This window comes from Passer domesticus, chromosome 10, assembly GCF_036417665.1.
Source record: "Passer domesticus isolate bPasDom1 chromosome 10, bPasDom1.hap1, whole genome shotgun sequence".
NCBI lineage: Eukaryota > Metazoa > Chordata > Aves > Passeriformes > Passeridae > Passer > Passer domesticus.
In genome coordinates, this window is record NC_087483.1 from 32,511,060 (window position 1) to 33,449,060 (window position 938,001).

A 938,001-nucleotide genomic window follows, 5' to 3' on the forward strand; every position below is an offset into this window, starting at 1 on the left:
GTGGTGGGTTGGTTGTGGGTGGACACCACATGCCCACCAAAGCCACTCTTGTCATTGCCCTCCTCAGCTGGGCAGGGGAGAGAAAATATAATGGAAAGCTCATGAGCTGAGGTGAGAACAGGGAGAGGTCACTCACCAGTGACCATCGTGGGCAAGACACACTCAGCTTGGGGAAACTGGTTTAGTTTACTAGCAATCATATCACAGTAGGATAAAGACAAATAAAACCTAATCTTGAAAACACCTTCCCCCCATCCCTCCCTTCTTTCCAAGCTTAACTTTACTTGTGGTTTTCTCTCCCTGCTCCCCTCAGCAGCACAGGGGTACAGGGACTGGGGGCTGTGGTCAGACCATCACATCTCATCCCCTGAGGACCCCTCACATTCTTCCCCTGCTCCAGCATGGGGTCCTTCCCAGAGGAGACAACCCTCCATGAATTTCTCCAGTGTGGGCAGAGACCTTTGGGAACAATCCTGCTCCAGCCTGGGCTCCTGTCTCCATCGTGCCGCAGGTCCTGCCATGAGCCTGCTCCAGCAGGTTGCCCACAGCCTCCTTGGGGTGTCCACTCTGTGGCAGGGGGATCTCCACAGGCTGCAGGGGAATCTGCTCCCCGTGGTCTGCAGGGGCACAGCTGCCTCACCATGGTCATCCTCACAGGCTGCAGGGGAATCTCTGCTCCAGTGCCTGGAGCAGCTCCTGGCTCTCCCCTGCACTGACCCGGGTACCTGCAGAGCTGCTCCTCTCTCCAGCTGTGCAGTGGCTTCCTTTCCCTGAATCTGTTATCCAGGGGTGTTACCACCCTGGCTGATGGGTCCAGCCTTGGCCAGTGCTCCATGTGGAGCCTGGCTGGTGCTGGCTCTGGCACTCTTGGGGAGCTCCCAGCTGCTCCTCACGGGCACCAGCCCTGCAGCCAGCACTGCCAGAGCCGTGCCCTGTGCCTGCCTGGCACTGCAGCCTGCTCTGAGTCACAGCCAGCAGGGCCTCTGCCCTACAGCAGGAGCCTTCTCCAGGGCTGGGCAGCCCAGCCAGGCCCTGCTGGAAACCTGCATGGGGTTCACAGGCACCGCTGCAGTCAGGGCTCAACCCGAGTTCCCAGCAGCTCTCATGGAAATCTGCCCACGTGAAAGTCAAAGGATTGCTCCCAAATTACTTGAAGTTGTGCAGGACATGGCTGCATTCCACACAGACAGTGTTCAAGCTTAGGATTTTATTAGATTAGCAAGTCTGGCTTAGGATGGAAGTGAGGATTTTAAATGTGCTTGCTGAGATCTCTGAAAAATACTTTATGCCCATCTGTACTCCACAGCAGCATCCTTCTGTGGAGGAGCAGTCCATTTCATGTCAGTAACACAACTCAACCCATAGAAATATTTTTTGGATAAGCATTACACTTGGTCCACCCTTGGATTTAGCAAGAGTCCAAGCTGCCAGGCTACCTGCACTTCTTTGGAAGTTTGAGTTTGAAGCACAGGGAGAGCCCTTAGCAGTGCAGATACAATTGGCAGTGGTGCAGAATAGGCTCAAAACAGTTAATGCTTTTCTTAATAATGAAAGTTTGAAGTCTCTCTAACTTGGACCAGGCACAGCACTGGCTGCTGCCTGGCCTGTGACTTGCCAGCAGAGGAAGGCACCCTGAGAAGCCCTGGAATATTCTCATTGTGGCCTGTAAGTCCACAGCCCTGAGGAGCCTCTTCAGAGCCAGCAGAGCTGAGCCCCTTCACACAGGTAATGGTGCTGTGGTTTGTGTTGGGAATGCTGGGAAGGTTGCTCCATGGTGACCACTCTCTCCTAGTGGTTCATTGTAGACATTTGCTTGGCTCAGGGGCACTCTTGGTTCAGCTTCCAGTGCTGCTGGCTCTCCTCCTCAGCTCTGGAGCTGTGCAAGCTCCCATGCTGCTCATGGGGAGGCTCAGGACTGGAAAATGCAGGCTGCACTTGCAGCACTGTGCCTGTCTCTGGTCCCTGCTGTTACCCACTAACTTCCTCTGGCATCCTTTGCCCTCCCTTGCCTGCTCCCCTGGGCTGGAGGTGTGGGGAAGAGCTTCCTTGCTTCCAGAGCAATTTTACAGGGAAAGGAGCTGGCTGACCATGTACTGAATGTACATAAAAATAGGGATTTTTTTTAGAAAATCATGCCAGATGGAATAAAGTGCAGACCCAAAGGATTCTGCACATATCATGAACAGATAATCTGTTACAAACAGACTGTAATTTACCTGAAACCTCTGATTTTAGCTCCCACACCTGGAGAGGACAAGCAGATGGGCACCGTGTGTGTCAGGCATTCAGGCTCACACCACCACAGTCATTCCCAACCATCTGACAGAGCTGAAAGGAGTGGGACTGGGATGTCTTGAATCTTGGAGTGGGTTGGAAAACTCCAGACTCTGTCAGTGTTTGTAGAGGTAACTTGGGGAAAGCAACAGGTTGGATTGAGTAACAAGAAGTGCCCAGTTCCAGGGGGCATTTCAGCACCAAAATATTCCCTTGGACTGATGAAGTCCATGTGCAATTTGAAATTTTGTGGTGACAGGGATGTTAATGCTGGGCTTGTTCCACAGTAAGCTGAGCAAGTGGCTGCGTGGCCTTGCACTGCAGCATGAACAAGCTGCACTGATTGATGTGCATGTATTGGCTGTTACAAGAAAGGGAAATGTGATTTAATTGTCAGGAGTGACTGAAATATGAATGGGAATTGCACAGTTTGCACAGTGGATATAACTGCTCTGTAATGGTGTGGCAGCAGGGCTCTAATTGTTCATTTCTTTTGTTGGGTCACTTGCAAATTAAGTAAGTATCTCTGACAAAGGCATTTTTACGTTTCATTAATTTTGAGGAGGTTCCTTTTGTACTAAGTACAGACCATTGTAATAACTTGGCAAGACAACTGCTACACTGTGTGGAAACCTACACCAGTTCTGGGTATTGTTTTGGTATTTGATGTTTGTGCTGCCATTCTCGGGGTTGTTAAAGCACCACGTGGGAAGGGCAGGGATGTGGGGTGTGCAAGGAGCTCTGTGTGTGGATGCACAGTTGTGCAAGGGCAGATGCCAGCCCTGCCAAACACACAAGAACTTTGTCACCTCCCAGGGTGTGGGGGGAGAAGAGGGAGGTGCTGCCTTGTGGCTGCTGCCTCCTTTCCATCAGAGAGAGCCAGGCAGCCTCCAGGTTCCCTGCTCCACGTGAGGGATCATCACCCTCAGCTCAGACTCCATCTCACTTCCCTGCAGCCCTGACTGCTGCGAGGGGGGTTGTGGGTGGCACGGGAATTTCTGCCTTGCTTCCTCCAGGAGTGTCACTTCAGCTGGCAGGGAATTGCCCCAGAGCAGGCACTGCCCCAGAGAAGTCAGAAGAAGATGTCAATCTGCTCACAATTTCTGCAGTTTGTGTTTCAAGACAGATGAAACTAATAAATAAAGGAAGAAATGTAACTCTGTCCAAAGTTTTGACAAGCAAAAGCAAATATTTGTACAGATGTGCTGGCTGCTGCCAATTACTTGGGATTGCAGTGCTTTAGGATCAATTCATGCCCCCCACAGCCCCAGCACTGTTTCTCACTGCCCAGGCCCAGCAGCACCGTGGGAAGCTTCAAGCCCTGGTGGAGGGCAGGGGCTGCAGCTCAGAGGGAGAAGGGAAGGGCTGGATGCCCAGGAGGGGGGATGCTGGGCACCTGGGTTGTCTGCACAGGAGGGGTGTCTGCTTCAGCCCAGTTGTTTCACAGCCTCATTTTTCCCTTCCTCAAGGATGAGGTTTTGACTTTAATTTTCTGTTGGTGATGGGATTTGTGCTGCAGGGACAGGGACAGCTACGGTGGTGGCACACGATGTAGAGGTGCTGGTTTTCCAAGGTGCAGCAGGGAGGGCAGGTGGGGCTTGCTCTCTGCAATAGCTGCTTTTCTCTGCATGCTCTCTCTCCCCAGTGGCTTCCTCCATGTGATTTATCCTCTTGTTGAATCTGGACAGACTCACTTTGCATCGCTACATGAAGACAATTCCAGCAGCAAAACCTCTTTTTGTGGGAAGATTTTCCCTCCAGCCGTAGTCCATGTGTTTGTCAAAGCCACAACAAGCCCAAGCTCGTGTTTTTCTTCACAGGGAGGATGTGCAGGTTTGTGTGGGGCAGGTCTGGGGGCTTGGGGAAGGGCAGCTTGGGGTGCCCCATGCCAGGGGAGGGGGATGCTCCGTGTCCCTCCCAGCAGGGACACCCTGAATGTGCAATACAAACTAGAGCTGTGTTCCTGCCCACAGCTCCTCTCTGTGCTCTGACCTTTGTGCTTCACCTGGCCTGAGCCAGCCCAGCAGAGCTGCAGGGTGTCCCCACGGGCAGCCTGCCATCACTCCTGCTCCCCTGGGACAATGATGCATTTTCCAGACATATCTCTTTTCTCTGCCTATGATATCTGCTAGATTAAAATCTATTTTCCCCCTACCATGTTTAATGTCTTCCACTGTGCATTTTAGAAAGAAGTACTTGCTAAGGTCATAAAAACAGCTTTTAATTATGGGACACACCTAACAGTTGGGTTTTTTGAACTGCATGAACATATGGAGAAGGAAGAGGGTTTTACATGTTGGAGAGCATCTTTGTAAACTATCCTCGACTTGTAAGACTGTTCAGTTTTACTGGAGTTTGTATGCGTTTTACTTTTGTAATTTTTTAAGTGATTTGATAGAATTTTATTTTAGGGCAAATTCTACATTTTGTATGCGATATTCCAATGTGGTGTATTTTTATTTTTATTTTTGGGAAAATGATGTTGAAACCACTATATACTTGTCAATGTAACATACCCACTGTGTAATTTCTATTTAAAACTGGACTCTGACCATGAAGTGCGTGTTATTTTACGCACTGGCTGTTGCACATTAAAGGGGTTACTCAGTTTGCTGCCATCACTGTCCATCACTTCCAAGAAAGCACAAGGGAGGAGTTTATTTCTGCCATAATGCTGCCAAAACCCACTGCAGATACTGCCATGAAATGGGGGTTGTTTAGTCTAAATGAATGTAGCCTCATCCAGTCTCCCAGCCCAGCCAGTGAAAGGTTTCCGTGGCTTTTCCTGAGGTTTGGGGGGCAGTCTGGCACTGCAGGTGCACCCTTGGTACCCTCCAGCAGGCAGGGGAAGGGCTGGCAGGGGTGGCAGCCTCTGCAGCCCCACCACATCCCTGGTTTCACACCCTGATTCCTCAGGGCTCAGGATGCTGCAGGCTGGTTGATTCTGCTGGCTGCCATCATCACTGTCTCTGTTGGGGCTTTTAGAAAGGAGACCCTTCATCAGAACCTTCCTTGTGTTTATCCTGCATTTAATTGAAGTGGACCCAACCCAGCATCTCTTGATCCATGTTTATTTTCTAGGACCAGCTCTTCAAGAATGGTCTGACTACTTATCAGGGCAAATTTAAAATAGCCTCACATCCTATTAGTGCTGGGAAGAAATCTGTCAACTCTCATGTTGTGGAATATCTGGGCCCCACTATTCTTAGCAACAGTCTCTTTCCAGGCTATATATGGGAGCTTAAAGCGCCTCTAATGATACAGTTCCCAGTTGTATTTATCTTTGCAGTGTTACAGAAATCTCCATCCTTAGGGGGATGAGAACTGAGGATCTGTCTCAGAGCCCTGATGTAGTTCTGTGTGTTGGTGAAGTCCCTGTGCTCGTTCTTTCTCAGGTTTTTTTCCTATTTTCTGTTTTATCTTTGCTGTTGTTGAAGTCTGCTTTTTCCCTGGCACATAAATGACATTTATTCTGTCTTTCCTGAGAGAGTGCTGGGTGCTGGCATCTCCCTCTTCGACTGTGCTGCAGTTGCACATGGGGGAGCAGCTGGGCTGGGGCCAGCTGCTTGAAAGCTCTTGGTGCTGTGCCCAGATGTGCCCAGATGTGGGTGGGCTCTCACAGATACCTCGTGTCTGATGGCCGTGGGACCAGCAGAGGCTCAGGAAAAGGTTGGGGCTGCTTGCAAATGCTGGGCCTGTGTGTTCTGGCATCTTTGGGCTGCAGCCCATTTCCCAGGATGCTGATGCTGGGAAACATGAGCAGCAGCCCCCCAGGGCAGGGGGCCCTGCCTTCACCCTCCAGCTGGGTCAGAGCTGAGCAGCTGCAGGGCTTTACCTGGAGCATGCTTTTACCAGGAGCATGATTTGGGCTCACATCAGGGACCCAAGGCATTCACCTTTACCTGGCACACACCACTGATGCTACTCTGCACCCACCACCACGTGAACACAAATTTCCAACCAGAGATTTTATTTCATTTTATTTTTTTTGACAGACCTTGAGTTTGAGCCGACAGAGGGGAATGTCCAGAGTGTGCACCATGCCAGGATTCCTCATGCCAGCTGCCAGGAGCAGCACATTCTCCCAGTGCAGGTCAGCCACCACTGAAGTCACCCTCAGCTAGGGGCTGCAAGAAGCCCTGTAACTCTTCAGGAGTCAAACGAGCATGGGAGCAGCCCCACAGCCCGGGAGGCTTTGCAGGTCCCATGGCCACAGTGAGGTTTCTCTTTGGGAGCTTTCTGGCTTTGCTCCATTTCTTTGCTCTGTATCTGCAGGCAGGTCCCAGGGCTGGGGAAGCTCTGCCAGTGGCACCAGGATGGGCTGGACCCTTCCATCCCTCTGTCTGTCCGTCCACCTGCTCAGCCACAGACCGACAGCCAGGGTAAGCCCCGGGCCCGGGCACTAAAAGGAGTGGGCAGGGGACACAACCTCCCCATGGAGCACAGTGGGGTGGGGCAGAGGAAATGCCAGCAGCCAAGGAACTGCCCCTGCCGTGCTCTGAACCTGGAACTCCTCCCAGGGCTCCCCTAAACCTGCCCTTGACTGCAGAGCTGAGCGTTGGGATTGTGGCTGTGGCTTCACGGCTGAGTTTTGGTGCTGGAAGAGCCAAGGGTGATGGTGGGCAAGGAAAAGATGGCTCTGAAGGGTCTGTGGTGAGTGGATGAGCAGCAGAAGTGTGAACTAGATCAGCACAGCTCACACAGAAATGCCTTCACTGCCTCTGATGTGCAGAAAAAACTGTTTTGAGAGAGGTTTTCGGCATAGGGCTGAGCCTATGGCCAGTGCTGCAGCTTGTCCCACCTTGCACACTCAGTGTGTAAGGGATGGTTTTATCTGGGCTGGGCTCTGGCTGGCGTGCAGCAGTGATGCTCAGGGCACAAGTTTGTACCTGCTCACTCCAGACCCTCCTTGGCTCCAGCAGCTCCTGGCACGGTGGGGCCTGCCAGGGACTGAGCTGCTCCCCAGGACAGGCAGCTCTGCCAGGCAGGAGGTTCATCTCTGCAGCGCCAAAGGAGTGATGGATCAGCAGAAGGCAGCAGTAATTGCCAGGAGGCTTTCAGGCAGAAAGCAAGGCTCTCGCTCGAGGACAGGCTGATGTAAGTCAGCATGTAAATTGGGGACAACATAAAAATAATTCCAGCCAAGCTCCTAGGAAGAAACCTATGAACGAAAAAATGTTGTTGCTAAGAAATGTGAAAACAGAAAACAATAATGTGGCTGCTGGCAGGGTAATAAAAGTGTATCAGCGTTGTGCCTGCTCTCCCGTACAGATCGCTTGCTCGTGACAGTAAATTAAGTACTGCCAAAATGGGAACGGTTTTCTCTGTGGCCATTGATGCTTCACATCATGGAAATATCAAATGTTTCTGATGGCTGTTCATTACCCTGTGCTTGAGAGGGGAGCAATCCTTTGCTGGCTCCATTATTTCCATGACAGCAAGGAAATGACTGTGGGAGGTTTAAAAACGAAGGAATGCAGCAAGGTTAGATGGATGGAACCTCAGCAGCCTGTTGCTGTTCACTGTGGCCAATGCTCCCCTGACTCTGGGAAACACCTCACTGTCTCCAGAGTGATGGAAAGCCAGGACTGCTTTTTGCTTCCAACTAGTTGCCAGTTCACAAACTGTGAAGTTTGACCTTGAAAATCTTCAGAGATGTTATTCTGAAGGGTGACAATGCTGCAGCACAGCTGCTCAGCCAGAAGACACTTTCCACAGCTCCCCCACAGCCAGGAGGAGCTTTAAGTGGTTGCTGGATTCCAGATCTGCCTCAGCTGGTATGAGGACCCAAAGAGTTGCACCTTCCATACTCTGTAGAGATCCACACCATGGAGCTGACAGATGGATGTGGCTGGTGTGCAGCACAACAACATTTCCTTGTCATCTTAGTAGTTTTAAAATGAAAACCAGCTGACCTTACACACGTTTGAGTTGCTGTGAGGTGTCAACATAAGGCCAGTCGTAACAAAAAAAGGATGATAAAACTGCTGGGTCACAAAATAAACCTGGACTGTGATCACACCGGGGCAAGCAGGAAAAGGTAAAGAGTCTGCCCAGCTGCCAAGAGCCAGCTTTACATTTCTGTCAGAGCACCAAAATCACCTTCACCCAGTTCAGTCCTTACCCCAGAGGAGAATATTTTGGTTTGAAGATATTGTCAGCAGACTGAAGGGTTGAAATCTCTCCAAAGACAGGGGATGTGTGCATGTGGTTGGGTTTTTTCCTTTGGGAACAGCTGAACTCTGTCACCTTCTTGATTAATTTGAACCTCCGTTTTTTTAAACAGAAAGTGCAATGACAACTCTGTCAGTGTTTTTTTTATGAATGGACAAAACAAACCATGTCAAAATGCATTTCAGCTGTTAGCAAAACAGTTTGTAAGGAGTCTCCAAAGCTTTGGTAACTGAGTGTGTGGTCCCTTGGCCGTACCCTTGAGGGGGAAGCACACACGGGGTACCATGGGGAGCAGAGCTTTTGCAGCTGAGGGCTGACTCTCACACACTGAGCTGCTGGCTCTGTGCTGATTGACAGGGAATGTTGCTGAGCTTGGGGACTGTCCCCCTGCCAGGTCACAGCAGCTTTACCCTGTGGGCTCTCAGAGGAGTGAAATGGTTGTGTGGGCAGAGGGAAATTCAGGAGTCAGAGCCAGGCCATTGTGATGGGGGACTGGGGGCACTGGTGGGGGAGCTGGGCACCAGTAGCAGTGCTGGGTGTGGAAGTAGGGGATTCACTTGAGACCTTTTTTACTGCTGCAGCCTGCCTGCTTTCCAAGGAGTGTGTCTGCACTGGCCACTGCTCCTGGCAGCATATGAGCATATGAGCATATGGTGTGCTCAATCCATATCTCTCAGGTATGAGAGAGTCAGCAGCCTTGCTAAAATCAGGCTGCAGGATATTTCTAATTTCCAACCTATGTGCACTATGTGGTGCCTCTTCAGAGGAGGAAATTAACTTGCCCTGGATAATGCCTGGCTGCCCAAACACATCTGCTCAGCTGCTCTGTGGTGGTTACAACTCGTTCATCCGAGTCCCTGCTCCAGCATTTTCATGAGCACGGGTGTTACCTGGGCTGGGCTGCAGTTCCCTGCCCCTCCTCACCTCCACAGCACCACACAGTGCCCACCAGCCATGGATATTTGCATCCCTTAATAGAGAAGAAAACACCAGCAAATGGGTTTCATGCGGAGGGACAGGGCTGGGACAGGTTTGTCACTGCAGCCCCTGGCTCAGCACGTCCCCAAAGCCCCTCTAGCAGGGAGCTGGGAGGAAACAGCGAGACCAAACTCGAGCCATGAGGAAACTTCTGCTTTTTCCTTTTCCTGCATTTTTCATACTGAGCCTCCGAGCACTGCCAAAGGCAGGTTGGAGGGGTCTGTGGGGCTGCAGCTGTTGCTGTGGTTCCCCCAGACAGCTCCACAGCCTGCCCTGGGTCCCTGCTTTGCCCATGCTGCTGGGGTGCTCCCACAGCTCATGGGGAACCCACAATATAATGAAACTTTCTCTGTTTTCCACACAATTAAGAATTAAAGAGAGAAAAGTGTACAGTTGGGATTCACAGTGAAGGTGAGAGAACAAAATTTACTGACGCTACAAGTGAAGCTGTTATGTTAATGAGTCAAATTAGCAACTAGAAAAAAATGTGGTGATAGACAGATTTAAGGGAAATTGGAAATTGGTTCCAATGTAATACTTTGCTCTAATTGTATGCAGAGGTGTCTTGACGCAAAACAAAACTGTTCAAAAATGACCTCCCTGTGTTATCGTGCAAACTAACTGGGAAAAAAATCCATCTTATTCACAGCAAGTTTGTTTTTACTGTTCTTGTGCCTCTCAATTACTTTTTAATGGTCTGCATTGAAAAGAAATTCCTGTATGCACACTTGAGAATATGAAAACACCCAAATGATAGCTTATGATTTAGTAGGATTAAAGTATTATATATGCAGGTGTAGCACGTTTCAGGTTATTAGCAATCCAATCTATTTTTTATGACATTATGGTGTAATTTTCTGTATGGAACTTCAATATAAGTCTTAAGCTGTATCGGAACATAAACTAAAATGTTCCTGACTCTGTCACTTTTCATGGTCTTTACTTTGATTAATAAATGCAACAAGAGCTATAACGTTCTTCAACACGAGGCTACGATCATCCTTCAATCAAAATATGTCCCTCAGCTTTTCATAACTTTTTGCATCAATATGTAGGGCTTGAGCAGCAGCAGCAGCGACAGGATTTCATTGCAGCTGAGCACACACAGCTGAAAGGCTCTGCAGAGGATGAATGTCTTTTTGCTGGCTTGGCACAGAGAGCAGTTGTGCCCTTGGGGGCTCGGTGTCACCTGCGGAGAGCTGAGGGCACAAGGGAGATGCTTACTGCAGATCTGGACAAGGATTGGGCACCCTGAATTTCATATTCAATCTTACCTCAGTGGCACCTCACTCAGAAACACCTGTTTTGAAAGGCACCCCATGTTTGGTGTGGAGCTTTTGATGGGGGTAAGGGAGCCTTACATCCAGTAACACAACTTGGTGTCCACAGAGACTACAACTCATGACAAATATAATCCAGACCTGGGCCTCAGGATGCGGCCAAAGTGCAGCCAGGGAGGAAGGATGGACGCTGCAATTCCCCATCCCCACTCAGGCAGCTGAGTGGATGTTGCATGGCCATTGGCCCAAAGGTCAGGAGGAAACTCCTCCTCATTCCTGCCAGCCCATCCTGCCAGCGCTGTCAGGAGCCCCAGATCCGCCGCGCGTTGGCCATGCAGGAGAAATAACTCACAGGCTTGTCAGGTTGGTCTGTTTTATTTCTGAATTATTCTTTACATTGTACAATATATAAAAATACAGAGTACCCAAAAAAAATTCACAGTGTCTAAAGGCAGTGATAATAGTCTAGGTCACCTTTATGCTAAAGTACCATCAAGTTCGATTGCATAGGAAAGGTGATGTGCCTTCACAACAGAGTCCAATAATACTCTCCAGGTTTTATTGTTTTGGGGCAAGCATTCTGTGTTCACATAATTGTTTCCCATGTATCCAAGATCCAATATTGCATCTGTCACTCTCCCACCTCAACGACAAGCTAAATCCTATCATTTCCATCTCACATACTATGCATCCTCCCTAAAGCTTCCTCTGTGGGAATGCTCCTAATTAAGCACACGGCTTTTAGGTATGGGCAGGTCTGGATGCTGTCTAAGGAGGGGTGTGGAAAGAGAGCACACTGCTGTGCAGCTGGCTGGCTTTTACATTGTTTGACATTTTGGTACTAATAACATTTTTTCTCCAGTTATTAATGGCCCATCCACGCCGACCTCTGCTTGACTCTGTGGCCTGAGAATCAGCAGCGTCCTGCTGACAGAGGCATCAGAACCAGAGTGCACTGTTAATACTTTTCATGACCAGATTTGTTTAAAACCAAATCGTGGCTGGGGCCTGCAGAAAGCCAAATGCTGCTCTTATAGCACTGAATCCTCTTGAATAGCAGGGGTGAGTCTGCGGCTGAGGCTGGAGGCAGAATGGAAAAAGTAACAGGTTCAAGACCCAAATTTACCCTGAGTGCTATTGAGCACTTATGTTTGTGGCTATGCAAATAGTGGGTAGCTGATTTTGCTCCTCCAGCCAGCATTAATGCATTAATACATTAATTTTGCTCAAAGGTTCTAAAGAAGGAATTTCCAGGCAGAACAGCTGAAACTGGGTAAGTCCCACAAGGACCCAACTCCAGAGGGGTTTCTGCCCAGTTTTGAAGGCTCTGAAAACCAGGAAAAACAAAGTTGGACAGAAAGCTCTCTCACCTACCCCCAAACTGCTCTTGAAGCCACCTGAAGCTTCCTTCTAAAAAGCTTAAGGGAAAGATTCATCTGTTGGGAATTTAGCCTTTGGTCATGAGGGCATTTAAGGGATTTGTTGGAGAAGAAGGAATCTTTCAGACCTGATTGACTGGGTATTTTCCTGCCATGCCAGACAGCTCTGAGGGTGCTGTGCCCTGCCGTGTGTGGGGGCTGGCTCAGGGGGGTGGCAGCAGAGCCTTGGCCACTGGCACAGGAAGCTCCAGACACACCCATGGCACCAGGTGCCTCCATGGCCTGGTGGGTTTTTTGGACCCTTCTGAAAAACAAAAGCCATGGGATCACAGGGCTTCTTTTCCTACATTTTGGATAAAACCTCCTGGTGAGACTGTAAGGCAAGGTTTGCAAAGCTGATCAATAACTCAGAAGGCAGTTACTGACTTCTTTAACATGGAAAATGACATTTTCCCCATTCTAACAGATGATGTCTTTTGCTCTAATGGTATAAGACTTGTTACTCCTACTTGCTATTTCAATTTTCTTTGCACAATTACTCCCTACTTATAATTACAAGAACAATAGAGTGATACACATGAGAAATTTAGGAGGCTTATTATGAAAATATAAACAGTATCAAGTATCTCTTTCTTAATAACTCTTAACCAGAACAATTTGGGGGAGAATCAGCATTTCTAACTAGAAAAATCAATTCATTTTTCAATTAAAAAATTATATTTCATTTACCTCAAAAGTGTGTTTTTAAACTTAATGGAAAGGGTAGTGGATTTTTATAGGGTTTTTTTTTCTTCAGTTTGTCCCTGTGGAATTTGAATACCAGCACTGCCTTTCTTATTCTAAGTTTCCTCTGCAGGCATTTTGCTAAATATATATATTGCATGTGTATATATTATAAATATATACCATATCTATCCACTGATAGATGTATACACTGTTACAAAAAGAAGAGTAAGTTGTTACAGAAACTTTACATTTACATTTTTATATATATATTTATAGATATTTATATATATATATATAAAACTCTCCCCCGCTACATTTGGTACAAAGAATAAATCAATCTCAATGGACAGCAGTTTTCTCTCCAGGTGGGCTGAACAGCAGATTATCACCGGAGGCATCAAATTGTCTGCGTCAGACACGGGCTCCATTCCTGCTCTCTGCTGATTTCAAAGCAAACACTTCATTTTCTGAACATAAGGCAGTAGGAACAGTGGTGGTTAGACAATAAATGTTATTCTCCTATAGTACCTGTGCAGGTCATACATTTAAGAGCAGCCCTGGCTCATATGCTGAACATTCAAGTGCACCTTTAGAGCAACAGCACCTCTTACGTGAGGGTTTGATCCTCAAGTGGTTTGTCTGTCAGTGAGCTGTGAGTTACTGGCTATGCTCAAGGAAAACCTGACAGCAAGGGCACTACATCCCTGGATAACAGCAGCAGGCACATCCCTCAGCTGGGAGAAAGGCAGCCATTTCCATGGAAAAAGAGAGAATGGCCTAATTACAGATGTTTCCACTACATACTTGGCTGTAAGATTTCCATCATATTTCATGTCCTGTACACCTGAATCCTATCCAAAGGGCTTGCAGAGACACAGTGTCTCCAGACCTACAGAGGAACCACCCAGGGTTCCTTTTCTCTGCCTTAGAAGTAAAGGGAAAAAAAATTATATATATAGCATAATGAACTTTCTGGAAAGCAATGCTCCCAAAGGAAATGCATTTCCACTCCAGTTTAAGATGGTGTTAGGAATAAGAAATTTTAGCAAGTTTAACATCCAGCTGCAGGAGCAACTCAGACTTCTGCAGATATTACAGACCTGATGCTCAAGGTGCCAAGTTACCTGGACTGCAAGAACATCCCTGCACATCACGCCGTTAACCTGCCACACATTGGAGAGCTCATAAAAAATGCAACTCTCACACAGCATTAGCATCGTCCTTACAGAACTGCACTCCCTGCAAACATTAATTGAGTAATACAGTGTTCTGATTTCTTTTTTTCACTCTCTCCTGGATTCTGCTTTCTGCTCGAATGGAGACTACAGCCCCTTGCTGTGATTGCCAATTATATGAAAAAGGGCTGAATCCATTTGGATGGCTGATAAGAAGGAATGTCTTGATGAAACTATAACCACATGCACCACCCTCATAGCATCTGCCCTCCAATAGCCTACAAAATATCCACCTCCTGAGCACAATGGCAATAATCACCCATCTTGGTGACTTGAACATTTAAATAATTTCATATGGTACTCTGCAAAAAAGAAATCAGTTTACATCATGTTATTCTGTGAAGCCAAAAATGGAAAAAAAAATTGAAGGGGGAGAGGGGAAAAGAGAAAGGAAAAAAAGGAAAAATAGAAGATTGGAGATAATTGCAAGGTTTGACTTGCTTGCATTCCCTCAAACTCCAGCTGCAATCTTGCCACGTGCATGGTAATTGCAGAGTGTGTTAATACAGGGAATCTTCTGATGGGGAAGCTCAGAGATGGCTTTGATTTTACAGTGGCTGAAATGATCTTGGGAGCCAGTGTTTTCTCCTGAATCACATAAATTAAATCTGGGAAATCCCATCCTGATAGTCTAATGTAATAATTTCCAACCCTTGGGCTACATACTTGTTAGAACTACATTAAGTCAGGATTTTAAATATTGCTGAGGGGCATGTGGAAATTCAGTGAGACAGGGTGAACTCGTTATGGCATGAGGCACGAAGTCATCACTCCTCAAATGGGATTGAGGGCCTGGGAAGATCCTCCCTGAAGGCTGCCTGCCACCAGTGCTACCCTGCTTCCTTGGTGATCCTGCTCTGCTCCAGCTGCTCTTGCCTGGCTGTGCTGCTGAGGGTTCAGGGCTGCTGAACCACTGTGCCAACTTGGAGAGTTGCAGCAGGTGCTTCAGACAGTCTTCTAGCTCTGCATCAGCTCCTGACTCTGCTGCTCAAAATCTGTTTAAGGGCATCTCTCCCTCCCCATCTATTTCACCTGAGCAGAAACAGGGTGGGCTGCTACATAAGAAAAGCAGCTGCTGAAAATGGTGGGCACTGCTGAGCCCAAGGTGTCCTTGTGGCAGTGCTAATAACCCCACTTTATTACAAATATCCCTACAGCTTTCAATCACTGCAAACTGAAGTCAAACAAAGTAATTTAAAAATGGGAGGCTATTGTATACTTGCCCTCTGGTCAAACCACCATAACACACAGGCTTGCAGAGTCACGTTGGCTCTTCCTCGCAGGAAAAGCAATATACTTGTCACAAGTAGCACAGGCTTTCTTCATTTCCTACCAGCTGCCTACGTGAAAGAGCTGAGTACACGGCCCAAGCTGGGCTTCCAAACAAGCAACTGCAAAGGAACAGCACTGAGAAACAACCGATGTCAGCTCACAGCGAAATCGGAAACCAAGCGGGGACAGACAGGAGCGCCGGGAACAGCGAGCCGGGCCGGGCACTGGCACAGCACTGCTCGGGGAAGGTGCAGACAACAAAGCCAAGCTCAGGACCACGTGGAGCTCATGCGTATTTCAGGGTGTACTTTTATCTCATGCTCAGTATTGCAACATTCTAAAATACTTAGCATCAGGAGTTCATCATAAATATTTAGAAACACTGAATGGTAACAGCGGTGAACTTGTTCACGTTGCTAACACACTGGATGTAGTTGTACATTAAGCACCAGCAATAAGTTTCCTTTTTGCCAAACAATTATGTCAGACAAACATCTGGTTGTAGACAACATGGCTTCTGCATCAGACTAATACAGTTCTTATAGACACAGTCACACACATACACAAAATTACATTTCAAGGCTGGATATACTGTTTAATAATGCTACCGCTTCAATTTACTTCAATAGCTGCAGCAGCATTTGTTTGTTGGGTTGTTTTTACTCAGAAAAATTAAAGAAATATTGGCAAACAACGCACTTTACTCAGTTGTGTTACTATTTCATAGAGTACTGAGTGGAAGACGCTGTAAGAATGTGCAGCAGACTTTCTGGGTTGTGTCAGACTATGGAAACATTCCTTCAAAAAATACCTTCCCCCTGAAAAGTCAGAATCACTCATTTTTTGAAAGTATATGAACTAAAACCCAATAATAAAACAAGAGGAAATATTAGCCCAAAGCATGGTGATTTCCCACAAGAAGAGCATGGCCTCTAAAGTTGCCTTTCCTGGCAGACACAATCAGGATCAAAGCTAGAACAAAAATAGTTAATACTGTCTCAGAAAAAAAGAAAAAGGAAGAAAGAAAAAAAGCCCATGGCTCTTGTGCGGCAATCATCACATCTCTTTTTCCAGTGATATAAACATCTTTGTTTGTTAGGCACTCCAAGTTCATGTCTCCAATGTTATTCCAACATTTACTTTTCTCAGTGTCTCACTGCCTGTATAATTTTCTTTTAATTAAGACTGGAAACATTCTGGAAAGCTTCTTTGGATAATGCACTTCGTTTGTGTGTTGTTTCTCATCAGCTGAACTGCATATTACCAAAGAAGGCTGCAGAGACTATTTCCTGTAATATGAAAAGATTCTGTTGAAGATATAGGGAACACTGCCCTAGAAAGTTACTACTTTTTTTTTCCTCAGAAACATAAAAAAATAAAAAAAAAAATAAAAGGAAAAAGAAAATGTTCTTCAAGTTGTTGGCGTGATGGAGTCCTGTTTGGCCTGTCCCATGAGCTGTGTGTCATCCAACGCACCATTGTTGTCCTGGCTCAGGAATGATGCATCCAGCCCTGCCCCAGGAGGCCACCTCTTGCCTTCTTGGAGTGCTCCCACGTGTTGTGTGTGGCTGCCCAATGGCCACCAAGCCCAGCACACAGCCCATTCCTCGACAACCTCAGCCTTGGACAGCACGCTGACCTTCCAGCCATAAACAGTTGCAGTAGAAGAGCCATCTCCAGACAAATATCCACAGAAGCTCTGCAGAATGGTCCATTTGAATTCTTGTCCTTGTAAGGAGATGTGCTGTTTACAAGAAACACAATTAACCAAAGGGAAAAAAAAAAGACCCTACTGTACAATATTTACATCTAGAAGCTGGGCCAGTATTTGGTCCATAAAATCAATTTTAAAAAAAATCATATAGGAAGTTATCCAGTCCCATAGGATCTGTCCATCATCAGCTGTTGGTAAAGGTCCTTCCAGGGGAGGCCTCAGGCCTGTAATCATATTTATTCAGTGTACTGGGATAATAGGTTGTTGTGTACACATTGGTTTGCTGCAGCGGATAGAAGTTGGTTCTGTCGTCCGGTATCAAGTTGTTCTTGTTAAGTGTCTGTAAAAGAGAAGAGGAGATGACAGGCATGGCCTCAGTGCCCCACAATTACTCTTTTCTACCTGCAGGCACCTCCCTCTCACCTGCCTTCTCCAGCACAGACTCTGCTGCGGCCACCACCACCTTCCCTCCAGTGGGAGAGCCAGCTGGCACCTCGCGCTCGCTACGGCTGGCCTTGGGGACCACAGCTCCTGCCAGGTCTCCCTCAGTGGCCCTGCGCTCAGCTACTGCTGGGGATGGACCAGAGCCTTCTCCAGGGACACGGAGTCTCCTGGTGGATGGCGTGTTGTCTGAACACCATTGTCACACAAAGCCATGCTGGGCCTACACGAAGGCTGGCGATTAACGGCAGCGCTCAGCTCAAACCTCGTCCAAAATGCTCATGGTGCAGCCTGTGGCTCCCTCTCAAACCAGGTGCCAAACGGCAGCTTTTCCTCTTTGGAAGAGCAGGTGTGCATTTACCTGATCTCCATCTCCATTGGTAGATATCCAGGTTTGGACCCCCCGATATTAAGTGTGTCACTTCTGTAAGCTACAGTATAAGTAACAAATCATGGTCACTTTTGGAAAATCTAAAATTACTTTAAAAAATTTAACAACCACGTAACAATTGTCGGAAACAATAACATAAAAAAATTAGAACGACAAATGCCCGTTTTACCAGAAAAATTTAGAAATGTTTTTTTCTCCCTCCCCTCTTCCCACCAACAAGCAGATGTCCCCCTCTCCCCAGATTAAAGACCATTGCTATGCCAGCTGTTACCTATGTACAAGGATAAAATCACACTTTGTGTGTATGTGTGCAATAATTCTATGGAACTTTCTCCTTCCTTACAGTCATCTCATTTCTGCAAATTTGTCTGAGATACTTTTATCACAGCTTTTTCACCTAAACCCTGGCGTGAATTTCTTATGCCTATCTCTGGTCTGTGTCACTCCAAAGTGCACCTTTAATGGCTGCTGTGCAGGGAACTCACTCCTTTGATCTGGGAGTCAACACTAGGCGTGCTGCTACAGCATCCTTATCTTCAGGGAACATTTAATTAACAGCACATTTAAAGAGAGTATGAGCGTCTCTCCCATCAGGAGCAGAGATGGAGAGGCCTAATGAGCCAGCTAGTCCTGGGCCCTTGTGGTTGTTCTGGCATGATCTGATGCTGCTTTAGTGAGGAACCACTTCACCTCAGTTCCCCCTTGAGACAAACCCCTCATGCCTGACCCAGCTCAGGGCAAGATGAGAAGAATTAACTATGCTCGAGTCCATGAACTACCCAGCTCCTTCAGCTTTACTTGACCCATTGAACTTCAGGCAAAGTGGCTCCCTCAGCAAGGTGAGAAATCTCTGCTCTGCCTGAGGGCAGGTGCAGTTTCTGGGGAAGGCTCTGTCCCCTCCAGCAGCAGCAGGGTGACCTGACAGCAGTGGGCTCCCTACAGATGGGGAGCAGGGTCTCACCCTGTGCACGTGCCCACTGCACAGTCAGGGTTCATCCACATCCCAGCTGTGACCACTAAAAGGATCAGAAACCCTGGGCTCAAAGACAAGACCACAGGCAGTACATTTATCTCCCTATTTCTTTGTAATCAAATCATTTTACTGCATGGGGAGGGGGAGAGGAGGAGGAAGAAAAGAAAATGTTTTCTTCTAATCAGCAGACTGACAGCTACAGCTACCCTGGGAGCTTACAACTCCCAATTTCATACAAGATGTTAGGAAGAAAAGCTTTCCTGTGCCAAAGCTACCCTGGCAAAGAAATTTCCCAATTGCTGAACCACCAAATAAGTTTTTCAGAAATAAGCACTGCCTGAAACATCTCATACATGAAAACTGGAGGAAACCCAGCCCCCTCCTGGTCTGACTGCAATCTCCCCCTGCCTGGAGTCCCTAAATTGATCCCACAGCACAACACTTGTAGGAACCAAGGACAAATATTTTCAAGAAATGAGAATTTGTGCCCTTCAATATGTAAGTAAAAAAGGAAGTGTCATGCTTTGCTCCCAGTCACCCAAAGCAATACCAAAGTAGTGTGGCCAACAGTCTGCTGCTTTGTGCTGGAGGCTGGGAAACAAGGAAGCCAGCCTCAGTCCTCCAGTGCTTGCTATGCTTCCTTGGGAAATCCAATTAACTGCTCTGCGCTTCTGTGTCTTCTGGCCCAGCTTGAGAAAAACAAAGTTTGAGATTCCCTGTAAAAAGGCACTTTTCTAAGTACTACCACCAAGTATTTGCAGGAGTTGCTCTCTGGTGAGCCCTACAGGTGTTCACACTGGCTGCACACGATGGCTGCTGTTTCCTACTGCTGTTCCTAGTCTGGGATACCCACTGCTGGCACCGTAACCCCATGGCCACAGCAGGAAGGAAGATGAAGAGGCTGAGTCCCACTTGCCACCGTTTCTCTTGAAGCTGGTCCAGCAACCAGGCTTTGTCTGGGTTGGTCAAGATGACAGGATTGCCACCTCTGAAACTTAGTGAGATGAAAATCCTGACCTGTAATAGCTCAGGACCATCTTGATATGAGGACAAAGACCTCAGGACTCAACTTCTTTGGCTTTGAGATGGAAAATCTGTATGAGTTTTAACATATTTCACATATTAAAAACTAGCCCATCACAACAGAATTAGCAATTAATTAACATGATTTGCATTTTTCCTTCACTCTCTTATGTTCATATAATATTTACTTAAGAAAAACCCCACAACTGGTCATTTGATCTTTTTGATTTTATTTTCGATGGAGGGCTTATATCTTAGGGAAATACCTCATAAAACGGTTTAGTGGAATTTATAATGCAATTAGCCACAAAGAATTTGTCTCTGGAAATGCTGCAATGGCAGTACTGTTCTAAATCAGCATGATCAATGTGCACTGCCTTAACATTTCCCCCCACAAACTTATTGTCTGTCTCATTTTAATAAACAGATGATTAGGTTTCTTGGCACTAGAAATTGGTTGATATTTTGTAGAAGGGAAATTAGGCAGCAGTGAAATTTAGAGATGTACACAGACACACTCATGCATTCACTGCAGGAGAAGAGGCTGCAGTTAAATTTCTCTGGGTTGATTCCTGTGCTGCTTTACTCAGAGTTTTAACCCCTGCTCTCATCCCACAGCTCTTCACAGTGACAGCACAGAGATGGCAAACACTTTCCCTTTGGAAGGCATTTCCCATCACTGTGTGGGTTATGCCATGGAGGTCAGAGCCTCCTGACAGCCTGAACTCACTGCAGTTCCTGTGGGATGGCAACAGCCTGCTGCACCCATGGATGCCCCAGCAATACTGACCAGTCCCAATAGGAAAGGCGAGAGCTGTCACCAAAGTTGTCACCAGCCCATCACAAAAACCAACACCCTGCCTCCCAGCCCAGCTCCTGCCAGTGTCTCATCCCCTCAGCCCCCCTGAGCCAGGTCCCCACTACGACCAGGGCCAAGAAGTGTTTCCCAAAGACAGCACCCAGCAAGTCCTCCTAGAAAGGACAGACCTTTGGTGCTTTTGCAGGGACTTGTCAGTGGCTGCAGCAGCTAAGCTGACCGAAGCAGCCCAGCCAGCACTAGAGCTCACCAGAGGTTTCAGGGAAGGAAAAGGGACTTGTCTTTGCAACCTGAGCCCTCCTGCACCACTGTCCTGCACCCTCCAGAGCAGTAGATGTGTCAGTCATCTGAGCACCTCCAGACCCTTCCAGTGACACTTTTCCTGACACTCAACCTGTTCCTTCCTTTTACTGTCTGCTTCCTCCCATATTAAACACTGCTGACTGCCCTCGCCAGCAACTACAACCTTTTACAACTCTCTGCTCAGTAAGCAGAAAGAACCAAAAGCCTGATAAATGCTTACTGCTGCAAATTTTTGTGGCAAAATCTCTGTGCCATACACACGATGTATTCCAAATACCAAGGAAAATGCATTTCAGGTCATCATTTTGGTCCTATCCTGCCTTGAGAAGAAAGAAGCTTGTGGTATTTGTGCAAGCATAATATTCCAAATAAAAAGTCAGTCCAGACTGAGCTAATATGAAAACCTGTAGAATGCACTCAGGAAAAGTACTCCATTCCACTAACAATTATTTCTTTTACCTGCTTCCTTGTTTACAGTATGAGCCATGACATCCTGGCATAGCTGATATAATTTGTTTCTTTTGGTTTGTTCACCACTATCCTCAGTTGAAGGGCCTGTTAGCAGAAGGAAAGCCACCAGCATGCTCTAACACAGCCAAGTGGATCACCCAAAAGCAAGCCCAACTTCAGCTGCTTTCTTTAAATGACACCTTACACAACCTTTAGGCTGCATTGGCATATGACTAATATAATTTGAAAAAATCTCTGACCCAGGAACTGTGCTTTGTCAAGCAGGAATGCTTTCAGATGGACTACAATGGTTATGGCTTTAACAGACTGTAAAAGAGCAGCAGCTTGCTCCCTTATATGTGATCTCTCAACTAACCAAGAGATCTGATCTCGTTGTCAGCGCATTGCATGTCCATGCCAAGCACAACAGAATCCTGAGTATTTCAATATTTATGGAATTATATGAACAACCTGATCACTCATGCAAGTGTGCAGTTAGAAGGGAAGAGTCTGAGGGGAAGGGTCACATCACAGGCAGAGCACTCACATGCACTCACAGGCTGCTTCTCCCGGTTACAGCCCAGTGCTGGGTGTGTTAAACATGACTCTGTTGTACCATATGCATACATTTAACTTTGTTCAGCTTTCTCCATTGATATTTTTAGCCTAAGTCATCATTCAGACTTTCCATTTGTTCATTTTTCTCTAGCAAGACCTTGCCACTACTTCCCCAAATTCTGCCTCTGCTCCAAATCATTAAGTCATTGTCCACTGACCTACTTGCTTACATTCTCCCAGATGTATCAAAACATCTTTACACATAACAGTATGGGACTTCCAGTACTACTCCCAACTCCCAGCCCACAGCTGCAAGTATAAGCTGTGTAAACATTTCTTACACATGTAAACAGATCAAATGTTTCAATTTCCAATATGCAGTCATGAAAATTTCAAAACTGGAATTAAAAAGTAGATGGGCACTTTCCCACTCCCAATTAAAAAGAAGTCCATATATTTTTGAGAAGCAAAGTGAAAATGATACTTCTAAAAGCATGTGATACTTGTACAACTAATACCAAAATTAGGGCCAACATGTAGTTCCCACAGGGTAACATATGATGGCAAGATTTCCTTAATCTGCTCGTGTAGAAAGCACTCAGCTTTTCAGAGCTCAGCAATCTCTCTAAGCTCCAGATCTTTCTATTTTGGGGGTTGTGGAGGAAGAGTCAGCAAGTTTCCCAGGAGTTTTGTAGGTTAATCTTCACCAGCTATGCAACACCAGAATCCCAGTGAAGTCAGTGAGCAAGGACAATATCCCCCAGCCTCACAGCTCCTCTACTATTTCTCTGTGAACAGGTATAATTTCACTACTTCTACATCCCACCCATGACACTTTCCTCTTTAGAAAGGTAAAAAATAAAAACAGCTGGGGGAACTTCCCTAGGCAGCTTCAAACAATTTTTTTCAGTGTTTATGGTTACCACCACTTCAGCCTCTGAAGAAGCTGAGCAATGCAGTGCACACCTTTCCATGGCTCATCAGAGATGTGCTGCCCGTGCCAGGGCTGCACAGCTTTAGGTTTCCACCTTGGAATTTTGTTTGTAATGTTGAACATCCCAGTGTACTGCAGAGAACACCTTCCCCTTTCCTTCACCACAGGATGAGTGCAGGCATGAAGGAACCAGGGGTAACAACTTCAATCACTGCTAACCCTGGTCATCCACTGTGAGCACAGCAGAAGGTCGAAAATCAGGGTCCAGGGAGCAGAGAGCAACTTTGTAGCCAGCCCATGCCTTTTAGTAAGTCCAAATGAAGCCCATGTGCATCCCTCATCCTTCCGCTGCAGAAATCAGGGACAACACTCCTGCTGAACTCAGTCACACAATTATCCCTAAAAGAATTGAGGCAGCCTTTCCAACTTTCCTTGTAACAGCATCCAACAGACCTCCTGTAGCAACAGTGGGATGGCCATTACGCCCCCTCATTCCCCAGGAAAATGGAGGGATAAGGGAATTGTGCAATGATGTAATGAAACCAAGATCCAACATTTAGGTTCTTTTGTGGTCCTTTTAAACCATTTGCTTCTTGCAGTGAAATCAGATTGAGCAAAATGCCTTTTTGATGCAGATCAGCTGTTTCATGGAGCTAGACATGCCTTCTTGTTAAAGGATGTTACTTTTTGCTTTGTTGAAACATTAGCCAAATGACTCAGGGCTGTGGAAATATATTAATATTATGAAACATTTCCCAAAACTTGTACATCTCTGGAAGTACCAGGGCAGAGATCTCGGAATTATAATTAATCAGTAAATTTGGGAATAATTAGCATAATAATTACATTTCAACAAAATAAACCATACAACTAAAATAACCTCTTTTGGCAATAACTAACACCAAGAAAATACATGACGTCTGGCCCACCCACATGGTCCCTTTCTTCTGATCAACTGGATGCCACAACACTGCTGTGCCTCTTGAGCTAAGAATTACAAATAACCCTGGAAAGATGGAAAGTTGCCAGAAAGACCTTATGAGACCCATGTATTTACTCCAAGCTAGGAGTGATTTTTAAGACTTGAATGATTCCTCTTTCTGTTTTTTCTTTAAAATTTGCTTAGTGTCTTATGCCAAGCAAACCATCTTACCTGATGCTTTTATAAAACCACTTAAGCTCTGCCTACATGGAGTCAAAGGAAGCAGTGGCCAGGGTTTATGCATTGAGCTTTTTCCTGATGAATTCAATAAGGCTGTTTGCAGGATTTACAGTGAAGTGTAGATGTACAGATGAGGAACCTATTTTCTATATAAGAAGGTTATTCATCTCAGAAAGAGATACAAAAAAATCCCACTGGGACACTAAACTTCTGATTGCATTTTCTTTTTGGATGGAAGCTTACCATATTTTTAGACTGGAGATTCTTTGTTCACTGTTATTGGTAAATAAATTAAACAACCCCCAAATGACGGCAGCATCTGTAGATGTGCTCAGGTTGACAATAGAACTAACATCCAATTATCAGAAAATGAATAGCTAAAGTTATTTATAGCTATTTGAAAATAGCTATTTTATCATTGCACTTAGGAGGGAGTGAAGTTATATTACTGCCATTGTAAACTTATAAAACCCTTCAGAACTGGCAACAAAAAGGACCATTGTCAGAAGGATGCTTTGGCACATCTCTGACTTCAAGCACATGAGTAAGATGGCAAAACAAACTGCATGTAATAGTAAGGCAAAGTGAAGTATTTTTCTGAACTGGAAACTGAAGTCTGAGGAGGTCATGGAAATCTTCCCCCTGGCAAGTGCAGGTGTCTAGCCCAAAGCTTGCAATTTAGCCCCAGCTTGCCTATGATTTGAGCGTGGCAACACCCATGACGTGCTGTCCAGACACAAAAGAGGAATTCAAGGCTGCCCCAACTGCTTCCCAATATAGCTGGTGCACAGGATATAGCAGACATGATCTCAGCTGTGTGGGAAGGTGTAAACTGTCTCACTGCACTCCTGTGCCTTGGTGAATGCCCTTCCTGGGTGCCCCACGCACACAAGAGTGTTACTAGAGAGGCTCAGCATGCTCCAGTACTCAGACAAATTCACCAGAGGCAGAATCATGGCCCTTTAAAACTGACATGAATCACTCTGGGTGCAGATGATGGTTTGGAGCACTGGGCTGTGCAGGGCTTCAGCCGATGGTCACTAGTCTGGGGCTGTCTGGGGGCACAGCTCCCACTGCCCCACTGCTCTCACACTGGAACAAGCAGCCTTGAGGTTTTGGATGGCCTCAGAGCTGCTTGTTCTGATGAATTACCAGCCCAAGTCATGCAGCTTCGTGCCAGCCCACAGTGCTGCATTTAGACTGAGAATTGCAAAGGTGTAACTGCAGTGGTGAAAAAAGAAGTAATAAAAATAAAAGTAAAAACTGGGCCCAATTTGCCATCTGCTAACTTCATTCAGTCTCTTTTAGTCTTACTGCTTTCCAAATTCTCCCACCCTCTAAATAGCTGCTTTTTGATTATTTTCCTCAGGATTGCTTTATTTTCTCCCCATGTTGCCTCTCACCTTGTTATTTCCTCTCTGCATTTGTAACCTCCTCAGGTCATTTTCCATTAGTCCTATACCAGTGGCTGTTTTTTTTAAACACCTCCCAGTTTAATATCTTCTGCTCATTTAATTAACACACTGACTGCACTCTCTCCAAGGTCATTAATGAAGATATTAAATAAAGCCAAACCTTGCATTACTGCTTGCAGTGTCCCAAACAACTCCTCCCCATAGCCCTGTTTGTTCCCATCAACAATTGCCCGATGTTCACAGTCCATTAGCCAGGTTTCAATCTCTATAGCAGCCTTCCTGTCCAAGCCAATTTCTATTTACACATCACAAGATTATTTAAGACACCAATACCACCCTCTTTTCTTTAGATGTATGGACGAGTGAAGCTGCATTTTTAACCAGCTGAGAATCTGCAGCTCGAACTCTGTGCAAAAAGTGATTATGTTTGATTTCTCCCTGCTCAGCATTAGGTCTTGGCTCAGCTGTCAGCTCAGCTGAACCACCTTTCATTTCATCAGGGTATGTGATATGCTGCCTCTCAAATATTAATTCAGATCTTCCTGCATATTAATACTGACACAGATTTGTTTCAATGAGTTTCCATTGCTGTAACTGAAAGCACAGTCGAGTCAATCCCATTTGTTTCTCCTGGTTTCACTCTCTCTAGCAGGGCCCTGACTGCCAAATTTTACAGACAGAGCAGGATTTAACACCCCATTGATGTGCTTGGTTGAATGGGGAAGGTCCAGGCATTCTCCAGTGATTGTGGGCCCGTATGCTCACAGATGTTCTGTTTTATCCCCAAATCCAACTGACGTTTCCCACACAGATTTACTCAAGCTACTTGTGTGACTTTAGTGCTTGGACTACTGTAGCTTAACAGTGACTCAATTAGCAGGGCAGAAATGAGCCTGCTTTCTCACTAACACTTTTGTATTACCTTTGCAATTCACGGCAGTGGGGGTTTGCCTAAGGTCCCTGATATTTATAAAGGTAATTGGAGTTGTTCATCAGCTGGTTCTCAGAGACTATGGGATACAGTCCATCTAGATTCCTTCACCCACAGATTTTCAGTTCTTTCCTTTATTCACATGTTTTGTGCCAAATCTCAGGATGATATTAGAACTGACTTAATGAAGATTCCCCCAGCTCTATGGGAGTGCAGGCAGAGTTACTCCTGCTTTCCCTGTGCCAAACCTCTCCTATATATACAAATGATGCACGAAGGTGGCTGTGGTTGTAGTGTTGCCCCAGCTGTGCAGCTCATGCTGTGGCAGCAGCCAGTGCATTCTGAGCAGCCCTGAGCTCTCAATGATTCTTCAGGACTGGGTGGTCATGGTCCAGAAAAAAGCTCCAGTATTTGATTTGTCCTCACTCAGAGTTGCCAAACACTCTGGAAACTGAGCTCTAGTCCTGAATACTGACACAGATATCTTTATTTTGTGTGCATGTTGCTCAATTTCTTTATAACTCTACTTAAGAATCCATTAATTGCAAGTGGAACTGTTCAAGAAGAATAGCAAGGCAGCTCATCTCCAAGTGTAGCACAAAGGTTATATGTTTTCTGATATTAATTATGTGTCTAATATTAGCCTCTACCTTTGCTTTAGCTCCCTCCCTCTTTCATGGCTCCCTTTAAAGTCTTCTGCAAACACATACTTAATTCCTCCTGTACATATTGGTGGCACTGAGGATTTCCTAGTCCAGCTAACACACATTACACTTCTAGCCAGAGATTCGACATGGCAAAGAGGAGAGAATCACCCCAAGCAGTTGGACCAAAGGAGAACCATTTATTTTTAGCAAATGAGAAAAGGGTATATTTGAAATATTCCACTGCTGACCAGTAGGGGGAAGTCATGTAAGTAAGCAGCAGCAAGTCCAGTGCAAATTTGTTGTGCCCATTCCTGTCGTTCTTCAATTAATTATTCTTCCAGCACAGCTGGGTGGGTGCAGGCTTGTACATGTCAACCTCAGAGAAATTAGGAAAGGGGAAAATTGCAAGAAAAAGGTAATATCAGTCATTAGATAAATTAGTGTAGCCGGAAAAATCAGATAAGCTTTAGAACACATCTGTCTGTCTTCAGTTCTGAAACAGCAGCTCACATGTTCAAAAACCTGCCAGATTTTCCAGCTACACTCATTGATCTAATTAAAAACAAACCAAAACTTGTCTGCCTACAAACAGATTATCACAGCTGCAGTAATACTACTCCAAAGAAAGGCTTATGTGAGCATCCATAATGATCTAGCCTTTGAGAAGGCAGAGCATGGACCATATCCCTAACCTGGCTGTAGAGGAGATATACCTGGTTGTAAAGAGGGAGCAGAGAACGCTGAGTTAATAAACAGAAAGATGTGACAGGATACTATGAAGCATCTACCCACAGTGTCAAAACTTAACATGGCTTAAAAACAAAAAATCATCTCAAAAGCCAGACTCTTTTAAAAATAGTGGGGAAAAGGGAACAGTGAGGATTCCCACCCTATAGGGAGCAGCAACACCCTGTGAAGCAGCAAGGGTTTGCATGAAAAACAGATGGAGCAGGGACACAATTCCCATCGGGGGACTGCTGTGAGCAGCTGCTCAGTATCCCAGAGGGAGCAGAAGCAAGGTAACACTCGGATCTGAACTGGCGGTCTCCCCGACTATTAAATACTTTATCTACAGGAGTGCGCTATCTGTGACTCACACACAGCAACCCGCTGAGCCCCTGCTGCCAGGGGGTGGGGACAGCGACAGGAGAGGCACATCCCTCCCTGGGCACAATCATCCCAGGACAGCCACACCTCCAGGCATGCTTGACTGCTCAATTTGACTCGAGCCAATGATATAAAGGGAGAAAAGACACTAATAGATTTTGACTGAGACGCACCACTTAATCCTTTTTTCCCCATCAGTAAGCTCTCTTGCTTTCCCTTCATAGTAGGCATTATGCAAATCAAGAGTCCCCTGAAGTGATATTTGCAACTGCAGGATCATACAAGAAAGGGCACAATGCTTCTTTGCCAATTCAACCCCCTGCCCCTACTATTCTATTTCAAATAATACTATACTCATGGTAAGTACTAAAAATATGTACTCTACCATTCAAGCACTTAATGTTCTTAAATGCCACTTTGTTATAGGGAAATGGCCTTTGTTAAACATGCAATTCACAGGGAACAGAATTTATATTTCAATCTGATTTACTATATCTATACATATATATATATATATAGATATGGCTTTTTTCCCCCAGCTGATTACATCAGCTAACACCATGCAGCTAAAGCAAATACTTCAGGGACACTGTTGATAACTTCTTGAGAACACTGGGCATCATCAACTACTGCTTTATATGTGAACTTTACAGCCACTTCCTGGGGCTTGAACGGTGCAGTGAAAGGGTCACTGGGAAAAGAAAAAAGCTTATATCACAGTGCTATCAATGTATGTGCTGTGATCACCAAAAATAAATGGGTTAGCCAATTTTAGTTGAAGTAACAACACATCAAATTAAATGGCAAGACACTGAAACACAAAGTTTTCTGTGGAGAAGCAAACATCCTCAGAAACCAAGGCTGACTTTGACAAACATTCCTCTAGGGCACTTGACAGCAGTTTAAATAGCTTTAACTTAAACCACTGGCTGCCTCCTCTCTATAAAAAAGGTGTGATTTTCAGCAGCAATGAAAATGACCATCACCAAGAAAGAGACATTTAAAATCCATACAGAGATTCACTTTCCTATAGCCTAAACTCTACTTTTTTTTTTTTTCACAGAATAAAATCACTGAATTGGAAGAGACCCACAAGGATCATCCTGTCCATCTCAAGAGAATGGCCCATACAGAATAACCTTGGCATTATTAGCACCATGCTCAAACCCACTGAACTAATCTTCTTTTTGCTAATTTTTGCACACCAAACACCCAGCATGTTATTTTATTCAGAAGGATTCATCTTCCCAAGACAGAATTGGTTTCTGTGTCTCAGTTCTCCATGTTAGTATTTTATTGCCATGAATTATTCGGGATTAGTAATGAAGTGTGGATCACAGGGCCTGGAGTTCTTCGCAGGGGGTGTCTGCTCTGCATTCTGTCATTTGTTTCCCAAAAGCATTATTCTCACTTCATTAGAAAATATTCGTTGCAGCTTCTAATTTATACAGTCCAAGTGAACGACTGATTATTCCCCCCATTTTCTGGTAACTGCATCTATATTTGCTGTATAATTTTAGGCAAGTGCAGGACTCACAGTTCTACTAAAGTTAATGTGTATTGTTCTAATGTCCTAGAAAATTCAGATATCAAGCAAACATCAAACACTTAGTTTCCCTCTTTCATTGCCATATCCTGCAATCTCACCTCATCTTTTCCCACAATAAATTTAATCCTTGACATAAATGACTGTTTTGCTTCAGTGTTTGGCCCTTAGTTCCTACAGCAGCAGTGCAGATGCCAGAGAAGATGCAATACTCAGGTGCTTCCTCAGCTTATTTGAGGCATCAGAACAGAGAGTTTTACTGTGTGACTCATGACTAAAGCTGTGTGGAAGGAAGGAAGGACAGAGGGAGGTCTGTCCAGCACAATCGCAAAGAAAATCTGCAGAATCATCATCAAAACCATCCTGCAACTCACATTTCTCACTGATCCCATCTGGCCTGATCCAAAGGCCATTGGATTTTGGATTTGGACCAATATGCAGATGCCTTTGTCCAAACCCTTGTAGAATAAAATGTTGGCTCTCTTTATTGGCAGAGGATTTAGCAATAGGAAGAAGTTCAGTCCAAACCCTTTCTCCATGTGTGGCTGTTCCAAGAGATCCTAATTCACAAGGGCTCAATCTTGACCCTACATCCTCCTGCTTCCACTGCAGGATCATCTGGCTTTCCATCAGCACAGCTGTAGTAAGTAACTCACCCAAGGCATGGAGCAGCTGAAGCAAGATGTTAAAAAGAGGATCTCCTCACTGCTTTGATAGTCAGTTATTATTTAATTGGCGTGGCAGTACTGGGAAGGTTGTAGGTGGTTCTGTAACCCGTCATGCCAAAACGTGAAGAGTAGATAATTTTTATTTCATTATGCTTTTGTTCTGCACAGTCTTCAATATTGTCAGAGTGTTGTTTGAACTTCAAGCAATTAATGAAACATGAACTGCTTATTAGGTGACCCAAAAGGTCTCTCCCCTACGATCTCTGAATACCAAATCAAAATCAACGTGTTGCTGGTAAATGCATATGCATGAAATCTTTCAAGACATCCTGGCTCAAATAGCTAATAATAAACCTCACATCATTCTTGAGAAAGCAGAACAGGAAGGGAAAAGAAGCCAACAAAAATAAAACATGCTTCTGCAAAACACTGCCTATGCAAGTTAGCATCAGCTACATGATCAATAGGTCAACCATTATGTATGGTATTTACATCTGATCTGCATTACTGCACTGCTGTGCTGAAATGGCCAACAAGGCTCATATCAGCTAGCACTTCCTTCATTAAAATCTGCCTTCATATAAAATTTACCTTGATTTATGACTTTGCATTCAGTGCTGTGCATTTGAATGTAATACTGTCAAACTTTCTACAGTGTTCACCTGCTGGTTGTAGAGCAGAGATATTTCAAGATGAAAACAAACTAAAAATGGTTGCAGAAGGCTTATTATTATCAAAGAATGGAAAATAATAAACTTGTGCATATGGCCAGCCTTCTGCTACCATCATGTCACTGTGTATTATCATTTTTTGTTACTGAAAAGTTGTCTACACACCCTCTATTTCCTTCATCCTGGATTTATTAACTCTTTCACACAGATATACACACACATACAAACCTACAATTATTCTTTTGTTTTCATTAAAAAATGTTGAGGGTGGTTTCCTTGGTATCTGCTGAAGAGAAACTTATTTGGGCTTAGAATCTGGAATCTCAGGTGCTTCCACTTTCTTTCACATGTATACGTTTTAAATTCAGATAGGCCCATATCCAAGCTCAGTCCAACCCTCCTTATCAGGAAGGTGAATTTTAGCTTCTCCATCATTTTAATGTTTATTCTGTGGCATCACAATAAAACCACACATGCTCCTTGAAGGCATGAAAAATCTCCCTCCTAACCCTTAAAAAAAATCTGTCAGTTATTCCTAAATATAAACCTGGCTAATAACAAGTTCCATAAGTAATTACACAGCACAGAGCACACAGAGCCTTTCCTCTTACTTCATTAATGCTATATGCTTCAAGGGAACACTGAGGAGTGGCAGATTTGTAGTATGAAATTAGAAATTTTCAGCCAAGAGCTTAGGAAAGGAGGTGCAATAGAGAAGGTGAGCAGAAGGAAATACTCAACAGGAATGGAGAAAAGGGGGTTTCACTTGACAAATAGATTTTACCCTTTCTGTAAATCTCTTTGCCTCATTCACCACTCTGAAGTGTATGACTTTGAGTTCTTCTCAGCAAGTAGCCCCTTGCTCCTAAACATTTAGCTTTGGTCTGTCCAATGACTGCAGATTTATGCACTTGAACTCTTTCACTTCCTAACATTCTGTAAATAAGCCCCATCTGGTCTATCTCTCCTTGTGTCCAAGTCCCTTCTCCCCGAATGTAAGTCATACAGTCTCAGTTAGCTAATGCCTTCCTTTAAATAAATCAGACTTTTCAAACCTTGATCTAATGCCTAAGCTCTTTTTGTCCCTCGAAAGAAGACTCTAACAGCTGCTCACTGTTAATATACACTAGATCAAGTATTCAGAGATGGATCTATCAAAGAGGTCAACTCCCTCCTGACACCACATTAACTAATCTGCTGCTATTTTAAACTTTGCTTAGCTTTGTTATTACTTCTACTTCACTGCACCACTTGACATAGACATAGTGCATTTCATAACGCATTTACCCAATTGATCAAGATCGTTCTGTGAACAACCTCATCCTTCTAAATTTTAACCATTCTGCCTATTTTAGCAGCATCTGATAACACACGATAGCACAGTGTAAATAATAAAGAAAATGTTAACACAAATTGAACCCTCTAACTACCTGCTTTTGGCCACAAAAATAAATTTGTCTCTTTTCTAGATTGCTGCTATATAAGAAACAAGGGAATATTCTTGCTCATTTCTTTATTTCTGCAAGCCTTTTTAATCTGGGTCTCCTATTGACTTTACCACACCAACTCCCATAACTGAAAGGATTACTTGGAAGTTTGATGCTTCCAAGATCAAGTCCCTGCTCTTTACCTGTCTTAATAATTTATTACTGAACCTGTATATGCAGAGTGTGTAGAATAATGCATCCCGTGAAAGTTTGTTAAAAGTCTCTGAAAATCCCAATATGTCTGCTGCTTCCCTCCTATCTAGATCAATATTTATTTAATTTAAAAAAGGAATCCAATTTGCTTGACATGATTTACTTTCCACAAATCTATGCTGACTTGCATTATGATGCTGGACTCTTATTAAACTGTATGCAACTGTAGCCTTAAACTTGCTAGCAAATGTGTTTTTGAGACTGCATTTATAGGCAGCAGTATCCTCTGAGAGGCTGCAATGCCCAACAAGGATTTCACCACATTCTTATTACCACACTGGTCAGTTATTTTCCAGCTCAAACTGTTTTCCTTTAAAACAGCAAAACAACACTGACCCTTCTCAAATTATTTGATGCAAACTCTTATTTCTGATATGCATTCACACTGCAAATCATAGCCATGTATCAGGAATCATACTGTGCCCAGCATTACACAATTCCCACTTAGAAACAGTCCTCAATACCCAGGGAGTTTAGACTGTGCCAACAGTCCCACCACTGATCTTATTGTTGGGTCTCAGTGAGAAGCTGGGCCAGACCAGCAGAGGCAGACAATCAAAATGTCAACAGCACGTAGCTGTATGAAGGAACAAGCAGCTGCAGGGCTTCCTTCTGGCTTGTGTTCCTGTCCCAAATAGTGCTCCACACTGTTCAAGTGACCCTAGGCAGGCTGTTCCTCCTGTGGTGACAGGAAGCCCCTCCAGCCTTGCCACTGCTCCCTGCTCTGATCCCACGCTTCAGGAGGAGGCTGATGCTCAAATCCAGTCTCAGGGTATTGTCTGCAGCACCCTGGGTCCTATCTGCTCTGATAATGGGCCACGCTCACTTCAGCAAGCCGACATGCCAACAACACATGCCACTTCAGCACTCATCTCCTACAGGCTTCAGCTCCCCACTCTGCTACTGTCACTGAATTCTGCACAGCTGCCTGGGGTAAGTTTCTGTCCAGTACTGATAGAGAGGGGCAAAACCCTCTCTGCTTTCTCATTCACTCCAATTTGGCAGTCACCAAAGAATTTCCAAAATCTCATCCTACCAAAGCACATTTTCCCAGCTATTTGTGCAATGAAGTTTCCATTTTTATTCTTCCTCCCCTCCATTTCCTCTTACCATGCACTAACAATGCACTGAACTGAGCTCTTACTGATTTTTTTAGAGGACAATTTGTATACATTCAATAGTCAGAATGGGCTGGAGTATCTTGGTATGTACTTGCCAGACTGGCATTCATCAGGACTGTGAAACAGAACAAAATCCCACTGCAGTAATGAGGCTTTTTAACCCCTTTGTGACAGCACAGCTAAATGCCCTTTCAACCCCATGTATAATGCCATCAGCTGGGCACAGAAACACAGACCTACCCAGTTCCAAACGTGACATGAATACAGAATTAATTTAGGCAGTATCAAGTTGTTTGTGGTATTTCTCCTCAAGTACCCTACCTTGAACTCCATAGGGGTGTATTTCTCATTCTTGGGGGTTGTGTTGCCCTTGTAATGGAGATGGTTGGGAGTGGTTGGGTGGATAACAGTGGACTCCTGGGACTGCCTCTGGCAGCGCTGGCAATACACGTAAATCACAAACGTTAACAGGCTGGAGCCGAAGAAACAGGAGACCCCAGTGGCAATCAGATGGATGAGACTAAAACCTGCAAGGGAAATGACAAGAGATGCTATTTTTGAAGAACACTCCTTTTCCCTCCCCTGACAAGACCACAGGTGCAAATCAGAGCAGTGACATCTCGGGATCAACATTAATAAGCTGTGGAAGCCAGAGTCTTACGTTCTAACATAAACTGACATAATCTCCCTGCAAATCGGTCTCCCCACTGCAGCTCTGCCTTGTGCAGTTTAACAGGTTCATGCATTGTTTTCTCAAAGCTCCCTCCCTGTCTCTCCTCTCTCCCCTCTATTGATATTGAAACTAAACATTATGTTAAGCTGACAGCTAAAGAAATGAGCCATACAAACAATGCACATTAATGGATTCCAAAGCATGTGCGTGTCATGGAAATAAGGGGATAAAAATGCTCAGTGTTTCTGAAGGGGAAGGAAGGGAGGGAAAAGCACTTTTTGTCAGCTGCCCAAAATGCCTATGGGACTGTGTGTAGGGTGGGGGAGATACACATTCCTCCCCCTTGTAATCCAAGTGTGCTCAGCATTCTTGCTTATTCATGGGATGGCATTGCCTTGGTTGTGTCTGGGCTACCTCTGAGGTGTATTTGTAGTGCTAACAGTGAAATAGGGCTCCTCTGGAGAACAGGAAAAATAAAGTAGACAAAGGAAAGGGGGACAGTGCTTGCAAAACACTTCTTTGTTGGCTTTCTTGGCAAATTGCAGAGATAGGAAATCAGTTGCAGGCAGGTGCTGGCGGGGTAGCTACAGTGCAAATACTTCAAACAGAAAAGCTCTTGGACTGTAAAAGACTCCTGCAGAGATGTCTCCATGTGGGATTGCAACAGCACCCTTCAGGGTCAGCACTGACCTCTGGGAGGAGCTGTAGCTGGGTATCCCACACACTGGCAAGTACCTGACTCACAGCTCTGACTGCTGGGGGAAGTCAAACTCATTCCCCCCTCACCTCACGGAGTGTCACACCCCACAGTAAAACCCACTACCACCAGATCTCTGACAAGAGAACCAACAGTAATGACCATTAGAGGCACCAAGTTATCAAAGCAACCAGAGGCATTATGGGATGGCAAAACTTTATGACCCTGTTGTATTTTGCTATGTGCAGGGGGGACTATACAGAAAAGAATCAGCTATTTGGCTCCAAATGCTTCTGCCTTTCCTCTGCCTTTGCTCTGCCATCTTTCAAACGGGAATGACAGAGGCCCTAGAGCCTGAGGGGACCCCCTGACTGCTGGCCCCAGGGCAGCTGTCCCCGGGGTCAGTCACATCGCCTCAGTGGCGACTGCAGTGGTAAATTTCCTGTAACACTTAAAAAGCCAATTCATTTGGACAGACTGCTGTGTTGACTTGACTGTGTGCAGAGAAATGGGGCTGCTCAGAGAGTGGCTTTAAATGAGGCTCATTCTTAGTCTGATCACGGTGTGCAGATTTTTGGTGCCATCTTACATTTTAAGTGATATGCTTTTCAAATAGCAGATTCTGCCCACTAGTCAATGGCTCTCGTCTAATCTCTAGTTAAAAAATATCCTTCTGATTTTAAAAAGAACAAAACCAATAGAGTTCTACAGCAAAGTAATGCACTTCAATCATAATTACAATACAGACCATACAGAATTTATTAGACTGATGAGCTACATTTATTTTTCAAACCACATTATAAAATTCCATTGCAATATTACCATTTTCTATTGTTTTGTATGATGGTTTAAAAAAACCCAGCAGAAATATAATTTCCTACTAAATGTCACAAGATTTTTTCAAAAATAAATTTCCTCTCTAAAAACCTCTGCCTTTTTTTCATCACTCCTAAAACATAGAATATGCAACTGTGTTCAGTAAAGCCACATGACATGCTGCCACATTCTCCTCCTGCCCAGCTTTGCTTACATTGCAGTGAATGTTTCATTTCACTGCCACATTTGCAAGTCACAACATACAGCTCTCTCGTATTTCACTCTCACCTTTGAAACACCCATCTGATTTTTCAAATTAGTTTTGGCTGTATCTTAGGGGGAAAAAAATAATATTATTTTGTTTGCAGCATGTGAGTCCCCAGGGGAAAGCTTTCTGGTTCATCACTTTGAAAATATAGATTTTCTGAGATGCATCAACAGAATTTCTATTGATTGGCTTCTTTGCCAAATATTGTAGAACACTACATTAATAAATAATATTAGCTATGGCAAAATGTAGATAGCAACAGCAAATGCAGTGGTGGTGGAAAAAGAATGAAATGTCGGTACACTGCATAACAGTAGAGTGCAAGGGATCCTGGAATCAAAGCAGAGCCACTTCACCCTCAGAGGGAAGAGTGATGCAGGAAGTCAAATGTTACATTGCAGGGGCTCAAATCTTAATTCCATTGATGGCCCTCAGTTGCAAACTGAGAAGCCACATTTCCATGCCACAGGTGGCGTGCCTGTTTTTGCCATGATCTCTACAGGGAGAAGAGATTTTGGCAGCCTGAAGATCATCTGGATTTCAGGAAAGCAGAGATGTGACGCTAGCAGGAATTGGCATGGCCGTTAGTGTGAAACTAGCATTTTAAAATGTTAAAGGAACCTGCCGTTTTCTTCAGTCTGCATTTTTATCATAGGGGCTCCCAGGGCAGTGAGTGACACTAATGGCTGGACCTTTCCAAGTTACATGCAGAAAGGAGACACAGTTTCTGTGAGAGGTGAGAACTTGAATGAAAGCAAGTGCTTGGAGGACAAGTATAAACCTCTAATCTCATCCTATATCAGCAAAGGATCTCTCTAAGAGACCCTGTTCACTGAAATCTTTATAGGTTATTTAAAAACACCTGCCTCCAAACAGCTGGAGGCTTACAGTGGTGAATGGGGAATAACCTTTTCTTCCACCTGAACCATTTACCCTGGAGGTAGAGAGGCACAAGCAATTGCTCTTTGGTAATTAATGACCCTCAGTGGCTGACCCAAACTTCCAAATAAATAAAAGTCTTGGACCTGACAAGTGGACATGAGATACATTCCTCCAGTCTGACTCAGACAGCAAGACTCCAGTGGAATTAAGGCTATCAGTGGGATATGAGCTGAATAGATTAATGGTTTGGTTGATACTGCACAGGGAGAAAAGAAGTCAGGTTAAGATAAAAATAAGATATATAGTTAGTGGTAACCTACCTCCACAGTTCGTGCTCTCATCAATGCTGGAGGCTGGCAGGATCACTAAACAAAGAAAAGAAGATTGGAGAAAGTTATCATTTTGCCATCCCTTTACTTCTTCAAGTAATTAAATCCTTTGTGTTTCAGACACAAGAAGGTGCTCTGCAGCAATATGTTCTGCAGCAAGATGAGAGTCTCTCTAAATTGAATTATAAGCTCATGGTTTGAAACACATGCAACAAAACCTCTCCAAAGATCTTATAATTTCAGTACTGTTACCTGATCACTCTTTAGCTTCTTCAATTTAGGGAAAAGATGTTAGCTGAAAAAACCATGAAAAAGAATACCATTGCCTAGAGATCTCAGATTTTAAAGTCAGTGCACTGTAATCCAAAAAGAAGAGTACATGGAAAGGCATTATTCAGTCTAGACCCATATCAGATATTTGCCTGAGAGATTCAATTTCCAGAAAGCACATGGTGGAATATGCTGATGACCATCTGTCCATCAACAGTGTTGCTCTGTAAGACCCTGGATTAATCGCCCACCTTCATACCCCAATTTTCTGCATCTGCCTCACCTTAATTCTTATCTCTTTTGGGATGCTTTTCGGATACTGGAAATCAACCACCTTCTGTTGCCCATATGCATACTGAGAACAGAGACAATTTTTATAGCCCAGCATAAGACAAACCATACAAGTTTAAAAGCTTCAGTTGAGGTGAAGCAATACTAGTTATTTGTTACGGATCAAGGTAATTCTGTTTAAAAGAAATGTTAAGCTGCTTAAGGGAAAGCCATTTATCCTGTGTCTGCCACAAGGGAATTTATAACGTTTATCTATTTCCTTGTTTTTCTAGAAGCGTCCAAGCACAATTTTTAATAGAGAAAATCTCAGCCTAATTTGACAGTCCAGGCACGAGCTGCTTTCCCGAACTGGCCCACCCTGTCCTCCTGGATGACACGGTACATACCAGGAATTTCATTGTACAGGCACTCCTGGTACTGAGTGCTGTTTCCGACGCACTGGGAAGAGTCCGGGCTGTGCACCTCGCAGTAGCGGCTGCGGTACTGGATGCCCTCTTCATTGCACAGGCTCCACTCTGACCACTCTGACCAGCCACCTGAAACCCAGCGTCAGGAAAACACACACACACAGCGTCACCAAGAAGGAAAAGGATGCTTTGTAGATACCAGACTTCTCTCATGCTGAAGGATCCTAGATCCTGGCCTGGGCCTCTCTCACACATCTATTCCATGAGTTCTTAGTGATTTAATTTTCTCAGTGCAAGCATCACACCCTACTTGTCAGGTTGTAGTTCTCTTAATATGGACTAAACTAACCCTTGGTGGAGCACTGCACAGAACAAAGGTGTTTTAAAAGCTCCTATGTCAGTTCTCTGATATATATCCTTGTATGTCAAAGACATACAAGGAGCGGGGTGGGGGCAATGTTGCACCCAGACCTCCAAGCTTTGATGTGGCCTCCCAAAGATACCTCAAGCAGCCAGTACAAAGTGGAGCACTCACAGAGTTTTGCTTTTGTTTGTCAGGTCAACTTCCACATTGAAGAACCAAGCTCCTGCTTTTTCTATTACTTGAAAGGGATCAACCGTTAGCAAAATTCTGCTCGACTGGCACCAGAATGCCAGAGCAAGGGCCATGAACATGCAAAGAGGAAAGGGTTTCACTGCAGTTAATGCTGGGATGTCTCCTTATCCCCTGGCTCAACAGACATTGAATAAATGACAAAAAACCTTGTAACTGGTGGTGTTTCTGATTTGTATTGTAAACATTTTGCAGCTGTGCCTTGCTCCCAGCAGCCCGGAAGCCAGCTGGAGCGGGGATGAGGAGCAGCTACCTTGGCAGGGGTGCGTGTTGCAGAGGGCCTCCTCGGTGTGCAGCCCGATGCAGATGTCCTCCCCGCTGGACGGAGCTGGGTTGGTGCAGGTCCGCGTGCGCTGGTAGTGCCCACCCCCACAGGTGGCCGAGCAGTGAGACCACGGAGTCCAGCAAGACCACGAGCCTTTCACTGGAGGACATTGAAAAGCAAGCACACACAGGTAGAGGCCATTGGTTACTCCTCTCATTGTGGCAAGGCTGGAGATCCCCAGTGTCTCACCTCGCACATCCACCCTGCCCACACTAGCTAGCAGTTTCCTGCACCCCAGGAAATTTGGGCCTGACAACAAGAACTTCACATCAAGAGAGGGTACAAATCCACTTCACTCTGTGGATGCAGAATGAAATCTATGCAGAAAAAGACTCTGCATCATGAAGTGCCAAAACCAGAAACTATTCTTTGTTGTAGTCCTTAAAATTCACTGAAATATTCTATTCCATTCTATTCCTTTCCTTTTTATAAAACAGCATTGTTGCTATTATTATTATTATTGTTGTTGTTATTATTATTATTACTACTACTTTACTTCTACTACTACTACTATTGCTACTACTACAGTGACTACTACGTTGTCTCCTGAAACTTCATAGCAACAGCTGATTTACTTGGGAAAAAAGTGCTGTAGCACTGAAGTTGAGCTTAAATGGCACCTTTCTGTGGGGGCCCAAGTCCTCTAGTTCCAGCCTTCAGGAAACAGCAACTCAGAGGCTTTATTTATTTACCCTGCTCATTGCAGGGACATTGAACTAGGTGACCTTCAAAGGTCCCTTCCAACCCAAACCACTCTATGATCTAAGCATAACCCCATAAGAGGTTAATAATAAAACTAGGGAGGGACTTAAGATCCCTGAATCCCCCACCCCCCCCACCCACTAAACTGCCTGGTTTGCAGGTCCACATGCCATTAATTCAGAAGATAATAACCTGATGACTTAGAGCAAAATAAACCCAGGATTTGTGTATACACATTGAGTGAGGCAGGGAAGGAGGGAGACACAGAGAAATAGTAATCATGCACCCAGAACAGATTGTAAAACATCAGAGTGTCCAAGGGGAGAAAACAGCACAGAAAAAAGGCACAGACATTAGTGAAAAAGCCACTGAGAGCTTCCAAAATAGTACTAATAGCTGCCTTTATAGTGCTAGAGTTATTTCCTTTTTATAGGCCATAGAGTGCAATATTTGACACTCCTGTTGTACTCTTGCTGCACATTCTGATCATATCTGCATTTGAATTTTATCTTTGTATTGAATTTTAGAATCATAATAGTACTACTATAATAGAGCATTTTCAAGTGTAGGCCACAAACTATATTGCCAGAGGTAGATAATTGCTGGAGCTGCAAAGAGGCAAAGTAATTTGTGTAAGATCACTTAAATTTACTTTAGAAAGTTATTACAGAGCAAGGAAAATGATAAGTGAGAGAGAATACAGTAGTCAATGGTCTATTACTACTATTCTGGACCAGGAGTGCAACATAAACATGAGGACAAACTCGAAAACCAGGAAACCAGGCAAGAATACTCCCTGCTGGCTGTGCAGGAAATGGTAACTGATGTCAAGAGTAGATGCCCATCGCAAGAACAATACGAAAGCAGGAGAGGGGGAAGAAATAAGTGTTCACAAGTAGAACCGCCACATCAAGCATCTCTAAACAGTATTAAGCCACATTTATTAAGCCTGCCTCCTTTTCATAGAGCAGATGCACCATGATGCCCTCCACTGGATGGAGCATCAAACCTTCCTGAAGCAAAGGATTGCTACAAGCCACCATACTACTTCCTCTAGAGGATGTGGCTGTGTTACCCTCTGAGCTGAGGTGAAGCCTAAGTCAGCACTAAAGATAACATATGTGGGTCATTACAATAGCTTTAAAAAACATAAGGAAAAATCCCCCAAATTAAAAAAAAAAAAAAAAAAAAAGAAAAGAAATGAAAAAAAAAAAAAAGTCAGCTTGGAAATACTGATTTTGTAGTTGTGGTTGTTGCTCTACCATTAAGATTTAGGAAAACACCTCTGAATTTCATGCAGGAAGATCATCATGGTTACCTGGGCAGGGGTGAGGATTGCAGTCTTGGTACTCCATCGCTGACCCCACACAGGGCAAGCCACCATTTTTAGGTTCAGGGTTTGTGCATGTTCTCTTCCTGATCCTAAAGCCCAGCTCACAATCCCTGGAGCAGGAAGACCAGGCCCCCCAAAAGGACCAGCCCCCATTGATAATCCGTGCAGAGGTCTTACCAGTCTTGAGGAGGTCATCAACAAGAGCTTCAAGGAAAACAAACAAGATGCCATAAGATCACAAATTAATCATTTGTTGGGCATTTAAAAAGGTGTTCAGCTCATGAATACAATCAGGATCTGTGTGCCCTGCAGAATAGTTCTGCTGAAAGCCCTTGGCAAGAGTTTTTTTTTTTCCCCAGAGCTACAGCTAAACTAGACAGAAAAAGAAATTTGTACACATACAAACTGAGTCTGCTGGTAACCTTGATAAATCACCTCCCTGGGCAGCAAATTGTGGCAGTCCAGGCTGTGCCCTCAAGATGCTGCCTTGCATCACAGCAGTCCTGTAGGGAACAACCTGAGACAGTGTGCAAGGGGAGAAAGAAAAGACAAACTGTCCTGAGAACAGCTCTTCTCTTCTTTACACCCTCATTACTCGCCTGTTATCTTTGGGGCAGCCTAGCAGAGCAAGAACAAATCTATACACTGCCATAAGCACAGAGCTCACAACTGTATATCTGTGTCACCAGGCTCTCCCCATCCCTGCCACTCTGCAGTGACACCAGGCGTACATGTTGCCACTACTGCAGCCACAGTCAGGGGCTTGTTCCGAGACATGTCCCTTCCACCACCCCAGCCAGGCCTGCCCCAGGGTCCCTCGGGGCTGGCAGGACGTACAGTCAGTGTCACACACTGCGGAGCCATCGTTGGGGCAGAAGCGGCTCTCAGTTTTCTTCCTCCCGAACTGCAGCTCGTGGGGGTCTGACAGCTGCGCCCGGCACGTGTAGCGGAAGCGCTGCTCCTGGCGGGCGCCGTTCTGGGTGATGTTCACAGGCATCCACGGGGTCCAGGGTGTGTTCCTGCGCACCTCTGGGCAGCTCTCTGGGTTGCAGGTCTTGTATTCCTGCCAAGAAGGAAAACCACTCCCTCCTTACTTATTAAACAGCAGCAGCCTCACTGGCAGAGGCTTATTTACACTTCAGAAAACAAGGGGGGCACTCTCTAGATCTCAAACAATCCCCATCCACCTTATCTGACCTCACAGGAACAAGTCAGTACTGGGCACGGCACAAAATGTGGTGATTATGGAGGCAGTGTGCTATATAGGTGGACCTCAAGGGTAAACTGTGCTTGCTATTTTTATGTCTCCCTCAGGTTTGTGTTTCTTTGCTGACTCAAAGTCCTTTGGGGCTTCAACAGCTTGGTTCATTATCGGCAGGAGAATAATTCAGGCAAGAGATAATAATAACAGCAAACAAGTTTTCTGCTCTGACCCTGAGATACTCTTCTCAGGTCAGCCTAGAGAAGCCTCAAGAGGATAAAATGTCAGCAAGGTTTATTCCTTGAAAGTTTATCATTTTATTTTTAATAGTAGGGTTTAGAGTAGATCTTTTTACAGCTGTTTTTGTTTGGTTGGCTTTTCAAACTCTCTAGTGAAGGTTATGAACAATTTGCCATCCTTGGTCTAGAGCAGCCATTGAGCACAGACAGTATTCTGGCTGGCTGGGAATGGGGGGATATGAGGGTTTTACAATTCTCATCACTAATGGGAGGAATTCCAGTGACAAACATTTGTGTTCTTGATTTAAATTAACTAAATAAACAACTCTCCTCTGGCAGAGGGGAAGAAATGTAATGCTTCAGGAGTTCATGATTCTAGTGTAAATGCCAAATATCTTGGTAAGAAATGGGAGGTTCCAGATCAAATCTGCTTACACTGAAATGAAGCCCCACACAACCAATTAAAATGGATGCAGGAAACAGCTGCTGGAACACCAGTGGGAAAGTAAAGAGAACTAATGGGGTGTTGGACCTTTTGTTTACTCAAGTGTGACAGTGCAACTCATTTTTGATGTGTGTGGCCTCCTTGACTCAACAGGATCATCCCTGGGAGTGGGACAGAAGAAAAGAACGTGTCCAGAGCTTTCAGGTAAAGGACTTGATATCAGCCTACAGAGGCCTAAGGAAGAACTCCGTACACCAGTCTGTCTCTAAATCTGTCACCCCTCTGTTTCCAAGTTCATTTCAGCATCCTCTGCAGCAAAAACTGAGGACAGCATTTTCTTCTTGCTTGAGAAATAAAACCACAATGGAGAGAGAAGCTAAATACCCCATTCCTCAATGCTACTGTCAATAGGTGCCCCTCATGCAATGTCAATAAATAATACATACCACAGCACAGCCTGGACATGTGTTTCCATTTTCACAGGACCTCTGCCTTGAATGAATCCCTCCACCACAATTCACGCTACACTTATTCCAGGGTCCCCATGAAGACCAAAAAATCGGTAATGGACATGGACTGTTCTCATTACAGAATCTGAAAGAAAAAGTGCATTGCTTAAAAAACTCCATGTCAGCACATCCAAGGGAGGAAATAGTGTGGGACGCAAGACTGCACACTGCATTTGGGCACAACTGATGCATGCACAGAGAGTCAGCAGTGGCTGACAACATCAGATTAGCAATATTCCTGTCCATGGAGAGAAATGTAGCCTTTGTATCAAATGGGAGTGATTAATCAGGCTGAGCTCGGTGAGATGGTTGGAGTAAATGGTCAAGATCAGGTTTTCTCAAGTGCTCTGTCTCAAAACTTTTCCACAAACACCGAGTCCACAAAAGAGCTCATAAACTGATGCCCAAGTGTCACAAAGAAAGAGTGGATAGCAAATATTCTAAATGGGATGACTGGTGGGAGGACAACTCAACAGTGATCTGTCACTACTGGCAGGTACTAAACACCTCACAATCTTCTTTTCACACTATCTGGCTTTTACTGCTGCCTCAGCCCTAACAAGCTAGAGTTTGCAACTGGATCCTATATGCATCTAAAAGCAGGCGAATGCTATTTCATGTTCTGTGTCAAAAGTAACTGTGATTTTGTTCATCTTTTAAATCAATATTGTTCTCAAATTTAATCACATAGAACTGCAACTGACTCAGAGGTAGTCTTTAAACCCAAAAAGGACCATTGTGAATAGACACAAATCCAACCAAACATTAAAATGTCTTGAAATATGGAAGTTAAATGAATTGCTCTTTTTATTCTGAGAAATGCAGAGACATATGTCTTAGTGACCACTCAAGGGACAAGCAACAGTCTATTGCCAAGTAGAGGTGGCCTTTAATGAAATGTCAGGCCTGGAAGGAAGTTGGGATGCCTTGAAGCATGTATTTCATTAGGGGCCAAGCTTGAAAAAGGGCTATAGTTCAGATGGCTCTGTAGGTTCAGAAAGCATTCGGTTTTTAGTAATTTTGTGTGAAATTTTCATAGTTTAGAGGCGGGAAAATATGTTTTTCTGATAACATACCCTGCAAAAACTCAAGCCTGAATCTGTGAGTTAAGCTGTATTTTGCCTTCAACTGCTTTTGGAGCATCAGCACAAGTAATAGAGACTTGGAAATGGTGCAACTGGCAGTGAAAACTGCACATACTCATTTGCCACTCCAGGGATGAATCAGAATGGAGTAACTGTGTCCATAAACTCTACAGTGCCAACAACAGGCACAGCTTCTCCCTTCAGGGAGGAGGTCAGCTGTCTGCGTGGGACAGGAATACTTGCAGAGTTCTGAAGGGTCCTGCTTGGGAGTGAGGGCAGCTGGAAAGTGTCTGATGTTCACCCTCACTGAAAGAGGGTGTCCATGCACATACGCAGCCGCATCCCTCCCAGGCTCCAGGATTGCTTCCGCTCAGCGCATTGAGCCCACAGCCTCCATCTGCCTTCCCAGCCAACCACTTCCAGCTGCCAATACAGCCACAGGAATGAGCACACACCACCATGGACAACCCTTACCTTTCCTCCCTGCTCTGTCCAACGCAGACCCTGCCCCCATACCGTGGTGCAGGATTGCTGCAGGAGCGCTGCCGGACCTGGAAGCCGATCCCACAGGAAGTGCTGCATGGGGCCCAGGAAGACCACGGTGTCCAAGCGCCATTTCTAGCAAAAAGGGTGAGAGAGAACAGAGTATGGGAGAAGTGTTGAACTCAGGGAAGAATAGATCATTCATTTCAACCAGTCTTTGTACTGGGGGAGTTTTTTAAAAGGGAGTTTCAAAAGTGCTTAGCAGTGGCCTAACTTTCTTTCCTTTGAAGTCTCTAAGAAATGGAAAGGAAGACAAATAAGCCAATGCTGAATGACTTTGAAAATATCTCCTAGGATTTACTGGGAAATAGTGTGGTTAGTGTAATTTTCATTGACTACTCCCCATCATCTTCCCCATGTATCATAATCCTGCTCTTCTGACCCAATGGCTGATCGCAAAGTTGTATGTCCTGAACTCTTCTGCACAAAGTTCTGGTTTTGAGGATCATGAATGCCAGTTGTGCTGAAGGATGTAAAAAACCTACCCTCTGCTAATTCAGTAGATACTGATACTTTGAATCTTTTACAGCAACATCACTGCCAGCTCCCATATTTTTATCACAAACCTCGTAATATCCTGTGTTTTCCTAAAGCCTTCAGCATTGAATCGTATTAAGTGGAAATCTCAAATTTCATTAAAAATAACAATAATTGCTTCTAGCTTTCATGGCCGCTTGCAGACGTCACTGCAGTGTGACCTTAAATCTGTAGAAACCAGAGGCAATTAAGAGCTCAGAGGCAGGATCGAGTTTCATGGTTTAATGAGTGATCACATCTCTGCTGAACAGTGGTAACACAGCCTGCAGCCAGTGTGATGTAAAACTGCCTAGTTCACACCTCAGCGCTGGAGACACTGGCAAAGCTCCTGTGAGAGGCTGAGCACGTGCAGGTGTCTAAACATGTGCTTACACAGAAGCCAACATTTTAATCTTTAAAATCTTGCATCTATTAAAGCTCACCTTCCTCTGATTTGGCTGCACTGGACCTTGAAGCAGGAGAGGAGGAACCATATCTCATCCATTCTGTGCTGCAGGTTTCATTTCATATGGAGCCAGTGGTAATGCTCTGTCTTATAAAACTGCCTAATCTTGACACTTCAGTGCCTTAAGCCAAAAAATATCTTTCCTGGGGTGTGTTTTTTTAAAAAGAAAAACCTTTCTAAAAAATATAGTCAAAAAACAACTCAGGTGCTCTCTGACTCTTGAAAGCTAAGCTTGAAAACAGATGTTAATTTTCAAAGCATTTACTGAACTAATAACACTGCTGGCAAGAAGCATTTTCTGGCATAGCACCAATCAGGGCAGAGGATGAAAGTTAAAACCCACATTGCCCTTCACAGGTTTTGTATTTTTTATCAACTCTTGCCTGTTCTTGGCAGCTTTATTTCAGAACCCTGTTAGATCTTTCCCCCCTCCTCTTCTTGTTCTCTTATCCTTCTCCCTCTCTCCCTTCCCCTCTCCCACTCCAAACAAGGTCAAAGAACAAGAAATCCACTCATATAAAAAAACTACTATTCCATATTATTCTGCTATGTTTTAAACTACCTACTACGTCCCCACTCTTTAACCTAAAAGAATGATTATATGTAAAATCATGAAAAAAAAATCAAATGGAAGGTTGCTGTTATTGCTGCAAAAGGGCAAGTAATTTCTACTAAAGAAATCCTCAAAACCCCAACAATTCTCAACATCTATTTGTGTTTCAGTATTTTTAACAAAAATAAAGACACCTTCCACTTTCAGATCTCCAGCTTTTTAATAGAACTCATCTTTAAACATCCTACTCCCTCTTTGCAGAAAGAAATCTCAATGCCATATGAAGTCAATTAAAGGAAATTTGAGGGCTGAAGCGGATGTAAGATGACCAGATGTCCCTATTTTTCAAACCATGCTGTTTTCGTATGTCTTAAGATTGAATAATCTGTTTTTCATCCCCTTCTTAGAAGCTGTTCCTGCCTCTTTTGCCATCAGAGCAGTGCTGAGAAATCCATCCCACTGGCATGTTTTCCATTTGTCACTGACAGAAAAAGCCTGCCTGAGAAAGGCTTTTGCTCAGCCCACAGTGGCAGCACAGGGGCAGGAATGACTGCACACCTTTTAGGCAACACGGCCCATAACTGGAAGGAGAGATGCCAATTAAAACATGAGTATTGCTAAATTTTTGGTGCCAAGGCCAGCACTGATCTCCAGGGATGAGTCAAGAGGCAGCTGTCCTTAATGGAATGAATATTTATGGAGAAGATAAAGTAGATAAAAACTATATTGACCCAATATTTACCAAAATCCTGTCTGCCCCCACCCTGATTAAATACTGCATTACACTACTGCATCATCTTCCCTTGAGTCATGACATGATGTGGTCTGAGGGTGGTGGGGCACCACAGACACAAACACCATGGCTATGTTTGGGCACCCTACAGGAGGACATTTAGCTTCCATACTGCCAAAGCTGAGCTTCAGGCTCCCGTGGGCAGGCAGTGCTTTGGCCCCAGCTGAGCTGCCTGTGTTGTTCCAGCGCTGTCCTGGCAGCCGCCTCCCGCGCCCTCCCGCTGGCTGCCAGAGGATGAGCCAGAGGATGACGAGCTGCTCTCACCTGTGCAGCAGACAGGCTGTGCTGCAGACAGGTCACAGACTCCAGAACAAGGCAAACAAGACTTGCCTGGAGCTAGGCTCAGCCCTGTCCTTACAAGAGTTGCTCTGAAGGAGCTCTGCTTGGTTTTGGCAAAGTGGCCTTGGAACCCAAGCTCTGAAAAATTATGAGCTTATTGATTTTTTTAGTCTGCTGTTCAGCTGGCTGACAACTACCTCTGCTTTACTCACCTCCTCCTGATGGGTGACTACTCACTGTACAGCTGAGAGAAACTAAGGCACGGTGTAGTGTAAAATAATTTGGGGTGTTCATCTTCCAAGAGCCTTGGCTGAGGGCCCTTTGCTCAGAGCCCTTAGGTTTCTTCACTTTACACTGACTTCAAGCTGGACCTCACACACCTCACATTGGCTGGGATACAATGACATGGTCACAAGGACGGAGCTAAGCTGTGGACACACACAACTCTTGCTCCCTTGAGAAGCACAAAGATGCTGAGGTACCTTGAACAATTTGCAACTTCAATCCTGGCCCCTTCACAGCTGCGACCTCCACAGCGAGGACGAGGGCTGTCACATGAACGTGACCTACACATACAGGAGCCTGTGCTGTCCCCATCTGAATGCTCACACAGTTGCCATGGGGACCAAGGCCCCAATCTTCCATTTGTTGTCAGGTTTTTCACCTAATTTTATGAGAAAAAAAAAAAGTCATTAATAGCAAGTTTACATTTCTGGAGACAGGCCCACAATAGAAATGCCAAAGAAAGCTGCCGGGGGGATTAGGATGCATCTTCGATGGGAGCTGTCTGTGCTTGCGAGCAGGATTCAAAACAGAGGGTTGTTTTCAGACAATGCCACATCAATATTTACCCTCCAAATTCCACGCCGCATACCTAACATGTGCACACAGGCACTGAGCCGACCCAGCCAGCACCACACCAGGAGCAACAACCATCTGCCACACCACACAACCACCATGCTCCCTGTTCCACACTGCACAGATTCAGCCTTTCAAGCAACACCATGGCCAGTACTGACTGTCCCCACTCCATCATATTCCAGCCTCTGCAGGGCTTCCTGCAGAGTATTTTCCAAGTTAATGTTCATATAACCATAGTGACCAGCTGAGGTTGGGGACTCACTGAGTTTGGCCCTGCCCAAACCTGCAGTAGGAATTATTTCCCTTTCTCAACTGAGGTGTAGCCTAAATGGTCATGTGCACGAAGAGCAAAAAGTGGAGAACATGATGATGACTAGCATTAATGTTGAGGATCACACAGTCACCTAAAGAGCAAGAATTCATCTCAAGACAATTTATAGACCAGACCACGTTGCTATCTGTTCCCTTTGCCCTTTGCTTCATGCCTGCACAGCCTTGAACAGGCTGGGACTTGACAGCTTCCTGCACACTGTAGTGAAGGAAAAATACAGTAGTCCTGGCAGACCAAGAGCATGAGAAACAGAACTGTTTCAGGGCTGGTGACAACCCTCCAGTAGACAGAGTGTCAGAGCTTGCTCTCCTGTGCCGTTTTAACCAGTGCTTCTAGGGGAGCCCTAAGCTGTGGGCTTGCAGACCAGGCTGCTGGGGCCCTTGCCTTCAAGGCTGTCTGGAGAGGATGTGTGCTACTTGCTTCTCCTGGAATCCCTCCTGGCCGCTACTGCCTTCTTGCGCCCACTCCACCACCACTGCAAAATCCTGCAGCCCAAGACCATGTCTTGAAAGCTTCCCTGAACACCCCTGTCCTGGCATCCCCTCTGCTACTGGCTTGAGAAACACCATGCAGAAAGGGATTGGTGCTGGCCCTGCCTGCATACAGCTACTTCCCTGTAAAAGCACAGCACCATGATGAACTTCTGCCCTGCTGGCTCCCTCCATGCCCCCATCCCAAAGTGCCAGGCCTTGCAGGCAGATGGCACAGATGGTGGCTGCCTGCAAGCAGCTCATGCCTGTGGGGTGACCCACGTGGTGGTGGGGTGCTCAGCAGCTTTGGGAAAGCCGCTGGCAAAGGCAACACTGCATTTGGCCTCAGTGATGCACACAACCAAGGGTGAAGGCAGGAGGAGGCTGGGCCCCTGGCAAGCAGCCCTGGCCCCAGATCTGAGCCAGCTACCCTGACAAACCCCACAGTGCCATGCTCCACTGAGCTCTGCTGACAGCAGGATCAGTTCCCCTGGGCTGCCCCAGAGGGGGAATGATTGTCCCTGCTTTACAGACAAGTAAACCGAGGCACGGAGGGGCTGTGAGCCTGCTCAGCAGTCATGCAAGCCAACCACAGCCATGGGAAGAGTGCTTTCCAGCATTCATCCTCTGAAACATGCTGCTCTGTGCTTATTCTCCAAGATTGGCACTATGTTAAACACTCTGAATGTACCTCTGGTGGGTTGTCATCTTCCCCTCTCAACCATCTAGAGCAGCATCAAAAATATGCAGCAGAGGCATGGAAGCCATTTATATCTGATACTCGACTCCTCAGGCTGCAGCTGGGGGTTTCAGGCATCTGCTGTAAGCCTTTGTTTGCAATAGATTATCATGTAGTTGTAAAAATTTGCTTTGGGCTGAAGGTTACAAGGCAAGTTGCCCACAGAGGAGATCACTGAGCTTTGTTGTTGTTGTTGAATTTGCTGTTTTAAACATTGTTTAAAATTCAATACAGTTGGGTTTCTAGAAGTTGGAGGGGGGGAATCAAAATAAGTACTTTGAGATATTTAACACTAGATTTTTATCTCATTTTTCCTCCTGCCTTAGAAAAGTCATAATCCAAGTATTGGATCATTTCTACTAATTTTTGAGCCAGAAAGCCTTGCTGATTCCAGCAGGGAGTTCTGTTCTGAAATCAATGGGATGATATGGCCCGTGGCATCAATTAAAAAAAAAAACAAACTAGCAAATAATCATTGGCTCATAAGTGATACTGGGAAACAACCCAAAAATTAAACAAATAAGCAACCATAACCAAAATGCTGAGATTTATAAACATGTCACACTGTGGGAAGATTTATACTTAAGAAATTGCATATGGATTATCATTCCATCTTTAAATCCACGAAAATAGCTTCAAAAGAGTAAACTTAGGAAGTGGGATGAAAACGCATATGCACTGATCTTTTTCAGGAATACCTTTACAAGGCAAATCCTTTGAAGCCTACACAGTGCCCATCAGATAGAGAGGACATCTTTAAAAACACATCTGATCAAATGCCCTTCTCTCACCTGACAGTATTGCCATTTCTGGAATTCTAGCCTTTTATAAACTGCCATACTCACACTAAAGGCCTCATTTTTTTCTTTCTTGTAGAAACTAAAAAAGCTCAAGTGCAACATCTAAAAATTCACACTGACCACTCCTAATCTCTGCTACCAGGATATTTTCCATGTTTATTCTGATATTACAGGTAAGACTGGAAGCATTCCTTGTTCTTTCAATTAATCTATTCTTTATCTTGGGATTCAGATATCAACTGCTTATAATTTTGCCAAGCTTTAATTACTTAATCTGGAAGTTTCCATGTTAGCTGTTTGATGAAAGCTGAAAATTCTTGCAAAGTTTCAGTCAAACTACTTAAACCATTTATAAAATCAAATCTAGAGGAAACGACTCTCCATAAGTAGCAATATTTTCCTTGAAACAAACTAGTGTTCAGAGTAAGGAACTGAACTTTATGTCCTTGTAACACTCTTTTGCAATTCCTGTGAAAAGCCATTCAAACCTGTCCAGAGTATAAAATCACTGGGACGTCGGAAAAATTAAGTTTTCAGAGATTCATAGATTTTAATCCCATCACCCAAAGACTCTTCTGTGCTTCAGTGTGGGCCAGAGCAGGATCACCCTGGGCACTACAGCTCTGAGCAGCTGAGTCCACACAAATTGATAGCAGGGTACAAGACACCCAAAAACAGAGTGGGGAAACTGCCACTGATAGCAAGAAAATTAGGTAGCATGGAACAGATGCAATATGAGTAAGATAGGGGTTTGCTGGAAACACAAAGTAGGACTGGGTTGAACACCTGGAAGAAAGATCATTGTTTGGCTCAGGATAAGGAGGACAGTACACTTTACTGGGAATACTCAATTCCTGACTTGCCCACCATCCTCAACAGTGACACCATGAGCTTGGCTAATAGTTTATTGGTTAAAGCTAAAGTTCCTTTCCTACGGGTGGCTCATGTTGGCATCAGTAAGATACCGCAAAATAGGATGCATGTGTTTTTATAAAATCAAAGTGCACCTCACTCCCTTCTCCCAAGAAAGCACATGCAATCTGTATCAGGGCTCCCTGGTAAAGTATGGGCACATACATGGAAGAGAAGTTTAGTTTGTGGAATTTGTGTGCTACCATTTCTTAATGTTAAAATGGTTGAGATTGCAACTTCAGTAACCCTTAGGAGATTCTGGATGTTATCTAGTAATACCATACAGTAACCATTACCCCATGCATTGTGTTAATACTGCATGATTAAGCCTCTATCTCAAGTCCCTTAATATTAAGGCTGGAGAGTGGAGATCTGTGGCACAATATAGTGCTGTACAAAGATGTTCAGACTAGCTCTGAACAAGCCTGTTTGCACAAGAGCAGCAGTCAAGTTGTGTTAGTGTTGTGGTTGACTCACACAAATGCCTGGCCCATGTAGGATATAATTCAATAATATGCCAGTTCTGGCTTTAAAAGTTGCTGAATGCCAGTCTCTCAGCTGTGCCAGGACATCTGTTTGTGGGCTAGGCTGCAGAAGAACTCACTGACATTAGCTGGGTTAGGAAAAGTTTATTTGGGAGGGGTGCTTTTAATCTACACCATTTCATACTTGACTGTGATCTCACATACAGCTGTACCAGCACAGCTGAGTGCCTGGTGCTCAGCCCAGAAAAGCAGGGTGGGAAAAGCCAGGACTTCTTATGAGAGTAACTCATCCAGCTAAACTCACAGACAGGTCTTTTGCAGGAATGAAGTTTGGCATTGGGTCATTACATTCCCCTTCCCTTTCAGTGCTCATCTGCACATGCTGTTCTAGACTCTTGCTTCTGTTGACCATGACTTTTGTCCTGCACTGAATACAAGGAAATACTTGGATATTGCTGATGCAGGTGTTTAAATGAGCCATCCCACTCCATGTCAGTGTGAATTTGTTCCAGTGAGTGGCAGGGGTTAAAGAAAAAGGAAGTACTTGCATGTGGATTTTAAACAGCTTGGCAGCCTGTCAGTCAAAGAGCACAAGGCTGACATATGTAACAGAATAGGAGCATCTATACAGAAAATAACCTGCAATGGAATGTTAAAACAAATGTAAAATTTACCCCAAGAACAGCTAAAGCTCCTGAATATTCTGTGCTGGATTTTAACGACCTTGAAACAATGACCTGGAGTAGTTTGCTCCCTAGCGTGCACCACAGCAGACATGTTCAAACTAGAGGATTAACACCTCACACACCTATCAACAGACACAGGCATTAAGCAGGATGAGATAACAGCATGGGCAATCAAGAAGCACTGCATCCCAGTTCAACACAGGAGGGTTATAAACACACAAGCCTCTGAATCCAGCAGTGAAAAACTCAAGCCTGCCAAGCTGAGGATGGATTGAAGTAATGACTAATATTTCCTGGGAAAATATCTTTGGAGTAAGGAAGATAAGGGGAATAAACATCCCAGACAGAAATAGCGTACTGAAGATATAACCCATCCAGTCCTCTCTCCCTATCTACTGGACTTAGCAGTATTACTGTGCTAATTGACGTTAGATAATAACAATGAGCATTAATGACAATTTCTCCTCCACCCTCAATTTATTTAACAAGACTGCTTTTTCATTCCCAGCCATCTTGGAGGTACAGCTCAAGCAGCAGGAATTATAGTCAGCCAGACAGCTTCTGGGGATCACAGCCAGGAACTGGATATTGTCATCAGAGAAGGGTGGGTGGCTGGGAAGGGAGCTGGAGAGTCAACTCAAACTGATTCAAGAAGAGACACTTGTTTTCTCTATGCCTCTCTTGGAGACCAGAACCAGGAAAAAAGCCATCTCTTTGAAATATCATATTGATTTGGTCTCAGGTCTGTTGGAGTCAGATTAGAACAGCCAGACCTCTTCAGGCTGCCACCCACCCCGCCCCTTCCCTTCTCCCATCTACACATACACACATCAATCAGTATATATAAAATGTTTCCACTGCTTCCACTTACTGGGCACTCAGTAATATTTTGTGTCCAGAGGCTCATGTTGGAGCTGTCCTCAATGGTGGTGCATCGCTTCTGCTTGCTATCCCAGCCACAGTAAGGGTCTCTGGCTCCCAGGCATTCCCTGCATGTGTAAAGACAAAAGATTAAAGCCCTTTAAGACTGCCTAGCTCTAAAGACAAGTATTCAAGTATAGTCCTTGTGTGTGACAGCTGTCAGCCGCACCAAGGCTCAGCAGAAGAAACAATTTCTTTAAGCAGAGGTTTACCTGCTTGGAAGGGGAGAAAAATGAATAGGAGGGTGATAGGACACAAAGCAAATATCACTCATAGAAACTGTAGATTAAAAATCACTTCACTCTTCTCCAAGGCCTAGGGAAAGAAATGACTTTACAAATTTTAGTCAAAGAACACTTGTCATTGAGATATCTTTGAGCCCCCATGTAATCACACAGCAGGCCAAATCTCACACAAAGCGACCTCTGTGACTATGTTTTCTGACACTGTGTCCATCTGAAGGGGTTAGACAAGCAGAATTAGCCAATGGACTGGTAATAAAGGCTTTCTATTAGTCTTGGTCTTTGCTGGAACAATGGTTTCATTTATAATCCCAGCATCAAGATGTCAGTTTGGAAAAGTCACAGCAGAACATTATTTCTAAGCTTTTGGCTGCTTTGAACACTGCTGTATTCATTTTCCTCCTGAATCCATATTTACAGGCTAAGTGTGTGTTCCCAACATGTGAGCTGCTAAACAAAAATATCTAGGGCTATTACTAAACAGTGAAGATCAGTCACAGAAGTAGTCTGTATCAATAAAATTCAGCTGTATTGGTCGTTCCCATGAGTTGCTTTCAAATTGCTAATTTTCATTAAGAAAATATAAAGGTACAAGCCACATCATGCATGTATTAGTGAAAGACAAAGAGAGGACTAAACCTAAAAAGAGTCACAACACTATTTTTAATCCCTATGATCCATTCTCATCTATCACACAAAAGGCTGATAAGATCTTTCAAAAAATCTCAAGTGACTTGAAAACTGCCAATTAGACAGCAGCAAGGGACCGAGGGGAAAGATTCAGTTCCAGAAGCTAAACAGGAGAGTAATAAAATGTATTCTGAGGCAAGGTATCAGTATGATTAACGAAACATCAAACCTCCCCCCCTCAAATGCAATGAGATGTGAACTGTTCCCTCCAAGAAATCTTTGAAATCCTATTAGCCTGTAATCAGCTGCAAATGAAAAAGCAAGTCCCTCACACACAGCTGAGAACACTCTATTAGTCTGTACTGACTCCACAGTGATTTGTCCCAAAGCAAACCCCAGATTGCTTTGATGTCTGGTACCCATTGCTTTATATAAATCTATACACAGACACATTTATATTTTAATGATGAGTTTCCAGTTTGGTATGCTCCTGCATTTCCTCTGCTAAAGATTTCACACACAAAGTTTTAAGGAACAAAACTTATTTTTCATGCTTTAGAAAGGTAGTTACAATGACTGTCTCTACTGTATTTTTCCTTCAGTTGCTTCAGCACACCCAAGGAAAAAGCAAAGATGATTTTACCCTACCCCCAGGCAACAGAACATCAAATATTTACCCAGAAAATGACTTAGGATCCTCAGTCCAAGGACACAGAAGTGACATGTGCTGCTTTGCTCACTACTTTGGCTAAAGACCCCTGTCCTGCTGTTTTGGCAACCTGCGCCACCCTCACCCATGAAGTGGGGCTGCTGCCACATCCAGAGCTGCCTTTGCTGTGCAGCAGCCCCTGAGCAAGGGCAGCACCCAGTTCAGTACAGAGCAGACCTTGGCACCTCAGGAGGAAACTGGGCAGTTTCTAAAAGGTAGAAAAAGAGAAGCAGTGGAGAGGGGGGTGGGGGGAGAAGGCCATGCTTTTCTTCAGAGAGCCTTTTGGTCAGGCTTTCAGACCCTGACACCACATACACTATTGTTTCCAATTGCATGAAGCCATTTCACTGGGCACCCAGCGAGCTGAGAGAGGTCATTGTAATTCATAACAGGGAAGGCTGTTGCGAGCATCACCCTATTATGATACACATTTTCTCTGAATTTAATTTATAGGAAAACATGTGCTGCATAAATTCAGGAAATAATCTCCATATGTTATGTGCTGCAGCCCTCAGCCACTCCGCAGGCTGCAGCATAGCTCAACTAGGCACTGACCACTGCTGGCACTGCCAGAATGTGTGTCATGGAGCTAATGGGCTGCTCTTGGCTGGGAGCAGCCAGCTCTGGATCCCTCACAGAGCACTCGCTGAATCACAGCCCTTGCTCCCCTGCCACTGCCGTGACCCCCAGCTGATGGGCCATCAGCAACCGAGCTGCATGGCTGCCAGGGGCCCTGGGGATGGGCTCTGGAAATGCTGGCATAGCAGGTCCTGGGGTTGGCACTGGGCAATGCTGGCATGGCAGGCCCTGGGGATGGGCTCTGGGAAGTGCTGGCATGGCAGACCTTCTGATGGGCTCTGGGAAATGCTGGCATGGCAGGCCGTGGTGATGGGCTCTGGAAATGCTGGCATGGCAGGCCCTGGGGATGGGCACTGGAAATGCTGGCACAGCACCTGTTGGCTGGGAGCTGCAGCCAGCCTTGCACACTGCATCCGGGGTGTAAGGAGTTCCTACCCAGCCTGGGCTCAGAACACGCACTCTGTAATTTAGCAACCATCACAGCCCAGGACTTCTCATCTCATGGCAGGCCCTCAAAACCATTTGATATCTAAAAACAAAATAGCTATGTGGTCTGCCTCCCTTCAGGACTCAGAGCACACTCATCTGCCTCAGCTCTGGTGAGAAACCTGTTATATCAGCTGACAGCGATACACTTAGGGGTGAGGAGAAACATATTTACTTACACAAAATTTAGCCCATTTTCCCCCTTTTTTAAAGCAGGAAAAGCATTACAATGTACGTAATGCAAGAAAATGACATTTCTGGCAAATAATTCCAGTGAACACTTCAAAAGCCAGCCTAATTTATATCCTTAAGGTATCTTTAGAATATATATATATATCCCTGTTTATGTCATTAAAAGATAAAACCACATCAGCAAATATATACCAAAAGACAAATATATGCAAGCACACGTGCATACCCAAATCAAAATGTTTCAGAAGTACACTGTCATTCTTAGTAGATCAGGCACCATGGTGTGGAAAATGCAAAGATATCACAGTATTTCCCTGTGCTCATAACACAAAATAAATTGAAATGTTTACATGTAAATATCATTTTGTATTATGATACTGCTGAAAAATCTCACGGAAGCCACAGGGCCTGCAGTCTTGCAGGGCAGTATGTAAATACTGTGAAATAAGATACAAAGGAGTTTACATACAACAATGAAATTCTGGTGTTTCAAAGGCAATAGGACTTCTGCCACTGGCTCAGTTGCCCAGGTTTTATATTGTACATAAAGGGAACATTTCACTTAAATCTCCTCAGCAGCAGGCTGGGAATGACTCAAGGAACTAATGAGACACTATTCTGTTGTCTCCCACCATAATTCCCAGGGGTGGAGGGAGCCCATTATCCCAGAAGACTACCTGAGCATAGCAGGTTAACACTGACTCTCTTACTGCTAATGACTTAGTTAATGAAATCCTACAAAGTGGGATGCTTGTGAAAGTAAGATGATGATGATGATGATGACACCACATGGCCCATGCCCTGTTTCCCTCTGACCATCTAGTAACCTCACATTCAGTGAGGACTTCCACCCTCCTGATAGATATCTAAGAGGTTTGATTTATTTTGATAGGGCATTACTATCAATAGTGATTAATTTTAATTCAATGCCTCACAATAAATACCTTGTGTGAGGCATAAAGGCATACACTGAAAAGTTCAATTGAAAAACAATTCCATTTGTGTCTCCTATTCAGGGTGGGTTTTTTTCTCCAGTTCCTCATTCTCACTTACTAAGGTCATTTGCATGAAAATAAGATCTTGCTTGTAAGAGCTCACCTGCTGCCTGCTGTTTGGGAGCTGTAAGCCTCCCTGTTGTTGGCTGTTGCAATCATTTCTACAGCAGTGATCTGGGCTATCACAAAGGATTAAGGCTCTGCAAGAGGGACACTATCCACATCCCACTAAAGTCAATGGAAACTCTTACCTATGACTCAAAAGAGTTTTTATATGGTCTTTGACACCCAGGGCGCTGAGCCTTCACTAATGGTATCTGCTGTAAAAAGCCTTGTGCTTCCAGTATGCTGATGCTGCCCAAGATCCATTTTTTTGTAATGTCCTGAATGACATCTTCTTTCAGAATCTTCATTAAAGCTTAAACATCTGTATTTAAGAAGTTTTTTATTCCCACTTTAATTTGCTCTGGGTCTAGACAACCTCATCTTTTGGTCATTTTTCCTTGAAAGTAAAAACTTTAGACTGAAAATGAATCATCAAATCAATGGAACCAGACCCAAGAGGTTAGGCTTTGACAGACCAAAGGAAAGAAAGAATTACCACAGCCTCTTCCCATTCTTGCTACCAGACAGAAGACACATAAAAATGCCATTTTGTACCAAGAGCCACAAAACTCATTCGAAATATTCACAACTAAGAACTCTGCTCCTTTCATCTGCCAGGATGTGCTTATTCTCCCAGTTTTCATTTCCTCTCTTTCATTTAACTTTTTATCACTCCTTTTTTATGACTAATAGCAAATAGGAATGGAATGGGAGGACATGATGATGTGCAGAGGCAGGGCTCTAGACCCAAAGGCTGAGAAGATCCTTGCCAAACTGTGTTTGCTCACAAAACCATCGCTGCACCAGGAGACAGTTCTGAGTTTTCGCTCACGAGCTTGGAACTTGCAGTGAAGGTCCCGTTTGTCAGACAAGAACTGTCTCTGTACCTGGCTCTTTAGACCCCATGGACAACACCAGTCAGTCCATCAGAGGCACATCCACTGGTGCAGTGCAAACATTTATAACCCTGACCCTGCAAGGCACTGAGCAAGCTTCATCCATGCTCAGCATCTCAGGAGCACGGGCAGCACAGGAGTGCCCCTCGCTCTTTTGGGGAATAAGATCTCAGAATTCCAATTCTGCACTGGTTTGTTGCACTCTTAGAATGGTTACCTGTGAGGGAACAGCCCTTTGCAAGCAATAAAGGGGTTTTAGCTGAGTTAGTTGTAAGCATGAGGCTGTGTTTGGCAGACAGGCATTTCCTGACAAGGTTAACTTACTGTCCCATTGCTAGCAACCTGCAGAGGGCATGAACAAAACAAATAACCATATTAGCTTCCAGCCAACCAAATCATAATTTCTGACAACCTCAATAGCCCGTGCAAGGAAAAGTGGACCTCTGTCTTCCCTAAAGCCAGATGACATGAAAAGAGAAGAACGAGAATCAAAAGGATGATTGTGGTTTAAGAAAATAAGATTATAAAGGGGAAAAAAGCACCAGACATTTTAACAATCCCTCTACTTTGGATACCTTTAAAAATTCAAACTGCAGAAATGAGTTAGTGACCTGTACAAATTCATTATCTTTCCCCATGAGAAAAGAAGCCAAGTGGAACTGAGCTGCTTTAGTCAGATGCTGGTCAAGCAGCAGCTTCATTTCTCAGTTGGTGAATATAACATATTCCATGCCAGATGTTACTGCCCTTTCCTCAAGGCCAGTAGCCACATACTACGTAAGGAATTCACAGGACTATTTGTGGAGCAGGGTCCTGCTTGGGAAGAGCATGCTGCAGCTCACAGGTACCACCACTGTGAGGGGTGCAGTTGATGTTAATCTGGACAGACAAGGTTTGGTATTTTGGCATGTGATACTGGATGCAGAGGCAGAGAAGCTGAAATATGTCTGTGTCATTTATCACCCACACATGCTTAGCATCAGTGATTGCTGCTCTGCACATGATTTGTTTTGAATGCATAAATTAAAGCCATGGTGTAAAACCACCTCCAAAACTGAAGTCCATTTATGAGTCAAACACATGTTACTTATTAAAAAAAAAACAGTGCACAGACAGAAGATTTTCAGGCAGTTTCATCTAATTTTCTTTTCCACAGCAGGGAAACTCTTGCTAGAGTTCACCTTCTGGCCTACCATTTTCAATATCACTTTAATCGATTGAGGTTTATAGATTATGGCCTCGCACAAGCTACACAACTATTCAATTTCTTACTTTCTGACATCCCATTCCATCATCTTCTAGCAACAGTGACTTCTTTATTGGATAGGAATTTATTTTTATTTTTAAAGCTGTGAAATAAAACAACATTCCATTTATTCAAACATGAAGATTAATGCCATCTCTGATTAAATCTGGATTTATGTTTACATTAGTAAAACAGATTTGTAAAAAAAAAAAAGGAGTGTTCCTTCAGGAACACTTTTAGAAACTCTTGTCACTGTGCCAAGCAAAACTGACCTCTAATAAAAACAAAAGTACAGAGGGTCTCTGACTACCAGTGACAGGATCATTCATCCACAAGAAAACTCAGATACTATTGAAGTCCTAATGAAAGGAATAGCCAGAAGGAATTCCTGAATGCAGGCCATGTTTGTCGCGGTTGCAGAGCACCACCGTTTCCAAGCCTCAGCAGGCTTTTGAGCCTTAAGAAAACATGCTCTCATGCTCTCCAGGGCTGCCATATGGGAAGAGGCAGAGGGGACCAGGCATCCTTTTGGAAAGGCAGCTTGGGCAGATCAGTGCACTCAAGTGTTGCTCCCTGTCTCTGCCCTGTGTCAGTCAGTGTCTGGAGGCAGCTGTCACATTGAGACGTGCTCTGCTCCTGTGCTTCTGCTCTCTGGCTGCAGATCTGAGACCCCTGTGTGCAAATTGCTGTAGTTTGGTGGTGTGGGTGGAGACAGGCAAAGGGTGGCTTAGGCAAGAGCAAATCCACTGCAGGAGACAGGTGCTTTATGTAGCCTCTGCAAGACGATGCAGATTTAAGAGCAAGTTACACTAAAATGGGAACTTAGGATGGGAAAGAAAAATGCAAAGGCAGAAAACTTAGAAAGCAGTGTGAACGATGATAAAGAAACCTGAAAATAGCCTACAGTTGTCACCTAGGCTGCACAAAGCAATCCATATTCAAGCAGCTCCTTTGTGAAAGTTGGATTTTGTTAAGATCTGGGTAATTATTTTCTGCTCAACAAGATGCAGATTAACCTAGATAGAGCCTTTGTAGATTAATGTATCTTGGAAAAGTCAAATAAATATTAGACCATCCATTACAGCCTGAGGATCAAACACATCTCCTTTCTAATGCAGCGATATTTTAACCGTATAAGGGGCAAAATGGTCCTGCTACATATTCTCCAGTGCTTCTTCCCATGTAATTATAATAACACCATCAAACAATGTTCATTCATTTTTTTAACAAGAGATCATCACTTAAGCAAATGGATATTCTTGAAATCCAGCTTTATCTCTTGCAGACTGGAGTGTTCCCATAGCTCTACAATACTTGGTATTTTGATAGAAGATACCAGACTGCACAATATTACATTTTTCTACAACCCATACATATTTTATGTATTTATATGTACTTCAATTTTAAACTTGAACCAGCAAAACCCAATTTGCTCTGACTCCAGATACTTCCTCTTCCCCAAACAGGTAAAACAGCACATCTCCTGATAAAAAGTTAATGATGCATCTGTAGCAACACATTAATTCAGTATTAACATTGGACACATTTGTGTTTTACCCTGCAAATTCTGCCTGAAGCTTGAGACAAGAAGAAAACCAGCCATAGCAGCAGTAAGACTGCAGACCCTTTCATCAGGAGCCACTTTACTGAATGTGACCATTGCCTAGAATACAAATCTTATGACATAATAGTAGCAAATGGCAAGAATTGACAGATGCAATGGATATCTGCCCTGGGGCTTGCTGGTAGCTTTAGTTATTAATCTTGTTTGTATAACAATAGCATTGATGTCATCCTATCATAACATATTCCAAGAAAACGACATGCTTTCCTGTCAGTTGCCACTGTGTTGAAAGTAATTTCACACAGCCCACCTAGCAGGCATCAGATGGTAATGACTTTTAGACAGCATTGATCTGAGCTGGCCTACAGCCAACCTCCTAGAGGTAAAAGGATCCATACACTAAACTGTTCCTAAGTCCTGTTGGCAGGATGCTTTAAAAATAGAGAGCAAACAAAAGCCCTGGCATGTTCAACCTGTGTCCTCCCTCCTGGCAAACCCAAAACAAATTGGCAACCTAGTCATGATAGGAAGGAGACAAAAGGAAGTGAGTCCTGAAATCAGCTGATTTTGTTTGGCTTCTTCTGAAGTGACTTTTGTCTGATTCAGCAATTGTATTACTCTGGACTCCAGTTTCTGCTAAATTCCCCTTCTGTTCACTCAGGGTTATTTTTCAGACTTCAGAACTAAAAGTGGGAGCCTAAAAGTATACAGGTTGCTTAAAATTAATATATTACACGCCATTGGTTTGAGCATTTAATAGAAATGAGAACAACTGTAAGATGAATTAGCCCCTTCCTATTTTGTATACTCTCTCTTTTTCAGCAACACATGCACCAGAAATCTCAGCACAGGCTTATTCCTCAAACTCAGCCTCTTGCTGCTTTCCCTGCTGGCCCTGCACTGCATTTCTCTCCTCACTGTTATTTGTGATTCCTTCATACTTAAATGCCATCTACAAAGTATGCTATTTTCTTTCTTCCATGCCATTAAAGATAATGTCAAATAAGATGAAACTGAAAACCAATCTCTCTGGCATCTTACAGGAAACAAGCCCCAGCTCACTACCTCACTGCTTATCCTTGTCTGCTTTTTATTTCCAATTTCAGACACATCCCTTTCCCAGACCATTCAAGTGAAGCTCTTTGCTATTCTGAAAGCCACATTCCATAGACCTTACCATCCCTTCAAACCTTAGAGGTCCATATCCTGCAATAGAATGGATGCACTTAACTTTACATATATAAACAGCTACATTAAAGAAAATGGGAGTAATTGCCTGCTACAGCAGATGCAAATGTGTTGTCAGGATAGAGAAAATGCTATAATTTTGTTCTTCTATTTAAAGAACACAGATCCATTTCATCTACAAACTTCATTCTTTCCAAGAGCTTTAGTGATCATGGTTCTGTTTGATGTCTTCATTCTCTGTCAGTGGGAGTCTCGCTATTTTCTTAAATGCAACCAGAATGTCAAACCAGATGTTTAGTGATTTATTCTGATGTATTATTGGATACTGTGGATGACAAAACATTGGGCTGAGCACTCTCCTTTCTGCCTATGAAGTCTTCCAAAGCTTTTCAGCGTTATTGGTGATACAATAATTAGCTAATTCCCTTAATTGTGGAGAGGCCATATCAGCCAGAACAGATGGAAATTAATGATTAAGCTTTATCACAACATTTTTATAGTCTGTTACCTTTCCTTTTGCCTCTATTTTTAAATGGATATTCAATGTGCTGAATATTTTTTTATACTCTCAGGCAGAAGATCTTCAAAACAAAATCTGGGCCAGATTTTCAACAGCTTTAGCTAAGAAAAAGGTGTTGGATTTTCAAGAACTTTGATGAACAATCTGACTGTCAGTGTCACCTCAGAGATCTGCTGGACACTGGGCTCCACTGAACAAGTGTCCTTATTGTTCTCTCCCCTACCTTTTTAAACATTTTTCTTGTTACCCAACAAAAGTTCATTGTCCTTCAAGGAACTATCATCGTTCTGATGAAGAAATCAGAGGATTTCCAGCCTGTATCCAATTAAATCCTTCCCCCAAACAGGAAAACTTTTATACCTCTTCCCAGACTATGTAATTTCTCCAAACAAATTCCCCAATAGCTTTAGTCCTGAAATATGGTAATCCTGTAATTCAGGTTTTAGAATCCTACATTTAAGTGCTTCACTCCTTTGTTACAGAGGATTTTGCATCATATAAGGCTTAAAAAAAAAAAAAGAACATAACATTAAACTCCAAAGCAATCCTCCATGTGATATCTCAAACCCCTCAAAGGTGGAAGTGGCACAGTGATTGTGCTTGGAGCTACAGTTCCACTTTGGAGAGAGACAGAGGGCAGAAAACTCTGCTTCTTTAGTGTAGCTGCTGACCCTTTTCTTCCAAAAACTCCCTGGAGCCATTTCAGGAGTTACTCACCTATATGTACTTAGTTTGTCTGATCACTGGCCCAGAGCTATTTAGAGGTGAGCTGTGCTTCTCTCACAGATATCAAGTCAGCAAATAAGAGTCCTTGTCAGCTGAGTCATTTCTGCCAGCTTTGCATTAAGTACCATGGCTGGAGGGGATGTTCAGAAGAAGTTAGGCCAAGTAAGAAGGCAAAACATCAACATCACTCAAGAGCAAATTCCTGCAATCGGGTCAAAAAGCAGGCAAGGGTTCAGGTAAGAGCATGTCATAGCTGCGTGCAATAGGACCTGGCTCTGGAAGCAGGAGGATCCACACGGGCGTGAAGGTAACCTGAGGTGGCACTGACACAACCTGGGAGATGCCCACAGCATGGCAGGGAGAGCACAGGCAAGCCAGACTATCCCCAGAACCACACTGTGCATCCAAAACTGCAACCTGCATCATGTTAACTGCAAGTTTTATGCAGAAAAAAAAAATGGAATGAGAAAGAAGAAGGAATGAATATCAAAATAAAGTGCATTAAAATAAACTGCTCAGGACAGGGAGAAGAGAAGGGGTGGGTATTCAAGAGACTGTCTGGTCCTATTTCCAAACATTTTCTTTTCCTCATTTAAATGTGCAATCAAAATCCTTGGCCCACCTCAGGGTATCTGTGTGCTCAGAGGCCCATGGTTCTGATGGTGCAAAGAGTCAACAGAAAGAGATCATAAACTATTCCTTCTAACAACCAGCTTCATTTTCCTATCTGTCTGATTGCAATTCTAAAAATGTGTAACTGCACCTCAGCCTTTGAAAAAATTACTAAACTATGCCTTACAGATACATCCCACCTGAAAAAAATGCTGCAGATCTGAGGTCCTCAGCTCTGAAATTCAGATTTGGGATTTTGTTCAGGCACATTCTAAAGATATAGTGGTGTCAGTGATAAGGTTGCAGTACTGGTTCTTCAAATATTCCTCACCAAAGCTTGGGGGCAACTTCAAGTAAAAAAATCGAAGCTCATTTGAAAATTGCAGGGAAATTACAAAGATTTCAAAGCCATGCAAAATTCAGCAGCAAGCACAGCCAACTACCACCCAGCAAAGCAACCTTCAAAACATTCTGCATATTCAAAGTGCTTGTAGGTTTTGCTCATGTTGGACATCTTCCTAAGAGTCTCCAGTGAGCAGGGAACAGCAGCACTCGAGAGCAGGAAAGACAAACAACCAGGAACACACACACACAAGGGAAGGTCCCTGCAGCCAAGTCCAGCCTGTAAATTTGGGCAGCTGACATTACAGATGTCTTCCCCTTGCCCTGTTGCTAAGAGTGGCTGTTCTGAAAAGACAGACTGAGACGGGTCAGTGGGCATGCACAAAACACTGCTCAGACACCCACTACCATCAAGACACGGGGCTGAGTTACTGGTCACCATTTAAGAGATTAAATTGGTGCCGTGTCAATAAACAAACAGTAAAGGAGATGGCAGAAATCCTTATCCCTTTCCGTCTCTTCCGTTTGCTGCTGTTTTTACTCTGCCCCAATTCTGAGCCTCGGTAGCAAGCCCCGAGGTTTTAAAGCAGCAGAGCAGCAAAGATCCCTGGCTGGGATCAATGCTAGGGTCAATTTTCTCTCCATACGGTTGCCTGTTCCAGGGAGGAAGAGGAGGAGGAGGAAGGCAGATTGAAGGCAACAGCTCTGCATCAGCAATCATAAACCCACATCAGCCCCGAGGGTCTAAAAGGCTGAACAGTTTCCTGATAAGAGAAGGCAGAGCCTACAACAAACAATGTGGTATTCCTGCCTGGGAGGCACAAATTCTCTCCATCACCTCCAAGCTTCCAGAGCGCCCCACCAAAACAATTACATTATAAAAGCTGCTGAAACCAGAGCTTTTCAAGGAGGCCAGTCACGAAGTCAGAGCACAACAAAAAAGTAAGCAGGGAGTGTTGTAGGGGCGGGAGCCCTTCTTCCCATAGTGGCTGAATATTGGCATGTATTAAATATAGACACAACAATAAGCAATAAATCACAGCCCAGGAGAAGTGCCAGGTGGAATGCACTGGAGGAAATTAAAATATCCTTCTTGATACTGTTCAGGATTGAAAGAAATACAAAGGAGGTCAAATTGACTTATCACCTACATAGCCAGGATGCTAAGGGGAGGAGGGGTTCCAACACTTGCAGCTGAGAAAATTGCAGTTGAAAATTTCCTAGACAAAAAATAAAACAAAACAACCACCCCCCCCCCCAAAAAACCAACCCAAAACCAAAAAACCTCTCAGTCTAAAATGTGATAATAATAATGCAAACATTCTCTCAAATAAATAAATTATGGAATTTCTTGGCTTTCCTACATTTTCTTATTTTTTTCTTCCTTTTTCCAAATGCACAATCCTTCCACGAGGCTCACCAAAAGGGCAAAAAGCTGGTTTGCAACGTACATGAGAACACTAAATGGTCAGCACCAAAATTCAGCAAATTCTGGCCTCCCACATCACACCCCACCATGCCATCAGGAGACCCTATCTCATGTACCTTGCTATTGCCCAGTGGCTGAGTTTTGCTGATTTCTATCATGAAACTAGTCACTGGAGGCAAAATTTGAGTCTCCTAACCCTGAAGATCTGGTCTGTTTTCTCATTTCACTCAAAATTGCCTCCAGGAAGTTTGTTGTAGAAAAAAACCCCAGCACTAGTACACAAACTTCCCAGTAACTTCAGCCAGGACTCAGTGCCATATAGCACATAAAATGGAGGCTGCTTTTGGTCACCAGCAGGCAAGGGACCTCAGTGAGGACAGGTTTTTGTTTTGCTGGGATAAGCTTATACAAGGCTGCTCTGCAGCCTCCAGGACCTAAACATGGTGGTCCTGTGAGATAACCCACCTGTCTGCTCTCCAGTCACTTCTTTTCTCTTGCTTGCCCCATTTCAAGGCAATTCAGCAAACCTCCAACATTTGAATTTTAATGGAAGTGTCATACAAAGTACTTGGGCAGGCTGAAAATAGGACAGCATCTATAAATTACTGGAAAGCTGAACTCGGAAAGCTGAACTAGGAAAGGAAAGGAAGAACTCATTTCTCTTGAAACTGGATCATATATATGTATACACACATAAATATTCTCAGACTGAGACTACAGGACAGCCTGAAAAGGACAGCTGTTATGTTCTACCTTTCCAAATCTCTGCTTTTAAGGGCTGAGGACAGGATGGCATTTTCCAGCTGTGGTTTTCTCTTACTAAACACTTTTTTGTCCGTCTGTTTTAGACATACGTGGATTTAGACAAGCTGATAGATAAACTCTACTGGTTGAAAATAAAGTTATGGTGACATTTTCTATATCAGTTTTTTTGGCAGGAGAACAGGGACATCTTGCAGTAGGCCATGGAAGAGGGAATCTGTTTAAATGTTGCTAACAAAATCCTTCCTCTTGTCTAGCACAGAGGACATCAGTTTCACACAAAACTCTCAAAGAGAGAAGCAAGGCAGAAGCATGAAAGAAGGAAAAGTATTTTCAAGAGATGTAAACAAGTAAATGCTCACAGCACCCAGCGAGATTATTTGAGCATTTGTCTCAAACAGCTGCTATCACACTTTCACCTGCTTAAATGGAGAGGCACCATTTGGATGCAAAAACCTTCTACAGTCCTGTGTGGAAGACTGCTCTGGAGCCAAGGCAGACAATTAGAAAAAGTCATTTTTCCTACTCCCTTTATAAGGTACAATCAAGACACAGAATCTATCCAGGTGTAAGAGGTGTCACACATAGCTGAGATGAACTATTGATTTCCAAAAGCAATAACAAGTAGCCACACAGCCCAGCCCTGCCTAATCCTGTGTTTGAGAGGTGATCACTCTGATAATCAAGGAAAGGCTGGCTGCAACCCAAATACAAAAACCCTCAGCCATACTGCCAATAAGAACCACCAGGGAAACACATGGACTTAATAAAAGCAACACTATAGTATGATGTTTAAAAAAACCCCAAAAACAGAAGTAAATATTGTAAACCCTTACTTGGTAAACATATGATTAATTTCTGAAGAGGACTAATTAACATTTTCCAAAAAAAAAAATTGTTTATCCTCATTGCTGCTGTTATGCATGTATCTGTCAGGAGATGCACTCCAGCAGGGATGTATTAGAGCTGTAAATTTACTTACCCTTCTGTTCTGTACATGGAGCATCTCTCCAAAGGAATTTTTAGCACTCCATTATTTAGACCCACAAAGAGTGACCTGTCGCTGTGTAGGATTTGGAGACTCTTGATTGCTTCCTGTTGTCCATCAGGGAGGATCTGCATTTCCTCTAAATAACAACTCCTCAGACTCCTGTTGGTGGTAGAAAGGGCCTTCAAGATGGTGCCATACTCTAATGGAAGAAGAAACAAGGCACAAGTAAACCTTGGAGGCAGTGACTTCATTTCATACCTGCTTAAAGAGGGAAATACTAATGTCATCTTTACAGAGCTGGTTTAACCTAGCTCTGGGTCACCTGCTGCCCATGGTAGAGAGCTCCAGCTACACCATTACGATCCTCAGCAGAAACCACCTGAGAATGTACTTAAATGGGAATTCAGAGAGATGTGAACCATCTGGACAGTGAGTACCTGGCAGTTTTTCCCAGTTGGAGCACTGAGGCAGAGGAGTCTGGTCCCGTTACCAGAGAGTTACAGAGCAAGGTGACCCAGGATGGCAAGAATCATTTCTGGTGCCTTGAGTCTGTATTTCTATTGGTTTATGAAGCAGATCAGTGTGATTTGATGTCATGACAAATGACAAGAGATGCAGCAGCCCTGCTGGAAATTTCTGAGGCCTCCATAATGACTGCACGGGTCACAGACCTAATTGATCCTCTTCCTGGAAGAAGCCAGCTTGACAAGGGATTGTTATGACATGAGGAGTGCATACACAGAAACATACATGTTTGTGCTCAGAGAACTCTTACCTAAACAATTTAAAGATCTGCTAAGCTGTGGGAGATTAATGCACACCACTTTTCATTGAAACCCCCAAGAGGTCTGTCAGCTGGATGGTTCCTGAAACTTAATCTTTCTGTTCCAGTAACTTCTGCACTGGTGCCAAAGCTCAGCAATTTATAATGTTGGGCTTGGCCACCATGTGAAGTTTCCCTTCCACTTACATGTGGAACAAGACTGAAGTTTGGGCTCAGTTGTCTCAGGACTGAGTTTGTGCTCAGGGCTGCCTCTACTGAAGAATTTCACAGGTATAATGAAAATTTCACATTTTCAGCAGATCTTACTCTTCAGCCACCACTAACCAGGGCCATAAAGCAAACATGAGTAAGTAGTTAAGGTTATGGCATTGGATCTTTCCACACTAATGATACGAGGCAGGAAGTATTCCAACTTTCTGTAAGGCTTTGCAGCTTGGACTCCTCACTTTAAATATCAAGATATCATATTGGCAGAACCATGTTGTATTTCTATTTAAGTACAATATTCTCATAATAATCAATATTCATGGAGTTCCCATACTGGGAGTGTTGCTAGAACATATAAATAATAAACCAAGATGATCACTTTTGAAATAAGTGGTGGTAAAAGTTAGATAAATTATGACACAGTCCTGAAGGTCCATTCTCCTAAACATGAGAATAAGGCAATGACTCTGCATTCAGATGTGAGATTAAATGAACACTTATGGAAGCAATCCATCTTATTCTAAAGTCAAAGCTTCTGCTATAGAGGATAACAACATTATACCCATGAGGCTGGCCATATGCTCTGATTAATCAAACTATTTAATTTAACCTCTATCATTAGTATTACTATGGGCTAAGACAACCATTTTATAATACTTTGTCCTTCTTCAGTATTTTCACTTATCCAAGATACCAGTGCTTTTCAGAAGAGGCAACATGTTCTGCAGTGGATGGAAGTCAAACTGGCTTGCTATGCTCCCACAAAAAAGGCACTCAGCTTCCCTATCTGCCTTAACCTTCAGTGCATGCCTATTCCCAAAAGCACTGGGATCCAAACACCAGTAGGGCCATGAAAGTGCAAAGAAAGACACAATTAAATCCCTGAGCAAACCTGGATGTTATGCATTATTACTGCTTATTCAGAGACAGGTCTGTCATAGCACTGAGAGGCAACTGACATGTATGAAACCACATGAGCATTCCAGCCACCTCTGCTCTTCCCCAATGTTATTTATTAGCCTGATTAGTTGAAAAATGTTTTTATAAGAGGGAGAAAAATGTTATTGTTCTTTTTAAACACAATGGAGATTTATAATCTGATCACTTGGGACTCTGCCTGAAGTCCTCCATCCTGCTTTTAATTTACTCAGGCAAACAACTTCCATGTGGTTTTGCACCAAAATCGTATTGAATGACAGCTGTGTAAGGACTTCACCACTGGGCTCCCAGGGCTGCTAAGTCTACAAGCAAGCAGGAGGAACTGTTTGAAGCCCTCACACTCTTACCTGTTCCAATATACATGACATGGTAGAGAGTATCCTTCCCCTGAACAATGTCAACCACCAGTTTGGAAAATCGAATGCTGTCCTGAGTCACATAGGGATCCACAGTCACTGGCTGCACCACGTCATTCATCAGGAACAGGCGCTGTGCGTCCTGCAGGACTCTCTCTGTCAGGTTCTCATTAGGGCTGTCATCATTCAGTGTCCCACACTAAATACAGAAGATGAATTTCAGAAAGTGTATCTTCTACCCAGCCCAGCATGGAAACTCATGTCCTGTTGATTTCCTGGGGATGTGGGTCTGTGTGAAGGTCACAGGATCAGGCATGTAGCCTGATCATAGGTCCTTAGCCTGGATTTGGCCTGTAGCCCACTCTGTGGAAACTTTTCTCCTAGGGGGTCCACTAACAAGCAATGTGGAGTTTTATTCCCTTGTGATACCCTCAACCAGCACAGCAGAAGGGCAAAAGCCTTCAACAAACCATGGAGAAAAAGAAAGAAATAAAACAAGCTGTAGAAATATTTAAAGGTAGTGGAGAGAAAGTTTTTGTGGTGATAAATCCTTGAAACATTTCAGACAATCTTCGGACACTACCAAGCATATCAGTCTAACAAAACCTGGAGTTTTAAAAAAACCTTAAAATTGACTGGTTTTGCATCAACGAACCAAACTTGCCATATTGCTTTTCTTTGATGTGCTCCCCTCTGTACCGGGGATGTGTTTCCCCTTCTGCCATCTGAAGCAAGGCAGATCAATGACAAGCTCCCCCACCCTTCTTGCCTGACAGCAAATGGCGCACCAAGCCATGACTACCCATCCTCCAGCACCCAGGGAGGCACTGAAACAGGACTCAATTCCCTTGTACTGCAAGAACCAGGGAGAAAAAGAGCTCATCTTTTGTCTTTTAAAGAGTGTAAGTCCTACCAGGTGGATAATGCATTTTAAGGCCTGAGTTTCCATCTTAGATTAATTTCTAGAACTCAGTATTTTCAAAAGCCAGTGCTACTTTTTTGGTCCATGTTTTGCTGGGGCTGGATATCACTCCTCCCCACAATATCATGCATGGAGGGCAGAAAATGTATCACTCCAAAAGGCAGCAGGGTGACTGGTTATTTATATACCCAAGACCATGGGAGACTGTGGTACAACTAAATCCTGCCAAGTCCCATACTGAGTCTATGAACAACTTCACTAGCCACTAAATGAAACTCACACCTGAGCAATTTCACTAGAAATAAAATCCCACACATTTCTTTTTCTTCATTTTGGATCCACGTGTTCAGGCTTTCCTTGAAGAAAACTCAGAATACTGAGAATGATGACGCTGATTTACAGCAGTTGAACCGCAGTGTACAAATTTCCCACGTGCACACTCTCCATACACATCACAGCAACTCTTGGTGGTATCACTGCCATGCTTCGGTGCACCACACAGCCCTTCTCCTACTACATGCTAAAATGAGTTGTCAGGGATTTAACACACATTCACACAGTAAATATGGATTCCAATGGCTGGTGTACTAAGCTTTACAATAATCTAGAGGTTGTCTGAACTAGGAGAATAGTTATGTTAATTCTCACAACCTATGAACATCATCACTTTTTAATCAATTTAAGCATCTTCCTGAATAGCTGGACTAAGGAAACATCAGTGGGATTTTTATGTGTCCTCAGGTGGGTTTTAATGTTTTTTTCTATTGAAATGGTATTTTTAAAGTTCAAGAATCATCTCACATTCTAAAGAGTTCTTCGATCTCTCTCTTGTTGCATCCTATGCTCCTTCTGGTTCACACCACTATCTACTTTTGGATGCTTTTCTCCCCATTCACTTTCCCTTTTAGAGCATCACCTAAAATGAGTCTCACTTGCAGGAATGTCATTGTTGGTTTTGTTTTCTGTTCTCAGCAAGTCACAGATAATTCTTTTGGTCTATTGGCAGCTCATCTGCTGACACAGCATCCCACTGATTTGGTTTAATGTTGTTTTGTTCTAATTTCCTGATTATCTGTACTGTCCTGGTCCTCTGCATCCTTCAGTATTTCTCCTTCCTCTCTGCAAAAAAAAAAATTCTGGCATGCTTCCCTCATCTTTCTTTGTGAACAGTGAGACACAAAAATTAATTTAATGTTTTTGCAATATCTGCCTCGTCTGTCACTAAATTACCCTTGTCATCTCCTTAAGGCTCCTCACTGACCTCTTGTTCTTTCTGTACTTGAAAAACATCTTAATCTCTTCTTGCAATCTTCCTTTTGTCTACCACATACCTCTTTTTCCTTTCCTTATTTTCCTCTGACCCTTTTCTTTCATCTTGCTGCTGCAATCTTTACACTCCACATTTTATCTGATACTTTTCTCTACATGGAAATGCCTTCCAAAGTCCTTTACTATTCCTTCTGGGTTAGCCTAGCAAGAGACAGAAAGTCCTTGATTCTCAGCTTGCCTTAATATTCCCTTTAAATTAAAAAAAAAACAAAAAAACAAAAAAACCCAAACAACACACCAAGAACAACAACAAAAACCTGGCTATGTTTGGCATGGCTGGACCTTCAGCAGGGCTTTATTTCTTGGTTTTGAGTGCACCAAGCTGAGAGGGTGATCAAGAGGCCAAGCCTGTCCCGCCTGATACAGGCAGGAGCCCTCAGTCAGGTGCCAAGAGGGAATTCAGAAGAAGAAATTAGGTTCCTCAGCAGGAAGACAAGACTGTCCCTGCCTGCAGCAGAGACCTGTCTCCCATCTGCTCTTGCTGTGATTTCAGGCGAGTGTAGCATTCTTTTTGGAAGGTCCTTGACACACCAGTTTGAAGGCAGATGGCACTTGCAGGCAGCCTCAGCACATTTGCCATAATAAAGGACAGCCAGATTCAGAAAATTGGGCTGAAAGGATTTGCCATGGGGAAGCAAGGACATGAAGACAAGGATTCCTATGCTGGGAAGGAGCTTAGCCGTAGAATGGGCTCATGCTCCAGAAGACTCAGGGGTGTCAGGGCTGTCATACCCTGCCTCACACTGACTGGATCCGCCGAAAAAGCAACTGCAGCTGTTTTATAATTTTCAAAATTGCTATAACTGACGATCCTGGAAAGTTGCTCATTCATAAACTCAAAGATTTTTAAAAGGAGAAGGAACCCCTGTGACAATCCTCATGTGTCCCCTTCCAGCAGTTACTGTGGCAACATGTCCATGGCTTCTGGCTGAGCTACCATGTGTTAGAAAGTCATTCATCTTCCACTGAAGCACTGGTAGCCTTAGGGGCCCTATCAAGTGATGGAAAATTCATCACTTCCTTGCAGAGTCACAGTGGTTAATTACCTTTCTTGTTTAAAAAATATAGAATGTCTCCATTCTAGTTTGACTTTGGCCAGCTTCAGCTTTCAGTCCTTCCCAGTTCTAGCAGGGACATGCCTTATGTCCTCTGGTGAGAATCGCATCCTCAGAGCATATGTGTCAGTGATAAGTGCAACAGAGATTTAAATCATTCATTATTATAAAAACCCCAGAACATTCCTATCATTCCTTAAACCATTCTATTTTTTGCCATGAGTTCTGTGGCAAGGAGTTCCACAGATTAAAACACTCATAAATATGGAGAAATACAATTTATCTGTACTGGGGGTCTACCTGGAAAAATTAATCAGGTTAAAAAAAAAAAATCAACCCACTGAAGTGACAGAACATTAAAGGGACTGCAGCAAACTGCAGGGCAACAGCAGTACCTGGAAATTTGGGATGGGGTTTAACGTTGGCAGCCAGGCTGATCTTGGGTTTTCTTGGTAGCGGAAGGGGCCATTAAATGCCTGAGTAATGGCACTCAGATTGAAGGCACACACTGCTGAGGCAGCTATGCTGTTTCTGGAAAAGGGGAGGGGGAAAAAAATCAATTTAATCATTAGAACATTGACATTTTCATCATAACAGACATCAAACTCTACTCAAATAAAATACATGTAAATTGCTAGGTAGATGTACAGTGATACCAATCTCAAAGGGAGCAAAAATAAATAAATAAATAAACTGTAAAATGTAGATGACTTGCGTGACAATTTTGACAATGAATTTCAAGTTTGGTTTTAAAATGTCAGAGATTTAAGGGCCATGGAAGCAGTTCTGACAAGAAAGGTGAATACAGTTTAATTTGCATGGATTATTTTTGTCTGGTTTTACTTTTATTTTTTTAACAACCCATCTACCTTTATTGATTACAAACAAGCAAATTTTTAATCTCTTGTTTCTCAAGGTGAAATTCTGTTTCTATGGGTTTCTGAAATCTTCAGCTATAAAATATATCACCTAATATTATATTTATATAGATGCAGTGGAAGGGAAAAGGTGACAGTGACAAACCAGCTGGTTCTGACAGCAGCTCAGCATGCAGAAAGGTCTTGCTAATTCATGAAAACCTCTGTTCTCAATGACCACAGTTCACTCCTGTGTGTTCCCAGCTGGGAACAGCATCTGACTGTTCAAGCACACTCAGCCAGGGAGGCACAGCACAGGAGGGAAATGCTGCTGTGGGAAGGACTCTTTGGAAAGGACTGTGTTTTGGGGATGCTGGGCTGCCCAGTCACACTGCACACAGATCAGTTGGCCTTTGCTGTTCCATTTCAGTCCAGGAGGACTCATTTCTGCAGGGTCCTAAGCCTGTTCATCTCCTCCTGCCACAAGAGGGTTGGAGGGCACTTCCTAGATGGTGACCTCAACAAAACTGACTCAGAGAGATATTTGATAAGTGATGACCTGAAATTCAAACCTGCTCCCAGTTCTTCCCTCCTCCTCCTCTTTTTTTTTTTTTTTTTTTTAAGAAAACTACAAGGTTGAGAGAAAAAGATATCAAAATAAAACTAAAAATAGGGCCAGCATGAGAGACTGATTCATCACGGTGCCTTTTAAATAACCCAAGCCCTGCTGTATGAATCTTTTTGCTAATTAAGGCAATTTGAATTCCCTGAAAAGAGCACTTTTTGTGGTTTTTCTCTTTTTTTCTTTTTTTTTTTTTTTTTTACTAAACCAATAATTACACTCTTGCACACACACACAAAAAAAGGCCTTTCTTCACCATTCCAGGCTGGAAACAGAAGAACAGATTCTTTCACAGCATATTTCTTCCTAGCAATACAACATCAGGAAGAACTTCCTGCTTTGCCTTCCCATTCTCTGCTCCCCCCCACCCTCTGCATCCCCAGAATGATGGAGTAGCTCACTTTGAACATGTCAAAGCAATGCCAGCCAAACCTTTCTCCACTTTTGTCTGAACACTGCTGATGCAGTGCATGCTCACAGACAGCAGCTTTTAAGACAAACGTAATGATGGATGACAAGTAAATGCCTTGAGGCACACACAGGAAAAAAAAAGACAATGAGGGAGAAAATGAAAAAGGAAAAGAAAGAATAAAATTCCACTAGTCTAATGAAAATACTTAAAAGAAAGAAAAGAAAAAGAATATTTTTAGGGCCCTGCTAAGGACTTCATAGTTTAGCCTTTTCTCTTTTCAGGAAAGGAGAAAGGAAAGAGGTTTTCCATTAAATCTGTGGACCATTTTCTTTTCCATCTGTGGCCTGGCATATTTCCCATCCCTCCTTATGAAAAGTTTGAGCCCAGTCTCAAGCCAGTGACATCAACTGGTGCAGCTGGCCCCTGTGTTTTGGTGTGAAGTGCAACTTCCTTTATTCCCACCTCCTACCTCCTGTGACTAACTAGCTGGTTTAAAGAATGGGTTAAGTTCAAAGAGGTTTTAACACTGTCTCTATTACCTCCCAGAAAATTTGAATAAAAACATCTTAAATATTTCATCAGCAGCTTCCCCCAAAACCTCTCTTTCCCACTGATTCAGCTGGGTATAACATGAAGCAATAAATCTATATGTGGGCGTTGCCACAACCACTAATTCCCCTTTGTTATAAGATGACCCTAAATTCATTAAACACGAACCTTCCAAAGTAAAAAATACCTGTAAACAACAGCAACAACAACAAAAAATCATAGTTTTGTGTTGCATTGGCATTTTATTACAAAGAAACTCAGACCAGTGCATAAATTAACCCTCTTTGGTATGCAGAGCTCATGTAGCATGATATAAGTCCCAGTGAAAGTTAAAAGAATAATTACCATTATTTCTCTAGTTGGATGACAAATTGGAACATTTTCTCTTTGAACTTTTAAAAGAACACTATGTTGTAGACCCAAAATGCTATTTGATCTAACTTCAGCTGTTATCAATTACTAATTTCTTCAATTACACAAATGTTGCATATTATTTTATATTCAGAAGATAAAAGAGAGATCCTACATCCTTGATGCACAAAGAATGCTCAAGTGTACCCTGAGGAGACAGGTAACACTCATCACATCTCATGTTAAACTTGGGAGATGGACACAACAGATGAGAACTGTCCCAGCCAAAGCTAGTCTATGTCACCCCATGACTGTCCAAAAATGTCAACAATTTCATAAATAAAATACAGTTATTAATGGTTTTCTCATTTCCAACTTCCATTCTTGGCTGGGTGAATGGACAAATGGATAGATAAAAATTATCACTACGGGCACAGAAGCCCTCTCCAACTGAAAAAAAAGAAAAAGGGGTGGGGGTCAGCTCAAGTGCCCAAAACATTAGCCAGATTTCCTTTTAATGTTCAGGAAGTTTGGCAAATATCCTCAAAATGTTTTTAAAGAATGACTTATCTGCCTTTCAGTCTGAGGACAGATCTTCCCCTAGCCCACAGTCAAGGTGCAGTGCTCAATCATGTTTATTTTTTCTAGTTGCTTTTCTGCTGGCTCACTTTTGACTGACATTGGCAATGGTGGAACAGAGACAAAACATGGAAGAGGGATGAGGGTGGCCAAACACTTACCTATTTCTTGGAATTTACAGAGAGGGAAGAACATTCAGGCTCTGTTGACTCACAGTGAGGCTCCCAACAGCGCTTTAGCTCAAGAAGTTGGGGCTGATGCTTTGTGACTTCAAGGGCTGAAGTTCAAGCCCTGTCACATCAGCAGGTGACACATTAAAACAGGAGGGTTTGTACTTCAGCAGGGCTTCACTGCTTTGGTTTTCTGTGGGCTCCCTGGGAACAGGCCCTTATTCATATTGGACAGCACTGCATGCAAAAACCCCAAACAAGTTGGCTGCCCAGCACAAGGAGGGCACTTTGAGCATTTGCCATATGGAGTAACTACTCAGATTTTCATTCTCTAGTTTACACGTCAGGCTAACACCCCCCTGGAGAACATCTATTATTGAAACTCAATACCATGCAGACTGGTTATAGCTTGAAACTTATCATCCTAGCCTTAGGCATCAGAGAAAAAGTTATTTGAGTTTTCCTGACTTAAAAATATACATTATGAGTTTTTTAATATATTTTTTAATTAACTCCTCTTCTCCTTTCTACTTTCACAGCTACACTAAATCATTCCAATTACAAGTTTTTTCAATATCAAGCCAAGAAGAGGTGATTATGAAGTATCAGAAATCATACCTTCCTCTCTGAGTTCCATGGCTGCTTTTGATTTGTGGACCTCAAACAGTCTGGCAGTGGTAAAGCCCCCCGCATCCTGCCTTGGAAATGCTAAATGCCTTGTGGCCCATATGACCTTGCTATTACAGTGTTGTTCAACTGCAATAGATGTTTTCAGTCTAGGCTGTTGTGATCCCATGTGCCTCATTCTTCTCCTTCCAGCCCTTCTCTCCCAAGTGTGGGCACCTGTCCATCTCATGGGCCAGCTCCAGTGTTCACACAAATATGTCAGATTGTTCAGGCAATTAGTTTGGCTGGAAATTGATGTGTTTCTGTTGGGTCATTTTTAGATCATCTCTCTAAACTACACAAGTTGGACTGTGCCTTCAAAAAGTCTGAAGTCTGTCAATGCCCAGTTTTGTATCAAATTAAGTTACCCTAAAACTGCACAGTCACCTTTTATGGATTCCAGGAATCTGTGAACCATGAATTAAAAACACTGTCCTAAGGCTGTGTTGTCATGATGGATAACACAGATCTATCTATTCTTTCACATTTACCAAATGATCTTTCAAAAATGATTGCTCAGACTGTCTGAAAAATCAATACATTGTCAGTCTCAGACTGCTGGGGATAGAGGAAGGGCAGTAAAGCCAGTGCAACTTACACATTAGTAGTGAAGACGCCGTAGATCAGATCTTGCTCAGGAAGGTAGAAGGTGCTTTGCAATTCGTTGTAATAGAAAGGGATTTCTCCAGCACGAGAGCAGTTCAGCCTGGCCTTCATGAAAGTTGTCCATGTGTCCTCCAGCAGAAACCTCCCTCCAATATCATTTTTGCACACCCTTGCCACCCGAGAGTACACTGTTTTCCCACAGTCATGTTCCACCGCATTCTCACGGAAGAAGAAGTAGGTGAACAAGCCGATGTCATAGGCAGCAATAAAGTTAGGCTCTGAAAAACAAACATTTGAAGAGATTTATATAGGTTAGAAATCAATCCTTGCTCACTGACTTGCTCAATGCATTGCGCTGCCAGCTCCATTTATGCAGCCTGTCAAAGCTGGGACCACAGGGAGTTTGGAGTCAGCAGAGGACATAAAAACAGTAGATGGGAATAATGATATATGAGGATATAGCTTTAGTACCTTTTTTCAGATCTTGGAAAGGCCCCATTGTTTCTCCACTTCATTGGCAAAGCTGCTACTGATTTCAGTGAAAGCAGAGTTCAACTCTTTGCATATGCATGACTATTCTCTGTACCTATACTCATTTTACAAGGTAAAGCCTTCCCATTGGGCTGCTTCACCTATTCACTTTTGAAGTGGACCTTATGATGTGTTAAATATGCTGTGTGCATCCGCCCGATTCCCCAGACAGCTGCACTGAAACATTCAAGCTACTCTCCCAGCACTGTCACATCTGGCTTTTATCATCAAACCTTTCCAGTTTCTAGACACAAAAGATTATCTTATGTCCATAAAACAAAACCATGCCAGAGACTGACAGTAGTGAAATGTGCTCTCCTTAATGCTTTTTCTCCTAAAATTTTCAGTATTATTTTCACAAGAATTGAAAAGAACTTTGAATTTAGTAGATTTAGTAATAAATATTTTAATTGGGGATATAACAAAGGTTTAAAGTGTACAGTCTTTTATCCTGAAAGTTTCATTGGTAAAAGGAAAAGTTTGGCCAATGAATAATATTTGACCAAACAAACAGACCTTCCCCAAACCTGTTGGTTTAATAAGGTGTTTTTACAATATTCATTTCTGAGTAGCGCTCAGAGGAAGAAGAATAAAGCAAGGACAGGATTCCTTTAAAGCTGCAGCCCAGGAGTGAAAGGAGAACAAAGAAAGGCAGCCCACTGCTGCTGCAAGGCAAGTTTGGGAGGCAGATGATGGTACAGAGGGGAGGGCGTTGCAAATCATCTCCTGTCAAACTTTCTCCTTCAAACTAACCATGAACCTTAAAGGGACCATTGTGATCCCCAATCTGACCTTCTGTCTAACACAAGCCAGAGGATTCACCCTGTAATTCCACCATCAGATCCTGTAGCTAACAGGAGAATTAGACCACATCTTTCAAAGGAGATCTGATATTAGTGGACAATGTCACCTGGCTTTACATCCATCACTTTCCTCAGTGACTTGTTCAAATCACTAAAGACTGACCCAGCTGCAACCTGTACTTCTTTTCCCATTTGACATTATCTGGTTTCAGCTCCCAATCACAGGTTCTTGTCATGACTTGTCTGCTAGATTAAAGAACTTTATCCTTTCCAAAATCTTCTCTTGATGTAAGTACTTCCATATCATGAACAAAACACCTTTTATCTCCTTTTCAGAAAGATAAATAAATTGAGCTCCTTAAGGCTCTTACTGTGAGGCAGGCTTTCCAAGTTTCAAATCACTGAATGGCTCTTCTCTGAATCACCTTCAGGTTTTCTGTTTCTTGTTGAAAAGTGGCCAGAACAGGAGAAAATTACTCCAATGTCACCAATGCTGCACAATGTTATAAATCCAAGAGTCACATTAGTTTTTCCAGTCACATACTAGAACTTCAGTTACTGTTTGTCTTCATTAAACTCCCCAGTTCCAATGTGGCATTCTTCTGAATCTTGCATTCATGCACAGACAAGAGGAACATGTTTCCAATGAGTGTGTATGGGCTATGATGCTTGTTGGTCCTAATTCAGAGTCTTTCCCAATGACATCTTTTTTCTTGCACTCTAGGTCTTCATACTGACTTTAGGATGCCTGCAGAAGCCTAGTTCAGTCTTATTAAGCTCCAGAGAGTCCCACTGCTCTTATCTTTAACTGAAAGGTCCTGAAATCTAATAGAAATATTTCAAGTATATGGTCAATTTACCTGGGTAAAAGGAGATAAGGGGAATATTGGGGTCTCCATCACTACAGTCTGTTCAGACTAGAAGTGATTTGCCCCAGTTGGAAGGTGTGGACTCAGTGCAGGGATTGCTGGTTGAAATTCTATAGTTTGTTTGATGCAGGGTATTATCACACTGGGGTAAGAGCTGCTTTTAATAACTATAAATCCACATCAGCATGGACTCACATGGAACATAACGTGCTGTGAAATTTCTCATTTTTGGAATGATCTTGCACTGAAACCAGGCGTCTTCAGCTGAGTCAGGGGAAGTAAAGAGTGCCTATCGCTCTGCAGAACTGGGTCAACAATATAATGCTTAAAGTTGATTTTGATCTTCAAATCTTTGAGTGGTTTTCTTGTTAAAATGATGTGTTGGTCATCTCACAAGAGAGAGACCCATATATATGTTAAATAGCCTATAAGACCCACTTTCTATATTCTAAATCAACTTTTCTGAAATAATTCCAGGCTCTTTTTAAATGTCTTCTAAGCGGCACTGATTATTGGTCCGGAAGCCCTTCCCCATCATAACTCTGGATCTCAATATGAAAAGAGAGAGAAAGATTTACAAGCCTGTCAAGCTGACTTTAATACATCTCTTGCTCAGATGTGACCCACATGACTTTACCATTGAGCCATTTGGAGTTGTATTGTGCTGTCCTAAGTGGGGGAACATTTCCAAGGCTGCGGTAAATAGCAGGATCCCGTCCAGAAAAATCAATCACAGTTGCAGCATAGAGTTCTCCTCGTGATGTAATCACAGCTGTCGAGTTATGCCGGGGGTCATATGGGCACCGAGCCACTCCATTAATTCTGTCAATGATTTTGCTGAGATTTCCTACCTGTATTTAAAAGGAGAGAGAAGAAAATTTAAAGAGCATCTGACTTTTTTAATGATATAAAGAATTTGGTTTGCCCGTGAGTACCTATGAGCAAATCCCTGATTTTTAAAAATCAAGTAGCTTGGAGAATGTAATCTTAGTGATGACTGAAAATTGATCTTTACAGCCAACATTTGCCAATGTAAGAAGTTGTGTCTGAACCTCACTGATCCTATTGCTTTGTACAAAGGGTTATTCCCCAGTCAATAAAGCCCAAACCCACTTGGTGCAATCAGGTGCTCCTCGTGCAAGTGCAGGTTTTTAATCTTCTGTAGACACCTCCTGAATACATATTGGCCTTAAACAAACATACAAATAAACATTTCTCTGGACCTGCTCCTGCCTCCTGTGAACACAAAGGGAGTTTTGCCCTTTATTTAAAAGAAACTTTAAAGTGTTTAGCTCAGGAGGTACTCACAGCTAAGCTTGTCCATATTCCCCATTTTCAGTGCCATACCCAAGGTTTACATGAGCAGCACTTTCTCCAGACCAAACTCACCCATAACATGAATGTTTTGTTCCCTAACTGCAGATACAGTCATTGCCCCAAAGCAGCCCAAAGAAGAAAACCAACATAATTTCAGTCAGCTGCATTTAGAACATATTTTATGCAGCCATGATAACCTGCCAAATGACTGTCTTTCCCCAGAGCATGTATCCAACCCTCTCCATCACTGCAAAAGAGGCAGAACACACCTGTCGACTGGAACACACTGGTGAAAAGGCATTGGTACCACAGGTAAAGACCTTCTTGCCATAAACAATCAGCACTCGGACATAGTTCTGACACTCTTCCTATAGGGACGCAAGACAGAGACAAAGGATTTTTGAAAATATTATTACATTAAAAATACCTGTATTGCAGCAAGGATGCACCTTCCTTAGCTCGAATTTGGGCTGAGATTTGTTGCCTCAAGCAGTGCACAGCTGTAGGGAGCCAGCAGTCTAGGAGAGCAAGCCCAATTTGCTGGTTATTTCTCTAACCATAGCCCTGCACAGTCTTGGGGTAGGATGTTAGCCATCAGGTCAATTTTGTCATAGCTACAAGTGCCTCTTTCTGTGCTCTGCTCAGATTGGAGGAGAAATTTTCCCTCTTTCCACGATGATACTTCTGACCTATTTTCCCAGTAATGCTGCAGCTTTGAAAACATTACCCAGACACCAACTCCACTGAAGGACAGCAGGTTTGTCTGCACTATAATTCAAACCAGTGCCAGCAGGAAAACAGCAGGAACTTCTCTTTAATAGACCAGGCTGGTCAAAGAATCTCATGCTTGAACAGGCTGTTACTTCCTGCCTCCCAAAAGATTGTGTGCTCAGGATTTTCCATGGTAGAAGGAGTTTCTCTTTCAGGCCAGGCCAGTGAGGAATAGCAAGTTCCCAGTCTCAGTTGCTCGACCACTTGCTGGTACCGATAGGCAACTCCCTCCACATGCCAGTCCCCAAGGATGTGGGGGTCCTGCTGTGGGGGTGGCAGCACAAGGCTGCAGTTGCCTTTTTGTTCAGAACATTACCTTCACATTGTTAGAGAGAGCCAGGGTCTCTCTTTCTACAGCCAGAGACCTGTGGAGTGCAAATCAGGCTAACTGAGCATCTCCTGGAGTTAAGATGTGGGGGTGGAGGAGGCCACATAAGGCAGGAACTTCCTAACAATACACACAGGAAAAGGGAGGTAAAAGACTAGTATGCAATTTCCAGAGGCAGTGCAAGAGGCTGCAGAGCCACTTGCCCCAAGGATCACCCAAAGAGCCCCAATGTTTACCAGCCTGCCTGCCCCAGGCCCCCAGAGGAGAGGATATGAGCAATGACTGGCACCCACTGGGCTCCAGGGGAAGAAAGTCTATTATGTTATACCTTAAACAGAAAAGGAAACTTTGTTAAAAAATAGCAACCTCAGCTGGGTTACCCGGGCTGCTTTGCTTTCTTCTCACCAATAGATCATCATTTGCCACTAAGTTGAGCCTACAGCTGCAGACACCACTTCTCCCTCCTGTAAGCAGCAATCATTCAGCAAGCTCCCGTCTCACAGCACTCCATGCTGTTGATCATTTCCCTGAAGACTTCATTTGCCAGACTCAGCAGTGTAAAAACACTCCCTATCATCTAGAAAGGAAGGGGTTTGCTTAGCTGGATTACACACTATCTTATTTCATTTGCTGTACAGAAAGGATCCAACAGGAAAGCTGCCAGTGTTAGCCACAGATGGCAACTGCATGGACATGATATGTGATGCTAGCTTTTGAATGGCACAGACTCCACTCCAGAGCCAGCCCAGGAGCACTTGCCCAGTCTGGAAAGAGGCTACTGAGCGCCACAGAGCACATGCTGCCAGTCTTGAGGGGCAGCAGGAATCAGATACCCAATGCCCGGCACCCAAAAATGAGAACTTAGATTCATAGCTCAGTCAACTCTTTTTGTTTCAGAAGCAGATCAGTCAGGGTGACAGTGCATCAATCCATCAAACAGGACCTTGAGAAGCACTGTCCCACCTGCTGTGTGTTGAGAATAGTGGTCTCATTGCTTCTTTTAACAAGACAAAGGGCTTGCCATCTTCTCTGCCCTCTCTTGTCATTGCTGCATGGCGCTGGGAGCCCTGTCAGTTCCTTCCTGCCCTAGAGATGTCTGCATTTCATGACTGGGTTAAGTAATTCCTCTTTCTGTAGAGTACAGTTATTCAATCCCACATAATTTTAGGACCACTATATATTTGACTGCAAAGTACTAAAAATTCTTGAACAAATGCTGTTAAAAAAAAGTATTAGGTCATCTCCCAACAGAGTGTTGTTTTCAGAATATGATTGATTTGCCATCTAACCTAGAATGCAGTTCTGTACTCAAATTTCACACAAGAGAGTACCCACCTGCTCCCCCTCCACTGCCACCATTCTCTGCTTTGTGCAAGGTCTGACACAGCTTCTGACCTAAAACAGCTAAGACCAGTTATGCTGCTGGACCCTTTCCTGCCTAGATATTACAATGTATTCCTAACTAAAGCCCTGCCCAGCAAAAATATAAAATCCTAAAAATATAAAATATAAATTTGCAGAATTCCCTTTACTTGCACAGAGCTGAATTACAGATTAACAAACTTCAATTTCTATAAAAACTTTCCAGATGAGAAGATAGTACACAAAAAGAATTTCTGTGAAATGTCATGTGCTGCAGACTTCTGGCAGTGATTAATCTGTTGCACACTTTTGCTCCATTTTTACTGCTTAAAAACAATGCTGCTAGATGTGGACCATGTCCACCTGTAGTTGTTCCTAGGAGTTAACTGAGCAGGCATTTTCCCTAGACCTGCCTTACTGATGATGGTAGCAGTACTCCATCCTCCTGGAGGAAGAGCAGTGATAATATGCTCATTTCATGCACTGGTCTCAAAGCAATTTAGACACTTAAGGTAATGTTCTGAAACAGATGCACATTGTCTGCCCTGCTCTCTCAGCTGGGGGAATGGAAACAATGCAGCTGCCAACCTCACTGTGGTGACACACTGGGTTAGAGGAGACACACAAAGGTCCAACTACGAGGCCACATCTCTCCAGCTTGCCTGGCCCAAAGCAGAATACAGTGCTCACCTCGTGTTTCTTATTGCTCTGCCCATGGCCAGTCACATCAGCCTATGAAGTCTCCAAAAAAAGTAAAGAAACAAAACCACTTAAATGCTCCAGCTTGCAGGATTTTTCTCAATACAGTGTCTATGAGATTTAATTTGATCCTCTTGCATCCCCATTCTCAAAACAAATAGCAAGGAACACTCTCCTCTGTGTTCTTTAAACTAGCCTGGATTTGCTCTGAAAAGTCATTCAATAAAGTGATCTCTGCAACAAGTCATAGCTGAGGCAACTGGTTAGTAAAATGATCTCACAAACCCCTACAGAAAATAGGAGCTATTTAATGCAGTTTCTTCCATGTGGTTGGAAAACTCTAGGCACACAGGAAGAAAAAATCAGATGGGCTGTAATATAAGCAGAAAATTTGGCAAGTTTGAACCCACCTCTGTCCAGACAAGACAATATTTGGATCCTGCTCTCACATTATGGAGCAGACAGTTAAATCTGTGTATGATCAGTCTGCAAATCTCATCACCAGAAGATATTACAGGGATAAAGGGATTAAGGTTTTAAATAAAGGGGGAAGACTGCATATTTATATGGTTAATAAGAATAACTTAGTTATATTAGTTAGGATTATTATTAAATATATGGCAGAGCTGATAAAAACCTGTGGCTCACTGCCAAAGAATTAAGCATATTTCTGATTTTCTTATGAATTACATGTTACATACTTTGAGGTTCTTGCTTCTTCCCCAAAATTACCTGGTACTCCTCCCTTTATTGAGATAGGGCCATAGATTTAGAAGGTATCACTTTTCTCCAGTCTAATGACCCTTGTTTTCCTCGAAAGGAAGAGGCCATGACTGCTAATGCTCAACACTACAGGCCACAGGATCTCACAGTCAGAACAAACTGCACTGAAGCCTCTTCCTGCTGCCTCCTCAGTTTAGGCATACTATCATTTATTGAATTTTTTTTTTTTTTTCAGTATTTAGAATTACTATTCATGCACTGTCTGTGAATGCTCTATGTCCATGACTGTGGACAGGACCAGGTCTCTTTCTAGCTCACAGAGACATCAGGTTATTTTGAGAGCACAATTCAAACCTGAGAAGCAAGAGTGGTGCCCTGTACTGCCTTCACTCATGTGAACAGTTCAGCAAATGGAGGGGCTGACCTCCTGCAGCTTCCATTTGAGGTAAAATTCAAAAAGTTTCAGGTTGCTGCAAATAAGACATCTGTAGATGCTTCTTAGTTGTTTATTCTGTCATCTCTTAATACCAGATTTCTAAAATGTTATAAACCCTGATCTCATTGTACAGATGCATTTTTCTTTGTAAGCATAGCTATATATAGGCACTACTTTAATGGCTTTCTAGTTTAAATTAACTACCCAAGCCCTGTTGTCAGAGATCTCCTTTTTAATTATTGGTTAACACTATTTCATCACATACTGATATATTTTACAGTTATACACTGTATGAGAAAAATGGCTGTTGCAGACAGTCTGCCATGCTCAGTAGAGAAACACAGACTCCTGGAGCACAACCTGGAGTTCAGAGAATCAGCCAGCAGAACTCCAAGTTACCCCTTCTGTGACATTTTAGAGCGCAGCAAACATTTAATTTATCTGCTGCAGTTTATCCCAATTTATTAAAAAATAATCAAGACCCAATTTGGTTCTTAAGCCCTGCTATTGGTACACTTTCAGATATCTGTATTTACTTCTTTGGACAAGCAAGTCTGTTACTCAGTTTAAGCCAAGGCCCCAGCCAAACTACCCTTCTCCTCTGAGTGGAACAGATAGCAAAGAGAATTTCTAATGATTTTTCTAGCCAAATGTTCTTTAATAGATTTCCTAATCAAATTTATTTGGGGGCTGATTCTGCACTGATAGCAGAAGTAATAGGAATGTAGGTTCAGGTCTCTAGGAACAGTTACAAAGGGGATAAAAATAGTTGATGGCCTCCCAGCTATTTCTGTTTCCCCTGGGATTTCTATGGTGCCTCTCCTACCTGGATGCCTATTATTCTTAAATGGTGTGGAGTTTCCCAGTTCCACCAGATAAGCAGATAAGCATCCTCTATGTGACACATAGCCACTGGAAGGACTGAAATAGCTCAATCCTCCTTTAGCTCAGCAATTTCTATGCACAAATCCTATTCCACTGGGCTGAAGCCTTGGCTAGGATTTCCCTGTAACCTTGTGCATCCACAGCAACAGGACACCACACAGAAAAAAGGAAGAAGCTGGATGTCCCACTGGCAGTACAGTGGGACAACCCAGCTGGATGCCTATCAGCTATTAATCTCACTTCTTCCTTGCTCCAGAAATGCTATTTGTGCATCATCTTCCTCCTGGCTACACAAAGCTCTTAGGGCCGAATGTAAGAGCTGCCATTTTTCATTGTTGTTTTCACAGTTTAAAATGATGGTGTACTGCTTTTGGAACATTAACAAATAATTTGGTGCTTAGACAAAAGAAAAACCAAAGTTCTAATGTTGAAAAAGCCACAATTGTCCATGTTAGGCAAAATTCCTTAGATGTGGTTGATGGTGACTGTTATGCAGAGACAAACCAATTACAAACTAGGAACTGAGCAACTCCTAATGAAATTAAATACATCTCTTCCCCTCCTGCTCTATCCATCACTCATTTTAACTACAACCTCTGGATGATTTCATTTGGAAGACACAAAGAAAGGCAACATAACACTGACTTTGTTCTCTGCACTGTCTCAGTAATGTGGATGTTTTCCAGGGGACAGTTTAAAGAGATTGATCATGCTACACTTTATAAATGCTGCAAAAAAAGAGAATGATTACTTGTGGAAGCCAGCATGGCTCTCCAGAGACAGAGCAAGCAAAACATGAACACTTCTTAGAGGAAACCACAAGTTTTAGTTGATAAAAATAACATCAATGAAAGAGAATTTTCTGAGGTGTTTGCTTTAGTACTGCATGATATATTGCGGACAGTTAATTTTAAAATCAGGTTCAGGAACTTAAACATTAAGTGATTAAAATCTGATAAATTACTGTGATAAAAAAAATCCTCAAAGTGAAATCACTCATAAACTTGCTGTCCTAGTGGAGCCCCAGCTGGGGTGGCACCAGCTCAGTATCAACATTTTATTAACAAACATTTAACCTAAAGATGGCAAAAGCTGCAACTATCAGTGAGGCCAACAGCCCATTTTATAAAGATACTATGCATTAAAGAAAGAGGAACAAAAGTGCTTTATGTATAAACATGGAGATTTCATCCCAAGAGTAGTAACTGTGAAAGGATTTAGTGGTCACATTGGCCAGGAAATTCTGCATGATCTCCTGTGGCAGAGGAGCTTACAAAACTGCCATGTATATGAGCTGAGGAGGGTGGAAGGCTGTTTTAATCACACTTAGGCATTAGAGAGATTGACAAGGGAATACAGGTGAAAAATTGAAGTGTGCAGAAAACAGACAAAAAGTATTCAAGGGCAGTAGAAAAATGACTTAGAGAAAAAGACTTGGAGAACTCATCTTTTTACTTTATCAAAAAGCCACAGTACTGCATTGAAAAGAGCATATAAGTGCCTCTGTAAAAAATAAATACTGATAACTAAAGGGCTCTTTAATCTAGCAAAGAAGGGCAAAATGAAACCAGATCCAAATTAAAAACAAAGTATGTGTTACCAGGGAAGGTAATCTGCCATTAGAACGATCCAGCAAAGCACAGGGAGCACATTTGCTTCAGGCCCTCAGTGCAACACTTTCCATCTTTTTCAAAAAGGTACAGCAGACAAACATGGGCACTGAGCTCTGTTTAGGAACAATCAAGTGAAATTCATGGCCAGAGGTGTCAGAAAAAAGGGACCTTCTAACCTTTTATCTAAGACCTAGACTTTTCATCTGCCTCTTCTCTAGACAATAGGTACTCAAATGGGAAGTGACTATTATATCATAATAATTGCACTTCTGTGATATACATTTTGTGGCTTTTATTCTTATGCTTCTTATTTTTCTTAGGGTACAGTTCTGTGCATTTTAGGAAGAAAATTTCTAAGCAGCAAGAAGAATCTTATTATCTTATACTTATCGCGCACAATAAAAAAGGCATTTTAATACATGAGCCAGTTTTGAAAGCTTCACCTAAAATACATACATTATTAAATGGGCAAGGAAAATATACCAGTCATATAACTTAGGCAAACCACACTGTGAATTAATGTATGATCCAAAGGTTCTCCTTCTTTCTGGCCTCTATCACAACATATCTAAGAGTTTAACAATCCAGAACACATTTATCATCAAATCATTCGTGCTGGGTAGGAACCTGCCATTAGTCAAGTTTTGACAAAGCAGAGCTGAGGCAGACAGAGCTCTGCACCTTGTACCACCATTGCACAGCAGAATCAGAAGTGTTCACAATGGTGCTGCCCTCACCTGCTGCCTTTACCCAGCCAAGGGCAGAGATCCTGGGTCAGATTTGGGCTTAGCTGGAGCAGAGCACTTCATCAGCTGCTTAGACTGAACTTGGTCTTTTTGAGCTGTTGCTGAGTCATTTCTCTGCAGTATAACTAACAATGAATGTACAGGGGACTCAGCTGTGGACACACAGGGTAGTGTAGATACACACCTGGGAGATCAGTGTTTACTTAGCTACTTCAGAATCCTTCTGCCTTTTTAGCTTCCTGTCTTCTTGTCAGTCTTAGTCAACACCTTTGTTTGCCATTAATTGTATGTCAAGGAGTGCCTAACAACCTGCTTGACTACCATTCCTCCAAACTTCACTCATGAGCACTGCGTCTAACAAATTATTTCAAACTCTGTGTCACAATCAACATAAACTCAGCAGTTCAGAGCATTATGCTCTTGACATTTTTTTGCAAACCCTTTGCAGTGTGAGAAGGCAGCAGTGAAGATACTCGGACTGTCGCTTACTTTTGGCATAACAGTAACAAAGAGAGATTTAAATTACCCTAGAATTTGTTCAGTCACATGGTAAAGTATGGCTTTATCCAGTGGTTGACAAAATATTTCCAGGTTATAAATACAAATTCTTCACAAACAGCAGGACACAACTTAAATCTAACAGACTTTACAACAGAAGAAAAGAGGAAAACCTTTCTTTGCATGTTTAAGGTGCAAATACCACAAATTCCAAAATTCTTCATGTCTTGAATTTTGGTGTTTTTCAATTCTGTCCTAATCCTTCTCATTGCTGGCCATGTTTGGTGTTTGCCCATCCCAACCATTTTGCCTCTGTGTTGATTTCCTGCATAACGTAGTTTCTACTTGAAACTCTAACAGATGTTCTAGAATTCCCATTCTCCAGTTCTCCACAGCTATATGAAGAAAATTGTTGCCTATCTGGCAAAACTCAAGCTATTTTTTTTGGGTACATACAAGTTGATACAGTAATCACATTAGCTTTATTATATAAAAATAAAATTGTCAATGGATCGGGTAATCCTGTGTTTAAAGCAGCAAACTGGAATGTGGCAGATTCCAGCATTTTGGGCCAGCCACACAGTCACTCTGCTTGATTGCCTGTATCTAAGCAAAGATTGTGCTTATTCTGTCTTATCATTTGCTCATCTCCTCTGGTTTGTACTGAAAGCTCTTTGCAGAGTTGTATTAAAGACAACAGACACCCTCTCAGCTGAGGAGTGAAGATTTTTGAAGTGCATGAATTTCACATTTGAAAAATAAAAAAAAATCCTGCCTTTAGGTAGATGCCTTCATTTTAGCTTCTCAGAAGAAGGGTGGAAAGGCCCTGTGGCTGGATCAGAAATGCCTGCAAACTCCAAACTTCTGGGACAGCATGTGCAAGTTCAAGCAATTCCTACTTTAAAATGCAGTTTAACAGAGTGCACCTGCCTCCCAAGCAGCTCTGTGATATTCAACCTGAACAGATTGCAGTGTGCGAGCAGATTCAATTCTCACTTTCCAGGGAATTCTACAACTATGAACTCCAACTGCAAGCAAACATTGAATCCCACGTGGCTGAACACCAGTGGCTCATTGCTGAGGACCTGGGCTAAGCCAGCCTGCCTGGCCTCACATCCCTCTGCAGGATGCTACCCCTGGCTTGCCACCACTCCGCTCCCTGATGTGTCACAAATTGTGTCCTCTCCAGCAGAGAAATCACCTTTAAATTTCATGCAGAGCAAGTGTAATAACTTGGACAGGGGGCCTTTGAAGTGGCTTGCTTGGTGGTGCTTATACCCATGTGGCAGTACAGCTAAACTGCTGCAAATTTGCAAGCTCGAACTGGTGTCAGACATCCTCTGTGTGGATTTCACATGTTGCAAATATATTTACCCGTAACATCATTGTAACAAAGCAAAACTTACCTCTGTTTTCCCTTTACTTTGACAGGACCTCCTGGTGTCTTCATCTGAACCCCATGCTGTTGCCTGAAAAACCAAAGTGCACAAGTCACACAAGAATGCCACCAACCACCATGTCTAGAGACTCCCAAAACAAAAGCAAGCATCTCCAGCCAATTTACACAGCCCAATTTAAAAGCAGCATTGTGACAGTAAACATGTATCCAACTCCCACTGTGCTCACAGTGCACACAAATGATAAATAGATGAGAAGTTCAGAGGCGGTGGCAACTGGAATGTTCACAGAGGACAAACTTTAATTTACATGTAAATATAACTTCTGATCATCATTCAGCTGGAAGGTCCAAGACATAAGCCCCACACACCAAGCCATCACATTCTTTTTAAAGAGGATAGCGCTGTATAAACCCTCAGCTTTCATTGCCAAAAAGAAAAATTCCCTACAGCGAAGTCCAGCAGTTCTGTTCAAATCTCTTGGTCTTCTTAAATTTACCCCCAAGATTATCACCTTCTAAGTAACCCTGCAGTGAATCAAACTGGATCAAAACTGGGAGCTGACAGGTAAAACCCAGAGAGATGGGAAGAGGGGAGAAAGACTGATGGTGATTTGTGATGCCAGACAAGTGGGGTCAGGTCCTGATGTAGAGTAAAACACATTAGGGCTGAGGGCACTATTGACTGGAGGCTGAGAGCATGTGGGGTCCCCAGTGACCTCTGACTGCTTCAGAATGAAGAGGCCCCTTCCTCCACAAGAAAACTCAAGAAAAGCTGCATTAGAGAGAACTTTTAAATGTAAAATATTTAGCAACATATCCAACTATTCAGTGCCCTCCCCAATTTTCCTCCCTTCAGCACTTTTTAAAAATAGTCCTAACAAATTCAAGCAGGTATTGTTAGCTGGAGGTAAAAATACATATAAATATCCACACTATACATAATACATCATTCTGAGTACCAGAAAAACAGCTCTGCTACATAGGGAAAGGTCAGGCTCACAAAGTACAGATAAAGATCCAGAGCTCCCTTAACAGGGCCAGATTTTCTTTATTTTTATTTTCCTCAGTCCATTACCAACAAAGGAAATAGCTTCAAAGTTCGGTCCGGATCTGAACTCTTCTTGAACTTCTCATTGCAGCCAATATGTTTTTTAAAACCTAGGCTGCCATAGAAATTGTCCTCTTGACACATGATAAATTCATTTTTTTGCAGGAGAAAGTTGGGAAACCACTAAAAAAAGAAGATGAATTTTCCAACTCCCAGCTCAGGTCCATGAAGACATTCAGATCTACAAGAAATGCAACAAGCCAGGAAATGCATTTATATACAACATTAGCGGAAGGGATAGTTCTAGCTCATTAAAAAACCAAAAAACCAAAAAAACCAACCAAACAAAAAAACCAAAAAAACAACAACAAAAACAAAACAAACAACAAAAAAAACCCTAAAAAAACAACAAACAACCAACCAACAAAAAAAAAACTCCACACCCTATCTCTCCATTAGCTGAGCATGCCATTCAATCTGACTTGAAATAAGACTTCATGAGCACAGGCAAAGATCTGGTGAGAGAAGGGAAGAGCACAGGCCTTTCCTTGGAAGCCACTTGGGAAATATCTCCCATACACTGCAGTCCAGTCCAGGGTGGAGGCCAAAAGCTTGTGCCTCAGAAGTGTTTTTGTGAGACCTGGGATAAGTCCTTGCTGAAAAGGATCATTCAGTCATATCCTGAGAGGGAATGACACTGAATGACAGAGCTTACATTGTAAGCCATCACTGGAGAGCAAGGAATTTTGCCTGCTGACTACCAGCAGCCATTGACATCAGCAAAGCAACTGCACAGTAGGATTATGATCTGTAATCCCTCTAGAGCATGGCTCTAGCCCATGCTCATTAAAACACAGTGTTTTTGCACCTTCAAGTTTTGACAATTTTAATTTAAAAAAAAGAAAAAGAAAAAAAGATACTCAGGAAAGAGATCATTTTTTGTGAGGCCCTTCTTCCCATTTTAAAACCAGAGACACAGAACTTTCCATTTTACAGCCCAGTTTACCTTAACAGTGCTTGACAGGAGAAAATGAAAACAAAAATTGTTGGTTGCTTCAGCAATCGATGCTGCTTCTCTGCAAATACACTGGGTCATCTGGGATTGCAGCAGTGCAACACAGAAGGATTTGGCCTCCCAGGGGTCACCCAGCTCTTCCTGCCAAACACCTGCACCACAGAACTTCAAGGCATGTTGCACACATAGCTCTAGTCAGAGCACTGCTCTCCTCCAGCGATGTTCTAATGTGCCTAAATGTTTTCTTTTATTAGGCACATTGCCCTTCAGCCTTCTGAAGCACTACCTTGATGAGTAGTGATAAAAAAGATCTTAGCGATGGCCCAAATTATAGCAACATGTTGTTTGTGACTACACCATTAGTCAGGGTGCATCTCATTAGAGCTAAGAGGATAATTAAGCAATATGGCAAGCCAGAGCGTGTTTTACAAGTCCCACACATGTCTTTGGCAGGACAGGGGGGAGCTAGCTTGAGGGCTGAGTAACTCCAATGACCTCTGGTGACTCAAAGAAAATATTCATGACCCTGCAAAGCAGAACATCTTGAAAATAATAAAAGTATAATTGCAAAGCCAAGCAGCTAATGTGCAGTTAAATATTTGCACTGCAAGATCCACTGACCTGCAGACTAGACCAGGCCTTGTGCTGGGCTCCCAGGAGCCCACACACATCTGTGGCCATGGCCGTGGCTGTGGCTTGGACCTGGCTAGGCTCAGACCTCTGAGTCTGGGGCTTTCACATGAGCACTCCAGCATTGTTCAGTTTCTTTACTTGACTTGACTGATCAGCTGTCTTTTCAGGTCAAAATGTCCCAGCCCTGTCACCTCTGTTGCTTTGGGCTACTCTGTACAAACTCCCTGTGGGATGCTGGTGTTCTGTGTCCTCTCACTGGTGTATCCAACCCAAGCTCTTCCTCCACAGATGAATATATGCTCTTCCTCTGACTTAGATCCTTTTTGCCCCAGGATCAAACTACTGGACATTTGACAGAGCAACTTGCAGAAAGATCTCTCTCTCTCCAGGGTGCATCTATATGTAACTATGTATTTATCAGTGAGGCACAGACCTACTTAATACTTGCATAACACCACAGCACTGTAAGAAGTGCTTTGTACTTTGGCTTCCTTACCTGATCATAATGCTTCTCAAAAGCCAGGTTCTTGAACAATGGCTTAGGTTGCTCCCCTCCCTTTCCTCATATCCCTCAATAAACCAAATTATTATTTTTTGGGCTTTTTTACTGCTTTAACTGCCTCTGCACACTTGGATGAGGTACAAACTGTATCCACCAGATGTTTTCGGTCACTCTGTTGGGATATCATCCTGAATTTATGATTAATTTTCTCAGTTGTTCGAGACATTTCAGTTTCCCAGCCCCAGAAAACACATCTGGGATTATTTTTATACCTCCTGCTACATTTGTCAGTCAAAAGCAGTACACATCTCTGGAGCCATACGCAATAAAACAATTTTCATGGCATGGGTTGTGGAAGACAGTCTGGATGAAGACGTGACAAACCTGGGAGCAGGGCTACATCCAAACACAGGACAGTATGTACTAGCCATGTGCTTAAGCAACCAAGCAACCAGCTTTTTAGGCTGTCAGGGTGTCAGCAATTCCTCCCATGACATCCTTATGGACAGCACTCCCGCTTCTCATGCTACCTCCTTACAAACTCATAAGTATTTCTTCCCTCAAGCATTTCCAGAAGAAATGCAGTTTCTAGCAGTGTTTCCAGCCACTTTGAACACCTCCTCTATAACCACGTGGCCCATTTGGAGGATGGGGGTACCCAGATCATGGAACAGCTCAGGGCTGCAGCTGCTCTGCAAGATGAGCCATGCAAACCATGGGCAGGAATGCCCAGCCACCTGTGCAGACAGACACCAGAGGACAAGCAACTTTGTCCCTGAACTGAAAATGCAAATAAATGTGCCCTGCTGCAGCCTATTTGCAAGGACAGCTGGTCCTTCACATCTCTGTTTCTTGAGTTCCATGCAGGCAGTTTTTTTTCAATTTTTTTTTTAATTGCATGTTTGTGTATTATTTCTGCATTTTTAGAAGTCCCATGGAGGAGACAATCACAGAGAAGCATTTGAGTGTACAATCACACCCACCCAGTGTGACATTGCCTGACTAGAAATTAACAGAAGGGGCCACAATAGCTAAGCCTATTAAGTGCATAGCTGAATATTCAGAGGTCACATCCGGACACAGAAAGAAAGAGTTAATGTCTCTCCCAATAAATTATAAGCATCACAGTTTGCTACCAGCTCTGACTGCAGATCAGCAGTGCTCTAGAATTCTAGCTCATCATGTGCTGTCACATCAGTTATTCAGCACGCACTGCTGAGAGAAGCTTTCTAGATACATTTATTTAATTACCTGCACATCCTGGCGTTGGCTTCCAAAGCACCTGCCTGTCACTAGCAAGCCCTGTTATCAATAGTTATGTGCATCCTCAACTGTTAATGTGAAAATTTCTTAGACTTCTATGGACCAGCTTTTACACTCAGGTCAGCAATTTATACTTCAACACCACAATATGAATGTATAGATTAAGTATACACTAATCCCTGCAGTGTACTTGCACAATAGAGGTTGCAGATTTTCATGCAAAACCAAAACATTGCTTTAAAACTGGAAAGTTAAGATTGGAGGAGAATATGCTACATCCATATTTATCAATTAAACACATTGTTAAACACATCTAAGGTGTTCTATTACAAAACTATCCATCTGTTACCAACCTCACTTCCATGAAACAACTGCTGCATGCAAACCACTTGCATGCCTGAAGACAGACCCACAACCATGTTGTTCTGCCCTATTAGGGGAAAAATGTGTAATACCAGAATGCACATTTTATATATCTGAAAGGAAACAAATATTCCTCAAGTACAAGCTTACTAGAAAAAAATAACAAATTCAACAAACAAAACCACCATGAAGCAAGCAAGCAAACACCCCCCAAATGAGGTACTGATTCTGTGAGATGCCAGCTTTTTCTAGAAGGTGCTGTGTTCCTCAGGTTTCTGCTACTGTCAGCAGATGCAGAAGCAAAAGCAGCACCTTGTGTCCCAGGCTCGGGTGTGCAGGGACTGCTGACACAGGAGTTTCCATTTCCATCAAGCCTCTGCAGTGCCCACAGGAGATTTCTCTGCCTGCCCACAGAATGTGAGGTGATTTTGGTTCTCTGCTTGTGCTGCGAGGGCACCCCGAGCAGAGCCTGCCAGTCACATCACCTTTTTGCTGAGTTATGCATGAGGAAGGAGGGCAGGAGGTGCTGTGCTGTGACAGCTACTGTGCACCAGAGACCTGAGCTGGCAGACTTATTCCTTTCCCAGTGTATTTATTTACGTCTTCCTTTCCAGTAACTGTACAAGGCACTAGTATGTTCAGAAAAAATGTACCTCTTGAAAAAAAACCAAAAACTTGCTTCCTAGATTCCATATACAGGCCAAAAATCTCTCAATCTCTTATTTACATTGATAAATTGTTTTTGGATCAGCTCATTTTACAGTAAGGTATGGAAGAATTTCTTCAAGTCTTTGGAGAGAATAACATGGAGGGACTATGTTTCCACCCTGCATTTAGAATCTGCCAACTTCAGTGTAAATAAAGCACATATTTACACACCCTAGTAGGCCAGTTTAGCTTAATCACATTCTTAGGGATTGCTAAATTGGGGTGCAGAGTCATTCCCTCAGTGGTTGCTCAGAAGCTGGTTCATTCCCTTACAAGATGCCAGCCTCAATATTCCCATCCATACTGATGAACAGACCTCTAAAATATCACCCATAGATTCTTGCTGATAATGAAAAATCAATGTCACAAGTGTTTCCCTATGTTTCAATACACTTTGTAGTGTCTACATAACATAGCAGCAGTCTTCTCTGGGCAAATGCTGCAGCATTTAAAAGGAATTTATAAATGCTGGGTCTTACAACACTTAGAAGAAAAAAATCTTTCAAAGAAGTCCTATAGGCTGAATGCAGAAAATCCATTAAGAGGTTATTCCATTTCTATGATGTTTACAGTGAAAACATTCCTACAACACTTCAGCTATTTCTTCCCTATTTAATCCTCCAGAACTTCTCCATAAATACTTGCTGTTTTAGTCTAAAAGTGGAAAGTTAAATTCCCTTTTTGAAGCACTGGTTTTTGTCTCTTGAGGACAAGGAACATTTACAGTGCTCCATAAATAATAACTTTTTTGAAATCTAACTTCCTTACAATAAAGCACAGTAGCTTAATTCCCTAGAGGCCGTTTCTGAAGTTTCAACACTGGTAATTTATTAAAACTGTGATAACCATGTCTGATAAAAAGATAACTAATACCAAAAGAACAGAATGCCAAACTTCAATTAGTTCTGCTTCACACTGCAGTATACAAATTGCAGATCACTGCTGTGTGCAATGACAGGTATGAGGAATGATCATGAAATTCAGTCAATTCATTGCAGGGAGAAAAGGGGGTTTGGATGAAGGGAATTGCATTGTGTGTTATCAAATTATTAATTGATTTCCCTTAAGTGATCTCAGATCCTTCAAGACGTGGTAAATTCAAGCTGTTTGCTCCATTTAAACCCATAGTGCCCAGACACAGCTCTTCTGGATTGGCTGGACAGTAACTCAATTATAACACTTAGATGATGGAGGTTCACAAACAAACAAGTGAAAAAATGCATCACTGAGTTTCAGCTCCTGTAACCTTAATCTCTGAATCAGACCATCTTTCTACAAACAAATGTCAGCATCTCACTTACAGGGACCGCTCTTGGCCTGGCATTTATTGGCTGCTAAACACAATGGCTCACTCTGTTCATGCCAGAGAAGTGGATGCTTCATACTGGCACAGTAAGGATGGAATAATCCATCAAAAGAAGGACATGCTCATTTTAAGAATGAATATTTCACTCAGTTCTGAGTAATACCATCTTTGGATATTCAGGATTCTCATGGACTGTTATCACATCATTGCAAAGGGAAATGCAACATTCTGAGGTGCATTCCTCTGCCCTGGTTCACCTATTGCACAAATCAGCATTTGACCTGTAAACAGGAAGGAGCATTTTCAGAAGACTGACTTTGTTTTCTTTGGTTTAATTCTTAAGCCTTTTTGATTTAGAGTAGTCTGTCCCCTCACTTTATGTTTCCAGGCACAACTGGACAGAGCACCTCTCTAACACCTGGCAGAACAGGGCCCCAGACTCCAGATAAGGGAGCTCTTGCTTTTTGGATCAAGTTATCTCAGCCCAAATGAGGTCCTGTACCTCAGCTGAGCCATGGTCACTCACCCTGTTCATGGTCCTCCTGTACCTCAGATGCAAGGTAAAATGCTTCACAGTTTTCCTCCTGTGCACAGTGCTGCAGCAAGTGGGTAACCTCCTGTACCACAGTTGGCGTCTGTGCCTAAAGGCACAACCTGCTCTCAACTGCAAATGCTATTCTTTCAGAGAAAGTTCTTAGCTGCTGTGAATTCTTCTTTGGTGGTCAATGCTACTGATTTTCTCTCTTTCACAGCTTCAAAATCCCTTGTTATTTACTTATATTATAGAAGCACGTTGAGGAGTGAACTGAGATTGTGACCCCATATTTCTAGGCAATATACAAACATGCTGTGGGAGAGAATTTCTGCCTGAGAGCACTTACAATCTAAACAGAAAACACAGGCAGACTGGAGGAAGGGAAAACCAGATGCATAGAGAGGTCAACTGACTAGGAAAAGCCACCGAGCATGTCAGAGGCAGAGATGAGCACTGACCTTTGCTCTCATGCGGACTAAAAACTTTCCTGCCTAGCACAAATGAGTTCTTAGACAGCCTTTTTTTTTTTTTGCTAGTGTCACAAAATACATCCACTGAACCAGTGGTGTGTGAGGGAGTGGGGTTAGAGATTAGAACAATGGCAAGACTCCATGCATCCTGTCCTCCTCTTTCTGACATCTTGGGGCTTGGCCACAGTCTCATCTACAAAAAGAAATTTGAGGTTTTGTGCCTTCAAGTTCCATTTGTCCTGCAGGAGATTCCATTAAACAACATAAGGTCTGTAAATCTGATACTCCCCCCTCTCTGCAGTGTCAGGTAGGAATTTACAACTCCAGACTATGCATTCCCTTATCTGAAAGGAGCATTGTGTGAGACTTAACAGATCACGGTTTCCACAGTGTACCCAAATGGAAGTACTGTACAAATCCAAGGTCTTATTGTTAAAGACGGTTGTCTAAAGATTTAGTAAAGAATATCTGATACTAAATACTAGAAAAAAAATGGTGTTTTCTAAGATAAACAACAGTCATGTACAGGTTATAGCTTTTTTCACCTCTTCAGGAATTTTAGTGTACAAAGAACATGTTACAATGAAGCAGCCGGCTCAGTCTTAGGTGCTGTCAAATTAAAATTCATATCTGAAGCAAGCAGATTGTCTTGCCACTGCTTTAAATGTATTTTCAGTAACTCTTCTGTAAAGCATTTGTAACTTGATGCTGAATCCCATACAGAGGAGAATTTGAGCTTTTTAACATAATGGAACTTTGTCATCCCAATTTGCAGCTTTCAAAGGACCTGTGAGCCTCCACTGCAGGCAGGACTCCCAGTGCAAGCCTGTGTAGGTACAGCCTTGTCAAAATGCATTATAAGTAAAGTGCAGTAATAAATGGGACATCAGGTAGCAGTGGACGGCAGAGCACTGAGAGACAACAGAGCACAACCACACCAAAGGGAAAGGTCACAGCTCACCAGCCACATAACTCATTGTGAGGTTTTCGTAACCAGAAGTGTGTTATTATATCAGGGATGGGATTCTTCTGAGACCCAAAGGGAACACATGGAAAAAAGCAAGAGGAGAATGCACATTAACTAAAGGCAAGAGAGGTGCTGGATTAATGGGCTGATTCAGAGTGGGTTAAACCTCTCACTGACGCTGATAAGAAGGTTTGTGGAAGACTTTTACAGTTAACGCAAGCACTAACACAATGCCACAAGGATAGGTCCAAAGAGAGGGGAATCAATGTAGGGGTACAAAGATGCTGGGATGCAGAGCTGTCCATAATGATAAAGAAGGGAGGGCACACTCTGCTCTGCCTGTATGCTGAGCTTTGACAGCTGCATATTTACACAGCAATGTTAGATGAACACACCAACATGAAGCTTTGGAAGGAAGATACAGTTCTGAAGAAGAGAGATAAAGATGGCACTGCATTTGTGTTTCCACTATCTAGTGTTTGTATTTTTATCATTCTATGTAAAGAAAAATGTCAGTCTGTGCCAATGATTTCATTTAGCTGGTGGTCTACTTCCTTTTGCTTGAAAGTGCTTAACAGTGCAATGATTTAGTTGCAAGTTCTATATGGGAATGCTTATCTTTTTTTGAAAGCTATTGCTTTTAAGCATGAAAAAGCATGGATGGGGCCAAATATAAATTGACAGACTCAGTAAACTGGGATGATAATGAAAAAAGACCTTAAAGGTCTCACCTATAGCCAGTTCAGAGTGAACGACAACATCTGGAGAATAGCAGAGAGGATGTTGGGGAAAGATCACAATGTTTTTCCCATTAGTGAAGATTGAAAGCATACAGAAACTGAGATGAGACTTTCAGCACGCTGGGTAATTAACTGCCACAGTAGAATTTGGTTTCTTGCCATGTCACATTCAGTTTACAGCTTAGGATAACAAACATTTACAAAATGTACTGGAGATTACAGAGACATAAGATTATATGTTAAATCAATAAAACCACTAAATAAAGAGGTTAAAATATACTGAGGGGAAAATAATTAAAGAAAAAATTCATTGCAGTCAAGCACAGGTCAGAAATATAAGTACAGCTGATGCAGAGGCAGGTGCAGTTGTCACTGGCCAGGTGGGTATTACATAGAACTATTTCTCATAGCACCAGCACTGTTTATTCTGTAAAGAGCAGGCTTTGTTTTGGGGTTTCTTTTCTTCAGTTGATACAAACAAGGTACAACAAGCTATTTCTAAGAAGAGAGCCAACAAATGTAGTCACAGCAATGGTTTCCCTTGATATAGTGGAGGCAATTCTTCTTTCAAGGCCCCTCTACCGCCAAAAGATGTCCATCTCCACCCCTTTATGTTCTTTGGCAGAGTGGCCATTCAGAACCAAATCCCTCCTTCTTCTTTGTGGCCTCTGCTGATAGATGTGACAAGACTTCTAAGCAGCCTCCTCTTACTGTTTTGCACAATGATTTCTGGAGTAGGAGGTTCAAAACCCCCTCCAATGGACCAGCCCATATTCAGTACAAAATCAATTTACCATGGCTATAGTCTCCTTTGTATTTCTGCATCAAGCAAAGCGATTTTGTTCTCCTTCACTTTTCTGCTCTGGGTTTCCTTGCCATTGTAACTCTTTGAAGCTCACTGCTTATGGAGACATGTTAAGGGTTCTCCACTATACATTTTTTGCATTCTCTCCCCCTCTGCTTATGGACAAATCCTACACAGTCAACTGAGTGCAATTTTGCGCACCTGCATTAAGGGTTCAGCTATGAAACGCAATCTTTCCATATAAGCTTGAAACCAAAAATGTAATCACTGAAGCACATGTGAAATGCCAGCTTTCTGAAGTGGGGAAGTCTTGCATTCTTTATTCCTCTCCAGGTTGCATCACTGAATATACTTGTTCAGCATTTATTTGTTTGTTTTGAGAAGAAGCTAAAATAAGTTTGAGGAACTGTCCAATTTGGATTTGATTCTTACAACAATTAGGCTAAGATTCAGGAATCAAAATCAGCACTTCCTGCAGTATTAAAGAGACTAATGTAGAACTAAGATGACATTTTCACTGTTCTGTGCCTCCTGTTTTTCTTTAGGGAAATCACATCTATTGCATTGGGGGGATGCTAATACTCTTTCAGATGACAAACACTGCAATATATTCTCATTAAAATTGTGTAAGAGGTTGAACATGGTTTGAGTGTTGTCTTGGCTTGGAAAAAAAAAGAGGGCAGTGCACAATTAAATAAATAAATATGCATGTGATTTATTTTATCCTATCAAAATTCTTTTCTGGTTGTGCACTTATGCTTGGTGTAGTACAATCAAAAGGGAAAAAAAAAGGGCACTGGAAATCTTTAATTAAGTGAAAGCTGCATTATTGAGACCAAACGAAAGCTCTGAGACTCCTTTAATGAGCCAAGGCCAGTCTTGTGCAAGCCAGAGAGATTGAGAAAGTTTTGCAAGGCAGGCTGAAAACAGAGATCCTTCCTGAACCACAGGAACTTAAGTGAAACCAGATTCTCCCACTTGCTCTTCCCCAATTTAAAGTAATTGTTTTTGAGCTCCAATAATATGGGTAAAAAATTCTAAACCCTAAACTAAAAATGAGTCTTTGTACTTTCCCTACCCAGTTCAGCAGATGTACGTGAGAATTTCCATTTGTTTTCTAGCACACCTAGGAAAAAGATCCAGACCCTTTTCCTACTATGATTTTGACATGAACTGCAGAAGCACATGGACTACTCAACTGCATACTTCTCAGCATTTCTGTTGGAAATTAAAAGGCAATTCTGCCCCAGTGGGCCTAAATCAGAGGTAGAGGTGAAACCCAACATATGGCTGGAAAAGCAGGCAGAAAGAAGGAGAAGGACCAGTGAGACAACAGATATTCACCATCAGGGAGTTCACATGGTGCACAGACAAGTGTGGTGTAAGCTTCCCAGGATGGTTTGTTGACAACACACACAGATTTTAACCTTTAGACTCTTTGATTTTTATGAGGTTTGGTGCTCAGCATCATAAACTGTCAGGAAAAGGCAATTTTTGATAAATCACTAACAACCAAGAATAAGTAGGACCTTCCAGAAATTACCAGGCAGGGCTGGAAGAGAAAGTCAGCAAAGAAAAGTCCTCAATGTTTCATAAAAGAGATTTCAGTATTTTTTATTGTTCTATAGCTACATTGTGCATTACATCTCTGCTTTCCTCCACCAGGCGCCTAATGCTCTTGATAAGCTAATTACAGCCTTCTGCTTATTTCATGTCAAGCTTAACTCCCAGTCTGAGCCTAGCCTGCAGTTCTGGCATGTATTTTCCTTAATCTAAGACCATCTGTGCTCCATCAGAAAGGAACACTTAAATACAGAGAAAGTGAAGAACCAAAAGTGCAGAATTCCCTGTATCCTGCCTCCACCTCCTCTCCCCAGCATTTCCAATGAAGTGTGAAGCAAACATCCATCCAGTCCTAAATACTCTGGAAGGCTCTGATGCAGCAATACTTTTCTGTGGTCAGTGGGGAAATGCAAGCCAAAAAGGACCTGAATCTCTCAATTTCTTCATATCAAGAGCTTAATAATTCAAATACCACCACATCCCCAGCAACATATGCAGTGGTTGAGTCCAGCACTCAGTGTAAATCAGATGTCTTGAGAAGAACAAGGAGTTGGTTTGGGGGAAAAAAGCAATGGGGTTGATTTATCAAGAATCCAACTGGTATTTCTCAAGTCTATTTTTTATTGGAAGTGCACTACAATTTAAATCAAAACTGAACTGCAGTGTTAGGGACACTGGCCCTCTGCCACTCCTGTCCCACCACCAAAATTTCAAGTGTTTCTAAGCCCTACTGTCCCCTCGCTGCCCAGCCCAGCTGGACACAGCCCCCGCCTGCTGCCACTGCCAGAACCTGACCACTGTGCACGGCATTGATCCACCCCTCTTCCTCCCAAGGCTGGGAAACAGATGCCTTCAGACTCCCTGCTTGGTCTGTCACAGTTTGCCTTGCTTCTGCCTCCTCTTTTCCAACACCAGACGTCAGCACCTGATGCTGTAGTAAGCTCTGCCAAGCTTCATCTCAACAAGGAATGTATTTGCTCCTTCTCCTGCAAAGATGGCTCTGGTGCAGTGTCTTTTACTCCTTCCTCCCAAATCCTCCATTCTGTTCTCCACTCTGCACTCTCCTGCCAACCCGGGATTTATTTTTCAATTTCCTTCAGTTTGAGTCCTGCCCTTACATTCCCACTTCCACCTGGCTCTTCCCTCACCTCCCCTCCGGCACATTTGCATTTGACCTCTATGAAAGTCAAAGATTCCATAAATGAGTTTTGAGAATATGCCTTATAATTAAGATGAGGGAACACAAAATGATTCTACAACAGGATTAATGCAGCGTACTTCTTTGTGTTTCTTCCTAACTCATTTCTGGCAGTTTTCAAAGCTTTCACATTTATCTTCTATTGAAAAAAAAATTATTTTCCTTTTTTTGCCTTGTTATTAAATCCTCAATAACTGATCTCACAGCAAAAGCTACTAAATTTGTAACAATTATATTAGCCACATACATTTTTTCTCCTGTCACTGTGTTTACCACTATTATATTTATGAACCATTGATCATTCCTTTCTGCCCCATGCATCAAAATTCTATCCTCTTAGGCAATTGCAGTTTGTCTCTTAATATTCCCAGGCTAAGTTAGGATTTTTTTTTCCCCACATTCTTAATAAAGCTTAAATCACTTCTCTCTGGGCGACCTTGCAGTCCTGTTAGCTCTTTTTCCTTACTTATAAGGAAGTAAAATACTTTTTTCCTAAAACTTCAAAACCTTGCTTTGTCTCCTGTCTGAAGTAAATAGTCAATAATTAGTGTATAGAATTCTTGACAGAAAAGTGTTTCTGATGAAAACATATTTTTATTAACCCTCCCCCACATTCCTTCCAAGCTGTTTCTTTTTCACACAAATTTGCAGGTTTATTCATATTCTAAGTATTTTTATCTGAAGGGATACATTTGTATAGCATTCTTCCCCTAGCAGACCCCAACTATTCTATTTTTACATTCAAAGGTTTTAATTCAAAATGTTTAGAAAACAAGTAGTGAAAAAGGGGTCCATTTTAAACACATGGACATGCTGGAATTGCCTAATTGCTTACCTAAAAAGAAGTGAAGATAACAACTGCTTAATACTACATTTACTATGAATCACGGCATAACAATTTTGTAGGCTCACAGTTATGGCAAATTTCCTATATTTACAAGTGCATGTAATCACATATAACATTTAGATCTTAAACAAAATGCCACATATTTCAGAGCACTTCAAAAGGACAAAGTGTCATTTTCTCACCTTCACATCTAGAGAAAGGAAAGCTCAGACTGGGGATAGCTAGAAACCACCTTACCTCTTCACAGCTGTCTGCAATGAAGCAGCCAGCCCATGCTATCCAAACTCTCCTTACAGAGAACTGAGAAAGAATATTCATTTTTCTGCATGTGCCCTTCCCCCAACTCACCACTCTTGGTCTCTGCAGTCTCAGAATAGTCTCTTACTTGCTCATGTTAGTGATAAAAATGTAATAGGTAGCTATAACCATGGTGTGGTATCTTCTAGATGAAAGAAGCATTTCAGTGACAGTAGAATAATGTAAGAAAATTGTTCCCATTAACTGCTCAAGCTGCAATGTCACCCAGCAACTCATTTATGCCACATTCCCTCAACCCTCCTCCAGCAACATTACCCACCTTTCCTATCCCATGGCTCACCCAGTAGCAGGCAACCCACAGCAGCTATTGCCTGATCTCCTTCAGCTGAAGGTTTGCTGCTGATCCTCCTCCAGCCCTGAAGAAAAGTTTCTGAGGATGCAAACTTCCCATCCTTCTCCAGTCAGGGTGGCTGGAGATGCCAGAGGCATAGTCAAGGTTGTGCCTGTTAACCCATCTGTTCTCTTAGAGTGTGGGGTGGGCTCTCCTTGAGCTCAGCCTGGGGAAAGCAGGTGAAACCTTGGAGGCCAAAGCTCTTTGAGGTTTTCAAAGGATTCAGGGATTCAGCTGCACCTGCCATGCTGAGACAGGATCAATATCCTGTGGGAGTGATGAGCAAACTGTTCCCATCCCAGCTCCCCAGCTCTGGGTGTCTGGTAACAGCTGTGCAGGCCACGTCTGTGACTGCTCCATAGCTCCAATAATCCCCTCCTATTAGTCATTCAGAACTGCTGCGCTTAAAAGAAGCTGTAAAACACACATCAGCTAAACTGTTACTAACAGAGAAAAGCAGGATTATTTACCTAGGAAAAAATACACACAGTAATATGAAATGTGTTTACTATAATTTTTTTTTTTTTTTTTTTTTTTTTTTTGCAAAGAGCTCAATAGTTGGTTTTAGAGGAAATGTGAGGTCATTTGTAGGCCCTTGAGAGATGCAAATCAATAAATGGTGATTTTTTTAATGCTCTCATTATAAATGACTGGATGCTAACAGGGTCAAACTTAATCCTGTGCAGAGAGCCAGTGCAAGGGACATGAATCATTCAGATCTCGCTTAAGCTCTGCTTTGAGAACAAAATGTAGATACTCCTCTGTAGTCTCAGTCTTTAAAAAGCGCCAACCTGCTGCTTTTTTTTTTTTTTCAGTAATTGGCCCACGTACTCCATTGTTCATCTTGTAATATGCCCAGTGTGCTCCTTTGTGTTTTCAAGGACTCCTCTCGCTCCTGGCTGCGCAGCACTTGCGGCCCAGCTCCCGCGCCAGGGACGGGTCCCTTGGTCGGGCAGGATTGCCCTCGGCCGGCCCCACAGCGTGCGGCCTCTGCGGGATCCGCGGGCAGCTCCCCGCCACAACCCCGGGCCTGCAGAGCGGGGACACCGCGGGAGGCGTCCCCTCGCCCGCAGGACAGGGTGCAGCAGGAGCTGGCTGCGCTGGCCTGCGGAACTCGGTCACTGCTCCCGCCTCGGCCGCTCCCAGCCGAGGTGCGCATTAAACCCTAACCCCAGCGATCGTGTCCCGGAGCCTTAACTGGGCTTCTGTGCTTTTGCCTGTACAGCTAGCGAATAAACCACTCCCGTGCCTAAAAAATATCCCACGTACCTAAAGTAATAAGAATTTAGAAAGCACATTTTTGTATAAATCTCATTTTGTATAAATGTTGGCGCAGGTAAGGTGCTGCCTACAGCAAGAGTCTGATTTGCCTCTCAGAACGTCTGCAGGGTTTGCTGACAGCAGCCACAGATGAGTGAGTTTGTCAAGCAGGGGACAGCCATAAGCACGTTGAGATCTCCCAAAGCCTCCTGGAGCTGCTGGAGTGGAAGCAGCCCACAGAGAACAAGGGCTAAACATGCAAACCAAAATATATTTTGCAATCATAAAGAAGCAACATTGGTGTCAGGAAATGAGAAGTCCAAGGAATTTATTTTTCTTTTGATTTTCTTTTTTTTTTTCTTCCCTTTTTAAAGTATGTCTAATGGTCCTGACTGTAAGTTGCAAGGAATAAGAGCATTAGTCTTCATTCCCTACACATAAAATGCCTGACAGGGTTTTATCAAATAAGGAGTCCAATATGCTGCTGTTATCAGTAAGTGACTTCAGCAGCTAATTAAATTCTCAGTTTCTAAATCCTGCTCATAATGTCTGCTGACAAAGACCAAAACCCCTGTAGTAATTTTGGCTTCTAGGTGAGGTGAGGCTGGGAAGGAGAGAATGCCAACTAACAAATTACTCAGGGAAGCAGGCTGGCAATCCACAGCTGACATCCATCATGTAAACCTCACTTTACTGTGCGAGCAGAACAGGGTAGCTCCCCTCTGGATGCAAATCAGCTCCGTGGCCTTCACTGACTCCAGGAGGGCTGCCCTGCTTAAAGTACAAATCCAAACAGATGCAGCTCCTGGACCTCCTCTGTAGGGATGCTATACCCTATGTATATGACCCTCCTCTCTATGGGTACAGATATAAAATAGATATGTAAAAAAAAAATATATATATATATATATATGTATGTATAAGAACTTCCTATACTATGCCTAAATACTCACTTTAGAGAGCAATTACATTGATCATGACTAGACAGGAGACTCTGAGCCAGTTTAGCAGACCTATGAATGTGCATATTGAAACATTTTTTACTCACTAGAGCATGCAGTATGTTCTTAACGCAGAGAATTCTCAAAAGAAAACTGGTATTTATTTAAAGCTAAACCTGGGCTTAAAAGCTTTTCTGGTTATAAATGGACTCATGAGCTGGGTTCTCTCAGATAGAGGGGATGTTCTGTTCAGAAATCACTCAACACTATGGACTGTGAGAAGAGATTTGCTTTCTCTGCTCTCTGAATTTCAGCTGATGAGTAACATCAGCAGAACTTTGGTTCCCAAGAGCAGATGCTGGAGCCCATCACCGAGTACAGTTCCCTGCAGTGAGGAGCTGGAGAAGTGTGTCCTTGAAGGATGAGGTGTGGCCTTCAGACATTGTCACCTCCAGCCTGACATGCATTATTTTCATCCCTCATCTCTCATTCCACATAGAAACTTCTCTCTTACATAAATCTTGGGAAGGATGACTTGCACCTGAAAGCTGCAATCGAGCTCCTGACCAGTCATTTTAAGGAAGGGAATATTCAGGGAGTAGATTTTATTTGGAGACCCTAAACCATAAGAATAAATAGCTGAATTTACCAGAAAGTTTTTCCAGGCAATATAAGCTTTATTATAGAATAGCTTTAAACCTCTAGGCTGAGAGTGAGAGGGTTTAGGTGCAGCTTTGGAAGGTGATTTATGAATAGATTTATATGTTAATCTGTTAATAAAAAATGTTTCATAGTGATAAAATATGTGACAACCAGGACTCAGCTATGAGCCACATATTAAAGGCTGCATCTGCTCTAGTAGAGGTCTTTTGATTATGTTTTTAAATGAGGGAACTGCACTGGCCTGAAAATAAAGAAATAAATGTTGTATCTAGAAATATGTGCCGCATAATTCAAACACGCATCTGGGATTCTGCAAGAAACAAATAATAAACTGCTTCTGGAAAGTGAAGCTTATTCCTGAACATTTCAAAATAGAGTTCCTGTCAGGCAACTCAATGGTACATAAAGATAGGCAAAGTATTCTTACTCTTTCCCAAAATTACTTCCAAAGCTGAATTTTAAATTGGATGATAATCTTCACATTCCAACTAGATTGGAGAAATAAATACCTTCAGCAAAGCTGGGCCAGCCCAGCCCTGGGCTTGTGCTGTGTTATCAATGTCTAATTTTCTCATGATCTTTGAAAGGATATTTTGAAAAATAGGAACAGCTCTGGCTCAAGGATGTTTCTGCAAGGCAGTCTGAAATGCAGTACTTTTACCTCCCTTCTACTGGCAAACCCCACTTGACAGAGCACTTTATAGAGGAGTGCTGCATCCCTATTTCACATTAAACACCAGGCAGACAAACTGGGCAGATTAACTTTACCTCAGGCATCCATGGGCAGAGCTAGCAGGAAGAATTTGCTCCTCCAAGCCCAATCTGGTGCCTATCCAGCAACTCTTGTGGATAGAAGATTTTTCTAACATTTGCAAGTTTTCTGATAATTGCCAGGCCTTTATGAACATATTGTGGATCCTTAATATTTCTCAGAGAAGTATTTTCATCAGGAAAGATTACTTGAGTGACAATTTGTGCTGTAAACTATATTACTCACTGTTCCCTGTTGATTTTGTTTATCATATTTTATTCAACTATACAGAGAAAAACCAAGCTAAACTCTGCCACCTCTCCTCACACTTCTATACACTTACAGAGTGTGTTTCTCATCAGCAGACATAAGTGTGGCACTACTGAGCCCTAAATAAGTAGAAAATAATGCATTTAATGCTTGGTTTGAATCTAAGTGCAAAAGACAAAACCTGATCCATTTGTTGCTATGTGACATATTCAGGACTGATGGGCAAGTTTTATTATTATTAACTACAGTTTGTTGATATATGCTGTTGATTTACCAGTGATTATGCCACAGAGTTAAAGATCCCTTCAGGGAGTAGCAGGGAGGGAAGTGTGTCTTCAGGAGCAGCTGTGCAGTTTAGGAGCTTCATCTCTGTAGCAGGGATGTTGCTGCTTCTTAGACCAAGGGAAGAAAAACTGGAGTAAAACCATCCTTATCAGAAATGCACTGGGTAGGTGGCTGCAGTTTATCTGCCACAGGACATGGAAATGTTTTGTCTCTATTGCAGGTTTGAAAAAATGCTTATTCCAAAACCCCAACAATATCAGCAGAAAGAAATTTATTTCAGTAAGGTTCAGGTCATGATTTAAGAGCTGATAGTGCCTCAGTATATTGATAAATTACTTTAAGCTTGGTTTTAAGTCTTATGCCTCAGTGGGACTGAGAAGTACATCAAGTTTTGCCCTAGTGACTGGGCAGCACTATCCAAACTATGCCCCCATGAATATGGGGGATCTTATTTAGAAATATGAAGCCAAATTTCAGAAATAAATGAAGTTGTGTGTTCTGTAGCATTTTTGTGTTTTGCAGTGGGGTACCAGTGGATCTGTAATTGTAGACCTAGGTGGTACTGGACAGTGTGGAACTCCACAGGCAATCCTTCCTAATTCAGGTTTATGACTACTGGGGAACTCACACACTCTCTCTCTGCACTTAATCCACACTTCCATTTTTGTCCTTAGGGAAAAAATATTAAATTGTCAACTAAAGCATATTTTGATCTCAATCTTTTTGTTTTTCTCAGGTGAAATAACTTATGTCTTCCAAATAGTTTTGCAATAGAATAGAATATTTATTCTTTCACAATGTGTTAAAATACAGTACAAACTCTTGAAGTATTTTAAATACTTGAAACACTACTATCCTGACATACCAGCACACAAACTTCACAGAGCTGCTTAAAAACATTTTAATAAGAGATATTCCATTAAAAGAAACAATTGAAACCAAAATATTTTATGAAATTCTAACATTTTCTATTACACTTACCAGATGAGAGTCCAGAAGGACACCTTAGATCCACAGAGAAGGGGAAAGGAAAGGAAAATAAGAAAGAGGAAAGGAAAATGAAACAGAAAAGGAAAGGGAAAGAGGAAGAGGAAGGGAAAGGGGAAGAGGAAAAAGGATGCCCCAAACAAACAAGGACAATTGTTTGAGATGAAAGAAATGCCCATGTAAATGTTCTCTTTTGATGCTTCAGAAAATAACTTGACCCAGAATATTTGCATGCCAATTAACCACATGTCTATCTCATTCTCCTTCAGATTTTAGAAGAAATGTCAGAGGCTTGTTTTCATCCAAGTGCAAAAAGATTGGAAGTCTTTGTATCTCAAAAAGGTTGAAAAAATAATTTCCTACTCAGTTTAATTGAGAACTAAGAATCCAGGTAAAATCAGAGTGAGCAGGGGGTAGGCACTGTACTGTGATTTATGAAATGCCAGCCAAATAGCCTGCTTTTAACACACACCCCAGAATAGCATTCCTTGCTAAGAAATCCCAATCAGTACTGCGAATTTTAAAAATTTTGCTTAAAGGCTTATGTTTTTAAAATGACCCTTCCACCTACTCTATTAATTATCAACTCCAGTATAAAACTGACTTCTCTATGGCCTCACCATGAAAGCTGCAGATTAGGAGCTAGCCTTGATTCAGATCCATGCATAAATTAACCAGCATGCTGTCCAAGTGCACATGATTTAAAAGAAGTCTTCTATAAAATGTCTAGCAACGAGAGTTTACAATACATATAAGACAATCATTTAAAGACAGATATGAAACAGAGATTTTGTTTAAAAGAGATGCTGAAGATTTAGGGAAGAGTATCCATTTTAAAACTGTGCTTTTTGACGGCTGCAAGAATTTGAATGCTACATGCCAAAGTTTCCAATATTAACAGGTGCTTTTGGACACTGCACCTCAAGATGCTGATTGTCAGTAATTCTTTAACAAGGTTCTTCAGTTTTGGCAAGTGAAAGAGGTAGACAAAATCACAAATGATCCCCAAAATACCTGAGCCGTAACTTCCTTATGGATATTGGAGATCAGACAAAAATGTTTTTCACTAAAGTATTAACCACCACAAAATTCTCATGCAACTAAAATGCATTTGATGAAAAGCTTCACAGGTTCCAAATGAAATTTCTGGAACACATGTCAGAAACAAAGAGAGGAGGAGGAAAAACTTCTGAAAAGTTGGGACATTTGGTTCTGTGGAGCAGGAAATGAGCTTGTTCTGTTTCAGTTTTTTCCTCCACTCCACCTACTAATTCTCATGTAAAAGATTAGTGCCTTGGAGAAACAATCTCAGCAGAACCAAAAGAAAATTCTAAGTGAGGAGGAAACATCAACATATGATAAAGCAGATGAGAGATAAGAAAGAAAAAGAATTGACACCTTACTATAAAAAGGGGCCCAAGAGTTGACACATCCCAAAATCAACCTCGCTTCCTTCACTCCCCTCAAATCAAAATCCTTCTATAGGGAAATGCTGTCTTTTTTACAGAATTCTTAATCAACAACTTCCCAGTTAATACTAAATTTTGTCTTTTAATTTACTGCAATTCTAAGACAGTAACTTCCTATCTAAACCACGTGGCATGCCTCTTTCCCACAGGAACTGTGCAGCCTCAGGATACAGCACAAGAACACTTAGGAAAAAACAGCTTTATACTTCATCGAACCATGCTTAGAGGGGTACATTCCTCTCCCTGCCAGGCTTTGTCCCACAGCCAACACATCCTGATGTCTCTCTCCCTAGACTGTGCTCCTCATGTTTCTGCCCTCACTTTGTGGAAGTACAAATGCAAGGGAGCAGATATCTTTCATCACAAACCTGCACCGTGAAGCAGATTTAACACCACTGGCAGGATGACAATGAGGTTTCATGAGCAGAAATAAATCAGAATACAATCTCGAGATGAAAAATTATCCCAATTCAGGCCTGGAAAGATCCACTCTGTATTTTATTTACAAGCAAAGAGGAGATACAAAATGCTAATTGACATTATGATTATTTCTTGAAGTGCACTCTCACCCCTATAGAACTAAATGTAAGTTCCTTGCATTTCTTGTCTCACTTTCAGATCTGACCTTTAAAATGATGCATGGTGAAGGGAAGGTGGTGCCTTTAAAAAGCATCATGAGCTTTATGGAGTCAAGCCAAGCAGCTACTTAGGCAACCATTAGGTTGGGAAACAATCACTTCCATCATTCCCAACACGTGTGTCAACATAATTCCATGCTCTCTTTGTCATGCAAAAAGTCTTGGCAAAGTAACCGGATACACCCAGAAAGCAGGAGCGAACTAAGCTCATTATGTTAACCGGAGATCCCACAGCAGCCTCCAGTGCCTTAGAAGGAGACTTCCCATGTTCTGCAGTGTAGAAAAGGAAACTCACTGCGCTGAAGAGGGCCAAGCCTGGCTTCAGAAGCGTGTGAGGGAGATTCACAATTGGGTTTTGTGGAAGGGGATCCCTGACAAGTGGCAGAGGCTGTGTCAGGCAGTGTGATAACAGGCGTTGCAGAAGGTATGACACCTCTCATGACTACGAACTTCCCTCTTCTGTGTGCTCACTGGAAACCTTCCAGCCATGCTGATACAGCTCTGCAAAAGGGAAGGCACTGCCAAATGGGAGTAGCAGTTTCTCTAACTCTTTATTGTTGTCATTGGTAACTCTGGACTTTGTTTTCCTTTTAAAGGAAGATTCAATGCATTTTACAACCATTAAACATCTTTTCTTCTCTCCAGCTATACTTGTAACTCTTACTAACAGCAAAACATCAGAATGGTTGGCAATACTACCCTAATGGCTTCTTTGTGTGGTCAGGTACAGGAGCAAGGCCTCTCAGCCTGCCTGAAAAAAATACTGAATGCTTTTTGGTGATCCAGCAACTATAGAAGATGGTAAGTATCCCAAAGCATAAGTATTAATTTATTTAAAGATAAGCAGCTGATGTTTTCATTAACAATTTTTGCTGCATCTTTCAATTCCAGATTCAGTGCTGTGAGAATAAAGTCCTAATAGTGTTGGATATTTCCATGTGCTTTAAAACTTCAGCTGCTTTACCTTGGTAAAGGCAATGGTAACACACACTTTTCAACCCCTTTTGCCTCTTGAATGCTTGCAAGTCTAAACATGGTCTTAGTAATGCATTCAGCAAAACACAGCTCCAAAACAATACATGTTCACAAAGGCCTGCAAGGGCTAAAATGAAGATGGATGAGAATAGTAAAACCTTCTCCAGAATGTTGCTGACATCTCTAAAGAAAGCCAAAGACTTCTACTGATTGCTGTGTTTAAGCCTGTATCAGTCACACTACACGCTTTCTTCCTTAAGATGCCAAATTTTTGGCAGATGCCATTACCACCCAAATACTTGAGAATCAAAACCAAACAGCACCGTCCAAGTGGACAAGTGTAGCAGAACCCTTCCCCCAGCATTATCACTGGAGTGGGAGTAAGCATTTGGTTCTGACTCTGTCTTCTCCCTGCTCCACCACTTTGGGCAAATTTACACTATATAGGCTTCTGAAAATGTACATCAAATATTACAGAACTTTCATTAACAAGTCAAATAAAATAAGAGAGTAAAAAGTGAACATACCTGAATAAGAGAAACGTTGTGTAGACTAAGTCTGAAGAGGTAGTTCCTGCATGAACAAGCAGAAAAATTACAAACTATTAGGCTACCAAGGAAGGAAGGGAAAAGTTATTAAAGCAAGTAATAGTTTTTGGTCATTCATGTCTACAAACAAAAACTTTTCCTGGACTCCACAGAATACAAAAGCAGTTATATGCCTGTTCACTCACTTGTTCATCAGTATCTTAGTGAATTTGGTAACAAAGTTCTGAGCAGATCCTAGCATTAAATATTCCCGAATCCATACTGAAGAACCACAGTGAAATCTCAGCCACAAAGGGCCATTTGCAAACTCTCAGCAGGTTTAGTTGAGGTCCGTATGGGCTGCAGTCATGTTTTTCACTGAATTCTGAGAAAACTGGGATTGGACAGAAGCCAGCTGGAGCAGAGCTGACTTCCTACTATGCTCCCCCCCAAGCCTGTTCTTGTGGGAATTCCCATTCAGGACTTCGTGGAAGAGAAGAGAGCAGATACTTCTCAGTGGAATCTCTCTGCACAGAAAATCAGCAGGGAAATCAAGGCAGTGACTGAAGATATTCCCAATCCTCCTGTCATTGTCTCTTCACAGGCAAAGCAAGGGAATTCCTGACAGAAGTCACTGTAGCATGAGATACCACATATCAGCTGAGCTCCTGTCACCCTTCTGATTGTTCATATCCCATCACAAATAGGAAGCAACACATATTTGCATAAACATCTATAGATAAGGCTTAGTTAACAGGGTTTAGCTCACATTTTTGCTTGCTAAGACAATGCAGTTACCAGGAATCAGCTGACATATTAAGCCATACGGACTGGATTGTGTGCTTGAGGCTTTTGGCCACATCTAACTTTATATTTTTGCATACCATCTGTCACAAGGTCTAAAGAGCTGTAATCCTTTTCCAACATCACTGACACCACAATCTTCCAGACAACACACATTTATATCATACAAGGTGAATTGAACCATAATTCTGGAAGTGGCTCTGTTTAAATGGTAGAAAATGCAGCTTTGATGATATAGGTTCATCTGCTCTAGAAATGCCAGTATACAGACATTCCCCCACCTAGTGAAAATGCAAGACCTAGCACAGTTACCCCAGAGGAAAGATCCTGTAGTGATGAAAAAGTCCTACAAGGACCTAAGAAGGTCCTAAGGACTCTTCTGAAGAGCCTTCTGTGGTACAGCAGCACACCCTGACCAGGTAAAAAAGTAATTCAAACTTCGATAGTGAGAGATTCATATTGGGTCACAATGACTGCAACAAGGCTTGAGCAATTTTTCCTTCTTCTGTTTTGTATCACTTGTGTACTATCTAAGTCATAAGCATAGAGTTGCCTGTGTACTTGTCCCAGTTCTATAAATAAATCAAAAGCTCTCAAACGCTGCTGACTGTTAATAAAGAAGGATGGGGAACTTGGGAAGTTGAACTCCTGATACCAAATCTTCGGCTGATATAGCTCTGACTTGCTCTTGACTTGCACCATTGTATTCTGTACTGGGACTGGTTATCCAGAGAAGAATGAGACCCAACAGCAATATCTGAAGAAAATGTATCAGTGATTATCATACCTCCTGTAAGTACACAGAGAGGTATACAGACACAGACACAGAGGAAATCTCCATCCTTTCTCCTATTTCTGTCACTGAAGATCCAGCAGTTCTTTTGTACAGTCAGAAACCCTATTCTGTCTCAAAGGGCTGCATACTTTCCCCCCAGAAAAATTGTTAACTCTTTAGCATCAGCATCAGACTTAGATAAAGGTGCATGCAGCAGACCAGAGGACTAAGCTACACACAGCTAAAATTTCAAAATGAAGCTAAATTCTCATCCAGTGACAGACCTGACTGCTCCCTTGCAACACCACATACCTACTCACACCAAAATATTAAAGCAACTCCAGGACATGAGACATCATGGAGTAAGCCTTCTGCTGGGAAAGGCCTCCAATCTTACAATACCCTCAGGAAAAAAGTTCTCATAACTAGGGACTTGAAGTTTCTCTCCTGTTGTTAAGCATGCTATTTAAATGCATTGATTTTGGAAGTCTTATAATGCAGATTTCAGCTCCTTGTTCTAGGCTTGCAAAAAGCTGGACAGTTTGACTAGGTAATAAGTTTTAATATTAGGGTTTTTTTTTTCTTCCCTGAAAGCACTGCAGAGCAAATTCAACCAAAATATCTTTAATGAAAGAGACATATCCAAAGGACACAATTTTCATTCCACTCAGCCAAAACAGATGCAGACAGGGATAGTGTCCATTTCAATAAAGCCAGTCTGTTCTCTCAGTGACTGCTGTGTAGCACCTGGACAAAGCCACTCGGGTGGCTGAGACCTGAACCAAGCAGGGACACAGTGCTAATGTGAATAGCACAATGATCTTCCAAAAGCTTTATACTAACCTTAGCTCTCTAAGTCTGACCTTGGGGCTTTCTTACAGAAAGGAGGGCTTCCCCATGTTTTTTATCAGCCTGCCTCACCTGGTGTCTGTACAGGCACTGACAGTTTCTTTTTGTTTGTTTGATCCTTCTCACATCTTACCAGCAGCAATAAAAATATCTGTAGGCAAATCAGGCTATCAGACACCTCCTGACTCCAGCTGACCTGCCCAGCTAAAACTGACTAATCCTTAATTAATAACATGCTCTTTTAACTATACTTGCTCTGTAAAGCTGTACCAGGAGTAAAATGCCAAAGGAAAACATCTGCTGAATCAGACAGTGCCATTTTTATGAATTGCATTTTAACTGCAATTTCAGTCCAAGAATGACAGGCATGGTTTAGTGTAGCTAGAATTGCCCCATTTGTGTCCTTTTTTTCTGCTTGTGTTTGAAGTTATGTCTGTTTAATACCTTGCTGAACTATAATTTAGAGCAGCTGAAGGAGTATGATTAAGAAGTATATAAGAACACTGAGATCTCCACATGAATGTATGAGGTACCTTCTTGATCTTTTTTTCTGTCTTTTTTTTCCCCTCCCATCTTCTCTTGTAAGTGAATGCTAGTTAATTCCTTTGTCTCCTAAATTAAACCCACTGGACTAGGCCAGAAGAGCAATTGCCTGGTGCAGCCAGGATATTCTAATATCCTCCTGCTTCTGTATGGAAAACTGGTGCACACATTTGGAGGGATAGGACAACCTTCTTAATTGCTGTCCTAAAAGGTCACACAACTTCAAAGTATTAAACCCAAGCTTTGTTTTACTCCAGATTTGGCTGCATTTCAGCCATCTCCAAAGCAAGTGACTGCACTCCTCTGAGTACTATGCTACAAATGACATTATGCCTCAAAGCACTAATTATTATTACAACTAACCTTATTTTTCATAAACATCAGTGCCTTTCTGAAAATGCCCATGTTAAACAGTAATGCCCTGAAGTTTCAGGCAAGGCTGTGTTGTTGTTGCATTAAGACACAGAATGGGTTGATGATGGATCCTCTGGAGATTGATTCCCAGCCAACGCCTGTTCAAACAACCTGAGGGCAGATCCTCTCTGTCATCTCTGATTGCGGTGGGTTATTATTCCCCAGCTCAGATATACAAAGTCGACTTCTGTAAAGACTGTCCTGCTCTATAAAACACAGGCTTAAAGAATTTGCCATCTGGATATATAGAGAAGAGAGGAAAAGATACATCACTCTCATTTAAATTCAAAGCACAGATTGAGCAATTTAGCCAACATCACAGAACATACCTGCAGCAAAACCAGGAGAAGATCTCCTGGACCATTAGTTTATGCCCTAGTTATGAGAATAACTTGCACCCAAAGTTGGGGCACAGCATGTGTCATTTACACTCATGAGTACAGGTTGAATTACTTTCTTAACTGGGAACTCTATCCTGTGTGCATATGAACAGAGTCAAGCTGCAGCAGAAATCCTTTAAATGAAAGTATTTGTTAATTGGCTTAGTAATTTGTATTTGGCTGCTTGTAAAATGATTAAGTGCTCCCTGTGCCTGGTACCACTGAGCAGTAAGAGAGCAGCTGACATGTGATTCGGGAAAGGGTGTGGAAGAATATACCCACTTAAATTTGTTTGCAATGACATTTCCAAGTCAAATCTGCTTATTAAGGATTTATTTCATGTAGCCAATAGCACCTTGGGTGAACTTTGTAACAAGGTTCCCATGCACTTGTTCAAACATTGCCTGGCCTTGAAACAATTTACTTGGAAGGCAGAGCACTTTGGCTATGATGCCACTGAGCAACAGAGATAGAAGACAAATTGAAGACTTTCTATTGGGAAACCACATAATAAGAGTGCCTGAACAATAACAGAGACCCTTCCTCTTAGGAGCTGTGAAACCACCAGCATTGTAGCATGCTTCAATCATTCATTCAGACCTCCTTCTCAGTGCCTCTTTTCAGGCACCACATCTCTCAGAACTGTACTGGCTGATTAAAAGGTGCTTCCTCCTAATTAAGAGAGCAGTTTTTCAGTTCTGCTGTGGTAGATCAAGAGGAACATCAGCAGTTGATGGACTGATCATTTATAAATAAAAGCCTATCGTAGCTTCAGATTTTTTTGCTATTTAAATGAGTGAGGCTTGTTCACATTTCCTAATTCCTCACACACCAAGTAGGTAAGACAACCTCTCTATATTTCAGAATAACCTCTGCTATCAAATTTGGAGCCATGGCAGCCCACATGCTGGCCACAACCTCTCAAGACTTGGACATGCACCCAGAAACCAACAATATGCTGCCTTAACTCAGCTGGTCTCTATCACTACATGTTACCCCAGCACATTTGGCTACTTCCTGCACCTTATATTATGTGTGAGAAGTTCCCCCCTTCTTCCTTACAGGGTAGGCTGTCTTAAGCTCCCTCTCTTTCTAGGCAATTACTCTGCAAGTAGAAACAAAGCCAACAGAAGCTGCTAATAATGTTTGATCAGGCATAAAAAATACACGTTGAGAGAATGTTGTGGTTTAACCCCAGCCAGCAACTAAGCACCATGCAACCACTCTCTCACTCCCACCCTCCTCAGTGGGACTCGGAGGAGAATTGGGAAAAGGCTGAGATAAGAACTATTAAATAATTGAAACAAAGTCAATTGTTGTTGTTACAATAATGATAATGAGAAAGAGCAATAAAGCCCAAGAAACACAGGTGCTGCACAATAAAACTGCTCACTCTGCCCTGCCTGATGCCCAACCCATCCCCCAGCAGCAATTGGCCCCTCCTGGCCAGTTGCCCCCAGTCAATGTACTCAAGCATGGTGTTCCAGGGTATGGGATATCCCTGGCTAGTGCAGGCTAGCTATCCTGGCCAGCCTCCTGGCTTCTTGTGCATCTGCTCTCTGGCAGAGCATGGAAACTGGAAAGTCCTTGACTTAGCATAAGCAAAAACTAAAACATCATTGTCTTACCAAAGTTATTCTTATACAGAATCCAAACCACAGCCCTGTACCAGCTAAAAAGAAGAAAACTAACTCTATTCCAACCAAAACCAGGACAGGGAAAGTTGAAGAGAACTGAGTGAAGAGTTACTGTCCCTTTTGCAGCCTAATATTGCTCTGCTCCTGTCATGCAACACAGCCTGGATAAGGAACTGGAGCCTCAGATAGGCTCATGGTGCTCTGGGAAGAGGTTCTTTGTGTAAATAAAATAAAACAAAATAAAATAGACTATTTCAGTAGAGAAATACTTCCTAATGTCCTAACCTTCTCTGTCACACTTTTGAACCACCCCAGTGCATACTATCACTGGATGCCAGGAAGAAGAGATCTGCATTTCCCTCTCACTTCCCCTCCTCAGGGTGGGATTGTGCTGCAGTCAGGATTCAGGTCTGCAAGAGGGTCTCACAACTGTCACGGAGTAGATAATAAGAAAAATAATTAACAGAGCAGGGTCCTTTGGGTGATATGAAACAAGACATAGAATTATGCATATGACAACTAATGCTCCCTTCTGGCACTCCTGGAAGCCACGTGCTGGGGCTGAGCCTCAGGCTAGGAGCCAGCAGCTCCTGTCAGCTCTTCCTATCTTTGCTCCTGGAGGCCTTAGATATACTTTGTACTTCCACACTACATGACAAACACAGCTCAGTCATGCTTCACGACTCCCAAGGAGCTGGTTAGTATCATTCCCCCCTTACACTAATGGAGAAAATGAGCCAGAGAAAGGTTAAATGACCTTCTCCAAAGCACACAGCAAGCCAGTGATGGAATCGAGAGCAGACCCCAGGGCTCTTGGCTACCAAATCTCATGCTAGATTAACGCACAGTGCCTGTATGCAGGTCCAGCTGTGGCTGAACTTTTCAGATGGTTATCCACATTTTGGAACTAGCCAACCATCCCAAGAAACCCAGCTCCTGAAGGATGATTCTGGCCTCTGCTTTCAGAAGGAATTAATTACATGCCGGGTCCAGAGTGTGATGTGACAATCTGTTTGCAAATGTCACTCCAGTGGTTCATTTGAAGCTGCTGGCAAACACTTGCTGGACAAAAGGTGGAAGACCAGCAGCTACCCTGCAAGCTGGATCCTTATTCACCAGTAATTTTGTTTCTATTGAAGAAAAACTTGTCCAATACATCATTCCTCCTCAAAAATCAATAGATGTACAACAGAGAACCATACTAAATGGCAAAGAGTAATATGATGCAGTTGCTGTGTGAAACATTGCTGTTCCCAATGCAACTTTTCTCGGTTATAAATTCAGCTGGAGCTACAGAAACAACCTCTTAGAAGAGGATCCTTATGCAGGCAGCATATCATTTGTATTAAACAGCTTCCAAATCAAGCCAGGGTCTCAGCTACTGTTTCTGTGTTGCACTGAAGCCCAGTTAGTACTTCTCTGTGGAAACAAGGATGAAATCCCTCTATATTGCATTCAGTGGAGAGCTCCCATCAGCTTTAATGGCACAGGGCACATGGCACAGCTATGCTCCCCTAGAAGCTGTGTATTCAGGGCCAACTCTAGGAAGAGTCAAGAGACACAGCTGCAGAGCAGGCAGGACAACATCAAAGCTGAGGCACACTTGGGCTATGCCAATATGCAGAAATCAAAATGGATGGATGCTGCTGGGGAAGGGAGAAGCAGAAAGGGGACTGGCCTTTGGATTTACAGCCTTGTCCCCTCTTCCATCAGCTTGCAAAGGGAACAGCAACTTGGCTCTGATGTCTCTGGCCTTCTCTTTCCCCAGGGCAGGAGAGGCAAAGCCCCCCTGCAAAGTGATTCCACATCCTTGGGGGTTATAGTATTTGCTATGCTCCTGAGACCCTTCAAAGAATGGGGATTGGGATTTTTTTTTTTGTGTAATATTGTTTGAATATATTTATCAAATGAGGGTCAATTTCCTTTTTTTGTTTTGTTTTGCTATATTTTCTTTCCTTTTTTCACTACATGAGTTTCTTTAAAACCTCAGAGAACTGAGAAAAATTTTCAAAGCTCTTGTGTGGGTTTGTTCTTATTTTCCTGGAAGAGTGACTCCATCTCTCAGACCATCACATATTATCCCATATGCCACCTCAAGGCTTTTTTGACATGTGGCTGACAGCTCCTCTCTTCCTCTCTCATCCAGCTGCAGTCAGAGAGCACTTACAGCACCTTGATATGGCCCCAAGACTCACAGAGACCTTTGCCCTCCTATTTGCCCATCATTTCAGTAAATCACAACATAAAATTCCTCTTCTTCTGATGCACTGATTATTGTTCAAATCTCCCCTGGCTATTTAGGCTGATAAACATCCTCAGTTCTCTGGATGTATTCAACATGACTTGTATGTAAATACTGATAGACTTAGCTGGTGAGATTAAGTTATTGCCCAACAATCCCTTCTCTTTGCTGGGTTTTATGCCTTTGCAGTGGCACAGAACAGTAGGCTTAGCACCTAAACATCTGGATGTAAAGTGGTATGCAAACCACTGTGGTGAGCCATGCCATATAAAACTGACATATTTTTACCTTAACCAGAACAAGAGAAAGTATTCTCAGCAATGCAGAGGAAAATTGCTCTGCAGCCCCATTCTGTGATGTTGTAAAACACATTCTGTCCAAGTCTCCAAGGCTTTTGCCAAAGCATCCTGACCTTGTGTTTGCACCCATCCCACTCTCAGAAATACTATCTTCAAACCTAATTATTCTCAGTGCTTTACTAAAGCAAGTGAGCCTCTCACGGGTGGCTGCTTTCGTGATAGGGTATCACCAATTTTCATTTTATCTGGAATATGAGATATTTTTCTAGTGTGGCCTGCAATTTGCTGTGTAAAGATGCTTCCTATCAGTCTGTGCTGCATGCAGATTGCCTTTCACACAGCACTGGCTGTGCAGGCACTGGCTGTGAAAGTGCTCAGCCCCACAGCAGTGCTGAGATCACTTGCAGAGGGGTGGGTGGTGCTGCCTTGCAGGCAATTTGAAGGATCAGCTGTTTCCCTGCTGACAAAGATGACAGACCAGAGACTGCCACTGCCTCACCCTCCTCTCCACATACAACATCAACGTGCAAAACTGCCCCTTTGCCCTCCTACAGCTGCAGCTTCTTCTGCACATTGATCCCTTCCAACAACCTGACAGTGTTGTAGTATAGCATTTTATTTGATTTATTTACTCTGAGCTAAGTAAAATTCATGTTCTTTGCTTGAAAAAATGCACAAATTTTAACTAAGAAAAAACAAAAAACACTTTGGAAAAAAAACTGGGCCAGGCTTTAAACCTTCCAGAATCCCATAATTACAAAAACTGTCCTTCATCCTTTTCACACCTTTTCCCCTCCTCCCCAAGGGGTATAAGTCAGGGACAGCATAGATTTAGGGTATGTCAAATTCACTCTGGTTGCAGACCAGCAGAGGAAAGCAAACCCTATAGGTAAAAAAAGACACCCCAGTGAGGCTTCTCCCTCCACACTTTATACAAGGGCTGAGCTGACCTCACCTGGCAGAGTATCAGAGAGGAAAATCTCCCTTTGAACTATCTCAGGCTCAACCAGAGAGGTTAAAACCTGCACTTTAAATCACACTTTTGTTCCCTTTGTAAAGAAACTGTGCACCCCAATTATGGATTTAACTAGCTGCAGTGTCTAATCATAGCTTTCTCACCTTCACCACATTCTTTACGTCACAGGTCAAGCAATGTCTTCAAAAAAAGTGGTCCTTTGAAAGTTTCTGTTAATTTCAGAGACTGATTTGGGTTTTTTTCTCTCACATCACCATGTTGTCTGCCCCTCTCCAGTCTATGATACAAGGATGCAACTTTAATTAGAGCATTCTTTTGTCTGATAGGAAAAATCATAGTGAGAAGGAAGGCATTTGTTTCTCTCCATTTCTGTGCACTCTGTTTCAGCTGCCCATCTATGATCTGGATATAATCAAAAACATTATCATGCTCTTTGCTTTCTCATGTCCTCATTAATACCTCTACTGGCAAGGTAATTTCTCAGCCCAATGTGACTTAGCAGGGGGTAAAGCTGGCGTAAGACTGTGCAAAAATAGCACAAAGCCACCAAAATGGTTCAGTCCACCTGTTTCAGAAATGTATTCAGAAAAATCCTGTAGTCAGATGCTAACAGGGACAACTGGCACACCACTCCTGGCTATTTCAGGGCAAGCCTGTGGACTACACAGCCTGTTGGCTATGCTCATGTGGTTGTGCCCAATGCTGACTTGTTTGCATGTTAGTTTGTGCTATATGAGACTTGACTTTTCTGGCCATGCCAAAGCCAAACTTTCCTAGTGTAAGTGCATAGGACTCACAGGCTTTCATGAACATTTTGCATCTTCTTTGGAGAAGCAAGGCTGAGAACAAGTGATTAAAATACCAAGTAGAAATACAGGAGTAAAGGATCCAAATTACACCTCTGCCATGGATTTTCTGAGCCCAGAGAACATTACTCCACATTAGTCAAGTGCAGACTGAGGTTGTGCAGACCTTGACTGGTATCTTCAGAAAGTGCAGGAGTAGCTGTGTTAGGTGCTGTACTGCTCTGCTTTTCAGATATGCTACATATTCACATGCCACAACATCACAGCCTTTTCACAGGGCTGGGTGGCTCTTAATCCCTCTTGGCTTTGGATTCCATAGATGTATGGTGTGAAATTATTAGTGTTTTTTTGCCTCACTGAAGCCCTGTGAGAATAAATGTTGGTTAGGGGCCCTGATCATTTAGCAATATAAACTATTGCTGACAGATTTTATACTCTGTGGATCTGTGGAACTGCTCTGACCCAACTGCTGCCACTGAATTTCCTGGTTTGCAAAATATTTTTTTGCCTAGACATTATCTATGGAGACTTAAGGGTTTAGTGGCAGCCCAGATGTGTACAGGATTGAATGTGCCCAAGGGTAAGAGTGGTATTTTCTGACAAGCACAGGTTTTGAGCATTTTACTGCAGTGCTCTGGAGCGTTCTGCCAAACAGGCAGGAAAGGGCCTATGTTCGGCCACAAATCTGCATGTAACCTGGTGCCTGACAGACTAATCAATCATACACCAGAGACTTTCAATAAACTCAGGGTGCCAAACCTTCTGGCTGAGGGTCCTAGAATATATTTACAATTTGCCATATTTCTGCAAGCTGCAACTTGAAGGAACTCTTTTGGGACATCAGTCATTCTACACAGCCTTCAGCTCCTAAGCCTGCATGATCCAGACATTTTTTAATGCTTTTATACAGCCAGATGCATAATAGTCAGAAAAGGGTGTGCCCAGGCTGCTTCCCCAAAACAACACTTGAAAATTCATACAGCACCTTCCCTGCTCCCCAAACTAACCATATTGATGCTCCATCCCTGGAAGTGTTCCAGGCCAGGTTTAGTGGGGCCCTGAGAAACTTGATCTAGTGGGTGCCATATTTGTTTGTGGTGGGAAGGCTGGAACTACACGATCTTTAAGGTCCCTACCAACCCAAGCCTTTCTATGACTCTGTGATGTCTCCTCCTTGCACCTATCTACTTGGCAGTAACAGGCACATTCAGATCAGCTCTAAATCAAGTGTGAAAATCACCCCTGTCCAGCATCAAGACTTGCATCTCCTGCAGCTAAGTAGTTTTACATGTATTGTTGAGAAGTCTGGCAGTCCATAATGATGTGCACTTTACACATCAGTTCTGAGTCCCTGATGCAGTTTTTGCTCCCTACTCGCTACCTCTGGGCTCTTCTTGGTAACAGCCAGTTGTGACAAAGGGCTCCTGAGCTGCATTTTCCTGTGTGACAGCCATGGGGGATGATCCTTTCCCATCTCCTGATGGAGCTGACAGGCAGAACAGTGAGGGCTTCTGGCCATGATGCTTTCTGGCTGGTTTTCCTCAGTAATACCTCCACTCACTGTGAATGGCTGACCCTTGTAGCCATGCCTCTCCCATCCGCAGCCTCATCAGGCTACGGCCCTGAGCTCACACCCCTGTAGTTTCCTTCTGGGAATAGTCAAATGTTTCCCTTAGGACTTCCCAGCCACTCTCTGTACAGTCATTTGTTTGGGTGCCATCCTCCTGTTGTTCAAGCTGCTTCCCTTCAGCTTGCTGCTGTGCCAGATTGTCACATGGTGTCTCAACCACCTTCCTTCACACCTTTTATGTTGTCCTCACCAGAGAGCTCTTGTGAAGTATGATTTTTGGCCGGCTTCCAAGCAGGGTCTTTCACTTCTTTATTGGCTTCTGTCTGTGCCCAGCCAGCAATGAGACAGTCTCAAGGAGTAAGGCTCCTTGAGGAGGTGGAATGTCACAGCTATACCATATCCCTCCTCCACAAAACTCACACTCCCTGGGGCCTGGGCACCCTGCCTACAGCACAGGTGACACAGCAGAGCACTGCTTCTCCAACAGACAGGTGAAATCATTGTGACCATATTTTCTATTTCTTTCTCACTAATAATGAGGTCTAGATTATAGTTTTTCCTCCCATTAAAGTAAGCTCAAATGGCGATTGCTTGTGCTCAGGAGCTGAAAAAAGCAGCAAATATTTCAAAACAATCACTCATTCACAGCAGAAAAACAGTACATTAAAACACTAACACTATATCCAAAACAAAAACAAAACATGCAAACTGTGAGTCAAAATGAAGGTTATGAATTTTTGAAATGTGTGTTTTTATACTTAATGAAATGTGACTCATAATATGGGTAGTGTAGATTTACAATGTTCTAAACTATTCATATCCTTTCTCTCAAGCGTTTGGATTTTACAAATGATGTGACAAGTAAATACGTTGCTTAGAAACCATGGTGGGCTTTTGAAACTAATTCTTTTGTTTCTGGGTTTTTAACTTGGCAGGTGTTTGGTGCAGTGGAGTTATCAAACTCCTCTGGTTTACTCTCAGACAGCGCCAGTCATTTAAGGAGGGCTCTTAGATAAGGATAAAGCTTGGAAATCCAAGTCTCATGTTATTCCAGCTCCCTGTCTGCATGGCATGCCCTCAATACCTCTTACAGTTTCAGTCACGCTGTGTCCAATTCCTGAAACCAAAAACTCTTGTGAACCCCCGGGTTTTCTAGGAAGTATTTTCTATGAAGCTTTGAAACACAGGACAAACTAAGCCAAAGACATGCTGTGGTGAGGTCATACTGCTTTTAAATAGAGACAGACAGAAGCAGTCTGAAATAATTTATAACTCTATCATCTAAGAGAATTATGTTAACCAGGAAATTGAGAAGTGGGAGTACTTATAAACACCACTCTGATCCCAAACTCCTTCCACAACCCCAGAATAGCTGGCATTACTACTAATATGATCTACAGCAGCACATTTAAACATGGTTAACATTTAAATTTAGGTTTCATAAATTACATCCTGCAAAGATGGATAGAGACAGCTCCTATCTCTTTGAGGTATTGTTTCATTTGCAAATTCAAGCAGATGGTGCACGAGCAACTAATGACTCAAAAAATCACCCCTAAAAATAGTCCAGAACAAGGTGTGGATTTATCAGGGAAGGAGGGAACAGAAAAGGCTTAACTTCCCCTTCCCATTTCTCCAGGCACAGCTCCAACAGGAGCTCAGTGCACCCAGAGCCATACAGCAGCAAGGACACCATCCACACCCCATTTTCAAGAATCTCTCCCCATCACCTTCCATGGGGTGGAGCTGAGATGAGGAAATGGCTTCAGCACCCCCCACTTTCTCCACACCAAGCATCAAAAAAAACCCAAAAAACCAAAAAAACAAAAAAAAACAACAAAAAACAACCCACAACCACCAAACCTGGAAAGTGACATCTTCATTAAATGTACCCTGCACTGCCCAGTGCAGCACCACTGAAACTTTCAGTCTCCCAGTCAGCTGGGTAGTGCTTCATGAAAACTGACTTTTCCAAGCAAATTCTATAAATACTTGTCACAGCTTCCTCATGAGGCTGTACCCTGCAATATAGTGTGGCTCCACCGGGAAGCCAGCTTTGCTGTCACTCCCTGTTTGTGATGATGTTGTACCCCTGTCTAACCACACTCGTACAGACTCTCAGGGAAGCAGAGAGTCCCTTCAGGACGTGCTGTGGGGCTTGAGGAGGGGTGAGGGACTGCGTGGGGGAAACCTGCCGTGCAGCCCAATTATGTAAACCACAAATTCCTCAGAGCACCGTGCCTGAGCAATGCCTGGCAGAAGGCACTGTTCACAGCCATCCCCAAAGCAATGCTGTTCTGAAGTAATAAATATTAATAATTTCTGGTTAAAGATCCCAGCACAAGTAAAGCCTCAGCTTGAAAAGTAAAATGTTTCTGTATGAAAAGCAGGAGGGCCTCTGGCAGTTTGAACAGCTACAGGAAGGTAAGTGTTATTATTTACTGCACATATACCTGCAGAAAATGTATATTAAATCACACCTCACTTGTTTCTGTGAAGCATAAAACTCTCCTTTTCCTACATATCTTGCTCTTTTCTCTTGCTCTTACCATGAGTTCTTCCACCTCTGTTCCTCATGTCCCTGTCCTCTACTGCTGAATACACTGGGAAGGAAGCACTCTCCCTCCATTTTTGTTAAGAGCAGAGACTGATACCACAATGTTCTAAGAGTTATACTTTAACTGATTTGTTAGCCCATGCTTAGTATTTATTTTTTTTTGCTTGTCTTATCTGTTTGTTATGCAATAAAAAATAGTTGCTGTTAGGACTTGTGACTGAAGCACTTCTGACATATATTATTTCACTGAAGCATAGCTCTTTTCCCCATTACAAATGCAGCTCTAAATTTGTAAGACCTTGCCTATGCTTATCTTATGTGTTTTCCCCCTCCTCTTGTGACATCTTAAATAAAAATAATATTTTAAAATAAAGGAAAATATATGATAATTATATACAACAGGCCAAAAGAAAGAGTTGCACCAGAACACATTGGGTGAGGATCTGACTACATCAGCCAGGTGAAGCTAAGAGATTCTGAAGTAGATTCTAACAGAGAAGAAAGCAACCACTTGCCTTGGCTCTATCACTTACTTAAAGGTAAGTGATAGAGCCAAGTGGCAAGTGGTTAAAGGTGTGTAGGTGAGCCTGCTTCTGAGTGAAAGTCTTGCCATGGCAAATAAACCATAAAGTCAAATTCTGTGCTGGCAGAGGGATGATGCAGAATGATTTACTGTAGCTCTTCTAACATTCACAATACTGAGTGAGATGCCAGCATTCTGCTTCATTAACCAGTCATTTTGATAGCATCTTTTTTTTTTTCTTTTTAATTCTAGTAATTTTCTCTTCTTTGCAATTATACTGGATGTCTAAATCCCTCTACATAAATTATAGCTTTCTTTCCAAGGGGGAAACTGGCCACATAAGCTGGATACACACTCTCCTCTGAAGCCAGAACCTGAAGGGAAGGAGCTTGAGCAGCAACCCTAGACTCATCAAAAGATTATCTTTACCTTGCTCCCACAATGAGCTGGTTCCTGTTGGCATCCAGTGCAAGCTGAGAAAAGTCATGCACACCTGGATAGGTGAAATTCGACACCCAGGGCTTCAGATCTGCAATGGAAACGAGAAAGCAGAAAATAGTAAAGCTGCTCCAGAAGCAGTGAGTTCACCCAGACATTTACTAATGGATTTCCTACTGAGTTATCTGTCAGGGGAAGGCTAATTAATAACCTCTTTAAAGGGTTTCTATTTATTCTGATTCTCAGCAGAATGTACAAAAAACCCACACATAAACACAAGGCCGTCTCAGCAGTTATTTTCACATCCATGATGGAGTGTCAGTATTGGTTTCAGAGACAAACAGCAGCTCAATTTTACTAAGTTAAAACTGAGGAAACATCTTCAGTGTCAGGATTAAGCGGTGTAAAGGGATGAGGCTGCCTGCCATAACACTTCCCCAGCCTTGCCTTCTGTGCTAATCAAAGGGAAACTGCTGCCTGCCGGAAAGAGAAGGTTGTGCCACCTGATGAAGAGCCAAGTTAGAGAATACTAGTGATCTGCACTCAGGACCTGGCTGCTTCAATGACAGATTTTGCCTTCTCTTTCAGGTCTTAGGTTATCTTCTATGCTTCATTTTACCTAGCATTTAACCTATCAACTAAATCCTTCCTTAATTTTTAAATGGTGGGATGTTGGGTGTCATTACAGCATCTTTGTGGCTGAGCAATTGCAAAGGCTTGAGACTGGCTTTATCAGCTGCTTTGGACTTGCCCATCTAGGCAACTGTCCAAAATGCAATCACACAGGTTAAATGCAAAGCAATAGATCTGGCTGTGCTTTGGTCGAAGAGACAAAGCTCTTCCAGAAGTTACATCTGTTAACATCAGCTGAGCAATCTAGGGTGGGAAGTCCTGTTGTAAAAAAAAAAACAACCAATGAACAAAAAAACCCAACCCCCCCCCCCAAAAAACAAACAAACAAAAACAACCCCACAAAAAAACCCCAAACAAACAAAAAAAAAAAAAAACAAAAAAAAAAAACAACAAAAACAAAACCAAAAAACCCACCCTACTCCAGTTTTAAAAGAAAAAAGGTGAATTACTATTTTTAGGGTACCCTCAGGCATGAGGCTAGGGCATTCACAGCATCCCATCATTCAATACCACCATCAACTTTGTGTATATTACAGATGGCAGAATTTTAATTTCTCACCTTACACCTTAATTGCACAAAATAACTGGGAATAGATTTAAATATGTCTTTCAGAAAGTCATCCAGCTTTCCTGTGAGGACTTCTCTTGAGAATTTATTTTGTTAACTACTCTGGCTGTAAAATACATGGAGAACACCAAATACCTCAGGGGGCAAGGCACAGATGAGACCAGATCAGTATGACTGTAATCCCTTTGTGACCTGTTGACAAGTAGCCCTGCCTCATTCAAGGACTGGTTGTTGTAGATCCAGGAGGCTCAGCATGGTAGGTAATCTGGTCTCATGCCAACAGAACACCACTACACAGGCCAATGACCTGATGACTCATAACAATAATGATGCAGTTCAGACCAGCTCAAAAGCGGTCTGAAAAAACATGTTCCACTGTCATTTTATATCCCCAAAGATGAATTGAGAAGCCTCACTGAAGGCAGTCAGGTTTGAGCACTTTGTTGCAGGCATTAGTTTCCCTTTCCACAGGGGTGAGAGGACAATGCTGATGAGGAATCTCACCAAGGCCTGTGGTGTCTTGGCATGCTTCACAGGATTACAGATGTGCAATGGTTTGAAACCTTTGATGTAGGGATATTTGTTGAGCAATTTCAAGTCCTTTCTCCCTTCAGGGATAGATGAACCTTAATCAAGCCCTTAGATTATCGAAACCTTAGGAAAGCACATATAAAAAGTCCCTGAAGTCTACACGGCCTGCCTCTCTTTCCAAAGCAGGACCTTGTCATGGAGCCTCAGCCTCTGCCCCAAACACCATGTCTCAAAACAGCTCCCACAGAGCTGGACACCATCTGGCCTGACCCCCTGCCCTGCTTAACTGGACACTGCCAGGGCCCCTCTGACAGTGACACCTCCATCCTCACAATAATAAAACTCTGCTGCTGGGGCTGGAGGGTTTCAGCCCTTCTCAGCATTCCTGTCACACTGTGTAACCACACACAACACGTGTACCTCCTCTGCTCTTCAATGAAAAGGCATGAGTTAAGGAATAACTCCCCTAACCTTCAAGCATCCTCCTACACTCCTCTGGGACCCTTAATGATGTACTAGCACCAGGGAGGCACTGCAGTTTCACCTCTGGCATTCTCCTAATGGGACTCTGACTTCTTTTTCTGTAGCTCTTTAGCTGCAGAGACATTTCTGAGCCAAGAAGCAGAACCAGCAACAATAACACCTTTCAGGCAGGTTAGATGGCTGACGTGCTGCAGATCTTCTGGCATTTCTCTTGGTGATGGGGGTAGGACTAGAGAATTGCTATATAATGATGATACCTTTTAAGGATCCTGCTTTTAGGCCATAATTTCTCTTGTCATTTTACCTCCTCTTTTACTGACTCTTTCTTACTAACTAACCCACTATTAGAGTGCAGTGGCAGGAAGAATATTTCTTCATCTGCTGCTCCAAGCAAAAGCTCATCACTTCAGAGAGGCACACTCATCAGTGCTTCCTTTTAATGGCAAGCTCTGACAAACTACAGGTAAAAATAATTTTTTAAAAAATTAAAGGCAGTAGTTTGCTTGAATCTTTCCAAGTTGGCTCAAATGTCAATCAAGCCCAAGAAATAACAGGCAGTGTCTTGATTTCTATTAGTACTGCAGGTGGTACAACTTATAAAGAAACCCTTCCCAGTTATTAAATTAAAGGCTGAAAGGCATGCATCCTCATAGCAAAATTAAGCTTTTATAGGCATGTTGTTGGAGATTATTAAACCCAGCATGGTCCCACATAACAATGTATAAATGCAAGTCGTCAGAATTAATGCCAAATGGCACATTTTCCTTCCCAAACTTCTTTCTTCCTGTTAAGAGGGAATGCAACTGCAACCAAGAATCAGGACATGGGTCTTTTTTCATTCAACACATTCAAATCTACTGCTCAGACCACAGGCATCCCTAAAAACATTTTCAGCTTCACTCTGAAACCAACTCAGTACTTCAAGGTAAATGCTGCCCTAGGTCCACCCCATATTAGCTGAAGTTTACACATATGGACCCAATGAACGCCAGAGATTGCTTATATTTGACCTTCTTCTGAAGGTTGATTTTTCCAGTGCTGACTCTTTAATTTGGCTGGAAACCTTCAGTGCTGGGGTATGTTTACATTTGCAAAAGTATCTGTTTAAAAACAGTATGAAAAATTAAAAACCAAGGCTCTGGCTTTGCATGTCAGCAGCAGGAGACTGAAAACTTGGAACCACATGGCTTAGGGGCAAAATGTTCATCAAGGCCTCCTTTGTGCTTCTCGTCTCTAATCATTTCCAGGGGGTTAAAGATCCGTGCTCTCACTTCCTCCACATGAAAACCAATGAACAAAAGTTTAATAGTTTCCAACACCATCCCTCTCCAGATATCTGATTCAGAACCTCTAAAGCTCTGTGAGTCCCTCTACAGCTCAAGGTGGCTCAGGTATCCAGCTGCAAAGAAGACAAAATTTTGAAGGAAATGTAAGTCTGCAGGCACAGCAGTGCTCAGCTATTGTGCAAGCCTAAGGCAAGGTGAAAACAGACCCTCTGCCATTTCAGAGGGTGGTCCCCAGCCTCCAGCACACTGCTTTGCTCTGAGTTCCTGAGAGCACAGGGCTGGGACCAGGATTACTCAGCTGCACAAATGACAGTAAGCCAATTTGCAGGAGCTGAGTTTAAGAGCCTGATCCAGAAGCTTTGCAAATCATTGGCAGTTTTCCGCTGAGTTTGATAGTTTTTGGATCACCTTCTAAAGATATGGTAAACCTGGTAATACTTGAATCTTCATCTCCTCAAAAGCAACTGCTCCCCACCTCACCCTTACCCTGTGCGTTTTGGAGGAATGAAATATGCAAAGACTGAGCTGAGGCTCCCCTGTCTGAAGGACAGCATTCACTGCTTCATCTCACTTAAGTCCTTTGTCGCTCCCATCCCCAGCAGGCTGTAACAGTTTCGAGTGGCCAGCACATATCACACAAGAGCAGACAGGTTAAATGCCCATGCCTTGAAATTGCAAAGCCATTGTAGGTGCATGGAGCATGGCTACCCACAGTGCTATTCAACAACAGCTCTTGCAAAATAATACTCAGCAAGGATTTCCTGTTCAAAGCAAAAGAAATGAAACTGAACAGGACCAAGGATTCTTTGTGTGAAATGAGGGTATACCCACGAGCACAGACTAACCATGCTCCTATCCTAGGACTACACAGAAAACCTTCAAAGAGATCATAAAAAGACCTTATGAGAGATAAATTCAGAGGGTCTCCATTCCAGAAAAGATAACCTGAATCCCATACCTTATGTAAGACTCTGTAAAACAGGCTGATTCAATAGTAAAAGTTTTGCAATTAAGTAGAGCATACACAGCACTTTGGACCTGTCAGACTCAATGCAATAAAGAAGTACCTGTTCTGCAGATACTCAGACCTACTTTTGTGCAGTGCTAACTTGATCACACATAGAATGCTTCCCTTACTGCCTCAGCATGGTCTCTTCTAAGTTCTCTTAACTCAGCTTACTAGTTCAGGACATGCTTAATTACTGTGTGTGAGTATTGGAGCACTGCTGGCAAGGCTCAGATGACAGCCGTGACTCCCATAACTTGTACAATATCCCCTTTTGGTTTGCTTCAGCCTTGGCACAGGGCAGATGATGTATAGTGATTAAACCACTCAGTTTTATTTCAGACCACCCACTAGGCTGGAAGACTCTCAGTATTGGATTTGAACCATGACCAAAAGATGCAAATCATGTTGTAAAACAAGGAAAGACCTCAGGCTCTCTTCTAGGTACAGACTGATGAAATGTCCCCTTTTCAGAAGCAGACCTAGCATCTCAGACCATCCTCTGCTTCAATTATCCTCAGTATTCAGAGCTTTTCCATGAAGTAGACATTTGCCTGCTAAGACTGAGGCCACAGTTTCCATTGTGTGTGGGTCCCTGACCAGACCCATCAGAGACAAGGTAAAAACAAGGCTGTAACCAAAGCTGAGAAAACTAATGATTACCCAGCCATGCTATCACCTGTCGTCTCAAATGCAGCAAGGGTGGACATTTCCAAGAATGCATAGACGTTACAATGAAATTACAGCATTATCTTTATTGGACTGGCCATGAATCATATTTTAATATCAGCTCATTTTAAATTTTAGCTCTCAGTTGTAGGTCACACCACAGGTTAGTGCAATAGACTTTGAACATCAACTTTTACTCGCACACCATGCTGAGTTTTAAGAGTAGCCTTCACTATGCAAAACCACTCCACAATTTAGCAAATTTATCAGGGGAGGGAGAAATCTTTTGCTGCACAGGGAGAGCTGAGCAAACAAATGTGTCAGCACTCAGAGCTCAACTTTACTTATGAGGCCAAAAACTCAATCTGGCTTTACCCCAGAAGTCCTCCTACACATACATATCACCCTGCTGTCTTGTCTTCCCATCACCACCTCCACCTCATTGCTGGTATTCTTTCTTTCTTTCTTTCTTTCTCTTTCTTTCTTTCTTTCTTTCTTTCTTTCTTTCTTTCTTTCTTTCTTTCTTTCTTTCTTTCTTTCTTTCTTTTCTTTCTTTCTTTCTTTCTTTTCTTTCTTTTCTTTCTTTTTCTTTCTCTTTCTTTTCTTTCTTTCTTTCAACCTGATCCATCAAAATCTTTAATTGTACATTAAATATGTCCTCATCCCAACTGCTGCAATTTCCAGTGTCATTGTCTTCTCAAATCTCTGACCTCCACTCCCAGCTCTGAGGATTTAGAAGGCGGTTGACAGAATACATGCCCTCCTACAAAACGGGCCAAACCAGCAGTTTCCTTCTCTCTCCCTTCAATACCTCGCATGTTCTTACAGCTGTCTCAGTTTCATGGTTTCATTCAGTTTACCCTTCTGACCCCACATTCACCTCTCCTCCCATTCCTGCTTTCTTTCCTTTCAGTCTTCACCTTCTAGATATGTTTCTACCTAATTTCCTGCCCACTCAAACAATTTTTCCTGTCTTGACCAACTACAAAGCCCCTTCTCAAATGAAAGAGCAATGATCTAACCCATGAGTGGCCTGTGAGTCACTGTGATAGCAGCTTGCAGTGAGCCATTCCTTTTCCATGAGATCCGAGAAGCAAGAGTTGCTAATGCCCCTCTCCAAACTGTCCCAGAATATGTGGATAGGAGATGATGGGAAAAATAAAGAATAAGACTTTTTCTCTTGGTCTTGTAAAAGAAGGAATAGTCCTATCCCTCAGCTACCAAGGAATAGAACAGCACTGAAGAAAAGGCTCTGTTTTTTATCATCCTGAAGGGAAAAAATCCCCAAACCAAAGACTTGCCTCCACAGAGCCATAGGAATCACAATAAACATAGTAACATTTAAAGATCTGGATGATTTTATGCTTCTTCCCTTAATGTCTACAGCTTCTCTCTGAACTGATCTTGCTGAGCTGCTTCCACCCCAAGAGAGAAATGACAGCTAGAGATGTAGGCATGGTCCCAAGAGCCCAATAGCACTGACACAGGAGTTCTCTGTCGTGAGCAAATCATGAAACTATTTAATGTCTCAGTGGTTTCAATTGTTAAATGGGTTTAGGGATACTGGCTGGTGTATCAAGGCGCAATTATCAATAATGCATGTGATGTACAGGAGGCACTAAGTATTGCATATTGCATACCAAGCATTTTTACTTTGTTTCCTAAATTTTAATAGTTTCTTCATAATAAATGTTGCTAAATTGTTTCAATATGAAGAATAAAGAACTTAGTCCAAACCAAATTTTTGCAAAAGTACAATTATAACTGCTTGTTTATTTACTTTTTTATTATTAATATGGAACAGCTGGCAAAACACACCAATATATGAGGAAGAACCCAGGGATTCAATCCCAGATAAAGGAAACATGAAATAATAAGCATGAACTAGTGCTCAGTTCCAGTATGGGACAGTATGCTGGTAAATTGTCCTGGGGCTGCCTCAAGGAAGGATTTTGAATGACTGAATTCACATTCCCAATTTGGCACTTTTCTATAGTATGCAGCAGTTCTGTTCCAACAGAGAGGTCAGTCTCATCCCTCTTTGTTTCCCTTGGGTTCCTAATTTGCACATGGTGAAGAGTGGGCAGAAGTTCCATCCACACCTGACCTGGGCAAATCTGGGAGACTTCCAGGAGCTGGGAGACCTTCCCTTGGTAAATCCCCAGGCCTCAGGCTGGGGACTGGGAAAGAAGTCCTGTAACTGGAGAGAGGTTCATCCCTCTTCAACATGGCTCCTATAGCACAAGCCCACCAAGACCTCAACCCCCAACTAACATGAAATCATTTAGGTTGGAAAAAGGCCTCTAAGATCTTTAAGTCCAGCCATCAAGTTCATTAACTGGGCACTGCCACGTCCACCACCTAACTACATCCCTAAGGGCCACATCTACTCTTCTGTCAAATACCTCCAGGGATGGTGACTGAAACACACCATATCAGGTTCTCCTTGGCCATAGCCAATAAAGAGGAAGAGGGGATGCCACAGTGCTGCAGAGTGGTGGATATGGATGTGTGTCCATGAGATATAAGCACATCCATTTGTCCTGCCAGAGATTTACAGGATCAAAGGCATGTGTCTACATAGCACAGGACTTTATGGAAAGAATAGATTTGGCTTTCCTCGGCTGGCTGTCAGCTGGGACAAACACCACCCTGACACTTCCTCCCCTCCTCAAGAACCTTCCCTGCAGCCCCACAGAGCACTGCACAGTGCCATGTGGCCACAGCTCTGTGCCCCACCACCAGCTGGCGAAACTTGGCTGAGCAGTGCCACACACAGCCCCACTGTGAGCAAACCCAAAGACTTCTTGCTCTCCTGAGGATGTTGCAGAGTGTTTCAGTATTGTGATCTGTTGTTTACTGAGACAAGCTCTGCAGCTGTCACACAATCTCCCTCACTGAGAAAGATAAAGTGAGTGCTCATGCATCACTTGCAGCTTCCTATGACATTCTGATCAGTATAATCCCTCTCTTCAGACAAGAAAGCAAGCTGCATGCTGGCCTCTACAACCACTGCAATCTGATTGGGAAAAAAAACCCAAACCAACACCCCTTTGTCATCATTCAAGGATCCTTCAGTCTGTCTCCTCCACATTTGGAGGCAAATTTTTTTCATTATCCTTACAGTTGCATGTCTAAATCAGCCACCAGAGGTGGTGCTCAGGACAACCATTTTCACTAGTAAGAAAAGAGAAAGCAGGGCTAAACTCTCCTTGAATTTTTCCTGCAGGTAACCAGATCTGCCACAGAAGCAGAAGTGTCTGATTGTGGTGAAGAGCAGAAGCAGAAGGTGATCCTCTTTGCTGGCTAACCAAAGACTGAACTGGAGATGCCCAGTTTAATGCACAGATCGAGGACTCCTGTCTTCTGCAGATAAAACTCCCACCATGAGGCAGTTAGAACAAGGAAGGAGAGCACAGGCTGTAAATTCCTGAAAGAGTTTTGAAATTAGGCTGTTCTCATAAGAATCAGTGCTTTAAATTAGAAACTGGCTTATAATAAACAACCCCACTGACTTCAAGAAAAGTACATATTCAGAACCTGACTGAGCTGAGACTATCGGTGAACCCTGTATGATAAAACAAGAACATTTCTTATGAGATTGCTAGTACTAAAGTGAACTTCATCAAAGCATAATGCCATCCTTGAATGGAAGGTTTTAGGAGAATGTGCTACGTTAACACTCACCAGAAGCAGATGTGCTAAATAAATGAGGTCTGCTGTACCACTGCTGTATCACAAACTTGTTCAGTTAGGGAACTATATTAAGTAAGATTTGAAATTGAAAACGAGGACTCTCCAAGGGATGTCTTTGTTTGCACTGAACCACTTTAGATTTCCACCCTGTTCCCTTTCTCTGATGTGTGCCCGAGATCCAAAAAAAAGGCTGCCCATCTCTATGTCCTAGATCCAGCCCCTGTGCCAAAGACAGGACCACGCACATGCTGCTGTTAGCCCCAGTTACACCAGTGGTACCTCTGGAAAATATCAATCAGCTACTCTGTTGCTCACATGAGTTTTCCATGCCTTGGTCCATGCAGAATGGTGACCTGAGAGCCTGTTCCTCCACATTGTGAGTCTGCCTCACTCAGTCCTGCTGCTGAGGATGCCTCCCTCTCATCACCACACCATTCATGGTCACAGGCTGCTCCTTCACATAAGCTGTTGTACCTCTTTAAAGTTTTACCTTCCCTCACTTCCGTAAGTTACTTGATCACTTCACTTCCTGAATCTTCACTGCAAAGTCTTCCTTTTCTCTCCGGCTTCTCAGGATTCATTCTATCCAAAGCATTTTGTGAATGAAGAGCATTTTTCCAACCCTCCCTTTCTTCCTGAGGTCCCAAGAAACAGCACACTGAGTAATTTTTTCAATCAAATCTCATTGCTATTATTTGTGAAGTGTTTTGGACATCATTAATGAGGAAGTCTTAAAGAACTAGCATAATTACTATTACAATTTTTATTTTGGAATAAAAAATATATTGAGAGTGGTTGGGTGTAATTTTCTTAAGTTTTGCCTGAGAGCAATTATTTCCATAACTTCTGTATATTTATGGCTTTATCAGTCATAATTTTCAAACAGATTCTAAATCAAATCTAAAGAAGAAAGATCTAGTTTCCATTTGCCACAGTTCTGTTTTTCAAGATTAAAAGGAAAATTGCTGCAAGCCTTGCTTAATGGAAACAAAATCCATGCTGAAATGCACTGAAGGTCAAATATTCTGAAGCACCCAAAGGATACCACCAGTTTCCAGTCGAAACTCCATCATTAGTTAATGTTTGGACTCCCTGCATGGAGAACCAAGAGCAGCAAGGCTATGAGCTAGAAGACAATTCTCCCATAATGTATTGTGCCTTCCCTTAATGCTTACATGCAGCTCTAATACTTCACCTCACAATCTTCATCTGTCTTTAACTAAAATTTTGTTTTGGATTGTCAAAATCTCACTTGCTCAAGAAAAGTGTATATCTTGACCAGAATTTCCTACGGGGCTTTCCCAGCTGGCCTTTGGAGTTGATGAATGCTAATGTGCTTTTTTCCCATCAGTATACAGTAAAGGGAATAATGTACTAGTGACCAATTCAACAATAGTGGGAGTGTATGGTGAAATGTCAAGAACTTTCTACACAAATAAATCATACCTTATTATCCTTCAGCCCACAAAGTTAAAATAGCTTTTGCTTTCAATACAAGAGAACATTTAGCTGCACCCCATAGGTTTCAGTGTTTGAAGCTGGACACATTTCAAGAAAATGTTGTTTAAAGAAATAAAATATTGAGAAAATGCATAGCAAGATACATTCAAGTCACCTGAATCACATTTATCTGGTAGGAGGTAATAATTACAGACAGTCTGAAGTAAACCCCCAGATTTAAACACTCCCAAGCTAAATCACTTTGAAAACCTGAGGCAACAGACAGAGCAACTTGTCTGCATCTAGGAGAGATTGAGGATTAGACAATGTATCACATGCCACACATTGAGAACTCACACTGGCCATGATGATACAGTCTGCAAAGCTGAGATTTGCAGTCCTGAGGAGATCTAAGCTATTTAACCAAGTCCTCCTCTCTCCTGTGCCTCAACATGGGATCAGTTGAAGTGTTTTTATGGATGAAGACAAGCTGCAATTATTAAATCAGGGAGAAATGATGTTCTTCCAGCTTATCCTAACTGCCATGACCCAGGGGAAAATGTCCTGAGAGACAGACCGGAGAAAAAACTATGAAGTTATCATACTTTTTCCTGAGCATACTGATTTAATGCATGAAAATAATGAGAAATAAATAATGGAAGGAACTGCAAGTGGAAACCTGTCTACAACTCATTTCCAGTGAAGTTGTGAACATCCAAATGATTCACGTAACACAGATGAGTTTGCAAAGTTTTAAGCACTTGGTAAACAAGATGAAGCCAAACGCTGCAGCCATTACAAACATGAGTGCATGTCCCTCATCGCTGTGGCTCTTGAAATAACAAACCTTATATAGTATTGACATGGAAGATGTTTCTGGTTTTCCCAAAAGGCACATTACAAAGGAGCTCCAAATGTCTTTAAGGAATAGCAAAGGTGCTTTATATCCAAGAAAGGGCTGTACAATAATGAAGTATGCAGCTGGCAACCAGGACAGTAGGACACAGGCACAGCCCAATTGCAAATGCAGGCACTGATCTATCAGCAGTAAAGCCCATACAGAAAAAAACGAGAATGTGAACATGATTGACAAGAAGTAGAAACAAATTCTCTGGTGTTTGCCTTACCAGGGTGGACCACAGGGGAGCTGTGCTGGGATGACAAACTGTTTTGTGAATGGGACTTGGAAGCATGTGTACATGCATGTATAAATAAAAAGGGACGCACTAAGAATACACTTGACTTGTTTCACTAAATTCTTAACTCACTGAAAAACAAACAAGCATGCAACATCCCTAATGTAGCTACCCACTAATAGTCAAATAGGTAGTAAGACATCAGAAACAGCCTCCTGGGAAGTAGAAGATAATTTTCTTATTGATCTAACAAGGGAAATCAAACTTTAACTGGATTTCCTATAAGCACAGAGTAGAACAATCTAATTATGAAAAGCCCAAACTGGATATGTTATTATTGCTGGTGAACTGTACAATGAGCACCATTTATAAGCCCCAGGGAAACTGGGGCACCGTTGTGATAGTTTGGTACTGTGCAAACACACAGGACAATGCTTGCAGCACAAAATTCCTGTTGCGTCCCTCAGGATTTCCACGCAGGTTGTGAGGCTAAACCATTCAGCTCATGGCCCCTCCCCAAACAAAGCCCACATCTCTCCTGGCAGAGCTAATGTTATCCTTAGCATTTAATGTATATCTAGAACCAGAATGTATGCCCCTTGAGTTGTCTAGGCCATTTTCTCTATGTCGTATGTAATGGCCCAAATAAATTTGGGAATGGAGTCTGTAAACAGGCATTTCTTCAGGTCTGAACACAGCTAAAGTAAAAGCATTTTATATATGTAAACTTCTTTCTGCTTACATGAGTAGGACATGTACTGGGTTATATCTTTATTACCCACTCTCATAGCAAGACAGAGATACAAAGCCAATCAAACAGATGATTGGCTAGTGTGGATGAGATACAATAAGAACATAAAAATACAAAATTTCTCAGGAAATAAGGGGAAAATATACAGAAAGAAGTTTTACTTGGATTTTTCTACAACAAGGATATTATCCAATCAACTGGATGTTAAGAATATAATCTAGGGGTAAAGTATAATAAAAAGAGACTGAGCACAAGCAAAGTGGGAACTGAAGACTAGAGAACACAAAACATGGTATGGCATCCCATTTGTCTGCTGATGGGAAGCCTGGTTAGCAAGGCTGTGAAAAATAAGTTATTGAACCCCTTTGTAACATAAACTGTTTTGTTGGCCTATTCATTCTGGCAGTAAATTAATGTACCCTGTATGACTGAATGGTCAGAGGCCTTATTATTATTGTGGCCCATCCACAGAAAATTGCTGGTGTAACATAATCCTTTCCCCCGGCAGCAGGAGCATCAGGAGGGCTCTGCTGGGGTCACTCTTTCAGTCATTACACTCTCCCATTGTGTACCAGCTTGTGATTCACGAGTCGATGCATCTGGAGAGCCACAGAAAGCCCCTGAAGCACACTGTTAAGCAGAGACATCCTCAGAGCAATCTGGGAACACCACATAAAATTTAGATTCCCCTACTTGTCTACCACTGTAGCCTAAACCTGCGTGTGCTGGCATCAGATCAGGGTATAGCTTTAAGAGAAATCAGATTATGAACTGAGATGTGGTTTTGCACATGTGAGCCCTCTTCACCAGATGTTATGTGCAGTGGACAAAAGGTGCCTTTAATTTAATTCCTGCAGTGTATTTTCCAGCTGAGCTTTGCAGCAGAAAATACAAGATTAAACCGTATTATGGACAATCACAAGGAAACAGGTGCTGTGAAAAAACATAACTCTGAATCTAACTTGGGTTTAAGAATACCAAATTATAATCTGGGTTATTGTCTTGATGCATCTGCAATTTCAATCTTTCTTCTACACAATTGTCAGGTTCTAATTAACTCACCAGTTTTTGCTCTCTATCATTGAAAAAAGGAAGGGAACAAGAACAGTGAAAGGAGAGGACAGATTTTTTTTTCTGTGAAATATTCATGCCTTATTAAAACAAAGCAAACTGGCAGATTATGAGTGTGTTTACACAGCCATCAATTCTGCAGAGTAGCGCTCATATTGAGTGCCAAGAAATGCCCACTAATTCCTCAACTTCAGGAACTGGGGCTTTTAATATTCCCTGCAGAATTATTTACCTCAGTGCAGGATTGCACAGACACATCCTCTCTAAACTCAAAGTTTGGTGCTCCTGGTTAATAGAGAGAGCAACACTCTTTCTCTTTTCTGTACCTATAATATTCTCATTATTTTTTTATTTACTGAATTGAATTTCAGTGTTTTTAACAGCAAGGGCTTCTCCTTTTGGCCCTCCCCAGTTAAAACAGATGGTTAGATATATTTAGCAAATTAAAACAAAGGTTTATTTACCAGACCAAGGTTAGAGCCAGTGCTGTATCATGTAGGCTAATAGATTCTGCTAATTTATTTTAATCTGCTTAAACCTTTAAGGCATGGATAATGGAAAACAGACAAGAAATCTCTTGAACTTTCCAAATTAAGAGACAAGAGTTTCCTCCTCTGTGAAGAATAGTAAAGCTCTCTGGAAGAACCCTGAAAGGTCAGCAAGGAAGCCTTTGACTACTTTCTTCCTGGAAACCCTAACTCAAAGGTCACAAAACCACAACTGAATTGCCTTTAGCAAAGAACTTAACTAGAGACACATTGCAAGGTACTCAATTGCCTTTAGCAAAGACTGTAACTGGAGATGCATTGCAAAGTCTTAAATGGGAACCAAAATCGATATTCCAACATTTCGGAGGAAACCATTTTTAGCAAGGAGACGCAGCAGCTGCTGATGCTGGCACACTGAGTTGAACACACTAGTCTGGAGTGAATTCTCAAATAATAGTGGTACCAATATAAAGATCTAGCTGTTTTGTGGAAAAGTGGACAGATTATCCAGGCAACAATTGAGGAGTACATGACATATAAGTTCATGGAAAATCTGAGCAGATAAGGACAAGAGAAATCCCAGGCTTTAAAAGAACAGGAAAAGAATTGGCCATTGCAACACAAAGGCCCCCTCTCACATTCAAGTTAAATGCCCAGATGAAGGACAGAAAAACTACTAGACCAGGTGACAAATACATAACCAAACCAAACCAGGAATGCTATAAACAAAGGCTCAGCCACTCCCTGCAATTTTAAATCAACTCATTTTGTCTTGCATTCAAGCATGTCTAAATTCTCTATCATATTTCACTTATTAAGTGTCTGGCTCCAGCAAGCCAGGTGAGGCATTACTGAAACCAGTTAGAGAAAAGGAAACTGAAACACAGTTTCAGCATGGCACAAGATTACATGGAGCCTATAACAGAGTAGAAAATTGAGATTCTTAGACCAGTAGTCCCAAAACGGCCTGGATTAAGTGACTGCTGTGAAACCTCAGAATTAAAACACTGTAAAGCATCAAAGGCAAAATGATTCGTCAGGCCACTTCCCCTGGCCTGTGGATCAGAGTTGTAAGGAAAAACAGCAGAGACTAAACCTAAATGGATCATCCAATTGGAATCTGGAACAGGAATAGAAGCTCTTACCTTCAAAAGAAATTGTGGGGTGTTCTTTCCTAACACATTGCTGATGTTCCGCTTCAGTGTATTCAGGTACATTCTGTGATGCTGAGAGATGAAAAGCAAGAAGAAAAAGGCTTGGCAATGACAGGGAAATGGCCTTTAATCTTGAAACAATCATGACTGAAGGGCAGCTGCAGATCTAGCTTCCAAGATAGGCCCACGGAGGATACCTGAAATACAAACAATTCCACTTTCAGAAAGGTTCCACTTTCAGAAAGGCAAATGTTTATCCAGAACATGTAACATGAAGAAGGGTGGAGTTCTCCTTTTCTACAAACCCCATTTGTGCATAAGTATGTAAGGTAGTATTCTGCAAACAGCACAAAAAAGCCAAACCAAACAAAAATAACAAACAAAAAAAAAAAAAAAAAAAAAACCCACAAAAAAAACCCCAAACAAACAAACAAAAAACAAACACAGGGGAAAAAAAAATCACAATTTACAACCATAAAGCAGGGAAGTGCACAGTTCCCTAAACACCTCTCTCTGTGTACCCTTGGGGTGTGTGTCTTATGAAGCACCTGGTGTGCAATGGCTGGCACTGACAACATGAAATTTCAAATATCCCATATGTAAATGTTTCCCCCAGTGTGGACACCTGCCTCCTCAATTTCAAAATGTGTCCATAGTCAATTCCATGCTAAATTCTAGGGATTGCTCAGGGAAAGGCGAACATCAGTCACCATGAAAACTCTGTTCTAACATGTGATTTATACATCTGACCACTGCTGCTTTAAAAGCCTTGAAACAAAACAAGCCAGTATAAAGGTCTTGCCAGGAAAGTGCTAATTGAGGTAACATAAAAGTTAGAATAATCTAAAGGGGGAAATGGTGAGAAGTGAGTCGATTGCCTTCATCATTATGGGATTCTATAGCTCCCAGTCACAAGAGCTGAGGCACAGCTAAATAGGAGGAGCATTCTGTCAGGTGAGGAGAGAGGAAAGTCATGCGTTTTCTACGTGAGCATTTTTAACAATAGTAGCAGTAAAGGCACAGCTCTAAAAATTCCCCCAGGCCTACCAGGCCTGAGGCAGAGGATGAAGGATTAATTAGCCCATGCCACAAGCTCCCCAAGATGATGCTGCAGTTTAAGAAAATCTGCATTGCCAAATTTAATCTTATTGATGTGCATAGTATATTTTCCTATGCAACTTTGTTCAATTACTGCAAGCATGTGTTTTCAAACAAACAGAGTCTCCTACCTTTAAATCTTAACTAGTGATAAAGCTAATTCTGATCAAATTCACACATTATGAGATTTTCAATTCCTACAGATGTCATTCATTAAGTTAGTGCAACAGTCAACACCTGCAGTGTCTGATACCTCTGTCTTTTTTTTGGAGTCTCTAAAACACTTTCAGTGACCTGAAATGGGCAGGCTGATGGCAGGTAACATGAGGCACTGATGCACAATGACAGGATTGTGGCAGGGAGCAAACTCCAATATAGAGGACAATATTGTGACATCAAGGAGTTGGAAGAAACTTTTAAAGGTCTTCAGGCATCACAAGAGCAATAAGGGACTGCTTACACCAGAAATGGAGACAGTTGGTTTGAAAAATGGATCCTGTGTTTTATTCTTAACTGTCTTTCTCTGTGATTTTAAACATGCATAAAGATGAGTTGTCAGTGCATCCATTCTGCACGTCCTCAGCAGCAGCTCCAAACCTCTTACTGAAAATAGCACTGGCATTCAGGGCTCAGGGTAGTTCTTGGGACTTGGTTCCCCAACCAGTGTGAGTGAGACATTACAACATTTCACATTTTTTCCATCCCCATATACATGCAGATTTTATACAGTGATATAAAAAATCCCTTTCCAGCTCTCCAAAAGAGGTTCTACAGCACTTTATTACGGAGGGTGACTGTTTTGAAAAACACAGCAAATATAATGTTAAATTAAGAAATGGGACTGGCAGAAGGAAGAGATGTGAAATCATTTAAAGCTAAGGCCAGCACAGCTTTAAGCACAAGCATACTGCAGGGTGTACACCACTGAGTACTGTGGCACCTCACAAGATGGACATGTTGAATGAGCCACACTGTAATAAAAATTATTGATGATGAAGCTTCACATTATATTTTCAGCCACTGGATTAAATTATCCTTTTTTTCCAGTAAGGATCCAGAAATGAAACACAGCACAGAGATGTGAAGGCCAGGGTGATGCATTTTGTATAGCTTTCGGATACACTTAAAGTCAAAGCCAAACTTTCCTTAGATAGGAGATGGTTGTTGTGGGAAAAGCACAAAAGGCAAAAATTACTTTTTCACTGTCAGATATCCTTGCTGGAAACTGGAAAAGACAGTCATAGAAATCTCACTTTATGCACGCTCTACTACTCCCAGTGCAGCCATTACTGGCTAATCCTAGAAAGAAGGTCCTACACTAGACAGACTTCTAGTCTGAGCCAATATGACCATTTTCATGTACTAATCATCCAAACAATGATCTCAAGCTAGGTGAAAAAAAAATCTTAAAACAAAGACACATGATAGGGTCCTATGCTCCTCTACAGCCCTGTGTGGTGTACAATCAGCAGATGAGTAAATTCAAGTTTCACACTCATTATGGTCATGAAATGATAAAAAGTTGCATACAGGGAAGCTTCATAACATCCCACAGCCTATTCTGTGCCAAAGCAGAGTACATTTACTAGTGTTTTGTCTGGACTAGTTGTAAAATGTGCCAAGTATCTGGATTTCTGCCACTTTCCCTGGGAGATTTTACCACAGTCCAAGAGACTTCAGTGTTCCTTAGAAAGCTGTAACCAGTATTTGGGGTAAAGTTCCATCTTCTTTTCCTTATTGTCATGGGGAAATCCAAAGTGTGCATGAAAGTAATGGCTTCGAACTTGAAGTGGAAAGTAATAAATGACCAAACCAAGATGAAAAAGGAACATTATAAAAAACTCATATCCTTCACTGTGTTCTCTACCTCCTACATCCAATTGCATTCATCAAATGTGTGGAGCATTTGTGAGCTGGAAAGTTGAGGAAAATCAGTGTCATGTGCAGCCCTGAGCTGGTGTCTCATTGGAGTCAGAGTCAGTGGGTAAATACCAGCTTGATCAAGGGCAACAGAAGTCAGAGCCGCAGAGCTGAACAATATTGAGACAGTGGATAACACTGAAAAATCTTAGTCCTTCAACCTGTCCTTTCCCAGGCTTCCTTGTTCACTTTTTCTCAGTATTTTAAGACTCTAACTTAGTAATTCCCAGCTGCTGCAAATTTATTTCCAAAGAGAACCCCACACTCCTAATATGAAGCAGTGCCATGTGCAAGCACAGGTCAGCTGTATGCCAAAAGCAAGCTCGTAACTGCCTGGGAGAGTCCAGCAGTTATGAAGTGTTTTAATGAAATGAAATGTTTTAATTTTACTGGAGGTGGCCAAACCCAAGCCTCCCATTTTGCTCAAGGTGCAGGTTTTCACTGTGAAGCCTGAAGTATGATCAGTGCTTAGGGCCGGTCCCCATCCAGACTGCTAAAATGCTGCACGTCCCAAGCACAGCCCAGAGTAGTGGTGCTTTGCAGTGCTGGAACTTGTCCTGGCCTGAAGCCATTTAGATACAGCTAAATGCTATAAAAAGAGCTGTTCTTATTAGACTGTCTGCTCAGAATGGCTTAGGGCTCAAGAAATCAGTTGTCAAGGTTTCAGTGCAGATGAGAGACAAGAGCTCAAATCCCTGGTTAAACTGAAATCTCAGACAGGACACATCATTTCAATTCTTTATTTGCTCATCTTGATGCATCTTTACCACCTTAGCTATTCTTCTCCCTGGCCCAATGCAGACACATTAAAAAGAGATAAAAATGTCCAAAAATATTATCTGTACAAGTTTATCTGTCCTGTCCCTCATGAAAGCCTGTCCCCTGAGCCTCTGCAAAGCCCCAAGGGCCAATGATGGGGCATCTTCCTCCCCTTTTCTACTCAACCCAGTGAATCCCTACAGCCCTCTGACACAAAAAGGTCAGTAAATTCAGGCTACACTGGCTTTGGTGACATTTGCTCCACAGTCAGGTATTTTACAGAGCACCACTTCTGCCACCACCCTCTTGTCTCTTAAATCAGGCTTTCTCAGCTCATGGCCCTCCCTGCCTGTAGTGGCAGCAGCAGGGGATGTGCAAAGCGCTGCTCCATCTGGGAAAGGCAGGAGGTCTGCACACCCAGAGCATCTCCAAAGCTGAGATTTGCAACCTCGGTGCCCGTGTCAGCACAAACCCACTCTGCCAGGACATTCCATGGCAGCCCGAGAGGGACAGGGTATAATTCTGCTTTGCCTCGTGGCTTCACCCCGGCGCAAGGGCAGCGCTCAGGGGATCACCCACAGTCCCTCCCTTATTTATTGTCAAGGCATGAGTCTTTTCCAACTCACCCCATATTGTATCATTGCAACTCCATTGATTTCACAGGAACTAATCCTGATTTACAGAGGGTAACTCAGATCAGGCCCCTTTTGACTAAAGCTTTGTGTCTAAAAGAAAAATACCTTCAATCAATCTTCAGGGCTTTAAAACAAAGCGCACTTTAAAAATGGCTGTACCAGGAATTCATATCCTGCTTTCCTCTGACTGTAACTATCATTTTGACTTAATAAAATGTGACAGTAAAGTTAAAGGATAAAAGAAAATGCTTCATCTTTCATTTTAAAGGAAAGACATGCCTTTAAAAAAGACTAAAAAAGGAACCTCCTGCAAAAGCTTTAATTCTTCTGTTCAGGATCTTTTGTGATTGCCACAGTTATGGTTTTATTAGACTGGGATAGCAGAGGGAAGAGGTGCAATGGAAAGATGTGGACATTAAAGTATTCAAAAAGTACTGGAAGAATAAGGGAAATAAATATAAACATTGTAAAGAAAGACAGCTCAGAAATGTGGCTATGACAGGCTGGCACAGGCAGCTCTGCCCTAGAAAACAGAACTCCAAGACCAACAAAACTATGGTTCTTTATTCATCTGATGTTCCTCACGCTTCCCTCCCTCTCCAGCTGGAATCCATCCCACCCAACTGGCTCCAAGGGCCGTTCCACACTATCGAAGAAAAAGCACAGCTTTTCCCTCTGCCCCTGGCCACATGCACACCCTCAGCCCTCAGCTGTGCCCATGGATCTGTCTTACAGACAGAACATGCCATGCTGCACTTGCATGTCCAGAGGTCAAATCTCATATGCACTGTTAGACTGGACTTGTGGATACTGAGCTTCTCTCTCTTACTTTGTAAGACAAATCTATGGAAATGGTCAAACTCTGGCTGAGATGAGAATCTGTGAAGAGACCTTGTTTTGCTTTAATTTAATCACCCTACAGTCTTCAGAAGATTTAGTGAGCTCACTTTGGATTTCATGGCAGTTTATATGCCAAAGGTCTTGCTCTGGCTGTCACCAGGCTTGTGTGTTCAGGGTTTCCCATGGCCTCAACTGCAACAACATCTATGAGTTTCACTCTGAACTCACTCTCACAATACCCCAGGAAGACAAACCCACATTTTCATACATAAATCCAAGGGTTATCTTCAAAACCCCCTGCAATTCAGCAGCAGGGTGCATCTCAAGTCTGTGCAGGCAATATGCTGTCTTGTGGCAGAGCAGAAACTTGAGCTTCATGCTGACCCCTCTCACAGCTCCTGCCCCACAGAGTCTGCAGGACACCACTGACAGTATTGTAGTAGGTTTTGTATCAGGAATAAAACAATCAAGATTTTGCAATACAGGTCAATTCATTGAAACCCTTCTGTTATCTAGATCTGTATAAATAATTCAGGTAACTCTTTGCAAGGGAGAAATAAGTTTTTCCTAATATACTCTTTGGTTCATAGCTTGTGAAGCCTGTAGTGGAGCTGAATAGTAATAGTCTATACTTTGATGTTCTTAGGACTACATTCCACAAAAAATTGACAGTGTACTTGGGGGTACTTTATTTCTAGGGCTCTTTCTGATTGCTGATCAAAGCCACCCAGGACTGGTCAAGGTCCGAAACCAAGCCCACAAAATGCAATGGGACATTTTCATTCAGAACAGGTAACAGAGACAAAACTCTTAATAATGGCTTAGCACAAAATGAATTAGTTGTTGTCAGGCCACTTCTCTATGCACTGGTGTGGGCCCTCAGTAAACCATCAGCCAACACTTGGTTACTGGGCCTTAGTAGTGCAGTCCACTGCCACAACGTCCTGGAAACAGAACTGTTTCCTCACCTGTAGAGGAAGCCCTCCAAAACAAGACCCTATTATAGAGAGCTTCCATTAAATAAAGCTGATTCAACAATAAAAGTCTGTGTAACAACATAAAATATACTGTACCTCTGGGCTCCTGCCAAATCCAGTAGGCATAAATAAACACCTGCTCTGCTGACACTCAGACTTGCTTCTGAGTAGTGCTAACCTGACCACACATTGAGTGTGTCCCCAAGTGCTTCAAGAGGCTCCCCAGAGAGCTCTAGATATTTTTTTTTACTGGCTGCACTTAATATAAAGACACGAGAGGCTTTGTTAGCATTTGTTTGGGGTATGAATTTAGCACTTGAGAAAAGGTGCCTTGGAGTCTGAAGTCTTCTGTTTATTCAAAGATTGTATTTGGCAATGAAGGCTCAGACTCATTTATCTCCCTGGTGGTATGCTGCCACAGTTTTCTAGAAAAGTGCCTTTACAGGGGGGATAGAAATATCTGCTATTTACTGCTCACAGAATGGCCTCTATGAGAGATGTCAAAGTTTTGTCAAAGAATTACCAAATTCTTGGTAATTCCCGGAGCTGGCCTGGCTGTGGAATTATTTTTATGTGTTCCATCTGTGAAACACAGAGATGAAGGTAAAGCCTAACACAACAGCAGAATGTAATGGATGCTATGGTACTTAGCACAACTGCAGCTCAGACTCGACATTTACTGGAGTTTAGCTTTAGAATCAGGAGCTCCTCACTCCCAGTCAAAGTCTCCGGATGCTCAGCCAAAAAGAGGAGGAGTGTACACAGCCCAAGGGAGGAGGCACCCCAAGGCTCATGGGACAGCAGCAACAACAGGAATAACTATTCCAGAGGTCCTGCCTGCAGCAGGGGAGCGTGCACAGGGCTCAGCACCCCTTGCAGTGCAATCCCTTTCTCACTGAACATGTGATTTGGAATTCCCTGCATGGGGGCTGTAAATCCAAGGTACCAGACATGCTGTTTACATACTACAAGTACCACACTTACTGCAAATCATCACCTGGCTGCGAGAGTTCTTTCTGGCTTGAGGTTTGGTACCCAACCCATAGCCTGACGCCTTAAGCCTGTAGCTGTTACAGAAACACCAACGCAGCAGCTTTTCTTCAAGTTGCTCCCCTGCACAATGTAGTTGGTTTGTAAATGTGCAAATTAGCAGAGCCACAGTCCCCAGGACCACACTGCACAGCCACTGTCATTCCAACACACTCTTGTGCTTGACAGTCTGGAGACAATCCTCTATTTGCAGCGATTTCCAGACGTGGTGCTCCTGCTCACAGACCTCCCCACTGCAGCTGTGATGCTACAATGCTGGAAACTGAGGCAGGACACAGATTTGTCACTCCATCACTAGTATTGCAAATGGTTTTAGACAGAGACAGAAAGAGGAATTAATTCCTCCTGGCTTTTCAAAATGCCTTTGGTATGGGCTTATCTTTTGTCTCCCAGTTTAATATGAAAACCATAAGTGTTATTGAATTTTTGACTTACTAAAGTATTAACTATTGTTTTACTGACACTATTTTTTTATTCAGCTCTAATTATAGGGTCTATTGCAGACATCCCTTGGGATGTTTAGTAAGGAAGTTGATGACAATAGTTCCAAATTATATTAGACCTAATACAGGTTGGTAACTCACAAAGTAAGTTTCTCTCTTCAACATTATGACAGTGATCTGGGGACAAGTACAGTCCCCAGATTGTGCCGTGCAGATAAGCAATCCTAATAAACCATGTAGCAGTCACTGTGGTGCCCCTGTGTCCACAGAGCTGGGAAAACAACAGAAAGCAGAAATTAAAAAAATCAACAAACCCAAACCACTTAATTTCCTCTGACCTAAAGCAATCCCATAATTTAAGTGTCCAGAAGACAAACACCAAGCCATGAAATCATCACACCAATGAACCTCCTGCCTGAGAGTCAGCCATAACATATGGGCTGCCCTTTTCCAGAGGCTTGTTTTTCCTGTTAAAACCTCTGACGCTACCTCCAGCTTCTGCCACCCACTTCCTTCTACTCCATCCAACAAATCCCCTTGCATCACTGACACAGCCCCACATGCCAGAGTCAAAGGCGGTTGTTGCACACTGCAAACTCAACTCATCCCTCCCTGCAGCTCCTTCCTCCACCGCTATGTTGGAAAAACAGGATAAGAAGAACTTTTCTCTTTTAATGCTTGCGCATGCAGGAGAGAGAAACCAGAGCTTGTTTGTTTTGTCAAAGATTTGTGATTACCCAGTGCCACATAACACATACTCATGGTTTAATTTTAACTCTAGAAGTATAAAGCATCCCTGCAGCACAACTCCAAGTTTCAGCCTGTTTGGAAACAAGAATATATTTTGCTGCATTGTCTTCTTGGCACAGCACAGCATCATTTATCATACAGAAACCTTTGGCTAGAAAGCATTCAGCCAGCCTCTATATGCCCCAAATGTGAACAGACAAAACAATAATTGTCAGCCAGACTCTTTTTTTCTCCTGCCACGCTCAGCTTTTCTTGTACTTCTTGCAACAGCAGGTACCAGTTGAGCTCTGTTAACTGTTCCCCTCATTGGAGCAGCAGGGCTGCTTTGGTCTGCCCCAACTCTTGCACTGTACTTGGGACTCTCAAAAGCAGGGCTGCTCTTCCCAGATCCTCCTGGCTGCAGGGCAGCACTGAAGAACATACACAGCTCACAAATGACAGGTTATTACTGGCTGTGGTGTATAAACAAAATGGGACTGATTCCTCATCTGCTGAAAACAACAGTTACATCAATTTTCTCATGCAAAATATATGGTGATCAACAGTTTCTGAAAAGACAGAGCTGAATTTCCCCCTCCTTCCACACATGCTATGCAACTTCTCTGATACCAGGAGCATGGTACTGTGTTACCTGCTAACTGAAACTCACCAGCCTCAGAACCCAGGCATTACTATGCTGGGTCACGGAGACATCCTTTTAGAGCTTTTCTCAAAAAGAGTATTTAGGCAAAGGCAAAGTCAAGCAGGATAGTTGACCTTCCAAAAGGCCTTGGCTGCTTTCTTTTAATGAACTGAACAGTTGTAATTTTCTCTGTCTGCAAATTTACTTTAACTAAACAGTACGGAGTCCCCATCCTGTAGCAGAACTCCCTAAATTCCCAAAGACATCACAGTGATCCAGGATTTAATACAAATCCAATGATCTACAACTTAGCTAAGAAATTCCATTCTGGAATTGAAGGGAAGAATATCTGAGACTGAAAGCTGGGATCCTCCTCTGCACTTATGGTTTTGACCATCAGAAGTCCAGCCAAGATTGAGTATCTGAATATTTTCTTACCAGGCAGGAGAGACAGCCTTCCAGAGGACACCCCAGCCCTGGGGTGTCAGCTCTTTGCCTCAGAAATGCTTTAAAATACCCAAACAATCCCTCAGACAGAAACTTCATCATCATCTTCCGGAGGCAGGGTCTGAGCAAGCATTTGGGAGCTGATATAATTTTAATACATTCTGAGCCCAGCCTTCCTAGAGAAGATGAATTATTTGTAATGAATTCCAATCACATGGTGCTCCAGCCCCCACACCTTCATCCTGCATATATAACCAAATTAGTTTAGGAGATGTAAGTTATTCAGGGACTTAGCTGTTCAGTCTGGCCTTGGAGGAGTTGCTCTCATTATGGCTTTTATGCAAATTCTGTCCTCCAAATCTCTTCTGAATCAATTATTACTAGATTAATTTAAACATGTCCACCTGGGGTGCCTGTATATCATGTGCCTCATGTTAAAAAGTAAAAAGGATGATAATGAATTCAGGAGGTGACTGAAACACATTCCTGCTTTGTGGAAATGTGACCTTTTTGCATAATGTCATAAAAGAAAGAAGTTCCTTCAAGAAACGTGGCAGATAGGGTCGTTCATTGGATCAGCTGGGCTTTCAATCACTCTTTGGAAATTAGCATGATACAATAAAAAATTAATAAGAAATTTAAAAAAATATCACTTTAATGCTCCAGACTATTAAAGTCTTTGATGGACTACTAATTGAAATGTAATGCTTAATTTTAAGCAATGCCATTTTATTAATGGTAAAAACTCGAATTAATGTCATTAACCAATGTTAATATTACAAATCCCCTGAGGGATAACAAAGCAATTATGTTACTCACAGAACTGAAAGTGGGAAAAAGATGTAATCTGTACATGACTGCACGAAGGCAAGAGAGACTACTTCCATCTGCATTTCCTCTGCTGAGAAAGGGGGTTTGTTTATTTTTTTGAGGAAAGAGAAGGGAGAGGAAGAGCAGAACTTGTGCTAGGTTAATTACTGCTGATTTTCAGGCACTTAATAGCTAGGAAATTATTCTGTTACTCAAACACCATACTGTGGGGACCCTGGAAAAATAATTTGGGAATGAGAAATTGATTACAAACCCTCCTTCTTGGAGGTCTCCCCTGTGTGTGCTTGGCTCCTAACACATGAACTAACAGCCTTCACCTGATGGAAAAGCTTGATGCAAATATGCAGCCCCACACCTGGCAGCAAATGGCTTTATGAAGCTGTGTTGGATTGTATCTGCCAGGGATCACCAAGGAGAACACCTCCTGCACTACTGAGTGCCCTCAATTTCATGTGAGGGCAGGTGCTTTTATTTTATATAGTTTAGCAAGTTCAGCATCTTGTCAGATCCACTGCTCATACAGCAGGTTAGACTTAATTAAAGAACCAAAACCAGTGCTCTTGCTAACTGGCAGAAGTCACATTGCCCAGAGGGAGTAAGAACTTTGCATGGTGCTGCTATAATACAGCATTTACTCCAGAATAACCATGTTTGACATAAATCCTGGATTAACTATTTTTTTATTGTCTGTCTGATAATTCAGAGACAATGGGGAGATTCAGCAAGCCAGACCATGAAGAATTCCCCAAGGAGCTACAGACCTTTTTATTGCTAAGAATCCCAAAGGCTTTTGTTTTTTACTTACAAAAAGTGAAAGTACTGCAATGCACCCAATACACCATTGTCAAAATCCAAATGCCTCTTTCAGTGTGCACTTTTCAATGCAACCAGTCAAATGTGTCACAAATTTACAAACAGTATTAACCCATGGGAAGAGATACAATAATTAATTTCCTCTGTTGCATGTAACATGACAATGCTCTGGTGTAAACCAGCACTGAGGATGCTTAAGAGATTCTTCTGAGACTGTCCTGCCAAGCACTTTTTAAAAATTAGGTTTCTTTGCAAAAAAACCAAAAGCATTGACACTAATTACTACCAGACTTTATGCTGCACAGGATGTAAAATCTCAATACCAACTCAAAATAAATCAACTGAAAAAAACCAAACTAAGGCTATCAAGGGACTGAGAATCTATGTCTAAACCTGGCTGGATGTAATACCAGGCATTCATACTTGGTAGCTGGGACCAGGGTGTCTTTCTTCGTAGCCCAAGCACAGAACACCCAGGTGCCTCTTTATGTTTCTGTTCAGGATATAAATACAGCTGTAAAACACAATGAGATTTGAGGATTTTACTTAAATTGACATATTACTTAGCAATCATATTATAAATGGCAGAACAAACAAGGGGAAGAATTACTGTCAGGTTTCCACTCTGCTTACCAATGAGGTCTTGCATGTGGCAGGTTTCAATCTGTGGAGCAGGTTATGCTCAACAGCACGATAGCTCTTCTCCTGCAAATTTACAAATCATTGCATTTTCGTCTCCCAGCAATGGTTCCTCTTACCTCCTGTCTCCCCCATCTCCTCAAAGAACATCAAACCTCCTTTGTAGTATCTCCACTCTGTCACTCTTCCATTTTCTCTTCCAACTCCCCACTCCCGATTTGAAAAGGAGAGAGGGGAAGCCACTGAAGACACCAAGGTCAAGGCGGAGCGAGACAAAGTCAAATTCATGCAATCATTTAACACCACACGCCATCAGACCATTACAGAGACATGAGACGTTATGGATTGCAGCTTAATAGATCTCAATAGAGGATGATGGGGGAGAGGAGAAGAGAAAAATGTTCCTTCTGGGCTGAGACTTGCTGATTAAAGTGCACGAGTGGGCAGGGGACAGCATTTGTGTTCATAAAGCTGAGTCTTACCTCTCGATATTAATGGACACACCATTGTCGCCAGACGCAATGTTTTGTTATTGCGTGATTAATTGAGAGTCACACGCAATGACATATTACAGGCAGGATAAAGCTGTCACTGGAAAGCAATTCTTCACAGTAATTCCTGCCAGTCTCTACAGTCTGAAATTGCATACCTCGTTACAGACGACCCCTCAAGCACAAATGCATTACATATCTTTATATAAATAACAGTGACTAACAACGGCAGCCTGAGGTAATCTCTGCGGGATGTGAAATAGGGAAAAAGGTAAGGCAGAGAAATTGCCTTCAAATATTAGTAAGCTTGTCTGTGCTAATCCCCATCAAATGAACCATTTCTCTTTTCCTTTAAAATAAAAACTGTTCCTGCTGGAGACACAGAAAGTATGATAAAAGGACATGTTGTGACATAAATGACAACTAGAAGCCTTACTTCTTCAAAAGGGCACTAGTTCTAAATCTTAAAAATGTATCTTGATCAAGACTAATTAAACTTCGACACAGTCGCTTTATCACTGACTTAGGTCAGTAAGTATCAGTAACTGGTCCAGCTCACTTTTTTAAAGCCACCAGATCAAAGACTCTTTTACATTTCTTTTGGCAGCAGCAAGAAGATATCAAATCATTAATTTTCTCCATGCATTTTATTTCAGTCAGAATCACTGCATTCAAAATGCAATGCAGGAAAAAAAAAATCTACATTGCTCAAGGGAAAGGACACAGCCCAGGGGAATATAGGTGCCCAGGAAAAACAGTTTGTGTCACTTATGCTCTGTGTATGACAAATTCCCGGCTGTATTGCTAGGAGTGGCACACAGTTGCCTAATCTCCAGCTGGCATTCAGCATTTCCCATACCATTTGTCTGATGGTCAGATCTGCTACAGTGCTCTTTTCTTCCTGTCTGATTGGAGCCAATACCCCACAACTTGAGTGAGCAATATTTTAAAGACTCACCATCAGATAGGGTGGCATCAACCAAAACCAACAGAACCTTCTCTTGGCAAGCTCTCCATTAAAGAGTTCCATTTCACACCACCACTGAGACACTGTTTTAAGCCATTTCAAGCTCAACCATTTGGACTTTCTGTTACCAATCACTTGTAAACTAAGGGGAAGTCATGCAAAGTCTTTACCTGCTGAGAAGATGTTCTCTACCTCCTCAGAAGACAGGCTCTTGCAGTCTCTCTTAAATCTGCCACTGACAGGAGCAAAGAGAAATGGGCACAGGAAAGCACAAAGCCTGGGCTGTCCTGTGGCCTGGAGGCAAATAGCAATCTGTCTTCACCTAACCCAACCAGAGCCCTGCAAGAGAGTAAATCTGTGTCCACTGGCCTTTTTAACAGCCCCTTAATGACCGTTAACTTTTTTCAGCCAGCCATTGATTCTAATGGCATGTGCATTCACACACAATAATACCTCAGACGGCCTTCATTAATTTACCATGCATAATTTCTCTGAAAGCTTTTGCCAATAGAATACCCCTAAACTGACTCACTAACTCATGAAGATAAAGCACTTTCTGTGTGAAACCATTATGCAGATGCACAGAATTCTACTCAAATAAGTTAAAAAGTAGGTATTGTTCGGTGTCTACCCATTTTTTGGACACAGCAAAGTACCAGGGCTTGAAAATGTAAAGCTGCTGCTGGAGTATCCGGTGTGACAATGAATATGTAAGATACTCCAGGCTGAAGAAAGAACAACAAGAAAAAAGGCAAATTATATGAAAAAGCCTTTCTGCTGTGAAGTTCCTGAAATCTTTTACAAATTTCAACAATGGGAAGTCCTAAAAGTGAAAGGCTGTTAAAATACTAAAGGAAAAGGCAGCAATATAGATATTCACAGGCCTAGGTCCATTCATCCAGAGAGAGGGTGGGGGAAGATCCAGCAAAGGGAGTGTATTAGAAACAAACCATCCCACAGAACAAGGGTTTAGAGCTGTCAGGAGCTACAGTGCTGCCATTAGCCTTGCAGTAAATTATGGAGCTGTCAGCATTTTCCCATTATAAATCTCTCAAGCCTCCTCTTAATGTACACTGATGTAAGATTCAGACCTCAGTCCCATGGTGGCAATGATATTGCAGACAAAAGCATCACAGACCCCCTTTGGAAATATAAGACTCATAAATATAACCTGTGGTCTTTTAAACTCTAATAGATGTTGGTTGTAGAGAATAAAAAAAGACCATTGTTTCTTTATTTTTTTTTAATTACAATTAGTTTGTCTTTAAACAAAGTCAGAGAATGAGAAGTGAAGAGCTGATTGAAAAGGTGATCACGAATTGGATCCTCTTTTGCACTACATGCAAGTCTTTTATCAACTTAAAAGTTTCTCATCCCTTTCTGGAGGATTGATCACAGAGCCCATGAATACTGAGACTCCACTTCCAAGGTTATAGGTGCTGTCCTGACTCATGTAAAAAAAACCACTTTCCATAGACAGTCACTTGTGAGGCCCTGTAATATTAAATTTCGAGGTAAAATAAAGATTAAAATAAAATTAGATCTGAAAATTTAATCTGTCTCAAATTCATGAGTTGTGGGACTCGGGGTTTTTGGTTCTCATCAGTGAGCAGTGAACCACTTGCAGGGAATTCAGAAGCCACAGAGCAGGTGGATTAGGAACAGAGCTTTTTAAAAATTCTCCATTAACAGCAAACCTCATTTTTAAGAAATTGAATTTTTTGTTGTTATTTCAGGATATAGACTGCAAAAGAGGCTCCATGTATTTCTGTGAAAAAAAAAAAAAGAAAGAAAGAAAAAAAAAAGTATAATGAAGACTGACAGTGTATGTGGAAGGAATATGCTCACATAGAGATACTTTTTAAAGTGACAACCACCAGGAGAATTTTGGCAACGTTGGTTTAGTACAAAGGATATAAGCCATTATCAGCATAAAGGTAATGAAAACCAAGGGAAAACACCTCTGCCTGGAGTTAGTATCATTAAAGACCATTAATATTGCCACTAATTATACATGCTTAACTACAGCTTTGCCTGGAACTGTAACATCACAACATGCCAATAAACTGTCTAGGGAGTAACAGACTGCTTTAAAACTCTCTAAATATGTGTTTACAGATGATAAGGGGAAAAGTGATTTATCACACTTGAAGAGGAGCATCTTCCCTCCCCTCTTTATTTTTTTCTATATTTACCTTGCTCCAAACACCAAGCTCTTCCCCCATGCTCTTGAGGCCAGCTTGGGATGCTGAGCCTGGCCTGTCAAGCCGGGCAGACTTGGGCAGGGGCTAACAGCTCTCCACTTACTCAGGGGCCAGTAGTAAATCTCAGCAGCACATACATGCCTGTACTAGGCATCAAATAGTGCATATGCTGGAGGATTTGGGACTGCAAGCAGTCTGTCTGCTCCAGATAAAGTAATGACTCAAGCACAAGGCAGGAGACACTCGAGGCTCCCAGTGCGTGCGACAGCCCAGCAGAGTTACAGCCGCCCCCAGCCCTCCATCCAGCAGGAACAGCAAATCACTCCTCACGTTTTGCTAACCCTTTAGCAGTGTTTCCACACAGTACCATCCTTTGCTCCTGGCTTGTGTATTATAGGGAAAAAAGTAGGACAATGATTCCCTTCTTAATTCCTGATTTTTACATTTTTTTAACTGTATAGGGTTTTTTACTGAAATCTTGCAGTGTATCTGCTTATGAAGTAACCAGCATAGCACTCTGCTTCAGAGAGAATATATAACAGCAGAATAAAATTCTATCCATATGTCCAAAATACAAGGGGTTCACAGTAGAGCTGGCAAATGGTGTAATTAATCCTGACTGCATTTCAGCAAAGACAAATCTAGAAATAATGTACAATTTCTCTCTTTGTAAATTACCACTTGAGAAAACTCCCTGCCTGTATCACATATACCCAAAGCAATTTTTGCAGATTGTTCACAATAAATCACATTTGGGACACTATTTGACTGATAAAATTTCAAACACCATCTCTTTATTCTTTGGGTGCTCCTTTTATAATGTCAAGTTAACAGAAAAAACACAGCGGATACACAGACGCCAGACACATTCAAAGGTTCCCATCTGGGCTTTAATTACTATCACAGTTGCCTCACTAAATTGAATACGTTCCTCCTCCTCCTAAGGGCTTTGCCTTGTATCTGATTTAGCTTACTTTGCCTTGATGAACAAAATCTGGTATAATCATTTTCTATGATGCCCCAGAGGAGCATCATCCCATGTATAAACTTGTTGCCCTCTAAGTCAGTTTTTTACATTTCTCTCTTCAGACATTATCCTGAACTGTACTGATATTTTTTTTTTCCTTCAGGAAATTATTTTGGATAAGTTCTAAAGCAGATTTTCTCCAAAAGCCACATTTAGATTACATTAAGTCACTGTTGTTATTGTAAAATTTAAAAAGACGCAACATGTCCAAGCCACTTCTTCCAAGCACAGAAGACAAACAAACCCCCCTTTCTCCCTCTCCACACAGCATCACCTGTTCCTGACCCCACTGACCAGTTCATTATTCCTTTCAGATGGTAATTAGTGAGGCCAGACAGCCTGAGTTTTGCCATTTCTCCTGACCTGTTAGGCTTGGCCTCCCTCAGTTATTATCAGTGTCTTTCTCTAGGTGTTCTCAGAGAGCAGGAAAGTGTCTGCCATCTGTTTAAGCTCTCCTGATTTGAACGGTTAAATAAAAACACATAACATCATCCACAAAAATGCCATTGTTAGGGTTCTGCAGCAGGCTCTGAGCCCTTTATAATTAACTGCAGATCTACTTGTTGGTTTCCAATAAGGTCATTCTTTCAGTAATCAGAGGTGGTCCCAGGAGGTAGTACATAAATAGCCTATATTGAAGCCTAAATTAGGCTAACTCAGAACTTCCTGTACTCTTCACTGCAAATAAAGCAAATATTTATAGACTTTGCAATCTTTGAGGCTCCTACCTAAGAATTATCATCAGAGCAGCTCTTCTTACTCATGGTAAATCAGAATCCTAGCAAACGTCCCAAAGCTCAAATTCCTCACTGTGTTATCTTTATTTGAAACTCCCCTCGCTACCCTTTAGATATATCAATAAAATAAAATAAAATAAAATAAAATAAAATAAAATAAAATAAAATAAAATAAAATAAAATAAAATAAAATAAAATAAAATATTCAAGACGAAGATGAAAACAGACTTTGAAGGAAAACATCCCTCTGTTAAAATCTGGCTAAGTCATATTGCTACAGACTTGGAACATCTGGCTTCTATTCTGGGTTCTGCCACTGACTCTCTGTAGCCCCAGGCAAGTCCTTTCAGCTCTAAGTCTCCATTTTTCTTTCTTTTCAAGCAAGTAGGAGTTTTCCTTAATTCTCTCCTTTTCTTTCTGTCTTGACCATCCAGACCCATGCACAATTTTAAAGAAGGCAAGTAACACCAAATGGACCAAATAAGTAGACACTTGTCTGAAGGATGGAGGCTCTGGACTGTAAACACCTCAGGGTAAAGACCATCTCCTAACATTTGTGAACTCTTCTGGTTTTTGGAGTATTTAGAGAAGGCTAATGTTATTCTGTAAGAGTTTCTGGAAGCAGCTGGCTGAGTTTCTGCTGGAATCATCACTTTAAACATTGTTGGGATGTCATTGTTTTTTTCAGAGGTGTCAGAATGCCTAGAGCTTTGGCCAGCCATCTTCTCTCATTAGTAATTTTCACACAAGTCTAAATAAATGTGTTTGTACTGTGCCCAACGTAATGCAGCTCCTGTGTGCCACATTAACACAGCTAATAAATAAAAAATCCTATTCATGATATTCTTACACCAAGCCAGCAGTAGAAAATGGCCACTCATCAGGGAAGTGGGAAGCATTAGTGGCTGGGGTGGATGGTGTCAGCAAGCAGGCTCCAGCTGGAACAGCAAGCAACTTTATCAATTATTTTCAATAGCAAACTGCATTTCCTTGCCCCTCTACTCCCTCAGAGAGAAGGTCTGGTGAAAAGCATGGTCCCATTTATCCTTAGCAAGCTCTTGAGCCAGCAAGGCCCTTTGTTACATTTTGGCCTGGAAACTGAGACCTGAATGATCAATGCTGTTCGGCTGCTGCCTCTGCACAGTGCAGCAAGAATGATACCAATGGGCAGTGAAGAATACTCCTTCCTCAATAGCTGCCACCAACATGCTAGATGCTTTCCAAATACACAACATCCAGCCTAAAAGTGCTGTCAAAGAGCTCCCAGGGACCACTGGAACACAAAATTAACACACGGGAGAACCTCTCTGTGAATACATCAATGGAACTCCATGCCTCATGTCTGGACTGCACCCAACTGTGGTGCAGCTTCCTTACATCTCCTTACCACTATCAATCCATCTTACCTAGAATGATAAAATGATCTCATTTCACAAGAAAGTGTTTTAAGAACAGATACTTGACTTTAGAGACAAACATAGTTAATTATCATAGCATATATATATATATATATATATATATATACTTTCCCCCAGAAAAATAGAATTTAAAACTAATCAGATTATGTATTTCTTCCAGTTAGCATGATTAATGGTTTTCCCATTTTACAGAATAAACACATTTGAACAATCATTCCAGAACCACAGTATCATATTGAACTCCCCCCAGCCTGTGGGTTTCCAGAGCAAAGGCTCCCATCTCTTTCAGCCAGGAAATGAGCTCCTGTCCTTTTAGGACTGGATACTACCAATACAAATAATCCCATATCATCTTACTCAGCTGCACTGAGTCTTTGATAGAAGCAATTTCACAAACAGTCTGCAGAAACTCCCCCTCTCTGCAGTCCCAGTTCAGAGCTCTTTATTTGCCTGCCTTTTTCTTCACCTCTCTTTTTCCTCAGATGAGCCCAGCTCCCAGGCTCAGACAGTTACATTTTTTCCAGAGCAATGGAGCTAATGTTATTCCCGACAAAGTTCAAGAGAGACAACAATATTAATGGCCAACAATATTCATAGGCCCCTGGCCTATGGAGACACTTGACAGAGGAGAAAGATGGTGCCTTCCTAACCACCAGGCTTGCAAAAATCCAAAACAAGAAATCATTTGCCTGTGTCATAGAAAATAATACTTTACCGTGATTTTGAAAAGAGAGTTACTGAAATCTAGGAGTGCTAAAGGAAAAGCAGCCTTCTATGAATTCTGGGTGGTTCACTATGAAGATGACAGTTGCCCTAGAAACCTCATAAACTGGAGTGGCAGATAACTGAAGTAGATGAGATCTGTCAGAAAAAGTTTGGCACCATCAAACCAATGCTTTGAAAGCATAAAAATGACTAATTGTCTGTGTTTTCTTTGCCACATCAGACAAAAGGCTTTCCTGGCAGTGAGGGACAGATTTCTGAGCTGTGTTTTGCTATTCACTCATCTGCTTAAATTTTGAGTGTAGAATTGAAAGCTTGTTTTAAAAAAAATTAAAAGCTTCTTTTATTCAAATGAAAGCTAAGTAAGTAATGGGTTTGTGTTCTTTCCCCTTCTCTTCCAAAGGCCTGAGTTCAGATAACTTTCTGAAAAAGACTGGTGTCCTGATGGTCCTAAACCTTACTCAACGCCCCCATAAAGCCACCACCTCACTCAGCCCAGGTCTTATTTTATGAACAGGAGATTATCAAGAAAAAAAAAATTGGAGGTCTGACCTGTGATGCACTGATGCACTTTGAACAGATTCTGAGTTGTCATATCAAATCATTTATTGATTTGATGAAGAGATTCTATGATTTACAGAATCATAGAATCATCTGGGTTGGAAAGGACCTCCAAGATCATCAAGTCCAACCATTAACCCAGCACAAGGCTGCCACTAAACCATGTCCCCAGGTGCCACATCTACAGGTCTTTTAGACATCTCTAGGGATGATAACTCAACTACTTTCCTGGGCAGCATGTTCCAGTGCTTGACAACCCTTCCAGAGAAGAAATGTTTCCCAATACCCAATCTAAACCTCCTCTGGCATAAATTCAGGCCCTTGCCTCTTGTCCTATCTCTTACAACTCGGGAGAAGAGACCCACCCTCACCTTACCACAGGTTGCTTTCAGGTTGTATATAGAGAGTAACAAGGTCCCCCCCAAAGCCTCCTTTTATCCAGCCTAAAGGACCTGAGTTTGCTCAACCACTCCTCATAAAGATTTGTTTTCTAGATTAACTACTCAAGGTAGTGACTTTTGTCAAGCCCACTAATCCTGATTTCTCATCTACAGCAAATACACAACAAAACTGAAAAAGAGAAGGTTTAGTTCAAAAAGAAAAAACTAAAGTATTTAGACTTGTGTTTCCTTATTTGGCCTCTTTGTTTCTCATTCCTTTATCCTCCTTTAACTGGCCAGTTGCCAATAAAGAAGAAGAGATAAGCAACAAAAATTGATTATAAGTAATAAAAGGAATTTAAAATTTCTTAAGGATTGAGCCAGAGCAGGAGGGAAAACTGAGGAACTCTGGACTTGCTACACTCTTCTTCATGGGTCCTGAGCGACGCCAGTGTATCTGCGCAAGCAGCACACAAGCAAACAGCACAGCTGTTGGCATTCTCTCTGCACACAGGGAAGCAATTTTCCCCTTTCATTTATTATTCAAAACTTGCTGCAGCCATTCTGCAAATTCAGTGTATCTCCTTTAATGCAACAATGAGATTGAGATGCAGATTCTTTCCCTTGTCTTGTTTGTGGTTTTGGTTTTTTCCTTGAATACTGAGAGTGCTGGATATGGGTTTTCTTTCTACTTAAATTTCTCTTTTCAATTTGGAGATGATTTGAACTATGCAGAATGCAGACAGACAACAAGTAAGAATTTCTTGCTCTGATCCATGCCTTCTCCTCCAGTCAAGCCTGCAAAAATAACCCTTGAATGCTCAACATGAACACAGAATTTAGAGAAGTAGTCCCAACTCTCCCAAAAATGGTGTGGGAATTGAATGGCTTCAGAGGAAATGCTGTCTCCTTTTCCTCTCTAAACTAATTAGTACAAGCCATAGTCAACTCCTTTACAAAAAAGCAAACATTTAACACTAATAGCCATTATCATTAGTAACTCGCTGCTTTTGAAAAAGCCCTTGACTGCAACCCCCAATATTTATTCTCACTTGATGTTAAGATGACAGATTTGCCAACCAGCTTGGGAGGTGAAATAGCATCAGTGGGCCACCTGCTCCCTTTTGAAGTTCAGCTTTAATAATGCAATGCAATATCATAAGATGAGGTCATCTGATGCAATTGATGCAGGAGGAAAATCTAGATTTTCTCACCCGCTAAAAGTTTTGATTTAGGCACCAAAATAATCTGTATTTTTGTGCTCCTATACATCCAAACTAAACAGAACAGTTAGAGCCATCCCTGGTGTGAGCCTTGGCTTGGCATGGGACCAAAAAAAAAGAGCATAGATTTCTTCCCACAGTGCAGGGTTGGCAGCCACCCTGCATTTCTTCTCCAGATAAAGTGGAATATCTTTGTTTTGCTTTGAGAAGTTAATCATTTTATCATTGAGGCTTCATAACACTGCATAGGAGTGTCTCTGGACAACATCCATGCTATGGCTCAGCATGGTTGGTTACCTGTTCACTCACTACAGCATCACTGCAGTTTCTGCACTGTCAGGGCTGTGTGACACAAATCGGATTTCATTTCAATATTGCATTGATGCCATACCCTGAACACAAAACACCAATTTGCACACAACATGCTAGGAGCCAGATTGCACAGATGTCACTCAGCCCAAGACCACTGACAAGAGCAGAAATGCATCATCCACATCAGCAGATCACCTGGTCCAGGTCTGATGCTCAGGGGCAGGATGCCCAGCAAAAACTCTGGATTTGAATCAAACACAATCTGGGCAGTTCTTCTGACCTTTGTGAACACTAACTTGCTTTTTGATGATGTGGTGCTTAGATTGCCTGCTCACCTTACCAAAAAATCTTAGTTACTTAAATTTGTGAAATACATTGAGATTTTAGGACAAAACAGGCTGTGGGGAGTCAGAGCATTGCTGCAGATGTGATCAAATGTGCTGTACACTGTGGGGAATGTTACAGTTATGCCAGAATAGTAATGCTAGCAGACTTCTGCCCTTTGTACCTTGATATGATTGGCATGATATGAAGGACTAAGTTTCGGAGGAAAATTTAGTAGTATAAGCCATATCATCCCAACCTGGCTATCTGCATAACTTATGTGGGTTATTGCAGTAGCCCACCTCCAACATTCACTCACAGCTCTAGTGAAGATTATCACTCCTGTTTAAGAGATACCAACTCCCTTGTTCCCATGGGTGGGAAATCCTTCAGCAAAAAAATGTGAAGCTTTAGACTGTCTGCATTCTAATCTAGAAAGCAGGGGACCCTGCTAAATAAATGTGTAAGCCTGGGTTCTTCACCATCAGTTAGGCTGGGATGGAAGCCCTGCTTTTCATACACAGGCTGATATAGTAAATGTGAGGGTCTTAACAGTGAAATCAGCTCCAGGTTTAAATCAGAAAGCAGAAAATCCCTGTGTAATTTCAACAGTGCTACTTCACTGAATAAATGCTTACACCAAATTCAGCTCAACTCAATGCTACCTGCATTGGCTGGTATGACATGCAATGGGTAAGGATTTCTCTGCCAGGAGCAGGTATCTGTAGAGCTTCTTTCCCACCTTTGCAGGGGAACAGGAACTGATCATTTACAGAGCTGCAAATACACCTGAGTGTCATCTAAGGCAGAGCCCCTATCAGAACAGAACATTACAGGGGCTCGTGTTGTTCTTCCTTCCCCACTGAATAGGCAGCTAAATGAACAAAATCAATTTGAAATCACACATCTAACTAGCATACTAGAAAAAATTTCAAGAGCAGCTGCTGCCTACCTACAACTCTCTAATTCCAGCCCAAACAATCTGTTTCCCAGTTGTGGGAGAGCAATCCACAAAAGGACCCAACAATCAGAGTCAGCAGAGAGGCGACGTTGTGCCTCCATCTCTGGCATGCAGCTAATTACAAAGGACAATTATTATAATTAATGCCAGTGGATGTGGCCAAGTCTCCCTGCAACTGCTGTGGGGAATTTCTACCCCTACTTCAACCAAAAACCATCTGTCAGACAGGAAAAGGACAAAATAAAACCCCTCCTTGCAAAAGATTCTCAGTAAAATGTTTTATTGGTGCTAACCTGGCAGTAACAGGGAGATCACACAAGTTTCAAATAGGAACCACACTGAGAAGTGAAAATCCCTGACTTCATATTCCCTGCCCCATCATGTAAACAGTCCATTGATTTATGCAGCAAGAGGCTGTTGCTGGAGAGGTTCAAGGATGGATAAGTTACACACTCCTGTTTGTCGTGAGCTGGTTTGTTTTGTACAGAAGCAGAGATCAGCTAGAGAAAATGGACTGGAAATGCTGCTGCTGCAGAGCTCTGTCAAGGTAGTGGGTTACGCAAATGCCACTCGATACTGACCATTCACACATTTAAATTTTCTCATCCTTGTACTTCAGTGATCACTTGAAAGGCAATAGGAATAAGGACAAATTATGAAAGTAGATATATCATGTTCCTGACTGATCCATGTTAAGAGGAAAATTTGGCTCTGCAGGAAACTTGTTGACTATGTCAGGCTTCTTTCTGTGCAACACATGAAGTACACACAATTGTCTGTCATGGTGATATTATTTTCTGTGAGCAGATCTCCTCTTGCTGCAGTGCTGCCAGTGAACTCTCATCAAAAAATACCCACCCAGTGATCTCTTTATACTTGTTTCAGGCAAGGTACTGGCACTCAGGCCACTGTAAGAAATTCTGTGATGGTACTCAAGCATAGCTGACCCATAGAAGACTGTCACAGACTCAAGCACTTGTTCTTCGCTAAAGAAAAAAGAAAATGGCCAAGACAAAAGTGTTGCAAAACAGGAGTGTTTTCAAAATAGTTACAGAGTGAATAATATTGGGGCTTTTTTCTTCCCAAAGAGTAATTCTTACTGACATACAAAACTAATAGCTTATAAATTTTCAATACTACCTTCTTCTGGACAGTACAATCATGTTCTGCAGTCTCACCAGCTCAAGTGAGAAGCCCCTCACATGTTAGGGCTGATCTACCCTGGGATCCATCCCTAAGCCAGGTGCAGATGTATTCACACCACCTTCCAAACGTGTACTACAGGTATCATCAGCAATTTAGGCACGGCAGGATGGAGCACAGCTACACGTCTTGCCTGGGAATATCTGAGCCATAATGCTGCTGGAAAGACTCAAACTCACAGCACACAGCTACACATTAACACTGCCTGGTAGGCAGCTCCAAGGAGTTGAAAAGGCAGAACTAGAGTCTGCTGAAGAAAGAGATACCTGCAGATGAATCCACAGCCATCCACTTTCACCAAGTTATTACAAGATCAAAGAGGATGTGAACTGGGGCTGCCATGGCTGGAACGCCTGGTTCAGCTCCTAGCTCTGCAAGAGGTAACTTACCCAATTTAATGCAGGCAGATGGATATGGGCAGCTTACTAGTATGTGCAAAAGCATCTGAGCATGTATTTCTATTCATCCCTGTTACTGAAATAATTACTGAAATAGACTTCTGCTGTCTGAAGTGCCTCATGGGTCAGAGTTAAGGTGTCTTTGCAGGATATTTCTGTACAGGTGCACTGAATTACATACATGTATTGATCTGAGCTGAATGAAGATTTGTTCCTCTAAGTTCTTGTTGATGTACCACTATGCAATATTCAACATAAATTAATTAAAAACTGCTTAGTAGTCTTCACACACAGGCTAATGGTGAATACATCTCTAAAACCAAAACCATTACACAGGACAGTTGTTTTGAGCTGGAATGTACACATGTAAGTTTGTGAAATACTAAAAAAATATGAAATATTACTATTTAATTTAAATACTTTCAAAGTCATGGCAATTATGTATTTTTCAGACCCTTTAAAATATTTACCTTATCAATCAATATTTAATTCTTCTCTTGTTACTGGTTAGCTCTAAAAGAGAATAAAAGACTCCAAAGGAATAAGGAAAGCAATTCATAACTTTCAAGAAAAATAATCTGTGGCTTCCAGCTAAGTAAACCAAGATCTTTTATTATATAATGTGGGTAAGACAATGTTTATTTTAAGGATTTAAATGTAAAAGTGTTCCCAAAAATCTAACTTGTCCTTTTACATTTGAAATAACTCTTGTTCGGACTAGTCAGAGAAAATAATCTTCTTAGCTTTTAAAAGAAAACATCTGAAGCAGTTTTCTCACCATGCTAGGGGTTCAAATGTTGGTATATGCTTTTTTAATATCCAAAATTGCTTCTGTTTTCATATTGATTTCTGGAACATCAATGAGGAAACAATCTTTGTATCAGTGGTGGGAATCCCCTGAACTACCTGAGCCTGGTGAGAGGACAAAAATAGAGATATACAAGTCAAAGAAAGTAGTTTAATGTAATAACTAAGCACATGGTGCAGCAACTGTTTTTAAACCCACCTTCTTGTCAGATAACATACTCATAAATCCATCAGCAACAGGTCACTGCTGCGTCCCTCTGGGGTGCAAATGTAATTGAAACCTCACAGCCACTTAAGAGCTGTTGTTTCTCTGTGTTTAAGAGGCTACAGAGGTTAGACTCAACTGCACTAATAGATCAGATCAGGCTGGCATTTATACCACCACTGTTTAACTGGAGCTCTTTGTAACTGAAAAGCTCCTTGTAAGTCTGTGGACAAATGTTTTGCCTTTGATTTGCACCAACTTGCTGTACACACACCCGAACCGCCCGGCTGTGAGAGTAAGGGGAGATGAGCCTTTGGAAGAATATGTAAAGAATCAGTTAAAGGTGCTTGACATCTCTTACCTAAATTCATTATGTCTCATCAGTCACATTTGACTCTACTTCCCATTGGTGTTTTTCTTTATCCCTCTTTCCTCTTTCCATTATTTTTGTTCAAAGGAGTAAAGAGAGCAGATGAAATGTTAAAATGATTTAGAATTTTCAGCTGTAAGAGGAGTGTATAAGTAACACTAAGAGTCTGATTTCAGTGTAAGATACAATATTTGGATAAATCAGATATCCCAGAACAATTCAGCAGCTTGGAATTGCTGATTAAAGAACGATCTGCTATTCTCTCCCTAGAATGGTGAGACACTGTTCACGCAGCTGACCTAGGTATGTTCTTTTAATTTTTTTCTCTGTCCTTTTTTTTCATATAATTTTTTGAAAGTTGCCTTTTTAATTTTTTTAAGCACAGTTCTGTACCACGGGCTGCAGACTAATGAAACTGCAATTCTGCAGCACAGTATAGACAAAAGTGGGCCAGGTCTCATTTAGGTACATCTGGAAGGGAAGGCAGCTGAGCTGGGACACACAGACATCACCACAGGTTAGCCACCAAATTTGGGCACTTCAGCACAGGCTGACTTCTGCATTACTGCTGCCTCATTGATGCGGATTCTATGAACGGCAAAGTTCTCAGAAGACCAGAATAAAAGAGTTCAATGTTGAGGGCAACAGGTATTGTATTGTCCCTGTGCTGATGGAGTTTTCTACAGGGGACTATTTTGTATTCAGAAACTGGAGATGTGCTGAAGCTTTGAAAGACGAGAAAAACCCAAGCCCACAAAGTCAAGTTGATTTCTACCTGAGAAGACAAGAGGTGGAAGGTGGTGCCTGTGAGCCTGCCTGGGCAGCAAGGTCTGCCTGTCCCTGAGGGCAGAAGTGGGAAATTGCTGTTACACCACGGGCCAATGTACTCCTCAATATGCTGTCCCACTCAGTTTCACTCGGCTGATAGATTTGGATGAAAATGGATTTGCCCACCTAACAATGGCTAAATCTGCTGCAGTTCTGCAGCTTGTGTGGGCATTTCTCCAACAAATACCTCCTTAAAATTGCAGGAGTTCAGACTCACCACCACACTGTGCCTGTGCCTCCCCCACCTACAAAATCAGCCAGCAGTGCCTGGCACCCTGACATTGCACAGCCAGAGAGCAAGAAACACACTAACCTTATTTAGATGTTCTTTTTAATAACGTTTTACACAGCTGAGTAGAATTCTTTGGGATGTTTAATCTCCCTTTGTTACCAGGAACCACCTGCTAGAATGATATGACGCAGAGTCCCAAGGCAAGTTGATGTCAGGGTTGGCAGTGCTCAGGTCTGAGTTGCAGGAAGGATATTTCAGGCTGATGTTGACATCCTATACAATGAGATGTTATAGCCAAGTTGTCTGTATCAATTTTGTCTTAATTCTCTCTTTGATAAGTGGGAATTAAGAAATTACAGGAAATGGCCCCGATCTCCTACATGGTTATTATATCAAAACTGAGTGATCACTCGGCTGACTCAAATACATGAGGAAAGAGCAAAATCACAGTCACTCAAATATAAAAAATCAGCTAAAAGTGAAAGCAGACTGTGGTTAATTAAGTAATGAGGAAAAAATCACACCTATTTTTCTTTAGTTCTATGTAATTCAGATGCTCACAAGTCTTCACTGCTTCATGATAGACCATAAGAACTCATTAACAAGTTTATTTTAATTCTGAGAAAAATTATTGTCATATTTGCCTATAGACTTGCATAAGTGATTTACCTAATATATCCAGTTGAAATAAAGGACTAAACTGTATGGACTGTAAGTGATAAATGTAATGAAAATTGGAAAAAAAGAAAGAAAAAGAAAAAAAAAGTTCTAACCTGGAAACTGGATGGGTTTAGTGTGTGAACATTAATCAGAACTAAATAAGAAATATCAAGATATGTATTGCACTGTTGGCCTGGACCATGATCCAATGTTCATTACTGCCAAACCTACTCACTGAAGTAGGAAATACCACAAAAAGGAGGATCTCAGTGCCAGAAAAAGAAGTCAAGGCAACAAGGGTAAAAAACAAGCATAAAGAAAATTCAAGAGTTTGAAAAAACTAGTTATTTACTCCTGGGAATACGGGAAGAATGAAGCAGAACACTTTCAGGGTCTGTGAAGAAAGAGCTTCAGTGACTTCCCCTTCCTTTCCAGTCACTCAGTCCTGACAGGCAGGGACAAATTGAATAAAAATCAAAACCACCGAAGTATAAGGGGAAACAACACTTTTCATTAGCTTTCATATCTGACATTGTGGTGGGAGTCCCTGGAGAAGTGGTGCAGCGTGCGATAGCCTGGACACAAAGCTGCAGCCCGTGCCCACAGGCTGGGTGAAAGACATTTGGAGGCGGGACAGAGCAGGTAACCAGTGAAATGCAAAACCTAAAGATCAAACAAATAGCAAGTCCTAGAATCTTAAAAATCAACCAGCTGCTTTATTGGGAATCAATCTTGCTCCCTTAGGAGGGAAATAAGATAATGAAAAGACTTAGATTCAGTATAGAGCCCTTCCTACAGAAGGGCAGCAGTGACTCAGAATAAAAATGGCCAAACCCAGGCTAGAATAAAACCCAGACAGAATAAAAGCAGACAGCACCTTTCTCTACTACCACTGAAATGAATCGTATTAATTCATGTGATCAATTTGTCTGCCTCTCAGACACAGAATTTCTCTTTAATATCATCCTCTGTTTCAAATCAGATAATTTTCCTCCTTTCTTTCCAAAAATCCAGGTTCTATCTTTCTACTGCTTTGATCAAGCCTTGTCCCATCACTTTCCTAGGTCAATTCCTCCATATCATCACTCATCCTGATTTTCTCACAGCTTTCCATCCAACAGCTCCTTTGGAATTCAGTATTAAACAACACAGCAAGCAAAACGGTGACTTCCAGGTGTCTGAAGATGCATCCTTCCTCTTTCCCTCTCCTTGCCTGCTTCCACACTCTCTCCTGTCTGCTGGATCTCTACCACATGTCCACTTGGTCCATCTCTTTTTCAGGTTGGAAAGTCCTGGTCTGTTTTACTCATTTACAGACAGACCTGGTGATAAACTTCATTTGTTTTCTTACAATTGAGGTCAGTAAGTTCCCTCCTCAAGATCAAGTCTGAAATGCAGCTGAAGGCTGAAACAATACTCCCGAGCCTCCCGGATTAGGGCTTGTCCATGAGTAGCCAAGACCTCACTGTACATGATGGCCTACAAACACCCCCAGCCCAGCTCAGCTCCAGGAGCAACAGCATCCACCAGAAATACATCAAAACTACTGGAATGTCCTGAAAGGGTCAAAGCAAAGATGATAAAGGGTTTATATGCTCAAGATTCTCACGTATTATTCTGGTTCTCCTTGCAGCAGGCACAAGTCAGGAGAGATCTCCTTCCAAGGCCTGATCTCATTAAACTGCAACAGAATTTCACTGAACATTCACTCAGTTTTCTGTGCTTTTTGCCCTTTTTGGCAGGAAAAGGTGCTTTTGATAGCTCGTCTGTTTAACAAGGAAATTCCTCAGAGGGCCTTTGCTGAGAGCATACAAAAATCCACTGACAGCTGCTGTGATGGTTGCTCGTTTCTGGGTTAGCACACAGTGTTTAGACAGGAAGCAGTTGAGGAAAGGTACAATTTATTAAAAACGGGCTTGGTTCCAAAATTCACATTATGGTACAACACATGGCACAGAGACAACACACTCCCACTGCAGTTACCTGCATGGACAGACAACCCCAGATTCCCATGTTTGTGTGAGCCTGGTAGGGGAGCTGCAGTTACACCCAGGAAGAAGAGGACCCACACCACTTGCAGTCCTTCAGAGCTAGAACACTGTCATAAATTCCTTTCTTGAAAGACACGTCTTGCTTTTCCACATGGTACAAAGTAAAGCCAAATTTTTGCATTTCTTTTTACATCTTTAAAGCAGCTGTCAGATAGAAAGCTCTCTCTCTCTGAAGGACTCACATGGTCCCTCACACCACAGCATCACTGTAATCCTAATTATCTTTGCTGCATCTTTGGGAAATATCTACTCCAACTTACAGGAGGAGAAACTGAGTCAGAAAGCCACTCAGTGATTTTGCTTGGTGTTCCCCACTGTAGAGCAGGATGCTGGTCACTCTGGCTCTTACAGAATCACCCCAGCCCTTTTCTCTCTGAAAGAGAGTGAGATAAGTCCACAATGTCTCATCCCCTCCAGCATTGAGGCAGAGGTGGGGTTTTGCCCCTCTCCACCAGCAGCCTATCCCCTTCTGCTCTTCTTCTACCCGCAGAGGCTGCATGGCTTTGGTGGGATAATTTGTGTATGTTCCAATCCATGAACCCCGCGGGGACTCACGCTGAGAGTGCTGTAAAACACTCATCTCCCTTCCTGCAGCAGGAAGACCTGGTGTGCCCTGCCAGGCACCAGCTCAGACCAGCACAAGGTTTATGCTCCAGACACAGACTCCCATTCTTCTCAAGTACCCAGCAAAGAAAACCTCTGAAGAGGGTTCACAAAGCACCTGATGTCGGCCTACACAACGCAGCAGCAAAACAGTCAATTCCAAAAAATTGTTGCTATAAAAAAAATGAGATTTTGCCATCCACTTCAGAAATTCCCACTACCAGGTGGTGACTATTTTACTCTCTTTACAAAAGCATGGAAACTCCCACCTCCCCCTCTCCCTGCCCGTGTCAGCAGGCTCGCTGGGATGTTTTCATGAACACCCACATTTGTCTTTCCTCACATGTTATTACAGAAACATTTCGGTTGGCTCTTTTCATATGCTACATTCCAAAGCATTTCTGTGAACAGGGAGCTGCATCCCCACCATACACTCATGTGTGTAGTCAGCTGGTAGGCAGCCATCAAATCCCACATACCTGTGGGTAAGGACAGGATCAGCACAAAGCAATGACACACTGCAAGGCACAGACACACATGTGCCTCTCCTGCCCTCACTGCAAAGGCTTTTTGCAGCCCCACATAAGCATCTGATATGTAAACTAAAGTATCAATGAAATTTCATGAAGGCTTATGCACAGGTCTCCCACCCAGCAGCTCGGTGGTGCAGATCTTGGAGTAGCTGGCTGCTGTACCAGGAGCACCATGGTCACTGGTAAATAACATTAACGTGTAGATGGAGGATCTGGGCATAGCTGACATGAAAGTCAGAGTTTCTGAGCATTTAGGAACTGAGTCCTGCACTGAACACAAGAACTTCAGCAGGGGCACTGAACCATGCATAGGGGGAAGAGCAGCAGTGCTTGTCTGGAAATGGTGGTACTTTGCATTATTTCACAATTAGAAAATTCAGCAGTGGCTGGAGGGATTTATATCTGAAGTAACAAAAAGAATATTTTTTCTGCCTCTAGAGAAAATAGCATCCCAAGCTCTAATTTTTATTAAAGCAACTGTAGAGAGCAGTCTAGAATGAAATTGCCATCTGAATCTTAATTATACCTTCACATTGAAACACTGTAGCGAATTACATGTAAGATTAAAAAAAAGGAGTGATATTAACATATAATGAGCCTCATCAATTACTATGGATCAGAAAAAGTAGCCCTCATATTATTGAAATGGTTTAATTTGCATGACTGGATGATTCAGATTCTTCTTGGCCATTCATTCAAATCTCCCCATCAGACATAACCACAGAGAAATGTCCCATAGCAGTCTTGGCCTCAAATAACTAAATTAAATACACTGTTACCCTCTCATTTTGCAGCAGGGAAATTGAAGAGATCTCCTATGGTAAGTCCAGGGAGGAACACAGATCTTTAGCGATTACTGTGCTAACTGTATATGTATATAAAATTAGTATGATTTTTATAGTGGAGCAGTATGTAAAATGACTTACATATCTGAGTTTAACTTCTCATGGACAAAGGCTCAGTGTCATGCTGGAAACAGGAAATATATTTTAACAATAAAGCAAGGAATGGATTTAAGGATAAAGGTCAGTGTTCTCATTTGAAGAGAAGCCCAAAAATTAATAAAACACCCAGCTAACAAATACACTATACTCAGAATTAAGGTTGCATGTGCACTTGGGTTTAGCCACAACGTAGCCACTGGAGACAAGAGTTGAGAGATCTGGGAATACAATAGCCCATACAGGGGAGCCACATTGAGATGTTTCCTTCACATTTGTCAGTATTGGATTTTTTTGGCCATCCTTGGGAGTTTTCCACAGTTATAACTGCATTGGTTTATGACAACAAACAGCTGGATGATGGGCACAAAGACACAAGTCAGGAGCTGCTTGACAACATTTTGGACAACACATTTATCCTCTCTACTTTAATATTCCTGCTCAAGACTTAACATTATTTCCCTGCTTTGCAAGGACATTGGGGCAATCCATTTAATACTGTTGAGCAGATTAAGATGTTGAATGAATATTGATCACTAAGCTTATTCTGACTTTAGCACCATATACATACACAGACCAATCTTCAAGACACTTCTGATGATCAGCACTGACCATATATATTTAATGAAAACTAGTTTAGAAACACATTTGAGTCAGGTATCATTCATTCATTTCCAGATTCAATCAGCAAAGGAGAGGGGGAAAGTTTGTTTTCTTTTCTGCAGATTAAAGGCTGTGTCTGCTTTGAAAATTAATCACTTTCTGCTGTCATAAAGTCCTCCAAGAAGCAAACTGATGGATTGGCATCAGGTTACTCACAATAAATAGATATCCACATGCCTGCAAGCTTGTAAAGATTAAGGATGGAAAAGGATTTTTTGAGGTACACAGAGATACCATCATGAGTAATGACTTGAGGAAAACAAAGGCAAAATCTTAATTTGAAAATGCACTGTGGAGTGTTTATTAGAGAATGGAGCAGAGATAAACTTCCAAAGGAAGTTCTGAAAATTTCATCACTTGCAGCTGGATAGAAATGAACCAGACAAAGTACTACTGAGAACGTACTATCAGGAGCACTCATGTTTTGGCAGGCAGATCATTTAGGTAACTTAAAAGGCTCTTTTCCTATCTGATATTTCAGGAACGTCCATAGATTTTATTATAAACCCCTGGTCCACCGAGGCCCTCAGTGAGCCTGGGCTGTTAGCAGGGAAGAGAAGAGGGGAGGAAGCACCAACATGTCCTTGGGACACCGACGTTTTTCAGGAGCACAACCCAGCATCCACCATGCCCCCCTCTTCTCCCAACACCCCCCCTCAGTCACCATGCACAGAAAAGAGCCTGCAGGCATTTACTGCCTTTAGAAACTATCTGACGAGTGACTGCCTGCCCGTGTCCTGACTTTAAATCAGAGAGATGGCCCGACATTCAAAACATCCCTTGTGGTCCACAGGCATCCTTGTGCCCCCACCAAGTCACTGCTGTCCCAGCCATGCCCTTGTTGTGGGCAGCACGATAACAAAGAATGGATAATGACTCCAATTAGGAGGTGTGAATGTCATTCCACTCCCCCTGCTCTCTTCCAGGTCACCATGAATGTGTTTGAAAACTACTGGCACAGCAATTTAACGATAATTCAGATTTAATTTGCACTCTGTCATCTCTGTTTTTTCGATAGGCTTTAATAGTTTAATTTAACAGCCTTAAACACTGTCTATATTACTGAGACATAATGTGTATTTGAGATTTGAGCAGCTGATGGCACAAAATAATATTTCACATTTATATTGTGCCTTTCATGCCGAAGATGCTGAAAAATGCTTGATTACTATATCCACAGAAGAATCATCTCATCCATCACTGAAATGTAGTCACTTCGAGGTTGGAAACCTCATCAGTCTTTAATAATTTAGGCAAAATAGAGCAGAATATTCCACTCTATGAGGAGGCAAGTTGAGCAGGTAAAATTAAGTTATCCAAAACGATAACTTGCAGTTGGGCAAGGCTGTCTCATGTGCTCACCCTCATGACAGGAATTTTTTTTATGACTCTCAGATCTCTAATCAAAAGGCTGTACCTGCAGGAGCAGTTTCCCTTACACCAGCATGGTTTATTATCGGCCAAGGGAAGGAAGGCTCTATTGTCTGCTGCCTGCCTCGGCTCTGCCTCTCCCTCTGCCACCTCCCCTCTGGGTGATTAAATCCCAATCTGATGCCAGTCAGAACAGACCCTTGAAAACAAAAAGAAACAGTGAAATGATTGCCAAAGTTCCTCACTCAGGCACTGCTGAGGCCAGAGCCTTCAAGCCAGTGAGGAAGAAGCCAGTGATGTTGCTGTGCTGTGAATCAGGCCCTAATGAAGCCCAGCCCTGCTCTGCCCTTCAGCCCCGTGCCTGCTCCCATCACCGGCTGCCGAATTCCCAACTGAACAGGAACCCAGGGAGAGCAACTTTCATGTCTCAGTGAGTGCTCTGCTCAAGCTTTCAAAATTGGCAGAGGAGAGCTCTCTTACACATGTGGGTGGAAACCATCTGGTGATGAATTTGGCTCCCACCTCCTTCAGCTGCCCTACGACCCCTCCTCTGACCAGAGCAAATCCATGGTGTTGCAGCCTCCTCCCAAGACGTCATGCTCTTCAGGCCCTGGCCACCAAGGAAGGTGGTGCTTTCCCATGTAGAGGTGCTTTCCCAACTCAAGCTTTGTCCCACTGGCACATTTTTGTGACAGTGATCCAGGGACAAAGTAAAGCAACAGTGAAGTGGGTGGGTGGAGAACAAATGTGTCAAGCTTAATAAAGATTCTCTCTATTTCCAAGAGCATTATTGTCCATGTTCATAATTTATTAAAAGGCTTTCATTTATGAAGCCGTTAAAGCCCAGTTTAATAACCTGCAATCATTACTTGAATCACAAAATTTGCTTTTTATCACATTGTGTAAATTAAACACTGTAGCATTTAATGTAAATTATGTTTTCCTCTTCCTCTTTTATCAATGTTTTAAAAACCATTATGATCAGGTGTTCTTCTCAACCTCCCCTAAAATTGCACTGCACAATATCTGTGGACCCAAAGTAACACTGTTCCTAGAATTTGAGTACAGCAATGAAAGAACAAGGATAATAAACCAGCCTTTCCTGTGTGCTTGCTGCCTCTGAAATTTTTAACTGGATTGCTCAGACCACTCTCTCTCCCTAGGGAGAGGCTTGAGGTCCCCTTATATCCAGGAGACATAAAAAAGAATCTGTTCATTATTAATATACTCTCTACAGGAGTTTTTTTTAATTTTTTTTTTAAATCAGAGTTTAAGTTCATGATGGACTTTTTATATGTGCAGACTGAGAACACGGCACTGTCAATGGGGTGGTCAGGAGTTATGGGTGAAGGCATGGTAACAAGCCAGCAGTAAGATTCTGCAGCTGGGGACTTCTCAGGAGTCACGGCCATTTCAGGCCAGTGAGAAAGACATTTGCCATTTAGGACTTCCCATGAGCTGTGCCTTACTGAGCTACCAGGACAGCAGCAGGGGCAGCCACCTGCCTGCCGAGATGACACAGAATGCTTCTCAACCCCAAATCTACTGTGAGCCCTCCCAGCATGTACAGGCACATCCTGAAACCAAATTATGCCTCTGCAGCCCCGTGGGACTTACGGCAGCACATCTCATGTCCTTCATGGGGCCAGTCTTTCATGGAGACAAAATGAAAGCATTAAAAACCTGGAGTAAAACCAGAAGGAAAAATAAAACAGGAAGAAAATGAAACACTGGAAACTGGTCAAAACTGCAAAGCTGAGAGATGTGGATCCAAAATTTGGAGCAATTCTAATCAGGGGTTTGGTTGTGGCTCATCTGTAATTGAAATGAAGTAAAAATCTGCCTGAGACAGTCAACAATCTCAGCTGTTTCCGAGATCTGGCTTTCATTAATTTCATTAACATCTAAAATGCATTCTTATTGCTTGTTCTTATGCTGAAGAGTAAGCAAAAGAACAACACACCAGGAACCAGTTTGTCTTTGTCTTCGCAGAGGAGCAGATGCAGTATCAGTCTCAGGGGCACGCAGACCCCTTGCATGGAAAATGACAGCAAAGAGCTGTGCAAGTGTGGAAATCTTTAGCCTGAAAAATAAATAAATTGGAACTAGTACTTCAATCAGTCCCTCATGCACTTTGGGGACCTGCACCAATACTATTAGTATTAATCAGTGTGACAATCTCAAGCTACACTTTGCCAACCTTGTTGCAGAGAAACAGTCAAAAATTCAGAACTCATATGGACCCCCCCAAGAAACTGTGTTTTGTGAAGCCAGATCTGGGGATCCTGCAGAAGGCTCACACCCTTCCTGATTCTCACGGAAGAATAAATATCACAGACCAAGGTCCTGGGCAGAGGGATGGATTAAACTTGCTCTAGTTTTGTGTGTGTAAATGACATTTCCAAGGTAAAATGGCATTTCCACCCTTCCCTTCAAAATAGATATTTAAGAACAGGGTGAAAATGGGAACTGGGAGGCTGGCTCCTCGTGCCTCTGACACAAAGCTGCAGCAGCTGATGAGATGGATTTCCCATGTGCTCCCCACTGCTGTGCAGGTGTCAATACCCCAACCCATGTGGCGGAAGGGGCAGGGTGTGTCCGCAGCCCTGGTGATCACAGGGAGGGCTGTGCCCACCCATTGAGGTCTGTGCCCACCCAGTGAGGGCTGTGCTCACCCAGTGAGGGCTGTGCCCACCCATTGAGGTCTGTGCTCACCCAGTGAGGGCTGTGCCCACCCATTGAGGTCTGTGCTCACCCAGTGAGGGCTGTGCCCACCCATTGAGGTCTGTGCTCACCCAGTGAGGGCTGTGCCCACCACTGAGGGCTGTGCCCATCCAGTGAGGGCTGTGCTCACCCAGTGAGGGCTGTGCCCACCACTGAGGGCTGTGCCCATCCAGTGAGGGCTGTGCTCACCCAGTGAGGGCTGTGCCCACCACTGAGGGCTGTGCCCATCCAGTGAGGGCTGTGCCCACCAGTGAGGGCTTTGCCCACCCAGTGAGGGCTGTGCCCATCCAGTGAGGGCTGTGCTCACCCAGTGAGGGCTGTGTCCACCAGTGAGGGCTGTGCCCACCAGTGAGGGCTTTGCCCATCCAGTGAGGGCAGTGCCCAGCCGCCAGCCCCACCAGAACCTCACACTCACAGAAGCCAAACGCAGCAGCACTCCAGGGCACACACTGCTGATGGGAAGGGCAGGAGGCCACTTTCAGCCTATGTAGGACATCAGGGCACAGAAACCCTGGACAAACTTTTAGTCAAATTTCCCTTGATCGAAACCATTTTGCCGGTGTGACGCAAGTCACCAACAGGGCGACTAGAGGGTGCTACAACATATATGGGCCTCAGATTCCATCCGCTGGCACTTAGGAATTCATGGCATAAATTAACTGTTCAGCTCTGTGATGATGCTGATTTGCTTCACTTGGCATAAGCAGATATTTTGCTACAAGAGAAATGATACTTTCTGAGACCTGTCATCCTTGGGTTTTCAAATCCACTGGCATGTTTAATAGCAAAAAATATGAAAGGCAAAAATAGTCTTGTGCAGATAAAGACCTCCGTGTCACAAATGACAATTCAGTTTAATTAAGCCAACTCACATATATTATATTCCACCCATAAACGTTAATATCAGCTAAAAATTCCCATCAAATGCAAATTTTCTTTAGTGATTTATTTATGCAATTGTGAGACAGAGAAAGCACACAAAGCAGTGGGAGCTGCAGGCTGAAGTAAACAGTGCTGTCAGAATATGCAAAACAAGGGAAGAACACAAAAAAAAAGAGAGGGAGAAGGAAGGGACAAACATTCTCTGGCTGGAAAGTTATTGAGTGCTGGGAGCCAAAGGGGAGTGGAAAGCTTGGAAAGGAATTTCTACATGTAACCTACAGACGCTACCCTATTTCCACGCCCAGCATCTCTCCCATTTAGCTAACAAATGAAAAATCTTTTTGTGGGTAGGCATAGGGTTAGATTTGTGGTTTTAAAGGTCATTGCCTAAAAGCAGCCCCACACCAGGCAGAAAGGAGCTTTGCAGTTGGTCGGCTTCGGCGGATCCCACACTTTGAGGAGCGCTGGCAGTGAGGTAATCCCTTAGGAATGTGTGTGCGGTTGGATGGCTGTGAAAAGAGAGCGGTCAGCTACCAAAGCTCTGTGCTGAATATTCACGTCACACACACACAATCATTTTTCTTGTTAAGTATTGAGAAGAATGGGAACATTATAAATGCAGTATCTTCTCTGGTTACAAGTTTAGCCACTTTAAAAAGATCTCAGCCCCTGCTCCTCCACTCCACCAGCTGTGCTCCACCTCCATTCCCAAACCTAATCTGCACACGCTGAACTTTATAAGACATAAAAAAACGGGGGGAAAATTAAATACAACTGAACTAAAGCTGAACAGCAAGAATTGTAAAAGGTGATGATGCAGAAAATTGTTAAAAGCGTTTCAAGGTCACTTGTCTATCTAAAAATGACTCTTTATTGAACATATGGGGTTCCATGCCACATGACTGGGTTATATCCGTATCCATATTCAAAGTAAGTGCTTTCCTGTCTACATGTTGAGGAGTCATTTTAGCCAACAACAGATGAGTTTGCTTTGACAAGGCCGAGTAGTATTGATAGTGCTGGTTGTTGACAATATCTTTATTTGCTAGAGGCACGTAGCAATTTGTTGCAGGGAGACAGAGTAAATGTTGATCAGGCATCCCAGCCCAAAATCAAGACCATCATGGAAAGTTTCCCACTTATTTTTGTGAGTTTTTTATCAAACCCTAAGCAGGAAAAAAATGCAATATAATGCTTTCAGTCGCTTTTCTGATCATTTGCCAATAAGGCTAGACAGATAATCTTCCCTTTTATCTTTTTTTTTTTTTCCTTCTTTTTTTCCTGTTTCAAATGGTCCTGCATTGGCATTTATCTGTCCATTTTCATATGTACTTGGTCACCCTCTGCTTAATTCAGGGGGCTAGGCCTCACAGTTTGCCTGCACAGAAGCAAGATAACAGCTCATCACAGAAGTAATTTTCAAATTAATAGTATCTACAAAAAAAGTGAGAATTAGACCAATCACATGCCTCATTTGAAAATAATCTTTTCTCTGTTTTCTAAAAAAAAGTTCCAGATACTTGAACTCACAGGACTAGATTAAGTTTCTAGGTCAGTAAACTCCTGATTATGAGATGATTAGCTTGAATGGCACATTTAAACACCAATCTCTTTTCTTGCAGGAAACAAACAGTTTAAGCATGCAATTCTTGACCTACTCTAGTACCTTTAAACTTACTATTTAACAAAACAAAAGAAAAAAGGGTGGTGAAAAGTTGCCAATCCACTTCAAAGCTTCTTCTATATTTGTGGGTAAGCTAAGTCCAAAAAGGATTAATGAATGTACTCAGATGAAAACTCACTGGGAACAAACTTTCTAGAACTAAGCAGTGAAAGCATCAAACAGATGCTCCATACCAGGGGCCAGAATGCACATTTACTTCAAATGTATTACAAATGTTAGCCTTCAACTTCTAAGTATGCACACAGAAATGTCTTTACAGCTGTAACTGATTTCAGCAAGGTCTTCAACAACGTGGCACTGGGGAGGATGCTGGATGGTGTCTGGTACTGTTTATTTCCAGCTGAGGATTGCCCCACAGTGTAACTCCTCTCCCTCAGGAGACACTAACTCTCCACAGACACTAAATGACCAAGCCTTAAAATCCAGCTGTTTCCATTAGCTGAAAGCCCTCAGCTTTACCAGTGGGAAAACTGAGATACAGTGCTCCCAAGGGACCCTAAGGTACAATTCCCTTGTCTGCCGAGGAATTTAAGGCCCCTAAGAGACCACATCTTAACACTATCCCCAAGCATCTCACAACAGGATGTGAAATGCCCACTTTGTACAAGGAGGACCACTTTTTCACTCTCCATTAATGAAGTTCATTAACTCACACAGACAAAGGGTGCTTTCTGGGTTTCTATCTCTACCACCATGACTACAGCAAAGTCTGCTCATGATTCACTTCCAGAATGGTTGTCCCCACTGGAATTTCTGCAAACAGTGCATCTCCCATGCAACATATCCAGGAAGCTGAATGTCTGCATGAAATTATTTCCATAATTTTGAAACTGTCCCAGTTCCACATGTTTGGAAGGAGAGAACCAGGGGCAATGGTTGAAAAAATTACACTACTAAAAAGTTATTTTCCTTTCAACTGTTGTATCAAGTTCATTAATACCTTCTGCTGTTGGTGAAATGATCCCCCATTAACATTTCAATTTATTATTGCTGCTCCATTAATGAGACCACAAGAAATGGAAATGAGGCCTATAAATATGCCGAGAGTTAAAGTCACGAATCGGAACAGCGTGCGCACTTTATGAGGAATGTTTTGGTACCACTGGCATTCAAAACACCATGGAAGGATGGCTCTGTCTCACGAGCATCTGGCTTAACAAACAACATCCCAAAAGGTCCAAACAGAAAACCACAATTCCTGAGACTACAGGTTAAAGTATCAGCAGAGTCAAATCAGTCTTAACCCCAGCTGCTGAGCTCCATGTGGTTCATTGTCAAAATGCTTTCTCAGCGAAGGCCACTGGGACTGTTAAACTTCAACAAGCAAATTCGGCAGGAGGAAGGACTTGTCTCCATGTCCTTTGTTTAAAGAAACCCCTTTATTTAAGGTTAAATATCTGCTTACTGGCACTACATCCAGTACTGGAGGATATTGATCTCTTGATAGTGCATCACATCTTCCAGGAAAATGGGCAGGCTACAAATAAGAGAATTCCAGTCTTGGGAACCACATTAGGATTCATTTGAGAAATAAATTTATTGCCAGGTAGCCTTTTAGATCCATCAGCCTCCCACAGTTCCTCTGTTGATATTTTCTCCAACAAACAGTGAATATCCTCCGTGGGTCAAGAAACATCCTTATGCAAATGGCATTACTGCAGCTTGCATTTTCAATTATTAATATTCCACTTCCCATCTTACAAATGTTTTCAGAAAGGAGGAAAGCAGAAGCTCATTCCCCTGGGAACAAAAACACAAAATGCGATACCTTACTGAGTTAGGAAAGGGATGCCACATCATGCTAGCAACATTTCTGTTTCTGCATTTCATTTCTCACTACTGATTAAAAATTATCAATTCTACCCCATTTTTTAAGCCTAGCTGACAGCACTAGGCTTATGCTAAATTAAATGTGTAGCGCTATCACTAGCACTATTATCTTGGAAGGAACAAATTTATAATTATTACGTTATTTTTTCTGATTTATTTTCCAGGAATCTCAGATTTCATGACAGGGACTGGTTTTGCTCTGAGGTCCTGCAATGTCAGTGAGAAGAGAACACTGCAGTCCATGCTGCTCTTAAGCATTAACAGAATAAATGGTCTAAATTAGCCAGTTTGCCAAGGCAGCAATAGTAGGTTTGGAAAAAAACCCAGATACCTTCAGTAAGATGAAATAAAACAAAAACATGAAAAACAAACTATTTAATGAGAGCACAGGCTATTTCAATAAATCTAGCTATTTGATAAGCAGACTGCCACTGTCAGCCTTTTATCATCTGTGAAAATGCATGATGGATCTTTTCTGTTTGCTTGCAATTTCAGACCTTCCATTTCTGATCAACATCAGCATTTTGCTCCAGTGCCTCTAAGAACATGGGTTGCTAGCAACCAGCCAGATTCCACCTTTCAGGAAGACTGACAACACAGGCATGGCTCAGTGCTGTGTACATATGGCACACAGACTGGGTAGTTCAAGGCTGTTCAAGTTCAACTTTTCTGAGTTTGCCTAAAGGGAATGAAAACGGCTCCTGCTGAGAGTGCATGCACGTAAAGCTGTAACAAACATTTAATTTTAGCTTCTCTGAAACAGAATTACTCTGTGCATTCTGCACTACCAGTTCCTACTGCTGCTGCTCAGATGAGGTGTGTTTGGCGGGTTATTAAATCCCATATTAATGATCATCCTCCCCCAAAATGCTGAAATATAGGGTCCTGAGTGTGTTTCAGTCTTACTTTTCCACACTTCTTTCAATTCTTCCACAATAAGCAGATAAAGTCATTATTTGGATGAAAAAGACTTCAGGCCAACACAGACTCACAATACTTTATCTAGCTTTGTGATTCAACGACACATTTTACCTTCTATGTAAAATAAAACTTGCTCAAAGGAAGAAAAAAGCTAGAAAATAATTTTAAATGTACAGCAAGTTCTAGGGAAAATGCTGAAACAGCTACATCCTGTATGCACTGTTTGTTTGTGCTGAACCAGTTTGCAGGAGAGAAAGGCTCAGATAGGATTTTTAAACTAGGCTGGTGAAAAATGTTTCACCCTTCAACAGAGTTGATTTGAAAGGATTATTTCTCTGCTACACTCTGAGAGAGCAATGCTGCCAAATGTCATGAATCTAAAATGCTTTATCTAAATCATAAGGTACCGCCTGAAATCATGTGTACTTTACATACCATGCAGCCTCTTTCTGTCCTTTTGCTGAAGTTTAGGTATAAAGCTCAGAGGCACTACTGAAACTACACCAGAAAACTCTATGGAGGTTGAAAGTGCTTGAACTGGAGCAAAGCAGAAGTAACTCCATCAAAGTCAGCTCTTTAGTGCTGACATTTATCTCATTTATGATGGCTAAGGATCCAACTCTACTATCTAGAGATTGAAAGATGCTAAAAAAAGGGACTATTTATATATGATCTACCAAATATAAAACATGTGAGTGAAATGTAGGCAGTGATTCATCTCACCCTACTTTATTCACCTGAGCTAAGCTAGGCTTCAAGGCCTTGGCACGTCAGCAGGAGGAGATCACAGTCCCAAAGGTCACCTCTTGTCACCCATGGGGAAGGCCTTTCTGGTGAGCCACCCTTTGGAGATGCTCATCTCCTTCCTCCACTACACAACAAAACTGGGTAATGACAGACTGTCCCAATCAGTTGTAACAAAACAATCTGATGGCTATGTGAAATACTGATCCTCCCTTTTTTCTCCCCCAATATTTTTGTGTCAGCATAAATCCACTGACTTCTGCAAGGTTATTCACACTCAAATCCATCCAGTCATAATACTGTCCATAAAGCCTTGTTCACCTGGACTGAAAGCTGCTGAGGATGCTGATTTCAGTTGTCTTAACTTCTCTAGAAAAGCTGCCCAAAATGCAAGAGACTCACAGATCATCCTTTATGTAAGGCTTTTCATTACTTTCATCCACGTTTTACCTCAACAAGAAATTTGGTTTGACACTGGACAACTCTACCAAAAAACCCTGAGAAATATAAAATACTGTAACAGCCCCTCACCACAGGATGAATTGTCCTGGATATGAAGCAAAACTAGATATTGTTCACACTTCACTGCATCACTTACGGTGAATTTTGCTGAAGTTTTTGAGAGTTAATAAGTTGCCTGCTTCTCTTTCAGTGTTCAACAGTGTCAAGTCTGTATAGAGAGAGGTACAGAAACAGTATCTGATCTAAAGCTAGAAACTAAAGAGCTTATTTCCCCTCATCTGGTGAAGAATTCAGTAAGCCTCTTAGGCATGTGGCAGAAACCACAGTAAGGACAGTATAACCCCTCCTAGAATTGAAGGATCAGGAATAAAGTAAGAAACAAGACGTAAACGAGTTGTTAGAGTATGCTTGGGGAGCGCTTTAATCAAAGGTGCTGGGTCATCATTGGGTAGGTCCTTCAGCAGACACCACAGCACTCACTTTGTACAGGGAACAGCCTGGGACTGTGCCCAGGCTTGACTCAGCTGGGGCTAATTCCACCTTTGAGCACCTCTCTCTTCCCCATCTGCAAAATAGTGATAACTCCTTATGAATAAAAATCAGTATATGGGAGCTAAGCCTTATCCTTCATGTCTTCAGGCAGGCAGCACCCTGGGGAAATCAGTGTGGGATTTTCCAGGCAAAAGGTTAGAGGACAGAGCCCAAAGCTGTGGGACAAAGCCTGCAAAAGGAGGAAGGGGTAACCCAAGTACCCTGCCCTTCACATATCTCCTGAGTGGTGCAAAGTATTTCCCCAAGTTTGTTGTTGCAAAGCAAAGCTGAGAGATATTGCACCTCTACAGAGACATTTCATCAGAGGACATCAAAACAAGTTTTGCCTTTGTTTTGCCCTTCACAATTTAAAAAGGCATCTCCCAGATAAACAGATTCCCTTCTTACTTAATTGTCTCCAAGCATGCTGCTTCACCTGGAGCCAGCCTCTGCAGCAGCTACCATTTTGCTCCAATACGGTAAACATCCTTTCTTCCCTTCCCCCTCCTCTCCCCCTTCCTACCTGAGGAATTCAGCTGCTTGCAGAAAAACTTGAGAAGAGAAAAATGGAATAAAATGTTGGCTTCTATGGCCCAGAACTAAGAACTGGGAAAAAAAAGTGAAACCTTATGCCTTGTCCCCAGTGGCTCAGGGACTTGGAGCCAAATCAAGGCCATGAAAACAGAATATTGCTCTTTGTTTACTAAAAATAAATAAATAAATGACTACTCACTCCTGCCCTTTGGGATATGTTTTCTAAGGAGGAAGAAATTCCCTGTGGAGTTTATTATGTGTAGAAGGGATGTGTGCCTCCCAGGGAAAAGCAGTGGGGGTAGTTTTTCCCTTGGTGATTTCTTTCCTGCCTTTATATCACTTTTTTATTAATTTTTCCAAGTCTCACTCCCCTCCCTTCTGCAATAAGTGAAGCCACACAAAGGAACATGCAGGTAATTCAGCCACTCAAAACTACACAGCATCTCCTTTCCTATATAAACAATCAGTGTGTGGCCTGGGTTTCATTTGCAACTGTAAATGAAACAGGCCTACAACTGTGTTCATAATCCTCCTTAATTGAATTTCTGTGACAAAACCCAGACAAAATTATTACCCTCAAGTTAACAGTTTGTGCGAAGTAGCCAAGGGTTTCTGGGAAGCTTTAAAACAAATGCAGGACAAAACTGGATCCCACAAAGCAGCTATTTGGTGGTGGTACCATTTGTTTGAAGCGGGGGAGGTTTCCCTGGAGGAACAAGGTCATTTTAATATGAAGGACAGGCCAGGAATTCAACACAGGCCAAAATAAAAAGTGAGAATTAAATAAGCAGTGGACGAGCTTGGATGTAAACCAGCACATGCTGTTCACACCACAGCTACTGGAAGGAGGTCTTGGGCTGTCCTGGCTGTTTGAAGGACAGCATCATTCACAACTTGGTGTGGCTCATGGGACAGTTTCACAAATCCAGAAGGACTTTAAGCAACTGTTAGGTTTGTGTTGAAGTTCCCACCCCATTGAAAGGGTATCTCCTTTTAAAGTTTGCATGTAATAATTTCCTTCAACTAGATCATCAGTTCTGTGGTAAACATGCAGTGTCTTAGTAATGATGTCAGACTGCTGGTAAAATATCTAAACTTACTTTTAAAATGTGAGAACCACTGCTAAATGAAAGCAGTGATGCAAAAAGGGCACTGTCCTGCAGGGCACTCCCACAGTTTGCAGAAGAAAAGAATTAAAGCCTTTCCTGTTACCCAAATTTAGTGTTTGTTTTTCTTTAGATGATACAGATGTTTTCTTGACAAATTGGGCAAAGTTGATGGGAACAGAGACGTCTGTTTGCAACAGCTAATTTTGTGTGTCATTGCCATGTACTTGGATAAACATTCTATATTTTACCCCAAAGTACCATGTTTAAGTCATTTCTGTATCAACTGGTAACTAAAGCAAACTAGCAAAGCTATTAAGGATCAAAGCAGGCTCTCTATGCTTCAGTTTACAGAGTTGATCAGAGCAGGGAAAACCATGTCTTCCCAAGGCAGTGCCTGCCTGGGTTACTGCCCCACATGCTCATAGAAGTTAATATCCTTTGCATTTTAAGCAGAAGGCAAAGCTACAAGGGAATGGGGAAGGCTGAGGTAATGGAAATAGAAATCCTGCAATTCCTCAGTATGCGCCCATGTCTTGTGTGTTGCCCAGCCCTCTTTGCAGGCAGAGTTGATGGAAATTCAGGGGTAGAGGAGGCTGGTGGGACCTCATGTTAAAATTTCTTCCAAGTAAAATATTGCTATAGGTGATTAAATGAGCATTCCTGTTCAGACACAGGCAGGCAGAGACGAGAATTCATTTCCACAGACCTCTGTGCCACTGCAGGATAGTGGGTCTCTGTCCCCACCCTCACTTGCAAGGCACAGCTGACATAATGAGGGATCTCAGAAGAGTTTCCAGGAGATGTGTCCATTCCCTGAGATTCAGAGTGGTAACTATCAGGTGCTACTGCTTTCTTCAGTGCCTCTGCTGTGCCAAACATTTCAGCAGTTGCATTAATACCTGGCTTTGAGAGATTGCTCATTAGCCCTTGGGTCCTGTGCCACTTTAAGCAACCTTTTCAGAACAACTTTTTTATAGTTTGCATGCTCTGTTTTTCCTCAGGCCACAAGTTAAATACACTGAACAACACTAGTGAAAGAAATAAACACTGAGTCAGAAACAAAAAGATGCATACGCACACCCTAATATCCCCCCCCAACACACACACATACACAATCAGGGCCAGAGATCAATGTTTTCAGGAAAAGGCATGAGGGAACAAATTATCACAGTGCTTTGTCAGTGGTGGCAAAGGAAAGAAAAAGAACATTCAAAAGGGTGATGAAATGTTTCAAAAAAAAGCAATATATTTTTATGTACTTGTAAAATCCATTGGCAATGACTTTTCTGGTTAATTGGTTCCATCTTATTAAGCTAAAAATGTATTTGTAAAATCCAGACATATTCAAGCATAAGTCCAATTTCTTCACCAAAAGCCAATACACCATTTCAAAAAAGAAAATTCAGCAATATGAACTATTTTCCATTAGCTTGAAATCACAGCACTCATATTGGGAAGAGAAATGGATAGAGTGCTTGACTTCTCTAAAATGCACTTTGGAAAAATCACATAACTCATTTACCCCAAAACTGCTGTCCTCTTTCTCCCTGGCCCTGTGAAAATGGATGAATATTTTGGACCAATTATGCAATGATTTATAAACTAACATTCTGCTATCTTTCCTTGCACTTGTCATGTTCGACTTCTTCCCCTTTATTAAACCACTCTTCTTCCCATTAAATAGTCCCTCTGTCTCACTTGCCAAAGAACTGCCAATGGGCCCCTGATTTTACAGAAGAATAGACTCAGCTTTACCAATGGAAAAGGGCCTCTAATGTACCATGGACACAGCACAGTGAAGCATGGTAATTTGCCTGTGTTAATGATGCTACTTCACAATGATCAGGAAAACAAAAATCTCTAATAGCTAAATGACACCCAGTCCTTCTGCAGCCTGTTTAATTCAAAATCAGTGGGAGCAAAACCCAATATCCTTTAGGAGATGAGCTAAAAGTGGTTGCAGTGTTTCTTTTCTTTACCTCCAAATTCCTGATTGGCATTGAATCACTAAAATGGGTGAAGGACAAAAAAACCCCAAACCAAGTGTTTCAAAATGTTTTAACCGCTCAAAAGCAAGTGGAGAAAAAATAATGAACATTTATGTAAATATTTTTGGACATACTTTACACTGACATGATTTTGTGCAATATACGCCATAAAGCAGGACTAAAGTATAATTCATAATTTTCTCTTTTTTAGGTGAAAAGAGGAAGCCATTTCTGTGGGAAGGACAGAGCAGCAATCTGCATGTGCCATTGCTTAATTCTGAAGATGCTCCAGCTCCACAAAGCTCTGAGCTCTTGGGTGCTAAATTAACTCCAAGAAATGTCTTCAGCCACAGATCTCATCAGAAAGCTTCTATGAGCTGAGTTCCCTAGGCTGCCCAGCACTGATTGCTTTGGCCAGTCCAAAAGTCATTGCTCCAGAAGTCAATCTTCAAATACAGCACATCAAGCTACTCCTCAGTGAAACTTTGCTCTCATCTTTGGCCAAACACAACAGGCAGAACAGCACCATTTGATGACATTATTTGGAGGGCACAAGAAGGGAACCAGGGATCATAAACAATCGTATGTTGCATGTTTGGTAATCCTTTGGCACCATTGAAAGGTTGGAGAACAGACTCAAACACAGGTTTATGAAAAAAAAGATGAACAATATTTACAATATTACTCATATAAGTTTCCAAGGACAGAGGGGGTGATTTGTCATCCAGTTGCAGTTCTGTAGATTTTGTAGCTGTCTGATTGGCACACTCCACACGTTTCTTATCCAAAACTTTCTGGTACAACTGTGCAAAACAGGACCAGGACTTGAATTCAAGAGTGGCTGAGAATATAGGACCAAGCCATTTCAATTTCATCTCCATTTCATTTCACAGACTCCCACGGAATCACTTAGGTTGAAAAAGACCTCTGAGATCCCAAGTCCAACCTCTGACTGACCTCCAACTTGTCAACCAGACAATGGCACTTAGGGCCACATCCAGTCATTTCTTGAAGACCTTCAGAGATGGTGACTCCACCACCTCTGTGGGCAGCCCCTTTCAGTGCAATCCTTGTCCAGGCATTTTCCAATCCATGATGTTCATTGCTTAATAAACCCTGAGGTAAGACCCTATCCCCATTAAGCTACAGCTTTTACTGTAGAATGCTTAGGGTGTTGTTTGGATAGAAGCAGGGGGTGGGGGAAGTAAGATTATTTAGTGTAGAGCTCTACACTTGATTCTCCTGTGCTTACCACAGGAAAAGTTTGTCAATGCAGGTTGAAAATAAGCACCTGAAGACTCTCTAAATACCTGTTTATTCAATCTGGAGTAGCGCTCAAGGGGAGTACTAAAATCTTCAAGACAAATACTACACACCACATATTAAAAGTTCCCCAAAATGTTATATTATTAATTATTTTTTACTAACATGCCTGCTTCAACTAAAAGACATGCTCTAAAAATCCCACAAGATGGGTATTTCAATAGCTGGCTGAATGTTTTATTTCCAGAAAATGTGTCTATAGCACTAGCAACCAGACCTTGGGAGAGATATAAGCAAAGGAGCAGTGACGTGCCTTAAACACCAAATGATTTACTTTAATTTTAAATAGTAATATTTTCTGAATGAAGAGTTTTGATATCTTTCGTCTTGTGTTTTGCAGACTTTGCCAAGTTGAGACCATAATACTTATAAGCAATTTATCAGCAAAACCATGGCTGGCTCTACAGAGGCCTGATATTTGAGAGCTGCCTAGGCAATCCCACTGTGAAGTCAAGGGGCCAAGGAAAGACTCCCAGCTGTGGCCCAGCAGAAGGCTTCTCTGTCACAGCAGAGGTCACAGTTGAGACAGCTATGATACACAGAGTATCATCATACAATTTCAGAGGGCTTTAAGCATTTATCCAAACACAGTAACATTGCATCACTTCAGAAGGCTGCAAGCATCTACTCCTTGTTCTTTAGCCCAGCCTTTTATACCCCTCAAGTTGATGCATTGACCCGTGTACCCTCTGTTCCCTTTGGTGGCTGGTCAGTGCCCCTGGGCACTCCATGGCTCATTGCTGTCAGTGCTGTTCACCTGCTTTTCACAGCTGCACCCACTGGGCATGAGGCTCAGCCACAGCCCCACTCCCATCACCACAAACTGCACCTACACTTCTCCAGTGGGGCATTCAATCTCCCAACCAGGCCTTGCTCAAAGCTGCTTGGCAGTGTGCAAAAGGCATGGCATCTTCCAGGGGCTGAAAGCAATACAAACCTCACCCCTGGGGCAAAATTCACACCTCCAGCAGAACTAGCAGAGATGCTCCTTCAGATGGGCCAGGGCAGGAAACCAGAACAGCTCTCACTGCTAGCAATGAACACCATCCCCTCTTCCTGCCAGCAGAGCACAGTACCACGCCCACCTTTGGGGCAGCAGAAGCCCTGCAAGCAAAGCCAGAGGCAGGGACTGAGCAGGCTCACAGGCCACAGCCACCTTGTAGTGTGGGCAGGGACATCCCTGTGCTGCAAAGCCTTGGGTCCCTCCGTGATCACATCAAGGGAAGCTGCAGATCATCCCTCCTGTGCCCTTACCTAAAGCAACAGCAACACAATAAAAAGCCATGTGAGCAGGAAGGCTGGAGGAGCTCACAAGCAAAGTTTCTTTCTTGGTATCTCTCTCGATATCAAACTGCTCATGTGAACAGTACTGCTCATCTGTGGGGTTGCCAACACCTGGAGATGGTGCAAAGTTCTTGTCATAGCAACTTAAGTATTATCCATGATTGTCCCTCTAGATTTTGCAAGATGAGTGCACAGGCAAAATCATTATATCCATTAATTTTAAAGTAGTGATACCTCTTTTGCTTGCTACTTTCCAGGCAAGCAAAAGAGGCATTTAATAGCTGCACACCAAGGTGTGCAGCTATTAAATGCCAACCACAGTTCCTATCACCCTTTTTTGTTCTTCACCTTCCTTTCACTGCGCATTTTCCTCAAGATCTTTCTTCCTTGATCTTCTTGAGGAAAAATGGCCTCCTTTATTGATTAAATTACAAATTCCAATGCCGGATGATTGAGTTATATGATAACACCTGATGAAAGACAATTGAAATAAATGGAAAAATTAGCACCCTCTTTATTACAAAAGGTTTGGATGTTGAGTGGCTGACTGAATTAAATGGAGATTGAGAATATCTGAGAGAATTGATTAGGAAAAACAATGCAGAATTCAGAAAAGAGATACCAAAATTAGCAACTTACTAATTCACCTTCAAAAAAGATGGAAAAAGTCGAGAAGGAGAGGGAAACTGTATCCTTTTCATGCATTCACAATGAGGAATTGCCACAAAAGTAATCTCTGTGATTGCTTATATCAATGTGAGATATCTCTGTGATAAGAATTTTAAGATACTGAACTCTGACATCAAGTTACCAAAGGCCAACAAATACATGACCAGGTCAGCAGCCTCTAGGGTTCATTTGTTCAGTTTCTAGTAGGGTTCATTTGTTCTAGTTTCTTTTTAATTAGTATCACAAGCAAAGGAAGGTTCTGTGCCTGGGAACCAATGGCATGCCAGCTTTTGGTAATGTATCATTGCATTTTATTCATTGCTCATAGATGCTAATGAGATATTTTTAATTTTGTCTGCTTGTAACGTTTCCTGCAATACTGACAGATGTCTTGGGCTTTATTCCTGCAGATTAGGCAACCATTACTGGAGTTCTTAGATTAAACAAGAAGCTGATACAGCAAAGCATCTTAAATGGCACAATTGACTTTGAAACCATGTCTTCTCTCAGTGACTCTCCTGCAAGCTTGTTGTGAGGTAGACAGGGTCTAGCAAAGAAGAGTTCTAGCAAAGCTCTGGAAAGAGTGTAAACACAGCTCTTAAACAAGTCCTGCAAGCATGATATTATTTACTTACAGCTTCTGCATTACTGAAGTGTCATATTCGAAGTCATGCTCCAGGGAGAATCTTAAGTGACCTGTGGAAACATCAGAAAACGAGTCTTCAGTGGATATTTCTTACTACATCTTCTACAGATAGGGGAGAATTTTGACATTATTTGGAAATCAAAACAAAAATATTCTTTTAGTTTAACCACAAAGCAATGTAAAAATTTTCCTTAATCCTTAAAGCAAACTGAAGGTTGCTTCAAAACTAGCTTCAGCTGCAGTTATTTGCTTTCTGCAAAAAATCCTAGCCCACAGATTAGGTAGCAGAAAATGTTTGTGGAAACAACAAATATTTTAACGCAATCAATCTGACTAAGAAATTTTGCAGCCCTCTCTGAGGTTTTCATAATCCTAAATGCTTCATCCTCACAGAAGATACAAGGAATCACTCTTGCCCCAGTTTCCAAGTGGGAGATTTGCACCAGTGAGAAATATAGGCTGTGAACACATATCTTACTCCTCATTGCAATGCTCTCTTTGGGAACACTCCTGTCCCCACCATCCATCACCCTGCCTCACCATTCACTCCTGCTGGAGTTCATTGCACCTTCCCTTCTGCCAGCTGAACTACAGATGTGCTCAGGTTAGTCCAGAATTATTTGAACTGCTCAAGTAAATGCAGGAGTTGTAGCCAGATGATGTGAGTGCAGCCTACACGATTTGCCCCCAGTCTCACAGCAGGCGTGGCAGGGCAGAGAGCCTACACGCTGGCTGTGAGCCATAAACCCCCTCTTTGAAACACCAAAAGCAAACCTCAGAATGAACAAATTTGCTCAAGAAACTCTCATCTGAAAGGTTATTCTCACTGTTTTCACCCTTGTGTCTTATCCAAACCCCACAACAGTCTCCTGAAAGTAAAAAGGCAAAATTTATGAGAAATTCTAACAAATTCTAGATTAGCTTGGGCTAATTTATCCTTTAGTTATGGCAACACCTCAAAGCCTACCCTGTGCCTGAACTCTTTGCATTGAGCACAGTGCAGGCATTGGCTGTGGTAGTCTCTGCTCCCTGGAGCTCACCAGCAAGAGATCAAAGAGCAAAAAGTGTAGGCAGGGAAAAGACAGAGACAGCAAAAATTGGAGGACACTTCTGTACAATGGCTTGTGAGCATAAATCCCACTCAGCCAGTAAGAAATGAATCACTGTGAAGAGATTCTGACCCTGCTACCCATTATGCTCGACAGACAAACTCAATGAAATAATTTATCTAGTTATTTACATGGCTTCCATTAGAGCAATGTCTGAGCATTCACAAACCAGATGGGTTTTTCCTCACTGTGCTCCTGAGAAGGAGCACATGCTGCTAACGCTACATCATAGACAAGGAACAGAGATACTAAAAGGACAAAATGCTTTTTCCAGGGAAACTAGTATCTGATCTGACAAAATTCTATATAATGCCAGAAGGCTTCTGTAGGTTAAGGTGTTGCCCTCAGGGACAGGCCATCAGGCTTTAGCCATAGGCAGACTTCTTACCACCCTGGTAATTAGTTTTTGAACAATGGCTTCTATACAGTATGAATCAGGAAAAGTGAAAGGGAAAAAGGGAAAGGGAGGGTAAAAAGGGAAAATAGGAAAAAACATTATAAAGTCCAGTCATGATAAATGTAGCACCATCTGAAAAAAACCAAACTGCAGAAACAGAGGAACCAGTCACACAGTTCACTGAGAGGACTGAAGCAATTGTTTCCTTCAAGAAACCTTATTCATCACATTTCCATAACCCAGAAAAGGCTCTCACAGTCCTCTCTTTCAACATAGACTAACACACATACAGACTCTTCACATTTCCTTTCTTCTCTTATCAGTCTTTTCCTCATGGAAGAAATAGGAAAGGGATGAAGATGTGAACATTTCTGCAGCTGTACTACGAGGACTGAATCCTGGAGTTGGGACACCCAAAGGAACCCAGGGGTGACAGAGCACCCAGAAAAGGACCCAGTCTTCACTATCAGATAACTTCTGCTTCTTTAAAATGGTGACAGTGGAAATGCTCCTTTGGTGATATCGCAGGAGGCAGATCAGAGCCCAGCACACCAGCTTGTGACAAAACAAGATCCATCTGTTAGCTCAAACCTCCAGGACTGGCAGGTAGTCTTTCCTATACAGAAAGCCACTGGACAGCACAAACTCTACGTTTCATCAGCAGAAGAATTCTGGTCTGCACACTGCCTCTCTAAACATAATAGCTCCCTTTGGCTAGAGAATAGAGGATTCCCTAAATGAACCCTTTGATCTGCAAGACACTGAGCCTTCTCCTGAAATTTCTTCTCAGACATTTGAGTTCCCTGCCGGGTTACAGCATGAAACCTTTCTCATCTCTCCATTAAAGCAGCAGATAGACAGATGGGATAGTCTTAATCTTTCAGGACTCTTGAAGTTCATTTCCCATCAATTTTAACAGGAATGCTCAGAGCTCCTGTTAAGTTTAAGGGAACCAAAGCTATAGATTGTGCTCAGTCAAAGCCAGGAGAATCCCAAGCCTGGTAGTCCCTCCACAGGCTGTCATCAATTAAAAAGAAGCAACATAATATAAACAACAGTATAATGTCCAAACTTCCCCCTCCACACATGCTGCCAAATAATATTTGAAAACTCTTTGAGCATTGCAGATAAAAAGCCCATTAAGTGCTGTTAGTGGAGGTGGAGCTGCACCAGAACCACCACTGGGTCTAAATGTCTTCTATTTATTAATGGGTTTTATTCTCTCTTCATTGCCAGTCAAAGGCAACAAGGTGTTATTGCCCTTTTGCAAGGTATAAAAAATCCAACACAGCAGATGGATTACACACCTCACCCAAGGTCTCTTGGGACACCCACATTTGCACAGAGAACTGATCCCAAAATGCCACATACCCAGTGCCCTGCCCTTCCCTCCAGCCCAGCCTAATTCTCTAAATTTTGTGATTCAAAAGTCTATTTAAAGCCCCTACAGCTATGGGTGTGTGCAAGGAATTAAGGCTGAGCCAAAAAGTTCTACTGGAGCAGCTCTGGTTGAGATTCTTGGTAAGAGTGAAATTTCACACAGAGCTGGGAGGGTTTAACTTGACATGAAAAAAAGGTGGCGTGTGTCAACTGGGTTGTGATGTGAACCCCCAAGAAGATGCAGCAGCAATGCCAGTATCCCCTCCCCAGCCTATCTGCCCTGTAAATACTCCAGTGGTAGCCACACAGCCGAGCACAGGTTTCCCAAGCCTGCTCCTTGCTTGCATAGAAGTGCTGCTATGAAACAGGAAAAAAGCAGATACAGAGGAAGAGCTACTAATACCTCTTGAAGTTTCCCAGTGTAAATGGAGTGGCCAGGCATAGTTACACACTGAAATGAGGCAGCCAGGAGAGCTGACAAAGTTCATAGTCACACAGCCATGGTTTGTTACTCAAACCATTCTAAGCTCTTTAGGTAAGCTTTGCTATTACAGATGGTATTGCTTGCCCTAGATCTGATGTCCAAAATGGGGTTGCTCTCTGTAATCCTTCAGAGGCTGCTTATAAATCAGAGAATGCTTCACCTCTTGACACATGGCACTAATAGATGATAATGTAAATGGTGCAGTGTTTTAACCTTAACAGGCATTTGCTTAGGTTATTTTAGACAAAAATGAGGTCAGGAACTGTGGTCATGAGCCTTAATCTCAAAGAGACTCAGTCGGGAATCATCTGGAGCCCTCTGGCTTGTGCAGCAAGCAAAAGGCTGAGGGTGCAAAGGGGGAGTGGGCTCTGCTGTCCCACTCCTGCACAGCTGCTCCCCACAGTGTCCCCTGCACCTCCCACCTCCTACTTTGCCTATAGTAAGAAACAGCAACTGCAGTATAATAATTGCTGTGGAAATTATTTTGAAGGCATCAACCCCTAAACACAGAGAGTAAACAAAATCTGCTTCTGTATGAGCTCTTCCACTTTTCTCGGGCATCTGAGGGAAGTCCTTTATAAACCATGAGATAAGAGCAGACTTGCTGTTCAGACTGCATATCTGCCTGGTTCCTTAGATACCACCAAAAGCCCAAAGGCACAGCTTGGCATCTCATCCCCTGCTTATAAACTCTTTCAGAAAGTTACAGCTGATTGTGACACAAAGATGATGAGAAATGCGGAGCTATTTGTGCTATTCTGGAGAACATGCCAAACCCTGTATTAACACCCCCAACCCTGTTAAAAACAAAATAAAGCAAAAAAAACCACCAAAAAACAAAAAACCAAAAAACAAACCCAACAACCAAACCAGCAAAAAACAATCCTTCTGTTTGCTACTGATTAGGCAGCCGAATTAAAACTGATGAAGTGATTGGATAGGATCCAAAGCTGTTTATCTGCACATAAATCACAGACATGCTTTACTCAGCCAGTATGGATTTACTGAGCTAGAGGAAAGACCTCGTACTCAGAATGCTGATTATTACAGCAATTAAAATATCAGTGAAGCAAACATTTTGGGTAGAAAGCTGTTAGGGGCTACTGGAGAAATCATTCCATTAAATATGAACTCAATCAGGTTTCAAATTTTTAAAAAAGGGAGTTTTAATAGAGGGTTTCTTTTTTTCTGATTAAGTATATGTTGCTAGAAAAATCAAATTCAAACAGAGGAAAGATACAAAATAGCTAGCTGGACATGCCAAAGGAGATTAGAAAGGAAGGCTGATACATATTTTATGATCACAGGGGAATAAAAAAAAAATAAATTGAGAGATGCGCTGTCAAACCAGACACAGTGTTAATAGCAAGAGTATATGGCAGTAAGAACTGCTGTTCCCACAGCTATTAATGTAAAACTGAAAATTTGGAGCAAGCTGCAGCAAAGAAAAATAAATCACACTTTTTTTTTCAATTTGAAAATATATATGAAATAAATCCCTACCCCCATCATTCACTCTCTGCATCCCAAACCCCCAACACCAAGACTGTCATTTCAGCAAGCTACAGCTTCCAGGCAAGTGAGACAAGTGACAATTTCTTCCTATTAATCATTGCTAATTTATTTATGTAATTTTTCTACTTATGAGAATCATTGGCCTGGAGATTATTTCCTCTTTCCCCTTTGAGTCCTGAGAAACTATTTAACATGGGAAGTAGTTAAGGGGGGTAAAGAGAGGAGAGTGTCATGTAGCCAAGTTACGCATCCCAGCTGGAATTTGGGATGATGTCTTGCAGTTCTGGCTCCTTCAGCCAAGTTTCGTACAGGAAGCACGAACACGCCAAGGGCGCAGCGAAATCCACTGGAGCCAACAAATAGCATTGAATCCATTAACACACTCCTGCCATGGATCCCTTCACGAAACCTCAGCCACCTTGTAACCAGTTTGCTCATGAGGTAGCTCAACAACCGGTCTGCTCATGAGGTGGGCAACAACCTGCAGGGGAAAGGTCCAGGAGGCAAGGGATCCTCTGGTGAAGCATCCCAGATGCAGAGTGTGTGTGCAGGTGGGATGTGTACCCAGAGCCCTTCCAGAAGAGGCAAACACTGCTGATATATCATGCTTATATGGAATAGTGGCCATGGAAGGTCATGGTGTCACTAGTGAGGTAAAGGGCAAATTGCTGTGAAGAATTTCACTAGGCCCTTGAAGACAACTCACTTCTTGCCCAGAAGGTCCTCTCCAAGCCTGGGATGGGTCCAGAGGTGCCACAGAGGAGCAGGCATCCCCATCAGTTCATGCGGGTTTTGCCCTTCCACAAAAACCTGCTTCAGCTAGGAAAAAGGGCTAGGAAAAGATTTACAAAAATTGTAGATTAAAATTTTGTAATGCATGCATTACAAATCTGATTGTTGTTTCAAAGCTATCAGTAGCAGGAATATTTTCACCAACCATAGAAATACCTCCATGATAACTTTCTGGAGTAAGAGATAACTTTTGAGGAAAGTAGCTGACAAATTACTTGACAAATCTGTCAACTACTTTGGAGCCATCAAGATAAAAGGCTTTATATGTTGTATGATTTTTAATGTATATATATAAAACACTTTTATTAGACTGTTGATAAAAGCCTGAGCTACAAAGGAACTTTTTCCCCCAGCTGAGAAAAGGCAAGCTGCTAGACAAATCAGTTCAATCTCTGCCTTTCAAACAATATAAAGCAGTATAACTTTCAGGAGTAACACCTCATCTGTTTTTTTCTCCAGACTGCCTATCAGGAATCAAGCATTAAGTAAACATTTGAAAAGTGTTCCTCTGAGAGCAAAGGTTTAGATTTGAGTCACAGGATCCATTGAAAAGAAAAATTGCTTCTGTGCATTGGGACAGTGCCTTCCCTTCTGAAAAGTTTCTAAAAAGAGCAAATGGAGATAATCTTTTTACAAGGTATAACCCATATAGAAATTCATTATTGTTTCCCTTTTAAAAAAGTTTAGATAGTTCAGAAAGTGAGAATGGAATCACTATTTTAAAACTATTAAAAATATGCAGAAGATTTTCTAACAACCACAGCCAGCAAAGGCATGGTTAAAGTGCTTTATCATCGTTTAAAGTGAAGCTCCAATTGAGGAGAACATGAGATAAACAAAAGAGGTAAAGACATAACAGAGTCCTAAATCACTAAGAGTATTTAATCCAGAAGTGGGGGTATATATACCCAGCAATTGTTGATTAAATATTTTAAGGATCTATTCTTCTTCCAGCACAAAACACTCACTAGAGTGGCTTCAGCACTGCAGCTCCCTGAAGGCTGCATTACTGCTCGTTAGCCCCGTGCAATCACCACTGTGGATGCAGAGCTGAATGGAATCATTGTTCCTGCTGCACAAAAGCTAAACTGAGCCTCCAGAGAAGGTGAATGATTTGCAAAGAATTTTACAGCAGACCAGTGGCAGCTGGGGGAAGGGGGAAACCCCAACTTACCAGCCGATGCTTCCCAGACACTATTGCTTGCAAGAACACCCTGAAGTTAGGCATTATTTTTATTCCTGCCTTTTCCATACACAGCCATGACTATTAACTTAAGACTGTCACCAAAAGCATGTACATATCCATGGAAGGTCACAGAGGCAGGGCCCGGGATAGTGTTCGAAGACAATACTTAGCTCTAGGTTCTATTTCCAAGAGCTGTGAAAGATGAACTCTTTCCTTCAGTGTATTTAAATTGGAGATGAAAGTTTGATCCTAAAAGGCCTAAACTAGACCTACAGCTGCCTGGAAATAGTCTTCTGTCATAGCCAACATCAGTCCTGAATTAAGTCTGATTACACAGGATTAAGTATAGCAGGCACCTGAGGACAGAGCATAATCTCACACCAGAGCACACTGGATATGCAGGCAAGGCAGGGTAACTCATGAAGCCAGAGAGAGTGTCCTGGACGGTCACACCAAGCTGCACACTTTTCTTTATCACTGATTAATTTAGGTGAATAGATGAGTCAAAAATTCAGAGGGAGCTGCTGTTCATTACTTTTTTCCCCCTCTTTGGCTACTCCAAGAGACCTTTTAAGGGACAGGTGATCTTTTTAACATATAGTTTTTGTTCTGATGAGCACTAAATCCATGAATATGAATATGAAAAGAATTCAAGGAGAGACAAGAAATGACTGCAAACATATTTAGTTAAATAAAATTCCTATTCTTCCTCCAAAGAGTACAGCTGCACCATTTTGGTGCAGAATGTACCAGTCTGGACAAGGAAGATCAAAGAAGTAAAAGCCACTGAGCCAAGTTCACCATTCACATTGTTTCAGCCAGACCCAGGACACTGAGAGCAGCTCTGCCCAGGAAATCTCCAGCATGACTCTTTTTTGATTAAAGCTTGATCTCTTGACAATGACACATCCAGTGTTTTAGTTTTGCCAGGTCTTTCAAAGTAGAGATGCGAGGGGACCAAGCCTGTGCTGCTGGTCCTGTTGGCTGCTCGGCTTCCCACCAGCTCACGCTGCAGGACACGGGTGAAAGAGCCAACAGGGCCAGGGCTTTACAGGCCAGTGACCCCCAGCCATGCCACAAACCAAAGTACTGGAAGTCCAAGCAAAGTTTAACATCAAACTCACAGGGCTTTTAGGATCCCTGATATGCAGTCAAACAGTACTCAATAAAATAACATTCTTCTGCCCCTAGACTGGCCAGGGTACAGGAGAGACTTGCTCGAGCAAGACTCTGGAGCATAAGGAGCACATGCCTATATCTTTTTTCTAGACACTGTGGCACTTGATCGCTCTGGATGTGTATTTTTGTCCAGCAGCAGAGTTAGGCCATATGATCCCATTCTCCCTTGTGAGATGACCAAGTTTTGCTCAGTATAGCAATCTGCAAAAGAACAGTGTATCTGGGATTTCTGGGGCTTTCTGAACACGTCTCTGCAGACTGTTGCCTGCTAATGGCACCACTTGATTGATTGATTCCTGCAGCCTCCTTCACGTCTCCTCTCTTTCAGAGGACTCCCAGCCTGGGAGCTGTCTGCAGGACTGAAACTGACACTTCCCATGGAAAAACATTTTCTGGACCCATATGTCTTTGCCAGACAGACCAAAGGCAAATGAATCAATATGATCGGACCAGACCGGTTGTTCTGAAAAACTCTTGTGTTGGGTCCATCATTCTACAAAATCAGAGAGAAACATTTCATATTTCTGTTTAAATAAAAAAATAATTTTCAATAAGGAATTTTAAAATGTCTTTCCTTTTTCCAAACTGAAATTACAACCTTTCCAAAGTGGAAACTCTTCCTAGTTTCAGACAGCACATAATGAGCACAAACTATAAATAGTACCTTCTTGTAGCGCTCCTGTGGAAAATCTGCTGAGCTTTTGTGGGATATATTCTAGGACCAAACTAATCAATTTCCACTCAGCATTCCCCTGCTTATACTACATCACATCTATGTGCCCTGAGTAACTGAGAAGTAGTAGGTTCATGTGTAACAATGGACTCTGGCAAAATACACCAACACTATTTTGGATTTGAAGCTGTATATCGCCAGGGCCTGCAGCAGTGACCCACCTTTTTAGTTAACTGTGATTTCCCCACCCATTATACAGCAGCAAAAAAGTTGCATCAATTCCCTACTGCATCAGGCACGCAATTCATTTATAACCACATTATTAGAAGAACATACATGCTTTACAGACAGTCGGAAATATAAGGTTTCTAACAAAGTCAAGAGAGAAAGTCCCACTGAGTCTAATGACAGCAGAGTTAAGTCATTGAGCCACTGGAAAATGCTGCATCTAATGTCTGTCATTCTTTGCCTTTTCCAGAATCACAAATAGGCTGTGGCAGCCTCAGGAACAGTGGACAAGTCTTCCAGTTCCCAGATTTGTGCTTTAACTACTTGACATATCCTCTCATCACTGGAGCAGGAGACAGAATGATCAGAGACCAAAACCCCTCACACTGAGCCATCTGAAAATATCATGTTTCAGCCCAACACAGACGTGTGTCATTCCATCACTAACTCACCAGCCCAGAGGACAAGTCCAAGACAAACGTCCCGGCAGCAGTCCAAGGTCAGAGTCCCAGAAGGTAAACCCGTCAAGAATGGGTGATGTAAACGCTCCCTCTCAGAGACAGTCCCACTGCAGGCTTCTCTGAATCCCTTGGACTCTGCAAACTTCCTTCTCTGGCATGCCTCGTTGGACTTCTTCCTTCTATTTTCACATAACCTTGTTTGTGGATAATTTATCTATTTTAAAAAAAGGGCAAATTTTTCCTTCATTAAAAAAGAAGTGCATCTGCATTTGGCTGACACAAATAATGGTGTTACAAAGTCCTCTTTGAGGAAGGATCTCTCTACTTCACGTCCTTCCTCTTTGCTGAGTTATGTGACAAAGATCCTGGGAAAATAGCTCATAAACTTCATAGTAAGCATCACCTCCCCTTCTCCCTTTCCCCTCCTCACAAAAATTTTTGAAACAATTTAAATCATCCCATTCTGGGTCTGAGCATTGAGTCTGATATGTCATAATTTCTGAAGGGCCTACTTTTCTTCCATCACCGACCCAGAGACAGAATCCCTATTCAGTGTAAATATGACTCAGTTTAATTTTTCCAAAGACCATTTATTTTCACTTTCTGGTATACACAAGTAAGTAAATATTACTTGGTAGGGTAGAATTTCATGAACTCCCAACTAAAATGAGGGCTCCAGATCACTAGATGCAGCATAAACATATGGTGAAAACTTTGTAATCGTCCCCAAGACTACAGAGGCATCCTGTGAGGCAGCCAGGAAAGGAACTGAAGTCAATTTTCTGAGTCCCTATGTAGAGTTTTAAATATAAGCCATCTTTCCTACATATCTCTGTTCTCAGAAAACACATATTTTCTCAGTTTCTGCCTAGCTAGCAAATATCAAAAGCAGTTTTCTGCCTCCAGTATCAACTCAGTTACAACAATTTTAATTGCAATTGGTTTCCTAAGTCATCGTCTCCTCTCACAGTAATTTTTGCTGAAAATTTACCTCCTGTCATTGCATGGGCTCCATTCTAATCAAGCTACACTTTTCTCTCCACATTTTGGCACTGCATTTAAAAATCAAAGTGCCAAATCCCTCTGTGAACTACTCAGATGCAGCACTTATATATGCCTATCAAATTCATAGAGATGTCAAACTTTGACCCTAAATAAGTTGATATATGAAAACATGACAGTGCTGCTTTGGCTAGAGGAAAAAAGAGATTACTTGTAAAGCCTTTATTTAATTCTTTGTGTCTGTATTTCAAAACAAGCGATTATAAATCTCCTCAGATTGTTCTAAACAGTGCAAGTAAACCTATCAAAATGAGATGCACATGCCAGCATCTCATAAATGCTTTTCCAAGCAGAAATGTTAAGCACAGTTGCAGGTCAGTGCAGTCCTGTAGTAATTACAAGTGCTAAGAACAGAGCAAAGACCAGATTCAGAGCAGAACACATCCTTTTTCACCTATAATGAAAATAAATTTCAAAGAAAACCCAGGAGAGAGTGAAGGAAACTTCAGAAAAGTAATGAAATCCCAAGCCTGCCACTATATGCAGGGCTAATGATGGCTCTGTTAGTGAGCTGAAGAGGAATGGCACTGAGGATGGAGAATCTGCCAGACACTGACAAGCCTAGATAAAATGAAGAGTTATAAACAGTTATAAAGAAGGACGTGTTTCCCCCAGTGATGAACTACTCTGTTCAACTGCAGACCCAAAGCAAACATAGAACTAGCTTACGGTATCTAACCAAAAAGTGTGACTGACACCTACTTAAAGGAGAGAAGATTTTTTAAATAAGTTCCTTAATTTAACAATACAATTAAGACTTTCCTCATCCCATAAAGCATTGCCCATTTTACACAGGGATGAAGATAGGATCTGCTAGGGGAAGGCCACCTGGCATTTGCACCCTAAGGAGCAACTCAATGTCACAGCACAAAAGACTAAAGCTGGAATCAGTTACATAGCTGGGTCCAGTACATGCTACACAGTAGTTGATAAACACTTGTCATGTGCTATATAGGTCCAAAAATATTTTGGCAAAACACTGTGGAAGTATTATCTTTCCTATGGTCCTGGAACACTACCAGTATAACTTTCATAGGTTATTGTTCAACTGCTTCAATGCCTCATATGATGGTGGATTAAATCTGTGACTATCCCCAGCCAAAAAGATTGAGTTACTGCAGCAAAATCTCTTGTGCTGACTCCCGATAATTCACATTTACTTTCCTTTACAGCTTCTTTCTTTGACATTTACTGCCAGTGCAACTGCTGCCATTGTTTCCACAGAACATCACATGCTTTGTTACTAATTTTCACCAAAGAGCAGAGAAGATTTGAGAGCAACTGGGGTAGCAAGTCCTCCAAGCAACATACAAACTTTTGATTGCAACAGAAACCTAGAAGCAAAAACTTGAAATCTCACAACTGGAGTGAGAGTTCACAGCTAAAGTGACTTATACATCCAGTAAGGGATGCTGCAGAACCAAGAGACAGGACATATTGCAAAAATGGACTCATTTGTATTGCAGAGGAAACTATGTCCACAGCAGTACAGATGATTTCCTGCAAGTGTTTATGTATTTGCACTGGGGAAAGAAACTTGACTAGCAATGAGGTTTCCATCTGAAACTCTCTGGTAGCTGGAAACTGTTAATTTTCCATTTCTTCAATGAAAATCTCAAAGCTCAAAGAAGATCTCCATAAAACAATGTTTTTACAGGAATAAATTAATCTTCCAGTGAGCTCTCTAACACACACATCCACAGTAGCATGTAACAACCAGTGCTAGTATTTAGGCTGACCTATTTTCCTTGCTGAAAGCAATACTACTCTATTTCTCTTTAGGACACCTCCCATTTTCATTTCAGATAATTACAGAATAAAATCTTCTGTCTTCTCCACTTCCATTGCTGTTGACAGAGACCAAGGCCTAAAGACTTATTTTCCAGTGTACAGTCAGATCTCTAGCAAGCTCTGCCCATCAGATTATCCCATTAATTTTCCAAATGACATGAGATCACAGTTTTACATTCATTTCCTGATAATTATCAAGGTTCTGGAAAAACTGCTTTAAATTTTGATCAGCTCAAATCCTTATGAGAATTCTGTTTCTTAAATAGAATAATCATCAGCTGTTTTGGACAATAGGAGCCACTTCCATGCACTGAATGTTACCCTTTCATTTTCAGACATTGGAAAACTCATCAGTTGGCAATCATTAACTGTTATCTGGGATCCCTATGCAACCTCATCATAGGTACTTTGTGCCTATCAATATATTTAAAATAAAGCAAGAACTATCAACTGTATATCTGTGCTACAAAAAGATAAACAGTTTTGTTAATCATTTGTCTTTATTGTATCAGAATCACTGATTTAAATATCAGCATCAGTTCTTGCACTGTTCGCCAATTCCAGTAAATTTGCACTGGAAATACATTTGGCTCACTTTTACTCTGATGTGAGGTTCTGGCAGTATGCATTTGTAGTCTCTTTTCCATGAAGCCTTCCTGGCAACACAGAGACAAGGCTGTTTTCAGACATGCTCCTAAAACGTGCTGCAAGCAGGCAGGAGCCCAAGGGCTCATTTGGAGCAGCAAGCCCTGCAGGTCAGGAATTAAGATCACCCACTGTGTAACAACAGCCATGGGGTCAGCTCTGCTTCAAGGAAACAGCAGGAGCAGAATACAGGAGTAGGATTTCCAGCAGGTACCTCTGAGGTGTCCACTGTCCTCAAAACAGTGAAGCCTGAAGCACCCAAGCCCCCATAACTCGAGGAAGAGTTCCCCCCCAGCCTTTCTATTACACAGTTCTGACCAGGCACAAAAGTCATGAGGCTGTAAATCTCCATCACCTGTACAACCCCAGCACACTAAAGTTTTGGTTTCATATTATGAAGATACAAAATATCCAATTTCTTTCTTCAGTGTTAGAGAAACAAGAAGGATTCTACAATGCCACCATAGTGCCTTTATTCAAACATGGATTATTAATGCAACTAATGGTCATGATGAACAAGGCTGGCAAAACACCACTGGACTCTGCTGTTGAACCCACTGTATCAGGCAGAAAAAACTGAATGTCGCACTTGCTGATTTCGGAAAACAAAGTATTTCTACCTAGTTTGTCATAACTACCTCATTAAGCAAATGATTTCCCTTTCTGCCAGCCCCTAACCATCTAAAAGTTTAGCCTCATTTCCAATTTGAATTTGCCCTTTTTTAAATTGAATTCACTGTTCTTTGTGTTACTACTTGTGTTATGTATCATTTCCTTTTCCTGGTATTAAATGACCCTTAAGATGATCATCCTGCCATTAAGCGTTTCTCTAGATGAAACTGGCTAAATTCATTCCTGCTTCTGTATCTCCTTTAATGGTGCAGTGGTCCTTTGGAGTCTGGTTTCTGACATTAAGAGCATGATCTTGGTACATGATGCTAGAGGTGTGATCTTAGCAACAGCATAATGACACATTTGTAAATTCTCTTATCCCAACAAAGCTGGTTTTGATCCTTCGCTAAAATGAGTGGTGTTTTGACAACTTCCATCAACAAATACTTCTTTTCCTGACTGCTATCATTTTGCATCACTCATCTCAGGATAGATTTGCTGATTCAGACCAGACAGTTCCCTGGTGGGACCACAAACACCTATACATGGAATTAAAAACCCAATGGGTCTCAGTACTGCCCAAGCCTTAGGAGAGAGCTATCAGTCAGGTTCACAATGATGTGAGAGGCACTGGCTCATGATGTCAAACAGGAATGAAGTTAAGAACTCTTAAGTTTTCCAAATCTTGAGCTGTGGGGTACAGGATTTATTGTGGAATTAGGCATCCAACACCAGTAAGATTAACCCAGTTGTGAGTTTCAGCTGAGCTGCCTGTCCCTTCATTTACGCATTCTTTTAACTCAGCTGTTTTTCATATGCATTTTACCTTCTCACTCTTCAAGTGCAATTTGACACACTCGTTTCCTCATTTGTGATCCTTTCCTGTATGTCTTTCTCTGGTCCTGGACCAAACCCCATTTTGGAAAGACATTTCTGAGCTACCTTAATAGGGTAAGCCTTCCATATTTCAAATCAGCATCCATGGACAGAAGTAATAAAACTTGTCTGGTCAGTTTAAGCACAGACACCCCTCCCAGTTGCTTTCTGCATGTGTCACATGTGTCACACAATCACACATGCTTCTTCACCTGTAGGATCAAACCTCTTGAAATCTTTCCATGATTAACTTGTAAATAACTTAAAACCCAACCAGAGACCCATCTAGAAAACTGATAAAAGCACCCACATTCTTCCCAACAAAGCTGTTCACTTCTAAGGCCCTTTTTTTTTTAACAAATATGGATATGGACATAGATATAATCTGAGCACATATATGTATCTATGTGTGTGTGTGTGTGTATGTTGGCATATTTATGTATGTGTGTATATATGTACACATCTGCATATTTATGTATGTAAGTAAAAATATATATGTATAGTTACACAGACATTTCTTTGTAATTTTGGCCTCATATGCCCCCAAAGAACAAAACACTTGAATATTATTCTTCCAGTAGGGTTATGGCAGCATGGAAAAAATCTCTCTACTCTTAATTAGTCAAAGGCTCTTAAACTCATGGAGTTATAAACTACCAGAAGTAGAAATCTATTGAATGTAAGTAATGTACTTTAGATAAGCAGCAGGGAATAAAGTACAGGATGGCCCAGAGTTACTTGTCTTGACAAAGTTTTACTTTCCCTGGATCAGCAGCAGAGTTTTTATTGTTCCTCCTTTACTTTTAATGAAACTTTACCACAGAATCTCCCCTGTACCATGACCTGGAATTCAGAAAAACAATGCAACAGCCTATATATTTTTCTGATTATATTTTCCAGAGCCAATTTCACACAGACTGTTTATAAGTCACTCACCAGAAAGCAGAAAAGAAGAAAAGAACGTTTTCCATCTCTTTACTGAAAAGCAAAAAGCCTCAAACCAAACAAAATTGTACACAGCTGTGTGACACCAGCGGTGACTTTTATGATACCATATGCCCCGCTGAATGGTGTTTCACTCAGCTGATGTAGCCTTACTGAAAGGTTAATAAAGAGGCATGATCTTCGGCTAATAAAGGCTGAGTCTGTTATAAAGGAGATAGATTTCAATTTGCAAGGAGAAAGAGGGGAAGAAAAGAGACAGGCAGGAGAATTCTCTGCTGAGGGCACTGTTGGCACGCCATGACTTGCAATGCAGGGACAAGGGGCCTTTTATGGGGTTTCACTGTGACAGCACATGGGGCAAACAGAGCCAGGACCTGCTCCAAAGCCCCCTGCAAGATTCTTTCCCCAGAGCCAAACAGCAAACCCAGAGCTTGTTTTCCAGCTTAAGGATGAGAGAAACCAACATCTCAGTTCTCATCTGCTTCTGTATTTGACACTATTTATCACTCTGATGGGCCACATTACAATTAAAAAGATATGAGTGGGTTGGCAGCATGGGGGGCTTTTTTCATCTAGGATGCAAAAGAAAGTCTGAGATGCAAACCACTTTAGAAGCACACACATGGAATTGTGAGATGCACCATCCCTGCAAGATGGGGCTGGGCCACCCACAGACACCAAAGAGCCTTTAGAGGAAAGATGGATCCTCACCTACCCGTTCTCCCACTGCTGAGAAAGTGGGAAACCAAGGTGATTTTTACTGAAGCAAGCCTTCCTTTCAAATATGCATTTCTGCAGAGCCTGGCAGACTTGTCCCAGGAAATCATTTCCAGCACACCCTGTCCCAAGACCCTCTGTTCCCCCCACACACACTCAAATCCCATCAAGGTAAACAAGTGATAAGACTTCAGGATTAGGTCTACTGACCTCAGAAGGAATTTTGCTCAAACAAGCATTAAGCCTGGAAGGATTTTGTCCTTACTGAGAGGCTTCTAAAGGTTTCCCACATAAGAGTTTCAGGAAAATGACTTGTGGAATTTACATCCCGCTTTGCTCCCTCAGACATTTTGGCAGCTTATCCTGGAGGACACCGGAGCTGGCACTTAGACAAGATGTCAGCTCACAGCCTAACAAATTATTGATTCTCTCCTCACTTTGAAGCAAGGCAACAACAAACTCCTAAATGCACTGCATCCTTCACTATCTCCCTCCAGAGAAATACCCATCTCTAACACTGGCAGTGAGGGGGTGTTTCCATCTCAGGTGGACAGAGCTCTGTGCTTATGTATTTTGTTCTCAATGCCCAGGTGAGATTTCTGCACAGAACAACTTTCAAATCCACACTGAGACACAGCAAGACATATATACAAATGTTTTGGGGCACATATATAAAATAGATGGAATTTGGAGTACAGAAGGTATCCAACAGAAAATGGGGTTAAGAGTTTGTTTTCCCCAGTATTACATTATTAAGAGATAAACAGAATTTTCCATGCGTCATACACTTAATGAGCTCCAGACTGAGGACATAAAAAGATCTTGACATTGGCTTGAAGAAACAAAATGTTCAAAATGATCTTGACAAATTGAGGCACTTTATCATAAAAGTCACATCACCACATGAGCATCAGCTTTCTGCAATTCCTGTTACTTCTCTGCTACTAATACCAATGTCTCCCATGCTTTCTTGTTTTCCTCCAGCTCTCTTCACTACCCGCTCACTAGGGATGTAGGTTCTCCCTTGACCCACTGCTCTGCTAGGGCTGTGCATTCTCCTGCTGCTGGTATCTCAACTCTGCAGCCCCCAAATGCCAAAACCAGCACACAGCCACCAAAAAGCGACTAGATTCATGTCATGAGCAGATGGAAGAGCAACATCTACTTCTGCCTCTCTGGGTGTAGTTGTGGGCGCACCTTTCCCGTGTGTGAAGGGCTAGAAATTAGGCTATTTGATAGAACCCATCATGGAATGCCTTGTTGGGATATACAGGAGAGGCTAGGAACCAAACCCAACAGCTGCAGCTTGCAGTGGTTCGATACATCTCATATGCAATGCCTCCCACTGCCTTGCACCAGCTCACATCAGGACTAGAAGGTGTCCCTTGGGAAAATTCTGCATTCTCACAACTTAGAATACAGATAAATCCAGCAGCTCATCTATTCTGCCTTGAAATGTTTCCTCTGCACCTGAAATCAATATGGTCTTCATGCAAATTTTTACTACAGGTGCTGCATGGATTCTAAACATTCATTCAGTCGACACACCTAAATAGCTCGGAAAATGATATTATAAGTCAATGATCTACAATTTTATATCTCCCTAACCACATATTTATAAACAACACTATCAACATTGTTAAGGTTACTGTGTGAAACTGTTATACAATTTCTAAATGTATTTTTTTGCAAATGCTACTTTTATCAGAAACATTAAACAGCAATTTGTTTTTTTGCTCCAGGCACTCTTTTCTGATTAAGATTGATACAACAGAGATTTCAAATGTGCAAAATACTCTCTACCACAAATACTTTTTATTGTCCTTGTGAATTGCAGTATGTCCCAATTTCAAGAGTCTGCTTTGCTTTAGATAAGGTTGCCAAGTTACTAAAAAAAACCATCAGCAGTGGACTGTTTGCATCCCAGGGTCATAATAATGTATCCTGGTGATACTGAAACATCAAGATGTAAACAATGAAGAGGCAGAAGGATGTTGACCCAAGTGGCCAAGTCTAAAAAAACCTGCATTTCTAAAGTAAAGCAGGATTTTGACCAATGGATAGTGCTGGTATAGGTACCTGCAGAACTGGGTGCCAATTTTAGCATTTCTCAGATGAAATTGCAAACTGAGTTCATATGTTGGGCTCACAGCAGAATAGAGACCTCTGCAGATGCAGAGGAACAGATGCAGACTCCTGTACACTGAAGGGGCTGGAATAATCACTCCTAGCCCCAAGGCAGAGAAATAGGAGAACATTTGTTTTCAATATTTAAATCAACTAATGCTGCAGGATATCTTGTCATTAATACAAACACACATAATAACAGGCAGAGGATAGCACTGAGACAGACACCTATCCTGCTACATGGTTTTGCAGCCTTAAAATACCCTGGATAGAAATCAAACATGAGCCACCATTAGCTGCAGCAACATTATTTAGGAGATGGACTGATAGCAAGGCAAGGCAGATCGTGAATCTTTTATTGGGCTAATATATAAGCTGTAACACATGAGCCTTCAGGCCAAAGAAGTCTTCAGGGGGCTGGCAGCAGAAAGAACATTTCTGGCCTGAAAGAATCTCAGTGTTTCAAGCCAACACAAAGTCTCCACCTCTGCCCATTTTATCTCAAGCAGCTGAAAATATTTTTTTGCAGCCTGTGGCAGTGACAATGACAATGACAACCTGCACAAACCCAGCAGGCCCAACAGAAAAGTCCTTACTGTTTAAGTGCTCTGTTTGGTCTCTGTCCACCCAGACTATTTATAGAGCAATCACAGGGACACTCACAGCCCAATCATGGTGACAGGCAAGTTTTGCAAGAAGTACAGTCACAAAATTAACAATTCTCAGTGAAAACACACAAATACTTTCCCCTATGATGAGTACTTGGGTGTTCCTGGAAGTGACCACTGCAAATTTCTTGCAATTACAGTGCAACTTAAGGGAGGAAAAATACTGTTATCAAGGTGTTTCTCAGAGATGAAGGGATGAGGCCAGGACTGACTTCCATCTCTTTTGATAAGGTTTCCATACAAACATAAGGGCCACTTAGCAGAGACTTGAACAAGGTGTTTCCAAACTAAAAGACTGAGGGGGTGTTGGTTGAGTTAAAAAGCTGGGCTCTGAAATTTGGCACTGCAAATAATTCAGATCCTGCAGAGACAATCATAAGAGCCAAAAAGAAAAACAACTTTATTGTTGTTCACATAATATCACAAAATTTGTGAAGCACAGAGGGTTTAAGCAATCTGGCCAGCAGGATCAGAAACTTAACTGTGATCTCTTGTGTCTGCAAAACACCTTTCACAGTAGAAAATGGGGTGGATTTTTCAAGTCTCTAGGAAGCACATGAGTACTGAAATAGGGTTTCCAGCAGCAGTAAGGCTGAAGTGGTCAGAAAATCTTTGGAAACTTTTTCCTTGAGCCAAAACAATTTGTGCCACCTTATCAGTTCTGCTAAAATTGTGTCTGAAAGCCAAAAATGGAAGAAAACTGGGAAAGTTATGAAAAAGGGAAAATCAGACATGGAAAAGCTTTGAGAAGCACAAAATATTCTGAAATAAGATTTTGCTTCTGCTCTTTACTATGCATCTGAAGATAAACATCTCTTAAAACAAAGCATTTCTGTGAACTCCACACAAAGTTTCCTCCCTTCCTCACCTAAGAATTTCCTTTCCAGTTTTGAAATTGTCTGTGTTTGATCCTATTCAGAATAAGTGCAAACACTAAAATCCTCCATAAAACATAGCTTTTGTCCATACCATAAGTTAGACCTAAAACTCCATTCTTCTTTGTAAGGACAGTGTACCTGAGCAGTTCACCAAATGTTCTGTGCCTCCTTAGTAGGCATCTAAATATTTTTTAAAAATATAAACTCATCTGGAGAGGAAGACATGAAGCCAGATAGCACGAAGTATACACCAGACTGCATTTTCAGACAAGCCAGTTAGAAGCATAAAGCTATGAATAATCCAATCCCAACTATCCCAACAAACAGGAAAAATAATGAAAGCAAAGGGGAGAGGGAAAGAATTCAAACAAGCAGTGTATGTAAGATAACGACAGTGCCGGAGCATCACTGTAGTGTAGCCAGGCTGTGGCAGGAGATAACATTCACTCCCCAGAGAAACCTTTAGGTTTATGACAAATCAAGGATGATGCTCAACAGCCATTTGATGAGCTCTGCAACAGCTGCTGAGGTCTGCATGCCACTGCAACACAGCTGGAAATGCATGGTGCCACAGCATTAACTGGATAATGACTCAGGGTTGCCAAGCACTGAGTATCAGTAACTTTTTCTGATGAGTTATTTGTGTCCATAATCAGCTGTGAAACTCTTTAGTAAAGATGTTCTCTGAAAAGGAGGATTTATCTGCAAAGCAAGCCACTCTTGTAAATAAAGTTGTCTGGCCTCAAAGCCTCAACAAACCAGACTCAAAACCATGTTGCAGGCTTAGGGCAACAATGTTTTAGGGCAATTAAATGTATTCCCAGTGATGGAAATTTAAGGAATATTTAAAAGACAGAAAACATGGTAAATTAATGAATGGGTGGACCTTTGTATATGAAATGGAAGATGTGCTGAGGGAGCAGAAGAACTACAATGGACCTATGATGGGAGGATTAAGGATGAAATATTTTACATCATTGGAGGGCCATTTTTGACTTGGAAAAAAATCCTAATAGTGCAATCACTTACATCTTGATTGTAAGACATCATGTGCTCTGATAAAGGCTGGCACCAGCTTTCCCAGTGAGCAGAATCCAAGGAACAAATTGTGGCACAGGCAGTTCCAGTTCCCTCAGTCTTGCCAGAGGGAAGTGTATCCACTTCACTGCAAGAAACGTTAAGCATCAGGCTGTGTGCAGCCACCCTACAGGGAAAACAAGGGGCAGAACCAAGCTTGTTCTTCCCTTCACTCCTTCATGGGGAAATGAGCCAGTGTAGGAGGAAATATTGTAGACAACGGAGTGGGGGAATTAGACTCTACTCCCCAAGCACAAGGACAGGTCAGGCCAAAGCTCTTCTAGTTTGGCTTCTTTTTGTGTGCATAGAAGAAGAAAATCCCTGGCACAGCTCTCTCTCACAGCCATAGGATGTCTCCTTTCACTGAGTGATTGCTCTGGCCAGTTACAGGAGTGTCTCTCGGCTGGTGGGGGAGCAGCACTGCAGTTGTCATCACCATTCCTGGAACCGGAATCAGCAGCAGCTGCTGTGTTCTTGGTGAGCCCATGAATCACTGCCCACAAAGAGATGACAAGGGAGGGTATGGCAGGTGAGGATGATCTGCAGAAGGAAGGCAGGGGTACATGCCTGTCTTTGACAAAATACATGAAAAATCAGCCTCAGTCCACACTTAAGATGTGCCACACATTGCCACTGACCAGTCTTTTCCCATCCCTTGCAGGTCAAAGGCATCTGCCTTAAAGAATGTAAATTAAACAACAATCATTGCCTTCTTTATTATACTGATGCCTAGAGCATGGAAAGGGGTGCAGGCAGAGGGAACCTAGCAGAATCTTACTCTGATTTACATCAAATACTATTTGTACTTTTCACTGGCTGCCTGAGGGAGAGGAAAACCACAGAATGAATATGGGGGGTCTTTATCATCACCAAAAGAAGGGAAGCACAAGAAAAGAGCAGATGGGAGAGGATGAAAAGAGGAAAGGAAATATTTCAGAGAAGTGAGTTTATAGCTGTTGTTTTTTCAGCATTTTACAGGTTCAGATTGAGCACATATGCTGAGGAAGGAGAGGAGATTTCTACAGCCAGCAGCAGAGGCTGTGGTACTTTTCCAGGGGTTTCTACTACTCAGAAGCTGAGTCCTAGGAATTATTCCATAATAGACTTTCAGGGAGGTCAGTGATGAGAGCACCAGTTTTGCAAACATTAAAGGAAAAAGACTCATTTTCATGGATCTCAGCATGTTAAACATGGCTAGTCTTGTACTGAGGGTAAGGACAGAGCCCACACAGCCCACAAAGACTAAGACAGAGCATTGGCTACAGATGCTTGTTCATGTAGTTGTATCAGAGAGTAACTGAAAGAGCCTGTTGGTGCAGAAGGTTCGCCAACAGGATCTGCAATGCTGAGAAAAGTTGTTTTCCCCATATTTTCCTTGGACAACCTGGCAATGACTACGCAGAGCACAAACCCTTCTTACTCTCCTCACATGACAGGTGTGTCACACTGAGCCCTCACAGAGACCATGGCAATCAAGCAGAACAAAACAACACCCAGCCTGGTTGGACTGTCTCCTCAAGCAGCCTCAGTGGTAATCAGGCCTTTTATTCCCTTTTGCATGATGACCCATCAGGAGAAACCATCATTTTATCCCAAATCTTGCACTGGCTGGTCATTTCTTTAAAGCACTCGTTTCTATAGTTACACAAAAATGAGTGCTGTGCCTGGTTCCGAAGGAAATGAGACCAAACGTGCAGTATGACTTTCTCTTCTTCCTACTAACTTGAGAACTCATGGACCAGCTTTTGTCCAAAGCAGAGAAGAGTGGAGGCTCCCAGGATAAGTATGTTCTCACAAATTTCATGAAAACAACCTCTGCACAAGGGTATAGCTCCAGGAAAGGCTGAAAAGTGAACTGTGACTGAGGAAGACACAGCTCTGCCTGGCTACAGAAGCAAAACAAAGAAACAAAATTCAGCCACATTAATTTCAGAGAAATTACCTTTCCCAAACATAAAGTTTAGAAACCATTTGTTTCTAAGGATCATTGAATTAATAATCATGAAAACCAATGGTTTTTCCAAAAGTTATTTTATTTCCCATCAGTAATTCAGCCTCTTTGAACTGCTAAAGATATGTGCACATGAATGGCAAACTGAATGTGTCCTACAAGTGCCACATCAAGATGATGCTATTGAAAGGCACTGTGATACCCTTTGTTCCCTCACTAAATCTGCCCCGGGGATGAATCCAACCCATACCGATGAGATTTAGCCAAAACCCACTGCAGACCACAGCAGAGATAAAGCTGTCACTTCTGGTATTGCCTTAACTAGGGTAGTTTAAGATGCCATTATTTCAGGCTTCCTGAGCAGGTCTACCATTCAGCTTTCATTTACATTGTCACTGATGGAGGGGGCACCCACAGAGAATTAGAGCTCTGAAAATATCTCCTTGCAGACAGGGCCAAAGAGGCCTCCTCCTCATGGTGATTTACTTCACTGCAGCAATGAAAATTCCTGTCTGGAACCAAGTGCCTGACTGCAAACTTACCACAGCTCCAGGGCTAGCAGAGTCAAAAGGTCACATTATTTATTTGTTGCTCTTCCAAGATCACTTTCCCATGAACTAGATGGATTCTCAAATGCCTTCTATTGCACAGAAGATTGTGATTAATCTAAGTCTTGGTTCAATTTGGGACTAGCAGTGTCTTCTTAAAAAAACTCTGTCTTAAATTCACTTCTTGGATTCTTAGAAGTTTTAAAACTGGACAATTAGTTTTAAAGTAGAATATATAAGGTTGGCTTTTGCTAAGCAAGTCTAATGACTGCAGAAAATAAATTGCTCTAATTCTTAATGTAATTCTTTGCCCAGCAGAGGAAGAATTCCTTGTTCAGGATCTTCAGCTGCTCTCTTTTTCCCCTCCCTGTGTTAAGACATGGAAGAGGTCTGTTCTGCTCCTAGTCCTGCTACCCACCCTGTGTGCTGTTGCATGTAAAACTCAAATTTCATGTGTGTTTTCTTAGCTAATAAAAGTGCTTCTCTGTCTCTGAAGTATGGTGTTATTTAATTTTTATGTAATCTAATAGAGCATGACTTTATACGATCTCTCATAACTTTCTCTTCTTCATAAACCTGCAGCACCAGGAGCCACATTGTTACTCAGAATTCTCATTACACCAAAATATAAAAAAAAAAAGGGAAAAAAAAAGAAGGAAAAAAAATCTTTTCGTGCTCAGGGTAAGAAAGAGGTGATTGCAAAGGCAAAAATACCATACGTTCAAAAACCAGAGGAGCCCTAGCAAATCATGTTACAGCAGTTTAAGACATCACCATTCCCAGATGGCTGCCTCAACCACTTGCTAGAAGTTTCCATTGCTTGAGGCAATGGGCAGAGCAGAACATGTGTCTGCACTTAACCACAACAGCTTAGAGCCAGAGATCTCAGTGCACAACAGGTTTGAGCTAAAGGGGAGGTTTTGCACCGAGCTGGAGGCAGCCCAGGCTCATCTGCCCTTCTGCCTATTCTGCTGTGGAACAGGGGCCCTGACAGGCAGGGCTGGGCAGACAGTGGAGCCATGTCTCTGGCTCTCTGGCCCCAGAGGTTCATGCACCCTCATTTTGCACCACAGCATTTCACACAAGCTGTTTTGGAAGCAGCAATGCTCATGCTGCCTTAGGATCCAGCTAAGGTTGCCTTCCCTGCTCAATCACCCCATAACCCCAGCTCTTCAATGTCCTCTGTAATCCCACCCTGCCCTTGCAACATCCTCCTCCAAATCTCCTGACATCTCATCATGGCAGACTCTGCCCACAGCCCCAGCCAGAACATAGTTTTCTCCCCAAACATCCTGGCACGTGGAGTTGAACACTGCCTGAGCTGACAGCCCAGCCCAGTCAGCCACCATGGCACTAAGGTGACTGCTTCTCGATGGAGGCACTGATTTGGCACCCTGTCCTCCACCCAAATATAGCATTTTCATTTGCCAGTCATAGGAATGCTTTTTGTCTCTTTCCAGGGGAGTATCTGTGCACCAGGTACCATCGACAGCAGTGATCCAGTGATCCAATTGCTCTGCAAGAGGAGTCTGGGGATGCAGATGTTGGCTACACATAACCTAGCCATGGTTTAAACTCATGACCTTGGGGGTTTACTCCCCCCAAGTACATCACTAATTCTGAGATTACCTTTCCACCCCAAACACTCATCAAAACATTAATAAAGCATGAAGTCTTATATGCTAAAATGGGCACATTCCCACTGGGAAAACAGCCATCCCAGAAGTCTCAAGCCTGGCAGGAAACTGGCTTTCCAAGAGCCTGGAGTTATGTGGAACAAGCTAAGTGATGCTACTCAGCAACTGTTTCCCAGAGAAATACAGCAAGGGCCATGACAAGGCCAACAAAGACTAAAAATATCCCAGAGTTTAGCCCAGGCTCTACATATTGTTCCATTTAACGTGTCATAATTAAGGCTTTCTGTCCACATAGAGAGATGTATGAAGTGCAACACCATCACACAACTGGGAACAGTGATGCATAGGAGACTCAAAGACAAGGGGATAGTGCTGCTGCTCAGCATAGAAGACACCAGAGTCTCAGGGATAACAGCAAATTGAGGGGAATGCCTCAGAAGGAAAAGATCTCCTCACAGGGTAATGGGAATCTGGAGTAAAAATTCAGCAGTTTAGGTGGATCCCAGCAATTTCGTGGATCCCAGCAATTCAGCATTTAAATTTCTCTGAGTAATGTCTACAAATTGTACTTATCTGAGACTGCAAAGCATCTGTTTAAAGCAGGCTCTAATTTGAGACATTTTTCCCTTTGATAATATGACGGCATCAAATTCCAAAGTGCTAAAAACCAGACAAAAATCAAGAGCTGAGATGCCGCAAGATGTGACATTTTTCATATAACAGCAAGCCAGTCTGACACTCTCATGGATCCCAGCATGCTGTTATTATGTGAAGCTCTACTGCCATTGATAATAGTTAAAGGATGGCAGTTATGTTTCAGGAGCCAAAAATAATTTAAAAACCTTGAAGTGCCTTTAAACAAACGTTACTGAAACCTCTCCTTGTGGTCCTTGAATTCCCATCGGGTAGACACCATACCCTTCATGTAACCCCTGGCTGCTGATTAATGAAACTTGGCAAAGGGTAGCAAAGCCATGCCAAAGGCAGCACAAAATCCCAAGTTTCTTCAAATCCTAGGGGTGAAAATGCACAGACAACAACAGCACCCCCCAATCATTTCCTGACTTCACTTAGCCAGAAGTTTGAGATAAGAGTGCTCAAATAGGCAGTGCTTTTCCCTCGGTGTTCCTGACAATGGCTCCACATTCAAAGCAATCACTGCCATCTCCTGTGTACAATTACAGCCTTTTACAGTCTCACCTTGTCTAACTCCCCACCACGGACCACAGGTCTAGTCAGACACTACGTGCATTTGCAGTAAGTGTTCATGTAGTTGCCTGGATCTCTGCCTCCTGTTGGAACTCTGCTGTCTGCAAAGTTAACAGGCATGAAAAAGTTGGATACAATTCTCACGTAAGCTAAAACTGAGCTTTTTGGATCATTAGTGTTCATAGCACCTAATCATGCTACTGCAAGAATAACTAACCCTTTATGTTCTGCAGGTACTGGCCTGAGCTGCAAAAGCCAAACACTCAGACTGGCTGTGTGTTCATGTTCTACACCACATCTCAGGCTTTATTTATTTGTTTTATTTATGACTGAATAGCAATAATCCACATGCCACACGATCAGATAATCTATACTCTGGTTTGCTCGCTCTGCAGCAAGATTCAAAAGACAATATTCAGCAAGCAGCAGCATCCCAGCTTCTTGTGTACAAACCAGCAGCTTGGGACCACTGGTGCACAGATAGGTCAGAGCAACTGACTGCAGTAACCATCAGATATAGCCAAGGACCTAAAGCAGACTAGCCCAAGTCCCACATCTCATCTGGAACAAGAAGGAATGCCTGTTCAGCTAGAGCACTGCAGCACTAGAGACACCCCCAACATACCCTGAGCAGCAGAGAAGGGAGAAGAGCCGTGTCGGGAGGGAGCGTAACTCGCTGCCTGCAGCCAAGGGCAGAGCCAGTCCTCGTTTGCTGCTGCACTGTGGGCTGTTGCCAGAGATGCAAAGCCCAGGAAAACCCATCGAGATAAGTTTGCAGACAGCCTGACAAGTCAGTGCTAAAAATGACCCATACATATTTCCCACCCTGTGCAAAGCCACAGATCAACAATGGGGTGTGAGGGCAAATAGCTTGCTACATTAGAGCAGTTAACTTTTATTCAGTTTGGCCATTTGTAGACAGGAATCCTTTCAAGCAGGAATCTTGGATGAAAGTAATTGATTTTTTTTAGTCAGCTAAGGATACATTTCATAAATTGTATCCTATTTGTCATATATCATAATATGTACCATGTGTCATCATAAATCATGCTTCTCTTGAAGCTGCACCTCAGACCTACTGCTCAAAATCTGTCAGCTGTCCATCCCTGGTGGCAGTTTCCATTGCATTTGGTAGAGGGTAGATGGTGTGCATGCACTGAAGCAACAGAAAACCTGTTGAAGACATTCCCACAACATGTCTGGAGGCAGCAGTGCAAAAATCCCAATCCCAGTTCTGCTTTTGATTCCCTCCTGTGACCCCCTTAAGCATCAGTGTGCCAGCTTTCCCACCTGTGCAAGACCCCAGTTCCTGGGGTTCTTGTGAAGATTACTTTCTGTAAGGCTCTTAGGATAATTAAAATAAAGTATTTCCCTTTTGGTTGCACAGATGTCCATATGGAAGAGTCCTGGGCTTCTCAACATAAATGCAACCAAGAGCTTCTGCAGTACTGCAACCACGTTCTACAGAAAGGACCAAAACCTCCATTCAAAGAAAAGAATGAAAGGCTTTTGGGAATAATTTTTAGCCAGCACCTAGGATGCTGCTGCTGGGAACTTGTGTTCTGCAGAACCAGGATGATTTAAGAATGCTCAAAACTCCATTTTCCTGTATAAAAGAGTGAGACTGGGAAAGCTAAAAAAGAAGACTGGGATGACAAAATACAGAGAGAAAATATCAGACAGGGACTGTAAAAGAAATGAAAAGTGTTAAATGTCTAGGGAAGGCAGGGCAAGATAGGAAACAATATGCCAGGTATGAAAACCAGAAAAAGCCGGGCTTTAAGAAATCCCTATATATCAGTGAGTGAGCGGTAGCTCCTCTGGGAAGAGGTCTGAAAGAATTAATTCAGCAGTGAAGTGGGAAAAGGTAAGGAAGAAAGCACTGGTGTGATACTTACAGACTGCTCGGAAAAGTCATGGTGAAAGTGCTAATGAAGTGCACATTGTTAATTACCACTGAGCAAGACCCCACTATGCCAAGTGCAGGATCAGGGAGCCTGAGCAGATGGGTTTGCTGACCATCCCATCACAAGCCATGGCTGAACACCAAAGAATTCACAGGAGCTCATAGAGCAAGTGATGACAAAAGTTGGGGCTGGGTGATGGGAAGAGAAAGAGGGATCTGTACATCCTCTTTTCTCCCCATGGAGCTACACACTGTCCTTGCCACAGCAGCTCCATGGCTACCAATGCACGGGGCTACAAAGCAGTAGCACAGACCCAGGTGCCACATCCAGAGCCACTGTTTCTTGGTTGTCACACACTCAGCACCTGGACATGGCAGGAAGCTGGTCATGCAGAACCACACAGACCCAGCTCCATGTGGCCAGATGTCAGGAAACACTGATCATTCAGATGGCTGGATAACAATACATGGCACTGACAGAATACCTGTGGTCACCAAAGCACTTTGTGAGTATGAACACACCTCTCACCAGGAGACAAATTAATATTTGTCTTCATTATATGGGAAAGAATTGAGACACAGAAAGGTTACGTGATTTGTTCTACACAGCAAAAGTGAACAGCAGAGCAAGGAAGATGATGGCTGACACAGTCACCAAATTTCCTCCACACTCCCTGGTTTTCTTCTGCTCCTGGCTGTGACAGACTGCAATATATTTGTACTGGCAGCTATGAGGAGAAAGTACAAAACACAGAGCTGGGACTGGACATTCATACTGGTAACAAGTCTATCCAGCTTTGTGATGGCAAACTGTAGACAGGGAGAGGCAAAAGCTTTTACAAAATGCTACCCATTTCAGAGCCAGTCCCTGGATATTAGAAGCTGGGAGAAGACATTCACAAAGAACCATTTATTGAATGTACACACCCCACAAAGCAGTCAATTTTTACCAGTGTCAGACCCAGCAGATGCACAGCTCAAGCAGGAATCCAAATCTGGGCAGATTTTCCTAAAATTCCCACCAAAATCAGAAAAGAGACGGAAGTGCAGAGTGGACTTGTTACTAGCTGATACATATGAAGAGGGAACTTGAAACAATTCAGTTCCTGGCTGACATATCCTGCTCAGGGGCTATTTTCAAACCAGAAAGAAAAAGAGAATAAAAATATTTCCTGCATGGATCTGGACTGCTCTCTCTTCCTGTAATACTTTTGCTGTGCTTGCCAGATTGGAAACTGCTTCTGGCCAAAATGTCCCCACCAGGAACAGAACAGAAACTGAGGTGTCTGGTAATAGATATCACCTAATAACAGAGAAAAGAGTTATTTCACTTGCAGTCCATGCTGGTATCTCTGACAGACCTGGAAACCAAGCATTCAGAAGGTGAATTCATAAACCCTGGTTTGAACTTCTGACATCTCCCTCATTGCTGAGCATCAACCTTGCTGTGGGCTAACACTGGGTGCCTCATTCACCTTGGCTTTGTACCCTGTGAATTCACTAAGTCTGTGGTGCCCACAAGGCATCGTCTGAGTTGCACACCCAGAACTATTTCAAACCCAGCCCCCAGGCTGAGCAGGTTACACTGCCAGCAGTGCAGCAGGTATAAGCATAACTCACTGCTGCAGGTCAAGTGAGCTGACTGTCACTCATTTCTCACCCTGAAACCCCTTTGCATGCCCAGTCCAGCCTCGTCCTGCAGCAGAATGGTCACACCTTTGCAGATCTTGTCTCTTCTCCCATCTCTGAACTAGGCTCAGCTCCCCCTCCAGCTCCCTAAGGCATGCTGTATGTATTTCATGGCCTTCAGCCACATGGAGAATTTGGACTGCCCAGAACTTGTAGAGTCAGGAATCTTGGCCATCTCTATGTTCAGCTAATGAAAAGGAAAGGAGCAATGCTAGGTCTGGACACAGCTGCACTGCTCTGGAAGGGAACTACTCAGAAACACAGCTGCTCCTTCCCCACATGACAGTGGCTGCAGGCAAGGACCTGCAGGTCCCTCAGGCTGCCCATTTTGATCTGCTCACACTCCATATCTTTTTTTAATTAGTATAACTTACTGCAGAAAGCAAGAAGCAAAAGAAGATACCACCCCAAGAGAAAATAAGGATTTCAATGAAAGAAGATTGCAAATGTCAGGGTGCATATTAGGGTGCAGAGAAGCCCACACAGGTGGCTACTACAGTAAGTACAGTAATTTGCATTTGCAAATTCAGGGTGGCTGAGTTTACATTCTTGCTGTCTCTCCTCTTCCCCACCCACATTTGATGGGAGAGCCTGACTACCTATAAAATCCAAAAGAAACAGCAGTCTTGTAATTATTTGTGCAAGTCAGGCTTACAGTATAGGACAGAAGGAACTCCCAGAGCACCTGAGAAGCAAGAATGTCTCAACCCTCATATCTAGAGCAAGCGCCAGAAAATTCACAGGAACTTCCCCTGCTGAAAACCAGCCTTCAGTACCAGGATCCCACAGAGCAGCTGCTCCAGCCTCCAGCCCTCCTTGTGGTTCCCCCACAAAAGGGAAGGAAATCTCAGGGAAATACCAGTGGGCCAGCTCAGAGTGAGGAGGCAGCCCTGTGAAACCAGCAGGGAAGGAGCTCTGCAGCTGCTGGTGGGATTTTGCTCACCATGGTCCCCAGGGCAGAGGGAGAGGCTGTGGGAAGGACAACCCCGAGGGCTGGCTGGGAAGGAGAGTTCCCTGATGGTTAATGTGTCTCTAAGCAAAGCAAAATCCACCTCCTTCCATGGAGTAAAGGTGAAATGTAGGCTCCACGCAGCCCCACATGGCAGTGAGAATGCTGCCTCAGCATGGACACTTTGACCTCTCTTCCAAGCATATGAAAACTATTGCGCCTTATCGGCTCTCCTCCACTGGAAACCTCCTGCAATCCCATGCTGGGGACTTAGAAAGAGGTCAGGGAGGGAGAATTTTACATGCTGAATCATTCCCAGACAAATCGTTTCCTTATTATACATGGCAGCCTCCCACGGACAGACTGCCAGAGGGCTCTCTGAAATCGTATTAGGTGCCTTTCCCTTGCTCCTCTTTATCCCCCCCGTCATCCTTCTCTCATTTGAAACGTTATAGCTTGCAGTCCCACTGGAGAGGGTCTGCGGGTCATGAGCACGCAAACAGTCCAAGGGGCCCAAGGAAGGGAGCAGCACAAGGGCCTGCTGTAAACTGCTCCAGGCTCAGCCACTCCCGCACGGGGCGGCTGCACTCCCAGTTCCCACTCTCGGCTCCCACTCCCAGCCCTTTGCGGGACTGGCAGGCAGATGTCAGGATGCAGTGAGCCCAGAGGCAGAGCTGCCCCTCAGACCCACAAGGCCTTTGCTCTGGCACGCCGCCGATCGCGCCTGCAGGTCAGGTGTGCGCGCTCGTACCACATCTACCCACACCCCGGGCTCCCTGGATGCAGACCAGGAGCCACAGAACTGTATTTCAAAGAGCATCAAAGGGGAGTTTGTTAATAAGTCCCGAGGAGGCACTTAGCTCTGTGCCATGCCGAGGCTCCGGTTGCAGCCTCCGGGCTGGAGCTGACTTGCATGCAGCCAGCCAGAAGTGTGGAGAGATGGGGGTAATTCCCCCTCCAAACCGCACCACCCTGCGTGGGGGATGACTGCTGCTGGGAGCCCTGGCTGCCAGGGCTGCATGCCCGTGCCTCCCGTGCTGCGGCTGCCTGCCAGGGGAGGACGGGCAGCAGAGGGGCACAGCTGCAGCTCCAAGCCCCTCCGTGAGGCCTGGGGAGAAAAACAAGATATCCAAACTTCACACAGGCGGTTTCTGAAGTTCAGCACAGTGTCTTGATGGCATTACAACAGCATTATTGTGCGCAGCTGGGGGTAAATTATTCCTTATGTAACTTTTATTTAACATAGCAACCGCCCTTGTAAATCACACTGCTCGGGCCCCAGTCACTGCATGGACGTTGACAATCGAGGCTGTGACAGAAGTAATGCCAGATCCGAATCAAACATACAAACCCTTCTGAGGTTACTCAAAACGTGCTCAAGAGCTTTTCAGCAGGGCAGGGTCTGCAGGCTCACATCATGTGCTTGGGCCACTTCTGGTTTGTTACTCAGATTCCTCTGCAAAGGAGGGCTGGGGCTTGTCCCACAGCATTACAAGGTTTCCATTTATTCCCACAGAACTGAATAGAGGTTCTCATGCAGCCCCTCCACTCAAATGCTTTGGAGCCACAAGAATCATTAACACGTCAGGGAAAACAGAAGTCTTTTCTATACATTCACAATTTCCTAAAAATTGTATCATCAAACCTGGCCAGTAGCCATCTCTCTCTGCTGTTTGTTTTCTCCTACCCTCTGTGCTCTGCTTTGTCTTGGGGAGCAGCTGCCCTGCAAAGCTGTCTTCTGTTTCAGGAGGGTTCACCAGTGAGTTACTGACAGCCCCATGATGTTGAAACACATAAAACATGTAAGGGTGACCTAGCACCATGAGGCCATTTAAAATGCAGCCATCGGGACTTGTGGCAAACTGTTTCAGGTTCCAGCTTGGAACTGACTTGTCACCATAAGAACTCAGTCTCTTGGTGTCGTTTCCAGCACGAGGCTGAACTCAAATGGTGTCTGTCCTACAGAGTTACAAACCCCAGTTTAGCCTCTAGGTTCCTCTGGACCTTAACAGATGTGCTGTGAACCTCAGGTAAGTAAAGCAAGTCCCAGGCCTGGGAAATGAAACGAAAACTGCAAGTACAATTTTATTGCCTAGAAACTGCTTTGGAATCTGGACCCACAGGAATTTGCCCAGCGCACACAAAGTTCTCCCTATCAGCAGAGCACCTCATTATCCCTTGTGGCTGACACGGCACTGCAGCGTCACAGAGTCCTCATCTCCAGCACAACACAGAGACATTCAGCACAACCGTGAGAGTTCTCCCCAGAGAGGCATTCCTTCAGGCACCCATGGGGCACAGCTCTCACCAATCTGCCAAGCACCAGCTCTCCACCCTCTGATTCCATCTGTCTGAGGCCTGAATCAGCTGAATCAGGGTGGCCTGGGCTTTTGTTCTATTTTTCCTGCAACCCATGGAGCCCTACTGTCCCACTACTGCATTAGGCAAAAGAGGCTGAGACCACAATTGCCCTGAGCAGCTTATATGCAAGACAAGGAAGGAAAAGGCTGGGGAAGGATTATCCTTACAACTGCAGTACTGAAAGGACATGGAGATTAACTAACTTGGGGTCACACAAGCAGTCTGTGGCAAAGGCAAGAATTAAACCAGCATTCTCCAAGTCCTGTGCTAGTGCCCTTACCACAGGCCTTTCCTCTCTGCCTCTAATGGAGTGTCTTCACCTTTCAAGGGCAAAGCAGGGAAAGTGGCAGTGCTGCTTTGTTTCCTTCCAGCAGCACAAGCAGAAAATAAGAGTTACAGCACAGGTGGGACTGAAAACAGAGCACTTGGAACAAGTGTCAAGTGGGCAAACTTTTTTGACAAATAATGAAGATGTGCTACAGCCAGAGACCTCCTTTCCCCCAGCTGCAAGCTGCTTCCAGCTCCTGAAGTATTTGGATCACTTCTCCATTCCCTCTCTGCAGCATATCTGGCAGAGTTATGGAGATGTGGACATTTGAGCAAGCAGAGCTGATTTACCTTCACTTGCTTTGCTTCTCACAGTGCCTGCATCCCCTCTGAACATCTGCTTTGTGTTTTATAGCAGCTTTAATTGGGAGCAATGCTGAATGCTTAGTAACTAGCTCTTTGAGTTCCACAGTCAGGCTCCAACACTATTTTTTATTTCTAACTGGACAACTCTGCCAGGGCAAACCTGAAAGCACAACTGAGGCAAGTAACTGCTGACACTCTGCAAATGTTTTGAGAGAGTGCCCAAACAATCCTTTTCCTCTTGGTTTCCTCCTTGAGAGGTGGGACAGAAAGAAGAAAATGCATTTGATCTTCCTAAATTGTGAGGCTATGGTGATGTGTGATTACATCTCTTCTTCAGTAGAATGGGCCAACCATATTTTTAAAATCAGGCTTGAGACATCAAATTAAGAAAATCAAGTCATATAATCAGAGCAGAGACTGACCTATACATCCCTGAGTAATTTTTGTCAGGGCCAGATATTTCAGATGACCACTATTCACTCTCTCTGCTGACAGAATTTAGCTGCCATATCTGGAGGTTTCTCAAATGTAAACCTTGCATCAAAATGACATGAACAAGCCAACTTTAATAGTCTGGAAATTAAACAAAATTTCTATGATTTCTGATTTGATTTCCATCCTGAAATATACATAAAAGTGATTGATAGACCAGTGCAGGCTTGGCACAGGGCCATCATAATGTTTATTTTCAGAATCCTGAAAGTCCTGATAATAAAATAAATAAGCCAATTTCTCTGTGAAGTGGTAAAGAAACAAAGCAATTGGCATCTGACGTTCTCCACCCAGCCTCAGACTGCCTTTCTACAGAAAGTAGGTTGTTTCCAAACAAAACCACTTTCCAAGCTTGCCACAACAGCCCTGTTTCACGCTTTAAAAAATTTCTGCACACATTCAAGCCTCCTTATGCACTTTGGTGGAAACCCTATGATCTCCATGATATAGACTGAACCTGAAGCCAGTCAGGCTTTCAAACTTTGTTTTGAGATCCCAGCTTCACACAGTACCAGGGCTCCAGGCAAGAACCCCCCTGAGAATAAACCAGCCAGATCTAAGGCTGGTCATGACCCTTTATACAAGCCCAAGCACAGCAGAAACTATGAGCTTTGATATAAAAACAGGGAAAAAATCATGACAGTGAACATCTGAAACGCCATCAGAATCATCGGTACAGTTTTTCATATGTCACTATGTCATTACATCACAGTTTGGTGGACAGCAGATGGGTTGATGACCAAGTCAAATTCTAGTCCTAACATCCCCTCTTTAGACTGAATTCAGTCTTCATTTAATGAGTTGCAATTTTAATGATTTACTTCCAAGGACACCAAGTCTCTAGTTGGTTTTTTATGTAGCTTGAGGCATATGTTAAATAGGATCATAATATTTACTTACCTCACCAAAGTGGTGGGAGATTTAATGCACCAACTTGCACTTTAATGCAATACAAAAAGATAATGTCTGAAGCAGTTTCAGGCACTATCCTGAACCTTCCCATTCTGTTTTTAAAGCTCAAAAAAAATCACATATTTTTTGTGATGTTCTTCCTATTTTGTTCTGCACAAAAAGGTAATGAACTAAACGTAAAAACATTAGAATCCAAACAGCCTCAATTTCCAATACTGCAAATTCACAGCAAAAGCAGGCTGGAGGGAATGTAGCTAATTTCTTTTTCATGTTGTTTTGTGTTTCAAGCCAGTTAATAAAAAAATGAAGTAAAACTTTGTCAATCACAACTTTTGACCAGAAAAAGAAGACAAAAAGAAATCAATGGAATTTTCCTTTCCTTGTTCTATGAGCAGCATTTATTACAGTACTCAGGAAGGGTGTTTAAGAAAGTAAGTTGAAAATCAGAAAGGCAAAACTGATTTCTTGGTTGACAACAACTCTTCAGTTGTGTTTGCAACTAATTTTGAAGATGTAAATGATTACTGTAAGTTTTAAAACATTATTCCTGACTTTACTGGGAGAGAACTTCAACACAGGTGAATCACTGGAGAGGAACAAAGCAAACTGGCTGGCAGTTCTGAAAAACTGTAACCCAAGAAGTGCCCACCATGCACTCTGACCTTGCACACAGGTGGATCTTTTATGGAGACTACTTACTTCAAGCAGTAAACTTAAGACACAGCTATGGGAAGTGGGCTTAACTCTTACACAGCCATTTTCATCCTGATACTTAAAAGCAGTGTTTACTCTGCTTTTCTAGAACTGTTTTCCATGACAGGACATGGGTGGGGAACACACAAGAGTTAAGGCTGTAACTGGATTATCAAGTCCCAGCTCAATACTGTGGGAACATCGTTGTGTTGCCTGTCCTGGTCACAGCAAGGAGTGCCAACCTGCAGGAAAATCTGGCCAAATCACTTTAAAAAAAATCACTTAAGAGATCGAGCTCTACATGAAAAACTAAGGAACTGACGTCTGCTCAACAAGGAGACAAGACTAGGAGGATCATGCCCCACTTGGATAGGAAAGAAGTGTCTAATTCTGCCTGGACCAATCCCTCTCTCAGTATTTATGAATCCTTTCACCTACATCCACCCATCTCAGCTGTTGGCCTATTCTTTAATATCTCCAGTAAAACATTAACATAGGAGCACTCAGAACAGAAGTCAATCAAACAGGAAGCATTCATTCCTCTCCATGCCTTCCCAAATACAAACACCTTTTTCCCAGTGCTCAGTCAACATCCCAAACACTCCTCCCTTTCTTTAGGAAACACCTGAGCAAACAGGTGTGTCTAACAGGCTGCTCTCAAGTCCTGCAAATCCCCTGGGAAGTTGTTCATGGCTAAGCTGTGCTGTCTAATAGTTGATGCCTTGGGTGAAGACAGGACTCATGGAAGACCCAGCAGGCAGTGCTGTGTAGACCAGAAGCTCTGGTTTCATTTTCAGATCTGATTGTTGACTTGTGGTGCACTGGCACAGGTCTGTCAGCCTCTGTCTCCCCAAGTGCATTCTCTGTTTAAACAGCAAGCCCCTGGGAGAGATATCACTCCTGTCTAAATGAGGGAGGACAGGCTGTGGCTACATCAGGCAATTTAGGAACAGCGTTAAAGTGCAGGAAGGCTGGAAGAGCTACCAATGCCTTTTTAGCATTTTCCTATCCTGGAAAATCAGCAACCATCTGAAGCCATCTCCCAGGACATGTTTGTAGCTGCCTATTGTAACAGATCCCTGGCTTCTGCCAGACCTTCCTGGGTGTCAACCAAAACAGCATAAATACTAGAAGGCTGAGAGCTGTCTCACAAGACCAAATAATTTCCATCTGTAATTCAACAGAGTATTTGAACCCAAGGCTATTGAAATTAATGGCTGATATCAGACATCCACTGCACGACCCACATCACTCTCCCACACTGCTTTGACCTCAGCTGAAACCATTTGCAATTTTACTTCTTCCACAGTGGCAGGGATTAATGATTGATCATGGGCTTTCACCATGAATCTCTGGGCTTCTGTCAGCCAGTGTCACAAACTTAACATTATCTAATTGTAAGTTTTTCCATTTAATTGCAATATACACCTGCTCAATGTCCCTCTGTGTGTGAAAAAGCATCATACTTCATTTAAAAAGCCCTCATTTAAATTCAACAGCTAGCTGCACAGATTTAACCATTAAACTGATTTATGTTGCATAAAAGATCAAACCAGATCGCACCTTGTGGCCAAATAACCATAAAAGGTTTCTGTAAAGATCATTAATTCACCTCCCTGGGCAGTTAGTTTAGCAGTAAATATGACTTAGATGACTTTATCCAGTTAACCTTAATCAATTTGTTATTATGATTAGTCACCCTAAATAACAGAAATGTGAGAGGGGAAGGTGCTACAGTTCAGACCCTGGTAATGAACAGGCTGCTGGTGTGCTGACCCTAGATTCCCACATTCCTGGGAAACAGGAATCTATCTTCTGCCTGCACCTCAGGGGATCTCAGCCAACCTGTGCTGGGGAGAGCATCTCAGAGGCTGGGCTTTGCCTGATCCTTTTCAGCGGCCTGCAGGTAGGCAGCTCCCACCATCACAACTCAAGAAAGAGAAGAAGGGGCAGAGGGGCACAGAAGGCAGGAACAGCCCATTGGCCTCATGCTATGAGGAAAGCTGGCCCAGTCGTCCACATACCAGCTTGAAAGCTGGCAAGGTTTAATTTGGCAGACCTTGCTCTGTCACAGATTTCCACAGTGACCTTGGCCAAGGTATTTCATCTCACTGCATCTCAGCTCCCCAGCTGTTAGGCAGAGACGACAGTGCTTCCATCTCTCACAGGAGTGGTCTTTAAGTTTGTGAGGCATTCAAACATCACAGCTCTGGGAGCCATAAAAACTCCTTAAGTAGGTAGATCCATCACTCTGGATGCTCTGTTCTCCTCTCACCCTGCATGGCTCCATTGGCTTCAACCCATTTAACCTGTCACGGAGGATGTGAAATCAGATTCAGGCCCTTGATCTGGCAAAGGGATTGCCTCTTCCTCAGAGCCACTGCAATAACCAGCAGAGTGGGACCCAGTGGTGTCTACAGCAATGTAAGTGATCATCAGTACTAAAGGAAATAGGCCCATATCTCGGCCACCAAAGTTATTCACACCTGAGCAAAGCGCATTATACTGACAGCCATGCAAACTGCTGGTATCAACTGATGCCTTTTACACCAGTTTGGAAATAGAGAGGAGATCAGAAGGGGCTTAAATCATAACACTCATACTGGTAAAGGTCATTAGTAAATTTACACAGTCAGTGGAACGATATTGGTGTAAGGAAGAAAACAGGACTTGAGGTGTTTGGGTGTCTTCCCCCAGTCTCCTGTGGGACAGAGCCTTGCTCCTGTCACAGCTGCACTTGGTATGCAGTCAGCACATCAGTAAATCATCACTCCCTGCATGAAAGGGCTCATTCTGTCTGTGTGCATTTCTCTGTCTGTGTGTTCACTCTCATCAGTGCAAGGAAAGCACTTTATCCTTCATTTTTATGCTCAGCCACGTGCTTCTCCAGCCTTCCTATGTTGTGCACACAAAGCACTTCTCTTTGCAATACCCACAGATCTCCACCTCCCAGGGAAAGGACTCCAAACTGACACCTGTGTTCAGTGTGAAGTGCTGGACACTTTCTCATAAACTCAGTTCCTACTTCAGCATTTGGTCTGAACAGAAAACAGGGTTATCTTCAAAACCAGACAGTAGGGACCTTTTCACTGACCCCACAGGCTTTAGTTGAGATTCTCTGTGTTCAATTATTTCAGTCATTATCACTAAACAAGAGGTTCAAGCATACCTGCAACCTTCAAAGCTGCGAATATGGAACACAGGACACGAGAACAGACAATGTAATTCACTTGGGAAATGCAACATGCTGATAGAGAACCCTTCTTCCAATGTCAATGATTTTTTCCATTAACTTGGTTGCATGATCATACATTCTTGGATGTAAATTTAGCTTGCTACAAGTGAAGAAGGGGGATTATAGATTTGTACAGCATCCAGGAAATCTCTGTTCCGATGAAAATAGTTTGCACTCTTTGGATGTGGCTGCAGGATCGTGGCCAAAGCAGTATTGTGGAAACTATATAGTCTATCCCCATTTTTAGGGACACTTCCAAATCTACAGAAATTAGTCCACCAATAAAGTCTAAAAATAAAATCTAATGTATTTTAAGAAAAGTGGGGCCTTACTTTTAAGCATTTAAGAAGCATTTACTTAAAATTCAGCATATGTCTAGGAGTCATCGATTTCAGTGGCACTTATTCATGGATCCAAGTTCTGTCTTGATCTGGGATCTGAAAGCTTCAACATTAGAAAGAAAATGCACAGATGACGTTTCATTTTTATGATTAAAGGCATATCACATCAATCTCATATCAACAAGGAGTCTTTATTTATAGAATATGATATTAAATCTGGATTCCTTTCAAATACTGGGAGTATTTTGTTACACTATGCATCCAGGTGCTACATGTGATTTTGACAGACAGGCTCATCTGAGAGGTGCCAATTAACAAACACTCTCAGAAGCAGAGCGTGACAAAAGTCACAACATCATCAGAGAAGGAATGTGTTTTCTCTCACAGGAGGAGGTATCAGTGAGGAAAAAGTTCGTTCATCTCCTCCAACAATGTATGAATAGTTCCCCTCAATTATCCCATTACTCCCTTACTAACTATAAAGAGACATCATGAAGAAATAAATATATATTACATTTCTATTTTACATAATACATCTACATCATTACTAATGAGCCAGAGAGAGTTAAAACTTGATGAAAAGGTTGTTGATTTTTTATCATCATGTTTGCTTTTAAACTTGCTGGAGTGCTTAAGCAGGCCTGTGAGTTCCACATTTGTTCCTAATTTGCTCTGAAGGCAGGGGGCCAGCGGCAGGGCAAAACAGGCAGTGTCTGGCACTTCTGCTTATTTTCAGATAGAGTTTAAGGCAAGAGTCCAGACCTGGAGGGTGTTTTAAAGTACTGATCTTGAATTTCTACAGTACTTTCCTTGGGAAGATAAAATAGTGTCTTATACACTATGACCATGATTCTATACTGAATTAATTCAGGCCTCATGTATGAAAAAGAGGATGAATTGGAGAAGGATTGGAGCTAGAGATTGCTGTGGCCACTGCTTAATACACACTTGCTGTTAAACAGTATAGAGAAGAAAATCTTACATGAATTCTTATTCTATTATATCTGACAAGAAATAACCATGCAAAATGGAACAAGGATCTCTTCACTTTTGAAAAATGCTAAGTGATAATTAATAATTTCAAATGTCAGAAACTTTATATCTTTTGGGGAAACTAGTGACACCATGCATTCATCAGGACCAGCTCTCTCATCCATGTCATCATCTGCCAACACCTTTAAAGAGTCTTTCTTTAGGACCAGAGCTGTTCAAATATAATTTCCTATACAAGATCTGGCAAGGGCACCACGTGCCCCAGGTTGTGACTACACACTGCTGAGGTGGGGCTTTCTGTCCTGCTGGTAACCAAAAATGGCCCAATTCACCCCCTCCAGTCATGTCTTTTAGACAAGACCTGTTGCTGACTCACATCCTGCCAAAGAAGTAACAACCTCACACAAGAATCATCTCTGACCCTCAAGTTGCTTCATACTGGCTGTGTGCAACCCAAACCTCACCTGCAGCATGAAGTAGGGAGGTGCTTGTTTATGCTACTAAACTCACTAAGCAAGAAACTTGGCAATGCAAGCTTCTTTTTACAGATTTCATCCACACCTTAATGTAATGGAAAGACAAGATTTTTAGCAATAAAGCCATCAATGTGTTTTCAAGTTCCTTGGTGCAAGTCCCTTGATGGTTAGTTTTTCTTGTGATTTCAAGTGAATTGCCTTTAAAACTTTCCTATTTCTGAGAGAAAGTTAAAGGATCTCATTTTGCTGGACAACAACTTCAATTCCTTGTTTTGTCAACCTCAGACAAGGGTAGCAGGTTAATTGCTGTTTTTATTGGTATAATGAATGCCAATTATAAGGTGTGTGTTAAATTCCTATGTTCTAGCTATGCGAAAAAAACAAATCACATATACCCTCTGTATGCTGCTATCCAAAGTAACAAGAAGTTGGAATATCCCAGGTAACAGAAAACAACAACAACAGCAAAATGAAAATCAGAAAGACACCTCCCTACTGCCAATCAGCATGGATCCTGCATGGCCAGCTCTGAGACAAAGCTGAAAAGCTCCGCTCGATCTACACCAGCTCCCCAGATCTCATTAGGCTGAGCTTACATGCTTAGTCTCCACAGAGGTCCTTTACAAGCAAATCCGATGTATAAGGAAATCTTTCTATACCTGAGGGCCGTGGGGGCTGCAGCCACGGAGATCTTTGAGTGCTCTGCTGGTTTGGACACAGCCCCAGCCATGTTTACTGCTTCCAGCTGTGCCAGAACCATTCCTGACCCCCTGTTCAGTGTGGTGGTTACAGCACAGGTTCTTCCCTCTCCCACAGGAAACTCAAGTGTCTTGTGGGCCACCCTGACCACACCTGTAGTAAGATTATGGCGTAAAAGAGTTCACAGAGCTACATGCCAGTTTAAGAAGCTTACTAATGGACTTGGCAGACAAGAAAAAATGTAGGGTTTAACATTTTTCTTCTTTCTTTAAATGTGAAAACACTTTGCAAACACAATTAATCCTGTGTGATCATCTTTTTACACCACTTCAGGCAGCTATGTAATATTCTCAATCAAATTGCTCCTTTGGTGTAAAGTTTCTCTTCAGACAGTTTTTTTTTTTCCAATTTTCCATCCCTCTTCAAGTGGTCTTAAAGAAAGGACTTGGTCAACTGGACTTCAAATGACCCTTGAATGCTGTGCTTACTTTCACAGCAGGATGCTTCAACTGCTTCATCAAATAAGTCTCAAGCTGACAGGTTTGTTGATTGGGAAAGCAAAGTCTCAAACTGAGGGTAAAGGGTATGTCACAAATATTAGTGTAAGTATGGTGAAGGACCTATATCCTTGCAGAGAACAGTGTTTGCCCTAGGCTAAAGTCTGTGCTAATATTTTGAATTTATATCACATCTTCTCAGCTGATCTTACGGGAAAAAGGCCAATTGGATTTTATAGCTCAACAGCTAATAGGATTCTGCAGGATTTGATAAAGAAAGAAACTGCCGTTATAGGTTTAACTATCCTGTAACAAGGAATACAGAGCTGTGTTAAATTTCAATATTTTATATAATATTTGCACTGAAAATAGAGCTGCAAATCTATGTTATGTGTTAATAGTTTAAAATTAAATACCTGGATGTCTAGCTGCTGCTGAACCACATACTGAGAAAAATAAGTTATCCTATAATTTTATAGCCTGTATCTTTGACATCAGCAGTATCTTCCACTCCAGGTGTTCCCTGTGCTTTGGAAATTTGGGTTCACAAAAAGAAAATTGGGACTCTGCAAAAGCTTAATCCAGAACCAAGGTAGATCAAAATGAATTCAGGCACTGCTGCTTATAGAAATATCTACTGTGGCGTATGGCACACTAATAGGCACTGGGCTGGTGGCACCAGTGATTCCCTCTCCTGAGGGAGAGCAACATCTGGGCTGGCCCCAGACATGTGTGAGCCTCCTTTTTTTAGTACCACTGGCACTGCAGAGAGGGACATGGCAGCCTGAGCTTCTCCTTCAGCACAGAGAGCTCCCAGGGGCAGTCAGCGCTGCAGCTGCCCAGAGGCAATTGCTAACACCACAAGATACCAAGAGCTTGATGTTTTTACCAGACTGGTTTTGAGGAGAACTGAACTGAACTAGCAGAGAAGGAAAGAATCATTAAAAATTTGTATGCAGGCTCAAGGGTGGAATTGACTAAGAAGGAAACAAAATCTTGAAGGAAGCATGTCAGGGACCTCAAAGTCCCAGGTGGACAAGACAGTGAAGCATGGATTGAGCCCAGCTGATATTGACAGCTCTCTACAAACATGACCCATAAGAAGGTAGGTCCCTCCTGATGAGCTGATTGGGGCAAAAAGAGCTGCCTTCCAAACTGGACCTTGCCAGACAAGAACCAAATAAGTGTATGACAAAAACCATACCTGATCCTAGGGAGAAGATCTGACAAGTTAGACTCAGGAGCCAGAAGTCATTTACAGTGGCAGCAAAAAAATAAACTCTCAACTATAAGCTTGGAAGCAACAGGCTTGCTGAGCCAAGCACCATCTCCTAGATAACAATCTAATGAGAAATCTCTCCCCAGCTCTCCTTCTCCCTCCCTCCTCTCTGTGTACTTCCCTTTGATCTACAGCTGCAAGGGCTGGCCAGGTGCAATCTGTTTTAGTGAGTAATATACATACAGCTTTGTAAAGTATTTTTAAGACTTCAGGTGAACCTGGGTTCAATGTTTTATGTCTCTAAGTGTCAGATCCTGATGGGGAAGTTCAGCAGCTCCTGGCCAAGTACACCTCCTTACTTGGAAGGCACTGTACCTTCCCTCTCCAGCTTGCAGGTACCTGAGTGAAGAAGCTGAGGTGCAGGACAACCCTGCATCTTCCTAAAAGAAAAGGCTGATCAGGGAGTTGGCTCTTGGTGAGGGAAAGGTAGTTGAATGTGAGTTTGTAAGGGATTCAATCATTTGAAGTCTCTCTGAACCTGTAGGGTTCTGCCTGTGAACTGAGGACTGAAGAGAGGGAAGGAGCTGGGGATTTTTCATGTGTTGGCTTCTCTAAACTGGGCCACCAGGCACACATGTACTTCTCCATTACTCAGCTTCCAACGTGAGGCCAAACTGTTCATCCTGGCAGTGACTCCTTTGCACAAGTCTAGCCACACACTGTGAAGCTGGTCTGGATGATTCCCTTCTCTTCACCGTGCAAAGATGAGTCTGTTTAAACTTGCCTCTGTCTCCAAGAGTAGGTGTCGGGAGTGCACTGCTGGGCAGACACCCAAGACAGCTCTCGACAAGCTACGCTGAGCCTTGAGAGAAACATGATCACTTTCTGTTTGGCACCTGGGAGCGATGTAACCACACTGCCAAGCTGATGCAACCTGCTTCCAGGGAAGACTAATTAACCCAAAAAGGCATCACCCTGGTGTCATCCCCTGGCTCTGGATTGCTAAACAGGCACCTCCCGGGCTCACCTGGGCATTTCCGAGAAATGCTGCTCGCCCGACATGAGCTGCGTTCCATGGCAAACCATCTGCTGCTGCCCTCAGCTGCAACTCCTGCCTGACAGAGGGAGGTGCAGCATCCCCCAACCAGGCCCTAGGCACACACCCAGCTGTGTGTGCACCCACAGACACTGGCAGAAAGGTAACAGTGAGACAGGTGTCACAGGACATCATTGTAACACACCCAGTGCTCACAACTGTCCTCTGCTCACTGGAGCTATTCCCCTGTAGCAACACATGCCACTCCCTTGACCCTCAGTAAGTGCAGACAGAAGTGTCTGAGCTCAAAGCCAAGTGCCAGCCCCACACGGCATGTACAAAGGTTCAAGAAACATCCACTCCCTTCTTCCTCTGCCAGGGAATCAGTAGATGCTGGATTCCATCTGCAGGTTTTTGCCTCTCCCCACACAGACAACGAGCAATTTCCAATATACACTCTCATTACGCTCCAGCGGAGCAGACGATAAAGGAAAGGTAAGCGTGCAGAGGACTGTCTGCACACAGCAGCCAATGATGGGGAAGCTGTCCTCATCCTGCAAAATTGACTCAGACACTTCCAGAAATTCACATCAGATATCCAGCCTCTCTGAACAGATAATAAATACGTCTGACCCAATAATCCAAGTGTTATCTGTGTTTCAACTACCAAATCAAACAACACAGCCACACACCTGATGTAATTTTAATAACATAACACCACAAAGAGCAACGGAGCACAATAGCGAAAGCAGACAAGGGAACATTGATTTTCAGATTGCATTCCACTATAAACATCAAACTGCTGGTGGTTTATCTGAAATATAAGCAGACCTAAGAAGAGCAAAAGAGGCTGAAGTTCATGCATTTAGGCTGAAGAGTGCTTAATGTGCCAACCCCAGTGGATCCTGCAGGCAAGCTGCCTCTGCCAGCCATAAACAGGAATTCTTCATTCAGGATCAATGCAACTTCAGCTACAGTTGTACTAATTGTAGTAGCTAGATATTGACATTGTTCGTGTACGTGTTATGCATTGCAGCTTCCTGCCTACAGGGGAAGAATTTAAACTTGTTTGAGTACAGATGATTATAACTTATCTTAAAGCCTTGACCAAACTCCTTATGCTCATGGTATAGAAGTTTTAACATTTTAACATCTTGAACTCATTCAGCTCTCACTGACTGCTTGTAGTCCCAGGAAGTTTTTCAAGTGCAGCTTCTGGGGAACCTGTCTGTAGGAGAAGGAGGCTCACTGCTAGCTTTTGCTGTCATTTACATGGTTATCAACCAGGTATAACTTCTCCAACAACACATGAATTATTCCTTTGTACAGCCAGGAAATAAGATGCAAAATTTTGTATACTGCCCTTTTGCCTTTAATTAGAGTCAGATAAGGGATCTGAGTTTCCTTTCAGAACCTACTTTCCACCTTTAAATATATATGTGAGGACACATATTATGTTTCTTTGGCTAAACCTTAATCCCTTAATCCCTCAATCCATCTACTCATCCAGAAGACATAAGCTTCCAAGACATACCAAATGGCACAGTTTAGACAAAAAGGACTTAAAACTTTAACCACCATCTCTACAGGACGGTTGAACAAACCTGTATTCCTAAATCTAACACTGGCATGAGCTAGGAAATAGATAAATCCTGTGGATTTATCTTCTGCTGAAGATGAGCTCAAATAATATAACTAAAAAAAGGGTTAAGGTAGGAGCACTAAAAAAGACATCACCCCTGGATGCAGGAGAGCTTTCTGGGGATGAATTCTTTATACACTGGTGCAATGCATGCTGCATAGATTGTGCCCTGAGCGTCTGCAGCTGCTTTCTGTCAGAGGCAGACACCAGGAGAAACAGGGCTTTAGAGTGCTATGTCTAGTGAATGACACAGAGGAGAACTTCTAAACTCTGATGGTTTTGATGGCTGTCAGTTTTGATCCTGTACTACTGCAACCAAGAGGCAACTTTCCGTCTTTACTGAAACACTGAACAAACATCAAGGGACCTCCTTCTTTCTGGACCAACAAAATCTGCAGCCAGATCTCAGCAAAAAGTCAGTACTTACTCATAGCACAGTAATACTTTGGTGCTTGGATTTCCCAAAAAATGCAGTTGTCACAGAATGGAGATGGCTGGATTGAGCAGGTACAGCCTCCAAGGAGATGACAGTGGTTAGATACTTTCTTCCTTCCATGCGAGTTTGAGGAGGGCTCCCTACTGATTTCATCAGCAACAGGATCATCAAGACAGATGATTCACTTACCTAACTGATAAAAACATCATATTGGCATTCATACCACAGTGGTCCAACCATAACATTTTCTGGTTCCTTCAGAGCTTTTCAGACACCCCAGAGGCTCAGTGAATATTACTTCACCATAACTGCCTCTCTGAAACATTTGCCACAGTGCAAATACTTAAAATTGTGAATTTACACAAGGGAAGATGCTTCTAGACAACAGTCAGTTTTAGTTTGGCAAAAATACAGAGCTGGTCACCTTTTGGAAGGTGTTTAAAGCCTAGTATTTTTCAAAGAACAAGAGCCTCTACAAAATAAATAAAAGACAGAGCTTGATTCTCCACTGGACACCTCCAATTTTACACCGCTGCAACAGTATCAAAGAAATGGCCAAGAATGGCTTATGGTCTGGAAAACATATTTTTCTGTGGGAGATGTAGGGAATTCAATCATGTTAGCTTATCAAAGAGCAGGTTAAGAGAAGATCACAGTCTTTAAGTACCTGCACAGTATCTGGTCCTAGGCAGTTCTTTAATCTGGCACATCAAAGAACTAGAAGATTAAATTAGACAAACAAAATGGAAAAAGCAGACATTTTACTCTTTACCTACTCCTTCGACATGGGATGCCATAGACTGTCAATTTCTTAAATGTAAAAGTTTGAATTTCTCCCTAGTACAGGTATGTTCTTACACAGTCATATGTTATTTGATTAAATGCCAGAATTAGCATGTGAAATTCCATGTTCTGAAGTTTTACAGAAAATCAGACTAGACACTCAGAGGCTGTTCTGCTTTAAAAAGAAAAATAAATACACAATAGAGTTATGGAAGCTATATGAAATAAAGTTACAAAAACATGCAATGTAGTAACAGCACTATCATTACTTTTTGACATTTACAATACATTTTTGCAAAAAAAAAAAAAGCTTGATTATGAAGCAGCAGGTAAAACATTTTTTCAATTATTTGTAAGGAAGCAGGGACCCTTGCTTCTGCCACTCATGCAATTTATTTTGAGGTAAAGTGAGGAGGTTTGGACTTTGCTTGGATGGCTTTATTGTTAATTTCTCCTCTATAAAATCAATACTGGGGCATCTTCACAATTCCCACATGGAAAAAGCACATTCATAACCATGAAGATCGTCAGTTTTCAGCCTGGAATGCAGCTGACCTTTCCTTTTTCAGGCATTGCAGTTTCTTAGCTTCCACAAATGGATATTTACTCTTTTTTCTTTATTACCTTCTTTTTTTTTTCTTTTTTGGAAACATTCCATTCACAGTGTGTTAGGGGATTTCAGTCAAAGTAACACATGCTCCACAGATTAGCAGGCTCTTAAAAATATGCTTGTTTTCTCTTTATGGGCTGGTCTATTAAAAAGAAGTTAACAGAAAGACACCCATTACTTCTGTGGGTATTGGATTGGGGCCTAAATTATTGCTAGTGCTGAACATGCACAGTCAGAAAGCATTTCAGAAAACATGTGCTTTGAGTATACAGCGGATTTCCCTGAGATCCTTTCCAAACTCCAGTGACTAGTTCTGGAGAAGACATCTGCTCTCCCATGGAGCTTCTCCCCCTAATGATGGGCAGGATCAGACAATCTCTGAGTACTCACAGAGGGGTTTTGTATCACTTTTCTCAGGCTTTTTGCCCTCCACACACACAGCTCTTTTATACACCAGGTTCTCACTTCCCATCCTACCCTGGCAGCTTCTCCTCTCTAGGCCATTCATGGGAATAATGCCAGCAGCTCACAAAACCCAAATTGTTAGTGAAGCACCAATTTTGATGTGGTCACATTCTCCTGTGGCTGCACCATGCTCCATACACACACCACATGTATATGTACATCAAATGCATCTTGTGAACTGAGGAGAAATGTCTCAGTGGATCCAACTATTGCTTGTGGTGTACAAAGGACATTTTGCAGAGTCCTAAACATTTCCCTGGCAAGACCAGAAGTGGGCTCACCAGTTCATTACCTATTGCTAATTACATCCTATCAAGTGACCTGAAACTACTCAGCAACACTGAGTTAAGTATACTTCCATGGGAAACACCAGAAAGCTAAATCCCTCCACAGTTGGCTTAGAAAAGATTAGTTTACAGAGACGTCTGTTCTTTGTCAAAAAATTCCTTCCATTTCTTTCTTTCATGTTATACACGGACAGATCATTATTGGCTTGAAATTGCAGAATCCATTTCTTCCCCTTAAGAAAATCCATGGTAAGTCTTACTGGGTTAAACTAGTAATTTAAAGAACTAAATGAAAACAGGCAGAAACAGGTTTCTGAAGATAAACACAGGTTTAAAAAATAGTTTTAGTTTTAAATGGAAACAGAAGTGCATGCATAGAGAGCTTATTTTTTTCCCTAAGTGAAACCAGAATTGGAAATCCAGTTGTGAGCAATCTGGACTGCTCAGCCACTCCCACTTATTTCAGTTACCTCTGCATTTCTTTGCTACTGCAATGCTCATTTATTGCCTCTAGTCTTTAATTAGGCATCCATCCATCCATTCCATAAACTGTTTATGGCAGCAATGTCCTATTAAGTGCAACAGGGCCTGGGGTCTATCAAGCTGCACAGAACTTGCCCCTCTGCTCAGGGTTTGGTCTGAACTCCTAACAGAGACCCCTCAGGCAAGAAAGAACAGGAGCCTGCTTAGATATTAGTACAAACATTTAAAATTCCAGATTGTTTTCTAGAACCAAGCTGTTTCTTTATTATTACAGCTCTCCCATGACTTTCCTTAACTGGTTTTAAAGCTCTTCATAAGGAGATAAGTCTTTATTTACAAACAGGGAAACTGCACCAGAAAAAACTGGTAGCAGAGTCAGAAACAGCTCCCCAGTCCTAGGCCAGCACCAAATACACTAAGCTACACTTACCTTTCAAGAAGCTGCTACAATCAACTCCTTTAACTGTTGCATTAGTGCTTCTGAATGTACTGGGATAATTTTAAAAGCCTCCTACCTAGGGGGACGATCAAGTTAGCTTGTGCATAAAATATGCTCATGTGCATTTCTGATTTGATCTCTACAGTATCCTGTGTGTTTTATGCTGAAGCAGAAGAAACACTTTCAGGATAGTATCTGTTTCCACCAGACTGCTGAAATGGGAGAGTATAAAGACATGCATGGGGAAGTCAGGAATTGATTCACACATATGTCCTATCTGTTCCAGTTCTGGTTGCATTAACAGCGAGACTCCTGTGAGTTCTGTCTGCTGGGTATGCTCAATGTCAGTTTAGGGAAGGGAAAACTAGTCATGTCCAGCTCCTAAAGAAATTCCTGCCTTACCAACAGTGTTGTGGCACTGCTGAAAATGCCAGACACAGTGGAGCTACAGAGTTTAAAGCTAAAGTCATCAATATGGAGAGGGGAGACAGACATCTCTCAAATCTGCACACTCACTAGGTCCCTTTTTCCCTGACAGTTTTGCTTCAGCCCATCTCAAAGGTGCACTCTTGAGCACTGCAGCATTTGAGCTCTGCTCTCGTCACAGCATGTGAGCTGCCTTACCCCAATGGCCATGAGGTGATAGGGGTGACAAGTGACATCTGACAAAGAGTGACAAGAGAGAACACTTGCAGAGCTAAGATATGCCGAAGAGGATACTGGAACATGGAGCTGGGCTCTTAGCTGGAATAGTAACTCCTGGGTCCACAGGTATTAACTGTTTGAATTTGATCACACCCTCAGTTCTTGAGGAACAGATTGTGACCAAAGCAAAAAAAAAAAGGGACCTGGCTAAGGAATACAAAGAAAGTAGGAGCTGCCTTTAATAAGGGATGTATTCAGTTGGTCCTCACAGTCCAAGTGTGTACAATGTGTTTCAGACTTCATTATATTCTGGTTCTACTCAAAAAAATACAGTTAATTTAGTTCAATGTTTGGGGGAAGGAAGATCATTCATCGAGAGACAAGAATGCATCCTGGAAAGCTAAAGAACTGCTTGCGGAGCTACTGCTTTCCAGGAAAGGAGTCAGGGAGTCAGAACAAACAAGGAACTCAACAGGAGCTCCCATTGCAGTGGGATCAGCAAAGCCATACCTCAGCAACAAATGGAGAGCTGAAGCAGAAATGTCATTTAACTTGAGTTGAAACAGTAGATACTCTACTGCAGCTCATCTGCACCAAAGCAGTGGGGTGCATTCACACCACCTAATGAGCAGCTGACCTAAGAGGGCAGTAACACCAACACAGCTGGAGCCTGAAGACAATATGGGAACACAGATTTGACATTTAAAAGCTGGAGAAAACAGAGTGAAAGTGGTGAAGACTGCTCTGTATTCTCTGAACTGTCTCAGGAGGGTGGAAAATGAGAAGCAGCAGCACCGTGGGAACATCCTCTACATTTCTGAGCAATTCAAGAGAACGTGCTTCTAACTTTAGCACTTGGAGACTCCTTGTTTCCTCTCCTCCAGCAATTAACACAGAGGATATGCCTGACACAGAGGATCACACAACAGGAAACAGCTCTGGAGACCTTTGGGAAGCACACACCCATGCTGGCGTGCAACACTGTGCTGGCCCTGTTCTCCAAGCAGAGTCCCTTGGTGAGCTGAAGGATGCACTGGCAAGCTGCACCTTCAATAGGGACTCACCATATGGGACAGAGGTCCCAGCACTCCCCAGCAAATGGATGGCAGATGGCTCTCAGGGATTAAGAGAGCTCTCTGTAGATGTGCAGCCAGAACAGATGTGACCAGTATACGACCATGATCCCCACTGCTCAAAGTATTTTCTCACACCACACCAAAAATTTTTATGTCTCTGGCTCAGCAATGGTTAAACACATACATCCAAGTACCTGCTATAAAGCAGGAAGACTATCAGCTTTCCTTCACTTATGGAGCCATCTCTCTGTGGCCTGGAAAAGCCAGAGTGATGGTATGAAATAAAAAACTGCCAGAATGGCTCAATGTAAGTGTGTGCAAATGCATCCAGGATCCATAAATATTCCATGGCAGGGAGGGCAGGCTAAGCCACCCTCAATGTGTGCATCCCAAGTGGAGGCTTTGCAGGGCTACCAAAGAGAATACATGAGGTGTCTCTTTGCCCAGACAAACACAATAGTCAGATTCAAATATTCTCTGTGGATGGCTCAGAAACAAAACGCTAACACACTAAACAGCATTCTAATGAGAGGGTCCATCCCTGAAGACCTGATAGTTCAATTTATATGGGACAATCTTGTCTGCATAACTGGAAAAAGGATGGCATACCTAAAACGTTCAGAATCGCCATATGGTTTAATTTACCGTAAGATTTTCCATGTCCTTCTCCTTTGCTTGGCTTTGGTCTGTTATCTGATAATACAGAAGGTGAAAGAGGAACTTCTATCGGAAGCCTCCAACATACCACACTAAAATCACTCAGGGTTAGTGAGAGAAAATAAGGTTTTTCTTAAAAATGTTGTTTCCTCCACACTCAGAAGACACGGGAGCCCGTTGAGGCTAGAGAAAGCTATAAATTTAAAATGCAGCTCAGTGACCTAAATGGTGGTGTCTAGAATTAAATACTGCAACACAGACAATCCAGGGTCAGTACTGGTTCTGCCACTGACCCCTGCTCATTCCCTCAGACTTGGCTGCAGCCCTGGTATCCTGGTTGTCATCTTGAAAATGGATTTCTAAAATGGAGTTTTAAGTAGGCAATGTGATTGGTGCCTGTGCTACAGTTGAAAAGGTACCAACAATTTTGGGCAACTATAACAATACCACTCTGGATCTCACTTCAGACTCAGCTTTTTTATGCTAGACTAACAAGAATAAGCTAAGACATCCACTCCCCTGGTAGTGACAACTAAACACCTGTAGAAATCTAAAAACCTCTCCCAGAGTCATAGATTTAGGATCCAACATTACAGCTTGGACTCCTCTGTAGTTTAAATCACCAAGTCAGAAAATTCCTCATTTGATTGAAGCCATTCACGTACAAAGCTTTCCTTACTGATCGAAGAAAAGTGATTATCTGCTTTATTTTTTGAGAAGGAAAACGACTGTTCCTAAAAAAGAGCTCACAAACGCCAATGTCCATTTTCTATAGAGTTCTGAATTACATTTCACAGCTCCAGATAAAAATTAATGACCTCTGCAGTGTGGAGAATACTCCAGCTGGGATCACTTTTTCTTTTATTCCTAATGCCTTACAGCACAAACACTGAGCAAAATGTCCTCACAGATATAATTGTGTTATATCACGATACTAGACAGACACGGTGCTGAGACCAGACAGTAATTTACTCACTGAGGCTCTGATCCAGTTTCATTGAAATCAATGTAAAGGTTTCCTCCGACTTGAATGGCTATTGACTGGATCAATCTTTTTCTCTTCATAGCTGAACACAGCCATTTCCCATTATTGTTCTGTGACCTTGCTTTCTCATTAAACTTCACTCAAGATACAGAGTACTGCATATGGAAGATAACTCAAGAGTTTTATTCTACCCAATAATGTATAAATAAACTAGTGACAAGCAGGAGAACATCTTTTCCTACCATGCAGTCTGCTGGCCATCATGAGAATATCAAGTTTTCCTTTAAAGGTAAGGCAAAATCTTACATATAATATCCAGACCTCAACTCTACAAAGCGATGGAAATGTGTGCAGTGGGGTAAGCTAAGGACGAGTTGAACTGCAGTGTTGCTGGGGTTTGTTTGAATCGGACACTTCAATGCCTATAACAAAAGTTTGGCTGTTTGTGCTCCTTTGTTGAACACTGCTGGGTCATCCAGTCTCTCGCTCTCGCACACAACCACACTATTGATCCTTTTCATAAACAACCATGATCCCCACTAAACACACTCCCCTTTCAGAAGCTGTGACAGAAAACTGCCTCTCACTTCCCTAGTGGCCGGAACATTACAGTTCCCAGTCTGAACTCACAAGCAATGGATACACCCCTAATCCTGTGCCAGCCTAGTACTTTAGCTTAAATGGTTCTTTCCTTCCCTGGTATTAATATTTGTGATATGTTTATGAACACTTATATTACCTTTCCACCTCTGCTCTGCTGGGCCAAGCAAGCCAGGCTGTTTTCATTTCCTCTCTAATGGTGGGTCTTCACTCTGTTTAGACTACTTTGTGCCTTGCAGTACTTTAAAATACTTGCACAAGTTTAGACAAATTATTATATTTTACAGACAGATTAAGCTATGATGACCTTCTGAATTACTCAGGGTGCAGAATATCACCTGTAGTTCCTGCATTTTGGACATAATTTCAGGTTGAACTAGGTCATATATTTAATAAGCAAAGAAACAAATCCATTATACTCTAATGCATCAGGTACTCTAATGTGCTCAGGCACCAAAATGGTCAGAAACTCAGTGAAGGACATTCAGAGGGTAGAGCAGTAAAAATCAGCAGCCATGAAAAATGCTGCATTGTTTTAACAAATACATGTTCTATGATATGCTGAGCATCACAAAGTGCTTTCAAAGTTAAACTGGTTATTTATCCTACATTTATAACAATATTGAGCTTTTCTTTACAAGGGAGACTCATAGAAACAGTTCCACTTGTTTTTAATTCTGTGCAAATATTTAAAATCATTCCAGGAGTACAGAGGGAAAACAGTAATGAAGAAAACCCAGAGCTGGAAAGGGAAATTTATTAAAGATAATAGTCAAACTAGCTTTGAGGTTTTGACCCAAACAAAAAAACATATGGAAAACATAATGGCAACATTGGGTATTACATTCTATTTTGAAAACAATAATCTGTTGTAACAATTGGTCTTCATGCAGCAGAATATGTTCATCCCTTGGCCATAGATCTTCAGCTGGTGTGGGCATGCAGCATGCAGAAATATCCTATTGGGGTCCAAGACATCCTTGGATTGACCCTTCCAAAAAGAGCTGAGGCACCCCTGGGCACCCCTCTTTATTTCAGTGACTCCAGCCGTCTGGCCCTAGGGCTCACTCCTACAGCAAAGCACCTCCTTCACCTGGGGATTGCTTTGAAGCAAGTGGAACTACTTGCAGAGGAGGTACTAATTTTGCATGAGCAAACACAGCACAACCTGTGGCTTAGCTTTAAGAGGTCCTGAGCCCCACAGCTTCCATTGGCTGCCTCTGAAGCTCAGTCTTCAAAAGCAGAGCCAGCATATCCTCAGGGCCTGATATTTCCTCAGCCTCAGAAGCACTGGAAACTAAAGCACAAGGGTTATCAAAGGAGCGTGTGAAACGTACTAGATTGTGTACTGTACATTAATACTAAATGTGTATCTGTCTAGTGCTCCCTGCAGCTGCTCTGCCACTGAGACACCAACCAGGACAGCTCCACAATTGGAAAAGCAGATGGGCTGTGATATTTCCATTACAAAGACCCAAACAAGGTCTTGCTGCCCACAGGTCCACGGACATATGCTTCCCCAGGACTGGTGATTTATGAGCTAAAAAATGGCAAGGCACTGCATAAATCTGTGAAGGTTCTAGTCTAAAAAAGAAGATCTGTGAACACTGGGGTTTTTCCATCACTGGCCATGTAAACACTGCTGCAATAAGGAATATGAGTATTGTTAAGTCTGAACCTACAGCTTTCCTGTAATGTCTGGGTTTAATTTCCAATAAGTCTGCACTTTACAAGGACATATTTTTTCCCAGTTTTCTTTGGCTCTCTTTTCTAGGACCTTGTATTTTGTTACAAGGGAAAGAAAGCAAGCCATAAAATGTTCTAAAAACAGCATATCCTATGGATATAGGGAAAGACATGTCTTTAAAAATATGAACCAAACCATCATTTCTTTTTCTGCCCTTTCAAAGGCTTTTGCAAATATTGCAGTTATTGCCCTATCTTTAGTTCTGAAAACAATTTTGCTTTAAGATCTGGCCATCCCTTCTTGCTATCAGCTTCATTAAAAGCTTCATTAAATGAATTGCTTCACTTTGTACTGAAACAAATTAGGAATACTTACATGATCAGTCAGCTGAGCAGCAGATAATGAACAGCTGAGAGACAGTAACAACCTAAATCAGTACAGCTGTTTAAAACGCATGGACATGACTATCTTTCAAAATATCCTGGTGAAATAGATAAATATTCTAATAGACACACTCCTTCCACACCTAGATTTCCTGATTACCCTTGTGTGGTCTGTTGTAACCATACGGGATCCAGGACAGAACTGAGGGCAGTTACCCCTACTGGTGCCCCTAGGTTGCCCCTACTGCACTCACTTCTCAGCTGATCTCACCCCCGGGTGGTGGCAGTAGCACTGGGCAGGTTCCCATTTTATCTGAACTCCCTCCAGCCTCTTAACCAGCACTGCAAACGCGTTTTAGTCTACAAACAGCTCTAAGGCTGATTTTATTGTAGTCCATAAGCATTTGCATTTGCACAAAAAAAACCCTAGAAAACTTAGATGAGGAGCTAACACTGAGGAAATCCTGGCAGTCTCATGAATGCTCCTGTAAATATGCTTTGGCATAAACATCTGCAAAACGGACTCATTTAAGCCCCCCATTTTTAGTGAACACTTCTCCCATTCACTCAGACTGATGACAGATTCACATGTGGCTTGCACCACTTTACATTACACCAGCGGCCACCGACAAATGAGAGCCATGCAAAACCACAATTGGCCACTCTCAAGCAACTCTAAAAGTGAGATTTGTCTCCATAAAAGCCTATATGAACACTTCCTTTAAGTAACAAACAAATTTATCAAGTCACAAATCCTTGTGTGAAGACAAAAACCAGAGCTATACTTGTCGAAAGCAGTTGCTGTGATTTAGATAAGGGATCTCAAATCACAAAGAAGCTCCCTGTTTAGCACAAGCCACTGATTTATGGAAGCAGTGGCCTGAGCAACACATTGCATTTTCTAAAAGGGCCATGGCACCCCTACTACCAAAACAGGCAATATAAGCTCTCATCACACACAGATGAGAGAAAAAAACCCAGATTCTCTGTATGTACACACAGATTTGTATGATAATCTTTAACACAAATCCACCCCAGAGACACAGGTGAATACAAAAAAGTCTGAAACAAACTCCTACTTATTTCTAATCCAGGAAATCAGACTAAAATTCCTCAGTGGGGTTTGGCTATTCTATTTGTTTTATTTTGTTTTGCAGAAGGGGAAAATCTGTGCTCTGTACTCCCAGGATGAGGAGATGCTGTATGCCAAATGTCAGCATGGAGCACATTTTTACAGCCAGCTTCTAAACCCATGAATAAAGAAAAGGGCTTAGCGGAAATACTGACAGAAGTTTAACCACAGTGGGCCAAAGTTAGCCCTGTGTAGGTGCAGGCAACTCCACTGATGTTAATGGATTTACACCAAGGCTGGAGTTGGCCCTATGCCTCCAGCTGGCACAGCTAAAATTTGCAGGCATGATACAGAAAGACAGCAGCCTGGAGGGACTGGATGCTTCCCTCTGAACCTGGCAGGATTCGCGTTCATCAGAATGGATTGCATCAATTCCTTCATGAATGAGCACCTGCAGATTCACCCACGATCAGCTCTAAGGAAACTCAATGATGCCAGTTTTTCATGGGGCAGTGATTATGGATTACAGTGCTCCCAGTAAACCGTAAAGCCTGAGGGATGATAATGTGCCCCTCACTGGCAGAAACCTCCATCAGGCCTCCTTTTGCACAGTGCTGTGCTTTGTTTTTTTTTCCCTCAGAGAAAGACCACACAGGGATTTTGACATCCTGTAAATGGAAAGCTGTAGTTGGTTTCTAAACGTGATGAATCCGATCCTGAGGGCCTTAGCTTCAGCAGGGAATGAATGAGCAAGCTCAGGAAAAACAATGGTGCATTATCAAATTAATTTCACAGCACAGATCACGTGAGATTCCCCGGAGTCCCTCCAATGCCAAAACACAATCCAATTGTGTAGATCAGCGGCACAACTGCTGTCATCAAGGGTAAATTAACTGGCCAGACTCATCCCCTGGTGTAACCTCACTTGAATTACTGAATAGGACAGTGGGATCCTGCAATAGACAATTTTAATACGGAATTTGACCAGTTTCAGGTTTTGCCAGTAAGCGGAATTTCCAGTCTTTGTCTAGATTAGAAGATCTAGTAATATTGCATAAAATCCTGCTTTATTTAAGAGCTCCATGTGCATAAATTTTGTCCATATTGAGTTCCACTGCTTTGAAGTAAATCATGCTTGCTCCAGTTTCATGAATGGAATGACAGTGGGTCACAGCAGGTGACCTCCAAATTTACACACGCAGGGAGGCACAAACACCCTTACACAGCCTGACATAGACTGCATCTGTATTACAATCAGACTCAAAGTGATGTAGGCTACCGTCCTGCAAGGAATTTTGCATGGGCACCTCTAGAAATGTATCTTGCTGAAAAGCTACCCTGAGCAAAGCAGCTTTGTCTTAGCATATGCTGGGTACCTTGAAGTGTGCACACACTGAAATAGACCAGCACGGCACAGTACCTTACGACACTGTGGAACCAACATGAGAGGTATGTTGGGGATTTAAACAAAGTCATTCAGAGTTAAGTTGTCTGCTACCATGAGCTGAAAGATGAAAACTTTCTGACTGCAACTTCTGTATCTTCATGACAGACTAAGTCCTGCAGATGAAGCAGACACTCAGCAAGAGCTATGGTGTTACTTGCAAGCCACAGTTCTACATCTCAAATGCTCTTAATTCAGCAGTGTGCTCTAAAGAAAAGTGATGCTGATTCACAGTTCAAAAAATGTAGTGATACAGCAGAGAACAGTGATATCATACATGACATAAGAGGTATGAATCAAGAAGTTAAATAAAGCAAAGGGCAAGATATGGTAAGATGATGAATCCAGAAGTTAAATAAAGCAAAGGGCAAGATACTTAAAACCCAGCAAGAATATTGTGGATATAGCTGGCTAGAAAGAGAAAGATCTGGGTTCATAACTGCATTCACAAGCCACGTGAGCCATTATTGGGGCAAAGCTGTTACAAAGACAAATGAAGCTACATCATTGTATTAAAAAACATTTTTCTAGCAGAGGTGAAAAAGTATTAATAGAGCTGTTCAATACAGTTCTGTCTTGCACCCAAAGCAGAGGAATTCAGACTTGAGCAGGTCCAGAGAAAAACCACCCATGCTATCAGACACTTAATGGATCTCATGAGCTTAGACTAGCTTAGGAAAACAAAAGTTGAGAGGGGAAAATATTACTAACTATAAATATATCAGTAGAAAATAGCTATTTATGTTAATAGGAAGTGTTCATATGAGAAATTAAATTATATAAGTTGTCTCTAAATAGTATTAACTTACACCTGCAAAAGTATTTCTGGCGATCAAAGGGCTGAGTTTCTTTAATAATGTTCCAGTGAGAATAGTGGGAACAACACGACTATTAAAAGTGGGTTTTGCTGGGGCTGAACAAGCTATCACCTGTCAAGAACAGGCAGCAGGGTCAGTAGTCTGGAGATGTCATCCCACTCGTGCTTCTCTGTGGGGTACTTGAGACTACCCAGCCTTGGGGAGAAACAAAAATCTCACCATACATGGGCTTATCACAAAGTGATGGACTCTCACTATACTGTACCTTTCCTATGTCTTTTTTACCTGATAGATTCAAAAGGCATCCTACTTAAAAACTATTTAAAAAATCTGGCCAAAATTTAAGGGAAGATTACAAGATTTTAGGGCAGAATGATTGGAGGGGAGTAGCAGCTGAGGAAGAAAAGACTTCAACAACAGGAGTGTTAATAAAAGGTAAATAAAAACTTGCAACAACTTCAGTCTAAGCAATAGCTGTGCCTAGACAATAAAGAAACAACAGTAAATCTTGTGGTAACATGTTACCACTTGTCAGATGAACATAAAAAATTGACTCCATGAGTGCTCTTAGCCCATTGCAAATGAGTGAAGCATGTTAACCAAAATAAATAACCTCTAGCAAGGTTTTGGAGATGAGCAGCTGGAGTGATAACATCTTACTCTAGGTCGACTCCAACTACAACACATTTGATGGCAGCCTCCACTGTGCAGAGAATCAGCCATCAAAGAGCAGCTCATTACACTGTGGTGCTATGATGTAAGTAGTCACACCAGTGTACTGCAGGCAGCTGCAGCAATAAACCTTCCCTGACACTTATAAATTCTATATGATTTATGTATTTGGGGGTGTAAAGCATAATTTGCATGACGTATTTAGAAAGCTTTAATTAATTTTGTGATTGATGCTCTAAAACTACTGAGTGAAGTTAAGACTTTTTTAAATTGTTAAATTATATTTGGGAATTAACACGAGCAGGGCTGAGTAATCACCACTTCATGTTCATGTATAGCTCATTCTGTTCAATTAAGTTCTGGTATATAATGAAGAAGAGTAAGCAGCCAAACAAAATACTATTGCAAGAATCTGGGTGACAACTAGTACAGCTTACAAAAGAGTAAGAAAAATAGTAGGTTTTCTTTAATCCATTAAAAGAAAACAAGTCTGAGAATTATTAAGAAGGCAGGATATATACTGTTCCTGGTAGAATTATCTCACTCTCAGAGTGATGAAATATTTTGTGAACTATCCTCAGAAGACATTACATCCTGCCCAGCAATACAGTTACAGGTTCCTGTTGAACTGTACATCATACAGATGCACAAATATTTTAGGAGAGAAGAGAAAGAATACCATAACCAGTTGAAATGCTACTGAGAATTACAAGCAGACTCAAATGCAGGATATCTTGAGCATTCCTTGTTGTAGGGAATACCTGGAATGTTTCCTCTTGGAGAAGAGGCTGAAAGTATTCCTTGTATGTCTTCTGGTTTTACCTTACTAACTACCAGTACAGTAGGAGAGAATCAATGAAAATATAATACCAATATCACGGCATCAAGGATTAAAAGAGATCAACTGAATTTTTAGGGAAAATATATATGTTATTTTTTGCTGTGTCTCACAAGCTGGTTGGTGAGCTTACTTGTAACAAGTCTGAGGAGTGTAATTTAAAAGAGAGGCATTGGTTGATAGACCAACAATGAATATGAATCCAGATTATCCAAACTCATCAATCCTAATTATTTGTATGGAGAAATTTCTGCACAGCCCCTCTTTCTTGGTGTTAAAGCTCAAGAAAATCAATCAATATATTACTATTTTTATTTGCCACACACATTCCCCCCATTTGTGCCTGCCCTGGTCCCCTTGGTGACGTTGCTTAGCACCTACTCACACACAAACCCAACACACATTTCTCTGGAGATTTATTCTCCTCTGTATCTCACCGTGACACCAAGAATATAAATTGATCCAATTTGCCACCTGTCAGGACTCAGGGACTCAACAGCAAAGAGCGCTGAGGTATGAAATGGATGGATACTGACCGTGATAAGACAGTTCAGATTATCAGAATTACTTCATCCCTTAAAGATAATGACTCCAGCAACATCCTATCCTTCAGCAGAGAAACTCAACACATGAATAATTATCACTCTCAGTTCTGCACTGAAGATCTAGTTGTATCTGGCTCTTCTCATCTTGTGAGAACCCAGACAATGCCACCCCAGGTAGAGATCTGCAGGATGCCAGTCACATCCTCTTTGTGCCGTGACAGAACAAGGCACTGCTTGTTTGCTGAGTGATCAGCAGAGGTGCTGGTACCACAAATCCCCAGCACCTCTGGTTTCTCTGTTCCCGTGCTGACAGATGCAACTGCTGATCTATCAGTGAGCTCTCCACCTTCAAGAAGTCCACATCAGAAAGACAAAACCTTTTTTACACATCCATCTCTCTCAATTTGCCAGGCACACCAAGAGGAGAGCACGAAGCGGTGCTAACTGACTGGAGAGCAGAGGAACACTGTAACATTGTGCTGCACAGGCAGCACAGTCAATTCCTGCAGCAGACACTCATTTGATCAAAAGTGGTTCTGCTGGCAATTTACTTTTCTTGATCCCACTGAAAAAGAGTTTTAATCTCTGTTTTAAATTTGACTTCTACTTGCTGCCCTGAGGAAAATCAAGGCCAGATAAATGATTTTCAAAGACAAGACAGCTTCTTTTCTTCCAGATTCAGAAAATGATTTTGTCTTGATGAATAATACAGGCTTTAGTCGTTTAACTTAACTCTGAGCTACAAAGAACCTCTGCTCTCTCCAGGTAACCAAGGGCACATGCATTTTTAACACACCTGTCTCAAAATGAGTTTGCAGGGCAGGCAATCAAAAATCTACCCTGTAACCTGGATAATGAGATATAGAACCATTCAAAACCACTCAACATGCAGCCCCATGCTGTCACTTCTCAGATTCATTTTATTAAAGATGGCTACATTGTAAAGCATTTCTCATTTTGGGGGGGGGGAGTGTGAAGAAAAGAAGTTCAGCAAAACTAGTATTTTTTGTAGCAAAGTGTACTTCCAGAGCTTTGCAGAAAAAGACTACTGTTACTCTACAGCATCAAAGCACATAATTTAAACAGAGACGAGTTTTCTCTGAATTTGCTGGATCTAACAGCAATATTGTCTTGACATGTCTTTTTCTCTCTCATTTCTAATTCCCTCCTTGCATCCACACACCAAACTTCTCCTCTCCATACTCTAACCACTTATGCCTTTGCCACCACATCCCAATGTGTTCCTATATCATTCAGCATCTCCACCACTTGGTTCCTGAGCAAGGCAAATAATCCAGCCCCACATCAAAACAAGAGATAGGCGACATCTGAAACTTCACAGGTTTCTGTAATGGAAGACAGCAAGGTCTTATTGCCAAACAGCAAGGAAAATTAATGAGGCTTTCAAATGCCCAACTGGCAGCGATAGTGTGTTAAAAGTATGTAAAAGAGGGGAAAGGACCATCTGCCTGCCAACTATGAGCACTCTCTGGCTGGTGCTAAAAACTCCACTGATTGCTGGGCTTGAAATTCTGGTATTAAAGTTTAAGAGAAGTGTTCAAGACATTTATGAAATGAATGTGATTTACACCAAAAGACACAGCCAGTGATGCTTCTTATCCTCTCTTACTTTTACTAGTCTTTTTCCTCTAAATGGATTTTCTGGATCTTCAACCACCAGTAAAATTTCAGGCTTCTAATAAAGGATACTTCTTAAATTACAATGAATCATGAAATATGAAAGAGGGGTTGATATGTAATTCCGGATAGCTTGGTCATTGAGCTGAAATAAAAGAAAATGGTGGCCTAATCATCAGGCTGAAGGATGGCAAAGAAAGCCTAAAACAAAGTATTTCCTCTGCAACCTTTCAGATTCAGATCTGGTAAAGACAAAAGGAAAGGTTTCTCTAGGATTTGGTGGTAGCTAAGCCTATCTTGAAGATAAGGCACACTATTGATACAATAGTGATTAGTATTTGGTTTGTGAAGTTTTACAATAGTCCGTGCAATTGGCGTTACCCCTAACTCAGAGCTGGGAAGAAGCTCTCAGTTAGGGGTAGCTGTAACTGAAGCATCTCAGTTACATTTGCACCCATGTATCTCACACACACACACACACACATACACACATGCCCAGACAGAGTTTGTAACAGCAATCTGTACTAATAATGCACAAGCCTCCATTCAAAAGCAGTCCCGACTTATCAAGCAAAATCACTTTCCTAGGGCAATGAAATAAACAGGTGTTAACATATTAAAAAAGAGGGTTAGTGGCTTTCCACAGCACAGACTCATGTTGTTCCAAGCCTGTAGTGCCACAATTTCAAAGGTATTTGAAGGAACAGATTTATACAGAGCCCTAAAGATGCACAAGCTGGTTTAACAAAGGACATGCTGGAGTTTGAGCTGAGCATTAAGTGGTAGCACTGGAAAATGCACATCTCCATAGTGAAACTTGTAGTAGTATTAAACTGCAGTTTATAAGAATGAAGCTTAGTGATCACTCACATAAGTATGGTAGCAACAGAGCCATCTACAAATACTGGAAAAGTGTAAAAATCTTGAAAGAGTTGACTGGGGGAATGGGCAAAAAATTAAGGAAAGTTTAGGCTGGTTGTTAGAGTTCACTGCTGGTCAATGATATGCCTTCCCCAGGGAAGCAATAGGTGCTTAGTTATTTAAAGCCATCAGGAAAGAATGCATTGTAGGGAACAATTCCACTGTAGTAAGGGATAAAGTGGATAGGCTGCCAACCTTTTCCAGTTCTAGTTAGTTTATGATTTACTAATAATTCTTCTTTGGGTTAAGAGGTTCAGACCCCCACTATTCTTACTCGTCTCCATAAATGCACGTTGCCCAACAGACAGAGAGTAAAAGCTCTCCCTGTACAATGTGCTGTACTGTCACCTTGCAATTACTGAAATATCATGCAGTGAAGCCTTTTCACCACAGAGATTTTACTTGCCAAATGGTGGTGAGGATCACTTTAACTAGACCTCCTTGCACTTTGCAAAACAACAGAGCAGTTGCACCTTGTCTCTCTGAGTCTGAGTGTGCCTGGAAGTTATGCCTGGATGAAGAAAACAGGTTCTGATTAAGATCTACTGAGATACCTGGAGCAATTCCGGGCTCTGGCTACAAACACTGTCTGCATTCCTAGCAGCTGTAATGCACTTTCAGCTCAGGCTCCAAACTTCAATACACTTTGCATCAGCCCTAGACTAGGTGGACTAAGAGCCCAAGCACATCTCACAAAGCTCCTGGAAGATGACACAACACCAGTAAAAGAGTAAAAGACAAAGTGAGCAGCTTTATGTACAGACAGGAAAAAAGGTGTGTTAAGAGCAGGAAGTGCTGGAGAAGCCAGTTATTTCAGCAAGCGGCAAGTAGAGACATTTGGAAAAGGAAGTTTCCCCATCTGTGGAAAACAAAGAAACTTGTTGTCACTACAGAATTAAATGCCTGTGTGGCTTAGCAGAGATGAAGGAAACAATGTCAGGGTAAAGAAATAAAAGGAGGAGGTTTTGCAATGATTCAATTATCAGTCATGAATTGCCATGTTCAAAGGGTAACTCTGGGATCGGAAGAGAAGCCAAGCACAGGAAGGAAAGGAGCAGAATCTTTTATTCTCCCTGGTTTTCCAATGCTTATTCTGCATGAAAAGACAGAGCTAGTGGTTTAGGAATTCTCTGAAAATCCTATTTCTCTTATCTATCACGCATACCTAGAGAGACAAATTGTTGTCCAGAATGAGCTGGGATCTACAAATACAAGGATACAGAACTGAAAAAGAACACATGACAAGTTTACTCCCTGCTCATGTATGACGGTGGTTAAAAGCATAAAATTAAAATGCCTGTAGTAACACATTCCTGGCTTAGCCAGGCCGAGGTGAGGCCTCCCAACTAGGAAGAGCTGCAGGGCACACAAAAGCACCAGATGTTTGCCTGCTGAATGACTAATCGTGCCCTCACCCTCAGTAAAGTGTTCGAGTGGCATGAAGAGACACATTCTTGGCTTCATAACCAGCTAACGTTAACATTCAGGAGAAAATGTCATTAAAAGTCTGTACTTCAGCCCAAGGTTGGAGTAGCTGAAAACTCCTTGTTCCCTTACCACCCAACCAGCCCCCAGACAGATGGGGAGGCTTTCTGGTGAAACACAAACAGCTGTATTCACTGGATTAAGTACAATTCTGAGGATGAAAGCAAAGGACAACATCCAAGCACTGCAGTCTGCAAGGACTGAGCAGAGGGAGGAAAGGGCCTTGCCCTGTTGGAAGGGCAGCAATCCAGTCAGCAGCAGCCCAGCCCGCAGCAGATGGGGGCTTGCCCATTTCTGACAATGCAGATGGGAATTGGGAAAAGAACAGAGGTTACAGGGCAAACAGCATGAGAAAGGTTGGAGCTCAGCCCATTTCCATCCAAAAGAGGCACATAATTTAAAGAGCCTGCAAGAGAGGCAATTCAACTGCAGTTTGTTCTCACTCTTGGAGGGTTTTCTGACAGAAAAATGACAGAGACCTGCCCTCCTACATTCAGCAGAACAGATCCACAACCTCTAAGGAGAGGTTAACACAGAAACACTTCCATGCATCAGGAACTCTAGGCTGAGAAACACTATCCTCAAACCCCTGACCAAAGAGGGCAGCCAGAGCCAAAAGGCTATTTCTGAGAAGCAGTGGCTGTGATTATTCTTCTCAAACTGGTTTCAACAAACAGCAACACCCTAGAAGTTCTTCTCTCTCTAGCAGGTATAACTCCCCTAGCAGAAGAGGACAAGCACAGGGATCTGTTGTTACATGAGTTCTTCCTGATGGGAAGAGGATGCCAACCAAGCATGCTTTAGATTTTTTTACTAAAACTACCTGTCAGCCTGCCAAAGGTATTAAATAACAAATCTGCTTATTTTCAACCATGACCACAGTTCAGTGCAGCCAAGTGAAAACAGTCCCTCGCAGGTGGACTGCATATAAAGTGCTACACCCAGGCCCTGGAGAGGACACCCTGCCCTTAACGATGTGTATTCCAGCTGTACTGCACAGATGTACAGTCTCTGTTCCAATTTAAAAAATACTGACTTTGGTAGACTCACTAGTTTAAAGGTAAAATATGCTGTTGGCTGCAACTTCAATTGTACAACATTGATCTATTCTACCTTCTATTAAAATACAATCTTGGTAGCCATCCATGTCGGATGCAGTAATGAAAACCAACCTGCTTCTACAGACCACAAGCCATTCTAAATGAGAGGAACTGTTAACTGGGCACGCATGAAGGAATGAAATGAAAAAACTCTGAAACAGTAAAGACATGCACAGTCCTCAGGAACACTTGGTTGAGATTAGAAGACAAGTATATTCAAAAGACTGCCTAACCTGAAGACAGTGGAAGGAATTTTAAGACACACTCTCCCTTTTATGTCAGCGGTCTTTGCATCAGGTCCGTAGCTGGAAGTTCATAGCCAATCCACAGGTTTTTAATTCAGAAGGAACAAATACAGTAACTTCTTGAGTAACTTTTAGAGGGGTACTCTATAAAGAAAACTTACTCTCATCATTTCAGAACATGCCAGAGCTGGTGCCAACTAATCAACCTGATGGAAACTTCAGTGGCTGTTGGATGTACATTTGGAGAAAAGAGAATGGGGAGCATCTTCATTTGCAGCTCACTTCAAAATGAAGTTATCTAGGGAATCATAGGAACATGGAATACAGACAAGAGAGCTTTGGCAGCTCCTTAGTAATCTTTTAGTCCTGAAAGGAAGCTCAACAATTAAAGCTAGTGCAAGACTTAGTGCACTGGAGAGGTCTGGCTCTCAATTTGAATGCTGAGGTTTGGAGGCTCATGGCCAACAGCAGCCACAGAGTCAGCAGCTTGTTTCCAGTTCGTGAACTCCATATGCAAGCTGGATTTCCACTTCAGGAAGAGGTGAAGGGAAATAATTCCAGTTACCATGCCTTTAGGGTCTATGTTTTTTTAATTTCTCTTTTTTTTCCACCCAGGCTGGCACATGTCACTAGGAGCAAAGCCAACACTAGACACTCAATGTGTCAAAGTGACTCACTGCTGATCACTGCTTGTTACTGGGAGCACAGATGTGGAGGAATCTAAGAACTGGAAATGCAAACTTCTTGGATCAAAGGAAGTAAGGGCAGCTAATACCAGCTGTTCTGCAAAAAACTGAGGGAATTAAGTTAAAGAGTTAGCAGCAGCTAACTGCTAGGAATCTACTTTTTCTGAAAGCACTGCTCCAGCAGGGCGGTTTCGGAGATGATGCTGCCAGTTTGAAGTAGAACATCTTGTTTTTAATAGCACATATCTGTCCTTTCTGCTGTTTTGGTGTAAGAAAGGGTCATTTCAAATGGAAATCTCCAAATGGGAGCTGTTCCTCAGGCTGATTGTTTCCCATGCATATAACTAATATACAGGGATTAGAAAAATTAAAATACATAGCACTTTTCAGGTAATCCTCTGAAACAATCTTTGATTAATTCTTACAACTCTAGAAAATGCTGTCTTCTTTTTTTTTTCCTTAAGCATTATTACTTCAGCAGAGAAACCTGATACTGACTTCCCATTGTTTGCCCAAGGCATTGAGGGAGCTGGTGGTAGAGATGTGCTTAGAAGTTAAAACTCACCAACTCCCAGGTTTGTATTTAAGCAATCGCAGCACATGTCTCTCTTTCTCAGTCAGTTCATGTCCCTTTCTAACTGTTACCACAGATCAAAGCAGGTGACATTTATACAGAATTACTTGAATGCAACCAATATTAATACTTGCAATTCTATAGCTGGCCCAGACTAAGTGTTCCCAGAGCTTTACAAATCCCAGATACAGATAAAGCCTTACAACATCCCTGTGAAGTACTATTTGCTTTGTAAGGGGGTTGAGTAATGAATGATGGAGTGTGCATGGGACATGTTCATATTCACAAAGTGAGCATGTGACAGGAGTTGATGCTAGCCATGGAGTCCAGGTCATTCCCAGGTGTTTCAAGTGTTGTCTTATGATAGCATGCAGATGGTCTGTATGCCTCATAAGAGGCCAACCCTTATATGAATACAAGCAGGTAACTATTGGTCAGTGGGCTGGGTGGTAACCAGTCAGAGTCAAATGCAGAGTCTTTTGAATGGCCTTTATAAAGAGCTGTGTAGACCAACAATCTCTCTGCTGCATGAAACCTCAATGTAGTGTCATCTCATTATCCCCACGTACCGTGACATTCTCTGAGTCTTCAGCCAATGTTCAGCTCAAGAGATCATTTTGCCCTTCCTTCAGTTCAGTTTTCAGCCAGAAATGTTCTCCATAAGACGCACGGAGAAGATGTAAGGCTGTGTGTTCTCAGACAACCTCATTAAGGACAGACATCCACACACAGAAATTTTGTAGGGTGAAAGGACCAGTCACAAGAGACTACCGTTTTGTTCTCTAAACAAATTTTGGGGCTGTGTGCAGTGTAACGTACATACCATTTAACCTTTTAACACTGTTAGTTGTAGGTGCCAATAAACTCAACAAGGGAACATTTGAAATCAGTCTCACCTAACTGTAAAATCAATGCTACCTGTCACAGCACAGTAAAATGCTCCAGCTCCAGCTGTACTGTATGGTTGCACCCCCCCACTGCACGAAAACACATACTATGGTGCTGCTATCCTGTTAAAACAATTTTCATTAAATGCCTCAAAGAGCTAAAGAGATTGCTATCTGAAAACACAGAGAAAGCATTTAAACCACAAGGTGCTTGGATTTCAGATGGATTCCACTGCTATTTGAGTTAGAGTCAGGCAGAGGTTCCACATGAGTGCCACTGCACAAGTTGCCATCCACAGAGTAGCTTCTCATCCCCAAAGAACTTTTGATCTCAAAAACCAAAACAGACTAAATGTACTCTAGTGCTCATTCATGGAAAGTTGAGGCAGAGAGCACTCATCAGACATCATCTTGGAGCTGGTCTTAAACTTCCTGTCCCAGCATCATCTGACCTCTGTGTCAATTAGAAATTCCTGCAAAAAGGAAATTATTGCCAATAATCCAGGATGTAAATCTCAATTTCAATAGGTAATTCCTATTAACTCCCTGAGTGGATATTGTATTGCACAGTCAGAGCATCTTCTTGTGGTTGAGAAGATTACACGAAGCCACATAAAGGCACTTTTTAGTTACCATTCCACCTCAGGCAGGAGAAACAACCCTTGCACAGGTAGGCACACCTGTGATAGCTGACAAGGCTGTATCAGCACTACCAACATCCAGGTACTTGCTTGGGCACTTGACACCTTTGCTATCAAACTAGAGCCCTCAGGACCATGAAGAAACAGCGAGCTGTCGGAGCTGATGTGCACAGAGAAATAAAACTCTAAACCTAAAGATGCTAAAGAGGTTTTTGTTTAAGTGATGTATTTGTTCCTTCACAGTCCATCATCTAACCAGGTTCAGCTACATCTAAAAGCTCCAGTGAGGAAAAAAATAAAACAGCAACAGGACTTCAGTAAGTACATGTGTGAGTGAGGATGGTTTTATGAATTTAACCCATCAAAAGACAAGTAGGTGCCAAGAACTCTTACCAATAACATGGTATCATGCAGCATCCCATTGCCTCTCTCAGCTCTGATATTCCAAAGTCTCTTCCAAATGCCTACTCCATTCCCTGAAATCCTGAAGAAAAGCCAGGAAGAGGCTCAGCACACATGACCTGCTGCACTCTAACAGCAGAAAGGGTGGTTTGGCTGCTGACTCCACAGTTAGCCCTTTCTTTTCATTAAGGGTATATCCAAACAGTATTTTACTGGCAGACACAGTCTTCTGCTCAGACTCAAGACAGTCATTTACAAGCCTTGTTCACCTGCATTCTTAATTGGGGATCTCATTTGACTATGGCCTCTTACCTCTCTTTCCCATATAAGAAACTCCAGCTCAGGAGAGGAAGTGCTTTAAACTCTGGTTAATTAACTCTGCAAGAGAAAGTCAGAGCTCAAAATCTACCCTCCCCTACCAGAAACTCCTTACTCTGCAGTTAAGAAACATGAAGATGCTGACAACTCTTAAACACTCCTCCCACAAGAAATATATTTCTCCCATAACTTCTGGGGAATTACTCCTATACAGTCTCAACATAAAAATATCCTGGGAGACAGTGACACCCACACATACACACACCTTCCCAGAGGCAAGCACACAGGCACTGAGGACAGGCTCATGGCTCTGCTGTCGTACCATTCACATAAAGCTTCCAACCTCCTAGATGAGTTGTGCAGTGAAGACAAGGATATGCATTTGGGACTAAATTGTTCTGCTCTGGCACAGCATGTCCAGGAAACTGGACACCTGCACTTCTCTCCCAGCTCTGCCACTGACTGCACACCGCAGCCATAAGTCATTAAACCCTAGCAGTGAGGTGACTGTGGTCAGTGACACCTGTGGCCAGTGAAACCTGACAGTGAGGTGCCCTGCTGGAGAGACGTGGTTCTGAGATCCTTAGTGTCTCTAACTCTCCGTGACTTCCATCTGCTTTGAGCTTTTAGGATTCTTGAGACCAGAAATGCACTACCAGACATCCAAAAATAGAAGCTGTACCTCATTAGCCTGTAGGAAAAGCCATGTCCTCTGCTGTTCTACACAAGTAGAATACAACCATACATTTTAGTACGGCTATCTCTATTAATACAACATGGGGATGTTGCAAAATGGGCCCTAGTCTCTCTCTCTCTGGCTTTCACTTCATCCTTCCCAGAAATGGAAATAAATAATACCCACAAAGCATGGCAAAGCACTTTGTAATTCCCAAATTAAGGATTCTGTAGGTGTGAAGTGTTCATAAGATGTATTTATTTTCAAATTGCGAAGAAGCTGGTGCTGCGTTTCCTGGCTGTGTTTTAGCACACCTCTCTGCTGTGCACATCTGAAGCACACATTAGGGAAAGAAATGCTGTGATAATCGACTCCAAATCCCACAATCTATTTGTTCTAGTAATTAAAGAAATATTTACTCAGGAAGCAGGTTTACACAGGACGAATAGCTTCTAAGAACAAATATGATTTAATTATGTGTAAGTGCAAAAAGCATGCTACATATTAAGTAGATTAATTTATGCTCATTAACAATACAGACAAAATTGGTGCTTGGCTATTAATTTTCTATGTTGGAGAAAAGAAATTGTAATGAAGTGTTCACAGAGTTGTCTGCTTTAGAAGCTTATTTGAGTGTGATCTGTACTTTTTCAGAAAGAAGCAGAATAAGTCTTCTGCATAAGATAACTTCATTTACTCACCATATTTTATAAATAAATTGTATTCTGAATTGTCAGAATTGTTCATTTAGTGACACTGAGGATAAAAAAACCTTTATTTTTTTAACACTTCCCATAAGTATTCATAATATATTTTTCAACAGCATTCAGCCTTGCTTTATAAGAAAAAAATAATTTCCCAGAATGTACAGGGACTATTTCAAGGCCCCTCTTTAACAAAAAGAATCCATCATGTTTCTGCTGTCAAACAAGAAAAAAATGCTTGTGGCTGCAGGACTGTCTTTCACTGCTGCCCTCTATGAGCTTAGACAAGAGACTTGACTTCTCTTTGTCTCATCTTCTTCCCTGGTACAAAATCAATTTGTTCACTTAAGACTCATAAAGGGCAATGCAATGAGTGTGTTATATTACAGCCGGATAAGGCACAAAATAACAATGATGACTGTTTTTGTAAATTCTTCCTGTACTCTGCATGTGCTACTAAATATAGTGGAGCAAGACAGTTCTAATTGATTCTTGCCTTTGTTCTTACAGCTGCCTTTCATTTTCTGCACAAGCTTCCTCTCTTTTCAACATCCTTGAAAACCAAGAAGAATTTACTGGCATCCCACCACAGTTCAATGTGCTGTTGCCACCTGGTTTTATCCCAACCAGAAAGATGGCTTTTCACATTTGCTCCTGTGTTTGCTAGTAAGCAGAAGACTTCAGTTCTCAAAGACAGAGACTTTAGCCTACAAGTGAAGTTTTTAGCAGTCTTGACGAAATGGAATATCACTAGCCTTGTGTGTGAAAATTCAGAAATTAATACATTTTAAGGGCATTTCCAGTTCCTACCATGGTTTGGTTCAGCTGAGCATGTGTTCCCCTAAATGGTGGAGGTTTGGTTGATGCTGTTTGAGCTGGGGGAATGGACTACACAATGTGTTACAGTCAGTTCTATGAAAGTTTGGCCACCAATATATTAAATTAGTATTTGACTTTATCAGATACAGCTCAGTATTTCATTACAATCTTCAAATCTTAGCCTTTAAAAAATACCAAACAGAAATTTAGAAGGATATGGAAAAAGGAAACACAACCTTTGAACTCCACTGTGAAATGGAGGGGCCAGCAAAATAAAAAGAGCTTTGTAGTACTTTGGAAATTAAGAGCAGACCATTTGTATCAAATAAATGCTGTTGTAGCTGAAACAACCCAGACTGCAGACACATTTGTAGATTTCTGTTTTACAGAGAAGCTGAAGTTTTTGGTGAATGATCTTCCTACATCAATCTGCTTTGAAGTGCTTCCTACAATCATGATAATCTGTTCCAGAAACTGGTCATAATAGAAAACACTATTTCAATGCAGTCTACAAAGCACAGTTTTAAAAAAGCTTTCAGTTACACCTAAATTGTAAATATGCTACCAAGCCACTCACTTCTTCACTGGGGAGAGCTGGCTGTGGTAAGCACACATTTCCTGATCTCCTGCCTTCTAATCATGTCTATCAAGTCTTTGTGACTGACAGACATGTAAGTTCTGCTATTCAAGACAAATAAGAGACGCCTAAATTATACCACTGCATTTTAAAGAGGCACTGTCAGGTTGAAAACGTGGGGCCATCTCCTGCGGCTCTGACTCAGGTAGTATGCCAATTTTAAAACCAAGTATTCATTGGATAAGAACTGCAAAATGTGAACTTTTTGGGGTTTTTTAAGATGAAAAATCAAATTTTAACTTACAAAATTTGAACTTTCCCTACTGATGTCCCTTGCTGCAAGGTCAGGCTCTTGCCTCTTCAACAAACATCTGAGACCATTAGAAGTATATGTATTAGATTATTTCCAATTCTTTAAACTACTAATTTAAACCCCTGTTCCTATCAGGTAGAAGTCTGCCATGGAAATAATCCTACTGGCTCAAGGCTGTTGTGATAACTTCACTGAAGAACTTCAGTAGTTCATTTGGTCTACTTGTGAAGAAGAGTCTTACTTGTCTCAAGTTAACTCTTCAGAAGTTTGTTTTCTTTCTTTCCTCAGTTGAATCAGTTTGGGAAAGGACAAAGAAAAGCAAGCCTCATTATTTTACTTCTGTTTCTAATCAATTACTTCTGCATCTTATGCTCAAACATGCGGAAGCCTAAAATTCAGCAGAAATAGAGATCATGTTGTTTCACGTTTTTGTTTTAATTAAAACTAAAACTGCTTGTCTTGGTGCTGTGTTTTGCAACAGCATAATCTGGCAGACCTCATTTTGGAGAGTGCCTCCAGACCAATACCATCCCTATGCAATCTGGTTCCATAGGTACAAACTCATCTCTGATTTTTTGGGCTCGCATTACAGTCCTCAGCCAAGCAGAGCCGCAGCTCTTCACTGAGGCTGCACTCATCCATCTGTGAGTAGAATTGGGCTCTTGAACTTTTCATGGAGATCCAAGCCCTCTGAGAGCTTTGAAAACAGATAGCAGAGTAGGCTGCCAGAAAACAAAGGGTTTTCATTAAATGATAATATCTTTCCAAACTAAAAACAGAAATTGTAGTACTTATGGGAAGATTCTAGTCCTCTCTAACCACAGGTATCACAGTTAAGGTTAGTGCAACCCAATCTGATACTACCATAACTTTTGCAAATAATTTAACCATTTGCCTTGTGTTAGCAATCAAGAACTCAGGCCAGTAAACTCTCATTCACAGGTCATTTTACTGAAATTAGTACCACACTGAATTTGTACAGATTGCAAAAGTGAGTTTGATTCTGCAGGCTCAGATCTTACACTTGCAAGAATGCAATGTCTTCCTCACCAGAAATTTTGCCTAAACTCTGCCCTCAGTTAAAGTGTCTCTTTTCACCTTGCCTGCATTGCAGTGTTCCTGAATGAGAGTCTGGTTATGGCCAGGCAAAGTGCAGACAGATGTTTTGACATTTCCCTGCAGAGAGTTCCCCTGATCCAACACTGCTCTGATTTACAAGCAGTGCTGCTGCTGCAATCCCCACCCAGCTCCAAGCCATCCTCCTCTGCCAGTAAAAACCTGCTGTTGCCTTTAACCACTGCAGCCACTCCAGTTCTTCACCAGGCATGTAACACACCAGGCTCCTCATGCCAAGAGATTCCTACACCACTATCCTTTTCTTATGCATTCCAACTTTTGTCTTGCTGTCTATCTGCTCAGTTCTTCTCTACATGCTCTGCTGTTTCAGTTCTCCCAAACCTTTGCAGCTGTCAGTTCTACTGTCTCTGGCCAGTAGCATCCTTAGAAAGTTCAGAGAAAAGCCATCAAGCAATAAGGATTGAAAAAACATTGGAAAATCCAGTATTATACTGAAATATCACAGAAAAAAATAGAGATTATTTGACTGCAGATCAAAGTACTCCCACAGCAAGAAAAAGTGATGCTCTTTGGATAAGAGCATAGCAGGGCCAAGAACCTAGCAACTAAGGGGCAACAAAATTGAAAGAGTTGCTAAATTTTAAACACTTAAGCAAGAATTGCAGGATGTTATCTTCCTTCATAAATATTTAAATCAAAATTGGATGTTTGTTTAGAACAATTGTCCAGCTTGAACATGAATTGGCTTGGGGAAGTACTGTGCCTTCAGGGAAGGCAGAAAAAATGACTGGAAGCACCTTTCTGGAGTCCATCACTGTGGGAGGAGGAACCAGATGAGGAAGAACCCCAGGAATCAAAAATAAAATGCAAACTAAAGGGTAAAATGCTAAAAAGCCTGTTCATGTGTGTATTCTCACAGGTCAATGAACTCCATTTGAATAAAGACCAAATAACCAAAGACTGCTTGCTGAAAGCACATCGCCCTCAAGTCTGCCCATGAGTTTCCAATGCAAAATTAAATTTAGACTTGTCAGCCTTGATGTGCTTTGTTTTGATGAAACCAGGAATGAAATATAGCACTGGCAGTAATCTTATCCAGTCATCTTAACTAATTTAGCTTTTTGGATGCCTTAGCGTATGAACTTTGCAGAGAAATTTTTGGCAAAAAAGGATGGCATTGTAACTTCAGCCTTCTTAAAATTAACTCACACCAGCTATTCTCAGTAGTATCATTATCTGTGAAACTGTGCTCAAATGAAGAATCAATAAATAAATATGAAGAAGAAATTTAGGGAGAAAATGAAGTGCTATTAGCATTCCAGGAGTATAATAAACTCATAATTCTCTGAGGCAAAACAGTGAAGCCTGGATTTGCAAAGCTACCATAGACAAGGAAGTGTGCAAAACTCATTCCAAATATAAGCTGGTTTAATATTTCAAAGACTCATTAGAGGGAGCACATAGCGTTAGCAAAATCATGGTTTGTATTACTGATGTACAGTCCTAGACAAATACAGAATGTATCTAGTAAATTACTCTCTTGGGAGCAATTTCTGTTGGTTAAGGGGGGGAAATGTTAAATTTTAAAGATGTTAATCACTTGTTTTTGTTTTATTTCCACCTGCATAGATGTATGTCTGGTATGCATATAAAAATGCAAAATACAGGAATAATCCCTAGCTCATCTTGAAAATGTTGGACTGATAGTGCACATGCAAGCAGGGTACTTATTTTCTTGAACCACAGTCACACTAACTTACACTGAACTGTTCAGTTGTGTAAAACATTTGCACAATAAAGTTATGTACTGGCAATGTTGAGCATGGAGATAAATGCATAGTCTTGTAAGGCACGAGTTTAGGGCTTTGAGGCAGGAAAGCAACGAGATGAAACATTTCATTCATAGGATTTAACTACACTTATAGAATTAAGTAATTGAATAACTGTTTCCAGGGCTTGTAACCTTGCCTCTGCCACTAACACACTCTATGACCTTGAGCAAGTCACATAAGACCAGCTTTTCACAGACCTCAAAGTTTAATTTCTACAGATTTCAGTCACTGGCAACCCTGCCTGGTGCCCATCTGCATCATTATTCATTACACCTTTAACAGATGAACACAAAATTCTCCAGGCCACAGTCCTTTTATGCCTCACTTTCTGTCCCTGATGATTATTACTTCTGACTGCTGAGCATGGATGTTAAAACGGAAATAAGGTTAAGTTGTACTATTATATCACTTGATTATCCTCACAAAGCAGGAACTGTGAAATTTTTCATATTACATGTTACCTCACCTCATCCTTTGTCAGTATTAGAACAGCACATGGTTACAGTGCATTCCTATTTTGCTCATGTTGAACAAGTATGTGTCTTTATCCTACCACAAGCCACTAATGATATTCTTCCCCCTGTTGTCTTTTATTTTAAGTAGGTGGTTACAAGCTGCAATTACAACTAAAAGCTAAGTTCTTTTGGACTGGAGGAACACATTGGACAGAAGCAGAAACTGAGTCTCAGCTTTGTGTTTCTAATGAAAATGCCCTTCATATGTGGAATGGACCCCAAAAAGGTCAGAGAGTGAAATATTAAGTGTTTTATAAATATAGACTCATTGCCCTGTCCAAACCATGTGTTTGAAAATCTCCTCCTGGCAAACAATCTTCTTCAACTAGCAAGAGAGAGCAGAGGAAGAAACATGAGGCAGGGCAGGGGGATCTGTAATCACTCTAACAAACTTCTGAGACCTAGCCGAGTTTTCCTTCCATGTGTTATATATATATATATACTGGCCCCTAAACCATCTCCTTCTGCATTCTTGAATTTACTATATTATCCTGTCAAACTGAGTTATCCAGAGCAAACTTCCTACCCTTTCCTTTCTTGCCTTATTTTTCCCTCCTATCTTTGATGTGCTGTAAATCAGCACCATGGGAGAAAAATAAGCAACCTTTAGCTGAAACAGCAGGCTAAACAACTTCCACGTGGCCAAGCAACACAGCAAAGCAATTAAACCTGCCCAACAGGCCATCTGTAGTCAAACTCCTCTTCCCTTAAGAGCCAAAGTATTCCCAGATTTAGTTCCTAATCCTACTCTGAGTTGTGCAGATGGTTCCACAGCACCCACTCAAAACCCCTTTGAAGTTACTGTGAATCCACACATCTGGGTAAACTCATTGTCCCTGAATCTGCTGCAAGAATGAGGATGTGGCCAAAGTCTCATGGAAGTTTGTTTTCTGCACTTTGAGAAAACAGGCAGGATCTGCCTCTTTCCCACAAAACTAGTCATAACTGTCACAGCCATATTTTGGAACCACCAATTTAATCTCTGAGTCAGGACAATTTCATACCACATAAGAAATTTTCATTCTGTTATCCTTTCAAATAAATTTGAAGCTATTTTTTCATTTTCACTCTACATCAGTAACCTGCACAAGGTTTGCACAAGGTTTGCACATGAAATGAAAAATACTGCTTTTAAAATGACAAACACTGAACACAGGACATTTGTTACCACTAAAAAAAAAGTACTCTCTGTCTGTGGAGAAGCATAATTCATTCACTGATACATGCACCCACATTTTCTCCAGGGAGTTTCAAAAATTCACATGCACTCCCAGCACTAAATTTTGCATTTCAATCTAGGCATTAGCTATAAAAGATGTGTAAAATCTTATGTAGTCAGACAGAAGCTGCTCCCTATTGGCTACATAATAAGCACCTTAGGTGGCTCCAGGGTATAAAATTATTCCAAAAGGGGTGTGGAAAAAATTACATTGCATAAATTGATTCCAGATCCACCTGTTCCAGGTGCCAGCAAATATATTTTGTTAAAGCCATCTGGTTGTCTTAAAAGCTAACAGTTTTTGAAGACTATAGCACAAACAATCTGCAAAATACACAAACTTCCAAAGCTACAAACCCTTAAAGGAAATGGCTTAGAGATCACCTATGCAGGACAGCTGTACTGCTCTGCAGGACTGCAAGTGGCATCTCTGCTTAACATCTAAGACTATTTGGCATCAGGGTACATCCTCCATAGCAGAGAGGCTTCAAGGCTACTGGAAGATCCATTCTGCATCACCAGATGCTCACATAATATTCCCAGTTACAGAATGGGTTTGCCTCATGGGTCTGAAGTTATGATGAAACTTTTGTGTGCAGCACAATATTTGACAGAAATAAAACTTATGACTGAGGTTCTTCTCTGCAGGTGGCTATGTCCCAGCTGGTCACATGCTGCTGCATCATGGATAAAGTCAAACCTTTGAAACCAGCACTCTGCAATTTATTTAACTTGCAGCAACAGCCTAATAGGGAGTATGTTATCTAGACTAACAAACCCATAAGAATTTTGCCTGCTCAACAAAGCCACAGAGGTCAGACACTGCTGCAGTTTGTGTTCATCAGGGTCTGGTTGCACTGGGTGCTGTTTCCTGGAGACACGTTAACAACAATGAGGAACATGCAGCACCTTGTAAGATCCAGCTCCTTCACAGCAGCTTCTGGGAAGAAAATATTCTGTGCTCTCTCCACAAATGACACCAATGAAATTACACATATGATTTATAAACTCTACAGGTGTTCACAACTGATTTGGGGATTAAAACCAGAAGTCAGCATGTTTACTTATTGTCTGATTTAGAGCTCACTAAAAAGTAAATAAAGACACACCAGTCCTTAACCACCACAGTGCTTTGGTACATATTTAATTACAAGCACATGAATAGCCCTGCCACCAATTCAGAGTCATACTTTGTAACTTGGTAACATCCTTCACATGCAAATTACCTCCCTGAGTTATTACATTTAGAAACAAAACAAACTCACTTGGTTTGTAGATACATTTTTGATAACAGTAATATTTCTGGACTATTGCTACTGATAAACTCATCTTCAAAAAATCACCTCAAGTGATTTTTGTGGATCTTAAAAAATGGTGCTTTATACGAGTTCTGAAGGAGCGGTAACTTTGGGAGTCGTGGAGCTGTAGTCAAGGAGACCCTGCGTGCTGAAAGTCACAGTTGTGCAGTCAGAGCTCTGCTGCACTTTACTCATATGGTTTGAGCCTGGGGTAAGAAATAACGGCTGTCATGCAGTAAATTTTTTTTTGGACAACAATGAGAACAGTGGGGAAATAAATACTGAGGTTAACTGTGCTTGAAGAATAATCTCCAGCAAGCAAAGCACTGTCCACACATTTGCAGGCTCAAAGAGCTGTCAAAGTCTCACACTCGGCTCCCACTGAAACTAATGACAATTGCCACCATGGACAGAGATGGGATGGCTCCTGATATTGGGCACACTGGACAAGTCAGCAGTCTAAAAGCAAGAGAAACAATCCCTACAATAAAACTGACACAGTGCCTTCATTGAGTTGATTTTTGTTTCCTTAAGTAACAAAACAATAACAAAGAGCAACAATGCTCGGACACAGCCCATTTCAAGGCACAGCAGGGATAGTGCCTTGGTTTGTCTCCTGGACTAAATCACAAGAATCCAACCCAAAATCATGGCAGTTCACCTTCACAGTATTCAGTCTGTAAAAGGTAAGTCCATCACTTAAGACTGACTTTGTGATTCCAATGTGATTTGGTACTTACACAGCTGCTACACAACAAACACTGATGAATTTTACCCCTAGAGAACCATTCTGAATTGTCTCCACCACTCTCTGCAGGTAATTAAATTCCCCTTTTTCAGCTTTATACCAGAAATGATCTTGTGGGCATGATCTCCAGCAAGGCAAATCCAGTTGAGGCCTTCACACTGGACATCACCTAAACTCTGAATCTCGGCACTACCCCAGCAGTGGAACACCTTCACATTACAGTGACTGACTCCCACTCCTCAGCACGTCCCTTCTCTTGGGGCCAGTCTGCACCTGCTGCTGCAGCTCTTGTCATGAAGGCAGTGAGCCTTAGGAGACCTAACAAAGCTGGAGTCCAGTGCGTGGCTTTCCAATGACAAACCCTCAGTAAAATTGCCCATGGCTTCTAGTAAAAAATGAACTAAGAAATGCTAATCTAATAATGCAGGCATATAGATAAATTAAAGGTGAAAAGGCTTTTAAATGCGTTCTAAAACCAATATTTTATGAGATGGATCAATATATTTCTCTAGGCCAGAAACAAACGAGTTCTCCAAGAAAGTTACATTTAGAGAAGAAATTGTTTGGTTTTCTCACTACGGAAAACAGTGATGATAATTCCTTGGAGGGCATTTGTACCGACAGCACTCCAAAGCTAGGGCTTCACCATGTTTTCCCAAAAAACAGTACAATAAAAACAGGGTAAGGCTACTGCTGTCAGCCTACTAAATGTGAACAAAACTAGCTTTGCAATCATACAGCCTTGTCCTTAATTTCCAGTCGTTCACCAGCATATGGAAGTGATGCAACAACAAAGTCAAACAATTATTTGGTCTTGCATCATTTAGACAGTCAATTAACCTCTCCGATGTCTTTAAAAGGAATCACCTGAATATGGGCTACCGGATAACACCCTAAATTCCCAGATCCCAGTTGACAGAGCATGCACCAGCCAGCGCTCGAGTCAGGGAGGCGGCAGCGGCAGATCGCTCGCTGGCACTGTTGGATACTGCCCCCTTTTGCCGAACAGCAAGGCAACAGCCCCGGCTGCACACTGAAACTTTGCCCGGCATCTATTTGTTTTCGGGAAGATATATCCATGCAGATGGTCTTATTTAACCCCACTATGTCTGTTCGCATGATTATTCGTGCTGACTAAAATAGAAATCTATTGTTTGAGCCATGTTTAATAACAGAGAGTGCCTGCTCCCCTGGAACTTTCCCTCTTACGGGGCCCTATCATGTGTCAGCTCAAGTCAAGCAGCACTTTTACAACCGACTACAAGGTAAGAAGAAGAGTTTATAGTCTGGGGGTATGTTCCCCGAGGTCATCTGTCGGCCTGGGGAATACAGGGCAATCACAGTGGATGACCAAAGCCCTTCTGTCTGGGAACTTTTTTAATCTTACTGCAAAGCAACTAAAATTCCATGGCACCACTCGTATCGAGCTTCTCTTGGGCTACCCACGTTCCTGCTGAACCCATCCCCATGCCACTGTTTCCTGTCAATGTGAACTGACCAAGGCCAGTTTGCTAAAAGTCATTTTCTGTGCAGAACCTCATCCCCCACATCTCTCTGTTCAAGCCTTTTGTCCTCCGAGTTGTGCTTTTTCACTTGCTGGAGTTTGCATATTTTCTCCTCCCTGGTTGCCCCAGCTTTTTGCAGGAAGGGAGGGAGGTCACGGAGGGCAGCCACTGCCAATTCCATCAGCCTAACAGGCTGGGGGGGATGAACAAAGCAAATATCTATATTCCGAAGGGTGGGATATCTCTCTCCCCATGACTTCAGGATTAGTGTGTCCCTGGCAGGGGAGGACAAAAACTTGGCCTCTTTAATGAAAGAAAAAAAGATAGAGAGAAAAACATAGCAATGTGCCTAGACTTCACTGAAAATGCAAAAAGCATAACATAAAACACAGAGATTCCCCACTATTGCCTAGTGCCAAGTCTCAATCCAATCAGAAAAGTTTTAGTGCAAAAGGAGGAAAGATGAAAGATAGGGATGATTCAAGTGTCGGTTAAAAAATTGAATCTCTGTTAAAAATCCAGTTAAATATCAGCAGGATTTTTCTTATCCACTTTGTCTTCAGTTATGACCACTTTTGTACCTTGGGTGCTTACAAATCAGATGTATAACCACAACAGTAGTTTTCTGTATGAGTAGTTTGTTCCAGCTACCTTCACTCCTCTTCTTTGCCTCACCTGGGTCTCTAGTGATCTCGAGCAGAAGTAAGAATCAAAGCCCATTACAACTTCTAGTTTAGTTGGTTTCTATTTTGTCTACAGCGCAGTCAGCCTGGGGTCTTAGCCTACCACCGAACCCATCCAGAGGTAAAGGTATCAAACCTCTTCCAGCTCAGACTACAATTTAGGAAAAGAAGCATTTTTTGTAATGAGAGGGAGCATTTGCACAACAAAATAAGGAACTTTAGTATGGTGGCTTCTAACCAATATATCCATACATTAATAGTATTAAGATAAAAGAAGTGGGGGAAAAAATGTAAACCCCAACCAAAACCAGATAAATAAATTGGGGGGGGGGGGGGGGGAAACACAAAAAAACCCCAACCAAACGACAAAACGGGACCTGGCATCTACCATGTTTGGAGACTTTTTTTTAAGGACAAGAAATTATCAAAGAGTCTAAACTGAGCCAACAGAGGACTGTGAACCTTTAGGACATAGATGCTCCTCGATACTTAATGCTCCACCTAAAAGCCCATGAAGAGACAGGTTCAGGACTGACTTGGCAAGCACACCTTTTGTTTGTTTCTTCTGAGGCTTAACAGTAAGCGTGCTCCTGGGCAGCACCAGGAGCAGATGGTAGTGCTGGAAAATACAGCTCCCCAACTTTGGTGTGGATATTTGAGCTGGATCTACAAAGGTTGTTTCTGGAAATCCTACTCCCCCATATACTCCCCGTAAGTTTCTAACAATGCGCGGATCTAAGGAGCGGCAAAAGGCTCTCCGCTTCCCTCTCCCTCTCCCCTTCGCTTTTGATCTCCATCTGGACGTGAGCTGAAATTTAATGGGCCACCCCTACCACAAAGACAAATTACCATCTGAAAACCAAAAATCATTGATATCCCTTCGTCTAGCCTATCCTGCTTCCCACCACTGCACCCCTTCGCTCCCGCCACAGCCTCCCTCAGCTGGTTTAGAAAGAACTGGGAAGGTGGTGGAGAGAGGAGGAAAAAAACCCACCTCCACTGCCACCTCCGAGCTAGCGTGCTCTCCAGCGCTGCCGGACTGCGAACACAGCGACAAAAATAAGCCCCTTAGGCTCCCCGGCGGCCAGGGGGACGGCGCGCCGAGCGCCGGGAACAAACACACCCCACGCTCCGCAGGTTGCCCCCGGCCCCCATCACCGGGCGCTGCGCCGGGGGCGACGGAGACGCGCAGCAGCCCGGGGGTTCCCACCTCCCCGGATCCCTTCCCAGCGCCGCCCGCTCCCCCCCCGACCCCGCCAAGTTGGGAAGTTTGCTCGCCCCCGGCCCGTCCCGCCGCCCGCCCCCCGGGCCGCCACCGCGCTGCGCTTACGGGGTGGCCGCGGGGCTCCCGGAGCGGGGCTCACCGGCACATCGCGCTCCGGCTGCCGCAGGAGCGGGGGCAGCCGCGGCGCGGCTGGGCTCGGCTCGGCGGGGCTGGGCTCGGCTCGGCGCGGCTGGGCTCGGCTCGGGGCTCGGAGGGGAGCGGAGCGGCGGCTCTGCCCAGCCCGGCGCTCAGGGAGTGCCGCCTCGGGCCATGCGAGCGGCGGCGGGCAGCGTCTCCGCGGTGCGGCCGGAGTTGGGACCGAAGTCCTCCCGGGCGCTCCGCTGTCTCTTCCAAGCGGCTCCTATCAGCACGGCTTCAACTCTTTCCATCGGAGACCGAGGGGAGGAGGAGAAGGAGGCGGAGGAGGAGGAGGTAGGGAAGGAGGAGGGAGCTAGGGGCTGGCAGCCCCAACTCGCACTGATGTCAACTAATATATTCAAAGTTCAACAGGGCATTTCTCTAGCAAGCGAATCGCCCTCGCCGCCCTCCCCGCTGGTCGCAGCCGGCCTCCCCAGGCCGATGGGGGGTCCCGCGGAGCACAGCGGCACTCTCCGGCCAGACCCTGCGGAGGGGGCCGGCGGGGCTGGCCCGGAGAGAAGGGGGTCGGGGAGGGGGGATGGCACACTTTTCAGGCGGGCAGGTTCAAGTGCCGCCGGTGTGGGGAGGGCTGAGGGTGGAGGTGAGGCACCAGACAAGAGCGAAAATAATCCACCGAGCGGCGGAGCGATGTTTGCGTTTGAATCCAGCCTCTTCCCTCCCCGCTGGAAGGGGCAGGGCCGGCTGCGCTGCTGTGGCTGTGGTGGGAGAGGGGCGCGGGGAAGCGGCCGCGCTGGGCTCGGAGTGGCTCCGCGGGGCTCCGGGCTCCCTTGCAGCCCCCGCGGCAGCGGCGGCCCGGACACGCCGCCCGCCCGGGGCTGGCACCGAGCGAGGCGCGGAGCGGAGCCCCCTGCCCGTGACTGAGCCCCGCACTCGGGCCCGGGGCTGCGGCCGCGTCTCCCCGATGTCCCCTTGTTTGCCGGAGGCTGGTGGGGTCAAGATGAACCCGGGGAGGGAAGAGGCAGTTTTCTCACGCCGAAGCGCAGACAGCGGAGGAAAATCCGCGACGAGGAGAGCCCGCGGCGCGGAGCGCACGGGAGAAGCAGCGCTGTCCCTCCGCGGCCCCAGCGCTGCCCGGGGGCCGCCCGCCGGGAATCGCTGCGAGGCCGGGGGGCTGCATCCAACGCGGGTTTGGGAAGGCTGATGTGCCGCGCTGTCCCCGCGGTGATGCACAGCGCCCGAACGCCGTTAGCGGCAACCGCATAAAGCCATAGGATGGACCCTGCTGATGGACGAGCAGCCCGGCAGTCAAAGGACAAAAACACGTCTGGGCTGGTCTAGTGACATTTTAAAACCGCCAGATAAGAGCCTCAGTTATTTATCAGCTGAATCCCCAGATAGAATGTCCTGCGCCGATGCCGTTGCATATGTATGTGTGCATACATAATGAGGCTGGGTTTTTTTCCTTCTGTAAACTGATCCTGTCATTCATGTTGACAGTATGTTATAGCTATATAAAAACAGTGTAATTGTATGATGGCTCATCAGTGCTGTGACAGCCAATTGTGGCGGCAGTGGGTGTGCTCCCAATTCGCATCTCAGAGAAGTAGCTGCACAGATCTGCTGAGATGATGATTATACAACATGTAATTGTTTGCCTGTTCATAATTTCTCGGTTCTTCCTTAACCAAGGAACTATATCACTACATCTGCTCCTGCAGTAATGTATTTTTTGATACCTTGAGTGAACCAGTCAATATATTATTTATATGCATAACATTTTTTATCTGTTTTCCATTTTAAAACTCACACTGGAAAGCATAGAACAGGTAAACAATACAAAACAATTGCAATTTACCTATGTATTCCGTTCAAAACTCAAACTCTGAAAGAAGACTTGAGTCAGACATAGTCTGGAAAGTGCTGAGCAAACTGCCCCATTCACAGTGGCATCACATTTGTGACTCTTTTTTTCCCCATCTTTCCTAATACTGAAAAAACTCTGGCTGAATTTTTTTTTTTTGGTAATAGTATCTTCTTAGAATATTGTCTTAATTTACATGTGAATAGTAAGTAAGTGTCCCTCCATTTCTTTAATATACAGGGTGATATCTTTCAATTTAGTGAATTGAATTTTAAAAATTATGATGTACAACAGCCTGGGTGGACAGAGCAGAACACAGTGAAGGTTGTGTTCTGTGCTGGGACACGATTTGTCTTCTTTTTTCATTTTACTGTAGAGTGAGTCACTTGGTTGTCTAAGCCTCAGGATCACCTCATCAAATGCCACACCTTCACATGCAATTTCCAGAAGACAGCTCAACCTTTCCTCATCCTAAGACTTCGAGATGCAGCACCGAGCATTTAAGACCACACAAATGTCTGTCAGCATTTAAAGATATAATGGACAGTACTTTTCTATCAAAGAAAAGATTGTTTGTCCTAAAATCTTCTAGCATTTTCCTGCTACTATTTTGCTGTTTCTCTCACTAGGCTGGGATCAGTTCTGTTGGTCATGTGTGTGTATGCATTGCTCAAAGACTTACTAATAAAACATAAATAAAAGTTTTGTAATGTTTCCATGGACAGTGAGGTCCTGATACCTTAATGCCTCTACACAGCATGGTATCTGGGAAATCACGGGCCAGACAGAGAATCTACTCAAATCCTTTTAGTAAAGGGCTTGTGACGCAAAGAGGTACAATTACAATTCTACAAAAAAGAGAGAAATGTCATGGGAAAAGTCAGGGTATCGCATGTGATCTGTATCAAACAATTTGTTTCCAGCCTGCAAAGGAGAGGATGTACCGGGCTCCTATTCCAGGCTTGGTGGAGGCCGAGGTCATGGCAAGACTCCTCACAGCTGCTCGCAGAGATGTTGAACTGTAACCCTGTCCAGAACCACTGCCGCTGGAGAAAGCCGGGGGAAGAGACGCAGCCGGCTGAGGCTGTGGCTGTGGCTGAGGCTGTGGCTGTGGCTGAGGCTGTGGCTGTGGCTGTGGCTATGGCTGTGGCTGTGGCTGAGGCTGTGCCTGTGGCTGTGGCTGTGGCTGTGGCTGTGGCTGTGGCTGTGGCTATGGCTGAGGCTGTGGCTGTGGCTGTGGCTGAGGCTGTGGCTGTGGCTATGGCTGAGGCTGTGGCTGTGGCTGTGGCTGTGGCTGTGGCTGAGGCTGTGGCTGAGGCTGTGGCTGTGGCTGTGGCTGAGGCTGTGGCTGTGGCTGTGGCTGAGGCTGTGGCTGAGGCTGTGGCTGTGGCTGTGGCTGTGGCTGAGGCGGAGCGGGCGCTCAGCGCGGCTGTCGCCGCTAGGGGCTGCTGCTGCCTCCCGGAGCGCCGGCCCCGCTCACGCCGCTACCGGCGCGGGGCCGCCGGGCCGCGGGGCACCCCGTGAGCCGGGAGCCTTCACCCCGTGAGCCGGGAGCCTTCACCCCGTGAGCCGGGAGCCCGCACCCCCTGAGCCGGGAATCCGCACCCCGTGAGCCGGGAGCTCTCACCTCGTGAGCGGGGAGCTCGCACCCCGTCAGCCGGGAGCCTTCACCGTGAGCCGGGAGCCCGCACCCCGTGAGCCGAGAGCCCGCACCCCGTCTGGGTTCTGCAGCACTCGTGTGAGCAGCCTGCCAGGCCAGCCAGGGCAGCGGAGCGTCTGGCACAGGCGTTCTGGGAACGCTGTAGGGAGAAGGGACTCCCGCCTCTGCTGCCTTCAAACTCAGCGGTGCAGAGCACGGAGAGGGATGGGGGAGCGTTCAATAGAGCGGAAACACGCTGCAGGGACGAGGGACAGGGCTTGGATGGGAGCGCTTCGGGCTACAGGGCAGAAGGAGGCAGGATAACAGGTACAGCTGGGCTCTGCTGGGGACGAGGACATGCAAGTGTAGAACAGAGCTCTCTGGGGAAAGAGGAGACCAAACCCAGGCGTTTTATGCGTCGGGTCATCCAAAGGCAGTCCCCCAAATTGCAGATAGAATGGTATTTTTGCAGCCTAACCAGAGCAGTCTGTTAGCCCACATTTGCACACAGGTCAGTCTGTTTAGGACGGAACTGATTGCATGGACCTGCTTGAGCTTAAACTGTTTTGGGCACTCAGATAAGCTTTCGTGGTAGATGTTTTCTGCTGTAGATACCCAGACTATTTCACATAGGCTGACAGTGCATATATCAGTGGCAAAAATTTTAAACTATGCTGGAATTTAGAGCTGGACACATATGTTCAGACAATCACCGCACCAGCCAACTACGTTTCCATTTCCCCATAGTACTGCAAGGGAAGAAACAGAGTTGCCATGAAAAAAACCGGTGAAAATATATGCAGTAGGCTATCTCTGCTGATTCAAATGCCTGACCCCGAGTGGAGTCCAAATTCCCTTCTAATGCAGTTTCCTCAAAAAGAAAAAAATACATTTCTAAACACAATATCAGCAAATACTCAGAAGCAATGGCATGCAGCAATAGCAATAGTAAGCATTATCTTGAATACTGAGATCTAGATCTGAAGCCAAATGGCAACTATCCATAAAATATTTAGGTATATGGCTTTTTTTCCTGAATTTAAAATAGATTGCTAAATAGCCACAGTGGTTTCCGGGCTCAGTCTGGTGGTGACAGCAACATTTTAATTTTTACTAAAGATAAGTCAAATTTAAATCCATGACACTATCTAAAAGTCAGATGACCTTAATGCAAGAGAATACAAATGAGCTCCCTGGAGAAAAGACACTGTGATGAAACAAATAGAATAATATATAGGGATGACTCGACACTGTCACCAGAGTGACAGTATTTAATTTCTTTGGAAGGAAATGAAATGAGCTTAAATTGGGACAACTGCTTTATTTTCAGAGAATTGCATCTGAAGACTACAGACAAGTGCTGTACAGTTGTTTTTCCCCTGATGCCAGGGGCCAATCTTCATATGTCACTCGACATGACAGTCAGCAAATGTCATCACACTTCATAAAGGTAGGCCTGAGTATTCCCACTGAGTCTCACAAAAGCAGAAAGTTCCCTCTTTGCAGACAAAGACTTGTGAAACATAAAAGCTGTGTTAACACAATGATACACTAGGAGGAGGGGAAAGTTAAACTGAGACACTTCTTGTTGCCCAGTAAGCATCCACACTGAGGTAAGATATACAGCACCTAGCAGTCACCTATTTGTTGGCAAATAAAAAAGAGCAGTGAAAAATTAGTTTTTTAACAACACCATTAGGAGGTCTAACACTACATCAAAACTTGTTTTTCCCCTCCTCTAACTCAAGCTTTGAGCCTAGTGACTGTATTTATTGTATATTACTTTTGCCTTGAGACTGGAAGTGTAAAATCTAGCACTGAACACCTTTATGGTGCTTCTAGACACATATTATCTAAGGGACTGAAAACTTCCTTGGTAAATACAAGTGGGATTTTTCTTTTATTTTCTTTGGGAAGTAGAGGTATCTTTACAATTAGCCTTAACCTTTACTTAAGACATGTTGTTTAGCACATCAGACATCTCACTAAACACTCTCTAGAAAAAACACATTTTAATGGAAAGTGAATTGAGGACTGTTGACAGCTTATCTACTGACCTCATATCCCACCTCAGGCAATTCAGCTGAAAGATGAGCTTAACGCTGCAAGTTCCCACTACAACCTTTGCAGTATCTTGTCTTCTTTTAATTTTCCTTTAAAAAGCTAAATTAAAAAGCTTTACAAGGACCCACTTATACAATGAACTGTCATGTCCAGCAAGCTGAAAAGTCTGAGTCTAAATATGGGGAGGTTTTGAAAATATTAATATTCCTTCCTCTACTTGCTTAATGATGACCAATGTCTTGATAATGGGACTTGCAGTATCTGGTTTGGAAAATGAAATTCTCAGTGTAATGGGAATGTGAACATGCTGATAGAACTGAGTATCTGTTCTGCAGATTGTAGTTCTGTTGTAGTATTTGAAACTCATGATCTGGAAAGCCATTCTGAGGATTTAAGAAGTTCACAGCACTCAGTTAATACAGTGGCCTTCCGTACTTGCATGTTTTTAATGTACTTAACTAAAAACTTTACCTACTCAGTCTGTGATATGCAGATGCTTATAATTAAAATCAAAACAAATTGACTTTCAAATCTCACCCACTTTGGCCACAGGGCTGTTTAAACTAAAATATCAGGAGAAAACTATTTTGAAAATTAAACTTTTTTAGTATTCTCAATCAAAATAGAAAGTGCTTTCAAACACATGTTTTTATCCTTAGGCAGATGCCAACTAGTTTAGATTTCAGCTCTCCGTTTTGCAGATTTTCAGATGGATATTGAAAATAAGGGCTTAGAGCAAAAACTGTAACACAGCTTCATCTACAGTGGTTGTGATAAAGTCATCAAGTCTTTAATCTCTTAAGAAATAGGTCCATTGGAGCTGATGCAGACAGATCAATGATTTTTGGGAAAATGTGGTTCCAAATTCATAGTCAGGTTAGCTACAATTTCACAGGTTGAGGCATTTCCCAACAACAAACTTGAAATGTCACAAAAAGCTCTTCCTGCTATTTTAGGGAAATGTAGCATATTGTAGCCATGTTCCCTCTTGAACTGCAGTGTCCCCCTTTGTGAGTTGGCAATGCAAGGGAAGGCCCTGCAGTAGGGAAGAGTTGAAAGTCTCCCACAGAAAGCCCTCTCTGCTGTTTGATTCAGTGAGGCAAGGTGGCTTCTCACCCACACAAAGAGAAGGATGGTGGAAGAAATTCTGTGATGAAGGAGAATCTTTGACCTAGGTTGAGAAGTAATATGTTAAACATGAATATTCCTTGCTATTTTATCATTGGTAAACCAGGAAGATGTTTCTACAGTGTGTAACCTGTTTATGTTAGAGAAAAGTGTTGAAAGAGATAGACACCTTTTTTCTTGCAGTACCTCAGCAAAAGATTGTGGCATACTGCAGACCTTGCAGTAACAGAAAGCCAAGCACACTGTCACATTAGGCTGCACTTCCTAACCGAGTGCGTGCTTCCCTTCACCAGGACTGTCAGTAAAGGAAAATGATTGCAGCACAGTGGGTTAGTGCACGAGAGAAGCTTTCTGCTTTGTATTTCCAATAATTAAAACCACTGCAACTTCTTCTCCAAAACACCACATCTTTCCTTCAGCTTGGCTATCTCAACATATAGTGATGGCATGTCAATTATAAGGCACAACACAATAGCTAGCAAGAGCTCCATAGTGCCTTCTGAAGGGACGTGGTGCAGCCACACAGATCAGGGTGGTTGGAACAGACAGGGTCAGGTACTGAGTCAGGTATTGAGTCCCAGGTATTAAGTAGTGCACTGTTATTCTACTGAAATAATCCCAACCACTTCCTTTATGTGTATGTAATGATATATTACTGGTTATCTATTTTCCATTTCTTTTCCATGCAAAGTTACTCATCGGAAAAACCTTTCCTAGATTAAAACACATTTGGATATGTATAATCAAAATACAATCTCTCTCTCTATTTTAATTAGTGTAACATATACTGCGAAGTATATTATATACTCAGTCTAGTCTAGTGGCCAAAAATATTCCATGAATTCTGGTCAACAACTATCAAGAATTCTATTCCTGCCAGATAAGCTGAAAATTATCACTCGCTGACTAAGCCAATATGTTACTCTGCTGCTATGCCATATGGCCCTGGATGCTGAGACACAACACAACCTCATCAAGTGCCACCCAAACTGGAGGAGTGGAACACTGGAGGGAGCAGGGTTTCCGTTCAAAAGGACCTCAACAAACCAGAGAAGCAAGCTAGCAGGAACCTCATGAGGTTCAACAAAGCCAAATGAAGTTGTGGTCACAGGTGCCCTGTGTGCTGGGCCAGCCTGAGGGCTGAGCAAACAGCCCCACAGCTGCAGCCTGGGGCTCACACAACAACAGCCTGGAGACACTCCAGGGAAGGGCTGCTCAGGCAAAAAGGGAACCACAGCACCTGAGGTACAAAGAGAGGCAGAGGCCACTGCCTTGCTTAGGCTGGAAACAAGAAGAGCAAGACAGGATGTAGCTACAGTCTTCCACTACCTTAATCCACTGGAAAAGACAAACATAGACATTTCTCAGGGGGGCACAACAAAAGAACAAAAGGCAACAGCCACAAGCTGCAATGAGGGAAATACTAATTGGAAAGCGAAAACAATCATCTCAGTGGGACTAGAGCATCACTGAAACAGGGGCCCAAAGGGGCTGCTCAGTCATCACCCCAGGAGATTTTGAAAACTTCTCAAGGCTTGGAGCAATTTGATCTGATTTTGAAGCTAGTCCTGATTTGAGCAGAAGCTTGGTATACAGAACTCCAGATGTGCCTTCCAACCTAAAGTTTTCTACGAAAGCATCTCATAAAATGCAGTTCCATAAGATATCTTTTCCACCAGCCCTAAAAGATGCTCAAGTCTTGTCAGGGGTCAAGAGAAATGGCTTATTATAGCAGTGACCTAACTAAATCTTAGCTCTGATTTGATTTGGTATATAATCAGGTTAAGTGTGATCAATTATTAGATTGCCTACATATTATATTCAGATTATTGTAACATGATGAAATATACAAACCTTGACTCTGCTCTCCTTTTCGTCAAAAATGTGAGATTCAGCAGTGGTAATGAAGGAAGAAAAGACAAAAGATAGAAACTGTTCTGCCCTGAACAATGAGTGGAACTGCTACATTTTATGTAAATATTATCATGGATCTATGATACAATCATTTCTACAGTCAACAGGCTCATAATATTCCTTCCTCATCAAAACACATAGGGTTACTCATACAAGTAAAGGGTTGTAGGCATGCAAATTAATTTGTAGTAAGATGGTTAAAGTTCTAAATCATGTATTAAATTACTTCTATTGTACAAGTTTAACTTCATTTTCCAAGCTAGTCACATGCAACAGAGATGCAGTAATGTAGGTATTCCAGCTGCAGAATGATTAGCTGCCGGTGCCTTCTAAAACTAGATTTGTAAGTCAGATCATTGGAAAGATCAGTGGTTTGTTTCCTGGATGTCATGAGACCAGAGAGGTGGAATATTGGCAGAAGATTAGGTTTATTTTTGTGTATGTGTTTGAAATATTTAAACAGACTAGGATAGAAATCAACTTACAGGGTTATAAACCCTGATCTTGCAAAGCAAAAAAGTCATAAGCAAACCCATCTCAGGTGTACTAGGAGCACAAATATAGATTTATCCTTGAACAGATGCCCAAAGTCCCATTAAAGTTCAGGGAAGGACGGTGATATTCAAGCACTTGCTTAGACAGGCATGTGCTCAAATGCATAATGATCTGAGGTATTTTTACTCGTACATCCTTGAGTATAAAACAGGGAGCTTCCACCATCTTTTTTAATATTGCAGGCATTTCTGCATCTCCTTGTTTCTACATAGAACCATACTGCTGGCATTTTTGATTTTGCCACAGAAGTAGCATTCCAATATGAGTTCTCAGCCTGGGTCAGATTAAACCAGAGAAATTATCCACCCGTTTCTGAAGGGGCCAGATTTGGCTATAAACATTACTCTAGTGAATAAATATCTTTAGACACTTAAGATGCTTTGTATGAAATGTAGCAACTTCTGAACAGTCTGACTGGGACCAATATATAAGCAGTCAGACTGAGATGCCAGTCAGTACCTTTGCCTCCCTCAGGAGCTTTTTCCTTTATTGTTTGTAGGCTTACCTGTTAATGCTCATCACAGTTACAGGCTCTGGCTCAAGAGCTGCCATTAATCACTGCCTAGGAACACTGCAGCAGGTAAGCAAAGGCATCAGATGCTGAGCTGAAGCAGCAGTACTCACTTCAAACTGTCATTTGCTCCTGACATAACAAGAGAAAAGATTAGCCAGCCTAAGCATCAATAATTTCCCACTGCATGATTTGAAACATGCTTTGGAAATGGGTGCCACATTGCTGCAAATGATGGCACTGGGGGTTCATGAGGTGCAGTGGTCAGCACTGAAGCACCATCCTCTACCTCACTGCATGTCCTGCTTCACACCCACTGCTACTTACTCAGAGGAGATCAGTTCATGAGCCTCAATAACAATTTTAGAATTCAGGTTCTCTCAGCTCCCAGGTCTGAAAGCTAGGTCTGAATAATCACATCTTTTGACAGAGCCAGACACATTTTATGAGAGTTCAAATTCAATTTTATCCAGATTTTCACCCGTGTTCCATCCCTAACTCTGAACAGCAAGAAGAAGCCAGGCAAGATCTTTGCATAGGTATTTAAGTATTTAGCAGTTCAGTTTCCAGGCAATCAGCAAATGCAGCAGGTCTCAAACTCCCTTCCACTAAGACCACTTGTGCCAGAGTACTAAAACGTCTGTCAGTTTCAGGGCTCTGATGTTTTGCTGCTGCTTGGAGCTCAGGTCAATTCATTTAAGATTTCCAAAAGCTTTTTCAGTTTGTTTTTGGGGTTTTTGGGTTTTTTTCCCCCTTGTCCTGAAGTTTAGTGGTTTTATTTTGGGTTTGGTTTTTAGTTTGTTTGGTTTGGTTTTGGGTTGTTTTTTTTTTTTTTTGACCAGCTAGACTCTGAAATCAGAATATTTCTTTGAGCTGTTCTATATCAGGTATCTCTGGCAAAAATCCAGCTATAAGCAAACTTTCAGCTGCTGCTGAAAACAAGAGGGCAACAAACAAGAGGAGAGAATCAACACACTGAGTGACCCGGAGAGAAGATTATATGTCTGCATGCAACAGAAAAAAAGCACCCAGTAACAAGTGTAAATTCCTAACACTTCTGCCAAGAGAATGCTGAATGACAGGGTGCAGCAAAGCAGATGCACACCTCCTGTTGAAGGAAGCTCAGTTTCATATTGTTGCCAATAGTCACTCTAATTTTGCTTAACTATTTTTATGGCAACTCCAGTGTATGTTAGAAAGTATTGAGGAAAAGGCTGTGACACTGGAAAGAAAAACAGAATCCATGAAAGGTGCAGATTGTGATGATACAGTATTTGAAAAACCAGTAAATTCATGCATTGCTGCTCACATTTGCCATGTGGTTTCAGCAAGAGATAATATTCTTCCCACACAATGTTCAACTGTTCATTAGTGGATCTTGCAGCAACTGCTGCTTTGCAGCCAAGGAGTGACTGCACTTTGGTGGCAGGCAAAGGATCCCAACAGCTCCCAGAGTGCTACGGCATTTTGCTATGTGCAGTTTGAAGTATATAAAGAAATATGTTTCTAATTTATTACCTTTTACACAGATGCATGCTTCATGGGAAAAGCTTGATACAACTAAGGCAAATTTCACATTAAGGCTCACCCAGGAATTCTTTAAGGTCAATTTGTGGTCTGTATATTTTGAAGAACCCCATATTACTGCCAAACTGGGAATGGCAGCAGGACAGCTGGTATGAATGGCACCCTTCTTCCTATATTCCCATTTTATAACGTCTCTAAACTGATATGGGAGTTGCCAAAGGATTCCATGTCCTGCTTATTCTTCGCTGTGCTGATACAGTGGCACATCCAGAGGTGATTTTTCATGTGTCATCAGAAATGTTACAAGACCAGATTGGTTTTGTAAATACAAGAGATTACCTAAGTGATGGAGGATTCCTGTCTCCTGTGCATACAAAAATAAAAAGGCAGGGCAGGAGAGAGAGAACAAAGCACTATGTACTAGATGAAAGAGCAGAAAACTTGAATTAATTTGTGGAAGCAATAACATTTTTGTCAGCTATTCCTCCTTTCTGAAGGATGGAACCTCACTGATTGAAAGATGCTCAGGTCAGATATGCTTTCCATTGCCAGGAGATAAGTTGGCATAGGCCTTGCAAAATCCAAAGTCACGTCCCTTTCACTTCCCCTGTTGTTTTCCAGGGCTGCACTCAGCCTAGAGTATAGGAATTGTCATATGTTATCAACTTGGCAATCTGTTCAGATCAGTATCCCCTCTAATTGTAGTCTAAGAGGGCAGCAGTGACATAATCTGGTACTTTTTTTTCCTGCTTTAAATCTCAAGTTAATCTCTTGAGAGACTCAATACTTCTCTGGAGCACATGCTTTCAAATCTCTCTGAAATCTGACATAAATAATGCCAAAGCTGGGCAATCTTACTAAAACATAACTGACCAAACCCTCTTCAATCTTTTTAAGGTATTGGCATCAGTGGCTTCCTGTGACAGTATGTTCCATGCTCAGCAAAAGTGCTTATTTTTATCAGATGCTTCCTTTTGCAGAATTCTCTGCTGTTTAGTTTAATTTCTCACTCAGTTGTGCAGTAGCTTCCAGCCCATTGCCAGGGCCCTGGGTGCACTTTTAGACCTGGATGCCCTGACCAGCCCTGGAGCCCTCAGTTCTTGCCCATGAGGATGACAGAGCATGGTCTCCTGCTCCCCACAGCTCTATCCATGGGTCCTATTGAGCTGATCCCTGTGCCCAGGGATCTCAGTGTCCCTGTGCCCAGGGATCTCAGTGTCCCTGTGCCCAGGGATCTCAGTGCCTGGAGCTGGAGCTGCCCCGCATCCCCCACTGCTCTGATCCTTGGAAAGGGATGTCCTGCCACCTCCAGAAGCCAGGGAGCTGCCAGTTCTAACGGCTTCCCCCTGAAGCAGCAAAACAAAGTTTCTCTTTTCCTTCCTTTCCCCAAATATTTGTTATGAATTCACAGAGAAGCCTAATACGAGTAACACGCCCCAGCCCCCACCAGCTGGCAGCTCCCTCAGCGCTGAGGGCTGCCCTGAGGGGGACATTCCCAGAGGCCGCCCTGCCCTCAGCACCTCTGGGTGCTCCCTTCAGACCTCCCAGCAGCACTTCCCAAAACCACTCTGTCCCTTCACAACTGATGAAAACACCTCTGGGTCAGGCAAGCGGTGACAGGGACCCGATGGCCACCCGGAGACCTCCTGCTGCATTCAGGAGGGACAGTCTAAAGCTTCCCCCAAAAAACCCAGGAGACCCTTTCACAGGTTCTCTAAATCACTTCTAAAATAGCATGTGGAGCACTGAACACCATTATCTGCCATCCCCCCAAAGATGACAGACGCCGTGCCTCCAGCCTCACCTCCTCCAGGGTGCCAGCCACCGGAGAGCTCCTGAGATGGCAGCGGGACCCGGCTCCGCCTGCCTGTGATCGTCGGGGCACCACACGGGCCCCCAGGAAAGGGGAATGCCAGTACGGCTGTCCGGGGAGCGGCATCGCCCGGGGAGCGCCCGAGGGTCCGGGGCCGGACTGCGCTGCCTCCCAGGGGACCCCTCCCGAGAGGCGACCCCTCCCGAGGGGAGACTCCCCCTGAGGGGGGACTCCCCCTGAGGGGGGACTCCGCCTGAGGGGCGATTCCTCTTGTGAGGCATCTCCGGCCGGGTCTGCTCATCCCGTCTGTGGGCCAGCACAGACAACAGCATCTCTACGTCCTTCCCTTCAAAATTTAGCAATTTAGCCGCGTTTTGGCTGAGATACCTGAGGAGAATGCTGGGATTGTCCTTCACGCAGAAGAGGTGCATGGGTTTTGCTCTCCAAAGCCCAGGTATGGTCTCAAATGGTGGCACATCATGTCTTCACTGAAGGTTTATGTGGGGCAGAATGGTAAAAATTGACTTATTTTACTCAGAGAACAGACCCACAGAGGGAGGGAGATTTTCATGTCACAAGCCGTGAATCCAGACCTTCCCCGTCATCACTAAAGCCATAGCCACCAGCTCATCCTCACTCTTTGGCGACAGCTCTCTAGTTAAATGTGTTTTCTCTGCTTTAATCCACCACATTGTGCTCTGTGCCGAGGTTGTCAGCTCATTGTAACAGCTCCAGTTCAGGTCTTGTTCTCTTTTCAAATAACATTGACAAATTCATCTGTGAGCTGTGGATTAATAGCTGGCATGGATTTGGGCCAAAGTACTTGAATGCATTCATGAAATTTCACTTCATCCCTGGTGTCGTTTCCTCAAGAATAATTTAAATTTTCAATTCTTTCTTTTATCTTAGTTGTGTTTCACTTGCTTGTAAGTACACATAATACATCGTGATTTTGTTTGCATGTTGTTTGTCTTTCTTGGGAAAATAGATAAATAATTAATTGGTGAATATGAGGCAAACTGGTATTGGAGTTATGCCAGATCTAACCTTGGGTCTTCTCTGTTTCTTTATTGTCTTTGAGGGAAAGAGAAATGAAACAGAGAAACAAGAACACTTAAAGCATGTGATAAACTAGTAGCTGTAAATAAGAGCATTAAGGAAAACTTCCTTTCCAAGAGCATCTTTGGCTTATTTGATACTGTACTGTTGTCAGGTGTATTTGGGTTGTTTTGAATGGAGAATGATAAACAAATGTTGTTTGTATGATAATTAAATGCAGCTGTCTACAGCTACCAGTCAGGATCAAGCTCAGAAATTTCAGCAGCAGAAGCACAAATTCCTAAACTGAAGGAGGAACTCCTTCATCTAGAAATGAGTAACAGGCTATTACAATCTCTGCAGCCAGCTGTAGAAGGGAAACATTCAGTACACTGCAATTATGCCATGCATCATAACCTCTACAGTTATGAGCAGGGTAAATGTAGATTGATCATTATTAACTTCCAATTTTTCTGAAGAATAAGCCTAAGTACCTCACATAAAAGAAAATAAACTCATTAGAAGATGATGAAATATGAAAAAAAGTCTAGGTTTCTTTTTTTTCCTTAAGTAGGTCTCCTCTACTATGTCATTGTGAATCCTTGGTTAGCACTGCCTGGAAAATGGGCAGTTAAGGAGACCTTGTTTTGTACAGAATAGCCTGAAATGGCAGGGAAAAAAGAAAAATATTTTGATTCCTAAACATAGCTGCTCTGCCTCCTGGGAACTGCAGTCCAGGTATTGTAAAATTATATTCTTCACTGTAGGTTAGGTTCTCTGTAATAAATAAGTAGATCAACATGCCCTCCTCTTCCACTTTATTTGTACAGGGAAATGGTGCATCACAGCAGTCCACAGCACTATGAAGGGATAACACAGCCTAAAAAGAACAGTATAAGGCAATCAGAGTAAATATATGAAAGCCCCAGTAATGTTACAAAATTGTAATATAGGATTATTATCACTGCTTCAGCTGCATTTCTCTGCAGAGAACAAGCACCATTGACCAGAAGCATTTTTAATTAAAACAGTTATATCAAAAGCTCAGCTCTTCACCTAAACCAGACTAGAACTGTACAGTTTTTGGTCAGATTTCCTGTTGACAAATTGAGCAGACACTGCTTCTGCCTGTTTCTTTCTCAGCCCCCTGTGAATCAGATTAAATGACAAGGGCTGCTCCCTCCAATTCTCATACATGAACTGCAGTGCTGAGATGCCTTTATGATCATGATCATGCCTTCTAGCAGAGATTGCTTCTCCAAAAGCTTGATGGAAACAACTCTCTTAGAGAGAAAGGAAGCAATTTTTTCCTCAGAAAAACTCTGTAGGGGAAAACAGCCTTCTGTAGATTCTGGCACAGTAAGTATCTTTTAGCAGGCATACAGAAAAAGGCATCCCTGACTGTTTTCTGACACACAATTCCCATCTTCAATAGACATTCTGAAGGGAGTGGGGCTTTCTGGGGGCTGTTGTTTCTGGAGAATTCAGTGGAACCCAGTATATTTTGTTGGCTGTCCCAGAAACTGGCATTTTACTGAAAATGAAGAAACAATAATGAATCAAATCTACTGGAAACAGCAATGTGCTAGGAGAAAGAAATGTAATCCAGTAATGATAATGCTAGCCTATAGTTTTGCAGACTTCAGTGTCCTGGTATGCCACAGATTTCCTACACCCATCTTTTAAACCTGTGACTTCTTAGGGATTAACACCTTCTAATGCTGGTTTTATCAATAATAGAAACACTTTCAAATAGTTCTGGGTCCAAAATTAGAATGTACAATAGTCTTTTTATAAGTTTAGATAAGTGCAATACTGCTAGATTGTAGATTCCTGCATCACTGTTTTTTGTTAGTTTTTTTTTTTTAAATTTGATAGGATGAGTGAATCTACAGTGTATTCACGTCAGGTTTTAAAAATTTAAACACAATTTGGGATTTTGAATGCAGGATCATTCAGCTCTGCTTAATGTCAGCAACAAGGCCTGGGATCCTGGCTGGCTAATCAAAACCCTTACTTTAAAAAAAGCCAAAAAGTGAAAGATGCAGAAAAAATATATAGGAGAGAAAAAAGAGCCAGTAGAAAGTGCCACAGGACAGGCACTGATCTCTCCTCTCTGGTGATTGCTGACAGGAACTGAGGGAATGGCATGGAACTGTGTCCAGGAAGGTTTAGGTTTGGTATCAGGAAAAGTTCTTCACCCAGAGAACAGTTGGGCACTGAAACAGGCTCCCCAGGGCCGTGGTGACAGCACCAATCCTGGCAGAGTTCAAGAAGTGTTTGGACAATGTTCTCAGGAACATGGTGTAACTCTTGGGGTGTCCTGTGCAGGGCCAGAAGTTGGACTTTGATGATCCTTGTGGGTCCCTTCCAGCTCAGGACATTCTATGATCCAGTGATTCACTGAACGGGAACTCAGCGCTTCTTTGGGTTTGGGCCAAAGCTGGCAAAAGCCAAGAGTCACCAGGGGCTTCCTCCAGAGCTGGATCTGCTCCAGCAGTGCCCTGGTGTAATTCAGCACACAGGTGATGAGGGAAGTAGCCATTAAAAAATGCCTCACTTTCCTTTCATGACCCTCTTAATTCTTCCTCAGTCTTGTTTTTTTAATGGTCCTTCTGAAGGTTTGAATAGCTGATCCCTCTCTTGGAAATAAACAGATGTGAGGTTAGTGCAGCACATTCTTTTCTAGTTGTGTTTCCCTTTTCCTTACCACAAATTATTTTAGCAGTACAATTAGGCTTTTTTGTTTGGATTAATCCAAGCCTTTTCCTGCTTTTTATAGACAAATCATTGTTACCTTAAGCAACTTAGCATATTGGGCACATGAAATAGTCACAATCATTTTTTCATCTATGTTTGTATAGCAGCTAGAGAAATAGAGCCATGCTCCATGCTGGTGTCTCTGCAGAGCTATAACAATGTAAATAATTAATAATAACTGTTGTTCAACACTTGAATGGGAGTCTGTTGTTTGTAAACAAAGAACATTTCTTGTCCCTGCATTTCTTATTACATAAAACATAAAATTACTCCAAAGGAAGGAAGCTGTCTTACTCATACACTCGGTGAAATTCCTCAGAACTCCACAACACTTCAAAAGTGAAAGGTCAAATGGATTTTTAAAATTATTTAAAATATTTTTACTAGCAATCTGGGAAAATAAATGGGATGTTTTTGTTAACAAATTTGTCTGCCAAAATGCAATTATAAATCAAATGCACCTTGTGGTAGTATTGTCAACATGATAAGCAAAAAACAATGAACAGATTTGAAAAGAAGGAAATGTAAAAGGGCATCTTACTACAGTATGTAAATACAATTACAAAAGCGAAACTGTATCAGAAGTCAGCTGTGCTTTTTCCACACAACATGCCTTAAGAAAGGAACATGAATTGACATTGCAGAAAAATTAACTTATTTTGCTGAGTCTCAATGTCTCTTTCTCGCATGTATTGTAATGTTTAAGTATTAACAGGAAAAGCCAAAAGATTTTGATTAGAGCTGTGGGTTTGTAATTCCAGAAGACTTGAGAGTCATGATTTTCCATTGCATAAGGCATATCATCCCTCTTGTGGTACAAACACTGAGTGTTTTGATTTATGTCATCCAAATATATCTATGTTCCTTATCACAGAATTACATTATATTTATGTGCCAATTAAAGAAAAGGTCCTTGCCCTTAAAATCCTCCTGTAAGGATTTTATTAAAAATTTAATATTTTACAATATTAAACACAAGTTCATTCCCACTTAAAAGTTTGGCATTTGTGCATACATAACAAATCAGCTACTAATGTGACAGGGAAAGGCACAAACTCAAGGTAAGGAAGAATTCATAGACGACATGTAGTTGAATATTTCCATTTCTGTTTTTTCTGACCACCTCAGGACTGAACCAAGAGGAAAATGAAAATAAATATTACCGTTATTACTTGCAACACACCAATGTGAAGGTTTTCTAATCAGATCAGAACACTATGGTGCAAGATGTTATCTAGAGAAAAGGGGATTCCTCTTCCAAAGACATAACAGCAGAATAAAAGTGCTTATACCTTAGAGCTCTTGTCTTGAGGCCTGCTAGAAAAACGTGTTTGGTAATTCTTAATTCAGGCAAATTCACTGAATCCCTCATTGCTCATGCTCTCGTCAAAGCAGGCTTTAAGCATAACCTACTCAAGAAAATACTTGGTGTCTCTTTACTCCTGGAGACTCTGCACACCCAGTGCATCAAGCCCTCACCTGCACAGAGGAGCTGCAGCCCAGCTGCAGTGCCACTAACTCCTTGTTACTTGCAGCATTACAGAACATGGAGCCCTTTTCCGTGGGGCTCAGAGAAGCCATATGCAAAGTGAGATAAAAGCTTACACATGGGAATTCACAGAGGAATGAATCTTTTGCCAGTGACAAAAGATCCAGAATGATGCAGAAGCTTTCGGGTACTTGGCCTCTTAGGGAATATTTTGATTGGGAACATGTGTCCAGCTGACTTAGAGCAGGGCCTGCAAATCTGGCACCAGGATCGGCCCAGGAATTTGACAAAAATGGGTAATGTGGTTCTCTTTTCTTCACTATCGTAGTAAGACTCCATTTCTAAATGATAAGTAGCACCTTGCACTTTCTGTCTTTCCACAGTGACATCACAAACACGTGTCCTGTCACTGTCTCCCCTGCGAGCTGCCCAGATGTACTGCTTTCATAAACTTGGAGAACTATGGCACACTTCAAATCTGCAGCATTTTTCACTGTCAGCCTGTGTTTCTCAGATCTCATTCACTGCATTGCCTTGCACTTTTAGTGCTACCATTTGCTGGTTGTCATTGGCAAGAGCCTTCAGCGGGTGCTCACTTCTCCTGCTGGATAACTGACAAAAGTGAAAAATCCCTGTCCCTTTCAACTAAGTTCCTTCTACAGCATGTGTGGGGATATGAGCTTGAGGTGACCCTCAAGCAGTTTGGTAAGTCTTGTTCTACTGTTTTATGCTAGTTCAGCTGGGCAATGCCTTTGTGGAGACTTAGTGCTGTCCCCCTCTTATATTTCACAGGCTTCAGTGGCTGTTTTATGAACATGCTATCCTTTCTCTTATTGTTTTTATGTATATTGCTTTTTTTCTGGGTTGCTGCCAAGACACGACTTGTTTAAGAAATAAACCAAACCCAGATCCTGGCTTATGTCACCCTAATAACCTCAACTCTGTGGTTTTGTCTCTAGGGTGTACAGTTCATGACATCAAGCCACTTCATAAAATTGAACTGGGTTTGATGGCTCATGGATTTTGCTCCAAAACCCCTGAAATTAACTAACTTCCCACTGACTAAAATTGTCTTCAGATTCATCCTTTGAGTTATCTGGGAGTCACTTGGTAAGATCTTATAGTTCCTGTGAAAAGAAAAATGCAATAAGTCTCTTAGCAGATTTCACCAGCAGTTCTCCAAGCACTTTTCTTGCAAGGAAAAGTATCATTATCTCAGTTTTATAGGTCCTTAACACATTTTTGCATAGGCTTGACAGAATGTTTTTGAACACATTCTTGTCTTGTCACTGCTCGTTTCCTCTAAAACAGTTTTCTCAGATAAACAGACATCTGTTAATATTTGGCCATACTTTTTCCCCCACAATCCCTTTCCTTTTTCAGTGTGCAGGGTAGAGGGTGCTCAGTAGGTGCATAGCTTTTCATACTTTAACTTCCATGATCCATGTGTGTCCCTTGCCTCCCTCCTTGTATGCTTCTCAGACTTCCCTCTGACGTTAGACCTCTGTGTGTTTATCATTTAAGAACTCAAGAGCTTCATGCCTGTGATAAGCTTGTCTTCCCATTATGTAGTAGAACAAAACAGGATGTCTTTCCACTTCATAGATAGGGAATATTTGGTTGAGTTTCCTATTTTGAGTGCACTGTTTAGCAGCCAAAGATCTCCTATTTCAGAATATTCAGCTCTACAGAGCATTAAGTACTCACTGCACTTCTCCTATTCAATTCAGTTTCTCTTATGAGTGCTCAGCATTTCTACAAATCTGTTCAGATACCAAGCTGGATACTCAGAAACAGAGATATGAACATTTAGAGATAATGTGGGGAAATTTTCATTTAAGCAATTTGTCCAGTGTTACAGAGGTCACATTGCATTAACGATAAGACCATCTTTTTCCTTTCAGTTATCTCCTGCCTTTAATTATACATCTCCCAGCTCTTGCAACAAACAGCTTAAGCAATCTTTGAGGAAAAAATAATTGTGTCATTAAAAAACCCATTCCACAAACCGCGTTCAAGGGAGGCTACTATGATTTTTCAAGCATTCTTTATCTAGCATCTCCTGACTTTTTGAGTGAGTGACTTTGTTCCCTCTGAACTGAGTTTTGTGTGCATGTGATCTTCTATTTTGTTTTTAAAGCAATCCAGACAAAAAATATTTTCATTTTGAAGGTGATGTTCCATCTTTGATATCACTAAAATTCCACACAGCCATCCTGGTTGTTGAGACACCATAATTAACTCATAGAAATGGCAAATTGCCATCTGTAGATAAGAGTGTGTTGAGCACATACTGACTGAGAGCAGAAATCTGGGAATCTAATGGCTCTGGGGGAGGGCATGTCTACAGCTTCTGCTGTCCTGCTAGCTCCCGTCTTGTTACCTCAAGTTTCATCCACCAATTTTTAAAATTCAGTTGTGTTTTCTTCATTCAACCCATCATTCAGTCCTAGACCCTGTTCCCAATGTCCTTCTACAATCACAGACTCCTCATCCACCCATGAGTTTTGCCCACCATTCCTACAGTTTCTCTTAGAGCTGCCCTTCACACTGGTTCCTGATCATGTTTCCTTGCTCATCCTTATCTCCAACAGATTGATCTGAGTTCTGATCTGATTCTGGGAATACTTTTCATGCTGAGAGCTCCCAAGAGGCCAAAAGCAAAGTCAAATCAGATGCATGCAAATTTCAAGAGAAGAAAATGAGAAAAAAACCCCAAAAACAACATTGTACAGACTTACTGACAATTGCCAGAGCTTTGTGACAGGCAACAGTCAACATTCTTTGAAACAGAATTCAGGTCTCCTAACCTCTCCTCTTGGCCTGCAAAACAATCAGGTTCTTATAATATCTGTGTTAAATGATTTATTAATTGCTGCAGTGGGAACAAGAGGCAAGACTGTGTATTACTCTGACACTGAGCTCCTTCCATTCCCACTGACTTCTGCAGGAGCTGACCCCCACAGCCAAGGGGAGACCCACGTGCACACCAGGATGCTCCATGTACAGGAAACATCGAGGCAGGGAACACTTGAGAGCCATGGTGCTCTCCAGGAAGTGCTGACCTGGTGCCCAGAGGAGCGGGGGCACAGGACATGACAGGCACATCAACAGGCAATTACAGTGACAGTCTCAGTCACAGTGATGAGGTTGTGCTATGTGCAACCAGCTTAAAAACCAGGAGCAAATCAATGTCCTGCACAGTCCCTTTCACAGATCATTTACTTTTTTTTTTCTCACTCCCCTCAACTTCTGTTTTAGTGGTGTCCACTATTACTCTGCCTCTTTTCCCTTGGCACTCTACCTATTACCCTTTCTAGTTTTTTCCTTTTCCCTTCAGTATTTTTTCTTTCTGCTTCTTTTTTTTCCCTGTTGATCCTCAGCTGTTTTCCCTCCTTTTTCTTACTGACTTTCCTCCCTGACAGCTAGGGATTGTGCCAAAGCCTGCTGAAGTCAATCCATTACATTCAAAGAGTTTAGGATCAAAGTCTTATTTCCGCTTGCTCCTCTGCTTCTTCTACAATCTCTTTTCCTATGCAGCATTCTCTGTGGTGGTTTCCTTCTAAAAGATGGGTTACTGCAATATGCAGGGAAGGAAGAAGGTTTATAGAGAAAATCCTAAGGACCTAGTAAATTCCTTACAGGATTGCTAAATTGCTACTCTGAGTGCATAGCTGCAGAAAGCCAAGGGATTTGATCATAAGATTAGGGGAGTTTTTCATGCTTGCTTCATCACAGCACAGATTCTTTCACATGGCTCTGAGCAGTGGTCTTTACAAAGACAAGGTCTTCCAGGAAGAAAATCCCTCGTTAAACCTTGCCATATTACATGTTGTAGCTGCTGACTGCATAGCCATACACTTAATTTAGTCTGCTGATCTTAAGCTCAAACAGGCAGTATTTAATCACACAAACTAATTCCAGGAAACCTAAAAATGGACAGGGAAACCCAATATTGACTGGATATTCACTAATATTAAATCATGTAAATCTACACAAGGTATCTCCAATACATACCATGTATACATGTGTGCATGTGTGTGTGTACAAGTGTGTAAAAAAGTAGATACAAAGTTATCTATCTATGTATGGTGAGGGAAAAGTACTGAATATGTATATATTGGATGTATTGGTTATATTCTCAAAGGATAGATGTATGAAAATATTTTAGTAGAACATAGTCTGCAGTAAATATGTGCTGAGGTTGAATGTTAATACATTTTTGGACATAATATGAAGATAGATGCAAGCTACTGTGAATAGATACAGCTCCACTAAATACTGAGGCCAGTAGTGCAAACATTGTTTTACACCAAACAGTATTTTGATTGCATTTTTATAGTCCTGTCTTTATATTTGGATTAATATTTTGTGCACCCAGACCAGAGGCATAATATCTCTGCTTGCAGGAGAAGCCCCACCCAATTCTCTGCTGCTGGCTGCTGGTGTGAGGCTACCCCAATGAACATGGCAGAATCAGTCCTGTTATGGGAACTTGCATATTGAAGTCAAACATTTTGCCAGCAGAATAGCAACCTATATTGTTCAAAAATAACCAGACAGGCCCCTGTTAGTAGAGTATGTAGGTCATCACCATCCAGGGGGTATTAGCTAAACTCCACTTATGCACCTATTTTTGATTTATAGGTGGAGACGTCAGCCCCCCCGGATCACATGACATGTAAATCCTTGTGGTTGTGCAGGGAACCTGTGGTTGAACTCTTCATTGAATTCAGATCTCTGCCCTCTTCACAAGCTCATAGTTCAACACTTTCCTGATGATACAGTAAAGGTAAAGCAGCATAAATACTTTTCAAAGCCTGAATATTTTTTGCAAATCACTGGAAAACTGTTGACCACAGTACCTGGGGAGCATGCAGCAGTGCAGCAGTCAGTGTACAACAGCTAGACTCCAATGGTTGTTTTAATCTTGTTTAACTATTGTCTCAGCAGGTAACTGTGAGACATAAATTATCAACTACCTGCCAGTAAGGTGCCTGTACTGTAGAAGCTTTTTATTTCACACAGGAACACATTATATTCAACTTTGGAGACTCAGACAAAGAAATGACAGTGTACTAAACCGTAGGGCCTCTTAAATGTAAAGGGGCATGCAAGCCTCAGACTTTGAGAAAGCAATAAAAACTATAATGGAAAATATCTAGGAGGAATACTTGGAAAATATCTGTACTCAACTTTTAACTGATTCCTGCACTATCGACTGCTGTTTTCATCTCATAAATAAAGAGCACCTGTCTACCTGTGGTCCAAAAGTCCTTTTGTTCCAGAATGAAGGAAACAACAAGCATAAAGTACAAAAGTAAACTTCACATCAAAGCACACTTCATGTGTGTATTTTGTCTTTGCGCAGTTCAAGGTCTGTACAAAAAGCCCAGAGGCCTTCTAGGTCTCCAAAATGTAAAAGGATATGATGTAGAAAATGAAGGCCCAGAGTTCTATGCTGCAGAGAACAACATTACAGCACAGTGCCACTGAAGCATTCCAACTACACTCTACCCCAGCTTGCCTCCATACCATTCCCATTGAGGTCAGTGAGTGAACCAGATGAAAAGCACAAAAATGTCACAGACTGAATAACAGCAGCCACTTGAGACTCATGATGTATTTTAAAATACCATTTCTGGAAGGGAAATGAAATCTTGCAACACAGAAAAGAAAGACTTACAAATGCTCTGGAAAGGAGATACCATCAAATGAAATGCGACTGAAAAAACCCAAAAAACCCAGAAAATTGGGACATTTAGTGACTACAAGAAAATGGTCTGGGAGGAAATGAGGCACAGTGCAAAGGACCAAAAGATGCCAAAACTAACCTCACAGATGCTGCAAAAGCAGGGGGAAAAAATCAAGGAGGAAGACACAACTTGGAGGGGAAGATATGAGAGCCTTGGCATGGATATTGAAGGAAAAAGAAAATTGTGAAATTGAGTCAGTAGAAGCAAATGGATAAGGATTACATGAGGTGAAGTGAAAAGCACCAAAAGATGTCCAAACTAACCTCACAGATGCGTCAAATTCAGGAGAAAAAATTAAGGAGGAAGACACATCTTTTTGGGGAATATATAAGTAACATGTCATAGATTGTGAAAAAAAAATTCTTCTGCAAACGCAATACTATGATATGGCATGGTATGCCATGAAGTGCTGGGACGTGGACCAAAGCTTTTCCAATTTATCCCCATTAAAATAGCAAGATTTCGTTCCCCTCCCCAAAAGGAAATTGTTAAAAACATTTAATGGAACAGTATGGAGCTTAGAATGTGTGGCCTAAGAAACAATCCCTTATGTAACAGCTGCACCTTTGTATCCATGATTATGGTGTGCTAATGGTATTCCGTGGAATTTGCTAGTTGATGTGTATGGATATGCTGCCTCTGCAGGCCTGCTGTCAGATGTTGAGGAGGCTGCAGGAGTGGAAAGCTGCCTTCAGGCTCTCCCCTCTGACAGACATCAGCTGGAGAAAAGCAATGTACAGCTGTGCCTCTTCCCTGTGACCACTCCCACATAAAGTCCTACAGGGGCTGGTCCTGTCTCTTTCTTTTCATCATGTGCTGAAGAGCTGTAGGAAGGTCATGGGGAGCCCAGGGCTATGATGCCATCAATCTGTTGATGGCAACCAGCTCCTATGTCTCTTTTCAGCTGATGCAATCAGTGCCACGACACAGATGTCACAAAATGTACAGGAGATAAGCCTGCAGATCAAAATCAGTTGGCTGAAGCTAAACTAAAGAAGGAAGAGATGTTGCTGGAAGGAAGGAAGAGAACTTTGTGTAGTTAAGGCAGTGAGCAGGTCATGCTTCCATTCTGGGCAAATGACATGTAGTTTTGGGTCCCAGAAGATCCTGTGTTGCCCCTGGATTCCGTATGGCTTGAAATTTTACTTGTATCTTTTTCTGTCTGCTCTGCTATCACTTTTTGTGGTAAAGGTGACTCACTTTACCTTTTGTGAGAAGCCAACAGAGACTTGTTCAGGTTAAAAAGAGAACAAAGAATAAAGCTTGTCAAAAAAGCAGAAACATGGATGAAATGTGGAAGGTGTAATTCCTTACAGACATACTTACTGTCAGTCCAGTTTTGTATTTTATGCTTGGTAAAAGAGGTGTTTGAATGTATATAGTCAAGTAAGGATTAGCAGACCCAGTGCAGGCTTTGGAAATGTACATGATCTGAAACAGTCTGGTTTTATAGCCTTGAGCAAATCATATAATCCCTCTGCTACTGTTTTCTGATCTATAATCCAAGGGTAGTAATGCTTTCTTCTCAGTGGTGAATAAATGAATGCTTTCACAGTGTTTTGCAGTGCCATATACAAATATTACAATTACAGAGAAGCAAGCAACATATGATATTAATGTCAAACAGATACAGGGTAAACTTGGGATACTGGAAAGCAGCACACTGAGATACAACTGTAATGAGTTCATTAGTAATGCACGACTGGATTGATTAAGTAGTTGCCAGTGTGCAAAGCCTTGTCTAGAGCTGATACTTGATATATTATTTTGACCTGCGACAGATGCTCAATGATCTTGTCTCTTAAGTTTTGGCAGTGCCTGTCATGTCAATACAAATTACTGAGCCGAACTGAATGAAAGAAGCTGCAGTTGCCACATGGATACCTTTTCTATATTCTCCTGTATATAAAAACTGCAGCTTCCCAAACTGTATTTTTTATATAACCTTTGAGAAGCTCAGTTTGAAATAGCTTGTCTTCTTTTTTTCTTTCTTCCTGAGAATGTTTCCTCTTGCCATCATGATAAAAATGTACTGCTGTGACAAAGCAACCATGTTCCCATGATTTTATCCTTTCCTATCACAATGGCAGCATATCCTGTATGGTTATGACACAGCACAGAAAATTCTACCACACTGAGGTTACTTTTACATTGCCTGATAATGGTAACTGTGATGTGAAGCATCAGAAGATATAACATTTTTCTACACAAAAGAGTCACAGGAGGACTCAAGCAGTCTTTGAGGATCTGGATATCCAGCTGAGATTAGAGGTCTGGATGTGTCAGGGTAGTTGCATGCAGCAGCTTTTCAGCTGTGGGCTGGGGATTTGAAGAAGAACAGCATCTAGAAGAGGTTACCTATTCCTGGAAGTTTTGATAGCTATTTGCACTGGGATTGAACTGGAGATTCAGACCCTTTTACTAGCAGGCTGATTATCACAGGCTGGGAAGTTGGCACCAGCAGTGGTGGTAACTAGTGTAGCCCAGCATTTGTCCATCTGTCCATCCCAGTGCAGTCAGTAAGGACTGCAGGTGAGGAGGCAGTGTGGATAGCATATACATTAGGGGTACGGGTATTTGGCATAAGGGATGTTTTGTTTTGGGTCCTTCAACTGTGAAGTGAAAAGATTCATACTTTTTCCTTCCCTAAGTCTCCCTTCAGCCATCCATCCCTTCTAATCCCAAACTCCTTCTGATGGCTCCAGGGCTGTGCCTCATGTGTGCTTTCACTGGCATTTTAGCAAGAGCTGAGGATTGCTAACCTTGTTTTAAGGCAGGCTAACCGAGGCCTTTTGCAGATGGGAAGCGAGGCATAGCACTGTGAAATGATTTGCTAAAGGTTATCCAGCTGTGACTGAGAAAGTGTGCTCTGATTCTGCTGCAAAAGATGCACAAAAGTGTAAATGTTAATAGTAATAACCTTCTCTATGTGTATTTCTGCTTTGCAAAATTGTATTTCCACCAGGGGACTTGTTAATGTCAACGTCATTCAGTTTTCATCATCACCACTTGAAGTGATCAGTCAGCTGTGTGGATCTACAAATTGCTCCCTTGCAGCCAGCCTCTTAGTCTATTGCTCGGGTGACAGTCAGCTGCAAGGATCAGCCTCGAAGATGCCTTTGATTTTCCTTTGATGTTTCTGAGCCAAGGAAGAATTCAACGCAGCCGCTGGGCGGTAGGTGAAGATCCCTTCTGTTTGTGGGAAGCCAATTATAACGTGGCTGACCTGCCTTGACCTGGAGATTACTGGCAGGACATCTGGGATGTCCTTGCGAGGCAGAGCTAGCTCACTGGATGTGCCAGACTCAGGGCATAGACCGATTTGTTCATCTGGATGCAGCAACCATTCCAATACTGTGATTATAATGGAGGCTGCACAAATTGATCCTGGTCAGACTCAGTGTATTTATTTATTTGCTTGCACTTTGGCATCATTGCCGACGTGTGAGGATAATCAGGGTTCACCTTTAGGATTTAATGAGTGGGAACAACTTATAAGGATAACAGGTCCTAGTTTCCAATCCTCTCTACCAGTTAACTCTCTCTCCCTGTTCATTATTTTTTATTCCCTTATTCACCTTTTATTCCAGACCTAAGATCAGCTAAAGCTTTTAAAACCCCTGACAAACAAGCATCACGAAAGAGGCTGTGTGCCAGAAGCCTCTTTGGAGTAAGGCACACGCCGGGAGAGAGGTGAAGGCACAAAGAACCCGGGACGGGAGGCCAGTGGGACGTGAGAGAAGAGCTGGAACTTTTTAACCTCTGCTGAAGCAAACGGGACGGGGATTTCGGGCAGCCTTCCAGCGGGAGTTGTGTGTCCATTTCCCTGCGGCGGGAGCGGCACCGTCCCCCGAGGGATGCGACTCCCCGGCGCGGGCCGGACTACAGCCCCCGTCATGCCGCGGCGCGGGCGGGCGGTGGCGGCGAGCGCGCCTGCGCCGCCAGACGTGGCAGCAGCCGCAGCGGCGGCGGGTCCGGCGCGGGTCCGGCGCGGCGGCGGGATGGCAGCGCCGGGGCAGGGCGCGGGGGCTGCGCGGCGCCGCGGGCGGCTCCCGCCGCTCCCGCTGCTGCTGCTCGGCCTGGCGGTGAGTGGCGCCGGGGGGCGGCGAGGGTGGCAAGGGGTATCCCGCGTCCCGGGGCCGGGGCGGGGGCGCGGCGCGGCCGGAGGAGTTGGGAGAAAGTTGGGAGCGGGACGGGCCCCCGGGGCCGGGCGCGGCCGCTCCCCCGCCGCTCGCACCCGCCGCCGCCGCGGGCGGGCTCGGCTCGGCTCGGCACAGCCCGGCATGGCCGGGCTCCGGCAGCGCTGCTCCCGGGTGTCTTCCCCGCGCTCAGCCCGTGTGCTGCTCGCCTGCTTCCCCCTTGCCTTTCTCTCTGCCTCCCAAAGCACCACCCGGAGAAAGCGCTCCCCGGCGTGCGGCAGCGGCTCCCCGAGCGGCGGCGGGCCGGGTCCCGCGGCTGCCCCGGCCCCGGGGGCTCCGACCGGCGGCGCTTCGGTCCCAAGTTTCGTGTGGAAAGCGGCGCGGAGGCAGAGTGTTTCCAGAGGATTTCCCCCGCGGCGCTCGGCTCTGTGCACCTGTGTGCGGCACCCCCGCCGCGGGCACCCCCGCCCCTGCGCCCCTCGCATGTGGCGCTGCCCATCCCGCTGCGCTCCCGAGTGTCGGGGCGTGCTTCACTGACGTTACACGGACTAGAGCGCTGCTTACCTCAGGGAGGCTCCTAGACTTCCAGAAATATTTTAAAGTCTGATTTTTCTTTTTTTTTCTTTCTTTCTTTTTTTTTTTTTTTTAATCCACAGAATTTAGCATAAATAGCTCAAAAGATTAATGAAGGCATGCTTTAAAACAGTACTTTATTCCATTTGTTATCATGAACTACAGTTCATCCTTCTGCCCGGGCAAATGAAGCTAATAATTAATGAAAAATTAAGTTAATCTTTTTACGCACAAGTGATCTGAAACGTATTTGGAAATGCATGACTGTGGAGTGCTCACCTAGTTCATACAAATCAAGTGTGGAATTGCTAATTGCCATATGCTTATTCTGTACTAATATTAGAATTGCCTTTGTGGGACAGAAAGATTCAGCCCTGTCTGGTGTAGCCTTTTGCCCCTGGCAGGGCCACAGCTCTTGGCTCATTCAGGAGGGAGAAGAAATGCTGAGCATTCTGAACAACTTTTGCTTTAAGCTTGATCTAAAACCACAGACCTTTGCTATCTGCTCTTCCTTGATTTCAAGTGAAACTGAAGTCAGGCTGGACTCTCCCTAAATGCTGGAGAGGTCTTAGTGTGAATTCTTTTCCTCTGTGGCTCATCTTTAATATTCGCAGTAGTTTTCTCAGTGATACTTGTGGCAGTGCATTCCTCAGATTGAGCATATACTGTGGACCAAGTGGAGTTACAAGTGGACTGAATTTTCCCTCCCTTCAAAATAGCTAAGCACACGGAGTTATTTCTGGTATTTCCTACTATATCACTGTGACTGTCAGAGCTTATCTTACTGTAACATTCACTTTATGTTAATGTAAATATTTTCCTGTGATTTTTTTCTGTGTAGATTAAAAGATATTTTCCCCATCTTTCTTCATATGAATCTGTTGTTCCTAATTGTTCTAGCTGCCCTCTTTGACCTTTTGTGTTGCAGAGCTGGGGGCCCTGCTGTTGTCAGTGAAATTGTACAAAGGCATTTTAATTTATCCACATTATTATTTCTTACCTTTCTTAATTTGGCATAGCAGTTTATTTGCTCTGTGATGCTTCATGCTGAGCAGATGTCTTCATTGAGCTGTTGATTCAGCTAATTCTTTCCCCTTTGCTGTGTACAAGTAGTTTAAATTATTTCTTCCAATTTGCATTATCTTGCACTTGAAGGTGTGATTTTTCATCTTGAAATACGTAACTCGCTGTACTTGAGGATTGAAAAACTAGTTTACAGCTGTGACATAGCAAAACCTGCTTTTAATTTATTTTGAGTCAATGCAAGGCTATTAAATCAGTGTGTAAAGTTAAACTAAAGGTAATACCAGCTACTTGGTAGTCAATGAGAAACATTTTTTCCTTCCAGCCAGTCCTTTTTCATGTATCCCAATGTGTTTTGGTTTTTTGGCTTTTGTTTTATTTGTTAGTTAGTTTTTCTGGAAGTGCTGACTGCTTGCAGTGCACCTGGAACAGCAGCTTCAGTTGTGCATGCATAGCACTTCTGAAAAATAGGGCTCATTTTTTGACCCAGAATTGGAGGTGGCTACATATATAAAAGGGAACCTACAAAGCTGGATGAAAAATATCTTTCAGTTTCTTCTAATGTAAGCTGTTAATTTGTTACCTTCAGCATCACTGTGGGTGTGTGAGACGCACCTGAGAAAGATGGTTGGGGGGATCTCTGCCTGCTGTAGTTTTATTTCTTGAATGAGTTGGAGAGCAGTGAGGAAGTTGTGGGTTCCCTGTTTGGTTTAGCAAGTGGTTGACTGTATTTCATGCTCAAAGGACTGAATTTACTGTTCAAGGCACTGGGAAGGAGTTTTACACCAAGGTGGATTAGCATTTCCTCTGATGCATCAGGTGCTGTGCCTTCCCTAGCAGAAGGCAGCCGCTGCTTCCAACAGGATTTTGCATCTGGGTCTGTTTGCTTTGCAAACACCAATGAATATTATCTCATACCAGTGTGGCAAAGATCAGTTTGTCTTCCGAGTGTTGGCTTAGTGACAGAGAAACTGAGTCAAGAGTTCAGCTGACTGAGCACTGTTGAGAAGCAGACTTTGTGACCTGGTGCCTCTCAAACCCAGTGCCTTCAAAGAAGGGCTTGAAGGGAACATTTCCGGCTTCCAGCTCCTCAAGTACTTCCTTAATCCTTAGGGAATGCACGAGTGAGCCCTGACACTGACTTGTCAGGGCTCAGGGGGGGCTTGTGCATGATTCCCTCTGTGCTGCAGGTAGCCCTGCAGTGTGGCAGCAGTGGCATGCCTCTGGTGGGTCTGCAGGCAGGGTGTGAGCACTGCTTCACCACTGCAGTGCTCAGGTGCTGTTTCCTGTTGTGGCATTTAGGCTTGAATTCAGGAGTGCCTCTTCCCATCCAGTTATTGTTTGTACCACAGGAGCCTCTTTGGACAGTGTTTCCTGGCAGTCAGAGGGTATTGCAGAGGCAAATTCTTTACTTGCTCTCCCCCCACTGTATTCCTGCTTTGTCCATTCCCTCTTCAGAATAATGGATTTGTAAAACTCTGATGTGGGCTATGCTGTGTGTCCTCAGATGCCGTTCCCAAATCAAACCTTGGCTTTGTCACTGTACTCCATGGCTTATGGAGGGATGTTTTCAATCCATTGATTTTGGTGACACAGCACCTGTTTATTTTAGAGGCCCTGGGACGTTGGAGGCTGTGCAAGAGTGGTGTCATCAGAACTGGCATTTCTGCCCAGGGGTGAGTTCATGGTGTCCCGAGCAATTGGTGGTGGAAGAGGTGCTTGTTCTGTTGTTGACCATTTCTTTTGCCTTTTGGTGATGCAGTTCCTTGAATTCCTCTGCTTCAGTAAAATGGAGGTAGTGAGGTATTTCTTGAGAGCTGTGGCTGGAGGTCTGTGAATGGAAAATCTCTGGTTGTAAATTGCATTGCACTAACTAGCATTGCCTTAAACTTCTTGATGAAGGCAGAGTCACTTTGGAAATAAGTTGTTGTTTACCTTGTTCCTGCCACCTTTTCAAGCTTGTGAATGGCAAAAAATTGTGATATCAAAGCAAGTGTTTAGTTTAGTTTTGGCACTGCGTCAGCTGTGAGAGGCGGAGGGTGCTGTGAATTGCACACTTGCAGAACACAGATAACAAAGGTAATTTAATTTGTGACTGTCTTGATGATGTCCTGTCTGTTTTCTTTTTGTTCAGAGTCATACAGCCTGTTTGCTGGGTGACTGCAGATAGACTCTTTCTCTCCCCCTCCTCACTTTTCCTGGATATGGTGCACCATGACTGTGTGGTTGTGCTGCTCTAGGATCAGCTGTGTGCTGGTTTGTTCCGGTGCTGCCTTCCTTTTGCCTCTTGCAGATCACTTCCTTTCTGTGTGAGTCTTGCTCCAGCTATTAAAATTAAACTTTGCCTCCTGTCACCTGGCAGAAGAATGTGAGGATTAATTAGTTAACATTTATGCAATGCTTTGAAGATAACAAACGCCATATAAAGTGCTAGAGATTTTCAGGTGTTATCTTTTGCCCTCTCTTCCTTATAAATCCCATTAATAGTGGTTGTGTCTTCTTTTTATAGTACCTCCTACGTGCTTCTTCAGTAGGTGGTATTTCTTTAAACTTCTCGAAAACCCAAATTTTAGTGGGGGATTATGTGGCATATGCTTTGCTCATGCCCTTAACTTCTGTACTCAAATGTGCTTGTTCTGAAGTGATATCTGAAATATTATTTCATCAACAGCTTGTTTAATATATGTATGGTGCCATTGCCTGGCTTGAAGAGAGAGAGCTTCATATTCATAATAAGGAGAAAATTCTTTGTCAACGTTAGTAATTGACCCTATTACAGTCAGTTGTTAATTAGTAAATAGTTGCACAGGTTTTACTTCACAGAGCATTCGAAACCCAGTGATAAACCATACAATTAATTTGCTACTCAGAGCCCTTAAGAACATCCTTTAGTATAGACTATTATGCCTCTAGCTTAAACCCCACTGCGTAAGAACAATATGAACAGTAGAGTCTAGTCAAATCTTGACGTCTCCATGGTATTTTTTGCTACCTTCTATATTTGGAAAGTGAACATAGCAAGCACCACCTTAAGTGGAATGTCTCATTTGTAGCGTTCTTCAGCCTAAGTTAGAGAGTACTAAGACACTCTTTGTCAGGATTTTAATTTGCCTTCCTTTGAAAACAAAAGAAAATATGATACTTACCTCTTTGCAGATATGACCTTCCACAGCAAAATGTCAGTACTGCTTCTGTTTTTTAATTTCTGGAGCAGCTTGAGGTGAGAGTTAACTGATACGGGTTATGTATGCAGTAAGAATGTGTTCTAACATAGAGCTTGTGGGAATGAACACACCCAGGAAGTGTCCAGTGGGCATCTCTGCAAATGTAAATCTGTTGGGCAAACCCACAGTTTTCAAATGCTGTTGGTCTTGCAGTGCAGAAGTTGTTGATTTTCCTGTGTGTCTGCTGGAGCCCTGCTCACCTGCCATCCTACGCTGCTGTAGGTGTGGGAGTCGCTGCTCCCCACTCAGACCATTGGTGCCTTTTTGCATTGGTCACAGACACCACTGAGCAGCCTTTGTGCTGGGAGTCCTCAGCAGGATGCTGAGGAAGGTTTTGTGAGCCCCTGCAGGGGTAATTGGCAGAAGATGGTTTTGTGATTCCAGTGGGGTTGCAGAGACTCTGGCAGGGGCCACTTCAGCTGTGACCCCTGAAGTCTGAGACCCAAGAGCTACTACCCTTTCTCTTCCCCACTCCACAAAGTAGTTTTTTACCAGGCTTCCTTGAGGTACCTTTGGGTAACAGAGCTAACCTGTCTCCTCCCATCTGATTTGATTAAAATGTTTCTACAGCTTTTTTAGATATTAATCATGAACGAAAAAAGGGGACTGTCCTACTTATCACTATCCATCTTGGAAGGCATTTGTTACAAATGGCTCAATGATCAAAGCAGCACAACCCTGAATGTAAATAGCAGCAGAGGGAGGGCTCCAGAGTGAAAAGCAAGCAATTATTGCACAAGGTCAAGAGTGGTTTGTATGATGAACAACGAAGATAAAACATCTGCAGTCAAACTGTGATTCTTGTAAACAAGAAGGCTTTTGATTTGAAAATCTTGTATTTTTCAGTGGGCAGGAACTGGGGGGAAGGAAGCAATGGGTCAGTTTCTCCCTTGTGCTTGCCTGGAGATGACTTAGAGCTGGTATTGTCAGTACATGCACAGTGTCTGCACCACAGGACCTGGCTGTGTCACCAGCTGATTGCAGATTTACAAACCTCTGTCACCACAGTACAGAGCTGTCCCTTCAAGTCAGCCTTCTGAAGTGAAGTGCACAGTCCATCACAGGGCTCGTTTTGGGAGCCGAGTAGGAAAGGAAAGGTGAGATTCTGTCTTCTTGTTGGGATTTCTTCCCCTTGACCACCCCCCCTCCCCATTTTAATGTGGCAGGTGAGATCCTTATTCGGAGTGTGAACTACTCCCCTCCTGAAGAAGTTAATAATGAAATAATGTTCAGTTGTCTCCATTACTGCTTGGAATTTTGAGGCAGGTTTCCTCTTCAGCTAGACTCCTAAAAAATGCCTTGTCAGACACAATCTGTTTCATATGCACAGGGTTGCTGATTGATCATATTTACAGTGGGTTGAATGCTGTTGTCCCAAAATGAGAATGACACCAGTGGGTGGCTAAGCTAAGGCAGAAATCTGAGTCAATGTCTTCCTGAAAAAGTAGAGTTTAGAAATTGTGGTCGAGTGTAAGGCTGTGTCCCTGCCAAGCAGCAGTTGTGCTGGAGTCTGTTGTCACAGCCCCAGCTATTCCTGATGAATAGTGTGCAAATTGGCTGCTAATTATACATGTGTTAGTGTGTGCATAAAAATTGCATGTTGACATATGGATTCAGGCACCTAAACACTGTTTCAGCTGCATACCCATTTATACTTTTTATGCATTATTTGTGTCCAGGGAAGTATATGTTTCTGGCTCTTGAGCTGGAAATAGGAGAAATAGGGAATAGTTTTTCTGTCCAGTGTACAATGCTATTCTTTTTATAGGAATCAAAATTAAATAAGGAAGATCTATCTTCTTGTTTTTAAATCTGTGTGTTTTCATTGCCCTTGATGTAAGATAAATACATAAGTAATTCTCCAGTTATGCTGCTTATCCTTAGCAAAAGACCATGCTGTCACGAAGCTTTTGTGGGGAGCAACTCATAAATTGAACAGGGTTCTGTGGGAGCAGTAGTTAAGCATTTATCACATTTAATTTGAATAATAAATGTAAAATATGAAAATACATTCTTGTGGCTGTTTGAAAGATATTCTCTTTTTTCATTTTAAAATGAGATTCAGAGAAGAGTAAAAACTTGAGAAATAGACTCTGCTTTCTCAGATCCTTGATAATTTTGAGAAAACATGGCCTGAGGGATGACCACATTTTTCAATAGTGTCAGTCCTGGAAGTATAATTAGCAAATAGCTGTTTGCCTGTAACTCTTTGCCTCTGGGTTTCTGAAAGCTCAGATCTTCCTTGGGTACCAATTCTAAGAGAGTGGGATTGTGGAGTGTTTACTGCTCTTTAACACGTGCATATGTTTGGCAGCTCTGCGAGGAATTACTGGAGAGTGGGGAAAAAAAGAAAATTGAACCTTTTTAACTGATCAGACTTCTGCCACCAAGCTTGCAAGATCATATATTTAAATACATACTTTGAAGAACAGAGACAGTTAGAACACATGGGGGTTTTGTACCTTGTACTTGAATAGCTGTGTCTCAGCAGTTTTGAATTGACTGTCTTGAGGATTTTGGTTCACTTACATTTTACTTGAGAGTCTTTCATGCATCTCAGACACTACAGTCACATGACTGATATGTGACCTGTGCCATAAAGATTCTGTGAAAATAAATTCAGATTGCGATCTTGAGCTGGGAAAAACCTGCAGACTGGAATTGGTATGAGATTTGTATTTCATAGTCTGCCATGTGTAGTCTGTCTTTTATTGAAGGTCTCCACCAAAGTTTCCTGCATCTGGTAACACCAGGTGACAGTTGTGTCACCGAGCCAGCTGTGGATAAGGAGCTATTAGGCAACTGTGCAAACACAGCCCCAAGTAAAATAGCCTTCCCTCAGTTTTGTTGCAGTTTCTCATTGCCATAACTGGCAAGGGTGGCAGAGATATTGTCCATGTTGGTCCTATTAATGCTTTTCACTTTAGCAGGTATCAAGGTGGGCAGCTTCTTGAGAAAAATACTTGGAGCATTTCTTAACTTTTTGGAGGTGGTCGTGAATAGATTTTAAAGCTTTAGGATGCTCAAGTGACAAGACAGTTTAACTTGTTTCTTATTTATAGATTTCCATATGTGTGAATGTAGCACTTCCTGACGCATATGAGAAGAAGCTTCCTGCCCAGGAGGGACTGTCACCTTTCTTGACCTCTTCTTTTTTAATATGCGCTCATCTCCTCTTGTGCCCTGGATTTAAACAAGAAGCAGTGTGCTTGATTGGGCAGTGCCTGCCTGGCTGATGAGCTCTCCTCCAAAATGTCTGGAGTAAATCTACCTGAGTCATGACTTACAAATAAATTCATATAGCACAGTACATGCAAATTAGCTTCATCTTTGCTGCTGTTTTTTATTATGGGCTGTGCAGGAACATGAGTTTGGTTTTCTGTGGAAGAGTGTAACTGCATCCATAGAATTCTTTATTTCCCATCCTCTTAATTTTACATGTTGCCAGAACTAGTGGCTGTAGCCCTGGTGAGGCTGTAGCTGCTGGTACAGTCACTGCTGTACTCTAAAGCAGGGCAAAGCAGCCCCGTGTTTGGGACTGGTAGATTTGACTCCTTGATATCACTTGCCTTCAACAGAGCTGGTGGGGAAGGCAGAGATTCTTCTGGAGGTTTAACCATAAACCAGCCTCTCATTTATTTCTAGCTAGGGTATTGATTAATTTCAGCAGGAGAAAGCTGGAGAGTGCAGAACTACTTAATTTTTATCAGTTTGCAAATATCATGTAGTGCAAATGGGAATTGGGGCTGGTGAATTTCTCTGCTCAGCTGACAACCTCCTAGTGTTGCTGCAGCTGCCTTAGATGTGCAGGCAGGGCATTTCTGTCCATATCAATGCCTTTGGCTTGGACCTTTTTTGGGCTTTATAACCAGGAAAGGCTGCAACATTAATCTTAATTAAAGGGAGATGATGATTTATTCAGCTGGGCTGACTGGTGTGCTTGTATGCACAATGCCTTTCCCAGTGGGTTTTGGGCTAAACCATAGGAACAGAGAGAGCTACTGTAGTAAAACTGCAGGAAAATGAGTAGCATGTATTGATTTGATACCTGGAGAGGAATTGGGCAAAGAAGCAGTGGATATATGCAATGTGACGTGCACCTCCTTCCAAGTCCCTGCTGTTCCACCAGCGCAGCGGGTTTTCTGTTAGTGGCAACACTGACAAGGCACTAGTTAAAGCTGTCATTGTTTTCAGAATCCAATTTTTCAAGAAGTTTGCATTATTTAGAAAGAAAAAAAAATTCCTGAAGCTGGCAAAACAGCCTTTCTAGCTGGAAAAGACATGGAATGCCTATGCTTAAAACCATAAAGTAGTGTGGGTTGGAAGAGAGCTCAAAGATCATCTCATTCTAACAACCCCTCTTTTTAGCTCTTGGTAAGCACTTTAAACAAAGTTTACAGTATCATTTGATGTCATGTTGAAAGTGGCTTTTGTGGGGTGTTTTAATCTAATTGCTTCTTTTTGATAGAGAATTCACAGACTAGAATATCCTTAATTGAGTCCAGTTTTTAAAGCTAAACGAGCAACCTGTAGTTTCACTTTTTCCCTGTGTTCAGCCTTAGTTTCAGTTAAGCTTATTTTTTGTCTTCTGTAACTTAAGACATAAATAAAACCGTTAGACACTTGAATAATTACAAAACTTGAGGTGAAGAGTTTTTTTTAAAAAAAAAACAGCTTCAAAAAGATCTGCCCATAATGTTGGATTAATTTCTCCTGTGCAGCCCCTGATATTGATGGTTTTGGGCAGGACTATTCATGTCCGTGTCACGTCACTTAACCCAACTATATTTGCCTGTTTTGATTGGTAACACCATGTATTCATCTCAGAAAATGCACAAGTGATACACATACATCAGCCTGGAGCAGGAAGGTTGAACCCTGGACATCTGGGTTTAGGAGAATGTGAGTCTTTTGGTCGAATTAAATCCTCAAGGACATTGATGCTGAAGGTGGAGGGGCTGACTTGCAAATGTGATCCCTTCATATTCTCACAATCTGACCATCTGGGGCCCAGTGGTGGGATCGCTGCCTGCAGAGTGGGGTAACTTGTTCACCCTTAGATTTTATGTTATAGGTGTATTTTTTAGTAACTTCTAAGTTTTCAAACACCCTGGTTGTTTTGATGACCTCCATCTCTGCTCAGCTTCTTTCCATTACCTTGTGTGTCCCAGGATTCCCTTCATGCCCTTTTCTTTTCCACATGTAAAAAGACTTCTGGCATTTATACAGTCTGCTTTGTAGGTGCAGGTTTTGTTTCTGAGCCTCAATGACTGTGGTGCTTGGAAATAGCTGAATTTGAATGAAGTGCGTGCCTGGGGCTGTGTGTTCTGACTTCATTGGCTTAGTCCCTTCTTTAAAGGCTGCATGATGGAACACAGGGGATGCAGGAGCTGCCTTTTGTTTCTTCACATCCACTGTGGACATATTTTCCAGCCTGGTTGGAGTAAGGCATGATCAAAATCAGTTCTGTAATTAAGGAAATGTTGAACCTCTTGTGTGTGTTAGGCAAATGAGCTAAAGCTTTTAGCCAAGCTATTAAGTGTTAAGGTTTTACTGTAAGGTGAATGGAAGCTAGATAATTTCTCCAGCTAAGCTTCCCTTAATCATTCCATTAGCACGAATTCAGTACAGTGCAGAAGGGAAGCAGCATAGCCTGATGGATAAAATTATTATAATATTATTATTATTATTGAAGAATTTGCAATAAGAATAAGCAGTAAAGGCCAGCTGAGGTTATGGTCATAATTTGATATGAGTTTTACTTCACGACAGTCACTCTGCTCTGGAACTGTTGTGATTTAAATAGAGTAAAAGATGCAGTAGAAAAAAAAACTTGTTTGCATAGATCCAGAGCTGAGATGCAGAGAGATTAAATGCTGTGTCTTCCATGTGGCCAGTGGAAGCTGAACAAGGCACTGCTGTGAGTGTGACACGGTGTGGGCACTGGGAAACATGAGCCCTGCTCCACTTTGGGTGGGTGGGTGGGAGAGGGTTGTGCTTAGTGCTCTAATGTGGATGCTGGATTACTTGCATTTTCTGGTCTCATTTCCTACATCTGCTCCCTGTCAGTGTGGGTTATTTTAAATTAATGGCTGTCTTCTGTAGGGTAGCAAAATACTGGATTGAGTTTGTAGCATATTCAGGGATGTAGGGACAGGGGTGCTCTCAAAGTGGCATTTTGCTCCTTCTCTTGGTAAAGTATATTAAATTTACATAGAATTGTTACCTGATTATCTGACTTGGGAGCAAACTTTTAAAGGGGGTGACATCTTAAGTAAAACCATATTTCTTGATGTTGTGTTCATTTTTCCATGTAAGGGTACTTGTTAGGAATGTATTGACCCAGTTTCAATAAATCACGTGCCTGGCATTTTTCTTTTGGTTTTGCTGATCAAACCAATGTGATAGCCTATTTAAGGCAGCATGTCTCAAGATTATAAAAAAACACGATGGCGATTTGCAAAAGCAGGTTGTCTTTGTATTTGTGACTGATGTTTTTGGCTCTCTGTTTCCCTAGGCATTCTTGCCAGCATTTGTGTACTCATTGAAGGTGTCTCCACTCATAGAGAAAATAAGTGATCACAAGGATTTTAAGAAGCTTCTCAGGACACGGAATAACGTACTGGTGCTGTATTCCAAATCTGGTAAGTCTTGTTTTGATGTTCCAGCTCTTTGTGCCCAGCAAGGTGTGTACCAAGGGGCTTCTGTGTGACTGCAAGGACTGGTGTCCTTTGTTTTAATTCAGAGGTTCCTGATGTTTCAAGATTGGAGTCATCTTAATTCAGCCTTCTAATTGTCAAATTGGCAAAAATGTACTTTATTCTGGCTTTGTCTCCAGAACCGGGTCCCTTGTAATAAGAGCTTTCTGGTGTGTTTATCACAGTAGTTTGCAAGTTTTGATTTCCTGGTGACACTGAAAGGCGTAATGAATAGTTACAGTACTGAAATCAATCCATCTTTGCTTCTGACAGTTTTGAGTGTCCCATGGTTGTCTGTCAGCTTTAATTAAAAAAATATAAAAATAAAAAAGAACGGTTGTGTAAGATGGAAAATGACTCATTTCACATTATGCCACCTGTCCCCTTGAATCTTTTTGTTGGTTCCTCTGTCATTCAGGCTCACCTTTCTGGCTGTTACTAAACTGTTTGCTCTTCCTTTGCTCTGTTCTGCTCCTGCTCCTCCTTTTATCCTTTCTTGCCTTGTTTTTTTGGTGGGGGTGTTTTGTGTAACAGCATGTAAAATCAGGAAATAATCTTTAACCTCTATAAACAAGTGCAGAATGCTTTTGTCAGTGTGGAAGTCATTGGACAGCAAGAAGTAAAATGTGTAATTAAGATGATTTTTCTTCATGCTGTATTGTTTTTGTTGCTTCCTTCTTTTTCCTGTAGGCAGACAGGACGAGATAATGCCTCGTTTGGGTGTTGGGTCCTGCTTTTCTGACCTTTTCTGTTGCAAAGGTCTTCTGTCAGTTAAGCACAGTGATGGTAGCATTGCTCTGGGTTCATAGTGTATCAAAGTGGAGCAGCATATGATGACCAATGTCCTCCTCCCTCTGCCCCCCAGTATTAGAGAATTTTGCAGACAAGGATGTGCAGGTGCTGGAGTAATTAACTTTATTTCCTAAAGATATGCTTATTCTGAAACAGTTAAAATTATATACATGGCTTATTTTTTTATTAAAATACTTCTGTTTTGCTATAGTGGGGAACTTTGAGCACTTGAACTTGGCCAAATGGTTTTGTAGTAACAGGTTCAAAGTGAAAATCATAAAAGAGTTTCTAATGCTTTTTGATTTTTGAAAGGAACACTTTAGATAAAAAGACGTCTGTATTATTCAGCTTCTTAAAGGGAAAATTTTCTTTTTACGCTTAATATTTTAAGTGGTGGTTGCTTTCATTTTTAGCAGCACAACTAGAACACTTCAGCTGTGACACTCATCTAATAAATGTTGCCCTATGGGCATTGTTCAAAAGCCATGTTATGGAGATTTCTTTTTTTCTGTTTTTGTTATTTAATTGGTTGGTTTTAGCAGTCTAAAGCATTGCATGCAGAGCTGACTGTGGAATTAATGTTTCTTCCTGGAACAGTGATCCTTGCACAATTAGAAATCTCTTTCCCAGCAGTCACCCAGAAAGAGGGGAGGGGAAAAAAGAGATGGGAATTTGGAGGTGTAATTTCAATCCCAGATATACATCCCCCAGCTGTGATGAGGTGTTGGCTGGCCATACTGCTGGAACAAAGGCTTTACTTCCCAGCTGAGCAGCACTAGATGTCACTTTCTATTGCAATCGGAAAATTCATTGATTTTGGGAGGTGTCATAATTTGTGGGAGATATTTAGTTCTCCCAGCCAGCTGGGGGTCTACCAGGGGTACTCAGCTGCTGACTCTTCTGGGACAAGCTGAAGGCTTATTTTTAAAAGTGCATTTGTGAAACTGCTCCATTCTGAGTACATGCAAAGAATTCCCCCAGCTAAGTCCCTGTGTTGGTGAGGGGTGGCAATTGCATGTTCTGGGTATTGGGGTATGAGAGTTTCTGGAGAGCTGACATGTGTGGGTTGGTGTCTCTGATGGCATCAGGCCCAAGCAAAGTCTGTCAAATACAAAGAGGTTGTTTCTGGCTCAGGAGTTTGTTGAAGCAAAAATAGTGAAGGTTTAGGGGTTGTTTGATGGGTTATCCTGCATGCTGGCTCTGCTTGTCTACTCTGACATCTGCAGGCCCTCACTTGTCTCAAATGCTGGAGACAAGATATTGGTCTACAAAAGTATTCTGTCTGTCCCAGTATTGCCATTCATACATTCAGTTACTTGAAGTAGTTGTGGAGATCTGGAAGTGGCTCTGGGTTTCTATTTTCTGTTTATTGAGGAAGGAAACAGTTCCTCTTAGATTTTTTTTGGGGGAATGGATACTGATTTGTACTGCTATATTTTTCTCTCTTCTGTTTATTTTTAATACCATTTATAAGACTCTTTTGGAATGGTAGTGATTTGCAAAACCTACACATGTGGCATGGCATTATAAAAATCTCTGTTGGATATTTATAAAACAGCCAGTACTTGGAAGGACCTTTTCTGGGTACTGCTCATGACTGTTGGTTTGGGTATCTCCCAGGGTTATTATGAGGATAAAGTCTGTTATTTTCTGTGTATAGCTGGGGTGGAATTAGGGAGGCAGAGATGCTGAATGATTTGCCCTTACAGCTGATGAAAGTCCTAAATGAAATTGCTCTAATTAGCAGGCTGTGGTACAAAATGGTTCATGCCCAGGCACAGGGAAGAAGGCAGTGTTGGGATGGAAGCTGCAGGAGAGGACACAGTATAGCTCTGTAAATGCAGCTCAGCGAGTGTGGCTGGAAATACCAATTTCAGTGTCTTGTTTAAGGGGGTAGAGGAAAGGACCCACCAGCTTCAGCTGCAGACAGCTTTCCTTCTAGTTTACAAAAGATTTTACTGATCCCTGTTACTCATTCTTCAAATGAGACAAAATGTTCTTGGGGTGCTTTGGAGCATAGAAATGCTACATTGTGTTGTTTGTGTAGAGTGGTAATGCTGCTCTTAATTTAGTTTTGTTATTTTATTTTGTCTTCCAGCCACTGCTGCTGAAAGCTCACTCAGATTACTGTCCAGCGTGGCCCAGGAGGTGAAAGGACGAGGCACTATAGGCTGGATAGACTGTGGGTATGTGTCGTACTCTTTTCCTTCTTATTGTCCCTTTCCCCTTTTGGCTTTTATTGCTAACTTAGCTTTTTTGATGGCTCTGAAACTTTTTGCCTTTAAGTGGACCCACATAATTCTGTGTAGTTTCTTCTATAGGGAGCTTATATCTTACCATCTTCTCTTCCTTTGACAAGTGGAGGGGAATAATTTTTTCCTTATGGCTGCTGTTACTTCTCTGACAGCATGTTTTTCAGCCTGAAGCTGAGACCCCAGCTAACACTGCCTTTCATAGGAGACACACAGGGTGCAAGCTTTTTTTCCACAAGCCAGGGGAGGAGGAATCTCACATGTTGTGCCTCAGCTGGAGGGCAGTGTAATTCTGCTCTGACAGCAAACGTTGTGTGAGCAGTAAGGCTGTTTGCTTGGTTTTAAAGCATCTACCCATTTGTGTTTCTCAATAAAATGTGCTTTCTTTTAAAGACCTTCTTCTCTGCTGGCATAAGTTCTGGCAATTTTTAATGTGAAGGCAGAGAAACTTGTTTTTGTAAGTGGTTGTGTGTGTGGGGAGGAATGAACAGGTGTGTACTTTCTGGTTTGCAGATGTGAAAATCTCCGCTGTGGTTCAACTCAATAACAGTTTGCTTGTGGTTTTAGCTTGTGTATTGTACTGCCTCTGCAGCTCTGAGAGCTTTGCCTGCAGGTGGCAAGTTCCCCTTCCTGCACTGCGGAGGAGCAGCTTGCTGCCTACCTGTGTGTTTGGGTGGATTGCCATGGTATGAACAGATTGTACACTGTGCACAAATGTAACTCAGCTCAGCACATCATGTGGCTCCCTTAAAATTACACTTTTGAAACTGACCCTCATCCATCAAACAGTGACCCAGACTAAGTCGCTGGGAAATTGGAAGTTAGCGTGAGTTTCTGATTATTAACCTGCCCTGCTCCCCCCGCTGCCACCAGGCAGGTATCTCCTGTGGAGGCCTCTGCCTTCTGTTTGCATTCTGCTGGGCTCATCCACCTGCACACACACTTTCATCTCTGCCCAACTGGTGGGGACAGAGCTCCAAGTCATCTGCTGGCAGAAAGCAGGGCTGTTCCTCAGAGGTCAGTGAAGCCTGCACCACTTGCCACCTGCTGAAAAGCCAGTGGATAAATTGTATTGACTCTGACAAGGTGAAGGTTGTGAGGAGATCTGGCATACCTCTGAAATCCATGAAAACCAGATTTCATTTCTAACAAAAGCACTGATAAGTAATTTTTTGTTGTCAACAATGAGGGCTAGCAAATAGGACACTGAGCCAGCCTCTTAGCTTCAGTTTCTAATCAGCTTCAGTTTCTGGTTATGAACTGCTTGCTACCTTTTTCTGTCTTTTGTTTTAGGCTACCTCTCTGTTGGGGGTCTTACTGTTTACTCTGTGTGTGTGTATGTGGTATATACAAATGCTGTATATACAAAGGCTGTTCAGCTGGTCCTTTAAAATGCTGCTGTAATATAACTAAACAAGAACTCTATTCAGGATTTATTTTAGTTCTGGGTTGGAGAAGGAAAGATTTGGTGTTTGGGACTTCAGTTTGAAATCCAGGGAAGTTTTGGTACTTAGTTCAACAGGTCAGTCTCCATTCCTGAGTTTGTAAGTAGTGGTGATGGGGAGGGAAATGTATTTTTTTTTCTGTAAAATAAACTTTAATTAATTAAATCCCCTAATATAGTCTCATTTTCCAAATGTTGACATCTAGACCAAACTTTGTTATGGAAGCTACTTGCAAAAAAATGTATTTTCAAGTCTCTCCCATGCTTTAATACTTTTCATAAGAAGCTTGGTACTTGCAGTGCCTTTCCTCTCACCATGAGGGGAAATGTTGAAAGGTGAGTTAATCTCAGACAGTGAAGCACCGTGGTGAAAGTCATGCTGTAAGGGGTTGGGAGACTGAGAATAGATTGATAGGTTGCCAACATTTTCTTTGACAGCAGTAATGCTACAATCAGATTACCACTTCCCGAGTGGCAGGCAGTGACCAGGATGTTGTAACACGGCAGTAGGTGTAATTCTCTCTTTGAGGGTAAAGCAGAGCTGTGTTTCATGCCTTGTTTGGGAAGAACCTGGAAAAAATAGCTGGGCATTTTTCAGAGATGGATGTCTATCCCTTCTATCACTCCAGCTAAGGGATAACCATAACAGGGTCTGTGAACTTGCTTCATAGGGCAAGGTGAGCTGGAAGACTGGCTTGTAATAAAAGAGGTCTTGGTGGATGCAAAAAGAAGACCTAAACAAATAGTCAGAGCCTAAACCAAGTTTTGTGGTTGATTTGCTTGCTAAACTTTTGAAGCATTCTGAAATCAATCTGGTAGTGTTGAGGTAACTTTTAAACAATTCATTTTTCATGAAAGGTTTTTTCCTTTGCTTATTGCTTTTAAAAAAAATGTGTACAGGCGGCTGCACCACCGTGCCCACCTTGCTGCAGTGACAATACCAGAGGCTGCAGTAGTGCTGTCTGCCCCAGGTCATGGGGGGCCAGTTGTAGGGCCTGGACAGCTGAGTCCCACCCGAGTGGCTCAAGCCATTCTCCTGCAGCAAATATGCTGGGAGGCTTATTTGCAAGTCTTCATGCTGAAACAAACAGCACACAGATGCAGGGATATTTACAGCACAGGCTCAATTTGTTTTACAAATACTGACAAGAAATGTCTTGTTTGGCAGCAATATTTAGCGGGAAATTTTGGCTTTGCTCTTCACATCCTGCTGTACTGGGCTTCTTTGCCTTCGGATCCAAGCGTTGGCAGGGCTGGCATACATGCAGAGTTGTGGTTTGTGCTTCTGCTTCCCTGTGGCGATGATGGCAGCCTTTTCTTTCCTCTTTCTTTACTGGCGGTGCTTTTTTTGTTACTTGTCATTCTCCTTCCCCTCATTTTCAAGAGAAGGCAAGAACATTCTGCAGAGATCAGTGTGGATTGCTAAATCTCAGCAGCATGTTCTGTATTTGATGTGGTGGAGGGGAGTGTGCAGGTTTGTGGCTGGGATTGGCGTTCAGGACTTCCTGAATGCTGGTCTGCATGGAAACCGTGCTCCTTGGCCTTGGCTTCTGTTGTGTCTGTGGTTTAAAGCAGGGATTAGCTTTGAGCTTTCAGTTCCAGGTTGAGTGGTCTCGGGGAGAGAGGAAAGTCAGTTTTTCAGCATGATGTGGGGAAATACTTGGCTTCTTGCTGAGACAGTGTTGAGTAAAGGAGGTTGCCACTTACTTTGTCACTTGGAGGCAGGGTAGCAGAGATCCCCAGCGTGCTGGGCCTTGGGAAGTGTAGGGCTGGAAATGCCACACGCCTGCCTTTCCTGCACAGCTGGGCTCACTTGTGCCAAGTGCCATGCTGGAGTGTGACCCCCCTGCATGTGGCACTGTAGATAAGGTCCTTGTTCCCGAGAGCTCAGTCTGTTCCTGCAGGAAGATCCACGCCTCCTCCTAGAGATGAAGGGGCAGCTCGAGAGCTGCTCCCAGCATTGAAGTGGTCACTGTTTGCTGCTGTGTGCTGAGATAGCATAGTGGCTCTGTACACTGTTAAACGTGAAGCTGTTTCAGTTGTGAATGAAAGACCCAGCCCTGATGTGACAAAAATATGTTTTATTTTAGCCTTTACATGTTTTAATTAGGAAGTCTTTGCTGAGGCGTTTGACGTTGAATGAATGGTGGTGTGAGAGACAAGAGAATACTGAACTAATTATGCCTGATGAGATGCATGGTATTGGGGATGGAGCACAGCATTGCAGGCTGCTCAATCTTCAGTGTTCCAGAGAGATGGAGCAGGCACCTTGGGAACAAATGTTCTGGGGCTCGTGTCTGGGGACATGCCACGTTAATGGGAGCTGGGAGTCACAGCTTTTGTTCCTCACTCTGCTAATGAGTCACTTCTTGTTACTTTCTGCACTTACAAAAGGTGTATCTATTTTCCAGGCAACTGGGTAAATATTGCCTGATTCATTAGTCAATGTTTATAAAGAGTGTGGAGAACTTTGAAAGGAAAAATGCTGCAGCAGCATGAATGGGTGCTCTGTAGGGCATTCAGGTGAAATTGGAATGGGCATGTAAGAAATCAGGAAGTTGGGCTGTTTATTGAATTATTTTTTAGTTGTAGGCTGATAGAAATTTGGAATATTGAAGGGCATCACAGGGAGTTGAAAGCTTAGGACATCTGCAAAAAAAGCACAAAATGACTTGATATTTTCTATCTCAGAGACTGGCTGCTGCTAACTCTGGTTGGGGTTTGTGCTGCAGAGCCTCTGCATCCCCCTGATCTCCCAAAACCTCCATTTTTTAAGTCCTGGTACAACTGGAGGTAAGTACTGATGTGGTCAAGTAAAAGAGGAGTTTTGTAAGAAATAGAACTCCTGTCGAATCCTTATGGTGGCAAGTCAAAGGTACAAAGTGATGTGCCTGGGAACACAGTAAAATGGAATTACCCTTTGAGTGAAAGGCAAAGTTGTTACTGCTTGTATTTGAAGCAGACGAAGCTCTACTCTCAGTTTGCAATGTCCTGAGGTGTGGTTTTGAAGAATAGTCATTACAAAGTTATTCTGTAGCCTTCTTAAGTGAGTTTTGTGATAGACCACAGTATGGCCTAGGACTGATGTTACTTGGAAAAGTGTAACTAGTTTGGGTGACGTGGAAAAGAAGTAAAATGGCTTTGTTGACAAGACGAAAATGTGTTTGGCAGGTTGTTAAGCACATTATGGTCAGGTGCAGCTTTGAAGAGCTTGAAAGTAGCTCTCTCCATCATGAATATGATTTAGGGAACACTCCTGGGTTTTCCAGTTACTGAATTGTCTTATGTTTTTATTGACTATAACTCCTGTGGATTGGTATTTTTTAAAAAAACACCCATTTCTTTGGCTCTGGGTAATTATTCTCTGCTCAAACTTGCATGGTTCCCTTTGCTGTAGGTCCCAAACATAAACAAAGCTGTGTGATTTCCATCTGCTGTCATAGCGCGTGTGCTTGGCTTTAGCACATCAGACTGCTAGGAAGAGGAAATGCCATCTGGTTAAAATGTCTGACTAATTTTTGTTTGGTTTTAATCCCACTTTTTCTGCTTTTGTGTGTCATCTTTTAGTCCCTTTTGTGTGCCATGAGCATCATTCTTGTAGTCCCCATCCCCAATAATTGTTATTGTAGCAGTCCCATAACACTTAGCGTAAAGGTGAGACTGTGATTTGGCTGGCAAAGCAATACATTCAAACCTACACAGCTAAACATGCTGCTTCACAAGAAAGCCAAAATCTAAAGAGTATTTGTCGTTTCTGGGGTTTTCCCTAATATCCCTCTTTTGCTGTCTTTTAGATAGAGGTTTTCCCAATTTTCTCATTTCCTAATGCTTAGATACAGAAAGGCTTTACCTATTCACACAGTTATAAATGAATGTGTTTAATGCCTTGACATAGCAGAGAGAAATTTCAGAAATAAGGCTGGCAGTACAGATGGTGTTAGAGTAATTTTGCTCTCTAGTTTTTTACCTTCATCCTGTAAAGCGACTCAGAAGTAGGATTTATTTAGGAGAATAAGTCTACTCATCTTTCGTCCTTGTGGCTGAATTTTAAAGCTGATAAAAAGCTTTGAAATTGCAAATAAAACTGACCAGACCTGATAGAGAAAAAAAGAAAGAAGGAATTCTGCTCTTGCCCTGGTACAGCCCTTTCCATCTAAGCAATTTATGGTGTCTGGGATTTCTGCATTTTCCTACAGTTGCCTTGAAGTTGAAGGGCAGCTCAGGAGGGGATGGCTCATAGTGCCAGCCTGAGGGAGGTAGCAGGAGCTCTGTTTGCAGCTGGTCCAGAGGAAGTAAGGCAGGTGTCCCTCAGGAACATTTTCCAAATGAGTTATACTGCCAGTGTGGTCCTTGTCTGAATGCCATTTATAAGGGCAAACTGCATTTACAGCATAGATTTTCGATGCCATCCTCCTGTCTCTGTCATAACCTGTCTGTGTGGTTGATGCTCATTCACATTAAAGCCTTTTTATTTTACTGTAAGAGTGACCATGCAGGAATCTGAAAAAACTCTTTTTTTAAGTAAGCTCTCAGTTTGTAACTTAAACCCATCCAGTCTGGTGTATTGCATTAATTCAGAAACACAGAGCAATTAACTAAATCCACAGTAGTGGTTGGGTGTATGAGCCTGAGCTCGTCTGTTTCATCCTAAACTTGAGTATTCCAAGGGTTTTGCCTAGAGTCGCTCATTAACCAAATCTTCAGCATTGCTGCTTTTCAGACCAAAATGAAGAGTAAGCAAGCTCAGATTTAGTGTAAAAGAAGTCACCTCTGTTTTTCTGCACCCAGTAATTCAATTAAAACATCCTCTAGCATCCTTACTCTCCAGGCCCATGGTGCACCTAAAGGTCATAAATGGGTGTACAAAGGGCTGCACCATCTCTGTGCCTGTGGGTGACATGTTGAAAACCTGCATTTTGGGTTCTTAGATTCCTGTCAACTCAAAGCCAGGGTAGTAGTCATCTGGTATCCCAGGTTAGGGCAGTGTTCCCCTGTGCCGTGTTGTGGGATGAGGGAAGCTGCTGCTTTGCAAAGAATTGAGTGTTTGATGGTTTTGGAATGTTTGGTGTAGGAAGTTCCTACAAAACCTTTGGTAGCTCTTGTGAATGTGTTTACCTTATTTCTGTGCAGGTATGTGGGCTGCCAAGCGCCTCTTGCTAATTTACATTTCCATGGGAAGTACTCTTCATTATAACTTCTTGACTTTCTGCAGGGGCTGGAGCTTATAATTTTTTCCTTTAATTGTTTTAGCTTGACGATATGATGATACGTGTTACCTCTTTGTCTTCGTTCTCCTTCTGCTTTTTGGCTTGCTCTTGCTTGCAGTAAGAATTAATCTCATGGGTTTTAATTTTCAAAAAATACTTCTTTTTAATCTTATTCCTCTAGATCCCTGGCCTCTCTAATTGACTAATGGGCACAGGGAGTCGTTTGTATTGGGTGACAAGTGGTGCTGGGTCTCCACAGCACATGGATTATGCTGTTTGCATTCCTGGCACGTTCCAGGGCAGCGTTTGGAGCAGAAGGCTGCAATCATCTGCAAGGTGATTGCAATCCCCCCTTGAAGTGGGGATTTTTGCTGCATTCTAGGGGGTAAAATCAGGCCCTGATTTCACATGAAGCTCTGTCCTGTTCATCTGCTAATCCTTATCTTTAATTCTTTCCAGCAGTACGTTTTCTGGTTTTGGCTTTCACGCTCCCCCATCCCTTAAAAGATTCAAGCTTTTCATGTGCCGCACTGTTTGCCTGGTTCATTTGTTCTGTGCTGTGGAAACCTGTTGCTATTGCAACTTGTTCTAGAAGATAATTTCCATCAGGAACCCAGAATGGGTGCAAAACATTGTTTTTTTTTCCAAGACAAATCTTGTGTTTAAGCTTCCTGTGCTCATTACTTCTGCATCCATTTCTCCTGGTTCTGTTCCTATTTTGGTGCCTGCAGGTCCTTAAACCCCACTCAGGAGCAGAGTATCTAAGTGCCTTTCTGCACTGATGGCTGAGTATGGATTTTCTGTTCAAGTAGGTGTAAGCCATTACCATCCAGCTCTTTGGAGAAGTGCAAGCCAGCTTGATGGTTTGAGAAGTGATTTTTTCCCCTAGGATTTTTTTTTTTTGTTTCTGATTTCAGATCAGTCTTGAGAGAGTGATACAGGAAGGTGTGGGATCATTATAGAATATGAGGAGCCTTACAAATGTGGCGTACTGTTAGCAGCAGTAGTTGCGGCAGCTGCTGGCCCTGGATGGGAGGGAGAAGTGAGGATGATGGGGAGGCAGGCAATGCCTGCAGTCTGAGAAGAGAGTTTTGCTACAATCCATCTGGTTTTGCTTGATCAGTAAAGTACACAAACTGCTATATTGTAAATGGATCCCACAAAACAGTCTTTGTTGGAGGGTGGAATTAATAAGACAACGTGTAAGTCGAATTCCCATATTGTCCCCAACAGTGGCTAAAGAATTTCCTTTTTTATTTCAAAACCTTGTAGGAGCACATCTAACTACAAGTGACTGTTAATGACTTATCCTTCAGATTAGGTTTGCAAGTGCAAATGTGTTTCATACTTTTAGGAGGCTTCAGGAAATTTTTGCTGCTAACACTTCTTTTGCTGCCTTTTTGGGGTCACAAGCTCAATTTGGCAGCATCTCAACTCCATGCTTTCCCAGGATGTTCGTCAGTCTGTTGTCTGGAGAGTGTATTCTGTGGAAGGTAGCCAGAGAGTATTGCAGATACTGTGCATTGGGCTGGGAAACCCTGTTTGATAATTCACTTCTGATAGCTGGATTGAAATCGCAGTTGAACTTCCCTGAAGTTATAACTGGAGTTCTCTGTGATGGTTTTCACTATAACATAAAAGAATGAGAGCACCTGAACAACAGAGACAAGAATGAGAGAACATGCTGGTGACAAGATGACAGCTTTGACTGGTACCTTCCAAAGCTTTTCCAGCATTGGAAGACTTGCTTTATAGGCAGTCTTGCTTCTGCTTTGCTGTATCCCCTTGCTCTTGGAGCCTGCTCTTTCTCCTTACCTGCTCAGTTTTGTCTCTTCCAGCTGTTGGGACAGTGACAGTGTTTGTACAGTCACACATACAACAGGGCCTCCATTGCATTAGAGTCTACAGGCTGTGATATAAGGGACTGCTGAAGCATCATGTATGTGGATTGGTGAGCCCTGTTTCAGATGGTGAGATGTACAGATGAAAGAGAAAATCTGTTTAGAAATTGTGAGGTCTGTGGGTTCCATGTGGTTGCATCATATGCTGATAGAGGAATGAGATGGTTTTTGTGCACGCACATTTACTGTCCTGGTTACTTGAATTGGTTCTGTCAGCATTTTTATTAATGACTTTTCTTGTGCCTGGAAACCCTCAAGGTATGGGTGAAAAAGAAAGCTGGGTGCACTCTGCATTGAAAAGTGTTAAGGGATGCCAGGGCAGTGTCATGGGAGTGATGTGGCCACACAGCATATGCGCACTCTGCTGTTACATTGGCAGCTGGAGACATAACTGTTTTGGGGTGGCATTTTTGTCATTTCTGAAGAGGGGATTTGACAGTCATTCCAAATCCTTCCTCCCCAGAGATGTGGTTGTGGGGCTGTTTTCCTGTCTTCATGAGAGGCCAATGGGCAGCATTGCATAATAAGGGAAATAATTAGGAAGCTGCAAAAGGTGATATTTGTGCTCATGAAAGAGTATGGTGCTGAGGATGTTTGGTCTTACCATGTTCCTTTGGTCAATATTTGAATTTTCCCCAAGGAGGGGGTTTTGCACTTCCACCTCCATGCACCATTTTTTACTTGGGATCCGTCCATCTTGGACTTGTTTTACATTTATAAACTGTGGAGTTAACTGCAGCAAAACTCCTGGGTCTTATTTTGTGTTCCTTCTGTCTAGCTTTTATCTTCTTTCTCTCTCCAAATTACCTTGACACATTGCTGCAAAAGCCTTTTTCTGTGTTGCTCCTCCTGCCACTGGGGACTGCCATCAGCATTTCTCCCTGCTTCTCCATCCTTATGGCCATGAATGTCCAGACCTGTGGGCAGTCCTGGACAGGCAGAGCATCTTGTGCCACCCCTATGGAAGGGCTGTGACACGTCCCCTTCAGGAGGTGGCTCACTGGTGGTGAGCCAAAGGAGGCCAGATCTCCTTCAGGAGTCCCTTGCCACCCTCCTGCCCTGGTAACAGCTGGCTGCCTGTGCTAAGGGATTATTCATGCATGCTTACTCTGACAAGGGACCCCAGAGGTTTACAGGGAGTGCTCCAGTTGGGCTTCCTGCCAGCTCCATCATAACCCCCAGTGACAGAAATGTGTCCTGGTGGAGGAGATGGGGATGGGAATGGAGAGGGATGAAGTGTGCACGCGATCTTTGCAGTGCACGCCACCTTTGTTGTTATGTACATTTCTTGCTTAGGTCAGCTTGGATCGCTCATTTCATTTTTCTTTTTACCAAGCTGTTGTATGTCTTCACTTCCCCAGCAAAGGCACATTTTGAAGCCCTGGTTTGGTTTTGTGGAAGGGGAAGAGTGGAGAACATGCCTGTGGGAGTAGGAGGAAGCTGTGCCATTGTGCCACTTAAGGTTTGACCTTATTACCACACAGACAGCTGCTGGACAGGTCCTTGTGGTATTGCAAATAGGTTGATTTTCCAGGGAGATAATGCTGGATAACTCTTTTCTACAAGGGTCCCTTTGGCAGTAGCACAGCAGGGACCTGCCAGGCTTCAAATTGCTCTGGACAGAAATGGCAAGAGGCAGCCAAGGATGGCTGCTGGGGACACATTACTGACCTCATCCTCAGGCCAGTATTTCCTGAGCCTGGTGTCTTTGCCTTGAGTGGCTTGGCCTGGGTTGGTAGAGTGCTAATTTTGAGGGTAGTTTCTGGCTTCTTAGGTTGTGGTTTGTTGTTTTTAGTTTTGGTTTGGTTTTTTTCCCTTTTTATTTCCTGTTTTGGTTGCCTTTTTTTTTATTTTTAGTCATTATAACAAACTCTTACGCTGCCTCTTCAAGTGATATAATTAAATTGCAAGAACTGGAGTCCTAATTACCCTCTCCCATGTGAGAGTTGAGGAGCTCATCTTCAGAGAGAGGCTGTTGGCTGAGATTCAAAAGAGACAAATCTTCGAGCAGGCTGCATCTGTGTTGATATTTACTCTTATTAAGAATAATGGTCATTACCACGTGATATCAGAGCAGGTTGCTCTTTGCAGGTTTTGTCTCTCTCTAAGTGAAGGCAGAAGGGTCCATCTCTGCCATTTCTGTACATCTCCTTTTCTGCTTTTTCCGAATAATTGTTAGCATAGCATCTGAGCTGGTGGGTCTGGCATGTGCAAAAATCTGCACTGATGCATGAAAAAATTACTGATACATATTTAGAGGTTTCCTATTCTTGGAATTTGTTCCTCTTCTATCCCATGCATCAGTGCAGATAGCTTGCATAAACAGGCTTAATTCTCAATGCAGTGGTGCAGAGAATCTGCCCACTAAATGGTAGGAGACATACTCTAGCAAACTGCTGCTTTCTTTCCTGTGATAATGGCTGTGCATTCAGGCAGCTGTGTGAATCTCTGCAAATGGAGAAATTCTGAAAGCAGGACACACTTAGATCCAGTGAAATAGCTATTCTTATCTTTCTTTTTTTTTTTTTTAATAGAATCTCATGCTAACAGAAAATGAATTGCTAGGAATTGAAGTGGTAGGAGTTGCTAGTTGCATACCCACAGGTATAGATCAGTAATAATGCTTTGTAGCTTTTTTTCACTATAAACCTTTCAGAATATTAGTATCCATTCAGATCTCTAAATGACACGTAGGGGAAAATTACACTTTCTTCCCCACATGGTTGGTTGCACCAAATAGGTGGTAGAACAGGCACAGGATTCTCTTGGTACCCAGTTTAGTCCTCTGTGATACCAGGACAATTGTCTGCACATCTTGGGGTTTCACAGACCCTGTTGCTGAGGTTTCAGCATTACACTTGTTGACATCAAGCACCTAACATTTGTCCTGGCAAAGCTGAGGTAGCCACGGGTGCACCTGCACACTGGAAACATTTGGGAGTGTCTAGAAGAGCATTTACAAATGCTGAGTGCTGTGTGAGCTGACTGTAGTTAACTGCAGCAGGGCCACAAGACCTTCTCTGTGCCTCTGAATCTGTACAGGGTAAGACAAAGGGATGATCTGAAACTGGTGTCTTCTCTGGACATTCCTTGACCTTCAAGCCATTTAGGTTTAGACCATTGGAGAACTGCAGGGGAGAGAAGACAGAATGTTTCTTACCCATGGGTTTGGTGTTGCTGCAGGTTTTTTGTATGAGCTTTGTGTGGCAATCATGGTGTTTTGGCATAATTCCAAAGCTGGGGCATTTGTTCCATAGTCCAGTTTTGTTACAAGGAGATGTGTCCACCTTATTCAGTTGTCAAGCTCAGATCTCCAGCTTCCCAGGGAAGCAAAGAAAGTGTTTATGGGTTACAGTAATGTGAAAATGCAAAACTGACATGAATTCAGTAAGACACTTCAGATAAATACACTTCTGTTCAATTGAGATTACAAGTGCTCCTTCCTGGCGTGGTGGTTTTATCCTTAAAATGCTCATTTCTGTATTCAGCATAGTATTCTGATTTTGCTGCATGTGTCCATGGCACATTCCTCCTTATTTCCCGAAGCATTTGGGAAGTTTCCACTAAGGTGCATTCTCACTTGCAGCTCACTGTGAACTTGGTGTTTGTTGTTCTTCACATTTGTAGAAAGGCAGCTGGAGAAGATTGGGAGAATTAGCACCAGTGCTGGCAGCGCACTTAATTTGGTGGGGCTCTTGCAAGCCTTGCATCTTGTTGTCTCTAATCAGTTTAAACTTGATGGGTTTTCAGTGTTTTCATTTTCTAAATTGATTTATCTGCGTAAAAGGTACAAGTTGTCCTCTGCTGGGAACAAGTTTCCGAGCTGTTTAATCTTGCTGTTTGTCAATGCAGAGAACAGCCTTGTCAATGTGAATCATCCTCTTTTCTGTTTTGCTCATCTCCCCAGATCTTTGACCAACTTCTTATTCACTTCAGCTTGAAGTCTCCTTATGGCTTCACTCCTGCCCTGTTCAGGAGAGCTGCTAGGCCATGAAGACCCTTTACCTGCCCACTGAAACAAATGTATTTGCAGTTCTCTCCCATGACCCCTCTCTCTTCTTCAAGCCTAATCTGGTACTGGAAGCCATTCAGTCTTGTTCATTTTGAAAACCACCTCTAACAGGTCTGGCTGCTGACACCTCCCCCCTCCTTTATGAGCTGTTTTTGCCTCTGCTTTCCAGGTGTGGCTCCAGGACACATTTTTCATACCTAGAATTAATGGGGTTGCTGGGTTTGGGGCTCCAGAATTTCAACTGGTTTTTGTTTTCTGCAGGACCTTTCTAAGGCTAAATGCTTGTGATTTGGACTTGGACATACCATGAACATGGGTTTTTTTGGCTTTCTATTATCTTCTGCCAAATGTAAAAGCTGACCTGCTCTTTCCTTTAGAATCTTTTAACAAACAGTGCTCTTTGACCACCATCCTAACTAGTAGCATGGTCTTACTGAAATTTGGTTTCCTAAATTTTGTGTTAATCTCATGAACAGAAGATCTGCTGAGGTCCTTGGGCATGCTGGAATGAGCTGCTTCTCTACTGGTTAGGACTTGGCTTTGGAATGTGAATTTAACACAGTTCACTGTGTCCTGACCAAGCAAACAGAGAAATTAAATTGACTAATAGAGCTTTTCACAATGCTTGTCCCACAAACTTAGCTAAACAGCTTCCAAATTACTGTTAGCTTGGATTAATTGCTGAAGATTGCTGACCACAGCAATGAGTTCTCAGGACTGAATGCATTTGATTTTCTTTTTTGGTAACCTTTCTTCCAATATGTGTTTTTTGCAGTGATACTGAAAGCCGAAAATTATGCAAGAAGATGAAGGTAGATCCTAATTCAAAGGAGAAGGGAGTGGATTTACTCCATTATAAGTGAGTGCTGGGCTGGGATTTGTAGTTCATAATTGTTGATGCCCCCATTAAGAGTGTTTGTTCTTTCAGCCCCACGCTGCTGCAGCATTAAGATGACTAATTTTTTATCCTGTGAAATTAATTGCTGTTTCTTCAGTTTGCAAGCATGTGTTATGACAGAAGTTGAGTTAAATTTATTCTGCTGTTGAACAGAGAACGCTAAAAGCATGAGTAGGGCCAGGGAGAGATGTCCAATGGACTGAAACTGCCCAGTGCATGGGGCAGATGCCTGAGATTTGAGTTCTCTTGCTTTCTGTCACTTGCCTGCTGGCATGTGCCTTGGACAAGTTGCTTCACATCTCCCTGCCTTTCTGACTCGAGATAGTCCTTCATAATGTGAGTGGAGAAAGGCAAGTGTTCTGAAACAGCAAGATATTTTTCTTCCTGAAAATAATAGGAGTGGGAGTACTGTTAGGTACACCAAGCAGCTGCATCTCCATCTCCAAAGATCGTGCCTTAGTAAATAATCTTGTTAAAGTGTCAGGGAGGAAATTGTTTACTGGGAAACTGTTTTCTTTACACTGGTTTGCACCCTCCCTTTTTCCTTCTTCTCGTTCCTCCCCACCCCCCCTTAAACTACTGTACTGTAAATTCTACTTAGTTCTGTGGCTTCAGCAGGATGATGTTATTCTGGTTAGTGAGAAGTCAGGAAGAGCAGCTGTATGAATTCCAGTAATGTTACTGTAAGTTAACACTATTCCCCACTCCTCGTTTAACAGGGACGGTGCATTTCATACTGCATATAACAGAGCGGTCACATTGAAGGTAAATTCAAATATTCCATTATTATTCTTCTGGTTTTACATGTGGGTGAGGCATTTATGGATTAAAAACTGGTTTAGATATTTTTTCATGCTGAAGGCATGAAAGGGAGGGGATTAATCTTCATAAACAGTGGTCAGAATGGCCTGAAGGTTTTTGTGTGCATACATGTCTGTCAACCACAGATCCAGGAAAATAGTTTATTATTTAAAAATTTGTTACATGCTGGTAACAAATAAGGATTTTCTTGTTTTGATTACAAGGTGCTCTTTGTGGTAGTATAACTAAAAGTATTAGCTGCTACTGTGTTTTGATAAGGAGTTCTCTGACGTTCTTAGATTGTGTGTTTATAAACTTTAAAGAGAGCTGAGTGGCCTTATCTTTTATCAGATTATAGAACCACAGTTCCTATGAAAGTGCTTTGAGTGCATCAGGTATAAAATGACCTTTCTTTTTTTCTGGCAAATCTTGACATAAAGCAAAGGAAGGCAGCGTTCTGTGGGCAAGGGAAGAGAGAAGGCATGAGGCATGATACAAATTTGTAGATCCAGATGATTGTGGGAATGGTGGACTGAAAGTACAGTGAGCAGGCCAGAAGTGTGCAGCCTGCCTTTGCAAAGCCTTGCTGAAGCACTGGGAGTATCCTGACGTGAGGAGCCTGGCAATGACCTGGCTTCCAGAAATCACTTCTGTCCTGGAACAATTATGAACTACATCACTTCTGATGCCTAGTTCCTGTTTCTCCTCCTCCTCCAGCAAACTCAGGCTCTGCACAGTCATTAGTCTTTGGAAGGCTTAGTGACATCACCCCAGGTTGATATAATTCCATGTACTTCCCCTTTCTGGCTTGTTCAGGGCATTGCCCTGAGATGGAGGAAAGCCTGTGTGAGATGCTCTGTGAACCTGAGTCTGTCAGAGTGGCTGTTCCGAAGTGCACTTGCTCTGGACCTTGCTTTTACAGCCAGCGTTGGAGACTGTCTGATAGGGGACCGTCTTGGAAGTGTGCCCTGACTTGAATTAATTCAGTCTTCACTTGTGGCTGTGATGCAGGATTTGTCTGAGATGGGAAGGGTAGGGCCATGTACCTTCCCTTCTCCTGCAGCAGGCCTTGCCTGGCATCAGGAAGGGCAATGTTAAATACCCAGCCCAGTCAGCAGCTGCCTAAACCAGCTTCTGTGCTTAGTGAGGAATTGCAGCTGGTGATTGTTTTCTTCCTTCATGGTGGGTGATGGGTTAAGGGCGACTTGCTAATTGCCTAAATTTGGGTGATTTGAACAATATATGATGCATCTCTCCTGCCCTCCATAAAGTGCTGCAACCAGGAATTAGTGCTGTGACTCTTCCTGACAGATCAGAGGAAGTGGAAAGCACCTGCAGTGCCCCAGGGAGCACTGGGCTGAGAGGCAATCACAGCACAACAGGAGCCAGATCATCTATTCCTTCAGCTGTTTTGTGATGAGCATTTCACCCTTCCCTTTTGCCCTGCCTGCTGGGAAGAAGAAAGCAACATCCCATGTACAGGGTTGTGGGATTGCATTGGAGGTGGAAGAGGGATTTTGAAGCTCCCTCACTCTAGGGGCTAGAGTGTTTCTCAATTAAACTGCCCCTGTGAAACCAGCCACTAATGATTTACAGGTTGGGCAGTGGATCAGGTCTGGGCAGTGATCAAATAATTCAGCTGTTTGCTTGTTCTGCTGCTCACAGCTGCCTGGATATTTTCTGTATTTCTCCCTCTGTTCCATTTCTCCCTATTTTCTTCTCTTGGGCCAGTGACCTTTGTTTCTCTCAGCTGTGTTTGTCAGGAGTCTCCCAGTACATACAAACAGAGAGCAGCAGAGCAACACAATTACATAGGGTATCATACTCATTTTATGGACAGGTGGACACACCAAAGAACAGGGAGATTAAAGGATTTGTTTCACATCATTCAGCAAACTTGTGGCAATAAAACTTGGATCTTCTTTCCAGACATCCAGTAGACATATTAATATATGTATGACATTTTGGGGAATGATGGACACAGCTCTGAAGAACTGTAAAAGGATTCTTCTGGAGTAATCAGCAATTTCATAGATGTGGCTGATCCAGCTGATAGTGTACTCAGGTTCTTAGAAAAGCTTTTCATTTCTTAAAGTAACTAAATCCTTATGTAATTAGCAGAGATGCCCTTGTGGTTTCACTGTTAGAAAAATGAGGAGTAAAGGATAGCTCAGTGTTCACAGTAGGGGGAAGTTACTTGGCAGTCAGAACTTGCTGCTGCTGAGACCTGTGTTAAGAGCTGAGCTTTTTGGGGTATCTAGGAAAGGGAGATGAACAAAATTCAGTGATGCAAAATAATTAGGAATAGTTTAAAAATGTGTTTCCAATTCTTTGCAGAAGGACTTAGGTTCTCACAATACTAAAAAGGACAGCTGGAGGAAATTGCAATAGAATTTGATATTTCTGTAATTGTGAGTAGCTTAAAAAAGGGAGCGATTACTTATTTTTTCTCCAGATTTGAGGGCAAACAGTGGCATTTTGGGATGGTTGATTTGAAACAGATAACTGCAATGTTAAAAAAAAATAAAATTGGAACTTGTAGCTACACTATGTGAAAGCCAAGAACTTAGGAGTCTGAAAAACAGTTTCAGATAGTCATAACAGCTAGATCCATTGGCAGTTAGAAAGCACAGAGGTCCATATACAGCAGCTGGTGCAGAGCCCATAAACTTAATTTCTTTTTGCCAGAAATTGAGAGCACATGCCAGTGTAAGCTATGTAAGAACCATAAGTACTAGTCAATCTTCTCCTCAAGTTGCTGTTGTCACCTGCTGTTGAAGACCTAAGCTTAGGTCAGTCTTTGGTCTTACCTGGAATGTCTGTTCACGTGTTGTTTAGCCACATTCTGTCTAATTCTCAAGAGAGCCACAATGCCAGTATCCAGGCTGTGTTTATTATATGATGAAGCCTTTTCTGGAGTATAAAGTACAGGGAGTGTTTTACCCTTCTTCTAAAATGTAGAGAACTCACTGAAGTACAAATCTCTTAGTGCTAGCAAAGGGAATAGACTAATATCTAACTCAATAAATTGGTCCTGCTCTAAACCCTGAATCCTTTTCAAGTTGGCTGTTGTAAGGACTGTGTGTGTGAAATTGAGGCAGGTCTAGTTATTAGCTTCCTTACTGCATGATACTTCAAAGGAGTGAAAAGCACATGGATGTGTTTGTGTACATTTTCTTTCAGGTTAAAGCCTAGGTCTATATATATGATTATGGATCAGCTTTCCTGTGAAAAAATACTTGTTTTTAGCAGCATGTGCTTGATGAAGCATGTCGTGTACTCTGCTGAGTGGAGGTGTAAGGCTCAAGCTGGCACAGCTGGTTACAGCCCACGGTGTTTCTGTCTGTGCCATGGGGTCAGAACAGGTCCTGAGTGTAGCATGGCAGGACTGGAGCAGAGCTGGTTCTGCAGCACCAGGGTGCTGGGCCCTGGACCTTGCTGTGGCCTCTAACACAGCAGCCTGGGGACCACTGTTTTCTGTGATTAGAGAATGCTGTGGATAGTTTGGGTGTTGTTCTTCCCTGTTTTAAAGCAAGAGAGGAAGTTCTCTTTGCTGCATGAAGAATTGAGGGCAAGGCAACGTACTGCCCGCTCCTGCCAGAAGACATTACACATCTAATTTTTTTCTGTCTTGGCTGAGAGAGAGAGGCTGGATGAATTAAATCTATTTAATCCCCCATCCTCTAACCACATCTGTTTCTACCTGACTGAATTTGGCATACAGGAATTCTTGAAACTAGCAGAGTCAATTACACTCATTAGCTGTTGAAAATGTTCACTCCTCTCTCCTCCTCTCCAGTGTATAGTTGAGGTCTGTGCGTGCTGAGGGTGAGCAGAACTTGATGCAGCTGTCCTAAAGGTAGAACATCTCTGCTGTTTTGTCCTCATCTTTCCTTTCCCCATGTATTATTAGTCTTAGGATGTCATTTGGGATGTTAATGCCTCTAAGTCTACAGCTTTTTACATTGCAACTCCATTGTAAATTTTTTCCTAACTAGCTCCTTTCCCTGATAATGCCACTGTAAAAAAAATTTCTTCTGGAGCTGTTTGTCAGCCTCAGCCGTTAGATCCTTTTTACTCTGTACATTAAGTGTTTTGGTTGCTGTCTGGTGACTGATACATGCTGCCTCTTGTGATAAGACAAATCTTTTCAATATTAGCTGTGCAAGCAGACAGAAACATAAATGCAATAAATGGATCCTGCTGTAAGCTCTGAATCCTCCCAAGCCTTACAGTACCAACTGAGAGGCAGGAAAATGAGCTGAACTCTCCTCTCTGTTGATGAGTTGTTGGGATGTTGTACCACAGCAGCCCCACCGAAGGCAGACAGGCAGCAGAAATGTCTCTGAGACTGTTCCAGTGATGGGACATGTCACCAGCTGTGCTGCCAGCCTGCTCCTGAGAAAGAATTTTAGGTGTGTGCTAGTATAACTATTTTAGTCTTGGTGTGTGTTAGTATAGCTCAGTGCTGTGGCAGCTTCATCCACTCACACTGAAGGACCTCAGGGACCTCACTGTGTCACTGGTGTGGGAATGGACACAAACCTACAAGCAATGCCATAGAGAAAGCAGTGGGGCATTCTGAGTGCTGAATGAACATGGAATGCCAGGTATTGTTTCCTAGAGCACAGACATCTGAGGATAAAAGTGATCAAGCCTCTGTTTGCAGGTACAGAATCCATAGAGAGGATCTCACTGATTTGGGAGGGCTGGAGTTTTCTTCAGGCTAGGGTTGAAGTCAGAGCTATCAGAGTATATTTCCTTCTGGTAAAGACAGTCTATCTGTGGTCTGCTGAAAGGGATTTTTGGTTGCATGTCAGTCAGGTAAAGCAGTTACAAAGGTGTGTGTGCAGGTGTACTCAGTTTGTTGAATGTGGGAGCTGCAGAATCCTGGGGTTTTGTATTTCCCACTTCTCCTGTCACATTTGTTTCTTATTCTCATACTTGAAATTGCATTCAATGGATTTTTTAGGTAGGTGGATCACAGAGGGAACTCTTGGTGGATTATTCTTCCTTTGACCAAATGAGCAGTTTGATCTGTAAGTGTGTTCATTTGCTTTTGCTCACAGCAAGTATCAGTGTGCCTCCAGCCAGTCCTGTTACTCAGATACTGTGAAGGGCATGGGAGCCTGACCTCTGCATAAAGAGAAGTCTCTCCTGCTAACCCAGGGGCTCTCTGTGGAAAGTCTAGTACCATTTAAAGAGCTCTCTGAAGGATCCTTGAAGCTCTTCTCTGTGTGCTGGTCCACTTCCACTCTGTTATAGTGGGAGTGGGAACTGCTAAGTTGGAACACCAGTTATGATGAAGGTACACACCCACGGATCACTTGGTTCTGCAACAGGAGATTTGTGCTAATCTGCATTAGAGCAGATGAATATATGAGCAGAAAAGCAAAGGCACTAATTGGATGGGGTTTACATCACAGCATGGATTTTAGATTGGATGTCTCATGATTTCCATTCGTGTTTCTCTAAAAGATTTTCTGCCCTGTTTATTACAGTCCATGGTGGCCTTTCTCAAGGATCCAGAAGGTGCTCCACTGTGGGAGGAAGATCCTGAAGCCAAAGATATTGTGCATATTGACAGTGAAAAGGTACATTAGCTGGATAGATGTTCTGTTGTTTTATAAATATATGGGATGGAGTGTGTATGTTTGTATTAACTCTTAGTGAAATGCCATTCTTTTGTTTCTTTGGGAGGGAAATTTAAAGCACCGAGCCTGTTTGAAGTGATGTGACAAATTTTGTGGGTTGTGATGGCTGTAAAGTGCTGTCCTTCGTGCCCTCCTCTGCCCTACATGTGGTTGTGACCTCAGTCTGCCAGCTGCACAGCAAGTGTCAGAGCTTGTGTGTGGTGTGGGGCACAGCCTCTTTGTCTCAGGGAACTGGAGCAGCTTGCAAGGTGCAGTCACTGCAGAGTGCAAGTAGGAGGTAAAATGCTGCTCTTCAAACTGCAGGTTGTCATTAAACCTTGGGTTCCCTCATGTGCCTGAGGTTAGGAAGTGTGAAGCAGGAGGAAAGGGGACCCAGATCTTGAGGGATTTAACTTGGTACAGGAACTGTCCTCTCCGTGTTAAGTGGGAAAATAGCAAATGTGATGAAACTACCTTAAAAAGTCAGTGCCACCACAGTTACTCATTATGTTTTTTCTAATATAATCAGCTTGGTCTTTTATATTAGTTTTCTAGTCTATAGATTTTTTAAACTTTAATTGATTGGACTCTAGCTGGTATTTTGTAAAGGGCTTTTTCAATTTTCTGGCTTTCATTTTTAATATTAGAAATGGTTATTCTGACATTCAGTTTTTGTAGGAAGATTAATTTTTAATGTTCACCCTCTGTATTCCATTACAAGGCTTCCAGGGGTTGCATTCAATTTGAAAACTTCATCTAGTTTTTCTATCATGCTGGTACTGAAAAATCCTTTTTGCATGGCATCTCATAGGTTTGGCAAGGTTTCATAGTGTGAAAACTGAACTTGTTTTGTTATTATTGAGTCTGACTTTTTGAATTGCAATGTGGGTTTTGGATGTGTCAGCAAAGAAAGAGTTTCCAGGTAGAGATTCTGCAGTGAGAATGAACTACACCGTGGAACTTCCACATATTAACAGTGGAGATACTGGTCTAGGATATTCAGCAGATAGCTGAATGTATAATAAATTTTGTCATCTTCTTTCAAGTTAAAATTGGCCAAGGGAAAAAAAAACTGAGTCCTGTCTGTTAGGAAAGATGAGCCCTTTTCCCTCAGATAAATGAGCCTGTGTTCTATGAATACATATACTAGTTTTTTAAAGTTGTAGTACGATGTCATTGAGTATAAGTGTGTTTATTTTCTTTGGTTCATTCACTAGGAATTGAGAAGGCTTCTGAAGAAGGAAGACAAGCCCCTACTTCTGATGTTCTATGCCCCATGTAAGTAGCCCAGCATGTCCTGTCACCCCTTTCCCCCTTCTCCACTGAGAGATGTCGAAGTCAGACTAGAGTCTTCATGTGTGCTTCACTAATAATAACATCTTGTGCCACCTTTATCATTCAGCTCCTTGTGTTGTTCTGCCTGTTTGTCCTCAGTTTTCCCCTGGTTGTCCATCACTTGTATCCCAGTCTTGTCTCTTTCTCTTGTGATGATGGTTCTTGCTCGATGTTCTTTTAAGCAGCCACTTTCTATAATTTTGTTACCTGTTGTCCTTTCTAGATTTGTGCTGCACAGAACAGAAACTCTGTGTGCTGCAGGCAGAGGGAACAGTGCAGTCATCAGGAGCAGGAGTGCTGTTCCTGCTCCATCCCAGAGGCACCCTGAATGTTCCTGCCTACATGGGCAGGGCTAACTCAAATGCCAGTGGGGTTTCAGGAAGAGGAGAGCACATTGGAGTCTCTCAGTTCCTTTTTGTGACCTTGACCTTGTATTGCTGCTGTCTTGGCCTTGCATTGGATACTAATTCCTTAATGTTGCAGAATACAGCTGCCTTTTTGTGTTTCCTGGTGACTGCTGTATGAGAGGCTTTCCAGCTCTTCTAAGCAAGATTGTGTTGCACTTGAGTTGTTGCTCAGTTCGGGAAGCAGGGAAGCCATGAGAGAGGAATAAATGTGTGACCTAAACTAGAAAAGCCTCCCAGCAGTGCCCTGATAGGGAAGTTGATGTTGGGTACCACAAGCAATTTGCTGTCTGATTCTCTTTAAAACTTGTGTCCCATGGCAGCATTGTCTGGTGTTTCTGACTGTATTTTCTCTTGTACTTAGTGCCTGAAACATCAGTCTACTTTTTTAGTCTCATCAGAGTGCTGCCAAGATCACCAAAATTGCCCAAGACTTAGTTTGATGCATCACAAAGGGATGATTTTTCTTTAAACTAAGTCACTTGTGGCTCTGTGCCTTCAGACTCTGCAGTGGTCCTGTGTGGCCTGGCGTGGCGTGTGGCTGTTCCCAGCAGCTGCAGCCTTGGATCAGCGGGAGATGCTACGGCTGCTCTGCTGTAAATCGTCCCTTCAGGGAGAGCTGGGCTGCACAGTGCTTTCACAGTTTACCTCTGTCAGGAGTAATTGTTTTCCACAACCCAGCCTCTTTCTGAAGTGTGCCTTATCTAACCCTTCGTTCTCTTTGAACTGTTCCCCCAGAAACCCTCCTCCTTCCAGCTTCTCTTCTTTGAAGTGGCAAAACACCTGCTAGTTTTCAGTGCTGTAATACTTGTGCTGCTTTCCAAACTGCTGTGAAGGAAGTCTACTTGTGAGGTTTTTTTTCTCTTGATTTCTCAGTTTGTAACTCCCTCATCTTTTATTTAACACACAAGACCTTCTGAATTGGTTGTTGTCCAAATTTTTTTTCTTGCTCCTCTTACCAGAGACAGAATACATCCAGCAGTTGCAACAAAATATGCCCTTTGAGCAGCTGAAATTATTGGTTACATACAGGTGTTACCTTTCATAACTGGGAGCAGCACATCAAGACTGGTCACTAAAAGAAATTCAGCTTTTTGGCAGGAGAGAACATCACAGGCTTTATCTGGGAGGCTGTGGGGAAGACAGCTGCCTTATTTCTCTGCTTTGTTGGAAACAGGGGCTTTAGATTAATTGTGGCAGATTGATAGGAAATGGGCTCTTTCATTAGGCACCAGTGCAGAGGGAGATGAATGCAACTACAGACTTAGATGTAGTTACTTTAATATTTCAGGAATGGTTGGTTTGGGTAAAACAACTCAGAGCAAAGGCTTGCTTTCCTCAGAAGATATTGCCTGCCATTTGTGGACCTTTCACTGTACTTTCGGGCCTACATTAGAAAGTCAGACCTCACTAAAGATGAAATATTAGATATACTTGAAGGCATTCAGATTTATTTGTAGGTAACTCTGTCAAAGAAGACTCCTGCAGGAGACTGTCTGGATTTGGCAATAAAGAAGGAGCTGTTTATAAATATGATTGAAAACAAGGCTTTAAAAATGTAGGTGTTAACTAGTTGAAAGACTAATCTGTATTTAATTAAGCTCCCCCTTCTGGGAAAAAATACAAGAAGAAAGAACATAAGAAAATGAGTTTTTTGAGGTTCCTCTTTTCTGCCTGTTGAACGGTATATGTGGCTTGGCAGAATCCTGAAAAATATAACCCAGAAGTAAGAGGACAGGAGAGGGTGTACTGAAATGGGTTTGGGAGCAGCAAATTTGAGGCAGCAGCAGAGCTGGGAAGAGGAGGATGATAGGGGTGAGGGCTGGGTGGAAGAGGCTGGTGTGTGCCTGTGCCCTAGAAGGTACTCCAGAGAGCAGTAAGAGAGTGAAGAGGGGAAAATAGCAAAATTGCTGCAGGACTTAAGGGCCTGAGGCTCCTGAGGAGAGAAGAAATAGAGGATTCGGAAGATGATGTCTGCCAGCTCACATCTTCTGATGTCTGTCCAGTGGTTTGGATGAAGCTGCAAGACCTCAGTGGGCCTTAAATGTGTGGTCTGTGCCCACTAAGAAACTGTCATTTTGACCACCACTAATTTAACAACCTCATTGTCAATTTGACAGAGAGATCAAAGATGAAAATACCACAGAAACAAGAACTCTTCATTGTCAGATTAAAGGATGTTCTTTTCCAGGCATGCTGATGTGATCCTAAACTAGTGGCTGCAAAATCTGTTCCTCCTTTCTGGAAGATATTATCAAAACTCTCTGTCTGTTAACCAGAACAGAAGTGTTGACTACTGTCTCGTGGTGGACTGAGAGTTTCCACAATAAGTGTCTGGAGTGCTTGGCTCCAGCTACCTTTCTTCCCTGCTGTCTGCACTCTGCCCCTTCCCATCTGCATGCACAGATTTTACTTGGCAGGGGTGAAAACTGCTGCTTACAAGGTGATTTACTGCTAATCTGCTTAGCACTGCAGAGCATCATCAAGCAGCTCTCACTCAGCACACTCCAACTACACACTGGTGGTCTTCCTCACTCACCCTTTGTCTTTTCCACAGCACATTATTGTATGTTACAAGGGCTGCTGCTTCTGAGCTATGTCAGCTCAATTAACAGAGCACTGTTTAACACTTGGTGTGTGTGTAATGTGTTTAGGAAATGCACCTCAAATTAATTTGAAAGCCTTGTTAAACTGAGATGAATCTGAAGTACCTCCCCCTGTCCCTTCAAAGACCAGAAATGTACAAAGCTTTTTGTTTAGAGTTCACAATTATGACATCTTCTATTGACTTTTTGATATGTGTGTTTCATCTTGTATTCTCCTCTGGGCTCAGGTCAGAGCCTGAGGAATATAAGATGGTTTTACTCCCTCCATACTAGGATGAGAAATTAATATGAAAATGAAGAGCATGAAAAATGTGCAAAAATAGAGGCTTGTAACAAGTAACATACTTAGAAACTAATAATCTAATAGTGATTTAGTAGATCAAGAATAGAAGCAGATAAAGAATTTTTGTTTAATTCTTTAATATAAAATATTGCTTCATATGCTTTGGAACATAGATACTGTGGAAGAGGTTGAATGGAGTTGTTGGCATATTACTTACACAATTTATTTTTTATCAGGGTGTGGTGTTTGTAAGAGAATGATGCCATCTTATCAGCAGGCAGCCACAGAACTCAAGGGTAAATATGTAAGTGAGACAATGAGATTTATATGACATTTCAAAAATAATTTTAACACTTTTTTAAGTATATAAATCAACAAATATTTATCAAAGTCAAAATGTTCCATTTTAAGTCAGCTGAAGTAAAACTGAAATAAACTACACTGTTCCAGATCTCTTCAGGATTTTCTCTTGGTTTTTATTCTTCTAAAACTTTAGAGAATGAGATGCAAACTCCCTTGCCCTTAAAATCCACTGCAGTTTTTTTCCGTGGGAATACAGACTCTGACACTATGTAGATTTGTGTTTTGCCTCTAATTTATGAATTTTTAGGCCTTTTGAGCTCATTTTGTTAGAGAAAGAAATGTTTACCTAAATGGATTTGATCAGCTTTTTGGCCTGATGTTTCATAGCAAGGTCAGGGATGGATGCCCTCATTGCAGATATTAATCCACTTTTTTAGTGGAGAATCACGGTGTTATGGGAGGGAAATCCCCCTCCAGCCACTCAGCATTAGTAGAATCTTACAGTTTTACTGTAGCTCTGTCAAAGCTGATGTCACATTGATATAAAAGTAAGTTTTGACTCTAATAAAGTGCAGAATTCACAGTAATTTAGTTACCTCTTTGTAGTTATAAGGTGTATTGATCTCTGTAAGCAAGTCAAAGGCACCTGTCTAGTTGAGGTTTTATAATGTGCTTAACGTATGATTTATGTGATGCCAGGAGTATATAAAGGATGAAGAAACAGGATTTTTGTTTCATGACTGTAGCAGGATTTGGTCTGATCCTACCTGCTGGATCATTCACTGCTGTGTGTACAGGTTTCCTTGTGAGGAAAAGATGAAGCACTGCAGTTCATTGCTGGGGCAGCTCTGGCCATTTGTTCTCATGACCACCTAGTGCTGTCAGACTGCCCAACATTCTCCAAACCAGTTGTTTTCAGAAGTGTTTTCTTTAAATCCTCGTTTGCTTAGGGCTGGAATGTGTGGGAGTTACTCAGATTTATTTAGGACATGGCACAAGCCTTAGAAGATATTTTCAAGGGTGTTTTTGTCAAGCCAGGCAGCATTTTAAGGCCATCTCCCCTTAGAGGAGCATGTGCTGCAGCCTTTGGGAAGGCACTCCCACCTTGCATGGCTGTACATTGTGGGGTGAGAGGGATTGGGAATTAGGATTTAGGATTAAAGCCATCACCTATAGAGACAGTGCCAGAGAGAAGGCATGCTGCACAGCACTCTGTCCTCCTGCAGTTATCCCTTCCTTGTTCGTGTGCAGCTCATTTATTAAATTCAGACCAGATAATTTAGATCTATTCTGGTTTGAGTATTTCCTTCCTCACTTGGAAATGGTTTCTATAGATCCGGGCTGATCCTGCACAGCTGAGTGACAGGGCTGGGACACAGTTCTTTGCAGTGGAGGGTTGTGGTGTTGCATCAGTTCAGAGGAAAGTCCAGTTATGCTACTGCCACCTATGTTTTTCACAAAAATTGGTCTGTTTGTCAAAATATGACCCAATTAGCTTCCTGAGTGGGATGTGTACACAGCTTGCCATTTCTAAAGTTAAGTGTGCTGTACCCATCATAAATTATTCATGGAGTGCCTTAGAGTGACGTTGACCTCCAGATCAGGCTTGGCTGCAAAGTTTATGAGTGGTTTGGATGAGCTGGAGGTTTGGCCTTTTAATCTGACCTGTCATTAACTGTCAGGATGTGCCAGGCTCAAAGGTGATTACTGCTGTTATATGGCAGGAAAATTAAGTACAGTATTGCCTACTGAAGAGGTCATAAAAAGGAAAGGGTGAGCTGTATCTGTCACTGGCCTCTGTGTTCCCTTGGCACTGGTTGTTTCTTGTCCCAGTGCTGTTACTGGGAAGAAGGCAGGGTGGCATATTTAGTTTATATTATGGTTAGCTTATAATTCTGTTGCATCCAGTGCAGAAGGAAAAAGTGCTTCAAATCAGAAGTGGATTTATTTCATCCTTGTCAGTAAAGATTCCTGTGGTTAGAGAGTTGGCTGGGCTCTGGTGAATGAGTGTCCACCAGAGCAGGGGGAAACTGGATTTTAGCAAACCATTCACCATCTCTCTAATGCCCATGAACTTTGTGAGTGTGCCAGAATTCTCTGCCCGGTAAAGACCAACTTAAGAATGTGCTTAAGTGTTTTCCTCCTTTGGTGCTTGTCTTTTTAGTTATTTTTAAATTTTTTTTGGTGCTGTAAGGTACCACTTTTGGAGCAATTCCATCAAGAAAACTGAGAATCAGGGTAGGCGGTCACAACTAAACAGGAGTGGTCAGAAGCTCCAAATACTTCCAAATACTTGGGCAGCTAGGAAAGGTTCGGAGTTGGTTTAGATTATAGGTAGCTTGGTGGAGAGCAGATAAGTGTTGAAGTATGTCAAGTGTCACTGCAGAGGTGAAAGGAATAAACTGATCTTTGTTTCTGTAGTGGCTATTTACAAGAGGTAATGGACCTAAATTGAAGTTGGGGTCATTCAGTCATTTGCTAAAAGCAAATTTGCCAAACATCTGGCAGGAGGACCCTGACTTTGGGCAGTACGTGTGTTTTGATGGTCTCTGGCAGCCTGATATTTAATAATTCTGTGATTATTGGCCAGCTAAAGCTATTACTCTTGTCATTAAAACAAATCCTGTTGTAATAAGCTTTGTTTGCTAAATATGCTTCATATAATGTAATGAACACCAGAATGAATCCAAGTTATTGACTTTTATCAATCGCCTTTAGATGGACACAGTGAAATTGTCTGACATGGCCAGGAATGCCCACTTAAATCACAGGAAATCCTCTGAAAGTTCACAGCAAAGGTGGAATCTGGTAGGCCGGTGTTAATTAGGGAATTAGTTAACAAAACAGGTTCTTACTTTATAAAACAACCGTTGTATCTTGATCCTATTGCATTTACCTGCCTTTAGGTTGTGGCATGGAGGATAAGGAAAGGGGAGAATTGAGTCTAGATAATCTCATATGAATTAAATCAATCCAGTTGTTTGAACTACAAGGAAAATTCAAAGTGGAATACTGGGCCAGCAATATAAACCTTCTTCTGTACTCTCCTCTGTTCAATTTATCCTTTCTTAGGATAGGGAAGAGAAAACAAAGTATCTTTTTGTGACTTTCCAGCACATTCTTAGGAACGGTTGACCTTCAAATGATGATTTTCTGCTTTAAGATTTATTTCATGCTGGCTCTGAGCACATTTGGTTGGTCTGTGCAGTTTTCTGCAGTCGGGAACGTGGTATTAAATTCTGATGTGGTATTTCAGCTGGAAGGAGAAAATCCTGGTTTTGGAGAGGGAAAGAGGAGGGGGTTGGATTAAGACCCTGCTGCTAAAATGATTTAAGCCGTCAATGCCATTAAACTAAGTTAATCAGGAAGTGGTATCTCAGCAACTTGCTGGGTCCGAGTTTGACAGCAGAATGACCTCTGTTTGAATTGCACACCCACAAAAACTTGGAATCGATCCCATCTTCCAATTTTCACATCAGAAATATTTGGAAGACATTTGGACAGGGCACAGAATAAGTCACAGGGCACAGTATAAGTCACAGGAGCCCTGAACGTGAAGCTCAGGGACTGTTGAGATGAAGGATGGGTTGGGATAGAGGTGAGGAGTGGGGAGGAGAGAGTTTTTGTTTTACCTGCTAGTGTGAAAAACTGCTGTGCTTGTGTGCCTCTCTTCTGAAGAGTGTCGGACAAGGTTAAGAATTAACTCTCATTATACCCTGCCCTACCTAAGTTAACATATTTAGAGCATATAAATGCCATGTGCTATTTCCTGAGCTCAGGGAAATAGGGCACGTTTTATTTTCACATCAAAGCCATGCTGATTTTCCCTTGCCATTCAGTAAGTGCATTTTTGAACTGGGATAATGCTTGTGGTTGGTTAGACATTGACAAGTTGGTTAGATATAGACAAGTTCATTGCTGGAGTGGAAACCAGGGAGCTGAGGGTAGAATTTCTGGTGTCCTGTTTAATGTTTGGATATGAACTAAGAGCTTTTTTTTTTTTCTACTTGTAGTGGAAGAAAAAAAATCTAGTTGTAGTTTAAAATCCAAATGTCCAGGGCAGAGCACGAGTGTTGCAATTGAGAGAATTCCTTTTAGGTATTTCTGTTAGTGGGTGAATAAAAAGAAACAAGAGATGCTTCCAGAGCAATGAGGAGGTGACATGCTAACTGGTGTGCATTTTCTCTGGATTAGACTCAAGTATTGTTCTGTTTTGTTTCCCCTTGCACAAAATCAGAAAAACTTCAGTACCTTTTACAGAGAGCCCCTTGCTTGACAGCTATATGAATGAAATCAAAATCTGCCCAGATTGAAGTGGGTTTTACTTAAGTCTTCAAACAAATGATGTGATGGTCCTGCTGTATTGTAAGAATGAGTAAGATTATGCTCTGTTTTTCCAGGTTCTTGCGGGGATGAATGTTTACTCTGCTGAATTTGAAAGGATAAAGGAAGAATTCAATGTCCGGGGATATCCTACAATCTGCTATTTTGAGTCGGTTATGTTTTGCAACTATTATAGAAATCATGCACTTTTGTATATTTGCGTGTTTTTATCTGTTAGGGCCAGGACTGAACCTTGTTTTGTTGCTTTAACAGGAAAGGAAAGTTCCTGTTCAACTTTGAGAACTTCGGTGCTACCGCAGCAGATATCGCAGAGTGGCTGAAACAGTAAGGCATTGAACTTCATGCACTCCACCTTTTATGTACTCTTCATTATTTACAGAATGTAATGGTTTAGGAGCAGACATCTCTCCCTCCTTCCCTCTGCTCAGAAGAGCAAACAGAACTACCCTGCTGAGATCAGCTAAACTCATACAGAGAGATTGACTAATGTTTGGTTTTTAGCATGCATGCCTTGCATTTCACAATTGCATTTTGTCTGTAATAGGAAACTGACTGTGGACTAAAACAAATGCAGATACACAGATCTCAGCTTCGTTAAAAATGCCAGGTTAAATTTCCTGTCATCTTCGGTGCTTGAACTTAATACCTTGCAAAAGGTTTGACTTCTGTTGTGTTATTAAAAATGTATATACCAAGTGTGCAGTTTTTGTTGGTTCATCAGCCTTTAGCTGAAGCCTTTAAAGTGTCTTACAGTGACAAACTGAAGATCAAGGCACCCTGGATAGGCAGTCACTTTTACAACATCTGTGTTTGCTGTCATGACATGAAAGTGTAGAAAGCACCTTGTTCTACCTAAAGGGAGCTGTTTGCAGTCATAAACGTTTTGGAGGCTGAATGAGCCTATGGGACAACCTGTTCAGAGACACACAGGAAAAGTGTGTGTGTATAGCTGGTCTTCAATTGGTGCAAGTCCCCACAGTGGAGTTGAGATAATCTGGTGATGGAGAAATCCCATTTGCAGTCAGTCCAGGCTCTTGGGCATGGTGTCATCTTTGTAACCCTCCCTTGCTTGCTGCAGTTGTGGAAACAATACTGAAATGAAGCTAATGAAAGGAAACAAACCCATGGGAAGGAACAGACTGTTGCAAACTATTGTAATAGTGCAGCTTAGCAAAATTGGCTCAGAATAAATGTATTTTGCTGTACACTGGGGCTGTGCTGGGGATGTGCATATGGTTGTAAGTAGCCCAGAGTCTCCAGCAGCAGTAGGCTGAGGGCTTCAGGATTTGGAACCCACAAATGAAGTGAGAGCAGCATCCTGTTGAGAAATTTCACTGTTAGCATCAGGGTCTACAAACACTGCAAGCAAGTATTGTCCAGTATTGGCTCAAAGAGGAGAAATTCAGCCAGAGTCATTAAGCCTCGTGTAGTCAATTAAGTCTTCAAATGTGAGTGATCAAGATGGCAATTCCAGCAACTTGAAGATGATCAGCCCTTGGAGCAAGGATATGGCTTAATCACCTGCACTTTGTTATGCTTTTCAGTTCTGCAAGGATGTGGTTATCTCTTGGCTACCATATGTGAAACATTAGCTGTTTGGGGTGTATTTTCCCCCTGTCTGCCCACATAATATCCAGATAATCCCTGCAATATGCAGCACCTTTATATCAGTGCTGTGACAGCAAGTGAACGCAGCTACTGGAGGAAAGCAGAGCAGCTGCAAGCTCTTTCCAATGATAATCTCTGCTAACAAGCCACTGTGGGCTTTGGCTGATACTTCAGCAGTCCAGAGCTAAAGACAGCTGTTTGTCCTCACTTAGTGCATGCTTATTAGTTGCCCAAAAGATGATCTGAGCAGTAGCCTGGTGCCTCTGTTTTGTGTAGTAAGTACAGCTTTTAAGGAAACCACATTGAGTAGTCATGTGTACTTAGATTTTGCCAGTAAGTGATGCTTAAATTACAATCAATTAAATTATTAATAAAATTGCATATAGGGTAAACATGCTACATTTTTAATATTATACTATTTTGAGGAATCTGCAGTACAGGTAGTCAAAATGGTATGGCAAGAGCTTTAGGAAAGCCAAGGAGTACAATGAGATAGCTGTGGGGTGCACTGGCTGTGTTTCAGAATAGCGTAATATTAAAATATTGAAAGGTTGCTTTTGCACAAAAATATTACTCTGAGGACTAGGGGCATGGCAGGGCCGTGGCAAGGAAAGCCAAGGCATTTTTATACTGTGCATGCATGTGCTGTCCTTGTGAAGTCTTGGAAGCAAATCCAGCAGACATTGAGCAATATGAAATGGCCCATTATGTGTGGACAATAAGTACACTGCAGAAAAGCAGCTCTCTCTCTCACCCTCTTCTTGTTTTTTTCCCCTCTAAATACTACTGTAAAGTGCTGAAAGTGGGTGATGTTAGGCTCATTTGTGGGGGAGAACATGATATGACTTAATGAAAGTTAGAATTATTTAAATCATTGTCCATGCTTTTTCCTCTCAGGACAAGAACTGATAGTTTGGAGGGCTCCAACACCTCCTTTTTTTTTTTTTAACTACTAAATGTGCTTCTTTCTTATGCTGAAGTGTGTTAATGTATTGGTCTTACAGATACTTCACCTTTCTTATCTTCCTAATAAGCATTGGCTACTGTGTTATGGAGATTCAGATGTTTTCATGAGAAGATAGAGATGAACCATCACACAGCCTTAATCCAGCACAGTAGAGATGCTATTTTGTACATGCCACTTTTTTGTTAATTCAGATACACAGCTGTACCAGCCTGAGTGGTAGGCAAGCCCAGCAGCTTCTAGCTGCCTTCAATAGCTGCTTAGTTTGTCTTGCTGTTTTTATAGATTCCCCTCAGGCCCTTCCTTAGCATCAGCTACTTTGTTAAATCAAGAACTTGTCCTGTGATCTCAATTGAATTAGCTTTTCATAACTCTTCTGGACTTCTGTCATCCTAATCAGGTGGTGGGTGTGCCTTGTCTCAGTGTTGAATGACATTTTAAATTTTGCTTGTTGCATTCTCCAGGCCTTGAGGTGTTTCTTACCACCTCCTGTGGAGGCTCATTAGCATGCACAGCATTTTAAATTAGGCTATTTGAATAAACATCCCGTGCCCTGCTTTACTAATTCCTGACTGAAATAGGTCACACCAGGCCCTGCTGAACACCATGTTCTCCCAGTGCTTTGCAGGCAGTGTGTCCATGTTCATCATGCTCTGCCTACTCAGCCCAGCTCCCAAATCCGTTGTGTGTCATGGTGTTTGCTGGAAAGCCTTCACCCTGCCAGGATACCTGGAGATTATTGCTCTCTGGGCTGCTTGGCCAGGTGCAGCTCCCACCCTTCACTTTGATGTTTGCTTCTTGGTTTGTTTATCACAGAGGCAGCAGCAGAGGTGTGCATCACAGTTCTGCATGCATTGCTTAATATTCTTGGATCACACCTATTGCTTACATCAACAGAATTTGCTATCTGAATCTGTGCATCTCTTCTGATTTTTTTATCAAACTAGGCTTTCAGCCTAGAAATGAGTAAGGCAAGATGAATGAGTTATCATCTGTTTGCCATTCCTTGTTCCAGGCAGCTAACACAATAATACGTTTTAATCAAGAATAGTAAATCTGCTTTCAGCAGAGATGGGGTCACATCCAGACGTGTACTTTGCCAAAGAATTTGGGGAATTTGGGGGGGTTTGGAACTCATTACTGCAACAACAAATAGCTTCAAAGTCTGGCTCCCAATGTTCATATGTTTGGGTGTCTTTTCTGTGAACACTGCTTTAATAAATAAAATGTCAATTAGCATAGTTCAGATCACAGCTGCCAAATTCTCTTTTTAATGTACATTAATAAAAGCCAAAAAAACCCAATTGTTTATTTGGATGATGAGCTGCAGAGGAGCTTAGGTTCAGTTTCCAGACTTGCCACTGTGTCTTTGGGCAGTCCTTGTGGCTGTGACCCATCAAAGACAGCTGAGTGCTGTCTTTGTGTGTGTCAGGTGCAGTTGCAGTGATGTTGGTAGAACACATCACTTGCCTTTCAGGTGAAGCTTGCAGCTGAGTATCTTTGCTGAGTTAGGCCTACAAGCCCACTGCAGAGTGAGGGCATAAGGATGCTTCCCTGGCTCCCAAGGTCTGTTCAGGGTAAAACCATGTATTCCTGGGGAAATGGTGTGTGTAGCTGCCTCGTGGTCCCAACACTGCTCCTCCTTTCTCTGCCCTAATCATGCTGTCAGTATCCAAGGTGACGGGTTAAATTGGCTGTTTCTGCTCACTGCTTTTTTCTTTCATTTGCAATGACTCCTGTGAACTACAAAGTGGGAATGCTGTGAGAAAGGGAGCATCCTGCTGAGGAGGGTAAAAGAGTAATAGAAAATGCATTTGATTTCTATAATGTAATAACCAAGCAGTCTGGTTATCTCCTCTCTCCATCCCCTTCCATTGCTGATCTGTCCTCAGGAGCTTCTTGCAGATTTTTTTGTTCCTCCTCCAGTTTTATCTGTGTTTCAGTGCCTGTGAGTTCTGGATGGGTACAATTATGGAAGCTGTTCAGTAGGGTTGGTGTGTCAGACATGTGTGAACATCTGCACAAAGTGGTTCCTTACAGTTTGACTTGGTAAGATGACTGCTTAGCACCAGAGAGCTGCCTTTAAGCTTTGTCTGTTTGTCTTGTAGCCCACAGGCACCTCAGCCACAGGCTCCAGAGACTCCCTGGGCAGATGAAGAAAATGTAGTTTATCACCTGACCGATGAGGACTTCGACAAGTTTATAAAAGATCATTCATCTGTGCTAGTGATGTTCCATGCACCATGTGAGTTTGTTTTCTTTTCTGTACTCTGAGCCAAATGCTTGCTAACGAAATCAGTGATGTTTTTCCATGGAAGTTTCACAGAACCGTGAACTCAGAAGTCCAGGCTTTTCTTGTTTGTGATGACTGTTAAATACACAAGGCCTGAAATGCTGACTTCACGTTTAGGATGGAGATGTGCCTCTGAAGAAGGACATTTTGTAGGCTGAGTCAAAACATAACTGAGGAGTGTAATCACGCTTAAATAGTCTGAGTACTCATCACTTTACAGCATGATTTCCCATTTTCAACTTCTCTTCAGTATTGTTTGCTTTCAGAGCAGAACTCTGATTGATTGAACAACTAACTCAACTTGAGAACCCTGAGCTCCTGGGTTCTTGTCCATGGCTACTGCTATGTTATTTTGAGCATTTTCACTCCTCTGCCGCAGTTTCTCTGGCAATGTAAGAGGTGATTGCCATTATATATTGTGCTGAACTATGCCAAAACTAGGCCTAAGTTTAGAAAGACCCCAGGACTATTGATAACTAATGCAGACTTGGTGGTGGTACTGCTTATTGTTCTGCTGAAAATGCATTGAACTGATATTTTCCATGACTTGAGGTTTTAGCTTGACAAATGCAGTGGGTTGCCTTCAGGAAGCTGTTCCAGCCACACTGCCCTCCCGGATGCTGTTGGGTGGAAGAGTGCATTAGCCTTAGTTCACTGTGGATGTAACTTGTTTCAGCTACATATCTGGTTCTTCCAATTGTTTGTGTTTGTGATGGACAATTCAGGCTTGACTCTGCTACACTGTGTGACACACAGCTCCTGTCTTCTCTTGCTGCTGTGCTGGCAGCAGTATGAGATGTTCCTTTTCAAGTGCATAGATTTAAACGTTAGGACTCTGGAGGCAGACTGTGTGCTGACAGCTGAGGGTCTTGGCACAGAGGCTGAAATCCTGCTTCCCTTTAAGCCAGCAGGAGTTAGCTCCAAAATACCTTTTTTGAAGGTCTGCTCATAAGACTCATTTGAAAAACATACCATAATGAATTTCCTCTGCCTGATGAAATGTCTAAGAATTTGGTCCACTGAAGCAGGGGACTGACTGCTGTTCTGTCGCTGTGTTCCCTGGATTATTTGTACTAATGAAAGTGGGACCGGAGATGAGTGCCTGCTCTGAAACCCCGAACACAAGGAGCAGAACTGATGAGGCCTGGTTTGCTCAGGAGTTATCCTTCGTTACCCAAATCCTTCCTTCCCCAGATTTCCCTGCACCCCGGTGTGCGAGTGACAGCATGGGCTGCTGCTCCTCAGCAGCTGTGTGCTTGCTGAGCAGCTGCTGCCAAGCACAAATGGAGCTCCTAAATTTGCCTCCTTTCCCTCTCTCTGCACAATGACATGGGGGAAGTGTCTACTCTCTCTCAACGTGTTCACACTTAGTAGTACTTTAAAGCTTGCTTTTTTTTTGAGTTTGTAAATGGACAAAGGAGTCTCGTCATGTATTCGGGAGGAGGAAGAGGGGGAAGAAATCAACAGTTGGCCCTGCAAAATGTACTCCTTTAGGAAGCCAGATTAAAAATAGATGAATACATAAAACTGCAATCAAATTTTATAGTAAGTTCAAGTTAGTTTTAAATCTCAGTAGGATTCTGTTCTGTTTTTAGTGGTTTTTTAAATATTTTTAAGAACACAGGTAACACAGTTTTAGGAGTAACAATATTGCATTACTTATTTTGAGAGCAGGGGTGCTTTCAGACAGGAACTTTTACTCTCTTGTGCTAAGGGGCATTCTGCACTAAGGTACAGCAGTGCTTTGGCAAATCTTGTTTTGAAAGTAAATCAAATGCTTTAATTGGGCTGTCACAATCTTCTGATAACATTTTCCAGCTGCACAGAATTGGGATGAAGAGTGTTCCTTGCCAGAACAACTCCACTTTAAATGCAGCTCAAATATTTGGGGCATTTTATTCAGGTGGTAATGGCAATACATGCAGAATCCAGCTTGTACATGTGTAAAAGATCTGTGTTGGTAAGAATCCTCTCTGAGCATCCTCAGCAGGGAGTATGAGGCTTGCAAACTGATTAATGACAGACAACTATCATAAACAGTTATCTCCATGATTAAAAGCTCTTCTCATAGCACTTCTTAAATGTGCTAATGGTGTCACCTTATGAATATTAGGAGATAAATTATTCCAGTAAAAGAAGTGGTAAAACCAGTGAGTGTCTTACTTATTTTAACCTTGGTAACTCAGGCTGGGGATGTTTTTTCTAAAAATGTATTACTAAAAAAAAAAAGTTGAAATATCTATAAAATAAGCTCATAACACAGGATATACTTCTGTGTAACTAAGAGTAATCAAGGGGATTTCAGCACTGGCCTGGAATTAGCAAGCACTTAAACTCCTGTGTCACCATGCATCATACACGTGACTTGGAGTTTTTCTGGCACACTGTTGTGGTTCAGCCACAGCTCAGCCTCACACACCTGCTCCATCATGGTGGGATGGGGGAGAGTTTGAAAGGTAAAGCCAAGAAAAGTCATGGGTTTGTGGGATAAAGGTAGTTTAACAAGAAAAGCAAAAGCCATGTACAGGGAAACCAAAACAAGGAATTTGTTTACTACTTTGCATTGACTAGCAGCTGCTTGACCATTCCCAGGAGAGCAGAGCTTTATCACACATAGTGCTGAACTTGGAAAGACAAACTCCATCACTCCAAATGTCCCACCCTCTCCCTTTTTCCCCAGTTCTGTATGCTGAGCATGACACCATATGGTCTGTGGTCATTTGGGGTCAGCTGTCCTGGCTGAGTCCCCTGACATCTTGTGCAGTCCTTGTGGTGGGATGGGGTGAGAAGAAGAGGTCTGGATTCTGTAAGCCCTGCTCATCAATAGCTAAAACATCCCTGAGTTACCAGCACAAATCCAACTCATGGCTCAATACCAGCTACTGTGAAGAAAATTAACTCTGTCCCAGCCCAAACCGTCTCACATACATGAGGAGTTGTTTTACTAGAAGAGAATTATTTCAGTCATGCTTTAATTGCATCTTCTGGTGACCAATGCATTAATAGAGTGAAGTATGAAAAGATGTGTGGGAATTGACAGCATTTTATCTGCCCCCTTCCCCCAGTGCTGAAGATACAGCTGAACCAAGCACATCCCAGGTAAATACCTGTGAACTGCACCATTAGGCACTGTGATGGATGTGGCCAGTTGGGTCTCCATGCCTGTGGTACTAATGATCATCCCTGAGGACCACACTGTAATTATTTACAATCAGTTGCACTTATTAGCCCAAGGACATGGTAGCATTTTAAGTGCTGCCTAGCATAACTAAGTTCAAGGAGAGCAGCTAGTGTGTTTTAAACACATCAGGAAGGTCTGCAGCATGCAACTTGCACCTCTTGGGATCAGGGACACCATCCCTTTCCTGCAGTAATTTACCACAACCATTAAACAGAAGATGTGCTGCTGCAGGTCATTGCTGCTGGCGCTGGGCAGTGTGGGTGGGCAGGATGAGTTCATCCTGCTTTCGTTTCACAGGTCACTGGGGACACAGAGCAGGATTTCTAACCTTCTCAAACTCCTTTGCAAAGCCCTTAAGAGGATGTTCAATAAATCTGAATATTTAGCATAGGTAAACAGTGACCCAGCCAGTCAGGCTCTGAAGGCACTCTCCTCCCCAGCCATCTGTGAAGGGTGTGCAGTGTTGTGCTCCTTACTTTAGTATTTTGCTGAAAATTCATAATTTCTGGTGGTGAGCTTGGTGTTATCCTGGATATATCCAGACTACAGTCTTGCAGACATCTGAAGTGTTTTTTCAATGTGTTGTTGTACCCAAAAACTGGGTTCTTATGCACTGTACAAAAGAACAAAGAAAGGACCCTTTCTCCCAAAGGATTTGGTGTTTTTACATGGATTGATTGTGTTTGGTAACTTGAGATGGCAGTTATGTTAGTGGGCCTATTTCTGAATTTATAACAAAGGATTTATTGCACTAACCAAAGTTATTTCTGTGCTATAACATAACTAAAGGCACTGTTGCTGCTTATGATAAGCTTCTGCTAGCAATGAGAATAAAGATTTTGTGTCTGTACGTGCTTCTTGATATCTGTGCCTACAGCTGATCGATTTATTTAGATGCCCAAGATGACAGCTGGGTTCTGAATGTCTCTAAATATGGGTTATGCTGCCAGTCAAGTGTTGTTGAATGCTTTAGTGTCACGGTGACGCGCTGGGACTTAAAATGTTCCTGAGTCCCTTGATCATGAAAAAAAAGCCCTGTTTGTGTTTTCAGTTTCCTCATCAAACTGTTTGCTGAGTCCAATGCAATTTTAAAAATAATTCTGTCCAAAATATTTGCCAAATTAGTGAGGATTGCAGTCTTTCTGACTGTGTTTTGTTGAAGGAATAAAACCCCTACGCATTTATCCTTTCTACATTTTCCCCAGCATTTTTCTCCAAATCACATCTCAGTCACAAAATAAACCCAACCAAGTCACTGAGAGGTCAATTCAAATGCCACTGAAAGGTGTTTAAAGTCCAGGACTGAAATTCAAGTCAACTCAGGAATGTTTTCTTTAGGTGGCTGCTGTTCAGGCACAGGAGTTACTTTTCATTATGTTTTGTAAACACAAGTGACACTGCTAATGTTTTAAAGGATACCTGTTCTTGCAGCCTCATGCAGAATAATGTCCCGGTGCCATTGTGAGCTGTAGGCTGCCCCTGTAGCTTCAGCAGGCACAGACCTGGGCAGTCTCTGATGCTGGCTGGTGGTTGTCGTCAGTCACCCCTGACGTTTGTTTGGGGCTGCTTTGCCCTCTCTCTTACCCCACCAGCCAGAGCAAAGTTTGTGGTCCAGCACTGATGCCAGAGGTAACAAGCAGGAGGAAAAAGTGCTTTGGCTGTACTGTTAGTGTGATTGTGCATTTGGTTTTTAAAGGATTAAACTATTAAAATGTTTTTCTGTAACATTTCTTCCTTGTATGTGGGCTTAAATACAGGTTGAACCTGTGTTCTTCCCAGTCCCCTTCCTAGGGGCTCCTTCAGAGACTGGATAAGCTGATTGCAGGACTTACAGTAGAAAAAAAAGTCAATATCCTTAGTAGGATATTGGAGCCGTTGTGGTTTTTCCTCCATTGATAAAGAGGGAAAGCAGGGATAATGCAGCCTAATAGACCTTTGCTTGCTTCCTCCCAGTGGAAGGGAGTTCAGAAATAAACCTTGAAATGATAAAGTGCATCACAGTTTTCATGTGTTGTTGAAATGTCCATGAAATTCCTTTCCTGTTCTCGGCTATTTTCTCTACCTTTATGAACCAACCCGATAAATTATGCAGTTGCTGCTTTCCAAAGTCAGCTATTCAGCTGTTCAGGTTTTTAATTGCACAGGGAGTGGTTTTATCAATTTGGCTTTGAAAAACAGCTTTTCATACCCTTCACTCCTTCCCTCCTCCCTCCCAGTGCATTAAACCCAAGGTTTTAAGCGACTTTGTGAACTCATGATTAAGAATCCTAACCAATTAGCCCAGTACAAGAAGAAGGCCTCAGCTTCTAACCAAGTAGTGAACTTGGCTCTCTCCCTGCCAGCTCACCATCACTGGTTTCAGTGGCCTTGTTTTTGTTTCTTATTTCTGCATGTGATGAGATTGGGCTGTAGGAATCCAGTGCTCACTTTAAATATGAAGCAGAGTGATCCCAAAATGTGTGCACAAAATAAAATCTGTTTTTTCAAACCATGTTTTACAACTATAAATAAATAAGTCTCCCTTTCAGACCCCCACTGGTTCCTTCTGAAAGCAAGCTATGTTCTTGTGATCTGTAATTGGGATGTCTGTTGGCAGCATCAACAGAAAGGCCACGAGTTGAAAAGGCTGAAGAATAATCTACTCTGCAGCCTGAAAAAAATGGCCTTTCTAGTATAGGTCGGCAGCAGCCTAACATTGGCAGCCTGTGATAAATAAAGAAATTAAATTATTTATAAATAAATAGTTTTTTCCATGCTAATTCATGATTCAATCAAAGATTTTTTTAAAATGTCAACCAACGCAGTTGTTCCAGTAGAGATTAAAGGCCTGTGGGTTATCCAGGCATCCAGCATCACTGTATGTGGACGGGAACATCCTTTAATTTTCATTTGTTCCTGTCATATATGACATTTGTGATTTTCAGAATAAAATGTTGGTTTTTCAGTGGGTACTTTGACATCTGCCTTCAGATGCAGAGCCTCTGGGATAAAGGCAGACAGTGGGTAGCTGGGAAGCTGGTTTTGGTGCACCTGTGCAGGTCTGGATTGTGTAAGTTTGTAGTGTGTAAGGCAGGTTGTACATCTGGAATCTGGTCAGATGCCATGTCCCTGTGATGCAGGTGCATGTACTAGCCCACAGGAAGCCACACAAGGAGATATTTGTGTGTCAGGGTGCTTGCTGTGGGCCACCAGACCCTATGAACTTATTCTTCTTGTTTCAGAGTAATTAGAGAAAGCTTTGGACAAGTCAAACTTTCTGGACTGTTATGTGGGTCACAGGCAGTGCCTGCCTCTGGTGGGATTTTGGTGGAGCAATGCAGATGTCAGGGTGGGCTGTTGCAGTGCCCACATCACTGAAAACTGAATTGTTGTGTAAGGGCACTTGGATGATGAATGTTGCTGTTTAGGAGTCTGGACAGATTGTTGAAGAGAAAAGATGTGCTTCAATTTCAGAATAGTGTTTCCTGACTCTCTGTGTCCCATAGGCTCCTATTTCTAATGTTTCCTTAGTGTATTTTTAATGGGATATATAATAAAAGGCTTCCCTGTACAAGCATAAATTGTGCCAACTTTCTGTGCACTGTATGTATGTACTTCTCAGCTGAACATTCCTGGCAGGCTTCTGGAGCAGATACATTCTTCACGTAAACCAGTTAGAAACTGGTGCATTCTTGGCTTCAGAATCTGCTTCCACTGAGATGAGCAAGTCCTGAGTGTTGATTTCAGAGAGAGGAGGTCTGGGACACTTAGTCTGGGTTCTTCATTATTTAAAAGCATGGAAGTCTATAACAAGATGTTGCTTGATAATATGTATATTTGAATATCACCAAAAATCTTAGGGAGTGTAAACAGTTCAGCATAAGTGGCCTGCCAGTGCAGTGACCTGTCTCATTAAACTAATCACATAAATTATTTTCAGGGAGATTTAATCACACATTAAAATAGAAGTTCTTGGAAGGGCAGCAAGCCAGGAGAATTAAAAACCTGACATGGATTTTTCCTTTAATGACAATACCACTCATGTTTCTCAAGAATCTAAAAATAAAAATCAATGTGTGTTTTTAGTGGTACTTAATATAAATGGGAATGTGAAGAGTATAAGAATCCTGATAATTATCTTGTGCAGTAAAACTTGATAGGATACCTAATGGAAGGATGAAGACTGTAATGACTGATACCATTGTGTCTTTTTTGTCAGTCTTCTGATACTGGAGCACACAGTTCGTACGGGATTATTGTCTCTTTGAAGCAGTTTGTGCTCTTTGAGCAAGGTATGGTCATAAAAAAGGACGATCCAGTGATAAAAGCAATTGCCTTGGGCTGGAGATGTAAAAGTTTAGTTCTTTGCTTTGCTTTGCTTTGATTTGTGTAGTCACGACCCACGTCACTAAATATTTGTCGGTTTCCAACCTGTGAAGTGGAGATAGCATTTCACCTTGCGTGGGTGTTTTATCTAGCAAGCCATGGCCACTGCAAGCTGCTCCAGTATTGCAGGAATTGAGATATGGAAGGTGTGTGAGCTCTGCACAGTCTTGATTAACGTGAAGGAAGTAGGATTTTGCCTTTGGTGCTCCCTGGCTTGTGGCAGACATCAATTTTTTGGCCCCCAAGTTTAGGAAACCCCATCTGCCACTGGGTGAGCACAGAGCTCAGACAAGATTATCATGGCTGGAGCTGATGACTCGCAACCTGGTAGCTGCTCATGCCAGGACTGAAAGGGAGGAGCCTTGACTTGCTGTGGTTCAGCATCACAACAGGGAGAGTGGCAATTGTGGGGTGGTTTGGGCTGCTCTGCCTTTGGGCTGGATCTCGACTTGCTCTGTGGCGTGATGCTCTTCTGGGGACACGGCAAGTACAATGAATAACTTACTTGGTAGCAGTCGTGGGTGTTGAGCAGAATGCAGGGTAGAAGTAAAGGAAGAAAAAAAGGAGACAAAATGTGGGGATTTGGGGGTTGTGAAATTTGAGAGGTTTTTTCAAAATGCATTGCTGTATGCTCACCTCCAGTTGGGAGCAATTACTTTGTCTATTAAAGAAGACATTTGCAAAGGCTATACCAATCAGAAAAAAAGCTTCATGTGAATGTGTGGCAGGTGGTGTGAAGGGAACATTAGTTTCTTTGGGGATTTGCTGCCTCATTTCTCACATTACTATTGCCTTCCCTCTCTCCTAACGAGTCCTTACCGACTGACTCAGCCTGTGACACAGGAATAGCTGCCAGAGCACCAAGGAGCAGCTGACGGGGGCAGCTGAAGAGGGACTGGCCTCATTCTCTGGGTATTTGTTGTAGGTTATTCAGGTGTTCAGAGGGGTCTTTTAGAGGACTTAGGTAATTTTAGCTGTTAAAAATACACATTTGAATGTGTGAATTGGATGACTGTCCTCCTGGCAAGCTTGACCCCAGTGTACATATAAGCCCTTAATGCTCTTGTGGTGAGTTCTGATAGGAGTGAAACATAACTTACTTTCTAGGTCTCTAATGATGGGGTAACAGTAGGAATTAGCGTTAAGAATGAGACTCCAGGTTTATTTTTTCTGAAATAAATTAATTTCCTTGCTTGGATAAGCTCAATATACTGTGCAGGGCTCTCATTTGGAAAATGCCTTATAGTATCTAGGCTACTTGAGTCATTACCAGTGGAGTTTTCATTGTCAGGTTTATCTTCCTAAATACTTTATGGCTTCAACTTTTATTCTGTGAAAGGTAGAGGACTTACATAAAGGGCAAATAGTGAACAGAGACACCTAGAGTCTGCCTGTCTGCTCCTTGTGCCCTTTCAGATGGTGAGTAGGCAAGTGATGCCATTTTTCTGAGTTACTAATGAATGAATTAATTGCTTGGACACTGAGGCGTTGTGCTGATGGTGGAGCTGTGTCTTCTGGGCTTCTGACTGCTTTGTGCTTGGCAACCATGCCAGCACTCTTCTCCTAAATAGGTGAATGGATCTCAGCTGGTAGCCACTTCTGCTGTGACTTTGGACAAAAACTGTGCATTCTGCATAGTATCTCCTCTTGATACTTGACTTTTCCAGATATCTTCACAGTAATATTCCATGTCACTCTTCCTTTTAACCTCCCTGCCCCATGAGCTTGAGTTCATTGAGATGTACCTTTCTTAGGAAGATCTCTTTGCATGGCATCCATTTTGCTGGTGTCTTACACAAATTGCATCCTAGGAAATAATTCACAGGTTATGCTGTTTTTGTGAGCTCAACATTCAAAGCTCTTTCATCTCACCTGTGTTCTCTGGCATTTTCATTGCTTATCCAAAGCATAAAGTCTTCCATACTGGAATAGGAGTGTGAGGGAAATCAGCGCAACTTCTCTTCCCTCCTCAAGGTAAAATTTTGTTGTTCACCTGGCAATGGAGAAGGGGGGGAATCTTTTTAGGATGTTAAATAATTCTGGCTTAATTGGGAAGGAAACCTTCTGGTGGTATTTTTCATAAACTCTCAACAATTTCACCTTAAGGCAACCATGCTGTTGTCTCACATTTCAATAGGGGAAGATTAATTTTCAACACCTACTCAGGGCCACGTTCCTCAGAGCTGGTGTAGGAAGTGTAATTCATATCTCCCAATGCCAGCTGATCCACCTTCCTTCACTTCTTTTCCCTCCCAAGAGGGATGGTAGGAGGCACCATCATTTCCCAAAGCTGATTTCTACCAGTTGCACCACAGTCTTGAGTGAGAGGGTGTATATATGCAGTTTTAGTGTATACATGGAGTGTAATCTCCAATAGCCAGAAGCTGAAACCACCTTTGGAATGAAAATAAGGAACCATGTGATTTTTTTGTTTTAGTTTATTTTACATAAAGATGATTATTAACTTTGAGGTTGTTCCTGGATGTGTGCTGGAGTCTGTACTGTGCAGATGGGGTATATTTTTTCAAAGGCTGCTTTCAGGAGTCCAACTCAGTGCCCTGTGAGCTCAGAAGCAGAGTGCACACTGAGGACATGATGGAGCAGAAATCTCTCCTCCTGCCTGACTCCCAGGAATCCCTGGGAGGCAGCAGCCTCTGGCTGACGTTAGCCTAGGAGAATATTCACCTTTCCCCTGAGCCTGAGTCAGAAGACACGCTCCAGTGTGACCAGAAATAAAGGCAGAAGTGTGTGTTGTGCAGTTCACCAGAGCTGCTGTCCTTTAAATCCTGTGCAGGCAGCCTGCAGCACCCACTCCATGTCTGCCCCCTGTGCTGAGCCTTCCCAAGGGCTGTTGCTGACTAAAGGTGGCCCTTCTGCCAGAGCTGTGAATATGGCACGGATGCAGACAGTGTTCCTGGAGGATATGTTTAATTAAACTCTCTTCCCAGTTTGATCTGATTTATGTAATGCATCTGACTGTCTTTTTTAAAAATAATAAAATAGCTTTAACTTGTACTACAACTGTCTAAAACTGTTACGATTCTTCTGAGCAGTTTCAGTGATGCTGAGAGGGAAGAAATGATGCCACCATCAAAAAGACAAGATGGTGTCTGGGTTTGGGTCACTACCACCTCAGCAAGTCATACGGACAGGAGAAAGTGTGACCAATTTGTAATAATTTTGTGGCCCGACTTCACACTGAAGGGCTCCTGGAAGCAGGCAGAGACTTTCTTCTGCGTGGCCATGCTGGGATTGGATTTGCACAGCTCATTGCACGCACAGATTGCCTGCACTCTGGGCTGATGGCAGTGCCAGTGAGGTGGTGATGATGGCGGGGCCGAGCCGCTGCAGTGCTCGGGGATGAGCGGCGCAGCCCACGCAGCGTTCGGCTGCAGCCGCAGCAGCACTGACTGCAGTAATCCAAACTGCTTAAGTATTTTCCTTCTAATGCTGCATTTCTAGTTCCTCAGAGCCTTTTCCAGACTGACCTTTCATGGGCTTTGTCTTTTGTAAAGCCGTAAAGCTGTTTGCTTGTCACTGATCTCTAAGCAGTGTAATGCCTGGTGGAATCAAACCTGCCTTTAAAAATACATTATTGGGGGTGGGGTGGCTGGATTTGTGTATGCATGCACACATTTCTAGCTGTTGGAAATCTGAATTCAATATCATGTTAAAGATGTTGAAGATATGCCTCTTATAAGAAAGCATCAAGTCTTGAAACGTCCTTGTCTTTAAGTATCTGGAATTTTACCTGGGTGTGCAGTGCTGCTGGTGAGAAGATGAATGGTTTGGTAGGAGTAAGTACCCAGAGGAAAAAGGTTGTGCAAAATTCTTTGAGCTCCTGATCCTTCCTAAGGTGATTTTTGGTTTGGTTTGGTCTGGTTTGCTTTTTTGTTTGTTTGTTTGCCTTTTTTTTGTTTTTTTTTGTGCGTGGCAATTGTGGCATGGCCTGACTGCTCTAACCATTGTGACGATTACGTGAACATGCAACCATCATGATTGCAAATTTATACCTGTGATTAGGGGGAGAAACAGCTGCTTTTGTCATCCTCCCTCCCTGCCAAATTTGTGGATGATTTTCCATCAGATGTCTGCAATGCAGATGGCTAAATTATGCACGGAAGTCTGCAGCTGTTGTAGTTTATGCTCTCCTGCACCGGTGAAGGAACTGTAGACTGCCCCATGTCAGACTGAGAGATCCTCTTTTACATGATGCATAAGAATCTTTGCATGTTACAGACTTCCATGGCAGAAGAGAATACATTTGTGTTCCTGCATGGGTGATAAGAGGGCTGGCATTTGTGTGTCCTTGCTGTGGCTGCTGTGTTGCTGTGGCTGTTCCCTGCTCCATGTAGGTACTCCTGCTTTCATATGCAGGGATGAGAGTTCAAAGTTAACAACGTTTACTTGTAAGAACTGGCTATTCTGCTGTTTTCAGAAGTCACTGCTCCTCTGGGATTAAGGATAGAGAAACCCATGGTGTTATCCCTAGGTGTTAAATGTTTAGAGAGCAAAGGTGCATCTGAATTTTTTGACTTTTTTTCTTTTTCTTGAAGTTGTCTGTAAATCTTCTATGAGTGTATTCTGAACTGCCAGTGGCCCACTTGCTGAAAGCAGGACATGTTTTGTGCTTCAAATTCATCTTCTCGTCAGGCTAATGGAGGTATTTTTGGTGTGCAGCTATAGATGGAAATAGAGCTGGCATTATACAATAAATCGCTGGTACATGATAACAGTATTCGAGCAGTCTGTTGATGACAGAAATGTAATGATTCTTTAAAATCTTTATTTGCAATTTAGTTTACCTCTAGGGTTCTTGATGTCAGAAATAGCTTCTTCACAACTGCCTGGATGTTGTCTTTTATCTCTTGCTTGTCACGCACACTTCAGATCCTCAGACAATGTTGTCTTGATATGAGAGGACATGGCCAAAAGCATGGCTTTTATTTATGTAGTCACAATAACCCGAAAGAAGCAAACAGTGAATGACAGAGAGAAACAGAGATTTATATTCTTGAGACATCACTGAGACAGCATATGCAGGAGCTTAGCTGGAGCTGCTTGACTGGTTTTCTGCCTGTAAGACTTGGTTTTAACAGTAAAAGTACTGGTATTAGTTCATTTCTGGAAAGGTTTGGAGCAACTGTGTTGTGAGTCTTTGCCATGGTGCCAAACAGGCTGCTATAAACAAATACAGATATTTCCTTGGAAAAAGAGTTGCTTGGTGTGTTTGTTAAGCTTTCCTTTGTCCCATGTGCTGCTCACCCTTTCACTTCAGCATTGCTCTGTCCACACTTGGCCTTTGCCTCTACATTTGCATATGGTCACACTCTACAGAGGACAAAGTGCTGAGCAAGTGTTGTCCTCTGCCCTGCAGTGGGACCCTGGAGGGAGGTGACTTGTCTGCACTGAGGTGACGTGGGGACATTTGATCACCATTGTCTGGGGGTGCAGCTGAGCTAAGCTGTGTGACAGTAACTGCACCAAAGGAAGGAGCTGCTTATCTGCCCATCTGCACAGTGCAAATGAGAAGGTTGATTATAAATAAACTGGGAAAGCAGAATTCTTGCTTCATTTAGACATCTGTTTTAAACATGGTTAGCAAGGGTGCGTACCAGTACCTAACACTGATTTTTGTAAGCTTTGACTTACAAAAAACTTTCCCTGACTTACACTTGACTTTCCCTGTCTTCTAACACTTCCTTTTTGCTTATCTGTGTGCTCTTTTTATCTGAGCCTTGGTCCTAGCAGCCTGGGGCTCCTTTTGTGCAAGAGGAGCAAGATGAGGTGTTAGAGGATCTGAGGAGTTGTCCTGAACTGCTCAGCAGAACCAGGCACTGAACCTGGACTGGTTTCTGCTGCTGGGTGGAGAGTAACTCTGTCTTGCACCCCCAGAGCAGCTGCTTGTCTTCTGCAAGGAGTGACTGAGGCTATGGGAGTCCTCTTGGATAGACACCTTCAAGACCCTAGTGTGTTCCCAGCAGCCATGTCCCACAGAGGCTCAGAGGGTGGAGCAGGCACAGGACATCCTTGTATTGAGTGCAGTCTTTCTTCTCACCCGGGATCAAGCGAGTCGCTTCCCTTGCTTAGACTTCCAGTTTTAATGGCAGTAAGCACTTAACAGGACAGTGCACCTTCCAGAAGCACATCTGTCACAGATGCCCACTGCAGAGCTGTGGGCTCCTTCCACTGTCCCAGCAGCACACAGGAGCATCTGGGCTCAGAGCTCTAGGGTTCTTGTTATTTTCCCCACTCATTTTATAAACAAAGCATCTAAAACTAGAGGAGCTTAGCACAAAGGGATGAAGCTGCTGCTGAACAACCTAATGTAGCAATCAAAGGAGAGGCAATGACCTTGGAATTAATTTAAATAACTTTTCATTGCCCTCAAAAATTTAATGGTAGTCTTCACAGGATTATTCAAAGACAGGATAAATAATCATAGGAGAGATTAATTGATTTTCAGTTTGTAGGTCTGACTTGTAATTCATACCTTTTCTGCAGTGGTAGGTGAAAGCAGGCTGTAGCTCACAATAGCAAAATTCTCATGAAGACAGCCAGAAAAGCATTGTTTATTGTGGGAGAAATTAAAATTTGTTGTCGCTCTCTCAGGTTCAGTTTAATGTCGTGACTTTTTCCCAGGCTGATACATCATGCTGTCCTCTGTCAGGGGTAGAACAAGCATTCACAATAAAGATTTGAAGACTTCAGTCTGCATTAAGTGCCTTTTAAAGATCTGATGTTGCTTCCCTTTATTTTAAGCCTGAGTGAGTTAGCTTTGTGGCAGTCAGTAGTGCTGTGTCTGTGTGATGTTCATGAAAGAACCCGGAACAGTGACATTTCATGGTTTGGACATCTTGGTCCAAAATATTACTTACATGATCTTCAGATGTTTTGGATATTTTTTCATTTCCTGGTCAAAATATGCCTGCGTTGTTGGTTTGGGTTTTTTCCCCTCTGCATAGCTTTGTGAAAACTCTGGTTCTTAATGCCTTTGGTTGATCAGATCTAATTAATGATTGTAATACAGCTGGAATATAGTGTAGATTATGTGGATACTGCAGCTAGAGCACAGCATGAACCTTGCTGTGGCTAAGGGACACACTGTGTAAATCCCATCAAGGTGAAGTTAGCCCTGCAGAAAATCATTGTTTGTACAAATTTAAGCTACCTAATTCAGAGAGGTTTCCAGGTATCTGAGCTGGGAGTTGAGATGCCCTTTGGTTAAAAGGGAGGAAGAGCACAAAATGAATTACGTTCCCTGCTCCTAAAAGGAGAAATAAATCAAATGGGGCAGGTGTCAGAGGGATCTGTCAGCCCCTTACACAAAACCATATGCCTGCAAGTTTTCTGTGGGTGGCAAATAAATCATTTTCCAACCTCTTTTGTGCTTTTAACCAAGATAAGCAGTGCTGAGACAGTAACTCTTCCTCAGCCTATCCCAGCTTCTTCCTGAATTCTCCTGTGAAGCTGTCGCATCAGGTTCCCAGCATTCTCACACCATGGTGTAAAATTAAAGCAAAGCTTTCTCCACCAGCTGAGCTCCCCTTGTTCTGCTGCTCCTTCCACATTACTGGTTTTTTTGCTTAAAAGGATGGCATGGGGCTCTTTAGTGCTGTGGTCTCTGTGCAGATGACTATGTGGTATGGACTGTGGCTGGTGTTTGAACAGGAGCTGGTCTGAGATCAGCCACTTTGGTATTTGCTGTAATTCTTAGGTGGGATTTGCAGTTGTTGTTCAAATGTGTTCACCCTGTTCTATAAACATGCCCTGAAAGTGTTCCATGATGGGCTGTGGTGGCTGAAGCTCTGTTTGCTCTGGTGAAATTATTTATACCTGGATGTCTTACTGCTTCTTGGCTGCCTTAGGCTGTATAAAACATGCTTGCCTGGTTGAGTTCAGGCCCAGATTTGTCTGCTGGCTTCAGCCACCATCCCATTAGAGGGAAACAAAGCAGCACTGAGGTTCAGAGTCCTTGGTTTATTTTCTTTTTGGACAATGGTGTAAAAATAGCCCCAGCCCTGTTGCCCGAACACCTCGGAGTCAGCTTTTGCTGGCATGCATTGAAACACATTTCTAGCTGTATCTTCTGATACAGCTTCCAAAAGCTCAGCAAAGTCTGGGCTTTCAAGTGCCCCTTCCAACAATAACAGCTCAGGAAAGCGAGCTGGCTGCTGCTGCAGAGGAGGGGGAGAGGTGCAGCAAGGCGCTGCACGGGGATTGCAGCGCTGCGGGGCCGTGCCAGCGCCTGGTCCCAGCTGCCTGCACCTCCAGTCAGACCTGAGCCTCACCTGCTGGGTGTTCACCCCAGCCCCTTGTCCCTGTGCACTGTCCCCAGGGGGGCTGCCATTGTGCCAGTCCCTTGGGGACAGGGAGAGGCTGTCACTGAGGCCCAGCAGTGCACTGGAGGTGCCAAAGCGTGGCAGGACCCTCACCTGGGGCCTGAAAGTTCAGCAGCTGCACCAGCTGAAAGAAGTTTAATTTACACCCAAATAACTTATTCTAAGTCTGCTTTTCTCACTCATACATTCATTTTACTTTATTGTAATGTCAGCACTTAGCAGTGAAGTAATGGCAGATCTCTGGAGAACCTCGCACAAGCGAGAAGGCACCATTATCTCGGTTTTACAGATCCTGCTTATGTTGGGAACATATGTGGTGGTGTAATTACACTGATGTGATTAAATCAGTGCAAATCCTTCCTAGAGGGACATGCTGCACCACTGTAAAGCAGGGCTTATTATCAGTGCAGTTGAATTCAAATTATATTACTCTATTAAGCTGTGCTAGTGTAAGCCCCCTCAAAGTCACAAAGTCACGTGAGGAGCTTTGTTGTTTCTTTTTAAAGCAGATAAAGATTTGGAAACTGAAATGGGTGAGGTTGTGCTCTGCCCAAGAGCATGCTAGAAGAAATGAACTTGACAAATGTTTATAGTACTTTTTGCAAGGAAAGAGGTGTGGGTGTGAAAGCGGGGGTGTATTATTGTTATTATTTTTAATAGATGAAATTCTTGGTTTAAACTGTTGTGGCCATTTTGGAAAAAATCCTATATCATACTAAGGCTTTACAAATATATTAAATAAAATGCATACAAAATTCTAGTACATCTTCACTACATGGTTTTGGATTTTGATAATGGCTGAATAGGTCAATGAATAACCATGGTATATACAATTTAATTGTTTTTTTTTTTTTGGCAGGGTGTGGGCACTGTAAGAAAATGAAGCCAGAATATGAGAAGGCTGCAGAGTTTCTCCATGTAACCAGTGATGTAAGCTAATTTCCGTTATTATATCCTTCAAATAATCAGTAATAAATAACCAGAGTAATAAAAGTGACTTTTCTCCCTACAACAAATTCAGCTGTTCTCATCCTCCCACAGGACCCTTCAAAATGTGCTTCCAAAGTACAGTCTCATCGCTAATGCATGAGCCCTGCCAAAGTCTGAGAAAGAACATTCTGTCTTGAAGGAAAACAAAATCGAAAAATGTTTATGTATTCTACTGTAGGCCCTATACATAATATGATCAAATCCAAAAATGGATTTTTTTCCTCTTACTTAAAGACATTGAATGTGAAAAAACATAGGCTTTTATTTATGAATTAGATTTGGAAAAAACCAAAAGGGGTTGATCCCTCTTTCAAATACCCTGTTTTTAATGGTTGCACTACTCCATTAGCTTCATCATAAGTGCTCCATCAGCATGGCTGGAGAAGAGAGATCCAGTAATACAAGTATTAGTGCTATTGATTCAGTCTTGTGCTGTGTATGCCATGCAGGAGAAGTAGAATTGGTCTCTCCCATAGTTTAAGCATCTTCTGTGGAGACATCTAAAGTTCCTTTATTGCTGTTGGAGAGGGAGGAGATGAGAAAAACAGAGATCCAGTGAATCACACTTTACAAATGCCTGTTCTTCTGTGTCTCTAAAGACGGTCCATGAAAAGATACCAACAAGTTAGGGAAAGATGAATTTGCCTTAAGGTAAACTTACCTTTAGCAGTGCTTGTTTCTTCTGGGAGAAACAGGGATATGCAGGAGGAAATGCAATTTCTGGGAATGGCTCTTAAGCATTATAGCATGAATTATATAAAGAGAATCCATTGGAAATAGGAGGGGAACAGGTAAGACTCTGGTAATGTTTAGTCCACAGTGTGTCCCTTTCTGATTTTGCATCAGTTGTCTGTGTCTTGTTGTATGTCTGTGCACAAAATCACAGAATTAGTCAGGTTGGAAAAGACCACTGAAATCAAGTCCAGCCCATGACCAAGCACCACCACGTCAACTAGACCATGGCACCAAGTGCCACATCCAGTCTTTCCTTAGACACCTCCAGGGATGGTGCCTGTACCATCTCCCTGGGCAGCCCATTCCAATGTCTAATCACCTTTTATGTGAAAAAATTCTTACTCATGTCCAACCTGAGCCTCCCCTGGCACAGCTTAAGACTATGTCCTCTTGTCCTAGAGGCAGCAAAGGTGCCTAGAGCATGAGTTATTGCCCCCGAGCCCTCTGTGTCCTGCTGAAGGGGGGGGTGTATGTGGCTGGGATTTACAGGAGGTGTTTCCTGTTTCAGAGTCCAGGTGTCCTTGCAGCAGTCGATGCGACCGTCAACAAGGCTCTGGCAGAAAGATATCACATCTCAGGGTTTCCTACTTTGAAGTATTTTAAGGATGGAGAGGAGAAGTACACTCTGCCACACCTCAGAACAAAGAAGAAGATCATTGACTGGCTGCAAAAGTAAGTTTTGAGGGTTTTAAGATAGTATTAGGATTCCTGGTTAGTGACTCCTGCGCATGGCTTTGATGAGTAACTAAACAGAGCTTCAACACTGCCTAAATCCCTTGCTAACAAAATTACACTGAATTCCAGTATTCAAACCCACAGAAACATGTATATTAATTACGGTCTCTAATACACAAATCCTTTATTTGCCATGGGGTTTTTCATAGCTGCCCTGGTATTTCTTTCCCAAACTAAATATTTTTCAAATACACCTTAAGCCTTTCCCTGGAGAAGGAATAGCAATGGCTCTGAAAAATAAACAGAACATTTGTTGTTCCCTCTTTATACAAAGCAGCAGATCCCAGTGTTAGTAACTGAATTTCTACAGTTGTATTTTTCTCTTTCCAGCATTTCAGAGCCAGTGCCTAGAATTCCACCCATGTGGGGCTGAAGGAAAGCCAGTGTGACCAACAAAACCAGCACCTTTGAGTGCACTAACCAACTTTTCTTGGGTGGTGTGCTGAAATATGCAGAATTAAGTTTGATATGAAAATTATGACAATAATTCCATTTCAAAATAAATTGCTGGTACGATTCTCTCTTTAAGCATGCATTATATATGCATGTATGTAAAAGTATGCATATATATATAAAATATGCATTTTCTTTAGGTACTGTAAGCCTAATGTATTTTCTGCATTAGTCAAGGGGAAGCAAACCTGCCAGAGTTTTGTGTATATTTTAATAATTTAACTACTACATGCAGTTGGCATGAGGAATGTAATCTTTATTTCTTTATTTTCCCCCTCTTATTTGGTGGGGGAAGAGGTTGTGCGGGTTTTTTGGGTTCCTTTTCTTTTCTTTTCTTTTCTTTTCTTTTCTTTTCTTTTCTTTTCTTTTCTTTTCTTTTCTTTTCTTTTCTTTTCTTTTCTTCTCTTCTCTTCTCTTCTCTTCTCTTCTCTTCTCTTCTCTTCTCTTCTCTTCTCTTCTCTTCTCTTCTCTCTGACTGCTTCAAAGCAGGTAGTGGATATGGTCTGGCAGTATCATTGTAGTATGTTGAGGAGCTTTATCTGTGTTTTACTTTTAGACATGGTACTCCCTTGGCCTCCCTGCCCACTCAGGCTGCAGGCTGCTGTATCTGTATTGTACATGAAGTCATTGTCCTCTTTTCACTGCTTTCCTCAACTCTTTTGAGCACTGTGCACTTCGTAGTGAGTTAAACAGTCAGGCTGATGCTGCCTGTACCGGCAGGTGAACAAGCAATTCACATGGAAAGGAGCAGAAAAGTGGTATTAATTCTTCTGGATCCTGCTGTGGCTCTTGAAGACTTTTGTCTGCAGCCTCAGCTAGTCAGCAGCAGAGGTGAAGCCCAGGCAACTTGTCTCCTGCTCTTGGCTCCTGGGTGTTCTCCCAGCTGGAGATGCAGTAGGATAACATCCTTGTTTTCTGACAGGGATAGAATTGGCACAGCTGCACTGAAGCTGGTGGAAATAGGGATGCATCTGGGGTGCAGGCTGGTGATGGAAGTACAGCTTGTGGAGACGTGTCTCAATGGGTGGTTGTAGCCACGCAGGTTTTGGCTGTGGTTCCTCTCTGGTGATTGTGCTGCCACACTAGGTTGTTACCAGTTGCTAGGTAGTTTATTCTAGGTCAGCATGGAAAATTTTGTGTGAGAGTAAAGTCGCACCTCTGTAACTGTAATCAGTGATAGCTCACAACAACTGTGTTCATGGAGGAATTCAGCTAAAGGACACACTGTGTAACTTTCTCTGAAACACATCTAAGTCTTTCTCTAAAACCTGGAAAATCAGTGATGGTGGAAATGCAATGAATGTCCACCAAGTGACCTTGAGAAGGACTTTAAAAATTGAGTTTTTCTCCACTTGGTTTTTATGTACCTGATACAACTTAAAATGGTGTCATTTAAAGTGTCAGGAAAGTCTGAAAAGCTAATTTATTACCAAGGCGACATATGAAGGTCTTTATACTGTGGCACCATTCTGATGATTTTATATAAAGTAATCACTATTTAAGATACAGCAGGAATGAATTTAATGAGTCTGAGAGAGGTCTGTGAGCTAGTGAATAGCAGAATTTTTGTTAGATACACTCTGGGTGTGCGGGACTGCTCTGATCCAGCCAGTATGTGCAGTCATAATTGAAACCTGACATTCTCTTTACCAAAGTAAAATATGCTGGTTCAGTCACCCCCAGTATTCCAAGTGGAACGATGCTGATTTTTGCATCCTGGCTTTAATATCTGAATTCTAGAGAAGGTCATGAAATTCTTTACAGAAGTTTGCATGATAGGGATAAAGAGTACAAAAAGGATATTTGAATGGAAGATGCTGGTCTATATCAGTTTTGATATAAATCCCACCTGCTTGCTGTTCTTCTCAGTTCATGCCTGTGGATGATACAGTGGTATGTATCAATGTTTTTAATACCCAGATGTTGGATACAATGTAGGAAGTCTTTATTTGACATTTCTACTCATATGTCTGGCTACAGTTACTTAAATTATATTTCAATTATTTTAAATTATATTTTTAATTATCTGAGTTCCAGAAATTAACTTAGATCTTTTTTTGCTATTGCCTGGTGTCAGAAATATCATGTATGTCTTTCTGTTGCACAGACACCTTGAAGGATTTTTCACATTAGTTCCCTCATGCTAATTATGACCAGGACAATGCTGTCCCTTTATCTGCTTCCAGAAACATTTTCAAACTAATTTCATTGTCTTTCTTTTCCAGTCCTGAAGCACCACCTCCACCTGAACCTGCATGGGAAGAAAAACAGACCAGTGTTATCCACCTGGCTGGAGAAGACTTCAGGGAGTCCTTGAAGAAGAAGAAACACACCCTTGTCATGTTCTATGCACCATGTGAGTAAATAACCCCTCCACGAGGATGGGTTTTATAAGCCTTACATTTACTATGAAATCCTGAATTAATTCCCTTACTGTCCACTGACTTTTAAGGTTAAAGAGCTGATTCTGAATATAAGTGCATAGGAGCATCATTGGCACCATCATTTGTATCTCTATAAACAGAAACAAAACAGTATATAATGGTTGTATTATTTAATGCAGACACCAAAGCAGGCAGCAATACAAAAACAAAACAAATTTATTTTCCTTTGCTGCATTTTATGGTCCATATAACAAAATGTGATCCTTTATAGTAGCACAGTGGACATGGAGAGCCTGATTCATTAATGCAGCACTTCAGTAGTGAAATCAATACAGTAGTGTGGGAGGAATCAGTCCACGAGGTGGAGAACAAATTTTGATGGAATAAATTTTGTCTGTAATAAATCTGCATTTAAGTCTCCACTGGGACTAGGGACATAGCTTCCTCCTCCCAGATTGTTTTGCATGCATCACATAATCATTTTGTTTTTGAAGCTCCTGAGAATATTTCTGGAGAAGTTTAGAATTAGGCCTTTTATAAATAAGGTGAATGAGAGGGACCTCTTCTGTTTTCCTGTGCTGTCCCAGAGACAGGCAGACTAGGTGCAAGTTCTTAGCTTTTGAGAGGTTTATCAAAGGGAGAAGATAATCCAGGCATTTAATATTAGATACTATTAATATGCCTTTATGCCACCATGACTCAAGCCCCCCAGATGCAAAAAAAAATTCTTCCATATCACATGGCCAGCAATTAATGGATAACCTTCAGATAAACAGCTACCAAATTGTTCCCATTAAATCAAAGATATTTTCCATACAGAGAGAAAAAGGTCCTTAATGTTAATCAGTCAGCCCCTTATTTTGCTTTTCTGTTAGAGAATTAAACATGAATGCTTTGGGGCTCAAATGAAGGGATGTGGGAGAAAGCAGGGGTGCAGTTCAGGAAGGAGATTTCTGGAAGGCTGTAAAAGAAAACGGAAGGGGACGTAATCCCTTTTCCAGTCCAGTTCCCACCACCTATTGACTAAAAATTGCCCATGTGCCAGGAATTTCTGATTCATGGAGCTCAGCTGGTTAAGAGCAAATTGTAATTTTAAAATCAAATGATTGCCCATGAAATGGTAACATTTAGGAGTTCACTGTCTCTTGAGTTGTCTTTACCCGATTATTGACTTTTTGCGTAAGAGGGATTTATTTCACTTTTGGTTTTTAGCTGCATCTTTTAAAGACAGTTAGATTCTCGATCCTTTTTAAAGCCACATTGAGAGCAAAGACTCTGTGTGTGTTGAGTATGCAGCTCTCAGGGTTGAAAGCATGAGGGAACTTGCCTGATGGGCTAATTTTTTACCGTTTGACTTCCACCCTTATTTTAGGAGGGGTGAGTAAAGATCAGCCTGGCCCTTTCTATATGAGCAGGCTGTAAAAACAAAGGCTTGCGTGACGTGAAACTGTTGGGTCCTTTGAGGCTGCACTTGAGACACATTTTTGCACTGTTTTTGACACAGTGCTGCCTGCATGAGACCACCTATGCACAGGACAGAGAGGTGTTAACTGGAGCCCCATCTGGCCTTCCTGTACTCCTAAGACAGCGCTGCTCTTGTGGTGTCAGTACGTGGGTCATGCAGTTTCTGATTTGTCAGATTCGTTCTCTCTAAATGTGGAAGTGTCTGTGAGCAAAGCACAAAGCAGGCACACACAGGGAGTGCAACGAGCCTGCACTTTGTTGGGTGCAGGGGAAAGTACCAGATAAGTATTTTAAATCTCTGTTTTCTATGAAATAAACATTAATGCAGTAGAATAATTACAATGATTAAAAACACTATATTTTTTCAGCTTTTGTGCAGTGATAACGTGCTTCCTGTTAAATTTATAGATTAGCTTTTGTTTACCATCTTCTCAATCTTGAGACCTCTTGAAGCTTTCACTGCCAATTAGTCTTAACTTGCTTATTTTAGTGCAGAAGGAACACTGCTAAAATTTCAAGGTCCCATTACCTCAAATATTTTTTTTTTCTATTCAAATCCACATCTTGGGTCAGGGCAGACTCACAGTATGCTACTCCATTCACTTGTGACTCTGTGGCAGTATTTGTTACACTTACACATATGCTGAGATATTTTAGGATTGGGGGGGTGTGTATACATGCATATATAAAGTATGTTTATATATAAATATTTATGCTAAGAAATGTATCTCTCATCTGTCATTAGAATTTAAAGCAGAAAGTTGAGTATTCTGACCTTTGTCAAGCTTTCAGCTCTAGTGACAAACCTTTAGGCAAAGGCCATAGATATATATCTTAGATGCAAATTAAAATGAGATCTGGCTTTCCTGTGGCAGCTTCCAGTCCAAATGACTTGATATGTATAGGAGAGCCACCAATCTGCTGCAGTGCCGATAACTCAGGGCTGAGCTGAGCAGGGCTTTAATGGTGCTGAGCAGTGCTTCACAGTGATTTAGCTCTGGAGGAGACTGCTACATCCACATGGAAAAGATAGGGAGCTCATTACTCTGTCTCCTGGAATATGGGTGAAGCATAAACTTAAAGGTTATTCTACCTGGCCATGGAATATTTTAAGGACTGAGAATCAGAATCAAGACTCTGGAAATTAACTGGGGGAAAAAGTCCACTCCTGCAGACTTGACACCACAGAGAGCTTGATTTCATGATCCCATTCCTGCATGCTGGCATCTGGGTGTGCTGCAATGACAGACTAGGGGCAGGAGGCAGGAATAGGGGTAGGTTCCCAATACTGATTTGGGAAAAAGTGCCTGCTGCACCCAGTGCTACTTGTGCCATTAATGACCTGGGATCAGATCTGCATCCAGATGTCCTTTGGTTAGGTCTGTACTGTGTCACACAGGCTGGAGTGTGGGCTGGCATGTGTTAGAGCTACTCAGGGCTAGGACTTGGCCAGGCTGCTGGCATCTGTGCTGCACAGCACCTGGCCCAGCTCTTCTCTGAACCCTTGTGCAGCTCTTGTGAAGATGTAATTGTCATCCCACTCGTGTACCTTTAAGTTCAAAATGCCTAAAATAAGAGGAATACAATTGTACCATCTGCAGAAGGGAAGCATGAAGCGTCAGGTGTGTGTTGGGATTGCTGTGTGGGGTTGGAGGAGTATTTGAAAGCAGCAGGATTGATGCACCAGTATTTGAGAAGCTTTTGGGGAGAGTTTATGGGATTTGTGTCTCTATTGTTTTCATAATCCAGTCCTTGGACTACTGGATTCCATCAGCTACTTCAGGTTTACTTTTATAACTATTAGGCTTTGTCCAGAAATGGGGCGAGGAGACACCTAGTCAGAGTATGGTTTGATGTACACATGGAGCCTGGTACATGGGTGATCAGGATTTGGGGCTACAGACTGTGCTGGGAAGTGAGCCAAATGGACAAGAGCAGGTAGATTATTGCAGTGCTGAAACAGCCAGATTGGGAGGGCAGTGGCTGCAGGTCTGTGCCCTACACCCAGAGCTTGGTTCAACACTTGCCTCTCTAAAGTGAGGTGTCCTGGGCATTTGCATCAGTGCCTCTTCTGGGATCAGCGCCCTGACCTTTCTTTCTTCTTTCTCTTATGTCCTCCCTGTTCATAAAGCTTATCTGCACGTGTTTTATCTGCATTTTTACTTTTATGTGCTCTCTCCACTCCGTTATTCCAGATAATTGAGATTTGACTTTGACAATGCATTAAATTTTAACCTCCTACTACTGTAGCACTGAAAACTGTGCAAAATAGGAGCAGTTGGTTGTGATTAGTTGTCAGAATCACAAAGGGTAACAAAAGTTCCAGTAAATAATGTCTTTGTGGTTGGAGATGTTTTTTCTGCATTACTCAAAAAATTAAGGGGGGAAAAAAGAATGATTGAAGCTAGGTGAGACTCTGCAGTGCCCAGGGCCACTGAGGCAAAGGGCTGAAATTGAAACACAGGAATTTGTGCATAACCATTTATGCAAAATGAGGAAGTGGTGGTTTTTTTACTATGGTTGTGGTTGAATACTTGAACAAGTTGACCTAAGAGGCTCCATCCTTGGAAATATTCCAACCCAACTTAGAGACAGTGCTGGGCAACCTGCTGAGGTTGACCCTGTTTTGAGCAAGGGAGTTAGACTAGGTATCTCCTGAAGTTCCTTCCAACACAGCAATACTATATTTCTAGGAATAGTTATACTGGAGTTTGAGATACACAGGGGGTTTTTATTTGGTTTGGGGTTTGGTTTTGCTGATTGTGGTTTTGTGGTTTTGGTTGTTTTTCCCCCTTCTCATCCAGTTTTGATTTTCTCTAAACAGGAAAGGCTTAATAACACCCCTTGCTAATTCTTATGCAGAAACAGAAAATGTCCACTTTTGAGTTACAAGAATGTCATTTTTTGGTTGAGATTGCTGCTTCCAAAGGGACTACAAATGAATCAACTGTGTCAGAAAGGAATTATATATAACAGACCAGTCATTAACAGGTCTAAATGATGGGGGGAAGACACTCTGTTTTTAGATCAGTCACTTTCAATGGCAGGAATCAGCACTTATCAAATTCACTCAGTTTTTACTTTCAGTGTCAAAACACGAGTTAATAAGCACTTTCAAAAAATAAAGACTTTCAGCAGCAATGGGAAGTAGTCGGGGGAAAGTGTTTCCTTTTAATGGTTCCTAAGGGGGGCAGTTGCCAATGTTATTGACTTGCTAAATGGCCTCAATTTGTGGGACTCAACAGGGTTCACAGAATGGATATTTTTAATAAATGCTTTACTGGGAGCTGATTTCCGATTCTGTTTTCAGCAGTGAAACTTTCACTTCAGTAGAAATGAATTTCATCAGCTGGAAAAAGTTATTTTCTGATGAAGCCTGACCCACTGGGGTACTGAGAGAACACCCAGAAGTAAACCATCCTGAGGATGGTTTTAATGAAGTGTTTTTGGATGGAGCAAGTGGCTGTGCTGCTGCAAGAGGATGTGCAGTTAGAGACTGATATCAGTCTCTTTGGTTCTTCACTTAAACTTTTTTGTAGGGTTTTTCTTTCAGGGCTAGAAGAAGGGAATAAAGGTGCCTAAACTGTGTTGCATCTGATAAAGTCCCAGAAGACTTTAGGATCTTTTTGGAGCCATTAAAAGGCTGTGTGTTGATCTAAGGTGTTTGTGGGAGATAGTACCTGGGTATTGTTCTGATGTAAAACAAAGAGGGTAAAGCAGGAATATTGACATCATTGCTGTCTGATGAGTCAACTCCTGGCCACCATTAAGAAGTAAGTGGGAAATCAGGTAGGACTTTGCTCAGCAGTAAGAAATCAGACAGGGATCTGACTAAATGAGTTGTACCCTCCCTGTGTGTTCATCAGGAGCCCATAAAATGCTGAGAGCTAAGCAAACCTGCGTTCATTTTACCCACAAAGTTTGTTCAAGATTTTAGTTATTCTGTATCCTGGTCTGCTCCTCCTGTGTGTTTTCACAGCAAAAACTGCTTGATTTCTTCTGTCCAAGTTACGCATCAAGGAATATCCAATGACAAAAAGCACTTGGCTGAGAGTCTTTGCCAGTGTCACACTGTGGGCACAGAGGGTGCTTGTGGCTTTGAGCTGTTAGTTCTGACAGCCAGGAGGGCAGTGTGCTCCTCCCGCCCTGGGACCCAAGCTGTCAGCAAAAAGCTGTTCTGAAGGAACCACTAGTTTCATTTTCATCCTTCCTGCCTTTTGGAGCAAGCTTGGCCAAAGCTGGTTGCACCATATCTCAGCCTTTGCACAGGCAGTTTTGGGGAGTTAATGCTGTGTTTTGGTGAAGCTGCACTGCTGTAGGAAAACATGGCAAATTCTGCTGGCTGTGAGGACTCAACCTGTGGGTGCTGGGCCTGAGATGAGCAGTCTGGGTCACTGCTGGGTCACTCAGCAGACTTGGGTGACATTGTTCTGTGTGAAGTATGGACAGAGAGGGAGAACATACTCGACAATTGAGTTTATGAGTTCAGATGTGCGGAGCAAAGCAGCAGCACAGATGAATTTAGTGTCCCACGATGGCCTCAGATTGGCTCCCACCAAGAGGTTTTCCTGTCACTTGCAAGCACATCTTGTTAAGTTTTGATTAGGAGGCTGTATCAAAGAGCCTGAACAAAATGTGCATTTTTATAAATAAAGCTTAAGCTATCAAAAATTATTAAAAACATGCTGAACAGAAAGAATCTCTTTCAAGGCAAAAAACCTTGCAGGAAGGTTTTTCTGGTTGTTGACTGGGGCAGAGATGTGGTCTGGACTCTCTGATAATGAGGGTTTAAGTCCTGTGTGGGCTAGCACTGCAGAATTTTGATGTTAGCTCTGCCACTAACTGCTTTCTTCCTGCATCAGTGGTGCTCTTGTTACAGGTGCATTACCGAGGTGTGTTCCTTTCAGTGTAAATAATGCTGCTGCCACAGAGCCCCTTAACAGGCTGGGTTTGATAAAGGATGAATTCATGGAGTGGTCTCTGCAGTCAGGCTGGCAGAACTGCTCTTAGCCCCAGTGCTGGTGCCGAGGAGAATAATTAGTGCCGAGAGAACAGTTTGAGCTGCACTTGCCCAGGCTGTGCAGAACCGACACAAAGTGCTCGCAGCCGCTGTGCTGGAGTGGCAACATGAAACTAAAACTTGTTCGGTGATCCAGCTCCTCTTGTTTTGTAACCCTAAAATGTTATTAATGTGCGTGATTTGGTGTGCAGAATATTGCCTGTGTATAAACAGCTCCAGCTTGTGAGAAGGGAAGGGGAGGGAAGTGCGTGCTCTTGCCCCATGGAACCCTCTCCTCACAGACACACAGCTGTGTTGGGAGCAGTGTCACTGTGGGTACATTAGGAGATTATGAATATGCCCCCCATCCTTATTCACTGTCACAAAACCCATTTCCAATAAGACAAATGCTTTTTTTGGTGATGTGTAACATTTTCTTGACAGGAGGTCCTTTTAAACATCAGCGCAGCTGAAATTGCAGTGCTCTGCTGGCTGTTGCTAGCTCAGCACTGTCTCTTTTATTAGTGATGTCCACTGGCATGTCAGATGGCAAAATTATTTCATTTGCTCTATAACTGTGTTTGCAGTTACCAGGGCTGATGCTGGCTTGGTTAACTGCTGCTGCAGCTTTGTTTGAGCTAACAGGCCAGTAGCACAGTGGAAAATGCAGGTCTGCTGGAACTGGCACTCAGGTTTGTTCTGTTGACCTTAATACCCTTTCTGTCCAGAGGTGACTTGCATATAGGTTTCCATCTCAAAGGGTTGCTTGTTGCCAAATGCTGAGTGCTGGCATGTTACTTGTAATTCACTATAGTCCATCATATCCTTGCTTTTTGTAATGGATGAAACAGTCCAGGAATTTTGTGCAGTCTTTTTACTCTCACTTCTGCCATTTGATCTGTTCTGATGACTTTGTTGCTGTTGCAATTGTTCATATCTCATGGCTATGGTTTCCCAATAATATGGGTTTTGTATGTTTTGTCTCATTTGTATACCTCCAAGGTGTTACAAAATAAGAGTTCAGATAGCTTGGGAAAAACTCAACAAAATCCCCCAGCAGGCTGTGAAATTTGGAGTAGTTTACCTGTTGTTAAGAGTAGTCAGACGATCCTTGGTTGACCTGATGCTTAACTGAAAACCTCATAACATTTTTCAAATCAAAGGGCATTTCACCCTCTTTCAACTACTAATGTCTTGTGTCTTAGAGATATGATTATTCCATGGTGTCAGGTCATGTCATCAAGTGAGCTTTGGGTCCAGATATGTAATAAAAAGCCCTCCAGTTCTCTACTGGTAAAATAAAGTGAATTAACCTTTCAGTTACATCTCCAAATGCCTTTCTCAAATATGCCTGTGGATTCAATAACTCCTGTAGCCACACGAATTTGAGCTGTATACCCTTTTCCAGCTCTTATCTGTGCAATTACTGTCTGTGGCCTGTCTTTCCTTGATTGACCAAGTAATATTCTGGTTTTAATTCTAGTTAATCGCTTGGAACTCTTGAAGTGGAAACAGGCTTTGCTTGACTCTGTGGTGTACAGGCTCCCGGGCTGGGTTTGATAGCTGTGCAGAGCTGCTGCTTGCACTTGCTTAGAATTGCAGTCATTTAAAAGGCAGTAACAGAGGGCACTATCTACCCCTGTTATTTAAACGGTGATGATTTCAAGCAGAGATGGGGAATTGGAAAGTCATTCTCTGCTCTGCACTTTGCACACTGAGGGCTCCATCCTGCCACGTGCTGAGCCCTCTGAGGCCCTGGTGGTTTCACAGCTGAGCAAATGGAGTCAGCACCTTGCAGCCTGGCTCCCTGTCAGGCAGGATTGTGAACCCTGCGAGTCACTTAACCTCTTCCTGACTCTGTTTAACCTTGGATGTAATGACAGAGGGGGATAATCACGTCTGTCTCTCTTAGGGGCAATTTGAAGCGTAATTAATTGATACTAGTTAAAGCATTTGAGATCACCCGTTGAGAGGTACTAAAGGAAGCCGGGGGCTGAGGGGGGAGCAGAGCCCTTTCTCATGCTGAGCGTAGAGCACAGACAGCACAAATGCCATGGGCTCACAAATCACTGGGCTTTCAGATCTCCTCTGAGGAGTTGGCCAGGACTTTGTTCTGAAAGTACTGACAGTTTAAGTTAGTGTATTTAATATGAAAGCAGTGTACATTAAAATGTGTGCGTGTTTAAACTCTCTCCTTAAAAAAAAAAAATGAAAAATACATGCACACCACTTTATTACTTTATTTATCAGGATTTTATTACGTATGAGATGCTAAAAGCACACATGGCAACAACACGGGTAGGGTTATAAAGCATTATATGTTGCTGATGGGTATAAGGTAGTGCTTTCTGAAGTCAAAACGCCCAGTCTGTGCTGCTGCAGTGTTCTAGTTGGGATGCTCAGGTTAGGGTTGGCAGGGGCTGTTGTCCTTGCCTGACCCACGAGCAGTGCTGGCCTCCTGCAGCACCTGCAGGGGATGGTGACACGAGCACAGCCAGACCATGGCACTGCTGGAGCAGTCTCAGCTCAGCGATGCAAATCAAGGACAGCTGTCTTCTGATCAGGTAGAGAGCCACTGTGTGAAAGCATCTCTTTTAGAAAACCATTTCCTTTCAGACCAAAAATCACTAATGATGGGAAATGTGAATTTCCATCTAAACTTGACTGGCTTCAGCATGGAACCAGCTCTGGAGCTTACTCAGCCTTTGGCACCCAGCTTGAATAGCTCATTATAATGAAATTTAGAGACTGACTTCTCTCGATTTCTATCACTTCTTAATCTTTGGATTTAAGCTGTTGACACACTGAACTTCCTGACTCCCTTTGCCGTGAAACACGTCTTTCAGTTCTGTTGTTTTTCTTATGGGTCTTCTGAACCCCCTCCAGTTTGAACTCATTGTTGATTTGTGGGCCCAGAACTGCAAACAGCACTTCAGAGGTGCCAGGCAAAGGGGCCCTCTCCACATCTGCTTACTATTTTAATTTATATATTCAGCGAAGTTCATTTTGACAACTCTATCATTTTCTTTCAAAGCTGTATTGCTAGCATTGTTTGGATTTCTTTTGCTTCTAATACATTTAAAGCCCCTTATATACGTAAAACGTCATTATTACCTCTGGTGACTGTAGGTACTGCTTTGATGTCCATTTGCTTCCTTTATCTATTTTGTACAAATTGTTAGCTTTTGATTTATATTCATTAAAAAACAGCTTCACCTTTCTTCTATGTGCTATGCTAATACAGCTTCCACTCTTCTAAGGAAACTGAATTAACCTTGTACTGTTCAGCTCTAGAGAGGTTATTTTATATCACTGGGCTTTGTAGTTTCAAATTAAACAATGCATGAAGTAACTAAACTTAAAGGATTTTTTTTCATATTTAAACAAGTAGACACCTGAGTTCTCAGAAAGAGGACTTGGTTCCTTTAGGCAGTTCTGAAAATTTGCCACAATTTTATTTTAAATGTAATGAAATGACTGTTGTACAACAGGGTGCATCTGTTTCATGCCCTACTCTCGAGACATCTTTAGAATTGCTGTCTAGTCCTAATACCTTTGTACATTGAAGTTGTAAGAATCTCTTAAGTTTTACTTTACTTTTACTCTCTAAACAATTCAGTGGTTAAAAAAAGGAAGCCCCGTTCAATGAAAAATTCTCCATTTGAATGCAATAAAGACATGTAGGTTATTCACTAGGTTGTTCCACTGTTTTGAAATCCTCTTTGCATCCCTTCTGCATCCCATGGGATCCTGCAATTATGGAAAATGTTTTCACAGGTATTATTATGTCTGAAAATTTATCAAATTGCTACCATATCATATCAATTTTGTGTCATTCTTACCATACCTGAAAAATGGGTTTATATTATTTTTTCTTAGTATCCTTTTTGTTTAAAAACCAAAATATCAGTTCACAAGGTGATGTGAGCACGTAGTTAAGTTTTTCTATTACCCCATGTGCTCTCTGTGTTTTGCATCATGTAAGAAATGTGTTGTGGCATCATTTTGGAAATCACATCCAGCTCAGCCCTGCAGTTCTTCACTTCTTCACAGTCCTCAAAGCAGTATTTCCACAAGAATGAAGTTCCAGCCCCTTTCTGTGCCCAAAGCAGTGCTGGCTCCTTGGGTCTTCCCTCAAAGACACCCTGAGAAGGTGCTGTACCTTGAGGTTGTTCCTGCTATCAGTAAATCCAGCCCATGGAAAACAAGCTGCGTTATATATTTTCCATCACTTCATCTCCCTAAAGACCCACTAGCTTTCCTTAAAATGCCTCTCTAATTAGAAGAGATTTAATCTGACTCCCTCTCCCCTCAGTGATAATGGCTCTGAGTGAAGCCTGCTTGCTTGCTTGCTTGATTTCCCTTGTCTGCTGTTCATCAGCCATTCCTCTTGAATTTTTCCCACAGAAACCATATTTCTCATGTACTGGCTCAGTCGAGAGCTACTTGGTTTTCAAGGTGAGGAATGTGTGATGGTGCCTGCTGTGACTGTACCACATCTCCTACCACCTTTACAACATGAATGGTGGAGAAAAACCTTGTAGAAAATACTGGGTTTGTGTACATTTTTAAATTTGTAGTACAAGGCCAAAGAGAACTCCAGAACTCCTGAGCTGCAGGTGTTTGGGACCTGTGACTTAAGCAGGCAGCTCTCATGCCCCAGCAGGTCAGGGAGAGCAGATGCCACCATTGACTGTATGGTGGGTCCTCCAGAGAGCCAAATTCTGAGCACAGAGCTGAGTGCATGACTAGAGCTCTATTAAAGCTGTATTGTTTGCTGATTGTGAACAGGGAATGGCCTCAGCACATGCTACAGCACGTGCCTCAGATGTCAAGTTCTCTTGTTTTCCTACCAGGTGATGCAACTGTGTTTCTGCAGTAGGAAATGGAGTTATCTTGAGATGTGCAGGAATGATTAGAGGTTTTCTGTGCCAGTACTGGGATCCTGTAGAAAGGCTGGATATTTCAGGAGCAGGGTTTTTTTTTTCACATTTCTCAAGTCAGGCACAGGAAATTACTGTTAAGTTCACATCTGCTCTTAACCCTGTTGAGATCAAATTTGACACTGTTGTAAAAATGAAAAAAGAAAATTGTTAAAGCAAAGCCCTGCATCTGTGTTAGAAGTTCTGCTCCCAGAAGTGCTGCTTTTCAATGCTGCTCAGTTAAAACTCCACTTCTTGTCCTTGCAGGAAGTCTGTGTGCTTACCATAGGATCCAAATTATTAAACTAAAATGAATTTTCCAACTTGTTTAGTCCATAGTGACTGAGAAGGGGCAGGACCTTTTGGTTCTTAACACCTTACACTTTTATATGCCACCGGTTTAATCTCTTTCCATTGCAGCCCATCTGAAAATTCCTTTGTAAGGAGGCTGCACACTTCCTATCCTCATGTACTGTGCTCAGTACATTTCCTTTCCTTGCACTTTCGAATCTAGAAGATAGTGTTAACACTTAAAATAAATGTGTGATAGTGGGTGTGAAGAGGGAATGGGGAGAACAAGTTTTCCGTCTGTCAAAATGAAGACATCAACCTCTGCTTTTATTTTTTTTGGCATGTGTGCTTTAAATAGAATGACTGGGTTGGGTGACTTCCAAGTGTTTGCTGCATTTGGCAATCCTTCTAAGTTGTAACAGATGAAGTTCTGCTGTTCCATATGATGTGCTCCTTCCCCCTTTTTCAGTGACTCCTTGAAACTCCTTGGGAATTCAGTGTAGCATTCACATCTGTTCCGTGGATGGATGTCCAAGGCTAACAAAATGCCTACTGGACTTGGAGGCAGCTCTGCCAAAAGCCATATGGTTGTGTTTTAGTTTTGTGAGCACAGTGCAGTAAAGAAAGGAGGTTGGGCCAAGGGAGAAGTGAAGGGAGGAGGGCTGGAGCTTCAGATGGATAAATGAAGGTAATTTCTCATTATTTGGTACTGGATTTGGTATTTTTGTGTGGAAGAATATGCTTGCTATTTGTGTTCTCATTTTCTTGCGGAATGTGGCTCATGAAGAGCTCTTACCTGCTACAACTTCTCTAGGGGCTTTGAGAGAGGCCATACTGTCCTGAAATACCTTTTTTTGAGAGTTTACAAGATGTTCATTAATGAAACCTAAATTTCAAGATCATAAGCAAAAAAGGGAACCTGAAAGATTTAAGTTTTTAAGAGCCTTTATGTTTTAGTGTAACAGTTGGAAGTGCTTTCCAGAAAAACTGCAGCATGTAGTTAAGAACAAGTGTGTTCCTGTTTTAGAGGTGCCTGATTTTTATCCATTTTTTGTTCCTGAAATTCTTTTTAGATGTCGTCACCAGTTCTGATTTATTTGTGTAGAGCAGTGTTAACAAGGCAACCAAGGCAGTCCCCCCACAGTACAGGAAATTATCCAGGATTTGTTAAGATTCAGGCTTGACCTGCAGGCTCTTCAGTATCAGGCAGACAGGCCAGACAAGTGCTAAGAGAGAAAATGGGTCACCAAAGTGGGCTGATGGACATGGGAGCAGCCTGAAACCCTAGCCTCCTCCTCCTCTTTCTTCTCTTCTTCCTCCTCTTCCTTTTCTTTCATGACCATTTTCTTCCAGGCAAATGCTGAGCAGCCCAACAAGGTTAATAGTTTGCGAGCTGTAGAACACTGTGCTGTCTCCCACTGAAACACAGCTGCCATCATGCTCCATAAAGAGTTTGAAGCCATTAAGGTGGATTTACAGAAGTGCCTCAGTTTCCCAGGAAACATCCCCTTGACTTTCTGGTATTCTTAGTTACTGCACATGCTCCCAGTACATTTACACAGATGTGTCACTGCAGTACTTCCAGAACCCTGTTCTGGAGAAAGAGATGCTCTAAAATTCAAAGCAGTGCATGTAAGCAATGAACTTATATTTTGGTGAAGCTGAAGGGGTATTCAGCCTTTCCTTTGTGGAAAGGAGTGTGCAGTGTTTATGCACAGATACTATTTTTCTTGTCAGCTGAAAGAGTGAACATAGCTTAGGAGGGTGGCTGCAAGTCTCCTAGGAGGGCATTTGTTCAGTCCTGATTTTAAAGTAACACAGACACTTGTTTAGCATGTAAAATACTGGTAAACAACAGTAGCATAAGCTGCAATTGGTGCTTGTGAGCAACTCATTTGTGATTTTTCTGTTCCTACCCAGAAATAATAGCAAGATGAACTCCTTTGCCAGCATTACACAGGCTTGACTGAAGTGTGTCCCTTCCTTTCTTAATGTGCATCTAAGCAAAAAATAGTGTCTTGAGTCTTTGCTTGTGATCAGCCTCTGTGCTGAGTTTGAAAAAAAGTAATTTATTACACATATACAGGTACTTTGCTTTTCAAAGTCTTACTTAGTATAGTAATGATGTTTTGAGAGGAGTTAAGATTATTCATAGACAATAATTTGTAGACATTGATTCTAAATTAAGAGCACTCATACCTGAACCTTAAATCAAGAGAACAGTTCTAATTTCCCTTCTGTGACTTCTGAAATGTTGAGTCAAATCAGTGTGTATTAAAGCAAGGGATTAGCTGGCCTTTTGTTCAGTGCTGCAGTGGTACCAAGAAGTATCAGCCCATCTCCCATTCAGGGCTCTGGGGTTCCTGTGTGCAGTGTCTGTAGAACTCTTCAGGGGTTGCCCAGCTGTGGTGAACAGCTGGCAGGTCAGCAGCAGTCACCCTAACCTGGGACTGGACATCTGCCCTCCACCCATGAAACATGTCTGGCCTATTGGACTTGCTTCTCCTCCCCTCCCTTATGTTCCCAATGGCTTGGCTTTAACACAGGCCTTTTCCAAATACTTATAAATGCTCCCAGCAGTTTCCTTTCCAACCTCCAGCCTCCTGTTCCCAGCTGTGCTGTCTTTATTCCCAAATGTAGCTGGTATCTGTGGCAACAGCAGTAATAACCTGCCTGGCAATGCCAGGAGGTGCAGAGCAGGGCAATGGTCTGTCTGGGGCTGGTGCTCTGGAAGTGCCCTTAGGAGGCTGGTGATGGAGAAAAGCCCCCTGCACCATGGTCCTTATTATGGGATGTCGTGTAACTGTAAACAGATACTTAAACTCCTTGAGGTCACAGGGATCTTAAACATGTGCTTACTTTCATGTAGCTGACAGATGTTTTGTCCTGCTCATTCCAGAACTGGAGAGCTCCCATTCAGAGTGATTTTTAATTCAGATTTTCCACTGACTCACCTTGTGTCTTGAGTTTGTCCCAATATCTTTCCTACAACTAAAGTTTATGATGTCTTTTTCTTCCTGTGTCAAACAGGGTGTCCTCACTGTAAAAATGCCATTCCACATTTCACAACTGCTGCTGAAGTCTTTAAAGAAGATCGCAAGGTAACTTGCTGTTATTTTTTTTCTGTGATATTTAAGAGTATTTTCCATAATTTGTACTTTATAGGCTTTGCTTATTGATAAGGTTATAGATCTGAACATCAAATTGCTGTTACACTAGAAGAAATGTATCTGCATCACAGGGGTCTTATCTTTTATGGTCAAATTGAGTTATATTTCCAACCTGTTCTGTTTGCCCTAATTTGCTCTATTTTATGTTTAAATCTTTGTGTAAGAGTTACTTTGTATGAAACACAACTCTTTCTCATTGAGGGATTAGATAAATATAGTTAATAAAATCTCCATTCCCCTTCAACTTTTATCCGCTGTTGGGGTGCATGTAGAGAAACCACAAGTTGTGTGATAGTTCTGAGGACCTCAATCACATAACTAACTAATCCTTGCTTTGCATAGCTCAAAATACAATATATTTCTGTAAATTGGCTGACTTGAGCCCAGGTCCTCTTCTAGGACCCTGATGTTTCAGCCTTGAACATGCATCCAATTGCTGAATCACACTGGGTAATTTCCTTGCATCAGCTGAACCACTTTTTCACTGAGCACATGGAGATCTAGGGTTAAAAACAACCCAAAAATACTTCAGCCCCTGGATCTAACCAGATAACTAGCTAGGAACCTGTTTGATACCTTTCAGTGAACTGTATTTCATTCTGATCTCTGAATTTGTTCCACCTGCACATTTGGTGTTTAGGTGTGGCAAGAAAAATGTTTGGTAATTTAATATGGAAATTGCTCTCTACACCTTCCTCAGGAGGGGAAACAGACAGGAGATGCTGAGCTCTCCTCCCTGGCATCCAGTGACAGGACATGTGGGAATAATTCAAAGCTGTGCCAGGGGAGGTTCTGACTGTATGGTAGGAGAAACTTCTTCACCAAGAGGGTGATCAGTCCCTGGAACAAGCTTCCTTAGAGAGCTGGTCAATGCCCTGAGCCTGTCAGTGTTTAAGGGACATTTGGACAGCATCTTAACAGCAGGTTTACCTTTTGGTCAGCTCTGAATTGGTCAGGCAGCTGGAGTAGATAATCCTTGTAGGTTCCATCCAGCTGAAATAGTTTATCCTTTTCTGTATTCTAAATGGAGAGGTAATTTTGTAACAGTTGTACTCCATAACAGAAGAATTTTTGTAATTTTTTTCTTTTCCTCTCATCTGTTCTGTAAATCACAGAGACTGCATAAGATTGACAAGAAGCAAATCATTCTTCTATCACTGACTGCATAAATTAGTCCATCACTTCTGCCCTCTGGCACACAGAACATTCATAGGCATGCAGCTTTTAGTTCTCCTACTGCTGTAAATTAGTTTGCTCAGATGCCTTTTGGTTACTTCTTTGTTTCTGAGATCTCTGAGAAAGTATCCTTGTTTTCCCACTTTTCTGGTAGTTCCAAATGAAGCCTCTCTTTCCTATACTCATTAAAATTTCAGTCAGAGGAAGTGAAGCAAATGTACCAAACAATGTGAAACTTGCTTATTAGAGCCCCAGGATGTCTTAACAAGCAATCAGAATCATGCCATAGTTAGTTGGACAGGGTGGTGGTGGGAAATGCAGGCCTGGGAAGCTTTTCCTTCAGACTGCAGGTTATAAAGGGACTCCAGAGCAGAGCAGTGATTGACAGTTGCAACTCTTGACTTCAGTTTAAGGCTGAAGTGGGGAGATATAAAATGTAATGAGTTGGAACAGGAGAGCCAGTAGGGAATATTAAGGCTGGTACAGTTTTAAAGAGGTGTGTGCAGTTAGGGAGAATGGTGTTATTCCACCCCAATGACTTATGAAAGTGCCAGGGATTGATTATGTTGGGAGCCCCTATTTAATTGTGTACAGCTATAACTTGCCAAGGTGCTTCCTGCTGCCAGTTTGTGCCATTGTGGAAAAGAAAACAAACCTGTTTTAGACTTCAGGAGGGCACATCGCTGTTCCCACAAGGGGCACATGTAATATTCCCATGTTTCAAACTGGACTGAGCCTTTAAACTAATTTGTATTTCTGTAGGGTTTCAAACTGGTAAAATCACTGCGTAAGAGAAAGGAAGTATTTATTCTTTCAAAAACAGGGCAAGATTACTAATTTTCATTTTAAGTAGTAGGTTCTTTTCACTACTTCATTTCTGTAGTAGTGTCCTTTTTTTTTCCCCTGGAGAAAGGTTTTTCACTTAACGGAGTATTTTTGCATTTAAACTGTATCTTCTACTTAAAAGAAGGGTCTTTTAATTAAACATTTTATCCTGCAGAAACCAAAGAACAATCAAAAACATTCCAGCCTTGAATTGGTTATAGATAATGTCTTAAAAGGTATCCTTTGGGAGACTTTGAGTCTTTACACTGGAATTTTGAAGATGAGCAGAGCCTGAAGCTGTTAAATACGTGTCTCTTGGTTTTGGCGCTGAAGCCCCCCTCCCCCAGGGCTGTGTGTAATGCTCTGTGCTTTTTCATCATCTGCACTGCTGGAGTTGGAGTTTAAAAATGCACTGCTTGGAACATTGGCCCCAAATGTCAGTTCTCATTGGCCACATCACTGCTGGTGGTTTTAGCCAGAATCCCCAGCCTGCTCGCTGGCCTGGGGCAATCCTGTGGCTGCTGCAAAACACAGCTCGGGCTGAGACCCACGAACCAGAGCCTCCAGTCTCTCCATCTTCCTGGAGAAATTCAGTGCCAGTAGGATCAGATCAGTGGAGAGGCTACTCCAGTGTCAGTGAGCATATTGTTTCAGTTATTTAAAAGGGGGAAAAAAAGGTGGAAACAAAAAGCCATCTGGAGCATTCTTAGCTTGGGGCGCTGTGGCCTTAGCTTACAGCTGCCAGGGAAAAGCCCATGGCCAGTGCCCCACAGCTCAAGTTCTGGCAGTGACCAGTGAACACCAGAAAATGCAAAAATGTGAGGGTTGTCACTTAGCTGAACAGATTGAAGAGCGGGAAGGCATGTTCAGTAACTGCTCCACAGTCTCTCCTGAAAACTAAATCTTTAAAAAATCTGCATTCTGCCTTCTGGCTGATCCCATAGCTCAGCTTGAAGGAACTGATTTGTGGTGTTCCAGTTTGGATTTGCTGAAGGAAAGCTCTTGACTCTTCAAGGCCTTTCAGTAACAAATCTTTGGCAGTCCTGCAAAGAGGCTGCTTTTTGACCAATCTTCCCATTTTCACAGGAGACTGTTCCTGTACAAATGCATTGACCCAGATCTGAGCACCACAGCTGGGTTCCAGCGAGTTCCCACGGAAACAGCTGTGGCAGCAATTGCTGGAAAGGGTGCAGCAAATGGGGTGAGCTGGGGTGTTAGTGGGCCAGTCAGCAGTGAAACTGGTGGGTCCCCAATGTGTATTGTGAATCACAGTTTAAAATTATTATACCAACCAAATGGCTGTACAGAGTTATCCAAATGAGATAATATTTTAGTTTGGCAAGGAATTTGATCTCTATTTGCTTAAAAAGCATGTGCTGAATTTCTTTTTAATTAGACTCATTAAATATGGTGATGTTAGCACTGTACATCACGTTGTACTAATGGATGTCCCCTTTGCAAACAGGCCTGCTTTGAGAACAGCTGATGAACTGCACCTCCTGTAATGATGCCATGCCACATCAGGGCAGCTAATAATGAATCTCCCATTTGCAAGGCTGTTCACTTTGAGAACAGTAGCTGAACTGCAGCAAGCTTGAGCAGACCAGTCCCTCACTGCTGTTAGGGTCCAGAACAAGTGATACAAATAGAAACCTATGGAGTAATCATAGGGAAGAATGCACATCTGTCTTATTTACAGGTGCTTTTAAGATATTTTGCAACAACCAACTTTTTTCCTAGTAATCAGGTAATTGTCATCTGGAATTGATTCTACTCTTAAAATGTTGTTTGGAAGCATTTATTTCCATGCTGCAACTTTGTTTTTACTTTTTTTAAGCTTATCAAATATCATTCCTCTTTCAAATCAATATTCAGTTAGCTATTCACTTCCATTTTCATAACAAAAGTCAATATTAGCTCTAGCAGAGATTTATTTTCTTGAATCAATAAACCAGTGTGTGGCAGTACATATTTTAACAGGAGAGCAGCTAGGATTGCAGGGGGTTATTTTTACTATATCACCATGTGGTGACTGGAAGGCAAACTGTTAAAAAGAAAGCTTTAAGAACAGAAAGGAGGAGTTACCTGGAAGGTCAAGGGATCCCTCTTTCAATTTTCTACGCATCTGTTTGAACAGTTCAATGTAATTGTGTTTCTTACCTGTAAGATCCCTCTGGAGCAAAAAGTTGGAAGGGAAGTGTGATTTCTGATGTATGATTAGATTATACTGCCAGTACTTCTTTTTCCTTCTAACACTTAGTAACAAAATAAGGCATCACCCTTCTGTTACAGCTGGGGCACCTGGATGTCAGTGGTCATGGTTTTGGCATAGCTGCTTTTATACTGAAGCACCTAAATGAAAGTTCTGGTTTTTGCAACAGCTCAGCTTTTGTGATCAGTCCTCTTCATCTGAAAAATATGCCATGCTCTATTTCCTCAGAGCTCTTCAGAGCTGCTCATACACTGCTCACAGTCTATTGCCATGCTCAGTTAAGTTTGCAACTTTGTAGTTAAGCTCCCAGTTTTTTGGTAGAACCATGAAATGTTGTGGGATTTCTTTTTCAAGTAAAGGTATTTTCCAGTCCCAGATGTTTCCAGAGTTATATTAACCTATCCTGACTATGGGGAAATGCATACTTATTTAGTGGGTTATTGTTGTTGCTGCTGTTATCATTATTATGCATCACTGTACATACTCACCTGATACTTTTAATTATTAAGAGTTGCATGCCATTTGTGAGGAACTACTTGTAAAATTAAGAAAGCTGGATGTACTCCAAGAAACTTCCTTTGGGGTCCACAGTCTCTGATTGATTATCTTTTCATTTGATAACATTTCTATTCCTGCTACAGCTACTGAACAGGCTGGTGATAGACCTGAACGGCATTGGCTCTGGAAAGGACTTGTATATAATGATGTGTTGTCAATATCTAAGGCAGCAGAGCTTTGGGTTATAGAGAATCCATAATCCCGTGGAGTTTTGTGCATGTTGCAGATACAACACTTACAGCTTTTTCTCCCTGAAATGTTTTTTCAGTGGATTTCCCTTCTGGTTAGAGGAAAGCTCAAGAAATTAAATTTTAGCCCTAACAATCAAAATCTCCCTAAAATCAATCTTGCCTTCTGAAAGCTGTTACACTGGATTTTTTCATAATGGACATGCACACACACACATAAATGTTAGACCGGTGTTAGCAGAGTTTCTTTCACATATTTTAGAGGGTTTTTCCCTCCTGATAAGAGGGAATTTGTGAGAGGTGCTGCCAAGTGTCTTGGCTCTTGGACACCTACTACGGATGTCTTATGCTTAATATGTCTGCAGTTTCTGGTTGAATAAACTTAGTGGGTTTACAGGTCAGAGCATGTAGGTCTTGCTAACCTGTGCTCTCCAGTGCACTTCTGTGTAAGTTGTTGCTGGTAGCTGAATATGAGGATCATTTCTGAAGGGAATATTCTCCAGAAGTCTTTAACCACATTTTGAGAGAGGTTTTTTTGGTTGTTATTTTTCCTGACTCAGTTTCCTTCTTTAGTGAAGCAGAAAAGCTGACTGTTGCTAAGAGAGCTGAGAATGAAGGGAAACTTTCCCTACAGTGTATTACTGCTCACTTGAGCCATGATTCTGCATCTTTTTACATGCAGCCTTTGAGTAGAGCCATGCAGGAATTCACTCTGGTAGGATACACCTCTACCAGCAATGGAGCTCAGTATTCACAGTCCATGAAAACACAAACAGAAAGAAGCAAAGGGCATCAGTGCTATTTGCTGAAATTCTGGTGTGTCTCAGAGTTCAGCTGCCTGGAGTTGATGGAATGGAGATGAGAATTGGTCCTCAGTCCAGAAGTGTGTTTTGCTACAAGTGTTTTCCAGCATCACTTTTCTCCTCTCTCAGTGCACTATATTTGATCTTCCGCTGTGAGACAGGCAAGACAATTAGGACTGTGATATGCTATGGTAATGAGTGCACAGAGATGGTAGCAACCTCTATATTTAGGCTGCCTTAACATTTCCACTCTAAAGTAATCACTCAAGCTCTCCTAAGTACTCTTACTCAGCCACTGTTGGCAGCAGGCATTGAATGCAGCCTCAGATACAGTCTTGGGAATTAGATGTTCCTCTATGAAATTTTGCTCACGTCTGTATGAGTTACAAGGCTTTTGAAAATCGCCGTTCCTCTTCTCTCCCTGGCTGTAAAAATAACCAAATGTGTGTGTTCTGTAGAGCTGGGCTCAAAATGGTGCTTGCAGTGGTGGGGCTGTGTGGGAGCTTGCATTAGGAGCATTGCAGAGGGGACAGACCATGGACACGTCCCCCACATGCTGTTCCAGATGTGCCATTAAACCTGTTGGATCAGACACAGCACTGGGCTCATGTGGCTGCCGTGGACAGACTTAGACTGGGATCTTTGTGTGCACAGCTAAGGCACAGATGGGCAGCTTAGGTTTCCATGTGCTGTAGAGGAGAGCAGCGTCTCAAGGATGCTGCTGAGCATTTCTGTCAGAAGCCACCTCTTTGAGGTCCATCTGTTCTGAGGCAACAGGTGAAGATGTTCTGAACAAGGTTAACAGTGGCTTACAGCATTGCATTCCTGCACTGCACCCTCTCCTCACTGGGGGCTGTTCTCACAAAAGCCAAAAGGTAAATTAAATTGCATGCTTTGCTCCAGCCAGTACCAGTTTAGGTATTTCCAGAGGTACAGATAAAGAGAGTTTCTTTTACTTCTTCCCTCTTCCATCCAGTGTACTAAAAACTCATTTTCTTAATCTCCAAGACACTGAGAACAGATGTGTCATCAGTCACAACAGTAGAATGTCTCAAACCAGCTACTAAGATCTGGATGAGCACATGCATACCTTCCCCTTTTTTGGATGTAATCTCTCCCTGTGTGATATTTAAAGCAGTGAGAAAAAAGATGATTTTATATATTCTAGTTTTTAGGAAATCAGAACTTCTAGTATTCTTTCTACTTCATGCTGTGTCATGAAATAAAAGTTTGTCTCCATTCTAAGCTTTTCTTTACACAAAAGTAGCCAACAGAGCTCTAAATTTTGGCTGGCTGCTAAGGTCAGGAGGGCAGAAATACTTAGATGAAACTCTTCTACAGTTTATTATTCGTAATCTTTCATTTAAATTGGCCCTGAATGTGTAGGAATCTTTGTGTTTACAAAAAGAAAAAAAATAGGGCCATACATGTTTTTAACAGCTTTCAAGAGTCCTCATTCTCTAATAGCCTTATTAATGTTCAAAATCAGAAACTAGATATTTAAGTTAAGAACGCTGTTCACTTTATCTCATACTTTCCACTTGAAAACAGACCAAGCGAGATCATACTGAGAATTGTCTTGTCAGGCTTTCAAAGCCAAAGCAAAACAAGCAAATTAACTGAAGTTGGCTTTGCCAATCTCTTTAATTACTTCTAGGATAATGAGATCAGGTTTTCCCATTTTGACAGTGTCACCATGACACAGGAGGACTTTGTGGAATATTAAGTGATCTTTTAATTATGGAAGAACAGTTCAACCGCAACCCTAAAGTAATGCAAGCAAAAGGTATTTTGATCAGCTGTTTGAAGGAGGCTTGTGGAATGGAAATTTCAAATTAGGATGTGTCTGCTATGAAATTAGCACTTGATAAATTGTAACCCACAAAAAAGTTGCAAAAAGTCATTCCTCTAATTTGTTTGGTTTCTTTACATAGGTTGTACTCCAACGTGCTTGCCCTTCAGCAGGGCCTGGCTGGGGCTGTGAATGCAGAGCTTATGTGAGCAGCCTGCATTCAGATTCCAAACTGCTGCTCACAGGAACCGTCAGGGTGAAATCACAGCACAGGGCTCAGTTGCTTTGAGTAGAAGCCTATGAATTCCATTTTGTTTCAGCATCAGAACTGGTAGGGGCAGCCCCTCCTCAATACTTCACGGAGTCAGGACTTGAATGTTCCGAGCTGCTGCTCTGGGGCTGTGAGGTTGTGTTTCCTCGCTCTGCGTGTGTGGAAGCAGGCAGGGACTGAGGGTGTTGCTCCACTGTCAATAGGCTGAAAGTGTGGCAGGCTCTTTCCTACTCAGGGTTTGTCTGTGTGACAGTAGCATCTAGAGGTTTAAAAAGGAATTAAAGCCCAGTTTGCTAATGACTGCATATAATGTACAACCCTGGAAGAAGACAGGGAAGGAAATACAAGCATAGGCTGAGATTGTAAGCAAGCAACCTTTTTCTCTACATGCAGTGCTTGGTAGATGATACTCCGGCTTCTCACTCATCCCCATTTGACCTTGGAAGAACTGCATGGAGTTTAGAAAAGCTGTTTGGAGTAGAAATCATTAATCTGTGAATAGGCTGCATAAGTGACCAGCCATGTTTGGTAACTTTTCTGAGCATTAGCATGCCCTGGAAATGAGGTTGGGTTAGGTGGGTCGTTACCATCACCAAAGCCACTGTCACTATTCATCACTTAAAACCAAAGTGGAGGAAAAATATTGCAGCATGACAGAGCTGTGACCTCTGTGCCCGGATTTGGTTTTATTAATCCAGCCTCTGGATTTCCTGTTTGGAGTCTAACGCGGAGCTCACTTGGGAGGCTGCAAAGGTGATTTTCTGCTCTGTGAGTTGAACGTGCTGTGCACAGGCCAGGTGATGACCATCCTCTGCTCTCCCTCCACAGCTAAGCCCTTACAGAAGCCACTGCATGTTTGGCAGAAGACTTAAGTCTCTCTCAGTGCTAAGGCTAAGCTGCAGCAGCAGCATCACCATGAAATGGGTTCTTGCTTTCTCTCCTGCCTCAGTGTGATCTCTTGTGTTTCAGATTGCCTACGCTGCAGTGGACTGTGCCAAAGGACAGAATCACGACCTGTGTAAGCAGGAGGGGGTCGATGGCTACCCCACCTTCAACTATTACAACTACGGGAAATTTGTGGAAAAATATACTGGAGATCGAGGGGTAAGTGAAAGCAAGAGTCATCACCTGGTACAGGGAGCAAAGTCTCCTCTGCCTGTCCTGCCTTGCAAATGAAAACTGCGGAGTGAAATTTTACCATGCCTCTGTTGCTGTCTTTCGTGGATGAATCATAGTGTACCACACCCCTGTACATCTCTGCATTAGGAACAATCTTGGTCTATTTTTAGGAGCATGAGAAGAGGAAAAAGGATTAGATTTGGTAATATTCTTTCTGTATTTTATTCTATAAGCTGAAGTCTGTGAGTGAATTTGGACTGAGTGAAAGGGAAGGGTTTATTGCATGTGCTGCTGGCAGAAATGCCAGAAAACACAGGGCTTAAATCCTGTCAGTTCTGGATCGCATGGACACTGCAAACGTGTTACAGATTCACCAGGCTGCCAAATGGTGACAGACCATTGGTTTTATAGCCAGGACAAAGCTGTCCTTTGGAGACTAGAGGAAAGTAAATATCTCATTTGCCCTGAATCAGATTCACTCCTGGCACTCAGGATGGAAAGACAAATTGTGCCATCTACCCCTGGGCTGAAGTTTCATTCTTTTGTCCTGCTGTGGCCAGCTAATTATATGCTATGAGTGCAAGAAATGGGGGCAGAAATGGCATGATGCCTTCAGTGGTTGTAAAGTGCCTGAAAATAAGGAAGCAATTCAATTATTTGTGGGCTGCCTTTGTCGTAACCTCCTAGAGGGAGGTTACTCCTCAGCAGCCATTGATTGCCTGGGGTCTGCAAGAAAAACTTGGGGACTTTGAGCCATGCAGTGATTTTGAAAAAAGATTCTTGCTTGAAAGTTATTGCTGCTGTTAGAGCGCAGAAAATTATATAGAAGCATGAATTTAAAAGCCAGGTTCTGAGGTTCTCTGTTAGTCAGGATCCTGGGGAAGTCTTCATGGAGCTTTGCCTCCCAGTTTTCTTCAGCATACTTGGACTCCAGTAATTACCATTTCATGGTGCTGATCCAGCCGTTGTTATGGATACTGTGTTTAGTTCCAATTCTGGATCTTTTCTTAAAAGTAAAGATAGGTGCAGTAGCCAACAATTGAAGTAAGATTTCAGCTGCAGTTTTTACCTTTCTAACCTGTTCTTAGAGAAATGACATATGAAAGGAAGGATCCGTGGTGGCTGATAAAAATAATTTATATCCAATACAGGATATAAATTATTTTTATATAATATTTATATATTATATATACTCTGCAGAGCAGGAGTGCTCTGAGGCCACAGGAGTTAGAAAATATTTATCCATATGCTGGAAAGTGGACTAACAAATCCCCTATATGCACCCAACCCTTTCTTGGGTAAAAATTACCCACAGGACCATCCTGGTCTCTCTGCTGATGGCTGCTCTGTTCCCCTTCCACCTCTCTGGGGACCCTACGGTCTTCTGCTTGTGCAGCATTGAACTGGGGTTTGCTATCTCTTACCATGGTAATGCTGCAGGCAGTGCTTAGCACAGTGCCTGTCATGGGGGCTGCTGACTGCCAGATGTCTCAGGTGACAAAGGGCTGAAGCTTGTCACTTCATTTATTTTCAGTGGAAGAATAATGAACAGTTTTAGAAAAGCTTTTTGTTGTTCAGCCTTCTAAAAACTTACCAGCCTTGTGGTTTGGGTTGGGTTTATTTTGTTTTGTTCTTCCACAACATTCTTTTAAGTCTTTAACTTCTGTTAGTTGCTCTCTACCTTTGGTATTTTCCCTCTTCATCACCAGTTTTGAGTGGTGTGTTCTATGATTGTTTAAATGCAAAAATGGTCAGATTGGGTGGGAGCAGTGTCACTTGCCCAGAAAACTTCAATGTTGGGGTACCAGTAGACAGTGTATTCCAACACAGGTGTTCACACCTCAACCCACCTGAGCCTTCTGAAATGCCTTAGTGCTGTGTTCACAGCTTTCCTTGGAAAAGACAGCTTTCCTTGGAAAAGGAAACTGGTGGCAGTCAACAGCCTTAATTCATAAGTTGGTAAGTTGTTGAAATACAGAGGTTGGCATCTAGACAACCAGGTTTGAGATTTTTGATAATAATTTTAATAGTAACTTGAAGAAAAAAAGTGATTTCAATCATTAGAATGTTTGGATAAGGAGAAAAATTGTGATCAAAACTATTAGAGGATGAGTGGCAAATGTGTGTACAGTCAACAAACAATCCAGTAACTGCTTTTAAAATGACACAAATAGCATACAAAGGCAGCTTGAAAATGTCTTTTGAGTGTTTTCAATAAACGGCACCAGTAGCACTTCTAGAGACAGATTTTACCTTGTCCTGTGAGTTTTAGGGACTTTTTCTCTGTGTCCCATCTCTTCAAAGTCTGACATGTGGGATGTGCATGGATATTTTCCCCTTGGAGTGGAGCAGCACAGGACCAGAGTATGGCACGATGAGGCAATGCAGCAGTAACTGCTCCCTGGTTTCTATTCTGCCGTGGGCTACAGAAACTAAACAACTGCTCCTTAGTTTATATTCTGCTGGGATGCAGAAGCTCAAAGTGTTCTTGATGCATTGTTTTGCTTTGTTGGTAAAAATATGACCCATATTTTTCTTCCTTCAAAACCAGGAGTCTGGATTCACTACTTTCATGCGAACCCTGAGAGAAAGAGATCATGAAAGAGTAGGAAAGAAGAAGGATGAATTGTAGTTTCTGCCTCAAAAGAAGCTTTCCGCTGCACTGTGAATGGTTCCAGGTCTTTTGCTGATGCACCTGAGACTTCACATATTCTCAAGACAGAGACTTTTTTTTATAAACAGCCATGGCCATTTTGTACGATTTTGAAATAAAGTGAAACCACTTGATTTTTAAAAGGAAAATAAATTAGAATGTTGCCATAATGTTTTAAAGAAAACTTAGCATTTTCTCTCATGTTGGGAGACTATGCCCACTGACACTCCTATGCAATATTTTTGTAGTCTGTAGTGTGTCTGTAGGTGATGTTGTTTGTTAGGGTGAAATTTTTGTTCCAGTATTGCAGTACATGTAAAAAACAAAGGGGAGGGGACACGGTTTGGTTTGGGTTTGTTTTGTTATGTTTTGTTCAAATCAGTGCAGGAAAATGGGATTTATAAGACACACATTTATTCAATTGAAGTTTTTCATTCTTGTGAAATAGTTATGTGTTCTTGACTGAGATTTGGAGGGAACAATTTTAAGGTGCTCAGGGATAAATAAGGTATCTGAGTTAATGAAGACATTAAAATGGACCAGTTCCAGATCTGTTAATTTCATTTAAATCTCTCTGGTCTTTAAATCAGAACTGTTTACATACCTTTATAAAAGATATTGAGTGAATTAAGCCACACATTAAAAATCAGCAGAGCATGGGTGAAATCAGATTAAACCCTCCTTCTTTAGCATCAATACTGTCAGTGTATCTGTAAGTTATGGCAGGAATGACTATCTTATAGGGGTACATAGTTATTCTTACAGGGTACACAGTTTCCCTTCAAGTTATGATTGGGTCATATCAAATATGTGTTGTAAAGTGTTATGTTCAACTGTTTTGAGAAATGCATAGTACTTCTGGTAATGCAGTAATTGTGTGTATTACCTGTTTACATTCCAAAAGTTATCTGCATTTGTAAGAGGGATTTTTCCTTTTTGCTCCTTAAGGAGTTGCACAAACAATCTCTCTCTGACAGTCATCACTGTAAAACCTGTATCAGCAGCAGTTGAAATGTGTTACACTTTTGATGCTTAAACAAAAAAAAAGTTTATCTGGAGGTACCTCTGTCTTTGCAGGAGGGGAGAGGGAGGGGCAGAAAGTTGTGATTCACTTTGAACTAAAAATAAATTTTTAAAAGGACAAGTATTTTTATCGTTAATCAGCCTTGTTCAGCTTCTTCCCCACTGGGCGAATGACCACAGCTGCTGGTGGCTTAGGAAGAGCCGGAGCACGCGGGAAGAGTTCCAACTGCCCGTGGCCTTGGGAGTGCTGGGCAGCTCTGCAGGTGAGGGTGAGGGTGCTGGGTGAGGGTCATGCTGCAGGTGTGTGCTGGGTGAGGGTGACACTGCAGCTGTGTGCTGGGTGAGGGTCACAGTGCAGGTGTGTGCTGGGTGAGGGTCACACTGCAGCTGTGTGGTGGGTGAAGGTCACGCTGCATCTGTGTGTGCTGGGTGAGGGTGACACTGCAGGTGTGTGTGTGTGTGCTGGGTGAGGGTCACACTGCAGGTGTGTGTGTGCTGGGTGAGGGTCACACTGTGGCTGTGTGCTGGGTGAGGGTCACACTCCCCTGCCCTGGCACTCCTGGGGGCACAAACAGCTTCTCACAGCAGAGAGCTGTGACCTGGCTCTGAAACCTTCCTCTTGCTCCTCAGTCTGTCTCATTTTCTTGCAGTTGGGGTCTGCAGGCTGTGCTGAGGGGCTGCTCAGGAGGTGAATGGTATCTTGCCTCCTTCCTGGGTGTTTTTTCCTTCTCCCTCTTGCCCAATTAATGGCACTGTGTGTCTGGCACCGTTAAGCTGCTGAAGCCATTAGTGAGTATTGTGGAATTCCAGTAGCCTGATTGGCCTTGTGTGGTGGCCAGCTTGTTAACCATGGCATCAGCTGGAATGGCCATGGAGCTGTGCCAAGTATCTTATCTTATTAGGCACCTGATGAGCCTCTTCACCCAAAAAAAATCAGCTGCATGATATTATAGTGCAAAAGTAGCTTAATTTATGAAGACTCTTACTCTCTTTTTCCTTTCAATTAGCACAGTTACTTGTGTATAGCACTTCTGCAGAAGATCACGATAATTCTTTATTTCAAGCTATCCTCACACAAGTAGCAGGCACTCTGCCCTGCATTTAGGAAACAATACATATTGATGCCATTTGATCTCAAACAGGAATTCTTCTGCTTTTAGCAAACTATCAAATATGATCAATCCAAAACTTGCTGCCTCTTTTGATCTCAGAGTCAAAGCAGCAGGCACTAACGAAATACAGCCTCCTGAAAATGTTGAGCATTTCTGTGCATAGGCTGTGCCTGTGTTTGTGCTAATTGGTGAGAAATGTAGACTTTTTCAAAAATAAGAAAGAAAAAAATGATAGCTTGCCAATGGTGACTTCACTAGTCAGGATCATTCTGAATTATAGGCTTTAGTAAATGTTTAGGATAAGACAATTGCACACTGTGCTTCAGACCAGTAATTCCTTACAGCTGGTTGCACAATAATAAAATTAAGAATTCTCATTTTTCCCTTCAGTCTTTTGTCAGTTACTTCTTGGACTTGGGCCTTCATTTTTTCTTGACTAAAGAAAAAATGTGTTGTGCATGTGTTAATGCACAAATATAAAATATTTGAGAATAATTTACCTTCTGTTACAGGGTCATGACTCATCTGGTTTATGGTTTGAATGGTTTTTGAAAAATACAGTTTTGAACACCATAAATGATTACATCAAATGGCTGACAAAAGCCTTAGTTATGGTGAACTAGAGTGTACCAGGAGCTCAGAGTTTTCCTTTCAAGCCTTTTTAATTAGTAGGCCAGGCCTGGATATCAGTCAAACTGTTTTAGTTCTGTTGCCTCCAGTAAAGCAAAAGTTGGTGTTTATATTTGCTAGTGAAGTCAGTTTATGTTTATAGTCACATCAGTCATGTTGAAATTGAAGTATGTTGTTATTTTTTACAAACTGTGAATGAAAAAATATGTGTAAGAGCTCTTATTTTCTGTATTAGAATGGTTGGTCATTTCACACATTCAGACTTCCCAGCCTGTTGTAGTAGATGCGTAGCCCAGGCGTTCATAATCACACAGGAATTTCTGCCGTGGTTAAAAGTGAGTAATCTGGGCTTTCAAGTCATGAATCATTTATCAGCGAGAAACTTAATTGCTGATAACAAATGGTTTGCAGTGAATCAGAGATTCTGCTCTTGCAATTATGGGTTTGGTCTTTCAGTCTTTTTAAGGTGTGATTCAAAGGTCTTGGACATCCGCTACATAGTTAACCCTAAGCAGATTAAATCTTGTCGAGGAAGGGTAAAATGTGTACACAGCAGAGAGGCTGAGCCAGGATTGTGCATCATTTTGTTCCCCAGTGTTGGCTTAAACAAGATATAAATAGGGCTGTGTCAGTCCTGCTGTGTGGCTGGACCAAGAGATGAAGGGCAGCAGGGCCAAGCATTTTCTGCATACTGGAAGCTGGGGAGGAAATGGTTTTCCCATCTAATGAAAGAGCCTGAGATGTTGGATTTGTTTCATCCAACAAAAGGAGGAAAGTGGAGGGAAAAGTTCCCAGGAGAGTGAATGCTTTGGGATATGGCAAACACAAGTTGGGAGTCCCAAGATGGGAGTAAGCTTCTATCCCAGCCCCTGCGACCTCAGAGGATGATTTGGCTCTGTTGTCATCCATCTATCTCTGACCCAGTAACTGTGTCCTTACTTGTTCAAACCAGAGCAACGCCTCCAAGAGAGGCTGGAAGAGATTTGCTTTCCAATCTGAGTCAAGAAAAGCAGCCTAACAAATCTCTATTTCCTCTTTCCTCCCCCTGTAAAATTGCATTTTGGATCTGACAGTCATATTGACCCCCAAGGCCCTCCTGAATACTTGCAGTTGGGTGAAAAAGCCTTGGGAATTTTTCTAAACTCCCACTCAGACCAAATTATGTCCCCAAATCTTGCTAACTTAAAATCCTTCTGATAGGCATCTGCAAAGATAGATTGATATTACTGGTGAAAAAAAGATTAGAGAGGTAAGGTCTATGTTCTTGCAGCATTTAATTTGGGAGTAAAAAAGCAGATAAAACTCCCATCATGAGTAAGCTCTAAGAGAATGCTTCAGAGAGTCTTGTTTCAGATAGAATTGCTTTATGGTTGATTTTGATTTTATAGGCAGACTGCTTTTCAAAAGAAAAGTCAAGACTTGGTGACACAGCCTACAGATGTTTTGTCTGTTTACCTTTTAAAAAATAAAAATCAGAATCACTCTCCATATTCCTGATGGTGCTATATTACAAGAAAGAAATGTTGGCTACATGGATTTCCTAGAATAACACTGAACCCCTGCCAACTGCATTTTACAAACTATGAAACAAGCTATTTGCTCCGAAGGACACTCACACTCGGGGGAGTGGGGACTGCTGCCCACGTGCCCCTCTTTTTAATTTAATAGCTTCCTTCAGTGTGACTGGGTCTGCAATGGAACACTGAGATTGCAGGAGTAAATTCTGAAAACTGAGAGGTGGGGGAGGTAATCAGCTCTTATCAGCAGGTGTTGAGCACTGTAGCCAAACGCTGGCATTTCCTTTGCCTTTGGCAGCCCAGCATCCCTGAGCATTCCACGGCTCTGCGGGAACCGCAGGAGTGCAGCCCTTTGGCTAATCCGGTTGTGTACATTACTGCTCAGGGCTGGAACTGATTGGAAACCAGGACTTTTCCCGTTAGTTTCTTTGACTGGTCATAAGAAGATGCTGTGTTTTCTCTGCACATCCTGCTTTTATTTACAGAGTGGAGAAGGAGGATGCCTCGGTGTCTAAAAAGGAAATGAAGCCAAATGCCGTTTTTTCTGCTGGCAGCCAGGATTCCTGGGGACTGACCATTGCTGCTGAAATACTCCCTGCAAAGCACTGATGACTGGCTTGGCTTTTGCAAGGTTTTGGAAGGTACTGATTTTTTTTTGCAAAAAAATCTCAGTATCCAAGGCAGCAATTTCCAGCCTCTGGTTTCCAAGGAGTTAAGCTGAAGTGTAAACTCTGTTCATCAGCCCAGTGTAGTTGGTTTTGAGATAGAAAAGAAATGGTCTGTTAGCCCAAAATTTAGGAAATCACAGCTCTAATGCAGGCCCACAGGATGTCTGGGTGTTTCCACACAGCTGCCCTGGTCCTTGGTTGGTGAGATTCCTGCCCTGGAAGTCATGTCCTCCTGCCCAGAGCACTAGGCATGGCTGCAGGGAGACAGTGCTCCTTAAGGAACAGTTATTCTGTGTTTGCTTAGAAGGCATAATAGTGCTAATTATTCTCATTAGCTTTGAGCCACTAATAAATTATCTTTCCTATTGCTCTTCCATCACTCAGTAATGAGAACCATTTAGCCAGATTTTGCAGATACTGCTTGCTCCCTCTCTACAGCATGATTCCCTGCAAGCATTCATCATAGGAAAAGAGCTACGTGAACAAAATCTTTTCAAATTAGTCTCTGGTGCCCCAGTTAAGTGGGTGTCTACATCGCAGGCATGCAGAAGAGCCTTCTTCATTAATATGTGCAATTCTGAGCGAGCTGATTAGCTCTTGCAGCTCATTTGATAGCAAATGTGTAAATCCGTCACACTCTAAATGCCAAATATGTGCACAGCTAAATTATGGAGAAATAAGAAACTGCAAGAGTTGGGAGTCTTTATTTGGAAAAAGAGGTCCTTATCCCATGCATTAAATTGGAGCTCTGGGTTTATCTAGAGCATTTGTCACTCCTCTGCTTTGTCATTTTACTGCTGGCAAAATGAATAATTCTTCGTGTCGTGTTGCTGGTCCTTTCAGGATGTGTGGGTGTTTAATTTGGTGCCCAACATTTGTAACAGACATCTGGTATCCAGCCTAGGTTCCCAGAAGACAATAGTCACAGCACAGTGCCATCTTCGTTGTGCAGGACAGGAAACCAAACTAATCAGTTACAACTATGTATTATTAATAATGCAGTTACCATCACTTCTCTTGGTTGTTTTTGTTTGTAAAAATCTCGTGAAGAAAAGGAGAGGGATGAAGTTATTTTTTTTAATGCCCATGTATTTTAGCCAGGGCAGTGCTGCACAGTGTAATTAATGTCATGGTGCATCTGCCAGCACAAGGGAAGCACTAAAGAGTGTCACCTGCCAGCACGGAGGGGTTGGTCTGCTGCTGCAGTACAAATGCCCTCGGCCAGTTATTCTGGGACCAAAGAAGGCAACTGGCCTCAAGAGCTCCTAATTTATGCATGTTTCTCCTCCTCTCCATGCCAAGTAGCTGCAGAGCCAGCCCAGCCTCAGGGCCTGGACACACCAGCTCAGGGCAGCCAAGCACACTCTGTTTTATTTTCTCTCAGCAGGAAGAAAAATCACAGTGTGAACCCAGCCTGACCTCCAACATATTTTGGCATTACCTTCTGGGCATACAGGCTGGGGGGAAAAAGCTTCCCACTTCCCAAAGTTCTGGAATGGGAAGCTGTCTTTCTCCAAGCTGAGCATAAACTCTTCAGAGAACATTTCCTAGGAAAATGTGAAGCACAGTAATGGATCTCTGATCCTGTAGCCACCAGGTTGATGGTGAGGGGACATTTATTACTGTACCCCACCCCAGAAGCATAGAACAGGATGAGCACATCCAACATTTCCTACTGCATCCCCAAATGTACTGAGACCTCTCCAAGGGTGTTAGGGTTTGTTTGCCAAGATGACAGCTCTGTGTTGGTCTCACCTGCAGTGGGTGCACAGCCCTCCCCAGGGGCAATATGGATGAGAGGCACTTTCTTTTCCCTTTTCACAGAGGGACAAGCATCCTTTAAGGCAGATTTTCCCTGATCCAGTGGGAGGTGAATGGGGCCACAGGAGAGCTGCTGCAGAAATGCAGAGATGCTGCACAATGCTGCCTGGTTCCACACAATTCCCTTCAGACTCTGGGGTCCATCATGCCTTCCACCTGCAGTACACCACAAAAGCATTGTCACTGCTCACCTTAAACTTAACTCTCTGCCAAAGCTTTTCTTAGGCAAAAGAGCAGCACAAGAGGAGGGACTGCAGGAATCAAAGAAACAAGAATTCACCATGGAATAAAGTCTCTCTGTCAAGGTACTGTAGTATGAGGTGAATTAGGTATATTTTGGATGGATGGATAATCCTAATTGTTGTGTATTGTTTGTGTTGTAGTCCCAAGACTCAAGTCCTCATTATTCTAGATGCTGTACAAATATATAAGAGTCTGTCATGCATGGAAAGGCTTTTATTATGTAAATAGTCAGGTTGGGAAAAAAGAAGTAGTGTTATCGCTGTTTTACAGATGAGGCAGTGAGACAGGAAAAAAAAACCCAACAAAGCATTTTGTCCAAGGACACACAAAGTCTGTGGGTCAACAGTGGACTTGAAATTCAAGCCTTGATTTTGTTTCTTACTAGCTCTTCTTTCCATTTGTGTACTGTCCACAACATAATTAAAATTAAGCACAAAGAAGACAACAGTCTGTGCAATTTATCTCTATCTGAAAAAATCATCCAGCACATCTCAGCCAAATCCTCCACAACTCTTCCCTGTCTCTTCAAAACCTGTATTTCTGCCACGCCCAATGCCTGTGATCACCATACAAGTCACTGTAGGTGTTGTCCTCTGATTTTCTGCAACATGTATCAGTTGTATAAAGCTGTTCAGGAAAAGACCCTGTTGCATGTGAGGCTGTGCCTCAGTTAGACCAGCCTGACAAATTTGTATTCCAATCCTTTTAAAAAGTGATACTAACTCTATTTAGAACAAAAAAGGATGCATATACATTTCTGCTGGGAATATAGAGTCAACCAATCTGTAACTGCTACTCAACACTACCTGCTAGTCAAAATTGTATATTGCTGTAAATAACTAATCTATACCATAGACAAATAAAACATGGATTTTTCACTGAAAAAGTACAATATATTTTGTTTTGTGTACAGCAATATTTTATGTCAGGCTTTTGGAAATAATGTGGGAGGAGAGAATTGTAAAAGTCATGACAGTCACTAGAAAACAGAATAAAATGGAATGAGTATTTACCAAGGTAGATAATATCAAACTAATTCAATAGGTTTCTTTGATAGAGTAATTAATTAGCTAGACAAAGAGGGAAATGTGGCTGTCTGGACCTGAATAAAATAGCCGATGAGGAGCCGTGTATAAATTTATATCTCCTGCATGGAGAAGTCTGAGATTTATAGAGGAACTGCACAACATACATGGTGTTGGAAGATGAGAAGCTGAACTGTATTGAAAGGGAATTATTCAGAGCTCCTAAACTGTAAGTCTTAAGACTGTTATTATTTTCATCAGTAACCTATTTGGAAAAGAGAAGTGTCTGATCATAAAAATACATTGAAGTAACCAAGTTAGGAGGCATCATCAGTGTAGAGAAAGTACAGAATATCACACAGCAAGAGCTGAATATCCTTGAAGAGCGAAGCCACAGAAATAGTAAGGGAGGTAGCAGCAGACAAAATTCTGCAGGAAACCTCCAATGACACTGAAAGATTTTGTGTTTCAGTGCAGCATGGGCATGGAAAAGGCAACTGAAACTCTAAAATACAGTAGGAGACACATTTCTAGCAAAGCTAGGGAAGCATGAACATCCTTGGATACGAACCTAGTAAGATTTTTTTTTTAATAAAACACATTATTCTGATTGTGTTAAAGAAAGCTGGGTTCTTAATGAAATGGGTACAGCAAAGGGCTGCTCAGAGAGCACTGGAGAACCTTCCATGAAAGGACAGGGTGCACAGGGGGCTTGTTCTGCCCAGCAGCTGAAGAGTGGGATGTGGTTTGATTACCTTCTGTAGGGGGAATATTAAGGGTAGGCCATCTGCATGTATGAGCAAGTAGGTATAAATTGGCCATGAATAATTTAGACTATCAATTAGGTGTTCTTTATCCACCTGCATAGTGAGGGTATAAAAGTTATAGGGATGAAACCATTCCTAGCTTTTTGTGAAGCTTGCAAAATGATTAAATGGACCACGTGATCCAGTTGCCCAGCTGGGGACTGGATTTGATAATCCACAAAGTCCTGCCTATCCTTGTCTTAGTGGGTTTCTGTTACAGTGAGCTACCACCTCCATCTTATCATATTATTAGTTATTACAGTACCTATAATCCCTTCAGTCCTAAGAAACCTTTCTATCCTTCTGAATTAAATTTCAAATAAAACAACCTAACTGTGGTTTACAAAGCCATATGTGTTTTCTTTCTTGCTCAATAAATTTGTTGTGGTGATTACTGTAAACAAAGACAAATTTCATTAGGGACTAAGAATTCTTTTAATATAAATTATAGTGTTTATGGTGCAACTGTACTGACAAATAATGATTTTTTTATTTATAGTAATTGTTCAAATGGCTCCTAATGAAATTTTTGGCCTCATGAAGTGATCAGCTTGGAATGACTTTCCCTTCTATGAAAATATTTAAATACAAACAAAGTCTGCCAATGTGTTCAATTACAGTCATGCAGGGAACTAAAGGGATTATGTGTACTAGGAGTATATTCATGTGGCTTTTCAGATCAGTTGTTTCTACCAGAAAGGGAATAAAGTAAGCAGAAAAGCCCCAAAGAGAGCCCATCACTGTTGGAATGGCTTGGGACATGATCATCAGAAAAGCTCACTCGTGTTATTTCCATAAGCCCATAATGCTTATGGCCCTGTAAATAAAAGTACATTAACAACATGTTGCTTTTCAAACTAATTGGGATGCAGTGTGAAGATTACTTTTCAGAAATAGGATGTTCTTATGCAGGAGATCATACTGGGCCCTGCTGCAACAAGAGCCATTGGGACAACGCTGTATTTTGTTCTAACAGCTGCATTTATTGCCAGTGAGAGACTTTCTGTGACATTACGAGGTTGCTTCAGTCTTGAAAAAGCCCTTGAGAGTTAAATACTAGTGTTCCAGGACAGAAACTTTTGGGCCCAGCACAGGACCTTAAGACTGAATCAGCAGAGGAGGTTTTTAAAAAAGAGAAGCAAGGAAATAAACTGCATATTCTGCTGATGATTTTTATGACCTTGCTCACACTTCTGCTGATGCTGTGTTAGCAAGAACAGTTCATTCCAGTGAGTATAACCCCTGCTCTTGCGATTATGGACACAGGTTTCTCTAAAACCTTGAAAATCAAATGCAATTTTTTAGAGTGCGAAATTGCTAGAAAGTCACGGGCTTTTAGCTAGTGCCATGATTTCAGGAGCCTGATTTGGAGTGCAAAGGCCTCGTGATGCAGCTGGGCTGCACTCCACCTGAATTCACTAATTCAACCTGTTTTTTCCTGGGAATTGACAGTACTATCCAAGAAACAGGAAGCATATTAATGGTTGTTAGTCTGGTTCTTAGCTAAAGCCTCAGCTTGAATCATACCTCCAGCTTCAAGCACCAAACTTGAAGAAAGATATAAGAAAAGAAATGGTACCAAGAAAAGAGCAATAGAATAAGAAATGTGTAGTAAACAGAAGCGGGGGGGGGGGGGGAGTTGCCTTTTAGGTTAAAAGAAAAGAAAATATAGGAAGGCTTTGGGTTTAATTAGTCTAAATCAGAGAAGGCTTTTATTTTCCCCATAAAAACAGTTACAAAGTGGATCAGTAATCTGATATATTCCACAGTTTAATTTGCTGCAAAAACCCCTGAAGCTGAATTTTCCTTTCAGAACCTTACTTTTGTGTTGCTCCTGTGACTTCATCACTGATGAACACAACTACTGCCAGCTCCTCAAGCTGGGTGTTTTTCCTTGGGGAAACCTGATTTAAAAGTCATGTTTAAATCCAGTGTACAGAGCCTAAGGGTTTGTCTTCCCTACCTTAAGTCATCCAAAGCCAAGGTGCATAAATGCAGCTGGACATGTCTGCTCCCTGCAGTGACTGAGGAGAAATAGCAACAAAGAGCTTCTTCACAGAGGGCAATTTCCAGATCACTGAACACTGGTGAGGTGAACCCTGTCCTAACTCATCCCTGAGCATTCACTGCTGGGCTTTGCTTTCAGCTGGCTGATGGCACACTTGGCAAGTGATGCCTTCTCTGTTTGCTCGTGTAGAGGCCCCTCGTTGGCATTTCTGAGGGGCTGGCACCGCAGGCACTCCCTTGTCACCCTCCCTTCAATCTCTGACCCTGCCCACGCCTCTTTGTCTCCTGTCTCTCATTCTGAAACACCTCGTTCCTCCTCTCGGCTTCTCTTTGCACTGACTGGATTTACTTCTTATGAATGTTTTATCTCTGGCTGCAGCTTTCACTAATGCATTCGCTGCACGCTGCCCCTCTGACAATGTTTTACTGCTTCCGTGTCTTGGGGGAGTCAGTGGGACAAGGAAAAGATGCAATTTAAAGTGTAACTGGCTTGTTAGCCATGCAAATTCTTGAATAACAGATATGATTTAAGTTCACCATGAGAACTGGGAGGGTTGGAGCTGTAACCTCACTTCTGACTCTGCTACTACCTCCCACAAGCAGCCTTGTGTGATTTATTTAACTTCCTGGGGCCAGATTCACCTGAAAATAAAGAATTATGTGTTTTTTTCCCCCTAGGAATCTTAACTAATAGATGTATATACAATACTTGAAATCTTGTTTATGTAAATGGAAAATGCTTATCTTTTTTCTTTAAAACATTTACAAAAGGTTAAGAGAATTTTAGAGTTGAAAGATAAACAGTTCAGAAGAACTAGAAAAATTAAAATTACACATGTATGCACTTATCACAAACCCTTAGACAGCCTCTAATTAAGTAATCACTAGTTCTCTGCATTATAGTAGATGCTATCATAAGCTGCTAAACTGTGTAGCAGCCTGTAATACTGTGCACTCTGTTTATACAGGATAAGGACTCTCTGGAAATTATTCAGATTAATGTATCACCTTCTGAACGTGTGCTTTACTTGTGCATAGTCACTCAGGATTGAGATGTTCCCATGCTCCACTCTACAAAAGCCTGGGTGTGTATTCAAACACACAGATGCTCCACCCCTTGCGAGGCTTTAGCAAGACCTGTTTGTGGTGCACATCCGTCCTTGGCACATCCTGCCAACAGCAGCTTTCACTGAGAGAAGGATGCTCAGGGAAGGCTCTCCAGGACATCACTTCTGGAGCTTTTATGTTCAGAGAAAAGCTACCTCACCAAGCAGGTGACCTCTCCTGCTGTGGCCTCTCTGCTCACCTGGTCCTTCCTTCCTCTCCCACACCTCCATGCCAGCCCCATCTTCTGAGCCCCTCTTCATCACTTTCCTGTCTCGAGTCTGCTCTAAAAACAATTTTTCCTTTTATTCCCCCTCTGTTCTCCCCTCTGTTACTCAGCCCCAGAGCCCCAGTTAATCTTTTACCCCTTGCTGTGATCTTGCTTGACTCACAGAGCTGGAGACCTGAGCTTTGCTTGAAGCACAGAGAAGAAAGCCTGGAGGCTGAAAGGGTGCAATTAATCCCCAGCAACAGCAATTTACTCCTCGTTCCAGGATGCACGAGATCGTTTTTCCTCACTTGGATCACTGGAATAGGGAGTAAGGCAATGCCCCTCTGATATCTAGGGTTGCCATAGGTATCCACATAAGGTGCTTGGAGAGGGAAGAGTTGAGGTTGGAGAGCACTGATTTTCTCCCACACCATCTTCCTGATCCGCTTGCTCCTGAGCAGAGCTCAGCATAGCCTGAGAGTGCAGAGTGCGAGGTGTGTTACCTCTATCCCAACACTGCTGTGCTACAGGCACTTGGATAGGGAAGAACTAACAGATGGAAGGAGAAATTAAAAGGGGTTAGCGAGGAAATAAGCTGCTTTCATTTCAGATTTGAGCCAACAGACTAAAACGGTGTGATTTGGTACAAAAACAGTGAAGTCAAAGAGCGCAGGGAGAAAATTATCCTTGTATCAGTAAAAAAAAAGTTTTAAAATAGGAACCTCACTCTAGGGTCACTAATGAGTTTTGCAAACTTTCACTTTTGTACCGTCATTTGTAGTTGAAACATGCCCAGTTGATTTGTTGGGAAATGAGTGAGATTAGCCTGGCACCTGGTCTCATCTCAGAGCACTTTTCCCCAGCACAGCGGTGCCAGCAGCCACGCTCGCTGCCCCAGCACAGGACCCCAGACACAGCCGGTCATGCACACAGCGCCGGGCATCTGCCCAGGGCTGTGCGATCCATTACACCCGGCGGGCACCGGCCAGCCGCTGTCACAGGATATCACAGGGAGAGCCCAAAGAGCTCCTGAAGTCAGCTGTGCTGACAGCAGAGCGGATTGTCCCGGAGGAGAGGAGGCTCGGGAGTGATTTTACCGCTCCCTGCAGCTCCCCGGGAGGAGGCTGCAAACCCGCCCAGGGCAGGGGGACAGTCCTAAAATGCACCAGGGGAGGTTCAGGTTGGTCATTAGGAAGCGCTTCTTCACAGAGCGGGGGATTTGACTGGACTGGGCTGCCCAGGGATGAGGTGGAGTCACCACCCTTGGAGGTGTTTTAGTAAAGTCTGGGTGTGCACTCGGTGCCTTGGTCTGGTTGACAGGGTAGTGTTGGCTCATAAGTTGGTCCCCGTGATTCCGGCGATATTTTCCAACCTGCCTGATTCTGTGATAAATTCAGCCTCAGACAAGGCTGTGCGACACAGCGCTGGCGGCGCTCGGCCGCTCCCGCCCGGGCGCTGAGACACACCCACGCGATACCCAGTCCGGCCATCGCATCCCAGCCACGCAAGGGCGGCATCCCCTCCGTGCACAGCGCTCCCGGGCCCGCCCCGCAGCCCCCGGGGCAGCGGCGGGCGGACAGCGCGGCTCGCCGGGAGCCCTGAGGGCGGCGGCGCCGGGAGCGCCCTCAGGGCGGCCCCGCCCCGCAGCCGCGCGGCCGCCACGCGCGGGGGCGCTGCGGCGCGCGCGCGCGGACGTGTCCGCTCCCACAATGCCCGGCGGGAGCCGCGCGCCGCCGCCCCGCCGCCCAGGTACGGCTCGCGCCCCCCGCGCGCGGCCGGCGCCGTGAGGGGCGCGGGGGGGCGGGACCCGCGGCCGGAGCCGCCGCCCGGCCCTGCCCGCCCTGCCCTGCCCTGCCCTGCCCTGCCCTGCCCGCGCCGCCGCCTCGCCTCCCTTCCCCTTCCTCTTCCTCCTGCCAGCCCCAGGCCCGGCCGCGGAGCCTCGGCGCCGGCTGCGTTCTCCCCTCTGCCGCGGTCGGCGCGCCGCCGTCTCGGGGGGTGGTGGCGGCAACGCGCAGGCAGGGCGGGCGCGGGAGGCAGCCAGGGCCGCTCGGGGCTCCGCTGTGTGTGTAGGGGTGTCCGCCGCTCTCCAGGCTCCGCAGGAGGCTGTGTGGAGTTCTGAGAGCTGGAGCGGTGCGGGTCCGCCCGAGTCCGTGACCACTGAGTCAGCGCTTCTGCTGCAGATGGTCGTGTCGGAGCTGCCACGTAAGTAGGTGCTAGGTGAAAGGGTCAGGCTGCCAAAGTTTGGGGTGCGGCTTGTTCCGTTCCCTAGTTTTTCAGAATTGTTTGGACGTCAGGAGGAATTTCTTCAGAAGGGGTGGTTATATGTAGGATTGGGATCCCGAGAGGTGATGGAGTCACTGTGCCTGGAGCCACCTGTAAGGAAAGGCTGGACGTGGCACTTGGTGGTGGCTGGTGACGTGGTGGTGTCCAGTCACAGCTTGGACTCACAGATCTCAGAGGTCTTTTCCAACCTCACTGATTCTGTGAATCTTTATTCTGCCCCTGAGGTCTCTTTCCCCCTGGCTTTATGGAAGGGATTATATTGGCTGGTGATTTAGGATTATTCCCTTGTCTTATCATATCCGGTGATGTCAAAGTGGCTTTATTTGCTGTGTCCTTCTGTAGTGCTCCAGTTTGTAACGCGAATTTCTGAAGTATGATGTAGAGTGAAAAAATTAAGCTCCTTCCTGTGAAATGCAGCTGTCACAGCCCTCAGAAGTGGGGACAGTAAATTGTCCAACAGTATTAGGTACACGTTTGAAGTAAGCACAGAAGTTGTATCTGTATTCGGTGTCAGACAGGAGTGCAGCTTGCACATGCTTCCCAATTTTATATTTTATGGAAAGTTTTTATGAGAGGCAGACATCCCAGCAAGAAATGCTGTGATTAAATTGGCTGAAGGTTATCAGGTGCAGGAGGGTAGGCTTGCCATTATCCTAGATCTGCTCAGAATTTTGAGAAAGCTGGAGGTTTTTTTTAGGTGAAGTATCCTGAGCAAATCAAAGTCACAAGTCACTTTCAAACACTTGTTAAAAGTGTTACAAGACTATGTCAGGTTTAAAGCAATCACAACGTCAGATCACAAGTTGGATGATGAATTTGTTACAAAGGGCTGGAATGTTCCAGTTTCTGTTTTCAGTATTTTCTAGGACTTTCTAGATGCTGCAGCTCAAGTACCATCATAACACAGAAATAAACAACATGATAATTCAATATGGCTTCAAAAAAACAAGTACAGTGAAACAGGCTCTGGTTTCCATCACCTGAGGTTTCTTGTTCCTGGGAGGAAATGAAACCAGGCACATGTGCTGATTCCTAGTTGTGAAACAGTGGCTGCTGACATGGATGAGGAATTGGACACCTCTTGGGAAGGTGCAGTAGCAGAGGAACAGCCACCCTGCTGACTGTGACCAGCTTTCTCCATGCTTCTCTTTTCCATGGGTTCTTTCATTTGTGGGGAAATCAAAAACTATGCAGCAGAAGTAAATACTAACTAAGGGAAACAAGAATGGTGCAAGCATGGAGTGATGCTTCTGTGATGGACTCTCCCTGCTGGTGTTTGTGTGGGGGTCAGAATCCCTCTGAGCAAAGGGTTGTGACTTGCTTTTAATACCCCTGGTATTTTTTCTGTGAACTTTTCCAGTTGCCTCTTAAATTCACACGACAGTGTAGCATGGACAGCAGCCTGTGACAAGGGTTTCCACTGGCTGGTGGCATGTTTTATGTTTTGGATCCTCTGTGATACCTGTGAGCCAACCAGCTGCTGCTAGGATTTGGTATTCCACAATTCTGTCATGGAATGAGACAGCAAACCCAATCTGTTCATTTCCTTGCACCTGTAAGAGATTCACAGACCATTTGTAGTGGAAGTGCAGTCTTTTGTCATCTTCAGGTGGTTGAGGTATATAGAATTTTTGGAGGGAAACATGAAGTTTGTAACGATTTGCTGAATCAATGCAGCTTTGAAAAGATGTTTCTAAAAGACATTTAGAGGTAGCTCTGAAAGCATATTTGTCTTTCATCAATCTCTAAATATGTAAGTGCATATCAGACTTACCACTTGGCTCCTTGTGTAAAGCTGTATTGTTTTGAGAGCTGGATAAGGTAGATTTAGTAAACTTTTTTTCTTTGTTAATACATTTTCAAGTAAGGCTGAATGTTCTGTTACTGTATGTGTATTATACATCTCTTGACATATGTATGATCTTAGTTTTCTATTATTGGCTTTGGTTTTTAGATAGCTTTCTGATTCTGCTGTTAGAAGGCTGAGAAAAAAGTTCATGTTTTCACTGGCTGGCTTTTTAAGATGATGGTAACAAAACCTAACTGCTGTTAGGATCTTCAGCTCAACACAATTTCTACCTCGCATGATTTTGTAGTATATTAAGAGAATTGGCAGGTTTCAGTAGAGGTTTGTCTTCTGTTATAGAGCCTGTTTTTCTCTGATTATAAGTAGGAGTCTCAAAGTTTTGTTCAAGATTTATGCAAATATTTATTTACATACAGAATAGACATATAACTTGAAAGAAGACCTTTAAACATGTCTTTATCGTTTGCTTTGTCTTTGTCTGTGTGTTCATGCTGTTGTTAGTGCTGTTTATGTGCTTTGTTCTCAGTTGTATGAGCAAAGCAACTGTGATGAGATTGAACATTGAAAATTTAATGCTTTGGAAATAGAGCTGTGGTTGTGCTGTGTTTCATTCCTGAAGTGTTCTGAGCAGAGGAGATGATGGACTAATCAAACACAGTGGATGAGGGGAATGATGGGGTTCAGAATCAAAGGCTGTGTAAACCTGAGTTACTCCTGTACCGTGCAGATGAATAGCATATTTTCCCATTCTAAATGCCTCAAGTGATGGGACTTCCTGAACTTCACTTAAGAACACAGAAGTATTTTAATATCTCTATTATCCCATTTTTCTTTTTCTTTGATTATCGTTTGAGTAACCTCCCTTGGCTATGTTCAGGCCTTTCCAGTATGTAAGGCCTCACAAAAACCACCTGAAGTGCATTGTTACCCAATAAATATATTTATTAACTTTTTTTTTTGTTCTTATCTCATCAGATAGCTCAACATGAACTTTAACCATCGAGATAATTTAAAAAGTGAACAGAATAATATCTTCTGAGAGCTGGCTGCGGGATTCTGGGTTTCTCCTGCAGTGCAGTCCTATTCCCTGCCTTTTCCTGAAACAGGACATGGAGCTGCGTTCCTTTCTTCATGTTAGGTGCTAAGTAAGTTGTTTGTTTCATCAGGGGAAATGCAGATCCATGAAATTACATTTTGTGCAACTAAGTTAATGAAGGGGTATTTAAACTGTGCAATGGCATCACTGCTCTTGTTTATATTGACACAACTCCCAGAAGTCCCTGTCAGGGTCGAGCTCTGAGAGGTAGAATGGTTATTCTCAGAGAGCCATTACAGTTTAAAGCTCCTCTGCAATTTTGTTGTGCTCTTGAGCTGCTTGGTTAGCTCCTTGGTTCTATGGTTAGCAGCAGAGTTAAGAGAATGAGTCTGTGTGCATTCCATGTGACTTGTCCTTCTGGGAACATGTGCATAAAATTGGGGATAGGTAAAAGTTTCTAGACCTGTGGGTTTGGTTTCTTGAATGGTTCATGCCATCAGGCTGATCTAGAGGAAGTCCTGGAGTTGGGGTTGTTTTCTGTTTTTGTGTCCAGCTGATGGAAGCACTTTGTTCAGGAGGGAATTCTCAGTGAGGTGCTGAAATAACAAGGGCACCTGATAAAAGCCCCAAGGTGTTCAGCAGACTGCAGTCAACAGTGGCTTCCCCTGCTGATACAGCTTTGGGGAGAGTCTGATGTGCTGTACAAGTAAAATACAAGGGTATTAATTTGGAATTTATTCAGCTAATGTGATGGATCTCAAAGGAGGTTGGAGTTTGACTGCTGATGAAGCTGAATTTACTAAACTGAAAATGACAACACATTTTTAGTGCTTACGTTATTATGTACCCCTTTCTCTCTGAGGAGTAAATAACCTTGAAAAGCCTGAATATTGTTGATTATTCATTAAGTTTCTTGATGGATATATACTCTTGGGGGAGTGGGAAATAGAGAAGATGAGAGTTCATGTAAAAATAGCTATTTCCTCTCTTTTGTGAAGAGGTAGTGTCTTTTTGGGAAGATTTGGATTTCTGACTTGTGAGAATGCAGTCATTCAGCTGCTGAGGCCTGTAAAGCACCCTTAACGTCATAGTTTGAAAGGTGCTGTAAACATGTCAGTATCACACACAAAAGCATATTTCAGCTGTATCCAGAAATATGTTTCCTCTTGCAATTTTTGACTGTATGGAACTTGAGTAGCATCATCTGAGGGAGGCAAAAATATTTTTTCATAGTGTCTGAAGTGATAGGTGTAGTATATGGTAGGAGTCTGCAGAGCAGTGTTAAGAGCTGAGGAAGTGTTTGCTTTTGGCTTCATATAAATTCTAGCAGTTCGCCCACTTGTAGGGGAACAAATTTGTGTACTGATGCTTAGCAAATAAGTAATCCTTTTAATACTTGTCTTGCTAAACTTTTGAATGTTTTAATTTAATGTAAGGTTTGAATAACTGTTTTGTGGCTTGTGTAGATTAGTAGGTGCTGTTCAATTAAGACTCTAGTCTGAGTTGAAAATCCTAACTGTGCCCCAGTTGAGGCCTGAACCCACTGTACAGCTTGAGAAGTTTGATTTCTCACAGTTGACTCTGTTGTCTGTGCTTTTACCTTAATTCTGATTCCTCCTGATTTGTGTTTTGTTGCAGGCTGTCGTTAACTCTGTTGGCAATGTCTATGATTTTGTCTGCCTCTGTGGTCCGTGTGAGGGATGGACTCCCACTTTCTGCATCTACTGATTATGACCAGAGCACAGGAATGCAAGAATGTAGAAAATATTTTAAAATGCTCTCAAAAAAACTTTCTCAGCTTCCTGACAGATGTACTCTAAAAACTGGACAGTATAATATAAAGTAAGGCATCTCTTTTAAGTATTTGCAACATCCTGGGTTGTCTCTCTGTAATTGAAAAAGATAACTGTGCAAATTAGAAATACTAATCAAACTAAGATTAATTCTTGGCACTATTTATGTATCAGAAATGTTAAATCTGAGCAATTGTAGAAAGATTTGAACCTATTCAGACTTTCATGGAAGTTTCTTTATAATGGCACAAAAGGACATGATCATGGGAAGAGTGGCTTTACACAGAATGAAAGGGTAGGTTTGGATTAGATATTTAGAAGAAATTCTTTATTGTTTATAGTTCACTTGCACTTTAACTGACCTAAATTCTGATTCTAATTTAGATATTTTAAATGAGGTGAGTAATTTCATCTTAACCCCTAGTTAACCATGTAGAAGTTACAGCTGTGGAATGTGTACCACCTGAATGATCCTAGAAAATGCCAAGACCTCTCCATCCACCACTCCATATAGGTATATGTGAGTTTCCAGCATTTCTTGGATTAAAGCCCAGGATAGCTAAATTGTTTCAATCTTTTTTTTTTTTTAAATTTATACAGGCTAACTACAGTTGGCCTGTAAACTGATTAGCTTAAAACAAACTTTTAAGAATAAGCTATAAGGCTTAATCAGGGTAAATTTTAGTGCTTTTGTCTTTGATTGCTTTTAATGCTCTAAGTTATCCAGCAAGATTTAAAGAAATTTGAATGTTTTCATGAAAACCGAAACTTTAATGAATTGCCTAAATGCAACAGTTTGTATGTTGCAAACTGTCCTTTTCTGTTTTCATATTTGCCATCTCTGATTGTCCTTGAAACTAACTATCTGTGGAGAATTACTAATTCTGCACTCTGCAGAACAGTTTTATTTCTTCCCATGTTCTAGAAAGAGCCAACAGCCCTCCCCCGAATCAGAAGATAAGGTTTTGCATTTTTGGGCTGCACCAGATCACATACTGTACATTTGAGATGAGTGAAAAGCTGTTAAGGGATGAGCCTGCTGTGCTTCTGCATCCTATAAGCTTTGTCATTTTTGGTTTCACAATTGTGTGTATATGTGTGCACACACACATATAGATAACTACATACACATTCGTGTAAAACAGCTTCTCATATGATTGTACAATGTGGTGTTCAAGTAGAACATTGCCTAAAAGTAACTTGTTTTTCTTCTAGAATACTGTTGGGCTTTTCAGTAAACATTTATTCCTTTGCTACCCCAGATAAGTTTTTGTTTTTCTGGTTACAGAATATGAGATCAGACTAGAAAAACAATTCACTGAATTTAAATTTGAAATTTTGAATATGTTTTTTCAATTCCAGCTTTATAAGTTCTCTGGGAGTAAGCTATATGATGTTGTGCACTGAAAATTATCCCAATGTCCTGGCTTTCTGTTTCCTGGATGAGCTTCAGAAGGAGTTCATCACTACCTACAATATGATGAAGACGAATACTGCCATCAGACCATACTGTTTTATAGAGTTTGGTAAGGATCTGACTTTCTCACCCTTCATTCTCATCCTAAGACAGATGAGAATTTAAATAGATACAACTTAATGCAAACAAAAGCAGTTTATAGCTCTGTTTCAGGTGGATTTAGAATCTGATTTAAGTGCTGTTAGAGTCAATAAAGAAATATTTCTGGGGGCATTAAATTATGCTACTAGAGTTTTATCTAAATCTACTTCTGTTCATTCCAGTAGATTTTGGTTTAAGCCTTGTGTGAGCAACTGGAGTTCATCTTCTGGTAGTAATATCAGGAATTGTTTGACTTCATACCTGTTGAAATACTTAACCTGTGAAGTCATTGAGCTGCATAAATTTCTCAAGTAAAAATGGCAGTTTCATGTTAGCTCTTGCTGTGCTGCCTCTTGTTCAATACATGAAAAGGAGAAATTTTTACTTCTCCTATGATGTAGTGGAGCATTTAATCTTCAGACTCCAAATGCAACTCATCTCATATATACCAGATTACAGCTGTTATGAATTCCATTAATTTGTGTTGCTTTAATAGTATGTATTAGAAATTACTGTAATTAGATATTCTTATGAAACACATTAGAGCAAAGAGAACTGCAGTTTTAGAAACACGGGGGAAGATCCTCAGTTGGTTAAATCCTGTCTATAATTCAGTCAGTTAATGACAATTTCTGTATGACATTACTGTCCTCCTGGTGAAGATTTCTATGAACACTTTTTTTTTCCACAACATAATTTTTTCATAAGGATATTTACTAAACTAACAGAAAAACTAGAATAAGTGCAGTAAATCCATTGTATTAGAAATGCATTCAGTCTCATGCAATGAAGTCATTAGTTTATTCAGTTATTACATAATTAGATTTTTAGAGCTTAATTTTTTTTTTAACTGCAGAATTAAATAACCCATGATGTATTAGGCACAAAACAGAAACAGCATTAAGAATCCAAGATAAATACAGCTGTTCCAAGCAATATATTTCAGTTTGTGAACTGAAAAGCTGCATGGTCTTGGATTATGTAATTAACAAAAGTCCATAGAAAAACACCTTTTTATTTTAAATTTTACACAGATAATTTCATTCAGAGGACCAAACAGAGATACAACAACACACGTTCTTTGTCAACAAAGATGAATCTTGCTGATATGCAGACTGAAATCAAACTGCGACCACCGTATCAAATTTCAGTGTCAGAACTTGGTTCAGCCAATGGCTTTTCTCATGTACCTGTGGGGGAGTATAAGGGTACTGGTAAGATATCTGCAGGTAAGTTCCAGACTTCTGTTGTTGTATCCTTAAATGAGACAGATGCAGCAAAATTAAATTTTTTTTCTTTAAAAAAAAAAAAAAGCTTTTTTTCATGTTTCTAAAACATAAAGCTGGTATAACGTTTTATATATTTTAGCTCAGATGTCTGTTTTGTCCCTTGCTCCAAATGTTTACCTTCCTGAGGCACTCAGAGGAAGAATTGGGTGTGTTCATTAGACTGCTTTATGGAAGGAAAAAGCCCTGTAAATGAAGATGAACACTTAACCAAGAAGATGATTTTTATTTTTTGACCTTTTAAGATTTCTGAAAAGTTTTGGTATTTCTGCCCAGTCAGACTCAGTGTTGACATAAGCTGAGAGCAGTGTCAGAGCAGGAGTTAGAGCAGCTGGAGGGAGAAGCATCTCTTTAGGAAGCCTTTGCAATGGTGAAAAGCCAAAGAGCTGTGCTGGCTCAAAGATGCACTCTCTAAAATAAGTGCCTTATGTACAACGTTAAGAATTGCAATTTTGTATAAAACTGCCAAATTTATTTAAGTAGTCATTAATTTTTTTAAACTTTAATTTACTTCATGTAGGAGGTAAATGTGGAATTGTGGGGTTGAGCTGGGTTAAAGGTTTGTGCTGTTAAGTGAATCCTCTGAATGGGTTTCCCAGTCCCATTCCATTCTTCAGATGTTTCCCAGCAGGACAGAAACAAAATGCCAGATCTTGCACTGATACATGGGCTCCACATGTGATACTGACATCATCTGATTTCAGTCCTCCAAGTTTAGTGAAGCAAAATCATAAATAGAATGGAAGCAAGTGTTGATTTTAATTAGTTAATATATTTTCCTTTTTTTCCAAAAGTACTTCTGTCTATAAATTATCCTGAGCAGGCACACACTGGTGCTGTTTGCTTTACAGTGTCAGGGTGCAATCATAAATCACAGAATTGCAATCGTAAATCTAAACACCTCCTACAATGCTGTAATAAAAGAGATTTTGTGCAGTTTATGTATATGTATATATTAATAGGATCTCTTTGCCAGTATATTATCCTTATTATGTACTTACTCATGAGGATTACTCTAGAAGATTGAAAACTGCTTTCTATGGAAGATGAAAACCAAACAAAACCAGTAGGGTGCCCTGTTTGTACTCTGGGGCCCTGATTCTGAGAATTCCAGGTGCTATGAGACAGTGTAGAAATAGTTTCCAATCTCTGTATTTGCAATTTAACAGTATTAGAATCAGAGTCAGGAAAATTATTAAAGAAAAAACATGAAGGTGTTTAAATTGTTTAAAGGAGTGGAATCATCTAAGCAGCACAGTACATACCTTTGTCATCTTTTTACATGTGTGGGCTCTTTTTAAAGGTATGTAATGCTGTGATACCACTCCTCTGCCACTTTTAATTCTTATATTGGTGTTTACTCTTAATGTTCTCATGTAATCCTCCTTTGTGGAAAGGGTTATGGTGGCAGAAGGGGCAGATGGTTAACTCTGAAAATTGTCTAGATTCAAACTTCCTGCAATTGGAAAAAGAAAAAGTAATAAGCATGAGAGAACTCAGCCTGTGTCAAAATTGGCTATTTTTTAAAAGTTGTCCATGTAGTGGGAGATGTGTTTTTGTAATTTTTTTGAATAAGAGTGTTGGAAGGTAATATAGACCTAAATTAAAAAACATGGGGACCATTTCCCTTTTAACTAAAAACAAGATTGAACAATAATTGGCAAGTGATAGTCTGTTGTTTTTTTATTTACTTACCTCTTCATGACTTCTTACAGAAGAATTCTGTTGTCCTTTTATTTCCATGTCATTTTTCTTCTGTTTCTCTTTCAGTTTCTTTTAACTTTCTTCTTCCTCTGAATTCCATAGATCTCTGTTCAGTTATCCACTTCCTTCCTTGAGTTGCTGTAGAAACTCACCATCAAAGGGCTGTACATTATGAGAAGCTGGCACTTTGCTACTTCTTCAGCTCTTCACATTTTAGATGCTATTGAACAATAGCATCCTTTTTAGAAAGTCTGCTAATGGTTTTGTAGTTCTTTACATGCATCACTTCTCTCCACCCTTGAAAAGAACTTTCTCTGGATGTTTGCTGCCCACTCAGTTGGCTGGACTTCCAAGTTTCTCCTTTGCTCTAATGACAGAGCAAAAAGATTCTCACAAAAAGATGTTTTGCCTAGTGGAATTTCCTGAATATGCTGTACTGTTAAAAAGTAGGACTTTCTGGAGTGAGCTGTGGTAAATGAAGTTGGAGAGCATCCAGAGGTGGGAAGTTAGGTGGATGCAAACCTTGTTTTGTTGTGCAGAATGGCAGAGTTGGAGGCATTAGCTTGGGCTGTGGGGGGAAGCAGTGGCTCTCCCGTGCTCCCACTGTGACTGGGTGTGCAGCCAGGGTGGGGATCCAGGCCTGCTGTGCTGTGCTGGCAGAGCTGCAGTAGCAGCCCTTTCCCTCTGGGAGTTGTGCAGTGCAGTGAGGAACAGGGCTAATTCTGCATGTGGGAAGCATAAAGAGTGCAGATTATGGATAGAATCTTCCTGAAAAGGTACATGTAGGTGTTGGCAGGCATTAGAAATAAGGTCACAGCGTGCTGATGTGAGATGTTTCAGGTTAGGATAAAATTACTGTTTTCTGAGCTTTTTTTCAGTGAAGAAACAGTTGTCACATCAAAAGTTAATTTTTGCTTGATGGTACTCTCCCTGCTTTTGTGGAGGTTTTTTTTTTTACATTTTAGTTTTAAATAAACTTTCTTACAAGTAATGTAGTTTCTCATGTCATGTAAATTTTCTGAATTTTTATTTAAATGCCAACATTAAATTCAGAATTTGTGCTTGATTTGAACTGAGGATTTTTGATATGGCGCTTAATCATATTTCTAAGATTGATAGATGTACCAATTTGAAGTCAACTGCCCTTTACCCTTCCTTCTCTGACATTCCTTCTTCATTCTTTTGGTTTTGCCTTCATATTTTTGTATATAAATTACTCTTGTTGCTTTGATTGTAACACTAAAATTTCTAACGCCCTGGATTGTTTAATAACGTTAGTTATGTTACATAATGTCCTTTATATTTTTTTTTTCATATTTTAACATGAAAGAAGTTACTGTTTTATGAACCTTCATGGACTTTTTGTATTTAGTTGACCAGGCATTTTACTTTTCCCCCCTTGGTTCTCAAAGAGGTGTTTTAAATGCTGTTTTAGCATGCAATGATTTTAAGTTACCCAATACATGGCAAAAAGGAGATTTTCTGGAGAGCTGCAAGTAGAGAGCAGTGAACTAATTTTATCCACCAGTTAATGGAATGAAATTACTGTTGGGTAAAAACAGTCATATACACCCTCAGCTTTTTTCCTCTCTCTAGATGAGATGGTTTTAAAAAACCCAAAACAAAACAACCAGTTGGGAGTCATTGAAAAAGAGTGGTTTGGTATGCAAATAGCACATCTACCATATCTAGCCTTAACTGAGTGATTGCTGGGAGTAATGTGCCCTACAGTTAGAAAAGTAGTGAGCTCTCAAAGTTAAACATGGGTTATGCTTTTGTTTAAAAAAACACCCCAACTGATTATACAGTATTAAATTCAGCACAAATTAATTAACTGAACTCATCCTGCATATTTTTGTTTTATTGTACACTCTTAATTAGACAGCCTTGCCTGCTTATCAATGTGAAATAGCTTTTGTTGGGGCTTTTTTAGGTTTCGCAACTTCATAAACTGTTTGTAAAACCTTTTTTCTGGAGCTATGCAATACAAACAACTGGGATTGACACCCCCTCTCTATTAATGTTACAGTTCATTAACCTCATTGTTCACATCTTTACGCTTGGTTGATTTGAACAGAATGATTTGAGCACAGCTCAGTAGTCCCATTGTTGTCCCAGTGTTGCCCAGACTGTTAAGAGTTCTGCATTGTTTTTTCACATTTGCTTTCTGTTATTCATTATGGAAGGGGACAGTAATGAGGAACATACATAACTGTTACATACTTGTGACCCTAGATAAGCTTGAAAGAGTGGGTGCATGGAAAGAAAGAGTGTTTTAATTTTAATGTGTTTTAGTTGTAAGAGGCTAAGCACTATCTGGAAGGTCCATATAAGATTGTGGTATAGATCCCAGCTGAGTTTCAGAGCTGTCTCTTCATGGGTGTCTTTGGTAGCACTCGCTGTTTTTAAGGAAGGGGATTGTGATGGCTTTGTCTCAGTGTTCTGTTCAGCAAACAAGGTAAATCAGTCCCAATGTCTCACTAATGCACTTGTGTTAAAGAAGAGTCGAGGTTGTGAGAGAAGCTCTTAAGTATGTGACTTATTAGCTGGGTACTGATTATGGACAGATTTCAGTAGCAAGTGCATCTTTTACTTTTGATTTCCTGGCGTGTTTAAGCAGCCATCAGTACCCTACTGAATAAATGGAACCTATTGAGATAAAGACTAGATATAACAAGACAGTTATATGTGTGAACTGGAAGAAAGTTTACTTTTTGCTAAACCTCGTGCTGAAACATTTGCCGTGTTTTGTCTTTTTAGAAAACAGAAATGACATTTTGTGATTTGCTTCAGTGATCTCTTGAGCTAGAAACCACTGACAAATGAGATTATTATTTTATTGAATTTCTGAAGGCATTGCTTTGACCTTTGATATCTTCTTTTGATCTGCTTTGCAGCACCTCATCAACGTCTGGAACCTGTGACTCTGCCAGGGATTGTCTCATTTGTGCTTAGTCTGTTATGTGGAGCTTTGAATTTAATCCGGGGCTTCCATGCCATAGAAAGCCTTCTCCAGGTATTGTACGTGTTTATGAATTTAGAAGTTACACATCATAGCAACCACAATTTTCGTTTTAGATGATTCTATATGAGCTGATTTGTGCCAGTTTTATTTCAAAAGTATTGTTTGTGAGGTCAGGCCTCTGTTAGAAAACCTGTATTGTTTGTGATCTGTGCATCCTCCTCGAGTGTGCTGCCTCGTTCATCAAGGCTGTGAGTTTCAACAGCTGTGGAAGGTGGGTGGCCAACTCCTTCCCTGGTACCTTGGGAGCAGTGAGGATGTGAACATCATGTTCTGTTTTCTAAATTTATGCCAGGGTATGAGGCATTTAATTTCTATAGATGCTATTTAAAAACACTTGAGTGAAGTGATGAACAGCTTTAAAAATCTGGACAGTTTTTTTGAAAAGTCCACAGAGTAGGAATCTTTAAATAGGTTTTGTAAAGTTGTTTCCTAGAGAACTTTTATAGTTTTTTGTTTGTATTTAATAAACCTTATTTCTTATTGTGTATTGAAAGGATCAGTGTCAGAAAATTTTCAAGTGGTTTCTTCTAAACTCCCCTCACCAAACAACCTCCCCAAACCCATTTTTTTTCTGTAAAATCTCTACTGTGACCCTCCCTGTAGCCTGTATTCCATTTCTTGTGCTGATTGTATTCCCACAAGTGCTACAGTGTCACTAATAATGGTTTATGCTTTCAGGCAATTCAGGTGAATGTGCTGGTAGTACTTGGCAGGCATGCACAGAAAGTTCATGTGTGTTGTCACAAAAATCCAAAGACTTCCTTACAATTTAATGGCTGTGGTGATAGATATAGAAACTAAAAACCCCATGGAACTTTTCTGAGAGAAAATGGTAATCCTGTTGCTTGGCTGGTAGACAGTCTTTTTATTTAAACATATCTGGACTTCATAGAGTCATTGAGGCTGGAAAAGACCTCAGACCAACCATAACCCAGCTCTGCCAAGTTCACTAAACCATGTTCCAAAGTGCCACATCTACAAGGCTTTTAAATTCCTTCTGTGGTGATGACTCAACCACTTCCCTGGGCAGCTTGACAGCCCTTTCAGTGAAGAAATTTTTCCCCTGATGCAGCATGAGGCCATTTCCTCTCATCTTACCCCTTGTTACCTGGGAGAAGAGCCCAGCCCCCACCTTGCTACAATTTCATTTCAGGTAGTTACAGAGAGCAGCAAGTTCTCTCCCAAGCCTCCTCTTCTCCAGGCTAAACAGCCCCAGTTTCCTCAGCTGCTCCTTGTAAGTCTTGGTCTCTAGGCCTTTCAGCAGCTCACTGCCATATTTTTGATACCTAATGGATTTTTTTTTAGGGAAATAAGGTAAAGAAGAATTCCTGTATTCCAGTTATTTTACAAAGTCAATGTAAAGATTGATTAAACAGTACTGTTGAGTGTCAGCATTTTGTGAAGACTAGCTGATATGAAAGATTAATGAAAGTGTTCCATGCTAGGTCCTTCTTTCTGAGTTGTTTTTGGTTTGTTTTTTAAAGAAAGACCAAGTGAACCTGCATCTCTACTTTATCCCTAATTAGGTTTTTCTGTGTTATGCACAATTCTCTCAGTTTATACATAGGAATGATTTTAAAGAATGCTATAGTACACATAGTACTGAACAGATTTGTCAGTTAGTGAGATGTTGCTAAAACTTATTTTGTTACCTTTCTGCAGCTGATTTTTAAAAAAGAACACAAATGTTCGATTAATCTATTTAAGTGATGACAGGAGATCCAGTTAATTTTATTCTCTATGTTATTGCATCTGGAGGTAATAGATTGCAGTACAGATGGAAGATAATTTTCATTTCTGACAAATGAGGCACACTAAAATTCCATTAAAATTTCTCTAAATTTACTTTATTGTGGAAAATCCACAGGGTTTAGGGAGAAGTAATCCAAAACCCAATTAATGGAATGTGTTCTGAGAACTCTTTCAAAAGTGTCTCTGAATTACTGTTTGCTTTATAATCAGTGGTTTTATTTGACTGTTAATAAAATTCTGTTATTCTGTAACTGTACTCCACCAGATGTGCAGTGGCACTGAGGCAAACACTTACACGCAGGTAGAAGTTACTGCCTTGTGGATGTAACTTTTGTGTGCAGACATGCAAAGATTTTCCTGGTCAGCACAGGACATGGAAATGCTTCACACTGAACATACTCTCAGCAGACACAAGTTGTCCTTGTGGATGGACCACCATCTTCTCAAGTGATATTTGCTCTCAAGGACAAACATTTGCATGAGTGCCCATTGTTTTCCTAGGAAAGTTTTTGGTGGTTGCAGATGTTTGCTAGAAATGCAGTTAGAATATTCATTGAGTATGGAAATTTACTCTGCTCAGCTCTGTAGGAGCTGTGACAACGCGTTTGAATACGTTTCAGGGTTTGTTTTGTTTTCAAAACACACAGTAGAAAAATCTGTCACTTCAAGTAAATTTTTCCATCTTTCCTTCAAGAGAACCCTATTTTCCAAGTGTCTCTGATAAATTCCTGTGCTGTTAGCTGTCAATGCATGAGCACGGAGCTGCCTTCATTATTCTCTGTGCAGAGTTTTACCCCACCCTAGTGGCCAGTCTGGGTCCTTTCCTGTTCCCTCGTTTCCATTTTGTGAAGCTTTAGGAAGGCACAGTTCTGTGATGTTGCTGTTAAAGGTAGTTACCAGTGTTTAGACTTGAATTTTCAAAGGCATCTGGAGAAGGTAAACATCCAGTGTTAGAGCTGGACATCTTTAAAGCTTTTGAAAATCTTGAATAGAGTTGCTTGTTGTGAATAAGCATTTTGGTCTGACTCCAGATCATGATGTTTCTGCAGACATGTAAGTAATCACTGATGAGTCCTAATGGTCAGTTAGTGTGGTAAAGGATTTAAATCCCTGTGTGAAGCTGTTCTAACATGCAATAATTCATAACCTTCATACTGTAAATGGCTGGTATTTCACTTGCTTTATTGTAAAACATGGCTTTTGGTTTTATTCCTGCAGAATGAAGGTGAAGATTTCAGCTATGTTATTGCATTTTTTCTTGGAACCGCAGCCTGCTTGTACCAGGTGTGTTTTTCTGTTTGCATAACTCACTAGAGTTCAGAAACATTACCCAGTCATGCATAAGTGTCATCATGTTTGCTTAAATGTCACAGATACTTGAATAGGGTGATTACAAAAATTATTTTCTGCTCTGTTTTTTTTTAATTAATCAAACTATTGTGTAGTAGTAGATTGATACAAAGGGCTTCTGTTTGCTGGCATCTTTTCTCCAGCTGGATGATTAAGATATTTAATTAAAACAATTATCTCTAAAGTCACAAGCAGTGGAGGTTATATTATTTTCTTGATAATTCTGCACCCCAGAATTTTCCTCACTCTGTATTTTAATGTGCATCTCCTTCCTTTTCAAAGCCTCTGGCCCCTTTTCACTGTTTTCCTGCCTGACACTTCTTGCTTTCCTTCTCTGTCAGTTTTCCATTTCTGCATCTGAATTTGACTTTTGTTTATAATTCACAGCAAGGTGCCCACTGGCATCTGTCATTCAGTGACACTGCTGTTACATTAACCGATGTCTATGTCTCTCATGCTCATTGCTTTGACTTTTAATATTAGACTTGTGGACTATGCAGTTTTTACTTGTTTCTGTGGGCCAGTGTTTAGTACTATGTCAGACAGTAATATAACAAAATGCCTTTCTATCAGTCTTTTTTTTTGTCCAGGTTATCTGTAATCTTCATTCTCTGCAATTTATCTGTAGCAAAATGTCCCAATGCGACTTGGGACAATGTGTTCTCCAACACTTGTTGACTTTCTATCAACTTCTGCCTTAAATAATTTAGATTGGTGTTAATTTTCCATGCCAACAGTCTGTTCCATATCAGATAAGGTAGAGTTTCTCTGTTCTTTTTTCATATAAAAAATACACCTTTCCCCTCCTCTCCTAAACTGGAAACCTTATTCTTTATGAAGTATTCATGTCTGTCCATTGAGATGTCTTTCCTCCACTGTTTGCCTTGAACAGAGCTGTCTGAAAGAAAGAATCCATGCAAATTCTAATGTAGGCTTTTATAAATATTCAAAATACATCTGTTGAAACTCTGTTTCCCACCCTCTGTTATCATTCCTGTAACATGTGATGGGTCAGTTTTCAGAATTGAGGGGTGTTGGTTCTCTGGCATGTTCTGATGTTCTTTGGCTACAGTTATGAGCTCAGGACATTAATTCCCTGTGTTGTGTGACAGCCCATTTCACTGTCACTCACCCACCAGGCATCCATCATGCTGTATTGTCCTGTTCAGTTAATTACAACACAGCAGTGTGTCTCTAGTTCCCAAGAAATGTTTCTAACTCTGGTGTACAGAAAGAGAACAGGACTTGCATGGAATATGATGTTTTAGACTCACTGATATGTCTAGTGTTGCTTCATAGTTTCTAGACTTTTATAAAGAAGAAAAAGTAACAACTGCCTCACTTGTACCAGAAGTACAAAGTAACAGAAGCTGAGCCTTCAGTCATCTCATAACATTCATTAAAAATAAATTCAGAATCAAAAATCTAAATCTTATCTGAAGTAGCACAGAGGAGCCTTCTCCATAAAAGCATGCTCAGTGTAACACTTGCATGATAACACTTCCCTTTAGTAGTAGAACAACAACTCAGGAGTATCATAACAGTACTTGTTATAGTAAGCTGTTAAAGCTGCATTGCTTTGGCCTTTTGACTGTTTTTGGCCTTTTCATCTGTTCTGTAAGGGGCACATCCAGTAGTTCAGAGCTAGACCAATGTGAAAGATCCACTTCAGAATTCATTTTAAACAGTTCTTCAGTAAAATGTAGTAGTTTGACATCATGTTATAGCAATATTTTTAAACTACTCTTTTCAAGCCTTTATTAATCATTTTGATGAAGCATATCCTGACTCGTATTTTAATCTTGGAAGCAGTCACACTTGTTTGTACATTGTCAGTGGAAGTGACAACACTAGGAAATTATCTGAATTCTTATTGCTGAGATACCAGTACCAACTAACTGCTCTTTTAGGTATGATTTGTGAAGTTGTCAGCACAAGCAGGTTGCATTTACTCTGTTCAAAATGGCCAAGCAGGTTCAAAACAATTCTGTCTAGATTCTGAAACATGCAGGTTATTAATCTCTAGTTTTACTTTGCTTTGAAGGAAGGACATGCAGATCTTACTGGTAATGCCAGTCCTTACCTCTCTGACAATATTTAGATACCCAGACACTACAAGCAGCTGTGTTGCTCTCAACCACACTTGCAGTGGAAATGCATGCTTTATAACAAAGTGGTAGAGTTCAAACAGAATATAAAGTAACCTCAGTAAATTGCATTGTTCAGTTGCCCTTTTTTGAGGAACATGAAAAATGAAAAGAAAATTAAGTGGAGTTTTTTTGACTGATAAAACATGGCAAATGCCCAGGAAGAACAGAAATGGCACTTAGATAATCTGATGATAGATGCTATTAAATCTGTGTGACTATAGTTATAAATCCACTGGGAACAGATTTGGAATACTAAGTAAGCATAAATAATATTGTTATCTACCTTAAAGCACAGAAAAAAAACTTTCTTCAGCAGAAATTACCTGAATCCAGGGAAGGGGCAAAGGAATTTTTTGATTTTTGTAGCAGTTAAGGGAGTAGTTCAAACAATAGAAGAAATAAAAATAATGTCTGGGTAAAAGCTGTGTCCTTTTAGAGATGAAAACTGAGGCAAAATACTTGAACAGATTTCCAGTTACAGTAGGAAGAGGGCTGAGTAGGGAACTGTGGGCAGTCCTGGCAGACTGTGTTACACCACAGTGTGCAGAACATTGCCTAGAATGTGGTAGAATTGCAGGAATTGTGTCTCTCCAAGTGTGATCAGTCCTGCAGCAGCTGAAGCAGGGCAGTGCCTCTGCATCTGCCAGGAAACCCTCAGCATCACCCCTGGCAGGACACTGGGAGGTGTCTGGGGGATTGCCTTGTGCTGAGCTCTGGGGCCCTGGTATTGTCCCTGTCCTTCCCATTGCTTTCCTGAAGAAGACTTCTTTTGTTCCTTCTCCACTGCTTGAGTAGAAACGAGTTTATTTTGACCAGAGATTGCCAGGAGCATCCACTATCTTTAAGTCACAGGCCACTCATTGCAGGCTGTAATTGACTATTATGAAGTAATTGTTCTCAGGGTTTAATGCAAGGCAAATGTAGCCTTGTATTGATATCAGGTACTCCTCATCCTCCTATGACTGCTGAATAGATACTGTTCTTCCATGTCTGATTCAGACTTTTCCTTGGTTTGGGCTGTAATTTTTCAGTGACCTGACAGTTTTTCTTTAGTAGAAGTTATTTTCCATGAGGTAACGTGATTTCTTTTTTATTTCCTGACAGTGTTACCTGTTTGTGTACTACACAGGCTGGAGGAATGCCAAGTCCTTCCTGACTTTCGGCTTGATCTGCCTGTGTAACATGTACCTGTACGAGCTGCGCAACCTGTGGCAGCTCTTCTTCCATGTGACTGTGGGGGCTTTTTCTACCTTACAGATCCGGCTGCGACAGCCCCAGGGAAAGTCCCCTGATTACAACGTCTGACAAGCCCTGGAACATTGAGACCAAGTCTTGTTCCAGTAGTTACTCTCAGGAATGTAAAGCTGTTCTCCAAAAGAAGAAGCTGTCTGAATGGGGCTTTTTATTTTCTTTTTTTTTTAATTGATGTAAGATGCCTGTGGACATTCTACACTTGGTGGTTGAACCTTTTTTTAATTATTTTTTTATTTTCTTGAAAGGACACAAAAGAATATGGGACTAGAGGAGGAAAGTGAAGTATATCCATGCAGTGAAATGTATGTAGAATATGAACTGGTGGCATAAAAAAGCTTCATTCATACATTCATGGAGATAATCTGATGTGGAATTATCTGATGGTATTTCATGATCACATTATCTGATGGTAGTGTGAAAGCACATTTGTACATTAATGGAGGAATGTGTAGAGTATGTTCTGCATATTGTGCAAGCTTTTCACTTCCAAGGTCGGTTTTGCCTTTGTGAGGCAGTAGGGAATAGGCTAAATAAGTAATAATAATGCTATTGCATATTAGGCAACTAGATGTGGCATATGTAAGATACTAAATTTTGGAATGTTTTATTTCACATTGACATATATGTGAATGTTTTCTTAATTAAAATGTAACCTGGAAACTCAGTTTCTAGGGATCTGCTTCACCCATGGTGTTTTGTCTTGTGCTGTAAGTTCTTTAATGTGTTTTCATTTATGATTTTCTTTTAATTATTCTTTGAAATTGATTTATGTAGATAGGGTTCATTTTTTGTAATTATTCAAAAAGTTCTGCCGCTAACCAGGATTCTTGCACACTTCATGTGTTTGGACTCTGGAAGTGTTGAAAGAGAACAGATTGGTGAGTAAATGGAGTGACTGGTACTTGTTTGGAATACTGTTCTTTTTATATGTTCTCCCTTACTTTCAGAAATGGATGAATAATTAGCTCAAACCTGAGACAGACAACTGGTGACAGAAAAATAATAAATCAGTCTGATTAGCTTAAACAAGAAATACAGGGATTGTGTTGATTCTTTGGGCTTTATGGGTTGGGTGTTTTGGTGCGGGGATAAAAACTGTGATCTAGTTGAGAGAACAATTATATGTTCCTAAAGCTGGTGAATCAACCAGCAAACTCCAACCAGCCATAGAGGACCTCCATCACTTACCCTGGGGTTTTATTTTTATATGACAGTTATTTATGACTGTTTTATAATGTACAAATAGATGTAAGTTTTTATCTACAAGTTGTAATCAAGCCTTAATGGCAGAGAGGTTGCAATGCCCTTGTGTTGCTGGATTTGGGAATGGGCAGAGCTTTGCTGTGATGTGAAATGTTGGCCCAAGCAAATTTTCATACCAAAAGGTTATGTTTTTAAAGAAGTTATTTAGTGCAGATTTTATGACCAAGAAAAAATGAACCCGGATATCTTATTTTCTCTTTAAATAGATGGATTAGTTAAGAAAATTGTGCATAATACCACTAAGAAGAATTAGAGAATGAAACTGCAGTGGGAAGTGGTGTGTCTGGGACTGCTGTCTGAGGTGAAGCCTGTGGACACCCCTGGTGTGCAGGCTCCAGGGCTGGTGCTGTGCAGTTAATTCTCTCCCCACTTGGAGACAGGGAAGAAGAAGGTGTTGATGAACATGAGCAGCAAACAGCCCTTACCAAGAATTGCTTGTATTAGCATCCAGTGCACCATTCTGAAAAGGTGAAAGCAGTCCTTTACTATTTAAAATCCGTGATTTAAAAATAGAGGTTAAAATAATAATAGATTAAAAAAAATAATATTTTTAGTATGAAACCAGGTTTTATCTTGCTTATAGTGTCTAGAAGAACTGTTATACCTGTGTTTTCACCTCCACTGATAGGCAGGGAAGATACTTAATGCCTTAAGTATTGCTTAGATTTTAACTCAGGTTGTTGTGCACATACAGAATTTTTTGTTGAATCGTTTCTTTAGTTTTTATGTTGGCAGAGAATTTTGTTTTCTCTGTGGCACCGTCCCTTCCTGCTAATCCCAAAGATCCATTTTTAAGGAATGAAAACTTCCTTTGTCATAGCATCTGGAGCCATTATTCCATTCCAGTTATACTGGCATTGAACTAATTGCTGATTAGCAGGTATAATGAACAAATGCAACTGCCAGTGCAACAGAAAACAGTTGGGGTTTTGTTTGCCTGTTTTTATAGCACTGATAAAAATCCCATTTCACAAGGAAAAGTTAATGAGCATGACTGTTCTTCATTATGTGGTATTACTAGGTGCTAAAAACATGGCTTCTTAGCATGTTTGAGTTTGTAATATTAGAACTTGCTGACATCTTGGTGTGAGATCAGAACCGAGATAGAGCAGGCCAGGTTGGAGGTGAAAATTTATTGAAAATTCCCAGGATTTCCTTTTTGGTTACACAAACAACACTCAGGCAGGGGCTTCCCTGCTGATTTTACCAGGTACTTGAGTTACCAGACCTAGGAAGATGAATTTAGGAAAACCTCTTGAACAACAGGCTTTACTTTAGTGTAAAGTGCAGATGGCCATTCGTGGTTGCTTGATTGTTCTGTGAGTAGAAGCAGAGCCCATTTCATGCTGTATTTATAAAGGAAGACCTCCTGAGGGTTGGAATGGGTTCATCTAACACCCACAATGGAATGTTTGTCTTTCAGTAAGGTGTCACTGTTATTTGCTTTCAGGAAGGAATGACCAAAGGCTTGCCTCACTTCCACAAGGTAGTGTATAATGCCATTTCCAGTAGATGGCAATAGTTATTTGCATCTGAAATTCTCTGTTAAAAGATTTTTGGGGCCAGCTGCTTACAGGGATGCTGACTGCAGCTGCTGACCCCTGGAGCTTTTTATGGGAATGCCGGTGCCCTGCTGCCCCAGCCGGCCCTCCCGGCGTGTCCGTTCTGAGCTCTCCTGCTTCGGTAACTTCAGCTGGCACCCCGCCCCTTTCCCAGGGCAGCACGGGACAGGGCTGGCCCCAGCAGTGCAGCCACCTCCCCTGCGCTGCCGGCAAGTGCCAGGGCAGAGCAGGGACTGAGAGGAGCTCAGGGACAGAAAATATATAACTGCTTTTTACAGGAAACTATCTGGCTTCCAAATGGCAGGAAAATTGCTGCTCCTGCCCCCCTGTCCGGCCTGAAATCCAATTTTCTCAGTCCTCCCCCACCTCCCCAGAGCCTACTTGCTCCTTCAGTTGCAAGGACGAAGTGGGTCAAGAGCAAGGAAACTTGAGTTTTCTCAGCTTTAAAACAGCTGGGCTGCCCTTTTCCCAGCAGCATCCCAAGCTTGCTCTCTCTGACAACTCCTAAACTTCAGTCTGGAACTGATGGTGCCCTGAGGAGTAGTTGGGAAACTTAACAAAATGAAAATATTTGCCTCTGGGCATGCTTTTTGGCCAGGTGTTGGTGTCTGTGGACGTTGTGTAATACATAAACAGCCAGGCTGGAGATATTTGCAGTGCAGGACATACATCTAAGAAATTCAGTGTGTCCCAAATGTATCATTTTATTAAGTGCAGGCAGATACTTGATGTAGCCAGATCTGTGTTGGGGAAAAGTGGCTACACACCTTAAAACTCATCAAACTGCTTTCTGGGTGGGAAAAAGATGCATTTGGGGAAAACTATACAGCCAGTCTGTGTACAGTAATTAAAATAAGAGGGCACAGCATTGGAGACTCCTGCCTTCCCTCCCTAGGGGAATACCCTTCTACAGACAGTTTAAAAAAGTTGCTTACATCCAGACATGTCCTAAACTGCTGTTTCTGTGATTATTTAGGAGAGCACAGAAAGTATTAAATAGTTCTCTGCCAATTTTCATAAAGACTGGTACCTTAAATACTTCATGGCTTCTTGTTCCTGCAGCTGTGTTCTCAGTACACTCATAAAATCCCTCCTAACCTATAACAGATTGTAGGGCATTTGATTTTCAGCTGCCTGAAAATCTCTTCTCAACTAAAAGAAGTCAGCTGGAAGCTGCAGGGTTTTGTTTCTCAGCTCTACCTGAGGCTCCTGTTAATTGGTACAATAATGTGTAGTATTTACTTTTACGTGTAAAGATTGAAAATGTTGCATTGGCAGCAGTGCTGTCTCCTTCCAGTGTCCTTGAGAGGACAAGTACCATACCTGGGAATTCTTTGGCAAAGGTGATGTGCTTTTGAAAATACAAACTTTTTTTTTTTTTTTCCCCATAGGACAGACACACAAATTTAAGCTGTTCAGTTATGCCAGTATATTTTGTCAGCTGCCCTGACAGAGATTCCAGGAGCAGTTGGGAGCACAAGAAGGACCCAGGGATGTTTGCTGGGTAGCCAAGCCCTTGGGGCTCCATAATGGGGCAAAGGACCAGGGCATCCATCAGTGCCAGACAAGACCTGGGCATTTCAATTTGCAGATCCAGCATCTCCTACACAACTTCAGTCTCATCCTACTAGCCAGCTGCAGCTAAAATAAAACAGAGACACATCACCAGTGAAACAGTGTTTAATATAGTTAAATTACTTAAATAGATTTCAATTTCCATGGGAAATCATAACTGTATCCATTTTTGCAAGATCCAGAGTAAAGAGTGTGTGAATACCCCTTGAAATGATCATGACACACTGTCAACAATCACAGCTAGAGATACTGGGGACTTGAAATTTCATTGACAACACAACTTCATAAGGTGAATCAAAAGTTAAGAAGACTGCAGACTTTTGGAAAGCAGAAAGCAAACCTAAAATCAAGTGTATGGCATGAAGGAAATGAAACTCAGTGAGGGACAAAGGGGATGGGGGTGGAGGAGGGGAGAAAGGCATAACACCGTGATGCAACTTAAGTTTATTTTGCAAACCAGGAAAGATGTAAAGGAGCAAAAGTATAGTACAAGGGCAGACTTGGCAGTTTTACAGAAGTCAATATACTATACTTTTCAGAGATGTTTCCTAGTGGAAGGGAGAAGGAAAGGGGAGATGCCATTTAAGCTCATGTTTAAATGGCTTAATGCTCGGGTCATGCTTAGCAATAGAGCAAATTAATTAAGACAGGTCCATGGATTTTCACTTATTCTCATTGTTGAGTAGGAAAAAGAAATCGCCACCACCATAGTGCAATCATTATGCTGTGAGTACTACAATAATTCTGCCCTGAGAAGAGTGGAAAAGAAGTTTATTAAATGTCAAAAGATTGGAGTAATTTTTAGTGCTAGCCAAATTCAATATCAAAACTTTCCCCTCATAGAATATAAAAAATATAGCTTCTTTAAATAATTTTTTTTTAATAAAATATCAAGGGATTTTTCTTTCATACTTAGAAAAGGTACATAAATGATAACAGTGAACTATTCAGAAACCCCCCCACTAGTGATAAAGATGCCCAACACAGTATCAATGGCACTATTTAAGGTCGACCACCTCACATACACACTTGCCATCATAATCTTTTTTGAAGATCTCCTAATTCCTGAAAATTGAAAATCTGTGAATCAGTTTAAATAAGTGCTTACTACAGGAAAGTAAACTCGATGCTGCAGCACATAGTTCCTTGTAATGTCACATGGCAGTTACAACGTCAGACAACTCTCAGATCAGCAGGATTCTATTAAGACCACCTATGAAAAATGATTTTTTAAAAACAAAAGTTCAAATGAGCTTTTTTTTTCCTTTTCTCATAAGAGCTCCTGTTAAGAGTTAGAAGATTTGAGTAGAGCTCTTATTGACATGTTTGATACCGTCTCAGTAGCTAAAACTCAAAGGTCCTGTTTCCATTGGGAAGCCGCCACCCTCCGCTGGAAAGCTGCACGGAACAACTCTGTGACTACCGCGGGTTTTTCCTCTTCTTTGGGGTTGTAGATTTTTCTGGATTTTCATTTTAAAATGCATCTGATTCAGCCTGGAAACTCACCTGTTTGTTGTTGGTTGATTGTATAGTGATAATCTGAAAACTGCCAAGTCTGTGTTCAGAGTATTACACAGAAAAAAATTACACAAAAGTCTACAGGTTATATACACCTCCCCCACACCTTGGTGTGGACAGCCTGCCTTCTAATTTATATATAATTTACAAAATATAGAATTTGGTATATCTGTTAGATCTCCATGTTTTCAATATTACAAAATAAAAAATACAAAAAAACCCACAACAAATTTCAGGGGAGTTCCCCCCACAAAGTGTCTCTTGTTTACATCTAGTCTTTCCCATGTAAACTGATAGATACCAAAGAAGAGCACAGACGACTTTTTAATAAATATGGTTGTAGAGCCATCTTCCTTTATCCTGATCTTCCCCTTCATCAGGTGTGCCAGCCCCACTCAGAAGAGCAGTCATTTAGCCATGGAGAAGAAGGAAAAAGTGGGGGCAAGGCTATAATGTCTTTTCACACTAAAACATTACCAATGCCCTTCTAAAAGGCCTTTTTGTGTGCTGCAACAGTGGGTGTCAGTTTTGAAAGCCCATTCAAAACAGCTAATAAAAGCACAGTGGTACACTTCAAATAGCTGGCAGTATGGGATGGAAACATTATGGGAGTGCAAATCCATTCCAAAATAATGCTTTGTAGTGAATCATACATTCCTTCAACCAAGTAAATGTTGTGTTGCGTCAATAAATACTTAAATAGCTTCTTATGCCATCCTGTGGTAGCAGCCTTTTAAAAAATGCTGAATTCATGTCTTATCTGTGAACTCTGTAGTGCACATCTTTGGTCAACTTAGCACTCAGCCAGGAACAATTCCAAGGTGGTTTCTTTCTCTTGCCTTTCTTGATGGGTGGCCAAAGAATTTGCTGATACCAGCTCTAGAGTCATGGGGTGAAATTTCAACTGCGCCGCATGTTCAGCTTCACTACCAAAAAGTTATTCTTCTCCTATTCACAATCCTGGGTAATGCAAAATCCATCTTTGTGTGGCACTGCAGTCGGTGCTAACTAATTGGAGGCCCTTCATTTAGAAAGTAGGTGGTCATTTCTCCTTTGCCTTTGACCTTTATGACCCCTCGATACTCCAGCTGGTAGTTGTTGGCTGCTAAAACCTGGTACATGTCCGTGGTTACCTGCAGAATAAACAAGAGTGAACAGGTGCTTGCCTTGTCTTCCACAGTCTTTCCATCTGCTTTTGGAGTAATCCATGGACAAAATAAAGTAGGATCCACTGTTTTGTTTCTAAGTCAATCAATGTTTGCACATCAATCACTAACTGAAAGGTTGAGACATCTGAGAAAGTACAAGATGTCACACACAGTTCACAAATGGGGAAAAAACCTGCATTTTCAAGGAGATCACTGGATAAAGCGTAAGAAATTGGTCACATTTTTTAAAACGCGCCAGTCAGTTCAGTCTGCTCAGATGCATTCATTGTATCACTGGAGTGGCAGTAGGAAAACAGATCAAACTTACTAAAATAGCCTCAAAAATTACCTGGAAGTTACACAGTGGATCTACAGCTTAGGAGTCAGGAGCTGTTTTTATGAAGGAGAAGGTAGTGGGCAATGGGAGAGAACTGATTGAATGGAATACTCTAGCCAGCATCCAAATTGTCTCTGCAGATGTCAGTCAAAAATAATCACTTGTGCTGCAGAACAACACAAGTTTAAAGACCATTTCCTGAGGTATTTATTTATTACAATGTAATTTCTCACCCTTTTTCAGGTGGCTTTACAGACCAACTCAAGAGTGATGCTAAATATCGATCCAGTTAACTGACAGGCAAGGAAAGAGCATGGCTGCCCCTCTTGGGCTTTAATCAGCTGCTCTTTTTTTATAACCCTTCAGTGTTTTCCCAAGGAATGACATTCTGTTACTGTGGACATTGGCTCAGCAGAAGCAGCACACTGGAATTGAATCACTCACTGGAAAGGTCACATCTGAAGGCCGAGGAGATGTGATTATCAGCCTGGTCCCATTAACCCCTTAAACAATCCTCTCTCTGTGTTGTGTATCCCCATCCTGCTGATGCCTGGACCCTTGCTGGCCTCACACCACACATGGCACAGCAAAGTGAATTACAGAAATACATGGCTGAATCAGGCCCTTGGAAGATGAAACAAACGCCTCACACAGCTGAGCAGCACAACTGAGCAGGGATCAGACAGGTGTGTGCTCAGTGCCAGTGAGGCACACAGGGAAGGAATCTCAGCTCAGCACTTCCACACAGAACTGAAGTGCAAGCTTTTAAACAAAGGTTGCAGTGTTGGTCACAATTAAAAGACAAAACTTGCTGGTACCAGCATTCCCTAAGTGGCTTTTCTTTCAGTTCTGTGTAGGTAAATGCATGGAATAAAGGAATAAAATTAAACCAAAATTTCAATTGTAATTAAGTTTCAAAATGTGTAAGTGACACAGGGCTGGCAGGGTAAGTTCTGCAGGGATTGCCTTACCTGAATCCTGTCAGGCACTCCTGTGCTGTCCATTCTGCTGGCTACATTCACTGTGTTGCCCCAGATGTCGTACTGGGGTTTGCGGGCTCCTATCACCCCAGCTACAACGGGACCAATATTGAGGCCTGGAAGGAGAAGAAAAATATGCTCAGATTCATTTGCTTGAGCCAGGTTATTTTTCAGACAGTAAAAACCCACCTTGAGCCTCCCTGGTTTTAGCTGTGCTTTACCCTGACATGTAAAGCTATGGCCAAACTGGGGGGAGAGAAATGTTAAAATAGAATTTGGCTTCTTTGATCCATGATCCATCAGTTATGCCCAACCGACTGGCAGCTTGGGCTGGATCTGCTTAATCCAGAGCTACTTTCTAGTGCCAGATAATGGCATAAAGTTTGTTTGCCTCCTGGCTAACAAGCAAACTGCTCACTTGAAGTTAGCACATAGCTACAAGTGAAGTTAGCACATAGCTACAATGCTGAGGGCCTGCAAGGCAGCAGCCCAGAACCTTCCATAACAAACACCACACTTGATTCCAATTTCTTCTTTTCTGTCATTTTTTATTCCCTGACTTGAAAGACAATTTAATGTCCAAGACTGCCAGAGCTGGAAGCACAGGAGCAAAACGAGCCCCAGGTCAACCACCATCTAAGACCACGCTGTGGCAGGAGCTATGCTGCTTCTAATTCTGTAGGGAGCTTCAGTGATGCTGCTATAACCTAAAAACTAATGTGATGTTTCATAGAGGCCAAAGTGGTCAGCAGCCACCAATCAACATCACTGTACAGCTGATGTAACATCTGTGGTTTTTACTGTTCATAAAATCCCCATCTCAGAATGACCACTACCTACATGGAATCCTGTGAGCATGAGGACATTACCTATCTTCATCTGGAAGTTGTTGAATGAATGCTCATTAATGTATTTCATTTGGTCCATTAACCTCATGGCAAAATCTGCCAGAGCTTTGATGTGTGTCTTCCCTTCCTTGTCGTAAGTGGAGTCGTTGAGGCCTGAGGCAGCCATGTAGGTGCTGCCAATGGTCTTGATCTTCTCCAGCTGCCTGAACTGGTCTTCACTTATTATCTGTGTCACAAGAGCAAAATAAGCAAATAAACCTTGACAAACACACAAATGCTGGTAATGTCCATGCCACGTGTCCTGCCTTGCTGCAAGTATCACAAAGTAGTGAACAGAGCCAGAAAGACAGAAAAAGAAAAGGGATTAGATTCTCAAAGGAGTGACAAGGGAATAGAAGGGATTTCACAGTGTGGAAAAAAGATAAAACTGAAGACTCCTAGAGTAAGGAGAAATTAACCACGGATTCAATAAACCACCCTCCTTCAGGAGCTCAGCAAATCCCAGCTAAACTCACGGATTCAGTTCACTTTGCTCACCCAGATTTCCTGTGACTTACTTCATCAAAATCAGCAATGATCTCATTGAGCAGCCTCAGACACTCCACCCCTTCATTGTTGGCTTCCAGCTCCACGTAGAACTCGGAGAAGTTGCTTATGGAGGCGAACATGACCGCCACGCACTCACAGGACTGGTAGTACAGTTCATCGTTGCGCCGCTCCTGAGCCAGGAAATGGGCGGCCACGTCCTTGGGCAGAATGTTGTGCAGGAGGCGTCTGTTGTAGGCCTGCAGCTCCTCCATCTCCTCCTTCTCCTCGGTGGCCTACAGTAGGGGGGAGACAGTGATGCACTTGTGTTTTGCAGTGGAAAATGTTCCATCTCTTCGTGCACGTGTGTATGGAAAAGCAGGCAGAGAATAATGCCAGAATCCAGCATTGTATTTCTGAGCCCTGAACTGGTTAACCACTCAGCTCACTCCTTCCATTGTTTTACCATTTATAAATGAGGATTACAATGTTTATCTGCTTCCCAAGGAGCTTTAATTAATTGTTGCTTTCTCAGTGCCTTGTACTCAAACCACAAAGACCTATAATTAGAATGATGTCCTGCCATCTAGAAGGTAGAAAATCTAAATAAAATCTGCAGTCCTGCAGGCCCCCAGCCATGAGCGCTGGCCAGAGTCCACACCTGTCCTGCTTGCTTGGGAATCACATGCAGGGCCCCAGCATCATTCATGGGCACAAGTAATGAAAACATGAACAGTGAACCCAGGGACAGGAGCACAGTGTGGCATTATCCACAGTGTGTTGGTTACCCAGTACTGCTGCCTGGGGCTAATGAAGGCTGGACATAGAGCCAGTTCCCACTGCTTAACAGGAAACTGAATGAAAATGCAAATGTGAGTCTTTCACACCCTTGAACACAGCAAACTAAAGCTCACTGAACTCTGGGAAACAATTCAGCGGTGAATATGAGCTTCCTATATTTATAAATTGTGTTACATTACATGTTCCTGCAGCAGTAACAGCTCAGTTGCCCAAATTCATTAATCTCAACCTTCAGATCTGTAACCCTTTACCATGGGAACCATCCAAGGTGCATTTACAAGAAAAAAAGGGATTGAATAACTGGGATGAGATGCACAGAGTATGCAAAGTAGCAAAGAAGAGCAGAGCATTATTAGTATGCCCCGTTATAAACCAGATTCAGATTAAATTCAAAGGCACTTTATCACACTCCTCAACTCGACAGTGAAGAGCTCAGTCATTTTATATTAATGCCAAAGACCACATGTGATCCTCCCACAACCAACACCCACTAACCTGAAGTTTCCAGAGGAAATCAAGCCTTGCAGTGGATTCCACTTGCTGGGCATGCAAGTACAGTGCCAGGACAAAGACAGTGATGATGACAGGGGTCACAATCTTCAGCGCAACTCGTGTCGTCACCGGGGGGCTGCAGCCAAGGAAAGAGCACAGCTTCCCTGTTACTGGAAGAACACAGCCTTGCCATGCCTCATGCTTCCCACTTTGAGGCTAACCAGGCTCTCAGGCTTTTTTTTCCCTTTCCACTCAAAGCCTGTGTTGGTAAAGGGACAAACCTTTACAAAAAGCTGGAGACTGGCTCACGGATGCTAGTTTCTAAAGGAGGACTTGGAAATTGGAAAAGGAATCCAACTTTTTGGAAAGGGTTGTCATTGGTATAAAGGGCACTCTTCAGAGAATGGCCATACATGCTAAGGGGTGACAACATGAAATGCTGCCTTCTGCACTAGCTTCCCCAGGCTCCTGAGTAAGGAACTGCTCTAACTGCTCTAACTCATGGCTTCTCTAATTAGTCACTTCTTAATGGGCTTTGTTGTATAAGTGCTCTGTAAGCTGAAAGGAGCACTAAGGCACATTCACACCTCCTCTGACAAGCAGGCAAATAAAAACTGTTAAATATGAATTATGGAGTTACACACTATAAAAATATTTTCATAAAACCTTTAAATTGTATTGCAAATAAGCCCTGAGCTGACTTAAGTCCCACAGGAAAGAGGATGCTCTGAGAGTAGCTATACATACAAAAGGGCAACACTCAGTCCACTCAGGGCATCTGCACTGTGTTGTACCAGCTCACAGCAATGCACAGCACCAGACACTGCTGCTGAGTCCATGTGCTGCTATTGCACTTTGTGAACAGAAAATACCTACCAACAAAAACCTATAAAATATTTCATGCCAAAGTGACTCACCATGAGGATGTATCATTTGCAGACACGCTGAAAAAAAAAAAACACAAACACAAGGTCAGTGGAGTGTTTGGCTCCCTGCAGCTCCTGCCCTTCTGCACATCACTGCACAGCACCTCTGCAGTGTGGCATCTCTAACACTGTGTGGGGCTACAGCTCTTTTGAAGCAGAAAACTACTAAAAGATGGGAGGGGGAGGAGAAAACGGGCTTCTGAGCTACACTCAAAACTCCAGAGTGATCGTGTGACATGGTTAATGTGGGTAAAATATCAAAGAAGCATTAAGAGTGAGAGAATAATTTGGGATTTTAATGTCAGTGTGGGATGCTTGGCAAACGCCTGTGCATCGATCATTGCTTCATTAGGTCAGACTACAAAATTTGGCCTAAAGAAGAAAGCTTTGGGCTTTTTTATCTTGTGAGAAATAGCTCTTTTCTTCTCCTTTTATTGTGGCATGGAGATGTGTTTAATTCTTTTAACTCCAATCCTGCTCTCTTCTTCTGCACATTCCTCACTGCCAGCTTGTGCCCAGCTCTGGGTACCACACACAAGGGCACTGAAGAAAACCCTTTAGCACCTTCCCATTACTACTGACAATTCTGCAAAGTACCCACGTGTATCAGAGCTGCTGGGGGAGATGGAAGGTGTGCTTTTTGACACGGAAAGCACAGAACAGAGTTTGGTAGGTAGCAGCTGCCTGAGCTCCTGATTGATTGATTGCTGCTGGCTTTGTTCTCGAGTGTGGGTGGAGTATTAGGTGGCTGAGAACCATGCACTAGCATCTTTTAAAACACTATTGAAATGGAAGGAAAGAGATCAGTGTTTAAATTATTGTAGTGTCATTGATGCAATTAGAACTTTGCAGGCTACCAATGTGATATTAGTCTGAGACTGTGACAGCTCTCTAGAGAGCTTCAGGCCACAGTTTTATGGGGTTGGAGGGGACCTTGCTACACAATCAGACATCTAAATGATCAAAATCAAAATAGGCAAGGGAACCTAAACAGGCATAACATCAAAAAATAAAAGCATAGTAACTCTCTAACCTTCTTTGTTCCAAGACATATTCTGCAGTTCTGAGCATGGAATTTCTTCTGACATGGATTTTGCAACCCACTGTTGTCTTGCACACAATGTACTGCATGGCTCTTGGCCAGCTCCAACACTGAACACGTGTGCTTGGACACAGACATGGTATGGAAAGCCTGGAGGCTCCCCCATGGAAGGCTGGATCTAGCTGGAGACACTTCCCACAGGGAGAATGACTCCCCTGCTTCCCTACATCACCTGGCCAAGGATGACTGACTGCCCTCCCTTATCACTGATGGGAGCATGGCACACCTGGCCCTTAGCACTGAGGCTGCAGCTCACTGTGGGTGTTACTCTTGCTCTAAAACCTCCATCAGAGACTGTGAAGTGCAGCAAAGCAGTGTTTACAGTAACTCCCTGGATAAGTGAAGATGCCCAGTGCAGGCAGTACGGGTGTTACATTGGTAGGTTGCTCCCCCACGGAACAGACATTTCCAGTAGCAGATGGTTCTTTAATTACTGGAAGGGAACACAGAGAGAAGCTTGCTAACTACACTCCTGCTCAAGTGAAGTGCACATTTTTAGCAGGAAAGGCAGTTCATTTTAGAGACAGCTCCCATAGGACCAGAGCATCTCACTTTTCCCAGCCACAGTTGCAAGGACAGACAGCTGGAAGAGAAATGATGGCTTTGATGAACAAATCACAGAGCAAAGCTCTCTGGGCCTCCCTGTGCAGGAACTCAGTTGAGAAGATCACACTGGCCCATCACATGACTAAACCAAGGCATTAGTTTTTTCTTCTGCAGAGGAAAGAGGTAACATGATAGCCCTGAGCATCCAGTCACGCTCCAGGTGTCACACGCTGGTGTGGCTGCTGCCAAGCCCAGCAATTCCCAGCGTGCTGTGATCAGCCTTTCAGCTGCCTGCATGCTGGGCTGGTTTGTACACAGAAGTGTGAAGTGACATCTGCATCACTTCTAATTAGTCAGAGTACCACAGTGGCTGCAGAGCAGACACTAATTATGTAGCTACAATGGGCACCCAATTAAAGTAGTATGAGGTCATGGTGGCTTTTCTGTTTTTTAGTATCAGCTGGACAATAATGTTCATCTCTGAACTCTGTGCTACATGCTGAGCTCCTGTTTCACACAAATGGCCTTCCAGGCACTGGGGCAATAAATAGCCATCCATGGAGCTCTTTGGACAAAACAAATTGTCCTGGATTCCAGTGGAATAGAGTTAAATTTCTTCCTAGCTGGTGCAGTGCTGTGTTTTGGATTAAGTATGAGAAGGATGTTGATAACATGCTGATGTATTAGTTGTTGCTAAGTAGTGTTTATACTAAGTCAAGGACTTTTCAGCTCCTCAACAACCCCAGTGAGCAGGCTGGAGGGACACAAGATGCTGGGAGGGGACACATCCAGGACAGCTGAGCCCAACTGGCCAAAAGGAATATTCCATACCATATGGCATCATGCTCAGTATGGGAACTGGGGGGAAATCTGGCCTGGGGCTGCTGCTCAGAACTGGCTGGGCATTGGTTGGCAAGTGGTGGGCAACTGTGTTGTGCATCACTTGTTTTATCTATTCTAATTAAATTATTATTATTATTAGTTTCTCCCTTTTCTGTCCCTTTAAACTGTCTTTATCTCAACCCATGAGTTTTCTCACTTTTCCCCTTCCAACTCTGTCCCCCATCCCAGCACAGGGCAGTGAGGGGCTGTGTGGGGCTGAGCCACCACACAAATCCCATTTAGTGAGAGATAATACAGCACGACAGAAAGCTATTTCTGGGAAAACATGCTAACCTTCTCCACTTTATTACTGACTTTATTACTGACATTCTGATTGTGAAGTGATGTAAATTACACTTCCAAGTGCTGTAATTTCGCTTAGTGCTTGAATTACAAGAATGAAATTATATTTGAGATATAAAATGCTTTTATTTCACTAATTGTGTTAGAAAATGCTAAATAGCTTCTGCTGATGGAACACCTAATATCTGAAAAAAGGGCAAGAAAACCTCATTCTCCCTATACCTCCCCACAGAAAGCTCCATGGGGTTTCCTACCTAATTTCACTCAACTGAGTTAACAAAATAATTTAAGTGATTACTGCCAATGGCAGCAAAAGCTACACCTCCATTAACTGGCAATGCCAGCAGAAGCTGTATATCCATTAATTATTACTGGGCACATGGGAGTGCTGAAATCATGGAGTAGTCATGTGAAGGAGAGGAGTACCCAGATCATTGGGCTTGAAGGGTTGATGGTTAATGATGGCTTGAAGGGCTGATGGTTAATGGCCATCCTGAACTCTGAGCAGCTACAGAAGGCATTTCACAGCACACTGGGAAGGGCCATGGGAATCTTCTCAAACACCTCCTGTCCAAGGCAGGAACAACCACAGCTATCAGCCTTGACAAATAGTTCACCTGAACTGGCATAATTTGATTCACTCATATTTAAGTACAATTGTTGCCTACAAGGGGAAATCATCAAAACAAGGAGTTAACACAACAGAGCAATTCCCAACGAGAAACAAAACCCATGGAGGAGCTCAGGCTTGTGGAAGTGCCAAACTTCCCTCCCTGGTGTGGGACCTCCAGGGGATGGGGAACCACCACAGCAGTGGAAGGAGGCTGCCACCAGGATTAATGTGTGACCTGATGACAAGCCAGCTTTTGTAACTAAAAGGGCACCTGTCCATTCCCACTGAGCCCACACCCTTCTGCTGGGAATTGTGCTGAGCCCAGCTGTGATACTGGCTTTTCAAACAAGGACATATGTCCTGGAAGCAACTGGCAGGAGATCAGTGGCCAAGCACCACCATTCCACCACCCCAAGCTGGGTTTGATGTATTGTGGTGGCTCACATCACATCCCTGAGCGAGATCAAGTTTGTTGGAGGATTTTTTTTTTCTTATTTGAGAAATGACATTTCTATATTGGGAGTGTAATACCAGCATTAAGAATGACTAACTACACTCCCCATTTCTGGAGAAAAGGAAATACGGATCCACTCTGATTCCAGTTATGTTCTCTTATTAATAGATAGTTCATTAGTCAAGTCCCACATTTAAAAGGTCTTAAAGGGAATTGTATTCTCCTGCCCTTCAGAGGCAGAGCACAGCATGCACTTCCCTGGCTTGCACCACAGCCTTGGCACTCCCATCCACCTAATGCCACACTGGAATCACTGTGGGAAAGAAATCAGGCAAAGATTTCAGAAGTAAAAGGCACTTACTAGGTGTTGGCTGTAACCAGGAGATCTGCATTGTCAAACAGGTTGACCCCTGGCACTTCCACAATGAGAACATATATAAATTCAATTATTAACATAAGGATCAATTTTCCAATACAGCTGATCTGAAGGAACACAGAGCAGGCCAGGAGACTCAATAAGACACTGTAGGTAAAGTACTGTATAAAGACAAAAATGGGAAAAAAAACCAAAAGACAGATGAATGTCAGCTGGATAAATCAAAACTGAAAACAAAAGAAACTAAACATAGGGATAGAAAAGGATTGGTAGTTATGTAGTCGAGCTGATCAAACATATAAACCTGGGGCTGCCTGTGGAAATCTCCCACATTACAGAAGTTTAAACTGAATGGATGAAGAGGAAAACTGTGGCCTTCTTCTCCAGGCATTATATGCTTCACTCTCAAGAGGCACGGGCCTCAGAGCTGGACACCCAAGGCTGGGATGCAGCTTTTCCCTGGACACAGTTACTGCCAGTTCTGCTGGATGAAGTCTGCTTTAAGGCCAAATTCTAGGCTCAAATTTGCATATCTGCAAACACATAGGACTAAAGGTATTGGCAAGTCACACTCCTGGACAGATGCCCACCTGAGGCCAATGGGGAAGCACTGTCCCCTCTAATGTCACACACTGGCACCATGGGCAAGGTACAGGCTGGACAAATGTCCCCATGCCCACCCATGGCAGCCCCATGATAATTTGTCCAGCCAGCAGCTGCAGAGGTGCAGATGTGTGGCTGTGCAGCACCTCTGGCACAGCTGGGTGGTGCAGCAGCAGCTCCTGCCAGGCTGGGGCTGTGCTCAGCATGCCAGTGCTTCCCAGTGTGACTGCAGACTGTGGGTGCCATTTATGGCTCCTGGTAAAGTCAGCAGGGATGCAAAAGGAAGAGAGGCATGTTATCCAGCTCACCACCTTCCTGCTATCAAATCTGTGAAGATTTAAGCTTCCACTCTGTCTGGACAAGCTTATTTCTGGCAAAAACCCCATATCATGTGCCTGAGGCAATCCATCCTTTCCGTTAAAAGCAAGCCCTAGTTGAAGTAGAAATATGCTTATGTTCTGAGTTCATTTATTAATAGTCTGACATATTAAATTAGAGAAAATAACTTGTACAGCTTGTTCTTGCCTCCTCAGTCCTGACTGAGGGGTAGGATTCCATTGTCTCCTGTGTGGACACTGGGAGCAACAGGCAATACCTGTAGCAGATCCAACACGTGCCTTCAGAGTGCAGGTGAGGGACTCCTCACCTCTTAGCCCACTGAACAGAAGGAGCTGGCTAAAGGCTGCCAGAGCAACCTCAGTGTGCAAAATGGCTATTCCTCATTGCTTAAAATTCCTCTCTGTCCTGGGCCAGCACTCCATACAAATTCTTGGTGGGCACAGACTGTTCCCAGATCTGCACTGTGCCAGATTCTGCTCCTGGGTCTCTCTGCAGAAAGCCTCTGCATACTAAAGCCTATGTGAGGTTGAAAGTTGCAGTAATGGTGGTCTCAGAAACCTCACTGAATCACACAGGGACCATATTCCTGTTAAGCTAAGAGGAAATATGTTCAGTAGGATACCAGGACTTTCAGTAGCACCTTGGACATCTGGATGGTAACAGATCCACCGTAAATCTGTCAGGTCCCCATAAACCCAGATGACCTTGACATAAATTCTATCTCCATCCTAGACAGAGTTGTTTTTCCTTTTCAATTTCCAGTAAACAACACATGTGACAGCCGTGACCTAAAAACTCTGAGAAAGGTCTTGAATAGCTATGCAAAAAGATAATTTTTTTTTCTTTGTAAAGTATTCTATCAATGTGAAAAACATATTTGGGCTGGTTTGGGTTGTGGGTTTGGTTATTTTTCCCATTAGAAGCATTTTAATTCTTTCTAAATGAGGTGTCCTGAAGACACAGGAATTGCACTGCAAAGTGAAAAAGACCACTGTCTGGGCTGCTGACCTGTCTGAGGCCAAACCTTGGGAAAGAATATATAAGCCAAGTTTTTCATCAGGATATAAAAAAATGGAGGGAAGCATCAACTCTGTGACTAGACACTGATCTTCAGAGAAGTCAGTTTTTTAGGTAAAACTGAGCACCCACAAACTCCTTTGAAATGACTTGCAGTTCTGCATGCCATTAAGGACTTCATGGAGAGGGACATTTCCCCTGCTACGGGCAGGACCCAACTATTTTAAAAGCCTACTAATTATTCAGCCCTGAAGGAACTCAAACATTAATGTGGATTCATGATAATCACTTCAGACACTTAAGGCTGTGTGTAGCAGCCTGTGTCAGTCCTGTAATGTCAGTCAAGAACAACCTTGCTTTCCTCAGAATCACTGAGATTTATCACACAGGTTTTGTAGCCTTTTTCCAGACCAACCTCTGAAACCCATTTTTTCCAAGCAATACCTCTGGAAAGTTGCAGCTGGGCAAAGGACTGTCACAGAACCCCTGCAAGGTGCCCAGGCTGTAGTTGGAAGTCAGGTTGCTGATAAGGCATATGTCCACCCTGTCAGGAGTGATGTTGTATTCAGCAGCCATGCAGCTGGCAAGATCCACAGTGCTGCACATGAACTGGAAAACAAAGATGGTATTAAGCTCGACAGCATAGACAAAGAGAAGAAAACAAAGTAGTTTATACGAGTTTAAAAGCCCCTTGGAAATGGCAATGTGCAAAATATGCAACATGAAATCATCAGCTGATGTTTTACTGCATGTGCAGTAGCTATGCTTTTTCTGCCCCAAAATATTGATTAACAAAATCCATGCCCCAGAGAACAGCCCACCTCTCTCTGAGCCCAAACTCAGCAGTGGTGTTTGGAATCACAGCCCAAACGTGTAACTCAAAAGCAGAGTCATCACGGTGCCCAGGAGCTGCTCCCTGCACTTGGAGCAGGAGGCAGCACCGTGCAGGGCTGGCACCAAGCCCAAGGAGCACTTATGTCCCACTCAGTATGGTGGGAGTTATTATAGTATGTGTTCTTTAACACATCAGCCCCGTGCCAGCCCTTCCTGCAGGGACACACATCAGGTGGGCTCCTGTACTTGGAGCAGAGGCATTTAAAGAATCACAAAAGGACTTGAGCACAGAGCAGTGCCAGGCATATAATGGGCTCTAAGGATGGAACTGTTGGACTCCCATTTCTGTTCTGTGCCCAAAAAGCAAAGGACACCAACCCCAGATGCTGTCAGTCCTGGGCAGGGTCATGTTAAATTCGGTGGTTTTAAGGGTCACAATGCTGCAGAGCACCAATGAGAACAATGCAGAACTGAATGGATCAAAAGGAAATAATGGACATACCATGTTGACAAAGGCAGACAGAAAAACCAGGATGATGGCAAAGACTCCAACTAAGGTACTATTGGTCCTAGACTGTACAATCTTCTTAGAAAGAGTCTGGAGAGGAACTGGGAAAAGCTGCATGAGAGAAAAGAAATCAAATAGACACATAAAATCCTTGCTTGTTTTACAGATTACAACCTGCATGTGAGCTGCCTGCATCCTTCAGCGTGGGTCTGTGTGGATGCTGCACAGGGCCTGCAGGATGGTGATGGGGGATGGCAGCTCTGGGACAAGGGCAAGCAGAGACGTGTCTGCCTCATGGCAGCAGGCCCAGCTGGCTCTCCAAATCTACTTAGCCCTTCCTAATGGGAGTGATGGCTCCCGAGCACAGATAGCATGGCTTGCAGGGCTGTGCTCATCCTGTCGTGAGAAGCAAACCACAAGCCATCTGTAACTGAAATAGCCAGGAGCTTGAGCCTGGAAATTACTGGAGCAAAAATTTAAAAACGCAGAAATGAAAGTACATGTCACGTCCCTTTGATCACCAAGGCGTATCGTAGGACTCTCTGGTGCCACTTCAGACACAGACTGAAAACAGCCCTGTGATGTGTCAGACCCTCTGCAGAGATCAGCTGGCCCGGCTGGGCTGTGGCACTCTGCTCCACAGTCACAGTGATGAAATGCCCGTGGCTGAGGGCAGCCAGGGAGCCCAGCTGGCCCAGTGACTCCCTGCTGATGGCTGCTGACTGCACCCCGCGAGCCCATGCCTCCATTCCAGAGGGAAACAGCCTGTGTGTCAGAGCAGGGCCTGACCCTGCCCTTCCCAGCCTGGCTCACCCCTGGCGGGGCCTGAGGCCTCCCTGCACTGCCCTGGCTGCAAAAGTGTCCAGGAGACAACCAAGGCAACCCTGTCCCTTCATGTGCCTCTGCTGCACCAGCAGAGCTCAGGGCTGGAGCAGGAATGCCAGGGAACCCTCGTGCTCCCGTGGGAGATTGTCCTCCCACAGTGCCCTGCCCCTGCACACCACCACACCAGGGCAGAGGGGCTCTGCCCAGCACTACCAAAGCCTTTTCCAGAGCCCAACTCTCCCTGCCCTTACTGCAGGAATAACCAAGCCACTAGAGGGTATTTTTAGAGACACAAAGAAACAGCAGCACAGCGCCATGGCACTGCAATTTAACTATGACTAATGTTTCTATTAAAAGTCTTGCTTTTCCCTTTTATCCTTCACTCTTACATCTTCGGATATGCAACATTTTGTCAGTGCTGTGCTTCCCACACAGCAGCCCTGCAGTGTAATTACCGAGTGCCGGAGCGGCCAAGGCGCTGATTAGCTGCTGACTTTGTACAGAGGCAGGGAGAGGCTGTGGCAAGAGTTTTGAAAGAGTTGATTTCACCTGCTACCAGCACATGCTCCAGGTGAAAGGCGAGAACAAGGCTCTGTGGGGGACTGGAGAAAAGGGGAAAGCGGGGTTGTAACTTATTTGCACTGAATGAGGGTTGATTGAAGTACGCTGAAAGCTTATGCAATCCTTCAGGCTCAGTGACAGCCACTATAAAACAAAGAAAAACACCTTTCTCTCACAAATAAACCCTGATGACATAGAAATCCTTAGCTCTGTTGATAAGCCATGAACCAAAATATCTCTTTGCCCTACCATGTCCAGCTGCTTCCGCACAGATGCCAGCTAGCAGATCCCTACTAGAAGAGGGTTATGGAAAATGCAATGGGGCTTTCCTCTGCTCTAGCCCCCAATAGAATAGCCTCCCAATCCAAACAGGATTTGGAAGGAGAAGGATTTGGAAGGAGATCTGTACTGCATTTAGACAGTTTTCTCACTAGATTAGAGCAGGACAGGTTTTCCTGCCACTTCTTTGTTTAGGCCTCAAGGCAAAGCTGCACAAAGGTATTCAGGGATCTAACCTCCATCTGCAATCTCTGGGAAATCAGGCACCTAAATAAAACTTTGGAGTTTTTTGTTGTGGATCTTGGCTCAAGCCTCTGCTGCCAACAATCCCAAAAAAGCCTGACTTTGAACCAAGCCTGAGATATCAAGCAAAGCGATCAGTGGAAGACACTTAAATTCTAATGAAAACATGTTTTCTTTGTATTAATCTTGGTTCTCATTACTTTGCAAACTAGGAAAAATTTTAGGTCAGTAAACAAGTACAGCTGGAAAAAGTCCTGAAGAAGAAAGAAATGCCAAAACCCATAGGAGGTCAGGGCTGCAGTTGAGAGTGCAACAGCACAGTCATGCCATCCATCTGAGGAACCTCTGCCTCATGAACACTCGTGGGGGCCCTGGCACACAAGTCACGCTCTCCCCATTTCACAGAGGCAGGTGGAGACCAGGAACACCTGCAGCTTGAAGGACTTCTCTGATAGACATGGGGAACCTATCTCAGGTCTGACAATTCAGCTCCATTAATGCAGTGCTTCTCCCATAAAAACATCCACAAGTCAGGGGTATAGCACAAAAGTAGAAAAAAAGGAAAGAAGATTACTTTCTCTCCCATTTTCGAAAAAACAAAAATAAGACCTCTTCTGTCCTTGTAAAAGAAGCAGAATATCAGGACATTACAGTACAGTGAAAATCCAAGCAGTACTGCTGGTTGGCCCATTGCCTTGTACTGTCCAAAGTGACACTGAAATCCTGCCTGAGTGAAGAACAGGGATCTGATGAAATGGCAACTCCCAGACCCATTGGCACTGCTGAGAAGGGGCTGAGAGAAAGGATGTGATCCATCTGGGCAGCTGAGGTCCATGTTTGGGCAGCCACACAAGGGTGAGGTCACTCATTAGCACTCAAAATCCTCATGTAAAGAAAAGGAACCACAATGGGAAAAAAGAAAATTGGATTTTCCAGTTGATTCCAATTCACTCTGAATTGAAATGTGTAAGTGTACATGAAGAAAGGACGCTGCTCTGCCTGTGAAAGTACAAGTTTAAAAAGTGATCCAACAAGTAGTATGTCACACTGAAAATAATCCATAACCTCCAGTCATTTGTATGACAAAATTACTCTAAAAAAGTCAATTCTTTGGAACAACAGCTGATCTAGTACAGAAGAGTAATATTTCTTCTTTTTGTCTTCTTAACATCTAGTGTGGGTATGGAAAACTGCTTAGATAATTGCTGTTATGTTGTAAGATGAGGTCTTTAAGGTCTGATTTTTCAATTTGTAATAAAAGCCTTTGAGTCATTTTGAAGTACATTAAGATGCTTCTGCAGTAAAAGACAACATCTCCAGGCAACTTGATGTTGCAAGTCCATTTCTGTAACTTATTTCACAGTGATTTATTAGTCTATTAAAAAAGTACAGTTTTCAGAGGATTTTATTTTCCTGATTGAGACAAAAAACCCAAATGTTTTAGGAACATCTAGACCAGCTTTTGGAGACAAAGAACGTGATAGGCAAGCTACACCTGTGCAGAGCTACAGAAAAGCTTATTTTCTCATAAAGGATAACTTGAAATTTCTCTCCTGTGTTCTCCCAGAACCATGCAAGAAGTTGAATTCCACACAGCAGTGCAGATACCAGAAGTTAAAGGATTTTAAGAAAAAAACACAAACTCGATAAGTTAGTAGCAAAACAGATGTCTGTCAGCAGAGTATTTGAGAAGGGACCCTGGTTCCCATGACCTTCGACTCTACTGGGAAGGGACACCACCTCACAGTGGCCAAGACTTCATGGAGCATCAAAGCAAAGAACTGGAACTCTCTTGTTTATTACAGCTGAAGAAACTTGGAAAGCCAAACTGGCTGCGCTGGCAGCTCCAGGATCAACTTCTAGTCCGTGGAGAATTTTATAGTGGAAGATAATAATGACAGCGAAAGAAAATAAAACATGATCAAGCTGTTCAGAAAGAGCCTGCTGGCCACTGTCAAAGCCAGAGCTGGAGAGGCCAAAACAGGGAGGGGAAATCTTACATGAAAGCTGGAAAGAGGAAGAAAAAAGAGACACTTATCATGTAACAGCACAGCAAACAGGCAAGAGTTATGCTTATGCTGATGTCCTGGGGTGGACACCTGCTTTCCAATTCTGTGTGGGATGAACCACTGGTATTTAAAACACATGCTCTCCTATCCCACATCTGAGTGTGAAACAAAGCAAACAATGCTGACATCCTTATTTTCAGGGGTTTCATCTGAAGGATCTGTAAAACTGCCTTCCTTCTGCAGGTGTGTGTTTCCTGGAGCAACGTGGAGTACAGAAATAAAATAACATCCCTCATCCAAGGGCTGGGTAAACCCATTGCTTAAAAATCAAAGACTTGAAACACAAAGATGTTGCTCTGGATGACAGAAGTGGGCTGCAGCTATTAGGAGCTGCTGCCATCACACATGGAGCTGACGAGCTAGAAGTACCTGTTCCCTAAGCAAGCCATCTCATAATCAGGTGTTGTCAGCAGAAGCTAATTTGGAGCACTAAGAAGGGGTAATAAAAAAGGAACTGGAGCTAGAAGGCCCAATATTTTCAATCTCTGCACAGAAGCCACGCTGGATGTTATACATGAGTATGTTGTGGGGATGAAAACTCACTGCTGGAAATGTCAGTGGCTTCAGAAAATCCCATTAAATTCTGATGTTCTTCTGAATTCCCTCTGATGTCTTGTGCATCCAGAGCCTAAGCAATGAGGCAAAGCCAGCCTAGAAACAGTTGGAGGCATCACTGAACAGAGCTTTTCTACAGAAATTTGGAAGATCAAGACAAAGAAAGCAAGGATGAAATCTGCCTACCATCCCAGGGACTGAAAAGTCCTGTGTGCCTTTGAAATTAATCAGTAATTAAGATCAGTAATAATTTTAACCAAAAAGCCCAAACCATAACTAGAGGATTTGAATGATGACAGAAGAATAGAGTGCTGCTGTCAGTAAGTGAAAGTGGCCTGCAAATGCCAGTGGGTGACAAACAGCTCTGGCTGGTGGCAAGGCAGGCAGCTCAGGTGCTCCAGGCCTGCCCCAGCTCCTGTCCCAGCAGAACCAGTGACTTGGGGTGGCCCTGCTTGGCTGGCAGAGTGCTGGGATGGTGCTGCCAGAGACCTGCAGCGTGAGGAGGCAGCACAGCTGGGCACTGAATTCCCAAGTTCACTGTGGCTGTGACCTGAAGCTTGTCACATTGGTGGTTAATTAACTGCTAATCACATTAACTGCTGATACCAGTTTACAAATGGATGATTTTCAGTAGCACCCTCAAGTGCAATGGACACACCAAGAACAACCAGGCAGCCGTGGGTACCATTTCCCAGCTCAAGGCACCCAAGCCTTCCTATCAGCAGTGTTATTTCTGACTCTGCTTCTCATTGCTGGTAAACAGGCAAGAACAATGGGATGCTGCACTTAGAAACTAGGCTCCCTTTAATATTGTCATAAGGCCAAAGGAAACCCTGCAAGTGAGAAGTTAACTTCAAATAGAAGTTGAAGCTTCTGTCACTGGGAACACTCTGCAGCTCTTATTATATGAGAAGGCAAAGCTTAATTTCCAAATCTAACTTTAAAAAAATCAAAAAGACATGTAAGGTGCAAGTCTGTCAAGAGCACCCACATTCAACTGTTGAAAATGGCACAGAGAAGATAATTAAAGTGAGACACATCATCTGCCTGACATTATCCATTATCCCACTGTTTCTTCTGCAGGAAACATAATGCTACTGAGCTATTTTATTCCAGGCACCGAGGAACAAAGCTAAACTTGGGCTAAGGAACCTGAATCTGAGTGTGTTCCATGTTCAGACACTTCTAGACCAGAAGGATCCCTAAACCTGAAACATATCCATGTTTTTAATAGGAAAACTTTTGAGTGAAATGGATGAGCACAGCATCCTTCCCACAGTGCTCACTGCCAATTTACCACAGGCTGACAAGAAGAATTAATATGTTTTTGGACTTCACACCATGTATTTATTTTCTGATCAAAGCCAGCTACAAGAAAGAGCCCAGCGAATGTTGGAAGCTCTGTACACTCATGTGAGAAAGGCTGATAAAATTCTATATGTTTATGGCTTTTACTTCCCTCCAGGACATTTTTCCTTGATGATATTCTGCTTCTGATTATCTGCCTACCCAAACACGCCTAGGCAGCAGGGGCCAGTACACAGGCAACGCTGCAGGAAGTTTACAGGGAGGAAATGAATGGTCAGGGCTTGGTCCCACATTGGAAAATGTGCTCTTCTTATATCAATATGAGAGTGTCTGCAGGGGACTTAATAGACATGCAGATCCACAGAGTGATTACTTCTTGCTGAGCTACAGAGATGCCAACCCTAACATCTGTTTGCAGTTCATTCTGCCTTATCAAAGGCTTTTTCTGTAACCCTTATCACATAGTGTGGAAAGGATGGCTAACAAAACACACTCTGTTAGCTGAAGAAGCAGATTGCTGATCTGGTTATCTTAGGCAGAGGACTACAAAGAAACCACAGTACTCACCTTTACACAGGAGTAAATGACTGAAACAAACACCACTGTGGTCAGGATCAGGAAACAGGTCAGGTAAAAACCCAGCATAAACGTAGAGCTGAAATCAAGGAGAGGTTTGGTTGGTTTTGTTTTGTTTTTTAAAAGCACACTGTGTAGAATAGCTGCAGCCCTGCTCTCCAGAACACATTTGTACAAGCTATGACACACTGCACAGACTTTCCAATTAGGATAGCTGTAGGAGACACGAGGTGCCTTGAATACCAACAGATACTCTGGCCTATTTAGAATTATTCAGACAGGCTGCAGAACAGAGAATGCTGCATCTTTTACAGCAATCACCTTCCTGCTGGGGTGACAGAGGTGGGACTGAAAAACATTTCATGCACTAGAGGAGGTGACAGAACAACTTGTTGTGGCAGGTCAGCCCCCAGCTGGCTGTGGGCAGGGCACCCCTGGCAAGGAAGGCAGGCTGAGTGCTGAAGTGCAGCTGGGTGGGAATAATCTCAGTGGGAATGGCTTCCTGTCTTGCACAGGGAATGTCTGTGCAGCACCACTCTCTGTGCTCTGGGATGGGAGCAAGCACAGCATCAGGATAGTCAGGGATAACAGCCTTATCTTGGCCAGCCTGAGAGGTTCCTGCTCCTCCCAACTTCGAAGTACAAAGAGGATTCCAGGGCCAACTTTGTACTGTGAGTTTTCATCTGTTTTCCTCACAAAGATATTCAACACCAATTTCCCAGTGATTGGTCTCAGTGTGACAGGACAGGCCCCCTCCCAGGAGCCAGCCTTGTTCACAATCTAAAGGAAGTACCCTTGCGATGTGACACTGGGGGCAACAACACCAAAGCCAGCTGGTCTCTGTGTTCTCTCATGACTACTGGGATAATCGTACTTGCTAATTCACTGTTTGAGCCTTTTCTGAAATTCCTTAAAGCAATTCCTCTTTATCATAATAAATTGACACTGACATTCTGTCTCTAGTTTCAAATTCAGATTCCACGGTGTGTCTTTCATGAGGCTCTGATGGTGACACATATGCACCTGTGGTTTCAGTTGTTGTTCAATAACAGACCAAAGCTATGCAACTGAAATATAAGGAAAAACAAAGCAAAAGGTGAAGGGAAGTGTATCTGACCTACAGTTAAAATACAGAGTTTTATTTGCTCTTGAACCAAAACACCTTTCAGACAGGCCAGGCTGACTAAGGACACTTCAGAACATGCAAAAAAATCCCCAAATAAACAACCACCCTCCTTATGGGCAGCATGGAAGGAGACTGAACAGCACAACATTTACACCACACTGCCATAAGGGATGGGCTCCTGCGTAATACAAAGGAGGCAGCCATATGGTTGCCACACATGAGAAATTGTCAAGTTGTCATTTAAATGTTAAACTGGGTTTTATGGAGACAGCATAGTGGCTGCTTTGGGAGCTTGATGAGCAACACAAGGATGGTAGAGGGCCTCTGCAGGTGTGAAGTTATGACAGCAATATTTAGAAGTCCAAAGTGTAAGCCCCTGTTAAATTTCTGAACGTAATTAACATTGCATTAATTGCTGGGAATTATCTAGTTCCAATTTTGAGCCTCTTTCAGCTTCACTTGCAGTTTCCCAAAGCAGGCCTGTCTGTTTACACAGTGCATTTGTCCTGATGTTATTTTGCTGATTCAATCCTTCTGTGAGCACTTGTGCCTGGGAGAGTGAACAACAAACATCAGACTACGTGTTATTTCTGTGACCTTCTGAATATCTGATCTGAACACTGCAAACCAATCTCTACTCCAGAAAGATCTGTGGTGGGAACAGACGTAGAAAACAGTTGTAATGACATAAAATAGTGCTGGTGCTCTCTTTAGGGACAATTTTTTCTCTTCTTGTAAAGAAGATAAATTTGGAGCATTTTCAGAGCTTCTGTGATCTTGTTCTTCATTTAAAAATTACTAACTCTAAATTTATTTCCAACACAGCATTGCTCAGTGAATGGTGTATTATGGCTACTAAACCAGAGCATAGGAAATACCCACATGTAATTTTAAGTGACTTTTAAAGAACAATTTGAGGAGTCCCAGTTCTGCAGAGCTCACTGCTGGAGCAGATTTAGTGGGTTGTGCTGTGCCTTGCAGATGAGGCTGCAGACCACTGCAGTGGGCCAAGAGCACTGTGCCCCATGGCCCTGAGCAGCTTATGCCATTCTTGCCTGGGAAAAGAAATGACTGCAACCCTTAAACCAGGAGCAAGCCACAAGCTCAGGCATGTGCAGCTCAACCTCCTCTCTACCCCTCCTCTTGCCCAGCTGCTCTGAGTCCAGAAGAACCAATGTATGAGAGATTATCCTCATTTGCTAAGCAGTTCCTGAGTCCTCAGTGCTCTGAGCAATGAGGCTGTGATGGGTTTTTACCTCCCTGTCCCAATGTGTTGAGACAAGAGGGCAGCCCAGCCTTGTGCAGTGAGTGTGTGCTATGCCTTGGTAGGCAATCCTTCCTACTCAGTGGTATTTGCTTTCCACAGGCTTATAAATGTGCTGAACTGGATTTCCTAAGACAGAGGTAAATTATAAGAGAAATCACTTCGGGAAAACAGAAATCCTCACATGCCAGTGAGGAGGTTTTAATCTGCACTAGAAATGGGTGAAAACAATAAGCACCATGCATCACTTGAGCATGAATTATTTAAGGATTTTTCTCTTCCCCTTGGAGTTCTGAATTTTCAAGGAAAAAACAAAGAAAAGTAGGCTGGAATAGAGGAGGGGAGCAGATGGGAGCAAAGGGATGAAAGGGTACTCACTGTGGCATGATTATGATTTGAACAAAGCAGATGAAGAGGAAGACTAGGGAGGCACAAGCCACATAGGCTCCAAACCTGTCATCCACCTGCTTGGAGTACTGCAAAAAAACACAGTTATTCTGTTAGTGGGAAGTTTGGCTGGCTGCCTTCTCTCCACAAAAATTTCTTACTTGGCTTTTGCCTAGGTCTTTGTTGCTGGTAGGAAACAACATTCGCAACTCCCCTTCCCCCCCAAGCAATCTGTAAGGGCTTGAACAGGCCCAAAGGCCAGGGAAGAAACCCACAGAGCTGGGTGAAGAGAGGATTCACCAACTGCCCCTTGCATGAGAGGAACAGAAATGGATTATCTGGTGCCAAGATTCTAGGTCACTGTCATCAGAAATAAACTTCTTGCATGGGAAGTTTCCTCCAGGAGGGACAAATGCAGCTAATGAGAAAACCTTGCATTTTGTGCAGATGACTTGACTCGTTATTGGCAGTGCAAGGCTGCTGTGGCTTTCACACAGCCACTCCTTCCAACTTCTTGTCAACATTTTGACCACGTGGGAGCTGCCCCCAATGCCCAAAGGTGCTTTATTTAGCTTGAAGCTCAGTTCTCAGCACAGACCATATCAGTGTTTGAACCACAAAATAAAAGGTGCTCTGAACAGGTGAACCGCTAATTTCCCTGGCAGTTTTCAGCTGTAAAATTGAAGAGGAGGAGTGGGGGGAAATTACATGCTTGAGCTTTTATCCAGTCCCACACTGATTCATTGAACAGCTGTAAACCCTGAAAAGATCTGCTTTTGTAATAGGTAGTCATTCTTGTCAAGGAAAGACTGTTTCTAAATAAAATTATAACATAATTAGTGCAAACTTATTTTGAAGTGTTTTCCATGGAATAATGAGCTTAACCCAAAGACCTCTCAAGCATCCTAAGGATATGTGCTTGAATAAAAAATGAAAGAAAAAAGGGATTACTTTCTTTGTGCTATTAAACCTACCATTTCTTATGGTACCTTTAATAATGTCATCCAGGTACCTCTAGACTTAGAAATTGGACTTGGAAATTTAACTTTGCAGCCATCTAGAGCTGATGATAGCTCATAGTCTCTACTATATAGTCAGGGAAATGATCTTTGCCTGACAGCAATATCTGAAACCAGATCAGAAAGAAATCAACTGCTCATGAGCTTTAGGTCTGTTACTCCCCTTTCTCACATTTGTGGGATAGAGAACTATTTCTTGCTTAAAATGGGTTCCCAAAAATATCCAGAGTACATATTGCATCTCAATGAGCCCTAATAGTACCTGGGGCTCTTTGGGACAAAGGGCAGGGAAAAGTCCCTCCAGAGGAGGTTCAGAGCTTAGGTAGGCTGAAGTGGGTTTCTGCAGTGATTTGAAGGAGAGAAGGGGTGACTGCAGTCTTGGTTTGGAGTCTCCAAGTCAGAGAAACAATCTGGTTTATTCTGGATTCCCTTTACTGCTTATCACTGCACATTCATGTGTGTCTGATAGAAATGGCTTTCCTGGCCAGTGCTCCCTTCAGATGGCTGTGATTTTTTTAGGACAAGTTATATTAAGGTTTCCATGAAGAAGCATGGATTTTTTAAAATCACAACCCCACCTCCAGCACCCAAACCACACCTTAAACCCTAGATATAACAGCCTGACCTTCTGCAGGAGAATTAAAACTCCTAACAAGGCTGCCTGATGCACTGCAATGGTTTTTGGACAGCGTTACCTTTTTCTCCAAGTCAGGCTCCCTGAATGTTAAGAGGAATTTGCGCACGTGCTCCGAGCGCAACCGATCGATGCTTCTGGCGTCGATGGCCCGGCCCAGGAACTCATCCACTTCATCCTCTGGGTTCATGCTCTCCTGGGTGCTCCTGAGGATGCCACGAAAAGGGAGCATAAGAGCACGAGATAATTTCTGCCTCTGCACCGTGTGTTATTGCAGTGCATAATGAGCTGGAGGTCAATGGCATTTTGCTTCATTGGGAAAGGGACTGGGAGCAGAGAGGGGAGTGGTATCAGCTCTGAGCTCACTGCCAGTCCCGAGTCATTGCTACAAGGCTTCTATTTATTTGCCCTGTTTCTATACTACATCTGTTTCCTTGCACTTGGGTCTCACTTCCATCCCCCATCATCTATAACCACCAGGTAGCCTCCTTCCCCTTGTCCTCTGACTTATCTTGCACTGCTGTACTCTTGTAGCTGTTAGTGCCTGCACTGAAAAAAATTATTTATGCCTCCAGTCATATTTTTTGCTTTCTAATAACAATTTCTGTAAATATTACTATGAAAATTTCCAAACTTTAACAATTCTCCCTTTTTGAGAAAAAATTGTGGGCAGAACAAACATGTTCTGTAAACATGTTTGGGGAAAAAAATTTGGCCTGAATCCCCTTAACACAATTACTTATGAGTATAAAGCATAAAACAGAAATAAAAATCTGTTTACAGGATATTTACTTAAGGAAAGGTTGCAAAAGAAAAAGGCCACAGAAGAAAAAAATATAAATTAGATTTTGCTTTCTAAATATGTGGAACAAGATTATGATCTTTTGTGTCAATTATTTTTTTGAATCTGTCCTATCACTAGAGAAAAATAAAGTTGATTTTCAAAAACTGTTGAGAAAAAATAACACTGTAAACTTCATTGTCCTGAGGCATTTTGCACTGAGGATCAGGAAACCTGAAGCACCTCCCCAGATTCTAGTTATTTTTAAAATTTTAGCAGTATTTTAATGACTTGATGCTGTCACTTTAATGGCCTGCCCTCAAACGAGCTATAGGCAGAAATTAAAAGCTAATCCTGAAGTCCTGTTTTTCTGCTTTGCTTGCATGATCGCCCAGGTTATCCCCAGGGTTTGCCAATAGTTATCCACTGAAATATGCCCCTCCCTTGCACGGGGTATATTCCAGCAGATAACTATTTCTGTGTGCAAACCCCTCGGTGGCACAGCTGGGCTCCTGCCGTGTGACCCTCAGCTTAGGCACTCTGGAGGGAAAATCCTGGGGGCTGACAAGCACGATGAAAAGCTACTCTGCTTTATTTCCCTGGTTTCATTTGCACTGCACCAGAGCACACAATGCACTCTGTGTTGCAGCCAGCAGGCTCCCACAGGTAAGGCTGTGCTGGAAAGCAGCTCACAAACCAGGATGTGACTCTGTTTTAAAAGTTAAAGGTCTCTTTCCAAAAGGAAGGCTCTTTCACAGCTTTCTGCAAAACTGGGTCAGATTTTAAGAAGCTCTCTGTACCTCAAATCTTCTGTGCATCTCTTGGCAAGAGAAAAATAAATCAGGTCTATCTGCTCATTTCCATTCTACCACTCCTTGACCCAGCTAGCAAGCTGAATGTGTCTGCACCTCAGCTGGGTCATGACAGCACACCAGTGGCATCTATTCAGTGGCCATAGAGCAGTTACAAGCCTAGTTTGCCTCAAGGCCTAATCTCTATTTTAGCCAACCTTAGTATTTCAGAGGGGTCAGGGAAAAGAGTTGTTGTTGGTTTTTTGGGGGTTTTTTTTGGGTTCTAGAAGTTATTTAGTTCCTAGAAATTCATATAATCATCTTTGAAAATAAAAGTGTTTTTTGCTCTGCAAGGTCAGGACATTCAGTTTACTTCCTCGGAGGAAGTACATCTGCTTGAGCATTCTAGGAGATGCTGCTTCTTCTCATTCAGTCCTTGCAACGTCTTCTGGGCTCATAAAAACGAGCAAGGAAATCATTAGGCTTTGTATTTACAGAATGCCTTCCAAGGTCCTGTGAGTTATGTACACACTGGGGCCACTGACATTTCCCCACTCCGCAGCACGCAGTCGCGATGCGCTCTCCCTGGAGCCCGCACAGGAGGCAGCTCAGCATCTGGGCAAACAGCAGCCAAAATTCAGGTTCCAGTCTAAAAACGCCACTCATGAGGATGCAAAGAGAAGAACCTGCCTGCGTGGTGTCTACCTCAGCTGCCTGCAGGTCTGAATAGGTTGTTTTACTGCTCAGGGTGTTTCTAATACTACAGTACCCTCCAAGGTTGCAGGAATTACCCCTGCTGGTTTTAAATTGCCTTGCTGGGACATTGGCAGTGGGCAGCCACCCTCACACAGACTGCAGGGAAGCTCAGTCACCTCGCACAGACTGAGCTGTTCCGGTGACTTTCACAGCCCATTGTACCCAAGCTCAATTACAGTACAGCAAGTTTGGGTACATTTGCATAAATGTAATTTTAAATTAGTTCCCGGTTCTAAGGAGTGCCCTGGAGGCAGTGCCTGTAAGTCAGAGCTGAGGTACTGCCATAGATTAATGAAATTCATATGTCAAAATGCCTTTTGATATATTGATAGTATGGTTGGTGGAAGGGGGGAAATGAGGGTTTCAGGCTGCCATGAAACTTCTAAAAACACCTCCTAAAAGCAGTGCTGAGATTTCTTCAAATGCAGCCAACAGAAAATTGTGTCAAAGGACAGGAACAGCACAAACAAGAGCTTGTAGCAACTTTTTCACTCTGCCTGCAAATGTGAACACTACCAATTAACCCAGAGATGCTGGCTTCAGAGTGGTCCAAAAATGTGCTGCTGATTTAATTACTTTCTGCCAATGCAGAGTGTGGCCACTGCCAAAACTACATGTATGCCATAATTTTAAATGCTTCATGCTTAGGTTGAGTAACTAAACCTGCACTCATGCAATAAGGTTTGGTCCTGTTTTCAGGGATGTGTGCTGCCCATGTCTTCCTTTGCTGCCAGAAGAAAGTATTGACCCTTAGTATTTCTACACATGAAGGAACTGCCTTAGTTCTTGACATGGTTTAGGCATCTAATTTTAACCATTCTCAGCATGAACATACTCTGGTAGAGATTTATTTTTGCCAAATCTTTTTACTTGAGGTAAACAGATTTCTGGATAAAGAGAATCAGAGGAAAGTAGTAGCTTCTTTTGGTACTGAACTGAAATGCAAAAATCCTGAAATCTATAATATAGATTATAATAAGCTGGCACCATAATAAGCTGAGTGAGACAGCTCAGCTATTGGCTGTAACAGCCCAAGGAGCCTTGCAAAGTGTAGCATGAAGAACAGATATTATTGTCCTTGGAGAAACAGAGGAGATGCAGCTCCTCAGCTGTTGGGTGACTGCTGTAGACCAGCACTGAGGCAGCTGATTTTTGTGTTTTCTTGCAGAAACTATGAGGAAAAATACTGTTTCATGAGGGATACTGAAAATTTCTGTATTCCTATGAATTATTTTGTTGTAATCTGTTAACTCTTTTCTGCCCAAAGCATATCTAACATCAATGGAGTTTTCCAAAATCCATGGATACAATAGGAAACACTGGAACCAGAGGAACATCTCAGGGTGCACAGAGCTAAATGCCACAAAAATCCAGTTTGCAGGGAAGGGCAAGGGAAGGAGAGAATGACTCTTAATACTGCCATGTTCAAACTTATCACTTTCCTTTTCCATTTAGGGAGCTGCTCTCAGTGCTCAACCACCATAATGTGAATTTTCCCACAGCTGGATGCCTAGAGCTCACAGAAATCCACTCAGCCTGAGAAACATGACAAAGAGCAACAGCAACATATTTTAGGCATCAGTCTCCTCTACTGTTGCCTGACTCGCTCTAATCAAGGTTGTAATTAATGCCATTCAGCAGGACTGAACATGAAGTTATTCTAAACACCCTCAGTATAGGAAGTGCTTTGGTTGTGTCCAGTTATAGAAGCTAAAAAGTGAATGTGTTTGGGTTTTTTCCCTCCAAAGGCAATTTTTCAAAATACCATTCTCATTAAATTGTTTTAACATTTTCTCTAAAGTTCTATAGGAAAAAAAGTGAAAATGATGCTAAAATTTGGCTATATTTTAGACCATGAAACTTTGAATTTACTTTTTCAAACAAGCCATCATTTCTGAGTTTATTTTTATATGTAGAAATAAGTAATATGCAATAATGAGTAATATCAAATATATACAAATAAACTCAGAAACTATACAAGCATTTCAATACATACATAAACCTTTCTTATTGGAGATGTCCAACACTTATATATACTTTAGAGAAAGATTTTGTCTTGGGTTATTTTCAAAGAGTGGAGATTATTTGGGGCAAGGGGAAGTGCAGCAAAAGCATTTTAATTATAAAAGCAAGTTAGAACCACCAAACAAATAAATGTTTTGAGGGCAGTGGCTGTTCTGAATGCACATCAGTCAATCCTGTGCCCTCAACCGTCCCTCCAGGACAAACCTCTGGGGAGTCCAAGCATTATTTTTGCCTTCCGGGCATCAATTCTTGTCCTTTTTTAATATGAGAAAAAAATCCCAAACGTGTAAATATAACAGTGTATGACAGAAGTAAATTTGCTTACTTGTCCTTGGGGTCCTCGAAACCCTGAAAGAAAGGAAAAGGGCACAAGGGTGAGCAAACAGGCTGACCTTGAGAACACAAAGCATCCCGGGAACGGCATTTCACAGGGGACTCCTCGGGGCCCTCATTTGTTAGGTGTGGATGGACAGCTTTCCCACCCACAACAATATTTTGTGCAGCCCTGCCAGCGGGCAGGCAGAGCAGCTTTGGAAAAACACACTCCTTCAGATATAAATTCATGGAAGTGCAGATAAGGAAATGTTCCAGCTGACTGCTGGCACACTTTATTTCAGGTGTCTTCTGTTTGCAGTCACCATTACAAATGATATAATGGAAATTGCACTGATATTGTAACTGAGGATGTGTTTTACTTGAAACAAAACTCAGAATGGTAACAGAAATCAACCCCTGTATTCAACAAGGCTGCATCTCTTTATGTCAGGACTCATCTAAGGGCAATGGATGCATTTTGGTTTTCATCTCTCCCAAGGGTCTCCCTGCTCCTCCCCTCATCACATGCACACACAGAACATGTTTTCTTGAATAAGATTTCAGGAATTATTTATAATATTTGCAATAGCCCAAATATTCACAATTCTTTCAGGACCATCTGAATTAAGTATTTATGAGTCATCCATAGTTTTAATGGCTAGAAGGCCTTAGATAAAATTTTATACAGAGGCATAAGTTCATATGCTTAGCATTAACATACCTAACAGAACAAATTACATCAAAATTGCCATTTTGCATGGGCTGAAACAAAATGTGCCCTCTGACATCTTGGCTTAAATTTAACTGTAGTCAAGAAAAGTTGTATATTTGACAAGAAGGGTCAAATACTCAGGCACAGAGTTTGTACCCTGTGTTCCAAAACATAAAACAAATGTAGCTGGGAGATATGAAGAATTGCTTTTGTTTTTCTCCCAGAGACCTCAGGCCAAAACTGCTCAGGGCACGTGAGGATATTCCAGCTGCTGGACCTGCAGCAGCAACCATTCTGGGGGCAGCACACTGAAATCCATCCTGACTGTGGAAAATCAAACATCTTTGGACAAAAGTCTTCCCACAGGGGCCTTGTCCAAAACCATCAGAAACAACAACATTGACCAGATACTAAATGAGAACAGATTTTGCCCTTGCAGTGAGTTAGCAATGTGGCCACATGGCAGAAGGAAAGCCAACACACCAGCTTTGCCAGAGGGAAAAAGTGAGGTTTGTCACTCAGGTCAGCAGCCAGGACTGTGATTCACTGAGAGAGCAATTCCCATTTTTGCATACTCTGTTTCAGACTAAAACCACACTCCTAAACAGAAACTGCCACTCCAACTTAACCCATCAGACATTCAGATCAAGGAAATCTCTCAGTCTCATGTCACAACCACCAGCATTCAATGGGAAAAAGGAAAAAATAATGTTGATTCAAAGTTAGCAGGTCCAGATATTCAAGCAAAAAAAAAAAAAGTACTTTCTGATTTCACGTTAAAGAGTGATCATTCAACTTTTTGTTGTGTGGTTTTTTCCTTCTTCTTTTGCCTAATTATTTTACAGTTGTCAGAAATATCTGATTGATTTATTTATTTATCCTCTAAGTAATCCTACAACACAGTGCCAAAACTGAAAACTCACTGATTAATCATGGAGACAAAATGCTCACTAATTTGTCTGGTGTCATAGTCAGTTAGGCTGGGAAAAAAAAGAAAAAAAGTCAACTGAACATGAATAGCTACCAGCCAAGAAACAAGCAGAGGAAAGGGATGAGAAAACAGCCAGTACTTTATTAGATAGACATCAAGGTCACATTTTCAAGCTTAGCCAGTTGGGAACTGGATGACTGTCTGCAGTGGGAGAGTCCCCTAAAATGGTCTGATTTTCACAACCCGCTGTGTAACCCTCCATCCCACTGAATTCCTCAAACTAAACACAGATCTCACACTCCTGCCTTCGAGATGCACAAGTTTGAGGACACAGGCTGACCAGGTCAAGTTACTAGAACACCTCAGCAAGCACACACTCAAAAAATTCCCCAATATTTCAAGTGTGCAATAATATTTAACTGGCCATTTATATGGGTGAACACTTAATCCACATGGAGTTTGATTCTGCCCTGCTTCTCTCCCTCAGCAAAACTGTTACAAGGAAAGATTCTAAAACAAAAGAGAAATAAATTTTAATTTAAAATACTAAATTGTGCTTGAAATTCTGGAAATTATTCTTGCTGGTAACTCAAATTAAATTGGTGCTTCAAAACTAAAGACCAAAAAAAACCCCAAAAAAACATATTTCAAGTAAAACAGAAAAGAAAAAGACTATCACATTTTCTTTCCTGGATCTTCAGTTAACAAGGCTAAATATTTAAGAGTGACTTGAACTTTAATTAGCGAGAATCAGCTTAAAATTAAATGTTGTAGGAACCTGTTTAAGTTAAGCAAATTAAATGATTCACTTCAAACGCTCCTATTTCATACTAAAGATTCTTCAAGCAGAATTGCCAAAAATGGAATTGTTATGGAGAAAGGTCTGTGGGATTATTTTGGGAAAAAAAAATCCTTTAAACACATTTATTATCCTGGTCATTTATTAAAGGATATCTTTCTTATTTGCACTGGAAGACTTTGCTAGGATATAGAGCAAATATACCTCTAGGACCTGGCTGTGAGCAGAGATTTTCCTCCCTCTCCACTAAAGCATCCATGTTTCAATCACTCACCAAGAAGCCTTTCAGGCAGAGGAGGTGATGAGGAGCTGAGGGTCATGCTGCCCACCCTGCTTTGGGTTGGGAGGGAAATTTCCCCCTGGGTTTTGGTTAATGTGCTTTCACCTCCTGCACTCCTGTGGGCACGCTTGGTTCATTGAAAAATCTGCACTTCAGATTATTTCCTTCCCCTTGCACAAGGCTTGAGAGCACTAATGACATATTTGTCTTTTTTTCTTCTCCACAGCTGGCAAATAGTTTAGTATCTTCAGGAGTCAGATGTTTTGCTCCAGTTAAAGCCCTTGGCTCAGAGTAAGGCTGCTCCCATCAGTTGCAATGGTCTGTGTTATACAGAGGATAACACACAAGCAAGCCTGCAGGAAGAGGGTTAGATGGATTTTTCTTCATTCCTACTCATAATCTGGTAGCCAAACTTCCAAACTCTACAGAAATACAAGGGGCTAGAGGCACTGTCCAGCACCCCTCATGTGATCCACTGGAGGCTGGACAGCTGGGCTGGGGCTGGGCTCAGCCTGTTTGGGTACTGCTGCACAGATACATCAAAATTGGCATTTCTGCACAAACATATACAGAAATCTGAAGCCCGTAGGAAAAAAAAAAGCTAATAAAAATGAAAAAATGAGGTGCCTGTCATTTAGGAGAGGGAGTGCAAAGGGATAGAAAGAGAAACAACCAATTCCTGGAGTTACGAATATAAATCCCCTCTTGACTGCTCATGGATTTGTACCCAGCAGGCTGAAACAATACCAGTGGTTTTCTAGGGAGCTATGAAGAAAAGGCTGGGAATTGTCAGCAGGGATTAAAATGACAAAAGTGATGATGGCTACAAGAACTGGACAGATAGGAGTTTGCAGAAGTTCAAGAATAGCTCCATAATCGCGATGAAAAAGTTGCCCTTGTTCAGGCCAAAATTCCTTTTCTCTAGAAGGGACCGTGAGGCATGAGATAGGTCTTGCCACAGTACAGTACTTATGGACTGCTGCACATAGGACCTCATGCAAATTTTATTCAGTCTCATTTTAAATATCCCTGATACTGGTGTTTTTCTCAATCCTCCAGGAAGCTGTATTACTCTGCCATCAGATTGCAAAAAACAAAGGTAATAGCATTTAATAATTGCTCTGAGAGTAAGACAGTCCTCTCTTTGACTTCAAGAACAGCCCAAACTCAGCTGAATCAACTCCCTTAAAGGCTCTGCTCTTTTGTCTTTTCTACAGGAGATTATTAAAAAAGGCTTATTGCTTTATGGCAGGTCAGGTGACTCAGAATCTACACTGACATCCTCAGTGGGAGTAGATGTGCAGGAGGAAGAAAGGAGGGAATGTTATATTACTGCATCTGTCCCCATGGCCCCTAAGGCTTACTACTTTATGGGGGAGATTTTATGAATATCTATTGTGCTAAAAGCTCATATGACTGCCATCTCTCTGCTTGACTTCTAAATTAACTAAGCCCTTTTCTTTGAAGATTAAAACTGATTCCTTAAATAGAATGACAAAGTGTTTGTCAAAGACATGACAAGCTGATTGCTACACCATAACACTTCAAATCAAGAGCGATTAGAAATAATAATTCTAACTTTGAGAACACTGGCTGCAATCATTAACATATCGTAAATATGCAAAGAAAAGTGGAGTAGATTTTATGTGCTTTTAACTTTTCATTTAACTCCAAAAATAAGGCAGTAGAGGGGCTGATGAGCTTCATGACCTTCTTAATGGCAATGTGTGTGGGAAGCATAAATTCCACCCTTAAAAACTTCATTCTCAACTCCAGAAAAGATCTTAAGAGCAAAAATGACAAAGAAACTAATTTTCTTGTCCTGTTTTCATCCCCAGAACAAAGTCAAAATAAAACTTACATGATGTTAAAGCAGAAATCAAAATAACTTTGGACATAGGGACAAAATGAGCTTTGTAAGAGTTAAGGCCAACTTGCAGAGGTGCTTCCCAGACAGTGACCATGGAAAACAGAAAGGGAGAGTGACAGGCTGAGAGTAGATGCTGTTAAAAACAAACCTGTTTTGGCTCTACCACAAAACTAATTATTCACATCTATTTTCAGCACTGTTGTACCTTCTGCTTTGTCCCTGTGGTCAAAAAGACAAGGCTATGAAGATAGATGCTGTCAGGTGTAAATGCAGAAGCAAAACTGAAGGACTTCAAAGCACTCAAGCCAAAAATAACACAATTTCTGTTTCCAGAGTCCAGAAAGAATAAAGCCTGATAGGAAGGATATTTAACAAGCATCTAAGTACAGAACAACAGACTGGCAGAAAACCAGTTTATGAAACAGATTAAATGATGAGTGTGTCTGCTATAGCTGGAACACAGACAAATGAGGTCTTGAAAAGGAAAGCTGAAGTGCTCCTTTTCTGCAGCCCACCCCACTTGATAAAAAGACTTTCATTCCCCAGCACTGGTCACAGATGGTGAAACCCTCTGCTTTCTTCAACTAAAAATGATTCTGTAGACAGTCCTCAGGTGGCAGACCATACCTGGCCAATGCCATGAATTTATCTGGGCCATGAGATTTAAATCTATAGATCACAAGAGGTTACTTTGGTTGAAATAGGCTTTCTTTACCTTACTTTTAATTAACTTCTGGCTCTGAGCTCACACCTCTGAAAAGTGCAGATTGCTCACAGTTTTCTGTGAACTCTGAATCCAAATTTGTCCAGTCCAAAGGTCACATTTTGAAGTGAAATGGTTTCTGGTTCTGTGCCTATTTGTGAAGAGTTTTTAGAACTTGCACAGCAGACATAAAAATAAGCAGTCTTAGAAATGCTCTGAATCAGTTCCTGGCTCCATAATCTCTGCCCTTCCATGTCTACACTCCAAACGATGATAAACACGACAAACTTTTCCAGAAACTACTGTTTGCCTTCTAATCAGATGCAGACAGACTGGATCCCAGCCTAACCAGCCTTAATTGAAATTGCCCACTGGTGCTGGCCAGAGCTGCTTGCCCTCTCTGAAACCCAGACCCAAACCTGCTGACCTGCAGCCTTTTGACATTAAGGCTTACTGCCTGCTTGAGGAAGCTTTGGAAATCATTCTGGGAAATGCCACAAATCCACCTGTGCAATGCTTCCATGAACATTGGAGGAAATGTTTCTATGAATAAAAGGGAATTGCATCTTTATTTCTGCAGGCTAAATTTAATCCAAGTCAAAACCAGTCTGACACATTTTAGTACTGTCTCAATCCAAATGACCTTTCCCATATGAGTAAAATTTCTTCTAGAAAAGGGTACTGAATGGTGGGAAAACTATCAGTGCAAGGCTTCCAAGCAAATATCAAACTCTGCCTAGGTTTCTCAATAGCAGCTGTAGATCTGCTGTTGCATTGATTAGTTCTTTAAAAGAGGGATTCTTATCCCTCATTTACAGAAGTAATCAAGGATGATTGCAAGTCCTGATCAACTAGAATAAAAGGCTAGCAGATGAGGATACAAAACAGTGCAAAGCCTCTGACAATCTGAGCAATGTACATTGTACTCCCACTCATTTATATGAGATCCCATGGATCATGTGAATCAGGCAAACGCTTTTTCCAGGTGAGCACCAAAGCAATTACACAGCAGAACTGCTGATGGGATTCCTCCCCTTGCTGTTTGAGAGCTATCAAAACCAAATTGGCTCTATAAAACCCAGACTAGACTAACAATTTCCTCCCAGATCTATAGCAATATGTGGAGATTACAGCAGAAAGGATTTTGAGAGTTTCTCCCTGCTTGATTACAAGTTAGATTACTACAATAGCAGTGAAAAAATAGTGGGTCAAACTCTTCTCCATTGGGGGCCCTGCCCAGCTTTGCTGACGTCAGTGTTGCAGTTACCAGATTTAGCAGATGATTGCTGGAAAAGAGGATAATGATGACCTGCACTTAAATGAAACCTTTCGAAGGAGGGTGAACCCTCGGAGCCTAATTCATGGACTTAAATCCAATTCTCTTTGACAGAGCTGACTGAGGAAAACTAGTCCTATGGAGCTTTTATTTCTAATTTTAATTTTTTCTGATATTTAAGAGGTAGAATTGGCAAAGAACCAGCTATGGCATCTGTTCCATTGAGGCACCTGTTCCCCAGTTTTGATTTCCAAGTAACAAGATCTATTGCAAGGGCAACTTGGAGACATAAAGAGAGGAAATGAGCTGTATTTACAATGCAAACTGCAAAGAACTGTTTGATTTAGGACAGGGGGAACAGGACAAAGAATTATTTTATTGTTGAATGACTCTGCTTGTAGATGAGTGTTGCCTCACTGGAAAACAAACACCAAGCAATCAAATATCATGTAGAAGGATGTGCAGAGCTCTGAGCAGCACCACAAGGAATCAGGAAGCACCTAACTGAAAGAGCTTGTTCTCTTTATCATGCCAACCAAACCCAGGATCCATTTTTATAACTTTGTCTCACATCTTTAACACCTGCATGCACTAATACTTCATACACATATATAATCTCTATTTGATTTTATGTCCATTTTTTACTTTGTAACTAACATCGACTTCATACACAATTTCACTGCAAATTAAATGGTTCATTAGCTGTACTCAGACTCATGACAGAAGCATGGTCAGACTGAAACCAGCATTGCAATCTTCAGGGCTTCCTCTTTCTGTTCCTAAACTTCCTAATGTTAAACCTTTCCAGCAGCTGGAAAATGAAAGGAAATCTGCCAGGCATCTACACAGCACTCAGTAATCCCGTTAGCCACCCTGCTCATATTTGATTGTAACAACTCAGAGGTACCTGCTTCTGAAGCAAACCTTCCCCAAAGCATGCACCAGAGGAACAAGCTAAGCTGTCACAGCAGCCAGTGGAAAACAAGGAGGATGGCTGCATAGCAGCTCCAATAGCAGAACTTCCCACAGATGATTAGAAATCATAACACAATTAATACCTTTTTTTTGGAAGCCAGACAGCATCAGGCTGTGTCAAGTCTGGTTATTAGACCTCAAAAATGTCCAGCATATTCTGGGCAGCACTCCTGATGTGCGAATGCCAACATGGTACTGTTGTACAGGGAATTAAAGGGACATTTTGTGATGTAATGTCTAATGTGAAAAGTTGTGGATTCCCCTCCCCCGGAATTCTTTAAGGCCAGATTGGATGGAGCTCTGAGAAGTTGTCTAGGGAAAGGTGTCCCTGTCTACAGCCAGAGGGTTGGAATGGGATGATTTTTAATGTCCCTTTCAACCCAGGCCATTCTGTGATTCCCTGATTAATAAAACCTCAGGATGAGTGCTGGGTTCAGCAAGGGCTCTCCCTCTCACCAATGGCAAGTGCTCAGTGGGAGCAAAAACAACCACAGGGCTGGAAAACACCAGCTGGGGAACAAACTTGATGAGGGAATCAGAGCTGTGCAGAGACATGGTAATAGTCTTCAACCACAGAGAAGATAATTGTAAAGGAGAGAAAATTAAACTGTCTTCTATCTACTGTGAATAGCTCATGCAGCACCATTGTTTCAAAATGAAGTGAGGATATGTGAAGTAAAAAATCAACAAAAATCATAGAACTGTTGAAGAGAATGCCCAGCAAGACTTTCCATCCTTTCAGGTCTTTAAATAAGGGCTTGACAAGTATCTGTCAGCAATCTTGGGGGTATAGGTGGCTCTTGTACAAAAGGGCACGAAGCTCCGTGCAGCCTAGATCAGAAACTTTCTAAAATCTTTACATGTATCTCATATTATTTATATATTATTTATTCCCTATGCATTCTCCTGATAGAGTCTTTTTAGCCTTATTGTCTGGATATTTGCAAAGGATTTTGTGACGCAACTCCCAACTTAAAAGCCCTGAATAAAATAATTAGAAAATGTTCAGGAAAATCAGGGATTTCACAAGCTTCTAATACAACCTGTTCTTTGCATCTAAGTTTTTTTTTTTTTTTTTCCCTTAACTTAGACTTGCCTTTCAGCAAATTAGGATGATTATTTTTAAACCTGCCCTTTACAGTCATGGAGAATGATTTATCATTATTTTTTGTCCTTATAAATGTTCCTGTATTTGAAGACTTTTATTTCTAATCAGTCTTTTCCCTTCTAGGTTAGAGCAAACACAGTATTTCAGCACTTTCAGAGGACACACTGTTGAAACTCTGCTAATTTGTAATTTTGTCCACTAGATTATCTCTAACTCATCCACATCTCCTAAATTATTGTAATCTCAAACTGGATGTGCTCTTTCTGGATATAAACTTAATAATGTTGAGCAGAGTAAAAGATGCAAGAAAATAATTTGTCATCTAGAACAGCCCTGTAATTTTGGAAAGTATCAACATTTCCCTTTTTATTGCTGTTTATAACAAACCTCTTTCAGTTTACAGTCAACTACAATCCCCAAATTGGTTTTTCTTTAATAGCAATTTTGTTTTGCTGATGAAAACTGAGACATGAGTATTATTTCCAGAAGTCTAAAATTCATCAATATTTATAAAAGCGCTCTGAAATATATACTGGGAAAAGCAAAGTATTTCTCAGTGGTGTATAAATGTTGTTATAGCTATAAATATACCTCTACTCTCAAATGCTTTTAAGTCCACTTATTTTTGACCCTCTTGCAATTACAAACTGAATAAAGAGACAGTGGGGAAGGCAAGGCTGGTGTATGGGGGAATGAGCAGCACAAAAGTCTCCATTTCCAGAGAGACAGAGTCACTGGTGCTGGACTGATTGCTTTTGTTGAGGAAAGGAGAAGACAAGCTGTAAAAAGCAATAAAAATAGAAAGCAGCTCGGCTGTTCTGCCAGGCTGTGGCTCAGTTCCTGCTCTGTGCAGAGCCATGAGCTGATGCTGTGCAGGCTCCCCTGGAGCTGCCCGTGCCCCCAGCCCCTGCAGCAGGGTGGGCTCCCAGCAGCAGGGCTGCAGCAGAGCTGCCAGCTCAGGGCAGGGCTCTGCGCCCTCCCAGGGCAGCTGGGTCTGACCCAGGAATGCCCTGCAGAGCAATGGGGAGGGAAAAGGAAGGATTTGTCACGGTCTGGAGAGAAGATCAGCGCACAAGGGAAGTGCTGGATGGGATGAGCAGACACAGGCCTTGACTCAGGCCCCAGTTAGCCAGGGTAGGAGTAGGAAAGTGACTCCTGTTTTCCAGGGCATTTTAGATGACCACCACATGGACACATGTAGGATAATTTATCTTATTCATATGTGCAAGTGTCTGAAAAAACTCCTGTGTGCACAAGGGAAAAACTTAAACTAGAAACATCATGGAAAATCTGCTGGACCTGGTGCAGGTTAAGGTCCAAGCCACAACATGGAGAGGAGCAGGGACCAAAGGCCTCCCCACGCCACTGCCCACGCTGCCATTCCACACAAACCCCACTGTGTAACCCCACAAACTGCACTGGTGATGTGCCCAGACATGGCAGCACATTGAAATGATGTGACAAAAGAGGAGGAGGAGGAGAAAAAAAGGAATAGAGGGCTACATTTGATGCTAATCCATCTCCTCTCAGACTACTGGTAATATATCCTAAGAATAGAGATAGCTACCAGAGCCAGCATTCACTGGAAAGAAAAATGGCCAAAATAATTCTGCTTTCTATTAAATATAACAGTGCCTTCCCAAAAATGCAATTCAGGGAACTTTAATCTTCTCTTTCAGGGAATTGTAAGTAGAGCCACAAAAAACTTGTGTCTATTTTTTCCCTGAAAATATGGTTGCCTTTAAAATGCAAAATGTTTTACATTTGTGACAAAACCTAGTGCCCTTCATAACCATCTGTATTATTTCCTACACACAAATGTATTCATATCTGCACATTAATATAATGGAACTGCACATCACTGCAATATTACCTGGCTCCTGCCTGAAGACTGTCTCACAAACCCTTATAAATACCTATTTTGAAATTAGAGAGCTAAGGAGCTCCAGGTCTTGAAGAGAAAGGCAATGTTGCACTGCCCAACTTTGGCATAATACTTTGACTAATCCAACCTTATATGTTCACAGCTTCCAAGAAGAAAGACTACGTATAACAACATGCAAAAGGTCTGGGGAAAGGTGGGTGATGTGGAACAAAGAGCACATTTTCAGGAGGTTTGAGAGCTGGTACCAAGATCAATGCCATGTCATCCCAGAGGAGCACTGATAAAAGCCTCTGTAGCTCTGCTCCCCTTGTGTCTCTCTGCATTTTGTATTTCTAAGCAGGCAGTTTGCAGCCAGCATGCACTCTGCATGCATTAAGCACACACAGCATACATGTAACACAGTGTTAGAGATTACAAAGCACTGTGCAAAACTCGGTGGTACAAAGAAATGACTATTTAAATTAGAAGTTAACACAGAGCGAGCTGAGACAGGAGATGGAGAAATTGGTCCTGAGTTCTAATCACTAAAATGTCCATCTGGCAGATATTAAAATGGGAGGCCACCGGGAGCATGTTTGCATTTTCACTAATGCATTTCAAATGTAACAGATCTGTAAATCTGTAAATAACAGATTTTAAAAAACAGTCCATAAGAACAACAAAAAGTCTAGCTGAAAATAATACATCTGAATCAGGTTTCAGTTGGTTTTCAAGAAACAGCCTGATGCATGCAACATCAGCTTCTCAAAAGAGAGTTTAATATAACAGGCAGATTGAGTAAAGAGACCTTCTGAGCTGCTGAATTTTCAAGAAGGTAAATAGCATTACAGGGAAAGGCTAAAGATAAGGGAAAAAAAGTAAGTCTTTCCTCCTACAAGTGAGGGGCAGTGAAGTTTTTAGGACTCAGCTTGGTAGTTCAATAAATAATTATGTTTTTCCAACTGAACAACCAGCTAGACACTGCAAACTGTAATTAACACCAAGAAGCATAATACCATTTGGCATGCATACACCTTGTTTCTGAACAGGAGGCTTCAAGAACCCCTTAAAAGCTATTCAAAGAAACTTATAATTATAATTATGTGCTAGTGTGATTAGTCTCTTCTAATAATGTCATGCCTATTGAGCACACCCTATTAAAAAGCCCACATAAAAAATGCACAGTTCCACTGATCTGTATGCTCATGTCAGAAGCCCTCATTTGGAGATCTGAGAAATGAAAGAAACATTACTATTACTATTACTAAGAAATTTGGTTTAGCACTGTAAAATAATATTAAGATTGAATAATATTAGTGCCAACTACCAATAAATGTGCCAGCATTTCCCTTTAAAAGATACCATATGCTGTTTCTTATGGCTATGACCAAATTTTTAAACTGTGGGATTGAATCTCATGTTCATAACTTTTTAAAAATACTTAAAGGCTTTGGTGACCTGGAGCAGAACTTTGGCTACAGACAAGAAAGTGAGTAACAAATAGACACTTTTGATTGTGTATGAAGGGTCAAAACAGCATAAATAAGGTTATAGAACAATCTGATTATGCATGCAATTACAGAGGTGCTAAATATTTCTATTATTATTAAAAACAGCCACTAATACGCTATCATCTTAATCTTCATTGCAGAAAACAAAGATATCAGCTACACCTTTTATGTAAAATAAGCCATAAAAGTCCTCTCAGTGCAATTGAATTGGTAATTAGCTCTTGTTCGTTTTAATTTAGAAAGACTGTGAAAGGTACAAGAAAGAAATGAAGATGCCTGATACCTTAGGCCAATTAATCCATGTACTCGAGGATGTATTCTCCAGGATTAAACATGGCAGTGACACCCCTGGGGCCCCACGAGCACACAGCTCAGAGAGGAGAACAGCACCTGGCTGTGACAATGCAAGCCAGAACCCTGTGCAGGTACTGAGCTAACAGAAATGTACGCCAGATGCCTCCTGAATGCCTGGGCTATGGAGCAGCTTTTGCAGATAATCACGTCTTCTCACACAGCCTGGATGAGTGCTCGGAATGTGGGACAAGTCAGACAAAAGAGCCTCCTTTGAGCCATTCAGCCTCCCTTCCCCTCTCGAACAACCTTGTGCCTCATCTCACAATCACTCACCTCCAGATGTACCGATTATTGTTATTTCTGGAGCCAAAGCAGAATTTTCCACCCCCATTTGGAAAACGCCCTCGGGGGCTGCAAAAACCTTCAGGCAAAGCAGGAGGGATATATAACACCGTATTAAGAACAAAATAAATGGATGTCCTTAGAGCAAGGCATTACCATTCTCTTCATCTCCTTGGAGACCTGGTGGCCCCCGAGGTGGTTGTAAAAGGGCCGGTCAACACCCCAGTGCGGCGGGTTATGGCTGATGGAATTGGCACGCTGCCGGTTCATCTTGGCTATCGTGGCTTTCTCGTCCTTCTGCAACGCAAACCAGAGAGAAATGCATGCTCAGTCCTCAAACATTTACACAGCAGTCATTCTCCAAGCATCTCTCACTTCTGATCTCTCACTCCAAAAGCTGGCTTTGCACCTTGAACTCTAAGAAGCAGCTGCTGATCAGAAGCAGGCACAGTCACCATCTCTTGTTTTTAGAACACTCTAAGTGGTGCCCATCATTTTATTCCTTTACTTTTCTGAACAACCACCATAACCTGTGTAAACATGGCGAGCATTCCAAAAACGAGACCTCTGTTTTCTTTATTAGCAAATTGAATAAAACTGAATCATTTCAGATAGAAAACTGCAGCTCCAAGATGAGATACTACACAGAGGGTCCTAAAAAAGCCAAAGAACAGTTACATCTGGAAGGGAAACAACAGACAGTGATTTGGTTGAAGAACAGGAGCCTTGAAGCTCCTTAAAGCAATACAGGACACTTTTCTCCATAGGCAGAAGCAAATAATTTTCCACACTTGCAAGAGCATATTCCCAGACATGCTGAGGAAAGCACGTAAATCTTGCAAACAACTGTGTTCATATTAAGGGTAATGCAATTGCAGACTGTGACAAAATGGTTTTCCCAACTCTAATGCTACCTTCCAATTTGACATTGATACTAATTCCCCTGAAGTTTGGACAGAGTCTTTGATTTTGTTGTCAAGGCTTTGCCTCTTGGCTGCAGTGGGAGCTCATTGTGAGGTTAGCACAGATCTGTCAGACAGGTTTCATTCGAGCTCAGTGCCAGTCTCAAGAGCACAGAAATGCAACATGTATCTAGGCTCAACAACAGGCAGATTAGCTCCTTATTTTGAGTATAGTCCCTAGCCAAAAAGACGGGCAGGTTTCCACAAGGAATGTGTTCTGTGGACAGAAGTCCCTCTAGCAGGGGCTGCACTGCAGACTGGCTCAGGGAGGATTGTGTGATTTACCTGTACTGACTCAGAAGGCAGAAGGGTGGCAATTACTATATCCTTGCTTAAAACGGACAAAGTCTGGAGAGATTGAAAATTCAGAAGGTATAGATTCTTGTTTATTACTTGAGAGATTAAACTTTTTCAAGAGCATTGCTGCTTCAATGACATTAGAGAAGAAAACAGACTTAATAGTTAATTTTGGATTTCCAGACAAATGAGTTATTTAAAAAGAAAGCCTCCATTGCTTTCAACTCTAGAATTTTGGTTCAAGTGTTATTTGACAATACCAGTAGGTCTGCTGCTTTTCTTGCCTGGAGTCTGCATTCCATATCTATTTATTTTGATTCCCCACTATTCAGTGTAACTTGTACCTTTCAGGAGTTTGCAAAATACCTGGTGTTATCTCCATGGTAACCACAGAGTTAAATGTCAAGTGCTATGCTGCCTTAAATTAGGGTTTTAAAAAAGAAATTAAAAAAGGCTTGCTGAAATTCAGTGCTGGAGAAAGCTACCTGATTGACAAGCATGGGAAATCATCTCCTCTCTCCTTGCAAGGAAGAGACAGCCACAATGACAACATTTCCCTGGAGACCACAGCTCACCACACGGGCACCAACATTGCAGAGCACATGGAGCTGCAATGTTTGGCCCCATTTCCCCAGCTCATGGCCACAGGCTGGGGACTTGGGGCCACTTGTGACAGAGCCCTGTGCCCCACAGCCAGCTGGCCCTGTGACAGTGAGCAGCAGCAGTCCTGCAGCTCAGGGTGCCAGCAGAGACCTTCTCGAGCCAGGGTGACAAATGTAGGGTCACAAGGAAACCCAGTGGGAGCGGGATGACTGTTGAGAGAGCCATAAGTGCTCCCACATGGATGCCCCAGGACAGCAAGTGTCTCCCACATCACCTCTTCCCCACTTTGAACCCACCACTGCTTCATCTGCAAAGCCTGAAAATTCCAGCACTTGGCAGCAGCTGAGTTTCACATGAGCAACCATGACAGAGCCACTGGATAACCTCCAGGAGAGACATCTTTTAAATGTTTCTAAAAATACATTAATGTGATGAAATCTTGATGTCCAGATTGGAGTTGGTTTGAGGTTTTGTTTTTTAAGACTCGCTGCTCTTTATACTCTTTGCCATCATTTGTAATACTTTCTTGTGGCTTTTTTTCAGTTATGCAATCTTTTTCATAGTTATGCTTCTTTCTTTTATGATGTGATGCCAGAAAACTGGTAGGAAATACAGCTTCATTATCTCCAAGCAAATAGATTTTGTTTTTCAATAACAGAAGTGACACTGTCAATCCATTTTATTCTAAATAAGGGGAGGGGTTTTTAACCAAATGGAATAAAAAAACCCAGATGTTGAAACTAGTCTGGGGACCCATAAAAGGAAAGCTGTTTGGTTACTATACAAATGCCTTTACATCAACAGATGACAAAAGTGATATACAGCAGGTTTTTGCCCCATGAGTTAGTAAATTTGGTTAGAATTTGAGAGAAGTCTTAATGCCAAAGTCCATGAAGACATACTACCCCTCTCAGCCCATGAGTGATCCTCATACCTGCTGCAAGTGCTAGTGAGTCTGAAGCATTACTTGATGAATTTGAAGGAAATTAATGACCTCATACATATTTATTGACACATCTGGATTGAGGTAAGAACAGGAAAATGCGTAAACATGTAATTCTGAGATTGTTTCTAACCATGAGGTCAGGTGCCATAAATTTTCCATGGCTTCATGAACTCCGGCAGTATTTCCCCCCCACCTCTTGTAGGAAGTTTCCACTGGACTGTGGACAATGTTTCAGCAATATCTCCAATCAGATTAAAACACATATATACAAGCACAGTGCACTTCTGCTTTTCCACATTACATAATGTGCTACTATGTCATCTTGAATAATAGGACTTTGCTGCTAAGATCAACACTCACTAAAGAAAAAAATAAAATCTGTTGTTTTAAAAACTTGAGATAATTTATTTTCTGCAAAATCACTTGTTCAGTGGGTGATGAAAATAACAAACTCTAAAAATGAAGAATTAGATGGGTCATGGCTCCTCTGTGGATATTTATGAGGATGTTTCTGTTTCTTCCTGGCTAAGTGACAGCATAAGGACAACTTGAACACAAGGCTGCCTAAGGCATAACCAGAGTGGAAAAGAAGAATAAAGAAAGAGAAGTGGTGATACCTTTCATTACAGGTACCTTACTCATTACAGGTACTACCAACAAGAGAAGGTGCAAAAGTTTCTGACAGCAATGAGTTTTTCAGATTTTAGGTGGCTAAGCTCCAGAAAGCTGTTGTGGGAACTTTTCAAATCTGGACTCTCAAAGAGACTGTAAATCTGATTCCCAGGGGTTTTATTGTGTTCCCACCACCAGTTCCCACACACTGAGCTACAGTAATGCTACAGCAAAACTGCAGAAAGAGCTGGGGGTTTTCTTGTACTTATCAATTGAATCAAGAATGCCTGTTACTTCTGTAGTGTGTGAAACAGTGAAATCTGATCATGGATCACCCATATCAGATCTAGCTACATATTATTCTTTAAATTTTCTTGAAGTTCTTCTGGCATGTGCATGATGTTTCTGGTAATGTTACATGCTCCAAACCACTGCCTTCATAAATCTACATAAGTGGAACCCTGCTGAGCTCCGATTAAATGTGTTTAATTGAGGAATCATCACATTAGATTGATTGTGTTTTAGGAGAGTCACATGCTCAACATTTAAAGGACCATTTTGTTTCTTCAGCTGGATGGAATTCCAGGGTGCTATTTAGAAAAGAATGAGAATTGTTTTTCTAGGAGTTACAGCCAAAGTTTTGTTGAGCTGTTTTAAGGCCACCATCAACAATCCTTTCTGAAACTGGTGTGTACCTGCTATTGTTAAAAGAAACACCCAGGTGTAATCAATTTAAAGACATTAGAAAAAATAAACATTTTTTCCCTTTGCAGACTTTGTGCACTCAGCACAGCAGTATTGCTCATCTGTTTGCAGGCACATTTTGTTTCTACTTTTGTCCAAAGAAAAGCATTCCCCTAGATTTCTGACAATGCTGAGGATGATAAAACTAGTGCTGTTAAAACCTTATTCCCCTTAAGGTCTGTTTCCCATCCTCCAAACACACACTTTTCCACCCTTCTCAGAGTCAAGCTTTGAAATGCTGGGAAGAGTAGTTGTGATGGTTCTGCAAATTAGAGCAGCACCTGATTGCAGAGAAGAGCAGCAAGCGAGCAACAGTCACTGAGTGACACGCTCCTGCACACACACCAGAAACTTTGGCAGCACAGGAACTGGGAATAAGTAAATGGAGTACTGTAAGAATATCAGGGAAGTGATAAGATAGCAATTATGACTGAGACAAATGTAAATGTTTGAATAAGATTCAGAAGGGCAGATATAAAAGTTAAAGATATAAAGTGATGGTGGAGGACCAGAGTTATGTGATATGAATGCTACAGTCTGCAGGGTAAGCTAAAAAACATGGATAAAACAAAACCACTCTTTAGAAGGATAAAGACATTGTTGTGCAGGCCATTGCAATGCCTAGGGGTTAAGTCTGGGAATCACTAAAAGGCGGGCAACAGTTTTAGTAATTCTAGCTGATAAATTGCTGTTTATCTGGTAATACTGGCTTTCAGGTAAAGAATGAAGCCAGTAAGGAAGAAAGGCAAAGATCTCCTTGGAGAATTCCTGTATTTCTACTGTTCTCATGTATTAAGTCCATTAGAATCATATATCCAAATGATTGTGAAAATTAACTAGATAAGAATTGAAATTACCCTGTGTAAATCATCCTATACCATGTGAGGATAACAGAAAATTAGTAGAACTGAAGGAGCAGATTGGTTTTTTCCAGGTAATCACAACTGGCACAGTAGAGGCAAAAGGGAAGACTCATAAGCATAAGGTTATAAATGGAAAACATTGAATTACAGAATCATTTAGGTTGCATTTAAGATCATTAAATACAGTACTGCCAAGTCCCACAAAACCATGTCTGGAAGCAAAACTGGAAGTGTGATATGCTGAAGTCAGAAAGACAACCTCCGTTCCAAATTTGTGGAAAACTGCCAACTTCCATGTCAGTTCTGGTAACAGATATTTTTAATAACTATTTAGTCAGTGATCATGACACAGAGCTTGTAGAGCAGCAAATGCTGGGTTTGGATTAACAGCCTTGAATCCAAATATTTCTAAAGAGAAAAAAAAATGCAGTAGCTCTCACTGGCTTTGTTTCTTCCACAGAGCCTTTGACAGAGTGCTGTGTTGGAGAGTAAGGGCTAAGACAGATGGGGAATATGAAGCTGGGAAAAGAGCTTGTTTCTAGTGAAATGGCAAGAGACAGTGTTGAACAAGGAAGTGTTAGTCTGGGTGAAGGTTACTGCCAGAGTTACTCAGTTACTACTCAGGACTGATTTGGTTGAATTTTTCTTATCTCACCTGGCAGCAAGTGAGCAATGACAGATTTGGCTAATGAGAGAAGCAGAGGTGTATTTGATAGATATGAGGAAAAGGAGTATTAGCACCCGACATTTGAGGACTAACAGTAGAAATGGAACTTGAGACATTCAAGTGTACAAAATGTATGATCATTCCCTTGGAGAGTACACACAGAAACTTCATTTCAGTATCAGCAATCACATTAGTTCATCACAGAATAAACAGAAGACACTGAGATAATCCAACTTTGCAAAAGGTAAAGGTTTCTTTTGAGGAGCAAGAAAATATAAGAGCTTGTGCTTGTCTCTTCTTTGTTGTGTGAAAACATTGGAAGAGTCTGTCTCAGGAGAAAAAAGGAGAGGGAGAGGGGATGCAATTGCTGACAGACAGCAGAAAACCAGAGCAACCCAGGTTTTAGAGCAGCCCAGTGTTAGCACTAATGGGAGCAAAAAAACCACAGCAAAAGATTCAACAGACCTTTGTGGCAGAACCTGCTAATTTCATCTTTCTATATGCTTCTCAGGCAAGTGCTCACCCATGAGGGCAGCAGAATCACAGGACAGGGCAAACAGAAAGGTGAAAACAGATCTGGAGGTAAAGATGAGGAGAAAAAATCCAAAAAGACCGGATTTTAAAACTTAAAACTTTGCATTTTGTTCTCTTTTAGTAGAAAGCAACTCTTCTGTGTACCAGACAGAAAACAAGGACTACATTTTCAGGTCTAGCAATATTATTAAAGACTGAGGGAGAAGAATCTAGTTTTTTTTCCCTCCTGAAACTACAATGACTATATTCCAGTTAATAGCATTTTTAAAAAGGAAAAAGAAAAAAATTATTTTCAAAGAAGAAGCTATTTTCAATTCCTGGAACAAAAATATTAGATAGATGTTCCTCCCACTTACTCTGTGCCCAAGAAATGGCATTAACACAATGAAAAAGTTAAACAAATAAAAAAGACAGAAAATTCAAAGTTGTGGCTCCCCATGGCAGCAGCAAGCAGAAAAGGTACAGGACACATACCCTTACATTTTATCTATTTATCAAAACTCATGGGTTTTGATGGCTGTGGGACTGATGAACCAGGTATCCAGATATCTGCTGTGTGAACTAAGGAACAGCTCAGGCAGTTACTTGGATCTGCTCTCAGGTCAACACTAATGCCAAGCCTTATGTACAAGGACAGCAGGAACCCAGACACAACCCACACCAATGTTAGGTGAACATTTTATGGCCATTACTGGAACAGAATGAACTGAAAACCTGGCTAAATACATCACAAGAAGTCATTAAATCAAGCAGAAATGAAAGGAAAAAGTAAAGTACCAGAACTTTGCCTGCTATCAGGCAAAAAGTTCAAGACTGACTGAACTGACAATGGGAAAAAGCTTTTCTCACTTCAGATCTTCATGCTATGTGAAAATGAGTTTTTGAACAAAGAGAGAACTTTAAACACTGGAATAGTTTGACAAGAGAAATAGTGGATGTCCCATCCCTGGAAGTGTCCAAGGCCAGGCTGGATGGAGCTTTGAGCACCCTGGTCTAATGGAAGGTGTCCTTGCCCTGAAAGGGGGGTTGGGATAAGATAAACTTTAAGGTCCTTTCCAATCCAAGGCTTCCTATGACTCTATGAAACTATTCACAAAGAGATAAAAAACAGCTATGGGAGCACAAAAGTTGCAGCAGAATGGACAAATCAGCAACTCCTCAAACTCCAAACACCTAATACCCTTGACAATGCATAGCTGCTTTTTAATGGCTCAGTTTAGCCCAATAATTACATAAGTCATCCAAATGTCCCAATTTTTAGCTACTCTGGGACACAGCACATTACAGCAGCATTACAGTAGTGCTCAGAGACTTCCGCTAAGGGCTACACTAGGTAACAGAGCTGCAATAAATACATACAAAGCAGTGAAAGAATGGCCCATTTTACTTTCCCATGGCAAAACAAGGCATAAAGATGCAAGTTCCTCAAAACCTATGTCTGGAACGGAATCCACATCTCTTATGTGTCTCTGTGCAATCTCCTACTCAAAATACATCTCTTGTACAGAAATGAAGGCAGGTGCCAAGCACTCTGAAGTGCTTATGTGTTCATCTTCTCTCCAGAGAAACTTCTGGCTCTCCACAAAAACATGCAGACAACCTGGTGGCTACATGATTTAAGAGTCAGTATAGACTCTCCACTCCAGGAGATGGGGTCTGACCACAAGAGTATTTTGGCTTATATTCTTAAATCTGCCCAGCAAATAGGAAGTGACTTAGATACCTAAAACATCAGCTGGCTGACAGGCAGTGATGCTCAGGAACAATAATCTTGCACTGCAGGTTCTAATCCTCTTTTGAAGATTGACATTGTTAATGAGATTTATTTTATGAGCAGATAGAGACCAAAACATCAGCTTCTCTCTTTAGCAGATGATAAGGGATTTTCTTGGAGATTTTTTACACAATATCTATTAAGGAGATTTGAGACTTCCATTCTCTCAGGAAATGAGGCAATGGTAGCAAAGTCTTTCTGTACAGGTGCTGGTTATTCAAATCAATCGTGCTGTTGCAACATGTCACCAACACTAATTCACTTAATCTCATGGCAGTCATATTTACAAATGTGGGAAGGTTTACTTGGTTTTAGATTCAGAAACATATTAAATTATTTTCAATTCAGGCCAATCTGTACATGCTTGCCCATAGTGTGAATAGCAAAGTAGGGGCTACAGTGCAGAAATGACTAAGAGAAATATTATTGGCTCTGCTCAACTAGATCAAAAAGGTCCTTTTCTAGTATTTCTACTGTTTTTAAAAAGAATACAAACTAGTGATAGTTTGCTATTGGCAATGTCCCAAAAGAAGATTTATTGGCTGACGTCCACTGGAGTTTGACTTGATTCAAGTTCAAGTCAGTAATGCCCTCATAGCCTTATTTTTGCAGCCTGACCCATGTCACAGTTGGTATGATCTCATCTTACTGTCACAATGATGATTGATCATTGCAGTGGACCAGTTTTTCTCATCTTCAGAGAAAAGTAATGATAGGAACTGCTCTAATCTTCATGTTCATTCATCTGGTGAGCAGGCAGACAAAATCACCTCTGTAATCTGACAGAGAAAAGTTCTTTGTGGTTTTAATTTATGCCTTTAAGTACTTCTACAAAATACATATCTATATTAACAATATTTTTCAACATGATTTTGAAACAAGTGAGGACAATTTCTTTGAAAGAATTCGAAAGAGCCTGATGCAGACACCCTTGTAGATGGTGGCTATTTCCCTTCTACTCACATGAAAGTTCAGGAAAAGGAGAGAGAAACAGGAATTTTTGTCACTGAATGTCAACTGTCTCATCTATAAAGGCTCTATTTTGGTGTGTCAGAGACATCAGGGTATGAAAGATACCTAAACCTGCATTAGTTTGTTTGGTCTTACCCTCTTCTGGCTGCACCTCACAATCAGGAAGGTCTCAATGCTGTGCTCTTTCAGATAAGCGTTGCGCTCCCCTCCAAAGCCCAGCTCCACCTCGTAGTCTCCATTGAGATAGTTCAGGGTTGCTTTTGTTATGTGGATGCGCCTTGAATGAGACAAAAGACAAGCAGGTTTTGTAGTGATCACCTAAAAAGCCAGGTCCTGTCAGGGATGGGCTCCATGCACTGGAACAAACAAGCAATAAACCCCAATTGACTTAGCCATGCCACTACTCTTACACATTTAGTGTGGGAGTTTAATGGATAAAGACACCAACTTGGATGAAGCAACTTACCCAGCTTTGCCCCCTGCTTCCATGTGGTTGGCTAATGTGACATCATTGGACCAGACATCGAACTGCCACTTCCTGAGGCCCAGGACCCCGCAGTGAACTCTGCCACTGTGGATTCCGACCCTCATGTTGACATTCACACCCGTGACCTCACGGACCAGTCTGAAAAGAGACACGGGGAAGAAGGGCCATTACTAACAACTGAATGGCTGCAGTCAGCAGCACAAACTTGCATCCAGAACACAAAAATCCACAATGATCCATAAATTGTTCACAGATACACATGGCACAGCTCATCAACATCAACAGGACAACGGAACAAAACTGGACGAGCTGTACTGCTCTTGGATGGCCAGGCTAGCCAAGAAGAGCCCTAATTAGAACGTGGAGCTCTTGGAGTAAATCCACGTACACTGAACTCAGGATCAAGTTGAGAACTCATAAAAAAAATTATCTCTGGGGCAGTAAAAGGATGAAAGTGCTGGTCTCTGATTTCCATACCAAAGCTGGACATAACCTGCCAGCACTTGGCCTCATTAAGAGTAATAGCGTGTTGCAAAGAGTAAAAGGAAATTATTTCAGAGATCTTAATTTGTCTGTATGGCACCAAGCATCAAGTCTTCCACAGATGAAATATGATATGTGTGTGAAATACCCCACTGAAGCTGGAAAGCTTGAACAGGCCTTACAGCAGCAAAACCAGAGAACCACATCTATTGCAGGCACTTCAAACAGGCAGCTACAAATACGCAAGTTCTGAATGTAACAAGGTTTTGGATGCTCTGCTTACTCCAAAAAATACTGCTGGAATACTTTGTGAGTTTTCCCCTTCAGGGCAAAAGTTAACTTCAAGAGCTGTTCACATGAGAAATATATTTAGAAGTGTGGGTAGGGAAAAGCCTTGATGAGGCCTTCAGAACAACTCTGCTTCTCATTATTGCCAATCACATAATTCCCAGAATGTCCATACTTCACAGGCAAAATCATCTACCTCATATACCACTGTACCTTCCTTTGAGTAGTAAGTTCCTTGCAGCAAGGAGTATTTTATACCTATCAGATTTCAATCTCTTCAGTCTTCAGGTTCATCCAGTCCTTTCTAGATAACATCATCTGGATAGGTAAGTCCTCCCAACTCCCTAACATCAACACAGTCTAATATTTATGCTTTAGTTATTAATGAAATTGCATTAATAAAGACAGACCAGTTCTGGATCCAGTTCACTCCTAACAGTGCAATATGTCCCTTAAAACAGTGTCCAGGATGACTTCTTGTTGAAACAGCTCCTATCCTCTTTGAGTTCCCTTCTCCTTATGATCCCTATCTTACGTTTCACTACCTACTCACTGAAGTGACATTCATTATTTTCATTAACAAGCAGCAGAGATCGTCTAGCAGGTAAAGGAAGCTGATATGGGTAAGGTGTTACAGGCTTGTGAACTGAAAGAGCTCCAACCACAACACTTGAGAAAGGGACAGGAGTTGGAGTAATAAAAATGTAGCTGCACCCATAAAGCTGATAGAAACAGCACAGCTGTAGTTCCTCCCTCTACTGGATGCTACAACCCCTCCTGCACCCCTGCCAAGCCATGTTACTGACACAGGACCAGGGAACTTTCCTCAGTAGAGTCATTGATGACCAGGTGACTTTGTCCAGACTTTGCAGCAAACAAAAAGTTTGGTTATTCTTTATAGACAAATGAAATGTCCTTTGTTATCTTCCTTTTTTTTCAGCTCATTTATACCAGTGGTACAGTGAATACAATTTTCATTAATTCTTTCCTATTTGGGGTAACACTCCCTGCTGTTATTAGACACAGATGAAATCAGCCTACAAGCAGGGCCCAGTGTTGGTGAAGACTGCAATCAAATTTTCAGTAGTTATTTGTTACCTGCAATCAAATGTTCAGTAGCTATTGGTTACCTTAATTGCAAAACCTCCTATCTTGAGCCTTAGGGGAGGAGGGAGGAAGAGGGAGAGCAGGGGTAGTGAGAACAGAATCACCTTCCAGACTTATTAAGATTGCTAAATGCATTCATTATACAGAGAGTGGGAAACAAGTTTTAAAGGCTGCTGAAGAGCTATTTGTACACAAACACTGAGTGCACCTCAGCTCTGTGTTTATTCCAAGTAAGGGAGGTTGCAGTTAACCAATGAAGTCTAGACTTCCTGATGTTATTTAGCCTTGTGGGGAATTGCACAGCAGCATGTGAAGGCCTCTGGATTTCATCAGGCCAACACCTGGGCAATGAACACAATATTCTGTGGGGCTGGTGGCTAAGGGTTGCTGCTTCTTTGACAAGACCCTTTGTCACCTGCTACTTAATTGTATCTCACATGGAAGAAATAGCATTCTTTCAAGGGCTACTGGGAACTGGTTACTTCCAATTCCTTTTATTTTGCACATTGCATACAAACCCCAAAAGGAGACTGGTGCAAGGCAATGGAGTTTAAAACAAGGAAAAAAAAAGATAGAATGTCCTGACAGTGTACACTGTATACAAAGAAAGGGAATGCTGTTGTACACTGTGCTTTGAATGGGGTCTCCTGGGTGAAAACACTGCTTTTCACCCTGTGTACTTGTATTATGAAAATGAGGTTGAAAACTCTGGGGGTGTATTAATGTCCTTGCAGAAATTCAAATGGTAAAGGATGTACTGTACCAAGCTGAGGAAGGAGGTGCCTCTAGATTTTATCAAGCTGAAGTGGAAACTCCATCAATTTACTGCATGAAATAAGTGGAGAATGCTGAGAGATCTTCCACTTCTCTGTTGGAGCCACTAATACTTCAGAAGATGCTTTCAGAAAATAAAAAACAAAAGAGAAGGGAAAGAGCAGGAGACTCTCTGCAGCAGGGATGGCGTAGGTATCAAGGTCAGCTCAGCTACCATCCAAAACTGACTGAACTTTGCACCCAGAGTTGCATACACTCAAGGTGACCAAATAAATCTTCCTTCCCTGAATTATGAAAGAATTGGCCTATGAAAGCACATGTATAATGCAAACAATACTCAACACTGTCTGTAATCCTCCAAGCAATAAAACTAGATACAGGTCTCCATGGTTGCTAGTCTGACCTTAGGAGCAGACAAAGCCTCACCACATGTTTTAAAAGAAAAAAATACAGATGAGGAAGTAAATGGAAATAAAAGAAAAAGACCATGAATCTGTCCCAGTCTGTCCCTGAGCAACTTCATGCTTTATTTTAGTAATTAGTTTAACAAAAGTAAGAAAGCCTTAAATCCGGCCCTTTTTGGGGACACATAGAGAATGATTTGTAGACCTAGACAAAACAGACCTTAGCAGAGCAATTTTAAGGTGAGCAAAAAACTGGTTTAAACACATATAAATGAATAGCGAGAGAAATTTAATAAAGTTATTATTAATCCTCTGAATTAACAATTCTGCAATCCACTGGAATCCTCCTTTGGGGATGAGACTTCCAGTAATTACAGTAACCTTTGCCTTTCTCATCAAGAGGCTGAGCTCTGATATCCACATGACTGTATGGACACAAGTGTCTGTTTTGCTGCTGTCAAGCCTTAACAGCATTTTGGTTTTTTGTTCTAGCTGGTTTCCCTTTTTGCTGGCCAGAGTTCTCTGGTTTGGTTACCTTGCTCCTAATATTAAGAAGAACTAAGAGGAAAGAGAATCTACTTGCATTTGTTTTGAGCTTCTCTATGGGGAATGTGGTACTTACGAGATGGCCTCAATCATATCCATTCCCATTTCAACACAGCAGTGTGCATGGTCGGCCCTTGCTTCTGGCAGCCCAGACACACAGTAATAGCAATCACCCAGGATCTTGATCCGTAAACAGTGGTTCTCCTTAAAAAAAATAAGAATAATAATGGAGAAACAAGTATTCAGCTTATATTCATGCTTGCAATAGCTTGCCTTTTAGGGCAGTGAATATTTAAGAAATCCAGTGAACCAGCACAGTATGTCATTCTTGCAACAGGAGAATAAAAACAAGAGGAAACAAAGTTATAATGGAAAACTTACAGCTGCAAGTTTATCGAATCTGGCAAAGAGCTCGTTCAGCGTCATGACCAGCTCCTGAGCAGTGCACTGGGAGGCCAGACTGGTGAAACCCTCTATGTCTGCAAAGAGGATGCTTGGGGAAAGAGAGGGGAAAAAAGAAAAAAAAAGTGTTACAAAATGTGTTGCTGATATTTGTGTAAGTGTAAATTGCACGTAGAAGTGCAGATGGGAAGGCACGTGGGGTGTCCCAGCCCTACAGCAGCAAGGAGATGAGCAGCTCCAGTGCACCTTATGCTGCAGCCCCCACCCCACCTGCAGCACCCAGGAGCTCCTCCCATTAAGGCTGCAAGCCCAAAATGACCATTGTGCTGCCAAATGACAATTGCACACCTTGCCAGCTGAGGCCAGCTGTGACATAAGGATATCACACACAGGTCCACCCAGGATGGACTGGGAAAGCCCTGTGAAAGCAGCCTGGACTGTTTTGAAAGCACAGTTATTTGAATCACAAGTATTATTAATGACTCTTTGATTTCAGTGAATCAATATTAATGTTGTGCTGCAAGGACAACAGTGGGTTTTTTAAAAACTGCACAAAGATTCTGTCTCATTGATAATTACAACATGGAAAATACTGACTTGCAATCAAACCCAGCCATTATGGCAAATTTAAAACTATTCAGTAAAACAAGCAGCAGACTTTATCTATATAGATCCAAGATAAAATGTAGACATGCACACACATTTATATAAATAGAAAATTCATAAGTTCTACTTGTATATTGGAACATTTATCCAGTGGTTGATTTGTTCTTTGAAGTTGATTATTGCCATCAAGATGTACTTGGAAAAGAAATTAAAAGTCTAAGTAACAACCACTTTGGAATTGTTTCTTCTTTGTAAAATAGAACTCCAACATGTTTTAGGCAAATTGCAGAGGTATGTTTTCAGTTGGAATTCCCTGCAATGCCTTCAGTCAGAAAGCAAAACCAACAAAAATATTTTCACAAGCATTTTTTGCAAAAATCCTGAAACACATTTCAATTCTGGCATGCTTTTCATATTTTCCTTCTACATTTCAACTTCAATAAATCACCAACCAAACATATTGCATTAAATACTTCTTTGTTAGTCACACTGATGCTAAAATGTACAAGAGAAAAACAAGATGAATGCAGGGATGTCTGAATCAAAATATACTTTGCCATTTTTAAACACTTGAGAGAACACACAAAAATAAATCAAGATTCCACATATTTACAAATAAAAGTAAACCTCCTGAAGAAACACACTTGAAATCAAATGAAAGCTTAGACAAGTCTGTACTGCTCAAAAGCAATTTAAGTACGTGCTAATATGTAATGTACAAATGGGAAATGTCTCCAGTTCTAGTGGCAGTAACAAAATGTGTCTTGTTGAAAGCACGTTCTTCTTCCAACGTAGGGCAAATTGCAAATTACTCGTTTTTTAACTCGTTCACACTGCTTGTGTGCATGTTGCAATAGCCTTGTGTTAGAACAGGAGAAATCAAGATCAGCTGCTGCTCTGACATTCAGATATCAATGGGTGTACCTGAAAATACTACACAGGGATGCCCTGAGCCTTCTCCTCATGCCTAATAAACATGGATAAATGACTGAGGTTGCTCCCTTCATTCCATTACTATCATTCCAGATAAATGGATCAGACATTTCCAGAAGTGAAATGGTGGCAATATTTCAACCACACAAACGAAGCAATCAGCAGAGCCCTATGGAGCTGCTCTACACAGATTTGTGTGAGCTAACCAAGCACCTGAGTGCACTGCAGCCAGCCAGCTCTGCCACCAAACAGCCACACTGCTGAGCCATCAGCAGACACTCTCTGGGACACATGGGCTGGAATGGAAAACCTCGTCAGGGTATGGAAAGGACTGCCTGTGAGATGGCAGAGGACAGGACAGGTAGCTGGGAACTGAAGGGGGAGGACAGACACACATTCGTGCCAGGTGACTGGAGACAGAACAGGACACAGGAGTCAGAGAAAGCAGTCCCTGACAACTGGAACCCAGCCTGAAGCCTCTGTCCTCTGCTCTCAGCAAGGTACTCTGAAAGCCACTAAATCACATTTTACTCCTCTGCCCGATCTGCCCCTCCACATACGCCTGCAAGCACTGCAGCTCCAGCAGCAGAGACTCCAGCCAGGTTTGCCAGTCCCAGCCCCTCCTGCAGGGGAGGAATGGGGACTGAGGAACTTCTGTTCCTGATGTTATTACCCCTTGTAACCCTTAAATTCAGCTTGCTCCCTGTAAAATACCCAACGATCCAGAAGAGACAAGGAAAAGAGATGTCTCTTAGAGCAGCCATCAGGGAACAGCACATGGTCCTCATCCTGTGTTTAGTCAGAGCTGTTATCTGAAAATGAAGCCTGTTATATCTATGTCTTATACACACAACACACACAGTGAGATGTCCGAAGCACCTCCAGACCCTGCCAGTGCATCTGACCCAGACTAGCAGCCTTAGAGATTAAACACACAGATTCCCACTACTCATAACTCCTTACTCCACACTTCAGTCATGTCAGACTACCCTTAGCAATGAAAAGATTTTATTAAAGGACCATGGTGTTGGTGATTGTGATGAAGGGCCCAACTCATGCCAACTATTTGTCAGTCTTCAGAGGTCATGCCATTTCCCTGCTGGTGGGAGGACAATGCCAGTAAGAGGCCTCCCTTGTGCCAAAATGTGTGGCAAATGACAGTGGTGAAAAAAAGGTCAAAGGAAATAAATATTATAGCTCTAAAATATCATGAGATAAGTAAGGCAGTGGTTTAGCAGTACTATTAGCTGGAATAGATTAGAAGGGATTGACCACACAATCTGCAGCCTGGACATCAGCAGCTATTATCAGCCCTGAGTCCCAGTCCCTTCATCTGGGAGGCTACTGCTTTGTGGAAAAACCAGTTTAGCATGTAATTAAAATGTTGTAATGGTTTCAGAGTTCTTGATATATTTTCCACTCCATCACTGTCTTCAGATTTACCATCTGATTGGGTTTTGTCCAGCAGTAACCAGGGTATGACCTCAAAAAAATACAGAAAATGGTTTATTTCTGGGAAAGACAGGGAAGAAAAGAGGAGTTATCATTAATTTTATATGTCTTTTTAAATTCTTTCTGTTTTATTTTGGTGAAAAGTACCACAAATTGTGTTTTAGGGTAGAGGTGAATACTTTCCTTAGCTCCTATTTCAGTTCCTATTTCCAGCAAGGACTGGCTCAAGATTTCAAAGCTGTACAAGGCAAGCTCAGTTTTGTGACTGTTGCCCTGTGTGGCTCATGATACTGACAGGAAAAAAGGATGAAAAAGAGCCTGATGGCAGATCCTGCCATCCTCCCCTCTGCTTAGGAACCTGCCTGATACCTGCCTGGTCTCACCCAAACCCCAGGCAATGGAGGAGGAAAGGCAGACACAGAGACTGGAACACCCCATAGCTCTGCTCCGATGGATTCCACCATGTCTGAAGGGCACCACAGGGCAGACTGGGCTTACAGCTCCAGCTGCTGCTGCCATGGCAATTCCAGCCTCTGCCTGAGCTTTCCTTCCCAAAACCACCAGGACACAGTGGACTGCAAGGATGTCTGGGTGCTCCGTGCACAGTGCCTCACAGAACTGCACAGGCAGACTGAGCTGAAATGGAGGGAGGCACAGAGACAAGAGGAGAAAATTCCCATCCTACTGAGTTCAGCTTTCCCATTTTTTGGTGTGTAATGCATTCACACAACAGTTAAGGTACACCTGGACAAGCAGCTCTGGAACCAGCAGGAGCCTCAGTGCAACATCCCAGAGACCAGCCCAGGTCCAACCCACTGCACCAAGTCCCACCACTGCAGGTCCTTTAAAACTATCTCCTGTAAGTCAGGTGATCCTTGCACTACTGATGCACTACTGAGGCAGAAGCATCACAGGATCTTCGGGATGGTAAAAGATGGCAAAGGAGAAATTTCTTTGCAAGTGTGCAGGAAGGGGAGGGATTTGGCAGAAAGCAAAAAACATAAGGAGTAAGAAGAGCTAAAGACAAGGTGGGAAGCAGGAAACCACAAGATGTTTAAAAACCACACACATCTACAGAGAATGATTTTGCAATGCAGACTTAAATGTCTGGAGCTAATACAGTTATTAAAGGACGGACATGACACAAGTTTCTCTGCAAATGCAGGATTATTCAAAATGCTAAATTAAATTATGAGTGCTTCTAATGTAAAAACAAAAAAACCCAGTCGTGTTCTATTTCAAGCCATGTGCGTGCCATGCACGCCAGCCACAACATAAATCAAGCAAGGCAAGAAACACAAACCCTATCACCATCACAACGGTAATGCCAGTCATGAATATAAACACCATGTGTTGCTGGAAACCAAACGCCACAGGCACTGCATGGGAAACAGAACAAAAGCCCAGACTCAGAGAGCTTTAATGGCTTATAATAACTGCAAAGTGCTTCTGACTGGATGTGAACCATGGTATTTTACCACAATGAACACTACCTACAAAGAGTTCATGTGCCATGATAAAATAATCATTGTTCACTAGAAGCAAGCATTCACGAGCAAAGGTGTAACAAGAATGCCAGTGACTATAGACACAGTCTGCCCTTGCCAGTGAGCTCACTAGGCTAATGGGTGAGGACAGGGTCTCAGGGTGCTACAACACCATCCACTGCAAGTGGTTTTGTATGTCAGAGTCATACTGTGAACAAGGAAGAACAAAGAAGGATGGACCAGGACGACGCTAACAAAACTCGCACTTGAAAGGCTGGGTCAAGCTCTTTACACCAAAGCAGGTTCAGCTTTCAGAGAACCACAGTAATGGTGAAGTTGGAAGGGACCACTGGAGGTCATCTCATCTAACCCTCTGCTCAAGCAGGGCCACCTAGAGATGGTTACCCAAGACCATGTTCAGATGTCTTTTGAGTATCTCCAAGGTGGGAACATTTCTCCAGCATTTTGGTAAATGAGTCAATGTTTTGCACTTGGACATCCATTTAAAAGCCAGTTCCCCTCCTGCACTCTAAGTCCAGAATTATTTTCCAGCTCCAGTGGCATAAACATAGCATTAAGTTCATCTAGAAGTTCTTGAAATAGACAAGACATCAGGATAAATCCAATCTCTCCTTCCTAGCTGTAGATACCTGGGGATGGGATGGCATGGAGGTCCTCTGTGTCTTCTGCTCACCCTGTGCCCAAGATAGGGTTCCAGCTTCCAGAAACACTGAGAACATCTCATCATGCTCTTTCCCTGCTGAATTTGACAGCAGCAACAACAAAAGGACAAACCAAAACAAGCTGAGGCCAAGTTCCCAGCAGTGCCCAGTGGCCATGGTCTGGGAAAAGCAGCACTAATGGGAGCAAGGGCAGCAGAGCCCACCTAGGGAGGGTGAAGGGGCCCACACACATCATTGTGCTGAGTGACAGCCCAGTGACCAGTCCAGAGAGCTGCTTCTAGACCATCTTAGGTCTCAACAGCATGTCAGCCTTGCTCTCTAGGGATGTCTGTGTGACAGGCTAAAGACACAGCCTTAGCGATGCAAAAAATGTTCTCCAGAACAGCAGGACAGCAGACAGACCAGAGGCTAACATTTTTCCTTTTCCTACAGTCATGGGAAAAAAGGCAAACACAACAGTAAAAAGATACATGCTCTACCCTAAACTTATATGGTCATTTTAGACAAGATCCATTTAGTACTGGAAATCACCTATTGTTTAAAATGAGCCCTAACACTGCTGTGACACATGAGCTGGCACAGCTCCCCCTTGAAGGGAGGACTCAGTCTTGCACCATGTTCCACCTTGGGATCATTCATGCTGGCTCCCACTTGCTCAAGAGGGTGAGAAGGCCCATATGTACACAAATGTTGTGATAAGCAAAGTAGTACTGGTGAGAGAGGAAAACACAAAGTAGGAGGAAATAAACAAAGAAGTCCCCTACAAAACTGAAACCCTGAAAAACTGTGAGCCTTTCCACCTTTTTCTTTACAACAAAAGGCAGAAAGCCTCCCTCCCATCCCTCTTCAAAGTTGCCAAAAATGTAAACCAAACTCACATGCCATATTATTTGAGAACTTCACTCTGCAAGGCCATACTAAGTGAATCTGGTGGCAGCAAAAAACAAAAGAGAAGCAGGAAACCAGATGGCTCTGGGAGACACTAGTGGCAACGTGCAGACTGCCATCCACAGCCACTGCATGATGACAGCCAGGCTCATTGCAAAGACACAAGCTGCAGAGCCCTGCTTTGACTTGATTTTCCTGTGTTTGCTCTCAAACAGGACCTCTGCTGGAGCTCAGAAGTGCCTGAGGGGCTCATCTGGGACATGCACATCTCCAGCACAAAGATGGCACGTGTGGCTGCAGCTCTGTCTGCATTAGCAGGGCTGGGAATGCCCTATGGGAAGGGTCTGGCCCTGCTGATGCTCAGGAGCTGCTGGGAAAAATGGCACCATAGTTCCATCATGGTCATCTCCTCACCTCAGTGGTCTGTCCCTCACTGACAGCATAGGAAATGAGAAGAAATTTGGATCCTGAAACCACTAACCAGAAGGGGAAAAATGCACAGTCATGCAAAGAAAAGTTTTTCCATGACCTCCGTTGCTTTGTAGTTTACAAGCATGAGTAGCATCCTCAGTTACTGGAACTTAGCTATAGCTAGGCAACATCAGTACTCCTTTTTTATTTTAAACATTAAAAACGTGCTATCCTCTCCTTCTAAACATTTTGGGTTACAAGATTTTCCTATTTCAGCAGACTATATTTAACCAGATTGATTTTTCACTGGAAACAAGAGTAATAAATAGTCTTTTGGGAAGAAAAGCTACTTAAGGAAGGCAAAACCACATAAAAATAGATATGCAGCAGCTACCAGTCAAACAATAGGTGTGACACACTATAGATGGCTTTGAGATGACTGAAAGAAATTGTAATCCTCCATCATTGCCAGCTGAATTAGATACTTCTGTCTGTCAAACCTAAAGAAGAGATACAACCATTCTAAATAAAACTTTGTGTTATTAAGAAAGAGGAAATTTAGACCTTTCTCATTTATCTGAGAAGGGACTGATGGGAATGCCAATTTTTTTTTCAATTGCTCTGGTCAGGGGAGAAAAAACCGTAAATGCAAAAGATGCCAAATCCATTCCATCTGAAGGAAGATGCTGAGGAAGTTTAAGAGGGCAAAGCTGAAGGATAGGGCCTTCTGCAGGAAGGAACCATGCACAGTGCTGACCCCAGCCATGTGCCTTTGCTGTGGCTCTGAGCAAGCCCAAACCCACCCAGCTCTGCCTGCCCAGTACAAAAGAGCAGGCAGGTCTGTCCAAACTGGAGCTGAATCTGGCCCACACCAAAATAAACCTCAGATTCATTTTTGTTCCACAAGACAGCCTGAAATCCAGAATTGCAGGTAAAACAGAAAGGAAAAGCCATATTCTGGTTTACAGGTGTGCTTTTTCCTTTGAGCATTCCTGCAGTCTGTTTTTTGAGATTGGAGCAATCTCTGATACAAAATTCCTGCTGTAAACCAATAAGTAGGACAAGAGAGCTAAGAGAATTCTGAAAAAAGGGACCAGCACAGTTGTAATTCTGTTCAGGGCAGGAAGGCACTATTCCTTCCTGCCTTCTCTTTGAGACAATAACTTTCAAAACTGACTGAAGATATAGAAGCAGCATGGTAGGAAAGAGAAACAACTAAAAATTTAAGCATTAAAGCAAAAGAAAACCTGTTGCAAAGAGACTGTGTGCCAGCAATCAATTGGTTGTCAGAGAAGGCAGAGAGAAATATGTTTTGTCACAGTTAACAGTTTCACAAGAATATCCTGGCTCAGGCTCATGGCATAGAGATGAAATTGCTTCTAATCAGGTTTGTGATGCTTTCTGTTACATATTGCTCAGGTCTTTCTATTTGATGGAGAAAGAATGAGCACTTCATAGCTGTGAAAACTGCCTTAGGTCTGTTCTTCTCTGGTATCATGTATATTCAAGCTAACAATGATGCTTTTGTACTCCCTAACCAAAAAGCTGCAGTGATTCTGCATGCAGCTAGCACTTCAATCTAACCTTACTTCTTCACTCTTTCCCCGTGCCCTGTCCTTTTGGGATCTATTTACTTTGTCATTTCAGCAAGTCAGGGTTTTCCCTCTGGAAAGTCACTACATAATGAAAACATTACATTAGTATATAAATGTCATAATTTAAAACATTAAGGAGCAATTGTGCATTTCCCAAAGTGGGTAGGTAGCAAAATACACAGACTCCCAACGGATCAGCTGAGAAGGAACAAGTGCTGTGATGCTCTGTGTACATGATTTCCATGGGTAGCTTATTAGATCAATAATACAAAGTGGCCTTTTGGTGGGAAAACAGTGCTAAAGAACACGAACATGAGTCTTCCTGCCCTTTCTGGAACAGTCAGCATGAGTGGACTCACTGCCCCCTCTCTTCTATACTTTAAAATGTAGTTGTGCAATTGTGTTTTTAAAATTACACTGATGAAACTCTAAAGAGAAATGGGCCCAAAGCATTCAGAGACAGTTAACTGTGCACACTTTATAATGGTCACTTTTCCGAGAAAGACCAATGAACGTCAGTGGAGAGAAGTGTAAAATGAAGATATAATCCTTCATCAGGTATTTTGAAAGTTAAAATGGCTGCCCAAAGAAAATGGTACAGCTCATTAACTGAGGGATCAAAGTTATTTGGTTAATAAACAAACCTGATAATAAATTTAATAATAAACCACATTAATGTTTTCAGTGACAAGGGAGATTGGCTGCAATGTCAGAATCAAATGAAAAGGAAAAAATCCTGCAGGAAATTGAACTCGTTATCTGGCTGTTGTACACTGCATTAATTTTCTTTACCTGATAAGAACCAGTAATGAATAGATACCCCCAACTCACAACTAAAGTCTCCCAACTTTACAAGAGCTACAATTTAATATTAAGGGATTTTTCCCTTTTAAAGGTGTCACCTACCATCACATCTGAATTGATCAGTGGCACTCGGGTTGATATCTGGTTTTGGTTCCCTTTGGTGACACAGAAAACTCCAGCTTCCATGGAAAAACAAGGTAAATATACAGAAATTCTGTACAATTGGTATCAGCAGTAAAACCACTCCTCCTCAGAGGGCAGATCAGGTGAGTTACTGCATAAGGATTTCTATGCAAAGATGGTCCTTGAACAGGGAATATGAAATTCCATGCACCTCTTCAGCCGCTAACATATCTCATATTCCAAATACTTGGCATATTTCCATGATTTCAGAGAGAGTAAGCAGTGACACTGAGCAACTGTTTAAATGTCACTGGTGCTAGAGAAGCAACAACACACTATTTTCTAGGGACAGCAGTATGGTATCTAGATAAAATACAGAAAGATGCTCAAGGTGATATGGAAAAACCTTAACAAAGCAAGAATGTGAGTGCTGGCCTCCTAAGCCCAGGAAACATCCACACAAACCCCACTCCTGACATGCTGGAGCAGGAACCATGGTGAAGGCAGGTCTGCTCACTGCAAATGTCTCTCTAACTTTCCCCTAAATCTCCCCTGATTTTTGCACTCAGTGGTTTCTTCTCATAATGAAGCAGACATATAATTTTAACTTGATTTCAAGAGAATTACTGTAATTGCCACCAACAGAATAATAGATCTGCATAAAAAGAAATGGCTTTTCTCTTGCCTTTTCCATTAGAAAATTTAATTTCTGTGTTAATGCATTAAGATATTTCACTAAGCCATTTGCTTGCTACTCTCAATATTCACAAAGTATCATTACCAAATGTAGTTCCTGCAAACAGCTATTAGTTTACCAGTGTTCTAATATCAATAAAATCAGTAGAATCTGACCAGGTCTTTTCTACAGCACAGAAAGCCACCTTGGAGACCACTAAAAACATATAATATGGTAATGTGTCTCACAGCATAAAAATAAGAGGAAAGTTGCTGTTTCAGATCTTTCTACATCGATGCCAAACCAGTCTAGCTAACTTCTGTTTATTTTCTATGCCACCACAGCAGCAGCAATTTTGGTTCATGCAAAGCTGCATGGAATGGGATTTAAGTGCCAGGGAGGACACATGTCTATGTGAAGTCTAACAAAGCTGGCAATAAAATTGTGGCTGACAAGCCACAGCACAGACAGGCTGGGACTTCTTCTCCTGTTGGGGATCTGGGGAATCCAGAGCTGAATTCACTTGCAGAGAAGGAAGGAGTTTGAACAAACTGCCCCAAGTGAAATGTCTTTTAGAATACCCATGTTAGCAGCCACACTGATCCTGTCCCCAGCACATCCAGGTTGTAGTGTTTCTCAGATAACACATCTGTGCTCTCCCTGGGTCTGTGCTGTGACTGCATGAACTGCTGAGGCACCAGGTCCCACGTGAGCAGGGCCTGGGGCTGTCAGGCAGATCTGGGGCAGTGCAGGGGGCAGCAGAAGGAAACAGAGCATGCAGACAGGACACAAACCCTAAAGATCTTTGAACAGTCTGCAACTTGCAAGATGCTCACTATAAGGCAAAGTGCAGCTGTGCCATTTGGTGTTTGTATGGCTGGGTAAATGCTCCTGCAGTTCAGATATCAGGGGATGATTCCCTGTTCCTACACACCAAGCCACTCTCCGGAAGCCTGAAAATGCTTAGCACAGCTACTCTATTTCTTAAATACCACAATAAACAAACTTCCAGAAGTGCTGGATTCTAATAGCCACTGCACAGAGAGAAACCAAGCAGGGAGGGGGGGGAAGTGCAGCAGCCCACACAACATCAAATGCTGGTAGGCTCAGTGCTAAATAGCAGATGATTCTTCCTGAATAACTGCCCTAGATTTTGCAAACAATACAGGGAACAAAAATAGAAACCCATTTACATATTGCTGTTAATAACTTTATTTATAGTGTCACAGCTAGAGCACAATAACTGCAGCCATGGCTTAACTTGAAAGCCATTCACTGTGGAAGAGTCAGACAGATACTGTTTTCTCAATCCTTATGCAACTGAAAAAAAATCCTGCTAACAACATCCAGTCACCAGAATCCTTGTAAACAGAATCAGAAAAGAAGTTAACAGCAGTCAAAGCCAAAAGCAAACCATCCCCAGGATCCTCTTGGCTTCTGCACCTTCTGGCTACTTAGGACATGCTGTGGTTAATCAAAGACCACCAGGGCTAAAAACCCTGGCAAGTAATTTTTCACTTTAGTTTGAGCCTCGTGATAGCACCTTACAGGAATACTTGACTGCTGTTTAATTTATTTCTTTGGTTGTTATTTGTCTGGTTGAATTAAGAGGTACAGACAGGGCTCAGACTAAGTCAGCAGCTCCAATAAGAGACAGTATGTGTCCAGCATTAAAGAGAATCCCTCCCACATCTGTGCTGCCATCTACACGACTGTAGCCAAATCTTACCTGGGAGCCAAGATTCCTGCCAGCTAAATTACCACTGGCCTGACACAAAAAACTGGCATAGCTTTAAGGTATACAGAAACAAACACAGAAATTTGTATCCTTGATTCCAATGTATTTTGCAAATTCCTGCTATTTATAAGGAAATTGAGTGAAATTGAAGGCAAGAAAACAATGTCCTAAGACCCATGACCCAAGATGTGAGAAAACATGGATCTAATTTTCCCTCTGCTTGAATCCAGCCTGAACTGGACAACTGGCTATTTTGGATTGGGAACAGGGGTGCCCTCAGGACCTCTGATGCTGCAGCTGCTCATTACATATAAAATACTCAGAATAATTAGAGGCAGAGACGGCGAGCGCTCCGCTCTGCCCTGCTGATTGTGGTGCACGCTGTGACATGGGACAGTGGGATTCAAGCTGCTGCTCCAGGGTTTGATTCTTTTATACAGAAAAATGAAACAGAATTAGCAATAGAGAATGAGGATGCCTTCTTAATTTATGGCCTCTCCTAGGAGATGTGGCCTCAAACGCCCTCTGGGTACATGGGAAAATGGAATTCAGATTACCTACCCTGGCAGTGGGCTCCCGATGAGCATGGCGTGCCTCATCCCCTGTGCCTCTTCAGGTCTTCACTACCTCTGTGTTGTCCTTTCTGCCACGTGGAATGTCAACTCAATTATTCATTCTCTGGGTTTCCATTTTAGTGAGGAACAGGAAGATGTCCCCTTGGCCTGGCAGCCCAGCCATGCCCTGCTCGCTCCCTGCAGGTGCAGCCCATGAGAAGTGCCCAGCACAGAGTGTGTGTGTGTGTCTGTGCACACTCCCTGCTGCCTCCTTAGGCACAGCTCCTCAGAGCCTTCAAGACCTTCAGGACATTTCTGCAATGGGAGCCAAGCATGTCTGAACTCTGATCAGCCTCACTACCAAGTCAAATTAAAGAGCTCACTGTCCCTCTCAGGTTTTAACTTTTCAGACAAGATATCATTTTTAGTTTACTTCTTCCCCCACTGCATACTTCCAAGGAAAAGCAGCTCAGCAGGTAAGCCACACCTGCAATTTCAATGTGCCTGGGTTTTGCAAGAAATTTGTAATCACCTCCAATTTCAACAGCAAAATTTTACTCAGTTTGCAGCTGAAAATTACAAAGAGTACTGGATAGCAAGAACATAATATCAATTACAATTTACACTCTGTAACACAACTTTGTCTCTACATGAGACCTGTCCTCCTAAACTGTGACCTGATGGCCACCATTCCACAGAAGGGAAGAATCTTGGGGAAGAAAGGCAAGGACGTGAGTTTTTCTCATTTTTAATTGAAACAAAGTAGAACTATTAAATGAAAAGGCCTCTTTTTCTCTTGCCTGGAAAGGAAATTAATCTCACAAAGGGGCTTACAGTAGTTTTGAATGCAATCCAGAACAAAAGGTTCCAAATGAAACAGAATAATTATACTTTTATGGATCAGCTCTTGGCATTTGTTGAAGCCTGATCTGTAACTGCAATGCTCAAGTTCCCCTGAGCAGAAGCCAAAGTTTTGTTTGTTTTTTTCTACAAATTGATTCTTCTTAGCTCATTCTTTGGAAACAAGGCACAAAGCAGTGGTGCATTGGTGTGCATGTTCCTGGGAATGGAGGTGCCACCAACACTGCTATGGCACATAACTGTCCACATCTGCACCTGCTTGCATCTGGTTTCCATTGCCCCTTCTTTTTTCCTCCTAAAAATTAGTAAATTTGCTCCTTTCTCTCCAAGGTTTTTTTTTTTGTCATCCCCACATTTTTTGCCTACCTCTCCTCCCCACTAATATCCCATCAGCTCTGTGACACAGATTGTCTCAGCTCCTTCATGGTCCAGGGAGTTACAAAGCACTTTTCTGAATTGCTGCTTCATTCAGCACTGATGTATGGGTCTGCCAGGCCTTGGAGATAACAGAAATTAAGTAGCTGTGAGAAGAAGGAGGGTTGTCCTAGTAACCCTCTATTAGCAGCATTCCCCACAGTGAGCAGGAATGGAGCCAGTGCATGATCACACTCTGCAATAAAATCATGCTTACATGATGAAAACCTACCCAAAACACCACCATCAAAACACCCCAAAACAATGAGCTGACATAGTGGATCAAACTGTCACTACTGCTGGGAAAATTTCCCACTACTTCCTACCTGCACCTTCCTCTTCATGTGAGAGGGGCTTTGCACAGCTGCTCTGGGACAAACAGGCATTTACAGCTGATCCTACAACTCAGCAAAGCCCTGGACACCCAGCCTTCTACGTGCCACTTACTGGGGAGAGCTCTGCAACAGGAGGCTAGGAGAGAATATTTTGCTGATGGTCACACAGATCCAAGTTTTATAAATAGTTTTATAAATATCTACAAATAAATTTATAAATAGCACGCCAGGTTTTTCATCTTGGGGGTCAGATCTGTAGAACTGCAGATAAGGAAGTTGATTTTGAAAGTTGATGATCCTCCTATATGTTTAAGGCATCAGCTTGGGAGGTTGATTCAAAAAATGGATGTGGTTAGTGGTCAAGAACGTCCTTAGATTTTCTCAGTGCCTTTGAGAACCTCAGATATTTGTCAAAATCACACACAGCAACCACAAAGAGCTCTGCTGGTCATGGTATCAAGGAAGATAACACCTACAGTGCTATATTTTTATTGCTTTTTAAATAGCATCACACAGACACTTCCCAATCTCTGAAAGCTACCTGCAAACTTGCAAGTCCCCAGAATCTAGACAGTTTTACACATCCTTATTCCCACACTCAAAATTATGTGCATCCTTCTTGGGCTTTGCCATGAAAACACAAATGGGCACAGAAAAATCTCAGTTTTCTAAAAAGAGCACTTCTGTCATTCCACAAGGGCAATGCCATGCCAGTGGGATGTGTGTGATGGAATACGTTAAACCTTTGGTCTTTTGCCTCCCTTGCTCTTTTGTGCAGTCCTCTGGTGCTCCTCATTTCTGTCAGTTCTGTTTCTCAAGTGACCTGTTCTTTGCTTGGTTTCTTACAAAAACCCCACTAACAGAATTATGCAGACTGCACAGTCAGTACCAACCTCTCCCCAACTTTTCACCACTTAGTCTAAAGCAAAGTTAATAAAGAAGAGAAACTTTAGAAACTACACCATGACTTTCATTTTCTGAAGGACATAGACTCAAGTTAGCAGCGGTACTAACTTGAGTCACAGGATGCCAGGCCACTCGAGAGCTCTTCTCCATTAATTGGTTCCAGCTTTTGTCTCTTCTTCATTACTTATCCACTGTCAAAATTATATATACACCAGTAGGAACAGATGCACAAATTAGCAGCTATTGTTGAGGGATATAAATATAGCATAAAACAAGAGAAGTTAATCTGTCCCCATCCAGAACTGTGCCTGTTTTATAGCTTCTGTAAGAGCTTCAAATAGTTTTGCAAAGTTCCCTGCACTACAGAATAAAAAGTTTAACTAATTTTTGCTTTTCAGTCATTATCATCTAGGGAGGAAGCAAAAAGGTGGGATGATGATTTTAATAAAAACCTCTTCAAATGTTATATAAACTCAATGTTCTTAAAACCACTTTGCATGTTAACTACATGACAAAGCAGTTCATCAACTGAAATCTCACGAAGTCTTTACAGGAGAAAAGCAACTCTGTAAAAGCAGGTCTTCACAAAAGAAAAGTTTTGTTCAGAGAATACTCAATTTTTCTTGTCAAGGTTACTCCAGAATACAGAGGACTGGGAGTGAATTAGGTGAATAAACATAATTTGATGGGGTTTTTAACAATAAAATTGATACATTTGTTTTTATCAGACCAATCAGCAGTCATGCATTTTTAAAAAATCAATTTCTTCTTAGTACTACTGAAGAAAAAAGAGAATCCAAACAACCTTGATGAGTTAAAATTCTGCTCTGTAAACTTCTGCAGGCACCTTCATTATTCTCTCCAAATTACTCTTCACAGTATTTCATCATTAAAACATCTAACACTCTTCAATCCATCACCCTGTGAACTTCACAGGCCCCTGTGTACACTCAGATAGCAGGGTGTGAATTATACATCACAGGCCCTTCCTAATTGCTGCTGGCTGCAGATCTGCAGTCACCTGGCACGCTGCTCTTGTGGGATGTTCTCATGACTGCAGCACACGTGTTCAGCAGGGCATCCAGCGGGGTGCCTTGCACCAGGAATTTATCTGCCTTGTTCTGCAGAGGGTACAAGGCTCACTCACAGCCCTGAGGACTCCAGGGGCTCCCAGCAGGGACCAGGATCACAATATATTCCCAGCTCAAAGAGGAAGATCACAGAGCAAATGAATACTCAAATGAGTTAGCATGTATTTGTTCTTAAAGGTTGCTGTGCACACACACAAAGAGACAGATTTGCTAAAATATATAAAACTGCTGTCCTTGTTGGCTTAAAAGTTTTCATGACTGAACCATCAATACATTTATTATGGAGAGGGAGTGATGCTGGGTTGAAACATCTCCTGTAAAATTAACACCCAGACTTATTGCACAGCTTTGAGGTCAACTCCAGGTGTGTCAAGGCTGCAATAAGTGAATTTCTTTACATGTGAATTTCAGCATGAGTGACAATCTCCAAAAGACAAGTGACTTTTTCCTCTCAAAGACAACAAATTGATTAGGAAGAGACAAGTGATTAGTGGTGGTAAGAGCAGAGTATTTCACCTTCGTCCATGGGTGAAACCTACTTCTGCACTTCCTAAAACTTATTGCTAACTTGAAAGAAAAAAGAAAAATCTGCAACATTAAAAAGCAAAGATTCACATCTGCCAGGCATAGGTGAAACTCCCAAGAGCTGGTTCTTGATAGAGAGAGTTCCTACTTAGGTAAAATTCACTGCTGCCATGTGGGGAAAGATGTGGGCAGGCTCATTTCCCTCCTACTCACTTTTCTCAACCTACAGCTTCAACCAGAAGTTACAGCAATTAAATGCTCTAAATTCACATGAAACCCACAGTTACCCCCCACCTACAGGCAAAAATAACTTTCTACTGCTCGTGGGCACATCTCTTGAATAGGGAAAAGGAGGGAGAGGTCTTGCCAAGCCTTGATTCTGAGAAACAACCAACCAACCCATCAACACACTTTGGAGGAAATCAAAGCTCAGGGGCTGGCACAGAGAGCAGCAGCAAGGATGCAAAACATGGCTAAAAGTGGCTCTTGGGCTTTCTCCTTCTTAATGCTGCTCTTCCTTGTTTTTAAACAGCAACCATCAATTTTCATCTGCCTCCCCTCAGAAAGGAAAGAAGACAAGGAGGAAGATGGATTATACAGTAAATATTTTAAAAAGTTACTGCTCCTGCCCTTTCCTGGCAATGAGGCCTTCCAGAGAAATTAAAGCTACACAAACTTTGGCTGAGATGAGGGACTGTGTAATATTTGAAAATATCCATGTCAGAACTGTCAGAAATTTATGCCTGCCATAATGCAACTTTATTTATTAAGGAGCATTAAGTCCTTCACCACCAAGAAACATTAAGAACAGATGTCCTATGTGTGAGGACAGTGGGAGGAGGGAAGAAAAAGATGTTTGCTTAGTTGAATTTTTCCTCAAATGTCATAGTTCACAATTCCATAGAACCTTGCAACCTAGGAATTAAAAAAACTTCCTAAGCAACAACTTAGGCATCACAACACCTAAAAAAGATGAAGAGGTTAAGTTGACACAGCTGGTCTGAATACCCTGACACTCAGCCAAAGTGCAACTATTTGGTCATTTTTAAGGGGAGAACTTTTTGGTGTTAGAATGTCATTAAATCAGAAGATGAGCTACAAATGCTTTCCATTTAAAAAGCTGAAAGCAAACGGTCTTGTTTCATTTCTGCAAATGGTTTAGTTCAAGTTGTCAAGAAGTTTAAGAAACTCTGAAAGCAGGTTAATGTTGTTGAGTACATGATTCATAAGAATTATGTGAAGGGGTGAAGAGAGGAAACTGTCACTTTTACTGCACTTGGATGCCAGCCCTAAAATAAGCTTCTTGAAACAGTTCATTAAAAGAATTTCAATGACAAAGCCAACCTTTATCCGTTCACAGAGGACTTCAAGCCTCCTTTTATAGCACAGAGATTACTATATTTGGCCAAACCTAGATAACATTAAAGCCATTATCACTGCAGTGAGACACTATAAATAGCAATAGTAATGTAAAACACTTAAAATTCTGTCTGGGAAGCATGATAGATAAACAATATTATCTATGCATAATTTAGGGCTTGTCTATCAGACATAATCTCATTCATGATAACATGAACAAATTTAGTTACATAATTCACCTTGTTGTTTACCCAAAATTACTTGCATAGTCTTGGGAACTCCTTTCCTGATTGCTTTTGACAATAGACTTTATATTTAACACACACACATATGTGGGAAAGGTCAAATCATGCTCTGAGGTTCTGGATTTGTCAAAGTTAATTCTCATTCAATAAATCAGGACAGGAAAATGTTTCATTCTCTGTTTAAAGGTTCTGTTCATGTGCATTGAAAAAGAGTGTATTAACCTCAAACATTTGCATCTTTGTTTTGTCACCACACTAAAATTTTCAGAAGAACATGATCCTGAAACAAATTTTGCTGCCAAAAATTACAGGAAATTATATTTTCATTGTGGATAAATTAGTCTCTGAACTTTACTTTCCATAACAATAATCAGGAGATTATGAACTCATTTGCAGGAAGTCCAGATAAAAAGATTTGCTCAAAAAAGATTGTCTTTTACCCATTCAGGTCAAAAGGACCACAATATCTTGCATTTAAAAAATCATCTTTCCCTGATGAAGAGACCCTTTAAGGGAAGTGTACCACAGTAAGCAATATCATAGCAGAACTGCTCATTATTGAAGGATCATGGCTATGTTTTACAGACTTATTGCTGGTACTTGAGGAAGATCTCTTCTACACAGGTTTAAACTGACTTCTTTTTTCTTAAACAGAAAAGAAAAAAAAAAGTGTGCAACCTCTTTTTCAAAAAAAAACCAAAACCAAACCCAACAAAACAAAAAAAACCCCAAAAAACAAAACCAAAACAAAAATAAAAAACCCAAACCCCAAAAAACTCCCAAAAACCCCTGAACCATGTAACCTAGAATCTAAAACTAAGCATATAAAAGCAGAACTGTAAAGTTAAGAACACTTCATTTTTAAACTAGAAAAGAAAACCTACACACATTAACTGCACATAATTTTAGATTAACGTTTTCTGCTGGTAAAGTGGTTTGGGTTTGGTTTTTAATTAAAATTAGAGGTGGTCCCAAAAGCCCAGACCCAATCATCCCTGAAAATTAAAATATTTAATCTTGTCTGGAAGAGAATTTAGTAAGCCACTTCTCCCACACAAAATGTGAAACCAGGCTAAGTGCACAAGGCTGGGCTCCTGTGCCTCCTGAGTTCAAAGGACCCAAGTTAAATCCATCTGCATGGAAACCTCCAGAGCTTTATTATTTCCACATTGACAGTGGGTTTGGAAAGCAACCTCACTCTGCAGATCCAGTAAAAATCAAGATGTCAGGTTCCAAGCTTTAAGATGACAATCAAACTTTTAAATCAATAGTTAAAAAACCCTCATATCCATTATACTTTCATTTAAAATCTGCCTTTATACACAGTCTTGGAGAATGGGGGAAAAAAGAATCACTGAATACAGCTGATGGAGAAGGAAAACCCACAGCTCTGTGCAGACCTTCCCACTCCTCTGAACTGCAGAGGAAATGCTCCTGCTGATAAATCATCAACAGGAAGCCAGATTCAATGGCTGGGCACAGCACCCTTGCACTGACTTCACATGCTTCTCAATTGCCTTGACACAATAACCTTTAGCTCATAAAAACTTAGCTCTTATGACATTTTTGAACAGTGACGAACACAAACCAGAATTGCTTGGAGCGTTCTCATCTCAAAAGCCTCCCCTTGAGCATTTCCCTGTGCAAAGTAAAGAGCCTGCTTGCTTTTATTCAGCCAGTTCATTAATCAGCATCCCTGAGATGCTACCTCCCCGCTCCAGGGTGTTTCTCTGTGCATGTAAATGCTTCAAAATCATCCACAGCCATTCCCACTAGAGGTGGTTTCAGTGCACCCAGGCAAGAGCAAAGGCTCCGTGCTGAACTCCTGGTGTGAAATGAGTCATTTGTTCCAAATCATGTTTCCTTTCTTCAATATTCGCACTTAGTTATTCATTTCCCTAAAGTACATGAAGATGAGATGTTCCTGAGTTATTTTCTATTTGCTCTCAGCACATACACTATTTTATTCCTATTTCTTATCTCACTTTTCCAGCCTTTTCCATGATTTCAGTGGGCTGTGATTTAGGACCTCACAGGCACAGACAACAAAGCCCACACTTTGAGGAAGATATCATTTAAGTTGTTTCCTCTTAAGATCTTTTGAGACCTTAGAGTTCCTTTGCACTGGAGCTGGTTGGCACCTGCAAGGGCCTGATTCCTAAACTCTCATTCCCATGAGGAATAAAGTTAAAATCACTTTTAAGCTGCAGAAGTGACACTATTACATAAATACTTATATTATTCAATAAATATGCAAGATGTGAAAATTAAATGTTTGCAAGAGTTCTGTTAGCTACCCATCAGGAACTGACTGGTGCACATACCCATTTATGTTTTTGTGTTTCACCCTTCATGTTTTCACACAGCCATAGCTGAAAATCATAGCTCTTTTCTCTTTCTGTACCTCTTAGCCACGTGCCATTTTTTGATGCATCTTTTGAGATCTCCGTGTCTCCATACCAGCCATTATCTTTGGTCTATTTTTTCCCAGTCATAATTGTTACATCAGATTCCCCTTCCCCCTTTAAAATTTTTCATTTGCAAACTTAGCTCATTATTGTTTATTTAGTTTTTGTATATGTAGTCATCTAAATTAAAATTTCAAATCAGTATCATCCTAAAGAGACAATCAGCTTTACTAAGATTTGACTGCTGAACAACTTTCAAACCTGCAGAATAATAACATATGGAAATTGATGTGGAAGCCTAAAATACCATAGTCTTATGGCATGCTAATGAATTGCACTTAGTTTGAATGTCAGGTTGACCTTTGAATAATGGAAAAAAGTAATTCACAATCAGCATCTATCACAAGTAATTTACACACCTACTTGAACAAGCTCAGTGTCATTAAGGAAAAAATGAATGTGAAGACACAAAATGTAATTTACTGTAGCACGAAGTCTGCTGAGGGCACTGTGGATGGCCTCTTCTCCTCCCCTTCATCACCATGCATATATCCTTTATTTTTCATCACTGAACTGTTACTGTCTTCGATTTCTGATACTGGTTTTGTCTTCATTGTATTGCTAGTGGATCTTTATCTCTTTACTGAGTCACAACCAAAAAAACTGAAGGGCTGAATTCCATCCAAGCCAGCAGACAGACTCTCCCTGATTTCAGTGAGTTTTATATGACTCTGCATTCAACACTGAGCAAGCTCCCAGTTTTCTGCTTGTACATTGCCTCTCACAGGTACCCTCAACCCTAAGGTAAAGTCTTCAAATGCATCAGAATTTCATGTGGATTTTTTCATGTCAGCTATTGGAGAGTGCACTATGTTAGAAACAAATTTTTATTTGTTGAGCATATAGTATCAGAAAATATAATTCAACCACACACTAAAACTGCATGAGAGAGAAAAGCTACACGGGGAGTTCACAGGAAAAAACTCTTCTTGTAAGGGGAGATGGAAAAGGAAAGCTCTCTGTGTCTCAAAAGATGCATTTGTAGACTGACAGAGCTGTTACACATTTCCAGGACCTGGCATAGCTGAGACATAAGTGATCTCCAAAGAGATCAGGTACAACAGCAGAGGTTAAATGCATTAAAGATTAGGTTAAACTTTGCAAGTGCAGCCTATAAAGCTATCAAGCCACCTGAAGTACTACTTTATTGCCTCTTCCCTGGGAAACTGGCCAGTGGGAACCAGGAGATGTTCAGAAGCTCCTGGGACTGGACTAACCCAGCAGCACAGGCTGAGTTGGATTTTGCATGACTTGCCAGAGATGGGTTATCAAACTCTTCTCCTCATCCAGGTAGACCAATGAGCAACACATTGCTGTCACTAATGGATCCCCTGCTTGTAATTCCAAACTGCCAGAAACCACTCCAGAAAATCTAGACCCTAGCCAGGCTCTGCAATTCACCCTGTGGGAATTGTTCTCAATTTTTAACTTGCACTCCACCATCTCTTATCAGAGGGGTGCTTGTAATTGTCCAGAAATAACTGACCCCCAATATAACACCTTCTCAAAACCATCAACACTTACTCCAGCAAAGAAATAAGGGAAACAAAGGAAAATGTAAGTAAAGAGATCAGTTCATTTCACTTCTCAAAGGAAGATATTGTTTGGATGAGGCAATCCTCCTACCATCTTATAAAGAAACTTTCAAAAGGCATCTAGTGACACTTCAGAGTCTTCACACTGATTTTGTATTATGTGTCACTGACATCTTCATCTGTGGGCGCTCAGGGCCAAGCACTGGGAGGATCCCTCATGGCTGGGAGACAGGCTGCTGCTCTTACCTGACATTGTCATGCTTCTGGATGTAGATCTTATGAAACATCATGTCTTCCTGTTTGGCATTAATGTCAGCTTTCATCTCCATGGCAACATGTCGAGGAAGTACAGAGAGCAGGAGACGCTCCTGTGGAGTCAGACAGATGAACCAATTAAAACACCTGCTGCCCAGTTAACAAACACACTTTGTTCCTTACTGGGGAGAAATGACTCATCAGTTTGGTGAGAGATGAGTACAACCAAGCAAAATGGGCTCCATAAACCCAGGAGCTGATCCCCTAACCAGTCATATGCAATTCTCTTACCAACCCCACAATAAGAATTCAATGGTTTTAGAAGAAAAAGTAGTATTTTTCATTCCAGGTGTGCTGGGCTTACAATTCATGTTTGCCAATTCCCATGCCCACCATGCAACTCAAAGAGTGTCCGTGCACTGTTCTTGGAAGGACTCTGACAAACGAGATTGTCTGACCTCCCACACAGTCTCTGCACACCACCACGAAGTCTTCCTTCACCTAACACCAGAGGAATGATGCCCCAACACCCTTGGGCACTATTTAAAATTCCTTCCTTGCTTATCTAATTATCTAAGCACATTCCCCCAGCAGGCACAAACCTGCTCTTAGCAGCTAAAATGTTGTAGAAATGCCCCGATAAAACCAGCATGAGAAGTGCTACTGCTACACTTTAAACTGCTGTTAGTGCCCAATTGCATTAAGATCTGTAAACCCACCCACTCACCCACAAGAGTATTTTCAATAACCACACACTATCAACAGTTTGTGATTCTCCTTGCCCCTAAAGTGGCACTTTCATTTACTGATCACAGCATTTGTGTGACTTTTGTAAAATTATTTTGCAAGCTGTTCCTACAGAGTATGCAAAAATTGACAAAATGATGACTTTCTGGTGATTTTGTAGAAACTCACATAAAAACAGGTGCTTGTTGTTATTCTAAATCTGATGCCAATTTCACACAGAAATTATAGAATTTAAATCTGCAGGTAATTTGTGCCCCAGGGATGAATTTGTGTATATCAGGAATCACACCTGAGAATTCCGCCCAGAGCTGCATTCTATTCCCAGTCACACCCCATGAAGTTCAAAAGGTTTTGCTATGGCTCGTGAAGGTGGGAGCATCTCCTTTGGGATCAGCTCTGCTGTGGTCTGGTCCAACCTGCAGGCAGTGCTCTGGAATAGCTGAAAAATCCCAAAAGCTTGTGCCATCCTTGTCTTTATTTTTGTTTCCCTGCAGTGAGCAGGAGGGAGAAAAGGGCTTTCCTTCTTATGACACAGACAGAAGGTGGTGCAAAGGAAGGTCCCCAACCTTATCTAAGAGTTGTATCATTAATTCTCAACAACACAGGGAGCAGCAGGGTTCAAACACAGGCCTGACTCAGAGGGGTCAGCAATCCTGTCCCAAGAACTCATGTCACCAAACCAGTTGCCCATGCAGTTATAGGCACATTTCTGGCTTCTAATTTCTAGTGATAACTGAAATTTTAGCATTTATTTCTTCCTCCAAGGAGAGAGAGGAACCCTGGGGGAACCAGAGGAAGATTAATTCACTGAAAGTGTGCTCAGCATGCACTGAGACATTTTATGGTCTGTAGCACTGCCCACTATTTCTTTTCCCCCCTTCAATGTGCACCGTAAACAGAGTCTGCCTTCAGCCTTTGAAGAGATAGTAATAACACAGAAGATGTGTTGGAGGGATTTCTATCTCTGCTTAAAACTGCAGCAGTCATGAAAAGACACTTGTTTTTAAAGCACTGTCACCATCACTAGCACACTGCAGGTGCTAACAGTTACATATCCTTATTTTTTTATAAAAAGCAGCTCATGAATCATGCACGTGTCCTCAGGCTTCTGTCAGCTATTGGTGCACTCCCTGAGTGGAGAAGCACAACACATTTGTGTGCTTTCCAGAGTAAATGCTGTATACACTGTTGTCATTTGCATATTCTAATAGGCATCCTCAAATGTGTGAAAGCTGCTATTTTATGTGTGATTTTACACATCCTCTAAATAACTTGGAGCATTACGGGAGGTTCGGGGGCACCCACAGGTTTGGAACATCCCCTGTGGGCGCATGAGTGCGGAGGGATTACTCCTTTCAAACCAGAAACAGGAGCCTGAGTGCCTGTTGTGAGCATTCCAGGAGATTGTCACCTGCATTTCTCAGTAGCTTTTACTTGAGAGCCCCCACTCCTGCTCTTCCTGACACCATAGGCAGATGAAATCACCAATATTTTCAAGACACTTGAGATCTGCAGGAGCCGCGCGCTACCGCTGCTCTGAACTAATAATCAGGGGATAAGATAGGCTCATCAGGTGAAACAAATGCATGTGGCACAACATCCCTTCATGCAGCTACTAATTAGGAAGTTGAGCTGTGTTACAGAGCTGAGCATTATCTTTATTCTGTTTGCTGGGAGTCATCACAATCACTGAAAATAACCTCTGAAGCTAACAGCAGAAGGCTATAACAAGTGCATTTGTAAGGCACAAACCACATGAAAAGGCCTTTGAAACAACAAAATCCCTATGTTTCATTTCAAATGGTGCAGAGAAATTAGGGTCTCCACTAGAGAACAATTTTCATTTTCATACAACAACCACAAAGTGCTGCAGCCCTCGATGTAAAATGCTGTATTAGGCACCAGTGAGGTGACCAGGACTGCTGTTTTACAAGTATAACAAGGCAGCATTCTGACCTGATAAAAATGCAAGAGCAAATCCATATATAATTCTCCCTACAAAATAACATGCAAGTATAGTTCCACTGAATTATACATTAAACAACTGCATCCAAGGAGAACTAGTCTCTAAAACAGGCAGACAGATGAAGGAGTTCAACAAAAATCTACCCTGTTTGCACACATACACGTGGATATATTTGTACATGGGCACACACATTCCCACAATGACTCTGCAAAGAAATTTTAACTATTTATGAAGTCCTCTCCCAAGATGACCTCAAATCACAGTGAATATTTGGTATCTTAAGATTATCCATTTCTCCTCAGATTTAGTAACAGTTGCTTTTTACCAAAAGTGATGCTGAGATGAAAAAAAGGATAGAACAACTTTACAGAGACAAAAGACATGCAATGATAGAATTAAGACAGTGCAGTCCCAACAGCCCATCCCTTACTCAAATTTGCTCCCTACACAATGTGGAGAGCACCTGATTTTTCATCCAAGAATATTTTGTTGTGGGCAAACAACAGCGATTCCTGTTATGGCTCTGCCCTGGGTTATCTCAAGTAATGAAATCACAAGTAATCTCTTTTCTGCATCGGACATTCTGGATTTTCTATTTACTTTCAGGCTAATTTTGGGTGCTGGTAGATGCTTAATAAAGGAAAATACAAGGTCATTTGCCTGAGAAAATCTGCCTGCCTTTAGAAGAGAACAGCACACAGGAGCACCATCGATCTCCAGAAAAAGACAAGCAACTATAAATAACAGTGTTGGGCTGTGCAGTTGTGTTTTCCTCCACCCCTGTTTGGACATGTGGGCTGAGCTGTCCTTATTTGTGTCTGCTGTCACCTCGTGCTTATCTCAATGCATTATGCATAGAGTCATCTGAACTGAACCTGGAGATCAATGTCAGCACAGGCTGTGGCAGCAGATAATCTCATTAGGAGTCTCCAGCTGCCAGGACCCGCAGCTACTGCTGCAGGGACAGAAGAGCATTTGGCAATGCTGGCTTTGACCCATGTTTTTCTGGTGTCCTGGCTGTCTTATGTATGGTATAGTACTTCCAGGAGAGGGGGAGAAGAAAAAAAAATCAAGACAGGGCATTTGTCAGGAGTGTTCCAGGAAGCTGCTGCTGAGACAGAAGTGCCCAAATCCAGCAGAGCACAGGCATGTGAGCCATGCTGCTGAGGCAGCCTCTCAGCAGGGAGGGCTGTAATCAGTGAGTCAAATGGCACATTCTCTTGGCTCAGTCCTTTCCTCCACTTCAAGGTGTGGAAGGAGAAGTGGCTGCTCATTTCATCTTTCTGAGACAATATTCGTTGCAAAGGAAAAAGGAGTCTTGAGTTTGAATCTTGTTTTCATACAAAAAGTACCAACTAAGCACGTGTACACGTTATTTCACAGTAAGGATTGAACAGCAGCTATGTCAGCCAGAGGCACCTCATGAAACACTGCCAAAATACAAATCCATAGATGCAGATGGGCTGAGACATGAAGGAAAATGAAACTGAGTTGCCACAGAGATGCAAAGACTCCCCAGCTGATTAATTCCCCTGACCTCTCCCCAAACCCACAACCAAGCTCTAAGATATCTCCCAAGGGATAAATGGAAGTCCCATTTCATGATTCATTTCAAATTGGACTGAACAGACCACTATGAGATGCAGTGCAGGGCAGAGATGTGTGTTAGCAAGAGAACAGTTAAGCTGCCCCAGAAGACCTTCTGTGTCTAATTCTGAGACACAAGAGATTCATTGCAAGAGAACCCACAAATGAATTAGGGGAGCAGATACATTCAGCACCCTGACAACTAAGCTGTATGTTGGCAGCAAGAGGGCTTTTTATAGCAAAAAAAAACCAATGAAGCTGATGATGAATCTTACTTTTTGAACAAATACAATTCGTTTGAAGCCAAAAACATAGAGAGAGGTGTGTAAGCAGGTAGGAACCTTTGGGAAAGGAGGGAAGAGGACCTTCTTTGGAGGCATCAAGGAATGCTACATTGTGTGGACCAATTCCTGCCTGCCTTACAGCTCTCTTTTGGCAGTGGCTTGGCTGACAATCACGCCAGGCTTTGACCTCACAAAGGGGGCCAGTCCAAAGCCTGTGTGTTGCATCTGCATTTAACTCTTGGCAGCAATGATGGGTGCAAAAAAAACTATGCAGACTCTTTGTGTACTGTGTAATTTTAATCCACACAGCACATGCCACTGGATATGTTCCTTGTCTCTGGAAAAGTCCATCAGAGTATTTGACAGGAACTACACCCCTGAGCTTTCTTTCAAACCTTTAGAAATCCTGTCCTCTAACAACAATCTATTCTTGCCTGGATTACTCATGAAGCAAGAAGCCTACAAATGCCATCCTACAGGAACAATTTGCATGCTAATTGTGTTTCAGTGTTTTCATGCTTTATTTCCAACTGTTGCTCTTACCTGCTGCTGGTTTTCCCTTTGAGAATGCAGCCTGGCTTGTATGCATTCCCTGGTCTCCTGGAAAGCCTGTCTTTGGGACACCTCTGCTGGGTAGTGGGTACACACGCCTACAATGTTTGTACAGGAGAAGATGAGAACATTGGAGACCAGCTGCAAGAAAGAAACAACAACAAAAAAAAAAGAAAATAAAAAGAGAGAAAAATACTTGGTTACACTTTGGAAAACTGCCATTGGTAACAAAGCACCAGCCAGAATCCAGCCCCTTCCATGAGTCCTTAAACCAGCACATATTTAAACCTCAGGCTCTTAATTTCAATGCATTTTACCTCTCTAGCCTTTAAAATATAAAACTTCCATATATGACCTCAAATATATGTTCTTTCCACTGTGTACTACTTCACAAATAAAAGGTACAATTTGACTGGTAATTCTGCAGTTTTGCTTTTGGTTATCTATTATCTGGGAACTACTGAGACACAAATCAATCTAAAAGTGCATCATTGCTCCATCACTGGAGGTCACCTATAACTCATGCAGAGAGATCTGGCAGAGGAACACTAATATTTTCATGTTTGTGCATCTATGTATCTGGCTCTAAAACATTTCAAAGGTACATTGACCATTATGTTGAAATAGTGCTTAAAAGTGCTTTGGGCTTTACCCTGAAGGTAAAGTGTTGGTATTCTCAAGGCTGCAGAGCAGTTTTTATAATCTAGTTCCAACTCAAAATTTTATGCTTCTAGATAAAACATAGGTTTTTTACATTTCTATGCATGAGTACAGAAATGAGTTGCTAAGTCTGAAGCCTGTTTCAGCTGGACAAGCAGGAAGGAAGAGCTATGCCACTCTTCTACTCCCATTATGTTTTATAGGAAGCAGCCACATAACTTTTGCTGAAAACTTGTGTTGCAACCTTTCATTTCCCAACTATTTTTTTAACAGAAAGGAAAGAATATTCATGTCCATTGCTGGCATTTGTTTCAAGCAAAATCCTCAAAGCCTGTTCTGATGGCTTAATGTAAACATTTCCCTCAACAGAGGTCAGTCCCAGTAGGACTTTTTGAGATTTGCACAAGCTGTACTGGATCACCCTTTGAGGACAGACTTACTTGAAACACCTCTCATCTCTTCCAAGGGAAAAGACAGTCAGACCTCCAAGATTCTTAATAATACAGATCTTTGCTCTATTCCCTAATGAGACCAAATATATCCTTTGCCTTTATTAATTTTTTACTTGCAGAATAAAAAAAGCATTTTCCAGTCCAGCCCATTCCCTGAAAATATGGAGGCACTCTGAATGGCAGGAGAGCTGCAGGACACCCCTCAAGCCCTGAGCTCACAGGGGGTGCTCAGGACTCCCCAGACCAACTTGGACACTGTGGAGGAGAGAGGAGCTGCTCCCATCTCAAACAAGGACCCACATCCCAAGAGTAACAACCTCTCCATAAAAATCTGACTGGTATTACTCCAACTGTTTGGCTACATTCAGGACAGCAACAATTATTTTATTGACAATTCTGACTTGAAACAGGCAGAAAAACCTCATCTTCCAGCTCAAAATAAGCAACACCATCAACTACAGCCAGAGGAGGGACTCCTCTCTGTGGATGGCTGCCAGTAGATGGCAACACTCCAACTTCCCAAGCTCCTGCATCCAAGCGCTGCATTTTGGACAGTGTCCCTGCAGTGAGTTCCCACATTTGTGTGCCACTCTACAGTACAAGGACCTGCAGGTCATGGACACCCCCAGGTGACTGTCACCAGTCCAGATCTGTTTGCAGACAACAGGTTTTCTAGGATGAAATTATTCTCACCCCCTACAGCTTGGTCCCTCCATGCAGAGCCCACAGATCACACAGAGGTGTGATGAAGGTCACACACGTGGACATGAAATAAGTCCCAATACTAAACCCACACATCCCCTTCACAATTGTATTCTCACTCAGCTCTTTCTAAGCCTGGATGGATCCTGCCAGATCCAAGGCTCTCCACTTCTCTCCCCCAAGCTGATCAGCCACCAAGTCAACTCCCACCCAAACCCTGCCTAGTTAACCTGAGCCAGTGCTGCATTCAAAGGGTATTTGATACTATTTTTTTGGTGATGATGATGATTTTTAAAGATGAAAAATTCCCCCTAGCATAAAAAAACCCTTCAGCCAGTTCTTATTCTATTGAAAAAACCCAAACATAAAAATGGTGTCGAAATAGGGGTTTCCTAGGATTTACTCTGGTTCCCACTCCATGGGTTCACTGATTGAGACTCAGCCAATGAACACAACTTTTACAAGTTCAAGCTGCTTAATATGGGCTCAAAGGGGTTAAAACTAAACAGCATCTTTTGCATGTCCAGATTACAGCAAGACTCCCAAATCCTCGCTACTGGAGTTGTGCAGTGATTAGAAAATTTGCCAGGGAATATAAAATGATATAAGCATGTATGATACATTTTGAATGGATAAAACTGAGAACAAAGAAGGTTTTAAGGAAATAAGCAGTTTTCTGCTTTAATCCCAAGACATGGAGATTTCATTTCACTTACAGTCACTAGCACAAACCCTAAAACCTCCCCAAAACAGTGACTCGAGTCTTGCACCAAGAACAGGAGAAAACAGGCGGTTTAGATGCCAGGCAACATATCAAGAACTAACCCAGCAGAAAGAGGAACACCTCAGTCCTGGAAATAAGCTCTTTTTAGGTCTTTTTGGACAAACTGGTGTTGTGCCAACAAAAAGTCCCCCCAGTGGGGTCCATGCACAAAGACACAGCAGCTGTGATGATGCCTTGAACAGGCAGGCTGTGCTGTTCAGGGCGTGTGGTTCATATTGGACACTGACACAGGGAGTACAGAAAACACCAGAATTATGTCAGAATTGACATTATTGATAACATTTCTGGAACACCAAGCAGTTTAACTTTTCAGCACTCACTAATGTCACTTTACACAAACCCAAGGGAGTTCACAGACTGATTTACAAGACAGACTCAGATGACCATGCTTCATCAGGTTGGAACAAAAACTATGTTGCAATGTAATTTTTAAGTAGCAGGGAGACGGGTATCTGTATTTATTCTGTTTAGCAGGATCTCATTTAAATCACAGTATGGCATCTTTGCACACCCTGAAACATAAGGAGTGAAATTACTCTGTATTATCTGTGTTACTGTGTAACTTTTCTGTGAAAATATTAAAGATCTGCAGAGATTTAAAACTGAAGCTCCTTTTATTTGCAGCCACACATGTTAGTGAGCAAGAGAATTTTGTTCAATATCTGTTCACAACAATTTTCTACACAGTCATTTTAAAACACAATAAAGGGAAAAAAAATCCTAGGAGCAAACGGTTTTTTTCACAGTCCTCTGTCTTAACAAAATAAATTTATATCCTGTTTGCCAAATGGTACTACTTGCTTATCAGCTTCCTTGCCATTTTGCTATGGTAACCAGCTTCAGTCCCAGGAGGAAAGAGATGATGTAGATACTAAAAATCTGATTCCCTAAGCTCCATGGCCTGAAAAGTAAAAACATATTATGGCAGCTATTTCAGACAATCTGCGCTTGAAGAGCTGTTCAAGGCAATGGAAAGACAATATTGTCTGTTTTGTAGTTGACTTCCTTCCCCTGTCTAACTAGAGATTTAAAATAGGAAGATTCCTACCTGTCTGCTTTTGGAATACAACAGTTTATGAAGACCATTTAATTACATATAACTCCTAGGTAAGCTAATAAACCTGCCTGCAGTATTGGCACATCTGAGCATTTCATAAACCAACACGTTTACTCTTCCATGACCTGTGTGAGGCAGAGAAATGCTGCTCTCCTGGTGTTACCAAGGCAGAGCTCCTCAAAGGTGATTCAGCACCTAAGGAAGAGCTGTGTACTATGAGAGGTTTTCAAAAACCACCGTGGCTCCTTAGCACCATGAAATAATAGATCCCTCAATCTCAGACAACAAAACAGTTTCCAGCCGCTTTGATTTCATCGCACAAACACAGCACTGCAACGCCTTTGTTGAATCTCCCGCAGGAAACTGTTTTCAATAATTTTTTCCCCTGGTGACTGAAAGGGAAAAAAGACAAGAGATGGAAACAGTTTAGTTCCACATGTTCTAGGAGTTATGAAAACCTGGTATTACAAAATCAAAATTGAGAGCTAAATTTGGCCTGACACCAGTGTTACAAAATTGATGTTTTGGGCACCTCAGGCCAAGCTGAGGAAGAGGCAGGATGTCTCAGTGGCCAGGAGAGAGCCTCCAGACCACCACAGCAGAAAAAGTATCAGCTTGCAGCAATATTGCCACACTTCCCCCTGCTGTGTTTCTATTCGATAATCCTTCAAACACCAGATGCTATTCAATATGTAATTAAGAGACAACAACATGCTTAAGAGAAATAGCATCAAGATAAATTTAGTTAGTTCCCTACCTCTGCCAGAGCAAACAAGGCTGGCTACTGACATGAGAAGGTGGGCCATGTTCCTTGCAATATCATTGCTTATTATAAAAGTCACAGCTTCTGGTTTTTTTGCCAAGGTACTCTGCTTTGGTCCACTTCTGTTGCAGAGGCTCAGGGTTACTTCTGTTCTAAGATCACAGCATTAGGCTATTCCCTTTAGTTTCCAGAACATCAGTAACATGTATTCTGTTTTTCTATTTATTTTTCATTTAAATCAAAATATTGTTTCAATGTTTTCATAAGGTCCTGTTTTGAAAACAATTACTTTTGAAGCTTTTACTGTGAGGCAATAAAACTGTCACAAGGAGAAATAAAGCACATATATGGAGATTAAAAAGTAATAGGAAACAACCTGCAACAAACACCAAACTATGAACCCCCTCTTTCCAGTGTGACACTGCTCTGCCTCAGCTTTCCAACTCTCATGATACTCAGCCAGTAGCAATTTTTTTGTTAAAGTGATCATCAGTGCAACTGCCAGATTAAAAGCAGCTAACACTTGATTTTCTAAACTACATTTCAAAGTGGTTGTATATTGAGTTGGCAAAGTGGTCCAATAATTAACTGCAGGGGCAGACACTGATATTATCTTTACTTTTGAGAGTTACTTTTTTAACCTTTACAAATTATTACTAAATCTTGCATACTTAGTCTAAACAATGAAAGAACAAAAATATGATGATTCCAAAAGCTCTAACTATCTAAGACAATTGTGCTGCACCAATATGTGCAATCATGAATTGGAAGTATGGATAAATTCTAAAGACAAAAAGCACAAACATTATGAGAAAGTGTTATTGTTATAAGATATAGCTGGTGCTGTTTTTTAAACACTTTCCCTGAACAGCAATTAACCCTCTATTGCCTCTTTATACACTACTGTCTAATAAAAAAATTGGAGCAGCTACAGAGCCAAAGGCATAATGAAAATTAAAATGAAAGACAACATCAGCTGGCTCCAAGATCAAATTACTCATGTATTTGTGTTGTATATACAACAACATCTTTCATTTCCCAGAGCTACAGCCAGCCGAGTACTAAGATAGTGAAAATTTGTAGATTATGCTAGAAAGATAATTAAACAGTTAAAGTCACATGGTCTTCTCCCAGTGTTTGGCTAGTAAAGAGCAGTGTAAGTACTAGTGAAGAAATCAGGAGGTTTCATTTTCAAACGTGGCAAGTACTTTTACTGAGTATTGAGAGAGAACTGCAAGATCCAAAGATTACATCAATACACCAGAGCCTGAGAACAAATTTTCTGAAGGTGCTTTGTGCTGCCTTCCCTCTGTTCTGCCGCTGCTGTACAGCAGCCACTGCTTGGATCCTGAGCAGAACAGAGAAGCAGTTATAGCCACCACCTTCCAAAGGCTTCTCTGACACAAGAGCAGTGCTGCTGAAGCCAGTGTCACAAGTTTAAATGCCTCCCTAAGTCATAGCTGAACTATTGCAAGGCAGCAGAGTATTCTTTAGAGAGTGTTACAGAGTGATGTTCTACATATGCACTAAACCTCTTCAGCTGATGGGGAGAACAAAAAACCTCTCTGCAGAAACACTTCTGAAACTTTTCTGATGTTCCTTCTGTTTGGTGAGCCTGCAAGGAACAAAAGCTGCCCACTTCACTCTTTCAACTAGATTCTATATTTGGCATAAAGTTACTTGCTGAGAGTGACATGTGGTATTTTGGCTGAAAGCACTAAAAGAGCCCTTATGCCACTTGTGAATATCTCTGTTCAAGAACTGCAGTCAATAAAAACATTCATCTGGTGCCATCCATTCTGTGCATTTCGGTGACCATCTCACCTTTCCAGTCCCAATATATACTGATCCCTCAAACGTGATGCTGTTCTCCCAGAGGAAAGCCAAACAAGCATTTTGCCCCACGTAAGTTAATTATTTAGAATGAAAATAATTATTATCTAATTTACATTTTAAATACACAGTTGCATGTGGAGACATAATACACTATAACCCTAATCCAGAGGAAAAAAATTATATTTTTCAATTCTCTTAATTGTTCAGAGGGTATCAAAATCTTTGATGCTGCATTCTTACTTGTAATGCTTCCCACCTCATTCTATATAATTTTATTTCATTTACTGATTGTTGTAACTGCAAGCCTTCTGTGCATTCTTGCCCAACAATATTTGTACTGTCATGCAGAATACAGTATTTATGATTTGGGGGTTTTTTATCATTAAAATCTTTAAATCCTGCTTTTATTAAAGAACAAAATATTACCAGAACAGACTTTTTTTAAACGAAGCATCTCAAAAGGAAAATTTCTTACATAAAATGGATAAATTCTACTTCCCTAACAGTGTTTTAATAATTTTTCTGCTGGGATTTCATTTTCTTTCATTACTGACTGATAAGATTAAGAAGTGGAGAATATATTGTCCTAACCAAATCTTGGTGTAACATCAGCTAAAAGAAATATTTGTGTGTCTAAGTTTTCCTGGAACTCTGTCACAATCCCAGAAGAGCATCCTTTGCATGGTGGCACAGCCTGGATGCAGGGAATGCTGCCCTTCTCTAGCAATAAAACAGTAGGGAAGGAGATTCCTGGGTCTGCCATCCATCCTCCACAAATCTCTGCGGCAAACAAGTTTTTCTTTACCTCCACACTTGACATAATTTAAAAGCTATAAACCAGCACTGGTTTCCATGCAAGGATCCTCGATGGTGATTCAGATAAAGCCACGCAAGAGCTGCATGGGCATTCCAGGGAAACACCATGGTCCTTGGATGCAAGAGTGAGCCTCTGAAACAACTTAGGGGGAGGCTTCCTCCACTAAAGCAGGGACATTTCCCCTTTCCTTTCTCCTGCTGACAATTCAGCCCCTGCTTTTTTAATTTAAGTTGCCACCTAAGTCTTTGCAACCAGGCTGTCTCCTTGAAATCCAGTGGCTTCTTATCTTAAGAGATGGAACACCAGCCAGATGCTCCTGCTGAGCACAAGCTGCAAGTTTGGCTTGTCTCAAATCTGCTGTGCAGCCTCCAGAAGGAACAAGATGATAGAAATGGAGGACCTGGACTGAAACACATCTCATGAGCAGTACTGTGCAGTGTTTTTAACTTTTTAACCCTCCAGCTCACTTAACCTGACCCTATTAAAATGCATTTGTACCACAAGTGAATTCATCTCCCTGGAAGTGTGTTTATTTCTGATCCACAGAGGTGACAAAGACTTCAGCAACCAAATACAATCTTACCAAAATAAAAGCTCTTGAAACAAGCCTTGAAGCATTAGGTACTTTTCCTTGAGGATGTGAAAGTGGATAGACTTTCTGTGCATGACTCACAGCTGTCATTGGATAAACATCTTCCCATAAAAAACATGTCAAGATAATTTTGACAACTGTACAAAATTTTCCCAGATGCATGATAGCTTAGGCAATTTACACAATGGCTTTAGTTAAGAAAATTAAGCAAAGGTCTGATATTCCAGCAAAATCAATTGTTCTGTAAATGATTGTAATCACGTTTGAGTTATTTTCATGCCAGTCCCACCTGTCCCTGTGCTCCCAAGAGACGAGGAGCTTGTAAGATAAGAAGATACAATAGGTGCTAATAGAAAAATATTGTAATTGAATAGAAGCTGGATTAAGATGCGTGGTTATCCAGATTCTGCACAATGTCTCTGAAGCTAAAGGGAGGTCTAATCAATGAGGAGAAAAGTTGAGAAATGTGCTTTATTCATCATTTATATCCCATTTCCTTCTCTATCTGATGGAAGGGATGTGAGGGACAGAAGACAAATGCCTAGGTTTTCTATCAGGCTCTCTTAAAATTAGTCTGCTGCACTGAAACACACATGAAAGTCCATTAATACCAACTAACTCAACAAGCAAATACATAGACTGCTTTAAGCCATAGTGGAAGCAAGACCATGTATAGTTTGCTTTTCTGCATTTTGTTTTCCCTTTGGAACGGGTTGTGCCTGGCAGCCATGCCAAGTACGAGATCTCAGCAGAAGAGACTTGTGAAGCCCAGGATCCCAGTCCTTCACAGTCACTCCTCTGGCTGCCACTACATCTCCTCCCCACCCTCCTGTCCAGGGGAGCTCTGCCTTTCCCTGCACAGAGAAGCATGTGCCCAAGGCCTGTGCTTCCATTCAATGGCTTTGGGAGAAAACATCTGCACTAAATAGGCAAAACCATGAAGAAAAACACCCCTCTGCTTCATTCACACTGAATCCTAGTCCTTAGTGTTCCTGGGAATATTTCAGGGAGCCCTGGACTCTGATACAGGCAATGCATCACATCCCTTATCTTCCATCGTTATTTAAGCACAGGAGTCACCTCCAGGTCACTGGGAAAACAAAAATATTTATCTAGTTACATGAAAGTCTTATTTATCTGGGAAAAAGGAACATTCTCCACTTGCTCAGCAGGCAGAAATGAGTGCCCTAAATATGGTCTGTAAGATATAAAAATTACTATTTCCCAAGCATTTAGAATGTGTGTTTTTGGGAGGTGCTGAGTTAGACTGGTTTTGTTTGTTTGTGTGGGAAGAAATGTAAAATTGGAGAAAGAATGGAATACAGATGGGTATTTTGGTTTTGATTAAAAAAAATACCTCCTTTCTTCTTCTGTTGCTGGATTGCAAACCAAGCCAGAGCAGCTTGCCCACAATCTCTGTTCCTTCCTATTAACATCCCTACCCCAACGTATATTTTTAATAGACAAAACTTACCAAGCACCACCAGCAAAGTTTGAACTCTTGAACTGACACAGTGGCTTGCACTAGATGAGGTGAAGGAGCAGCATTCACAGCAGATTGCAAAGATTGTGCACAGCCACCACTAACATCCAGGTCCATCTGTCAGGGACCTGGCAGGATCACATCCTCTCCTTCAAAGGCTGCTGTGGCTTTTGCCAGCTGTTACAGTAAACTGGGCTCACGTCTGCATCAGAGGGGCTGCACACAACCACACAACTCTGAGATTTGTTATCACATCTGGCTGCTCCAGCAGCTGAGCATACTGATCTCTAAACAGATTTGGATTCAACACACAAAGACTCAGTAAGCAAATTCCTGACCAAATTTTAGCCGAGCCCAGTGATCAGCTTGAAGGCACATTCCTTGGCCTTCAGCTTCGTCACGCCAAATTTCAAAGGTCTATGGTAATATAATAAAGATTTTATAGAGAAGCTCTGAAAGACACTTCAGGACTGTTTCTGAAGGCAAGTGTAAGACAACCCACCGACACTGGTTATGACTGGCTCTGTTCATAATACAAATTATAACACAACTTAGCCTGCCTCCATTGCACTGCACACACCCCCTCTCCTCTGTGCCTTTGCAGCTGCACTACTGCGCTCTCCATGAGTCTTTCATTCTGCCTTCTTTACACAGTAAATCCTATTTTTTTTCCACCCTGCACTTTCTCCTCAGCTCTTCAGTTCTGTCTGTCCCCAGACTCACACACAAATGCCTCCCGATTCCAGGATCAAACCACATGATTGCTTGTAAATTAGCCAAGATGAACCTTGTTCTGTTCCAACAGCATCAACAATTTGGTTACTCGCTACTATGTGAGTTTTTCACAGCATACTCTGCAAGTCACAATTTACGATTTTGCTTTGCAGAATCTGAAGGAAAACATTTCAAGCTAAATTTTCAAGGCATATGCATTGGAAACATTATCCAAGCCCCATACCCCAAGACTATACCATTAATTTCTGTAAGCATTATGAAATGGCAGGAAGCTGGATTCTTGAATCAAGCTATGCTACAGGCAAAGGATATTTTGGCAGGATCTTAAACCTGCTTTTTCTTACTGTCAAATGTGTAAGATGAATATACTGAAAATACTGGAATTACAATACTGTAAAAATTCCACTGTTTAACAGAAGTAAACAAATTAACCTCACTTTCCTGGAGATGTACAGTTTGGAAGAGCCTTTGAATTCTGACAATTGAAGTAAGTTGGGTTGGCTGGGAATGGGGTAGGATATAAAGAAACTAAATCCATATTTCTGCTGCTAGTGGAAAATTTTGAGCCTGTAATTGAGCATGTACTTTTATTCTCCCCAAGATCATTACCAGAGATTATGCAGCTGAATAGGTTTTCTGAGGTGAACCTAAAATAGACCGAATATCATACTAACCTCCCCAAGAGGATACTGTACACCACAGAATTGTACTTTGAGAAACAATAAATTACAATTATTTAAAGCAACCTAATATGAGGAAGACAGACAGAAAAAAAATAGGGAGTACTTATTTTCAGAATTTTTTGTCATTTGACAAGACAGGACCTGAGAGACCTCCTGCACTATAAAGCTCATTTCCCAGTTGCCTCTTAAAAATTGTCATAACCAAAAAAATGGATACCACAATTCTGTTGAAGTTTGAAGCTCTCTGAATAGCAGTAGTTGTTTTTCTCATATTAAATGTAATATTTCTCTTAATATATTCCAAAGCGACATTTTTTCTGGAGTGGACAATATTGACAATAAACAAATTAGTTTGCAATCTTCTTTCCCTGTCATCATCATCTGTTGTACCACTGCTTAAATACTGTCATGGCATTAGATTTTTAATTCCCAAGAATACAGCTCCTGTGCACTTGGCCTTGCTTAGTAAGACTTTCACAATCAGCCCTTGTATCATGTGCAGATTTACTAGTTCACTTCAAAACAAAATAAGTTTATGGAAAGTACTTTAAACCTGGAAGATAACTGGATAAACAATTGCCTAAAGAGGAAAAACTGCCGAGAGGTTTTGATGTCTACTGAAAAACAGGTACAGTTGTTGCCTTTATGTCTAGGAAATAAAAGCCACACAAATGAATAATTTAGCAAGAGATAATAATAAAAAAGTGGTGTGAAATGTTTAAGTAAGTGATCAGATCCATGACTGTGGCTTGAAATCCTAAACTGGTTCTTTGCCATGCTACTGTAATGTGATAGCATTTGTCAGTTTAAATCCAATAGGGCCATTTTGATAGGATAAAGATATTGGAAGCAGTTGTCTACTCTGTGGTCAGTTTAACTGTATCAGCTTAAGACAGATAGAACTAGGGAAAATGATTAATTCTGTTTCTAAGATGTTATTTCATCACACACTTCTTTGTGCTTTCTGGTGAAGCAAATATGAGCTATGCCTTCAAATGTGAAGTAGGTGGTCCTTGACAGGAGAGATAACTGGCACTTCCTGCTGCAGAGCTGGTAAAATAACAGTAAACAGAAGAAAAAGTGAAAGGATAGCAAAAATCACAGATCCAGATATGGAATGGAAAGTGGGAGAATACAGAAACATAACAGACTAAACCAAAAGACTTAAATGTGTAATTTTTGTCATCAACTTGATTCATCCATTGAGGTCTACAAGACAGCCTTTAAAAGAAGCCAACTGCTCTTTGACAACAGCAGGCACAAAGTAAACTGACTCATGAACATTGTCTGCCTACGAACAAAAAAACTCCAAACTATTCCCTTTTAAGAAACAATTTTGCAAATTTAGAGCAGAAATCAACTAATAAACACAGCTAGCGCAGCAATCAGATGCAGGGCATAACATCAGGCATCACAAGCAGTAGTGACCACTGCTAAGTTTGTCTGATGCTTTTGTTATTACCATAACCTGCTTGAAAATTTCTCATGTGGTTATCATCCCCCAGTTTTCTTCTTGCATTCAGGTTTAAGTGAAAGCCTTTGCAGTTCTGGAAAACACACACACACACACAAGGCAGAAGGGAGAGTGTAGTGAAACCTCAGAAGGAGCAGAACCCACATCAAATGGGACAGAAGAAAGAAACTGAGATCAAAGGAGAGGACCAAGAGTGGTAAGTTATGGACAAAGAAGCACAAAAGGCTTTTTGGAATGATTGCATATTTCCTTCCTATGGAACCTGAAATCAAGTCACTAATTTTTTCCCACTGTTTTTTCTTCCTCAAAACCAACTTCTGCTGAATAACAAACTACACATACAGTCCCTTCAACCAGCAGGTCTGCAAAGGACCAAATGGGCTCTGTTGCCATCCCTTGCACAGAGAATGTAAGTATTAAATACTCTATTTGTCCTGAGACTGCCTTGAACCAGAGAAGTGAATTCAGGCTGCAACACCAAATACCTAAATGCTGAATAATGTTCATCAGCTCACAGGCAAATTTTTATCTGTTTCAAGCAAGACTCAGTGGGCAATGTGTCACATTTCCAAGCATGAGTGCCCAACTTCAGAGATTCCATTTGCCCTTAAAATATCACTTTTACAATGCAATATTTCTATATCTGATTATCTGCGCTGCACAGATCACAAAGAACTATCTTTAAAATGGCTGTTTAATTACTTCAGAACAAGCTGTGTTCTTTTGAAAGAGAAAATTACTTGAAAAATCAGCATCATATTTTACTGGACTTTCAATATGTAATGAGACAGCTCAATATCCAGGTCTTGGACTCCAAGAAGAATATTTACCTTCCCCACCATTTCCTATCTCTGCGGATGGGTCAGATGCCAGATATCATCCAACTATGCATGCATCAGTTCCAAACAAGAATTAATATGCTAGAAGTTACCTATCCACAAGAAAAATGAGAATTAGAGATTGAAAACAACAGAAACAGGAAGATAAAGAAACACATGGGTAATAAGCCAATTTAATTCAAGAAATATGAGCAGCACGAGTTCTTGCAGGAGGGCAAAGGCCGAGAAAAGAAAGACCCAAAATTGTTCATTGTCCTAAGTCTACTGCCCTGCATACTGTCATAAAAGCCACTTCAGAATTGGAGTCAGTGGCTAACACTGACTAAACAGTAAAAGAATTTGGTGGATCATGAAGAGCCTGTCTGCAATCATGCCTCCTCAGCTCTGCTCCTGGCAGCTTGAGTGTCAAACATCAGCTCCTGCACCAAAGGAACAAAAGATACACCTGGCAAGAACAGTTTCCACTTCAGGGAGAAGAAAGCCAGCCCTTGGTCTGAATGCAGATAGAAAATGTGCTCAAGTACACTGATTCCAAACTGTCTGGAAGCAGATGAAGATCCCTGACATTGAAAATCATCTTACTACCACAGGTGCGATTCCTTCAGGGGAGGTGAATAACTCCAAGCAATGCCATCTCAGTATTTCCCCAGCTCTACAGAATTGTCTCAGCCCAGACACACTTATATCTCACCCACCAGGAGTTCCACCAAGCCCCCTTTTTACCTCCTCTCTCTGTAACAGCTGCATTAAACAGAAAACACACATTTCTTCACATTACCTTACATCTCATTGAGTCAAGAAATTTGTGCTAAGACCCATAAAATATTGACACTGTCACTAGTACTTTATTCAGACAGGGAATTTATTTAATCCCTGAAGCTATTTCCAATACTTTTTACAACTATCATAGGGAGAGGTATCTTTTAAAGAAATCATTACATTCCTCAAAATAACTTTTTCCCCTTTCACCACAGTCTGCTCTCATCTTGAGGCCTCAATTACACTGTTTTCTGTCCCCCTGAGTATAATTCTAGTCCTTCTCCATTTGTCAAGATATACAGAAAGTGGATTTACAGTCTAGACCTCCAGGACTATGATTTAAACAGAATTTTAGCACTTCCAGGAGACCTTTAACTTACCAGATATCATTATACCAGATCCCTTACCATGTCTATTTTGGTAAGTCAGACCTTCCTGTCTTTTGTTTGGCTATTAACTCCTTTTCTCACTGTGTGCACTATAGAACCCAGTTTTAATTGCTCTGCAACACCTGATTTAAAACCATCTTGGGCATATTCAAGGTATTAGAAATATGCTCTAGACCTTATGCTGCAGTACTCAGTCACTAATCCATTTAAGCAGCATGAAGTGATAGGAAAGTCACATGCAAATTCAACCAGAAGATTTAAGAAATTGTCTTTTTCTCCTGGTCCCACAGGGAAATAAATTTTTGGCATTTCTGCCCACACACTCAAAGATCTTTCAGGTGTATAGCTGTCACCAGTTCATTAAGATGCTTTGATGAGGTGTTTTTAGGATCTAAAACTCAGGATCGCAGTTTAAAGAAATGAGTTGCTCCCACAGTAAAGCATTTACTTTGGGTACCCAATATCAAATGCAATTAATGTACGTTTTTAAATACTCAAAAAAACCTTAGTTCTTGTTCCCCTGCATATACTGGTTGAGCAATTACATCTTGAGTTTCGATGGAGACAGACACTGATAGGTATTAACAAACACAGTTAGGGTCACTGTTCAGAAGAGAGAGGCTGTTGATTTTATTTCCCACTGGAATCTACTGGGAATAAATGAACGAAAGGATTCCAGAAGAACAGCTTGTTCTCTGGGCCTTGCTCAGTTCAAACAGGAAAAACATAAGTTATTAAAATATATACACAGAGCACGAGGACTGAAAACAGGCTGTGGGTTCTTTTGCTCTCCAAATCACAAGCCTAGACCAAATGCCTTTACTCTTCTTACTGCTTTACTGCTTTTTATTACTACTAGTGACATGTCAGCCCTTCTGTCCATGCTACCTCCCTCACCATACTGTCAGACTGCCCATACCACAGAGTTTCCCATTCAAATCAAGTTTTTATAGTGGTTTCATAGTAGGGGAGCTAATGACTGAATAAAAAAGGGACAGCAGTCCCCTTCAAACAGGCTCAGTTTTCCAAACCAGCACACAAACCACCAGGTACTGTTACCTCTGCTAGACAGCAAAACTGCAATCCTAATACTTCAGAGAAACATACTTCAACAAATTCTACATTAGACCAATGTGTCACTACAATAATCCACACACTATTCCTCCAAGAGCCATTAATTTGGTATTGACTCTTCAGCTTCATGGTTAATGTTCCTTTTGCTATCCTAAATGCAATATGTAAGGGGACGAGGGAGCACTGATCTCAGCCAGTCCTCTTGGTACTTACCTGCTGCAATCTCTGCCTTACCATCAGACTCTAGATTTAGTTTCTGATTTTAGATATAGAAAGGATAGAGTTAATCTATCTTTTCTATATCTAACACTAACAAGCGTTAAACAATTTCCTACTTGATCATTAACCTGTCAAATTCAGCATAATAAAATCATCACCAGTTTAAGAAACTACAAAGGACTTGTCATGGAGAGAATTTTAAGAACATGACAATCATGTATAAATTTAAAAAAGTAATGATGATCCTTTCTACAGCTGGATGCTGAAGAACAATTTTCCACCTTCACACAGTAAAAGCAAATGCTTCTGCAAGAAGTTTTTTTTCTTTAAAAAGAAACTTCTTGAAACTTTCTGAGCTTTCTTGCAAAGAACACATTTGAATTGCAGAGTCACTCGATGTGACACTTTAATGCTTTTCAGGAACTAGGCAGTGGCCTGGTGTATGTTAAGTCTATGATTTATATTTCCTTGTAGTCTATCACAACCTATTACAACTATCAACAAGAGTTAAGGTGGGAGAACTAACACAGTAATTTTCCATCCACGCTATGCCAGCTCTCAAATGGCAGACCTGTACTCCCAGTGTGTCTGCAGAGCCTGCAGAGGCAGTGCAGTGAGTGTATTGCAATCTCAGCTGTGAGCAAGTTACCGCTGGCCAATTTTCTAATACTGCGTTAAAATGCAAGAGATAATTCCAGGATCTCCACAAGCAGTAGGAGGAGGACAGTGTTCCAGGCATAGTTTGCACTCCTGAGTTTGGAAACATCTGCACTATCAGATAAAGAGCCTTTTATAAGCAGTACTAAGTTAATGAATTTCTACGAAGTATAAAGAGAGCCACAGAACAGAGTTCCTTAAGTGGTGGCACACTGACAGATGAGGCCTATAATTTTGTGGGAGGAATTTCAGTGTGACTGCTTTTCCCTCACTCAGTTGTTTCTTCTGGTGACCAGCTCCACTACCTACACCCTTCCTAGAAAGAGGGCTGGGAGGGCAGCCAGGGGTTCCAGGCTCCAGGATCTACCTGAGCACCCTGCTGCCACCAGGTTTAGCACAAGAGTCACTCTGAGTCACCTGACAGAAACCCAGAGGTTCAGACCCACAAAAAAAGGTTTTTCCTCAGGACTCAAGAAAAAGAGGGCCTTCGAGGTAATTTCAGAATTCCTCTCCTTATTCTGAATAAATGACAAACCAAGCCCTTTGGGTGTTGACAGAAGGAGGGCTGCTGGCTGAGGTCTGGGTGTCTGCACTGAGCACGTCTTAGCACAGCCAACAATTCCACTGCTGAAGTGAGCAGACAACCTTAGGGTGGCCTTGTCTGATAGTGATGGACGAGACTGTCCTGTCTCATTCACTCACTTCTTCACTTGTAGCCCCTGCTTGATTTATTTGTAGCAGCAATACATTAATGTTACCTGACAGCTACTATTAAAGTGTCACAAGCATGTGTATGCAATAACACAGATGCTGCAGGGAATTTGCTGCAGGCCAGTACCTCCTAGGCACAGAGAGCAAGGGGAGGTAGGGGAAATACCATATAAAACAGAGATCTACTCCTTATTCCTCTTATTCAGAAAGAAAATAGACAAGGGAAACTACTACAGAGACTAAGCACAGGCAGAAGGCATGGTAACATTCAGGCAAAATTAATGCTCCACGTTTTCCTACCGGTGTCCTGATAGCTACAAAACCCAGCAAAAACAAAATTAAACACAGTCAGTCATAGGGCAACATCCCACTCAGGTACAGCATTCAAGAAGATGGGCAGACCCCCATGGCAGTGCTGCATTAAGTAGAAGGGTGATCACAGGCTGCTGGAATAGCAGGAGACGCAAGAAAAAGCTCTCTTCACTTTTTTTTCTTTACAGCAGTATACAAGCGTGGTGATAACATTTGGTTGATGGCATTTCCTGCCTCCATGACCCCTCAAGTACTTACAGATCTATTCTTATACCATGCTTGAAAATGAGAGTGATAGTACCCTCGTGCCTCATACACACAGAACAAGCAAATTTTTAGTCCAAGGTCACAGCAAAAAACAGCAGCAAAGCCAGGATTTGCATACAGATTTCTCAAGCAACAGATTATCCAATACTTTAATAAAAGCATTCACCAAATTCTCTAAGTCTCTGAGACAACAGCTAAACAGGGAGAACTAAGCAAAACATTATTGCTGTGTCAGAAATGTTACAGAATTTGCCTTAACCATATCCTCTGTGAGTTCTGACAAGGGAAAGTGACCCCAGGTGCATAACTCATGAAGGGCTGGAAACACTTGAGAGCTGCAAAAATCTCAGATACTGAGGAATAAAATCACTCTGATCTACAGAATATAGATCTAAAGAACAACAACTCCATAACAAGAACCAAAGAATTATTTCTGTTCTGCATGAGACAGAACTTTTCATCTGCAAGTATGTGGAGGACATGTAAGAACTTCCTTGGCCCTTTTTCATGGCCTCACTGAAACCATAAAGTATTTTGTCCTCAATATTCACAGATTATGGATCAGAATGATCATTACTATATTGACTGTAATTCAATGCATCAGGTAAAACAGTATAATTCTGTTAATTCTTGAAGGAACGCTGATACTGCCTCTAGAAACAGTCTGAACTGGGCTGTTTGTCACCTGTCAAACATACAAACACCTCTTTATTATTAGGACAGATGTCTTATGTCCCCTGCTTCCATACTTTAAAGAGCCAACACTACAAAGCACTACTTTCTATCACACAATTACATTTAAAAAAAAAATTATCATATCTTTGGGTTGCTTGAGTGAGTTGACTGAACCAGCTGATGTGGCCTGCTAATCACAAAATGTAGCAACACTCATAATTGAGCAGAATATAAAGCAAGGTCAAAAAAAGGTGCTGCTCAGTATATACTGGTGCCTGTGCCACCCTTTTTTGTGTTTGCTGAAGATTCTACCACACCAGGCCTAGAAAATGCACAGCTGGAAAGGTTATTACATGTCCTTATGTAAGAGGACTCTTAAAACATCAGTGCAGTGCTCTTTGCTCAGCCACCCTCATCACCATCCTCCAAGCACCTTTCCTTCTACTCAGCAGGATGGCTGATGCCCCAAGGATCAACAGGGAAACAAGCTGTAACCTACTAACTGCATAACCTACCTTCTCTCCTTTTAGTGCCAATATGGTCAAAAAAAGGCCATGGGTCAGATTTGCACAAGTATTTAGGCCAGATGTGCAGATAAGCAGTTAGGCTATGTAGACATACATTAAATCACATTAAGTGCCTATCTGCACCGTTTTGAACTGAGCTTCTTTCCCTTTATCAGATTCATAGTAATTTAATTGGAGCTGATTAGAAATTAAGCTCTCCAGGGCCAATACAACAAGTTAACATCAGATCACTCCAAGCCACACTGCCAGCCACAAACTGCTTGCTGTTGTGTAAGCAGAGCCCCAGTGCCTGCAAAGAGGTGCCAGGCAGGTAAGCTGGGGAGGGTGGGACACTGCTGTTGTGGGGGACACAAACCCTGAGAGTGAGCTCTGCAGAGGAGCAGAAGAGGAGGCTGATGATGGCTCTGTTCGTGTGCTGCAGCCAGCTACATCTCAAGCTGTGCCTTGGCTTCAGATGCCCCAAGGGGTAAAAGTGCACTAAAAACAAAGGCCAAATAAAACATGCTTTAATTCGCAGCCATTAAAACCCCAGCTGCAAATATAACTGAAGCATGTTTCTTTTTAAAGAAGCAACACAACACTTTCTCCCTCCAGCCCTGTTGACTTCAAAGGCTTCAAAAGTAACTTGATGCCACGACTAGAGGCAAAGCTGCCATTAAGTGCCAACTCCTGTAGTTACAGCTTTTGAGGCCCCGAATTCTGTTTTGATTATTTACCTTCAAATGAATTTTAAAAACAACAACAACAACAACAACAACAACAACAACAACAACAAAAAAAAAAAAAAAACAAACCAAAAAAAAAACAAAAAAAAACCAAAAAACGAAAGTAAGATGGGAAGCAGTTTCCAGCCTGGAAACTGAACCCACAGTTGTAAGACATAACCTTACAAATACTTCTGATACACTCTAGTGAGGACCATCTCTCCCTAGTACTACATATGGTTCTCCCCAAAGGATTTCTTATGTCCTTGTCCCCTCTTTTATTAGAGTTTGTTCTACCAGCCTTGATCAAGTTTAGCACTTGCAGAAAACAAGCCTGAACTTTTAAAGTGAGTTCTCTGGCGTGCATATGTCACAGCTCGCTGGGTTTAAGTCAGCAGAGCTTTAATCCATGGCTCAGCACATCAAAAGAAATGGAGTTCCTGCATCCACATCACACACACAGAGACTCCCTGAATTCAGCTTGCATGGCTTGCCCTGAACCCTGATTTAGCCTCATTAAACCCTCCCCTGAGCTGGAGCCACAGGCCAGGTGAGCTGTAACTTTAGAAAACGAAAGGCAAAGGGTGACAAGGCACCTGGCACTGCGCTGTGTTGGCACTGCCAGTCCTTCCACCTCTGAAAACCAACCAGAGCACCAGGCCCTGCCTTGTCAGGACTGCTGCAGCCCAGACCCTGCTGGCATGTCCACGTGCCCAGCTACAGAGAACTAACAGAGAGAAGAGGGAGGGAAGAAAAAACTAACAAGAAAGGGAGGAAGCCCTGTGGCTACCATGTTCGTTGAAGAAGAATTTGTTCCTTGCTTATGCTGCTGATGTTCTGGTACAGACTGCACATGAACAAGACATTCCCGAGCTTTAAATTTATGCTGGTGTTCCCAACAAGCACAAACCTAAAAGTTACACTTTAGAATTTCCTGTCCCTGCATATTAAAAAATAATGCAGCCACACCAAAACTCCTTGGCCACTGCCAGGTCTGTGGAGAGAAGAATCAATTCAGACAATACCCCCTCTTTATTTTCCAATTCTCCATCAAAGAGATGAGGGAGAGAACAAAAGCTGAGGAGCAAATAGCTGAGTTGACTCATGTCTTCAAAGTGTCTGTTTAAAATGACCGAGTAAGTGTTCCTTAGCCCAAACCAGAATGAATACAGGTCTTCATATAAAAGTATCTTGCACAAAGGCAGATGCTAATCACTAAAGCCTAAACTCAAAAGAAACACACTCGAGGATGCATCCCATTTGTGCCACTGCAATATACAAGAATCTTGCAATCTTTCAGTTACAGTAATAGGGCAGTAGAGGATTGACAGCAAATAGTCTTGAGGGGAAAGGCTGTAATCCAGTCACACTTGCACATGCATCTACATCATCCTCTGGACAAGACCTGATGGAATAAATTAGAGCAGTTAAGTGAGAATAAAAATAATAAAGAATTTATTTTTTTTAGCACATAATGACAGCACAAAAGACTTCAGCCCAGCTTCCTCCTCTGCAGCAGACCTACTGTACAACCCACAGCTACTCACTTAATATCATTACGTGCCAGAGCTTGGTTGTGGATTATTTTTGTTTCATATCCCTTCTCATATTTAACCAGGCCTCTCAGAAAACAGTTTACAGTTTGTTACTATGCAGCTCCACAGCCTCTAGCACAATGCAACTCCAGTCCTGGTCCTACAGAGAACAGCTTAATAACCATTTATTACAAACAGTGTGGCTGGCCAGTGGCAGCAGGGAAAGGCTGCAGCAAGGCACAGAACACACAGAGTAATTGCTCTTCATGATTTAACCCCATAGTCCTGTCCCTTGGACAAAGTCTGTCTTAGTGCCTTCAGCTGCTCAGAGTAATCTCTTAATTTCTACAAAAAGCAAATCAATGCACTTGCAGCAGCATCAATAAATAGCTGTTTTCTATCACCTACCTCTAAAACCTCAACCTGTTGAATCCCCTCTGCCACCCAAAGCCCCAACCAATGTGCTGAGTCACAACAGGCAGCCATGGTCTTCAAATAGCAACCTGAAATATCATTTCTTCCTTCCAGGCCATCCTTGTCTCTCTCTGAGATGTATTTTCTTATGACAACAAATAAAATCTGTTTTACTTGTGTTCCATTTAAAAGCAATTTGTAAAAAAGAAGCAGTGAAAATAAGAAACAGACAATGCCTTTTTCTTTAAGTCTTTCCAACATAAAATGGGAAAGAATGCCTAAAGGTTTCCAGGCCAGCAGAGTTTTCTTATTTTGTTTGTTTATTTTAACATAAGTAATTCGGAAAGCATGAGATCAGGACGTACTGGTACCAACTATGTTATCTCAGCAGTGCTGCAATTTCCCATAGCCTACACTATCTGCAGGACCTCTGTTTCTTTATGGTCATGAATTCAGAAACAATGATAGAGCTGAATAAAATCATGAGCCTTGATGAATAATAAAGCACAGAAATCCTGCATTTGACCAAGGCTTCCTGGCTGGTGCCTTAATGGAAAAAGCTTGGCATGGGAGATGCCTTATACACTCAAGCACTTACTATTCAGAAGACACACAAAACCTATACTGCCCTGAACCCAACCTTATCACCAGTCTCAACTTCTCCTCACTACCTTTCATCTGCAAAGGGTACTGAGTGTGCTGAGCACACCTACAGTGTATTCACAGCCGGAACTAATGAGCACCATGGAAGATGTAGGCAGGAATAAAACCATGTGGGTGCCCTAATGCCAGCAGTGGCTCTCCTGGATGCACCTCAGGACCCTGGCTGAGCCACACAAATCCTAGCTGGCCCAGCCAGCAGGATTTGCTGCCTGCAAAGATCTTGCAGATGTAGCTTATTTCTCTCTGTCGAGGCTGGAGGGCCTTTCCACTGAGCAGGACACCCTGAGCAGCAGGAACAAGGAATGTCAGGGTCTGACCAGCTGAGTCTCACTTTCCTCAGAAGTCACAGCAATTCTGCACTGACAGGCAGCTCTGTATTGTGACTGAACAGCACACTGAGAACCTGGTGGGGAGATCTCCACAAGAAGTCACTTGGTTTCAAGGTGTAGTAGGGAAAAGTGCATTTCCCCAGCTCAGGAAAGGCTAAATGAGAGGGGGTGAACCTACCATATTCTACAAACCTAGCAAGCCTACAAAACAGCAAAGCAGCACAGTGGAGCTGACAGTGTAATTTCCCTCCAGACTACTCTAAACTTGGAATGGGGGTTTTTCCAAATTTATTGCTTCTCTGATTTCATAACAAATTAGCTCCATGTACCATTACAAAAATTGCTTTGCTGTCAGCCCTGCAGGCTTAATTTGGGGTCTGGGAAGCAGAGGGCTCTTCCCTTCTCACACATTGTCAACAGCCACACAAGGTTTTGAACACTGAGTTCCACCCACGCTTGTCCTTGTACAACCCCAGTGAGGCCTTTCACAAGGTTGGACAGGTGTAAAATGACAGAACCTGACCTAAAACAGCACTAAAAAGACAAAGCTGGGGGTTGTGGAGGGGGGAAGCTGTTACTCTGATATTGCTTAATAGACTTGAATTGACTACGTTTTCTGGGGTTCTTTTTTTGTTTTCATTTTGTTTTGTTTTTTATTTAAATATTTTTAAAAGAACATCAAAGTACCAAATCAGAATGAAGATAACTGAAGGAAAGGGGTAGGAGGAAAGAGAGTTGCTGCCAACAGCCAAGGCAATACTACTGTTTTCCTAGAGCATGTGTTCCCTTTAAAAGAGGTCTGCTAAGCCATGCTGGTACTCCAGCACTGTGGGAATGCAAAAGGGATGGTTGGAAGCTGGGCCCGTGGTGTCGCAGGCAATCTCCCGCAGGTTTATGTAGGTGACTCTTGAATCTAATTAACTTCTTCCATCTCTACTATGCAGATCTCTCACTGATCATAAATACTATGCATCCAGCTAGCACAGAAAGAACTCCTGTTGGGTGCCTGTTCTATCTGCTCCTATTGGCAGGCAAACAAGAGCAAAGGCTCAGGATTAAAATAATCCAAATTAGGTTCGGATGTAGTTGCACGCACTAATTGAAAAGATTGCCCCAAAGCTGCAGTAGTCCTGAACACACGTGCAAGCAAGCATGCTGTCATGATGCTGACAGATGATGAATTTGTTTGTGTAGTGAATACATACAAGGAAGAAGCAGCTGGAAATGCATTGTAATGTGTGCTCTATACGAATCTAATCCCTGCTAATTTTCTTCAGATTCCAGCTGCTGGCCAGCTGGGTGCAACTGTGACAACTTTAGTATAAATTTCTGTTTGTGACTAAAGGACCAAAGAACTTTAGCTGAAGGGCAGATATTTGAGGAAGGGCCAGCACAGGCTATCCTAAAATAATGTTGTTTGAAGGCATAGAAACAACAATATTCAGCTTGAATTAACTCGCAGCCACACATTTTTGGTTTGAATACTCTCCTCTGGTTTAACTCCCTCTTCTCCTGCTCTTAGTTGTCCCTTTTATACATGAAACAGGGTAAACAACTATATTTTAAAATATTCAGGGTTACTTTTTTGTAGTTAAGGAGAAGCTATTTCCTTTTAATTTCCCTGTGTGAGAGAGCAACTCTCCATTCCTTTACTAACCCCTTCTTCTTCCATACATCTAATTTCAGGAAATTAATTCCCAAGCCTGGCTAACCAAACCTGTATGCAGTATCCCTAACTCCACAGGGTCTCATTCAGTGTGCAACAGAACTGCTAATCCCCCTCTGGATAGGGAGCACTTCACTAAATGCATCCCAGGGTTGTGCTTGTCTTTCACGGCTGCACCAGCAGCAGCTTAGTCATTCTCAGACTGACTCATGCACTGTGGTCTTTCTCCTTTTCTGTCATTTCCAACTGATTAAGCACGGAGCTGAAATGGAATCTATGTGATGATTTAACACCTATCAACTCATAAGACCCTACCTCTAAGAAGGAGTGTGCAGCTGTAAAACAGGGTTTAAGGCCAAGGTTTCTCGTTGTCAATAAACATCACAACAGAGATCACCCAGAAGACCATCCTAAAAGTCCACTCAGATGAATTTCTCTACTCAGATATCTGTATTTGCTATCCTACAGACCCATGGCATCCTCTCCAAAATAAAGCATTCCTTAAAACTCCTTCTAATTCAGAATACTATCATTTGCATGTTACAATTTCTTTACTCATTTTTCTCCCTATCTCCACTTCATGCTTAAAACTTGCTTGTATTTAAATATGTCAATTACACCATCACTTCTCCATATCTCTTTCTTAGCAATGTTCCTTTCACCTCTTCTCTCCCTCTCCCCTGTCGTTCAGCGGGATTGTCCTGAGGCAAAACAGTTAATCACCTTTAATCCATTCCTAGGTGGTCTTTAACTCAAACCCAGCCTTGGCAGCTGCTATTCTTCCCTTGCTCTATTTTTATCTTTGTAAATATGTTCAGGCAGGCAAAAAAAGAACAGGGTTACTGCAATGAGGTGGGTAGTTAAACGACACGGTGTGATGAAGAAAGCCAGTTTGTAACACCTCAGAACCTCGTGTTCTGTAACCCAACAAGAACTGAACCAAGAGGCAGAAACCCTGACCAGAGACAGGTGAGATATTGCTCACAGGTTTGCCACAAACATCAGCTTGCTCCTAGGAAATAACAGGGTACGACTGGTATCCTTGTATTGTAGTTACAACTCACTTTATTCAGTTACAACTTCACTGGCTGGTGGTTCACCTCATGTTTTTGATTATTGCTCAGATCCATTTTTTCTGCTTCTGCAAGGTCAGCTCTAAGAAATAATAAAAACTTATTCACACTAACAAACCTCGAAGCAGTCAGAGAGCATGGAATCTTTTGGCAGCATATCTAGAACTAAATATTTACTGAACACATTTCTAATCTAGGGACTTGGCCAAAATGAGAGAGAAGGCATGTGAAGCCAGCATTTTCCAAAGCAAGCATAAAACCTCACACACATAATGCCACACATCCCCTGCTGAGAGATCACAGAAACCTGGCCGCCCCAGAGATCATTCATCTGAAAGGAAAAACAAGAGTGGACTGGTAGGCTGGGAGGCACATCAGCCAGCCAGCTCAGCTGTGCTGTGCCAAGGAATAGCTGCTGTGACCCTGCCCCATGCTCCTTTGTCTCCAGCAAATATTGCTTCTTGCTCCGCTGAGGCAGAACTCCAGCAAATGTTTACACTATGCAGGACTAAGGTAGGGTTTAAAAATACCCCATTGAACATGGTCCTGTTGGTGTGATGAGAATGTGATTGCCATCATGGGCTGAAACGAGCTGCTTACTTTTGTTATCGCCTTCCTTCTCCCATAGCAACCCTTTCCAATCAAGTAATCCCAACTGATCTTGGAAATCAATCAAACTTCTATTATGTTTACATACAATAGACCACCATGACTCACTTTCATCTGCAATCCTTACGCTTCAAACACCGGTTTAAAACAGGCCACAGATTATTATAATCATGTTTACACAAGAAGTGTAATATGCCAACCTGTCAAAATATTGTCAATATTTATTCCACATAAATCTATCCTCCCCAAAACTGAAGCAAAAACTTAATGAAAGATTAGAATTGAGGCAGGCTGGGAAAAAAGGTAGAAGCAAATATTTGAATCAAACACTACCAATATCTGGATGAAGCTAAACTCCACCCCCCCGCCACTAAAACTGAGTATAAAAAGAGAGAAACTTATCCCAAATAAATTGGGCAGCTTCACAACTAGCATAAAGCACATGAAATTAAAACTTTCATGACCTACGGAAGACATCAATACCAAAGAGGAAGGATGGCAGACTGCCCTTAAGAGTCAGGAGAGAGAAGTGCAGTGCAAACCTGTGTAAGAATAGGAAAAAAGGCTACCTACATAGAAAAGCAGCAAGAAAAACAAGAAAGCAACAAGCCTTGCTTTCAAAGGATCAAAAAATATAACTAGATAACCAAGCATCATGACAAGATGAGATATATTTCTATAAAAGTGGAAATTGGACATGCTTTTTCCACTGCCACTCCTCAAGGAAAAATGCATGTGGGAAGGGGCTATGTTATGCTGAAGGGCTGCAAGGAATCTTTAAAAACAGACTAAGCTCATTAAGCTACTCCATGCTTCATGTCTCCTCCAGGAACCATATTTTCTATTACATCTGGGGAAAACCAGAGCTGATTTCCACATCATTTAGTAGCACTTTTTCTGAGAGATTCTGCTCTGTCCCATGCAATGCAAGCTTGGATGGATTTCAGTGGCAGTTAGCAAGTGAAGTTTGCATACAAATGTCAGGAAGGAACTCTATGTTATTTGTACCTAATCTTATTTTTCCATGTGAAGTCATCTGGGGCAGTTTTGTTCCCGCTGGAGCCCTGCAGTCCAGGGGAGTTTCAGGTAATCCATATCTTGAATTAAACACTGCACTAACAAAAGGGCTGACACATGAAAAGTTAACCTTCTTTCTGCCTTGCCCAAGTTCAAATCTGTATAATATGGGGTAATACAAAATGGACTTGAAGGGCCCATAAACTAGTTCTTATTTCCATATATTTTAGTGGAAATAATCCGTACTCAGCTTTGCTGCACAACTCTCAGCTTTATGGGTTTACAATAAAATCCTGAAACTGGAAAAATGTGACACTAAGATGAATTCAGTGGTTCAGAACTTGAAAACAAATAGAGTATTAACACTACTTACTAGTTATCCCTTACATTCCTGTGTGCTAGGAAACATTCTGGAAGAAGTTACAGAATTTTCTGAGTTAGAAGGGACCCACAAGGATCTCAAATCCAGACCTTAAGTGAGTGGCCTGCATGGAGATCTCTTGTTAGGAGTTTGCAAAGTGCTCACTACAGCAAGGTCCTGATCCCTCACTTGCACACTTACAGTGGAACAGAGATTGAGGTCTGTAAGGAACCAGTTAGTGGTCATCTCAGTCCCCCCAACACAAACAAACAAATTTGTGGAGATAAAATTGTTTCACAATATCAGTTATTCTTATGCCCATTCTCTGCTGTTACCTTTTCAATTTATCTACAAACTCCCACTACAAATCAGTGTCATTTCATTACCAAGTTATTTTAATTGACTGCTGATATCTTTCCCAGTTTCTCTCTCTAAAATTCTTAGGATCTTCAATATCTGCAATGACATACCTTTATTGTCAAAAGAGTTTGCAGCATTGAATGAAAATTTTGTGGGTTTTTTACTCTTGCCGCAAGAATTTGGCAGAAACAACATCCATTTTTAAATTTTTCCCTGTTTAGTTTTCTCCTCTATATACAAGTTTGTCCCAGTTGGGACCTAAAGCCTATACAAAACTGATCACCATTAATGTCAGTTTGATTTTTTGTTGTGTCAGATATAAAACAACCTGTAATATAAGCATATATAATACATACAAAAATCAATGCAAGTCTGACCAGTGTTTGATCATGGATGAGTTAATTATGGCAACAGATAAAGTAGAAGAGCAAGAAACTCTTCAGAGAAAAAAAATAAAATTATAAACTGCACACACAAGGAAGCATCTTCCTAACCTCCATCACTCACCATAATTCATGGTCTGAATCAGAGAAGTTATTCTCTATAAAGAAAAAAGGGGGAAGTTACTGTTGAATATGTTCCAAAGCTTGGGTAGGCATCATTTTTTCATACCTCATTACTTTTCTACCAAAGATGCAGGATTACTAGAATGGAATTAGTGACAGAAAATGCCTACTAATAGTAAAGGAAAATATTATTTGCTGTCCTCTTCTGACATATGTTCTGTAAGATCACCACGATACAATGAGCAGACATGCTCATTCAGCTTCCCACAGTGGAAGCTCCAGAAATAAATAATTTTTTTCCTAAAAATATTTTTCCACCCACGAACAATGGCTGTTAATTTAAAATTGCCCAATGAGCACAAATCAGTCTTTTTACTCTTTGTTCTGTGACAAAAATGCACTTCATATACCATCATGTCCATTCATCTCATTCTGCCCTCATCTTCCTTAATCTTCATTAACCTCTACAGTTCCCTGCCATATTGAACTACTTCCTATTCTTCATCACACTTTCCCAATTATATTCATAGTTTACATGCATCACAACATGAAATACTGGACTCTGTACAAAAGGAAGTATTCCTAAACCTTTACTCGCTGTTTCTTGGCAGGATGCTCAAAGTAATGCTACCATTAGAAGCTGCAGCAACTCAGCAGAGGATAAAAATGTTAGTGAGTAATTTTACCAGCATATTGTGACCTAGGGGACTCCCCACATGTAATACAATTATTGGCTTCGGAAAAATAGAGAACAATGATGTTTGCAATCCAACATTTAAGGAAACTTTGTGCCCTTTGGCATCAGGGCCAGCTGGGTGATGACAACTTTACTCAGCTTTCCAGTAGCTGGACATACTTAAAACATGAAGAAGTATGGGCCTTTGAATTCCTCTATTCCCTGGAAAAGAAATCCTATGGGTGGAGCTGGGGATGAGTGGGGTGCTAAGTTGGATATTTGGTGAGGAGCTAAAATACAGAGAAGTATTTCTTCACTGAAAAATAAATCCTGCTGAATGTTCCACAATTCTGTCAGACAGTGACCTCAGGCATTAGGCTGACCCGGGAACAAAAAGCTGGGATAAGTTACAGATCAATCTTCCCTTCTCTCCTGTGCCAGGGAAACCACATTCTCCAATGTGCTATTTCAAGACAATGTGAGAAGCTTAGAAAACTCCTTTAATCCTCTTTATTCCCAAGTGATGGCTTTGGGTGGGCCAGCACTATTTGTGCCCCAGCATCTCCTGGTCAGTTCTCCAGCTCACACCACTTCACAAGATAGCAGCAGGGATGAAAGCAAACACCTCCTTAAAATTCCCATTGCAAACCAAACAACAGCTGCTGCTCCTTCTGATGATGGCACACAATTTGCAGCCTGGTTATTTCTCTCATCTCTTTTAAATTCACGTGTGTTAGAAGGTTTGGATTTTTCCTCCAATAAATGTTCAGTTTTACCCTGAAGCTTTTCATTTCAGAGCTGGGTACAATAATAAGGACAGTGGGTCTCTGTCTGCTTTTGCTTTGCTGCTACAGTGGCATTGCATTTCATATTGCCCTGGATTGCTGGGTTCTAAAGCCCTTTCCTTTCAAAGTGACAGGATGATACATTACTTCAGCTTCTGAGCCTGGTCCTTAACCACAGTGTGCTGTGACACATCCCAGAGCTGCACAGGAGACCATGGCAGCCTTCAGCCCTGCAGCTGTTCCTTGAGAGGTTCAGATCTTGCTAAGACTCTGGGCTCGGATGAAAGATGAGCCAAACAACCCTTTCTCTGACTAATTCACCAGTACATAGTACAGATCATCATTTGGCCACAACTCTGAAACTGAGCAATTCTATGAAGCTTTAACACATGCCCAATTCCGTTTGAGTTCTGGTTGTAATACAGAATTAATGCTTAATCTATTATATCTATATCATTTGCCCTATTTCAATCCTCTCCATGTCACCTGTGGTCCAAAATGCACTGAAGAAGATAAAACCTTTTACAGTTGCTTTCAGTTTAGATCATGAGATCTGCATGATTATTAATCTGAACACAAATTTGCAGAATTTTTCACTATTAAATTTGAGGTGCTGAAATAGTTTTATTCTGAATGATTTCCTACAGAAGAAGGAATAGATTAAGTTGTAAAGAAATACCCCAATGGGAAATTTGAAGTCTACCATATTTTTTTTTAAATTATGCATTTATTGTAACTAAGTATGCTTTCCTTCTCTTGCATCTTTTAGCATTAAAATGAACATTTGCATTATGGTAAACTGTTAGTGAGGTCTAATACAGAAGCACTGTTTGCATAAATTATTAAGATAATAAGCAAGAACTTCTCATTTATTTCTCTGTTTTATTCCTAATCTAATTTTCTATGCAGTTTTTCTACCTGAAACTGAAGTATTGTGGGTTTGACACCTTTCAGAGTGAAAATGCTTAGGGAGTCAAAAAAGAAGATGATTAACTGTGAAAGAACAGAGTGCTAGTCATGCAAATTCCCTTCGGAGAGATGGAGCTCCAGCACGTGGGCCTGGAATGTTGGTTTACCTGAAGACATCTTGTGTCCCCTAGGTTCAAGATTGCATTAGTTTAACAATGCTGCCAAACTCTCCCAAGAGCTTTTCTTTTCACAGCTTTCAAGAAGTCCTTTATCTCCTTTAGATTTGCCATCAAATAAAAATTTATGGGGGTTATATTCAATTTATGGCCATACACAGAAACCTTAAGTCGTTCATCTTTCAGGACATCTATGTGGCAGTGGACAAGTTTACATGACAACACAACAGTGCAAAGAGACATGAGTTACTGCTGGCCCAAGGCAATATGTCTGGCATGGCAGAGTTCAAAGCCATCAAAGTCTACTTTAAGGTGAGTTTAGTAGGTTGCACTAATGTTAATTTAAGGAGGTCATTATTCAGTGACATTCAACCTGACTGCAGCCAGCCAGCTCAAGTGTCTTTGCAAGAATTCCTTAGCATTGTAGGCTGCAAGGGCAGTAGAGACAAAGGTGCAGGTTGTTGGAAAGATGGAAATTATGTTTCCTCATGTCTTCAGTGGCAGCACTGATAGGCAGTTTTACAGTCAATCTCTAAGTTTCTATCATTCTCTCCAAGTCAATCAGCTCAGGCTGTGGTGCCTTCTGCATTGTTATATTCCAACTGAACACACATCTCAAGAACATGAGGAATACTGAGATGCCATTATACTAATGGTATTGCAAAAATGTTCTGATGCTCAATAAAATCAAGATCCAGATTTATGCTGGAAACAATCCAGAGATCATTGCTGAAAGAATCACTTCACCACATTAAGAATCGAGAAAACCACAATACTACAAGACCCAGTGAGACAGTAATTTGTAATTATTAACGTGAATCAATTCAAAACCAATAAAACACAACATAAAAAACATAGTTGCTGCAATTTCTACCAGCTTTCTTCTATTCCAGCTCTTCATTTCTCCATTGTCCCCACTCTAATTTCAACCTCATCTGATTTGCTTTGAACAAGACCTGTTAAGTCTTGTATTTTTTAAGGATATTTTTTTCCAGAAAACAAGATAAATCAGCCATTTGCAAAGATGTGAGCAGTTTCTTTGATTTATCTCAGTGGTCACAAGCAACTATCATTAGGAATCTCCTTCCCTGGAGATGCTCTAAAGCTATCTGGATGTGATCCAGAGTAACATGCTGCTGAGCAGGGAGGTTGGATTAGATGACCTCCAGCTGTCTCTCCAACCCTTACCCAGTCTGTGATTCTCTGAAATAGACAAGGTGGATATTTACCAGTGCTCCCTATAAGAACTACAGCAAAACTCTAATGTTAGTAAAACAGCATTTAAATTACAAAAATACTCATTCCTCCTTTATATACCATAATCCAACACCTTCACCTCTTTTTGTAAGCTACATGATCCAGCTGACATGTATTTCATCACATGATATGAAATTAAGTCAAATATTAAAAAAAAAACCAACAGAAACTCTTGTACTGGTATATAAATAGGAGCCTGGTCTGTATGAGACAGACAGCAATGCTGCCATTCTCCTCCAAGAGGAGAACACAGATCATTAAAGTAATACTCTAAGAAGTAGAGCAGTTGCAAGACTGACATTTTAATATATGAAAGGCTACTGCAGAAACAAGGAAAATCATCTGTTCTGTTCTTCATGTTTTTCACTGCTAGCCAGGACAAGAACTTAATAGTGAAAAAAAAAAGAAAAAAGCAGATTATCATCATTAGTTTTCTTCTCTTTTTTTAAGGAACAAACACAACTTTCTAAATGTGAAGATAATTAAGCAGTGAAACAGATTGCCTAGGGAAGCTGGGAAATCTCAAACTCCAGAGATGCTACATAATAATTGAGACAGGTCAGAAATGACACTTAATCCTTCCATCTTGCTTTTTTTAATTACTATCTTACAAGCATGACTTTTTAAATGGCACAGTTTCTTAATAAATACAGTGTGTCAGTTAACATGTCTGAGGATTTTACATCTCAGTTGGCTTATGCTAGGAGACTGAAACATTGAATAAATACTGAAATTATTTTATTTATTAGAAACACTTATTTTCTAATTAAGAGGAAAATGCACTCTTGCTTAGGGCTAATAACTAAGGGATTCAGCAGTGTTCCCAATGAGGCCAAAACTCTTACCATTTCAGTGAGATAGTAATTATGAGCATCATCATCTACATAAGACTTTTTAACACAAAATCAAAAGAAAAACCAAACAGAACAGACTTTTGCGTAAGAAGAGAAAAAGCACCCTCATGCTTTGCCAAAAGAGGTTGGCATGGATGATGAGTTCCTGCTGGATGAGAGAGAGAGAGAGCAACATACTAGCTTCTCCCTACAATGTGCTTATTTTCTTAATTACATTATATAAAAGGAATTTCATTCCATCTGCTCCATTGGTGACAATTTGCTCGTATTATGGAATTACTACAAAAGTCAATGACACAAACATAACAAATGTGAAACAATAAAACACATGCAAAGTAAGAATGACTCTATTAGTTTAAATGTTCAGGCTGGTTTTCATGTCCAGCTTCACATAATAATAAAAAAAATTGCTCATCTTGCTAATCACATAATTTTTAATACAGGTTTCATTCACTGCTACAATTTAATCTCTTCAGACACTGAAGTCTTTACAGGACAGAAATAATTTATCTGCTTAAAGCAATCTCAGTATTGCAATCTGGGTTCTGATGGGGCTCTGCTTCACTGAGATCTTCATACTTAATCACTGAATATCTAAAATGAGAAATTTATTTCAGCAGGGCTTAAGGACAGAGCTGTGGAAAAGGAAACCCATCCATCTTCCAAATGATGTGTTCTCTTTCCATAAAGTTGGAAGAAAGACTTGTTTAAACCAATGGTTTGCTCTCATCTAGAAGACTGAAGCATTCTCTCCATTAAAAAAAGAAGAAAAAAGAGCTTTCCAGTATCTATAAACAAACATAAAGGATCAAGGGCATGGTAGGAAAAGGTGTTCTCACAAAATTACATGGGAGACTGGAACTTCATACCTGAAGTAAGAAAGTGACTGACAGAAGTATGTGCAGTCACAAAATACCAGCAGAATGGATATCAGAGTCCTTTACTCTTTCATAACTAAAGTCCAATGGGTTATTCAAAAGTTTGCCAGGTCCCTAGTAAAGCTTGAAAAATACTAATGGTGCTAATGAAGCCAAAGTCTGATCAAGGTTTGAGGAAAAATTGGACCCATCTGTGGACAGTTGATCACAGAGGTGTCCAGAATTGAAGTTCAGAAATGGCAAGTGGTGAAGGAGTTACGTGTCTAACACTTTAGAGTTTATGTTAACTTCAAAGCTATTGGCTTTCAAAAGAGTAACTTCCTTGGGCAGAGTAACTGCTTTCTTCTGAGTTCTGTAAATTGACCTCTGAAACACCCAGGACTGGTTACTGTCAAACACTCTGCAGATGTAATACCATATGCTCCTTCCTACGCCTTGTTTTCAGAAACAATGCCATGGAGATGCCCTGAAAATGCCCACTAACTGGTGTTTTTCCTCAAAGAAAGTATTTCTGCTCAGTTTCCTAAAAAGACAGCTGAATCATTACCATTTAAGTAAACCTGTGGTTTAAAATCAATGCAACATTACAACAATCAAATGTTGCTGTAATATTTAACCATTAAACAGAAACTTAAGATGCTGAAATTGTAATAGCATTTCCATTGTAAGCAGAATTCACATGTCAAATGATTTAGTCAATTCTACTTTGTGACTGCATACTAAGTGGTATTATAACATGTTTGGTCGCCAACCTCAAAATTATTAAATCCCACCACTTATTTCAATATGGGATACTCAGCTGCATTCAAAACACACTCTTCCTATGAATTTCCAATTGACTTGTGCTGTGTAATGCAAGCAAACTGCAGAAAGATTTTATGTAAGGAGAAAAAACCTTTCCCTCTCAATTTCTGCCACACAGCAAATTCCCACACCTTGAAATAAAAAGGGTCTTTGAAAGCTAAGCCTGTTGCCTCCACGCAGTAAGCAAATGTTACCTTGCTGGAACTAACAGCAAGCCCATGACACCTAAGGCTGTGTATGGGTGAATATTATTTTAAGTAGCCTCATTAATTTAAAAAGAGGGTTTCCATCCTGTGGAATGCACAATGACAAACTGCCTTCTGGGTTGAGTTCTTAAAACCTCACTGCAATAGCTTTTCTGTCTTTCAAAAGGAATTTTAATTCTGCCTCAAATTCATCTGTTTATTAAAAAGGGATGCTACTTCCTCACTTTAAAGAGAAAGGGAAAAGTAGTGTTAATTTGTAGTAGTCCTAATGCACGAACCGTTGCCCTCTTGGGTGCAATACTGCCACTGAAAAAGCAATGTGAGATGTTATCACTGCAGTAATAAAACCAAGAAAACATTTCACAACAGCAGAGTGCCTTAATCCCCCAGGCTTTACAGAGATACCAGCACAGGAATTGCAGCTCTCTGAAATGCAGTCACACACACTCAACTTGGTGCCATTGGATGAACCTGTTGCAAAAGGCTGAGGCAGCTCAACCACTCACAGGATGGCAGAGAGGAGGAATTGAACCATCTCTGAGGGAAATTCCAGTGGAAGTTTAGGTAGATTGAACACAACCTGGTACTTAAGCAGATCTAACATTTCCAATTTCCATACAATTTTAATAATAAATATTCAACATGTGCCATAACTCCCATTTTTTCAATCTGCTGTTGGATAAACTGGTGACATATTTGAATGACCTCAAAGAGAAAGAAACCCTATCCACTGTCAAGGTTGGAAAAGAGATACTTGGGACAAAAACACCCCACAAAGTCCTGTAGATGTTAACTGGCCTTTGAGAAGTCATTAAATACTAGTATGACTGACAAGCTTTAAAACAGAAATGTGCCAGACAGAAAATAACCTAAGCATCAGTATCTCAAAGGACAGAAAACACTGTCTTCAGCTGTGAAATACACTGTTTTAAAGCTTTTATGCATGAATCATGGCTTTTTTGTTTGGTTTGCTTGCATTGCAGTGATGAGCAGGAAGGCGGAGGAAGGAGACAGAAAAGCAGAAGGTCCTCCCATCTTACCAGCAGGCCCCTAAAAGAGCTCTCAGTTCATTAGAAAAGCCCTGGAGAGTCCCCTTCTCTCGAGCTAATCATCCTGGAGAGCTCATTTCTCTGCAGTCTGTCTGTCCGAGACCAACAGAACGACCATTTTTAATCTGTGCAGGCTAAATTGAACCAACGGGGGCTGGCTGAATCATTAAATTAATGAATCATTAAAGTTTGTTTTTTGTGAGAAGCAAGTGTCTGAGTAGAAAAATAACAACAAGAAAGGCTAGAGCACTGAAGTGCAGTGGTTTCATGCTGGCTGCACAATATCCATCATAGCACGACTCAGAAATCCATCTTCACATAATGTTTCATCCCACTCTCAGTAAGGCCCTGGATAAGTCCCATCTCTCAAAGTCATATAAGTCAAACTGTACTTATTACTAATTCAGGCTGAGCAGTGCAACAGTATTAATTCTAGCGTGAAATACCACAAGCAGCAGATGTCCAGCAACGACTGTTTTCCTACAAATAAACAAACTGGAGTGTTGAATTCTTGAGTAGCATCTAAAGAACACCAAACTTCACTCAGAGACCCAGCAGAGAACTAAAACAAAGCAAAGCATACTGCTGCGAGATGCTGAACTTCCTTATAGGGGCAAAAAATGTCTAAGAAAGTCAAATGAAATCAAATTTATATCCTAGAAAGGAGGAGGAAGAAGAAATTATCCATAGATTGAAACAGCTTATTTTATTGAACTTTATGTAAATAAAGATGGGCTTATGTAAGTCCATCATTGTTCACAAAGTTTTCAGTGTCAGTTCAGTAAAAACACTTTAATTACTGCTTTGAGTAGACACTTCTTACGTGTAATTATTTCAAGCACTATTCTCTAAAAACAGAGTTATCAGCTTCACAAAAGGTGGGATTAAAAGACTGAAGAATTAAATTATTCCCTTTGTTTAGAGCAACTTGCTAAACTCCCATTTTCCCCCAGCTGCCATACATAGCTTTCCCATAAAAGGAAACTACTTTGGCTGACTTGAGTTCAGAAGTAAAAAAGTCTCTTTGACCCTGACCTGAGAAGTACCTGCAGCAAAACTTTTAAAGAATGGAAGAAGAAATTTCACTATGAGACCTAATGTTCTCTGCATGATGGGACATGGTGGGCTGAGGCACAAAGAGGAGTTTTCAACTAAGAGAACTTGGATGAATGCGCTGCTATTACAAAACCACTCTGGGATTAACACCCACACAGACACTCACTGGATCCAAGAGACTTCGAGGCACAGAGTGACTGCAACATCTTCAGCATCCCCAGGGCAGTCAGGACCAGTTAACCCTAGTGATAGTCTGCATCATGTGCCAGAGATTTCTATGTTGCAGCCACCTTAAACCAGTTTGAAACAAGGGAATCAGGAAACCCTATTAATGTTGAGCTATCAGACAAAACCACAAAGTGCTCCTTGTTTTACACCTGGAGGTTCAGGGGATGAACAGCAAAGTTCCTCTTGCAGTCTGGCCAGTTTTGCCATACAACACTTTGCTTGGACTTCACTGGTGTCCAAATTTATTGTGCTGTGCAGTGGAATAGGCCTCACTCCTGAGGAGGATGGCATGTGCTTTGGGATGGTGAGAAATACAGCACATACTGAGCACTACAACTGCTCCCTGCTGATGGAGTTTGGTACCTTCATTGCTTGATACTGAGCCACACTACCATGATGAGTTACCGTGAGCTATCTAATGCCACTGCTTAACTGGTTTTATGCCACTGCCCTCACAAAAGCAAATATTTCCTTAAATATGATTCCTGTGTGCATTTTCCACAGCTGCCTTGCGAGCAGAGAAAACATTCCTCCACTCAGGAGCACTTTTCTTTGGCAGGGAAATGATGCAGAACACTATTCCTGCTACAAAGCCATCACACTACCATCTTTTCCCTCTTTCCTGCAAAAAAACTGCTCAGTGTTGGCTGAACAAGCCAGCTCCACACAACACTGCCAGATACGAGCCACAAACACTTCACAGATTTGACTGCAAACGCTTTCTAGAATGTGTCCAGAACTAACTCTCTCAGAAACCTCAGCCCAATATTTTAAGTGACATTTAGACCTCAGACACTAAAGGAGCATGTTCTACATCAGTGGCACCACTATCTAATTTATATATAGGGCAGCTGTTGAGTTGATGTCCCTCCACAGCACTCACAATACTCGTCAGATTGCCTGGAGCTCCTCTCTTTGAAGACTCTGCTAAAGGCAAACTAGTTTGCAAACAGGATGTATTGTATGTGAAATATGGCCAGGAGGAGAAGGAAAGAATCTAAGGGAGAATATCCTCACACATAAATGCTAAAGAAAAAATAATCCTATGCTTTTTATTTATTTACAATGAAGCTGCTCAACTTAGAAAAGACAGATGTCATCCACATTCACAATCTTAAAAATGTATATATAAATAAAGAGTGCACCTGGCAGCTAAAGTTATTGATTTTCAAATTCCTGTGGTACAATAAATCTGAATAAATTGAATTAGGCACTTTAAAAAGACAAACTACTTTGTTCCTATAAAATCAGTGCAGAGTATAGAAATTAAAGCATTTGATTTCCATTTCATCTTGATACAAATAGAAGAGATACTTTCTATCAAAAAGTACATGAGATGTGAAAGCTTCCTGCCGGAAAACACTGCTAAAAGAAGAGATAGATCCTCTTAATTAAGGTTGTCTTGTATTTGTCTCCCTAAAACAGACATGATCAATAGGTGCAGAATAAAATTGATTGCTGCAGCACATTTCATTAGGTGAAGCAAATGTCTCCATAGAGATTAAGCATGTCTTTAATATCTGAAGGTGGTAACACCTGTCTGCTTGAAATTGTGATCTCTCTGGGGCAAGGTTAAAAAACCCAAATCAACCCAGATTACTAGTGGCTGCATAATTCTTACTGCTGTCTCCCCACTCCAAATCACCAAACCCCATCTTAAATGAATTATCTTTAGGGCCCTTATCTAATTGACCCTTTGTGCCAGCAGTAAATGGCACATCCATCCCTAGCAACAGCTGCTCGCCTGAGCAAGGTCCTGTCATCCCAGTCACCCTGCAGCTCCAGCAAAAAGCAGCTGGCCGGACAGGGAATGCTGCTCCTGCATGGCCAAGACGGGAAGGAGAGGAGGGATTCTGCATGCTGGAGGGATGTGGGGGGAGCAGCAAAGGCACCCTGCCAGAGGAAGACAAATGGCAAGGACAGTTCCCAAGGAAAAGGCTGAGCACAGATTTACTGCCCTTCCCACCCTGTGTGTGCCTTCTCCCAGCTTCCTCTCACCCCAGTTTTCTCCCACATTGCCAAGTCCCTGTTTTACAAGGAATGCAGCCAAATGGTGATTAATGAGCCAGTGCAAGGGAATGAGTCAGGCAGGGATGGATGGATGGATGGATGGATGGATGGATGGATGGATGGATGGATGGATGGATGGATGGATGGATGGATGGATGGATGACACACATTCCACTGCATATGGGGAGTCTGATTTGGTGAGCTTTGCTGCTGTTCTTATTTCTGTTCTTGGTTACTTTTCTGTTTTCTCCAACCACCTCACCTGTGTGTGAGGGAATGACAATGCAGAAGATGGGTCTGGCACCACAGGAAGTGTTTTGCAGCAGTGTAAATGACTAACAGAGGATGTGAAGCCCTGAAAAACCAATCCCACTATTGTTTTATGTTTTCTTTCGCAGAAGGGTAAATAAAAATGCTTCTTGGAAGCCAAACAATAGGAAGGATCAGAACAAAAAGCAGCTGAACCAGCATTACCCCTTGATCCTGCACCTTTGCTGAAGTGAGAACTTACATAGGGCTCAAGCTGCTTGGAATGGCATGAAGCAATTTTCTGCCAGCAAAAGCCCTGAGCTGAGGAATTACTCTGCACCCGGGCTCAGATCCCGCTAGAGCTTCCACACAGCCAAAGATTCATGAAACGTTCCTCCACCCATGTAGAAGGAATTGTTTTCATTGTAACTACAGTCACACCATCTGTCTGAGTTGCCTAAACAGTACCATGTGCACAGTTTGAGCTGCCCTCTCAGTACAGATATTTACATGTTCTTGCACAATACACATACTGAAAGATGGGTGAAAAGGAGGCATAATCCTACTGAGGCAGCTGCAGGGAAAATTTAGGGAGAGGCATTTGGATTTGGCATGACTTGGGATGTTCAGCAAATCATTAAAACATTCTCATCAACAATCCACAAACACATCCACATCCCTGTAGGATGGGAAGGTAGAGGCCTGGGAAACAACATTCCCACTTTCCCCATTCCTACTGAAATTTACAGTTCTGTTGCCAACCAAAAGTTTAAGTCCTGCAAGAGATGACTAAAAGGTGGTGAGTTCTTTACTGCATGTGGATACTGACTTGAGAAAATTTCAGTCAGCTTCTGACAATGACTTGGAAGAACCATCACTGTAAATAAGTCACTTGTTAATGAAGCCTTTTCTAAAATAAGTTTTATGAGCACTTCACTCTTTCATGTTTTCCCTTCAGAGCAGTTACAAACCAGCAGTGAAAAAACACAATTTGTACTTAAGCAAAACCCACACAACTGGCATGGAAAGACTAAGAGGGTAACTGCAAGCACCATCCACCAGTTTGTGGGGCTGCGGTTTGTGTCTCCACACTCTCAAACCTGGGAAATCCATGACAAACAGTTTTTCTGGGTTGTGACTAATAGTTCCCAGTGAAAGAAGATATTGGCCAGCCTTGTCTAAACAAACCAGATGAGGCATGTTCAGGAAAGGTGTTAGCTAACGTTTTAAACACCACTTAGCTCCTACTTTAGGTAAACAGTTTAGCTAAAGCAGTTGGTAAACACTGGTCATTTTCCTAGTCTGGACAGTGGCAGAAGTTGCTTTGTCCAGGTTTTCACTCTGGTGATTTGTATGAACTATTTTGCTTTAAACAGTTCCTCAAATAGAATTGGCCATGATTCCACTAGGAATTTTCTTCTCAGGTGTGGCAGGGGTACACCACAGGATCAGATGGCACATCCATGCCTTCTGCTTCCTTACCACCTACCCAGAAACAACAGGCTTCTGCTGAGGTGGGATGAAGTAAGCCCATCCTCTAAGATAACACAAGGCTTGTAAATTGAGGGAAAATGTTTTGTTGAACTGACATAGTAGAAAAAGCAACTTTGAGACACATAAACTGTTTTCTTCACTTCTGTCCCTGCCCTTGGACCATCCCACCTCCAACAAAACTTCTTCCTCTGATGAGATGAACTGCCCTACTGGTACCTGTTACTTGCCATTGTCTAGATCACCCAGAAGTACTGCCAAGATGGCACCAAGGTTTTAGGGATCTACATCTACATTTAAATAATACGAATCTCAAACATGTGAAGATTTATTTAAAGGAGACTCACTTATAATGGGACTAACTCTTGTTCAAACCTGCGGGAAGTTACAATAGAGGTGGTTTTGACTTGATTGAGTTCTGGTTTACAGGGAAGAACCTTCTCAGGGTTCAGAAGGGAAAGGTGACTGAAACTTCTGAGTGTACAGACAAAGAATAAAAGCAATGAAATTAAGATAATGGGACTTAAAAAGGCTTCACTAAATGCAGGGAACTAGCTTCAGAAAGAAAACACTGAAAAGCTGCCAGAGGGAAAGGACAGAAGCAGGACAGAAGCAGGACAGTAGACAAGAAGGTATTAGCTGCTCAGATTCACAAGTTTTGAAAATCCAACACAGAAACAACTTCTCGTGGCCCAGTATGAATGTGAAATAACAGCAAACCTCCCTTACCCCAAAATCAGAACCTACATCACAAGAGCAATGCATGTACTGAGGGACATGAAAGATGAAAAGGGAATATTCTATAAATATATCAAAAGGAAGGAATAAATGATTGAGAGAGACTAAAATAATCCATGCTTTTATTGCTTCCATGTCTTAAAGAGCTTATCTATGGCCAGAAACTACACACAATTCCAAAAATCAGTCAAAACCACAGAGAATAAGGAAGGAAGCAGCTAAAAAATGTAAGACAGGGTAAGTGCAGTCAAGCCTGCAGTTCTGGTGAAACCCAATACTGAATTTAATCAGAAAAATGCAAACTTGTGAATCATTGCCAATCATCTTCAAGAATCCCCCATTAACATTAAACACTCAGTAAAATGGGAAAGTGAAATGTTGCAATTCTCTCTAGAAAATGAAGCTTTGGGGAATAATTAGAAGCAGAGGGTGAAAGATCTGGATTAGTTTAAGAAGAAGGAATGTGAGAGGTCACAGTATCTTCATATATTTTAGCAATATTTAAAAAGACAGCAATTAATTGTTCATCACATTTACAGAGCAAAGACAAGTAGTTGGCTCTATTTGCAGTCGAGAAGGTTTATTAAGGTCAGACTCTAGGGAATTTTTCCCTAAATATGGACAGTTGAGGATGGGAACATGCCCCAGGAATACTTGTTGACCTGTGTTCACTAAAAATTCTTATGAATAAAAAAAACAGCTTTCAGGAACATCTTGGGATATTCAGCTGTGCCACAAAAAAGGAGAGTGAGTCATGAAAAATGAAGCTGTGTAGTTTCTTGAAGTCCCTCCCAGGGGTAGATTAAATTTCTGATTCCCAAAGGCTTCAGGAACAAACCTGAGCTGATACTGGGGGGGAAGGGAATAAAAGAACAAAGCAGTAGAAAGCAAAGCCCACCTGCAGGTAGCTGCTAGTCTCACAACTTCAGGTTCTTTTAGAAAAGCTGAACTGACTTTGCAAAAGGATTCAGAAGAATATGCTTTTTTAGGACAATGATTCAAACCTGAAGCTGTGCTATGGGTGCTCTGAACTGCTCCCAGAAAAGCCTCCTAGTCGGCCTTTAGGCTGAGAAAAGAGCCTTCACATAAACCAACCCTCCTGAACACTATCCACTGCTCTTGAAGCAATGACACATCTTAGAACGTTGATGACCTCACTGGGAAAACAAGCAAAATCCTGCTTGCCATGACGGGTAATGTATGTCACCCATATTAGACTTGGGTCTCTTTCTCTAAGCTGCCAGCAGCTCACAGATCCTTGCATTTAATCAACTACTGGAGCTGGGGGAACATTTCCTTTGCCTGAGCATTGCTGAAGTGACATCACTGTGTGAAGAAAAGAATTTGCACGATGATTGCAACCAGAGGTTTCTGTGCCATTGGGGTGGTGTTCAGAACAACTAAGCAGAAAGGCTCTCTCAACAGAGATGTGCTGCTTATTATCATCTGCTGGACAACAAAACTTACTGACAAAGTCTTCAGTGAACTAACTCAAAAATGAACGTTTCTTTCTCTTCCCAAGATAAAAATGTCCCTCCAGTGGAAACAATTTTTTCTCTTGCCTTTTTTTTTTTTTTAAATCGCAAGTGTTTTTTGCAGGGGCAGGTTCCTACAACAGGAAAAGGCACATCTATGCCAGGCATTATATTTTATACTATTACCATAAAATTACCTTCCACAAGTGAGGCTTCTTCTACCTGAGTAAAGAACAATACTGCTTACACCAGCAGCTCCTGCCTCCATGCCCTGTAGGACTCAGAGATCATCTTTCCTCTGCCCAGGACTAGTAAATGTTTCTAATTATAGCTAAAAAAACTCCAGTATGGGGGGAAGTCGCTGTCTGCCATAACATTTAGAGTAGTTATACACATTAAAATGTTGGAGAAACATGATCTAGTGATACAGTGAAACTGGCTCAGTAAGAATTGCTGTGAGATTGGGAGGCTGATACAGAGGTATTTTTAAGCAAGCAGTTAAAAGCAGCTCTCCAATAGTTTGCTGCTCATGAAATTAGTAAGGCATACAAACAAAAATATTTTGGGAAATTTAGCTTCAGGATTGTTTTTGTGGAAAGAAGAACATGTTCCAGATATAAGAGGCTTTGGTAAGCTTAATGCTAACCATGTAGTGTAAATACTCTTCTATAAAGCCACACAGCTATAACCCAGCATGGTGAATACAGACTCTGTGTAAAGTTTATGTTTAGTTTGTATGCAGATGGAACATCAAGCTATGAGTAAACCTGCCTTGTGTTCCTTTTCTTCTGACTATTCTTGTGAAACACAATAAACTGAAAAAAACCCTGAATTACAGGCTGACTTGAGATCTGTATCTTATTTTGGATGACTTAAGCTACATCCCTGGATTTTTACTGAACTATTCTACAGTTATTACAAGCATAACAGATGCTCAGTGTACTTCCATTGCCACCAGCAGCTCTGCATATTCCTATAGTTGTCCTGAAACACAAGTACTTAGCAAAGCTGTCTGGGGAAGCTCATCAGCTTGTGGGTTGGTTAAAAAGAAAAATGGGAATTATAAGCATGTGCCTTATAAAACAGCAGAATAAAAATTAAATTTATCCAAGCAGTAAATGGAACACCTATCAAAGGAGAGAAACAAAACTCAACAAGAAGCCCAATCCAGTGCCTCCTTAAATACCTTTACATTATCTCTAGTACAATATTATCTTGAAGAAGTGCCCTCACACTATAGTTCCTTGAATTTGCACAATTCCCACACAATAAACAAAACCCAACTGCAGATACTCTGAAGAGAAATTAACATTAAAGAAAGAAGCCCTAGCAGGGAAATACAGTTCCATTCAGTGAGGAACGACACCCTACAATAAACACTGTCAGGCCATTCCATAGCCTAAAATCTGTGCTAAAGAAATCCCTCAGGAGGGGAAGCTGAAAATTCTTTTCTACACCTTCAGCTTGGACTCCACAAGTGCCATTGTGGGATCCACTGAGGCCATTTCTTAGCAGTTACTCTACAGGCAGCACATGGCATATGCACCACATCACCACCTCTGTGAGGGCTTGATACTGGACTATCAAAGAAGTCCAGTATTATTATTATTAGAAGACCTACTTAGAAGACCTAAAGCCAGGCTTACTCTACTATCAGTCAGTGTCTCTGAAAAAGCTGAATTTATAACACAATTTTTATGAATGCTTTGTCATCAAATGACTTCCAATGTCTAATATCAGAGAAGTTCTAAAAAGTTTAGTTTCAATATAAATCCTGTAAATATATTTACACTGTGTATAAAAGAGCATACCCCAGTGAAGAACACAACATCATTTCCCCAAATCTGTCAGCTTTGACTGCCAGAACTTAACTTTCAAGCCACACAACTGGGAGATGCATATGCTCTCTAGTTGTAAAGATTCTGTTTCAACAATTATTTTACTTTTTGTTTCAAAAATAAATATTGTTTATGAAAGCTTTCTGTATATTCCCCAAGATCAGGAAAAAATTAGAAGGGAAGCTGCAAACAAAACTTAGATGAATATATTTTCAGTGATGCACTTCACTCATGAGACATTGCTTATTTTTGCAAAAAAACACACTTAAGCTGAAGAGGAGATATTCCTCTCTGGCTCACATGGCACACAGCATTGCAGAGTGGAATATTTTCTCGACTTTAGAAAAGTGGGTTTTGCTATCAACACTGCTCATGGATGGCCCTCCATCCCTTTGGTCACAAACAATTGCCATGTCTTTGCCATTTGGAGAGAATTTGGTGGAAATCAGCTGCTGAAAGTTTCTGAGACTGGCAATGAGAAAGCACCTCCTACAATCCTGGCTTCCCCCTGCTGCCCCCTCCTCTGAAGTCACGACACTCGCCCTCAGGCTGTCAGGGCTGTCCCTCACGGTGACACAAGGAGTCCCATGTCCCTTATGGCAGCGTGATTCTGGAGACAGAGCTGCTCCAAAGGGGCCCTGCAGTGCTCAGAGCAAGCAGCCCGGAGTGCAGAGAAAGCTGGGCTCCCACTCATAACTGCATCCTGCTTCTGTGCCTCCACAGCATTTCTGGGACTCATCCACCCTCCCCCAGAGGATGCATCTGCACCCAGACCAACATGGACAAACTCTCATGGACATCTGCACATGGACAAACTCTCATGGTGCCAAGGGAGCCACAGGCAACGCTACAAATGGCAACTTCACTTTCAGTTTTCCAGGAATGTGCGGGAAAGGCTTATGCTGGCTCCACTGGAAGTTGTGCTGCAAACAGGGGTTTTACAGGACTGTCTCATGTCCCTGGGAAAAACAGTTTATTTTCGAGCAGATGTCATGGGAACAGGCTGAGAGCAAGAGCACTGGCATGTTCCTCCAATGCTCAGCAGAACCTGGCTTCGTGTCCTTTGGCTATGGCCATGCCCCTACCCCACAGCCAGCAGGGAATGGGGCAGTGAGGTGACACAGGGACCTCACTGCACCAAGCAGGATTTTTAGCTCGTGAACACAGAGGCTGGTTACAGGCTAGCTGAGATCGTGGCTTTTTCCATCATTCCAATGCATTTCCTGCCTCAAAGGCTCTGGTTATGTGAATTAAAGTTTGGAGAGGCCCTGAGGTGGCCCTGAGCAGGATTCCAAATCCCACTGTCTACCATCTCCTTCTCTCATACCTTGGATGGTGACCTAAGTGCCAAACCCTGATTTTTCAGTAAACTCAACTCCTTAGAAGCTCTGTGTAAAAGGACAGCACAAGTGAGTGCAGACATTGAGAATATCAGCAGAAGCAGGGAGACAGCCAAAGTTCAGAGCACAAGGAGGGGTTGATTTACACATCCTACACACTTTCTGCTCTTACTGTGGTACCCCATTGCTCTGCCCCCTGGCAAGGAAGGGCTGTCCAGGGCTGGATCACAGCAGCAGCCACTGGGCCACCCCCCCCTTCACACTGGGCACCCAGCTGCTGCTTCTGCTCCCAAGTTTTGCCTGTACCCTCAGCAGGCATGAATGTGGGCTGCCTCCCTCTCCCCAGAAGCTATTTTATGCAATTTCTGGGAGCCTCAGCCACTTTTGAGACCTCTTCTGCATTGTCAAACATGGTAGAGAACCAGCAAGCTGGTTTAAATCTATCCTGCTGTAGGAAGGAGGTGAATTCATAGACAGTGTGATCACACAGCCGGCTTTGCTTGGAAAATCAGGCTGAAAATCCCAAACAGAAACAGTCAAAGGTTGTTTCTAAGATCTGCTGGAATGAGAGTGTGGGTTATGAGGAAGAGCTCCGGGAGCTGGCCTGCTTCCTCCCCAATCCCACACTCAGGGCTGTGGCTGAAGGTGCCCCTCACCAGCACCGTGGGCACTGCACCCCCTTGGCCTGGCCCAGAGGGGAGGGGAACCCCTGAACCAGAGGGGTTTGTGCCCACAGCAGACCAAGCCTTGCACAGAAAACAAGCAGGAAGCTAACCAGGCCCTTCCTGAGGTAAAAAAATCACATTCCTTCAGACCCAAAACCCCCAGTGTTCTCTCCAGTCATGGTTGGGCTTTTCCCCCCAATATAAACAACAGACTTTGCCTTTTTAAAAATGAAGATCAGAACAAAGCCCATCAGTATCCTGCAATCCAGAAGGCAGAGGCGTTTCCAGTTTTGCTTTCCCCAGCCCTCCACAGACCCCTCTGCAGGGTCACCTCCTCCTCACACGTGTCCACCCCTGGCAGTAAAAAGTAACAGGAAAACCCCCAGGACCCAGGTGAGCCCCAATCACTGGCACTGTGCACCTGCACTCCAGACAGGACTAAACACAAGTGCTGATTTTGTTTTAGTAGTACACAAATTTACTAGGAAAAAACCTCACAAGTAAAACAGGGTGAAGCTCCAGGCATTCACAAACTGCTCACAGAAATACAGCCACGCTAGCAGGGCTTCATTTGTTGTTTGAGCATATGCAGTCTCGGATCCCTAAAGTGTCAGCAATTTCACTGGCATGCATACAACTGACAAAACCACTCAACCTCTTCTGCAGAAATTTCCAGTCCTCCCATGATGTTCCAATTAGATCTGCTACTAATAACTGTCAGCTTTGCGAATAATTTCACATAATTCACTTGGGCAGAAATCTTCCCTACAAATCCATGACTGGGATTGAAATAATCAACCATCACTCACTCTCACACCATAGCACAGCCACATTTCATCCCATTAACTTTCCATTCAATGCCCCACAGTGGTGCCCTAGTGATGCTTTTCCATGTGTTTGTTGAGTGCTGGGTGCTCCCATGTGAAAGTGGGAGCATGCAGGGCAGCAGCCCTGTACTGCACCTTTGGGTCCAGTACAGCTTTTTGCACAGCTGAAGGATTGCCCATAGCCTCTCTTGAGGACCTTCTCCCATATGGAATTCAGGAGAGCATATCCACACATTAACTCTGATGCTACCAGCCTGTCTTCTTCCTAATCTGGGAAAATGATTAAGAGTTGTGAATCTACCCTAGACCAGAAAAGCACAGATATTAAAAAGTGCTCAACCATTCTACAAGCATGACAAGGTGCAAATCTGACCTGTTTGCAATGGTAACATTTTTCTCTATTTTCTAATTTACTTCAACTCAGAAAAAATACATTGCAGTGAGTGCAGCATGCAAAATTAAATCTTTGCCTAGCAGTCAGAGACAAAGCAGTCAACAAAAGTGGAAGAATTTCTTTCATCTCCTGATTTTTGTTTTAAGAAATGCATATCTACTTGGAGCTTTAGTTTGGGAAGCTTTTGATGCTGCAGGGCAATGGAAAGGAAACGTCTGCAGAAGTTTGCAGCTCATGCTCTGTTGGCAGAGGGCAAACTTTCCTTAACAGAGCAGGCACAGGGCAGGAGGATTCCTCCTTGCCCTCAAATTGTAGCTGTGTCATGGGATACATTTATATTGTTACCTGCCCTGAACTATCACACAGTGGTGCAATACTCTTCTAGCAAGTGGCCACATTCCTTTTCCAAGGTGGGTGCAATGACTCATTTTCTATAGATAGACTTGTTGAAGTACAAAATGCTGCTGCCTCTTTTTTTTTCCTCCTTGCAGTTGCTCTCAACATATGCTTTTCCATGTCTAATTATTATGTTATTGAAACAGTATGCTGAATATTTATGAGACTGAAATAAAAGTTAACTGTGTCATTCCTCATAAATGTAGATTTTAAAAGTTTCTCATATTTTTAGTGAAATTTTTTATGATTCAAAAATAATCTAACAATAGCATTCCCAGACAAATAATTTCCTCTACCAGTTTGTCAGATCCAGTTTAGTTGTTCAAGCGTTACAGGATTTTAAAAAAATCCATCTATGTTTATATATAGTAATACATTAGAATATAATAGAATCCAGTCAACAAGGTAAATGTCTTTTGTGTATTCTCCACTTGTCCGTAAACCATCTGCAGCTGGGAAGTTTCATTGTTAGAGGTCCATTAATGAGATCAATACAAGCTATAACCACAAAGGATTAGTTGGCTCATGTGCTATTGAAAGACTCTTGGGTTCAGCAAACTGTTTTGGTTCTCATGTGCAGTTACGCCTAACCATGCCCCTCCTTTCCTCCTCCAGCAATCCAAAACCTGGAAATGGAAGCATTCCCACTTTTCCTCAGTATCAACTTACACACACAAAACTCAGGCAATAAACAGATTCAGGGATTCTAAATTTATATTCAGTGGCTACTCTGGGAATGATGGGGGGTGGGTCTGTCAAAGGGAAGGCTCAATGCCAGATATTGCATCTACTGTATTTACTAACTGACCTTTTCCCTGCTTTCCTTTGTGACTTATCTCAGGTCTAGTTATGCATTCAGCAGTTTTAATTTTGGTTCCTGAGCAAGCCCAGCTGCAGTTGCTGCCACCTCATATCAATAGCACTGAATGGCTCTCTTGTATCCTCTAATCATACCCAAAAAGTGATAACTTCTATTTCTGGATAATAATAGGTGCAGATGAAAAAAAAAAATTAATAGACAGCAACAATAATTTTAAAAACACTCCCTCCACTTTCATCCCCTAGTGTAAAGCAGCAGAAGGACAATAAACACAGAGCTGCAGAGAACAAAAGTCTTCTTGTTTCTCTGGGGAAGGAAAAACCATCAAAATGTGCATTTGCCATAGAAGAAGTACTGCCTTTTTGGTTGTGTCTGAACTCACATGACAGATACAAGCTGACATAATGCTGCAGTTATTTATCACACAGATGTTTAAAGATGCCTCTTAATAAAACACAGTAATCACACACAGTACCACAAATCCACCAGACCAGGAAAGCTAATATTTACTCAATACTAAATACCTAATGACCATGCAAGCCTCTGAGGAACCAAATTTGGTTCCTGCTTTGCTACTTGGAAAGCCAGAGCTTCAGACAAAATAGATTATTTGGATTTTTTTAGCAAGCTATTCAGTTTTACATTTTCCATCAAACATCCAGTTACAGCACTCAAGTTTTCTGTTTCCAGAAATACTGTGCCTTTCAGCATGTCAAATGCCAGTAAAATGGATTTTTACCTTTGCATTTAGTTTTGCATTGGTTTAGCACTCATAGAGAAAGAGGAGAGAGAAAGGGTTTGCAGAACAAAGCAGACCTTGACCCGAGTCATGTCTGTGCACCAGGAGGTAAGGAAGGAGCTGGAGGAAAGCAGGGTCCCTTGCTGCACCCTTTGTCCTCTGCTCACACCCTTCTTTTCCTGCCCAGGTGGCATTTCCTGCCTTGCCTTTGCAAGAGACAGCATGAAGAAACCTTCATCCACTTTTCATCTGTTTACTAATGAATTTACACAGTCATACTCTGGCCCTACACATGCCTCATAACTTTTAATATTTTGGGTTTTTTTATGTATTGTTAACTGCAATTTTTATCACTCAGAGAGAAGAGTGTTGCTGCAAGACAGCTTTCCTCTTGGACCAGTTTCTGTGCAGGCAGAGACAGCCTTGCACAGTGCAGGGCTGTGTTAGAACTCCAGAGCTAGCTTGGATCCCAGGAAAAGCACAAACAGATCAGTGTGGCTTTTGCTTGAGTAAATGGCTCATTTTCCCCTCACCACTTGGTGTTGCTTTGTACAGCAGTGGAAAAGCCTGAATTTGAAGAAATTGCAATTCAACTGAAACAGGCAACAACTGAGGCAAAAATCTTCACATACATTATTTGCTCAGTTCTACCCACTAGGCAAAGATACACTCTATAAACAGCAGGAAGGAAGAAGGCTGCTGTGGGATACTGGGAATTACAGTGTCACTAAATGCAATGGGCTACACATGGATAAAACCCAGAGAGTTTCTGCATACACAATTATGTGATCTAAGTTACCCTTTCTTACTCAGGAGAGAGATCTTGAAACCACAACATGAAACTCTCTGAAAAGCACCAAATTGAATGCTTGGGGATGGTAAAAGGGAAAAACAGTGTCAGGGATGATTACAGAAGAAACAGAGAGCATCATCTCTCTGCACATAAACTGACTTTTGCCCACATCTTCATTAACGGGTGCTGCTCTGAAATGGATTTGGGATAATTAGAAAAAGGGAGAAGGAAGACATAAATAGCAGAGGTACAAAACAGCCTTTTTTACAAGAAGAGATTACCCAGATGAGGACTTTGCAGCCTGCAAGAGAGATCACTGTGGAGAAGAATACGATTATGGTCTAGTATCAGGAATAGCACAGAGACAGTGAGCAGGAACAACTGTTCTCATGATGCAAGAAATAGGGGGCACCAAATGAAATGGTCAGACAGTTTGCTTAAAACAAGAGGGGCCAATTTTATTTTTTTTTTATTATACACTACATAATTAAGTTGCGGAACTTATTGCCACAGGATGTTTTGAAAGCCAAAAGCATAAATGGATTAAAAGAAAAGCAATTAGAGAAATTCATGGAAGAAAGGTCCACCATGGGCTATTAAATACAATGATGCAGATACAACCTCTGGCTGAAGCAGAACCCAAATGGCTGGCTGCCAGAAGCTGGAAAAGAATACTGCTGCTGCTGCTGCTCTACACTGTCCAGCAGCAGATGCTTTGGGAAAAGAAAGTGAAGGGCTCTGGTCTGAGTCACGGAAGGTCTTTTCTGTGACCCAGTGTAGCTGTTTCAATGCTCTTCTGAAATAGACTAATTTGTCTTTGATAATCTGATGCTTATTAATATCCAAATTTAATTCCTTCCCTATACCACAAATTAACAGAAGTATTACAAAGAGCAATTATTTAAAGTAATGTGATTACCTATACTTCATACTTTTAGATTTTCTTTTATCTGGGCATTGCTACATGACTTAAAAGCCACTTCAGCTAAACCTACTGCTGCATGAAATTTCATGTCCATGACAAAAGGTTTCTATGCCACTACAACAATGCTTCCGTGTTGAAACCAGAAAAACATCTTGCTAAATGCACAACAGTTATTGCTTGGAGGAAGAGAAATGTATCAAAGCAATGAAAGGACCCATCTTCTCTCATATACATCAGTATAAACAAAATCCAGTGCAATGAATTTCCATGGATCAGCAGTGCCATAGAAGGTCAGGATCACCTCATAAAAGCCATTAAAGACATGCTAGATTGTCTCAGCAATACAAATGAACAATTGCATTCTTGTAGGTTTCTCTAAGGGCAGTGCAAATATGCAGAAAAATCAATTACTGAAATAACAGCTAATCAATAATTCAGGGCTGTGCAGAAATGCATATGCACGAAGCAACACAAATCACTGTCAGCTTCTGGAGTTCTTTGTCTGTTTCTGCTTTAATGTTTCCTTAGCATAGTTTTAGAATACTGAGTTATTCAGGTGCTTAAGGAACAAGATGAAGCAATTTTATCAAAGTGAGATTTGTTCCTCCTCTGCATTTTCAAAAAACAGGGAAGATGAGATTCAGGTAGGTGGACAGGTTTGAAGTGAGAGCGATTTGCACTAAACCTTTTACAACTTTGTAAGAGTTTTCAGTATTTGAAAAGTGTCCATTCCACTTATCTTTTAGACACTCCTCACAAAACAGGCTGGAGAGGGCCTGTTCTCATATATTCCACAAAATATTTTTGGGTGAAACGTACATACAGAGAAAAATGTTAAACAAAGGAAAATGCAATATCATCCTAAAGGGACAGTTCTTAAATTCAAGATTCACATTCAAAAGAGTTATTACCATGGTTGGCTTCTAAAGCAAGTCCCTAAAATAAGCTGTAATAATGAGCTATTGGATATAAAAGTCACAGCTTAACCCCAACTCCACCTTCTCTGGTTCTTCTCCCTGGAGTATCAGGTCTGTGTAAGGTCTGTGAAGGGACGGTTGTACACTCCCCTCCTCTGAGAGGAGCAAAGGGGAGCACTGGGGCAATCAGCTCCCAACCTCCAGAGGCAGATGCTACTCTGACACAATGCTGTAGGTTTTCTATAGATGGGAGATAGATGCCCTGTACTCTGATAATGGTGTAGAGCTCATTCTCAGAGACTGCACTTCCCAGAGTGCATGCAGGGGAGAACTGGAAGCCCCACAGCTGCACTGTCAATATGGTCCTATTGCTAAAATTCCCAATGCCCACAAAGCTCCATGGGGTTTCCTGCAGCATCCTTACAGCTAAGAGAAACCAGGTTCTGCCTCGTGCTGAAAAATCTCTTATCCAGACCAATATGATTCAAACATAATGAGCCCTTAAAGCTGGATGAAAAACTTGTAGTAAAGGACCATAGGAAAGGCACAGCTTCAGCTCCCACTCCATCTCTGGGTAAAACAGCTCAGTTACCATGGGAACACATCTTCCCACAGTACCTTAATCTCCCATCTACCACGATGAGTGCAATCCAGCACCCCACAAGAGCCCCTGCTTTGAACAGTTCCCCACTCCTCTTGCACAGGCACACAGAAGCATGCATGCACACACAGGCACAGAACGACTCCGTGCTGCACTGGCTGGGATGCACAAGTACAGCAGAGCCAGAGCTATGCACTAAGGGAGGGAAAAGCTCAAGGAAAATGCTTTATGTTTTCACCATCTGATCTTAATCTAAGGCCACCTCAACCACAGCTTCTCCAAAGGAAATCAAGAGATACTAGCTAAGGAAATGCGGCTTTTTTTACACATGCCAGCCTCGTTCTTGCAAAGAAGCCTGAAACTTTCTCAACTGACCATCACCATAAGACTATGAATAAGTTTTTTTAATCTCTAGACAACTAGAGTAAATTTATGGCACTTGGGAGCAGCAATCTTCCTCTGAGACTGTAACATATTACAGCAAGAATCAGTGAAGTATTGAAATCCATACAACCTCCTGCTTTAAACACACATCAAGCCCTATTTGTAACAAGCATGGCTTACTTGGAAGCTTGGAAATATCTGTTGGAATGGGGAGGAGAGGTAATCCATGGCATGCTGGATGCAGTTCATTTAGGACTGTACATCACACATGTGATTAGGTCAAGTGGTGAGACACAAGAGATGGCCTATGCTTCCAGTTATTCAACACAGTGAAACTTTTTCCAAAACTTTTTCATGCCAAATGGCAATGAAGTGTGTGGACAATTCAAATGTAAAAAGAAGCAATTTTGGGGAATCCTTACAGAAAATGATGCTTCCATATCAGTAATTGTAGTGATATATAGCTGATTAGCTATCTATCTCCAGACCTACAAACACTCAAATTATTAAGCAGGAATCAGTCTGATCCTAGACAATAGGGCAGGAATTCAATAACTGAGGAAAGTTACTTTATCAACAAATAGATGTCAGATTTAACACCAATAGTCTATGACCCCTTTTATCTCTGGGCCTCAGAGCACTTTAACAACATTAATTAGCCTTGTGAGATAGCTCTGACACTCATTTTATGAGCACAGAGCAATTACGTCCACTTTATGGGCACACAGCAGTTAAGTGGCACCCATGAGGTCAAAGGAGAGTTCCGGTATCCAGCCACCAAATCCATCCAGCAACTCACTCCACCAGTAATAATTTAACCCCTATTTAGTAATAATTTAACCCCTATTTATTAGATCAGTTCCCAAGCCTGGGTGGACAATCTGAGTGAAGGTTCAAGGATCTGGTATTTCCCACAAGGAGACAGCCAGGAACAGGCACTCCCCATAGTGTAAATCTACATCAACATCCCACTGAATGGCAAGTGTCAGAAGCAGCATTTAGAGCCTCAGAAGTCTTGTTTTTCCCATAACTGAAGTCAGCATTTGATGGAGACTCCTGATGCCATACAGATACCAGAGTGCATTCATTCCCTCCCTAACCTGCAACCACTGACAGACCATAACCAGTCAACAGCACAGCAAAACTCAGTTTTGCATTAATGATTGTCAGTGAACCGTGGCTGAGAGCAGCAGGGGTGTTACCACAGCATGAGGAACGAGCCTTAATCCCACACTTTGCTAAAGTGTGGCATAGGCACAAGGAGGAGATCTGCTCAGTCTATCAGCCACAGGCACGTGCTTTCCTCTCCTGCAGAGCTGAGAGGGAGCAGTGATGATCAAGGCACCCGATGTGTTCAGTTCCATCACCAACTTGTGGTGTGACTTTTGGCATGCTACTTCACTCTTGTGTTTGTTCTTTCTTTAATAAAAAACTGAGAAATCAACTATCTTTTCCAAATTCAGCCTCCTCTGCTTTTAAGTTTGGGAGATAAGCTCCCTGGACATTCAGTCACTCAATATGCATGGATCTGCATGGATCAAATATGTCTTTTTTTTTTTTTTTTTTTGGAAAAGCTGTAACCAAATAATAAAAAAATCATATCCAAATACATTCTTTTTGCTTGATTTTTTTGTTGAGGTCCACGAGCTGAATGCTTTATTATTATTATTATTAGCTTCAGATATCCAGATCTCTTTTTAAGGTTCAGATCAATTTAAAGGTAAAGACATGGCTTCAAAACAAAACAGAAAATGCAATTTACCTCTCCTCTCAGCTGTATTTCTTCTTAGACAAACCTGAGTGAATGAGTTCATCAGCTCCATCTCAAAACCAGCATTTTCATTTCTCCTTGTTAAGCTCAAGAAGCTAAGCAACAATTTGTCTAATTTAACCTGTCTACTTACAAAGAAAACAAATCAGTATTTCTTTACAGAATCACAGAATCACTAGGTTGGAAGAGACCTTTAAGATCATCGAGTCCAACCCATGCCCTAACACCTCAACTAAACTAAACCATGGCACTGAGTGCCACATCCAATCTTTTTTTAGGTACATTTGATACAAGAACTATTTTGTAGTTGCATCAGGTGGAGATTAAGAATATCTTAATGCATCACAGCTACCCCCAGCTCTCTCAGAAAGCCATAGGTGCTGACATTTTGCAATTGTAAACACATGACATGCCACAAACCCCCTTCCCAAATACTGCCTGTAAGCACTGACTAAAGAATGGGATCTGGAGTGCATTTGCAGGTATGCAGAGTGCAGAAAGTGCTCTTGGAGACACATTGGAGGGGGGACTGGATACTGCCCTATAAGAACAGAACACCTTCTTTTTTTCCTTGCAACTGTGTCTCAGGTTGCTTAACCAACAGGACTTGCATGGGAAGATGATCTGTTTATTTAACCTGCTTAAATTCTGTAACTGACTGTGAATTATAACTTCTCAACAAACCTACAAATCAATGGTGTAAATACCAGCCAGTTTCACCCCAAGAAGAAAGTGTCATAAAAGGGGCAAGGCTTGAACAAAAACCTTTTTACCAGCACAGTGATAACCCCTTTTAGTGAAGAAGCTCAGGACTTCGTGGAAGCCATCAAGCTTATCAACACCCAGGGCAGAACAGCTGTGAGATCAATGGTTTGAGGAAAGAAAGGTGAGAGAAAAATTCATTACAATAAACAACTTAGAGTTCCCTTGGGGGAACTGTCCTGTCCCTCCTGTCCTACCCCTGCTCCATACTGTCCTACCTCTTCTCAGTTTTTTTTTTATCCTGTGACCACCAGTGACTGTTCATTCTATCCTGGTCACACCACACCACAAGGTTCAAATGCCTCCCCACTACTCTCAACTGGCACAAGACTTTAAACCTGGGCTGTCATTTCCCCCAAATTAGAGAAAGGCAGGGCAGCAGGGAGGCAAAAAGATGTACAGGGTGGTGGGTGCTTCCAGGATCTTCCTGTAGCCTGGTGAGTGGAGAGATTTCAGCAGATGAAAGCCATTCCCTGCTCTGCACTGTCATCTTCTACACAAATCATGCACAAACAAGGGAACAAAAGAGATGTGTTTGTTCCAGTTCTGTTAGAAACACAAAGACATTGTTTTGGTGGACAATTTGTTTGCTCAGGAAAGCTCAGCTCAATTGCAGGAGTAGCAATTGCTGTGAGGTCCTGCAGATGATTTAAACAGATAAAGCTAAAAGTCCCCTGTTCAAATATCATAGGCCTTATTTTTATCATCACAGAGAAGTGACCCTGGTTTGCTTGTGCAACTTTTCCATTAAAATAATAAACATGAAAAGACAAAGCTTCCCTTTAGATTAACTGGTACAGTCATTAACTGTATTCATAAGATGCTGCACCCACAACAGATATTCATCCTTCTTGGAAACAGGACTTGCACTAATTCTTCCAAAGTTTTGGTCATGTACAAACAGCATCCACTGGCTTGGCTTTGTCTATTTTGTAGCTTAATCCTTAGCTGACACATTATGCATGGATGTTTTACATTGTTTATATTCCAGACTTTCCCAGCAAAAATGCACAAAATCCAGAAAAACAAGTACATTTTTTTAGAAGTTGTTAGATGAGTTCACTTATAAAGAAAAAGCAGTCACATCTGTGCTACATAAGATGTGTTAGAAGGCCAAGATGTAATTATCTCATTGGTGGTTTAAATATAGCTTTCACCAGAGAGAGTTCATCTTCACCCATGCTGTAAATTGGGTTAATTTTCAGCATGCCAAATGGCAGTTTGTTCTTTTAACATGAATGGCTTTAGTAGCATCAGCTGCAGCTTCACAATATTAACATGTACCCTTTAGAACTCTGAAAAATGAATTATTCACCCTACCTTCAACAACTGCTTCATTCTGAAATCAAACAGGCAATATTAACCCTAAATTATTCCACATTAGAGTAAGCAAGAGCTATCTGAAGCAGAGATGGAGTCAGTATTTACTCCACTGAAAAATCAAGCATCTGTTTAGACATGCAAGTCTGTGACAGTGTTACCTACGGGAGCGAGAAGTGCTGAGTTGTGAATGTGCAAAATTTTGCAAAGGGACTGCTCAGTTAGAATAGCATTGCCCTAGCCCACATAGGATACAGCAAAATATGTATTTATTTAAATGGATTGCAAAACTCACAGTGGAATAGTTGGCAGGTACTTCCACAAACATAACAGAAAATTATGGAGAGTTTGAAGAGATGGAACTAGTCTGTATTTCTGACACGGCAACTTTAAAGCAAACTTTTACTGATTGCAGTGAAAGTTCCATGATACAACAAACAAACAAGCCAACAAAAAACCCCCAAACAAACAAAACAAAAAAACCAGAAGTGTTTATCTTTTTTCCTACTGTGGCAACCCAGATTCTAAAACACTATTTTCTAAAACGAAGATTTTCTACATGTTTTACTTGAAGCTGCCCTATTCAGTTTTTCCAATATTTTATCCTGATTTTTAAAAAATATATTTATATTTGAAGGCTAGATTACTTTTATGTACAATAAGCTGAGATCACTTAACTCTACATAAAACAGATAATAATCCTACTTCCAGATATATGATGTCTTAAAAATATGTTTGTAAATTATTTTCAAGGACAACCCTTTCTGATTAAAAAAGCTGATGAAACTACAGGTGTTCCAAAGGCACTATTTACTATCAGGTAAACCTGCCAGACCTGGTCTGGAAGAATTGGGGTTATCTAAGCTATTCTGATTGTAAAGCCACCTTCATGTGGGAAGAAGGGGAAATAATTCTACAAAAAGACAATTGATAACATGAGGACAATTCAGTGCCAAGCAGCAGTGCAAACGTCAAGGATTATTATTGCTGAAGTGAAATATGTCTTTCAGAAGGTCCCCTATGAGCCCTGCCTCCTTATACACAACACTTCACTCTTTTCATGTTTCTTCTGCCCATCTATCCCTGACCACAGGTGAGCATATATTTACACAAAGATGAGCAACAATAGGCCCTCTCTGTGATTTAATGAAGGGGAATTTAACTTTAGAGTATGAGTAATTGCCAGAAATAAAATCAGGTTTAAATATTATGGTTTATTTAACATTCCTCTTATTCAAAATATAGTGCCCTATTTACAACCTAATTAGAAAGTTTTATAGTGTTTAAAGAAAAGCTATTCCCATTACAACACAAATCTTGTGCAGATGTCTATAAGCAGCATCAGTCACCTGTCTTCACTGTCAGTAGAGTTAATAAATCATTACTGTAGCACACTAGTTGAGCATAAAAAAACAGATTTAACCTAGAAAACAATTGAAAGAAAACAACTGAACCAACAACCATATTCTCCAGACCCCTAAATACTGACAAATTTAACAAAAACCTCAAAGTTCTATTTTTTATCTTTTGTTGGCATCATTTGTGATAGAACAAATTAATAAAAGATACTGACAGCCTACAAAATAAACCTGCATTGTCCATCACAAGCAGGAGCAGTTTTAAAGCCTCCCCTAGCCTATCTTGACTTTGCAACTGACAGTGAATACATTTTCAATACATAATTCCTTCTAGGCCTTTGAAAAATATGTTAACTTAATCTATTGACCTTGGAAACCCATCAGGAACACGGAACACGTGTGTGAGTGAAAAGCCCAGTCTCTAACCTCTCTGTAATGCATCTTTGGGTTTGAGCCTCCCACCCACAACCATCTGAGCAGCCAGACATAAAGCCAGCCAGGCTGCCATGCATTTTCCAGCCTGTTTCCTAGGGAATAAGAAACAATCTTTGCAGAGTCTGACAGTGGGGCTGTTCCTGTGAAAGGTGACTTACACTGATAAAGGTCTAGCTGCTTGGGTGCCATCCTGCCCTTTCTCACACTCTGCCTATGACGCTAAAAGAGCAATCAGACAGGCATCTGAAACCCAGGCCCTTGCTTCTTTTGGGTCACAGAGCTCAGCATGCACACAGCCCCTACAGGCAGTAAAGGTGTGCCTAGGAGCTCCTGATTAAAATCCTCTCAGGCAACACACACGTTTCAGTAATTTGAAATGACAGACCACTGCACTGGAGCTACAAATCATCTGCACCACGCTGAACTGTAATTTTAGCCTGTTTGTTTGCAATGCAATCTGGGTCTCTGTAACAGAACCATTTTGTATCAGCAATTGCATGTGGGAGGGGGTGTGGGTGAGTGGATGGCAGGTGCAGTATAATAAAGCCACAAACTTTGCAGTGATGAGGCTGCCCATGAATAAAAAAGGCCCTCAGGTAGCCATATAGCTCAAGAGCACCGACAATCAATCAGCCTTAAACAGATGACCTGGAAACATCTCTTGCATTCCATTTTATCTACACTTCTCTCAATATTTGTATTACCCCCATTCTGAAAAGGAAGACTTTAAATTCACTGTCCCAAGATCATCAAGCTTTCCAGTGAGCAAATAAACAGAAAGTGCACATTCAAGAGAGAGAAGTGGAAATAAGACAAGAGGCAATGGGCAGAACTGATGCACAGGAAGTTCCACCTGAATATAAAAATGTCTTTACTGTGTGGGTGACTGAGCATTGGACAGATTGCCCAGAGAGGGTGTGGAGTCTCCCTTACTGGAGATATTCCAGAACAGTCTGGACACAATCCTGTGCCATGTGTTCTGGGATGACCCTGCTTGACCCAGTGTGGTCCCTTCAGTATTTCTAAGATTATTCTCCCTCAGAAGGTTTATCTACAGCAAGCCTGGATTCTGGAATGAGGCATAGTTTTAAAGTGCAGCATCCATTTCAGAAAATGAAATAAAATGTTGCTCTTGCAAAGTACTCTATTGTAGAATAACTGCTTGGGTAGCAGAAGAACTTGCTGTGGTTGTACAAGAAAGAACAAGATGAAGGAAAGCATCCCTTCCCCTGTGCCAGAACAGATTTCTTTACACCCCAGTTCAAATTAGTTCAATTCTGAGTGTCACAAACTTTGGCTATGAAGAGATATCAACTCTTAGAATCTGCTTGTTGCAATGAGAACCATCACCATCCACAGCTACTTGCCACCAGGCTTTTTCTGGGTATCACAGGAGAAAAACCTGGGAGCAGTAGGGCAACAGTAGGGCAGCAGGTACCCCTTCTTCCCTTGGGCAACAGGACATGCAGCCCACATAGATGGGCACACCCTCCATGGCAAAGGTGGGAAAAATGCTGCATAGTGCCTTTAAACTCTTTGGATGCTGCCAGCAGCACGTGCAGTCCAGCCCCTAATGTACAGTGCTAGAGAGCTGCAGGGGCTGCTGCTGTGCCTTCCCTAAGGATGCATCCCCTAGTCTCAAGGCAGGTGAACTGCATGGACAGAGCAGTGCTGCCCATGAGCTCCAGCCCTTCCAGTGCTGTCCATGAGCTCCAGCCCTTCCAGCGCTGCCCAGGAGCTCCAGCCCTCCCCAGGGCTGCAGCACTGTGGGTTCAGGTGGTGCCATGGGGTGCTAGCCCAAGGTCCACCCACGGAGCACCCTGCTCACATCCTGCCCTACAAAGCAGCATCACAAGTCCTGCCCAGGGAGTCAGTGCATGGAAAAAGCAAAGATGACCCCTGGCAAAGTTTCTGTGCTTCCCACAGGCCCTTTCCCTGTACATCAAGTCACGCTGTCCCCTTCAGAAATCAAACAATTCAGTTTTTCTCACACAACACCCTGGCCGCTCATCCCACCTGTGTTATCCTCCCATTTATGTAAAGCTGGTATTTTGCCTTTTTTATTTCCCTCCAAACATTCCCCGGAGCCTGATGAAATCCCAGGCCCTCACCCTTTCAATCACCTCTTCCTCCTCAGCAGAGAGGCTGGGATGTCTCTCACTTTTGACCTTGCCCCTACACAAAAATGCAGCGCTGCTTTGTTTCCCTTTTATGGTGTCTCTGCTTATTGCTGACGGTGGTAATTTTAGTTTGTATCAAATCACAGCTAGATTGCTCTCCCATAATGTTTACAGTCTCCTGTAATGTATATTTTGGAAATGCTAATGAAAACAATTTTTAAAGAGGAGAAAGGAATGGCATTCAAATTGCTCACAGAGCATGAAGAAAAAAACCCTATCTTGTCAAGATTAGCTGTGGGTCTCTAACATTATCCTTTATTGTTTAGTGACAGTCATAGGCTCCCATGGAGACAAACACACTTCTGAGCCTTCTGAAAATCACAACCCATTGTTTAGATTTAAAGTTTTATGGGGTGTGGGCTTTGAACCTGTCCCTGATACCGAATCTGATCACTGTTTGCACATGAAAAGATTGTTTTACTCGAAAGCTGGAACGGTCTTTCCAAGAAGCAACACATGCACTTAATAGAGAAGCTTTTCCAGGGGATGCCACTAACACCTGAGAAGAAGCAAAAAAATATACAGCTATGGCTACAGAAGAGCTGGATCCTGCACTGTGCTGCCTTTGAAAGGAATGCCCTACACAAAGGTAGAAAACTGGTTACATTCTCCTCTGCACAGACCTGAAAACTCATGTTCCAGTCTAAATTAACATAAATCTACAGTATCATACTCTTAAAGAAAACTAATGAACTGTTCTGTATTCATCTTTCTCATTACAGATCTGTTGCAGCTTATCACATGAATAATATTCCAGCTCTTAAGGGGGGAAAACCCCTCCTGTGCCAGAGAAATGTATCATAAATTCTCACATGTACTTAAACACTAAGTTAATGAAATAGTAATAAGTCATACAAGTTACTTTTAAGCTGCTAACACAAGATGAACCCCAGCTTTGCTGTGCAAAGGATGAATTTTTAATGATATTCTCTCTAGCCGTTACCACTGATAAGGTTTTTGAACAGCTTTAGAAAGAAATTGATGTAATTTTGAAGCATTATGCATTATTCTGGGAGTGAAATAAGGGCAAGATTTCATCCTACATCCATAGAGAGGAGCAGTTCAGAATTCTGAGCCTAAGGACAGGACAAACTAGAGAGACTTTGTGTCACCTGTTGGCATTCCTGCTTGTGTTCTTCTGGCTGCTCTGACCTTTGGGCCTTTCTGAATTATGGTAATTGTAAGAGGATGTCCCACAGGCCACAGCACTGCTCAGAGGCTGTGCTGCATTAGGGATTGCAGATGTGTCTAATCACATCAGCCCTGCCTAGAAAATCACTGCCCTCTCAAGCTTTCATGCTGGAGGGATCCTGCTGCAGCTGCACATGGAATTAGAGCATTTACAGTCCCTGCTAGCAGTTTAAGATTGGAGAAGTGTCAAAGGGCAAGGATTTCACCCAAAAGAGCCAGCAAAATGGCACTCACAAAGCCCATGCAGAGTGCTGAGGCTCATTCAGTCTGCCACTCAGAACAACGTGAGGCTACAGCTAAAAGCTGATAACTATGCATTAGGGAGCACAGCCAGACCCATCCCTGTCTATGCAAAGCTGACAACATGTATGAAAGCTGCATGTACACAACCACAGCCTTTCTGGCCTAGATACTTAATTAAATTTATTGTTAATGTGGTTAAAAAATAAGAGCAGTCCCAGAAAAATCTTGTCCCCTGAGGCAGGCAGATGCTGAATCCTCATTCTGAGTCAATACAGAATTTGGAGAGCCTGAAATCAGCAGGCTTCAAGTATGCTGCACCAGAACTAGCTGTCACCAGAACTTGAAAGTTGCATCTTCAGCAGAACAAGAAAAAAAAACCCCAAAAGGTTACAGCTAAATACATTAGACAGGCATCTAGAACTGGCACATCTGAATGCATTTCACTGTCACCAAGGTTTTTGTTATACCTGCCTTCTGGAGAGAAATACAATCAAAACCTTCTCCTGTGTTCACAAGAAGCAGCTCTACAAAGGAGGAGTAGACTGTGAAAAAGATCTTCAGAGGTGTACCAGGACTGATCTGGCTCTGGACCTCACAAGCACCCATGGATTAAAGAGCCCCACTACAAATAAGGCACTGGACTGGTCACAGAACATGTACCACTGAATATCAGCTCTGCCTACAACTCCAGGCAAATCACTCTGCTGATCATACTCTCCTCTATTTCAAGCATAAAAATGACAGAACATACACACCTTCTTCTCTCTAAATTTAAATTTCATTTTTTGCTGACAGTGAAGGTTCAGAGCCTAGATTTCAGTTAGGGCCTTGAGGCACTCAAGTGACAACAGCATGGTGTTTAGAAATCATCCTTGAAGCACAATAGTGATAGTTTCTATCCCAGTGAGCCCTTAACAAGGCTTCCATATGCTCAATAAGTTTACCTGTCCAGAATTGTTACCATCACGGAGTTATTTTAGAGTCATGGACTGTCTATGAATCTTTGCTGTCTTGATCAGCTGAAAGGTTTCAAATTAACAAGATTGGTATTAAGGGTTTAATTTGGATTAGAAATGGATCTCAGAGTCTACTTAAATACTCTGGCATCTTTTCTAATACAATAAATTATTTCTAACTTTTTCTTAGGTGTCCTTTATTCAAACAAATAGGCATTTATTAAAACTTCAATTACACATTTTCCCTGACTATCAATGTCAATTCCCTAGTCTAAAGGATAAACAAATGCAACATACAATCACTGGGCTTCGCCTACTCTGGCATAGATGTAGCTAATTAGATCACTAGAGCAGCAACTTGCTCAAAGTCAAACTCAAAGTCAATTTCTCAAAGATATCAAATAGAAATTTCTAAACAATATGAAGACCACAGCTTTCATCTCCAAATATTATAAACACAACTAGAGAGAGAGACTGTGGGAGATAGAGGGGTTTTTCAGATGTCCAAAGGTTGATTGATGATGTCTGACCTTAGCAGCATGGACCAGTCAAAAAATGATAGCATTTTAAAATTTCCTTTTAAAACCACAGACCCATGAAAAACTATAAGAATTCTCTGCTGTGGGACTTTTCCAAGGTGGTTAAGTTTCCATGTTCATTTAAAGTGACAAGCACCTACAAGATTCCTAATATCTGAATACATTAAGTCAATCTACTTTAAGATATATAAAACTGACCAAGGTGCAAATTGGAGTGAGGCTCCAATAAATTTTTCTGAACAATATATATTTTTTAAAACTTCAGAGTTTTTAGAATTTGTGACTTCCAGGTTGTTTTAGCATCTAAGAAATTCACTCCCAGAACATCACTGTAAGTAGTTCTCCCTATACAAATAATGCAACTTGACACAGCATGCAACATATACCAACAAAAATATTCATTCTTCTAAAGGTTTTATACATTTAAAAGTTCCAACCAACTCTGTAGGCCACCACAATAGGATTAGTATTGTTTCTGCAGAGGTAAAACATTGCTTCAAGATATTAGAGATCAAAATGAAGATTAATCTGTGCTAAAATACATGATAGGCTTTCTGAAGACCTGTGAAACCTCGACTGTTCTGTTTATTTTAATGCAGGGTGGATCTTTCAGTAAAATGGGAACGGCAGTGTTAAATTCCTGCTTGCTACTTTGAGGTTTTAAAGAAGATATGTCAATTATACTGTTATTTATTTAGGAAATACTTCTTTGAATGAACACTAAAAGAAGCTTAAAAGGCATTACTCCATTTTGTGAATTTGAATACAGAACATTACATTACGAAGTTTATGGTAGTTATACCCAGTAGTAATGTACTTCTTTTTACTGGGTGCTCAGATAACTCTCTCCCCTCCTCATCTTTTTCCCTAGTGTCCCCATTTGTCTGGACTATTTTTAGTTTCTGCTTGCCCCATCTTCAAATATCCTTTTTTATTTGTCTGCCTTTTCTTCATAACCTTTTCTTCTTACTTTTTCACTTCCTTATGCCAGTAGTACCAGTACATAAGATCTTTCCATGAGAAGCACAGCTGACTGGAAAGCTGCTAAAACCCCAGAAGCTCACAGAAGCTGAAAACCACAATATCAATATATTTACAAAGAGATGATGTTTTGGACAGTGGGTAATGCAAAATTCTGGGAGTAGATTCTAATCCATTATCATTCCCTTGGAAAGGATAGAATAATAATGATGGAGCTTGAATCCACCCTTAACCTTTGCCCTCCACTTCCATACTTTAAAATCACAATCATCACAGTTACCAGAGAGTATTGCTTTAAGTGCAGCCTTGAAGAGTGCTGTTTCAAGCTCATATCATTCTTTGAGGCAAACCACTCTACTCTGGGCTCCTTAAGTTTGACAAAGTTCATTTTTCCTAAGCATTTTCTGGAACTCATCACTGGGTAAAAATAGTAAAGAGTTGGCCTGAGCAGCATTTTTTCCTGCCCGTTAATGTATTTCCTGCTAGCTCTGTCTTGTGAAGTTAAACATGTCTCAGAAAGGAGTCTGTGCTAAAGAACCTTCCAATAGCTCACCAGTTTGAAGCAGACAATTCATTTCATCTGACAAAGTATCACCCCTGCCTTGAGCAGTCCAGCAGCCTCTTTATCACATGGTGTATGAAACATCTGTACTGCAAGGCCAGCAGCTCCTGCTGGGTTCATCGTTTCGGTCGCTTCCCAGGCAAAATTAACTGCTTTGTCACCATGTTCATTTTGGCTTCCCCACAGATTAAAGCCATCAGTAATCACTCCCCATCCCTCCAGCGCTCTCCAGGGCAGTGGACTGTTTGTTCCCACACTATCTTCATGAGGTGGGGTTGTGGCAGTGCTGATGTAAAGAGCAGGTCAGTTTTACAGCGGGTGTGTTATCGCCTGCTGGTGCAATCCGCGACCCGCTCGCCCGCCCTCCCTGCTGCCGTCAGCAGAGACCTGCCCACCACACAGCCCACGCAAACTTCTGATTAGAAACACTTCTGCAAAATCTAGATGATAAAGCATCGTCACACAAGATAGACTGAGTAAGAGACAAGTCTTATAATATGCAAGACCATATCTAAATAAGACATTTAGCCAGATGTTATGTGGCCTAATTTTTGAGGATCCTTAACGCTAACCACAAGTGAAATGTGAATCAGTGTTTTGCAGAGGTCAGGATCTTACTGTACACTCCAGGATTGTAAAATAATAACCATGTCTAACTGAAGTAAATGATAGTTTAATATCTATGGTTACATGACTAACAGAAGAGAGGTTAGTGGGCAAGAGGGACCAAAGTAATGCCAGGGTGCTTCAGTACTAACACAAGTTTAAACTTACTAAATTTGTTTTCATTTCAAATCACTATCATTTGAAGACTCTTATGGCAGACAGCTAGCTCATCTTGGATGCTGGTCCTAGGAGCTGGCTCTGTTTCCTACCTGCAGTCACCATCCTAACACTGCACAGAAATTAAGTTACAGAGATTTGTTTACCAGCTACAGGAAAGTAAAGGCAAAGGAAAGTGGGAAAGCAAGGGATGAATTCTTCCTAGACCAGCCTCACTGTGTGGTGCACTGCTCATCAGGGCAATCTAAAAGCTTTACTCAAAGTGAAGCCTACCAAACTAGCTGGGTACCTTTTGTGTCATGGCAAGATTTGAATCAGCACTTCTGAGTGCATCCCAAACTTTCTGTGATCTTAACACTGGGAGACCAGTTCATGTAACAGTGGCTGAGTCAAGGAGCTGAGGACCCTTATACCACGTAACAAGCACTGTTCTGTGGATCAGGATCCCATTCAAGTAGAAGATGAAATAGCACAGAGGGACACTGGCTGTCAGCCCCAGTGCAATTCACAGAAAATGATGCTTTTAGCACAGATTAACGAAAAACATACGAAGGAGGAGTTTGGCTGAACAGGCATAAAGCAGAGTTCTATTAAATGAGAGTCTGGTCGGATATAGCAAACAGTTATTTGCAGCGCACCCCTGCAAATTAACAACCCAGAGAGCTACAGAAGCTCCAACAATCCTACTTTTTAACTTTTTCTCCCCACATTTCCAATCAAAAAGTTTCATAGGCAAAGGTCATCAAGAAAACTTTTTAAAAAGTAGCAAATGTATTTCTCATTTTGATATTTCCATGGAAACCTTTAATACCTTGTGTAGCACAATATGTTCTTTAAACCCACTAAGCTCATGAGAGACTGCATTTTGTCAAGAGAAATGGATAGGCTTGTATTACTGCTGGCAACACTCTTAAAATAAACAATGTCTTGCACTTTCCTTCAAGTGTGTTTATCCTACATTTTCCTCTGAAAGAAAATGATCCCACAACATAGGAAAAAGGATATGGAAGCCCAGCAAGTGCTTTAGGGCTGCCTCGTGCAGCAGAACTGCCCAGTACAATTCCTCTGTGCAGACGGCTGCCGAGCAGCTCAGACAGCTGATCTCTGACACCGGTCTGGGGACAGATTTCTCCCTGGCAATTTGTCCGTAAAAATAACTGGCATTCTTATTTGCATGGCTGGCCGAGACCTGGGTGGGTGTGGAAACTGAGGCTGCTCGTTGTTCCAGGTCAAGGAGCAGACACCTGGAGATGGGCCTCCTTGCTCCTGCCTCATGCTGCATAAATAAACTTCACAGAGGGGCTGGTCCAGTGCAAGTCACAAACCTTAAGGAGTCGTCATTGTTATAAATTACAACCACAGCTGCCAACTGGAAAAAGCTTTGCATAGCTGTAACTGATAATTGTGCAATGCTGTCAAAACTCTATCAGAAACTAGATTATCACACACACCCTAAAAAAGTATCCTGTTCCACCTCATTTTTGTTTTAAATAGTGTGAAGAAATTGCAGTTTCCAAAGAAACACATACTTTTTCCTGTTAATCTCTGCCATGTTTAAACACACACGCATTAATGAATACCAAGGATTTTCTGTTTGCTCCTGTAGCACACCCACCACACACAAGGCACTGCACTGGTACTCCCACCTGCTGTAAATAAGAGAATAAATTTGCAACACAAAAGATCAATAAAGTTATACGTAAGTATTGCAACTAATAAATTTAAGTATAATGAATAAATTTAAGCATTTAGGAATAATTTAAACAGTCTGTTGTTTGTCACTGGTAGAAAAACATTTTAAAATGACAGGAGAGTTAGCTTTTATAGAACTGTATTCCTAATGCAAGTACTATTTGGGGAACTGTCTAATCAGTATTACTCCTTTCAAACCACATTTTTGCAACCTAGTGAATATTTGTCTGAGTTGTAGTTAGATGGGTGGGTAAAAACAGATAAATTAAGAGGGAATAAAAAGGATGCCAGCACATCAATATATCACCACAGAGCTGTCTTCCAGGCACAAGGTGAACCATCAGGACTCTTTTGATCTTGTTTTAAAATTCACTCCCCTTGAGCCTAATTCTTCTATAGGTAAGAGGCAATGCCTTTATTGACTTCTGGTGGGAGCAGAATGGGGTCAAAAATGAGTGTTTCTGAAAGATTTTTCCATAGATACAACATCAAGAACTTTTCCTGTCTAATAAATCATTACAATGAGATATTCATGGCCTGTGGGATTCACTGTCTAAATAAGCAGATAAGGTAAAGATTTTCATGCAAATCATCCAAAATGACAGAAGGAGTCTGTGGCAGAACTACCACAGATTTCTCCAGTGCTGTAGAACCATGTTCAGTCCTGCTGTGTTCCACCTCCATCAGCATTTCATGCTCTCTGCTTTGATAAAAATGTTAACGACAACTTCACACTCTTTCCTGGTAAAATCTAGGAATGCTTCTTCCAGAAAGGAGTTTTGGCACCAAGACAGAAAATCAATCTGATAAAAGCTCAGGGAACCCGCACTGGTCTGACAGACACACCCCTAAGCTATCAAGCCATAGCTTTTACAGCTATCAAGCTATAAAGCCATCAAGCTTGGGCAGTCAGGACTATTTATATGAATGACAGCTCTGTATTGGATCCTTCAATGCTCCACCTCACCCACACAGGCTCAGTTAGCTCAGCCTCACTCCCAAAACTACAGCCACAGACAATACACAAGGAAGTAAACAAGGAAAAAAACCCAAACCAACCAACAAACAAAACAACAAAAAAATCCTCAAAACCAACAAACACTTAACTTCTTTGGTGGTAAAAACAAGAGAGGCTCCTAACTTAAAAAATGGCAGCAAGAAAACAAGTTTATAGGGACACAGTTTTGTTCCATCCAAAGTCTTCAAAAGATAGCTTTGCAAAAGAGGAAAGAGTTTAATCACCAAGTCCAGTATTGCAGTTAAGAACTTAAATCTACTGTATTTATACCCAAGAGACTTTATGTCTTCCCTTGTAACAATGTGCCAGTCCATTCCTTGGATGCTTGTTCCTGTTCAAGATCCTCCCTTCTTAAGCAATATATCCAGTGGGCTTGTGCACTGGCAGATGCTCAGGTTTTGTGTGTTTCCAGAAACAGACATGTTTCTGGCTTGTTTTCCTGCTGCCAACATTCTTGTGCCTCCAAGGGAGCCTTTGTAAACACGATGTTAGGAATAGCTTTTGAGACACTTCCCCAGGTAGAAAATGACAGATACAGACCCAGTGAAACACTGGCAAAACAATTCCTAAAAACCAAACCAAAAACAAACAAACAAAAAAATCCAACAAAAAATAGGGACTAAAAAAGACTTGCTGCACTGATTAAACTACCAAGTGAGACAGAGGAGTCCATTGTATGACTTTGTATCAGTACCTTACTGGCAGCTTTCTCTATTTCATGTGAATTTTACATCAAAAGAAATGCCAGGGGAGAAAGCTGAACTTCTCCACCTTCTGAATCTTACATATTTATATGGAATAAGACTTAGATATATATTTCTATCTGTATCAACCAGATACGAGACACTGATCTCTATCACAGCAGCACAAAACCCACTAAGTACAAACAGTCTCATGGAATAGTATATTCCTTTGTATTTTCACCTACCAAAGCTTAATCATTGAATGTACTCATTCCTCTGATAACAGGTTCCCTGACTCATTTTGTTAAAAATAGCTCAATACAACTTTACACACTGGCATGTGTACACACACAGTGACTAACTGATCCAAGAAAGTTCCCAGGACTTGCTCAGTCCTTTCAGATTCACCAGCACCTTCAGCTTTCAGCTAAACATAGTAGAAATTAATAGGAAACCAAATACCTCAAGCTTCATTGAAGTACTGTCAGATGATTTAGCTCTCTGCTTCTCCAGCTAAAAGAGCATCTTCAATAAAAACTTACTCCCTTCTACTGTCATCGCTTCAATCCCTTCCATCCTAACAGGTGATTTGGTGCCTAAAAGAAGTTACCAGCTGAGACTGATCATGCATAGAAAACAGTTCATTAATTGAAAAAATATGAGAAGTTATATGTTTTAGTTTACCTCTCTAGAAATAATTTTCAATGACTCTAAACCTGATGGAGATGGGAAATCCAATGGACAAATAACATCCAAAACATGGAGAGATCATTGCAGACTGTGTTTGACAGTTCCCTGTGTCACATATTCTAACTGTAGCACTGTGCAGCTGCATGCATGCACACTCCCAAAGGTTCACAATAGTTTAGTAACCCCACCAAAATGGATATATTATCCTCAACATTGTCTCCAGAGTTCTTGTCATTTTAACACTATTGATGGCCTATATGATAGTAACTAAATCTTAAGCCACTTTCAAGCAAATCTACTCAAGTACACGACTTCAACATATTTTTTAAGATGAACACTTAGGTACACTCCCTGTCTGCCATAGCAGTTACAGGTTTGATCTTGCAACCTTCTCTCATGAGAAGTAAAACTTCCAGCAGAACATGCTGCTGAACATCACAGGGAAGTCTGCAGTGCTTCTCCACTCTCCTGTGGGAATAACTCCTCCACTGTTCACCAGAAATTCCATTTCACAACCTTCCATCACAACCAATGCAGCACCATCCAGGAATTTGTGCAGGAACTGTATTCCTAAGACTTTGAAAAGAAGCAATAGGAGCTAACTTTCCTTTAGAGGAATCTTTCCTTATAAGGTATTCCTTCTAAGGCTGTGCTGCAGAAAATCTAGAGAAGATTTTAACTAATCTATACATGTTATGACAAAACGTATAGAAACAGACATTGTTCCATTTTCCTTAATAACTCAGAGTGTTTTTCTTCCTACCCATCATTCTCCCTTTTCTGTATTCAGAATTACAGTGAAGCATATGTTCCCAGTACCACAACTACCACTGGATTTCTTTAAAGCTTTAACATATGAAAAGCCTGAGATACACCAACTTCTCCCAAAATGACTACAGTGAATTATTCCCCAAAAAGGGTCAGTCCTGTTTTATGGCTTACAAGCAAATATCAGAATAACCTGTCACAAGAAACAGATAAAAAATCAGTTCCTGGTTTTTCATACCATAATTTTGACCTTTTAATTTTCCAATTATTTCTCTCAATAACTGAAAAGATTTGTTTTATGATACTCATGATTTAGGAGACCTTGGCAAGTGCATACAGTATCTTTCAGCATTGCTGCCAAACAACTTGAGCTAAAGTAATAAATCAAGGCATAACTGTCCTGTGCTGATAAGCACAATTACCAGCAACACATGTTTTATAGCTTTAGGATATCAGTTATTTGTATAATTGAAGCCCTACCATCACCTGAGAGAAATGCACACAGAATACAGTCACGAAACATCAGTGACACATTGCACAAACACGGCTAATAATTTTAACTTTATTGCTGCCCTTCCCATTGTAATTTGGAAGAACACTGCTGGTTAGCAACTGCAAGCAATGATACACTTCACTCAAAGAAAACTGAGGTGAAAGAGGAGTTTTATTCTTCATCACACAGGACACAGCCTATTCCTTTCATACAATTTGCTTTCATTTCAGCTGCCTGAACTTTGGAAAAGCAAATACTTTATTAAATTGGCACAAGGGCATTGTAGTGACCTCTGTAAGCCTCATGCTAAGGTTTAATCCTATACAGCTGCTATGTACTTCAAGTCACCAGTCCCTTTTTCAGTGTCACTTTTTTGTCTAAGGAAACAGCATAATGGATGGGAAAGAAATGCACCAGCAACTACCTGCACACTGCCATGACTCATTTTATTTTGTGTGCAGTCAGGGTGAAAGGACAGGCATCGATTTGTATAATATCATAAAATACTGAGGTATGAAACAAGACACACCATTGTGCATCCTTTGCCATGCTCTGAGGTGAACACAGCCAGCCTGGAAGAAACTGCTTTACAAAAGCTTTACAAAAAGAAAGGCATCGCTTGTCTTCAATGCCTCACAAGGCTGACTTGGTGATTTCCTTTGGCCATCCAGTCTCTGCCTTGCTGGGTGTCCCTGGTGAGGAAAGAGCTCTTCACTCAAACGGGGCTGGCTCCGCTCAAAAAGAGTGCAATTTAACCATGTGGATTTTGTAACTTCTCCCACCAGCTGGAAGACCCAAGTAATGCAAAGGAGAGCCAAGCACCAGATTCTATCTGCCCTGGAAGAGGTGAATGCTTGGGCCAGGTGTGGCCATAAAAGGAGTATTTTTACACCTAAAAATACCGCAAGAAAGCGTTCAGATTTTTATTTGCCAATTATGAAGACAATTATTTCCATCTCTAAATTCAGAGCAGTGAGATTCTGCAGCAAAAGGCATGCTATTTCACTGCCAAAAAGTTAATTTTTCTTCTTCCCTGTGGAACATATTTTTCATTGTGGCAATTTCTGAATACAGAAATCAGAAACAGAGATCCAGTGAAATTCCACAGGACTGAAAAAGTTTTAGCCTCTGTGCTAAGACTGTGTGGTTTCCCATGGTCTGGGGGTGCATTTATCTCCCTGACTGCTCAGGAGCTTTCCTCAGTGTTTTGCCACCACAGAAAACTATCCATTATAATGAATTTAATTCTAAGCATCTCTTTTAACTGGAGACAGTAAGTTTCTATGGACAGAAGGGAAAAGATTCCCTTATTCAGAGAAAAATTTGAAAGAAGTATTGAAACATACAGTCAGCTAAACAGTCAGCAAGCACAAGGCAGATCTGGAATCTCAATGTAACCTTGAGTTGCTGCAGGGCTTCATTTGTTCATGGCTCTGTCTCTCCTCACCCGTAAAACCAGTATTAGATCTTCATTTGCAGAACTGCTAAAAATGCACTGCCATTTACCATCTGTTCAACATCCCACTAACCTAGTCTTGACACAAAACACCTTTCTCCTAGCTGTCAAAGTAAGAAGCAGAGTTGCAAGAGTTGCCAAATAATCTCCTCTTTCTTAATATAACCATCTTTACAAATTATATCAGCACTTTAGGAAACTAATTTTAATTAGCAGGCCTGGCAGATCACTTGGAATGAAAGGCAGAAGGAAAGAAGGTGATATTTAAAAAATGCATCTCAAATCACATCAGGGCAAAAAAGCCATAAAACTACACATTTGTCTGGCACATTTTGTTGACTCAATGACAATTTCGTTGACTCAGAACTCTGAAATCTGACATCACCTTGTTACAAAAGAAGCATTTTCAGGCGCATGTTATTTTTCTACAGGGATTTGACTCATTTTTCCAAACTTTAATTTAGAATCAATTGTTCGCTGTGTTATTTTCACACATAAAAGGCAGCAATGGCTCTTATTACCCCACAGAGATTTTTAAAAGCCTAGAATACAGTAGTGGAATAAGTTGCTCCTTTATTTAGGGAGAGAGCAGCGAGGGGAAGGAGAAGCACAAAAACACCTTCAATTGCTCGAATCACTTAGTTAGCCAAGCATCCTAATGCCTTTCTGTTTCAAAGAGCAATTCTCTAAGCCACTAGGAGCTGCAGGTTTGTGAAAATTGAAGGCTAATAAAACCATGTGACTGTCATTTCTGAGTGGGTGGAAGCTCTCTTCTGAATCCATTTGGGAATGAAATCACCCACACATTTCCATACTTGATAAAGACCATAGGGCAAATGACCACCTGCCAGCAGAGAGAGGGGAAGGGAGGCAGGGAAAAATTAAAAAAAACCCCCAAACCCTAACACGAGGTTTCTCAAGCTGTGTATTTGTGACAAGATGCAAGAAACTAACATTAAACCGGTTTTCATTCCTCAGTAAACCTACAGAGCTATGGAAAAGTATTTTTTTAATAATAATTTTTTTTTCTGCTTCTCAAACAGGGCTCAGAATTACACACAAACTTAATATAAAATAGTTCCACAAGATCCCTAAGATCAGTGCCATGCTAAACCTTCCCTGTCCCAAGCAAGGTTGTGATCTTTGCATGAACTTTGCATGAAAAGGGTGTGGAGATAATGCTGCTTAGAAACCAAACATTAAACCCAAACCAAACAAACAAAAAAAATACAAACAAACAAACCCCTCACCAAAACAAACAAGTAAAAAACCCCAAAACCAAACCAAAAACCACCACAAAAATTCATAGAAACTTTCCTGGGAATTTAGTATTCCCCTGTCTGTGCTGAGGATCTCAACCCTGACAATAATCCTGTGTTCATCAATGCAATAAAATACAATTTGGGGGAAGTCTAGGTCATGTATCTGGTCCACTGGCCCCTGGTTGCCTTGGCACTGTACAAGGACTGTCCTGGCATGCCTTTTACTAAAAGCCCCCTCATACTTTAAAACCCAACCTGCTCAAAAAAAAAAAAAAGACAAAGTCTGAGAAGGTTTCAAGGAAAAATTATGAGAATGATTTGATTTTGAGAAGTGATCATAAAGAGCTCATTTGCCCAGCTCAATGAAAGCAAGATGGAGAGACAATTATTCATATGCAGAAAAGAGCACTGATGCCACAGAGCTTTGAGTCATGCAGCTAAAGGCAGAAAATGATGGGAATGTTTTCCATTGAAGCATCCCAATCATCAGAATTTTAGAAACAGGATATTCAAGCTGGAAACAGAGAGCACATTTTTACCACACAGGTATTCCCTTATTGTGATGGCTTAGAGAGGACAATGGTAATTAACTATCATTTAGGACCCACTTTAATCTAAACTGAGTATTTCACATGAAGATTCTCTAATTCATCAGTGCACATCCCAGCTTAAAGCAAAAAATTAGTTTGGACTCACACAAAGCGTTATTGAGGAGTAAAAGCTGTAAGTCTGAACACAACTGTGACAGATCATGACTTACTCTTTGCAGGGCTTTCCCAGCTGGGAGTTTGCAGCAATCCAGTACATGTCCTTTTGTGCAGATGTGCAAACAGTTATCAACCACAGGCACATTCCCTTCACTGTGGAAGGGATGGCTCCTGAGCAGGGCTGGACCCCTGCTGGATACACACAGGGGAGCTGGTGGAACTGAGGGCACAGTTCCTCTCTCATGGAGTGCTTGTGGCTCCTCCAGTGCCATGCCCAGGGCAACCCAGGGTTCTCTTTCCCTGCACTGGTACCCACACATGTCCAGTTTGATGTTATCAATACCAAGTCATACAGGTTTCTAGAATATCCCCATTTTACAGAATAAAAACCATTTCCTCCCATTTTCTACACTCATTTACTAAGCACACCCACATCACACCCACTGGTGGAAGGTCGCATGGACAGCTCTCATGTTTCTGAAGCTGAGGACTATGATCTCTACACTACCAACATCCTGCAGTCAGAACAATGTCTAAAATTTACATAAGCCCAGATCTGAAGACTTTAGCTTAGAGCCTCTAAAGCCTAAACATGTCATAGTGGGGTGCAGATTCCTTTTATTAGCAGTCATTCAGAATACACTACACTGAAGTGAGTTTTCTGCTAGCAAATAATGCACTACTCTTAAACTATCTTCAATACAAGCTTTATACCACATCATTATTAATTTATCTCATAAATGCTATTATCTTCAGGATGTTCTCCTTAATTCCTTCAAAATTGTGAAAGCTGGCTGAAAGCCAGCCATAGTGACCCTGAAATGAAAATAAAAGATTCCTGAAAGCTGAAACACAGAGTGATACTCATCCAAAACTAAAGCAGAATGTCAGTGTATTTTAGATGTTGACATTTTAAGTAAACCATGACCTTATGCCTCTGAAACTTCAGTGTAATTGTTATATGGAACCAATTCCCCATTAAAACTTCAAGAGACATAGTCATTAAAAAAATGTAGAGAAGAAACATCCAGATCTTTCAGCCTAAGTACATTACATTTGATAATTTCTCATGATTAAATACACTACACAACATTTTACTGTGCACCTTGTTCTGAGCTGTATGCTCAGAACAGCTGAAGAATGATGCAGAGCCAGAGAAATAAATGCCTTCATGTGAACTAAGAGCAGACAGCAGTTATGAAAAAGAGGATAGGCAGCCAGCAAGGTGTGACAAAGAATTGCACGTAGGTCCTTATGTAAGGCTGTTCTCTAGGCACCACCAAGATAAAACTTCAAGTGAGGACATGCAATTTGACAACATATAGCAGCTCTCACCACTAAGCAAAGAGAGAAACTGCAAGCCAGAAGACTTAGCTTGTCTTTCTTCTGCTGCTGTTCTGTCACAAAAACACAGGAATCACAGAACCTCCCCAAGTCACAGCTTCTTGCCAATGGAAGACAGAGAAAAAGCATCTCAAGAATTTTTTTTTCTTTTCTGGGACAGAAATGGCTCATGTTTGTACAAAGCTGAGCAACTTCCACAGCTTGTTAAACACATGCAAGCCCAGTTCCATGTGCCTGGGCAGAAACACCAGTTCTGTCACTCTGGTTTCAGGACATCTCTGAGCTACAGTGGAGCACACTGCTCAGCTACAGTGGAGCACACACCAGAATATAACTGGAGGACAGAGGAAAAGAGAGACTGAGCTTTGCGAGAGAGCTTGCCAGAGAGGCCCAAAGGAAGAAACCCATCTGTTCTCCTGTTATGACTAAGAGAAGAACATGACCACATGACTCGTCCAAAACACTGTGATTCTCCATCAGCACAGCCTTACAAAACAGGGGAAGCAGTGGATAAGGCTGTGCTGGTGTCCAAGCAGGAAGAGGAAAGGCTGTTCTGGTTATTCAGAATCTGGCTCCCATTCACTGCTCCGTGGGGCTAACTTTAAAAAATGTCAGGTTCAGAGAATTTCATTTACTTTGAGCCAAGCAGCAGAATGGTATCTCACCTCATTTAAAGTAAAGCAAGATTGAGAGACTTTGCCTGTGTTCAATACAATTATCAGCTGGGGGAAGGGAGGGAGATAAATCACCATAAGAAAAGTACTTAACCAACCATTATTGAAATTCTGAGTGCTTTCCTTCAACTTCCTTCTCTTGATGAAGAAGGTAAAAGCTAAGGATGTTTTGTAGCAACAGTGCAACAGGCTAAGAAGAATCTCCCTGCTGAGTAACCCTCATACAGACCAGGCTTTTGGAAGACTCAAATTTAAGATCATCCCAATATCCCAATTCCATCTGTCATAATTCAACTTCCTATTATTGAGGCTTTCATTTTTATAGAAACTGTTTAATTCCATCACAGCCAGGACATCCTGAGACAGTTCTATGGATCACATGAAAAGAACATAAGGAAACTGAAGTCAGAATGGAAAAAAGAAACTAAAATGTATTTGATCAATGTGCACTGTGAGCCAAGATGAAGCAGAGATCAAAAAAAGAACTGGGATTTCATGAGCTGAAAGAAGATGCTGTATTTTCCTTACTGGTGCAGAAGGGAGGATTCAGGCTGTGATGCACTAGGACAGGCTTAGGTCTGTATGATTTCCAGGTGTCACAGTAGTGAGTGTGAAACAAACACAAGGAAGGAAGGTTAAAGAAATAAACTTGGGTCTAAGTAAATATGAACAGCATTTTTAATTCAAGACCCAACTATACTGTATTTGGTAGACACTAAACACTGGCTGAGAGCTGCTCATGCCAGCATCCCAGTGCACTACCAACACTGTTAAAATGGAAATCCCTCCAGACACTGCCACTGAAACCAGCTTTTTCATCACAAAGTCTCAGTTTTACATAGCATTTTAGGCCTGAAGCAGAGTACAGTGAAAACAGCTCTCAAAGTACTTGAAATAATTAAAGAGATACTAAAGGAAAAATCAGGAGAAAATATCTGGTTGAAAACCTCAAGATCACAGGAATTATTTAAAATATCAAGACAGGGGAAGAGCAGAAATGGGACAAAAAAATCACTTGGAGGCTATGCATCAAGGAGATGAGACTGTAAAGCCCAGGAGTATAACTAGGATTGCTTCTGCTTTGGAAAACTGTACAGCAGTATTTCTATTTTGCAAAGAATAAAGATGTCATAACAAAAATTAGAGACTTTAAACAGTAAGAACAACTGAAGGAGGATTTATTTGTTTGTTTGAATGAGACAGAGACAGCACACACATACCCAGGAGGCCCTTCTGAGATCCCAGCCTGGGGTTAACTGGCTTCCAGTCTAGTCTCCAGCAGGAGGTCCTCATGCTACAGAGTACTGCACATAAACACAATCCCAATGTTAGTCAAGCTACAGACACGGGTATTGCTGCCAGTTGATATGGAAGATGTAATTCTTGAGTCCTGGAATCAAGGAGGTGGTTTCCTGAGAATCTGCTACTCCAGCTCAGTGGTATCTCACAGCACAAGGCCCCAGCAAAGCTCTTCCCATGGCTGGGACCATATTGCAAGGCTGTGCCCTGGGCAGATTTTTCAGTGCTCACAGGAAGAAGCTCATCTGTAGTAACACAGTTATCCCTGAGACTTCCACCAGCCTGTAAAATTTGGCTGTGATTGGCCAATGGCTTGAAAATGGGAGTGGAAAATAAGAAGGAAGGAAAATATATGCAGAAGGAGCTTCATCTTGTGTGCTCGTTTCCTATGGAAACAAGGCTAAACCCAACAAATTATGAAATGAACACTCAATTTAGTGCCAGTTCTGTTTCAGAGCATAAGATGACAGAGAAACCTCAAGCAGCAGAAAGTATATGCCCTTCACTGTCTCAAGCAAGAGTGTCAGCATTAATTGCACTGATTTCTTTTTATTGATGCATCACATCATGGCAGTGCAATGGGGAAGGAAGGAAGGAAGGAAGGAAGGAAGGAAGGAAGGAAGGAAGGAAGGAAGGAAGGAAGGAAGGAAGGAAGGAAGGAAGGAAGGAAGGAAGGAAGGAAGGAAGGAAGGAAGGAAGGAAGGAAGGAAGGAAGGAAGGAAGGAAGGAAGGAAGGAAGGAAGGAAGGAAGGAAGGAAGGAAGGAAGGAAGGAAGGAAGGAAGGAAGGAAGGAAGGAAGGAAGGAAGGAAGGAAGGAAGGAAGGAAGGAAGGAAGGAAGGAAGGAAGGAAGGAAGGAAGGAAGGAAGGAAGGAAGGAAGGAAGGAAGGAAGGAAGGAAGGAAGGAAGGAAGGAAGGAAGGAAGGAAGGAAGGAAGGAAGGAAGGAAGGAAGGAAGGAAGGAAGGAAGGAAGGAAGGAAGGAAGGAAGGAAGGAAGGAAGGAAGGAAGGAAGGAAGGAAGGAAGGAAGGAAGGAAGGAAGGAAGGAAGGAAGGAAGGAAGGAAGGAAGGAAGGAAGGAAGGAAGGAAGGAAGGAAGGAAGGAAGGAAGGAAGGAAGGAAGGAAGGAAGGAAGGAAGGAAGGAAGGAAGGAAGGAAGGAAGGAGAGTGAGCAGATATCAGTAGATTTTGAGCACATGGTTAGCACACAGATACTCCAACACTGAAGGGCTGCTAAAGAGCCAAATTAATGATGTCTAACTGGATGGTCTGGGCTCTTTTTATTATCACATCTCCTGCGCACAATTCATGGAGCTTGCTCCTCACTGACGTGGTTGCCATATATAAACAATGCATAGTACACATAAAGGGAAGGCAAAAAGAAAACATACACTGATCCGTGCATTTAGGCTTGCCAAGTGTTGCCATTTGCCTGTATGTACAGATCTCAAAGCTACTAAAGAACAGAAAAAGCTCAAAACGCCTTTGCATTTCCAAGCATCCGTTCTCTTCTCTGCAGAGTGACTCCTCCTTTAATGTCAAGATGAACATTCTAAGTTAGCCAGACACATTCCAATCCAGCAGAAAGGAACTCTTTTCCAAACCCATTCTAAGTCACTTGCTCTTAGTGCCATGTAAAGCTCTGAATCATCAAGTAAATATAACTTACTTTTAGGGAGGCAGCTTTGCAGAATAATTTCTGTTCTTCAGCACCCACAAGGAGCCATTAAATTACGCACATGCAGAAAGACTAACTCCACCAGGCAGATAACCAAGCTAAACACCACAGGCTCAAGCACCTTGTACATTATCTAAAAGAAAAGCCTGTTTAGGTGAATCAACAGCAGAATACACAAAGTATTTAAAAGACTCTCAGTCTGATTCTAGTCAAATTCCTTATTGGCTTAGCAAATGCCTTTTCCAGATCTAACATTCACCTGCTCATCTGCTGAGGATGGAGACCACTGTCTACTGCTTGTTTCCCCCTGGGGCCCAACAAGGCAGCTTTGCTGGTGGCTTCTTTCAGAGAGCAGACTGGGATCTGCCACTAGACAGATACAGCAACCTTCAGCTTTGGAACTGCTTTGTCACAAAAGAAATCTTATCCAAGAACAACAGCCTTTCAGTTCTCTAACAGGCTTGCAGAATCCTCTGGAAGAGGAGCTCGCAGCATTGGCCCTCGACACACAGTTCCCAGCACATGAAAAGAAAGGCTGCTCTTTGGCCCTGCTCGGAGGGAAATCATGACCTTCACTCAGCCAGCTACTGGGCAATGCCACATCACCCATCCTTCTTCCAGGCTTCACCCCAGCACCACTGAGATACAAGCATAACATTTTCCACTGCATTTTCCACTGATGCCTCCCCACAGCCAAGTCTGCCATCCCATTTCCACGAGTACTCCAACCCCTTTATTAAACACTTCACGGACATGGAACGATCCATGTTCTGGTTGTTGGTCAGAAAAAACGCTCCTTGTTGTCCCTTTTTTAAAATCTCAGATTCCTTATTATCAGACACTATGCTGTAGTTATCCAAACTTATATTTGAGCCACCCACAATTAACAGTTATCCAAGACTGTGTCTTAATATTAATATTTCCTTCTTGGAAAGCTGAAGGATACCATTCTGATACACACTCTGCCAATTAGTTAATTACAGAAGGCTATTTCCAGTAGAAATAGTAATTCACATATTCACACAACTGTCCCTAAAGAGTAAACCTTTTTGGAGACATCAAAATGCACAGACATTTGGCTAGTCCTAATTTATTCTAGCATTTTACCAAGGCACTCTGTAGCTTTTATAGTATGTAGGTTTTCATTTAGTCAGACATAACGAAGATCTGCACAAAATAAATTTCTTTGCCCAGCAAAACACAGTTTTTAAGAGCAGTCCACTAACTCAAGTGGTAACAAAGAGAGGTAAGCCAAAGGCAATGTCTCTATTGCAGCCACCAAGACTCGATAATTCAGAATAAAGATAGTTTAGGACAGGAGTAGGAGAGTCCATTTAAAATATCTGAATGTAGAAGACAATCAATTATTGATTCTAAAGCACACTTATCATAACAAAAGTAACTTCCTTTTCCCCAGGTGATTTTGAGACAAACAGCAGGTTCCTTGCTGCTGCCTGTTCAGAAATACAAAGCCAGAGTTTCCATGTCATGTAACAGGAAGGTGTCATCTTTCTGTGGTGTCACTTACTCACTAGCTCGCACCACCCACACCACTGCTAGAGAGGACTCAGCTCTGCGATGGAGCAGGCTTTCCCCCAGGCATGGATGCAAACAAGCCAAGGTGCTAAAACATTCAGAGGGAGAGAGCTGATATTCAGGCTGCACGCTGCCAGTCTGCTGTGGAATGCTCAGAATTACCTGCAAACTCATACCTGGAAGCCCAAATTTCCTGAAATGCCATGACAGCCTCTGCCCCTTCTGATCCTCCCCACCTAATGCTAAGTATTATTAGGTTATTTCACATGATTTCCAAGTCCCTCAGGACTGACACCATACAGTAGTGAAGTAGGTAATCATTAGCAGGGGTTTCCTTTATCTGTCTTCTCTAATGTTGGAGGGGACCAGCACATTTGATAAGCCCTTAGCCCAGCTCAGGCAACTTAAAGTACAGAACCAGATGTTTGGGTTCCCAACACGGTCACTGAGGGAGAACTGGATATTTCAGAAAAGTGGTGCTCCAGACTCACATGCCACAACAGGGAGTCACCTACATCCAGTGTTAGTTTTGTACGTGACTGTCTCTAAGTCCCCATTTCTCCCTAGGATACAGGTGTTGGAATGAGGGCTGAGCACTAAACATGAGGTTCACTCTGAAGATTTCTCTGGCATATGTGTCAAGCAAGAAGGAGGTCATGCTGTCCCTGCTCAGCTTTAATTAACAGTTTATTCAGCCGGGAAAAATGAAAGATGCCCTACTCAGTTAAAGAACATTTACAATTATGGTACCCACCTTCCTGCACTATCTGGCGGATCTAGATGAACACTCCCTGAATGCAGTCAGAAAGCAAACACCATGGGAGCAGAAGGAAAACATGACATCACAGCCCCATGGTTAAAACACTTTCATGGATGTGGGAGAGCTCCGTGCAAGGTATCATTCCAAGCAACATTAAACATCTCAAGTGCCTGGAACTGCATCTAGGTTCACCCAACCTCCTCCCCACGGATGTGGTTATTGCAATAGCATAGGCTGTTGAAAAATCAGGACTGCAGCATGCAATTCTGATGAATGATGGCAATAAATTAGCATGTGATGAGTCTTCATCTTTTAAAGGCGGCTCTCTCCACTCATCTCTAGTGCTGTGGATCTTTACATTACTTTGAAGAGATGGCAAGATAAAAACCACTGCAAAAGCATTACTGAATACTATTTTCTCCTCTCTCCTCTCCTTCAATTTATATTTATCTCATCATTTTGCCAGTGAAAATCTTATTTGATATACTCTCTAAAATCTTCTGAAACAATTTTAGAAATCTGAGTCAACTGGATGTTGAATCTTGACAAGTTTTTGAGAAAAAGTTATGCTTTGTGATTCAAAAAGGTAGTCTCAGATATTTCAATTTTAAAAAGATTTTCTCTGTAAAAAGCCAACCTAGATTTTCTTCAGACTTTTTAAGCCAGTCTGTCTTCTCTCAGAGACAGCTGCTCCCTTGTTAGTAGTAGCAGAAGCAAATAAGTGTAAGCCTCATGACTGATGATAAACACCACAACTTGCCATAGTTTCCCAGAGAAATGAATCTCTAAGATCAAGCGTGTCATTAAAAGCACCTTATAACTCTGAGATTGGAAACTGTACATAAGGAGGCAGCATCTCTGAGAGACTGAGAAAGCACAAAGTCACCTGGAGCATCTGGTAGAGCATCAGTAATGCTGTGTGGCTGTTTAGCATGGAAGCAGCATCTCAGATCTGTCGTCCTGATTGAGGTACACAGGGAGGTTTATGAAATGCCTTTTTCACTGAGCATTAAGTGAAAAATAAACACCAAACCAGCAAATCCCAGAATCCACATGTAAGTGAAATAGATATACTTTACTAATGTATATGCATGAAGGAGGGAGCTGTGAAGGATATCATGACTTCACCGAACGATAAGCTAACACAGAGTGTGCCTCTCCATGGACTGCTGGGAGTCATCAGGGCACAGGAACTGCAGGCACACTGATAAGAGCATCAAAGGAGGCTCTTACCATTTGCATTAATGTAGCTGGCTGAAGCACAGGGATGTAGACAAAAGATAATGATGCCAGTAGTTTGTTATATTCACTCTTTGTTCTTCCTTCTCCTCATGCAATTAGAGCAACTATACACGTAATTTAATGTGAAATTATATTGCCCGAATTCAGTGTAGCAGCCCCAGCAGACAGTTTCTGTTTAGTTTGTTGTCTTTCAATATGCAGCACAATGCAATATTAGAGGCTTAAGACAGATAGCAATAAACAGCATGGGCTCCTTACCAAGATTCATTACTGATTATGCCATCAGCATTAAGCTCTGTTTTTTCCAAAATGAAGCATTTGTTTTCTAGCAAGAGAAACATAGCTACTTCTGTGACAGAGTCCTGTTGAAGCATCCAGTTTGTAAACAGGGACAGAATATGTCAGGTCTGTTTAAATCTGGGACAGGATAAAGTCACTCAGGTTTTGCTGGAAAGACGTATTCTCCTGTTATCTGGGACAGCTCCTGTGCTCTGTCAAGATGCAGGAGTGATGACAAAGTGGCTTGGCAACCATCTTGTCAGCAGCAACAACAAGAAAGAAAGAATAGCATAGCTTAGAAACAAGAGAACAAACACAGTTTCCACCACTGTGACCTTTTCCTCACAAAGGCAGAGAAAATGGTGTTATCAGGAAGATATTAGAAGGGACCTTGGAAAAAGAGCGCTGCTTAGCTGACTGGTGGAGATTGTTCTGTCCTCATTTGAAATGTTCAGGAGAACATTCTGAGAGTACAGCAAGAAATTCCTAAAAAAACCCATAATAACTGATGACACACAAAGGGCGAGGAAAGGTCTTTAGCTGATGTGCTGCATTACAAATCCAATTCTACAATTTCATACAAAGCAAGTGTAAAGTACATGGACATTTTGATGTGCAAAAACAGTGTATTATAGTGGAACACTTTATAACTTAAGGACTGCCACTAATTCTCCACATGAGAGCCAGAAATATCCTTAATTTGCTTATACAACAAAAGAGTCATTATAAAGGCAGAGTTTGCTGAAGCTATCATCAAAGCTAAAAATTAATGGAAAAGATGGGTGCACTTAAGGATAACAACACTAATCAGGCTTTCATTGACCTTGAATCAAGGACTAGAGCTGGTGTTTCTTCTGAATTTCAAAGGGAAGTGTAAGCACCCGTGCACACAGGAGTGTCTATCTCACTGCACCACAGATGGATGGGACTTCTGTCTGCCCATGTGGGAAGCTCAGAAGTTCCAGTTACTGGATTCGTCACCCTTACAAAATGACAGATTATTAGGACATAAAAGTCAATCATGAAATGAAGAAAGTGAAATAAATTACCTGCCCTACTTTAATCTTATGATAAGATCTATTTCAAAGGGGAAGGTTGCCTTTTTTCCAGCTTGCCTAACATGCATTCTTCAACTGTTTCTGTTTTGCACATCAAAATGCCTTGGATAAGATTAAGTCAGAATCAGTACTATTTAGCAAGGTGCAATTTACCAGTTCTTGTTACCTTGGTAGGTGAAAGAACACAGCTCTTCAATGAGGTTTTTTCAGCTACTTTGTTTCCTGCTTTACATTACTTAATTCTGGATGCAAGATAGGGAGAAAAAATGAATTTCCCCGTAACTGAGCCCTCAAACACAAAGCACATCTGTGCCTTAGAGACAGGAGTCTCACTAACCCCATCCAAAGAAATTCAATGTTGGCAATGAGTTATCACTCCAGTAACACACCTTTCTACCAGGTGGGATTTACATTCCAGCTTGAAAACAAACTCCTGCTACAGGAGCAAAGTTTCTGCTTCAGAAGGATTTTACATAGAGCTGAACCTGTATGATCACCATTCAAACAGGAAGGCTCAATTATTACTTATATCAACGCTGCTTAAGCTCAAAGCTGCACTATGAAAATGTCTTGGTTCCTTATCCAGAGAAAAACAAGACTTAAATTCAATTGGAAATTCAGCATCCTGAAAGAAGCAGCATTTGTCAACTAAATTACTTTCCAAAGCAAAAAGTTTAAGAGATAAAAACTTTGTCCACACATGAAAGATCTGAATGCCATGGTGACAATAGAGGGAAACAGATTTATTCTCTATTAAAGACCTTTTGTTTGACTAGCAGAGTCACATTGCACTCTCTCTGAGTAGTCTGAATCCTCCTGAAATAAAAAATTGAGTCTTTGTGATACAAAGTGAAGAAAGAGACATTCAGGAAAACATTTTAAAGTAAACATGTGAAAACTCCAGCTTAACTGGCGTGGCTGGAACTCAGGGATGATTTATTGAGACTCCACTAACACAACATTTAGAAACCTTAATAAGAGGAGCTAGCAGCCACTAATAGCAGCAATATGCAACTGAGTCCAGAAATGATGGACTATTTCCAGCTCTGCCACTGACTGGAAGTATGAAACAGTCTGAGTGCCAAGGCAGCATCATTAAGACAGCATCAGTATGAATTACTCATTTTTGCCACTTTAATACAAAGGAAAGATCTCTTTGTAGATTAGTAGAAACACTGCTAGCTCTTCTGCTTGTCCCCAGAAAGTGGGATTTGTTTTTCCATACTTCATAAACAGAGATTAAATTTGGCAATATTCATTCTCTCAGTTTGTATTACCAAATGGGTGCAGGAAGACACCGCATATAGGAGAACAAGAAAATTGTGTATTTCAGCCTCCCAGTATCTGGTTTTGTTCCAATGACACATACCCCAAATTTTTAATCTGAATAGCTAGGGAAGCAATTTAGCAAGATTTTGAGGAAACAGGGATAAAATTTGCTTTCTTGTCTATGTCAGTCACCATCTTCTTTATATGTAAACAGAGATTTTAAACTCACCTCTGGTTCAGTCACCACCCTATGGTAATTTCATCTTCACATTTCACCAGTGCTCTACTTTCTCCCTCTATCACCACAAGTCATGGTCCACAGCTTTTTGGACTTTACATTGCCATTGGTCTTCAGTGTGAATTGCTATCTGCTAAAAAGTTGTCTTGAGCCCACAAGCAGCCATCAGAGGAAAAGAAACTTTCAGCTGCAGCAAATGTAGTGTGAACAACTACAGGTGGAAAAGTTGAAAGCTTACTTCATTCTAACTAATAGCAACACATTCAACCACCTAAAACTGCATGAAGGAAAGAAAGGCAAGGCATTCTACTGCTGGCTCTTTTTCTCCTTTGCATAGATTACTGCAGCCTTTCCCTAGGAGAAGAAAAAGGAGCTTTTGATTATGATGCCCAAGGCAAAATAAATTATAAAATGTCCTTGGGTTGGCCAACAGGGAGGAAAAAAAGACATTGCACACCCACTGTGTCCTGTGCCCATCTAGCAAGGCCTATTCCAGAGGTAAAACCTGGCAAACCAAATCTTTCAGCTCAAACAGGAAAGTTTGATGGGTTTTGGGACAAAGACCTTCAGCAGGGAACACCTAACAGATGTGTGCTCCAAGATGTGACCTGCCAGACTTTGACCACAGGGGAAGTAGAGCTGAAGTTTTCAGCTTTGTTAGCAGCTGCTGGACATCCCTAGGCTAGACCACACTAAGATTTCCCCTTTTATACAAAGCAGAAATGGGAACAATTTTAACACAACAGTAGAGCATTTTACATTAAGAGCTCAGGGAAATCCCTTTAAATTACCTGAAGCAGCTTACTCTGACATTTTTGTAGTCTGGATGGAAAAAAAATCCCAAACAACCAAAGAGGCACTACAAACACTGGGAAAACAAGGGATCCATGTAAATATCCCTTCAATATCTTCATAACATTTTCTTCAAAGGTAACTTTATCACTAAAACACAGATATCATTAACACAGTGTCTCTAGGGACACTGCTAACAGCAAGACTGGGGGCCTTCTCACAGGTTATGGAGTTGCTCTACTGGGTAGCATACAAGACAAAACGTAAAGTTTACATTTAATTTTTAACACAGGGGCTGAGCTGCCCCTGACCTACACAATTCTCACCACTAAATTCAAGAGAAACAACCAAAGCATGATTTAAATAGTTGAGAAATATAACTACTGCTTAAGCACTCAGCAGTGAAGGCAGCACACGGAAGTCCAGTTAAAAACAACTGAATGCACAGATCAGCCTTGCACAGTCTGTCACTTCTGCTCTTTTTCCTTCTATATGGCTGAAAAGGAGCAGAGCCAGGTCATAAACACATTTCAGACACTGGTTTTCTGCAAATCCTCAGGAGCCAGGAAATTGCCTGCTGGGAGCCTGGTCATACTTGCAGAGCTGTTCCAGGTCCAGCCCTGCAAATGCTGGAAGGAGAGCCTCATCCCACACCATCTCCCCATCAACAGGGGAAATAAATATAGTTTCCCACAGACTTACTGTTTGGTTTGCTGAGATTTACTTTAATTGTTGATTAAAGCTTTTATTTTGCAGTTGGGATATAATTTTTTTTTCTTCTCTGAGGATTGAAAATGGTCAATCTTTCAGTCTTACCATCTGTCTGAATGGGCACTAATGCATGACATGTCTTGTCCTCCACCTGCCTAAATACATGATATTTTATCTGAAATTGCTACTGTATAAGGGTCCTAGTTGGTTCAAAATAATGGAAGTTACTAACACTTTGAAAGTTACAATGAAGAGGAAGGGAAGAGACATGAAAGAGGCAGAGTTTCCTTGGAAGCCAAGCCAAAAGTATCACAAAACTATTCATATTAACATTTTATGCTTTATACCACCTCCTGATCTGTAAGCTGGTCCTCTGAATCCCAAGAGCATCCTTTAAGAATGCTGTAGAAATCCATGCTGTTTTGCATTTTTTTTCAGCATCTTGTTTCCAATATGCTAATTAGAGGGGAAGCAATTAGAACAAAATTAATTTAGCCATCTATATTTTCTGTTCCAAGCTTTCCCCAAATGCTGAAGGAAATTGACAAAGTCAGCATGTCAAGGAGCTGTTTCTAGCCTGTCATACAAGGTGTGAAGAAATACATGGCATTTGACTGGTTTCTCCTGTCCCTACTGAATTTATGGCTGTAAGCATCAAACTGTCAGAAAGGGTGACTGTCTCTGACTGGAAATGGTAATTACTTCCAACAGCCCAAGCAATGATGCTTATATCAATTTAACTGAGGCATGCTGTCCAGCCCAGCTGCAGACTAAAAGAAAACAGAATAAAAATGAACAACCAACAAACAAAAAAAGAAAAACAAAAAACCCAAACAAAAACAAAGCCAAAAAAATTTAAGGACCAAATTTGTGCTTGAATTTTATTTCTGTGTCTGCTGGGGTGGCTTTTTTAATGTGCCTTTTCTCATGACATGGGATGTCTGCTGGGTCAGCAGAAACACTACAGCCTAGTGAGGTGATATGGGGAAGATGTGGGGTGACTGAAAAGCTCTGTAACCTTCAGGTCACCTTAGTTTTTATCACAAAGCAGGTCTGGCTAACCTCAGCTTCAAATTTCCACTCCACTCCTGGGACAAGATCAACAGATATTCATCACTGACTACAGCTAGTTTGTATTTTATGTGTAGCCTTACAGATAGAGGCCAGAGGAAACAGCTCAGGTTCAAGGAGAGGTTTGCTGTCTCACCACTAGTATTGATGGACTTACAGTTCTTCCAGGGCTTTGGTCACCTGTGCATTTGATAGCTTTATCTCCTGCTAAGCACTGAGTAGAAGCAGCTCCAGGAAAAAAAAAACCCAAAACCACAAACAAAACAAAACAAAACAAAAAAAAAACAAAAAAAAAACCCAAAAACACGAACAACATACCTACAGAATCTCACACAGTGCATTCTTCAGTCGTGACTCCTTTACAAGCGTGCTGGGTTAGACAATCATTTTTGTCTCTCCTGTTTGACCCCAACTGGGAAAATATACTCTACACACTGTTTACTTCCAAGATCATGTATGAGACAGTCAGAATCTGACCCACAAGACACAAAACTTTACTGTTATTATAATTTCTTTTACTGCATATGCAGAAGGAAATGTGACTGTTTGGATGCCATTTGTTCTCAGCAAAGCTACTTTGGCTGTTCCTCATCTCTGTTATGACCCAGCTGCTTGCACATTGTGCTTTCATTTCTCTCAGATTTTTCCAGGAACTGAAGCTTAATGGATGTACAATTCCCCAGCACTTCCCAATCCCCTCTCCCCTTTTTTAAAAGGCAGGCATTATGTTTGATACCTGCCATCATTCTGTTACCTCCATGACCTCTCAACTATAACTAACACAGTAAGAAGGGGGTTTCAGCCACTTCTTTAAGTGTTCCAGCAGGCCTGCTCCTGACAGCAAATGGGGCTTTTAAGAAAATGGCTCCTACCAACCCTGAGAGAAGCACCCCTGCTCCAGTGCCCAGGGCACAGGTTGTCAGCCTGAGGGCCTGACAGACAATTTTCTGGCAGTTTCATCAATCACTTCTCTTATCACATGAGAGGGTCACCAGAGGTTTGAATGTAACAGAGTCACAGAGTTGCTCCTGAAACAAAAACTCTGAAAATCTAACTGCCTGAAACAAAAGCCTTGCTAACATCCTGGTGTGATGTACATCTAGCTCAACCACTCATGGAAAACAGTGAAACTTCCTTAGCATGGATGAAACTACATGACCATGAGAACACTTAAAACATCTTATTTATGTATAAAACCACAAGTCTTTGTAAATGGTACTGCATGCTGTCACACAACTACAAGCTAAGAGTCATGTTGATATAAGCCATCACCATACTTCAAAATAAATACTCAGCTGCTAGAAATCCCAGGTATAAGCCAAGCCTAACATGTCTCACAGCCAAAAGCAACTTTCCCTTTTAATGTGACCATTGCTTCCAGAATTTTCTAAACACTTCAATTCAAAATGGATAGATACATTGTGTCCAATTTCATATCTATTAAAGAAAAAAACCCCAAACTTCTCAAACTGATTGCAATGAGGTACTTGCAGAAAATTCACACCTAATCTTGCTGTCAGAAGAATAGCAATTTGCCAAATAAAATATTTAGGAACTACTCCTCCTTCAGCAGAGAAAGTTTAAAAATATTTGTCTCAAGGAGTTCATGCAGTTCTGTGCATGCATTTGGGAGTTTGTCTTAGGGAACAGAATTAGAAGATGAAAATATTATTTTGTACACAAGTTATCGCGGCTCATCTAGAACACCTTAGGATGATGGCAGCCTAGATGGTTTCCCTGGTAATTAGAGATAATCAAGAAGCAAAGTTTGAGGAAAAGTGCCTGGTACAAAACCATTTATACAAACAAAAACCTATTCTGAAAGACTTGCAAAAAGTCAGTGAAGAGGAAATGTCAGTATTCCAAGAAACCTCATGGTGCCTTGGCTCTTTGGCAGCCTTGCCTTAATCTACAGAAAAGAGCTTGGAAACACAAGCCCACTATTAGTAGTTTCAAATCCCTTCACGGGGATTCACACTGGAGCAAGGGCCTAAATGCATCCCCTTAATTACATATTTAAATACAAGAAAATTCTGTAAGCTTCTCCTCAGCATGCTATTGCTTGTCTGCATTGTACTGCAACTTCCCTTGCAGAAAGAGCCCATGTTGCCTACATTTGAGCTTCTGATTCCATTCTGGGGTGTAATCATGTAAGTTCCCAAAACTTTCATCCAATTTAATCTCGAGCCAATAATCAGCTTCCACCTTTGCATCACTCTTTTTCCTGAAAGAATGCAACTGTATTAGAATACCCTGCTTAATTTAAGGACAGATTCTGATACAATATTGAGAGGTTTCCATAAAGAATACTTCTGTTAAGCCCAAATTTTCTCATTTATTGTCATACTTGGAGTTTAAAATATTCCTAACCTTAGTAGTTAAAATGGCACAATCCACAATAGTATTTTTCAGTTCTAAAGGCAGTAAAATACACTAGGCACTACCCAAAGCCTGTAAATTCAGTTCTATACACAGTCCTTCACTACTGATAAATACTGTTCTTCTGAAAAAAACCCTTGTTAAATAGGTAGTTTTAGGTGAAGGTCCCAAAGGTCAGCCTGCTTTGGTGGAGACTACTATAGAATGGACAATTGAAGTAGATTTATACCCACGTGCAATGATTTAGAGACTGAGCCCAGTCCAGGAGCTCTAAATTGGGAAATGGCACCTGCAGGATTCAGCAGAGTTCCAAATTCCCATCTCCATTTAAGTACACCACTCCTCTGGGAAAACTAATGAACCTCAGAAACAGGGAAGGGTGGAACTGTCAACAGAAGCTATTCTGCTCTGCAGGGTAACCCAGCTTCCTGTAAAGGCAATGGGAAGGATCCTGATGGTTTCAAGAGGGAACTTGATCACATTTGCGTAATGCATCCATGTGAGTCTGAAACAGCTCCATGGATGTTCAGCTCCTCAGCCCATGCAGCAAGAGGCACTGGCCTAGGAGGGGAAGAGGTTGCACAGCATCTGCACAGGCCTTGGCTGTGTAAAGCTTTCTGCAAGTTTATTCATTTCAGGTGGAGCCTCACATCTGCCTATAACCTGTACAAATATATCCAGATTAGACATAGGAAAGGTTTTGGATGCCTGATGCTTTTTATTTGCAGAAACAATACTGATACCAGGGATTCCCATCCATTTATTTTAGGCTGATCAAACTTAGCCTTTATTTATTTCCTGGTGTATGTTTCCATTGCTATATTAAAGGTCACACAACAATGTTGATAGATATAATTCAAAATGTCTTTTTTTTTTTTTTCCAATACAGGAGATATGGGAGGTAAAAGTTACACAGAATACTACAATCTCTATCAAGGAGTTTATTATTAACTTTCTCCTGCAAGGCTAAGCAATCCTGTAAACCAGAAGAAATGTAGGTACTTCCCTATCTTTCCACTGACAGAGGTGAAGTCCTGCCAGCTAAAATTTAGTTCTCAATTATGGGTTTGGAGGACTGCAGCCTCCTGACCCTTCGATGCAATGTTTGTGTATCACCACCAACCACACCACCTCACAGCAGAAAGGTAAATAACTATAAGTCTCCAACAGTGAAGAAATTAAAGGTAAAAGACTTTTAGACTCCACAGAAATCTGCCACTCCATTGCTTATCAGAGGACCTAAGAATACTATTAAATTAATTTACCCTTTAAGGGTACTTTAAATTTAAATTAACAGTGCCTCAGCCAGTCAGTATTGTTACTTGATTACAAACATGGAAAATAAATTTGGAAAATAAAGTGGAACCATGGAAAATAAAGGGAAAATGGGAAGGCACTCAGCCAATGTTATGGCCATAGGCTGAAGAGCCTCATTCCATTTCCCTCCACATTCTTTGTGAAGGAAATTGACTGGAGGGAAGGTACACAAACTTCACCAAACACAGACAAAGTTCACAAAAAAGTGGTTTAAGGAAATTCCCATGCAAGGGTTAGGTTACCAAAATGAATCTCATTTCTCTGGAAAAGCTAACACTACCTTGAATATTCAATTATGAGCACTGGCACAAGATGGAAACATTGTGCAGCATACTCTTTTGAAGCATGGACTTCCCAACTTGTTTCACAATGGTAAGATGAATTGAAGAAGGAAACATTGTTAACAGAGAGCCAAAAATGCAAAAATTTGGGAGGCAAGTTGAATTTAAAACAACAGTAAATTTGACACAGAGAGAAACCAGCAATAGATTACTGGAACCTTTTTTTTGTTTACCTCAACATGATTTTTTAAAGCTACTTTATTTTTAAACATTCAAACATTACCCCATAGCTAAAGGTAAGAGACACGCTCTTTCATGTTTCACACAACTTAAACAAATAAATGAAAGGTAAACAGCTTTAATTGCAACATTCAAGCACATCTTCAGAGATTCTCAGCAACTCTCTGAGATTATTTCACTAGGTACAGTATCATTAATTTAGGAATCTAGTGCTAGGATCTAGGCTCAGCTGCAGCAGTCTAGCTGCCTTTTACATGATGCCAATATTTTATGTTTTTCAAAGTCCATGCTTTTCTAAGCTCAACAAGACCATTAGCAGTGCTGCCAGCATTCCATGAGACAAAACACGCTTCTCCCAAATACTGTAGGACTCACTGCTAGTGGGAAAAGTGTTGTACAATTTTTCTCATTTTACAGATGAGACATCCATCAGCAATGATGCATCCACTGCAAATCAGAGGTTTAGTGACAGCCAGCACAGGAATCAAGAGTCTTATCCCATATTCCTGTCCACTGTAAGACACAGCTCTCCTTCTGCGCCTGCAAACCACAACTATTTGTCTGAAATCTCCAGCATCTTCCCTACCCCTGTGGACATTTAGAAGATAGTTTAGATAGATAGAAAGACAGAGAGAGAGAGTCAAGAGAGGTGAATCCAAAAAGTTTTTGGCTAGAGGTATCAGGATGACACACTAGGACAGGAAAGACAGGACCAGGGAAAACTGACAATGAGGTGATGAACACTAACCAAAAAGATCTAGATACAGGGATGCAGTCAGAGCTACTGGAAACAAACCAACAATAAATAGTGATAGAACACAGCAAACATAATCCCTTCCCCCTGTATGCAGCAATGACTTGGCAAAGAGACACAGGCTGAAAGAACAGACCAGTCTCTTGGATAGAAGGTTGGTAAAAAGAGTAGAAAAGTAAGACAGAAAGTTATCTGAATCAAGAGAGAAAGTGGTCACAACTTCATCAAGAAAATAACATGGGATCTGTCAGTGGCAATGCCCCAGTTGCTGTTGGTCACAGCTGAAAACCCTTTGCCAAAGACTTTGAAGTTTGTTTCTTGGCAGCGATGATGGGGCTTGGTAAAGGTGGCAGCACAAGTAGCTGACCACCAAAAGGACCCCAGAGCACATCACTGGTTTTGATGGGTTATCCCAGGAACTGACTGGCCCTTCACCACCACCATGAGCTGCAGGCTGTGCTTCCCTTCCCCTGAGCTTAAGTCAGAACAAGCTGTTCACTTTTTGTCTTCTCACAAGTGTCTCCTTGTAAAGAGATAACTCAAGTGGGGGCTGCTCTGTGGAAATCTCCAAGGAGCACCATCCAAAAGCATGGCAGGGGGAGGGGTGCTCAGCCATCTAAGCCTGGCCTTTCTTTCCTAATTACACTTTTTTGCCAAAATGTAATTATTTTGCCTGCTTTGTCTTCAACTTGACAGTCTGCTGATCTCAGAGTCACCACCCCGCATGCTGACCTGGCAGAGCTCCTCTCCACCCTTTCCTAGAATAGGGGTATCTTATAGACAAGATAGACTTCACAGACTCAGCAAAACTACTCTATGGTTCCCACTTCCATAACTGCCTTATATGTTTGGGTATACAATTTCACCCAGCCCTTCTTCCCACACCTACACAAAGCATTTCATTCCAACTACGTAGGGAATAGAAGCTGTAAGTAGATATTATCAGCATAATCCCAGACCCTCCAAAGTAAATGAACTATTAAGTTAAGCAGTCACTGCAGCAGGATCTGAGTACTTAACTATTAAATAACTGAGATGAACCAGACTGTCTTAATGCAGAATTGTCCTATGTCCACGTTAATACCAGGTGAGCTGCTACAGCACACACTTACAAAAAGTGTTACAAAAAGTACTTCAGTCTTCTGAGAATTTGTATTTACATATTTCCTCTATGATGTCTGATAAACCAAAGGAAATCCATTACCTTCCAGGTTATGCAGGGTCACAGGCCTTGACCAGAGTTATTCAACTTAATGTGTTTCCATGACAAATAAGAAAAATCAGTCCAATAATGCTACAGACCAAGAAGGAATATTTTATTGTGGAAAAGGACTCCCTGAGATGAGACCCAGCCAGAGCTCTGAGCTGTCTGGGCTTGCTCCTTGCAATTTTCTCATACCATCGATACCGTGCTGAAACCCTGAAGATCACCTCACTTTTTCACTGATGTAGAATGCACATCTGGTGCTGGGGGAAAAGACAGAGCCCTGTCCTGTCGCTTCAGCTTTGTCATAGAAACTGAGGACTCCCCCTCTAGAAGAGCATTTACAAAGGGCCCTTGTTTTTTATCACCCTGCAAAGGGGCATGGAGTTCCCAAGAACTGAAAGACTCCAGGGATGCATCCAAGGCCATTGATTTTCTCTCTGCATCTTCTCCTCACCGGAGTGGTGCTTTCAGAACAAACTCCCTCCCTAAATCAGGTAGCTGACAGGACAGGCATCCCAGAGGCCTTTCCCCACACATGACTTAAGATTGTTGAATCTTAAAGGCTGCTTCAGGGTGATTCATTTCCCTTAGAAAGATCAAGCCCTAAAGTTTCACCCAGAGTTCACTGCCATAGATTTGCAGGCTTTTATAAAAACAGTGTCTGAATCAATGAAAGTGGGCATGATGGGTTTCCTAATGCATGGTTAGGGAAAAATAAATAAACCTACAAATAAATAGAGCTGTAATCCTAGCCTGTGCCGAATTTCCAAGGATGTTCTCAGTGTCCCTCTTCTACAGATCCTTTGACCCATGACAGCTGTGCAAACCCTCATCCTGCATTCCTGCAGCCAGAGCCCTGGACAAGTGAGTTGGTGTCATGGTAGCTCCCAATTTACCACACTGCCTCCCTCAGAAACAATGTGCACCCCTAGATGGCCCAAAATGGAGTAAACATCTCAGATATTCAAAGGGATTTCCTCTCACTCATGATCCCATATCACCTGAGACTGTCCCTGGCATTGGAGGCAGAAGTACTTTGAATATTTCTCCTCTTCTGGTGGGGCCAGCCACCCCCAGCTGAGAACAGCTTTGTTTTACACTCCCAGCTCCAGGTGAGACCACTGACAGACACATCCCCAGGGACTGGCTTGCACGATAGGAAATCTGGAAAGTGCATTTATCTTTGCTACCTTGCCAGTTTTCTAGGCCAAACATTATTAACAACAGAAAATAAAGCTAAGGGGCAAAAAAAAGAGATACTGTGCCCAGCCTTGCCAGTGAAACAAACATACCATGCCCCAAACCAGCCTTTGCTGGAATTTCCATGCCCACACCAGTGCAGCAGGTGTGTGCCTATCTGGGGATGTTTGATTATCCCACACTGAGGATTTTTAAAGCCCGTGGGAGCTAGAGTTAAACCTGGTTGCCACCCGTCCCTACTGTGAGCACTCTTTCAGGAACATGCCTACAGAGGAGCAAGTCTGAACGTTTTGGTGGGTTTAAAATAGCTCTCAACCAACTTGAGAAAAGCAGGGCTGGTTTGGGGAGTGTTTCTGGCAGGGTTGGCTGAGAAGGCACAAGTTTGCATTTGTACTTTTGACTTCTCTGTTGTAGGCATGATAGCGCAAGAACTGTGCCGATTGTTGTGTTCTGGTATGTCCAAACAGCTCTGCTCTTCCAAACCCCTTCACTTCTCCTTCAAGGGGGAAAACTAAACCCTTTTACTCTAAACCTTCCCACCTGCTGGCAGGCTGATTCTCACCAGAGGGCATGCACTTTCTTGGATACATACTTTCCCAGACATTCTCGATAGAGGTAACTGTCTGCCCAGGATTCAGATGGGTTTCTTTCAGGTCCTGGTACCATATGCTGTGAATATATGGCATGATAGGAAAAGGGAATATAAAGGCATGAGGTGTGACAGCTCCTATCCTAAGATATAACTTGTAGATTGGTGTAATCACACAATGATTAAGTCACCCTGGGGATTAAAATGGAGCCCATTGCAGCACTGGCTGAAAAATCAGAGCAGACTGAGCAGTTGGCACTGCAAGTGCCAGAACACAGAGGCTGGTTTCCTCCTCCTTCCTTGCATCTTGTGGCCGTCCCACTTGCTCCAGCTGAGGCTTTTCTGCAGTTTTGGCACTTAGAGAAGTTTTGCCCGAGTTGCTGCCCCAGCCTTCACTCAGGGGAGCACAGACACCGCAGCATTTTGCCCCCAGCTGTGTGCTCCCCCCTCTGCTGGGCTGTGTTCCCACCAAAGCCCTGGAGCCCACAGCACTGGGCAGCAGGCACAGCCTCCATCTGAGGTGGGGAAGGCAAAGCACTTTGCAAAGAATCTGCACAGCCCGATGCGAGCGCCACAGTCTGAGTTAACATCAGATTTCAAGTGGAAGAGCTGCTGGCGACTTGCCCAGATTCCCTGGCCTGCTGCCTGCCAAGTCCTCAGAGACTATTTTTGTCATTATTTATTTATTAAAATTAACTGTCTTGGGGCTGGACCGCAGACAGACAGAATCTAAAAATGCAGACACTCAGTGGAAAGCTAGCTGGGAGGTAGGTGGAGAGGTTAATAATAATATCTGGTCCAGTCCCATTGAAGGGCAAAAACCCCCAACCTTCTAAGAGGGTTTGTGGCTTAACAGGCTTAAATTCTTGCAATTCTTCTAGGCACCAGGTTGCCTGGAAAGACAAGGTGCTGGCTCACCTGGCAGGTACATGTGCCATTTCCATACAGACTGACAGACTGGGCCACAGCTTATGAATTTGGAGAAAGTTCATGAACTAGCAGGAGCAATAAAACAGTGAAGGCTGACAGTCCATTGTACCAATACTGAAAGGGAGAACACTTCAAGGAGCAACCCGAATCAGTAACTGATCCTTCACTACAAATAATTTTTATCTGCTGGGATCCTCTACAAGGCACTCTTTTTTTTTTTTTTTTTTGGCTGCCTGAGACCACCAAATTATATCACTATTATATAGGTTGCTTGTAAGTGAGCAGCCATGTCAGCTTCTGCTTCTAGATGCCTCACATTTTTCTTACAAAACCTAAAGAGAAGTTCTCCCCAACCTGTCTGAAACCAAGCCAAGGAGGCCATATATCCCATATTAAGCCCAAACCACACTCTGCTATTTGGAGAATGCAAATCCAGCCAAAGCCACAAACAAAATGGATTGTTCTAAAATGCATTTCCAGATGGATCACGATGAATGAAGTACAGAACACCTACAAAGAGATTTTCATCTTCAAAAGGAACCAGTGCATCTGATCTCCCCGAAAACCAGGTCTGGGAATGGGGAAACTACGGAAAGGGAGACTATCTCTTTCTACAACAGAAATACTTCACACTCAGATGAATGCCTTCCACCCACAGAACACAAAGCATTTTCTCTAAAAGCAAGCACTATTCTGGTTTCACTCAGAATAGCAGAAGCAAGGCATGTAAACCACTTGCTCAGGGTCACACAACACAATATGGTATTGTCAGCTCTTTGACCTTGCTTTTCCAGTGCTTACCTTGCCCTATTGTGCTGCCTGGACCATGTGTTGATAGACAACAGGCTTTCTAATCCAACAGATCCCTGTAAATCACAGCTAGCAGTCTGCCCACATCGTGCCTGGCTTTAACTGATTCAGGAGCTGGCTGTTGCCAGCACAACACTGATGCAGGAAACCTCATCCTGTTCACACATTAACAGCAGGAGCCTTGCAATCATGACACAGCACACTGCTGGGAGTGCCACGCAGAAATCACACTCACTTTGGATGCTGCTGGACAGACACTCTTCCTTAGGACCAGAGGGGGGGGTGTCAGTAGTTCACGTGGCTCCCACAACTATGAATATCTATGTGGTAAGACATCTACCCTGGTTTCAGAGGGATTTCTTGATGCAAAGGGATTCACAGCTATAATGATGCTTTAGCACACTCTGAAAAAAACAGAATGTGTGTGGATTACCTGACAAACTCAAGGCTTCTCCTTTTTGCACTAATCCAGGCCTGGGATTTGGGTGTCTTCTTTAGGCAGATTGAAACCACAGACCAAATCCCTGCAATGCTATCAGCACAAGATTTTAGTAACACCTTACAGACTACATGCAAGTATCTCCCTAAAGAAAGCTTTGCTGGTATTCCAAGCCTCACAGCCTATCAAACATAATGCACAAAATCTTCTCTTCTCCCATTTAGAACAACACTTTAACTAGGAAGGCTGTTTCCATGAGATGTGCACACATTTCAAAATGTAAATATAGCAGAGCAGGAAAAGAAAAAGGACTCTTTGACTGCTAATGAATCACCCTTGTTGAAAGCTTCCTTTGGGGCATCCTGCCATCTGAGTCACTTTGCTCTGCATACTTCTTAGCTTGGCTCTCTCCAGGCTTCATTCACCTGACACACATCTCTCTTTAGGTTGTAGGGATACAAACTTTTGTAATTCTGTATTAGCTAGACAATGGATGAATATATGGGTATAGATAATTTAAGGTGACTCTAAGGACATTGACGAAGCGTGTTGTAAAATGCAATACTACACAAGCATTCTTTAAAACAGCATTTTTCTTTCAAGAGTAATGGTACAGTCAGAACAGCACTTGTATACCACTCCTCATCTTCAGGACTTTGCTAAACATTAACCAGCTGCTCCTCATATCAGTTGTGGCATGGACTCTATAAACATGCATTAATTTCCTCATCAATTTAACAAAGATAAAATTTATAAATTAAAACGAGTTGCAAGAGACCAGGGCTTAAATTAAAGACATGCATGATGGCTTGGGCCCTCTCAAGTCCTATGATCTGGCCTACCTGTTAATAGAGGAAGTGCTAAGTGCTTTCTTCTCTTTTGCTCTGATGCAGTCCAGGTCAGATCCCATTAGTTAGATGCATTAAACCATATATAACCACTTCAAGAGCTGTGTTCTGGCCAGTTTCTCTCACACTGAACTCAAACACAATTTCACCCACACAAGCACTAACAAGCATGCTATGTGTCCTGTTTTCCCCTTCCTCCGGTAATTTCAGATCCAGTCAGCTCCCAGATTTGGGTCTCCACATGCCACAAAAATATTTGTTCTGCCACAGCAAATGCTTCTTTTGGTGGCTGTGCCAGGCTATGCAGATTCATAGACTGCATTAAACCAGGCCAGAAGATTTCTCTTCTGCTGAGGAGAAATCACACCTGGTAAGCACATCCCTGACCAGCACTTCCTCCAGCAGACCTGCCAGAGTTCCCTGTCTTAATGAACCAAGTTTGTCACTCCTTCATCCTCAGCAGCTCTCTTTCCCTCCATCTAGCCCTGGCACCTCCACCTGTTCCTTCTGCAAGAGGCCTCAACAGGTAAAACATGACTTCAATAAAAGCATGGGAAGAAAGCTGTGTGAAGCCTACCCTATGCAAGAGCTCAAGACCCCACAGTCAGAATCTGCTTTGACACAAGATCCAGTGCCCTCCAGGTCACTCTTTGCACATAACTACTGATCTATGCTGCTGGGCAAGGGCAAGTAAAGGGGAATGCATTCTGCAGAGTACTCTGCTTTGCCTCCTGAAGGTTTTCTGACATGATCAGACACTGTGAAACAGCCTGCAAAGAGAAGCTGCAACACACCTGCTCAGCTGCCGGGTGACTCACTCCCAGAGCCGCGCTAACACCCAGCGCGACTGCGGCTCGAGTGGCACTCCAGCGTCCCTTATTCCTGCTCCTGGTGACTCTGCATGTGCAAGAGGACACCACCACCACACTGTGGGAAGGTTTGGTCTGCAAAGATAACTCTGCCCAATTCCACAGGCTCAGAGCCTGGAAGAAGGGGTGGTGGCAGAACACAAAAGGCCCTGCCAGCAGTGTGAGTTAGATGGATGCTGACCCTTGGATGATTGAGCTTGCCAGCAGTCTGCTGTGTTTACAGTTATACAGCAGATGGTTCCTTTAAAACAGAAAAGCTCAAAACAGGAGGTGGCCCTACCACCAAGTTGTTTAGTGAAAGTTTCCTACAATTTTTCCATTGTCAGTCCCAGCTGAGAGATGTTTGTTATGGAGAAGTCACATGTGAAAAAAGCACGTGCACGCCAGGAAATTTCTGTGTTAGTCTCAATACAAGATCTGTCACAGGACATTGTGGGTCTCATTTTCAGAGTGTTTCTTGCATTCAGCCCCTTGTCCTCTCCTCCTTTCACTCTATTCTTTGAATTCTCCTTCATACAATACTGAAAACAACCTTACCTGCTCAGCCTGTTGCCATAAACCCACAGCCTCCTCCCAAGAGAGCAACAGGTCTTGGGCACACTTGGGCCATTTTGGTGCCACAGCCAAGGCTCTGCACTTCCCTGCATCCTACACAGCACACTACCAGACTGCTAATTCAGCTAGCTCACGAGGTTTTGCTCAGCAGGCAAGAGAATAACACTTCACAATTCATTGTAATTGCAACTTCTTTGTAGTGTTTTCCTTTATTCAAGGGAGAGAAGAAAATTTAAAAATTGCTTGATCCAGTCCAGATTATAACACTGATCCTTGCTTTCAAAAGAACAGACAAGTTTACTCTGAAAATAACAACTCCAAATGACATCTCACAGCTGTCTCTCCTCAGCTCCATGCACCATCCTACTGATCCTCCTGGTTTCTCTCTCAGGCTGTTGCCTTTGCCATCTCCATACAGGCCCACAAGCCTCCTCCACCTCAGGTGTTTACTGTCTCCTCACACACACTCTCTTTTCCATCCCATTTTCAGTTTGGCCCTTCCCAGGGTGCCACAGACCCAACTCCACCATCCCATACATCTCACTTCTTCTCAGCAGTGGGCTGCCACTGCATTGTCTTTCCATGGACTGCACAGAACTCAGCAAGGAAGCTGTAGGGAAGCCACTAGCACCTCTCAGTGCTTGCCCTTTACCTGCACACCACAGACCAGGCCCTTCTTCTTCAGTCCAATACACAAAGAACTGTCAATAGTAACTTCTTCCCTTTTGCTCCCCCACATTCAAATTTAAAGCTGCATTCCCATGAATAACAAAACCAAACAGGCATCAAGCCTCCAAGTCTTGGTGGCTCCAAATACTCCAAAGTATTTTCTTTAATTCCTAGCAGAAGTCTGCTGCTCAGAGTTTAGTCAAAGGTGCTGTGAGAACCTTTCTTGCTCTGCCTCACCAATTTCCACTGCAGATCACATCAGTAATCAGCATGCTGTGGTATGCAGGAGTGGTCAGGCAGCTCATGCCTGTTCAAGTGCAGCTACATTCAAAAGTTGGACTGAACAGTAGGAAATACAGAAGCTCACAAGCTCATTATTTATTCTGTAGAAATGTCTAGAGGCAAGAAGAGGCAGTCACACTGTTTAGTCAATGAAAAATGCTCTTTAGGAAGATTTTAGATGTCTAAATTCACAAGACCCACTTGGGAACTTTCAGGTGCCTGAGGCATACCATGCTGAGAGTCAAGGCACCACAGGAAAGAATGGCTTTGGAAACTTCATTTCAGATTTTAACCAATCCAGTGGGATGCAAGAAGGTTTTACTCCTTCCTCAGAGCTCTCCTAAGCTCCCTCATTACTGAGGCTGGAACGCCAAGGACTTCGGGAAGCCATAACCATTCCCTTTGTACTGCAAGGTAGATGGATCAAGCCAAGTCTCCCACAGTGAATTCACTGTGGCAAATATGAGATGCTGCACAACATAACCCAACCCACTTTCATCTGGCACCATGACCTCACCATGATCAAGACAGACAAACTCTGTGCATGCTCATCCAGGAGGATCAGACCACCTCAAGTCTTCATCACACTCCTCAAACAGCCCAGCACAGAGAGGGATTCTGCTGGCTCAAGGGGCTGAGCCAGCCCCAAAGCTTGGATTAAACACATGGTCACTGCAGAGGGCTATAATGCAGCCTCCCAGACTCAAACCAAGGGAATGCTCACAAACACAGCTGTGAAGAGTTAAAAAAATAAAAATCTTACTATACCATACACTGTTCCCTTAGGACAAGTTATTCTGCTCTGGGGAAAAAAAAAAAAAAAAGAAGAAGTAACTTTTAGAAAACACAGCTAAGTGAAAACAAAGCCCAGCCACCCTTTTCTGCACCTTCAAGGCAGATGCTAACACACATTTGTGTATGCAACAGCCCCAGAACATGAACCAGTTCAGAGCACAGATATGGAAAGAGGTTCTGGCACAGCTTCCTTGGCCATTTCTGACAATGCTGTTTTGTTCTTCCATAAAGCTGTTTTGTTTAGGGCCTTCTTTGAAAATTCCATCATGACACATGTGCAAAGTGCCAGCATGGATAAATGTGCTCCTCCAGGATTATTTTCACCATGGTTAATATTCCACCCCCCACAAGCTCCTCAACCACAGTCTGTTCCACATGCTCATTACTTCACAAGGAGGAATATGCAGTCCTGTCCCACACAGTTTCTGTCTGTCTGCCCCTGCTCCTCCCAAAAGTCACCAGTGCTCCTGGATCAGCTGCTTTCCATGGATTTTGCTTTGAGGCAGCTGGGATGGCAGGGCTCACACATCCTTCATAACTCCATCCACCTCTGTGAATCACACAAGCCAGTGCTCCTGGTGACACAAAATCATGGCTCAATGCACACTCCTGTTCCAGAAAGTGTCTTACTCATCAGCACAACAGCCCAGGACCTTGGGGCAAGGAAGTAAGGAAGCACTTGAGTATTAATGCCAGCTAAGTAAAAAAACCTCCTGATTTCCTCAGCAAAACAGCACTTGACCCACATTCTCTAGAAAGCAACAGCTTGCATGTTACTCTGTGCAAACTCTACTTAGAAAGAAAGAAAAACTGACCCACATTTGAACTGTCTCAGTAATCAGTGGTGCATAAAAAAGGCTCCCAAAGTAACACCATTAACCCAGTGTGTTATCTCCAGTGGATGGGTTCTCTAAGACAATTTTACAGAGAACTAATGCTGAACTTTTTCTTGCCTACAGCACCCACTCAAAGAAAAGCTGCTAACTCTACATACTCCCATCCAGGGCACTCGTGTCCTGCTTATGGGGGAACAACCAGATTCGACCCCAAAAATATAAATCCTAAACTACCAGCTTCCTATGAAGAGGCACTCTGAAAATATGGCCTTTCAAGAATTCAAAAACAAATCTAGAAGTGTGGTCCATGGTACAAGGTGCAATGAGGGAAGCCAAACAGGAAGGTCTGCACCAGAACTTCATTATTGATCTAACATGCTCCATCTGCACTTCTATGCCCTCATCCTGCTGTCAGTGACTTGTGGGTCTCTTCCAGTGTTTTAATCCCTTACTTTTCCTATAATCATTGAGTATTCAACTGCAAGTTTTTTTGCCAGACTTTTCCTATTCAGTTTCATTTAAAAAATATTCTGGAACAGTTAAACTTTTGGTTAAGAACCACATCATGTCACCTCATGTATGTGGGACTTAAACACATGCCAGCATACACTCCAGAGCCATCATTGCTCACAAACACACACTGGGTATCACAGATATTTGAAGGCCCCCATCACTGTGATATCTAGTTCAAGAAGATGGATAACAGAAGAATTGCTCTGCAGTTTCCCACCAGCAGGTTCCTTTGCCAGGCCCTGCCACTTGCAGAGCAGCTCGTCAGAAACCAGCCCAGTGTTCTGCTGAAAGGAGGTCAGAAACCAGCAGTGACAAAGCACATCAGGGAGAGATGGTGCTGGATGTGTGTGAGGCCCAGCTGCAGCACAAGGGCAAGTTGTGGCCTGTTTTGCCAGAAATAGGGATCATTTCCTCTGCAGCACTGGTAGCAGAGCAGGCAGGTGGGCCAGGCAGGGCAGCAGAAGAAAGAGGCAGGATGCCAATGTAAGCCTGAAGCAAATTAAATATCAGAAGGCAGCAGGTTCCTTTGAGACTGCTTGGTTGCTTTTTTGGCAGAGGAGAAAAGCAAACCATTAAAGAAGCAGAATACACCCGTGTCAACTTCATTTGCAGCACTAATTGCCATGCACGTGTGCTAATTGCCCTCACATGAAGTGCAAGGGACTGGGCACTACTTGAATCCCAGGCAGTAGGTGAGTCTTCCAAAGTAACACTTGTTGGATCATGCTCCCACCACACATTCCACTTGTACCAAAGAAAAATTGAGGGAATCAGTGCAGTCTTGTTTTTTTCATAAAGTTATCCAATGCAGCTTATTTAGAGACCAAAAAGGAAACTTCAACCAGACCACCAGAGATATTCAAAACATTAACAAAGTTTGGAGCTTCTTATCAAAAGTAAGAGAAGGTAAGAGCCACTGAAACAAACTATTCCCTGCTGTCACTGTGGAGGACAGGGCAATGGAGCAGCCCATTCTATCCTGCAGCCACCTTCTGTGGCTCTCTTTTCTTTTGTCAGTAAGAGCAACAGTATTTGATTGCTCTCAGTAAAGGCTGAGGGCTGTCAGGGCTCATCCTAGTTACCTGCACAGGTAAAGTGCCTCAGAAAAATAAACACTGGTGGCAGGAACACAGAGCTGCACTGCCTGGGGCTTCTCACATCACTGAGGAGGTGAAAGCAAGGAAAAAGCAGAGGGAGGGAGGACTGCAGCAGGTGGACAGATCATGCTTGACCATCCTCTCTCCTGTTATGTTAAGGGTTTCCTGGGAAAACAGAACTGTGAGACAGCAGAACAGATTGTCCAGAGAAGCTGTGGATGCCCCTTCCCTAGAAGTGGTGAGGCCAGGATGGATGGGGGTCTGAGTGACCTGGTCTAGCAGATGACCATGCCAGGGGTGTTGGAACTGCATGATCTTTAAGGTCCCTTCCAACCCAACCACTTCACGATTCTATGAAAAAGGGGTTTATGTCCTTCCCTTCAGCAAAGTCTGAAAGCAGCATATGTCCCTATCAGTATGTTAACATGTCCTTAACATCCTTTGCTCCTAGCTCATTAACACTCCTTTCTCACTGAGGATACCCACCCCTCTGAACTGCTTGCTTGGGTGTGCATGTGCACCTCCCAGACTGTTCTGGTACAAATCTACAGGTTAAACTAACTCTGGGTGAGTTGGGCTGCATAAACCATTTCAGTTCCTGAGTTTGACTGTTTGGAAGTAATGGTATTGCTGCTGAAGCACACAGAACTAAAAAAACCTGGAAAACCAGACTCAATGATCCATTACCACATAAGTGAAGAAGAGGAAATGCACCTCTCACTACTAAAATTTTTTTACAGTATTTCTTCCCAGGTTTGTTTTTTTTTTTTCCCCCAGGACCTACAGAGAAGTCATGCTGGGGAGAGAGACAGGAGACACTGCAGGCACATCTTCCACCAGAGTGTCTGATACACTGCAGGGTGCCTGGTATAAGACAGATGCCTCTCAGTAATGTGAGGATTGATCAGTGTAAATCAGTCACTATTGTTTTACACCAGCTGTCCCATCATACAGAAAAGCCCTGAGGGGAGTTAAAGGCATTTTTGCAAGCAGCCAGAGGGAAAAAGGTATTTTTGGTGATAGGCAGAAGGCATTTAGCTTCCAACTCATTTCTTGCTGTACTAAATATAAACTAGACAAGGCAACAACGATTTAGGGTATGGTTCAAAGAGAGGTAAGATTCCTTTCAGATCTCATTGGGACAGGGAAAAGCAGAGGGAGAAGTAAATATCATGGCCATTCAAAAGTTAGTGGACCCAGTCCTGGAAATTGCAGCTCTGCCTAAGGCCACTGTTTGTGCAGAAAGCACCCTTCAAGTTTTTTTCCCTTCTACTGAAAGGAAATCAGCATTTTCACTCTGCCCAGACCCAAATGCTGTTTCAATGAGCAAGCCAATGTTACAATGCCACCCATTTGAAGGGAGCACAATATTTCTCCAATAAGCTTCAGCGGGAGGTTTGGCAGGCAGGGAGCTGTCACAGCATCTCCCCATGAGGTTTGACACGCAGAAGATATGCTCATGTTGCAGCAAGGCACTGCCTCAACAGCGTATGGAGTATTGCAAATGGCTTCAACAGAAGGAGAGCTGCTGCAAACCAAAGGAGTTTCTCTCAGGAAAGACACAGAAGGGCATCACCTGCCATTTCTGTGGCATTCCAGGTGCCAGCCTGGGATCTTATACAGAATTTTGTCCTGGTCACAGCTGCTAAGAGATTGGCAAAGGTTTGGTCTCAGCCCCAAGCAAGAGGTCTGCTCTGAAAGCAGATCATTTCTCTGGGAAGGATGAGCAGTCACCCCTTGCAGAGGAACAGCCATAGAAGGGACACTCATGACCAGGCTCCCGAAAAGCAGCTTTGGAAATGGGGCCAAGGGCTGGCTAAACATGACAGATAAGCTCCTCTCTTGACTCTCCCCATCATAACCAGCCCCAACCCTTGCCAAGGAGGAAGGCACGTAGCACAGAGTTACACTATCTCTAAAAGAAAATTACATACCAGGGCAATGCACTAAGTTAATAGTATAAAGTACTCCTCACTTACATAAGCTACAGTCTTAGCCTGAAGATATTATGGTAAAGATTGGTCTGTTCAGAAAAGTTCATCAAAATAAATTGAAGAAGATTATTTAAACCTGTGAGAACACTTCTTTTAACAAGCATGACTTTATTTAGTTTGCATTCCCTCTGGAAGTGAATTAAATTAACTAGGTCCATTTGCATCTAAAATAGACAAGTAAGGTGGTTTCAGCAGTGGACTACAGTTTCTGTATAGTGGGCTTTATATTGTGGTTTAAGTAATCCACAGAGTGTTACCTTTCCTAGACATCATTACTTGGACAAACCTTCAGTGTCCTGACACAGCCAGATACTCTTCACCTGCACTAGGGAAGAAGGAAAACAAACTAACAGAAACAAAATGGCACTTTCCTAACTTTCTCTCTTGAGATTTGTAAATATTTTCAGGAAATACTTCCTTAAGTATCTGTTCACAGTCATTTCAACCACAGTGCAAGAGGCATACACTTGAAGAGTCCCTGGAGTTCCAAGGATCTCCCTAAGCACAGCCACCCGAACAGCTGAGGGGGCCAGGCACCACAGAGGAGGTCACCTGTGAAAGGACAGGCAACCTCCAAGCTCAGTGCCTGTACTGCAGTGCTTTCAGCCAGGAATGAACCCAGCTGTGCCAGATGTCATTCAAATGCACTGTTTGTGACAATAGAGAACGGCAGGCTCTGGGTGGGGTGGGAACTAAAGCCAGCTGAGACAAGGAAACTAAGCACCAGTTTCATCTGAGAGCAGCCAGAGAGCTCTTCTTTACTGTCTGCTCCTACCCAGGGCTGTGCTTGCTGTTTTGCGTAAAAAAACCCACCAAGAAAACAAACACAGAAAGCACATGAGTGCTTTTGTGACCCCCGAGAGGACGTACACAATGGAGGGTTTTTTTCCAGATGGGTCTGTGACTGGTACCTGCCACAAATGGTTTAGGCTCACTTGGTCTTGTCTTGGATAGCTGAGCTCTGGAAGTATCCTTCAATCATATAACTTCTGTTTTTTTACCTTTCAAAAGTTATCAGTACATCTGTCACATTAAGGGGGTGGCACTTGTTCTAGCACACCGACACGACTGAGAAGATACAAGCCTGAGCTCTAGTCCCTCATTTTCTTGGCTTGTCAACAGCCTTGCAAATTTCTTGGATATGATAGTAAACCCATATGCATAGCATCTATTTGGTGGTGTACTGCTAAAAAGTCCAGAATAGACATGGAGCAAAGAAAAACGCTGTATTCAACATCAATTAAGAAGGCAGGAATGTAATTACCCAGTACAAAATCTGGGCATGATGTCAGAACCCCTTCACAACTAACATGTCCATCTGTGTTATATTTAAGTAGACGCCACCAACTTGAGCAGAGAAATATCCCCAATATGTTCCATCACAGGGTATTAAAATCCCATCTTACTAAGAGGAGAGGGGAAAAAATAAGTATTGGTTCAGTTCACCTTAAGTTCAGAAATCACTGCAGACTGCTTTTTCAACTGACAAATACTATGCAATTCAGCACTTAAAACTTTTTTTTTTTTTTTAATTGAATGGAAGAAATTTTAAAGTGTAGGAGAATTGTTCAGGGGGTACTGTTAAATGAGCCCAGAAGTCCATCCTGGCCTTAAGATCCAGAGAGTTCACCACTCAACAGCAGTTCCCACACTAGTAACCTACTTCATGTTCAATGGCCTGAAAGACTGCATTTAGCTTTCAGCATGAGTGAGACTGACACTGTGATTACACATTCTCCCACCACACTGCACAGCCTCCTCTTTCCTCAGCACTGCACAGCATTTCTTCCTCTCCCTATGAGATTACAAGTAACCACCTGCCCGGAAAAGAGAAATCCCATTTAAATGGAAACATCTCCATTAATAACATGTCCTTTGGTCCCCCCGTTTGTGTGTATGAATACCCACACGTTAAAAGCAAGAATACAGAGAAAGCTGCCATTGGATGCCTCCCAGCAAATGGAAAGAGTTCATCACTCAGCAAGCATGTCTGAGGAGCTCTGTCATCTGTGGGCTGACCAGCAAACTACTGTTTTTAGAAATACTGATTTGTGTAGTCCCTTACCACATCTCTGGCTCTAAGAATTCAGTTTGCAGAGTGAGAGGGACAAAGGGATCAGTGCTTCTAGCATTTAGTCTACAGCAGGGAATTAAAGGAAGGAGGCAAGGCTTTTTCTGGAAGAGAAGATACAGCCAGGGAACTGTTTGCATCAGCAACATTTTATGACAGATTCTTGCAAGCAATGTCATAGCCTTTTCTTCTGACTATGAAGTGAGACAGAATGTCTTATACAAGCTGCAAACATATTTGAAGAATAAACAGTTTGCGTAAGTCGCCTCTTTGAAAGATCAATTTCTACTGTCTGGGGGAAAAGAAATACAAAACACAAACCTTTCTTTATTTCTATTCCCTCTGTGTTGCATCAGCACAGTTCTTTGTTTACTGTCTGCAAAGATGCACTCTGATACTAGTGGAATGTGTATATTGAATTTGAAGAGCAGCTTTAATTCCCAAAACTCAACCTCCCAAAAGCAAAGTTTCCCAGGAAAACACAGGATGATAGCCAAACATGGCAATACCACAAAGACCCAATTCACAGTAAAAAATTTGAAGGGTATTACATGGGTGTGTAAAACTTTTCTGAAAGGCAGTTTAATATTTCACCTGGAAACTCATCACTCAAACTGCAGAAGAAGCAGTCTAGGTAAAAGAATTATAAACAAAATCAGGGCAGGATTGAGGATGCTTTGAAATATACTTCTCTTCTGCTATTTCTGCTGCTATGAAGTAGGAGAAGCCACAAATGATGACTACACAATGCACACTACAGACAGTCCTGATAACATCTTAAATACACAAATATGATTTGTGTTCCTGATGTCTGGGGAAGGGAATAAAGATACGTGGCAATTACATTAGTGTCATATAAATATGGAGAAAAAAGAACACAATGATATTTTATTTGCAGAACAAAGCCTGACAAAACAATGAAACATTCTATAGTGAGTGCTGCAACCAAAGCCCTACTAGGCATTAGCGAGGCCAGCCTGGCACCAGAAGCAATACTGTTGGTGATGCCAGTGCTGCCCATTAATTCTTCAGCTGTGGGGGGTCCCACCATTTGTAAACACATCACCTTTGTGGTGCAAAACCAACCGTGTCTGGCTGAAGCAGTCCACAAGCTTGTCTACCCACCAGGCTCCTGGTGGGACAGAGCTTCCCAAATGTTCAAGAGCAGACTGGAAGCACAAGGCAGAGCTTTAAAATGTGCTCAGTCCTTTTCTCCGAGTGTCACAACAAGACCATCTCATGCTAAATTCTACTGCAGGTCTGCTGAATGCTGCCTTTCCTGTACCTGCCCGTGATTAAACCAGCAAGAGTCAGCACCACCAGAAAACATCACTGAGTTTCACTGGGAGTGGTCCAGTTGCAGGTGCTAAAAAGCATTTTGAGTCTTGTCTTGGCCTGACAGCCATTTCATGTGTGACCTTATTAAGTGCTAGAAATTTAAAACTTTCTTATGATAAGGTGAGAAGATTTAGGAGTTCAGGAGACAAATATTAAAATTCCTGTCTCTTTCCCACACCCCCTCATAACTAGATTATCCTTTTTAATATCTTTGGGGTTGTGTTTTTTCATTCACATGAGATTTCCCCTTGGGTTTTTACCTAGCCTAAGGACTCCATAATAATGAATCAAATTAAGTTTCTGGCAGCAGCAGGCTACCTCTCAGGTAAAGACAAAAAAAATAATTTTTTAAAACTATCACCAATGTGAAAACAAAAAGAAGAAAGAGCATCCCATGGATGAAAGATATCACAAGTTCAGATCACTAGGCTAGACATCAGAGGGAGGGAAGGAACTAACACCAAGCATATCCCACATCAAAACACAGGACTTGCAGGAGATGAAAAAGTCACACAGCAGTTAGACAGGAACCCCACCCATTTCCCAGAAGCTGTAAATCTTCACATTCCTTGTACACACTTTGTCACAGTCCTACCCCTCTGGGCCATGAAAAACCAGCATGCAGCACATCATGAAATCATGTAGCAGCTGGAAGGCTCGAGGGAGATGCTGGTGCACTCCAGCTCCCTGGGCACTGCCTCTTCTGGGTACAGATCACCTGTGCAAGGTGCCACGTAAACCCTGTGGTACAGAGCAGATGGGAGGACAAACCTTGCCCAAGGCTGGCAAAACTTGGAGCCCTGGCTTCTACCTCCTCAAACAAAGTGGGTATTTTCTCTGAACCATACCCACCTGCACAGGGAAAAAGAATGGACACACAAAAAACCAAAAAAACCCAAAACAAACAAAAAATAAAAAAAACCAGACAAACAAAAAAAACCAAAAACCAAAATAACAAGGGGGGGGGTGGTGGGGGAAGAGATGAGAAGGAAAAGAAGAAAAGAGAAAGACAGGATCTTTTCAAAGCATGGGTTTTCAGAAGCCACTACCAGCTACAGGGTGGATCACTTTACCACATGCACGGAATCTACTGTCAAAATAATTTTGGTTTTTACCTCTTAGTTCTTCAGGTGTTGCTGGGAATTTTTCATTGCATCTTCGACCAGAACGGAAGGAAAATTCTTTAAGTTCTATTAGAAAGTGAGAGTAATATCCAGTAGTACCAAAACATGATGACCAAACCAGCTATTAGCAAAAGACTGTAACTATTCCAGTGACTGCAATGGCTAAAAGTTAGCAATTGTTCCACTTTTCTTAAAAGACAGAGAGGGAGCCATGGTACATGACTGAAAGATTAGCTAATCAGACACAAATTGAATGCATTTGGAGCACAGCCTGGTGCCCAAAGTTCACATTCCAGCTGGGCTGAGTCCCAGTCCTCTTCCACCCCAGACCTTGGCAGCGCTGCCCACACCACAGTGGACTCAGAGCAAAGGGGCTCTGAGGAAGCACTGGGCCACTGAGGATCCTGGAGGGCAGCACCAGTTCCGGGGAGCCTTCAGCACCAGGATAATCAGCATTTGATATCCACTGCTGTTCAGGTTTATAAACCATCTGAATGAGGTTAATCACAAAAGACCACATAAATAAGATGTCCTGCCTGGGACAGGTCTCTGACAGAGAACAGGTATCAAACTAAGCCATCGTGCCCAGGACACTGAAGGACAAGTCCATGGCTGCTTTGTAAGATTGGGGCAAGGAAATTTGTCCTTCTGCCTCCAGCACCTTCATGAATCCTGGTGTTGCTCTGAAGAATCTTCATCTCTCCATAAATAACCAGAACTAGCACACCCTGCCTTTTCAAGCATGCCATAAAAGTGCCTAGAAGGACAAGTCTTTTTGCTATGCACCTCAATCACCCCTATTAGGTTTTGTCTTGAATTCACCAAGATCCAAGCCAGCTATAAAAGTGTGATTACGACCAGAAGGCTGAGAGAAATTATTCAAATAGGTCAGTTTCTCAAGACAACAAACCTATTAATAATCCAGGAAAACAGAGAAATTAGACACACAGCACTCCATCACACTAACAGGTTTTGATACTGGTGATCATTACAGTGAAATATTAAACTAATTCATGGTGGGGGGAAGGAGGATAAAGCAAGGGGGTAGATTAGGAGGTGGCAGGATCATAGGGTAATTTAGGAGATAAGAAAAACAGATACGCCTTTGTAAACCTCAAGCAACACATGCCCAAGAGATAAAGACAATATTCTTACAAAGGACTAAATTGATACACAATACCTCAGGGATTTACTTAATTACTTCTATTACAGAATTACCCTAGGGAGGCAACTAGCAATGCAACAGTTAGTGAATATTTCAGGTTGCCATTTTTTCCCCTGAACAGAAGACCAAAAATCAATTTTCTCTAACTTCAGTGCAACTGCTGCTCAGGCAGATTCTTCAGTAGTGAGCAGTGCTAGAGCTCTTCTTACTGCACGAGAGCCCACTGATAACAATGTTTATCCAGAACAGGGCATTAAGTGCTGTACCTGGCCCCATGTGGCTGAGCACCTGAAAAATCCCATCCTATACAAACATTACTCAAATCCATTTTCCAGGTGGACAAAAGTAAAACGGGCAGCACATAACCACAGGAGAGCTGTCACACAGATCCATCTGCATTCCAGACAGTCCATCTCTCCTTGAGGAATAAAGACAATGCTGCTTGAAGACAATGAAAGCACAATGTAAGGACTTGATTAACACACTGCTGAGAACCTGCCTCTAAATCAGTCACCACTTACATGTGGTAAGCACACTGGGTTGAGATGGAACACACAGTGCTGCTTCTCCTACCGTGTGACTAACTTCTTGCTGAATGTCATTCAAATTGCCAACTAGAAAGCATCTCTACGAGGTGCTAGGAGATCTCCATGAGATTCAAGTCAATTTGCTGTTACAGTAAGAAATTGTTTTTAGCCCTGCTGAAGTGAGTTTATGAAGAGGAGAGAGACTGGCTCTCATACCAGCATCTTCTGAGAAACTGTTAAACTGCAATGCTACGCTTCCAAGAGAGCCACCATGCAGGTGCAGATCAATCATCTACCATTAACATGCCTTGCCAGAGAGAAAGGCCAACACACACACAACTTCTCAGAAGTGAAGGATGAGGAGTACTAAAGTAATGTTGTTATGATGGAGACATGGAAAAGGGTCGAGCAAGAAGGAGCCCTGAATCAGAGAGACAAACAAAAGACGTGCTGAGGTAGTTTGCTATCAGAGATTCTTTACAGAAGGTTTGCAGTAGTATTTGGGGAGAAAAGAGATCAGTGCATTTCAGTTTCTATTTCAATGAGGTTACTGACACAAGACCAAAAAAAAGGTATTTATTTTTTGTGGTACCTTAACAGTCACCCACTCGCACTGAGTTAATAAACTACAAAGACTTAACTGTATCCTTGAACAAGGAACATCAGAAAGTTACAATAAAACAGGTTTGGATGGGAAAACAGGAGTAAATCTAACCTCAGTCCACAGGCTTGTTTGATGTTTGTATAGGGCATTCTTATCCCCTGCTCCTGGTCCCCCACTCACTCCCACACACAATTCCCATCCCTTTCTACGTCTGATTCAGAGTCCAATAAACTCTCTTGTGAAATTCCCTGTCCCTTAGCCCATAGTCTTATAGAAATGCCAGAGCTTACTCAAGCCTATCTACTCTGAGGGCAGCTGCTCTCCTCACATGACTTCAGTTAAGCATCTGCAGCCCACAGGCTGAACCTCTTCCCATGTGCCCGTACAAGCCCGTGGGTCAGCTGGGCAGCTCAATCCGATGGGACTGAGAATAAATCTCACTGTTATCTCTGCTCTGAATGCAAGGCAGACTGCCGATAAACAGTACACTTCTTTCTCAGTTAGGTATTAGAAAGCCTCATTCACATGTACAGTAATGCTTACGTGAATTCTAGAGTTGAGCGTGTTTTCAGAGCCTGAAAGTGCATCAGAGCCAGCACATGGAAAAGGTGGCTGAAAAGAGATACACTTCCAGGCAGAGAGAGGATGACACACTTCCATGCAGTGAAGCAGATTTATAATCTGTCCCAGAATACAAGAAAATGAACCTGAAGACAAATACAGCCATCCTCTCCCCAATAAATCCAAAAACAGTTCCTCTAGAGCTAACTGATCACAGGAAGAAATGAAAACCCCCCCTTTTAAGCAGTCAGAATTTGTAGTTGGTGTGCTCTGCTTCCAGCAGCATGCTGCCTTTGGAAACAAGTAAATTCCCAAACACAGGCTTTCTTTTTCTCCCCTCCCTCAGCACTGGATAACTTTTTAATATAATGCCATAAATAGCACTTTTTTATTCCAATCAAACCTCAATTCAAGAAGCTAAGATCAGCCTCTTGCTGATCAGACTCACAGAGGTACCAACAATACTCATCTTTTTGACAGAGGGGCATTCTCTTGTCAAAGACAGACTCCTCCAAGTAGCAAAGAGAAGTCAGAGCCCACTTTCCAAATCCAGTGACTCCAGAAGAATTATTTTAAAAAGCAGCTCAGTTAAGACTGAACAATGACAACTACTTTTGCTGCTGTCACATTATGGATTCAGAAACAGCAGACTACATTAACCCTTCCATGAAGTCTGACTAGCATAGCCTTGGACCAGAGAGTTTGGGGACAGAAAAATCCAGCAATGATAGGAGAAAATTCAGACAAACTCATGCATCCTCAGCTAGGGAATACAACAAGCTGCCTTTTCCCCAGAAGGGACCTTCTACCAAGAATTTCACTCTCTTGAGAAAGAGGAGTTTTTAACAGGCTCCAGAGCCTTATAAAAGTGCTCACGAGTCAATACAAGAGTCACCCTGCTTTAAACATCAGTGGATCATAACGGGAGTGTATGATTTCTCCTGGCTTGGAAACAATTCAGAGAGGATTTAAAGCAAAAAGCTCCCACAAAGTAAAACTTGCTTAAGTATTATAGTTTTAAATGCCATGAACAAGTGAGGAAAGGTGATATACATCCTAACCAGCCTTTCTTCTGTGACTGCTGGATGCAAAGTACCATCTGGTCACACAGTCACAAAGGCACTCACATCCACTCCTGCTCCACAAAACCCAGGCTGATGTGACTGCCAGTGTGAAGTCACAGAAAGCATTTTAACTCACTCTTCTTGACTTATCTGGTCTTCACCTGCCTTTGCCTCTGATAGTATGAAGGAGGAAAACAGGGCTTGCGTGCATTAGGGGGGCAGAGCTGAACACAACAGATTTCCACGGCAACGAGATACAGCCCCAGTGAAGAAGGCCTGTTAATAGCTGTGAGGCAATGTGCTCAGCAGAACAGATTTTTCTATCAGACAGCCAGAGATAGCAGCTCGTGTTCATACACAAACGTGTAAGGAATCTGGTGCCTGGCCTTGTACAACCCCACTGATTCAGCCCGTGCTACGCCAGTGGTGACCACAGCAAGATAGAGACTGTGTTAGTAGGAAAAATAAAGAGGCAACGTGGAGAGATGCTCTGCCTTTGAAGACAAAGTAAAAGTGCTCCTAGGACATTCCTCATTAACTGACCATTTATTGCCAAACCGTAGGAAAACCCCAGCATTACTAGGAAAGCAAAAGCAACTGTGCAATGCACAGATTTGTGCATGCTGTACCATCACCTACCGCCCATGCTTCTACCTTTGACAAGCGCACATTCATACACAATCCAACCTCTTACAAACAACCTGCTATTTGGAACAGGAGGGAGCTGTATTTGTTCCAAATTTTCTACTGAGGGAGTCAATCATTTGGCCTTTGTAGTTTAAGCTCCTTCCTACTAAAATACAGTTACCAACATTTTCCAACACAATGACATTTTATTCATTTGCTAGTGTGCTCCGAACTCTGCTCATAACAGACTGCTAAATCTTCTAGCTGCAATCATGATGGGATTTGCTTTGCCATGTAAGGATACAGTCTCCAAACACACTGATTTCAACAGGACAAGTCTCCGTTTATAAAGCCAAAAGCACACATGAGGCTTTGCAAGACCAGAGCCCCAGTGGAGAAGAACTGAGGCCATTAGCAAACTTTTTCAAGTCAAGCAGAAAAACACCAACTGTCCCACTCACAGTGTATGCTCTGCTGGAAATGCACAAAAAGCCATTTACATCAAACATAAGAAGAATATGTCACTTACAGTTTATAAAAATATCTGTAACAAACTAACAACAAAGCCAGAAACTCTCCAAGTAGGCTTAATAAGGCAGTGGGGAAAAGAGAGTAATTTCATGGGCTATTTTGTATAGCAAAACAGCAACAGCCTCATTCTGATGAGGTTTTATTTAAGTCCTACAACTTTTCTTGCCACTGCAATCGGCAGAACTCAAAACAACCCAGAACTAAAACTCAAAGCAGGCACTGAGCACGAGGCTTTATTTGTATTATGTGTTAGGGCTGTAAAACTACCAAACACCTGATTTTAATAAACAGTCCCTGGTAACACACAGGTATCAGGGCTGACTCTGTGACAGGCTCATCCTTGCTCAGAGTCTTGCACATCAGAAGGATGTGCTTCAATGTTTTACTTGTGGAAAGCTTAAAGCACGAGTCCCAAGGCTGCCTGCTTCACTTGAAGAGTGGCGCCTTGTACTGCTGTTGTTTATACAGATATGGTAATTAAAAATTGCACTGTAATGCATTTGATAATAGTCTTATTGTTCCCGTGAACTGAACTGCTTCAGTTAAACACGATATCACAGCTAAACAGCAACCTGCATTTATACCTTTCTTTTTGGTACTTTTCATCCTGCCTGTACAGGAACTCCGGGCTTTTTCACCATACAGATTTCCAGCACATCTCAAAGCAAGACACCTTGCTGCTAAACCAAAAGCCTACCCCACATTCCCATGGAGCATGCTTTCCTAAGACGCCTAAGCTCTGCGCTAACACTGAACCCAGAGTGACACACAAGGATAACCTCTACCTTGCAAAAACAGCCAAACTTTCCACACCTTTCTCAGCAGAAGAGCAGCATGCTTGGATACCGTTCCACAGGTGTGCTTAGCACAGGGCTGTTTACATTAAATACAACTGAAGGGCGCTAGCAGGGCTGGCTGACAGTGCTGGAGCAGCCGTCATGGGAGCCCTGTAAGACACACTTCTTGTACGTTTAGAGCCTTAACGTGGAGCAGGAACGAGGGAACACCACAGCAATGAAAAAAAAGTAAGATTACAGGCTAGCCACCCCACTGCACACCATCCCACCCAGCAGCAGGTAACTCAGTTCAGCTCAAAGTCCTGTCACCCTTCCCGCATCAGGCAGGCCTGTGGAACTCAGGCTACCCCACTTCCCTTGCCCTCCAACGCTGAGCACGCATCCAAATCACTCAGGGCTTGCCTACCTGCTTCAGGAGGAACTTGTCCTCCGCGTTGATCTTGAGGGAGACGGCCAGGTGGATGGCGGAGAGCACCACCCCGCTGATGACCGCGGCTCTCATCCGCACCGGCAGCAGCGTGTAGATGCTGTAGATAAAGAACACGGTCCACCAGATGCCCTCTGAGGCGCTCCTGGGCCACACCAGCAGAACCCCTACCACTTGCACTGCCAGGATCACCAGGATGACCGAGTAGCACGCCAACCACATGTGGTCCTGGTGGAAGTTGTTGCGGTTGCAGACCATGCACAGCACCACCATCAGCACGATGGCCAGGGAGAGCACCACGACATAGGATACCTCATAGCGGCCGCGTGCGGCATGGAAGATCAGCATGACCACACAGACCAGCACCAGCACGGCCATGAGCATGGTGAGGCTACTCTGGTTCAGCCGAAAGAAGTAGCGCTGATAGAGACGTTCCAGTTTCTCAGACTGGAACTTCTTGGACCTGAAGATTTGCAGCAGGCTACTGCAACAACTGCCCATGGAGAAGGCCGCCTCGGAGTCCCCCTCGTCCGTGTCCTCTTCCTCCAGCTCCTCAATCTTGGCCTTGATGCGTTTCTCGTCCAGCCCCAACTCCACGGAGCGGGGCCGTACCTCCCCCTGCTCCCCCAGCTGCCGGGGGCTGGCATTGTTGGGGGCAGCGGGGGAATCACTGCCGGGCGGGTGGCGGGACCGGTGACGTCGGCTGTCGTCACCGTGCTCCTGCCAGGCGGATTTGGACCTAAAGCTCATCATCCTGCAGCCGCTCTCCCCGCGGTTCCGGGGCTCGTAGTCTTCCTCGCTCCTCCACCTGCTCGACATGCGGGAGGCCTTCTTGCCCGAGGACCTGTCGGGAGGCGGCGGGTAGGAGTAGCCATTGGCCCGGGCCTCCGCCTCGCCCCAGGCTGAGCGGTGCTGCTCGGTGCCTGCCCAGCCCGGGGGGCTGACGCTGTTGGACCGGGACATGCCCTGAGGAGCGGGGCACGGGCAAAGGGATGACCGCCGGGCGGGCGCACGGGAAGAGCCGCCGGGAGAAAACCCCCAAAGGCAGCGGGGAAGGAGGGGAAAAAAAACAAAAAAACAAACGGGGGGAAAAAAGATTAAAAAAATGAGAAAGAAAAAAGGCGAAACCCGCAAACGGCCCCAAAGTCTCCGGAACGGCCGGGCGTCCCCAGAGCCGGGGTGTCCCCGGCGGGACGCTCAGGGCAGTGCCATCGCCGGCACTCGGGCACCGCCGAGCGCGCCTGGCACCGCGGGCGCCGCCGGCTCACGGCCGCTCGCCCTCAGCCGCGCCGCGGCGGCCGCAGGGGCTCGGGGCGCCGCGGGGGAGCCGCATCGCAGCGCGCCCGCACCGCTCCGGCCCGGCCCCCGCCGCTCGGGGCCGGGCGCAGGGCGGGCGCTTCGCCGCGGGCCGGTCGGCGGGGAGCGGGCGGGCGGAGGCTCAGGCTCGCCGGGATGCGGCAGCCGGCGGCGGCGGGAGCATCCCCTGCCCGAGGGGCGCGGCGCGGGGGCTGCCCGGGCCGGACCGGGCTGCGGCGGCGCTCCCGGCTCGCCTCGCCTCCCAGCGGCGGAGCCCCGGCGCTGAGGCACGGCCGGCGGCAGCCGCGCCGCTCATGCACCCGGCCGCCGCTCCCGCTACGCCGCGGTGCCTGCGGGCGGCCCCAGCGCCTCTCCCACGGGCAAAGAGAGGGAGGGGGGAGAAACCGGCAGATCTGAAAAATCGGAAGGGCAAGGGGAGAGGAAAAAATTCAAGAAAACCCGAGAAGCAGCGGGGGCGGGGGCTCGGCGCTGCCTGCCCCGCGCTGCCGGAGCGGGGCTGCGGCCGTGGCCGGGCTGAGGCGGCCCCGCGCGCGGCTCTCCCGGGCACGGCGGCGCCGCGTCCCGGCCGCGCTTTGTGCTCCCCATTCAGCCGCGCGCCGGCCGCGCCGCCCCCGCCCGCCCCCATTGGCGCGGCCCCGCCGCCGCGCGCCGCCATTGGCCAGCGCCGCCGCCGCCCCGCCAATGCGCGCGCGCGGGGCGGGGCGCGTTAACCCCTGGGGCGCCGGCGCGCGGCCAGCGGGGCCGCTCCGGGCGCTGCCCGCCGTGCCCGGCCCGCTGCTAATGCTGCCGCTGCTGCCGCTGCTGCTGCTGCTGCTGCTGCTGGGCACCGAGCACCGGCGGCCGAGCCGGCGGACAGAGGAAAATCAAGCCCCAGAAAAGCCTCTCGCAACGGCGGCACCTGTTACTGGACTCACCCTAACGCAGGAATGAAGGGTAAAATGCACGCACAGGTAGGTTTAGCTTTGTTTTTTCAGCCACTACAGCCCTCACCTTCACCCGACAGCGCTGTGACAGTGTTTGATGGCATATTCCCTAACCTGGGAGTGAGGCATGCGGACAGCACAGCAGCTCCCAGCAAGTTTCAGTCTCCAGACTCTTCCACAATGTTCTTTCAGGTGAACCACTCTTTCTGCAAGTGAGCCAATTAATGATTTACCGTGTTTTGAAGGTAAGCATCATCTGTGCTAAGAATAATACCATTGATGTTCTGCATCATGTTTTATTAAAAACAAACTGTCAAATCAGATAACTGCTTGGCTGAAGTTGCTGAAACTGGTAATTGTCTAGGTGTTTGATCAAACATTGGAAATCCCTGCTCACAAGCAGTCCTTAGCAGTAGTAGTGCTGAAGCTGTGGTTATCAAGGGACAGAGATAAGCAACGTTTGTAGAGAGATAATATTGCTGGACACAGTTGGGGAAAAAAAGTCAAACTGGATAAGCTTCCAAACAGAAACCCTTCACGTGTCCTTTACACGTGCAAGCAACTCCACAAACTACAGCAATTGAGGCCTTTGTGCATTTCAGTGGTCTGTAGAACCATACGCTGAATTTTCAGCAGCTTCTTCCGCAGAGCATCTTTTATTTACCAGGAATTCACAGTTGAGGATTTTCCCTAAACAATACACACAATTATTACAGTGGGATTCACTTACAGGGCACTTTCCTGAGAGATGCTCCCTGATCAGAACTGCACTTACAGTTTGCTTCCCATGAGGAGACATTTTTATATATAAATCCCACTGCCCTTCAGATGGAATTTATAATTTCTTGTGATATTCTACAACACTGTCACTATCCATACACAACTTTTGTTCTACTCGAGTAGAACAACACTCAAGAATTGTGTGGTTGGTTACTCTGGCTGAAGAGTGCCTGAACCCAGGGGATAAAGACAGTGAAACAATTCTTCAGTGAGCTGTAAACTGGGACAGGTCTTTTTGTTTTGTACACAAAGTCCCATTTTGGAGTTCTCCTCTCAAAGCCAGAAGTAAAAGATCTCACTTTTTCACACTAAAACCAACTAAAGGGAGAAAGGTGATCCACAAAACTGGTGAGCCCAAAATTAATTCTGCTTCACAGAAAATTACTATGAAGGCATGTGTAAGAACAAGCACATTCAACATCCACATCTTGCTATATTTAGTTCTAGATATCAACAAAGCATTGCCCAGATAACAGACCAAGTAATTTCAAGGTTTTAATGTTTCACCACTGGGACTAAATGAGGTCTTATCTTTTGCATCATGAAAGCCTCTGGAAGCCTGAATCCTGGGCAGGACTCCAGTCACTGTAAGCTACAGCCCCCTCTCCAGAAAGTTTATTTACACAGGTATCAGGGAAATGGTAATTTCAATTCCAGAGTACCATTCATGTTTCTTTTCACTATGCCATTTTGTATGACATACAGTTTTGCTTTTCTGTTAATATCATAAGAATTGATGCTTAATCAATTTTAGGGTATTTAAAAAAAATCAGCCAGAGGGGAAAAAAGTTTTGTCCTTGCTACAGAGGAAAACAAGTCTTCAACCAAAAGTTTGTAACTTTAAAAACATGTCGATAAATACGAGGTGTTGAGTTTAAAGAGGGTTTAAAGAAGCATTTGGAAGAGATTGTGCAGAAAATCTGTAACTTGTGAAAACAACAAAAATGTTACGAAGCTAAAAAGTATCTCAGAAGCCAAGAGTAGCAGCAACTAAAGGGGCACCTCACACAATGAGGACATACATGACAGGTAAGATTCCACGTGGATAGTAAAAATCTTTAATGCCCACTTCCAGCTGATGATGTTGCTGGATGACAAAGAGCAGTAGTAGAACCAAGGCAACAAGCAGGATATTTTAATATTAAGGATACAGACCATCATACAGACAGCTTATCTACAGCTTTCCTTCTAACATGCAGCTTCTTCAAGCCCTGCCTCCCTTTCCTAATTCAGGAACCTCTTGGCAAATATTAAGATACAATGTTTGTCTCACCCAAAAAAGTTATGCATGAAAGCAAAACACTGCATATCCTCGGTGGCTGTGAAGTCATTTTAAAAAGCCTGGCACTTATTACAAGAACATTCAGGCAATCATACTTTGTTAATGAATTATACATAGATAGGAGTTGCCTTTTTTTTTTCACAACTTAGCCCAGCCATTTTCTGATGGATGAGTGTAAAATTGAGGAGCTTTTGTATCTCAGTCCCAACATGGCTATGTACAAATAATGTCCTTAACCAATACAAGTGTGCTTTGCATATATGTCCATATAAAATGATCTCTGAACTTTGTTCAGAGATCAACAAATACAAATACTACAATACTGTGTAGAAAAAGAGAGAAACTTCCTATTCCTTATCCTGAAAGGTTAATGTTGCATCTTCCAGTCTAGCCTAGCCTACACAAATTCTACTTGTCCTATCTTTTTTCTTTTTTTTTCTTTTTTTTTTTAAATTTTTGTAGGTAGGGTATTTGGGCAAAAATCAATTCATTACCTTCAATAATATCTTAATAAAATTCTGGATTAAAATTGAACCATGCCTCTTTTTCAAAAAGTATTTATCTGGTTACATGGAAGATTTAGAAAACACTTGCAAAATCACTCAAATGATTTCACCTCCTCAAGAACCTTCAGGAAGCCATGAGGGAGTCAACAGAGAGCTACTGTGGCAGATCTAAACTTCTTCAACATACAAGTTCACATAAATTCTGGTTTCACATGTAGTCTAACAATTTGTATAAAAACATTTTTTACTTTATTATTATTACAACAGGTGCAGTAGACAAACATTAGCATTCTTTCTTTCCATTATTTACTTTAAATGGGGAATACCAAGTAGATAGTGACCTCAGAACATCTGTGTCACATTTTACTCTTCATGGTCTTCATGCCCTGCAAGACTCATGGAAGCATTAAATCCAGAACGTTAGAATATCCAAAGCAGCCCTGTGAAACCAAGATAACCACACAGTCCAGCATGGAGCCATGAAATACTCAAACTGAACAAGCTGCTGTTGCAAATTCTCTTGCTCCACACCACCCGTCTCCCAGTGATCTCATGATTCAAAAGGAATAGAACCAGAAGTGAGAAAATAGTGAAAAAACAAAACCACAGTGACTTAAAAAATAAACAGAAAGCCCAACCCAAAACAATCTGACTCATTACTGACTTCTGGGGTTTTTTAGGGATACTGAATCACATTTATGAGTGTTTTCACAGCAGCACCCATATTTTACTCCAAATGTAGAAATAAAATATCCTGCATGCCTGTGCTGTTTAGTCCAAGCAAAGCTGGGGTACAGATCTCCATGTGCACATACATTTGCAATACAGGAGGATGGCATCATGAAATTCACCATAATGCACACAATTCACGTGGTGATTCCAGGGATTTGACATAATCCTGACATTAAGAAGAAAACAGCCAAGGATTCCAGTTTTTGACACAGAATGTGAGCACAGCAGCTCATTTGTTAACTGTGGATTTACCTGCTCACCTTTGGATAGCAGCAAAGCAATGAACAGGACTGAAATGTCTGTACTGAGTGCACTCCTGGAGGCTGCACGAAGCTCAGAGCACAACAGGAGTTTTACATCTTTCTGAAGGAGTTTTACACCTTTCTGCCAGCAGTTTATTTCTTCAAAATCCAGCGTGCTGAGGCCTCATCTGCAGTTCTGCATCAGCAGGAACCTGGAGCACAGCAGCCCATGAATGCTCACATCTGGCCCTTGTCTGAACACACCTGTCAGCCTAGAGCAGGTTTCCACACTTTGGCTTGACAACACCTTTTGAAGAATAACTCAGAATTTTCAGACTGCAGGGTTTGCTTCTGCTAAAGGGCTGTAACAGTATCAACTCTCTTACTTAGTAACTAGTTATTGAATAACAGTATCCACTCTTGCTACCAGAACTAACCAGCAATGTCTGACTTTCAATTTCACATCCATTTTCTTGCTGATGCAAGACAGCTTTTCCCACTGTTTCAGTCTGCTAACAAAGTGCTTTAATTACTTAATTTAATTTGCATCAAAAAGCTGTGTAAGGAAACTCATTTGATACTCTCAAACCAGCAACTTTCCCAGCAGTAGTTTATACACAGGAATGGAGGACTAAAACAAAGCACCTAACTCAGTGCATCCAGTTCCTTGTAGTCTTGTAATAAACACCTGGAGGAAAATAAAACAAACTTCATGTCATCAGCACACTAGACTAAACATTGCAGCATCTCCATTAAGTGCTGCTGTTCTGTCTTAATAAACAAACAAAAAATCCCTCCCAAAACCACCACCCTCGCCCCAAAGAAAAACCAACAACTACTGGATTCCAAAGGGAACAGGAAGAAAGTTTCTTGTTTCATCAATGCCCAAATATTCTTTGGGAAACACAGTGGTGGAGCTCTGTAACCTCCAGTACCTCTCCTCTTCCATCTCATCATTTTATTGATGGTCATTAAGCAGAGACCAGTACTCATTACCTTTTCTTATCCACTAAGTGAAGAGGATGTATTTTACCCAAAGAAACCTTTAAATGGCAAACTCATTCCATAAAAGCCATTTATTGCCAGGCTGTTGGGAGGGTCCTCCACTTCTTATACACTCTCCACAACTGATGGTTTTTGTGGGCATGCTACACATGCTACATGTGGTGCTCAAACTAGAAAATGCCAATACTGAAGTTTTTAATGTACACTTGTTGCAAGTGGTTACAGTTCACAGAAGACTCTGCAGACTGTCTGTAGCAGGAGTAAAAAACAGAGGATAAAATGCAGTTCACTGCTCACAATTCAGCTGAACAAGCCTCTGCAAAAACTTCCGCCGAAGAATTTCCCAATAATAACATCCTCATGTAGTACCAAGTAATGTAAAATTTCTATGTAGAGACAGCACAGAATAAACGTAATCTAGAGAGAGGCAGCTGTGGCACATCAAAAGAGAAAAACCTCTGGTAACACTAATGCCCAAGCTAACTTGAGAGGCCTTAAAAAGGGCCTTAGGATCTTGCACAACTCTAAAGGAAAATATTATTCTGGAAATTAGTGATCAAGATTATTAAAATAGTTACAAATTTTTAATCCACATTTGAAATTGCAACTACTTCAAAGGCAGCCTTCAGAAAGCTACTTAAGAAGCTTTATTAATTATCTCACTACTGTAAGTCTTCTGACAAGTGTGGAGGAGCATTTGTTTAGGAGACAGGAAGCAGAATTTAAAACCCACTTGATACTGAATGGAAGTTCCAGGCAGTTGGGTGGCTTGAATCAATCACTCCCAACAGCAGAAATGCTCAGTTCACATCACATGAAACTGAATCACATAGATATTCACACCTTTTTATTTTATATTCGGCAGCCCAGCACAGATCCCTCCCCATGTCTTGTATCAAGAACTGCCAATGCTTTAAGATGAGCCTTACACATTGTTGTGACATTAACTTGCTGACAACCACAGAATCCTTATGCTTTTCAGACTCTTTACTGCTACCCTAGGGAACTACAATTGTTTCCACACAGTTTTCAAAATGCAGAGAGGAAACAGAAATAGCCAGTGACAGTTCCTGTAAGGCACAGACAGAGCCCAGCACCTCTCCAGAGCACAGCATTTCTGAGTTTTTAATTACACAGCAGTGCCAAGTCACAGCCATCATGCGTAGGACATGTGCTGATGCTGGGCATGACACCACCATTTCATCCCATCTCAGTCAACAAAAAAATCACTGTAGTTGTGCAATCTTATGACAAGCATATGCCTAGAATAATAGCACTCACTCTGCAGCTACCACTCAGTTCCTTTTAGAGGATTATAACTTGTTATTTATGGGCATTAAAGTCATCTAGACACAGTTTTTAAATCTCTCTCAGGAAGTGTTAAAAATGCTAAAAACGTTGCCGTGGTAGCAGACATATTATATTTAGTAAATGAACTCTGAAGAATTCTGTTGCATTAGTTAAGCATTCACTATATTTATAATACTCAATTTTGTTTTTGAAGGAAACCATCAGCATCCAGAGCACAGACAACAGCAGGAGAACAAGGAGCTCACACTCAATTGAGGATCCCAGGGAGTTCTGAGTGTTGACATAGTCAAGGTGTTGTTATGAGCTCTTCTTTTGAATGTGGAAAGCAGAGCAAGTAACAGTATGAAGTTTCTTATTTGTTTTGTCTGAGCTCCAGAGTTACATATGCTAAAAGAACTTGTAAATTAAAAGATACACATTGTGTACAAATGAATAATAACACAGCCCTAACTCACACCTGTAAAGTATCTGCTTTTGTTCCTTAAACAGTAACAATACAACATATTTTGTTCAGAAGTATTTTATTTGGATTACAGCAATTAGTATCACTGTTCAGTAGGCCAAATCCAGGCAGAGAGCACAGATTCAACTGCACAAGGCAACAACACGGACTAGTATTTTAGCATACAAACCATTTCACTGCATTATCAAGTTGAAATATCTTCCAACCATGCATAAAAATTCTATGCTTAAGTCTTTCAGAGCTCCAGGTAATACCAGATTCCTAAATATACAAAAAATACATTTAAATTATAATAATCTTAGTGAATCAGACTTATAAAATTACAATTTTATTCTTCACAACATAGAAAAAAATACAAAAATGACTGTATATAGTTTTCACCCAAGTTTCACTGACATATACATCAAAATATATGATTTGATGTATACTCATGAAAATTTTAAGCTGAAAGATAAGTTTTAAAATGACACTGCAGATTGGTCCACACAAATGCCAACCTTCATAATGGTAAGAAAAAAACCCTCTGATAAAAACATCACATTGTGAAAAATTACAATATACCTGCACTGTAACCTGCATTCTTACTGTAATTTACAAATATGAACATTTCTACAATTCCAGTTGTAAACTACACACTGGTGAAAACCTTGGTCTTTTGGAGGGTAGTGACTAACTCAGAGCTGGCGTGGTAGAACAAAAAGTGCTGTCAACTGAACCAGTGCACACAACAGAGAGCACCAAAGCAGGGGGGCTGCTGCTCTGGAGAGGCTGATAGAGAACATGCGAGCCAAGTAAACAGTCTGAGGGGAAATAAACCCTTTTGTGACACAGAACCAATCAAAGCTTCTATTACAGAGCTCACAGAAACCACAATTTCAGTGACAGATGAGGGGAAACTTCTTTTATGAGAAGAAACCTCACATGTGTCAGCAAAATCAGTATTAGGGAACAACCCCAACAGTTTAAGGGCATCACACTACAGTTCTCTCTCAAGATCACCTTCCAGTGATTTCCTTAGAAGTTAAACTTGAAAAAGCACTGCAACATGAAGCACTGAATTTTTGTACATAGCAACTGCACGTTCAGACTTCAGAATATAATTTATAAATCAACCTTGCTGGTAAGAATTCTCACTGTGAAAGCAACCTCTTTTTCTCTTGAAAGGAAAAGTAACTCAATTTTCTTTTAAAAGGCCATAGTTTATTTGCATTTTTTTCATAAATGGATACTTTCAATTAAGTAAATATTCCATCATAAAGCCTGTTCAGCAAAGGTGTTGGTTGTAGAAGCTTTCTCCCTACTGGCAGCTTGCTCTGCTTTTCCATGGAGCCAGTGCTATCTGTTGTAGATCTGTTCTGTATCTTTCCCATCAACAGAGCCAGGGGTTTGTCTCATGCAGGAGTATTACACAGCCATTTTTTTATCTCCAAATTGGACCAACAAATCTGAAACCAAATCTTTTACTTGGGCACAGAAATCAAATTAAGGAAAGTTCAGGAGCTGAGCACTGACAATATCCAGTAACCTAAGTACATCAGGAAATCAGATCTTTAGATGACATCCTTCAGAAATACTGACATTAACTTCTTTAATAGCAAGTATAAGCAAAAGGAGATGTTTTGTTCAGAGGTGGAAGTCACACTTTCAAACAATGACTTCAGAATAATGTTACATTTGTCAGATCACTACAACAAAGCATATAGAAAATAATATAGAAATTAATTGAATTGTTGCATCTTTGAATCCAAAACCATTTTGAGGTTGTATATGGCCATAGTAATAGAATCACAGAATTGTTTGGGTTGGAAAAGACCTCTAAGATGGAGTCCAATCATTATCCTAACACTGCAAAATCCCAGTAAACCATGTCCTTATGCACCACATCTTCAGGTATTTTAAATACCTTCAAGGATGGTGACTCTATTATTTCCCTGGGAAGCTTGTTCCAATGCTTGAAAACCCTTTCTATGAAGAAATTTTCCCCAATATCCCATCTAGACCTTCCCTGGCACAAGAAGAGGCAGTATGCTCTAGTCCTATTGTTTGTAACTTGGGAGAAAAGACCAACAACATCCAACTTGCTACGACCTCCTGTGTTTTATAATCCAGTCAGTAACTGGCTCCAAAATGTTGAAAATAGAAGCAAAGATTATTATTGTCTCTTGTCCTTTCTCTGCTTATAATAATCCTGTTTGTGTTGAACAGGAAAGGCTCTATATAGTCAGAGATAGGAAAATTCAGTCCTTTTGATGGAGCCAAAGAAAATTACTGAAAAATGACAAGGTTTTGGTCTTTTTAAAATATTGCTCTGACAAGCATAAATCTGAATAACTGTAAATCCAACTCTTCCCAACTTCTGGAACAGAGAGCCTGTGTCCTCAGTACTTCCCAGCTGTGTTTGGAAGAGCTGGGATGTGTCAAACACAACCAGGCCAGGGGAGTTGCTGGCAGGCAGAGCACGAGGCAGCACTGCAGGCAGCATGGGAATGGTCACACCTCATCTGTGCACTGAATCAAACCAGAGGGAAGCCAGAGAGGCCCACGTGGTCTTGTCTAGTGACTCTGACTGGATGCACACAGGACTATTTGGCCATCAATTCCTAACAGAGCAAAGCCATAACCTACATTTGCGTTTGTCTCTGCCTGGATACCCATTCATTTCCCTTCATTCTCCACCCTGTTACTCCCCATCAGAAATTTCTTCTAGGCTTGGGGCACAGCACTCACAGTACTAGTGCTTTCTCAGCTCCCTCATTTTCCTTTCAGCCTCCCAAGGAAAGGTTAAGCCTGAGAACCCAGAGAAAGCACCTAGGAGAATATAACTTCTTGTGGTCTTCCACTCTTTCCAAAGAGCAGACGAGGGTGGCTTGTCCTACATGCAAAGGCAGCATGTAACACATGAGACAATTTGCTCTGCAAGGAGCAGATTATGACTTTGCAACACTTCAGAAGTGGAGTGCCTGGAACTGCCTGCTTGGATGTGCCAGAGTGATGACCTCAGTCCCTTGAGAAAAGTCAGGCTAAGGAACAGGGCCCCCAAACACAGCACACCATGTAGAGCTCAGCACTGAAAGATGAATATCACAGACAATGACTAGAGATGAAAATTTAAAGTAAAAAAGGGAGAACTGCACCTGCTTCTGGGTGAACTACCTCCTTATATTTAGATTCATTACTGATACCACTAAAGTATTACAGTTAGTATTAATTTTTTAAATATATAAAAAAGTATTCAGGGATGCAGTACTTGGGGTAGTTTTAATGTTTCAGATAAGAATTACAGCCTCTGAATTAATATTAGCATTTGAGTGATTAGCTCAAACAAGCTTTTCAGAGAACACACTCTGGTCAGACACTGTACTGTTTAAATTCCTAAAGAACCACATTCCCGTCATTTTCCGTAATTGGATTCTTGTTCTTGTTCCCATCACCTTTTAAATACACAACCTACCTTTCTAAAGTCAAATACTTTGCCCAGATTACATTCTCCACTGAAGTCTCTGACATTATCCTGAAGTATTCCAGAGCATATTGTTTGCTTTCACAGCAATACATACAGTTTCTGGCATGCAGTCAAGCACTTAAAAAAAGAGGTATCAGTAATATAATCCCAATTCAGGCATTTAGTGGGTACAACTTCATCACTCATACTGCAACCTTCAGGCATTTAGTAATAAATGAAAACCATTTAGCACATCATTTAAGGAAAAGGTTAACTGCCAAGCCATATAAAGTTTTACGTTTTCTGAAGCACTGCAAGCTGAAAAATATTTCAATGTTTGACATCCTGGAATTTCACTGAAATCAGATTTAGTAGTTATTCTTGCTAAATTATTGGTCTTTTACCTCTGACTTATCTTGGTATACTCTTTACAAATGTGCTGGGTATTGAAAAACTGCAGCATTTTGATGTTTGAAAAGTTCTGAAAAAGAGTTGGAATTACTCCGACTTCTTATGCTCTTCCGAGTGGGAGAGTACCTTCCGCCTCTGATGCAGCATGTGGAAATAGAGCTGAGGGAAGACTGAGGAGAAAACAGACTCAGGTCAGTCAAGTGTGAAGAGAGGCCTGCAAGATGCACAGTCACATGGTCAAGGTCACCAAATCTCTATTAGAGGATGTGCTTATCCACTTTTTGCTTAAGTTATCTATTGCTTTGTAATTTACACTCTAAAGAGATGAACTGATATTGTTCTTAGGCTGCAGGTACTATTAATTTTTCTGCTAGAGAAATCCCCTTTTTATAAAATGCAAATGCCTTATTTAACTCTAAATGTGGAAGCAGATTACAAATGTTGCCATAACTGCATGCACACAATACAAAAAAAAACAGACTGCAGGGCAGAAAAAGTCCTTCAAGAGAAATTTCCAGATTTGTTTGATTTTTTGTAAATCTAGTGTCACTTTGCCAGACTCTAAGGCATTTTATACACATCAGTGCCTCTTTCATCTCTCTCTATCCAGAGCTTTTTCTCTTTCTATTTCCAAAACTATGGTAAACAGTATGTTTGCAAAACAATGAAGGAGGGGGAGGAAAACATACATATACAAACAGCAAAAGCTGAAATTTCCATGAGAAACCTTTGTGAACCATGCAAAAATTAAACAAGGTCATCAGCAGGCTAGATTGGTTACTTGTATGTATGTTAATCCCACAGTTGTCTGCTTTTCCCAGTACAGCTGTTAATACTAAGAAACCTAACAAACTCATACTTACTTGGAATGTAAGAGATCATGACCAGGATCAGGAATGTATAGTAGTCAAATGAAAAATTGTACTTGTTAGGTAAACTAATGGAATACAAGCCAGACTGCCTGACGAAGGGTAATGCAGCATATATTGTGAGTAATTCACCTGAGACTCCCATTGGATACAACACTATAAACAAAGTGTACCTAGAATGAAACACAGAAAGAATTAAAAGTTATGACCAACTCTGACTAAATATTTGTGTTATAGATATTCAAAACTTGAATTCTCCACTCAGTATTTATTTTTCTTAGATCTTATTTGATCAGAACATGGAAAGGTATCAACACTTTTGCAAGGTAATAGTATTGAAATATTGCTGATTGAAAGTATTCAAATCAGCAATCATTTGGAAATATTTAAAGATTTTATCTGAGAATCTACAAATTATCTTTAAAACTATTCTCCACACATACACATTTTATTAATTTGACTTCTGAATTCTTTGGTAGAAGTCATTTTACTACTTAAAACAGGGCCAGATATAGTTGATGTTAATCAATGAGCTTAAATATTATTTCAAGGACAACCACTGGATTACTGCTAAATGTCAGTTTACTTACTGTCATCCTCTACTGTTAAATATCACTTTGTGACAAACTATTATTTTGAAAATGGAACTGAGTTCAGACAAATGACTCTTTCAGCTTCAAATGCAATAGATTTTTGTAACCTTAAAATCTGCTGGAAAGAAGCTAGGCAGTCACAAACAGGGCAATTACCTGAAGGCAGAATCTAATTTTTTTGCACTGCAACTACTTTACAAGATAAATACCCCTGTCAGATCAGTGCTTTAAGGCTGTAACTTTTATGATGCTACCGACCTGGCCCATTTGATGAGATAAGGGAGATGGTTTAACAAGCTAAAGGTGTAAAAAGAATAACGGATTATCTCGGTGATTGTCCAGGCCACTACAAACAAGAGGACACTGTCTTCACTTTGTACCTGTGAGAATGGAAAAAAGGCTTTGTATGAGCTTGAGCATTCCCAGTTACTCACCAGACCCAAGAAAACCTCACAGAAATCAGTTCCTGTGGGTTACTTTATTGCATCATTTTAGAGAACAGACTCCAAGAATGAGCTTAAAAGCAACATTAGTAACAACAGTAAAAAACCCTTCTTATCATGCTCTGTATTTTTCTAGTTGCTTAAGAATGGCTCTGCTTCATGATCAGGTAACTTCAGCTCCCATATTCTGTGCAAGGTAAATTGGTACAAGAAACCCCTGAAATGCTGAGTATAATTCTTAACTCTTCCATTCCTATAGAGTACCAGCTTCTATTTCAGTCCTGTGACTGTCTCCTATGCAGAAAGAATGGCCTAACACTTGATACTTGGTTTACACTTAATATTCTGATACCAGTTCATGGTGCTTCTGAGCAGAAGTACTGTTTTTCTTTTTCTGGTCAGAAACTGGGTCCTACTTTTGAGCAGCAGCAACACAGCTAACATCAGATCTCAGGCTGGGAGGAGAGAAGAACCATGCTCAGATTGTCTCACCTCAGGTAAGCCTGATTCACTGTTCCTTGCCCCATTTTCTGCTCATTGCAAGGAGCATAGTTCCTCTAATGTCACACTCAAGGCAATATCATGTTTCACTGCTTTACACCTCTTGGAGCTTTTATGTCACTCACACATCAGTGAAGCAGCTGTAACTCCCTCCACATTTTAACCCTGAGATCAGCTCTGCTGGTCTGAGCATGGTGCTAATAACACCAAGCTTGTGGGCTTGATCCCTGCATGGGATAATTTAGGAGCTGGACTCAGTGATCCTTGTGGGTCCCTTTCAGCTCAAAATATTCTGTAAGGAACTGCCTTTATCTGTGACATTTATAAGGTCAATCCTCAAAAGCATGTACTTTAAAATGAAGAGTTATATTTATTAGATTATGGAGCATCATTATGAGATTCAAGTTCCTGAAGGATCTCAAGTATATGGGGTCACAAACTCCTGAGGGATTGGACATGATTTTAATTCAGCCTTCTCCCTCTCTCCCCTCTTCAACAGAATTCCCAGCTGTATGAGCACCTTGAGCCCAAATTCAGTGGACAGTGGGAACAAAAAGAGTTCCACCACAGGAGCCCATATTTTCTCTTTTTCTCCAACTCTTGAAAAAAAGGGAAAAGGAAGTGAGGAGATGTGGGTGGAGCATTCTATTCATCTTGGGCAAAGTACAAACCAACAGGAAAAAAAAGGTACAAGAATGTGTGTATGTACATATATATATATATATGGACAATCAGAAACTTCTTAATAGGAGGGGACTCATCATATACTTTTGGATAAAAAAGGGAAATTTTTTTCCAAGGGAATTACCCAGAAAAACCCAAAAAAATTTATACAGAAATCTGGAGCTATCCTGGAATGCAGAGCTGCTGGTAATCTGTACAGTGCTGTAAATCTATGTTCTACAACGTGTAACATTTCAGGTCACTTTCACTGTATTTTGCAGCAAAAGCACCTTATTATTTTTCCACATTCTGATAATTTGTTTATATATTCATCTCCCTTACATCACTATAAAATAGCAAAATACAAAAATTATTTGAAGATTTTCAGAGAAGAAACCAAATCTATTTTTACACATTGCTGCAGGATCCTAATCCCGTTTGAGGTCTGCTTTATAAGCAAGACTTAGTTCTCAGCAGGGAGAGTGAACAGCACTTCCCAGATGCTGCTGCTCCAAAGGAGGAACTGCTTGACAAGCACTCCAGAGCTGCATCTTCTGGCCAAACTGGGAGTAGCAGCTTAGTGAGGAGTTCACCTAAACCTGTGAGTCCCAGCTTCAACCTGTGCTTTAAATCCCACTTCTTTCCCTAGCTATGGAAATGGGAAAAGTCAAAACCCAAAAGTTTGCAGCTTGAAGTAGCATCCAAGGATATGAGCAAGGACAAGAAACTGGGACGCCAACAGTGATTCATACACATGGAAGTAGAAAATTCCAGTCCAGTTCTATCACATGATGTCTCTAACACTGCCTCCAAGGTCTGGTCTCCCCCCTCTCCTTTGTATTATAACTTATTAAAACAGTTCACACCATTATGAAACATACAACCCTCTTATGTCATTTTAAGAATCATTGATTGTGCCTTCATGGCTTGTGTCCCTATCTAAGGAAAAACAATTTTTCAGGAGTCTTATTCTTTTAGCCACTGCTAATGCTGCATTTGCATAATTTCTCTTTCAGGCTGAAGACAGGGCAAATACACAGTAGACCTTCAAAGAACCACTAAGGCCAAGGCTCCCTGAGAATTCAATTCTTCTTCCACTACTTTCTTCATGCCAGTCTTCCAAGGAAGTCTTAGACACAACTCAAAAACCTTATTTACACCTTAGTTATCCAACTCTCTTAATACAGGTCAATCAAACAACAGGTATAATTTTTTGGCATGTGCTTCAAGCCAACATATCATCAAGGAGGATCCTGAATATATTTCAGCTTTTCTTAAATACTGTAAATAGCAGACAATGTTTGCTAAAATATAAAAGAAACCACTGTCTTTTAAGATGCAAAGATGAGAACTGGGAGTTGACAAAATAAAGCCTGAGAGGTTTTTAATGTTCTCCTTAAGACTGGAAAGGGAAATTTCTCTACATTAAGAGTAACAGTTTGACAAATTTGCAGAAAATTTCAGCTAAACACATAATTAAGCAATCCAATGCAGAAGAGCAAAACCAGCAGCACTATGCAAGTGTAATGATGGAAAATATTGGAACAGCACGTCTCTCTCCAAAGAGCTGGTTCTCTGGTGCAGTAATTAAAAAAGAACACAAAATTCAGGGGGGAAAAAAATGGAAACTTCATAGTAGGCACAAAGGGCCTGACAGACTATTGTGTTGTATGGTATTGCTCTAATTTTACATAGATGTAAAGCAATGATGAGTCAGGTTTTTCAACTGTACTCAGCCATTCAGACTTCTGATCCTTCCATCATGGACTTTTTACTAACAACTTAATCCTAAATATCATAAGTTAAGATGTTCTCCCCTCTTTTAAGTAAGTATGCTTTACTACTGATTGAAGATATCAATTCCCTACTGCAGATACTAGAGTCCCAATTACCAACTCTACATGCTTTAAATGTTGTTTTCACAGCATCTCTTGCCTGTGTGTTCTACAAAAGATCCTCTAAATATATATTACACTTATTTGCAACTCATCTGTAACTGAGCCCAATGGGATAAGCAATAAATGCCTGCTGACACAATTTTTAATTACCCATCAGAACCGGGTGCAGAATTATCTATCAGAATGGAACTCCATGAGGGCCTGCCATGATGTCACCAGATGATCTCACTGCTCACAGAAATTCCAAAAGACATCTTTTGAGCTGAAGGGCACTTTCTGTTCTCCTATGCCTACAATCTCCCAGCCCTTCACACCAGCTGCTCATTCTCTGCTCTCCTTTGCAGGGGGAACAGTAAAATTCACTGAACTGGCTCCTTTCTGACATAATGGCCAGCACTGATGACATGCCAGGCCCTCCTCCACAACACCAACAACTGCTCCTACAGTGCAGGTGAGGAGAATCTCTGTGTGCAGTGCTTTAACATTTGCCATGCTTTAACATTTATTGTGAATAATTTCATACTAAGTTTAACAACACACCAGCACTGAAGTCCACAAAAAGCACAAACATGTTAGTGGCAAGAAGCATGCTTCAAAACACATCATATTTCTGGAAGTGTATCCTGACAGAAGGAGGGATGCAATACACATTTCTTCTTTTAGCTGTATTATATATGAAAACAGTCTGGAAAAGCAAGATACTGAACAAATCTCATTCAAAAAGTTAAAGAGGAAAACTGCATTTTATTTTACAAGAACCTCATCATGCAACTGCATCGCTTACAAGTTCCATAAAGCTGTGTGAGAATTTAATCCTGGCCTTCACCATGGAGCTCACTTGTGCAGACAGCCCTTCAGAGAAAGTAGAACACTTGTGACACTTGCAGTACATCTCCCCAGGTGAGCCTGCAGGCTCCCTGGTTGGGGCAAGGGGAGGGGTCAGAATACAGCCTCTTATTGGATTTGTTTGCTCTAAGTCACAGGTCAGAAACTCATCACAGGGTTCCTCATCCAAGCCATTCTTATACCCACTTTCTAAGACATTAAAAAAGTAACACATAACACAGTCTCTTGCAGGACTTTAACCAGAGACCCACAAGTGCGGGGGAAAAAAATCTGCATGGAATATTGTTGAAAGAATCCTTGTTAGAAGTCAAATATTTGGCTATACTCATTGCTCCCATTTTGTCAGTTTTCTCTTGTGAGAATGTGGGCATAAGCTTCAAATAAACCTAACCCACAATCACATTACAGGTTTTTCTTTGATGTCTAACAGACAACACATGGAGTAATTCTAAGCACCAGATATCCCAACATCATATAGATAACAAGCAAAACTCCAAGAGTACTTATTTTTAAGTATTTTATACATATATATAAAAATCTAATGTCTTGAGATTTTTTTTTTTTTCAAAACCTAGGATTTATTTCTGGTGAATTAACAGAGACCAGAGTACAATAATTTGCGCTAACAAGGTAAGTCCATTAGAAAACAGACTTTATGTTTATTGAGAAAAATAACATTCCTCTACTTCAAGTACCATGAAACTAGAAGCTTCACATGAACAAGCATCACACTACCAGAAAGGACTGATAATTGCTAGGAACTGCAGTGACTTATGTTGCTCTACATGTGCATGGATGCTCTGAGAGCAGGTTTGGAGGAAGGAAGAGAAAGCAGCTTCCCTCAAGACTTGGCAATAAATCAAGTTCCTTAAGACACTCTCCATTCAAGTAACAAATAATCTTATGTATAACATGACTGTCACTTATTTCAGGCACCCATGCTGACACTGGTATCAAGACTAATTTCTTTCCTTAATGAGAAGAGAACCAGTAAGATTAGTTGGCTAAAGTTACAGCAGAGATGCAGCATATTTGGGCTACCACAACAATTCAGATGACCCGAGTCAGTCACCACAACCTGTACCAATCAAAGCATGTCTAGGTTTTAAAACAGCTGTCAGGAATAATCTTCAAAAAACATGGCTTCCAAAAGACTCTAAAGAGATCTGCATGAAGTACAGCACTATCTGGTGTGGTGAGCAGTGAGAAAAAACACTCAGCCCCCAACATTTACCTACATTTGAATATAACAAAATTGAATGAAGGACAGTGGAAAGATTATCCTGGAGAGTGACAGTGGAGAGCATGGAGGCAGTGCTGTGCACAAACAACTGAGGGGGAGTTTCAGATGTCACAGGAAGTGAACTGCATATGCAGGAGGGCAAGGAGATTTTGCTTTTCATAATGGCACTAGAAGGCTGTACCAAATTCTGTGTCCTGTATTACACACTGGAAGCTGTTTAACTGTCAGTAAGGACTGCAGAATCTATCCAGGAGCTAGATGTCTTACAGGGACAGAATCAGACCTCGCTCCATTTGACTGTCAACAAAAGATGACATCAGATCTATTTTTATTTCTTTTGATCCACAGAAATTCATATGAACAATTTCCCATGGTGGGATACAAACAGAAGACATTTTAAGGGCAATAAGACAGCAATCAACACTTGCTTTTCAGCATGGATCAACAGATTTTCTATCAATTTGTAGCTTGCCTTACCTCTTTTACACTGTGTGTTACTGCCCACGTCAGGAAAACCCTTGACATCACTTGGAAAGCAGTCAGAACAACAGAAGAGGGAACAATGCCTGGAAGATATTTTGCAATTAGTAAATATTCCTGATTCACAAGGCAGGAGGTAGGGGTGGGGAAATATAACACAGCTAAACCAAAGTCCAGTTATTTGAAATTTCTGGAAGGAAAGCATTTAATTTTTTTTTTTAATTTGAAAATCTGAAGTGAGTCCTTCAGTGTGTTTATACAGCATAATGCAGTGCAATTCCCTGACAAGGCTTTCTGCATCAAAATGCAAACAAATGTAATTGATCTTGTTGCAATCACAGCACATTCCTCAATACACAGAACAGCTCAATCAGATAATTTCAATCAAACAGCTTCTGGGATACAGTCTTTCAAATAATCCTGTTTGATTAAAATATCCAAGATACTCTTCATTACTGTGATTTAAAAAGTAAAGATAATATGTTTTGCAGTGTATATTCAAAAAAAAAAAAAAAAACAAACAACCAGCCATCAAAAATTCTAAGTATTTTTCAGAAACACTGATCTAGCCCATATTTTGATAGATGAAAAGCTTGTAGTTCCTTCCTGGAAATACAACTCAGAAAAAACCCAAACCAACCCCACAACAAACAAACCCCAGGGAGCAGCTGATGCACTGGCAGGTACAGAAGCAACTTGAAGATTTTCTCAAGGAAGCAGATATCACTGACTCTTCCAGCAAGTTTTGAGGTGCCAACTGACCTGCCAGTGAAAGGACCCTACACAGCCAGGTCGGTCAGAGCAGGAACAGTTTTAGACACAAAATTTCTAAACTTTGAATCCCAAAGTTTTATTTTCTTCTAATAGCTAAACGATAAAGAGCAGGTGTAGCTCCTAAGACAGAGTAAACAGTGCTTGTAAAGCTAATGCAAACCACAAGCAACACAACAGCCTCAGAAATATACAGGGGCCAAAGAGGAAAATTAAATAGGACAAGAGAGTAAGAAAAGTCAAAAGCAAGTTTCAGTTGAATTATTTTAATTTATATGTTTGGCTTCTATGAGAGGGAAAAGGAAAATCCTACAGACATAATTCTCCTCAGTTTCATCACATTGTCTTGGTCTCTGGACTACATGTTAACTCCTTTCCAGGTACAGCTCTGCATTTTTTAAACCTCTGTTATTTGTCAAATCCTGTTCTCAGCCATGCTTCACAGAGACACTCCCCTATCAATCCTTGTATTTTGAAGGACTTGCCTCACAGATGCTAACATTTCAGACTCTACTGAAAAGATGTGGAGAGAAAAGTTATGCTGATACACACAGCCATCTGTCCCACATAAGCTCTTCTATTGACAGAGAATTACAGCTCTAGTTAGAGCAATTAGTTCAGCAGGGGCAAAGGAATCTGCACATTTCCTGTTTCTCCTTGCACAGAAACTTTTGCTACAGTCAGTAGGACTGCAGCAGACAGCAGCAGTGCATCCAGCTGTGCAAACCCCCCTCACTTTATTTAGCTGACAAACACTTCCATTAACAGAAAAAAAATATAATCCACAGCCACTTAAAAGAAAACCAGTCTTTTGCAAAAGAGTTTTGTTAGGGAAAGCAAAAAGAATAGAACCAGCATAAAATGTTGCCACTTTCCCCTAATGGCTCTCTCTAATATTAAATTGTGCACTAAGGATAAAATGGGCTAAATGGATCCACACCTCAAATCAACCGAGAAAACAGCAAAGCATAATGGATTTAGGATGGTGAAACCAGCATTTTATCTGCAAGGTTTTCTCTCCAGTATTCCAAGATTTAACTTCTTCCTGCCACTTGTTAAATAAGACCTTAAAAATGGCACATTTTAATATTAATTGTTGACAAGTTTTTTTAAAAAGTATGGTTTATTCTGGTAAAAAACAGTAATTGTGATTTAGTAAAATTAAACAGCATTGGAAGGATTGCCTTTGCAGCACAGGAAAACAGATGATACACTCAGTTTACTCTGAAGAGCCTTTACATGAATTTGAGGTGTATATGATCATTCATTTCTTGGGGTGATCTGTGCACAGTTTATGAACTGCCTTCCTAGGACATTTCCAGAGCAGCTGGATGATTCAGGAGGGTCAGCACTACTTCATCTGAGACAGAACCAGACTGCCCTCTGCTGACACACTCCCAGCACCAGCTCTCCCAACACCTCACTTGGTTATTGGAACATCCCCCAGAACTCACTACGAACCTGCAATCCAAAACCCTCTCCCCTTTATGTGGCTCTCTGGACAATGATGAAAAACAGAAGTCTGTAGCTGCAACTTTAGGAACCTCAACACCATCTTACTCTTTATGTAGTGGCTAGTGAACATTCAGATAGGACCTGGAGCACTGTTTTATTGTTTTGTGACTTCTCAAATTAGGGAGTAAAAAACTGGAATGCATTTCAAACAAAAATTACTAAGTTATGCAAGAATTAAATTCAGCAATTCACGGACTGTAACATTTTTCTTGTAAATATATTGCTGAAAGTTCAGTCTTCTATAAAAATAGTAAACAGAAAATTTGCCAGCTTACCAAGTGCACAGTGCAGAATCTAGAACAAAAAGAAAAATTCAAATCACTAACATTTCAAATTAAGCAATTCAGACACACACTTAATTCTGTTACAAGTGCTTAAGATTCAGTATTTGCATTTCAATGATTAAGATTAATATTAAGCTCTGCTGCCCAAGCTAAATAGCAGACAGTAAAACTCCCTCTCGCTAAAAGGAAAACTCAGCTTTTGTGTGAGCTGTTCAGTAGAATTAAAGTAAATATAAGAAATACAACACATTCATGCAAGTATTAGTAAGGCCAGGGAATAGGACTACACCCACCTCAAGCAAAGCTCCAGTTTGGAAGAATTTCAGGGGCTTCTCTATTGAATAGTAAAGGCTGTGGTAGCTGCCTTTAGCCAGATATGCCCTAACCAGACCAACTGCAATAACGAGCCACCTGAAACAGAGAAAAAATGAGACATTAAGCAAAGCATAAGTAAAAAGAAATCTTTAATCCCTCTTTTAATACTTGAGAAAACAACAGGCAGGACTGTCCTGAAATACACTAACTCTGCAACACTAGAAATTGCACCTTCAAATCTATCCAAGCGAAAGACGATGCATTTTAAAAGCATTTTTCAGCACCAATGTGGTACCAATATCTCTAATGTCCCATTTATTTTCCTGTTAGCTCTATTTAATTAGTTATGGAATGTATTCATGGCAGACTGGCATCACGTTTTGTTTAGTTTAAGCAGAAAAACAGCTAGTCAGAGACCTATTACCAATTTACAGCAGTAGGACATAAGATTCAGAAGGCATTTGATTTTAACATTTCAGTTCAAAGTAAACCCCTAGACATTAGAAGAGGTCATCCAGCTTAATTGGGAGCATATATTATATGAGAAATAGTTATAGATACATAACTTCAAGGAAACTGAGCCTGCTAAAGCCTTGAAGGCAGCATGGCCATCCCAGTTTTCCTTTTTAACCAACAAATTCTATCTGAGCCTATGTAAGTACTGCCCATGTAACTGCAACTGTATGTTAACAGTGTGACCTGTTAACCCTGGTGATTTTCCCTTCAGGTAACTTAAACAAACCTAAAACTTTTTCATCCTGGCTGATGAAGCTTTCACTAACCACCACGGCTACCCAGAGCTGGTGCTTGCCCACAGCATGAGAAATTCTTCAGTCAAGTCTATGCCAAGCCACAAATCCAAGGTGAGTGGTCAACCCTGGTCAAACACCTTCCACTTGAAAACTGCATCTATAATGAACTTGGTAATGAACTTTCCAATTGCTTTTGGCAAACACGGGGAGAAGGGGCTGGTTGGTCAAGAAGAATCCTTAACAGGGGCTCCCAAACTTTTCCCTGACAGGCTCATCCTGGCTGTGTTACACTCAACCACTCTGAATGTCACCCAGTTTTATCTCCATCTCCCTCCAAACCCCTTGTGTGAATCACCAAGTGTCTCTGCTAACAGCTCACCTCAATGTGTAGACACACAGCAAGCCCACTGACTATGCAATAGTTTTCACCCTTTGGAGAAAGGTGTGTAGCTGTGGTTTTGTAACAGGGATGATGAAGAAATTCCCTTTATTTGCAGCATATCAGAATCTTACAAGTACCACATCAGCTTGGATATTGCAAAGTATGTGCACATATTATCCCAAATGTAATAATTGTTTGAAACACACAGAGAAGTTCAGATTTTTCAACAATAAATAACTCCGGCATCCAAGTTTGTGTTTGTAACAAAATCTGTTAGCAGAATTGAAAGAAAGCTAATTAATTTCTGCCTTAAATTCTGGAAGACATGCACCAAAGAAAAGCAGGGGGACTGGGGAAGATAAATGGGAAAGAGAAACAAGCCCTCCCTTTTTACAGAGTGACAAGTTATTTCAGTTAAAGCCATCTTGTGAAACCAAAGGACAAACATTTGCCAAGTAATTGCTTTTACAAGGAATAAATCTGATTCATTTTGTATTTGGACTTCAGTGTAGAATAAACCAGTAAGGACTACAGTATTAGTGAGTCTCCCCTGTAACACCAACTGCTTCTTCTTTAGACCAGGAAATCAGAGCAGGTTTACACTGTGCTCTTCTTATCTGTCAAGTTTCTCTGGTTTTCTAGATCTTCCACATTTGTTGAGAAAGTGCTGAATTGAGCAATTTCTCCAGTTGCACAAGATGCCAGTTCTTGGCTGTGCCTGCAAACCATCCTCACCTGAGCAGAGACTGGTAAATCCCACAGCTCCCAGAGCAGCTCCAGCCTCTTGCTCTGCTCCACCCTCCTGCCAGATCACTGACTCCAGCGAGACTGTACTTCCCATTCCATTTACTATCTTCAAAAAGCATTTGATACAGATCAGGGCATGAATCCATAGGAAATTAAAAGCTGAGCCTAGTTTGTGCTGAAGCTTTTAGTACCTCTGTCCTGCTTCTATGATTCTTAAATAGTTCTCCACCCTCTAGGACCAGACAAAATGGAACAGGAGAAGGTGAAATCAAGGAATATCAGCTGAAAATGGAACTTGGCAAGAAGTTTAGAAGGGCAGCAAAAGGCACCACTGTCTCATGAAAGCTCATTTATCTGACCTACACACTGAACTCCACCTGGAGTTACACTTCATTAATTTACTGTTACCCTGTCTGTAAACTCCAAACTGAACAATTACCATTCTCAGATTAATCCAGACTAAGAAAAATGGATAGTGCACACACAGAGTTTCTTTACTTTGGTCAGACTTGATAGACAAGCTCTCTGCTCAGGTCCTTAGGTTAACTCCCTTGGCTCTCTCACAGGTCACAGAAAGGCATTTTCTTATGCAAAGTTTACTGAGGTTCTGTAACATTTATGCAAAAGAATAGAGCAGAGCTGTGCAGTGAGTGCACCTGAAAGGGAGAAGTGTACTCTGACTCTCAACAGCCACTCACTGAAGACATGGACAATGAAACTCACAACCCGGAACACTCTTTGTTCAACACTGATTAATACAAACCCTTGCAAATTCAAAAGCTATTACATTACCATCGACCTTGTTGAGTGAAATCCTTTTTAAATTCATTGTTTATACAACCACCAGCTACTTATACCCAGAAGTACTAGTCAGTTACAGCACTTGACTAAAAATAAGAAACATAATCACCTTTTAAAGCAGCTTATCTAACATTTACACTCGGCTCTAACAGCATGCCCATCTCCCCACCCAGCACTATTCAGCACTGTTCAGTGATTTTGGTCAAGCACAGTTTTTAGGAAAAATAATTTCTATGCTGCATCGCTGCCTCCAGAAACCCCATGCCAGGTCAGGTATGACTACACAGCTTCACACTGTGATGGGAAGAGAGTCTGCCTGAACACAAGAGAAGCAAGATGCAGAGCTTTCTGCAGCTTAATGCTTTGAGCCACAGGCAATAAAACCTGAGCAAGCAGAGAAGCAACTGCAGTGCTGGTTATCCCTGTTGTACCATGATTGCCCCATTTAAATAAAAAAAAACCACCCAAAAATGAACCAATTAGTAAGTGCATGTAACCCCAGACAGAGATCCACAGGTGCTTTTTGTACTGTTTTACTCTTGTAAAAACCATTGTATGTTTTTTTGTGTTGGAATCCATATACTACGTGCACTACAGCATAAAACCAGAAATAAGATCTATTATTTTTGGAGGAAATTGTGTTTTCTCTAGCTAAGCCAAGATAAATGCAAAGTAAATACAGTAGCTATGCTGACATTTTTCAACTGTCACTTGATCTATTTTAAACAAAGTTAATCCTTAGGACAACTGTAGTTTTAAAACATTAATTTAGTACCTATTTACTGCACAACAATGTTGTTGTATGCTTCAGTTTACAAGCCTTTGTAAACCAAACCAAACAAACCACTTCCAAAAAATCCCATGTGCTGTTAGAGCATCACTTCATCACCTGGGCACTTTGAATTCTTTGTTTTTTTCTTTTCACAATTCTCTTTCCAAGGCAGTGCAGTTGGGAAAATTAAGTCTGAGCACTCTGACTGACATGGGGTCAGTAAATAATCAGTGCTGTGTATCAATCTTCCAATCTTTTCATCTGAACAACTGAGCTTCTGTCAATCAGCTCCAGAAAAACTACCTTTTTAAAAGGCTTCACAACTGAGCTTTTTTCCTAAGCTCAACCCTGTATACTGTAGAATTTCAGCAGTGTCCAGAGGAAGTGCAAACTCCTCATCCATTTGAAGAGGAATTATCAGTGAGAGCCCTTGGTGACCTAGCCCAAAAGAAAAGTGAGAGACATCACAGAGATATGACCATGATCAGAGAACTCCTCTGGTAACTCCCCAAACTGCAGAAACCATCTAATCACAACCATGTCCAAAAAAAAAAAGCACCATAAATCACATCCCACCCAAGAGTGGAATTTTCTAAGAGATTTGGTGTAAATCAAGAAAATGGGCAAGACTGTGGTCAAGATTTATATGACAACAGAAAGCTAAATAGAGGTTTATGTTATTTATTTCTGAGCTTCAAGCACTCAATTTTTTTTCAGATCTGTTCTCCTGAAGGAGTAGAAATTTCCCATGCTCAGTAGCTTGCCATGACAAAAAGTTCGTGACCACAAAGAAAACTTTCCATTTATACCACAGCTTCTCTCTCAGGTTTTTTATATCTTTTATAAACACAAGTGAATTGCATATGAGCAGTAAAATAAGCAGGGAAATGCTTTTATTTCTTAGAAGAGTTCAGAGGGGAACTTCTTAACATTGTGCAGGGACACCACAACCAAACTGAAAAGCTCTCCTGACTGCCTGCAATGTGTTGTATTACTCATGTAATTATTTCTGAAACAACAGATTACTTAAATCAAACTGGTGGGTAATTATCCTTGCCCTCTGAGTGAAATAGCCTGCAAATATCCTATGGAGCCATAAACCTGCTCAGTAGCATTTCACAGTAACACAGCTGTTGGGTAACGGGTGTACCAGGCACCTTACAAAAACTGAGCTCTCCCAGCTCCCCTACCTCTGACCCACACAAGTGTAAGTATATTTTAAGCTGAAATAGCATCAGCTGCCACCAGCAAATCTAGAATCTTCATGTCCAACTGCCTTATTGAAGTGAATTGTATCTATATTAATTCTACACTAACCTTCCCCCAAAGATGACACTACTGTGTTTGCTCAACTCCTCACCCACCAGGGTTTATCTAGCAGAGACGGACGCTCATTTGGGATCCATTTTAAAGGCTCTTTTCTTCTCCCACCCAAATACCCTCAATCTTTCAAAAGATGGTTTTATTTTTATCTGGATTCCAATGAGATGTGACAGCCACAATTAATTAGAAAAAGATAAAGAAGAAGAAAAAGTCTGCTTTCTCTCTTGAGAGTTCCCAGTTGTAACTATTTTTAGTTCTGTACCTAAGAACACACCTGAGCAAGCACCAATTGGCACCAGTCTGCATTTCACCATGCAGGGCAAGGGCACAGCACCAAGCTGGTCCAGGAGCTCACACATCCCAAAAGCAGCTTCCAAGCTCAAATTACAGACCAGCTGAAGGGTTTGTGGAGAAATCTTGGAGGGCTCAAGATCTCTGCGTTTAACTACTGCTGTGGACAAATTCCCTGCATTTAGGGCCACCTCTCTAGTGAAATCTGCTGGAATCTACACCACAGACACGGTGATGCAAGGAACCCACAGCCACTGGACGTGAAAGCAGCTGCAGAGCAAATAAACGAAGGTGTCCGTGATAAAGCCGGCAGCTCGCAGTGAGCCTGCACTGGCTCTGCCGAGCAGAGCCCGCTCGGCACGGGGCAGCCAGGCCGAGCCGCGGGCCGGGCGGCGCTGAGGGGACACCGGGGCCCGAGCTCCGGGGCCTGGCACAGGCCGGGCAGGCACAGCCTCGGGACCCCCGGCACCCAGCCGGATTACGGCCTCGGAGCACGGCGAGAGCCGGGACAGCGGGAAGGCAGCACGGATGCTCAGGAGCCCCTGTCCAGCACGAGGAGCGGCGAGCGAGGGCTCGGCTGTGCGCTTTACCGTGACCAAAGCGCGAGGCAGGGCCGGGGCACACGGGGCACAGCCCCGACCCGGGCGGTGCAGCCGCAGGGGCTCGGGACGGGCGGGAGCGCGGGCACGGCGGCGGCAGAGGCCGCTGCCCTCGGCCCGGCCCCGCTCCTGCGGCGCGGAGCAGCCGCCCTGCCCTGCCCTGCCTGCCCCGCCGGACCCAGCCGCGGCCGCAGCCCGGCCGAGCGCAGCCCCGCGCCCCGGCGGCCACCCCGCCCGGTCCTTACCCCGCCGTCATCACCACGTTGTAGATAACGAGGTAGCCCGTGGCCAGCGCGCCCGGGCCCTTCCTGCGCCGCGCCTGCTGCCCGCCGTAGCCGTTGTCCGCCCGGCTCCCGCCGCTCCCGGCCGCCGCCATCTCGCGGCTCCCGCGCCCCGCCCGCTGCCGGCGCTCGGCGGGCGCGGGGCGGAACTTCCCGCGGGCCGGGCGGGGCCGGCTCCGCGCAGCCGCGGCGCCGCCCGCCACGCTCGCCCCACAGCCCCGGGATCAGCGGCCCGATGGCTCGGTGTTCAGGGCTGGTTCAAAACGCCCCTCTGCAGGGAGAAATAGGTGTGCCGTGTCCCGAGAGACGGGACCAGGGTTAGCTGGTACGGGTGTTTGTGGAATATCTCGTAGGTTTTCGTCACTTTTATAACGTGGTTCAGAGGAGAGAAGGCTGAGGGGGCGAGCTCCATTGATGCACATAAGTGTCTCAAAGGCGGGTGCCAGGAGGGTGCTGCAGGGTTTTCGGTGGTGCCCAGCCACAGGAGTGGGAGCAATGGCCATAAACTAACACGGGAAGTTTCACCTCAATGAGGAAGAGCTTCTTTACATTGAGGGGCAGAACACAGGCTGCAGAGTCCTGGAATCTCCCTCTCTGGAGACATTCCAAGCGCCCCTAGAGACGTCCCTGTGTCAGCTGCTCTGGTGACCCTGCCTGGAGTGGGGATTGGACTGGATGATCTCCAGAGCCTCTTCCCACCCTAACAATGCCGTGGTGCTGTGTGAGTGAGAAGTTGGAACTCATTTCCTGCTGAAGCTCCCTATAAGAGCAAAAGCCTGGAAAGCATTACTTTCCCACCAACAAACCTTCTCATCAGGACAGACAGAACTGCCTTTCTGAACAGCCACAACAGAATAATTTTTACTTTTTCTCCCTTACAGAAATTGTAAACACATCATGGAGTTACTTCTCCACTCCCATAAACTTCTCTCGGTTTATTTCCCATGCATGTCATGGTGCAGTCCCTTTATGAGCAGTGCAGAATAACAGCATAAGCCTCACTCCACATCTCAGAAAATTCTGCTTCCATGTGAGTATTTTTGTGGCTTATAAATTCATGTGCATGTCTCTTACAAACAATAGGGCTCGAAATGCAAAGATGATTTATGAGAATTCCATTTTCAAACAGCTATGTTTTAGTGGAATGTTTCAATAAATGTAACACATTTTAGAAAAACAAATCATTCATTATTCATGTATGCAAGTAAAAAAAAAAAAAGTCTTTTTGCAAAGTCTGACAGTCACTGCAGAGGAGAGGGGTGTGCAGTCCAGTGCTGTCTTCCTTGTCAGCAAAGGGAAGCAGGGACCCAGCGACTGCATGCCATGCATGCAATTAGCAAAGGTCTCCTCATCAAGCAGAAATGTGCACAGGATGCTTGGGAGGTTGGGCAGGACAGGACAGAAATTAAGTTTCTGCAAATCCAGAAACACAAGTAGTGAAAAACAGCAGCCAGCCCCAAATTCTCCACTGTCTCTTGAGAAGACTGAATGTCATACAAAAGCAATCCAAGGAGAATTAAATGGTCCACCTTGGGCAGTACCAGTGTCTTGCATAACCTCTGCTATTGGGGTTTCAGCCCTATGACACCCCAAGAGTGGATTTCTGCAAACATTATACAAGCAAGGCAAGGTTTACAGAAAGAGGTAATGCCTTTTATTAAACCACAGCTGGCAAAATGAGACAGGATTTCAAGTACATAAAATATCTTCAGTGGAAGTAGAATTCATTAAACAAAGCAAAAAATTCAAGGTCAAATAGAGCTTGCAGTCAATTGCTCAGAGCTGAATCAGATGTATGTCACATAATTTTGGAAGTAGAGGTCATTGTTTCCTGCAGACCAGAATGGATGTTAATAGGAAGCTAGAGGGAGATGGTAAACTCCTTGGAATATCCTTGGGGCAGTTTATAGCCTGTGGAACACAAGGAGTAGTGAAGGAGGAGAGGGAAGGGAAGATCTGTGCAGGAACAGCAGTTCTGAGTCTGTGGGCTTTGATACCCAGTGCACCCACAGACCTTGCTGTGCCCACAGAGCAGCCCAGCAGAGCCAGACCTTTCCCCGTGTCAGGCGTGTGCCTCCCTGCAGCAGGGAACCAGCAGTCACTGAACAAAGCCAGGTACATTCATGACACAGTGGGGCACACCTTGCAAAGGTGGCTGTTCCAAGGGCTGAGGATTTGCTCAAGAAGCACGTTACTGCAAGCAGGGTGTTTGCACAATATTTGCTTTAAGGAGAGTCTGTGTGATCCTGCATGGCCTGTGGTGATATGGGCTTCATGTTAGCAGAAGTCTGAATAAATCAGCACTAGCAGATTTGTCCTTACCTGTGTCTTTACAGTTTTTAGAAAAATTGGTGTAAGTCCGTATCTCCATTGAGACTTCCCTGATTTTTTTCTCTCTTCCTCCCACAGTCTTTCAGAACTCCATATGGAAATGCCCAACTGTGAAACAAGCCCAGAGCCGCCCTGGTGCCCCATCCACGTTCCCACTGAGGCCTGTGGTGATGCTGGAGATGTGGCAGAGCACGAGGCCACCAGTGCCAGCTCCAGGCTGTGGCTGGTGGCGCTGGGGCAGAGCAGCCTCTGCACAGCACCAGCCAGGGCAGGAGGAGGGCAGCAGCACCACACACATCAGGGAGGCTCCGCTTTGCCACCTCAGGAGTTTGTGGCCAGCAGCTCTGAGGGGCAGGAGGGGAGGCTTGGCCAAGGTGAACGCGGGACGCTGCAATAGAGCATACGAGGAGTGTGCTTTGTGGTAGTATTTATTTAGGAACCGTGAGTAACTACAGCCGTAGCGGTCTCATCTTTGCAATTCTGATGGTTTAACAAACAGGGAGAACATTAGCATATTTTTATTAAGGTACAAAATACACCCCGTTGTTGCCTAAAACATTAAAAAAAAAAAAAACAAGTGAGGAAAGCTCTGTATGCTCTAAATCAGATTCAAAACCTTTCTGTATAAGGAGTTGTGGCAATACTGTGTTTAGTATAACAAGAGGTTTTTATCAATCGAAAAGAAAAGACATGCTGGCAATCTGAACTTAGCAACAAAGAGTAAAGCAGTTACAAACCATCGTGTCACCCACATTAGTTGAGCTTTGAATGTAGAAGAGCAAATCATATGAAACACATACACAACTAGGTAATATCAAACAACCTAAGGTTGGTAATGTACACACCTGTATTAAAGTACACTGACTACTTAATGGTGAGGATTTAAGGTAATGTCTTTTTTTTTTTTTTAAAGAGGTAACCTTTGAAATGCAAATGGTTGCACTTTACACACAAAAAGTGGAAAAGAAAAAGAATCACTTTTGGAATGATACATAGATATAAGACACACTGGTTTTGGATTATGCATAATCACCTTGCAGCCTCTGATATTACCTCTGAACAACAACAAAAAGAATTAAAAAGTGCCAATACTGTGAAAGGAAAGCAAAGTTACTAAGTCTGAGTGCATTAAGCATTTCTGAGAAAAAAAATGGGGTTTGGATTTTTTTTGTTTGTTTTGTTTTTCTGCGTTTTTAAAAAACGCAACAGCCTTACTTGTGCAGGTTCAAGACGAAAACAAGACAGTCAAGCTCATAAGGTAGAAATAGGTCCTATATAGGTTAAGATTCTTTGGAAATTGCTAAGAATAGAGGAGTTTGTAATCCAGGCTACTATGTTTTTGGCTACTCGAAAAATCTGTGGGAGTTTCCAGCTTATCATCAGTTGAAATCTGTTTTGCAATTGCCAAATAAATGCAAGTAAAACTTTAACTAACCTGGGATTCCATTCACAGACATGCACAGAGAAATCACTGATTGTGCAATAACCTGTTTTTTCACAGCAGCATATATATGAATCCTAAGTCTTTATCAGACTGACCAGAAACACAGAAAATATTCTCAGTCTTTGTGTTTTCAGTCTGTTTCTAAGTAGGCAGCTGCAACTGCACTGAAGTGACAGGCTCCATAAGGGAAAGATGACAAAGTGGGATCAGCTGGCTAAAAGCAGGATCAGGAGTATCTCAGGAAGCCACCTGGATGTTTAATGCTTGCCAGAAATACAAGGGCACTAACAGCTCACTGTCAGAGGCAGTGAAAATGTTTGAAGTTTGGTCTGTGAGACTCCGCTTAAAGGAAACAAGAAATGAACTGTGCCAACATACAAATTGCCATGCTGGCTGTGTCAAACCTTCCCTTAGAGAAGATGCAGCTCAGCCTATTCCTCAGGACTGGAGAGATTCACTGCATGTCTGGCCAACAATTCCTTTAAAGTAGATCTCGGGGAGCCAACTTAGCTGCGGTTTTGGCTGAGAAAAGTGATGGCAAAGAGCAATGAGCTCAGTAAATAAACTATTTTTCTTTAAGATGTTCAGAATATAACTTAGTTTCCATACATTTGATTTTAAAAGTAGTCTGGGCAACTTAGTTGATGGCTTGCTTAAAGTCAATCCAATCATGCTAGCAACTTAAAAAGCCTGCTGGTTTGAAGTAATGCCCATACATAAAGCTAACAGGTATCAACTGATCATGCTGAAATAACAACCCCCCAAAGACCTACGTTTCACACAAGGTGCTTTTGATAACTTTGTTTTCTGAGCCTTATAAGGAGAGTCTTTAAATATTTATTTTTTAGCCTTGTTTCATTCTTCCTCCTCTTCATCTTCTTCTCCTTCTCCCTCTCCTTCTTTTGCCATTGTTTCCACAAGGAGCTCTGCGGTGCACGTGGCTTCCCCAAGGCTGTTAACAGCTTTGCAGGTGTATTTGGCATCATCGTCCCCACATACTTCAGAAATAGTCAAAGAACAGTTCCCTTCCTCGTCGTAATCGATCTGGAAGTGACGGGACTCCTTGACAGGCTGATCATCCTTGAACCACATCACCTCAGGGTCGGGATAGCCTGCAAGAGCAGAGAGACAACAGTGACTGCAATAAACGAGCATTAACTCAGCACTAATTGCCTTGTGCTCCAATTCCTGTGTGGGGACGTGCCAGTGTGTTGGTAGACAAATATTTCATTGACTTCTATGGAAAATAAATGTAGATGATTTAAGGCTTTTTTACTTTACTTTACCTGAACCTATTTTTAATGAATAGCAAAAACTGCACGCGAGCTCTGCGGTACTCGCTGGATTCCTCCTTCCAGTCCCTTAGCAGTGCCTGCAGACAGTTTTTTGTGTGCTGTAGCCATCAGCCAGCAGGGAACTCCTGACAGTGCATCTGAGGCTCACGTTACACTGCAGCTTCTCCGGAGACAGTTCCCAACGCCGAGATTCAGAATTTCAAGGGTAAACTGGTTTGGGCTTACAATTTAATACCTTTCTCAGGTTGCTTTGCTGTGCTTATTCTGAATCTTCCTCCTCCTAATCCGCTCCTTAAAAGCCAGCCTGTCACACTGCACTCCCCTTTTCTGTACTTGTTAGGGTAAGTGAGGAAATCTGTGAAAAGCATTTTGATTGTGCATCTCACCAGGAGTTTCAGAGCCTTTTGTGAAGCAAATGGCTCTGGAAAGCCTCGGAGCAGCGCTGTGCAATGCCTGCTGCAGAACAATCCCTTATACAGTACTCTTGGCTGCTGTAACAAATTGAAGGTTTGTGCTCTCAGCCAAGTTCTGGACTGGGAGGGGAGGATAACTCCCAGGGGAGGATAACTCCCCACTGAGCAGAAATAAAGTGCAGGAATCCATAAGACACAGTGAACATTGCAGCAATACACGGCAAAGTTTGGAATATCAGCCGTGGTACATCCATCTGTTTTATTCCATGCAGTGCTTGTGCACGTATCCCCCACGCTGAGCATCCATCAATAATAATAATCCTTCTCCACTGTGAGATAGGAAACCCAGGCAGAGAAAGATTGGGAGAATAGAAACAAGCAGAAGGTCGATGAGGCAGTCTCTGATTTCCTCACTTGAAGATTATAAATTAACTTGTACACATGCAGGATGGTACTGACCCTACCCATTTTGTTTTCACAGCTTTTCTTTCCAAATTTCTAGTTTCCATTCACAGCTGAAATACACAAGGTTCAATCTCATTGCAGGAGAAGTGCCAGTGCTCTTGGCCTTTACACTCTTGGGCTGACCATGCTCACGCTCCTTATGTGTCTTCTCATAAACTTTTACTTTGCATATTCCAGTCTGAGGTGTCTTTCTTGAACTCATAAGTTAAAAAGCCCCAGACAACAGAACAGTATTTTCTAGATGTGACTTATGTGACCAGCACAAGAATATTATCTTTACTTAAGCATATGCAGTTAGGGACTTGTTTGGCTTTAATAAAATGTAGGTATGGCTTAAAGTTATCTTGGGGTGACCTGAAACTGGTCTGTCATTTCAGACAACTGACCTTCTACTAATTCTTGGTGTCTGGCTGGCACTCTCTAAGAGTCTCTATTGGAATTTATGCTTCTACTTTGCATCTTGCTCTTACCGTTCCCTTAAAAATCAAATGACAGTTCCCACTTGCTATTCTAAATTAGTGATTCACATGTGGACTCCTGGAGACTTCTGTTCTATGGCAAGTACAGAACAAACTCCAAATAATTTCTGTTATTGCAACACATTTGTGCTATTTGTGCTATTTCTGCAGATACTGGTAAAGTAAAATGGCACCAACTCGACAATACTACAGAAGTAAAAATTGAAAAAGTAAAACAATTACCCAGTGCAGAAAGGAAAAAAACGAAAGAAAGGGACATGCTTATTCAAAGTACCTTCAATTTTGCAGTCAAATCTAGCAGCACTTCCTTCCACAACTTCCATGTCAAGGATTTTTTTAGTAAAATATGGCTTTACGTGGGGCCTTTCTTCAGCCACTTCTTCAAGGAAAGCATCTGGAGGAGAGCAAAGAGGTAGTGAACAATTTTGCAGGGCATGTTCTCAAAAGATGTATTTTAGTTTTTAATTACCAGATGGTAATGAAAGCACCTTTTATTTCACTTAATTCTGTCATACTAATAGGACAGCGAGCACATTGGCTGCTTAGCTTTGTGCCAGTCTTTTGCAGCTGGAAAAGGATTCAGGCCATAAATAGAAAGAAATAGATGTGCAAGGCCACCATGCTACAAATCCTCAGTATTTTTCCCTTGAATTAGTTTCTTAGCAAACCTGGACTTTTGCTAGTCCGAGGGATAAGCAAGCTCCACTTGCATCAGACCCATAGTCTTTGTGGATTTGTCAAAATTGCTTGATTTTCAGTAGTGTCATACATTTGCACTGCTGAACTGTAACATCTGACTGTTGCACACCACTAATTCACATTTCATCTGGGGACAGTGGAGTAACGCAGACATTTCCTTAAATGCCCTGTCTGAGGAGCACGGCTAATGCAGGGTGTGTGCCATGGTTACAGCAAGTGTTAATACTTCATTGCTTGCTTGCTTGCCTGAGCAGGCAATACATCACTGTCATCTTTGTATAAACATGCATTCCCAAACCCAGAGAAAGTGCAGCTGACAAATCTGCCTTAATTCTTTGGCTTTAAAAAGAAAAGAGTTTGCTGCCTGTACTTGTACTGTGACATTTTCAGTAGCAGGACAATATAAGAACAGTGAATTTTTGACAGATTTCTTAAAAAAATAGGAAGATAAAAACAGAGAGAGAGAGAGCGCAGTAATATCCAATTCCATTGGTCTCTAGCAATTTGCTAAAAGTTTTAGTAGGATTTATTCAGAGACAGGTGAAAATATGGGACAGAAAAAATCCTTACCTTCATTCTCTGCTTTGTCTGCATTTATAGGGCTTGTAGGTGAGCTCCCAGAGGCCTTCCTCCCACTCATACCAGAAATCATTGCCATGGACGACAGTCTTCCTATTGCTCGGACAGCATGGCCTGTTTTCTAAGACATAACAGAAAAGGCTTCTGATCAATCCAATCCAACAGGCATGTGATTTTCTGCAACAATCGTGCTTCGGACAAATTATCTGGGATCTCTGCAAACCTCACTGGAATTGGTGGACAAACTGCTTATATATAGCTCAGTTGTTCTAGGAGAGACAGAGCAGGCTGGGCTGAATTACCAAATTTAGTTGCAGATATAAACTTCCCCTGATGAACTCATACCTAAATGAATGTCTCTGTTAGCTGTGGATAAAAAGCACTGTGCGAGAGGAGGGCCAGCAGAGAAGCCCTGTCCTGTGTAACTGGAACTGAACTCTGGTGGGGAACGCCTCTCTCCACAGCCTTCTGGGCTGGGCTGAATTTCATCCAACATGGATAACGAGCTGATATGAAATGAATGGGAAAGCATTCCCATCTGCATGATGGGAACAGACCTCTGACAGGACCCAGGATCAACCACCAGGCTACTAAAATATGCTCAAACTATGAGGGCAGTAGTACAGACACTTGTATTGCATGAGCTTCAAGAAACGAGTAGAACGTAAGAGGGAATATAAGCTAGATCTACACAAATTAGTATTTCAGGGCTACTCAAAAAGACCCAGGATTTCACACAGCAACTCCTATAGCTATCAGCATGGCACAGATGGACCTGCTACTCCAGTTCCAGCACTAGGAAAAAAGATAGGGAGACTGAATATGTTACAGAAAACCAGTCTGACTGAATGCATGGGACGCTGAGGACGTTTCAACAAGACAGAACTCTTGGCTTAGCAGAATGAAACTGCCACATACTAAGGTACTTTAGGGGAGGCCAGGCAGGCAAGTTTTACCTGAACTGTTCAGGTTTGTTAAGAGTTGCACAATCCTCCAGCTCTCAGTGGCATGGAGAGGGCAGGGAAGGGAGAGAGAACCCCAGAAGAGCAGAAAAAACTATACTTGAGCTCATGCCTTTCAGTAGCCTGGAATGGGATCATCCTGTGTAATCCATGTGCACCTTCCTACTGCCCAGCTGCAGGAACCAGACCTGCTGTTAGCATTCCCACCCTGGCCACACCAGAACTGTCCTGCATTCCCACCCTGGCCATGCTGCAGCTTTCAGCAGCAGCAGAACCCCGATATGACATGTTCCCCAGAATCATAAACATTAAAAATAAAGAGATGCATTAGGATATCTAGCCCAATTCCATGTCCTCTTCATTACCTGCCATTTTCTTCTGGCCATATATTTCTTCATCCTATCTTTGGAAAGTTTTTTGGCTTCCATGTTTTTGGTGTCTTTTTGCAGCCAGGGATGCTGAAGACATTGAGTACAATTTAAGCGACTCCTGTTTTTGTATGAAAAGACCAGTCAGTGTTGCCAATAACGAGAGAGGAACCTACCTGCTATAACATTATTTTGTGCTCTCTTTGCTAGGAGCTGATTTTTCTGTCTCCTAAATTTAGCAACAAAGATCACATGGTTTTGCTTTCCCAGCCATTCTAACTTAAAAGTCACTTTCGCAATTTATGCAGATCTTTTTGAGAGAAAACTGTGCAATTTTAAGTGTTAATAAAACATTATAAGACAAAGCAGGAAAAGCTGTATGTTTTAGGCAAGGAACACATACAGCAGAGCCACAATGGCAGTGATTCAGCTGCTTCATGCTGCCAGAACCCAGTCCCAAATCTCCCTTCCTTCACTTACAGAGATTTCCCCATCCCACCACTTAATAGCCTCCTGAACATCTCACAGAACAGAAATGTCCAAATCTCTGGCCTCACTTTGCCCAGGGTGCACATGTAAATAACCCTCTGTTCTCCATCCATCCACTTGCAAACTCATTGGAAGGAGTATGTTTCCTTTCATTGGTTCCTTCTGACACTTCTGCAAACAGGGCTTCCAATTGATTTTTTTTTTTTCTTGCCCAATTACTACATTTATAGAGAAGCTGCCTACTCAGAGGTACCACACTTAAAAGTGACACAAGGCAGAACTGCAACCCGTTCAGAGCAAGACAGAACGTGGCACGCAGGAATGTGTGCCACGCAAGAGAGGGGATCGCAGTGGCCACACAAGAGCCCCGGGTGCTTTTGTGTGCCCACACAAAAAGGGAAGAGCACAAAGAGCTGGTGACTGAAGCAAAAGCTGCACTCAGCCCCTGCACCCTGCGAGTGGAATAAAGAGCCGCACACGCGGGGCCGGGCGGGCTCGCACAGCTCCTTATAAAGTATGGCCAGAGGTGCTGCGGCCGTGGGGACATCCACGGGGGAAACACCACTGGCAGCTCCGGCTAAATGCGAACACAGAAAGTGCAGCAAGGAAATCCAGGTTTACTTCATGTCTTTCTTCAGCAGATTGCTGATAAAGTCCTTGGCATCGTCAGAGATTTCATCGAAAGCCTCATCATCGAAGTCCCACGTCGCTGAGGTGACATTGGCAAGGGTTTCGTTGTCGTTGTCTCCCATGAAAGGAGAAAGTCCGCTGACCCTGGGGACAGAACAGACACAGACACAGAACAAACCGCGTCAATCTGCAAATTACCGAGGAGAGAGTTAAAATCGCCTGTGACATCTCCCATGCTCTGCAGTTCTTTACAAATAAAGCTTGCTTTAAAAACTAAATTAAATTTAAAAGGACTCAAAACTAACTACAGATAGTCTTATGGGAAGGAAACTGTAATTTTGCCAGCAAAACTGAAATGCACATTTTTCTAGTTTCCTTCTCTTTTCCCAAGACATTTTTCAGGAGAATTAGAATTAGGGGAAATTGGAGCAAAGTAGTTTGTTAAATGACTTGGCTAGTTCGGCATAACTAATACTGGATTTTTCACACCAAATTCGGTGGAATATTTTTTTCCCCCCTGACATTTCCTCAGAATCACAGAATTGTTAGGGTTGGAAACGACTTCTGGAGCTCATCCACTTTCAGGGTAATTTTGCTGCCTTTACTGTCAAACCAAGGGGGTTTTTGTACATTTTATTTCATTTATTCCTGCAGAAAGAGCCCAAGAAAAAAGATGCATAATGAAATCATGAAATCCACAAGGCTATTTTGTAAACAAACCCTCCCTGACTTATACAGACAGTTAAAGCAATGCTGCATCACTGCAGGCTGTGCAGTTATGCAGATGCATGCACAAGTAATTTGGTCTTTATGTTCTCCATCAGTCACGATGATGTGTGAAATGGAAATAATGCTCTCCTATAACCTAAGTTGAGCTTCCAAGGCTTTTTATACAATATAACTGATAAATTGCTAGTGAAAGGCAATTACAGAATATGATGGTGTCATTTTTGCAGTCTCTTTCTCCAGTCGAGCATTATCCTTTATTACACTGTGCATCTGGATATTTTTGATGCCTGTATATATCACACTTCAGTAAAAACTTAGAGGTGAAAGGTTGCTTATTCCCTAGAACTACAAGTTATTCACTTTTCCAGGTCCTCCTGGCATGCAATTTACAGAATAACCTATTCTTCATGAATTTTTACAGACTATTTGATTTCTCTGTACAATTGTGTTAACCAGTACTACTACATTCCTTTAAATATAGAAAAATAACTGTAACTATTAGGGTTTTGAAAACACTACATGGAAATAATACTATATGAATATCATGGTGAATATCACAAAACAGACTGGTTAAAAAAAAGATTGAGGTCAAATAAATTGAGCTATTAGATTAATAATATTAGAATGATCTTCTTCAAAGTTATTTTGCTTCTTTTTAGGCTCTTATTACATTCAAAATCTGATTTGTTCCTAAGCATTTTATTTTATAAGCAAAGCAGAAACACACACTCTTTGAAGTCTCACACAGAGCAGACACTAAATCTTTTACCATTTCTGGAAGTTGTGTGCAGTACAGCAGACTCTAGAATCTTATGTGTGTACTTCAGAAACTTCTTAGTAATAATACATGAGCTGAAGATAAAAGGTTTGTTTATTCTCAGGCAGAACAAGGTAAATCAGAACAGAATGTATTTGCTGTCTTACTTTGCATTAGAAGTGGTGCACTTGAATGCAGCAGTGAATCCTGAATGTAAATGTGTAAAGTGGCACAAACCCATTTATGAAGCTATAACAGGACAAGTTACCAAAAGCTGAAAGATGAACACACCAGAAATGCCTCCACAAAGCCTTTTTACAGGACTGTTCCCCGTGTTTGATGCTTGCTTTACAGGACAGCACTGCGGAGCTGGCACAGCTGCGGGCAGCGCGGGCTCTGCTCTGCCTGCACCCCTGCAGCCCTCACGGCCAGGTACAGCCAGGAGGCACAGGAATTTCTGTGCTGGAGCCACAAAGCATTCCTGCAGGGGCTTAAACCCACCTCCTCTCCAACATCTGAACATTTGCTGCTCAGTTATGACAATGTCAGTTCCCCATCACGTTTTAGCAAGTGAAAAAATCTCGTGCAGAGCGCAGTTCTGATTGCAGGTTCCACATACTGACTGCTGCTTTGTCTCGTTTTTACCTTGTGGTAAGAACAAGTCTCAGCCAAGCCAGCAGCTCATACAGTGACAGGTCTGTGTAGTATTCCTTTAGCTCACTGTCAAAAGAGGGGACGTGCATTTTCTCTTCATCCAGTTAAGCTTCCAGTTGAGCTCCGTGCCCACACTTGGGCAGCTGGAGCAATAACAATTGCATTTCCCTTCAATACTTGATCGAAGTATGTCAGAGGTGACCTCTGCACAGAATTACCACAAATAGTGCTGTGCAGCTCTTGCACTACATTGGACAAGATTTTGGCCTATTTCCAGAGGTTAAAGTTGCAGTACTGAGAGATCATATGCATACTAAAAAACCTGCTTTAGGTACAGGGACGTTGCTTCATGTGGAAACACCACTGTTACGTGGTGCTGTAAAAGAGGCACCACTTGTGCTGCAGAGCTTTTGAAAGGTGAGGAAAAATTAAAGGATGAGTAGGTTAGAGAAGGAAAAAATTCTTTCGTTGTTGTTTTTGGTTTTTTGTTTTTGTGTGTATTTGTTTTTGTTTTTGTTTTTGTTTTTTAATTTTAGAATTGCACAACAGAATGACCTGACAAAATTTTGTGGTAGGATTGCTCTGTCCCGTGCATTTGCTAAATTACCAGGTGGATCTCAGTTAAGCCTCCACTCACTTTGTAATTTCTGAACACCAGTGTAACAGTGCCCATTCAAACATTTCAATGAACCTATTTTTGTATTTCTGAATGTGCTGTTGCAGATTTACAAAGCTAAAATAATTTTCTCTCTACTACACTTTTACACTGTGAATCAGTTTCCTTGTTGTGGAAATACTTCTAAGGAGAACTAGATCCTTGTCTATAGTCAGAAAACAAAATCCAGCAACTAGTGTAGATTACAGGCAGTAATTTTTATCTCTAGCACAGATTTCACTGACCGAAGTCTTGGTTGTTCATTTCTTAATAGCCATTTAAAGTAATAATGGTCCAGCAACTCTTTTGACAGATAATGGAAACAATTTCTTTTTTGGAATGCTGAAGTGATAAAGATGAGCTACTGCTCCAGAAAATTAACTCTGAGCTTACACTGCAAAGTTGCTCTTAGACAAGCAGCAGGCTGTTTACTGAAAACATTTTTCCAGTTACTTTACCAGGCATCTTCCTGGCATGTTAAGAACCATTTGTTTAGAAAGTCTTTCACAGTTTCCACTTCTAAATAAAGAAGAAATATATTTTATCCTCTAGGAGCTCCTTAACATTTATTGGTCTGTTCTAACAAAGCTCTGAGTGCAGACTCAAAAATGCTACGATGGAAAGGGTCCAAAGTGGATGCAAATTTCATTGCCTATGTAGCAAACAACACAGCATTTCAACTGGAAATCTTTGCATTAAGACTCCCATTAAGCCAGGGAAGATGGCTTTGCTGCTTGTCTAAAGGGTCAGACTGTGAGCATTCCTCTGTAAGCAGTGCTTGCAGCTCCAACTGCCCGAGACTGCTGGCACTTCTGATAAACCTGTGCAGGACATGTCAAAATAAGCATGTGATGATGACACATGCACCCTGGAGATCATGTAGAGAATTCATTATTTTCCAAGTGAACTACAGCAAATAAATAGTCTGAGGATACTTTGTCAGGGACACACATCCATGGGACACTTCACCCACACTGGTCTTGTCTGGAAGAAGCAGACCACTGAGCCCATGTGAAGGAAGACAGCTCATTGCTGAAGCAAGGGTGTTATTGATGTGCTCCTCCTTGTTTCACATGCCCGGTGGATTAATGAGGAACCTCAGTTTGCCAGTGCCACTGAACAAATAAAACATTTTCTTTTGAGCGGTACAGTCTGGCATTAAAGCCTTCCTAACTTGGTTTAAGGAAAGAACAAGGAGTGCTCTCCCATCTTTAATATAAAGAGGTATAAATTTTTAACATGACATAGAGCCAAGTGTAAGCCTTGCTTTATCCAGGTTCCAAGCCAGCACACCCAAAAGATGAATGATACTGAAAGAGCTTTCAACCAACCCAAACTGCCAAACAAGGGAGGGGGAACAGCACAGTGGATAAAAGGGAAAGGGAATGTTTGAAGAATCAGGGTGTGTGCTGCTAGGACAGTGCTGAAGGGAAAGAGTATGCAGCAAGATCAAATGTGATATTAAAACACAGCCTAAGATAAAGTATATATAAAAAAAAATAATTGACAGAAATCCACTATGCTGAAAAGATAAACTCGGCCTGGCACTGATAAAGCAAGGAGAACCATTGGAACGCAAGCAGGGGTTTGAATCAGCCACAGACAATTCCTCCCTGAAACTACTTGGATCCTTTGGTGCCAGAAGAAAAAGGGCAACCCACATTCAATGTATGCCCATGCAGTGCTGAAAACTTAGACTGAAAATTGGTTTGAAACAAAAACTAGAAACTGTTTCAGATTACTAAATATTCAAAACAATGACTATCCAAATTGATTATCAGAAAAGAACTAGAAATAGAAAAAAACCAGGCAAATTCAGCAATGCCCTGAAAAATAAATGGAATAGAAAGAGCTGGAAAGAATTCAGGAGGTTTAACCTTCATAAGATAAAGATTATTGTAAATGCAGAAAGAAACACTGAAATAGACATAAATGGAGATGATATACACAAGCTATAATATTTGTGGCCTGTTATTTCAAAGGCAATAGATCAACTTAAGTATGTGGAACAGTACTGTGATGCAGAACAGGACAGAGTACAAGATAAAAGTGGAAGATAAAAAACATGAGGTGGAGAATACAAACGGAAATTTAAGGAAGAACAAAGACAGATGAAGAGACAGGACTGAATAAGTTATCCAGGAAGATAAAAAGGATTTAATATGTAGTTTAGAAATGTGGAAAGGGAACCCATGAACTGTAGGATGGAATTAAATCAGTCTTGCCATAAGGAAGACAGATGCAGTGTCCCAGCAGGGAGTGCAGTATCTGTACTTACATCTGCAAAGCAGAGGGCTGGGGGGAGGTTTTGCTGCAGGGTTTTGAAGGAGTGCTGTCACCCTGCTTCTTACTTAAGATTACATCCCAACCGTTTATTCCTCTGCAGAGAAGACCCTTCACTTAGCACCCCTCTGCTAAAGCCAGTTTGTATTCATTGTTGTGCAGCACATCATGGAAACACAGTCACTTTCTAGGCAGGTGTTATGTCAAGTGATGCTGTCGTGTACTCCCTGCTGTTTCCCTTGGGACAGAGGATGGGCACAGCAGTGAACAGTCTGGGGTGGAGAGGTAGAGTCCAAGTGATGACTCATGGGTCTTCCCTAACTTCTATTACTTTATTCTTACAGCAAGGAAGACAAAAGTTTATTATCACTGCTAAACATTATTGTGGCAATAGCAATGCATCAAAATAAATATTTTTCATTGTGTTTGGGTAATGCAGGTTTTCCCTCAGGATGGGATTAAGATTAAATAATCTTAAATATACCTTAGCAAACAGGTAACTTCATAACATATTTCACAGGGCATATCCAATCAGCTGAATGACTGTAACACCACCCAACCCCATCAGCTGAATGCTGTAGCATCCAAATACCCTGCTTGGCACAGAGAAACTGTGAAGCAGACTGGTCTTTGGCAAGACAGGTCGCCTTTTCCCCGCTGTTCACTTCTCTTTGTCTCGGCCGATGCCGCCGCTCCCCGGCCCTGGCTGCATCCCCCCAGTGCCAGCCCCGACTTGCGCCTCGCCGCCCGGGACGGGAGCACAGGGAAGCTCGCCAGGGGCGGTGACACAGGAGCAGGAGCGGTGACACAGGAGCAGGAGCGGTGACACAGGAGCAGGGGCGGTGACACAGGAGCAGGAGCGGTGATACAGGAGCAGGGGCGGTGATACAGGAGCAGGAGCGGTGACACAGGAGCAGGGGCAGTGATACAGGAGCAGGGGCGGTGATACAGGAGCAGGAGCGGTGACACAGGAGCAGGGGCAGTGATACAGGAGCAGGGGCGGTGATACAGGAGCAGGGGCGGTGATACAGGAGCAGGGGCAGTGATAGAAGAGCAGGAGCGGTGATACAGGAGCAGGGGCGGTGATACAGGAGCAGGAGCGGTGACACAGGAGCAGGAGCGGTGATACAGGACCAGGGGCGGTGACACAGGAGCAGGAGCGGTGACACAGGAGCAGGGGCGGTGATACAAGAGCAGGAGCGGTGATACAGGACCAGGGGCAGTGATACAAGAGCAGGAGCGGTGACACAGGAGCAGGGGCGGTGATACAGGAGCAGGGGCGGTGATACAGGAGCAGGAGCGGTGACACAGGACCAGGTGCGGTGACACAGGAGCAGGAGCGGTGACACAGGAGCAGGGGCGGTGATACAGGAGCAGGAGCGGTGATACAGGAGCAGGGGCGGTGACACAGGAGCAGGGGCGGTGATACAGGAGCAGGGGCGGTGACACAGGAGCAGGAGCGGTGACACAGGAGCAGGGGCAGTGATACAGGAGCAGGGGCGGTGACACAGGAGCAGGGGCGGTGACACAGGAGCAGGAGCGGTGACACAGGAGCAGGGGCGGTGACACAGGAGCAGGAGCGGTGATACAGGAGCAGGGGCGGTGATACAGGAGCAGGAGCGGTGACACAGGAGCAGGGGCAGTGATACAGGAGCAGGGGCGGTGATACAGGAGCAGGAGCGGTGACACAGGAGCAGGAGCGGTGATACAGGAGCAGGGGCAGTGATACAGGAGCAGGGGCGGTGATACAGGACCAGGGGCAGTGATAGAAGAGCAGGAGCGGTGATACAGGAGCAGGGGCGGTGATACAGGAGCAGGAGCGGTGACACAGGAGCAGGAGCGGTGACACAGGAGCAGGAGCGGTGATACAAGAGCAGGAGCGGTGATACAGGACCAGGGGCAGTGATACAAGAGCAGGAGCGGTGACACAGGAGCAGGGGCGGTGATACAGGAGCAGGAGCGGTGATACAGGAGCAGGGGCGGTGATACAGGAGCAGGGGCGGTGATACAGGAGCAGGAGCGGTGATACAGGAGCAGGAGCGGTGATACAGGAGCAGGGGCGGTGACACAGGAGCAGGGGCGGTGACACAGGAGCAGGGGCGGTGACACAGGAGGAGGATCGGTGACACAGGAGCAGGATCGGTGACACAGGAGCAGGAGCGGTGACACAGGAGCAGGAGCGGTGATACAGGAGCAGGAGCGGTGACACAGGAGCAGGGGCGGTGACACAGGAGCAGGAGCGGTGACACAGGAGCAGGGGCGGTGACACAGGAGCAGGGGCGGTGATACAGGAGCAGGGGCAGTGATACAGGAGCAGGGGCGGTGACACAGGAGCAGGGGCGGTGACACAGGAGCAGGGGCGGTGACACAGGAGCAGGGGAGGTGACACAGGAGCAGGGGCGGTGACACAGGAGCAGGAGCGGTGACACAGGACCAGGGGCGGTGGCACAGGAGCAGGAGCGGTGATACAGGAGCAGGGGCGGTGGCACAGGAGCAGGAGCGGTGACACAGGAGCAGGGGCGGTGACACAGGAGCAGGGGCGGTGATACAGGACCAGGGGCAGTGATACAAGAGCAGGGGCGGTGACACAGGAGCAGGGGCGGTGACACAGGAGCAGGGGCGGCCCCGAAGGACGGGCGGGCTGCAGGCGGCGCTGCCGCACCGGGCGAGCCCCGCCGCGGGGCCGGCGAGCACCGCCCGCTGCCTGGGTGGGCTGCCCGACTGCAGCTACGGAGCCTTCCACAGCAGCCTTGGGGGTCTAGAAAGAAGTGCTTGGGAGTGAATGGAAACTAGAAGTCCTGTAAATAAAGTGGCAGAGCGAAGTGACCTTGAAGCGCGGAGCACACTTCGCATCTGAAATTGGAGATAAGAGAAATATTCCGAGTCTTTGCTGGGAGCGGGAGGGAGTTGATGTGGTAGCTTTTGCATAGGCCAAGTAAGGAAATTGTGTTGCTTGGTTTGGGGATGAGAAGAGCATGAACAAGTGCAGGCTCATGAGAAAAGCAGGAGTACAGAAAAGCTGAGTAAAGGCAAGGCAAACAACTGTGCATTGCTAGGTCAAGGAGCGGGATAGCCGCTCTTTAATAAAGGAAGAAAGGCATTGAGAGGAGTCTTTTAAGAGAACCAATGCAAAGCTGATCTGCCACTGACTTACTACTGAAGCAGGAATAAGGGAGAAGGAGCCCTGCTCCAAACTAAGCTTCTCTTTTCTCTTTTTTATAGGGCATCAAATATGTAAAATCACTGCTGGAAGAAAACCACTTGATGATCTAGGCATGGAGACACTATTTCCATATATACATTTCCCTATATTCACTGATATTTACAAACATGCTGTATCAAATAATATATAAATACCAAATCTAATACTCAAATATGTAACCAAGAGCTACAGCCAACCATCCACTAAAGTGTTTCCATGAGCTTAATCCATGCTGCTTATAAAATATATTTATACAGTGGCTTGTGTTGGTAATAAATTAAAACACACTGTGAACAGATATGGCAATGCTGGGATACTTTAGTGGGTCCCACAAGTCCCCAGAATTCCACAAAAGTTTTTTCTCATGGAATAAAATAATGGAAATTAATTGTTATTAGCACATGCTCAAATATTTCTCTTAGCATCTGGAAAGGAAAAATAGTTCAAAGTTAATAATAAAACAGTCACATTGTCCTTTAAAATGAGATGAAGTATTGCTGGTTTATGATGTAAGAGGTACAGCTCCAAATACAGCTTGAATTTCCAGAACTGCCAGTTCTGCAGTTTACCAATTGCACCCTTCAGAGAACAGCAAAGTTTTATTAAACATGCTGGAGCTGCTAATTACAACAAAAAAGGCCTGAAAACTTGAGAAGTTGATAAAAATTTTGTATGTTCAGAAACTGTCAGGATTTGTGAATTTAAGAATAGAAAAGTACTCACAAAATGTAGCAGATAACTCCTATACTCCACATATCTGTTTCATATCCAATAGGTTCATAGTTTATAACTTCGGGAGCCACAAACTCAGGTGTCCCAAAGAGAACTTTCAGAGAGCCTGCATTTTCTGTGAAGTATGAAAGAGAAAAAAACCATTAACTGCTGTGTGGAGATTTTTAAAAAACAGTTATTGCCCAGTAACAGGAAAACCAGATTTGTCCTAATCTTTGTGATTTTGTTGAAGATCTGTATCAGAAGAAATAAATGATGCCTGAATTGCTGTTTCCTTAGCTGATACATGTCTAGCAATAAGGAATTCTTTATTAAGCATCATGAAGCACACACAGCACTGTATAAGGCACAAAAGAAGGTTCCTATTGCAAGGAACTTCCACAAGACCAGATCTGTGAAAAAGGAGAGTACTTAATTCAGATTTGTATGTCCTGAAGTTAAAAAGTGTTCGAGCCTCCATCCCTTTAGCAGTTGCACAAGAGAACTGCAGTACTCCAGTGTCAGAAAGAAATTACAGTTTTCACAAATTATTGAACATTTATCAAAGCTTGGTGCTCTGCATGTTGTGGTAAAAAGAACCAGTCATGCTAAAATTTTAACAATAGTAAATAACTATTTCAATCCAACACATTTTCTTCTAGTGTAAACAGGAAAGAAAATCAATAGTGGGTTGCATGCCTCTTAAATTTGAAGTGAGGCCAGCAGTGAAACAAAAGAAGGAGCACATGATGTGCACCAGTCAGATATTTACCTCACAGGTAAAACTGGACTTGGGCATCCTGTCAAAACCAGGCTGCCTACAAGAAAACCTGTGGTGAAGGGGAAGCACAAATCACCATCTGTCAGTCACCAGCTGCTCCAAACTCCTCTTCAGCTGGCCTGTAGCACAGGTATTCTAGATTTGCTCTGCTTAAACCCTCCGTGGATACTTTTAACATGATCTACAGTGAAGCTACTGCTTCCAATGGGAACTGAAAGAATGAGGTCATGAAACACATGAACTGGCTTGTCATTCTTCTTGTGTTGACCCATCAGTACTGCCCTGCTGGAAAATACAGTGATGGAGGTAAGGGAAAAACCTGTTCATAACCAAGTGCTGCCAGATTATGTTGCCAGTGTGCAAGTGAGTGATGTGTCTACCCTCTAACAGTGTGAAACACAGAGTCATTAAGCTGGAAATTCTTAGGTAAATCTCAGTGGGCTCATTTTTATCAGTGCTTGTTCTAAATCTGATGGGAAGAAGAAAAGAAAAAGCAAGGTCAGGAAGAAAGAAAAATAAGGAAAAGTTTAGGTACTGGTGGAAGAAAAACCTCCAACCCACATCCCAGTAATATAATTGTATTGTAAAAATATAAAAATATCAGAATATAAGTTGTGTCTGACTTGGAACAGGCTTGGATTTAGGTTGAGAAATCCGTGTGCAGTCTGCACGTCTGCCTGAACCACCAGGGTATGCCTTAAGTGAGATTCACTGCATTAGGTTTATCTTTTGTGCAAGAGCAGCAGCCAGATTAGGCACAGTAGAATGTCCTAGTGAGGAACCATTGCTCTCCCAAAGAGATTACCATCTAAACAAAACAGATACGGATGGGAAGGCAAACAGATGTAACACATTCCAGTCCTGCTCCTGTTAAGGTTACCAGGAGTACAGGGATTTGCAGCTCTGCAATCAAGAGAAAAGCTAACAAATCCTCAAACAACAGCAAATCAAAGTTTTGGGGAGTCTACAAAAGAATTAACCTGTCCACAAACTGAATCTGAATAGAATATTTTTATTTACCAGAACTTAATTTACCAAGTTTTGCAACATAAATACTGATCCCAGTACAGACTCCACTCCCAAATTTAGCTCCATTGAAAGCTCTTAAGGCATTTCATGAATGTAATCAAACACCTGACCAAGTGCTCTTTAGAGATACCCAAATCCCCAGTTTACCAAATGAAATCTGAAACATCTATGGGGTTAATGACTTGCCTAATGATTGAACACTGTGCTTCAGGCAATTGGAGCACAACCACAACAATTCACTTGCAGTTGTGCCAGTTTCCCATTTTAAATGCTGTGACACCCTTTTTTGCTCTATTCAGGTATGCTTAGAGTAAATTATTTGCAGAAACCTCATTTTCACATGTTTTCCCTGTTCCCACCATTTTTAGAGACAGGAACAGAGAGAAGGATGCCTGGAGCAGCTTTAGGAAATTACCCAGATCCTTCCATTCAAATCGACCAGCATCAAGACCCTCCTGCTCTCTGACTATCCTTTAAAAAGCACATTCAAAAAGTATTCCACAATATCCCTACAGTCACATAACCAGAGTTTTCTTACTCCAAAATGTATGATACTTTTTCTAACATGGCATCTAAAAAAACAGCCTGAAAGAAGGGCAATGTGTTCTCCACAGTGGCAATGAGGAGTGAGAGATCACCTTCCTTTTTGAAATGCCAACAGGAAGCCTAAAATCCCATTTTGCCACCTGCCTTCATTTTAAAGTCAACACTTACATTTTTTTCAAACTGTCCTTAAAAGAAATTACTGAAATTTATCACAATGCACCTATTTTCTAAAAGCTTCATCACGATCATCTAAATCTCAGGCTCATATTTTCATATCTAAGTTTGGAGGCTTTTCTGTGCACTGTGTAAACTACCATGAGCAGCTGTGTATGCAAAAGGCTGATGTATAAAATGTGCTGCCCACAGGTCAGAGAAATGTGGGGTTTTTTTGAAAACATGGCATTTGAGTGCAAACATACAGTGTGAAACTGACCCAGCATTTTCTGTGTATAAAAGAAAAAAGAAAGGAAAAGAGTAAGACCCTTTTCATGCAGTAATATGTCAAGTCTTTACCCAGTTAGTTTACAAGCTTAGTACACAAGCAAAATCTGTGTTTGGATATCCCTTAGTTCAGACAGAAAGCTGACAAGCTAGCTGGAAACTGTTGCTGACACTGTATATAATCAACTGATTAAAAAATGTATCTTTACAGTACTCAAAAACCATTCTCTTTCTTCTCAAGAAGTTTATCTTAAACAATTTTCTACATGTGTTCCTCAGCACACCAAAAAAGGTCAGGAAAATATCCCACTGCAGCTTTGGTATTTCCTGACAGTGCAAGGGAGCTAATTAGCTGCAGGAGATGACTGCAGAAGGAGCTGATCCTAATATCTTTAAAGCTGATCAAAACACTGAATATTTAGAGGCTGTAGTTTGCATTAGTTACAAGAAGTTAAATCTCAGAAGTTGAAGTACAGAATCAGCCACTGCTCCCTGCAGCAATCCCTTGGCTGAGCAGTTTCTGCTCAGTCAGGGTCAGGTCTGTAGGATGAGGGCTCCAATCCCACATCTATCAATGTCAAAGTGAATTTGACAGCCAATATCAAAGTCACAAAGCTTGAAGGAACACAAGGAGGAGGAATGTGCCCTCCGTGCACCACGTAAGAGAACTGGCAAGAAGCAGGCATTAGTGAAGTGTTTTTAGCTATTTTTGTAAGTAAATGAAACAGTAAAAGTTGCTTTCTGCTCTTGGAACTGAAATGTTACAATTGTTTTTTGCAATTAAAACAGTGCTTATGCTTGCTGAGCATGGAATGGAAAGGACCTTTCTCTTGCTAGGGAATTCCACCCACGGTGGAGTTACCCAGAATGGCAGGCTGATGAATAGCAAATACCTACAATGGAACCTGGCAAGAATTAGCAGCATATTAAGCCAAATGAATGCACAGTGCTGTAAAATCAGAATCAGCATTAATGCCCACAGCTGTCATCCTTCTACACTGAGAGAAGTTATCTGGAGTTTAGAGATTTCCTACCTATGGCATGACTGGAGCAGCTCACAAGCTGCTGTCAGCCATGCCTGCACTGTGATGCCACAAGATTACCAGAAAAGTGGGAAAGCTGGTGCATGTGGACAGGCTGCTGAAAATAGGATCTTCTGTTTGCTAAATGTGGGTTTAACCATGGTCTGAAGTTATAAAGGTAGCTGAAGAAGTTTCTATAAAAAGGCCATTCCATGTTTACTTTATATCTCTTGTTGATGAAATCCACTCAGTGCAGCAGTAAATGTACAGTTTTCAGGCTGACAGCTGGAACACCATGGGCTGAAATCTTTCCCACACCTCTCACACAAAAATACCAGCACTGGAACTTGGTTAACAGTTCATCTGTTTCCTGAATAAGAACTAAATCAGTTCATGTTCCCAGAACACTACTGGCTCTATATTGGTGAAGGAACAGAAATGGCTTGATCTCCTTTTTTAATAAATAATATAAACATCTGAGTATCCACGTGACCAAGACTTATTTAATACACTTCTGGAGCAGAACATCATCTAAAAGTCTTCCACACAGACTTCTTTTCCCTTATTCATTCAACAAAGCATTCCCAGTTTGTTTCAGTAAAATTATATTCTTGGGAATGCAGTAGTCTGTTACTTAAGTATCAAAAGAAGTAGGATGAGCTACATTTAGGCAGATAACAAAAGATAGGTGGTAGTATTTCACCTGTACTCTCTCAAAAATCATTATTTACTTTTAAATAAGTATTACATTTTTTAAAATTAATTCTTTTTCAAAGAGGGAAGGCAAAAGATTTCAAGCAAAAATCCAGCAGTGGACCCCGTTATATAGAAAGTAGGAATTCATATTAGTTGTCCCAATCAATTAATGTCAGGACAGCCACAAATCTCAGCTCTCCCAGTGCAACAGGTTCATAAACTATTTTTCTTCCTTCTAATTCCTGGAATGATTTTTATTTCTTTTGAGAAAATACAAAATGAAAAAAGATCAGTGTGGGATGTTGGTATTGTTTAACACTGAAAATACAACTGAAGGGCTTCTTTTTAGAGCTGAACAATATGAGAACAAGAACCTTCAAAGGTCTTTGGCTTTCAAGCTGCAGATCATGTTGGAAACTTAGACCAAAATGAATGATGGAAAGCAGCTAAAAAGCAGTGTAGGAAGAGGAAGGGCTTGTCAAGTGAATTTCCCCTTGTTGCATTTTTAAGTAGTGCTATTACACAGCTCTTTATAGAATTCCTCTTATGTTTAACATGTATGACAATATCCTGCTGTTTAAGATAAGAAATGATAAAAATGACAGGAAAATGTAAAATTACTGTAATTATCTGAAAGGCTTCTAGTGCATCGCCTTAATTTCTGCTGTTAAAAAAGTTTCAAGGATTTGTAGTATTCATGAAGTATTTAGTTAGAGAGTTAGTGCTTTATGGTACCAAATGTAAATATTTTTTAATATTAGTATTGCTGTGTATTTTAGGTGGAATCTACAGGGATATCTTGCTGTGGAAAAAGGTAAATTCTGTATATCTCACTGCAAACTCCTCTTGAAGATGAGGTGCCCTACTCTCATTCTTGAATGTCTTCTTTTTATCTTTTTTATTTTTTCCTAAAACCAGAAATATTTATAGGAAACATTTACTCTCTATATAATAGGTAGCATGAATTATTGCTTGTCCTGCCCTTTCCTCCATGATACCGAAATAGGCAGAGAATTCCTTACCTAATCTTCTTGCAAGACCAAAGTCAATGAGTTTGATGCTGGTACCAGTCTTGTTGACACACATAATATTTTCTGGCTTCAGATCCAAGTGGACAATACCCTGCTTATGAATGTATTGAACTCCTTCTGAAATCTGCTTCATGTATTTAATGCATTCTCTCTCTGTCAGTTCAAAGTCTTCATCAATGATCCGTTCAAAGAGTTCTCCTCCAGAAACCCTATGAAAGACAGAATAAAAAGAGATTTCTGTAACACACTCATTTGGAGAATAATCAGGCTGTCTTTTTACAGCAATACAGAGAGTTTAAGCTTTCAGCAGTCACTTCAGGATGCAAACTTGTTTTAAAATGCCATTTTCCATAGACACAAGGGTCACGTGGGAAGAATCCCCTCTTTGTGTGGTATAAATCAATAGATGTTTTCTGTTCTGAATCTGTGTTGCAGGTGAGGAAGGTGAAACACCAGTGTTGTTATTCCAGGCAGGGGGGGTTTACATCCTGCCTCTAGGACTGTGTCACCTGCAGCTGACACTGGAGTGTGTGCTCAGTGACTGCCACCCTGCAGACAGGTGCTCCCCTGAGCACACACTTCCCACTTCTCCCTTCCCTCCTATGATCCAGCAATGCACAAGTACAGATAACGTGATTTAGAAATAAAACTAAAATACATGGAATGGCTCCCAGGGAAAGAGGATAAAGCTGCAAGCAGATGAGCAAAAATTCAGGAAGAAGAGAGACTGAGAGTGACTAAGGCTGAAGGAGGAAGAATTCCGATGGTATGGTTAACTGGAATGCAAAGCTCAAAGGGTAAATTACTGACCCAAGTGAGCTGAGAGGGAATTTCCTCCTCAGCTATGACAGGAGAAGGATATAACCCACAACACTGTGTTGGTATTTTTAGCTGAGCCCTGATCACACTCCTTGTAGGTCAATTCCATTTTAATGCTAATTTAGGATGTGAAATAATTGTTCTTTCCAGGGTAGCATCTCCTGGATTGAACTTTTCATGCAACTGAAGTGGGACATTTTTAACCTAGATTTAATAAAGCATAATTTAAATTGTGGCTTATTGGGTTTGGTAGGTTTTTTCATTCAGTTTTGTTTAAGTTTGGGTTTTGTTTTGTTTCTTTGGGATTTTTTGTTGATTTTATTTTTTTTTTAATTTTGATTAATCACTCAACTGGTTTATCTGCTTGCATCCAAAGATGGGAAATACTTTTTTCTTACACTGCGGGTGAATGACCCATAAAGAAAGGAGCACATAGTGAAGAGCAGCTTTGCTTTTAAAAATTAAACACACTGTGGTCTTTATATGGTTTAATATTTTCAGCGTTCATGGTTATTGCCAAATGCAATTGCACGTTGCAGTTACAGAAGGAAAACATGCAACTGAAAGGCGGCCTTGCCGTGTTTGCAGGTTGCCAATGCATGATTATATCCCTCATGAACCAAACTGAATTTGAAACATCTGAAGTTCTGGAAGCATTTCTTGATTTGGCTATAAAATTTCAGAAAATATGTCATTAGAAATGCTATTGTGGTTTCCTATGAATATGAAAATAGTAAAAAGAGCATGTGCTTGACAAACTGAGAGGTTATGTTGGATTAGAGCACATTTGTATCATAAAGCAATAGTATTGCCAGACCTGTTGAATAAACATGCAGGGGATCTAGTGCGTTGTTGCTTTGCTAAGACATTAACCAGTATGGATGTTTAGGAAAACATCTGCAGGCAAAATGTTTATATGTGGAGTACTCTGCAACTAAAAATGATAATCATTCTCATACTAAAATGCACCAGTTGTTTCTGACTTTTTAACACAGATAGTGAAGTGATGACTTATTTGTACTATAAAAATGCCACCTTTCTCAGATCCCCAAAGGGAAAACTTTTCAGAAATGGTACCATTGTCTCAAGCACCACTAGATATTTTTGTAAATAAACCACTGTTAATACACCTGCCTGCTGTTTTTACCATGGGAGCTCTCGACATCCTGGTAGCAATGGTAGATTAAACTGCAATGCATTTATAGCATGAATACTCCTGCATTTATATCAGGAGCCAAATCCAGTTTGATTTTTGCCAGGCTAAGAAGCTGGATAAAATCAATGTGAATGAGATCCTACACATACACAGGAGAAGTTGGCTTTGTTCAGTCACAACTAGTTCAGAATCCAAATCTCTATTTTTTCTGGATTCCCCTCTTTTCAGTCTTCTCTACATGAGTCATATAGGAAACCATTCTATCTGTGGAATCACAGAATACTCATCTAAGGATTTGGTCCAGTAGGAACAGTGAGAAGAATCTACCTTGGAGTTGCCCAGGCAGATACTCAACTGCATTTTTAAAAATCTAGCTTAGAAAAAGCCCAAGGAACTTGTACTATCTTAAATCACATCAAATGATAGAACTTAGTGCTGAGATTTTGCTCCAATAATCTTAATTTGCAATACAATAATCTCCTTGTGTTCTATGTCAAAATAAACTGACTATCTGAAGTATATAAAACTTGAGGCACTTAGCTCCCAGTGCTGAATGTGGCAGCATGCTACTATTTTCAGATTTACTTTTTCCACTGAGATTCTTATGGTGGGACCAATACGTTCCTATATTTGAAAAGGAAATGTCTGAGATTTGCCTCTGACTTCCAGTAAATGTTAGAGGGAAAGGACTCCAGGCAAAAGCACATCATTATAGTGTTTAATTTAAAAGTAATAATAAAAAAAATCTGATTTTATTTTGAATATTAAATCAAACCATATAAAATAGTGTAATGAGAAATATTAAAACCAGAGAGTATGAAGTTTAAAAGGTTCCAGGAAAGGTATGGGAATAAAATTAAAATGAACAAATAACAGGAAGAAAAATCAAAGGGTGCTTCTCATCAATTTGAGTAGAAGGGGAGTTCCTAAATGCCAGTCATTACTAAAATCTGATTTAAAGCAGACTGATAGCAAGTGAGCTTGATTTATTTGAAATCCATGCATTTAAACTCTGACGGAAATGAAACAAACAGCTTGGATTGTAATAACTTTAAAAGCTATTTCCCACGAGTTCTCTGATATGCAAAGAAATATTATATTAATAACTACAGCAGAAATGATCCCTTGGAGGTTCTTTACCAACAGAGGTGCAGCTGCTGGGCTGGCATTGTGTCAGCTGGGTAACATGAGAGTAGAGAGGCTCCCAGGTACCTGACTCGAGGTGCCACACAGCACCTCACTGCCCAGACCTGCTCTGCTGCTGCTCCACACAGTGGAATGTTGGGGGGCTCAAAAACCAGAGAAGCTGTTCACCCCAGACTAAAACCACATCCTACTGAGGCTGGGTGACAAAACTGCTTCAAATTTGATTGCAGTTTTCTACATTTTTAAAGAGTAAAACCCCTTTGCTGTCGGGGGGGGAACTAATGGAATGTAAAGCCATATGCTCTTCCAGACTCTTTATACATCTCCCTGTTTTCCATTAGGTCTGCCAGCTCTCAGTTCCAAGCTAAGTAGGGTTCCCTTCCCTTACCATCGGCAGTTTGCTCAACTGCTCAATTTAAAAATAAAAACACCTTCCTGCACATAAGTTCCAGGGTTGTAAAATCCCATCTCTGAAATATGCCAGTGCAGTAGTAGTTTGCACATAATCTAAGCAAGTGCCAAGGAAGCAAAATAGACATATAGTCTCTTTTGCCTCAAACAATTTATATCTGACTTAGAACTTCCAGCCAGCAAAAAAAAAAAAAAACAACACTGCTTCTCCTTGCATCAGAGAGCACATGAAGTTGCTGTGGCAGCAGAACTGTAACTAAAGTAACTTTTTGGGGAAAACATCAGCACAGATCAGGACTTAATCTTCTTTCCAGTTGGTAGTGCCACAAGTATGGGATTCACACTAAGCAGGTACATTATGGATGACATAAATATTGCTTATGTTGGCTATTATTGTTTGGAAGACTGTTCAACACATGTTTAGAACTGCCTGAAGTAAAAGAAGTTCTCCTCCTCAAACACATTTTAGGTTCAAATGAAAGTCCAAAGTGCAGCTAACTTTATTCTCACCTCTCCCAAGTGGGCAATAAGAGTAAAGCTGCAAAACCCCACCACATGTACTTTAAGAAACAAGCAAACTAGACAACAACAACTGTAGCAGATTTTGACTGATTTTTAAAAGATTAACACAGATTCACTTACACAGCTTAAACAAGTTCGATAAATAATTGGAAAAATTTGCAAGATCTGAAAACCATCCAGGGTCTGAAAATCATGAAGGGTTTGACAGTCCTGTGTCTGTAAGTTGCTACTTTTGTACACACAACTATTTTCAACATTATTAACTTTGTCAGTGTGCTTTGCTTTATACTTACATTTCCAAAACCATAACCATGTTGGCTTTTTCTTCAAAGGCATCTACACATTGGACAAGTTTTGGATGATGTAGGCAGTTCATGATGCTGATTTCTTCCCTTATGTTTTCTTTTTCCTTAGCAGAATATGCTTTGAAAAATTTTCCTGCCCAAACTTTTCCATTCTTCTTTTCAACAAGCCTGAAGACTTGTCCAAATTTTCCCCTGAAAATATATAACTATTTCCATAAAATGTTTTTGCAATATATGGGCCACCACAAATAGCAACAATTTACTAAATATTCCAGCACAACCATTCAATTCTGAAATTAAAATGTCTTAGTATCAAGTGTTATTCTATACTGATCTGCAAAAACTTTTGAATGAATACCATGTTTAGAGATACTGTGCCATTCCAGTTAAACAAGTCTTATACAGGAGGGTTCCAAAATTGGGACTCCTACCAGGCTTTAATTCAGGTCTTTCTGCACACAGTTTTCTACAGGTCATAAACCTCTGAAGATGGGACATGTCAGTTACAGGATTTAGGTGAAATCAGAATCTGAATGCTCAAGGCTTCAGTACTATTGTTTCCCTTTGCTGTAATGTACAATTCTACCTCAGTGTTACACTTCTCAGGATTTGTTCGTGGCAGCACAGAGGATCCCCTGGCCTTCAGCACCGATCACTGAAGGATTATCATGGCCTGCAGTTCACACCACCACGAGCTGGGGCCCTGAGAAACACAGCCAAGCTAATCACTGACCTTCTCTCAGCAATAGTATTAATGCTCTTGGGATTATGGCCACTGTCAACAGAGATTCCAGCCCGTGGGCAGGATAATCTTATTACCACTAATGGATATAATGGAAATGCAAGTACACAATGTGTACCTTTTTTTTTTTTCAGATAGCTTTTAGGACAGTGAAAAAAGAATGAATCCTCTAGCTTTTTTCATATGTGGGCTCCATTCTCCTTGCCAGAAATACATGTAGTGCCTATTTAAAATCAGCTAATAGGAGCAAAGGATCTTTATGGAGTGGAAGCCAAAATACATTGAAAACTATTTTTACTGCTGCAAAGGAGCCCAACTGGGATGTTGAAAGTGCAAGACAGTCAAAGAATAAATGCACATGATCGTCATAACTGGCTGGTAGCCTTGAAAACTGTGTGTCTTCAACAGCACAGCCCAGTACTTACGATCCCAGTCTTTCTTCGATGTTGTAGACATCTGACACCTTCTGTTCAGTGTTGATCGTAACCGTCCGATATTCCACCTCTGTTTCTTTCTCCTCTACAAATAAGCATTAGGGGCCATGATTATAAACCTCCAGAAAGTGTGAATGAAGAACACAGATTTGTATTTGTCCTGTTTTAAACATGCACTTCTTACCATCGTCAGATAGCTCCACTTCATCCCCTTTGGGTTCTGTGAGGAAAATAAAAAGACATTAATAGCTTTTTATATGGGATATATACTTATATAATTATATTCACTTATAGAAGATATTCAAAGTGACATGGACAACTGATAGACCCTATGGCAGAACAACAAAAAGTAGTCAGGGTGTTTGTGCATTAACTTCATAATTAAAATCTCTTCACCACTTCTTCACCACTATTGACTATCCAGTCACAATCTAGTCACCGTTTCTGAATAAATCACATTCCTGTGGTTTGCAGTACTTGTCAATTATACCTGCTTACTAGAAATATCAGCATACTGCATCAGTTCAAAGTAATCTAAGAAATAACTTTAGAATGCCTCAGGGAAATAGAAAATAAATTAAAATATTAAAATCAATAACACTTCTTGTTCCATTACAATTTTTTCTTGGCTTTGATATGCCTTTTTTCAATTGAGAAGCCAAGTTAGGCAAGTTCATATATTCCCTACAAAGCATCCAGACAAACCTTTCAGACTCCAAATACAGAGAAAATTGAACAGCATGAATTCCCCCGAGCATAGCTAAATTCTGTAATCATTGAGGTTCAAAAGAAGCCTGAGTTCTGCAGGCAGACTCAAAGACAGGTGAACCCAGTGACCTACAGAGTTTTAAAAGCTGGCCTGAGTGTCCTGATTTTCATTTCTAATTTTCATATACATGAACTGCCTGTAGCAGTGCTTTCTGCCTGAGGGTATAAGGGGAAAGGGGCTATAGCTGGCATGTTGTTATACATTACTTACACTTGGCTTGCTCCTGAGACCTGTGGCTGTGACCAGTGATTTGAAAACTGCAAAGGTGATTTGTTACACAGTGATCTGTTGATTGTCCTGTAGCTGCTGAAGCTGCACTTTGCCATCATGAGGTGCAAGCCTAACCAAGGGATTTATCCCCGCTGTGTCAGCAGATCTGTGTTATTATATAAATGCAGTACTCTGGGTGCTGTTAGGTGCTTTAGAGCACAGAGTTAGATGCAGAGAATGAGAAGAACAGAACAACAGAAATAAAGGCTGCAGGGGGAGCAGATATTTGGTCTGAGGCATCAGACCCTTTCACATCTTACACAAAATGCTGCATCTGTGTGCTGGTAGCAAAGCCAATCAAGTGAATAAAGCCTGTTTCTAAAGCCTTCCTCTCTTTTTTGTCTGGAGCTGCAACCCTTGCATATTCCTGCACAGAAAGCTGGTTTGCAGAGATCTACCAGAAGAGCAGGGAGGGAAGGGAGCCTTCCCCACCCAGGGTAGCTGTTCTCGGACCTTCCTCAGCTACAAACCACTCCTGCACAGAGCACATAACATTTTCCTCCCCTTTTAAGGGCTGTGTAAGGGAGCTGCTCCCAGCCAGGCTGCCAGTAGGTAATGTCTGCCAAATACTGCTTAGACAAGAAGTCAGTGCCCGGTTCTGCAGCGACACTGCATTGAAGCCACAGAATAGGAACAGTTTGGTCCACCAGTGGAAGCCTAAATTATCTAAGTGGTACATATCTGAGCTTGGTAAGTGCTGAGCAGCTGTGCTAAAACCTTTCTCGGAAGTCAGTCGACAGTACCAAATTTTCCTCAAACATGGCAATGCACGCTTTAATCTGTTGAGATTTACAACCTTATTTTAGTTTTCTTCAAATGCACTGAGAAAATTTAGCCATGCCTTTCTTCACTAAGATTATACTGACATTGCTAATATGTGCTGGCCACCTCAGTATGAAAATCAGTAATCAGATTTCCTGGCAGCCTAGAAAATCCCGAGTTACTCAGCTAAGTGTTCACAAAGATGGCAGCTTAAAGTCCTGACTTTGACAGGTGCTGAACACATGCCTTTTCCACTGCCTTTAATTAAAGCACCAGTTATATTCTCACACTTGAAAAATCACACTTTAAATTATTTGCTCTTTTTCCACACTATCTGCAGTATCAAGAATTGAAATCAATAAGCTCTAGAATTGAGAGCACAAAGACAACCTCCCCCTTCCTGCAAACAGAATACATTTTCTTTCTGAAAACAACCTTTTGGGTGCTTTTTAAAAAATGTGTATTGCAATGACTCATACACTTTCTAGCCTTTTGTACTAAATCTATGTAAGAAAATGCTCAGACTTAAATGGAAAAATAACTTGTTTGGTCCAATATAGGTAGTGGTTGCTCTAGGAAAAAAAAGAGAAGAGTCAGGTCTCCAGCCCTAGATGTTTGTCCTGCAACTAAAGAAGAGGGCATTCAAACACAGAGAATTTTATTATGAAGAGCCAATACCATCTAGCTTCCTTTCAATTTTATTGCTACTCCTAATGTTATTTTCCCCACTTTGAAGAGAAGGTGCATCTTGAATTAGACTGGTTTTAAATCTTGCAAATAGAGGGAAGCGATTCCTCAGCATGCATCCAATTTAGCACTTGAAGAGAAATATGATTTACTTTTGTTTGAGAGCTTACACAGTTGTGTGATGCTGCATCACTTTGCTACCATTTTGTCTTCCTTTAGCAATAAAAGATAACTTCACAAGGGTTATGTGTAACAGTTCAAGCTCTAAAGCCCTGCACACATAAATGAAGAGGGAGGGACACAACACCTAGTTCACTGCTCAAAACCAGGAAAAATGGTAGAATTTGTTATTCCTGGTCTGGGCTTTTTGGCAAGATGACTATCAAAGTCATCCTTGCACAGAAGGTAGGTGGAGGTATGCACAGAAATATGTGGTCACTTTCTGGTTTTGAAAAATAATGCTGACATTTGTGTGTTTCAAGTTTTGTACCAGTTCCTGAATAATTTCTACAATGATCAAACTCTCCCTATTAGCCCTTTGAGAAGATCTTAAAAAACAATTAAGAAGTAAAAAATATGGAAAAATATTTTTAAAAGTACATGCAACTCTAACTAAAAACTCTAAAAAATATTTTGGCACCCATAATGCTGCAAAACCAACATGCTAAGTAGGATAGCCTTGAATTCACAAGCTGGGTGTACTAGGGGACACAGGACTGAGGTACACTATCATGCTGGGATTGAAAGCATGGGAAATACAGCTAGCTGCAAGGTGCCAATTTATTTTCTGCTGCATATTCTGTGCTTGGCTAGCAGCAAGCACATTCATTATTTCCAAAATCAAATTTGGAATAGTGTTTATGGTTTGTTTTTCCATGGTGTGTCCAGTATAAACTACAATGATTACAGCATTGGCTTATTTCAGTTAAGCTACCAACCATCATTTTCCAACTGGGCATGGACTGAATGTGTAACATCTGTGAAAAGTTTCATTTCCCATTACCTGTGCACTGAACTGCAGAATTCTTTCAGCCAGCACTTACCCAGCAAGCCAGAATGAGAATTAGTGCTTGCTTTCACAAGGCAGGGATTTGGGAAACTGAAGCCAAGTTTCCACACGGCAGAACTGATGTGCTCAGACACCCAAATGAAGTCTGTAAAGGACCTCAGCACAGTTACAGCCACAGAGACATGTAGGAAGGAGGATGTGCAGCTCTCTGGCCTCACTAAGGAACTCTCAAGGAAGAGTTCTATTGGATTGAGATGGTTTTTTCCTCGTAAGAACTTACCTTCTTCTTTCTCTCCAACCTTTACCAGCTCAGACTCTTGGCTGGGCTCGCTGATGCCGTAGACGTTAGCAGCTCGCACGCGGAATTTGTACTCCCGGTCAGCCTGCAGGTCCTGCACGTTGAAGGAGGTGCTGCGGCAGGTGGTGAGGTCTGTCCACTTGTTGTCCACCGAGTTCCAGATCTCCACAGTGTAGGACTGCACGGCGCTGCCGCCGTCGTAGGAGGAGCCGTACCACGAGAGCGTGAGGGAGGAGCTCCGGATGTCTGACGCACAAGGGGTTCCGGCAGGTGGGTCTGGTTTATCTGCAAAAACGCACACAGTGCACATCATGAGGATCAGACAGAACATCAGCAGGGTGTTCCTGGCCCTTCTCTTCCCATTCCATTGCTCTGCTTCACAGCGATCATTATGGAAACACTGGAGGCTAAAACCAGTCCTAGCCATGCCTGCAATCTCCCACCATGGTGCAAACCACGCCTTGGTGATCTTCCTTAGAGGAACACCCCTGTAACAGTCCCATCACTGTGATGTGCTTCCTTCAGCTCCCTTCATCTGCTTCCACACTACAGGGCCACTGCTCACCTTTCACAGCCTCAGAAAGTGCCACTCTTCCAAATACACCAGGGCAGCAGAAATACTAGAACCAGTTTGCTGGCATGGAAACAAGGCCTTGAAGGGTGACAAGTTTATCTGCCAACAATTTAGTGCAGATATATAACATATATCTTATATATATATATCTTATAAATATCTATATAAGATGTATATCATATATATATATAAGACATATATATAAGATATATATATAAGATATCTTATATATATTTATATAACAATATATATTTAGTGAACGAATTAATCTATGCAGTTTTTGGAAGTCTAGCACACTTCTCGGTAAGAAGGAGTTCAATTTAGAATATATAATTTAAATAGTGAGATTTTTAAAATCTCATATGCATTTTAAAAATTGTTGAGGAGGTGGAAGATAGATACTTCTGTGTTTCCTCAGTTAGAGGATTGCTACTGAAGTCCTTATTTAGATGAGTAAAACGAGTATCACCAGAACCTCGTGTGCAGATGTGCAGCCAACTATGCAAGCACCTGAGAAAATACAACAGCCTTGCAATTACATGGCTTTTTCAAGATTTAGTCGAATGATTAATTATTGAAATGAATGTTCTTCTAAGACAGAAAAATGATGACTTTTAAAATAAATTGCTAGAAAATAAGTGTGGAATTTAAGCACTTAAAAAGACTTTTAAGGGAACAAATAGCTTCTCTGGAAATAATCCTCTCAGAAATAATCTAGTAAAACCTACAAAATAATGATGATGTTGATGTGGATGAACTAATGGCCAAAGGTTGAAAGAGGAATCAAAGGATGGGATAAATGAGAGAAGAGGAAAACCAAAAAGAAAGCGTGAGATGCAGTGGTTGCACTGAGCATGGAATGATAAAATCCTGTCCCATTTTGCTTGTTCAAGCTTCTAATGGGCATTATTACTTGCTCTGTAGGAAAGGCAGAGCTGACAAAGCAGCCAAAAAATACTGCCACTTTCTCAGCAATAAAAACATCCAAATGCTGGGGGAAGCTGTTGTAGACTTTGATCAAAGCCTCACTGTGACAGACTACATCCCTCTATACTCAAATTATCATTCCTAGGAAAATTATCGAGCTGACAGAAATAGCCACAATTTGTCAGAAACATGCCTTTGGTTCTTGGACAGAGAAACTTCTCCTCTGACTCCTGTGGTTTAACTCACGGAGAGGGAAATTAAGACAGTCTAATCTGATCAAGATAGTTAAGTATCAATTCACTGTTTGGAAGAGTGCAAGTTTCATTGCCCAATTTTCATTCCCTGAAAAAAATCTCTAGTTCAGTTGTGATGAAAAATCCATCTCGCTCTACAACTTAAACATATTAGAAGACATATAAATAGAAATTTTCAAGTATGAGGGAAAAGACTGAGAGGGAGGAAGGGAGGTAGACACTGAGTACGCCAGTGCATTCAGTATGAGAACCCCCAGGTGGAAGAAAAAGTGACTGCCAGAATCAAGATTGTCTTTGTTCATTTTGGCAACACTTAAAACACCGTTCCACTAGGAGTCATCATTATACAGCACATGTTTTGTTAAACACATGTCAGAGACCAGATGTCCTTAACCTCTGGAACAGCTTATTGTCCTGCTTAGTGGTCACATTTTACTCACCTCATTTTCTGGCAGAATGGAAGGGGCTATTAGCAAGCAGGAATTTATAGAGTAGATATGTAATGAACTGAATCACAGAGGACTTACATGATTTGTCTAAGCTTAGAAAGAGAGATTCTGCAAAGCTGAGAACTGAGCCTTGATCTCCTGGTGCCCAAACAGCAGCACCCCTCTGCCCTGTACTGCTCCTGTCCCACTCCTGTACCAGCCTCCCTGGAGCTGCAAGAAGTGAGGATTCAGTGCCCACACCATTTGCAGTATCAGCATGTTTGTACCATACCCACAGCAGCCATCAGAGAACTGCTGGCATGGCACACGTGGATTGGATGATTTTAGTCAGAGAGTGGCAACAGCATCTTCTTTTCACTACAACTTGTTATCTATGCAGGCCTTGCTGGGAATGATTTTCTGTCCTTCTCAAAATCTTTACAGGAGTGGAATATTCAGCCCTATGTCTTGTTTTCCTTCAATGTAACCATCACTGCATCATCTCAAACTGCAGATAGAACTTTGCTGATTTATCCTAAATCCAAACAAAACAGAGCAGTTGCCGACAGCAGGAGGAAAATACTTTGAAGAAAGGCCAAGCCAGTAGTCCATCACCTTACAGTGGCATCTGCTGAAGTTTGTCAAAGCAGTGCAGAGTCTTTGACATCTGCTATGCACACAGCCAAACCTGGATGTATGTGTTGCTTTAAAAATAAAGTGTTAGGTTGCTTTACTGCTGTGCATGAATTGATAAGGAGAAAGTGTTCTTCTGTTTCAGTATTTGCAGAGCATGGTACCTGCTTCCTGTGCAGGACATGAAAATACACTCTCTCATTGCTGACTTTCAACAGGCTTCTGCTTCCAAATGAAGCTCTGGGCATGATTTATCAGTTTCCTAGGCCTCAGTTCCCTCAGTAAGCTCTCTTTCCATGAGTCACCTAGACAACTGGAGTCCCTCTGGCCTGCATGGTTTACAGAAGCAAGGCTTAGGTATGTGAGCACTGCAGAGAAAAAATTCATGGCCAAGGGGATAGCAGTGGCAAAGGAAATGCCACATGGCTTTAGACTAGTATCTGCTACCCTTGGAACATTTCTATATTCCCAAGGCATTTTTCTTGACAGGCAGAAACGAAAACCTGCAACCTTGGCTGGACTCTTTCTGAGCCAGAAAGATGCACGTTTCTGTTTGAAGTCTATCATGTGCTGCTGCTTTCAGATCTGTTCAGTGTATAAATACTGTAGTAGCTGCTATGGGAGATCCTAAACAGGAATGAAAGCCTAATCTTTGCTCTTTTTGAATATGACAGATGTATATGTACCATTTTAACATGCTTAAAAATGACTTGGTATCAGACTGGATGGTATTCTACAGCTCTGCACATTCAAAGAACCTGCAGATGGTCTCTCCATGTGTCTGTTTTCTTTCTCAATAGTTTATTCTATGGCGATTTTAAAGGTTACCCTGTATTCATCTGTCTGTATTGAAAGCTAGAATATTTTGCCAAATTACATTCCCTTTTGGAATATGAAATCTCTATCAGCACAATTAACTGCTTCCAACAAAAACATCCCATGAGTTGAAAAGGAGTGGGGAAGACAAGCACAAGTTCACTATTTTCTTTCTCTTCTCTTTTAGTGTTTCCTATACCATTCATGTCCCTGAGCTGCTTGTCTCCAATATTCCACTGCATGTCAAGTGCAGTTTTTGACATGCACAATCATATTTTATACTTAGGCTTATGTTATGAGGCCTTTACATTGGTTTTAATGGGCCAGAAGTTTGTTTTTGCTCTTCTGGAACAATCCTAGCTACAATCCAATATGTGAAGTAGAACAAAGGCAGAGCATCCAAAAGTGCACTTGTGCACATTTCTGTAGGAGAAGGAGCTAATTTAAAATATTGAGCTCTAACTTCAATTTCACTGTTACACGCAACAAAAGAAAGCCACCATAAGGTAACTCAACCATATGAAACTAGGGGTACTCCAGCCTTGGCTAACTTTGAGCATTTACATAACCCTTAAATCAAGACTGATGATATTCTGGATGATCATGGTCAGACTGGCTGCATCCACACAGTCCTGTTGAGCCTGGTCAGAATCCTACAAACTTCAATGCCTTTGCTTGTAAATCTCTCTAGGAATACGAGTAGGGTTGCCCCAAGTTGGCTTCCAAGGCCTTGTGGCAGGCAAAGGAGCAGCTAATTTGGCCTCAAACCTGACTCAGGAACAGTTTGCAGAGCAGCACAGAGATGCATTGAGTTGCTGAACAGAGGAAGTAGCAGGAGTGACTCCTGTGTGCTGTGAGCCATAAGCCAAGCAGAGAGGAGTAAGAGGAGACTGGAGGTGATATGAAGGAGCTTTTTAGCCCTTTGTGTTCCAGCAAATGAGACGCAGATTAAAACTCCCTGCTTCTCAACAAGGGGAGGTGTAAATTACCACTACCCCAAAAGCAATGAGGTCAGATTCCAGTTTATTCTTTGTGGCATGTATTCCTTAGGATGAATGATAATGTGATGAGTTGGCCCCACATGAAATGTTTAAGCCACTTTTAAGACCATACCAGCAGTAAAACACACACTTGTTATTTACTCTCAAACTGAATTCAGCTGCACTCCTTCCTCAGATAAATTCTCAGAAATATTTTGGTAAACAGGTTTTGATATACAGCCTGAAGTAAACTTTAATTAATTTGTATTTGTGCACTCTGAGAAGCATAAAACATAAGCATGCTTGGCCTTTAAATCATTGTTGTTTATCAGACAAATGTGACTTGATGTGATTGCCTTTTCTGCAGTGGTGTATTGGTTAGAGCATGTTGCTAATAACACCACGGTTGTGGGTTCAGTCCCTGGACAGGCCATTCACTTCAGGGTTGGACTCGATGATCCTTGTGGGTCCCTTCCAAATCAGAATATTCCGTGTTTCTGTGAAAATTCCTTTGCATAAGCAAAGGGACTTTCTGCAGTGGAGGCAAACCCACAGCTCATGCAGGACACCCACGTGACAGGAGACTCTGCTATCTAGACCTCACTGCCTTCTCCACATGGCTCAGTTTACAGAGCCCTCAGAACACAAGAACCATTCCAAGAGACCAAAAAAGGCAGCAATCTCCTTATCGGAGTGCAGGGAAATGGAAATTGTTCTGCTACTTGCTGTGAGGGTCAGGCTGAGCCAAGGCAAGGCAATGGAGTTTGCTGTGCATTAAGAGCTCACACGGCCCTGGCTCTTAAGCAGAGACACTGTTCCAGCAGAAAGCCTCTGAAAACTGAGAACAGTATAACCACAGCCTCTGAAAAGTCTTTCTTCCCTTTCTTTTATGAGCAGAGACAGCACTGAAGCAATGTCTCTGAAGTAGTTTTCTTTATCTGTTCTCAAAATTGGTTTGTTTTCTTTCTAAATCCAGTTATCATATTACTGTATAATACTATTATTAGCTATTGTGATATTTGTCTGCCAGATAAAGAACAGACAGAAAGAAACAATTTAATTCCATTCCACAAGCTGTTTAGCCAGGGAAGGTATTTAATATGCTGCAAAAGCCAGTTGAACACTGTCCATGCCGACAGCACTGGCAAAGCTTTCATTTGAAATCCATCAGCAGGAGAAAAGCGAAACCATAAAAGGTCATAACTGAACTCGGCACTATTGCTGACAGGGCTCGGGGTCACGGCAGACCTCGCTGCTGTGCTTGGAAAACTATGCCCTGCAGCTCTTTTTCCAAGAGAGAGGAGTGCTACAAGTAGAGATATTACCCCTTAACCATACACCCTGCACGTTAGTCTACCACAGGTTTAGAATAAAGTTAAATTAAAGAATGTCTGCATTTTCTTGCAAAACAACTCAAGAGAAACTGAAATGAACGTGAGTTTTCTCCTAAAAAACAGCAGAGGCAAGGACCCCATGGTAAAGATTTGTTAGTCCAGAGTTTGAAATTTACACCTCCCCTGTAAAATGCACTGCAGAATACTCTCACCAGATTGCTCCTCCTGACCACTCTGACAGAAAATGAAGTTATTTAAAAGCTGCCCTTTTGAGACCTGTGGATAAAGTAGCTCACAAATACTGGTGGCCCAGAGCATCACTTTGTGCTCTTGGGGTAGCTGAGGCAGGGAAGTGTAAAATGACCTTGCCCAAGGACACACAGGAGAATGGAGCTGGGAACGAAACCAGAGCTCAGCACTCCCACGCAAATGCCCTCAGCACAAGAACATCTCCTTCTGCCACAGGCCTAATGGAACAAACAAATATATAATGCATTCTCAGGAGCCTTTTTCTAAACCATCTGCTGCCGAGCCTGAATCAACAAGCTGTTCGGATTACTCATGTGCTGCACGTTAGGTATCTGCTTTGATAACTGATTGAATTAGAGCTCCCAAATGTGCCCGCTGAAAGGCAGAATAAATTTTAGAAGTTTTCCTAGTAGGACTATCAGTGGATTAGTCTCCACTGGAGTGAGTTTGGGTCTTAGGAACCCCATGTTTGCATGCAGGATTTGTGATTAATAATTTTTGAGTAACTAGGTAAAATACAGGAATATTGTTGCAATTGTCAATATATTTATTTTCTTCCTCAAAAAAAAAGCATCAGGAAACAGCAACTATGCATGGAGCTGTACTGAAACTTCTCCTAACAGAAATTACATTGAAACTACATGGCCATTCAAGGGATAAACCTGGATTAGTGTGGCAGCACTGATGCACAGAGCAGAGTAAACTGTTTTTCCTCTACACATTTTTGTCTTTCTCTGAAAATTTAGTTTTGGTACAGCTGGAGAGCTACTATGCATTAGTGGGGAGCTGACAGTGGAGGTTACTATACTCTTGAACTACAACAGCAGCAACATAAGACATCTCAACCACCAGTGTAGTTGCCCTTTAACCATAAAACCAGTGACAAAAATACTCCAGCAATCCAGAGGAATTTGAAAGGTTGAAGGTTACAGAGCGAGTCCACCCACATATTCTTAGGAAATTCACTGCATTCTTGACCTGACTGTAAACAGGGAATCACATAGATACTGCAAGATAAAATCTGATGTTTTTCAAAAAAAGAACTTCAGAATCATTCATATTTGCACTTCTGAGCTGCAATATTCAGTGTCAAAATGTCTATGGATGTCTCGCTTGACTGTCTGCTTCCCAGATGTCTGCACTTAACTTTTCCAGAGAGGGAGCACAGAACCCTGACCACTGGGTCCTCTCTGTCTGAGTGGTGAGCACTGAGCCAGATTTCTCAGGATCTCCCACAATGCATTCACAGTGCAGAAAGGGTCACTGTGCACTGCTGGGTTTGCTACCACATTTCCTTGTAACAGAGTTTCGGGGGAGAAAACAAATGCTAATATAGCTTGCATATATGTGACTTGTGGAAGCAGAACCAAGCCCTTCATAGCAGCAATTAATAATCCTACCATTACATTCAATGACTGTTGGAGTTAGTGATGATCAGACCTTGCTCTCAAGTAGACTTGTATTTTTTCATTTGTGCTTGGAAAGACTGGGCTCTCACAGATTCTGCTAAAGGCAGAGAAGTAACACCTTCCTCAGGAAAAGTAACTTCTCCATCCCAAGTCAAGTATGGAATGGAGCAGAGGAGCAGGTATTAGTGAATTCAAGGTATTGAATGCATGCCTGTGTGTGTATATATGTATATGTGTGTCCTTGAGTACTTGGTTTATCACTTTTCAACAGCAGAGAAGGCTGCAAATCACAGTACATGCACCAGTGCTGAGAGTAATAAAAACACCATAACTTTTAACTTTAGGCCTCTCAGTGTCTAATGACATTGCTCTTTCTCTTTTGCATATATCTACCACAGAGCTTACTAATCACCATGACACGTGTGTGTGTGTATTTACAATACATATACATATATAGATATACATATATACACACAAAATACCACATCAGGAACAGTAAAAATCCCAAGGATTGATAAAAGACAAACAAGGTTGGTCAAAATCAGCCCCCAGTTAGGTAGTATGTGTGTTTCTAGTTCTGTCTTTAAAAAAACCTAAAAGACAGCACTGATATACAAAGTATTCACTAAACATGGATCATCAAAAAGCCCCTGAATAGTAGGCATGGAAACATGAAGCAATAAGCCCAAAAGCATGTGGCAAGTTTGTGACATAGCTGCAGAATAGATTATTTCTCTAGTGCCAGACACCCTTGTTGAATTCTGTGTTATCCTTTGGCCTCTGCCATAGTACCCAGCTTTAGCCAGGAGGAAAACCAAGTTTCTTTTTCAAAGGTGGATACAGACCTGGGACTGTCACACAGCTAAATGTTCAGAATCATAATTTTGATAAGTATATCAAATAAATCCAATAAATGGCACAAAAGAAACTAATATTCCTTGCTGTCACTGTAAACTGAGGGCTCTACCTTGCCTAAATCAGGCATATTTTACACTAAGCTCATCGTTGGCTCATTTAACAGCTTTGGCAACAGAAGTCTACTTCCATCTGACACCCTGTCTGCTATAAATCATTAGCTCAATCTCACATCAGGCTGTTTTGATTTTGGAGCAGAAACATGTTACAAAATCTCCCTAGAGAGATCAGTCAGCTAAGGAAATTGCTTATTTAAGAGAGCTGATCATAACAATAGAGAAGAGCTCAACATGGACATTCTGGGACCAGTCAACCCTTTAAAAGAAGATCCTGCTTAACTTGGATGTCTCACAGACTTGCAGGTCTCCCAATATTATTAGTGCCTGTACAAAGTGAATCACAAGGCTCAGTCCTTGTGGCTGAGGGCTCTGTGCTCTGCAGCACACCATTATTTAAAAAGTCTCCTCTAACTTGTTTATGTGTCAGTGCATTTGCTGTGTGGACTGCACACAGCTCACAATGGAGGCTGAGTGTAATGGACATTTTGTTCACTGATATTCATTAAAGGAAATAAAACCCTTTAGAATGAAGTCGGGCCCTTCTTTCAAGAGCATCCTTTCCCATGACCCAAACAGCATCGATCATAAATTATTTAAATGCTTTAGGTGTCAGAACCCTTGTTCAGTTCAATTCAGACTGTAGTTAAGGCCTGAGACTGACAGTTAAAATTTAAGACTTTGGGAGATAAATTCAAAGGAATGCAGGGTATCTTTATTTCCCTAGATGTCATTATTAAAAATAATTTCTACAAATTGTACTCAGATAGAGTTTGCAATCTAGGATTCAGAGTTTAAATCATAGCAGGATCATTTTTGATTTGAACCCTGGCAGATAAGCTCAATCCTTTGTCCTCTGATTGGAGGTTAAGTCAATAATGTGGGGTTTTTTTGTGAAGAAAGGTCTTTGACAACTGCAAGTATAAAACCAAGATCCAGGATGGTCTTAAATATCCTTAGGAAGGTCTTTAGACCTTCTGTTCAAAGCAGGATCAGCTATAAGGTCAGACCAGATTTTTCAGATGCTTATCCACTCTCAACTTGAATACCTCCAGGGATGGAGACTGCACAACTTTGCTGGGTAACCTGCTCCTTGACATGTGCTACAGTCCAAATTTAATTTGAGAAATGTTTATTGGAGTCTTTCACATAATAAACTTGCCCATCAGCATGAAACATTTGAAACCTACATGGTTGTAAGAGGTAATAATAAATTAAAAGAGGTAATAATTATTAATATTAAAGAGGCAATAATAATAAAATAAATGCATCTTTATTTCCATATTACTTTCATTTTATATTTTAACAAATGTCTTTGATTTGCTAAATTTCAGAAGAGCCAAGGCTGTTAGCTAGCCCTTTGAGAAATGCAGCTCTGGGTCTGCTCAGGCACGCTCCTCCAGAAAGCAAATGTTCTGTATTTGCAGTTTCAACACATTCAAGGCTCAGTTGTGCAGTGTGGTCAGGCAGCAGTGTTTTGAGCACACACACATGGATGTGCCTTTTCTCAGTAAACTTACAGGGAGGCAGCTCACACTGGATTTAGAGCCTTATTAAAAAGGGCTGAGGCAAACAGAGCTGATCTGGAGCACCAGGACTTTCTCCACCAATGCTTGTTATGAAAGTGGGATCAGGGCAAGGAGAGCAAGTTTCTTCCCAGTACGTGGGATGGTGCAGAGAGAATGGACAGGCAGGAATTTAGGACTAAGGATGAGCTTTGGTAGACTCAGAAGTGCCAGGTTTTGCATATTCAGAGAAACACAACTTCCCTATTTTGACTGAAAGGCTTTAGAGAAAAATACCTTCCTACTTCAGTGAACATTTGACATCTTTAAAGGTGCAAACAGTCTGAAGGATTTTATCTCATAGTGAGATTCTAACTCCCTTCCTATAAGGAAGACATTTTTGCTCCCTTTTCCCACATTTTTGAGTGCCCAGATGGAAGAATCTGGCCTTAAAATGCATGTGCAGCAAGCTAGGAGGCCTTGTCACGCCTTCAGCAGTGCTGACATCAGCGAGATGTCTCACTGAAGAGCTTGGCAATTTTACAAGATGGAATTTATTCTTTTTAGCTGGAAACAGAGAGCTTGTCATCAGCCAAAACACATGGCAAACTCCTGCATGTTGTAAGGATTCTTCACCCAACTCTCCCAAAAGCATCTCTGGGAATCCCACGGTTCTCTGGCACATTTCTTAGGCAAGAGCAAAGCAGGAGGCTGAGATGTAGCTTTATAAGGTTATAGAATTCAAAGACTTTCAAACCAATTAACTCCAAAGGATATAAACCAGTGACTTATATAATAATGAGTCAAGGCTCACACAGTAACAAGATAATAGGAATTGTCAGCCTTGTGCAGCTAAAAAAAATCCATCTTGCCCAATAACCTGCTAGAATTAGCTGCCTGCAGCAGTTGCCTGGGAAAGAATGAAAAGGAGGGAAATGTAAAGAACAATTAATCTCCTGCCATTCTTCCAGCTGCTAATCAGCTGTGTTGGGTTTTGAGGCCAAAACCTATACCCAGAGCAGTGTATATGTTTATTCAAGGACCAGTGGTGTTCATTTTTAAACTAGCTGTACTTCTGACCTGTACAACCCACTGTTGGAAGGGGTAGTACAATTTATCTATGCATCATGGGAAAAATACTGACTCTATTTTCTTCTGTTCTTGAATTCTCTGGCATGTTGCTGGAATCCACTTGATATTTATATTCATTCATCCAGTTATCTTGTAGCTGGATTAAAGGAGTTAATTTAAATAATCAGGAAGCCTCTATTGACAATATGTAGTGCAACAAGCAACTGAGTCACATTCAGTCTGCTTCAGTGGATATTGCACCTGAAAAGTGTGACTGTACTCATTAACCTCATATGGTATTCACTGGATGGCTGGAATGAATCTCCAGTCCAATTTGGGTTAAAGGTATTTTGCCATTGGTTTCATTGGAGTCAGACATTAATCTATGTCCTTAGACCCACATTTCTTGCCTTGCTCACACCCTTGTGGCTGCCAGGGCACCACCTTATGTGATACCCCTCTGCAGGCAACCGAGCACAGAAGCAGACCCATCCCACAGACTAATGTTTTAGCCAAATCACATCTTGGCTTGCAGAACTTCCCTGGATTTCCCTGAAGCATCCCTATCAAGGTGGGTTCAATTAGCCCTTCCAGAGCCAGATGCCACAGATCTAGATTTTGGCTGATCTTTTTTTTTACCTGTAAATAAACTGCAACTGTCTGCCAGTCTGCAGTCTGTGCAGCTGTCCACAGTCTGCTACAACAAACCTGATGACCTGGGAGTGTAACCTGTTTGAAGCTTTAAAATATCTGTGTAAAAGTCCACAGATGAAGGGATCCAAAATATTTAAAACAGACTGTCTTTATTCACTGCTTTCTGTCCCTGTGAAACAATAGACCATGGTAGGAATTTAAAATGGAGACATGAGCTGTTTTTATCTTGTGGGGGGATTCCTTTTTAAGTATGAGCTATTTTACCTATTTTATACTTTCATCATCATGGAATTAGGAATTTTTCCAAATAAACACAGTATGGCCCTACTGATCTTACTTATAGTCCTTATTACAATGTCACTGTCCATTTTTTGAAGTACTAGGTTTTATTTCAGTCTTCTTAATTTAACTGATTATTTTATTTAACCTGTTGCATATCATTATATAAAATGAAAATGTAGACTGATGTCTGATGAATATCAATAAAATATTAATTTGGACTTACCAACAACTGTAAGGTTGACTTGTGCTTGTCTGCTGCCAAGTTTGTTCTCTACAACTAGAGTGTAACATCCACAGTGTTCCTGCTTTGTTGATGATATTGTTAGCTTGCTGCTGTTTTCAGCATTCTCAATTTTAATATATTCATTTTCTTGAATCTGCCAAATTAAAAGAAAAAATATGTGATAGATTTCTTTTGTATCTGAAAGAGCTCAAAGCAAAATACAGTGTTATCATATGAGTGTTACCTGCAGATAACTCTATTACAGAAGTGAATATGTGCAGCTGGTAAACTGTGTAATAAACACAAATCATCTAGAAATGCAGTGGAACAGTATGAGGCCTCCAGTCCTGCAAAGGCCACAGGGAGCACTGGTCTTGCTGGAACCTCACTAAGGAACCACAGTGTCACTTTTTAACTTCTCTTTGATAGGCTGAAAGTGCAAACTGCAATTGTCAAAAGAGCAAAGTTTGGTCTCACATATCTTAGAGAAACCACAGTGGAACAAGGGTTTAGCCTTTGTTCATTTGCCATCACCCTCAGAGGCCCAATGTGCAGACCATCCACAGCTGGGACTTCTGCCCTCTGGTTTTTATTCTGTACTTCCACACAAAGCAGGGTAATGGTTTCTTAGGTTTGAACAGCTGAAGACAATGTTGTGTGAAATGGAGATACAACACTACAGCTGTAGAGAGACATTCAAAGAGCATATTGAGCTTTCCCATAGCATTTTAATTTTCTGGAGAAGGAAAAATCCAAATCTCTGCTGAATACCACAGGCATATTATAAACTGGTTTTTAATTGAAACGGAGCTATCATAGCATAAATGGCCAAGGTGACTTAGATTTTAATCAGCATTAGCTTGAGACATGACAGTTCTTTAAAAACCTCATAATGCTACACTGCAATTACAGAAGCTGTACACTGTGTTCTTATGAAACAGACAACAAAATGTCAATGCCCTTCTTCCTCCCACCACTTCCTTCTTAGATAAGTGACTCTTCCAAGCCATTCTCAGAATTTAATTAAAAATGAAGGCTATTTAGTTTGCCTTATCTTGTCCCATATATTCAGAGAAGAAGAAATCAAAAGTTTAAGAACAGGACTTTCCCTGCTCTTTCCTCAACTGAGACAAAACACATGCACGGCTATCTGCCCAAAAGTAACTTTGGAAAGATTTTCCTACAATAACTCAAATAAAAAGTTAGCAAATGGGATTATGTAGGGTTAAACTCCACTGAAAGTTGTTCTACCCTGCCAACATACTTCTGAGATTCTAAACTGTCTTTATATTTTGCTTCATTAAAATTAGTCAAGGGGTGATAGTAAAACTAGATCTGCATTATTCAAAGAAAGCCTCAAAAGGATACAGCGAAAGCCCTGAAGGGATGCAGAGAAACCCCTGAAAGGATGCAGAGACAGCCCTGAAAGGATGCAGAGACAGCCCTGAAAGGATGCTCAGTGGTTTGCAGTGGTTGTGGGGAACATGGGTTGGATCTTTGGGATCCTGAAATAAAGTCACTGGTTGTAGCTGAGAAGTTTCAACAGCTGGCAGTGCTCAGTGATGGACTCAGCTGACGAAGAGGCTTTCCAAGGCTTTCCAAGGCTGTCCCCTCTTCAGCTCAGCACAGTTCCAGAACCCCTCCACTGCACTGCCATGGCCTACAACAGTATGGGCCACAGATTCATGACATGCCCTTTCTACAAGCAAGAGGAACTCTTTTGGAATATCCAAAAGAGATAGAGAGGCCACTGAGGGAGGCCACTGTGGCTCTCCTGCACCTGAGGGAATGGGAGGAAGAGCCACGGAGACGAAGCTGCAGCAAACAGCAGCAGGGCTGAAATCACAGCTCACCAATTGCTGGATCAGCTCAAGTAACAACTACAAATAACTCCCAGTAAACTGTCAAAACACTTGGCTGGTTTTCACTTTTACGACTGGGAATGGAACAGAGTTGAAATCAACCACAGTTATAGAAAAGCAAGAAATCCAAGTGTAAAACAGTATGTGGTGAAGTGTAAGTGAAAAATAAAGCAAAATAATGGTGCAGCACAGGACACAGTAAGTGGCTCCCCTTTTACATTAATAACTGAGAGACTGCTGCCCTCACTTGTCCTCCTACAAGTGTTTGGTAACCTTCCTGAACTTTTTTTTTCCTTTTGTACCTCATTCACCAGAATGAATAATTTAGATTTTTTTTTGGTCATTTCAATTTATGATTTTGCAATATTTCACTTGTCTCCTAGTGGATAGCTAAAGAAGAAAGTATAAAGATGGTAAAAATAGCATTTTACAAAGGAGAAAAATATTTTGAAGCACAGGTTATGGATCTGATATGGGCATTAGGAGCTGCTAATTATCACATATTAACTGCCATTATCACATAGATTGTGCATATAAAAAAGGCCTTAAAATCTAGGTAAATAGGATTGCTGTATTCAACAATGAACTCAGAATTCTCCACAAACTAGAAACTCAGTTTTGAGGGGTACATTTTACCTAAATGTCAAGACAGAGCTTAGCAAAATCAAACACTGAATGTCACTGAAGCTTTTGAGACCTATTTTTTATGGAAAGCAGTGGTTAACTCCAGTCTTGAAGCTAAAGAAATTTAAGGAAATATAAGAGTTCAGGAAAAAACCCACCCTTTCCCCTAAAGTAAGAGGTTATTTGGAGTTAGCAAGGACAGACTCTGGAATACCCTTTGCACTAAAAAACTGTTTTGAATTCTTTCAATTAAATGCTGACATGTCTGGATTTAGAGTCTAAACTTCCTTCTAGGAGGAGATGTTTTTGTTTGTGTTCTATAGAGTGCATAACAAGTTCAGAACGAAATAAACAGAACAGCAGCTACAGCAGATATTTATATTTGCTCTGTCCTAACGTGACACTTCATCTTCCAGTCTGAACTTGCATATTGGGTTGTTTGATTTAAAGTGATTTTAAATGGCTTTGTTAAAGCAACTCTAAATCTTTAGACATTGCCCTTTAGGAACTTTAAAGCTAGGACTGAGGGCACTGATGGCATGGATTTTTGTTGTGCCCTGTATGGTGACATTCGTGTTGCAAGACAATTCACTCAAGTTTTTTATATGGTATTTTGCCCCTCTGACATAACTTTAGACCCATCATCAACAAAGAAGGGATCATTTTCAAAGGAGAGAAATGTCCCCTGTGATAGATACTTTTCAGATATCTGTATCTTTCCCATCACTTATCCTTTAATTCATGGTCTAAGACTTTTCACAAAGAAATTATCATTTGTTACAGGAGGGCACAGGCAGCAAAAGGTCTGAACTGTAGCAAGAAAGAATTACATTTGGCATTAGGAAAAGAATTCTAACCCCATGGCTATATAAACACTGCAATCATTTGCTGATGGAGGTTGTGAAATCTTCATCAATGAAATGTGTTCAGTAGAGGTCAGGAAAACATCTGCAGGAACAAGATGGACTTTGCCAGTTCCTCAGGAAGGGAGATGGAAAAATGGGAGATAGTCATTGATGGTCCTTTCCAGCTCAGCTTTTTCAGTGATTGTTGAAAGAAACCAGAAAACAATTTACCTGCTTACGGAATTTCATCCAGGTGCAAGTTATGGGTGCTGTTCCCACCACCTTGGCAAACAATTCCACTGATTCACCTGCACGGACTTTTCTGTCTTCTGGGAACTGAGTAATCTGAGGAGGAGCAGCTGAAGGCAAAAAATAACATAAATTAAATAACCCTTTAAATGACTCTAAGTTTTCTTAAAATTCAAAACACGTACATTTCTCAGCTCAACTGTTTCAGAGCAGCATTTGAAATGCAGATTAGCAGTTACCTGTTACTTGCAATGAAAAAAATTCCGTGGATCTGGTAATTCTAGGGGAGTGAAGTAATAACAATTTACCCATCCAAAGTTTGCTCATGCAAGACCAAGGTACAGACATGCAAAAGACAAAAACATTGGCATCTACCACCAATTCCAAATACACAGTTTATGAAATTTTGTTGTGGGTTTTCAGAAAAATCTTATTTTTCTTTTGAACTTTTTATTTCTGAAGAATGACTCCAGCTACCTTTTTATCAATTTGCATGTGCTGAGGGGGTCTGCAAACCTGCTCCCTGATGTCATCAACAGAATTCATAAAATTTAAGACTCAAGATCTGCCTATAGTCATCTCAGTAGCCAGATAAACATTATGTGGCACAGAAACATCATGAGAGACAAGGAGGGAAACTGATGTCTTTCTCAATCCAATCAATTTTGCCATGAGCAATGATGGATCTTTTTGTATCTCAGTGTTTTTTTTTAAACCTTGCAGTCCCATTCATTCCCCTCTGTTCATGAACCAGGCATTCCTCCTTCTGTTCCCTCTCACTGCCTGAGTATCAATAGATGGCAGAGCATCTCCTGCTAACAGTGCTCCTTCCCAGCTCTCAGTTGTGCTGCTGAGTGTCAGACCCCTGGTAGCAGCTAAGCACAGAGGCCAGAAATATCACAGGCTGGACAGTTCCAGGGTGAAAACAATACTGCTGCTTATAAAAGCAGCATGATAAAGAAATTATTCTTGTGTGTGTGTATTGAAGGGGACACACTAGAGGACATATTGACAGAAATGGTAAGAGGCATTCCCTAATGTTACAATGACCTCACTGCCATATGTAACCTTCTTTACAAAGCACAGGGACACTGGGCATGAAAAAAAGTGCTTTCTTTTCCTTTTCAAAGCAATTAAAGCAAAGTGGGCTCCCCCTGCTCTAGACTTGACTTTTTAAAAGTGTTTTTGTTTTGAAAATATCTGAAGGAAACTAGGCTGAGGTGTATATCTGGCATAGAAAGCAGCTTGAAAGGTTTCAAAGTCTGGTGAAGTTTTAAGACACTGAAAAGAAGTTCCTAGAGGAGAAAACTCATTGTAACTTTAACTATAGATAGCTTTGCCTCAGAGACTGCAAACACACAAATAGGTTACCATAATGGCAGTGATGAGGAAAAGTAGAATCTATCACCTTTTCTGTGGTAGCTACTCATGCAGAGGATTCTGTGATACACAGAAATTTTTTTTTTTCTCAGAAAGCCAAGGTTTGTTGTGAATATACGAAAGGAGATAAGTTACACACTACTGACACTTTGTAGGATCTTGCTATACTCCATCTGAGAGTAACTTCTTTGGATGCTCATAATTTAATTCTTAGTACAAAGTTAGCAAATTGGATTTACCTACCATTTAATCACAGATGTAAACAAACTTAGAAGGCAAACAGCTGCACTGGTGAATGAGGGTGACACATGCAACACATTACCTGCTTTTGGAGGAGTCTTTGGAGCTGGTTTCTTCTTCACTGTTGCTTCACCTGGTTAAAAACAAACAACAAACCACGGGAATTCAAAGATGAGCTTTGCAAGGTACCACACTAACCACAAACATCCATGCTTCGTTAGCACTTGAAAACATATTATATTCTTCCAGCATATTAAACTAAAGAATTAAAAATACCTTTAAAAACCACTTTTATCATCCTGGATGATCCTCAGAATATTCACAGTTGAAGCTGGAACTTTTAAAATAATCAAATAAATATTCTACACTTCTCCCACAATCTGTCATCATCCATTCCTTACAGCAGTTTAACAGGTGAAAACACTGGGCCAAGACCCATCTCATACTGAATTTCTGCTCAGATTTCCAGCATAATCAATGCAGAATGATCTCAGTTAAAAGTAGGGTAGTTAACACCATGTGCTGCTTCTCATACCACTTGTGAGCTCGCAAAGTAACAGCGATATACCAAAAGCAAGTATTAGCACTACCCCTCTACCTCATCCTCTTCCTTAAGCAGGGAGAACTTTTTGCTATATTCTCAAAAGAAAATGTCATAGCTACAAAAATATGGCTTAGAACTTGGAATCTGGATCCATAAAATTTTGGAAGACAATGTTCTACAAATTGTGCAGGGTAAGTAGAAGAACAGTAGAGAAAATGGCTCTGAAGTGTTTTTTACAAAACAAGAACTAGAGGCCACCCAATTAAATTACCAGACAGCAGGCATAATAGAAACACCAGGTTAAATATAACATCTATAATCTACCTTCACAAACAAGTAATGTTTTACAATACAGGAACACAAACAGGATCAAAAGGACAAATCCATAGGAGTTATGTATAGTGGTGGCCATTAAATGCAGCAGTCTGGATGCCTTCAAACCACTGAATTCCTGAAGTGAAGGAGTTCATTCCTTTTACAGCACTCTCTTTTTGCCTGCTATTCTAAGCATCCTGGTCAGAGAATGGCCTCTGCTGTGAAAGAACATTTCTTATTTTCTTATACTGAACTAGGCAGCATGATTGAAGTAGTCTGGATTTTAAGATGTTATTGCCTCCAACGGAAGCAGCATGTGCTAAGTGCTTTTGAGTGTCTGGCAGACTATACAGAGGTGCCTAGTGACAGTCATAACAGATGCAAAAGTTTTGAATTTTTTGGTCCATTCTTTTCTTTTCTTTATTTAATTATTTCAAATTAGAAAGACACTGAGCAGCAAAATATCCTCCAATTTCACCAGACCAATAAAACCAGTTTTTTGATTTAAAGCCTTTTGGTTGCAGCAACTACAAGCTGTGCATGATACCCTGGAACACATCATGTGATGCCTCATGAAACTCAGGAGCCATGAGTTGCACAATCACTGTGGGAGTCTAATGCTATAGCTCAAACAACAGCCAGATTGATTTTTAGAGTAACTGGAGATAGTAGGTGATGTGGTATAGGACATGAAAAGACCAAAGGACTTTAATAATATCTAATGGCTTAGCTGTCAACAATGGTGTTTATTCAGTTCATTCTGAAGAGCTTCATGAAGTTAATACAGGAAAGTTTTTTCCACCTTCTTTCCTTTTTTTAGTAATTTTCCCTAAAAGTATGCTTGGCTTTTATATGCTCTGAATTTATTGATTTTGTAGCAACCAGAAGCACAGAAATGGAGAGGTAGGATATTCTCACAGTACTTATGGCTGAAACAAAAAAGAATAGTTGGATATTTCCCAAAGAAGCCTTTCTTTGACAACTGCCAGCCCAACAGAAGTAGTTAAAGCTTTAGATGAGTACTTGTGAGGTGTTTATCCCAGTATTACTGGCCTGCCAGGCTGTAAGCAAGGTATCTGTCCTGCCACATCTTCCATGGGGACTTAACCCTCTTTAAACTGAGGCCTTCAAAGAGCACAATTACTCATTAAAGGGACACATTACTTTTTGGGTCACCAAGAGAGTGACATGTACCCTGGCTGCTGTGGAAAGTGACAGCAAATGTGCTCCAACATCCTCTTTCCTGCCCGAGCAGTACAAGCAAAGGCAGCAAGTGGTGTTTGCAGAGCAGCTTTCCTCTTTGTCATGGTGTGGTCACACCTGAGCCGAAACTCTTATTTCAGGTTGGAGCCACGTTATGTGGATTAAACTATGTATATGATCAGGTTCCAGCTGGAAGGTCTGTAGAGTCTGGCCTCTCATCTACCTTTAAACATCCCTATTAATGGAAATAACCCATTAGTTACTCATTAGATGCATAACCCCATGTAAACTCACTTGGTTACATGATTCAGAAATAAGCAAACATTTTTGTTTGTGCGCGTGCTGTATTCAACATCAGGCTCTCTGCTTTTCTCTAAACTGAAGTGAAATAGTTCTTGGGTCTCTTCTCAGAGCTGCAATGGCTTTTAATAAAAGCTACAATGACAGGAATTTGATTGCTTCCACACTCCATTAAGCCTGATGTGAACAAAGAGCAACAAGGATGAAGAAAAAGCACCATTTGTCAAGTGCCATCTCGGGCTGCCAGATACTGGTGCTATTTTTCAGAAAAGAAAAAGCAAATTCCTGAATCCAGAACAATTTTCACTCAAAGATCACCTCTTGGCTGACATTGTGTATTAGCTGCAGTACCTTAGTTTTAATAGGCAAGCTCCATGCATACTGGAACAACTATACTTAAGCCAGTTTAAAAGATTCTCACCTCAGTGAAGATTTCCATAGCAGCAAAGCAGAGAACATGAACTGATCACTTTATGCAGCTAGGACACTGCTTTTTTTTAATGTAGGTACAATTTTTTGGGTTTAAATTTTAGTTTTTACCCACCAGGACATTATATTCCCTGAACTGAGGATATACAGACTGTCACTGGACTTCATCAAACCATGCAGATTGCCAAGGGTTGCTGGAAGGTCTGGCTGAATATCCTGTTTTGCAGACACAAATATCCCTGAGCAGAAATGAAAGGCTGGGGCAGGGTGGAAGGGGATGAGTACAAGGACAGGTCTCTGGCTCTGTGTAGCTGGCTTCTTTGCCTAATAGTGTACACCCCACTGTTCTTAGACCTTCCTTAAGAATACCAGCTCATCTTATGCATCTCTTTGAAATGTAACTTATTTTTTTCAAAGGCTGCTGGAGACAGTGAAAAAAAAAATCTAATAAGATTACTCAAAGTTGACAAGGTCAAATGATTGTTTTCATTAAAATATTTGAGCCTCTTGGAAATGTTAGTTCAAGTCTGCTTCTGCTGCCCTTTTTTTTTTTTTTTTTTCTTAAAGATGGTTTGTCTTTCTTTTGGTATTTACAATGAAACAGGCCAATGCTGAAAATCAGCCTGGAAGTAAAAGGACTAATATTTCCCCTTTAAATGAATTTGCCTTCTAGAAACAAAATAAACATTACAAGGCAGGTTTGCCTCTTACAGAGCTTGTTTTTGAGTGGGGGGGACATAAAGCAGAAAGGGGAAAAACCCCATCCAGGCTGGTAGCTGCCAGACATTTGGTTTTGCTCTTTCTTTCCCTGATGGTGCAATCGTGAGAGCAGATATGCTCAGAAGCCTCTTTCTTTTCTGCTTCCCTTTTTTGGAATTTTACTAAAAATAGGAGTAGCCCTCCCCTGAAATGGCTCTCTGCACAACTTGCTTTCATAAAGCATGAAGGAAAACTCTAAGGATCTGAAAAAAACATCAGCACTCAAGACAGTATTTCCAACCAATCCATAATTCCTACTGTCTTCCCTGAGGGACATGCCTAAAATTATGTGCGTGTCTTCTGTAGTGATGGATTTCAGCACCTGGTAAACAAGTACAGTTAATACCTAACTCCATTAGCACAAGAAACAAGACCTATCCCTGCTTTTGTCTGCTTGTGGAACAGCCTCATTTTAGCTCGGGAGAGAAGAAGGGTTAAAGACATACTCTCATACTACAGGCACATAGAAAACCATTTTCCCCCCATGCAAAATATGTCAAGATTTCATCTTGAACTAAACTGGGGTTTTTTCAGCATTTTCAGAGTTCAAGAGAAACTGAAAAAAGAAGTCATGTCTGTAATGTGTCAGACACCATGGTAAGAAGAATATTTTTTGAAAATTGATGGAAAGCCCAGATTCAAGTATCTGCTCCTTCTTCCCCATCTCACTTGGATCCTTCAGGCTCGTGGGATGTGAGATCATGAGGTCTCTCTCTCCCCCATGTAAATGAATCCCAGTGAAACCTCCTTCAGACCCTTCTGGAGGTAGATATCCGGGTCTGAGTGAAAAGTGACTGCTCTCAACCTTCACTACTGCCTGCTTTGCCAGAAAGCATGGAATGACTGAGACCTAGAAGTACAGAAAAAAAGGAAACATTTGGCCTTGTGGTCAAAGTAGTCAATTATTCTGTTCTGTCCTTGCTTCTGTCACAGACTTGGTTGATGGTATAAAAATTCATTACAGATTTTAGCACAGACAAGATGAAACAGGAGAAAAATGATGGCTACAATTGTAGCAGAAAGTTTATTCATACATTCATGAACCTGTGCTAATTGCTAGAGAGGAAAATGACAAACCCAATGCACTGAACACACATTTTTCAGTAGCTTGAAAACTTCATCAAGGTTTGGAAGTTTAAACAGTTTCACTTTATTGCATGTCAGAGAGCACATTTTTTATAATGTTTCCAAGTAACTGTTTAGTATCTAAATACAATAAAACAGAAAGCAACTTTGGCTTAAATTTCATGACAAGCAGAAATTAGAAACTTAATTCCATGCAAGTCAGTTGAGTTTGTGTGCTTCATAACCATTTTTTAAAGCTTTTTTTTTTTCATTTAGAAACAACTGTCATTTATTGCAACATCCCATATTTAGTTTCTAAATCATGCAGAGATTGTCCTCTAATTGAGAAATATACAACCTCTGCCTTCTGAAAACAAAAATAAAACCCAGGAAATACTCACTTTTACAGTGATGAGAGAGCTAGGATATACCAGCACACTAAGAGATTCAATATGATCTGGTGCACTGAAAATAACTCTGTATTTGAAAACAGCTCAGTTGAAGGAATAAACAATTCCATAGCAGTTTAGTAGCACTGTTCTTGAGCAACTTCTACAATTAAAGCAAATCTGAGCAGGACAGAAGAGATCCAGTATCAAACAGAGCTCACAAACAACCCAGGCTATGTAAAATGCTCTAAGAGCTCTGGTGGGAGCAAGACAGCAAGGTTAGTTTCTTAAGTATAAGTTTAATTTTCACCTTTTTTATGTCCTGGGAGAACATCTACAACAACACACTAAAAGGCTGTGCCCAAATGTGTAGGGACAGGAATCTAAAGTAGGTTACTACCCAGCTACCCAGTCTGTTCCATAAGAAAACATTGCCAGGTCATCTGGGCATTCAGGAGCTCTAAATGGTTTCAGTGGGAAAAACTATTAATTAATTAATTAATTAAGCCAATGGATTTAGGTCCCTGTTTTACAGAGAAGAAACTTAATGCTTCTATAATATGCCTCAGATGTGCAATTTCTAGCCAATGACTTAACTGTAAATTAATAAAGCATGACACCTCTTCAGTTCAAGGCCACATTGCAAAAACTATTCATTTTTCTCTCTGTAAGACAGTCAATAAACGTTTCTGTCTTCTTTTGTCAACATACAGATATGTAGGATGGACTCTGTGAAATACACGTGGAAAATACTGTTCTGTGCCAATATTAACTCAGAAAATGTCAGTACAATGAGAACTGTAGAGTAACTTGGCAGAGGTTCAAAATGCATGCCCAGCATTAGAGAAACAGTGCTGAACTGGGCACTCAGGAGAAAGGGATTTGGACAACAAATTAGTGTTTCTCCATTGCTCATTTTATATGTGAAGTGACAGATTTATTTTTCATCTATGGAAGCAACCAACCTTCAGAGTCACCAGGTTAAACCTTTCATTGCCTGTTTACCTCAGCCCAACTTGGCTGCCAGTCCTTGTGGCACAGCTATTCACCTTTGGACCCTCGAGCCTCAGGAATGAAGGCAGCACCTTTCATAATTTAGAGTTTCAGAGCAATCCTATTTAGGTCTTAAAAACAGCTAATGGCAATTTGATTTACATGTACTAAGAGTGGAATTTTCAGCTTAGGAAAAAAGATTAATTTTTCCTTGAAAAGTTTGGTTAGAGGCTGCTCTGACAATGCAATTCATATTGTTCTAACACACCAAGTACTTGCACTCACTGTGCAGAAGATGTCTTGGACCTCACAAACAGCCAGGAGCAGAGCAGCATGAGCCTTCTGGGAAATGAATGGGACTGAAGGAACTGGCTTGGACAGCCTCATTGACCCTCATGAGCATCTCAGACCAACCCAGCCATCAAAGAGGTCAGCAGCCACAGATCACAGCTGCTACCCAGTGCCCACACTCCTGCAATTAAAAGAACATCTCTGACCAGAACAGTAACTTCCTCAGTAATTGAGTTCTTCCCTTAGAAAGTGGCAAGTTTTACACATAGGACAAAACAACCTGTCATGAAATGAAGATTTTGAAACATTTCGTATTCATCTAAGCCATGTTTCATTTTTTTTTCATAGAACAGAAATCGATAGAAAACTTGAAGTGTTTACTGATTTAATTATATACTAACTAAATTGGACACATCAAGCTTAATGCTTTAATAACATTTTCTCAAAATGGTGCTTGCAGACTTGGATTCTCTGACAAGATTGTTATTGAAGCGTAAATAACAGAACTGCATGCCAATCACTTGGCCACTGACTCATAATTTTTCCATGGTGATTAACACTTAGAATTTTCCCTAGTATGGACAAGAATAACTCCCTACTATGGAAAAGAATATATTAATATAATAAGGGGTCCCGTTTAGCATATTTACTTTAATGGTGAATTGTTCCAGAGATGTCACTGCTCAGCCTCTCATTCAAGTACCAATAATGTCAAAAATTCACATCTGGGAAGGTGACAGTGAAACCTTCTGGTGGATTTGATCTGGACTGTTTCAGTTGTGACATTTATTAAAAACCATCAGCAAGAGAATATAGCTACCTGTGTTACAGCTGTATTATTGTACAGCTACCTAAAAAGGTGTTTGACATAAAATCACATGTTCCACATAGTAGCACATATAAAAGATTTCTATCAGTAAGCTACCAAATACTGCAAAATAACTTGCAGGTGTGTAGGAAAATTTTTTTTTCTTGTAACTTTATTTTTAACTCGGTAGAAGAACTTACATTTGTGCAATCAAACTCTATGCTGGGTCAGCCCTTCAATGTATGTGGTTTGGATATGAGAACAGTGGGTTTAGAAAGTATTACTCAGATGAGGGAATTCAGGATATCCTGTCAGGTTTTCATAACAATGATTGTGACAGGTGATAATTGCCATTTCTTAATATTTACTGGAAGTAGTGCTGTGAATTAGCCCTCCAAAAAATTGGGCATTTCTTTCTGAACACTTTAATCCAATGCTTAGATTTATGAGCATTATTTTCTAAAGCATTAAAATATTTTTTTTCTCTGTAGCAATAAGTGGGATACAGTTTCTTCCTACTATAGTAAAGTTATGTTGCACGGCTCAGCCATAGCATAGTTTAAAAAATAGAATCTAACTGCTGTAATACTCCTTTTTCATCAGCAAATCTTGAAAAAAGCTTTTGGAAAAAAAGTCATTTTGGAAAGCTCATGCTTTATGTAAACTATTGTGATGCCACTTAAAAAAATCTGTACTATCTTCAATGCTGCATGCAAATTAACCTTGAGACTGAGGATCAAGAAATCTGGGTTCTAGACTTGCACACAAATCTGCCTCATATTGGGTTAATTCCTTCTGTTTTGGTCCTCTGCTTAATACACATTAAGGACAACAAAATAATTGCAAATGTGGAGTAGTAATGTATTTTTTTGAAAAAGGAATATTTATTTGTAAACATTCAAATCTTTATTTACTCTTAAAAATCTCAAGCAGAACTTTGATTTTTCCACAGTCTGTTGCGACAAAAACATTTATTTAATAGGCACTGAAGATTTTGCAAGTGGCTTTGGTAATTGAAATAAGCAATTCCCTTTAAGCTTGATTTGAAGTAAGTTCTGATTTCAAAGGGAAGTGGGTGCCTAAATCCCTTCACAGCAGTTTCAAAGCTTTCTAGAGAAATGTTCAAGTGGTGAGAATTTTTGGCTTAGTGCTTCTGCTACAGGGCTGTGTCAAGCCAGGAGGACCCTTACATCACTACCCACTGATTGTTCTGGCATGGCACACAGTGTGCAGCATGATAAATATTGAAAGGGTCCAATTTTCCACTGCCTCTTTTAGAAGAAACATAACACTCTATTATTCTAACTCAGTAACATTTGACATCCACTGAGCAAAGACCCAAGTGACAAAGCCCAAATCAGTGCAGTCAGTAAAGAATGAACCAGTTCCAGAGGTGCCCTTCCTCTCTTCTCCCTTTCATTTCACCCAGATTCAAAGGTGAATCTGGTTTTTATTCTCAGAAACAGTATTATTTATTCTATTTATCCTTAGAGGGTTGCATAATTATTACTAAATTTTGGTGACACAATATTAATTCTAAGCAAAACAAAATACATTGTAAGTTTTGTAATTTGCCAGCATGGGAGCAATCTTTCTGCAGTAAACACTGCAAGCATCCATTCAGAGATGTTGTTAATCACAGAGTGACACACAGCTTCCTTCAAGATGTTCTTCTTTTTCTACACCAGAATCCAGTATGTATTGCATATCAAAGCAAGCAATGGCCCAAATTCTGCTTACAATTGGTTTTCTGTAGCTTACAAACCCCACACTTCCAGTAATTAAATAACATTGTCAGAATGAGCAGCCAAATGATCTGAGTCAGCAGCTCACAGTGAGACAAATTCTACAGGTTAACATACTGACAACATACACTCTTTTCCACAAAAAGAAATGTATTGATCTTTGCTTTCAAGAACCTAAAGTTAATTACTTTCCTGAAAGTTTCTACTAGGGCAAAAAAGCAAGGATCACTTGTAATTTATCTGATGGGAGAGAAGGATGACATAGCTGCTAAAAATGAAATTTGACTTGCACTTCTTTACAGAATGTGGAAAAGAGAGATCTTTTCCCTGAAAAGTATTTCTAAAAAATACAGAGACTATATAATTTCTCTATCCTATAGAGTATACACTGCTGTGACTGAATTCACTACTCAAAATTCAGAATCTATTAATTAATAATTCTAATCACATTATTAGGAATTTTTGTTCTCTCTTTCTTCAATAACAATCTGTATTGCCCTTAGGACTGTTGGTAACCAGTTGTGGTAAAAAAAGACCAGAAAAGATCAGAGTAAAAACGTATCTCCTTATTAGACTGAGACACTTTAATTCACAGTTATTCTCTATTACCCTTCTTTTCAAGAGATATACAGTAAAGACAGACAAACATCTGACTTGTAAAGCCTGTTCTCTCTTGGGTAAGGAACTTTACAGTCTCTGTATCTGATAAGAATTTCAGTGTAGACTGGAACTATGTAGTTCCACTGGATCTGTTTTGTATATTTTGCCCCTGACAAATACACAAATAAAAACTTATTTCAGACCAAATACTCACATTCCTCAGAGACTCAGATGTTAAAAAACACCTGTGAAATCTCTGCAGCCAAATCCTTTTAAAATTAAATATGTATTTTTCAAAGCTTTTCCAAAAACTCTTTCAAAGCCCAGTTTCCTAACATTCTCTCTGGTTACCTTGATGTCTAAATGACGTGTTAAAGATATTTTGGAAAAAAAGAGCTTGTGAGAAGTTCAAGAACTTGAAACAGTGAAATAATATGCTATGTAGAAAAACCATTCCCCATTATTTCAACCTTCTTTTCCCAAATATTTCTGCAGCCTGAGATGGTAGCTTTTGTTTTGCTATCTATTTTAATTTCCACTAAAACCAGAAGCAGAAGAAGCAAGATGTGGATCAGGTCATATATCTCCATATTTAGACTTAGTTCCCAACTCACACTTTCTCCTGGGAAAGCTGCAATTGATAACACTGCTGGGAGGACCAGAGGAAATGTGTGTGTTGTGTGCATAGAAAACACAATTCAAAACACTGTTCTGTGGAGATTTAAATGGCTTTAAAATTTTATTTTCTATCTATGTTCAATAACAAAATAATTGCTCTTAATTGTTGTTATTTATGGCACTTGAAGCTCAGGTGCAGAGGTGGAGCATGTCAGTGTGACTCTTCCCACATCTCCAAAGGGAAGCTGGAGAGAGTTACAATGCTCAGCCAGCAACTCAGAAATAGCTGTAGCCCAGGGCATAGTTTTACCTAAGTCACATTTCCAGAAGCACAGTTATTACCTGTGATCATCAATCACTATAAAACTGCTCTGAGTCCTGCTGAAAGCAGCTAAAATTGTTCTTGCTGGATGACCAGAATGGAGTTTACATGTTTTTTATTTTTTGAGAGAGCTGGATAAAATATTTCATGTTTCCATTAAACCACATCTTTACATCTTTTTAGGAACTCATGTGGTGGACATCATAGATAAACAATTTTCAAAGTCCAGCTTTGATTTAAGAGATATTTGTATTCCTTAATTTCATACGTAGTACTGCTGTTAGGAATTGAACTGATATTATTGTGCTGCCTTTACCATTGAAAGTTTCCTCTTAACCAAATGCATTTATGCTGAGTAGCAAACATGGGAATTTATAGCTAATTTCTTATTTCTGAAAGCATCAGAAGCAAGTTAAGCATTTAGGCTTAAAACAAAGAATGCAAAATTTGCAAAACCACTCTCCATGGTATTGCCAAAAAAGGACAGATTGTTCTACAGGGCACTTCAGTCAAGATGCTTTGCTTACCAATAGTAAAACTTCATATTGTCTACACAGGACACAGCACAAACTGAAGCAAACTACTCGAGTATTTCCGTGCTCTTTGAGAGGTAGCCAAAAATAAATCTGTGTCACAAGTTTATTGCACCATTATGAAAAACAGAGAGTAGAGGGGCGAGGTCTGAACTCGCAGTTTGGGCTCTTACTTCTAATCCCCACAAGGCAAAAACTCATTTCACATGACTTAAGTGCAAGGGCTAAAGAAACAGCACAGGCTTCTGATCCTATGTCTGCAAACAGAAGGGAATGACCACAGAATCCCAAAGCACTCTTTTGTTTCCACTGGAAATAAAGCAAATCAAATCACAGTCACTTACTCTCTGTTGGCAGCACTGGGGGAAGTGTGGTCTTAGGCTTCTTGGTCTTCTTCTCAGTAGGCTTTGAGGTCTTTGAGGCATCTGCAATCAAAACAAATAATAAAATATAAATCCTATTTGAAAATCAATAATGAAAAAGCTGTCTAATAAAAGGTTTATTTTGGATCTTTCTGCAAAGTTAGAGGAAATTGCTGTCCTTTAGGCTTTTAACAATAATTTTCTGCACAGATTTGCTGGAGATTTGCTGTCATATTCTGGAAAGAAGAGGGAGCAGAGAGGGAAAAACCCTCTACAAAAGCAGCTGCACTAAGAACCCAAGCCAAGTAAGCAGCTAGACAAGAGGTCCCATCTAAGCTGACAGGTATTTTAGCTGGATAGACCAAATACAATGTGCACAAAGCTGTGCTAGGCAGTGCAGAGAAAAGTGACACAAAGCTGTATTGAAACATCATTTCATTCAAAAGAAATTATGTAAAGTAATTCCTTTGTCCATTACCTATGTGATCAATTCAGATTAACCCATTTTGAAGAGTAATATTTCCTCCATCTGTTTAAATTTTTTCCAAGAAGATATTCTTGGCCATTTGTTTATTCCTAAATAGAAACAGCAAAAGGGACACCACAGGACTGAAATTTGATGGATTCTACTATTTTCACAATTGCACAGCTCTTATCCAGAAACTGCTCATCACTGCAGGCTACACCAACAGCTAGGAGTCAATAAAGCTCCCTTCCATGTGCATCCCACATGAGATATAAATAAAAGGTGAAACTTTTTTTTAAAGTTATTCCAAGTTGAGCATGATCACAGTGCTGGAGCACCTCTCCTATGAAGACAGGCTGAGAGAGCTGGGGCAGTTCAGCCTGAAGAAAAAAGGGCCTTGGGGAGACCTTAGAGCCCCTTGCTCCAAGAGAGCTGGGGAGGGACTTTTCACAAGGATCTGTAGTGCTACATCAAGCAGGAATGGCTTCAAGCTGAAGGAGGCAAAGTTTAGATTAGATATTAGGAATAAATTCTTCTCGTGAGGGTCATGAGGCAGTGGCACAGGCTGCCTGAAGAGGTTGTGGACTTCCCATCCCTAGGGGTGTTCAAGACCCCCAGGCTGGATGGGGCTTTGAGCAACCTGATCTGTGGGAAGAAGTCCCCGGCCATGGCAGGGGTTGGAACAAAATGATCTTTAAGGTCCCTTCCAACACAAACTATTCCAGGATTCTATGACCTAAAATGCAAATCCTAACAAGCTCTGCTTGCTACATTGTTTGATACTGACATTTATCTTTGGAAGAAAGAGTATGATTATAGATTATGATCTCAGCAATGGCTGTATCACTTTACAGCTTTCAAATATTTAGCTTTCAGAGCATTTGTGAAGGAGAGAGCTGTTAGCTACCAGAGAAAAAGATGACATAAATGTTATGGAAACAGCTACTTTAGTCACCTTCTTCTAGGTACCAGTGTGTGAAAATTCATCTAAGGAGGAAAGAGGAAGCAAGAATCTCCCAGACAATAATTCAGAGCAGGAGGCTGTGTTCTGAGAGTTCAGACACTCAGATTCTACAGATCTGCCAAGTGAAGTCAAACTCCAATCTTGAGTCCCCAGTGTCAAAAGAAATATAATGATTATGGTTACTTAGTCTAAAAATCAGCATCTGGGATCCTGACAGTGGACTGAAGAAGGGAGAAATCTGAACTCTCGTTTTAGATCACAATTCTAATTTAAAAATAACAGTCATCCCCTCTGCCAGTCTCAGACATGGGATATCAAATGGCGTCTTTCCTAAATAGCTGGAGTTTGCTATGGAGCCATTTGTCAAAAACCTCTTCTCAGTAGCATGCCAGATGAAAAAGGCAGAGGAGGCAGCCAGTATCGAGGTAAGGAATGTGGTCATCCTGGTGCCCAGCATGGTGTGAGCAGTGAGCACCTACAGCCGTGGCTGCCACCACCACAGGAAGCCAGAGAGCTGAGGTAATGTCATTCACACATCAGGCAGGAGCTCACAGCCTCCCAGGAACAAAACTTTGCAAGCCAAACTCTACCTGCAGCCTCCCAGAGCATGCATAGTCCAGCAGGAAACTTGAAGTGGGAAATAGGCTAAGGGCAGCTTCAGGAAGAAAAGCAACTACTTGAAGGAGATCAGAAGACAGAGAAAACACACTTTAGTGACTGAGACATTTAAAAGTTGCCAAGGCAGATCTAGAGAAATACTGTATGCTAAGCTTTTGATGATCTGATCCTTCAACATCCTGGATATGTGGTGGTTAAGGTGTTTCAGGGACTAGATTCTGCTTAAAGCCAATTGTTTGAACTTCAGCACTGACAAAATTTATTACTTTAAATTACAGAACCATAAAAATAGCTTATCAAATATCGAAGACAGATTACACTGTGACCATAGTATCACAGAAGGTGCAGGTATATTTAATTGTAATCAATATTTAATAAATTTCTTTTCCAGTTACATGAAGACTTACCTTTAGTGAGGAATTACAGAATCACATTCTTACCTTGTCTCATGTAACATTAGGAAAAAATAATAGTATTCTTTTCTAGACCTCCTACCACAAATACCACATCTGCCACACAGCAGTGAAGGTTCAGTACCCAAGTTCTGTTACTAGGCCTGTTGTCTAGTGTTGTGTTCATTTTAGATCACAATGGAAAGTATCACAGTATTCAAAAATAAGCTCACCAGAAGTGAGTTGATAAGAAGGACATTTGCTTACTTAAAGCCCCTTAAATAATTTAAACTCCATGGCAGCTTCATAAATCTGTGTCACACAGCATCACCTAGGCCTTGCCCAAGGCCAAGACTAATTAACAAGAGTACAGTGTCATCAGCATGACCATGGCTGAAAACAAGTACCTCAGCCTGTAAACTGTCCATGTTCTAAGACTATGGAACACATGGGTGGTTGAGCTGCTAATTTATTTTTTCTCACTTACACTAGAAAATCAAACAACCAAACATCTGTGAATGCAGAGAATTAGGGAGTTGTAGAGTGAGAAATGTGCCACACACAGTCCTGAGGCAGACTGACACCCAGGCTCACACAGGCAATTCTCACTGGCTCTCAAAGGATGCACACAGCTCAGAAACAAATCTTACAAGTTCAGCTTACTGCTCTAAAAACCTTCTAGAAATAGTGGGCAGCAGAAGAGTACAGATTATTCCACAAAGCACCCAGAGCCCTTGGCTGCGTCCTGTGTCTTTGCTCATGCTCCTTTATGGTAGACATTGAATTACCTATTGACCAAAAAGTGTAGAAGGGAAAGGGGTAGAGTTCTTTCTGTGTGTGTAAGTAGCCCCTAAAGGTCATTCTTGGGAAATAAGCTGGAAAGGAGGAAGTTCTAAGGAAGGGTTTTCTTGTACCCAGCACAGTACTCACCTTCTACCACCACTTTGCAAGCACATTCAGCTTTCCCTGCTGGGTTCTCAGCTATGCACTTGTACTCGCCCCCATCTTCAGGCATGGCCTTCTCAATGGTCAGTGAGCAGAGTGTCCCTGTACAGAGGAGGGAGAGATCAAATGCATGTTAGGCTGCAGCTCACAAAAACCTTAGTGCTAGCAAGGAGCAGAAGGTGACAAATGAGCCAGTCCTTCACTACAGGTGATCTCTGCTAGAAAAAGTTGTCCTTAAAAACGAAACCTTATTGGAGCCTTATTAATGGTAAATAAATCAAAAATTGAATCTTGTTGCTTTTCCCTAGGACACTCCAAGTTGTTCCTGCAGCCCTGAACTGGTTGCTAAAGGCAGAGAAGACCCAGAGCAGCACCTCTGCTGCTCTTCTTGTCTTGCAGCAGAGATCAGAAGTCCTCACTTGGGTGGCTTTTTTCCAGAAGTGCTCATAGTGTAGAACTGTAAGTAAGAGTAAATGGGCACTGTCCAGTGCCCATTATCAAAGTTTTGATTCAGTCTTGTCTTCAGAACTCCCTTGAGCATTCACGTGTGTAAGAGCAGAACTTCAGCTTAGTGCCTAAGTTTAAAAATGGAAATGAAAGACATTTTCTTTTTGCTTGAATTGCCTAATGAATAACCGCCTGTAAAACATCCATTAGAAAGACCAATATATTAGTGGCAATCAAATTTATCACTGCAACAAATTCACTTCTTTACAAACAAAACCATAAAATTTGACTTAATAGGGTTTGCAGACACAGGATGCGACATAAGCTTGTTATTTACCAAGGGAAGCTTGGTATGACCCAAGGGAAATACATTTCCTCTTAAAAATTAAAACTCTGTGAACCAAAATAGAAGTTGTTCCCAGTAGATGAGGGATGAGGAAGAAGAACCTTGTCCCTTACTTTCACTTGCATTGCCTGGAACAATGAAGTACTTTCCTCCCCAGGGTGAACCCCAATTAAAACGCTCCACACTTTCCCCTTCCAAATATCCCTCATTAAGTGAAGTTGAAGTGTGGGCTTGCTTTCTCCTTCTTCATTGGAAAGCTGGGTCTGTCCCCTAAAGACAGCCTGAGGCCTTGTGCCCTTCTGTCCACTGCTGTTGGCCTCTCCTGAACACCTCCACCTTCCACTTAACCTCAGCTGCAGTAAAACCTTCCCCTTTCCTCTGTTTGCCTTTCTCACAGTCATTCCTAATTAAAGAACTGAAGAGATGGGTTTGTTTTTCAGATGTTTACCCTGTTTCCTGAGATGTAAGGAAATTTCCCAGCACCTTTCTCTCTGTGGTAACTGGAAGCCCCCCAAAGTGCTCAACGTCAGGCTCCCCATCAAATGTATCCCCTGTGATGTGGGAGATGGCACAGGCACAGGTGACACTGGTCCATGAAAAGGACCTGCAAAAGAACTCCTCTCCATCTGAAGAACTTTGGGAGTTTACTGGCTCTCTTTGGAGATGAACTCCATTTGGACATGGCAATTATGCTATTGTCATTCAGATTTTTCTCTCATTTTAAATATGGATGTCATTATTCAAGAAAAATCTTATAAAAAACATTAAAATGGTTTCCAACAAATTTGGTTTGCCAAAACCACACATCCGTTAGAAGAAGCTTTTTTTCTCCCCTCTTTATCATCCTCCACAAAATCAAGCAGCTCTAAATAATGACTATTTTCCCCTGAGAAATTATGTGAAAACTGTCTCAGAAGAGGAGCACTGACCCCTCACTCACATGGGCTGTGCTCAGCCAACCACAGGGTGAAAAGAAAATCCACGTGCTATCCCTGAGGCAACGCTTTTCCATGAGTCAGGCTGAAGCCAAAAATGTCACGAGCTGCAGCCCCATTCCAAATGGAGGAGAGACAGTAGAAAAGTATTCTCGCAGGCATCTAGCAAATATAAATTCACATGTCTCTGCTGTTTAAAGAGACATTTGGAGAGCAAGCCAAAGATAACTTCCAGTCTAAGAATTTATATAAATCTATGTAACATTATTAGAACAGATTGCACATTGAAACCTAAAGATGCTAATCCAAAACCCATGAACTATGGAACAAAGACATATACATGTGAAGGAGACCTCTGGCCACTTTATTGCAGGAAAGGAACCTGGCCTGTAAGAATAAGTGAATCGTTAAGGGACTGGAACAATGCAGAATTTACTTTAGCTTATGCAGGAGTTTTCTACCTGCTCAAAAGCCCTTCCTCAGCTCACTGAAGACTAATGTGACACAGGGTCACTCCTTAACACTAGTTTAATGAATTTATTTTGTGAGAAAGAGGGTGAAGGAAACCTGCTTTTTTTCAAGGGCCATGTAATTTTCTCTCCTAAATCCCACCTCCCTGAAGAAATAATCTGCATTGTATTTTCCTCCACTTCTTTCTCCCCCAGGAACTCCACAGGAACAGCACATGCAAAACACATGGGGATTGCTGGGCTTCCATGGTAGTCACCCTCAATAGAAGAGTGAAGGGAAAATGAGATCATTTGGGTCACTCTCCTTTATATAGCCACTAGTATTTATGAAACTATGGACTACTAGGACTAGGTATGAAATTGGTCAATGCACCAGAAAGATTTGGCCAGGTTGGATAAGGAGTATAAGGGGAGGCTGAGGGAGCATGCCTGTTGAAACCTCATTTTCATGGAAAAGCAGGAAAAACCCCAAACCACTGAAACCCGGGCAAAACTTGATGAGATTTCATAAGGACAGGAAACTTCCCAACCAGGCCTATGTTCTGTGATCTGGAGCTACAGTCAATTCCCGGGGCTAGAAGGCCAAATGTCTTTCAATGAAGTATTTGGTATTTCCTCTGCAAACCCCATCATGACAAGATTATTTTCTCAAAACTGCTAGAAAGCAGACTAGTTACTCCAGTTGGGTATTACTAGTTACTAGTTACTCCAGTTGGGTATTCTATTGAAATCCTGGCACTTCACAAATCCCAGCCAGCTAAAATGCTTGATATATATTTTGTCATCCCAACCCTCTATTTTTTTTAGGAAGCAGGCCATGGATGATCCTTAAACATTGTCACGAAGTGCAGGATTGGAATAAACATGAGTACTGGAATCCACCACTTAGACATTGGGACTGGTGCAGCTCTAGAAAAGACCTTAACAGCCACAGAAGCTGATACTTTACTGGAGGCTCTGGTTTAGATACACAGAGCCTTTCCCTTGAATTTTGAGCTATTAAAGGGTTCTCTGACTTACTCAAAAATAGTGCAAGACAGTTTAAAATATCTCTAGGCTTCTGCATTCTTTCCATGAAACTCCACAGAAAGTCAACCTCAGATATAAAACAAATACACAAACCAACAAAAAACAGCTCCTTAGTCTCATTCCCCACACTGGCATCTAGCTGGCCAACTTCCTGATTCCCGTCCATGATGCAGACTCAAGTTTATGGATTTCTCATTTGTATCCCATGGTACAAGAAAGTACTGTGGAGTATTTAGGCAATATTAATAAACACTGCTCTGTGAGAAATTGTGCCTAGGAGACATAATAATTTTTTAAGGAACTCATTGGCTTATAGAACTAATTTTCTAATAAATTTCAAATTGTCTGGGCAAGTTCAAATGTGTGCTAGTGTTACAGTCATGTTTAAAAATGAGAAGTGGATTGACCAGGAAAATATTGACTACAGTTACAATGAAAACAGTGAAAAAAACCACACGAATTTCAGAGAAGAAAAAATGTCAAATGTAATGATTGATAACTGATAGAGTTTTAAGGAAAACAATGTAAGAAACCTACTTTCATGATTCACAACATTAGACATTTAACCAGCAAATGTATCTGTGCAAAGGTAATTTTTTTAACCTTTACTTAAATATTTGTGATAATATCACATTATTCTGATTTTAATTAATGCTATTTAATAATCATTAATTACTATATAAAGGACATTGATTTAGGAGGAGTTAGAGCTGCCAAAATAAAGATCTTCTTCAGAAGCTGACAATAGGAAATCATCACTTACTCTGTTTCTAGTGGATTTCCTCTGTGATCAGACTAGGACCCAAGCAATTAAATATTTTAATCTATGACATGTAAGTACTCATAAATTAACTTTTATAAATTTACAGATGCTAGAAAGAATCTTGGAAAGGGAAAAGATAGCAGCATAGTCCTCCCAAACAATCTCATTTACTTCTTAAACTGAGTCCCATTCACTCAAAGAAAATGGAGCTTGAGACAGTGAAAAGAAAAGCTCTGATGGCACCAAGAGATGCTGTGTATTCAGGAGGTTTAAAGGCTTAATAGAGAAATGACAAGCATGAGTTCCAGTGTTGTGAGGTAGAAAGAGTATAATGTAAGGGCAGCAACAGGAAGGTGATCTCCTTCTCATTGATGCTGATACCCACATATGATTCTGCTTCCTCTTTTCTAAATAGGATAATAAACTAACAAACAGCAACTGGAGAGGAGGTATTGGAAAGAGAACCAAACCAAAACAACCCCCAAGCTTCCAAGGGCTGGATGAAGTGCATCATGGAGAGAAATTTAGTAAGAGCTTGACATGTCAAGTTTCAAAAAAAAAGGAGAAAGCTATCTTGGTTACAGTGTCAAAGCCTTTCTGTCAAGTTAGAAATAAGGCATTGTTTTGTATCTTGATTTAATAACAAAACTCTTACTAGAATAGCTAGACTTTGCAATAAATTGCCAGTGGTTATGGGAAATATCTCCCTTTGCTGTATTTAAATCCACACTTCATGCATTTTCTGGAAGATTCAGACATAAATGACAGTGCAGAGGGAAACATGGCCTGTGACAAACAGGGCATTATCAGAACTGATGCTCAGATGATCTCCCCAACCTTTAACTTTCCGAAGAAGCTTTTGTAAGGTTCAAAATGCATCTACTTTCAACAGTGCATAGAGTTGTGTTAATTATACACCAAATTCTTGCTCAAATCTAATTAAAAAGAAAACAAAAAAGTCATGACAGATCCTAGCTAGCCTGGCAGACATAGACTTGCATGACTGGTAGGAAGATTTAGGAGTTAAGTCACAAGAAAGTTGTTAAGGCATTATTGCTAATAAGATTACCAAATCTCTATGCTGCCAAGAAACTTGGGAACTAAAAATGCTGGTTTAGACAAAGCAATACAAACTCAGGGCATTTTCTAAGCTATAGCATCACTGCTACCTGAGTCTATATTGGAAAGTTTCTCTTCCATCTATATAGTCATAGAGCACTAAATCTATCCAAAAAAAGCTGAGCAAGCTGACTTAAAAGATGGTAAAAGTGCGAGTTTAGACTTGTATTCACTCATACACCTCAGCTGGCCAGTTTACTGAGGATGCTGTGCACAACCCTTTCACTGCCATCTCATAGAACGACTTTGGAACCATGCAAGAACTTTGGAGTTTCTGTCCAAGAGTGGACACAGGACAGCAGGACAGCAGCACAGGGCACTGCTGGGCCAGTGCTATACAACTGTAAAACAAAATGGGTTCTGCTCTAAAGTGTTCACCCTGTGAGGAAAATTGTTCTGCTCTGTCCTTATATGTCTAACTTCACTGCAATGTCTGCTAGAGCCTTCTTAAAAACATTTTTTCCAAACAAAAAGCCCCCCCATAACTTAAAGCAAAGAAGCCTCTCATTAAAGTGCCTCTTAACCATGAATCATCTACCCCATACTGTATGAATGTATAATGCTCCAATTTATGAGTACCCTCTTTTTATTGTTAGCAACCACTTATTTTGATCTTTAATGGGCAAAAAGCACATTAATATCTATCTCAGGAATGTAGATAATGGCACTCTGACAGTCTAAAGGAAGAAAAATATAAAATAAAACCATTAATAAAATTATTCCACATCAGAAAAATAGTGCAAGAGCTCACTTCATCATAAAAATAATACATTAAGCAAAAATCATGCCAATCAACCAACAGAGTACTATTTGGGGAAGTGTAAAAGGAATAGAAGAAAAAGTGTACTGATGTTCATGATTTGGAAGGGAAAATAGTTGAAATGTAAAATGGAGGGAACATGACATTCTATCAGCTATTGTTGTGATTGTGACATTCAGGATAATGCTGCCCAGATTCTGACTTCTAACTAACCCTAACCTTGCAATAATGGAATCCACTGCAAGCCCTAGATTAACTACCAGAAACCAACCCAAATGCTGCATAAACATGCCTGAAGATAAAGATCATTTTAGGAGCAGGGTTTAGCTTTTCTTTTGGCAAAGGCCGTACCAGTCAGAGACTATTCTGATGCTGGTGTTTGTACCCAGGCTGCTCCAAAGTACAGAAGCAGGGACAGCACTCTCCCTTCTCCTGCACTCCAATGGCTAAGCTGCATTGGGTGGGCAGTTGAGTGTCAGTCAGGCTCTGCAAGCACAGAGGACACCTGTGAACAGCATTGTTTCCAACTGGTAAAGGGCCTCAATATCAACTGGGACAAATACGCCAAGGAAAGTTATTTCAGTGAGGGACTACACATAGTTTTTACATTGTTTGCCTGTCCTGTGAACATGGTGCACACAAGTATATTTCTAAGTTTGACTTTCCTGGCCAAATATGCTGCTGTTTAATCGCGTGTTCCTGAAACTGAATTTTATGTATTTATCTACACCACATATTTGGCATCAGAAGATGAGCAAACTTTTGTCTCTTTTTGCCTTTTCTCTCTTCTGGGAATGACAGAGAGAAATAATTCAATTTCCAAAACACAATGAACATAGCATTCTGAGGGTTCATGTATTACTTACACTGACCGGTTTGTGGGACAGTATTCCATACTAAGATAGGCTAGTAGTGTGGCTAAGAAGCAGATGGACATGCTTTACTCCAGATAAGGAATTTTCCAGTTAAGAACATGCAAGTTATTGTGAAATACCTCTGGTGAATCTAAAAAAAACCCACCACAGTCACCACCAAACATCACAACAGCACAAAAGCAGTTGGTGAAATGGCTAAGAACAGATCTAGTCCATCCTCTTCCATAGTGTATTTTGTTGCTGAAAACAAGGAGGAGCAAGGTCATACCAAAGAAATAAAAAATGTCTTTGCAAGATCTAAACCCACTAAAGTGAGCTAGGTCTGTTTGCTCTGAATTCCTCTTCTTCCCCACAGACTCAGCCTTCTTCCAGGTGAGGATGACTCTAGGGCACTACCTCCAGGGCACACTAAATGCTGCTCCAAGCTTTGACAAAGGCACTGCTGCTGAAGTACACCTGTGGGTGTGATGGTGGTGCATTTTCAGTGTTTGGGGCAAAGGATGGAAACTGGGACTTTGCCTTTGGCCTGCTCTGTACTGCATCCAGTGTTCTTGGTGCTCTCTATGTTTAAAGCTGCTCCCAACACTATCTATGAGACTAATACAGTTTCCCTATTGAACAGTATTTCCTGATACTGAATGAATTTGCTATTTCCCAGTTCTAGTCTGCTATGCCAGTTATTCCTTCTACTCTCTTGGTTCCCTCAAGTAAGTATGTGTTCCTAATTAGGGAAACAGAGAAAACTGAATCTCTATGAAATCTGGAACTTAAAAGTATCATGCATACCTAGTTAGTTACTTAACACTTGGCATGAAAGAATCTTACAGTGAGAAAGCAGCAACACATTCTGCTCCAAGAGCCAAAGCTAGCAGGTACTGTCAGGAAAAAACCAAAACTGACCATCATGCAATGCACCCTCTCAGTGTACCAGAGGGTATGTAATAAGGTTTAAAAAAATAGTTCTAATCCTCATTCCTTGCCTTTCCATTAAAGGACAAAACTTAGAGCCCTGTGTAATACTTCTTTCCAAGATCCTCTGCAAATATGTACAGAAGAAAGCCTAATTTGAGATACTGGTAACACTGACTAGTAAGCATGGTTCAAGTGCAACAGTGCAGGTACAAGTGGAACATAAGGACAGTGTCTTCAACCCCTGCAAGAAGCTGTCCTGGAGAAGTGGATCCCTTATGCAGGACTGAGCTTTGATCCTGCCCTCAGTGGAAAGCACTGTCAATGCCTGACACCCTGGAGTGCTGTGAGCAGGAGTGTCACCCAGCCCAGACAAGCTGGATGGGAGAAGCCTCCTGCCCTGCTCACACAGGTGGCTGAGCATTTCTGGACATCACTTCACTATAAAGAGCTGCCCTTGATTTGCAATTTCACAGTACCATTTTATAGAGTGAATAAGAGTTGGGGGATTATGAAAGCCAGTTGCTCAGATTATTTCAGTGAAGAAAACAGCTTTCTGCAGCACCATAACACTAAAGCTTTGGGACTTTAGGAGGCTCCACCATAGCTCAGAAGCTTTGATACAGAGGTGCTGTCTATCTGATGGACTTTGACAGGAGCCATGAAACTTTGGGATGTATAATTTCTTTTCCACTCTGAGCAACTCCAGGAAAAGCCTTGAAATCTTGCTTCCAGCATAAGGCTGCCTAAACAGACTGATTCTGTCAGTCCTTTTTGTAAGAATGGAATTTCTACCAGTCAATGTCTTCTCATGTACATGACACTTATCCTTATTCTATACAGTCCCCTTAGGTGAAAATTAACATGGACTCACAAAAAAGGACCCAAAAAACACATGCTGCTACTTCACACACAGGCCAGACACAATGCACCTGCTACCATTTGCCTTTCTCCATCTGCTTTGGTATCTCCTTAGTGCACTACTCAAGTACCCCAAGCCTCTCTGAGGACAATGCTATTTCTGACTGTATCCACTTCAGGAGAATGCCTGTGTTACTCTGCTTGGAACACTGCACAAGGATTCACTGGTTGTGCTGAACTGTTCTGCTTATTAATTTGGTTCTCATTTGGTAAGACTAAAAATAACCTGGATTAAATGAAGGGAGATTGAAAAGTAAGAGTGCAGACCCCTGTTTCAAGCTATAATTCGCACTGTGAACATGAACTTTTTTGTTACAGTGTGCCAGAGGATATAATTCTCCAGATAATTCCCTCAGTGTTTTATGGAACACATACGAAGTAAAGAAGGGTTTTTCTGTGCTATCATTTGTTCTTCTTTCCTATTTTTGTCCCAAGGAAAATATATTTTGTCTAGATACAATCTTAACTTTAATGCAAAAAACAGTCTAGTGGGTTTGATCACCCAAAAAGTCCCACAAGGGAATCACTCAGTTTGAAAACAACAAAGTATTCCCCCTAAAGACTTCTACCATATTCTATACAGTTTTGAAGTTAGTTAAAAGTCACCAAGCCAGTGCAGTTCAAATATTTCAGTGCTCGTAATGGCAACAGAAGCATCTGTGGTGGGGCTTTAAATACACTGGAAATCTGTTCTCAACTCTGATCTTAACTTGTAGTTGTAGTAATTTCATTCTATGACACAACCCCTCTTTGCTTCTGTGTTTCCTACTGCAATAAAAAGCCTGAAATATTAAACATACAGAAGAATTCAATTAGAATTTGTAAACCAGCAATAATATTATTATGCCTTCAATGTTCTAAATCCTTAAAGCTTAGTTTAAATAAGCATCATGTACCAGCTCCTTAAACAGCGTTAGCAATGTAAACAGTATTTAAAAATGCAAGAAGTTCAACTTTATAAAATTTACATCTGCAGGCTGTTAAAGGGGAATCTGGAAGAAATGTCAAACAATACTGTTCCTTGTGTACTCCACTGAAATAACAAGAAAGCTGCATCTGGAAACAGTTACTGGCACAGGACTTAAATAAATATTGCATTACCTTTAATGAACTAAATATTATTAATCAAGAGCCAGATATAACAGTGTGCCATCCAGCTGGCTTGTAATGCAATTAATTTACCTTCTTGGGAGATGACAATGGACTTCGATGATTTGATGGCTTTGCTGTCTAGAGTCCAGGTGACAGCTGCAGGGGGATCAGAGGAAATCCGACATTGTAAGACCAATTTTTCACCATCAGCTACTTGAGCATCCTGAAGCTTCTCTGTAAAGGAGGGTGCTGTTCCTTTGCTTGCTGGTGGTTTGCTTGCTGGTGCTTTGTTTTCAGCTTTTTTCCCAATTATTCCACCATCCACCACTGCACACCCACGTTCACAGTTTCTGTCATTCTTCTCCTCTTTTTTCACTGCTGGTTTGGCAACGGGGGCTTGAGAATTGGGGGTCGCGTTCTGGGCTTCAGAGTTGGCACGAGCGTTTGGTGCAGGGGTGCCAGCACTGCCATTCTCCGCAGGTGGCTTTTTCTTGGAGCCCAGCACAGACCTGAAATCTGTAACTGCAGGTTTAGGAGGTGGTGCCTTCTCTGGCAATGGGGTTTTTGGGGTGCCCTTCTTGGCCAGCACAGAGCGGAAGTCCACCTGCTGGGGAGCATGGACTTTCCTCTCCTCCTCTGACAAGGTCTTGGGTTTGACCTGCCGCTGCAGGTTTGCTCGGAAGTCCATTTGCTCGGCTGGGATCTCTTTCAGTTCCTCCTCAGAAAAACTTTTGGTGCTGACTTTCTTGCCTAAAATATCACGGAAATCGAGTTGTTCAGCTTCCTGCTGCCTCAGGCTCTCCTCTGTGTGCTCCCGAGTTTCCACTCGCCTCTTCAGAACGCCTCGGACGTCCTCCTGCTCTTCCTCAGCTACTCTGGTTACACTGCTGTTCTTTTTGAAGCCACTTGTTCTACCAAATGTTAGTTTACCATGATCTCCACCATCTCTTTGCTCTCCAGAGCTGGCTGATTCCCTCCCACTATGATCCGAAAAAGAAAAGAAAGAGAGAGCCAGGAAAGGGGCTGGTTTAAAAATGTCAGGGAACAATCTCAGAGCAGGAACAAAATGTGTTTATAGAAGGGGAGGTTGATTAGAGGAGCATACTCCATTAGTTTATTGCATCAATGATGACTTCAGGAGCCATATAAGGGCACAAACAAAAAAGATCTCCTCTACTCTGGCTTGGTACAACGTGCTTAGCTTGTATGATGAAAACAATTTGTTAGGTCACATTTGGGGATTAGGTTGAACAGCAGCCAGCCTGGGTCTGTAAGGGCAGGGAATTAACGGAGCAAAAAATAGAACCCACCCATGCAAGTCCCTGGGAAAAATACTCACTCTCTGAGCATTTCTGCTGTGGAAGCTGAACTCTCCCGCAGCATCAGAGACACCTGGCAGCTGCATTCTCCAACTTGGTTCCTGAAATAGTTAAGTGAAATCAGAAAAACAGGGGTTTCCTCCTCTGTAACTTGCCTGAGCTGTTATTGTGTGTTGCACTAAAGCAGCTCATACCCAGTGTGGCATTCCCCTTTTCTATGTCCATTATTGTGGGGATTGACTGAGTGGATTTGGTCCCCATATATTTGGAGCCAAGCTATCTCAAATAGCTTTTACTGATCTGTTGCTATCTGCACTGGGAACAACATACTCCCTGAACAAAAATCAAAGCAATTTACAGAATGAAGCAGCTGCAAACAAACCAGCTAAAGGAAAATAAATAAAAAAGCTGGAAAATCAAGACAGAGGAAAGGGCTATTTTACAAAGCTGAAAATCTTTCCAACTCTGCCTACTGTTTATTTATTCAAACCCAAGCTCTTAAGTTTTCTAATGTTGAGATATTAAAAACAGGGTCTCATTTCCTTCCCTCCCCTCTGGCCCAACCAATCAGCAAAACCCATCTACACGGATTGCTCCAGCCTGTACATGTTTATATTAAAAAACATAAAAGTGTCACCATATATGGTGCTGAGTACTTATTCTTCCTTTTGCAGAAGAATACCACGGATGCCTTCTGGAAAGGGCTCCCATTAAAGAATTCATTTAAAGTGCTCCCCGCTCCCCTGCAGCTCCCTCCCTCCCGCAGATATATATCATTCTTCCAGCCCCAAACAGCTCTTCTCTGCTTAACACAGGAGATGCCAAAAGCAAAGTTTAACTCCCCCAGGGCAGCAGTTGTGTAACTATTGCCACCACTCCCCTGACTGCTATTAGAAAACCAGACTTGAACTGATTAAGGACTAGAAATACCTTTTATTAGTGAAAACACGTCTGTCCTTCCCAGTTTAGGTATAAGCTTGTACATTAACTAGAAAATCCTGGATTATTTCTCTTTTTTAAGCAAAAATAAGTTTTGCTACTGAAAACATTTCCTGGACATGAGCAAAACACATGTGTTGCGGGGGGAGGCAGGTTTTCCCAGCTGTGTTCTGCTTTGAACTTGCTAGATAAGAGCACCTTCAAGTCAGTCCACTTAGCCCTGAAGTTTAAAACATGGACTCAGGACTGTTAGCTTGCCATAAATAAATTGTCTGGCCTGTTTTTTAAATAGAGCATGGAGAAACTTTCCTAGATATGGTACTGTTTGGGTGAAAAGACCCCTCTAATTTCACCCATTTTTAACATGCAGTGAAGGCAAGATAATTAACACAGATAACAGAATCACAAATTCAGCCAAAACTCTGTCTTTATAAGAGCAATTAGTACCATCACCTTTTCAGATAGATTTCCCTTGATTTCTATTGTTTCAGAAAAAGAAACAGTGGATCAGTCTAACATGAAAACGACAAAGAAATTGGTAGGTTTGATCAAAGTATCTGGATTGTAAAGTAAAGGCCTTGCTGATAGAAACGTATCTTAAGACCATTAAAAACAAGAAACCAGAGGAATGTTTTTAACACTTTGATATCCAGTGAGTCAGAATAGATACACTACAAACTGCTATTGAAAGCAATCCATGAAGACAGCACTGAAAGCCACAACCCTCGTTTCCTTTAATACAAAAAACTAGATAACATCTGAGTACCAAACAGAAACTGTCCAAGGGGCAGGAGAGGATCCAAGTCAATGCAGAGAGTATTGAACTCAGCCCTGCACTGGAGACCTGCCATTCTTACTGATATGTGTGGCCTCCATTTGGAAGCAAGAAAAATAGAAAGAAGCTAAGACAAATGGAAAGATAAATAAAAAGAATAGCACATCACTTCCTCCCAACATACTGACTGGCATAAAATTATGGCAAGGTAGCAACATTGCTGAAAACCAGTTGTTCTCATATAATACATTTCAAACTGGCCCCTTTTGTTGCTGTTGGTACTAATGAGATTTTTCTCTGCTTGTCCAAAGTTTTTAAAGAAAGCAGACACACTCTGGAGCTGCTCATTCACCAGTGCTTGCAGGGCTTTAACAGGCTGCTGGTTTACCTGAAGAGCCCTCCTGTTCAGGACTTAAAACCAATCCAAAGCTGACAAAAGACCAGCCATCCATTCTGAAGTATAGACAATTTGCAGAGTACATTAAACTTTGAGGCAGCCCTGCTCAGTTTCTGTCATGACTGTTTGGCAAAAATATTTCTCCAAAAGAATTGTGTCACCAGTGGGAGAGGTTGAAGTAACAGAGACAGCACTGTCCCAGGAGAGGAATTCAGGGATACTGCATGTGGTCCTGACCACTGTGAAGAATGGTAGCATTTCTGCAGGACCCATTTCTGCAAGGCATCTTTTCCTCTGCAAATTCTTTGCATAGGCGAAGAAGCAAATAAGGCAGGCAAAGTAAATCCTTCTAAAGTAAGCTATTTTTCACAGGGTTTGGAAAATAAAGGAGGGGGTAAGAAAGTAGGAGAGCATTTTGTTCTTTCTATTTTTAAAACCTTGGGAAGCACTTACAAATTATGGCAACAGTGGGACATACAAGTACCTAGATGGAAAAATTATTCACAAGGTAGTTTTTTGATCTTGATTACGATTTCTGATTCAAGTGAATGGCTGAAAACCAGATACTGGATAGAAACCTTGAGTCTGTGTCTGTTCAAAAGTGTAGCCTTCCCAGGGTAAGGCCTGCTCCCAGTGAAATAAAAATGATGATTTTAGGAGCAGGGAGAACATACTCTTTTCTTCTGAATTCAGTGATAGAGTCTAAAAAGGTGAAGTCAAAAACACCGACCCAGCTTGGAGATCACAGGATGGAAAAAGAGAAACAAGCCAAGAAAAATGAAGAAGGATTGAGTGATTTAGATACCAATTTCAATCAAGAATAATTTCAGAATCTTGGTAAATTTTTTTTACACTTATACAATTTCAGAATCTAGACAAGGCAAAGATACATAGGGGCAGTTAGAAAAAAGAGAGTCTTGCAAGTACATGGGTTCATCTTCAAGTCTTTCACATCTCTTCTGTTTTGAATCTTGGCCATAACAACATTAGTTGTGCAGCTTGAGGTTCTCTGTGTTGGCATTTTGTCAACAAAACCCAGACAGATCTTAGTGGCTCTGTTATTGTGGAATAATGATAGACATGGTTAAAACCTGTGCTTAGTAGCTTTGCTGTGAAGTAGTGCCTGGAAGTGTTGACTTTTGCAGGACTATTCTGCAGAATGCTCATGCACAGGACTTATCTTTAAAATGTCAAGGAATATTAATAAAAAAGCCCACCAAAAACAAATAAAACCCCAGCTGCAAAGCTTGAGGCAATTTTAAAAATAGCTCTGTGTCCTATTGTGGGATCAGTTTTCCCTGGAATGGCTTTTATGTTCAAAATATCTTGAAATACTAGTTTCTTGGCAGAACCTACTCAAATATTTTCACTGAACCTTAGATGAGACTTATTGTCTGCATGTCCCTAGGAAGCACTCCCAGGAGGAACAGGAAAAAAGCAGTTGTAATTATACTGGGGGGGCGTACTGAAATTTCCTACCAGCCTACCAAGTGTGAAATAAATATTGCAGAGTAAATGACATTTTTTCAAGAATGAACTGAAAAGGGGCGAAGAAGTTGATCCCTACTTATAGCTGATGCTTCACTGCAGGTAACTGCAAATCTTCAGAAAGAGGTTGTGAAACTTTTCTGTGAGTTAAATGGAGAGATAGTCCAGACTCCATGAAGCTTTAGCCCCAAAGAAAGCAACTAATCTACTGGATCACAACTCTAGCTGTATGAAGCAGAACAGCCCTACTGGCTTCAAAGAGGATGCACTGATTTACCTCTCTTGAGCATTTTGCCAAAAGCTTTTTATACCTGAAGGAACAATATTTTTATTTGCATTTTACAGCACTAGGTGGGAGGATGGAACAAGAAAGATTAATGGCTTTCTTCTCTAAAAATAGGCAATGTATTAATAGGAGAAAACATGGTTTGCAAACTGAATTTTACAGAAAGACAGAGCTGTATTTACTGTTTAGCCTAACGAAATGTAATCTTAGGAGTGCTTTTTACATAACCTGAATTGCAGAGTGTTCGAAGTACCACTGTTTTATAAAATGAATGTTTTCCCCTGATTTAAACAGATTATCAAAATATCTAAATCAATACTAATCAACACTAACCAAACTTGTATGAAAGATGGAGTGTGGGAGAAGAACAACACTTAATGTCTAAGAAGACAAAGGATAAAAAAGCAGATAATTTGTTTAAGGAACTGTAGCATGATTTCTGAGGTGTCTCATGTTGATTGCATTGCTATAAAGGTTTTGCTCAAAAATCCCAGTCTCTGTCCAGTTCTCACAGTGAAAGAATACAGAAAAATCATATTGGGATAACAAGATACCAGTGCCCACACCACTGGAAGGATGCAAAGAATAGGAGAGGAAATAGGTATCTTTGTTTTTCTGAGTAAGGAAAAGTATTTTTATTTTCAATTTTGAAGCATTTTGAAGGCTGTAAAATGTCCACATTTCAACAGATGAATTGCAGAAGTGGGTGAATCTGTTCTTTTAATATTTATGCAGCAGTATTCCTTGAAGCTTGAGACATAACAGATTCAATGGAACACTATTAGGGCAATTAAAATGAAAAATGCAAATGTAAAGGAATCACAGGCCTGCGTAGGTTTAAAAAAAGGACCAGGAGGGGCTACATTGACTACTCTTCTAAAATCCAGACTTAGCAGTCTGCTAAACAGTAAAAGGCAAATCAAAGGGGTATTCTAAATAATGCTGAGGGATAGCAAGACAGAGAGCCAACCAGCAATCATGAATAGATCACACTGGATCACACTGGGCTTCACATCCTTATCAGCTCACCCTAACTAAAGGAGAAAGAACCAGCAAGAGTCAAACAGATATTCTGTTAAACCCACGTTTTTAAGATCAAAGTTTTAATTTGGGAGCAGCCAACACAACAGAAGAATTGTGGAGGTATCAGGACAGAATTTAGAGCTTAAGAATAATGAAGAACAAAATGGGAAAATAATTAACACTAGTAGGAAACTGTGCCTGGACCAAATTAAGACAGTAGGAGAAGGAGTGACTCCCTGAGAGCAGCTATGCAACCTGCTTCTAAAATTAATATGTGAAAAGGAGCAGCACATTTTATTTGAAATGAAAATGATTATGTTTAAAAATAGCCTACTGTCAACTCGGTAAACTCTTTAGTGAATTGACTTATGTTTTCTCAGTTATTCCATATTTGTTAATGGAGTTTGTAGAAGTTTTTGAGAGAAAGACACAAAACACAGCTCTCTTCATCTCAGGTGCTGTTAAAACAGTTTCTGACTATATAAACACTTCTTAATCAAGTATTCATGACAAATGCAACCAGTTCAACAGCTATTTAATCAAGACAATTTAGAGCTGAAGATTACTGCAACTCTATTGCAAACTTGAAGTTACACAGCTGACTTTTGACTCCTTGGACATGCCTGAGGCTGTTACCTCTCTGCTACTCATGGTACACAACCAGTGCCTAAAAACATATGACTTTCTGTTCTCTGAACATTCACTGGAATTTTACAAGTGAGAGCAGGGTAAAATGAGGTATCAGCATTCCCTTTGCTCTAATTGCAGCACAGCATTACTCAATATGGATTACAAAAAGCCAGCATGTATGCAGTGATCTTTGTGGGATCCCCAGTTATTTCTGCAGTAAAAGGATTAGGGAATAGCTGCAACTAGCATGTTATCTCCTGTGTTGTTTTCTAGCTACAAATTTACTTTTTCTCCTTCCTCCCCAAAATTCCTCTCATCTACTAATTGTCTGAAATAATTTATTTTCTAAGTGTACATTCTAGAGTTATGATAATATCAGACTTCCACTTTGAAAAAAGGGCTCTAGTGATGAATTTGGCCTGAGCAATCACCAACTACACCTGATCAATATGGTCAACTTCCTACATCAGTCCCAACAAAACTCTACACAAAGCTCTCTTGGCTGTCCTTTATCCTCTTTCATTCTTCCACCCCTGAAGTTTTATTGAAATATGTCATTCTCTTTTCAGTTCAAGTGAAACCACCAGCACATCATAGGAGAAGATGCTTATGCCCAGGGCACACACACTGAGGTGTGGAAATGTACCAGCAGAAGGTAGGAGTTCTCACAGTTTCTACTCTCTCCCGTCAAGGTTGGTGACCTGAACGAAATTGAACTGGCATTTCTAATCCTGCCAGAGGTACTGAGTGGTAGAAACCCCCCTGATCCCCAAAGGAAAAGAAATGCAAGGATTTCTGTAGACAGGACCTGCTCAAATGAGCATTATGAATGTCCAGATGACCTGGGCCAATTGCAAAAGAGCCAGCTCTGAAATGAGCCAGTTCACAGCTTATTGCAGACTACAAAGGGCCTAAACCTACTGAAGAGCTGATTTGTAAGGAGAACTTGAAGAGCTGGATTTGGCTCTACCTACATAAATGTTATTAATAGGACTTGAAATTAAGCATAGAAACACATTATAGGAAATCTTGATATTCAACAGCTATAATTTTCTAAAATGTCCTTTTCTGGTGAAAAGTCAGTGCCTCATTTGACTTTAAGTACTAAAATATACTGAAGCTAGTTTGTGTCTGCCTGTGATAGTCCATGAAAACATACCTTCGAGCTAGAAGACGTCTACATAGTGACATATCCATCATTTGGGCCACAGTGGTTGGAAAAAACCCCTATAACTATAAAAAATTAAACTCATTGTTTACAAACTAAATAGCTTGGGTTTACTAAGAAATTCCCTCTTTTCTAGCATTAAGAAGATATGAGTACTTTATTTTCATGGAGGCAAAGGACAATTCAGACTAGTACACGTGGACCAAAAAGTGAGTGTGTGGAGCAAACCAAATAATATTCTTCCAGTGTAATAGACTCAAATGTCCAGGATGATGAAGTAATTTTAATAAAGAAAGGCAGAAACATTAGCCAAGTAAAGCAACTACATCCATGCACAGTAAATAGCATAGAATGATTTCCATTGCAGGTGGAAAGTGCTTTGGCACTTTCTACAAGGTAAGGAGCAGCAAATCTAACTCTTCATTTAAAGCACAATTATTCTACCAGAATAAAATAAAATTAAATTCAAAACAACTCTTCCACATTTTGTAGGAATGACAAGATGTCCAAAGCATCAAGGTGCCTCATTTCCAAGAGACGTCAGCAAAAGGACACTACAACTTGCTTACAAGATTCAGACATTTCAAACATGGCCAGGAAACACTTTTTCCCCTTAAAGGTATGGATCTTGTGTAGACAGTTTGTTCCCATGAAAAGAGGCATCCTTACAAATACCTAGAGAGATGCCAAACATGATAAACAATAGCTCCAAAACTCAGGACATTAATTGTGGTTTTCTTTGCTAGAAATATCTTGCCATATTGCTGCCACAAAGCTTTATTTTACAGGACCACAAAAAGAAGTCATACTACTTTGTCCTTTTTTTCTGACTCTTCTTGTGTTTCCTCTCTTCTCTTGGAGTTTTAACAGTTTTTTTTTTATGCCTCAGAAATATTCTGTTCCTTTTGTACTCTAATGTTCCACTTGAATAGGATGGAACTCCTGTCTTTGAGTGGGAATTTTAAGTTGAGGGTAAATATAACTACTTGGTCTTTTTTTCTAATATAACTAATTGGTTCTTTGTCACAGCCAACATACCTGAGCTGAATTTCATACTGCCCTGCATGACGAGACTGCACATTCCTCAAGACCAGTGTGAAGATGTCTTCATTTTGCAGGATTTCACACGCTGCTCCCGGCATTATTTCCTTTCCATCTTTAAACCAGTGAACAGTGGGGAAAGGATCCCCAGCAATGGCACAGGATATCAGGACATTTTGCCCAGGAGCTGCTGTCACTGATCTCGGTTTGCTAATGAACCAGGGCTGAATACCGTCCTGAGGCTCTGTAGTTTACAAACACAGTTTACAAATCAGAAGAAAATGCCAAGCTTGAATGTCACCACTAAGCTAACTAATTTCAGGGAAGGCAATCACAGGCAAGGAAAGTTATTTTGAACATGCATGGTATAAGTTTTTAATCTGAAAAGAAGTCAGACTTTAATTTTGGAAGTAACTTGTGTTCATACTAAAATTAATCATTTACTTGGCACTTTACTGGCTCGGTCCAAGCTTATATTAAGAGCAAAACAAAGGGACTTTAAAGCTGCCCTAAAAGGAATCTTGGAGATTTGTCCTTAGAGAATAGGGGTAGGAATAGCTTTAAGGGCAAGTAACAGTACTATGACTGCTGTGCAGTTGAGAGCTCATGCAATAAATCATCATTAACAATTGCATAAAATTACATTTAATATAGAAGTCTGACCCCAAGGCCGGATCTCTGGGGGGATTGGTGGAGAGAGGAAGGTCTGAATTCAGAGCAGACAGTGGCAACAGACTAAACAGCTCTCTCAAACACTGCAGATAAGATATTCTACATTTAAAATAATAAAAGTCTCACAGTGACTTCCACTAATTCTCAGCAGTGGCTATGAGGAAATGCCAATACTCAGTAATACTAGAAGAAGTCTCTGTCACAAAGGTAGTGTGTGCCCAGTCACAGGAAGTTTGCAGGTACTTGAGTGTTTGCTGTGGGGTTAACAGCATGTGGGAAGATTCAAAGCCAAATTTTTTGCAACTAGTTCTCAGATTGCAGAAATCAGGTCTTCCTCACCTGCTACCACTACAATGCTAACATTAAAGCCAGGACACCTAGCTCCTAGAAAGCTTTTTCAAACACTAAGGACTTCAATTAGAAACAAAAACATTAAAAGGTTTACTTTTAAGCCTGATAGTTATAATGTAAAGCTGCATTTTGCAGAAGTCTTGCACTGTCCCTAGAAATAGGACTCAGGAATGCATTTTTGAAATAGTAACAGAATGTTCCAGAGTGAAAAGATTTTTTTTTAAGCTGCTTCTGCTCAATATCCTTTTTAATTCAGATGCAGAGACTGAGAACTTGAGCGTGCTTCACAACAAACCTTATAAACACTCATGCATTTAAATAGATATTCCTCCAGCACATTAGAATAATAATTTTCTTTCACCATTTTATAAGGTGAAGAGGAAGAGGAACATTATACCTTGAACAGTCAATGTAGCCTGTGTTTGACTTTCTCCTACTTCATTCCAAGCTTCACAGGTGTATTTGCCTGTGTCTTCAGGAAACACCTCCTGGATGTACAGACTGTACTCATTGCCTTTCTTCTCAAAGTGGAAGTCTTCTGTCTCCTGGATTTCTTTCCCATTATGCAGCCAGATAATTTCAGGAGATGGGTTAGCTAAAAATAAGCAAGCAACAAAAGTCTGAGACACACACAAAACCCCACCATATGTCGATTCAAAAAAGAAATTAGTTTGGGGTTTTTTTGTCACCTGATTCTGCAATTTTATCTTTAAAACATTCAGGAATTTATTATTAACTCTGTCAATGCTGTGTAATGTGAAATGGTCTGTATTATTATGATTAAAATACGAATGAATAAGGGAAGCATGTATACAATACAAGAGGGACAATGAGTTCTAGACACCATAAAGATGGTTATTAGGACCAAAGTTCATACCAGGACTGCTCTTTCTGTAGCACTAATCTTACCCCAGCTGACAGGAACTCAGTCTTTTTTGGTTTACAACACAAACTATTACAAGTCCACTTGAACAAAAGGACCCATATTAAACTTATATCATTATATCATTCCAATCAAGAAACACTTCTACAGATCTGAACCTGTTAAAAATGGACAATGTTCAGCCACGTTGAAGATCACATTTGACCAACCTAGCTTTTAAAAAACTGGTTCCTAGAAATATTATTTCCAAATGCAAAGACACCTACTAAAAATATGGGGGAAACCACACATTTAGCAGTAGGATTTAAATTTTTAAGAAATATTTTTTTATAGCTACACACCTGATACCTCCACAGTCATTATCACTTGACTTCCATCCATTACTTTGAGGTCAGTCAGGCCCTGAAGGAAGATGGGTGCAAAAGTCTTGTTTGACTTTGCAGCCTGTGCACTCTCTGCCTTCATGCTGCTCTTCTTTTCTGTGAAGTCAAAAAAAGAACAAAAGGGGTCTCTTACTGGGATTTTCATGACAAACTTTAATTGACCTTAGGCTCAACATCATTTTGAGACAGTGGTTTTGTTTCAGCTCTCAGAAGGCAATAATAACTCAAACCACCTAATATAGCTGTTTTGCCTTGCCAGTATTCCACGCAGAAAGACAAGACATAGGAATGGAACTGTCCTCATTCTGAGAATCCATTTAAGTCATTGTTAACAGAGAGTATCACTGAGAAATCACACTCATTTTTCCCCAAGTACACATGCTCAGGTGAAAAAAAAAAAAAGCAACCCAAAAACTTGTAACTAAAAATTCAGTGTCTGTAATCACTGCTAAATTAATCTGAAAACCCTAGGGGATGTTACTAGTTGCCATTGCTGTGATTGATGAGTTAAAAATGTGAGCTCATTGCAGCACAGGATTTGTAACTCTGTAAGTAATTACAAACCATTTAGATTGTTAGATGGTCAATATCCAATAGGTTTGAGTTTACCACACTCCTCTCCTGTTCTTGACTTTGGCAATTGACTGATGATGGGAAAGACTGAAACCTTTCAATATCTATCACAAAATCCACTGTTGGATCAGGGCTTTTAAAATTTTTCTTTCAAGGCTGTAAAATCAAGTACTGAGGGAATTTAGAATTAAATAATCCACTCTTAAGTCTTTCTGTGATATGTTGTTTCCAGTAGCCACAGCCATTCAGAGGCTATGAAACAAGATCATTTAACTGTGATCTATACGGTACAGTAGATCAGGAAGTCTAATCCTGCTCTAAAAACCTGAGCAAAGACACTTCTGAAGCCCAAACAGTGATCATGACCAAATATAAAAAGTCATAAATATTTACCAGTCCCTTGGATACATTTTTTGTTTGGCTTAGCTTGTGTTCAGACTTCTTACGTCTTGCCTTTAAAATTCCAACCCTACATTCTATCCACATGTGAAAATATTTTTATTTTGCTTATCCCTACTGTCAAAATTTTCAAAGGAATATCAAGCACATCCAAAATAGTATAACAGCAACAGAAAGTGCCAGGCTGGAGAAAAACCACAATTCATAAAATTTGTGATTAGGTAAAAAAGACAGCAACTCACTGAACCTTCTGGAGGTAAAAAGTTAAGTTTGTACAGGGGTAATTTGAGCTCAACATAAATTTGGAAGCAGCCTGGAGGGAAAGTTTTTCATCTTCTCTAGCAAAGTTTTTTCTAGCCAAAATCTTGTCTCACTGGCTCATGCTGCAGGCCTTTTCTTGGCACTGAGCAGGGAGACATTGATGCATGTGAGAATGGAAATACGGGACCTGAGTGAGACCCATTTGGATTGGTGCTATGGAAGCACAACTCTGAAGTGCCTGATTCACCATCAGACCACACTGATCAGCCTTAGGGCTTCCCAAGCACCTGCCTGAAGTGACTAATGCTGTAAGTAAACAGCCAAGAAGTTGGGGGAAACTCATCTAGAGAAATAAACTCCTGTGGTTCACCATAGCCCTCTCTTTTGTAATGGTTACTCAGAGAAGCTGCTGTACTAAACAATATCAGCACAGGCACATTCACTGCTCTAATGCCTTGCAGGAAATCCCTTTGTTCCTCGAAGTAAAACTTTGTCTCACAAAATGTGGGGGAAAGTTTCTAAGTTTCTAGACTTAGAAAAAATTAAAGTTATTTACTGACAACTTTAGTTTCTCACAGATGTTTTACACAAGACAACACAGTCCATTTTAATTCTGTTATTTAGTCTACAGTCATTGCACTTTCTCAGAAGGGACTGGTACAATCATGCAGAGGCCAAATTACAAAGCCTGAATGTTAACTATTTTCAAATTCTTCCGAAGCTTGTAAATGCTTTTAGTTGTTTATTTATGATAGCACTATGCAGTGACTCAGTGTTTGTCCGATGAATGCTTGAACATTTCACAATTTTACAATGAAATAGCAGTAATCTACACATAATATACCTAAGGGCTCCTTCAATTTTAGCTTTACAGGTCTTCTTTAGTAAAACAGCAATAAAATTGATTTTGGAGTGAAAAGATGGGATGCTGATCATTTGAGATTAAGCAAATAACTCCTATTCCTATTTATGTTGAAAAGATACTGTGTGATTTTGCTTCCTTTTGAAAACACCTGTCTTTATTTTGATAGTAAAATATTTAAAGGAATGGCATACATGAAAAACTAGAAACTGCAAAAGAGTGGCTTCAAGTACAACAACCACAGAAGTACACATTCCCTGGCCACTGCTGGATGCTTGCTAGTTTCATACATCAGGAACAAAATCCATGACCTGTACCAGGAAAACAGTAGGGAAGCAGAAATGAAAACAGGACACAAATAAGAAAACTGCACAGATCCTGGCCAAGATTAGTGCTTGCTTTCCCTCATTCCTCCAAAGTCCCTTTGACCACATAAACTCTGCTGGGCTTCCAAAATCCTTATGTTCTCATGGAGTGCTGGCTTCAGAGCCCAAAGCAGGAGGACAGGAGGAAAGGAAGAAGGCAGAGGCAAAGCTCCCAGCTGAGATACTGCAAGTCACTGTGCTTCTGGCTGCAACACCCTCTCTTGTAACACTGCAGGGTCCTTCTGCTGCCAAAACTACGGACAATAAAAATACGGCACATCTGGCATCAGAAAGGAAATCTGGAACCTAAGGAAAATTTTGTTTGACATTAGCATAAAGGCATGACTTCATTATGTATTTATGCATCCTCAAGCTTATTCAATTGGATGTGAAGAAAGATATCTGATCTCTGTCTATTATGTTAATGCTCTCTAATCACCTACAGCCATTTAATAGCTCCCTCATCACTCTTAATTCTTACTGCTCTCACGTAGGAGTAGGTTCATCTCCAAGAATGACAACAAAGAATGTAAGAGTCAACATACCGTTACTAAAACTTTCTCTGTCAGTTAATTTTCTCTGTCTCTTTCCCCTCCTCAATTCCCTCCCCTCACCCCATCATGCCAAGGCAGTTCATGGGGGACATCAGAGAGCCCTACCTACTGCTCCTGCAGATGGGCTTGATAAAGCACAGGTACATTTCAATGACTTCTTTTCAGACCTCATGTCTAGTTTACTTTATGGTAGCTTACAAAAGCTGCCACCATTTTATAACCACAGTTGGTTGCATGCAGGTCAAATAGTGTAGGATAATATGGAGGAGAGCTATGATTTTCTGAAAGGCATCTCACAGAGAACAATTTTTGCACAGAGCCTGGCACAATATGTAAGCCCAGCTGGAGCCTTTCTAGTGGACAGTGATCTCTCTGTCATTTCAACAGGGTTTTGATAAGGTGTTACACAGGGTTTTAGATTTAAAAGCCCATCACAATGACCCCACTTATAAATTTCCTGGGTTTTGCCTTTCCTTAGGCTTTAATATGCATGAATGTTGGGAAACAGCAAGTAATAGGATGCACAACTCAGTGGGAAAAACTGCTTGGAGACCAGAAATAGTAAGCAAAGCATGTAAATGGTACTTTTTATACCCACATATATTTTCAACAAAGCAAAAGGAATATAGGCTTTTCCCACCACATTCCCTTACCCCTGAGGGTTCATTTTTTCGTTGGAAAGGCACTCTAATAAGCACTCAAATCTATGTTTAAAAAAGCCACTTACTGCATTAAATCCATAGAGATTAAGGAGAATTTAAATTCGTTCGGTTTCTTAGGAAAAATACAAATTCTCGGCATATTTGGATGGCAATGGGAAAAGATAGATTCCTTTTGATGCAAAACTATTTCTACTAATCTGTTAGTCTGTGCTCCATGATTTGTGTAATCAATAGTAAGATGATCTACAGTGACTATATACAAATATGGATTATTTATTAGCCTGTATTAATTGAAATTTAGGGTGATAAAAATGCTCTCCTTTTATATGAATTTTCTCAATCCAGGTTTTAAAGATTCCTTACATAAATTTAACCTCTGCATATCTGCAGACTGGAAATTATTGCAAGAGGAGTCTCAATGTTAGCTGTGGGTCTAAACCAAAATAAACTTGAATTTTGTAAAGCCTTGACCTGGATCAGGACTTAGGACTTCAGCATAATTGCAAACATATTTATATTGATAAGCAATGGTGAATTATTGAGCTGAAGGTGCATACCTAATAGAAAGGGGGAAAATTCATACCGTACTGAACAATTAACCTAATACAAGTCAATTGCACAATACACCTGTACCACTTTAATGGCAATTATGCAACCAACTATTTATATTCTAAGGTAAAAGACACAGATAAAACTATACCCTTGAAGAGAAGGAAAAAATAATCAATAATTGCACTGTCCCATTCCCAGATTTGCTGCTGAAACTGAAGAATATCCATAGGAGGATGCAAACTTTAAGAAGGTTTCCAAAGACCAGACCTGGATTTTACCTGGGCTGTAGTCAAACCAGTTAACATTTTATGGACATTATCTAGCCGAGGAAATTTTCTTGTTCATTTGCCTACCCTGATGTACTGAAGGCATTTTCATGTGAGCTGCAGAATGCTGACGTCTCCTGTTGAAATATCAGGACTTCAGCATGCTGAGCACTACACAGAATCACACAATACTTGAGTTTAGAAGGAACTTCTGGAGATTGGCCTTTCCAGCCCCAGCTCAGGCTGGGTCAGCTTCAGCACGGCATTTACACACAGCTCCAGTGCAGCAACTTAGTGGCCAAGGCCAGGGTTACAACTGGTCACAAGTCAAAGGACACGCACAGAATAGAGAGTTTGCTGCCTAATGTTCAGAACAGTGCAAAACCTCGCAGTGTTTAGTCTTACAAGAGGTTTAATTATACTGGAGGAATCTGTTTGCCAGCACTGTGAGGTTGACTGCCAGCTAATGCCGGCTCCGAGCCGGGCTGCCTCGGCAACATTTACCATTTATGGTGTTTAAATATCATTGTGGCTCACAGGCCAATAACTCAACTGAGCTGAGGAGAATGCTTAACTCACAAAGCTCTGTGCGAGCAGGCTCAGAGAGAGAAGCACCAGATTCCACTAAAACCTCTCAAAACAAGACTAGGGTTCACACAGAGATCTCAAGCTTGAAGAGAGTTTCACATCCTCAAATGTTTTTGGTGTAAACAAATTCAGCCATTACTAAATCTTAAGCTAACAATGCTATCTGTAAAGTTAAGAGATTTTATAAGGCAAAAAATTGGTATGAAGACACACATTGGTCTTTCTGTAAAGTGTCTGCCTGAAGCCTGAGGCATAACATTTTCTATGAGTTTTTCGAAAATTCAATACTTGACTTATAATAGCACAAAAATGTATCAGACCTTTATGTTCCCAAGACATCTAGGAACATTTCTGCTTTATTAAAGATCTCAGGTTAGTATGCCATTTTGCAAACTTAGGTCATGACAACTAGGTGTTCAATGACCTAGCAGTGTTATTTACACATTTACCTTCCTTTTTTTTTTTTTTTGCAGTTATAATCTGTTTTTTAAATGGAAGGTATGATTTAAGAGCTGGAACAAGTTATAGTCTGCATGCTGCCCTTGCATGACACAGAAAAACTGTTAACCTAAGACTGACAATGCCCAAGCCTGCACCAGTCAGGGTGGTTGGGGATATACAAAGGAGACCAAGTTCCACTTTATCTTGTCTGGAAATCTTTATTTTGCTGTGGGCTAGGCTTCCAGCCCTATCCTGCATCTCCATGTAAGTTCCTTTTTTCCAGGGTCTTTCCTCTGTATGAGATACCACCAGGTCAGCCTTTTAATCTCTTTTGCCAGCTCAGTTTGTTCTGCAACAAACTGATTTGTTGCAGTGGAGCAGTGGAACAGGCTCCCCAGGGATGTCACAGCACCAAGCCTGTCTGAGTTAAAGAGCCATTTGGACAAGGCTCTCAAGCACATGGTGGGATTCTTGGGGCATCCTGTGCAGGGCCAGGAGCTGGGCTCAATGATCCTGTGGGTCCCTTCTAACTCAGCATATTCCATGATTCTGTGCAACTGAGATGGCACCCCAGAAATCCCACTATCAAAAGGCTGCACCAGTAAGAACTGTGATGTGGGTGAACAGTCAGAATAGAATAGACTGTCTCAGGGGTCTACAAGGATTATCTAGTCCAGCTGCCTGACCAGTTCAGAACAGACCAAAAGTTAAAGCCTGTTGTTAGGGACATTGTCCATATACCCCTTAAACCCCGACAGGCTTGGGGCATTGATCACCTCTCTAAGAAGCCTGTTTCAGTGTTTGACCACCCTTCCAACAGATGATTCCTGATGTCCAGCCAGAACTTCTCCTGGCACAGCTTTCAATCATGAGTCTTATTGTATTCTAGAGAGAACTGCATCTCCCTACCTCCCTCTCTACTTCCCCTCCTCAGGAGAAAGCTCCAGAAGAGTGCAGGGGTCAGATACAAAATAGATGTCTGGGTTCATAGCAGACCACTTTGCAGTCAGCAGACCAAATTCCTCCCTGACAGTCTCACTGGAAGCTTCTGCAGCCAAAGGGATGTTTGCTTTTACCTTCAGAACTGTCTGCCTAATTAATGACTTACCCTGTTTGCAAGTTATTTACATCAAGTAATTGCTCTTTTGTCACTGTCAGAGACAGCAACTCCATGGAAGGCCTGAGAGCCTGTATACCTACCAAATACATTTATAAGGCAGCTCAGCTGTCCACTGCTAACAAATTCCCCAGCATTAGAAACCAATCTGACAAGGAGAACTTCAGGAAAAGCGCCTCATGTACAGCAGATCAAGCCAGGTCAGCTCCACAGTGAAAACAGGCATACTACTTGAGGCAGCTCTATTTCACCTTCACATGTATAGTCTCAATTTTTATGTGACTGCCCAGGTAGATTTTAATTTAATTGCAAGGAGTCATGATGTGTAGATGTACCAGTTCCAACAGAGAAAAAAATGGGCTGTGCATCAGCTGAAATGCAATGGAAGCACAGTAAGAACAGGCAATCACATAAAGCACATGTGTCCCTGAAGATGTCACTGATCTGAAGAGTTACAGCCTCTTCAGCCTTTCCCTTCTCTGACAAATCCACTCTGGAAACAAAATTAGTTACCCCACGGTAATATTAAAACAGTTCAGCTCCTCTCTTGGGTGAGCAATCAAAAGGATACTGTACTAAGAATGCTGTTAGGGAATCCCTCAAAGACAAATAAGACTCAGATTGAGAGCTAAGAAACCAAATTTGAAGTTAGACTAATATAAAGTGGAAAAAAAAGAGAAAAAACACAACAACATTGTATTTCTGGGTAGAGTTGGTGTCAGAAAGGTATTCTAAAGCAAGATCTGTTTGCCATTTAAGTCCATAAAAGATAAGGTAGATCTAGCATGGCATTGCTTGTGGTTAGGTTTTTTCTACTTGATTAATTTATATTAAAAATATTTTGAACAAAGACACTACCCTGGAAAAATTAATAAAAAAAAAGAATCTGTGTATGTGGCCCAACAGTCAAGCCTTCATTAAAATGAAGTTGCAGAGAAGCACTTCCAGTAGCACACAGCTGTACAAGGTTGCTACCCTCTGCTCTGTTCCTCTGCTGCAAAGGAATGATAGATGCTTCCCTTAGGCAACTTCTGGAGAGTTTTAAAGATTGAGCTAATCCTGGGAGGTAGTTTGTGGCTGTTGGAGTTCCCATTAGCTAATCAACATCAGCTGTTCTTGAAAACATTATGTGGGGTAACATCACTCCTGCTTTCAAAATTATGCAGGCATATATCCAGTGAACAGGTTTTATATATGTATTTTGATGACTTCCAGTTTTCAGCTGAAACTTAGAACACTATAGAATTTGGCAATCCAAGCTGGGACAGTTTGCCCTTTGACCAATGCAGGGCTGTTCCCCACTGTTATAATAATAATGATCTGTTTTCTGTTATTCTAGTACATAATAATTTAATGCTCACAGTATTTGATCATGTGTCACAGTTAATTTAAGCGTTTTTTCTTTTCTTTCTTGTCTTTTAAATTATTTTTTCCGTCAGTATCTCACCTTTTAATTTCATTCATAAGAAAAGTTAATGCAATTTCTGACATTTAAATTTTTCTTATTCTGCATGCACTCATCCCTCATTTTTATCCAAATTTGGTTCCCCTTTTTCTGGAAATTATTTATAATAAGAAACTATCTTTAGAGTATGTTTTTTACATTGATGGCACATCTACCATTAAGAGCTTTCACATATGTTTTGCTTTTGCCTTTCAGTTTTGGTTTCTAGCTGGCATTCTGTTCCACATTTGGTCTTGAGGTCCTGCAAGAAGGCAATTAAAAAAAATAACCCCAAAGTTAGAGGTGTTGGAGCTATTGATGAACCATAAATAGTGCTGGACTGAGATCTCTGGGGCACTCTTGAAAGCTTTGCAACAGAGGTTTTTTTGATGCTCATGACAGTTTACCTCTGACTTTTCAATACAGTAACAAAACCCCTCTCCCTTTCTCTTAGTGCTCTGAAACCAATTCTTACACAGACAAGTGGTCCCACCCAGCCTCTGCTCTGGAATGCCTTTTGGACATTTAATAGGACTAGGCATGCATATTTTGTGAAGTCATCTCTAGTCACTTATGTTATGCTTGAAATAAAGCAAAATGCTTTCAAATAAGCAGTGACTTTGATAAGCTGTCACAAACATTTCATCAGTGTTGGCAAGTAAGGGTGTTCTTTGCTTACCTTTGGCAGAAATATGGATCTCAGAGAAACAGAGCTGTGGCCTCCCAAAGAGAGGCTGCTTATTGCAGTGATAACCTTCTTTAAACGATTAATGTCTAAGAAGGGTCATTCTGAGACAGAAAGAAAAACAACCCACGACCTGAAGAGAGCATTTCTCATGACTGAAGGAAAAGATTCCTACCTGAAAGGTTTTCTTCCACCTGGTTATATTTTATGGTCCCACTCACACCAGATGGGAGAGTGACAGGAACAAAACAAACTGGTTTTTCAGACAGCATCTCCCTTGGCTGCTCTGATAAACTGGTTGCAGCAGGGACTGTGGCAGGCTTTCAGGTGGCTCTAATCTGCTCGTGCAGTGATCAATGAATGACTACAGTAATCGGCTTGGAAGGGCTACAGGCTTCCCAACATAGACTCTATGCTGGGGAGGCTGCACTGCGAAAAAAAAGCATGAACAGAAAGTGGTGGGGGAGAAAGGGGAACAGATGTGAGTCCAGGCAAATGCACTGCTGGCAGGGAAAGAGAAATGAGGTCAAGAGCTAATAAGCAGGAGCAGCACTATCTGCTGAACAGTGTTTGCTTACAAAGAGTATTAGGCCTGTATTAGAAAAGAAAGAAACAAACAAAAAAACCCAGCAGTGTGCAGGAAACAAGCATCAGCAGGATGTGTGGCTGCAGAGCATTAGAGCCCACAGCAGCACTGTGGCTGCCAGCCTGCCCTGCTGCTCTCACTGCCCACACCTCCTGTGCTCCATCTCACAAACAGCCAGTGGTGCTGCTGCCTGGGCCAGGGGGCTGCAGAAATCTCAAGGAGTGTGGAGTGGGTCAGGTATTTTGTTTGTCATTTATTGCAGAGCTGCAAGGCAGGGGACGTTCTCCTAGGAGTCACAGCAAGTGCTCTAGCTTGATACCACACCTAGAGAAAGCTGGACCAGGCAATCACCTACCCTCTGACATGCAGAGTCTGTTTGCAAAATAAGAGAAGCTTCCCCATGCAGTATTGATGTGGTTTGGCACAACAGTGCCCACACTCTTCCCACTCTCCCTGCAGTCCATAATCATGTGTAGCACACCCAGGCACTGGTGTGAATGTCAGGTAATTAAATATCCCTTTGACACATTTTTTCTACAGGTGGACCTGACCTATAACTCCCTGCCAGTGATTAGTTGACAGTTAACTAATATCAGAGGACAGTTAACATATCAGAGGGCTTATCTCAGGAACGAGGCAGACCTGAAGAACTGTCGCCATTCCTGGGAGCTGGCCTTACCTTCCAACTGTACCAGTTATCACCTCCATCTGTCTTGCTTTATACTCTGATTGTCACAGCCTCAGCACAACAGCAACACCAACTCACCACACATGTACATCCAGAGTCAATAAACTTTTTCTCACCTCAGTTTCCTATTCATAAAAAAGTGATTAAAATATTCAACAACCCTGATTAAAACATTATTAATAAATTCATAATAAATGACATCATAATTTATGCATAGCCTGATTAATAAATTCATAAATAAACCTGAGTATCTGCAATCCCCATCAGTGTATAATCATCATATATTTCAGGTGACCTGAGTGCACCCTGGATTTCCGTGTTAGGAGCTGGTTGGTTTGCTTGCTTTTTAAGTAGAATGCCTGGTGTATTCAAAAATGGCTTGTATACCTATTTTCATATCATAGAACAATAAGAAAATTGTAATATGAAATGTGAAAATGCAAACACCAAGTACAATAGCTTGCACGTACAATAACAGGAATAAATCAGTCATGCACATGTTCATGCTGTTTAAAAACTTTAAAAATAAAATGTGCATCAGCCCCAAAGCCTCCCAAACTTTAGTTTTTCTGTATGTAGAAAACAATGCATAAGAAAAAAAAAATCCTACATATAGTAGCAAATGGTACCAGTTCAGGAATTTGTATAATTGAGTGTTTGAATAACACTGAACCATGTTTCTCGCTTCTCAGGCTTAGATGCATTAGGCCAATTGATCTAGCATTTACCCAGTGCACCCCACTCACTAGGAGGTGCAGTTAGAAATAATTCTAACACATTTGTTAAGGTGTTTTTTCCAGGGAGCCCTGCTCTGTCTCTGTAGCTCCTCTCCACCTGTGTGTCAGCTTTGAGAAATTGCTGACAGAGGGAGGACAGCTGTCAGGGCTCACCTCATCTACTTAGTCCTTTACAAGGCCAAAATCAGCTTCACCTTGATTAACTTAGTCTCTCCACAGACTACCTAATGGATCTACCCCAACTTGCTCAGCCTGCAGATCACTTAGTTAAGTAGAGAGATCTGAAGTGATCTGAATATGGTAATTTATCACTTTAAACAAGCAGAAGACTGTTGAATTTGAATTTTTTAAGACTATTGCATTTCTATATGAATCCCATCCATATGAAATGTAGAACTTTTTTTTTACACAGTGCCAATAGCCTCCTACAAACAACTAAGTACCTTCACACTTTTCCATACAAAACTAAGGACTAATACTGAGGTTGCCCAGTGCTAGACAGAATTTATTCTGCTTAATAATAAGGAAGAAAAAGACAACTATAAATGAATCTGAGACTGATGACTTAGATGGAAAGTTATGGCACAATTAGCTTAGCTAACTATCCAGGGCCCAATGCAAATCATGCTGAAACTACTGGAAAAAATCCCATTCTTGCATTTAACTGGATTTGCAACAGTAACCCTTTATTGGGCAAAGGACGTTTAAAATGTTTCTACAATAGCTTCCTTTCACAAAACCAAAAGTAATTGACAGTCAAAAAGGCAAAGAATGCACAGAAGTTGATTAGAAAACACAGTATGTGGCTAGATAACCTACTAGCAGGTTAAGGATCATCTTGTACTACAATTCAGATGTGAATTGAACTGTTTGACTCTCACTATCCTTGCTGCTAACTTTTCCGAGTTATCTGTGAGCTGAATTTCACTTAGGAAAATAAAATTGAGTTTTACTGTTAAGCGAGGCTATTCACTCCAGGTAAAATTTCCCCAGTGATCAGAGTAGGTATTTCCCTTCATGAGATCCTTGCTGCAGCAGAATAGCAAAGACAAAAATGGCAGTATGGATTGAAATGCAGACCTAGACAGAGACGTGTCCAAGGACCACAGAAGCAAATTAAGGAAAAACTGGATTCTGAGACTGGTCTGATACTGATGATATGCCAAGAACATCCATTCCTTCTTAGATTAAATATGGCTTACTTCTCACACAAATAAGGAAAATATTTCTCTAACAATGAATGAACAATCTGAGCACTGCAGCAAACATGACATCCTTAAATCATCTTGGAGACAAAAAGGACTTGGATAAGGATGGGTTACAATTCAGAAACGATTTTACAGACTTTATTCCAAAAATCAGTGTTTGGTCAGGAGAGGATTTTTGAAGTTTTTCTCCCTTTCTGCACATACAACCATTTTCTGTTGTAATCTGTTTGCACAGGCCGAGCATTTAGAAAAACCTTAGTAGCAGCATTCAGAGACTCAGAAAACTCTAATGCCAAGAAGCTTTTGATAGAGATTCTAATGTAAAAATATACACAAACAGATACGAGATTTGGAAAGTAGATTTTAAATTTGGTACTATTTTTAGCAGAAAAATGCACATTGATCTGAGTTTTGGGGAAAGTTACTGTAATCCTTATAGCCACGGGAACATAACGAGTTTTAGGGAAGAAGACAGAATAGCTAAAACTGTAAAAATATTGAATATATAGTTTTACAGCCTATCATGTATGTTCTTAATTCTGCTCTTATTCTTCCCCCTCCCTACTCCGTGACTCCTAGAAAATAAAATGGGATGCAGATGACAGAAACTAACTCTCCATGATGGTGGCAATGCAGCCTTCCAGCCCCAGACTGTGTAAAGTGCAAGAGGAATCCAACACAGTGCAACAGTGACTCTGTGGCCTGAAATAGCTCAGCAGAGCACACAAGCCCAGGGAAAGGCTCCCATGTTAGCATTGCCTGTCAGCCCCAAAATAACTCAGAAATGCTCTGTAAGAGGGGACTGTCCCTTTGGGTTCTGAGTCCCAGTCAAGGGTCAGAAAGCCTCAGGTCAAAAGCAGCTCCCTTGAGGTGGACCACTCTTCACTGGCCTTTAGCTAATGCAGATGAAATGCTTCAGAGAAATCATAACTGATAACTTTGAGAACAGATTAGTTTCAGGTTTATTTTAAATTGATGTTTTCTTACTTTGTGCCATTTTTCAGGAGGGGAGGGTGGAGAGGGGATGACTATATTTCCAATTTGGTGATCAAGAAATTAGCTCGTAGGTTTACCAGAATTACTTTGCTTTTATTTTAACCTTGTCATACAGAACAGGGGCAGGCATAGCACTAAAGAGCTGTAGGCAAACACCCCAGAACACTGGTAAACAAAGACAAAACTTGAGATTCCAGGGATCAGGGTGCATTTCCCACTAAACTGAATGCACAAATTTAGGGCAGGTATTATTTAGTCATAAATAAAAGAATAGTTCCCTTGGCAGCTGTCACTCAGCAATCTGTTGGACAGGCAGTGACAAACTACTATAACTTTGGGGAAAAATCATTTGCAGATGAAAATTACCAAATACAGGCTTGATTGTAGAGGGAGGGAGAGTCTGAGGGATTGAAGAGAGAGGCAGGATGGGGATAATCTCCAGGCCATAAAACAAAACACCTGAATAGACTGATGCCAGGTGAGATTGAGAGAATGAAGACCATGATATTGATGGATAACTACCTCACTGTTGAATTTATCCATGGAATTCTGTCATCTCTTGTCCTCATTTTGAAATGTGGTGTTTTAGAATGTGTTTGTTGAGATTCTAGTACAGAATTATGGCTTTCATGAACAAATCAATTCTGTCAAATCAGCACTCTGTCAGATTTCTGAGACAAAAAGTCACCTCAATTGCTTACTATAATGCTATTCTAGTACTTTCACTACCAGAATTCCACTTATTTAGAGTTATTTATCAGTTAGCTGATAGATGCCTGTTCAGAATTATATCTGATAAATCCTGGCAACAGAACAAGAATACTGGCACTTGCTATCACAGCTGCAGTCCCTGGCATTGGTCTCTGCTCTGCCTTTCAGGAGAAAGGAGTAGCATCTGCCTCCTCCCTGTAACATTCTCTGATAGGTGATATTGGCGATATTGCAGTTCTTTTTTCCTTTCAGCTGTCCCAGTCCTTTCTTACACTGGTAAACCTTTTCCAGAACAGCCTCACTAAGGCCTTGGGAAGCTCAAAGCACTAATACCTTTTTCTGAAACATGCTTATTACTTTACACTACACAGTCCTTAAGCACTGAAGTTGCACACACCTCCAAGGAGAAGAGGTACCCAGCTGACAAGCTTGGAAAAACATGGAATTAACTCACAACGACCTCTGTTAAGGATACAAAGTAATTTTTGTTTAAAAAGATTATATTATTGTAGTAATTACAACAGTCAGAGTTATTCACCTTTGACTGTGACCTGAGCACTGCAAGATGCCTGTCCTGTGTTGTTTTCAGCCAGACAGGTATAAATGCCATCATCTTCTGGTAGGGCATCTTGGACAGTCAGTTTTGCAACTCCATCTTCAAAAGTGGAATGGGCATATTGAATTGGCTGGTCTGCAGAAAGAAAGGAAAAGAACTGACTTAATACATCAGCCATAAATTTCAAAAGCACTTTAGTTTTCAGTGAAATCTGGATGCCTAACACCAGCCAGCCTAAGAAAGTGCAGAGTCAAATCCCACTCTGTGCACAGCCACTGCTCTCTAGTGACTACATCCAGCAGCATCCCCAGCACAAAGCACAACAGGGTTGTCAGACAAAGCTCACCACCAGATTCACTGCCTGCTACCTTGAGCAGCAGCGAAAGGATGAAAGTTCATTTTGGATTCTCTTGGAGGTGGATAAGACCAGAACTGTGTGTTTGCTTCAGACATGGTATCCATCTTGTAATTTGCTTTAAACTAGATAAAATGCAGAGAAAGCTAGAAGTGCAAAATCTGTTGGGCATGGAGAAGCACTTGAAGTCCTCTAAGGGGTATTTTGTAGTGGAAAACATTTCAAGAGCGACAGTAAAAGCTGCAATGGAACCAAGAAGCTGATCTACAGAAGCAGTCAATCTACACTACAGTATGGCCAGTAACAGGAGGGTGCAGCCTCATTGATGGTGATGTGATTATTAAAGAAGTTCATTTTAAGAAACTGCTTCCTTGAATCGGTTTGACATGCTTAAATATTAGTATAGATGGCTTAAAGTTGTCTTGCTATTGTTTCAGGAACTGTCATGAGTCTCAGCCTTACTTTCTGAAATGCTTCTGCAATCTGTTTTCCCAATATTAAATAGTTTCCACTACTGACTCATCTTTGGTTGCTTTCCCAGTGTATGCAATACTTAAGCCAGCCTTATACCTGTGCATAAACATCATGCTGGAAATAGAAATCATGGTCATCTAAGAGAAGAGGATGAAACAGCAGAGAAATTGTGCAGGACTGATCTGAAGATGTCTGTTGCTCAGGAGTTTGTGGTCAAAAAAGATTGAAATTTATTTCATTGCCAGTGTAATTTTAAAGGACACAGCTCTGGGGTTTTTAAGAACCAGTTCTGCATTATGAGCAGGATAAATTAAATGATGGGACAGATTTTTCTCTCATCTCTGATTTTCAAAGGAAGCCAACTCAGAAGGCAGTTATCTGTGCATTATCTATATGCATAGAGTTTCATTCTGAAATACAAACATATGCCAAAATCAGCTTCATGCATATATTATAAAATGTGGTAGATGATCTTCATCCTTTGCTTATAACCATCTGTTAAGTTAGTACATTTTCTATTGCATGAAAAATTGGGGTGAATAGTTATTCAACTACCCAGAAGAATTTTAGAATAAAAGCTCTCCAACCTTTGTCACAGGTCACCTATTCTTACTACTGGCTCTTCTGAGCTCATTTGCACTCAGTCACACACAGACTGTTGGAACTATTACACTAAACCACAGCATTTCTGCATGTGGGAATAGCACTACATTGAAATATGTACAGGCTGAGCTAAAGCCCAATAAGCCCAGGCTTCTGTTAGAGGACGAGGGGCACTGGACTGCCTTCCTAGTCCACCTATAGAATGTTTCACTGACAGGGTTCTGACAATGAAACTCTTACTGGTGACAAATGATGCTGTGATGCTGTATCAGAAACACACCAGGATAAAAGCTGCATCATGAAAAGCAGAACAATGCCTTTGTATTTCTGTTGTAAGTTACCCGATGAATAGGGAAAGTGTTCGGCATGGAAAAGCAAAATGTGGATGCCTTTTTGTCCTCAAATTTTGCCAGGGGTCTTTTTCACTTCAGCTCCCAACAAAACTGGCTATTTTTCAGCCTTATTCAAAAAATAGTGAATTCACTTACAGAACAGCCTTTTCATTAGACCCCAGAAAAAGAACACAGGCATATCAGACCTTAGGAATAACCTGCAGCAAGACTCCAAGTTACATCCACAGTACTTATATTTTGATGTAATAAAAACAACTCTCCCAGTAGTGAAATGTTCCCTTCTCCAGAGGCAGAACAGTCAAATCTCCAGGACAGCTTGGCAGCAGGAACAATAACAAAAAATACCTTTCTGCTGGCATGTTATGCCTGAAGAAAGGAAATTTTCCCCAGGCCCATTTATTAAAAGCTTTCTGGACAAATCACAAAGCTATCCTAAAACCAAACACTACTCAGAGAATTGTTATGCTAAACTCATGGTCATATTGTTCTTAAATTCAGCAGAAAGAGGTTCAATTAAACTTTGGAAGAAAGAAAACCCACACAGAAAGCAAAATGAATAAAAAGTTACTTAAAGCAGTCATACACTCCTTATTACTGCAATTGAAAAAGAAATTAACTAAAAAGTATTTTAAGAAGATAAAAGTAAATTGGAGTTACACACTGAAGAATTGTCACCAAGAGCACACCCAAAAAGTTATTTATAAGGCTTTGGTGAGGCCAGAACTAAAACGCAGGAATCTTACTTTCAGGGAAGTTGCTAGTAAAACAGTGAAAATTCAGAAAGAAACTTAAATAAAGCATAGGAAGACAACAACAGGAGAAAATAACCATCTTGAAAAATCTGGGAAAAAAGCTTTAATGGTAGATTTGCAGAGTAAGAGGTCGGAAATTCATTGTTCAGCCAGGTAGCTCTAATTTGTGCACTCTCTATGAATATGGAAAAACTACTCATCCTTGCAGATGGTAAGAAGTAATTACAGACAATGCAGAGTGTACATCATCTATTTTTTGTCTCACTTGACCTGAAGGAGAGGTCAACCTGTCTAATGCTTGGAAAATATTTTGAACTGGTATGTAGTCACAGCTGGTAAATAGTCTTGGTATATAAAGTAGTGCTTGGATGTTACATTGTACAAGTTGTTGCAAGGCTTTCAGTTCTCAGGTGGTGTGGATTCCTTGGAAATTGGGGAAGGCAGACTGGACACCATGCAGCCTGTTCAGTGCCCAGGGATAGCCAGCCTGGAGGGGAGCAGGTTCTGCTGCCTTCCTTTTTTTTTTTTTTTTTTTTTTTCCTATTTGTTTCTCAAAGCAGTCTTCTGTTCCTGTTTCTTATGATTGCTAACTTGGTCTTTGCATCATTATTTCACCAAGATATATATTCTTTCCCCACTATTCTGCCCAAATGAATTCTGGTTTGTTATCATTGTCATGCTCGCAAGACAACTTGAATTTGATATTTTCTAGTGAACTTTACCCATCCTGTTCCATGTGATTTTTATTTCTACGGTGTTCTGCAAAAGTGTTGTATTTTGAACAGTAGTGGGGCTGCTCACAGCATATTGCTTTATCCTCTGTCCTAAGAGAGTTCAGTTGTGAATATAAAAAGCTTTATATTGCAGACAGGGAGAGCAGATGCTAACACAACTTTTTTGAAAACAGAATTGGTCTGCCTGCCTCCAGTTATATACTGTGAATATACTGTTTTCTTCATGCGGTCCGTTGATGAAAGACTCCTCCATGTCATTTTGCCAAAAGCACTGTTATGTCTGCTTGGAGTAATATTTCACAACTTTCTCCTTTATTTGATCAGGGATATAAATATGAGGAGTTTGTAGTATCTAGCTAGGTGGTAGACAGGAAGGAAATGTTTGCATTCAAGTGGATATCACAACAGCCAGTTTGATCCTTAAGTAAAATAATAACCCTAGGAGTGTCCATGGAATTATCAACATTAAACAACTGTTTATAATCCTTTCACGTTTGTATCAAAATGGTATATAAACAGTTATGTCTCACAATCCTATGCAAGACAGAAAAGCATTAAACTACAGTGATATATTTCAGCAGCCTGGAATGAAAGTCGTGTGCTTGTGTCTTCAGAGTAACATATGATGTGTCTAATTTTTATTATTATGAGAGTTTCTTGTGCTTCTGTTACACAGACTCATTGCTGTCTTTTGATTTAAGAGCAGAGTTAATGCACTGACTCTCACTTACAGAACCTTAATGGTTTGAAATCCAGCTAACTAAAAAAACCCCACCTACACTGTGATATTGAGCCAATTGCAGTTAGAAGCTTGGATGCAGCGTGAACATGATTATACCTGAACAGGAGCAGACATATGAATTCAGTGAGAAGAAAGGCCAGTATAAAACAAACAACCTGAAAAAAGGCAGGGGGGCACAGTGCATCACAGGAACGTGTGGGTTATTTATGTCTAGGCTTTGTTTCTCAGGAGACAACAGTGTTCTGATTAGAACATGGCCACATGAATGGAGACCATATATCTGTGCCTGACAAACTGTAAGTCATTTGAAAATCAACCCAAAGTCAGTCATCTGGGACAGGAAGATGCTCTGTATGTGAAGATAACTGAATGTAACTACATCAGTCAGTGTCTAAGGGAACACTAGGAGCAAGGGTACCTTGGAATACGAACATGAAATGGCTGACTCAGAGTTGCTCCTGAGCTGCAAGACAATTCTTGAACTGCCAAACAGAGATTCTAGTCACATCTGCAAAGGAGGAACTTCAGCATAGCCTTCAGACAGAGAAACAAATTATGTCCAATGGGAGAGTGTCAGAACCTTTACTCACATGTTTTGTGTTGTAAATAAAGCACTGGCCTTTCTATTCTGGACATGGAGTTATTGGGAAGGGGAACAGCCCAGGCTGTGGGAACATACCAATCTCAAGGTCACGGTTCATTTGCCCTGCCACCTTTTTCAGTTAGCCCAATTACTCTGAATAGCTACAGGAAAACAGAGATCATGTGCAAATAATTAATTTTAAAATAATCCTGGAGCAAACATCTTTATGGCAAAGTATGCTACTCTTTGTTTATAACACAAACAAAGATAGCCTGGGAGAGTCTGAAAAAAAAAATCAATTGCACTTCAGGAGTAAAAGAGGTGATCAAGAGTTAAGATGAATAAATTTTTCTAGTGTTTTATAGATATGGCTTTTAATGGAAAGAGTCCTTAGCCAAAGCAAGTAGTGCCTGGATCATTGAAATCATTTGGAATTGAAGCAAAACACTGATTTTTGGGTCTAGCTCTGATATTAGGAGGCAGTTAAGGAAACTTGACTATTCAGCTGTGGAATCAGTGCAGGGTAGGAGATTATACAGTCTGATAAAAGTGAAAAATGTTTTGCTATTCTTTTAGTCAGCTCTAGCCAAACATTAGAATGTCAAGAAACATATTCTAGTTCAGAAGCAACCAAAAGAGCTTTGATTTCAAGATCTTGAGAACAGAACTGCTAACACCTATTAGGACCTACCCAGCTGATGGAAGGGTGGAATCAGGCATTGGTCTCCTGCCTACCTCTGAGTGAAATACTCAGAATGAAAAGCATAAACACATGTATTGAAAAATTAATGATGTTTAAATGATCATTTGCTTTCCCATATCCACCTTAAGGTTGTTTGCATTGTACAGTTGGAGTTGTGTATCTTATTTTCAGTTAGTCTGATCGTGGTGCTAATGCCAAGGTGGAAAGTCGGTCCCTGTATAGCCATTCACGTAAGGTTTGGACTTGATGATCCTTGTGGGCCCCTTCCACCACAGAATATGCTGTGATTCTGTGATACTTTGCTTAGAACTGCGGGATTCTGTGGGATCATGATGCCAGCCTGTTATGCTTGGAGCAGAAGCTCCTGCCAAAGGCAGAGGGGCAACACAGTATTCAGCACAGGGCAGCAGCAGCAGCACAGGCTTGTCACAGCCCTGCAAGGACTGTGTGACACAGCCCAGGTCACTCACCTGGCACAGGGATGTCCCCAGCAGTGGCACAGCCGTGCGACACAGCCCAGGTCACTCCCCTGGCACAGGGATGTCCCCAGCAGTGGCACAGCCGTGCGACACAGCCCAGGTCACTCCCCTGGCACAGGGATGTCCCCAGCAGTGGCACAGCCGTGCGACACAGCCCAGGTCACTCCCTGGCACAGGGATGTCCCCAGCAGTGGCACAGCCGTGTGACACAGTCCAGGTCGCTCCCTGGCACAGGGATGTCCCCAGCAGTGGCACAGCCGTGTGTCACAGTCCAGGTCGCTCCCTGGCACAGGGATGTCCCCAGCAGTGGCACAGCGTGTGACACAGCCCAGGTCACTCCCTGGCACAGGGATGTCCCCAGCAGTGGCACAGCCGTGTGTCACAGCTCAGGTCACTCACCTGGCACAGGGATGTCCCCAGCAGTGGCACAGCGTGTGACACAGCCCGGCACAGCCGTGTCACCAGCGCTCCCTGCTGGGCACCTCTCAGAGCTGCGGCAGCGCAGCCCCTGCTCAGCGCTTTCCGTGCCCTTGGTGCTCCTGTGAAGCTTTCCTCAGGTGTCCCAGCGGGCTGTGTTAGGGTCACCGAGCGCGCTTTGGGGTGTCAGTGCGTTCATGCGGGTGTTGCAGAGCAGGGGATTCCTTACCATTGAGAAGCCATGTGATGTGGGGCACAGGGACCCCTCCCACACAGCACTGCAGCACAAAGTCCTGCCCTTCGCTCACGGTGCATCCTTTCAAGACACTGGAAAAGCACGGAGCAACCTCTTCAACTTTTGGCCCTTGAAAAGCAAAATGAAAACAGTTCTTTTAAATGAAAATGATGAAATTAGCTTTACGACTTAGAGCCTTTTTCTAAGTTTGTTTAGATGACATGGCTGGGCTAACCATGGTGAAATGTTTTATTGGGGGATAGAAATAATTTTGAGCAGCGGACTGGTATAAAGAAGGGATTCTTCTCTCATCTCCTAGGCAGCATTGCCAGGCCTCAAGCTCTGTTTTAGGTGGAGATTTTCTATGCCAGAATCCGTCATTTGCAGCCAATCACTAGAAGTATACACAGCATACTAGCAGAGAGCTCAGCACAAAGAAGAAGATGGCTAATTCTCTGCTCATCTTTTCCCAGTCCCTCTCCCAGTGAGAAACAGAGCGACTTAAGGATGCAGTTTATAGGCCTCTCATAAGACAGAAAGAAATTATCTTGGGTATCCTGGCTTAACTTCAGGCAGAGTAAATGGAGAAAAATTGTATGAACATGGATCCAGAACAAAACTTAAAAGTGGTGAAAACATTAGAACTGAGGAGAGAGGATTTGCTAGACCCAACAAAAATTTCATCCAGACCAGTAAGACACTGTCACTGGGACATTTTCTTGAATTTAGCAAATCCTAATTCATATTCCTTCCCTTTTCTTCCTATTGACTCTACTGCACAGAATTGGTTTGTACTCAAAAAACATTTCAAATTTGGGGTGTAGAAATGCTAAGCAACTTCAAAAAAGCTAAATGCAGAACAACAATAAACCCACTTACAGCCTGTATGAAATACAAGCATTAACAGGAAACCTGAGTAGAGAATAGGCCTCCCTGTGTACAAACCATGTATTGAGATGGTTTTAGCTATACAAACAACAAAACCCACAATATGTCAGAAGGGAGACATGCACAAAGTGGCTTGCCAGCTATCATACACCACTTTATTCACAGAGGTAAGAATCAGAATTAACTTGCACTGAGAAGTCAAATAAAATTATGTATTAACTACCCTCTGACAGCTTAAAAAAGCCCAGCCACAGTTTCCAAAGTGCAGACGGGCTCACAAGAACTTACTTACTTCTGACAGTTAACAACCAGCTGGTGGAAGTCTGGCCTTTGGGGTTGACAGCTGTACAGCTGTAAGATCCACTGTCCCTCAAGCAGGCTTTCTTTATCCACAGGCAATGAATTCCATCTTCCTCATATATGTGGACATCTTCTCCAGCTTTAATAGGTCGGCCTTCTTTGAACCACTCCACATCTGGTTTTGGCTTCCCTGAAACTGGACAATCAGACATTTGGATTTTTATGAATAGGTGTTCATAATTAGCATTATTTCGTGTCTATTTAATTAGTATTATTTACTTTAGTATAAATTTGGTACACTTTATACATACATAGTTATATAAACCTTAATGGGCAATACACAAAATTGTTGTCAGAAAGTTTGATATTTTTGATCTTCTAAAATTTCTTGTCCAGTCTCTCTTAAAATAACAAATACTTGGTAACATGTAAAACCATATCTGAAAAAAAGCTACTGGCTGAAAACTGTTCTTCCAAAAGTCACAGACAAAATGGATGTGAAACTGAAACAGAAAAGGTTCTGTCCAAACACAAACCCTTCTTTACTCAGCATTGGCACAGGTTGCCCAGAGAGGCTGTGGACTTTCCCTGCCCTGGAGATATTCAGAGGTCACCTTGATACAGTCCGGGACCTGCCCGAGGTGAGGATGCATGAGCAGGGAGAAGGGACAGTGAAAGCAACCCTGGTCACCATCTGCAGAGAGGGTTCTCAGGAGACTTTCTCAGAATAGTTATTAAAGGGCATTAGGGACATCCCACTGTGATTTCCCTGCTGACGCCTTGCCTTGTAAGAGTTTGTGCTTTGGGTCCAAAGCTAAACAAAAAGACATTCACTGGCTGCAATAAAAACTGGATGAGCTCCTCGTTTATCTGTGATAAGGGCTCTATTTCCCTACCAAACAGGGTCGTGGAAAGCTTGCAAAGTGTGTGAGGTACTCTGACAGAAAACAATTCATGTTTTTACTAATATACCTGAAAAATAAACTGTTCAAAATGTGCCAGGATATTTGGAATCTTTTCTCCACTCCAAACACTCTTGACTTGTGATAGAAATTATATTCAGTACTCATGGGGCAAGACTCATCAAGAAATAAAATAAATTACCATGGTGTTGTGTGATTTTTATTTTTTTTTGCCCCTAGAGAAGCAAAAAACCAATTTATTTCTCATTTATGTGAACACTTTGAAGTGTACATGTTATTTCTAAAAAAGCAGAAAAATGCTTCCAAATTATTTTCTAAAATTGTAATTAAATAAAAAAGAGAAGTGTTCCAAATCGACTACCAAGATTCAGCAAAATGCAACTCTCATTACTCTTCTAAGAGGTTAAAACCCATTCAAATTCTGTGGAGCAAATTCTAAACCTCCCTTTTAATTCTTACTTTATCATTTCAGCTGTTAGGAAGCACTGAGATCATGCTGACCAAATATGAGACATAAAAATAGATGCCACTAGGGACATGAAGTGACTGATTGTATTTTCTCCTCTGATATTTTTTTTGCTCAAGGGCAGTTTCACTAATTACAGTTCTGGAAAGTGTACCGTCCATTTTCTCTCTTGTACCCTCATATAAAATGGTCTAAAACTACCTCCTAGAAGGAGCAGCATTGGTTACATCTGAGGAAAACCCAGATGAGAGAGGAGATGGACACCTCTGGCATAGGCTGGTCTGAAAAATTTCACTAAGTGTTGTGGAAACAGCACTGGATTCTGCATCTGTTTCCAAAAGGCTTTAGGAGAAGAGCAAGTTTCAAAGGAGCAGGAATTGTTTTCCACTTCTACACATAGAAAGGGAACCCCTTTTTGACTCCAATAATTTTTATCCCTTTACCTTTGCTTTTGAATTTTATCTCCTGGCCTTCTGATGCTTCCAGGCTCTGTGGATGGATCTCAAACTGAGGGGGAATTCCCAGGGGCTCCCTCTTCTCCTCCATGACAGCCCCCTGAGCTCCAAACCTGTTTTCTGCCTCTCTAGTCCTGTGACTGACGTGCCCTGTAGGAGGTGGAGTTTGTTGAGCTGACATCAGGAGCTGCACACCCCTTTTTCTGTTTTCACCCTGTCTGATGGCAGGGGCCTGGGATTCTGCCTTTGGTTCTGGTTGCAGTTTGACAGATTGTAGTGTGATGGTGCTTGAAGTTTTCTGCAAGACTTGAGGTCCCTTTTTTCCTTCTTTATGGTCTGTGTTGTTTTCTTGGTGCTGTCCTTGTTTACTTTCTTTGGCTTCTCTGGTGATGTAAAAGGACTCTTTCTTTGCTGACACCCTGTCTTTGGTTTCAACCATGAGTTCTGTGCTGCTGGATTTCAGCTCTTTAGCAATCCCATTGCTGGTTGCCTGTTTGAATTCTGAATTTTCAACAGCTTTAACAGCAAGTGTCGTTGGTTTTGGTGGCATGCTGAAGGAAAATGAGAAATTTGGAGATACATGACACTGTATAAAGACTCATTATTATTATTATCAGTAATGACATAAATATATAAGCCCTCAGCAAGAAGGTGAACTGATTAACCTTTAGATTCTGTCACACAGATCAAGAAGATGGGTCAAAGAGGTGAAGTGAAAAGCTTCATAAGATGAAATCAGGGCTCAGACACTATGACAACTCAGGAATTTCTGGATGTAAGTCCACTGCTCAAGTTCTAACACGTTTTATGAGTCAGACATTAACCTTGCATGCACTGCTTTAGATGGGAAGCAATTACATGAGAGCTGAATGACCATGATGTAATACTACTTGATGCTTTAATAAATTGAGGTAATGTATAAAATAGCTCACAATGCCACATAAAATATTTCCCTAAAGGGAAATGAAAATGTAAATTGTGAACTAATTTTCTATTTCTAGTTATGGTGTCTTGTAACTCAGGTAATTTCAAAACAGGACTGATAGGATACCAGACCAAAGTCTCAGGGAAGAAGAAGGTGTGTCGGCACCTTAAAAACTTGACTGGATGTAACAATATGGAATTAGGAAGAGCTTCTCGAATTATGATTGATCTGCTGCTCAATACTTTGGGAGCACAAGAGTAGCTGACCAACTGGAGACTTGAATCTAAGTCTCCTTCATTGAAGTTGACTGCCTTAATCCCTAACTCTTACCTATAGAGCACTGTCTCTGTCTCACACTTCCACAGAATTACTCCAGGGCAGAACTGGAACATATCTGAAATAAGGGCAGCAATTTCCAGCCCAGCTCTGTTTTGCTACACTTGGTGCCATTAATTTATTCCCTCAGGGAGACTTGGGATATTTGCTGGGATAGTTTCTTCAGCTGGAGTTGAATGTACTGTTTGAGATGTGCAGTTACTTTTCAGGAAGTCAGACTTTTTCATTTTACAAAACATCTTTTTGTGTGTGTGTGTGAATAAATGATGGAGGATGCAGAACTACTCTGGAGAACCACATGCATGGAGAGTTCTGCTGCCAGTGCTGCACAGTTTCATTTACACTAAACTTACTTTCAAGTATGTTCCTAAAAATCACACAGATCTGAAAAACAGAATAGCACAGCATTTTCAATTCCACTTTGCAATTAGGACAGTGTGAGCATGCCATTTAGAAATCTCATCCAGGGCATGTGAGAACAGATTAAACATCCCAATGACTATAAAGCTACTGGCCTTCATCAAACTGTCTTACACAGAGAGCCTTGAACTTTTCATTCCTGCATTTCCCATTAACAAAGAAAAGTAATTCTATAAAATAATTTTAAAAATTATAGTAATTTAATTTTTTTAATCCCAATAAAGGCATAAATATTAATTTTTTTCTTTCTTGTTACTTTACCCCTACTGTTGTATGTGTTGTCAGACAACAGCAAAAGACCATGGCCATAGCATATTTAGTGTATGACAGAAAAGAACAACCAGCTCAGTACTGACAAGGTGCACTCAATGTTAACTCCACAAACAACATTTGATCCCCTGGTACAATGTAGAATTTCTGTTCACACAGCTTGGTTTTTTTTTAAATTTTGCTTTCCTGAACCAGACCAGAACTCTGTGCTTCATAATGTTGCCATCAGTTCCATCAGCTATTTCCTATGAGTCTACCAGGACAGCTGAATCGGACAGCAAGAGAGAATCTTAACTCCAAGCAAACATTTTCTGACTTCCAAATACAGACTGACCCTCAAAAAATGCATCACTTTGTGAAGAAAGCACATGCAGTAAATGTCAAAATCAGTGCACTGCAATTAAATAGTCAGAGAATGCACTCCAGTAAAAACATACCAAGGTGGCTGAGTGTATGTGTCGGTCTTATCTGGACCTGGAACATAAAAGAAGAAACAGGTAAATTATACATACAATACACACAATTCCAAAAAATTGGAAGATTTTAACCAAAAAATATACTTAAGAACCTTCACTCTTCAAATTTTCAATGCACTGAAGTCAAGATTGACTATCACCACACCTGGAATTGATATGGACAACAGGAAGCTGCTCAGCTGAAACACGAAGAGGTCTTGGCCCATTTTGAGACATTGCTGCATCATGTTCTCACAACCCTGCAGAACTAAAGGTTCAGGGACACTCAAATGCTCTGTGTTGGGGGAGAGATGTATGGAAGAGATTCCAGCTGGGAAGCAGCTTATCAAACCTTATGGTAATTCCACAGAGCTTTTAGAGGTAGAGAAAGACAAGCTATCAATCAGAGTTACACCTGAGCATGTTCACGGTGAAACTGCAGCAGTCCTCTGGCTAAAACACAGAACCAAGTCAACAGGACTAAAACCTCCCAAAACCTGGACCCACCTGTAAACATTTACCAACCCATTTGCTGTGTAGCAAGAATTATTATGATTAACATGAATAACTCAAAAGCCAATGCATGACATTTCTTCACTTTGCAACACCACCAGGAAATGTGGGAACGTGGCAGAGCTATATTGATTTGCCAAGGTGCTTCATCAGCTGCACTGATAAAACTGAGCACGTATTGACCCACAATCAGTCTCCTCATTTGTAATCCTCCATGAATTCTCAAAAACCTTGATAGTGTTTGTTTCTCTTGGGGGCAGCATGAGATAAATAGTTGTGAGGAGAGAAATGCCATTGAAGGTCAAATACCAACCACATCTCTCCATTACCCCTTAATTAAGATTTCAGGATGGAATTTGTTTTCTCCTGGTCAAATCAAAGCTGCAGCTATGCTGTTGTCAGCTGTGAGACTAGAAACTACAGTAGAAAGACATGTAATAATTAATTTGCAAGATAACTCCTTTTTCAAGTCATCAAAAAACACTTCATAAAAATGCTTCTAGAGTCTCTGCCTCAGGGAAAAGACAAAATCATGTGATGGATGATATTCTCATTTCCATTGTGTTTTGCAAGCAAAAATTCACATCTAAATGCTTGGACTTGCCATGGCATTCAGAGTGACCAAAAGTATTTATTTCTACAAAAACAAAAGTTGAGAAAAGAGAGAAAAAAACCCATTGACCTTGTTCCAATAAACCTGTCAAACAGTAACAGAAATACTGAAATTAAAACTGAAAAGACTGGATAAATGCAGAAAAGGAGGCTTCGTAACTACTGGCTGCAGACAAGACAGTACCATGCAACCTTGTCTATTAAAAGAATATTTCCTTTTCTCTCTTCACCGTCCACTCATGGAAAAAATACAGCTATTGCAGGAAAATATCTATACATGAGATTACATGTTTTTGAAAGAACATGCAGTACTTCTGAGCCACTTGATTGTCTGCTAACATCTTACAGCATCTCTGGAAAACCTGATCTGATTGATAACGAAAGAATTAGGTATTATATATTGAGGTTAGGTAAGTGGAACCATCCAATTAATCAAGAGCATTGCAAAAGAGTGCCCTTTTTACCGACCTGCACTAATCCAAGAAAGAATGGATTATTCAGAGATGTGGTCAGCGTCTGAAGCAAACATATACCACAGCTGACTTTGTGACCCCAGTTCCGCATCGTCTCTCAAGGCAGATGTAGCCATTACAGAACAGAAAGCTCACCACTCCAGGGAGAGCAATTAGGAATCGAGTTTTATGTTTGGATAAAAGGCTTATTGAAAGAAACAGGCCTTTTTGTACAACCTCTGTTGAAGAGGCAAACTGTAGAAGCTTCTTCTACAATGGCTTCATCAGATTGGAACTTACAGATAAAAAGTACAGCTTTAATTTGTAGAAAGGTTAGCTGTGGTTCTGAGCATCCCAAAAGTACATCCACTTATTATTTATATTCTTGAGCAGAGTGACAGCATTGATGTGAAACTGAAAGTCCTGCAACAAAAAACTCACTGCTGGGTGCACATGTAACCCATTGAGATGAAGCCAGCAGCTATGGATTTAATTATTTAATTGGGTCCAGTGACTGCTTTCCCACTGACTGATGAACTTCCTTTTTAGTGAGCTTGCTGAAGGCTGTATGATTTTGAAGCTGATGCAACAGGCACCCTAAGAAGCTTCAAATTGCAAAATGAACTGTATATAATAATGCATTTATGAAATAGAACATTCTACTTATGCAAATATATTTGTTTCCTTAAGAAGCAGTGAAATAGGCTGATTTGGGAGTTGAGAAGACTGAATTTTCATCTTATTAAGAATGGGTTTTTTTCTCTCTCATAATTTAGAATTATGCTCTCTTTACTTTCCTAGTTCTACAAATATAGATAGAATTTTGCCTCCCATAAGGGAGTTGGTATAAATGTGCATCTGGTGCTAGTACTCAACAAATACAAAATTAATTACTGATCATAATGACAAGTGCCAGGTTCCATTTGCTGAAAATCAAATCAATGTTCAAAACATGGAAGCCAAAGTCCCAGTAAAAGCGAAAAGGTGTTTTTAAAGAAATCTGTTACAAAGCACTTGGATTGCCTTTTTTCCCATTGAACCAACACAATTTTTACAGCTCTAGCATTCTCCAAGCTATCACAGCATCATTTAATAAACAGAGGGAGAAAGAGAGAGAAGAAGATAACAGAAAGAAGTGAATGTTTCTTGTAAATATCAAGAACACAACCAGAGACATTTTATCAGAATGTCTGTGGCCCCTTTTCTCTCTCCTGCAAACTCTCTGCTGTACCTTGAACAGTGAGCTCTGCAGACACAGACGCCTTCCCAGCGCTGTTCACCACTGTGCACGTGTAAATTCCTGAATCAGCAAGCTGAGCATTTTGGACCTCCAAGAACTGGATGCCTGTTCTCTCATACATGTTGAAGCGCTCATTTGGCTGTAACTGAATATCACCCTGCAAATATCACAAGGCACCATGAGACAGTAGCTATTGGCAAGAGAAGGGGAGCAAGAATTTTTTAGTAAAACATTAGGTCAAACTGCTTTTTTCCTATCCTTCAGCCAAATTCCTTCTATGAATAATACTCATATGGTATAAACAAAACAATAAACTGTGTCCAAAATTCTGTAATTCATGTCTTTGGGAGGCTTCCTTTTTCCTCTATTTTGCCACCTACTCATCTCAATTTGGTTTTGGCCTTTCCCTATTTATTATACCCTGATTCCTTGAAAAAATTCTTTTCATTGTATGTGGGCTCAAACCAGTTTTATGTTCCTGTTTGCTTCAGGGAGTCAAATTCTTTTAAGCAAAAGCTTCCAATCAGGAGAGTAGTTCTCTATCCCTCAAAAGCTACACTGGAGTTAAATCCAAAGATATGGCTTTGAGGCAGGAAGAAATGTGTGTTCTATTACACAAACTAGATGATCACAATAATAATCCTTGCCTTTAAATTCTACAAAGCAATAGACCAATACTTCATCTGTGAGTAAATCATTGCTTTTGCTTCAGCATTATCCATTAAGAATGAATGCTTTGCTATCAGACACCACAGCTTCTCCCATCCTAGTTTAGGAAGTTTAGGAAGAGAAAGTCTACAAATCTACTATTTTACTTGAGCAGTAAACATTTGGGAAACATTGCAATGTTTACAGACACTGTCATTCTTGAAGTCTATCAACTTGTTGCTATCTGGGTGCTTTTAGGTCCTAATGGAATTTTAAAAAGCTAGTTCACATCCGGGGGTTGGTGATGATACAGAAGCTTCTGTGCCTTGCAACTTAACAAGTAAGAAAATTATAAAGAAAATAATAAGCAGTCAGATATTTACAAACAGGCTTAATAACTAGTTCTGAAAAGTGCTATTTTACTTGTTGATAAAGATTCCATGCTGTAAGGAAGGTGGTCATCCATTGGTTCTACAGTAGCCAGATGTGGTCCAGCAGATATGTAAGTTCATTTCCATTATATAGAAGGTAACAATCAATAACAAAACATTTTATATAACCTCCAGCAAACTGGTTATATAAACTTAGAAGTACTAAAGCGTAGATCCAAACTGCTGGATTGGTAGTCCCTACCTCCCATTTACCACACAGCCCTGAACAAAGAGATCTGAGTGACAAATCCTGTTTCGCATGGAGCTGCATGGCTGGAAAACCTGAGCGAGCCTGGTGGGACAGGAACCAGGCTGTGGTGGAGCAGCTGCACTGCAGAGTCCCAGAGAGCCAGCAGGTCCCACAGAATGGACCTGGCAGAGGCAGAGTCCAGACAGAGCTCCCAGCTGAAGGAGATGTCAGAGGGCACTTCCACTGCAAGAGGCTGCCTGTGTTTGGTGGTGTACCCTGACATCCTTATATTACAATCAAGAATGAAGCAGACAATTACTTAAAAGCATTTTCCTGTTCTCTGAGAAGTTTTCTGAGAATTTTTTTTTGCTTCTTTCCCCCTCAAACCTGGAAATACCAAGAGAAAATAGAAGCATTGATAAGAGTTGTGTTTTTTTCAGTTCACCATACATAAGGCATTACTCTGTTGAAGGGTGGAGGGGAGCAGGATGCCATGAGAGCAGTCATATATTTGCTCTTCCAAATCAAAGTAACTCTAATTCTATAAAATACTGACAGTTTCAGTAAAAATGGACTAATCAGTGTAGTACCTAATTTCACCTGAAAGCTCCCTCCTTACAAATAAAAAAATGTGTTTGGAAATGACCAAAGGAGACACCAGCACTTAAGACTTCAATGTGCATTTCATCCTTTCAAGCCACCAAATTTCGAAAGAGAAGGAAAACATAAACTTTTGGGGAAATCATACCTTAAACCAAGTTACTTGAGGCTGAGGTCGTCCTGTTATTTTACATGAGAATTTGCCTGTTTGGCCTTCACGCACTACAACTCGGTTGGGTTTTGTAGCAAACTTGGGTGGACTTTCTCCCCAGATGCTTGGCCTCTGCTCCACAGATGGAACAGCAAGTCTTGCCCTGCAAAGGCAATTGACATTCTGGTTTTACAGAAGAGCTGGAAGCTGTTGTGGTTAGAGCACATGTCAGGAAGCATTTTAGACCTGTGGTCTGCCAACAAGGGTATATTATTGGTGGCAACCTAGACTGTAGTTGCACGATATTTTTCTTGGCCATGGAAGAAATGGAAATGCTGGTGATGACTGCTCTTGACTCCTCATGCAACTAAACAGTGGTATGTTATGCACCCTCATCTGGCATACACAGAACAGATCTTGGGGACATTTTAGCTGTTCATAAGCAGAGCTGGGAAAACCAAAAGATAAGAAACACTGTATGCATTTACTTTACCTCATTTTCTGTTTTTTACTTGCCTCCTAAGAGTTTATTTGTATACTCGTTTACTGTTCACAGGTTTTTATAATGTAATTTGTTTCATTCTTGAGTTCAATTGACACAGTCATTTCTGATTTATGAATCAGCACCTTGGTTTTGCAACATTTCGGACATGTCCTGGCAAGTATTTTTAGTCTGGGGAAGACTTTTATTTGTGACCTCATTTGCTACAATGTTTTCAACACAACCGAGAGGAGGGCACAAAACCAAAGTACACCTGTCCCAGGTGAATTACTGTTAAGTGTAAATGCCCAGCTCTACTTACATGGCTGCTACAGCTGTGAAATTACATATGGGATGAAACTAAAGTGGCATCAGTGACTGCAGTCCAAAATTGTAAACAGTTACACAACCATAAAACATAAAACATCAAACAGCATTATAGCATGAAAAAACCAAAAAGGTGCAACTTCAGGTCTGTTAATGTCAAAGGGAACACACTCTTTGCTCTGAAGCTTTGGTACAACAAAGACACATTAGCAGATGGCAGATGGTGATTTCTTTTTTTTTTTTTGTTAACATTTAATTTCGAGCAAATGGAACCATTTTTAAGGCCTTCTTTTCCAGATGGCCTTTTACCACATGCAAGTAAGATGTGTCAATACCTCACCATTTCTACCAGGTGTCAGAAACTAACAGAGACTGCATTGCCTCAGTCCAAGGTGCTGCCAAGACATGGTGGTTGCCATATGGGCAGCTCCAGGTTTCTAACAAGAGATGATACCATAATGAAAGGATTTACATGGGCAGGAGGACCAGAAAAAGTATTGAGAGAAGGGTGATTGTAACATGCTAACATGAAAATCACTTTATCATGTAATTAAATATCTGATAACTTTTAATGTCATCTCCCTCATACTACCACTAAAGAAGAACATAAATGTGTACTAAAGTCTTTTAGTAACCATCTTTAGGTGGGGAGTCTATATTTATATATCTATACACATAACAAATTAAAAGAAAATCAACTACTAGCTGGCCTGCAGCTTTATGGCTGGTTCCTAGACATGAACAAATGAAAATGTGTAATGTTTTCATTCTTCTCCCTTCTCTTACCGTATAATTATTAATACTGAATAGGAGAAAAACACAGGAACATGAAAAGTGAGGACAATCACTCCAGCTTTATGCAATACAATGGATTAGGATAGTGTTTTGTGAAGTCTGAGTATACAACAAAATCTTACAGCAACCTGAACTGTCCTTTCTTGTTTTGATTATTTATCTTGTGTTTTTGTCTGTAGGTAATTTGCAATACAGAATTTATAATGTAAAACCATGTAACCTGATTACTCAGTTTTACTTACCATTTTCAGTGTTGTAATCTGTTAATTTTAAAATTTTAAAAAATAAACAATTTTCATATTAATGATGAAATTAAATGCTCCACTTTTAACCATCGATATTTTAATCACTAACATAATCAGAACATGTGTTTTTGCCTACATCCAGAGTGACTCAGTGCCAGAGATATAAGTCAGAGAAAATTCTGCTTAAATTCAAACTATTTATAAAGAAATTAATTCAGCTGTTGGAAGAATTAGGCCTGAGGCTTTCAAAACAGTGACATTCACATAATTGTAAATGCTTACTGAAGTGCAGAAAGTACAAGTAGGCTTTTATGTGCCAGCTTACATCACCCCATCCACTATTCGTGGTAAAGTTACTCAAACCAGAACAATTCTTTCCTCTGGACTACAGTTTACCCACTGTGTTGCTTGGAAATATTTAAATTCTGTGTGTGAGAATGCTGATTCCAGTTGCTTTTATTTCTTACTGATGACTCTTAAAGCAGTATTTGCTCTGGCTTTAAAAAGAGACTGTCAGCTCATGGAAGTTGTGGAGAAGGATTTTTGAAAATCAGAGAGCAGAGAAGAGGGTGCAAAATTACAGCAGAGGAGGGTGTAATATTTAGGCATCAGCAGGATGCTCTGTTTTCAGCCACACTAACTCCTCAGTCAGTAGCTGTGCATCTTTCTGACTGCCTCAACCACTCTGCTTAGCCAGCAGCTCTCACAGTAGCTACTCTGCTTGGGGTATGTGGTGACTTTTAGAAAGAGTAATTTTACTTGTTTTCCTACCAAAATATACTTAAGTGTCTGTTAAACAATATCCAAGCCAGTAGACTGCTTACCCAGAGGTTTTGGCACTGGATGGCAGGCTGTATTTCATCAAGGAGTTTCCTGTAAGCATAGGACAGAAAGGCAGGAAGTCGAAAGTTTTGTCAATTGCTTTATCACTAATTATCAATTAGTTTATCACTAATTATCAATTTTTATCACTAATTGTCAAAGTTTTGTTAATCATCACTAATTTGGGAATTAGTGATATTAAAGACAAAGTGCAAAATATGCACTTCTCTGGGTCAGAAACATAAAATAGGAATGCAACACCTGCAGTATAAGGTTATATAATCTGTAATTCAAAGTTAACCTCTCCAACTTCACAACCAAGCTTTAGCAGAGGTGCTGTCTAACCCCCAGCCTCAGTTGTAACAATGCTGAAGATTATTCATGAAAAAATACTTTTCTGAATTAAACACTGTCGAATTTCTACAGTCCACCAGTACTTCAAATTAAGATAGCAGGAGGTTTCCAGACTGTGAGAGAGGTCTTTACTTGGCTGGGTTTTCGGTCCTGTGCCAGCCCGAAGCACCCTTGCTGCGGATGCCGCAGGAGCTGGTCCTCGCTGCCGTGGCAGGAGGGAGATGCCGCGGGAGCCCAGCGCCATCTGCTGCACGCAGAGCCCGGCCCGGGGACACCCGAGCAGCGAGCACACAGCTCTGGGCATGCGGGAAAACACCTGCTCTAGAGCCTAAGGAGAGCCCACATCACTGTCAGACAGGACAGCCATGCAGACGGAAAGAATACATCATGCTTCAGTCACGCGTTTTTCAAGCAGCAGGCAGCCCCACGTGGTTATCTTTGCTGAGAACAGAAAATTTGAAAAAAAAAGCCCAAAAAACCCCTGTGCTTTGCTATCTTGATGGATAAAGGGATTTTAGAACAAAGAGCACGTAATTCTTAAACTCTGAGAAATTCAGTCTTTGGGTACTGCCCTGAAGTTGTTTTGAACTGCAGCAAAAACAAAGTCAGAAAAACTGATATGAAATCAACTTATAAAAAATTCCACCTCATGTAAATCATCATTCATAAAGTTGTCCAGCTTAAAACAAGGGGAAAAAGAAATACTTCATATAATTTTTACAACAGAAGGCAGTAGCAATCATGTCAGATTTATGCCATATTTCAGTATGTACTCTGAGTATAATGAGTTTTTGACTCTGAATACACCCAAATACTGTTAGTTTCAGGACTGCTGCAGATTTTTTTTCTTTTCTTCAAGACTTCAAGACAAAGTTGTGACCTGACAGGTTTTGACATTCAACAGGTCTCTGATATGACCAAACTGCAAGAGGAGAAGCAGTACAATTGATTTCAATCCTTCCCTGGCTTTGTGTCATTCTTTAAATTTTAAACTTGGCCATTTGCAACTATCTAATATGCAGATGTGCTCTTAAAAATTCCTGGGTTTGATCCTGGCTGTTTCCTGTCTGACATTAAGCATGCAATTACAACCAGGCATGCAGCTTCACAGTTTTTGTCCTGAGTGGTAATTTTCCATGAAAATTACAAAGCTTAGAACAAAGTCTTTAAAGCTAGGACTTTTGTTACCTGCACATCATCACCCACACCTGAAACAGAACTCACACTTTATATAATTGTAGACATGCACAATGTCTTAACCTGTGAAGTGCAGTAAATGAACCTTACTCTTGCATCAATGAAAAGGCATGTGTTGTGTTTTAACCAGACTGTTTAGCACACCTTGCTCTTTTAGTTAAACTATAATCACCAAAACAACAGAATAATAATCTGCTGACCTTCCACTGTCAGTTCCACGGTCACTTGGCGAACCCCACCATCATTGGCAGCCTCACAGGTGTATTTGCCACCATCACCTTCCTGCACACCTTTGATGACCAAGCTGAACATGCCCCGGATGCTGCGGTCCACGACATAATGGTCTCCCTCTGGGACAGGATGCCCATTCCTGTACCATGTGATCTGTGGCTCAGGGTAGCCTCTGACCTGGCAAGATGTGAGAGAGAGTGGAGAAAGAAGGTAAACTTAACAGATGATGATATCAGGAAGAAATGTTGGACATTTAGCAATGCAGTGGAAAGTTCTTGACACATATTCTTTAATATGTCTGTTAAAGACATACTCTTTGCAAGCCAAATGGCAGAAGATAATGAAATGAAAAAAACTCTTGGACAAGCCAAACTTAAAATCATAAGACTAGTCAGGCAGATAGATACTCATGCAGAAAAATTTCCTACTAGAACGGTTTCTCTGAAAAAACACAGTGAGAGTGCCAATGAAAAATCCTGACACCTGGTCCCCACTGCTCAGAAACTCAAAAAAAGGGCAGTAATGCTACTACACCTCTGAGTATGCAAGAGTGCAAGGCTGTTGGACCAAATACTTTTAGCATGGTTGCCAAGGATTGGGCTTGTAATGTAAATCTGTACTCAGACATCTAGTTTTCAAGTGTGCTGAGACATAGTAGCTCCTGACAATATACAGGCAAAAATGCAGACAACATACCAAATTCTGTCTTGATCTTTAGAAGTAGAAGATAAGGAGCTGTTATTTGAGAAAGTCTTATTAAGGGTCATTCTCATGTTATGGCAGGAGAGGACTACAAGCACCTACATATAGTCACACAAACATGCAGCTCAACTAAAAGAGACTCCTGGTTTACCCAAATGTTCAGCAAAATGAACCAGTCCTGTTCTCATTAAATGACAACCATACTGGTATATCCCTGCCTCCTATGGCATTAATGATACCTTCAGATTTACAGGCAGATCCTCGGCTGGTGTAACTGAGAGCTGAGTTATTGATTTGAAATAGAGCTCTTGAAACTTGATGAGGATCTGTGACTTTTTTTTGCAAAAAAATGGGAAAAGCAGACATACACCAGTTTTCACCAAATAAAAAAACTACTTAGGCAAAGGTTCTTCCTCTGCTTTGTGAGAAATGCCATCCTCCTTGAGGATCACTTTAGAATGTGCTGATAGTCAGCACACTTGCCAAGTCATCATAACAACTCCTGATTGCAGTACTCCTTTCCTATCCCCCTCTGATATGTCAGCTCTCCATCTCCTGACTCTTTGATCCTTTGCCTACAAGCCATGAAATAACTGAGTGAATCAAGATGAGGTGGAATGAGTAATAATCATGGCTGGGTTTGCTCACTGGGAAAGAAGCAATTTTGCCTTCTGAACTACATATCAAAATTTGGCAACTGAGCAGGAAGTCCCTTCAACCTCCAGGTGGGCAAAATATTGATGATCTGTCTTGAAGTGAAGAAGGCTTGGTTGTGGTTTGGGCAAATTCCTCCCAGCATCCTCCTCTCAGTTTCCAATTCTCATTTCAGCTCTGCTTTCTCTGACTGCACAGCACTCACTTTGCAAATTACAATATTTAGCCAACCAATCTTACCCATTTTTAGGTGCTCTTCTTTAAAAAGCTTTAATTTTTAATGCAGCCCCACCTCACTCCAGCTGGGTTTCTCATCTGCTAACCTACAGCTGTCAGAATTTTTTCTCTTTCCTTTAAATCTTGGGATATCAGTTCAGACAAATTAATTTTGCCAATGATGTGGTGACCTCTTCTCTCTGGCACTACTTACTCAGTATTTAAGGACATTAACATTTGCCACAAGCTGAGTATGCTGAATAAACTGAAGAAACTTTCCACTTCTGCAATAATTTCTCAAATTCTTTTTGAGTCTATCTTTAACAAGCAAAAGCCATGTTCCATGAATTGTGGGATCCTGCACAATGGGGAGCTGATTTCTGTTTAAAAATGTCACAGCGTTTTTCTAAAGCTCTCTGTGGTCATGTCTTTTTCCAGTGCTTTCTGATAAACAGCAGTTCCTTCTCGTCCCAGACTCCTCACCCTACCCTAGCATATTGATTTAGTGCTTACTCAGAGCACAGGCACCAAGGAATATCTTTCTCAGCACATTTCAATTTCAGAAAAAGGGAGTTGTGTAGCAGCAATATGAGATTGTTACAATACTCTAACTCCAGGCAGTTGATAATATGCTCACTGTCACAGAAGTGACTTGCACCAAATAACTGTTTCTTACTATTAACTTGTCAATGCCCTCATACCTGTCTTTCCATTCTAGATTAGGAAACCAGCAGAGAGATTAAGTGATTTACCCAAAGCCAGAGAGTATATTAGAATGGAGTTACTAGTTCTCATTTTTGCTTCACTGGATATTAAGATAAATTTAAAATAGTTGAAGCAAAATTGTTTTCACACTGATGTATCAAGCATCTACAGTACAGAAAAATGAAGAGTAGCACTTCAACTGATGTGAAGACAGAAGCACCTTTTCAGTGGTTCTGTCTTCACATCACAGCCTCTTTACTAGCATTAGTCTAGCCACATCTGTTTACAGCTGCTGAGATTCTGGCCTGCAAAAGAAAGTCATCAACTACACATCACCTAATATATTTACTGGTTTTTTCCAGTTCATAATAATTTCTTCTGGTGATTTCATGGAATTTCATGGAATTCTTCAGCCCAGCTCCAAAGGCCTCAAGCATTAACCTTCCATCACTTGTAACAGGGAACAATTGGGGTCAAAACAATGGGAAATACCCGTCTTCCTTTTCAATTTTGTTTTACAATATTCTTAAGTCCCTCTTGGACCACACAAGGCAATTTTTAGCTGACCCTTCAAGCTCTGGTAGATTATTATGTATGTACTTCCAGTATCACATGGCTGAGGCTACATTAAGTATTTTTCCATTTCTTCTCTGCCTTTGTTTTATACTTGCTCTGTCTATATTAATGTGTTCATCCACATCTCTACACTGAGGAAATGCCACACCAAAAGCTACAAACACAGACTATCAGCATTCCATTTCCTTTCAAAAGGTTGAGTCATTCCCTTCCCAAAGTATGACTTTTTTTTTTCCTTGAATTTTTTGTCAAAAATGAAATAATGGGAAAGCAGAAGTTTACGGAATTGCTCTGTTGCAAGGATTTATTTCAGGTTTGGGTTTGGAATGTGTTTCAAACTGAGCCAGCCCGCTCTGAAATACATGGTCATGCCATAAAAGTGTCAGGGACCCTTAAACAAATCACTGGTTACCAGATTTTGATCCTCATGGATCAATTCCAGAACTGCAGCAGGTTTTATATTCCTCCAAACCTTTCCAGAGCTCACTAAAAACATCTGCCTTGAATAAATCCACAGCAAAGAGAAATTTATCTGCTTATTTAATGCCCAGCAGCAGCATGCTATAACCCTTATTTACAACTTGGCCTGTGTGAGTATTGCCAGTCCCAGTGAGGCTGCAGCTTCTCTTTACCTGCTCTACAATAACGAGTGGAAACTTGACAGCAAGCAGCAAATAACCATTGTATTAGCACAAACAGGAGTTTTGAGTTTTTGTCTGGACCCTTCAAGTGCTTAAACCCTTCCTGGAAAAGTTTGGTAAGGCAAAACAGTGCATCAACAGCACGGGGAAAGAGCTGAGAGAGAACCTGTGAGGTGTGAAACTCCAAGAGTTCAGATTGTTCCACATCTGAGTCTAAGAGAATGTTGTTGAAAAGGGATGGTGCTAGCTTCCCAAAGGAAAAGGAAAAATACAACAAATCCATGGAAGCTGTACACTAAAGGATAGTATTATTAGAAAATGTGGCCTTACAGACTATTCCCCACTGTCACAAACTGAAAGGCAGTCACTGACCACCAATACCAAACAGAATTTAGTGATTCTTTTTCTTGTTCAAAAGCACAGGAAACATTTTCTAAAACTTGGTCTCTATCTATGCTCCATAAAAGAGCTGTTTATATACCAATTTCAGAAAAACATAGGTTTGCTTACATAAGCATAGTTGCAGCAGCAGTTTAAGGCAATAGGATGCATTCCTTTGGCTTATGCTTTTAACTTCAAATTTCAAACTGCTGCTGGCTCCAGTGAGGTTGACAATGAACACAAACCCACAGCACTCAAAAAGAAGCAGCCGTAAGTTACAATAAACCAAAGTGTAAGTGCGAAACATTGATGGGGTGTGTACTGCTACTGAATTTTTCAGTTTGACAGTAACACCTAAAGACTATTAGAAATGAATGCAAACATTACATGACATTTTCCAGCACGACATCCATTGTACTGGCTGAGGTGTTCAGTGCTTGATGTTAAGGACTAGATAAATGTCCCATTTTGCAGTCAGTTTAAGGTCACACAAGCACTGAGAGCAGGAAGAGGACAGCTATCAACAGGATTTATTGGCTTGCAAAATCTCCCTGGATTACATCATATATAGACGAGCACATCAGAAATTGTACTAAGACTGCCAATGTTACAACTCTTAAGAAGTTGTTATTCAAAATAACTCCCTTCGTAGAGATGATTTCACATACTGAAGTATTAATTCACTAATGACTAAAATTCCTCTCAAGAGACAATCCTGCTCCCATGAAATCAGAATTTTAAAACATCCAGATTCTGTCAGCACACAGTGTTCAGTTGTGCTGGCATTTCTCTAGACTACCTTTGCCTTAATTCCCCAAAGTCCAGAATTAAGACCTACATGTGTATAGTTGTCAACCATTAAATGAAAGAATCAGTTTTATTTGGGAGATTCAATACATCTAAAGAAAATAGATTTTGAATATACATTTGAAAGAGAGATATGTTTTCTATTCACATGCATGTAGTGCAGTTAGCACATTCACAGTTAGACTGTAATGTCTGGAAGCAGTAAAACAACACAAAAACAAAGTGTGGATGACCTGAGTAACAAGCCGTAAATGAAGAATGGCAGTAATGAGAAATGCTGAATGTTTTCTAATGCATATAGGTACTGTAATGCAGAACAGAATAAATTATTTTCCTCATCCACAGTGGACTGGGCAAGCAATAAACTTTCAAAAAAAATTAGCCAGTGGGTTGGTAGATGATATCTGTCAGCAGTGACCTCCTTTAAGGAACAGCAGGTGTTTTGCTTATTTGGCTGCCTGCCTATCTTAGCAGAAATTGAGGAAAACTTGAGAAGGTTTTGTAGCCTATTCTCTGTTCCATGTCCATCTTCAGGAGGAAACCTGTAATTTCCGGGATCTACATCTCAGAAAAGGCATAGAGAGATCAGAGCTGCAAAGGAATAAAATGAGGATAGCCTCAGCCAGAGTTGTCAGATGTTACCACTGAACTCCCAAACATGTGCTTTTGGCAGATCCTTAGAAGTCACCATAAGGCAAAGTCAAGGGAGATGTGGAAAACTACTCAGAATGTCTGACAAAGTGTGACCTTTATTGTGCTGCCTGCAAACCTGGCAGAGCAAATACTCATTTCTAGCGGGGACTAAACTGCTTGCACTTTTTGCAAAACTTAGAGTAATAAGCCATCAGATTGTACCAAGAAAGCAGCAGAAGAAACACCATTAAATAGCAGGACACATTTTGCAACTGTAATTACAATCAAAAAAGTAAAGATACAGGAAAAAAATAACACACACTTGAAATGTGATAGAGACTGGATAGTGTGCCTTTCTCACTGTCTAGGTACCAGCAAAAATATAATATTATTGTCTTTATTGCAAGTTACATATTAGATTGGCTCATTTGAAGGTCACATGGTTGAAGGCTCTCATGCAGCCCCAAGAGATTCAATCCAAACAGTAGCAGCTGCTCTGTGGATGTGGCTCATCCTAGGCCCTACAAATAAAGAGGTGTTTCCCATAGTCATCAGAGGGCCAGAGCCTTCTAATTTACTTGAATCAAGAACCAATGGGTTTTGACCTTGGACTTTGATCAAAAGACTTGTGAAGGGACCTTAGCAGAGGATGCTACACCATAAAATATACTCTGTCCACATAGACAGAGCTGTGTTTCTCTCAAACTAGAGAAAAAAGCTGCTTCTTGTTTTAATATTTCATACTGCTGTGAACTCTTAATTTCAGTCGTAGGAAAGAAGTACTATAGAACTGCTGAGACTACAACATGAATGTTGTAACTACAGCCCACCTAATAAGTGCTATATTTTGATTTAGATTTAATTTTTACTGTTAGTGCAGGTGGGAAACATGGTTCTGGCCAGTGCAGCTCTTTTTAAGTCTTGTAACAAAGCTTCTGGTAGGCTCAAGCTGCAGTTTGCTTTAACAAATGAACAGCAGATGTTCTTGATAAAGGAAAGTGGACATGATACATTGTTAAGCTCCTTCTGAGACTTTAAACACGCGCAAACCATATCTCAAGAATAGTTTATCCCTTTTTAAAGTTTGCTTCTAAAACAGAGAACTTGCCTGGCAAGGTTAAACATGAAAATGTTAAATATTTGGAGACTTAGCTATGACTTTACAAACAAAGTGAAAACCCTCCCTCTTCTGCAGAACAGTCTAGAATCCACAGTTGTGTCATTAAAGCAAAAATGGAATACAGAGTAGGAGCAAACACACTCACTTCAAAGCATTACCTATGTACATACAAGAAAAACCAATGGTCTTCCTGTAAACCTAGGACATGTTTTATTTTTCTACTTTGCACTCACCAGTGCCAAATGGAATTTGATATTTTATAGTCCAAGCACCAAACACAAGATCCTTCTGCAAATGGCATCCCAAAAATTTTAGTTTTGACTCTTGAAAAGTAGTTCTGCACAGTCTGTTTATTCAGTATCACACTATTCAGCCCCTTTTTGCAGATTGCAAGGTGCTGAACACTACACATACTACCACAGGTCTTTAGGGGAATCAGTTTTTATGATGCTCAGCAGGGAAGAATTTATGATCTATCCATGGAAGACATGGTCTGCTAACTGAAAAGCAGACAGCAGCTGCACACAATTTCTTCAATCTTCTACATTTGATCTTTTTTTTCTTTTTCTTTTTTTTTTTTTTTTTTTTTTTGCAAAATTCAGTGTCAAGAGCTCCCGGAGGTGCACAGAGTATTGGCTTTATGCTCAATCACCAGAGCGTAGCTGTTTGAAAAAAAGCACTGCTATCCTAGGTACCATAACCTAAACAAGTCCATTTGTGTTATATGTTTTTCTGAGGGACTCAAGTGGAATTTCAGAGTAGCACTGGGTGTCAAGCTGCCTTGAGTTTATCCAAGTTCAAACATCAGTCCAAATTTATGCAGCTCTTAAGAGAATGTTCAAGCCATATTTATGTCTTTTGGAATTAATCACATGTACAGGTGCTTTTCTTAAATCAGATTTTATTTCACTTAAAGAATAAATTTAACTGTACTGCTTTAAAGTAATAATGTTACAGGAGTCTTTATACAAACACAAAATAACCTGAAACATCAGTCAGCTGAAATACAGAATTCTGCCATGATGGATTCTACCCTTTCCTGTACAGAGGGCATTAGGGAACACACTGTACACTGTACATGTACAGGAACATGTCTGTGGAGCTGGGATGTCAATCAGCAACTGAATCAGGGGCTGTAAACCTCTGCTACACTAATGGGGGCATTTTCACACAGCTGTTGCTGTCTCAGACTGGCAGGGCGTTTCTGATGCAGCTTTCATAAATCATTCTGCCAGCAGCAACATCTGCCTTTTTACTCTTCCCACACTGTAGCCAGCTGACCTGCTGCAATTAGGTGTGTCATGAGAGTTTTATGCAAACCACCCATAATGTTCACCTGGGCCTTTTTTTCTGTAAGTACAAGTTTTCTGAATTTAATGTGGGATTATAGGTAGACTGAATCTCTGTCCATCTTTAGATCTTTTTAATATTTGTATTTAGTCATTGTCTGATTTTTCCCATTTTTAAAAAGCCTTCCTCTGGCTGCCAGTTCAAAAGCAAATGCCATAAAGCTGGGATAAAGTCTAGGAGAAAGCTTAGGCTATTTCCTCTAATGCCACCCAGATGCTGTCCTGGCACACAAAGATGCCAAGGTCCCCATAAAGTGGTAAAATTCTGGCATTTTGTCAAAGTAGGAGTGTGCAGGAAACTGAGTTATGTAGAAACTGAAGATAATTCCAGTCCAAAATAGGTAGTGGTAGCTGTCACTTTGGAAAGTGTAATTTTGACTTCATAGCTGAGGATCTGAGACGTGGAGACACAGACTTTGCCAAACTCACACTTAAAGGAACTTAGATTTCAATAGTCAGTACCATTAGATGAAATAATCTGACCACATTTCTTCCTTGCCAACAAATCTGCTATTGGAGGAATCAATGCAAAGTCTGAAGATGCAGAACAGAGGGGCCACTGCTCTCAGATGAACAGTGACTGAATGTGTTTGTATTCAGATACCAAAGTGCACAGTATTGAGTGAACAGTGAAGAGATCCAGACAGAGCAAGTCCAGAGCCTTGGTAATGAAATAAAAAACACACAAAATAGTGTTACAAATAAGAGAAGTAAAGCCACCACCACAGGAAAATGTGAGCAACACGATAAGAAATTACTCTGCCAGCTCTCAATAACTTCAGTACTGCCACACAGTATGGGCCAAAAAGATTCCAAAGGCAAGGGCAAGTACTAGAGCTCTCAACACAACAGTGAAGATAAACTTTGCAGCCCTCTCGAGGGCAACTCTCAGCAATTTTAATGAAAGTTTTCCCTGGTTCTAACTCTCTCCTTAGAGAAGAAAAGAAAAGGCAAACTGCAAGGACAAAGCTTTCTTCCCATGGTCCAACTTTTAAAAAGTGTTAGATTTTATGAGGTGCTGAATAGCTTAAAATGCTAAAAAATGCAAATAAATAGCTGACCTCTGTGCATGGTGAAGGGTCATTTAGGATTATGCAGTACAAATATAAGGGAGTTCGAAGGGAAAGAACTGTGTATATGGAATGCAAATAGGGCTCTTGCTAATTTCTCCACACAGCCCAGTAAGTCCCAAAATTTTGTCTCTTTCCCTATCCTTCTCCCAGTTTCCCTCTTTGGTGATTCTGAGTCAAGATGTCTATCAAACATTACTCGATGAAGCAGCTGCTTTATGTCAGTAGCAGTGAATTTAGGAGCATGTCAGAAGTTTCCTGATAAGACTGGTGTTCATTTCAGAGCAGAAGCAATCTTTGCTACAAGAAACAAGATTTTGAGGAATCAGACCAGTTTTGAAAAGCTGTCAGAACAGAAGTGGTTCATTAATTTCCAGTTCAGCAGGACAGCCTGATTTATGGTGTTTGCCACTACTTTTGTTTATAAATTTTATGTGGCAGCACTGGAAGAAAGACTGAAACATAAAACAGTTTAACACAATAAAAATAAAAGGTTGGGAAATTTTCTCACTTCTTCTTATCAAAAAAGCTGAACTTTTAAGACTTGAAGATTTTTACTTTCAATTGTCAATCCTTCATTCTTCATTCAGTAATAATTCAGAAAGGTGGGTAATGATTGTTTAGACATTTAGAAGGACAAAGCTCCCTGAGCAAGTACAGGATGAAATGAACACCAGTATTTTGCTCTGTCATTAGTAAAATGTGTTTATGTCCCCACTTAGAAGGAGAACTGTAAACATTTAGCTGTCTTATCTCACAGAACTGATCACAGAATCCAGATGCTTTAAGCCACAGCCTGAGACTGGGATATCATCAGGTCAAAAGACTGCTGACATGACAGGAAAGCAGCACAATCAAACAGCATCAATAATTTTCATAACAACAATTCCTTCATAACTGCAATACCTGGGGTTGGAATTGGCAGTCACTCTTTGACGATGACAATTCACCCTCTTTTCTTTCACAAGAGAATGTTCATCATTTATTGCAATAAAACTTGAAAAAAATATTTCTCCATTGCATATTATTTCTGGAAGACTGAAAGGGTTTTTTTGTTTGTTTGCATTTTTACTTACTGGTATAAAGTTTCTGTCTTAATAGGGCAAGAATTTATCTCATGTGTCACTGAATAATAGTGCCCCTATGTTCCTGCAGGAACTATGCCACTGACCAAATGAGCTTCATACTTTCCTAGTTTGGGGATGCTGTTCTTAGCATGCTATCAACAGATAAGGAATCCCTACAAATTTACATGAGTGCACACTGTATGCATGACCTGTTATGGAAAATTATTGAGGAAAAATTGCTTTCTTTCTGTGCCCAAAACACACAGCCACTAGAAAATATGTTTGGAACTAGGAAATTTGCAATTAAGGGCAGCAGTCCACTTCTGAAGTGAAAGGTGGTAACAAATACTATGTGTTTTAAATGAACATGCCCGTACTTTATCAGTTTCCAAGCAGACCAGATTTTATTTCCTGCAATTTAGGAGTCTGGCCATGGCCACAGAAAATGCTGAAACTGGATTTTCTGGGTTGCCTGCACAGTTAATGATTGTCTGCTGATAGTGACAAAGACTTCTGGAGAAGCTATAAAAATTCTCCTCAGTTATGAGTTCTGCTTTCTTAGTGCTTCTTGGTAGGGCTGAGAAAGCACTGGGCATTAAGTGTCAGTTGTTAGAAACTTCACTAAGAAGTGATGTGCTTATGAAGAGATATAAAATGCAATGTTGGATCGTGAAGATGTGAACACATCAGACAGCCTAAACAACTGGCATTTCCCACTGCACCATTTATTCCATCATGCGCAATTTACTCCTATGCCATAAACAATTAGGACTTCTGTGCAAAGTCCTGTGGAAAAACATCAACTGCTCTTTAGCAGCTGTCAGCGATTCTTTTACCCTGTAATAATCTGTGAAATTGATAAGCTTTCCAAACTTCACACATACCCTTTTAATAACATTTTAGCAGAGGTAACTCAGTACAATGCACAAATGGCGGTGTTCAGAATAAAAATAAAAACCAGCAGCTGAGCAACAACAGTTTAAAAGAAAAAACCTCAAACTACTAACTGAAATACTAAGTATAAATTTGTGTAACCATAAATTTCTAGTTCAACAATTCAGGATAAATATTTATAGATATGCTGAGTTTAAAAGAAAGTTTGTGGGCTCACCTCTCCTTTCTAATGCTTTCTCTCAAAACTAAAATTGCTGTGATCTTGGTAAGAGAAACACATGTGCATTCAAAAGTAGCTGTTTAGGTTGTGGAAAAAGAGCTTACTCTGCATATGCTTTCAATAGAACTCCACTTAACTGCAGTTGCTCCATTCCTACTGAGAGGTCTGAACAAATCCAACATCGTGTTTTCCCTTAAACCTGTGGGTATGCAATAGTCTCCCAAGCAGACAAAGCTTTTGTTATTTGCATATCCCAACAAACCAGCTTTGAGTCAAGGCTCTGGAGGCCCAGTTCTGGCATTGTGGATGTGATGCTCTGAATGCAACAGAAGGCACTTAGATGTCTGCACACATTGCACATCTTTATTTCCTCTTCCAAAATTATCCCAAATGGATAGGTTCATGTCTAGGATACTGGATGGGAACTGAACTTCTGGAAGACAGACATTCAGCTCTGAATCCAGGCATCTATCTCGGTGTTTCTGTGTCATCTTGCACAAGACAATAAATCTCACCATGCCTTGGTACCCCACATCAGTGTCAAAGGCGTAACAAGGATTATTTCCTCTGTTGTTTTGGCTAGAAAGACCATCAGAGAAGGATCCAGCTCTACTCTGGCCTTTGTATGTGCTAAATACTACAGACAAATGCTAGGATTCCAGTTGAATGAGGCTGTTTAAATGGTACCATGAAATGAGCAGAAATCAATACCATTTGCAATAGTTCTTTAATGTGTACTTCCAAGATTTTATCATAATTTTTCTTCCAGTGCTTTGGCTTTTAGCATAACTTTGTTTTGAAATATTTATATTTGCCTCCCTGCAGAGACAAACTGCTGAGTTATTCTTTTATAGAGGAACACCACAATTTATATAGACAAAAAAAATCAAGCTTAAGTATATTGAACTCTTGTTCCAGAGAGTTCACAGAACAGAAAAATTCTTTATTCACTGTTTGCCAGTATGAGAGTGTGATATAAATTAGTTAGATGTGAGATACAAGTTAGATTTCATACTGCCATCTGTGTGCAGGTGCTTTCATAAACCTTTTCCAAATCAGTGTGCATTGCATTAATATTCTAAGCTTTGCAAAAGCAATTTAAATAATACATGCACCATAAATAAAGGCTTGCTTGTGCATTATGGGACATACTGAAGGAATGGCAAACTCTCAAGCCACACAGTTATGATCTGACTCTACCATGCAGCTGGAGGAAAATTACCATTCTCATTCAATGTGAGTTGAGAGAGCACAGAGCTGGATGAAGTAAGTTCAATGTGCCATTGCCAACAGGCAAATAACCATGAGCAGAATTATTTAATTTGTCAGTCTTTGCCTCTCCCTTTTCTCTGGGCTGTTCTCATCTTTAAATGAAAAGCTGCACTTGGAATGCAGTAAGACTTTTAATTAGTGTTTTAGTAGGCTCAGCTGTTGTATTTACAATAAATAGTATATTCCATAGAGTAATATTTACCACAGTATTTTTAAAAAGATGCAGAAAAGCAGGGAAAACTCAGAAAAAGATAAAATAACTTATTTTTCCATTTTGCCTCATTCTTCAAATGAACTACAAAGGTTTCCATCTAAGCAATAAAAAAATTGCAAAGCTGACTTTGAATTTGTAGCAGTTTTGGCCACAGCATTTTCAGAAGACAAAGATTGCTTTGTTCTGTTTGACTACAGGTTTGTAACAATACACTGACTTACAGAGAATAAAACTATCTTCACCATCAGAAAGCCTAGAATTTTAATTTTTTAAAAGAAAAATTTTGAGGCTTTCACTCTCACTCTGTCTATTCCCAAAACTCCTCGGAAAAAAAAAAGAAAGGTGTAAGATCTCTAGAATCTCACTGCAACATATTCTTAATGTGGGATGGCTAACCTAAAGGCCAGGTTACTAACTTGTGAGTCAAACATGATTTAACTCCTAACCTATAGCCTGCTTGTTAGGTTCTCTAGAAGAATAAAGTGAACATATTTAGGCAGGTAATTCAAAGCCCTTACACTGGACTAGTCACCCCAGGGACAAGCAGTCAGTGGAATGCCTTGATTTTCTGGCTCCAAGCAGTGCAGAGCTTTGACATGTAACCTCTAACCCCAATAGGAGCAGCAGTGGCTCCCTCAGCAGGCACTAGCCCAACACTTCAACATCACTCCCATTCCAAAGATTATTTCTCTGACATAAGAGAAGAACACAGATATGTGCATTCACATGGGATGCTGAATTATGAACTGGGAGGATTTTTGACTTAAGGATCATGATCAAGGCAGGTTTGTCCCCAGACACTACACAATGAACTCTGAAAGGTTAGGTAGAAAAATGGATGCTGTTTCAGGCCCCTGCTGAAGATCCAGTAACCTCTAGTGACAAGATAATGTCTTACAGACTGAAGGTTAAAAACTGAACTGGAAACCTACAGAGGAACAATCTGGCCTCACCTACTTTTGCTCTGACTGCATCCTCCTTTGGGATCCTGACCCTAGTTCACAGTTTGCCATGTCTGGGCACATCAGAGCCCTGTTAGAGCACATGGCAGTGCCTGCAGGAGTAGAGACTGAAGGACTGAGGCCAGTGCAGGGCTGTGGCCAGTGCAGGGCTGTGGCCAGCTGGTGATGGCAGAGCCCGCGCACGGCTCCCCTCAGCTCCTGGCTCACACTCCTCTGGGGAGCAGCCAGCCCTTGCTGTTCCCATCAGACAAACAGGTTTCTCCCCCTCATGAATGGGTTGAATTCACAGCAATGTAATTTTCTGTTCAGCATGCATTTAGATACTGGGGAGTCCAAATTTTACATGGAAAAATATTATTTTGTCTGGTTTTGCCCAGTAGGTCTCCAAACTTCATACTATATCCATGAGTGAACAGAGCCAAGTAACATGTCAAAAGCAGAAATTTTTAGCTTTGGAGTCAAGGTGCTAGAGTGAGCATGGACTGAGCAAAACCACAATGAGTAATGATGTGTTTTGATTATAAACCTTCTCCACATGTGGCCTTCTGCAGATTCTGAATGCATAATGCCTGCTGTCTATTAATGAATACTCTCTTTTCCCACAAGGGCAAGGCAGAATTATATTAAAAAGTGTGACCCAGAGTAATTTGGTGCAAATTCTCAAGGACCATTTACAGACAGTCAAAAGCATACTTTGCTATTTTATGTAGGGTTCTCATTGCTACATATGGCACTGAACCCTTCCCTGACCTTTCTGGTTTCATCAGTCAGATGCAGGCAAGGAGCTTGACATTCAATCCTTGTTTATGATGGCAGAAAGCAAATATATTACTAGTTAGCCAAAGGCACATCTGATGATAAACACTCTGTCCTACCTTTAGGGTGAACTAGAAAAATAAAATGTAAAGCTTTCCAGTTAGAGACCAATTTCAGGAAGAAAAAAAAAATCAACCAAAATATTTGCCCCCACCTTTTCATACCTCTCATGCCACTCTAGGCTGTTGCAGCACAAGGAAAAGTAAGAGCTATTCTTAGTTCTGTTACAGTTACTAGATATTTTTTAACTTTCAAACTTAATATGAGTGTGATAAGAGTTAAAGGCACAATTCCCTAAAAATCAAGTTTAAAACATCATAATGCTAAGTTGCAGTCATGTTTCATGTACTACTAAGAACGTTTATTTAAATAAGAAAGCACAATGCTACATGATGAGTTTTATTGCCAGTGGAATCAACCACAACAAAGCCTTATGCACTGACCCAGAGGAACAAGGGAGACTAGTCTGGAAAAGATGATGCTATTTTTCAAATTAAAAGCAGAACTGAAGAACTTATTGAGACATTGTTGAAATCTGAGAGATTCATGATTAACCATCATGGGACACAAAACCCAAGAAGAATTATAATGACTGGTTCTACTCTGACCTACATGGATTCAGTCTCTGGACATGTCTGTATCAGCTATTTAGGATATGCTGATCAGCTGTTTTTCTCTTTGGAAGCAGCTAGATTTGAGCTACTTCTTTTTCAGATACATGTATATTATCAACCCTAAACAGTGGACTTTATGATTAGTCATGGCATTTAGTCCATCCTTATTTTTCTAAAAGACTGAACCTCTTTTACACCACTATATGAATATTTTATGTCTCCTTTTCCTCAGAAAATTTGTCAATACATTATTTAGGATTTGGGTTTCTTTTTTTTTTTTTAAATTTCTGCTAAATGACTATACAAAATAGCAAGTCCAGAAATCCCTGTTAATGAAGTAAATTTTCTCAAAATCAACCCTAGGAACATCCCGATGGATAAATTGGACACTCTTTTCTTCTTTAGCTAACGCAAAGCCATGCTTTCAAACAACACTACAGTAGTGGGTGGTCACAAAAAACCCCCAAAACCTAAAATAAACTTGTCAGAGTCAATAGTTTGTTTGTTCCATCAAAGCAAACTGGGGGCAGGTAGATGCAATGAAATCATACAAACTTTTACTGTCAGCTTCGTAATGTGATTTTAATTGCTTCCACCTAAAAATACAAAATATTTAGAAACACATTAAAGAAAAAGGAAAGAAAGAAAGAAAGAAAGAAAGAAAGAAAGAAAGAAAGAAAGAAAGAAAGAAAGAAAGAAAGAAAGAAAGAAAGAAAGAAAGAAAGAAAGAAAGAAAGAAAGAAAGAAAGAAAGAAAGAAAGAAAGAAAGAAAGAAAGAAAGAAAAGAAAGAAAGAGAGAAAGTGGTGACCAAGAGCAGCACAAATATTGGTCTGGCTTCAGCTAAAACAACACTGGTTTGGGTAGATGCTACAAAAACAATACAAGATTCTGTTTAATTCCATATGTACATTAGTTGTAGAGTTTTTAAAAACTTCCATTATTATTACTATCAGTTATTTTAATTTTTTTTTAATATTCCTTTAATTACAGCAGTTCCTACCACAACAATCAAAAATACAGAGCCAATCTTTCTGGCACTGCATGGAGCAGAACTCCTGTCACCAGCTGGTGGTAGATAAGCAATTAAAGTGGGAAAGGAGACAGAAAGCAAATAGAAAAATAAATGTGATGGGATCAAACAGCACATTTCTTCCACAGTTTGGAGGTGGTGGGTTATTGAACACACGCTCAATTATACAAAATAATAAAACCAACCCTGAGAAAAGACAACTCAGAACAGGATATAAATGTATGTTCAGTGTTCCCCAGTCATGGCCTCTTTCCTGTGTAGAAATTTTGTCTGGGTGGAATTTGAGGATATTCAGCATTGTCTAGGATTTCTGAACATCTGGCAGATTGAAAAAAAAAAAAAAAAACCTCTGCAAAAGGTCTGACCAAACTTTGCTGCCAAATATCCAGAAATATTGGCTGTGGCCTCAGCACATGCACAGATCAGTTGCAGGGGACAGTGTTTCAAGCCCAGCACTATTGAGCATCATCACATGCTCTGCACACAGACTGCACAAGGAATGCTTAAATAACTCCTACTAGGAAAATCCTGAATATAGCTATAGTGGCCACTGGTGACAGAGAGACAGATGTGGAGAGACAGGGTTGGAGCTCATGGGCCGCCACTCCTGCCTAAAACCTAGAACATTCTTGAGTAATTTTTTTAAAGGATGTATCATTTGTGAGGCAAGGAAAATGGGCATCAACACATGGGAGCTTGTGTCAGTTGATGAAAGGAAGTGTGTTTGAATAATTCTGGGTGTAGGTGACACTGTGTGGGGAAGTCCTTTTGACTGAATCCCACCTTAACCACTTCCCAGCAGAGCAGCCAGTTCCACTTTGGCCTTGTGTAAAGCTGACACTGTTTCCATATGCCAGTATGGGGTTATAGAGTAAAATAAACCCAAATAAAACCATGCATGCATTACTCATGAGAACATGCCTGTGGTAAGTGAATATGATGGGAGGTCGATTACACCAAAGAAGAAGACACGGCAGTAGAAGAGCTAAACAGAAAACAGTGTGCAATAAGCTGCTCACAGCCACCCTTTGTGTTTATTTTTGTGTTTGTGGGGTTTTTTTTCTTTCAGCTGTCTATACCTCAATGTCTGCCTAACACAAAAGGTCTAAGTAACTTCTGAATGCACCACTTTTTCCCCAGGAATGCTCCAGTGGTATGTGGAAAGGAAGATCAAATAAAATCCATAGTCAAGTTGAACTTTTTCAATTCTTTCCCCTTCAAAACATGCCTCAGTGTTTTATATCAGGTTTCTGGGAGTAGCACAGTATCACAGATCAGCACAAGTCCTCTCACAGCACTCACTGCCATCAGACAACTGTCTCCCATGAAAACATGGGTCTCTCCTGAATTTCTTCCCTTATAAGGCTCAGAACAGGCATCCCTCCAGAAAGAGCAGATCCAAAGCCACTGGCAGCTCCACGCATTGAGCTGCCCAGTACATTTTGTAACAGCAAACATCTGAGGCCAACAGCAAAGGATGTTGGTGCCATGTCATCATCCTCTGTCATTACATGGGCTCCTCTCAGATCCTGCCATCTGAAATCCAGGCATGTGGTGTAATTAAGCATTCTTTTGGAGTGCCAACTGACTGAGGGTTGGAAATGGACACACACTGTTGCCTTGAGACCAAATCTAAGGGAAGATACCAAAGGTTTTGCCATGCATAGCTCGTGCTATGCATGTAAAACATGGCACAGTGAAAAAAACAGGTTAAAATTAGTTTTAACCTTAGCGAGTAGTTGAAAGAATTTATAAATGCTGTGGGAGTGTTTAACACAGTCTTCATTCTTGTAGAGCTTCCCAACTCTTTATCTCTTAACACACTGCAGAAATGGGACTCCTCTCTATCCCAGAACAGATGGCAGCACAAGCAACTGTAAGTCATTGGACTTAACTGATTCAAACAGATGCAACAGCAGGGTGGTAGAAGAAAAACCAGAAAACACTGGGGGCAGGATGTGACATTGACCTGGCTTGTCTTAAAATTTACCATCCAGCTCTCTTACCTGGAGGGTGATGGAAGGGGAAGGGCAGAACAGTAACTACTCAATGGGCAACAAACTGTATTTAGTACTCCAACAGCTACTCAAACCATGACCTACATGAAATCTAGTTCCCTGGGATTAAAATACAAGACTAGATTTAGTAGTTTGATATTTTGGTTCTGGAAATGGGCCATATATATGGCCCACATGAAGCAGAAAAATCACCCATACTGCTCTGTTGCCAATTGTACAATGCTTTGTCAAGGAGAAAAACTCTTTCCTGACCCCTAGGCAACGGGTTTGTGATCTATAGAACATTTGGCTGTTCCTCCCAAGAAGAGTTATAGCACGAGTATTTTTTTAGGCTCATAAAATTAATGACCATCAACATTACACATGTGCAAATAAGGCAGGTTAAGTGCTTGCTGCAATCAAATGCACAAGTTAACATCCAGTGTTCGATACAGCTGAGAAAGAAGTGGCTTAAAACAAAGCCTGGTAACATTTTGGCTTGCTCTTTCTTTCCAGGAATGTCTTAAAGGTTCTGACAGATGAGCCAAAATGCCTTAACACAGGGCATGAGATTAGTGCCTTGAGCTGCTCACCTCACACATGATGTGCCATTGAAGAACAGCTTATCAACCCAGTCCTGAAAAGTTCAGAACATACAACGCAATTTCACAATTATCTGGGGTGGTTTGCCTAAAAATCAACTCAACAATTTATTGATGAACAACTGAGATGTCCATCCAGCAGATCTTTGGGGGGCATCTAGTGAAAGTAACCTTGGCTCTGCCTTACTGTCTCCACTCTCTGTGCCAAGACAAAGTCATGCTCATACAATTGAGATGATGATTTAAATTTCTATGCTGAGATGCCACTAGAAAACGGAGATCTGCAGTCAGATATAAATAAACTTCCTGAAATTTTAGTAAGAAAATCAGGGTGGTAGTTGAAGGAACAGGAAAATAATTAAAAAAAAAAATCCTGTTAAAGGAAGCGCCAGTTTCTTTCTACCTCAAATTTCCTACATTTATGGGCTATTTCTCAACGTTTGCGCTCTCTTTGATCTTGAATTGCCATTTCACACAACTTATCTAATAATGCTGCTGGAAAGAAAACCAGCAAGTTTAATTCTGGGGCCCTCTCTTCCTTGTTCACTTAATGAGAATACAGGATCATCACAGTATCAGATTTATATCCTGTCTTGGATTCTAAAAATATTTGTTCTTTCTGATAAGATCAATTCCACTGCAAAGAAACTCTTTGAAGAAAAGCTCCTGTCTAGCCATTTAAAAAACTTTTTATTTTTCTTTAGCCTGAGTCTGGTTTAATATTTATACTGCAACAACCTATCACAACATCTGTAGCCTAGATAGGTTTTCCAGGATAGAAAAACCTAAGTAGGTTGAGTAGCTTCTATTACTAAATCTTAATAAATTGTTTTTGTTAAGATTGTCCTTCTGAACCTGTTTTTCTGAACAAGTCAACTGTCCTTCTGAACCTCTGAAATATTGAAGTGGCAAGAAGCAACATTGTATTACCCAGCTGAAGATGGAGCCAGATGTTAACAGCTCTGCAGGCTCCTGCAGCTGTTCAGCCACAGCACCTTTCAAAGGGGCTGCTGTGTTCTCCCTCACTCTGCCCATCTTACTACAGTAAGAGCACAAACAAAATACTAATTCTGTCACACCCATTTTAAGGATGGAAAATTAAAGGTTTTGGCTACGCTCATATATTGAACTGCCAGAAGAGATATTTAGATTTTTCATCAAGTAAGTCCAAGCCAGGACTTCAATCAAAGTTTTGTTCCTTCAAGGAAATTAAACTTGACAGTTTAATTAGTATTGAATTTGTGTATTTTCTTCCAAGCTACTAAAAAAACCCTTCAGACTTTACTCTTCCAGTCTTCAAAGTGGCTTTAAAAAGGGGATATATATCCCTGGAAAATTAACACTTTAAAACCAGATATAAAAAAAATGTAAAGCAGTGATGGCACTCTAGCTTGTAGGTCATTATATTTTACAATTGTTTCCATTTGACTTAAATAATAAAAATTCTGCGGAGTGCAATAAAAACTGGAAATATCCCACTTGAGCTTTTAATTAGGAAACATGAGAACTATAAAACCAAACCTTAGCACATGCTGCAATTATAACTCACTGAATTATTATTGCAGCGTAGCCTGGAAGAACCAGTTGGAATTAGAACAGCATTGTGCACAGGTGCCACATGGAGAAAGTAGAAACACACTGCCATTTTCCTACTGCATTTGCAACAAGGTGAAACAATGAAGGGAAGAAAAAATAAGACACACAGAGTAAGAACAGAAGTGTTCATGGGGACTGGCCAATGTCATACACACAAAGCGTTTCTGACTGGTGCCTTAAAATCACCTAAAAATAAGCAAATTTAAAAAAAAATCTTGAAGATTTGGTTAAATACTGCTTTGGTTTAAGCACTTTATTGAAATTTGCTTTGTATGAAAAATGACAACTTTTCTTTAAAAAGTCAAATCTAACAAGTACTGCATTTTGCTTCAGCATTTCAAAATTAATATACTCCAAAACCTGTTTCCCTATACAGTTCCTGTTGAAAAATCCCAGTTCCTGGCTGGTCTTACACAAACAAATAAGATAAATATCAGATGCCCTCTTCAGGCCCTGTGTTTAAGTTAGAGTTTCAGAAGTTAAGAATTTCCCAAATTCCTTCTAGCCCTTGCTTTTGTTACAGTAGGGTTGCAGTTTCCTGCCTGTGTCAGACGAGTCCCACCACTTCAAAGGTTCCAGTGCGGTCAGTTTGATGGTGCAGCTGTCAGCGTGCAATCGGAGCGTGACACGAACCAAAGGAAACTGAAAGGACTGGGAGGGAAAGCTCACAGCTCCAGGAAAAAGAACTGGGTTAACGGAGGAGAAAGGAAGATAGCTACAACAGGGATGAGTACGTGCCAGGATTGACACATGCAAGAAATATGGATGCCAGGATGCACAATTCAATATCCCAAACAAGAGGGGAATGGGGGATACACACCCCTCTATGCAGCCTTTTAAACCCTCTGAGTTAACAAGTTTTCCTGAACAAATCAGTCTTTCCTCTGAAAATGCTCTTTTTTCTTTCAAGTTAAGAACACATATGGCAGGCAGTGCAGACACAGAACTCTCAACACTCGTTGCAGATTCCTACCTTGACTGCTAGGAAGGACATGCTGCAGCATTTGTGTCACACATGAAGCTTCATGAATGGGCAGATATTTGGGATGCAGGGATGTCAATGTGCAGTAGGAGAATATGTAAAATTGCAGTAGGGGAACATGCTGACCAGAGACAGCCCTTGAAGCAGTTTCTCACTGATAATAACCTCAGCTCCCTGCATGCTCAACAAAGTTATACTTTGCAATGCTCAGGTTCCACAAATCTCTCCTCTACACAGAAACAGAGCTGTAATGCTCCTGCCTCCTCAGGAGGGCAAACACTGCTTGTATTCTTCTTGAGTAAAGGTCCAATATTGCAGAGGCAACTTCACTACTTTTGCAGCCCCCTGGTCAGCTTCAGGAAAGGGCAAAACCCAACGCAGAAGCTCTCCATTTCTTACCTTTCCCTCAAACCTGGCAGTGGCTCCCAGCTGCACCCGGATATTGCGAGGAGGAAGAGTAAATGCTGGTGCTTCAGCAGGGACAGGGGGGCTGAGTGTCAGGGAGGTTTTGGAGACTCGAGTAGATGTCACCAGTTTCACATCCCCCATGATGTGGACTGCAAAAGAGAAACAAGTGGTAATACAGAAATTATGATGTTTAATTACCTTTATGACAGAAGCAACTAGGAATCAGACCAGGGGCAGAGGTTCTGTATGTGTGCTGTACTTGTGCACATGGCAGGATCTTCAGCCTAAGGTGGCAGGTGTTGTTTTCTGGGAGGGGAACTGAGACCCAGGAATGGTGCCTGTGCCCACAGCTACGGTCAGGGTCACAATCTTGAGGCAAACTCAGATTGAACTTTCAAGTCTCAGGCCAGAGCCTGAAGTCATTAACCAAGAAGTCATCCTTTACAACTGCACTAAAAGGTAATAACTTATTTCAGGAGGATATTTTCATGCTATGACTTTGATTTTCCTGGCCTGGAATATAACAAAATCAGTAAGTCTCAAAAGTGAGCCAGTGCTAAACAAGTACTTATGAAATAAAGAGACCTCTGTTTGCTCTGGATTTAAGTTGCAAGCGGGAATGTGGAAAATCTGATTTTTCATACCAAGCTTTCAAGATCTTAAGAAATATCTGGATATCTCCCTGCAAAGTACTGCTAGTACAGAACAAATGCTTTTGCAGAAATTCAAAGTCTTTACTGCAAATCCTTCTTACAGCACATAAACTAGTAAAATAGCATGGAAACCAAATTTCATAATGCTACAAGAATGGCATTTTAGAGAACTATTTACAGTTATCTGCTTCAGAAGAAATTCTTCTGCTGAACAGTTCATATTTATCAAGAAAAAGCAAAAATTACTGTATCTTGAAAAAAACCAAAATTTCATGGTTTTCAGGAAAAAAAGTAGTAGCTGACCATAGTACTAATACCTTGAATTTTCTATGCAAATTAGAAGCCCCACTGTAAAATGCCTATTTAACAGACAAGTTTAAGAAAGAAAAAACCTGAGAAATTACTTAACCCTAGTAAGTAGGGTTTAACATGACTAGTAAGTTATGTCAAACCAATAAAAATACTGGAGTTCTGGTCTTAATCCTCTGCCATGCACACCAATCTGTGATGGACTATGTATCTATTCATCTGATTCTGATCAAAGTTGCAATTAACAATACCTGACTAAACAGTAAAACTTCAACTTGAACAAGAGAAAAATCAATTACACTAAGGCCATGTTATTCTTGACTGTATGAAGCATACTTGTTCTAGAACAGGCTGCAGTTATCTAGGGAGCAGGGGAACAGAAAACTCATTCATTTCCAAACATGACTTGCACTCCAATGCCACATGTATGTACTTGAAAACCCAGTCTGAGAATTTAGTTTGAAAAGAACACACCTGACATGTTTCATTAACAGAAACACCTTCTCTACATTTATCCAAAACAGTTTAATAGAGCAGCTTTTCTTACAGAAGCTCTTAGTCTAAAAGTTACATATTTTATCTGAGTTTTTTCTCCCTCACAGCCAAAGAGACAAAGAGGCACCTCCAGAAGGTGTTTTGGTCTAAGGTGGTGAGTCAGAGAACTTTGTGCTTCACTGCATGCACTTGTCAGGAACTACAGTTTAGAAACCAAATCCTTCCAAGATATCAGATAAATTATGCACACAGGTTTTCAAATAATGCTTGGAATCTCCTTCCTCATTCATAAGAACACAGATGCTGTGGACTTCAGACCTCTTCTTGGATAGTGCTCTGTTAGCATTTCTGCATATTGACATCAAAAGCCCCAGAAAATCCTCTAGTGTTTCCAGCATTTCAATTGCTGAGGTCAACACAGAAATGGGATAAAGATGATTTCCTAACCATGATGTATAGCCTCAAACTGAGAAATTCTGCCTTCATTTCCACAAGTTAAACTGCAGTGAATGTCTGTATTGACAGTCACTTGAGAGCACAGCATAAGTCCCCCTTTCCAGCATAAGCACCTCTTTAAAACACACACGGGAAAAGAATCATCTTTGTACTTTAAAGAATGATATGAAATCACAATATCATTTAAATAAGAAAGAAACTGATTGCATTTCCAAAGACACAACATGAAATCAAAGCCTTGCTTCGCTTCTAACAAATATACTTAGTACCTGAAGGGACAAACAGTGAAAGTCTCTCACAGCTATAGTCACTGCAATAAACAACAATTTCCCTGAAAAAGATGAAGAATTATTTGTTCAACTAATTGTTCTTTCATTAATGATGAGGCTCCAAATTCAGTTTTCCACTCAGCTAAAACCATAATTTACCCCAGTGGACTATGAATCAACTACAGAGCTGTAAACTGCTGTATACAGAGTCCGTATTTGCCAGCACATTTCTAAAATTTATTTTTCTTTACAGATGAAGACCAAACATTTCAAATCAATCTTCAGTCCTTCTTCCCACGTGTCCTTCTCCCCTGCTAATATGCACCTTTCCACTGCCTATAAATGCCCATATTTGCAAAGCTTTCAACTCTTAACTAAAAAATCAGTCCACTACTAAAAACCTGCAATAAAATTTTCATATCACCAGCAGTGACAATAATGTGCCAGGTATAATGTAGATTTTATGAAAATCTTTTCTTGTCAAGAGGCACTATAATACCACACAATCTAAATTGCAGTGAAGCTGCAATACAAACCATAAGAGGCCAGTAACAAAACATCTCCTTCCCCACACATCTGTACTGACTTTGCAGAGTGTTTACATGACAAAACAACATCAGAGAAAGCATATGCTACCTAAATGTTGTTTCAAAAATAATGTTGTAAGGGAAGTAAAACTGAAAACAAAGCTAAACCCAACAGCCAACACCCAAAATCCAATCCAAATGATGCTCACCCATGCAAAGAACACTCCACTTTGGTCAGTGCCATTGCAATGGCTGAAAAGAGCAAGAGGGAAAATTGAGGTAATACAGCTGCTCACAGGACCTCTGTAGGGACAAAATGCTCAAGTGTCTCTGCTTAGGTACAGTGCACTGCTGTCACTGTCACAGGGTGACTGTGACATGGAAATCCACAGAAACCTGGATATGGTACCAAGCACCTGAAACAGCTGCTGGCACACGGCTGGAAAACACATAACACTCAACATCCACTCATCCTCCGAGCATCACTGGGCTCAGGTATGCACTGCACAAACAATACTGTGGATAAAGTCTAACTCCAACCTCCACACAAAATGAAACAAAAGAAAAAAAACGAAAGAAAAAAGAAAGAAACGGTGTAGGAGGAAGTTAAAAGAAAGAAAGGGAAAAAAAAAGAAACCCTGAACAATTAAGCCACTGCTGCTGGTCAAGTTACATTTTTATTGCATGTTGGTAAGGTACCAAAAACTATGGACAAATTGAGGTGTAGTATAGTGAGACTGTAAGGCATAAAGACATAGCTAGTCTTTTTTCATAAGAACATCTTGCAAAGATTTAAGCTTTTTCTAAATAAAGTGTCTAAAAAGGACTGAATTTACAAATTAAATACTAGCTCAAATCAGCACAAGCAACATAAGCCTCTAATTATCCGCATTTAGCAGTCTGACTTTAATTAACTATGGATGCTTCTAGTAAATAATTAGGAAGTATCCTTTTACAGCTTAGAGGATGTTTAACAATTCTGTTCCTAAACAAATAACTAATTCCATGTTGTGCAGTCTGGTGTTACTAGAGAACTACCATGTCCAAATATTTTAAAGAAATAATGTTCCAGAGGACAAATCTTGTTCAAGTTCACAATTTGACAGACAGGAAGAAAGCACACACTTAAGAACTATGAAATGTGCCTGATTCTTTTTTTTTCTTTTATTTAAGCAACTCTATAGAATAAGAATATTCCTAAACTATTTTTCTTAGGTATTTCTTGCTTGTTCACACTTGCTCCTGAATAAGATTTAAAGGATGCTACATCAACTCCTAAAATTTCATCTCACATACTGTGCACACCTAGACTATGGTCTTTAAACAAAACCAACTGTAACTGAAGTTGCAATGCAAACATTGTGGTATTAAAACATAGAAGAAAACCACCATGCAAATGTTGGTCTGTAGAGTAGTGATGTGGTTAGACAGCATTTCTAATCTGGATTTTTTTTTTTTTTTTTATTCTTAATCCTCTCTAAAAAACACATAAATCCTTACAAATTCTCACAGTGTGCCCTCTAATCTTTCTAATACCAAAGCAGACTAATGTGTTTCAAGCATTTTCTGCTGGGAACAAATCTCTGTCACTCAATACTCTGCTCCCAAAAATAAACCCAAAAAAGCAAACACTAAGAAATCCATCTCATAGGTTTTTCCTCCTCCACTTATTTTATAAAAGTAAATACTTACCATCAGCTTCCTACATAACCATTTAATTATACCAATTTCCTTTCACCAAGTCCTTCTTCCAAGGCAGGAGAAAAATGAGTTGCAGAGAGTGCCTCTGTGTGTGTGTATGAGAGAGCAAGCTCAGGCAAGTGAGAGGAAACCAGAGCTGCCAGCGGAAAAACCTTTATTTGACTTACTGATATTGCAACTCTACACTAAGCAGCACATTTTCACTTGGTCCAGCTATTCTGTTATTTTAGTCAGACTGGATTCAATAACCCCCGAACCATCTCTGAAATCTGGTTACAACCTTTTGAGTGCTTTAAAAATACGAGCTAAAGGACAGACAGCCCTGGGCTCGGAGCATTTGTCTGCTGGTTGGGAGTCCCGGTTGAATTCCCTGCTCCATAATGGGCAGCCTGCATGACCTCAGGCGAGTCACTAAGCCTCTCTTTTGCCATGGCTCCCCATTTGTAAAGTGGGGATTATTGTACTTCCTTACCACAAAGAAGTGCTGTGAGGATAACTATATTAGAGGGTGGGAGCCAGGCTACAGTAAAGGACCACATAAATAGAACAACTAGCAAAAGGCACAAAATTACCATAAAGTTACAGGAAGCTGGATCTCATTATACCTTTTTTTTTTTAATCACTTGGGGGGTGTTTTTTTTAAAGCACATATTTTAAAACACTAGGTACAGTTTATTCCCTTACACAGATCACTGAACTCAGACTTTTGCCAGGAACTTAATGCTATCTATTATGCTTCAAAATCTTCAGTACTTAAGTTTTTTTCTATTCTAAACCTGCTTGCTTTTCCCCTTCTCACACAGCTTATTTCCTTTCTTACAGCTTCTTTTTTTACCAAAGGACTAACATGCACAAGGACTGACATGTGGTTGCCATATTTCTGCACAAATCTATAACTTAACACATTCTCCCCTGAACTGCAGACATGAATTTTTGCATCCATATGACTTGTGCCTATCTCTTCAGTCTTGCCCTACAAGACCACACAAGGAAGTCTTCTGTCAGCTACTGATACTCAAGAACCAGCATGTAGGAAGAACAATAAAGGAAGAGCAAAGGTGATAAATTTGCGTGTCATTTTAGCAGAGGGGAAGAGGCTGGAAGCTGGAATGAGAAGCAGGGGACTTGGAATGCCACCAGTCATGGCCATGCTGTTCTGGGCAGCTTCTCCTTCAGACACAGGAACTGTAGCAGGAATTGGGCTCTATAGGAACAGGATTATGATGCTATGTAGGAGACTAACTTGAACTGGAAACAATACGAGTGAAACAAACATTCTTCTTTCTTGAGGGGATAATAGGATACTGCCCACAAATCATGATTTTGGGATGCTCAGATCTTGTGCCTGTGCTCTGCTATTTGTAGGTCTTTCTGTGGTCAAGCAGAACCTGAAAGTGTCCTCACACTATAGAAGTAAGAGAGATTTCCTATCAGTACTGACTTGTCTAGGGTTTCTTCCTCTGTTGCCTCATCAATATGTTTCTTGTTCTCTACAAACCTGGTTTCTAGAAAAGTTAGTTTGTCAAAAAAAAAAAAAATTAGAAATTTCAACCCAGACTCCCAAATGCCCCATCCTTTTCCCAGTAAAATTTGATATTACTATTAGACATCACAGTAGGAACAGGATGAGATGCCAAGTCCTCATGCACAACTCCATGATCCAAAAGTTTTGCAAACTAAAGTTTTGGCAAATGTGTGTAAAATCCTTGAGTATGTTCCCACAATATGCTTTTGCATAACTGACCCACACAAAATGGGAATTACAGATCAAGTGGCAATTTGTGCTAAAGCTTAGACTCAGTAAAGTGACAGCAAAAATACTCCAAAGTCACAATTTGATTTGTGACTATCACTTCAGAGATTTTCCCAGAAGCAAGTAAGTTCTTCAAATCCCGTAATTTCAGTGCCTTGAATTTCACATTCAGAACTCAGCCATGAAGCTTTGCATTAGCATAAATCTTGTCCATGCACAGAAAAAGGAAAGAACAGGTTCAAATGGTTCCAGGTCTCATTTTAACAAAATACTATTGCAGCCCTTATAGTCCATTTTGAAACAATAAAGTTTTCCAGGATGCTTCAAATACTGAAATACTGTCAAGCTCTCAGGTAGCTGATAGGGTTTGAGCTATGAAATACAGAAGGAGCTTTCTGAAATGAAGTGAGGCCATTTTTTTTTAATGCAGCGATGTATGATATCTTCTAGGAGTTTGGCCTACTAGAGAGTAGAGATAAGAGGTGTTCTGTGGCAGATTTCCTTTATTCTATGTCCTGTGTATCCTTCCAAAAAGTACAGCTATTCCTATGTACCTTTCCAAGTGATGTTCAATTGATTAGTTTTTGTTGAATATGCAAATCACAACAGTGGCTACTGTAGAAAAATCTGTAGGTAGAAATGGCTAATCTGGTGTGACTCAGAACAAACTTCATTACTAATATTCAGGTGATAAGTCTCTAAAAGAGATTAAAATATATTATACAGCTTGCATGACACAGAGCTTAATTATTTTTAGTGGAGAGAGATTTAAGAAGCTGATCTGTCTAATCAATAAACTTTTTGCTATTATTATATTTGCATAACTAATGCAGCATGAACTTTAAACTGACATGGTTTCCATGGTACAATGACATAGAAGGGTGAGGAGTCTCATCCTGATCTTATGTAAAAGAATATATCAAGATGATGGTAAGTGACATACATTTATTTAAAGCCAGGTTTATTAAAGGACAAGCATGGGAGTAAAAATCTTTATATGAATCCTATAAGAAAATAAACAAATGAAAAATCACCCAAGTTCTATTAAAGGAAAATCATGCCCTCCATACAAGTCTGTGCTGCTTAGGAAAAATGTACTAGCAACGATGACTTTCTTCCAATTATAAACAGTTGTAAATGTCTGCTAATTTTCCTCAATTTATCAGTGCTATTTAGGGTACTAAATAAAGATACCAGGCCCACTGGATCTGTACAAATATCTAACTTCACTTACACTCAGTAGTCCATGTGGCTGCAATGGAATGTCTAACATGAGCCCTGATGTTTGGCCTTGAACAATTACACCTTAAAGATTTCTTGATAAATTAAAGCAGCTGCAAAGGCTATTTCAGGTACAAGGAAGGGTGCAGAAATATAAAGAAAAGTGAGAAATAAATGTGTACCTTTGATAACATAGAATCATCCTGATTAAAAACAGATATGCTACATTATTCAATTATTCCATAACCACTGAGCATTAAACTGTAGGAAAGAGCACACCCATTACAAAGCAGCTGAACATGTCTTAAAAGAATGCAATGACATTTGAAGACTGAGGTTTAATTTGAAACATCAGATTAAGAAGCAGTAAATCAAGAGAGACCACAAGAAACAGCTTCTTTGCAGTCATTATCTTGGAAGAAATATGAGTAGCTAAATGTGACATGCACTGGGCAGGTTCAGTACAGCACCCATACCTAAGAACTGTTTTATAGCAGCAAATTGAAGCCAGAGGGAAACCCAGATGGCAAATGGGATGCAAGTTGGGCTTGTTCTTGCCGATTCCAAAGGGGCTTCCCATAGAAGCACACTGGGAAGAGTAATTCAATCTCACTTCAAAACCTCCTACAATTCCAGTTTATAAGCAACATTTAAAAAGAGGGTAAAAAAAAAAGCAAAAGGCAAGATCTCCAGAAATATTTTCAGTGTACTAAGCAGCAGGTCACTGCCAATAAAATTCTACTGGTTTTCCTTTAAAGGATCATTTCTAGTACTCTATATATACCAAAACCCAAACACTTTCGTCTAGAGAGAGTATGGACTAAAAATCTCAGTCTGAATTTCATCATTGACATCTGGTCTCATAAAGGATCAAACTTCTAGTAACACTTTTCACAGTCCTTAAAGAATGATTTTCAGGAAATGCAGAGCATGCACTTTGGGTATCTGAAGAGAGATGGCACCAGGCCTCATCTCACCAATAAGACTTTGTGTTTAATTTGTGTTGTGTATCTTGTGCTTGACAAGTACAGAGTAACTGGTACAAGATGGTGTTTATGATAGACACATGCATGTGACAAAAACCATCCAAAATTCAGGGACACTTCAGGGTGGGGATATGACCTTGATCATTGAACAGCAGGATGAAGACTAGTAAGCTGTTTTTTGCAGGAAGGAGAACAATTTTCCCAGGACTGTGCTGCCCTTCAGGACATACACTGATGCAAGCAGCAGGGAAACCAGTAGGAAGATATTTGTTTCAGGTCACCTCACAGCAGGTGGAATTTGCACTATTTCTCTAAGTGTCACCAGTGACTGACCACCACAGAACACCTGAGCATCATCTGGGAAACCCAGATGAGAATGTATTCAAGAGGACTTGAACAAAACATTTGGAAGAGAGGCTCTTGAAATCATCTTGAAATGCAACTTGCAATTATACAATAATTTTCTGGATGTGGATGTGAATCTTGTTATTTTAAGCTGATAGTAGCATGAAGTTTCAAGTACACAAGATAAATTTGCAACTAGAACTCTAGCTTCAGACTTTAATACTCAATATACACAAGTAAAACAATACTACTTTGCTAGCATTTAAACAACACCTTCCATTCAAGCCCCTAAAATGTATTTTTTTATATATTGACTCTCTCAGTATTGAGGAAGAAGAATGATTCAGTGCTTCAATAATTTAGTCTAGGATTATAGAGCTGGGAGACTATAAAAGAAAATGTAAAAACCAGATCTCAAAGAACCAAGGACAGGATAAAAAGAATTTGACTTCTAAAAAGAAAGAAAAGTCTTATTTCCTGTTTATTTGGTATGGTACTTCCTTCTAGCTGAGTGCAGGTTTCAGCAAGACTTCCAGCAGACCTAACAAGTTTTATTCTGGTGCACATTAGCGTGAGACAAGTTTTGAGAGCTCTGCCTACTCTTTGATTAAATAAACATTTTTTCTGTAAAAGTTCTATTGTTGTAATGTCTTCGAGGTGGTGGAAAGTTATGCTAAATCAGCATATTACACTGACATTTCTGTTGGTTTGTTTTTTTTTTTCAGGTCCCACATTTCAAAGAGTTACCACATTAACTTTCCTTGATGCTGATGCTGCAGGTGGTCAACTGCTGTTGCCTATTTCCAAGCCAGTAGGGCCATAAAACTGCATGAAAGGTGAGTCATGGAAGATTAGCGGTTCATAAACCACAAAATATTTAGCCTCTAAATTTTGCTTTATCCTTTAGTTTCAAATATGTCCAGAACTCAAAAAAACAAAGACAGACCCAAGTCTGCCAAGTTCAAAACCATTTGAGAAAATGAACACATGTACTCTACTGGCTGAGGTGTGTGAACCCTGGGGTAACATTGGAAAGAAACCTGTTGACTTCAGCCAGAGATAGACAGGGCCATGGATAAACACCATTAAGTTTCAAATTATATTGCAAATACTTAATACAAAAGGAATTAGTTCTTCATTTGAAAGAGCCACTGGTCCTCCATGCTGAGATACTCTGCACAAGGCCAAATTCTGAGCTGCCTTCTACTCTATGAAGTCCCATCAACTGTCAGTAGAAAACCCAGAGCCTAAGCTCTCCTGCAGTTTTATTTTTTCTGGAAAGATAAGTTTTTTTCATGCATATAAACCACCATACTCCAACAATCACTGCGTATACATTAATCCTTAACAATGTATTTGGCACTATAAAACAAATATCACCTTGCACAAAAATTATAACCTTGGTGTGAGATGGGGCTATAAAATGATAGTTCCTAACTTTTTCTACAGGGAAAACTTCAGGATAATGCAATGTCTATCAGAGAGAATGGTTGATCCACAACACCCACATTTCCCACCTGACACAGGACACCTTCCTGTGACCTTCTTCCCATTTGTATTCATAGACACATGGAAGTGAAACTGTTAAGAGTGTCATTCCAAGACAGCTGTAACAGAGATCAAGAAGATTAATCACTCTTCTGATGATGAAATGTGAACCCCTACATGCATCCTTCAAGCTGGGGATTTCTTTTCTACTTTACTTCTATGGTCCAGATTTTAGCAATGAATAAAAAACTTAAGAAAAATGGCAGCATTTTTACAAATTCTTAAACTGAATCATTCCGCATAAGGGCCTCACTAGGTGAAGTTAAGGTGGTAATTATTTTCAAACAGTTAAAAGCTTGATACAAAGAAAATGAAGACAAATTTAATCTCAGTGTATATAGGAAATATGTGTGAAGTCATAAGCTTTTAATTGTACCATGGACAATTCAGACATGGGAAAAAGTTTAATAATTAAGAATTTAAGAACTCCTGGAACAGATTGCTCCAGAAGTCTGTGGAGTCTTCAGTGCTGGCAGTCATACAAATGTCTGTCAGGACTGACACATACAGTTGATTAAGCCTTGGATATGGGAGAAACTGGATGGTCTTCTCAAGTCCCTTCCAAGCCCATGACTCTGTGATTCATCTAACAGTTGATGTTAAATTTGAACTACAATATAGAACTTTCACATGCTGGATATGGGCCAGTAAGACAATTCTTACTCCGTAGAGAACAATATAAATCTGAAAAGAAACAACTGCTATAAGGTGAAAAAAATCAGCCTATGAAAATGTCAACAATATCAATATATAAATCATTAACATTGCAGAACTTAGTGAGAAACAGTGAGACAGAAGGAATCTGGTTTAATCTTACTTAAGCATCAGTTTTCAAATCTCAACCAAATGTCCATTTCTCATAACAAGTGGAAACAGCTTTCATTTGAGACTGCGGAGAGTGGGACAGGCAGACAGAGATATTAATGCCTTTAATGACGTTTCCACTTTCAAACATAAATTGCACTGTTACATTCAAACACCACACTGCATATAAAAGTTCTTTTACATACTTTTTACTGGATTTGTAAAGTGGAGAATTACAGTAAGTTACTTAGATCGCATCACATTTCTTCAGCCATGTTCTACAAAAGCACAATGGGTGTTCTTGAAGGTAACAGCTTAAAAGTGCATAATAAAAGAAGATTAAAATGCGAATGAGTGGTTTGGAGTCTCCACATTTCCATGGGGCTTGTATGAACAGAAGAATGTGGTTGGACTGTCTGAAATCCAGGTCTGTCCTGACTGCCCTGCTTCCAGCTGGGAGACAAGGGCCTGTTTTCCTTCTTCTGCTTGGAGCTTCATTAGGATGGCTCTTCTCATGAAATTTGGACCCCATCCAGTCCTTAGCCCCTCTTTACACACTGTATCTATTCAATGAGCATATCAACATTTACTCCATCAGCAGGGAAAACCCAATAGGAATAATGAAATCTTTCCGTCAATTCCTCCACGTTTTCCTAACCCTTTCTGAAATGCCCCAGTTCAGCCAGACATGGCACTGTGATGCTTTTGTGAAGATCTACAGAGGTTTGAGCCCATAAGTCACATCACGTTGTATAAATAAGTAACTGGCTCAGCTCCCCTCAGAGGCAGGGAAAGGCAGAATGTGATTACACTGCCAGGCAGAGATGAACCCTAGCAATAAAGGAACAGAAAAGAAAAGGACTAATTGAGATTAGAAACAAAGAAAAGAAGATACTAAGAAGGAAAAAGAAATCAATAAGAGATGAAAGAGAATCCGGAGGACACAAAGAGTTTCTAGGGAAGGGGAGGATTATGGTCACACAGGCAAAGAGAAAATAAGAAAAAAAAATACAATGATGGCTGCCACAGAACAACCAATATTCAGATACACTGGCAGTATGGCTCAGAGTCATGATGGCTCAGTTTTTTAATACCACAGTTTTAACTAAAGCAACTTTAGGACATTTTTTTCTCCTCCTCTCCCCCACATAAGAACAAACAGATGATCCAAGAATGAGTGAGGTTCATACAAACCCCTTTAGACAGAATTTAATCCACAAAGTTTGTTGTTGAGGAGTCATTCTCCACAACTCCCTCCTCCCCATTTCTCAGACTTGTTGTTTGCAAAGTGTTTTATATTTCTCCCTATCGAAGTGCCTCACTCAATCTGTCTACTTGCCAGTTTAGGGCAATTCTCCTTTATATGAGATCCCAAAAACTGCTCCGCATGCCAATACTGAAAGTGAGCAGGTCAGAAAGACACCAATTATCCAAGTGTTTACACAGATGTGAATAAAAATGTGCAACGCTGATTTTAGAAACAGAGAAATGCATTCTTCACTTTTTTTTTTTCTTTTTAAGATACAGCATTAAAGAAGATTCAGAAAAAGAACATATGGAAAAATATAGTTTTTCAAATGCTGCTGACACTTCACATCCCATTACCTCTGTTGGACACTTCTTGCTGATACAAAAATTGTGTTCTCTCCGTCCTTTTTTCCATTTCACTTTGCATGTAGTTGCCTTCAGAGATTTTTTTCTTTTATGACAGATTAAGAAAATCATCCCTTTACTCCCCTTAAATTAGGCCCCACTTCAATACTGAGATATTTACACTTCTTAGCAGATGAGCATATTAAAGCCTTAAGATTAAAATTTCACACTGCTCTGCTAAATCTATTCTGGCAGCCAATTTCAGCCATGAGGACAAAGGGCAGAACCTGGCTGGATTCTGTGTTTTGGCCTTGGCCATACATTTTATTCCATGAGCAGTGCAGCAGAGGTGAGCAACAGGCAGAGTAATGTTGTCTCACTTCAGTTTTGCTGAAGTCAGTAGAAGGACTGCCAATGCCTCCAGTGAGACCTGAGAAGGGAACCAGGTCCAAGGCAAGCTCTTCATTTACAAACACTTGCCAGGAGACTTCCATGAGCTCTGTACAGAGCTCCACAGGCTCTGAAAACCAGTTTAGAACTGGGTACACTTTTAAACTCTGCAAAGAAGCTCCAAACCAGATGTGCCTCAGGGATTCATTTATCAATTTAAAATGTAGCAGACGGCCTCAGTTCCAGGTGTCCATGAACAGGAGGTCCTTAATAAATTTGGAAAGAAAGGAAATGGGGAAAATGATCCTTGATTAGTATTGATGAGATCAAAAATATCAAAGAATTTTATAAATATTGGAGAGGAGGATTGAGAAAATAACAATAAAACATGTGTCATTTTGTACCAGTAACAACCAGAAGGTTACCCTATGAAATTGTCACATAAATAAAATGAAATATCTGAACCCACATAAGATCCTCCTTTAGACAAAAAATATCTTAGTGTACTAAGAAGGTAAGAGAGAAAGATAGAAAATTGCTTTTCTCAGTGTACCCTCAGATACAGGCATGGACACACTTCTTGCAAAAGGTGGTTTGGCCCGTTACAGAAGGAAATTTTGGTCTCTCATGGAGATAATGAAAACAGTTTTACAAAAAAAAAAGACAATTACATAGACAATTTATATCCAAAGTCTGTAAATAAAGAGCAGAAATTATTTCACTGAAAACTGCAAAGGTACACAAACAGAAAGTTCATTGGTCTTACTGAGGAAATTCCTGGAATATTTGTACCTCGTGATACATATCCAAGTCTGCTGATCAGGGAATGTATTGGCTTCAGATTTAAAAGATGCCCCCAAAACTGCGTGCAAAATAACTTATTGTTGAAAAAATGAGTAAAAACACTAATTAAGAGAAATAAAGTAATTGAACACCTAGTTGTTTCAAAGTAAAAAAAAAAAAAAGAACAGAAAAAAGACTACTAAACTACATTTGAAGGCATCAGAATGAGGTGGGTTTTTTTTAAACATACCATTTCTGAGGAATCTAGCTGTGAGATCAGAGGAATAAACATAAGATAATTAATTTTAAAAATACTATATTTATATAGACTACTTCCATGTCTCACTAAACAGCTCCAAATCAGCACAGCACTATTTTGACAAGTATCAGCAAATTCCAAACCCTCAGGAAGTACCTCTTAAGATCCATAGCACAGGAAGCTAAGGTGGCAGGAAAAGCACAGAGACCTGTTGGCATAGCAGGTTAGAGGTCTGCAGGGGAATTCCTGCTATGTAACATGACAGATCACAACACAGGAAGATTTTCCCTATTCCTCAAATACTGTTCCTACTTTTCCTGTAAGCACAACCACTTGGCTACTTTTTCCATTGGCCATGGATCCCTTCTCCAACAACATAGAATCATTAAGGTTTGAAAAGATAACCAAGATCACATCAAGTCCAACCTTTGAGCAAATATAATGCTTTAAAGATTACTGTTATGTTTTCATAAGGGAAAGGAATGTTTTAATGCATGGACCTAGGATTTCAGTTGGTTTAAATCAGCCTATTTTCACAGGGCCAACAGAAGTGAGCCAGCTTACACAAGCCAGGGATCTGGTAGCACATCTTTCTGTAAAAGTTTTGGCAGCTCAGTGTAAACCCATTAATCTTGAACTAAAGGACTACAGTTCTGTGAGATCTGCAATCACCATGACCCTGTAGTATTTATTCTGTTTCTTATCTGACAGGAAAAACCAGCCCCCAGGAATCTGCCTGGTGAGGTATACAGGACAATGGACAATTTCTGCCTCTGAGGCTGCAGCCTCATATTTGGAATGACTCAGTTATCTGAGACCAGAGGCAGGTAGTGAGCATTTTCTCCTTTAGATCAAATAGATGGTCCTGCTTTCAAATAGTGGAGATATTTCAAAGTATCTCTGTATTGCTTTAATACATAACTTTTAAACAGAGTAACACCGGCAAATCCTCCACAAAATCTAGTAATTTGATGTGAGGATTGGGAACCCAAACTTCCAGATTTCTGAACTTGATTCCCAGCATTTTTGCTTATGTGTGGTTCTACAGCAAACATCTGAAGGATTCACCCCACAGGTGACAAAGAGAACGGCTCTTCTGGGATTCTAAAGACGATGTTACAAAGTATGTCCAGCAAGCAGCCGCATTTTTAACACACAAATTCATGAACACATAAGAAAAGTAATTCTCTTTTGAGAAGTCAGAGGGGAAAAAAAAAAAGAAAGGACAATTCCACTCACGACAGCTACCAAAAGACTTGCTACTGCCCTATTTTCTATTTTTAAGTTTCTGATGGGGAATGTCAGCAAGAACAAATAACAGGATGCAGCAGTCTTCCAATTAAGCATTGGTTTGTTGGTTTAACAGACAAGAACAAATTTTCCCAGCACAATTACCTAAGTCTGTGAGATACCCAAAGCAATTATTAACCACTTATTACAATGAGGTAGTTGCTCCTGTGCTGCAAAAGACAGACACTGTCTGGATTTATTTGTGCTATGCTTGAAGAGACATCTGGAAGAAAATAAGAAGTTAACAAACTTTTACAGATTTTTTATATCACAATTGGAAATCCTTAGAAGAAAACTCAAATAAAGAACACAACTGCCTAATTTGAAGTAGTTTCTTGTAAATCTAAAACTTAGGCCAGTTTCCTGAGGCTGGCAAACATTTCAGTTACCATTGCCATCCCTAATCACAACAAGTTTTTCCTTCCAGTATTGGCTTTTCTCTGAATTTGAAACCCAAGCTTAATGCAAAACCACATCAAGCAGAAACAGGATAAAATAGATCCATGCTGAGCCTGAATGAGTAAAGCTGCAGAATTCTCGCTGCTCCAGTCACAATAATGGTTTCAGCTTAAAACCTACTGGTCCATTTCAGCAAGTGGCTGCTTTTCTGCTGTGCCACACAAAGCCACATACAAGTGAAGCTAGCCTTCTCCTAGATTTTTATTTTTTTTTAGTGTATGTTATCGGGGACACAGCAGCAGAGAATCTTAGAAGCTTGTAAAATGAATTAAGCAGACAAATGCACTGTGTTTGTTTTCAGTTCAATAGGAGGCTTTAATATTGAATACATATGAAGGACGAGGCATGCTAAACTGAACGAGCCTGGAGGCTTAAAGTGATATTAATTCCACTTGCAATCAACCATGTGGATCCAATGATCAAAGAGACTTGGAAGCAAGAAGGGAATCATGGAAGTATCAACACTCAGCAATATTCTGTTGCCTTGGGGCAGCACAGGACCCAAAGAGATGCCAGCAGAGCAGCAAGTTTACCTCCTCACATCGAGGGTACACAGGAACTAAAGCACACTGGATTGTCATGCACTAACAATCTTTAAGATGCTGCTATGAAAAGGTGCCGATTGTACTTCTACTCTTTTTGCTTTATAAGCTTAGGTACTGCCCTGGTTTTGACTGGGATAGAGTTAATTTTCTCTTAAACCATGTCACCCCAAACCATAACAGAAACTTTCTATATGAAGCACTGCTAGTGTGACAAAGCACGACTTTGAAGAGGTGGGAAATGAGCACCAAAACACAATTGTAGTTATTGAAAATTATCAGATAAGTCTTTAAGGAGACCAGAGACAGGTCTATGGAAAAGGCAAGTGTTAATTTTAGCAGGAGCACTTGCCACAGAAGAGAAAATATTACTTTAAGCTATTTAAAAAGGCCTTCCCAGATCTAGCACATGTATTTTGCATTATCCAGAAGAAATAATGAACTAAATTAGAAATATTAGTTGTTTAAAAAGGAAAAAAACCCACCAAGATTAACATGGTTGCACTTTTGAATCAAACTAATCATGAAAGCAAGTCCTCCTATTATGAGGGCGTGAATTGTTCTCTACATTATTGTAGCAAGACAGCTGAAGGCCAATATATGAATTTTTCATATTATATGCTAGGCCTTAGCTCTGTGAAAGAACAGACCCGATATTGACAAGGGCTTCAAGTTTAAAACAAGTGGTAAAAACTTGACATGTAATGAACAAGTTCATACTTAGCTTTACTATTCAACCTGCCTCAAATTAAAGTAAGGTTGATAGTTTCCATTCAAGTTCTGTTGAAATGAATGGGAACATTCTCCTGATTTAGCAGAATATTGATCATGCTTTTTGGCAAGCCTCATCACTTACAGTATTTCATTCTTCTGTGCAACACATCCATCCAGGAAAGTGGAAAGTATTCTCATAGGAGCTGGACATTGTTGAAAGAGAATTTGATGAGACACTCCTCCCCAAGTCTGCTTGTTTTGCTTTTAAAACAGAAATTGTTTTCAAGGACCAGAGGATTTGGATTTTGTTGTTCTTAAATGTTTAATTTCTCTATCTTCCTGGCATAAGTTAAAAAAACTCTTAGTAATCACTCTCCTGGTATCTTGCTACATTTTTAAAATAGTTTAAATTTACTTTGGGAAGATCCTATGGTACCTTATAAATCTCCCAGAGAGTAGAGAAGGATTTTTGTGGGCTTTCTTTTTGCCAGATTTCCCCATGCTATGTGTATTTTAACTACTACTTTCTTTAGACTGAATTGCTAACTATGTTTTAACCCCTCTTATGCACAGCTCCTGTGACTTCTGCATGGGAGATCCAAATCACCAGAGCCTTAAATGATCTGTTACAGGCAAAAAACCTTACATATCACTTAAATAATAGATGTCTGTTACTGTTACAAAAAGTCAGGACTTTCAGTGTTCAGAATAAACTAAAAACAAGCTACTCACAAAGACATGTACCTTCAGGTAAAAAAAGGTTAATGATGAAAAAGACATAAATGCCTACTTACAGTTTTCTAGCCTTTTCAAGCTATTTGTACTCTTGCAAAGTTTTTTTCTTCCCCTAGTCTTTGAAGATGGCTAAGCTCCTTTTAGCTATAAACTGCTGAAGAGTTTATTAAAATAATCTTACATCTTGGAAGAAAAAAAGAATCAGTGGGAGATTAGTATTGTTAATGCTAAATACACCAATCAGATAAATGCAAACCATGTAGAATGTAGCATTTTGAAAATACCACCATTTGTCTTTAATTGCTAGTCCTAGTTTGTGTCAGCTCCTTTCCTTAAGGACTTTGTTGCAAGATTTGTAGCCTTGCATATACATAAAGCTCTTTATTAATTTAGTGGGTCTGCTTACATAAGTAATAGAAAGTTTGCACACCAAAAGCAATAATCATGGAACAAGGATTTTAAAAATCTTAGTACAACTTTCAGGCAGAAGCAGCATGGTCCTGTGAAGCCTTTGGATATTATTGGCATCTGACTAGAAGTGCTGTACTTTTCATTAGAGTCAAGCAAATATTGAGGAAAGTAAATGTTTTAACAGCAGTGATTGGCTCTAAACCTACAGGGCATGAGAAACTTCACTATAACACAGAGTGGGGCACTGCTGACAGGTTTAGGGCTCAGGATCAGACATCCACTGAAATCTAGACACATAAACATGGCTAAGTGAGACATCTGCTTCAAGTTACTCAGTTCATCCACAGGGTGACACTGGTTTGCATTGTTTACAAATAAATATAATAAATAATCAGGCAAATCTGTTGTTAGTTAAAGCCTTAGGAAAAATACACCCTTCAAAATGCCTCTTGCAGAAAGACATCTGTTAACTTGAACTCTCCAACCCAAATTGTTTACAGAATCCTTTATTTGGGTTTACCTTTTGTCTCTTTCCATTTAATTTTCTACTCTCACTGGTCACTTTATGAGTTATGTTTAAGAAGGAAACATGTTTTCTAGCAACAAAGGACACCATAATTTTGGCCATATGCTCACCATTACACCAGAGACTCAACAATCAAAAAATATTTAACCAGAAGAAGATTCAAGTGTTTTCAAAATACTTTGGAGACAAACTTACTCATCTATAAAGAAAACAGACAACGTGCTTGTACTACTACATATGTAGTATCAGAGAGTAATTTGCTCAAAAACCCAAACCTTTCTCTAAGGGAAACTGAGTAAGAAATCCAAAATGAGGGGTGGATTTGTGCTTCTCACGACAAGCAGTTTTCCCACTAGTGCATCTTCTACTATCATCTGGTTTCTGTAGTGTGCTCTTTCACTCTGATGCCATTGAGAAGAGAATTATCCATGACATACATAGTGGAGCTTCTCTTGAGCTGAACCAAGTGCAGAGCATTCAAGTAATGAGTATTAAAGCCAGGAACACATACATATATATAATTTATTTTACAGATTTTGCTAGCACAAATCAATATGGAAAGGCAGCACATAAGAATGTCTTCCACTGTTTTAAAGGAAAACAATCAAAATCAACTTCATAATATTAATTTTCCATCCAAACAAACTTCCAGGCTCAAGCCAGCTTTCTAAACTGGATTGATTCCTCTAGAGACCCTAGTTAGGGCTGCATATCAATCAGCTGCTACAGAATAAGTACATGAAAAATCTCATTCACTGGGAAAGGATACCAAAAGAAAAAATAACATCTAACAACACCCTAAAAACAGCCAGGTGAACTTTGCTCTAATAAGGGTACTGAATTAACATTCTGGAAACTGGGGTATTTTCTTCATTAAAGACTCAAAGTCTTCTGGCAGTGGGCAGTGCTGGCACCTTGCGGTGGTTGAGCTGGAGGTGTCAGCACCAGACTACACCTTTAACCTTCCTCCCCTAATGTGCACATGAGACAATGGAGAGGTGACAAACACTTCTGTATCCCTCTAACCCTCCCCATGTCAGGAATAAAGATGAAAATAAGAGGGGAATAAAACATGCAGGAAAAAGAAAGATACAATTAAGCCACTGTTGACAGCCCAGCACCAAAGCACCTCCTTTGCAGGTCAGATATTGCCTGTTCTTGGCACATCCTATGTTTTTACTCAGTAGGGACAGAAAAGGAGATATGTAACTTGAACTACTGAGTTCCTTCTGAATTCCAGGAGCTATCTTGACTTGCTTTTACTCAGTACAATTGCTATTTTGTTTCTTGTTGAAAATTAATATTTATCACTGCAATGAAAACCAGACACATGAAGCTACAAAGAAATCAGGATTTTACCACTGATGGAGGATCAAAATATCTGCATTTTATCACACGTGGATCAAGAGACCAGCTCTGCAATGAAATTATTACAGCATGAGCAAGAAGAGAAAATGGATTAAGCAATACCTGCCTATGACCAGTTTTTGTCAGCTCCTAACCTCTCACTATTGTCAAAACTTGGGAAAAACAAAAACAAACCCTAAATAAAAACCTAATGTTTTTAAATGCTGGAAAAATTTACTTATTTCTCTGGAATGAACCTCTAATCAAAGAAAAAATAATTAACACCTTCTGCTTTCATGAATTTTGGCTGCTCCATCTCTATTCATATTCTTTCTTTATGCCTGCAATGACATCACCCAATAACAGCAAAAATGGAAACTCATCACAAGCTTAATTCACAGCCCTTTAAAGGATTCAAGATCCAAATTGTACAGAATTAATGAATTTACAGGGATGGAGCTACTGCCTTCAAGAGTTTTATATAAATGTTATTTAGAGGTCCAGGCACCCATGAACAGTGGAAAATGCAATAACTGAAAATGTAACCACTGACAGATATTTAACCAGAAGAAGGCTACACCAGATTCCATTTTTAATCACAAAAGAAAGGAAAAGAACATCAGACATCAGTAGTTTTAAAGCTGATGACTCTAATTTCCAAAACTCTTTTCATCTAGAATTTTCATGTTTTTCATATTTAATGCTTGTAATGGTTCATTGCTTCTCCTTTCATTGAGTATGTGCTTATATACATAATATAATCCTGTTTATCTGAAATTCTTTGGGGATTTCTAAATCCACTTGAGAAGCAGACATTCATGAGAGGGAAATGGAAGGATTACAATGACTTGCATCAGTTTTCTGAAGAGTTACAGAGTTTCTGAAGAGTTATAGTTCCCTTAATGTAGTCTCTTACAGGGAGCCTGCGCTGAAAGGGTATTTGGAGGGGGACCGGGCTGGAAAGGAAAGCCCAAGCACATAAAATATAGTGAATTTCCCTTTAATTGGGATTTGAATTAATCAAATATGTTAATTAATCTGGGAAAAATATGCGCCATTGCTAGTACAGAAACAAACCTGAACCCCTCCTGGTCCCCATAAGATTTTGAGTAACTACAAATACTTTTACTCTGAGAGGTGTCTAGCAAAAAAAAAAAAAATCTAGTTTAAAAACATGCTGTACTATTCCTTGCCTCTGGATATTTCCAAGAGACATACAAAAAGTCCACAAGAAGAATGAGGAGCAGAAAGTGACAGCATCCACAGAAAAGAATTTGCCACCTCTCTAAAGATGATCTCTTCCCTAGACTCTCCAAGAACTCCAGTGCACCCTTCTTGCACATATATTCCTCTCTGCAATCTATAAGCCTAAATGCATCTCCACTGTGCCAATCAGCACACTATTCAATTTCTTTGGGTCTGAGTGAAACCAAGGCTTTTTACAACCAAAACAAGTAAGACACTGTTTACAGGTTTCACCCAGGGTGATTTGTTGACTTTGGCATAAACAGTCTCATTAATCTTTTGAGATTACTTGAAAAAAATAATGTGTTCACATGAAAAGCATTTGCACAGGACAATTTTTCACTCAGGAGTGGAAATACTGGGCTGTTCCTCTTGGTAATTTTGATTACTAAAACCTGATTGCTTTTCAGCTTTTTATCTCAAACTCAGATCTACACATTAATAATTAAATGTTATTTAGGCTTACCTGTGGCAACTCTCCTTAAAAGATTTCAAACACTAAATAAGTTATTCTCCTTGTGCAACACCATATATGTTTTCATTATCAGTAGCTGACAACTCAGCCAGACTGAGGATAAAGACAGTTTATTCCTCTTTTGTGTTTCAGTTTGAGTATGAGCTGAGAAGTGAGGCATTTTAAAAGATTGCCAGTTTTCCCTTACCCTGACAGAAGGAGACTGCAGTCCTTCCTGTGGCTTGACACACCTACAGTAATACTACCCAGCTGCTCTTTGTGGCTCTCTTCAGTCAAATTACTATGGTTGTTTCTAAAGGTCACCATTACAGTGGACAAAATAACCCAAATCACCCTTTGAAACTTTCTTGAGATTCTTTGTTTTGCACAGCAAACCAACACTTCCCCAAGCTTTCCTTGCTGATTCTACACCAATCTCACACTTGGGCATGACCTGGGCAGACACACACACACTTGTCCTCACTTAAAACATTTTTGATCAAAGTACATTCTCAAAAATTGCAGAACTGGGATTAAAGCTTGAAAGGTTTGTCCTTGTCCTGTGTTCTAAGGCTTGCTGGCTACTCCAGTTTTTCCAAGACATACCTAGTCATACATTCCAGTTATCCTGAGATGTCTCTAAAGGCATATTACATTTTAAGGCTGTTGAACATTTTGGCATCTCAGTTCTACTGAAAATTAAAATCTCCTTTGGATTCCAGCCTCTGTGTCTAATTCTACCATCAGTAACTGTCTGTCCAGGTAGGTAAAATTATAATCAGACTCATGTTCTTAACTGTTTTAAATATTAAAAGGACTGAGCTTTAGTTTCTGTCTTCACAGCATCATTCCAGACAATGCATCATCATTTTCTCTCTTTCCTGAATAATTTCCAAGTCCAGCCTCTGTGAATTGTATCTACAAGAAGTAGATATGCTAAGTGTGCCACTATCTCCATTGTGGTACAAAACTGTAACATCCCCACCTCTCTTCTCCTTCACCTTTCCTTCACTTCTCTACATGTCCATTAGGGTTTAATCGGATCTCTTACCTACAGCATCACAAAACCAAACCATATTTTCTTGTTTATCAAACCATTTCCCCAAAATATTTCCCCAAAACATTGCCAAAGGTGCTTTCTCAGATGTAACATCCCATCTATGTCACCCACATTCCACTCCCCTATACATGATCTATCAAGTGACTGTTACCAAACATGAGTCTGTCTTGCAATAAGATCCAGAACTGCACATATGCACTCCCTACATTACTGTTAAAAATCAAATATAAAAACTAAGAAAGAAAGAAAAAAATCCCCAATTCTCTGCCCCACTGAGGCTCATATTCTGTCAACAAGTCCTTGGAATTCAGCACTCACCTGGAATCAGAACATGGTGTGCTGCAGTCAGAGTTCTGAAAGGAGGGAATTTCCCGTAAGATTTCGGGAGACACAAAGGTCAGGAGGCAGTCATGGGTTTGTATGTGCTGTATTGAAACGCTGATTCGAAACACGATGTGGATAAAAATAAGTATTGAATTTGATCCATTTCCAGTGACTCTTGGAAACAAACACTGTGTTTATACTGATGTATTAATAGATGAACATCACCTCTGATGCAACTGATGCCAGTGATGGATTTATTTGGAGCCTTTAGCCTGCTAATCCCATTAGTGAAGGCACCATTGATAGAAAAACCATCCCTAGAGATGCCGCTATTTTCTCTTCCAGAAATACTAAGAAAAGGCAAGTAAATGAGTTAGGGATTTTCCACACATCATTCATACAAATCTTCCATTGCTTCATCTGCTGACAGTCAGACAGGTAGCAAATATCACAAAATGGGAAAGACTATTGCATTGGGAAAAAGGAGAAAGGATTTTACTAAAGCTGTTTTCTACTGCAAAACTCCTAAATGGAAACTTATTTGGCATCTCTGCTGGAGCTGAATTGGCAGAGTAAGATGGAAAGAAGTCCTGTATCTCATTACTGCCTCTACTATCACTAGCTGGAAGCCTTGGAAAAACAGGTCCCTTTCTGTTTAGATACAACTGTGCTGCTGCTGTACAGACTGTCTGGCTTTCTCCTTCCTCCTCAGTATGGATGACACCTGCAAGGAAAGGCTCTTTGTCTTTTCAAACCTTTACCTACTGCTGCTTATTTTGCACCTGACATCTATTGGTGATATCACACTGATTTCCTAAGGAACAATTACAATGCCAGCAAGGTGGATAAAAAGCCACCTCACCTATATAATTGTGTTCTCAATCTAATTTAGTTTTTTTGCTGTAGTATTTTCATTAGTTACTTAAATGCAGACAGATAACAGCTTTCTAAGACAACTAAAAATTGGTGCATAGGAAGAGCAATATTAAGAGCTACTTAATCTTCAGTGGAGCCCAAACATGACCTGGATTTAAGGTGACCAGTAAGTGGCAGGAAGAAGAAAGATATGTAGAAAAACTCTGCTTTCATGTCAGACTTCCCCAGAAATAAAGCGTGGTGGAAAAGAAGATCAAAAGCTGTGACACATGCTTGACTGGGTGAATTATTTCCAAATAGCTGTACTGATGAAAGAGACATACCAGCTACTTAACCAGCACAGGAAAGGTGTTCTTACACCTCACATAAGCCTCATTAGGGCAGTACAGTATTCTACAGACACATCCAGGCCAGTTCAAAGCTAAAATAGTAACAAGAACCCGTTAATCCACTGGACTAATTATCACTCTTGAGACCTAAGCTAATTTTTCCAGGTGTTTCTTTGCATAAGATGTATCAGCACAGAAGGCAAAACTGTGGGTTCCCAATATTCTACCTTGTTTTTCTAGTTTAGGGAACACAGTTTCCATGCAAGAGCAGCAGAAATTTGAATTCCATCATTACACTGTTTAAAGTCTGACAATGAAAAAACAACTTGGTTTAGCAGGCAGAACAATCAGCTAATAGGAAATGGAAGAGCTGACACTATTTCTAGATAAATCTATAATTTTTCACTTTTTCTTCTTTTTATTTGTAGTTTATTCAGTGCAAAGGATCTGTGTGCTTTTACAGAGCTGAGCACAGTTTCATCACAAGCAGTCTTTTTTCAGTACAACAAAAATGCTACATTTTTGTTTCATTTTTGTTTCTCTCACAATAGGTTAGGGCTGTGTCTCACACTTAAAGATGCCTGGAAAATGGAATACTATATCCAGATTAACACAAAAGAAAACAAAAGCTTAAGTCAGTCATATAACACAAAGAATCATAGTCCCTCTGCACACCCAGCCTTTAAGTACTTATTTTACAGCTAACACTGGAAATTAGACCCCCACCATCCTCTTCTCTCACTAATAAACTGCCTGATTTCTCTTAAAGTCACAGACACTCAAAGGGCACATTTGTTACAACTGTGCTGTATGTGCTCAGACAGAACTATCTCCAGTCAGATTGGCCTCTTTAGACACAGTGAGATCAAACAGCTCACAAAATCCTTTGATGGAAATTTAATTCTTTAAAAATATGCACAAGGTAATTGAAAACACATTTTATGATATTTCAGATTATAAACAGTAGATCTCTGGCTGGGTTGAACAAATAGCATTAAGCCTTTTTCTTCCTTCTGAAAAACCACAGTCCTTGGCAGCGTAAGACACTGATGTGTTTTCTGTACCAGCACAGGGAAGCCAGTGATTATAATGAAGAGCTTGTGTTAGAATGCAAATTGTACTCCAACAGAATAAACTATCTGTAAACATCAGTTATTGTTCATTCAAAGCCATTTTGTGATATTAGCATGTTTTTCTAAGATCTAAGCACGAGGCCTGGGTTTACTAGATACCCCACTCCCCACTTGCTCCCTTGCACAAGTCTTCAGGAAAAAGCAAAAATAAATATCCTTTGCTCACAATCTCCAGTCTTATCATCAATTCTACATATCCCTAGAACAGAGTAAAAATTCCAAGTCCACCTTTATTCACTTGGTATTTAAAGTCCGTTGACTTTGCTACTACTGTGAAATTGAGATTAAATAGATTTGTATGCAAGCTTTACAAAAACAACAGTTACAAAGGGAGACCCTGCTTTATCCATAGTACCACTTCCACACGCATGGAGGTCTGTTTGGCTCCATCACTAATATTTTGTGCATTTGCTACATGAACAAGGAAGCCCTGAGCAGCAAATGCCATGGGGCTGTTCAAAACTTCAGCACTCTATGCTGCCAGACTACTCTAACTTTGATTCTATTTTCTTCTACCTTCCTGGCAGCTAGGCAGAGCTGTTACATGTCTTTGTTACATGCCACAGAAACCACGTGTAAGAACATGACAACCAAAGTATCTTTTTCTTCCTCTGAAGAAGACAGGATGTTAATGAGGTGGAGTGAGAAACAACTCTGGTAAAACTGTTTTAGAAAACAGTACTTCTTTCAGAGCTAATTTAATTCAGGATAGTGTGAAGGAGGTAATTTCTAATCAAAGAAAAGAAGTGTAAAACTAGCCTTACCTTACCCCAAAGGAGTGGGGATCCAGGAGCACACAGGTGTTCAGGGTCTGTGAAAGACTCTGCTCCAGACTCTACTGCAATCATACACAGGGCACCTGTGTACCTCAGCCTTCATCTGACTTCATGCATGGGAAGCATCTCAATGCATTTAAAAGCTCTTTCAGTAGTAAGAGTCTGTGTCTCTCCTTTCTCCTGTCCTCAAGGGAAAGAGGTGGGGAGAATCCAGAACTGTCTGGGGTGCTCAACACACCTCAGGCTCAAAACACCTGCCTCGTGCTCAACACACCTCAGGCTCAAAACTGCATGCTGCTCTTCATTACCTGTCACATTTTTGACAGACTGCATAACTCAGTCCCTAGACTTTCTCCTCAAACTACAAATCATACTTAGTCCTAAAAAGGAATGATTTTTATTTCCACAGACTTGGTTTCATCTCAACATCTTCCAAATCAGTGGACCTTGAGAAATACAGAAGTTTTTCTCCTGAGCTGGAGCAACACAGATCAAGGAAGGTTCAAAAAGCAGACCAATACTGATGTAGCCTTTCACTAGGGTAAAATGCACCTTGCTTCAGCTTTCCCACTGCTTAAGCCACAAATGAGAAAGTAAAGACAAACTTTTGGTGTAACAATGGTACTCACCCCCTCCCTCTCTGCTCCCCCGTCTCTTTATATTGACAGAAGCCTCTTCATTGTGTGAGGGTTAAAGAGAAGCCCTCGTTTTGAGGAAAACGCTTCCCCCGTGTCAGAAATAGTTGATGTTTAAATATAGCTTCCTGGTTTGTTAGATTCACAGTAACACACAGAGTCTCTGAAAAATCAATGCATTTGAAAGGTTAGGGTATCATCCATGCTTTAAACCCTTGTTCTTTTCCCTGGGTCACTGAAAGAATGTGCTGCCCTTTATACAAAAGAAATAAGAAGTTAATGTGTGAAGTCTGTAGGGCTCCCCTCTTCCATAAATTCCTTTTAAAGGATTCCTCATCATAACTGAAGTTTTGAAAAGTGCAACAATCCAAAATGGACAGTGCAATCTAATCATAAATCAATCTTTAAAGCGAGAACACACTCAAACTGTGCAGGAGGAATTGCAGTGCCATGTGAAGGGAGGCATCTGTGCCTAGGTAAAGCCCAGCACACAGTGGTGAGGCAAAGCTGAATGGGCTGCTTATTGTACTGCACCACACTCCCTGGGTGAAGTGAAAGTAGAGGAAAATGAAGTCTTTCCCTCTCACAACTAAAGCTAGAACAATGAAAATCACAGGGCAGCATTGACTTGTTAAACAGTTTCTGCTGGCTCTATTTTAAAACTCTAAAGGCTTTGAAGTGGAGTTGTAAACTCAATTGATTTCAAACAAAAGGCTAATGTAATCCACTTTCAGCACCAGTACCATGCTGGCAGTGAATACACCCTTCTCAGTAATAGAAATTACTTATTAGTGTTTAAAGCAATTCATTTCAATGTTTTCAAGCCACTTAAGAAGTTGGATAGGAATGCTCTTGGATGAATTCAGCCACAGAGAAACAAAGCCAATATCTGGACCTGTTTTACTGAGGGACAGCGAGGCCTCCAGGAACACTAGCATTAATATCTGACACATTCATGTGTTCTTTCTGTCCCAAACTGCTTTCCAGGTATTGTAGTTTTACATATGACTTGTTACACCCAGCCCTGGAGTGCAGCCATCTCTGAGGTGGGATGCACAGATTTAGCTCTGCAAGATCAGCAGGATCTGATAGAGCAGTAGCAGACACTGCATCAGCTTATGGGGCTGGGCAGCTCTCCGTTTCAGACACTGGAATATGGAAAGTTTGGGAAAGACTGGTCACCCTTTAAAAAAATTATAACACAAGCCATGAAAATGTGGCAACAAGATCAGAAGTCTGCAAGAACAGCCAAATGGAAAGAGATCTAGGCAGGAACTGATTAGAAGAACATGGGACAGACTGAAGGGAATTATCAATTGTAGAAAGTCTAAGAAAAACAAGAACAAGTAGAACATAGAACAGGTCAAAAATTGTAAATGTTTCCAATAAGTTTCACAGCATTTGGCCCCTTTATTTGGAAAGTATATGTGATACCCCAGGGGAAAAGAATGACTCAAGGCAGAGTACAAAACTAGGCAGATTTTAAAGTGATCTTGACATAGTTTTACATGTGCACATGAAAGCTGCACTGCCTGGATTCACTGTGGGTTTGAGTTTCTAACCAAGAGGTAGATTTTGTATTAACAGACCCCTTGGGACGGAAAAACCTCTAGAACAATCCAGAAAGGCAGTGCTTGGCAGTGGACACCCAGAATAATGGACCCAGGAGTGCTTCAAACTTCCGAAGGTAATTGGAGACCTGCTGAAGGCCCACTGATCAGAATTCATGATGTCCAGCAGATGTATTCTGGGCTAGATCTGCTCTTTGATCTTCCAGGTCTCTTGGAAAAAATCTACCTTATCATTAATGTCCAATAGATTTGGACAAGGACAATCTGCTGTCAAGAAGCTTTTGTAAAAGGAGGGAGGAGACAGCCTAAGAGGATTTTGCTATAACCATTTATAAATATTTGAATTAATATTTCCATGTTGTTGACAGTTTCCAATGTCTGTCTATCCTTGCTTCTACAGAACTGACCTGCATGTTCGTCCTAGAGCTCTTCTTTGTGGATAAAATAACTATGCTGAATACCTTACAAAGCTTTATGACTTTCCTCATCTACTTTCATATCACTTGACCTCATTCCAGACTTAAGAACTTGGAGACCAACAGTCTCAAATTAGGACACTGAAATCCTTTAACATAACAGCAATTCAAAAAATATCAATCTGTAATTAGAGGAATTAAGCCATGTTTGATACAGAAAAAGAGAAAGGAGATTTTTAGATGCATCTCAGCATCTCAGAATAATTTATTTTAATAAACTTTATTTTACTAGCTAATTAATAATGTTAAAATAATTTTATTATTTAATTAACTTCATTAATGGTTTATTTTAATAAACAATGCAAATGTTTTCAAACTCAGATGAGCACAAAGCCATCTTTAATGTGAATGCCAATTACTCCTGAGTCAGGTTACACAGTCCCTCTCAAATTAAAGTTATACTCCAAATGAAGTATAGAAATGATTCTTTACTTTTGTCAGTAACAAAATACCACAGGTACATCCCTATCTCAAACTTCTCTTTACCAGATAGGAAGTGTATGCAGTCTCTCCAGCAGACCAGACAGGTAACAACCTGAACCCACCAAGTAAACAAAACCTTTGTGCTTGCCAAGGATGAAAAATAATTTGGTGAGCATGAGACCTCCTGCAGGCAAAAATGAAATGTTATGACAAAGGTCTCTTTCTCCTATTTTTCACTCACTTCATACTTCCCATTTTTTGCTGCTGCTCATCACTAGCTAATGTTTGACTGAGCAGACTGGGGCTGCACAGATTGGCTCAGAAGCCAATGCTGAGCTCACCCTGAGCTGTTACACAACAATTCTCACCCTCATTACACACTCTTCTATTTTTCTAGCTGCTGTGATGCACAGTGAACAGTTAATGCTCACCTTTAAAGCTGTATCAGTGCCACTGGAATTAGCCATCCATTGAATGAACGAGAGGAATTCAGCACCTCAAGGCTTCTTGTTTCAGGCTGCCTGCCAACTCAGGTGGCTGCAGCAATTGCTGCTCTCTTTCAAATATCTCTCCACAACTCCCAAAGCTAGAAATTTACTCATAGAAAATAGAGTGTAACTGTGGTATCTGTCCAGTCCCCAAATTTTACCCAGTTATTTTGAAGGGGAAATCTGTCTCACTAGTTTGAAAGTCCTGTGTTTACCTACAATTTTCATCAGGACAGCATTTTACAAGAAGAAAGCCTTCTTAGGATGGCACAAACATTTTCTCTACTCCCTAATGGCTTGCTTAGGGTTGCATACATTTACACCATATGTGAGCTGTATTTTAATGTGCATGGCCAGCGAGGAAAGCTGTCACCTCTGCACCCCCAGAGGAGTGTGAAAGCTGGACTATGACACAAACCACAAAAACAGGCAGTGGGCCAGATCCCAGAAAGCAAAGCAATTCTCATTCTTAAGCACTTGCTGGTTTCCTATTGACTGCAGTGGGAAACTTCCAAGTTCCCACTCCCAGTCTCTGGGACAGTAGCAAAAAAAATACACACTTTCTAAGCACATCACTGCAGAGGTTAACAAACCTGCATGGCCCTGCAGCTTCACCACACCGGCTCACACACCACTAATGGGACACTGGCATTGATCTGGAATTCCCTCCTGGCAGTTACGGATTTAAACTCCAGAACAACCACATCTCAAAGGCATTTTGCCCGTGTGAAATACAATTGTCTGTCACTAGTCAAGGGAGCTTTACAGAACTAAGAGCTTACAGTATCACTTCCTTCAAATTCACAAACATGAAACAGAGCACCACACTTCCATCCCTTCCACGACAAAAGCAGGAAATTCCCCCCACCCATTATTACAGGGGAGGAGTATTTAGAACCCGAAGTGGACAGCCAGAAAGCTTAGCTGGAGAGAAGCATAGGTTCCAATTAGGGAAGCAACAGCTAAAGTACCTGGATAACAACAGTAAATAACTTCAATAAACAGAAATGGAAAAGGCTTCCAAGATTATTAAAGCAACAGCAAGTGGAATGGAAGTGAATGTATAGATGCTACAGAAGAGATAAAACAGAATTGGGATCAGCATCTCACAAAGAAGTCGTTCTAATTAAATTGATGGAGCCACACCGAATGGGTAACTGAGAAATCCCTGGATGAGGTTCTGGCAGACAGAGCTACTGAGAGCCTTGATGTATAAAGAAAGGAGTAGAGAATAAATTAGAGGATGTAGTTTGATCATTAAGTGCAACGTTACCAAACTATCATTGTCTGTAAATGAAGTCAGACAGCCAGAGATGTTGGAAAGCAAGCCACAAAAATGCCCCAATGTCTCATTCTTATGCATATCATATCTCTAGTGACCATCAGTAGCACTTGCCTTGGGAAAGAACACAAAGCCAGAGTAAGCTCACAGCAATTCTTTCCCAAATACACCCTCCTGGCTTTTGGCAGTCAGCAGTTTATGGACTTAAGAAGTCAGACCATCACGTTTCATAGTCCCTGAGTTTAACCTCTATTAATTTAACCTCTTCCTGAACCCAGTTTGGCCTTCTTGACATTTTTATTTTAGTGAGTTCCACAATCAACTGCACATGCTTGTATTAAAAGAAAAAAAAATTCAAAATATTGATATAAGACTATTTGTTTGAAGCTTGTTGTCTGAGTTTGACTGACTTCTCCCTTTATTCAAATGAAGCTATGTCTAATTATTCCTTGTTTACCCTCTCCAAGTAATTTCTAGTTTTATGACACCCTTGGCCTCCAACCAAGATTTTTTTCTCTAACTGGAGAGTCCTACTTTACCCTCTGGTCCTATGGCTGTCATTCCATACCTCGGGAGTTTCTGCACATCTCTGAATCCTCAATTCTATCAAGCTTTTCTGAGTTATAATCGGAGCTGCAGATACAAGTCATAAAAATACCAGAATAATTGTTTCTGATTTATTCTGAACTTTCTTATTGGCCCTCCCCGGAACTGACAGTTTGAAAGAGCTATCCACAGCAATGCCAAACCCCCTCGCTCTACATAAGAATTTAAATTGCATGCTTCATTAACATATTGCATGCAGGTTCTCAAATCCCTAGTTGTATTTATTACTACAATACTTTCTGATAATATGTCTAGAATTAAGCCAGACACAATTCTCAGCACCACATCTCAGCAATGCTGTACATATAGGTGAACATTCACTCCAATTCCATAAAGTTTTCCAAAGTTGGTTTGGGAATAAAACCTACCTTGAACTACTCTCATATCATCCCCTAGCACTCAGAGGTATTTGACATACAGAGGAACAAAAAGCCACCAAAAAAAATCCCCTCCATTTCTTATAAGTTGATCTATAATTAAGAGAAGCCTCAAGAAAAGCTGTGTGCTCAATTCTCAATCTTGGTACTTGTTTTTCCCCCTTCTCCAAGAGCATGATATATGGATATAAACCAGTAGCCTCAATGCTTCACACACACACACCTCCCAAGTTAACAGAAAAGATGAAAACCAGCTGTATTCTAATTTGCCTCTGTTCTAAGCGATTCCCACATTTATCAATATTTCATCCAGCTTTTTTTTGGCACCAACATTTTCAATATTACTTAAAGGGGAGACTACAGACAGGAGGGGAGAACATAAATATAAATCTCACACAAAGGAAAAAAAAACCTATTGCTGCCAGGTTTTAGAGTGGGACACTTGCTTTACAAGATCATTTGCTGCCTTTTATGCTTGCAACAGGACTTCTAATAATTTTCTCATTTTGAGCAACCAGAACAAGCAAAATTAATATAGATTCCTTTGGAAGTAGAAGAAAGCTTCTAATTCCCTAGTTCTTCAGTGTTAACTCAGAGAAATTGACCAGTTTTAATCCACCCCTAAAAACCAAATATACTTCAAAGGGTGCTTGGAAAAGATTGCTTTTTGCTCACCCACTGAGAGCTTCCGGGTTCTGCACATGCAACAGCAGGTTCCAAAACAGCAACTGGCTCAGGAAACTTCTGAGGTACCAAATCCACAGGTGGAATGCTGTTTGCCTGGACAGCAAGTGAGAGAAAAATACTTCTAGAGGCTTTTGGAGGGCAGCACTATGGTTTTATCCTACGCAGCAAATCCACACACGCGCTCGCTCCATCGCACAGGCACGGGCTCTGCCGGCTCCCTGGTAACCAGCTCTCTGTTTTGTTGACCAGACTGTTGGAAATCATTAGGGAAAGAAAAGCATGACTTGGCAGTAATGCCCTGGACTCAGAATACATGAGTTGTGCCACTATCAGTGAAAAGGGGTAGTAACTACAGTGACCTTTTTAAGGTACTTCATCTTTCCAGGACGGAGTTCCTCATGTTTTACTTCTAACAGGATGGGACCTTTGTGTTTCTAAGTGCAAACCCCTTAGCTGTGCCTGTTGTTAGTGCTTATAAAGCAACACAAACACATTTCTGATCTTCAGTCCTGAGGGACCTTGGATCCACACTCTAAGTATCAGCAGTTACCAATGACAACATTCACCTCCTCCTTCCTGTCCCATAGTCTTACCCTTCCCTTTTTAATAACTCTAGCATTCACCCAAGCGCAGAGGGATCTGGATTAGGACTGAAAATAAAATCACATTACATTCAAAAGGACCATAACCTGTAGTTTGAGTATCTTCCTTTCTTCCAAGATGCAACTTTTCAAAGGTCCCTCTCTAAATGGTGTCTTAATAATATAGTCTAGGTTGAATTCCTGAAACTCTTTATTGAGGAGAATAAGAGAGGTAAGACAATATCATTTCCATGAACAGAAAGATTGTTTGTCACATCAGAAAAAAGTCCCCACATATGACATATGATCAAAATGTGCCATTACTTGCTGAGATCCAGAACAGTGCAGAATTGGAATGACAGAAACTGCTTCAGAAACTTTCCAATAAATGAGCTGTCCACATTTATAAACTGATAACTGGAGTTTTGAGCAACCTGGTCCTGTAGAAGCTGTGCCTGGCCCTGGCAGGGGGTTTGGAATGAAATGACTTTTCAGGGCCCTTCTCACCCAAACCATTCTATGACTCAATGAACAGGTGCACAGAGTTCACCAGTTTTGTGAGATGCTGCAAAAGGGCTTTCCCTTACTCAGGGATGAGGATGAAAGAAGGAAAACCAATAAGCAGGGAACATAATGGCTGAGTCCCAGGAAGTGTTAGCTGGAAAGGGTCTCTACACATCCCTAACCCAAAATCTTGCTTGAAGCAGAACTTCCATTTCTGCCATTTCTGGGCAACAAATTTCACAGCTGCACTACACTCATAAGCTTCAACAGGAACCACTCAAGCTGCAACCTGGTCAACTGCCCCTCATTTTTGCATCTGCCACTACTGAGAAAAGCTTGGGTGTTCCACAGTTGTAGTTCCCTTTCAAGTAATTGCAGGCTGTGATTTGACTGACAGCTCAGTAGCAAAACTAAATATGAAATCTTTGTAAATCGACCACTAGAGTAGGATACACTTAGCAATAAAATCTTTGAAAAGGAAATAGTGAAACTGAAGAGTTAAATTTTCAGTTTCCTGCTTATTTACAGAATTTTGAATTAAATACAATAGCAGAGTAAAATAATATTTTTTCATTAAAAGTAGAGTTTAGTTAAAAGTGACATTTTCTTCCATGCTATTTGAAGAGAAATAATGTTTGCCCTGGTGTCTGTGATTCACAGCTCTCAATTCCTCCCAGGAAATAAGAAATTTCAATGTAAACTTTTTTCTCCCCTTTAATGTAGGAGTGAAAAGGGGAAGAATTTAATGAGTATTATCTGCTCTGTTGGCACTCAGAGGGGCTATGATCGAGAGAAAAAACACCCCACGGAATACGTAAAAATGGATTTCATTACAAAACATAATTAGTTCCTGCAAAAATATTCATTTTTAATGAATTCTTTTCCAAGTCTAATGTCATCATAGTCTAAGTTATATATTCAAATCTATGCCATTACAGGACGTCTGTATTAGCCTTTCTCCTTAACCAAAACAAACACACAGTCTAACTAGAATAGTATGTGTAAAGTTAGTGTGTTCATGCCAAGACACTGCACTTTCACTGTTATTTGCTTTTCTTCCCTCTGCTTCTGAGTACCTTTGGGATGTGTCTTCATAAAGCAGCTATTGAATCAACATACAGAAAGTTAGTATTTTGCAATATGCATTCAAGTTACTTTAAAAGGTAAAATTTTGGGTCAACTAACTGATTTTGGGGAAAAATTTAATTCATTTACCTCACTAAAGCCAAAACTCCTCCCTAGGCAATTCTCCCTAACTCTTAAGGTCAAGAGTGCTCAACATTCCCAATTCAATCTATTTGTGCTCTTGGATGGAAACAGGTTAATGACCAGATCCAGACTAGATGCAACTCCAATGACTCCATATGGTCTCAAACACTTTCAGAATTGTCATGGCAATGATAAGCATGAGCGGATCCATCCAAAGTATGAAGCTGCTCATGTCTGACTGAGATTTGTCTTAACCTGGCCATTCTCATAAAAATCAGCACTTCCATACTGCCTCTGTCTTTTAGGCAGTGAAGCCAAGCTGCTGAAGAGCCACAAAAAGTTTTTCCTACCATTTTTGTACATAAATTTCTTTTACTAGGTTGTTTATTCAGCCCATACTAAAAAAGTTCAAGTCCATGAACTGCTGCATTTTTAGTCAAAGATGGTGGGGTTTTTCAAGAAAATGTATTGTGCTTAGACAGACATGACTGGTATACTTTTAAAATATGTTCTATACAGCTATAGCTTAGGGCGTTTGTGCTTATTTGCAGAGAATGCTTAACTAAGAAAAATTTGCAATATAGCAATTTTGAGAAGAAAAACGGAAGGAAGAACTCAAACACCACAATATTTGTTACATTAAACAGATCTTTTCTAGCCAGAGCTTGACCTTCCTTTTCAAAGGGAAAATCATCAATTAGGAAAACAAGGTGATGCTGACGCTTAGTGAATTTCCCAGTGGGTACCAGCTGATCAGGAGAGTGAGCAACACAAAACATGAAATACACGTTACCCTCACAAGGAGCTCACTTAGATTAGTGCACCTATTTACCAAAGCACAATAAACAAAGACATAAAGGAACATGCCTGCTTTAATCCCACACTGGTGTAAAGTGGTGTTTACTTCACTAGGCAAGTAGGGGTAGAGGTGTCTATTCCTTTTCTCTAAACATTTGAATGCAATTTTTAACAGTTATGACAGTAAATCTACAAAAGTAAAAATATGTGGAGATTACATGCCACAAAATGCAGAAATCAATCAGGACATGGAAGGAAGCAGTAGTCTGTCAAGTCAATAGTTTGTCTAAGCCTTGTTTTCCCCTCACCACCTTTACCCCAAATCTAACAAATACGGAAAAGCCCCAGATAATCAACAGGAGTATCCCTACTGGCAGATGGATGTCTTCTATGGAGTTCATCTGCAATGGTATTCATGTCCCTCTAGGCCTCTGTTTGAACATTGTCACTATGGAAACACATCTCTGATGCCCTGCACCTTATCAGGCCTTCTCTATTTAAATTCTTTTCTTGTGTTTTTAACAAAGCCATTCACTGAACCTCAACTAATCCAAGATTCTGTTAGGGGTGAGGTTTTTGCTTGGTGGGGTTTTTTTGTGCCTTCACTATCGTGTCTCTTCCAAAAGGTTCCCTCTCCCACTAATGCCATCTGACAGGCTTTATTTGACTCACACCTCTTCAGTTATTGGTTCAAAAATATTATGGCTGCATTTATTGCCAAACTGATTCTACTGGTTTTATCCCCCCCTCCTGCCCCCCAGGATACATAGTTTTCAATGAAAATTCCACTCATTCAAAGGCAACTTTTTCATTTTGGTTTTAGCTGCTTAGAATCTGCCTGCAACTACATCAGATGCGCCTATGAGTTCTCTCTAGAGCATTCCTAGGTTAGAGGTATAAAGGGTTACATCTCTGTAATACCAACAGTTTATCAATTCCAGATGCATATGGAATCCAAAATCCTGTGTTTACAAATTCCAAATATTAGAATACTTTTGGGGAACAGAGACCAGGAGGGGCGCTGGGAAGCGTCAATGTTACATTATGCAAATGAAAGAAGGCAAATCTGGCTTTGACCTCACTGCATCCAAATCTGGTGCACAGGCAATTCTTCTCCAAACCAAGCAAATGTTAATCCTGCAAGTGCCCCTGCAGTAATAACTGAAATTCATACTATAGTTCTCCACCTAAATAGACAGGAGACACATTGAGTTTTTTAATATGGCCCATAACTGTAATTTAAAGTGAAGCTCCAAGAGACATTTTAAGGGATTTTCTGATACTGTCTAGTGTGAGGAGAGATGGAATTTTATCAGTTTGCACAAAACTTCAGCGCAGAGATGAATGAGAGTTATAAAAGAATTTTATTTTAGTCTTTCATCACCTTAGGTACTCTGGGCTGGCTAAGAAAGCAGAAGATAGAGCAACACAGTAGCCTAAGACATGCTGTGGCTCTCACAGTTCTCCAGGGGACTGGTAAAAACATAGAGGCAATTACCACCAACTATGGAAATGAGCTTCAAAGCTTCCTTGTGGCTTCCACTGGGACAAAGCAACTGTGTGTGCGATGAGGTTTTACTAGAAGGTGAAACTGGAAGAAAGCACACACCTCAAACATTCCCCTTTATAAATTTAACTGCATTATTTCTAGGCTTTAATTGAGCAAGCTCTCTGGTGGAAGCAGGACAGCACAATTCACAGGCCATACCCACTGGACTCCATTTCAAATGGAAATAACTTTTAGGAACCTCATAGAAAACTGCAGATACTCTCATGTGTTGATATTGTAGATGAGTAATCATTGTCTTTACTCTCTTCATAACATACCACCTAAAAGCTTTTGAGAGGTGGAAAAAATGACAAATCACAGTAATGAACTTTAAGTAATATTTTGTACAGCTAATTTTGCTTTACTGAGGAATAAGTTTAAGGTATGGCCAAGGAGAGGATTAAACACAGTGCTGATTTCCAGGAATTTAAAAGCTGAGATATAAAGTGAGGAACTAGGAAGAATTGTGCTACTTTAACTTTTTGGCACAGTTCACTTTTCACTGGGTAAAATCAAGGTATTTCCAGGGATCATGGGCATAACATAATCAGTGCTCCCACCTCCTCCTGCCCAGACAGCAGAGAAGCACAGTGAGAAGTCAGTGGTGCTTCTGGAGAGCAACAGTCCCACACCAAAAGCTGCATCTTTGCAATCTTAATTGGGTTAACTTCCATGTGTACATAACCTCCAGGTCCATTTTGTTTCTCATGGTAAACATCCCTCTTTTGAGCCCCACTCTTGATAGCCATTGTTATCTAATATCAAACCACTAAAACCAAACAGAAAAATGCTAAAATAATTCTGAGTACTGAGAGAATAGGATAACCAGAGGCATTACAGTCACAGGTGTAAAATGAACAGTAACATACTCAGGTGAGAAAGCAGAACACTTCCAATATAGCAGAGAGCAGAATCCCTCTAAATAAAGAACTCATATTTCACCCAATTGTCAGACTTTGAAAGAGGTTGTAAGGCACAGCCATTGTAAATAAGGCTGGACAGGCCCACCTGGGTCTCATTCACTGCAAGGGTACTGCAGGAGTTGGATACTTCTGTGTACCACATTATCCTCCCATTATTTCGTGCAGTTCTCTCTGAAACTACTGAATGTAAGTTGTGCTTACATTTCTGAGGGCAGATCTGGGCAATCTGCCTTTAGCCTCATACCACTGAATACATTTCCTCTTCTCCCTCCCTGCCCACAACTTTAAGAATTACACTGGGAACATAAATCTCTACTTCAGATTTCCTTGGTTTAGATGGACCAAGCCAAGACATTTCCTGGCCCCTCAAACATCCACAGCAATGAACCCAATTTATTCTCCTATAGAAGAAACTATAGCTAGTGTCACTGATATGCATTTTCTGTCCACATTAATTCCATTTTTTAATCCAAACTAGAGCAAGACTTGGGTTGCTTCTGTACTTTTCAGGCTACTGCGGGTCTTTGAAAGACAATTTAAGTGGTGAAATGAACACTGGTTTTCCTCAAAAGATTTCCCAAAGAAAGCTTTACTGATCCTTCCACTAGAAACTGATCACCAGGCAGTTGCCATTATGGCATGGAAACATTTGGCCAGATATAAACAAGACACAAATGATACGTTAGGGATTTAGCTGGTTTAGAGCTATGGCAGAAGGAGTTGGCTTTCTCATGTTGTGTCTTGTATCCATAATTTCAAACTTCTATGGTGTTTTTGCTGATCTGGCTCTAAAAACAAGCAACGTAGAACTCAGGAGTGTAGCTGATGAAGGACAGGTCACAAACTGAATTTAAATTAAGTACAAAAATGGAACTTAGCCAAAACCACGAGGCTCTCCTTGCTACTCTGCACCCTACCAGCCTAGAAGTAGGGTGCAGAAGCCCATTTCTACAAAGAAAACACTGCTTCACGGTCTAGGAGAAAAAATATTTGCTGATTAAGAGAAAAAACAGGGTTTGCAGCATTGTTGATGTCAGCAGTAGTAGAATCAGCTGCAGGTCCTCTTCGAATGAGGAGGCATACTGCAATAGGAACCACATTGTCTCTAAAAAAATTTCAGAGAACATTATGAGCAAGTTGTCTCCAACATCTCAGATTTATAGCATGGCCTGGCTCAGAATCACTGCAATTTCAGAGCTTCCTCACAGCAAAAACTGTTATTAAGGCCTGAAACTCTGGCCAAGGCGTTTATTCCTATAGCAGTTTATCTAGTTTATCTTCTTCTCTTCTAGCCCAAGATGTTCAACAGCAAAATGCTCTCCCTAAGCTGAATGTCAAAGTGTGTGCAATAACAGTTTAGAGCTACAGCATCCACCTCCAATAAAGCACTTTGTGTGCAAACCACTGGGGTCATGTGTCTTGAAGTCATCAAAACATATCTCATTCCACCTTAATCTCTTCTGACATTAAAAGAGATCACAGGTAAGAAAGAAGAAAATTGTGCTCTGGCACGTCCATAGCCAGTATCAGGCATTTATGTGTGTGAAACAGAAATGCGACAAAGGTGGAAGAAAAAGTTCAGGGAAATTTCTATATAAGCTGTGATGCACAAAACAAATGGACAATACTGCTTGCACAGGCAACAGCTCTTCCAGACATTTGAACTGCTTGCAAATCCCACCAAAAATAAGCAAACTTTCAGTTTATTGAATCCATCTCTTTTCCCTTAGGGAACTGTAACATTTTTCTAAGACTGAGAGGACTCAAATCCAAAGGTAGATTCACTGTGACACTCCAAGCCTCCCAGCTGAGAGACTCTTCTGCACAAGTCTGCATTTTATATACTGATGTATGGAAGAAATCCCCATGTAAGAAAAAGGAGATTAGAGGTTAATCTTTGCTTTAACAATAAAAATAAGAAGCTACTTCACATTTCAGTCTCATGGGTTAAATGGAACCAGCTGTACATGTGGCCATCGTGCACACAAAACACTGCCACTAAAAAGAAGAAATTTCTTTGTGGGTCAGAAAAGTGGGTAGGACACTACACTGCTGTCACAAAGGGGCAGCTCATTCAGTCTGACCAACTGCATATTGTCAGTAATTCAATTTAACTCTCTCATTGATATTGAGCCTGATCAGTGCTGCCTGGTTAAAACACAAAATGCAGGAAAATAATTCTAAGCAGTGGTGTTTCAGGAATTTTTAACAGCTGCTGCCTGCTTCATTGCTTGAACTCAATTCTCTGAATTAAATCCTGTGAAATCCAGTATTTGCCCCAAGAAACACAGCTGGGATTATCCCAGAGATTTCACATGCACAGGATACATGCAGCTTCAAAAGACAGCTCCCTGCTGACTGAAGGAGGAGCAGGTATTACAGGGCTCTCAAGTCTCTGCAAGCAATATAGATATCATATCCTTTTCCTGTATTACTCTATAGACTCCAATAAATCTACAGAATTCAGCTTACCACAAGGCTACTGTTTTTCAGACCAACTGACCCAATGACTGGTATTTATTTGCTGAGACAGGCTCCATTAAAATAAAAAGTAAAAAAATCCACACTCTTCCTCCTCATCACCACAAAGATGGCATCTTGTTGCCAATTTGCCTGCCAGGAAGCCATCTGGAAATAATATCAATACCACAGTCTATAGGCATCCCTCCAATGCATTAATCAGGTCATTAGAGTTCAATACTGACAGCATCTTTAGGAACTGGAAAGGATAAAGCTGTGGTAATAAGGCACAGTGAAGATGGATCCCTAGGGCCTAGTTAGATCTTCCCCTCCTTTTTTCTTTAAAAAGCACACAGCATTAGCATTTTGTTCCCCAGTGTTTGGTTTAAATTTACCATTCTGGAGAACTTCGAAGCTCCAGCAAGGCCTCTCAGTTTGACGTACAAGCACATAATGGAAAATGTCTTCCACCTCACTCCTGTCCTTAAAAGGACATTGCAAAAGTCTGGAGAGAATTAAATGGGGCATGACAATGATTTGGAGACTGGAAAAAATAGATTAAAAATATAAATATATACATATATGCATATTATAGCCATACGAAGTTCAGTTTAAGAGGGTTACAAGCTTTCTTATCACACAGAGCAGTACCTACAGAGGAAACCCAGCAGTACCAGATGCTAAAGTTATCTCAGAGACATACCAAAACCCAGGGGCTGGAAACTGAAGCTGCAGAAATCTAAAACTGAAAATGCTTTTCTTCTACAGTATGAAGAAAGGAAACAACTCAAGAGGAAAAAAATAGTAATACAAAAAAAAAGGTGTTACATGAGATTGTGGTCACCTATCTTTCTCAAATGAGAAAAAATTTCACATGAACTTTCTGAGATATCTGTTTTAACAACACCATTGGATATAGTACAAGATGAATGAAAGGACACACACTTTTGAAAAGCAGCAGAGTAAAAGCAGAAGCACAGTAAATCCCAAGATTAAAGAAACAAACATGTCACAAATACTCAGTTTTATCAGTTCAGTACAGCTCCCCATTAGAAAAATTATATACATATCTATCTACCTATCTGTAGATATATCACTGCATTAGAAGTAAGCAGCTGTTCATCATCTTGGACAAAACTCTTTAGAGGCAGTGACAAGGCTTTCCTCAGTGTTTGCACAGCAAGCTGGCACAATATAACTCCCAGTTAATTGCTGTGCTGTGTAACTCCAGCATACAAAAGGGAGCAGTCAATCCTTGTTCTGGGTTTAAGTTAACCAGAGCTATTCAAAATAACAGTATCAAATTCTGATACTGGACCTCAACTCAGGTTTTGTTTTCACAAGTTGAGATTCAATATTTGTGAGACAGTTCAAAACTTTTCATTTTTCTAGCAAGCTTTTTTTTTTGCTGTTGCTCTGTTTCCAGAAGTATTTCTTCTTCTCCTACAAGGAACTTTGCAGGGCAGTTTTCCTACAAACCACATTCAATTGATCCCATTTGAAGAAGAAAGTGAATAACTGCTGTCTGGAAGGGGCAAGGTACAGGGAATCCATGTAATAAGTATAAAGGGTTAATTTTTCAGGCTACAAACTCCCAAAAGTTGCTTGTAGTAGCTTCATGTCTACTTTATAAGCACCTAAGAGTCTTCTTGATCAGCACACAGAGTAGAACAGGTATGGATAATAAGTCATCAGAGTAAATGTGAAAACAGTTTCAGAAGTTGAATCTCTCATTTTGGAAGAAATGATAATTTTGGCTTGCCACTTAACTAAGCACATATTTTTGAGCTAATTAATCCAGCTGAACCAATAGCACTGATATTAAATTTCAAGTAGGGGGGGAAAAGAATCATACATTGGAGACTCATAGCGAATTAGGCTAAAAAATTCACCCCCAAAAGATTCTCCAGTGAGCTCCAGAAATTCTGCATGTGAAGCATGCAGTTTCAAGCTAAGAGTTTAAATATTTGATAATGCCTAAACACTCTCATGGGTCCATTTGCATTTCTAAGTGACTTTTTTTTGTTTTGGTTTTGGATTTTTTTCTGGTACATTAAGCTAAATCTAGGCTAAGTCTGGATTAAAGGTAATGCAAATATGTTCACACACAAATTTTATTCAATAAACTCCTAAACTGATTTTAGTTAAAATAAGAAAACTTTGCATTCAGACATAAAAACAGAAGATTCATCTTTCTTACATTTTTTTCAGGTTTTAGAGAAGTCCTTTCAAATTCCTTTCTCTCTGACACTCCTTTGTAAAGTGTTTTGAAACCTAGTGATGAAAGTATTATGGACTATGTATATGACCATACCACTCATTAAACATTCTAGTAGAGATCCTGCAAATAATCCAAATTAAGGAATGTTAAAAAATTAATTGAAAGCAATGAATTATTATCCTGATGAAATAATTGATACCTAAATATCAAACAAGTGAAGTCTGGCTGCAGTAGCTACATAAACCTGCCAATCCAATAGCAAAGAAGAAGATGGTCTCTAGACAACAATGAAAATCCTTCTGAAGCCTGGCAGTGAGAACAATGCCACAGCTAAAGCCCTCCACAGAAGTCAAGGACCACAAAAGATCCTGACAGCCACAGAAACTTCACTTAATAAGAAATCACTCAAGAGAATGGGTTAGTCAAATACAGAACTGTAAGAAGTCTACTGTATCATGAAGATCAGTTCCTCTCCATGACAAGCAACTGCTTCACTTAACATCACTTCCCTTGCATGTGTCACAATGAAGTGATGAGGCACAGGTTTTCACCACAGATGTTATTTCAGTCAGCTTTGATGAAGAAATTGCTCTGGACAATTTCACTTTCATTTTTTTTGCAGTAACTATAGAAATATAGAACCCTGCTTCGTTATTTAGCTCATCATAGGATGGGGAACTCCTGCAATTCATCAGTAAAGTCATCACCCAGAGACAGCATATACATTTCCAACAGCTTTCTGGTCCTGGAAGAAATCTAGCAGGCTTGAATCCAAGAGTTTCAACAACAAAGCACAGACACATAGCTAGATTTGAAGCAAGATTGGTCCAGCACTCACAGGTTAAATAAAGGCTCAAACAGATGAACTCTGCAAATTTAGGTGTTTCCATTTACAGAATGCGAGGCATTCTGCATTCAGCAGGGGACAGGGTGTGCCTCAGTGGTAAAAAAAAAAAAAAAAATTAAAAAACCCACAAATAATTTAATCCTGTGGTCAGGGCAAAAAGAAGACAGTAGCTACATTTATTCACCTACCCAGGTATTGTTGATTAATATTAGCTTCAACTAGCCAAGCACTATTAAACACCAATAATTTGTTTGTGTATTCTGTTTCAATGCTGGATTGCATCTGCACAAGCAGTCCTTCAAAGTGCATCTGTAGAGAGTAAACACCTGTACTGCTCCTTCAAATGTATACACATGTTTTATGGAATAAGGACAATCCTCCAGTAATTGCACAGGAATGAATATAAACACACTTGAGCTCTTGTAAACATGTCCACAGAGACTTCTCATATAACCACAGAGAGTTCTCCTTCAGGTTTTCTTTCATCTCTGCAAAACTGGAAAAGCAGGGCTATCTTCCTGTTGGATGTTTCAAGCGCGTAGGTTTTGAATTTTATAAATAATTTAGTTCAGGATTTCAGAAGTACAAAGTTTTCATCACCACTGCACATACTGTATGCATGCAAAAGGTAATAACATATCCAGCTCCATTAGCAGCAGACAGTTTCATACAAAGCTTGTGCCCTTCAGTTTTGATAGATGGCTTCCACAGAGTATTACAATATTAACAGGTGCTGTACACCAAGAACACATAAGGATGTTTAGAAATATTCAGTACTAGCCCCTGTGCAAAAGAAAAGGATGATATAATGTCATTTTTCTAGATCCATATACAGCTCTCCAGTGGAAAAGACACTTCTAAGTACAGGGACCATCCAAACCAGAGAAAACTATAAAGGCTGCTGGTTAAGTAACACAAAGAACAGCTCTGATGAAAGGGTCATCAAACAAAACCTATGTACAGTTATTTAATTTTAAGAAATTGAATGTGAAGGATGTGAAAAAAAAAAAAGAGGACACTCAAAAGGAGCAGTTCAAAAAGCAGGAAGACACAGGGAGAGTTAGGAGAGTATTGCAGGGCATAGGTCAGCTCTTAGAAAATGGATTGCTTAAGTAAAGACAGGGGAACCCATAAAACATGGCAAGTAAAATGTAAGCAGGAAATTAAAAGGGCTAAAAGACAATCCAAAAACTGCCTGCAAACAAAGATGACTGTGCTAGTAAACAGCTCTTGAAATACATCAAGGACAGGAAACCAGCTAGGAAAAGCAGTCCAGCTGCTGGATGACAAAAGTGTATAAAGCACAGATAGGGATGATACAGTTGTAGCAGAAAAGCTCAGGGAATTCTTTACATCAGCCTTTACTGATTAAATCTTTGGGGAGATTTCCACATCCAATGCACTCTCTGTTGCAAATGCAGTAGAAGAACCAGACCAATCTGAAGTAAAATCAGGAAATACCAGACCGAACAAGGAAGCTAGATGTTAATAAAGCACTGAGACAAAACAATTTTCACACCAGTTCTGAAGAAACTCAAATATGAATTTAAGGACCACTAGCCAAGGTATGTAAGCCAGAGCTACAGAGAGTCTCTGTGCTTGAGAATCACAAATCTTGCCTGCATAACTTCCAGCTGCAGGAAGGGCTGTGTAGGGAACCTGGAAACCACAATCTGGCAAGTTTGAATTTATTTAAGTAGGAGAATGAACATTAGAAAGAGTAGTGCTTCACAGGCTTTTTAAGATGGAGAGGAATCAGCAATGCAGTTCCTGGGATGAGTGCTGGGACTGGTGTTAGCATGTTTATCAATAACATAATTAAATTATTGAGGAAAGTTGGCAGATAAGCTTTAGTGTATAGCAATTCCTCAAGGCAATATCAATTCTAAACATTCCTACTTGGAAGGCAGAGCCATCAGACAGTTCTCTGAAGCCCTTGGTTCAGTGTTCAAAAAAAGCCAGCAACATCACTGGAATCCTCTGAAAAAGAGGAAGGCAGGACATTTCTTCTCACAACCTGAGCGCTCCCACAACTTTAATACTGTGGTCTGCCCTTCACATACTAAGGAGGACATTATTACCAAGTTGTCAAAAAGGGCAACCAGATGGAAATGGAGATACCAAAAAGGCTGGGAGTCCTCAGTTCAGAAAGAAGGCATATGTGTAGTGGATATGACCAGGTGTAACAAAAAACTCATGAGCTATTAAATGCACAACAGTGGTTTGCCCAACCCTTCAAAACAAGAATGAGGCAGTACTCACTGCAACCAACTCATTTAAATAGAAAGGACATTTTATCCAGCAGGTTACAGGCTTCTGGAACTTGCTGTCACGCAAGACTCTGAAGGCAAAGGATGTTCATGGGTTCAAAAAGGGATTAAACAAACTCCAGTCAACAGGTCCGTAAATAGACACTTAAACGACTAAACAGGTACATGTCCTCTAATATCCTTAACAAAAGAGCTGTGGAAACTGGAGATGTGTGGAGAGAAATGGATCTCAAGAAACAGCTGTTGGAGGTTCTCCTGTTAACTTGTCAGACACAACAGTGGGCTAACTGCAACACTGAGGCAGTTCTAAAGTTATTAATTTTTTAGGTCAACTTAGAGTTCCTACACATCACACCACTTCCTGAGGATAAGCAACGATCCCAACAAAAGAGCAAGGTGATAGAAAGCAAACATATTCATTCTCCCTCATGACAGGGGTGAGAATGGGACAGGGATAGATACAACAAGCAAAGAAAAGGAAATGAAACCATTTAGACCAGTTACACGTTCCAGAACTTCTCTTATAACACCCTTTCCCTAAAAACACCTTTAACATCTGCACATACAGTACAGTAATTATTTTACCCACCCAATTTAATTTTTAATTCATCAAGGTTTCATTTTAGAAGCATTTTTTAAATTAACACTATCTTTGAATACAGTGAGTTATTTATAGCTCTAAAAATGCGATCAGCAAGGCTGTATTTCCTGTCTTGTAAGTGAAATATAAGCTTGGATAAAAGAAAAAAAAAAACCTCACAAGAAATGCAATTACAGCAAGTTTGTTTTCAAGACAATAAATACTTTGTTTTCATATTCAATTTATTTAGTTATCTTGTTGCTCATACAGTTTAAAAAAAAATATTTTTGTTTGACCCTTCAGGAAAAAAAAATTAATGCCACACAGATAAACGAACCAAATTTGACAAAGTTCTCTTGTTCCTGTCCATGACACCATCTGTGTCAAAACCTTACACTTGTAAGAAAACCAGCTAGAAAGGAACTAGTACTGGAAAGCTCACCACAGAAATCATGAAAGGCATGAACAGACATGAAACATCACGCATTTTTCGACTCTGCAATTTAGTGAGTAGGCTTGTTACTGCAGTCCCCTCTCCAATATCAATAGCCACACGTTACTAATACAATATACCTGTATTATAGGTGTATATGCATTTAATAAACCCACAGGATCCTGCAGTGCTTATGAACTGATGAGTAAGTCAAAGAAGGTTACCTCAGCTGTCCAGCAAAGTACAATATAATATAAAATCAATGTAACAACAAGTACTAAAACTTATTTACACATTTATGTTTACTTTCACCCTCTGAGACAAAGCAAAAAGTAAAAAGTGGTACAGCATTTGCAGTTAGAGGATCCTACATTAAGTTTAAGGTCAATGTGGAGAATGGAACAAGGCCCACACTGTTTTACCTGGAGAGCTACCTGACCATGTCCGACTGTCCTTGCTGGTGAGGTGTCTGCAAGTCCTTATTTTTGTAACCTCGTTTTCTGGCCGTCACTGTGGTCCAGTCAGGAAGTGAGCCTCCACTCCTGCTCAGGCTAACATGCACAGCTTAGCTTGGAAATACCTTGTAAAAGGAATATAACTGAGCTCTGTATCAGGGAAGAACTAAATAGATTGAGTGGGAACTCAACACTTTATTGCCATCTGAGGTGAACTTGTTAAAGGCACAATTTCCGGTAAAGTGAAGGAGCAGTGTTTCTGCTGACTGAGTTTAGAAGCATTATAAGAAAACACACATGAAACTGACTTTTACTCTGCACAAGACGGGATTATTTGATCATTAAGTACCCCAGTGCCCATGTTCAGGCTAACCTTAGCATAAAACTTCAGTAAAATTCCCCATGGGCTGCAGCAAAGGCTGGGTCCCGCAGGCCGGGGCTGAGGTAAAATGGCGGGAAGGGCTTCGAGGGCGGCATGGCCTGCACAGCACCGCTCCTGCCCCCTCGCCGTGAGGGGATTCCCTCCTGGATACCCACTGCCATCGCACAGACACACCTTCAGGCACATCCCTGAGCAGGGCTGAGGGAGGCAATGCAAATCCTGCCCCTCCCCTGGGAATGCTGCAGCTCAAGACTTCCCAAACCCACGGCCTCTTCCATTCAAATGTGCTCGGTCCACTCACAAGCACAGACACTTTCACAGCAACATGAAAAACTGCTGTGCTGCAAAGGAACAGGAAAATGAGTAGGAAGAAGAAAGGGAAATGTAGGAGAAAATAAAACAAACCTTCTTTCACCACTCCCCTGTCTGTGAGAAAGAGGCAGCCAGAACGCTCAGACTCACAAGCCAAGATCTCTTCTTAAAAACCTGCAGGATACATGCTCAGATATTTGCCTGCCTCTTTATATAGAGCTCAGTTAGCACTAAACGCCTCCAGCTGGTTTCAAGTTACAGCCAGGGGAAGTAGTACCATAAAATTCCTCATAGCCACCCAAACTATTACTCTTGTATTTTTTTTCCATGTGGGGTCATCACACCCCCTCTGGAAAGCTTAGAGGTGTGATACGACTGCAGGCCTCTTCAGAGAGAGCCTGACAATGGTGTATTATGAGGCTTGTTGTAACATCCTTTCAAAATTCTTAAGGTCCAGTGGTTTAGAGAAGAGGGTCTTTTGTGTCTGCTGTCAGTTCCAGGAAGCTCCTGTCACTGGCATGGAGACTGCATATGGAAAAGAGCTGCTAAATAGACCAGTTAAAAGAATATAGGCCCAGTTTTGCTCCCACGTCACTGAAAACCATGAATGCTGCAACTCTGTTGAGGTCAGAGGAACTGCACTGCTGGGATGTTGGGGGTGAGACACCAGCTGTTGTTTCCAAGCCAGGGCTCCCTCTGCGATGTTCTCTCAGGCTCTGCCCATGGTACACCCCCGGGGCCACCATGACCACAATGTCAGCTCTCAAAAAGCAGCCTGTGCAGGCAGGGCTCCCCAGCCTAACCCACAACAGCTCTGCTGTAAACTTAGGCTGCACAGAACAGAAGAGGTTTCTCACCTCCAAAACCAGGCTGGACATGAACTAGTTGATGAGTCAGTAACGCTTTCAGACACGAAGCAATGACTTAATATCTTCTTCTTCTTCACCAAAGGAAAGGAAAGCTTATGATCCTAAAAGGTCTGAGGTAAATAACCTAAATAAAGCAGCCCATTCTTGACAAATTTCTCTTCCTGCGTATTTTAAACACAGCTTGCTTATTGCTTTTGGTTTGTAACTTTCCTTCTGATACAATCAACAGTAGAAGAACATCCAGTGTATGTCTGACCTGGACTTTGTGAGTGCTTCTTACAGAATACACCCATATACTTTATTCTTTCATTAAGTCAGACTTAATCTTTGTCCAGGAGAGATGGTCAGAATTTTGGTACTTAGGGTTTTTAAATTTTTTTTTTAAATTACATTGATTTCAATTACATGACATAAAACTTGTGAATGAAAAAACCCTTAACTTCAGTATTTAACAAACTGCTTGCACTATTATAAAGAATTAATGGAATTATATATGTCTTCCTTTGGGAGACAAGCAACTTCTTATTAGTGAACACTGCCAAAAATATTAAGCAACTACATGCATTTTATAATGGGGTATTAAAGCAGACATCCTGGTTACTATTTGCACTGCACATTCACATAGTAAACTGAATTCGTGACTGTCATTTAGAAGATATGGAAAATCTCACACCCCCATCTCACCTTGTTTGCTATTGTTTTGCACCGGAAATGTTCATCAGTTTATAGAATTTGGAGAAAGCAACATCACCTTGAAATCAAGTGCAACAATGCCCTGCTCGGAATACAGAGCCAGGAGCTCTTGCTCCTCTGGCCCATGCTGCTTGCAAAACACAGCTCTCAGAGGCCTCTGCAGCAAACAGGAAACTTGCAGTACTTCCAGGCAGATAAGAAAAGCTAAAACTGGGATCCTTTCATTATTTGGAATAGCTCAGAGTGCCTGTGCCATGCTCGGTACCACTGTGTCTCCCAAATCCTCTTTGTAAGAGTATTTGCAGCTGGGTCCTTGGTCTCCCCATTACTCACTCATCCTTTAACATTTTGCTGAGGTTAACAATCAGGAGAGTGATTTTTGCTGCTTAGCAGTGGTTCCCACTGAAAGCTGGATTACACTGGTTTAAACAGTATATAAAAGGTCTCCGGGTGAAACTACAGGCTTGGTGATCAGATTATCCTTCACTACACAGTTCCAGTATCCTTTTTGGGTACATTTTTTTTGTTCAGATATCATCCTGCCACTCTGCAAATACCTCCAATCACAGGACTGCTGAAGAATTACAGAAAAAAAAAGCAGTAAAACAACAACTCAGAAAAATTATTTTAACCTGCTGTGCAATAATTAGAAATAAACTGCAGTGAGTGTGTAAAACAGCACATGCCATCACTCACTCTCCTCAGCCAGGATGTCTGTGGGCTCTCAGCTGTTTATCACATTTCATAAGAAGCAGCAGCAAGTGATGCACAGGACTGGCAAATAGAGCAAGTCATTTCTTCTCCCACAGGTTAGATCTTCTACTTTCACATAGAATGTGTGGTCTGATTGAACCCTTTTCTAATGAAGAAAATAACTGAAAACATCCCTCCGTGACAATTCTGTATCCTGTGACACACTGGCTGCATTACAAGCCCCAAAAATGCCTTTGGTACCTTGGAACCTATGCATACAAAACAGCACTTCAGTCTGAAGAATTAATATGTCAGCTGGTCGTGTTTTTGGCAAGTGAGTGAATTTAATCCAATTACAGCAAAGGTGATGAGGTCAAGCTGACTCCCAGTAAAGAATCACCAGAAAGACTATCCTCAAAACAGAAGACACTGCAGCTTGCTAGACATGCTGTAGTGAAGTTTAGCAATGCTCAGACTTGTTACAACAAAGGTAAGTGCCAAGAAACTGCTTAGTGCCAGCAAACAGAAGAGGAAAGGGATTCAGCAAGAACACACTTTGTAAAGCACACTGTAATCCTAAGCACTTAATTGCCTTTGGCAAGAGCTGCATCCCATTGCTCTCTCAGAAGTCGTTTTATCTGCAACTTGATGCTCACAGCTACAGGGATGAATGGAGTGGGGGAGGAGAAGGAACTGGGGAGCTAGTGAGAAAACGACAGTTACCAGTCTGTCTTTGATGAACTACCAAAGCAAAATATAAAAATTACTGGTATGTGCAAAGCCTGATCTGCATATTCGATGACTCTCAGAGAAGCAAATGAAACCAACCCTCCTCCAGGCCCTTTAAATCACCTACAGAGGCTGACAAATTTGTTGGAGAGCTACACACCTGTGTTTTTACTTTAGCATTTACATATGTCTAGCCTCACTTTCAGTCATTCTCACTGAACCCATATAGGTCAGCGTGAATTAGAAGGCGTAGCCAGTTTGTTTCTTTTCCCTGCTCATAATGAAGCATTCACAAATATTTTACAATATGTTAACCCATACTCATTGTTCCCACATAAATGGAAGACTTAAAAGTAAATAATGCACCAAGCCTCTTTAATTAAATAAGGAGTTTGGGGGAGGAGTTTCTGCAGACCCTTTTAAATCTTAAAGCCTGCCAACTGGATGAACAAAAGGTAGATTAGGCTCACATGATAAATCCCAGCAAACCTGAAAAGCCTTTGTTAATAAGTCACTAAGGGAATTTTTCTTTTTCCCCCAGAATTTCTGCTCGCCAGAAGTGAGAGTTAAGATTATTCAAGCAGGTTTGGTTTCCAGCAGCATTAAATGGGTATATGCCTCATGGAGCTCTAATCTCCTCATTTCTATAGAGCTCAATTCTCCTTTCATTCCCACTAAAGCAGAACCAGTTATTCCTAGCTTTTATAGAAGGAGCAGCTGCTGAAAGTCTAGAGGCAAAAAAAGTTTATGAAATTAGTTAAGTTTCCCATGAAAACTAAACTGGAATTCTATATCATCTTTAACAGCAACAACAACAGGAATATAAATGTATTTTCATTACACTTTGGCATTTCTTTCATGTAGCAGGTTGCTAATGAGCCTTTTAAGTTTCCATTCATAAGTTGGTGTTCAGTAGCTTGTTCACAGAGCCAAATGACATGTTAGTCTGGCAATTAGTTTGCTCTTCTGTCTGTAGGGAGGTTTAATGAAAACATTATTAGAGACAGACCTTGCTCTAGCACACTTCATAGACCCTGTACAACTGTTCAGAAAAGACAAGATTTCAGTAAAACCCATACTGTAAAAGACACAGATTTGAGTAAAACCCAGACAACATGGATGACATTTAAAATGGTGCTAAATTTAAAAAAAAACAAACTCCAGAGTCCATCCTACCTGGAACCATCTGGCTTCACTGATAAATCCTTTTCAGCACTATAGATTAATCATATTTTCCCTGCATCCAGTGCTGAAATCCAAACAACATGTATAGCCCTAATGTACATCATGCAAGCATTCCCATCAGTGGGATGAAGGCAGCTGTACAAAGTTTGCTAGAGATCCTGTTTGGTGTAATGGATGCCACAGGAAAAGTTTAAAAAGTCTACTGCAACAGGTGCAGCAAGGTGTTTCTAAAACCATGACAGAAAGGATCACCTAACCTTCCACGGGAGGTCATTAAAAACCAGAGTAATTCAGCATCAAAGAGAGAAGAGTGTGTAATCAGCAAAGGGAAGAAAAAAATCACCTTCCTTACTCCTAACTCATACCTGTGGAATAAAGTTTGGAAAAGCTATTGAGTACAGCTCCAAACACAGTGGAGGCAAACAACCACAGCATGTTTTATTACATACTTAACAAGTTTATGAATGAAAGGAGATGAGTCTCTCTGCAAAACCAGGATCACTTCCAGCACATGCTAAGACCTGAATTCAAACTACCCAGAAGAGTCCAACAACCACAGACTGTGGCTACCAATTCTCCAGAGTCTAACCAGAAACTTCAGCCACCTCCTTACATAGCTCTCAAATAGAGCTTTTGAGCAAATTTCTGGATTTAGACATCCACAGCTTTAAGGCACAGCATTTGGAGCCCTTCTGAACTCTATTTACATCTGCATTTTGTTTTAGGAGGGCTCTGAAAGTAATTTGTAGCTGTTGGTTTACAGTGTTTCTAAATGCAGTGTATTTGGCCTGTGTAAGGATATTGGTATGGATTTTGATTGACTGTAAAAATCGGATCATCGCCCAGAGGAAGTCCTAATGAACTTAGAGGAGGAGCCAGGGAGAGCAGAGAACACGAAACAGACCAAAAACTGGTGAAAAATTATGCGTCTCTTACATTTAACCTAAGCCAGTGGCAATATGTAATCTCAGCTTATTTCAGACTTTATAAATTCCCTTTCAGCATTATACAAGCAAACCAACAGAATGTCACTGAATTATTTCCTTCATTCTCCTTTGCACCATGCAGCAGGACAACTAAAGCTATGGACACATGCTTGCAACAGAAGACAATCTGATTTATAACTTTCTTTGCAGCAGACCTTTTAAGACTGCCCTACAAGACCAATAAAAATGGGGTCAGTGCCATTAACTGGTGCGAGCCTCCCACATTTAAATAAAATTCTAGTTGCGATGTTTATTAAACCAGGCATTTCCTTTCTGCTCATGTCCATCTAAAAAGGTTAAATGCAAGTAATAGGTCACACACCAGCACAGGACATCCTGCCCATCATTCTAGTGGCTGGTCCTCTAGCAAACATTCTCCTACTACAACCAACAAAATCACTCCAGTTACTTTTGGAGTTAAAACACTTGTCCAGTAGCATTCATTTGTAAAAGGCTAAGGATGGGTGTACCATTAGTGTACTATGAAAATGTGTTATCATGAGCAGTTTGTTACAAACTGCAGAGCACACAGTGACCAGCTACAGAAGAACAGTATCACTTAAGGAAACAGAAAATACTGGATATGTGCCAGATGAAAATTAAATATTCACTTATTAGTAAATATAATTTTGGTTTAAAAACAGAAGGCTCCTAAAATGCTCTCCTAGAACCTAGTTCCAGAAACATCTCAGCAAACACATAATTGCACAGGAAGACACACATCATATTCTGCAAATAACAATGCAAGTCATTAGCAGAATAAAATAAAATAAAGATGTGTGCAGGAAGTAGCAGTAGAAAGATAGTCATTCTCTTAGGGATTTAAAATGAGGGAGAAATTACTATTTCTCTTACAGCTCCACTGACAGAAATGACATTTCCAGCGCTCCACAAAGAGGTAGCATAATCTTGTAGAGTCTTAGTGGGGAACACACCTTCTGCATGTCATGTAACTTCACACTCACACTGTCCCCCCCTCCAAATGCTTGGAAACTCCTTAGAAGAAGGGTGTGGAATCAGGTATTTGCACTTATCCTCTCAGCCATTCCCTTTGTAGGGAGAATAAAGCAGCCTTCAAAACACTTTTGATTCCACTTCCTGACTCTAGGAATGGATTTACTTTGCAGAAGACAACACTAGGGCAAGATAGATCTTTAAAGTGTAAGAGGAGGGAAGGATTCCCCATCTTTTCATCCCTGGTCTCCAGCCCCTGCTAGTCTGCCATGCCACTCCCTTCCAGCCTGAGTGCAGGGAGCAGTGCCAGGCCAGAGTCCAGATGTGCACATACAGGAAAGAGGATTAAAAAGCAAAGAATTCCCAAAAAACATATTGCTCCATAGCGTGAAGGCAGCCTGCAGAGAAGTGATTTCACTGCCTCTGCCAAGTTAATGATTTTAAACATTCATCTCTGTCCCCCATCCCCATGCAGGATGTTTAAGTAGTGTCACCAAGATTTAGCCTTCTCTGAGACTAAGCATGTTGTGCACCATGATACAAATTACTTTGAGAACAGCAGAAGTTAAAAAAAATAAAAATCCCGGTACATGCATTTTGTCTGAAACATTAAAGATGTAGAATCCCAGTACATGCATTTTGTCTGAAACATTAAAGATGTAGATGTGTAGTGAAGGAATGTTGCTACATGTGCCTCCACATATGCATCTCTATATTTGAAAGGCTCAGGAGGCCAAGAGAAAGCCAGAGAGATTATCCTCACAGCCGAGCCTATAAATGCTTCATCTTAGAAATCCTTTGCTACCTGCCAGTAGAGAACAATAAAACTGTAAAAAATCATACATAAAAGATGACAAGTACTTACGACCAGGTTTGCTTGCTCTGGGATTAGAGCACTCCGGGAGGGGAGCCGTGGGTGAGCCCTCCTCCCTGCCGGAGCCCTGCTGACGCTCTCGCCGGGGCAGGGACGGGAGCGGGGCTGGGGCACCCGCAGCAATCCCGCGGCTCCGGTGCTCCAAGCCCGGCATGTGCGCGCAGCCCGCGCCGTGGGCTGCCTCGCTGCAGCGCCGCTACCTCGCCTCTCTGGAGAAGCAGGTTTCCCTGTTCTCCTCCTCCTCCTTCCCCGCCTACTTCACCTCCCCCTGCGGAGGATGCCGCGGTACCCCTACCCGTGCCCGCCCACGGGCTTCCCTGCGCGTCCCGGGGCGCGGCCGGCACGGAGAGCTCCCGGGAGCGCTGCCGGAGCCGCCTCGCCCCGAGCTGCCCAGCCCTGGATGTGCGGCTCCGGCCTCAGCCCACCTGCTGCTCGGCTGAGCCGGGCCGGGCCGGGCCGGGCTGCCCCGGGCACGGCGGCGGCGGGGGAAGCGCGGAGCCCGCGGGGGAAGCGGTGCCCAGCGGCGATACCGCCTGCGGCGGGCGCGGCTGCCCTCGCTCCTTCCCGGTGGAGGCTCCCGCGGCAGCGGCCGGGGGTCCAGGGAGAGCCCCGGGGGCGCCAGGGCCAGCGAAGGGAGAGGCACGGCCAGCCCAGCCCAGCCCAGCCCGGGTGCTGTGGAGCGCGGCTCGCCCGGGTGGAGCTGCTGCGGACGGAGGATGTGCAGACCTGGGTGCGGGGTGTATGAGGATTGTGTAGGGATGCACATGGGTGCCGTAAGAGCTGTGCGCTGCAGAGCCTGGGGGGATGTGGGAGTTACAGACCTTGTATCGATGGGGTGCATGTATGGGATGTGTAGAGCAGTGTGCTTAGGGGCTCGCATGGGTTGGGAATGAAATACACATGGGAGATCTGTGTGTGTGTGTGTGTGTTCTGGAGGAACTGCATAGCTTGCATGTAGGGGAGGGCACAGAGGATGTTTGGGAAGGTTTGCAAGGGACTGGGATAGGATGCCCTAGGTGTGTGTATGGGGAGTGTAGGGGAGCATATGGAGCTACAGCCCTGCCATGCACTGCCAGCTACAGGGCATTGTCTCAGGCACACCAGGGCCTCAGGGCTGTCCCTGCCTCCCCCACCCCATGGGCCTGCCTAGGGCCCGTGCTCTGGCACATCTGCCTAGGGATGTCCAAATCTGGGGCAAGGGATTTATTTTAATAAACCGTTTACAGGTAATTGTGTTAAGTGCTAAAGTAGTGTAGAAGGGTGAGCAAATGCAGGATAGGGACAAATTGAATCCTCTTCAACAATAACACCTTAGAACTGCTGTTGTATAATGTGGGGCTGGAGACCCTGAAGAGGAAAGAGAGTATAATCACATACATTGCGACTTAAAGCCTTTTTACTCTGATACTTTTTTTTTAATTTGCACATTAAAAAACCTAATCAACTGCCTGTTTGAAATGGACTTACAGCCAGATCATAAGCATATATGGGGATAGAGAGACAAAAAGCTCAAGTTCTATGGATTAAGCTTTTCTGTCCTCTAATGTTCCTCTGTGCTGCAGATTGCTGCTAGGTGTGTTAATACATGGTTCTGAACTGCTACAGAAAAAGGAAAGTACAAGCTGTAGAAAACCTGCCTCCTCACCAGGCACTAAGATACTTTTAAGGATGATGGAGCAAACAACAGCCCAGGCTACAATTTTTTTCTCTTCCCTCACTGTTTCATCTTAACAGCCATCAACTCAGAGAAAAGGGGCCAAGATAAGCAAGTCACAGCAAAGCTGTTCTTGGCTGCAGTGATGTCAAGAGGTTTATATTTGCAGAGACCTCAATGTTTTCCATTTTGATTCTGAGGTGATGTTTTCTGCCATTGATAGAACATGTGCCCAGCAACCCGAGTAGGCTGTACGTGGAGGCAGTGGAGGACACTGCCTTTTCCTGGTGCATCATTCCTGGTACCTGAGCTTCTGTGAAGGATGACAGCAGTTACCAGCATGAGCCCATGAAAAGTTGTAGCCATCACTTTTGACTTTTTCAGGTGCAGTACAAAGGGAGTGCACTGGGGAGAATTGCTGCTAACTCTTCAGGAGGAGGCAGTGTTAGTTTTCTTTTTCCTAATTCCTTTAGATTGACTGTTAGGAGAACAAGACACTTTTGCTGTTTTAAAGGCTTTGGAACTTTGAAAATAGGTTAATATGGGCTTACTTATTTATTTCTTTATTTTTATTTCGACCAGAATCACTGAAAAGGGAATCCTAAAGAAAAGTAATTTTATTGTCAGAGGTTCTGAGTACCTCAGTCCTCACTTGCTCCATTAAACCTGTCTCCCTGTTGGTTATATCCAGCCAGACTGATACTCCTGGGCTTTTTCCTTCTCTCTGTATGGTTATGGCAAATTCTGGATTGCCAAATGTTTTTCTCTTTAGCCCAAATCCATCCCTGATCTTTGCTGATGTGCATGACTGTCTGTCTATAGTGGATTTCAGATGGCAGTGCATGCACACAGAGTTCCACAGCTACACACCCATCAGCACATGAGCTGTTAAAAGCAAGATGCTCGTTGTATGAACACTTGTTTTCTGCAGATAAATGATTATTTGGCATTAGAATACAGAAAGTACATGAAAACCAAAGAGTCACACAGAGCCAGGGACAAACTTGCTTCAGCCTTCTCCATGGTCTGACTGAAGACTTTACTGCCAACACCTTCTTGGAAGGAATTTTATTCTCAACATATTTTAACTGTTAAGAAGATGCTGCTCTGCATTTTGCTTATGCTTTTCTGTGCTGATTTCTAGCCTAGACTTCATGAAACCTTTTTCTTGTAAATATTCTCATGTCTTACCAGTTGGGAATCGCTGCTCTAGACAATCTTGTAATAGTATCGCCGTCTCTGCTTTCAATTTAAAATGATTGCTCAGGCCTTAAACACTCACAAAGAACAAGGCCCAGTGTTGCCAGTGAACCCACATCTGCCTTCAGCTGAGAGGGAGGAGTAGGAGACACTTGAATTGTGATGAAAGCCACTGAGCTCCATAAGGAGAGCAGACGGTGCCCCTGCTGGGTTTCAAGGGATTGACTCATTTTCAGCAGAGCTCATATTTTTTCCTGTTCTGTTTTGCTGGGTTTGTTTTGTTGGTTTTTTTAATTGCACAAGTCAGACCAAGAAAGAAAAGAAAAAAAAAAGTGAGGGATCTCCCATCCTAGTAGAAACCAGAATGACATAACACTTAAAGTCCAATCACAGTTCATCCCCAGAGTCCTTTTGGGACCATTTGTCTTCTGGTTGGGCCTTTGTCCTCAGAGCCCTCTAGGATGCTGGAAGTCAATAGTTTCACTTCTTTACATGCTGATCTTAAATCTGATCAAGCTCAAGATAATGACAGTTCAGATATGACAATTAATGAGTGCTGCTGGCTGCAGTAATCCTGTGCATTCTGAACTGGCTGCTTGAGGGTTGTTTTTTAATTGTAAACATCCTCCATGCAGCTGCTCCAGGGACGTGTTTAGGAAACAGCGGCTGGCTGTGTTTAAAAGATTTCAACTCATCTTGACCTACATTTAGATTTTTGTAGCTTACAAGCCACGGACTGTAACTAACAAAACCCTCAGAGGGCTTATATAGCTTCTGTAGGGCAGGGCACAGGAAATGAGTGAAGGATGAAGTTACCCAGCTGAAGTGTTAGGAAAAGCGAGTTACTGAAGCTGAACTACGGGGTTCAGATGATTATCAGGTGATTAGGAGAACAAGGAGCAGCCCTGCATAGAGGGAGGAAAGATAACCTCTCCTTTTGCTTTGTGCTTTCTTCCCCATTCATTCTTTCAATGGAAATCTTTCTGTAAAATCCTTTAGGCTCCTCTCAGGATAAAGTTCAGGAGGTACCTAAACACCATTGTATTTTGTTATTGTGCTGTCTTCTCACTTACACTTCTGCTCCAGAAATTGCTTAAGTTTAGGGCTTGTTGCTGATATGACCCCTAATTAAACAGGGAAACTGCTAGAATAAGATACTTGGGAATTAACTTTATTGGAAAGGAGCACATTTGTCAATTTCCCAGAGCCTATTCTTTCTTTTCTTTCTGACACAAGAGCTTGTTTTGGTTTTTTTTCAGAATGCAAGCACACAGTTGAAAAGCAATGCAGTTTCTAGCCTCTCGAGATTAGAAGATAATCTTCTAAAACGTGAGCCTCTATAATATCTTCCCAAATCTGCAGGCAGACTAAATTATCATCCTCATCCTGCTTATGTCTTTGCTGATTGTGAACATAGAAAGCATTAAAAGCCTGTGAGTTTCATGCTGCACATAGAGATTGAGTATGTAAGGAGGGAGGAAGCCAAGAGGTCAGACACGATAGTAGTAGTACTAAGCATTGACATACAACATTTAGGGCAGCATCAGTTTATTTGGCTCAGGGGAAAGAAAACTTGGTTAGATGTGCCAGCAAAAGACCACACAGGTGGTTCATGCCTATCTGGTGACTTGTGCAGGTATCTGAGCCTTTATACTTCTATGTTTGATGGAAAGAGGCAACAGGGCTGTGAGCATTTGGCTGCTGGGGAAATTTCAGATTTGGAAACTCAGCAGCTGTTATATCATCTTGTATTTAGAGGCTGGAACAAGATAAGCTAGTGAATAAACAAGGAAGATCTAGCAATTTGATTGATTTTAATAGCACAACTAAATTGCACAACTTGTGTTTCAAACTAACAGACTGTTCAGACTAGCAGACCAAATATTTGGTTGAACTACAAATATTCTGAATCTTCATTTTTCTAAAGCCACAGGTGGTGGCAGAGAGCTTCAACTTTCATAGATTACAGCATCAAAACCAGTAACTACTTCTGACTGTTGCTGAATGAAAACTGTCAGCAGAGTGCTGTTGGTTTTCATGGGGCAGATAAAGGGAATGGTTCCTCAGTGTTGTGCAAATGGACACAGAGAAACAGATTGAGCCTGCAAATCAATCGTAGGCTCACAGAACATCCTGAGCTGAAAAGAGACCTACAGGTCTCCAAAGGGCAGCTCCTGGCCCTGCCCAGGACACCTCAAGAGTCACACCATGAGCCTGAGAGCACTCTCCAAACACTTCTTTGGCTGGTGCTGTGACCACTGCCCTGGGGAGCCTGTTCCAGTGCCCAGCCACCCTCTGGGTGAAGAACCTTTTCCTAATATCCAACACAAACCTTCTTATGGTTTACTGTAAAGACAGTCAACAGAAGAAGTCTTCCCACCCTGCACTGTGCAGTTAGCTGTGTGCTTTTTCATGAAATGGGAACAGTCCCTGTGAATGGGGCACAAGTTTGTCCTAAGAGCTAAGTTCAAATTGACAGGGGGAATTTGAGATGCATCAGAGGCTGGGGAAATTTAGCAAATATGCCTATTACTCTTTTTACCAAAGCACAGTTATATTCTTCTCAATAATCTACAGTGGAGAGCTTCCATTACATCTGGAGTTAGTACCCATTGCTGTGCACACAGAGACCAGCCACGCCAGCTACAGAGTATAATTTACTTTTATTACAGCCTTCAGTCTCTAATCTCAATTTCTAGCCTAAAGAAAGAAGCACTGGCATGGCTACATAGCTACAGCATAATTACAGAGATGGACAGTATTCTTGTTTTATTGTTCTTTTTTTCTCTCTCTCTCTCTTTTTAATGCAAAGCTAAAGAATGCAAATACCCCAACCCTTGGGAATGAAAGTGAAGAACAGTGCGATAGAAACAATGTCTGGCAAGTGTTATATAACACAGATTTGTTTCCTTCAAGAAGTAAACATGATAAATTGAGAGATATATTTGAAGTTTGCCTAATTCATGGCAATAAAATTCTTGTTAGTTGACAAAACTCAGATTAGGTAACTTCAACAGTTATGGGAGAGTAATGTAGCATTTGTAATTAAAAGCTTTTCCCAGGAAACTCTGTTCAGTTATCAACCAATACACAAACAGTAAAAATGCAAGAAGATATAGTTACCTGTGAATGCAGCACATACCTGACCATGCTCCAGTGCACATTTGGAATTTCCAACCTCCCACAGCAGGAGTTTCACACAAGTAGTTCACTATCTATATTTTGGAAGCCAACCCCAATTATGCTGCAGATATACCCAGGCTTCTGGATTTATAGCCAGATGTCTATTGCAGTGCAGGTAAAAATATGCAACTTATTGAGGGGAATGCTCCCCTCCAGGAGGGGAATGCAGGATTTCCCAGGCACTTCCAAAACAGCTGTATTTGCACATCATTCATCTATGGCACATGTACCTGAAGATACCACATAGATGTAGCTAGTACAGCTTACAGATCTAGGGAGAGAGAAAATGAATACTTGTCCCCTTCTGGTTTTTTTCCCTGCAAGAGGAAAATATTCATTTTTACCAAATTTAATGAGAGAAACCAATCTGTCTTTATTTGTGCCCTAGCTGAAAGTATTGTCAGCAAATTCCATCTAGACTAAAAGCTTTAAGTCCCTGTGGTGGTGTCAGATTTCTCAGACTTTAAGTTAAAAATGACTTTGAGCAGATTAACTAGCTGGGACTTGAAGATAAAGCTGGCTTCTCTTAAAGAAATGTGTTTTACACACTGCTAAGTGTGCTTGGTTCCTCATTTATTCAAAGGAAGTAAAGGAGTTTTGTGAAAAGAGCCTTCAATAGGGTCTTTTCCTTTTAAAACTATGGAAGAGTTCCAGCCCGTCTGTAGCACTGGCTTGAACTTTGTTTTTCCTCCAAAGCAAGAACCCTTTAGTTTTCAGTGGCTTCCACATATTTTCCTCCTCCTTTTGTAAAATGTGCCAGTGAAGTCAAGTGGGTTGTATTAACATTTTTTCAAGCATTCACACTTAGGACCAAAAAAGGAAATACTTAATAAATATAACCAGGAATATGTTGGAATGTTGATCTTCTGATGTTCATAAGAATTTTTAGTCATAAGGTTAATTAAGTATCCCAAGTTGGAAATGCTTCCAGTGACTGTTACGTCTCCTTGTTATCTGGTCAAACATTTTTAAGTCAGCCCAAATGGCTTCTGTGCCAAAGTGATATTTTTAAAGTGAATAAAACACATGCACAAAAAGACTGCATTAAAATTCACCTAGGCTAGGTGATATTTTGGCCTCTCAAATCTTCTCTGAAAGCTTCAATTTAACTTTAAGCACAGGGGGATAACTGGCAATGAAACAGCTCTGCTGTGGTAGTTGTATGTGTTTGTTTAGAACAAAATTTTTTGGTCTAAGAAAAATTTGTCTGTGTGGCTTAGTATGGCAGTTTGGACTACCATTGCTGACATTCTTAAATTGTGATGGAGTGGGAAAAAAGGGAAATAAAGACATCACGTGAGACAGTTTTCCAAAACCAAACGTAACACTGTTGTTCAAGAAAAAAATATTTTTTGCCAATATTAGATAAAGAAAACAAAAATTAAACACAGAGATAGAAAATGACTAATTAACCACTTCTGATTAGGAGCAGGAAAATTCCAGGAGTACTCAGATAGTAAGAGCTGCTTTGTATTAACTGGTAAAACAAAAAACATTTAAAGAAGCAATCAGTGCCCCAAGGAGCATCTCCTCTACGTAGACAAGTCAGACAAAGGAAGCTCATTGTTTTAGAATTAGGGAACTGAGGCACAGAATAATTGTCTTGTCTGCAGCCAGTCTGTGGTAGGAGGGTAATTGAATGCAGATCTCCTCACCACATGCACATTCTCTATCTATATTCCAACTGGTCAGCTGAAACAGCCTTTCATTAACTGCTCTGTCAACATACCAAGAATTACAGAAGACCGAGAACATTTCACATGCTTCAAATCCACTTCTGCCACCATGGCATTTAAAAGCATGTAGAGCAAACACACACCATAGACACACTGAGTTCTCCAACCCAGAGAGCAGGTTGGAAGCTTACAGACTCCTCCCCATATGATATTCCCATTGATATTCTATTTTTAACTCCAGCTTCCTGTTGCAGGATCAAGTTTTTCTTTAAAAAATCTTGGGAAAAATTTCCAGCTTTCCTTTAGCTGGAAGGTGAAGCTTTATTTATTTTAAGCTAGGATCTGCCTTCTTACCATACCTTTCCTCACACAGTGAATGGCATTTACCTGTTCAAACATGGTAAAACATGGTTTATCATCCACATGAGGAGTGAGGCTATCATAGCACTCCTAAAGACAGTAAATGCAATTCTCAGCTCTACCAACAACCAGCAGAAGCCAGAAGTTAATCTTGTTTGTGTCAATGTAGTTTTTGGAGAAATAAAGTAAGAAAATAACTACGGGAAGGTTTTGGGGCACCAAAGAAGGTTGGATCGGGTGCTTAGCTGAGCTCATTGACTCCAGATAAAAGGGGCAATTCACAGTCCAGCTCCACTTCTAGGCTGTGACACAAGGGGGACAGAAGGTGTTCCCCAAAGCAAAGTATTTTCTTTTATAGACCTGTGAAAATACCTCACCCAGTGGGGCTCCACAGGCCTCCTGCAGTACAAATAACCAACTGCCAAGTCAGGCCATTTGTTTTGCTAAACACAACCTTCTCCAAAGCATTTTTATGTTACACATTTGTGTATTTTATTCATACACATCTTAACCTACTGGGAACCAGGGAGGAGAAAGCACTTGGAGAACAAAGTGTGAAGGCTTCCATTTGCTCACAGGACAACTGAGCAACTATTTAAGAACTTTGGCACACAGGCCATGGTAGAAAGAGCATTTCAAATGCTTAAAATGTGGAATACTAATAATAAGTTGTAAAAGCAATAGAGGACATTTTGGTCCTTCTCTTCAGTGGCTACTCTTTCTTTGAAATATAGAAATTGTTTGATCTTTTCAAGACAAGGAGTTTTGTCAGCACAAGGGAAATTTTACCAAGTGGGAAACAAATCTGTGATTCCTTAGAAGCCTGGAAACACCAAATCAGTATTTGTTGGCCTCACAGCCATCACCTCAGCAGTGCCAAATTACTCTGTCATTCAGGCTGCCCAGCTCTTTCTTCATAGTGCAACATTGGCTGAACTCTTATTTCCTAAAATATTCCCCTGTTAAAGCTTGTGCCTGGAGCACTACCCTGATGCCTCTTCCTTTTGAAGACTCAGTATTTGCTGGTGTCCAGGAACATACTCAGATCCTTTCAGGTCATGCTGGGACTCTGACTCCAACATGGCAGGGAGTTCCATAATCTAGCCCTGTGCTGAGAAATTATATTTTAAATCAGTATTGGCTACTGCCTGTCTGGTACCAGTTGTAAGAAAAAAACAACCACAAAACTAAACAAACAAAAAACCCTCCAAAACAAACACAAGCAAACAAAAAACCCAAACAAAAAACCAGGAATAATTTCTGCAAGGTTGAATTTTGTTTCTTAGAAAAATACCTTATATCCTCTTTCATCTCACCAAGGAAAGCTAAAGGATGCCCAGAATCTGGGTGCAGGGTGAGAACTAAATGAGGCAAGTTCTTGTTAATTTTCTGTGATTGCAAAGTAATGGGTAAATTATAGCGGATGTGGGTTTTTTTAGTTTTACTTACACAATTAATACATCCCCGTGCTGCTGGCATCTCACAGCACCAGAGCAGACAGGTCTAAAAGTACAACTTAAAAAAAGTTTAATTGTTTGTCATAGCTCCCAGGCATGGAAATATGATAAACTCTCTGGTATTCCTTCCAGCAACCTCTCATGTAGAAGAGAGGAGACCCCATTTAAGAGTGCCCTCTTGTGCCCGATGGAATAAGCCAGGTCTGTAACCAGGTGCTTGGCTCCATGTGGGGTGTTGCTTTGGGGACCATCCAAGTGAGCAGTTCCCATTATGGAGAGAAAAGGAATTAACTATAAATAAAATCATTCCCTCTCTAGACCACTTCCAAAGCAGCAACTACTGCTAGTGAGGCTCAACACCATCAGCCTACACGCTGCAAATTTCCATTCCTAGAGTTAGACCTTCTCCTCCATCTCCAAAGAAAGGGCTGCCTTCTCTGCTAGGGAGGAACAGGACTCTCCAAGGAGAAGGAAAATAGATGGAAAGCAGCTGACTCTGTCTCATGTTCACCCTTGGGCTAAGGGTGAACATGAGACAGAGTGTCCCTGAACTTTCAGGCTTAAAATGACAGAGCGCAAAAATGCACACCAGAGACACACATAGTACTGAAAAGAAATGCAACTCCTTTTTTTTTCCTCTCTGATCTTTCTCTGTTCTTCTTCCTGGTCTCATCCCACAGGCTCAGTGTAAAATGCACTGTATCTGCTTGTACTCACAATACAGATCTTCCCTATGAATTACAGTTCCAGGGGCAGTTTCTTAATACCAGTTATGCTCTTCCTTTCACCTGTGCTAGGAAAGGAATAATTTACAAATAGATTGTCTTCCTTGCAGCAGAGAATCTGCAGACATCACAGCTGGCATCTCTTCTCTGCAGCCCTGCAGTGAAACATTGGGTATTCAAGCTATTTCTGATCAAAAGAACTATTTTGTCATGGGCTGCTTTATGCCCTTGCAGTCCCTAAATATTTTGGCAGCCAAATCCAAACAAGTACTCTTATAGAAAACTTTTTTTTTGCACAGCTTTGATGCAGCTTACTGTCTGATCCAAGCAGTGCCAGCTCCACAGGCTGCCAGCCTCAGCCCCTGTGGCTGATCCCCAGCCCAGCACCAGGAAAATCTGATCCCTTTCTCACTCTAGTGACAATTCCTCCTGTTTATCATATGGTGTGGTGCTGCTTTTTGACAGATAAGCAGACTAATTCCATGGGCACCAGCCTAACTCAAGCTTCAGTTGCTGTTTATTTGTTTTCTTGATCAACTACAGTTTCAGATTCTAGGTGTTTGGGTTTTGGTATTTTTCTTGCAGAGATAAAATTTGTAAGAGATCTTTACTGTATGAATAATCTCAGCCTACATGAGCATTCCTGCAGCAGGCTTTCAGGGCATTTACAGCTTGCTCTCTTCTATACAACTTCTAATTTTCTTGAAACCTGTAGCAAGTCAGTTGTCTTATTCCCCCCTGCCCCTTCTGTCACATTAGCTTGAAATCAGGCAATGAGTTCAAAAGCTATTAAAGGGACACAGACAAATACCAGGATCACCAGGATCATATAAGTCTCATTTTCTTAATAAAGTAAATTAACATTTCAGATGGTGTCTGGTTCTCATTGCTCACAGTCTAGACAAAACAGGCATACACAGGACAGACAGAGCATTAGAGCTGAAATTTATTTTTATCTTTATTGCATTTTCACAGAAAAGAAATTGCAATTTGACAATAAGAACAATTTTACGTGGTTTCAGGGACAGCTCAAGAGGATGGCTACAGAAGTAGCAGCTGTTCATTTCTATGTTTCCAGATTTATTCCAGAAGAGGAAAATACTGATCAAAAGTCAGGAGTGTCTAAATGGAGCTATCATTAGATGGGTACCCATTGCAGACAGCACTGGTTGTCAAAGCCATTTTGATTTTTAGAAGCAGTATCTAAACTGTTTTTTATGGATATCCAGTCTCCCCACTAGTTCCAGATGATGAGAAAGAAATTAATACAAAGACATTAAAAAGTAAATTACATATAAAAGTTGGAAAGAGACGTTAGGTGTATGTGTGGTGGCAGGACATGAGCAGTAATCTACAAATTAATGCTGAGTTTGAAATGGAAAAAAAAAAAAGAGGAGAAAAGCAGACAAAGAGGTAGCTTTGAAGTACACTCCAATGTCACAGCTGAAGGACTCCATCATCAGAAATCAAAAGGGAATGTGGATGGATATTGCTTTATAAGTGCCCATAAAAACTGGATGTGCAGTAAGACAGCTGTAATAAGCTGAATGCTGTGAGTTAATCCATACTTTTTTCACAAGAGCACTGAAGCTAATCCATACTGGCATTAGGCTCAGTAATTACTCAGTGCAGGTGCATACATTTGCTACGCCTGCAGCCAGCTTTGATGCTGCTCCAGCACAAGCTGTTAGCTGGGAAGGAGGGCAGCTGTGGGTCTGAATTTTGTACCTGGCATTCATTAAGACATCCAGGGGAGAGATCCCTGCCAGGACTCCACTCTGCTGAAAGTGTGCACTTGGTGGATTTGTTTCTGGAAGTGGTTTAGATACAGAAAACTGTGACTAATGCTCTGTTTTTCCACCATAAGGATTAACAAAATATTAGTCTTTTAAAAACTATGTTGTGGTTGTAGGAATTTTTTGCCTCTATATGTGTGTATGTATAACTATATATGTGTAAATGTGTATATATATGTATATGTGTGCCACTGTCTTTAGCATGAAGGCAATATTTAGTCATAAAGCAGAGGACTAAGATCTTTCCAAGCCTTAATCTAGGAAAAGGTGCCTAGTTTGCCTCTCTGATCTCAAAACAGACTAAGATCTCATTGCAATGCAGATGTCAACTCTCATTATTATTTTCAAAAACAGTTCCTTTGAATGAGCTTGAAATATTTTAAGATTGATGGTTGTGACAGCTCAAAGGCTAAATATCTTTCTGGTGAACTGCAGGATAAAGGAGTGGAGCAAAGCAGAATAGAAATATAGCCAGCAGATTCTTCCAGCAAACTTTACAAGGTTTCCCCCCATTTTCAAACATGTACAAACCACAGCTTGCTTACATCCCCAGATCTTTGGTGTCATTTTATCAGAATGGATGTTTCTCTTGGAGTATTGCAAAATGTCCACATTAAAGAAGAAGAGAACCAAGCCCTGAAAAGTGAGATTCAGATGAATTATGGTAATATCTGGCTGTTTATCAGTATGCTTGCTGCAAGAGATGAGTCAATGTTCCTCCCACACTCATTAACTCCTACACAAAAAGCGTCTCTCAAATGATCCCTGGATAATTTTACAAGTGGGGTGTAGGTTTGTAAGAATTATTGCTGGTACATTTTGGCTATTCTTAAATCAGATTATTTCTCAGACTTACTTCCCCAGTGGTGCTGATTTAGCACCTTTGTGGGCCACCCCAGAAGTGATGAGGGTTTCAGCAGAAAGAACAACCTTGCTGATCAGCTACACTTTCCAGATAGGGGTGAGAGGTATAGAAGAGGAGCAGATGTTTCCACATGTGAATAGACAGTGTCCGTCTCCAGACATTCCAGTTCCCAATGCTTTCATATACATTACAAATAGTCAGGTGCAATTTTGCCCCTTAAAGGAGAGGCTGCCTACCAGCTGTCTTTCTCTGCATACATGTAAGGTGGTAATCATGCTCACTTCAGTTGGAACACTGCATCTATTACTTCCTAAACATTCAAGAGGCTGGGGTTACAAACAACCAAAAAATTACTCCAAAATCCACCCCCAAAATACACTGCAGAAAACCCTTCAGCCTATATGTTTTCCTGCCAGAGTTTAATTTTTGTCTGGAGCTGTCTGACGTGTTTGCATGTTGCACATATTGCTTTTATCCCAGAGTGTGGGTTCATGAGGAACAGCAACGTGTCTCCATGTGAGCTAGAGATGGGAAATTAGAGGCAGCCTTGTCACATCAAAGGAAATGTTTTCACCATAGCTACAGTGCTTAAGAAACATTTTAATTTCTTTACCACAGTCTTACAATGTAGTCTGATTTGGGCAGCTTTCTGTACCTCAACCTCCCTGCTTTTAAATAGAGGTTCTAATAATAATTAATTACACATATTCTTTACCTATTTGTACTAGACTTTCAGGACTTTCTATACATATCCCTCATCTTCTAAAATAGAATCTAGTTTGCAGTCTTTTAGCCTCATAACAATAGAAATAATGATGTTGATTGCACAGAAAAATGGCCATAATTAATTAACAGAACGAGCTAGAGTCTGAGACTCAGATCAGACTCCTATTCATCAGTAGAGGCATTCAAGTGCTAAGTGATTTGCAATAAAACTTGTAATTAAAGCTCTAACAGCTTTTCTAGTGCAAAAGACTTTTTTCTCTGAGAACATTGCAAATAATTTGCTATTTCTACAGAACAGAGCACACAAATGAACTAGTTATTCATGGACTATGGCTATAAGATAATCTCATTAAGGCAAATGTAACAATAGGTTGAAAACAATTAATAAAAGAGATCTAAAACCAAATCCTTAGCAAAAAAAATTAATATGCTTTCATTATAGTTTGAAAACAGCGTAAATAGGAACAGATTGACTGTTGCTGACACACCTCTACCTGAGGCTTTTGGCTGGACAATGGCTGCAGGAAATCCCCTTTCCTCTGTACACATAATCTTTGTCTGAGGTATCAGCTTTGTCCAGAATTAATTTGGCTTCAATACAGCTCAATGTTAGCAAATGTTAGCATTTTAATGCATGTAACATCATCTGCTTTTAATGTGGCTATGCATGTGTGCAGTCTAGAGAGAGGGTAATGAGGAAGGGGCAGTAGGACTGTGACATTGTGTATTGTATCAAAGGCTGTCAAGGGCTTGACTGCCAGTACTGAACTATGGAATATCAACTGAAACTTCGAGGAAATTTATTTACAGCTGAGCAAACTGGAGGTGATGCCACTAGTCCCCAGAATGAACTTTACACTTTGATGAGAAATTAGCCCATCTCCCATTATCCCAAATATGCCTTGGATTGGAGACACCCAAGGGCATTGTACCTGCACTACTGTTTTAATTAGAGTTGATGTTTCCAAAGAAACAACATACCTTGTGCCTGCTAGAGCTAACTGGAATCCTTTGTAGGTCCAGGCACGCTTAAACTGAAAACAAAGGTATTCTGGTGACTGATTTTTGGAAATAAAAGGGGAGAGGAAAAGGCTGAAAGTGATAGAATATAAATTGTGAAGACACCTAACTGTGAAGGTGGCCTTCAGGTGTTCCAGTGACTCAACCAACCTAGAAGTGGAAAGATGGACAATGTCACCAGCCTGATATCTACTGCTGTCCATTGTGCAGGTTTTTTCCTCTTTTATCTGCACAAGAGATTTTCTCCCTACTTCCTTTAATTCTCTCCATCTCTCTCCCTCCTTTTCTCTCTTTCTTTCTTTTTCTCTCACGTCTGTTTTAGTCCCAGTCTGACTTTCACTGCCATTCATTGTCACTCTAATAAGTTGGGCCCAAGCCCTTTCCTTGAGAAATGAGGGAAGCAATGCTATTCCTAGATGTGTCTGTCTAATGAGATGGGCAGCACTATTTTACCTTGCACCTTTAGAGCACTCACTCGTGCTTAAATGACTCCAGATGACCGGAGTTAACCAGGAGAGCTACAAAGCTCCAAAAGTCATATAACAAAGCAAGTTTTTGCTGTATGTATGTTTCACAAAATGTACAGACTTCATTGTGCTCTGAGTTCTTCAGGAGAACTGCATATCCAGTCCATTGATGCCAGCAGCAGTTCCAGCACTGGAGCTCAGTGGTGATTGAGAAAACCCTCAGTGGTGAAGGAGAAAGGCCAAGATAGCTTCAGGTGAAGCTCCATGGAAATATTTCCTGAGAGATCAGGGCTGTCACAGTCACTGCTTCCACCTTCTACGGATATCTAGGGATTCTTTTAAGCTTTCACTGAAACACAGAAATTATTTGCAAGGAAAATATATAGGACAAAAGCATGATTTCCTCCAAATGTGTTTGGTACATTCAAAGCTCAGGTAGGAGATTGCTGACAGAATTCCACTACCACACAAAAATATAATCATATATGGGAAAAGTGCTGATGAAAAATCCTGCTGAAAACTGCAGTTTAGCAAGTTCAACAGCAATTCCTTGCCCAGCCTAATTAGAAAATGGAAAAATGGGAGCACAATGGGGGCAAAGAATATTGCAATTTATATGAGAATATAGCAACTTTTTATCAATTATGGATGGAGGAGGAAGACCAGAATTAGCAAGCTTAGCTAACACATCCTGTCAGCTATTAGCTTCTCTGTTAAATAGTGATAAGACTGAATAATCTAACAAATACAGGTCCTGATCCGAAAACTTAGATGCAGAGTTCCTTCACAGGCTCAGAGCCGAGGTACTTAGACTGATTACAAGTACACAGACTTTTACAAGCATTCTTTGGGGAACTTGGCTTGGAGGGTCCCTGGAAGTTAGAGCTATGATTTATAATGAACTACCCACAGACATTCAGACTCCATTATGGTAAAAATTTGTTTTCTCCAGTGGATAACTGAGGAAGAGTCTTATCCTGGTAAGGGTTGCACTGGAAGGAAGATGGGAGCAAATTCATATACAATGTGGTATTTGCAAGGAGAGAAGTATGGCAGGAAGGAAAGGGAAAGGCTTTAATATATAAGCATAAAACCACATAGATTAGACCAAGAAATGCAAAACTGCTCCAGAGGAAAAGAGCACAGTCTGTCAGTGTTATTCAGTGTAATAACACACAGAAAAAACACATTAATTGTAACCTTGACTCAATTGTCAATACTCACAAGAGGTGGATGAGAACAACAAGACTAGTTAATGTCCCCTAAAACTGCCAAAATAACTTATTTAAAACCCTGCAAACCCACAAACACGAAATCCCTGGTGACTTGGCATACTACACCGCCAGGCTGTCTGAGCACAGGCTGAGAATGATCAATTACAAGCCTTGTGACTCAAGTAATGAATCTTGTCGCAAGCCTGTAAAGTAAACTTCAAAAGGAGGATGGTTCTTTTGCTAATTTTTGGAGCCCTGAACGATTTTTCAACAAAAGCCAGGCACTTTAAATGGCTTTCATTTGCAGTCCTCCCAGGTCTTGGTAAAAGGGAAACCAGACTTTGGGTGCATTTTGTGCGTTCCTGTTTAAAAGGTGAAAAAGCTGCTGCTCAGTTACTTCAGCAGAGGGGATCCAGCTGAAGGAGCCAACTGGGGAAATTTCTAGGCTTTTAGAAGTTGTTTCTGGAATTTAGGAGCAAAATGTTTCTAATTGTGGCTTCTGTGGGATAAAATGACTGATGAAACAGTGTATTTGGAAGATGTGGCCAAATCCAAAACAACCACTTTCTGCAGCACGGCTGGATGACAACAGCTTTTGTTGTAGCCGAGTAAAACAGTGGTTTAGAAATGCCCAGAGCTGTTTACAAAGGAGGAAAATCAGCTTCAGATAACTTTTAGAAATGGCCCCTTTTGTAGTGTCACAGGCATGAAATGTAGATATCACTCAAGATCATGCCCAAAGACCCTTAAGCAAGAAGGGGCCAAGTACTGCAGGCACAGGACTACACCCTGTCACTTTTGGAACCTTTGGTGGAAGTTTCCAAGAAGGCCATCAGAATAGATTTAGCAAACATCTCAGTAATTTAAAATATTAATGGTGAACATGTGTTGTAACTGCAGTTAATTAAGCGTTGATAAAAGAATCTGAGCATAAACAATTACACACTCCCTGGAATATTTCCTAAGCAGCACCAACAATAGCAGCTCTGCCGTGCACAGACCGAGGCAGCCTGCAGGAGCGAGCGGTGCCTGAGTCCTCTCTGTGCATCTGGGGTGACAATTCCTGCTCTTGTTCCCAGAGCTCTGCTGCAGTCACTGTGCTCTGAGCCCGGCTCTTGGAGCAGGGGATGCTCTTAACACTTTTGTAAGGATTAGGGCTGGATTATGATAGCAGAAGTGGAGTAAAGACAGTGATGGCACATGAGAGCATGTTTGATGTGTGCTCACCCAGCACAGGCTATGAAGGGCAGGGTTGTGACTCCACAGTCTGTACACACACTGCTCGCTGTTATCTCAGATGACACTGCAGGTGTGATTACCACTTGCAAAGGGAAGGTTGTTAGTGACTCTCAGAGGCTTCCCAACAGCACAGCAGTGATTGCAGGACCCTGTTCAGGAATGCTCCTGGGGAGATGTAGGAAGCTTGAACAGGCAGATGCCTATATTTGCTCAGTATATGTTACCCTGACCAAATTGCATTGATGATGGATAGTTTTTAAAATCAAAATAGGGAGTGCTTTTGAAAAAACTCACTCCAAAGTCTGATCTGAGCCTGTTGTTCCTCAGTCAATGACTGCTGTTAAAGGAGTCACTTAAACTCTTGCTTCAGTGCTTACAGGGTGCCTCCACTGCTCTCTCACACAGAGGGTCATGGTTTAAAAGATGGGCAAGGTGCCAACATTCCCAAGTGTTTGGGTGTCACAGAGAGAAGGTGAAAATCAGTAGTCCTTGAATGTCATGTTCTTGCCCAGGGGCCTGTGTGGGACATAAAAATGCCGCTCTGAGAATTCTTTGAGTGGAAATGAATCTTTGGTTGGAGATAAGACTTGTGCGGAAGAGAGCTCAGTGTCATGGTGAACTGCTGCATGCCTGCAGATTGGGAGGGAAGGGGGATGAAGGTTCAGGGAATATACAGGAACATCTTCTCAGTGTTGTCTGTCTGGAGCCTTGGGAAGTAGAGCAAAGTACTTGGCCCTGGTTTGCTGTGTTTCTTGGAAAGGGAGTGCCTGAGCAAGGGTGATGTTGGGATGATCTTACTACTGAGACTAACTATGGAAGAGAACTGGCATTCCCAAGGGACTAAAGAGAACCAGAAACTGATGATAAAGCTATTTATAGTCTAGATTACGCCAAGAAAAATATTTTACACTTAGCTTAATATCATAATTGCAAGTCCAAGAACACTGCTAGCTTCTAAATACAGAATAGAATCTGGGAGGAGGCAGTAAGGAAATGTATGTTTTGGCTTTATGATTGCAGCAGAGAAATAGCCAGAATTCATCATGGGCTTGGACAAAACCATGAGTCTTTAAAGAAATAATACTTCTAAGTGGTCTTCAGACATTCAAATGCCTAAAGAGCCTTTAAACCACATAATGTTAGCTGCAACACAGATGGCCACTACACATTGAGCTGTTTAAGCTGCTCTTTTTGCAGTCAGTGAAGCATTGATTTTAAACTGTCTTTGTAACACAGGGTAAAAGCTTCAGTAATGGATATTCCCATGAATGCAAAAAGCAGATTCTCAGTGCGTCCCCCTGCCTCTGAACTTGCACTACTACTGGTGTCACTTCATGACTGGGGATTGTTCCATGCCTGTGCACTGTGACTCCAGTCTTGTGTGGGACCAGGAGTGCAATGAGAACCTTTGGATAACATTCTCTCCATTCTGTGCCCTGATAAACAGATGTCTATGAAAGCATTGGGCTTTGAGTTCAGCTTGGTGTTTGGTCTTCAAATAGTGAAACCATTCACTGATGATGCATTAGGTATGACCACAGGATCTGTGTAAATCTGAATTTCATGGCTGAGGCATCTTGCTCATACACAATTGCACTCCTGAAAAAGATCCCCATGTAACTGTGGCATTTCCACCAACCCATGAGAGGGAAAGCAGTGTGGACTGCTCCCTTACCTCACTGCAGTAAGGCAAAAAGCTACAGTGAATACACTTCCCAAGACTGTTAAGGAACACAGAAACAATCCATTTTCACAGATTAAGAGAAATCAGGAGACTACAGCAACTATTTTCTTCTCTACAAAAAAGATTTCTCAGAAAAAACAAACTCAGCCTATGCTTATGCTGAAGAGAGACCTAATCAACTGCAACATGAATCAAAGGCTGGGGGACAGTTCTCTTTGGGCTACTTTGGGCTCAAATTGCAAGAACAGTCATGAAAGTGACAGTGACTTGATTTCACTTTAAAGCAGAGGTTAACGTGAGCTCAGCAGTAAGACCTCATCTCCTACTTGACTCTTCTGTACCCAAGGCTCTGCAGGCAAAAGCCCTGACTCATGTAACTGAACACTCCAGAATATCCCTACAGCTGGCTGAAGGAGAACATCTTGAAGAACCATTTGAAGAAGCCTGCCTGAGCTTAACTGGAAACAGGTAATTAGGGTGGGTAGTCTGATCTACCTAGGATGCTTTAGAGCTAAATCTGTATTTGGACTGAATTGTCTGTCATACCCACTTTAATATCCGAAATCTGACTTGACATTTTCATCTCTTCTGGTAAATTCTGGTGCTGTCGCAGGTGTGCAGACCTGTCCTGGCTGATCAAATTTGAATAATCATCTACACTGTTTGGGAACCACTGATGTGACTAAATCTATTACTTTTTTTTTTTCTTTTTCCTTCAGCCAGTTTCTCTGATCTAACAAAGGAAATGTTTCTTTCCCTTCTAAGGAAAAAAATCACCCTTGTTAGGAATGCCTGCATTAAGTCAGAGACTTAAGAAAGGTACTTGAGGTAACAGCAGCAATCCCTGGTTTGTTTGGGATTTTTTGTTACACATTTTGTGAAATATTGAGGTCTAAACCTCCCTTCCATAGGTAAGTGAATGATGTTGCCACTTGACCTCAACTGGTGTCCCAGGTAACTTATTAGCACACACAGATGCAATACTGGCTTTACTTCAGCAAATAAGGCAGCTTTTGTTCCTCATGAAGTTTTTTGATGGAATTGGACACAGTAGTAAGACAGCAATCCTTTGTGTTTGCAGGGAGCCATTACCATTCCCCTGGAATTGTACACTGGATTATGGGCACTCATTGCTCAAGAAAGGAGAGCAGGGAATTATATGTGGGTTAAACTCAGGTACTCTGGAGTATTGCCCCATCTCTTCTATGTTCCACAAGATAAAGGGCTCACAAAGGGAAAAGAGCCTGGTGACATGTTTTAAGAGTTCCTTTTCTTTCCACGTCACTGAAAGGCACAGATGTCAACTTCACAGAATATGATTTGTTAAAATGAAACTCTTGTAACTTCTGTGTTTACAAGAAAAACCTAGATGATGCTACATAACATCATAGAATGGTTTTAGGCTGGAAGGGATGGAAAACACCCTCTAATTCCAACCCCCTGCCCTAGGCATGGATGTGGTCCCTTACAGCAAGTTGTTCAAAGCCTAGAACAGCCTGTTCAGCCCAGCCTCAAACACTTCCAGGGATGGGGCAGTCACAACTTTTGGGGGAAACCTCCTCCAGTGCCTCACCAGCCTCATAGTGAAGATTTTTAAATAATATTAAATCTCGATCACTGGTGTTGCAGTTTGAGCTGTTCAAGTTAATCCATACAACAGAAGGTGTTTCACAGCAGCTGCTACTGAACCCATAACAGTGCACATTTATAATGCCTATATATGGGAAATTTTATGTTTCATTAAGGTGCCACAGCTCTGATTGACACACTGGAGTTCAAAACAAAGGACTATTAAAAAAAAATCGTCTCCTCCTTTCTGTCTCTTCTTCTAAGTTTCTCCTCCTTGGAAGCAGGGACAAATTTCCAACCTGCTCCTATGTCATTATGCCCAGGAGTGTTTTCCAGCAGTCATCTCCTGCTTTCATAGAACTGACTTCATAAAGGCAAACAGGAAACAGGCATGATGATGAAACATCTTCCCCCACAGGTAAAAGTGAATGTAAATGCTGTCAGTACAAAAGCACCATGCTTGGGCATCCTGACATCACAGCTGCCTTTAACATGCTGCAAGTAGCTTTGGCCAGGAAGAATACCCTCCTTCAACTCTTGGATGCATGGAGAAAATTAATGAGTTGTCTACTAGTGAATGTTCTTCCCATCTTTTTTCAGGTTTCTTATGAGTTCTGAAGATTAGAATTTATTGTAGCATGTCTTTAACCCATTCCATAATAATTGTTTAAATCTTACTTAGCTTCTGCACTGAAACTACTTGTAAATACTTAATTAAAACCTGTTCACTTTCATACCATCAACCTTATTTTGAATCTGAGCACGAGGAGTATGGAGAATACTGAGAAATCCAGGCCAAGCCTTAAAAGCATTCTAAATGACTGAAGTCACTATTTAGTCTAACTTTCCTTTTTCAAAGCAGGAGTGCCAGTTGGCATCTTCTGCAGTGTGTGCTCTGTTCATACCTTTGTATGACTCAGTTACCAGTAACTAAATCAGAGCTGCTCCCCAGGACAGTGCATGGACAGCATCCTAACTTTAAATATGTCCACACAATCAGATGACCATGAGGGACTTTTCTTCTACATGGAAACATACAAGAAAAAGAGTGCCAGGAAGGACAACAATGTTTTCTAGGAAAAAAATAATAGGCAATTCTGCAGAAAAAGCAGTCTTAAAATCAGGTCTTTATACTGCTCTTCCTTTTCCAAAGGTATTTTCCCTGAAAAATAGCTCTGAAGCATTGCTGAGGGTATAAGAGGCACAGGATGGTAGCAATGGTACCAGCACAGGTACCTTTACCTGCAATTTAAACACATTATGCATATTCTTGAGACTGAGATGTGGAAAATCCTGTTAGGGAGAACAACAGACTGCAATCATTCCCTGCTTCACTCCCATTCCTGTGAGAGCCAATTCTGGTGATTCAGTCAGACTCTCTGTGTTAATGTCCAAGAGATGTTTGACACCTCAACAACTGTAGAATTTCCATGCCTTCCTCAGGCTGTATATTCTGGTGCTTTCCTAACTGCACTGGTTTGCCAGCTTTCAGCTAAAGCCTCATTTGTCTCCTTTGTGTCAGCTCTGCTGCTTCTGTGCCTCAGCATCTTTCTGTTCTGTGTTTATCCACTGGTACTACATTCCCTTTTACTTCAGGTAAAAGCAAATATATGTAAAAGCATGCCCTATAACAGGACTGTAGAAAGCAATGGAAGTTTGATTAACCTTTTCTTGCCCTTGTCTGGACTCTCCACTTCATCAACTTCTTCCTTCAAGTACAAAGCTCCAGAGAAAATAGTTCTAGCAATGGTGAGAGAAAAGGGATTGCTTCATTATTTCATAGGATATATCACACAGGAAAAATCCCATATTGATGGCTGTCTTTATTTTTGGAATAGCATAATCCTGACTTAGCAACTGTAACTATCAGCATTCCTGCAGAACTGCTCTGTAACTTGCTCCTCCCTGGTCTCTACCTGTGGAACCTCTTGCTCATGTGAAGCACCTTACAACAGTTCTTTGGGGAAGGAAAAAAAACACAAGTAAACAAGTACATTTAATTTTGCAAGTAAAGAGTATAAAATAAGTAATAATTAAAAAGGCCATTTCTATTTTATATAGAAAGCCAGTTATTTCAAGTTGTACACATCAAGGGGAACAGCACCACAGCCTAATGAGGAACAAATTCTATCCATAATTGAGACAGCTAGGAACAAGCTGTTCCATACAAATATACATATCAGTACCATACTTAATATACTTCAGAAAAACTTAAACTTAATTAGCCAAATAGCTGCAGTCCATTTTGCTTTCTCATACTCATTGTTTCCTAATGTTACTTTGCAGAGTCCTTTGTAACCTGGCTATGTTGGCATCCAAGGCTGCTAAGCTGTTTTTAAAGTCCTCCTCATCTCGAGAAGTAAATGTTGAGAAGGAAGATGCGCTCCAGTCAGACCTCCCTGAGAAATCATCAAATGAAATGCAGCTAAAATCAGCTGCTCTACTGCCTGTTTTCTGAGAAACCCCTGCTGGAAATGGCATCAATGGAGCAGGCTGAGGCTGGTCTGGTTTATCCATGAAATCTTTTGCAGCCCCACTTGGAATGCTTCTTGGTCTCACTTGGACTTTGTCTCCTTCTGGCTTTGCTTTACCCCCTGTAACTTCAAGTGTGTTTTCCACAGTCTTTTTCACATTGTACCCAGCATTTAATTTATCCACTAGAGTTGGATCCTCACACCCATACTGCTGCACAGAGCTTGGGAGCTCACAGTGGTAATCCAGCCTCTGACAAGCCCCTCTGCTCTGGGGTAGCACACCACTTCTTCCAGAGACTGGCTGCTGTTTTTTAGAGGCACTGCTAGTCAGTGGAATATAAATTGTCTCATCCAACTTGGTTTGGTCATCTAGTAAAGTTCCAGAATCACTCCCTGTTTCTGCATCTTGCTTCAATGGAGCTGATGGTCCTCTGGGGGCTGATGTTTGTTCTTCTGTGAATGTACTGTTAATTTTACTTCCTTCAGCAGCAAACTTTTCATAGGACAGATTTTGCATTTCTACTTCTCCAATTTTATTTGAGAACTGCAGATCCGTATCTATCCAAATATTATCCATTTCTAACGTTTTAAGGTAAGTCATTACTGAAGTACTCCCAGGAAACGGCTCAGGTTGCATCTGCTTTTCGTGGTCTTCCAAAAGAGACTTTGAGAGAGCTTTTTCAGGTTTGGGTCTAACACCGTCCCCTGTGAGGTCAGACAGAAGCTTGGCCATGCTGCCCTGCAAGGTTCTGTTAGGGTAAAATCAACCAAACAGATTCAAAATTAGTCACCAAAACTAAATAGTTAAAAACTTTTCTATAGAAAAAAAAGTTAGATTTATCAGGCTGTGGCAAAGTTGCAATGCACTTTCTAGATATTGTTATATGTGAACCTATTCCAAGTTTTTTGAATTCTTCTTCAGCTCACTGTGTCTAAAAACTAACAAAAATAGCACAACCCAATGAAGTTCTCCAGATTATTCGTGGTGTACCTGCTTTGAGCAGTACATGATAAAATAAATTGATGCTAAGAAACTGCTGCAAAGCAGATAGAAGCAGTTACCAAAATCACTAAGAAAGGTTTTCTGAATTATTCTTCCCATTGCATGTAAATAAAAAAAAACATAATAAAAGAAATAATTTTTTCTAGCTTACTGCTCTGTCCATCAAAAGAGATGAACATTTAGATGTTAATGTTTCTAGCATATACACAGACACACGTGTAATGTGACATCATTCTACCACCACCTGGTGGCCAGCACAGCAGCCATAGAAGTGTCTAAACTTCTACTGAAGGATTTGGAATGTCTGTTCAAAATATTCTGCCGTTGCAATCAGTCCCAACTACAAACATGACAGACAACAGTTTTGTTTCCTCAGCACAACATATCCAAAGCAATTGTAGATACACACCACTATGCAGCTGCAAAAAACTATTTGTATCTCCCAGTTAAGACTTCACAGATAAAGTAAAATACTATCTGCCACATCTTATCACAGAATTCAAGTCACAGACTATGACAACTTAGTTTTAAAACAAAATTACAGCAACATTGTAACAAAATTAACTGCAAAGATAAAGTTTAGCTTATGTGACCTCCCACCACCAAGATACTAAGACTACAATAATCCACAGGATGAAAAAAAAACCCAAAAACCCCAAAGAATAAGAAAGAATTTTATAAAATTCTTTCTTATTCTGCACTATATTCTGACTAATGTCAGAAGGCCAAAAAAAAACCAACAATGCAACTTAGCCAGTAGTACCTGGTTAATTCCCTCAGTCTCTTAACTTCTGCATCACGCTGACGTAATGTTATGCCCAAAATTTTATTTTCTTTCTCTGCAGCTTCCAGCTTAAACTGAAGGCTCTTCACAGTCCCTAATGCCTCTTCCACTTCTGAAATGCCAACAAGAAGTTAGACAATTACTTCTTTTAACTTTTAAAATGGTAAACAAAGAATAAGGAAATTGAAAACACGCACCAATCTTGAGCTTGGTGGAATGAATGTCATAATGCTGTTTCTTTTCTAGCAATTCTTCTTCTTTATCTTGAATACCTTTTGCAAGATGCTTATTTTCTTCTTTCTGACTTTCTATTATTTTCAGCAGTTCTTCATTTTTAGCCTGCAGTGAATCAAGGCCTTTCTGCAATTCCTTCATTTGACTCTGCAGCATCATATTCAAGGACTGCAAAGAAACCACTACCAAAAGTAAAACATAAAATGTTTAAGTGTTTTGTGTGGTAGTTTGAATTTCTAAACCAAACTAAGTTTTTTAATTATCTTGGTACTATGAATTTTGGTTACAGATAGAAGGGTTGCTTTTTTTTTGCTACAAGATAAAGCTCAAGCTTTCTTCTTAAGTATTTATTCAATCATCTTAATTTTCAGAGGCACGTAAGCAAAAATAACCTGCTTGGCAGCTGAAGAGCCAAATCCTAGTATATAGAGTCTAAAAAGGCCCAACAGTCCATGCAAATGCAGTTCCAGCATTAGACCCACTTAGTTCAGCTACCAGTAAAGGCCACAATACATACAGACATATGAAACTACAGATACATAAATTAAAAATAATATCTATGGTAATAAAACTTTAACAAACATGCCCCTATCAAGCAACATTATTGGTACATTACATTCATAGTTGCAGCTTTGTCCAGATGTCTTCTCACTGCTTTCTTGTTCCCTATGTTGCTGGTTTAATATTCTTAGTCTCCTAAACATGAATTGTGAAAAAGCACAAATTCAGAAGTATTAGAATACACTCAAAAGGACTGCACTTTAAATTAGTTTGGTGAGAAGTTGCTTTTGAGAATTAAATGTCAGGGAATATTTCAGAAACATAAATAATTCTTAATAACACATTTTTCTTACATTCTGGTACTTCTTCAACACAAAAGACCCTTTCCAAGTATCTGATAAATACCTGGTATATAACGCTCTTCTGAAGTAAATGCTACCCAGTTATGTGAGAACTCTCTGAAATGAGAGACACTTCTGCATTTGAGGATACACTACAAAAAGAACATGAGCAGGCTGACTATCTTGTTAGTGCAGTTTTCAGAGTGATGCATTCACCCCACCCAGTCAACGGCCCCATCATGAGGTAACTGATACTACCAAAATACCAAAGCCATGCTATGTGTTAATTATTGCTTTTTGGAGTGTATGGCCTTACCAGCACACTTTCTAATTCACAAATATTGCACAGACAAGAAGGGAAGAGCCTTTACAAAGGCAGTTTAAGCCAGAGCAGTTAGAGTTGCTTCAGGTGCACGTGCAGTGAGCACAGGCTCACTGAGGAGCTCCCCACCTGCGCAGCTGGGCATTCTCACTGCGCAGAGGCTGCAAGGCCAGAGCTATTTCAGCTTGGATATTCCTGCTTCCCACCACAGCTGGGAGCAAGCACACCGAGTCTTCTACTTCACTCATCAACCTCAGCATTTCTGAGTCACCTGCAAGAAGTGAGGGAAGAAAGAGACTCCATAAACCTATAAATCTGTAATATAACTAATGTTTTACATGTGATTAAGCAATCTGCAAGGTGATTTAATTGTAGCTGTTTTTTTCCCCCCAAGAAAATTTCATCTTGAACTATATTTATTTGAAATTGTTGAGCTTGAGTATGAAAACTATGCTTTACATCCTCAATAAAACACAACCCACCATCTTTCCAACCAGCCTAGGTGGGACTGCTATTGCAATCTGTCCACACCAGGACCCTTCTCAGGGGAAAGCTCTGCATATGGAATAGCAACAATCTTTATCTTGCTGTCTTGATAAAATTAAAATATTATAAAAATAATTTAATACTTATCTAGAGTCAATCCTGAAGGTTTTACAGTTGTGGATAAACCACAGTAAGACGTCACATATCATCTGACACATACAACTTCCAGAAACTGAAGTTGCTCACTCCTTTAATCGAGCTCTTGTGTTATTTGTATGTAATAACTCTACAGCACAATGAAAATGTCCTCACCTTGATCTGTTACCAGTGCTCTGAGCTCACCCATAAGATACTTCACAGTCCTAACTTTATGGGCTGTTTCTTCTAGACTTTCTTTTCTAGATTTTAGAGCTTTCTTCACACAACTTGTCTTACAGCTTGTATCTTTCACTGGAGACACATCAAGTACATCCAACTCATCTTCTTCACTGACCATGTCCTCACTGTGCTCCTCAGGAGTATCCTCCTCTGTGTCACACGAGCCATCATGTTTTGCTGGACAGTGATGCTGGCCCCTCTGTGCAGTCCTGCCATTCAGCATTTCATGGGATTGTAGCAGGGTTTGTATGCACCGCACCAAATCTGCTTCTTTCACCTGCTGCTCTTGGCTTGGGACCATCTCTCTGGCAGAAGATGTTGGGACCAATGCAGGCACTGAAGGGGTTGATGCTCCCAGTGCTGTACAGGGCATCACACCAGGAACAGCAGTTCCAGACTGTGTTTGTGCAGCAGGAGCAGCAGAAACCACTGGGCAAACCACAGATCCTCCCACCTCTGGCACACTGGCACTGTCTACAGGAACTCCCTGCATAAAAGATATTCTAATTAAACAAAAAATTAACATGATTTTTAAATCTTTAGGAGAAGAATCCCAAACAGCACTACTCTTGTCTGACTCAATGTAAACTTGTTCATTCTTTGCTAATGATAAGAACAACTACATATTAATAATGGAATGATTTTTCTGTATAATAAGGAGGACTTAAAATGTAAATCTGATTTAGATTACCTTTAATGTTATTTGCAACATTAAATCACAGTTCTTTTACAGCAGCTCTGTAATGAAAACCCTCAGCAGTTTCTTGAATCCAAGCAGAACAGGGAAGAAAAGAAATATAAAGGACAACACTGTTACCTTTCAGTATTTTAGGTAGGTGAATTTTTTAAGTCAAGGTCATCACTAGCTATACATGGACTCCCTGCAGATGCCTGTAAATCTACAGTCGTTTACAGATTCAAGGTAGATTCAAGGCTTTTGCCACATTTCCTGAGGTGGCAGTTGGTATTCTCCATCATCTCTATTCTACATCCTGAAATACACAGGCATTTTAACATGTGACTCTGAGATAATACAGCATGGCTGAAGAAATAATTGCCTTGATCACTGGCAGGGAAAGCTCCATATGATACATGAGTTCTTCTGTCAGGAGTTGCTTAATGATCCTAGTGTGCATTACTGAGAATGCAATTAACAGTAATCAATAGTTTCCTGCCCTTTTTCATGTTTCCTGTCCTTTACAGAATTCCCCAAGCAGAAGCAAGCAGCCAGTTGAAATGCCTCTAATTTAATTTTTTGGTGTCCACATAAAATGTGTTTTGAATAGCAATGTTTTGTTTGTGCATCACTACAGTTTGAAATACACAATTTTTTAAAAGGAAAATTATTAGGAAAACCGACACAAGGAAATATATAAATAAGTAGGCAGTGCTAATTTAATGTTTGATAGTGAGAATCAAACTTTTACTTACTGACTGAGTGGACAAGGGATTAGCTGAATGCTGCAGGGACAGTGTTGATGTGGAGGTAGGTAACTGACAATTCAAAGCTGCAACATTTTGACATCCTAAAAGAAAAGAACACTTATCAGGGAAACATGGGCAAAACTCATGCAGTTAAATAGTCAACTCTGTATTAACAGGTCCACTAACCCTGGTTGGAGGTAGGAGAAGGAGTTAAAGCAGGAGTTTCATTACTCTTCTGTGGGGGTTGGCCAGTTATCAGAGACATCTGAGTTTGCACGTGCTCATACAGTTTCTGATAGGCCCCAGGAGAGTGCTCAGTGCAAGGCACGTGAATTGACTGAACCATCTGATTCTGTGCTGCACTGGGAAGTTCCTTCTCAGGAGAAGGTGTGGTAGATGAGGCAACTTTTCTATTTGATATTGCCACTGTAGAAGAGGAAAGAACAAAAAACTCCAGCTGAAGTTGCCTGTCTTCTTGATCTATAGCAACCCATTGTATTGTCTGGCAGATTCTCAAAGGCTCCCTTGAGAACAGAAACAAAGATTCTATGGCCCAGGATACCAGTCAGATTTTGATTCACCAGCAAATTAATCCATCAATTTTTTTCTTCCAGACAGAGCAACCTAAACCAGTTGGACAGACAGCTGTCCTTGAAGGAAGCACAGAGATTTAATCCAACAGAAGGCCACTTCTAAAATAATTCTGGAAATCTCTGCTTAGGTATAATTAAAACTCTGTAATTTTACAGTGCTGGGAAGATATCAGCTACATGCTCACTTCCTACAATTCCCAGTGGGCATTCTGCTACACACCTGTCTACAGGCCCCACTCACCTACTGGATCAGAAATTGCACAGAAGAAACAGGGTGCAGAGAGGCAGAAATGATAAATGAAATATTTCCCCTGGAAGCAAGTCAGCTGACAGCACTCCATCTGCCTTTCTATTCAGTGCTTTGGCCACTAAACCATTTGAGGTCTTGTCATTTCTAGCCACACTTCCCTGTTTTCACAAATCCTTCTTTGAGAAAAGCCTGGCTGGACACTGAACTTCAGACCAGTTTCTAGCTGTGGATGCTAAACTGAGTCTAAGGACTGCAATGCCTCCCTGTCCAAGAGAAACAGGGAAAGGATATTGCCATTCTCCTCCACACTTCCTACAAATAAACCTGACGATGTTGATACTTGTAAACACACTCAACTTTCTTCCTTGTACCTGAAGTTCAAACACTTGTGAATTTCAGTAGTTGTTTAGTAAACATTTAAGGTTTCTAAAAGGAAATAATACATCCTTTTGTGGAACCAGCTCAGGATCAACCTGTAACAAATGGCAACAATTATGTAAAGCCTTGCTGAATTTCACTAAGTTAAGGACTCTTTCAAGGCTGCTTGAACAAAAGAAAGCCCACTTACCAATTTCTTTTTGGACAGGGGCAGGAGTAATGATTCTTTTTAACCCTTTCTTCTTGGAAGTACTTCCTTTGGTTAGCAAAGGCTTGGAAGTAAATTTAAAGGCAGTTGTTTTCCCAGGTTGTTTACAAACAGTCTCCCTTCCTGGTATTAATTGAAAGAAAAAAATGGTAAACAAAACAAATCAAGAGAGTATTACAAAACCTAAAAATGTAACTTGTATTTTCTATAGGTACAACCTGTAGCTTCCTTTTGTAAGATATTCTTCAGCAAAGCTGCACAATGGTCAAGTCCATTATGAATAGTATCAACCTGCACAGAGAGCACTGCAGTGAGCAAATGAGTGGCACTGTTCTCTTTCAGTAAACCAAGATGCTGGGTTAAAGAGCCATTTAATTACCTGATTGGCAGATTCAGTGGAATAGACTTCCACATTAGAATGACACCCTTTCTTTAAGCCACACCTGAAAAAGTGAAATTCACCGTTTATACCACCTCCTTAATGGGAAACAAGTTAAAAAACACATACTTTCATTCAATAATAGCAAGCAAAAGAAATTAATTTCATAATGAAACAAAATAACTTTCTATTTCTGAAAACTTTACATGGCTGCAACAAACACATTAAGCAGACAACAACAATTTATGGCAAAGAAGAATTCAGTCTCCACTCAATAGTCTTCTCTACAGCAAGTAATTACATAAATTCAGCTTTTATAAATAAAACATGAAGAGTGAAATCTGTATTTTTATATGCAAAATTTCTATTCAGTTTGCGCCCGTCTGTTCAAGGGCTGCTTAGAAACTTAGTTCAAAATGTTTTATATATATGCACACATGATTTTTTGTTCAACTGAGGTATGAGAAGTACAAGGCTCCCAAATGCTCACATATACACTCAATTTAAAACAGTATTAGTGAATAAGGTCTTACTGATTTCTTCCATTTGTCAGTTTAGTTGCTCCTGACAGCCTTCCAGAAGAGAGAGCCTGTTGATTACAGAAATACACCTTGATTTTCTTAAAGTATTTTCACAACACTTGAAGACTACTATTGCCCTCCAATTCCAAGAACTTTTGCCAAGGTGGATCAGTCCAAGGGACTGCTCTCAAGGCAAGGGTGCAAATGCTGCCAGGAGAGGCTGAGACTTGTGGTTTCATTTCACAAAATACACTTTGACAGCAGGATGCTTTGTTCATTTCCACAGCACTCTACACACACAGCCACTCACTTAAGGACTCTCCAAGAGCTGATGTACAATTGTGTTTCAAATGGAAACCATGCTTGAGAAATACAGACCCGAACTGTGGGGACTTTAAGAATCATCTGTGGCCAGAGCACAGGAACACACAGTCACAGAATCACAGCATGGGCGAGGCTGGAAGGGACACAGTGGCTGAAGCATCCCAGAGCACCTGGCACAGCTCTGCATCCTGACCTGCTCCTGAGCATCTCCACTCAGGGAGACTGCACATCCTCTCGGGACAGCCTGCTCCTCCTCGTGTTCAGGTGAGCTCCCTGTGCACCGGTTTCTGCCCACTGCCTCGTGTCCTGCTGCTCGGCCCCACCGCTCCCACATCCGCCTTTAGCCACTCATTCACATCGGTCGGGTGCCATCGCAGCCATCTCCCCTCGAGACGGCTGGGATGGCACCCGCACAGCTCTTCAGGAGATGCTGCAGGCCTCACTGATCCTCTCACGGAGCCACTCGAGGAGCTCTGGGGCACAGACAGGCCCAGAACGGCCCGTCAGGCGGCTGCGGTGCAAGCCGGGCTCGGCCTCGGAAGGCCCGACCTCGCCAGGAGTGGTTACGCGGACGGCGGGGGGCTCCCCCGACGCTCCCCGATCCCCTCCGCGCACACCCGGGCTCTGGCGAGGAGGCCCCGAACGCGAACCGCGCCCCGCCCGCCCCCGGCCCTCACGCACCTTGCGCGGCCGCGCAGCGCCCGGCGCGGCCATGGCCCGGCCCGGCCCCGCCCCCGCCCGCGCCGGCCAATCAGCACCCGGTCCGTCCGCGAGGGGGTGGAGTTACTGCAGGGGGCGGGGCTAACGACCCCGCCTCGCGGCGCGCCGGCGGCCGCAGGCGCGGGAAGGGGAAGGAGATGTGCGCGGCAGCGCGGCCGGGGATTGGCGGAGAGCCGGCAATGAGCGGACCAATGGAAGGCGAGAGGGGAAAGGGCGGGGCCATGGGGCCGTGAGGGGCGGGGCTCCCTGAGGGGCCGCCCCCCCCCCCGGCCCTTCGCCTCAGGGCGGTGCTCGGCCGGGACGGGGCGGTGCGCTCGGGAAAGAAGCGGAAAACCGAGCCCTGCAGGTGAGTGAGTGGTCACAGAATCAAAGAATCAGTGTGGTTGGAAAAGACCTCCCTGCTCATCGAGTCCAGCCTGTGACCGAACACCGCCACGTCAGGCAGACCCTGGCACTCTGTGCCACCTCCAGGGCCCGCTGCTCTTCCACATCCCTGGGTAGTCCCTTCCGATGTCAAATCACCCTTTCTGTGAAGAAATACCTCCTCATGTCCAACCTGAATCACCCCTGGCGCAGCTCTGGTCTATGTGAAAAACATGCTCACTCTCCTGTGAAAATTAATAAACGACAGTAGGAGACAAATATAAAGCAAAGGTTATTATGCCGGGTGTGTCTTGGCACTCAGGCAAGAACACACTGTTATCTTCGGAGATACCCCATAAATACCTTTCCCTTACATCAGCCTGTTGTGTATTCATAGACCCTTATGCATAGTAAACTTTTCCCCAAACTAGTTTACGTGTTCCGAGAATTGTTTAACGTATCTCCTCCTTGGTTCCACCTTTTTAGAGCACGCGTATTCCTTGGTTGTGGTTTTAGTCCTTTTTAATCATCACCTTCAGTTTTGGCTCAGGCCCACATTGCTTCAGACAGTGAGTGCTGATAATTTGCATATCTGTAACTGGTGTCTTCTTCATTCCATTGCATTTTATCCATCCAAGCAGGCATTTTAACACAGCATACTTACATCTGCTATTTCACCACTATGTCTAAGCTTAATTAACAACAGAAATAAAAACTACATCTTTATAACAAAGTTACTTTAACACCACACATAGAATCGGTTTTAATATTTGCGAAAAGCCAATATTATAGTATGTATCTACAACAATCCTCTTGTCCTGCCTGGCCCCCCTGGGCCTGCCTGTGCTGCAGGGGCACAAAGGTAAAGCAGGCTGCCCTGGAAGAGGAGCTGCTGGGTATTTATTATATAAATACAGAGGGAAAAAAATAACTTGGCTTTGGTCTGTCTACCCACATTTAAGTGAAGGATCTTACGTACAACTCATTAACCCGTGTGCGTGGGTCATCAGGGGTGGTGCCTCAAGCTCCACACTCACAAACACACACCATGTTTATCACTGGCATATCAGTATTCTGCATTTCCTCGCTTTTATTAGCTGAAGAAATAGACCTTGTGAACACACAGAATTGGAAGCAATTACATTTACTCAGGCTGAAAATGTGGTTGCATTACTCTGCTATTAAGGCTACTATAGCAGAAGTGTGTATAAATATTCAACACCTCTGCTCTCCCAATGTGTAAATTGTGTTGTTATTACCATGTTAACATTTATGCTGAAACTATGACAAAATTGAATTAAAAATATATTGTGAATACATTTGGCATCCTGTCAAGAAAAACCCCAAACACAACAGTAAAAGAGAAGTGTGTTCTGGCAGGAATTTGGAGACTTCTTCAGTTCTTTTCATTGAAAATTAAAAATTATAAGATCACTGTAATAGAACAGCTGAAGGAAGGAATATAAACTAGAAAGACAAAAGACAAAGATGAAAAAAGCTCAAAAAGATGTGTAGCAACTACCAAATTAGAGCCAGAGCCATTGGCATACTTTTTTTTTAAGGTAGTTTCTGGAAGTTTATGATTAATTCTAACTTAACTGATAGATGTGGGTGCAGTATTTAAATAAGGAACAATTATTCCAAGGCATTTAGCAACAGGTAACATAAAAATCCCAATCCACCCCCAATCCCATCCTTTGGTTTGAAGACTCACAGATCAGCCTGCACTTCATTCTTTTCATGCAAAGGAAAATGAATACAGAAAGCTATCAGGGCCCATTCCTGCCAACTGAACCGCTGTGAAACTACAGGCAAGACTGCCTTATAAATAATTTTTAAAAATGCAACCTCAAGGATTAAAAATTGCATAAATAATTAAAATTCTCATGGTCACAGAGGTCCAAGTTGTCACTCTTGGAAGACAAGAACAAGCTGTTATGAGACTCAGGGTAGAACTGCAGGGGTTTGCAGCAGTGTGTGCTGGGCACAGACTCACTCACCAGAAGATGGATACCTTTTCTGACTGACACTGGCTTTATTTATTGAAACTGTGGGGAATCACTGAATATCTCTGCATCTGTCTGGCTGTAAAACTGGATTAATAAAAAGAGATTCTTCTTTGTCTAACATACTGAAATGCTTCAAAGTCATGAGCTGCATTCATACATAATCTTATATTGATACTCGTATTTATAATCAATATATCTTTCAGAGAGAAAAGTTAATTCCATTTAGTGGAACAAATTTTATGTTTTCTTCCTGTTTGACAGATAACTAACATTCCTCAAACAATTCCAGGACATGTTTTTTTTCTTTTTTTGGCTGAGGCCTTTGTGAAAGAAAATGGACAATCTTCCAGGTTTCACCCCTATTTGGTGGAGAAATAATGCTAATGTTAATCAGAAAAAAAAAAAAGGCAAAAAAAGCTAGCAAATGTGAGATAAATAAAAGCATAGTATATGTGGAAGAAAAGACTCAAATCATTAGCCAAGGATGAGCTGCCTGGATGATGAATAATTAAAACATACATGTGGTTGTATTTGCAATCTTCATGCTTGAGGTGCTGTCCATATTGCATGAAGCATCACTGAAAATAACAAAAAGCTTGTTCTTACCCTAAATTATTTACAGAGTGAGTTGAAACACCAGGGTCTTACAGAAAACTCTGTACAAGACTGATGTGCTAAATAATGATGAACAAATACACACAGAACACAAGCTTTTGAGGAGCAGAGATCTTTGAGGGAGCAATTCTCAAATAAAGTAAAACAATGCTCCTTTGTTGCAGGAAGAAGAGAAAGTGAAGAAAATGAAGCTAATAAATGTGAGAGAAGACACTCATTGATCAATCAATCAATCAATCAATCAAGTTTCATCAGAAAATGGGTAATTTCCAGTACCTACCTAGGAAAACCATCACAAGTTCACACTCACTGTAAGTCTGTCTCTAGCTACCATTACTAACAAGTTCTAGTGATGTAATTAAACACTAACCTAAGCATGATTGAGCACCAGCACAAACTAATTTTAAACTTTGCTCTGAGCTTTCAAAAAAAGTTGTGTGGTCTTTACAAGGGAGCATTTCACAAAATAAAGAACTTTTTATAAGACAAGTAGGCCAAGAATACCAGTCATTATTGTTTGAGATTATTTTGGTAGTTCTCCAAGTCCCTGTCAGTGTAGAATTAGAGACTAAAGCTACAATTTGGTAACAGAAAGCAAATTAACAGATTTTTGTCTGTCCACCTATCCTTCAATCTACATAGAGCCAACAGAAAAGAGCAGGTGAATAGCAATGAATATGTAGCTAAGAAATCAACCTGTAGAAAACAGATTCTTTCTTTATGAAGTCAGGCTTAAGGGATGTCTTGACCACAATGAAATATGATTGGAGGAAGCAGAAGTTTATAGAGAATGTTTCAGTTGGATAGGTAGAGATATAATGAAGAGGTAAAGATTAATATATTATGGACCCTAGACCTGAGGTGCAATTGTAAAAGAGGCTTCAAAATTATCTACACTGGATTTTCAATGTCTCACTCCAATTTCAATCATGTGTAGTGAAAGCTACAGCAGGATTTGCTGCATGGGAGACCTGTGGTCTCAGTGGTTCCCAAAGCCTGCCACCACATTTTTATTTTCTGATCTATTTGGAGTTAATGTGTCTATAAATGATGAATTTCTTCTTCATATTATGTAAATATAGAGGGGAAAAAAATCATGACTTTGGTCTGTCTGCCCACATTTAAGTGAAGGATCTGATGTAAAACTCATTAAATGCTCTTCATCCTGAGAAGTTCTCACGAGGACGAGATCAGAAGGGTGTTATGACTTGTAGGAGACATCAGTAAGAGTCGAGCTGTTACGGCCTTTCTGAGCTGGTGACGGTGCCACACCCCGAGTGCTCAGGCAGCAGGTGACACGGTGCTGGCAGCAGGTGACACTGTGCTGACACAGGACTGGTGCAGGCCGCTTGACTTCCACGAGGTGGCGGCACGGGCACATGAAAATTCGCTCTGCGCTGAACCTAAAAGGGACTTGGAATTTCCATGCGATAAATCCAGGCACATCTTGGGTTTGGGAATACAAAGAGAATTCCACCGGTATTTCATAGAATCTTTGTCACAACTTGTCTTTGCAGGCAATCTTACTGACAAGAGTAATGTCTTCTTAGTGGAAGTGTGTGAAAATAGTAATTTTTACCTAAAGCACTATTTTTTTATTGCTCTACTAAATATAAACTCTACTGTGACATCAAACTGATCTTTAAAACCACATAGACAGCTTTCACAGTGTGCAAGGTTAATAGGAGATCTAACATCTGATGGGTTTAGGGGAAAAAAAACTTTTATCAACAGATTAATATCTCAGATATTCATTTTAATTCTAAGTTATGAAAAGAAATGAAGCAATATAAGAACAGTAAATAAAATATCTGAACAGAATTGTCACTAATTAGAGCATTTGTTCAAATTTCCTATGAGGCAGGATTTGGAACTAGTACTAGCAGTGAGAGAATTGAGAACAAAGGTCAATGAAATTGGTCCCACCAAGGTGAAATCCTGTAACTTTTATTGTTTTAGGAAAAAAATAATAGATAAGAAAGTTATACTATTTAGAGATTTAAAAATAATATACTTGTGTTTAAACAGCCAGCAGAGCTTTAACCACTTTCTGCTTGAAGCTTTAACTTCCATTTGAGCTGTACCAGACCATTCAGATGATCTCAGGGGCTCCCTTCCAAGCTGAATGGTTCTGTGATTCTGATTCAAAACCTTTTTCTTCTATTTTTTTTTTCCTTTCACATCCACTTTTGATTATCTCAGTGTAATCTATTGCCTTGCTCACATCCATGGCCTAACCTCATCTGAATTAAAGTTTTTGGCTGGGAAATAAAGCTGGCTATACTGATATAAAAGCAGTGGTATAACCAGTGCTCTGTTAATCTTCCTCATGATTCCACATAGAAATTATGGGACTATATATGTAAATGTGTACCCAACTGTGCTAAATTGAATGAGTGAGAGGTCCTTTCTTAAGATCAGCAGTGAATCAATCACACCAACACCTCTAACTAGTCAATCAGCACTGCAACCTGGTTGTTTTCCACTGATAATGGAATTCACAAATCCATTTTCCTCTCTCTATTGAATAGTTAAAAGAATTGAAGAAGTCACACATTTAAGTGCTGTGAGAAGGATGTAGGTACTTTTCTGAATCTGTAGTGAAACCCATGACTGTATTTCCTGTGTTGTCAGCATTAAGTGATAAGCTTTTAAATTCTGGTTTCTTGAGGAAATGTGAGAAGACTGAAGTTTGCTTTCCATATGTATTGACTATCAATTGCCATTAGATCCAAACCCATTATCTGCCCTTTGGTTTTCTTAGTAACTGAAAACACATGTTGTGGTACTGACTTCCCCTCATGGTCTTGGGTTTCTTTGACAAAGACTGCCTGAATATGAGGTAGTGTGGAAAGATGCTGATGTTTCCTTTGACACAAGAAGTTTGCTCCACTCTTCTTCATTAGCCACACAAAACCAGAGTGAGTGAGGAATAGCAAGACAGAACCAGGATATTGGTTCAGCAATCAGTCCTGGCTGCTGAGTGATGCTGGAAACAAGGGAAATATTTTGTGATCACACTCACAGCAAAAGCACAGCCCTGCAGAAACAGCTGTAGCAAACTGTTACATGAAGCCTACAGCTTTGTCCCTGTCTCTCCAGCTGTCTTCCCCAATGCTTAATTTGTTGTCAATTGTCTGGAAAGGAAAAAGCCATTACAAATATTCTTGCCTCATTGATCCTTGAAAGAAGATAGTCAAAGTAATTCCCTCATTCCTAAAAAAAAATATTTCCTCCTGACTTTTAGTGGTTACCTGGTTAAAACCTTGATCTCCTTTTTCAATATAAACATCAACACAAAATCACAGTGTACAGCATATTCATTCAGGACACCATGGAAGTATGAATAAACTTTCAACTCTGAGCAGGTTATATGCCAGGCTTAAAAACTTCAGCCACTCAGTTCTTTCAGTAAAGTGTCCCATAGCCCTTGCACTATCAGATAAGTCTTCTGGGAGATTGAGTGCCTCCTACATGTGAGCCAGTCCAGCTGCAGGCAATATATCTCTCCCTTCCACCCAGGGAAAGCACAAATTAAAAATACATCACAGGAAAAATGCATCCTATTTGCCTCCATTTAGAGGAGGAAAAAATTTTCTGTAATTTAATATCATCCCCCAAAATAATTGAATTTGGCTTGACCCAGGCTTTTCTTTTTGAGGTGTGTTGTGATATGTGGGGAGCATCAGTGACATCAGAGATCAATTCGATACCCAAAGTGCATATTTGTTGGGTACATTTAAAAAAGATTATAGAAAAAATACTCCATAAATAAAGTGGGAGGATAAAGTGGAAGCTCATGAATGATTATAAGTCATAAAAAATACAGGTAAAATTAACAGTGTGAGTGCAGAAAATAGCTAGTTGTATAACATCTGGAAGGATGTTAATTTTACAGAAGCGTGGCCTGGCTATAATTTTATATTTGTTACTGGACATTTAGTCATTCATATTCTCTCTTTGCAATGGGGTATGACTTGGAGGAGCAAGTGATCTGAGTATGAAAACCAGAAATCTTCAAGGCCAGAGGAAGAACAGCTGAAGAAATAATCTACCTTCCACTGTATAGAAACAGCTAATAGATCAGTATTCACCATCTCTTGTATTTTTATTATCCATGTAGATTATTTACAGACATATGGGTGGAAGCAAATCCAAATTAAACATGTAGTCAGTGTTAACACTATTACTGTAGAATAAGAAGCCTGTGGATGTAAATTATCAATGTTAAGCATATTTTCCCCAGAAGTGGGAAAGATATCTCTTGCTTTTTGATTTAGAGCTCTGGTGTGATATCTTTTCATTCTGTCCAAGGCATCCTTCCTGATGTCTGGAGAAGACCACTGTGGGCCACAGCAGTTGTACAATAGAGAGATTCAGATCACACTTGAGATGTCAAAACTAAAAGGCAAGCCTAGAGGACACCTGGTCTCCTGCTCCAAAGGTGGATCAGAGATGTCTCTGCCCATCCTGCCAGGAGCCTGCTCTTGGAGACCTCCAGCATTCCATGTGGCATTCCATGTCCTGCAGCCCTGAGGGCATCAGTGGCCCTAATGGTTCTGCCCAGCCATCCTTGGAACAGCCCTTGGGCCAGGGACTTTTACTGCAGCCCAGCCCAGGTCAGTCCCTGCCCCAGCAATGCCGTAGGGTGCCAGGCTCAGGCCACAGCCACGCCTTGCTTGGCCACTTGCCTTCCTGATCCCAGTCTGCTGGCTGGCTCTTGGCTTGGCCTCGGATCTGCTGCATCACCAGAACTTGCCAGATAATGCTGTCTTGAGCTGTCTTGAGCTGCCTCCCCTGGCCTGCCCTGATTCCTTGCTCGGGACAGTGGGATGGGCCCTGGGTGGGGGTCTCTGCCCTGCCAGTTGTGGAACTGGACGTGGCTCCTGGCATCCCACCACTGAGGGAGCAGCTGCCCTTGTGCACTCAGAGTTACCATCCTCCTGAGCAATCTGTTGCAATGCTTTGCTGTGAAAAAGTTTGCCCTGCTCCTGTCTTAAATTTTTCCTGATGGATTCAAACCTACTGTTTTATTTTATATTCTTCCAGAACTTGGAGAGGGTAATTTCCCTTTCTTCTTTGCAGTAGTGTTTTAAAGATTTTAAGGTAATTACTTTGTCATTATTGGTACTCCATTTTCTGTGCTAAACATCCTGAGATTGCTCAATCCTGCTCATGTGTTGTTTTTCATAAACTTTAGTTACTCTCATCTGAAAACTTCAGCTGATACACATCTTTCTTGAAATATAATGCCCAAAATGGGACAAAACACTTCAGCTGAGACCTTACCAATGCTAAGAATAACAGGAGGATTACATCATCTGCCTATAAATGTTACCCCTGTTTATATTTCTTAGTACAATGTTTTTCTCTTTTGCAACAGCAGAGTGTTGTCAACTAATGCTGAACTTGAATTTCATGATAGTCCTCAAAACTTTCTGCAACAGCATAAGAAATCCAGTTATTCTTTATGTTGTGTATATTGCTGCTGAATTCTGACTCACTGTAGAATACTGCACATTCCTGGATTGAACAGCTATCTTTTTTTCCACAAGGCTTTTCTAATTTGTTAAAATATGTTAAGGGAGGTTTTTTTCTAGGTTTCATCCTCTGTGTCCTTGGGATTTGAAACTGCTTCCTTTAACCTACCTACATGCAGCCAAAACACAAGTCATGTATCAAATAATTTCTCTTCTTATCAGGAGAGTATTAATAATACAAATATTTCAATTATAATTTTGGTTCAATGTGAACATCACGGTGCAATGAATCAGTTTTGTCAGAAGATGTTGTGAGAAAAATTCAGTGTATTACACCTTCTACACTGCTTGGTTTTTCCAGGTTGGGCTTGTTAATTTGAAATTATTAGGAAACTTAATATTTATTTAATAGTAGGTATGTGATTATTTCCTTTATAAAGCACATAATAGTGCTGAAAATGTATCATTATAATGCTCCTTGAAACAATAAGGAAATGACTAAAAATAAGCATGTGTTAGATGTGCCTAGTTGGCTCTAGGACTCCATCAAAGGATGCAAGTAATGGCTTGAAGGCAAAGTGTGGCCTTCACCTTAAAGTATTCAGTAGAATTAAAGAGCATTCAATCATTGATATCATCATCATCTTCACCTTAATTATCTTCTCTGAGAAAAGCAATTATTAATGTGAAACAGACTTTAGTCACGGAAAAGCATTTATCCTCTAAGCACAGGTTCTCCTAAGCTGTTTTATAGGATGGGAATTATCCTTCAATTTTTCTCATCCAGCTCCATTACAGACGTTACCTAGAACGTCTGGTTTTGATCTTCAATATTTCAATACATCTCAGCTAAATCTCTCAAGCAATCATTTTTACTCCCACTTGTGGAGCAGCCATGCAAATCCTTCTGTAATATCCTGCCCATCATACTTCCTGAAATATTTGGGCAAATAATTAAAAAATATTTCTCAGGATCTGTGTCATATCTCTTCTATTTAAAAAACCAAAATTAAAAAGTAAAAATCACTGCCTACTATTTTGCCAAGTCTGGGAATGAAAGTGACTGAAGATCTTTTCATATCTTATGACTCTTTGTTGTCTTATGAGAAATTAATTCAGTGGTCTCTCTCTGCTTGCTAGTGAATACGTTAGCATAATTTGTGACTCCCACAGCAGAGAAGGCTGAAAATATAAAGACTTGAAAACAGTTTTTCCTTTTCTAATAGAACTTATTGTGGCTTACCCTGAGGGATTACCCCTGGCTGAAGCCAGGGAGGCTTGAACTGTTGTGTCTGTGCTTCTCCATATGGTGAGACATAAAGGAGCCATATATGACAGCTTCTCTAAGGCTACATTCTCTGTCCTTGTCCAACAGCCTAAATTGCCAATATTGACTTTAAACTCGGATATTTTGCAATGGTGTCTATGGCTGTATCATGGGGCTGCTATGTGAGCTCTGTATGCCTTGCCTCAGGTGAACTGAGGCACCTCAGGGCTGAATTAGGCTAAGGTGACCCAATATGTTGGTCATAAAGAGGACGATCTGATGTTCAAAGACTGACCTGACTTTTGAGAAAAAAAATTATTTTTTCCCCCCCTTATTTGACTTCTATCAGGATGTTGGATTTTCTCCCTTTCCTTCTCTTTGATTTGTTTTCCAGGGCTTATAACTTATTCACAGCTTCACTTTCAGTTTCACTCTAAGAGATGAAACTGATGGCCTTGGTCTTGGTGTCTGTGTCAGAACACATCAAGAAGTTTTCTGACTTGCAGTCAGTTGTTTCTGTGCTCAGTGTCTCCCACTGGATTCCTCACTTTCACTCATAATTCTAATCCCCAGTCTGAGTCTAGTAGTTATCATCTCCCATAGTTTATTTCCTACTTTTTTTTGCGTTTTTCTTGCACCAAAAATGTCAGCTCTTGAGTTATGGTGGACCTGCCTTTACAAGGTTTAGTGCTGGTGTCTTCCTTCCTGTTCCACGTGGTCTCTTGTAGAGAGGAGTGTGACCTATGCTCTCATGTTGTGAGCTTAGTGGGCACTTCAAGAGATATGGGGTAGACATAGATTTGATTTACTGTTTGGATTGTGTTTCTGCACACAAATCACAGGATGAAACAAAAAAAAACTGTTTACAGTCTTGAAATTTATTAATCGACTTTTGCTGTTCACTGATTAAGAGTGAAATGAATGGGAAAAAAAGATCTTATAATAATCTCCCACGTGATTACTAATAGGCAAAATAGGACTTGGAAAGTGTTAGCTCAAAAACAGTAAAACCAAAAAACACTTCTGGAGGTGAATCTTAAATAACTTCCAGCAGAAGTTGGCAGTACTTGTTTATGTGACTTTAGTCTACAAATGAAATAGAAATGGTTATTTTATTTCTACATAAAAAGTCATTCTCTGTTCCTGATGCTTTTGTCTAAAATTGCATTTAGAGATATATTTGAAGGTCAGAAAATGCTGTGGAGTTAGCCTGCTGTTTGTGAAACTCTCTTCCTTCAAGCAGTTCTTTTTCTTCCACAGATGGAAAAAGCTAAATAGTGTTGCTAAATTGTCGCTCACCAAAGCATGAACTGGATATTGGAGTTAGCCAGCTGAAGTCAGTGCTGAGCTGGTTCAGGCTTGCTGAGCACTCTTGATGAAGTTCTCATGCTCAGTAATGTGTTCCCCTATGTAACTGGTTCAAGTTGTGAATAGGCTTCATATGTCCCAAAGAGATTTGTTACTAACCAATTAGCACTAATAATATTACTTTCTCTATCTTGTTGGTGTCAGAGCTGGCTTTTGTACTTTAAAATTGTGGGAAGAGGATGGGCATCTTAATTACTGAGGGCTGGATCATGCTGCCTTGTAGGAAACTCTGTGGGAGGAATACAAAAGCAAGCAAGATTCCTCCATCAAAAAAAGTAGTAAAAGGCCAGCTTCGCACAGAAGACACAGGGAACACTGTCTCTAACACTTGTTAACAATCTGCAAGAGACATTGGCATCAGCAGAACTTGGACTTCATGCTCTTCAGGCTGGCAAAACACTGCTTAAAGAAAAGGGCACAGGAGCTTGGTATAAATTAAAACCAGAACACTGCTTTTATCTCATTTATTGACTCCCCATAGCACCTGGGAAATGAACAGCTATCTCTGGGCTTCCTCACATTCAGGATTCACAGAATCCATCTGAGAATCTTCTGATAATACTCACCCTGACTGCACACACATAATTGTTTCAATTTAGATATACATATTTGTTTTTAGGCTTACTGCTATCTAAACTGGCTTTAACAGGCAGGTAATTTTAAATCATATTTTGTGTGTTTTACTAGGTCAGAATATAATGACAAAACCATCATATTTAATTCTATTTCTCCTCTGAAGATATTTTGTTCATGGGCACATTAACTTTCTCTTGTGGATTGCTAAGAGCAGAAGTAATGCTTGTGGAGAATGAATGAAATCAATTGCAGAAACTGCAAATATAGATATTTAGTCCTTGAGAGAATTAAGCTAAGCACTTTTTATTGGGGTTTGATTAAATAATAGGTGATTTTTGTTGTGATTCATATTTACTTGCTATTACTCTTTGCCATAAATTCTTACTATATACAATAGTTAATAAACCTTGTTTAATAGGAATGTCTTTAATTCATATCAAAAGAGAGAAGAATTCTTGATTTCACATTGCCAAGGCAATTTCATTATAAAAACAAAAGATAATGATCTTGTTAAATTTAATGAGTGGATCCAGGGAGGGCTGTGTGGTGACCACATCACCCCTGATGGAAGCAAGTCACAGGAGGTTACTATGCATGTGCACACTGTGACTGTTCTGAAAACTCTGCTGCACTCCTTCCTCCCTCAGTTTGCTCCTAGTGGTTCATCCTTCTTTAATCCCTGTTTTATAAGGAGGTGAGCAGAGAAGATCGGCTGATCAGTCCTTCATGGGCTGGAGCACCAGGATTATTTGACAAACACAAAAATAAAAGCCAACAGCCCAGTAAACTGGCAGGCTGTGTTTGCATCCAGGCTTTCAGAAAAAAAGGAGTCTGAAGAGGAGTCTTACTGGTTTTGTATCATCATATCCTTAAGTAGGGAGGAGAGACATGAATGTTTATCATTTCCCTATTTGTAGCCATAGCCAAGGGAAACAATAGCCTTGCACACCAGCCTTGCATATATTGTCTGCTCTGGGACCTTAGTAGGGTGCAGTATGTATACAGGTGGAGGGGTATGAATGCTGAATACATTTTGAAATTCACATAGTCGTGTTCTCATGTCAAGGATGCATCTTTCATCGAGCCTGGGAGGTCAAAATCAATTATTTACTGCAAGTTCCTTGTTTGATCTTGGTTTTTCAACATCCAATCTGACAATCCAAGGACAGCAAAATTAAGTAGGGTATGTCTTTCAGGCAGCAAATTTTTCATTCCCTAATTCTCTGGTGCAGGTGGGATAACACAGAAATGGCATGTGGCCATGGCTGAAGCAAAGGGTGCTGTCACTCATCCTAAATGACCTCTGAGCCTTTCCAGCCACCTGCTGGTCTCAGACTTGGCAGGAAAAGAAGAAGGACAGTTATGACCTGGTTGCTGGATTTTCTTACTTCATGGCCCCTAGGGTTACATGAGTGGCAGGAGGAAGCCTGTTCATCACAGTGTATTTGGATCCCATCAGTCATTCCTCCACTCTGGTTTTCCTGTAAACTCCATGCTTCAAAGAGAAACAGAAAATAAGGCAGCCAGGGCAGTTTTCTCTCTCTTCTCTCCATGATCCAGCCAGCATCCAGCAGAGAAGCTGCTATACAGCTGCAGCAGCAGGGAAGGAAGTCTGCTTGCCCACCCTTGGATGTACCATGCAGCTACTTCCATGTTTGCTGGAGAAGAGGAAGAAGAGGCATTGTGGGATGGGCTCCCAGCTACAGCAATAGCAACTGATCCCATTAAAAGCCTCCATGTTTGCAACTCTTCATCAAATACACATTTTCTTACGTCAAATTGGCACCATATGAACTACGGACCATCAGCAGGTGGCACAGAAGGCACAGCACCTTTGACATGCTGGTGTAAACATGTTTGCTTTCTGGCCTTGGCTTTGAAAGTTTGGAATCAAAGTTTGGAATGAAGGGTCACTGGGACATGGAAGGAGATTTACTGAGCAAGCTGTGGGTAAAAGATGACATTCACACCAGTTCTGTGACTCCACCTTACACTTGCAACCTCTCCCTGCCCTTCAGTCTCTCCTTTCTTCTGCCATCTGTGGATTTCTCACTCCCCACATGTGTATCCCTCTACATCAGGAAGGAGACTGCAGCATACTACTGCATCTGTCCAGATGTTTCCAGGAACAGAAGAGACCCATGTTCAGGCTGTGTGACAAAGCCCATTGGCAAATGTTACATTCCTGACTTCTTTTCTCTTATTGTTCCTCTTGGTCAATCCCTGCCCACCACCGAAAACCTGCCAGTTTGGATAAACATCTCCTGTTTTGATCTATTTTAACCAGTCTATTTTGGCATTGCTAATGTAGAGACCAGAGAGTTGCAAAGAGCAGTACATAATGGAAGATGGAGGTGCTGTGTATATCTGTACATAATTTTACCCAATATCAAAATTAGGAAAATATTTAAAGCATCTGAATTTTGCTTTGACTTTTCATTCCTTTGGTCCTTTACCACATAACCGGAACTCTCCTAATACTGCATCAGTATACTGTAAAGTGGAAAGCCCAAATCCATTTTATAGAATCCATACTGAAAATAAGAAAATAAGATTAAAGACGAAGTTTTTGACTTCTGGGCTTTATCAGTCTCTAGGAAAAAAAAATTTACATTTTCATCTATAGAGGAATTGGGCAGCCAGAGCACATAGATGAAGTAAGAAGAAAGCAGTTGAGAAAGGAGGGGGTGAATGAGGCAAAAAAGCGTGGATGAGGTATGAAAGGGTCAGGTGGCTTACTTGGAAAGTAAAAAAAAGATCAAAGGGTAGAAAGCCAAGTAGCAGAAGAAAGAATTATAATTTTTAACAAACTAGAATAAAGGAGTCTTCATGGTGCATGGTTGGAAAAAGAAAAAGAAAAGTACTAAACCAAAAAAAGTATAGTAAGATAGAACTTGTGGGGGAAACAGCAGAGAACAAATGAAAGTGTCTGCTAAATGGAGAAGCATTCTGTCATTTGTATCAAGGGATGGTGGCAAAGAACAGTAATAGCTGCAGCTGTTCAGGGAGAGGTGTTGGAAATCCTTTTGCAGTGGTGCAAAGAGAAATGTATTTTCCATATTATGTTCAGCTGAGGCACTTCAGCAAGCTGGTGGAAGCAATTAGCACAGCTGATTGGTACAGCATTCTTTGAATACTGGTCTGCTAGGCCCCATTTTGGCTAGCACATGATACTTACAAACATTTCTTTTAAAGCATTACATTACAAATCAAGAAACTAATGAGAGTCATGATAAATATGATCCTGCTTTTAAGGACAAGTCTGGTGGCAGAGGCTGAATAATGATCTTCATGTGGGAATGGACTGACCTTCAGGAAGGTTATCAGGTGGGAATCGGAGAAAATAAGAGTGACTTTTCTCATTTTCTGGCTCTAGTTTTTTTTTCTGTGTCAGCTTTTGTTGCAGTCTGTGTAGGTGGTGGAGAGATTTGAGCTCTTTATCATTGGAGCCTGCAGAGTAATCCATAATTTCCTTAGATTCTCTATGGATTTATGCTGAAAATGGTGCAGCAAAATCATTTGCTATGCATACGTTTTCTTTTGCTTACACCTTTTTTTTCCTACTGTATTTTTTAGAGTTATTTCTCTGTTTCCTACTATGTGGCAATCTTTTGTGAGGGTTTTATCCTCACATTGTGTTAATAAATGATCAAGATTTTTAGTACCTTTCCTAGATTTGGTTTGAGCCAAAAACAGAGTAAAGCAACATAGGGTTGTCCTCCCTCAAATTTCTATGATAGAAAAAAGACAGAAAAGTTAGGCATAGACACAGTGTTTTCCCTGGAGATGGAGAAAAGAAAGAGGGTGTCAAGAGAGAAAATGTTTTGTTTTAAAATGCTTTTTTCACCAAATAATAATTTCTGGTGAGATTCCATCCTGTTTTTAATGAGCTGAATAACAATATTAACATTTGCAGTTTTAGTGACATTAATGTAAATGGCAGAACACCTCCAGCTCACCCTTTCTCCTTTCAGTTTTGTCCACTAACAAGGGAAATATGTATGGGATGATCCATCAGCAGAAAATATACTGAAATCAAATAGCAATAAAATGGAAGGAATTGATGTGCTTGAGCAGGATGTGTTATCCCCTTCCAGTGATAATTCTAATTATTTTAACCTGATGGGCATCTCAACAGATTGTCTTCTAATCTGTAGAAAACTTGTACCTGCGTGTGTCTGTGTAGTGCAAAGGAAGTGAAAGAGAACAATATCACAAACCCCAAAAACTGAATTGATTATTCAGTCTCATAAAAATAATAACCAGACAAAATATTTAATGGATATACATTAGCAGACTTGGAAAAAAAAAGTCTATTGCCTTGCAAAGAATCTGTCAACTTCCTCCTTTTGACCCCTTTTTGTGCTCACCTCCAGTTGTCATGGACCTGTCTCAAATCATGAGGTCACCTATGCAGATGCATTAATGAACAAGAGTTCTGAAATGCATCCTGCTTAAACAGAATTAGGGGTAAAAACGGTACCTGGAAACTTGTCTCATTTTGTAGTGAGCTATTGCTGCTGTAGCAACTTCCTGTAGCATGGGGATGTAGGTGTGTGGCAAGTGAGGCTGAGCCAAGGCTTCTTGTCACCTTGTGTGTGGGAGGAGCAGTAGCTGGTGAGTTTTAGCCCAAATGGAAGTGCTCTGCAGGGGTAATCTGGGGCTCCATCCTGCTGCATCAATGACACCTTTGGTGCTGGCATCTTGCAATCAGGGCTTAAGCCTGTGACCTTAGCCCACAGGTTTTGTGTACTGTGCATGGCAGTTTGCAAATAGGTTGTAGTGTTTTCAACTCCCTGCTTTACCGTGTGTTTTTCTGAAGCTCAGGTGTCTCTACTGCCCCACATTTTGCAGTATGATTCTTCCTTGCTCAGTTTCAAAACTCAACAGTCCTGCAGCCAAGACAGAATTTTCTTGCCTGTCCGTGCTGAGGGAGGAAAGAATTTCCGGGACAGTGGAAAGGACAAGTGGGGTTAAAGTGCCATTTTATCTATTTCCCAAATTAGCCACAGGGCCCAATTCAGTAAATGTCATTGTAAATGAACAAATTAGAGTGACAGCGTTCAGACTGATTCAGACAAATTAGACTGACATCATGCTATTTTAATGTAAGTAAGATTCAGAAAGACTCTGGAGCTTTTCTTTGATAAATAAGAAGAAATGCAATATGACTGCAAACTTTCCAGTGAAAATAAAAGAAAACATTGCATTTTGTGATCTTGAAGAGTATTGTAATGAAAATGCTGATTTGGGCACCTATCATAAATCCTTTAAGTTCAGAAAGCCTATCTCCTTCCTTTGCCTAAACGAGATGAAATCAAATAAGGTTATTTTAAAAATTTTATATTTCAACTAAATTACAATTCCCTGGAACAAAGATCAGGGCTTGGAATGAGGCACAAGGGAAGAGGTAGACCAAGGTGGTGCCTGGGGTGCCACAGGTTTGTGTAGGGCGAGATGGAGGCAGTGCTGGGAGAGCAGCCCTGGATTGTCCTGGAACAGAGCTGGTGTAGCAGCAGAGAGAAAAAACAGCTCTGTGGCCTTCAGTGCTAGCAGGGGAAGAGGCTGGAGTCTAATACTGACTTAATTATCAGACAGCTCTTACTGTGTAGCAGTTGGCTAATCAGGAAGGTTGCTAAATCACAGCTTTACTGTAGAGAAAGAGCTGATGTATTTGAACACACAGGGAAACTAGAGAATCATGTAATTATGTTGTTACAAAGCAGTACTTCTTGTGTCTGCCCTGTGTTATTTGTCACTTTTCTGTTTTGGATCATTGGAAGATGAGAGCCTGATTTCTCTTCTGGCCCTGGAAACATTCCTGCCCAGAGACCCTTTGTGTGAGTCCATCCCCAGGGGTCTGAGATGGGCTCCTCCCATCACCTACTGACCCCAGCAAAAGAAGCAGTGTCTTCTACTTCTCATGTGAAGCAGCTTTTGCTGTACAAATAACAACATAATGACCATGGGAGGAAATGAGTTGGCAGTGAAAGTTGGAAGGAAACTACTGTTGATTAGTTTAGCAGCCAGAGCCTGTTTTTTTCACCTTTTGCTTTGATAAAAGTGTTTGGATTCCTTACACCAAATAGAAGCATTTTAAAGACAAACTGTCGGAGCATAACTCTGCCCACACCATGCAAGCACCATTTATTATGTATATAGGGGAATGCTGTGAAAACATAGGTAATCTGCATATCCACAAGCAAATGTGAGTTGAGTCTTCATCAAGCCTTTAAAGGAGCATCTCCTAAGGGAAGAGCAAGGGAAGCAAGTGTATGATGCCAATGAGGGATAAGTTCTTTATTGATTGAATTGGATTAGTTAATCTAGTTTTACCCAGAGTCCATGAAAAGCTAGTCAAAAGGTAAGCTTTGGATCAGGTTAAGTGAAGGGTAACAGAACCATGAAAAGACACAGCCTTGATATACCATAGTACTTACTAATTAAACCAGTCATAGTGACCAAATCAGAGTCCTGAGCTTCACTCATACATCTGATCTGGGGATTTCTTGTCTTGTCACCAGAAGCTTCTTTGTGCCTGGAAATGCTTTAAGAATATTGCTGGAGAACTATTTCTGGGTGATGAAAGGCTGTTGGTACCTCCCCAGCCGGCTGCAAAACAAACAACAAATGTAGGATTCAGTCTTGCCACAGCATTACAGTGTTGCAGCTGGGATGATCAACCTTAAAGCATTAGTAAAGCCAGTAACAGAACAAAGAATACTACATTTTAAAAGAGATAGCATTACTGGTAAAAAAACAGATATATTTTGCGTAATGAATACCTCTTTTTAGGGAAAAGTATTTCAAAGGCCTAAAAGAAGAATTCTGCATCCAAAATCATATCTGGTATTTCCCACTTACACCTGGTAAACTAATAAAAGCTATTTGTTGCCTTTGCACACCATATCTCTTTTTGTGAGAGCAGTGTGATTTAAGATGCAGGAACTTTGTAATTTATCCTTTTTAGTTCCGCTCATCTTCTGTGATGTGGAGCAGCTGGAGTAGTCTGTTGCTGCTCACCTCTAATCTGCCATGGAAGAAATGTCAGGTGAGTTAATAAATTACAGTTGGAGAGTAAAAGCTCATTGTTTTCTATCTGTTCTGTCCTTTGTGCCCCAACACAAAGCAAGGAACAGCTGCAAGGTTTTGGTAAAAGCTTGAAGTGAGAGGTGCATTAAGGTAGTGAAAAGCCACTTTGGCATTATATCTCACTTTTATTTTTTCTTGTCTTTAGATAAGGAATAATCAAAGTGGAAAGGAGGTACATGTAAAGAAGGAATTTCCTTCTTGCATTTTAATGTGTGTTTTCTCTTTATTTGAAATAAATGGCTTTTGTTAATTCAGTTGGTGGTTAAACACCTAGAACTTTCAAGTTTCATTTAAGACAATAATCCTTGTGTCTGAAAACAAACACACCTGAATATCAAATCTTTCTAGCCAGGTCATGAAAATAGTTTAGAAGTAGAAGTTTTATAAGTAGTTCCAGACTTGGCCAAGTCTTTCTTTCATATCAAAACCCTCTTTATTCTCTGTGGATGCTTTTTAATTTGGCATGTTCTGAAATGCACACCTTTTATTTTGTGACTTTTCTTTCCTCCTCTAAAATGAAAAACCTCGGTGGAAGGAAAAAGAACCCATCAGAATTGTGTGTACTCATTAATCCCTGTGATTCCAAATATACACAGGTCAGGATAATTGTAGTTTGATCTCAAGGCTGACTATACAGGTCTCATTGAATTTTAAAATATGTTTCTAACAAATGGTTTTAATTAGATTCAAGTGATGGTGCTGCTATTTTGAGTATTTGTCCACGAAGATTCAAAAGAAAATAAAAGGTCCTTTTGAACTTGGAAAGACGTTTTTCTCACTAGAAAAAGCTGTCCAAAGAGTGGTCAGTGATGCAATAATGTCAAATCCAGAAATTCTTAGAAGTGATGGTGACTTTGTGTTCTCTTTTATTAGCTCTGGAATCATAGGCTAATGACTCACATTCATATATTTGAAACTAATGCAGATTTATAGGGCTTTGAGCACAAAGAGCCATATGCTTCCCCAAGCAGGGAGCCCAGAGTGAAGAAGGCACTTGGAAGACACTCCCCAAAGTGCCTGACACTGCCTTCTGGCACAAAAGAAAAAACCTCTGAAGTTTAAATACAGTCACGATTTCAGATCCTTGTGGGCTGCAGAGCACAGGGAGCTGATCATCGCTCAGTGAAATCAGTGAGGATTTTGCTATTGATTTTAATCAGTGAAAAGTCAAGAAGAGGTGCTTTGTCCAAGCTGAAGAGTGGAGATTGTGTTAAAACCAATTAGTTGAGGAACCTTATCCTACAGAACTCAGATCAGCAGAAAATGGAAGTTATCTTGTTCCTTCCTGTAAAGTATTTTAAAGAAAGGATAGGAGGGAAATATTTAGATGGGAAGTTTGGAGGTGTATGAATATTTTCTGTCCTATGGTCTTAGAAGTCTTTATCAAAGATTCTGCTGCCTATGCAAATGCCAAGTCCAGGGATTATGTTCAGGTATTTGCTTCCTGTCAGCTCCTCCTTGGCTGGACTCCCTTTGCTGCTGATTGCTTTGAGCCATAGCAGAGACTGAGAAGGAGAGAAGGCAATTTCATATTGCCTCCCAGCAGGAATCTTGCACTAAAAAATCTAGTGGCTATACTCTCATTCTCCATTACTGTAATATTGCAGAAAAGATAGAAGCTTTTTTTTTTTTTTTTCTAAATTACGAATCTCTGGTTGCAAAGGGATAAAGCCTCTGAAAGAACAGTTTGGTGCTAAGACAACTCCTCTCTGTCCTCTGCTCAACAGCAATCTAATTTTAAATGGTTTGGATAAAATTATGTTTGGCCTCTTTGGCCTTTGACAGAGAATCAGGGCTTGTTTGAAGACTTTTTGGGTGAGCCCAGCACCTCGGCACTGATCCCATTCCGATGCTGAGCTGAGAAATGAGGCAGTTCTGGTAACGGAAGGCTCTGTGTGATTCAGTAATCTGCTTTCCCATACATGTATAATTCAGCCCCGTAAATCTCCTCATGAATCACCTTCTTGTTTATTTTCCACTCTCCCTGATTAATTTGCTGATTTCCTCAGTGCTGATGTTTATAATGGGAGGCTGTTCAGAAAGTCAAAATGCCTCTCACTGGGCACTTATTTATTTTTTTCATTTGCCACTAGGAAGCAAGAATGTGATCAGTGACAGAAAGGTTTTCTCATGTGTTTATTTTTTAATTTAAAACCTACAGATACCTTGCTGGTTTCTTATATAGTGAAAAAATAAACAAAAAGCATCATATTTCTTTGGATATTCTTTCCACTGCATTGCTAGGAAACATAATTTGGTAAAGTCATTCTGAAAACATGTTTTTTGTTGATTTTTTTAATTAGTTGAAATATTTTTAATTACTTGGACTGTATTGTATCACCTGTAATAAGAAATCATTAATATTTACAGTAGAGGGAGCAATAGCCCCATTACTTCACTATTTCTTTTTGGCTGTAGGTTGTGTTATAGCTTTATATAGCAGATGTATAGAAAAATAACAATTACTGAGATGTAATGATTAATGATGTGTTCTTTTATGTAGTAAAGTTTCCCTTGTGATTCATATTAACTATTGAACTAATACTTTCCTTTTAAAAAGCAGAAGATTATGCTTATGGAGTTGTCTCACCATAAGCTGGATAAGCATAACAGCAATACTATTTCAAACTGAAAGAGATTTCCTTTTTCAATTGCTACCTTAAAATTATGCTCTTATCAGAAAATTTTAAATTCTAATCAGCATGTTTAGCACTTTTTTTTTTTTGAGACTTGCTGAATGGTTTAAAACCTCTGAGTGTTTTGTGCTACCTGTGGTTAACAAGACCCTTCTGGTGTTGCTATGGAAATTGTGAGGTTACTGTATGCACACACTGGATCCTCTCCACACTCAAATGGGAGTGGAAGAGGTGGTGGTGGTTCAGTCTCTTTGTTCAACTGCACGTCCCTAAAGCAGGAGACAGTCAGAAAAATTAGAAAATTATTTGGGTAAAATCATCTTAGTGCAGGATGTGTCTTTAAGACCTCTCTCTATTCAATGCAGTGAGCATACAGGCTATTTCCAGTATCAGCCTTCACAGATTGGGCTCTTAACTGCAGGTCAAATAAAAATCAATGCCATTACTGGGCAGCCCATTTTCACTAATCCTTTGGGTGGTCACTTGAGAAAGATTTCTCTATTGTACAATGTATTTGCTTCAACTGAAGAGGCTCTTGAAAAGGAGGAGGATGATGAACTTGGCAGTGATGTTTCAGCTGAAGCTTTTGTGTGAGGCTGCAGTGGCTGCACATCAGTGTAGGGTTTGAGTTGGTGCCTCTCCAGATGCACAGGTCTGGATGATGTAGCCAAGAACTGAAATGTGCCTAAATGCTGGTCTGGATTCCAGCTTCTGCCCATCTTTACTTCAGCACAATTACAGGAAGGATATTTCTCCTATATGGTTGGGATTTTTTTAAGAGATTGGCTCCTGCAACATGTGGTGTCTTATGAAGGGCAGAGATGTGACTCATCATGGGAAATGGTTCAGGCTGGGACTAATCTTAGGTGAGAATGGAAGGGTAAGGAATTTGAGCTGAAAGAAAAAGAAAGATAGAAAATTTGAATTTTCTATCATAAAATGGAAGAAAAAAAGAAAGTCCGCACATCAGGAATATTCCTATCGGAAAATTCTGAAATTTGGAAGACTGTTTTTCTTAAAATGTAATACTTTGGTTGAAACTTCCTAGTGAAGTCTGGTGTTCAGGCTACAAGACACTGTCTGCAAATACAGTCTAGATAGTATGAGGAAATATAAGATCTGGTCTTAGCATGTTCTCCAGACATTATAGTAAAAATGAGACTTTTTAGGGAAAAAAAATAGTAGGAATAGAGCTTTCTTCTTGTGGTCACTGTCAATGAGTAAACATAGATATCAAGTGTGTTGTCTTTATGAAGCCATTCCTCTTACCAGAAATGTACTTACAGTCTCTTTGGAAGGTGATCAGAGGAAGGGGGGAAAAGAAGGCTTGTGGCTCAGATGATGCTCTTGCCATTCAAGATGAACTGTCAAAACATTGTCATTTATTGTCACTGACTCATTTAAAAAGCTGAATCACTAATGCATAAGTGGCTCTTGTTCATAACATGATTTAAATGGAATGCCTCTGATTTAGTTCAGTTTAATTTGGACATCATGCCATCTTTTCAGAATCGTGTTAGTGTCACTTCCATTTTCTTCTTAAAGGTTGCTCATCAACAATTCACAGCATCACCCTTTCATTTCACTTGGGCAGCCCAGTGTTTCCTCCATGTGTGCACACTGGGAGTTTCATTCTGATACAGACTCACAGAATGGTTTGGGTATTGTGACAGAACCATGGAAACATTGTTTTGTCTCCATAACGGTGTTATAATTACATCACAATGTCTTGAAGCAATTAGTATTATAATAATATGTTACAAAGTGTATGTGATGTGTGCATAGCAGTCTGTACTGTAGCTTTTGTTTGGTTTGTACTGAAGTTTGTTTTAGAGGCCTCCAAGGAGTGGTAGTTTGTTATAAATGTTTACACAATAATTAGCATTTGGGTACATTTCAGCAAAAAATCCCCAATCTTCCTACCTTGTCATAAGTAATTGCCTTTTTCTGTGTTAACTCAGAAAGAATTGACGTATTACAACTATTTTTAACCACAAGGTTGACAATTTATAAACCAATTAACTCTCCACTTTTCAATAGTGCTCCTTGAGCATGTCAGAGCACTGTAAACTAGAACAAGGGTTCCTTGCCTCTCTTGTGAAGAAAATAGTATCACTATATCCATTTTACAGAAGAATAAAAGAGAGGCACAGAAATCTGAATTGCTTGAGGTTGTTTTGTAGACCCATAGCAGAATTGTTAGAAGATCCAGAGATTCCTGTGTGTGTATTGAGAATGTGTGTGCACACACACACACTTGTGTGTGCAAACACTCATAGCCATCAAGTCCTTCTACTTACTGCTGACAACTGTCACACAATTTTTGAGTTTTACTGATCGAGTTCCAGCTCTGCTTTTTTGTTCAGATACTTTGTCTTTCATTAAGATTATACAGCAAAACATGGGAAAAATGAGATTTCTAAAACCATGGGTAGAAAATTGCCAATTGCAAGGAAATAGAAAGCACTGCCCTAAAGAATCAAAAACTACAAATAATAGTCAAACTCTGCTGTTGTTCCCTGTTTGAAATCTTGAAATAAGGCTAATGACAATTTTGCTTCATCTGAGAGAATTCCCAAAATGAAGAAGGAAGTGACAGTCCTGGAACTTGAATTGTCTTTCCTCTGACTTCTATGACAACTTTACTGGACACTAAAGAAGTGAGTGTCTTTGTTTGTGGGGTGAACTAAAAGCAACATCTGTTGGGTAGGCTCAGAGGGAGGTTTCTGTGACCTTTTCATGGATTGGTTTCTTCAAGACTGACAAAGTTTTGCAGAGGGACATTCCTGTTAGGTTGGAAGTTCAGAGCAGATTCTGAGTCAGTAGCTCCTCTGCCTGATGTTAGTGTCTAAAAATGTCCACCTACACTGTTGTGGACAAAACCATAGCACAGCAGGGAGGCAGCTCCGTGCCTTGGCAAAGTGTGGCAGATGTAGTCATTGCTTTAGGGATTTTTGAAATGATTTTCATGGCCTTTAGCATCAAACATCTACAGAACTGTAGTGGGAATGGAGTGCCTGAGTCTACCAGGTCCTTGGCATAATCCCAGCATGGTGGTGCTTTCCTTATCTCCTCTTTTCTATTTCATTCATCTCCCTCTCCCCTCCTGGGTTTGCAGGAGGTGGAAGAGCTCCTAGAAGGAAGGTGAATGTGTTAGCAAGCAGTTTGTGGTGCTCTTCCCAGGAACGAGGAGGATTAAAGCAAATGCAGCCTCTGCTAGTGTAGTGGGGATGTTCATCTTCCTTGAACTGGAGGGGTTGAGACTCTGTTTTAAGTGCCTGATGTTTTTTTTAGCATACCATAAACCACAGAAAGTGTTATTGGTCCTGGAACAACAAAGTATTGTGTCCCTGGTGGACATGGGAAGCCCATCAAGCTTTTGTTTTCTTTGAGGATGTATGTTGGAGTATTTTTCTTTATCTGATGCTTTCATAGTTGTGTTTCTTGCACCACTGAATGTATCACAGAAAAATCCAATTCAATCTTAAGAATAATCACTTTGTTGTTTGGAGAGTATACCTTTCAATACACACCATAAAGATCTAGAAGATTAATTGAATAATGAGGTGGTGAAACCGAGCAAGAAAGTATGGAGGACTGGGAGAATGTCTCGAAGGATTTAATAAATTGGATGATTGGGCAATATGATGGCAAATGAAATTCACAGAAGATAAACACACAACAATGCATTGGAGGAAATAATTGAAGCTGCTTCTGTGCACTCATGTATTCAGAATTAACTGCAACTTCTCAAGTGTAAGAACTTGGTGTTGTTGAGGGTAGTGCGAGGTCCAAGGACTGATGCAGAAGGAATACTAAGGGACATCCTGGGCCGCATTAATACAAGGTGGAAGAATAATTTTCTGAACAACCCACTTTACTGAAAGCATGTAGAATGCAAACATGTTGATTTTTAATTCAAGTAAGAAATTGCTCCCAATTAAACCTCCTAGGATTTGTTCTGGTTATGTAATCTAAATGTATGATGAGTTGTGCTGATAATAGAATTTGAACCTGAGATTTTCAGCAATAAAAATGTCTTATACTGATTAAACTGAAAGGCATTTGGATGAAACATGGTCTTTTTGATGCTTGGCTTTTAATTTCACCAGACTGGGGACATTACTCCAGTCCCACAATTAGTCAATAGTAGATATAGGACACTCATGTACACTACTGTCGAAAAATGCTGCTCTTGGGCCAGTGCTGCAGAAACAAGGCATAGAAAAACTATTCATTCCAATAAGTTAGACAAGATGATAGTCATTGGTAAATAAAGTATTTAGTAGAGAACATTAATCTTCATTGCCAAAACTAGTTTTGTTTTCCCATATTTTAGAAAAATACATATATTAAAAAAAGAAGTCTGTGTGAAACTTTCCATTGACTGTGGGAGAATCAGCACAAGTATGCATGTGTACCCACACATATATGAAAGGAACAGGAGGGATGGCCTTGGCAAGAGATTAAAATAAAAGAATTGAAATGCCATTACAGATAAACAAATACAAATTCATGGATTCCAAATTATATTTGATTGTGTGAATGATAATAATGCCTATAGTGTTTATTTCTGTTGCCTAGGAAAACCGCATATGTTTGCAATATTGACATTTGAATCTTAAATTCATGTTGTGCTGCTCGATTTTATAACGGATGAAGAGATGCCTCTTTGAAATAAAAGCTTCTCCTGGCAGAGCTTACAATCAGTTATTCTTTTGCACTTGCAGAACATCAGACTTTGAGCAGGGGTGGCTTTGAGCAGGCTGGTTTTGGGTGTCACTCCTGCGAGCAAAGGGGACCAATGTGGCTGTTGCTCAGGGTGTGCTGGCATGGAGGAGAAGACAGAAGCTGCAAGGGGAATGTGTGTTCTTGGGCACCGAAGTGTCCTGCTAAAGCTCTCTACCATCTGCCATAAATGGGAATATGGAAATCACCTCTATGTATAAGATACACTAGAGTTGTGTGTTGTTCAGCTGTAAATCTAAGAGTATTTCACTGAACTGTAATGAATTTAGCCTTTACCTGAAGGCAGCAATATACTACAGCCCTGTTGCAGATAGGTTAATTATTATTTAGAGGGGTAATTATTATCTGGAACGTCACAGTTCACTGCATAAAGAAACCTTGTATTTGAATCTAAGAATCCTTACTCCTAATCTTTGTTTCTAATATATATTTTTTGCTGGATTTTGGTAGCCAGATGGCCTGTGGCCTATAGCTCAGACTTCTGGCAGCTCTGGAGCATGAGCTGTCTCGTGCTGGCTATGCAAAACGGCATGCTAGCATAGCATAGCATGGAGTTGGTCTCTTCCAGATGTTCACCAGAGCACAGGGAAGAGCTGACATGACACAATCAAGGAAAGGAAGATGGTTGGTTCTTGTGTACAATTTCTAGATTCATTATATCATTCAGTGATACAGAGCACTTCTTTTTAGCAGATATCAGTGTTTCTAAACAGATCCAGATGACCACAGAGGCTTTACCCTTTGAAGGAAGGCAGTACTTCAGCTCCAGCAGCTGTGAGGCATTATGTTTTCAAAGATACTCAGAATCATGTGTGGTCCTAAAGAATTTATAGCACAACTTTCCTGGAGGTCAATTTTGATACCAGCCTCTATCAGATTGACAGATAGGGCTGTAGAAACACCTACCTTGAAGGCAGCTCTTCTGCTGAAAGTATGTCAGTCTTACCTGCTGTTATATAAATGACCTCCCTCTCAGAGCAAGTGTCACAGTGGTTTGGAACATATTGTTTTGAAAATAGTATCTGCAGATACGGTCTTGCCCCTTCTGCAGAACAGTATCGTCTGTGACTTCCCATCTGGTTCCTAATTTTGTCTGCTTCTAAGCTGTCAGCACACCAGATCCTCACACTTCTGTATGAATCTTGGCCCCATCAGGACTGGAACTAAAAATACAGATATCAAAGTGGCAATATGTATTGAAAACTCAACTTATACAGAGGTTCTTTCTTGAATGTTCTGCCACTGAAGCATCTCTTCTAGGGTGAAAAACATTAATTCTTGCAATTGTTGGAATCGGCACAAACCTCATCAGGAATCTTCAGTATGCCATATGTACATTATCATCCCTACTCTCTAGGTCTCCTAGGGAGCCATAGGAATCCATCCCTGGCCTTTTAATGCATGAGAAATATAAGACACTCTGAACTAGATATGGTGGCAGTAGAGACCAACTTTTTAAAGTTCAGAGCTAAGCAGGGGTTTGAACTGAGATCTGAAGTACCACTCACTGCAGGTAGGTAAGTACCAGGTCTGGAGCCACTGTGGAGAGGGGTGGAAAGCTCGTCCTCAGTCCCTCATCCCCCAGGGGTTCTGGGAAGCACAAGGATGAGGCTGTGTGGGCACATCTTCCTCCTTGTCTACTTACAAGTTTCTGGTTGCAGTCACACGTGGTTTTCCTGTGTGCCCAGTATCCCAACACCTCCCCTCCATCACGCTTGCCTGTAGCAAGCAATACTGGGAGGAAGCTGGAGCTACTCTCCATCCTTGTGAATCTATGTTTATAAGCAGTAGGAAAAGATGACCTGCTATTAGTGGAAAAGAAAAAGCCAAAAAGATAATATCTGAAGGAGAACACCTAGAACCTTTCCAGTGATAGCTGCAAATGAGGGTGAAAATACACCTGGGGAAAGTGACAGAAGTGGAAGTGTGCTCAGCAAGGCTCTTAAAGCCTCTGGAGAGAAGTGGTGACTTGAAAGCAGGGAGACACTGAGTCACTGAGCCCTACTCCTGGTGTCAGGAGGAGTGATGGCTGCCCCTGAGATGTGGCTGCAAGAACTGCTGTGTGTGCCTGCAGGAGTGCGGGGGAAAACTCAAAGTCACTGAATGACTCCAGTGCAGCAGATTTGATCTCAGCAATTATTGCTTATTTCTTATTGCTGCCTTCAACAATACATTTTTTTAAACCCACCCCTCCCTCCCCCCCCCAAAAAAAAAAACCAATAACCCACCAAAGCAATAAACCAAATCTAAACTGCCTCAGAAAATACCACTGAGGGGTATCTTCTGTCAGTTCCTCAGGTAAGGATTTGTAGATAGGACTTGTTACATGAGCAATACTGGGATTTTTGCTGAATAGCAAAATAAAATGTATTTGATTAACTTTATTAATTTGGATAATTAATGGAAAAAACATTGCTCTTAGTGGGTGAAGTGGTATGAACATCACAATGTACATTTTCAGTGTTACAGCTATTGCAAAGCACTAAGCTGGATAAACAGCTGCCAGTTACAGGGGCTGCTGGCAGGATTTTCAAGGACTGTACTTTGTAGTATGGAGTTCTAGGGGATTTTGAAAGGTTGTCACCTGATTCAATAGGAATGCATGACTCATTTGATGGGTTAGCTGATTAATTTTAAGTTTACTAGGGCTTTTGAGGAGAATCCAAGGATTAAACATTATGGCACATTTACAGAGCCAAACTTTAGTTTTCTAACTTTGTGTAAAAAATAATAAATAACCAAACCAGGCTCACATTGTTTTTGTTTTTGCATACACCACTACTAGTTTTATCACAGCAAAAAACTTCTTTCTCACACTAATTTATACTGGTGAAATGGAAAACAGGTTAGTATTTGTGTCCAACCATGTGTGAAATTAGTATCCTACAAGTGCATTGAAATGAATGCTTGTGGTAATAAAGTAGTAGTCACTGTTTAATTTTAATGCATGCTTCACTTTAAAATTGGTTTTATGAATAGCTACTATGTACATTTACATTCTTCCCAAAAACACTTCAATATTTAATACCCCCTTTTTCTGGTCTGGTTCTGTAACTCTTTCTGCACTGGTCAAAACTTGCCTGGGAGATTGCTTGGAATTTAGGAGCTACCGGTAAATAAGTACTGCTCAGTATCACTAAGAATCTGGCAGAACTTCAGAATCAGGATTAAAAGTTTGCAGGAAACTCAGAATAAAATGTTCCAGCTTAACAGTGCTTAAGACTTGATGTTCTTTATGTACATAAAAGTACAGTGTACACTTGGCCAGCACAATGATCACTTTTCAAGCCTGATGTAGCAAATGGAGCCTGGCTGAGGAATACAACCTTTGTGTTTTGATTTATTTATTTCATTAGTTAACAGAATCTGTGATCCACTAGCACTAAATTAGCAACTTATTTAACAAATTAATCCAAATAAGTTACCAAGGAGAAAAGAATTTTCGGTTACTGTTGGCTCTTCCAGATTCTTATCTGTAAGCTTAGGTAAGACTTGTGTCGTCTTCTTGGATGCATCAGCTGTTCTGCTTGTTGCTAATTCAGTCTAAGATTCTGTGGCCAGAGTGGCAAATGCAGTTCTGGAACTTATAGAAGAGACACATTTATCTGACTGATGATACTTTGCACTACTACCATGATAAAAATATTCTATATTTTGTAAATTGATTTGCTAATTGCTGTTGCTTTCTTCTGAGTGATGTTTCTGTAGAGAAGTGATTATTGCTCAGCTTTCTGTCCAAGTTTGGGGAAATTGGAATTTGTGTCAGCTCTTAAAGCAGGAGAATAGATGGCAACTGAGCAGACATTCCCACTTCAGCTGTGATCCAGAGGGGGAATAAAAAAAGAGTAGGGATGGTACTGGGACAGGGACTTTGGCATGGTATTAGAGCTTGCTCTATGCCTGCCCATACAGCTGTTCCACATCTGAGCAAACAGTGGAGCTAAGCCACATATGTGAGTATGAATGTGGGTGCTGCAAAGCCAGCCTTCATGTGTGCATGCTGTCTGTTGAGCCAGAAAGAATCTTTGGCATATATATGGGCATTTGAGTTTAAGCATGTGAAGCATGTCTTTGGCTTCCTCCATCCTGCCCTGGAGGCTTCTCTGAACATCCTGTTTCCAGGGACTTGCAGATTTTCCCTTGCAGCATCCCTGATAGTCTAGAGTACAGGTGGAAATTTCCACCCCACTGTGCCTGGTCCTATATAAGAGCATAGTAATTTCAAGTCTAATACCTAGACATAGGCCTAAACAGGTGTGAGAAATTCTTCTCACATACCCAGAATGTACCTGTAAATAACTTATTAACAAGTCAGCCTTGGGTGCTTTTAAGACTTAGATTTTCCTGCTCTATTATTCAGGTTTTCTCTTGATCCCACCTCCTAAAACACTCTCTATTTAGACATTGCTGTGTCACTGAATGGGAGGGACTTCTGCACAAGCAATGGTCTCTGCAGCAACTCACAGACTGTAGCTCATCTGCTGAGTCTGGCACATTGGTTTTTCTCCCTGTCCCTTTTGAATGACAACTCTTGTTGTCATGTACTGTCTTTTGTAGCACTGGACTCTTGAGCCTCTGTGCAGGACACATCTTTGCAGAGTTCTGCTCTGATTCCAGGAGTGCAGCTGTCCTGGAGCCATCACATATATTTCTCCTGTCTTGGATCTGCTGTCTTGGAAAGATGAATGTTACTTATTTCTTGTTCACATTCTTCTCCCTCCTCCCATCCTGTAGCACGCAAGCTCATGAGATTTAGCTAAAAAATGTTTCATCTCAGATACCACCTATTGCCATCCCATTGGAAAACTTGACTGTAGCAAAGGCCTTAAATCAAAAGCCTGTGTGACACTTTCTGATCTTTGAGCAGCTTTAGGAGCTGTCAAAAAGAAAAACAGTCATCCCTAGTTAAATGAAGTTGTTTGGTAAGGATTGAGGTATTTGTCAAGTAGAGCCATGCAAAAGATTAAAGCAATGTCTGTCAGTGAAACTACTGTATTTTGGCTTACGTAATTCTACAGGGTTTTTTTACATGTTTTGCTTTTCAAGGAAACTGTAGGTGCCTTCAGCATTATATCTAAAAAGGGAATTATACATTGCAGATAGTATTTCATTCTATATTTAACAGCTCTTCTTTGAACAACAAAATCTGTAAACTCATTGCTGGGACTTGAACTGAATTCATGGTGGGTCCTAGTTGTTAATGATATTTTACAGTGACAGCCCTGTTCTGCTTGCAGTGTTAAGAAAAACAGTAGCTCACTCAGTGTCTGGGTTTCCACTGAAGTTTACTGATATTGGACTGTAGCACTGCCCATCCTGCATTGCCATGGTGTGTGCATGTGAGAGGTGTGTGCAAAATGTGACAGCAGGACTGCTGCTTCAATGATAAAGCAATGAAAACAGTGAATAAATTTGGCAGGGCTTCCCTGGCCAGTGGAGCTGCAAGCAGAGAAGAACAAACTTGCTGTGTATTACACAGCAGAGCTGAGCAAGAAAAAGGCATGGCTAAGTCTTGATAGACTAACAAAAAATGTCTCCAAACACTTTTATTCTTTAAAAAGTGGAAGTTCCCATTTGTTTTAAATTATGAGAGATTTGGGACAATCCATATTGCAGTGCAGGTTTTCTATGAAGAAAAGAATTTTTTTCAAAAGATACTGGTATTTTCTATGGTTAAATAGGAGTATTTTCACTGGTTTAACCATTAACCAGGGATCTGTGTAGGTATTGGGATGGCAGGTAAGCTAAATGAACTGCTCTCCCTCCCCTCTGCATTTTTCAACACCTTTGACTGGAGCCTATGCAGACAAATGTGCTTTTTGTACTCTGTATAATTCCTACACCTGATTCTGTAGAACACATCTACAGGGTTCCTAAGGAAAGTGGAATATAAATTTCTGTGTCATTGACAAAAAAAATAATTCCCTTTGGATGATGCTAAACCTTCCTTGCTTATGCATAACTCCCATCTAGCTACTAAGGATGATCCAGAATGCTTTAACTCTAAAATCAACCAGGTTGTACCAAATCCTGGGTGGATTTGAAGCTTCATGAGGAAACCATATTCTTCCCAGATGGCAAGCTCACACTCCTGAATGTATCTGTATGTAAGATTCTTGGAGAGCAAATTTACTTTGTGCTAGTGAATATTCAGAAATGAGATCTTGAGATGGGATCCAAAATAGTGGAGCTTGTTTAAGTCTAGAAGAGGGAAGGCATCACTGTGCTGTGATGTGGAAGGGGTAAATGGTCACTGAAGAAAGTCTGGTGCTTGAAAGACTGATTTTCCTCAGGTCCTTGTACTGTGGTAGTGCCCTACTCCTGGCACACCTGATATGGAGTGCTTCTGGCATCCTAGTAGTCCTAAGGAGAGGAGTCAGAAGCTGCACAGGGGTCTGTCATGAGCTTTGCCAGCCTGGATGTAGACTTTGTTTTGCTACTTTCTGCAGATGATTGTGAAATGACCTGTTTTAATCCAAAAACATAAAAAGACAAACGGCTTCAGTTAAAACCAGCTGGAGGTAGGCATGGGAAATGGCACTACATGAGGTATCAGAAGGGAGGGAATGAGGACATGAAATGCTAGGTGGATCTCTGTAGGATGTTTGCTTTTATTTCTGAGTGCCTGGGCATGACATATTCGGTTTCAGTTGGAGTAGTAAACAAGAAGTTCAGAGGCGATGTGACTGGGATCTCTGTGCTCATCCTGCCTGGTCAATACCCTTCTGACAGTTAAATTTCTGCAGTGTGATATACATCCAAATCCAGCCTTCCCTTATGTTCTGTTGAGAAGAGATCAGGTGGAGGAAATCCATGCTCCTCGGGCATCTAAAATAATCTGGGCTGAAACAGAAAATGTTCTGCTAGCCTCAGTTGCTAAACTACCTGTGGATTGAGAACTGATCCAAAGTGTCACTTACAATCAGTTGGCTCTGACACTTCTGCTAGACAAAGTATTTTCTTCCTTAAGATGCACTAGATTGATATCTCTTTTGAAGTCCTCCAGTGCATCTCTCCATGCTGGAGGTTTGGAGAGGTTTTGTCTTCAAGTCTCTTAAACATCAGAGATTTTCAGTGGTAAATGAGTGATGATTAGGCATTACCCCTAAAGAATAAAGACAGTGAGGCCATGGGGATGTTCTGGCTAAAAGACTGCTGTTCTTGAGAGTGATGGATGGGATTTTGCAGTAAGGATGGGTTATCCAAGGGTAACACAGCCGGAGGGGTCATCACACCAACAGTTGCTTTTTCTTACTAATGGTAGAGGAAGCAAAGATGAACAACTGTGAGATGTGAGAGTAACATTCCTGTTTTACAGTGGTGGTTACGTGAAAAAGCAACATTTTTCCTTAAGCTCATTTTAGAGCTGTTATGCGATCATAGAAGAATGAGGAGCTGGGGAAACTTCAAATAGGTGAACAGGAAAGGAAAGTGCCCAAATGGCAAACATCTGTCTTCATCTATATCTGCCTGTCTGTGCTTGAAATCATGATAGCTGGGCTCAGGGAAGAACACTTAACTCAGTGGCTAACAAAGTACAAACAAGTATTCCTCACAGCACTCCTTTTGAGACAATTATTGTCCCAAATCACAAATATTGGAGCTACAGTAGAGAATTCAAAGTCATTTAGCAAGCAGAATCAATGTCTGAGCTGGGACC

At 41.6% G+C, this 938,001-nt stretch overlaps 7 protein-coding genes and 6 long non-coding RNA genes across 36 annotated transcripts; 8 read left to right on the plus strand and 5 right to left on the minus strand.

Annotated features, from left to right (window-relative positions):
* Positions 1–11,062: 11,062 nt before the first annotated feature.
* SEMA5B (semaphorin 5B) lies at positions 11,063–279,756 on the minus strand. Of its 6 annotated transcripts, none has more exons than XM_064435012.1 (24): positions 279,452–279,755; positions 205,775–205,997; positions 196,369–196,429; positions 145,023–145,228; positions 130,111–130,210; positions 115,307–115,352; positions 91,936–91,998; positions 82,738–82,836; positions 81,789–82,002; positions 78,941–79,226; positions 74,532–74,667; positions 70,822–71,029; positions 68,536–68,743; positions 54,281–54,398; positions 48,608–48,789; positions 45,450–45,593; positions 43,828–43,975; positions 42,334–42,559; positions 41,482–41,700; positions 39,390–39,560; positions 38,503–38,652; positions 37,547–37,591; positions 34,212–34,417; positions 11,063–17,372 (listed from the first exon to the last, which is right to left on the minus strand). In XM_064435012.1, exons 4-24 carry the CDS (start codon positions 145,174–145,176, stop codon positions 17,217–17,219), a joined length of 3,279 nt encoding a protein of 1,092 aa, XP_064291082.1. In that variant the 5' UTR covers positions 145,177–145,228; positions 196,369–196,429; positions 205,775–205,997; positions 279,452–279,755; the 3' UTR covers positions 11,063–17,216. The 6 variants fall into 6 exon arrangements, with proteins under 6 accessions (XP_064291082.1, XP_064291081.1, XP_064291080.1 ...); XM_064435014.1 differs by lacking the exon at positions 205,775–205,997 and adding an exon at positions 17,835–17,904 and having other exon boundaries at positions 17,232–17,372; positions 279,418–279,756; XM_064435011.1 differs by lacking the exon at positions 205,775–205,997.
* Positions 77,841–80,151, plus strand: LOC135309123 (uncharacterized). Its single transcript, XR_010369446.1, has 3 exons — positions 77,841–77,984; positions 78,216–78,267; positions 80,052–80,151. It is a non-coding gene; the product is annotated as an uncharacterized LOC135309123 (long non-coding RNA).
* On the plus strand, positions 113,054–116,593 carry LOC135309122 (uncharacterized). The gene is made up of 3 exons (XR_010369445.1): positions 113,054–114,228; positions 114,529–114,605; positions 114,696–116,593. It is a non-coding gene; the product is annotated as an uncharacterized LOC135309122 (long non-coding RNA).
* On the plus strand, positions 221,627–224,127 carry LOC135309461 (uncharacterized). Its single transcript, XR_010369726.1, has 2 exons — positions 221,627–221,776; positions 223,914–224,127. It is a non-coding gene; the product is annotated as an uncharacterized LOC135309461 (long non-coding RNA).
* Positions 279,645–282,033, plus strand: LOC135309121 (uncharacterized). Its single transcript, XR_010369444.1, has 2 exons — positions 279,645–279,783; positions 281,688–282,033. It is a non-coding gene; the product is annotated as an uncharacterized LOC135309121 (long non-coding RNA).
* A 10,740-nt stretch (positions 282,034–292,773) lies between these two features.
* PDIA5 (protein disulfide isomerase family A member 5) lies at positions 292,774–405,017 on the plus strand. Of its 2 annotated transcripts, XM_064435017.1 has the most exons (19): positions 292,774–292,916; positions 302,397–302,541; positions 306,471–306,680; positions 318,982–319,108; positions 322,053–322,140; positions 335,546–335,629; positions 336,388–336,433; positions 341,971–342,063; positions 343,320–343,380; positions 346,967–347,034; positions 351,434–351,525; positions 351,630–351,701; positions 356,058–356,194; positions 372,990–373,060; positions 374,364–374,527; positions 377,269–377,399; positions 392,134–392,204; positions 401,068–401,202; positions 403,769–405,017. In XM_064435017.1, the coding sequence occupies exons 3-19, from the start codon at positions 306,639–306,641 to the stop codon at positions 403,847–403,849; spliced, it is 1,563 nt and encodes a 520-aa protein (XP_064291087.1). In that variant the 5' UTR covers positions 292,774–292,916; positions 302,397–302,541; positions 306,471–306,638; the 3' UTR covers positions 403,850–405,017. The 2 variants fall into 2 exon arrangements, with proteins under 2 accessions (XP_064291087.1, XP_064291086.1); XM_064435016.1 differs by lacking the exons at positions 292,774–292,916; positions 302,397–302,541; positions 306,471–306,680 and adding an exon at positions 307,348–307,590.
* Positions 405,018–417,655: 12,638 nt separating this feature from the next.
* SEC22A (SEC22 homolog A, vesicle trafficking protein) lies at positions 417,656–437,936 on the plus strand. Of its 3 annotated transcripts, none has more exons than XM_064435020.1 (8): positions 417,656–417,786; positions 421,103–421,272; positions 422,802–423,005; positions 424,319–424,482; positions 425,549–425,743; positions 430,402–430,520; positions 433,500–433,565; positions 436,886–437,936. In XM_064435020.1, exons 2-8 carry the CDS (start codon positions 421,259–421,261, stop codon positions 437,084–437,086), a joined length of 963 nt encoding a protein of 320 aa, XP_064291090.1. In that variant the 5' UTR covers positions 417,656–417,786; positions 421,103–421,258; the 3' UTR covers positions 437,087–437,936. The 3 variants fall into 3 exon arrangements, with proteins under 3 accessions (XP_064291090.1, XP_064291091.1, XP_064291089.1); XM_064435021.1 differs by lacking the exon at positions 417,656–417,786 and adding an exon at positions 417,880–418,239 and having other exon boundaries at positions 437,039–437,936; XM_064435019.1 differs by lacking the exon at positions 417,656–417,786 and adding an exon at positions 417,881–418,239.
* A 217-nt stretch (positions 437,937–438,153) lies between these two features.
* LOC135309129 (uncharacterized) lies at positions 438,154–442,315 on the plus strand. 2 transcript variants are annotated; one of them, XR_010369451.1, is made up of 3 exons: positions 438,154–438,766; positions 439,749–439,784; positions 441,252–442,315. It is a non-coding gene; the product is annotated as an uncharacterized LOC135309129 (long non-coding RNA). The 2 variants fall into 2 exon arrangements; XR_010369450.1 differs by having other exon boundaries at positions 438,154–439,784.
* On the minus strand, positions 441,525–645,428 carry ADCY5 (adenylate cyclase 5). The gene is made up of 21 exons (XM_064435033.1): positions 643,712–645,428; positions 525,303–525,452; positions 520,167–520,288; positions 498,211–498,322; positions 497,906–498,033; positions 494,207–494,365; positions 493,876–494,017; positions 484,923–485,063; positions 472,112–472,134; positions 467,495–467,639; positions 465,772–465,869; positions 462,995–463,082; positions 456,582–456,698; positions 455,690–455,854; positions 453,272–453,447; positions 449,002–449,028; positions 448,088–448,220; positions 446,824–447,087; positions 446,288–446,492; positions 445,410–445,534; positions 441,525–444,086 (listed from the first exon to the last, which is right to left on the minus strand). The coding sequence occupies exons 1-21, from the start codon at positions 644,693–644,695 to the stop codon at positions 443,958–443,960; spliced, it is 3,633 nt and encodes a 1,210-aa protein (XP_064291103.1). The 5' UTR covers positions 644,696–645,428; the 3' UTR covers positions 441,525–443,957.
* A 324-nt stretch (positions 645,429–645,752) lies between these two features.
* On the plus strand, positions 645,753–676,317 carry LOC135309128 (uncharacterized). 3 transcript variants are annotated; one of them, XR_010369448.1, is made up of 9 exons: positions 645,753–646,217; positions 658,454–658,548; positions 659,052–659,239; positions 660,232–661,564; positions 662,535–662,589; positions 663,551–663,811; positions 667,295–667,430; positions 673,397–673,545; positions 674,925–676,317. It is a non-coding gene; the product is annotated as an uncharacterized LOC135309128 (long non-coding RNA). The 3 variants fall into 3 exon arrangements; XR_010369449.1 differs by lacking the exon at positions 663,551–663,811 and having other exon boundaries at positions 645,753–645,999; positions 646,165–646,217; XR_010369447.1 differs by lacking the exon at positions 663,551–663,811.
* Positions 652,335–672,647, minus strand: HACD2 (3-hydroxyacyl-CoA dehydratase 2). Its single transcript, XM_064435034.1, has 7 exons — positions 672,480–672,647; positions 666,546–666,663; positions 666,244–666,262; positions 663,680–663,768; positions 657,867–657,988; positions 657,010–657,188; positions 652,335–656,316 (listed from the first exon to the last, which is right to left on the minus strand). Exons 1-7 carry the CDS (start codon positions 672,608–672,610, stop codon positions 656,234–656,236), a joined length of 741 nt encoding a protein of 246 aa, XP_064291104.1. The 5' UTR covers positions 672,611–672,647; the 3' UTR covers positions 652,335–656,233.
* MYLK (myosin light chain kinase) lies at positions 675,259–872,175 on the minus strand. 10 transcript variants are annotated; one of them, XM_064435024.1, is made up of 33 exons: positions 865,141–865,687; positions 864,321–864,478; positions 816,657–816,814; positions 795,106–795,313; positions 793,357–793,405; positions 790,682–790,847; positions 788,656–788,821; positions 785,830–785,866; positions 783,430–783,992; positions 781,590–781,793; positions 780,404–780,538; positions 773,962–774,114; positions 759,687–759,824; positions 758,860–759,057; positions 757,437–757,683; positions 749,713–749,793; positions 748,464–749,353; positions 738,693–738,809; positions 735,305–735,385; positions 724,129–724,179; positions 722,409–722,536; positions 718,847–719,000; positions 706,519–706,821; positions 702,926–702,961; positions 702,733–702,826; positions 701,554–701,757; positions 697,198–697,415; positions 691,673–691,796; positions 682,661–682,813; positions 681,548–681,671; positions 680,212–680,341; positions 679,217–679,336; positions 675,259–677,402 (listed from the first exon to the last, which is right to left on the minus strand). In XM_064435024.1, the coding sequence occupies exons 3-33, from the start codon at positions 816,804–816,806 to the stop codon at positions 677,146–677,148; spliced, it is 5,679 nt and encodes a 1,892-aa protein (XP_064291094.1). In that variant the 5' UTR covers positions 816,807–816,814; positions 864,321–864,478; positions 865,141–865,687; the 3' UTR covers positions 675,259–677,145. The 10 variants fall into 10 exon arrangements, with proteins under 10 accessions (XP_064291094.1, XP_064291092.1, XP_064291096.1 ...); XM_064435022.1 differs by lacking the exons at positions 864,321–864,478; positions 865,141–865,687 and adding an exon at positions 872,022–872,175; XM_064435026.1 differs by lacking the exon at positions 864,321–864,478.
* Positions 872,176–894,670: 22,495 nt separating this feature from the next.
* CCDC14 (coiled-coil domain containing 14) lies at positions 894,671–904,235 on the minus strand. 4 transcript variants are annotated; one of them, XM_064435037.1, is made up of 13 exons: positions 904,148–904,235; positions 903,155–903,210; positions 902,622–902,685; positions 902,461–902,533; positions 902,225–902,365; positions 901,000–901,239; positions 900,820–900,914; positions 899,323–899,875; positions 898,654–898,795; positions 897,977–898,056; positions 897,324–897,542; positions 897,106–897,238; positions 894,671–896,088 (listed from the first exon to the last, which is right to left on the minus strand). In XM_064435037.1, exons 1-13 carry the CDS (start codon positions 904,178–904,180, stop codon positions 895,125–895,127), a joined length of 2,793 nt encoding a protein of 930 aa, XP_064291107.1. In that variant the 5' UTR covers positions 904,181–904,235; the 3' UTR covers positions 894,671–895,124. The 4 variants fall into 4 exon arrangements, with proteins under 4 accessions (XP_064291107.1, XP_064291106.1, XP_064291108.1 ...); XM_064435036.1 differs by lacking the exon at positions 904,148–904,235 and adding an exon at positions 903,660–904,056; XM_064435038.1 differs by lacking the exon at positions 904,148–904,235 and adding an exon at positions 903,521–903,598.
* Positions 904,236–938,001: the final 33,766 nt, after the last annotated feature.

Excerpts from the sequence above, each read along its gene's own strand:
- SEMA5B (XM_064435011.1), bottom strand. The coding sequence starts at position 145,176 with ATGATTGTTTCAAGATTAAAGGCCATTTCCCTGTCATTGCCAAGCCTT. Across the intron at positions 74,668-78,940 it reads GGCGTCTTCACTACTAATGT|AAACAGCATAGCTGCCTCAG; the intron begins GTAAGTTGCACT and ends CCCCTTTTCCAG. Across the intron at positions 68,744-70,821 it reads TGTCATGTATATTGGAACAG|AGTATGGCACCATCTTGAAG; the intron begins GTAAGAGTGTGA and ends TTCTTCCATTAG.
- PDIA5 (XM_064435016.1), top strand. The coding sequence starts at position 307,363 with ATGCGACTCCCCGGCGCGGGCCGGACTACAGCCCCCGTCATGCCGCGG. Across the intron at positions 343,381-346,966 it reads TCTGATGTTCTATGCCCCAT|GGTGTGGTGTTTGTAAGAGA; the intron begins GTAAGTAGCCCA and ends ATTTTTTATCAG. Across the intron at positions 401,203-403,768 it reads AATATACTGGAGATCGAGGG|GAGTCTGGATTCACTACTTT; the intron begins GTAAGTGAAAGC and ends CTTCAAAACCAG.
- SEC22A (XM_064435020.1), top strand. Across the intron at positions 424,483-425,548 it reads ATACTGTTTTATAGAGTTTG|ATAATTTCATTCAGAGGACC; the intron begins GTAAGGATCTGA and ends AATTTTACACAG. Across the intron at positions 425,744-430,401 it reads TACTGGTAAGATATCTGCAG|CACCTCATCAACGTCTGGAA; the intron begins GTAAGTTCCAGA and ends TCTGCTTTGCAG.
- ADCY5 (XM_064435033.1), bottom strand. The coding sequence starts at position 644,695 with ATGTCCCGGTCCAACAGCGTCAGCCCCCCGGGCTGGGCAGGCACCGAG. Across the intron at positions 494,018-494,206 it reads GAAGCAGGGGGCAAAGCTGG|GCGCATCCACATAACAAAAG; the intron begins GTAAGTTGCTTC and ends GTCTCATTCAAG. Across the intron at positions 455,855-456,581 it reads TGTCTGCCTTTGTCAACATG|TTCATGTGCAGCACTGTGGA; the intron begins GTATGTCCATTA and ends TTTGTTTTCCAG.
- HACD2 (XM_064435034.1), bottom strand. The coding sequence starts at position 672,610 with ATGGCGGCGGCCGGGAGCGGCGGGAGCCGGGCGGACAACGGCTACGGC. Across the intron at positions 657,989-663,679 it reads TAACACACAGTGTAAAAGAG|GTACAAAGTGAAGACAGTGT; the intron begins GTAAGGCAAGCT and ends CCATTCTCACAG. Across the intron at positions 656,317-657,009 it reads CATGATCTCTTACATTCCAA|TCTTCCCTCAGCTCTATTTC; the intron begins GTAAGTATGAGT and ends TTTTCTCCTCAG.
- MYLK (XM_064435023.1), bottom strand. The coding sequence starts at position 849,539 with ATGTGCAGAACCCGGAAGCTCTCAGTGG. Across the intron at positions 783,993-785,829 it reads ACATACACTCAGCCACCTTG|CATGCCACCAAAACCAACGA; the intron begins GTATGTTTTTAC and ends ATTTTCCTTCAG. Across the intron at positions 774,115-780,403 it reads CATCACATGGCTTCTCAATG|ACCAGCCAATTCAATATGCC; the intron begins GTAAGGAATCCC and ends TTCTTTCTGCAG.
- CCDC14 (XM_064435036.1), bottom strand. The coding sequence starts at position 903,800 with ATGTGGGAGCGGTGGGGCCGAGCAGCAGGACACGAGGCAGTGGGCAGA. Across the intron at positions 902,686-903,154 it reads CTGACAAATGGAAGAAATCA|GTGTGGCTTAAAGAAAGGGT; the intron begins GTAAGACCTTAT and ends TCACTTTTTCAG. Across the intron at positions 899,876-900,819 it reads ATCCCTTGTCCACTCAGTCA|GGAGTTCCTGTAGACAGTGC; the intron begins GTAAGTAAAAGT and ends TCTTTTATGCAG.